A 976,775-nucleotide genomic window follows, 5' to 3' on the forward strand; every position below is an offset into this window, starting at 1 on the left:
TTTTTAGCTAGAACTATTGAGCCACATGTTGGGGAACACCTTTCCTGGAGTATAGATAAGTGTTAAAAACTAAACTATAACCTTGTTCCTGACTGCACTTTAGAGCATTTTCAAAAAAAAATACGGCCACAATTTTACATAATTAAATATACAAAAACATTTAGTGATTCTGAAATACTTACACCGGGTTCTATTAGCGAGTGAAGAGTTCCTGCAGGGGCCAAATCCTGGGTCAGGACGTAGAAGTTATCCGAGTCCACGTAGATGGGGTGGGTATAGATGATCCCTTCATGACCTGATAGATGGATGGATACACAGAGCTCATTGAGGAAATTTTCATGCTTTGTCCTCGTCTTCATTAATTTAAGGACCACGTTGTTTCCTTAATGAAGTAACAAAGATTTGATATCAAAGCAAAATCTTTGGAGAAAATGGGCCTTACTCTAAATATTGGTCTTTAACCCCTTAATGCCTGATGTGTATATCTGTCAAGATCTCTAGTCATTAATTGCTCCATTAAAAGTTAAATACAAAAGGATGTAGATCACCAAACAAATATAAGTTTAATAATGGAAATCATGAATATACTAAATATTGGTGGATCCACATCCTCAAAAAAAGACTGAATGGCAGACCATCCGGACTAGAAAAGGAGAAAACCACCAGATATGGAAGTAAGTGGAAGAGACAAAATAAAATCTAACATTGATGGCATAAAAATTGTGTGTGTATATGTAATATATATACTTTTTTAATGCCATCAATTTTATAAATAAATTCTGTTACCTTGTGCCACATTTTAATAAAGGCATTTTAATTTTAACTTCATTTCTATTTTTTTTATTTTTTAATTTTATACTATTTTGCTTGTCTCTTCCACTTTCTTCCATACCTGGTGGTTCTCTTTTTTTTTTTTTCCTTTTCATTTATTGCTCCATGACAGATGTCTCCGTCATGGTGAGAGCACCGGTACAGAAGCTGCACCATGCGACTTATGTGCAGTTTTGCTCCTGCTGTAACTGCTAGGATCAGTGAAAAATGATGATGATTGACCTCATGGAGATCAACATCTGACACTGCGGAGACACCATCACGTGTTTCTCAACGCAGTGATTCTAGAGCACTGCCCCCATCCCTTATGGGAAATATGTAAAACATGCAAAACAGAAGCCGCGGAGACACCATCACATGTTTCTCAACGCAAGCAATGACTAGCCAGGTCTTTCACCGGGAAGGAACAACCACGGGAAGGGCAGTCTCCAATGAAGGAAACCACCTATGCCAAAACATGGTATCCATCCACAGACCTGGCTAGTCATTGCATGAGAAACATGTGATGGTGTCTCCGCGGCTTCTGTTTTGCATGCTAGGATCAGTGAAAACACCAGTGCTAGCAGACTAACCCCTCATATACAGCTGCACCAGAGGCACATGGGCTCAAAAATTTTATTTTTTTTTTTCCTTGGTCTGGGAGCATTGCGGTATGACCACGGATAGCCACAATGATATAGAAGTTACATCATTTTTTTTTTTTCTTAAGACCATGCACTGTATGGGATAAAGTGAAGCAATAATAAATTTCTGGATTTTCTATGCCACCAAAAATGTCACCAGTAGAAACTGTCCTGAAAAATTGAATTCCCTTCTAAGGAAAAATATTCTGCAGGTTGATTGGGTATTCTATTAATATAGTATTTTGTCTTGCTACACTCACAAAAATGCAATATTTTTTTTTTTTGCCCTCTTCACTATTTAGTGACATATCAACAGGATTTAAAATGTGAAAATGGATTTTTTTTTTTTTTTAAGATAAAATATACAAAAGATTTAAGTAATGTTGCATTTACTAGAAAACAGCACAAATGAAAACTAAACCTTGTAGAGAAAAGAGAACAAAAATCCCCTCATACAGCTCCACTTTCAAAAATAGTCAATCTGAATGAGGGCTTTTTTTTTTTTTTTAAAAAAGTTGGTTAGTTGCATAAACTCCAAAATGCTGCAGAAGACAAAAACAACTCATCCATAAACATACCAGCTCTTATAGAAAATGTTAATACTAAGTATTCTGGAATGACTATGAAAGAGAAACAAAGACTTCATCATAAAGCCCCCAGCCTTAAGGGATTCAAAGCTTCTTAAGTGTTTATGGGATTTGAAATTTTTACAAGTTTCTAACTTTTATGAAAAATGTAAGTATTAAACATTCTGAAGGTAATAAACATATAATGCAAAGAAACTTTATGGTATAATCAATTTATGACTACACAGTAGTAATGGTTGGGCTTACCTGTCTTCTTCTCACGAGCCATGACCACTCTGCCGTAGGTTCCGCTGCCCAGAGTCTTCAACAATTCGTAATCCTTCTCTCTAGTGTGGGTGAGCTCAATTGTATGAATGGCTTCCATCCTCGCTTATGATGAAGCAAAGTTTCAGTTGGGTTTTCTCGCTTAGATTCTGATCCAACGTATCACAAGAGCTGCAATCTCACAATTCGTGAAGTCGCTTCTCTAGCAGTTGAGAGCAAAGATCTTGTTTTAAGGATCAAACTCAAATGACTGCAAGGACCAACAGTCTTTTATGGGCACCATAGCCATGAGATTGAGGATCCTCCCCTTTTCAAGGACAATGATGTAAGTGACCCTCTAGTCATATGGAAATGGGGAGCTCACTGACAAGTATATTCTGAGTGGGAAGTTCAGGAATAGCTCAGGTATAAAGGATCATAGAATCATAGAATCGTTGAGTTGGAAGGGACCTCCTGGGCCATCTGGTCCAACCCCCTGCTCAAAGCAGGATTTGCTAAATCATCCCAGTCAGATGTCTGTCCAGCCTCTGTTTGAAGACTTCCATTGAAGGAGAACTCACCACTTCTCGTGGCAGCCTGTTCCACTCATTGATCACTCTAACTGTCAAAAAGTTTTTTCTAATATCTAATCTGTGTCTCCTCCCATTCAGTTTCATCCCATTGCTTCTAGTCTTTCCTTGTGCAAATGAGAATAAAGTTGATCCTTCTACAATGTGACAGCCCTTTAGATATTTGTAGACAGCTTGTTTGATGTCTGGGTTGAGGCCATGCCTGATTATTCCAGTATCTATTTGTTGACTTAATCTAACTGGTTTACTTTAGTGTCATTTATCAAGCAAATACAGTGTGTGAAAACGGCCTAAATCCACTAATTCTGTCTGGATTAAACTAATCTACATGCTGTACATAACAAGACACTATATATTCTCTTATGTCAACTAATCATTGTTTTGAAAGGCAGGAGGCAAATTTTTGGAATGATCAAAAAGTTGTGTACCACAAAATAACACCAATGAAAAATGTAGCCATTCATCCTGCCAAAAACAATGTGGAGCCCACAGGACACATTACTTATGTATGGGAGCTTTAATTGTGGCACCCTTAGTATTATTTAGCAAGTAGCACTCAGACACAAGTACTTATAAAGTAATAATGAGGGGAACTTGGTGCAATTAGAGCCCTAAAATGGCATATGGGGGTGTTAGGAACGGCGGAACACATTGAATAAAAATAAGTGCGTTCGTGCTGCTAAGTGGTGGCAGGCAAGCAATATGGCGAAAATGCACACGTGGGTTAAACGTCACTCAGGTGCGCAGAGCAATCTGTTAAGTCACAGAGGTACCAACAAAGACAAATACAATAAGGCTGAGCCTGTTGGAGTCACAGTACTCAGAGTAAATGCACACACAGTATCTGGTCACAGGAGCAGAGCCAAAGACAGCGGAACTGCGTCCGTCTAGACCTACCGTGCGTGCGACGTCGCAACTGCGGATGCCAAGGAGGGCTGCAACTGCAGCGCAGCGTAGGACACTGCCGCTAGACGACAAATCTAGTATGCAAGCACAGTGTCTGATGCTAGCAACTGTGGATGATGTTGTAGTGGCGCGCTGACTCTAAGCTTAGTCCCTGTCCACATACTTAATATCAGAGGAAAGGGGTTTCAAATGAGTCATTCACCAGGATCATACATCCATCATCAATCACACAGTAGCAACTAGAGAGACTATACTAGTGCATGACGGAACGGCCATGTGCGCTTTTTATAGCAGCCGGGACCTTCCGGGAGCTTCCAGATCTCCGAGATGGACCAATGAGATCTGGAGCAGGACCTGAGCACATGACTCCCGATCTCCAATGGGAAATCGTCTCATGAGCATGCTCAGTAGGAGGACAGATTAACTTAGCCCCTGGGGAGATTTTCTGCAAGGCAATCTCCTCTGCGGTAAATAAACAGCAAGAGACCGCAGAATGTAAGGGTCTGAATTCCTGCAGAGCAGACGCAGAAATTTGACGCCTATCATGGGGCTTCCAAGATGTTTGCAAAGCATGTGTCTCTCCCTCAAAGCAAGAAATGGTTGGGGTACTCTGGTATAGATACTGTTCTAGGCAAAAAACAACCTGGACCCAAGACTGTAGTTATCTACATTTGTATCAGAGAGACCAATGCAGCTGCTGTATATAGTGTCTAGGATGTAGTCTAGTCCGGATATATTTTTATCTGCTTCTCAGTGGTCGCTTCCATGCTCACATGTTGTCATGATTGACATCAGGTCAACACCCGCTCCTGAACTGCTTTTTTTCTGAATCTGTGGTGGTGGGGACATTTTTTTATACACTTTGGTAAATTGCACCACTATAATTTATCTCAAAGTGATAGATGTGTACATGATGTCGGGAAGCCATCCTATTCACAAAATATTGGATAATAAAATGGATGGACACCTGTACCCCAAGTATTGAGCAGGAGCAATAGTCCTGTAGAACTACCCAACACTTGAATGGAAGGACCCTTGTACCTCAGTACTGCTTATGATTACTGATTGCTGTGCACAACATTTATTTGGAAAATGTTATATTGCAAAATCCTTGCTTTTCTTTTTCTGCAAAAGTATTTTTAGAATCAAATGTTTTTCATTTTTGCAGCTTTTTTAAAATTTGGATGTGATGTGGACAATGTTGTGCAAAACAACGGTTCAAGTGAGATTTAGTGATAGCGACTTTTTAAAAAGTTGTGTAGAAATTGCTCTAGACAGAAGGTTGACAAATTTAATGCATCCTTACATATTGCACATTGTGCAACTTTTTTTGAAATTTTCTGCAAATAATGACAACGCAACCAAGGAAAACTCAATTCTAAATTTCCTTCATAATTTCCCCCTAAAAAGTTCTACCTTATAACTGATGGGTGAGAAATGAATTCCACCCTGGGGCATAACTGCTTGAAACCACACATATCCTGAGTATAGGGGACACAGTTCTGTGTGAATGGAGCTGTAGTGAACGTGCGACCACCACTCCTATAGACAGTGGATACAGTAGTGTTAACGCAGATAAGTAGATATGACAACAGTGGTGTAACTACCGCAGTTGGGGAGGTTGTCACTGCGTACATCCAGCTAAAATGTATTAGAACGCAGCGACCCATCAGGGCCATGCATGCCATGCACACTGCCTGCCAATCAGAGGCCAACAGCTGACGTCGACATGCACGTGACTGGTGGTGCATGGTTGTGACTTCATGCACTTCCATCGCTTGCACGCTGAAGTCAGCTGCCGGTTTCAGAAAAGGACACCATGCAGAAGGTGGAGTAGATGGAAGGTGGGCATAATGGTTTATTTTTTCTATACAATAAAGAATAATGAAAAATATAAGCAACACAAACACAATGTAACTCCAAGTCAATCAAATAAGGGCAACAACCCAGGAGCAAGACCGTTACCTCCTCCTTTAAAGGAGCAGTGCCAGAGCTCTGCAAAATGACTTCCAGAAGGGCACTAAAATTGTGCCTGCACGAACTGTTATACAGACTCCATGAGGGTGGAATGATGGCCCTCAAGTGGGTGTTGTGCTTACTTCACAGCATTGTGGGGTGACTGTGGGTCATTAGGTGCAGGTGCACTTGGCCCTTGGTTCCCTTTGATGCATAACAATGTTATGCTTCATGTGGCTGAAGTGTCAGCAGTTCCTGCGTGATGAAAGCATTGATGCTATGGACACCTAGACATCATGTCTCGCTCCATTCACCACATGTCAAGTTTCAATGAACCACAGAGTCCAGCAGTTGACTGATGCTTTAATCTAGGTTGGAAGGGCAATCCCTCAGGAGAACATGCTCCTCCTCCTCAGGACCAAGCCTAGGCATTGTAGGAAGGTCCTACAAGCACGTAGAGGCCACACACCCAACTGAGCATTTTCTTATCTTGAGGCTTTTCCACTGAAGATGGATCAGCCTATAATTTGATTTTCTGCTTTGATTTTGAGTAACCTCTCCAACTCCTGACATCAATGTAAATCAAAATTATTTCCCATGGATCATTTTTGTTTTATTCTCAAAGCATTCTACTATGCAATGAATAAAGATTTGCAACTGGAATATTTCATTCAACGACAGCTAGGATGTTGTATATTAGTATTCCCTTTTTTAGCAGAGTATATGCACCACAATATAAAAGGATGAGGGACATATATTTTATTTGTTTAGCACATCACTGATTCCATGGTGCTGTACATGAGGTGTTGAGGGCAATGAGGAATGAGACAATAGGCTCGTGGTCTGCAGCAGCTCTGATTGTGGTGGGGTCATTGCAGACTGAAGAAAAACTTGAAAACCCATATCTTCAGAACTGCTTACAAAGTTCCAAATGTACGAGATAATTCTACAGGATGGAAGATACTCGAGTCTTGCAGGCGATTGGATGAGCAACATATGAATGTGGAAGAGAGGAGGTCTTGGGAGAACCGGAGATTAGTTTCATAGATATATGGGGGAGACTGATTATGGACTGCTTTGTAGATCAATGTTAGCAGTTTAAAGTGGATACATTGGGAAATTGGAGGCCAATGAGAGAATTTTCAGAGGGGAGAAGCAGAGGAAAAGAGAGGAAGGAGATACTTAATATTTATATCCCAGAATGGGGGGGGGCTGGTCCAAATCTTGCATCTCTGGCCCATCAGACTTAAGCTACGGTACTGTATGACAATATCGTGCTGATTTTACAAGTGAGTTCAATTTGTGAAACCTAATTAAGCTGTGAATCAAAAGTTATTTCTACTTTTTAGGTCTGAAGACTTAATATCAAAATAAAGACCAAATTAAAAAAAAAAACTTCAAAGCACATGGGTCGCCCTCGCACACTCAGGGCAGCGGGGGAACTCTGTACCGGGCCGGTGTCAAGGCGGGAATGTGTCACAGCAGAGGTGACCCAGTCCGTGGCCCTGGGTGCCCAATATCAATGGCGGTGATGTTAATGGTGTTAAAGTTTATATGAATAGTTTGTGACGCCACCCGTGGTATTTGGCAAGTAAGATGGTAAGCAAATGCTGCATACAGATCCACTGGGATCGATGGTTGTAAAATAATGCATATCCTGTAAAATACTCAGGACTAGTTACCAGATAAAAATATAGTGGTTTATTTGGATTCTTCCATCAAAGAAAGGTTATTACAGAAAAACAGGTGAATAAAAATAAGTGAAAGAGATATTGTCCATTAGATCATGCTCTGAGATCCCACATGGCAAATGGCGTCTGTCTCTCAGTTCGGCTTCTTCGTACTAAAGTAACATACCAGCTGTTGAGTTATGTCATCTTGCGTCTGTGTCTCATGATGGTGAGGGAAGAAGAGCGACCTCTACAGTTAGCCATGAATTATATACGTCTCCTAAAGCACGTGGTCTCTACATATATGGAGCTGTCTTTCTACCATGAGCCAAGCTTAAAAATAGCCTATGTCATGTAAGCTAAAGCATTCTACAGAACTGAGTCTTATAAGAAATTAACGGATTATTAATATTTAACAATGGTGTGGTGCAGCAGAGATGGTATAGCTCCCCACAGGTGGAGCTGTAGTCCCAGGGCAGTGTAAGTGCAATGTATGAGGAGTGCAGAATGGTATGGTGGCTGGTACCCAGGTGTAGTGGTGCGGGAATAACTGGAGGACACCAGAGTATGCGGTTTCAATGCTTTACTCACTGTTTGCAGTTCACACAACTGCCTGCCTCCGTACAGTGTTCTCCAGGTCAGGGCTCCAGCCAACCTCCAGGCAGGATAGGATTCTCCCCTCCACATTCCGCCAGCATGTACCTTACTGAACGACGACTCCAATGCGCCTTTAGGTGCGAAGCACTCCAGTACTTAGTTACCCTGGAAAGCCTCTCTCTAGGTGTTCCTAGTCTTTACATATGACAGACAGCTGTAGCCTGCTTCGGGGACTCCACTCTGCGTCCCGGCTCTCTATTCAGTTGCTGTTGTGTCCCAAGTCTATGATGGGAGCAAGGCGTTAGCGGCTCACTACTCCTCCGGTGTCTGTTGCTGGACATAAAGATCCAAGCAACCTTGGGGATCGGGCCCCGGCTTTTGCACTCTCTGGACTGGAAGTGTTCTCTATCTTTCTTCAACCTGCTTCCCACCATCCTTCTATTCTCCTTCATTCCGATCTGTTCTATCTCTCTTATGGAAGGTTAGGTTATCAATCTGATCAGTCTTTCTCTGGTCTTTCTCGTGCCAGCAGCACAGATTACTGGGACCTGCTGCAGCACGTCCCTCAGACACCCATCTTCTCTCCTCTAACCACTAACTCTCACTCTTCCCACACTTTTATATCTAACTCCACCCGCCTCCCCAGCACCTCTCGTGTTACGAAGCCAGGGACCACAAAAGGCACCCTATGACCTTTCCAGCATAAAGCATGGATGGGTCCCTGCTGAACTATCCTGTGTGTGGGGTGTTGGTGTTGGAATGCGGAAAGGAGTTCCCAGCCTACCTGGATGATGGGGCACTACACCTTAGGAGAAGGTGCAGTACCTCTGTGGCGACTGAAGCCTCAGGGGCGCCACACACACTTCACTATTTACTCATCACAACACCACTGCTGTCTCCGCTGTTATTGTTCCGATTTAATTCGCCTCTTTCTGCATTTCTGGCCTCTGCATTCTAGAACAGGACTTCATACCATGAACAGGTCTGGACATCCCTGTACTTTATGCGAATACAAATGTCATGATTTTGAGTCAGTTATTTCTGAGGCCCGATCATGGCTGTTCTACAATGAAGATGAAGAGTTGGAGATGTGGAGATCTATGGCAGGAAGAATTTCTAATGACATGTCAGTGGAGTCCGCAGAGGGACAGGTGTGAGTAGGTTTGTGTTTTAAGCCTTTTGCTAGCTTTCTGTGGTTCCGCACAATGTCGGCCACAACTGGCCTAAATTCTAATGAATTTGGGCAGAATGAATTCCAAAAATTCTGGAGACTACTGAAGGATTTTTCTAAAATTCTAGAATTCCATTTGAATAAGTTTTGCCCATCCGTGGACGCACATGCTTGTGTTCAGACCTCTAGCGTTCATACATTTATTATCCATACTGTGATGAATGATTTTTATGGAACAACCCACTTAGAGATGAGATTATCCCCAATATTCTCAATGTTGTATGCAACATGTACATTTATATGTGTAAAATCACAGTCGGTGTTCACACAGTCAGTATCTGGTCAGCATTTTTTGCATCTGATTTTTAGCTTATAAGTTCTTATCTAAAATGATGAGTGTGAACATGGCTTGAAAAGTACTGGTCATGGGAGCAATTGCTTTCAGAAAAATCCTGCTGGAGAACTCCACATTACACATCAATCCAAATTGTGAATAACTGCTGTATAGACTTAAAGGGAATCTGTCACCCCTTTTTTGAGATCATATAATATCATTCAATTGTGTGTCACATAACGATTCTCTTAGTACTTTTGCTTCCCCCTGACCCCGCACCTTTCATGCATAAATACCTTTTTTATATTGGTTCAGATGTATGTAAGCTGCCACGGTCCGGTCCGCTGGGCGGGGCTTATTCAACTGCTCCCCCCCCTCCCTGTCTTGCTTTATGCATTTCTTCTTGTGTAGAGCAAGACAGGGAGGGGGAGCAGTTGAATAAGCCCCGCCCAGCGGACCGGACCGTGGCAGTTTACATACATCTGAACCAATATAAAAAAGGTATTTATGCATGAAAGGTGCGGGGTCAGAGGGAAGCAAAAGTACTAAGAGAATCCTTATGTGACACACAATTGAATGATATCATTATATGATATCTCAAAAAAGGGGTGACCGATTCCCTTTAGTGAAGGGTACAGTGTTTGTGGATTGTTAGACTCGCAAGACCTTGGGCTCGAAAATCAAAAGAAAAACATTTTTAAATAAAGTGGTGGTGCGTCTTATATTTACTTTTTAACAGTAGCTAACTTGGGGTGTGGTTAGAGCAGAGTGGGGTCAGACGAGGCAGGGTTGTTGCTTCAAGATGGTGTGATGGCGTCAGGAGAGGGGCAATGGGATATCATAGGAAAAATGGACCCCCGCTAACTGGTGCCAACGCTGTCTGAGATGCCTCAGCATCGTCCATTCCTGTCACTGCTGGTTTCCTGAAGCAGTGACCAGGCCTCCTGTCACCCCTCCCCTCTGCCACAGGCTCCCAGTAGGTTTGCACTCCCACTTGTCTCCCAAATTTTGAGGGAAAAAAAGTTCATCTTATAAACCAAAAAATTGGATAATACAAGCCAAAGTGTTGATGGCACAAGTGACCGAGGGGACTGGAGTACCACACATGATAGAATGTGATTTTAATGACATCAATGCTCATAAATTAGTTGTGTGCCCCGTCTTGCCCCAGCTTGGCCAAGTCTGACAAATTTTAGAAAAGTCGGCCGTTAGTGGCAAAAAAATCAGTTCACAACATTTTTGCGCAGGCAATAAAATTAATTTTTCTACATGATGGATTCCCATTTAAGGTTGGAAATATTTTTATCCATGATGAAATCTAAATCGCCGGCGATGAAAGGTGCTGGGCACAACAGGCAGGTAAGTAGCAACTGCCTGCCTGTTAGTGACTAAGCACATTTATTTTTTTAAGTCCCAAATATAACCTTTAATTTATGGACATCTATGGTTTGCCTTTTCCTGTGTGGATTGGATGACTTGTTACCGACATCTGGTATGAAATTCATGTCAATAGCACCTTAGAGAATTGGTGACGTGTTTAATAATAATTTCAGTGTCCTTTTTTTTTTAACCTTTCAGGTCTGCAATTCTCCTGGTAAGTAGGGTTCTCATGGATCAAATATGCAGGGCTTCATTTAGGAATAGTTCAACATGTTCCATTGTTACATAAACCAATGAGAGTGAGCTGCTAATGAATAAGGGTACCGTTACACTAAGTGACGCACCAGTGATCCCGACAATGATATGACCTGGTAAGGATCGCTGGTGCGTCGCGAAGAGGTCACGAGTAAGCTGTCAAACAGTCAAATTTATCCAACGACGCAGCAACGATCTCGGCAGGATCGCTGGTGCATCGCTTAAGGGCCGATATCGCTAAAGCGTCACCGAGTTTGTGACGAAACAGCGATATCTCTAGCAAACTCGCTACATGTGACACTTGCCTCTGACCTGGCCCCTCTCTGGAGATCACTGATCGCGTGAGAACGTCCTGGGCTGTTTTTTTTTTCTCGCTGGCGCCGACGAGCGACGCATGGACGCAGGCGAAAGTCGTCATCGCTGCGTCTGACAGGTAAGTAACGACCGCCGAGCATCGCTGGTGAGATCTGCCTGTTTGATAGCTCACTAGCGACCATTTAGTGATGCACCAGCTATCCTGGGCCGGTCGCTGATGCATGTGCCACACACAGCGAGATCGCAAAATTGGTGACGCATCAGCGATCTCGTTAGCGATCTTGCTTAGGGTGAAGTACCCCTAAGCCATAGACCCTCAGTCACAGCCCTGGTGCCAACATTGTGTGCAAATCATTATGGAAACTAAGGGGGATTAGTTAGAGCTACTTGTGTAAGTGATGTTAGAAGAGAGTAACATAACAGCAATACATCCAAATGTTATGTAAATGGCCATTACATCCAGCCTTGATGGGGGAATGAGCTGTAATCGTCCCATGGACGCTCCATTGTATTCATGCCCTGATATTAATGAGATGTTCTCTGATGAGCACAAGGATCCTCCCCTGGGGGGTTTCACTCCTTCCTTTTTCAAAGAGTACAAGGACTGTACAAAGGCTTGATTTTTGCAGGATGAGTTTTACTTTGGAGCTACCTCATTCATTTTACCATACAATGTACTGAAAATGTCCAAAAACCAATCCGAGTGGGATGACATGGTAAAATAAATGAGATTCTGCCATTAGCTTTTTGGGATTGAAGTGTTCATGGTGGAATAGAAATGAGCTCAAATTCCCAGGTCAGTACTTATCCTATGTGAAGGCCATTGCAGTAGCTTAGTTATCCATGGGTATCCATATTATCAATGACCTCCCTTTTTGATTTTGTTTTTTTTTAATCCCAATACAAAGCAATGCAGCTAAGCATTTACTTTGCAAAAGTTATAGGCAGGTGTGGGAGAAATGCTGCAGGGTAAAAACATTCTCTTTTATCCTGTCTATTTGTACATTTGTTTTTTCTATAAAAAGAGCGTGATTAGGTATCACCATTGTGGGGATGTGACTCGCTCAGGTGCAGCGGGAGACAATCAGGAGACCGGTTCTTCCAAAGTTCATGAGGTTTATTTCTGTCATAAACCATAAAACAGCGTATCACCAAAAATAGCCTCTAGCTTAGGCAAACAAAACATAAACCTTCGTGGTTGCAGACTCAGACCGCGAGTCTCAGCACATGCTGGGAGGTGTAGTCCTCCCCACATACAGCTCCCTGGTTCAGGAGCAGGTCACATTATAAGGCTGTGGCCACACCCACGTTCCCAGCAGCTGACTGGTCACATGACTGTGACCTCACCACAGGTCCTTCAAACAAAAACAATAATATCTGGTACACTTTACTTCTGCCTTACATTATGGAGATAAGCCATTTATGAGACACATATCTCCCATCAATTACATGACCCTTAGCCCTGCCACATACCTCCCCCCTCTGCCTAAAGCCGTGGGGCTTGGCACTTTCACCTACCAGGCAAGGGATTCTGGAGAGGGCATCGGCATTCCCATGTAGCTTCCCGGCCCTATGCTCTACATGGAAACTGAAGTCTTGTAGGGCTAAGAACCAGCGGGTGACCCTAGCATTCTTGCCCTTGGTTTCCCTCATCCACCTGAGTGGGGCATGGTCGGATATTAACCTAAACTTCCGTCCCACCAGGTAGTACCGTAATGTGTCCACTGCCCATTTTATGGCCAAACACTCCTTCTCTACAACTGAGTAATTTCTCTCACAAGAAGTCAACTTCCTACTCAAGTAGAGAACAGGATGCTCCTCCCCACGTATCTCTTGGGAAAGGACAGCTCCTACCCCGACATCTGAGGCATCTGTCTGGAGGACAAATTCACGTTTAAAGTCTGGGGCCACCAAAACGGGCTGCTTACAAAGAGCTCCCTTTATTTCTTGGAAGGCTGACTCTGCTTCTTCGGACCAGCTGACCATCACTGACTTTGTCCCTTTAAGCAGATCAGTTAGAGGTGCAGCCATTGTGGCGAAGTTTGGGATAAACCTCCTGTAATATCCCACAATCCCCAGGAAGGCTTTAACTTGCTTCTTTGACAGAGGTCTCGGCCATGTTTGAATTGCCTCCACTTTATTGATTTGGGGTTTGATCTCGCCACGCCCCACTACATATCCGAGGTACTTGGCTTCTTCTCTCCCCAAGGCACACTTCTTCGGGTTTATTGTAAACCCTGCCTCTCTTAGAGCGTCAAACATTGCTTGGACCTTTTCCAGGTGAGTCTCCCAGTCAGGGGTAAAGATGACGATATCATCCAGGTATGCGGCAGCGTATAGCTTATGAGGTGCAAGGATTCTATCCATCGCCCTCTGGAAGGTTGCTGGAGCTCCGTGTAGGCCAAACGGCATCCGGACATACTGGAAGCACCCGTCTGGTGTGGAGAATGCCGTCTTCTCCTTGGCTTCCTGTGCCATGGGGATCTGCCAATATCCCTTGGTCAGATCCAAAGTGGTTATGTACCTGGCAGGTCCAAGTCTCTCGATGAGCTCATCAACGCGTGGCATGGGATAAGCGTCGAACTTGGAGACCTCATTCAGCTTCCGGTAATCGTTGCAGAACCTCCATTCACCATCAGGTTTTGGGACCAGGACAATCGGGCTCGACCAGCCGCTCTTGGATTCCTCAATGACCCCGAGCTTCAACATACGCTGCACCTCCTTGGAGATTACCTCTCGCCGGGCCTCAGGAATACGATATGGTTTCACGTTCACTCGCACATGTGGCTCGGTCAGAATTTCGTGCTCCACCACCTTCGTGCACCCCGGCAACTCTGAGAACAGGTCGCGGTTTTTCTGGAGTAACTCCCGGCACTGCTGCTTCTGGGCCTTCGATAGAGTCTCCGCTATGGTAACGGCTCCAACCTCCCCTTCTAGGTTGCCCAGCAAGCACGGAGTTACCGCTGGCTCTCTATCTTGCCACGGCTTGATAAGGTTAACATGGTAAACCTGGTATGGCTTCCGTCTTCCGGGTTGGTGGATCTTGTAGTTTACGTCTCCCAGTTTCTCCACCACCTCATATGGCCCTTGCCACTTGGCCAAGAACTTACTTTCCACCGTCGGGATTAGCACGAGAACTCGGTCTCCCGGATTGAACTGCCTCACTCTGGCTGACCGGTTGTAGACCCTGGCCTGAGCCTCTTGTGCCTGGCGGAGATGTTCTTTAACAATGGGCATCACCTTCGCAACCCTCTGCTGCATCAGTGCCACATGCTCAATGACGCTTCTGTGGGGCGTGACTTCGGCTTCCCAGGTTTCCTTGGCTATATCTAGGAGACCTCGCGGATGCCGGCCGTACAGAAGCTCGAAGGGGGAGAACCCCGTGGAGGCCTGGGGAACTTCACGGATAGAAAACAGTAAATACGGTAAGAGACAATCCCAGTCTCTACCATCTTCCTCTATGACTTTTCTCAGCATGCTCTTCAGGGTCTTGTTAAACCTCTCAACAAGGCCATCTGACTGTGGATGGTACACTGAAGTCCTCAGCTGGGAAATTTGCAAGACTCTGCACAATTCTCTCATCACCTTGCTCATAAAAAGGTGTCCCCTGGTCGGTCAGGATCTCCTTCGGCAAACCCGTCCGGGAAAACACATGGACCAGCTCACGGGCTATACTCTTCGCAGAGGAGTTTCTCAGGGGAATGGCCTCAGGATAGCGTGTGGCATAGTCCAGGATGACTAATATATACTGATGGCCCCGAGCTGATTTAACTAAGGGACCGACCAAGTCCATGGCAATTCTCTCAAATGGCACCTCAATAATGGGCAGTGGCACAAGAGGGTTCCGAAAATGAGATGTGGGGGCAGTTAACTGACATGTCGGGCAGGACCTGCAATAGTTTACTATTTCCCGGTGACACCCAGGCCAATAGAACCTCTGTACAATCCGTTCCTGGGTTTTTTCCACCCCCAGGTGTCCCCCCAAGATGTGTGAATGGGCCATGTCCAACACTTTTCGTCTATAGGGGCCTGGTACTATTAACTGCTCTGCCACCTCCTCCCTTATTTTCGTGACCCGGTACAACAATTCCCCACTCAACATAAAATGGGGAAACCTTGTGTCTGCTCCCGGCTCTTGTGCAACCCCATTAATGACGGTGACATTGTTAAAGGCTTCCCTTAGTGTGGGGTCCCTATGTTGGGCAGTCCCAAAATTCTCCCCGGCCACCCCTAACTCCGATGTCAGGTACAGGGGACCCTTCCTCTTCATCCCCAACAAGGACACATTAAGGGAACTCGTCTGCCTCTGGTGGTGGCGATACCTCAGTGGGGTGGATTGGTTCCCTGCTCTTGCTAGCACACTCAGAACCCATCCCCCACAGATCCCAAAACAGACAGAAATCCCGGCCAATAATTATGGGATGCAGCAAGTCTCGAACAACGCCAACTTCATGCGACTCGGTGCCATGCGCCGTTTCAATCTTCACCCTAGCCATAGGGTAGTCCTTTGCATCGCCATGTATGTTTAGAGGAAAACTGGCCCTCACAAGGGTCACCAAGCTCCCGGAGTCCAGAAGCGCCATTACTGCTCGACCGTTCACCTTCACGGGACACGCTTGTGGCCCCTTGTTAGCTAGCGAGTTCACACTGCAAGCTGGATATGCGTAGTATGAACTACGGCGTCCCATGCTGCAGTCCATCTGCTCGGTGGTCTGGGGACAACGGGCCGCTATATGTCCTGGCCCATGACACTTCCAGCAAATAACACCCGAGGGGACCTTGGGCACCGCCTCCCCTGCCCCTTTTGACCTTGGACGCACCACCCCTTTTTGTGACTCCGCCCCCTGCTGGGACCCCCAATATGGAATGGGCTGCTTCCCCAAGGAACCTTCCATCCCCTGGTATCTCTCGACCAGCCCAACCAGTTCATCAGCATTTTGGGGATCACCCTGGGCAACCCAAGTCTGTAGAGGTCTCGGCAGAGAATGCACAAACCGATCCATCACAACTCGCTCTACCATCTGTGCAGGGGAAGCCGACTCTGGCTGCAGCCATTTCTGGACCAGGTGCAACAGGTCAAACATTTGGGAGAGCGGGGGTTTGTCCCGGTGATAGGCCCAGCGATGAACTCGCTGTGCCCTGGTAGTCATTGTTAGGCCGGTTTCACACTAGCGCATTTTCTGCGCGCGCACGGCCGGGGGGTAGCTCCGCCCCCGAGCCGGCTCTCTTCCCGGCGTGCCCGCCCCTTCCTTGTAGCGCCGCCTCCTAGCGGACAGCGGCGCCTGCGATCGGCGCACCCTATCTTTAGCATAGGGTGCGCCGATCGTGCGCAGGCCGTGCGCTAGTTGCGCTTTGACCTGCGCTGCGCACTTTTGACGGTGCGCCGTGCGCGCCAAAATCAAACTTTTCGGATTTTGGCGCGCACGGCGCACCGTCATAAGTGCGCAGCGCAGGTCAAAGCGCAACTAGCGCACGACCTGCGCACGATCTGCGCACCCTATGCTAAAGATAGGGTGCGCCGATCGCAGGCGCCGCCGTCCGCTAGGAGGCGGTGCTACAGGCAAGGGGCGGGCACGCCGGGCAGAGAGCCGGATCGGGGGCGGAGCTACCCCCGGCCGTGCGCGCGCTGAAAATGCGCTAGTGTGAAACCGGCCTTACCCCAAAGCGTGCGAGAATTTCCGCTTTTAATTTGGGATACTCTCTGGCATCTTGTACCGTCAGGTCAAAGTACGCCTTCTGGGGCTCCCCCGTTAGGTAAGGGGCCAGTACCTCCGCCCACCGCTCTGGCTGAAGTTTTTCCCTCTCAGCCACCCACTCAAACACCGTCAGGAAGGCCTCCACATCATCCTCAGGGGTCATTTGTTTGTAATGCGCGTCTTACCGCCTTCTCGACGTCGGTGGCATCAGCCCGACCTGGGGTTGGGGCACTCGTCCTGCCCTTCTGGATGGCGGTTGCCAGAAGCTGCATCTGCTGCTGTTGTTCCTGCTGGCTCTGCTGGAACTGCTGCCGCTGCTCCTGCTGGCTTTGCTGGATCTGCTGTAACAACAGCTTGTTGGTTTCCTGCTGCAGTGCCTGGGACTGGACCAGGTGTTTCATGAGGTCCTCCATGATTCCAGGCAATGCTTGTTGCCCCGCTGCAAACTTCACCCAGGACATGCAGCAACTGTCTCAAGTCTCTGCTGGGACCGCTGCCCGCACGTGTACCACCAATTGTGGGGATGTGACTCGCTCAGGTGCAGCGGGAGACAATCAGGAGACCGGTTCTTCCAAAGTTCATGAGGTTTATTTCTGTCATAAACCATAAAACAGCGTATCACCAAAAATAGCCTCTAGCTTAGGCAAACAAAACATAAACCTTCGTGGTTGCAGACTCAGACCGCGAGTCTCAGCACATGCTGGGAGGTGTAGTCCTCCCCACATACAGCTCCCTGGTTCAGGAGCAGGTCACATTATAAGGCTGTAGCCACACCCACGTTCCCAGCAGCTGACTGGTCACATGACTGTGACCTCACCACAGGTCCTTCAAACAAAAACAATAATATCTGGTACGCTTTACTTCTGCCTTACATTATGGAGATAAGCCATTTATGAGACACATATCTCCCATCAATTACACGACCCTTAGCCCTGCCACACCATGTACGTAAAAGCCAAAACAAGAATGTGATTAAAGCTTCCAAAAAATTCCCTAATCCTGAAAACAAAAGCTTAAAATGTGACCCAAAAAATATTTTCCACCCCAAAATGGAACCAATGAAAATGTCTTCCCACGCAAAACGAACAAACCTCAAAGCAAGTGCATTATCACATACAGGATGTGTCACTAATGCCACACATTAGAGATGAGGGCCTTTGCCTTTTTTGGGGTCGAGTCGGGTTTCATGAAACCCGACTTTCGCAAAAGTCGGGTCGAACGAAATCGTCCGACTATATAGGAAAAAGTCGGAAGCCGACTGAAACACGAAACCCAATGCAAGTCAATGGGGAAGCAAAGTCGGCAGGGAGTGGAGGACAGTAAATACCTACAGTACCCATTTCAATGCCAACAACATCAATTCTTATTACTTAAGCTTGTCAACCTTTAATTTACTTTATAATAATAGTTAGGCATTGAAAACTGGTGGTTATTTGGCTAAAGTTGTGGGGGGGTAGGGCAGGCGCCAGGTTTTCGTGTGCCCTGGGCCAAAGAGTCAGTGCGCCCCTTTAACACATACCACAACTCATGATGCTCTGATACGCCACAGAAATATAGGTATACTACAATGACAAATACTTCACTGCTTACATGACATGGCTGATCTATTTTAAATTGTACAATAGCTCAAAAACAGGACAGTATATTACTCCATACAGTATTATGGCCACCACATGTGCGCCATACAGAATGAGCCCCATATATTTCTCCATACAGAATAATTGGCCCCATATAATGTTCCATACAGTATATGATGAGCTCCACATAATGCTACAGTATATGATGGTCCCTATGGACGATGCTCCAGTGTGTTATGGGCCCAAATAATGCCCCATTTCGAATGCTCCAGTGTATAATGGGCCCCTTAAATGCTGCTCCAGTGTCTGATCTGCCCCATTTACAATGCTCCAGTACATGATGGGTCGCATGGATGATCCAGTGTATGATGTGCCCTAATAATGCTCCATATATAATGGACCCCATTTCTAATACTGCAGTGTATAATGGGCCCCATAGATGCTGCTCCAGTGTCTGATCTACCCCATTTACAGTGCTCCAGTACATGATGGCCTCATGGATGATGCTCCAGTGTGTGATGGGCCCTAATAATGCTCCATATATATAATGGGCCCCATTTCTAATACTCCAGTGTATAATGGGCCCCATAGATGCTGCTCCAGTGTCTGATCTGTCCCATTTATAATGCTCCAGTATCTGATGGGCCCTATTTTTAATTAACCTAGGCATGGTATGTGAAAAGACCTCCATGGAGTAATCTGAAGTGTGTGCTGCCGCATCCTTCACTTTTGGTGTGGGTGAAGAACACAAGGAAAGGGGTTGTGTTACGATGAGTCACCGAAGGAGGAAAAAACAAAATATCAGCTAAGTCCAGAAAAACCAGAGAGGTTGGCAGCTATCGGATTGCAGACCCCTGGACCTATCCACAACAACTAGCAGTAGCCGTGGGGGGTTCCTACGGTGCCCTAGACCCCTCGATCACAGCCGGAGAACTACATAGCCTAAAGACAAAGGGGAAAAACTAAACTGCCCCAGAGCAGACCCCAAAGCAATAGGCAGCCCCCAACATATAATGACGGTGAAGCAAGATGAAAACACTAACACAGATAGAAAGATAGGTTGCGCAAATAATGGGGCCCAAGCTAACTACATAGGACAGGATAGGAAAGCTGCTGTCTGCCATACACAAAAAATCAGAAATCAGGGGTAACGGATACTGATATTTAACAGTAATTTTGTTGAGGGCACGATAGTCAATACAAGGCCTTAATGAACCATCCTTTTTAGCCACGAAAAAAAAGCCAGCACCTAAGGGTGAAGAGGATGGTCTAATATGACCCTTCTCAAATGCCTCCTTAATATAGGATCGCATAGCCTCGTGCTCGGGTACAGGTAAATTGAAAAGCCGACCCTTGGGGGAATTTACACCCCGGGTTCTGCTCAATTGCACAGTCATAACTCCTATGAGGTGGCAAAGACGCAGACTCATTCTCACTAAATACATCATAAAAGTCAGCCAAATAGTCAGGAATATCATGCGACTGGGGAAAGGTGGAGAAAACAGGAGCATCACAAAGGGCACACCGACAACCCCAACTCACCACAGACAAAGATTTCCAATCCAGGACTGGATTATGGATTTGCAACCAGGGAAACCCCAGAACAATGGTATCATGCAAATTATGCAACACCAAAAATCTGCAATTTTCTTGATGGTCTGGGGCGACCCGCATTACCACCTGGGTCCAAAACTGAGGTTTATTCTTCGCCAAAGGAGTAGCATCAATACCCCTCAAAGGGATAGGCGTCCGCAGAGGTGTCATAGGAAATCCACAACGTTTAGCAAAATCCAAGTCCATCAGGTTAAGAGCTGCTCCTGAATCCACAAAAGCCTTGGCGGAAATTGTGGACAGGGAGCAGATCAGAGTAATTGCCAGAAGAAACTTAGGTTGAACACCACCCACAAAAAACGTGTGTGCACAACGTTTCTCTCCTTTAGGGCAGACAGAAATAACATGCGAGGCATCTCCACAAAAAAAACACAGCTTATTACGCCTTCTGAACTCCTGACGTTGCACCCTAGACAAAACTCTATCACATTGCATAGGTTCAGACATTTGCTCAACAGGTGGCAACATCTCTCGTGTAGTTATGCGTTCACGTAAACGCCGATCCACCTGAATGGCTAATGACATAGAATCGGCAAGACCAGAGGGAACAGGAAATCCCACCATAGTATCTTTTACAGTTTCTGACAAACCCTTCCGAAAGAGGGCTGCCAAGGCACCATCATTCCAGTAGTAAGGACCGCCCACTTTCGGAATTTTTGACAGTACAACTCTGCCGAATCCCGACCCTGGCTTAATGCCAACAGGGTCTTTTCAGCCTGATCAATAGCATTAGGTTCATCATACAACAACCCCAAGGCTTGAAAAAATGCGTTCACATTAGTCAGAATAGGGTCATCTGGTTTCAAAGAAAACGCCCAATCCTGGGGATCGCCGCGCAGCAAAGAGATGACAATTTTAACCTGCTGCGCGGAGTTCCCCGACGAGTTAGGCTTCAAGGCAAAAAATTTACAATTCTTGAAATTCAAGAATTTAGACCGATCCCCAAAAAACACATCAGGAGTGGGAATCTTTGGTTCAGCAGCATGTGAATGAGCAAGATAGGCGGAAATTCCCTGCACTTCAGCAGCGAGCTGCTCCACATGATCAGACAATTGCTTCATCTCCATTGAGAGAAAAGTTCCCCCTATGGCCTCAGAGATATAGAGGAAAAAATATGCACACACAAAAAAAAAAATTCTGACTTTTTTATTTTTTATTTTTTTTTTTACAATTCTCTCCTGCTATTGAGTACCCTAGGATCTGCGGTATGGCTGGTGATTCTGTTATGATGAGTCACCGAAGGAGGAAAAAACAAAATACCAGCTAAGTCCAGAAAAGCCAGAGAGGTTGGCAGCTATCGGATTGCAGACCCCTGGACCTATCCACAACAACTAGCAGTAGCCGTGGGGGGTTCCTACGGTGCCCTAGACCCCTCGATCACAGCCAGAGAACTACATTGCCTATAGACAGAAAGGGGAAAAACTAAACTGCCCCAGAGCAGACCCCAAAGCAATAGGCAGCCCCCAACATATGACGGTGAAGAAAACACTAACACAGATAGAAAGATAGGTTGAGCAAATGATGGGGCCTAAGCTCACTACATAGGACAGGATAGGAAAGCTGCTGTCTGCCATCCGCAAAAACCCTATCAAAATGAGCCAACCGACTGATGGGAAAAACAGGCCCTGAAGTCGCTAGGCTTCAAAAGACTATATCAGCACTCAGGTATATTCTGAAGACAGAGCAAAAGATCAACAGATCAGAGACAAAAAATGGAATTCAGCTCACCCCCGGCCAGGGATGGCAGAACTCCCAAAAAACAAGGCAAAACAAAAATTAAACTGAAGAGTACAAAGCAGAGCAGAAAAACTTAGCTTTGAGATGCAGGAATCAGACTGGTCTCCAAGAATCCAGCAGGAAAGTCACCAGCCAGGAAGAAGGCTGTCGGCAGCCTTATATCCAGTCCTCAATTCCAGCCACCCAGTCATCTAGCTGCCCAGGTGTTTGATAATCAGTCTCACTACCTTCCTTCACCAGAGGAGGGAGTTCATCAGACCTCAATGGTGAAGGGAAAATGAACTCACAACAGGGTTGCTCCTGACCAGAAGCCTGCAGTTACGACTCAGTGCTTGCATTTTTTTTTAAAACTTCAGAAGAGGAGGCGATGGAGCTGGAGGCTGTTTCAGCAATGTAAGCCACAAACAGTTCCTGTTGCTCCAGCTTTAAAAGCAGTCTACCTACTCCCAGAAAATGGAGCCTTCCAGGCCTTCCAGAGCTACAGCATGACGCAGGCTCAACACCTCCTGCCTTAGCTGCTATTGTGTTTTGACACTACCAGCAGATGTACCACCACCACCATCAGTACCAGATGGCCGTCCACGTCCGTGTCCTCTTCCACCATACTTCCTCATGTTTTGGAAAATGGACCCAAAATACCAGCGGATATATGGTACTGTATCAGAAGCATACAGCTCTTTACAGTATGGATAACATAAATCTCCATATATATTTCATGAGTCATACACAGATGCTCACAGGCTCAGTATGGATTACCTAATAAAATAAAGTTGAAAAAGGGTACAGTATCACCAGATACAAGGTGCATATATATAGTATAATGTAAACATTCTGAATCTCCATATACATGTTAAGGAGGCAGACAAAAACACTCTCAGGCCCAGTATTAATTACACAAGAATATGAGAAGCTGTAAATGGGTCATGTAACACAAGCGTACAGCTGTATACAGTGTTGGGATAATCTTAAAGCTCCAAATATATTGCCGGAGTAACAGACATTCACAGGCTCATTATGGATGACACCAGAATCTAAATAGCTAAAAAGGTTACTGTATCAGAAGCATAAAGCTGTATACAGTGTTGGCCAAATTTTCAATCTCTGTATATATTTCCGGAGTCACCCTCAGACGCTCACTCAGTCTGGGTTTGACCATAATAAATGTTGTAAAAAGGTACTAGATAGCAAGTGTATATATATTATAGGGTACAATTGAAATCTCCATATGCATAGTCCCATAGTCACTCTCAGATGCTTACTCAGTATGGATTTGACCCTTATGCTAAATGTTGAACAAAGGTACTGTATAACAAGATACAAGCTGTATCGAGTATAGTGTAAAAATTGGTATCTCCAATTCACCGTATATGTAGAAGGTGTAACCCACACATGCTCACTCACTATGGATGATGTAGGGAAGGTGGACTGACAGACAAACCTGCCTGTAGTGAGAAGCAGAGGTGTAGCGCAGTGTAGGTGTGAAACCGCTAAGATAAGGAGAAGGGGTGCAGTGTTTTAGCTTGACCATTGGAGGGCAGTGGAGAGTGTAGGAGTGGGACTGAATAACAGCCATTGGTCAGAGAATGGTGGGTGGAGTTACCAGAACTAAAAGTATAAAAGGCTGAGGGAAGGTTCTGGAAGAGATTCTTAATAAATATAATTCTGGATTAATTATTCAACGGCTCATATACAAAAAAAAATCAATCCTTAAAAGATACTTTATTGACCAATCATTAAAGTTTTCAAAACTTCAAAAAACAGGCAAACAAATAGGCTTATTGCTGATCCAGCCACAAACACGAGAGTCATTCCAATGTCAGGTAGAGGGTCATAAACCTATTTGTCCCTATAGGGCCCTATATCTCTCTCCTACCTGACAGCGGAGGTTGGCACCCTCTTGATACGCAAATGGCGCCCCCGCTCCTCGGCGGCTCTCTCTAATAACCCTGTTGACTCCTATGTAAATAACATCAGCTTGGAGTACAACAGATGGCCGGGGACAAAAATATAATAGATAACCCCATGCCACAAACCACCAAGACAAAAATATAAGGAATAGTAACTGGAAAAAAACTAATTTTTGGCAGATTTGTAAACATTTGCTTTGGGAGGAAAAGGGGTCTAAATAACCCTATTTAGGTGTCTCCCTGCCTGACAGCGGAGCTTTTACACCCTACGTTACTCTGGTGCCCCCGCTCCATGTGGGCTGACCCTTACTGACCCCTACACTTCTCACCCAGAAAGAGGGTGTCAGAACATATGGCCAAGGGAGACAGGGGTAATAACTTAAAATTATCCCTGAAAAAATCTCCTCCCCCCCCCCCCCCCCCAAGACAAAAAATGTTTTAATAATAAAAAAAATGTATCTGCAAACCGATGTATACAGTGTACGGGATAATAGTGCATTAGCAAAGGCAGTTGCAAGTAAAGGGGGTAATATATCAATCAGAATAGATACACAATCATTTAAATGCTCTTAAGCAGCATTAATGTACATTTCTCACATCACAGAATGCTGCTATTACCTCTAATCCCCAACACATTTTTCATATTGCATCATGCCCAAAACTATGAGCCATTGATCGCTCAGGCTCAAAATTGCACTGTCCCAAGGTTCTGGAAGAGTCAGTCAGCGAAGGGAGTACAGTAAAGAGGAAGTTCTGCTGTGGAAATAGAGACAGTGGAAAGGCTTTAGAGAGGACTGACAGTTGAGGCGGTAACGGGGGGCTATCATACAGACGGTGTGCTCAGACTGGTGAAGCGCTGTGGTGAATGGGCCTAGGGCAGCCACAGTGGAAGAGCCACAGAGGACGCCACGATTATAGTAACAAAGGAAGTGAAGGTACCGGGGCCTGTGTACAGAGAAATGTGAAACTGCTGTGGTGAATTGCTGTGGTCGACAGAAGGCCAATAAAAACGGACCTGTTGAATACAAACTCTGTCTCAGTCTCGTGTTTGTCTGTGGCAAGAAGAGGGTCACCCCCCCAGTTGGTTATCCTACAGATGATACCGTAATAGAAATTTTTGAACCAAGGTACTGTATCAGCACATACCAGGTGTATCCAGTCTAGGGGTAACTGTAAATTTCCAACTATACTTCCAGAGACACACTCGCAAGCTCACTATGTATTACACCAGAATTAAAGTAGAAAAAGGGAAAGGTATTCGAAGCGTACACCAGTATACAGTGTTGTGTAACTTTTAAATCTTCATATATATTTCAATCTCAGTATGCCAGTCCACACTCTCCGCTACTGGAAACTACATGGATACAAGTACAGACAGAAAGTCGAGTGTTAGCAGAAATTTTGTAATTATTCATCGTGGCAAAACCTCCCAGTAGATGTTGCAGAGGCGATGCAGACCCTCAATTACTGTCTGTGGAGAAAGCGAAAAAGGTTCTTAGTGAAGAAAGGATTGCTTTATCGCAGTAGTGTGGATCACATCACCGTTACTCGTCTCCATCAATTTGTGATCACAGGGAGAGATGTAGACATGGTCCTCACGGCCTATCATGATGTGTCTGGTCATTTTGGAGTGCAAAAGACAGAAGCCACAGGCCGTAGGCGATTCTATTGGATTGGCATGAGAGGAGACATTGAAAAATGATGGCAGGAATGTCACACATCTGTGACTATCACAACTGTGAAAGGTGATCATAAACCACCACTGCATCCGCTTGTAAGTTGACGTCCATTTCAAATGGTAGCCATTGATCATCTGAAGGTAGAGGCCAGCAGGACAGGTCATGGCTACATCTTAACCATCATTGATCAATACACCAAATTTCTAGTGGCCATCCCTGTGAAGGATTTAATTGCCCAGACTACACAGCGGTGGAGCAGGGAGAGGTAAGTATTGCAACTTGCAAGTGCTGTGGCCATGACCAAGCAGGGGGGGGCACACTCGTGGTCGACAGTACTGGCACAGGGCCCCTCATAGTATGCTGGTGTCTGACGGCGAGTGGGCCCCCCCACCGTCAGACACAGTATTGTACTATGAGGGGCCCTGTGCCAGTGCTGTCGGCCATTAGTGGGCCCATCCACCTGTTCAGAGCAACGGCACTTGCCCAGGTGCGCCAGGTCTTGACCCCAGCCGTTGGGGGAGGGGTGGGCAGCCCAGTTAGGGAGTTTTAAAAAATGGCATATGTTGATGTGTTGGCTAGACATTCAGCTGCTGCAAAGGGCGTAATTGGGAAAGTCCGAGAAAGAGGAGGACAGAAGCGTGGCAGTTTTCTGGCAACCTATGTGTCATCAGGGGAAGGTGGGACAAAATCCTTTGACACCCATGTATGGTTCATTATAATAAAGGTTAGATCATCAACATTTTGGGTCAACAGACGGGTCCTTTTTTTTCTGTCAGGATTGATCCAGCAGCACTGAAGACTTTCAGATAACACACTAGCAGCAGGGCAAGCGAGCTCCTGTAAGGCATATTGTGTCAATCCAGGCCAGGCGTCCAGTATAGAGGCATAATAGTCAAAGGGGAATGACCTGTGAGGGAGAACATCGATATAGAAGTAGTTTGTAACCATAGTTGACAACTGCTGTCTCCTGTCACTTTTAATCGATGCAGTATTAGCAGTCATGTGAGCTGTACTTGAGAGATCATTCCACAACATGGTCATTAAACTCCTGTCTCCAACGCAACTTCGGCTGTGTGCACCACGAACACCTCTTCCATTGTGCCCACTATGGCTCGTGGGAGAACCAGCACCGCTGCTGTGTGCTGGGAAAACCTCAAACGGTTTACCAGAGATAGACAATATTATCTCTAGGTTCTCCTGTGGCATGATGTGTAATTTGCCTTTGTAGCGTGGATCGAGGATGCTGGCCAGCCAGTAGTCTTCGTCCCTCATCATTTTGGCAATGTGGGGGTCCCTTTTTAGGATCCGCAAGGTATAATAGCACATGTGGGCTAATGTTCCAGGTGTGAATGATGCACTGCCAGTGGTGGGTGGAGGAGCACTTTTTGGCAAATCCACATCCCTACAGTCATGCACAAACACTGTACCTGACCTTGGAACGCCAATATTTTATCTTGCCCCCTGAGAAGCCGCCTCCTGCCCAAAATCATCCCCCTCATCCTCCTCCTCCTCCTCCTCTTCCTCTTCTTCCTCCACCTTGTCCAGGACAGTTGGCTGACTGTCATCAAGGCTTCCCTCCTCCTCCGCTGCAGACGCCTGATCCTTAATGTGCGTCAAACTGTGCATGAGCAGACGCATAAGTGGGATGCTTATGATGGCGTCATCTACGCTTACCAGCCGTGTGCATTCCTCAAAACACTGAAGGACTTTACAGAAGTCTTTCAGCTTTGACCACTGCACACCCAACAATTCCATGTCTTCCCTCAATCCCTCAAACTGCCTGCCCATGTATCCTCCCACAAATGCATTACAGCCTGCCTCTGTTCGCACAGCCTCTCAACCATGTGCAGGGTGGAGTTCCACCTTGTTGTAACGTCTGATTAGGCGTGCTTGGGGAGGTGGAGCAATCGCTGCAGCTTCAGCATACGACTGGAGTCTACGAGCAGAGTCTTGCACCTTATGGAGCAGGGATGTTATCTCCAGATAATTAAGGAAGCACTGCACCAGGTTCAAAGAGTGAGCCAGGCAAGGTATGTGTGTGAGTTTTGCACGGGCTATGCCTGCCACAAAATTATGGCCGTTATCACTGACTACCTTGCCTGCCTCAAGATGTAGACTGCCCAGCCATGACTCAGTTTGTCGCTGCAAGTAGTCAGCCATTACCTCCGCGGTGTGTCTGTGGTCGCCCAAAGACATCATCTTTAACACAGCCTGCTGACGCTTACCACTAGCTGTTCGATAGTGGGACACCACGCATGCAACACTGCCAGCTGCGGATGGATTGCTCGTGCGACTGCACTCTGTGGACGAGCTTTTGATGACAGGAGGAGGAGGATCGAAAGCCTTGCAGCCAACTGTTTCATATACCGTGGGCTAGGCAGCACTGTTCCACCGCCGCTGTCCCCAGTGGAGCTTGCATCCATCACATTAACCCAGTGCGCAGTGATAGACACGTAACGGCCCTGGCCATGCCTGTTGTGTGCACACTGGTGTTCAAAATGCGTTTTTAAAAGCAATTCAATTTTTGTATTGTTTTGTCCTGGTGAGGTAGTGAGCATTCATTTTTTAACACACCGTACAGCGGTGTACGCTCCTCACACAGTACCGTGTAACGGCTGTTACCACGGCCAAATTGAAGCTATCTACGTGTGTGACTCTGTAAGGAAAAGTCGAGGAGTTTGTCCATTCTTACAGACCTACACCTTATAGTTTTGTCCGTTTTTCAAACAGTTTAGTATATTTGCTGTTTGATTGCATTCAAAACTAGAGAGACAGCATGTGTCAGTCCGTATACAAAAACACGGAGCTTGACAATTTTACATACACCGTACAGCAGTGTACGTGCATGCTCCTCTCTTAGTACTGTGTAACGGCTGTTATCACAGCAAAATTAAAGCTATGTGTCTGACTCTGTAAGGAAAAGCTGAGGAGTTGGTCTGTTCTTACAGACCTACACTCTAGGGAGATTCCAATTCTGCCCAATTCTATATATGGGTCGCCCTCCCAGGGCTGTGGGGTACTCGATACCAGGCCGGTGTCAGGGAGATGTGTCACAGCAGCGGTGACCCGGTCCGTGGCCCTGGGCGCCCAAGCAATGGTGAGATGTAGTTAATGGTAGGATAGTTCGTGACGACACCCGTGGTGTTTGGCAAATATGATGTTAGGCCAACGCTGCATACAGATCTGCTGGGACTGATGGTATGTGCAGCTTAGATGGTAAAGCTCCCCACAGGTAGAGCTGTAGTCCCAGGGCAGTGTAGATGTAGCTGGCACGGGGATGTAGCAGTGCCGAAAGCGTAGGGAACAGACAAGACACAGCGGTTGTAGTTTCTGTACCTTTACTGAGTATATGCAGTCCAGAGTCTGGATTACAGATGGTATTGGAGCAGGTTAGCCTGGAAGCAGATCAGGAAACTCTCATCAGAAGGGCTGTGCAGTCTCCTTCCTAGCGCTTTGTAGTGTGAAGCACTCCAGTACTTAGTTACTCTGAAATGCCTCTCTTCAGATGTTCCTAGAACTTTACTTGTATGACACAGCTGTAGCCTCTCTCGGGGACTCCTCTCCTGAGTCCTGGCTCACTAGTCAATTGCTGTTGTGTCCCAAGTCTTTGCTGGGAGCAGGGCATTTACAGCCTCCTACTCCTCTGGTGTCTGTGGTAGGACCGTCAGTATCCGTACCACCGTGGAGACCAGGCTCCAGTTCTGTGCGCTCTCAAGCTGAGGGAGCTCGCCTTCTGCAGCTCAACCACTCAGCTTCGCACCTCCCGTCTGCACACTTCACCCTCCGCAGACTATCTGATCCTACTTCCTCCTGGCCCTCAGGGGTCACTACTCCCCACAATCCTGGGTCAGAGCTCCCCCTGCTGGTCAGGAGTGTAACTGTGTTGTATGCATGGATTGACTGCTGGAGAGACCATCACTGCTTCCAAGCCTGGCATTACCCTCCCCTGGAGGAAGGCAAAGCCAGTGTGGCGACCATACCCCTGGGGGCGCCACGTTCCCCCTAGTGAAAGTCAGCACTCCTTGGCTGAACAAAAACATGAAAAACAACATATAAACATTTAAACAACAATAATTGTACAAGATTTGAAAGAGAAAAATGTACAAAAAACAGAGCTCAAAAATGGTCCTATGATAAGTCCAGCATCAATGTCCATGGTCCATCCCTGGGCAAATGGTAAAAGTTTTTGACCACACACAAGTCCTGTGGTTCAGTGTCCATAAAACAAACCAAAGAGAACTCTTACAGGTCACCTGTAGGTACAAAACTTGAAAAACAGTTACATATTAACACAATTTCAACAATTACATTACTTTATATACGATATCTAACTGGTAGTATGCCTTGTGTGGTGCGAGTGGATCTGCGTAACCCTACTGTAGTCAAACTAGGTAGCATTCTCCTATGGACTCTTAGACTCACCATGGGTGCAACAGGTTCACCACTGGCAGGGCGAGGGTTCTCTGGCTCCACTGCTGGTGTGGCCTCTGTTGCCTGATTTTCTCGATCTTCAAGGTCTTCTTGAGTCCTATTCTCCTGTGCTTCTACTTGGGGAAATAACACCGGCACCACGATTGCATCATTAACTCTAGTCCCATTCGCAGGGAACTCTCCCAGTACGGTACTGACGGTCTTTTCTTCCTCTGTAGGTGGGATGTTATCTGCTCCTCCCGCTTTTTCTTTCAACTGGTCAGGGCATAACTTCAAGTGATCCCTGGATACCGCTGCTGAGGTCTCTCCTCCATCTTTGCTAACAAGGCATACTTTGGTATTTTCGAAGTTGGAGGGCAGAATGGTGTAAGGTTCCTCTTCCCATTGATCATCCAGCTTATGCAGTCTTCTTTTTCTCTTGAGAACTTGTTCTCCTGGTGAAAAGAACACCAGGTGCATTTTGATTATAAAGTCTCTCCTGCTTCTGCCTTGCCTGAGCCAGACTCTTCTCCACACACTCCTGTACCCTTCTGTACTACTGCTGCTGCCTCCCCTTGTCCCAGTCAGCATCTGGTGACGTTACTTCAGGTGTCAGGACTCCCATGTCCAAGTCAATAGGCAGCTTACCAGGCCTTGCTCTCATCAGGTACACTGGAGTACAGTTGGTGGAGTTCACTGGGATATGGTTGTAGAGGTCCACCAGATCAGGCAACTTTTCTGGCCACAGATTTCTCTCCTCCAAGGGCCATGTCTTCAGTAAATCAATCACTACCTGGTTCATCTTCTTGCACATGCCGTTGGTCTGTGGGTGATAAGGTGTTGTTCGGATCTTCTTACACCCATATAAGTTGCAAAATTCATGGAACACTTCTGCCTCGAAAACTGGACCTTGGTCTGTCAGCACCCTCTCAGGATAACCATGTGGTCTACAGATGTGCTGTTGGAATGTTCTGGCCGCTGTCCTGACCGTTAGATCTTTGACGGGCACAACCACCAGGAATCTTGAATAGTGGTCCACTATGGTAAGGGCATAGAGGTAGCCTGAACAGCTTGGAACCAACTTCACATGGTCCAGGGCTACCAACTCCAGTGGCTGTTTGGTGATGATTGGCTGTAGGGGAGCTCTCTGGCTGTCTCGATCCTTTCTGCGCAGGTTACATTGTCCACACTCCCAGCACCACCTCTCAATGGCTTTTCTCATGCCCGTCCAGTAGAACCTCTCTCGGAGCAATGTTTCCAACTTCTTCTATCCAAAGTGTCCAGCTCCATTGTGGTATGCTCCTAGGACCATTGATTCATCTCTTTGGGACCACCACCTGCCAGACCAGCTCATGTGTGCGGGCATTGATACTCCTCTGACACGGCTTCCCTTCATAAATGAACAGCTGACCTCTTTCCTTCCACAACTGATGAGTTTCTTCAGGAGCATTCAACTCTGGGTGTGAGTCACCTTGTGTCAGCAGCTCTTTCACCAGGCGGACTGTAGGGTCATTATCTTGCGCTTCTGCCCAATCATGATGGGGCAACGGATTCAGAGTGACTTCCTTCAAGCCAGGCCGCCTGTTTCTCACTCCTTGAGCATGTTGGGCCGCCAGTGGCCAGTGGAAGGGAGGCAATTCTACCTCTTCCAGAGCCTCTGGGTCTTCTCCTGCATCTGGCAGATTAGGCATCCTGGATAGCGCATCAGCATTGGCATTCTTGTGCCCTGCCCGGTACTTGATTGTAACCTCATAATTGGATAACCGAGCCATCCATCGCTGCTCCAGTGCTCCTAGCTTGGCAGTGTCCAAGTGGGTCAACGGGTTGTTGTCCATGAAGATTTTTAAATTTGGCAGAAGCTAGGTAATGCCTGAACCTTTCGGTGACAGCCCAGACTATGGCAAGAAACTCCAGCTTAAAAGAACTGTAATTATCAGGGTTCCTCTCAGTGGGACACAGCTTCCTGCTGGCGTAGGAGATCACTCTTTTCCACTCTGTACCTGCGACAGTACTGCAAATCCCACGTTGCTGGCATCCGTGTACAGCACAAAGGGTTTGTCATAATCTGGGTAGGCCAGAACTTCGTCACCTGTGAGAGCCATCTTCAATCTGGTGAAAGACCTCTCCAACTCTTCAGTCCATTCAAATGTGGAATTCTTCTGCTTGCCTTTCTTGGACAGCCCCACCAGAAGGTTTTGCATCGGGGTGGCTATTTCAGTAAAACCTTTGATGAATCTCCGGTAGTAGCCTACCAGTCCAAGCAATTGGCGTACCTCATGGAGGTTGCTGGGCTTCGTCTAGTCCCGGATGACCGTGACCTTGTCAGGATCTGGTGCCACACCTTCTGCACTGACCACATGACTGAGGTACCGTACCTTAGGCTTCAGGAGGTGGCATTTTGAAGGCTTCACTTTCAGGTCAAAGCTTCAAACACTTCGGCCAGGTGTTCCAGATGCTCTTCATAGGTCTTGGAGAAAACAATGACATCATCCAGGTACAACAGGACTGTTTCAAAGTTCATGTGTCCCAGGCAACACTCCATCAGCCGTTGAAAGGTTCCTGGAGCAGTGCAGAGCCCAAATGGCATATAATTGCACTCACATAGACCCATTGGAGTGGTAAATGTGGTTTTCTGCTTGTCTGCCTCTGCCACGGGAACCTGCCAATACCCACTGGTGAGATCCAAGGTGGAAAAGTAGTTGGCAGTTTTAAGTGCAGCTAATGACTCTTCAAATCTAGGCAATGGGTAGGCATCTTTGTGTGATACTGTTAATTTTACTGTAATCAACACACATTCTCATAGTACCATCCTTTCTTTACAAACGCTATTGGAGCTGCCCATGGGCTACAACTGTCCCTAATGACCCCAGCTTCCTTCATCTTTCAACATACTCTTAGCACATTGGTACTGTGTTGGGGGTATAGGTCTGTACCCCTCCTTTATGGGTGGATGGTCTCCAGTGGGGATATGATGTTAGACCCCTTTTGCCTGCCCAAAATCTAGTGGGTGTTTGCAGAATACCCGCCCCGCTCATACTCTTGTCACTCTGTAAACCCCATTTCTCTGGTATGAAGGTGTAGAGTCAGTTCCCACCTGCAGTTGCTGGCACCACTCTTCTAGCTGCTTCACAGGGCCATTGTCCTCCACTGGATCGAATGAGACCAAAGGCTCTGCTGCCTGCAATGAGTTATTAACAGTGAGCAGCTTAGCAACTGTGGCGTACCGAGGTATTGTGGCTTCCTACTCCCCACAATTCAGAAGGCGTACAGGTACTCTCCCCTTTCGTACATCAACCACCCCTCTGGCTGTCAGGACAGTGGGCCTGCTATCTGAATATACTGGCTCTACCAATGCCTGGTAATCCTGCCCTTTGAGCCCTATGGCTGCCCGACACCAAACCAACATTTCACATCTAGGGGGTATTACAATGGGAAAAGCATCACTCACTCTGACGCTGCCAATCTATCCACCAGAGAGTTCTACCTGTTGCCTTTGCATCAGGGCTCAGATCTCCTTCTGCAGGACTTTGTTCTCCGGAACCAGCAGTCTCAGCCACCTGTTGCAACAAGACAATAACCTCGGACAGACAGTTTTCAATTACATTTGTACCAAGAGTCATCATGGGATTACATTCACGTCGATCAATATCAACAATTATCAGACCTTGTGAATTTATCTCTACCCGGCCCACTTTAACAGAGATACAATCTGTGGCAAGGTATGCCCATTACTAGCAACTACTGTTAGTTCAGCAGTTGGGCCACAGGTGAGTTCAGAATCAGCCCAGTACCTCTTGTACAAAATATACAGCATAGTGGTCACCTGGGAGCCAGTGTCCAGCGAAGCGTTCATGGGGATGCCGTCAATCACCACAGGAAGGATCGGTCTCCCTCCCACATACTTGGCTCTCCAGTTCTTTGGGCCTGCTGAACCTACTCCTGGGGGTTGGCCCTTTGCCCCAGGGGTTGCTCGTTTAAAGGACAGTACCTGGCCAGATGACCTGCCTTGCAGCAGCGCCAACAGATGGGACGTCCGTCCTGGTCGTAGCGATCGTTGTTCCTTCCTCGAAGTGGTGGGGTTCTCCTCCTCCGGAGCCACGGGACATCCTCTGGACTGGACGCAAGCTGGACCTTTTCTTTGGAGGAATCCTGCAGGGACTGCACAGTTCTGGTGAGTGCAGCCATTCCTTTGGTCAGCTCCTGGACCTGAAGACGCAGCTCCTCTGTTGGATCTTTGTCTGGGCCTCAGCCTCCACAGGGATGGAAGGAAAGGATGTAGCTTCCTGATGGTAGGTGATCGCTGGGTGCCTAGGGGGTGCTGGACGGCTGTCAGAGGATTCCTGTAGTACCCGGATAGCCCTGTCCTTGAAATTAGCAAAGTCCAGATCAGGGTCTTGCAGGGTTAAAATGCGTAACTGCCCTCTGTGGGTACTGGACAGGAGCCCTTCAATGAACTGCTCCTTTAACAGTTGATCTTCTTTCTTTACACTGTCAGGGTCAACTTGTTTAACTGCTCGCAGCGTCTCCAGCAGGTTGAGAGCATAGTCTCTGATACTGTCCTGTGCCCTCTGTTTACAGCCAAAGAACCTCATCTTGATTTCAGCTGCAGTGCGGGTGTCAAAAGTGCTCTTCAGCTTGGCCAGGACCTTTGCAACAGTCTCTTTATCAGTGTCCTGCCAGGCTTTCACCTCCCTCAGTGCTGCACCCGTTAGCTGTCCAATCAGGATAGTCACTTTCTGGCTTTCAGACAGGGTGTAAACTTTAAATAAGCTGCACAGTCTCTCTTTAAATTCACTCGGGGTATGTGACTCACCAGAGTACGGCGGTAGCCAGGCCGCTCCCGGTATGTAAGGCATGGATAGCGGCATTATGGGGACCACTGCAGCGGGTGATCCTCCTGGCGGCACCGCGGGGTTGGCAGCGGCGTCTGCCGCTGCATTGGCTTGTGGCGCAGGATATTCTCCCCCCCCCCTTAGTTAACGTTAGCAAGGGCTGGGGGTTGCGGGAGCTCGCCGGCGGCTGCTTCGTAGGCCTGATGCTCTGGGCTGTAGGCCTCAGCTCCTCCTCCTCTCGCGTGCTGTCCTCTCTTCCCGCGCGGCACTTCTCTTCGCGCTCTGCGGCAGGCTCCGCCCACAAAGGCCACCCCTCTTTCTTCCCGCGCGCGCCAAGCAGCGCGGCAAATGGCACCAAATTCACACAGTTCACAAACAGTCTATGGCACACAGGACCCGGGGATACCGGGCTCCGTAATCCTGTTCGTGATGCCAAATTGGGTCGCCCTCCCAGGGCTGTGGGGTACTGGGTACCGGGCCGGTGTCAGAGGGATGTGTCACATCAGCGGTGACCCGGTCCATGGCCTTGAGCACCCAAGCAATGGAGATATGTAGTTAATGGTAGGATAGTTCGTGACGACACCCGTGGTGTTTGGCAAATATGGTGTTAGGCTAACGCTGCATACAGATCCACTGGGACTGATGGTATGTGCAGCTTAGATGGTAAAGCTCCCCACAGGTAGAGCTGTAGTCCCAGGGCAGTGTAGATGTAGCTGGCACGGGGATGTAGCAGTGCCGAAAGCGTAGGGAACAGACAAGACACAGCGGTTGTAGTTTCTGTACCTTTACTGAGTATATGCAGTTCAGAGTCCTGATGACAGATGGTATTGGAGCAGGTTAGCCTGGAAGCAGATCAGGATTCTCTCTCAGCAGAAGGGCTGTGCAGTCTCCTTCCTAGTGCTTTGTGGTGTGAAGCACTCCAGTACTTAGTTACTCTGAAATGCCTCTCTTCAGATGTTCCTAGAACTTTACTTGTATGACAGACAGCTGTAGCCTCTCTCGGGGAATCCTCTCCTGAGTCCTGGCTCACTAGTCAATTGCTGTTGTGTCCCAAGTCTTTGGGAGCAGGGCATTTACAGCCTCCTACTCCTCTGGTGTCTGTGGTAGGACCGTCAGTATCTGTACCACCGTGGAGACCAGGCTCCAGTTCTGTGCGTTAAGCTAAGGGAGCTCTCCTTCTGCAGCTCAACCTCTCAGCTTTGCACCTCCCGTCTGCACACTTCACCCTCTGCAGACTATCTGATCCTACTTCCTCCTGACCCTCGGGTCATTCCTCCCCACAATCCTGGGTCAGAGCTCCCCCTGCTGGTCAGGAGTGTAACTGTGTTGTATGCATGGATTGACTGCTGGAGAGACCCATCTGTTGTGAGTTCATTTTCCCCTTCATTACTGAGGCCTGAGGAACTCCCTCTTCTGGTAAAGAAAGGTAGTGAGCCTGATTATCAAACACCTGAGGCTGATGATGATGACTGGCTGAGTGGAGTTACTGACTGGATATAAGGTTGCCGACGCCCTTCTGCCCTGCGTGTGATTTCTCTGTGGGATCCTTGGAGACCAGTCTGAATTCCTGCTCCTCTAAAGCTAAGTTTGCTGCTCGGCCTTTTGCTTTTGTGCTTTGACTTTGTTTTGCTTTGTTTTTCTGGATTTCTGCCATTCCCTGCTGGGGTGTGCTGAATTCATTTAGCTCTGTCTTCTGAAAATACCTGAGTGCTGATTTAGTTTTTGAAGCCTAGCTGCTTCAGGGCCTTTTTCATATCAGCTTGTTGGCTTATGTCTTTGATAGGGTTTTGGCAGATTGCAGACAGCAGCCTTCCTGTCCTTTCCTATCTAGGTAGTTTTGGGCCCCGTCTTTGCTCAGTCTATCTTTCTGTCTGTGTTAGTATTTTCATCTTGCTTCACCGTCATTATATGTTGGGGGCTGACTATTGCTTTGGGGTCTGCTCTGGGGCAGTTTAGATTTCCCCTTTCTTTAGGCCTATGTAATTCTCCGGCTGTGATCGAGGGGTCTAGGGCATCGTAGGAACCCCCCACGGCTACTGCTAGTTGTGTTGATAGGTTCAGGGGTCTGCAATCTGATCGTTGCCAACTTCTCTGGTTTTCTGGACTTAGCTTGTATTTCTGCTTTTGCCTCCTATGGTGACTCATTCATAACACCCATCACTGCTTCCAAGCCTGGCATTACCCTCCCCTGGAGGAAGGCAAATCAGCGTGGCGACCATACCCCTGGGGGTGCCACATTTACACCTTGTAGTTTGTCATACACTAGGCAATTTCTGCTGGTCACATTGCGGTGTTATAGACACAGGGCCTGACAGAATCCACCTGTGTCCTGAAGTCTACAGAGATTCCAATTCTCCCCACTACTATATACACCTTGTACCTTGTTTTACAGTACCATATAGTTGGTGGTTTTTTGGGTACATTTTCCCCAAAAATGAGGAAGTGTGGTGGAAGAGTCTGTGGAAGCGGGCGGGGGTTGGCAGCTGGTAACGATGGTGTTGGTGGTGGATCTGCTGGTAGTGTCAAAAGCAAAATAGCACCTAATGCAGGAGGTGTTGAGCCTGCGTCATCGTCTGGCTCCACAAGGCCTCGAAGGCTCCCTTTTCTGGGAGTAGGTAAACCGCTTTTAAAGCCGGAGCTTCAAGAACAAGTTTTGGCTTACATTTCTGACTCAGCCTCCAGCTCTATCGCCTCCTCTTCTGAAGTTTTAAAAAATAAAAGCACTGAGTCATCATTGGAGGCTCATGTTCATGAACCACACCTTTCCTTGTGTCGTTCACCCCAACCAATATTGAAGGATGCGGCAGGCCACACTACAGATTACTCCATGGAGCTGTTTTCACATACCATGCCTGGGTTATCAAGTCAAATCGTGAATTACCCAGGCAAAGATGAATCTGACATGGAATGTACTGATGCACAGCCACTGATAGATGATTCTGCTGGTACATTCACTCAGAGCACTACATTGTCCTCGCAGTGTACTGAGCCAGAATCTGACCCAGAGGAAACTCTGGTTCCCCTTCCCGCATACTATACCACCTTACACGGTGACAAAGAGGAAGGTGCAGATGAAAGTGCAGGTTCCTTGAGCTGGTGTGTGGATCATACTCATGGGCGACAGCACTGGCACAGGGCCCCTCATAGTATGCAAAAGTCTCTCTGCCAGGGGGAGGGGGAGGGCCCACCCGGAGGGGGAGGGGGCCCACCCCCCACCCCCACCCACCGTCAGACACACCACCCGCCGTCAGACACACCGCCTTACTATTAGAGGGGCCCTGTGCCACTGCCGTCGCCAACGATTGGGGCCCCCCTGCTTGCTCAGGATCACAGCACTTGCAAAGTTGAAATACTTACCTCTACCTGCTCCACCACCATGACGTCTCCTGCGTTTCCTGACAGTGTTAGTCTGATCAGAGAGAGCAATGACATCACGTCTGTATGCCCTCTGCCTAAACAGCCAAGTGCAGTCAGATGGACGACGAGGAGTCCAGACTAGTACAGGGATTCCATAGCGAGGAGACTTATTTAATTGTTTTCAATGTTGGGACAGCAATTTTTGGGGAGCACTATACTCTGGAGAATGATATATGGGGCCCTCCATACACTGGAGCATTCCAAAGGTGGACATCACACTGGAGCAGCATTCACAGGGCACATTGTACACGAGAGCATTAGAAATGGGGCCCATTATGTATGGAGCATTATTTGGGCCCATAAAACAGTGGAGCTTCATCCATGGGGACCAACATATACTGTAGCATTATGTGGAGCTCATCATATACTGTTTCTAACATTATATGGGACCAATGATTCTGTATGGAGAAATATATGGGCCTCATTACTCTGTATAGCGCACTATGCGGTGGCCATAATACTGTATGGAGTAATATACTGTCCGTTTTTGGAGCTATTAAAAATGGATATCAGTCATGAGATGTAAAAAGTGAAGTATTTTTCATTGTACTATACCGCTATTTCTCTGCGATATCGGAGAATCATGAGTTGTGGTATGTGTTAAAGGGGTGATCTTTGGTCCAGGGCACATGAAAACCTGGAGCCAGCCCTACCCCCCCCCACAAATTTAGCCAAATAACCCCCATTTTTCAGTGCGTAACTAGTATTATGACGTAAATTAAGGTTGAAAAGCTTCAGTAATCAGAATTGATGTTTTTGGCATTCAAAAGGGCACTGTGTTTCCTGTCTTCCACTCCCTGCCGACTTTGCTTCCCCATTGGGTTTCGTGTTTCAGTCGGCCTTCGACTTTTCACGATAATTGGCCGATTTCGTTTGACCCCACCCCCATGTGTATGTGTACTGTATTGTGTCTATGTATGTCCGCTTTGTGTGTGTTTCAGTGTTCCCGGGAGCAGCGCGCGTGTTTATGTATTAGCAGCAACTCACGCTGGTGGTGGTTCTATGCGCGTAGGTTCAATGAGCCTCAAACATGCTAGTCTGTGTTCCACTGGACGTAGGAGTGGGGGAGCTGATACTCTTGACCCTTACGGGCTCCTATAGTACATGCGCGCTGCAGTGAGACTGTCGGCTTGTATTTACTGTGTGCTTATACAGCGCATGTGCGGTTGTCATGGGCCCTGCTCACAAGACCGGGACGCCGGTTTATACACTTCCTGCTTTTGCTGACTCATAGAGGGATGTTCACAGTGTGGTAACTCCCCGACTGACTTCTGAAAGGTATTTAATGTCCCCTGGATCACTTTGTGCCACTTCCCCTGACGAAGCCGTACAGGTTACTGTGATACGCGTGGCATAATGGGCCTGGATAAGGCATCTGTGTATCTGTATTTCCATTGCGACTATTGATCGTCTTTTTTGGCATTTTTTGATATTGTTTTGCCTTACTATGGGTCTTGGCACCACTGACATGTGGAGGATCTAACTTCTTTCCTCCCTTTCTTTGCTATCTGGGCTTATTTGGGTCCTGGATTAAAACTATATATGGATTTTTGTTGGTGGTTGCTTTATTTCATCTATGGGCTGGGCTTTGTTTAGGGTTATATAGTCCTCATGAGCCTAGGAATAGGGAGGTATATTGCTATAGTGTCGCTGGATCATATGCTCACATTATACATGCTTATATGTATGATATTTCTGTGGTGATATGTATTATTGATACTATGGATGCCATAGTCTCGTGATTGTATCATGTTTTTATTGTGTATAACTCTTTTGTATCAATAAAAATTACTTATTTCAGTTGTTACTTTAATTGATGCAGTGTGCACTTTTTTGCAGTGGTGCTTTCTTTTTTCCGCTTTCTATTGTCATTATTCCACTGCTGCGGCACTCGGCCATATGATTTATGTTGCTATCATGCACAGCTGAGTGCGCCAATAATTGTACTTTGTAGAAAGCATTATTTGAAATGCGACTTTGGCGCTCTGATCAGCGACCTCATGGCCGACATCACGCTATGGTCAGGTTTCGATCGGCAAAACCCGACTTTGGCAAAAGTAGTCGATTTTTTTAATCTGAGCGACCTGTTTCGCTCAACTCTACCACACATCTATGATGGCTCCAAGAACACAGGCAAATATTGAGTTGCCGGTGTCCATCCATTATCCTATCCAAGTGTTGGGTGCGTCTACTGGAATATTGGCTCTATCCAGCACATTAATAGACCCAGTACCTCAATATTTCATGTGTTTTTGGCTTTAACCCAATTGATCAAAGGTTTTGTACCAGTTTTTAGCCTCATGTTGCGCATTATCTATAGCAGTGGTCTAGTCACCCGTGTGATGTGTAACGTGTATTCTCCCGCGTGTCTGAGAAAGGGACGAAATTGTTGAAAGCTGAAACGTTGCATCATGGGAGAGAATAATCCGCTGCTGGATTTTACCACCTTATCGAATGCTGCCATTGTCTAATAGATGACAAAGAACATCTCATAAATCTCATTGTGGATGTCATGTGTCTGTATTTCAATATTTAAACAAATCATACATAATTTTTGATTTCTATGATAAGAGAAAAATAGACATCACATAATGTGCGTTTATTATGGTCATCTCATGGTACAGCGCAGACTAGTATCAGATATTCCTTTAATATTTTATTTGGGCAGAACTAACAAATCCACTATAAGAACTGACGTTGAAGGATGATGACTTCCTCTGTCCTTTCCATTTTACTGGTTACATGGTTATTACTGACATGTACCAAGCAAGCTGGACTGGGCAGGGGGAAGTCTTCCTGTGCAGTCCAGGTTCCCAAACCTGCCCCCCACGTCTCACATCCGCGGGGATTTAGAAAACAAACCAGTGTCATCTGTCAATCTGCACTGAGTTACAAGAGCTGGAAATTGATATATTAAAATGAACCTGACAAATGATATATCCAGTGTCTGACACATGCTACCTGTGACTGTGTGATATCAGCCAAGTATGTTGGACTCTTAAAGTACTTTTGAAATGTCGCAGTATTTCAAAGCCACTGGGGACCGAGCTGCGCTATCGATCCATGGCAGGTAGCAGTAAGAGGACGCCGGGGATCCGGCTGTCATACTGGTTGTACTTTACAGTGCTGTTCTGTCCCTGGAGGCTTTTAGACTAAGGCTGGAGTCACACACAACCATTAAAAAATCGGTCCGATTTTAACGGTACGAAATCGCACAAAGAATTCTTGTCCAGGAATCCGTCTGTCTTCCCATTTTCCGGCGATGAACCGATTTTATTCGCATCTAAGCATCAAATTGACATCCAATGTCAATGCCTGATGCTCTTTCCTGTTGACCTGGAGAAGTCTTGCGATTTAATCGCAAGTCACATGTGTGGTGCGTTTTCAATGCGATTTTTAATCCATAGACTTCCATTGGCAAATCCGTGACAATCGCAGCATGTTGCGATTGTCTCGGTCCGAGGAAAAGTTCCGACAAAAAATCGGATGATGGGAGCTGCCCCATAGAATAACATTGGGATGAATGCAATGCGATTTTTATTTATTTTTTTTATCGCATTGCATTCGTCCGATTTTTTTTTTTTGGCTAGTGTGACTCCAGCCTAATTGACCAGGCGGGTTCCCAGCTGCTTCTTTCCATCACTTGTCCAAGTTTGGTCTCTTCCTATATGCATAGGCAGTCACCGGCAGTGGGCTGAAAGAAGCCGCTTGAAACTATTCAGTGCAGCTCGCAATGTTTGAGTCATACATACATGTCTGGGATCATACAGCCACTGCCTGATATGTGATGTCCCTGGACTGGGCACCATGTATCTGCTGTCAGGATCTCTGCACCAGTGAATTATCGCACATGTAATCTAGAACTTAACCGTAACGCACAACACTTCACCGACACTTCTGGAATTCCCACCTGAAAAACTAGAAGAAAACCTTTCACATTTTTTTTAATTTAGATGAATTTTCACTTTAAATTGACCAATTATGGAGCTGATCTAGAATACTGATCCCCCAAACAATGGCTCTATTGCACTCCTCCAAACCACTGAACCCAGCACACCATATGGGCATGCAAGGCTGGAGACCACTGTAGAGACAGATTGGAGACCAATAAACTAGGAGAATACAATATCTTTAAATAAATAACAAAAATTACTGACCAGACTTCTTCAGAACATTCTAAAAACCAAAAAAAGCAAATTTGATAGCTGACTGTTCAAAACACTAAATGATTGTGAAACATGGATTTTTGTGAGTACTCACCATAAAATCCTTTTCTCTGAGACGCTCATTGGGGGACACAGAGACTGTGGGTGTATGCTACTGCCATCTGGAGGCTGACACTAAGTATACAAAAACAAGTTAGCTCCTCCGCCGCCGCATACACCCTCGCCCTGATAGCGGGCGGAAACCAGTTTAGTGCAAAAGCAGTAGGAGAACATAAAAACAAATTAGCCTTAACTCAGAAAGTTATATGTCTGAAAAAAGGACCACCCTTTATTAAAAAAGGAATTATAATAATTAAACAAGAGCCAACTGGCCAATAGGGTGGGTGCTGTGTCCCCCAATGAGCGTCTCGGAGAAAAGGATTTTACGGTGAGTACTCACAAAAATCCATGTTTCTCCTTCGTCTCATTGGGGGGGCACAGACTGTGGGACGTCCTAAAGCAGTCCCTGGGTGGGAGCAACTCACCGATCCAAACCGCATGCCCTCCTGTCTAAAGGTGTGCCACTGCTGCTTGGAGAATTTTTCTACCCAGGCTCACATCTGACGAAGCCTGAGTATGCACATTGTAATGCTTAGAAAGCGTGTGCAGGCTTGACCAGGTTGCCACCTTGCATACCTGCTCTGCCGAAGCCTGGTGCCGAAGCGCCCAAGAGGCGCCCACTGCCCGAGTAGAGTGCGCCCCTATTCCTGTTGGAATCGGCGTGCCTCTAATACGGTAAGTCTCTTGAATAGTTAGACTAATCCATCTGGCTATGGTCGACCGTGAGGCTGCGAGCCCCTTCCTGCGCCCTTCGGGAATCACAAACGAGTCTGTCTGGCGAAAAGGTGCTGTCCTTGACACGTACCTCCTGAGAGCTCTTACCAGGTCCAACGAGTGGAGCGCCCTTTCCACTCTGTGTACTGGCGCTGGGCAAAACGAAGGCAGAACAATGTCCTCATTAATATGGAAAGAGGACACGACCTTTGGCAGAAACGGCGGCGGTGGTCTAAGGACAACCTTATCCTTAAAAAAAAAATAAAAAAAAGTCAGAAACGGAGCTCTACAAGATAGGGCTGCAAACTCTGAGACCCGCCTAATGGAAGTTATGGCTACCAAGAATACAACCTTAATGGAAAGGTATGACAATGAGATTTCTCGTAACGGCTCAAAAGGAGTTTCCTGCAGGACACTCAGAACCAGGTTAAGGTCCCAGGCATCTATGGGTGCTCTAAAGGGGGCACCAAATGAGAGACCCCTTGAATGAATGTCTTGACCTGCATATTGGTAGCGATCTTTTGACAGACAAGGCTGATATCTGTCTCCTCAGGGAACTCGGGGCCAAACCTGCGTCTAGGCCTGACTGCAGAAAAGCCAGGATGTTGGGAACCAAGAAGGACAATGGCGCAACCCCGTGCTCTCGACACCAGTGAAAGAAAGCCTTCCAAGTGTTATGATAAACCTTCGCTGAGGCTGGCTTCCGGGCGCTAACCATTGTAGCAGCCACCTCACGCCCAAACCCCACCTGGTTCAGAATCCAAGATTCAACGGCCATGCCGTCAAACATAGGGCCCCTAAGTTCGGGTGGCAGATAGGCCCCTGGGACAGTAAGTCTGGTCGTTCCGGCAGACGCCAAGGCACGTCTGTGAGGAGCTGCACTAGATCCGCGTACCATACTGACGGGGCCAGTCTGGGGCCAGCAGGATTGCCGGGACCCCCTCTGTCTTGATCTTTCTGATGACCATCAGGAGAAGAGGCAGTGGGGGAAACGGGTATGGGAGCCGAAACTGGCTCCATGGTAGGACCAACGCATCCAATGCGATTGCTCATGGGTCCTGAGACCGAGTGACAAGCGTGCCCACTTTGGCATTCTCCCTGGAGGCAATCAGATCCATGTCCGGAGTCCCCCACCATTGGCAAATCTGCTGGAAGACCTCGGGGTGCAGGGACCATTCCCCGGCCGCGACACCTTGCCGGCTTAGGAAATCTGCTGCCCAATTTTCCACGCCTGGTATGTGAACTGCTGAGATTAGAGTGGTGCCTCTCGGCCCAACGGAGTACATGCTCTATCTCGCGCATGGTTGCCCTGCTGCGCGTGCCTCCCTGGTGATTCACGTACTCCACTGCCGTGGCGTTGTCTGATTCAACCCGGACTGGGAGTCCTGCTAGCAAGTGCTGAAAATGCTGCAGTGCCAACCGCACCGCTCGAATCTCCAACAAGGTGATCGAGAGACGAGCCTCCTGAGGCGACCATTGCCCCTGGGCCGTGTGATGGCAAAAAACTGCTCCCCAACCGAGAAGACTCGCATCGGTTGTGATCACCAACCATTGATCTGGGGAAAAGGGTTTCCCCTGAAGGAGTCGGACTTGAGAGGACAACCTGCACTGATTATCGAGGGAGAACGGACTTCTGTCCCAAGATGCCAAGAGAGCGTGCTGCAGGGGACAAAGATGAAATTGAGCAAACGGAATCGCTTCTATTGCCGCCACCATCCTCCCTAGAACCCTCATCCCGAATCGAATAGTGTGAGGGCCTGGTTGCTGAAGACTCCGAACTCCCTGCCAGAGCGCCCGAGCCTTGTCTTGAGGGAGAATCACCAATCCTCGAAGTGTCGAAAATCATCCCTAGGAATGGAATCCTCTGAGCTGGGATAAGGGATGACTTTTTCCTGTTGACCAACCATCCTAGGCGAGATAGGGTATCCAGTGTGATGCTGACATTTTCCTCGCATGCCCGAAAGGACGGACCCTTTACTAAGAGGTCGTCTAAGTATGGCAAAACCACTATGCCCCGAGAATGTAGAATGGCCATGACTACCGCCATTACCTTCGTGAATATCCTGGGGACCGTGGCTATCCCGAAAGGCAGGGCCACAAACTGGAAATGCCGACCATCGATTGCAAACCGAAGGAACCTTTGATGCGGGGGAAAAATAGGAATGTGCAGGTAGGCATCCTGGACATCGATCGAGGCCAAATATTCTCCCTGCTCCATGGCCGATATCACTGACCGGAGGGATTCCATTCGAAAGTGCCTGACTCTGATGAACCTGTTCAGGAGCTTTAGGTCCAGAACCGGCCTTACTGTTTCATCCTTCTTGGGGACTGCGAACAGGTTGGAATAAAATCCCTGAGTTCTTTCGCACTCTGGTACCGGGACAATGACCCCGTTGCGCTGAAGAACCCTGATGGCCCCTAGCAATGCCTCTGCCTGGGATTCCGATTTGGGAAGCTGGGAAAGAAAAAATCGTCTTGGAGGATCTCCGACAAATTCTATTTTGTACCCGGATGACACTAATTCCGCCACCCATGCGTCGTGTGCCACCTCGACCCAGACGTGGCAGAACCTGAGCAGACATCCGCCTACTCTACTGTCTTCAGGTACCTGATGCCCCGAGTCATTTTGCTGAGGGCCTCTGGGTCCCTGGCCCCCCTTGACCTGGGCGGTCGGCCCCGCATCCTACCCAGCGGGTTGGCTCTATACGTGACCTGACGCTCTGTCTTGGTTGTAGCGAGCTGGGGTGGAAGAACTGGCCGCTGTTGCCCACCCGGGGGGTGCGAAATGCTCGAAAGCGCGCCTGAGGTTGACGAAACGGCAGTCTAATCTTCTGCTGTGGGAGAAAGCTGCTTTTTCCCCTGTAGCATCCGAAATGAGTTTGTCTAATTTCTCCCTAAATAGCCGGTTACCCTGATACGGCAGGGAAGTTAAAGATTTCTTAGAAATCGAATCAGCCCGCCATAGCTTTAGCCACAAGGCTCTCCTAATGGCGATTAGCATTTGCTGCCGCTAGTCCCGCGCAATTAGCCGCATCTAAGGACGCATTAGTCACCCGCCATCGCGATCTGACTTGATATCTCAGACACCTCCGTCGGCAAGTCTCTATCCTGTAGGACTTTATTCAAAGAATCTGACCGTGACATCATGGCTTTGGCTACCCATGTTCCCGCAAATGAAGGAGAGAGCGCTGATCCTGATGCCTCATACACCGAGCGGGCTAAACTTTCTATGAGCCGATCCGTGGGGTCCTTAATAGAAGAACCACTAGGTACTGACAACGTGGATCTTGAGGCCAGGCGTGACACTGGGTATCGTATCCACAACCGGAGATTCCGCCCATCTTACAGAGCTCTGATGCAAACGGATATCTCGTTTCTAGCGTTTTTTTGTCCCGAAAAATGCTTGTCTGTACGTTCTCTATGCCTCTGCACTATGCCTGCGAATTCTGGATGAGTGCTAAACACTCTGTGGTCGCCTGGCCTTCTTAAAGGATATCTTATGACCAGCGGTTAGGGAGACATCCTCCTCAATACCTAGAGTCTGATTGACAGCTTCAATGAGACTGTCTACCGTCTCCCGACACCCCGGGGTATCCAGGTCCAAGGATTCCTCCACGTCATCACCTGAACTCTACTCGCTCCCAGAAAATGGTGACTGTGAGCGTGACGCCGCACTCACGGATGCCGAAGCATCGGAGGTGCCCGGAGACGCAGTATGGGTTCTCTTCCTATGCGCCTGCTTAGAGAGTGCAGCCCCTGCAGGCCGGAGGCTCTTGTGAGGTGGATGAACCCTCCCAAACAGGCGAGCCGTCTCTACCCCTATCCGGGGCCTAAAGGGTCTCAATCGCCTTCGTAAGCGAAACCATGGACCGAGAAAGTGATAACGCCCATTCCGGGGGATTCAGACCCCCTGGGCTCCGTTGCAGGGGAGAGCTTCTGGGCGCATTCGGAATTACAGGCTTCACATAACTTAACAGTCTGCGCTCGTGGGAACATAACCCCACAGGAAACGCATGCGGTATAAAGGAAAGTGTGCGTTTTTCCCTTCCCAGACATACTGCTGAAATAGGCCAACTTTCCTCTTTTTTTTTTTTTTTTTTTTTTTTTTTTTTTTTTTAAGGTTCGAGGTGAAAGGAGGAGGAGGGTAACCCTTTAATGTCTTAGTGTGGCTCAGTGACGGGGTTGCACTTACCCGGCTCCTGCGTGTCTCTCCCCGCGCTCCTGAGTCTGCGTGCTCCTTCACCTCTGGGTAGGCTGCGAGTGCTCTCCTGATCGCGGCCTACCCTGCTCTGAAGCCAGGGCCTCAATTTTATCCAGCGCCCGCCCTGGTCATGGGAGGGGGGGGGGGCGCCGGATATGACGTCACGCTGGGGGGGCGGAACCTTCACCCGCGGCCTAGGCCGAAGCCGCGGGCTAAATTTGGACCCGGTCCGCCCGCCAGGTGTGCTGGCGGCCCCGCTAAACCAGCGATGCGATCCGGTCCCCAATGCCGCTCCACATCTACTGGCGGTGCGGGTCCGTGGCCCAGATGAGACTCCCAGACGTGGCCACGCAGGTACTTGAAGGGAGGAGGGGAAGCGAAAAGGCGAGGAAGGATAGAGGAGCGGAGGGATAGAGGGAGGAGGGGTAATGGCGATTGCTGATCGCAGGATCCACCCGGGCCCTAGGCATTCTAAATGGCCGCCTGACCACCTCTGCAGCCTCTGTACTTGCCACTCCAGCTCGATAGCCTCTGCAGCAGCCCAGCACCTGAGGTATCTCACTTTAGGACGGTGCAGGCACCCTAGCGCCGTCCGCCTTGTAGGGGCGAGGAGAGGGACCGTCTGCCGCCATGCAGCACCGCCATCGTGCGTTGGTGGAGCAGTGGGGGCCGCACAGACTAGTCTTGTGCCTCTGTGCAAGCCCATGGTTTCGATACCTAGGGGTGGACAGGGCTAAGTCTGGCATAGTGTCCCACGTCGCATGAAAGGATACGTGGAGGGACACTCGCACGTGGTCGCCCGTTGCTGGTTTGGGGAAATCTGATCCTTTCAATAGGATGCGTTGCCCCTGTCTTATCAAAATAAGAGAAAAATAGATGTCTGGGGAAAAGTCCCAGAGATGTCCCTCGGTGCAGGAAAGGATACGCGGAGGCGATACTCACACGTGCTCGCCCGTTGATGGTTTGGGGAGATCGGACCCTTTCAATAGGATCCGTCGCCCCTGTCTCCTCTTCATAGCAAGAAAAAAAAAATAGTCTGGAGAGATCCAGACTGCGTGTGCCTCCATAAGACACTAAGCAAAAAAACTGGTTTCCGCCCGCTATCGGGGCGAGGGTGTATGCTGCGGAGGAGGAGCTAACTTGTTTTTTGTATACTTAGTGTCAGCCTCCAGACGGCAGTAGCATACACCCACAGTCTCTGTGTCCCCCAATGAGACGAAGGATAAACACTTACTTTCTGACCCAGGTTGCGTCTCTTGCAGGATCTCTTAATTTTTCTCTGGTATTGGGGCACAGCGACCGACCTCTTCCCCCCCCCCCCCCCCCCCCCCTGCCGGGATCGCTGCAAGAAACCTCTGGACATTTCTTTCATCGCTGATCTCCTGCTGGCCAGCACGCATCGCTGCGTGACAGGCGGGAGACCAACGATCAGCTGGTAACTAACGTACACATCTCGCGTCCCTTGGATACCCGATGTGAATGTTAGTTACCAGCTCCCTGTATCAGCGCGCTGGTAGCGAACACAGCGACGCCGCACGCTCGGCATCGCTGTGCTGATTGCTGGTGAAGCTGTCTGTGTGGCAGCTCACCAGCGATCACATAGCGACTTATCAGCGATCATGACACGTTGATATCGTTGTCGGGATCGCTGGTAAGTCGCTGTGTGTGACTCAAGCTTAACGGTCATCACACTCCATAAGGGTGAGGATTGTGAAGATAATGACTCTGTATCTGGACTCACACTAGATGGACACTCGTGGATAATGGAGAACATGTTCCACATTTGGCATCCAGTTTTAGGGTGCCGTTTTTACGGATTTGTAAGAAAAATGCTAATTATTGCACATAGAAATGTGAGGTAGAAGATAATCCTTACCCTGAATGATGGTCTGCTAAGGGGGGATGCTGTGGTGGGCAAAAATTAATTAGATGTACCATATTAAATTCTTATAAAATAGATGATGGTCGGGTGTTGAAGGTAATTTTTATTTTTTGGGGGACCAAAAAATGAAGCAGAAATTCTTAAAATGGGTTTTCTGTTTGTTAATATAATCGTGTAAAGTGGAAATCTAATGCCCTAGTTGTGACTTACAGAATATATGGCTCTATAGAAAGCACAAACCCCATTCTACACCTTGAAAGTAAAAAAATACAAATATTATAGCTTGTCGACAAATAAGGGCTTGTTCTTTATTAGACATTTTAACCCCTTCACGACCCATGACGCCTTCGTAGGCATCATGAAAAGTCATGCCCAAATGACCTTTGACGCCTACGTAGGCGTCATGCTATAAATAGCCCCCCTGTGGGTCGGGTGACCGGGGTCACTGAAAGGTCACCCGACCCGCACACAAAGGACCCTTCAGAGTTAACACCTGGGGGTGTGGCTTAGCCCCCACGTGCCTACGATCGCTCTGATTGGCTGTTAAAAGTGAAACTGCCAATCAGAGCTATTGTAATATTTCACCAATGAAAATTGGTGAAATATTAAAATCCAGCCATGGCCGATGCTGAAATGGCATCGGACATGGCTGGACACCGAGACCCGACCCCCCCACAGCGGCTGATGGCACCGATCGGCTACCGCCACCGTCTGACGGCACCGATCGGCAGCCGCCGTCATAATCTGCCCCCCGCCTTCCCTCCGCCCCCCCAGCCCTCCGATCACCCCCTCTCACCCTCCTTTGTGCCTCCGACCTCCCGCTATCCGTCCCGGTGTCCCGCCGTCCAGTGTCATGGGCGCCGCCATCTTGGAAGATGGCGGGCGCATGTGCAGTGCGCCGAATCGAATCTGCAACACTGCATATTCATTCATTTATTTTGATCACTATGATAAACTTTCATAGTGATCAAAATAAAAAAAGTAAATCACCGCCCCCTTATCACCCCCATAGGTAGGGACAAATAATAAAATAAAAACATTTTTTTTTTTTTTTTTTCCATTAGGGGTAGGGGTAGGGCTAGGAATTAGGGGTAGGGCTAGGAATTAGGGGTTAGGGTTGGAATTAGGGGTTAGGGTTGGAATTAGGGGTTGGGATTACGGTTAGGCTTGTGGTTAGGGTTAGAGTTGGGATTAGTGTTGTGGTTAGGGTTATGATTAGGGTTAGGGGTGTGTTGGGGTTAGGGGTGTGTTGGGGTTAGGGTTGGAGATAGACTTGAGGGGTTTCCACTGTTTAGGCACATCACGGGGTCTCCAAACGCGACATGGAGCCACCATTTATTCCAGCCAATTTGGCGTTCAAAAAGTCAAACGGTGCTCCCTCCATTTCGAGCCCCGACGTGTGCCCAAACAGTGGTGTACCCCCACTTATGGGGTATCAGGGTACTCAGGAAAAATTGCACAACAGCATTGGGCGTCTAATTTCTCCTGTTACCCTTGGGAAAATAAAAAAATGGGGGCTAAAATAATTATTTTTGTGGAAAAAAAAGATTTTTTTATTTTCACGGTTCTCCGTTAAAAACTTCTGTGAAGCACTTGGAGGTTCAAAGTGCTCACCAGTCACCACACATCTAGATAAGTTCCTTGGGTGATCTAGTTTCCAAAATGGGGTCATTTGTGGGAGGGGTTTGCACTGTTTAGGTACATCAGGGGCTCTGCAAACGTAACATGACGCCCACAGACCATTCCATCAAGTCTTCATTTCAAAGCGTCACTACTTCCCTTCTGAGCCCCAACGTGTGCCAAAACAGTGGTCCACCCCCACTTATGGGGTACCAGCATACTCAGGATACACTGGACAACAACTTTTGGGGTCCAATTTATCCTGTTACCCTTGTGAAAATAAAAAATGGCAGGCTAAAAATTTGTGTTTTGAGGAAAAAAAAATATTTTTATTTTAACAGCTCTGCGTTATAAAGTTCTGTGTAGCACCTGGGGGTTCAAAGTGCTCACTATGCATCTAGATAAGTTCCTTAGGGGGTCTAGTTTCCAAAATGGGGTCATTTGTGGGGGAGCTCCAAAGTTTACGCACACAGGGGCTCTGCAAACACGACATGGTGTCCGCTAACGATTGGAGCTAATTTTCCATTCAAAGAGTCAAATGACACTCCTTCCCTTCTGAGCCATGCCGTGCGCTCAAACAGTGGTTTCCCCCCACATATGGGGTACCAGTGTACTCAGGACAAACTGGACAACAACTTTTGGGGTCCAATTTATCCTGTTACCCTTGAGAAAATAAAAATTAGCGGGCTAAAAAATCATTTTTGAGGAAAAAAAAATATTTTTTATTTTCATGGCTCTGCATTTATAAACTTCTGTGAAGCACTTGGGGGTTCAAAGTTCTCACCACACATCTAGATAAGTTCCTTCGGGGGTCTAGTTTCCAAAATGGGGTCACTTGTGGGGGAGCTCCAATGTTTAGGCACACAGGGGCTCTCTAAATGCGACATGGTGTCCGCTAACAATTGGAGCTAATTTTCCAATCAAAAAGTCACATGGCGATCCTTCCCTTCCGGGCCCTGCCGTGCGCCCAAGCAGTGGTTTATGACCATATATGAGATATTGATGTACTCAGGAGAAATTGCCCATCAAATTTTAGGATCCAATTTATCCTGTTGCCCATGTGAAAATGAAAAAACTGAGGCTAAATAAAATTTTTGTGAAGAAAAAAAGTATTTTTTTTTTTTTTTTTTTTTTTTTTTTTTTACAGATCAATTTGTGAAGCACCTGGGGGTTCAAAGTGTTTAGGCACACAGGTGCTCTCCAAATGCGACATGGCAACCGCTAAATATTCAAGCACATTTTCCATTCAAAAAGTAAAATGGCGCTCCTTGCCTTCTGAGCCCTGCCGTGCGCCCAAACAGTGGTTTATGACCACATATGAGGTATCAGTGTACTCAGGAGAAATTGCCCAACAAATTTTAGGATACATTTTATCCTGTTACCCATGTGGAAATGAAAAAAACTGATGCTAAAAGAAAATTTTGGTTGGGAAAAATTAAAATGTCTATTTTTTTCATTCCATGTTGCTTTAGTTCCTGTGAAGCACCTGAAGGGTTAATAATCTTCTTGAATGTAGTTTTGAGTAGCTTGAGGGGTGCAGTTTTTAGAATGGTGTCACTTTTGGGTATTTTCTGCCATATAGACCCCTCAAAGTGACTTCAAATGTGAGGTGGTCCCTAAAACAAAAATGGTTTTGTAAATTTTGTTGTAAAAATGAGAAATTGCTGGGCAACTTTTAACCCTTATAACTTCATAATGAAAAAAAAATGTTTCCAAAATTGTGCTGATGTAAAGTAGACATGTGGTAAATGTTATTTATTAACTATTTTGTGTCACATAACTCTCGGGTTTAACAGAATAAAAATTCAAAATTTGAAAATTGCAAAATTTTCGCCAAATTTCCTTTTTTTTTCACAAATGCAAAAATTAACGACCTAAATTTACCACTAACATGAAGCCCAATATGTCATGAAAAAACAATCTCGGAATCGCTAGGATGCATTGAAGCGTTCCTGAGTTATTACCTCATAAAGAGACAGTGGTCAGAATTGCAAAAAATGGCCAGGTCATTAAGGTCAAAATAGGCTGGGTCATGAAGGGGTTAAAGATATATTTTTGTTTACTTAAAACATTGAACAGTGAAATGAATGGTGTCAATCCAAACTACACATTATACAGTAAAAATGCGGGGAAAACATACAATGAATGCAGAAAAAAAACCTTAAGTTTTATGATCCAACTGATAAAGAAAAATACTGCTGTGATGAAATTGACATGATTCTGATAGTGAACTGTGAGGAGCTGTCTGAACATGAAGTGAGGCTGTAACTATTGCACCAGTCACCAAGGCAGCACTGAGGAGCTGGAGTCATTCTGCCGTGATAGACATGCTGCTCGGTGTGTGACATCGGTGAGAGCTTTGCCGAGCGGAACATAGACTAGGGCAGAACATACTTGCCAACAGCCATCACACCTGGACTCCGTTGTATAAGCGAACATAAGGCGTTATCAGCGCATTCACATGTACGGAGTCTTCAACGTACTCAAAAAAACATGTTTTAGTCCCCACGCCTGCATGTCTCGCGGTTGTTGGGCAGCCTAACAGTCAATACCTATAGACATGCAGCCATAGTGGCGCGAACATTTTTTTTTTCAAGCACTCCGAAGACACTTGGGACAACACGAGAATGCTTATCCAAGGACATTCTCTCATTACTACAGTCAGCACTCCAACACCACCCAGATGAATGAGGATATGGGAGTTCGAGAACTTTTCTCACTTCAGGTAGGATATTACTGGTTTAACCGTAAAAACTTTGATAGGTTTCTTTAAATTACAAAAACTGGACCACATGGCGATCTATGGCTTTTTTTTATATTTTAAAATAAATTTTTGCAGAGGTCTCCATCATTGGAGCTTTCTCTGACCGTGCTCACATACCACTTGATTTGTGCAACTAGAACTTGATCAGACATCCCTCTGCTCATCTTTTTGAAGACTGAGATAATATCTTCCATCTCCTGGGTTTGGAAAGCCGCCTGGAAACTGGTGATTCTGGTGCCAAGACAAAAGAGAAACTCCATATTACTTGATAAAAAAAAGTAGGATACTTCTATTTGGTTATAGAAGAATATGAATTTAAATATATAAAAAAAACTTAAACATTATTACAAGGCTAGTAAAAATGTTTGCAAAGTAAAATGTTACTAGAAATAAGATTGATTATTGTGTGGCCATATAGCAAGAGGACGGTAAAGCCATTCTAAGTAAAACCAATAAAACGTAACTCATTAGTGGTCTTATTGAGTTCACCAAAAACGCAACCCAGGTTAGTTGGGTTCTGATACAAGAGGTTAAATGCTGCTATATGGGTCAAGAACTTTTGGTTCAGGCTGTTAGATAATCTACACGGATTTTCATATAGCTGCAAATTAACACTAGAACTACTGATGGAGTCATTTTGACTCCTTTCGTTTTTTATTTCTCTTCTGTGACTACATTTTTCAGAATTCCGGCTTGAAACTCAGTGACTTTTCCTCAAATATGATGTGAAAAAAGATTTTGTGAGAATAAATAATTTTGGTGAAAAATTTGTGCGTTTTTTTCAAAATTTACCAAGAACTACTGAAGGGAGTCATTTTGACTCCCTACTATATTTTGAGGTCCTTTTGTCACTAAATGTTGCTATAAAGTTTTGTGCATAATTTTTTCACTCTGTCTTATTTACCCTGATGTTCATATAGATGTAGTTCAATTTACATGTCAACTTTTCACATTTTCCTTGTGTTTTACCTGCTTGTATTACTGTGTAATACTGAACAAAATAGCTTGTTTACTCTAGGCTCTTATCTTATCAGATTTGATGAGAAATCTACTCGATCGGAGAGACTGCAAATGGACAAGTTTGCTCTATTTTCTACTGTGTGGGACAGGTTTATTGAAAATTGTATTGCGTGTTACAAACCTGGCCCATACATAACGGTGGATGAGCAACTTTTCCCAAGCAAAACTAGGTGTCCATTCACGCAGTACATGCCTTCCAAACCAGATAAATATGGCCACAAATATTGGCTAGCTGTTGATGAGGAGAGCAAATATCTGGCAAATGGCTTCCCTTATCTAGGCAAAAGATGACACACGCCGTGCTGAGGACCGTTTAGCTGACCATGTGGTAATGAAGTTATTGGACCCGTTTTTGAAAAAAGGTCGCAATGTTACAACCGATAATTATTTTACTTCAGTAAAATTAGCTAAACAGCTAAAAAGCAAAGGAACAACCATCGTGGGAACACTGAACAAGATAAGGCGAGAAGTGCCTAAAGAAATAAAATCCATGAAAGAGGAATTGTACAACACTAAAGTGTTTAGAAATGAAGACAATTTTACACTTACAGTATATCAAGGAAAGCCCAACAAAAATGTTGTCATTTTGAGTTCCGTCCATCCAGATGTTGTTGTTGCGTCTGATTCCGCTAAAAAAAACTCCAGAAACGGTAAAGTTTTACAATGAAACAAAATATGGAGTAGATGTAGTGGATCAGATGGCACGAAAATATACCACACGAACATGCACAAGGAGATGGCCTGTTCATGCATTTGAAAATGCCTTAGACTTTGCGGGTATAAATGCATGGATAATATTCAAGGAGATTACCCACCAAAAAATGTCACGCAAGGCATTTTTGCAAACGCTTGAGAGAGAGTTGAGTGGTCCTTATGTCACAGATAGGGAAAAGGGTTCCACGTCCCAAGTTTCTACATGCTCAGAAGTGATGGTTCAAACAAAATTTTGCCAGATCAAAGAAAAGTGCAAGAAAAATAGATCTGTCGGCAATTGTAAGACTTGTGGTAAGTCTTTGTGTGGGCAATGTACTGCCATAAATCAAAGGCAATGCCTAAAATGCGAAACACCAAATGTTTAGAAGGTGAATTCTGCGCCATATTTTCATTTTTTTGCTCCTCCACCTACATTTTCTCTGCTTTTTGTTCTTCAGTTGTTGTTTATATGTGTGCACTTGAATAAAAAAAAATGTTTGAAAAACGTCTATTATAATTATTGTTGTTTTCTGTAGAAAAATAAGAAAAGCAGAAAAAAACAATCAAAAGCATTACTGTTGGATCTCACAATAATAATACATTACAAAAAATATAATTATTAATAAATAACCACAAATGAAACTCTAAAAATAAACGAAAACAAGCAAGGAGTCAAAATGACTCCTTTCAGTAGTTCTAGGCGGGGTCACGAGTCCAGTAGTCACAAAGTAAAAGCCATTCACAGTATTTGGTTCATGTTCGCTAAGGACTTCTCCTTGCAATTCAGTTTCGGTACATGGCAAGCAGATACCAAAACCTGCCCACATCTCTTTTCTCCCTGGACTTTAATAAAAAAAAAAAAAAAAAAAAGCAAAATGCATATTTACACCCTTGGTAAAACAGCATGGTGACATTTGCACTGAAGGCCAGCCATAATCTTATCATTCAGAAGCCAGCACAGATTAATAAAGTGTACATGCTGGATTTTGAGCTCCCCACATCTTACCCAAGATCTAAATGATTTCAACTTCCAAACCCAAATCAAGGTTGGCGTTGTCAGACATAATCAGCAGTGCATCACAGGACTGAGATATGGCTTCCGCAGGGGCATTGCCTATGATGATGCACTCTGTCCCCTCGGTTCTCCACTACAAGATACTCCTCTTCTCCTTCAATGATGATGAATTCAGTCGCTAAATGTTCCATGTCAACATTGTCTACAACAAACTCATGCGAATGTTCAGGCACGTGGTGTTCACTCCATGGGAATTCAAGATGGTTCATGACTATATTTACTGAACTCCTCATGGTGGGGTCTTCAGAGAGCAGGCAATGAAAAAATTCATGAGCATTGATGGAAAACTTGGTCCAGTGTCCTGGAGGTGCGTTGTGGCTTTCAAAATGCCGCCAGTAGATAAATTCTTGGAACAGAGGATCGTCTTCTACCGCTCTTTCCCATGAAAAACATCCAGTAAATGCGATGAAAAGTACACCAAAGGCCCATGTGTCAATGCTGGGCCTCAAAACTAGCGCTTCATGGCATCGCAATTGACAGAGCTCCGGGGACAAGAAAGGAATGATGAATGACATTGATGGCACTGGAGAACTGATTGCTTGTGTCAGGCCAAAATCACCCAGTTTAACTTAAGGGGGTTTTACACATAGCGATATCGCTAGCAATATTGCTAAAGCATCACCGATTTGGTGACGCAGCAGCGATATCGCTATCTGTGATACTCACCTCCGACCGGCTACCCCGCTGTCTGTCGCTGATCGCGCAGCTCCATTTCTCGTCGGGCGCTTCCTGCTGGCGCTGACTAGCGACATGTGGACGGGAGGACGTCGGGATCGCCGCGTCTGAAAGGTAAGTAACGACCGCTGTATCGCTGCTGCATCGCTGTGAGATCTGCCTGTGTGGCAGCTCACTAGCGACCATTTAGCGATGCACCAGCGATCCTGACCGGGTCGTATCTTTGTCGGGATCGCTGGTGCATCGCTAAATGTAAAGGGGCCTTTAGAAGCAATCTTTGTCCATTAGTAAAACATTGTTTGGCTTTTCATCTGTGTACTAGTCCTTGATCGTGCATGTATTCTAGCGCTCTGGCCAACTGTAGCGCACAACGCTTCACCTTCACTTCTGGAATTCCAACCTGGAAAAGTAGATAAATCCATTAGATACATGATTACTTTACTAGAAAATGTGTATGGTCTTAGGAAAATCAGAATGGTACTATATCTCCACGTTTTACTTTTTATTTCAGCATAAGATATTGATAACCATTGTCTTACTGGAGTGTTTTCTGTGAGTAGCGTAATACTTATGGTTGGCCGTATTGTACTGTTGCTGACACTGCTCTGGTCCCTTTTTCCTTTTAGACCAACATCACATAGATATTGGTAACGTAAGTATTGTACTACACACAGGGAACAAATGTTTTCCCATATTCTGTTTCTGGTACTGCACTGGCCCCTCTCCTCTTCAATTCCCTTTAGATCTTATTGGTAGAAGTCACTGATAACGATCACTAACTCTGGTCGCAAGTCTGGGAGCCTCATTTTCAATCTCCTAGACTTACATTGAGAAGTGACCTCCCATTCTTCCAGCAAACACTGGAGCGAACCAGGAAGTCACAACCTTGGTCACATGATGCACTAAAGGATCAGAACGGCATTGGGAATAGCAGATGCCGCCAACTCGTAAGTATCTTGCTATACAAAAACATGCCTTACTGATAACTATCTGGTGGTGAAATAAAGAAAAATCCTACTAGTACATTAATCTAGAACAGGAATTCCCAATCTGACTTTCTAGTCTATACAAAACCACTAATACTACTGTCAAGAAGGGGCAAGTAAGGTTTTTAGCTAGAACTATTGAGCCACATGTTGGAGAACACCATTTTTGGAGTATCGGTAAGCTTTAAAAACTAAACTATAACATTGCTCCTTACTGCACTTCTTTAGAGCATTTTCAAAAAAATATGGCCACAATTTTACATAATTAAATATACAAAAACATTTAGTGATTCTGAAATACTTACACCGGGTTCTATTAGTGAGTGAAGAGTTCCTGCAGGGGCCAAATCCTGGGTCAGGACGTAGAAGTTATACAAGTCCACGTAGATGGGGTGGGTATAGATGATCCCTTCATGACCTGATAGGTGGATGGACACACACAGCTCATTGAGGAAATTTTCATGCTTTGTCCGTGTCTTGTTTGTTAATTTAAGGGCCACGTTGTTTCCTTAAAGAAATGATAAAAATTTATCAAAGCAAAATCTTTATAGAAAATGGGCCTTACTCTAAATATTATTCTTCAACCCAGCAATGCCTTATGATATACAAGTATATGGTATATCTGTCAAGATCTCTGGTCATTTATTGCTCCCTGATAGATGTATCAGTCTTGCAGAGCGCACTGGTACAGAAGCTGCACCATGCGACTGATGCAGTTCTGCTCCTGCTGTAACTGCTAGGATCAGTGAAAACACCAGTACTATAAGATTAACCCCTCATATACAGCTGTACCAGAGGCACATGGGTTGACAAATTATTTGCTGCTCTTTTAAAATGAGACTGATCTGGAAACTGGTGTGCAAAAGACGTTCAAGTGAGATTTATTGATATCGACTTTTTAAAGAAATGAGGAGAAACCGCTGTTTTGTCAAGAGCTTAAAGGGATCGGATATGACTTTAAAGAAGGCGATTAATTTTATTGGTCAAAGAATAGGAAATTAGTGTGATATGGCGCACACTTATGCATAATATAAATCACAAAGGTAAATTAATTACGTTGCACACTAAATAAGAAACGTCACCAGGAAAAGCGCATTTGTCCGGGAAACATCAGCTGTGAGAAGCAAACAGCGAAGACAGAGACAGCGACCAGCGACCGGCCCCCCTGCCGGGATCGCTGCAATAAACCTCTGGACATTTCTTTCGTCGCTGATCTCCCACTGGTCAGCACGTATCACTGCGTGTGACAGGCGGGAGACCAGTGATCAGCTGGTAACTAACGTACACATCAGGTATCCAAGGGACGTACGTCCCTTGGATACCCGATGTGTATGTTAGTTACCAGCTCCCTGCATCAGCACGCTGGTAACTAATGAACACAGCGATGCCACGCGCTCGGCGTCACTGTGCTGATCGCTGGTGAAGCTGTCTGTGACAGCTCACCAGCGATCACATAGCGACTTATCAGCAATCCTGACACGTTGATATCATTGTTGGGATCGCCTGTAAGTCGCTATGTGAGACGCCAGCTTAACGGCAATCACACTCCATAAGGGTGAGGGTTGTGAAGATAATGACTCTGTATCTGGACTCACACTGGATGGACACTCGTGGATCATGGAGAACATGCTCCACATTTGGCATCCAGTTGTAGGGTAACATTTTTACGGATTTATAAGAAAAATGCTAATTATTGCACATAGAAATGTTAGGCAGAAGATAATCCTTACCCTGAATGATGGTCTGCTAAGGGGGGATGCTGTGGTGGGCAAAAATTAATTCAATGTACCATATTAAATTCTTATAAAATAGATGGTCGGGTGTTGAAGGTAATTTATTTTTTTTTTGCCAAAAAATGAAGCCGAAATTCTAAAAATGGGTTTTCTCTTTGTTAATATAATCGTGTAAAGGGGAAATCTAATGCCCTAGTTGTGACTTACAGAATATATGGCTCTATAGAAAGCACAAACCCCATTCTATACCTTGAAAATTAAAAAAACAAATATTATTGCTTGTCGACAAATAAGGGCTTGTTCTTTATTAGACATTTTAAAGATATATTTTGTTAAAACATTGAACAGTGAAATGAATGTTGTCAATCCAAACTACACATTATACAGTGAAAATGCGGGGAAAACATACAATGAATGCAGAAAACAACCTTAAGTTTTATGATCCAACTGATATAGAAAAATACTGCTGTGATGAAATTGACATGATTCTGATATTGACCTGTTTGAACATGAAGTGAGGCTGTAACTATTGCGCCAGTCACCAAGGCAGCACTGAGGAGCTGGAGTCATTCTGCCGTGATGGACATGCTGCTCGGTGTGTGACATCGGTGAGAGCTTTGCTGAGCGGAACATAGACTAGGGCAGAACGCACACGCCAACAGCCATCACACCTGGACTCTGTAGTAATAGCGAACATAAGGCTTTATCCGCGCATTCACATGTACGGAGTCTTAAACGTACTCAAAAAACAGGTTTGAGTCCCCATACCTGCATGTCTCGCAGTTGTTGGGCAGCCTAACAGCCAATACCTACAGACATGCAGCCATATGGACTCTAAAACTATTTTTCAAGTACCCCGAAGACACTTGGTGAGAACACGAGCATGCTTATCCAAGGACATACTCTCATTTCTACAGTCAGCACTCCACCACCACCCAGATGAATGAGCATATGGGAGTTCTAGAACTTTTCTCACTTCAGGTAGGATATTAAAGGGCTCTAGTTAGTGTTGCCAAGTGACAGCACGTTACTGGTTTAACAGTAAAAACTGATAGGTTTCTTTAAATTACAAAAACTGGACCACATGGCGATCTATGGCTTTTTTATATTAATTTTAAAATAAATTTTTGCAGATGTCTCCATCATTGGAGCTGTCTCTGACCGTGCTCACATACCACTTGATTTGTGCAACTAGAACTTGATCAGACATCCCTCTGCTCATCTTTTTGAAGACTGATATAATATCTTCCATCTCCTGGGTTTGGAAAGCCACCTGGAAACTGGTGATTCTGGTGCCAAGACAAAAGAGAAACTCCATATTACTTGATGATAAAAAATGTAGGATACTTCTACTTGGTTATAGAAGAAAATAAACATTATTACAAGGCTAGTAAAAATATTTGCAAAGTAAAATGTTACTAGAAGTAAGATTGATTGTGTGGCCATATAGCAAGAGGACGGTAAATCCATTCTAAGTAAAACCAATAAAATGTAAGTCATTAGTGGTCTTATTGAGTTCACCAAAAATGCAACCCAGGTTAGTTTGTTCTGATACAAGAGGTTAAATGCTGCTATATGGGTCAAGAACTTTTGGTTCAGGCTGTTAGATAATCTACACGGATTTTCATATAGCTGCAAATAAAACAAAGTAAAAGCCATTCACAGTATTTGGTTCATGTTCGCTAAGGACTTCTCCTTGCAATTCAGTTTCGGCACATGGCTAGCAGATACCAAAACCTGCCCACATTTCTCATCCCTGGACTTTAATAAAAAAAAAAAGCAAAATGCATATTTACACCCTTGGTAAAACAGCATGGTGACATTTGCACTGAAGGCCAGCCATAATCTTATCATTCAGAAGCCAGCACAGATTAATAAAGTGTACATGCTGGATTTTGAGCTCCCCACATCTTACCCAAGATCTAAATGATTTCAGCTTCCGAACCCAAATCAAGGTTGGCGTTGTCAGACATAATCAGCAGTTCATCACAGGACTGAGATATGGCTTCCGCAGGGGCATTGCCTATGATGATGCACTCTGTCCCCTCGGTTCTCCACTACAAGATACTCATCTTCTCCTTCAAATGTAGGGTCAGTGGGCCTGGCTGGGGGTGGTCCCTCAATATACCGCGCAGTGACTTACACACACAAGATGAGGCAGGTTTCGGGTACGACAGGTCCAAGTTTATTCTCTTGCCGTCCACCTGACGGCCTCTGAAGCACACCGCACTTCAATTTACTTCACTTCACTTATCGGCCCTCCGTTTCCAGGACTGCTTCCCACACACCGCAATTTACACCGGGCATGTACATATAGGCACTGTCCCCTCTTCACTCTTCGACGCTAATGTCAGATCCGTCACTGTGGCCGTCTTAGGCCCGTAAACCAACAGTACTTTTACTGATCAGTCGTCTCTCCCTCAATACGGTATGCTTTACCTCAGTGCCTGGTCTATTCTGTGGAACTCTAGTGTCAGGACCACCCCCCTGACTTTCTCTCTCCTCAGTCCCCCTGGTTTGGTTTTCCTCACAGTGCACAAACTGTCGTAGTCCTCCTTGTTTTGAGTTCATTTTCCCCTTCACCATTGAGGTCTGAACTCCCTCTTCTGGTGAAGGAAGGTAGTGAGGCTGATTACCAAGCACCTGAGCTGGATGATGATGACTGGGTGACGGGAATTGCTGACTGGATATAAGGCAGCCGAAGTCCTTCTGCCTTGCTGGTGATCTCTCTGAGGGATTCTAAGAGACCAGTCTGATTCCTGCTCCTCAAAAGCTAAGTTTTCTGCTCTGCTTTTTGCATTTGTGTTTTGGTTTTGTTTTGCCTTGTTTTTCTGGATTTCTGCCATTCCCTGCTCGGGTGAGCTCAATTCCTTTTTGCTGTGTCTTCAGAAAATACCTGAGTACTGATATAATCTTTTTGAAGCCTAGCGTCTTCAGGGCTTTTTTCCCTATCAGCTTGTTGGCTCTTGTTTTGATAGGGTTTTGGCGGATTGCAGACAGCAGCTTTTCTATCCTGTCCTATTTAGTTAGCTTGGGCCCCATCATTTGCTCAGCCTATTTTTCTATCTGTGTGAGTGCTTTTTCATCTTGCTTCACTGTCATTATATGTTGGGGGCTGCCTATTGCTTTGGGGTCTGCTCTGGGGCAGTTTAGATTTCCCTTTCTGTCTTTAGGCTATTTAGTTCTCCGGCTGTGATCGAGGGGTCTAGGGCACCGTAGGAACCCCCCACGGCTACTGCTAGTTGTTGTTAATAGGTTCAGGGGTCTGCAATCCGATAGCTGCCAACTTCTCTGGTTTTCTGGACTTAACTAGTATTTCTGTTTTTGCCTCCTACAGTGACTCATTCATGACAGAATCACCAGCCCTACCGCAGATCCTAGGGTACTCGATAGCAGGAAAGAATTGTAAAAAAAAAAAGTGTGTATATTTTTTTCCTCTATCTCTGAGGCCATAGGGGGAATCTTTTTTTTCTCTCAATGGAGATAAAGCAATTGTCTGATCGTGTTTGAATTTCAAAAATAATTGTAAATTATTTTTTGCCTTGAAGCCTAACTCATCAGGGAGCTCCGTGCAGCAGGTTAAAATTGTCATCTCTTTGCTGCGTGGCGATCCCCAGGATTGGGCGTTTTCTTTGAAACAAGATGATCCTATTCTGACTAATATGAATGCATTTTTTTTCAAGCCTTGGGGTTGTTGTATGATGAACCTAATGCTATTTATCAGGCTGAAAAGACCCTGTTGGCATTGAGCCAGGGTCGAGATTCTGCAGAATTGGACTGTCAAAAATTCCGAAAGTGGGCGGTCCTTACTACTTGGAATGATAATGCCTTGGCAGCTCTCTTTCGGAAGGGTTTGTCAGAAGCCGTAAAAGATACTATGGTGGGATTTTCCTGTTCCCTCTGGTCTTGACGATTCTATGTCATTAGCAATTCAGGTTGATCAGCGTTTACGTGAACGCAGGACTGCATGAGTGGTGTTGCCACCTGTTCAACAAGTGTCTGAACCTATGCAATGTGATAGTTTTGTCCAGGGAGCAACGTCAGGAGTTCAAAAGGCGTAATAAGCTGTGTTTTTTTTATTTTTGTGGAGATGCCTCGCATATTATTTGTCTGTCCTAAACGAGAGAAACGTTTTGCACATGTTTTCTGTGGGTGGTGCTCAACCTAAGTTTCTTCTGGCAATTACTCTGATCTGCTCCCTGTCCACATTTTCTGCCAAGGCTTTTGTGCATTCGGAAGCAGCCCTGAACCTAATGGACTTGGATTTTGCTAAACGTTGTGGATTTCCGATAACACCTCTGCGGACGCCTATCCCTTTGAGGAGGATTGATGCTACTCCTTTAGTTGAAAAATAAACGTCAGTTTTGGACCCAGGTGGTAATGCGGGTCGCCCCAGACCATCAAGAAAATTGCAGATTTTTGGTGTTGCATAATTTGCATGATACCATTGTTCTGGGGTTTCCCTGGTTGCAAATTCATAATCCAGTTTTGGATTAGAAATCTGTGTCTGTGGTGAGTTGGGGTTGTCGGTGTGCCCTTAGTGAGGCTCCGGTTTTTTCCACCTCTCCTCAGTCGCATGATGTTCCTGACTATTTGGCGGACTTTTATGATGTATTTAGTGAGAATTAGAGTTGAGCAAAACGGGTCGAAAAAATTCAAGTCGCCGACTTTTGGCAAAGTCGGGTTTCATGAAACGAAACCCGACCCTAGGATGAGGTCGGCCACGAGGTCGGCGACTTACGCGCCAAAGTCGCGTTTCAAAAGTTTGTTTTGCGCTCTTTTTCAGCCAATCAGGATCCACGGACACTGGGCAACGTGATGACCTAGGCACGGGTCACCACCATCTTTCAGAAGGGCATGCAAGTGATTGGCTTGCTTTGGTGGGCGTCACAGGGGGTATAAAAGGCCGTGCACGCCGACCGCCATCTTACTTCTGCCGATATTAGTATAGGGAGAGGTTGCTGCTGATTCTGTAGGGAGAGCGTTAGGCAGGGAAGAAGACAAAAAAACTGCTTCTGCTGCTAGCGATTTTGCCTGTGCAACACACCAGTCACTGTATGTGCAGTGCAAAGGGAGGCTATATTGTGGTGTATCAGTGGTGTTGGTTGTTGGGCTGCCTTTTAAGGCTTCCTGACACGCTGGCATTGCTGTTTACCCACTGCTCCGCAAACTGCTATTTTAAAAGCAATCCAATCTCCCTTATCCTCTAGTCACTTTTGTCACAGCTGTGCCATCGAGCCTGTCACATAGCGCTCAGATATCAGTGGGCCTCACACAATCCATAAGTGTCCAGTGTCCAAAAGTGTGCGCAGAGATTCAAAATCTCCATTATCCTCTCGTCACTTTGGTCACAGGCAGCTGTGCCATCGAGCGTGTCACATAGCGCTCAGATATCAGTGGGCCTCACACAATCCACAAGTGTCCAGTGTCCAAAAGTGTGCGCAGAGATTCAAAATCTCCATTATCCTCTCGTCACTTTGGTCACAGGCAGCTGTGCCATCGAGCGTGTCACATAGCGCTCAGATATCAGTGGGCCTCACACAATCCACAAGTGTCCAGTGTCCAAAAGTGTGCGCAGAGATTCAAAATCTCCATTATCCTCTCGTCACTTTTGTCACAGGCAGCTGTGCCATCGAGCCTGTCACATAGCGCTCAGATATCAGTGGGCCTCACACAATCCACAAGTGTCCAGTGTCCAAAAGTGTGCGCAGAGATTCAAAATCTCCATTATCCTCTCGTCACTTTGGTCACAGGCAGCTGTGCCATCGAGCGTGTCACATAGCGCTCAGATATCAGTGGGCCTCACACAATCCACAAGTGTCCAGTGTCCAAAAGTGTGCGCAGAAATTCTAAATCTCCCCTGTCCTATAGACACCTTGTACCTTGTTTTACATTACTATATAGTTTGTTGGATTTTGTCTACATTTCTACCAAAAATGAGGAAGGCTGGTGTAAGAGGCCGTGGAATTGGGCGGGGGTTGGCAGCTGGTAATGATGGTGTTGGTGGTGGATCTGATGGTAGTGGTAAGAGCAAAATAGGACCGAATGCAGGAGGTGCTGACCCTGCGTCATCGTCTGGCTACATAAGGCCTCGAACGCTTAGTTTTCTAGGAGTTGGCAAACCGCTTTTAAAGGCAGAGCATCAGGAAAAAGTTTTGTCTTACTTTGCTGACTCAGCCTCCAGCTCTATCGCCTCCTCTTCTTCAGTTGTAAAAAGTAAAAGCACTGAGTCGTCATTGGAGGCTCATGTTCATGAACCACACCTTTCCTTGTGTCCTTCACCCCAACCAAGATTGAAGGATGACGCAGGCCATACTACTGATTACTCCATGGAGCTGTTTTCACATACCATGCCTGGATTATCAAGTGAAATGGTGAATTACCCAGGCCAAGATGAATCTGACATGGAGTGCACTGATGCACAGCCGCTGATGGATGATTCTGCTGGTACATTCACTCAGAGCACTACATTGTCCTCGCAGTGTACAGAGCCAGATTTTGACCCTGATGAGACTCAGGTGCCCCTTCCCGCACACTATACCACCATACACGGTGACACAGAGAAAGGTGCACATGACATAGAAGAGGAGGTGATGGATGACCCAGTTGTTGACCCAGATTGGCATCCATTGGGGGAAGAGGGTGCTGCTTCCAATAGCTCAGATGAGGAGCATCCACAGCAGACATCGACATCGCAACAGCTGTTATTTGGTAGGCCCGGAGCACTCCAAAGACAGGTTCCAAACATCAAAAGAGTTGCTGGACAGCTTGTCCAGAGGGTCAAAAGATCACAGCGTGCTAGGCCGCAAAATGTCTGCCAAAGTAGGAAGAATGCAGTGTGGCAGTTTTTTGAACCAAATCCTCATGATCAGGCCAAGGTTATCTGTAAGAAGTGCGCAAAGACCTTTAGCCGAGGGAAAAATCTGAAAAATTTGAATACCAGTTGCATGCTTAGACATTTAACCAGCATGCACTTGCAAGCGTGGACACAACACCAAACCTCAAGTGCCACATGTGCAACTGATCACAACGAAGGTAGTCAGCAACGCTACATTGTTTCCCCCACTGTAAGCCCACCGGTTAGCACAGCAGCAAATGTTGAGGTGTCGTTGCAAGACCACAGCAGTCAGGGAATCCCACTGTTATATCAACGAAAGACTGATTCTAGGCCATCAGAAAGAACACCAACTCCATCACCATCATCAACCCTCTCTGTCCGCCCTGTCCACCGCTACTTCCACCATATGCAGCTCTCAAGTCCAGCTCACCCTCCCAGACACTGAGTAGGTCAAGAAAGTACTCAGTCTCTCATCCGCGTACACTGGGTTTGAACGCCCACATTGCCAAACTAATCTCGTTTGAGATGATGCCCTTTCGGTTGGTGGAAAGCACAGCTTTCCGCTAACTCATGGCCTATGCAGTACCACGCTATGACCTACCCAGTCGCCACTTCTTCTCTCGCAAAGCCATCCCAGCCCTCCACCATCATGTGAAAGACCGCATTGTCCATGCACTCAAGCAGTCAGTGAGCGGAAAGGTGCACCTCACAACTGATGCATGGTCAAGTCGGCATGGCCAGGGCCGTTGCATGTCCATCACTGCGCACTGGGTTAATGTGGTGGATGCAGGGTCCACAGGGGACAGCGGTGGTGGGACAGTGCTGCCTAGCCCACGGTATAGGAAACAGTTGGCTGTAGGCTTTCGACCCTCCTCCTCCTCCTCCTCCAGAAGCGAAAGCTCGTCCACAGAGCGCAGTCGTACGAGCACTCCATCTGCAGCTGCCACTGTTGCACACGATGTGTTCCCCTATCGAGCAGCTAGTGGAAAGCGTCAGCAGGCTGTGTTGCAGATGATGTGTTTGGGCGACAGACACACTGCCGAGGTGCTGGCCGAGTACTTGAAGCGACAAACTGAGTCATGGCTGGGCAGTGTACATCTTGAGGCAGGCAAGGTAGTTAGTGATAACGGCCGTAATTTTGTGGCAGCCATAGCCCTTTGAAAACTGAGCCACATACATTGCTTGGCTCACACCTTGAACCTGGTGGTGCAGTGCTTCCTCAAAAATTATCCGGAGTTAACAGCCCTGCTCCAGAAGGTGCGAAGACTGTGCGCGCACATCCGCCGGTCGCCTGTACACTCCGTTCGTATGCAGAAGCTGCAGCGATTGCTCCACCTTCCCAACCACCGCCTCATTATCGACATTGCAACAAGGTGGAACTCCACCCTGCACATGGTGGAGCGGCTGTGCGAGCAGAGGCAGGCCATAATGCATTTGTGGGAGGATACACGGCCAGGCACTTTGAGAGCAGACATGGAGTTGACAGGCGTGCAGTGGTCAAAGCTGAAAGACCTTTGTAAAGTCCTTCAGTGTTTTGAGGAATGCACACGGCTGGTAAGCGCAGACGACGCCATCCTAAGCATGAGCATCCCACTTATGCGTCTGCTCATGCAAACTTTGACGCACCTTAAGGAGCAGGCGTCTGCAGCCAATGTTGATGAGGAGGAAGAGGAGGAGGGAATCCTTGATGACATTCAGCCATTGTCTGCTCAGGGACCTCTCCTGGACGAGGTGGAGGAAGAAGAGGAGGAGGAGGAGGATGATGGGGATGATTACTTAGGGGAGGAGGATGCATCTCGTGGGGCAAGTGAAAATGTTGGCGTGGCAAGGTCTGGTACAGGGTTTGTGCGTGACTGGAGGGATGTGGATTTGCCAGAAAGTGCTCCTCCACCCAGCACTCGCAGTGCATCATTGACACCGGGAACATTGGCCCACATGTCAGATTATGCCTTGCGGATCCTAAAAAGGGACCCCCGCATTGCCAAAATGATGAACAATGACGACTACTGGTTGGCCAGCATCCTGGATCCACGCTATAAAGGCAAATTACAAAACATCATGCCACAGGAGAACCTTGACCTAATATTTGTCTAATAAACAAGCAACTCTGGTAAATCGGTTGCTTGAGGCATTCCCAGCACACAGCAGCGGTGATGGTTCTCACACGAGCCGTACGGGCCGGGGGCAGCTTGGCAGAGGTGTTCGTGGTGCACACAGCAGAAGTGGCGTTGGAGACAGGGGTTTCATGACAATGTTGTGGACTGATTTTTCAAATACCGCTCACACAACTGGTAATACTGCATCGATGGAAAGTGACAGGAGACAGCAGTTGTCAACTATGGTTACAAACTACTTTTCCTCCCATATCGATGTTCTCCCACACAGGTCATTCCCCTTTGACTATTGGGCCGCTAAACTGGACACCTGGCCTGAATTGGCCCAATATGCCTTACAGGAGCTCGCTTGCCCAGCTGCAGGTGTGCTATCGGAAAGAGTCTTCAGTGCAGCTGGATCAATCCTGACAGAAAAAAGGACCCGTCTGTCAACCCAAAATGTGGATGATCTAACCTTCATTAAAATGAACCACGCATGGGTTTCCAAGGATTTTGTCCCACCTTCCCCTGATGACACATAGGGTGACAGAAAAATGGCTTGCTTTGGTCCACCTCTTCCTGGTACTTCACCTATTTCGCCTTTTGCATCAGCTGAATGTCCAACATCAACATATGCCACTTTCTAAAACTCCCTAACTGTGCTGCCTCCCCCCCATGGCCGGGGTCACCACCTACCGCACGACACCGTGCGAGTGCCGTTGCCCTGGACAGGTGGGTAGGCCGACTCTTGGGCGCGGGCACTGGCACAGGGTCCCTCATAGTGCAATCAAGTGTCTCTGATGGTGGTGGTGCACACCCGCCGTCAGACACCGCTGTACTATGAGGGGCCCAGTGCCAGTACCGACGCCCACGAGTGGGCCCCCCTTGCTTGGGCAGGGCCCCAGCATTTGCAATCTTTACCTCTCCCTGCTCCTCCGCTGTGTAATCTGGGCCGTCAAATCCATACTGGGCCTAACACCTTCTGAGCCTGCCTCCTGAGACATATATTTTGAATGTGTACGCTATCCATACATGTTATCCGGGGATACGGTACCCTTTCTAACCTTTGTGCAATCCATACTGTGCCTGACACCGTCTGAGCCTGCCTCCTGAGACATAGATTTTGAATGTGTACGCTATCCATACATGTTATCCAGGGATACGGTACCCTTTCTAACCTTTGTGCAATCACGTGCAATCCATACTGGGTCTAACACCGTCTGAGCCTGCCTCCTGAGACATATATTTTGAATGTGTACGCTATCCATACATGTTATCCAGGGATACGGTACCCTTTCTAACCTTTGTGTAATCACGTGCAATCCATACTGGGCGTGAGAACGGCTGGCGAGCTGTTAAGCAAGCTACAGCACCTGTCCAGACAAGTACAGGGATTCCCTAGCGAGGAGACTTATTTGATTGTTTTCAATGTTGGGACAGCAATTTTTGGGGAGCACTATACTCTGGAAAATTATAGATGGGGCCCACCATACACTGGAACATTCCAAAGGTGGACATCAGACACTGGAGCAGCATTTACAGGGCCCATTATACACTAGAGCATTAGAAATGGGGCCCATTATGTTTGGAGCATTATTTGGGCCCATAAGACAGTGGAGCTTCATCCATGGGGACCAACATATACTGTAGCATTATGTGGAGCTCATCATATACTGTTTCAAACATTATATGGGACCAATAATTCTGTATGGAGAAATAGATGGGCCTCGTCATGAGATGTAAAAAGTGAGGTGTTTTTCATTGTACTATACCGCTATTTATCTGCCGTATCAGAGCATGATGAGTTGTGGTATGTGTTAAAGGGGCGCTCTTTCGCCCATGGCACATGAAAACCTGCAGCCAGCCCTCCTCCCCCCCCCCCCCACAACTTTAGCCAAATAACCCCCATTTTTCAGTGCGTAACTTGTATTATGAAGTTAATTAAGGTTGACAAGCTTAAGTAAGAAGAATTGATGCTTTTGGCATTCAAATGGGTACTGTAGGTGTGTTTCCTGTCCTCCTCTCACTGCCGACTTTTATTCCCCATTGACTTACATTGGGTTTCGTGTTTCGGGACGACCCCGACTTTTCCCTATAATCGGACGATCTTGCTCGACCCGACTTTTGGAAAAGTCGGGTTTCACGAAACGCGACCCTAAAAAACCAAAAGTCGCTCAACTCTAGTGAGAATGAGTCTGCGTCTTTGCCTCCTCATAGGAGTTATGACTGTGCAATTGAACGGAGCCCGGGGTGTAAATTTCCCTAGGGTCGGCTCTTCAATTTATCTGTACCCGAGCACGAGGCTATGCGATCCTATATTAAGGAGGCGTTGGAGAAGGGTCATATTAGACCATCCTCTTCACCCTTAGGTGCTGGGTTTTTTTTCGTGGCCAAAAAGGATGGTTCATTAAGGCCTTGTATTGATTGTCGTGCCCTCAACAAAATTACTATTAAATATCAGTATCCGTTACCCCTGATTTCGGATCTATTCTCCAGAGTTAAAGGTGCTTGCTGGTTTACCAAGCTTGACCTCAGGGGGGCGTATAATCTTATCCGCATTAAGCATGGGGATGAATGGAAGACGGTGTTTAATACTCCGGAGGGACATTTTGAGTACCTGGTGATGCCTTTTGGGCTCACTAATGCCCCTTCTGTTTTCCAGTGCTTCATGAACGACATTTTCCGAGACTTTGTGGATACATTTTTGTTTATCTATCTGGATGATATTTTGATCTTCTCTAAGGATTGGGATTCTCATGTGGAACATGTTCGGACTGTGTTCCGGATCTTGAGGGAGAATTCCCTGTATGTCAAAGGATCGAAATGCCTTTTTGGGGTACAGAGGATTTCAATTTTGGGATTTATTTTGTCTCCGTCAACTATTGAAATGGACCCGGCCAAGGTACAGGCCATTTATGATTTGGGTTCAGCCCACTTCTTTGAAGGCCCTCCAGAAGTTTTTGGGTTTTGCTAATTTTTATCGGGAATTTATAGCAAAATGTTCTAGTATTGCCAAGTCATTGACTGATCTGACTAAGAAGGGTGCTGATGTGTTGAATTGGTCTCCGGAGGCTGTTTCTTCCTTTCAGGAGCTGAAGCGAAGATTCACTTCTGCCCCGGTTTTGCGGCAACCTGATGTCTCACTCCCGTTCCAGGTAGAGGTGGACGCTTCTGAGATTGGTGCAGGAGCTGTTTTGTCCCAAAAGGATCCTGTAACATCTAAAATGAATCCCTGTGCTTTCTTTTCCCTAAAGTTCTCTCCATCTGAACGTAACTATGATGTGGGGAATCAGTAACTGTTAGCCATGAAATGGGTATTTGAGGAGTGGAGACATTGGTTAGAGGGAGCTAAACATCAAATCGTGGTCCTCACTGACCACAAGAATTTGATTTACCTGTAGTCGACCAAACGCTTGAACCCTAGACAGGCTAGGTGGGCCTTGTTTTTTACACGTTTTGATTTTGTGGTCTCTTTTCTTCCTGGCACTAAGAATGTCAAGGCTGACGCTCTTTCTAGGAGCTTCTTTGCTGATTCTCCTGTGGTGACCAAGCCTGCTACCATCTTAGGCGAAGTGGTAGTTCTTTCTGCCATCTCTCCCGATTTGAGACGTGCTCTGGAAGAGTTCCAGGAGGACAAACCTGAGCATTGTCCCAGTGGAAAGTTGTATGTTCCTGACCAGTGGAAGAAGAGTGATGTCTGAAGTTCATTGCTCTGCATTGGCTGGTCATCCAGGTATTTTTGGTACTAGAGATCTGGTGAGTCGCTCTTTTTGGTGGCCCGCCTTGTCTCGTGATGTCAGGAATTTTGTGCAGTCCTGTGGGACTTGCTCCAGGTCTAAACCTTGTTCTCGCTCTAGTGGGTTGTTGATGCCTTTGCCAGTCCCCAGAAGGCCATGGACCCATATTTCAATGGATTTCATCTCTGATATGCCTGTCTCTCAGAGAATGACTGTTATTTGGGTGATTTGTGATAGGTTCTCTAAGATGGTTCATCTTGTACCACTCCCTAAGCTGCCATCTTCCTCTGAGTTGGTGCCCCTGTTTTTGCAACAGGTGGTTTGCTTGCACGGGATTCCTGAGAACATTGTATATGACAGAGGAGTTCAGTTTGTGTCTAGATTTTGGAGGACTTTCTGTTCCAAGCTGGGAATTCAGTTGTCCTTCTCTGCTTTTCACCCTCAGACCAATGGGCAGACGGAGAGAACAAACCAGACCTTGGAGTCGTATTTGAGATGTCTTATTTCCGCTGATCAGGATGATTGGGTTTCATTTTTGCCCTTGGCCGAATTTGCTTTAAGTAATAGAGCTAGTTCTGCCACTTTGATGTCACTTTTTTTTGTAACTTTGGGTTTCATCCTTGATTTTCTTCAGGGCAGGTGGAGCCTTCTGCCTGCCCAGGTGTTGACACTGTGGTGGAGAGAGTGCACCAGATCTGGGACCAAGTAGTGGATAAGTTATCTCTCCCAGGAAAAGGCCCAGCGGTTTTCCAACCGAAATAGGACCATTGGTCCCCAGTTTAAGGTTGGTGATATGGTTTGGTTATCATCAAAAAATATCGCTATGAAGGTGGCTTCTCCTAAGTTTAAGCCTAGATTTATTGGACCTTACAAGATTTTGGAGATTATTAATCCGGTCTCTTTTCGTTTGGCTCTTCCTGTCACATTTAAAATCCATAATGTGTTTCATAAGTCCTTGTTGAAGAGGTTTGTTGAACCACTAGCTCCTGAGGTGGCACCTCCGGACACTGTATTGGTTGAAGGTAACATGGAATATGAGGTAGAGAAAGTACTGGATTCCCGTCTGGCTAGACGGAGACTCCAGTATTTGGTTAAGTGGAAGGGTTATGGTCAGGAGGATAATTCCTGGGTCTCTGCCTCTGATATTCATGCCGAAAGATTGGTGCATGCCTTTCATCGGGCTCACCCGGATCGTCCTGGTGGCATGGATGAGGGTTCGGTGACCCCTCCTCAAGGGGGAGGTACTGTTGAGAGTTCATTTTCCCTTTCACCATTGAGGTCTGATGAACTCCCTCTTCTGGTGAAGGAAGGTAGTGAGGCTGATTACCAAGCACCTGAGCTGGATGATGACTGGGTGATGGGAATTGCTGACTGGATATAAGGCAGCTGATGCCCTTCTGCCTTGCTGGTGATCTCTCTGAGGGATTCTAGGAGACCAGTCTGATTCCTGCTCCTCAAAAGCTAAGTTTTCTGCTCTGCTTTTTGCATTTGTGTTTTGGTTTTGTTTTGCCTTGTTCTGGATTTCTGCCATTCCCTGCTGGGGTGAGCTGATTTCCTTTTTGCTCTGTCTTCAGAAAATACCTGAGTACTGATAGTCTTTTTGAAGCCTAGTGTCTTCAGGGCTTTTTTCCCTATCAGCCTGTTGGCTCTTGTTTTGATAGGGTTTTGGTGTATTGCAGACAGCAGCTTTTCTATCCTGTCCTATTTAGTTAGCTTGGGCCCCATCATTTTCTCAGCCTATCTTTCTATCTGTTTGAGTGTTTTTTCATCTTGCTTCACCGTCATTATATGTTGGGGGCTGCCTATTGCTTTGGGGTCTGCTCTGGGGCAGTTTAGATTTCCCTTTCTGTCTTTAGGCTATTTAGTTCTCCGGCTCTGATCGACGGGGTCTAGGGCACCATAGGAACCCCCCGGCTACTGCTAGTTGTTGATAGGTTCAGGGTCTGCAATCCGATAGCTGCCAACATCTCTGGTTTTCTGGACTTAGCTAGTATTTCTGTTTTTGCCTCCTACGATGACTCATTCATAACACCTCCTGTTACTTGAGCTCCCCCTGGGGACTGGAACTTTCTGGAACCCTCCTGTCAAATTTATATCATTTCCGGTTCCCTGTAATTCCGCCCCCCATGACGAAAGGTTTCCTAAGCCCTAAGCTGATGTGAAGTCCTTTGCTCACACTCCTCCCTGCCCTCTAATGGTCAACCCAAGGTACTGCACGTCCACTACACTTTCTCAGCTGTTTCCCCACTGTAGTAACTGACACCTGTCTAAACTGTGCAAACCTTCCTTTCTCTATTCTGACAAGTCTGTCCATCCGGTCACCTTCCCTACACTCTCCCTTCCTTTGTCTATTGTCGTCCTCGACAATAGTCATCCCTGCCTTTGTCGTTCTGAAGCTTCACCTACACTCTGCTGTCGGACCAGTTGTTGGGCCAAGCCATACTGGGAACACCATGCTCTGAGCAGCCTACTGCTACTCATCAGCGCGCACGCCACATGACAATGTCTTTCAAATTGGGCTAGGTACACCCATATTCTCTCTATGGCATGTACCTTCCCCTACTCTCCCCTTCTGTCACCTTCCATTGTCCGGTACGCCATGATCAAGGCCTCACACCTACCAGATCATTGCCGGCATCCACCTTCCTCCTTCAGGGGTGTCCGAGGTGTTGGGGACCTGACCTAGGATGGCTGTCTTTTTCACGTCTTCCATCTTTTACTTTTCTTTAAGTTACATGTCATGGTCGGCGTCTCGGTCTCCCAGACCTTCTCACCACACAGACCCCTTTCGGATCTCACACTTCCCTTTGGTCCCTCAGACCTTCTCTTACCCGGACCTGTTGCATTTACTTGTGCATATTATACAATAAAACAACTTTACAATATCACAAGAACCCCATCTTTTATATCTTTTTTTTATCCTTTTCTATTGCTCCAAAAATCAACATACAACAATAAAAACATCACATGTTCTCCTCCCCCCTTCCTTGGACATGGGCACTCTATCTTTTTGACATCCCCGCTTTGCCAGGCTAAATACCAAAAAGAAAAACCCAAACTTCTATATTAAATGCTTTATTTATTTTTTTTTTAAACTCGGACGCAAACTGTCCTTTCGAAATTTCGAAAGTTCAAGCCACTTCCTAGTGGCTGGCAGCAAGGGGCCCCACAGCCATGGAGCTCCCGGGATGTAGGGAGTGTCCGCAACAGTCCTCTTTACGGGGGCTCGTGTTCTTCTTGTTCAGCAATCACAGCTACCGCGTAGTAGCCGCGGGGACAGTACTCTTTGTAGTACGACACCAAGTCCCCCTCTTGTAGAGCCCAGCTGTGGCTAATAGAGGCCACATTAATATAGACCTTCTGGCCGGAAGCTAGATCACGTATAAACCCATACCCTTTGGCAATGTTGGTATACACGAGCCACCCCAAAGATCTCGCCGCCGCCATACCAGCCTCTCTCTTTGCATGGAGCAGGTTCTATATCTCCTGCTCCCGGGTCTTCTTTTTCTTGATAACCTCCGCGACCCAAACAGATGGTACAGCGCAGGCTCTGGAGTCCGGTGGGCGGGGCTTCGCCAAAGAGCGGGGAAGAGTCGGTCGATGTCCATGGCCCAGCAGCTGCTGGAGCCGGGTGGCGGATGGGAGCGGCCGTGTTCTTAGAAGATTGGGCCACAGGGCCTGTCGCACAGGCTGCAGTCGATTCCAATGGCGGCATAGCAGACGCAGCTGCAGGGTAGGCCGCACCTGAAATTTCATCCAGAGCCGGGGCAGCGGCCGCCTTTGAAGATGCGGTCACTAGCGGCAGAGGGGATGCAACAGTGTCGCCTACGTTCAGACTCCGCACTGGCGCCACCGGGTGGAGTAGTTCAGGACCAGGAGCGGAGGCCCTGCTCAGTTCTGCGTATATGGTAGGGCCCTCCTTGACCAAGCTCTCGGGGACATAGGATGCCGCGTGCTGTGGCTGAATGGTGGGGGCAGTTTGTGGAGCCACTGTCGGGGCCGGGGGAACTCTCACCTTCCCCGGCGCCGTGGCCTCCGTCACGTCATCACGCGGCTCTTCCTGCAGTCTCTGCTCTTCACCCCGCCATCCGGCAGGGCTAGCCTCCAGGCTCGGGGGCTCTGCAGGGAGGCTCTCCGCTGGCAACTTAGGCGGCCGTTCCCGCTGGTTCCGCACAGGCTCCGCTTCTCCAATCAACAACCAGCTGCCTGCCTGTGGCTCTGAGGGGGACGCTTTCTACCAAAGCTCGATCTCCTGCCGCCATCGCCACTCCAGGCGCCTGATGCCTCGACACCCGCAGCGCCTCATACCGTCCGTTGGGCAGCAGTCGAATGGCGCCAAGCAGCCACAGCCAAGCTTTTCCTCTGTGCCACTCCCTCTGCTGGGTGGGGCGATGGCAGGCCTCTCCACCCATCTGCCAGGGTCCAGTATATGGGAGCGTCGGCCTCCGGGTACATACCGCTTCCCCCTGGGGTACGTTGGAGGGGGTCCCATTCCATTCAGAACTGCAAACACCTGGACCTCTGCTCTGTGCTGAAGCAACACAGCCATACTGCACAGCACTTGGTACCACCCCGGATCCTCTGCTGGCAACGCAGATCCGCCACAGCATTCCCAATTTGTACTCCACAGGTGGGTAATTTGTAATCCACAGGTATTTGTAACCCAAGCAGTGTAGTCAAAGTCTTTCTCTATTCCTTAGCGCAGGCCTGCCGCAGAAGATGACTTATTAGCAGCGGCGATCCTGCCGACTACGCCAAGTGTATGTTTTGCATATTTCCCATAAGGGATGGGGGCAGTGCTCTAGAATCACTGCGTTGAGAAACACGTGATGGTGTCTCCACAGTGTTGGATGTTGATCTCCATGAGTTAATTCATCCTCATTTTCACAGTCTTTTACTAGGCATTGCTCCTACCAGCCAGTTTCCTACTCCACACTGATGAGGGGCAATACCCCGAAACAGCTGTCTGTGGATGGATACCATGTTTTGGCATAGGTGGTTTCCTTCATTGGAGACTGCCCTTCCCGTGGTTGTTCCTTCCCGGGGACAGATCCGTCACTGTGCCCGCCTTAGGCCCGTAAACCAACAGTACTTTTACTGATCAGTCGTTTCTCCCTCAATACGGTATGCTTTATCTCAGTGCCTGGTCTATTCTGCGGTATTCTAGTGTCAGGACCACCCCCCCGACTTTCTCTCTCCTCAGTCCCCCTGGTTTGGTTTTCCTCACAGTGCACAAACTGTCGTAGTCCTCCTGTCACTTGAGCTCCCCCTGGGGACTGGAACTTTCTGGAACCCTCCTGTCAAATTTATATCATTTCCGGTTCCCTGTAACTCCGCCCCCCATGACCGACGGTTTCCTAAGCCCTAAGCTGATGTGAAGTCCTTTGCTCACACTCCTCCCTGCCCTCTAATGGTCAACCCAAGGTACTGCACGTCCACTACACTTTCTCAGCTGTTTCCCCACTGTAGTAACTGACACCTGTCTAAACTGTGCAAACCTTCCTTTCACTATTCTGACAAGTCTGTCCGTCCGTCCGGTCACCTTCCCTACACAATGATGAATTCAGTAGCCAAATGTTCCATGTCAACGTTGTCTACAACAAACTCATGCGAATGTTCAGGCACATGGTGTTCACTCCATGGAAATTCAAGATGGTTCATGACAATGCTCACTGAACTCCTTGTGGTGGTGTCTTCAGAGAGCAGGCAATGAAAAAATTAATGAGCATTGATGGGAAAACGTGGTCCAGTGTCCTGGTGGTGCATTGTGGTTTTCAAAATGCTGCCAGTAGATAAATTCTTGGAACAGGATAGTCATCTACCGCTCTTTCCCATGGAAAACATCCAGTAAATGCAATGAAAAGTACACCAAAGGGCCATGTGTCAATGCTGGGCCTCAAAACTAGCGCTTCATGGTGTCGCAATTGACAGAGCTCCGGGGACAAGAAAGGAATGATGAATGACATTGATGGCACCAGAGAACTGATTGCTTGTGTCAGACCAAAATCACCTAGTTTAACTTAGAAGCAATCTTGGTCCATTAGTAAAGCATTGTCTGTTTTTTCATCTCAGTGTACTAGTCCTTGATCGTGCATGTATTCTAGTGCTCTGTCCAACTGTAGCGCACAATGCTTCACCTTCACTTCTGGAATTCCAACCTGGAAAAGTAGATGAATCCATTAGATACATGATAACTTTACTAGAAAATCAGAATGGTACTAAATCTCCATGTTTTCATGTTAGTTCAGCATAAGATATTGATAACCATTGTCTTACCGGAGTGTTTTCTGTGAGTAGTGTAATACTTATTGTTGGCCGCATTGTACTGTTGCTGACACTGCTCTGGTCCCTTTCTTTTTCCTTTTAGTTCTACATCACATAGATATTGGTAACGTAAATATTGTACAACACACAGGGAACATGTTTTGCCATATTCTTCTGTTTCTGGTACTGCTCTGGCCCCTCTCCTCTTCAATTCCCTTTAGATCTTATTGGTAGAAGTCACTGCTAACGATCGCTAACTCTCTGGTAGCAAGTCTGGGAGCCTGATTTTCAATCTCCTAGACTTACATTGAGAAGTGACTTCCGATTCTTACAGCAAACACTGGAGCGAACCAGGAAGTCACAACCTTGGTCACATGATGCACTGAAGGATCAGAACTGCATTAAGAATAGCAGAAGATGCCAACTGGTAAGTATCTTACTATACAAAAACATGCCTTACTGATAGCTATCTGGTGGTGAAATAAAGAAAAATCCTACTAGTACATTAATCTAGAATAGGAATTTCCAATCTCTGACATTCTAGTCTATACAAAACCACTAATACTACTGTGTCTGTTACGCCCCCAGGCTTCGCTAACCCGGCAACGCGCACTTCCTTGAGTGCTCCTGCTCTCCAGCGCGTCTCCGTGCCCGGCCTCCGGCTCCCCTGGTGGCAGGAGTCTGCGCACTGCCTCCCTCCAGGCGCGCAGCCCCCTGGGTAACATGACGTGCTGGCCCCGCCTCCAACATGGCGGCGCCCAGCGCTACTTATGGCTGGCGTCTGGACAGGTAAGACGCCTGTTCTAACATGGTTTCGCTGTCTTTGCAGCACTCTGTGTTCCAGGCCCTATTAACCTGCCTCTGTTTGTGCTGTGCTCCTGCTCCTCGCACCCTTACTCTTGCCTCTACCTTCTCTGCCTCTCAGTCCTTCCTCTGCTCTCCTGCTGTACTGTGTTCCTCAGTTGCTCCTACTCGGCCCTGCTCCTCACATCCTTCCGCTTTTTGTGTCTTCTTTTGCAGCCTCCAGCCACCCGCACCCGCTACGCTCCAGTCCTGCGCTCTGCCTGATCCCTACGCTCTCTGTGCTCTCCTGTGCTCTGTATGGATACACCTGTGCCTCCACTCCTGCCTAGCCCTAGTTGACCCTTTGGTTCCGGCTGTCGCGGTTGCATCCCCTGGGGGTCTGCCCCTAACACTCCCTGTATAGGGGGTGGTACTCACCTGGGCGCTCGCCCTCGGGGGCTCTGGAGCCGTGACCCAGAGGGTCCACTTCTGGGATGCATCTCTGTACCTTCCCACTATAGCAACCGTAACAGTAAGAACAGGCCATGGACCCCCTGGAGCCACTTCTGCCCAAAAGGAGTTGGTTTTACTTCGGGAGAACCAGACGCGCATGATGTCCTTTATGAAAACCATGGACTCACGTCTTTCCGCTCTCCAATCCGCTGACCCTGGTAACGCTGCTCAGTTGGCTGGCTTACAACAAGAATTGGCGCAGCAGCGTGATACCCAGTCCCATATCCTCAGTTATAATGGCTTCGGTGGATGGTCGGTTGCTCGCTTTGCACTCGGCCGCCTCTGCCTCTCCTGCTCCGGGTTCCCATCCTCCTCCACGGCTGGCCAAACCACCCCAGTATAGCGGTGATGCCAAATTGTGTCAGGGTTTTTTAAACCAGTGCCGCCTCCATTTTGAATTAATGTCCCAGCAGTACCCCACTGACCGAGTCAAAGTGGCCTTCATCATCTCGCACCTTGAGGGAGATGCTCTGGCTTGGGTCAATCCCCTCTGGGAGCGTGATGACCCGGTGGTTACCCAGTTATCTGTTTTTATGGACACTTTTCGTCGGGTTTTTGACTAACCAGGTCGGTTAGCTTCCACCACCGAGGCTCTATTTAGCCTCTGCCAAGGTACATTAACCGTGGGCCAGTATGCCATACAGTTCAGGACCCTGTCCGCCGACTTAGGTTGGAATAACGTGGCGTTGGTGGGCGCCTTCTGGCGAGGTCTCTCGAGTCGTATTAAAGATGAGCTCGCTACAGCTCTGGAGGACTTGATTTCCCTGGCCACACGGATAGATCTCCGGTTTCAGGAACGGGCCAGGGAGAGGAGGGCCTCTCGTCCTTTATCTTCTCTTCGCAGACCACCCAGTCCCTGACCCAGGATTCTCTCTTCAGCCTCCGCCCCTGAACCCATGCAGGTGGACCGCCTGAAGCTCTGACCAGTGTCGCAGGGAGAGAACCCTGCAAGGCCTTTGTTTCTACTGCGGTAGCAGCTCCCATTTGCTCCGAACCTGTCCTGACCGTCCGGAAAACTTTTCCACCTAGGCCAGGTAAGAGAGGCCTTCCTGGGCGTTTTTGATACCTCTCAACCCCTCACTGTCTGTCCTTTTGCATGTTGAAGGGAAGCGGGCTTCTCTGGTGGCCTATGTGGACTCGGGTGCTGCCGGAAATTTTATTAGGCTTGAGGAGGTCAACAAATTTTCAGTTCCTGTGAAACCCTTAGTGAACCCCCTAAGCCTTGCTTCTGTAGATGGTCGACCCCTGCTAGAGACAGTTACTCATGTCACTCATGAGATAGAGTTGCAGGTAGGAGCCCTACACAGGGAGAAAATTATGTTTTTTGTCTTGGCAGGTATCTCCCATCCTATCCTACTCGGTCTTCCTTGGTTACGACTCCACGAGCCTACTTTAGACTGGCATAGCGGCAATGTTTTGCGCTGGGGGGAGTCTTGTCGGGCTCGGTGTCTGCTGCCGGTGCGTCCTGTGGGTACCCCTCTTCCCTCTCCTGTTCTCTCCGGATTGCCGTCTGCCTACAGTGCCTTTGTGGATGTTTTCGATAAAGAGGCCGAAACTCTACCGCCGCACCGACCCTACGACTGCCCCATTGAGCTCGCTCCTGGCACCATTCCGCCTCGGGGTAGGATTTAGCCCCTCTCCTCGGCGTTGACCCAAGCCATGTCTGAATACATCCAAGACAACCTGGCCAGGGGCTTCATTCGCAAGTCATCATCCCCTGCAGGAGCGGGCTTCTTTTTTGTAAAGAAGGATGGGTCGTTGCGTCCCTGCATTGATTACCGTGTCCTGAATCTCATCACCATGAAGAACAAATATCCACTGCCACTCATCTCTGAGCTCTTTGATCGGTTAAAAGGAGCACGTGTGTTTACAAAGCTTGACCTACGAGGGGCCTATAATCTGGTTCGCATACGTGCTGGAGATGAGTGGAAGATGGCGTTCAACACACGAGACAGGCACTACGAGTATTTGGTAATGCCCTTTGGGCTCTGCAACGCACCTGCAGTATTCCAGGAACTTGTTAATAATGTCTTTCGAGATCTCCTCTACTCCTGTGTCGTAGTCTACCTTGACGATATCTTAGTCTTCTCTCCGGATCTGGCCACACATTGCTGAGACGTTCGCCAAGTCCTCCAACGTCTTAGGGAGAATAATCTTTTTGCCAAGTTGAAGTGCCTCTTTGAGCAGACTTCGTTGCTATTCCTTGGTTACATCGTCTCGAACTCAGGGTTAGAGATGGACCCTGAGCGTCTCGGCAGTTATCAAGTGGCCGTGTCCCCTCTGTCTAAAGGCTATCCAGCGGTTTTTGGAGGTTTGCCAATTATTACTGGCAATTTATCCCCCACTTTTCTTCGTTGACTAAACCTACCTCTGCTCTTGTTTGCAAAGGGGCTGATCCCAATCATTGGCCCTCTGATGCTGAAGCTGCCTTTGAAACCTTGAAGAAGGAGTTTGCGAAGACTCCGGTACTTCATCGTCCAGATACCAGCCGACCATTCATTTTAGAGGTTGACTCCTCCTTGGTGGGAGCAGGAGCAGTCCTTCTGCAGAAGACCACCTCCGGGCGTACTCTCACCTGCGGATTCTTTTCAAAGGCTTTCTCTGCTCCTGAACGTAACTATGCCGTTGGAGACAGAGAACTTTTGGCCATAAAGATGGCTCTTGAAGAATGGCGCCATCTTCTCGAGGGTGCTATCCATCCGTTCATCATTTTTACGTATCACAAAAATTTGGCCTATCTTCAGTCTGCCCAAAGGCTCAATCCATGGCAGGCCAGATGGTCCTTGTTCTTTGAACGCTTTGACTTCGAACTCCACTTCCGACCCGGGGATAAGAATGTTAAGGCAGATGCCCTGTCACGGTCGTTCCAGCCAGTGGATAAGGAGGAGGGTCCAGCACATCTCATCGACCCCGCCAGGATCCTTACCGTGGCCCCTCTAAGCCTAGTCTCCCCACCATCTGGTAAAACCTTTGTTCGGAGTGGAGATAGACTCAAGGGTCTTCGTTGGAGCCACTCGTCAAAATTTTCAGGGCATTCTGGAGTAAAGAAGACTCTCTCGCTTGCCTCCCGCCATTATTGGTGGCCTTCGCGTCTCAGGGACATCCAGGATTTCATCGCCTCCTGTCCTTTGTGTGCCCGGAATAAGGTACCACGACATCGTCCTTCGGGACTCCTACATCAGTTACCTGTACCTACCAATCCATGGACTCATATTGCGATCGCTTTCATCACCGATTTGCTCTCCTCTTCCAAATGTACGGTTATTTTGGTAGTTGTGGACCGATTTTCCAAAATGGCTCACTGTATCGCTCTACCTGGTCTTCCTACCGCTTCTGAGTTGGCAAGGATCTTCCTGCTCCATGTCTTTCACCTCCATGGTTTCCCACAGCATATTGTCTTGGATCGAGGAGTCTAGTTTACCTCCCATTTTTGGCGAGCCCTCTGCGGGTTGCTGAAGATCACTTTGGATTTTTCCTCTGCCTACCACCCCCAGTCTAATGGTCAAGTCGAGCGAGTCAACCAGGCTCTAACATCCTATCTTCGGCATTTTTCCAATGCGCACCAAGATGATTGGGTTTCACTTCTTCCCTGGGCTGAGTTTGCATAGAATTACCACCCAAGTGAAGCCTCCTCCAAATCTCCCTTTTTTGTGGCTTTTGGTCAGCACCCCGGCATTCCCCTTCCTGTGTCACCTACCTCGGGTGTACCGGCAGCGGACTCTGTCTGCGGACTTCTCTCAGATTTGGAGGGAGACCAAAGTAGCCCTCGAGGGTGCCAGCCTCAGGATGAAGAGGTATGCTGATAAGAGTCGGCTAGACGCACCTCCGTATCGCCCAGGGGATAGTTTGGTTGTCTTCTCGGCATGTCAGGTTGAAGACTCCCTCCTATAAATTAGGTCCTCATTACATTGGCCCCTTTGAGATCTTAAGTCACATCAACGACATGTCCTACAAATTGAACTTGCCCGCTTCACTAAGAATTTCCAATACCTTTCATGTATCTCTCCTCAAACCTGCAGTATTTAACCAATACCACTCCGCGCCTTCCCAAATTTCCCAACCGTGTAGCTCGGATAATACCTTTTTGAGGTTCGGGATATATTGGCTATGAAGAAAGTTAAGGGAAAGACCATGTTTTTGGTGGATTGGAAGGGTTTTGGTCCTGAGGAGAAATCAAGGGAACCCCAGGAGAATATTGATGCTCCTCGCATTATGAGACGAGTTCTCTCCAGCGTGAGGAGAGGGGGACGTTAAGGGGGGTACTGTTACGCCCCCGGGCTTCACTTACCCGGCGACGCGCACTTCCCTGTGCGCTCCTGCACTCCGGCGCGTCCCCGCACCCGGCCTCCGGCTCCCCCGGTGGCAGGAGTCTGCGCACTGCCTCCCTCCCTCCAGGCACGCAGCCCCCTGGGTAACATGATGCGCTGGCCCCGCCTCCAACATGGCGGCGCCCAGCGCTACTTATGGCCGGCGTCTGGACAGGTAAGACGCCTGTTCTTCTAACACGGTTTCGCTGTCTTTGCAGCACTGTTCCAGGCCCTATTAACCTGCCTGTTTGCGCTGTGCTCCTGCTCCTCGGACCCTTGCTCTTGCCTCTACCTTCTCTGCCTCCGTCAGTCCTTCCTCTGCTCTCCTGCTGTACTGTGTTCCTCAGTTGCTCCTACTCGGCCCTGCTCCTCACATCCTTCAGCTTTTTGTGTCTTCTTTTGCAGCCTCCAGCCACCCGCACCCGCTACGCTCCGGTCCTGCGCTCTGCCTGATCCCTACGCTCTGTGCTCTCATGTGCTCTCTGTACGGATACGCCTGTGCCTCCACTCCTGCCTAGCCCTAGTCATCCCTTTGGTTCCGGCTGTCGCGGTTCCATCCCCTGGGGGTCTGCCCCTAACACTCCCTGTATAGGGGGTGGTCCTCACCTGGGCGCTCGCCCTCGGGGGCTCTGGAGCCGTGACCCAGAGGGTCCACTTCCAGGTTGCATCTCCGTACCTTCCCGCTACAGCAACCGTAACAGTGTCAAGAAGGGGCAAGTAAGGTTTTTAGCTAGAACTATTGAGCCGCATGTTGGAGAACACCATTCTTGGAGTATAGATGAGCGTTAAAAACTAAACTATAACATTGTTCCTGACTGCACTTCTTCTTTAGAGCATTTTCAAAAAAATATGGCCACAATTTTACATAAATATACAAAAACATTTAGTGATTCTGAAATGCTTACGCCGGGTTCTATTAGTGAGTGAAGATTTCCTGCAGGGGCCAAATCCTGGGTCAGGACGTAGAAGTTATCCGAGTCCACGTAGATGGGGTGGGTATAGATGATCCCTTCATGACCTGATAAGTGGATGGACACACAGAGCTCACTGAGGAAATTTTCATGCTTTGTCCGTGTCTTGTTCATTAATTTAAGAGCCACGTTGTTACCTTAAAGAAATGATAAAAATTTATCAAAGCAAAATCTTTATAGAAAATGGGCCTTACTCTAAATATTATTCTTTAACCCAGTAATGCCTTATGACGGGTATATCTGTCAAGATCTCTGGTCATTTATTGCTCCCTGATAGATGTATCAGTCTTGCAGAGCGCACTGGTACAGAAGCTGCACCATGCAACTGATGCAGTTCTGCTCCTGCTGTAACTGCTAGGATCGGTGAAAACACCAGTACTAGCAGATTAACCCCTCATATACAGCTGTATCAGAGGCACATGGGTTGACAAATGATCTTTGCTGCTCTTTTAAAATGAGACTGATCTGGAAACTGATGTGCAAAAGATATTCAAGTGAGATTTATTGATAACGACTTTTTAAAAAAAATGAGGAGAAACCGCTGTTTTGTCAAGAGCTTAAAGGGATCGGATATGGCTTTAAAGAAGGCGATTAATTTTATTACAATAATGAAATGGTCAAATAATAGGAAATTAGTGTGATATTGCACACACTTTTGCATAATATAAATCACAAAGGTAAACTAATTACGTTGCACACTAAATAAGAAACGTCACCAGGAAAAGCGCATTTGTCTGGGAAACATCAGCTGTGAGAAGCAAACAGCGAAGACAGAGAAATTCCTAGGATATTTACAGTGTGGCATCACGGGCATTCAATCAGGCCACAGGTTAACAGGGCTTCTGTGTTAGCTGTAATCTTCCCCAGCTTATATCTTTGGGGAAAAAAAGAATGCTTGGGTAGCCAAATGTTACACAAGCTCTGACAGGTTCTATTTGTCCGATACAGTATCCCTCGTACTGTGTGGCCAGTTCTGCTGATGTCAATCAATACCGGACAAATACATCACCGAATAAAGCATGCCCAAAAGCTATCCTGGCACCGAATGTGCTACCATATTATAAACATGAAATTTCTCACTAAACATTAACCTGAAAATATGCAGTAATTGGATGGTTCTGTAAACATACATTTCCCACTAAAGATATTGTAAACATATGCTTTCTCACTAAATATTGATAAAGGAACTGTGCGGTATTGGGTGATACTATAAACAAGCATGTTCTCACTAAAAACTGTGTTCCAGGTGTTGGGAAAATTACAGAAAATTCAAGGCTAATGGGCTAATATGAGCTGTTCTGTTATGGTCAAATATCTTAGTTTAATTAAAGACAGGCTATCAATATGGGTTCCCGATGGTCATTAACATCTTAGCACTACAATCCACCCTTGACCATCAGTAAACCATATATCATTTATATGCAATACCATATCCCAAGGGAATAGCTTCAGCAGTAGGAATATATTGTATACAGCAGCATAAGGCAATACAAGACAGGTTATAGCAAAACTTACTCATAAAATTATAGGGTAAATAACCACAATCGGGAAACCAGGAAAAGAACCAATCCCACCATTTACCATTACTTTGTGTGATGTGATCAACGTCATCATATGACTGGTCTATGTGAGACTGCTGCAAATCCTGGCTATGATCTGACAAGTTAAAAACAACACATACAGTGGGGAAAAAAAGTATTTAGTCAGTCAGCAATAGTGCAAGTTCCACCACTTAAAAAGATGAGAGGCGTCTGTAATTTACATCATAGGTAGACCTCAACTATGGTCAAATAATAGGAAATTAGTGTGATATTAGTGTGATATTGCACACACTTGCACACAATTGCACACAAACTGAGAAAAAAAAATCCAGAAAATCACATTGTTTTTTTTCATTTTATTTGCATATTATGGTGGAAAATAAGTATTTGGTCAGAAACAAGCAATCAAGATTTCTGGTTCTCACAGACCTGTAACTTCTTCTTTAAGAGTCTCCTCTTTCCTCCACTCATTACTTGTAGTAATGGCACCTGTTTAAACTTGTTATCAGTATAAAAAGACACCTGTGCACACCCTCAAACAGTCTGACTCCAAACTCCACTATGGTGAAGACCAAAGAGCTGTCAAAGGACACCAGAAACAAAATTGTAGCCCTGCACCAGGCTGGGAAGACTGAATCTGCAATAGCCAACCAGCTTGGAGTGAAGAAATCAACTGTGGGAGCAATAATTAGAAAATGGAAGACATACAAGACCACTGATAATCTCCCTCGATCTGGTGCTCCACGCAAAATCCCACCCCGTGGGGTCAGAATGATCACAAGAACGGTGAGCAAAAATCCCAGAACCACACGGGGGGACCTAGAGAATGAACTGCAGAGAGCTGGGACCAATGTAACAAGGCCTACCATAAGTAACACACTACGCCACCATGGACTCAGATCCTGCAGTGCCAGACGTGTCCCACTGCTTAAGCCTGTACATGTCCGGGCCCGTCTGAAGTTTGCTAGAGAGCATTTGGATGATCCAGAGGAGTTTTGGGATAATGTCCTATGGTCTGATGAAACCAAACTGGAACGGTTTGGTAGAAACACAACTTGTCGTGTTTGGAGGAAAAAGAATACTGAGTTGCATCCATCAAACACCATACCTACTGTAAAGCATGGTGGTGGAAACATCATGCTTTGGGGCTGTTTCTATGCAAAGGGGCCAGGACGACTGATCCGGGTACATGAAAGAATGAATGGGGCCATGTATCGTGAGATTTTGAGTGCAAACCTCCTTCCATCAGCAAGGGCATTGAAGATGAAACGTGGCTGGGTCTTTCAACATGACAATGATCCAAAGCACACCGCCAGGGCAACGAAGGAGTGGCTTCGTAAGAAGCATTTCAAGGTCCTGGAGTGGCCTAGCCAGTCTCCAGATCTCAACCCTATAGAAAACCTTTGGAGGGAGTTGAAAGTCCGTGTTGCCAAGCGAAAAGCCAAAAACATCACTGCTCTAGAGGAGATCTGCATGGAGGAATGGGCCAACATACCAACAACAGTGTGTGGCAACCTTGTGAAGACTTACAGAAAACGTTTGACCTCTGTCATTGCCAACAAAGGATATATCACAAAGTATTGAGATGAAATTTTGTTTCTGACCAAATACTTATTTTCCACCATAATATGCAAATAAAATGAAAAAAAAAAAACAATATGATTTTCTGGATTTTTTTTTCTCAGTTTGTCTCCCATAGTTGAGGTCTACCTATGATGTAAATTACAGACGCCTCTCATCTTTTTAAGTGGTGGAACTTGCACTATTGCTGACTGACTAAATACTTTTTTTCCCCACTGTAGCTTCAAACTCTTGACACCCATGATAGTGAATTAATAACAAATCTATAGTTGCTCTATTCTGTAAGATAACTTTTCAGTAACTTTGTATATCTAAAGCCCCCGTCACACACAGCAATCTCTCTAGCGAGATCGCTGCAGATTAACAAGTTTTGTGAAGCAACAACGATCTCGCCAGCAAGATCGCTGTGTGACACTTATCAGTGACCAGCCCCCCTGCTGTGTATAGCTGATCGTCCTGGAATGGCCAGGACATTTTTTTGATCTCTGGTCTCCCGCTGGACAGCACGCATCGCTGTGTGTGGCAGGCGGGAGACCATGGATAAGTGAGCTGGATGCTGGTATACATCGGGTTTCTAAGCGCCACGCGGCACTTAAAATCCCGATGTGTACCTTAGTTACCAGCACGCTGGTAACTAAGGTACACTGCGGGTAACTAAGCGACGTGTTGCTTGTTACCCGTGTGTCGCTGTCCTGATCGCTGGTGAAGCTGCATGTTTGGCAGCTCACCAGCGATCCTATCAAGTTCACATTGTTGTCAGGATCGCTGGTGAGTCACTATGTGTGACGGGGCCCTTACATGTCGTGTGGCTAGATCAATAAATACTATCAGTAGAGCCTCAGAAGACAAGATAATCTTCCTACAGCCTTAAGGCCCTGTCACACACAGCGATATCGCCAGAGATTGCTGATTTTATGACGTCACAGCGCTCTCTCCAGCGATATCAGTGTGTGACATGTATCAGCGACTGGCCCCCCTGCCGGGTATCGCTGATCGCGCTCCATCATCCTGGGTCATTTTTTGATCATTGGTCTCCCGCTGGCCAGCACGCATCACTGAATGTGGCAGCGAGAGATCAGCGACTCTGGTTTCCAAGGTAAACAGCGGGTAACTAAGAGCTGTGCGGCTCTTAGATACCCGCTGTTTACATTGGAATCCAGCATGCTTGCTGGTCCTGATCGCTGGAGGGGCTGTCTGTGACAGCTCACCAGCGATCAGCTATCGATGTCCCAGTGATCCCATCCACGTTGAATCGTTGGTGGGATCGCTGGGACATTGAAACGTGTAGCGGGGCCTTTAACAGCATATGCGGGTATGACAGGAGATCCTACAATCGTAAGGGATAACCCTGGAATTTCTGACTCCGTTAAAAGGTTTACATTATAATTACAAATTTTCAGCTAAACGGGAAAATCCCCTTTTTGGACGTTTGGCTTTTATGGGATGGGAACAAATGATGCATCATCAGGCCTAATCTAGAAATAACACATGGCCCACCTGGTATATTAGCTGGAATACATTTAAGTGGTATTAACACAAGAAAACATCCACCTCTTGGGCAATTTTACATGTTGTGTATGTGAGGGAGATATTACTGTTTTGTTACACTTCATGTTTTTCCCTCTCATATTCCCTTACAATGTTTATCTGAACGTGAACTTCACATATTGTCTTCATTGTCTTTTTTTTTACCTTCTATTCTATTTTGATTACAAGTCATTTGATGACATAACTCAGCAGATGCAATGCTTTGAATCTTTATAGCTTTTAATTCTTCAGTAAGAAAATCCTCTCCAGTACAGTTTATACAATAGTAAGGAAAGGTTCAAGCACCAGGCGTCTCTTCATTAAAATTTGCAATATTTCATTTTCATGTCAAGAATAAAACATAATGCGGGGATGCAGCCCCTAAACGCCTGATGGGTTTCGAACAAAGTTCTTAATCATAGGCATATGAACAATGCATAAAAACATCCTTACAAACCTATTCTACTAAGTGAAGCCATGGACACCTGTTACTTGACATGATTGGTTTACATTCATTACAAATTTAAATGTGAGACAGCCTACCAAAAATCATAACACCTACATAAATTGTCACCTCCTTGTCTACACAAAATAAGTTTATAAAATACATTTCTACTTAGTCAGCACAGCAACTTTATGTATTATAAAGGGGAAAAAAAACCTACAACAAAGTTCTTGGCTGTTATCCATATTGATTTATCCTATCCAAATGCTTGCAATTGCAATACAAAACTGTTAACTATTCGATACCACAGAAAAACACATATGCAGGTGTAAGAAGATGAGTCAGAACGGAGTCAGCGGTGGGTGGTGCGCTTTAAAGCCTGAACTATCGGGGCTGTCACAACTTTTGGCGGAGGAGAGATCCTCTGAAAGGGAGAGACCTTTCTGTCAGACAGCAGGGGCGTGGGGTACAAAAGGAGACCTGAGCGCGGGAACGGGTCTGACTTGGCGGGACACTGACAACTCCACTTTCCCCAGACTTCCGTGTGCTGACCTGGAAACTTCTTGTGACGCTATTAAGCTACCGTCTGTTTCCACACTGTTGGATACCCCTGTTTTACCTGAGACACAGGACCAACTACTTAAGAACTACTTTGAAAGACGCGGGTTGTTGCGACCTGTTACGGTTACGCAATATATTACACACCGCCATTATCAGAAAAGATGGGATAGGGTCGACGGGTGTCATGTTGCATGACTTGTTGGTGACTGGCCTGCAGGATGCCCTGACCAAGCAGACCCTGAGAGAGCGGCAACGGGTAGACTCTCGTATAACTTTTGCTGACATAGGGAGAGAGACCTGCTCACGTGAACAGGAGCAAGGGGTAACAGTCTGGGTAGGGAAGGTTCAGTGCAGTAAAGGCCTATAACGAGGGCCAAAGGGTCCGTCGGCTGAGGTCTATCACATGTTATAACTGTGGAGAAATGGGCATTTGGCCAGGGAGTGCCCAAGGCGGGCTGGGCCCCGTTCATGCTGCCTGTTAAACCAGAGGGCTACGAGCTTGGGGGACATCGCCTGGAGCCAGAATGGAAAGGAAGGAGTAGTGAAAGTCCCACAAATCTAGTGCCTACATGTCCGCTGGTATGGGCTGAATTCAACGATCGGGCCATGCGTTACCTGGTGGATACTGGGTCGCAAGTGACTACGATGCCAGAAGTGTATTTCCGAGGATACTTCCTGGAAACCTCAGGCCCAAGTGGGGCCCGGTAGTACAGTTGACCGCGGCGAATCACACCTGCCCATCCCAGTTGCAGGAGTGGTATGGATCGTATTGACCCAGTGAGAGGCTGGCCACGGTCACACTGTGACATTAGGGATGAATGTCCTGAGCGTTTGGGAAGCTGAGTAATGAGCCATCTCACTTTTCTTTAAATCAATGGAGTTTGCACACACCCCTAGTGGCAGGTGTTTCAACAGTTGATTTGTATAGCCCAGGTGCAGGAAGTGTTCAGTCAAGGGAAACCGCTAAGAAAAGTGATTGTCCTGTCATCCACTCAACTGGCCCAACCACAGACTGTACTAACCTTACCCGTCCGAGCACATGCCTCACTGGAGGGGGTGGAAGTCCAATTAGAACCCCCGGTAGTACAACAACTGCCTGCAGTACTCTTGGTGGCTCTGACATTGGTCGTGGTATGAGAGGGAACGGTGCTTATACGCTGCATGAACCTCACCTATCTGGAGATTGTTGTCCCACGAAGAGGTGAAATGGCTCATGTAGTGAGCATGCCTGAAGTCATACCACCCCAGGACATATGGCTAGCGGGGAATCTGGAAAACCCATGGTCAGTGAAAGTCACTCACTACCTCTCCGACGGCCGACACTCAATACATCCAATAGGGTCGGCGCATCTTAGTACAGATGCGTGCTGAACTGTCCGAACTCACGGCCACCCAAGCGCATGAAGTAGAAGCATTACTGGGGCGATATCAGTCCATTTTTTTCGAACCACGAAGATGACTTCTGCTTCACCACGGCAATTACTCACAAAATTTCCATGGGGGATACAGCACCCATTCAAGAGCACTACTGGCAGATTGCCCCTCAGTTATATCAGGAAGGGAGAGAAATGCTCGGTCAAATGCTGCAGGTGGGTGTCATTAAGGAAAGCCAGAGTCCGTGGGCGACCCCTATTGTGCTAGTGCAGAAGGACGGGACCCAGAAGTTCTGCTTGGACTACTGTAAACTTAATGCCTGTACTGTACATGATTCATACCCTCAGCCCCGGATTGAGGAGTCTGTCTGCGTTGGTGAAGGCCAAGTTCTTCTTGACGCTGTATCTCTCCAGTGGCTACTGGCAAGTGCCCATGTCAGAAAAGGATGGGGCAATGACGGCCTTTATACTCCCCATGGGCCTCTTTGAATTTAACAGCATGCCGTTTGGCCTGGCCAATGCCTCCGGTACGTTCCAGTGGCTGATGGAGAGGTGTCTAGGTGACTTAAACTTCGAAGCCACCCTCATCTACTTCGAAGACCATCTACGGAGACTAGAGCAAGGGCTGAGCCGTTTACAGAAGTATGGACTGAAAGTGAAACCCCAAAAATGCCACTTGCTACGGACTGAGTACCTGGGTCATATAATTTCTGCCGAGAAGGTGAAGCCATCACAGGAAAAGGTTGTGGTGATCAGAGACTGGCCAACCCCAGAGAACGTGAAGGATGTATGTGCTTTCCTGGGATTGACTGGATACTACTGACGCTTTGTGAAGAACTTTGCTCTGGTGGTACAACCGTTACTTGAATTCCTGAAAGGGGTACCCCCGAATGCCAAGGGTCAATCCATCTGTTGGGAGGAAAGGCAGGAGAAGGCTTTCTGTGAGCTAAAAAAACACTGATGTAAGCTCCATTACTGGCTTATGCGGACTTCTCTATACTGTTCATTCTTCACACTGATGGCAGCTTGCATGGACTTGGAGCTGTTGTCGCAGATGCAGGATGGAAGACAAAGGGTGATCGCCTATGCTAGTCGGTCTCTTCATGATTTCGAATGCAACCCGGACAATTTCAGCTCCTTCAAGCTGGAGTTGCTGGTGATGGTGTGGGCTATGACAAATTCGCAGAATACCTGTCCAGCTTGGAGGTGCTAGTACACACCAATAACCCGTTTGCACATCTGGAGAACGCCAAGCTAGGGGCCTTGGAACAATGCTGTGTTGCCCGTATGGCAAAGTTCCGGTGCCGAATTGCGTAAAGGAGTGGGGCAGAGAGCATGCACGCTGACCCCCTGTCTAGAGCAAGACATGCACCACCAAGAGTGGAGATTGTTAGAGGGAGAAGAGGTTCCCCAATTCTGTAGGACCGCTGGGATGGTGGCATCCATGCTGGACCGAATACAGACCTCCCAGCATGAAGGAGTATTGGGAAGATATCGGGATGAGAGGGTTCAATTGCAGAAGGAAGATCGTGAACTCGCTGTGTTCAGACACTGGGTAACATTGGAGAAGCTGCCTAGTCCAGAACAGTGGCATGCCCTGACTCCAGAAGCATTGGAGATCCTCCAGCAGTGGGAATGCCTCCAGATGAGAAATGGACTGTTATACTGGAACGGTCAACTTCGGGGACAACTGGGGTCTTCCTGGCAGGTGGTGATACCGGAGACAGTCCTGTCTACTTTGGCCACTAAAGCTCACGAAAAAGGGGCTCACTTCATCTTCATAAAATGTTCCAGTTGCGTCAACGGTTCGTTTATCACCCACGGCTTAGAGCAGCAGTTGAGGAGGCTTGTAGACCCTGTCGGGCCTGTGAGTTGGCCAAGTCCCAGGAACAAAGAGCTATTCAGATGATAGTAACCTCAGTTCCCCTTGAACTATTGACCGTCGACTATTTAACAATCAGGCCAGCTCATCAGGGATATGACCACTGCTTAGTGATGGTGGATCATTTCACAAAATTTGCGTTGGCGACGCCCACCCGGGATCAGACAGCTGAGACTGCTGCGTATGCGCTCTGCAAACACTTCATTCAGGTGTATGGATACCCACAGTGAATCCATTCGGATCAAGGAGCTTGTTCCTTAGGCAAAGTGGTGGATGAGTTACAGCGAATCTACCAATTCAACAGATCACATCACACCATATCCTCAGGGGAAATGGGACCTGTGAGCAATTTAACCACACCTTGATTCTGATACTAAGGACCCTTGAAGATGAATGAAAAGCTACGTGGCCAGAATACATCTCTGAACTCGTGTGGATCTATAATAAGAGTCCATCAAACCACAGGTCACATGACTTACTCCTTGTTTGGCCGAATGGGATCAGAAGTCGGAGCTGGATCCAGGAGAGGATTACCCACGGACGGGGGTGTTTACATGAGTCCAAGAACATCATCACAGTCTACAGACCTTACATCATCTGGTTCTTACATGGGTCTGGGGTCTGAGAAGCTTCCTCTCTGTGTGACAGATCTTTAGGTCAGTGATAGGGTGCTGGTGTGGGAGAAACGTCCCTGTGACAAGCTGGAAAATTGGTGGGAGAGTAGGCCATACAGAGTGAAGGGTCGGTGTGGAAGGACCTGTATACAAGGTTTTTCCGGAAGGAGAAGAGAATGCGCCCACCAGAGTGGTCCATAAAAATATCCTTTGGCCATGCCTCTCTGAAGGTCCCATGCAGAGGGAAGAAGTCCCTAAAGTTCCTGAGAAGGTGCCTCCTGTGGCTGTGGAGGATGAAGAGGAAAGTCTCAAACAACCATCTGGAGATATGTTTGCGATTCAGGGTCCCGAGACCCCAGAAGGAAACATTATGGCGGATGCAGATTTGGCTTTATCTCCACAAGAAGGCTCCACTATTCCTTCCAATCTACGTCGCTCCGAACGAACAATGGCTGGACAGCCCCCCATTCGGTACAATGGTGATTAGTCCATTTGGCTGAAAACAGCTAAACCTGTAAAGACTTTCTAGTTCGAGTGAAAAGAGGGGGGTGTAAGTATAAGTCGGAACAGTCAGTGGTGTGCGGTGCCCTTTAAGGCCGTAACTGTTGGCGCGGGAGGTTTCCTCTGAAAGGGAGAGATCGGGTCAGACTTGGCGGGAAGGCGACAAGACTGTTGACTCCCTCTCCTCTTCTTACACTGACAACTCCGTTTTCCCCAGACTTCATTGTGCTGACCTGGAAACTTCTTGTGACGCTAGTAAGTTACCGTCTGTTACCGCACTGTTGGATACCCCTGTTTTACCTGAGACACAGGACCAACTGCTTAAGGACTTCTTTGAAAGACTGTGAATTGTTGTGACCTGTACACGTGTTCACGACCCTTGCCCAGTGCCATTCCTGAGGAATCCACACAAAGGACTGTTTCCACGTTACGGCGCACCCAAGTCAAGCAGGTCTAAATCCATCAGCACAGTGCTACTTTTTTCTCTGTAGTAAAGCCAGAGACTTTGTTCATCAATTGGGATGCCGCCGGGAGATTTTCCAGGCTTCCCCCTGTCAGAACTGCAACCGATAATTTGACTAGTTTTCTTTGTATATTCTTTGCCTGATTGTCTCTACCTCCCTGTCTGGAATACTACTTGTTTCTTGTTCAGTAAATCCTTGTTAACCCCTTCTCTGTCTCCGGATACTCACTGCATCCCACAAACTGTTAATTCCTTATACAGTTTGCAAGGTGGAGTAAAGTTTGCTCAAACAATATGGCATTGTTTTTGTGCCATATTGGTGATGGATTAAAGTCTACTCCACCATGCAAACCGCATATGCGTTTTTCTGATGTTTTGACTTTTTCTCATTACGCCGTTTAGCTATCGGATTAATTTTTTAATTATATATTGATAAGCCGATTTTCTGAATGCAGCAATACAAAAGATGTATGTATGTATTTATATATACAAACACTCATTTCAAGCACATATATTCAGATATGTAATTAATAAAATATACACGTATACTGTGTATAATAATTTTCTGCCATTTAGTATGGACCCAAAACAATGGTCTGTTATATTTGATCCTGGGCTCTCTTAGTGATAGTTATTTAGGCTTTAGGCACTATGAACAGATATCAGTTTATCCAAAACCTATGGTTTTATACTAAACTAGCTGAAGAGCTCGGTGTTGCCCAGGCATAGTAACTAACTGTGGTTACCAATTATTATAATGATTATATCGCACATAAAAACATTTCACATCATATATTCAACACTACAGGTTTGCAACACAAACTAAATGATTACCCAAGTATTGATAGTATTTTTGATGGTATTTTGTTTGGTGCCATTACTCTCTCCAACCCTGGCTCCCTCCCACCTGTGGTGACCCCCTCCAACCCTAGCCACACACGTAGATGCACTCAGATATATAGATGTAAGTTAAAGGAGAAACCGTACAAAAAACTTCAAAAAATGAACTTTATTGCTTTTTAAGTTTTTTGTGCTGTTTCTCCTTTTTTAACTTATCCTAAGGAGCCATTTCATTGCTGGCTAGAGAAGCATGCACATCACTGAAGTATTTGATGGTGCTGTTCCAATTTTTTGTGATAGATATATATGTATAGAGAGAAATAATTAGATATAGGTATAGAGAGAGAGACACTCTCATGATCCAGCGTGGATCTGACAGTTTAAATGGATAAGTGAACTTTTTTTTCCTTTGGCTAAGTGCCAAAGTGATGTGATTGCCCCCGGTGGCCATTAGAATTATTACACGTGGTGTCGTTCATTCTAAGTTGCCCCGGTGGTGGTGAGTAGTAGTGCACTTTAGTTTCTTTGGTTTAGTGCATGTAATTATAAATCAGGTGTGAGGCCCTTTAAAAAAGTTCAGGTGGGTTTGAGGACAGTTGGTGATATTGTTAGTCTTTCACAAGGAAGCCTGGGTGATGAAGGAGCTGAACATGAGTCCTGCGCAGCCCAGCCAGAGGGGACGAGTGGCAGCTAGGTGGTCTGCAAGAAGGGCTGGCATGGCGTGGTGGAGTGACGACTATGGAGAGAGTTGCACTCAGCATGCGGGACTTGGTTGCTGAGAGTTGGACTCAAGCATGCTTGACTTTTTGGGCAGGAGCTGAACTCATCTTTTGGACTCTGTTACTGGACAGCTGCAACTGGTGGTGGACTCTGCTCCAAGGCTGCACTATGGTGATGGATCCAGTTATGGTGATGGATCCGGGTGGAGGACAATATGCACACAGGTGATGGGCTCTGTTGCTAGGAGCGTACGCAACAGAGCAAAGCTAAGTGGTGTTTCCCGTGTATTGTCATTTTCCCTCGTGTGTTTAGTGCAGTGGTGGGATTAGTTTCCGCATCGACCAATTCCCTAGTGAGGGTTTAGGTTAAGGGCGAGCTAGGGTTTTTGGGTTCCTGTGCATCGCCTGGTGCGGAACCGGCATAGGGAATGTTAGGAGTGCAGGGACACTGACTCAGGGGAGTACAGGAGGTCTCCACTTCCCTATTCCCTATTGCAGGGCCCACCATTGTTAATGTAACCCAGGTTCCCCCTTTATTATTTAAATTCGCCTTACTGGAGGCGGCGTTTCCAGACTACTGTATGTATAACGTGTAATACCTAAATTCGCCAGTTGGAGGCGGCGTATCCAGCTGCACGTTTTAATTAAATTCGCCCCACTAGAGGTGCTGTATCCATGGTCACGGGTGTCTTACGGGTTCGCCTTGCGGTACTCGCTGCGTCCAGACACACGTGACCGTGACACACTCCCTTCACAGCGATTATTTAAAGCATGCACGCACACACTTATTACAGCTTTCACACATATTATGGGGTCAGCCATTACCATGCTGAGCAAGGATGTTGAATCTGGTGCCCTCAGGGTTGTTCCTGCCTGTGGTCTTCCTCCTCCAACTCCGGGCTCCGGTCCTGGCAGCCCCACGGTGACTCCCCAGCCTGGTCACGACGCTCCGGTTTCCTCTGTGTGGTGGCGGTCCACTCGGTGCTTCACCTCCAACACTGCCTACTTGCTGGCCTCACGTTAGCAGCTTGGCCGCTGTGAGGGAGGGCCAGGGCCACTTACACGGCTTAGCAGGAACTGACTGAGCTGATGTGGGATCGTTTTCCAAAGCAGGCATCTGGTACTATGCAGGATTCTGGTACCAGTAAAGTAGTCAAACCTTGTGTTGGTAGAGGCCCACCTGCAGCTGTGGAGTTATTTGCTATTGAACTGCAAGAGGCAGCGAAGTGCCCTATTCTACGGTTCTGTAATAACGTGCAGGAGCTGAGTATGTCACCATGGAACAGATGGACCAACAGTTAAGGGGAGGTTTATTTACAGAGGATAACACTGATGTAACATTACAAATGGGTATTCGTGATTCATGTGAGCTTCCGTACCTAGTTATTTAAAACTTATTGGGCACTCAACCCCATCGATTCATACACCAACAAAATAAACACTCCAGAGGTACTTGGATAAATTGGCCACAGCAGCCCTTTATTAAACATATAACATTTTAAACACAACGTCCCAGAAGGGGTGGTCCTCGAAGCCCCAAACCATAAAACTCAGATTTGATATTCCCAACTTGGTCCCCAGGTCGAGTCTTGCCTCTAGCCGCTAAGCACCAGCTCAGACACATCAACCCACCTGGCCAGTTTCCATTACCATTAAGCACGGGTCCACTTTAATCCCTTCCGCAGGATAATTCAATTACCCGTCCACTTGAATCCACCCAGGGGGGAGTCCAGGACCTCTTGAGGTCCCCCCCAAACCGCTATTTACCACGCCACCAACATAAATGTTTTGATCCCTCAAACATTTGTCCCTCCACACTTCTGAGCCTCTTTTTAATGTCCTCTGGTTTCACTAATTGCCACGCATCCAAACCGACCCTGTTTAGGCGGATCTTGTTCCTCTTCCAAAATTCCCTGTTTACCAAATTCGTGTGGCGCACCACAACCTCCCCATTCCTTGCCATGAAAGACAGGACACTGCTTTATTCACCTTGATCCCAGATTTGTTCACTCACTGAACAGACCTCACTCCATGCCACACCTTTCCAAAAACTATATCATACCCTACCACCAAAACCTAGGAGACATAGCCATAGCTGCAACATATCAAACTTCATATCCTTAATCACATCCCTATAGGGCCTTTTCCAAAAACCAATCTTTCCCATATGTATTGCCAGTACATCTGAAGCTTGAGCCCAAGCAAACAAATCTTTGAAATTCGGAGCGTAACTGTTTCTAAACCATCCCCCCCCGCCTTCTGATCCACCGTGAGACTGCAAGATTCCTTGGCACCCAAGCTGCCAACTATCTAGGCAGACCGCTGCCCTTAATGCTTCCCAGAAGACAAATGAACGTCCCATAATCCACCAGCGCAGTTATCTATACTTAAACAAAATCAACGCTGGACCAACGTACTATTAGAACCTCACAGACTCCCAACGACCAATCCTCTTCGTCACTTCCTAGCCTAAGCCTCTCCTGACTGTCTCTATGGCTGCTGCCATCAGAAGTTAATGCCCATTGTAATCCTCAGAAAGGATAACTTCCTAGTCCAAACACCTCTTTTTATTGCCTCAAATTAAAAATGTGACAGAAAATAACCGTCCTTATGTATCAATAACAGGGCCCATTATCCACAAAGAACTCTTCATATAAATCCACTTAACATATAAGGAGAACTAACCACATCAAACAACCTTACCTTGCAACCTTTGTCTACGACATCGGTTTTATGAAAATGTGACAGAAGCGTACCGTTTATGTACCAATAACAGGGCACCCAACGTGCCAATTATACACAGAAATAACTCTTCCTATAAATCCACAGGACGTATAAGGAGAACCAACCACTTTAAACAACATTACTTTGCAACCTTTGCCTTCAACATCCGTTTGGTGGTACGAATATATGTCGTCCCCCTGTTCTCAAACCCATTCGCATCCCATTTCCGCAGCACTTCTTCCCGAAATCTAGAAGGACCGACTAACTCCCTCAATTGAAAAGAAAAAAAACAAAATAAGGTTGCTTGAAAAGCGCCCTGAAAAGGAGGTAACTCCCGTGAAGAGGAACAGACATCCACTACCTGATTGCAAAATCAGTAAATACATGATAAAACACCGTCCAACTTCCATCCCTTACCGTTAGACCAAAAGGATTTTTGCTAAATCCTAAATACCCCTGAACTTAAAAATTCAAAAGCTATATCCGACATTAATTTATTCAATTTAGGAACAGACCAACTCTTCTCCCGACTATACCCAACCAATAACACCGAATTGCTCTCCTCCTCCACCCTTTGCCCAATGCCGACCTCCAATCCTCCCAATTACCACATGCCTAGACATATGTCCACATACATTAAAGACCTAGACAATAAATCCCTTACTGCCATTATTGCCTGATGGAAAGTTCCAGAGCTCCACGGGACACATCCACCTTGTTAAACTCGCTCCTACTGTGGACCAGAAAAAGCTTCAATAATAGAATAGAGTAACTCACGCCACGCCCAACCTCAGCTGATAACCACAAATCAAATTAGGCCCAACCAAACCAAATGCTGTAACACCCTGTCCAATGGCCGCTCGGGAGGAGGTAAGGAATTTTAGGGGCCTATCCTCCCAAACCTTTGAAATCGAAACCAAACCGAATCTTCACCCTGAAAAGAACTCCATTAACCTACAATGATAGTTCCACAATGATTGGGAATCCTGACGCCAAACCCGATTATACGCCAGACCCGATTATACGCCAGACCATTATTACTCCCAACTTTTGGCCCTGACTCTACCAACCACCATTACTAAACCAAACCTTTTGCCCTGAATCTACCAACCACCCAAACTGAAATGTACAAATCGAAACCATGCTGACCCGTCAAGCCAACAAAAGGACCTAAATCCACCCACCAGTGCAATCCAGATGGACGTGCTATTATACAACTCTCTTTTGAGGCAAACAAATGCGTAGACACTGTCGCCATAGATAGCCGACAGCAGAACGCTTTGCCCAACGGCATAATCTTACAGGCAAAATTAGCTTGTCCAGTAGAGATTGAACCTCATGCAACGTCACCATCCACAAATCATTAACCTGACTCGCTTCTGTCTTCATGTCAACCATCATTTTAAACGGCGACCTGCTGTCCAGTGCAAATTGTATCAATTTGATACCCAAGAAAAACTCTATATTGTCACAGGGCCCACCGTATTTTGGGCCACTTAAGGGGCCGAAACTTCCTGGCCATGCTCTCCATTGTCCGTAATAGAATGAACAATCAGGATCCTGCGCCAAACTAGCGACCAAAAATTCATCCAATTAATGAATAGAGGAATTGAAAACAAACATCTCTGTAAGCGACCATTCCAAAAAACAAACCAAGCATCACAAGAATATGAACATGAAAGGGGACACCCCATAAGTAGACAATGATCAACAGAGACCACAATCCCCAAAAACCCACCCAATGCATACTATCCATTTTGGCCTAGTTCCCTTTCAACACAACCGTACCCAATCCATAGCAGCAACAAAAGTGTACAACACCAAACCCAACTGAGGGTCGATACCCTCAGTTACCGATGACCTTTTTGTAAAAGAATTGATTAATTTCTTTAAATGTACTAGGCCCCTCCATTTACCACCACACAAAACGTTAAAACCCTCAAATTATTGAAGGAGAGCCTATTTAAACAGTCCAGCCCTTTTACCCAAAGCCACATCTTTATCTAATTGTTTAGAAAGCAAAGACCACTTCATGTTTCGGTAGACAACCAAATTTTAACGTCAACAAGAGGAATCCTGAAAACCGTCCCTAAAACCCTCTCTTGCCTGTGGGCTGCCGGTCTTAAGACACCTATTTAGGAAGCCTCTCTTCCTGACACAATGACCTCGGCCCTTTTTTCAATTCCATCATTATCCCCTTTGCTTTCTTCCCATGAAACACTTTACCACCCCATGACCTACTTAAATAATAAACACGACCCTTTCGCCATTGCCACCGAGTCTCCTGACCGCTACAAAGTCCCAGTGCATACAGGAAACAATTGTTTCGTATGCCCCAGCCTACCCGGAGCCCTTATCATGCTTTTCACTGTCGAAACTGCTCAACATATTTAGCCTAAAAATCCTCATCAATCACATTCATGTAACCACAAATCCCAAGCAGTTCTCCGGGGACCTTTCGTAAATAACGATAGCTAGTATAACTATAGCGGATAACTGTACCCATTAGAGAAGTTTCTCCAAATTAAATGAACCCTCTTTTTATCCTCAGCTCACCTTGTCTAAATTAAAGCGTTCCACTTGAAGCAATGAAAATATCTAAACATATTGTCCTTTCCAAATCGTGTCCCCTACTCCATGTTTCAAGTGCACCCCCAAAGTCCCCTCAAACACAAACCTCACCCTTAGCATACTCATCTAATAGCAATGAATCCACTCTTTCCTCCTCGCCTCCTGCCTTCACTAATGGGTTGCACTTCATGCTGAACAGGTTGTATGTATCTCATCCACTTTTATCGCCTTATAAACACCTATCCTTAGCACTATCCAGCCTTGCTGCGGAAGGTGCTACCCTGCCTTGAGGAGTCCCGGATCCCCATAACCCGTAGTGATCCCAGATCCCCATACTGTATGGATCCCAGATCCCTATAACTGGACAAACTTCCGAAGCCCATACAAAAATAAACATTATGCCTCTGCTAGCCCCCCTTAAAAAAACAAAATTTCTAACACATACTCATAAAAGGCTAGCAAAGGGTTAAGAGTAAGGAAAAAATGATCAGTCTCATCTGGCTGCCTGGGTGCTGTGATCCCAGCAGCCGCAGATCATGAATCCGGTTGAATCGATTTGTGCTGGTTCCCGAAATGTTGCGGTGTCCAAATGCTTCACGCCATCCTGGTGATCGATATGCTGCCTGCATGTTCCATCAGGCTCCCCCTTGCTCTTTGCCCCCAGGCCAGCCTGACACTGCCTGCCATCTTGTTGAAGCGCCGCTTCTGCCGCTGAATGGGTGGTGCCGGCTGGCTGCTGCACGTGATGGTATCCTCGCTGAGGGGCCTGCGTACCAGGCCCCGGTCCCTCTCACCGTATCCTCCTGACCACGCCGAGTGGATCTGCCACCCGACAGGGCATCCGCCGCACCTGGACCGTAAGCCTTCTGTGACGATGTAGAGAGGGAGGCTGACTCGTCTGTTGCAGGCCCCACCGCCTAATCAGATTCCTCCCGGTTCTCATAACATGAGCTGACGGCTTACAGCTCACACCCTGAGCTGGAGGGTCCCAGTAGGGGCTCCTGATGCGGTGCTGAACCAGAAGGGGACCTGCGGACTAAGGTATGCTGGAGAATTGGCTCTCTGCGGCCGACATCCATCCTGCAGTGTCTGAGGTGACCCGGTCACAGCTCCCTGTAGCAAGCCTTGGAAGGCAGCTTGCATCTAGCTAGCACCAAGCGACTCCTCAGCAAACCTCAGTTGTTGGAGCATTGTTTCCACCTCCATAATTAAGGTTCTACAGAAGAGACCCCACAGCTTCTTGTCACTATGTGGTGGAGCCTAAAATGGTTGCCACACTAAGATGGTCACTTTCTTTAAAATGATAACTCATGCTCCAGCTCTGACCCCGCCTCCTCCTCATCCCAGCACTAGCCCCCACCTTATCCAAATACATTAACCCCGTAGTACCATCCTAATCCCTAACTACAGCTCACTATATTCCCACTCAACCCTGTCATGTCGGCCTCCCTTTTAAGGCCTGTGGCCCAGTATGGCCTCTCTACTGTGCAAATATGAATATTATGAGAATGAGTTATAGAAGCAGACAAAAGGGCATCAACAGTATTAGAAGTTTTCCTATAAAGGAACTTATCAGCCTGAAGGTGTCTTGATTGAAGGGTCACTCTTCTCCCACGCAGGCGCCGAATCACCAGCAGCACTTGTCATCTGTAGTACTCTGTATCCTGTGTCTTTAACAATGTCTAACCAAGATACGAAGGGTTACTGCAGGAGCCAGAGGGGTATGAGGCAAAAGAGATCCACCTTTTCTCGGAGTCTCTCTCCAACTCTGCAGTGATGCTCTCACCGGAAAAAGGGGCTCTGCACTTACACCAATGTTACTGGAACTTCGTACGTGGGACAGTCTGTCTAAACAGGTCACAGCCCAGTCGACGGGTGCAGTCTCTTTGCCTTTGCAGGGGACAGTCTTATCACAGGGATGAGAGCGCAACTTTTCTGACACTGCAATACTCGGCTTCACGTACTCACGGTCTGCAGTCTTTGTGCGTGGTCCCTTGGTCTCTGACTGGTAAACGGGAGATCTATCTCTCTCCCTGTCTGTGTCAACATCCTCCCCTGTCTGCTGCCCAGGCTGCTCTGAGGAAAGTGTGCGCACTTTTCCCGCTCTCTGCTCTCTTCCTGTTCCTGGCTCCTTTACTGTCCCCCGGGGAACCTGCTGTCCTGCTCAATGATTCCGGGCACGGAGCAGAGGAGGCAACCCTCCCCTGGCTCTTCCTGCACTTCACCCACTTACAGTTCAAAGTCAGCGTTGCTTTTCTCTTGCTGCGATTACGGTGGTAGTGGGGTAGATTACCTCTTCATCTGATGAGGTATCAATTGCTTCTATGGTGCCCCTGAGGCTTCAGTCGCCACAGAGGTACTGCACCTTCTCCTAAGGTGTGGTACAACACCATCCAGGTAGGGTGGGAACTCCCTTTCACATTCCAACACCTGCACCCCACACACAGGATAGTTCAGCAGGGACCCATCCATGCTTTATGCTGGAAAGGTCATAGGGTGCCTTTTGTGGTCCCTGGCTTCGTAACACGAGAGGTGCTGGGGAGGTGGGTGGAGTTAGATATGAAAGAGAGGGAAGGTGTAGGATTTCAGGTCAGTCAGTAGGTCAGTCTGACAGGAGGTCAGGGAGTGAGTGAGCCACTCGGTGAGGAGTGGGGATCCCTGGAAGAAGGGATGGAGGAAGGAGTGCTGCAGCTGCCTCAGTGACCTGAGCCAGCTGGCACGGGAAAGGAACAGAAGGAAGGAGACGTAGACTGGAGACTACAGATTGCATAAGAGAGAACAGATCGGAATGACGGTGAATAGAAGGACGGTGGGAAGCAGGCTGAGAAAGAGAGAGAACCCTTCATGTCCAGAGCGCAAAGGCCGTGGCACGGTCCCCGAGGTTGATTGGACCTTTATGTCCGGCAACAGACACCAGAGGAGTAGTGAGCCACTAACGCCTTACTCCCATCATAGACTTGGGACACAACAGCAACTGGATAGTGAGCTGGGACACAGAGAGGAGTCCCCAAAGCAGACTACAGCTGTCTGTCATACAAGTAGTTACCCTGGAATGCCTCTCTAGGTGTTCCTAGTCTCTAAGTACTGGAGTGCTTCGCACCTAAAGGCGCATTGGAGGAGTCGTTCAGTAAGGTACATATTGGCGGAGTGTGGAGGGGAGAATCCTATCCTGCCTGGAGGTTGGCTGGGGCCCTGACCTGAAGAACACAGTGTGAAGGCAGGCAGTTGTGTGAGCTGCAAACAGTGAGTAAAGCTTTGGAACCGCATACTCTGGTGTCCTCCAGTTATTCCAGCACCGCTACACCTGGATACCAGCATCTATACCATTCTGCGCCTCTCCTCATCCATTGCACCTACACTGCCCTGGGACTACAGCTCCACCTGTGGGGAGCTACATCATCTTTGCTGCACCACACCATCAATCCCAGCAGATCTGCATGCAGCGTTGGCTCAACATCTTACTTGCCAAACACCACGGGTGGTGTCACGAACTATCCAAATAAACTATTACACCATTAACATCACCGCCTATGATATTGGGCGCCCAGGGCCATGGACCGGGTCACCGCTGCTGTGACACACATTCCCCCGGACACTGGCCCGGTACAGAGTACCCCACTGCCCTGGGTGTGAGGGGCGACCCACTTCTGTTGTATTTTTCATCACTGGAGTAACGTCTCGAGCATCAGTTACAATCCTCTGTTGTAGGCAAAATGGCACCTGCCAGTCACTTCCTACTTATTTCCTGACCGACTGGCTCTGTCCTTCCCGAGGTTGCACTAATGACTTGACGACTACCTTCTCTCTCCCTCTCCCTCTCCCTCCAACTCTGTCATCTCTAATTCGGTGAGCCGCCTCTGACAGGATCACACCTCGTTCCTTGCTGCTACACCTTTTCTGGATTGTACCTTAGAACCTGCACACCTTCTCCTTGCAGTTATCACTCTGGTGCATTGGGCACTCCGTCTTCATCCCTTCAGACGCTGTCCACTCCCATGAAGGGCTGGACCTCCCTACTTGAAACCACCAGCCGTTGGCATCTTGAAGCTAGTGTTGCTGTCTGTCATATTCACCAATAAGGTAACAGGTTCTCAGTTTTCTTAGTTTGCAAGGGCCTGAGCCTGCCCACAGCGTCACTTGAAGGGGGGGCACAGGACCAGTGCTGTGGACCAGCTCTGACATTTCTTCACCCTGAAACCCCTATTCTAAACAGATACTGTTCCTTTAAGTGTTGTGCTTGTTCTGCACTTGTGGAGTTGATGAGATGAAAGCTAATAGACTAGGCACTGATGGATGCAAATGGGTCTGGAAGAAATAGGGGAAAAAGAGGCTAACAGATCGATAAATTGAAGTAACTGTCAAGCTCGGTGGATGAAGCCTGATGATATTGGGTTGTTTCACAAGCAAATGCATTGAATCCTTGACCAGGATCGATGGTGGTCTCAATACTGAGCTCTGTGAGTGACCAACAAGACAGGTTGCTTTGTACACTCGAGTACTATGGGTATGAAAAGAAAAATAATGTTTCACCAGGACAATGATCAAAAGCATACATTGAGCTTGGCAAAGAAATGGTTTAAAGACAATGAAGTAGAGTTGCTGTATTGGCCCACATAGTCCCCAGACCTCAACCCTATCAAACATGTGGGTAGACTTGAAGAAAAAGCTGTATACATACTCAAGTGAGTCGCCCAGTATGCACCAACTTTGGGAACTTGTAGAATAGTCCTGGGATCGGATATTAGTCAAGACATGCTTGAATCTGATCTAGAGCATTCCGAAAAGGACTTGGGCACTGTTGAAAGCCAAAAGTAGGTTTACAAAATAAGAAAAAATAAAATTTTGAGGAGTTAGAGCAAAATCGTAGCGATGCAGTGACATAATTTTCTAGACCAAGAGACCGCTATTGATGGATGATGCGGTTTCCACCACGAAAAAAAACAATGCAGGGACAAGACCAGAATCTGCATAACTAATCATATGCTAAATAGTTACAAGTAGTGATGGGCGAGCACTAAAATGCTCGGGTGCTCGTTGCTCGAGTCGCGCAAATTGAAATACTTGGGTACTTGGACAGAACGAGTCCAGCATTTTTGAAGCATTTTTCAACTTTAACATTGCTTTCAACCAATACAAATGTATTCACTGGGAAATGTCATTGTAACATTTACCAACCCTAGCTGGCCATGTGGTGTGTGACCCATAAGCAGACACATCTTGCTTCATTTATGAAGGAGGGACTCAGTCACAGAGCCCATTTTTACAGGGGCATCAGGCACCATTAATCTGCTTAAAGGGCCATTATTAAACAGTGGGTCTTCTAAACTGTTAGTCTATGCAGTGAGCGGATGGGCTGCCAAGAATACCCCAATACCCCATTCACGAGATGTCCAGGAGGGCTTCCATAAAAAATGTTGCATTCAGTGCAAGGCCTGCCCTGCTACCAAGTCATATGCACCCCAATATGCCTTTGAACCCAGGTACTGTATGGGCCCATGAAAAGCCACTTCACATTATTCATTTTGTACACCCATTTTGTTTTCTTATGCATTGACTGCAAGGCCTGCCCTGCTACCAAGTTATATGCACTCCAATCCCCCTTGGAAGAAACAGGGGGGAGGGCCTCTGTCAGAACAAGTATTTTACGCACCGTCTAACCACCAACCCTTAATTATTGGACACTGGCTGTAGCTCCACGGAACAAGTAAACCCTTTTGACAAAGTCTCTCATACAATCCTTATTGAAAAAATGACTAAGTATGGAATGGACAAGGCAACTGTTAGGTGGATTCATAACTGGCTTAGTGATCGGACCCAAAGAGTGGTCGTAAATGGCTGCACATCCAGTTGGAAGAATGTCTCAAGTGGGGTACCACAGGGCTCTGTCCTGGGCCCTGTATTGTTCAACATCTTTATCAACGATTTAGATGAAGGAATTGAGGGTAAACTGATTAAATTTGCTGATGACACAAAGCTAGGAGGGATAGCTAATACTAGAGAAGAGAGAGAGAGAGGATTCAAAAAGATTTAAATAAACTGGAGAAGTGGGCAGCAACTAACAGAATGGTTTTTAACAGGGAGAAATGCAAAGTACTACATCTGGGCAATAAAAATAGAAAAAGCATATATAGAATGGGAGGAATAGGGCTAAGTGACAGCACATGTGAAAAAGACTTGGGTATACTAATAGATCACAGACTGAATATGAGTCAACAGTGTGATGCAGCAGCAAAAAAGGCAAATGCAATTCTAGGATGTATTAACAGAAGCATACAGTCTAGATCACGTGAAGTCATTATTTCCCTCTACTCCTCTTTGGTCAGACCTCATCTGGAATATTGTGTCCAGTTTTGGGCACCACATTTTAAAAAAGACATCAACAAACTGAAGCAAGTTCAGAAAAGAGCGACCAGAATGGTGACCGGTCTGCAAACCCTGTCTTATGAGGAAAGGTTGCAGGATTTGGGAATGTTTAGTTTGCAAAAGAGAAGACTGAGAGGAGACTTAATAGCTGTCTACAAATATCTAAAGGGCTGTCACATTGTAGAAGGATCAACTTTATTCTCATTTGCACAAGGAAAGACTAGAAGCAATGGGATGAAACTGAATGGGAGGAGACACAGATTAGATATTAGAAAAAACTTTTTGACAGAGTGATCAATGAGTGGAACAGGCTGCCACGAGAAGTGGTGAGTTCTCCTTCAATGGAAGTCTTCAAACAGAGGCTGGACAGACATCTGACTGGGATGATTTAGCGAATCCTGCTTTGAGCAGGGGGTTGGACCAGATGGCCCAGGAGGTCCCTTCCAACTCTACGATTCTATGATCTAGTGGCGGTAGATGATCAGACATGGAGGAAGGCCTGATTAAAAAATAGGCACAATTTCTAGGAGCGGGCCTCATTGTTTCGGAATGCCCATAGACTTAGGGTACCGTTAGACTTAGCGATGCACCAGCGATCCCGATCACGATATGACCCGGTCAGGATCGCTGGTGCTTCGCTATGTGGTCGCTAGTGAGCTGCCAAACAGGCAGATCTCACCAGCGACATAGCAGTGGTCGTGGGTCGCTATTTACCTGTCGGACAATGCGATGAAGACGTCTTCCCGCCCGCATCCACGCATCGCTTGTCTCCACAGTATGAAGCCCAGCAGGAAGTGGCTGACTAGATACAGCCCAGGATGTTCTCGCGCGATCAGCGATAACCAGCGGGGGAGCCGGTCGGAGGAAAGTATCACACATAGCGATATCGCTAGCAATATCGCTGCTGCGTCACAAAACCAGTGACGTTATAGCTTAGTGTAACGGGCCCTTAAGTGTATGGGCTGGCAAACATTTCCCCTTGGGGGTGTACATAATCTTTTATATTTTGGTGATGGGCATCATAACACCCTTGCAAAAACATAGTGGCCAGAGCATGACTGAATACTTTCACCTTGATGTTCAAGTGATGGTGGACAGTGAGAAGGAGGAGGGCACCAAATAGCCAAAATCAGGAAGTGTGTACCCATGTTTGGTTGTGAAGAGGTGCATGGGAATACACCTCCCAAAAAACACTACATTGGAGTTTAAGCTTCGCTGTCATCATTTGGTGGTTTCGAAGTCAGACCCAATCCATCACTTGTCTGCATTTTCCGTAGAAAGGTGAATTTGCTAATCTGTGATGCCACCAGCAACACTAAAAACCCGCTCGGCAAAACTCTAGCGGCAGGGCAGGCCAGGACCTCCAAGGTGTAGAGAGCCAGCTCATGCCATGTGTCCAGCTTGGATACCCAATTAAAAGGCATGGAGGAATCACAGAGGACATTGGTCCGGTCAGCAAGGTACTCCTTCAGCATCTTAGAGAAGATTGCATTCCTTGTGAGATTACCCCGCGCCTCAGTGCATGGGCAATGAGAGGGTCTTAGAAACCTATCCCACAACTTTGCCAGTGTTCCCCTGCCTCTGCTGGAGTGGACATGTCTGTCACCTGTCCTACTTGGTTGGCCAACGAACTGTTATCTCTGCCACCAGCGTTCTGAGATGGGAATTTTTTAATTCTGCAACAATAGCCCAATGGTACTGCACCATTTTGGTACACCTGTCTGCCTCTGGAACAAGAAATTGAAAGATGTCCTTGTATCGTGGGTCGAAGTGTCACTAGCCAGTAATGACTGGTACCCAATATTTTGACAATACGAGGATCACAGGAAAGGCAGCACAACATAAAGTCTGCCATGCATGCCAGACTGGTAACAGGCAAGCCTTCCGTGTCATCACTAACAGGACGACTGACCAAGGTGTCCTCCTCTTCCCTGTCCTCAGACCATCCACGCTGATCAGATGGTATGACAGTTGTGGCTGTAGTTCCATCTTATAGCGCATGAAAGTAGCTCCCGTTCCTCCTCTTCCTCATTGTCAACCAATCCACGTTGGAATGACACGAGGCTGGGCTGTGTGTAATCACCCTGTATGGTTCCTTTTTCCATGTCCTCATGCTCCGCCTGCAATGCCTTCTCTTTCATTGTGAACAGAGTGCTTTTCAGAATGCAGATGAGTGGGATGGTGATGCTAATTATGGCTTCATCGCCAGTCACCATCTTGGAGGACTCCTCAAAGTTTTGGAGGATGCTACATATGTCTGACATCCATGTCCACTCATGAGGTCTTGTGTGGATTCAAACCTGAAAAACAACGGCCTTGTTGATGCTGGTATTCAAAAACTGCCCGTTTCTGCGCACAAATCCTTTCCAACCTATGCAGTGTAGAGTTCCAACGAGTGGGGACATCACACACCAGTGGGTGAGCTGGAATCTGCAATTGCTGCTAAAGCATGACAAGGGCAGCTGAAGCTGCAGCTGACTTCCTAAAATGGGCACACTGGCGGCGTAGTTTAACCAGCAGCTCCGGATAGCTTTTTAGAAAACGTTGAACGAGGTTCAAAACATGAGCGAGGCATGGCATATGTCAGTTCACCTTGCCTCAAAGCCGCCACCAGGTTCCTGTTCCAGCCATTGTCACACACAAACATGCCTGACTGGCGATTCAGTGATGTCAGCCAATACATCTGCCTGCTCTTTCAGAGCTGTCAACAACTCTTCAGCATTGTGTGGTTTGTCATCTAAGTAAATTAGCTTCAGCACAGCCTGTTGCCGCTTTGCTTTGGAAGTGCTGTAGTGCTTCCAGCTTGTGAATGATGTGCTCATTTCGGACATGGAGGCTGAAGAGGAGGAGGTGGTGGTGCAGGAGCTGTACACAGTGGAGGCAACCCTGATTGACATGGAGCCTGTAATCCTTGGCTTCGGGAAGACGTGTTCCATCCCAAAGTCTGACTGGGTCCCGGCTTCCACTATGTTAACTCAGTGTGCCGTCAGCAAAAATGTACCGTCCCTGGCCACAAGAACTTGTCCACGTGTCCGTGGTTAGGCGTACTTTCCCAGTAACTGCATTGTTGAGGGCACGGGTAATGTTGTGTGACAAGTGCTTGTGTAATGCTGGGATGGCACAGTGGGAGAAAGTGGCAGCTGGGACAGAGTACCATGGGACGGCCGCCGCCATCAGGTTGTGGAAAGCTTCCATCTCCACGAACCTAAAAGGCAACATTTCGACTGCAAGCAGACAAATATGAGAATTGAGTACTGTGGCCTGTGGGGCATTTAGCTGTGTATTTCCGCTTGCGTTCCAATGACTGGGGTATGGATAACTGAAGGCTGTTCTGGGACAAGGACATGGACGTGCTTGAAGATGGTGCTATTTGACTGTGGGCAATGGCAGGTGCAAGGCAGGAGGCATCTTTGCATGCACCATGGACAGGGGATTGGCTTGCACGCACAACAGTTGAAGAAGCTGTGGTGTCACCAGCAGACACTGTTCCTGCAGCATGGGTTTGGGCCCAAAAAAGTCAGGTGCTTTGCTGTGATGTGCCTGATCATGCTGGTGGTGGTAGGGCTTGTAGTTTGTTAGTTTTGCTACCCATGCCGATGCTGACATGACAGGTGTTGCTAATGGCCTGTTAGGTCTTCCAGAGTCTGGTTATTTTTTAAAGACTCTGCCGATAATCCCTAACGGTAGGACTGGCAACTTCCATCAGGTTGGTGTTACGGGGAACGGTTGCATGCCTTCTGTCTGCAGCCACCAAACTGCTTCTTCCTGCCTGAAGTGGTGCCATGCCTACCTCCCCCTGTGTGCTGCTGTCCTCACTCTGCATGTCCTCCTGCCAGGGTGGGTCTGTTACTACATCATCCACCACCTCCTCTTCCACTTCCCCACCCTGGTCCTCCTCCTGACTTTCTGGCAATGATCTCATCATAGTCCTCCTCTTGTGACTGTGGCTGCTCAAAGATTTGTGCATCGCTACATGGAATATCATCTTGACCCGCTTCAAGTGGACCGGGCGAGAGGCACGATTCTCCAAATGGAAAACTGAACAGCTCTTCGGAGTGTCAGAGTGTGGGATCATTTGTCTCAGGGCACTCAGCATGGTGGGAGGAAGGAGGATCAGGGTAAGAAATATGCGGCCCAGATTCACAGCTACTGTGACTTGACCGTGTGGAAGACAGGGTGCTGGTGGTGAATAAGTAACTGGAAGTGTTAACCACTATCCAACCAACAACCATTTCACCTCTCGGGCTTTAATAGTGCTGTTTTGCCGCGGTCCCCTAGGACTTCGGACACTAAAGTCCATCGAGAAGATGTGGGTGTTTTTGGTGGGCCAATTTCAGCATCCAAGGCCTCGGCCTCCACCATCACGTCCACTTCCCTGTCCCTTGCCATGTGCCTTGCCCATTGTAAATGGACTAAAATACACGTTCACTACTAAAGGGTGATTTGGGAGGCAACTTGTATGTGATACGTGTGCTGGAAAAACAAAATTTTACCTATCTGGACTTTGTTTTTGCAGTCTGTTATACTTATTAAATCTGAGAAGGCTAAACACATTTTTACCCAATGTGTAGGTCTAAAATGGCCAATTTTTTCGACAATCAGAAATGAGACCTGTTGGGGAGCTGCCACGACAAATGGGTGTGCTGTGGTTTTTTTTTTTTTTGTTTTTTTTTAGGCTAACTAGTGCTGTATAGAAGTACTGTGATACCCAGGACAAACAAAGGAAAACCAGTGTAAACTGGTCAAACTTTGAACACACACAGGTATGAGCTGGCACGGCGATACCACACCGAAAAATGTGTGGCCTGTATTTTATTTTTTTAACTACTGCTGTATATAAGTACAGTGACACCCAGGCCAAAAAAAGGAAAACAGGCCTAAAATGGCCAAACTTTGAGCATACACAGATATGAGCTGACACGGAGATACCACTACGAAAAATTTTTTTTTCTTTCTAAATAGTGCTGTATAGAGTTGAGCGAAACGGGTCGAAAAAATTCAAAAGTCGCCGACTTTTGGCAAAGCCGGGTTTCATGAAACGAAACCCGACCCTAGGATGAGGTCGGCCACGAGGTCGGCGACTTACGCGCCAAAGTCGCGTTTCAAAAGTTTGTTTTGCGCTCTTTTTCAGCCAATCAGGATCCACGGACACTGTGGGCAACGTGATGACCTAGGCACGGGTCACCACCATCTTTCAGAAGGGCATGCAAGTGATTGGCTTGCTTTGGTGGGCGTCACAGGGGGTATAAAAGGGCGTGCACGCCAACCGCCATCTTCTGCCGATCTTAGTATAGGGAGAGGTTGCTGCTGATTCTGTAGGGAGAGCGTTAGGCAGTGAAGAAGACAAAAAAACTGCTTCTGCTGCTAGCGATTTGGCCTGCACAACACACAAGTCACTGTGTGTGCAGTGCAAGGGGAGGCTATATAGTGGTGTATCAGTGGTGTTGGTTGTTGGGCTGCCTTTTAAGGCTTCCTGACACGCTGGCATTGCTGTTTACCCACTGCTCCGCAAACTGCTTTTTTGAAAGCAATCCAATCTCCCTTATCCTCTAGTCACTTTTGTCACAGCTGTGCCATCGAGCCTGTCACATAGCGCTCAGATATCAGTGGGCCTCACACAATCCACAAGTGTCCAGTGTCCAAAAGTGTGCGCAGAGATTCAAAATCTCCATTATCCTCTCGTCACTTTTGTCACAGGCAGCTGTGCCATCGAGCCTGTCACATAGCGCTCAGATATCAGTGGGCCTCTCACAATCCACAAGTGTCCAGTGTCCAAAAGTGTGCGCAGAGATTCAAAATCTCCATTATCCTCTCGTCACTTTTGTCACAGGCAGCTGTGCCATCGAGCCTGTCACATAGCGCTCAGATATCAGTGGGCCTCACACAATCCACAAGTGTCCAGTGTCCAAAAGTGTGCGCAGAGATTCAAAATCTCCATTATCCTCTCGTCACTTTTGTCACAGGCAGCTGTGCCATCGAGCCTGTCACATAGCGCTCAGATATCAGTGGGCCTCACACAATCCACAAGTGTCCAGTGTCCAAAAGTGTGCGCAGAGATTCAAAATCTCCATTATCCTCTCGTCACTTTTGTCACAGGCAGCTGTGCCATCGAGCCTGTCACATAGCGCTCAGATATCAGTGGGCCTCACACAATCCAAAAGTGTCCAGTGTCCAAAAGTGTGCGCAGAGATTCAAAATCTCCATTATCCTCTCGTCACTTTTGTCACAGGCAGCTGTGCCATCGAGCCTGTCACATAGCGCTCAGATATCAGTGGGCCTCACACAATCCACAAGTGTCCAGTGTCCAAAAGTGTGCGCAGAGATTCAAAATCTCCATTATCCTCTCGTCCCTTTTGTCACAGGCAGCTGTGCCATCGAGCCTGTCACATAGCGCTCAGATATCAGTGGGCCTCACACAATCCACAAGTGTCCAGTGTCCAAAAGTGTGCGCAGAGATTCAAAATCTCCCTTATCCTCTCGTCACTTTGGTCACAGCTGTGCCATCGAGCCTGTCACATAGCGCTCAGATATCAGTGGGCCTCACACAATCCAAAAGTGTCCACTGTCCACAAGTGTGTGCAGAAATTCTAAATCTCCCCTGTCCTATAGACACCTTGTACCTTGTTTTACATTACTATATAGTTTGTTGGATTTTGTCTACATTTCTACCAAAAATGAGGAAGGCTGGTGGAAGAGGCCGTGGAATTGGGCGGGGGTTGGCAGCTGGTAATGATGGTGTTGGTGGTGGATCTGATGGTAGTGGCAAGAGCAAAATAGGACCGAATGCAGGAGGTGCTGACCCTGCGTCATCGTCTGGCTACATAAGGCCTCGAACGCTTAGTTTTCTAGGAGTTGGCAAACCGCTTTTAAAGGCAGAGCATCAGCAAAAAGTTTTGTCTTACATTGCTGACTCAGCCTCCAGCTCTATCGCCTCCTCTTCTTCAGTTGTAAAAAGTAAAAGCACTGAGTCGTCATTGGAGGCTCATGTTCATGAACCACACCTTTCCTTGTGTCCTTCACCCCAACCAAGATTGAAGGATGACGCAGGCCATACTACTGATTACTCCATGGAGCTGTTTTCACATACCATGCCTGGATTATCAAGTGAAATGGTGAATTACCCAGGCCAAGATGAATCTGACATGGAGTGCACTGATGCACAGCCGCTGATGGATGATTCTGCTGGTACATTCACTCAGAGCACTACATTGTCCTCGCAGTGTACAGAGCCAGATTCTGACCCTGATGAGACTCAGGTGCCCCTTCCCGCACACTATACCACCATACACGGTGACACAGAGGAAGGTGCACATGACATAGAAGAGGAGGTGATGGATGACCCAGTTGTTGACCCAGATTGGCATCCATTGGGGGAAGAGGGTGCTGCTTCCAATAGCTCAGATGAGGAGCATCCACAGCAGACATCGACATCGCAACAGCTGTTATCTGGTAGGCCCGGAGCACTCCAAAGACAGGTTCCAAACATCAAAAGAGTTGCTGGACAGCTTGTCCAGAGGGTCAAAAGATCACAGCGTGCTAGGCCGCAAAATGTCTGCCAAAGTAGGAAGAGTGCAGTGTGGCACTTTTTTGAACAAAATCCTCATGATCAGGCCAAGGTTATCTGTAAGAAGTGTGCAAAGACCTTTAGCCGAGGGAAAAATCTGAAAAATTTGAATACCAGTTGCATGCTTAGACATTTAACCAGCATGCACTTGCAAGCGTGGACACAACACCAAACCTCAAGTGCCACATGTGCAACTGATCACAACGAAGGTAGTCAGCAACACTACATTGTTTCCCCCACTGTAAGCCCACCGTTTAGCACAGCAGCAAATGTTGAGGTGTCGTTGCAAGACCACAGCAGTCAGGGAATCCCACTGTTATATCAACGAAAGACTGATTCTAGGCCATCAGAAAGAACACCAACTCCATCACCATCATCAACCCTCTCTCAGTCCGCCCTGTCCACCGCTACTTCCACCATATGCAGCTCTCAAGTCCAGCTCACCCTCCCAGACACTATGAGTAGGTCAAGAAAGTACTCAGTCTCTCATCCGCGTACACTGGGTTTGAACGCCCACATTGCCAAACTAATCTCGTTTGAGATGATGCCCTTTCGGTTGGTGGAAAGCACAGCTTTCCGCGAACTCATGGCCTATGCAGTACCACGCTATGACCTACCCAGTTGCCACTTCTTCTCTCGCAAAGCCATCCCAGCCCTCCATCATCATGTGAAAGACCGCATTGTCCATGCACTCAAGCAGTCAGTGAGCGGAAAGGTGCACCTCACAACTGATGCATGGTCCAGTCGGCATGGCCAGGGCCATTACGTGTCCATCACTGTGCACTGGGTTAATGTGGTGGATGCAGGGTCCACAGGGGACAGCGGTGGTGGGACAGTGCTGCCTAGCCCACGGTATAGGAAACAGTTGGCTGTAGGCGTTCGAACCTCCTCCTCCTCCTCCAGAAGCGAAAGCTCATCCACAGAGCGCAGTCGTACGAGCACTCCATCTGCAGCTGCCACTGTTGCACACGATGTGTCCCCCTATCGAGCAGCTAGTGGAAAGCGTCAGCAGGCTGTGTTGCAGATGATGTGTTTGGGCGACAGACACACCGCCGAGGTGCTGGCCGAGTACTTGAAGCGACAAACTGAGTCATGGCTGGGCAGTGTACATCTTGAGTCAGGCAAGGTAGTTAGTGATAACGGCCGTAATTTTGTGGCAGCCATAGCCCTTTCAAAACTCAGCCACATACCTTGCTTGGCTCACACCTTGAACCTGGTGGTGCAGTGCTTCCTCAAAAATTATCCGGAGTTAACAGCCCTGCTCCAGAAGGTGCGAAGATTGTGCGCGCACATCCGCCGGTCGCCTGTACACTCCGTTCGTATGCAGAAGCTGCAGCGATTGCTCCACCTTCCCAACCACCGCCTCATTATCGACATTGCAACAAGGTGGAACTCCACCCTGCACATGGTGGAGCGGCTGTGCGAGCAGAGGCAGGCCATAATGCATTTGTGGGAGGATACACGGCCAGGCACTTTGAGAGCAGACATGGAGTTGACAGGTGTGCAGTGGTCGAAGCTGAAAGACCTTTGTAAAGTCCTTCAGTGTTTTGAGGAATGCACACGGCTGGTAAGCGCAGACGACGTCATCCTAAGCATGAGCATCCCACTTATGCGTCTGCTCATGCAAACTTTGACGCACCTTAAGGAGCAGGCGTCTGCAGCCAATGTTGATGAGGAGGAAGAGGAGGAGGGAATCCTTGATGACATTCAGCCATTGTCTGCTCAGGGTCCTCTCCTGGAGGAGGAGGAGGAGGAGGAGGAGGAGGAGGAGGAGGAGGAGGAGGAGGAGGATGATGGGGATGATTACTTAGGGGAGGAGGATGCATCTCGTGGGGCAAGTGAAAATGTTGGCGTGGCAAGGTCTGGTACAGGGTTTGTGCGTGACTGGAGGGATGTGGATTTGCCAGAAAGTGCTCCTCCACCCAGCACTCGCAGTGCATCATTGACACCGGGAACATTGGCCCACATGTCAGATTATGCCTTGCGGATCCTAAAAAGGGACCCCCGCATTGCCAAAATGATGAACGATGACGACTACTGGTTGGCCAGCATCCTGGATCCACGCTATAAAGGCAAATTACAAAACATCATGCCACAGGAGAACCTTGACCTAATATTGGCTAATAAACAAGCAACTCTGGTAAATCGGTTGCTTGAGGCATTCCCAGCACACAGCAGTGGTGATGGTTCTCACACGAGCCGTACGGGCCGGGGGCAGCTTGGCAGAGGTGTTCGTGGTGCACACAGCAGAAGTGGCGTTGGAGACAGGGGTTTCATGACAATGTTGTGGACTGATTTTTCAAATACCGCTCACACAACTGGTAATACTGCATCGATGGAAAGTGACAGGAGACAGCAGTTGTCAACTATGGTTACAAACTACTTTTCCTCCCATATGGATGTTCTCCCACACAGGTCATTCCCCTTTGACTATTGGGCCGCTAAACTGGACACCTGGCCTGAATTGGCCCAATATGCCTTACAGGAGCTCGCTTGCCCAGCTGCAGGTGTGCTATCGGAAAGAGTCTTCAGTGCAGCTGGATCAATCCTGACAGAAAAAAGGACCCGTCTGTCAACCCAAAATGTGGATGATCTAACCTTCATTAAAATGAACCACGCATGGGTTTCCAAGGATTTTGTCCCACCTTCCCCTGATGACACATAGGGTGACAGAAAAATGGCTTGCTTTGGTCCACCTCTTCCTGGTACTTCACTTATTTCGCCTTTTGCATCAGCTGAATGTCCAACATCAACATATGCCACTTTCTAAAACTCCCTAACTGTGCTGCCTCCCCCCCCATGGCCGGGGTCAAAACCTAGCGCACGACACCGTGCGAGTGCCGTTGCCCTGGACAGGTGGGTAGGCCGACTCTTGGGCGCGGGCACTGGCACAGGGTCCCTCATAGTGCAATCAAGTGTCTCTGACGGTGGTGGTGCACACCCGCCGTCAGACACACCGCTGTACTATGAGGGGCCCAGTGCCAGTACCGACGCCCACGAGTGGGCCCCCCTTGCTTGGGCAGGGCCCCAGCATTTGCAATCTTTACCTCTCCCTGCTCCTCCGCTGTGTAATCTGGGCCGTCAAATCCATACTGGGCCTAACACCGTCTGAGCCTGCCTCCTGAGACATATATTTTGAATGTGTACGCTATCCATACATGTTATCCAGTAATACGGTACCCTTTCTAACCTTTGTGCAATCACGTGCAATCCATACTGGGCCTAACACCATCTGAGCCTGCCTCATGCTGTATAGACATATATTTTGAATGTGTACGCTATCCATACATGTTATCCAGGGATACGGTACCCTTTCTAACCTTTGTGCAATCACGTGCAATCCATACTGGGCGTGAGAACGGCTGGCGAGCTGTTAAGCAAGCTACAGCACCTGTCCAGACAAGTACAGGGATTCCCTAGCGAGGAGACTTATTTGATTGTTTTCAATGTTGGGACAGCAATTTTTGGGGAGCACTATACTCTGGAGAATGATAGATGGGGCCCACCATACACTGGAACATTCCAAAGGTGGACATCAGACGCTGGAGCAGCATTTACAGGGCCCATTATACACTAGAGCATTAGAAATGGGGCCCATTATGTTTGGAGCATTATTTGGGCCCATAAGACAGTGGAGCTTCATCCATGGGGACCAACATATACTGTAGCATTATGTGGAGCTCATCATATACTGTTTCAAACATTATATGGGACCAATGATTCTGTATGGAGAAATAGATGGGCCTCGTCATGAGATGTAAAAAGTGAGGTATTTTTCATTGTACTATACCGCTATTTATCTGCCGTATCGGAGCATGATGAGTTGTGGTATGAGTTAAAGGGGCGCTCTTTCGCCCATGGCACATGAAAACCTGCAGCCAGCCCTCCTCCCCCCCCCACAACTTTAGCCAAATAACCCCCATTTTTCAGTGCGTAACTTGTATTATGAAGTTAATTAAGGTTGACAAGCTTAAGTAAGAAGAATTGATGCTTTTGGCATTCAAATGGGCACTGTAGGTGTGTTTCCTGTCCTCCTCTCACTGCCGACTTTTATTCTCCATTGACTTACATTGGGTTTCGTGTTTCGGGACGACCCCGACTTTTCCCTATAATCGGACGATCTTGCTCGACCCGACTTTTGGAAAAGTCGGGTTTCACGAAACGAAACGCGACCCTAAAAAACCAAAAGTCGCTCAACTCTAGTGCTGTATAGAAGTACAGTGACACCCAGGAGAAAAAAAAACACTGTAAACTAGCCAAACTTTCAGCATGTACAGATATTAGCTCGCACAGATACCACACCGACAAATGTGTGGCCTGTATTTTTGTATTATTTGGCTAAATAGTGCTGTATAGAAGTACAGTGCCAGACAGCAAAAAAATTGATTTAGGGCTAAAAAAGACCAAAGTTTTTAGCAGATGGATGGATGAGGCGTGTCACAGATATACCGCACTGTAAAATATGTGGCCTGTATGTTTTTTGGGGGGTTCCGCAAAATAGTGTCCAATTGTGTAAGACACTAAAAAAATGTACTCAACCGTACCACATAAAAATTAAATATTTCTCTGTGCAAGGGATGTTTGGGATCCTTTAAAATTGCTGGATTTTTACTCTGTGCTAGGAAAAGGATCTGGCTGTATTGTATTGTGTAGTGTCAAAAAACAAATGGAGGAAAAAAAAAAGGGCTCCGGATTGCTTTGCAATAAAAAAAGCTCTTAACCCTGGCCAAAAAATTTTCAAAGCCAATTACACCTGGGGCTAGGTATATACGACCAATATATCCTAAGGTAGCAGCAGCAGCACCAGAACACGGGAAGGGAATGCACCCTCTTGATGTAAGCAATATGTATATACACATACAGTGCCTGCAGGCCTTGCCCTGATGTGTATGGAGCGACGTACACTACCCTGCCTACCTAACACTGGAACCTATATACTCCGGAATTAATCTTTAGGACTGTTGGTTTAATTTAGCTGGATGTGAGTATTTAGGATGGTGGACCCCACGCTGACTAATCCCCAAATATGACCCTATCTCAGCAGCTGCTCCTCCCTACACTATCTAAATCCGGAGCTGAATGCGCCGAGCAGGGTGGCGTCTGGTCTTATACACCTGATTAAGCATGCAGCCAACCAATCACTGCATGACCACAACAAAGATGGCTGCGGCGTTTCACGGCCTGGCAACAATCCCTCTATCATGATTGGGTCTCTAAAGTCTGCCAAACAAGCTGGGTGGGGACCTGTGTTCCCGCCGAGTAATCCCGGCAATGCTCGGTGCTCGCCGAGTACATCGAATACCTTGATACTTGGGCAAGTGACGAGTAGTGGAGAGCACATTCGCTCATCACTAGTTGCAAGTCAAATTTATGGATGAGATAGCCAAGATAATCTATAAAATGATGGTAGTCTCACATTGGAAGCTGTAGTAGATGGTGAGATATGGAGCCTGAAAGTCAAAAGTCCAAAACATTGCTACCCTTTCGCATGTCGGGGTACTCTGATATACAGATGTGTACCTCTATGCCCTGTGTTCTAGAGGGAGAAATAAAAATAAGATTTTTTTTTCTTCATATAAGATTATTAAAAAGTAGTGACAATTCCAAAAATGCGATTTTTCTTTTCTTGTAATATGGTCTCCTCGGAAATCGAAACCACAACCCCCATCATTGCAGGCAGCAGATAAAGTTAAGATGTACAGCCTGCACTAATCAGAATGGGAGATTTTGTATACTTGAAGCTGCATGGAAAGCTCTGAACCCACAAGTAGATTACTTTTAGAATGCAGGGACATAGAGATAGATCTGTACATAGCAGTGTATCTCTATGTACTAGTGTAAAGTCCGATTTTTCCTCTTCGCCACGACAGCACCCACTGAGAGAGGGGATCCGCCCCTAGGAACAGGAAACCTACAGAGAGATAAATGGGGCGGTCCCCCTCGCTCCCTCAGTTTGGTTTCCTGTTCCTAAGAAGGAACCCGCAGAAGAGGATACCTGGTCTGGTAGCCGCCCGCGTGCATGATATGAGCAGCGGGGGCCCCAGGACTGGAAGCGGCGTTCGGGAGGAAGAGATGAGGTCCCCCCCAGCTGGTAATGCAGGTGAGGCCTCAGTGGGGAGTACCGAGGCTCACTTAATGGGGCAGGGGCAGAGCAACGCCCCCCCATCCCCATAGAGGGATATGCACGCATTACGGGGCACATTACAGCACCGGGGATGTTCGCCGACCCCGATACAGCAAGGGGGGCTAGAGGTGGCGCTAGGAAAAGCGCAGATTGAGAACGTGTATGGAGATACCTGGAGTCCGGGGGCAGCGGTCGGGAGGTAGCCAGCACTCCCAGACTGAGGCGACCCGGATGTGTAGTATCAGCTTCCGGGGTCAGGGGAGGCAGGAAAGTGCGGTATCGCGGCAACAGAGCTGCGCCTGCGCAGTGGAGAAGAGAAAAAAAAAATGGCTGAAAGGAGAGAAAAAAAAAAAAAAAGTGTAAGAGGGGCGGAACCGGTGAGCTGCATAAGAAGCACCGGTAATGTTACAGCGGTGCGCAGCTATGTCATCCATAGATGACCCGGTTTCGCTCCAACAGAGCCAGCAGAATGAGTCCCCACAGGGCAGCAGAAAGAGCGGCACTACAAGAAGGAGCAGCAGTACCAGGAGAAGTGGCAGCTCCAGAAGGGAGTCCAGCGGACATTCCAGACAGAATGAGCCCACAAAAAAAGCGGAAGGAGAAAGAACTGTCCCACGCTTCACCTCAGCCTGAATTGCGAACCCCGCAGCCGTTAAATTGCTGACGAGATTCACGGGTGAGTGTTTTTAGTCAGACTTATAGCTAATGGCGTTCCCTTGATCCATACTTTTAGGCCAAGAGAACGGAGAAGGCGAAAAATAGAGTGTGCCTTATGTTCTCAGCCCCTCCCAGATGGCTACCCTAAAAGATTATGTGAGTCTTGTATTGAAGAGACCCTACAGGAAGAATCCTCAGGGAGAAAGGATATCCGTGCTATAATTAGAGAGGAGCTACGGGCCTTGGGCGGCTACAGTAGTCTGGGGGGTCGTTCTAGAGGAATGGTTTCGCCAAGAGGAATGGCTTCACCGGCATCAGGATCGCCGTCAGAAACTGGAGAACTAGACTCAGATCCCAGGAATACTTTTCCTCGGAGGAGGAACAGACTTGTTTCCCTACGGACAGTGTTAATAACCTAGTTAAATCTGTCCGAAATACCATGGGGTTGCCAGAGAGTAAGGACCCCAAGACTCCGCAAGACATGATGTTCGCAGGCATTTCCCGGAAAAAGGTCCGGGCATTCCCAGTAGTCCCAGCCATAAAAGAGCTGGTAAAAAGGGAGTGGGAGAAACAGGGTCAGAGAACCTTCCTCCCCTTAACGTCAAAAAGCATATACCCGTTTGACGATGAGGAGTTGACATCTTGGTCGAGAGCCCCTCCCTGCCGGTGGAAGATTCAGGGACGTTGGCTGACTCGTTAGATCGTAAGACAGATACCTTTCTTAAACGATCCTGGGAGGCATGCACGGCAGCTTTTAAGCCCGCAATCGCAGCCATGTGCATAGCAAGGTCAATGTTGGTGTGGCTGAATGACCTAGAGGAGAAAATAAAGAGCGGAGTATCCCAAAACAAACTCCTTTCCTCTATTCCCCTCATTAAGGGAGCAGCAGCTTTCCTGTCTGACTCCTCAGCGGACTCTCTCCGATTATCTGCTAGAGCAGCAGGGCTAACCAATTCGGGCCGGCGGGCCTTATGGTTGAAGGGGTGGAGAGGAGATACGCAGACAAAGACTAAACTTTGCGCTATACCCTGCCAGGGTAAGTACCTATTTGGCACGCAATTGGATGAGATCTTAACAAAAGCGGGGGAGAGAAAGAGAGGTTTTCCTAACCCGTATATTCCCTTAACAGGAGGGCCTATAGGAAGCCTCCGTTCGGGAAAAAAAAGATTTCAAACCTCAGGACCGCTGGGGAAATGAGGATCCCAAACAGAGGGGCAGCCTTTTTGGGAAACGTCCCTTCAGAGGAGACAGGTTCCGCTAGTACCAGTACACCGGTAGGTGGCAGACTACTGAAATTCAGCCACCAATGGGTGAAGATTACATCCAACCCCTGGGCCATTGATATCATCTCATCGGGCCTAAAACTAGAATTTGTTCGGCATCCACCGAACTCCTTCCTATTGACTTCTATGAAGTCCCAAGCACAACAGGAAGCACTGGAGATGGAGATTGCAACGCTGTTAACTAAGCGTGTTCTGATAGAGGTCCCGGGGGATGAAAAGGGAGAGGGCTTTTATTCTCCCCTATTTTTAGTCCCTAAGCCAGATGGCTCTTTTAGGACTATAATAAATTTAAAAAAGCTTAACACATTCTTGAAGCTGAGGTCATTTAAAATGGAATCAATAAATTCAGCAATAAAACTCTTGTTCCCCAGGTGCTATATGGCAGTCTTGGACCTAAAGGATGCCTATTACCATCTCCCCATATACCAGCGGCACCAGAGGTTCCTGCGGGTAGCAGTCTGGTTCAAGGGTCGGATTCAACAATTCCAGTTTACGGCGATGCCGTTCGGACTATCTATGGCCCCTATTGTTCCTCTACTTGGACGACCTGCTCATAGTGGGAAATTCTGTTGTCCAATGTGAAAAAAGAATAGCTGATAATGTCTCATCCTTACAGACACTAGGCTGGCTAATCAACTGGGAGAAGTCCAGGCTAAAACCAGTAACCTGTCAGAAGTTCCTAGGCCTGCAAGTAGATTCCGTAAGTCAGAAATGCTTTCTACCAGATGCTAAGGCGCAGGCCATAGTTAATAAGATACAGATCATCACTGAAAAACCTGTAATATCATTGAGACAGGGTATGTCCTTGCTGGGGTCCCTAGTATCATGCATTCCAGCGGTGCAATGGGCCCAATTCCACTCCAGAAAATTGCAGTGGGCTATTTTACAGGAGACATACAGATTGCAGGGGAGGTTGGAAGGGAGGATATCCCTATCGCCCGAAGTTAACTCCCTAGATTGGTGGTTGGATCCTACCAATTTATCAAAGGGAGTTCAATGGTGGGTTACTTCCTCTTGGGTACTCACCACGGATGCTAGCCCCTCGGGGTGGGGAGCCCACCTGGAGGAAGTGATGGTACAGGGCCAGTGGCTGGAGGAAGAAGCAGAAAGCTCCTCTAATATGAAGGAACTAACAGCAGTTTACTATGCTATATCTCAATTTCTCCCGCAGTTAAGAGGCACCCACATGAGGATCCAGTCAGACAATACCACCGCAGTGGCATATATAAACCGGCAAGGAGGTACGCGATCAGGACCATTGATGTCTATCGCGGAAAAGATCTTTCCGATAGCCGAGGTGCATCTTCACTCCTTGTCTGCGCTCCACATAAGAGTAGACAATTCTCGAGCAGACTACCTCAGCCACCAGACCCCATATCAGGGCGAGTGGGTCCTCAGCCACCACATCTTCGAAATGATAGAGGCAAAATGGGGCAGACCAGAGCTAGACCTGTTCGCAACCAGAGCCAACAGACAGGTAAAAAAGTTCGCTTCTCTCTACAGAGCAGACAACCCAGACATACTAGATGCCCTCCAAGCACCCTGGATATTCCAGCAAGCCTATGCCTTTCCTCCAATGGTTCTGTTACCCACAGTGATCAGGAAAATAAGACGAGAGGGCGAGGGTCATCTTGATAGCACCGTTTTGGCCCAAGAGGCCATGGTTTTCATGGCTGAGAGCCATGTCAATAACCAACCCATGGATTCTGCCGCTACACCGGGACCTTCTCTCGCAAGGTCCCTGCTACCATCCACAGGTCAAAGCCCTGCGCCTAACGGCCTGGAATTTGAAAGGGAACTATTGAAGCAGAAAGGCTTCTCAAAAAAACCTGATTAATACCCTTCTGCAAAGTAGGAAAGTATCTACAACAAGAATATACTCTAAGGTGTGGAGGAAATTCCTGGCCTTTCACCCAGCAAAATTATCCGGTGAAGTGCCCATTATGGCCATTCTAGAATTCCTTCAGAAGGGTCGGGAATTGAGGCTCTCAGTAAATACTCTTAAGGTCCATGTATCGGCCCTAGGAGCCTTGTTTAACTACAACGTGGCAGGTAATAGGTGGGTGACCCGGTTTATTTCAGCTTGTCAGCGGTCAGAGCCAGTTCATATTCCTCAGCTACCAGCATGGAACCTTAGTCTTGTTTTAGATGCCTTCACTCAGCCCCCCTTTGAACCCATAAGTTCAATATCAATGAAATGCCTCTCATTAAAAACTGCTACGCTAGTGGCCTTAGTATCAGCTAGAAGAGTAAGTGATCTTCACGCCCTGTCAGTTGACCCCCCGTTCCTGTCAGTAACATGGGACAGACTGGTATTGAAAACAGACCCGTCCTACCTTCCCAAACGGGCAACTAAGTTTCATAGATCTCAGGAGATCTGCCTACCTTCTTTTTATGAGAACTCAACAACACAGGACGAGGTTAAATATCATACTTTAGACGTTAGAAGAGCTGTGCTAGCCTATTTGGATAGGACCAGTCCCTGGAGGCAGAGCAGGTCTCTTTTTGTCTCCTTCCAGGGTAACAAGAAGGGGGCTAGAGTTACAACGGGCACGTTGTCCAGGTGGATCAGAGATGCGATCACAATGGCATATTCAGCAAAAGGAGAGGACCCTCCACAGGGTATTAAGGCGCACTCTACCAGAGCCATGTCATCCTCCTGGGCCGAGAGGGCGAACGTCCCAATTGAGCAAATATGTAAGGCTGCAACCTGGTCTTCTCCATCTACCTTCTATAGTCACTATAGACTAGATTTGTCCTCTACCGAGGATCTGTCTTTTGGTCGATCTGTCCTTAACACGGTGTGCCCTCCCAAGTGATTATCTCTGGAAATCTCTCAGTGGGTGCTGTCGTGGCGAAGAGGAAAAACCGGATTACTTACCGGTAACACTCTTTTGTAGAGTCCACGACAGCACCCGCTCACTTCCCGCCCATAAGAATTCACAGGTGTTTCTCCTTGGTGGTGGAGATTAGAATTAGGACTTAAAATGTAGAAAGCTATAGCAAGCGTAGAATTGTTTATATATAAGGACAGATGAATTGTGTTAACAAACATGTATGGCGGTTCCTCCGTTGTTCTCTGTAATACAAACTGAGGGAGCGAGGGGGACCACCCCATTTATCTCTGTAGGTTTCCTGTTCCTAGGGACAGATCCCCTCTCTCAGTGGGTGCTGTCGTGGACTCTACAAAAGAGTATTACCGGTAAGTAATCCGGTTTTTTTTAATTAATTTTATAGGGGAAAAAAATGAAAAACAGAATATTTGTAATGCTTTTTAAACAGTAAATAAATATCAGATAATAAACATCAAAAATTATCAAATTGAAATATATTTGGTGCCCCTGCAGCAACTCGCACAACAGCGATCACAATAATTAAGTTAATCACACCATTTTTTGCCATTTATTGATCAAGTTTGTTTTCTCCATTAAACCCATAAAGATAATAAAAATGGAACATTGAGGCCGTGATCGCACAAATCGTAAATGCTGTTATTCTGCAGATTTCTGCACTACGCGATGCAATAACAATCTTCCCTGATTATTTAATCTTTTCTGCCTCTTTATGCATTTTCCCCTTTATTTGATGCATTTTTGGTGCAAAATCAGTCGAGAAAAGCCTTGATTCTGCACTTAAGAAAAAAAAAATTCCAATGCACTTTTAAGAAGTTTGTTTTTTTTTCAGGCTCAACATAGAAACCTAAAGAGAAGAAAAGCACCAAAACTGCAACAGGGTCAAGGGTGCAATTTTCAGAAAATCACATCCATTTTGCTTGGACATTGAGGCAGTGTTCACATGTTGCGTAAATGCTGAATTTTTCTGCTGCTTTTTTTTTTTAACCAAATTCTGCTGTTTAGTTCTCAAAGGAAAGTGGATGGCATATCATGTAAAGTGCGCAAATACTGCTGATCTGTGCAGTTTTGGTACCTTATTTTTCTATGTGGAGCCTAAAATAAAGTTACCACAATTTTTTTTTACATGAATTTTAAGTATCAAAATCAGTTTTTCTGTATTATAAAAGCCACGTTAACAAACACCGCTTCAAATCTACACCAAAAATGCATCAAATAATGGGGAAAAGGCTTAAGAAAATGCAGCAAAAATGCAATAATCACTGCGCCTCTGACATCTCCGCCTGCTAGGGTAAAGAATATCATAGACTTTACATGTTAAAGACAGATAATGTAGTAGCCTCAAATTTTGCCAAAATGTTGGATTTGGCTAAATCCATTCTTTTTACGATTTCTCCATATTGCTGGATTACAAAAGGCTGGGAAGGGTTTTAAAAAAAAAAAAAAAAAAAAAAAAAAAAATTCTATACATACCCTGCCCTCGTCTTCGCTGATCTTGTCTTTACTGGACCATTTTGGGGGTTTTCCGGTACCCTACATCTAAAGTACCTCCTACACTGATCTGTTATGGGAGCGTCATTATGTGTAATATGAGATCCAGAGAGACAATGGAGCATAATGCACATTTTAGAAAATCGAATTTCCACAACAAATCTGAGCAAATCTACAAACTCACTGATTTCTATAAATAAAGCAAAATCTACGTTGCAGTCCTTACCTTTACCCACTAGAGGGTAGCAGAACACAACTATATTTTTGTTTGCTGACCTTTTTGGAGTGTGGCTGCTCTGATTTAAGCAAAATAGCAAACTAGTTCGATTTTTATGACTTATTGCATTGTCTAATGACCTGCTCACTAACTCATTTTATGAGTCAAATGTTGACTGGTTATTCTGTTGTCCAGTTTGCAAAAGGCAGATCTAAGTATGTGGGTTACTAACCTCAGAAGTCATCACAGACATGGACTGGACAAGAATATCCAGGCTCAGAGCAGACCAAGGATTCACGAAATACACGCGCAGATTTCACTGGAGGACTCCAAATAGCCATGCCTTTGTAATCAATGGGCTTTTGATATAATGCAACTGTGTAATGAATGCATTTCCCTTTAGGTGGTGCTGTAGGGATTTCAATATTTGCTGCCTGATAATTCTTTCTGCAGATCCCAGCAGCTTACAGGGAGTCTCACTGCTGAATCTTCCCAGAAAAGTTTCTCCAGGTTCGTCAATCTAACTTTTCTTTTTTTTTTCTTTTAGACCTTTTTTTTCCTAAATGTCAAACCTCCAACATTTTTTACAGACATAGAAAAAGCGTAATGAATCCTAAAGGCTAAGATGGATATAAAAACGTTAAAGGGAATCTGTCACCAAGTTTTTGCTATTTAATCTGAAAGCAACTTAAAGTAGGGGCTGAGAGCCTGATTTCAGGGATGTCACTTATTAGGCTGTGTGCTGTAGTTTGAAGACTGAGTGTTTTATCAACAGGAGATTAATCACTGCAGGACTAGGTGTCACGCGCAAGCTAGTCCAGCTGTATAACTCCGCCCCCACCACTGATAGGCAGCAGTATACACAAGAACGTGGGAATCAGAATATGGGTGCGATTACACACAGCTCAGTATTCTGAGCACTGCTACCTCTACAACAGAGAAAACATGTATTCTATTAAAACTGCACCAAGCAGTCTAGAAAGTGACACATTGCTGGAATCAGGGTCTCTGTACCTACATCATGCTTTTCTCAAATTACATGGCAAAACCTGCTGATGGATTCCCTTTAATAGCATGTACTGGGGGAATGTGAAAATCACTACAAATACAATAGTCGACAAAAGTTCCTAAAAGCTTCTTGAAAAAAATCAACCTTTTTTTTTTTATTTCTTACAAAAAGTGGAAATACGTGAAAGTGGAAATACGTTCCATCTATTCATGATCGTTACAAAAATTTGCAAGTAGTTGGCAATTCTTTTTTTATTGGGGGAGCCTTCTAACAAAGAAAACCTGTCCTGAGCAGTAATAACAACCTTTAATTTTATATAGCGCTAACATATTCCGCAGTGCTTTAAGGACATTATCACTGTCCCCGATGGGGCTCACAATCTAAATTCCCTATCAATATGTCTTTGGAGTGTGGGAGGAAACCGGAGGAAACCCACGCAAACACTACAAACTATATAAAAGGTGTAGGCAGTAGACTGGTTCAGTCATATAACACTATTGTTAACGCAATCCATGTAACCCTGGGTTCAAGGAGTTAAATGATACCAGTGGCAAGAACTGCATGGATTTTCCATGTTTTCCTATGGGTCGCCCTGCCAGGGCTGTGGGGTACTCGGTACCAAGCCGGTGTCATGGGGGATGTGTCACAGCAGCGGTGACCCGGTCCGTGGCCCTGGGCGGCCAAGTAATGGGGGAATGTAGTTAATGGAATGGAATAGTTTGTGACGCCACCTGTGGTGTTCGGCAAGGGAGATGTTAAGCCACCTCTGCAGACAGCTCCGCTGGGACAGATGGTGTGGTGCAGCAGTGATGGTATAGCCCTCCACAGGCAGGGCTGTAGTCCCAGGGCAGTGTAGAGATGGTTGGCACGGTGATGTAGCAGTGCCGGAAAGGTAGGAAGCAGACAAGACACAGCGGGGTGCAATTTCTGTACCTTTACTTGATAACTGCAGTCCAGGGTCCTGATTACAGATGGTATTGGAGCAGGATAGCCTGGAAGCAACTAAGGGATTCTCTCTCAGACGGGCTGTGCAGTCTCCTTCCTAGCGCCTTGTGGTGTGAAGCACTCCAGTACTTAGTTACTCTAGAGTTCCTCCTGTCAGATGTTCTCAAGAACCTTACTTGCATGGCAGACAGCTGTAGCCTCTCTCGGGGACTCCTCTTTCTCTCTAGTCCTGGCTCTCTATCCAAGCTGCTGTTGTGCCTCAAGTCTTAGATGGGAGTAGGGCATTTACAGCCTCCTACTCCTCTGGTATCTGCTGTAGGACCGTTAGTATCCGTACAGCCGTGGAGACCAGGCTCCAGTTCGTGTGCTCTCAGCTGAGAGAGCTCTCCTTCCTAGCTCAACCTCCAGCTTCTTTCCACACGTCTGCACACTTCACCCTCCGCAGACTAACTAACCACTCCTTCCTCTTGGCCCTCAGAGGGCACCCCTCCCCTTAATCCTGGTTCAGAGTTCCCCCTGCTGGCCTGGAGTGGAACTGTGTTGCATGTACGGATTGACTGCGAGAGAGACCCTTCACTGCTTCCAAGCCTGGCATTACCCTCCCCTGGAGGAAGGCAAAGCCACTGTGGTGACCATACTCCTGGGGGCGTCACACCTAGACATTGCCTTTTGAGCCAGTCCTTTCTGGGGCAGTGTTATGTTACATAGTGAGTTGGATGTTTTAGGCCTCTTTCACACTTCAGTATTTTACAATCAGTCACAATCCGCCAGGTTTTGAAAAAAACGTATCCTCAATCTTTTTTTGAGATCCGTTTTTTTCCCCATTGACTTGCAATAATGGCGGATTGTGAAGGATTGCTGTCCGTTGCATCCGCTTTTTTTGAGGATCCGCCAAAAGTTGCTGTCCGTCACCATCCTCAAAGATCTCTCTCTCTCTCTCTCTCTCTCTCTCTCTCTCTCTCCCCTTCCCGGGCAACGTTTCCTTTAAATTTCCTCATTTTCAGGATCCGTCTCAAAACGGATCCTGTGCCATCCGTTCACATCAGTTAAGAACGGATCCGCTTGTCTGACTTTTTGGCGGATTTGAACTGATGCAAAAAACTCAAGTGTGAAAGAGGCCTAAGGAGGTGACATGTTAGAAGACTCGCACAGTTAATACCTAACAGAATGTCTGCAAGTGAACACCGCCATCTGCTGCTCAAATATGATAGGAACAGGGAAAGCAGGAACTAAAGAGTGAAGTGCATGTTGCCTCTGGGAAGAGATTGAAGGAGACACCAGATCAGGTGATAGCTGATATCTTCCGAGAAACAAAAGCCTGAATTTGACTGGTTGACATTAGCACCGTCAGCTGTAGCATGTAAGCCCGCAAGGGCAGGGTCCTCTCTCCACTCTGTATCAGTCTGTCATTGTTAGTTTGATTACTGTAAGTGATATCTGTAATTTGTATGTAACCTCTTCTCATGTACAGCACCATGGAATCAATGGTGCTGTATAAATAATAATTAATAATAGCTGTGGCATAGTTAGTAATTATAAAAGACCCAGTAAAGGAGAGGAATTCGCACCTTAACCTGTAGAAGGATGGATGTGTGGTACAGCGAGATTGGCTTTTGGCCGCCGTTACGAGTGATCAGATCCAAGTGGGGAAACGAGTGACCATCCTGGGACCCAAACCAAGAGAAGAAGCTAGTAAACAGCATTGGGGCTGAGCGAATAGAGTTGGATAGCCTGGACTGGAGACACGAGACCAGAGCTAAGAAATCTCAGCCAAAAGAGAGACGACCAGGCCATTGAAGGGCGTTCATGAAAGGTGTGACTTTCGGTGTAGAAGTGCGAGACACAGGAGAACAGGACAGTGCTTCAGAGGACAAAGACGGTCAGAGTAATGGGTGTACAAAGTGTCTTATTAATAAGAGAAGTGTTTCTCTACTTCTCTAAAGCATTTGACACTGTCCCACATATAAGATTGGTAAGTAAGATGAGAAAGCTTGGGCTAGGGGAAAATGTGCGTAGATGGGTAGGTAGCTGGCTTAGGCTAGTTTCACACTAGTGTTTATTACGACACAGCGCACGGCGTTACTAAGCTCCGCCCCCTGCCGGCTCCCTGCCCGCCCCATCCGGTCATCGCCGCCTACTATCGCACATGGACGCTTGCGATCTGCGCACCCTATCTTTAGCATAGGGTGTGCAAATCGTGCGCTGGCCGTGCGCTAGTAGGATTTTGGCGTGCGCTGCGCACTTTTGAAGGTGCGCCATGCACGCCGAAATGCAACATGCTGCGCACGGGCGCACCTTCAAAAGTGCGCAGCGCACGCCAAAATCCTACTAGCGCATGGCCAGCGCACGATCTGCGCACCCTATGCTAAAGATAGGGTGAGCAGATTGCAAGCATCCATGTGCGATAGTAGGCGGCGATGACCGGATAGGGTGGGCAGGGAGCCGGCAGGGGGTGGGGCTTAGCGGCACCGCGCGCTGCGTCGAATAAACGCTAGTGTGAAACTAGCCTTAGTGATAGAAAACAGAGAGTGGTTATTAGGCTGTGTGCACACGCTGCGGATTTTGCTGCGGTTCCGCAGCGGTTTTGGCCGCTGCGGACCCGCAGCAGTTTCTGCTGCGGTGTACAGTACAATGATTCCCTATGGGAATCAAAAACCGCAGTGCAGACGGTGCGGAATTTTCCGCGCGGATTATCTGCGGTTTTCAATCCGCAGAAAGAATTGACATGTCAATTCTTTCTGCGGATTCTCCTGCGGTTTGCCATCTCCTCCATTGAGGAGATGAAAAACCGCAGGGCAAAACCGCAGAGCAATCCGCAGGTAAAACCGCAGGTCTTTTGACCTGCGGTTTCACCTGCGGATTGTACAAAATCCGCACGGATGAATCCGCACCTTTTCCGCAGCGTGTGCACACAGCCTTAATGGTGCATACTCAGATTGGGCCACGGTTACTAGTGGGGTACCACAGGGTTCTGTATTGGGCCCCCTACTATTTAATATATTAATGATCTAGTGGATGGCTTACACAGTAAAATATCAGTATTTGCAGATGATACAAAACTATGTAAGGTAGTTAACACAAAGGAGGACAGTTTACAACTACAGACAGATTTGAGTAAATTGGAGAATTGGGCTAAAAAATGGCAAATGAGGTTTAACACAGATAAGTGTAAGGTTATGCACATGGGAAGGAGAAACAGGTGCTACAATTACTTACTAAATGGGAAACTGCTGGGGAAATCAGACATGGAAAAAGACTTAGGCATCTTAGTCAACAAAAAGCTAAATTGGAGTGCCCAGTGTCAGGCAGCTGCCACCAAAGCAAATAGGGTCATGGGATGCATTAGAAGAGGTCTGGGGACACGAGATGAAAACATAATTCTCCCTCTGTACAAATCACTCGTCAGACCACACTTGGAGTATTGTGTGCAATTTTGGACGCCGGTGCTCAAGAAAGACATTACTGAACTTGAAAGGGTTCAAAGGCGGGCTACTAAACTGATAAATGGAGTTGGTTCACTACAATACCCAGAAAGGTTATCAAAATTAGGTCTATTTACTCTAGAAAAGAGAAGACTAAGGCTAAGTGCACACGTAGCAGAAAACCTGACTCCCTTCCCAGAAAACCGCGCGTTTTTCTGCGCATTTTCCGTGCGTTTTTACTGCGATTTTTGCGCATTTTCCAAAAGCATGGAAATCGGAAGCGCAGAAAAATCTGCTAAATTAAGGAGCATGCTGCGTTTTTTACCACGATACGTTTTTTTCGCGGTAAAAAATGCATCAATGTGCACAAAAAGTGGAAAATGTATAGAAATGAATGGGAAGCTTATTTTTCCCGCTGATATTTTGGCAAATCCATGGGAAAAACCGCGAAAAAAAAGCGGTGTGTGAACACGGCCTTAGGGGAGACCTAATATATATGTACAAGTATATCACGAGGGCAATACAGAGATCTCTCCAATGAACTGTTTGTACCAAGGACTGTGACAAGAGCAAGGGGGCTTTCTCTTCGTTTGGAGGAAAGACAATTTCTGCACCAGCATAGAAGAGGGTTCTTCACGGTAAGAGCAGTGAGGCTCTGGAATTCTCTTCCTGAGGAAGTGGTGATGGGCAACTCACTGAATGAATGTAAGAAAGGAATGGATGCTTTTCTTGTGAGTAACAGTATAGAAGGTTACGAATAACAGAACATTATAGGTAGATGGTTGACCCAGCTTAGGGGAAGGAATTTTTTTTCCCTATAGAGAAAATTGTCTTCTACTCTGTGGGTTTTTTGCCTTCCCCAGGATCAACAATGCAGAACAGCTGCACTAAAAATGAGATTGCCTTGGCGCGGTGGGGTGGCTCAATTGAATTGATCAATTTTTTTGCCAAATATCTCATTTTGAATACAGTTAGATATTATGTGAATATGCACTTTATGCTATGCATTCTATCCTTAAGCGGCGCTGGCTCCTCACTTTTTTTTTTTTTTTTTTTGTATGTTGGTATGTGGCTGACCACCACTTTTGCCGTGCGCGCTTGGTTATGTTCGCCATTTTTTCTGTGTTCACTGTGATGGATCTAGGCTGCTGTGCACACACACAGCAGCCCCACCCTGCCCCAAGCTTTATTTAATTGTGCACCTGTGTTTGAACCTGCATCACCCTTCATCCATGTTTCCTGGTCAGGCAATGTGTGGAGGCTAAACCTGACATGTCTACATTCAGACCTGGTTGGCCTTCATCTGCACTTGCTTTATCTGGCTTCATGGGAGCGATCCAGAAATGCTCAGGTACGGATTGCACTTAATGTGGTCTTGCTTTTAATGTATTTAGGAGGCCGTAATGGCACAGTGTTTATTAAAAACATAGAGTAGGACGCCCACATGAGATTGCCTTGGCGAGGCGGGGTGGCTCAATTGAATTGACAAATTTTTTTGCCAAATATCACATTTTGAATACAGTTAGATATTATGTGCATATGCACTTCATGCTATGCGTTCTATCCTTAAGCGGCGCAGGCTCCTCCTTTTTTTTTTTTTTTTAGATGGTGGTAACAAGCCCAATAGTGACTGTTGCATCCACATACCTGTTTACAGATGAGAAACTGTGATGCAGCATGGACTGATGATGTTGGTGCAGGAGGGCGATCCAGCTGAAACTACAGAAGCTGTGATGGCAGAATGGCAACAGGAGGAGAAAACTGGAACCATGTAAGCAGATGAAGCCGGAGAGCTGAATCTATGGCAACAGGCGTAGCAGATTTATAATCCACAAGAGCAGAGACGGGCAGAGTTGTAAAAGGTTAATCTCCAGTCAAGTGTCGGCTGATGGGACTGCAACTCTCATCAGCGTACGTCTGCAATCGCTTTTAACAGTGAGAGCAGGTGGTGGCTGATGGAAGAATTCATGTCCCTGCGCTATAAATAAATAGAAAGCAAAATGATGTGTGTTCCCCTGTATTTGTGACAACCAGCAAAACTGATAGTCACGGGCTGCAACATTCAGCTGTCAGCTTTATCATGGCTGGTTATCAAGAATAAAGGGGTCCCAATGCCTTTTTTTAAATTATTGACATAAATAATAATAAAAAAAAAAGCTGTGGGGTCCCCCATTTTTGACAACTAGCCAAGCTAAAACAGGCAGCTAGGGGCTGGTGTTCTCAGGCTGTTAAGGGGCCATGGATATTGCCCCCCCAGCATAAAAATGGCAGCCCGCAGCTGTCACATAAAAGACGCATCTGTTAGATGTCCCCAGCTGTCTGCTTTAGCTTGAATGGTTTCCAGAAATGGGGGTGGGAACCCCATGTCATTTTTTAAAATTATTTAAAAAACTGTGTGGGGATCCCTCTATTCCTGATAACCAGCCATGCTAAAGATGACAGCTGAGTGTTGCAGCCGGCAGCTGTCAGTTTTGCCTGGCTGGTTATCAAAAATACAAGGGAACCCACACCATTTTTTTAATTTATCTAATTATAGGGAAGATGCTGGCTGATGAATATTAACATGAGGCAAGACTGCTTTTGCTGTTATTGGCGACTGCAGGCGTCAGCTGTTGGGAGTAGTACTGACATCAATCGACACCTCTGACTGGAGCTGCAGAGTGCTAACCAGTGGTAATAAACTATGCAAAAACAGTATCTGGCCCCTTGCCATCTATATACTCATTATAGTGCACACTTCAACCTGAATACCCAGACCTCATAGGTTGGCTCAGGTGGCCACCTAAGACAGTGACATCACAAGCGTGCCGCATCATTAGGATGATTCAGCATCTGGCAACAATATCAGCAGCAATATCAGTATTCTGGTGGGCTGCTGTAAGCTTCTTGACTGTTCAGGTCGCTGTCATCATGCTTCTTGATGTTCCCTGCTTGGCATCACTTCACCTCACAACCTGCATCGGCCCAGAGTTTGCAGTGGAAGAAGAGGTAGAGCATAGCACCATTCGTCATGGGAGCCGCAATAGGTGATTATTAGTTTCCTTTTTTAGCGTTTTGGTAGGCACATTGGATGCACAATAGGGAGTGATTTAAAATACTTATTTCTTTTGGGCCAACATATTCTGCAGCATTTTAAAATTCAGAGGGGACTTTTACAGGCAATATCAGAGATTACAAAGTAACACATACCAAGAGGAGTGAGGGTCCTGCTCGCAAGTTTACAATCTGAGGAAATAGGGGGAGGCAGGAAAGGTAAATGGTAAAATGTGCTTGTATTGTATGTACAAGTACAGGTCCAGAGGGCTATTAAATGCATGTGTGTAAACAGATGTTATGAGGTACCAGATTAGTAAGAAAATTTTGAACGGCAAAATGGGAATATTTAGATATGTAAGATGATAGGAAAGTCTTAAGAAATGCCATTTTAGGCAGTGCTTAAAACCGAGAGCATTGGGGAGTAATGGGATTGTCCTGGGTAGTGCATTCCAAAGAATTGGTGCAGCATGCAAGAAGTCTGGGAAACGGGAGTGGGAGGTTCAGATTATTGAGGATGTTAGACTAAAGGGGGCTTTACACAGTGATATCGCAAAAGCGTTACCGATTTTGTGACGCAGCAGCGATATTGCTAGCAATATCGCTACATGTGATACTCACCTCCGACCGGCTCCCCCGCTGGTTATCGGTGATCGCGCGAGATCGGCGTGTTCCATTTCTCGGCGGCGGCTTCCTGCTGGCGCCGACGAGCGAAGCGTTGACGTGGGCGGAGGACGTCATCATCGCCGCATCTGGCAGGTAAGTAACGACCGCTACTGCATCGCTGCTGAGATCTGCCTGTTTGGCAGCTCACTAGCGACCATTTAGCGATGCACCAGCGATCCTGACTGGGTCGTATCGTTGTCGAGATCGCTGGTGCATCGCTAAATGTGACGGGCCCCTTAGTTCATTAGCAGAACGGAGGCCTAGGGTAGGGTGATAGACAGATATGGAAGATGTAAAGTGGTGTAGGGAGCGTGACCGGACGGACGGACTTGTCAGAATAGAGAAAGGAAGGTTTGCACAGTTTAGACAGGTGTCAGTTACTACAGTGGGGAAACAGCTGAAAAAGTGTAGTGAAAATGCAGTACCTTGGGTTGACCATTAGAGGGCAGGGAGGAGTGTGAGCAAAGGACTTGACATCAGCTTAGGGCTTAGGAAACCGTTGGCCATGGGGGGCGGAGTTACAGGGAGCTGGGAATGATATAAATTTGACAGGAGGGTTCCAGAAAGTTCCAGTCCCCAGGGGGAGCTCCAGTGACAGGAGGACTACGACAGTTTGTGCACTGTGAGGAAAACCAAACTAGGGGGACTGAGGAGAGAGAACGTCAGGGGGGTGGTCCTGACAGGAAGAACCGCAGTATAGACTAGGCACGGGGTGAAGGACACCGTATTTGGAATGACTAAACTGACCAGTAAAGTGCTGATGGTGTACGGGCCTAAGGCGGCTAAAGTGACTGAGCTGACAGGATCGTCACAGAGTGAAAAAGGGGTGGTACGTATAAATACGTCCCTGGTGTAAAGTACGGTGTGTGAAGCGGCCCTGGACACGTAGGGCCGTGAGAAAGATATTGCGGTGTGCTGTCAGGGCCGTCAGTCGGACGGTGGAAAATAAACTTGGACCTGTTGCACCCAAAACTTGCCTCTATCTTGTGTCTGTACGTCACTGCATGGTATACAGAGGGACCACCCCCCAGCCTGGCCCACCGACCCTACACTTGGCGTAGTCGGTAGGATCGCCGCCGCTAATACGTCATCTTCTGTGGCAGGCCTGCCCTAAAGAATGGAGAAAGACTTGGACTACACAGCTTGGATTACAAATACCTGTGGAATGCAAATTACCCACCTGTGGATTACAAATTGGGAGCGCTGCGGCGTATCTGCGTTGCCAGCAGAAGATCCGGGGAGGTACCAGGACTGGTGCAAGATGGCGGTGCTGCTTCAGTGCAGAGGAGAGTTTCAAGTGTTTGCTGTTGATCCCAATGGACTGGGGCCCCCTCCTACGTACCCCTGGAGCCAGCGATGTGTACCAGGAGGCCAGCGCTCCCATGTACTGGACCCTGACAAGTGAGTGGAAAGGTCTGCCATCGGCCCACCCAGCAGAGGGAGTGGCACAGGGAAAAAGTTTGGCAGCGGCTGTCTGGCACCATTCGAGTGCTGCCCATCGGACGATATGAGACACTGTGGATGTCGGAGCATCGGGCGCCTAGAGTGGCGGTGGCGCCGGGAGGTCGAGTCACGCCAGGAAATGTTCCCCTCAGGGCCACGAACAGGCAGCTGCATGGTGAGTGAAGGAGTGGAGCCCGTGCGGAACCACCAGGAGCTGCCACCTAAGTTACCGGCGGAGAGCCTCCCTGTGGAGCCCCTGAGCCTGGAGGCCAGCCCCGCCGGAAGGCAGGATGAAGAGCGGAGACTGCGGAAAGAGCCGTGTGATGAGGAGACGGAGGCCATGGCCCCGAGGAAGGTGAGAGTTCCCCCGGCCCCGACAGTGGCTCCACAAGCGGCCCCCACCATTCGGCCACAGTGAGCGGCATCCTGTGTCCCCGAGAGCCCGGCCAAGGAGGGCCCCACTATACACGCAGAACTGAGCAGGGCCTCCGCTCCTGGTCCAGAAGCACTCCAACCGGCGGCGCCACGCCCGGTGTCGCCGGTGCGGAGCCTGACCGAAGAAGACACCGTTGCATCCCCTCTACCGCTAGCGACCGCATCTTCAAAGGCGGCCGCTGCCCCGGCTCCAGATGAATTTCAGGTGTGGCCTACCCTGCAGATGCGGCTGCTATGCCGGCACTGGAATCGACTGCGGCCTGTGTGACAGGCCCTTTGGCCCAATCTTCTAAGAGCATGGCCGCACCCATCTGCCACCCGGCCCCAGCGGCTGCTGGGCCACCAACATCATTAGCCGCCTCTGCCCCGCTCCCATCTTTGGCGGAGTCCCGCCCACCGGACTCCCGAGCTTGTAGTGTGCCCTCTGTTTGGGTCGCAGAGGTTATAAGGAAGGAGGAGGCCTGGGAGCGGGAGTTATGGAACCAGGTCCATGCAGGGGGAGAGGCTGGAATGGCGGCTAAGAGGTCTAAGGGACGGCTGGTGTATGTTAACATTGCCAAAGGGTATGGGTTTATATGCGATCTAGCTACCGGCCAGAAGGTCTATATTAATGTGGCCTCTATTCGTCACGGCCGGGCTCTACAAGAGGGGGACTTGGTGTCGTACTACAAAGAGTACTGTCCCCGCGGCTACTACGCGGTAGCTGTGATTGCTGAGCCAGAAGAACACGAGCCCCCATAAAGAGGACTGTTGCGGACACTCCCTACATCCCAGGAGCTCCACGGCTGTGGGGCCCCTTGCTGCCGGCCACTAGGAAGTGGTTTGAACTTTCGAAATTTCGTTGCACCGTTGTGCAAATCACAAGGACAGTTTGCGTCTGAGTTTAAAAAAAAAAAAAAAAAAAAAAAAAAAAAAAAGTTTAATATAAAAGTTTGGGTTTTTAGTTTTGGTATTAAGCCTGGCAAAGTGGGGATGTCAAGAAGAGTGTCCACGTCCAAGGAAGGGGGGAGGAGAACATGTGAAGTTTTTATTGTCATATGTTGGTTTTAAAAGCAAAGAAAAATGAAAAAAAAATATAAAAAATGGGGTACTTGTGATATTGTAAAGTTGTATAATGTGCACAAGTAAATACAACAGGTCCGGGTAAGAGAAGGTCTGAGAGACCAAAGGGTAGTGTGAGATCCGAAGGGGGTCTATGTGCCGAGAAGGTCTGGGAGACCGAGACGCCGACCATGACATGTAACTGAAAGAAAGGTAAGAGATGGGAGACGTGAGAAAGACAGCCATCCTAGGTCAGGTCCCCAACACCACGGACACCCCTGAAGGAGGAAGGTGGACGCCGGCAATGATCTGGTAGGTGTGAGGCCTCGATCATGGCGTACCGGACAGTGGAAGGTGACAGAAGGGGAGAGTAGGGGAAGGTACATGCCATAGAATATGGGTGTACCTAGCCCAATTTGAAAGACGTCATGTGGCGTGCACGCTGGTGAGTAGCAGTAGGCTGCTCAGAGCATGGTGCTCCCAGTATGGTTTGGCCCCCGCGGGTAGTGGGTTTGACCCAACAACTGGTCCGACAACAGAGTGTAGGTGAAGCTTCAGAACGACGAAGGCAGGGATTACGATTGTCGAGGACGACAATAGACAAAGGAAGGGGGAGTGTGTAGGGAAGGTGACTGGATGGATGGACTTGTCAGAATAGAGAAAGGAAGGTTTGCACAGTTTAGACAGGTGTCAGTTACTACAGTGGGGAAACAGCTGAGAAAGTGTAGTGGACGTGCAGTACCTTGGGTTGACCATTAGAGGGCAAGGAGGAGTGTGAGCAAAGGACTTGACATCACCTTAGGGCTTAGAAAACCGTTGGTCATGGGGGGCGGAGTTACAGGGAACCAGGAAAGATATAAATTTGAAGGAGGGTTCCAGAAAGTTCCAGTCCCCAGGGGTAGCTCCAGTGACAGGAGGACTATGACAGTTTGTGCATTGTGAGGAAAACCAAACTAGGGGTACTGAGGAGAGAGAACGTCAGAGGGTGGTCCTGACAGGAAGAACCGCAGTATAGACGAGTCACGGGGTGAAGGACACCGTATTTGGAACGACAAAACTGACCAGTAAAGTGTTGATGGTGTACGGGCCTAAGGCGGCCACAGTGACTGAGCTGACAGGATCGTCACAGAGTGAAAAAGGCGGCGGTATGTAGAAATACGTCCCTGGTGTAAAGTACGGTGTGTGAAGCGGCCCTGGACACGGAGGGCCGTGAGAAAGATATTGCGGTGTGCTGTGAGGGCCGTCAGTCGGACGGTGGAAAATAAACTTGGACCTGTTGCACCCGAAAATTGCCTCTATCTTGTGTCTGTACATCACTGCGCGGTATACAGAGGGACCACCCCCCTGCCCGGCCCACTGACCCTACAGTGGCGCTAAACTGTGGAGGTCTTTCTGTTTTGTTTGTTTTTTTTTAACAGTCATCTGCTGAGGTTCTCCTGTAGTCACTATGACTAGGGTGTGCGACCATAGCTGTAAACACTGTTACCTGGTTAGGGGACCTCTCTGATTCATTTTTCTGGACCCCTAGCTATGCCTCTACCTGAAAGTGCTAGGTATAAAAGAGCATGGTGGAGATGACACAAGAGCTTTAGGAGCTGCTCAGGATCTCACTCTTGGAGAGCTGTTTAGCTGTACATGTGACATGTGCTGTGGTTTTCATTCTTGGTAATGTTTCTCTTCTGTTCCCCACCAGTGATGTCTGACACAGACATAACAAACGGCAGCATTTTGCTGCCTTCAGAAGGAAATGATTTCTGTACATTTTAGGAATAAAAACACTTTTTGACCTATCCAGTAGGATATGAGTATATGGCAAAAGCAGATACCAAAGAAGAGAAAGCTACTAAATAGGCCAAATAAATACCAAAAGCATTATCAAGTAATAAAGTATGCATTTAAACAAGCATTTCAATGTGAAACGTGCGTCTGGTGAGATGGGTCCCTGGACATCATATTCTATAAGGCAATTATCATGTACATGAGCTTTACTTGTTGTATTGCATAGAAATGCATATGTTTGTGGATATGATATGGTGAAACAACGTTTTCTCTAAATATATATACTACTTTAGATATATCTGTGAGTGACTTACTTCTGCCTGATGGGGCAAAAGGACTTGAGGGCACTACAAACTATCTACGGGGAACTGCTGTCCACACACTTGAAGAATCAATGCAAAAGAAGAGAGAAAAGAAGTGTGTACCATGGACTCGATCAACCCCAAAATCAACAAAATATGACAAAATATCAAAAATAATTATTTTATTGTTAGCATTAGTGTTGAGCGATACCACCCGATACTGAAAAATATCGAATCGGATTGGATCGGCCGATATCAAAAAAAGTATCAGCTGATGCTACCGTTCTCTACGGGCTCCAGGAATCCAATGACGGGAGGTAGGTATCCTTCCGCACTGTATTCCTCCGCCACTGTCACTTGTCTCACTTTATGGCAAAAGCTGCGTGGGAAATTTCTCACACAGCAATGCCATAAAATGAGACTAGGGACTTTTTTTTACAGTGGCGGAGAAATACAGTGTGGAAGGATTACTACCTCCCGACATTGGTTTCCTGATGCTGCTGTTCTCCACACAAGATTGACGTGGGACACTCGTGGACTTCTGCGGATCAGGGGTAAGTATATTGGTGGTTTGTTGTTTTATCCACAGATGACAATGGCTTCAGGGATTAAAGTGACAAGTGATGGTGAGTATGTACTCTGTTATATGTACTGTATGTCTATATGTATGTATTGTATGAATGTATTGCATGTAGTATATATGTATGAATGTATTGTATGTAGTATATATGTATGTTGCATACATGTAGTGTATATAGTATGAATGTTGCATGCACGTGGTATATATGTAGTATGTATGTTGCATGCATGTAGTATATATGTATGTTGCATGCATGTAGTATGCATGTTGCATGCATGTGGTATATATGTGTGTGTGTGTAGTATGCGTGTGTGTATATATATATATATATATATATATATGTATGTGTGTGTGTGCATATATATGTGTGTGTGTATGTATGTATATGTGTATATATATATATATATATATATATATATATATATATATATATATATATATATATATATATATATATATACACACACACACACTCACTGGCCACTTTATTAGGTACACCTGTCCAACTGTGTGTTAAGACTTAATTTCTAATCAGCCAATCACATGGCAGCAACTCAGTGCATTTAGGCATGTAGACATGGTCAAGACAATCTCTTGCAGTTCAAACCGAGCATCAGTATGGGGAAGAAAGGTGATTTGAGTGCCTTTGAACGTGGCATGATTGTTGGTGCCAGAAGGGCTGGTCTGAGAATTTCAGAAACTGCTGATCTACTGGGATTTTCACGCACAACCATCTCTAGGGTTTACAGTGAATGGTCCGAAAAAGAAAAAAAATCCAGTGAGCGGCAGTTCTGTGGCCGGAAATGCCATGTTGATGCCAGAGGTCAGAGGAGAATGGGCAGACTGGTTCGAGCTGATAGAAAGGCAACAGTGACTCAAATTGCCACCCGTTACAACCAAGGTAGGCAGAAGAGCATCTCTGAACGCACAGTGCGTCGAACTTTGAGGCAGATGGGGTACAGCAGCAGAAGACCACACTGGGTACCACTCCTCTCAGCTAAGAACAGGAAACTGAGGCTACAATTTGCACAAGCTCATCGAAATTGGACAGTAGAAGATTGGAAAAACGTTGCCTGGTCTGATGAGTCTCGATTTCTGCTGCGACATTCGGATGGTAGGGTCAGAATTTGGCGTAAACAACATGAAAGCATGGATCCATCCTGCCTTGTATCAACGGTTCAGGCTGGTGGTGGTGGTGTCATGGTGTGGGGAATTTTTTCTGGGCACTCTTTGGGCCCCTTGGTACCAATTGAGCATCGTTGCAACGCCACAGCCTACCTGAGTATTGTTGCTGACCATGTCCATCCCTTTATGACCACAATGTACCCAACATCTGATGGCTACTTTCAGCAGGATAATGCGCCATGTCATAAAGCTCGAATCATCTCAGATTGGTTTCTTGAACATGACAATGAGTTTACTGTACTCAAATGGCCTCCTCAGTCACCAGATCTCAATCCAATAGAGCATCTTTGGGATGTGGTGGAACGGGAGATTCGCATCAGGGATGTGCAGCCGACAAATCTGCGCCAACTGTGTGATGCCATCATGTCAATATGGTCCAAAATCTCTGAGGAATGCTTCCAGCACCTTGTTGAATCTCTGCCACGAAGAATTGAGGCAGTTCTGAAGGCAAAAGGGGGTCCAACCCCTTACTAGCATGGTGTACCTAATAAAGTGGCCAGTGAGTGTATATACACAGTCATATGTAAAAGTTTGGGCACCCCTATTAATGTTAACCTTTTTTCTTTATAACAATTTTGGTTTTTGCAACAGCTATTTCAGTTTCATATAGCTAATAACTGATGGACTCAGTTATATTCCTGGATTCAAATGAGGTTTATTGTACTAACAGAAAATGTGCAATCTGCATTTTAACAAAATTTGACCGGTGCAAAAGTATGGGCACCTCAACATAAAAGTGACATTAATATTTCGTAGATCCTCCTTTTGCAAAAATAACAGCCTCTAGTCGCTTCCTGTAGCTATTAATGAGTTCCTGGATCCTGGATGAAGGTATTTGTGATCATTCCTGTTTACAAAACAATTCCAGTTCAGTTAAGTTTGATGGTCGCCGAGCATGGACAGCCTGCTTCAAATCATCCCACAGATGTTCAATGATATTCAGGTCTGGGGCCTGGGATGGCCATTCCAGAACATTGTAATTGTTCCTCTGCATGAATGCCTGAGTAGATTTGGAGCGGTGTTTTGGATCATTGTCTTGCTGAAATATCTATCCCCTGCGTAACTTCAACTTCGTCACTGATTCTTGCACATTATTGTCAAGAATCTGCTGATACTGAGTTGAATCCATGCGACCCTCAACTTTAACAAGATTCCCGGTGCCGGCATTGGCCACACAGCCCCAAAGCATGATGGAACCTCCACCAAATTTTTACTGTGGGTAGCAAGTGTTTTTCTTGGAATGCTGTGTTTTTCAGCCTCCATGCATAACGCCTTTTTGTATGACCAAACAACTCAATCTTTGTTTCATCAGTCCACAGGACTTTCTTCCAAAATGTAACTGGCTTGTCCAAATGTGCTTTTGCATACCTCAGGCGACTGTTTGTGGCGTGCTTGCAGAAACGGCTTCCTTCGCATCACTCTCCCATAAAGCTTCTCCTTGTGCAAAGTGCGCTGTATTGTTGACCGATGCACAGTGACACCATCTGCAGCAAGATGATGCTGCAGGTCTTTGGAGGTGGTCTGTGGATTGTCCTTGACTGTTCTCACCATTCTTCTTCTCTGCCTTTCTGATATTTTTCTTGGCCTGCCACTTCTGGGCTTAACAAGAACTGTACCTGTGTTCTTCCATTTCCTTACTATGTTCCTCACAGTGGAAACTGACAGGTTAAATCTCTGAGACAACTTTTTGTATCCTTCCCCTGAAAAGCTATGTTGAATAATCTTTGTTTTCAGATCATTTGAGAGTTGTTTTGAGGAGCCCATGATGCCACGCTTCATAGGAGAATCAAATAGGAGAACTACTTGCAAGTGGCCACCTTAAATACCTTTTCTCATGATTTGATACACCTGGCTATGAAGTTCAAAGCTCAATGAGGTTACAAAACCAATTTAGTGCTTCAGGAAGTCAGTAAGAAGTAGTTAGGCGTGTTCAAATCAAGAAAATGATAAGGGCGCCCATACTTTTGCACCGGTCAAATTTTGTTAAAATGCAGATTGCCCATTTTCTGTTAGTACAATAAACCTCATTTGAATCCAGAAATATAACCGAGTCCATCAGTTATTAGATATATGAAACTGAAATAGCTGTTGCAAAAACCAAAATTGTTATAAAGAAAAAAGGTTAACATTAATAGGGGTGCCCAAACTTTAACATATGACTGTGTGTGTGTGTGTGTATATGTATATATATATATGTGTGTGTGTGTGTGTGTGTATATATATATATATATATATGTGTGTGTGTGTGTGTATATATGTGTGTGTGTGTGTGTATATATATATATGTGTGTGTGTGTGTGTGTGTGTATATATATGCGTGTGTGTGTATATATATATGTGTGTGTGTGTATATATATGCGTGTGTATATATGCATATAGATGCGTGTGTATATATGCATGTATGTTGCATGCATGTAGGTAAGTAGGTATGTAGGTAGGTAGGTATGTATGTTGCATGTAGGTATGTATGTTGCATGCATGTAGCATATATGTTGTAGGTATGTATGTTGCATGCATGTAGCATATATGTTGTAGGTATGTATGTTGCATGCATGTAGCATATATGTTGTAGGTATGTATGTTGCATGCATGTAGCATATATGTTGTAGGTATGTATGTTGCATGCATGTAGCACATATGTTGTAGGTATGTATGTTGCATGCATGTAGCATATATGTTGTATGTATGTATGTTGCATGCATGTAGCATATATGTTGTATGTATGTATGTTGCATGCATGTAGCATGCATTTTTCTTTTTTTGTACATTCAACACATTAGCCGGATGATGGGACTGCTACTGTTCCATCATTGGCTAATGTGTCAATCACCGTCATGGTAGCCAGGCATCGCCCGATGGGACTTGTAGTCCCATCGGACGATCCTGCACAGACCCCCGCAGCCTGCACAGACCCCTGGACAGTCGGTACAGACCACTGGCAGGCCGGCAGAGCCCCCTGGCAGTCGGTACAGACCCCCGGACAGTCGGTACAGACCACTGGCAGGCCAGTACAGACCCCCGGGCAGTCGGCACAGACCCCCGGAAGGTCCGTACACACCCCCGAGAGGCTGTACAAGGACAGAAAAGGGTTTTTCTTATTCCGATACCGGAAGTCCCATAGACCTGAATGGGACTTCCGGTATCGGAATCGGCGATACTCGATACTTTTTTCACCATCTGACGGAAACCTTGCCTCCTGCTGACTGGAGCGGTCTGTGATGGTGTAGACATTTGTGGCGGACACACAAAACTTTGCCACATTTGGGCCATAGTGGTCTTGCCTTGTGCTGAGGCGCTGCCTCTGCTCCCTCTTTGTGCCGAGCTTCCTCCACTGCCTCGACGCACAGAGCTGCTTTGTAAAGCACTAGCAGCACTGCTGTCGGGTGGAATGGAGAACATGATGGACTGCACCAGTGTGTCTTGGTATTCCCGCAGTTTACGCTCCCGGTTCAACGGTGGTATGAGGCTTTGTAAGTTGTCCCGGTAGCGAGGATCTAGGAGGGTGTACACCCAATAATCAGTCGTGTTGAGAATGTGGGCGATGCGGCGGACGTTTCTCAGGCACTGCAGCATGAAATGTGTTGCAGACTCCCACATGCCAAAGAAACACTGTCCCCTGCTTGAGTCGTCATCTCTGCCTGCTCTGCATCACCCCACCCTCGCTGTACATACTGACTAGAGCATTGTGTACCTCCCTCCTCTGGAGAGATGTCTTCCTCCTCCATTGACTCCTCCTCATCCTCCTCACAGTGTCCCCTGCTTAGGCCTTTGTGAGGAACCACGTAGCACAGACTGTCCAGAAGCAGATGGCATTTGTGACTCCTCATCCTCCACCTCTTCCAAAACCTCCTCCCTTAATTCTTGCAGTGTTTTTTGAAGCAGGCAGATAAGGGGGACAGTCATGCTGACTAGTGCATCATCTGCACTCTCCATCCGCGTGGAATCATCGAAGGCATGCAAAACGAGGCAGATGTCCTTCATAGAGGCCCACTCAGTGGTGCTGAAGTGTGACCGGCGCACAGTGCGACTTGTTTGCGCCTGATGCAGCTGGTGCTCCATGACTGCTGCCTGCTGCTCACACAACCGCTCCAACATATGTAACGTTGAATTCCACCTGGTGGGTAGGTCACATATGATGCGATGTTCCGGAAGGCGTAATCAGCGCTGCAGATCAGCAAGGCGCGGTCTTGCCGTGCTGGAACGCAGCAAGTGAGTGCACTCTATGCGGACTTTGTGGAGTAGTGCATCAAGATCCAGATAGTCCCTCAGAAAGCTCTGCACGACCAAGTTCAGCACATGTGCCAGACATGGGATGTGAGTGAGGTTGCCTAGGCCCAGAGCTGCCACCAGATTTCAGCCATTGTCACACACTACCAAGCCCGGCTGGAGATTCGCTGTCACAAACCACACGTCGCTCTCCTGCTTGATGGCATTCCAAGCTCCTGCGCTGTGTGGCTTCGATTCCCCAAAGAAATTAATTTGAGTAAGGCCTGTTGACGTTTGGCCTTGGCTGTGCTCATATCGGTCGTAACAGGCTCCTGCAAGACCATTGTTTCTGAGGAACTTGAGTAGGAGGAGGCGTCAATGTGTACAGACTGGATTCCTGCAATTCGTGGAGTTGGCAGAACACGTACAGCGCCACTCTCCAGATCTGTACCCGGCTCCACAACATTGACCCAATGGGCAGTGAGGGAAAGGTATCGTCCCTGTCCATGGTCACTGGTCCACGCATCGGTGGTCAGGTGGACCTTGCTACTGACGGCGTTTAGTAGTGCATGTTTTATTTTTCCCTCCACATGCTTTTGCAGGGCAGGGACGGCTTGCCTGCTGAAATAAAAGCGGCTGGGCACGGTGTATTGTGGGACTGCCAATGCCATGAAGTTCCGGAAGGTGTCGGTCTCCACCACCTTGAATGAGAGCATTTCAAGGGCCAGTAGTTTGGCAATGCCAGCATTCAGAGCCTGTGCTCGGGGATGGTTTGCCGAGTATGTCCGCCTTTTATCCCATGCCTGTGCTACCGATGGCTGTAGAGTGGCCTGGGAGTGTGAGGATGACTGGGAAAGTGGTGCTGTGGGTGGAATGTCACTGGGTCTCCGGACAACAGTGCCAGAGGTTCTTCCTTGGCGATCCTGTGCAGAAGCCAAACCAGCTGTGTGTGAGCTGGAGGAAGAGGCCCCAACACGAGCTGAAGAGGTGGTGCTGTACTTTGGCCTACATCTTCAGTGTGTCCGTGTAACTCCACCTCGTGCTTGGTCCGCAAATGTTTCCACATATTTGTGGTATTGAGGTTGCTGACATTTTTCCCTCTTTTTTGACTTTCTGATGACACAGCTTGCATTTGACAAAGCAAATGTCATCTGCAACTGTGTCAAAAAAAGACCACGCACTGCAAGTCTTGGGAGCTCCCGTTTTGGCTTTTGAAAGAGGAATGCTCCTAACGGGTGCCGAAGTGGAGGCTACAGGCAACCAAGTCTGCCCCCTCCCTCTCCCTCCTGTTTTGGCCGTTCGGGGAATCTCTTCCTCAGAGCTGCTCCCACCACCTTCCTGTGGCTGACGCCATGATGGGTCAAGGACCTCATCATCTACACTCCCCTCTTCAAACACCTGCTTCTCCTGGGTTGTCTCGCCAGCACCGTACACAGCATAAAGTGGCACCTGAGTCTCGTCATCATCTGAGGTGTGCTGACCATAGGCACTGGACCACCCGCCTCTTCAGATTCAGAGGGACAAAGAAGTTGTGCATCACTGCATACTCCCTCTTCACATTCTTGAATGCTGCTTGGCTGGCCCCCTCTTTCCAAGCCAACAAATTCAGAGAACAGAAGTAGAGACTGTGATGGCTCCTGTCCAGGGCTCTCTGACTGCCTGGGCACTTTGGCAGGTGGTGAAGAGACAGATGGTTGCTCTTTGGTGCTCTGGTCCTGAGAGGCTGTGGAAGTAATTGAAGTCGATGCGTTAGCTGCCATCCATCCGACAACGGCTTCAATTTGCTCCTCTCGCAGCAGTGGGGTATGGCGAGGTCCTACAAAGCTGTGAATAAAGGACTGTTGCCTGCTAAAATTGGGGATGCTGACTAACTGGTGCCCGCAGCAAGCAGAGAATCCCCACGTCCTCTCCCTGCAGAATCCCCACATCCTCTCCCTGCTGAAACTGCACGCCCACGTGCCTCACTCCCTGCCTTCTTCATCTTGGTAGACTGATAAAGATAGGCAGAAAAGTACAAAGGGGGGCTTAGTGTGCTTATTCCTGAACAGCTGGTAACAGGTATAAGAAACACTAATTTTATGAAGTGTGTGGACTACACTTTAATAGGAGCTAATGTGGCCTACACAACTGTCAAATGGAGTGTTTGAACTTTATTTTGTTTTTTGGAAAAAAAAAAAAACTAAAAGGATGTGACCAAAGATTTGAAAGCGATAGTATCACAAACTTTTTGGAGCTATTGCAATGCAGGAAGGTAACCTACAATGCAAAAGATGAGGCTTCAAAAAATAGGGTAATACTAATCTGGCTGCAGCTGAAGGGCCCAAGCCAAAAAAAAGGCTCCTCTATCTACTCCTATATAGTGTTTGCAACCAACCAATGTAGATGGATACGGATGGATGCACACTAATAGGAGAATAAAAAATGAGCTGCAATAAAAGAAAAATGTGTGAGGCAGTGATGCACGCTGAGCGGCCTACAACCAGACGTAGCTGCAGGACACACTACTCAGCGTGAGCTGCACTCACACACAGTCAGACCTCTCAGACAGCCGTGAACAGTGCAGATAAGTGGGCACTAGCACTGAAAGGCTGCAGAGAGGGTCTGCTGTTCATAGTGTTTGCAACCACCATATATGGATACGAATGGATGCACACTAATAGGAGAATAAAAATTGAGCTACAAAAAAAGAAAAATGTGTGAGGCAGTGACGCACGCTGAGCGGCCTACAACCAGACGTAGCTGAAGGGCACACTACTCAGCGCAAGCTGCACTCAGACAGCCGTGAACAGTGCAGCAAACTGGGCACTAGCACTGAAAGGCTGCAGAGAGGCTCCGCTGTCTACTCCTATAGTGTTTGCATTCAACGTATATGCATACGGATGGATGCACAGTGCACACTAATAGGAGAATGAAAAATGAGCAGCAAAAAAAGAAAAATATGTATGAGGCAGTGACACACGCTAAGCGGCCTACAACCAGACGTGGCTGCAGGACACACTACTCAGCGTGAGCTGCACTCACACAGACCTTGCAGACAGCTGTGAACACTGCTGCAAGGCAAAAGAAAGCTACAGTGGTGGGTTATGTAGCCTGGGTAAAGCACACTATGATTTGGAAAATCGCTATCTCTAACTGTCCCTCACAGTCTTGAACAGCAGCCTGTCCCTAACTGAGTTCACAGCAGAGTAAACCCGAAATGGCGGCGGCTTTTATAGTGCATCATGACATCATTTCAGCAGCCAATCACAGCCATGCCATTAGTTAACATGCCTACATGCCTAACACGATGTGCCCACACTCCTGAGGATTGTCATTGGCTGAATCAAATCAAACTGGCTCATAGCATTATGGGAACTTCTGATTCCGGTATTCGATATGCTAAAAGTATCGGAACTCAGTATCGGAATTCCGATAGTGAATATCGGCCGATACTTGCGGTATCGGAATGCTCAACACTAGTTAGCATACAAAGACACACACAAGTGACAAAAAATGAATTTAAAAACAATTAAAAAGGCCAAGGCAAATTGGCCATAGAAAAAACTCCCAAAGAGCAGGCTCTAAAATGGGAACCTGATAGTGACCCCCTCCAATGTGCTGGGCAAAGACCTACTGAATAATGATGCATAGAGATGTAAATACATACATATAAAGAGACCTATTTGAACCATGTACTAGATGAAAAAGCTGTGTAGTGCAACAAAATATGGAGTGCACTAAGCACTATGTATAACATGGAAATGGAACAAATATATCTAATTGCAAGTGACCACAGATGACCATAGATACACAAGCCCCTATATATTAAAATGAGGGTTTGAACAAAAAATTGTTGAGCCTATGTATGGTTTGCAGTGCCCAAAATAGAATATCAGAATGTATAGCATGGCAAAACATGGAGTGCACTAAACACTATATATAACATAAAGATGGAACAAATGGACCTAATAGCACAAAAGTAAAGACCAAATATATGGTTCACATTACCAGAAGTAGGCTGTCTAAATGATCCATAAAGTGTGGTGCCTCCAGGGAGACAAGGAAGGCCTCCAAGTGCACATGAATACATGCAAAATAATAAATATATGCACAAGAAATAGCTGAAGCCTCAGACAAGGGCTAAAGTGTCTCTAAAATAAGAGACAAGCAAACATATATAATGTCTGTGGAATGCATAAAGATAAATCAAATAGAGGTCTTAAAGTAAGGCCATGTGCCCGCAAGATCTAATACCAGGAGAGGGGATGATACCCAACGCGTATCGCCACCTCTAGCGTGGCTTCCTCAGGGGTGATGGAGGCAAGTCCTAGTCACGGGTGACGTCTTTTTTATATGCCACAAAATTAAAGTAAAGCACTTACATATGGTAGACTAGTACGGCGTGCATTGAGCTGGTGTCCAGAAATGACAAATGCGCAGGCGCCAAGATGAAATCGAAACCAAACCCTGGAAGTCAGGAGGCGGCGCAGGCGCAGTTTGAATAAATATCAAGCAGGTATAACTGCACATGTGTCAAAAGAGGAGACTGCAGCTGATTCAGTAATGAAAAAGCTGACAGGGGAGGAGACGAGAGCGCAGGCGCCAGGGATATATCAGGACCGAGACCTGAGAATCAAATACGGCACAGTCGCAAGAACCAAACAGACTTGACCACACATATATAGAGCGGGCGGGCGCCCTCTGGTATCATCTGATAACATATGACAATAGTAAAAGATCAATACATGGTTCTAGCATGGTAGAGGCCTTATATTGACGGCTAATGCTACGCTGATGAAATAGAGCACACGCGCCTTGCAAAAAAAAAACAACAATAGTAGGACCTTGAAACATGCTCAAGCGTCTTTAAGGTAAATCCAATGCTAATAAATATCGCTATATAGGATAAAGAATAATAAATAATAGACGATAAATAATAAATAGTAGTTCTAAGGCAATAATATAAATTTGTGAATACATGATGCTTATGAAACATCTAAATGTTTTTACATCTATTGTTATCTGACAGACATCTAAGCATTGCTGGTGGACGTGCATGGGGCTCCCCTTTCGAGGGGTGCCTTTGTGTCTCTCCACTCGCTCTGCTTTACCATTGTTTGTCATATAGTTATTCGACCAGTTAGACGCTCCTAATCAACTCGTTACCTGCATTAAAGACAGCTGTCTAAGGCTAGTTTCATATTTGCACATGGAGGAGCTGAGGGCTGCGGACTTCTTCTGTGAAGCTCCAGTCAGCTCTGCCTATGTCCGCATACTTATGCATGCAGCCTGCGTACCCTATCTTTAACATTGGGTACGCAGGTCGTGTGGATGTATGCGGATGCCTCCGCATGCGTCGTTTTGACGATGCGGTGACCGCTTCAAATTCCAACATGCTGCGTTCAACGCGGGTCACCGCATCGTCAAAACAATGCATGTGGAGACATCTGCACGACCTGCGCACCCAATGTTAAAGATAGGGTACGCAGGACTCATGCAGAAGTAGGCTGAGCTGACCGGAGGAGGTGCAGCAGTGGGCTGAGCTTCACGGAGGAAGTACGCAGCTCCTCCATATGCAAATGTGAAACATAGTCGACTTTACAAAAGACTCCCATCCACAGACTCAATTAGTCAGATTCTATCCTCTAAAACATGGGCAAGACCAAAGAGCTTTCTAAGGATGTCAGGGACAAGATCATAGACCTCCACAAAGCTGGAATGAGCTACAAAACCATAAGTAAGATACTGGGTGAGAAGGAGACAACTGTTGATATAATATAATATAGTAAGAAAATGGAAGAAATAAAAAATGACTGTCGATAGACATCGATCTGCAAAATCTCACCTTATGGGGTATCCTTGATCATGAGGAAGGTGAAAGATCATCCTAAAGCTACACAAGGGAACTTTTTAATGATCTCAAGGCAGCTGGGACCACAGTCACCAAGAAAACCATTGATAATACATTATGCCGTAAAGGTTTAAAATCCTGCCGTGCTCGCAAGGTCCCCCTGCTCAACAGGGCACATGTGCAGGCCTGTCTGAAGTCTGGCAATGAACACCTTGATGATTCTGTGAGTGATTGGGAGAAGGTGCTGTTGTCAGATGAGACAAAAATTGAGGTTTTTGGCACTATCTCAACTCGCTGTGTTTGGAAGAAAAGAAATGCTCCCTATGAACTAAAGAACACCATCCCCACTGTCAAGTATGGAGGTGGAAACATTATGTTTTGGAGGTGTTTCTCTGCTAAGGGCACAGGAGTAGTTCACCACATTAATGGGAGAATGGATGGAGCCATGTACCATAAAATACTGAGTGACAACCTCCTTCCCTCCTCCAGGGCATTAAAAATGGGTGGTGGCTGGGTCTTCCAGCAAGAAAATCACAAAAATCATACAGCCAAGGCAACAAAGGAGTGGCTCAAAAAGAAGAACATTAAAGTCATGGAGTGGCCTAGCCAGTCTCCAGACCTTAATCCCATAGAAAACTTATAGAGGTAGTTGAAGCTCCGAGTTGCCAAGTGACAGCCTCAAAATGTTAATAGTTTAACCCCTTCACCCCCAAGGGTGGTTTGCACGATCATGACCGGGCCAATTTTTACAATTCTGACCACTGTCCCTTTATGAGGTCATAACTCTGGAACGCTTCTATGGATCCCGGTGATTCTGACATTGTTTTCTCGTGACATATTGTACTTCATGATAGTGGTAAAATTTCATTCAAATAACTTGCGTTTATTTGTGAAAAAAATGGAAATTTGGCGAAAATTTTGAAAATTTCGCAATTTTCCAACTTTGAATTTTTATGCCCTTAAATCAGAGATACGGCACACAAAAAACTTGATAACTAACATTTCCCACATGTTTACTTTACATCAGCACAATTTTGGAACCAAAATTTTTTTTGTTAGGAAGTTATAAGGGTTAAAAATTGACCAGCGATTTTCTCATTTTTACAACACCATTTTTATTTTTATGGACCACATCACATTTGAATCCACTTTGAGGGGTCTATATGATAGAAAATACCCAAAAGTGACACCATTCTAAAAACTGCACCCCTTAAGGTGCTCAAAACCACATTTAAGAAGTTTATTAACCCTTTAGGTGCGTCACAGGAATTTTTTGAATATTTAAAAAAAAATGTAACTTTTTTTCACAAAAAAAATACTTCAGGTTCAATTTTTTTTTTATTTTACCAAGGGTAACAGGACAAATTGGACTGCAAAAGTTATTGTGCAATTTGTCCTGAGTATGCTGATGCCTGATATGTTGGGGGGAACCATTGTTTCGGCGCATGGCAGAGCTCAGAAGGGAAGGAGCGCCGTCTTTCAATGCAAAATTGGCTGGAATTCAGATTGGACACCATGTCACGTTTGGAGAGCCCCTGATGTACCAAAACAGTGGATACCCCCCACAAGTGACCCCATTTTGGAAACTAGACCCCCCAAAGGAACTTATCTAGATATGTGGTGAGAAATTTGAACCCCCAAGGGCTTCATAGAAGTTTATAACATACAGCCGTACAATTAAAAAATCATTTTTTCAAAAAAAATGATCTTTTCACCCTCAATTCTTATTTTTCCAAGGGTAACAGGACCCTAAAAGGTATTGTGCAATTTGTCCTGAGTACGCTGATACCCCACATGTGGGGGTAAACCACTATTTGAGCGCATGGCAGAGCTCGGAAGGGAAGCAGCGCCATTTGACTTTTTTGGCTGGAATTGAGATCGGACACCATATCACGATTGGAAAACCCCTGATGTACCAAAACAGTGGAAACCCCCCACAAATGACACCATTTTGGAAACTAGACCCCCAAAAAACTTATATAGATGTGTGGTGAACACTTTGACCCCTCCAGTGCTTCACAGAAGTTTATAACGCCCGGGCGTGAAAATAAAAAATTCATATTTTTTCCACAAACATGATCTTTTAGTCACCAATTTTTTTATTTTCCCAAGGGTACCAGGAGAAATTGGACCCCAAAAGTTGTTGTCCAATTTGTCCTGAGTACGCTGACACCCCATTTGTGGGAGAAAACTACTGTATGGGCACACGTCGGGGCTCGGAAGGGAAGCAGTGACGTTTTGGAATGCAGACTTTGATGGAATGGTCTGCGGGTGTCATGTTGCCTTTGGAGAGCTCCTAATGTACCTAAACTATTGAAACTCCCCACAAGTGACCCCATTTTGGACAATAGACCCCCCACGGAACTTGGCTAGATGTGTGGTGAGCACTTTGAACCCCCAAGTGCTTCACAGAAGTTTATAACGCCCGGGCGTGAAAATAAAAAAAAATCATTTTTTTCCACAAAAATGATTTTTGCCCCCAATTTTTTATTTTCCTAACGGTAACAGGAGAAATTAAACCCCAAAAGTTGTTTTGCAATTTGTCCTGAGTAGGCTGATACCCTACATGTGGGGGTAAAACACTGTTTGGGCGCATGGCAGAGCTTGGAAGGGAAGGAGCACCATTTGACTTTTTCAACTCAGAATTGGCTGGAATTGAGATCAGACGCCATGTTGCATTTGGAGAGCACCTGATATGCCCAAACAGTGGAACCCCCCAATTCTAACTCCAACCCTAACGCCAACACACCCCTAACCCTAATCCTAACCCTAGCCCTAACCCTAATGGGAAAATGGAAATAAATACATTTTCTTTTAATTTTATTATTTTTTCCTTACTAAGGGGGTGATAACGGGGGGTTTGATTTACTATTTATGGCGGGTTCTTATGTTTGGCAGCTGTCGCACGCTAAAAGACGCTTTTTATTGTAAAAATAGTTTTTGCATCACCACATATTGAGAGCTATAATTTTTCCGTATTTTGACTCAGAGTCATGTGAGGTCTTATTTTTTGCGGGGCGAGTTGACGTTTTTATTGGTAACATTTTCGGGCACGTGACATTTTTTGATCGCTTTTTATTCCGATTTTTGGGACGCAGAATGAACAAAAACCAGCGCTTCATGAATATCTTTTGGGGGGATGCGTTTACACCGTCCCGCATGCGGTAAAATTGATAAAGCGGTTTTATTCTTCGGGTCAGTACGGTTACAGCGATACCTCATTTAGGTCTTTTTTTATGTTTTGTCGGTTTTATGCAATGAAAACTATTTTATATAAAAAAAAATAATTATTTTTGTATCACTTTATTCTGCAAGCTATAACTTTATTTTTTCGCTGATGATGCTGTATGGCAGCTTGTTTTTTGCGGGACAAGATGACGTTTTCAGCGGTACCATGGATATTTATATGCGTCTTTTTGATCGCGCGTTATTGCACTTTGTTTGGCGGTATGATAAATCATTTTTTGCTTCGTTTTTTAAGGGGTTCGCTAAAGGGGTTAACTAATGGGATACAAAAAAATTCCAGATTTTCAAAGCCAGCTTACCTGTACACCCCGGTGTGTGAGATCCAATATCAATCCAGGAGAAAGTGTGCACGGAGACCAGAGCAGGAGCCAGCCACGAAAAATTCAAATGAAAAAATGTAACTTTAAACTCCAGCGGACAAAATCCAGGATGCAAAATTTTAAAAAGTTTTTCCTTGCATTAGCAAAGATTTTTATTACTAAAGTCCATCATAAAATAAATCCACACTTCTGGACAGTAGATAAATAGATTAGGGGAAGGGGGGGGTTTAGCCTCTCAGATTACGCGTATCGGCGAATTAACGCCTTCTGACCATGTAGAAGGCGTTAATTCGCCGAAATGCGTAGTCTGAGAGGCTAAACCCCCCCCCCCTTCCCCTAATCTATTTATCTACTGTCCAGAAGTGTGGATTTATTTTATGATGGACTTTAATAATAAAAATCTTTGCTAATGCAAGGAAAAACTTTTTAAAATTTTGCATCCTGGATTTTGTCCGCTGGAGTTTAAAGTTACATTTTTTCAACTAATGGGACAGTTTTATAGGGCGGGTCGTTACGGACGCGGCGATACCTAATATGTGTACTTTTCTTTTTTCTTTTTTTTTTATTTCCAAAAAATTGATTTATTGGGGGAATATTTTTTTTTAAATTATTTTAAAACTTTTTTTTTTTTTTTTTTACCTTATTACATGGTCCCAGGTGGGACATCACTGTCCTGTGACAGATCGCTGATCTGTCACATCACAGATCACTGTGACAGATCAGCGATCTGTCACAGGCGGTTCTGCAGACTTCCTCATGCCTGTGCTTTGCAGGCACTGAGGAAGTCAGCTCCCTACAGGCATCCGAAGGCCCCCGTCGCCATCTTGGATTCGGGGGCCTGTAGGGATAGAGACCCCCGCAGCGCTGCACATTGCGCTACTGTGGGGGGCTCAGGGAAGCACTGAGGGAGCCCCCCCCCTGCCGATGCTTCCCTTTAACCCCCGGTACACCGCGATCATGTTTGATCGCGGTGTGCAAGGGGTTAACGTGTCGGGGGCGGTCCGTGACCGCCCCTGACACAGTGCCGGGTGTCAACTGTGATAATCAGCTGACACCCGGCCGCGATCAGCGGCGCTCACCACATGGGCACCGCTGATCGTGGTAGACGTACTATCCCGTCCATGGGCATAGGGGCCCGGGTCCCATGGATGGGATAGTATGTCTGATGTCAGGAAGGGGTTAAAGATGATCTGCAAAGAGGAGTGGACCAAAATTCCTCCTGACGTGCAAAGAAAAAAACACACCGGCGCTACAAAACACACAGTCAAATGAATAAGCTGCTGGCACACCAAGCAGAAAAAGTGTGCTGTCTGCCACTGAGAAAACAAAACAACTAAACTGGAAGTGGCCGCGCTTAGACGCTGTGTGGTGGGTTTATAAAACAAACTGAAAGTGAAACTAGACAGTACTCACTATTGTGAAGACAGGCTGAAGCTAATCGTGTTGTTCTTTGAATCAGGAATGATAAAAAACTATAGACTCAAGCAAAACCAAGGAGCGTCCTCCCGTTTGCAAAAAGACACAGCTCCCCGCAAAGGAGCGCGTCCCCTTGAGCGGCAGACAGCCACGGCCGATGGCGCCGCCGGACAGTAGCGTGGTGAGCAAGGGGCATGGCCGGCGAGGGGCGTGAATGGTGGGTGGTGACGTCACCAGTCCGTACAAGACGGACATGTGCAAGGGCCAATCCTGACGCGTTTCGGGGGAGCCGTCCCCCTTCCTCAAAGGTATGGATCTTGCACTACCGCCCACACTTTAAATACCCCTGCCTCCACCTAAAAAATGACGCAAACATATCCCTTTATGTGGCATAGCGCCCTCAAAATGAATATTAATAATAAAAAACAACAATAAATAAACTTTATTCAAATAGAATAATTTAAAACCCAAATACAAACTACTTAAAATCAGTTCAATAACGAATTATGCAAACCCCATACCCCCAAAAAATATATAGGTTTATAATTAAAATTCCAGCAATGATTAGTATCTAAATGGGTCACAACGCATATAATTCAATTTCATGATTAAGCCCATTTGGCACCAAACTGTCCAGTGTGAAAATCCACCTAGACTCAACCCTCGACATACTCTTAATATAATCCCCACCCCTCGGATTTTTTCGAACCTTTTGAATACCAAAAAAGGTGGACCCCAAAATTGTCTTGCCATGTTTCTCCACAAAATGGCGAGACAGCGGGTGTCCTAAAAATCCCTTAGAAATATTGTCCAGATGTTCTTTTATTCTCTCTTTGAGTTTTCTTTTTGTACGACCAACATAAAACTTATTGCAGGGACATTTTACTATATAAATAACCCCCGTAGAATGGCATGTTAAATTGTCCTTGATCTGGAACAACTCAGTTTTTTCCATATTCCAAAAGGACGTCTGCGTGACTCTCTTGTTCTTCACACGCACACAGCATGAACAATTGCCACACGGAGTAAAACCCCCAATAATGTTGGAATGTTTCCTATTTAATTTGCTATCATTTATCAAACCCTTTTTCTGGGTGGGTGCTAACAAATTGCCAATATTTTGAGCCCTTCTATAAACAAACCTGGGCTTTTCAGATAAAAATTCACCCACCAATTTATCTTTCTTTAAAATAGGCCAATATTTCTGGATGATCTTAGTGAAAACTCTGGGATTATTGTGAAAATGAGTAATAAAGGGTAATTTGCCAATTTCTTGTTTAATATCCAGAGTAGCCAAGACCTGTTTCTCTCCATTAATCAACCTACTCCTAGAAGCCGATTTTGCTGAAAGTCTTGCCTGATCTACACTGGATGCATTATACCCTTTTTCTACAAATTGAGCTTGTAAAAAACTAGCTTCAATATCAAAATCACTATCCTTAGTACAATTGCGTCTAATGCGCATGAATTGGCTCTTTGGAATATTTGAAAGCCACAAAGGGAGGTGGCAACTGTTCATATGAATATAACTATTACAGTCCACCTCCTTATGGTAACATTTAGTAAAGATCGAGTTATTTTCCACAAAAATATTAAGATCCAGAAAATTTACATTGGTGGAACTGATATTAGAGGTAAATTCTAAACCAAACGAATTATCATTAATCTCCTTCAAAAAAGAGTCTAAACTGGTCTGGGACCCCTGCCAAATAAAGAGCACATCATCAATGAAGCGCCGCCAATACAATAATCCCTCTCTTAAATGGCCATCATTAAAAATGTTAGACTCCTCCCACCTTCCAACAAATAAATTTGCATAACTTGGGGCAAACTTTGTGCCCATAGCCGTGCCCCAAGTTTGCAAATAAAACTGATTACAATAAATAAAATAATTATGTTTTAAAATGAATCTCATACTATCTACTATAAACGATATTTGAATAGGGTTAAAAATTTTAAATTTACTTCCTTCATAATCAACAGCATCACACCCTTTTTCTTGGTCAATGACAGTGTACAAGGACTTAATATCCAAAGTACCCAAAAAACAATTGTGAGCCCACTTCACCAATTCCAAACTTTTGATAGTATCTCTGGTGTCCTTTAAGTAAGCCGGGAGCCTAGACACACAAGGTTGTAAATGCGTATCGACATATTCTGACAAATTTGCAGTAAGACAATTAATCCCAGAGACTATCGGTCTCCCTGGTGGATGACTGGGATTTTTATGGATCTTAGGGATGTGGGAAAAAATCGCTAGACTTGGTGTCCGATTATTAATAAAACAGAATTCTTTTTTATTTAAAATACCCAAAACTTTACCTCTTTGGGCCAGAGCATCCAATTTTTTAACAAAGTAAAAAGTAGGATCACCAAATAATTTTCGATATGTGACATTATCACTGAGAAGTCTTAATGATTCCTCATGGTAACTTTTGCGATCTAAGACCACAATACCTCCCCCTTTATCGGCCCCTTGAATGACAATGTCATTATTATCTTGCAGGCTAACTAAGGCCCTCCTTTCTTCTCCAGAAAGATTCTGAGGAACAAATCTACGATTTCTGTTCTTCATTTTTCTAATGTCCATAGAAACCAGTGTCTCAAATGTATAAAAAGCATTGGAGTATTCACTGATGGGATTAAATGCTGAAGGATTTGCTAATGATGTATGAATATACTCACTGGGGGCCGTACCAGATGAATGGAAACCAGCCATTTGTCTTTTTAAAAAATATTTTTTAAAAGCCAAATTCCGAAGGAATTTTTTCATGCTCACATATACTGTAAGTTAAACGGAACAGGCTCTGTGGTAGGAGCAAACTTTAAGCCTTTTTGGAGGAGGGATTCTTCTTTAATAGACAAAGTGTATGAACTGAGATTAAAAATTTTTTGACTGTGACTATTTATGTTCTTTTTCTTTTTGGTGAGTTTCCTCCCTCCTCTCTTACCACGCTTGACTTTGTATTTCGGACCTGAAAAAAATTTGAATTAATTTTGGAAGTGCCACCCTTCTTAGAAAACATTGGTCCTTTATTCAGGTTCTTTAAAACTTGAGTTTCTGACCATGTAGAAGGCGTTAATTCGCCGAAACGCGTAGTCTGAGAGGCTAAACCCCCCCTTCCCCTAATCTATTTATCTACTGTCCAGAAGTGTGGATTTATTTTATGATGGACTTTAATAATAAAAATCTTTGCTAATGCAAGGAAAAACTTTTTAAAATTTTGCATCCTGGATTTTGTCCGCTGGAGTTTAAAGTTACATTTTTTCAACTAATGGGACAGTTTTATAGGGCGGGTCGTTACAGACGCGGCGATACCTAATATGTGTACTTTTCTTTTTTCTTTTTTTTTTATTTCCAAAAAATTGATTTATTGGGGGAATATTTTTTTTTAAATTATTTTAAAACTTTTTTTTTTTTTTTACCTTATTACATGGTCCCAGGTGGGACATCACTGTCCTGTGACAGATCGCTGATCTGTCACATCACAGATCACTGTGACAGATCAGCGATCTGTCACAGGCGGTTCTGCAGACTTCCTCATGCCTGTGCTTTGCAGGCACTGAGGAAGTCAGCTCCCTACAGGCATCCGAAGGCCCCCGTCGCCATCTTGGATTCGGGGGCCTGTAGGGATAGAGACCCCCGCAGCGCTGCACATTGCGCTGCTGTGGGGGGCTCAGGGAAGCACTGAGGGAGCCCCCTCCCTGCCGATGCTTCCCTTTAACCCCCGGTACACCGCGATCATGTTTGATCGCGGTGTGCAAGGGGTTAACGTGTCGGGGGCGGTCCGTGACCGCCCCTGACACAGTGCCGGGTGTCAACTGTGATAATCAGCTGACACCCGGCCGCGATCAGCGGCGCTCACCACATGGGCGCCGCTGATCGTGGTAGACGTACTATCCCGTCCATGGGCATAGGGGCCCGGGTCCCATGGATGGGATAGTACGTCTGATGTCAGGAAGGGGTTAAAGATGATCTGCAAAGAGGAGTGGACCAAAATTCCTCCTGACGTGCGCAAACCTCATCACCATCTACAAAAAACGTCTGACTGCTGTTTGCCAACAAGGGTTTTGCCAGCAAGTATTGTCTTGTTTGCCAGAGGGATCAAATACTTATTTCTCACTACAAAATGCACATAAATTTATATAGTTTATACAATTTGATTTTCTGGATTTTATATTTTATATTCTGTCTGTGTTACAATTACCTTACCCTTAAAATTATAGACTGTTCATGTGTTTGTCAGTACAAAATCATCAAGGGATCAAATACTTATTCCCCCCACTGTATACATTTATGTAAAATTCAGTCGAAAATGTTGGTGATGTAAAGCAGCACTCATGTTCACATTCATCATTTCCTTATTTTCTTGCCTGCTGATCTTCACCATTATTTATGATGTTTTCAAGTTCCATTTTTCAATAGATATTAGTAAATATTTCTGTCCTGTATATGTGTTTTGTAAGAAAAGAAAAAGGATCATCTTCGGGTGTTAAGACACGTCAACTTCTCAGGGTAGAAGCCTATAATGACAATATTCTATTCTGTCCTTTCCAGTTATTCATCCGTTTTACAGAAATAAGTGGAATCAAACACATGGAATTGTATCTGCATCTGAGCATTTCTCTCAATCCTGCGGCTCAGACTACACAAGGGTTAACACGGCTCCTCAGTCTGCAGGAAACATTACACTTCTTGGAAGGATATTAGACCTGTGTGTGATTTATCTGTGCTGAGACATATGGTGACTGACCCCAGAAGGAGGCATGAAAAGCTCCGTCAGCTCTGGCTTTTTACAAATCTTTAACCCTTATCCCATTATTTAAGTCCAACTCGCAGGAAACCACCTTGGTTTTTGTTTTTTTTCTTGTAGGTTTACACAATAGTTACTAGAAATGATGGAGCAATAAAGGGGAATGGGCTGGAAAACGAGACGGGAAAGTTCATTCCGAAAAGTGTTATTTGAGCTGATGTAGAGAATGGATATATACAGTTATTTATGTTACTCACTTATATAACGCCATTAATTCCAAAGCGCTTTACGGACATTGGATTGTGAGCCCCATCCGGGGACAACGATGATAAATTCCCTATCAGTATGTCTTTGGAGTGTGGGAGAATACCTGAGAACCTGGAGGAAACCGACGCAAACACGCGGAGAACATGCAAACTCCTTGCAGATGTTGTCCTTGGCGCGATTTGGACCCAAGGCCCTCTATATAGATTTTTTTTTTTCATTTTAAAAAGATGATTGCACATGAGGTGCACAAAGTTGATAGCGCATATTACAACCGTCAAGATGTAAGGGTCAACCAACTTATGTTTGCAAGCTTTTGAAGCACAGAGGCCCCCTCATTAGGCAAGTTTGCACCCAGGACAAATGCTCATTTTCCTAGGAAAAGCCTTGACCACCCAGGAATACCACCTGCATTGGCCTCTGCAGAGAAAATGTTATATCACATGGAGATAATTCAGTTCATCACCTCTCTGTTTTGGTTTTCAAAATGGGGGTCCCAAACAGCCGACCCCCTCATCAATGCCATGTTCTATGACTTGGGAATCATACAGCACTGTAATATCATTGCTGCTATACTGCTATGCAATCAGGTTTGCCTTGTAGAAGTTTGTCCCATCTCCATTCCTGTAGCCTAGCTCTGATGTTCGTAGCACCTCCCTCCTTCTCCAGTTAGTGTTTGTCAGCCATCTTTCCAGGTTCATCCTTGTACATCTCTAGTCCAGAATTGTCTTTTTACCTGCTGCAGTGGTTGCTGTTACTATTGTGCATAATAGAATAATTCAGCCTGAGAATAAAACTTCTGGAATCTTCATATGTGAATCTGCAATCAAATTGAAGCTATCTGATGAAGTTCTTGGTGTGAGTACTAGTACATACAGACAGTCATAGAAATAGTGTCTCAAGAGCCCCACACTCACAGCCTAGTTATGGAGTCAGAATGAGGGAATCTTTATCAGTCATCAGCCCATATTTCATTTGCTTTCCTTGTGGGGGCACTTGTCTTGCCAAACTATCTGCTATTAGCTACCGTATATACTCGAGTATAAGCAGACCCCCCTAATTTTGCCACAAAAAAAGGGAAAACTTATTGACTCGAGTATAAGCCTAGGGTGGGAAATGCTCCATAGATTATTCCCCCATATGCTGCCCCCATAAGAAGCTCCATAGATTATTTCACCATATGCTGATACCATAAGAAGCTCCTTAGATTATTCCCCCTTATGCTGCCCCCATAAGAAGCTCCTTAGATTATTCCCCCTTATGCTGCCCCCATAAGAAGCTCCATAGATTGTTCCCCCATATGCTGACCCCAGAAGAAGCTCCATAGATTATGCCCCCATGTGCTGCCGCTGCTGCATGTAAAAATAAAAAAAATGACATTCTCACCTCTCCGTCGCTGGGTGTCAGGTGCCGGTGTCACTGCTCACCTGTCCTGCGTCCATGGCTGCTCACCGCTATCTGCACGTCATCGGTCAGTGACGTTCAGACTGCAGGGGGCGCGGCGCGCACTAACCACGTCACCGTGCCCTCTGCTGTCTGAAGTCTCTGACCGATGACCGCAGCAAGCAACCATGGACGCAGGACAAGCGAGTATCGCTACACTTACCCGTCCTGACGCTGTCTCTTGAGCCCCCAGCCTCTCCGCGTTCTCTCTTCCTGCGCTCAGCGGTCACGTGATACCGCTCATTAAAACTCATGAAATGCGCATATTCATGAGTTTTAATGAGCGGCACCACGAGAACGCTGAAGGCAGTAAGAGAGAACGCAGAGAAGCTGGGGGCTCAACAGACAGCGTCAGGACGGGTAAGTATGACCTGACACCCCCGCCCCCCTCCCCTTCCGAACCCCTGGTGTATATGACTCGAATATAAGCCAAGAGGGGGACTTTCAGCCCAAAAAATTGGGCTGAAAATCTCGGCTTATATTCGAGTATATACGGTATACTTTGATTCTATTTAGCAAAGATCTACGGATATAGTCTCTCATCATGTAAACTGCTATGTGTTATAGGGAGTCTTACAGGCCAGGTAATGTTTCCTGGGAGATTTAAAAAAAAAAAAAAAATAGTATGCTAATTAGTTTTCCTCTAAAAGGAATAATAATCTTTATTTTTATATAGCGCTAACTTATTCCGCCGCGATTTACAGTTTGCACACATTATCATCACTGTCCCCAATGAGGCTCACAATCTAAATTCCCTATTAGTATGTCTTTGGTTTTCTCTCACATTCCAGAGTACCCGGAGGAAACCCACCCAAACACTGGAAGAACATACAATCTCCCTGCAGATATTGTCCTTAGTGGGATTTAAACCCAGGACTCCAACGCTGCTAGGCTGCAGTACTAACCACCAAGCCACCGTGCTGCCCTGAAAACTTTCTCGTGCCCTTTTATTAAAGATAAGAAGCATTGTACGAATCTCACAAAATTGGATTTGGGCAGATTCGATCAATTTGGAAGGGGAGGTTCAATTTGCATCTGCTGAATTTAGTGTGAATCAAATATGAGCGGAAAGGGTTAAAAAAAAAAAAAGCTGATAACTATAATACTTGCATCTCCTTGGCCCTACCTATACCTGTCCCACTGCTGCTGCTTCCAGGCCGGTACTTTGATCGCTCCACTTTGGCCTTCTCCTCTTTCTGGCTTTTCCACTGCTGCTGTTGACTAGGCCCCACTTGGTCATATGGGGCGCAATACTCGATGTTAACATCATTGATGTGTATCACTCTTATGCAAGCACGTGAGGCACAGTCAGCAACAGCACGGGAAGATCTGGAATGAAGAGAAGGTTGAAGAGCAACAATTGGAGGAGTGGCCAGGGAGCTTTGACGGCCGGACAGATATGGAAGAGAGGGCCAAGTAAAAGAGTATGATTTATTGTTTTATACCCTCCAAAAATTGGATTCATTATATTAACCCAATTTTTGTGGAAAATTCATAGCAAAATTTGTTTCCTCTATAAGGAATGAAGGAAAACTCTCCTATTATAGGTCTACCCTTTTAGGGTTGCTGTCTTATTGAGTAGAATTATTTGAATATCTACTTTCCTAGTAATTGGTAGAGAACTAGTTTAACGTGGCCTAAAAATAAGCAGTGTCGTATTAACTCATGACTAAGCAGAACCACCTTTTTCAAAGAACTTTATTGGAAAATTTTTAACACATTCAGAGGGAAGGAAAGTTGGGTGAGGAGTCGAGGTGCTTTCGGAAGCAGAACCACCTAATACAATCACTACCCCTATAAATCTAACCTGGAGGATTTTTTGTGCTATTAAATTAGGGTCTTTTGGCAGCTTAGGAACAAGCCCTGAGCTGACCGGAGGCCTTCTACTACACTTGGACACTTGAACCTCTGTTGTGACAGCTCGAGCTGATATATGACAAGGTAACTGTAAGCCATGGGGTCCCTATACTTAGCGGTGGGAAAGGTCATGGAGCATTTTATGCATGACAGAGGTTGTGTGTGAAAACAAATACAATCCATAAACTATATAGGGCATTTACACCCTGGAAAACATGGAGATCAGTCACGGGTCAGGTCACAGGTTATCACAGGCAAGCCATAGATGGCTTCAGGGGGTTCCCAATTCCGTACATTCCTTTGGCTTATAAACTATTCAGATCACTGGCACCAGCACCATAAAATTATGTCTGGATTCAAGAATTAAACAGGGTAAGTAGAAAAGGGCAAGTTACATGAGGAGGACTAAGACCCTCAAAGGTCATATTGTAATTGACAAATCAACCATGGACATAACCCATTCATTCTGTAATTTTTGTAAACCAAATATCAAGGGGTTTTGATGGAATACCACAACAGCCTATGGACTTGCCCATATTAGAGCCATCTTATTACTTTGTATGGTGGATGTTGGGTAGCCAACATGGTGGGTATTATCCCCTGGCAGTAACAACTAACCCCGATCGCTGCCTTTTAACTACTTAGACCACAAAGATCAAATTACCTTAGTGTCTGATTTGGGTAAGGGGCATCTTCACTCAATGTGCCAATGGGAGGCCATACAACCTACTGAAGACCTCCATTGCTACAATCTTGGTAATCATATGAAGACCATCCTGTGACTTCATAGAAGTATTACCAATAATTATATCAGCAATCCAGCAAACAAGTAAGTTCTTCATTGATGGGAAAATTAAAAAAATGTCTTTGTAAAAAAAAATAAAATGCCATATGTCACCTTTATCTTTGTAAACTTCTTTAAACAGTGATTCTCCAGGTGAGTACATTTATATATTTTAATAAATATTTGACTGCTTTTAAGATCATTTTTACTTCCCAATTAAAGCCATATAATCAAAACCCCAAAATAATGGCAGAATATCACTTTTTTCAACATTTGACAGCACTTGATTTGTTTTCCCTTTTTTTCATTACACTACATGGTAAAATTGAGTTATCCTTTTGAAAAGCATCATCTTGAAAAAAACAAAACCTTGTGCAGTTATAGCGACTAAAAAATGAAAATGTTATGGCCTTTGGAAGAAAGGGAGGAAAATAATGAAAGTACAGAAATGAAAACTGGTCCACTCGGGAAAGTGCTAAAACATATTCACATAATAGTATTTCTTGTCTGTGTGCACACAGTCCCATGTAATTTAATGGAACTATAACAAAATACTTTTTATTTTGTTTTTTTTTGGTGGGGGTGTTACCGTATATACTCGTGTATAAGCCGAGATTTTCAGCCCATTCAGTCATATACCGGGGGGGAGCAGGGGTGTCAGATCATACTCACCCTTCTCTGCAGCTCCCCTGCTTGTTGTTCTATGTTGTCGGCGCTGCTCTCTTCTTGCTTCAGCGGTCAAATGGTACCCGCTCATTAAATATGCGCATATTTAATGAGCGGGTACCACGCCAGGACCCGGTGAGTATGAAGGGGGGGTTGGGGGGCATAGTCACCTGTCCCTGCGCTCTGCTGTCTTGCGTACTCTGCAGTGACATTCAGGACAGAGAGCGCTATCGCTCTCTGCCTGCACAGTCACTGCAGAGCGCAATGCTGATGAGCAGGGGGCAGCAACTGAGGTGAGCATACAGGTTTTTGTTTTTTTTTGCAAGGGAGGCAGCGGCAGCAGCAACATGATGGGGCCACTCAAACATCATGAAGAGAACATCCAGAAATAACCAGGACCTCAAGTCATTGACTTCAGGAGATTCTATCTTCTTATTTAAAGAGTCAATCTGGTTTTATGTTAAAAACTTGAAAAAATACTCCTAGGTAACCTTTTTTTTTTTTTTTTATTTATGGGCTTAAAATCTAACAGGCAGGAAGTTGCTAACTACCGTACCTGCCTGTTTTACCTGGCACTGGCAGAGTCGTCATTGACTGCTCCTACCGGCGATTCAGCTGCTCCATGCCAGCAAAGGATATCTTCTTTTACCAGGCTTCTCCGTCAACGTGGTACGACTGCCGACGTCATGCTGATTGACAGCCAGCTCCCCACAGTCGGGCAGAGAGGAGACAGCTGTCAATCAGCATGACGTCGGCAGTCACACCCCGCCAACAGAGCAGAGCGGAAGAAAGCAAAGTCACAGAATCACCGGCTGAAGTGATCTGCACTGGCAGAGATTGGTGCAGGGCACAACAGGCTGGTAGTTAGCAACTATCTGCCTAATTTTTTTTTCTTAGTTTTTAAGATCCATAGTAAAAAAAAAAAAAAAGTCCTGGATATCCCCTTTAAAAGAATTTTCTAAATTACTTAAAATGCTAAGTTAATACATAAACACAACAATGGCAAGTGTTAATCTTACAGGGACTTTCTACTTTCCCCCACTTAATAGTCTTCTTACAGCCAAGCACTGGTGCATACAAAAATGTAGAGGGCAAGTAAGAATAAGCATGAAGCATATAGTACAAGTTCGTCTAATTTTTCACATTAAGAGCACAGATTAATTGTACTCTTATGAAATTCAAGTAGTTTTTCAAGAGTCTCTTCAAACTTATTCATCGACTGGCACTTCAAGAATGAGCAAGTAAAAGTAGACTGAGTGCACGTATCAATAGGTGAGCTTTGGGTCACGCATCTGTCTATTAAAATGAATGAATTCAGAAATCTACATGGAGGACGGCTAACACATGGTAAAGTTTTAATACTAGAGTATAAGACCATTCCGTTTGGGTGCATCTTGTCGCGGTGGGATGGATTTTACGCTTTTTGGTCAAAATAGTGTTAAGAAAATAGTAACAGTACAAGTAAATAATGCAGGGTACTTAGTTATTTACCACAGGGTATATGCTCATTTTGGTTTTTTTCTTGGATTATGTCTGTGAAATTGCACAGTGTGAACGTGATCTTACACATTGCACGTATACAAACTTATGCTCCGGCTCATTCTTTGATTTTGCTCTCGTCTCTTGTACTTTGTACAAACATAGGTATGCCCCCCTTCCTTTTGAGCTAAGTATTTTCTCTATATAGCTTCACATGGACAGGTGTCTGAACAGTCGGGCCTGAGTCCTTCTCTGCCCTCATCTACATTGAGATTGGCTGACACAAGGTGAGGTTTTCATGCTAGAGACTGGATAAGGACCGCCCCGATTGGGTACATCTTGTCACGTTGGCATGTAGTGTTAGCTAAGCACCTTGTTATTATTTACTTACTACAGGGTATTGGCTAATTTAGCTTTTTTTTCTTTGTTTTTTTATTAAAATGAATGGTCCAACATAGTGTCATGATCCATGTTAGATTGTGACAGATTTAGCACAGATAACCTTTTTTTTCCTTAAAGCCTTTGGCGTAAGGTTAGTTTTGCCCCTGGTGGCTGCTGGGGTTATTGCACTGTAGTTGCTTTAGTTCTGGTTTTGCCCCCGGTGGCTACTGGGGTTATTACATGTAAATTACCAAGCAGGTGTGATTACCCTGGCTCCTACCTATATAGGAGTATCAGGTGTTCTCAATCACGGTGGCTCAGTGGTTAGCACTGCAGCCTTGCAGCGCTGGCGTCCTGGGTTCGAATCCTACCAAGGACAACATCTGCAAGGAGTTTGTATGTTCTCCCCGTGTTTGCGTGGGTTTCCTCCGGGTACTCCGGTTTCCTCCCACACTCCAAAAAACATACTGATTGGGCTCACATTCTAAATTCCAAAAGTGCAAAACTGTAAAGCACTGCGGAATATGTTAGCGCTATATAAAAATAAAGATTAATCACTGTTGGAGAGAGGAGCTATTGAGAGGAGTTCCTTGCAGCTCAGCCACAGCTTTAGATTAGCAGCTATTCTGGTGGAAGCTGTATCTGGGTGCCGTACTCTGTTGCTTGGAGCAATTGCAACAGAGCAAAGCTAAGTTGTGTCTTTTCCCTGTTTTGTTGCATTTTCCTTGTGTGTATTATTACAGCGGTGGGACTAGTGTCTGCACCATTCAGTTCACTAGTAAGGGTTAGGTGCAGGGCGAGTTAGAGATTGAGGTATCCTGCTCGGCAACAGGTGAATAGTCTGTATAGGGAACGTTAGGAGTGTTCAGGGACACTGCCTCAGGGGAATGCAGGAGGTCTCCATGTCCCCGTTCCCTATTGCAGGGCCCACCACTGTAACTGTTTCCCCGGTGTTCTCCTTGTGTGTCCTGGTGTTAGTGCCATCCTGCGGGTTGCGGCACAGAGGACTGGTCACTCCGTGACATTATCACCAACCCTTACCAAATTTTTCTGGTGAGCCATGACCCACATACAGGTCTCTGCCCAACTGCTTCAGCCCCTCGCTGATGAGATTAGGGTGTTGCGTGGTGAGGTGGTGCATCAGCTGCAGCAGTTGGTGGGGTTTGGGGCCTTGGTTCAGGTGCAGGCTCAGCCAGAACCCAAGATATCCCTCCCTGACAGGTTTTCTGGAGGGAGAGATAAATTCTTGGTTTTTCAGCAAGCCTGCAAATTATACTTCAGGCTTCGCCCTCGTTCATCAGGGAGTGAGGAGCAATGGGTGGGAATCATTATGTCCCTTCTTAAGGGGGATCCCCAATCCTGGGCCTTCTCCCTCCGGTCGATTCACCATCCTTATGATCTGTGGACGAGTTCTTTGCAACATTGGCGCTAGTGTATGGGGATCCTGATGGTGTCTCCCTTGCGGAAACCCGACTCTGTAGGATTAAACAGGGAGTCTGGCTTGCTGAGGAGTACTGCTCAGAGTTCAGGAGGTGAGCTACTGACACACAGTGGAATGACCCTGCACTTAGGAGTCATTTTGTGCAGGGCCTGTCTCCAAAGTTGCAGGATACTATGGTGCAGTTAGCCGCCCCCAGGTCGCTGGAGGCCGCCATGTCCCTTGCCATCCGGGTGGACAGATGCCTCAGGGAGAGACATGCACCTAATATGCCCCCTATAGTCCTCTCTGAAGAGGAGGACACACCAGTGTGGACTGAGGAACCCAGGCAGCTCGGAGTTGTTGGTGCTAAAAAGGGGTTGCCTGCGGGTCACCATGGTGTGGGGGTATTTTTTTCCTGTGGGAAGCCTGGTCATTTCATAAGAGCCTGCCCCGTGCGTGCCAAACTTCCAGATAAACCCATGCAAGTAGGAGGAACTAGTTTTCATACAGTGTTGAGTACGGTTCGTGGAGTGGTGGGGGCATGTTTTCACTGTGGCCAAGCGGTCGGCAAAACGAGCGCCAAAGTTGGATTTCCCAGAATGCTTGCAGGTGCCTTTTTTTCAGCCAATGAGCAAGGACGTACACTGTGGGCAACGAGATGACAGGCAGTGTCCACCACCATCGTAGAGAAAGGCATTGCAGTGTTTGGCTTGCTTGGGGGGGCGTCATAGTGTCTATAAAAGCCCTGACCGCCGACCTCCATTTTACTTCTGCCAATCTTATCAGTAGGGAGAGGTTGCTGTTTATCAGTAGGGAGAGAGTTAGGGCTGTAAAGATATAAGACGGTCTTATGTGCTTGTGCTGATAGCAATTGTGCTGTACAGTTAGTGTGCAGTGACAGGGGAGGATTTTCTTGTGTGCAGCAGCACTGGTTATTAGGCTGCCTGATAGCTGTATTGCTGTGTGTACATTTGCTGTGCAGACTGCTTTTTATTCTTTTTTTTTTTCTGCACAGTTACCGACCGTTCATTTTTTCCCACACAGTATAGAGCTGTAGGCTCCTCACACACTACCGTGTGCCGACTGGTATCACAGACAAATACATGCTGACTATCTGTGTGTGACTCCGGAAATATATGCGGAGATTTAAATTTTTCCCTACACCGCATATAGCTGTAGGCTTCTGATACAGTACCATATATCTGCTGTTCTTATTACGGTGAAATCCATACTGAGAGAGCATCTGTGTGTGACTCCGGAAATAAATATGGAGATTTAAATTTTCCCCTATATATATCAGTATATCTGCTGGTATTTTTGGTACGTTTTCCCAAACATGAGGAAGTATGGTGGAAGAGGCCACGGATGTGGGCAGGGGGGCCAGCTGGTACTGATGGTGATGGTGGTGCATCTGCTGGTAGTGCCAAAAGCACAATAGCACCTAAGGCAGGAGGTGTTGAGCCTGCATCATCGCCTGGCTCTAGAAGGCCTGGAAGGCTCCCTTTTCTGGGAGTAGGTAAACCGCTTTTAAAGCCGGAGCATCAGGAGCAGGTTTTGGCTTACATTGCCGAAACAGCCTCCAGTTCTATCGCCTCCTCTTCTGAAGTTTCAAAAACTGCAAGCACTGAGTCATCAGTGCAGGCTCCTGGTCAGGAACAACACCTTACCTTGTGTCCTTCACCCCCACCAAAAGTGAAGGATGCGGCAACCCACACTTCAGATTACTCCCTTGAGCTCTTTTCACATACCATGCCTAAGTTATCAAGTGAAATACTGAATTCCCCTGTCCAAGAAGAATATAACATGGAGTGCACTGATGCACAGCCAGTGCTATATGATTCTGCTGGTGCATTCACCAAGAGCTCTGCATTGCCCTCACAATCTACTGAGCCAGATTCTGATCCTGATGAAACTCAGGTACCCCTTCCCGCATACTATACCATCTTACATGGTGACACAGAGGAAGGTACAGATGAAATTGAAGAGGAGGTGATGGATGACCCAGTTGTTGACCCGGATTGGCATCCATTGGGGGAAGAGGGTGACGCGGGCAATAGCTCAGAAGAGGAGGATCCACAGCAGGCATCGACATTGCAGCTGCGGTTGTCTGGCAGGCCCGTAGCAGTCCAAAAACGTGTTAAAAAGACAAGAGTTTCAGGACAGCTTGTCCAGACGGTCAAATTAGCACAGCGTGCAAGCCCTGAAATTTTTTCCCATAGTAGGAAGAGTGCAGTGTGGCACTTTTTTGACCAAACCTTTGCCTCATCAATAGGATTTATCTGTAAGAAGTGTGGACGGACCTTTAGCTGAGGGAAAAATCTCCAAAATTTAAATACCAGTTGCATGCTTAGACATGTAAACACCATGCACTTGCAAGCGTGGACGGACTACAAAACTTCAGGTAGCACATGTGCACCTGCTCCGACTGAAGGTAGCCAGCAACGCTACATCACTTCCCCCACTGTAAGCCCACTGGTTAGCACACCACCAGCTAGAAATGTTGAGGTGTCGTCACAAGGCCAAAGCAGTCAGGGAATCACAATGTTTTCCCAACGAAAGACTGCATCTAGGCCATCACCACCACCATCACCAACACCCTCTCAGTCCGCCATGTCCACCGATAGTTCCACCATATGCAGCTCTCAAGTCCAGCTCACCCTAGCAGAGACTCTGAGTAGGACAAGAAAATACTCATCCTCTCATATGCGTACACTGGCTTTGAACGCCTACATTGCCAAACTGATCTCATTAGAGATGATGCCCTTCCGTTTGGTTGAAAGTGCAGCGTACCGAGAGCTCATGGCCTACGCTGTCCCATGCTATGACCTACCCAGTCAGCACTTCTTTTCTAGAAAAGCCATTCCTGCCCTCCACCTGCATGTGAAAGACCACATTGTCCATGCACGCAAACAATCAGTGAGTGGAAAGGTGCACCTCACAACAGATGCATGGGCCAGTAGGCATGGCCAGGGCCGTTACATGTCCATCACTGCACACTGGGTGAATTTGGTGAATGCAGGATCCACAGGGGACAGCGGCGGTGGGACAGTGCTGCCAAGCCCACGGTATAGGCAACAGTTTGCTGTAGGTGTTTGACCCTCCTCCTCCTCCCGAAGCGAAAGCTCGTCGACAGAGCGCAGTCGCACAAGCACTCCATCTGCAGCTGCCAGTGTTGCACATGAGGTGTCCCACTATTGAACAGCTAGTGGTAAGCGTCAGCAGGCTGTTTTAAAGATGATGTCTTTGGGTGCCAACAGACACACCGCGGAGGTACTGGCTGACTACTTGCAGTGAGAAACTGAGTCATGGCTGGGCAGTCTACATCTTGAGCCAGGCAAGGTAGTCCGTGATAACGGACGTAATTTTGTGGCGGCCATAGCCCTGGCAAAACTCAGACACATACCTTGCCTGGCTCACACCTTGAACCTGGTGGTGCAGTGCTTCATAAATAATTATCCGTAGTTACCAGCCCTGCTCCATAAGGTGCGAAGACTGTGCTTGCACATCCGTCGCTCGCCCGTAGACTCCAGTCGCATGCTGAGGCTGCAGCGATCGCTCCACCTCCCCAAGCACCGCCTAATCATAGACATTGCAACAAGGTGGAACTCCACCATGCACATGGTTGAGAGGCTGTACAAACAGAGGCAGGCTGTAATGCATTTGTGGGAGGATACACGGGCAGGCAGTTTGAGGGTAGACATCGAGTTGTCGGGTGTGCAGTGGTCAAAGCTGAAAGACTTCTGTAAAGTCCTTCAGTGTATTGCGGAATGCACACGGCTGGTAAGCGCAGATGACGCCATCATAAGCATGAGCATCCCGCTTATGCGTCTGCTCATGCAAACTTTGATGCACATTAAGGATCAGGCGTCTGCAGCGGAGGAGGAGGAGGAGGAGGGAATCCTTGATGACAGTCAGGCATTGCCTGCTCAGGGAACTGTCCTGGACGAGGTCGAGGAAGATGAGGGGGATGACTATTTTGGGGAGGAGGATGCTTCTCAGGGGGCAAGAGAAAATTTTGGCTTGCCAAGGTCAGGTACAGAGTTTGTGCATGACTGGAGGGATGTGGATTTGGCAGAAAGTGCTCCTCCACCCACCACTGGCAGTGCATCATTGACACCTGGAACTTTGGTCCACATGTATGATTATCTCTTGCGGATCCTAAAAAGGGACCCCCGCAATGCCAAAATTATGAAGGTTGATGACTACTGATTGGCCAGCATCCTTGATCCACACTATAAAGGCAAATTACAGAACATCATGCCACAGGAGACCCTAGAGCTAATATGGGTGAACAAACAAGCAACTCTGGTAAACCGTTTGTTAGAGGCATTCCCAGCACACAGCAGTGGTGCAGGTTCTACCACGAGCCGTACTGGGGAACATGGAAGAGGTGTTCATGGTGCACACAGCCGAAGTGGTGTTGGAGACAGGGGTTTCATGACAATGTTGTGGATTGATTTCTCGAGTAACGCTCACACGACTGGTAATACTGAATCGATTGCAACAGACAGGAGACAGCAGTTGTCAACTATTGTTCAAAATTACCTCTCCTCCCCTATCGATGTTCTCCCTCACAGTTCATTTCCCTTTGACTACTGGGCCTGTAAACTGGACACCTGGCCTGAATTGGCACAATATGCCATACAGGAGCTCGCTTGCCCTGCTGGTAGAGTGCTATCAGACCCTGCTGGTAGTGTGCTATCAGAAAGTCTTCAGTGTTGCTGGATCAATCCTGACAGAAAGAAGGACCCGGCTGTTGACCCAAAATGTAGGTGATCTCACCTTCATTAAAATGAACCATGCCTGGGTTTCAAAGGATTTTGTACCACCTTCCCCTGATGACACATAGGTTGCCAGCAAAATGGCTCGCTTTGTCTTCCTCTTCCTCCGACTTCTCCAATTCCTTCATTTGCAGCTGCTGAATGTCTGGCCTACACCTCAAGATATGTCAGTTTTTCCACCTCCCTAACTGGGCTGTACCCCCCCACAACTTTAGCCAACTAACCCCCAGTTTTCAATGCGTTACTATTATTATAAAGTAAATTCATGCGTTACTATTATTATAAAGTAAATTAAGGTTGACAAGCTTAAGTAATAAGAATTGATTTCATTAGCAATTGAAATGTGCACTGTAGGTGTGTTTACTGTCCTCCACTCACTGCCGACTTTTATTCCCCATTGACTTGCATTGGGTTCGGGTTTCGGTCGGAACTCCGACTTTTGCCGATTTAGTTCGACTCGACTTTGGGAAAAGTCGGGTGGTCCGAAACCTGACTCCACCCTGCCAGAGGCATAGTTGCTCATCTCTAATCAGAATAGAAAGGGATCAATAACTGTCATGTGAATGAAAATGATACCAATGAAAATGTCAACTCATCCCGAAAAAAACAAGCCCTCACATGTTAACTGAAATATGGAAAAATTATAGCTCCTAAAATATGGGGATGCAGTAATAAAAAGCGTCTTTTAATGTGTGACAGCTGCTAAACATAAAAACCTGATATAAATCTGGTATCACTGTAATCACATCGACCTGAAGAGTAATGTCGCCTAATCACTTATTCTTTACGATGTTTCTCATGCAGTATAAGTTAAACCAATTCTTCATCTGCTGTCTATTTGTTCATTCTACCGCCCAAAAATCACAGTATGTTGTGAGTTCATTTTCCCCTTCACCATTGATGACTGATGAACTCCCTCTGCTGGTGAAGAGAGGTAGTGAAATTGATTGGGTTGAGAAGAACCTGTCATCTGAACAGGTGGAGCCTGATTGGACACCCGGAATCACTGAGTGGATATAAGGCAGCTGACGCCCTACAGGGGTGCTGGTGATCCTTTCTGCTCTGAGCTCTTGCAACCAGTTAGTCCTGTCTACTGAAAGCTAAGTTATTGCTCTTATTTTTCCATGAGATTTTCTGTTTGCTTCGTGTTTTGTGTTCAGCCTGCCTTTGTTGGGACGGGCTGAGCTCCATTTTTGTCTCTGATCAGTTTATCTCTTTGCTCTGTTTTCAGAATATACCTGAGTGCTGATATAGTGATTTTGAAGTCTAGCGAATTCAGGGCCTTTTCCCTTTCAGACGGTTGGGACATTTTTGGTAGGGTTTTTTGCGGATTGCAGCCAGCATCTTTTCTGCCCTTTCCTATTTAGTTAGTTGGGCCCCATCGTTTGCTCAACCTGTCTTTCTGTCTGTTTGTGTTTTCATCTGCTTTTCACCGACAATGCATGTTGGGGGCTGTCTATTGCTTTGGGGTCTGCTCTGGGGCAGTTTAGACTTCCCCTTTCTTTCTTTAGGCTTATTTAGTTCTCTGGCTGTGAACGAGGGGTCTAGGACACCGTAGGAACCCCCCACGGCTACTGTTAGTTGTGGTGAATAGGATCAGGGGTCTGCAATCCGATAGCTACCAACCTCTCCGGTTTTCTGGACTTAGCTTGTATTTTTGTTTTTTCCTCCTTCGGTGACTCCTTCATAACACAGTAATACTCAGCTCACAACTACCCTGCACTTTATGCTGAGTGGCTACACTGGGGTTTCTATGTAAATCTCTGAAATAAATGATTCACATGTAACCTCCAGAAGATTCCCTATAATAAGGAAAATGGAGGCACTGTGAACGCCGTCTGACCTATGATCCGGTGGTGTCCATCTTTTTAGGATTGCATAAAAGTGCAGTGAGCCCAATTTTTCTGCACTTCTGAAAAGGACAACGTAGAACAGATGCCAGACAGGGCCCAGAGTAACTGACGTGATTCAGATGAAATCCCGAGGGATCCCTTCACTATAATGAGGCAGTGATCAGATTTAGATGGAAACCCCAAAGTAAGTGCTCAGTGTAGAGCACAGGATATGTGATCCCAAACGTTATGTAAAATCTTCCCAATAAAAGCAAGCCCCCACTCAGGTTTGTCTTCTGCTAACAGAAATATAGGTGACTTCTACGTAACTGGTAGTACAGAGACACTGGAAAAGCGAAATGGCTCCTTACCCTCCAAAAGAATTCATCAAACTCTCCGCTCTCAAACCCAAATGCCCACTCCCTTCCGAGTCCCAATGTGCCTAAACCACAGAGTCCACATGTTTGGCACCTGTAAATTAGGTGGGCGCTAATCGCTCCAGAAATGCCAGAGTATAGTGGAATGTGTATGTTATCCACGCTGCTGAATAAAGCATTAATCCAGATTTGATTAAATAAAAGATGGTGGTTTATTCAATGTGTTTCAAAGTAGAAGTTACTTATTCATCAGGAAATTAACACATGTATACCTAAGTTACAGGTATGTGTCTTCAGAAGCATGGGTTGTATATAATGTTCTGGCCACTACAGCGAATTGGTCTCTACAACGGCAATTTGCAATTTTTGCCTGCAACATCCAATGCTGCCTGTTTCTGGAAAACACCGATGGAGTCAAAATCATCACTACATCTGTAGATAAAGTCCCAGAGAGTTATAATTTCCAAAATTGGGTCACTTGAGGGAGGATTCTAAACTTCTAGCACTTGGGGGCTTTGAATATAGAGTCCGAAAACTGTTCTACGAAAATTCTCACTGCAGGAGGCAAATAACGCTCCGCTCCTCCCGAGTCTCAGTGTGACTAAGTAGTACTGTACATCCACATATGGGGTATTGCCATGTTCAGTAGAAATTGCTAGACAAATTTTGGTGCCATTTTTATCCACTTCTTGAGTGAAAATTTAAAATCTGGGGCTAAATCAAAATTTTGGTGGTAAAAATGTAGTTATTTTTTATTCACTGCAAAATGGTATAAAATTCTGTGACAAACCTGTGGTGTCAATATAATCACTGCACCCCTTGATGAATTTGTTGAGAGGTATAGATTCGGTTCTCTCATGGAAGGAGTTTTGCTTTTCTGGGCTTTCCCAGTGCTTCATGGCTCCCGCAAACCATAACAGTAAAATCTGGGGCTCCTTGCCTTCTGAGCTTTGCACTGTGCCTGAAAAGCATTTCCTGATTACATGTAGGGTATTAGAAAAATTAAACACTTGGGTCTAAAACATGATTTTAATGGCAATAATGTAATTTATTATTTCTTCACCGCTCAATGCTACAAAATTCTGTGAGGCACATTTGGTATCAATATGATCACTGCACCCCTAGATGAATTCATTGGTGGGTGTAGTTTGTAAAATGAGTTCACGTATGGTTTTTTTTTTGTTGTTGTTCTGGCACCTCCAGTGGCTCTGCCAATGTGACATGGCACCCTCAAACCATTCCAGCAAAATCTGAACTCCAATAAGGCGCTTCTTCCCTTCAGAGCTTTGCACTGTGCCTCAAAAGTAGTTTTCCCCCTTATATGGGGTGTCAGCGTACTCCAGAGAAATTGCACAACATACTGTATGGTGCAATTTCTCCTGTTACCCTTATAAAAATGCAAAATTTGTGGCTAAAATAAATTTGTGGTGAAAATGTGATTTATTTATTTTTTTATTTTCATGGCTCAACTTTATAAACTTCTGTGAAGCACCTGGGGGTTCAAAGTGCTCACCACATAGCTAAATACATCCCTTGAGGGATCTAGTTTCTAAAATGGGGTCACTTTTGGGGGCTTTAAACTGTTTAGGCACATGCTGGGCTCTCCAAACACGGCATTGTGTTTACGAATTGTCCCAGCAAATTTTGCATTCAAAAAGTCAAGTGGCATTTTTTTTCCTTCCGAGGTTTACCGTGCGCCCAAATAGTGGATTTACCCCACATATGGAGTATCGGCATGCTCAGGAAAAAATGAACCCAATATTTGTTGAGCAATTTCTCCTGTTACCATTGTGAAAATAAAAAAATTGAGGTCAAAATTTTTTTGTGAAAAAAAGTTGAATGTTCATTGGTTTTTTTTCCAGATTCAAAAAATTTCTGTGAAGCACCTGAAGGGTTATTAAGCTTCTTGAATGTGGTTTTGAGCCTCTTGAGGGGTAACATTTTTAGAATGATGTATTTTTGGGGTATTTTCTGTCATATAAGCCCCTTAAAGTCACTTCAAATGTGAGGTGGTCCCTAAAAAAAACTGGTTTTGTAAATTCTGTTGTAAAAATGAGAAATCGCAGGCCAATTTTTAACCCTTTTAACATCTAGCAAAATATATTTTTTAAAAAAATGTTCCGATGTAAAGTAGACATGTGGGAAATGTTGTTTATAAACTATTTTGTGTGGTATGACTGATTTAAGGGCATAATTCAAAGTTTTAAAATTGCTAAATTTTCCAAATTTTTGCCAAATTTCAATTTTTTTCACAAATAAACGGTCGTCAAATTGAAGAAATTTTACCATTATTATGAAGTACAATATATCACAAATAAAAACAGTCTCGGGCTAGTTTCACACTAGCGTTTTTTTGAGCTGCGTTTGGAGCACACATGAAATGCGTGTGAAAAGCGCATACAAACGCTTGTAAATGCTGCATTTTTTGTAGCATTATTGTGCGCATAACGACAAAAAATCGCAGCGTTTTTATGCGTTTGTAAGCGTTTTTCATGCGTTTGCATTTTTTTATGCACAATAAACTAGAGAAAAAATTCTTGCAGCACACTCAAGCAATGGGACAGCAGTGGGCGTGTCTTATGGAAATTCTTTATATAGCCCCTTTTTACAGCTTAATTATTCACATTTGCTTGCATTTGACTTGAGAAACAAGGATCTGCCTGCGCTGGAAGAGCTTTTACTTTGACTTGGATCTGGACATGAGGATGGCTCAGGCTTATGCCATTGCTTGTCATGAACACAGGGAGAGAGAGTGGCAGCGAAGATGGCAGCAGCGGCGTATGTGGATACATCCCATTATTGAACTCCGAGAGAGCCGTGGAGCGTACCACACCCTCTACAGCAAGCTCCAGCCAAACCCGGAGAAATTTACGGATTATACCCAGATGACCAAAGCAACCTTTCACTATTTGCTTGGTCGGGTAAAAGAAGTCATCCGGAGACAGGACACGCAGCTCCGGCGTGCGATTACTCCTGAGGAACGGCTCCTGGTCACATTAAGGTACGTAGTTTTCATAAACCAATGGCTGCTGATTTTTCTTGGTCTGCCATGTCGTTAACTAATAAAAGCTGCGGTAATTTTTTCATGGCATGTATTGAACCAAAGGCTGCAGAATTTTTTTTTTTGTTTGTTTTTTTAATTAAACGTGTGTAAAAAAAAAAAAAAAAATTACGTATACACAAATATTAATTATTGTTTTCTTTGTGTTACAGATTCCTGGCTACTGGAGAGATCCTCTCGTCACTGCACTTCCAGTACCGGATTGGAATCTCCACGTTGTCTGGAATTGTAGCGGACATCTGCCGGGCACTCTGGAACGTTCTTTGTCCCGAATTCATGCCCATGCCCACTGCAGCAAAGTGGTTGGAAATCGCCGAAAAATTCTGGACTGTATGCAATCCGAATTATCAAGCCCAAAAGAACAGGCTCTGAGTTCTATAACTACAAAAAGTACTTTTCTACTGTACTGCTGGCCATTGCGGATGCAGACTGTAAGTTTATTGCAGTGGACATTGGGGCATTTGGCGGTGGGAATGACTCCCAGGCTTTAAAGACATCGGACATGGGCAGGAGGTTGTATGGCAACAACTTCGATTTCCCCATGCCACGTCCTCTTCCCAACACCGAAGGTCCGCCACAGCCATTTGTAATGGTTGGTGATGAAGCGTTCCACATGTGCCATAACCTCCTCAAACCCTACTCCAGCCGGGACTTGGACCTACAAAAAAAAATTTTTAATTACAGGCTGACCAGGGCCAGGAGAATAGTAGAGTGTGCCTTCGGTATACTTGTATTGAGATGGCGCATTCTTGGCACAGCTATTAATCTTAAACTGAAAACAGTGGATGAGGTGGTCAAGGTCTGTGTTCTACATAATTTTGTAATTTCTCGAGAGCACCTGAACTTTGATCTTGATGATGTTGCTCCTAATCCTTTGCCAGGATTTACACGGCACCCTCTCAGGTCATCCGTTGAAGTTGGCCAAATGAGGGACCAATTTGCGGCCTACTTCAACTCTGATGTAGCACGGGTGGAATGTCAAGAGCAAATGGTGTAAAAAAAAAAATGTATTGCATGTTGTTGGTATGTTAATAAAAAAAACTGTTTTGATACCTGTACTGAGTGCATTCTCTGTTTTTTACACTCCCAATACCATTAGCAAGTAGCCAGGTGTATCAGTGAATTTATGATGCTGTGTTTTGTGCATCATGAATTCACTAATACTCCTGAGTAGGTAACTCTCTACATTCGTGTAATATTGCACAGACTGGATACAGCAAGGTTCCCCAACTTCAGTCCTCAAGGTCCACCAACAGATCATGCTGTAATGAAATAAAAAGAGGATTCCATACAACATGATCTCTTGGTGGCCCATGAGGACTGGAGTTGGGGAACCGTGCAATATTGCAAGAATGTAGAGAATGCTGTGGAAAAGACAAGTCATGTCGATTTGTTGCGTTGACAGCACATATCTCCAAGACTGACACAAGAAACATGTCAGTAATGGAGATATCTGGTGGCAAAAACGCTAAGTGTACAGCGCAGTGTGTGTACGGCGCAGTGTGTGTAGTTGGCGATAGACACAGTAACCAATCCAGATTTTGCGAAAGCACAAGTGCACATTTATTTTGTAACAAAAAAAAAAAAAAATTTATTAGGAATGACGTTTGTGGGAAGTTTGGGATACTTTTGGTGTGTGGAGAGATGAGGAACGACTGGAGGTTGAGGAAGGGGCTGTAGGAGAAGGGGCGATGAAAGTACTGGGGTAAGGGAGCTCTGGAATGGACAAGGAGGCATGTTGAGAGACATTAGGAGGAGAGGGTGGATGGACGAACAAAGGTGTGGTTTTTTTTTTTTTTTTTTTTTTTAGTTTGTTTGTTTTATTTTTCTTTGGCGCAGGAATATCCTGCCCGGACCGACTGGCAGCCTGTGAACGCCTTACTTTTGTTGACCGCCTGGTGAGGGTGAACTGTGGCGTTGCCCTGTAAAAAAGGGAATGCGGATCCCCACTTTGCTGCTGGAAGTGGCAGTGGCGGTGCACCTAGAAGGGGAGAAAGATGGGTCGGTGCTCCGAGCAGAAGGCTGCCTGTCTGGGATTTCAGCCAAAGCTCTTTGGGGACTCCGAGGAGGAGAATTGGTGGCAGTTATCTTTTGATGAGGAGTGCTGGCGGTGCTCTGTTGCTGAGGAGTGCTGGCGGTGCTCTGTTGCTGAGGAGTGCTGGCGGTGCTCTGTTGCTGAGGAGTGCTGGCGGTGCTCTGTTGCTGAGGAGTGCTGGTGGTGCTCCTTTGGTGTTGACTGGTGGTGTCAGTGGCCCAAGCAGGTTCTGTGGTGGTTTGGCTCCAAGCTGGTGGTGCTTTGGCGGTGGTGGTGCTCCATACAGGAGCAGCGCTTGACATAGTGGTGGTGGCGGAGGAGTGTCCAGCAGCACTCAGACTTGGGGTGGTGTAGTGGTGTCCGGCTTCGCTGGGAATGCAGGTGGCCGTGCAGTGGTATGCAGAAGTCGGTAGTGTGGTAAAGCGAGTCAGCGGTGGAACTGTTGGAAATGACACCACTGACTGCTGAACATACCGATTCTGCTGCATAGTCTGCAAGTGAGCAGTGTTGCAGGCCTGTAACACACTCAGCTGTTGCTTAGGACTAAGGTGTTCCACCATGCCCTGTTCAATTTTACTGAAAAAATGGTGCGCCGGTCTGTTGAGGTCAGCCTCCAGACGGTCAAGGCGCTGGTCGACAGAGTGGAAGCGGTGTTCCATGTGGTTAAAACCACGTTCCATCAGGGAAAAACCGCTTTCCGTTCTGGCGGACAGCGCCTTGAGGCTGGCCTGAAAGGCCTCGCTCAAGTGCATGAACTCGGGCATGACAGGCCTGACGGAGGACCTCTGCCACTGGAGGGTAGTGCCCGCATAACCAGTGACAAAGACCTGGGACAGGGGAACACCTGATGGACCAGCTTCCTGGTCACCAGCTGTCTGTGTTGCTGACCTGCAAGATGCTTCCTGGATGTCGGATGGCTGGGACGGGTCCGAGGTCGATCGATGAAGAACCGCTCCCGGGACAGGTTGCAGGGTGCTGCTCAAAGTGCTGTGGAAAGAAAGGGAAAACATTAGTATCATGTATTTACAAGAAGCATCACCTGTTGAATTGAAAAGCACATAGTAAAAACAAAACAAAAAAATACTTACGCTCTGCTGGCAAGGACCGATCTCAGGAAATCCAACTCTCGATAGTAGCGGTACTTTCTTCTGCGCCTTGCCGCTGAACCACTCCGAACCTGTCCCTCAGCACGAACATCAGTGTTAAAGCGGTCCTTCATCGAGCGCCAACGTGTGCGTACTTTGTTTACTGTTGGGGAAAAAAAAAATTATAAAATGCACTTAAGGCAACTTAATTATCAGCACACACAACAGATTGAAATTTTCACTACAATATATCTTGCCAAAAAAGCACCAGCACCATGATGATCATAAATCAATGCAGCAGTTGAAGACCAAAATCAATCAGTGTGCCACATGGCATTGGTGTTTTTAATGCAAGAATATATCTTGCCAAAAAAACACCAGCAACATCAGGACCATAAATCAATGCAGTATCACAGAGCATCTTTATACTTACTGAACGCCCTTTTTGAAGCTACAGAGGCGCTGTCCTAGCCATCCATCATCGCTGCGGCCACCTCATTCCAGAGCTGCCGGGTCACCACTGTGTCTTTGTACTGCTGGTCACGGCTGTCCCACAACGGGATACGCTCCTCAACGAGGTGGATCAGGTGCTCGTTGTCGATGTAGACTTCTTCATCCCATTGTGGAACCTAGAAAAATAGAAATATATTAGAATGTTTGTAATTTTGGAGAATGAAAAAGATAGAAAAAGAAACAGAGAAGAAGCAAGATAAAAGATGAAAACAAAGACAGAAAAAAAAGGCACACTATATACTCACATTGCATCTCCTCGCCACGACTTGACTACGCTGCTCCCGCTCAGACTGCTCCCGCTCAGACTGCTCCCGCTCAGACTGCTCCCGCTCAGACCGCGCCCGCACTCCATCTTCACTGCCCGTGTCTGATGTCTGTAAAGAAATAAAAAAATTAAAACACATTTCTAGAGGCAGCTATACTTACCCAAAGGCAGCAAGATTCTCACCTCATGATCAGCTTGGGCCAGTTCTTGCCGAGATGGCGAACAGACCGATCCAGAAGAAGACATGCTGAAATGAAGACAAAATAAACATTAGTACATTATAAAATTGTACAGGACACAGACATTATGTTGAAGAATACCCACATTTTGGCTTCTGAAGCTTGAATCCACACTTGGAAGGCTCTTCTGGGTTTTTGTCTGCTCTCTGCAAGGCTGTCTGTAGAGTAATTGTCTGACCCTGAAGACACCTTCTTTTATCTACACTCCTCCAAAACAATGTTGCTTGTTTAGGGGGAGTTTTAGACAAGTGTCTAGACATTGTTTACTCAAAGCGCATGCGCGCACAAGGCGATGACGTGCGTGGTGCCAAGCACTCGTCAGCGATCACATAGACTGTAAGGCTATTTTTGGGTGCACACGTGCGCGCGCAATTTTTTTAAGTATGTAGGCGGAACAAAACATGTAGTGTTCAGCGCATCTAGGAGCACACCTGTAAAATGCGCAGCGCACGCTAAACGCTGATGAGCGTGTACATTCGCAAGATCCTGCGATCACCATGTTAAAGATAGGGGAACATTGCGCGTGCGACCGATAGCGCACAATGCGCTGCGCGATCAAATGCTAGTGTGAGACCAGCCTCAGAATCACTAGTATCCGTTGAAGTTTTTCTGAATTATTATCACATAAAGTGACACTGATCAAAATTGTAAAAACTGGCCAGGACATTAAAGTGCAAACCACTTTTTTGGGGTAAAGGGGTTAAGTAAACCAAAATGTATTTATTTTTTTTATTAAAAAAAAAAGAAATTTCAGTTTATTTTATGATGGAAGCAAGAACTGCCAAAAATAAGGGACTCAGATACACCCTAAAGGAGTCCTCATTCACATTCTGTTCATATTGGTCTCCTAGACTCATAAAGACTATGCACGTTAAGGGTTACATACCAAGGAAATGTCCTCCAGACCACGGAATAGTCTATGGGTAAGCAATAGTGTTGAGCATTCTGATACCGCAAGTATCGGGTATCGGCCGATACTTGCTGTATCGGAATTCCGATACCGACTTCCGATATTTTTTCAATATCGGAATTCGGCATCGGAATCGGAAGTTCAGTTGATTGACGGCCTGACGTCATCATGATGCGCGGTGTGTGCGCGCATCATGATGCGCCGTCATTTCGGGCCTTCCGGGGGTCTCTGCCGGCCTGCCGGGGGGGCTGTGCCGGCCTGCCGGGGGGCTGTGTGGACTGCCCGGGGTCTGTACCGGCCTGCCGGGGGGCTGTGTCGGCCTGCCGGTGGTCTGTGCACCCTGTGGGGGTCTGTACCGGCCTGCCGGGGGGCTGTGCCGGCCTGCCGGGGGGCTGTGCTGATGTCCGGGGGTCTGTGCAAGCATCGTCCGATGGGACTACAAGTCCCATCGGGCGATGCCTGCTACCATGACAGTGATTGACACATTAGCCAATGATGGGACAGTAGTAGTCCCATCATCCGGCTAATGTGTTAAATGTAAAAAAAAAAAAAAAAAAAAATTACATGCTACATACATACAACATGCATACTACATACATGCTACATTCATACTACATACATGCTACATTCATACTACATAAATACTACATGCAACATACATACTACATATATACTACATGCATGCTACATACATACTGCATGCTACATACATACCACATATATACTACATACATACTACATACATGCTACATACATAACACATATATACTACATGCATGCTACATACATACTACATACTACATGCATGCTACATACATACTGCATGCTACATGCATGCTACATACATACTACATACATACTACATATATACTACATGCATGCTACATACATACTACATGCTACATACATACTACATATATACTACATGCATGCTACATACATACTACATGCTACATACATACTACATATATACTACATGCATGCTACATACTACATGCTACATACATACTACATATATACTACATGCATGCTACATACATACTACATGCATGCTACATACATACTACATGCTACATACATACCACATATATACTACATACATACAATACATTCATACAATACATACATAGACATACAGTACATATAACATAGAGTAACATACTTACCAATACTTTTCACATTGTTCCCCGAAGCCATTGTCTTTTCCGGGATAAATATTAACATAACAAACCACAAAAATACTCACCCACGATCCGAAGCAGTCCACGAGTGTGTCCCACGACGATCTTGGGTAGAGAACTGCAGCATCAGATGATGCTGCCGTTCTCTACGGGCTGCAGGAATCCAATGACGGAAGGTAGGTATCCTTCCGCACTGTATTCCTCCGCCACTTAAAAAAAAAAGTCCCTAGTCTCACTTTATGCCATTGCTGTGTGGGAATTTCCCACACAGCAATGGCATAAAGTGAGACTAGGGACTTTTTTTTTTTTTAAGTGGCGGAGGAATACAGTGCGGAAGGATACCTACCTTCCGTCATTGGATTCCTGCAGCCCGTAGAGAACGGCAGCATCATCTGATGCTGCAGTTCTCTACCCAAGATCGTCGTGGGACACACTCGTGGACTGCTTCGGATCGTGGGTGAGTATTTTTGTGGTTTGTTATGTTAATATTTATCCCAGAAAAGACAATGGCTTCGGGGAACAATGTGAAAAGTATTGGTAAGTATGTTACTCTATGTTATATGTACTGTATGTCTATGTATGTATTGTATGAATGTATTGTATGTATGTAGTATATATGTGGTATGTATGTAGCATGTAGTATGTATGTAGCATGCATGTAGTATGTATGTAGCATGCATGTAGTATATATGTAGTATGTATGTAGCATGTAGTATGTAGCATGCATGTAGTATATATGTAGTATGTATGTAGCATGTAGTATGTATGTAGCATGTAGTATGTATGTAGCATGCATGTAGTATATATGTAGTATGCATGTAGTATATATGTAGTATGTATGTAGCATGTAGTATGTATGTAGCATGCATGTAGTATATATGTAGTATGTATGTAGTATGTATGTAGCATGCAGTATGTATGTAGCATGCATGTAGTATATATGTAGTATGTATGTAGCATGCATGTAGTATATATGTGTTATGTATGTAGCATGTAGTATGTATGTAGTATATATGTGGTATGTATGTAGCATGCAGTATGTATGTAGCATGCATGTAGTATGTATGTTGCATGTAGTATTTATGTAGTATGAATGTAGCATGTATGTAGTATGTAGTATGAATGTAGCATGTATGTAGTATGCATGTTGTATGTATGTAGCATGTAATTTTTTTTTTTTTTTTTTTTTTTACATTTAACACATTAGCCGGATGATGGGACTACTACTGTCCCATCATTGGCTAATGTGTCAATCACTATCATGGTAGCAGGCATCGCCCGATGGGACTTGTAGTCCCATCGGACGATGCCTGCACAGACCCCCGGAGCCTGCACAGACCACCGGCAGGCCGGCACAGCCCCCCGGCAGGCCGGCACAGCCCCCCGGCAGGCCGGCACAGCCCCCCGGCAGGCCGGCACAGCCCCCCGGCAGGCCGGCACAGCCCCCCGGAGCCTGCACAGACCACCGGCAGGCCGGCACAGACCACCGGAGCCTGCACAGACCCCCTGGCAGGCCGGCACAGCCCCCCGAAAGGCCCGTACAGACCCCAGAGAGGCTGTACAAGGGCAGGAAAGGGTTTTTCTTATTCCGATACCGGAAGTCCCATAGACTTGAATGGGACTTCCGGTATCGGAATCGGCGATACCGATACTTTTTTTAAAGATCGGCCGATACCATCCGATACGATACTTTGAAGTATCGGACGGTATCGCTCAACTCTAGTAAGCAATGTAATACCGATAAGGGTAAGTGCACAGGTTGAGTAAAATTTCTGCATCTCTTGACAGGAAAAGCGAACCTGCACAGACGTGCATTTTTTGGTGCGATATTGCCTGTGTTTTTGATTGTTTTGATTGAAGTCAATGGTGAAAAACGCACAGAGAATTGACATGCTGCAGATTATTTTCTTCACCAAATCTGCAAGTCAAAGATACTCAACATGTGTATGATATGTCAGGTTTCTTTATTTACTTTGCTGGTGTAGGGGGGGACAAAGAGACAGTGGGTACCTGCGTGCCAGGTCCATAATTTGAGAGGCTGCATCCACTGTTCCTGGGGGGGAAGTTTGAAGGAGGCGGACCTTCCCCTGTAGCCTGGGGAAGCCTGAGTGAGGTGGACCATCCTCCTGACCAAGGGGGGCGACAGAACTTGAAAATGGCATGCAGCGTTCGTTGCAGGGATATTAAGAGAAAGTGTGCAAAGAAAGGGAGTTTAGCACCAGGGCAGAGCAGCGCGCAGTCAGGTGAGCGGTGCGCTCCGTTCCCCAGCCCAATACAGAGTACCGGCACTGCAACAGGCAGTGCTGCCGATGACCAGACGAGCAGGGACTGCTATCCTGAGGGAAGCAGTGTGCCCAGCAGAAATCCAGAGAGTGGAGCAGAGCTGTGCGGAGCAGAGCCATAGAGAGCAGATCCGTGCGGAGCAGAGCCATGCGGAGCAGAACCAGAGAGCCGAGCCATGCAGAGCCGTGCACACAGAGCAGAGCCGAGCCAAGTGTTGCAGCAGCCACAGAGAGAAGTGCTCCATCCTGGGAGCACCAGTGCCATGCAGAGAGCGGGACATGTAGTGCGTGTCCAGTGACTGCCAGAGAACCGGGTGCTGTACACTACATGACCGTGAGTACTGCACACGCGCTGCCCAAGAGTGACCGTATACGAGACTGACACTTGCACCCTGACGTCAGCAGATAGATGCTCTGATGCTTGACATTGTCAGCAGACAGTTGCCCTGACATTTGTGATCTGACTTCTCCAGTGAAGATAGTTTAGGAGCCACGTTGGGCTCCTACAGGACTGTGGACTGTGCTTTTGCTAGCCACATCAGAATATGGACTAGGGGCAGTGGAAAGTGCCGGAGACTGACCACTGCCACCAGAAGACGGACCAATGACTACAGCATAATTTTGTAAAAGACACTGTGCCCACCGTTGCCATCGCTATAGAAACCACTGGAGCCATAGGCGGAGGAGGACATGACTTGGGGATGGGTGGACCCTTTACTCCTGCAGCTTTTTCGGTATAGTGGTGTAGATTTTAAGCAAGAGTGATGTTGCTTTCAGAGTAAGAAGCCCAGTATGTCTGTGCCTGGGGGGTCACTGTGAGGAGGGTGAGGCTTATATAGAACAGGAAATCTGTGTCTCTCCCTCTTTCTTACACAGGATGAACAGGAGGAAGCATGTCTGCAGTTTCAGGGAGTATAATACTGGGGTTATTACCTCACACGACAGATGATAGGAGCACATTCACCTCAGACATCATGTACTAGTGTAGTATCAGCTCCTACATTATGTATGGGATCAATATTACCTCAGCAATTCATGTAGCTGCCATGTCCCTCATGTGCATGCTACATTTTCCTCACAGACTGTGAGACAACTTCTGTGTGACCTCCCTGCAGACATGTTTGATAGACTACTCTGCATTCACCTCAGACATTGTGTAGTGTGTACCAGTGTAGTATCAGCTCCTACATCATCTCTGGGATCAAGATTACCTCAGAAATTCATGTAGCGGCCATGTTCCCTCACTTATTGCAGAGGCAGCTTTTGTGTGACCTCCCTGCAGACATTTCTGATATACCACATTACTGCTGTATTATACAGAGTCTTCATGAGTTCTGGGTTTATGTATGATAGGACAGAGCAGGGACACATAGTGTCTGCCATTACTATGGTGGAGCTGGACAGTCACTTGTATTAGAGACACTGGTGAGAGGAGCAGTCGGGGGATGGTATATGTATGATGATGAGAGGCTGCACTTCATGTCAGTGCACTGTATACTGACCCTGCTGTCTGCGGATTATCCCCCCTTCCCAGTTATGGAGTCTGATGATCTGGATGTGACCTCATCTCTGTTACATACTGTGAGGCTGGGTGTGCAGATCCCGTGTAACCAGGTTACTCACTGTATGTGGTAGATGTGTAAAGGCTCCATCCCTGTGCTGTGTACTTAACCTGTACCGCAGGTCTGTATACATGATATCACTCCTCACTCTGCTATATACGGATCATGCTGTGTATAAACATCCTGTGTCTCCAGGTCATTTTCCTGGCTGTACATATAATCTGGACATGACTTCCAGTTTAGTGCTTGATTTCTGTAGCTATTGCTGCCTTTAGTCCTCTTGTGTTACATGCTGTCCTGCCGGATATATCCATCCTGTTTCTGTATATTGTCTCCCTCGTATGTGGCATGATCAGAGTATACCCACCAAAGCTTATTTTATATTACCTAAGATGGTGGATAGCACAGGCCTGAATGGATTATGTTTTATCATGTGTAAAATAAATAATCGGGGAGTAACTCGGCACATTTGAGTGGGCACTAATAACACAGCACATGGCAGGCAGTGAGTGGGCACTCCCAGTGTGATGCTGCACATTGCTCTGGAAAACACATCATGGGCCCAGTTTTCAGCCCTGTCTCTCGTCTATTGTAATTGTATGTAGTAGAGTTACTGACTGGGATGCAGAACTTGCAGTTTTCTGCTCACACACCTATGGCTGCAGGCAGCTTATATTAGACCTACATATTTCTTACCATTTATGCGCAGCTGGTGATTAGAGTCTGTCTGTAACTGCTGTAGAGGAGCAGGCTTCTCATTTATTGTTACAGCATTGCCCATCTCCGTCTATTTCTGGACCTTACGATAGGATATTTTCCATTATTAACCTGTTGTATACCTTGGTTGTAAACCTGCATGGTTTTCACCCTCGCTTATCTCACATCTTGTGCGGTTGGAGGGGTCCTTGAAGTTGGTTAAATATGGTCTTGGGGATCCAATGGCATATGGTTTCCTCCTTTTGGAATTTAATATGGTTCTGGATCTGGTGAAAGATGGAGAGGAGTTTCGGCAAGGGTTTGTCTGATCCCCAGGAAATTCAAGTGAACATTGGAACCCTTGTGGTTATGGTGCTCCCGAACTAGTGGGGTAACGGCTGGGAGTAATTGTTGGTACATTTTATGTTCACTTTATGTTTGGTAACCCTCCATCAGGCGCAATATAGATTCTCCTCAGTTCATGCGCAATGTGCCTGACAAGCACAGGTCAGAAAACCACCTATAGTAGCTACATATTTCAATTTCAGGACTATAGAAGTAGTCAGTGACCTTCATAGGAATGTATTAAAAGAGATTACACCAAATCAGATGCAAAAAAAAACATTTATTAACCATAAACTTATTAAAACTAAAAGTACCACTTTTCGGTAGTACCGCCAAATAGGCTCCAGTTATCTTTACTTAACTATTGATTAAATATAAAATTATGGAAAAAAACTTAAAGGATATTGCACTTAGATGTTACTTAATTATTTTCTACTCATCTTCAGTGGTTTCAATTGCAGCAGAAGCAGCACAGGTACACTTAGAAAAGCAAGGCTGGCAGACGAAAGTTGCATGGGAAAGGCAGATTGATTCTTTACATATTTTGCAGTCATATTTAGAAAGCCTTCTGAAACCAGATACAAATGAGCAGGTAGTACAACTGCGTCTTTTAGAAGGTGATAGAGTCGGTGTTTGTTCTGGAACGTCCTTGGGACGATATCTCTTCAACCGGTGTTGCAGGGCAAGGGGCATTCCAACAGTCTTTGTACTTCTTAGGCTTAGCTCTCCACTCACCAGTTCATTAGCCAATTGTTTTAGGTACATTCTTCTGCGCATTTGTTTAAGTTCATTACCGAGGTAAATTACTTGTGAGTTGATGCCACCCACATTCAGCATTGTAAAGAAGATTACCATCGGCCAGAGTTTGGTATTTCGACTTACATTGAAATTGCCACACATTTGGTCAGCAGTGTCAACGCCGCTTTTGGTCAAATTATAAAAAGTTATGATTTCTGGTTTCCTTAGCTCCCCAGACTCTGGATCAATGGTGTAATCATTATGTAATGAAGAGACCAAAATCACATTTTTCCTCTCGCGTGGGATGTAAGAAACTAAAATCTTTCCATTACTGAACCCAAACATAGTGCTATACTGTTGTTTGCCTTTTGTATATAGAAATCTGGCGGCAACTGCCTTTTGTTTTTTCTAACAGTTCCCACATATGACAGCTTTTTCGTTTTTAAAAAATCAATCAGATCAAAGTCAGTAAACCAGTTGTCAGCAGTGATATTTCGACCAGATACAAACGTTGGCTCAGCAATTCTCTTTACCACATCACTAGGCTTGTTGCTCACATTGAAAGGACCTGGTGGCTGTCTTCCACAATAAACTTCCATGTTCATAGTGTACATCATCCTTGCATCAACCATGGCAAAAATTTTAATTCCATATTTGTTTGGCTTTGATGGTATATATTGCCGAAAACCACATCTTCCACGGAAACCTGGAAGCATCTCATCAATAGTGAGGTTTTGCCCCGGGCAATAGCTTTTTTGACAATTCATAATAAATTGTTGAAATATGTCCCGAATTGGTGCAAGCCGGTCATAACCTTTTCGTTCTGTCCGGGTACTTCGATCATCGAAACGGAGGCAACGGATCAGGACTTTGAATGGTTTCAGATTCATCACAAGGCTGAATTTTTCGATGCCATCACCGTCTGTCCCCCACAGCTCCTCCAAACTTTGCCTATTTGCTCTGAAAGCACCAGCTAGGTATAACAAGCCAATAAATGCCTTGAGTTCAATCACATCAGTGTTTTTGATGTCCCTCTCTCTGGAGAATTGCTCTTTGATTGTGTCAATATACTGGTTAGTGAACCGAACAATAGTTTCCAACATGCTATCTGTAATTAGATTACTCCAACATTCCACTGCAGTTTTAGCTTTTCTAGCACTTCCAATAACTCCAGGAAGGTGTGTAATAATATTGTGGGATTCTCTGCGCTGTTTGTTCTTGGGTGCCTTTTTGTTCCACTTTGTATTTTTATCTTTGCCCAAATAATAAGCTAGATCTGTGTCTGTTTCCTCTGTATCAGTGTCATCACCATCCTGCTCTGTTCCAGAATCAGTGTTACATTCTGCTACCTCATCTTCAGATGAAATGTCACTAGATTCCTCTAAATCCTCAGTTACTGCTGGTTCTTCCTCATCATCTTCTAACAAAAAAATCTTCATTTCTTCTAAATGAAGGGGTTTAGATGAATCATACTATTTTCTGGCCATTGCAGCAGAAAATCTGAAGCAAGAGAGAATGAGTATGTGTTAGGGCGCAATGTGCCTTAGAAGCCACCCTCCTTTTGTCTAAGAAGACAGTACTTATGTACACTAACTTAGCATTAATCCTTCATAAAACAAGCTAAATACACAACCGTGATGAATAAAAAAAAGAAAATACTAACCTTTCAATTTGTGTTGAAATCAGGCGCAATGTGCCTGAGAAGCCAAAGTGTTGATATCTGCTCACTAGAAGGTCTGCTGAGTCACTGTGATATCAGGTTTCACAGAGCCTGTAGAGTCAGGAGATAACTAGGAGGGGTGGGGTTTTCTGATAAGTGGGCAAGGAGAGAGAAGTGAAACTAATTACTGTGTGCCTGTCAGATCTATTGCGCCTGACGGAGGGGTAATCACCGGATTTTGGGAGCTTCAAGGACTCCTACCAGCGTGTTAATATTATTTATGCTTTGATGTTTTATTGTATGTTTGTTTTAATAAAGGCGTGAATAATAATTATAAGAAAAAAAGGGATCAGTGTATACCCACCAAGTGCTTATTTTATATTACTTAAGATGGCGGATAGCACAGGCCTGAGTGGATTACTTGGAGCCTGGTGGTTGGGGGGGTCCTTGAAGTTGGTTAGAAATTGGTCTGGGGGATCCATTGGGATATGGATTCCACTTTTTGGAAGTTAATATGGTTCTGGACCTGGTGAAAGGTGGAGGGGAGTTTCGGCAAGAGTTTGTCGGATCCCCAGGAAATTCAAGTGAACATTGGAACCCTTGTGGCTATGGTGCTCGTGAGCTAGTGGGGTAACGGCTGGGAGTAATTGTTGGTACATTTTATGTTTGGTAATCACCAGATTTGGGAGCTTCAAGGACTCCCCCCCCCCCCCCCCCCCCCCCCCAGTGTGTTAATGTTATTTATGCTTTGATATTTATTTTATGTTTATTTTAATAAGAACATGAATTAAAAATTAAAGAAAAAAGTTATTTGTTTTCCTTTTAGTGGGTCCTTGAAGCTATTTATAAATTGGTCAGTAGGGGTAACCATGTTAAGTATGGACCTCTGGGGTGGGGTTCTTGGAGTTGACGCTGAATCAGCGAAAAGGAATTAGAAGTTAAAATTCTGGACAGTTAAAAATTGTTTTGGTGGATCTGGCTTTTGGTTAAGGCTCTGGATGGGGTTTTACCCGGGAGCTTTTGGTGGTTGGACTTCCCGGAATGGGATGTTTGGTGCCCTCGAGCTGATGGTTTATGGCTGAGGGTAACGTGGAGTTTTAAGGTCTTGTGTTTTTGCCAAATATTTAGCCAGAATTTTTGGGGCTCCAAGATCCCCCCCCCCCTCATGTCGTATAAGATAATGTATTTAATACTTATTGTAAATGTTTGTTATTTGTTAATAAACTGGCCGCTGACCCCCTGGGTTTGGAAGGGTAACCATTTCAGGTATGGCACCCTGGTTTTGAGGGGCAATCATCTCAGGTATGGCCCCCTGGTGTGGAAGGTAACCATCTCGTGTATGGCCCCCTGGTGTGGAGGGGGTAACCATCTCGGGTATGGCCCCCTGGTATGGAGAGGTGACCATCACGGTATGGCCCCCTGGTCTCCAAAAGCATTTGTATTTTATAGGACCCTGTTAGGGTAAAGTCCCTGGGGTCATGACAATCATATTTTGCATGCCTACAGAATAAATTGGCTCCTCTGAGCCGGGAACAGCGGCTGGAGGGGAGAAGAGAACAAGGTTGTCATCTGGACAATGCAATTATCTAGTGCATGAAACTGAAGAGCAATGTACCTAATCTGTGTGCCCTTGAGTCAGTGGGAGTAACTAAGAGTAAAGTAATCAAGTGCATTAACATGAAGGGCAATATGACTATTCCCGTTGCCCTTGAGTTGGTGGGAGAGGCTAAGGGTATAATCTAGTGCATTTACACAAAGGGCAGTATGCTTATTCCTGATGCCCTTGAGCCAATGTGAGCGGCTAAGGGTATAATCAAGTGCATTAACATAAAGGGCAGTAAGCCTACTCCCGTTGCGCTTGAGCCAGTGGGGAGCGGCTAAGGGTAAAGTAATCAAGTGCATTAACACAAAGGGCAAAATGCCTATTCCCAATGCCTTTGACCCAGTTGGAGAGGTCAATAGTAAATGTTATCAAGTGCATGAAAAACAATTAACAATGGCGTGGCAGGATTACTAATAATGCCTTTGTAGACTTTTTCTGCTCTAGGTTTATTTAAATTACTACTTCCAGATATTCTGAACGTTATTTTATGGTCTGTTATAATGTTATATTGTGTATAGTTTTTAATTACTCCCTATTTATAATATCTTTCTATTGATATGTTCATCACTTTTCGGGCAGTGATAGTAAGTGGGTTTAAGAAATTTTACCGCACACCTACTGTAAATAACGGTGGTTTCTTGAACTAAAATCTGTGACTTGGTGAATTATTAGAGCTGGCTACAATACATGCGGTATAATAGTTTTTTGAGGCATGACAGATGTCATTATACAGGTATTCAGATTGTGGCTATGACCTTAATTATGGTTTACTTTCCACATTCCCCATTATGGGATCCTCATTGCAGGATGTTTAGCAACTGTTATTTTGCTGTAGTTACCGTATTATCATAACTTGGTATCATGGCATTGATAAAACTAATCTGTCAGAGCTCTGGAATTTTAATTTCTATCACTTGTGTACAGTCTTTCCATAGCATGTAGAAAAGGTTGATGGCTTTATTAGGCATGGTTGATGGGGGTCGAGTCCATTTAAGGTGTCAAATGGCCTCTCTGGTGGCGGTTTAGGAGTCAGGTGGAAGTTGCATGCATGTTAAGGTGGACTCATTTTAACTAATATAGGATGTAAAACCTCATGGTGGTGAACAGGCTCGGCTTTGGTGGCCAGCCTCAAGGACATAATGGTAACGTCAATCAGGGCGGGCACAGTGGTTAAGCACAGGAGTGAGGATAATAGGGTCATTGGTGCCCTGAAAGTTTACTGGCTCTGCTTGAATGGCAAGCTAGTGCGTGCCGCCCCTTTATGGCTGTCTGTCCTGGTTCTGTATGTCAGACAGCTGGGGATATCACAGTACTTGTGAATCCCAATGTACTAGCACTTCACCTGTCTCCTACTGTGATTATTTTAATCCTGTGATTTAAATAAAGCTGTGGCCATTTTGACAACCAAAATAATGTGTTGTGTATTTATTCTAGTGCCTAGGTTTACTGTAGTTATGGTGGTTTTAAGATGGAGTGGGGGTCCGTCCCATATCCATAAGTCATGAGTTTGCAGCAGTAACTGCAGTTTAAGGACTTCCTGACGCATGTGCTAACGAAGTACCATTGTCTGTAATGTTGTTTTTCCACTTCACAATACCCTTTGCCTTTAAACTGTGAATTTCTTGTTTAACTCTCTACCTCCCTGCGTGGAGTATTCCCCTGTAAGTAAACCTGTTAACCCTTGCTCTGCCTCCCATCCATCACTGCGTCCCCGCGTTCCTGCAATTTTTACACTTGGCGTAGTCGGCAGGATGCAGTCTCCGGACGCCAAGGTGGCAAACCAAGCGGTTGGGGGAGCTCCAAGGGCCAGTATACCGCTGGGGACAATTTTGAGTAATCTCCCCAGTTCATAGGGAGTAATGTTCTGTTATGGAGCTGATCTGAGCGGGTCAGGGGGATGATGTGGATGTACCCCATGACTCCTGCATTGGAGGTGGAGGTGGCCATGATGACTCTAGACGGAGAGGCAAGGAATTCAGTCATGCTACGACCCCCTAGCGAATGAGACACGTTTGACAAGGTGTTGCAAATATTAGAGGAGACACAGAGACCCCTTGGACGTAGGGGAGTTATGCATGCATTTATTCCGCCATGTTCAAAGGGAGGGGGAGACCGTGGTGGAGTACATGAACATGTTACAGGAGATACATGCTGCAATTCTTAGGAAGGAGGGCATCGGTGTAGGACCCCCTGACATAGTGCTGTGAGTCCAGTGAGTGATGGGTCTTAGAGATGCACTGCTTGGGTGGGCTTTGCGTGAGCGCCTGCAAGCTAACTCGGGCATGACTTTTGCAGACATTGGGGCAGAGGTGAGCAGGGAATTGCAGCCTCAATAGGGATGGTCCGGAGCTGCGAGGTATCCACCCTGAACGAGGAAGAACTGAAGTGGTCCCACGAATTATGGCAAGGAATGCTGAAAATATAGGAAGAAATCGGAAGCCTGAAGGAAGCTCTTACTGCTGTCTTGAAGTCTAAAGCCATACCCCTAGGTAACTCGCAGCAAAAGGAGAAGGAAGTCAGAGGAGAGGTGCGGAACATAAGAAGTACCCCAGCAGTTGCTCCCAAATTTTGTTTCCAGGTCGTGGAGTGAAGAGCGATCACAGATGGGATATGCTTCCCGCAGAGGCCGAAGGTCCAGACAGAAGAACCCACCTGACAGATGCAGAAGAGAGTGTTGGACGTGTGGAAGAATGGGACACCTATCCAGAAGTTGCCCTACCCAAGACAGATGACCGAGAAGATCAGCTCATCTCACCAAAGGTCCCGCTAAATGGAGAGAACGCCACCCCTGGGAGAAATGGTACAGCATGGAGAGGGAGACCGCACTTGGCGTCAGACGTCATGTCTGTCTGACTCTGAAGAGATGGAGAAGGTGTCTACTATCTACGGTGAGATGTCCGTGCTGTTCAAGCGCGTAGAGGCGAGTCTGGCGACACTCCAAACTGGATCCGGAGGTTCTATCCGTGAAGGCAAACCCGAAAGGGAAGTAGAGGTGTCTACTCCTATGGTCCACTGAAGCATTTTGCGCGCCTGCCTGTTACAAGATCCCAAAGGAAGGGAACTAGTGTCAAGTGTCCCTGAAACGCCCATCCCATGGTTCCCAATTGTGAAGAGGAAGACCCACCAGCTCGATTCTTTGAAGTGGAAAGTTTGCCGCCTACTAGCTCAAGGGATTCTGACCAAAAAGAAGAGAAACAAAATGCACCTGAGACATTTCTTCCAACAGCTGTTGACTCAGAAGAGGAATAGGTCCCAAAGATTGCTGCTCCATGGAACCTGGACGGACTCCCATTTTCGCCCACACTACCTGAAGTTACGAGTGCTTCGTGTTACCATGCTGAAGATTCATCTCTAAGGGATGCATGGGACAATTTCTTTTGGCAAAATATGGTCAAACTGTTGTCATCTGCCCCACTTCATGAGGACATAGAAGAGTACAAACACTTCTCATCCATGGAAAGGCGAGCTAAAGGAGAGGAGGAGTGTAGGGGGGATGAAGAGACAGTGGGTACCTGCGAGCCGTGTCCGGAACTTGAGAGGCTGCATCCACTGTTCCCGGGGGGAAGCTTGAAGGAGGCGGGCCTTCCCCTGCAGCCTGGGGGAAGCCTGAGTGAGCCAGACCTTCCTACTGACCAAGGGGGGCAGAGAGAACCTGTCTGCATTGTCTGTTGACAAGCGAAATCGCCTGTCTGTTATGACTTGGTGGCACTAAAATCCCACTCAGACAAGATGCTAGTGGGAAGGCAGCACAACACCTCCAAGACATAGAGGGACAGCTCATGCCAGGTGTCAAGCTTTGAGACCCAATAGTTGAAAGTTGCAGAGGAACTAGGAACTATGCTGATTTGGTTGTCCAGGTATTCCTTCGCCATCTTTAAAAACTTTTACCTCCGTGTCAAAAATGTCCAGTCATCAGGCCCTGCTTCTACTGTGTACCTCGCTGGTTTTGCAAGGTAGCTTGCTCCCTGACTCTAGCATTGTCTGATGGGATTTTTTGCAAAATGCTTTCAATGATTGCCTTCTGGTATAGCATCATTTTAGAAGACCTCTCCACCTCAGGAAGAAGAGATGCAAAGTTCTCCTTATAACATGGGTCTAGCAGAGTGAACAACCAGTACTCATTTTTTGGCTAATATGAATGTAACGTGAGGGTCATGCGAAAATAGGGCACCACCTCACAAAAGTCAGGGATCAGCCTGTCACATACAGAAAGGGTACATGAAAAATGTAAGAGAAAAAGACAGTATGTAATGACAGGGATTGCCAAATTCAAGTAAATATTTGATTCACAAAAACAAATCAAACAAGACATTTTAAAAACAATTCTAAGGCATAGATGGCTCTACAGGTACTCAGGACAACAATATAATGTAGTAAATCCAATCCTTATATTGGCTCGATGTCAAAAAGTCAGCAAACCAATTCATCCACCATATAAAGGAGCCCTTAAGTACATAACTCATGTTAGATAGGTACCCCAAAAGAAGCATGCAATATGTACAATGTTAGAGATACAAATTAGCCAAGGTTCCCAATCATATATAAAGTGCAACAAGTAGAGTTGAGCGAAACGGGTCGAAAAAATTCAAAAGTCCCCAACTTTTGGCAAAGTTGGATTTCATGAAACGAAACCCGACCCTAGGATGAGGTCGGCCACGAGGTCGGCGACTTACGCGCCAAAGTCGCGTTTCAAAAGTTTGTTTTGCGCTCTTTTTCAGCCAATCAGGATCCACGGACACTGTGGGCAACGTGATGACATAGGCACGGGTCACCACCATCTTTCAGAAGGGCATGCAAGTGATTGGCTTGCTTTGGTGGGCGTCACGGGGGGTATAAAAGGGCGTGCACGCCGACCGCTATCTTACTTCTGCCGATCTCAGTACAGGGAGAGGTTGCTGCTGATTCTGTAGGGAGAGTGTTAGGCAGGGAAGAAGACCAAAAAACTGCTTCTGCTGCTAGCAATTTGGCCTGCACAACACACCAGTCACTGTGTGTGCAGTGCAAGGGGAGGCTATATTGTGGTGTATCAGTGGTGTTGGTTGTTGGGCTGCCTTTTAAGGCTTCCTGACAGGCTGGCATTGCTGTTTACCCACTGCTCCGCAAACTGCTTTTTTAAAAGCAATCCAACCTCCCTTATCCTCTAGTCACTTAGGTCACAGCTGTGCCATCAAGCCTGTCACATAGCGCTCAGATATCAGTGGGCCTCACACAATCCAAAAGTGTCCAGTGTCCAAAAGTGTGTGCAGAGATTCAAAATCTCACTTATCCTCTAGTCACTTAGGTCACAGCTGTGCCATCGAGCCTGTCACATAGCGCTCAGATATCAGTGGGCCTCACACAATCCAAAAGTGTCCAGTGTCCAAAAGTGTGTGCAGAGATTCAAAATCTCACTTATCCTCTAGTCACTTAGGTCACAGCTGTGCCATCGAGCCTGTCACATAGCGCTCAGATATTCATTGGACCTCACAGAATCCAAAAGTGTCCAGTGTCCAAAAGTGTGTGCAGAGATTCAAAATCTCACTTATCCTCTAGTCACTTAGGTCACAGCTGTGCCATTGAGCCTGTCACATAGCGCTCAGATATTCATTGGGCCTCACACAATCCAAAAGTGTCCAGTGTCCAAAAGTGTGTGCAGAGATTCAAAATCTCACTTATCCTCTAGTCACTTAGGTCACAGCTATGCCATCGAGCCTGTCACATAGCGCTCAGATATCAGTGGGCCTCACACAATCCAAAAGTGTCCAGTGTCCAAAAGTATGTGCAGAAATTCAAAATCTCCCCTGTCCTATAGACACCTTGTACCTTGTTTTACATACTATATAGTTGTTTGGATTTTGTCTACATTTCTACCAAAAATGAGGAAGGCTGGTGGAAGAGGCCGTGGAATTGGGCGGGGGGTTGGCAGCTGGTAATGATGGTGTTGGTGGTGGATCTGATGGTAGTGGCAAGAGCAAAATAGGACCGAATGCAGGAGGTGTTGAGCCTGTGTCATCGTCTGGCTACATAAGGCCTCGAACGCTTAGTTTTCTAGGAGTTGGCAAACCGCTTTTAAAGCCAGAGCATCAGGAAAAAGTTTTGTCTTACATTGCTGACTCAGCCTCCAGCTCTATCGCCTCCTCTTCTTCAGTTGTAAAAGTAAAAGCACTGAGTCGTCATTGGAGGCTCATGTTCATGAACCACACCTTTCCTTGTGTCCTTCACCCCAACCAAGATTGAAGGATGACGCAGGCCATACTACTGATTACTCCATGGAGCTGGTTTCACATACCATGCCTGGATTATCAAGTCAAATGCTGAATTACCCAGGCCAAGACGAATCTGACATGGAGTGCACTGATGCACAGCCGCTGATGGATGATTCTGCTGGTACATTCACTCAGAGCACTACATTGTCCTCGCAGTGTACAGAGCCAGATTCTGACCCTGATGAGACTCAGGTGCCCCTTCCCGCACACTATACCACCATACACGGTGACACAGAGGAAGGTGCACATGACATAGAAGAGGAGGTGATGGATGACCCAGTTGTTGACCCAGATTGGCATCCATTGGGGGAACAGGGTGCTGCTTCCAATAGCTCAGATGAGGAGCATCCACAGCAGACATCGACATCGCAACAGCTGTTATCTGGCAGGCCCGGAGCACTCCAAAGACAGGTTCCAAACATCAAAAGAGTTGCTGGACAGCTTGTCCAGAGGGTCAAAAGATCACAGCGTGCTAGGCCGCAAAATGTCTGCCAAAGTAGGAAGAGTGCAGTGTGGCACTTTTTTGAACAAAATCCTCATGATCAGGCCAAGGTTATCTGTAAGAAGTGCGCAAAGACCTTTAGCCGAGGGAAAAATCTGAAAAATTTGATTACCAGTTGCATGCTTAGACATTTAACCAGCATGCACTTGCAAGCGTGGACACAACACCAAACCTCAAGTGCCACATGTGCAACTGATCACAACGAAGGTAGTCATCAACGCTACATTGTTTCCCCCACTGTAAGCCCACCGGTTAGCACAGCAGCAAATGTTGAGGTGTCGTTGCAAGGCCACAGCAGTCAGGGAATCCCACTGTTATATCAACGAAAGACTGATTCTAGGCCATCAGAAAGAACACCAACTCCATCACCATCATCAACCATCTCTCAGTCCGCCCTGTCCACCGCTACTTCCACCATATGCAGCTCTCAAGTCCAGCTCACCCTCCCAGACACTATGAGTAGGTCAAGAAAGTACTCAGTCTCTCATCCGCGTACACTGGGTTTGAACGCCCACATTGCCAAACTAATCTCGTTTGAGATGATGCCCTTTCGGTTGGTGGAAAGCATAGCTTTCCGCGAACTCATGGCCTATGCAGTACCACGCTATGACCTACCCAGTCGCCACTTCTTCTCTCGCAAAGCCATCCCAGCCCTCCACCATCATGTGAAAGACCGCCTTGTCCATGCACTCAAGCTGTCAGTGAGCGGAAAGGTGCACCTCACAACTGATGCATGGTCCAGTCGGCATGGCCAGGGCCGTTACGTGTCCATCACTGCGCACTGGGTTAATGTGGTGGATGCAGGGTCCACAGGGGACAGCGATGGTGGGACAGTGCTGCCTAGCCCACGGTATAGGAAACAGTTGGCTGTAGGCGTTCCACCCTCCTCCTCCTCCTCCAGAAGCGAAAGCTCGTCCACAGAGCGCAGTCGTACGAGCACTCCATCTGCAGCTGCCACTGTTGCACACGATGTGTCCCCCTATCGAGCAGCTAGTGTAAAGCGTCAGCAGGCTGTGTTGCAGATGATGTGTTTGGGCGACAGACATACCGCCGAGGTGCTGGCCGACTACTTGAAGCGACAAACTGAGTCATGGCTGGGCAGTGTACATCTTGAGGCAGGCAAGGTAGTTAGTGATAACGGCCGTAATTTTGTGGCAGCCATAGCCCTTTCAAAACTCAGCCACATACCTTGCTTGGCTCACACCTTGAACCTGGTGGTGCAGTGCTTCCTCAAAAATTATCCAGAGTTAACAGCCCTGCTCCAGAAGGTGCGAAGACTGTGCGCGCACATCCGCCGGTCGCCTGTACACTCCGTTCGTATGCAGAAGCTGCAGCGATTGCTCCACCTTCCCAACCACCGCCTCATTATCGACATTGCAACAAGGTGGAACTCCACCCTGCACATGGTGGAGCGGCTGTGCGAGCAGAGGCAGGCCATAATGCATTTGTGGGAGGATACACGGCCAGGCACTTTGAGAGCAGACATGGAGTTGACAGGTGTGCAGTGGTCGAAGCTGAAAGACCTCTGTAAAGTCCTTCAGTGTTTTGAGGAATGCACACGGCTGGTAAGCGCAGACGACGCCATCCTAAGCATGAGCATCCCACTTATGAGTCTGCTCATGCAAACTTTGACGCACCTTAAGGAGCAGGCGTCTGCAGCCAATGTTGATGAGGAGGAAGAGGAGGAGGGAATCCTTGATGACATTCAGCCATTGTCTGCTCAGGGACCTCTCCTGGACGAGGTGGAGGAAGAAGAGGAGGAGGAGGATGATGATGGGGATGATTACTTAGGGGAGGAGGATGCATCTCGTGGGGCAAGTGAAAATGTTGGCGTGGCAAGGTCTGGTACAGGGTTTGTGCGTGACTGGAGGGATGTGGATTTGCCAGAAAGTGCTCCAACCAGCACTCGCAGTGCATCATTGACACCGGGAACATTGGCCCACATGTCAGATTATTCTTGCGGATCCTAAAAAGGGACCCCCGCATTGCCAAAATGATGAACGATGACAACTACTGGTTGGCCAGCATCCTGTATCCACGCTATAAAGGCAAATTACAAAACATCATGCCACAGGAGAACCTTGACCTAATATTGGCTAATAAACAAGTAACTCTGGTAAATCGGTTGCTTGAGGCATTCCCAGCACACAGCAGCGGTGATGGTTCTCACACGAGCCGTACGGGCCGAGGGCAGCTTGGCAGAGGTGTTCGTGGTGCACACAGCAGAAGTGGTGTTGGAGACAGGGGTTTCATGACAATGTTGTGGACTGATTTTTCAAATACCGCTCACACAACTGGTAATACTGCATCGATGGAAAGTGACAGGAGACAGCAGTTGTCAACTATGGTTACAAACTACTTCTCCTCCCATATCGATGTTCTCCCACACAGGTCATTCCCCTTTGACTATTGGGCCGCTAAACTGGACACCTGGCCTGAATTGGCCCAATATGCCTTACAGGAGCTCGCTTGCCCAGCTGCAAGTGTGCTATCGGAAAGAGTCTTCAGTGCAGCTGGATCAATCCTGACAGAAAAAAGGACCCGTCTGTCAACCCAAAATGTGGATGATCTAACCTTCATTAAAATGAACCATGCATGGGTTTCCAAGGATTTTGTCCCACCTTCCCCTGATGACACATAGGGTGACAGAAAAATGGCTTGCTTTGGTCCACCTCTTCCTGGGACTTGACCTATTTCGCCTTTTACATCAGCTGAATGTCCAACATCAACATATGCCACTTTCTAAAACTCCCTAACTGTGCTGCCTCCCCCCCATGGCCGGGGTCACCACCTAGCGCACGACACCGTGCGAGTGCCGTTGCCCTGGACAGGTGGGTAGGCCGACTCTTGGGCGCGGGCACAGGCACAGGGTCCCTCATAGTGCAATCAAGTGTCTCTGACGGTGGTGGTGCACACCCGCCGTCAGACACACCGCTGTACTATGAGGGGCCCAGTGCCAGTACCGACGCCCACGAGTGGGCCCCCCTTGCTTGGGCAGGGCCCCAGCATTTGCAATCTTTACCTCTCCCTGCTCCTCCGCTGTGTAATCTGGGCCGTCAAATCCATACTGTGCCTGACACCGTCTGAGCCTGCCTCCTGAGACATATATTTTGAATGTGTACGCTATCCATACATGTTATCCGGGGATACGGTACCCTTTCTAACCTTTGTGCAATCACGTGCAATCCATACTGGGCCTAACACCGTCTGAGCCTGCCTCCTGAGACATATATTTTGAATGTGTACGCTATCCATACATGTTATCCGGGGATACGGTACCCTTTCTAACCTTTGTGCAATCCATACTGGGCCTAACACCGTCTGAGCCTGCCTCCTGAGACATATATTTTGAATGTGTACGCTATCCATACATGTTATCTGGGGATACGGTACCCTTTCTAACCTTTGTGCAATCACGTGTAATCCATACTGGGCGTGAGAACGGCTGGCGAGCTGTTAAGCAAGCTACAGCACCTGTGGTTTGCACACGTAAGTTTTTCATTTTTTCAGGAATGACGGTTAGGCCTAATTCCGGAACTGCAGTTGACCTGCACTTACTGGGAAATCATTGTTCGCGGGTAATAATTGTAATCAGTGATCCCCATCACTATCGTTGTTCAGCGGGTTATCTGCACCTGTAAGTGACAAACGCTGGCCTTTTCAGTGTAGCGCACATGCAGCCACGGACATGTAAGGGCATGACATCACACTCCCTAGGAAGAAGGTAATGCCACTGTGGTGACCGTACTCCTGGGGGCGACACAAGTGCACTGATGCCCAGCCACTGCTCGATGAAGCTGCTGGTACATTGACCCAGACCACTACATTCCCCTCGCACGCTACACGGCCTGAATCTGACCCTGATGAAACTCAGGTTACCCTTCCCATATACAGTTCCATCTTACACGGTGACAAAGAGGAAGCTGCAGATGAAAGTGCAGGTTCGGCCCACCCGCATTCAGACACACCACCGTACTATCAGAGGCCCTGTGCCAGTGCCGTCGCCAACGAGTGTGCCCCCCCTGCTTGCTCAGGATCACAGCACTTGCAAGGTTGAAATACTGTGCAGTGAGTTGGAAGATGGGGACGACGAGGAGTCCAGACTAGTACAGGGATTCCCTAGCGAGGAGACTTATTTGATTGTTTTCAATGTTGGGACAGCAATATTTGGGGAGCACTATACTCTGGAGAATGATAGATGGGGCCCACCATACACTGGAACATTCCAAAGGTGGACATCAGACACTGGAGCAGCATTTACAGGGCCCATTATACACTAGAGCATTAGAAATGGGGCCCATTATGTTTGGAGCATTATTTGGGCCCATAAGACAGTGGAGCTTCATCCATGGGGACCAACATATACTGTAGCATTATGTGGAGCTCATCATATACTGTTTCAAACATTATATGGGACCAATGATTCTGTATGGAGAAATAGATGGGCCTTGTCATGAGATGTAAAAAGTGAAGTATTTTTCATTGTACTATACCGCTATTTCTCTGCCGTATCGGAGCATGATGAGTTGTGGTATGTGTTAAAGGGGCGCTCTTTCGCCCAGGGCACATGAAAACCTGGAGCCAGCCCCCCCCCCACAACTTTAGCCAAATAACCCCCATTTTTCAGTGCGTAACTTGTATTATGAAGTTAATTAAGGTTGACAAGCTTAAGTAAGAAGAATTGATGCTTTTGGCATTCAAATGGGCACTGTAGGTGTGTTTCCTGTCCTCCTCTCACTGCCGACTTTTATTCCCCATTGACTTACATTGGGTTTCGTGTTTCGGGACGACCCCGACTTTTCCCTATAATCGGACGATCTTGCTCGACCCGTCTTTTGGAAAAGTCGGGTTTCACGAAACGAAACGCGACCCTAAAAAACCAAAAGTCGCTCAACTCTAGCAACAAGATAATCACATGCAATCAAAAATACCAATACAAAAATTACTCAAAGTATGTATAGGTAGTAAATACTGCTGACACAACTATAGGGAGATAAGAGATAAAATATCTGAAACGGATGTTGAAGACCTGTACCAAGGAGTGATAAGGAAGAGCGATCCTAACCCCACACGCATCGCCACTCAAAGTGGTGGCTTCATCAGGGAAGGCATTGTTGATGTAAAGATTGGATTTATTACATTATAATGGTCTCGGGAAAGGCAGCAGTACATAAAGTCGGACATATGTGCCAAGAGCCAAACAGCCAACACTTCCCTGTCTCCTCCATGATGAAGATTCTCCATCTACCCCTCCCTCTCTTCCTCCTTATTACTTTTCTCGACCCATACACATAGGAGAGACTGGACAAAGGTAATGTGGCTACTAGCCTCTGTTGCGCTAGCGACCAGCTCCTGTTGTGAGTTCATTTTCCCCTTCGTCACTGAGGTCTGGTGAATTCTCTATTCTGGTAAAGGAAGGTAATGAGCGTGATTATCAGGCACCTGACCCTAATGATGATGACTGGCTGAGTGGAGTCACGGACTGGATATAAGGCTGCCGACACCCTTCTGCCCTGCGGGTGATTTCTCTGTGGACTTCTAGGACACCAGTCTGATTCCTGCTCCTCTAAAGCTAAGTTTTCTGCTTTGCCTGTTAGCATTTGTGTTTTGTTTTTTGTTTGCCTTGCTTTTCTGGATTCTGCCATTCCCTGCTGGGGTGAGCTGAATCTCCTTTTGCCGGTTGCTCAGTCTTCAGAATATTCCTGAGTACTGACACAGCCTTTTTGAAGCCTAGCGTCTTCAGGGCCTTTTTCACTGTCAGTTTGTTGGCTCTTATTTTCATAGGGTTTTTCACGGATTGCAGACAGCAGCCTTCCTGTCCTTTCCTATCTAGTTAGCTTGGGCCCCGTCTTTGCTCAGTCTATCTTTCTGTCTGTGTTAGTGTTCTTTCTTCTTGCTTCACCGTCATATGTTGGGGGCTGCCTTTTGCTTTGGGGTCTGCTCTGGGGCAGTTTAGATTTCCCTTTGTCTTTAGGCTATATAGTCCTCCGGCTGTGATCGAGGGGTCTAGGGCATCGTAGGAACCCCCCACGGCTACTGCTAGTTGTGTTGATAGGTTCAGGGGTCGGCAATCCGATAGCTGCCAACTTCTCTGGTTTTCTGGACTTAGCTACCATTTCTGTTTTTGCCTCCTATGGTGACTCATTCATAACAGAATCACCCGCCATACCGCAGATCCTAGGGTACTCAATAGCAGGAAACAATTGTGTTTAAAAAAAGAAAAAAAAAAAGTGTGTATATTCTTTCCTCTATATCTCTGAGGCCGTAGGGGGAATTTTTTTTCTCTCAATGGAGATAAAGCAATTGTCTGATCATGTGGAGCAGCTCGCTGCGGAAGTGCGGGGAATTTCCGCCTACCTTGCTCGTTCGCATGCTGTTGAACCAAAGATCCCTACACCTGATGTATTTTTTGGGGATCGATCTAAATTTTTGAGTTTCAAAAATAATTGTAAATTATTTTTTGCCTTGAAGCCTAACTCGTCAGGGAGCTCCGCGCAGCAGGTTAAAATTGTCATCTCTTTGCTGCGTGGCGATCCCCAGGATTGGGCGTTTTCTTTGAAACCAGATGATCCTATTCTGACTAATGTGAACGCATTCTTTCAAGCCTTGGGGTTGTTGTATGACGAACCTAATGCTATTGATCAGGCTGAAAAGACCCTGTTGGCATTGAACCAGGGTCGAGATTCTGCAGAGTTGTACTGTCAAAAGTTCCGAAAGTGGGCGGTCCTTACTACCTGGATTGATAATGCCTTGGCTGCTCTCTTTCGGAAGGGTTTGTCAGAAGCCGTAAAAGATACTATGGTGGGATTTCCTGTTCCCTCTGGTCTGGACGATTCTATGTCATTAGCCATTCAGGTTGATCGGCGTTTATGTGAACGCAGGATTGCACAAGAGGTGTTGCCACCGGTTGAACAGACGTCTGAACCTATGCAATGTGATAGTTTTGTCTAGGGCGCAACATCAGGAGTTCAGAAGGCGTAATAAGCTGTGTTTTTTCTGTGGAGATGCCTCGCATATTATTTCTGTTTGTCCTAAACGAGAGAAACGCTTTGCACACACGTTTTCTGTTGGTGGTGTTCAACCTAAGTTTCTTCTGGCAATTACTCTGATCTGCTCCCTGTCCACATTTTCCACCAAGGCTTTTGTGGATTCAGGAGCAGCGCTAAACCTAATGGACTTGGATTTTGCTAAACGTTGTGCCTCCTACGGTGACTCATTCATTACAAGCTCCTGTTCATCCTCTTCTTCCTCCTCAGTGTCCACCTTCTCATTGACAGCCAATCAGTGCTGAGACGATGAGATGAGGCTGGGCAGGCTACAATATCTCTGTGTTATGTCTTCCTCCATCCCCACCTGGTCAACATGCAAATCTTCATCTTTAATTTTGAGCAGCAACTGTTCAACTATCCCGCTTCTGTGCCAAGTTAAGCTAACTATGGCATAATCGCAGCTCACCATCTTTGTGGAGTACTCAAAATCTTGGAGAACCGCACAAATGTCAGACATCCATGCTCACTCTTCTATTATGTGCAGAGGATGAGCAGAATGCAGACGGGTATGTTGTAGTTGGTACTCAACCACTGACCTCTTCAACTCACAGACTTGCCAGCATGTGCAGTGTGGAGCGGCAACTGTGTCTCATCATCAACTTCCTCCTCATCTCAAATTTGCAGTTCCCCTTCCCCACCATCATGCTCTTGTGTCCGTGGCTGCTCTAAGGTTTGTGCATCGCTAAACAGCATATCCTCCGGTCCCTCTTGGAGAATGCAGGTTGGGAGTCCACAATCAAGAAATTATGTTGTAAAGAGCTCCTCAGAGAGTCCTGGTATTGGATCACTAGTCTCCTTGGACTCAACATGGTGGGAGGAAGGAGGATCACGGTGACGATTAAGTGATCCAGACTTTAGGCTGGTGAGACTGGACCGTGTGGAAGACTGTGTGATGCTGCCAAGCCTGCTGGAAGCATTATGATATCTACTTGTTTGCATTGCTCTTGCTTCAGAAATGCTGTACCATTCCACCCTGCAAAGGGGAACAGGAACCTATGTCATGGATGAGCGTGTTTCCTGTGCTCCAGCAACAGGCACCTGCCCCACGTCTCGGGATCTGAGTGCACCATCATCAGCACTTCCACTTCCCCAATCCTTAACACACGCCTTATGTACTTTGTAACTACTATGTGTCTTGAAACCAAGTTTATTTTTAATAAAAGAAAAAAATTGGTCACCTGCAGCAACTAAAGCTGGTGCTGTTTACTCCACCGTAATGTAACAGAAAGAACACAAAAGTATATGGATGACAATCAAATTCAATCCGAATAATGTTTCAGTGCTTTTTATCAGTTTTAAAGATAACAGAAATGTTCACAGACTGCATTGTCTGAGAAATGGAAGGCTACAACATTTTTAAAAGTTTTTTCTCATTTTTAGAGATCACAGAAATGTGAAGAGTGTATGGCTAAGAAATGAACCCCAGGAAAATCTTTCAGCAATTTTTGGGTGTGTTATATAATACAAAAAGGACCTCAAAGCGTGTAATTTTTGATGGATCAAAATACATTAAATTTTTTCAGCCCCCACAAAAAAAAATCTGCAGCTGTATATTTGTGGACAGACCTAATCCCTGTCTACAGACTGAATTCTTTCACTCTCCCTGTTCCTGCGACTCTCTCTCCCTCGGCTAAATGCAGATTGTATGTGCTGCAAACAATTAGCCCTTTTAAGGGCTGTTAGTATGATGGCTCAGATTCGGCACCAGTAGCAGCACTACAGGTCTGATTCGTCATACTTTGCACACACAGTCCCAGACAAGCACTTTCTCCCTCCAATACGAAGTGGCACAGAGCTGTTCAATGGCGTCAGTGGGCCGAGCCACGAGTGGCGCCTGTCCTTAAATAACCTCTGATGTCACATGACCAGCCAATCACAGTAATGCCACAACCAAGATGGCTACAGTATTACAGTGACTCACAGGCAATCCTCGCATGCTTATTCGCTGTGTAATAGGTGCCAAAGATGCCGGCAGGGATTTGAGTTTTTCATCAAGCACCACCCATTGCTCGCCAAGTAACGAGCGCATCCGAGCACCATGATACCCGAGTAATAACCGAGTATCACTGAGTACATTTGCCCATTTCTATTAAGCAACTTTCCAAATATTTTTTATATTTTACTCCTTCAATATTTCTTTAAGTCATTAGACTTGTATCAGTTTTGCAAAAGTACTATCAGAACTCCTGCACCTGGTTATGATGGCTCTCTGCCTCCCTAACTCCCATTTGTCTCAGTTTTAGAGATCGCAGCAGAAGGAGTGAGAGGCAGTACAAAGATCTCACAATGTGGAGATTGCTCCTTCCAAGGCTTTAGATACTTTGTCCAGAGAAAACATAGAAAAAGGAAAAAATATGTAATGAGGAAATTAGTTCAGCATAGAAGCTGTGCTAATATATGCTAATGATGACAGCAGCACATTGGATACACACAGAATTCACATTCAGCGTAAAATACTGGGAGAGACATACAGAGCTCACATTTAGCCTATATTACTGAGAAAGACCCACCACCCAAACTATTAGTTTGTGTCTCTCCCATTAATATAGGCTAGATTTAGGCTTGGTGTAACCACTGTGCCGGAGCCCTAGAAAAACCTGGAGGGGCATGACTAGGAGCCTCCCCTAATCTGACTACGGATACACCTCAGCATATAATACTGAGATCCGATGAGAGACAAGGGAAGTTATCCAAGTGCTACTATAGGACTGACCTTGGGTAGGTGTTAGCTGATCCCCTAGGAACAGGTAGCTGAGGCAACCTGAGGGAATGACCAACAGACTCAACCAGACGGAGTAAGAGGACAGGAACCACAGACAAAGGGGCCCGGCTGACGGATAGATAAGCTCTAGCAAGTGCAACTGGACCAGGTGATTTAGAGATGGGCATGAGGCAGGTGCAAGAGAACCAGCTGATGTAGCGCTGAGCACTGGCAGGTGCAGCGGACCCGGCTGATGTTGAGATGAGGAACTGGCAGGTGCAGCGTGACTGGCTCATGTTGAGATGAGCACTGGCAGGTGCAGCGGGACCGGCTGATAATGAGATGAGAACTGGCAGGTGCAGCATACAGGGACCTGAGAACTCAAGAGTGTTAGGAAACAAACTTACAACATTGCACAGGCACCTCCATTTGGAGGAGGTGCCTAAAATAGTGTTCTGTTGTGAGCTCATTTTCTCGTTCACCTTTGTCCGATGAACTCCCTCTGCTGGTGAAAGGAGGTGGTGAAACTGATTTGGATGGGAGAAACCAGTCATCTGAACAGGTGGATTGCGATTGGACATCCGGAATCTGAGTGGATATAAGGCTGCCGACGCCCTGTAAGGTTGCTGGTGATTTCTCTGCTCTGAGCTCTGGCCTCCAGTTCAGTTCCTGTCTTCTGAAAGCTAAGTTTTGCTCTGTTATTGTTCCATGAGATTTTGTCTGATTTGCTTGGTTTTGTGGTCAGCCAGCCCCAGCTGGGGCTTTGCTGAGTTTCCATTTTGTTCCTGATTGGTTGAATCTCTTTTGCTCTGTCTTCAGAATGTATCGGAGTGCTGATGTGGGGATTTTGAAGTCTAGTGACTTCAGAGCCGTTTTTCTTGTTAGACGTGTTAGGACATTTTTGGTAGGGTTTTTGCGGATTGCAACTAGCACCTTTTCTGTCCTTTCCTATCTGGTTAGTTGGGCCCCATCATTTGCTCTGCCTGTCTTTCTGTCTGTGTTTGTGTTTTCATCTGTTTTCGCCGACGGTGCATGTTGGGGGCTGTCTATTGCTTTGGGGTCTGCTCTGGGGCAGTTTGGACTTCCTCTTTCTTTCTTTGGGCTTATTTAGCTCTCTGGCTGTGACGAGGTGTCTGGGATCACCGTAGGGGCACTCCACGGCTGCTGTTAGTTGTGGGGATAGGATCAAGGGTCTGCGATCCGTTGGCTGCCAGCCTCTCCGGTTTTCTGGACTTGGCTTGCATTTTTGTTTTTTCCTCCTCCGGTGACTCATAAGTGTCCTCCAGCTATTGGCTGGGGAAACTTTAGGGGAATGCGCACAGACCCTTAAAGAAAGAGGAAGTGTGCACACATGTGCATGCCCTAAACATAGCACCTTGGGACCTGTGAGCGGTGCATGCACCACAAGCATCCTCTGACAAGGAAGGAGGCGACAGAGCAGGACAGGGGCCGCAGCGGTGAGTATGCTGACATCTCTGCAGGTGGAGAGACCGCATGTAGAGACGCCGACACTGCATAAACCTTACTTCAAGCCTGTATTACTGGGAGATACACCCAGGTCTCACATCCAGCCTATATCACTGGAGGAGACTCCGAAACCTCACATCCAGCCTATATTACTGGTAGAGACACAAAGTTCATAAACAGTCTACTTTACAGCAAGAGACACAGAGCTCACATCCAGCCTATATTACTGAAACACTCCAACAAGAGAACAATTATGAAACCTTTTTTTCATGCTACAAACGATTAACATGTAAAAAAAAACAACCTTTTTTTCTTATCAAAGGTGTCTATTTGCCTTCAAGGTCTATCTTGTGCACATATGATAGGTAGAGATTTTTGTTTGTCCAATTGAGAAAAGTGACTGGTATGCTGGGCAGCACGGTGGCTCAGTGGTTAGAATCCCACCTAGGACAACATCTGCAAGGAGTTTGTATGTTCTCCCCGTGTTTGCGTGGGTTTCCTCCGGGCACTCCGGTTTCCTCCCACACTCCAAAGACATACTGATAGGGAATTTAGATTGTGAGCCCCATCGGGGACAGTGATGAAAATGTGTGCAAAACTGTAAAGCGCTGCGGAATATGTTAGCGCTATATAAAAATAAAGATTATTATTATTATTATTATTATTATTAAAGTATCATTATTGGTGCTATTGGAAAGTAATACCAATAAATGAAGGGACAGATTTAATCCAAATAAGGTATTTCAATATTTAACTAAAGTGGACAGAGTTTTCAAGTATGGCCATTTGTGCAACTGCACCTGGGTATATATTTTTTTTTTGTGGATCTATAAATGTTGATGTTTTTCGCTTTAACTAATCGAGGCTTATAAGTTTCTTCACTCGCCAAGTATACGGCATTCCTGACAGTCGAATGGAGTGTTAACGTGTTTACATTCTGCCATAGGCAGCTGCACCCTGGAGGATAAGTTCTGGACAAATGCTGTATTTCCTTCAAATTTCTATTCACACTTCAGTAATTTCCAGTATTTACTACAGACATTTCTCGAGCTCTAAAGCTGTAAGATTAGTGAGCAGCTGAACGTTGCAGTCATGATAAGTACTGTGTTATAGTCATATCAGGTCATGAATTATGGATGAAAGTTGAAAACTTAATTTTTATGTTTCCTTCCAACCACCATTCTGAGGAATAAGGACAATAACTCTAGGATCGTTGGTTTTCATAGCTTTGAAATGACAAATGAATGGGGACAAAGAAAATAATGATGACCATGTTCCACCGAAACAAGGCTCTTACTAATAAGTCACCCTTGACCTCAACTTCCCTGCCATATATTCAGGGGGGGTATCCAAATGTGAATTCCCCATTCTACATGTCTGGCCAAGGATTACTGCTTTTTGACCTCGGCATATCAAGAATGTCTCTCTCTGCATGTCTACAGCCTTATAGCCATGTCTATAGCTTTGCATAAAAATTATCTTTACCCCAAAATACATGTGATTGGGTTTTATTAAAAAGGTTTCACCATTGACTTCTACGTCCTATGTGTTGCACTATATTGCTGACTGAGTCAACTGAAAAACCGTCATTGTGCAACTATTTGACAGTAAAAAAGTTATGAGTTTCAGCCAAGTTTGTAAATTAAGAAAATTGGCGTGGTTTCTAAAGATATGTCAAAGTTGTAGCTAGGTTTTCCTTTACCCGAGACAGATTTAATTTGGCGGACCCATATCTGAAGACTTAGGTACAGTCTGTTTTGCCATACTCTGTTTGTGCCCCTTTTTCAGTTTTGAAAGTAAAAATGAGCCAATTTACCTGAGTCTAAGCTGCCTGTTAGATGTTACTTGCTGATTACATTAACCACTTTTCCCCCCGAGGGTGGTTTACATGTTATTGACCAAGCCAATTTTTGCAATTCTGACAACTGTCACTTTATGGAGGTTATAACTCTGGAACGCTTCAACGGATCCCGGTGACTGAGAATGTTTTTTCATGACATTGTACTTCACGATAGTGGTAAAATGTCTTCAGTATGACTTGTGTTTATTTGTGAAAAAAACCTGAAATTTGGCAAAAATTGGGAAAATTTTGTAATTTTAAAATTTTGAATTTTCTTGCCCTTAAATTAGAGAGATGTCACACAAAATAGTTAATAAATAACATTTTCCACATGTCTACTTTACATTAGCACAATTTTGGAACCCAATTTTTTTTTTTTGTTAGGAAGCTATAAAGGTTAAAAGTTGACCAGCGATTTCTCATTTTCACAACAAAATTTATAAAACCATTTTTTTTTTTTAGGGACAAAATCATATATGACATCATTTTGAGGGGTCTATATGAAAGAAGATACCCAAAAGTGACACCATTCTAAAAACTGCACTCCCCAAGGTGCTCAAAACCACATTAAAGAAGTTTATTAACCATTCATGTACTTCACTTTTTTCACAAAATATTGACTTCAGATCCAATTTTTTTTATTTTGACAAGAGTAAACAGGAAAATTGGTACCCCAAAATTTGTTGTATAATTTCTCCTGAGCATACCAATACCCCATATGAGGGAGGAAACCACTGTTTGGGAATACGGCAGAGCTCAGAAGGGAAGGAGCGCCATTTGACTTTTGACCTTTTGAATGAAAAAATTGCTGTAACAATTGGCGGATGCCATGTCGCATTTGAAGAGCCTCTGATGTGCCTAAGCAGTGAAAATATCCCACAAGTGACACCATTTTGGAAACTAGACCCCTTGGGGAACTTATCTAGATGTGTGGTGAGCACATTGAACCTTCAGGTGCTTCACAGAAGTTTATACTGTTGAGCCATAAAAATAAAAAAAATCACATTTTTCCCACAAATAAGTTTTCAGCACAAAATACTGCATTTTAATAAGAGTAACAGGAGAAATTTCACCATCCAATTTGTAGTGCAATTTCTCCTTAGTACGCCAATACCCCATATGAGGGAAAAAAAAAACTACTGTCTGGGTGCATGGCAGGGCTCGGAAAGGAATGAGCGTCAGAAATCCCACAATGTCTGTCTGCTCTCTCAGCCTTCTCTGCTCGCTTTCTCAAACTGAACATGGACAAAACAGAATTCATCATCTTTCCCCCATCTAACTCTACCCCTCCACCAGACCTATCCATCAATGTCAACGGCTGCTCATTTCCCCAATCCCGCACACTCTGTGTCTTGGGGTGATCCGCGACTCTGCGCTCTCTTTCAAACCACATATCCAAGCCCTCGCCTCCTCCTGCCGCCTCAAACTCAAAAATTTTTCCCGGATACGCTCATTCCTCAACCACAAAAACACTAGTGCATGCTCTTATCTCCCGCCTTGACTACTGCAACCTCCTACTCTCTGGCCTCCCCAAATTAAATGAAGATAATACCAAAGAATTTGTGTTTGCAATCATTTTCAGGAAGAAACTGAGTATTATCTGACAGAATTGCAGGGGTGTCAACACTTTTGGCCACAACTGTATCTACAAAAAAAAACCTTTTCCAATAACAACCCAGCAATTTAACACTATCCAGATGAACCGGCAACAACCAAAATGCAGATTCAATATCTGTCTTAGCCATGAGAGCCCCCTTGTCATACTTCCTAACCCAGCTTGTGGCATCATCAAAAGACACGTAAACCACAGAACAGAGTTCCGGGTCAATACAGTCATTCACTGACATCCCCCGAGGATAAGACAAATGATAATTTAGCCAAAACTTATTCAACTCCTTCATAGGCACAACCCTCAGTGGAGAAACTACCAAATCCTCAAAAGGAGGATCAGTAAAGGGACCTGCCATATGACCCAAAGCAACCTCCTTGACCAATTTCTTTGAAACCACATCCCTGTACAACACCTCTGACCAAAGATTCTTGGGATCCCGAGGGATAGCAAAAGCAGGAGCCGGAATAACAAAACTGTCCCGAAATCCTGAAAGCAGAAAGTCTGCTTTGCCCTTGTCCGGATATCTATTTAGAGAAGAGACCATCTTTTCCAGCTTCATCGGTTTCTCCCCCTTGCGTATTACCTCCCCCTTCTTTGGGCTTGCCCTTCCTGAAACATTTGGCAGCCCCATGAGAGGAGCAACTGCAGTGCGAGCACAGGTATTTAAATTCGCAGTTGGCCCCAAACTTACACAGGCCATCATTGAACTGCCAGCATAAGTCCAATTTTTGCCCTCCTGACTGACCTGCCCGACCCGATGTACCAGGCTGATTATTGACTTCGCCGGTGTTCCCATCCTCTCCGTGAAAGGGGTGGCCAAACTTATATTGTGCCATGACCCGCAACCGCAATCTTTCTGATCCCAGCTAATCACAGGCCGAATGGCCTTCCTCTGCCGGAACTGCTCATCGTACCTGAGTCACGCTTGCCCCCATAAACCCTGTGTGTCTCACCCATAGAATCCATGGAACTAAATAAAGCGCAGCAATTCTCCGGCGCCTTTTCCCCTATAACGCTTGCCAAAATGGCAAACGCCTGGAGCCAATTGACAAACCTCTGAGGGATCAGCCAGCACCTGCACTTCTCCTCCTTCTTACTGTCATCTTTTTTTCCCTTATCCGAATTAAATTTCTCTAAAGGAAGAAGGGAAAAAATCTTGGCGTACTCGTCCTTCCAGATCTTTTCTCTGACCTCCTTTTTAAGGTGTGCCCCAATGGTCCTTCAAAACACACGTACACCTCCCCATGAGCCCTGTCTTCCAAATTTATTCTGCACTCCTTTCCTTCTCTGTCTGCACAGACACTGAATCCGCATTCCTACCCGACACCTCCACCTCCCTGCTTGGGCAACCAAAGCCACTAACCCATGGACCTACCAATACCGCTAAATGCCCAGGTGTCACCAACCCACGTTCCAACCATGCAAGTAAATCCCACACATTAGCCAGGACGTCCCTAACCCCTACACTATCCAAATCCCCCTGAGACCTCCACCACCACATTTAGCACTAGCTTCCCCCACCTGACTGCCACTTCAAACCAGAGAAGACAAACTCTGCAGACAGGACCAGACATAGAGTCATACTCACCGGGCTACGATGGAGCTGTGAGCCCTCCAGATGGAAATTCTGGGTCCAGACCTCCATCTACCACACTGCCCTGGCCTACCAGGTCCTCAGGTGTCCAATGATGGAGACCCGGTGTCCTCGCAACTGACAGCGTCCCGGGAAACAAATCCTTTTAGGGGAAAGGGGATCCTGACAAAAGTCCATCTGTACTAAGATGAGCCTGCACTGATGACCCCGCAGAGCACAGGCCCCCTTCAGCCACAGCCTGTCCAGGAGAAGAAGCCACCATGACTGTTCCCCCAGGAGCAGGAGAGTACCCTGCAGAGGAGAATGAAAGGGCCGGTTCACTCTGCCTCGTGTGTGAACTGCCTGATGCTGTAGTGCTCACTCTGGTCCCGCTGATGCTCAGAGCTGTGGAAGCAGGCTTCCCATCAGGAGCCTCGCCGCAGTGACCCCCTGTATTGCTAGGCCTCACTTGCTGCCCGGTGCGCGCCGGCTCCACCCCCAAACCAGAACGAGGCGAAGGCCTAGTCACCGCCGCCATGTTGTGAACACTTGAGACCTGACTTCTGAATTTGGGCTCCCTCTGGTGGTTGCTGCGGGTAATGGAGCTGGTCGAGTTGACAGAAGTCAATCACCTTAGGAGGATGATTGGAGGTCAGGTGTTACAGACTGGGAAGATTTAAGTGAGCAGGCTTCCCTCAGTTGTTGCTGTTGATTTGGATTTCTTCCTGTGCATTTTGAAGTCCACTTGCCCTCTGCTTGGTCCTGCATCGTTCAGATAAGTTATTTGTTTGCTGGAATCTTTTTGCATTTGATCAAGTTTTTGCTTTTCTCTGCTTTCTGTTTGCTGTGTGGGTTCAGCATTGTTCCCCGCTGGGACCTGTGCTGGACCCCGTTCCATATGCCACAACTTACGTCAATCTGTTCAGTATGGCTTGTCCCCTGTTATATCAGTATCTTTTGTTTTTCTTCAAGTTCACACCAGAATTCTGATCTAGTGGGGGAGAGGTCGTGGGGCCTCAGAATTTTTGCATATTAGACATGTTGGATTTTTCTTAGGGTTTTTTGCATGATTGCAGACATTACTTTCCTGTCCTGTTCTATCTAGACAGATTGTGCCCCATCATTCTGCCTGTGTCTGTACTTCATCTGGTCTCACTGGCAATATATGTTTTGGGGCTATCTATTCCTTTGGGGTTCTACTCCGGGCAGTTTAACTTTCCCCTTTCTTGCTTTAGGCTTAGTTAGCTCTTTGGCTGTGCCGAGGCGTCTAGGGCATCATAGATACGTCCCACAGCTAATTGTAGTTGTGTTGTTAGTTGTAGGGGTCTGCAATCCACTTAGTTACCAACTTTTCTGGTTTTCTGGTTGCCCAGCATATTCCCCAGCTATCCTCCTCGGTGACCTAATCATAACACGCCGGACCCCGCCTGGCAGTTGGATTCCTCCCAGGCCGGAGACTTCTGGCCTACAATCTTAAGGGCTCCTGGCCTGGAGGGTCCCCGGAGGGGCTTCTACACCTTCGGGAGGTCCGGGAAGTAGAATCAGGAGAGAGCCGCTCTGAAGGCCGCACCCACTGGTGACACCACTCCTGGGGTGAAGATTCAACAGCCGGCCCCACGCTCCCACCAATGATCCCGGCCACCTGCGCCTCAAGCCAGCCCCGGAGCTACGATAATACTGCAGCCCTTAAGCTCTCCAGGGCTGGCTCCACGTCCGACATGGTAAGTGGTGCTGACCAATCTTGACCCCCGAGAGCAGGAACTAGCCAGCCTCACCCACATCCCATCCTTAAATACGGCCACATTAACATCCATCCCTTTAATTATACCCTACCCCCTCCAAACCATCATCGTGTCGGCCTCCGTCCATGCCGTGGAGGGGGGGGGACGGCTTTGCTCCGGCCTTTCTTGTTCGGTACATGTGATTAGACAATTTTTTTCTTTGGGTCGATGTGATTACAGCGATACCAGATTTATATCGGGGTTTTATGTTTGGCTGCTGTCACACACTAAAAGACTCGTTATTGCAAAAGAGAGTTTTTGCATCACCACATTTTGAGAACTATAATTTTTCCATATTTCGTCCGACAGCATAATGTTATGGCTTGTTTTAGGCAGGACAAGTTGACGTTTCTATTGGTACGATTTTCGGCCACATGGCATTTTTTTTTTATTCCTTTCCGTTCCAATTTTTGGGAGGTAGAATAAAAAAAAACAGCAATTCAGGATTTTTTTTTTTTGGGGGGGGAGGAGTTCATGCTGTTCTGTGTGTGGTAAAATTGATAAAGCAATTTTATTCTTCGGGTCAGTACTATTACAGCGATACCTCATTTATATTGTTTTCTTATGTTTTGGCACTTTTACACAAGAACTGTTTTTTATAGAAAAAAATTATTTTTGCATCCCATTGTGAGATATATAACTTTGATTTTTTTCACTGATGGAGCAGAATGGCAGCTTGTTTTTTGTGGGACAAGATGAAGTTTTCAGCTGTACCATGTTTATTTGTATCCATCTTTTTATCGCTTTTTATTCCACTTTTTGTTCTGCGGAATGATAAAGCATTGTTTTTTGCCTTGTTTTTTATTTATTTTTTAAGGTGTTCACTAGAGGGGTTTACTAGTGGGATGGTATTATAGGATGGGTCATTGTGGATATGGCGATACCAAATACGTGTACTTTTATTGTTTATATATTTTTCATTCAAATATTTATTTGTAGATACATTATCTTTTGGTTTTTTTATTTTTGGTTTTTTAAAAATATTTGTAGAATTATTTAAAAAAAATACTTTTTTTTTTTTTTACTTTGTCCCACTATGGGACAATCTTTTTTTGCAGGCTGATACTCTCTATTGCATGGGGAGGCTGCTGCATCTCCATGCTGTAGAAGCAGTCAGCTCTGCACTTACAGAGAGACTTGCTGATCATGCACTGCGCATGATCAGCATGTTTCCTAGTTCTGGTGACCCAGATGTGATGATGACAGTTGGTCACCATGGCAATGATCGGAACCTCGCGTCACGCCGCGGGGTCTCCAGTCCAAAGTCAGAGGGGCTGTCAGCCCTCTGCCGGGACATGGAATGCTGTGATTGTGTTTTATCGCAGCATTTTGGGGGTTAAAGTGTAGGGAGTGGTCTGTGATGGCTCTTGGCACTTAGTGCTGGGTGTTAGCTGTCAGAATCAGCTGACACCAGGAGGCGATCGACCGCACACCACCCATGTAGTCAAATAGGATCAGGTCACATGGACGGATGTCTGATGTCAAAAAGGGGTCAATTGGTGAGAGGTGGGTGCAGTTATAAAAGTATGGGCAGGAGCGCAGGATGCAGTGACAGAATGCAGGCAGAACAAGGGTTAACAGGTTTATTTACAGGGGAATAATCCACACAGGGAGGTTAAAGGGTTAAACAGAGGAGACAAACAGTACATAAAAGACAAAGGATAACTTGAGGTGAAGAACAATGGTTCAAATATCGGCAGTTCCTTAGACCAGGGCTAAGGAAGTTCCCAAACGGCAGTTCCTGCTGCAAATTCAATGGCGCCGGCAATGGCCAATGCAGTGTCCTTAATAATGGGGTCCAGCTCTTCAGTCTCATCCAACATATCTGCAACATCAGTCACTTTCACACCTTTCTTCTTCTTTTTCCTTTTCTTAGCTTCGTTGCCAGCAGATGGTTCGTCCATTTCCTTCTCCTCTTCGGAAACCTTAGAGACTTCTTGCTCAGACCCCTCAGTCTGAGGACTAAGTACTACCAATTGTTCTCCAAAGCACCCCCTCTCTTTGACAGGCACACTCCCATCAGGACTGAAATTGGATGGATTAAGACTATGAAGACCGGACCTTTTGTCATCCTCGCTGGAAACTGCGGGCGTCCTGTCCCATTGCTTTTCAACCACACACTCTGCCTCACCCGGCTGCTTTGCTTCTTCCAACCTGTGAAGATCTCCAAGGCTGTCGGGCGGCGAACTTTCCACTTCAGAGAGCGAAGCCAGTGGTTCTTCCTATTCACAAATGGGAATCGTGGAAGTGGGCATACTGGGAAACACCTGACACTTGTTCCCTTTCTACAGGTTCCCAAAACAGGCAGGGACACAACAGGCTTTGGTGGATCATTCGATTAGACACCTCTTCTTCCCTTTTGGGTTGGTCTTCACGGACGGCACCCTTGGATCCAGTTTGGAGTGTCACCAGACTCACCTCTTCATATTCTAGAGCTTCCAGAGGTAATGTCTTAGGACCTTCTTCCTCTTCATGGTTCACCGTTTCTGGAAAGAGTACCTCAGGGGCACCTTGCAGGTCTTCCATCGGATCAGGGTCCCCTGAGCAGACGGCCAGGAAACTGTCCACTTCAGAGGACAAGGTGATTCTTCCTTCTTGCAAACAGGAACCGTGGGAGTATCAGGGACATCTGGCTCTTTCTCTTCTTCAGGCTTAGTCTCACAGACTGAACCTTCAGACCCTATTTGTAGTTCCACCTGGCCCGCCTCCACACCCCTGATCAGCGCAGACACCTCACCGTAGATAGTCGATCACTTCTCCATCTCTTCCCAGCACCTGCCGTCATGGCTTTGTCTGGCTCTGGATGCGGCTGCTCTCTTCTCGCCGTACCCAGGGGCAGCGTTCTCTCCAACTCGCAGGACCTTCGGAGGGATGAGCAAACATTTCCCATCGTCTGTCTTGGGTAGGGCAACTTCTGGACAGGTGTCCTATTCTTCCACATGTCCAACACCCTCATCTGCATCTGTCTGGTGGGCGGTTTGGTCTTGATTGTCAACCTCGGCGGGAAGCATATCTCACTGGCATCTGCTCTTCACTCCATGAACTGGGAGGAATCCTTGGGACAACTGCTGGGGTACCTCTGATGCTCAGCACCTCTCCCCTGACTTCCTTTTGGTTTTGCTGCGAGTCACCTTCGGGTATGGCACGGGACTCCAAGACAGCCTAAGAGCTTCCTCCAGTTTTTCAACTTTTTCCCATACTTTCTGTATTCCCTGCTGTAATTCACGGGACCATGCCGGCTCTTCCTCGTTTGGCCTGGGTACTCTGCAACGCCGGACAATCTCTGTCAAGGCTGCAACCCCCTGCTCGCCTATGGGCACCTCTGCCCCTATTTCTGCAAAAGTCACGTGCAGGTTAGTTCGCAGGCGCTCACGCAACGCCCACCCAAGCAGCACATCTCTCAGGCCTGTCACCAACTGGTCTCGCAGCACTGTGTCGGGGAGTCCTATGCCTATGCTGTCTTTCTTAAAAATTGCAGTGTGTAATTCCTGTAGCACATTCATGTACTGAGTCACAGTCTTCCCCTCTCTTTGAATATGCCTAAATAAGCGCATGCGTAACTACTCTACATCTGTGGGGTCTCCATGTGTCTCCAAGTATTTGCGATACTTTGTCAAAGGTGTCTCGCTCATGGAGAGGTTGTAGCAGGACGGAATCCCTGGCCTCTCCGTCTAGAGCCAACAGGGCAACCTCCGCCGCTAACGCAGGAGTCATGGGGTACATCCTTATCATCCCCCTGACTCGCTCAGTCCAGCTCCTGTCATGGTCACGCGTGTGTCTGGACGCAGCGAGTACCGCAAGGCGAACCCATGTGACGCACGTGACCCTGGATACACCGCCTCCAGTGGGGCGAATTTAAATAATAAACATGTGCAGCTGGATACACCGCCTCCAACTGGCGAATTTAGACATTACACGTATATACAAGTCTGGAAACCCCGCCTCCAGTAAGGCAAATTTAAATAATAAGGGAAACATTAACAATGGTGGGCCCTGCGATAGGGAATAGGGAAGTCGAGACCTCCTGAGCTCCCCTGAGCCAGTGTCCCTGCACTCCTAACGTTCCCTATGCCGGTTCCGCACCGGGCGCGCAACAGGAACCTAAAAACCCTAGCTCGTCCTGACCTAAACCCTCACTAGGGAATTGGTCGGTGCGGAAACTAATCCCACCACTGCACTAAAACACACATGAGGAAAAATGACAATACAGGGGAAACACCACTTAGCTTTGCTCTGTTGCGTACGCTCCAAGCAACAGAGCCCACCACCTGTGTGCATCTTCTCCTCCACCCGGATCCATCACCATAGTGCAGCCTTGGAGCAGAGTCCACCACCAATTGCAGAAGTCCAGTAACAGAGTCCCAAAGATGAGTTCAGCTCCTGCCCAAAAAGTCAAGCATGCTTGAGTCCAGCTCTCAGCAACCAAGTCCCGCATGCTGAGTGCAACTCTCTCCATAGTCGTCACTCCACCAAGCCATGCAAGCACTTCCTGCCGACACCATAAACTGCGACTCCACTAAGCCATGCCAGCCCTTCCTACAGACCACATAGCTGCACTCATCCCCTCTGGCTGGGCTGCGCAGGACTCATGTTCAGCTCCTTCTTTCACCCAGACTTCCTTGTGAATGACTAACACACAATATCACCAACCGTGAATGATACACCTGACACTCATTTATAGAGCATTCACATCTGTTACCTAATCATGTGCACTTAACCAAAGAACTAAAGTGCGATACCACTCACCACCACCGGGGCAACTTAGAATGAACGACACCACGTGTAATAATTCTAATGGCCACCAGGGGCAATCAACCCACTTGGCACCAAGCCAAAGGAAAAAAAGTTCAATTTGTGCATTTAAACTGTCAGATCCAGCCAGGATCATGACAGCTCCATAACAGAACATTGCTTCCTGTGAACTTGGGGAGATTGCACAAAGTTTTCCCCAGCGGTATACCGGCCCTTGGAGCTCCCCCAACCGCTTGGTCTGCCACCCCTGTGCCCGTAGACTGCATCCTGCCGACTACGCCAAGTGTAAAGGTATGAGCAAGAACGCGGGATGCAGTGACGGGACACAGGCAGAACAAGGGTTAACAGGTTTATTTACAGGGGAATACTCCACCCAGAGAGGTAAAGGGTTAAACAGGGGAGGCAAACAGTACATAAAGACAAAGGATAACTTGAGGTGAAGAACAACGGTTCAAATATTGGCAGTTCGTTAGACCAAGAGTAAGGAAGTTCCCGAATGGCAGCTCCTACTACAAACTCAATGACGCTGGCAATGGCCAACGCGGGGTCCTTAATGAAGGGGTCCAGCACACAACAATACCCCGTCTTCTGGTGACAGTGGTCAGTCTCCGGTACCTTCCACTGCCCCTAGTCCATATACTGTGGTGGATATACAACGGTTAGGGCCACAGTCCTGTATGAGCCCAAAGTGGCCCTGCAAGTACACAATAGTCAAGTCGCAAGTGTCTAGGGGACGAGATTTAGTAGCACAGTCAGGGTGTAGATTACGGTCAGGCTACAGGTCCCCTTCAGGCGGCACACACACGGTACTCATGATCCTGAAGTGTCTGGCTCCTGGCTTTATGTCGGTCACCGGGCACACACTGCACGTCTCTCTCTCTTTGGTCCCCGTGGTTGGCAGCAGGCGAAAGCGGTCGCTGGTCTGTGTGGGGCTGGTGCTCCCTGGACGGAGCACTTCTCTCTCTCGCTGCTGCTGCAACACCCGGCTCAGCTCTGCTCTGTGTGCACGGTTATGCATGACTCTGCTTTGCTGACACGACTCTGCTCTGCTGGCACGACTCTGCTCTGCACAGCTTTCTCTTCTATATGGCCCGTTGCCACACCAATACTCTCCGGTGGGGGAAGCAGACCGCACTGCTCCTCACTGGCGCCAGACTGCTCTGCTTCACGCGCTTTCTCCTTTTATTCCTCTGCTTCGCGCCCTTTTCTGGCTCTCCCCACCTCTCTGGGTCTTCAGGAAGGTCCCTCCCACTCAGGCTTCCCTCAGGCTGCAGGGGAAGGTCTGCCTCACTCAGGCTTCCCCCTGGGAACAAAGGTTGCAGCCGTTCTAGTTCCGGACCCGGCATGCAGGTACCCGCGGTCCTGTCTATCTCCTTAAACAGTATATGGAGTTTCTGTAATATCGTTGGAGGCTAAGACCACCTAATAATACAATAAGGCAGGGAACAGTGAGCTTTAAATTAAGCCAGTCCATTAGCCATTTGTGGATGGCTACTCTAATGGGCATGGCGGCCAACCGAACTCAAATCTTCCTGCCAGGTGCCAGTACAGCGGAGACACACACTAGACTGGAAGACAAGGCATTGTACTATAGTTTTATAGTTTTCAGGATGAAAGAAGTCACAAGTCCTCCAAGTTCAACCTATAACCCAAAAGGTTTATCTAGAGGAAGTAAAAAAGACAAAAACAAAACCATAAGGCAGATAAGAATTTTCATCTGTGGAGTCGTGAAATATTTTTTTTCTCCTAATATGGGGCAATCAGACTAGTTCCCTGGATCCACATCCTATGAACAGAATCTAATGCCCATAACCTGAAATTTTCAAGAAAGGCATCAAGATCACCCTCATAGTTTGTAGTGAATCAACCACTGGAACTCTGCCACATGATATTGTAAAGTCCCACTCCTCTTACAGTAAAAAATTCTTAGTCTCACTGCTCTTACAGTAAAGAATCCTCCCTTGTTTCAGTATACCATCCTACCTGCGCCCTCCGTTCTGCTGATGACCTGAGGTTAGCATCCTCAATAATCAGAACCTCCCACTCCCGTCTCCAAGACTTTACACGTACTGCGCCAATTCTTCGGAATGCACTTCCCAGGTCAATACGATTAGTCCACACAATTTTAAGCGTGCCCTGAAAACGCATTTATTCAGACTGGCCTACCGCCTCAACTAGTGTTGAGCGATACCATCCGATATCGTGAAATATCGGATCAGATTGGATCGGACCGATACCCAAAAAGTATCGGATATCGCAGATTCCGATACCGGAAGCCAATTCAAGTCAATGGGACAGAAATATCGTAATTAAAATAAACCCTTTCTTTCCTTGTAGGTTAATTCTACATAAAGAAAAACAACTAATAATAATGTAGAATGTATTGGGGGAGGTGGAGGAGACATTAAAGGCATAGAGGTTTAGCCCAATCAAATGGAATAGCAGGAATAATTTTTTTTTTTTAAAGACGTTCGGAGTTAAAAAGATATTGACTATGTTAACCTTTTTTATATTTTGTCAGATATGTATGTTTCACTACTTCCATGCTCTTCACCTTCTTTTTTACTTCTCCCACACTTTCTCCTTCATGATCCTCAGCAGCTGCATCTTTTTCATCAACTTCTTCACCTTATTCATCTTCTTCTTCACCTTCTTCCTATTATTCTTTTTTTTACATTCTTCATATACTTCTTATTCAACTATTATTCTTCTTCATATTCTACTTCTTCATCTTCTTCCTATTCTTCTTCTTCATCATTTTCTTATTTGTGACAGGCATTCCTGTAGTTATCATCTATAAAAGTTTGAAGATTACACCTTCTGTTCTGCCTGTCAAAAGATTTACTACAGGATTTGTCCGCGTTCAGTTAGGTCTGCAGCAGCAGGCATTTTCCAGGGGCACCACGAGGAGGAACGGACTCACCCCGATACACTGCTTAGTCTTCTTCTCTGCTTATAATTTAGATAATATCTTTTGCTCTGATTTTTAGTCTTATGCTTAATGTTCTTGTGCTTTTTGTTCTTCTGCTTTTCATTCTTCTACTTTTTGGTCTTCTGCTTCTTGGTCTTCTGTCTCTTGTTGTTCTGAATCTTGGTGGTTGTCTTCATGTTCTTTGTCCTCTTGGTCGTCATCTTCAGGGTCATCTTTTTGGTCTTCTTCGGGGTGGTTTCCGGGTAGTCTTCAGGGTCATCGTTTTCGTGGTCGTCGTAGTCTTCGGGGTGGTCTTCAGGGTCGTCGTCTTCAGGGTCGTCGTCTTCAGGGTCGTCATCAGAGAGATCCAGAGTGATAACCAAAAACCATTTCCAAAAGCTTGAACTTGGAAATGTAGCAGAAGGTACAAGAAGGCAGAGGAATTGCCAAGAACCAGCTGATGGTACTGGAACCCGGATGGGTAGCAGAAGGAACAAGAGCCAATGGCACTACCTAGGACCAGCTGATTGTACTAGAACCCGGTTACTAAGCAGGAGGTACCTGTGCTAGAAAGCACTACCAAGGACCAGCAGACGTTGCTGGAACTCAGATAACGAGAAGGAGGCACCTAAGTCAAAGGTACTGCCGAGAACCAGCTGATGGTGCTGGAACCCGGATGGGTAGCAGAAGGAACAAGAGCCAATGGAACTACCGAGGACCAGCTGATGGTGCTGGAACCCGGAGGGGCAGCAGAAGGAACAAGAGCCAATAGCACTACCAAGGACCAGCTGACGGTGCTGGAACCCGGTTACTAAGCAGGAGGTACCAGTGCTAGAAAGCACTACCAAGGACCAGCAGACATTGCTGGAACTCGGATACCGAGAAGGAGGCACCTAAGCCAAAGGCACTGCCGAGAACCAGCTGACTGTGCTGGAACCTGGATGGGTAGCAGAAGCCACAAGAGCCAATGGAACTAGCGAGGACCAGCTGACAGTGCTGGAACCCGGATGGGTAGCAGAAGGTACCCATGAAAAACAAAGTTGCAAGGCCGCGAGCTGGCCGCAGTTACCGAAACCCACAGTCCTACAGGGGTGCTTGTCCTATTGGCACTACGGAACCAGCCTTTGTTGATAGATCCCGCAGACCACATAGGAAGCCCATAAACTGCAGGCACCATAGACTCGGCTAACCCGACCGCAACACGACAAGACAACTTATTGGTGGCAAAGTGACGTTGACACTAACCGGAAACAGCAGGCGTGATGGAACCAGGCTGGGCAGGAGGGAGTACCTGTGCCAAAGACACTGCCGAGAACCAGCTGACTGTGCTGGAACCCAGAGGGGCAGCAGAAGGAACAAGAGCCAATGGCACTACCGAGGACCAGCTGACGGTGCTGGAACATGGTTACTAAGCAGGAGGTACCTGTGCTAGAAAGCACTACCAAGGACCAGCAGACGTTGCTGGAACTCTGATAACGAGAAGGAGGCACCTAAGTCAAAGGTACTGCCGAGAACCAACTGACGGTGCTGGAACCCGGATGGGTAGCAGAAGCTGCAAGAGCCAATGGAACTACCGAGGACCAGCTGATGGTGCTGGAACCCGGAGCGGCAGCAGAAGGAACAAGAGCCAATGGCACTACCAAGGACCAGCTGACGGTGCTGGAACCCGGTTACTAAGCAGGAGGTACCAGTGCTAGAAAGCACTACCAAGGACCAGCAGACATTGCTGGAACTCTGATACCGAGAAGGAGGCACCTAAGCCAAAGGCACTGCCGAGAACCAGCTGACTGTGCTAGAACCTGGATGGGTAGCAGAAGCCACAAGAGCCAATGGAACTAGCGAGGACCAACTGACAGTGCTGGAACCCGGATGGGTAGCAGAAGGTACCCATGAAAAACAAAGTTGCAAGGCCGCGAGCTGGCCGCAGTTACCGAAACCCACAGTCCTACAGGGGGTGCTTGTCCTATTGGCACTACGGAACCAGCCTTTGTTGCCAGATCCCGCAGCCCACATAGGAAGCCCATAAACTGCAGGCACCATAGACTCGGCTAACCCGACCGCAACACGACAAGACAACTTATTGGTGGCAAAGTGACGTTGACACTACCCGGAAACAGCAGGCGTGATGGAACCAGGCTGGGCAGGAGGGAGTACCCGTGCCAAAGGCACTGCCGAGAACCAGCTGACTGTGCTGGAACCCGTATGGGTAGCAGAAGGTACCCATGAAAAGCAAAGTTGCAAGGCCGCGAGCTGGCCGCATTTACCGAAACCCACAGTCCTACAGGGGGTGCTTGTCCTATTGGCACTACGGAACCAGCCTTTGTTGCCAGATCCCACAGCCCACATAGGAAGCCCATAAACTGCAGGCACCATAGACTCGGCTAACCCGACCGCAACACGACAGGACAACGTATTGGTGGCAAAGTGACATTGACACTACCCGGAAACAGCAGGCGTGCTGGCACCAGGCTGGGCAGGAGGGAAAACCTGTTCCAAAGACAATGCCGGGAAACAGCTGGCGGTGCTGGAACCCAGGGAAAATACTATAAACAGAGACAGAGGCCTAATTGGAGCAAGTTTAAAATCTGTAGTTGTGTGAGTGTGGACAGAGCAGGAGAAATTGCCGGACACACAGCTGGGGATCAGATGATATTTCTGAACCCCAGTAACACTGGAGCATATGTTGACTGTGCAGACGGCACTTCTGAGCAGCAACTGTCGATTGTTGAGTTCATTTTCCCCTTCATTACTGAGGCCCGAGGAACTCCCTCTTCTGGTAAAGAAAGGTAGTGAGCCTGATTATCAAACACCTGAGGCTGATGATGATGACTGGCTGAGTGGAGTTGCGGACTGGATATAAGGCTGCTGACGCCCTACTGCCCTGCGGGTGATTTCTCTGTGGGATCCTTGGAGACCAGTCTGAATTCCTGCTCCTCTAAAGCTAAGTTTGCTGCTCGGCCTTTTGCTTTTGTGCTTTGACTTTGTTTTGCTTTGTTTTTCTGGATTTCTGCCATTCCCTGCTGGGGTGTGCTGAATTCATTTAGCTCTGTCTTCTGAAAATACCTGAGTGCTGATTTAGTTTTTGAAGCCTAGCTGCTTCAGGGCCTTTTTCATATCAGCTTGTTGGCTTATGTCTTTGATAGGGTTTTGGCAGATTGCAGACAGCAGCCTTCCTGTCCTTTCCTATCTAGGTAGTTTTGGGCCCCGTCTTTGCTCAGTCTATCTTTCTGTCTGTGTTAGTATTTTCATCTTGTTTCACCGTCATTATATGTTGGGGGCTGCCTATTGCTTTGGGGTCTGCTCTGGGGCAGTTTAGATTTCCCCTTTCTTTCTTTAGGCCTATGTAATTCTCCGGCTGTGATCGAGGGGTCTAGGGCTTCGTAGGAACCCCCCACGGCTACTGCTAGTTGTGTTGATAGGTTCAGGGGTCTGCAATCTGATAGTTGCCAACTTCTCTGGTTTTCTGGACTTAGCTTGTATTTCTGCTTTTGCCTCCTACGGTGACTCGCTCATAACAGTCGATGTTGGAGCCCAGGGTCAATCAGGGTGTAGGCTGAGGCCTAATTTCATCAAGGTTAATATCTGTTGTAGACTACTACTTATTTTAAACATGCTCCAATTAGGCCTCTGGCTCCACTCTGTCTCTAGTATTTACCCTGGCCTCTAACACCGCCAGTTGCTGCTCAGAAGTGCCGTCTGCACAATCAACACTTGTTCCTGTGTTACTGGGGTTCAGTAACGTCAGCTGATCCCCTGATGTGTGTCCGGCAATGTCTCCTGCTCTGTCCACATTCCCATTACTAGTAGTGGTAATTGTTTATTCTGGAAGAGGACTGGCAAATTCCAGCGAGATCCAGGCCTTGTTCATTTTGAGAAAAGTAAGCCGGTCAACGTTATCGGAGGATAGTCGCGTGCAACGGTCTGTTAGTACACCACCTGCGGCACTAAAGACGAGTTCTGATAATACACTGGCAGCATGGCAAGCCAGCACCTCCAATGCATACTGGCTAAGCTCTGGCCATGTATCCAGCTTAGAGACCCAAAACTTGAAGGAGGAAGAGCCATCTTGGAGTACACTGAGAGGGCAAGACTTGTAGTCTGTCACCATCTGACGGAAACGTTGCCTCCTGCTGACTGGAGCCGTCTGTGATGGTGTAGACATTTGTGGCGGGCACACAAAACTTTGCCACATTTGGGCCATACTGGTCTTGCTTTGTGCTGAGGTGCTGCCTCTGCTCCCTCTTTGTGCAGAGCTTCCTCCACTGCCTCGACGCACAGAGCTGCTTTGTAAAGCACTAGCAGCAGTGCTCTCGGATGGAATGGAAAACACGATGGAATGCACCAGTGTGTCTTGGTACTCCCGCACTTTACGCTCCCGGTTCAATGGTGTTTTGAGGCTTTGTAAGTTGTCCCGGTAACGAGGATCTAGGAGGGTGTATCACCCAATAATCAGCCGTGTTGAGAATGTGAGCGATGCGGCAATCGTTTCTTAGGCACTGCAGCATGAAATCAACCATGTGCTGCAGACTCCCAACTGCCCAAGAAATGCTGTCCTCTGCTTGAGGCGTCATCTCTGCTTGCTCTGCCTCACCCCACCCTCGCTGTGCATACTGACTACTAGAGTATTGTGTACTTGCCTCCTCTGGAGAGATGTCTTCCTCCTCCATTGACTCCTCCTCATCCTCCTCACAAAGTGTCCCCTGCCTAGGCCTTTGTGAGGAAGCACGTTGCGCAGACTGTCCAGAAGCAGATGGCATTTGTGACTCCTATTTCTCCACCTCTTCCAAAACCTCCTCCCTTAGTGCTTGCAGTGTTTTTTGAAGCAGGCAGATAAGGGGGACAGTCATGCTGACTAGTGCATCATCTGCACTCACCATCCGCGTGGAATCATCGGCACGCAAAACGTGGCAGATGTCCTTCATGGAGGCCCACTCAGTGGTGCACAGTGTGACTTGTTTGCGCCTGATGCAGCTGGTACTCCATTACTGCTGCCTGCTGCTCACACCACAGCTCCAACATATGTAACGTTGAATTCCACTTGGTGGGTAGGTCACATATGATGCGATGTTCCAGAAGGCGGAATCGGCGCTACAGAGCTGCAGTGCACGATCTTGCCATGCTGGAACGCTGCAAGTGAGCGCACTCTATGCGGACCTTGTGCAGCAAGATCTGGATAGTCCCTCAGAAATCTCTGCACGACCAAGTTCAGCACGTGTGCCAGACATGGGATGTGAGTGAGGTTGCCTAGGCCCAGAGCTGCCACCAGATTTCGGCCATGGTCACACACTACCAAGCCTGGCTGAAGATTCGCTGGCACAAACCACACGTCGCTCTCCTGCTTGATGGCATTCCAGAGCTCCTGCGCTGTGTGGCTTCGATTCCCCAAAGAAATAAATTTCAGTACGGCCTGTTGACATTTGGCCATGGCTGTGCTCATATCGGGTAAGCGTTCATGGGTCCATGTGGAGGTAGACCGTGATGGCTCCTGCAGCGCTGATTCTGAGGAACTGGAGTATGAGGAGGAGTCAATGTGTACAGACTGGATTCCTGCAATCCTTGGAGTTGGCAGAACATGTACAGCGCCACTCTCCAGATCTGTACCCGGCTCCATAACATTGACCCAATGGGCAGTGAGGGAAAGGTATCGTCCCTGTCCATGGTTACTGGTCCACGCATTGGTGGTCAGGTGGATCTTGCTACTGACGGCGTTTAGTAGCGCATGTTTAATTTTTCCCTTCACATGCTTTTGCAGGGCAGGGATGGCTTGCCTGCTGAAATAAAAGCGGCTGGGCACGGTGTTTTGTGGGACTGCCAATGCCATGAACTTATGGAAGGTGTCAGTCTCCACCAGCCTGAATGAGAGCATTTCAAGGGCCAGTAGTTTTGCAATGCCAGCATTCAGAGCCTATGCTCGGGGATGGTTTGCTGAGAGTGGCTGCCTTTTCTCCCATGCCTGTGCTACCGATGGCTGTAGAGTGGCCTGGGAATGTGAGGATGACAGGGAACATATTGCTGTGGGTGGAATGTCACTGGGTCTCTGGACAACAGTGCCAGAGGTTCTTCCATGGCGATTGTTAGGTGTCAGATTCCTGGCACTGCACAGCGGGAATCCAGAGCCAGACATCCTGCAGTCTCCCATTCTTCCTCGACCGCTCCAGGTGTTGCTCAGCAAACACGGCGAGCCAGGCTTGCTGCTCAGACTCGCTCTGACAGCCTGGATGTTGCTGCCACCTCTGGTGCAGCAATGGCAGCGCAACCTGCTTTGCAGGGAACCGCTCCTGAGGCTAAGTCTTCATGCCGTGCTACTTGACCTCTCACTGGAGAGCAGGGGTCACATGCTCAGGTCCTGCGTTGGATCTGATTGGTCCTTCCCAAGCTAATGGAAGGTTCCGGAAGCGCATCGCTATAAAAAGCCCGCAGGGCGGTTCGGCGATGCGCTAGTGTAGACTTATCTTGCTATGTGTGTGAATGGTGATGGATGCATGAACTGGTGGCTGACTCATTATGAAACCCCTTCCCTCGGATAATACGATTGGTGACAGAGTGTGTTCTTAGGTCAGCACCAGGTAGTCGCAAGCTACGCCACAGTGCTCCCTCGCCTACACTAGCGTCCGTCGGTGCCCGGTTCCCGGCGCCGACGCTTGCGGCTATAGTTGCCGCTGCGCTGCATTAACAGCAGCTATTGGTGTTCGCGGCTGCGACGCCACATGCTTACTCCTGTGATAACAGGGCCAGCGCCTTTGCATATATTTCTGGCAAGCGACTGTGTCTGAACAGAGCCGCTCCTAGCGTTCGGGTGACGTTAACCCGTGCGCACTACGTCTCCTTCTGGTGCATCTGCCATTACCCAGCAGCGGTCTTACCAACTACCGCAAGGTGGACCCCGGGCGGCGAACGCACCTCTTATTATTTTATATCTGGTGCGTTCCGCCGACCATAACAGCGATCCTGTGAGGAAGCCGAACCAGCTGTGTGTGAGCAGGAGTAAGAGGCTACAACACGAGCTGAAGAAGTGGTAGGTGGTGCTGTAGGTTGGCCTACGTCTTCAGTGTGTCTTTGTAACTCCACCACGTGCTTGGTCCGCACATGTTTCCACATATTTGTGGTATTGAGGTTGCTGACACTTTTCCCTCTTTTGACTTTCTGATGACACAGCTTGCATTTGACAAAGCAAATGTCATCTGCAACTGTGTCAAAAAAGGACCACGCACTGCAAGTCTTGGGAGCGCCCGTTTTGCCTTTTGAAAGAGGAATGCTCCTAACGGGTGCCGAAGTGGAGGCTACAGGCAACCAAGTCTGCCCCCTCCCTCTACCTCCTGTTTTGGCCATTCGAGGAATCTCTTCCTCAGAGCTGCTCCCACCACCTTCCTGTTCCTCACGCCATGATGGCTCAAGGACCTCATCATCTACACTCCCCTCTTCAAACACCTGCTTCTCCTGGGTAGTCTCGCCAGCACAGTACGCACCAGAAAGTGGCACCTGAGTCTCATCATCTGATGCGTACTGAGGTGTGCTGACCATAGGCACTGGCCCACCCGCCTCTTCAGATTCAGAGGGACAAAGCAGTTGCGCATCACTGCATACTCACTCTTCTTCACATTCTAGAATGCTCCTTGGCTGGCCCCTTGTTTCCAAGCCAAGAGATTCAGAGAACACAAGTAGAGATGGCTCCTGTCCAGGGCTCTGACTGCCTGGGCAATTTGGCAGGTGGTGAAGAGACAGATGGATGCTCTTCAGTGCTTTGCTCCGAGAGGATGTGGAAGTAATTGAAGTCGATGCACTAGCTGCCATCCATCCGACAACGGCTTCAATTTGTTCGTCCCGCAGCAGTGGGGTACGGAGAGATCCTACAAAGCTGCGCATAAAGGACTGTTGCCTGGTAAAACTGGGGGATGCTGAGTCACTGGTGCCTGCAGCAGGCACAGAATCCCCACGTCCTCTCCCAGCTGAAACTCCACACCCACAACCACGTGCCTTACTCCCTGCCTTCTTCATCTTGGTAGACTGATAAAGATAGGCAGAAAAGTACAAAGGGGGGGCTTAGTGTGCTTATTCCTCAACAGCTGCTAACAGGTATAAGAAACACTAATTTTATAAAGTGTGTGGACTACACTTTAACATGAGCTAATGTGGCCTACACAACTGTCTAGTAGAGTGTTTGGTGAACTTTATTTACCTGTTTTTTTTTCAAAAAAACAAAAAGGATGTGACCAAAGATATGAAAGCGATAGTATCACAAACTTTTTGGAGCTATTACAATGCAGGAAGGTAATCTACAATGCAATAGATGAGGCTCCAAAAAAATAGTCTATTATTAATCTGGCTGCGGCTGCAGGGCACAAGCCAGAAAAAAGGCTCCTCTATCTACTCCTATATAGTGTTTGCAACCAACCAATGTAGATGGATATGGATGGAAGCACACTAATAGTAGAAAAAAATCAGGAAAAATGAGCTGCAATAAAACAAAAAAGGGACTATGTATGAGGCAGTGACGCACGCTGAGCGGACTACAACCAGAGGTGGCTGCAGAACACACTACAACGTGAGCTGCACTCACACACAGAGACCTCACAGAGAGCCGTGAACAGTGCAGAGAACTGGGCACTAGCACTGAAATACTGCAGAAAGGCTCCGCTGTCTACTCCTATAGTGTTTGCAACCAATGTAGATAGATACGGATGGATGCACACTAATAGGAGAATTAATGAAAAATGAGCATCAATAAAACAAAAATAAATATGAGGCAGTGACGCACGCTGAGAGGCCTACAACCAGAGGTGGCTGCAGGACACACTACAGCATGAGCTGCACTCACACAGACCTTGCAGACAGCTGTGAACAGCGCTGCAAGGCAAAAGAAAGCTACAGTCATGGCCAAAAGTTTAGAGAATGACACAAATATTAATTTTTACTAAGTCTACTGCTTCATTTTTTCTAATGGAAATTTGCATATACTCCAGAATGTTATAAAGAGTGATCAGCTTAACAGCAATTACTTACAAAGTCAATATTTGCCTAGAAAATTAACTTTATCCCCCAAAACACATTTCAACATCATTGCAGCCCTGCCTTAAAAGGACCAGCTAACATCGTTTCAATGATTGCTCCATTAACACAGATGTGGGTGTTGATGAGGACAGGGCTGGAGATCAATCTGTCATGATTAAGTAAGAATGACACCACTGGACACTTTAAAAGGAGGCTGGTGCTTGGCATCATTGTTTCTCTTCTGTTAACCATGGTTATCTCTAAAGAAACACGTGCAGTCATCATTGCACTGCACAAAAATGGCCTAACAGGGAAGAGTATCGCAGCTAGAAAGATTGCACCTCAGTCAACAATCGCATCATCAAGAACTTCAAGGAGAGAGGTTCCCTTGTTGCCAAAAAGGCTCCAGGGCGCCCAAGAAAGACCAGCAAGCGCCAGGACCGTCTCTTAAAAGTGTTTCAGCTGCGGGATTGGGCTACCAGCAGTGCAAAGCTTGCTCAGGAATGGCAGCAGGCAGGTGTGAGTGCATCTGCACGCACTGTGAGGCGGAGACTCTTGGAGCAAGGCCTGGTCTCAAGGAGGGCAGCAAAGAAGCCACTTCTCTCCAGAAAAAACATCATGGACAGACTGATATTCTGCAAGAGGTACAGGGAGTGGACTGCGGAGGACTGGGGTAAAGTCATTTTCTCTGATGAATCCCCTTTTCGACTGTTTGGGACATCTGGAAAACGGCTTATTCGGAGAAGACCAGGTGAGCGCTACCACCAGTCTTGTCTCATGCCAACTGTCAAGCATCCTGAAACCATTCATGTGTGGGGTTGCTTCTCAGCCAAGGGAATGGGCTCTCTCTGTCTTGCCTAAAAACACAGCCATGAATAAAGAATGGTACCAGAATGTCCTCCGAGAGCAACTTCTCCCAACCGTCCAAGAGCAGTTTGGCGATCAACAATGCCTTTTTCAACATGATGGAGCACCTTGCCATAAAGCAAAGGTGATAGCTAAATGGCTCAGGGAACAAAACATAGAGATTTTGGGACCATGGCCTGGAAACTCCCCAGATCTTAATCCCATTGAGAACTTGTGGTCAATCATCAAGAGACGGGTGGACAAACAAAAACCTTCAAATTCAGACAAAATAAAAGCATTGATTTTGCAAGAATGGACTGCTATCAGTCAGGATTTGATCCAGAAGTTGATTGAGAGCATGCCAGGGAGAATTGCTGAGGTCCTGAAGAAGGGTCAACACTGCAAATATTGACTTGCTGCATTAACTCATTCTGTCAATATAACCTTTTGTTACTCATATGATTGCAATTATATTTCTGTATGTGATAAAAACATCTGACAAACACACATAAAAACCAGAGGCCAGCAGATCATGTGAAAATATAATATTTGTGTCATTCTCTAAACTTTTGGCCATGACTGTACAGTGATTGATAATGTAGCCTGGGTAAAGCACAATATTATATAGCAAATCGCTATCTCTAACTGTCCCTCAGAGTCTTGAACAGCAGCCTGTCCCTAACTGAATTCACAGCAGAGTGAACCCTAAATGGCGACGGCGGCAGCTTTTATAGTGCATCATGAAATCATTTCAGCAGCCAATCACAGCCATGCCATTAGTTAACATGCCTAGCAGGATGTGCCCACACTTCTGAGGATTCCTCATTGGCTGAATCAAATCAAACTGGCCGATACCCGATATTTGCGGTATCTGAATGCTCAACACTAGCCTCAACACATTAACCTAATCTATCCCTGAGTGGCACAGCCAAAGGTTTTACCATAACCTGGTTCCCCGCATCATGTTCCCACATGCTTTATGCATCCATTAGCCCTCTGTGTCTGTACTGTTACACACTTAACATTATGGCTGGTCCATACAATCAGGGCAATTGTTACCACCCACTTTTCGTGTCTCCCCTCTTCCCTCACACTGTAAGCTTGCAAGCAGGGCCCTCATTCCTCTTGGTATCTGTTATGATCTATGTGATTATTGTTATGCTGTAATGTCTATCGTCTGTACAAGTCCTCTCTGAAATGTAAAGTGCTGCGGAATATGTCGGCGCTATAGAAATAAAATGTATTATTATTTACATGTTGTTCTCGGTGAGAGTCTTCTCCCAAAACTTCCTACCGGAAGGCTTTTCAGTTTCCTTTCAATTTGATTTAATATTACTTTGAGCAGGGGGTTGGAGTAGATGGCCCAGGAGGTCCCTTCCAGCTCTACGATTCTATGATACTTTTGTAGAAATAAAAGAATAAATATATACAAAATAAAATATGAATAGAATTCTGCTTCTGTTTAAGCTGCAGATGTCCTAGAGCCTACGTGGTCCATGCAGATCTCATGCTACAAATACTCACAACCAATAATTGGGTTACTGGATAAAAAGTCAATGACTTTGTAGGCGACCTGCACTACCGCCCTCCGGCCATCAGCCTCTTATATTTTCTTCTATGAACAAAGACCAGATGTGCTCTGGAAACACTGCAAGTTCTTGGTTTTTTAGAAAGTCACCAGGGTCTCAGGAAGAAGGACATGCCTCATTTACTTCTGAGAATTCATGATGTTGTTCTAATGGCTGATTTGTTCCAGGCAGCAGCAGCATGCTGAGTAGATGCAGGTCATCATCCATCTCTGAAATTATATACTGGAGATTTTAAAATTTGGTACAAGAATTATCCCAGGAAGAGAGGTTTGTGTTCTAAGCAGCCTTAGAGTGGATGGAGCTCCTGGTATTTTTGTTCCCAGGCTAATTACCAAATTGCTTGAAGGAACATTGAATCCGATACTGTAAAACTATATATATTTTTGTGACATTTGATTTGCCAGAATTCAATTGGATTTCCCAGAATGAATCCAGCACAATGGCAGCTGCATGGCCACCATTTTACTGGATTTAAAGGGGCCTGGAAGGAGTTTAAAAAAATAAATAAGAAAATGTAACACTCACTATGCCCTTGCCTGGCTTTGGTACGTTCACTGGACCATCTTTGCGGTCTTCTGTGCTGACTAGGCCGTGAGGTCATGTTATTGCGCAATGCCATAATGTGCGTTGCATGATGTCATAACCTCATGGCCTGATCAGTACAAGAGATGCCAAAGTTACTGGACAGCAGAAGATTCTGAAGATTGCCCAGTGAAGACCCACCATATAGTTTACCTGACTGAAGAAGACAATCAGCCTTGTCCAGGGCTGCGCCATGGTCCAGAGGTCCTCAATTGGACCTAAAAGTTGCCATCACCATGGGCCATTACATTTTTCAAATTTTCTATTTTGGAAGTGCGGTCTTCATTTTTGTATGTATATTGGAGGATTGGTTTATGCTCAGGAGGCTCTGCACCCCTGTTCCGTGTTTTTCTTTTTTTGCTGGGGCTGCCTTGAATTTTTTAAATATATATATGACTAAATTACTTAATGCAGGGTATTAGTGCATTTCTTTTTTTATCCTAGGTTCTGTTTGTTAAATGGCCACAGTATGAACGTGCACCTACAAACTGAACTTATACCAACATGTGTTCTGGCTCATTTCTTTGAGGCAAGTTCAACTAAAGAAAAGACAAATTATTTTTGCTTCTAATATCCCCCTATACATTATAATTTATCCATGCGGCGCTTTACCATTTGATAGTTTCTTATTCTATTTAGCAGCTCGTACAACACGGCTTTTCCCGGATTGTACGGAGAAGAAATTTAAACAGCTAGCATTAACTGAACTGCTGCAGTACTGATCTTGTGCCAGGGCTCACCAGAGAATCAACTCCCCTTGTGGGCCAGTTCAACTCAGTAACATGCTGCTTCACGATGTTAATAAGGCAGGCTCAGTCACCATCTTGGTTCTCTTTCAGTTCCTCGAGTAGTCCACCCTTATGGTCCAGCACATGACTTGAGCTGTGCTATTAAGACAGATCGGGGCAGTGGATCTGGAGGGGGAAAGCAATCCCAACCCAGATTGTCAGTCATGGAACCAGTCAGTGTCTGGATGAATAATAGCAGCAGCATCGCAATCCAAATTTAACAACTTGCGGGAAAAGCGATGATCGAGCAGAACTCTGCCTCGTCCATGCACCCGATTCCTGTCTGAAGAGGGCTATAGCTGTTATGAATGAGTCACCGAGGAGGAAAAAACAAAAAGCAAGCTAAGCCCAGAAAACCAGAGAGGTTGGTAACTAGCGGATTGCAGACCCCTGATCCTATCCACAACAACTAACAGTAGCCGTGGAGCGTTCCTACGATGATCCTAGACGCCTCGTCACGGCCGGAGAACTAAATAAGCCTAAAGAAAGGGAAAATCTAAACTGCCCCAGAGCAGACCCCAAAGCAATAGACAGCCCCCAACATGTATTGTCGGTGAAACAAGATGAAAACACAGACACAGGTAGAAAGATAGGCTGAGCAAACGATGGGGCCCTTGCTAACTAGAAAGGACAGGAAAGAAAAGCTGCTGTCTGCAATCATGCAAAAAACCCTGCCAAAAAGAATGTCCAGCACGTCTGATAGAAAAAGGCCCTGAAGTCGCTAGACTTCAAATCACTATATCAGCACTCAGGTGTATTCTGAAGACAGAGCAAAAGAGATCAACTGATCAGAGACAAAATGGAGATTCAGCCCAGTCCCAGCCAGGGCTGGCTGAACACAAAAACTAAGTAAACCAGACAAAAACTCATATGAACAATAGCAGAGAAAACTTAGCTTTAGGAAGGCAGGAACCAAACTGGAAACCAGGAGCCACAGTCAGGAAAAATCACCAGCAAGAAACTAGGGAGTCGGCTGCCTTAAATCCAATCAGAAACTCCTGATGTCCAATCGCAGTCCTCTTCCTCAGGTGGCCGGTCTCTGCCATTTAGATCAGCTTCATTACCTCCCTTCACCAACAGAGGGAGTCCAGATAGAGAACTCACTACTCCTCTGTCAGCACAGCCAGCTCCATAACCCTCACCAGAAGCCAGATGCAAACCCGAAAATGAGCTCACAACATATAGCTGCAGCACCACATTCCCAGAGTGTATGGAGAAGGATGGTGAGCAGTTGGGATGAAGTGAACTGCTGCAGTACTGCAGCGCATGCCAGGGCCCACCTGAAGATTATCCAGTCTTCTGGTGGGCCAGTCAGACATAGTATGTCCATATTCATTTCATGTCATTACAGTAGGTGCGGAAGTATGGGAAGCCAAAGATTGCAGAAAATCCGTTTTATTTCTCACAGATTATGGAGATATATTTCCTTAGAAGTATTGCTTGTCGAGGATGCTAGCCCTCCTAGAGACACCATACTTATTAACACGGTGCCTGGACATATTAGGCCTGTGGAAAAAAAAAAAAAAACTCAAAGGAAGTCTTCGATTTCTAATTAATACAGAAAGGAAAACTAAACTAGACACAATAGCCAGAGGTGAAGAGGACGATACTCATCACCGGAGAAGCCAAAGTGATTGATATAGGATATTACCACAGGTGTCACTTAGAAGAAGGGGGATGTCAAGTATTAAACACCAGCTGTTCAGGGGGGGGGTAAAGTCATCCATTTGTGAATAATAGATGTTGGGAAGACTAACAGAGGTCAAAGAACGCAAATTGCTGACAAATTAGAGTTAAGATGAACGGGGATGGGTTTAGGGTAACATTTAGGAATGTTGCACCATTAAGAATCACAGTGTGAAATAATGTATATTTTGTATGTTCTCCCCGTGTTTGCATGGATTTCCTCTGGGTACCCCGGTTTCTTCCCACATTCCAAAGACTTTAGGGAATTTAGATTGTGAGCCCCATCGGGGACAGCAATGATATATGTTAGCGCTATATATATAAAAAAAAGATTGTGTCCTCCAGAGATATACAGTAGTTTTGATTGTCTTTCTCTATATTTACCCAGTTGTGACACCGTATAATCACATTACAGCAGATTGATGGACGTCTCACCATCCAGCCACAGAAGTGCTGTAAAAGGAGCCACCACATACTAAGTAGTTCAGAAGCAGTGTCAAAAGGCGCCTGGGGGGGGGGAAGGGTATATTTGAGGGGAATGTGTCATTTGAAAAGAAAATGTTTTAGATGAACCTGGATACCAAACTCACGGTCTTCAGAAAAAAAATGTATTTTTTTAATTTTCAGATCAGAAGACAAAAAAAATTTGAACTTTCTCGCGGCCCGCTAGGCTTAATACCAAGCTCATATCTGTGCCTCCACATGTAAGAGCATGCATAGAAAGCTCTCCTTCAGGAGATGTTATTGTGAATGGTGAATCCTGTGTCGTCACAGCTCACCTTCTCACTTACTTTATTTTTATATAGAGGCGTTATCAGTCACTGTACTGGAGGAGGAGAAGGTGAGCTTTGCTAGCACCTATTGTGAATGGTGGATCCTGTATTATCTACTGTATATAGGCGTTATCAGTCATTGTACAGGAGGAGGAGGTGAGCTGTGATAACCTATTGTGAGTGGTGGATCCTGTGTTATCTACTGTATATAGAGGTGTTATCAGTCATTGCACAGGAGGAGGAGGTGAGCTGTGACATCAGCTATTGTGAATGGTGGATCCTGTGTTATCTACTATATATAGAGGTGTTATCAGTCATTATACAGGAGGAGGCGGTAAGCTGTAACAACACAGAATCCACCATTTGCAATAGGTGATATCACAGCTCACCTCTTCCCCTTCTTGTAGAATGACTGATAATGCCTACTGTGAATGGTGGGATTCTATCTACTGCATATAGAGATTTTTATCTACTGTATATAGAAGTGTTATTAAAGGCAGGACTAAAAAAGGGTTTGACATTAAAGTGTCAATTTTTCATTTTCTATGAAAACGTAGAAATATTTTTTAATGTTTTATAATACAATTACTTTGAAGAGGACCTATTTTAAATTTAGATTTTTGTTAAAAAGTAATGAGTCATCAGAAAATATCCGGAGTTCGCCTAAGTACTTAACTACCGTTAAAGAGGTTGTCCACTCCTTTTTCATTGATGACCTATCCCTATCCTATCAGACCCCGACTGATCAAACATAGATAATCAAAAAAAAGTAGTGTCTGTATTATAGGAAGTAAAAATATCTACTGGAACACACACGGCTAAAAAAAAATTGTGTTTTTATGATGATCTTGTATGTATATCATTGGGGTTGTTTTGTACAATAGGGCACCATTATTAAAAGAAAATGCTTGCGTTAAAAGTACACAAAGGCAATGACAAGGGAAGAATTTCTTACATCTCTATATCCGTGACATTTCTAGAATGTGTGGTTCCGGCTTTGTACGTTACACAAAGCCTGTGAGCCCCCAGGCTATAAACACGGCGCCCCGGCACAATACCGACCGGGAGAACTGCCATCTTCACATCCTGAACACTTCTGTCTCAACTGGTCCAGCTTGTTCTTCATTCAATATCTTATTATTTTCCATACAGCGCTCACAGTCACCGCTCTTCATACATCAAGGAATAGAAGGTACTAAATACCTGCGATTATTCAGGAGTTTCTTCTCCATTTCCATTCAAAGCTAAATTCAGACTTCTGCTAATTATTTAGTACAAGGTCAAACAGTGTCAACGCCGGGCCCCTGTGCAAGCACAATGTGTTAGCCTTCATTCACCCAAAGTTATAGGTGTCAATATTTTAAATATTTTATATTTGAAGAGGATTTTTGCATATTTAATATTTCTTTCAGTTTTAAAGGCGTTGTCTAACCTTTGAATATTTTCTTGAAGAAGAAAGTAGTATTTCTGCAAAATATTTACCAGGTAATAAAATTGCTAGATGTTCCCAAAGTAGAGCTAGGCGTTGAGGAAAACAAGTAGGTCAGAACGTAAAATTAAATATTTGGCCATGCCATAGGTGCACAGAGTGCCTGTACTTGGTTTGAACAGTCATTCTGTGTGAACAAAGTCCCTTTAAACCTGCCTTTTGTTCACACCAATTTAATAAGTTTAGCAACTAACACTATTCTCATGCCCCAACTTGCCATCCATTCTTTTTGAGTGGACAAATTTTGGTCAGCCTTCTGCCACCACGATAAGTCCAAGAACCGCCTTCCTTTCCCAATATGTATTGCTCCTGTTACGGTCTAATAACTTGCCTGCCTGAAAATGAAAGTCTGCCTCAATGTTATATCTGTGTGCAGAATGACAGACAGGAGAACAGGGAGCAGAAGACAAAGATCTGCCCCCGCTTTCTGTAGTGCAAGAAAGCCAGACCCCCCACTTCCTGTAGCACAAGAAAGACAGACCCCCACTTCCTGTAAAGAAAGATAGGCTCTCCCCACTTCCTATAGCTTGATAGACCCGCCTCCACTTCCTGTAGTGCGAGACACCTGCCCCCACTTCCTGTAGCACAAGACAGCAAGACCCCCACTTCCTGTAAAAATATATACTCGCCCCGCTTCCTGTAGCGTGATAGACCCGCCCCCACTTCCTGTAGTGCGAGACACCAGCCCCCACTTCCTGTAGCACAAGACAGCAAGACCCCCACTTCCTGTAAAAATATATACTGGCCCCACTTCCTGCAGCGTGATAGACCCGCCCCCACTTCCTGTAGTACGAAAGAGACCCCCACTTCCTTTAAAGATAGGCTCTCCCCACTTCCTATAGCTTGATAGACCCGCCTCCACTTCCTGTAGTGCGAGACACCTGCCCCCACTTCCTGTAGCACAAGACAGCAAGACCCCCACTTCCTGTAAAAATATATACTCGCCCCACTTCCTGTAGCGTGATAGACCCGCCCCCACTTCCTGTAGTGCGAGACACCTGCCCCCACTTCCTGTAGTACGAAAGAGACCCCCACTTCCTGTAAAGATAGGCTCTCCCCACTTCCTGCAGCTTGATAGACCCGCCCCCACTTCCTGTAGTGCGAGACACCTTCCCCCACTTCCTGTAGCGCAAGAAAGCTAGACCCCCACTTCTTGTAAAAATAGACTCGCCCCACTTCCTGTAGCATGCTAGACCTGCCCCCACTTCCTGTAGCAAGAGAAAGACAGACCCCCACTTCCTGTAAAGAAAGATAGGCTCTACCCACTTCCTGCAGCTTGATAGACCTGCCCCCACTTCCTGTAGTGTGAGACACCTGCCCCCACTTCCTCTAGTGCAAGAAGGCAAGACACGCCCCACTTCCTGTACTGTGAGAAAGACAGACCTGCCCCCACTATTTGTAGAGAAAGAAAGACCTGCCCCCACTTCCTGTAGAAAGAAAGCCCCAACACCACTTGTAATATCAGATTGTCTCTGTAGTTAAGCATAATCCATCTCTAGGAGCAGGCAGAGGGCAGCAAGTTAGATGAAAGGGAAACACCTAGTGGCCGGTGCATTGGAGGGATATATGGGTAGTAAGAGCAATCAAAAAATAAAAAATTTAGAACATTTTAAAAGTAAGGTGATTAGCAATGTGATAAAGTAATCTAAAAGTAGAGCAACCATTTATGGTCACATCCCTTGCTGGTGGAAGGTAGTGAAGGAATAAATTATAATAGTTCTAATGGGCTGGGGTAGTAAGATAATGCCAACATCCCTGGTGCTCTAGAGTGCTGAAGGGGGTTTCAGTCCTACAGTTTGATGGAATCACTGGTTTCTGCTTGATTTCTGCCTTGAAGAGGCTCCATGATTGTCTGAAAAGATTTTGCACTCCCAACACACTGTATAAGAGGAATGTTGAAACCTTTACTACAGGGGCGGACCCATAATGGGTGCAGCATGTGAAGCCGAACAGGGGCTAAAAAGTAAGAGCGCCACATATCTCCAAAGCAGGAGGAATTGTGCATTATGATGAACTATTGGACTGCAAAGGGCCCAGGTACTGTTCTTGCACAGGGGCCCCTATCTGTCTGTCTCTGCTATAATATAGATGACCCATCAAGCATCTAACAAAGAAATAAGTTGTCCTGAGTAGAGAAGGAGACACAAGCGTCATTCAACTGCTCAAAGTTGACCATACACCATATCTGCCTAAGTACATAGCCATGTTAGGCGGAGAACCCCATGAGTATCTGCATTTTTAAAAAAAATATACCGTATATTTTGTATTACTTCTTAATTAAAAAAGTTGTTTTATTTGCTTATTTTGTTCATCACAGTTGGTCTCCCTTTGTTTTCCACATACAAATTTTGTCTTTTGTTCCTTTAATAAAATATATAAAAAATTATTGTGCATTGCCATTCATTAAGGAGACGGCCGGACAACAGATCGTCGATAAGGCACATGGATTGTGCAGCATTTCCCAAATACTTATATATTTATGTATATCGAAACAGTTCAACCTCTCCAAGGTTGTTACCTGACATCACTCCTAGGTCAGGGTCACCACAGCCACAGGGAGACTGTCTATATTAAATATAGGAATGAAGATAGAAACAGAGTTGGATTTATTATTTGGAACATCATTAAAACTTTACCCTTAAAAGTCCCCCTAAGTTTTTCTGTGTTTTTTGATAAATCAAAAGTACATGTGAACATAAGAAACTTTGTAATATATCTTATTTGAGAAATCTGCTTCTCTCTCCTCCAGGACTGATCGTTCGGGCTGAATTCAGGAGATGGCAGTTGGTGCTTTTAAAATTCTATGGAGAGGGGAAGAGGAGCTAAAGGCAGGCATTATGCTGCAAGTTCGCCTGAAACAGTTACTGTTCTTCCATAGATTTCCCAGAGGAGCACTGCATGGCAAATAAGCCTCCCTACCTTGTCATGCCAGAGCCAGTATGTCACTCTCCACAAGGAGAAACGTTATCCCTTAGACCCCATTCCAGAGCCTCTAAACACCGTGTCTGCAAAATGAGATTCTGATTTGGCTTTTATCCCAAGTCATATTGCAAGACTCGTTAAAGGGTCGATTGTGACTTGTAGGATCAGGAGTTCCAACAGATGATGCTATAGAGTTCAAATCCCCTCTCTCTCGCTCTGAATAGGTAATTTGCATATTCTTCCATAGACATTATGCTTCAAGTTCTCCTGAATTGGTGCTTAATGTCTATAGAAGAACATTATGCTGCAAGTTCTCCTGAAACAGTTAATGTTCTTCCATAGACATTATGCTGCAAGTTCTCCTGAAACAGTTAATGTCTATGGAAGAACATGAACTGTTTAAGGAAAACTTGCAGCTTAATATTTGTGCCTTTATCTCCTCTCCCCTCTCTATAGGGTTTTAATAGCATCAAATGTCACCGCCTAGCACAGTAATTGGAAAATCAGTCTTCACTGAATATAGACTTTGGGATTTACATTTCACCTCTGGATTTTACCTATGAATTGAGAATGAAAGCAGCATAAGATATATAACAAAATTCCAAAATTTTCATGTGTATTATTGACGGTTACTCTAGTTTCCTATATTATTTAAATTCTAGAGCAATCCATAAAACTGGCCAATCAATAAATTTGCACCATCTAGATTTCACAATTTTCGAATATATAGTAGTACATGAATGTGGTCAAGACTGAATTTATTTTTTCTTCAATTCTTTTTACTTTGCCAGTTTCAAATTTTGAAATGGTAAATAAAGAAATAAGGTAGCATACCCCTATCTCTCTCGAGAACAAATGCATTGGGAATGAATTTCAACACCCGATCCTTCTTTCACCCAATACCATTTGTCAGGATAGAGTAGAGCGTTCCCCCTCTTTACGAGATAGTTGGCAAGTCCAGCTAAACTTAGTGGGTTTGGCCAACTTTGTTCTATTGTGTGTGGACACCTTTAGAGAGGGGCCACTTTGACTATCACCTAAGGACTCTCACAAACCTGAGCCGGTCTAGAAGGTATTGTAGGGTCAATAGTGCTTGAATGAGGCTATACTGCAGCTGCTTGATTAACGGATGGCCTGGTAAGCTACTATTAGGCTAAAACCATTAAAAGGGACTTTTAAAATAAAAGTAATTATGGTAGCTATGAGCAATTTTGAAATCGGCAGTAGAGTGGGAACTGCAATGAGACTTTTGGCAGTGGCTTTTTTCAAGAGTAAAACAAAGGATTGGTCATGTTGGATTCCAAATTGCCCAGTCCTTGTTGCCTCTGACGTCTGCCATTTAGGAATTCCTAGGGTGTTGGCCTATTAAAATAAGCAAGCCTTCTACTTTGGCCTAGTGCAATGTGATCAGTAGTGATGAGAGAATACGCTCAGATAAACAGATAGGATATCGGATGATAACAGCCGTGAATCATTCAGCCACAGGGACTCTGACATATTACTCAAGCACGCCCGAGATACTCGGATATCACGTTATCCGAGCTTGCTCTGGCTTTATCCAGAACACGTTTGCTCATCACTAGTGAACAGCCATCTTTAGTTTGAACTTTTGATTTAACCAGAGTTGTTGCCGGCATTCAAAAATTGCCCGAAAGCTCCTAAATTGTAAATCCAGCTCTGAAAGGAATTCTGTTTGCTGACCATAAAAGCTTATGCAAATACAACAGTACTTCATCCCTGAGGTGTCAGTTTTAAATGCTGCCAAGAACAGAAAGGTTTCATACATCTATTAAATATTACAGACAAGAATATATTCTGTCTGCAAGAAACAATTTGTCTTTCTGGTTGTTCTACCGAAAAGAAAAATGCCCAAAAGTATCCTGCATTGTATAGTTCTATTGTCCATGCTGGTAACATATCCCAAATGGAGAACATTGAGAGTCATCAAGGACCAGCCTCGGACATCACTAGTGTCTCAATGAAGACTCTCACATCACCAGAGGTCTATAAATTGTTTTATCCAGCAACCGGATTACCGGTAGTGATCTTCTGTCAATTGTTCTCGTGGACAATAGGAATAATTGTCAGGTTTTTGTTGTGTTAAGGATCTGAACACTGAGGAACTGCTCAGCTTGAACTCATAAATAATTGCTTCCACTGCATTTCCTGTCTGTCAGAAAATACAAGTTTCCCATTGTTAATCCCAGTTTCTTCCAAGAAGAGAAGAAACCCTAGTAATAACGGTTGAGGCTCCTTGTCCCTGGGATGTCTGGTTGTCCGTTCATCCAAATCTCACGAATGATGCGTTCCCTTTCTTCAAGCCTTTGTGCTCTCTCAAGTTCTTCTGCAGACGTAAAAACGTTCATATTTAAAGTCCTCTCGAAGCGTCTGTGCCTCCTGGCGGAGAGATCGGAAGTGGTGTCAGAGTCGTCATCGCTGTCGCTGGTGTCACTGTCACTCTCCTGTTTCCTGGGATTCTTCTTCACAGATGACCTCCTACAGTCTGTCCTACAGGATATCCTCATCACTAAAGCAACTAGTGTCAGAATTAGGCCGATGCATACTCCAGATACGAAATACAAAGCGGCCCTCTCCGGATTTTCTACAAATAAATCAGAAAGACATGTCAGAAAGAGAAAATGAAAAAAAAAGCAAAAAAAAAACATCACATTTTAAACCACAGTATTTAATTTTTGAAGGGACTCTAGCCACATGAAGGGTGCACCAAGTGCCTGTGCTTTGGATTGGCACCACAAAATGACTGTTAAAACTTTCAGCGCACCTTCCCACCTACTTGTTTTTCATCTGTCATTCACATATGTAAAGTCAGAGCTGTCAATCAAGTAAACCAGAGAAGCAAAACGAAGTTACGCCATAAAATGTTCAGCCTTTATTACTGCATAATAGCGAAAAAAATAAAAACATTTAAAAGGAGATAGATATCCAATACATCCTTACAAGGTTGATAGACATGTACAACACCATTCTGCAGACTTCATGAATATAATAAATATGGCTAAGTGCTACAATAATGATATAAGCCTTGCATAATAGTGATACTCCTATGCATTGATGAGAAGAAATCCCTTTTATACTTAGTGCAATATATGATTATCAAAAGAATTCTTCAAAGGGCCAAAATATGACCGGCAGTCCAATTAACAATCCATGATAACTGCAGTTTGATATATACATGATGCACAGAGTACACTCCAAGATAGCACAAAATGGCACAGTGGAAAGTTAAAGTAACATCTAGCCAAACAATGCTTATGCTGTCATGGTAGGTACTGGTAAAAATAAATAGATACAGCACTGCCTAAGAGCTATCTCTAGCAACTGTGGATGAAATTAATGTAGAAATATATATAGCACAATGGCAAATAGACAATTTAAGGCAGCGTTAAACCAAATGATGCCTGTGCTACCATGACAGACGTAAGCCTAAATACACATAGTGCGCAGACTGTGCCATGGCAGTAATGACCGTTGACTATAAAAGAAAAAAGAGAAAGTGCAAAGTGCATAGGAATCATATAACCTTGAAGGACGGAGGTCCCCGACGCGCGTTTCGCTCTAGCTTCGTCTCAGGGGGGTGAGGAATATCAACCTTGTAAGGATGTATTGGATATGTATCTCCTTTTAAATGTTTTTTTTATTTTTTGCTATTATGCAGTAATAAAGGCTGAACATTTTATGGCGTAACTTCGTTTTGCTTGTTTGATGATTTAGTCTATTTGAAGTGCCATTTATTAGGCTCAATTATTTGGATATACAAGTAAACCAGAGGCAGATGGAGATGCATGGAAAACAGGTAGATGGGAAAGAGCACAGAGTTCTTTGGCCACACCAAGTGTGGACCGAGGGCCTCTGAACTGGTTTGTCGGCACAAAATGACTGTTCAAACCAAGCAATGTATGTGTACAGGTGTGTGTGTACACGTGTACGTGTGTGAATATATATATATATATATATATATATATACACACACACTAAACACAGACTTATTACTTGATCCAGAAAATCTTCAAAATCAGTAAAAATATTTGAGTTCCACAAAGATATAATGAGGTAAAGAATCCTACCGCACTTCTCAGTAGTTACGTATTAAAGGCAGCTGTGTCTGGTTGAAAAGTGTTCAGATCTCTCTATATCATGCTCAGACAGGGTGAGAAAACCAGTGAAGTGACCAGATCAAGTTACAATTGCATTCTAGGTTCTTTACCAGTCCCTCTGTATTGTCAGATCAAACTTCATGTGATTAACACAAATACCTTCCACTACGTGTAGGACAGTTTTAAGTTATTGTAAAAGAGAGATCTGAGATGCCATTTTTAAGGGCTCATAAAATAGAGTGTTATAATGTAGCCTAGAGTGGTATAATTTGACATAGGATATTTTACTCCGCCGGGTATAGTATATCCCCCAGGGTATTCTCTGGCTTGAGCCAAACTGTCCTAGGCCAGACTATAACTGGGTTTAATCTATACAGGAGTTAATTTAGCCTGTTACCCCAGAAAAAAAAAAGACATGTCTCCATGAGAATGGCACCAACATATGATAAATGAAAAACCATGGATCTACAACGGGTTTATGTTGTGGTATGCACTTAATCCATGAGGATTTTAAAGGGTGGACTCACACCAATTAGGGGAATGAAGGGATAATTGCAATGGACATCCACTGAATTTTATGGAAAATTAAGTGATGTCATATCCTAGTGGCATGCAAATCCTTTTTAAGATGGTACTAGAAATCCATTCTTGTGCAAACCAGTGATCAGTTGTATTCATGAAGAAGTCTAGTAAGTCTAAATTTCAGATTTGAAAGTAGATAAAGTGATTTGTCTTCATCCATGAAAAAAAAAATTGCCTGAGTGGCACAATATATTATACATACGGTATATTTATTTTACTCATTTTTAGCGCCATTAATTCCACAGCGCTTTACAGACATTACACATACATACATATTATATATATATATATATATACATACACACACACACGTTTTTCACTATATTAGATCAAAAAATTAATTTATTTCAGTTCTTCAAAACTAAAAGTGAAACTCCTTATATAGAAGTATTGCAGAGTGATCTATTTCACATGTTTATTTCTGTTAATGTTGATGATTATGGCTTACAGCCAACTAAAACCCAAAAGTCATTATCTCAGTAGATTAGAATACTTTAGAACACCAGCTGAAAAAATTATTTTAAAATCCAAAATGTTGGCCTACTGAAATGTATGTTTAGTAAATGCACTCAATACTTGGTCGGGGCTGCTTTTGTATTAATTACTGCATCAATGCTGCATGGCATGGAGGCAATCAACCTGTGGCACTGCTGAGGTGTTATGGAAGCCCAGGTTGCTTTGATAGCAGCCTTCAGCTCATCTGCATTGTTGAATCTGGTGTTTCATCATCTTCTTGACAATACCTCTATGGATATAAGGTCAGTCGACTTTGCTGGCCAATCAAGCACAGTGATACTGTTGTTTATAAACCAGGTAATGGTACTTTTGGCAGTGTGGACAGTGGACAAGTCCTGCTGGAGAATGAAATTTCCATTTCCAAAAAGCTTGTCAGCAGAGGGAAGCATGAAGTGCTCTAATATTTCCTGGTAGACGGCTGCGCTGACTTTGGTCTTGGTAAAACAAAGTGGATGTACACCAGCAGGTTATTTAGCTCCCCAAACCATCACTGGAGAGGCCACAATCCAAAATGCTTGAGGTCTAGTTTGAAGTTCCCACAATCACTCTTCTTCCAGACTCTGGGACCTTGATTTCCAAAATGAAGTGCAAAAATTGACTTAAATCTGAAGACACCACCTTGGACCACTGAGTATCAGTCCAGTTCTTTTTCTCGTTGGCCCAGGTAAGATGCTTCTGGCGTTGTCTAATGGCCATGAGTGGCTTGACACAAGGAATGTGACACTTCTAGCCCATGTCCTGGATACGTGTGTGTGTGGTGGCTCTTGAAGCAATGACTCCAGCAGCAGTCCACTCCTTGTGAATCTCCACCAAATTTTTGAATGGCCTTTTCTTAACAATCCTTTCCAGGCTGTTGTTATCCCAGTTGCTTGTGCGTCTTTTTCTACCACACTTTTTCCTTCCACTCAACTTTCTATTAATATGCTTGAATACAGTACTCTGAACAGCCAGCTTCTTTAACAATGACCTTTTGTGGCTTACCCTCCTTGTTGAGTGTGTCAATGACTGCCTTCTAGACATCTGTCAAGTCAGCAGTCTTCCCCATGATTGTGGAGCCTACTGAAACAGACTAAGGCTAGTTTCACACTTGCTTTTTTTTGCAGCGCGTTTTTCCCGCAAAAAAACGCATTGAAAAAACGCATACAAAAGCATACAACTGCTGCGTTTTTTTCAAGCATTTTTATGAGCATGCATGAAAAAAACGCAGCGTTTTTATGTGTTTGTAAGCGTTTTTAGTGCGTTTTTACCGCGTTTGCGTTTTTTCCAAACATTAGGTGGCCCCTCACACTAACCCAAACCATGACTTTACTAACCCTAACCCTAACCCTAACCCTTAACCAAACCATACCCTAACCCTAACCCTGACCCTAACCCTAACCCTAACCCTTAACCAAACCCCTAACCCTAACCCTTAACCAAACCATACCCTGATCCTAACCCTGACCCTGACCCTAACCCTAACCCTAACCCTTAACCAAACCATACCCTAACCCTAACCCTAACCCTGACCCTAACCCTTAACCAAACCATACCCTGATCCTAACCCTAACCCTGACCCTGACCCTAACCCTTAACCAAACCATACCCTAACCCTAACCCTGACCCTGACCCTAACCCTAACCCTGACCCTAACCCTAACCCTTAACCAAACCATACCCTGATCCTAACCCTAACCCTGACCCTAACCCTAACCCTTAACCAAACCATACCCTGATCCTAACCCTAACCCTGACCCTAACCCTAACCCTTAACCAAACCATACCCTGATCCTAACCCTAACCCTGACCCTGACCCTAACCCTAACCCTTAACCAAACCATACCCTGATCCTAACCCTAACCCTGACCCTGACCCTAACCCTAACCCTAAACCCCTTAACTAACCCTAACTCTAACCCAAACCCCTAAATTCCATTGTCTAAACTAATGTTAAAAAAAACGCATGTGCAAAAAAACGCATACATAAGCATGCCAATGCGCACGTATGCGCATCCATAGGCTATAATGGCCATTTTTAGCGCAAAACGTGCGCATACGTGCGCATGCGCTTTTTTGCAGGGCCAAAAAATGCAACATGCTGCGTCTGGAAAATACAAACGCACACCCCAAAAAAACGCAGCGCATGAAAATCGCATACGTGCGCATGCCAGAGCGCAGGTATGCGCACCCATGTTAAATATAGGGGAAAAAACGCATGTGCACGTATGCGTTTTTTCCAGCGCAAAAAACCGCAAATGTGAAACCAGCCTAAGGGATCTTTTTAAATGCTTGGGAAGCCTTTGCAGGAGTTTTTTGTCAATTATTCTAATTTACTGAAATAATGACTTTTAGGCTTTAAGCCATAATCAACATTAACAGAAATAAACACATGAACTAGATCACTCTGTGTGTAATGACTATATAATATGATGCCCGTGGCTGGAGAGAACAAATCCCTTTGCTCTGTTCTTTTATCCCTGTACACCCACCTCTGCCTGTGTCACTTCCTCCCTCTCCTAGCCCCATCTCCATTGGCTACCTTCAGTCAGTCTCCCCCATTTATTCTCCCCCTTCCCTATCCTATTTCCCTGCATCATCAATAGGTCACTTCCTCCCTCCAGTGTCATGCCCCCACCTCCCACTACATGTTGTGTCCGGAGGCTACTAGACCCTGGAAGGTCGATTTCCTGTGACTTCCCATTCCCCCTTCCTGATCAAATAATAAGCCACAACCACTGTTTTTGGATTATAACGGCCACAGCAGCCAATTTATTAATTAGTTAAAGACACTTGGTGAGGTCCTCAAAGTTAGCAAAAACTGGTGATTTACCATGGCCTTGCCCCTTCCCCCCCAGCCTTACTCCCAGCCGTGTTTTTTATTTGTCTCGGAAGCACCGTAAACCGAGGGAAGGGGTTACCTCGTCCGTTAACATGCGCCCAGCTTCCACCACCGGGTGCCCGAATTCTCACACCGTTAACGTGCACCCGGCTTCCATCGCCGAGTGCCCCCCCATCTCATCGCCAAGCGATACCGACTTCCATCGTCGAGTATCCCCAATATTTTTTCACCAGACCATCACCAAGACCAACCACACAAAAAGGGGGGTTTATGCAATGCAAGATTGTAGATTGTGAGCCCTCGCGGGCAGGGTCCTCGCTCATCCTGTACCAGTCGTGACTTGTATAGTTTAAGATTACTGTACTTGTATGTATTACGTATACCCCTCCTCACATGTACCATGGAATAAATGGCGCTATAATAATAAATAATAATTTCACTTTTTGTATTGAAGAACTGAAAGAAATTAACTTTTTTGATAATCTAATTTAGTGAGAAGCACCTATATGTAAATATATACATACATACACACACACATACACACACAAATAGTTTAGTTAGTATTGCAGTTCGATTCTCTTTGTTGCCACTCCTTCTAATTGATAAGGATCCCAAGTGAAAATATGAGAGTTTTATAAATGAAAGGAAACCCAGTCTTTTATAACTTTAAAGGGGTTATCCCAAGTTACAGTATATGCTAACTTTTTACTATAAATTCTGTCTAGAATTTAAAGAGGTTCCAATCCCACCAAAGACAGCATCTGTAAAGAAACCACCAGAGCACTAGGCGGAGGAGGACATGACTTTGGGAGGGGTGGACCTTTAACTCCTGCAGCTTTGTATGCGGTGTAGATTTAAGTAACAGTGTTGTTGCTTTAAGAGGAAGGAGCACAGTGAGAAGCCCACGCGAAATGTGCATTGGGCCTGCTGCTACCTACAGGGTGGGCCATTTATATGGATACATCTAAATTAAAATGGGAATGGTTGGTGATATCAACTTCCTGTTTGTGGCACATTAGTATATGGGAGGGGGGAAGCATCAGCATGTCAAGAGTGGGAAAAGAGGGTTGCACTGACAATCCTACACAATGGGCAGCACTTTGAACACATTTTATAAGTGGTCATAAACTTGTAAATAACTCATGAAAGAATAAAGTTACGTTAAAACCAAGCAAGAATAAAGTTACATTAAAACCAAGCACACCATTGTTTTTCATGTAAAATTCTCAATAAGTTTGTCATATGACCCTCCTCCCATTGGAAAAAATAAAGTTGGATCCAAAATGGATGACTTCAAAATGGCCACCATGATCACCACCCATCTTGAAAAGTTTCCCCCTCCCTTATACTAATGTGCCACAAACAGGAAGTTGATATCGCCAACCGTTCCCATTTTATTCAGGTGTATCCATATAAATGGCCCACCCTGTATATCTGTGCACAAAGAATATCTCACCTATAATAACCTACCGATCTACTATCATCTAAGATGATGTTGCATATTTATAATTGATGTTACTTGCTATTGTCCTCTTCTTGGGTATATTTTACCCTACAAGGACTATTCAACATATAGGTTGTCATGATCCAGGATGGGCTTTGTCTTTGGCCCGTCCTGGTCAGACAGGGGTTAATTGTTTCTGCCTCTGGCAGAGGGCGGCTATTTAATGCTCACTGGACCTAGGTCCACTGTCAGTTATACTCCTGCCCTCGGCTGAGTTAGCTGACCTTCTGCGTACGTGTGCCTTGTGCCTGATATCTTGCTTGCTTGTTTGGTTTTGACCCGGTTCTGTCCCTGTTACGAGTTCTGCCTGTCCCTCTTGTACTGCGCTACCTCTCCGTGTACGAACCCTCGCTTGTCTGACCTGCATTTTCCTCTCCTCTTCTACAATTTCCCTGCAGTAGGTACATTACATCATCTGCAGCAGTAGGACGCTAAGCCCCACCCCCTGCAGTCACATGATCTAGGTCCTGGGACTCCTTACTATTTTTTGTGCCGCAGGTCCTGTCTGCTTGAACCGTCACTACTGTATTGGACCCCGCGCTCTCCCATAGTGTGGGTAAGTTACCCTGCTCGGCGTGGCAGTTTGCCGATGCTGACAGAGTCCTGACAGAGTCCTGACATTGGTCACGTTTGTTACCAAGCATCATTATTGTATGTTATACTTTTACATAGGATACATCTCAGTTCCCAGCCGATTTTTGTGCACATTGACAGGTAGTTCTCTGACACCATGTGCCTTTGCCTCTGTATCTTATGCCACTTTTTATTGTGTCTGTTATTGTCAATAAAATTTTGTACTTTTTATTATCTGGTTGATACTCCTAGTCTCTTCTCTTTTCGGGTAGATATCATGTACCCGTGTAGTATCAGCTCTTGCGTCATATATGGGAGCAATATTACCTCAGAAATTCATGTAGCTGCCATGTTCCTTCATGTGTTTGCAACATTTTACCTCACACACTGCAGAGGCAGCGCCTGTGTGACCTCCTTGCAGACATGGCTGTTGTATCACATTACTGCTGTATTATACAGAGTCTTCATGAGTTCTGGGTATATGTATGATAGGACAGAGCATTGACAAGCAGTAATGGGGATGGTATATGAGGCTGCACTTCATGTTAGTGCAGTGTATACTGATCCTGCTGTGTGCTGATTATCCCCCCTTCCCAGTTATGGAGTCTGGTGACCTGTACCCAGTGCAACCAGGTTACTATCACTGTATATGTGGTATCTGTGTACAGGCTTCATCCAAATGTGCTGTATACTTATGTAAACAGACCTGTGGTACAGGTTATCACTCCTCACTCTGCTATATATGGATCATGCTGGGTATAGAGATCCTGTGTCTCCAGGTCATTTTCCTGGCTGTACATATAATCTGGACATGACTTCCAGCTTAGTGCTTTATGTCTGTAGCTATGGCAGCCTTTAGTCCTCTGATTTTACATGCTGTCCTGCCTGATATATCCATCCTGTTTCTGTATATTGTACCCCCCTCATATGATGCATGATCGGTGTATACCCACCGAGTGCTTATTTGATATTACCCAACATCGTGGCTAGCACAGGCCTGTGTGGATTACCTGGAGCCTTAATATATATGTTTTATCAGATGTCAAATAATTATTCGGAGAGTATCTCAGCACATGGTGGGGTGGCGAGTGGGCACTCCTAGTGTGATGCTGCACCTTACTCTAGAGCAGTAGTCCCCATCCTTTCTGACCTTGAGAGCCACATTCAGCTCCCATCTCCTTCAAAGTAGTGTCAACCAAAGCCCCACTACAGGTATGATGATAATTAACCAAAGCTTTTCCACATAAATCACTCCAAAGCAGAACACTGAGATCCAGGGGTTCCCACAATACTCCCATTCAGTATTATCCCATCACTGACTCCCAATACACTGTCACATCCAGCTTTGAGCACCTTCTCTACAGGTAGTACCATCCTCCAGCGTACCATACCTAAAACATCTCTAAACCCCCAAGACCAGTAAATGTGCATCCAGATCTGCACTTCTGTGCAGGGCTACTCCCAAAATTCACCATTTTGAGATGCACACTTCATACCTGTTTGCTAGACCTGGACTTAAGGCATCAAGCTGGCAGACAGTCGCGAGCCACAATTCATGGGACGACCGCGAGCCACATGTGGCTCCCAAGCTACAGGTTGGGGACCCCTGCTCTAGAGGATACATCATGGGCCCAGTTTTTAGCCCTGTCTCAACTATTGTATGTACGTAACTTGACTGACTGGGATACAGAACTTGCAGTCTTCTACACATACACCTATGGCTGCAGGCAGCTTATACTTGACCTACATATTATATCTCTTACTATTTATGTGTAGTTGGTGATTTGAAAGCCGTGTCTGTCTAACTACTGTAGAGGAGCAGGCGGCTTCTTCTCATTGATTTTTACAGTATATAACAGCATTGACCATCACTGACTATATCTGACCCTATGATGGGAGATTTTCCACTATCAACCAGTTGTATACCTTGGTTGTAAACTTACATGATATTTTCATCTTCACTTATCCCGCATCTTGTGCAGTTGGAGGGAGGGGGGGTCCTTAAAGATTGTTAAAAATTGGTCTGGGGGATCCATTGGGACATGAATTCCTCCTTTTGGAATTTAATATGGTTCTGGATCTGGTGAAATGTGGAAAGGTGTATTGGCAAGGGTTTGTCAGATCCCCAGGAAGTTCAAGTAACATTGGAACCCTTGCAGTTATGGTTTGGTAATAATCACCAGATTTTGGGAGCTTCAAGAACTCCTCCCAGCGTGTTATTATTTATGCTTTGAAGTTTCATTGTATATTTGTTTTAATAAAGTCTGTTGTGGCTAACTACCTATATAATACAAAAAAACAGTTGTTTGTTTTTCCTTTTTAGTGGGTCCTTGAAGTTTCTTATAATTTGGTCAGTAGGGGTAATCATCTCAGGTATGCACCCCTGGTTTGGAGGGGTGTTCATTACAGTATTACCCCCTGGTGTAGAGGAGTAATCTCTGGTATGGCCCCTTGTGTTGAGGGGTAACAATCTCTGGTATAGCCCCCTGGTTTGGATAGGTGTTAATCACTGTATGACCCCCTATTATGGAGGGGTAGCCATCTCAAGCATGGCACCCTGATATGGAGGGGTAACCATCTTGGGTATAGCCCTCTGGTGTGAAAAGGCAACCATCTCTGGTATGGCCCCCTGGTGTGGAGGGGTGACCATCATGGTGTGGCCCCTTGGTCTCCAGAGCCATTCTATATTTTATAAGACCCTGTTAGGGTAAAGCCCCTGGAGTCATGGCAATCATATTTTGCACGCCTACAGATTAAATTGGCTCCTCCAAGCCAGGAACAGCGGCTGGAGGGGAGAAGAAAAAAAGGATAGGTATGTTTTTCAACACAATCTGTAGCTTCAAGGACCCTCTCTCTTTTTTTTCATGTGACTTGAGAATGCTGAGCCATGGATTTTGACTGTTTATATTGTCCAACTCCTGTTTCTTTCAAGGTTGTCGTCTGGACAATGCAGTAAGCTAGGGCATTAAACTGGAGAGCAATGTACCTAATCTGCGTGTCCTTCAGACAGAGGGAGCGACTAAGGGTACCGTTACACATAGCGATGCACCAGCGATCCCGACAACGATATGGATCGCTGGTGCATCGCTAAGTGGTCGCTAGTGAGCTGCCACACAGGCAGATCTCACCAGCGACATAGCAGGGGACGGGGGTCGCTACTTACCTGTCAGACGCGGCAATCCTGATGTCCTCCTGCCCGCGTCCACGCCTCGCTCGTCGGCGCCACAGGAAGCCCAGCAGGAAGCGCCCGACGAGAAATGATCCAGGAGCTTCTCGCGCGATCAGCAATAACCAGCGGGGGAGCCGGTCGGAGGTAAGTATCACATGTAGTGATATCGCTAGCAATATCGCTGCAACGTCACAAAATCGGTGACTTTACAGCGATATTGCTAGCGATATCGCAGTGTTTAACGGGGGCTTAAGGGTAATGTAATCAAGGGCATTAACACCAAGGGTAATATGCCTATTCCTGGTGCGCTTGAGCTAGTGGGAGTGGCTAAGGGTAAAATCATGTGCTTTAACATAAAGGGCAATATGCCTATTCCCGGTGCTCTTGAGTCAGTGGGAGAGGCTAAGGGTGAAATCATGTGCATTAACACAAAAAGCAATATGCCTATTCCTGATGCCCTTGAGCCAGGGAGAGCGGCTAAGGGTAAAGTAAGTACATTAACACAAAGGGCAATAGGTCTGTGCTCGAAGCCTTTTTACCCAGTGGGAGCAGTTAAAGGTAAATGTTATCAAGTGCCTGAAAAGCAATGAACAATGACGTGGCAGGGTTATTAATAATGCCTATGGTCACTATTCTGCTATAGGCTTATTTCAATTACTATGTCCATATTATAAAAGTTATTTCTTGGTTGGTTATAATGTTGATGTTATATTGTGTATGGCTTTTAATTACTCCTTATTTATAGTATCTTTCTCTTTATACATACTCTTCACTTTTTGGGTACTACTAGTAGTAAGAGGGTTTAAGAAATTATTCCTGCACTGCACAGCTACTGTATACTGGTGGTTTCTAGAACCAAAACCTGTGAATTGGTGAATCATTAGAGCTGGCTACATTACATGCAGTATAATAGTTTTTTGAGGAATGAGAGATGTCATTATACAGGTATTCAGACTGTGGCTACCCCCTTTATTATGGCTTACTTTTCATATTCCCCATGATGGGATCCTGACTGCAGGATGTTTACAGACTGTTATTTTGCTTTAATTACCGTATTATCGATCATAATTTGGTAGAGGTGCATCGATAAAATTAATCTGTCGTAGCCCTGGAATTGTGTTACTTGTGTGCACAGTCTTTTCAAAGCATGTAGAACTGGTTGATGGCTTTATTAGGCATGGTTGATGGGGGTTGAGTCCATTTAAGGTGTCAAATGGCCTCGTTGGTGGCGGTTTAGGAGTCAGGTGGAAGTTGCAGACAAGTTAAGGTGGACTCATTGTAACTAATAGAGGATGTAAAACCTCATGGTGGTGAACAGGCTCGGCTTTGGTGGCCAGCCTCAAGAACATTGTAATGGTAACGTCAATCCGGGGCGGGCACAGTGGTTAAGCACAGGAGTGAGGATAATAGGGTCATTGGTGCCCTGAAAGTTTACTGGCTCTGCTTGAATGGCAAGCCAGGGCGTGCCGCCCCTTTATGGCTGTCTGTCCTGGTGCTATATGCAGACAGCTGGGGATATCACAGTACTTGTGAATCCCAATGTACTAGCACTTCACCTGACTCCTACTGTGATTGTTTAATTCTGTGATTTAAATGAAGCTGTGGCCATTTTGAAAACCAAAATAATGTGTTTTGTGTATTTATTCTAGTGCCTAGGTTTACTGTAGTTATGGTGGTTTTAAGATGGAGTGGGGGTCCGTCCCATATCCAAAAGTCAGGAGTTTGTATGTTCTCCCTGTGTTTGCGTGGGTTTCCTCCGGGTTCTTCGGTTTCCTTCCATACTCCAAAGACATATTGATAGGGAAATAGATAGTGAGCCCCAATGGGAACAGTGATAATGTCTGTAAAGTGCTGTGGAATTAAAGGTGCTATATAAGTGAGTGTTACACACTTAACATTATGGCTGGTCCATACAATCAGGGTAACTGTTACCACCCACCTTTCGTGTCTACCTCTTTCCTCATAGCCTGTAAGCTTGTGAGCAGGGCCCTCATTCCTCTTGGTATCTGTTATAATCTATGTGATTATTGTTATGCTGTAATGTCTATCGTCTGTACAAATCCCTCTGAAATGTAAAGTGCTGCGGAATATGTCGGCGCTATAGAAATAAAATGTATTATTATTATAGTGTAAGGCCTTATTGTCTGATATATCTGGTGGTATCATCTATATTTTATTCATTTCATATAATGTTAAGGGGCTTTCAACATACATTCATAGAGGACCCACTCTGGCCCTGTGCCCAGACCTCCGAAAAATGAAATTCCTGCGTGACCGATGTTTTCAGCCTCTTTTACACCCCCACAATTATATCTGCTCTTCCTGTACTGCGGCACCTTGGCAAATAGTCAAAAAACTAAACCCTATGGCAAATCATAGGAACATTGACCCATTGTATGGTGTCAATTTAAAGGGGTTGTCCAAGTTAAAGTCTGCAGTCACTATGCGATTGCAGACTTGTCCACCCTTACAGCTCACAGTCAGGATTCTCCATCACCGGAAGCAATGTGATTTGCGTATATGAAGTCACATGCCGACTAGACAACGCATTCACTTCAAAATCTGCAAAAAACATTTCAGATAACCTTTTTATTGATTTCAAAGGAAATACACATTTCACTGTTCATACAATAAAGCGTTTGAAAAATTTTTTTACAATGAGGTTTTCAATATCTCATCGCTAGGAAAAAGAAATTGGAAGAAAAAAAAGGTAACTTTTGGAATCTGATCAAAACTTAGAAAAAAAAAAAAAGATGCTCAAAAAACTAAAAGAAACAACTTCAAAAATCTTTTACACGTTTTTCTTGCAGCTTTGTAACTTGACAGTCAGATCTGGAAACCTTAACAAAAACCCATGGATTTCTCTTGAAAGTTGTATTTCTGTCATTATTTGGGACTAAAATCACATTTGCGGCAAGTTTGGAAAATTGAGGCAAAAAAAAATAAAAAAATTTGCTGTAATTTGGAAAAAAAAAAGTGGCGAAAAGTTAATTTATAAAGTATGATTGCACTGTATCATTTAATACCAGACCATAGTGAAAAAATCTCTCTGTTAAATAAATAGATTTTTTTTAACTTGCTTTTTTTCTTTTTAGTGTGGTTTTATGTGCGTTTTCTGATGCAGTTTTTCTGCCGCCAAGTCTCATTGACTTCAGTCTGGAAAAGCTTGAGTAAAAAAACGCTAAAACAATGTGTACCATGTGAACACAATGGGTAAGACAAATTTGAGTTTTTCCGCACACACTTTTTTTTAATCGTTTCCAAAAAAAAAATCCAACAAAGTTTCAAATTACTTTTCACACATTAAATCTTTTCCCTTGCGTGTTTGACGTTAGTTTTTTTTTTTTTTATTGTAACAGATTAGTGAGACAATTGTGAAAACCTGCAGTAAATACTGTACACAAAAAACCTAGGAGAAGCAAGAGCAAAGTTCTGAAAATTTTTTAAAAAGTCAAACATGTCCGTTGACTACAACAACCAAATCCAATCACGGCGCAGCTTTCATTTCAGACCGCACCTTTGAAACGTGTAAGCTGTGCTGTGATTGGTTGCTATTGGCAATATTTAGGCCCCAAAACAGATTTACGAAATAAGTTATGAAATAAGCCATTCTGAAATAATCAGTGTGGCTCATAGGAACCACTTTCCTAAATCTACTCCGGGGCCTCAATGTTGCCTATAGAAACCAGTCACAACACTTGAAAAATGAAAGATGTACCATTAACTTTAATTTCTAATTGGTTGCTATGGGCAACATTTTTTTTTCTTTTTTCAGCAGTTTTCATACCTCTGCCTCCATTTTTTCTAGGTGTAAGAGTATCCCAAGCATTTTCCATATGAATCTGTCATGATCCAGGACGGGATTTCGCTTTGACCCGTCCTGGTTAGACTATGGGTTAATTGTGCTGCCTCTCTCTGGCAGCAGGAGGCTATTTAGTGTTCACTGGACCTGGGTCCGGTGTCAGTTATACTCCTGCCCTCGGCTGAGTTAAGTGACCTCTTGTATACGTGTGCCTTGTGCCTGATATCTTGCTTGCTTGTTCGGTTGTGATCTGGTTCTGTCCCTGTTACGAGTTCTGCCTGACCCTCTTGTACTGCGCTACCTCTCGTGTATGACTCTCTGCTTGTGACCCGACTTCTCTCTGCTCGTCCCCTTGGTACCACGTCGCCCTCTTGTGTATGACCTTTGGCTCTGTCTGACTACCCGTCTGTTCGTCCCTCCTGTACCTCGTTTGCCCGTACTGCTGTGACCTCTGTTTTGCCTGACTCTGAGTTGTTGTATGGTGTCCTGTCCTATCTGAATACAGGACGCTAAGCCCCGCCCCCTTGCAGTCACATGTCCATAGGTCCCCTGCAGACTATTCAGTTTCAGTGTCCGCAGGTCCTATGCATCTTTACTTTCCAGCGCTGACTTGACCCTGACACTATTAGCCTGAAGCACGCATGGTCACCTCTGCTGCACACTCCACAGGTATCTTTTAGCACTGCTTCTGTTCTCAGGACACGCGCACTGGCTCTTTGAGCAAGTGCAGTGCGGTGTCTCTGACAGAATCATGCCTAGTAGATCATCACACGGTTACACTAGGACACTTGGGTCAGAATCCGCGGCATATGGCGCTGCTGTTCACAGTGCGAGTCTCACATTATCCTTTCATGTTCAGACTTTTACGCTACAGCTGCCGCTCTTGGACCTTTTAAGACTCCGCTTGTAACACTACGACACATAAATAAAGGCCTTCGACATCTTAGACCAGTAAATGGGGTTGTGCGGCTCGTGAAGGAATTTCCCGGTATTTATAGGAGCGGAACAGCTGTGCTGGACATGTAATGGCCAATAGTTTAGCAGGTGCAAACACTACGATTAGCCGGGCCAAATGTACACACAGCTATAATTTCATCAGTCATTCTGATCACTTGCAATGTCGCTGTCGAGAAGCTGGTAGACAAGTCGGTGGCCGCGAGTGCCATAGGCTACAGAGTCCGTATGAATCTTGCAAAAAAAAAAAAAGGGCAGATGGCCAATCATATTACGTTCTACTTGCTTTAAAAGAGTTGAGCAATATGGATTAGGAAGGAAAGTTCAGTTCTATCTTTTTTTGCGGGCTAAATCTGCAGACGTAAAAACGAAGAGTCTAAATATACACTACTGTTCACAAGTTTGGTGTCACCCAGACAATTTTGTGTTTTCCATGAAAACTCAATTTTATTAATCAAATGAGTTGCCAAATGAATTTAAAATCTTGTCCAGACATTGTCAAGGTTCGAATAAAAATATTTTTATTTGAAAAAATAATTTTCTCCTTCAAACTTTGCTGCAAAGGGAACATTCTTTGATAAAAGCAATTACAGCATTGCAGACCTTTGGCATTCTAGCAGTTAATTTGCTGAGGTAATATGGAGAAATTTCACCCCATGCTTCCAGAAGCCCCTCTCACAAGCTGGTATGGCTTGATAGGGCACTTTTTGCGTACCATATGGTCAAGCTGCTCCCACAACAGCTCAATGGAGTTGAGATCTGGTGACTATGCTGGCCACTCCATTACAGATAGAATACCAGCTGCCTGCTTCTTCCCTATATAGTTCTTGCATAATTTGGAGGTGTGCTTTGGGTCATTGTCCTGTTGTAGGATGAAATTGGCTCCAATCAAGCGCTGTCCACAGGGTATGGCATGGCGTTGCAAAATGGAGTGATAGCCTTCCTTATTCAAAATCCCTTTTACCTTGTACAAATCTCCCACTTTACCAGCACCAAAGCAACCCCAGACCATAACATTACCTTCACCAAGCTTGACAGATGGCGTCAGGCACTCTTCCAGCATCTTTTCAGTTGTTCTGCATCTCAAAAATGTTCTTCTGTGATCCAAAAATCTCAAACCTGGATTTGTCTGTCCATAACACTTTTTTCCAATCTTCCTTTGTCCAATGTCTGTGTTCTTTTGCCTATATTAATCTTTTCCTTTTATTTGCCAGTCTCAGATATGGCTTTTTCTTTGCCACTCTGCCCTGAAGGACCGCATCCCGGAGTCGCCTCTTCACTGTAGAAGTTAACACTGGCGTTTTGTGTGTACTATTTAATGAAGCTGCCAGTTGAGGACCTGTGAGGCATCGATTTCTCAAACTACAGACTTTAATGTACTTGTCTTGTTGCTCAGTTGTGCAGCGGGACCTCCCACTTCTCTTTCTACTCTGGTAAGAGCCTGTTTGTGCTTTCTTCTGAAGGGAGTAGTACACACCGTTGTGAGAAATTGCCAAGAAACTGAAGATTTCCTACGTGGAATAGCCTTCATTTCTAAGAACAAGAATAGACTGTCGAGTTTCACATGAAAGTTCTTTTTTTATGGCCATTTTGAGAGTTTAATGGAACCAACAAATGTAATGCTCCAGATTCTCAACTAGCTCAAAGGAAGGTCAGGTTTATAGCTTCTCTAATCAGCCAAACTGTTTTCAGCTGTGCTAACATACTTGCACAAGGGTTTTCAAAGGTATTTAACCATCCTTTAGCCTTCTTACACAGTTAGCAAACACAAAGTACCATAAGAACACTGGAGTGATGGTTGTTGGAAATGGACCTCTATACACCTATGAAGATATTGCATTACAAACCAGACGATTGCAGCTAGAATAGTCATTTACCACATTAAATGATTCAGAAATACACTATGCATTGTTAACATTAGCTTCATTGGAAAAAACTGTGCTTTTCTTTAAAAAATAAGGAAATTTCTGAGTGACCCTAAACTTTTTAATGGTAGTGTATATGGTTGAGAGAAAAGAAAAACATAGTGGCACTCACCAGCCCTCTTAAAATTCACCATTTTATTAAAGGCATCATGTAAAAACTGACCACAGGGGAGAGTGAAGCACATGGGATGGACAACGGCCATTTCACCCATGTCCGCGCTCCACCATGAGTGCACCCGTTGAAGCGCAGACAGGGGCGAAATGGCCCACGTGGTGAGCGCCGTTGATCGCGGCCGGGTGTCAGCTGATTATCACAGCTGACACCCGGCACAATGTGTCAGGGGCAGTCACGGACCGCCCCCCCGACACGTTAACCACTTGCACACCGCAATCAAACATGATCGTGGTGTACCGGGGGTTAAAGGGAAGCAACGGCAGGGAGGGGGCTCCCTCCGTGCTTCCCTGAGCCCCCACAGCAGCGGGGGGCTCCTTTCCTGCAGGCCCCCGAATCCAAGATGGCGACGGGGGCTTTCGTGGCCCTGCAGGGAGCGGACTTCCTCAGTGCCTGCAAAGCGCAGGCATGAGGAAGTCTGCAGTAGTGCCTGTGACAGATCGCTGATCTGTCACAGTGATCTGTGATGTGACAGATCAGCGATCTGTCACAGGACAGAGATGTCCCACCTGGGACTATGTAATAAAGTTAAAAAAAAAGTGTTAAGATAATTTAAAAAAAAAAAAAATCGCCAAATAAATTAGAAAAAAAAAAAATTCCCCCCAATAAATCCATTTTTTGGAAATAAAAAAAACCAAAAAAACAATAAAAGTACACATATTAGGCATCACCGCATCCGTAGCGACCTGCCCTATAATACTGTCCCATTAGTTAACCCCTTTAGCGAACCTCTTAAAAAATAAAAAACGAAGCAAAAAATGATTTATTATCATACCGCCAAACAAAAAGTGCAATAACGCGCGATCAAAAAGACGCATATAAATATGCATGATACCACTGAAAACGTCATCTTGTCCCGCAAAAAACAAGCTGCCAAACAGCATCATCAGCGAAAAAATAAAAAAGTTATAGCTCGCAGAATAAAGCGATGCAAAAATAATTTTTTATATAAAATAGTTTTCATTGCATAAAACCGACAAAACATAAAAAAATGACATAAATGAGGTATCGCTGTAACTGCACTGACCCGAAGAATAAAAAGGCTTTATCAATTTTACCGCACGCGGAACGGTGTGAACGCACCCCCCCAAAAGAAATTCATGAAACGCTGGTTTTTGTTCATTCTGCGTCCCAAAAATCGGAATAAAAAGCGATCAAAAAATGTCACGTGCCCGAAAAAGGTACCAATAAAAACGTCAACTCGTCCCGCAAAAAATACTACCTCACATGACTCGGTGGGTCAAAATACGGAAAAATTATAGCTCTCAATATGTGGTGATGCAAAAACTTTTTACAATAAAAAGCGTCTTTTAGCGTGCGACAGCCGCCAAACATAAAAACTCACTATAAATAGTAAATCAAACCCCCCGTTATCACCCTCTTAGTTAGGGAAAAATAATAAAATTAAAAGAAAATTGTATTTATTTCCATTTTCCCATTAGGGTGAGGGCTAGGGTTAGGGTTAGGGCTAGGGCTAGGGCTAGGGATAGGGCTGAGATTAGGGTTAGGAGTGTGTTGGGGTTCGGGTTGGAGTTAAAATTGGGGGTTTCCACTGTTTGGGCACATCAGGTGCTCTCCAAATGCAACATGGCGTCTGATCTCAATTCCAGCCAATTCTGAGTTGAAAAAGTCAAATGGTGCGCCTTCCCTTCCAAGCTCTGCCATGCGCCCAAACAGTGTTTTACCCCCACATGTAGGGTATCAGCCTACTCAGGACAAATTGCAAAACAACTTTTGGGGTCCAATTTCTCCTGTTACCCCTAGGAAAATAAGAAATTGGGGGCAAAAATATCATTTTTGTGGAAAAAATACAATTTTTTTATTTTCATGCCCGGGCATTATAAACTTCTGTGAAGCCCTTGGGGGTTCAAAGTGCTCACCACACATCTAGATAAGTTCCGTGGGGGGTCTAGTGTCCAAAATGGAGTCATTTGTGGGGGGTTTCCACTGTTTAGGTACATTAGGGGCTCTCCAAAGGCATCATGACACCCGCAGACCATTCCATCAAAGTCTGCATTCCAAAACGTCACTACTTCCCTTCCGAGCCCCGACGTGTGCCCATACAGTAGTTTTCTCCCACATATGGGGTGTCAGCGTACTCAGGACAAATTGGACAACAACTTTTGGGTCCAATTTCTCCTGTTACCCTTGGGAAAATAAAAAAATTGGGGACTAATTGATCATGTTTGTGGAAAAAATACGAATTTTTGATTTTCACGCCGTGGCGTTAAAAACTTCTGTGAAGCACTGGGGGGTTCAAAGTGCTCACCACACATCTAGATAAGTTCCTTGGGGGGTCTAGTTTCCAAAATGGCATCATTCGTGGGGGGTTTCCACTGTTTTGGTACATCAGGGGTTTTCCAATCGCGACATGGTGTCCGATCTCAATTCCAGCCAAAAACATCAAATGGTGCTGCTTCCCTTCCGAGCACTGCCATGCGCCCAAATAGTGGTTTACCCCCACATGTGGGGTATCAGCGTACTCAGGACAAATTGCACAATAACTTTTAGGGTCCTGTTACCCTTGGGAAAATAAAAATTGGAGGTGAAAAGATCATTTTTGTGGAAAAAATATTATTTTTTAATTGTACCGCTGTACGTTATAAACTTCTGTGAAGCCCTTGTGGGTTCAAAGTTCTCACCACATATCTAGATAATTTCTTTGGGGGGTCTAATTTCCAAAATGGGGTCACTTGTGAGAGGTTTTCACTGTTTAGGTACATCAGGGGCTCTCCAAACGTGACAAGGCGTCCGATCTGAATTCCAGCCAATTTTGCATTGAAAAAGTCAAACGGCGCTCCTTCCCTTCTGAGCTCTGCCATGCGCCGAAACAGTGGTTCCCCCCACATATCAGGCATCAGCGTACTCAGGACAAATTGCACAATAACATTTGCAGTCCAATTTTTCCTGTTACCCTTGGTAAAATAAAAAAAATTGAACCTGAATTATTTTTTTTGTGAAAAAAAGTTAGATGTTCATTTTTTTTTTAAATATTCAAAAAATTCCTGTGACGCACCTAAAGGATTAATAAACTTTTTGAATGTGGTTTTGAGCACCTTAAGGGGTGCAGTTTTTAGAACGGTGTCACTTTTGGGTATTTTCTATCATATAGACCCCTCAAAGTGGCTTCAAATGTGATGTGGTCCGTAAAAATAAAATGGTGTTGCAAAAATGAGAACTCGCTGGTCAATTTTTAACCCTTATAACTTCCTAACAAAAAAAAATTTTGGTTCCAAAATTGTGCTGATGTAAAGTAAACATGTGGGAAATGTTACTTATCAAGTTTTTTGTGTGCCGTATCTCTGTGATTTAAGGGCATAAAAATTCAAATTTGGAAAATTGCAAAATTTTCAAAATTTTCGCCAAATTTCCATTTTTTTCACAAATAAACACAAGTTATTTGAAAGAAATTTTACCACTAATATGAAGTACAATATGTCACGAGAAAACATTGTCAGAATCACCGGAATCCATGGAAGCGTTCCAGAGTTATGACCTCATAAAGGGACAGTGGTCAGAATTGTAAAAATTGGCCCGTTCATGAACGTGCAAACCACCCTTGGGGGTGAAGGGGTTAATAGGACCTCTGAGTGGCACTATGTGTCTTTTTCTTCCAAATTTCATGGACTTGGTTAGGCGAGTACCCGGTACTCTCTAGGCGTGATTGAGCTCTCTAATTACAATTCTATATGTTAGCGCACAGGTTTTTGGTGTCGGCTTAGATTTAGCATGATTTTTTTGCCCTATACAGTATATTTAGCACGAACAAAAAATCCGAGGACACAAACTCCTAAAAAGACACAAGGAAACCTTGATGCTCCAGAAGAAGTCACTTGTGTTTGCACTGATGCAGAGTAAGAGCTCATTAAGATTTCCCCGAATACTGTACAAGTTTTATTAGCGATTTTTATTGTTGCATTTTAGTACTGTATATTTTGGGGACAACACCTGCAGAAGAGAACATAGTAGGAAAAAAAAATGCAGAGTTTACACACATGGGAAGACGAATTTAGAGTGAATTCAGGCGCTACAGAGTTTTTTTGCAACTGAAAATCTGTTTCATTCATCTGAATGGGGTCGTTTCTGATGAATGGGATAGTTGTGGATCTTTCTATAAGAAAATCCACAAGTATACAATGTGCAAACATACCTCGAAGAGCATGTTCACATGATGTGATCATGCTGGGATTCACACAATATTCCAAAAGTGGAGTAAATATGCAACGATTTTACAGCAACTTTGGAGACAAAAAATAAAAAATGACGCACAACTAAATCGTGTAACGACCAGTTATGATATACAAGTTACAAGGAAATTGCACTGTTGTAGGCTAATGAATCAGTATAAGCATTACCTAATTTCAGGAACTGAATGTCCGCTTATAAAGCTAAATTTCTACAGTAAGCTTTTGGTGCGTTTTTGACACTGCAGAATTTCTGCACCTATTTTAACTCCCTCCAGATGTGCGCCGTACATATACTGTGGCTTGCGGGGACGTTTCTCCCGCGATGCCATATATGTACGGCGCTGCAATCGTGCGGGCTCACGCTGACTGCTGTGGTGATTGGGTGCAGATGTCAGCTCTATGTGAGAGCTGACAACCTGCAGCAATGTCCATCGATTACAGACCTTTAATCCCTCTGATGCCGCTGTCAATAGTGACAGTGACATCGAGGAGCATTGCAGAGGGAGGGAGCTCCCTGTCTGCTCCCATCAGCACAAGGCAATGTGATTGTGTTGTGCTGATGGTCCTCATGGTGATCCCGCCACAAGATGGCCACAAGGTCATTCAGGGCCATGCAGGGAAGGCGGCTTGTGAGTGCCTACTAAGAGGAGGAGCTGACCCACCTCTTCCCCTGCAAGTCAGGTGCTGCTCTGATGCCCTGCAGTGCAGAAGCAAAGCAGAGTATTAGACCAGCAGTCAGTCAGTATAAAGATTATGTTTCATAGTGGGACGTTATTAAAAAGTAAAAAATATTTTTAAAAATCCAAATAAAGAACAAAAAAAAAAAAAAAAAACTTATTTCAAATACTTTTATGCAATTTTTTTTTTTTTAGCACAAATTTAATAACATTGTGTAGGGAATGACCCACTCTATAAAACTGTCCTACTAGTTAACCCATTCAGTGAACACAGTGAAATAAATAAATAAAAGAGGCAGCTCTTTGGTGTTTACCATAGTGGAGTTTGGACTGTGACTGTTTGAGGTTGATAAGTTCAAACAGCTGCCATTACTACAGGTAATGAGTGGAGGACAGAGGAGCCTCTTAAAGAAAAAGTTACAGGTCTGTGAGAGCCAGAAATCTTGCATGTTTTTAGGTGACCAAATACTTGTTTTCCACCACAATTTGCAAAAAAAATCTTGCCAAATCAGACAAGGTGATTTTCTGGATTTGTTTTCTTGTTTTGACTCTCATAGCTGTGGTCTACCTATGATACGGATTACAGGCCTCTCAGCTTTTTAAGTGGGAGAACTTGCACAATTGGTGGCTGACTAAATACTTTTTTTCCCCACTGTATATATAATCAACAACTATATTCCAGCGCTGAGCGTCCATGTCCTCTCAGCAGACAGACTTTACCCCTTGAATAATACATCATCCATCCTACTGCAGACCTCAGGGCTAAATATTTCCAAATATGTAATAGCCTGTTTGCTTTACTTGCCGTTATATTTGGAAATAAAGTTCTTCAGAACTGAGCTCAAGCCAGAAGACATTACTCATCTACAAACAAAGCAACTAGAGACATCCGAATGAAAAAAAGGAAAGCTTTCATCTATGAGAAAACGAGGCGTCTAAAAACATGTGGATTACAGCTCATAATCACATCGAGGAGTGGCGGCGGAAATGTCTATTAGGACAAGTGGTCGTGTGCTGCCGTTCTGGATCCTTGGAGATGTGTGATCATCTCAGGACTACTCTATTACAATTTCTCAGCTCACTTAAAAAGAACCAGTCACATCCCCAAATGCTAGTAATGTGTGGATATGAGGTCAATCTGCAGGTCAATTACGTTCCTAAACTGTGCGTCCGCCGCCCTGAAAGCCTGGCTACTGGGAAAAAATTAACTTTATTTTTCCCAGCAGCCTTGGATTTTATAGTCGCAGAGACTTTGCTTTAGTCACCATTCAGTATGTAGTTGTATGGCGAATGTAACCATGCCCTGGCACTGATTAAAAGCCGGCTCTGTAATGAGCTGGCTGTCAGTCATTGCGGTAGGACGTGGTTATAGCTGTCGCTCACTGTGCACAAAACGGTGACTAAATCCACACCAGCAGCCTGTCTCTGACTGAAGGCTGGAGGCATTTTCTTCCAGACGCCGGGCTTTAAGTGTGGCCGATGGGCAGCTTCAAAACGCCAATAACCTACAAATTAACTCAATAACTGCAAACTAATAGTATCTATGGACATGACGGGTTCTATCTCATAATGGAGATGGAGAATAAAAAATAAAAAAACACACCATCTCCGGAGAATATTGAGGGATGAAGAGATCAAAGATTTGCATATCGATTTCAAGCGAATTACTTCAAATTTCACACACACACAAAAAATAAAAAGTTAGATGCTCAAGAGCCCAGTTTTATGCAAATGTATTCTCTTGAATCAAGTCTTCTGGCCTCAACACTTAATTCCTTAAACAAAAATTATAAAATCATGCTGGGTCATCAGCTTCCCCCTTCCAGTTCTAGCCTCCTCTTCGGTCTTCCCACTTCAGCACCTCCGATGAAGACCAAGACTTAAGAGAAATGAAGTCGTTGCCTGAAGCTCAGTGAACAACGGAGGCGCTAACGAGTAAAGGAGACTGAAGAGAAAAGTGGAAGTGAGCCAGTTGATGATGAAGAGGGAGATTCGGTGCCAGGATAAATCAGTGGCAAGACAAGTATAAAAATGTTTTATCCTTTAACACCCCCCTTCCCAGTCTGGAGAGACTTCAGAGCCTAAAGGACTTTTAATAGCAATTCAATTCGCACCAAATAAATTCTATACGAACTGAATATCCTGGACATATGAGTGGTTATTTCAACAGATTCAGACACACTCAGGTTCAGGAGAGAGCATAATGGACATCATAATTTTTTAACTTTTGTCCCCGATCTTTTTTTTTTTGTAATCTTTTCATTTTACAAAATGTCAACATAAATTTGGACAGTTTCTGGAATGAAAAGCAGACTAATGACCTTTGTTTGTTTTTGAAGCTGCACTATAAAGAATGAGAGAGAAACTGAAATCCATCGGTTGTCCTTTACGAGATGGCTGTTGCTCCGATTTCCACCAGCTCCCTCTTTAATCTATTAGGTCTTTCTACAATTTCTAAGCTGTGGCCCTTTACTGGACCTCCATATTCCCTTAAGTTCATCACTTTCTGAGGTTCAGAGCAAAGTAATTATTGAGATTCTCTACAACAGCCAACAGAGGAACTTCTTTTAGGGCAGAATAATTCGGTCATACAGTGCCATGTGGAGGCACAGTATGGCGACAGATGGAACGCCTACAGCTCCAAAATAACCATCAGAATTGTCAGTAAGTGCTGTACATTACAGGCAAGCATGTCTTCATACCACATACCTGTAATAAAGGAGTAAGCTGCCAAGATATTGCTGATCAATGCCATCTCTGAATTGCTTTGTTCCACAGGTGCCATGGTTTGATTGGAGATAGGGGGATCAATGGCTCCCATAGAGAGGTTATTATCGATTGGGTAGAAGGCAGCCGCCTGTCCTTCCTTGGCGCCTGTAAAATACACAAGGAGAACAGTCAAAGTTACTATGGTGGTTAATGTATACCACATATAGGTCACTCCTTTGTCTGGGACATGTAAGGTCTTTATCGGTCTTGTATGAGATCAATCTAGCAATGCAGGTTCTTATTGGTACCTGCAAGGTGGGTAATACGGACGACTCCGATCTCACACTGATAATCTCAATACAGGATAAATGTATAAAATAAGCTGTGTGACCAAATTAAAGGAGGTGTAACCGATGTGAGACATTTAGATCAAGAGAGCAGACTGTCAGTCATTACATGTCTCACACAGGATCGGACTGGCCCACAGGGGAACAGGAGAATCTTCCGGTAGGCCCCAGTAAAGGAATGCTAATGGCGTTATATGACATTTTATTCATTGGAAAAAAAGAAAAGGTATCAGCTAATCATTCAATAAACAACCAGGCCAAATTAATGTTAGATAGAAGTGTGATGGTGTGATATGTTATGTGGGTATCATTTTGTGTCTATTTATATTTTACGGATTTCCATAGTGTTCTCTTGTTGCCCTGTATCATTCCGTGTATTCCCATATTGTCTAGAGTCTCAATTACCTTCCAAAAGTATGATAATTGAATTATCTCACTGTCTGCAGCCTGACTGTATCTATGTCTCTTAATGAACCCCCTGTAGTGCCTTAATCCCCAAGGCACCTTTGTCAGGTCTGGGAGGCCTGAAAACCGCCCCAACCTGTCTGACTACCCCTGGACATAGGGAGGGGGGCTGGGGAGGACAGGAGCTATTGAAGTCAGACCCTGTATGGTGATGATTGTGTGAGGACAGCACATTAGAGAGAAGGGGAAGCATATGGACCCATTTTATCCTTTGTCTGCCGGATTATTGGACTCATCTCCTTGGACATTCATCCTGTTACTGAACTGCATTTGTGTTCTGGACTATTGTATCCTCAGTGTGATGGCTTGCTTATGGACATTTTAGTTTCACCTATAATAAAGGTCTTGGGATTGTTCACACTTCCCTCACTCTGTAGATTGTGTGGTATCGGAGGACCCTGTGACAAGAAGCAAAAGTAAATTTGTGCACTAGGGTCATGTTATATCGCATGCAGCTGAATCAATGTTATTGGTGGGCCTTTGCCAAACCAGTCCAACACTGGTAATGCCCCATTAAATTTAATATATTCTCTTAAGGCAGATTGTCAGGGAGATCTATGTCCGGCCCATAGATCTTAACTACTCATTTACATATTAAGAAAAAGGATGAATTTTTCAGGAATAAAACTTTGGATCGCAGAGAATAAGGTATCATTTTATTCAACTCTCTATGACCTTCATGAGCATATAGACGTTTAGCAGGTTCGATCCTACTGACACATTCCCTTTAAAGGCGCTGCCTCATGTAATATTCATTGTGGAGTTTCCCTTTCAGAGTATGAGAAGATCACCATCTGGGAGAAGCGAGGCTTGAGACGCCAATAGATTTTCTTGCCAAGTTTTACAGAACAGAACCAGAAATCTTCTCCAATATAAACCCTTCAGCTGATGAGCTAAACAAGAGATCATACTGGACATCGTCTCGCGGACTTTCTCCAGACCTGGATCCGCGACTTCTGCTTTATGTCTGGAGCCAATTAGACCTGAGACAGATGTATTAATCACTTCCTCTCACTGCGCATATTGTGCTGCCTAACAGTGGTGGTCGGTCTCCAAGCAACAAGTTGTAAATAAAGCTTTCATCCGTTCTTGAGATCTTAACATTTTTCTTTTCTGATCAGTAAATTGCAAAAATTGCTTGTTTTTACAAGTGCTATCTGGCAATACCCATTTTTGAACATGGCAAGAACCCTTCAGATTTCTCTGCAGCGCCGCCACAGGACATATTAAGAATTACACAGTACCTCGCTTACATCAATGGTCTGTCTTTTCTCTTGGAAGACTTTCTTACATGCGCACGGGGATCTAGAACAGTGGACCCCCCTGTATTAACTCTAAATTCTTTAATCGCGCAAGTAAAAATGGGTTTTCGGAAACTCTCTAAACTCATTTTTCACAATGAGTAAATCTGAATTTTTTTTTTCCTCATTTTTTCACACTTTGGAACTCACGTTTAACACTTGAGCTATAGATGAGGGAGAAGCAGGGGCAAAATTTAAGGTGTGGGGTTGAAAAACAAAAAAAAAATAAACTCCCAAAACCATTGAAATTCTTTTTGGGCATGTTGACAATTTCATTTTCAGCTAGGTTGGGCCCAGAATTTGAGTGAAAAAGCGCCCCATAAAAGAAATCAAAAGCACAGCACTTCCAAAACGTCAGTGCTGTGCACATGTCCCGTCTTCGGTCACTTTTTAACCATTTCAGGGCTTCAGAAGCAATTAAAAGTAGTGACATGATCAATCTTCGGGCAGTATAGAGTAACATACACTACCACAAGAATGACGGCAAAACCAGCCACAGGCGTTTTCCTGAAACAGCTTTCCCTGGGAGAATTTGGAGCTGTTTAAAATTAGGGCTATGTCCACACAGCGTATTTCTGCCAAAGCAAAAACATCAAGTTTTTCTGGAGGATTAGAACACTTAAAACTTTTGTTTTTAATTTAAATTTTTTTTTTAGTTTTTGGAGCAGAAACAATATGCAAATAGACCAAAACTGATAAAAAAAAAAAATTGGGGAATTTATGGAAGAGCTTCTTTTACAAAGTTTTATGCACATAGCAAGATCAATCAGTGTGGATCCACAACAAAATCTGCAAGTACAGTATACATTTTTCTTTTTTCCAACTTCTAACGAAATCCACAAAAATACTTGCAGAAGCAAATCTGGATTTTCTGGCAAATTTCTTCTGACCTACATGGACCCTAGAAGTATGGAGCATGTCCACTATGGAAAACTCTGCGATATCGCGGTGTGTGACATTGATCAGCGATCCCCCCCTGCCGGGTCTTGCTGATCGTGCAGGATCGTCCTTTTTTGATTGTTGGTCTCCCACTGGCCAGCACGCATCGCTGCGTGTGGCAGCGAGAGACCAGCGACGCTGGATGCTGGTTTCCAATGTAAACAGGGGGTATCTAAGAGCCGCGCGGCTCCTGGATACCCGATGTTTACATTGGAAACCAGCTTGCTCGCTGTTCCTGATCGCTGGAGGGGCTGTCTATGTGACAGCTCACCAGCGTTCAGCCTAACGATGTCCCAGCGATCCCATCCATGCCGGATCCTTGGTGGGATCGCTGGGACATCGTTATGTGTAACGGGGCCTTTAGTCAGCAAAAAAAAAAATTCTGAATTTTTGTGATTAGTGTATGGGATTTTACGAAAGGTCATCCTAAATGTTTGTACTAGAATAAACTGTGGATTTTCCATCCAGAGAGGGTGGGGGGGGTGTAGTACTGAAAATCTGTAGCGTATCCGACCCATGTAAATAAGTCCATACTCTCCATTTCAACCTTGTCAAAAGTTGTGGTTCTACTTTGGGGAAAGGGATTCGGTTTCTGAATTCATTTATATTACCTGGTAGAACTTGCTCCGTTATGAATGCAGGATCAGGAAGGAGGACCCCATCCCCAATCACATCGCGGTCGTACGCTCCCGGCAGTCGGGTGAAGTGTGTTTGCCGTACTCCTTGGTAATGTGTTGATTTTGGCTGGGATTCAAGCAGCAGTTTCTTTGGTACTAAGAGAAACAGAACGAAAAAGTTTAAAAAAAAAAAAAAACATTAAAAGCAGTAAAAGGAATTTACTCCATTATTCTTACAATTAATGCCCCCCGAAGATTAAAATATGTTTATCTTTGCAACATTGGATTAGATTTCTCAGACTGGTGAACACAGGGGGGAGGCTGATAAAGCTTCAGGCTTAAAGTAACCAAAAAAAAATAATAATAATTATATATTATGTAATGGAGAAGTACAGTAAATGGAGCAAATGCAGAATAACAACATCATGAGTTTAGTGTGTTCAGAGTATTCCGACCAAATATTTTAGGTATATCCTCAAGATATTGGACCAGCAACCCATTTTGAGAAGAGGGGTCCCGTTTCCCCATTTTGCAGCGGCTATGGACGGCTCAATCAATTAAATTCTATGGGGGTTGAAAAAAAAAAAAGGTGAGCAAGCTTTTCAGAACTCAATGGATTGAGCCGCACATATACAAGAACAGGAGGTCTACATCTCATGGCCACGGTTATCGGATAGGTGGTTGAGACAGGTCTTTGTGATGGAACCCGCATCTATCAGACCATCGATGTAGCATAAATGTCCAAGATGAGAATATGGCTTTAAACTTTTAGCCAGATTGAAGTTCCATTAAGACAAAGTTTCCTCTGGACACACGCATACCATGGAAAAAGTCTGCTCATTGATTTTATGGGGTACAGTAATGTTTTGTATCCCCTGTAGGCGCTGCAAGGAAACTGAACACTTGTTTCCAGTTTTTCACTGAGGACAACCAGTGGCTTGGGGTCTATCACACTGGGATCCACTAATTTGCAAGGGAATATTTGGACAAAAAGGGACTGTGCAAAGCAAACTAGTCAAAGGGTTTTTCTGCAAAAAAAAAAAACCCTCTTGACTCTAGTCAAATCAGCGTCGTCCACAGCGGTGGTCAGTAATATCACTGCTCCTGGCTTAGTAGAGACCACCAGATCAGTATAATTGTAGCAGGGGGTGGAATGCAAGTTTGAGTACGTCATATATTATGGTTTTAAACGCACAGCCAATTATCCAATTGACAACTTTACGGCAGATTTATTCCCTAAAATCAGATCAGAATGTACCGACATTGATTATATGTCACCACCAGACATAGCAGCTTAATATTGAAACTTTGCTCTTTCATCTCTAAGGTTTTCACTCCCTTCCTTGGAACCATCCACCGTTCCAGTTTACAGAAATGACAAACAATGGCCCGCTGTCTGAGCAGATTAAATAAACTTTCCTCCATGGTGATTATACAATCCTTCCCAAATTGTGCTAAACGTTATGAATGGATTGGAAAGGGTTATAAAACTTGAAGTTGACAATGATTGAACAGGGAGGCAGGCGAGATAAAGCTGTGATCATGAGGGGCAAAGTGTTCAAGATTGATCTCATTACATATCACTAGAGTCATCCAGAAAGTGCTGATAACAGAGTTTGTATTACACTGTAATGCGAATGGGAGCCCTTTGAAAAGGCATGTCTAAGAAAGATGAAGGCTGTCAGGATGGAAGCTAGCAGCGTCCAGAGAACAACGTTAATGAAGGCGATGGAGTCAGTTGGGTTACCATCAGAATAAACGTTTTCAGAGATTCCAACAAATTCCAAAGTAGTGCTGGATCGAGAGCACAGTTTTAATGTAAACCTACCCTAAACTCTTCATGTCAGTGATATGTTATTCGTTTTGATTGGTGCACATCTAGGTGCTATGCCTCCCCAATTGTCAAAACAAAAAGGGGTTGTTCCCATTTGTCTCTCCTTGAAAAGCAAATTAAGACATAAGACTTTGCTCCCCGAATAGAATTGATCAGAAATCTACAGAGAGTCAAATAGTCAAAGGGGTACAGAGCTCATTGGAAGGCTTCTACCCTAAGCTTAAGTAATTGGTGGAGATTCAGGAATGATCTTCCAGTGGTTAAAAATTATGACATGGTTATTACATAGCAGTAGGGAGAAAAGTCAATGCCAGATCCCTCTGGCGCCAATCATCTCAAGTTTAAATTATTTTATTCAACAACCCTGATCTTAACCCTTGGCCAAGATTTCTACAAACAGCATAAGAATCATCTAAACATGTAGCAAGGGTCGGACGTCAACTTACAAAGGTAGCTACTTTCTATCAGGGCTGTGGAGTCGGTAAGCCAAACCTGCGACTCCAACTCCTCAATTTCCCTTACACCGACTCCCACATTTATTACTTCTATTTAAGTGAAAAATTTATTGTAGTACAATGTGAACATCAAACATTTAATCATTTTTATGATACAATAATCAAGATATTTAGATAGAACATAATATATATTTATTGGAATACAACTTTAGAACACAAAATACTGTAGAATTGTAAATATGTAATACACTATGAAATATCGAGATATATATATATATATATATCTATATCTATGTAATAAACTATGTAAGTGGCAAAAAACAGTTTTCAACAAAAACAAATAACTAAATAACATTTGTGCAGTCTATGAATTTGTTCTAAGAAATAGAATTGCCTCCATCAGATCCTCCTTCATAGATGACCTCACATCTGACCTAATAATTTTAAGGCTAGAGAACAACCACTCTACACTAACTTAGGTTGGAGGCAAAGCCGTAACCACATGGGCAGCATCTCTAACAATTTCTAAGTATAAAGGAATTGCCTCATGCACAGTCAGTTTTGATGAACGGTTGAATTTTTCTATTTCTTTGAGAGCAAGTGAAACATTTTGCTGAAATATGGTCAGTCTGCTTGCTGTAGGAGACGGAGTGAAATCTTTTTCCTTGCAGCAACGCTTTGCCTGCTCATATCATCCAAATACTTGCCAAAGTCAAACGCCTCATCTGATGAGGATGAAATGATAATTTCCGGCCACAGAACTGCCGCTCACTGGATTTTTTTTCTTTTTCGGACCATTCTCTGTAAACCCTAGAGATGGTTGTGCGTGAAAATCCCAGTAGATCAGCAGTTTCTGAAATACTCAGACCAGCCCTTCTGGCACCAACAATCATGCCACGTTCAAAGGCACTCAAATCACCTTTCTTCCCCATACTGATGCTCGGTTTGAACTGCAGGAGATTGTCTTGACCATGTCTACATGCCTAAATGCACTGAGTTGCCGCCATGTGATTGGCTGATTAGAAATTAAGTCTTAACACACAGTTGGACAGGTGTACCTAATAAAGTGGCCAGTGAGTGTATGTACTGATTGTTTTTTTGGCAATCCCTGCATGTGTTATGGTCAACAGTCACAAGACACACAGCTGAGGGGACTCAAACATATTTAGAGCACACCAAAGACACTTTTTTGGCAGCCACTGCACTACAGTTAATTTATTTCAGTTCTTCAATACAAAGTGAAACTCATTATATAGAGTCATTACAAACAGTGATCTATTTCAAGTGTTTATTTCTGTTAATGTTGATGATTATGGCTTACAGCCAATGAAAACACAAAATTCATTATCTCAGTAAATTAGAAAAATTAGCAAACACACCTGCAAAGGCTTCCTAAGTGTTTAGAAATGCCCCTTTAGTCTGTTTCAGTAGCTCCACAATCATGGGGAAGACTGCTGACTGCCTTCTGGACAACTGTCAAGTCATTAACACACTCCACAAGGAGGGTAAGCCACAAAAGGTCATTGCTAAAGAAGCTGGCTGTTCACAGAGTGCTGTATCCAAGCATATTAATGAAAAGTTGAGTGGAAGGAAAAAGTGTGGTAGAAAAAAAGTGCACAAGGAACTGGGATAACCGCAGCCTTGAAAGGATTGTTAAGGAAAGGCCATTCAAAAATTTGGGGGAGATTCACAAGAAGTGGACTGCTGCTGGAGTCATTGCTTCAAGAGCCACCACGCACAGACGTATCAAGGACTTGGGCTACAAGTGTCGCATTCCTTGTGTCAAGTCACTCATGACCAATAGACAACGCCAGAAGTGTCTTACCTGGGCCAAGGAGAAAAAGAACTGGACTGTTGCTCAGTGGTTCAAGGTGTTTTCAGATTTAAGTACATTTTGCATTTCATTTGGAAAACAAGGTTCCAAAGTCTGGAGGAAGAGTGGAGAGGCCACAATCCAAGCTGCTTGAGGTCTGGTGTGAAGTTTCCACAATCAGTGATGGTTTGGGGGGCTAAATAACCTGCTGGTGTAGATCCACTGGGTTTTATCAAGACCAAAGTCAGTGGAGTCTTCTACCAGGAAACTTTAGAGCACTTCATGCTTCCCTCTGCCGACAAGCTTTTTGGAGATGGAAATTTCATTCTCCAGCAGCACTTGGAACCTGTCCACACTGCCAAAAGCACCAATACCTGGTTTACGCACAACAGTATCACTGTGCTTGATTGGCCAGCAAACTCATCTGACCTTAACCTCAGAGAATCTATGAGGTATTGTCAAGAGGGAGATGAGAGACACCAGACCCAACTGTCAGGTTTCTGCATCTGCTTTGCAGGAATCCAGAGCCTCACATTCTGCAGTCTCCTGCTGTCTATCTACCGCAGAGGATATTACTATGCAGCAGATCGATCCAGAGACTAAGTCCCTCTGTTCTCCTACTGGGCATGCTCACGAGATGATCTCCCATTGGAGATCGGGAGCCATGTGCCCAGGTTCTGCTCCAGATCCCATTGGTCCATCTCAGAGATCTGGAAGCTTCCGGAAGGTCCCAGCTATAAATAGCGCGCATGACCGTTCGGCCATGTGCTAGTATAGTCTATAGTTGCTACTGTGTGAATGATGATGGATGTATGAACCTGCGAATGACTCATTAAGATCCCCTCCCTCTGATATTACGAATGTGTACAGGGACTTAGTCAGCACCAGCGCGTGGCAAGCCTCAAGCCACTACAGCATCATCCACAGTGCTAGCATCCGACATTGTGCCTGCTTCCTTGCTTTGTCGACTAGCGGCAGTGTCCTACGCTGCGCTGCAGTTGCAGCCCTCTTTGCAATCCGCAGTAGCGCCACCGCACGCACGGTCGGTCTAGACGGACGCAGCTCCTCTGTCTTGGGTTCTGCTCCTGTGACCAGATACCGTGTGTGCATTTACCTGAGACCTGTGACACTAACAAGCTCAGCCTTTTGTGTTTACCTCTGCTGACATCTCTGTGAGCAAACAGATTGCTTAGCACACTTGGGTGATGTTCAACCCGCATGCGCATTTCCGCCTTATTGCTCGTCTGTCACTACTTAGTAGCAGTGTTTACACCTACTGCATGGTGGACCCTGAGCGGCGAACGCACTTTATTATTTATTTTTATTTAGTGCGTTCCGCCGTTCCTAACACCCAACAATGCAGACGAGCTGAAGGCTGCTATCAAAGCAACCTGGGCTTCCATAACACCTCAGCAGTATCACAGGCTGATCGCCTCCATGCCTTGCCACACTGATGCGGTAATGGATGCAAAAGTAGCCCCGACCAAGTATTTAGTGCATTTAAGGAACATGCATTTCAGTAGTCCAACATTTTGGATTTTAAAATCATTTTTTCAAGCTGGTGTTATAAAGTATTCTAATTTACTGAGATAATGACTTTTAGGTTTTCATTGGCTATGATAGGGAAGCAAAGGGTCTTTTACTTTGAAAAGGGGGATTTTTGATTTATACATAAATTTTACTCATACTTGTCTCAGCCATTATCATCAACATTAACAGAAATAAACATGTGAAAAAGATCACTCTGTGTGTAATGACTATATATGAAATTCACTTTTTGTATTGAAGAACTGAAATAAATTAACTTTTTGATGATATTCTAATTTTGTGAGAAGCACCTGGAAATAAGGAAGGTGCCTCTGACTGCATTGTCCCTCCTCTGTTTTCATCATGGTTATGCTCCTATGCATTACCACCCACTCCTATATGTTAGGGGGTGGTTATAAAATTGTAGGGCCAATGGAAATTTTAAGTGGCTAGTACAGCCCCTGAGCCGTAATAGTTGATTTTGATTATACAATTGTTACTGAATGTGCTATTTTTCTAGATTTACAAGTCACAGCGGCAGTAAATCAAAGAAAGGACACATTGCTACGTTACAGCTCGTTGGCTGACTTGCCTGTGAATATTCAACAGGGCATTTGGCGATGAGCGCAGATTAATAATGCCAAGTGCCTTTCTTATTGTTAAAACAAAAAATTAATATAGCTATGACCGACCTTTACCCATCAATTAGTGTACTTGTTTATTTGTTATGACACAGTAATTGTGGATGGGAAGGCGCGCCGGTGAGTTATGTTTGGGTCGCCGCAGTTTAGCGCACGAGCATGCTCAGATGAGACCTTATCAGAGCATGTTCTCTAAGCACTAGTAAGCATTAGAAAGATATGTAATGCATAGAATTCCAGCAACCAATAAAACATGGACATATAAACAAGAGTACATTAAGTATTTTATTAACGGGGGTCGATTGCACAAAAAAAAAAAAAAAAGCCCTCTAATCCCACAAAATATGATGGCATGATTGCAGCAGCTCTATACTCTGCACCGCAGACCACCAACAGTGCAGCCTTTAGAATATTGTATATAAAGCGGCCAAATATTTGGGAAAAGGACTAGCTGGAGTCTCATTAAGCTGCGGTGGCAGAAAATAACAGACAAGAATCTCCCCCATCCTAACGATGGGGGTGAAGAGGTTGGCACGGCCACAGCAGAATTGTATATTCCTCCTTGTAAACGCTACTTGGACATAAATGAAGTGGTGGGACATATGGTGAACATTACAGAGACAAGAAGGGGATGTTTACTATAATTACAGCCTGGAAAGCAGATTTTTAGGAAAGCTGATCTTATTCATTAGTATGCTAATGAGGAACCGCAGCGTTTCCTATGATTTACTCTAAAATTCATTTAGCAAGACAGAAGATGAAGGACTGAATTCCGGTAAAAATTAAATTTTCAGGGGGGGGGGGGGTTGGAGAGATTGAAGTGGTAAGAATTTTCCATGCTAACACTTTTGGCATCATTTGTGAACTAAATTGGCTTAAGAAAAACCACACATGCAGAGGCACAAAGTGGGCCTTTCCCACATACTGTTAGGTCACCAATTGCCTATAATTTGCAGTACTGATGTGTGATAATATGAAGTAGCTATGGGTGAAGTAAGGAGAGGAGTCTTCCATCACAATGGCCCCCTTAAGGGCCTGTATTAGAGGCAAGCCATCTACCTGTGACAAGATAAAATGGTTTGTCTCTACATAATGGTTACAGCATAAAATTATCCTTAAACTCTATATTTCAACTCTCCTGAGGAAAAAAGGGGAGACCTTAATGTTTCCTCTGCCATAACACCAAGCTCCTGCTTCCAAATGCACATTTATGTGACAGTAATGGAGTATGATCTGAAAAAGTATTCACTTCTTAAAAATAGGCGTGTTTATGCCAAAAAAAAAAAATCTTCTGGACTTCTAATTATGTTTTCAAGTATGCTCTGACTTGTGGTCACCAGGATTGTAAATCACGGGTTTCTGAGGTCTTAACACTAGAAGACCAGTCTTTGTAAATAGTTCACCAGAAAAATCAAGGGCCAATAAAAATGTTAGCTCATCTGGCAGCAACTAATTTGCCTTCAGAACAAAAGTTGGGCAATGAATATGTCCCATCCTCCTCTCCCTTTACATTATGTGAAGGTATGTATACATACACACTACCTATAAATAATCCTAATGTGACAATTTAAGCATGATCAAATCATCAAAGGAGCCCTGTACATAACGTAATGCTGGCCAAATCCAGAGATATGGGAAAGCTTGGCAGAGAGTCATTTATGGGGGCTTTCCAACTCTTCCGACAGATAAAGATCCAGCATCTTCCATGTTAGACTAGTAAGTAGTGTTGAGCATTCCGATACCGCAAGTATCGGGTATCGGCCGATACTTGCTGTATCGGAATTCCGATACCGACTTCCGATATTTTTTCAATATCGGAATTCGGCATCGGAATCGGAAGTTCAGTTGATTGACGGCCTGACGTCATCATGATGCGCGGTGTGTGCGCATCATGATGCGCCGTCATTTCGGGCCTTCCGGGGGTCTCTGCCGGCCTGCCGGGGGGCTGTGCCGGCCTGCCGGGGGGCTGTGTGGACTGCCCGGGGTCTGTACCGGCCTGCCGGGGGGCTGTGCCGGCCTGCCGGTGGTCTGTGCACCCTGTGGGGGTCTGTACCGGCCTGCCGGGGGGCTGTGCCGGCCTGCCGGGGGGCTGTGCTGATGTCCGGGGGTCTGTGCAAGCATCGTCCGATGGGACTACAAGTCCCATCGGGCGATGCCTGCTACCATGACAGTGATTGACACATTAGCCAATGATGGGACAGTAGTAGTCCCATCATCCGGCTAATGTGTTAAATGTTAAAAAAAAAAAAAAAAAAATACTACATACATACTACATGCATGCTACATACATACTACATGCATGCTACATACATACTACATATATACTACATACATACTACATACATGCTACATACATACTGCATACTACATACATACTACATACATACTACATATATACTACATATATACTACATACATACTACATACATGCTACATACATACTGCATGCTACATACATACTACATACATGCTACATACATACTACATACATACTACATACATACTACATATATACTACATACATACTGCATGCTACATACATACTACATACATACTACATACATACTACATATATACTACATACATACTACATACATGCTACATACATACTGCATGCTACATACATACTACATATATACTACATACATACTACATACATGCTACATACATACTGCATGCTACATACATACTACATACATACTACATGCATGCTACATACATACTACATGCATGCTACATACATACCACATACATACTACATGCTACATACATACCACATATATACTACATACATACAATACATTCATACAATACATACATAGACATACAGTACATATAACATAGAGTAACATACTTACCAATACTTGTCACATTGTTCCCCGAAGCCATTGTCTATTCCGGGATAAATATTAACATAACAAACCACAAAAATACTCACCCACGATCCGAAGCAGTCCACGAGTGTGTCCCACGACGATCTTGGGTAGAGAACTGCAGCATCAGATGATGCTGCCGTTCTCTACGGGCTGCAGGAATCCAATGACGGAAGGTAGGTATCCTTCCGCACTGTATTCCTCCGCCACTTAAAAAAAAAAAGTCCCTAGTCTCACTTTATGCCATTGCTGTGTGGGAAATTCCCACACAGCAATGGCATAAAGTGAGACTAGGGACTTTTTTTTTTTAAGTGGCGGAGGAATACAGTGCGGAAGGATACCTACCTTCCGTCATTGGATTCCTGCAGCCCGTAGAGAACGGCAGCATCATCTGATGCTGCAGTTCTCTACCCAAGATCGTCGTGGGACACACTCGTGGACTGCTTCGGATCGTGGGTGAGTATTTTTGTGGTTTGTTATGTTAATATTTATCCCGGAAAAGACAATGGCTTCGGGGAACAATGTGACAAGTATTGGTAAGTATGTTACTCTATGTTATATGTACTGTATGTCTATGTATGTATTGTATGAATGTATTGTATGTATGTAGTATATATGTGGTATGCATGTAGTATGTATGTAGTATGTATGTAGCATGCATGTAGTATGTATGTAGTATGTATGTAGTATGTATGTAGTATGTATGTAGTATATATGTAGTATGTAGTATGAATGTAGTATATATGTAGTATGTATGTAGCATGTAGTATGTAGCATGCATGTAGTATATATGTAGTATGTATGTAGCATGTAGTATGTATGTAGCATGCATGTAGCATGCATGTAGCATGCATGTAGTATGTATGTAGTATGTATGTAGTATATATGTAGTATGTAGTATGAATGTAGTATATATGTAGTATGTATGTAGCATGTAGTATGTAGCATGCATGTAGTATATATGTAGTATGTATGTAGCATGTAGTATGTATGTAGCATGCATGTAGTATATATGTAGTATGTATGTAGCATGTAGTATGTATGTAGCATGCATGTAGTATATATGTAGTATGTAGCATGTAGTATGTATGTAGCATGCATGTAGTATGTAGCATGTAGCATGCATGTAGTATATATGTAGTATGTATGTAGTATGTATGTAGCATGCATGTAGTATATATGTAGTATGTAGCATGTAGTATGTATGTAGCATGCATGTAGTATGTAGCATGTAGTATGTATGTAGCATGCATGTAGTATATATGTGTTATGTATGTAGCATGTAGCATGCATGTAGCATGCATGTAGTATGTATGTAGTATATATGTGGTATGTATGTAGCATGCAGTATGTATGTAGCATGCATGTAGTATATATGTAGTATGTATGTTGCATGTAGTATTTATGTAGTATGAATGTAGCATGTATGTAGTATGTAGTATGAATGTAGCATGTATGTAGTATGCATGTTGTATGTATGTAGCATGTAATTTTTTTTTTTTTTTTTTTTTTTTTTTTACATTTAACACATTAGCCGGATGATGGGACTACTACTGTCCCATCATTGGCTAATGTGTCAATCACTGTCATGGTAGCAGGCATCGCCCGATGGGACTTGTAGTCCCATCGGACGATGCCTGCACAGACCCCCGGAGCCTGCACAGACCACCGGCAGGCCGGCACAGCCCCCCGGCAGGCCGGCACAGCCCCCCGGCAGGCCGGCACAGCCCCCCGGAGCCTGCACAGCCCCCCGGCAGGCCGGCACAGCCCCCCGGCAGGCCGGCACAGCCCCCCGGAGCCTGCACAGACCACCAGCAGGCCGGCACAGACCACCGGAGCCTGCACAGACCCCCTGGCAGGCCGGCACAGCCCCCCGAAAGGCCCGTACAGACCCCAGAGAGGCTGTACAAGGGCAGGAAAGGGTTTTTCTTATTCCGATACCGGAAGTCCCATAGACTTGAATGGGACTTCCGGTATCGGAATCGGCGATACCGATACTTTTTTTAAAGATCGGCCGATACCATCCGATACGATACTTTGAAGTATCGGACGGTATCGCTCAACTCTACTAGTAAGCTTTTAGTTGTCAGAGAGATACGCTACGACCAGAGGAGTCTAGCAACCACTTTCCCAACTCCTGCTTATTTGAGTAGGCTGCCAGCTGAATGATCAGCTGGAACATTTTTTCAGTTGACAGCTATCATGGCCTGACAAGGTCCAGACTATGCCTGGCGAAACCCAGAGTCTAGCCTACGCCAGTCAAGACCAGGACCGGCGCCCTACCCCGGTCAAGTTCCAGGGACCAGACGACACTCGTCAAGAGAAGAGACCCAGTCCCTTCCTGCCCAAGGAAATATCAGCTGAATATCAAGCACCGAAGACCAATGAGGAGACATCAACCAGAAGAGCACACCCGTGGTTGCAGAGCGACAGCGCTAGTAAGCAGGGCAGTCACTTCCAGCTATAACATATGGTAATAATAATCTTTATTTTTATATAGCGCTAACATATTCCGCAGCGCTTTACAGTTTGCACACATTACTGACCCCGATGGGGCTCACAATCTAAATTCCCTAAATTGTCTTTGGAATGTGGGATGAAACCCACGCAAACATGGGGAGAACATACAAACTCCTTGCAGATGTTGTCCTTGGTGGGATTCGAACCCAGGACTCCAGTGCAGTGCTATCCACTGAGCCACCATGCTGGTACCAGAGACTGGCCTGGGCTAGGACATCAGATGGGGAGTGGGACAGTTGGTGTGTGGGAGGCTCAATGCGCTTTAATATACTTAGAAAGACTTGCCACCTAGCGGAAAAACCCGATGACCCCCTACTAGGGCCAGAATTGTAGGGAAAACTTTCAATGTAACTGTGAATGGGTGTAACCTCCTTGTAAAGAGAACAATTGTGTTATATAGTTTAAAGTTTTCATTGTTATTACAATTGCATAGATACGGCATAAGGTTTATTATTGATTTGCATCAATATCACCAGTTGTCTTATAACTACTATAAATTACATAGATCACGGACTGTTCTTGACTCGTGTCCTCTGAGCGCTGCATCTGGTCATCTGCATTACATGTACATGAAAACATGGACGTTTAAATGGAGTTTATGTAACATGCAGCAAAGAAAATAAGAAAAAGTCAGCCTTGGATTTGTGCCATGTGTTCTCCAGTAATACACACAAGAGATTTGACACAAGCTAATACTTGACGTATGAACTTGGGCAACATGTGATGGTTGCTCTGGTAGAAAGCAAAATTGGATAAAACCTTCTTATCCAAGTAGAAAAAAAAATACTATACAGTACCAGAGTAAAACAAACAAAAAAAAAAATGGGGCAGCATAAGTGTAATATGTAGATACACATATCCACGGTCACCATTAACAGAATATAACCTAGAATTTTAAAAACAAAAATTGGGTACACCTTGTTGTGGTGGAATGACTTACTCTTTTTTTTTTTAAGCAAACCAAAGTCAGCCAAATACCCCATGTTTGCATTTCTATTCATTTATTGCAGTGTTTGTACGCATTGTTTTTATTCTAGGTTATAAATCATCAGATTAGTACTACAGATTTCATGGCCTTTTGGGCTAGCTCGTTCTGGTTGCATTCTCCTATATAACACTTACCTATAGACTTACCCACATAGTCACTCTTTGCAATGTCAGTGATGCATTGATGGGTCACCTCAGGCAATTTTTACCATGCTCAACAGAAAATTGTAGGCTGCCCTGATTCCACCACACATTGTCTTTCACAAAGACCTTGTGTGACCTGGTTGAACTAAGACCGATGGCTTTTTTAATAATATGCTCAGTCACTAAGTTCTTCCCCATTGTGACATGAGTGCGACAAGGTTCCTTAGTCCATCTATCCTCACAACAGGAAATATTTTGACCTCCAGTCCTCTGAAGAAGCAGTAATGTTGACGCTGGCACAAAAAAAGATGTCTACACAATATACTACTGTCACTAAGATCAGTGAAGCAACCACCAAGATAAATTAAATCTTTTTAATCAAGGTTAACACGTTGAGCATGAAAAATAATAATAATGATATTATAAATCTTATATTATTAATCTAACGAAGGCATTAAGTTGCCAATATAGTGGCAGATTGGAGTCCACTATATAGAGAGGAACTGCTGAAGTATCATCTCCACTTAGGACCAGTCCTACATTATCACTATTTATGATGTACAATATGCCAGAAAAGTCTCTCAACAAAGACAATGTAGATTACTTCATCCTACATGTCCATTCCCTAATTTTTTTGGTACATGCAACTTGTGCTGTTAAGAGGCAAATGACCTTTTCTGAGGAAAGACATTGGTGACATTCCAAGGACAACATCTGCAAGGAGTTTGTATGTTCTTCTCGTGTTTGCGAGGGTTTCCTCCCACATTCCAAATACATACTGATAAGGAATTTAGATTGTGAGCCCCATTGGGGACAGTGATGATAATGTGTGCAAACTGTAAAGCGCTGTGGAATATGTTAGCGCTATATAAAAATAAAGATTATTATTGGTGATCAACCGCTCTCGAAACCACCATCGGTAGTTATTGCCAGTAGAAGTCAAATGGATGAGAGAAATATGGCCAAAAAAAGTCTACCGGTGTAGGGGCAGCTTTCTGCTCGAGCTTACAAAATGAAGGAGCTGCACATGATCACACAGCTTATGTACATATGTAATAATGTCTCATGAGGACATGTCTATGTCCCAACTCCTTCAAGGGTCTCTTTACACGGCCACATTTTCAGCTTGAAAATTGTGGTGATCAATGATATAGCAGGTTGGGCGGACTTCGTTCTAAAAGCATGGAGCATCGGTGTCCCTGTAAATCAATAAATGACTAAGGCCTCAGTCACAAGTCCAAATGAGGCATATGTATGCCATCCATATTTGGGTCAAATTATTTTTTGTGGACTGCAAAATAAAAGTTAAAAATTTGCAAATGTATGCCTGAGTTTGGTCCAATTTTATTCACACCACATAAATGTCCGAGTTTGTTCTGACAGTACAAGAATGCCATCTGTTTTTCTGTTAAAAGATTGGCATGAATTCAATCTAAGTGTCAGCATTAATTTTTATATAGATTTATATTTATTTTATATATATATTGACTAGCTGAAGAGCTCGGTGTTGCCCTGGCATAGTACCCAACTGTGGGTCCCGCTGTCTTCCTTAACATTCCCGCTCTCCACCCGCCATCCCGTTCTATCCCTCTGCAGCTGTGCTTTACATCCATGTCCTGGTGTCCCTCACAGCCCCGCTCTCTTCTTCCACAGCCCCGGTCTCTTCGTCCACAGGCCTGCTCTCCCGCTCTCTCCCTCCATAGCCCCATTCTCTTCCTTCACAGCCCTGCTCTCCCGCTCTCTCTGTCCACAGCCCCATTCTCCTCCTTCACAGCCCTGCTCTCCCTGTCCACAGCCCCATTCTCTTCCTTCACAGCCCTGCTCTCCCGCTCTCTCCGTCCACAGCCCCATTCTCTTCCTTCTCAGCCCTGCTCTCCAGCTCTCCCTCTACAGCAGGGGTCTCAAACTCAGCAGAGTAAATGGGCTGCACATAAAAAATTTGAGCAGGGGGGCCACATTCCTTTCAAACTTAATACACCACGTACACACAGGGCTCCGTACACCTCGTACACACAGGGCTCCGCTCCGCACACCTCGTACACAGGACTTCGCTCCGTACACCTCGAACACACAGGGCTCCGCTCCGTACACCTTGTACACACATGGCTCCGCTCCATACACCTTGTACACACAGGGCTCCGCTCCGTACACCTCGTACACACAGGGCTCCGCTCCATACACCTCGTACACACTTGGCTCCGCTCCATACACCTCGAACACACAGGGCACTGCTCCATCCACCCTGTAAACCCCTCCTGATACCACGCATAAACTTACCTTCATCCAGTACCATGACAACCAGCACACAGACAGCAGCGTCCATCCAGCACACACTGAGGCCCCTGGATCATGTGACCCCGGACTCCTCCCCCTCCTGTGACCTAATCACAGGTCCTGTGCAGTGTGCGCACACAGAGCAGCCAATGCCATCGCCGCTCCTGAATGCGTGCCTTCCCCCGCCTCAGGGAGTGAGACATGTGGTGCACCGCGGGCCGCAGATGCCTGCCTCAGGGGCTGCGTGTTTGAGACCCCTGCTCTACAGCCCTGCTGTCTTCCTTCCTCCACAGCGGTGACGCCGGGACCAGGAGAGAGAGGTGCGCAAATTCTTTTTTCGGCCGGAGTGGGCAGAGCCGGGCAGAACCAGAGCGGAGCTGCAGCGCATGTGATTGGGTGGCCTGTGGGGGGTGTGGCCTAGCGCAGGCGGCTGGAGTGGGCGGAGCTTGCCGGACTGGGCAGAGCTAGAGTGGAGCTGCAGCGCGTGTGATTGGGCAGCCTGCGGGGTGTGTGGCCTAGCGCTGTAGTAGGCCACAGCAGAAGTTGGGGACTAAATTTAGACCGGGAAGCTGCAGGGGAGAGGGGGGATAGCACAGTTGGCGATGGGGAGTGCCGACTGAGCCGGGACAGGGCTAGGAGGGTGCCGGCCCTATTCGGCCCCTGTTCTGAAGACTGTCTTCCTCACAGTCCTGCTCTCCATGCACTATCCTGCTGTATCCATCCTCAGCCCTGCTCTCCAACTGCATCCCACTCTGCTGCTTCGTGATTGATTGGTGTCCCAATCTGCTGCTTCGTGATTGGTTGGTGATATACACACACAGATTTATATAGAGAGATTACATTCAGAAGAAAACCCCCAATTCTGTGGGTCAATTTTCTGCCAAAGTGATTTTCAAAGTGTTATTCCAACAATTACATTTTTTATTATTGGTTAATTCACAGACCAAGCCCAGCAACAGTATTCTCTTGTACCTTTTGGTGTCTTTTTTTTTAATCTTTTTATCTACGTCAGTCCCTTGATGCATCCAGCTGAACAGAACTTAATAGGCTGTCTAATTCGGATCTGCTAAAACTACTTTGCCAGCAGCACCCTGCTTCTCAGTGCTGCAGGGCCCACCCTCCATCTCATGTGTGCTTCCTGATGGAGATCGATGGTAGATCTCAACACGGGCAATTTTTATTTATATGGATGAGCTGGCCATTGATAGTCTTCAATGTAGTGACTGTGACCAATTATTTGACCAATATACAATGAAGTGTGGAGTTAGCCATGTTGTAACACATTTCTGCTACGTATACTCCATAAACATATCTACTATTTATGGTTAGGAAAAGGAGGATAGGAGAGAATATTTTATTAGACATAGGTGTATCTTGTTTTCAGGAATTAGTCAATAGGTGCAAATACAGCTATCATCAGTGGGATCTTCAACAGAGCTGGGTTGCAGCACAGCTCAGCTATGCTGTCAGATGTTTTATTGTGCAGGATCTTTAGGTACATTGGACCAACATCATTGGTTCCGTCCAAAAGTAGTTATATTGCTAAGAGGGTAAGAGCCCAGGGGGTAGAATGTGCACTGATTTGCAGGTATCCCTACCCTTATGATCATATTTAAAGATAGGCTTTATTGGTACTAGATTCTGCATTTTCAGAAAGCAGAGACGACATTACGATTTTGATAATAAATCTTTAACATGTCCATATAAAAAATGTGATGAATCCAAAAACATTTAACCATGTCTGACAATCCGATGGCAAAAAGAGCACACAGTTCAATGTTTGAGACTTCCATCCGATCAGCACTGGTAACAGGGCCCTAAGCCATGAGATCAATGTATGCATCCTACCATACGGTCAATCATTTTTAAAAGACAGGATCAAATCTACATTACGTTATAAAAAATTGGGGGCATGAGTTATGGCCTGGACAAATAAACAAGGAAGAAACTAAAGACACTACTATGCCTCGGGAAGTTCTCTATAGAAAGTCAGTCTTCACCCGACCCCTATAAATCTCACATGTGTAGATATATTTATTTTTTTTTAACAGCCCTTTACTTAATCTCTAGCCAAGGAGACTTGATAGATGAATGATCTGCAGAAAGTGCGATCTTGTGCAAGCCTAGACAGGTCCACCAGGGTCTTCTCCGCTGTTCTCTTCATAGTTTCAAGCCATCGGGTTGCTATATATCAACATGTAAAGCTCCACTATAAAGTCGCATATAGGGAAATGATTACTCCGCCCGCCTTACCTTTGGAAATACTCAATGTTGTAAGATGCCCATTGTTCAAACGAAAAAATATCACTTTTTACATATTCGTTTAAGATAATTTGGTGGTGTACACATTGTACCTCATGCCTCACTATTGCTCCTCAATTATTAGTGAATTTAATTACTTCATTAAAATGTCATGGAGGTGTAAGGATGTGGACTGTCTTTCCCAGTCCCTACCCTGAAGACAGCCGCCCTATGCATGTGTGTAATATGAACTTTTGTTATGCATTTAATGTGTATGTGTATTATCCCTACCTAATGTGTTATGATAATGTGTGAAAGAGTGGGGAAAATGCCAAAACTGCATGATAGTGTATAAAGACAAGTGTTTTAGAAATAAAAGGAAGCAAGGATTATTAGTAATATACTGTAGAGATCGGAAATGGATAAGGAATACTTAGTTAGGTACAGGCCCACAGATGGGAGGGGAATAGTGTTAAAGGGGTTTTCTGGTCTAAACCGATAAGTCTGTTGTCACTCTGTGGAGAATTATGACTCCTCTCAGTGCATGCACTGCATGCTGCGGGAATTCGCCGGTTTCTGAGCTTGGACCAGAGGGTATGTATGACTTATATAAACCCCTGGTCAGTGGGCAAGGCCTCGCTCTACACATTTGTATAGAGCAAAGGTCGATCTGAAATTTCCCAGGCGCACTCCCTGTGCACTGCAGGGATTCGCCAGTTTCATACCTGGGAAGAGATGGCATGTATGACTTATACATACCACCGACCAATGGGCATAGCCTAGCTCTCTATACACTTGTATGGAGCAAGGTCGCACCCTCTAGTCAGACATGCCCACTGGCCAGCTGCATCACTGGTCGGGGCCTCACTCCATACAAGTGTATAGAGAGCGAGGCCATGTCCACTGGCCAGGGGTATGTATAACTTATACATACCCTATGTTCCCAGGTATGAAATCGGCAAATCCCTGCAGCTCACATTGAGCACACTGGGGGAATTAATTTTGGTTTTGACAGGACAACCCTTTTATCAAAAGGAGAGGTATTTCCTGGTTAAGTGGGGTCAGTAGAGTCCATAAAACTCCTCCATGCAGATCCATTCGCCGGGCCCAAGACCTCGAGATTGGCACCAGGATCATCGGACCCGTAGGGGAAGATGCACCTAGATCCTCAAAGGCGGAGAATTATATAACCCAGGTGCACTGCCATGGGTGGAGAGGGATCCCTAGAGATAGTGGAGACTGCAAGAATCATAGAATCGTAGAGTTGGAAGGGACCTCCTGGGCCATCTGGTCCAACCCCCTGCTCAAAGCAGGATTCGCTAAATCATCCCAGACAGATGTCTGTCCAGCCTCTGTTTGAAGACTTCTATTGAAGAACTCGCCACCTCTCGTGGTAGCCTGTTCCACTCATTGATCACTGTCAATACATCCTAGAATTGCATTTGCCTTTTTTGCTGCTGCATCACACTGTTGACTCATATTCCGTCTGTGAGCTATTAGTATACCCAAGTCTTTTTCACATGTGCTGTTGCTTAGCCCTATTCCTCCCATTCTGTATATGCTTTTTTCATTTTTATTGCCCAGATGTAGTACTTTGCATTTTTCCCTGTTAAAAACCATTCTGGTAGTTGCTGCCCACTGCTCCAGTTTATTTATTTATTTTTGAATCCTCTCTCTCTCTTCTCTAGTATTAGCTATCCCTCCTAGCTTTGTGTCATCAGCAAATTTAATCAGTTTACCCTCAATTCCTTCATCTAAATCGTTGATAAAGATGTTGAACAATACAGGGCCCAGGACAGAGCCCTGTGGTACCCCACTTGAGACATTCTTCCAACTGGATGTGCAAACATTTACGACCGCTCTTTGGGTCCGATCACTAAGCCAGTTCTGAATCCACCTAACAGTTGCCTTGTCCATTCCATACCTAGTCATTTTTTCAATAAGGATTTGTGTGAGATACTTTGTCAAATGCTTTGCTGAAGTCAAGATATACTATATCTACAGCATTTCCTTGATCCACCCAATCAGTGATTCCGTCATAGAAGGAAATTAAGTTAGTCTGACATGACTTATTAGTTACAAACCCATCCTGACTCTGTTTAATCACTTCATTCTTATCCAGGTACTGACATACATGTTGTTTAATAATTTGTTCAAAGATCTTTCCTGGTATAGAAGTCAGACTCACTGGCCTATAGTTGCCTGGGTCCACCTTCTTCCCTTTTTGAAGATAGCAACATTTGCTCTTCTCCAGTCTTCTGGGACTTCTCCTGCTCTCCAAGAATTTTCAAAGATTACGGAGAGGGGTTCAAAAATTTCTTCTGCTATCTCCTTCAGTACTCTGGGGTGTAATTCATCTGGACCTGGAGACTTGAATTCATTTAGCTTAGCTAAGTTTTTTTCATTATCTTTCTGTTTATAGATATCCTGGATTCTTCTATTCCCTTATTCAGACAGTGAAGAACAGTTGATATTACATTTCCATTCTGAGAGAAAACAGATGCAAAATAGGAATTTAAAAGTTCGGCCTTCTCAACATCCTGTCTTACCATTTCATCATTTTCATCCTGTAAAAATCCTATAGTATCTTTGACTTTTCTTTTACTTTTGACATATCCCCAAAATCCTTTATTATTGCTTTTGACGTCTCTTGCAAGCCTCAGTTTATTGTCAGCTTCAGATTATCGGATTTGTGCCCTGCAAGTTCTGCAGACAGCATTATATTCTTCTTTAGATATGCCTCCCTTTTTCCATATAATAAACAATTCTTTCTTCCTTTTTAGCATGTGATTATGTTCTGTGTTCATCCATCCTGGTTTCCTTAAATGCTTCCTATTCTTCCCTCTTTTCGGAATTGATAACAATTGTGCTTTGAGAATTTCACTTTTCAAGATTTCCCATCCTTCCTGGACGTTTTTGTCCTTAAGGATATCCAGCCATTGGATCCCTCTAATTCTCTTTCTGAATCCCTTAAAATCTGCCTTTCTGAAATCTAACCTTGACGTCTGAGTCTTCACAGGTCTTCCTCCTCTAGTTATCCAAAATTCTAAACTAGCATGGTCGCTACCTCCTAGGGTCCCAGCCACTTTTACCTCCTCAACCATTTCCTCCCCATTTACAAGGATTAGATCCAAGGTAGCAGATCCCCTCGTTTTCTCCCCTACCTTTTGGAAGATAAAGTTGTCAGTAAGAGAGGATAAGAATTTCCTTGACTTGTTAGTTTTGCCTGTGAGAGATTCCCAACAAATGTCAGGATAGTTGAAATCTCCCATGACAACTATGTCATATTTTTGGGAGAACTTGGCCATTGGATGCATAAAGAGTACATCCATATCTTCAGCTATCACAGGCGGTCTGTAGTAAATGCCTACAATGGTGTCCTTTCCATTGTTCTGCCCTTGTATTCTTACCCAAACAGTTTCCACAGAACTCCCAGTCTCTACAGAACTCCCAGTCTCTACAGAACTCCCAGTCTCTACAGAACTCCCAGTCTCTGAAGCTTCAATCTCTGTGCAGATATATGCGTTTCTAACATACAATGCGACACCTCCTCCTCGTTTATCAAGTCTGCTTCTAGCAAATAAGTTGTATCCTTCTAGCCTTTTATAGGGATAATCTATTGGGAACAAGTGTTAGGGCTGAAGTTACGTCTGGTACCTGAGGGAAAGACTAACCTGTTGTGCCCTATCCCGCGTGCTCCACTGTAAGAACTGTGAACTATTCAGTGACTGTTGAAAAGCACTTGGTGATCCCTGGATTGTGTGTGGCTGTTCCTGAAGAAGAAAGTCTGGAGTCAGCAGAGGCCTATGGCCCACAAGTGAGTGTGATGCACCCCACACCTAACAGCACACTGGGAATGAGACACAATTTTCCTGTAGGGTGCCAGAGCATGTAGAAACAGCAGCTTGTCCACAATTATCTCGTTTGGACACCTTAAAGAGGCATGAGCCACATCATACCCCATACCTCAAATGGTAGCAGTTTATGAATAGTAATCTTGCCCTTAAATCTGAAACCTCTTGATGTGATGCTGTAACTCGAAACGCCTAAATAACATAAGTGGAAAAAAAAGCTCTCTTTCTTCTTCGTTCCAAAACTGAGGACATTCCAAGAGAAACAGACACCTCAGTTCACTGAGGACTATTAAACATATTGCATTCTCATGAGTGGGAACTTGTGATCCATTTTCCTGCCTCCCGCTTGTTAATGCACATTACTGCTGACTCAATGGCTGGCTTTAAAGAGCCAACACAAGCTGCTGGCTTTGGAAGCCTGCCACTGTCAGTTCGATTTCCACATTGCATTGGCAAGGCCCCGGTTATTGTGAAGGGTTTGCAGGGCACAGGAGGATAAAATGGATTAGCACAATAAAACTGTCAGCTATTCTGAGTGCAAATACCAACAGAACCTAAATTATGTAAATCAGACTTAAAAGCAAAGCGATGAGGGAGAATAAAAAATATAATTAAATTGGGACACTAGCGATGCCAGAAACAATGCTGGAAGAGCATTAAATGGCTTTATCATAAGGAGAACAAAATTATGCTCTGAAGAGAGCCATTGGACCAAGAGTGGCCATTCCTTATGGAGCCATCCCTCGAATGACGCAGTGACTGAAACTGGAAACACTTGTTCCTTGTCTAAAGGAGTTGCGGAGGACCATCTGGCTGCTGGGAAAGCATGGTACTAGGCCCAGCACACAGCCTTGTGATGCTGATATATTGCACCATTACAATGTCATGTGAGGGCATAAGAGAACCCATTTAAGGAGGAGGTTTTGCAGTGAATAGAGTGAACTAAAGACCCATTTAGATGAGCCGATCAGCAGTTCTTTAATGGCCTGTTTAGCTAAGCCAACCAGAATACTATGTGCATCATTTATATGATTATTCTGTGCACATAGAATATCATTGTTCATTGGGCGATTGTCTACACAGGTCAATAATTGGAGCAAGTGTTCTTACCCATGATGGTTCCCTAATAAAAAAAAAAGTCTATCTAGTCATGCAAGGTCTAAATAATGTTTCATGTGTCCTTCTAAATGGTCTTGATTTAGCACGGCCAAATCCAGACCACAACACTGCACCCATAAATGGCTGTTTTGGAGGTGTTCCTCAAGGCTCCTGGGCACAGGATCTATATGTCTCATATTACGTATTCTAAAATGTGGATCAATATGGTAATTGAGTAGATGGTGAGCCAGCAGACTGCGGTCTGCCTGTTAAAGAGGTGGGCCTACAAGGCAAAATGTGAACACCCCATCATCTCAGAGTGCTTAACCCTGAAAAGTCTGCAGAAGTTGTAGAACAGAGTCAACACTGAGGAAATTTGTGGTGACACATGGTGGTGTGCTCAAACCTGGGAGAGGCTGGATTAGACAGGACTAGATGGAAATAGATGGTGAGAGGGATGGCAAAGTGAAATCCCTTGAGAATCAGGGTTAAGTTGCAGGATGTGACCTTACTGTGAGTTAATGTAGATTGGACAAAGTGTAGCTTATTTTTCCCATAGCCTACTAGACAGTATCTTTGGATGAAGCATCTGTAAGTAGAATAAACCCTCCTAAACTGTTTATATGGGCATGTAGGGCATAGAAAGTTGAAAAAAAAAAGGACACCTTGATATCTGCAATCCAATGTTGTATTCCATAGTATTTTACATTTTTCTTATATGCAAGTTAAGCCAGCCAGAGCCCTGACCTAAACCCAATTGAGCATCTCTGGAGAGACCTGAAAATGGCTGTGCATCAACGTTCACCATCCAACCTGACGAAACTGGAGAGGATCTGCAAGGAAGAATGGCAGAGGATCCCCAAATCCAGGTGTGAAAAACTTGTTGCATCATTCCCAAGACGACTCATGGCTGTACTAGCTCAAAAGGGTGCTTCTACTCAATACTGAGCAAAGGGTCTGAATACTTATGACCATGTGATATTTCAGTCTGTCTTTTTTAATAAATTTGCAAAAATTTCTACATTTCATTTTTTTCAGTCAAGATGGGGTGCAGAGTGTACATTGAGAAAAAAAAACTTTTTTGAATTTACCAAATGGCTGCAATGAAACCAAGAGTGACAAATTTAAAGGGGTCTGAATACTTTCCATACCCACTGTATGAGCCAGCCAAGTTCTGGAGGAACGTTCTCACGGAGATCTAATATAAATTAATGGGGGTGTTACCGGTGTGAGACATGTAACAACTGACAGTCTACTCTCCTGATCTACGTGTCCCATACTGGTAATGCCCTCTTATTTATAGTAATCTCTGGAGGCAGATTCTCAGGGAGATTTATGCCCCGCCCATAGATCTTAACAGTTCATTTACATATCCCAGATAAATCCATGCTTTTCTTAAGATATCAGATCACAAACATAATTTTCTGCAACTTTCTATAACCTGCATGTCTATGCAGCTGGCTTAGGAAGAATGATGCTACTGACAGATTCCCTTAAAAAATAAATAGAAATTAGTCAACACAAAACTATAGACAAATTTGGAAAAAGAAGGATGACAGATGTTTGTCTACTACTTTCAAGGTTTTTGACATCCAGGATCAGCCCACAGAATTGGTGGGAGATGTAACAGGCTGGAACTGAGGAATGAACCCCGTCAGCATTCTTCGTCCACACCCCACTGACAATTTGCTCCCACCATCTATTTATCCTTATTTAAATTACTTTCATGAAGTTAAAGACCTTACAAAATTTCAGCAAAGGCGGTTATATCCTATGACATTCCATGACACAATCCTGCACAATACAAAATAAGTGACGTACTGAGCTAAAAGAATAAATGCATTAATAGAAATAAGTGGTACATTACAAATTACGTCACCTGGCCTGCAACTGTTGATCCTGAATAGAAGTATTTAAGGAGTTTTCTGTATGGCACATCTATAGCATTGGTGATAAACGTCTGACAGATCCCCCCCATTTGTTTGGAGAATAGGGGTCACTTATATGCCTCATTGAAAAGCGATCAAGACCTATAGTACTTTAAATATTTAGGTGAGAAGCAATAAAAAAAAACGTTCTTCCCCTTGTCTTTTTTAAAATTCACAATATCGTTCCAGAGATATGGACCATTTTTATTTAGTCCAAGTTTTTATAGTTTTAACTAATGGGGTGTGGATCACAGGCTAATTATGCAGAGCAGCCTAAAAACACACCCCTGAGGAATGAGGTGAAGACCAATATATAAATTAGTAGTAAATGAAAAAGACCCAATCTCTCTGGATTTGGAGAAACAAAGGAAACAAAAACACAAAACTCAGCAGAGGCAGGAATAAAATAACTAGTCACTTCTGTTTACAGGTCCTCTTTAAAAATCGAGATAGGACCTGGCTCAGGTGACAGTCAGGTGGACGGGGAACTGGTGTTCTCCTTAAAGGTGTAGGTACCAGAAGTGGGATCACTGCTGACCATCGAAGAGTCTTTAGGTACGTGGAAATCCAAAGTAATCTGACAATTTTTCCCATTTGATCATGAAAAGGTATTGCCTCCTCACCAATAGAACATCATAGGGGACTTAAATGGGAGGGTTATCCACTATTAAAGTTTTTTGCAGTGAGATCCTTTCCCAGTGAACCCAGGCCTTTCATGTTTAAAATGGTCAACTAGTAGTCATATGAACGACGAGCATGTATTAAAGGGGGTTTCCCGGATGCAGGGAAAGTGTATGGCCGGATACAGTTAATCGCTAGGCCAGCTTCAATTTTAAACAGGGGGGGTCTTCATGAGAAGCATAAAAAATATGGCAACATCATACAATAGTGACATATAGTATGGTGGCATCTACTTACGCTCTTCCGTAGTTTTTAACGGCCATGAAAAGATTCTATTTTTTTTTTTTTTTTAAGATATTTTTGGTGCATTGATTCGTTCATGATGTGCAAGGAGAAGGAGGAGACTTTGGCCAGTGGAAAGCAAATCCCATCATGTGGAACTTTCATGGCTGACTTGTATATACTGAAGAAACTTTATAGTTTAAATATAAAACATTGTGGCGCTTCTAGGTTTTATTTGGATTATAAGGTTTCTTTTCTTTAGCAGCATAACTATAATTGTTAGTTTAGTCTGAATATTGCACAAGTCCAAAAACAAAACACATTCCAAGAAAATTACAAAATTTCTATAATGGGCCAGACATTAAAAAAAATGCTTTGAAGAACTTTATAAAATCTTTCCTGGGGGCCATTTTGAAAGCACACACATACCATTTATTGTACCGATAATACAGTAATGCAGGGTTCCCCAACTCCAGTCCTCAAGGCCCACCAACAGGTCATGTTTTCAGGATTTCCCTCGTATTGTACAGGTGATGCAATTATCACCTGGGCAATACTAAGGAAATCCTGAAAACATGACCTGTTGGTGGGACTGGAGTTGGGGAACCCTGCAGTAATGAACAGAAACAGAAACTAGAGACTATTAATTTATTGACCTGTTTTGCCTGATCCTCTGGCAGTGGGGGATCGGCAAAAAAAAATACATAAAAAAATACATACATACATATATCTAAAGAAATATGATATGGGAGTGTACCTATGGTGTACAGACCCCTCTGCATTAGACTAAGACACAAACTAGACAGCTTTATACAGAGCTTTTTCTGCATTGAATAGAGATCCTGGTCTTCCCCAACCTCTAACAATGAGATGACTCTGCGGATTCTATACCATTCTACACAGTAAAGCTAAAAGCATATTCTCTTTAAATTGAGATGTTCAGTTGAGGTTGCTCAGCAGTAAACCTTGTTGTTTGGAGTGGATCTTAAGCAATCATTTTCAAGGGGCAATGGGAACTGTGAGTGTTAAAACTTTCAGACTACGTTCACCCTGAGTTTTTGGTGAGTTTTTTTAAGCTGCATATTTTTTAAAAATTGCAAACAACCCATTTTATTTAATGGGCGTAGAAAATCTGCAAAACAAAAACTCAAAATCTCATTATGGGGATGTATGCTCCGCATTGCGCAATTGCCTGACCCCACCATCCCATTAGTCCATTAATAAGAACAATAGCTGCAAATGTAAAGTATGGACCTTTAAAAAAAAAAAGAAAAAAAAAAAAGTCAAAACCTGTAATACCAGGGCATCCATTAACTGGAGTCCTCTAATAATGTTTAATATTTGTCACTTAAGGGCATATTAGCATACTCTCCAAAATATTAAAAAAAAAAAAAAAAAGCAACCTCACAAACACGGAGAAGAGTTAGAAAATCCACCGAATCCTAAAAACAAGCACTTTTTCAATTTACCAATTATTAATTTTCAGTTGTTCATGAGATATTAATACTTTTGTTAATAGCTTAGGAGATCGACCACCACTGCTTTATAGTTTGTCAGCACTGAAATAACGTAGGCCAGGATTAGGAGGCAAAGTCGTGATTCTGGTTGGCTTTGAAACACTTAGGGTATGTTTCCACGGGCCGGAATACTTCAGTATTTGCTGCGAATTGGACGCTGCGTACAGCCGCAGCATCCATTCTGCAGCGTCCAGATGTTACAGCATAGTGGAGGGGATTTAGTGAAATCCTGTCTCCACTATGCGTGCAGGCCCTCATCCAGCGGCCCTGCGTAACCAGACATGCAGCGTGTCTTTCAAGACCACAGCATGTCTCTTTATCTTGTGGAGACGCTAAATAACCATGCCTATGAATACGATGTGGTGATTCCAGATGTGTTCAATGAACACATCCGGAATCACCAAGCGTACAACAGGGGGTGGCGCTTTGGGCGGAGCGGGGTATCCGCTGCGTCCAAAGAGAAGGGATTACACCCTTATAATCGTAAGCTCAGCAGGAAAGAGCTTGCGAGCACTCCACATAGGTGGTTTAGCAGCTGTGGTCAGTCTTCAAAGCAACCAGCTGTAAATAAAAGTGGTAATATCTCAAGAACGGCTGAAACTTTTACAAAACAGAAAAAGCAAAACGGCTTGGTTTTATAAGCTCCATCAGACAATATAAATCTATGACGATGGGGAGTATCTCTTTAAATGGTATTCTTAGCCAGGTTCAGCATATAAGAATGCCACGATTGTGCTTTTTTCCTTTGATTTTTCTATAATTGTATCAGCGGCGGCGTTTTGCTCACATAGCGCTCAAGACTAGACTTGAGCGAATATGTTCGAAATCGGTTGCCAAATCTAAATTTGCCATATTCGTGCCATATTGGTACCCTACTTGTGCCGAAGTTATGTTTGACGATCGATTCTGAACATATTTGGTCATTTCTACTCCAACTGACTCCAATGACGTTCAGCTTTGTTGGACGAATATTGCAAATTCAATATTCGCCAACGATCGTAATCTGAACAGCATTTTGAACAATTCCCTTAACTCTACTCAAGACAGAACTTCTGATAGACCACAACTGTAGCAAACCTTCAGCTAAGTTTCTACAAGGTCTTAAACATCTGGGTGTAATCCTATGTTTCGATTCACTGATGGCCACCAAAAAGGTTGAAAATTATTAACTACACAACACAATAGAATCTATAAACCTTGTGTATCATCTCAGAAAGCTTTGTTGGCATGTGAATCTGCAGATCTAATAAACCTTGGTGACCTACTGCCCTGGAGAAAAAGGCACAGAACTAAAAGAACAAGCATGTTCTCTACGGGAGAGAACAGGTACACATGGGGCCGGGTGACATAGCTGACAGACAGGAATCTAATCTGACAACACATCCATCTGGGACAAATGAGAAAATTAACAAAAGCTTCTGGAATGTTGGCACTGGCTCACTAGCCCTGCACCGTCATCCTGCTCACATCAACCACAGGTCCCAACATGTACTGATAAACTTTACATTACAAGATTGCACAAAAAGTTTTTGCTTTAATTTTATTCCTGCTACTCTGAGTACTTTTTTTTTAATCCGCTATACTGTTCCAGAGACACAGGCATTTTTACTCAATGCTAGTTCCTTTGGTCTTTTTGTGACCAACTGGATGTTTGGGGCATGTCTTGGTCATTCTGAATTTTTTAAACTTGGAAGTCATACCACCTTGAAAAGACAGTAAAAATGAACTAAAAAGGACCATAAATCTGGAACCGTTTGGCGTATTTTAAAAGCAGAGTCAACTGGAGTTTGCCAGAGCCCCTTTATAAACCCCAATGAATGGATTGAACATTGTGGGATAATTATTTTTTAATTTGGTTATCCTGTTTATTTTTCATTTTTGCCTCATGTGGCCAACTATATTCAAAAACCTCTCGCTGTATGGCCATACTGTATAGGAACACTGCTTCTATGGGGTAAGCGTTCACTCATTACTCAGTGTAGGTTTTGATGCAATTTATTTTTAGCTGTAGTAAGGAATAAATACAATAAAAATCATAAAGTAATCAGAGACTGGAATAAAATAGGTTAAATCTGCACTGCCTGTGAATGACTGAAAAGAAGTCTAAAATCCAGGAATGCTGTTAATTTGTCAAGGTGTTTTGAAGAGCCACACTTCATCTCTGCCTTGTCCTGATCAAGTGTAGCACTTCGAAACACCTTGACAAAAAATGCATTCCTGGATTTCTGACTCCTTTTCCATCTGCAATCACTGGCAACGCAGGATTAACCCTTTTTACTCCAGTTTCTGATGTTCTCCAAGCTGTTGGTCCATAGCAGCATTCAACCTTTTCAGTGGTTGTAAATCTCACAACCCTACAACATGAGCACCATTGTCCACTATCGCCCGGTTCTCCCCGGATTGGAGCCTATTACACTTATTCTCCTTCCAGCTTTCTACCCTTAAAAAAATTCAAACATTTATCTGCATAAACCAAAAACTATGGCTTTATTGACATGGCCTATTTGGGTCACTGTTAAAAGTGAGGTACCAGAGAGGTCAGTACTGGGCCCTCTTCTTTTTAACATTAATGACATTGTCAGGGGAATATGGAGTAGAATTTCAAGGGTAAGCTGGAGGCTTGGCTTGAGAAATCACAATTTTAGTTTAATGTAGATAAATGTAAGGTCATGTTCTTGGGCAAAGGAAATTAAATGTATGATTATGTATTAAAACGTAAAACACTGGGTCAAACTGTCACAGGAAGACTTGGGTGTATGGGTGGACGACAAACAAATCCAAAGACCTACTGATAGGGGATCTAGATTGGGAGCCACAATGGGGACATAACGTCTGTAAAAGTGCATTAGAATTAATGGTGCTATATGAGTGAGTACAATAAATAAACTTTAGTGATCAGTGCCAGGTAGCTGTTGCCAAGACTCACAAAATAATGGGATGCATTAAAAGTCATAGATGCTCATCTTGAGAATATAGTTTTGCCTCCATAGAAGCCACTAGTGTAGAAACATTTATAAAGATGAGAGCACCCAGAGTTGGGATGGAATTTTCCTGGGAAGGGTTGGAGGAAGAGAGACTTCCCAGTATTTCTGTTGGAGGAATAGGGATGGTTAAGTACGAATATGGAAGTAATTTTTCACTACGGTTTGGGATTGTTGATGGTATTTATGTCAATACTTTATGGTTTGGGATTCTTTAAGATTTCGTAAACAAGAATGTATTTTATATATCGTATGTGCCTTTAATTCTATGAACCGTTGCATTGTTTGGTTATGTAGGATGAAACGCACACCGGGTTAATTCTATCACCTAGCTGGTAGTTTGGGAAAAGTTAGGTGGGAAGAGTGAAAGTCATAAAGGTTCCAGCTACTGGTGTCATGATCCATGCTGGATCAGGACTGATATAAAGCACAGGTAACCTTTTTTTTTCCCTAAGCTGTGCTTAAGGTGTTTTTGCCCCTGGTGGCCATTAGGATTATTGCACTGTGTGTCGTTTGTTCTAAGTTTTCCCCCCGGTGGTGGTGAACATCATTGCACTCTAGTTTCTTTTGTTAAGTGCACATGATTATTATGCAGGTGTGATTGCTGGCTCTGCTATAAAAGAGTTGTGTTGCATGTGTTGCAATCAGTGTTGGTGATAGTGTCATTGCAACCATCCTTGGTGGAGGAAGGAGCTGGAGAGCAGCTCTGACAGAGCCTGGTGTGAAAGGAGTCATAGGGGATTTCCTTAGCTCTGACAGAGCTTGGTGGCAGTGATTCAGGAGGAGAGCTGCATGCTGGTGGTGGACTCTGTTGCCAGGAGCAAGTGCAACAGAGTAAAGCTAAGTTGTGTTTCCCCGTTTGTGTTTTCTCCTTAGTGTGTATTAGTACAGAGGTGGGGCCAGTGCCTGCGCCACCCAGCTCCCTAGCAAGGGATAGGTGTAGGGTGTGCTAGGGCGACAGGTTCGTGATCGGCACCCGGTGCGGAACCGGCATAGGGAACATTAGGAGCGTTAGGGACACTGACTCAGGGGAGTGCAGGAGGTCTCCACGTTCCCTTTCCCTATCGCAGGGGCCCACCGTTGTAACTGTTTCCCTACCCCTTGTCTTCTTGTTTTAGTTACCGGCCTGCGAGCCGTGTCACACAGGACGGGTCCACGTGACACTTGCTGTTGAGCAGGGAGTCCAGTCAGAAGAGCAGAATTGCAGCCAGCAACATGTAAAGAGATTTATTCTCCCTGTTCTAATAGGCCGGCATGGCACAGACTAAGAAGTTATGGCACAGCACATTAACGCTTCAAATAAAGGAAAGCCATAATACCATGGTTCCCAAGTGCACATCAGTGCAAGTGCAATATGCCATGGGCATAGGAGAAGTACTGAAAAGGACCAAAGTAAGTCACCCACAGACCAAATGAAAGTTAGCTACCCACACAATGACAGTCATCGGGAACTAGGACATGAAGGCCAGCTAGGGGTCATGAAGAAATTCTATCGTGTTCTGTCCATTCTGTGCAGCAAGATATCTTTAAGTGCTGTTCCAGCTATCGCCAGTAGGTGTCATAAGTTGCCTTCTCTTTCTTAGGATTTTTTCACACTAGCGTTTTATCACGCAGCGCATCGTGCGCACGCGCAATTTTCCCCTATCTCCAACATGGCGGGCGCAGTGTTTAGCGATTGCACGCGCTCATAAGCGTTTGCGTGTGCTGCGCATTTTCCAGGTGTGCGTCCATACGCTACATGTTGCATTTTTTGTTCCGCCCAACATCGTTAAAAAATTGCGCACGCACATGTGCGCACGGTATGCACAAAGAAATAGCATTACAGTCTATGGGGTCACAGGCGTGCGCTTGGATGTGCGCACATCAGCGCGCACGCAATTTGAGTAAACAATGTCTAGACACTTGTTTAAACCTCCCCCTAAACAAGCAACATTGGGAAGAGTGTAGATAAAAGAAGGTGTCTTCAGGGCCACACCAGTACAGCCTTGAAGATAAGAGCAGCTACAGCCTTGAAGATAAGAGCAGCTACAGACAGCCTTGAATAGAAGACCAGACAAGAGCCTTGGATTCAAGCTTCATCAGCCAAAATGTGAGTATTCAATGTCTGTGTGTCCTGTACAATTTATTATGTACTAATGTTTTTTTTTTGTATAAATTTCAGCATGTCTTCTTCTAAATCGGTCTGTTCGCCATCCCAGGAAGAACTGGCCCAAGCAGATCGTGAGGAGAGGATCTTGATACCTTTGGGTAAGTATAGCTGCTGCGTCTAGAAATGTGTAATTTTTTCTTTACAGACATCGGACACGGCAAGTGAAGGCGAAGAGCAGGAGCAGCCTGAGCGGGAGAAGCCTAGCCAAGTCGCGGCGAGGAGACGCAATGTAAGTATATAGTCTTTCAATGTTCCTTTGTTGATTTTTTTTTTTTCTGTCTTTCTTTTCACCTTCTATCTTGCTTCTTCTCTGGTTCTTTTTCTATCTTTTTCATTCTCCCAAATTTCCAAGATTATAATTTTTTTTGGTTTGTTCTAGGTTCCACAACGGGATGAAGAAGATGTGTACATAGACAATGAGCGCCTGATCCACCTTGTTGAGGAGCGTATCCCGTTGTGGGACAGCCATGACCAGCAGTACAAAGACATAGTGGTGACCCGGCAGCTCTGGAATGAGGTAGCCGCAGTGAAGATGGATGGCTGGGACAGCGCCTCTCCCACTTCAAAAAAGGTGAAGTATAAAGCTGCTCTGTGATGCTGCATTGACTCTTGGTCCTGATGGTACAGGTGTGTTTGTTGCAAGATATATTCTTGCATCAAACACACCAGTGCCCTCTGGATCAACAGTCATTGCTTTGTGTATTGGACTGCTGGATTGATTCTGTTTTTACTCTTGCTCCTGAAGGTATTGGTGTGTTTGGTGCAATATATATTCTTGCATCAAACACACCAGTGCCCTCTGGATCAACAGTCATTGCTTTGTGTATTGGACTGCTGGATTGAATGTGGTTTTATTCTTGCTCCTGATGGTACAGGTGTGTTTGGTGCAAGATATATTCTTGCAGGAAACACACCTGTACTATCAGGATCAACAGTAACTGCTTGGTGTCTAGAATTATTTTGTGATGCCGCATTGACTGTTTGGAAAGTTCTCTCAGGTTTGTGTGCTGATAATGATGTTGGCATCAGTGCACTGTATAACGTTTTTACTTTGTTTTTCCAACAGTGAACAAAGTCCGCACACGTTGGCGCTCGATGAAGGACCGCTTCAACACTGATGTTCGTGCTGAGGGACAGTTTCGCAGTGGTTCAGCAGCAAGGACCAGAAGAAAATATCATTATCGCGAGTTGGCGTTCCTGAGACCGGTCCTTGCCAGCAGAGCGTAAGTTTTTTTTTTAACCTGTCCTTTTCTGTTCCACAGCTGATGCTTCTTGTTAATGTATGATAGTAATGTATTTCCGTTCTTTCCACAGCACCTGGAGCAGCACCCTGCAACCTGTCCCTGGAGTGGTCCTTCATCGGACGACCTCGGACCAGTCCCAGCCATCCGACAGCCAGGAAGCATCTTTCAGGTCAGCAACACAGACAGCTGGTGACCAGGAAGCTGGTCAATCAGGTGTTCCCCTGTCCCAGGTCTCTGCCACTGGTTATGTGGGCACTACCCAGCAGTGGCAGAGGGCCTTGGACAGGCCTGTCATGCCAGAGTTCATGCACTTAAGCGAGGCCTTTCATGCCAGTCTCAAGGCGCTGTCAGCCAGAGTGGAAAGCGGTTTTTCCCTGATGGAATGCGGTTTTAACCACATGGAACACCGCTTCCACTCTGTCGACCAGCGCCTTAACCGTCTGGACGCCAACCTCAACAGACCAGCGCACCATTTTTTTAGTAAAATTGAACAGGGCATGGCGGAACAGCTGTGTGGTACAGGCCTGCAACACTGCTTACTTGCAGGCTATGCAGCAGAATCGGTATGTGCAGCAGTCAGTGGTGTCATTTCCAACAGTGCCACCACTGACTCGCGACACCTCACTACCCACTTCTGCTGCATACCACTGCACGGCCACCTGCATTCCAAGCCAAGCCGGACACCACTACACCACCCCAAGTCCGAGTGCTGCTGGACACTCCACTGCCACCACTGTTATGATGAGTCACCGAAGGAGGAAAAAACAAAATACCAGCTAAGTCCAGAAAAACCAGAGAGGTTGGCAGCTATCGGATTGCAGACCCCTGAACCTATCCACAACAACTAGCAGTAGCCGTGGGGGGTTCCTACGGTGCCCTAGATCCCTCGATCACAGCCGGAGAGCTACATAGCCTAAAGACGGAAAGGGGAAAAACTAAACTGCCCCAGAGCAGACCCCAAAGCAATAGGCAGCCCCCAACATATAATGACGGTGAAGCAAGATGAAAACACTAACACGGATAGAAAGATAGGTTGAGCAAATGATGGGGCCCAAGCTAACTACATAGGACAGGATAGGAAAGCTGCTGTCTGCCATCCGCAAAAACCCTATCAAAATGAGCCAACCGACTGATAGGAAAAACTGGCCCTGAAGTCGCTAGGCTTCAAAAGACTCAGGTATATTCTGAAGACATAGCAAAAGATCAACAGATCAGAGACAAAAATGGAATTCAGCTCACCCCCGGCCGGGGATGGCAGAACTCCCAAAAAACAAGGCAAAACAAAAACTAAACTGAAGAGTACAAAGCAGAGCAGAAAAACTTAGCTTTGAGAAGCAGGAATCAGACTGGTCTCCAAGAATCCAGCAGGAAAATCACCAGCCAGGAAGAAGGGCATTGGCAGCCTTATATCCAGTCCTCAATTCCAGCCACCCAGTTATCATCTAGCTGCCCAGGTGTTTGGTAATCAGTCTCACTACCTTCCTTCACCAGAGGAGGGAGTTCATCAGATCTCAATGATGAAGGGAAAAATGAACTCACAACACACCACCACTATGGCAAGCGCTGTTCTTGTCTGGAGCACCGCCACCGCATCACCTGCTTGGAGCACCGCTACCACAGAACCTGCTTGGGCCACCGACACCTATTCTTCTGTTCAGAGCACCACCACCTTTTCTACGTCTAGGAGCACCGACACCACCACTCAACAGCATTCAAGGAGCACCACCACTCCTCATCATAGGAGCACCGCCACCAATTCTCCTCCTAGGAGTCCCGCCAACACTTCTCCTGCTCTGAGCACCGACACTTATCCTTCTTCTAGGAGCACCGACACGACTGTCTGCTAGGATCACCACCACTTCTTTGAGCACCGACACGAGTTTGTCTCCTTCTCAGATCACCTCCACCACCGCCACTTCAAGGAGCACCGACACAACTTTGTCTCCTTCTAGGAGCACCGCCACTTCTAGGAGCACCGCCACTACAGAGCATCAGAGGGGTGACCCACATTCCATCTTTTACAGGTCAACGCCACGGTCCACCAGCTCCAGGCGGTCGAGCAATGTAAGGCGGTCACACGGTGGAAGTCTCTCCAGGCAAGATACTCCTGCGCCAAAGAGAAAAAAAAAGACTTTGTTTGTCCATCCACCCTTCTCCTCCTAATGTGTCTCAACCTGCCTCCATGTCCATCCCAGAGCTCCCTTCCTCCAGTACTTTCGTCGCCCCTTCTCCTAGAACACCTTCCTCAACTTCCAGCCGTTCCTCGACTCTCCACACCCCAAAAGTATCCCAATCTTCCCCCAAACATCATTCATAATAAAATTGTTTTTTTTTGTGGTAAAAATAAATGTGCAATTCTGCTTTCAAAAACTATTGTTTGATTAATGTGTCTTTCGCCGCCTACACACACTGTGCCGTACACTTAGCTGTTATGAATGAGTCACCGTAGGAGGCAAAAGCAGAAATACAAGCTAAGTCCAGAAAACAAGAGAAGTTGGCAACTATCAGATTGCAGACCCCTGAACCTATCAACACAACTAGCAGTAGCCGTGGGGGGTTCCTACGATGCCCTAGACCCCTCGATCACAGCCGGAGAATTACATAGGCCTAAAGAAAGAAAGGGGAAATCTAAACTGCCCCAGAGCAGACCCCAAAGCAATAGGCAGCCCCCAACATATAACGACGGTGAAGCAAGATGAAAATACTAACACAGACAGAAAGATAGACTGAGCAAAGACGGGGCCCAAAACTACCTAGATAGGAAAGGACAGGAAGGCTGCTGTCTGCAATCTGCCAAAACCCTATCAAAGACATAAGCCAACAAGCTGATATGAAAAAGGCCCTGAAGCAGCTAGGCTTCAAAAACTAAATCAGCACTCAGGTATTTTCAGAAGACAGAGCTAAATGAATTTAGTACACCCCAGCAGGGAATGGCAGAAATCCAGAAAAACAAAGCAAAACAAAGTCACAGCACAAAAGCAAAAGGCCGAGCAGCAAACTTAGCTTTAGAGGAGCAGGAATTCAGACTGGTCTCCAAGGATCCCACAGAGAAATCACCCGCAGGGCAGAAGGGCGTCGGCAGCCTTATATCCAGTCAGTAACTCCACTCAGCCAGTCATCATCATCAGCCTCAGGTGTTTGATAATCAGGCTCACTACCTTTCTTTACCAGAAGAGGGAGTTCCTCGGGCCTCAGTAATGAAGGGGAAAATGGACTCACAACTAGTGTTGAGCATTCCGATACCGCAAGTATCGGGTATCGGCCGATACTTGCTGTATCGGAATTCCGATACCGACTTCCGATATTTTTTCAATATCGGAATTCGGCATCGGAATCGGAAGTTCAGTTGATTGACGGCCTGACGTCATCATGATGCGCGGTGTGTGCGCATCATGATGCGCCGTCATTTCGGGCCTTCCGGGGGTCTCTGCCGGCCTGCCGGGGGGCTGTGCCGGCCTGCCGGGGGGCTGTGTGGACTGCCCGGGGTCTGTACCGGCCTGCCGGGGGGCTGTGCCGGCCTGCCGGTGGTCTGTGCACCCTGTGGGGGTCTGTACCGGCCTGCCGGGGGGCTGTGCCGGCCTGCCGGGGGGCTGTGCTGATGTCCGGGGGTCTGTGCAAGCATCGTCCGATGGGACTACAAGTCCCATCGGGCGATGCCTGCTACCATGACAGTGATTGACACATTAGCCAATGATGGGACAGTAGTAGTCCCATCATCCGGCTAATGTGTTAAATGTTAAAAAAAAAAAAAAAAAAAAAAAAAAAAAACTACATACATGCTACATGCATGCTACATGCATGCTACATACATGCTACATGCATGCTACATACATACTACATATATACTACATACATACATACTACATACATGCTACATACATACTGCATGCTACATACATACTACATACATACTACATGCATGCTACATACATACTACATATATACTACATACATACTACATGCATGCTACATACATACTACATACATACTACATGCATGCTACATACATACTACATATATACTACATACATACTACATACATGCTACATACATACTGCATGCTACATACATACTACATACATACTACATGCATGCTACATACATACTACATGCATGCTACATACATACTACATACATACTGCATGCTACATACATACTACATACATACTACATACATACTACATGCATGCTACATACATACTACATATATACTACATGCATGCTACATACATACTACATGCTACATACATACATACTACATACATGCTACATACATACTGCATGCTACATACATACTACATACATACTACATACATACTACATGCATGCTACATACATACTACATGCATGCTACATACATACTACATGCATGCTACATACATACTACATGCATGCTACATACATACTACATGCATGCTACATGCATGCTACATACATACTACATGCTACATACATACCACATATATACTACATACATACAATACATTCATACAATACATACATAGACATACAGTACATATAACATAGAGTAACATACTTACCAATACTTGTCACATTGTTCCCCGAAGCCATTGTCTTTTCCGGGATAAATATTAACATAACAAACCACAAAAATACTCACCCACGATCCGAAGCAGTCCACGAGTGTGTCCCACGACGATCTTGGGTAGAGAACTGCAGCATCAGATGATGCTGCCGTTCTCTACGGGCTGCAGGAATCCAATGACGGAAGGTAGGTATCCTTCCGCACTGTATTCCTCCGCCACTTAAAAAAAAAAAGTCCCTAGTCTCACTTTATGCCATTGCTGTGTGGGAATTTCCCACACAGCAATGGCATAAAGTGAGACTAGGGACTTTTTTTTTTAAGTGGCGGAGGAATACAGTGCGGAAGGATACCTACCTTCCGTCATTGGATTCCTGCAGCCCGTAGAGAACGGCAGCATCATCTGATGCTGCAGTTCTCTACCCAAGATCGTCGTGGGACACACTCGTGGACTGCTTCGGATCGTGGGTGAGTATTTTTGTGGTTTGTTATGTTAATATTTATCCCGGAAAAGACAATGGCTTCGGGGAACAATGTGACAAGTATTGGTAAGTATGTTACTCTATGTTATATGTACTGTATGTCTATGTATGTATTGTATGAATGTATTGTATGTATGTAGTATATATGTGGTATGTATGTAGCATGTAGTATGTATGTAGCATGCATGTAGTATATATGTAGTATGTATGTAGCATGTAGTATGTAGCATGCATGTAGTATATATGTAGTATGTATGTAGCATGTAGTATGTATGTAGCATGCATGTAGTATATATGTAGTATGTATGTAGCATGTAGTATGTATGTAGCATGCATGTAGTATATATGTAGTATGTATGTAGCATGTAGTATGTATGTAGCATGCATGTAGTATGTATGTAGCATGCATGTAGTATATATGTGGTATGTATGTAGCATGCATGTAGCATGCATGTAGTATGTATGTAGTATGTATGTAGCATGTAGTATTTATGTAGTATGAATGTAGCATGTATGTAGTATGTAGTATGAATGTAGCATGTATGTAGTATGCATGTTGTATGTATGTAGCATGTAAATTTTTTTTTTTTTTTTTTTTTTTTTACATTTAACACATTAGCCGGATGATGGGACTACTACTGTCCCATCATTGGCTAATGTGTCAATCACTGTCATGGTAGCAGGCATCGCCCGATGGGACTTGTAGTCCCATCGGACGATGCCTGCACAGACCCCCGGAGCCTGCACAGACCACCGGCAGGCCGGCACAGCCCCCCGGCAGGCCGGCACAGCCCCCCGGAGCCTGCACAGCCCCCCGGCAGGCCGGCACAGCCCCCCGGCAGGCCGGCACAGCCCCCCGGAGCCTGCACAGACCACCGGCAGGCCGGCACAGACCACCGGAGCCTGCACAGACCCCCTGGCAGGCCGGCACAGCCCCCCGAAAGGCCCGTACAGACCCCAGAGAGGCTGTACAAGGGCAGGAAAGGGTTTTTCTTATTCCGATACCGGAAGTCCCATAGACTTGAATGGGACTTCCGGTATCGGAATCGGCGATACCGATACTTTTTTTAAAGATCGGCCGATACCATCCGATACGATACTTTGAAGTATCGGACGGTATCGCTCAACTCTACTCACAACACTTAGCGTTTTTGACACCAGCTATCTCCATTACTGAGACATGTTTCTTGTGTCAGTCTTGTAGATATGTGGTGTCAAAAAAACAAATCTATATGACTTGTATTTTCCACACCAGTTTCTACATTCTTCTAATATTGCACAGACTGAATCGAGCAGAGTTCCCCAACTCCAGTCGTCAAGGCCCACCAACAGATCATGTTTTAAGGATTTACTTTTTTATTGCTCAGGTGAAGCAGTTATCACCGGAGCAATGGAATTCTTTAAAACATGTTGGTGGGCCATGAGGACTGGAGTTGGGGAACCCTGCTCGATTCAGTCTGTGCAATATTAGAAGAATGTAGAGACTGGTGTGGAAAATACAAGTCATATAGATTAGTGTTTTTGACACCAGATATCTCCATTTCTGAGACATGTTCCTTGTGTCAGTCTTGGAGATATGTGGTGTCAAAAAAACAAATCTATATGACTTGTATTTTCACCACCAGTCTCTTCAGTCTTCTAATATTGCACAGATTGAATCGAACCAGGTTCCCCAACTCCAGTCCTCAAGGCCCACCAACAGATCATGTTTTAAGGAATTCCATTGCTCCGGTGATAACTGCTTCACCAGAGCCAAAAAAAAAGTAAATCCTTAAAACATGATCTGTTGGTGGGCCTTGAGGACTAGAGTTTGGGAACCCTGGAATAGAGGATGGTGTTGAGTGCAAGGCATATCTATTGTTACCTTGCCTATTTTTTTTATTACCATCATCATTTAACTATTTTTGAGACAAGGCAAGGGGATTGTAGATATACCTTGTAATTAACCACATGCTCTATTAAGTGTGTGTTGAATAAACTGATGACATGATGGTGAAAATGAATGTTATATTTAATTCACCAGTACCATGGCCTTGTATCATAACTATCACACCTGGCCAGGTGACTACACATGAGTTTTAAACTGCAGCATTTCTTCAGTCTCCATATATTTGAAGCAGACTGTAGCGATGCTGCAGTTTAAGTCATATGTGTATTCTCCTGCCCATGTGTGATAACTTTGTGAAGTCAGGATGCATTAGTTTGTGCATCCTCACTTCAGCATGACACCAGGCCTGTGTATTGTAGAAGTTGTATAAACTTTATTATGTCTCCAGTGTGCGTTCAAACTCAAGCCACAGTGGTGATCCTACAAATATTTATAGTCACATGTTTAGGTGTCATAAAAAGTGAAGGATGCCAGTGCATCCACAAATCACTATTTGTAACCTCAGGTCATGTGACACAAATATTAGTTGTGTTAGGCTATGTGCACACGTTGCGGATTCCGCTGCGGGTTTTTCCGCGCGGAAACGCAGGTAAAACCGCAGGTAAAGTGACCTGAGGTTTTCCTGTGGTTTGGTCTGTGGTTTTGCCCTGCGGTTTCACACCTCTACTATGTTAAAGGTGTGAAACCGCTGCGGAAACCGCACAAACAATTGACATGCTGCGGTTTGTAAACCGCAGCAAAACCGTGCGGAAAAAACCGCAGCGTGAGCACAGCGTTTTGAAAACCCATAGGCTTTCATTGTACTGTACCATGTCAGCGGAACTACTGCGTTTCCACAGGGCCAAAACCGCTGCAGAAACGCAGCAGAATCCGCAACGTGTGCACATAGCCTTATCTCCACCGTCGCTGCTAATTGAACACACACTGTAGAGATGATAAAGGTCATACAACTTGTGTGTGTGCATATAGTCACCTGGTCAGGAGTACTAGTAAATTCATGATGCACAAAACACAGCATCATAAATTCACTGGTACACCTGGCCAGTTGATAATAGTATTGGGAGTGTAAAAAGACATAATGCACTCAGTACTGGTATCAAAACAGTTTTTTTTATTAACATACCAATAAGAAATTTTTTTTACACCATTTGCTCTTGCCATGCCACCCTTCCTACATCTGATTTGAAATAGGCCGCAAATTGGTCCCTCATTTGGCCAACTTCAACTGATGATCTGAGAGGGTGCTGAGTAAATTCAGGCAATGGGTTAAGAGCAACATCATCAAGATCTAAGTTCGGGTGCTCTAAGCCATGACAAAATTATGTAGAACCACACAGGATTTCACCACCTCATCCACTGTTTCCAGTTTCAGATTAATGGCTGTGCCGAGAATGCGCCATCTAGATACAAGTATACCAAAGGCACACTCAACAGTTCTTCTGGCCTTGGTCAGCCTGTAATTAAAAATTCTTTTGGTGTGGTCCAAGTCCCGGCTGGAGTAGGGCTTGAGCAGGTTTTGGCACATCTGGAATGCCTCATCCCCACAACCATTACAAAGGGCTGTGGGGGACCTTCGGTGTTGGGAAGAGGCCGTGGTATGGGGAAATTGAACTGGTTGCCATACAATCTCCGGCTCATGTCCGAGTTCTTAAAGGCCTGGGAGTCACTCCCACGGCCAAGTGCACCAATGTCCACTGCAATAAGCATACAGTCTACATCCGCAATGGCCATGAGTACTGTAGAAAAGTACTTTTTATAGTTGTAGTACTCAGATCCAGTACTTTTTTGCTTCATAATCCAGATGTGTTTCCCATCAACCGCTCCCAAACAGTTGGTGAAATTGCAGACTGTCCAGAATTTTTCGGCGATATCCAACCACTTTTCTGCGGTGGGCAGGGGCATGAATTCTAGACAGACAGAGAATGTTCCACAAAGCCTGGCAGGTATCCGCTACAATTCCAGACAACGTGGATATTCCAATACGGTACTGGAAGCGCAGTGAAGAGAGGGTCTCTCCAGTAGCCAGGAATCTGGGAAACCAAGAAAAAGCAAAAATTGATATTTATGTATATGGATTTTTAAAACACCAAAAATTAAATAAAAAAAATTCATAAAAATACATCTGCAGCCTTTTGTTCACTACATGGCAGAACAATAATTCTGCCATATTTGGAATAGTACATGTCACAACAAAGAAAATTATGCAGGCATTGGTTTTGCAATACTACGTACCGTAATGTAACCAGGAGCCGTTCCTCAGGAGTAAATTGCACGACGGAGTTGCGTGTCCTGTCTCCGGATGGCTTCTTGTACATGACCAAACAAATCATTAAAGGTTTGTTGGAACATCCGTGTATAGTCCGTAAATTTCTCCGGGTTTGCCTGTAGCTCACTGTAGAGGGTGTGGTACGCTCCCCGGCTCTCCCGGAGTTCAATAATGGGATGTATCCAAACACGCTGCCGCTGCCGTCTTCGCTGTCTCTCTCTCCCTTTGTTGATGGCAAGCAACTGCATAAGCCTGAGCCATCCTGATGTCCAGATCCAAGTCAAAGTAAAAACTCTTCCAGCGCAGATCCTTGTTTCACAAAGGAAAATGCAAGCAAATGTGAAGAATTCAGCTGTAAACAGGGTCTATATAAAGAATTCCCATAAGACACGCCCACTGCTGTCCCATTGGTGGAGTCTGTTGCAAGAATTTTTCAAGGATTTTTCTCCTGTGAAATGTGACACCTAGACTACCTTTGCGCATAAAAAACGCAAACGCATGTAAAAACGCTTACAAACGCATAAAAACGCTGCAATTTTTTGTCGTAATGCGCACAATAATGCTACAAAAAACGCAGCGTTTACAACCGTTTGCACGCGTTTTTGACATGCGTTTCATGTGTGCTCGATACGCTGCGCAAAGTGGTGCAAGTGTGAAACTAGCCTTATTCATGTGTTTGGAATCTTCTGTTTTCCTAAATGGTTAACTGTTCAGAACCGCCCTTCTTCCTTCCCTGGTCAACAACATGTAATGATTTTCAGCTGGTCTTCTGAGTAGCTCACATCTGCTCAGCTCTCTGCAAAACCATTGCTTATGACAAGTGGATTCCGGTAAGGTTAATGCAATTATGAGTTATGCATGTGTTAGCAATCATAATGCAAGCCCCCCATGATGTTTGCAATGCATGTTCAGCTCCTGTAATGTTATTACACTGCATGATAGTTACATGCATCTTCTGGCCAGTGAATGCATAGCTGGCAGCCATGAGTTGTTTTAGATATCTCTTTTTCCTTTACTGCTGTGTATGTTGTACTGCTCAGCTTCTATATAATACATGCTACCGATCTAACAGCATCCTGTATTAATGCTACTGTTGTGATAGTACGCTGTATTGCTGTGATGATCTGCCAGTATTTGTGTATTGTATATTATCTACCAGTACTGACATGCTGCATTATCTATTTCTTATAGTTTTTACCTGAATCATCCATAACTGTGTTCAACAATCTCTGATACCATCTACAACAACCCCTGAATCATCTGCTGTGTTCTACTATACCATCTGTTATCTCCCATTGTTGTCCATATCATCCCAATAAATATAGACTTAAGCACCCATACAGTCTTGTTTCTGAGAGTGGATGAAAGGTTAAGCCATATGCTGGATTCCACACGGCGTCATATGTGGAAGAAGGCAGAACATATAATGTCAGTACTAGACACCAGCTCAGACACCTGGATGGACTTGTGGCTAGAGTTGAGCGACTTTAGTCGGATCGGGTTTCAGGAAACAAAATTCGCTTCAGATGAAACTGGTCCGACTAGGACAAAAAAAAGTCGGAGTTTCGTCCCAAACCCGACCCCAATGCAAGTCAATGGGAAATAAAAGTCGGCATTGAGTGGATGAATGTCATCTGCTCAATGCTGACTTTTATTTCCCATTGACTTGCATTGGGGTCGGGTTTTGGACGAAACTCCGACATTTTTTTGCCCTAGTCGGACCAGTTTCATCTTAAACGAATTTTGTTTCATGAAACCCGATCTGACTAAAGTCGCTTAACTCTACTTGTGGCTATGCACTCCTCATTTGTACTTGGATTTAATCATCTGCTGCTATACCCCGGTCACTGGAAGATGCCATAAAGACAAATTGTACCATCATTGGCTGTTACACTTTACTGAAGCAGCAGCAGACATGGCTGTTTGCTGACTCGCTCTGTTTCTTCCACCATACCAGCAGTATAAGGAATGCCACTAATTACCTAGCTATGGGGAAACCCTAATTGCCTGCATTAATCCCCGCACATCCACAGCTATGTGCCTCTAACCATCAGTGCACCAGGTATTGCCGCCACCACCACCAGCCCAGGATCTGACCCTCTGCCAAACGTACTGGGTTCCCCTGCGCACTGTATGTACAGGTATTAATAAGTAATTTTAAAAAACTAGACATTTTGTGAAGACATAGCATTCAGACCTCCTTCGACCCAAACATCTAACGAGACCTCACAGGTGGTGAAAACAAAGGGGCAGAAGCGCACTCAGCAGTGGTGCATTCCAGAATGGGCTCAATATAAAGTCAAGTAGAAGAGAAGCACTTGCCTGAGCACTTCTGCTTTCTCATTTTACAGACCAATGGATGTCTTTTCACTTGGACCACTGCGGCTTAAAGTTTAAAAAAAATAAAATGTGTCTTTACAAGGTATACGAACACTATAATTGTACCGCACAGTGCTAATTATTACTGCTTGGGCACTATATGTTGGAATTCCCTTCTGTACTGAATGGCACCATTATCTAGACATTCCCATTATTTCTATATTGTACTACAGGTGCCTGGGTCCACTTTTCTCTTTTGCAGATTTTCACCATGTCATTGAAAAGAGTTCTCAAAAGTTAAAAAAACAAAAAAAAAACAAAAACAAAACCTTCTATGGCTACATCAGCATTAATAAAGCTACGTTCTCTGTATGCTCGTCTCATGCCTCTAAATTGGGAACGAATCCACATATGCCCGAAGATGAAGCAGAGTTGGCCATACTCATTTTCCGCCCGGTTATGCACACACATGATGTAATTACATCACTGTACGGTGCCAGGATGTGTCTGAGACTCTAGTAAATTCCACTTTACACTAGTAAAACACTGAATGCTCCTGGTGCCAGCATTGTAGTCATTACAACAGCTATCAGACTGCTCACCGGCATATAAGCAAACATTACTATATCAACAAAGCCATGCAGTACTGCAGTGCACAGGCACTGGGAAAGGTCAGAGAGGTCCAGCGCCTGCACACTTCAGGACTTTGCTCTGCCCTCAACAGGGCAGATAAGTACGCCTGCACAGGAGCGGGATGCCGAGCAGACCGAGTATGATGTAAGAATGCGTCATCCACACGAACCAAGAAGGAAGACTGCATCGCAAGAAGATGGGAGGCACTGGACCAAGAAGAGTGACACCCCTTGGACCGGCCCGTCCTGCAGTAGAGTGTGATGAAAGGTTTTTTCAGTTCTTCCCGGTTGGGTTGGGGGCAGATATACAAGATTATAGAATGCAGTATATCAGCCCTGAAAGACAGTGGCCGCATCTCATATCAGCCTAACCTGGTGACAAGTTCCCTTTAAACTGTTAGCCAAACCTGTTGATATAGTCAGGTTCTGATGACATTAGTCTTGAGTATAGGGTGGTGGGGGGGCTTTAGCTTCCTTCCCTTATGGAGAACACTCTCAGAGCTGACAATATATTTGGGGCGGCCAGGAGAGTTGTTGGCTGACTCCTAATAAAAAGTCTGTCCACCCAAAGTGAGTGATCAAACTAAGCACAGGTGCACACTTGGTATGGCCAAACAATTCGAGGAACCTTCCCACCTATTTGTTTTGCATCCATCTCTGGCATTTTTGGCTTTCAAAGACATGGAAAAAATAAAACTACTTAACTTTGGATGAAAACTAGAAAAGATGGAATGTAAAAAAAAATGAGGATGGGAGGCAACGATTTGGTATATGAAGAGAGGGTTATAATATCTTTGACGTGTGCAGAAAAGATGAATTAATTAAACCCTTCTAATGTGAAATGGTGTAGTGAGGATTCAAGAGGTGAAAGACTATCCATGCTCCAGATTCATTGTAGTGGCTCAATTGGTAATGTTCCATCGCTAAAAACTTTTCGCAGAAGGAGTTACCCTAAAATTGCAGCAGGACTAGTTTAACGACAAGGAAAAGTCCAAATCATGAGAAAATTTAGAAGATGAAATAATGAAAAAACCTCAATCAAGTTGAGTTTTTCATTAAAAGAGAAAAGCAGTGGCACGGTGCCAGGCCATTCTGCTCCAGGGCACAGCTGCTGAGCCAGATTTCATCCAGACCAGCATCGCAACAGAAAAAAGATTGTATAATAGACTTATCTTATTTACGGTAACTTGGAGCTCATTTTTAGTAGGACAGTAAACAGATTAGCGCTGACGTGCAGAATCAGTGATATAAATTGACTACCTCAGAAAGCAAGGAAATAGAATTAGTGTAGACTAATATTCGAGGAAAGTAATTTTACCAAGAAGCAGTGCCCTAAAGGAGGCACGAACATAATTTCTTAGGAACAGTGTACAATCACAGTGCTACCTGCACTTTAGGTATATGGAAGAGATGATAAATGAAGGAAAGTATCAGGAAACATATCGTTCATTGAATTCAGGTTTCCATTTAGTCCCATTATCAGGAGGTACCGTATTTTTCAGACTGTAAGACGCACTTTTCCCCAAAATTTGGGGTGAAAATGGGAGTGTGTTTTATAGTCTGAGTGTAGCTGACCGAGAGTGGAGGGCGGCAGCAGAAGGAATCTGATGATACTGCAGGGCTGGCAGGAGGGGGTGTTCGGCGGTGCATGGGCTCCGCCAACATTTTATGAAAGCCCAGAATTCCCCCCTGCACATCAATGGTTTCAATGCGGTGGACTCCGGGAAATCCGGGAAAAAGGTCACCGGAGGCAGCATACGAGCAGATTGAGATCTCGGGATCCAGGATCTTGAGATCCGTCTCCAGCAGCCATTTTCCCTGACTCCGCTACATTGAAACCATGAAAGTGCAGGAACTCCGGGCTTTCAAAAAATGGCGGAGCCCCTGTAGTGCCAAACACCCCGTTCTACCAACCAGAGATGGGACTTGCCGCATTATCCATCAGCGTCACACCTACAAACACCTTATGTGACCCCGCTCCACCACTGCCGCCGCCCCCACACTGGTAAGCTGAATTGGGACTGCAAGATGCACCCCAATTTGCTGCGTAATTTTTTTTCCCTATTTTCCATCTGAAAATTTGTGGTGCTTCTTACCGTCCTATGCATCTAAAATTCCGAAAAATACAATGTACAAAATCCAGCCTCTTGCCATGCCATATAGTCTGCCTTTACCAACGTGAGACAGAATGGCTCATTTTAAAGTGATTACTGAATTCCAACATGGTCCTTCAAGTCTTACATCACCAAGCACAATACTGAGTGCTGGATGGAGTGGCGTAAAGCCGCCACCAGTGGACCTTGGAGAATGTGTGTTCTACGCAGTGACTGATCACACTTTTACTAAAAAATGAAGACAGCGCCTCAAGAGTTGGTGAAAAATTCTGTTTCTTTATTCTGCCATCTGTGGCGACGTTTCGATCTTACATGATCTTTTTCAAGCTTGAATTTTTCACCAACTCTTGAGGCGCGGTCTTCATTTTTTTATTTGGATGTCTGGATATTTTCAGGGAAGGATTCTCTGGAATTGATGTGCGCCTCTATTGTGGGTAGAGTTGACCCCTTATTGCTATGAGGTGCTGTGGATTTTTTATTCTTTGATCACATTTTTACATCTGGCATCTGATGGATGAGTCTGGGCTTGGTGAATGCCAAGGAGACGTTACCTCCTGACTACATTGTGCCCGCTGTGCAGTTTGTTGGAGAAGAATAATGCTATGGGCTTGATTTTCATGGATTGGCCTCCATCTCTTTCCAGCGAGGGGAAGTCTTAATGCTTCAGCACAAGACATTGTTTCTACAAAGTTGGATGCTAAAATTGTCTAGTTTAGGGAAGGTCCTTTTCTGTTCTTCATGACTGCCCAGTGCACAAGATCCATACAGACATGGTAGGGGGAAGCTTGGTGTGGATGAACATGACCGGTCGCACAAAGCCCGGACCTTAGCCCCATCCAACATTTAAGATTAACTAGTACGAGTATTTGATGTTGAACAAGAGGACCTGCCTCACAGTGGGAATTTTTGTCCCTTCATCCAGACGAGCATTTTTGAGCTCAGACATCTGCAAATTATTATTTAATGTCATCCCAGAAAAGCAGAAGCTGTTATCTGCAAGGAGCCAAGTCAATATTAAATCCTATGGACTTAGAAAGTAAGGTTCGAAAACCTCTTGAATGTTTGTTGTGAGGTCTCTAGACGAGAGGTCCACAAATCTCTTACCTTCCAGCTTCGCCGATGCAGTATCGATTTGTTGGGGTTGGCGGAACGTGAGGCATAGATGACATTGCGCCAACTCCGCCTAAATCAAAAACCATTCTGGGGACAGCAAAATGTATATTTGTGGCCCTCTCATCTAGCTGTCAAGTACAACTGACCTGGACACTGGACTCAATCTGCTCATCTCCAATTCCGGTACTTTAGTCCACTACTATCCATACTAACTGGGCACCAGATTTTGTGATTGAATACATCATCATTTTTGGAGCAAAATACTGGTGTAAAGTAAACCAACTTGTGGTATAAGGAAAAGCAGCTACAATGCAAGATGGGCCAAACTCATTTTGGAGCTGTCTAAATTAAAGATATTATAAAATCTGCTCCATTGCTTCTGATCAACAGTTGAAGTCTAATAAAAAAAGACAAAAACAATGCACCATTTGTGCCATTTCTATTTCTAACTTGCTTTGAGTAGCACATCAAAGATGCCGCCATTTTTAAAACAGAAGTCTCCAAAACTTTTTAGACAAAAGATTCGCATTCAAAAGATCAAAGAAAAATACAACACAATTAAAGAGGTGATATTCACAGAGCGTGATATTACTTGGCTCTGTCATAACATGTTACCCACAGTAATAATTACAGACTTCTAAAAGGTTAAATGCGTTTGTCCTAATTACTCCAGAGAGCTGCTCATTGTGGGGTAGAATAATTGGTCATGGTCGACAATCAGAGCGTAATATTTGTACTTAAATATGGAGGTCAATCTTCATGCAGCACGTAAGAAGCCTCGGGCTCAGCAGAAAATGGTTCGTTGCCCAATTCCCGAACGTCTCTAGCAGCTCGGCCCTAGTGCCTCAGGATATCGCTGCTAAACAGCGAGCACAGCTATTACTTCCACAAAGACAATCTGCAAACTGGAATCAGAAGCGGTGTATAACAAAATAGAAGAGTTAACCAGGGAACATTACTTTTGGACAGCTTTGACCAATCTAGGGCGAGAGGTTTTCTAGTGTAGAACACCCGATTGGCCAGCCTAGTAGACGTGCCATTGTCCAACTATTGTCTCGCCATCGAGACATATCTATGAAAATAGAGCCAAAAGTATACATACGCACATTAGATAAATTGGCGAACCCACAGAATTTGGCAAAAATAGGATATTCACATAATGCTGCAAGAACCAGTCGCCAGCCAGTATGTGGACAGTACAGATGCAAAGTGCTATTAAGTGCATGGAGGATGTGTAAACAGATGCTGCGTGGAACCCGAATTGGATGAAAACTTTGTATAGGCAAAATGAGAACAGTTAAATAAGTGAAAATGAGGCGATTAGCCAGTCTAAGGAAGTGCGATTTTAGGCCACACTTAAAACGGTATTGGAAATTAATTGAATTGTCCTGGGTAGTGCATTCCAGAGAATTGGCGCAGCACATGAGAAGTCTTGGAGACATTAGTGGGAGGTTCGAAATATTGAGGATGTTAGTCTTTGGTAATTAGCGAAACGGAGAGCGTGACTAGGGTGATAGACGGATGAGTGAAGAGATGTAGGGTGGTGCTGAATCATGGAGTGCTTTGTGGGTGAGAGCGAAGTCTATATTGTACCAAGGAGTGGATGGGCAACCAGTACAATGACTGGCACAAGATAGAGGCATCAGTGTAGTGGCTGCTGCAATGAGGAAAGATTGGAGAGGGGAGAGTTTGGCACAAGGGACACTGATGAGGAGAGCGTTGCAATAGTCAATACGATAATTAATAAGAACAACAGTAACCGTTACACTTAGCGATGCACCAGCGATCCTGACAACGATATCGATTGCTGGTGCATCGCTAAGTGGTCACTAGTGAGCTGCCACACAGGCAGATCTCACCAGCGACATAGCAGGGGTCATTACTTACCTGTCAGACGTGGAGATCCCGACGTCCTCCCGCCCACGTCCACGTGTCGCTCGTCGGCGCCACAGGAAGCCCAGCAGGAAGCGCCCGACGAGAAATGGTCCAGGACAATCTCACGCGACCATCGATGAGCAGCGGGGGAGCCGGTCAGAGGTAAGTATCATACATAGCGATATCGCTAGCAATATCGCCGCTATGTCTCAAAATCGGTGACGTTACAGCGATATTGCTAGCGATATCGCTATGTGTAGCGGGGGCTTAAAAGTTTTGGCCGAGTCAAAGGTAATAAAAGGTAGATTTTGAAAGATGTTTTTGAGGTGTAGGTTACACAAGCGATCGGATATGTGGGGTGAATGATAGATGCGAATCAAACATGACAGATCATATTGGGAAGAATAATCTATCCTTGGAATTTCAGTTCCTGATTCTTTTGATCAACAACATAACTGCTGCCAGAGGCTCTCATACGGAATGTTGGAAATCTTAGCTTGGCCCAATGCTTTTCTCTATGGGAGTGTTTGGAGTTCTAGCTGTGGCTGACCGCTATCCAATGGGTATGGGAGCCTTAGGCTGTGTGCACACGCTGCGGATTAGGTGCGGATTCATCCGCGCGGATTTTGTAAAATCCGCAGGTGAAACCGCAGGTCAAAAGACCTGCGGTTTTACCTGCGGATTGCTCTGCGGTTTTGCCCTGCGGTTTTTCATCTCCTCAATGGAGGAGATGGCAAACCGCAGGAGAATCCGCAGAAAGAATTGACATGTCAATTCTTTCTGCGGATTGAAAACCGCAGATAATCCGCGTGGAAAATTCCGCACCGTCTGCACTGCGGTTTTTGATTCCCATAGGGAATCATGGTACTGTACACCGCAGCAGAAACTGCTGCGGGTCCGCAGCGGCCAAAACCGCTGCGGAACCGCAGCAAAATCCGCAGCGTGTGCACACAGCCTAAAAGAGGAAATCTTGCCCAAATTATCTGAAAGCCGAAATATACATGCAAGAGATTACCATTAGTGTAGTCTGGTCTTCAACTACTCTAAGGATGAAAGAATTAATTCAGGAAAGGGTTTGAACACTATTGATTTGAATATCCAAAACAGGACAGTCGTTTTAAGTGGAGTGGCATCCATCGATCGTGTTCATGGTCAATCGAGAGTTTAAATGATCAGGATCCGTTGTTAGCTGCTCTACAAAGTCGCTTTCAGAATATGGCTTCTTGTTACAAGCATAACATAGGTGGGATTTCAGTTGATGGCAAGTAGGCAACTGGACAATTTCAGGAGTAATTCACGCTGGGAAGTGAGGAAAAGGAAGTTCAAATTCCTATAGCGCTGGTAAAATGCTGATGAAAGAGTAATTGCCTATTTAGAGTGGATGATACATTACAAAGCCTGAGAATCAATATAGTTCCTGGACGTATTAGACAGTCATGTACACAAAAGCCGTGGTAACTTGTTGCAGAGGATGAGGGACAGCAAGAACAGACTTAAGATCTTGGTTGAATGGAAAGCTTAAATATTTTATCCATTTCATATGTATTCCAAATTGTAATAATTACATTTTTGATTATATGATCTATTCATCTGGTCACATGCGTTCTGCCATCATTGCATTAGTCAGACTAGAATCTCCAATGATATAATCTTAGGAAATGAGGTCTTCCTAATAGATGGTTTTAAATGTGCCCTTAAGACTTCCTGAGGTTTGTCGTCACCCATTATGAAACAACAAGTCAATGCAAGCCACGCTCTTAGAAATAGAAAGTGGAAGCAGACATAGTCCAATATAAAACCAAATGAGTGACTTGCAGGCAGTGTGTCAGCTATGCGCTGAGTGACGACCATTAGACTGCTTGCCCCTGCATGTGCCGTCACGCGTCACTGGCAAACCTGGAAATTAGAGGAAATTTATACGCTTTGTGTTTTTTCTAGAAATCAAGGGAGGGTTTCGTTTGAACAGCAGATCCTAGACTATAGAAATAGAAGGGAGCTCGAATGCTTTTTTTCAAATGGTTGTCTGGTGTCCAGACGCATAACAATCCATGCAAAATAGGAATAAAAATATGAACTGGGGATACCCATGCTACAACACAAAATCTTGGAGGACTGGACTTTCATCCTCAATTCTTTTGGTTAAGAAAGACTCAATACTCAAATTGCCTCCTTAAATGGGTTGTCTAAACCATTTTTTACATCTAATCAGACTCCCCCCAAAATAAAAAAATTAAAGCAAAACTATTTAATTATCAACTCCTCCGTAGTGCTGCCTAAGCAGCTTCTTCTCAAGGCGTGGACAAGCTCAAAGTGACCACTTGTTGGCTGCAACAGTCACATGGTCGTTGATGACGGAAGACAAAGACATGAGATTGGAGAAAGGATATAGAAAGCAAAAAATGAGGAACAGCAAGGGATCGAGAGGTGACTATTAGAGATGGAGAACTACTGACCAGGTCGATATATTGGAGTCCTGGAAATTAATAATAATAATAATCTTTATTTTTATATAGCGCTAACATATTCCGCAGCGCTTTACAGTTTGCACACATTTTTTCATCACTGTCCCCGATGGGGCTCACAATCTAAATTCCCTATCAGTATATGTCTTTGGAGTGTGGGAGGAAACCGGAGTGCCCGGAGGTAACCCACGCAAACACGGAGAGAACATACAAACTCCTTGCAGATGTTGTCCTAGGTGGGATTCGAACCCAGGACTCCAGCGCTGCAAGGCTGCAGCGCTAACCAATGAGCCACCGTGCTGCCCATAAAGTGAAATGGAAATTGACATTGGCCAAAAAAGGTATAAGTTGTCTCTCCTACAAACTAATGAAAAAGATTGGCAGCATGGAGTCCCAACTATACAGTTTATAGAAAGGTTTTGAGTGGGGCTGACCCAATATCCAATGACTAGATTTTGAGAGAAAGAAAAATGTACAAATTCAATTTAATTGCCTAATCCTTTTGTGCTCTGGAGTAATAAGTCAACAAAAGAGCGAGGACTCAGGAGATCTAACCATCTGCCAATAGCTATTGAAAGTATATGGGACCCTTAAAGAAGCTGTCCAGCTTTAGGCTACAAATCTTCCATCGCTGTAACTGCACACTTGAATCCTCACATCACGCACTGTAAGGATTCTCTGGTGCCAAGAGCGGACAGCACATGACCGCAAGTATATGATTTGCATACATGCAGTCACATGCTGACTAGACATGAGCAGCTTTGTTCAATGCAATTGAGTGAGGCCAGGAAATCTAGTCGGAATGTGGCCAAAAGTGTGCAAAATTGGATACTTGCGATCACATGGCTACCCGCTTCTGGTGCTCACAGAGAGCAGTTCACATTAAGTGACTGCAGATTTGTAACCTACAACTGAACGACCCATTGAAAACATTCCCACTCACCCCCTGACAGATGTCTGGAAATAGAGGACCCAGTCTTGAATTTCAATGACTGATCTTTTTGTTTTTCCTCGACATAAGCGACAAAAGGATCGCTTGGTTGAGAAGACAACTCCTGTGTATTAGGAATTCTGGGTAGATTGCTGTTGACCGATTGGTTTTTCATTTGACAACTTCACCATGTGTATCGGGGGCTCAATACATGATCCATCTACAATATCGGTGATATATCTAGTATCTGATCATTGAGTATTGCAACTCAGGGACCCTAACCAATCGGGAGAACAGGGTCTTGGGTATGGCATAGTCTTACTTTGCTCTTCCCACACATGTACACACTCCCAAACTATGCATGCATGTACATGATGGTGGGGGTTTGGGAGAAATACCTGAAAACTAAACAAGACTTTGTTGACAGTTATAGGTTTATGGTTTTGAACACATTTGTAGTTGTGGTCTTCTCATTTGGGCCAGACAGACTTTATGAGCCTGCTCAGATGGCGGGGCCCAGGCTCAACCTCACTATTGTTAAGCCCCTATTAGCCAAACTATACAAAGCTACAATCTATAAGATCAGGCAGAACCTTGTTCTACACAGGAAGTTTTCTTATCTTGGTAGACCCTGACAAGTATGACAGTACACGCTTTCAAAAGCTATGGCAGATACAGGAAGAAATGTCTGTTCATGGTAGGTTCACCTCTCTGCATCCCATACAGAGCGGGAATATCCCAACTATTCATAGATGAAATCCGATAGGGAGAGGTGTGCTGGGGCCGAGAGGGAGGAGGGAGAAGAGAGGAAACACATGGGCCTCATGACAGGCAGATTGTAGTAATCAAAACGCAGTCTAATTTACCGCAGTCTAATTTACCGCAGAAATCCCACAACTCTTCCAAGAGAGCCAGCTCACAAATCTAGGTTTACATTACATAAGATTACTACGAGAGCCAAATGTCAAAGGTTTGTAAATATTCAGGTTAAAGCACGCTCTCTAACATATGGATTCACGATAAACACATCAATACCCTGCAGGATCCCATTAGAAATAAATTATCCATCTGGTAGCAAAATATAAATATATTTGAGAAAAATTTTTGACACAGTTATTATAGGTCATAATGGCCCCTAAGCCCAAAATATAGGACTACAGGTAAACATCCATATCATGTCTGGGACCCTTATATGACAGTTGTAGGGAAGGTGACCTGACAGACGGACTTGTCAGTATAGAGAAGGAAAGGTTTGCACAGTTTAGATAGGTGTCGGTTACTACATTGGGGAAACAGCTAGAAAGTGTAGTGGACGTTCAGTACCCTGGGATGACCATTAGAGGGCAGGGAGGAGTGTGAGCAAAGGACTTGACATCAGCTTAGGGCGTAGGAAACCGTTGGTCATGGGGGAGGAGTTACAGGGAATCAGGAAAGATATAAATTTGAAGGAGGGTTCCAGAAAGTTCCAGTCCCCAGGGGGAGCTCCAGTGACAGAAGGACTATGACAGTTTGTGCACTGTGAGGAAAACCAAACTAGGGGGACTGAGGAGAGAGAACGTCAGGGGGGGTGGTCCTGACTGGAAGAACCACAGTATAGACGAGGCACGGGGTGAAGGACACCATATTTGGAACGACGAAACTGACCAGTAAAGTGCTGATGGTGTACGGGCCTAAGGTGGCCACAGTGACTGAGCTGACAGGATCGTCACAGAGTGAAAGAGAGGCGGTATGTATAAATAAGTTCCTGGTGTAAAGTACGGTGTGTGAAGCGGCCCTGGACACGGAGGGCCATGAGAAAGATATTGCGGTGTGCTGTGAGGGCCATCAGTCGGACGGTGGAAATAAACTTGGACCTGTTGCACCCGAAACTTGCCTCTATCTTGTGTCTGTACGTCACTGCGCGGTATACAGAGGGACCACCCCCCAGCTCGGCCCACCGACCCTACACAGTCAAAGAAATAACCTGGCATATGAGCCCAATCTAAAACCCTGACACATGTCAGTGTTATACGTCATCCATGGTCTTCTCTGAAAAATATATGGTGCAGTATAAAATTGGCCAAGCATTGTAAACTGCATTCCTAATAGATAACCAATGTAAACCCACCCAGTTGGACTAAGATCATCACTACTAGTGTTCATTACTATGCACTATTGGGTGTATCTACTCTACTAGTCAATTTTGTCCAAGACCATTGTAACATTAATTCCATCAGATATGGCATGAATATAGACCCCAAGATTTGGCATGACGTATAGTTTTGCTCCCATCAGTGATGGAAATCCAGAGGGGTCTCAGCACCTTCAATAACCAGTTGGACCCGCTTGGGATTGACATGATGCCTACTCAGATTTCCAACAAAGGCCTCCATGCACATTAAATGAAAATAGTCTGAACTCTTCAGATTTTGGCTGACTGATGTGTATGGGGTAGCTTCCAACTCTCGGGCACAGGTTAGACGGTTGGAATTTCTATGACCAATCCTTTAGTTTTTGTAGGGACATATGTTGATGTCGCGAGAGACTGTTCAGCCGCGTGGTCTTGTGTTTTTAATGGAGAAAAAGGAGAAACGATACTAGAATATGGGGAGTTTGAGGGAATCAGAAGAGATAGCGGGCTGCCGATTTAACATTTGACACTTGTCCGGTTTATGACCAGCATTAAAGTGGTCATACACGTTAGATAGAAGTTGGTTGATTGTTTAATAACTGTGGACAAGTATACTTCTCTGTAACAACTGTTACACAGACAATCATATTTTAGTCCATATAGGCCAATTTAGTCGCTAATACTGACTACACATGTTGAATGACACTGGGTGAGGGACGAACACTCTCTCTGCAAAGCCCCCAACATGTTTGATAGCTGTTGGACAAACCATTGTTCAGCCATCCCCCCCCCCCCCCCCCGACTTCCACATACACAGGAACGCTTCACTACTTTGACAGATTTTATTCTCATGTGGTGTTGGGTACCTTGACAATATTCCGTCAAAAGAAAGGTCATTTGCAGATGAATGATCTTTCATTCGATTCGGACATCATATTGAGACACCTCCAACTTTATTACAAAGATGGTGTGTCATCAATTGATTAACACACATTAGCATCTAGGTTCCTACTAAATTTTTGGTCTACCTTCCTTGTAATAAATTGTTCTAAAAAGTTTAAGAGTTGGTCTTATTTTAATAAATTGCTTGCAGTACCTTGGTTAGAATACAGAAATAAAAAAATAAGGTATATAAAAGTGTATGTGCGAGCATGTAAAGGAATGAGGGAGTGGATGCCACACTCTGTAAAGTCCCAAGTTCTCAGACAAGTTTTTCTAACAACTTCTGAAGGTTATTAACCATTGCAACACACGTGGTGTAGAACAAAAAGTAATTCATATTCCTGCCTGCCCCGAAAGCCAGCCTATTAACACAAACAAATGAAAGACATGAGACGCCATCACAGAACAGGGGCAGAGACTTGTGAAACAAGCAAAACTGCATGAAAACGCACGAGAAAACCAACACCATCAAACTCTGGCGCAAGCTATCAAACCAACCAGAACAACTTTTTTTTCATCCTAATTTTTGTAATTTGCAAGTTACTAATGCAATTTTTTTTTTTTTTTACAACTTTAAACCTTACATCCCAAGTATTATGGAGGGGTAAACGGAGAGGGCTCTGGATGCCCAGACTTGGATGAGTGATGCCAACTCCGAAGCAGATGCAAAGTGCAAAACCACTTCTGGTTGACACTGCATTTATTTATAGGAGAACCCCACCAGTGTCTAAAAGTGCCCCATACACATTAGACTAAAGTCAGCTGAAGTCCACGATCTCAACGGAAGGCAGCCAACTGTAGAATGAGTTGGGGGCACCATCTGATGGGGGAGATAGAGGATCGGCAGTTCAAAATAGGACATGCTTGATGCTTATTCTTTAAGAGGAACAGAGAAAATTTCCAGTGGTTCTTTCAAAGAACACAAACGCTTCCTCCTGTGGGGGAGTTGGGCGAGACAGATAGCGGTTGGCAGAACCATCAGCAGCTAAAAAGTGTTTGGGGGCTTTATCCAAATGGTCAAATCAGTGTTCTATTCATTTTATACTTCTAGTCTAAGGCCTTTTCTTTCACATACTAGTTATTTTTATGATGACTGTCACTCCACAGTAAAAAGCAAGACCTCAGTTTGAGTCACATGTGAAATTTCCATATGTCAATGAATGGGTCCGCGAAGGTCCAGCATATGAATTCCATCCATATTGCATCTGTGTGCTCTCGAAAAAAAAAAAAAAGCCCCGCAGATTAATCAATCCAGCCTTACTTGCTACTGGAGGATCCTGTAAGCATGAGAGTTTCTTTCATAAACTATTTTAAGCCAATCAACTAAGGGTCAAAAGCTTTCAATGGAGTGCAACGTAATCTTCTGCACCAACAACTTTAGATGAGGAAGGTCTACCACTTGGCTTGGCTCTCGGAATTGGACATGAAGCATTGCGGCTTCAAGAACTTTATTGCCAAGCCAATCTGTCAAGACGTGTCATCTTGTAAGCATCATGGATTAGAGAATCAATGCTCTTTAAGTCCATACACATTAGGTGGTCAGCAGGTCCTACTAAAATCTAATGTGTTAGAACCCATTTCCTGTCTGCTCTCCATACAGAACACATGCATGTGTTTGGGTGATGCAAAGGGTGAAGGTCAGGAGAGATGGCTGTCAGACAAACATGCCAAAAGCCATCTGATGTATATGGCAATCTTTCCTCCCACCCATATATACAAATAGTTCTAATTATGCTGAGCCCTCACTCAAGGCTACGAAACAGAAAAACATTTTCTTGCCATTGTGAAAACAATTACCGTAATACTCAAAAAAAAAAAAAAAAACAGATTTAAAAATTTGTAAAATTTTGAAATTAGAATTTTTGCTTAACATGCCACCAAATATGTGATTTCTTTTTAAGCTATGCGCAGGAACTGGCAATCAGATTACAACAACAAACCAAGGAACAGGGACTGGTAGGGATGTCTGGACATCCTCAATGAGATTACATAGCAGTGAACACAACAGCTGAAGCTGTGGAGGAGCGAAGGGAGCATAAATCGGACCATAAACTGCTTTAATCTAAGCAACGTTCTGATGTATTTCCAAACTAGAAAGCTCTCCTGCAGAGATTTATTAGAATTTAATTATGAAGGTTTTCCATACAATATGGCTCTTTCAATTTTGCAAATTCGTGGCAGAACGGTGGTGTTTACGCACAATTTTACAAAAACTGAGGTAACTGTTTTATAGGACTTGAGCAGAAGGTTTATTTCATGTAGTTTTTAACCATTTAAAATAATTTCCTGCATGGGAGGAAACAAATTGCTTTTCTCGAACATTCTTGACTAAAAGGGAATCAGTGGCTCAGAAAGGGAGGATAGGAAATAATGAGCATAATATAACTATGTATTTAAGCCATTTTTCCCCTTACCAAGGTTGGTTTCCAATAGGCACCCAAATTTCCTTCTACGTTGCAAAAACAATCTTCGAGTTAGTTTCCCCATGATATTAATATCCCTGGGATGACATGGATGCATTTATGTAGAGTTGTAGACTATATTGGCGCTGTTGGAAGGAAATGAATGAATGAACAAATGAATGCATGAAAGAAAAACAACTACAGAAGTAGGCGACACATTTACGCAAATGATCAGTCATATTAAAGCTGGAACGATCTTACCAGGCGCACATACTTGGCTTCAAAACCAAAAATATGCAAAACACTGATGGACCTAAAACTTAAAGATGATCATCGAGAACGTTCAATCAACAGAGTCAGTGGAACTACAAGGAAACACCTGCAACGTCATTACGAGTTCTAATTACATCTTTACAAGTTTCACAAAATTGCTTTTTGGGGTCATTTTTCCAGCCTTACAGAGAAGACTACCGTATCTACAAATTTGCCCAGAGAACACTATGCATGGGAAAGAAAAAGGAAAAAAAAAAAAAAGAACACCAATTCCCAAAAGCGCTGGTTATGCACTTTTCAAAAATAAGCGCTTTTGGCCAAAAAGAAAAAAAAAATCTGTGAAAAGCGCAACAAAAAGTCCTCTGCAAATCCAGTCTTACCCAGATAGTCGCAGACAGGCGACAGAAGTTCTGCTACCTTGATATCACCAGTAACTATATCCTACCTTTCAGGAAGTCTTTTCTATGTATCCAGTTTTCAAATTCTGCAAAGTTGGTGAAAAGTATGTGAACCCCCCCAGTCTGCCGTCACCATAGGTGAAGACTTATCCACGGATTGGCATGCTGATGCACAGGTAGCACAATCCACGGTCTGCTGTTTCCTTGGGGCGAGAATGGAGTTATCCAAGGGTTTGCAAAATGAATGGGAAGCAGCTTAAATTGAAGCAGACAAGCGATGCTTGAGGCAGGCAGGCACACTGCCTAAGAACGAGTGGTCCCAGACACAGTTACATTTGCTAGAAAGCCTGTAGTCTGATAGACTTGTCTCATTTCCTCCAACCTCTTCACAATACTTTTTCTTTTGATTCTCCTCCCTTCCCAGCCTTTCCCTGCCACCACCACCTCCTCCTCCTTCTCCTACCCCTCCTCCTCAGCACTCCATATGAGGGTGTAGACCAGACCAGGGATCAGGGACCAGTACAGGTCTGTCTGTAGTCACTCACTGGCAGCAGAGATTTGCTCTCAGATACTTAACACTGCTTCTCCGCCGACTCTGGCTTCACTCTCGAATTCCTAGTTTCCAAAATTGTGTAGCCTTAATAGCCACGACTGTGGGGCTACCACTCCATGCGAAAGTTGGTAAAGCACGCAAGATTGATACCTTCAATACGCTTTTCGTCCTTAAATTGTCATTCCTTAGAGGTGGATCACACATCCGTTCTTAGACGTCCGTCAAAATCCGCCATTTAACAAAAAAAAAACGGATCCGCCATTTTTTTTGGCGGATCCGTTTTTTTAACCAGAGACTTGCATTAGTAGCTAAAGCAGATCCCTCCAAAAAACGGATCCGGTAGCATCCATTTATGGCAAAACGGATCCGTTTTTCATACTTTGGCGGACGCCAAAAAATTGATGTGTGAAACAGGCCTTAGCCCTGTATTTAAACACCCTGCGTCATTCGAGCCCCCTGGAGCCAACATCCGCTGCCCTACCGGACCTCATTTGATAAGTTCCCCCATGAAAATTGCTCAGCCGACTACCATCTCCAATAGCTACTCCACGGACAGAATTCTTGGCTCGGCCATCCAAGGAATGGCAGTAGGTTTTTGCCCTGTAATCTGAGTATAGCAAGATGAAGGGACATAGACTGATTCCAGCAAAGCATCACTGGGATGTCTGCAGTAGTTTGAATACAATCAGTGTTTTATCAGCAAGAGATCATTACAGGACTAGTTGTCTCGTGCCTTTCAACACCGAAAAAAACAATTGTTATAATACCGTCATACAAGGCAACAGCAATACTAAATATCAGTATACCAAACCACAGAGAAAAGAGTACACAAGGCTGTAAACAAAATACTAGAAAAATATATTTTTATTATCATTACATAAAAATTATAAAAAATACTCATTAAAATTTTTAATGGACAATAGTTAATTCAATATTACAAAGGACATGAACAGAGATACAATAAGTGGTACATAGTATCACTTTAGAGGACCAGGTCAATCATTACCCCAATATATCAAATATAGACTCCTATAGTGTCCTAATATGTGCAACTACTCAAAATGAGCAGACTAAAAAACAGGGGAGTGGAAAAAATTAATATCTATAATCAGCTCACAAGAGTCTGACCCACTCCACAAAACCAAAAACAAAAAGTGCTAAAGTACAATGAAAGATGGGGAAATTCTTACCCAAATAAGTCCTAATACACCACAGATATAGCAGCCCCAACACGCGTTTCACGTGGGCTTCCTCAAGGGGCTGCTATATACGTGGAAGCCCACGCGAAACGTACGTTGGGGCTGCTATATAGATAGATACGTCTGTGGATGGGGGTTATGCAATATTTACATGGTACTGAATGGTAACCCCACAGAGCAACTACCGTATTAATGTTCTTGACGCCACAGTCCGACACTGTATATATTTCAAAGGGAAGAAGTGTAAAGGTCTTGTTCCCAAATTTATCATAGAAGCAAAGGATTGGGCATGTTAAAATCCAACATGGCTGATCCTTCTTTTACAAGTTTCTATATTGGTCAGCTCTGCCAACTTTTGCAATACAGAGAAGAAAAAGAAAAGAGCTAACTGTTCTAGGGTGGGTTGGTAGGAGCTTCTTCACGAAGATTTTGGTAAAAAATATTAGGGGTGACAACCTCCCATAAATTGCACCTCTTATTTGGTCAATGGCAAAATTTGTGTTGTTTAGGTTTTCATTTTAACAGTATTGGAGATACTGTCAGAAAAATCCGCATGACATGTGGGTCGTGCAGGCAAAAGTCACGGGGAGCATAAAAACGGGGATTATCCCTCGGTAAATGGGGCTAATCCAAGTGCAGAAAAGCGGCCGTTCTCAAATGGCAAATGTGAAGCAGAAAGCCTCAGACGTCACCAAAAGTCACGCCGTGGAGACTTTCACACAGAGGATTTTCCTGTGGAAACTACCTGGGGTTTTTTTTCTAAGGATAACATACAAATATCATGAAGATATGAACTCTGGACTCCATCGATGTTATGCAACAAAGCCAATCCCTAATCAAATATGAAAAAAAAAATCAAATAAAGAAATAAAAAACAAAACACAAATGAAAAAAAAAAATAAATTATATATATATAAATTAAAATAATTAATATATTATGAACATAAGATATTAATATAAAATAAATCCAATGTACGGTATTCATTAATATACAGTGCAACAGGGCCGCAATACGACCCCTTCCAAGCTATATGTAGATCCATAGCACTGAACACACAGAAGTCTATCAAGCAGTCAGTGCGGTTCCTCCATATGCCAATAATGTCATAGGAATAGATTTTTTTTTTATTTCCAAATTCATACAGAATCTTAAAAACGAAAAAAAAAAAAAAAGGCATGATTCTTCGGATGCTAGAATCTGAAAATGTTACTTTTTGGAATGATTACCTAGGTTATACAATGCGGCAATACAGGATTTCGGATTCACATGAAGCCACAGACTAAAGTCTCAACCCCAATTTCAGGTGTGACTGACTCGATAAAACTAAATTATAGGTTGCCGCAGCCCCTCCCGGCTTCATAGCCACAGAAGAAGTTATGGGATTGATTGCATTTCTTACTCTGCTCTAATGTCTGAAGACCGAGCTTCAGAGGGAACAAGTGTTTAATGGGCATTCCATTATATTCATGGCTCTGAATGATCAGAAAAGAAGGAAAATAGTATAAAAAGAAGCAGACAATTTGCCTTCCAAAAACTTAGAAAAGTTTGAAAGTCTTATATTTTATATGCAACTATATTTTCCATGCTGTTATTCAGAATTACACGTATGAATGATAACCTCTCCGCACAGACTCACTCAGCTGGGCTGCCAGACTGTGCGACCTTTAAGGAAACATTTCAGTCACAATTGACATTGATAGTGATGGAAGGATGAACATTCCCAAGTTACATGGTGAAGAGATTTTATAGAATTGTTTTTGGCTTTGGTACTGACACGAACACTGCCCCTATGTACAAGAATATAACTACTATAATACTGTCCCTATGTACAAGAATATAACTACTATAATACTGCCCCTATCTACAAGAATATAACTACTATAATACTGCTCCTATGTACAAGAATATAACTACTATAATACTGCCCCCTATGTACATGTACAAGAATATAACTACTATAATACTGCCCCTATCTACAAGAATATAACTACTATAATACTGCCCCCTATGTACAAGAATATAACTACTATAATACTGCCCCTATGTACAAGAATATAACTACTATAATACTGCCCCTATCTACAAGAATATAACTACTATAATACTGCCCCTATGTACAAGAATATAACTACTATAATACTGCCCCTATGTACAAGAATATAACTACTATAATACTGCCCCTATCTACAAGAATATAACTACTATAATACTGCCCCTATGTACAAGAATATAACTACTATAATACTGCCCCCTATGTACAAGAATATAACTACTATAATACTGCCCCCTGTTGTATAAGAATATAACTACTATAATACTGCTCCTATGTACAAGAATATAACTACTATAATACTGCCCCTATCTACAAGAATATAACTACTATAATACTGCTCCTATGTACAAGAATATAACTACTATAATACTGCCCCCTATGTACATGTACAAGAATATAACTACTATAATACTGCCCCTATCTACAAGAATATAACTACTATAATACTGCCTCCTATGTACAAGAATATAACTACTATAATACTGCCCCCTATGTACAAGAATATAACTACTTTAATACTGCCCCTATGTACAAGAATATAACTACTATAATACTGCCCCTATGTACAAGAATATAACTACTATAATACTGCCCCTATCTACAAGAATATAACTACTATAATACTGCTCCTATGTACAAGAATATAACTACTATAATACTGCCCCTATGTACAAGAATATAACTACTATAATATTGCCCCATGTACAAGAATATAACTACTATAATACTGCCCCAATGTACAAGAATATAACTATTATAATACTGCTCCTATGTACAAGAATATAACTACTATAATACTGCCCCTATGTACAAGAATATAGTCACTATAATACTGCCCCCTATGTACAAGAATATAACTACTATAATACTGCCCCTATGTACAAGAATATAACTACAATAATACTGCCCCTATGTGCAAGAATAGAACTACTATAATACTGCTCCTATGTACAAGAATAGAACTACTATAATACTGCTCCTATGTACAAGAATATAACTACTATAATATTGCCCCATGTACAAGAATATAACTACTTTAATACTGCCCCAATGTACAAGAATATAACTATTATAATACTGCTCCTATGTACAAGAATATAACTACTATAATACTGCCCCTATGTACAAGAATATAGTCACTATAATACTGCCCCCTATGTACAAGAATATAACTACTATAATACTGCCCCTATGTACAAGAATATAACTACAATAATACTGCCCCTATGTGCAAGAATAGAACTACTATAATACTGCTCCTATGTACAAGAATAGAACTACTATAATACTGTCCCTATGTACAAGAATATAACTGCTAGGGGCAGTATTATAGTAGTTCTATTCTTGTACATAGGAGCAGTATTATGGTAGTTATAATCTTGTACATAGGGGGCAGTATTATAGTAGTTATTTTCTTGTACATAGGAGCAGTATTATAGTAGTTATATTCTTGTACATAGGGGGCAGTATTATAGTAGTTATATTCTTGTACATGGGAGCAGTATTATAGTAGTTATATTCTTGTACATGGGAGCAGTATTATAGTAGTTATATTCTTGTACATAGGGGCAGTATTATAGTAGTTATATTCTTGTACATAGGAGCAGTATTATAGTAGTTCTATTCTTGTACATAGGAGCAGTATTATAGTAGTTATATTCTTGTACATAGGGGCAGTATTATAGTAGTTATATTCTTGTACATAGGGGCAGTATTATAGTAGTTATATTCTTGTACTTAGGGGCAGTATTATAGTAGTTCTAGTCTTGTACATAGGAGCAGTATAAGGCTGTGTTCACACACAGCGTTTTTTTAGCGGTTTTCACAGCGGTTTTCACTATAAAACTGCTATAAAACCGCTAAAAATAAGCTGCACAGTCATTTCTATGCATTTTGCACTTTGTGTGCACATTGATGCGTTTTTTACCGCGAAAAAACCGCATCGCGGTAAAAAACACAGCATGCACATTAATTTTGCGTTTTTTTCCGCGGTTTAGGCTTTTCCCATACTTTTAGAAACCGCTGCGGTAAAAAACGCATCAAAACCGCGCAAAAACCGCCGCGGGAAAAATAGGTGCGGTTTCTGGGAAGGGATTCAGGTTTTTGTGCAGAAATTTTCTGCAACGTGTGCACATACCCTTATAGTAGTTCTATTCTTGTACATAGGGGGCAGTATTATAGTAGTTCTATTCTTGTACATAGGGGGCAGTATTATAGTAGTTATATTCTTGTACATAGGGGCAGTATTATAGTAGTTATATTTTTGTACATAGGGAGCAGTATTATAGTAGTTATATTCTTGTACATAGGAGCAGTATTATAGTAGTTATATTCTTGTACATAGGAGCAGTATTATAGTAGTTATATTCTTGTACATAGGGGCAGTATTATATTAGTTATATTCTTGTACATAGGAGCAGTATTATAGTAGTTATATTCTTGTACATAGGGGGCAGTATTATAACTACTATAATCCTGTTGTACAATAAAAGAATATTGACAGTATTAATTAGAAAATAAGCATTGGCATAAAATTAAAATTTTACATGGACGTGAAATCTGAGGTTATGATTAGATTCCTTACCTTTTATTTCTCTAGCATAAGACATGAACTTACAAACGCAGTGTATAATAATGAATGTATAGCTTAGCAAGAGAACACAACATTATCCTAAACTCAATAGACTAGTTAAAAGCCGCCTATCTCCTAGTGCCGGAGGGAAAAGCAAAGAACAAAGTGAACTTAACCATGCTTTGTTACCCCCGCCACTAACAATCAGATCATACAGCCCCGTGTGAGAGGCCTTTACAAGGCGCAGTGCGGTCTCCGCCAATGTGAAGGCTGGGAGGAATCATGCCTCACCAGGTAGTGGCAGGACCATCTTATACTACTGGCTTGTTGGAAATAATTAAATCAATCTACCCGCCAGTCATCTCCAGATCACTAATCTGATTTTTTTTTCTTTTTAATTATTCTAAAGTTACTGCAATTTTTCAGCATGGTTATAGTTAAAGACATGAAAAATACAGTGCCTCCAGTGGGGAGTATTGGTACTGCACTAAATATACATTTTCACCTGTTTATGCAGATATAATCTTTAGGCTGTGTGCCCACGTAGCGATTTTTAAGCGTTTTTGCCGCGATTTTTGGTGCGAAAACGCTGCGAAAACGTTTAAAAATCGTGTACAGAACGCCCCCCATGCATTCCTATGGCATTCCGCACATGCTGTGCTAATGCTGCGCTTTTTTCCGCGGCAGAATCGCATCGCGGAAAAAATCGCAGCATGCTCATTCTTTTGTGCGCAATCGCAAAGAATTGCCGCGATTCCGCACCCATAGGAATGCATGAGAATCGCTTACTTCCCGCATGTGGCTATGTCCACCATGCGGGAAGCTAAGCGTCTCATGTGCGGTTGGTACCCATGGTGTGGAGGAGAGGAGACTGTCCTCCAGGCCCTGGGTACCATACCCCTGTAAAAAAAAAAAAATAAAAATAAAAAATCGGGGTAGATTTACCTTCCGACGTCCCACGCTGCATTCCCGGCCTAAGCGTTCCCAGTAATATCTTGCGGCACGGTCCTGTGATGACGTGGTCTTGCGAGATCGCTATAGCAACGCGAGACTACGTCATCACAGGTCTCGCAAGGCATTACTGGGAACGCTGAGGCCCGGGATGGCAGCGCGGGACGCCGGAAGGTAAATATACCCAGATTTTTTTATTTTTTTTAGCATTTTAGCATTCTATCTTTTACTATTGATGCCGCATAGGCGGCCTCAATAGTAAAAACCTGGTCACACTTGTCAAACACTATGTTTGACGAGTGTGACCAACCTGTCAATCACTTTCCAAGCGATGCTTCAAATCGCTTGGAAAGTGCTTGAATATCGCACACGAAAATCGCGGCAAAATCGCGATCATAATCGCGGTAAAATAGCGGTGAAATCGCACGGAAAAAAACGCACGATTTGTGGGAAGGAGTCCGGTTTTTGGTGTGCGTTTTAACACGCACCGTGGGCACATAGCCTTACATGCAGTTTGCATTGAGAGTGAGCTGGCCAGCCCGCCTAATCAAAAAGTAGAGGTGTGACCGATAGGCTGTGAACCAAACACTATGCGGTACCCTTGTGTGAACAACACCCTATGTGGGCCTTTATTGTGCAATTGCATACTGGGCAGTCACCCCCTCCAGGAATGGGTAGATGGAGAGTGGCCGTTGATCTGGTATTTTACCCCTGTGTTGCTGACATCTTACTTTATGGGCTGGCTGCACCCTGTAGTGCATTTGTTCCAAGATCTGAGCAGGTAAGTGTTGCTGCCTTTTTGTCTGCTGTTTAAATTGAATTTTCGGAGACTTTGAGTCTTGAGTCTTCTTTAGTGGCTTTGCAAATTAATTTAACATATGAAAGCCCACAGAGTTTGCTAAAAAGCACATGGAGGACTCCCAAACTGTGAGAAATAAGATTCTCTGGTCTGATGAGACCTTTTTGGTGATAATGCTAAGCGGTATGTGTGGAGAAAACCAGGTACTGCTCATCACCTGCTCAATACAATCCCAACAGTGAAACATGGTGGTGGCAGCATCATGCTATGGGGGTAATTTTCAGCTGCAGAGACAGGACGACTGGTTGCAATTGAAGGAAACATGAATGTGGCCAAGTACAGAGATATCCTAAATGAAAACCTCTTCCAGAGTCCTCTGGACCTCAGTCTTGGCTGATGGTTCACCTTAACCCTAACCACACAGCTAAAATAACAAAGGAGTGGCTTCAGAACAACTCTGTGACCATTCTTGACTGGCCCAGTCTGAGCCCTGACCTAAACCCAATTGAGCATCTCTGGAGAGACCTGAAAATGGCTGTCCACCAATGTTCACCATCCAACCTGACGGAACTGGAGAGGGTCTGCAAGTTAGAATGGCAGAGGATCCCCAAATCCAGGTGTGAAAAACTTGTGGCATCATTCCCAAGAAGACTCATGGCTGTACTAGCTCAAAAGGGTGCTTCTACTCAATAATGATCAAAGGGTCCGAATACTTATGACCATGCAATATTCTAGTTTTTCTTTAATAAATTTGCAAAAATCTCTACATTTGTTTTTTTTCCCAGTCAAGATGGGGTGCAAAGTGTACATTAATGAGCAAAAAATGAACCAAATGGCTGCAGTGAAACAGTGAAAAATAAGGGGGTCTGAATACTTTCCATATCCACTGCAGATCTCAAATTATTGCAAAAATTGGCTTTGTTCTGAACGGGTTAAATCGATTATGGCTGTGGGTAATCTGGCACATTTCCATGTAACCATCTATTATATTCTCTTCTACACAGCAGACACCAAAAGCCCCAGGGAGATAAGGTGAAAGGCTGACAGGTCATTTCTCCAGTTCCTGTAGGATGACATTTTACCTGTACAGAAAGACACATGAGTGATGTATTTATGAGATGAAAAGGAAGTTGGAAGGAAAAAAATAGTAATGACTTCCTCTACATAAAAATACATGATAGAATTTGAAGCTTATGTAATGGAATTAGTGTCTACCCTCCACCACTGCTGGACACAGACCAGTATATTGGACCTAGTCTAATAGCTCATCAGAATGCACAAGGTTACCTGCTTTGGGGGTTGTAGTGATCCCCATACCATTTGGACCTCTGTGCAGATGCACATGTTTCATTAACAATATGCACTCCACCGATTTGTTACCCAACGGAAGCCTACTGGATGATCCGGGAAAGTTGCCAAAACTGTCACTGTAGTAGATAAACTGCCCCAACAGGTTCTCAGTTCTCATCTTTTACATTATCTAGGACAGGGTTTCCCAACTCCAGTCCTCAAGGCACACCAACAGATCATGCTTTCAGGATTTCCTTAGTATTGCTCAGGTGATAATTGCTTCACCTGTGCAATACAAAGGAAATCCTGAAAATATGATCTGTTGGTGTGCCTTGAGGACTGGAGTTGGGAAACCCTGATCTAGGAGACTCTACTTTAGCACACAAAACAATATCTTAGAATTGTTTTTGTACTTTATAGTCACAAGTCTAAATATATCAAGTTTTGGAACAGTTTGTAATTTCTTTTAAGACATGAGCACAGGAACACTGAGCATTTTAGTTTGTTGGCGCATGCACATTAATGCTTTTCTGCCATGTTGATTGTGGCATGCATAGCCAACATCTTTCAGCCTCGTCTGTTGAGGCTTCCCATACTGAGCTCCTGATCGATATCATCTAGTGCAGAGGTGTGTAAGTGGCAGCACATGCTCATTAGATGGAACATCCTTCTAAAGAGCTTGTCTTACATGCAGTTTAGATATGACTAGGTGTATTTGAAATAATCAGGGGCATAAGGATCACGGTCATAGAGGGTGCACCTGTGAGCAGGTTGCGGGATGCAGTAACGGACAAGAGACAGAGCAAGAGTTAACATTATTTTGCTTGAACAGGGGTAAACTCCACGCAGAGGGGAGATAGGATAAACAGGGGTATAACCGTTGGTATACGGGATGAGGTAAAGCATATAATAGAGATAGAAACAGTTCTCAAGGGTTAACTTATCAGTTCACCAGCTTCCTGACTGGAGAGTCCACAGAGTGAATGGTGGCGCCAACACGGTCAGCGAGTGGTAGATCTGGTGTCGTCCTGAAGGTGCCGTTGAGCCGAATTCCGATGGTAGAGATTTGTCCTCGATGTCTTTAATGGGTTCCTTGGTCCAGAATTTGCTGTGTGAGGTGCGGTACAGTCCACAACACTATCAGAGCCTCACGTGGCTTGACAGATGTACACCGGGGAGTAAGAGCACAGTTCACGGTGAGTCACCCTGTCCTCCTTATGCGGTATGCGTGCTTTACTCACAGGCCCAGTGCGTCTGGCATCTCACATTTCAAGGGCCAGTGGGCATACGACACGATGCTGGTTACAGTCTCTGGGAGTCGTCGCAGGGAGGCACGAGCGCTGGACTGCGCTATTCTGGTGCTCAAGAGACGGAGCACTGACCTTTCCCTGCTTGTTCCCACCAAGTCTCACAGCTTTCGTGCATGCTGCTGTGGCTCCACTCTCTTAGCCACGCACCCTGCTATATAGCACAAAGGTCTGTCCGGGTCTCTGGGCTGTCGCCTCTGTTGTCCATGGGAAAGCTTAAACAGTTCGGGACCAGGCGCAAGAGAGGTACCCCTGGTCTGGTCCTTCCTCCTATACACCTGAAAACGGGCCCATGTGGAAGGAGTGCCCACCAATTCCAATTTTAGCTGGATGTGCAACTTCAGACGCACATTTAGGTGAAATGTGTTGTAGCATACAGACCCGCTGGCTCCCCGCACTGCAGTACATGCCACCAGAAAATCCGAGGAGGGCTGCAGATGTCCGCATGCCAATGATGCGCGGCATATGGCAGTGATGTCAAAGTCAGCTGCCGGCCACTGCGCCAACGACAGACTGAGGACTGAGCGGCGTGGGAGCAGAAGAAAGCAAGTAGAATTGTTTATTTTTTTTTAAATGTGCTGGAGAAGAATGGAAGAGGTCCAAAATGGGGCTGTTACACTTGGACGGGTGACATTTTACCATGAAGGGGACCAGGGTGGGAGGCGATTACTACAAGAAGAATCTAGGATGGGAGACATAGTTACATGGTGGGAAAACATGTCTTTTTAAGATCTAGAATGCTACAAAGGCTCATACTATCTCACCAACATGCAGGTGGAATCCCAGGTCCTAATTCTGCACTAAGGTCCATCGGACTCTAGATGAACCACTGGAAATAAGACATGGTGGGGTTCACAGATCTGATTTGTATTATATGACCAATTCAAGTGGGGTGGTTCCAATGTGCCATGCAAATGTTGACATTCATGTTACATCTGGTGTGTACTAGAGAACATCATGCTCGATAAAGACCCAAAATATGGGTCAAAACTATGCATAGTCTGTAGTAATGGAAGATAAAATACTGAATAAACCATTTTTTTGCTGGATCACTGTCACCTTTCATCATATATGGATTCACAATCCTTATATTTTCCATCTCAGGAAATGGACCATAGCTTTTTTTTTTTTTGGGGTGCTGCAAAGTATCTTATCCTTTTCCCCTATTAAAAATGTTCATCTGATGGGGATCCAACTCACCAGTGTGAACCAAGCAGGTGCACTGCATTCATCCACACCTAGATATCTCACGAATTATCTTCTGCATATAGTATAGCTACGACACACAGTAAATGCTCCACTCTTTACCATTCTCTGATGTTTTGAAACAGAAGTTATAGGAAGCGTGAAAAGCAACTAAAAACCAGTGACCCAAAGAACACAGAAATTGCATCATGCTCAGATGACCCCCTGCTGCTAGTAAGAAAGCATTTTGTCTTTCCATGCCATATGACTTGCATCTGAAACAAAGAAGATTTTTTTTTTAAAAACCTAAAACAAAAAAAGGTACATTTTTTTAAGGTGCCAGGAAATAATATTCTAAGGGTCATAGCAAGAGGAGATGCAGAGGAAGCAGTCGCATGAAAGAACTTTTGTCTGCGTAGCCAAAAGGTCCTGTGTCATAAGAGGAGACCAATGTATTACAGTATGTGGCAGGAGGGGGCCCTGCACATCGTGGCACAAGAGCTTCAAGTTATTCCTTCCCTATTCAAGTATTCACTATAAAACCCCTAGAAGCTGTAAGATTCACGTAGCATGTGGCGGAACCAGAAAATTGAACATATAGGGTAAATTCATAAGAGTTGAAAAACAGGGAAAAAGAAAATAGGTGCTCACCTCGGATGGATGTGAAGTAGTGGACACGATGTGGAGTGTTATTTGACAAAGGGTTCTTTGCCCCTGAAATGCGTTGTATACATGACTATAGCAATAATTAAGACATGCTTCATTAAGGCCCCATTTGGATGTCAGATGGATTTAGCCCCACTACCATTGCCCTTTTCTTTGTGGCATATAACTATAATCTTCTCCTCTTGATACAGTCTCCTAAGACTTACAATAAAAGCCAAAAATTTTGCTCAACCAACGCTGCTCGAATTCACCGAATTGGGATTTTGGTGGACCTGTTTAGTTCCATTGGAGAAAGGTAATTGAATACCGAAATGATGGTAGACCTCTGTAGGTGCATTTACGCTGAAAAGATCATTAACAAGCTGTAAAACTCTCGATTGCAGTGTAAACAGTCTGCCGATCATGGATTAACGATAAAAATGCCTGTTTGTTGGGTTAATGAGCTTTAAAAAACATCATCATTCTCGGCAGCGCATTTTCTTGTATAAACAGGACTTGCACTGCCAAGGTCAATACCAGACTATATACGTAATTATTTACAACAAATCATTCAGTGCGCATAGTTCTATTGGTCCGGTTTAAAGGACAATTACAAGCTATGCAGCATAGGGTGTGGACTTGGTGGTAACATAAGGCTAACATCCAGTTGCATGGAAAAGGATGGACACCATATGTAAGTTGTTTTTTCGTCTTTTATATACTCAGAGGACCAATTCCCCGCACTTGATATCCAAGACTTAAGGCCTCTCCATGCATGGTGTGACATACGTGAACCCTGTAACCATTTTTGTCCTGCTTTGTGACCTCGTACATGTAGTCCAGCATCTTGGAATTGACCACTATCTACATCTCATCCTTTCAGGTTGTGACAGTCAAAGTGGTAGGGATACAACAATCAAGACTCCTAACCCAAAATTTCCATCAGTTTCTTGTTGCCAACCAGTAACTAACCTTCTAATCCCAACCTGGAAAAACAAACCAGCAAGTACATACCTCATTGTGAGGATTAAACGGAACAGTCAGGAGATTCATGCTGCCTAATCCAGTGTCTTACAGATTAAAATAGTTTAAAGATGAATTGGACACTTAAAAAAAAAAAAATTATACCTGGGGATAAGTGTCCACTTAACAGCCCCTTCTGGCTTCTCCCAGACCAACTTGGCTTGATCTTGACAAATCTCTTTGGGATTTTCCGGTACACAAATATAATCAACCAAACCTAAACAGGCAGAGAGATGTTCTTAAGAGTACCTTACTAATTTTTCAAACTGTTGTCAGAAAAACCACAAGGTTTCCCAGTAAAACGTGGCTGTTTGGAACGAGGGAGCATATTTGCATTTCATGCTGCCATGGATCAGGAAGCATTTTTTTTTTTAATGAGTGATTTGTGTGTCAATCAGCACTTTGCCTATTCTGGTTACAGGATACAAGCTTTTTGTATTCCATTTCGCAGTAGACTGTGGTTCAGAGCGATTTGTGTCCAGACACTTGTATTATGAGTAAGAGAAGTCAGACCAATGACATTTCAGAGAAGAGGGGGGTTTTATATGGAAAATGAAGTGTAAAATATTTCATAACAGGAAATGGAATTTCTCTAGCAGGTCTGCCATATAACGAAAGCCATAAACTCCGGTCCTGTAATACATTGTAAGGGTGTTGAATCATAACTAGTTTCCATAACTTGCACATACTTTAGTGCAGTCCTTGCCAAAACGAGCCAAGGCTTCACATTTAATTACACACTTGTGATTAAAAGTGTTGTAACTCGCAAAAGCTTCAGGAGTAAGGTTCCCAGTTCTTTCGGCTAACGTGGTCCATAAAAATTAATCTGAATACAAAATCGTCCAGTTATTAGGACCCTCAGGGGTTAACTAATTTTTGACCAAACATGATAGAAATGTATTTGCTTGATAGTGACCTGCTGGAAGTATTAGGCATTGTGCACTTTAATGAGGTATGTGGTCACGCTGCGTCCTACCTAGTGAGAGATGCTCTTTGCAGCTACTTTTTACGCCAGGTAATCAAGGGTGTCCACCACTGTGAGCCCAATGTAACTGAACAGCTTCAGTTTTCAAACCATCATTTTATTACAAGGATGACCATTTGTCTGAACGGCCACTATATACTACTAAAGTCCTCCTGGATCAGTTAATTTCACCAGGGATAACAATTGTAAAAAAGGTCTCACATTTGGCCTCGATTTTGTCACCATTCTTGATGAGGTGGAGTGTAGGAGTCAGACAAACACCTCTTAATAAATCAATAGCATCTGATGAATGGCGAGCGCCGAGCACCATGCCAGAAATGTAACTTCAGTCTGATGTTGTGTAACACCACAGCTTGTGGCGTTACTGTTGGAGTTTATGCCAGTATAGAATGCTAGCAGGAATGCGGGATGCAGTGACATGCTGGAGGAAAAACAAAAGTTAGCAGGTGTTTTATGCAAGGAATAAAGTAGCAGTTTATGCACCTCACAGGAAGCGCGGGGGTCAACAATGGTAAAACGGTACACAGTACACAGACAATGCGCAGTAAACACTTTGCAGAGAGAAGAGTGAACAAATAAAATGTGTAAATTTATCAGTTCTTAGCTCCTACAAGGAGGTTGGAAGAGTCCTGATGGCGGCAAAGGTGTCTGCTATGAATGGGTCACCGAGGAGGATAGCAGGCCAGGCTAAGCCACAGAAAACCAGAGAGGTTGGTAACTAAGCGGATGCAGACCCCTGATCCTGTCCACACAACAAGCAGTAGCCGTGGAGCGTACCTACGATGATCCTAGACGCCTCGGCACATCCGGAGAGCTAACTAAGCCTAAAGCAAGAAAGGGGAAATCTAAACTGCCCCAGAGCAGACCCCAAAGGAACAGACAGCCCCCAAACATATATTGTCTGTGAGACAAGATGAAAACACAAACGCAGGCAGAAAAATAGACTGAGCAAACGATGGGGCCCACACTGACTAGACAGGACAGGAAAGACACTGTCTGCAATCACGCAAAAAACCCTGGAAAAAGTCCAACACGTCTGATGCACAAAAACACTGAAGTCGCACGACTTTGCCCACTACATCAGCACTCTGGTATATTCTGAAAGCAAAAGCAAAAAGACCAATATAAAAGAGGACAAAACAAACTGGCACATGCAGTAACATATGTGCGGTGATTCAGCACAGCCCCAGCCGGAGTTAGCTGACCCGCACAAAGCAAAGATAAACAAAACCAGATCAAATGCAAACAGAATAGCAAATGAACCACTTAGCTGACCATGCAGGGAAAGAGCAGGAGACATCAGACCTCAGAAGGCACAGGAAGAAAATCACCAGCAGGGATAGAGGGAGTCAGCTGTCTTAAATCCCAATCAGAAACCCCAGATCTCCAATCGTCTTCCTCATTATCAGGTGGCAAGCCTCTGCCAATCAGATCGGCTCCACTACCTCCAGTAACCACCAGAGGGAGCCCAGAAAGAAAACTCTCAATATGACCTGCTCCACTATCTTCAGTAATCACCAGAGGGAAGCCAGAGAGAGAATTCACAACAGTACCCCCCCTTGAAGAGGGGTCACCGAACCCTCATCCATGCCACCAGGCTGTTCAGGATGGGCCCGGTGAAAAGCACGAACCAATCTTTCGGCATGAATGTCAGAAGCAGAGACCCAAGAATTACCCTCCTGGCCATAACCCTTCCATTTGACCAGGTACTGGAGTCTCAGTCCAGCCAAATGAGAATCCAATATTTTCTCTACCTCATACTCCAAATTACCTTTAACGAATACAGGGTAAGGAGGCGCCGCCATGGGAACTACTGGCTTAACAAACCTCTTCAACAAGGATTTATGGAACACGTTCTGAATGATAAAAGTAACTGGAAGAGCCAAATGGAAAGAAACGGAATTAAGGATTTCCAAAATCTTATAAGGTCCAATGAATCTTGGCTTGCATTTTGGAGATGCAACCTTCATTGGAATTTTCTTGGAAGACAACCAAACCATATCACCCACTTTAAACCGGGGACCAATGGTCCTATGCCGGTTGGAAAACCGTTGGGTTTTTCCTGAGAGTGGGACAACTTATCCACCACTTGATCCCAAATCTGCTGCATTCTCTCTACCACAGAATCCACACTTGGGCAGGCCGAAGATTCCACCTGCCCCTTAGAAAATCGAGGATGAAACCCAAAGTTACAGAAAAAGGGCGACATGAAAGTGGCAGAACTAGCCTTATTCTTTAGCGCAAATTTGGCTAAGGGCAAAAATGAGACCAAGTCAACATGATCAGCGGATATGAAACATCTCAAATAGAATTCCAAAGTCTGGTTTGTTCTCTCAGTCTGACCATTGGTCTGAGGATGAAATGCAGAGGAGTAAGATAACTGAATTCCCAGTTTGGAACACAAAGCTCTCCAAAATCTGCAAACAAACTGGGCTCCTCTGTCCGACACAATGTTCTCAGGAATCCCGTCCAACTGAACCACCTGTTGAAAAACAAGGGCACGAACTCAGAAGAAGATGGCAACTTTGGGAGTGGTACAAGATGGACCATCTTAGAAAATCTATCACAGATCACCCAGATAACAGTGATTCTCTGAGAGACAGGAAGATCAGAAATAAAATCCATTGAGATATGAGTCCATGGCCTCCTGGGCACCGGCAGGGGCATCAACAATCCACTAGAACGAGAACATGGTTTAGACCGAGAACAAGTCCCACAGGACTGCACAAAATTCCTGACATCACGAGATAAGGCAGGCCACCAAAAAGACCGACTCACCAAATCTCTGGTACCAAAAATACCTGGATGACCATCCAACGCGGATCAATGAATTTCAGACATTACTCTTTTCCTCCACTGGTCAGGGACATAAATTTTCCCATAGGGCAACGTTCAGGTTTGTCCTCCTGAAATTCCTCCAGAGCACGGCCCAAATCAGGTGAGATGGTGGAAAGAACTACACCCTCATTTAGAATGGTAGTAGGCTCGGTCACATCAAGAGAATCCGCAAAGAAACTCCTAGAAAGGTCGTCCGCCTTAACATTCTTAGTGCCCGGAAGAAAAGAGACCACAAAATTATGACGCGTGAAAAACAAGGTCCACCTAGCCTGTCTAGGATTCAAGCGTTTCGCTGATTCAAGTTAAATCAAATTCTTGTGGTCAGTGAGGACCACAACTTGATGTCTGGCTCCATCCAACCAATGTCTCCACTCTTCAAATGCCCATTTAATGGCCAACAATTCCCGATTCCCCACATCATAGTTACGTTCAGATGCGGAGAATTGTCGAGAAAAGAAGGCACAGGGATTCATTTTAGAATTCACCGGATCTCTTTGGGACAAAACAGCTCCTGCACCAATCTCAGAAGCATCTACCTCCACCTGAAATGGGAGTGAGACATCAGGTTGCTGTAGAACCGGAGTAGAAGTGAATCTCTGCTTAAGCTCCTGAAATGCTAAAACTGCCTCTGGAGGTCAATTCACCACATCAGCGCCGTTTTTGGTCAAATCAGTCAGTGGTTTAACAATACCAGAAAATTTACTTATAAATTTATGGTAGAAATTAGTAAAACCCAAAAACATCTGGAGAGCATTCAAAGAAGTGGGCTGAACCCAATCATAAATGGCCTGTATCTTGGTCGGGTCCATTTCAATAGCCGACGGGGACAAAATAAATCCCAAAAATGAAATCCTCTGTACACCAAAGAGGTATTTCGATCCCTTAACATACAGAGCATTTTCCCTCAAAATCCGGAACACAGTCCGGACATGTTCCACATGAGAATCTCAATGACTGGAAAAGATCAAAATAACATCCAGATAACTGATCAAAAACTTATCCACAAAGTCCCGGAAAATATCGTTCAGAAAAGACTAGAAGACAGAAGGGGCATTAGTGAGCCCAAAAGGCATCACCAGGTACTCAAAATGTCCCTCCGGAGTATTAAACGCAGTCTTCCATTCATCCCCATGCTTGATGCGAATAAGATTATACGCCCCCCTGAGGTCAAGCTTGGTAAACCAACAGGCACTTTTAACTCTGGAAAATTAATCAGAAATCAGGGGTAACGGGTACAGATATTTAACAGTGATATTGTTAAGGGAACGATAGTCAATACATGGCCTTAATGAACATTCTTTCTTGGCCACAAAAAAAACCCCAGCACCTAAAGGTGAAGAGGATGGTCTAATATGACCCTTCTCCAACAACTCCTTGATATAAGATTGCATAGCATCATGTTCGGGGACCGATAAGTTGAAAAGCCAACCCTTGGGAAATTTACACCCGGGCATTAACTCAATTGCACAGTCATAACGCCTATGAGGAGGCAAAGACGCAGACTTACTCTCACTAAATACATCAGAAAAATCAGCCAAATAGTCAGGAATATCATGAGACTTCGGAGAGGTGGAGAAACCAGGACTGTCACTAAGAACACATTGACAACCCCAACTCACCACAGACACAGATTTCCAATCTGAAACAGGATTATGAGTTTGCAACCAAGGGAAACCCAGAACAAATACTATCATGCAAATTGTGCAACACCAAAAATTTTCAATTTTCTCGGTGGTCCGGGGCGACCCTCATTGTCACCTGGGTCCAAAACTGGTGTTTATTCTCCGCCAAGGGAGTAGCATCAATACCCCTTAAAGGGATAGGAGTCTGCAGGGGTATCATGGGAAAACCACAACGTTTAGCAAAGTCCAAATCCATCAGATTCAAAGCTGCTCCTGAATCAACAAAAGCCTTAGTGGAAAATGTAGACAAGGAGCAGATCAGGGTAATCACCAAAAGGAACTTGGGCTGTACACTGCCCACCGCAAATGTGTGAGCAAAACGCTTTTCTCGTTTAGGGCAGACAGCAATAGTATGAGAGGCGTCCCCGCAGAAAAAACACAACTTATTACGCCTTCTAAACTCCTGACATTGCGCCCTAGATAAAACCCTATCACATTGCATGGGTTCAGAAGTTCGTTTGAAAGGCGGCAACGCCTCATGTAGTTTTACGTTCACGTAAACGCCGAACAATTTGAATGGCCAATGAAAGAGTTGTCAAGACCAGAGGGAACAGGAAATCCCACTATAACATCTTTTACTGTTTCTGCCAAACCCTTGTGAAAGAGCTGCTAGGGCATCGTCAATCCATTTAGTAAGGACCGCCCACTTTCGGAATTTTTGATAATATAACTCTGCAGAATCCTGACCCTGGTTCAATGCTAATAAAGTTTTGTCAGCTTGATCAATAGCATTAGGTTCATCATGCAAAAACCCCAAGGCTTGAAAAAACGCATCCACATTAGCAAGAATAGGATTTCCGGGTGTCAAAGAAAAGGCCCAATCCTGGGGATCACCACGTAGCAGGGAGATGACAATTTTAACCTGCTGCACAGAGCTCCCCGATGAGTTAGGTTTCAAAGCAAAAAATAATTTACAATTATTCTAAAAATTCAAAAATTTAGACCGTTCCCCAGAAAACACATCAGGAGTAGGGATTTTTGGTTCAACAGCAGATGATTTCTGCCTATCTCGCTCAATTCCCTGCACTTCAGCAGCAAGCTGCTCAACATGATCAGACAATTTCTTAGTCTCCATTTAGACAAAAAATATCCTCCTACAGCCCCAGAAAAAAAAAAAAAAAGGAAAAGATTTATGAAAAAAATATTCTGACTTTTTTTCTAAATTCTTTCCTTCTTTAGAGTACCCTAGAGTCTACAGTTAGGCTGGTGATTCTGTTATGAATGGGTCACCGAGGAGGATAGCAGGCCAGGTTAAGCCACAGAAAACCAGAGAGGTTGGTAACTAAGCGGATGCAGACCCCTGATCCTGTCCACATAACTAGCAGTAGCCGTGGAGCGTACCTACGATGATCCTAGACGCCTCAGCACAGCCGCAGAGCTAACTAAGCCTAAAGCAAGAAAGGGGATATTTAAATTGCCCCAAAGGAATAGATAGCCCCCAAACATATATTGTCAGTGAGACAAGATGAAAACACAAACGCAGGCAGAAAAATAGACTGACTAGACAGGACAGGAAAGGAAAGACACTGTCTGCAATCATGCAAAAAACACTGCAAAAAAGTCCAACACGTCTGATGCACAAAAACACTGAATTCGCACGACTTCGCCCACTATATCAGCACTCTGGTATATTCAGAAAGCAAAAGCAAAAAGACCAATATAAAAGGGGACAAAACAAACTGGCACATGCAGTAACATATGGGTGATTATTCAGCACAGCCCTAGCCGGAGCTAGCTGACCCGCACAAAGCAGAGATAAACAAAACCAGATCAAATGCAAACAGAATAGCAAATGAACCACTTAGCTGAACATGCAGGGAAAGAGCAGGAGACATCAGACCTCAGGAGGCACAGGAAGAAAATCACCAGCAGGGATAGAGGGAGTCATGTTGTGAACTCATTTTCTGGTCTGCCTCTGGTTTCTGGTGAGGGAGCTGGTTGTGCTGATAGAGGAGTTGTGAGTTCTCTTTCCAGGTTCCTTCTGGTAGTGGCAGGAGGCAATGAAGCTGATCTAATTAACAGAGACCTGCCACCTGATAATGAGGATGAGGATTGGACATCTGGAGTCTCAGACAGGATTTAAGACAGCCGACTCCCTATTCCCATGCCGGTGATTTTTTCCTGCCTCCTGAGGTCTTAGTTTCCAGCTCAGTTCCTGCCTTCTCAAGCTAAGTTGTCTCTGCTAATGTTCACATTTGATTTGGTTTGGTATATTCAATTTTTTGTGTGGTCAGTCAGCCCCGGCTGGGGCTGTGCTGAATTTCCACTCTTATGTCACTGTATGTGCCAGTTTGCTTTTGTCCCTTATTAGACTGGCCACTTTTTGCTCTGTTCTCAGAATATGCCAGAGTGCTGATATAGTGGGTGAAGTCTAGTGACTTCAGGGCTTTTTTGCTATCAGAAGTGTTGGACTTTTTTGCAGGGTTTTTTGGCATGATTGCAGACAGTATCTTTCCTTTCCTGTCCTTTCTAGTTAGTGTGGGCCCCATCGTTTGCTCAGCCTATTTTCCTACCTGTGTTTGTGCTTTCATCTTGTTTCACCGTCAATACATGTGTGGGGCTGTCTATTCCTTTGGGGTCTGCTCTGGGGCAGTTTAGATTTCCCATTTTCTTGCTTTAGGCTTATTTAGTCCTCCGGCTGTGATGAGGCATCTAGAATTATCGTGGGTATGCTCCACGGCTGCTGTTAGTTTTGTGTTAGGATCAGGGGTCTGCAATCTGCGTAGTTACCAACCTCTCTGGTTTTCTGTTACTTAGCTTGGTTTTGTTTTCCTCCTCGGTGACCCAATCATACCAGAGTCAGCTGTCTTAAATCCCCATCAGAAACCCCAGATCTCCAATCGTCTTCCTCATCAGGTGGCAAGCTTCTGTCAATCAGATCAGCTCCACTACCTCCAGTAACCACCAGAGGGAGCCCAGAAAGCCAACTCTCAATCTGACCAGCTCCACTATCTTCAGTAATCACCAGAGGGAAGCCAGAGAGAATTCAGAACAGGTGTCGTGAGATAGCGTTGAAACTGTCCCGGATGAAGTTACTGCACAGTCTTTGTCTTGAAATGGTGCTCCTGGGTTTTTCTCGGCAAAGACTTAGTGTCAGAGTGTTTCCCTTTCGTGTACCAGGACTAAGTGCATAGTGAGGGATCCCAGAGCGCAGGACACAGATGCGTCCTCACATACAGGGTGGTGAAGAGGCTCAGCAATGGTGAGCATGTTGGACCTAGTCGGGGACACCGGTCTGCTAGGTCAGCTATGGACTTCAGTTTGATGTAATAGGCAGCCAGGTAACACACATTCAGCATGTGTGGAGGAGGGAAGCCAGTCGACCTGGCTATAAGCTGCGTCAGGCAGAGTGGAGATGGAGTCAACCTTCTCCCTTGGGGGTCAGCTCTCCTCCTGCCAAAAGCATGTGCTCACTCCCTTTTATAACTGACCCACCCCTTAAAGTCAGATGCTCAGGTCTGTCCAGGTCAGAAAGGTTTCCCCCCAGTAACTATGATGACATACCCGACAGTTCCAGCCCAGAGACGCGTGAAGTAGCCCTAGTCCAGTCCATAGTCCTACACCAGTTTCTCACAGCTCTACCAACTTTTTTCGCAACTCCACATTGCACAAAAATTTAGCAATTTTTCAAAGCAATTTCGGACAATCCAGGCAAAGTTTAATAAATTGTCAATATTTTTTTATTATTTTAATAAGTTTTAATAAAATGTTCAGATGTTCATAAAGCAACAACTAGGGGTGGCTGGACCATAAAAGCATTGGGGCACTGCCTAAAGGCCCAGAAACCCCACCACATTCTCTATGCGAGATGCACTAATCAAAGAAACACTGACCCAGCTCTTTGATTTAGGTCTTCTCTATGCTCATAAAATCTCATGCACATGACCATTTTACAGATCCATGTCATGGGGGCTCACAATTCTACGGGCCCATACTGTACCCTTATGTAATCTGAAGGGATCCTTGTTTGGATGCATCGTACCTTATGGAAGGACAATATATAGATAGTTTACATGTCCACGGTTAATATCCACATCCACTCATTTGCTTTGCACTTGTATTTTTGGAGCCTTGTCTGTCATTTTTACTTTTTAGCCGTTTATTACAGACCTGTGCTATATTTATTGCATTTTCCATAATTTTCCGCATTTTATTAGGTTTTAAAAGAGGCTAGTCCTCGAAATTTTCCCCTTTTCTTGTCTTATTTCTGACTTTTTAAAATATCGCACAAAAAGTCAAAGTCTCTCCAAAAAGTCATTTGTTCCCCCCTGCATCATGTGTGCATAAGCCTCGGGAGTCGGAAATAATTTAAGTCCGTTTAGTTTCGGACTCCATTATTGTTATTTGCACTATTTTTTTCAATTTGTTCGCATGATGTTTAATAAATTTGGTGCATCTTTAGACACAAGACTTTGGTCTAGAAGGGAGTTACCATGTTTTACGCCATCTCTAATCCAAAGATTTGAAACTCCCACAAATTTGGATTGTCACCAAGTTTGCTCTATCGTGCTCCAATTCATCATTGCCATTGTATTTTTTGTCTAGTTGTGTGTGTTTTGTGCCGTTTTTTGTTTGCACCCAAATTTATTTATTTCCTTTTAAAGGTTTTTGTGATATGTGCTCATCTGTTTGTTTTTAGTTTTCCACTTTGTGGCCAGAGTCCAGCAATTCTAGATTTTTTTTCTAGCCAATTTATCAATTGCAACTTTTTAAAATAGCAACAAAATTTGGTGCACCTTCACTGCAGTCCCCCCATCCCCTTGGTACATATTGGAGTAGGTTAGTTTCTGGTAAAATATTTGTGACCTATTGGTCCCAAAAGTCACTAATAGTTTAAGACAGGAAGAAAGCCTAAAGTAAAAATAAAAAAAGAAAGGAACTTTAAAAAAAAATGCAAATGATGAACCAGCACCTCAAAATTTTTAGATCTTTTTGTTGACCGTTTTCACAGCAAAACACAATTATAACAATTTTGTAAAAATACTAAACTTGACAAATTAATCAAGTTTATTAAAAGTTTTTTTTTATTTTTTTTTACACAGCGTTGATCCTCTTATTTTTATTTATTTATTTTTTTAAGGCTTCCTCTATTCCCTCTGGCAGCTGGATAGACACTTGGAGCACCATGTCCCCATACACAAGTGGAAACAAGCATCTCAACACAACATTGATATTTTGGGTCTATTTCCAGGAAACTCCCAAGGTCTGAATCCCTTTGCAAATTTCAAAAGCTGACCGTCACATCCAAGCATAAACATAGTGTGAACAAGTGCTTTTTACCTAGAGTCACCAACTCATACATTCAAACAAAAAAGGAAGCACACTCTAGCGCCTTAACATGCAAACATGAAATATGAAAAATGAATTGCATTACTGCATTAGAAGTATGAAAAATTGAGAAAGTTTAGCGCATAAAATGGCCAATTTATGTGTACCTGGAAGCCACGGTAAGGCATTTCTCGTTTTCCAGGACCCTAACCTAATGCCGTTCCTCACTGAAGTCTTCATCTGATTGGGAACCTATGTAAATCTTCTCCTTAGACTGAAATCTATATTTCTGTGGCTATGCTTTGATTAAAAACGCCTATGGCTAACAGGTTGAGTGCTCAGTCAGAAGGTTAATGAATACAAATTTCATTCAGATGAAGACTTCAGTCTAAGTGAGGATTGGCATTAGGTTAGGGTCACATCCAACACAAACTAAAAATCATCAAAACAATGCAGCAAAATGGGTGAAAGCCAAAACTTGGTCAGACTTAAAACTTTTGTCCACGACTGTATATACCATATACAGTCATGGTTGGTTTTGATTATAACCATTCGAGCCTCCATGAGCCATAACTCCAAAAAGCTTTCTGAAACTGTGTATCCACTTAGTTCTTTTCCTCTTTAATACTTTTTTCTTATTAATACCATATGTTTTACCTTACTATTAACCTAAAATATAAAAGGTCTGTGCACACTAAAAATAAGCAGCCATCTGTACAAAGCCTATAACAGGATCATTAGGACACAAAAGTCAGTGATCTCTTTAACAAGCTGGCGGTATGTTTCTAATAAATGAATGCAAACTTCTGATTATAATTATTATTCCAGAAAGCCAAATTAAGAGACAAGCAAACGACAGATGAGAGGCATCTGTCATCTGGAGAGGACATGGAGAGAACAAGACCTCAAATGTACACACATCCATAAACTAATTACAGAGACTAAAAATTAACCGGAGGTCGACCTTCCGCTCTAAATAAAGACATCGTTCTTCTAAGCACCCGTTTCTCTTGCGAATATTTTCTATTCTCATCATTCCTCAGGAAGGAATCCTAAAAGCCAATATCAACCCTTTAAAAAGAGCTTTGCACTGATCAGAGGCGAAAATATTTCCGTTTTGTTTATTTATCCGATGCCATGTGGCTAAAATGAGAACTGTTTGGCTGGGGGGAAAAGCTCGGAATTTGAATATGGAAATAGTCTCTTTGGAGGAGAAGAGGACAGGAACTACTGTGCCACGTAGAAGTCTCTGTACTGCTTCAGGAAGACACACAAGGCCAGATTCATCTTTTGTGGGGTTTTCTTGTCACTTTTCTTTTGTCTTGTGAATTTTGATAGCATTTTTTGTGCCAAATTCACCAAAATGATGCCGAGCTCGCTCATCACAAATCTTGATGCATTACTCCATCACCAATAGAAAACAAAATCCAAAGAGGGACGTTGGGCTGAGGCTGCTTCTTGCCATCACATCCAAATATTCAGGTATAGAAAAGAGTGGACTTTTTACTTCTTCATTGCCTTCCCATCACTTGTATGAAAAGATTGTTTCAGTTGCAAGTCTGAGCTGTAAGACGAAATTATTGCGAGGGCACATGGGACACAAGTCACATTACAATATTGGTAGCCTCCACCACTCAAAATTCTTTAATGGTCGTTGGGGAAGCTGGTGGGAATCCAGCTAACCAAAAGATTGAAGGTGACCATATAGAATGTGGTCTAAGAATTGATGGCCAGTATGTCAAACTAGAAAAAGTAAGGGATGTCACCATAATTCTGGAAACTTTCACTAAGTAGGGCAGTACACTTTCAGTTTCCTTTTCAACAGATTTGTGGTTGTAATAGAGTTGTCACGTGGACCCGTCCTGTGTAATGTGACCAGCAGGCCGGTAACTAAAACAACAAGACAAGGGGAAGGGAAACAGTTCCAACGGTGGGCCTTGCGATAGGACAGGGGACATGGAGACCTCCTGCACTCCCCTGAGTCAGTGTCCCTAACGCTCCTAACGTTCCCTATGCCGGTTCCGCATCGGGCGCCGATCAAGAACCTGTCGCCCTAGCACACCCTACACCTATCCCTTGCTAGGGGGCTGGGTGGCACAGGCACTGGCCCCACAGCTGTATTAAGACACACTAAGGAAAAACACAAATGGGGAAACACAACTTAGCTTTACTCTGTTGCACTTGCTCCTGGCAACAAAGTCCACCACCAGAATGCAGCTCTCCTCCTGAATCGCTGCCACCAAGCTCTGTCAGAGCTACAAGGAAATCCCCTATGACTCCTTCCACACCAGGGCTAAGACAGTGCTGCAAGGAACGCTCTCCAGCTCCTTCCTCCACCAAGGATGGTTGAAATGAACACTATCACCAACACTGATTGCAACACCTGTGACTCTTATAGCAGAGCCAGCAATCACACCTGCATAATATTCATGTGCACTTAACTAAAGAAACTAGAGTGCAATGACGCTCACCACCACCGGGGGAAACTTAGAACAAATGACACCACAGTGCAATAATCCTAAAGGCAACTGGGGGCAAAAACCAACCTTAAGCACAGCTTAGAAAAAAAAAAAAGGTTACCTGCGCTTTTTATCAGTCATGATCCAGCATGAATCATGACAAGAGTGTTAGTAGAGGTCCTTCAGCAAATAAATTATAGCGGGCCCACCTAACTTATATCCAGCTCCAATGGCCTTTTCCCATGTCAGGTTTGCCCTCAAGTTGGGAAGAAAATGGACAGATGATCTAAGGACTCATCTGTTTTAATTAGCAGTAAAACTGATGACTACTTTTACAAAAAGGCATGGACCAATGTTTTTCTTTTTTTGCCCCACCTTAGCTTTACAAAGATTATTAAAAGAGGTGTAAACATCAGGAAAACAGATGAATTCGGAATAGCTGGTTCAGTTTTCAACATAACTCAAAGATTTTGATAAGGAGGACAACAAGCTTGCTGAAGGACCTCTACTAACTTTAATCCAGTCCTGAATGTCTTTTGGTAGGTTCACCCTTGAGTGGGAACATGAAGTGACAACTGCTTTAAGCCCATTTCTGACTCACAATACTAGTGGTCTTTTTCAAGATTGAGATACTGACCTAACAAAAGCAGAATAAATTTTTCCTTGAACCACGCTGATTATACAAAGATATTAAAAATGAAGCATTAACATCTGGAAGTAGATGAATTAGGACGTTAAAGACGCTAACGTTATAAAACCGGCAGTTACACAACGGTAACTTTCACCAACCACACACAAATCTGTTCTTGAGTGGTAATGGGGTACGGGCTCACAGATCAGCATATTGGTGCCTTATTATGCTCTTGTGTTGTTCTTTCCAGCACTGGGTACAAAGCTGGGCGCTGCAGTCAGGGTCAGGTCTGATTGCAGTCATATGAGGCCTGCTAATGATATTTACCAATGTCTGGCCGCCAGATGGAACACGGAGTGTGGAGACCACATGCAGACAATATGGGGCTTTGTGACACAAATCAATGTGCTGTCAAATGTTTAAAAATATGGGGTTTAATTAGTCCAGAATAACACTGCATCACACTTTTACACACTAGAAAGTATTGTACATAGTTGGGAAGGTTTCCTACAAAAACTCTGATATAGTTCAAATAAAGCAAAAAAAGAAAAAAATTAAAATGAAAGAAAGTATAAGCAAAGTAAAAATGGCACCGTAATTGTCAGATATGATACGTTTATGTTGTAGACTATATTATTCTTCTGGAGAATAATTTAGGTAAGCATTTTGGCAAAATTCAATACAGATAATTTGTGCCACTAAATTGTGCTGGTTGCAGATTTTAGCTTTCAGCAGAAACATTTAACTTGGATATGGGTGGTCTATATGATCCAACCCCCTTATTCAAGGTGCTGCATATCTCTATATATAAAAATCAATATGTGTGTGTGTGTGTGTGCTTGTGTGTATCACAAACCAATCATGAAGCATCTTTCATTTCATCAGAGCTGTTCAAAAGAAGCTCGGCTGTGATTGGTTGCTATGAGCAACAGTTTTCCTTGCAACCAATCACTAAGCATCTCTCATTTCACCAGAGCTGGTTAAAAGTAGCTGAGCTGTGATTGGTTGCTATGTGCAAGTTTTCCCACTTGACAACACCTCAGCAGACACTGACATGGTGGGAGAAATCTAGCATCCCGAGGAACATAAGCTCCAGCCATTGTCTGTCTGCCAGAAAGGAGCAGTGAGTACATGACAGAAATGAATTCCCCCTCCCATGTGGTATCATTAAGTGACACACATGAATGTAGGAAAGTGCACATATTAAATGTCATGTGGATTTAATATTTTATCACTTATGCATTATTGATGTGTTACTGTGCTCTGATGCTGTCAGTTTTTTTAAAGTGCTACTTTCCCCACAATTCACCTGAATATACCCATTTAACATGTAATGCTTTTCCCATAACAACCCATTAAATATGATACTATACTGCATACAGATGCTGTACATCCATGAGCAACTGAGTCAGACAAAAGACAAGTTGACGGTGAATGAAAATGTGTGTGAGGGTTTCTCTACTGTACTAATGTATAAGGTTTGTGCCTGTCCATTGGTGAGAAGCATGACTGTGATATTTATGGTGGCAGGTAAGTGAGAATATCAGCCTGATCAGTAGAAAACCTGGGATCTTAGTGAACCATGTTTCTGTGCAATTTCACTATTCTACTTTTACTGGCTCTGACGGGATGATGTGGGATATTAGGGGTAGTAGTCCAGTGGCTCTGGCTGATGGGACGATGTGGGATATTAGGGGTAGTAGTCCAGTACCTCTGGCTGACGGGGTGATGTGGGATATTTGGGGTAGTAGTCCAGTGGCTCTGGCTGATGAGACGATGTGGGATATTAGGGGTAGTAGTCCGGTAGCTCTGGCTGATGGGACGATGCGGGATATTAGGGGTAGTAGTCCGGTAGCTCTGGCTGATGGGATGATGTGGGATATTATAGTAAATGTGGCTATGCGGAGTGGGTGGGGCTCTACACTCAGATAGATAGATATATTCATAATTTGATATAACTAACCGTAGTTAGTTACTATGCCTGGGCAGCGCCCGGCTCTTCAGCTAGTTACAGATAATCTGACAGTTAAGGTTTCCCCAAAAAATTTGACTGAATATGTGGTGCGATGTGGTAAAAGTAGCAAAGTTACCCCATGACAGAATAAAGAATACATATTCTAATAATTCTAATACACTAATAATTTCAGTTAGTGTTCCCATAATAGAGCAATGGGCACAGACTGAAAAGGGTCAATAATTGCAGTACAATAATTATGTCTACAGTATAAAAAGAGCCGATTGCCGCTTCGGGGTTGGCGGTTGACCTTTTTCCTCTTGTGCGCATGAAGCGATTGGCTGCAGCACTTTGACGCGATAACAGCGCTGCAAACAAACAAAGGCCGGATCAGCGGCAGTAACAGCACTGGATCTGGGAAGAATCAGTAATGCTCATTATATTTTATTTTAACTACTACAACTTGAAAGGGGGCAACCCCTTAAAGAAACAAAAAATATGGACCATACAAAACAAAAACAAACAATTAAGTCTGAGAAGTAATAAATTCATGTCCACACATACTATGCCTAAGCCCAAAAAAGGATCAGACATCAATGACTTTCTTATATGGGAAAATTGGGTCGTATTTCATTAGAGTTTTTATTTTTTTTATTTTTAATTAGCGTTTCTTCAGAGAGCTTGCCCAGTGTCCAGTTTTACCAAAGTTTGGTCGGCATTTAATCAGATTTTCTTGGATGAGAAACCAAAAATAAAGGACACTATTCGGATGGCATCCAATTTTATTACGGCTCCATAGACTTGCATTGACTGCTCTATTCACCATTATAGGTATTCTAGGTACTCTGAGTGCCCTTACACAAATTTAGTGATCCTTAGCCTTAGGTCCCCTTCACATGTCTGTACCGGTGTCAGTATTTTAGATCAGTGTGCCATCAGTGTTTTTCCTGTATGGCAAAATAAGAAAAAAACATTGCAAAGTGTAGGGGAAGCTTTGTAAAACATACAGCACACAAATGGCACATTGAGGTCATATCCATGTGCTGTACATATTTTCCATGGATTTATCTGTAGACTTGTATAGACCCTTATCCATACTGCTGGTAAAAAATGGACATGTCTCCTTGTGGCGGATGTGTGTAGCACCGGCCACCTGTTACCACCCAGAGAACTGGGACAATTTTCTGAGTAATGTATGGGCTCACCTGCGGTACAGCACAGCAGTTTACAATCTTACAGTTAACTACCTCTATCTCCAAACCAAATATACCCCTCACTTTCCAATGTGCCTTCAATGAAATCAGAGGAAAAGTTAGTCCTCAACTATAACAAGAACAGTTAAAGGGGTTGTCCGGGCTTTTCACATAACCTCAGTACATATCTGGGCGGCAGAATGGTGACAATAAGTAATTTACCTTCTGTCACCAGTTTGCAGGGTTTCCTAGATATCACTCTCTTGCTTCTGAGCAGAACGTCCAAGGGGGGGTGGTGTGTTCTGGCATTGAAATGAGAAATGGTTGTTTGCTCCTACTCTACTAAAAAACCTGCCTTCTATACCAACAACCCCACCCTCCATAGCAACAGGCCCTCCATGTCTACATGAACAAGCCCTCCTCACACAGTAACAAATCCTCCCCCTCTAGCAACCTCAGTGCAGAGAGCAGAACCACCCAGCTGCTCCTCCCCCAGACACACGCTGAACAGTGATCTATGGAAAGTGAAACTCTAGTGAGGAGGGAAAATCGTCCTGTATTCTGGGCCACTCCATGATTACAATACATAACTCACTCATTATCAGTGATTACTTCCCTCAGTGTCCGAGGCTGCAGGCAGTGATGTGGCTTGGGCAGGCAGTGATGGGGCTCGGCTGCTGGCAGCAGTGAGAACAGACTGTGTGATGGCCAGTGATGGGGGTCTGCAGCTTCTAATCTACACAAGGGATGGCAGTCACTGAAGTAATCTGTTCTGTGACAAAGCCTCTGCTGTGTGAACGAGACAGCTCTGTGTCACTGATGTCTTCACACAGCAGCAGATTTGGTGCAGTGTATGTGTGAGCATGTCTATTTGGTATACAGCCTGCAGCAGCCATCTATTGTATATACAGCCTGCAGAAGACATCTATTGTGTATACAGCCTGCAACAATCTATATTGTGCGTGTGTATGTGTAATATATATATATTATGCTGGAATGGAGGCAGAGCTGGAGTGGAGGATGGGCGGCATCTCCAGGGGACCCGAATATGTTGTCAGTAAGGGACCCTGAAATTTCGAGTGTCAGCCCTGCAGGGATGAGAGCATAGATGGAAGACATCAAGGTGGAGAGAGCACAGAGGGGAGAAGACAGCAGAGGGGAAGAGCACAAAGGGGGAGACAGCACAAAGGAGAGAGCACATGAGGGGAGAAGACAGCACAGGAAGAAGAGAGAGCGGACAGGGTGAAAGACAGCTCCACAGAGCTCACCCCATCGTGACATCACTGCCCTCCTGATGCAATAGCATCGGGCCCACATCTAGTATATATATTATACACATATATCTACTATAGACTTGAATTAGTTGCTATATATAGTTTTCATTACACAATACACAATTATCTACAAGGAGTATGGCATGGAACATGTAATGGCCCTATCTATTACCATTGTGGATGTGATGTAGATTGTGCTGCTTTCACAAATACAGGATCACTGCTGTGTTCTTTCCAATGCTGGAATGATGATAAAGATGAGTGCTGGTTCAGTTTACTGACAGCCAATGAGTGGGCAGTGGGTGGTGCTGGTCACTGGAGCTTGGTGGAGCTTCACACATACACTGCACCAAATCTGCTGCTGTGTGAAGACATCAGTGACACAGAGCTGTCTCGTTCACACAGCAGAGGCTTTGTCACAGAACAGATTACTTCAGTGACTGCCATCCCCTGTGCAGATTAGAAGCTGCAGACCCCCATCACTGGCTATCACACAGTCTGCTGCCTGCAGCCGAGCCCCATCACTGCCAGCCCGAGCCCCATCACTGCCAGCAGCCTGGGACAGTGAGGGAAGTAATCACTGATAATGAGCGAGTTATGTATTGTAATCATGGAGTGGCCCAGAATACTGGACGATTTTCCCTCCTCACTAGAGTTTCACTTTCCTTAGATCACTGTCCAGTGTGTGTCTGGGGGAGGAGCAGCTGGGTGGTTCTGCTCTCTGCACTGAGGCTGCTAGAGGGGGAGGATTTTTTACTGTGTGAGGAGGGCTTGTTCAAGTGGATGGGGAGGGCCTGTTGCTATGGAGGGTGGGGTTGTTGCTATAGAGGGCAGGTTTTTAGTAGAGTAGGAGGAAACGACCTGTTCTCATTTCAATGCCAGAACACCCCCCTCTTGGACGTTCTGATCAGAAGCAAGAGAGTGATATCTAGAAAACCCCGCAAACTGGTGACAGAAGGTAAATTACTTATTGTCACCATTCTGCAGCCCAGATATGCACTGAGATTATGTGAAAAGCCCGGACAACCCCTTTACTTAACGGCGACTGCAATTTAGCTATAAACAATGTCAATTAAAGTTGAACAATTATCCAGAACTATAATGTTGCTCTACTCAGAAATTCTCTCCTAATAGAAATAGAAGTTCAAGTTTGGTCTCAAGTCCTTGCGCGCCGTGTCAGCACCTAGGCACATATTAGGATTCTCAGTTACGGAAAAAAAACAAGAAACGTGGCAGAAAATCCGGAGGTTCTGGATGCTGGTTTTGGCAATAAACATGGCCTCAAACAATCAATATGCCTATCTAACTACAGGCCGTGTCTCAGTCTTTAGGCACCAGAATATAGTGAAGTGTGTGCATGGTTACCCAGAGGTGTATCCAGGGGGGGCCCCCGGCCTGGGAGTCGGCCGTTCCCTGTGTCGGCTGTTAAGCTGACAGCCGGCGCGGAGAAGCTGTCGTGCGCCGGCTCCCATTGAGCAATTGTACTGGTGTCAGTAAGCCTAGATACACCTCTGTGGTTACCCATTTGGGCAATACAATGGGCCTTCATTTCCTTCTTGCCAACCTGGGTCTGTTCCAGACAAACTATCAGTGTATAGGAACGGATGTGGGGTCCCTCCAGCAGGTGAACGGTATCGATGATGTCTGACTTGACTCCACAGCAGCATCCAACATCTCACGCTAGGTCACAGCCTTTTCCATCTCAGCAGTGTTCCCAACACTAATCTACATACATCTGGACATGTTCTGGTCACGGACTCAATCGGCTCCACTCTGGCACTGCTCTGTCTTGGTGGGATGCTTCCACGAGAGGATGTCATTTTATTCCCCTCAGACACTTCCTCTCACTATCTTCATAACTGCAAACTGCCCTTAAAATGGCTGCAGTTCCTCTTCCTATGTTTCACATCTCCTCAGATTGTAGCTCTACGCTTGACATTCTGAATGCATCTATTGTAATTTTTCAGTAATGTTTGGGCAACGGTGACACCTTATCAAATAACATTACTGCTGATGATCAAACCTATTTACAACAGGTACAGTATTATACTGATGTTGACAGGTATTCTCATTTTTACCACCCTGGTAAACCAACACCTCACAAGGTCAAAAAAGATCTACATATAAAGTATATATACACATTCTATGAGAGTCAACATAATGAAAAATAGTACTAAAGTGACCAAATGAAAATACCAAAAAGTAAATCACTCAGTTCAGGGAGTAAAACACCAACTAATTTTTTTTATAAAAATTAAAAAAAAAGTTTTATTAAACTGCATTTGATTTAATTGCTTTAGACAGATGGCTGAACTCCTCTCAAAGCAGCCAGTCACCACCTCCAAATGTATACTACGATTTAGAACACTAGTTTTTTTTCTTATGGCAGACTAGCCTTCCACCTCACTCCCACACCAGATCGTATGCCACTGCCACCTATGCACCCACCAAAAGTCATCACTGCTTCACATTACTCTAAATCGAAGCTTATTTATTGGTCTCCTGGGTGCTGAAAGTCAAATTTGGGGGTGTTAATGAGCAAAGCTATGACATTTTCAAAAGTTAAAGTTCCTATTCATCAAGTTTTCAAAAATTCTATCATAAAACACTTAAAGGTTACAAAATGTTTGCACAACTTGAAGTTGTGGAGAAATATTGCGAGTTTGGGTGGGACGGGGTGTGACCAAGAGATCTCAAGTTATTCACCTTAATTCACCCCACTTAATTGGAATACGTTATGCCAGAAATGTACACCAGTCTTTGGCCAATGCAACATTTCTGGAAGTAGTGCACAGAAGTTGAATAATGCTCAAAATTCACCAAGACTGAAGTGCAAAACACCAACCTTGATGAATTGAGCTCAAAGACCACATTTGCACAATGCACTGTTCCAAAAACAAAGCATTAGATAAAAAAAGAAACAGGATTTACAGAACAACGAAATGTAGGACAAAGTACACGACAGACGTTATTACGGGCCCATCCTTCATTACAGGGAGCCGTGTGATCCATCAACTAAAACAACAGTCTGGAGTTCCTACAGAGCCTGACCGGATACGACATCAAAGATGATGGCAATGGTTAAATTTTTTTCATGATGATTTCTGCTGACTTTTCTATATCCAATAACAAACCCAATAAAAACATGAGGAAAAAAAAAAACATTTAAACAAAAAAATAAAGTTGACTAGTGACAGAACTTGTACAGTCTCCCAGTACGGTTTTGCTCTTCACCTTCCATATGGGCACAGTCCAAGACAAACATTGTTTCTTTATCAGAGCTTACATACCTATCCTGACAGTTCTCCACCCGGCATGCAAAGAACTGAAAGATTAGTCTGGCCTCACTGACACAAATTGACATTCGAGCTGTGTTTGCCATAGTGACAAAGAAACAAAAATAAAAGCCATTATTCTGGTCTTTCAATGTATGTTTTTGGTTTGTTCTTTCTCTCCGCTCTGTGAAATATTTGATGTTTATCCAGCCAAGAAGATGAAAGAACCAAGTTGTGACAGTATATCTGGGAATGTTGCAAGGGTGCAGCATATTGTCCAACCATGCCAAAAGCGTTACAATGTCTACTCACAATGTCATTTGGTCAATTAAGCAAACTATAGAAAGTATGAGTTGAGAAAAAAAATATTGCAGGACTGCGCTCAGGTGTCCACGTTGGTATTTTGGGCAGCCAGAACAGGGCAGCGCAAACTTCCTCAACCCGTACTGGAATACCGGCACTGGAGGGACCTTGTGATTAGTCAACCCCCGTGATGTCACGACAATGTGCGAGAAAGTCATTAGGCTGCAAGTGACGTCATGACTCATGATGTTCATTGTGCGTGACATCATGAAGTCCCAAGGGCTGAGTAATCACAAAAAGGCACCTAGATGCAGTCATTCAAGCTCCAGTGGAGAAATCCTTTCTTCCACAGTGATAACACATGTAGCCTTAGCCGAGAGGAGCGTGCATGTGTATGAGGTGGGGGTTGGGAGGAATAATAAAGGTAAGCAAGAAGATTTGCTGTATCTTGGTCCGGTTCATGTAAAGTACATATGAGGCCTAGTTACTAGAGTTGAGCGAAACGGGTCGAAAAAATTCAAAAGTCACCGACTTTTGGCAAAGTCGGGTTTCATGAAACGAAACCCGACCCTAGGATGAGGTCGGCCACGAGGTCGGCGACTTACGCGCCAAAGTCGCGATTCAAAAGTTTGTTTTGCGCTCTTTTTCAGCCAATCAGGATCCACGGACACTGTGGGCAACGTGATGACCTAGGCACACATCACCACCATCTTTCAGAAGGGCATGCAAGTGATTGGCTTGCTTTGGTGGGCGTCACAGGGGGTATAAAAGGGCGTGCACGCCGACCGCCATCTTACTTCTGCCGATCTTAGTATAGGGAGAGGTTGCTGCTGATTCTGTAGGGAGAGCGTTAGGCAGGGAAGAAGACAAAAAAACTGCTTCTGCTGCTAGCGATTTGGCCTGCACAACACACAAGTCACTGTGTGTGCAGTGCAAGGGGAGGCTATATTGTGGTGTATCAGTGGTGTTGGTTGTTGGGCTGCCTTTTAAGGCTTCCTGACACGCTGGCATTGCTGTTTACCCACTGCTCCGCAAACTGCTTTTTTAAAAGCAATCCAATCTCCCTTATCCTCTAGTCACTTTTGTCACAGCTGTGCCATCGAGCCTGTCACATAGCGCTCAGATATCAGTGGGCCTCACACAATCCACAAGTGTCCAGTGTCCAAAAGTGTGCGCAGAGATTCAAAATCTCCATTATCCTCTCGTCACTTTGGTCACAGGCAGCTGTGCCATCGAGCGTGTCACATAGCGCTCAGATATCAGTGGGCCTCACACAATCCACAAGTGTCCAGTGTCCAAAAGTGTGCGCAGAGATTCAAAATCTCCATTATCCTCTCGTCACTTTGGTCACAGGCAGCTGTGCCATCGAGCGTGTCACATAGCGCTCAGATATCAGTGGGCCTCACACAATCCACAAGTGTCCAGTGTCCAAAAGTGTGCGCAGAGATTCAAAATCTCCATTATCCTCTCGTCACTTTTGTCACAGCTGTGCCATCGAGCCTGTCACATAGCGCTCAGATATCAGTGGGCCTCACACAATCCACAAGTGTCCAGTGTCCAAAAGTGTGCGCAGAGATTCAAAATCTCCATTATCCTCTCGTCACTTTTGTCACAGGCAGCTGTGCCATCGAGCCTGTCACATAGCGCTCAGATATCAGTGGGCCTCACACAATCCACAAGTGTCCAGTGTCCAAAAGTGTGCGCAGAGATTCAAAATCTCCATTATCCTCTCGTCACTTTGGTCACAGGCAGCTGTGCCATCGAGCGTGTCACATAGCGCTCAGATATCAGTGGGCCTCACACAATCCACAAGTGTCCAGTGTCCAAAAGTGTGCGCAGAGATTCAAAATCTCCATTATCCTCTCGTCACTTTGGTCACAGGCAGCTGTGCCATCGAGCGTGTCACATAGCGCTCAGATATCAGTGGGCCTCACACAATCCACAAGTGTCCAGTGTCCAAAAGTGTGCGCAGAGATTCAAAATCTCCATTATCCTCTCGTCACTTTGGTCACAGGCAGCTGTGCCATCGAGCGTGTCACATAGCGCTCAGATATCAGTGGGCCTCACACAATCCACAAGTGTCCAGTGTCCAAAAGTGTGCGCAGAGATTCAAAATCTCCATTATCCTCTCGTCACTTTGGTCACAGGCAGCTGTGTGTCATGTCGGACGCTGTTCACACCACAGCATCCGGCAGGCAGAGGTAGTTCCACCTCCAGCCACTATAGCCTCAGTGGCGCCGGTTTGATCTTCAGGCTCTCGGGGGTTAATCCTGCTGGAGACCAGGTTGGAAGGTTAGTCACGCCCACGGTCTTTAAATAGTCATACTGGCATATGGGCGTCGCCGATTATAGCTTGTGTTTCATACCAAGTGGTTCCGGTCTGGAGTGGAGGTGTTCAAGAGAGAGAGATTCATATCTGGTGTCGTATGATCCGTCGTTATCCTTTCTCCTTCCCATATTTGTGTTTAGTTGTGCCCTGTTCACATTACTGTTTATTCCTGTGTGTGTGCGGCACAGTGCAGTTTAAGTTCTCCCTGTCTGTCATTATTTGTGTGGGAGCTTTGGTGGTGTGACTCCTCACTGGGTGGAGGGTGGAGGGTTAAGTGCAGGGCTGAGCAGGAGATAAGGAAAGGTCGGAGGCTCAGGCATTTGCACCTTCAGCAAAAACCCTGGGTTGAGGGTCAGACAGGGTTTCCCCTAGTAAAAGGGACACCACAGGGGCCCCGGGTATTTCAGCCTTAGTTGAACTAAGCCCCGTGACATTATAATCGGCCCACATTTTTTCAGGAGTCCATGGATCCATTAGATTCCATAACCCGCCAGTTGGCGGCGCTGTCCATACAGGTCTCCGAGTTGAAAGGGGCAGTTCAGCAGCAGGGCCTGGTAGTAGCAAAGGTGCAAACGGCATCTGCAGGTATCGGTGCAGAGCCGAAGTTTCCGCTGCCAGAACGATTTTCAGGCGATCGCAGCAAATTTGTCGTATTTCGGGAGGCCTGCAAATTATACTTCCGCATGCGGCCAATATCCTCAGGTAATGAGGCCCAGCGAGTAGGGCTGGTGTTGTCATTACTGAGTGGTGACCCCCAAGCATGGGCATTTTCCTTACCAGCTGACTCTGCTACATTTCATTCGGTCGATAATGTTTTTTCTGCCCTCGGGCTCATTTACGATGATCCTGACCGACTGGCTCTAGCGGAATCTAAAATCCGCGCCCTCCGCCAGGGGGAGCGCTTGGCAGAAGACTATTGTTCAGAATTTCGCCGCTGGGCTGTAGACACACAGTGGAATGACCCAGCACTGCGGAGCCAGTTTATTCATGGGGTATCAGGGAGGGTGAAACAAGCCCTCCTGATGTATGAGACTCCGGCATCATTGGAGTCTGCCATGAGTTTGGTGATACGTATTGATCGCCGTTTTCGTCAGGGGGCACAGGAGACGCTACCTCTGGGGGAAAATAGAGGTGCAGGTGTGGTTGAAGTAGATGAGTCCCCTGAACCTATGCAGATTGCTGGCGTGGCACAGGTTCAGCCTCGCGCTCCGGGATTCCGGAAGCCCGGAGCATGTTTCTACTGTGGTAAAGGAGGTCATTATGTTAACGTTTGCCCGGTACTACCTAAGAGGGTCACACCGGCGGAAAACTGTTAAGCTCAGAGGGTATGGAGGAGACCCAACTGAGCGTATGCATATCCTCCATGATGGTATCTCAATGTATGCTCCCTGCCAAGGTTATTATCGCCGGCAGAGAGCTACCTATATCAGTGTTTGTGGATAGCGGTTCCGCCACCAATCTCATAGATGAGGAGTTTGCACACACCGCCGGGTTTAAGATCGAAAAACTTCCTCACCCCATACAGGTGGTGACCATTAATGCTGTTCCCCTCCCTCAAGGGGAGATTACTGAGTTTGTGGCAGAGGTGAAACTCCACATTGGGGTCCTACATTCTGAGTCGGTTACATGTAGGGTCCTCCGTAATCTCCCAGCTCAAATGGTCCTGGGTTTTCCATGGCTGTCCAGGCACAACCCGGTAATTGATTGGAAAACTCAGGACATAGTACAATGGAGTGGTTTCTGCCAAGACAATTGCTTGGCCACATGTGTGTCTGCCGTGACGCCCAGCCTGCCGGAGGCTTTGCAGGATTTCGCGGATGTTTTCTCTGAGAAGGGTTGCTCAGAACTGCCTCCACATAGAGCCTATGACTGTGCGATTAGGTTAAAACCCGGGGCCAAATTACCTAAGGCCAGGATGTTTAATATTTCTGGTCCTGAGAGACAAGCTCTGAAAGACTACATCGCGGAGAGTCTGAGCAAAGGTCACATCCGGCCTTCGCCCTCGCCTGTAGCCGCGGGGTTTTTCTTCATTAAGAAGAAAGATGGGGGGTTACGCCCGTGTCTGGATTTCCGAGAGTTAAACCAGATTACTATCCGTGATCCCTACCCAATGCCGTTGATCCCGGATTTGTTCAACCAGGTAGCGGGGGCGAAATGGTTTTCCAAGCTGGACCTCAGGGGGGCGTATAATCTCATAAGGGTCCGTCAGGGGGATGAGTGGAAGACGGCGTTTAACACTCCTGAGGGTCATTTTGAGAGTCTGGTTATGCCGTTTGGGTTGACCACCGCGCCTGCCGTTTTCCAACATTTTATTAATGATGTATTTGCTCATGTCCTGGGGAGATTTGTGATTGTATACCTGGATGATATCCTCATTTATTCTAGCGATCGGGACACTCATTTGGAGCATGTTAGGCAGGTGTTACAGTTGCTCCGGGAGAACCAGCTCTATGCTAAGCTGGAAAAATGTTTATTTTTTGTCCAGGAGTTGCCCTTTTTGGGATATATTGTGTCCGCAGCCGGTTTTAAAATGGACACCGCTAAGGTGCAAGCGGTGTTGCAATGGGAGAGGCCGGAGAGTCTGAAAGCACTCCAGCGGTTCCTTGGGTTTGCGAATTATTATAGGAAATTTATAAAACACTTTTCGACTGTCGCCAAACCGCTCACGGACATGACAAAGAAGGGTGCCGATCTGGCGAACTGGCCTGAGGTGGCTATACGTGCATTTGAGCGTCTGAAGAATAGTTTTGCTTCAGCCCCCATTCTGGTGCAACCAGACGTGTCTAAACCTTTTGTGGTAGAGGTTGATGCGTCGGAGGTGGGAGTGGGGGCAGTACTGTCTCAAGGCTCGTCCTTGAGCGAGATGCATCCATGCGCCTACTTCTCCAAGAAGCTGTCGCCGGCCGAACGGAATTATGATATCGGCAACAGGGAGTTGTTGGCCATCAAACTGGCTTTTGAGGAATGGCGACACTTCTTGGAGGGGGCGGCTCACCAGGTCACAGTTATCACCGACCATAAGAATCTGCTCTACCTGGAGTCGGCCAAGCGTCTGTCTCCTAGGCAGACTCGCTGGGCATTGTTTTTTACTCGTTTCAATTTTCTTGTGACGTACCGTCCCGAGGCTAAAAACACCAAGGCGGATGCTTTGTCTAGGTGTTTTCCGGGGGGAGAACCTCGGGAAGAGCCGGTACCCATCCTCCAGAAAGGGGTAGTGGTCTCGGCTCTCACGACTGAGGTAGAGGCGGAGATTGCCGAGGCCCAAGAGGAGGTACCACCAGGACTTCCCGCCAACAAATCATTTGTACCCCTGCATCTTCGGCCTAAGGTGTTGAAGGAACACCACGATTCGGTACTGGCTGGTCACCCAGGGGTGAAGGGCACCTTAGAGCTGGTATCGCGTCATTTCTGGTGGCCCAAAATCCGGCAGGACGTGGTCTCGTACGTGGCAGCTTGCATCACGTGCGCTAGGGCTAAGTCACCCCGAACCCATCCTGCTGGCACGCTACAGCCTCTGGGGGTACCCAATAGGCCATGGACAGAAATCTCCATGGATTTTATCACTGACTTGCCAGCCTCGGCAGGGAACACGGTCATCCTGGTGGTGGTTGACCGTTTTTCAAAGATGGCGCATTTTGTGGCGTTGTCCTCTTTGCCCAATGCTAAGACGTTGGCTCAGGTATTTGTGAAGGAGGTGGTCAGACTCCACGGAGTACCGTCTGACATAGTATCTGATAGGGGTACGCAATTTGTGGCGAGGTTTTGGAAAGCTTTTTGCTCTAGGTTGGGGATCAAGTTGTCACATTCATCGGCGTTTCATCCACAGTCTAATGGACAAACTGAGCGCATGAACCAAAATCTAGAACAGTATTTACGATGCTTTGTGTCCGACAACCAGGAGGAGTGGTCTACTTTCCTTCCTCTGGCCGAATTCGCATTAAATAATCACCGCCAAGAGTCATCAGGAGAGTCTCCATTCTTTTGTGTGTACGGTCAACATCCTCAGTTTTGTACCTTACGTCAGGGTGACTCCGGGGGTGTCCCAGAGGAGGATCAGCTAGGAGCCCAATTGTCATCAGTCTGGAGGCGGGTGAAACAGCGTTTGTTGAGCATGAGTGCCAGGTACAAACGGGTGGCTGACAGTAGACGCGTGCCAGGTCCGGACCTGTGTGTGGGTGAATGGGTGTGGTTAGCTACGAAGAACATAAAACTCAAAATCCCATCTTTAAAACTGGGTCCAAGGTTTATTGGGCCTTTTAGGATTTCTGCCATCATTAACCCAGTGGCTTATCGGTTGGAACTTCCTGCGGTGTACAGAATACATAACGTTTTTCACAGGGCTTTATTGAAAAAGGTGGTAGGCTTGGTGGACACGACGCCGATGCCACCTCCAGTCATGGTGGATGGCGAGTTAGAGTTCGAGGTCGCCAAGGTGGTGGACTCTCGAGTAGTACGCCGTACTCTTCAGTATTTGGTGCACTGGCGGGGGTATGGTCCAGAGGAGAGGTCTTGGGTTCCAGCCTCAGACATACAAGCGGATCGGCTGGTCAGTTCTCTTCACCGTCGTCATCCGGACAAGCCGGGTCCTATGAGTCTTGAGGGCCCTGGGGTCCCTCGTAGAAGACGGGGTACTGTCATGTCGGACGCTGTTCACACCACAGCATCCGGCAGGCAGAGGTAGTTCCACCTCCAGCCACTATAGCCTCAGTGGCGCCGGTTTGATCTTCAGGCTCTCGGGGGTTAATCCTGCTGGAGACCAGGTTGGAAGGTTAGTCACGCCCACGGTCTTTAAATAGTCATACTGGCATATGGGCGTCGCCGATTATAGCTTGTGTTTCATACCAAGTGGTTCCGGTCTGGAGTGGAGGTGTTCAAGAGAGAGAGATTCATATCTGGTGTCGTATGATCCGTCGTTATCCTTTCTCCTTCCCATATTTGTGTTTAGTTGTGCCCTGTTCACATTACTGTTTATTCCTGTGTGTGTGCGGCGCAGTGCAGTTTAAGTTCTCCCTGTCTGTCATTATTTGTGTGGGAGCTTTGGTGGTGTGACTCCTCACTGGGTGGAGGGTGGAGGGTTAAGTGCAGGGCTGAGCAGGAGATAAGGAAAGGTCGGAGGCTCAGGCATTTGCACCTTCAGCAAAAACCCTGGGTTGAGGGTCAGACAGGGTTTCCCCTAGTAAAAGGGACACCACAGGGGCCCCGGGTATTTCAGCCTTAGTTGAACTAAGCCCCGTGACACTGTGCCATCGAGCCTGTCACATAGCGCTCAGATATCAGTGGGCCTCACACAATCCAAAAGTGTCCACTGTCCACAAGTGTGTGCAGAAATTCTAAATCTCCCCTGTCCTATAGACACCTTGTACCTTGTTTTACATTACTATATAGTTTGTTGGATTTTGTCTACATTTCTACCAAAAATGAGGAAGGCTGGTGGAAGAGGCCGTGGAATTGGGCGGGGGTTGGCAGCTGGTAATGATGGTGTTGGTGGTGGATCTGATGGTAGTGGCAAGAGCAAAATAGGACCGAATGCAGGAGGTGCTGACCCTGCGTCATCGTCTGGCTACATAAGGCCTCGAACGCTTAGTTTTCTAGGAGTTGGCAAACCGCTTTTAAAGGCAGAGCATCAGGAAAAAGTTTTGTCTTACATTGCTTACTCAGCCTCCAGCTCTATCGCCTCCTCTTCTTCAGTTGTAAAAAGTAAAAGCACTGAGTCGTCATTGGAGGCTCATGTTCATGAACCACACCTTTCCTTGTGTCCTTCACCCCAACCAAGATTGAAGGATGACGCAGGCCATACTACTGATTACTCCATGGAGCTGTTTTCACATACCATGCCTGGATTATCAAGTGAAATGGTGAATTACCCAGGCCAAGATGAATCTGACATGGAGTGCACTGATGCACAGCCGCTGATGGATGATTCTGCTGGTACATTCACTCAGAGCACTACATTGTCCTCGCAGTGTACAGAGCCAGATTTTGACCCTGATGAGACTCAGGTGCCCCTTCCCGCACACTATACCACCATACACAGTGACACAGAGAAAGGTGCACATGACATAGAAGATGAGGTGATGGATGACCCAGTTGTTGACCCAGATTGGCATCCATTGGGGGAAGAGGGTGCTGCTTCCAATAGCTCAGATGAGGAGCATCCACAGCAGACATCGACATCCCAACAGCTGTTATCTGGCAGGCCCGGAGCACTCCAAAGACAGGTTCCAAACATCAAAAGAGTTGCTGGACAGCTTGTCCAGAGGGTCAAAAGATCACAGCGTGCTAGGCCGCAAAATGTCTGCCAAAGTAGGAAGAGTGCAGTGTGGCACTTTTTTGAACAAAATCCTCATGATCAGGCCAAGGTTATCTGTAGAGTTGAGCGATACCATCCGATACTTCAAAGTATCGGATCGGAATGGATCGGCCGATCTTTAAAAAAAGTATCGGTATCGCCGATTCCGATACCGGAAGTCCCATTCAAGTCTATGGGACTTCCGGTATCGGAATAAGAAAAACCCTGTTTTTGCCTTGTACAGCCTCTCTGGGGTCTGTACGGGCCTTTCGGGGGGCTGTGCCGGCCTGCCAGGGGGTCTGTGCAGGCTCCGGTGGTCTGTGCCGGCCTGCCGGGGGGCTGTGCCGGCCTGCCGGTGGTCTGTGCAGGCTCCGGTGGGCTGTGCCGGCCTGCCGGGGGGCTGTGCCGGCCTGCCGGGGGGCTGTGCAGGCTCCGGGGGGCTGTGCCGGCCTGCCGGTGGTCTGTGCAGGCTTCGGGGGTCTGTTCAGGCATCGTCCGATGGGACTACAAGTCCCATCGGGCGATGCCTGCTACCATGACAGTGATTGACACATTAGCCAATGATGGGACAGTAGTAGTCCCATCATCCGGCTAATGTGTTGAATGTAAAAAAAAAAAAAAAATTACATGCTACATACATGCTACATACATACAACATGCATACTACATACATGCTACATTCATACATTCATACTACATACTACATACATGCTACATTCATACTACATAAATACTACATGCAACATACATACTACATATATACTACATACATACTACATGCATGCTACATACATACTACATGCTACATACATACCACATATATACTACATGCATGCCACATACATACCACATACATACTACATACATACTACATGCATGCTACATGCATGCTACATACATACCACATACATACTACATACATACTACATGCTACATACATACCACATACATACTACATGCATGCTACATACATACTACATGCATGCTACATACATACTACATGCTACATACTACATATATACTACATGCATGCTACATACATACTACATGCTACATACATACTACATATATACTACATGCATGCTACATACATACTACATGCTACATACATACTACATATATACTACATGCATGCTACATACATACTACATGCTACATACATACTACATATATACTACATGCATGCTACATACATACTACATGCTACATACTACATATATACTACATGCATGCTACATACATACTACATAAAAAAACAAATCTGAACTGAGACAAGTAAGTTAATGTGTATGCACAATGTAAGTGCATTTTAACACATGACCATTAACCAGAGAAAACAGAAAGCAAAAAACACAAATATCCTGAACTAAAAGTAAAAAATATACTGCAAATAATGCATAAAGGTAATAATAATAATAATAATAATAATAATAAGGGTATTTAGTAAACATAATTTTGATCAAAATAATGTACAAGCCATCCCGCCACGTCACGGCAACCCTTGTGGGACAGTCCCTACTCTAGTATTTAAAACCTTATCACTTGCCAAGTGGCGTGAATGTGAATAAGGGTCGAGCGGCTGAACCACTTGTAACAGCTTAGGCCAGACTACATGCTACATACATACTACATATATACTACATGCATGCTACATACATACTACATGCTACATACATACTACATACACTCACTGGCCACTTTATTAGGTACACCTGTCCAACTGTGTGTTAAGACTTAATTTCTAATCAGCCAATCACATGGCGGCAACTCAGTGCATTTAGGCATGTAGACATGGTCAAGACAATCTCCTGCAGTTCAAACCGAGCATCAGTATGGGGAAGAAAGGTGATTTGAGTGCCTTTGAACGTGGCATGATTGTTGGTGCCAGAAGGGCTGGTCTGAGAATTTCAGAAACTGCTGATCTACTGGGATTTTCACGCACAACCATCTCTAGGGTTTACAGAGAATGGTCCGAAAAAGAAAAAAAATCCAGTGAGCGGCAGTTCTGTGGCCGGAAACGCCATGTTGATGCCAGAGGTCAGAGGAGAATGGGCAGACTGGTTCGAGCTGATAGAAAGGCAACAGTGACTCAAATTGCCACCCGTTACAACCAAGGTAGGCAGAAGAGCATCTCTGAACGCACAGTGCGTCGAACTTTGAGGCAGATGGGCTACAGCAGCAGAAGACCACACTGGGTACCACTCCTCTCAGCTAAGAACAGGAAACTGAGGCTACAATTTGCACAAGCTCATCGAAATTGGACAGTAGAAGATTGGAAAAACGTTGCCTGGTCTGATGAGTCTCGATTTCTGCTGCGACATTCGGATGGTAGGGTCAGAATTTGGCGTAAACAACATGAAAGCATGGATCCATCCTGCCTTGTATCAACGGTTCAGGCTGGTGGTGGTGGTGTCATGGTGTGGGGAATTTTTTCTGGGCACTCTTTGGGCCCCTTGGTACCAATTGAGCATCGTTGCAACGCCACAGCCTACCTGAGTATTGTTGCTGACCATGTCCATCCCTTTATGACCACAATGTACCCAACATCTGATGGCTACTTTCAGCAGGATAATGCGCCTTGTCATAAAGCTCGAATCATCTCAGATTGGTTTCTTGAACATGACAATGAGTTTACTGTACTCAAATGGCCTCCTCAGTCACCAGATCTCAATCCAATAGAGCATCTTTGGGATGTGGTGGAACGGGAGATTCGCATCAGGGATGTGCAGCCGACAAATCTGCGCCAACTGTGTGATGCCATCATGTCAATATGGTCCAAAATCTCTGAGGAATGCTTCCAGCACCTTGTTGAATCTCTGCCACGAAGAATTGAGGCAGTTCTGAAGGCAAAAGGGGGTCCAACCCCTTACTAGCATGGTGTACCTAATAAAGTGGCCAGTGAGTGTATATACTACATGCATGCTACATGCTACATATATACTACATGCATGCTACATACATACTACATACATACTACATGCATGCTACATACATACTACATACATACTACATGCATGCTACATACATACTACATGCTACATACATACCACATACATACTACATATATACTACATGCATGCTACATACATACTGCATGCTACATGCATGCTACATACATACTACATACATACTACATGCTACATACATACCACATATATACTACATACATACAATACATTCATACAATACATACATAGACATACAGTACATATAACATAGAGTAACATACTTACCAATACTTGTCACATTGTTCCCCGAAGCCATTGTCTTTTCCGGAATAAATATTAACATAACAAACCACAAAAATACTCACCCACGATCCGAAGCAGTCCACGAGTGTGTCCCACGACGATCTTGGGTAGAGAACTGCAGTATCAGCTGATGCTGCCGTTCTCTACGGGCTGTAGGAATCCAATGACGGAAGGTAGGTATCCTTCCGCACTGTATTCCTCCGCCACTTAAAAAAAAAAAAGTCCCTAGTCTCACTTTATGCCATTGCTGTGTGTGAATTTCCCACGCAGCAATGGCATAAAGTGAGACTTGGGACTTTTTTTTTTTTTTAAGTGGCGGAGGAATACAGTGCGGAAGGATACCTACCTTCCGTCATTGGATTCCTGCAGCCCGTAGAGAACGGCAGCATCATCTGATGCTGCAGTTCTCTACCCAAGATCGTCGTGGGACACACTCGTGGACTGCTTCGGATCGTGGGTGAGTATTTTTGTGGTTTGTTATGTTAATATTTATTCCGGAAAAGACAATGGCTTCGGGGAACAATGTGACAAGTATTGGTAAGTATGTTACTCTATGTTATATGTACTGTATGTCTATGTATGTATTGTATGAATGTATTGTATGTATGTAGTATATATGTAGTATGTATGTAGTATGTATGTAGCATGCATGTAGCATGCAGTATGTATGTAGCATGCATGTAGTATATATGTAGTATGTATGTAGCATGCATGTAGTATATATGTAGTATGTATGTAGCATGTATGTAGTATGTATGTAGTATGTATGTAGCATGTATGTAGTATATATGTGGTATGTATGTAGCATGTAGTATGTAGTATGCATGTAGCATGCAGTATGTATGTAGCATGCATGTAGTATATATGTAGTATGTATGTAGCATGCATGTAGTATATATGTAGTATGTATGTAGCATGTAGTATGTATGTAGTATGTATGAAGCATGCAGTATGTAGCATGTATGTAGTATGTATGTAGTATATATGTAGCATGTAGTATGTATGTAGCATGTAGTATGTATGTAGCATGCATGTAGCATGTATGTAGCATGCATGTAGCATGCATGTAGTATATATGTAGTATGTATGTAGCATGTAGTATGTATGTAGCATGCATGTAGTATGTATGTAGTATGTATGTAGTATTTTCTTTTTTTTTTTTTTTTTAACATTTAACACATTAGCCGGATGATGGGACTACTACTGTCCCATCATTGGCTAATGTGTCAATCACTGTCATGGTAGCAGGCATCGCCAGATGGGACTTGTAGTCCCATCGGACGATGCTTGCACAGCCCCCCGGCAGGCCGGCACAGCCCCCCGGCAGGCCGGCACAGCCCCCCGGCAGGCCGGCACAGCCCCCCGGCAGGCCGGCACAGCCCCCCGGCAGGCCGGTACAGACCCCCACAGGGTGCACAGACCACCGGCAGGCCGGTACAGACCCCCACAGGGTGCACAGACCACCGGCAGGCCGGCACAGCCCCCCGGCAGGCCGGTACAGACCCCCACAGGGTGCACAGACCACCGGCAGGCCAGCACAGCCCCCCGGCAGGCCGGTACAGACCCCGGGCAGTCCACACAGCCCCCGGCAGGCCGGCAGAGACCCCTGGAAGGCCCGAAATGACGGCGCATCATGATGCGCACACACCGCGCATCATGATGACGTCAGGCTGTCAATCAACTTTGAACTTCCGATTCCGATGCCGAATTCCGATATTGAAAAAATATCGGAAGTCGGTATCGGAATTCCGATACAGCAAGTATCGGCCGATACCCGATACTTGCGGTATCGGAATGCTCAACACTAGTTATCTGTAAGAAGTGCGCAAAGACCTTTAGCCGAGGGAAAAATCTGAAAAATTTGAATACCAGTTGCATGCTTAGACATTTAACCAGCATGCAGTTGCAAGCGTGGACACAACACCAAACCTCAAGTGCCACATGTGCAACTGATCACAACGAAGGTAGTCAGCAACGCTACATTGTTTCCCCCACTGTAAGCCCACCGGTTAGCACAGCAGCAAATGTTGAGGTGTCGTTGCAAGACCACAGCAGTCAGGAAATCCCACTGTTATATCAACGAAAGACTGATTCTAGGCCATCAGAAAGAACACCAACTCCATCACCATCATCAACCCTCTCTCAGTCCGCCCTGTCCACCGCTACTTCCACCATATGCAGCTCTCAAGTCCAGCTCACCCTCCCAGACACTATGAGTAGGTCAAGAAAGTACTCAGTCTCTCATCCGCGTACACTGGGTTTGAACGCCCACATTGCCAAACTAATCTCGTTTGAGATGATGCCCTTTCGGTTGGTGGAAAGCACAGCTTTCCGCGAACTCATGGCCTATGCAGTACCACGCTATGACCTACCCAGTCGCCACTTCTTCTCTCGCAAAGCCATCCCAGCCCTCCACCATCATGTGAAAGACCGCATTGTCCATGCACTCAAGCAGTCAGTGAGCGGAAAGGTGCACCTCACAACTGATGCATGGTCCAGTCGGCATGGCCAGGGCCGTTACGTGTCCATCACTGCGCACTGGGTTAATGTGGTGGATGCAGGGTCCACAGGGGACAGCGGTGGTGGGACAGTGCTGCCTAGCCCACGGTATAGGAAACAGTTGGCTGTAGGCGTTCGACCCTCCTCCTCCTCCTCCTCCTCCAGAAGCGAAAGCTCGTCCACAGAGCACAGTCGTACGAGCACTCCATCTGCAGCTGCCACTGTTGCACACGATGTGTCCCCCTATCGAGCAGCTAGTGGAAAGCGTCAGCAGGCTGTGTTGCAGATGATGTGTTTGGGCGACAGACACACCGCCGAGGTGCTGGCCGAGTACTTGAAGCGACAAACTGAGTCATGGCTGGGCAGTGTACATCTTGAGGCAGGCAAGGTAGTTAGTGATAACGGCCGTAATTTTGTGGCAGCCATAGTCCTTTCAAAACTCAGCCACATACCTTGCTTGGCTCACACCTTGAACGTGGTGGTGCAGTGCTTCCTCAAAAATTATCCGGAGTTAACAGCCCTGCTCCAGAAGGTGCGAAGACTGTGCACGCACATCCGCCGGTCGCCTGTACACTCCGTTCGTATGCAGAAGCTGCAGCGATTGCTCCACCTTCCCAACCACCGCCTCATTATCGACATTGCAACAAGGTGGAACTCCACCCTGCACATGGTGGAGCGGCTGTGCGAGCAGAGGCAGGCCATAATGCATTTGTGGGAGGATACACGGCCAGGCACTTTGAGAGCAGACATGGAGTTGACAGGCGTGCAGTGGTCGAAGCTGAAAGACCTTTGTAAAGTCCTTCAGTGTTTTGAGGAATGCACACGGCTGGTAAGCGCAGACGACGCCATCCTAAGCATGAGCATCCCACTTATGCGTCTGCTCATGCAAACTTTGATGCACCTTAAGGAGCAGGCGTCTGCAGCCAATGTTGATGAGGAGGAAGAGGAGGAGGGAATCCTTGATGACATTCAGCCATTGTCTGCTCAGGGACCTCTCCTGGACGACGTGGAGGAAGAAGAGGAGGAGGAGGAGGATGATGGGGATGATTACTTAGGGGAGGAGGATGCATCTCGTGGGGCAAGTGAAAATGTTGGCGTGGCAAGGTCTGGTACAGGGTTTGTGCGTGACTGGAGGGATGTGGATTTGCCAGAAAGTGCTCCTCCACCCAGCACTCGCAGTGCATCATTGACACCGGGAACATTGGCCCACATGTCAGATTATGCCTTGCGGATCCTAAAAAGGGACCCCCGCATTGCCAAAATGATGAACGATGACGACTACTGGTTGGCCAGCATCCTGGATCCACGCTATAAAGGCAAATTACAAAACATCATGCCACAGGAGAACCTTGACCTAATATTGGCTAATAAACAAGCAACTCTGGTAAATCGGTTGCTTGAGGCATTCCCAGCACACAGCAGCGGTGATGGTTCTCACACGAGCCGTACGGGCCGGGGGCAGCTTGGCAGAGGTGTTCGTGGTGCACACAGCAGAAGTGGCGTTGGAGACAGGGGTTTCATGACAATGTTGTGGACTGATTTTTCAAATACCGCTCACACAACTGGTAATACTGCATCGATGGAAAGTGACAGGAGACAGCAGTTGTCAACTATGGTTACAAACTACTTTTCCTCCCATATCGATGTTCTCCACACAGGTCATTCCCCTTTGACTATTGGGCCGCTAAACTGGACACCTGGCCTGAATTGGCCCAATATGCCTTACAGGAGCTCGCTTGCCCAGCTGCAAGTGTGCTATCGGAAAGAGTCTTCAGTGCAGCTGGATCAATCCTGACAGAAAAAAGGACCCGTCTGTCAACCCAAAATGTGGATGATCTAACCTTCATTAAAATGAACCACGCATGGGTTTCCAAGGATTTTGTCCCACCTTCCCCTGATGACACATAGGGTGACAGAAAAATGGCTTGCTTTGGTCCGCCTCTTCCTGGTACTTCACCTATTTCGCCTTTTGCATCAGCTGAATGTCCAACATCAACATATGCCACTTTCTAAAACTCCCTAACTGTGCTGCCTCCCCCCCCATGGCCGGGGTCACCACCTACCGCACGACACCGTGCGAGTGCCGTTGCCCTGGACAGGTGGGTAGGCCGACTCTTGGGCGCGGGCACTGGCACAGGGTCCCTCATAGTGCAATCAAGTGTCTCTGACGGTGGTGGTGCACACCCGCCGTCAGACACACCGCTGTACTATGAGGGGCCCAGTGCCAGTGCCGACGCCCACGAGTGGGCCCCCCTTGCTTGGGCAGGGCCCCAGCATTTGCAATCTTTACCTCTCCCTGCTCCTCCGCTGTGTAATCTGGGCCGTCAAATCCATACTGTGCCTGACACCGTCTGAGCCTGCCTCCTGAGACATATATTTTGAATGTGTACGCTATCCATACATGTTATCCAGGGATACGGTACCCTTTCTAACCTTTGTGCAATCACGTGCAATCCATACTGGGCCTAACACCGTCTGAGCCTGCCTCCTGAGACATATATTTTGAATGTGTACGCTATCCATACATGTTATCCGGGGATACGGTACCCTTTCTAACCTTTGTGCAATCACGTGCAATCCATACTGGGCCTAACACCGTCTGAGCCTGCCTCCTGAGACATATATTTTGAATGTGTACGCTATCCATACATGTTATCCGGGGATACGGTACCCTTTCTAACCTTTGTGCAATCACGTGCAATCCATACTGGGCCTGACACCGTCTGAGCCTGCCTCCTGAGACATATATTTTGAATGTGTACGCTATCCATACATGTTATCCAGGGATACGGTACCCTTTCTAACCTTTGTGCAATCACATGCAATCCATACTGGGCGTGAGAACGGCTGGCGAGCTGTTAAGCAAGCTACAGCACCTGTCCAGACAAGTACTGGGATTCCCTAGCGAGGAGACTTATTTGATTGTTTTCAATGTTGGGACAACAATTTTTGGGGAGCACTATACTCTGGAGAATGATAGATGGGGCCCAAAATACACTGGAACATTCCAAAGGTGGACATCAGACACTGGAGCAGCATTTACAGGGCCCATTATACACTAGAGCATTAGAAATGGGGCCCATTATGTTTGGAGCATTATTTGGGCCCATAAGACAGTGGAGCTTCATCCATGGGGACCAACATATACTGTAGCATTATGTGGAGCTCATCATATACTGTTTCAAACATTATATGGGACCAATGATTCTGCATGGAGAAATAGATGGGCCTCGTCATGAGATGTAAAAAGTGAGGTATTTTTCATTGTACTATACCGCTATTTATCTGCCGTATCGGAGCATGATGAGTTGTGGTATGTGTTAAAGGGGCGCTCTTTCACCCAGGGCACATGAAAACCTGCAGCCAGCCCTCCCCCCCCTCAACTTTAGCCAAATAACCCCCATTTTTCAGTGCGTAACTTGTATTATGAAGTTAATTAAGGTTGACAAGCTTAAGTAAGAAGAATTGATGCTTTTGGCATTCAAATGGGCACTGTAGGTGTGTTTCCTGTCCTCCTCTCACTGCCGACTTTTATTCCCCATTGACTTACATTGGGTTTCGTGTTTCGGGACGACCCCGACTTTTCCCTATAATCGGACGATCTTGCTCGACCCGACTTTTGGAAAAGTCGGGTTTCACGAAACGAAACGCGACCCTAAAAAACCAAAAGTCGCTCAACTCTACTAGTTACTAGTTTCTGCTCCTCAGTAAGGATCAACTATTAGCTGAAAGTTCTGCAGGGTATATGGGGACAACTTCTACATCCACAGTATAGGTGACAATGTAATCAGGACTCCAGTTAGACGCTTGAATGAAGCAAATTGGCATGCGCACTACCGCTTCAGTCATTGTTTATTTTACTAATGTATAACAAATATAGCATATGCCCGACTGACTAATTTAATATGGGACACTTATCTTGTGAATAAGTGTTAAGTTGTGATAGTGAGAAAACCCCTCTATGTGACCTCAGATACAAGCTTGTTAAACAGTTCGCCACATCCTGCTGATCAAGACTATCCAATTTTTCCCTTAAAATGATTATCCACTACTAGGACAAGCCCTACTTGAACAAATTGTTTGGCCCCCTTAAAATAAAGTCTTTACTCACTTTCTGTGGCGGCACCGTTCCCGCGGTCTCAGCACTCATGGTTCCAGGGGATATCATGCGGTTGTTTGATATGTGACGCCAGTGCCCAATCAGCACTGGCATCACTGTCCTCACCTTCAGACAAATGGAGCAGGATGAAGAAATCCAGGCTGCAGCAGTAGCCCCGAATTCCTCTTCCTGATCAATTCGACAGGAGGCGGAGACAGTGACGCCAACACCGATTGGGCGCCGGTGTCATGTCACAACAGCACGGAATCCCCTGGGAGAACGAGTGCCAACGCCGTGGGAACAACGCCAGCATGGGAGGGGAGTATAGACTTTATTATTTTATGGGAGCCAAGTGAGGGGTATAAGAAGAAGTTGTCCAAGTAGTGGACTACTTCTTTAAGAACAGATTACTAAACAGGTCATATCTTCAAGTAAAGTCAAAACCAAGAACACTTTAATCCTTATTCATTAATTTAAGCTGCCCCCACACACTAGATATTATCTAATGTAGAACACACAAAAACCTATTTCATGCTAAACTCAAGCAGAAAAAAATGAGGTCAAGATCAAGAGTTATTTTATATGATCATTTTATTAAATAAACAAAATGTATATATTAAGTAGAGTAACGCTAACCAAGCAGGTAAAGGGGGAAGTTCAACCACAATATAATGCAAAAAGCTCCTGAACATATAAAAATACCTTAATGGACCATAAGAAATATAACCCAAATCTATAATGAACAATTCAGCCAGTAATGCATTAATCCTGAGTAAAGTGCAGATGCAATAAAACTATAGTGTCAATAACTCAAAATAGCATAAATACACTGCTACTAAAAAAAAATACATATAATTATAAAGTGACAGTGCACAGAAGTATTGCTGTAGCAATATAAGAATTTAGAAAAAGTGTCCTTAGTGCTTACTGATTGGGCCAAACAATACCCTATTCAATCAAATAGTCCATAAAATAAAGTGGCAGTGCATGGAGATCATATTAAATTCAGGTAGCATGAAAGCACAGAATGGTGCCAATAGAACTGACCGTCATGCCTCCTGACGAAGAACGGCGAAACGCGCGTTGAGGCGGCAGGCGGGGGTTAGAACTTCATCCACATGCAAGTTATTTATTTTTTCAGCTTGTGCACTTTATTCGGCAATTGCCCAATTAATTGTATTTACAATGGCAAAATATAGAAAAATATTAGAAAGCCTTAGTTACTCTAACATGTTGTACAGTCATATGTTAAAGTTTGGGCACCCCCTATTAATGTTAACCTTTTTTCTTTATAGCAATATTGGTTTTTGCAACAGCTATTTCAGTTTCATATATCTAATAACTGATGGACTCAGTTATATTTCTGGATTCAAATGAGGTTTATTGTACTAACAGAAAATGTGCAATCTGCATTTAAACAAAATTTGACCGGTGCAAAAGTATGGGCACCCTTATCATTTTCTTGATTTGAACACTCCTAACTACTTTTTACTGACTTCCTGAAGCACTAAATTGGTTTTGTAACCTCATTGAGCTTTGAACTTCATAGCGAGGTGTATCAAATCATGAGAAAAGGTATTTAAGGTGGCCACTTGCCAGTAGTTCTCCTATGTGATTTTCCTATGAAGAGTGGCATCATGGGCTCCTCAAAACAACTCTCAAATGATCTGAAAACAATGATTATTCAACATAGCTTTTCAGGGGAAGGATACAAAAATTTGTCTCAGAGATTTAACCTGTCAGTTTCCACTGTGAGGAACATAGTAAGGAAATGGAAGAACACAGGTACAGTTCTTGTTAAGCCCAGAAGTGGCAGGCCAAGGAAAATATCAGAGAGGCAGAGAAGAAGAATGGTGAGAACAGTCAAGGACAATCCACAGACTACCTCCAAAGACCTGCAGCATCATCTTGCTGCAGATGGTGTCACTGTGCATCGGTCAACAATACAGCGCACTTTGCACAAGGAGAAGCTGTATGGGAGAGTGATGCGAAAGAAGCCGTTTCTGCAAGCACGCCACAAACAGAGTCGCCTGAGGTATGCAAAAGCACATTTGGACAAGCCAGTCACATTTTGGAAGAAGGTCCTGTGGACTGATGAAACAAAGATTGAGTTGTTTGGTCATACAAAAGGGCATTATGCATGGAGGGTAAGAAACACAGCATTCCAAGAAAAACACTTGCTACCCACAGTAAAATTTGGTGGAGGTTCCATCATGCTTTGGGGCTGTGTGGCCAATGCCGGCACCCGGAATCTTGTTAAAGTTGAGGGTCGCATGGATTCAACTCAGTATCAGCAGATTCTTGACAATGTGCAAGAATCAGTGACGAAGTTGAAGTTACACAGGGGATGGATATTTCAGCAAGACAATGATCCAAAACACCGCTCCAAATCTACTCAGGCATTCATGCAGAGGAACAATTACAATGTTCTGGAATGACCATCCTAGTCCCCAGACCTGAATATCATTGAACATCTGTGGGATGATTTGAAGCGGGCTGTCCATGCTAGGCGACCATCAAACTTAACTGAACTGCAATTGTTTTGTAAACAGGAATGGTCACAAATACCTTCATCCAGGATCCAGGAACTCATTGATGGCTACAGGAAGTGACTAGAGGCTGTGATTTTTGCAAAAGGAGGATCTACGAAATATTAATGTTGAGGTGCCCATACTTTTGCACCGGTCAAATTTTGTTTAAATGCAGATTGCACATTTTCTGTTAGTACAATAAACCTCATTTGAATCCAGAAATATAACTGAGTCCATCAGTTATTAGATATATGAAACAGAAATACCTGTTGCAAAAACCAAAATTGTTATAAAGAAAAAAGGTTAAAATTAATAGGGGTGCCCAAACTTTAACATATGACTGTACCTACTAGGATAGAGCCAGTGGCGTAATTTGATGGGCTCAAATGAAAAATTTCCAACAGCATCTCCACCTATAACGGGTTGTTAATAGTAATAGTCTTGTGATGGTGTGATATGTTATGTGGATGTCATTTTTTGTATATTCCTATTTTTAACAATTCCAGTTATTTTCATAGTGTTTTTCTTATTACATTGTAAGTCTACAGCCTCACTTTGTCTGTCTCTTGATGACCCCCTGTAGTGCATTAATCCCTAAGGCCTTTTGTTCTCCTCTGGGAGGCAACTTGTTGGACTACCCCTGGACAAGGAAGGGGGTGGGGGGAAGAACGGCAGCTGGACAGGTCAATTCCGGTATAGACATGATGGTGAAAAGGCTGCATTTCAGAGAGAAGGATCCATTTTTATCCTCTGAATGCTAGAGTTGTGGAATCTCGTTTCCCTGGACATTTTATCCTGATACTGGACTGCATTCTTACTCTGGACTATCTTATCCTTTGTGTGGTGGACTGAATATGGACTTTTTCGTATTTTTGCCTGAATAAAGGTCTTGGAATTGTTCACTCTTCACTTGCTCTGTTGATTGTGTGATACCAGAGAAGGACCCCATGACAACTGGTGGCAGCAGTGGGATCAACAGAGCGTAACCCAATGGAGAACCACCCACAGAGTGAGTACAGAAATTGGACTGTATGCAGTTTACAGGAGAGAGCCAGAGACCTGGGCCTGAACTACCAGGGACTGACTAAAGAGGCCTTAATCGATCTACTGGTGGGCGCTAGCCCGGCCACCTCCTCCCAGATGTCTGAAGGACAAGCACTGAAGACCGGGATCCCCATCCAGAAAAGCCAGTGGTTGGTGTGGTATGAAGAAGAGATGGCGGTTCTGGGCCCCGGCGTCTCCCAGGAGTACAAGGAGGAGGCTGCCCGCCGGGCACAGCGGAGACAGGAAGCAATGGAGCTTGAAAAAGGGAGTAACGCAATGTGGAGTGTAACCCCAACAATCCGGGAGCCTGTACGGATCACCCGGACAGAGTTTAAGCCATTTGATGAGGCTTCTGGAGATGTGGAGGGGTTTTTCAAAGACTTTGAGCAGCAGTGTGCTGTGATGGAGCACGCTAGCTGGATGCGTTTGTTAGTGGGGCTCCTGAACGGAAGCTTGGCGGAGGCTTACCGAACCATTGATGCACTGCGGAATCGGGATTATAACATTGTAAAGCGGACTATCCTGGATTACCATGCTATCACCCCAGACTCATATAGGGCCAAGTTCCGAGACCTCCCATGCACCACGGGGGGATCGTTTAGGATGTATGCACATAAGATGTCCGAGGCATGTCGGAGATGGCTGGAAGCAGAAAACGCCTTTACTGTGGAAGATGTTATATAGGCGTTCCTTATAGAACAATTTCTTGCCAAGTGCCCTGCAGAGGTACGGGAATGGGTCCGGGAGCGCACGCTGTGTACCGTGGATAGAGCTGCAGCCCTGGCCGATGAAGCCCTTACTATCCGGCCGCAATGGAGGAGGCTTCTGGACAATGAACCACGGCCTGCTCCCGCGCCCCGTCCACCTCCAATTATATCTGCCCTTCCACCTAGTCGCAAGCTGATGACAATCACGGCTCACAATCCTAGGCCCCAACAGTTCCGACCACGACCTGGGGGTATCACAGAGAGGAGGTGTTATGGGTGTGGGCAACCTGGACATTTGCAGTCTGGCTGCCCCTCCAAGATTCGGAGGGAGCCCCACGCAGCCCCACCTCGTCCAGTGCATCTTGTACATTCCACCACACCTGAGGAAGAGCTACCACCACCCCCACCAGAGTGGACCACCGACCACAGCACCATAGATACCCCTCCTGGAGTGTACGGACTCCGGCCTCTGTCCTTTAGCTACTCAGAGCAACGGCAACGCCACCTGCAGGATGTCTTTATTGATGGATACAAAGTGTCAGGATTTAGAGACACGGGGGCATTCTTGACTATCCCTGACCCCCGTGTGGTTCGACCCTAGGCAATTTACCAGGGTACGGGAATTCCCATTGTCCTGGCGGGCGGTGCCCGCAAATATATACAGCGAGCTTCTGTGCGTTTGGATTATGGTTGTGGAGAAAAACTGTGTTGGATTGGAGTTATGGGAGGACTTCCTGCAGATATCCTCCTTGGGAACGACATTGGGGAGTTACAGTGCCAATTTGTGGGAGCAGTCACCCGACTACAGGCCCTTCAAGCACTACGTCATCCGGACCCCACCGGGGAGCAGCCACCACGAACTGCATCAGAGTCGGTAAGCAATACTTTCGCTGCTACTACATTGGGAGAGTCTTGGGACAGAGAGGAGTTTAGGAGAGAAAGAGGGTGACACTACCTTAGCAGCCCTTAGGCGAAAGGCAGAAACTGGGCACATGGGAGATAATGGGGATGGCTTCACTCGAGAAAACGGACTTATTATCGTGTAACAAAGGGCAGTGACCAGGGCAACCCTGACGCAACAACCAGGCAACTCATTGTCCCTCAGAAGTACAGGGCACAGCTACTTCAACTGGCCCATGACATCCCCTTGGCTGGGAATCAAGGGAGAAAAAGGACTGAAAAGAGACTCACCCAAAGTTTTTACTGGCCGGGCGTCTCGCAGTCTGTAGCCCATTATTGCTGCACCTGTGATGTGTGCCAGCGAATGCGGCCACAGGAGCTCGACATAAGGTACCCCTGCAATCCCTGCCCATAATTGAGGAACCATTTCAACGTGTAGCCGTCGACATCATAGGTCCTCTGGCCCACCCCAGCAGGTCGGGGAAAAAATATATCCTGACCGTGGTGGACTATGCCACTAGGTATCCTGAAGCTGTGGCCCTGTCCAGTATTACAGCAGTAAAGGTAGCCAAGGCCCTTGTTACCATCTTTACCCGGGTAGGGTTTCCTAGTGAAATATTGTCAGATCAAGGCACTCAGTTCATGTCAGATCTGGTCCAGTCCCTATGGCATACCTGTGGTGTTCGAGCCATTCGCACCACCCCATACCACCCGCAGGCCAGTGGACTATGTGAACGCTTTAATGGAACCCTAAAAAATATGCTGAGGGCTTTTGTTGACGTTGAAAAAGACTGGGAAAAGTACCTGCCACATCTCCTCTTCGCCTATCGGGAGGTTCCCCAAGAGTCCACAGGGTTCTCTCCCGTCGAACTACTGTTTAGCCGGAAGGTCCGTGGGCCTCTCACTCTTCTGAAAGAACATTTGGAGGGAGACATCTCAGATACCGGAATGCCCATCGTTCCCTATGTTCCAGAGCTCAGAGACAGTCTCGCCCAGCTAGCTACCTCCGCTAAAGAACATCAGCGAATGGCCCAGTCCAGACAAAAAACCTGGTATGACCGTAATGCCAGGAACCGGGAATTTATGGAAGGACAGCAAGTGCTCATGATTACTGCTTCCCCTGCCAACAAGCTTCAAGCAGCGTGGGAAGGCCCTTACCAGGTTGTCAAGAAAATTAATGACACTAACTATGTTATTGCCCTGGACTCTAGTGGTCGACGACAGAAAACCGTCCACATTAACATGCTGAAAGACTACCACGACCGATCTCTGCCTGTTCTAGCTGTCTGCCACCCCCCTAGTGATACCGCCGACGACGAGTATCTCCCAGATCTCCTCCAGGTTGCCCAAGCGGGAGGATCACTGGAACAAGTGCCCCTGGGCTCCAATTTATTGGATATACAAAAGGACGATATTGTCGCCGTACTAAGGCCGAGTGCTGCTGCTTTCTCCTCAAAGCCGGGGAAGACTACTCTCACCAGTCACCATGTGGAAACCCCCGGACAACGCCCCATCCAGCAGGCTGCCTACCAGGTTCCAGAGGCTGTTCAAGGCATGATAAAGAATGAACTGGAGGAGATGAAACAACTGGGAGTTATTCAGCCATCTCACAGTTCTTGGGCCTCTCCTGTCGTCCTGGTCCCCAAGAAGGATGGTACAACACGATTCTGTGTTGATTACAGACGACTAAATGATGCCACCAAGAGTGATGCTTATCCCATACCCAGGATTGATGATCTATTGGATCGTCTGGCCAGTGCCCAATTTGTGACCACGTTAGACTTGAGCAAGGGGTACTGGCAGATACCCCTAACGGAGGACGCTCGGGAGCGCTCAGCCTTCATTACTCCATTTGGGCTTTATGAGTTCCTGGGAATGCCCTTTGGGATGAAAACTGCCCCCGCTACTTTCCAGAGACTGGTGGATCGACTGTTACAACAATGTCAGGACTTTGCCTGTGCTTACTTAGATGACATCGCCATTTTTAGCACAACCTGGGAGGAACATCTTAAACACTTGGGTATAGTGCTGGACTGTATCCTTACTGCAGGACTGACCATTCGCCCTGATAAGTGCCAAATAGGGATGGCTGAGGTGCAGTACCTCGGGCATAGAGTAGGGGGTGGGACACTAAGGCCTGAGCCTGCCAAGGTGGAAGCCATTAGCAACTGGTGTAGACCCCAGACTAAAAAGCAGGTACTTGCGTTTTTAGGAACTGCTGGTTACTATCACAAATTTGTTTCTAACTTCAGCACCTTGGCCAAGCCCCTAACCGACCTGACCCGCAAGAACATGCCTAGGAATGTGACGTGGACGACGGCATGCGAGGATGCCTTTTCAGTGTTAAAGACTGCCCTCGTCACTGCTCCTGTCTTGGCTGCCCCGGATTATAAACGCAGGTTCCTCGTGCAGACAGATGCATCCACCTTTGGGATTGGGGCAGTACTTAGCCAAGTGAACACCGCCGGAGAAGAACATCCTGTTGCTTTTGCCAGTCGGAAACTACTGGATCGGGAAGTTGCCTATGCCACTACTGAAAAGGAGTGCCTTGCCATCGTATGGGCGCTAAAAAAATTGCAGCCCTACTTGTATGGCAGAGACTTCACAATTGTTACAGACCACAACCCCCTCACATGGCTGAACTGCGTATCAGGGGACAATGGAAGATTGCTGCGGTGGAGCTTATCCTTACAACCCTACAGCTTCTCCATCCAATACAAGCGGGGAAACCAACACCAGAACGCTGATGGACTGTCTCGACAAGAAGAACCATAGGCTCCCCATGCCGACCTACCCCTGCCACTGTACAAGGAACTATAAATAACTGAGCAATATGGACTAAAGTGAGCAGGCCAGAGGTCTGTGTAGACCTCATGGCGTGCTCACTTATTATGGGGGGGAGAGGTTGTGATGGTGTGATATGTTATGTGGATGTCATTTTTTGTATATTCCTATTTTTAACAATTCCAGTTATTTTCATAGTGTTTTTCTTATTACATTGTAAGTCTACAGCCTCACTGTTAGCACGGGTGGTCTGGAGCGGGAAACTCCGAGAGTGGACCCTCTGGACCGTGGCACCGAGGGACCCTGGGCGAGCTGCCAGGTGGAACCGACCCCTATACAGGGACCATTAGGAGCAGGCCCAGGGGTTCGAGTACCACGGTAGCCGGTACCGAGAGGGGCGGCTCAGGATGGACCGGAGTAAGACTGAGACTGGAGTAGGACGGCAGGAGCACTGAAGGCAGGACTGGAGTAGGGCGGCAGGAACACTGAAGGCAGGACTGGAGTAGGACAGCAGGAACACAAGGCAGGACTGGAGTAGGACGGCAGGAACACTGAAGGCAGGACTGGAGTAGGTAACCAGGAACACGGGTAGCAGGACTGAGAAGCTGCTGTGAGGAACAGCCGAGACAGGACTTGCAGGAGCAGAGTGTGCACGATGGAGCGAGGCCAGAGTGTCAGGAAACACAACGATCAGGCGCCTCCCTCAGGGGGAAGTGGCCTGATATGGCCCCATCTGGTCAGCCATTGGTCCAAAGGTGCTTCCGGGTCAGGGCACAGCCGGAGCATAAGAAGCAGGAAGGAGGCGCGGCCGCGGCCTATGGTGCATGCGCATAGCATGCAGGGAAGGCATTGGTCGCGGGCCTGTCTCAGGTGACCGCCGTGGCCGTCGGGTGGAGAGAGGCTGCGGCGTGGGAGCGGAGGGTGACTGCGGCGTGGGAGCGGAGGCCGGGTGAGTATGGTGGAGCGGTGTAACAGTACCCCCTCCCCTAAGCCGCCCCCCCCGGAGGTTAACAAGAAACCTCTTGAGGATACGGGGAGCATTAATATTCTCCCGAGGCTCCCAGGATCTCTCCTCAGGACCAAAGCCCTTCCAATCAACAAGAAAGAAAGTCCTACCTCTAACCCTTTTCACAGCAAGGATGTCCTGCACTTCAAAAACGTCGTCGGCACCCACCGGCTGAGGACCAAGATCAAGCGAGGAATGAAAACGATTCAGCACCACAGGCTTCAGGAGAGAGACGTGAAAGGTGTTCGGGATCCGGAGCGAAGCAGGCAACCTCAATTTGTAGGCGATTTCGTTAATATGTAACAGAATTTCAAACGGACCGATGTAGCGTGGACCCAACTTGTAGGAGGGCAGTTTTAATCAGACGAATTTGGAGGAGAGCCAGACCTCTTTTTGTCTGCATAGTTCTTCATCTGATCAGCGGATCTCTTGAGTGATGTGTTGGTCTCAGCCCAGATCTTAGAAAACTCCGAGGACAAGGCATTGGCTGTGGGTACCTCAGAGGCAGGGGTTATCGGAAGAGGAATACCAGGATGTCTGCCAAAAACAATGAAAAACGGAGACTTGGCCGAAGACTCACCAGCATGGTTGTTATAAGCGAACTCTGCCCAGGGGAGTAAGTTGACCCAATCGTTCTGGTGGGCGTTAGAGAAGTGACGTAAGTATCCCGTAAGCGTCTGGTTGGTACGCTCTACTTGTCCATTGGACTGTGGATGGTAGGCCGAGGAGAAGTCGAGGGAAACGTTCATGAGCTTACAAAGCGAATGCCAGAACTTGGAGGTACCCCTCGGTCAGACACAATGCGTCGAGGTAGTCCATGAAGCCTGAAGACTTGATGAATGAAGATTTCGGCCAGCTCTGGCGCTGAGGGAAGACCGGGCAGAGGGATGAAGTGAGCCATCTTGGAAAAACGGTCCACCACCACCAGAATGACTGAGCAGCCCGCAGAGCAGGGTAGGTCGGTGATGAAATCCATGGCGATGTTCTCCCAAGGAACCGTGGGGACAGGCAACAGAAGCAACAAGCCGGACGGAGATCTCCGTGGCACCTTGTTTTTTGCACAGGATGGACAAGAAGCCACAAAGTCGAGTACATCTTGGCGAAGTGAGGGCCACCAGTAATGACGTTTGATAAGGTCAAGGGTCTTCTTAGTTCCGGCATGGCCGGCCAGTTTGGAGGAGTGCCCCCATAGAAGAACATTTTGCTTGAGATTCTCTGGCACAAGCGTCTTGCCAGGTGGAGGAGTAAGCCAGTTCACTGGAGCCACGGTGATGATTCTAGTGGGATCAATGATATGCGACGGTTCCTCCGTGGATTCGTGTGGTTGGAAGACCCTGGACAGGGCGTCGGCTTTGGAATTCTTGTTGCCAGGACGGAATCGGAGCTCGAAATCAAATCGGGCAAAAAATAAAGACCATCTGGCCTGGCGAGGGTTTAGTCTCTGGGCAGACTGGAGATAGGCCAGATTCTTATGGTCCGAGAAGATGACAAAAGGATGGACGGCTCCTTCCAGGAGGTGACGCCATTCCTCCAAGGCCAACTTGATGGCCAAAAGTTCCCGGTCACCGATCGAGTAGTTACACTCGGAAGGAGAAAAGGCCTTCGACAAGAAGCCACAAGGGTGCAGGCGACCGGAGGCGGTTCTCTGGGACAGCACCGCCCCGGCACCAGTCGAGGAAGCGTCCACCTCGAGTACAAAAGGTCGATCGCTCTCAGGGCGATGCAGGACCGGAGCCGTGGAGAAAGCCCGTTTTAGGTTCAGAAAGGCCTCCTCTGCCTCAGGAGACCAATCCTTGGAAGTAGATCCTTTACGGGTGAGCACAGAAATGGGTCTTGTGATCGCGGAGAAGTGGGAGACAAATTGCCGGTAATAGTTGGCGAACCCGAGGAATCGTTGTATCGCTTTCAATCCGACGGGGTGAGGCCATTTGAGGATGGCAGACAACTTCTCGGGATCCATCCTTAGACCAGCGTCGGAGATAACGTAACCCAGGAATGGCAGAGAGGTCTGTTCGAAGAGACATTTCTCGATCTTCGCATACAGACGGTTCTCCCGAAGGCGCTGAAGCACCAGGCGGACACACTTTCTGTGGGACGAGAGGTCCGGCGAGAAGACGAGGATGTCGTCTAAGTACACTACCACACAGGAGTACAAGAGATCCCGGAAGATCTCATTGACGAACTCTTGAAAGACTGCAGGAGCATTGCAAAGACCGAAGGGCATGACCAGGTACTCGTAATGGCCATCTCGAGTGTTGAAAGCAGTCTTCCACTCGTCACCAGCACGGATACGGACCAGATTGTAGGCTCCTCTGAGGTCCAGCTTGGTAAAGACCCGAGCCCCTCTGAGATGGTCAAACAGTTCCGGAATGAGTGGAAGAGGGTACCTGTTCTTGATGGTAATCTCATTCAAGCCCCTATAGTCAATGCATGGCCGTAGAGTTCCGTCCTCCTTTTTGACGAAGAAGAACCCGGCTCCCGCGGGCGAAGAGGATTTCCGTATAAAGCCTTTGGCGAGGTTTTCTCGGACGTACTCGGACATGGCGGTGGTCTCTGCGGGAGACAGAGGGTAGATTCTGCCCCTTGGGGGGGTTGAACCGGGAACAAGTTCAATAGGGCAGTCAAACAGCCGGTGTGGAGGGAGGACCTCCGCTTCCTTCTTATCAAAAACATCGGCGTAGGAGCTGTAAGCTGGAGGAAGACCCGGGAGGTCTGGAGGTGACCGTGGAGAAGCCGCCAGGCGGACAGGAGTCAGACAGCGAGCTTGGCACGGGTGCCCCCAGAGGAGTATCTCCCCAGAAGACCAGTCGAGAACAGGCTGATGAGTCCTTAACCATGGAAGACAGAGTAGAATGGCGTGAGAGAGCTTAGGTAAAATGAAAAAGGCTATCTTCTCTCGATGTAAGGCTCCGATTTGCAACTCCACCTCTTCAGTGACCAAGGTGACGGTCACCTGTAGTGGTTTGCCATCCACGGTGGCAATCTGAATTGGGTTAGATAGAGTGACTACAGGAATTCGGTATTTGTCTACCTCTTCTGGCCGAATGAAGTTACCCGCTGAGCCCGAATCCACGTAGGCCACTTCGGAACCACGCCTCCCTCCTGAAACCAAAAGCACAGAAATCGTAAGGGGTTGAGAGGAATCATCACCTAGGAAGGCCTCTCTTACCTGACCTAGGTGGAGTCGTTTCCCTGTCTCTTAGGACAGGTGCGGATATAATGTGATGAATGACCGCAATAGAGGCACAGACCTTGTGCCCGTCTCTCTCTCTGACGTAACTCGGCCCACCTGAGATGATCTATCTGCATGGGCTCACCCGAAGAGAGGGAAGAAGAGCCGACTGAACGGGTGCTGGCCGACTGAGTGAAAGGAGAAACTGACCTGGAGGAGCGCCTGTCTCCCGCTGACTCCCGAGCGCGCTCCAGGAAGCGCAGGTCAATGCGGGTAGCCAGCGAGATAAGGTCCTCCAAGGTGGACGGGGTATCTCGACCTGCGAGTTCATCCTTTATTTTACTAGAAAGACCGCGCCAGAATGCCCCCACCAAAGCTGCGTTATTCCAGCCGAGCTCGGAAGAAATAGTGCGAAAGCGAATAGCGTACTGTCCGACCGTGAGAGAGCCCTGGTGTAAGTTAAAGAGTGACTTAGTGAGAGAGGCTAACCGACCCGGCTCATCTAAAACCTTACGAAATGTATCCAGGAAAACCGGGAGACTCGAAACGACCGGGTCGTCACGTTCCCAGAGCGGGTTTACCCAAGACAGGGCCTCTCCCTCCAGATGGGACATGATGAAGGCCACTTTGGCCCGGTCCGAGGGATATTGCTGCGGCAGCCATTCAAAGTGGAGACTACACTGATTTAAGAACCCCCTACAGAGCTTGGGATCCCTGGTGAAACGAGGCGGCTTGGCGAGGGGGGGCGACGGAGGAGCAGTAGACGCAGGGGGAGGAGTCGGCACTGCAGTGGCAGCCTGGAGGGCCGACAAGCGACTATCTAAGGAGGCCATGTAGGACAAAATGTGGGTTTGAGTATCTTGCTGCTGACCCAGCTCCTGTTGGAGACTGGCCAGCTGAGTGGCATTTCCAGGATCGGCCACCTGTAAGGCCGACAAACGGGTGTCCATCGACTTCATGACTGACATAATGCGCCCCTGGTTCTCCCGTAGGAATAGCAACTCTTTCTGGGTAGCAGCCGTAGTACCGGCGGAGTCCATGGCCTGATCGTACTGTTAGCATGGGTGGTCTGGAGCGGGAAACTCCGAGAGTGGACCCTCTGGACCGTGGCACCGAGGGACCCCGGGCGAGCTGCCAGGTGGAACCGACCCCTATACAGGGACCGTTAGGAGCAGGCCCAGGGGTTCGAGTACCACGGTAGCCGGTACCGAGAGGGGCGGCTCAGGATGGACCGGAGTAAGACTGAGACTGGAGTAGGACGGCAGGAGCACTGAAGGCAGGACTAGAGTAGGGCGGCAGGAACACTGAAGGCAGGACTGGAGTAGGACAGCAGGAACACAAGGCAGGACTGGAGTAGGACGGCAGGAACACTGAAGGCAGGACTGGAGTAGGTAACCAGGAACACGGGTAGCAGGACTGAGAAGCTGCTGTGAGGAGCAGCCGAGACAGGACTTGCAGGAGCAGAGTGTGCACGATGGAGCGAGGCCAGAGTGTCAGGAAACACAACGATCAGGCGCCTCCCTCAGGTGGAAGCGGCCTGATATGGCCCCGTCTGGTCAGCCATTGGTCCAAAGGTGCTTCCGGGTCAGGGCACAGCCGGAGCATAAGAAGCAGGAAGGAGGCGCGGCCGCGGCCTATGGCGCATGCGCATAGCATGCAGGGAAGGCATTGGTCGCGGGCCTATCTCAGGTGACCGCCGCGGCCGTCGGGTGGAGAGAGGCTGCGGCGTGGGAGCGGAGGCCGGGTGAGTATGGTGGAGCGGTGTAACACTCACTGTATCTGTCTCTTGATGACCCCCTGTAGTGCATTAATCCCTAAGGCCTTTTGTTCTCCTCTGGTAGGCAACTTGATGGACTACCCCTGGACAAGGAAGGGGGTGGGGGGAAGAACGGCAGCTGGACAGGTCAGTTGCGGTATAGACATGATGCTGAAAAGGCTGCATTTCAGAGAGAAGGATCCATTTTTATCCTCTGAATGCTAGAGTTGTGGAATCTCGTTTCCCTGGACATTTTATCCTGATACTGGACTGCATTCTTATTCCGGACTATCTTATCCTTTGTGTGGTGGACTGAATATGGACCTTTTCGTATTTTTGCCTGAATAAAGGTCTTGGAATTGTTCACTCTTCGCTTGCTCTGTTGATTGTGTGATACCAGAGAAGGACCCCGTGACACACTGCTACTAAAAAAATACATATAATTATAAAGTGACAGTGCACAGAAGTATTGCTGTAGCAATATAAGAATTTAGAAAAAGTGTCCTTAGTGCATACTGATTGGGCCAATCAATACCCTATTCAATCAAATAGTCCACAAAATAAAGTGGCAGTGCATGGAAATCATATTAAATTCAGGTAGCATGAAAGCACAGAATGGTGCCAATAGAACTGACCATCACGCCTCCTGACGAAGAACGGCGAAACGCGCGTTGAGGCGGCAGGTGGGGGTTAGAACTTCATCCACATGCAAGTTATTTATTTTTTCAGCTTGTGCACTTTATTCGGCAATTGCCCGATTAATTGTAATTACAATGGCAAAATATAGAAAAATATTAGAAAGCCTTAGTTACTCTAACATGTTGTACCTACTAGGATAGAGCCAGTGGCGTAATTTGATGGGCTTAAATGAAAAATTTCCAACAGGATCTCCACCTATAATGGGTTGTTAATAGTAATAGTCTTTTAATAGAGGCCAAATTAGACGTTTTGGGCCACCATAGGAGCCAGGGACCAGGTGTGACTACAACCCCTGCACCTACTATATTATACACCTGGACTGAGCTCAGTTGAGTTGAACATGAGCATTTCTAGGGGTTTTTTTAGGGCAGTTCTCCATCAGAAACACAGATTAATTTTCTCCTGGAAGAAAAGAAAACCTTCTTGCTAGTGCCATCTTGGCCAATATCCTTGGTCATGTTGCAAAGCTTACTAGAGGGATGGAAATTAACTTACAGGTCAGCTACTTTTGGTAGGAGGCACTTGAGTGTTTTTCTTACACCCAGTAAAGAGATCCTTAAAATGGAATTGCCCTTAAAGACACCGTTTACAGCGCTAAGTCATTCTAGGATATCAATAATGGGTCTTGACTAGAAGGTGGTTCTGGCTTTAGATAAAACCCTGATGAGTTGGCCATTCACCTATAGATATTACTGGAGACTTCATCTCAAGTTGAGGACAACCCCCCTTCCCCCTTGTCCTAACATATACCAGAACACTGTGCGACGTGGCATTATTATTCCAGCATGGCATAACATATTATAACATATGAGCAAAGCTAGAAAGAAAACACTAAATAATGCAGCACACCACTAAAGCCCAGATAGCACTCCCGGCACAGAAAGCTTTCTAAGCACATTTTTAGATTCTCCCTTTGTGAGCCGCTTCCACATTTGGAAATAATTTTCTTTTTCCGCTTTTTTTCATTACTTAGCAATTGCTCTTCATTTCTTGTACTTTTCTGTACTATGGAAAACTCAGATTTCCTTGTTATTTCTTTGATTATGGCAGTTGCTGTTATTCGCCAGTGTACACGCGTCTTACTGCAGAGAAAAATGCAAAGACCATAAATAGGCAAAAATTGAGCATTTAGGGTTCTGTCACAATAAAGTTCCAAAAGGCATTTGTCTCTTTCTAGGTGTTTAGGTTTTTTTTTATTTTTGTCCGAGCCATTATTGTGCCAAAATCTGAAAAAGGTTAACTGCCATTGCATGGCATTCAAGAATGGATGCCACGCAGGAAAGTTGACACATACCTAGCATATGGTGAGAAGCATGCACGAGTACCATCACCTCCCTAGCTAAAGCAGTGAAAAAGCCCTTTATGGTAAGTCAACAGTGCCAAAGTCCATTCTGAACTTCGTTTTCTTCTGGGCTTGGTATTCATCCCAGTATTGGCACCATGATCCAATGGAGGGTCTCTGGTGGGCTAATCCTACCCTACATTGCACAAGCATCTTATATCTTTACATGGTAAAAAAAAGTTTAGGATTACTAAATTAGTTTAGGACACTGGGATACTGAAAACACCAAAAGTAAAATAAACTGAGATACGTTAGCAAGAAGAACACAATAAAGAGGAAGTTCCGCAACTTTTTCCACTCTCCATTCATAAAACTTATGACCCTACATATCCTACATCAATGAACAATAGCATAGTAGTAAAGACACTGGTGAGCACAATAATGCCATTACTCAGAGGTCGTGATGACGGACTACTTCCACTGATGGTGGAAAATATGAAGATGACATCAAGAGGAATTAAAGACCGATCACCTAATTTAATTGGATAACAATTTCCAACTATTTTACCATGGTAAAACATGAAAGGGATTCAGCTCGTGGTGAGCCCTAACAAATACTGAAACTCATACAAGAAACATGCCTAGAATCTGCACCCGATATTGCAGTCTTCTGGGGGACTCTCAAACCAGGATTCAAGAAACCTTAGTGTTCCAGGTAGCCCTGGATGGGAAATACAGTCCTAATTAAGAAGAAAAAATAGATTTAATCAACCAACTTATATTTAGCTATCTATCACTCGATCCCCCACATGGCTAATACATAATATATGGAAACTATCAGTAACTTGCTCTTGATAGAGTAGTGGACAGCATCTCTAATACTAGCTCTGACAATCACCTTCTCTTGCTACATTCCCCCTTATAAAACAGCCACCTACACTCCCACTACGGTGCCATTCCCACGATGTCATCACCTGGTTTATCGGAGATCGTGAGACATTGTTATGCCATTTGACCGCTGCGTCGCTCTCACTTCCTTCAGCCATAACTGACATTTGATGGAAAATCAGAGAGGTAGCAGCTCCTACTTCTTCCAAATGTCGGTTTAGACCAAAGAAAGCGAGAATGAAGCAGGCGCTGATTGGCTGCAGGGTTTCATATGGCATAAGTGCACAGATGGCTGACACAGTTAAATTCTGCAGCAGAGCAGAGAGAAGTGGTATGCCTGCACTGCCACTCTTCGTTCTGTTTGCCGTAGGTCGCTTAAGGCCAGCGGCCTACAGAACGGCAGGTACAGGACAGAGCGACGCAATGACATCACTGCATGCACATGACGCCACCACGTTGGGCTGGTGTTGGACTCACCTGGGTTAAGAGAGTATATGAGGTTTATTTTAATTTTTTTTTTTTTTTTTTTTTTTTTTTAATACTGTGAGGTCATTACGTGTGGGGGCTACTAAGGGGACCCCCAAACATAGTGAGGACTAAGGGGGGGCATCTTACTAAGTGAGGGCTGTAGTGACCAGAAAAACCATTACTAATGCATGTTATATGCCATATGGTAAGTGTGTTCTCTATCCCTTACATGATTGCATTTGTAACACAACGATTTCCCGTCTTGCCTTGGGAGGAGGTAAATTATTTATTATGCTGCCCTCTCCTGCCTTGTTTTGGTATTACAACTTGTAGTTCTATGCTGCCTTCTTCTGCCTTAGTTTGGTATTGCAACTTGTTTATCTGATTTGAAAATAAGTGGCAGTTGGAGGTGTGAGGGAGACTGAAAAGGTTGTGTGTCGTGCGGTTTTGGTGGTGAGAGGAGTTAGGAAATTGAGGCTCCTCGTCTAGGACAAGCGGGTAGTACAAATAGCACCTTTTTTGGAGTGCCCAGAGTTTACAGCAACAGAGTGCTGAGACAAGCGAAGGAGCTGCACAACTGCGCAGCAGATTTTCCGGATACTCCGATGCGATTAAGGTCAGCTAATCCTCCCGCTTCACGCAGCACAGTTAGTCAAATGAAGTTACTGCCATCTTCCCAAGGCCGGGACCGAGAAAAGGCTTTGACTGACACAATGTGTGAGGAAAATTGTATCTGCTATCCATGACTGTTATATGGAAAGACATAAGAATTGTTACAAGTATTCAGTAAAATTCATCTTTCAAGTTAGCACGTGACCCCTGGTGTATGCTTCTTTCGTCCGCAGCCTCATACCCTGCAGGCATCAACATAACTCTTAGACTCATATATCCGTCAACTCCCCCCTTAATTAATTGCCACCTAACCTAGGGATTGTTAGAGCCATCGGAGTCACCGTGACTGAACCACCCTCTGAGGTACTAGGCCCTGCATTCCACAAGGCGGTGCAACAAGGGCTACCATGAAACAGCGTGGGGTCTCCCATGTGCTACGTAATAGCACTGTGCAGTGGTCATACTATCCCGCTTACTTGGATAAACACAGCAGAGATTATGTTTTGTGATCGTTACATCTCCTGTGCATACAATGATATGAATAACCAGGAGCTGAGTAATTTGCTTGTAATATGAGTAAATGGGTGTGAATTGGTATTTTATATTTACATATAGTTATAAAAAGATCAAAAATGTTAGCGGAACCTGCCAAAGAAAAAGCAAGAGCCAAATGCGATGACGACGACTTGTCCCATGAATGGAAGGCAGAACTGTGTCAATACTGGAGCGGATTTAGTGAAACATGTTCTTTATTGTCATAGTGGAACGATTATCTACAAAGAGCCCTTTAGTGCCTCTGTGTTCATCATTAACCTTCTGGATGGCGGCACGTCACCGTACCAGAATTTCCTGTAAGTTCCTCTTATCAATAGGAAGAAACTATCTCAATGAAATATAACTCTTCCCCTAGAAACCAGAGTATAACAGGGAAGCAAACAATCAGAGCCTCATCTGTGTGCCCCAGTAGTATAATAAACCAATTTCACCTGATTATGATTATGATATGATTATGATTTAATAATAATAATAATAATCTTTATTTTTATATAGCGCTAACATATTCCGCAGCGCTTTACAGTTTGCACACATTTTCATCACTGTCCCCGATGGGGCTCAAAATCTAAATTCCCTATCAGTATGTCTTTGGAGTGTTGGAGGAAACCGGAGTGCCCGGAGGAAACCCACGCAAACACGGCGAGAACATACAAACTCCTTGCAGATGTTGTCCTAGGTGGAATTCGAACCCAGGACTCCAGCGCTGCAAGGCTGCGATTCACCTATCCTCTAGTGATATTGAGAGCACTCTGTTCACCGTGTCCCAGTCTGTACATCAAAGCTGAAGTTAGCTGCAGAAAATAAGAAGTGTCACCAATAGAGATGAGCGATTTTGCCTCTGGGAGGGTTGAGTTGGGTTTCGGACCACCCGACTTTTCCAAAAGTCGAGTCGAATGAAATCAGCAGATTATCGGCAAAAGTTGGAGTTCCGACCGAAACCCGACCCCAATGCAAGTCAATGGGGAATAAAAGTCGGCAGTGAGTGGAGGACAGTAAACACACCTACAGTGCACATTTCAATGGCAATGACATCAATTCTTATTACTCAAGCTTGTCAGCCTTAATTTACTTTATAATAGTAACGCATTGAAAACTGTAGGTTATTTGGCTAAAGTTGTGGGGGGGGCGGTACAGCCCAGTTAGGGAGGTGGAAAAACTGGCATATGTTGACTTGAGGTGTAGGCTGGAAGTTCAGCAGCTGCAAATGGAGGAATTGGAAAAGTCGGAGGAAGAGGCGGACAAAGCGAGCCATTTTGCTGGCAACCTATGTGTCATCAGGGGAAGGTGGTAAAAAATCCTTTGAAACCCAGGCATGGTTTATTTTAATGAAATTGAGATCACCTACATTTTGGGTTGACAGCCGGGTCCTTCTTTCTATCAGGATTGATCCAGCAGCACTGAAGACTCTTTCTGATAGCACACTACCAGCACGGCAAGCGAGCTCCTGTAAGGCATATTGTGCCAATTCAGGCCAGGTGTGCAGTTTACAGGCCCAGTAGTCAAAGGGAAGTGAACTGTGAGGGAGAACATCAATAGTGGAGGAGAGTTAATTTTGAACCATAGTTGACAACTGCTGTCTCCTGTTTGTATTACCAGTCGTGTGGGCGTTACTCGAGAAATCAGTCCACAACATGGTCATGAAACTCCTGTCTCCAACGCCACTTCGGCTGTGTGCACCACGAACACCTCTTCCATGTTGCCCAGTACGGTTCGTGGTAGATCCTGCACTGCTGCTGTGTGCTGGGAATGCCTCTAACAAATGGTTTACCAGAGGTACTTGTTTGTTCACCAATATTAGCTCTAGGTTCTCCTGTGGCATGATGTTCTGTAATTTGCCTTTATAGCGTGGATCGAGGATGCTAGCCAACCAGTAGTCGTCATCCTTCATAATTTTGGTAATGCAGTGGTCCCTTTTTAGGATCCGCAAGAGATGATCACACATGTGGGCCAATGTTCCAGGTGTCAATGATGCACTGCCAGTGGTGGGTGGAGGAGCACTTTCTGCCAAATCCACATCCCTCCAGTCACGCACAAACCCTCTACCTGACCTTGGCAAGCCAACATTTTCTCTTACCCCCTGAGAAGCATCCTCCTCCCCAAAATAATCATCCCCCTCTTCCTCTTCTTCCTCCACCTCGTCCAGGACAGTTCCCTGAGCAGACAATGCCTGACTGTCAGCAAGGCTTCTCCTCCTCCGCTGCAGACGCCTGATCCTTAATGTGCGCCAAAGTTTGCATGAGCAGACGCATAAGTGGGATGCTCATGCTTATGATGGTGTCGTCTGCGCTTACCAGCTGTGTGCATTCCTCAAAACACTGAAGGACTTTACAGAGGTCTTTCAGCTTTGACCACTGCACACCCAACAACTCGATGTCTGCCCTCAAACTGCCTGCCCGTGTATCCTCCCAAAAATGCATTACAGCCTGCCTCTGTTCGCACAGCCTCTCAACCATGTGCATGGTGGAGTTCCACCTTGTTGCAACGTCTATAATTAGGCGGTGCTTAGGGAGGTGGAACAATCGCTGCAGCCTCTGCATATGACTGGAGTCTACGGGTGAGCGACGGATGTGCGAGCACAGTCTTCGCACATTATAGAGCAGGGCTGGTAACTCCAGATAATTATTTATGAAGCACTGCACCACCAGGTTCAAGGTGTGAGCCAGGAAAGGTATGTGTGAGTTTTGCCAGGGCTATGGCCGCTACAAAATTACGTCCGTTATTACTGACTACCTTGCCTGGCTCAAGATGTAGACTGCCCAGCCATGACTCAGTTTCTCGCTGCAAGTAGTCTGCCAGTACTTCCGCGGTGTGTCTGTTGTCGCCCAAAGACATTCTTTAAAACAGCCTGCTGACGCTTACCACTAGCTGTTTGACAGTGGGACACTGGCAGCTGCGGATGGAGTGCTCGTGCGACTGCGCTCTGTCAACGAGCTTTCGCTTCTGGAGGAGGCGGAGGGTCGAACGCCTACAGCCAACTGTTGCCTATACCATGGGCTAGGCGGCACTGTCCCACCGCCGCTGTCCCCATGTGGACCCTGCATCCACCACATTCATCCAGTGCGCAGTGATGGACACGCAATGGCCCTGGCCATGCCTACTGGCCCATGCATCTGTTGTGAGGTGCACCTTTCCACTCATTGATTGAGTGCATGGACAATGCGGTCTTTCACATGCCGGTGGAGGGCAGGGATGGCTTTTCTAGAAAAGAAGTACCGTCTGGGTAGGTCATAGAATGCGACAGTATAGGCCATGAGCTCTCGGAACGCTGCGCTTTCAACCAAACGGAAGGGCATCATTTCTAATGAGATCAGTTTGGCAATGTAGGCGTTCAAAGCCAGTGTACGCGGATGAGAGGATGGGCACTTTCTTGTCCTACTCAGAGTCTCTGCTAGGGTGAGCTGGACTTGAGAGCTGCTTGTGGTGGAACTAGCGGTGGACATGGCGGACAGAGGGGGTTGGGGATGGTGATGGTGGTGGTGGTGGTGGTGGTGGTGATGGCCTAGATGCAGTCTTTCGTTGGGAAAACATTGCGATTCTGTGACTGCTTTGGCCTTGCGACGACACCTCAACATTTCTTGCTGGTGGTGTGCTAATCGGTGGGCTTACAGTGGGCGAAACGATGTAGCGTTGCTGGCTACCTTCAGTCGAAGCAGGTGAACGCGTGTGCTACCTGAGGTTTTGTAGTCCATCCACGCTTGCAAGTGCATGTTGTTTACATATCTAAGCATGCAACTGGTATTCAAATTTCGGAGATTTCTCCCTCGGCTAAAGGTCCTTCCACACTTCTTACAGATAACCTTTGCCTCATCAATAGGATTTTGGTCAAAAAAGTGCCACACTGCACTCTTCCTACTGTGGGAAAAATTTTCAGGCCTGGCACGCTGTGCTAATTTGACCGTCTGGCCAAGCTGTCCTGCAACTCTGTTTTTTTAACACGGTTTTGGACTGCTATGGGCCGGCCAGATAACCGCAGCTGCGATGTCGATGCCTGCTGTGGATCCTCCTCCTCTTCTGAGCTATTGCCAGCCGCACCCTTTTCACACAACAACTGGGTCATCAATCACCTCCTCTTCAATTTCATCTCCACCTTCCTCTGTGTCAGCGTTTAAGGTGGTATAGTATGCGGGAAGGGGCACCTGAGTTTCATCAGAGTCAGAATCTGGATCAGTAGACTGCGAGGGCAATGCAGTGCTCTGGGTGAATGTACCAGCAGAATCATATAGCACTGGCTGCGCATCAGTGCACTCCATGTCATATTCATCTTGGACTAGGGAATTCAGGCTTTCACTTAATAACTTAGGCATGGTATGTGAAAAGAGCTCCAGGGAGTAATCTGAAGTGTGGCTTGCCGCATCCTTCACTTTTGGTGGGGGTGAAGGACACAAAGAAAGGTGTTGTTCCTGACCAGGAGCCTGCACTGATGACTCAGTGCTTGCAGTTTATGAAACTTCAGAAGAGAAGGCGATAGAGCTGGAGGCTGTTTCGGCAATGTAAGCCAAAACCTGTTCCTGATGCTCCGGCTTTAAAAGAGGTTTACCTACTCCCAGAAAAGGGAGCCTTACAGACCTTCTGGAGCAAGATGATTATGCAGGCTCAACACCTCCTGTTTTAGGTGCTATTGTGCTTTTGGCACTACCAGCAGATGCACCACCACCAGTACCAGCTGCCCACCCCCACCCACGTCCACAGCCTCTTCCACCATACTTCCTCATGTTTGGGAAAATGTACCAAAAATACCAGCAGATATACAGTACTGTATGAAGATCGCACAGCTGTATACAGTGTAGGGGAAAATTTAAATCTCCGTAAATATTTACGGAGTCACACACAGATGCTCATTCAGTCTGTATTTGATAGTAATACAAACAGCAGATATACGGTACTGTATGAGGAGCGTACAACTGTATACGGTGTAGGGGAAAATACGGGTATTACATACCCGGTAATGTGTTTTTTCATGAGACATGACGGCACCACGAGAGAGGGGATCCACCCAACAAGGACAGGAAACCTTCAAGATAAAAAGGCGGCTCCTCTCTCCGCATCAGTTGTTTGACAGAGCGCGAGAGGAACTCTGCAGGTTAGTGTACATATAAATAATACATCCTTTACACTACTAACTTTCCAACACCCAAGAAAGTGTATAATGCTAATAATGCATCCCACTAATGATTTGATCAATAGGGAGGGAATATAAGGGTGCCATCATGTCTCATGAAAAAACACATTACCAGGTATGTAATACCCGTGTTTTTCCATTCTACATGACGGCACTATGAGAGAGTTACAGAGATTTGTATTCTCTTAGGGAGGGATCACTGCTTCTAACACTCTTCTCCCGAATGTGAGATCAGAGATGGCAAATAGGTTTAACCTATAATGTCGGAGCGGACCAAGAGGCCGCCTTACAGGTTTGGTCCATGGGAGCGTCTGCTCTCTCCGTCCAGGGCGTCATCATGGCTCTCGTGGAGTGGGCTTTTATACCTTCTGGAATAGCCCTGCCTACACTGCTATATGTATATTTTTTTTGCAAAAGGAATATTCCTTATTCATAGCTATTGATATACCCCTTTTTTAGGGACCTCCAATGCTCTACCCCACCAATGTATGTAAAAAGAGGGGAGAGACAGAGAGAGAGAGAGAGAGAGAGAAAAAGACAGAGACATTATCGTACTGGACTTTCTCGAAGCTCACTCACCACTCGGACGCTTCACAGGACGGGTACTGGATCTGGAGGCTGACTGTTCTGTACACGACTCCCATCGGGACTGTGGACCCCTCCTTTTTAACACCATGACGATTCTCCCATATGCTGTCCAAGCGGTTTCCACTGTAGTTATGGCGTGTCTGGCTCCTCTCATCTGAGCGAGACTGCCACTCCTGCACCTCCAGGTGCTGCTGTAAGTGCTCTGGCGTAAAAGGCTCTCAATCTGAACAAGTTAGCTGCTGCCACTTTTCAGATGAGAACGGTCACATTCAACCTAGAATGGTTGGTGACCCCTGCCAGCACTTCTGACAGCATTACCCCATATAAATGATCATCTGGTTACTGCTGGCCGCCGGATTACTGCTGGCCGCTTGCGCTTCCTGGAACCCCATACATGTGCACCGCAGTTGGCCTATGCATGCACCCGGCCACCACATCCGATGCACGCTGTATTATGCCCAGAATAATACCCGGGTGTATTGGACCTGAGGATAATGTGTATGCTCGCCCCTGGCACTTGCTACCGCATACTGTCCTGAGGCTGCTGCATCACAGCTCCTTCCGGGTGCCCGCCAGCACCTCTGTTCCCCCAGTGCGCGCTCTCTGCTCAGGGAGTCTCCACGGCCAGTTCCTGGTGCGCTTCTCTGTCCCGCGGCTTCCGGTATATGCAAGTACCACTATTGGGCATGTCAGTTCCGGTGCGCGCCCGGCTCCTGGCCTCACCTGGCGTTTCTCTGACACCAGGCCACCATGACACCCGGGAACCGCCGCCCCCTCCATACCTGGACATGCCCGGAGGGGGCGATAACGCTGCACCACCCCTGGCTACCAAGACGCCCGGTCACCGCCACCTCCTCCATACCTGTGCTGAATTTTCCTGGAGGGAGCGATCATGCCGCTGGCCATCATTCCTTCAGGTACTGCTTCTCTTTCATGGCCCAAACGGTGACCTGGGCTCAACAGGGAGGGATTTTGAGAGGGTCCTCTGCGGAGTCTTACCTCTGCTGGGCACTGATGTGCCTCACGGGCTGCATGGCCACTGGCTGTCAACAGGGAGGGAGCACGAAAGTGGCCTCCGTGGACTTCTATGTGGTATGTCGGCATCTGGGAGGGTACACCGCATGTGGTCTCCGAGGCATCAAACTTCACCCGGGCATTTGCCTCACGGGCTGTGACCATGCACTCGCTCAGGGGGGCATAGGAATATATGGCCCCCGAGGAGACTGCCGGTACCTGGTGACGGGTGTAGCAGACCGGTGCCTGCCAGTAATCACCCGACCCAGGCATCCTCTTCTTTCTTTCAGAATCTTCAAGAGGTTTTCATCTTGAGGTTTCCCCATTGAGGACAGGAAACCAACTGATGCGGCGAGAGGAGCCGCCCCTTTTATCTTGAAGGTTTCCTGTCCTTGTTGGGCAGATCCCCTCTCTCGTGGTACCGTCATGTGGAATGGAAAAATTTAAATCTCCGTATATATTTCCGGAGTCACACACAGACGCTCACTCAGTCTGTATTTGACCGTAATACAAACAGATATACGGTACTTTTTGAGGAGAGTACAGCTGTATACGGTGTAGGGGAAAATTTAAATCTCCGTATATATTTATGGAGTCACACACAGATCGTCAGCATGCATTTGTCCGTGATACCAGCCAGTACACGGTAGTGTGAGAGGAGCGTACAGCTCTATACGGTGTGGAAAAAAATGAACGGTCGGTAACAGTGCAGAAAAAAAGAATAAAAGTATTAGTGCTGTGTAAAAAGCAGTCTGCACAGCAGTGTACACACAGCAATACAGCTATCAGCAGCCTAATAACCAGCGCTCCTGCACACAAGAAAATCCTCCCCTGTCACTGCACACTAACTGTACAGCACAATTGCTATCAGCACAAGCACATAACAACTACTTATAAATATCTTTACAGCCCTAACTCTCTCCCTACTGATAAACAGCAATCTCTCCCTACTGTTAAGATTGACAGAAGTAAAATGGAGGTTGGCGGTCAGGGCTTTTATAGACACTATGACGCCCCCCAAAGCAAGCCAATCACTGTAATGCCCTTCTCTACGATGGTGGTGGACGCTTCACATGTCATCTCGTTGCCCACAGTGTATGTCCTTGCTCATTGGCTGAAAAAAAGGCATCTGGCATTCTGGGAAATCCGACTTTGGCGCTCGTTTTGCCGACCGCATGCCCAACTTCACGCTATGGTCGGTTTCGGTCGGCGAAACCCAACTTAGGCATAAGTCAGCGATTTATGAATCCGGCCACCTGTTTCGCTCAACTCTAGTCACCAATGCTTAGATTGAAAGTTGAAATATTTCAAGATTATTTATTTTATACATGCTTTTAACTCTAAAAGGCTAGAGAAGAGCCATTTTTTATTGGAATTTGCCAGCTTTGACAAATTTTTCCTAAAAATTCAATTCTCAACAAAATCACAAATATTCCAATTGCGCTTAAAAGACGTGTTAAGCCCCCCCATCATTCATGATAGGCCAATTCTCCCAATATTGACTAGTTCAGTCAACAGTCTAATGTGTTTAGGGTCAAGGACAGATTGATGGAGGAAGTTAAGGATCCTAGATGATTTATTTAAGACTGCCTATCCTTTTGTACTTGAAATAAGCCACCATCAGAGTGGTTTAGCAGCAGCTCTCAGAATATGGGAGCGCTCGGCGCTACTGAATGGGAGAGATGACCGACAGTTAGGCAAGCAGCCACATAAAGTTCAGAAGCTGAACACTGAGGTCTCCTAGGACTATTGATCACTATTGTGATGTAAAAATGTCAACCTCACCTCCTCCATTGAGTTTCCGAATGCACAGATGCATGATTGAGTGGAGAGCTGATGGTTCCATGTTCCACCGCCATTATTAAACGGTCTCTGCATCATAAAAAGACTGAGATAAAGTTAAAAGCTGAACATCTCACTAACCTCCCAGGACAGCTCCCCAAATCTGGGACAGTTCTGCTGGATCCGAGACCGCCGTGAAGAATAAGTATGGCCCTCCATAACTGTTGCTCAATATTCGAGAAAAAATGCTAACGCTGATGGTTTAGAGGAATCTCAATGTGCTCATAAAGAAATATTGTCACTCCACAATAACCCACCAATGAAGTGAAAAGGCCTTCAATAAGCAGATACTTTTATATCTGAACCTACTTTATGTATCCAGAACTGCAAGACCAGGTCAAACACTGTTATACTTCAGCCATTGTTCCTTCTAAAAGACTACATTAAAGGTCTTTCGTCTTTACTCTTTGCTGTGAGATTTACGTCTTGTGCAGCACAGCCAGCCTTTTCCTATTAGCAGCAATGAACCATTTGGAATTCCTTCCCTCGTGTTGACAGTATCATGCGGTATGCAGTAGGTGATCGTCTATTATTTCCCTGGTTAACGATTAATCATTTAATGTTCAGATAGATGTGTCTGGCTCTTCTCACGCTGAGCGCTCAGTTATGAGATCTCTAAGCTGCCTGGAGGTTTTATGCTTTTCTACTAAAAGAAATGATGCTTTTTTTAAAAAAAAAGTAAATAAAACATTTTGCACTTTCTATGCAAGTTTATTCTGCTTGCAGGATAATGATGCACTGAAAAGCACCAGATTATAATGATCTTATGAGTGTAAAGTGCTCAGGCCTACATCACTGCCCAGTGCACTACTAAAGAAACAGATCTACTCACTATAAGTGCTGCAGCATTTATACCCACGAGAAAGTGGTTGTAAAGAAAAGGTGCACCAATGTCATCCAACAGCCACATGCAGATCACTGCTGCTCTGTTCAGCCCCTCATGCTAAAGTGTTGTGGGGGTGTAGGGAAGTGGACTGACCTATGGACCTGTCTGAAGAGAAACAGTGAATGTAAAGTGTGCAGTAAACATACTTGAAGTGAATTTGTATGTACATGTGGGGAGACAGCTAGAAATAGTGAAAGATGGTGAAGTACTGGGTTTTGGCCACTAGGTGGAGACCAAGAATAGCAGCAGGAGACGGTGCAGTACTCAGGTTTGGCCACTAGAGGGAGACAAAAGGCAAGGAAAGGACTTAACAGCAGCTAATGCTTAAGAAACTGCATAGTCATGGTGGGCGGAGTTACGGGGGCTAAAGAGGGGAATTCCCAGGCAGGGGAATATAAACGGAGAGAGAGAGCCCCAGGGAAGCCAGTCCAGGAGGAGTTCAGCGCAGCTCAGCTCAGGAGAAGACGGAAGAAGGACGAGCTACGGAATGGACTGGAAGGAGAGACAGTCAGGGGGGTGGCCCTGACAGTATAGCCGCAGGACAGAGGACGCCCGAGGGTACCAGACAGACGGGCTCGGCCAGGGGAAGCCCTGTAGTGGTGGGCCTAAGGCAGCCACAGTGAAAGAACCATGAGGGACGTCGCTTTCAGGGAACGAAGGAGGTGAAAGGTACCCGGGCCTGTGCATAGAAGCGGTCGTGTTGCTGTGGTCATCGAGAGGACGGCCAATAAAGAGGACCTGTTTGAACGCACGTTGATTTCTGTCTCCAGCCTGTTTGTGGCTGAAAGGGACCACCCCCCTGTCGGCACACGTACCTACATGGGGAAACACAGTTGCTGGTGTTATTTTAGGAAGCAGATGCTGACATTTTATTCGCAACCTGTGGGGCTCCATAGGGGCCCAATTTGTCAAATTTTCAGAGTGGCTCTTCAAGGCCATGCCACCCCACACACCACTAACATTCCAACAGAATAGGTGTGTTCTGGCCTCACTGAATGAAGCAGACTTTATTGCAGCTAGTCAGCTAAACCACTATACCGGGGTCCAATAAGGAGATTGTGTTTTAATATATGCTTTTACTGAACTTGATATATTGGCGCGGTAAAACTACAATACAAACAATACACAGTCAGTACAGGGTACAACAGGAATACATATTATACATAGTACACTGTGAATGATCATTTTTACACTAGTAGCTGACCAGGGGCAGGACTGATTAAACCAGGCTAATATAGGACAGGAATTAGCTACAGAAAGCATGAGAACATACCTGCGATGCAATCGCAAGGGGAGAGGAAAAGATGAGATGCTTCCTGGATGCAGGCTGAAGGAAAATGGAGGAAAGCTACCATAATGATTTGCAAAAGCTACGATAGCTTCGCAATGCACTAACATAATGCATTGCAAAAGGAGAGAACATATTCAAACATGAAAGTGAAAGAAAAACAAGATGAGACTGCGGTTATGACACTGGTCACTAGAGCGAGCCAAAACACTGCAAAACAAATAGAGTCTATGAATTACTGCAAACATTAACAAACAAATAATCAGAGATTGCAAGTTAGATGTCAGAGACAGAACAAGGTGTGTGCTGCAAAAGCCTCTCAAAACCAGCTTTGGCAACTCTGGAGATTTCCCAACTCTTAGAGAAGTCCAGAACGTCTTCCATTTTTCTGGCCTCCTAGATGTTCTAGGAGAGTGAGAAGGTCATCTGTGGCGCCCCTGAGGCTCAGTCGCCACAGAGGTACTGCACCTTCTCCTAAGGTGTGGTGCCCCACCACCTAGGTAAGTTGGGAGCTCCTTTCCACACTCCAACGCTCGCACCCCACACGACAGGGTAGTTCTGCACAACCACATTGCGGCTCAGTGCTTAAAGAGTAGCAGAGCACCTCTGGTGGTTCCCTGCATGGAACACTGGATGTGCTGGGAGGTGGGTGGAGTTGAGACCCATATAAAAGGTTGAGAAGGTTTAGAATTACAGATCAGTCTGGAGGTCAGGCGAGAGAAGGACAGTCAGTCAGGAGAGTCTGAGGACGGGTCCGAGGAGAAGGAGTGCTGCAGCTGCCTCAGTGATCTGAGCCAGCTGGCACGGGAAAGGAACAGAAGGAGGAAGACGTAGAACTGCAACCTAAGCTTCCATAGGAAAGAGAGACAAGCACGGATTGAAGGAGTAGAGAGAACAGAGAGGAGTTGTGGGTTGGAAGAGGAACCCTGCCTATAGGTTCTCAGCGCAAGGCCGGGGCCCGGTCCCCGAGGTTGTATGGACACTTATGGTTCTGCAGCAGACACCGGTGGAGTAGTTGGCTGTAAATGCACTACTCCCATCTAAGACTTGGGGCACAACAGCAACTGAATAGAGAGCCAGGACTCCGGAGAAGGGAGTCCCCGAGAGAGGCTACAGCTGTCTGCCATACGAGTAGAGTTGTTAGGAACATCTGACAGGAGGAACTTCAGAGTACCACGGTACTGGAGCTCTTCACACCTTAAGGCGCAATAGAGGAGTCATTCAGGAAAGGTACATGTTGGCGGAGTGTTGGAGAGGAGAATCATGACTTGCCTGGGGGGTTGATGGAGTCTCTGCCCCGGAGGACACGGCACGGAGCCAGGCACCAGTGTGTACCACGGACTGTGAGTAAAGCTTTGGAACTGCAAGCCCTGGTGTCTTCCATTCATTTGTGCGCCAATACCGTCAGCACCGCTACATCTGGGTACCAGCATTCCTCAGACCGCCTGCGCCTATCCTCATCTATTGCAATTACACTGCCCTGGCGTTACAGCTTCACCTGTGGGGAGCTATACCATCTTTGCTGCAACACACCATCAGCCCCAGAGGATCTGCATGCAGCATTGGCTTAACATCTTGCTTGCCAAACACCAAAGGTGGCGTCACGAACTGTTCACATAAACTATATCACAAACCACCATTGATTTGGGCGCCCAGGGCCACGGACCGGGTCACCGCAGCTGTGACACATTTTGCCACCAACACCGGCCCGGTACCAAGTACCCCACAGCCCTGGAAGGGCGACCCACATCCACCACCCTTAAAATTTATAAAAGCCACAGTTTTTCTATGAGATTTCGATTGGCCCATAGGCAACTGTAGGCTCCATTATGCAAAACTGTCAGCTCCTGATGAGGAATACTGGGTAGGGGGTGCACCTCAAAATTATGCCAAGTGCAGATCATGGCTGTGTAGAACACAGTATATCAATTTAGATGTCATGCCCTCAGCCGCAGGCACGGTCTCTGCTGCGCAGGGAGACCGGCGCCTATCTCACAGCTCCACTGCTACTACTCACCCTGTCCGTGGCTCCAGACAATCAGCAGCTCCTTTCTCTGCTAAGAACTTGCATCCTCTTGGCAGGTCTCCTGGTTATGCTCTTAGGAGGCGCGCCCCGCTTCCTGCACATTATTAAAACAGCAGGGCACCTGTTGTCTATTAGGGCTGTCTGTGCTGTGATGCTCGGTGCATAAAAGGCATCCTCCCTCAAGAGGGATCCCATTCTGTGGGATCACTGCCTCCCACTCAGGCCACACTCTGCTTTGCGTTCTAAAGGCTATTGCAATATTCTAATATCTCTGTCTCCTCAGAATCCTCTGCTGGCAGTTCCCGCTCCTGGATCCCTCTGGACACTCCGGTTCCTACCCCAGACTGACCAAGGCTCTCCTCTTGGAATCATCCAGTTACCATCGCAGGCTAGATCTGCCTTTCTGTGTTTACTCAGACCTTCCAGGTCTCTCACCACCTCCTCTATACGGTCTGTATGGGTCGTCCCTCTGGTCCGGGCATTGCGACATTAAGGTCATCTGGTGTTGCGACGGGGAGCCCCTGTATAGGGGTACACATTGCACGATGCTCCACTACGTGGTTCTGTGTCGTGGTCCAGAGGGTTCTTCCCTCAGGCACCTTGTCCATTTGTTTGCTTTATTTAATAAACATCCTTAGTTTATTTGAAGATCTTCTTGTGTATCGGGTATACAGCTACCACTGCACCATCAGTGGTCTAGTGGGTCCACTATACATCTTCACGCCCTGTGGGCGTAACAATAGACCATCAATCTGGGTAAAAATTTTGGGACTCCCTCTTATCAACTGTCGATATGCTGGAAATTTCAGACTGAATCTGTTCCAAGTTTTATTATGAGCCTCAAAACGGTGTGCACCCCTGCTCTAGGTGATGCACATAGATGCCAACACTATGAATTTTTAAAGATTGGTCCTGGGCAACACAAATCTGCTATTGTTTAATGGAAAGAAGGAAAAATAGACTAAACGGGTGTAGGTTTATATAGACTCATCACAAAGGGGTGGTACAGGGTAGAACTTGGGTAGTCTTTGAAGGGACCGGGACGATATTAAAGCATCCCTGAATTGCCAATATTACTGTAATGTTGATATTTATGGGTGCAGAAATAGTAGTTGCACATCAGACCTAGTACCAAATAAGGTCCAAAGACCCCTCTGCCACAAACAGTAGCATAAATGACATAAAAGGTAGGAGCAGGATGCAGCTACAGATTTTGCACTGGTGCCACTAACTCCGTTTTAGGCTGTGTGCCCACGTTGCGTTTTTGTAAGCGTTTCCGCAGCGTTTGTGCCGGCTCAGACGCGGCAGAAATGCTTGCAAGATCCTTCTAATTCATTTGCATGCGTTTTTGGCTTTTTGTGCCAATGCATGAGTTTTTAACCGCTCAGGAATCGCTTAGCGGCTAAAAACGCAGCATGCACATTATTTTCCGCATAGCTGAGCGTTTTTAGCCATCCCCAATGTTCCCAGAAAACGCGAGTCAAAAAACGCGTCAAAACGCGCAAGAATTGCGCGGAAAAAAGACGCGCGTTTTCTGGGAAGGGGATCCTTTTCCTGAGTGTTTAAAAATGCTAGCGTGGGCACATAGCCTTAGACACTTCCATAGTTGTGGAAAATTGCCTTCCTTAGTGGTCAGTAGACATTCGCTGCTTTATGAGCAACAATCCATTGATAGATTAAAGATGTGCAAATGTGTGAAAAAGGAACACTACAGGAAACCCTGTCAATGTCCTTTTAAATAGTTGACAAATGAGGCCCTCTGTTATGGCCCGATCACTCTGACCCTGAGCCGATTTAAGCTGGGCCCACAGTCAGGTAGTCAATCATCAACACCTCTAGGGGAGCAGAAGTCACAATTTTACATAGGTGCCCTCTGTTTTGGGGGCTTTGCCAACTCAAGTTTCTGCATTGCCGAAATGCTTTATCCACTGCTGCTTTCAGTCGAGGATGGTAAACTAACTTCTGCAGCCACTGGAACGTCTTTTCTGGGCCAAAGTGGGCTCCTCTCTCATGAGCCTCTGTGGCCATCTCCAGAGCAACTTTTCCGGGAGCACCACTAGTCAGGTGATCCCCAACTCTTGCACCAACTGAACCTTCCTATGCAGCAGGCCATCTTCCAAATGGAGCCTCTCCCATTGCCAATGGATCTGTAGAACTCCCGGAGATAGGGCGTCTGACTGGGAAGTTGCTTCAAGGCCACCCATTGCCTCATCTGAGCAGGTTCCCTATCTTCCTGTTGAAGCCATACCCAATCACGGGGTCGCCCCAGCATGTGTCCTCTAGACGTCTCCCCGATCTGTCCCTGCGTCGCCACGATCATCCTGGCAGATCTCAGGGATCTCTTCAACCTCAAGATCCGTCCCGGTAAGGTCCAGGTCACTCATGAGTTATCCTGGATAAAGCATCAGCATGTGTGTTCTCTGCTCCTCTCCGGCAGGCAATCTTATCTGTACTTGGCCATGCGATCCACCCATCTCTGCTCCACAACAGCTGGCTCTATCTGGACTTCGACTCCTTCAAGAGGGGTACAGGCTCAGATAGGCAACGAGAGCACAGACTGACCTGGAGGTAAGATGAGATTGGTGGAGCCCGGAACGATCACCTTGCCTAATGCTTTTCCTGACGTCTCTTGAGCCACTCGTATCAACTGTTTGAATACTTTTCTCTGGGGGTGCGAGGGCTTCTTCGAATCAGAAACATCAGCTGACTCATTGACAAGGAAGTTCCCCAGTTTCTTCAGTACATTCATTCCTAAAGTCACAGTGGGGCTGGTACCAGAGTCCCCAGCTGTCAATACGACTCCTTTTTGGCCCACATCCTTGCCACACAGTGATTTGCATCCAGACAACCCCTTCGACCAGGATTGGTAACTGATTGGCTGCTGTCAATCGGATCACAGAACCCCATTCAGGCCACATCGTCTCGGGAAAATGATGTCTGAAGTAGATCTCAGGCATAGTAGAAATTTGAGAGCCAATATTTGCTAGGCAGCAGACGGCCCGATCATCCATTTTGGACCAAATAAGAGGACTTGAAGAAACTGAATTTGTGGGACTTCTCATTCTTGGCTGCTCAGACTACGGGCGGTGTCCCCCAGCCACGGAGCCCACTAGTTTAACAGACGGTGGTGGAGAGGCCTTCCTCGATGCGCACATCCTCGAGCAAAATGTCCAGCGTCTTCACAGTTGAAACAGGTCGGCAGCCCCTCTATGCGAAGCGGCTTCAGCCCCCGGCGAGGCTCAGGACCAGTTCTGACCCAGGAGAAGTCCAGGGGTGCTGGAAGTTTCTTTTTCAGGTCAGGCCATTTCTCACATGTCATAGATTTCCCTCCAAAATTGTCTCACCCAGCCTGATTCAGTCGCCAACAGACATCTCTCCACTCTGGACTTTCTCTCTGCCGGGACTGTCACCCTCTGCTCTTGCTCAAACGTGCTCTTCGGCTCCAACTTCCAAAAAGGATTAACCCGCAAGTGCTCCCACAAAGCTTGTTTAAGCAGCGTGTCTCTAAAGCCTGCTACTAGCTGATCTCTCAGAACTTTGTCAGGGGGTCCTACATCATATCGCTTAGTAATCGCGGTGTGGATTTCCTGCAGCACATTCATGTACTGGGTCACAGATTCCCCCTCCCTTTGGACAGGGCTAAACAAGCGCATGCACAATTCTCAAACATCCATGGGGTCTCCATGCATTTCTTCTCGTATTTGTAGTACTTTGGCAAAGATATCCCTGTTCATGTGGGGGCCGGAACATGACGGAGCTCCCTGCTTCTCTGTCCAGGGCCATCATAGCAATCTCTGCCTCCATCGTGGGGGTCATTGAATGCATCCTCAACATGCTTCTGACCCGCTCAGTCCAGTCCCATAGCAACGTGTTGCTCCCTGTAAACTTCAGGAGGTTGGTCAGCACTGCCCCCAGCAGTATACTAGGCCTTGAGGCACCCATGACTGCTTAGTCTGTCCCCTCTGTGCCTGTAGACTGCATTCTGCCGACTACACCAAGTGTGAGCAGGTTGCGGAATGCAGTGACAAAAGGCAGAGCAAGAGTTAATAACTTTACTTGAACAGGGAATACTCGACATAGGGAGGTAAGTGGTTAACAGGGGCGTAAGCAGTTCTAAGTATAAAAAGTATGCAGGGTTAAAGAACAGCAGAAAGGGTATCACAGTTCTTGTTGGGTCATTTCTCCTGTCAGACGTTCCCTAGGATGGGACGAAGCAGGAGATGATGTCCACAACGGCCTGTGTGACACTTGTCCGGTGGGGGTCCAGAAGATAACGTGGATCCGTCTTCTGGTAACAGAGGTTGGTCTCTGGTACCTCCCACTGTCCCTAGTCCATATACTGATGTAGTCGGGAGGGTGTAGGCCACCACACTGTCTGCACCACTTTGGTCCAACGGATATACACTGAGGAATCAGAGCGCAAATGACGGTCCCGCACCCAGTCACTCTTAGGCGGCACGCTCATGTCACTCAAAGGCCCAGATAGTTTGGCACCTCATTTTGTGGCGACAAACGGACACACTGCACATCTCTACTCACAATCTCTGCCGATGGCATTGCTCGAGCTTGGGCCTGCACTGTACGGATGCTCCAAGGCCGGAGAACTCAGTGATTCCTGCTGCGCGCTGTCTGTTCCTGCCAAATCTGCCCATTTCGGTGGGCACGCTGAAGCTGTACCCCCTTAACTACGCCCCCTGCTTCCGCATGCGAGGATTGGTCTGGTCCCTTAAGCTTTCCCCCGGGCAACAGAGGAGACCGCCCCGACTGTTACAGAACCGGCACAGAACAGGTACTTGTGGCACGGAACTTCTTACATACATAACTGATCCTGTACTGATCCCAAGTTACATCCAGTATTATTCTCCAGAGCTGCACTCACTATTCTGCTGGTGCAGTCACTGTGTACATACATTACTTATCCTGTGCTGATCCTCAGTTACATCCTGTATTATACCCCAGAGCTGCACTCCCTATTTTGCCAATATAGTCACTGTGTACATACATTACTGATACTGTACTGATCCCAAGTTACATCCAGTATTATACTCCAGAGCCACACTCCCATAATTATATAGACATACTCCAGAGCTTCTGGTTTAATTCTGCTGGTTGCACCTCAACTATAGTATAGTCAAACTGTAACTTGCCAGAATTTTAGGCCTCAAAATGTCAGGGATCACAGTCAGTTTGGTTTTAGACAGCTTAACAAATGGCTATAGAGTCTTGGATATAATCCCCCAAAGGTCTTCATATATGGTTGGAAGGTTGTCAAGTTTAGGTCAGGAGACCTGCAGCCTGTCTGGACACTGCATGTGTAAAATTGGGTCAAGTAAAATTTTTCTCCCTAGGCTTTGAAGTGACAGTTATGACCCCTGGAATCCAGAAAGGCCTCTTCAAGGGTCCATGGCTGGAAATATTCAGCTGTCCTTTCTGTTAACGAGAGGCTACTTCCAATTAGCCGGCGAAATACAAATATTGTCCATCTGGAGGTTCAAATTGACTAAAAATAGAAGCAGCTAATTGTCTCGTTTCTCAAACAGGTTCACAGGATCATTACACGGCCTTGGGGCACGCGGCAAAAATAGGACTGGTGGCTTTTGAAAGGAATTACTCCTTGACCTTTATTAAAGCCTTTGGGGTATGGGATGGTCCACAAAAGGGACATCATCAAAAAGGACACCTGATACTAAAGGCTACATAAGGATGTGGCATTTCTCTTGTCCTAGGAGGAATCGCTTGTTCTTCAGTTCTATGGCCTAAGAATGGGAACAGTTGCTAGAAATACAGGAAGTTAGATTTATTATTTCCACATCAAGGTAATATGGTTAGTTGTTGTGATTTCTACTACATCTTGAGAAAATAAGTAAAAGCAGGAGACCGAATGCAATGCACAAGGCAGAAATAGTCCTGGAACATCCTCTACCTGAGAATTCACAGCGGTTAGGAAATAGTTAACAGTGTAAACAGCAGTAAACCTTACTACAATAAACATACAATGAATTTACAAACACAATTAGAACGGAAGCATCTCAAGAATTGTTTGTGCACTTTCTATCAAAGGTGGCACATCGTTCCTGAGAGCCATCGCGTTAGCTGTTCCTGCAACAATGGCCCTAGTGTGTTTTTGGGGGGGGGTGTCACAGGGTTTTCCTGCTAGGCCACATGTCCTGACAAAAGCCCATCAAGGAACGTTGAGCTTTTTGTGTTTCAACTGGCCCCTCACCCCACGTGTTGTCTTAACTAAGGCCGACCTCTGTACCATACGTTATGGCGGGAAGCAGCCGCCTGGTTCACTTGTGTCATCCTTCTGTAATACCAGCAGTCCTCCTCTCATCAAAGTCTATAGGTCCCGGCTCTCAACGAGCATAGTCGGAGTTCTAGATATTGACTGGTGTGGGGCAAATTTTGTGACCTTGACAGGCATAGTCAAGTCTTTGGATCTCGTCAGGCATTGTCCCAGCCTTGTCTGGCAGAGGCCATCACCTTGCTGGTGCATTCTCTGAAGCCTGTTACAGTGACTTCAGCGGAGTGTCTGGCCCAAGCCTGCACCACTCCTCTCTTCAGCACCAAATCCCACCACTGTTTGGATTGCAGGACTTTTATATCCAGGAACTCAGTCATACGAGGCACCTGACTGTGTCCCACACATGAACTTGTTTCCCCTGCAACTCTTCTGGTGCCAGTTTGATCCACATTGTTTTATCCACCCAGCAGATGGTAGTCTGATAAGTAATGCCACATAACGCAGGGGCTCTTCAGGAGTACAATCGCTTCCTCTTAGAAAAGCATAAAGTTGACTGCAACCTGTAAAAACTCAGGGTTGTGATTTTTGGCATTTGTGGGAGAATATGGTGAAAATATTTTATTCCAGAACCATGTTCACTTTTTTTACAGGTTCTGCTCCTTCCACACTCCCATTGCTCACTATTTAAATATATAGCTGTTCATATGAGCCCTGTCTGATGACAAGGGATCCCAGTGCCACACCTAGAACACCTTTTCAGAGTTGATTTCCTGTAAGTTCTAGGAGACTTCTGTGGGATCCATGATATTCTCAGACACTGTGGAAAAATAATAAACACTTCCACAGGGAGCACCATAACTAACCTGAAGTACTAAACCTACAAATATGTCCATCCAATACCCAAAAGAAAAGGACAGAAACTCCTTTGACAGAGTGGCAGTTTAGGTGCAAATCTCCAATCCGCACAAAAATGTTGCGATATTTCAAGAAATTGCCCCAAAATTTTACAACATTTATAGTTATTGGCCAGGTCAGCTGATGTGAGCAGAGGGGTGTAGGGACAGTATGGCAAAGACTGTCCAAAGTGGTGTAAATTATGGCAAAAAATGTAGGCAAGCCCAAGCTTGGAGTAGCCTTTCTGTTTAACGTGCCCAACAGTTGTTAGATATGTCAAATTAATTAAGAGGGGCAGTACTCTTAACGATGGGAATGTGAGTTAGGTTGGTTTCACATTTGCAGCTGTTTGTGCAGCGTTCCATCAGCAGCAATCCGTATGCTTCATGTTTCCCCATCTTTAACATGGTGTACGCAGGGATATGCATTTGCATCAGTTCGCATGCATCAGCGTATGCATGCATTCTTGGGTGTGCGGCCGGATCTAGCGAACGCATCATGTTGGATTTTTGGAAGCGGCAGTGAAATACATGCAGTCATGCGCATGCAGGTGAGTGCATCAAATAAATGCATGACTGTCTATGGGATCGCATGTGTATGCAAAGACATGCGTATGCCTGCGCTTGAAACGCATGCGTTTTTCACATAATCATGTCCGGGAATTGAGACACGCCCATCTGGTGTGGCTTGTGTCACGGAAATTCTCCGAACGCATGCGCTGAAAAAACACAAAGGCATGCAAAACACAGCGTTTTTCCATCATGCGTAAGCTTATGCGGATAAAAAGTGTGGCGCCAACATGCGTTTGTATGCATTTTGACATGCGTTTGCGCATGCAGACGAAACACTGCGCACACAAGAGCTGATGTGAAACTAGCCTAAGATGCATCAAAATTCATTAAGATTTAATTATAAAATTATCCATCTTCAGATGACAAGGCAGTAGTGTTTATACCCCATAACATGAGATTCACATTTAATTAGCCATTAATCCTCATGATGACTATCTCCAGTTGATTAGCTCATTCTTCAATGGTGAGGAAGCAAAATAAAAAAAGAAATCAGCAATGTATTGGCCTGGGATTACTTCACACAAGAGGTTTAGGAGCATTTTCTTCTCTGAAAAGCTGAGGCTGCAGATTATAAAAAAAAAGTGCTGATTAATGAGTGCAGCCATTATACTTACTAGATAAAACTGACCTATTGTCTGCCTGCTTCCAGCCTCTGGGCCTGTGTGATGTGTTGAGATATTAGCAACAGTCATGACATTTTTCTAAGCAACTGGTGGACAAGTAACGAGTTCAAGGGAAATGGCACCAAATCCATGTAACAACATATTTTTTTTTTTTTGCAGAGTCCATTAGGATATGAAATGTTACCTTATTCTGTAGACTAGGCCTTATGGACTGTAAGTTAGCAATATGACTGCCGATTGCAACATCACATTGCAAATATTGAACCAGGGTGCTACATTTGGGAGCAACGTTTACAGTTGGGCACAGTACAATACTTTTGACAAAAGCCAAATGGCCTGTGATCTTGCACCCCTGATAACCCAAATCATTGGCTGCTATTCCATTCACGTTTGGCATCCAACCATTATTGTGTTCCTGAAGCGTGTAGCTCTGTGTAACATGTACATGTGAAGTTATCGCAGGCACACGGGATGCAGTGACGAGACGGGAGCCGGAGTAAGCTTAAAATGTAACTTTTATATAGATATATATGTCCCTTTAGGGCGATCTCGAGTAACCAGCAAGCTAACAACCGTTATCTTCGCAGGCATCAGAACAACAATACACAGGTAATGCAATAATAACTACTCAGTTGGTACCGGTAACTATGAGGCCGCGGTATGGCGAACTACGGGTCCAGGAACTACGATTATTCAACTACAACGTGTCACTTATCCTCCTCTGACATCCGGCAGAGTGGTGGTTGGTGTATGTTCAGCGTCTCAGCCGCTGGGCCCAGCCAACGAGGAGTTGACGCAGGCTTCTGGCATTCCTATGCCCAGGTGGGGCGAGGGCACGACAGGTCCCTGTGGAGTTCCTCTGTGTGGTGCCTCCCGGCGGAGGCGGGACAGCGGTGGTTGGGGCCTGGGTTGTGTAGGCCCCAGCCTCGGGTGGCAGCGGACAGGCCGCAACCGCGGGCTGGAGTTGGGCACTGGCGGCCACAGGCATGCCGCAGCCGCGGGCCACAGTTGGGCACTGGTGGCTGCGGGTGGCTGCGAGTAGGTGGCAACTGCGGGCTAGAGTCGAGCAGTGGCGGCCGCGGGTGGTAGCGGGCAGGCTGCTACCGCGGGCTGAAGTCGGACTGCGGCGGCCGCGGGCAGGCCACAGCCGCGGGCTAGAGTTGGGCAGTGGCGGCCGCGGGTGTTTGGTCGGCGTCCCTCTGCTGGCTCTGGCTCTCTGGCACTGCCTAGGCCTCCTGCTCCTTCTCTCCTGCTCTGTCGAGTGCCCCCTGCTGGCATTCTCAGCTCCTTTTATATCCGCTCCTCCCCCACTCCTTCAAGAACTGTCTCTGGTCCGTCCTCTAATTATGTCCCCCGGAAAGAGTCTCCCTAGGAACCTTGGTGACAGTCTCCTTGGTTCTGGTCCAGTTACACAGCGGGGACTCTCCCTCCTACACATGTTCCACGTTCTGGCGTTTTAAGAAGGTCCAGTGCCTGCTAATCGCACCTGAGGCATCCTGGGCATCGGCAGGACCTTTTTTTTCACTCCAAGTCTGAGCAATAAGCTCCTGCAAGTTCCAAATTCTGGAAAGGTGTGTTTCTCAAGGAATACAAGCCAGTTTGATGCCACACTGAACAGGAACAAATTTTCATGCCTGCTGCCCATCCTGAACTCTGCCCGCTACCTTGAAACCTTGACTTAGTGTCTTCTGCCTGTCAGTCATTTCCACCAAAGAGTTTAGCACCGTGGTAATAATCAGACCACCTAGAGATGTGGCAGAACTTTTAATTACGTAAAGCGAACCCGTCAACAGGATTGTGCTCAGTAAACTACAGATAGTGTCAGGTCAGCGCCATTATACTGATGAAAATGATATCTTGGTTGATGAAATCAGTCTTGTAGTAGTTTAGTCTGCATTTGCAGTTTTCAGTTAAGATTCTGGTGCCTGGAGCACTTCAGTGACCTACCCCCCATTTTACATACTGCATATAATTTTGTGGGGCTACAAAAAATTACATCAAATTGGCTGTGGCATCTGTGCTGTAGCATGATACATACCTAATATGCATATATTCCTATACTATATTTCATGGGGATACTTTTCTTGCATCAAAATGGCACCGGCTGTGGTGCCTGCACAGTAGTATCTATTGCGATCCAATAGAAGCTAATGTGCAAGCACCACCAACGCCATTTTGATGATTTGTTTTTTCCCCACGGTTGTTTAGGAATAATGCATAAACACATATAAGGCAAGTATTTGTGGCGCCCCTGAGGGTTCAGTCGCCACAGAAGTACTGCACCTCCTCCTGAGGTGTGGTACCCCACCATTCAAGTAAGGTGGAGACACCTGACCACACTCAACACTTGCATCCCACACAACATAGTAGTGTAGCAAAGCACCCTTTGGCGGCTCCCTGCTTGGAACACGAAGTGTGCTGGGAGGCGGGTGGAGTTTAGTTTGCACTAAAAAGAGCGGGAAGAGGATAGGAGTTAGGTAGTTAGTCACAGGAGTCTGACGAGGTCAGTCCGTGAAAGGAGATCCCCTGAGTGGAATGGATGATGGAAGTGCTGCCGCCGACCTCAGTGATCTGGGTCTGCTGGCACAGGAAAGGAACTTGAATAGAAAGCCTGGCTCTCCATAAGAAGGAAAGAATTAGTATGGAACGTGAGAAGAGGAGAACCAAGGATCAGGGTTAGAAGAGAACCCTTCCCAAGTTTTAAGCACAAGGCCGGGGTCCGGTCCCCGAGGTTGTATGGATACTAATGGTCCTGCAGCGGACACTGGAGGAGTAGAAGTTGTCACCGCTTTATTCCCACACCAGACTTCGTGTGAGACTTTGGTAGTACTCCGGGAGTCGACCCGCTGGACAGTGGCAACGAACCTCCCACGGGCGAGCTGACCAGGTGGACCACCCCCTATACAGGGAGTGTTTGGGGCAGGCCCGCAGGTAACTATCACCACGGCAGCTGGTACCCAGGGAAAGAACCCAGGAAACCCGGCAGGACACAGGAGAGACTGGCAGATAATCTCCCTAGGAGAGGGACAAGGCTGGCGGACAGATCAGGAACACGGATGGGACAGCAGGAAGCAGACATGGACTGGAGAACACAGCTGAGAGACCAGGACAGGGAGGAACAGGACCTCGGGATTCCGGATCCTAAGAGAGAGAACAGCGGGGAGGAAATATTAGCTGAGGACAGGCTGGGAGCAGGGGTGTGCACAGAGACAAGGGGGCCAGGATCACTAGCAGGGCTCAAGCGATCATCAGGCACCATCAGGAGGAAGAGGCGGCCTGATATAGGGAATCTAGTCAGGGACTTCCGGGTCATGACCCCTGCTGGCGCAGGCTGAGGAGAGCGCGTGCCCTCAAGGGGAATGGAGGGTGCGCGCGCTCCTGACTTCAGTGTGGGCGCACACCCGTCGAGGAGCAGGAAGACGGGCGGAGGCACGTGCCTGTTGGAGCACAGGAGATCGGGGAGGAGCGAGTGCAAGGTAAGAGTGACGGGAACGGGGGAGCCGCGGTGAGGGCCAAGGCAGGCGAGACCGTGGCGTGGAAGCCACCAGAGGCCGGGACGGTAGCAGCAGGGGTGCAGGAACCAGCGGGGGCCGCGGCGGGGACTGCAGCCGCAACGTGACACTTGGGGGCACAACAGCAATGATAGTGAGCCGGGACTAGGTAGTAAGGAGTCCCCAAAGTAGGCTACAGCTGTCTGCCATACAAGTAGAGTTCATAGAAACATCTGACAGGAGGAACTCCAGTATAACTCAGTACTGTGAGTACTTCACTAAAGGCGCTAAGAGGGAGACGTTCAGAAACGGCACATATGTTGGCGGAGTGTTGGAAGGGAGTACTTCATCTTGCCTGGAAGTTGGCTGAGCTCCTGACCCAGAGGACACGGCACGGATGGGGGCTCTGGTGCCACAGACTGTGAGTAAAGCTTTGGAACTACATGCCCGATGTCATCCACTTATTCCTGCGTCAACCTGCCCAGCACTGCTACATCCCCTGCGCCCGACACTACATTATCTAAGTGTCACTTCACCTACTCTGCCCTGGGACTAAAGCCCTGTCTGTGGAGGGCTATAACATCACTGCTGCACCACACCATCTGTCCCAGAGGATCTGTCTGCAGCGTCGGCTTAACACCTTCATTGCCGAACACCACAGGTGGCGTCACAACTCATTCATTCTAATCATCAAAAGCACACCGAACATTCCCCCTTTTACAATGGGCGCCTAGGGCCACGGGCCGGGTCCCAGCTGCCGTGACATCTCCTACTGAAACTCATCGGGCCCGGTACCGAGTACCCCACGGCCCTGGGAGGGCGACCCATATTCTTGCTATAGATTAATCAAAATAGCACTGGTGGTGGTGCCTAATGTAATTTTTTTTTTGTAATCCCACAATAGTATATTCAGTCTGTAAAATAGCAGACAGGTCACTGAAGGATCAGTGACCTGTCATAAGCAAATACAGATGGCTAAGTAAGCAGTGCACCACAAAGCTTTGCCCACAACCCCGCCCACCGGAGCACGAAAATCTAATTAACTGAAAACTACAGATTAAAGAACAACCACGGATTTCCTCAACCAAGGTATCAGTATAACAGTGTCAACCTGACAATGTCTGCAGGCTACTGAGCACAATACTGCCCTTTGGGCTCTGAGCTAAACAAGGAAGGCAAACTTAGTTTACTAGCAATCAAGTGGGTCCACATCTTCAAAAGGACAAGTTACACTTACATTTTGTCTAGCTTTATAACATGCTTCACAGGTTCACTTGTCTACATAGAACAGATGGGGGTCTAACTTGATGATTTGGTATGAAATCACATTACCGAGATAGATTCTGGTCTTAAATGGCAAAACCTGTTTTTGTACCTTTCCTTTTTCATGACCCTTTGACCACTTCCCTCTTCAGAAAAGATAGCAAACAAGGCGATGGGAAGATATATGCAGGCCCTCTTCACCCATTACGAACCAGACCTTGCTCTTGAAACTCAAAGTAGCCACGTGGCCTTCCTCCATGGTAGAGAAAGACTGAATTATTGTTCTATAGAATATACGACTGCCTGATATTTTCTCCATCTAGTAAAGCTGTTCTTTTCATCTACACAACAAACCACATTTTCCCTGGCTAGAATATATAGCCATGTCAATACGTGGAGCTATTTTTACAGTGAGTAGACCCTTTCTCAAAGTCTTGGACTATTTCCCAGTAATCTTTCAAATCCTTGTGTATCTGATTCCATGTGTTTTAACTACATAAGTCAAAACCCATGTTATAGCCCAGCATCAGAGAAATGTGGCTGAAATCTCAGACGAAAAAGCAGACACCTCACCGAGCCAAAAAATCATCTCTGGATGTTAACAGATGGGTTTTTCATTGATAAAATATGGACTTTGAAGATGACCTTCAATAATTATGTCTATACGCACCTATGTAATATTACCACTCCCATTTTCATATCTTTTACACGTGTGCACGTTACAGCTCAGTTATGAAGTTGCACATTGGTATGGCCAATCAAGTACCAACCCTAAAGGCCCCATCTCACATAGTGAGATCGCTAGCGAGATTGCTGAAGTGTCACTGATTTTGTGATGCACCAGCGATCTCGCTACATGTGACACATAGCGGCGACCGGCTCCCCCGCTGGATATTGCTGATTTTGCTCGAATGTCCTGGGCCATTTTTCATCGTCGGCGTCCCGCTGGCAAGCGCACATCGCTGTGTTTAACGCCGACGAGCGACCTCGTTGGTGGCGCAGAGCTCAGGGACGCAGGCGTGAGTCATCAGAAAAGCTGCTGTGTGACAAGGTTCCAACGACCGCCGAGGTCGTTATACAGATGGCCATCAGATTGCTGCGTCGTTGAAGAGATCTGCCTGTTTGGCAGCTTACTAACGACCATGTAGCGACGCACCAGCGATGCTTACCAGGTCGCATCGTTGTCAGGATCGCTGGTGCGTCACTATGTGAAACGGTACCCTAAGACTAGTTTAGGCGTATCTTGAAACACTCATCTCCCCTCACAGCTGTGAGCATTCTTAGACCACTTATAGGACCACAAGAGGACACAATTCAAAGCTTGTTGGGAAAGATTTCATCGACCCTGCACCACTGGCATCATGCTGTAATAATAATAATAATAATTTTTATTTATATAGCGCCAACATATTCCGCAGCACTTTACAATTAAGCGGGGACATGTACAGACAATAAATTCAATACAAGTTAAGACAATTCAAACAGTGACATTAGGAGTGAGGTCCCTGCTCGCAAGCTTACAATCTACAAGGAAATGGGGGGACACAGTAGGTGAGAAATGCTTGTTAATTCAGGTCTGGCAATTATAATAGGGATTTTCATATAAAGCTGCATGATCCGGTCATCAGCCCGTGTGTTTAAGTGCAATAGACAAGTATCAAGTGCAGTTATCATGTGCATGAAGGGTGTGGAGACAGATGAATAGTAGGGTGCAGATTCAGAATAATATTTGGAAGGAGGGAATCAGTATCAGTAAAAGATGTTTATATAACGTTAAACAATTATATGCTAATGTGGTACCCCGCAAACTCACATGTACCAAGGGCTATCAAGGGACACGTTTTGGTTACAAAGTCGATTACTAGGCTACAATTTTGTACATCATAGACTCTTAAAAGGCAATCCTACCTTTTGTCTCACAAGACAAGTAGGGATACACAGACTTGGCTTTGATTCCAAGGTGGTTTAATTGAGATTTTGCCCAATATATTAACAAAAAGATTTACTGTATATACGCAGATAACTGATGTTACCAAATCTTCCCACACCCGGAAAAGGTTAGTTTTTTAGATTTTATACAACACTATGGGCCCAATTCATTAAGACTGGCAATGTGAAAGACATCTTACAACTGACGTGCACCAGCAATTTTACTCCAGTCAGTGAATTGAGTACATCTCTCGACATTTTTACACCATAAACATGGAATGGGCATAGCTAAGCCGACCAGTCTAATTTATGAACATTTTATTCCGTGTTCTGGCCATTTTGGCGGAACTGGCCAGGACATGAACATTTTAAACACAACTGAAAGTTGAGCAAAAGTGTTGAGATATTTTAAAGTGTTTTACGCCAGAAAGCACCTTTATGCATTGGCACCTACGTGCTTCTAATAAACATTTAAACAATTATTTTTGGGTCTACTTTTTATGATATTTATACTGCAGTAAAAATAACTCCGCAACACTATTCTCCAGGTCAGAACAATTACTGCAATACCAAATTTTGTTATTTTTTTCACATTGTAGATGTTAAACTTATTTTTCCACATTCTAAAATTTGTTTTATGAGTTTCTGTACAAAAAAAAAAAAATCGTGACCCCCAGACCCATTCAATTTTTTTCTATCGTAGTAGAGCTTGTTTCTGGCCTGGTGAGCTGTAGTGTTTAGTGGGATTATCTTGAGATAAATCTTATGTATCGATCACTTTCTATACAAATTTTGAGGGTGATATGAGAGGACCTAAAAAGAAATTCAGGAATTTTGAGGTTGATTTCACATTTATTGCATATGTTAATTTTATAATTTCATAGATTACACATTTCCAGATATCAAATACATATATTTGATATTGTAAAATTACTTCTCTATTACCCTTTAGGATTTGGACCTGTCGATTAATCGCTTATACTATATACTGCAAAACGTCAGTATTGCTGAGATTCAGTAGGCTCTAGGCTGAATCATCAGGGCGGGCAGAGTGATGCAGGCCACTTGCAACTGTTTAGATGTCGCCATCATATATTGATGGTTTAACAGCAGCGACTGGAGCTAGCTCTGGTTGCTGCCATTAGAGGTAGGTGCCAGCTGTATAACACAGCTGAAGAAGGATGCACCATCATGTCCAATTTACAGGAGACAATATTTTCATAAGATGGGAAAGGCACTAGTAGAACATCCCTTCTTGCATTTTTCTTAGGTTCTTTCCAACCTATGGTCAGATACATTTCTAAACAAGATATACTTTACAAAAAAGAAAAATTTTATTCCTGTACCTGTCATTGATGTTTCCAGAGAATAAGACTAAATAATCGAAAAATATGCATTTATTGGATTATATTACAAAACCCATGTTTTGCTTGGAAGATAGCAGAGAAGCTACAATTATAGACAGTGATTGGTTTGCCAGTGTATATTACAGTCTAGCTCCCAATTTCCTGGTGGTATCACTTTTTACATCTCACAATAATGAAGCTACACTCAACTCTCTCAAGCAAAAAATTGCTTTGTTTGATCTCCTGACGTCTCATTTTACCAGCTACATCTAGAATAGTAATGATCATTATACATAACGTCAACCATGGAAATTAATGTCATTCAATATTATCCGGTATGACCATGGCCGATATGGAAAATACATAGGCTAATGGTGGATGACCTCTGACAGGAACATACTACATAGTGAAAAAAAAATATGGAAATTACATAGGCTGATGGTGGATGACCTCTGACAGGAACATAGTACATAGTGAAAAAAAAATATGGAAATTACATAGGCTGATGGTGGATGACCTCTGACAGGAACATAGTACATGGTGAAAAAAAATATGGAAATTACATAGGCTGATGGTGGATGACTTCTGACAGGAACATAGTACATGGTGAAAAAAAAAAATCAACGGTTTCGCGTCTGAGAACTGTCAGGCTGCTACGACACATTAAACTTGTCAATGTTTGGCCCAATGAACATTTATGGGACCATCCATGATCATGGTTCCATGTGACATGCCCAATGATCAGCTCGTTTGCTGGCAGTTATTTATTTTTATGAGCACATAAAAGATGTGATAAGTTGATATAGTTTTCCCCTTACCCCTGGAAATTCAAGATTCACTGAAATCAATATTGGAACCCATATGAGGATGAACATTCACAGCAACTTTCGTTGATCCACATTTTGTCCAATGCAGATAAAACACCAAGGTTACTTACCGGTAGCCGTTTTTTCCGGAGCCCATGACAGCACACCTGATATATGGGTGCTGTCATGGGTGAAGTGAAAACACCAAGGTTACTTACCGGTAGCCGGTTTTCCTAGAGCCCATGACAGCACCCGTACATCAGATGTGCTGTCATGGGTGAAAGGAAAAAAAGAGTTTGCGACTGGAAGTGAAAGTTGCAAGTTATCGCCAGTCTGAGAATGATGTTCTGGAACCCTGAGAACCAAATCCCAAAGTGCCCACTCTTGAATTTAGCAAAGGTGCACATGTTCAGCCTCTGCTCACAGTTAGACTGCAAGAAATGTGTGCTGCAACATTGCCTTCTCCAGCAGTACCACAGTTCTCAAGGGCACCGAACACCATTTACTGAATTGCGGGAGGTCCCAGTAGTCAGACCCCAAGAGAACCTCACATTGTTACCCATCATCTTACCGTGGGTTAGGGGATTACTTGCAATTTTGAGAAAACTCCTTTAAAAAGGTCCTCATACACCTTAGATTATTGACACACAACACATAATTGACACATGATTGACCACCATCTCTCTTCCAGCTCCCATACAGAAGAACTCTCGGCTTAAAATAGTTCAGTGATGAGCCTTGTCACTGATGCAGTGAAGACAGAAGGAGTACACAACTGATCCTCTCACATATCCAGAATTGTAGCAAGCGGTGGCCACTGACAGGAGGCATTAATGAAAGGGAATCTGTGTGTGGCGCCCCTGAGGGTTCAGTCGCCACAGAGGTAATGCACCTCATCCAGAGGTGTAATATACCACTACCCAGGTAAGGTGGAAGCACCTGACAGCACTCTTACACCTACATCCAACACACACTTACTACAGCAGGGCACCCTGGATGGACCCAAAGGGAGAATGATCTCATCCCTGCTGGGTAGGAAAGAGTATTGGGAGGTGGGTGGAGCTTGAGGGTTCAGAGCGGGAGAATAGACAGGAAGTCAGGACAGTTCTTCCTTAGATGGAGAAGTGGAAGGATGCATGTGGAGCAGCTCCTGGTTGGGAGGAACTGCTGGAAGGAGTAGATACTCAAGGAAGCTCCCTATAGAGGGAAGGGATCCCAGAGGCACAGGCTGGGCCAAGGCCACCAGTGGGGCTCATTCCATGCTGACTGCCATCATGTGGAGGGATCAGGTCGCAGAAGGGTCTTGGCCCCTAGCCTAGTGAAGTGGACAACAGGACTCAGCTAGCAAGCAGACAGCTGTGGCAACTTTAGGGGCCACAGTCACCAACCACAGTTATTTTTGCCAGAAAGGCAGCCAAAAAGTGAGCAAGGAAACAAACTGATCAAGGTCCGTGGCTGCTGGCCAGAAACCACAGGTGGCGTCACAAACACTTAATTACAAAAACTCTTTATTTCCATCCCTTGTAAATATACCCCTTTTATTGGACACCCAGGGCCACGGACCGGGTCACCGCCGCTATTACGCTGCCCCTTTAAGAAGCGGCCCGGTACCGAGAACCCTTCTGCCCTGGCAGGCCCTGTACTGTAAATGCTATGAACTCCTTCATGCCATGGTGTCAGCACGGTCAGTCAGAATCTGAGGAACTGCTTTTAATGCAAATGAGAGGCCACAACTTTACAAGGAGTCCATGGCCAAGCCCATAGTGCACAGAAACTTCCTCATTTGCATAAAAACCCCCATTTTTTTGGTTTCTTGTAAAGGCTCCAGGTACCCTTAGATAATGGTTTAGTTTAATTATTTTGTTGGTGATCCATTCTATGAAACACTGATCATGGGCACACTGGAACACTGGAAGATTCAGCCAGGCCATGGAGTCTTCGAGATCAATTATTTCATACACCTACAGCTCTGGCAAAAATTAAGAGACCACTGCAAGATTTTCAGTGTGTCTGATTTTTCTCTTTATAAGTATATTTTCGAGTAAAATGTAAATTGTTCTTTTAGTCTATAAACTTCTGACATGTCTCCGAGTTTCCAAGCAATAAATATTGTATTTTTTTCTAAAATGAGAAATGGTCAAAATTTAATAAAAGAACCAGTGCTTTCAGATCTCAAATAATGCGAACAAAACAAGTTCATAATCATTTAGAAAAAACAGTACTAATGTTTTAACTCAGGAAGAGTTCAGAAATCAATATTTTGTGGAATAACCATAATTTTTAATCACAATTTTCATGCGTCGTGGCATGCTTTCCACCAGTCTTTCACACTGCTCCTGGCGCAAAAATTTAAACAGTTCTTTGTTTCTTTGTTTGATGACTTGTGACTATCAATCATCCCCTTGATTACATTCCAGAGGTTTTGAACGGGGTTCAAGTCTGGAGATTGGGCTGCCCATGACAGGGTTTTGATGTGGTGGTCTCTTAATTTTTGCCAGAGCTGTATATAAAAGCAGCTAACTCAAGTTAGGAGACCTGTGCATGTCCATAATTCACCGATTAGTAAAATAAAGAGTAAGTTTTAATTTTTAATCAAGCGCATGCGATATAGCACACATTCTTATTTTAATATGAGAACTTTGCCTTAATTCTCCTCCTCCTGGACTAATCTTTTAATCTTTATGGGGAGTAAAAGCTTTTTTTTCCTTCAAATTTTTTATTTTATAGATTCTTCCATTACTGAAATGAGATGACAGTTGCTGCCCATAAGATTTTATGGAGAGAAAAGAGGGGGATGATTATGACAGAGCTGGACACAGACTTGCTGACGCAAGTTCTCCTCCTGAATCAATTTAATAAAAAAATGTAACGGTCATCTCAGATGAACTTGCAGCAGAATCTGTTTTGCTCCTCCCTCTTCCTCCATAGAACCTTATGGGCAGCAACTGCAATCTCTTCTGTGAAAGTCTTCACTAAATACAGATTTTACCCATAAATTGAGTGACAGATCAATTGAGGAATAGAAAACTAACATTTTATAAATCAATACTAAACACATGTGTTTACTAATGATTTCATAAATTGTATTACAATGGCTAGAGAAAATCAATTTTGGGCTTGACTGAGTTTAACCCCTTCACACCCGAGCCTGTTTTTGCCTTCGTGACCGGGCCAATTTTTTCAATTCTGACCAGTGTCACTTTATGAGGTCATAACTCTAGAACGCTTCAACGGATCCTACTGATTCTGACATTGTTTTCTCATGACATATTGTACTTCATGATAGTGGTACAATTTTTTAGATATGAGCTGCGCTTATTTGTTAAAAAAATCAAAATTTGGCGAAAATTTAGAAAATTTTGCAATTTTCAAACTTTTAATTTTTATGCCCTTAAATCAGAGAGTGATATCGCACAAAATAGTTAATAAATAACATTTCCCACATGTCTACTTTACATCTGCACAATTTTGGAAACATAATTTTTTTTTTTTAGGAAGTTATAAGGGTTAAAAGTTGACCAGTGATTTCTCATTTTTACAACAAAATTTGCAACACCATTTTTTTTAGGGACCACCTCACATTTGAAGTGAGTTTGGGGGGGTCAATATAACAAAAAATACCCAAAAGTGACACCATTCTCAAAACTGCACCTCTCAATGTACTCAAAACCACATTCAAGAAGTTTATTAACCCTTCAGGTGCTTCACATGAATGAATGGAATATGGAAGGAAAAAATAAACATTTAACTTTTTTTCACAAACATTTTACTTCAAAACCATTTTTTTTATTTTCACAAGTGTAAAAAGAGAAAATGAACCACAAAATTTTTTGTGCAATTTCTCCCGAATATGCAGATACCCCGTATGTGGGGCTAAACCACTGTTTGAGCACACGGCAGAGCTCAGAACGGAAGGAGCGCCGTTTGACTTTTTCAATGCAGAATTGGCAGGAATTGAGATCGGATGCCATGTCGCATTTGGAGAGCCCCTGATGTACCTAAACAGTGGAAACCCCCCACAAGTGACCCCATTTTGGAAACTAGACCCCTTAAAGAACTTATCTAGATGTGTTGTGAACACTTTGAACCCCCAAGTGCTTCACAGAAGTTTATAACGTAGAGCCATGAAAATAAAAAATCATTTTTTTTTTTTCCACAAAATGACCTTTTAGCCCCCAATTTTTATTTTCACAAGGGTAACAGGAGAAATTGGACCCCAAAAGTTGTGGTCCAATTTGTCCTGAGTACGCTGATACCCCATATGTGGAAGAAATCTACTGTTTGGGCACACGGTGGGGCTCGGAAGGGAAGTAGTGACGTTCTGAAATGCAGACTTTGATGGAATGGTCTGCGGGTGTCATGTACGTTTGCAGAGCCCCTGATGTAACTAAACAGTGGAAACACCCCACAAGTGACCCCATTTTGGAAACTAGACCCCCCCAAGGAACTTATCTAGATGTGTGGTGAGCACTTTGAACCCCCAAGTGTTTCAGTAAAGTTTATAATGTAGAGGCGTGAAAATAAAAAAATCATTTTTTTTCCACAAAAATGATCTTTTAGCCCCCAATTTTTATTTTCACAAGGGTAACAGGAGAAATTGGACCCTAAGAGTTGTTGTCCAATTTGTCCTGAGTACGCTGGTACCCCATATGTGGGAGAAAACTACTGTTTGGGCTCACGGTGGGGCTCGGAAGGGAAGTAGTGACGTTCTGAAATGCAGACTTTGATGGAATAGAATCATAGAATCATAGAATCGTAGAGTTGGAAGGGACCTCCTGGGCCATCTGGTCCAACCCCCTGCTCAAAGCAGGATTCGCTAAATCATCCCAGTTAGATGTCTGTCCAGCCTCTGTTTGAAGACTTCCATTGAAGGAGAACTCACCACTTCTCGTGGCAGCCTGTTCCACTCATTGATCACTCTAACTGTCAAAAAGTTTTTTCTAATATCTAATCTGTGTCTCCTCCCATTCAGCTTCATCCCATTGCTTCTAGTCTTTCCTTTTGCAAATGAGAATAAAGTTGATCCTTCTACAATGTGACAGCCCTTTAGATATTTGTAGACAGCTATTAAGTCTCCTCTCAGTCTTCTCTTTTGCAAACTAAACATTCCCAAATCCTGCAACCTTTCCTCATAAGACAGGAATGGTCTGCGGGCGTCATATTGCATTTACAGAGCCCCTGATGTACCTAAACAGTGGAAACCCCCAATTCTAATTCCAACCCTAACCCAACACACCCCTAACCCTAATCTCAGCCCTAACCATAACCCTAACCCAGCCCTAGCCCTAACCCTAGCCCTAACCCTAGCCCTACCTTAGCCCTAACCCTAACCCTAGCCCTAGCCCTAACCTGTGTACCTGCTTTTTTCTTTATTTTTCTTTACTTTTTTTGTTTTTGTGACAAGATCGCTGCGCTGCGATCTGACTCATAGTAACGCCACTTCTCCTCTGATCTCACACTGACAGATGATCAGAGGAGAAGCAGCATTACTATGTGACTAGATCACTGCCTGGCACACTGTAACGTGACTTCTCCTCTGATCTCACAATGACAGATGATCAGAGGAGAAGCAGCGTTACTGTGTGACAAGATCGCTGTGCCAGGCAGCGATCAGCTGTGCCAGGCAGCGATCAGCTGTGCCAGGCAGCGATCTAGTCACACAGTAACGCTGCTTCACATCTGATCATCTGTCAGTGAGATCAGAGGGAGAAGCCGCGTTACAATGAGGGAGATCGCCGGGAAACAAGCAGCTTTCCCAGCGAGCTCTCTCATTGGCTGCTGTGACGCGACGTCATCAGGACCTGAACCAATCAGGTCTCGATGATGTCGGGGGTCCCAGCATGCATTGAGCACCGGGATCCCCGCGTTGTAAGGTATGTGGGGGTCCCGGGGGGCACAAAACCGCCGACAGTAGATAAACGTCGGCGCTGCACAAAGCCCAGCAAGCGCCAACGTTTATCTACTGTGGGCGGTCGGGAAGCGGTTAAACAAACTAGACCATCCCTATCCATGTCGGGTATAACACCTGGAAAGCTAGAGCACATAGTAATCTGAAATCCTCAATGACTAATTTAGTGTTGAGTGGTCAGCAGGGGTGAAGGGTTACAATTTGATACAGAAATTTAATAGCTGTGGTTTGTAAACCTGCTTTGAATGACTGCAGTTAAGTGGATAATGAGCTTTGAAATGCTTGTAAATCACATTTATTTCACCAACACAAGTGAACAGTTGACGGATAATCCATTGTCTTCTGTAGGAGAACCATCATTCTTCTGTCTAAAGTTCAGAAAAATGAAAATGAGTAGATTACAAGGAAACAATTAAACTTTTAAATGGTCATGGTTCAGCCCTTGTCAATCGATCTACAAGCTTTAACATGACATATCAATGCTATATTGAATTAACGCAATATTAGGATAATAGGTCTTAAGTCTTGATGGCACCAAAGTAGTATACTTTTTGATCAATTTCCAATTAGCCAAAAACCTTTCAGATCGGAGAACTGGCCACCTGGTCAAAAAAACGCTGATTTCGTAGACTGAAGCGATGACTGGCCAGGTCAGATGATTGAACATCCATGTAAAATATTGTTGGATGAAAACCATCTAAGCTTATCACCATTCTGTTTTAGATTGGAGTTCCAGGCTCGAGATGTCCATATGACATAATGGGGCACACGGAAAAGGGCAATGTTATAATTCATTAAAGACTTGAAAACCAATGGTCAAAGAAGTAGAAAAGGTCTTTGAAGCATCAGATTGATGGTGCAGGAATAAATGTTTTAGGTAAATGTGAAGATCTGAGGTTGTGAGTTGTAATAATCACCTAAGCAGGTTAACAATGCAACTATTTTGTATTTCTTACATCCATGGTTTTACAACAAATCCAGGTAGATAGCCAAAATACAGCGTCCTCAATCCACAAGTTCCGAACCTGGGATTGGTAGTTTCAGTGCCACCATATTAGGCGATACCCAGTTTCCCAACTTTTGGATGACCCACAACTTCTGGTAACTCCAGCCTGTATAGTGTGCAGTCACAGCCCATGTTCCTCCAGATGATGAATATCACGACCATAGCGCATCGACACCCCCCCAGCGAATAACCAATCTCCAAACAATAGGCCATCCATGCATGTCCTCCAGGACACCATCCTTGAGCCTTTTCCTTTCAAGTCACTCTCCCCTCCCTGGGATCAGCCCCCTGGATGGGCAGAAGTGTTCACACCCTTCCCCCTTAAATGTTTGCTTTTAGCTCAAAGAATGAAGAATACTACAGTACCCCATCACATGGGCTTGCGTGTGAGGCCCCCTGGGTCTACTATCCCCATTCACAAAATGGGCCTAGTTGCTGGAAGCACAATGGCTTGAGACTTAAGGCCCCATCTCACTAAGCAATCTCGGTAGCGAGATCGCTGCGGAGTCACAACTTTTGTGACGTAACAGCGATCTCACCTGCCGGTATCGCTGATCACTGGAAGAAATCTCTGGACATTTCTTTGGTCGCTGGTCTCCCGCTGGCCAGCACGCATCGCTGTGTGTGACAGGCGGGAGACCAGCGATCAGGTGTAAAAAAATTAAAAAAAAAAAATAGTTATTCTCACCTTCCGATGTCCCGTTCAGCCATCCTGCCTCTCTCCACGCTCCGGTCCCAGTGATCCTTTGCATGAATGACCGCGAGACTTTCTTATCCCGCGAGACCGTGACATCTCGCGGTCATTCATGCAAAGGATCACTGGGACCGGAGCGTGGAGAGAGGCAGGATGGCTAAACGGGACGTCGGAAGGTGAGAATAACTATATTTTTTATTTTGATACTATTTTCTACAGCGATAGCCAGCGATGCCGGGCGCTCGGCATCGCTGTGCTGATCGCTGGTGAAGCTGTCTGTGTGACAGCTCACCAGCGATCACATAGCGACTTACCAGCGATCCTGACACCTTCATATCGGTGTCGGGATCGCTGGTGAGTCGCTTAGTGTGACGGGGCCTTTAGAGTTACACATGAGATCATGAGATAAATAGAATGATTGCTTTACATTTACCTTTAGCAATCTCCTCTCTGGCCTTAGGTATACATAAGATCCAGCCTACACGCCTTCCTCGGCTTGCCGTCACTGAATAGAAACATGGATTCCTGAGGATAAACTGATGAGCAAGGAAATCACTAATAAAACAGCAAGAAAATAATAAATAAAAACAACAAATCAACACAACCGGTGCTCTGAGCTGTAAAAATCTGCATCCCGTAGAGCCTTGGACTCCACTCTATGGGCATTGGTGGAAAAATCTTTAGTCCGTGGCCAGTTCCTCACAGTAAATAAAAGCCTTTAAAGCAAACTTTGGACAAGTAAAACAAAATTAATGGATCTTAGAAATTAAGGTAAAACAACATCAGATTAGGTGCAATCTAGTTTAATTTAACCTTGGACAAAAGGGAACACTCAACTCTACAAAAAAGCTAATGTTGGAAGAGTTGGAGAGATAAGAGGAAGATGATGACCAGTGTGTCACAAAAATCATAATTCTTGAATACTAATGAATGAGAACTAAATAGGTAACATACTAGGGAAGTGTGATTCATACAGCGATGAGAAATGGAACCAGCTTGAAAGATCTTCATAGTGAGTGTAAACATTGCCATACACATTAGCTGGAAGTCTGCTAACCTTGTTTGGCTGTGTTATGTGTGGTGTTGTCCTTAATGACCTTTTACATTTAGCGATGCACCAGTGATCCCGACCACATTACGACCCGGTCAGGATCGCTGGTGCATCACTAAATGATCGCTAGTGAGCTGCCACACAGGCAGATCTCACAGCGATGCAGCAGCGATACAGCGGACGATACTTACCTTTCAGACGCGGCGATCCTGACGTCCTCCCGCCCACCTCCACACGTCGCTCGTCGGCGCCACAGGAAGCCCAGCAGGAAGCTGACGATGAGAAATGGAGCTGCGCGATCAACGACAGACAGCGGGGGAGCCAGTCGGAGGTAAGTTTCACACAAAGCGATATCGCTGCTACGTCACCAAATCGGTCATGCTTTAGCTTAACTCTACCTCCCTGGTAAATGTAAGCAAAACTGATCAACTAGGCATGCTGAATTTCAACACGCTCACTCTTATCTTCTCTTTGGTAAAGGCCCCGTTACACATAACGATGTCCGAGCGATCCGACATGGATGGGATCGCTGGGACATCGTTAGACAGCCCCTCCAGCGATCAGGACCAGCGGGCAAGCTGGTTTCCAAGGTAAACAGTGGGTAACTAAGAGCCGCGCGGCTCTTAGATACCCGGTGTTTACATTGGAAACCAACGTCGCTCATCGCTGGTCTCTCGCTGCCACACGCAGCGATGCATGCTGGCCAGCGGGAGACCAACGATCGAAAAACGGTTCAGTACGATGGAGCATGATCAGCGATACCCAGCAGGGCGGCTGGTCGCTGATCCTCATCACATACAGCGATCTCGCTGGCGAGATTGCTGTGGCATCACAACAGTACTCCTGTTCAGCTGTGGTATTGCATGGTATTTATTCAGATGAATGGATGACCATGTAAAATAAGTCAGAGTTTTCCCTTAGTAATGACTTTCATTTAGAACAAATGGTCCTTATCCATGATGGCCTTATACACCAATAAGGACTTGTAATGGGCAATAGAGAGAAAAAAGGGAAAGTTGGATTCAAAGTGTTACCATATGGGCCCAAGAAGCTGAATTAGAGAAGCTGTTTGATAAGGTCATTACACAATCTTTTTTGCTGTCCCTATACTGCCTCCAAAATGTATAATTTGTGATTACTCTTTGAACCTGCAGAATATTTCAAAAAAGTATTGGTTATAAATGTAAAAACAAGCAACTTTGCAGTTACTTGCTATTAATACTCTATTCTTAAGAACGGAAGCAATATTAATAAAATACAAAAAAAAGTGTTAATTCTGCTCACTTAAGTATCAGACATAAGTATCCTAAGAGACTTCCATAGTAGACCTTCTGTGGTCTGGGTGTGGTGCACGGAGTATGCACTGGTTTGGTCTCCAGGTCGTATGAGCCCTCAATGGTCCAAAAGGGAATGTTCTCCAGCAAAGGAAAAGTAGATAAAAACTTAACCTTTACTCCGAGTCCTAAGATAAAACAAATTGAGAGAATATACACAAAAAAAACCTTAGAGGTTTTTCTAATCCAAAATGCTTAAGCATTATGGGTTTTCTTTTTTAATATGTGCACAGTCTTATTTTTTTCCTCTGATTAAAATCTAAAGATTTAATTACTTTCCTTTGTTCCTTGAGAAGATATTTTTTGGACTATTGAGAATTTCTACGGTAATTCATGGCTCATTCCTAGCCACCACTGCAGTCTATCACCAACGGTGGCCTCCTAGTCAACGAGCGTGGTGCTTACTAGCAACTTTCCAAAATAACTTGTAAGCTCTGCTCTAAAGCTGCCCAGCTCGCTGATTTTGGTCAACTTCTGCATCTCTGTGCTTCTCCAATACTGTAGAGACCGCACTCGCTGATGCCAATAGACAAAGCATTGGAGAGCACACAGCTTGGGCAAGCATTGTAACCATCCCACTGGTCTGAACTGACAATGACCCATTTAAGTTGGTCATACAGTACATTTAACAGCTTAGCTTACAGTGATCTTTTACAGATACCCTACAAATGATGCCAAATGTACACGTTTGCTCCATTCTCCCTATAGATAAGCTGTTACTAGTTATCCAGCAGTCAATTTGTTATCTTCTGGAGGGAAAACGGTAATTAGACCTACCGGTAATTGTGTTCCCAGGAATCCATCCTGACAGCACACTGGAGGACGTCCTTCTCATCCGCAGTGGGACAGGAAACCACGAGAGTTTAAAAGGATCCTCCCCCTGCCACCCTTCAGTGATTTCACAAAGTAACACATCTGGATGGATTCAAAAATAAATTTTTATTTAAACCAACATTTTTCATACACATGTTACATCACAGTTGTATGGACGTGTTTGTCGGGAGGGAACTAATAGTGCTGTCAGGATGGATTCCTAGAAACACAATTACCATTAGGTCTAATTACCATTTTCCAGGTCACCACCTGACAGCACACTGGAGTAGTACCAAAGAATATTGGTCCTAGGGTGGGACTACAGCGTGGAGTACCTTTCTCCCAAATGCCAATTGTGCGGAGGCCACGTCTAATTTATAGTGTTCAGAGAACGTACAGAGACTGGCCCAAGATGCTGCTTTGCAGATCTGTTCTGCTGAGGCTCCCCCCCTCTCTGTCCATGATGTGGCCATGGCTCTAGTTGAGTGGGCTCTAAGGCTCCCCGAGGGGGGGGCTCTGACCCTGTTCTCTGTACGTTGTGCTAATAATGGATTTAATCCACCTTGCTATTGTGGATTTTGATGCCTTTTCCCCTTATTCGGGCCTCTGAACTGGACAAAGATTATTATCCTGCCTCCAAGGCCTGGTTGCGTCCAGGTACCTGAGCACTGTTTCCCTGACATCCAGGTTATGGTAAGCTTTTTCCTTGCTATTTTTAGGAGACTGGCAAAATGAGGGGAGCACTACCTCCTGATTCATGTTCGAGTCTGAGATAACCTTGGGGAGAAAAGTCGGGTCGAGTTTTAGGACTAACCGGTCATCGAATATTTGTAAGTAGGGATCTTGGACCGATAGGGACTGAAGTTCCCCTAGTATTTTGGCTAACGTAACTGCCACTAGGAACGCCATCTTCAGAGAGAGGTTCCCGATACTTATTTCTACCCCTAGCTGGTATGGCTATCTACATAGCGCATTTAGAACTAGGTTGAGGTCCCAAGGAGGGACGGTCTTTCTTATCAAGGGTTTAAGCCTCTGCACCGCCCTCAAAAACCGGGCTATCCAAGGGTGAGCTGATAGGGTTGTGTCGTAGAACACGCTTAAGGCCGCAATCTGCACTCTCAGAGTGCTGGGTCTAAGGCCCTTTTTGAACCCTGCCTGCAAGAAGTCAAGGATCTTCGGGATGTGGGGTTGGTCAGTCTCGACTGTCGCCTCTCCACAAAAGCTGCAAAATTTTTTCCAGATGTTGTTATATATTGCTGCGGTCACAGGCTTCCTACTCGCTTGTAGAGTGGATATGACTTTGTCCGATAGACCTCTTGCTCTTTGGACCTGCCACTCAGGATCCAGGCTAATAACTTGAGCGCTTCTGGCCTTTGGTGAAACACCGGTCCCTGGTGAAGTAGGTCTTCTCTTTTTGGCTGAAGAATGGGATCTTCCCGTGATATCTTCCTGAGTAAAGGAAACCAACTTCTTCATGGCCAATAGGGGACCACCAATATGACCCTGGCTCTGTCCTCATAGACCTTCCTGAGAACCCGTGGAATGAGAGCTAGAGGCAGGAAGGCGTACAACAGGCCCCTGCTCCAGGACTGTGATAGAGCATCTATCCCTGTCGGGTTTCCTGCAGGGTTCAGGGAGTAGAAGGCTCTGAACTTTGTGTTCCCCTTGTCTGCAAACAGGTCTATTTCCGGTTGTCCCTAGCGGTCGCACAGGCTGCTGAACACCTCGTCGTTGAGTTCCCAGTCTGTTGCGGCTATTCTTCTTCTGCTGAGGAAGTCCGCAACTTGGTTCCTGGTGCCTTCCAGATGTACTGCTGAGATTGAGGACCTCTCTTTCCGCCCATCTGAAGATCTGTTCGGCTAGGCTCTGTAGTGCCGAGTGTCTTGGTCCGCCCTGGTGGCGGAGAAAGGCTACTGTCGTGGTATTCTCCGACAGTATTTTGACGTGCTTGTTCTTCACCCGAGACCAGGCGACAAGTAGTACCTTCCAGACCGCATGTAGCTCTCTGAAGTTGGAAGACCTGTTGCTGTCCTCCCGACTCCATCGTCCCTGGTAGTACTTTCCACTGATGTGTCCACCCCAGCCACACAGACTTGCGTCTGTGGTTACTACGATTTCTGGAGACTGAATCCATGAGACACCGGTTTCTAGGTTTCTCGGGACGGTCCACCACAACAGCGACCTTCTGACCTGGGGGATTAACTTTGGACTTTCTTGTCCAGTGAGCCCTGCCTTCTGTCCCAGGATGCTAGGACTGCCCGTTGTAGTTCGCGGGAGTGGAATTGTCTCCATCTGACACAGGAAATGCACGAAGTCATCAGCCCCAGGATCCTCATTGCGTGTCTGATCGATACCTAGTTCTTTGAGAACTGACGAATCTTCCTTGGCATGCTGGTCTGCTTTTCCTCTGGAAGATAGGACATTCTTCTTTCCGAGTCCAGCATGACCCCAAAAAATTTTATTCTGGGCTTGGGTGTAAGATCTGATTTTGACCAATTTATGATCCAACCCAACCTCTGCAGCGTGGAGATCGAGGACTGACAGTCGACCCTGAGCTGGGCTGCTGAATCTGCTACGATTAAGAAGTCGTCTAAGTACGGGACCACCGTGATGTTTCGGGCTCTTGGGTAGGCCACTACTTCTTCCATTACCTTTGTGAAGACTCTTGGGGCTGATGCTAGGCCAAAGGGGAGGCAGCGAAACTGGTAGTGGTGTATCCTGCCCTCCTTTTCGACCGCAAACCTGAGATATTTTTGGTGGTCTGGGTGGATGGGGACGTGGTAATACACGCTTTTTAAATCGAGCGTGCACATTACAACCGCTTCTCCCAGCAACGGAATCGTGGATCTTATTGATTCCATCTTGAAGCGTTTGTATGCTACCCACTTGTTTAGGGGCTTGAGATTTATTATGTTCCTGGTCTCCCCGATGGCTTTTTTATTGCTAAGAGGCTTGAGTAGTGTCCCCCCCTTTCCTCTTGCGCAGGTACTGGCATGATTGCCTCCATTTCTAGGAGGTCCTGGATATCCAACCACATGGGGGAGGTCGGACAGAGTCGTGAGCTGTCACTAAGAACCTGTTCGGGGGTAGGGAGTTGAACTTTATCTTGTACCCTTGAGAAATTACCCGTAGTACCCAGGGGCTGATGGTATCCTCCATTCTCCCCTGAATTAGAGCAGTCGCCCCCCCTACTCTAGTGGCGTCATTTTTTCCGGGAGCTAGACCCTGGGCCGCAGAAGATGGTATCTCTGCTCCTATTTCTACCCCCGCCCTCTTTGGGGTAGCTCCATCGACCTGACTTTCCCTTTCCTCTGTAGTCCGTTCTCTGGTTGTAACGGGGTCTACGAAAGGGCTGATGCTTTCTACGTTTCTCTTCAGGGAACCCCTTTTCTCATCTGATGCATTCTCTAAGATATCATCAAGCCCGGACCCGAAGACTCTACCCCCCGAGAAGGGAATTGAGCACAGTTTCTTCTTTGACTGCATGTCACCTGACCAACTTTTAAGCCATATAGCTCTTCTGGCTGTGTTGGACAAAGATTGGCTTCTGGCCGTGAATCTAACGGACTCTGCTGAGGTGTCCGCCAAAAACCCCGTAGCTAATTTTAGCAAGGGAAGGGATTTTAGAATAGTTTCCCTCGGAGTTCTATCTGACAAGTGTTCCTCCAAATCATCAATCCATAGATGCATGGAGCGATATGCCACTGATATCGCGGCTATATTTGTTTTTATGACTGCCGCTGATCTCTCCCAGGCCTTCTTTAAGAGCCCGTCTGCCTTCCAATCTAGGGGTTCCTTTAAACTTGAGGAGTCCTCAAACAGAATGGCTGTCTTTTTTGATACTCTCGCCACTGGGATATCGATTTTAGGGACCTCCTCTGGGTCAAACGGCAGGCAAAGCCTGAAGTCTCGGGGAATAGTTAATCTCTTCTTTGCTTCCTCCCACTCATCTATCATCATAGCCCGTATATGGGTATTTACTGGGAAGACCATCGAAGTCTGGGAGCGCAACCCCCCGAACATCTCATCCTGTATTGAGAGAGTAGTCGGGGGTTCCTCAATCTGCATAGTCTGCCGCACTGCCCCAACAGCTCATCCGTATCGCCGGATGCAAAGAGATTTCCTTCCCCTTTCTGGGTGCTCTCTGATCTCCTCCTCCCCTGCGTCTGATTCGGACAGGATGTCTTCAGAAGACGTGTCCGACTCCCTCTGCCTCTTTCTGGATGCCTGGGGGTTCTCCTGTGGGGGCTTGGGACATGGCTAGGCCGGACACTGAAGCCTGTACTTCCTCTCTAATTATCGCTCTCATGTTAGACATGAGCGTAGCCTGTTCCTCCCCCATTATGCGCTTTGTACATGCATCACAGAGGGTTTTTTGCCATGTGTCCTTTAGCTTTTTAGAGCAGACTGGACACTTCTTATCCTTCCTCCTGGTCTCCTTCCTTTCTGAGGTGGAGGTTCCCCTCAGGAACACAAAGTACGTGTTCTGTGGGGTCTGTCTTACTGGGGCCCTGCCATGACCTCATTTGAGGCTACTCACGTGACCCTGGCTCTGTTCCAGTCTCCGTCTTCGCCTGGTCCTCCATTCTGGATATAGAGGCTCACTGTGGCTGTCTGCCTGTGGAGACACTGGAACTTGTATGTGGCCGGGGGGGTAGCGTCTGGCTCTTACTACCGCAGGGCCTGCATACCGCTGTCTTCTTCCCTCCTGCCGTGCTGCTGATCCACTCCACCACCCGAACTTTGCCCCCTCCCTCAGATGGTGCCGGTCAGTTGCCTGAAACGCCAGGCGGTCGCCTTTGATGACGCGACCGGAAGTGACGCCGTGGCCTGGATGAAGTGTGAGCCCGGCCTGGACGATGTGGGTGGAGGTAGCACGCTCTGGTCCCGGGCACGGCGCTCTGGCCTGCCGCATCTCACAGCGGGGGGGGGAAGAGGTGCGGTGGTCCTCTGCCGGGGTCCGCTTGTGGGGCCAGTGGACTCCCCAGAGGCGACCCCGGGACCTGTATATCGGTGGTGGCGGTGGCGTCCGGGGTCGAGAGGAAGCGACCCCTTGTCCAGGAGCAGCGCTACACTGGATGGGCTGAGGGACCCTGTGCCGGGTATCAGCTGCAGAATTTCTCAGGTAGGAAGGGAAAGGCTGGGCCCCCCGATCCTGACCATCTGCGTGGAATGGACTGGATCTTCCTCTCGTCGTTCCTATCCGCAGTAGGACAGGAAAAACACTGAAGTGTGGTAGGGGGAGGATCCTTTTAAACTCTCGTGGTTTCCTGTCTCACTGCGGATGAGAAGGACGTCCTCCAGTGTGCTGTCAGGTGGTGACCTGGAAAAGTAAATAAAATAGGACATTTGAGTTCAAATTCATGTTAGGTGGTTGGATAACCTTGGAGATATCGGTAAGGTAGGCCAACTTTAACCTAATGTGTATAGGGTCTTGTAGATACTACAGTGACTACAGTATTTTTTTCACATCATGGACAGGTACAAAAACACAAGGGACAAACATCGGTTTGCAGAGTTTGGCAGTAGAGTATTCAAGTTAGGAGCAGTTTCTTGAGCGTCGTTCCCTTAATCATTATTCCCTCACAATGATCATTTTATGACTTAATTTATCATATAAAAAAACACAACAAACCATGGTAAATGATTCTACCTACTAATCATTAACCAGGATCAGAGCCTCCGCAGACCTTATGAGCCGCTGTTAACAGTATTGCAGTAAAAAAGGTCTGACACTATTCATTCAGTTATAGATTACGTGGCCGTCCTGTTGGTTGGTGGTCGGGTCAAAACCAACACCACCTTAGCATTGTAGTATAAATAGCGCAGTTTCTTCTTTGATTGACAGATGTTGACGAGGCATAGAACATGTAATCGGGAACTGAATCATGGTGAAACTTCAACTGTGTGAGACTGGAAATACAACAAACTTAGCACATGGGAGGGAAGTTCTCGACAAACAAAACACAGTAGGTGATAAAGGTGGAATCACATTGGAGCTTCCCTGACTTCTCCACTGGGCATTTTTAATAATGATGGGGTATATGTGGATGATTCTTTTTAATATGCTGTGGTTAACCGTGCTTGAGAAAAGGTTTATCTAGGACTATATTTGACTATGGGCCCAAGAACTTACAGACAGGTATTTGTTAATTACTTTCCAGTTGTGCCTAGCACAGATCTCTGCCAGGACAGAAGAGCTGCTTCTCCGTTGCTTTATTGACTGTGCATGACTGCCAAAGTCATGGTGATTGACCGCAGCTACCCAACTGCAGGGAGCCAGCTGTAAATCAGCATGTCGTTGGCAGTTATGCCATTGACAGAGCAGTCTAGAAGAAGTGCTCTGTTCGTGTGGTGCAGTTGACTCATTGGCAGAAGGGGTCAGTGACTATTCTGTGCCGGCACGGAGTAAAACAGGCAGGTATGTTATGAATGGGTCACCGAGGAGGAGCGCAGGCCCAGGCTAAGCCACAGAAAACCAGAGAGGTTGGTAACTAAGCAGATTGCAGACCCCTAATCCTATCCACACTAGAGTTGAGCGAAACTGGTCGGTCAAATTCAAAAGTCGCTGACTTTAACTAAAGTTGGGTTTTGCCGATCGAAACCCGACCATAGCGTGAGGTCGGCCATGAGGTCGCCGACCCGCGCGCCAAAGTCGCGTTTCAAATAATGCTTCCAGCGCCTTTTCTCTGCCAAGGATGGAGGATGCACACTGTGGGCAACGCGATGACATGTGCAGCGGCCACCACCATCTTAGAGAAGGGCATTGAAGTGATTGTCTGGCTTTGTGTGGTGTCACAGTGGCTATAAAAGGCTGTGACCGCCATCTTACTTCTGCCGATCTAAGGCTGTGTGCACACGCTGCGGATTTTGCTGCGGTTCCGCAGCGGTTTTGGCCGCTGCGGACCCGCAGCAGTTTTTGCTGCGGTGTACAGTACAATGATTCCCTATGGGAATCAAAAACCGCAGTGCAGACGGTGCGGAATTTTCCGCGCGGATTATCTGCGGTTTTCAATCCGCAGAAAGAATTGACATGTCAATTCTTTCTGCGGATTCTCCTGCGGTTTGCCATCTCCTCCATTGAGGAGATGAAAAACCGCAGGGCAAAACCGCAGAGCAATCCGCAGGTAAAACCGCAGGTCTTTTGACCTGCGGTTTCACCTGCGGATTGTACAAAATCCGCGCGGATGAATCCGCACCTTTTCCGCAGCGTGTGCACACAGCCTTAGACTAGGGAGTGGTGCTGCTGCTGATTCTGAATAGGGAGAGCGTTAGGCAGGGAAGAAGAAAAAAAATAGCTTCTGCTGATAGCCCTTTTCACTGTACAGTTAGTGTGCAGTGAAAGGGGAGGATTTTTGTTGTGTGCAGCAGCGCTGGTGGTGAATAGGCTGCCTTTTAAGGCTACCTGATAGCTGCATTGCTGTGCGCACACTGCTGTTCAAACTGATTTTTTCAAAGCACTCCAAATTTTATTATTTTGTTCTGGTCGGTTACCGAGCGTTCATTTTTTCACACACCGTATAGCGGTGTATGCTCCTCACACACTACCGTGTACCGGCTGGTATCACGGACAAATACAAGCTGTATGTGACTGGAAAAACAAACAGGGGAGATTTTCCATTTTTCCAGACCTACACCATATAGAGCTGTCCCCTTTTCAAACAGTTTCGTATATCTGCTGTTTGATTACGGTCAAAACTATACAGAGACAGCATGTGTCACTCCGTATAAAAATAGACGGAGATTTACAATTTTCCATACAGACACCATATAGAGCTGTCCGATTCTCAAACAGTATTGTATATTTGTCGTTTGCATTACGGTCACATCTATACAGATTCAGCGTGTGTGCGACACTCCGTAAATACATATACGGAGATTGTTAGTTACACAAAAAACGTATACAGCTGTACACTTTTTTTATATATCAATTTTTATTAAGATTTTATATAAAACAGATTATACACCGCAACAAACATGCGGACAGTTGAAAAATTTGTCCTATAACAGCAGGACAATAAAATTCAAAGTAAAAACAGATAACAGCTGAAAATTCTGCATAGTAGGGTTAGGGGATACAATTTGCAACATAGGAAGTAAGGGTAGGGATGATAGGTAATAAGATCACAGGTCCACCAATCAGGACTGGAAGGACGAGAATTTGGACACCACCCAGGGGAACCAGCGATTCCTTATTTTATTTTTGAAAAAAACATATCTGAGGTCAGAAGGAGCTCGTATTGGTAATGTTTATTGATTTTTTGGATAATTTCCAATATAGAGGGGATAGTTATTTCTCTCCAGTGGTCTGCCAGACACATGTGCTGCTATTAGAATGTGTGATACAATTGGTCTCAAATCACCAGGGAATATATGTAAACCGATCCCCAAAACCGCTAGCGGACCTCTCAAACTTCCAGCCAGGCCTGTAACTGAGGTAATAATGTTAGACACTTCTTCCCAAAAAGGCCGGATGAGCGGGCAATCCCACCACACGTGCCCTAGGGAACCAACACCCGAGCAGCCCTTCCAGCTGGATCGGTGATAGGAACCACGGAATTTGGAAATCTTCAGCGGGGTGTAATACCAAAGTGAACTTTCTTAAGCTGCTCAAGATGATTGAAACAGGAGGAATATTTCTGCAAGTCGCCAGAAGCGGACAACCATTGGTCCGGGGTTGAGGAGAAAGCAAGAGCCCCTTCCCAGCGCCTCATATACGCTTGTTTAGGACCATTACCGGGGGAATTAAACACTTTATATACTACCGAGAGGCCGTGTTTTTGAGAGGAGGAAGAACTAAAAAACCACTGTATTGGCGAGCAAACAGCATTATGGCAGGATAAGGGAAATACACATGAATTTAAAAAATGCCAAATTTGCAGGTACTGGTAAAAGTTATTTCTGTGAAGGCCAAATTCATCCATTAGGACAGAGAAAGGTTTCAACTCCTGAATTAAGAGGATATCTTTCATGACCACAATACCATTCCTCACCCAATTGCCTAACGTGAGGCCATCCACATGAAGCTCCGAGGCTCTAATAGAGATAGACTCAAATTTAATCACCTGACAAGAAGAGACCAGATCAGACCAGTAAGAAAATGCCACTTTCATTGTCTGCAATTGAAGAGAGGGGGCAAAAGAACTAAGCACTCAGGCCTCCAGTAGAAATCTCAAAGTCCCACACGGGGCCAAGTATTTCTCCACAAGCACCCATTTGTGAGTACTAGAATCATCATACCACTCCCTTAACGCCTCTAGAACTGCTGCTTTATGGTACAAATAAAAATTCGGGACCCCCAGACCACCAGGTGAATAACTATAAAATAAGGTAGACATACCAACCCTAGGTTTCTTTCCTGCCCAAATAAATCTGCTCACAACTGCCTGCAGAAGAGAGAGAAACCTCTTGGGGAACCTCAAGGGAAGACAACGGAATAAATAAATAATTTTTGGTAGGAACATCATCTTAACTATCTGAATGCGCGCCATCCAGTAAAGGGGAAATGTATTTGATTGTCTATGTCCTTTTGAATGGAATCAAGCAGAGTATTAAAATTCTGTTTGACAATATTGGAAAGTTTACAAATCCTTAGTCCTAGGTACGAGAAGCCGTCCTGGGCCCAAGTATATGGGACAAGTGAGGAGATTCTATTTCTAACAGATGGTGGAACATTAACCGAGAAGAGAACCGATTTTCCTTCGTTTAGCTTGTAATATAAAATCTTAGAAAATTCAAGGAGAGCATTTTTGATCCCTATCAGTGATCTTTCACTATCAGTGCAAGAGAGAAATACATTGTCTGCATATAGACAGATCTTATGCTCTACAGGGCCTATTTTAACTCCAGAGATTTCCGGGTTGAACCTAATGGACTCCGCCAGGGGCTCCATGACTAAAGCAAAAATTATAGGGGAAAGGGGACAACCCTGGCGGGTCCCATTAGTCAGGTCAAATCTATCAGAATAGAAGCCAGCTGCACAGACCGAAGCATTTGGTTTTTTGTATAATGCCATAATAGCACCCTTTATATTACCAGAGAAACCAAATGTGTCCAAAACGGCGTCCACATAGCCCCAGTGTACCCTGTCAAACGCTTTTTCCGCATCTAGAGACAGGAATACACCGGGGGTACCATTGGACTCAAGAAAATCCATCAAAGCAATCACTCTTCTAGTGCCATCTCTAGCCTGCCTCCCTGGGACAAATCACACTTGGTCAGGGGAGACCAGGGCCGGCAAAACTGAGAGGAGTCTATTAGCCCAGACTTTTACATATATCTTCACATCACAATTCAAAAGAGAGATAGGTCTGAAGTTACCAGGAGAGGTTGGAGGCTTCCCTGGTTTAAGAATAGTAGTGATTGTCGCAGCCAAGCTTTCAGATTGGATATCAGATGAGTCCCTCCAAAGTGAGAACGTTCTAACCAAAAATGGAGCCAAGATGTGCGCAAACTGGCGGTAGTAAGAATTAGAAAAACCATCTGGCCCGGGGGCAGAAAGTCTCTTACAGGAATTAATAACCCGAACTACTTCCTCCTCAGTAAGGGGGGCATTAAGAGCAGCCAGAGCTGTGGGGGAAAGTTTTGGCAAATTTAGTTTAGCAAGGAAAGAAGAAATTTCACCCTTCGTGGGCTGGTGTGTTTTAGGATCTGACTTGAGATTATACAGTATAGTTGGGAATAGTATTCTTTAAACTCACTGGCTATATGAGTAGGGCTTAAAACTTTGGACCCGTCGTGCTTAATTAAAAAGGGAATGGCCATCCGAGCCTCCCTTTTTTTTCATTCGACTTGCTAGGACCCTACCGGCTCTATCACCCAAGCTATAGAATTTGCATTTAAGCTTTTTTAGATTTTTTTCATAGGAATACAGCATAATTGATCTCAGCTGATCTCTCAGACCTCTAATAGAGTCAAGGAAAATGTCAGAGGGGTGGGCCTTGTTTGCCCTTTCCAGGAGCTGGAGTTTAGACAAAATATCATTAAATGTTTTTAACCTTTCCCTTTTCTCCATTGCTGCAATTTTGATGAGGACACCTCTAGCAAAGGCCTTATGGGCCGCCCAAAGAGTTTCATCCGAGACCATTTGATCATTAATGGCAAAAAATTATTTTAATTGCTGAGTGATTTCATCGCTGGTATCTTGGTTAGTGAGGATATAATCATTCAGTTTCCATTTGGAAGGAGACCGGGTAGGACCCCTGTCTGAAATTGTTAGCATAACGGGCGCGTGGTCCGACCACGTAATGGGGCCAATGTTAATCTGGTCACAACCCAACAGTAACGAATAATCTACTAAGATATAATCTATTCTAGAGTAGGTATTAAACCTTAGGGAGTGAAAAGAGTAGTCTCTCTCTCCTTCATGAGCATATCGCCATATATCATGAAAACGAAACTCACGGATCAGGTGGCCCATCTCTTTTCTGGCCGGGGCTTGGTGGGAACAATCTAGGAATTTACACATAGGGACATTAAAGTCTCTGCATATCACCGAGGAACCCTTTGCTATTCCCCTAAAAGTCTCCATAAATTTACATATGAATCTCAACTGGCCCACATTGGGAGCATACACTGAAGCAATAGTAAATTGCACATTGGTTAGTAGACCAATTAAAATAACATATCTCCCCTCAATGTCCCCCACCACCCTTTCAAGCTGGATGGCTACAGAGCTTTTAATGAGGATTCCCACACCCGCCCTTTTGTGGACATTATTGGCAAAAAAACTGATGAGGATAATTAACATTTTTCATTCTACCATTATCCTGGGCTAATAAATGTGATTCTTGAACGCACAAAACATCACTACTCGCCTTCCCTGCCTCCTTCCAGACCCATGACCTTTTATGCGGAGAATTTAATCCCTTTACATTTAGAGACAATACCTTTAAACCCATGGTATGTAAGGCCAGAAGTGGCTGTGATAGCCGAGAATCTGCTTCCTTTGAAGTATTAACCCTGCAGAAAGAAACTGTACAAACAGGCAAGACCGATCAACAAATAACATGACATAACTAAAGAAAAACTGAGAAACAAGTTGCTCCTCACATAACATGATGGAGCTACACAAGGACTGACAAGCAGTCAAAGCAGTAAGAGCGAAAAAAAGACGCTCGTGGGGCAGGAACTGCAGGTGGGCTGGATGCTGCCACAAAATTTAGTAGCCAGCACCCTCTGCAGAAACAAAAAAAAAATCCAGAAAAATGGAGACCACAACCTCAAAAGGCGAAAGTTATGGGAACTTCAAGCTTTAAACCTTTCAGGGTTAATTCTCCTGTTTTGGGGTGAACCTTTATCCAAGGAAGATGGCGGAGAGGGTGGAATATCCCAGTCTTCAAACACTTTCCCAAGTTGCGCAGTAGAGAAGCAAACCCAAGTGTTACCATTTTTAATGACAATGAGCTTGATAGGGAAACCCCAACGATATATAATGCCTTTATCCCGTAGAATCTTTGTAAAAGGGGTGAATTCTCTCCTCCTCGTAAGCGTGCCTGCTGAGAGGTCTGGGAATACCGAAAGGCGAGCAAATCTGTCTGGCAGGAAAGGTTTCTTCTTTAAACCTAGCAGGAAGGCCTCCTTTGTTTCATAGAAGTGAATGCGGGCAATAGTATCTCTGGGAATCGAAGGGTTAAGTCCTCGAGGCTTAGGCTATGTGCACACGTACTGGAACTCTCGCGGAAATTACCGCGAGAATTCCGGAATTCCAATCCGCGGGAAAAATCGCATTTTAAATTCCCGCGGAAAAACTAGCATTTTGCAAGCGTATTTAGCTTGCAAAATGCTAGCGTTTTCCAAGCGATCTGTAGCATCGATTGGAGAACTGATTGACAGGTTGGTCACACTCGTCAAACATAGTGTTTGACAAGTGTGACCAACTTTTTACTACTGAGGCCTCCTATGCAGCATCAGTAGTAAAAGATAGAATGTAAAAAAAAAAAAAAAAAATGGTTTTATTCTTACCTTCCGATGTCCTGCGCATCCGTTCCCAGTAATCCTTTGCGAAAATGCCCGCGATGACGTCCGTTCTCGCGGGATCGCAATGTCTTGCGGTAATTCGCGATGACGTCGCGCGAATGACCGCGAGACTTCGCGATCCCGCGAGAACGGACGCCATCGCGGGCATTTTCGCAAAGGCTTACTGGGACCGGGAGCGTGGAGAGAGGCGGGAAGGCTGCGCGGGACGCCGGAAGGTGAGAATAACAATATTTTTTATTTTAAATTCTATTTTTTACAGGGATATGGTACCCAAAGCCCGGAGGACAGTCTCCTCTCCTCCGGACCGTGGGTACCATCCGCAATTGTTCTGCTTACTTTCCGCATGGTGTGCATTCCTATGGGTGCGGGATCGCCACGATACCGCAAATTAATGAGCATGCTGCGTTTTTTACAGAGAAGCGATTCCGCCGCGGTAAAAACCGCAGCATTAGCACAGCATTGCAGAATCCCATAGGAATGCATGGGATGCTTATTTTTCGCGTTTTCGCGGCAAAATCACGCGGTTAAAACCGCCACGGAAACGCGAAAAAAAGCCACGTGTGAACTCAGCCTTAGGGATTCTGTGAATCCGGTCCACTAAGATATCTCTCCCTTCTGCTTCAGGCACAACAGCTTGAATAAAGTCCTGTAACAGGGGGAGCAAATCTTTATCATGTACTTCTTCTGGTATTCCTCTTATTCTAACATTGTTTCTCCTGACTCTGTCCTCCAGGTCCAGCATTTTAGATGTTAACTTGCAGACTTCAGCTTTAAGCTCCTCATGCTCATCTATCAGTGCATAGTGGGACCCTGTTAACTCCTCCATTTTGTTCTCTAAATGATCTGTGCGGTTCCCTATAGCTCCCACTTCCCCCTTCAGCTCTGCCAACATGCTCTTTATATCATTTTGCATAGATTTCCTGAAAGCTGCCAAGAGGGATTTCATCTCCTCCTCTGTGACAGGCTGGTTGTCAGGGCTTGCCATTTCCACAGTGGCCGCAGTCTCCATGGAGCCTTCTCTGCTTGAGGCAGAGGAAGTAGCAGAACATGCTGATCCTGCAGACTTTTCAGCATGAGGGGAGGCAGCAGCCATCTTAGAACTCCTCTCCAGCCTGGAGCCTCTGGCAAAGAAGTCAGATACCTTTCTGGGGGAGCTCCGGAGCCCGGTTTTGGACCGCCTCATCTGATCCCAGGGTGATACTAAGTGCCTGGATAAAGATTCACCGCTGAAGGAACTGCCGGTAAGATGTGTGAGCCGCTTCACCGCCTGAAGTCGTCAGAGCTCCTGGATTATGTGACCAGCATCATGCTCTGCTAGGCCACGCCCCCCCACTTCTGATATTGTACCGTATATCTGCTTGTTGGATTATGGTCAAATACATACTGGGAGAGCGTCTGTGACTAACAAAATATATACGTCGATTTAATTTTTTTAATACACCTTACACAGCTGGACGCTCCTAATACAGTACCATCTCTCTGCTGGTATTTTTGGTACATTTTCCCAAACATGAGGAAGTATGGTGGAAGAGGCCGCAGACGTGGGCAGGGAGGCGCAGCTGGTACTGATGGTGGTGGTGTATCGGCTGATTCAGGCAAAAGCACAATAGCAGCTAAGGCAGGAGGTGTTGAGCCTGTGTCATTGTCTGGCCCAAGAAGGCCTGTAAGGTTACCTTTTCTTGGAGTAGGAAAACCGCTTTTAAAGCCGGAGCATCAGGAACAGGTTTTGGCTTACATTGCCGAAACAGCCACCAGCTCTATTGCCTCCTCTTCTGAACGTTCGAAACCTGCAAGCACAGAGTCATCAGTGCAGGGTTCTGGTCAGGAAAAAACACCTTTCCTTGTGTCCTTCACCCCCACCAAAAGTTAAGGATGCGGCAGCCAACACTTCAGATTACTCTATGGAGCTCTTTTCACATACTATGCCTGGGTTATCAAGTCAAATCAAATCCTGAATTCCCCAGTGAATCTGACATAGAGTGCACTGATGCACAGCCACTGCTAGATGATTCTATTGGTACATTGACCCAGAGCACTACATTGCCCTCGCAGTCTACTGAGCCAGAATCTGACCCTGATGAAACTCAGGTGCCCCTTCCCGCATACTATACCACTTTACACAGTGACACAGAGGAAGGTAAAGAGGAAGGTGCAGATGACTGAAGAGGAGTTGATGGATGACCCAGTTCTTGACCCGGATTGGCATCCATTGGGCGAGGAGGGTGGCGCTAGCAATAGTTCAGATAAGGAGAAGGATCCGCAGCAGGCATTGACATCGAAGCAGCGAGTTGCAGGATAGCTTGGCCAGATGGTCAACTTAGCACAGTGTGCAAGGCCAGAAAATGTATACCATAGTAGGAAGAGTGCAGTGTGGCACTTCTTTGTCCAAAATCCTACTGATGAGGCAAAGGTTACTTGTAAGAAGTGTGGAAGGACCTTTAGCTGAGGTAAACCACTCAGAAATTTGAATACCAGACATTTAATCAACATGCACTTGCAGGCGTGGACGGACTACAAAACCTCAGGTAGCACATGTGCACCTGCTCCGACTGAAGGTAGACAACGCTCCATCGCTTCTCCCACTGTAAGACCACCGCCACCGTTAAGCACACCACCAGCACTAAATGTTGAGGTGTCGTCGCAAGGCCAAAGCACTCAGGGAAAATCACAATGGTTTTGCAACACAGCACTGAATCTTGGCCATCACCACCAATACCATCACCAACCCCTCTCACTCCGTCTGGTCCACTGCTACTTCCCCCATATGCAGCTCTACAGTCCAGCTCACCCTACCAGACACTCTGAGTAGGACAAGAAAGTACTCATCCTCTCATCCGCGTACACTGTGTTTGAACGCCTACATTGCCAAACTAATCTCATTAAAGATGATGCCCTACTGTTTGGTTGAAAGAGCTTTCCGCGAGCTCATGGCCTACACAGTCCCACGCTATGACCTACCCAGTCGGCACTTTTCTCGAAAGGCCTTCTCAGCCCTCCACCTGCATGTGAAAGACCACATTGTCCATGCACTCAAGCAATCAATGAGTGGAAAGATGCACCTCACAACAGATGCATGGTCCAGTAGGCATGACCAGGGCCATTACGTGTCCATCACTGTGCACTGGGTTAATGTGGTAGATGCAGGCTCCACAGCGGACAGCGGCAGTGGTACAGTGCTGCCTAGCCCATGGTATAGGAAACAGTTGGCTGTAGGCTTTCGATCCTCCTCTACCTCCATAAGCGAAAGCTTGTCCACAGAGCGCAGTCGCACGAGCACTCCATCCGCAGCTGACAGTGTTGCACACGAGGTGTCCCACTATCGAACAGCTAGTGGTAAGTGTCAGCAGTCTGTGTTAAAGATGATGTCTTTGGGCGACAACAGACACCGCAGAGGTACTGGCCGACTACTTGCAGCGACAATCTGAGTCATGGCTGGGCACTCTATATCTTGAGCCAGGCAAGGTAGTCAGTGATAACGGCCGTAATTTTGTGCAGCCATAGCCCTTGCAAAACACACACACAGCTTGACTGACTCAAACTTTGAACCTGGTGGTGCAGTGCTTCCTTAATAATTATCCGGAGTTAACATCCTTTCTCCTTAAGGTGCAAAGACTGTGCTCGCACATCCGTCACTCACCCGTACACTCCAGTCGTATGCAGAAGCTGCAGTGATTGCTCCACGGGCAGGCAGTTTGAGGGAAGACATGGAATTGTCAGGTGTGCAGTGGTCAAAGCTGAAAGACCTCTGTAAAGTCCTTCAGTGTTTTGAGAAATGCACACGGCTGGTAAGCGCAGATGACATCATCATAAGCATGAGCATCCCACTTATGCGTCTGCTCATGCAAAGTTTGACACACATTAAGGATCTGGCGTCTGCAGCAGAGGAGGAACAGGAGGAGGAGGGAAGCCTTGCTGACAGTCAGCCATTGCCTGGTCAGGTGGAGGAAGAAGAGGAAGAGGAGGAGGAGCAGGAGGAGGGGGATGATTATTTTGGGCAGGAGGGTGCTTCTCAGGGGGCAAGAGAATATGTTGGCATTCCAAGGTAAGGTACAGGGTTTGTGCATGACTGTAGGGATGTGGATTTGCCAGAAAGTGCTCCTCCACCCAGCAGTGGCAGTGCATTATTGACACCTGGAACATTAGCGATTATGCCTTGTGGATCCTAAAAAGGGACCCCCGCATTGCCAAGATGATGAAGGATGACGACTACTGGCTGGCCAGCATCCTCGATCCATGCTACAAAGGCAAATTACACAACATCATGCCACAGGAGAACCTAGAGATAATATTGGCTAACAAACAAGCAACTCTGGTAAACCGCTTGTTTGAGGCTTTCCCAGCACACAGCAGTGGTGCTGGTTCTCCCACGAGCCGTAGTGGGCACAATGGAAGAAGTGTTCATGGTGCACACAGCCGAAGTGGCGTTGGAGACAGGGGTTTCATGACCATGTCGTGGACTGATTTCTCAAGTACCGCTCACACGACTGCTAATACTGCATTGATTACAAGTGACAGGAGACAGCAGTTGTCAACTATGGTTACAAACTACTTCTCCCATATCGATGTTCTCCCTCACAGGTCATTCCCTTTTGACTATTGGGCCTCTAAACTGGACACCTGGCCTGAATTGGCACAATATGCCTTACTAGAGCTCGCTTGCCCTGCTGCTAGTGTGTTATCTGAAAAAGTCTTCAGTGCTGCTGGATCAATCCTGACAGAACCCAAAATGTCGACCCAAAATGTTGATGATCGTTAAGGTTACTTCATTAAAATGAACCATGCATGGGTTTCAAAGGATTTTGTCCCACCTTCCCCTGATGACACATAGGTTGCCAGAAAACTGCCTCACTTTTGTCCTCCTCTTCATTGGACTTGCCCAATTCCGCCATTCGCAGCTGCTGGATGTCCAGCCTACACATCAATATATGCCATTTTTTAAACCTCCCTAACTTGGCTGCCCCCCCCAAGGGCTGGGGTCAACACCTGGTGCACCCGGGCAAGTGCCGTTGCTCTGAACAGGTGGACGGGCCCACTGATGGCCGACGGCACTGGCACAGGGCCCCTCCTAGTAAAATACAGTGTCTGACGGTGGGGGGGCCCACTCGCCATCAGACACACCAGCGTACTATGAGGGGCACTGTGCCAGTACAGTCACCCACGAGTGTGTCCCCCTGTTTGGTCATGGCCACAGCACTTGAAAGTTGCAATACTTACCTCTCCCTGCTCCACTGCTGCCACCATTTTTCAATATCTCCTCTCATGCCAATCCAATAGAATCACCTACGGCCTGTGGCTTCTGTCTTTTGCACTCCAAAATGACCAGACACATCATGATAGGCAGTGAGGACCATGTCTATATCTCTCCCTGTGATCACAATTTGATAGAGACGAGTAACGGTGATGTGATCCACGCTACTGCGATAAAGCAATCCTTTCTTCACAAAGAACTGTTTTCGCTGTCTCCACAGACAGTAATTGAGGGTCTGCATCGCCTCTGCAACATCTACCGGGAGATTTTCCCGCGATGAGCAATTCCCAAATTTCTGCTAACACTCGACTTTCCGTCTGTGTTTGTATCCATTTAGTTTCCAGTAGCAGAGAGTCTGGACTGGCTTACTGAGATTGAAATCTATACAAAGATTTAAAAGTACCACAACATTGTACACTGGTGTACGCTTCGAATACGTTTTGTCACGTGCCCTGTCCTGTGTGACACGGCCAGCAGGCCGGTAACTAATACAACAAGACACAGGGGAAAGGGAAACATTTAAAACGGTAGCCCCTGCGATAGGGAACAGGGGATGTGGAGACCTCCTGCACTCCCCTGAGTCAGTGTCCCTAACACTCCTAACATTCTCTATACAGGCTCCCTGTCACCCTAGCACACCCTACACCTATTCCTTACTAGGGAGCTGGGTGGTGCAAGCACTGGCCCCTCCACTGTACTAACACCAACATGAGGAAAAGTGACAAACGGAAACACTTAGCTTTGCTCTGATGCACTTGCTCCCGGCAACAGAGTCCAACACCTGAGCGCATCTTCCTCCCACCGTGTCCAACACCTGGGTGCAGCTTTACAGCAACAGCATCCAGCACCCGAGTGCCGCCTTGGAGCAACAGAGTCCAGCACCTGAGTGCAGCTGTCCAGCAACAGTGTCCAGCACCTGAGTGCAACTGTCCAGCAACGGAGTCCAGCACCTGAGTGCAGCGCCCAGCAACAGAGTCCTGCAACAGAGTCCAGCAACTGAGTGCAGCTCTACACCATAGGTGCCACTCCACCATGCTTTACACAAACTCCTCGCTGACACCATAGCTGTCACTCCAGGACTCTGACTGAGCTGTCCTGGACTCTCCTCAGCTCCTTCCTTCACCCAGGATGGTTGGAAAAGCCCAACAATATCACCCACCTGAGTGAGCACAACTGACACACCTTTATTGAGTAAACACACCTGTTAGTAATTCCCGTGCAATTACACTAACCACCACCGGGGGCAAAACTATCTCTAAAAACACCAGTGCAATAACCATACTGGCCACCGGGGGCAAAACTATCTCTAAGCACAAAGCTAGAGAGGGGAGAAAAAAAAAAAAAAAAAAGGTTACCAGTGCTCTTATCTGACATGATCCAGCATGGATCATGACACCTTTCCCTTTTTCTACTTTTTTAAATTCTGGTGTAATACATACTGAGCCTGTGAGTGTCTGTAAGACTCCGGAAGTATAGACGGAAATTTACAATTACCCCTAGACTGGATACACCTGGTATGTGCTGATACAGTACCTTTGTTCAAAATTTGTTAATACGGTATCATCCATAGTGAGTGTGTGGTTTACGGTATATATATATATATATATATATATATATATATATATATATATATATATATATATCTCCAACAATGTAGACCAGCTCACTCCTGTGAACCACCTGGAACCTCAGCTGACCTGGTTAACTCCGTTGTGCCCGGATCTGGATGTAGGAGTCCATCCATACAAATGTGAACAACGACAAAGCAGCAATAACGTGAGCAATCCAGGATGCTGTTAAAAAAAGAATTCAACATATTGGAGAAAAGTACATTAGGAATGTCCGATAACCTGACCATAAGATTTAAGGCCCTGTGCACACAGTGCAGACTCCGTGCAGTTCCGCAGCAGATTTGGCCCTGCAGAACCTCAGCAGAAAAGCAGCAAAACTGCACGTGATGCACAGTACCATTTAAGGCTATGTAAACAAACGGTAAACGGGTCTGCAGGGCCAAATCTGCTGCAGAACTGCACGGAGTCTGCACTGTGTGCACAGGGCCTTAAATCTTATGGTCAGGTTATCGGACATTCCTAATGTACTTTTCTCCAATATGTTGAATTCTTTCCTTATAATCTTTATGCATGTTGTATACTGATCAATATGTGGATAGTTTATATGTTTGATCTGCTTTTATAGCACATGTTTTTAAGTCTCTCACAAATGTTTATAATTACCCTGATGGGAGTGGGATGTATATAAGGTTCCATGTTTGGAAAGCAGATTAGATTCTGGACCGTGAAGAAGGCGGGTTCTACCGCTGAAACGCGTAGTCCTATCTGCACGACTCTCCTGCGTTATTGCTGTTTTGAACTGCTTGGACCATTGCATTTTAATGGATTTATGAATAAAAAGAAAAAATGTTTTAACAGCAACCTGGATTGCTCACGTTATTGCTGGACTTTGCTTTGTCGTTGTACATATATATATATATATATATAGTGAATCGGAGATACCAATTTTTACCCTATACAGCTTGTATCTTGTCATACAGTACCTTTGTTTGACATTTAGTATTACAGTCAAATCCATACTGAGTAAGCATCTGAGAGTGACTACTGGACTATGTATACAGAAATTTCATTTGTACCCTATAATATATATATACTTGCTATCTTGTTATCCAGTACCTTTTTTTACAACATTTTTTATTATGGTCAAACCCAGACTGAGTGAGCGTCTGAGGGGGACTCCGGAAATATATACCGAGATTTCAAATTTGGCGAACACTGTATACAGCTGTACGCTTCTGATACAGTAACCTTTTTTGCTATTTAGATTCTGGTGTAATCCATAATGAGCCTGTGAACGTTTGTTACTCTGGAAATATATTTGGAGATTTAAGATTACCCCAACACTGTATACAGCTGTACGCTTGTGTTACATTGCCCATTTACAGCTTTTCATATTCTTGTGTAATCCATACTGGGCCTGAGAGCGCCTGTGTCTGCCTCCTGAAATATATACAGAGATTTAGAATGTTTACACTATACTATATATACCTTGTATCTGGTGATACTGTACCCTTTTTCAACTTATTTTATTGGGTAATCCATACTGAGCCTGTGAGCGTCTGTGTATGACTCATGAAATATATACGGAGATTTACTGTTATCCCTAGACTGTAAAGAGCTGTACGCTTCTGATACAGTACCATATATCTGCTGGTATTTTGGGTCCATTTTCCAAAACATGAGGAAGTATGGTGGAAGCGGACGTGGGCATGGGGGGCCATCTTGTCAGAGACACCGCACTGAACTTGCTCACTGAGCCAGTGCGCATGCCCCAAGTAAGCGAAAGCGTGCTCAAAGCTACCTGTGGAGCGGGCAGCAACCGAATAGATGCGTACTTCAGAGCTGCAGGGCCTGAAGCAGGTGACTGCTAGAGGCGTGGCCTAAACGCCACAGAGCTAGGAGCTGCAAGATAACTCCTAGCAGAGTAACTGTGAGACAAAGTTACCAAGGGGCATAGACAGAGAGAATAGTCAGGACGTAGCCAATGAGTCATACACAGATAGCTGCAAGGTACAAGAGGGGCGAGCAGAGAGTAATCAGGTCACAGGCAATGGGTCATACACAGTTAATAACGCAGTACAAAATCAACAGGCAAACTCACGACGGGAAACAGAATTGGGTCAGAACCATATAAACAAGCTATAGCAATAAACAGGCACATGGGGGTCAGCACACTAGACCAAAGGCAAAAGTATAACTGGCAGGGATTGAAGCTACCCAGAGGTTTATGAAGCTCTCCCAGAACCAGAAAGAGGCCACAATCATTAACCCCAAGTGTGCAGGTCAAAGCCTGCACAGAGCTCCAGACATTAACCCCCGGTGTGCAGCTCAAAAACCTGCATTGGGATCATGACAGTACCCCCCTCTCAACGGGGGGGCCTCTGGACCCCCAGGCTTCCCCGGGTACTTGGCATGGAACACCCGAACCAGGCGATCCGCATGTACCGAATGAGCAGGGACCCATGAGCGCTCTTCTGGTCCATATCCCTTCCAGTGGACCAGGTACTGCAAAGAGCGGCGCACCCGCCGAGAGTCCACAATATGTCCGACCTCATACTCCAATTGACCCTCCACCAGCACTGGAGGAACAACAATCTCAGAGTTCTCTTTGACAGATCCTGCTGGTTTCAACAGAGACTTATGGAACACATTAGATATTTTTAAGGAGGCGGGGAGACGCAACCTATATGTCACAGGGTTGACTATCTCCATAATCTCATACGGACCAATGAACTTTGGTCCCAACTTAACTGATGGTACCTTCAAGTTGATGTTACACGTGGAGAGCCAAACCTTCTCTCCCACCTGAAATATGTCTCCCGAGGCTCTCTTTTTGTCCGCAAAATATTTGTATCTCCCCTGGGCCCGAGAGATATTACGCCGGACTTCAGCCCAGAGGTTTTTTAACCGTTGAACAGACCCCTCTGCTCCTGGACAACCGGAATCCACCCGAGAAAACTTCCCAAATGCGGATTAAAGCCATAGTTAATCAGGAATGGGTACATGTTGGTGGACTGACTCACCCGGTTGTTAAAAGCAAATTCAGCCAACGGTAACGCATCACACCAATCCTCCTGTCTGGCGGAGGTCAGACACCTGAGAATTTGTTCCAGGGATTGATTGGTGCGTTCCGTCTGACCATTGCTCTCCGGGTGATATGCCGACGAGAAGGAGAGTGAGATGCCCAATTTCATACAGAACGCCCTCCAAAATTTGGCCACAAACTGCACACCTCTGTCAGACACAACATTCAGGGGTACCCCATGCAATCGGACCACATGCTGCACAAACAACCTTGACAATGGTTTCTGCTGAAGGTAATGCTGCCAAGGGAATGAAATGGGCCTGTTTAGAAAACCTGTCCACCACCACCCAGATCACGGTATTGCCCCTGGAAGGTGGAAGACCGGTAATAAAATCCATGGAAAGATGAGTCCATGGCCTATCAGGAACCGGTAAAGGTATGAGTTCCCCAGCCGGTCGGTTATGCGAGCTTTTGGAACGGGCATACATGCCACAAGCAGAAACAAATTCCTTGACATCGGCCCTTAATGAAGGCCACCAAAAACCCCTGGTTACTACCTCTCTAGTGGCCGTGATACCTGGATGAGCACTCAGCCTAGAATCATGAAACTCCTGCAGAAGTCTAGGCCGCAATGAATCTGGAACAAACAGTTTATCGCTTGGCCTGGTTGCTGGAGCTAGGGCCTGAGCCCTTAGGATTTCTTGTTCCAACTCAGTTGAGACCCCCGCCACTGCCACCCCTGGGGGAAGAATGGAGGACGGCGGCTCAGGGGGAGACACTGGATCAAAACTTCTGGACAGGGCATCCGCTTTAACATTTTTGGATCCTGGTCGAAAAGTAATTGAGAACTGAAGTCGTGAAAAAAAAAGTGACTAACGGGCCTGTCTAGGAGTAAGCCTCTTAGCAGATTCAAGGTATGCCAAATTTTTGTGATCCATGACAACCGTGATAGGGTGAGCCGCCCCTTCCAAAAAGTGCCTCCATTCCTCAAATGCCAGCTTGACCGCAAGAAGTTCTCTATTGCCTACATCATAGTTTTTCTCAGCTGAAGAGAACTTCTTGGAGAAGAAGGCACAGGGTTTGAGATTGGTAAGGGTGGCCGGACCCTGGGACAGCACAGCCCCCACCCCCACTTCAGAAGCATCCACCTCCACAATGAATAGTTTGGACGGGTCAGGTTGCACCAACACCGGGGCAGACATAAAACATTTCTTAATTGCTGAGAAGGATTCCTTAGCGAGTACAGACCAATTTTTTACATCAGCTCCCTTCTGGGTAAGATCCGTGAGTGGTTTAACCACTTGTGAGAAACCTTTAATGAATCTCCGGTAATAGTTCGCAAATCCTAAGAAGCGCTGGAGCCCCTTGAGATCTCGAGGCTGAACCCAGTCAGCGATCGCCAGCACCTTCTTAGGATCCATACGAAACCCCTCACAGGACACAATCAACCCCAAAAAAGACAACTCCTGTACAAAAAACGAACATTTTTCCAGTTTGGCGAACAATTGGTTCTCCCTGAGTCTCTGGAGAACAGTCTTTAGATGTTGCAAGTGAGATTGACTATCCGGGGAATACACCAAAATATCATCCAAATAAATAATAACAAAATGGCCTATCAGATCAGAAAACACAACACTGATGAAATTTTGGAAAATAGCGGGTGCATTAGTTAACCCAAATGGCATTACCAGGTTCTCGAAGAGTCCCTCTGATGTGAGGAATGCCGTTTTCCACTCGTCCCTTTCCCGAACCCTTATCAGATTGTAGGCCCCCCACAGATCCAACTTGGAGAACCATTGGGCCCCAGCTAACTGGTTACATAAGTCTGGGATGAGGGGAAGTGGGTAAGAGTTCCTAACCGTTATCTTGTTCAGTTCCCGAAAGTCGAGGCACGGCCGCAAACCACCATCTTTTTTCTTCACAAAGAAGAACCCTGCTGCCACAGGTGACACAGAAGGCCTGATATGCCCTTTGCGGAGACTCTCAGCTATGTACTCCTTCATGGCTTGGAGCTCAGGCCCAGACAAATTGAACAATCGAGCCTTAGGTAACTTGGCTCCGGGTACTAAATCAATTGCACAATCATAGGGTCTATGTGGTGGCAGCGCCTCAGCCTCACTTTCGGAAAAAACGTCTTTGAAATCTTTCAGGTACTCCGGAATACCTTCCAGATCGACAGACGACACAGACACTGATTTAACAGCGTTAACAAGATGTCCCCGGTTACCACATTTACTATTGCATCCCCATTGAGTGATTTCCCCTGTAACCCAATCAATGGTAGGATTATGGCGTTGAAGCCAAGGCATCCCCAGTACCAGTCCTGCAGGCAAGTTATCTACCACCAGACAACTTAGTTTCTCCACATGAGTGGAACCCACTTTTAGAGAAAAAAGTTCAGACCTGCAACAGATACCGTCTTGGGTAAGAGGAGATGAGTCAATTGCCACAAGTTTAACAGGATCGTGAAGCCTGACTGTCCCTATCTTATAAAGAGTCATAACCTTGGTATCAATCAGGTTCACAGCCGAACCGCAGTCAATAAAAGCAGTAGTCTGAACAGGACCATAACCAAGTTCCAGTTCCACCTGCAGCACCATTTTTGCACATGAGGAAAATTGTACCTGAAGGTCTGGGTAGCCTCCTCGATTACTACCCAGACCTAGTCGTTTCCCGCCATGTTGGAGGATGACGGACAGGAGGGGCAGTCCTTCTTCCAATGTCCAGATTTCTCACAATAGAAGCACAACTGCTTTTCCCGGCGGCGTCTTCTTTCCTTTCCCTCACAGGTGACAGCGTTCACCTCCATAGCCATAGGAAGAGTCTGGGTCTCATCTCCACTGAAGAATAAGGGCGTTTCCCGTTGCATAATGGCTCTAGCCCGCAGCCTGCGATCCATGCGAACCGCTTGGACCATGGCATCCTCCAGGGAGTCAGGCGGAGGATGAAGTGCCAAAGCATCCTTCAGACGTTCACACAGGCCTCTGTGGAACAGCCCCCGCAGGGCGGCGTCACTCCAGGAAATTTCCGCTGCCCAACGTCTGAATTCAGTACAGAACCATTCGGCCGAGTGCTCCCCCTGACAGACACTCATCACTTTGTCCTTAGCCAACCGCACTCTATCAGGCTCATCATAAATAAGCCCTAAGGCTTCAAAAAATGCATCCACAGACATTCTCTCAGGGGCAGAAGAGGAAAGCGAGAATGCCCAGGCTTGTGGGGACCCCCTAAGCAGAGACATCACCACCCCCACCCTCTGTTTCTCATCCCCAGAGGAGCGGGGTCTCAAAGAAAAAAAAAAGCTTACAGCCCTCCTTAAATGCCCTGAAATCATCCTTGTTACCAGAAAATATATCTGGCAATTTAACCGGGGATTCAGGTGGGACTAAAATGACATCTCTATTCCCCACCTGCTGGAAGCCTGCGGAAAGCACCCCCTGAACTGAGTCCTCAACCCGCCGTTGGGACTGGGCCAGAGCTTGGTGTTCCAAACTAAGCTTCTGCAGTGACTGAGTCAAGCTTATCACCTGCTCAGATAAAGCACACATTGGGTCCATGCTGCAGAAGTGAGGAGAGAAAAAAAAATTGCAGGCCAGTTATAATGTCAGAGACACCGCACTGAACTTGCTCACTGAGCCAGTGCGCGTGCCCCGAGTAAGCGAAAGCGTGCTCAAAGCTACCTGTGGAGCGGGCAGCAACCGAATAGATGCGTACTTCAGAGCTGCAGGGCCTGAAGCACGTGACTGCTAGAGGCGTGGCTTAAACTCCACAGATCTAGGAGCTGCAAGATAACTCCTAGCAGAGTAACTGCGAGACAAAGTTACCAAGGGGCATAGACAGTGAGAATAGTCAGGATGTAGCCAATGAGTCACACACAGAGATAGCTGCAAGGTACCAGAGGGGCGAGCAGAGAGTAGTCAGGTCACAGGCAATGAGTCATACACAGATAATAACGCAGTACAAAATCAACAGGCAAACTCACAACGGGAAACAGAATTGGGTCAGAACCATATAAACAAGCTATAGCAATAAACAGGCACACGGGGGTCAGCACACTAGACCAAAGGCAAAAGTATAACTGGCAGGGATTGAAGCTACCCAGAGGTTTATGAAGCTCTCCCAGAACCAGAAAGAGGCCACAATCATTAACCCCAAGTGTGCAGGTCAAAGCCTGCACAGAGCTCCAGACATTAACCCCCGGTGTGCAGCTCAAAAACCTGCATTGGGATCATGACACATCTGTTACTGATGGTGGTGCATCTGCTGGTAGTGCCAAAAACACAATAGCAGCTAAGGCAGGAGGTGTTGAGCCTGCATCATGGTGTAGATCCGGAAGGCCTGTAAGGCTCCCTTTTCTGGGCGTAGGTAGACTGCTTTTAAAGCCGGAGCATCAGGAACTGTTTTTGGCTTACATTGCTGAAATAGCCTCCAGCTCTATTGCCTCCTCTTCTGAAGTTTAAAAAAATGCAAGCACTGAGTTGTCAGTGCAGGCTTCTGGTCAGGAGCAACCCCTTTCCTTGTGTCATTCACCCACACCAAAAGTGAAGGATGCGGCAGCACACGCTTCAGATTACTCCATGGAGCTCTTTTCACATACCATGCCTGAGTTCATTAAAAGTGGGGCCCATCATATACTGGAGCATTCCAAATGGGGGACATCAGACACTGGAGCAGCATTTACGGGGCCCATTATACACTGGAGCATTATAAATGGAGCCCATTATATATGGAGCATTATTAGGGCCCATCATACACTGGAGCATCATCCATGAGGCCCATAATATATTGGAGCATTCCAAATGGGGGACATCAGACACTGGAGCAGCATTTACGGGGCCCATTATACACTGGAGCATCAGAAATGGAGCCCATTATATATGGAGCATTATTAGGGCCCATCATCCATGAGGCCCATCATATACTGGAGCATTCCAAATGGGGGACATCAGACACTGGAGCAGCATTTATGGGGCCCATTATACACTGGAGCATTAGAAATGGAGCCCATTATATATGGAGCATTATTAGGGCCCATCATACACTGGAGCATCATCCATGAGGCCCATTATATACTGGAGCATTCCAAATAGGGGACATCAGACACTGGAGCAGCATCTACGGGGCCCATTATACACTGGACCATTAGAAATGGAGCCCATTATATATGGAGCATTATTTGGGCCCATAACACACTGGAGCATCGTCCATGGGGACCATCATATACTGTAGCATTATGTGTAGCTCATCATATACTGTATGGAACATTATATGTGACCAATTAATCTGTATGGAGAAATATATGGGGCTCATTCTGTATGGCGCACAACGTGTATTCTGTAATGCTGTAGATAAGCCCCCAATGTAACCTGAAAGAGAAGATAAACAAGTTATATTATACTCACCCAGGGGCGGTCCGGGTCCAGTCTTTGTCCGGTGGGTGTTGCGGTCCGGTCCAGCGCCTCCCATCTTTTAGTGGTGACTGCCTCTTCTTTGCTTCCCATCACAGCTCTGGCGCAGGCACACCGCTCTGCCCTGTTGAGGGCAGAGCAGAGTACTGCAGTGTTCAGGTGCCAGGAAAGGTCAGAGTGGTCCGGCGCCTGCACACTGCAGGACTCTGCGCTGCCCTCAACAGGGCAGAGCAGTGCCCCTGTGCAAGAGCAGTGATGGGAAGCAAAGAAGAGGACATCATTAGAAGATGGGAGGCATCGTACCACGACACCCATCGGACCAAGACCGGACCCGGACCGCCCCTGGGTGAGTATAATTAAACTTGTTTTTCTTCTCTTTCAGGTTACATTGGGGGCTTATATACAGCATTACAGAATGCTGTAGATAAGCCCCTGATGGCGGTGTCGGCAGCTGATAGTCGAAAAAATACGTGACAGATTCCCTTTAAGTATCAGTGCTGGCTTAGGCCTGTTTCACACTTGCTTTTTTTTGCAGCGCATTTTTCCCGCAAAAAAACGCATTGAAAAACGCATACAAAAGCATACAACTGCTGCGTTTTTTTCAAGCATTTTTATGAGCATGCATGAAAAAAACGCAGCGTTTTTATGCGTTTGTATGCGTTTTTAGTGCGTTTTTACCGCGTTTGCGTTTTTTCCAACATTAGGTGGCCCCTCACACTAACCCAAACCATGACTTTACTAACCCTAACCCTGACCCTAACCCTAACCCTAACCCTGACCCTAACCCTAACCCTAACCCTTAACCAAACCATACTAAACCCTAACCCTGACCCTAACCCTTAACCAAACCATACTTAACCCTAACCCAAACCCTAACTAACCTTAACCCTAACCCTAACCCTGACCCTAACCCTAACCCTGACCCTAACCCTGACCCTAACCCTAACCCTAACCCTTACCCTAACCCTAACCCTAACCCTGACCCTAACCCTTAACCAAACCATACTTAACCCTAACCCTGACCCTAACCCTGACCCTAACCCTAACCCTAACCCTTAACCAAACCATACTTAACCCTAACCCTGACCCTAACCCTTAACCAAACCATACTTAACCCTAACCCAAACCCTAACTAACCTTAACCCTAACCCTAACCCTGACCCTAACCCTAACCCTAACCCTAACCCTTAACCAAACCATACTTAACCCTAACCCTGACCCTAACCCTGACCCTAACCCTAACCCTAACCCTGACCCTAACCCTTAACCAAACCATACTTAACACTAACCCTAACCCTGACCCTAACCCTAACCCTGACCCTAACCCAACCATACTTAACCCTAACCCTGACCCTAACCCTGACCCTAACCCTAACCCTAAACCCCCTTAACTAACCCTAACTCTAACCCAAACCCCTAAATTCCATGGTTAACAAAAAAAAACGCATGTGCAAAAAAAGCATACATAAGCATGCCAATGCGCACATATGCGCACCCATAGACTTATATTGGGTGTCTTGCTGTAAAATAACGCATTGCGCGCGCATGCGTTTTTTTGAGGCAAATCGGACGCACAAAAAATGCAACAAGTTGCATTTTGTGCGCCCGAGCGCATACCGCAAAAAAACGCATGCGCGGTAAAACGCGTACAAACGCATGTGTATGCGCACATAAGCGCATCCCATGCAAAGTATAGGAAAAAAAAACGCATGCGCTATTTAGCGCTAAATTACCGCGAAAAAAAACGCAAATGTGAAACCAGCCTTAGCCATTAAAATGAGCTAGTCACTCAACGGTCCTGTTTTCAGTATTAATCACTACCCTCCCCAGCTGGTCCTATCTTTTCTCCCATGTGATTAACTCCTCAATGATTAACAACACAGGCAGCAAGATCCTACCTGAGTGTTCAGTGGTGTCCCTGTGGCTACATCAGTACTCGTGTAGTTCTCCCCTTTTTTACTGGCCTGCTTCATTATGTTTCCACTACTAGAAATTTACTGTTCCAGATCTGTACATCCAATTTCAGCAACAACTTTGCTGCCACAGAAGTGCTCAGGTACATCAGTTCTTCTTTGCTTCTGCAGGTCACTATACCTTTGGTAACGCAGCATACAACTCTTGTGCCATGCCGAACTAGCGCAACCTGTGATACACAAGATCTCTTCTCGACCAAAGGCCTTAAAGGTGTTGTACCACTAACAAAGTTAATTTTATATCAATAGATCTTGGAATAGTAATGGGTTCCACAATTGGAAGGCTTTTTTTCTTTTTTTTTTTTTTTCAATAAAAAAGGTCCTGTGCGAAGATTATCTTCTAAATGTGCCCCTTCTGTGTACTGTGTAATGTCTGTCTGACCATGCAGGAACATGGTCTGATTATAACACAACTCCTGTGCAGGGGAGAAGGCAAACCGAGTATACAGACAATACAGCACAGGATCACAAATAATTCTCTTGGAGGTAAAAAAAATAAAAAAAAGCCAGGGAAATGCTTTTCCTCCCAAAAAGAATCAGTTGTGATCCTGTGCTGTCCTGTCTGCATACTCTATTTTGGATCCTCCCCTGCCCAGGAGATGTGGTATGATCAGACCATGTTCCTGTATGGTCAGACACAGCCAGTACACAGTACACAGTAGGGGCACATTTAGAAGATGATCTCAGCACAGGAATACATTTTTTAAATGCATTTAATTGTGGGAATTTATTATTTTAAGATCTATTGATTAAAATCAACTTTAACTTTGTTCATTGGAAAACTATTTTGTCTGACCTGGTGAGGTGAATTCTTAAACATCAAGTGTGTCCTTATCTTTAGAGAGTAGTCAGCAATATCTAATGTATTTGTTGTGTAAAAAAAGTTCCTGCTCTATAGAGAAGCATTTTAAATTCCTTACACCCTTACAATAATGAGGCATGGAGCCACAAGGTTACTAAAAAAATAATTGTACACCACTCAAGAGACGAGGGAAATATAGGCCTCTTCATAGAGATTATCATATATCGGAAGTCAGTTTTTTTTCATTGACAATGGTAAGATCAAAAAAATAAGGTTGTGCTCATTTCCTATCATGGGACATTAGATATGCAAATTGTCTCTTCAGAGAGGAAGAAGACTAGATCTCTAGTGCCACCTATTGGAAGTAGCAATCCTAAAAGTCAATATATATTCTTTAACAAGCATTGCCACAAGACTTGGGATAAAAGCCAAACCATAATCTTAATTTGCAAATACTGTTTTGGGATACTGCCCCTCATCAGTGCAAAAATGGTAGTACCCCAAAACACGGTGTCTGCAAATTAATATTATGATATAGCTTTTATCCCAAGTCATGTGGGCAAGGCTAGTTAAATAGATATTGGCTTTTAGGATGAGAAAAGTTACCCTTAAATCCCTATCATAAAACAAAGTCTTAAACCGTGACAAGGAACAAAAGGCAATAAAAATGTCAGATCGGTCAGCCATTCTTAACACCAGAGGTACCATAATGGGGTCCATTCACACCCAAATGATATAATAGCTGCCTGTAGCCACCACTAGAGGGCGATCACTGCATACATATTTACTAATCTAAATAAGAACAGCATACAGTAAATCTGTATACACCAATTTAACTACAGAAAATTCAATGCCAGTCTTCTACACTCAGTGGGTGCACTAGATCATAGTGACATGTACCCAATGTCTGTAAAATTCACCAATAAGATTTTGGACAATATAGGTAATTTAAAAGAGTGATGGAACACGTTAAGAGTGGAATATCTTGAATTTTACATTGTACTTGATTCATCTGAAACAAGAGAATGACTTAAAAGTAGTTTCTTCTTATCCCTTACAAGCCTTGGATTAGTGTTGAGCTCTGACTCTATAGCCTGCCAGCTTCATGTTTACAGAAAGGCTTCCCTGGGCCAAGTGGACGCGTTACAAGACAAACACCCCGATAACGGGATTCTGATGATAGAAAGGACTTCTTGGATTGACATGAAGGTTTTTGGGGTAAATATGATGTGTAAGCTATTTATACCGCACACATCTGTTCCTGCCTTATGAATTGGAGAGTGTAGCAAGACTTTATTCACCCTCTAATAAAAATAAGGAAAAGCAACTCGTCCTCCTAATAATCCAGCCAGTTTGTCCTCCTTCCCAGATGTGCTCAGGAATTACCTTGCACATAACTCTGAGCAGAGGCATTATCTTAGCGTCACGCTAATCTGCTTTTCTTAGGTTGATAATGTGGAAAAGTTTATTTTTAGGTGTTTTCGTTACCTATTTTTATCTTTGGATTCAAGAAGGATACAGTGTTTGACCCATGTGCAATAAAAGTAGCACCAGAGCTGCCAGGGATTGGTCTGGACGACTGACCATGGCTCCGGTTTGCCACCCCCTGAGAACAGGAGCCCCAAAGCTCGTCACACATTAGGCCTCTTTCACACATCAGTTTTTTGCCATCAGTCACAATCCATGGTTTATTTAAAAAAACAGATCCAGCGCTGGATCCGTTTTTTTCTTAAAGACTTGTGTTAGCGACGGATTCTGACGGATGGCCACACGATACATCCTTCATCCGACGGATCAGTCGGAAAATCTTTGTCGGGCGGTGATGACGGACAAGAACGTTTTTTGTGAACGTCAAAAAGTCGGACAGCGACGGATCCAGCACCATCCGTCGTTGGCTGTAATGGAAGTCTATGGGTGCAGGGTCTATCGCTGTCCGTCAAAAGATGGACTCCAGCAACGGATTCAGTTTTTTTAAACTGAGCATGCCCGGAAGAATTTTTTATTTTTTTTTTTTGTCTTTTTCTCTCTATTTTATTCCTTTAATTTCTACTTCAGGCTGCTGCGACGGATCCATCAAAAAAACAGATCCGGTGCATCAGTTTTTAGCAATCTGCACAGGATCCGTTTTTTGCACAATGACGGATTGTGACTCATGGCAAAAACTGATGTGTGAAAGAGGCCTTAGATGGCAGTCAGCTGAAAAATGCAATGGCCGATTATTAGGCCTACAACCATCTCAGCCGACTCTCCCATACATAGGAACACTATACTGGCCGCAATATTCCAGTGTTCTCTTCTAGAAAGCCACTAAACGACACATTGCATGGTTCTCTGATAGATAACCAACTGGCCAATCAGCTGTCTGAAATTGTACGTGTCAGATTGTGAAGTCCCATGATCAGCTGGCCGGCACCCACGTACACCATAGACTGTCGACTAAACAGGTCAATATTGGCGGGTCCAGCTGACAGTCTAATGTTTATGGTGGCCTAAAAGGGAGTGGGGTTGGTAAGCTATTCTAATGTACTCTGCAGGGAATATATAACGTGTGCCCAATATGTCTGTATAATTTACACACTGTAAATGGTGGGAACAAAATTTCACCCAATTCCATCTAATATATAAAGCTCAATGTGTATGTGTGTGTATGTGTGTGTGTGTGTGTGTGTCCGGGATTGGCATCCGCACCGTCGCAGCTACAGCCACAAAATTTGGCACAGTCACACGTCTGGACCCCAAGAGCGTCATAGGCTATGTGGTGAGGCAAAATTTTAACCCCGCGCGTTCCAATTCACCAAACAATTTTGCCCCTACCTATATAATGGGGAAAAAGTGAAAGGAAAAGTGTTGGAGGCAAATTGACAGCTGCCAGATGTGAACAAGGGGGACTGAAAGAATGAGAGCGATGGCGCTAAAGAGTATATACTGTACAGTTGCTAAGGTGGGGCCCTGACATGGGATACTCACCACACACGGGGATATGAACACACACACAAAATGCGCCACACACTACCATGTGCTTCACCACATATACCACCCTCAGCACACATTTCACCGCACATACACCAACCTCGCCACATAAAAGTCCAAACACAAAAGTCGTCACGCTGTCCCAGAGCTGTTTAAAAGATGAAAAATGAGCTGTGATTGGTCGCTATCAGCAACAGTTTTCTTTGTAGACAGTTGTGGGAACTGAGGCCTATTATTCTTATCATTTCTATGGCGTATTCGTCCTTCTGTAAAGCTGGAAATAACTTAATACCGTGCCAACACAGACCACCCTCTAACACAGACTGCAGGGGGAGCCCAGTATCACACAGGAGAGGATTAGATACACGGCTCAGCAGTCAGTATCACACGGGATAGGATTAGATACACGGCTCAGAAGACAGTATCACTCAGAATAGGATTAGATACACGGCTCAGCAGACAGTATCACACAGGATAGGATTAGATACACAGCTCAGCAGTCAGTATCACACAGGATAGGATTAGATACACGGCTCAGAAGACAGTATCACTCAGAATAGGATTAGATACACGGCTCAGCAGACAGTATCACACAGGATAGGATTAGATACACAGCTCAGCAGTCAGTATCACACAGGATAGGAAAAGATACACGGCTCAGAAGACAGTATCACTCAGAATAGGATTAGATACACGGCTCAGCAGACAGTATCACACAGAATAGGATTAGATACACAGCTCAGCAGTCAGTATGACACAGGATAGGATTAGATACACGGCTCAGAAGACAGTATCACTCAGAATAGGATTAGATACATGGCTCAGCAGACAGTATCACACAGAATAGGATTAGATACACAGCTCAGCAGACAGTATCACACAGAATAGGATTAGATACACAGCTCAGCAGTCAGTATCACACAGGATAGGATTAGATACACGGCTCAGCAGACAGTATCACACAGAATAGGATTAGATACACGGCTCAGCAGTCAGTATCACACAGGAGAGGATTAGATACACAGCTCAGCAGTCAGTATCACTCAGGATAGGATTAGATACACGGCTCAGCAGTCAGTATCACACAGGATAGGATTAGATACGCAGCTCAGCACACAGTATCACACAGAATAGGATTAGATACGCAGTTTTTATGTGCAATATAATTATAATTTGCTATAACTAACCACAGTTGGTTACTATGCCCGGGCAATGCCGGGCTCTTCAGCTAGTTGTATCTATTATGGTTGTTACCCATATTGTCAAAAAGAGCAGAATTGAAATGGGCAATGACAGTTCCCAATTTTCTTTATAAACTAATCATTAATATTAAAAATTACTTTTAGCACCTAAAAATGTAATATTACTTAGCAGCTGCAATCGACAACTATTACATTCCAAAAGTTCTCCGGTATAGAAGACTAAAGTGATTTGTTCTTAGCATTCAGTATTCTGGCATGCCTTAATAGCAGCCGACAAGATGGAGATTTCAGATAGGATGCAAGCAGACAATGGGCAAACAATTGTCAGTCCCAGGCAGTCATGCTTCCATCACACCTCTCATAAATCTGGCAAGAAATCCTGCTGAGAGAAAATGAAGGAAAAGCTACAAGAGTATATTAGGTTTGAAACTCAGTCCAGTGACTGGGACACAGGTTGTTAAAAGTTCAGAAACCCCTTCAGCGCTCTTGCCCTTTCACATGTGGCTATCGGAACAAAACAGTGGCACCAAGATTCTTGACAAAATATTTGCTCATCTCTAAACACTAGTTTAATAACACACAGGTGATATGGAATAAAGTACAGTGAAAGCTTTGTGCCAAAGTATGAATTTGGGTGGTTGTCTCAGATTCCTAGTCTCCTGGAAATATGAGGCAGGAGACTGCAGAAGTGAAGTCCTCCAACATTTTCCTTTCTGTGACCCAGACTCCAAAAATCCACACATATATTCAGATGGCAGAAATGAGGCATAGATGGGGAGGTGCTTGTTGGAAAAAGTGTGTGGTTATGCAAATTATCTCTCCCATATCTTAGAAGCTTGTTTTGAAAATGTATCAACCATGCCCAAAATTGCAGTGATAAGAGTGATCTCCTGGGCAATGTTCTCTCTCAAAAAAAGGTTGAGGCGTAAAATTGGGTCTATACGAGAGTCTTTGCAAAAGAGTTCAGCTTATCGAATTTCTCTCATGGTCCAAAGTACATTTTGGAAGTGTCTAGGAACACACCACAAGCTCTTACAAAAACAGGACGTCGTAGCCATTAAACATTACGCACAAAAAAGCAATAGAGCTCTCAACCTCAACTGGAATCAGCAGTCCAAGAAACCAAGCTGAAGTTTCCGTTACTGAAAATGGCAAGTCTAAGAGAGGAGAAAAGCATGCTGCCATTGGGCATGAAACATGTCACATTTGGAAGAGGAATGATCGTCTGGGGCAATTTTTCATGGTTTGGACTGGGCTCCTTCGTTCCTTACAAGTGAAATCATTACCTCAGACAATATTTTAGAGAATTGCAGGCTTAAAACTTTGTGGTCACGGTTTTATGAATGTCATTTTCCTGTTTCCGTGTGACTATGCTCTTATGTACACTGTGAAGATCATGAAAAACAGATTTATAGAGTTTGATTTGGAAGATTGCAACCTCAGGAGTATGAATTGGAATGAGGACTGAGCCGAATTTACATATCCATCATTATTCACAATAACATCAAAAGGTTGAACTGCTAAGACCCTAACCCACTTCAATGCATGAACAGAATATTGTGAACTGGATGGAGAGAGTGATTATCAAGCCTATGTTTTGCCTTCCCACTCAAACCTAGCCATTGGGATGAGGTGGCATGCTATTACCTCATCCAAACATCTTTGCACTATGCAGACTCTGCACCCAACAATTAGCTGATCAAAGTATGCTACTGTAAGGGGGTGATAGGCTGCCTTGTGCCTCACCCTCAAACAGTGTTCACATTAGATATGTGCTGTTCCACAGAAGTTTTATGAATGCAAATGTATTTGTTTACTGTTATTTTAATGTGTATGTACGTTACATGTATTTTGATCAAGGTTAGGGAAAGACATAAGATAGAAGGGTAGAAGTAGAATAGGACAATATTGGGTATAGATTAGTGGGGCACCATAGAGATAGGAAATGAGAGTGCCAGTATGAAGCTTAGTTAGATGAAGAGGTATTCCAGATTGGGAGGAGTTAGAGATGGGTGTAGTGCAGAGCAGTGAGATGTAGTGGTGAAACTTCCTGTTTAGGGAGGACAAATGATGTAGCAGTGAGAGAGGGCAGATGGATAGCCTTGGGGGTGAAGATTGCTGAGGCAATGAGGGACCCCAGGTTAAGCAGAGTGGGAGTGGTTACCATCTATTGAATTAACCATTCCAAAGAGGATTCTGGGGCCTACAGCCAGGACTAAGCAGAGCCGAGCACACCTTTTACCTTTTCCAATTAAAACCAGACAGGGGGAATGGGAGGAAGATGGAAGTTGTCAGAGAAGGCAGGGAGAGCTCAAGGAAAACAAGTGAATGTGAACCGTGCTACGTCTGTTTCAAAATGCCTGTTTTCAAGTAAAGTTGAGCTGTTGAGTATGAACACAGAGTCTGGAAGTGTTTGTGTGAACCATGGATCTGGGACAGATTGTGGAATCGGGAGGAACACTGGAGTCAAATGTGAGTGTTCGACTTAACACACAACAGGTGGGACACTGTTTCCTTTGTGGGATGCCAGGGTGTCAGAACGGAACAGCTCCTCACCACAACTACCACCCTGGCCAACTCACACTACCATGATCAAATGTGATCCAGTGCTACCTCAGAAGAAATGAATTACTGCACAGTGCCCGGAGCAAGTCAATGGGACATCCATGTAGTCCATAAAAATGGCAGGTTCTGCTGACCAGGAGTCTTTTTAACGGTTCTCTTGCTTGGCTCATGAAAATCAGTTCAGTGCAATTTCTAAAGAACCCATTTGAGTTTATGGGACACATTCTTAAATCTGTGCCCGGCTATGTCTCGTACAAAATGTCAGCCTACATTCGCAATAGATTATATTTACCAGAACCAGCTAAATAATAAAGATGGCAAAAGGACATAAGAAGTGAAGAGCTGAGGCCGGCGATTCCATCAGATTGTATTATGGTTATCTGTATGGTTTCAGGGGACATGTCGAGAGCAAAACAAGTGAAACATAACGTGATAAGCGTCAATGTCACTCACAACTTAAACGATTCTACTTTATATGTTACAATGAATATAATTACTAGTCACGACTGAAAAATGGTCTTGCCATAGAAATTCTGCTCCAGTCCTAATATTCCATACTCAGACCTGGAGTCAACCCTGTACATTAGTATGGCTTAATGTCACTACTGTAACAGATAGGTCAGTGTGCGCGTGTGTGTATGTGTGTATAAAGGGGTACACCATCAATTATCCCAAAAGGGTGGTACAAATTGTGTTGAGCAGCCCCCCACCCTTCATGTTCAGCCCCATCCCCTGCTTGTGTGTACGAGGGGTTCTGTGCAATCGTCATCCAAACTTATTACCCATTCAGATATCTGTCCAGCCTCTGTTTGAAGACTTCTATTGAAGGAGAACTCACCACCTCTCGTGGCAGCCTGTTCCACTCATTGATCTCTCTGTCAAAAAGTTTTTTCTAATATCTAATCTGTGTCTCCTCCCATTCAGTTTCATCCCATTGCTTCTAGTCTTTCCTTGTGCAAATGAGAATAAAGATGATCCTTCTGCAATGTGACAGCCCTTGAGGTATTTGTAGACAGTAGGGTGACCGGATCTCATATGGGGGGGAAAAAATGTCAGAATCTTGTTCGTCTGGACCGCACAAAACGATTCCCCTTTCCAGATATTGAGAGAGCCAAAATTTGAGCTCGATCAAACGACGTTAACCCGTGCCGCTCGTCGCTCAAAGTTTGAAAAAATCCAAATTGAGGTATTTTAAGATTTAGGTATTTTGCATAGTCTGTTAGACTATAAAGAATGTGACAGCAACATTGCAGAAATAGCCCTGACCAAATTTTCGAACCATTTGTGGTATTTGAATGCAGAGTTGGTGGGATTATCGTTTTTTGATCCCACCATTACAGACAATGAAAAGTTGTTAATGGCTAATAAATTGCTCAGTAGCAGATGAACCATCAGAGCACGCTAACCTACATGAGTTGATAATTTCACATAGTTATCTAATCTATTCTAGAGCTTTTGTTAAAGTAGTTTTTGAAACGTCAGAATATAATGCTCGGCATTTGCTTACAACTTGCAGGACATATTGCTTTTGTTCTTCATCTTTTGTCAGAAGGTCGTTAAAGTCGGTTACTTCCTACCTCTTTTAATTTTTCTTTACTAACTTTTGGATTTACAACCCTAGCGTGCTCTGATGGTTCATCTGTGCTACTGAGCAATTTATTAGCCATTAACAACTTTTCATTGTCTGTAATGGTGGGATCAAAAAACGATAATCCCACCAACTCTGCATTCAAATACCACAAATGGTTCAAAAATTTGGTCAGGGCTATTTCTGCAATGTTGTTGTCACATTCTTTATAGTCTAACAGACTATGCAAAATACCTAAATCTTAAAATACCTCAATTTGGATTTTTTCAAACTTTGAGCGACGGGCGGCACGGGTTAACGTCGTTTGATCGAGCTCAAATTTTGGCTATCTCAATATCTGGAAAGGGGAATCGTTTTGTGGGGTCCAGACGGACAAAATTCCGACATCGATTTTTTGCGGTCACCCTAGTAGACAGTTATTAAGTCTCCTCTCAGTCTTCTCTTCTGCAAGCTAAACATTCCCAAATCCTGCAACCGTTCTTCATAAGACAGGGTTTGCAGACCGGTCACCATTCTGGTCGCTCTTTTCTGAACTTGCTCCAGTTTGTTGCTGTCTTTTTTAAAATGTGACGCCCAAAACTGGACACAGAATTCTAGGTGAGGTCTGACCAAAGAGGAGTAGAGGGCAATAATGACTTCACGTGATCTAGACTGTATGCTTCTGTTAATACATCCTAGAATTGCATTTGCCTTTTTTGCTGCTGCATCAAACTGTTGACTCATATTCAGTCCGTGATCTATTCATACACCCAAGTCTTTTTCACATGTGCTGTCACTTAGCCCTATTCCTCCCATTCTGTATATGCTTTTTTCATTTTTATTGCCCAGATGTAGTACTTTGAATTTTTCCCTGTTAAAAACCATTCTGTTAGTTGCTGCCCACTGCTCCAGTTTATTTAGGGGCTTCACGTGATCTAGACTGTATGTTTCTGTTAATACATCCTAGAATTGCATTTGCCTTTTTTGCTGCTGCATCACACTGTTGACTCATATTCATTCTGTGATCTATTAGTATACCCAAGTCTTTTTCACATGTGCTGTTGCTTAGCCCTAGTCCTCCCATTCTGTATATGCTTTTTTCATTTTTATTGCCCAGATGTAGTAATTTGCATTTTTCCCTGTTAAAAACCATTCTGTTAGTTGCTGCCCACTTCTCCAGTTTATTTATATCTTTTTGAATCCTCTCTCTCTCTTCTCTAGTATTAGCTATCCCTCCTAGCTTTGTGTCATCAGCAAATTTAATCAGTTTACCCTCAATTCCTTCATCTAAATCATTGATAAAGATGTTGAACAATACAGGGCCCAGGACAGAGCCCTGTGGTACCCCACTTGAGACATTCTTCCAACTGGATGTGCAGCCATTTACGACCACTCTTTGGGTCCGATCACTAAGACAGTTATGAATCCACCTAACAGTTGCCTTGTCCATTCCATACTTAGTCATTTTTTCAATAGGGATTGTATGAGATACTTTGTCAAATGCTTTGCTGAAGTCAAGATATACTATATCTACAGCATTTCCTTGATCCACCCAATCAGTGATTCCGTCATAGAAGGAAATTAAGTTAGTCTGACATGACTTATTAGTTACAAACCCATGCTGACTCTGTTTAATCACTTCATTCTTATCCAGGTACTGACATACATGTTGTTTAATAATTTGCTCAAAGATCTTTCCTGGTATAGAAGTCACGCTCACCGGCCTATAGTTGACTGGGTCCACCTTCTTCCCCTTTTTGAAGATAGGAACAACATTTTCTCTTCTCCAGTCTTCTGGGACTTCTCCTGTTCTCCAAGAATTTTCAAAGATTATGGAGAGGGGTTCAAAAATTTCTTCTGCCATCTCCTTCAGTACTCTGGGGAGTAATTCATCTGGACCTGGAGCCTTGAATTCATTTAGGTTAGCTAAGTGTTTCCTCACTATATTTGTTTATAGATATCCTGAATTCTTCTATTCCCTTAATAGGACAGTGAAGAACAGTTTATGTTACATTTCCTTTCTGAGAGAAAACAGATGCAAAATAGGAATTTAAAAGTTCGGCCTTCTCAACATCCTGTCTTACCATTTCATCATTTTCATCCTGTAAAAATCCTATAGCATCTTTGAGTTTTCTTTTACTTTTGACATATCCCCAAAATCCTTTATTATTGCTTTTGACATCTCTTGCAAGCCTCAATTCATTGTCAGCTGTAGCTAATCTGATTTGTGCCCTGCTGGTTCTGCAGACAGCATTATATTCTTCTTTCGATATGCCTCCCTCTTTCCATTTTATAAACATTTTTTTCTTCCTTTTTAGCATGTGCTTAAGTTCTGTGTTCATCCATTCTGGCTTCCTTTAATGCTTTCTATTCCTCACTCTTTTTGGAATTGTTAACAACTGTGCTTTGAGAATTTCATTTTTCAAGATTTCCCATCCTTCCTGGACATTTTTGTCTTTAAGGATATCCAGCCATTGGATCCCTCCAATTCTCTTTCTGAATCCCTTAAAATCTGCCTTTCTGAAATCTAACCTTGACGTCTGAGTCTTCGCAGGTCTTCCTCCTCTAGTTATCCAAAATTCTAAAATAGCATGGTCGCTACCTCCTAGGGTCCCAGCCACTTTTACCTCCTCAACCATTTCCTCCCTGTTTATAAGGATTAGATCCAAGGTAGCAGTTCCACTTGTTTTCTCCCCTATCTTTTGGAAGACAAAGTTGTCAGCAAGAGAGGATAGAATTTCCTTGACCTGTTAGTTTTGCCTGAGAGAGATTCCCAACAAATGTCTGGATAGTTGAAATCTCCCATGACAACTATGTCATATCTTTTGGAGAACTTGGCCATTTGATGCATAAAGAGTTCATCCATATCTTCAGCTTGCACAGGCGGCCTGTAGTAAATGCCTACAATGGTGTCCTTTCCATTGTTCTGTCCTTGTATTCTTACCCAAACAGTTTCCACAGAACTCCCAGTCTCTGAAGCTTCAATCTCTGTGCAGATATACGCGTTTCTAACATACAATGCGACACCTCCTCCTCGTATTTCAAGTCTGTTTCTTGCAAATAAGTTGTATCCTTCTAGTCTTGTATTCCAATCATGTGTATTGTCCCACCAAGTTTCAGTGATTCCAATGACATCATATTTCTTTTCCTGTGTTAGTAGTTCCAATTCTCCTTGTTTGTTGCCCATGCTTTGTGCATTAGTATAGAAACATTTTAGTTTGTGATTGGTTTCTCTTTCTCCAATATTTGTATTAATTAGATTCTTTTGTCTTTGTTCTTCCTTTCCACTTCTAATAGAAGAGTTCTCAATAGCATTTGTCAGGCTTTTTCTGGTCTTTTGCTTCCCTTCCCATGTTGTTCTAGTTTAAAGCTCTCCTTACAAGTGTAGCAAGGCGACTTCCAAATACATGTTTTCCAGTCTTTGTAAGGTGCACCCCATCTCTAGCAAGTAGTCCGTCGTAAAGGTAATTCACTCCGTGATCCATAAATCCAAATCGTTGCTGACGGCACCATCGACGTAGCCAGTTGTTCACCTGCAGAATCTTATTCCACCTCCTTGTTCCATGGCCATCCACTGGGAGGATGGAAGAGAAGACCACCTGCGCTCCCAGTTCTTTCACTTTCTTGCCTAAGTCTTCAAAGTCTCTGCAGATGGTTTCCAGGTCATTTCTTGCGGTGTCATTTGTCCCCACGTGTAGTAGCAGGAATGGGTAGTCATCTGTAGGTCTGAAGAGTCCTGATATCCTGTCAGACACATCTTTCATTTTTGCACCTGGAAGACAGCACATTTCTCTTGAAGTTATATCCGGTCTGCAGATAGCGGCCTCTGTTCCTCTCAACAGGGAATCCCCCATGACCACCACTCTCCGTTTCTTCTTCACAACGTTTTTCTTTCTCCATCCAGGAGGACTCTGAGGGCGTACAAGGTTGCTGCTTGTGGGCAAAGTCTTATCCTGATGTATTTCTTCATTGTTTTCCTGCGTGATAGCCTGGTACTGGTTCCTGAGAAGTATGGGTGCTGACTGCCTCCTGATCCTCCTGCTTCTCTGGGTCACATGTCTCCATTCCTCTGTTTCTTCAGGTGCACTTTGAATTTCTTCTCTTTCTTTAACATGAAGAGATAATTCTGCTCTGTCTAAGAACTCTTGACCTTCCTTAATGATCTTCAACGTAGCTAACCTCTCTTCGAGATTTTGCAACTTTTCCTCCAACAGGGACACAAGCTTGCATTTGTGGCATGTGAAGTTTGGATTTTCCACTGGTAAGTCTGTGAACATGTAGCAAGAAATGCAGCTCACCAAATGGCTCCTGACCTCTTCCATATTGAGATTTCTTAAAAACGATGAAAGATGAGCCAAAATTCGCGCGCCAATAGGCGCGCGGTTTTCCAATTTCCTCTTTTCACCTGCAACGGCCAAAACCCAGTGATCATTGAGCTCGCGGAGACTCTTCACTTATCCCAGAAGGCACTGGGAATATGCAAATGATCTCCTCAAGACTCTTCCCCTGGCTGCCTTATAGCTGCACTGCTGTGTGCACACTGCTGTGCAGACTGCTTTTTTCAAAGCAAAAATACTTTTATTCCTTTTTTCTGCACAGTTAGCGAGCGTTCAATTTTTCACAAACCGTATAGCGGTGTACGCTCCTCACACACTACCGTGTACCAGCTGGTATCACGGACAAATACATGTTATATGTGTGTGACTCCGTAAAAAAATAGACGTAGATTTCCATTTTTCCATCTTTACACCGTATAGAGCTGTCCGCTTCTCAAACAGTATCGTATATCTGCTGTTCGGATTACAGTCACATCTATACAGAGACCACGTGTGTGTGAGACTCCGGAAATACATATATGGACATTTCCATTTTTCCATACATACACCGTATAGAGCTGTCCGCTTCTCATACAGTACAGTATATCTGCTGTTTAGATTACGGTAAAATCCATACTGAGACAGCGTCTATGTGTGACTACGGAAAAAAAATAGACGTAGATTTTCATTTTTCCATACATTCTCCGTATAGAGCTGTACGCTCCTCACACACACTACCATGTACTGGCTGGTATCATGGACAAATACATGCTCTGTGTGTGACTCCATAAAAAATAGAGGGAGATTTTCATTTTTCCATACATGCCGTATAGAGCTGTCCGCTTCTGATACAGTACCGTATATCTGCTGGTTGTATTACGGTCAAATACATACTGGCAGAGCGTCTATGTGTGACTCCGGAAACAAATATATGGAGATTGACATTTTCCCCAAAAAGGTATACAGCTGTACACTTCTGATACAGTACCGTATATCTGCTGTTTGGATTACGGTGACATACATACTGGGAGAGCGTCTGTGACTAAGGAAACGTATACGGAGATTTAAATTTTTCCATATACCTTATACAGCTGTATGCTCCTCATACAGTACCATATCTCTGCTGGTATTTTTGGTACATTTTCCCAAACATGAGGAAGTATGGTGGAAGAGGCCACGTACTTGGGTGGGGTGGCGCAGCTGGTACTGATGGTGATGGTGGTGCATCTGCTGGTTATGCCAAAAGCACAATAGCATCTAAGGCAGGAGGTGTTGAGCCTGCGTCATTGTCTGGCACAAGAAGGCCTTTAAGGTTCCCTTTTCTGGGAGTAGGTAAACCGCTTTTAAAGCTGGAGCATCAGGAACAGGTTTTGGCTTACATTGCCGAAACAGCCTCCAACTCTATTGCCTCCTCTTCAGAAGTTTCAAAATCGGCAAGCACTGAGTCGTCAGTGCAGGCTTCTGGTCAGGAACAACACCTTTCCTTGTGTCCTTTACCCCCACCAAAAGGATGCGGCAGCCCACACTTCAGATTACTCCATGGAGCGGTTTTCACATACCATGCCTGGGTTATCAAGTAAAATCCTGAATTCCCCAGTCCAATATGAATCAAAGATGGAGTGCACTGATGTACAGCCACTGCTAGATGATTCTGCTGGTACATTCACCCACAGCACTACATTCCCCTCGCACTCTACAGAGCCATAATCTGACCCTGATGAAACTCAGGTGCCCCTTCCTGCATACTATACCACCTTACACAGTGACACATAGGAAGGTGCTGATGAAAGTGCTGGTTCCCTGAGCAGGTGGTTGGGCATACTCATGGGCGACGGCACTGGCATAGAGCCCCTCATAGTACGCAAAAGTGTCGCTGCCGGTGGGAGGGCCCACTCGCTGTCACACACACCGGCGTACTATGAGGGGCCCTGTGCCAGTGCCATCGCCCACGAGTGGGCCCCCCTGCTTGCTCAGGGCCACAGCATTTGCAATACTTACCTCTCCCTGCCACCGCCATGACATCCTCCGCGTTTCCTGACAGTGACATTCAGGTCAGAGAGCGCGATGACATCATGTCTGTATGCACTCTGCCTAAACAGTCCAAGTGCAGAGAGCTGGAAGATGGTGACGCTGAGGAGTAGTGCCCATTGAGGAGAGGTATTTAATTTTTTTAAAGGTTGGTAGCAATTTTTGGGGAGCACTACACACTGGAGAATGATATATGGGGCCCATCATACACTGGAGCATCATCCATGAGGAGCATGCCCCATACTGGAGCATTCCAAATGGGGCAGATCAGACACTGGAGCAGCATTTACGGGGCCCATTATACACTGGAGCATTAGAAATGGGGCCCATTATATATGGAGCATTATTTGGGCCCATAAGACACTGGAGCATCATCCATGAGGCCCATCATATACTGGAGCATTCTAAATGGGGTCAGATCAGACACTGGAGCAGCATGTATGGGGCCCATTATGCACTGGAGCATTAGAAATTGAGCCCATTATATATGGAGCTTTATTTGGGCCCATCATACACTGGAGCAATAGAAATGGGGCCCATTATATATGGAGCCTTATTTGGGGCCCATAAGACACTGGAGCATCATCCATGGGGCCCATCATACACTGGAGCATTCTGAATGGGGCAGATTATATATGGAGCATTATTTGGGCCCATAAGACACTGGAGCATCATCCATGAGGCCCATCATATACTGGAGCATTCCAAATGGGGGACATCAGACACTGGAGCAGCATTTATGGGGCCCATTATACACTGGATCATTAGAAATGGGGCCCATTATATATGGAGCATTATTTGGGCCCATAAGACACTGGAGCATCATCCATGAGGCCCATCATATACTGGAGCATTCCAAATGGGGGACATCAGACACTGGAGCAGCATTTACGGGGCCCATTATACACTGGATCATTAGAAATGGGGCCCATTATATATGGAGCATTATTTGGGCCCATAAGACACTGGAGCATCATCCATGGGGACCAACATATACTGTAGCATTATGTGGAGCTCATCATATACTGTATGGAACATTATATGGGACCAATTATTCTGTAAGGAGAAATATATGGGGCTCATTAATCTGTATGGCGCACTATGTGGTGCCCATAATACTGTATGGAGTAATATACTGTCTGTTTTTTGAGCTACTGTAGAATTTAAAATAGATCAGTCATGTCATGTAAGCAGTGAAGTATTTGTCATTGTACTATACCTATATTTCTGTGGCGTATCGGAGCATCATGAGTTGAGATATGTGTTAAAGGGGCGCACTGACACTTTGGACCGGGGCACACGAAAACCTGGAGCCAGCCCTACCCCCCCACAACTTTAGCCAAATAACCCCCAGTTTTCAATGCGTAACTATTATTATAAAGTAAATTAAGGTTGACAAGCTTAACTAATAAGAATTGATGTTGTTGGCATTGAAATGGGCACTGTAGGTGTGTTTACTGTCTTCCACTCCCTGTCGACTTTGCTTTCCCATTGATTTGCATTGGGTTTCGTGTTTCAGTCGGACCTCCGACTTTTCCCGATAGTCGGCCGATTTCATTTGACTCGACTTTTGAGAAGGTCAGGTTTCATGAAACTCCACCCTAAAAAAGGCAAAGTCGCTCATCTCTATATACAATATATGTGACCTTGTTATTTTTAGGGCTGCAATGATTATAGTGAGAAGACGAGTCGTGGCTGGGAGACGTCGACATGAAGGTCTGACCAGATGGAGAAGAAACAGGAGAAAATGGCTCTAATCAGACGAGACAAGAGCGGTAAGAACCTGGATGTAAATATTCTGTATCTGTTCTGTATGACTTGGTAATATACATAATATAAAGGAGACTATGTAAGATATATATAGCCCCACACAAATATATATAAAACTTTGTCGCCATAAAAGGAGGGGGGCAAAGACATTTCTTGCACAGGGGCTCAAAGCTGTCTGTCAGCCCCCTACTCCAATCACAGACCCGTTCTCTTCCCAAGACCATTCACATATGAAAGAAGCATTTTCGATACTTTATACTAGACTATTGGCAGAGATCTGTGGGTTCAGCAGGCATAAGTCTTGTGTATAGGGGTCTTCACATTCAAGATAATGTCAAGAAGGATCCATTAAGTTTGATTTTGGATGACTGATCCTCTGGTTTTACAGGAGATTAGTTGCAATCAAAGCTCCGGCAGCAAAATTCAAACACTCACATTGCCCCTCATCTGGCCTGGTGCTGCACCTCCCCACCCCGGTCTCCACTGGCTTACTTTGCTAACTTTCTCCCACTTGTTCTTCCATCTCCACTTGAGGCCTAACAGACAACGGGGTCAGATTGAAATCATGATGGCACGAGGCAACGCACACAACACTATGTGAGGTCTACCGAGTACTGGAGTCACAAAACGAGACCGTAAAACATAATAAAACCATTCGATTTGTGCCAAATTAGATGCAAATCAAAACTTCTTAGCCGAATTTCAACAAATCTGCCATGATTTGAGGAGCAAATCTGACGAAATTTAGAGTAGCGAGTGCCACAGACAGGGTGCTGCATGGGAGAAGTCCTGCAGACAAAAGTGAAAGGAAAAATTATGTTGCGACTTGCTACACAGAAGAGGCGACTGCAATGCGGTTATAATTTCGTCTCTTCTGTCTGCTATTTGCAATTGGTCTCTTTGGTGCCACGAAACTCTGACCTGCATGGGGTCAGCATAAAATTACACAAGATTTAGCAGAGTCTTCTCCAGACACATTACTAAGGAAAAACAGGACAGAAGCAAAGCCAGGCAGAGTCCATGGTCTGTCACAATTCATGTTTATTATCCATGGGGCTGGAGGTGGTGGGGAGAGCAAGGGGTGCAGTCATTCTTCTCAACTGCTGGTCAATTGGTATGGCTTACCTATTGACAAGATCACCGAAAATGATCTATAATTTTTTTATGTTTTCAGGCGAATTCTCAGGAATCTGATAACTGCTAATGGAGGTCAGACCCCGACTAAAGGACTCTTAAGAGTGGGCAGAGGCCAGATATGCTCCAAATTGGGAGACGTTCAGTCCTCTACCTACTTGAAGATTTACACCTTACGTCAGCCATAGAGCTAACATTTGTCGATCACTGATCAGTACAGGCCAGATGTGGACAGCCCATTTCCAGTTAGAGGGCCATGTTATGTCACAGGGTAAGCTGTGGACTTGTAAGGGCTCTTGTTGTGAATTCACTTTCTGGCCTACCTTTGGTTACTACTGAAGATAGTGGAGCTGGTCAAATTGACAGAAGGGTTGCGAGTTCTCTTTCTAGGCTCCCTCTGGTGGTTACTGGAGGTAATGGAGCTGATCAGATTAACAGAGGCTTGCCATCTGATAATGAGGATGACGATTGGAGATCTGGGGTTTCAGACTGGGATTTAAGACAGTCGACTCCCTCTATCCCTGCTGGTGATTTTCTTCCTGCCTCCTGAGGTATTAGTTTCCAGCTCAGTCCCTGCATGCTCAGCTAAGTGTTCATTTGCTATTCTGTTTACATTTGACCTGGTTTTGTCTATTTCAGTTTTGTGTGGTCAGCCAGCTCCGGCTTGGGCTGTGCTGAATCACCATCCATATGTTACTGCTTGTGCCAGTTTGTTTTTGTCCCTTATTAGATTGGTATATTCTGAAAGCAGAGCAAAAAAAGGCCAGAGTGCTGATATAGTGGGCGAAGTCGTGCGACTTCAGTATTTTTTGCATCAGACGTGTTGGACTTTTTTGCAGGGTTTTTTGCGTGATTGCAGACAGTGTCTTTCCTTTCCTGTCCTGTCTAGACCAATTCCCAATTCACCGAAGGACTCAGACAGGAAAGACCAAGCAGGATATAGTTAATCAAATATGGGACGCGGTGACCCATATAAAAGGTATATTAACTATTTCCCTGCATTCCTTCCTGGCACGGCACTTTATGGAAAAGTCATTATGACTTTTTTTTTGCACAGCAATGATTATGGTTGTCTTTTTGCACAAGCACACTGCACTTGATTATGCAGTATAGGTTGGCTTAATATTTTTTGCACATGCACATTGCACTTTAATACTGTAGCTAAACAATTGATTTAATATTTGAAAAAAAAAATTCTGGATTATTTTACCTCACATATATATTTTTACATACTTGTTAATTTTGTAGATATTTTTTTATTTCATTGCTTGCACAAAAATTTCTATTTTTTTTTAAAAGGTATGCATATGTGAATATAGGATATATAATTGGGTCCATATTATTACTTTAAAACTGTGGTAAAGTTGTCCCTATTCGTGCACATTGTTTTTAAATTGGTTTTATTGTTACACCACCGATATAATAAAAATTATTTGATTAATTATATCCTGCTTGGTCTTTCCTGTCTATGGGTCCTTCGGTGAATTGGGAATTGGTCTTTCTAACTAATGGGTAAACCATACACTTAGATAGGAAGGAAGGATCATCCCCGCGCTGCCGCAAGAAGAATTCAAAAAATTGTAGAGGTTTCAGCGTGGTTTATTCTACGCGTTTCAGGGTTCAGGTGACCCCTTCATCAGGACATACCACAAATAATTGACAATACAATTTTTGGAATTCTTCTTGCGGCAGCACGGGGATGATCCTTCCTTCCTACCTAAGTGTATGCTTCAACCAGGTCCTGCACCGACCTGTGGATCTGCACCAGGTGAGTAGTTCTCTTGGTGGGCAACTCTGTGTAACGTTTGATAAGACCCTATTTGCGCTTTTGTGTCTCCCTCTTTTCTCTAATGGGTAAACCACTAATTTCAATGAACACTGGTGGCAGTATATATAGACAAATTTATAATTTATCACTATTGTTGATATATTTTTGGATATATAGAGAGATATTTCATATAATACTATATCTGGTGTTCGTGTATCTTTTATTCTGTTCTGTCTAGTCAGTGTGGGCCCCATTGTTTGCCCAGTCTATTTTCCTACCTGCGTTTGTGTTTTCATCTTGTCTCACCGACAATATATGTTTGGGGGCTATCTATTCCTTTGGGGTCTGCTCTGAGGCAGTTTAGATTTCCCCTTTCTTGCTTTAGGCTTAGTTAGCTCTCCGGCTGTGCCGAGGTGTCTAGGATCATCGTAGGTATGCTCCACGGCTACTGCTAGTTGTGTGGAGAGGATCAGGGGTCTGCAATCCGCTTAGTTACCAACCTCTCTGGTTTTTTGTGGCTTAGCCTGGACCTGCTCTCCTCCTCGGTGACCCAATCATAACAGGTTCTATTAGTCATGGCAGATAGGAGCCAGTACATCACAAAGTCAGCCCAATTCCAATGGAGGTTGTTGAATTATTCTAATCACTTACATGACCCATCTGCATCATTTTGCAGGACCCCACAATCAGCCAATTGTTGTAGGGCCCTTGGAAAAAACCGGGGTTATCCACTACAATTTGCCATGTTTTTTTCTAGGACAGGAAAGAGATAAGCATAAGTCAATTAAATCTGACTCATTTAAAAAAAAAAAAAAAAAAATTGGATGGGTTAAAATCCAAATGTCTGATTTTTGCTTAGTTGTAACTAAGTATCAGGCAGGGTTATGGTATGATGGTACTGGGTTCGACAGTCAGCTGAAGCAGTAGCATAGCTACTGGGGCGAGGAGACTGTCGTCCCAGGCCCCACACTTTAAGGGGCCCACCCTCAGCTATGCTACTGTAACTGTATCGACGTGCGCAGCATGCCCATACAACTACTGCGCGGCAGAGCAGAGAGACTTGATCTCCCTGTACTGCTACCCAGCCACTATGTGGTCCTTGATCAGGAAGGCGGGAGCACGGTGCCAGCACCAGGCAGTCACCGCAAGTTCAACTGCATCGGCTGGATGCAGATACAGTTGAAAGCAGTGATTAAACAGCTCCCTCTCCCATAATTCCCTCTCTGCTTCTGGTGTCAATAAAGCAGACACTGACGTCAGTACATGGTGCCTGCTATGCTGAGACGAGCAGGAGCTCGGAGCAGTGGGGGAATGAGGATGAGAGGTGACTGGCGAGTATATATATTTGTGTATTATACTACGCAGAGGCCCTTGGGGACTGCATTATACTATATGGAGGCCTATGGGGAGTGCATTATACTGTTGAGAGGTCTATACAGAGTGCAGTATACTATATGCAGGCCTATAAGCAGAGCAGTATACTATATACAGGCCTATATGGAGTGCAGTATACTATATGGAGGACTATGTGGTGCATTATACTATATGGAGGCCTTTGGGGAGTGCATTATACTGTAGTGAGGCCTATACGGAGTGCAGTATACTATATGGAGGACTATACGGAGCACATTATACTGTAGGGAGGCCTATACAGAGTGCAGTATACTATATGGAGGATATTTAGGGGGCCATCATACAGAGTGTGGGAGTTAATGAGGGGTCCATAATACAATGTTGGAGCCATCAGCTTGGGAGCTACTAAGGGGTCAGTATACTGTGTGGGGGAATCATACCGTGTAGAGTGGAATTGTGCGGGGTGAAATCAGAGCACTATTAAATGTTAAGTGGGCTCTAAGTGTTATAGGGGCACTGTGTACCCCTTTGACAGTCACAATAACAAGGAGACATTACTACTTTCTGGGGGGCAACATATTGGCACTGTTTTCTAGGGAACTTACACAGGGCATTAATATATTCTAGAGGTTTGTTTTACCATCTAGAGGACAAAGAACCACACAGCAGGTGCAGTAAAAGGGACACCTACTGCAGTAGTGGCCCAGTATTGGGATATCAGCAGGATGAGGAGCTTGTGCAGGTTGGGGATAGATGGGAACAGTGCAGGACATTTGAGAGGTCAAATATGTCTGTTGTCATCTCTGCAGCAGAGTCCTGCAGTCATTGTTGATATTTTTAGTTTTCTTGGCCACAGGAACATTTGAGAATTAATATATATATATATATATATATATATATATATATATATATATATATACACACATATATATATATATATATATATACACACTCACTGGCCACTTTATTAGGTACACCATGCTAGTAACGGGTTGGACCCCCTTTTGCCTTCAGAACTGCCTCAATTCTTCGTGGCAGAGATTCAACAAGGTGCTGGAAGCATTCCTCAGAGATTTTGGACCATATTGACATGATGGCATCACACAGTTGGCGCAGATTTGTCGGCTGCACATCCCTGATGCGAATCTCCCGTTCCACCACATCCCAAAGATGCTCTATTGGATTGAGATCTGGTGACTGAGGAGGCCATTTGAGTACAGTGAACTCATTGTCATGTTCAAGAAACCAATCTGAGATGATTCGAGCTTTATGACATGGCGCATTATCCTGCTGAAAGTAGCCATCAGATGCCTGTTCTTAGCTGAGAGGAGTGGTACCCAGTGTGGTCTTCTGCTGCTGTAGCCCATCTGCCTCAAAGTTCGACGCACTGTGCGTTCAGAGATGCTCTTCTGCCTACCTTGGTTGTAACGGGTGGCAATTTGAGTCACTGTTGCCTTTCTATCAGCTCGAACCAGTATGCCCATTCTCCTCTGACCTCTGGCATCAACAAGGCATTTCCGGCCACAGAACTGCCGCTCACTGGATTTTTTTTCTTTTTCGGACCATTCTCTGTAAACCCTAGAGATGGTTGTGCGTGAAAATCCCAGTAGATCAGCAGTTTCTGAAATACTCAGACCAGCCCTTCTGGCACCAACAATCATGCCACGTTCAAAGGCACTCAAATCACCTTTCTTCCCCATACTGATGCTCGGTTTGAACTGCAGGAGATTGTCTTGACCATGTCTACATGCCTAAATGCACTGAGTTGCCGCCATGTGATTGGCTGATTAGAAATTAAGTCTTAACACACAGTTGGACAGGTGTACCTAATAAAGTGGCCAGTGAGTGTATATATACACACATACACACAATATAATTTTATGTTAGATATATATCTATCCATCTATCTACACATGTGGTCAAATTTGTTGGTACACCTCATTTAAATGACAGAAAAACCCACAATGGTGACAGAAATAACTTGAATCTGACAAAGGTAAAGAATAAATAAAAAAAAATCTATGATAATGAACAAATGAAAGTCAGACATTGCTTTTCAACCATGCTTCCACAGAATTTAAAAAAATAAATAAATCATGAAATAAGGCCTGGACAGAAATGATGGTACCCTTAATATTTTGTTGCACAACCTTTTTAGTTTTTTTGCAATCAAATGATTCCTGCAACTGTCAATTAGACTTCTGCACCTCTCATCAGGTATTTTGGCCCACTCCTCAAGAGCAAACTGCTCGAGTTCTCATGTTTGAAGGTTGCCTTTTCCAGACGGCATGTTTCAGCTCTTTCCAAAGATGCTCAATAGGATTTAGGTCAGGTCTCATAGAAGGCCACTTCAGAATAGTCCAATGTTTTCCTCTTAGCCATTCTTTGGTGTTTTTAGCTGTATGTATTGGGTCATTATCCTGTTGCAAGACCTATAACATGAGACGGAGACCAAGCTTTCTGACACTGGGCAGCACATTTCTCTCTAGAATCCCTTGATAGTCTTCATATTTCATTGTACCCTGCACAGATTCTAGACACCATGTGCCAGGTGCATCATAGCAGCCCCAGAACATAACAGAGCCTCCACCATGTTTCACAGTAGGGACAGGGTTCTTTTCTTGATACGCTTCATTTTTCCGTCTGTGAACATAGAGCGGATGTCCTTGCCAAAAAGTTCCATTCTTGCCTCATCTATCCATAGACACTCTCCCAGAAGTTTTGTGGCTTGTCAACATGTAGTTTGGTAAATTCCAGAATGGCTTTTTTATGATTTTTTACCTCAAAAGGTGTCCTCCTTGGTAGTCTCCCATGAAGTCCATTTTGGCTCATACAACGACAGATGGTGCGATCTGACACTGATGTTCCTTGAGCTTGAAGTTCACCTTTAATCTGTTTAGAAGCTTTTCTGGGTTCTTTTATTACCATTTGTATTAGCCATCTCTTTGATTTGTCATCAATTTTCCTCATGCGACCACATCCAGGGAGGTTTGCTACAGTCCCATAGAGCTTAAATTTCTGAATAATATGTTCATCTCCAAGCAGCTTGATGTTCCTGTGACTACAGGTGGTCTTATAACTTTTACCTTTAACATGTTTGTCTAATTTTCATTCTAATCTCCTGAGAACTCTTTCCTTCGCTTCCTCTGGTCTATGTTGAGTGTGATGCACACCATGTCACCAAACAACACAGTGAGTATCTGTAGCCTCTATACTGCCACTCACTGATTCCAAGATTGTAGACACCTGTAATGCGGATAAGTGGACACACCTTGATTTAACATGTTCCTTTTTTCACGTTTTCAGGGTACCATCATTTCTGTCCAGGCCTATAAGAGGGAAGAATAGGAAGCATTTAAGGAAACCAGGATGGATGAACACAGAACTTAAGCACATGCTAAAAAGGAAGAAAAAAATGTTTATAAAATGGAAAGAGGGAGGCATATCTAAAGAAGAATATAATGCTGTCTGCAGAACCTGCAGGGGACAAATCAGATTACTAAAGCTGACAATGAATTGAGGCTTGCAAGAGATATTAAAAGCAATAATAAAGGATTTTGGGGATATGTCAAAAGTAAAAGAAAAGTCAAAGATGCTATAGGATTTTTACAGGATGAAAATGATGACATGGTAAGACAAGATGTTGAGAAGGCCGAACTTTTAAATTCCTATTTTGCATCTGTTTTCTCTCATAAAGGAAATGTAACATCAACTTTTCTTCACTGTCCTATTAAGGGAATAGAAGAATCCAGGATATCTATAAACAGAAAGATAGTGAGGAAACACTTAGCTAACCTAAATGAATTCAAGTCTCCAGGTCCAGATGAATTACACCCCAGAGTACTGAAGAAATTTTTGAACCCCTCTCCATAATCTTTGAAAATTCTTGGAGAACAGGAGAAGTCCCAGAAGACTGGAGAAGAGTAAATGTTGTTCCTATATTCAAAAAGGGGAAGAAGGTGGAACCAGGCAACTATAGGCCGGTGAGTCTGACTTCTATACCAGGAAAATTATTAAACAACATGTATGTCAGTACCTGGATAAGAATGAAGTGATTAAACAGAGTCAGCATGGGTTTGTAACTAATAAGTCATGTCAGACTAACTTAATTTCCTTCTACGACGGAATCACTGTTTGGGTGGAACAAGGAAATGCTGTAGATATAGTATATTTTGACTTCAGCAAAGCATTAGACAAAGTATCTCATACAATCCTTATTGAAAAAATGGCTAAGTTTGGAATGGACAAGGCAACTGTTAGGTGGATTCATAACTGGCTTAGTGATCGGATCCAAAGAGTGGTCATAAATGGCTGCACATCCAGTTGGAAGAATGTCTCAAGTGAGGTACCACAGGGCTCTGTCCTGGACCCTGTATTGTTCAACATCTTTATCAACGATTTAGATGAAGGAATTGAGGGTAAACTGATTAAATTTGCTGATGACACAAAGCTAGGAGGGATAGCTAATACTAGAGAAGAGAGAGAGAGGATTCAAAAAGATATAAATAAACTGGAGCAGTGGGCAGCAACTAACAGAATGGTTTTTAACAGGGAAAAATGCAAAGTACTACATCTGGGCAATAAAAATGAAAAAAGCATCTACAGAATGGGAGGATAGGGCTAAGCAACAGCACATGTGAAAAAGACTTGGGTATACTAAGATCACAGACTGAATATGAGTCAACAGTGTAATGCAGCAGCAAAAAAGGTAAATGCAATTCTAGGATGTATTAACAGAAGCATACTGTTACACCACTCCGCCATACTCACCCGGCCTCCGCTCCCACGCCGCAGTCGCCCTCCGCTCCCACGCCGCAGCGTCTCTCCACCCGACGGCCGCGGCGGTCACCTGAGACAGACCCGCGACCGATGCCTTCCCTGCATGCTATGCGCATGCGCCATAGGCCGCGGCCGCGCCTCCTTCCTGCTTCTTATGCTCCGGCTGTGCCCTGACCCGGAAGCACATTTGGACCAATGGCTGACCAGACGGGGCCATATCAGGCCGCTTCCCCCTGAGGGAGGCGCCTGATCGTTGTGTTTCCTGACACTCTGGCCTCGCTCCATCGTGCACACTCTGCTCCTGCAGTTCCTGTCTCGGCTGCTCCTCACAGCAGCTTCTCAGTCCTGCTACCCGTGTTCCTGTCGTCCTACTCCAGTCCTGCCTTGTGTTCCTGCCGTCCTACTCCAGTCCTGCCTTCACTGTTCCTGCCGTCCTACTCCAGTCCTGCCTTGTGTTCCTGCCGTCCTACTCCAGTCCTGCCTTCACTGTTCCTGCCGTCCTACTCCAGTCCTGCCTTGTGTTCCTGCCGTCCTACTCCAGTCCTGTCTTCAGTGCTCCTGCCGTCCTACTCCAGTCTCAGTCTTACTCCGCTCCATCCTGAGCCGCCCCTCTCGGTACCGGCTACCGTGGTACTCGAACCCCTGGGCCTGCTCCTAACGGTCCCTGTATAGGGGTCGGTTCCACCTGGCAGCTCGCCCGGGGTCCCTCGGTGCCACGGTCCAGAGGGTCCACTCTCGGAGCTCCCGCTCCTGACCACCCACGCTAACAGTACGATCAGGCCATGGACTCCGCCGGTACTACGGCTGCTACCCAGAAAGAGTTGCTATTCCTACGGGAGAATCAGGGGCGCATTATGTCAATCATGAAGTCGATGGACACCCGTTTGTCGGCCTTACAGGTGGCCGATCCTGGAAATGCCACTCAGCTGGCCAGTCTCCAACAGGAGCTGGGCCAGCAGCAAGATACTCAAACCCACATTTTGTCCTACATGGCCTCCTTTGATAGTCGCTTGTCGGCCCTCCAGGCTGCCGCTGCAGTGCCGACTCCTCCCCCTGCGTCTGCTGCTCATCCGACGCCCCGCCTCGCCAAGCCGCCTCGTTTCACCGGGGATCCCAAGCTCTGTAGGGGGTTCTTAAATCAGTGTAGTCTCCACTTTGAATGGCTGCCGCAGCAATATCCCTCGGACCGGGCCAAAGTGGCCTTCATCATGTCCCATCTGGAGGGAGAGGCCCTTTCTTGGGTAAACCCGCTCTGGGAACGTGACGACCCGGTCGTTTCGAGTCTCCCGGTTTTCCTGGATACGTTTCGTAAGGTTTTCGATGAGCCGGGCCAGTTAGCCTCTCTCACTGAGTCACTCTTTAACTTACACCAGGGCTCTCTCACGGTCGGACAGTACGCTATTCGCTTTCGCACTATTTCCTCTGAGCTCGGCTGGAATAACGCAGCTTTGGTGGGGGCATTCTGGCGCGGTCTTTCTAGTAAAATAAAGGATGAACTCGCTGGTCGAGATACCCCGTCCACCTTAGAGGACCTTATCTCGCTGGCTACCCGCATTGACCTGCGCTTCCTGGAGCGCGCTCGGGAGTCAGTGAGAGACAGGCGCTCCTCCAGGTCAGTTCCTCCTTTCACTCAGTCGGCCAGCTCACGTTCAGTCGGATCTTCTTCCCTCTCTTCGGGTGAGCCCATGCAGATAGATCATCTCAGGTTGGCCGAGTTACGTCAGAGAGAGAGACGGGCACAAGGTCTGTGCCTCTATTGCGGTCATTCGTCACACTATATCCGCACCTGTCCTAAGAGACAGGGAAACGACTCCACCTAGGTCAGGTAAGAGAGGCCTTCCTAGGTGATGATGATGATTCCTCTCAACCCCTTACGATTTCTGTGCTTTTGGTTTCAGGAGGGAGGCGTGGTTCCGAGGTGGCCTACGTGGATTCGGGCTCAGCGGGTAACTTCATTCGGCCGGAAGAGGTAGACAAATACCAAATTCCTGTAGTCACTCTATCTAACCCAATTCAGATTGCCACCGTGGATGGCAAACCGCTACAGGTGACCGTCACCTTGGTCACTGAAGAGGTGGAATTGCAAATCGGAGCCTTACATCGAGAGAAGATAGCCTTTTACGTTTTACCTAAGCTCTCTCACGCCATTCTACTCGGTCTTCCATGGTTAAGGACTCATCAGCCTGTTCTCGACTGGTCTTCTGGGGAGATACTCCGCTGGGGGCACCCGTGCCAAGCTCGCTGTCTGACTCCTGTCCGCCTGGCGGCCGCTCCACGGTCACCTCCAGACCTCCCGGGTCTTCCTCCAGCTTACAGCTCCTACGCCGATGTTTTTGATAAGAAGGAAGCGGAGGTCCTCCCTCCACACCGGCCGTTTGACTGCCCAATTGAACTTGTTTCTGGTTCAACCCCCCCAAGGGGCAGAATCTACCCTCTGTCTCCCGTGGAGACCACCGCCATGTCCGAGTACGTCCGAGAGAACCTCGCCAAAGGCTTTATACGGAAATCCTCTTCGCCCGCGGGAGCCGGGTTCTTCTTCGTCAAAAAGAAGGACGGGACTCTACGGCCATGCATTGACTATAGGGGCTTGAATGAGATTACCATCAAGAACAGGTACCCTCTTCCACTCATTCCGGAACTGTTTGACCGTCTCAGAGGGGCTCGGGTCTTTACCAAGCTGGACCTCAGAGGAGCCTACAATCTGGTCCGTATCCGTGCAGGTGACGAGTGGAAGACCGCTTTCAACACTCGAGATGGCCATTACGAGTACCTGGTCATGCCCTTCGGTCTTTGCAATGCTCCTGCAGTCTTTCAAGAGTTCGTCAACGAGATCTTCCGGGATCTCTTGTACTCCTGTGTGGTCGTGTACTTAGACGACATCCTCGTCTTCTCACCGGACCTCTCGTCCCACAGAAAGAGTGTCCGCCTGGTGCTTCAGCGTCTTCGGGAGAACCGTCTGTATGCAAAGATCGAGAAATGTCTCTTCGAACAGACCTCTCTGCCATTTCTGGGATACATTATCTCCGACGCTGGTCTAAGGATGGATCCCGAGAAGTTGTCTGCCATCCTCAAATGGCCTCGCCCCGTCGGATTAAAGGCGATACAACGATTCCTCGGGTTCGCCAACTATTACCGGCAATTTGTCTCCCACTTCTCCGCGATCACAAGACCCATTTCTGTGCTCACCCGTAAAGGGTCTACTTCCAAGGATTGGTCTCCTGAGGCAGAGGAGGCCTTTCTGTCCCTAAAACGGGCTTTCTCCACGGCTCCGGTCCTGCATCGCCCTGAGAGCGATCGACCTTTTGTACTCGAGGTGGACGCTTCCTCGACTGGTGCCGGGGCGGTGCTGTCCCAGAGAACCGCCTCCGGTCGCCTGCACCCTTGTGGCTTCTTCTCGAAGGCCTTTTCTCCATCCGAGTGTAACTACTCGATCGGTGACCGGGAACTTTTGGCCATCAAGTTGGCCTTGGAGGAATGGCGCCACCTCCTGGAAGGAGCTGTCCATCCTTTTGTCATCTTCTCGGACCACAAGAATCTGGCCTATCTCCAGTCTGCCCAGAGACTAAACCCTCGCCAGGCCAGATGGTCTTTATTTTTTGCCCGATTTGATTTCGAACTCCGATTCCGTCCCGGCAGCAAGAATTCCAAAGCCGACGCCCTGTCCAGGGTCTTCCAACCACACGAATCCACGGAGGAACCGTCACATATCATTGATCCCACTAGGATCATCACCGTGGCTCCAGTGAACTGGCTTACTCCTCCGCCTGGCAAGACGCTTGTGCCAGAGAATCTCAAGCAAAAGGTTCTTCTTTGGGGGCACTCCTCCAAACTGGCCGGCCATGCCGGAACTAAGAAGACCCTTGATCTTATCAAACGTCACTACTGGTGGCCCTCACTTCGCCAAGATGTACTCGATTTTGTGGCTTCTTGTCCATCCTGTGCAAAGAACAAGGTACCACGGAGATCTCCGTCTGGCTTGTTGCTTCCGTTGCCTGTCCCTACGGTTCCTTGGGAGAACATCGCCATGGATTTCATCACCGACCTACCCTGCTCTGCGGGCTGCTCAGTCATTCTGGTGGTGGTGGATCGTTTTTCCAAGATGGCTCACTTCATCCCTCTGCCCGGTCTTCCCTCAGCGCCGGAGCTGGCCGAGGTCTTCATTCATCAAGTCTTCAGGCTTCATGGACTACCTCGACGCATTGTGTCTGACCGAGGGGTTCAGTTTACCTCCAAGTTCTGGCGTTCGCTTTGTAAGCTTATGAACGTTTCCCTCGACTTCTCCTCGGCCTACCATCCACAGTCCAACGGACAAGTAGAGCGTACCAACCAGACGCTTACGGGATACTTACGCCACTTCTCTAACGCCCACCAGAACGATTGGGTCAGCTTACTCCCCTGGGCAGAGTTCGCTTATAACAACCATGCTGGTGAGTCTTCGGCCAAGTCTCCGTTTTTCATTGTTTTTGGCAGACATCCTGGTGTCCCTCTTCCGATAACCCCTGCCTCTGAGGTACCCGCGGCCAATGCCTTGTCCTCGGAATTTTCTAAGATTTGGGCTGAGACCAACACATCACTCAAGAGATCCGCTGATCAGATGAAGAACTATGCAGACAAAAAGAGGTTGGATTCTCCTCCGTATCGTGTTGGCGACAAGGTCTGGCTCTCCTCCAAATTCGTCCGACTAAAACTGCCCTCCTACAAGTTGGGTCCACGCTACATCGGTCCGTTTGAAATTCTGGGACGTATTAACGAAGTTGCCTACAAATTGAGGTTGCCTGCTTCGCTCCGGATCCCGAACACCTTTCACGTCTCTCTCCTGAAGCCTGTGGTGCTGAATCGTTTCCATTCCTCGCTTGATCTTGGTCCTCAGCCGGTGGGTGCCGACAACGTTTTTGAAGTGCAGGACATCCTCGCTGTGAAAAGGGTTAGAGGTAGGACTTTCTTTCTCGTTGATTGGAAGGGCTTTGGTCCTGAGGAGAGATCCTGGGAGCCTCGGGAGAATATTAATGCTCCCCGTATCCTCAAGAGGTTTCTTGTTAATCTCCGGGGGGGGCGGCTTAGGGGAGGGGGTACTGTTACACCACTCCGCCATACTCACCCGGCCTCCGCTCCCACGCCGCAGCCTCTCTCCACCCGACGGCCGCGGCGGTCACCTGAGACAGACCCGCGACCGATGCCTTCCCTGCATGCTATGCGCATGCGCCATAGGCCGCGGCCGCGCCTCCTTCCTGCTTCTTATGCTCCGGCTGTGCCCTGACCCGGAAGCACATTTGGACCAATGGCTGACCAGACGGGGCCATATCAGGCCGCTTCCCCCTGAGGGAGGCGCCTGATCGTTGTGTTTCCTGACACTCTGGCCTCGCTCCATCGTGCACACTCTGCTCCTGCAGTTCCTGTCTCGGCTGCTCCTCACAGCAGCTTCTCAGTCCTGCTACCCATGTTCCTGTCGTCCTACTCCAGTCCTGCCTTGTGTTCCTGCCGTCCTACTCCAGTCCTGCCTTCACTGTTCCTGCCGTCCTACTCCAGTCCTGCCTTGTGTTCCTGCCGTCCTACTCCAGTCCTGCCTTCACTGTTCCTGCCGTCCTACTCCAGTCCTGCCTTGTGTTCCTGCCGTCCTACTCCAGTCCTGTCTTCAGTGCTCCTGCCGTCCTACTCCAGTCTCAGTCTTACTCCGCTCCATCCTGAGCCGCCCCTCTCGGTACCGGCTACCGTGGTACTCGAACCCCTGGGCCTGCTCCTAACGGTCCCTGTATAGGGGTCGGTTCCACCTGGCAGCTCGCCCGGGGTCCCTCGGTGCCACGGTCCAGAGGGTCCACTCTCGGAGCTCCCGCTCCTGACCACCCACGCTAACACATACAGTCTAGGTCACGTGAAGTCATTATTTCTCTCTACTCCTCTTTGGTCAGACCTCATCTGGAACATTGTGTCCAGTTTTGGGCACCATATTTTAAAAAAACACATCAACAAACTGAAACAAGTTCAGAAAAGAGCGACCAGAATGGTGACCGGTCTGCAAACCCTGTCTTATGAGGAAAGGTTGCAGGATTTGGGAATGTTTAGTTTGCAAAAGAGAAGACTGAGAGGAGACTTAATAGCTGTCTACAAATATCTAAAGGGCTGTCACATTGTAGACGGATCTTTTTTATTCTCATTTGCACAAGGAAAGACTAGAAGCAATGGGATGAAACTGAATGGGAGGAGACACAGATTAGGTATTAGAAAAAACTTTTTGACAGAGTGATCAATGAGTGGAACAGGCTGCCACAAGAAGTGGCGAGTTCTCCTTCGATGGAAGTCTTCAAACAGAGGCTGGACAGACATCTGACTGGGATGATTTAGCGAATCCTGCTTTGAGCAGGGGGTTGGACCAGATGGCCCAGGAGGTCCCTTCCAACTTTACGATTCTATGATTTCACGAGTTTAATTTTTTTTTTTTTTAAATTCTGTGGAAGCATGGTTGAAAAGAAAATGTCTGACTTTCATTTGTTCATTTTCAGAGATTTTTTAGTTATTACCTTTGTCAGATTCAAGTTATTTCTGTGACCATTGTGGGTTTTTCTGTCATTAAATGAGGGGTACCGAAAATTTTGACCACGTGTGTATCTCTCTTTCTATTTTTCATTCTCAAATGTTCCCGGTGGCATGAAAACAAAAAAATACCAGAAATGACTAAGATATCAAGCAGCAGCCTGCAGTGAAATTTACACCAGAGATGTGTCATAATCCGCTCATTACTTACTGTAATCCCGTATGTGCATGACCCATGCGAGAAGTTCAGTATGAGGCGCCCCTGTACCTCCTGCACATATGTTTTCCATAACAATAGCTTGCACAAGAGGATCAGCTTCATGGTTTATGGGAAGTGAACGCGGCGTCACTGGCGAGGGCACAGGTGCCTTTGATGTGTATGACGCAGGCAGAGTAATGTAAATTCTCAGTTGTGTGACTCGGAAGGATAGAGTATGTGTGGGTGTCTAGAGGCCTGGAGGATGGCACCCCCCCGCTCATAATAGGATTTAATATATACTGTAAACTATAACAGACGTTATAGTACAGTCCTAGTCCACATCAAAACTGGGAACAAAAGCACAAAAAGGACTTTACTCCAATGTACACTGCTGTCAGGGAAATGCCTGGAGCACATCCGACCCCTCCACAGCGCGGGCAGAGGCCGGCATGACAATGGCTTGGAGGGGACATTAGTGGGGTGGTACTGTTTATGGGTCATTTATATGGCCAGGTCATGGGAGAGCCTCCCTCAGATCCCACTCACAGGGTTAAGATCTTCCCTGCCTGCCCATCCTGTGTGGTTATTTGGTATGTTTTGGATTTTAAGGGAATTATCGGGTCATGGTGGCTCTTTGACCGTTTTGGTTATAAATTGGTCTGAGGGATCCATTGGGATATGAAATCTTCTATTTGGAATTAGAATACGGGTCTGGATCTGGTGAATTTTGGGGGGTGGATTTGCGACAAGGGATTGTCAGATCCCCAGGTAGTTCAAGTGAACAATGAAACCCTTGTAGTTTTGGTGCTCCCGAGCCAGTGTTGTAACGACTGGAGGCAATTTATTGTATGTTTTATTTTTACATTTTAGGCTTGGTATTCACCAGATTTTGGGTGCTTTAATGTCAGCAGGCCTTTGCTATGTAATCTGAGGACATTATGTAATTTAACGATTGGTAACTAATCACACTGTGTGCGGTTTACTTAAAATGACTGTTTTATCACTAGGTCATCAGTGCTGACATGGCCAGCTAGTCATAATAGTCGGAGGCAAGTACCACACATAGCGATAACACTAGCAATATCGCTGCTGCGTCACAAAATCTGTGACACTTTAGCAATATCGCTATGTGTAAAGCCCCCTTAAGTCACTCCAAAGTCGTAATTTAGTTTTTGTTAAGCCAATAAGAGCTGGACTTGCTGATGTGTTTTGGATCATTGTCCTTCTGCATAACCCAAGTGTGCTTTAACTTCAGGTCACGAACATATGGTCAGACATTCTTCAGGATTTTTTGGTAGACAGCAGAATTCATGGTTCCATTTACCACAGCAAGCCTTTCAGGTAATAAAGTGGCAAAACAGCCCCAGACCATCACACTACCACCACCATATTTTAACTGTTGGTATGATGTTTCCTTTCTGAAATGCTGTGTTTCTTCTGCACCAGATGTAATGGGACATACACCTTCCAAAAAGTTCAACCTGTCTCGTCAGTTGGCAGAGTATTCTCCAAAAAGTCTTGGTGATCTTCAAGATGCTTTCTGGCAAAACTGAGCTGAGCCTTTATGGTCTTATTGCTCAGCAGTGGTTATTGTCTTTGGGCAAAAATCACCTGAACGGCTAAGTTCAGTCTCTTACAGTGGAGTCATGAACACTGACCTTATCCGAGGCCTGCAGTTCTTTGCATCCTTTTGTGGGGTCTTTAGTGACCTATTGGAGGAGCAGTCGCTGCACTCTTGGGGCAATTTTGGTTGGTAGGCCACTCCTGGGAAGGCTCACCATTGTGCCATGTTTCCACCATTTATGGATAATGGCTTTCACTGAGGTTCACTGAAGTCCCAAAGCTTGAGAAATGGCTTTATAACCTTTTCCAGACTAATAGATCTCTATTACTTTTTTTCCCTCATTTGTTCCAGAATTTTTTTGGATTGCGGCAAGTCTAGCTTGAGAGAATCTTTTGGCCTACTTCACTTTGTCAAGCAGGTCCTATTTAAGTGATTTCTTGATTTAGAACCGGTGTGGCAGTAATCAGGCCTACGTATGGCTAGGAAATTCAAACTCTGCTTCCCAAAGATATGATAAACCACAGTTATTTTATGTTTTAAGGTGGAGTGGGGGGGCAACCACTTTTTCACATTGTGCCCTATAAGTTTGTTTTTATTTATCCCTTAATAAAGGCCTACATTTAAAAACTGCATTTTGCTTTTACTTGTTAACTTTGTTTAATATTTAAAATTTGTTTGATGATCTGAAACATTTACATGTGACAAACAGAAAAAGAATAGGAAATCAGGAAGGGGTCAAACACTTTCACACAACTACAGATGTGCAGCAGAGAAAACATTCCAAAAGAGCTCAAATGCTGAGCTGTGTATAACTACGCCCACATCATTGATTGTTTATTGACAGAAAATTCTTTATGTACTCAAAGCAGCCAATCATTGCTGGGGGTCGTGGTTTGACTAGAAGGCACAAGACCTAGTCCTGTACTGATAATCTCCTGCTGATAAAACATGGGACTTTTTGAAACAAAACAGCCCAGTACGTGACATCTCCGGAATCATTGTCTCAGCTCCTACATGTTGCTGCTTTCAGATTGCACAGCAAAACCTGCTTTCAGATTTCCTTAAAAAGGTCATTAGTGGGGTATAAATGAAAAGCCTATCCCAGTTAAAAAAAAAAAAAAAAAATAGTATAATCATAGTTGAGAAGTTATTAAATAGGGATGAGCGAAGAGCTTAAGATAACTCCTTATCCAAATAGCTGCATCGGGAACCCAGATACCTGGAGCGCGCCCGATAATCAGCTGCATGTGTCGCAGCTGTGTGACAGTCACATCACACGCATGGGGAGCCTGATCTCCTATAGAATCTTCTATACAGCTCCTATGCAGACAAACGTGTCATCATGGTTACAGACTAGAAACAAGCCCTGTGTAGTCCGACAACAGTCACACTTCCATATTTCTTGCTTACATAGCATGAGGTTGGCGTTCTCTTACCATAATCTGAACATTTGTATGTAGCCTGTCAAAATGGAAACACCTGCCTGCATCAGAGCTGCGTACACAAAACGGCAGTGTAAAGTTGCTTCCTTTTTAGTTAATATTGCATTGAGTATAAAAAAAATTGGTGGTCGTTAGAGTTGAGCGACTTTTGTTTTTTTAGGGTCGCGTTTCGTGAAACCCGACTTTTCCAAAAGTCGGGTCGAGCAAGATCGTCCGATTATAGGGAAAAGTCGGGGTCGTCCCGAAACACGAAACCCAATGTAAGTCAATGGGGAATAAAAGTCGGCAGTGAGAGGAGGACAGGAAACACACCTACAGTGCCAATTTGAATGCCAAAAGCATCAATTCTTCTTACTTAAGCTTGTCAACCTTAATTAACTTCATAATACAAGTTACGCACTGAAAAATGGGGGTTATTTGGCTAAAGTTGTGGGGGGGTAGGGCTGGCTCCAGGTTTTCATGTGCCCTGGGCGAAAGAGCGCCCCTTTAACACATACCACAACTCATCATGCTCCGATACGGCAGAGAAATAGCGGTATAGTACAATGAAAAATACCTCACTTTTTACATCTCATGACGAGGCCCATCTATTTCTCCATACAGAATCATTGGTCCCATATAATGTTTGAAACAGTATATGATGAGCTCCACATAATGCTACAGTATATGTTGGTCCCCATGGATGAAGCTCCACTGTCTTATGGGCCCAAATAATGCTCCAAACATAATGGGCCCCATTTCTAATGCTCTAGTGTATAATGGGCCCTGTAAATGCTGCTCCAGTGTCTGATGTCCACCTTTGGAATGTTCCAGTGTATGGTGAGCCCCATCTATCATTCTCCAGAGTATAGTGCTCCTCAAAAATTGCTGTCCCAACATTGAAAACAATCAAATAAGTCTCCTCGCTAGGGAATCCCTGTACTTGTCTGGACAGGTGCTGTAGCTTGCTTAACAGCTCGCCAGCCGTTCTCACGCCCAGTATGGATTACACGTGATTGCACAAAGGTGAGAAAGGGTACCGTATCCCCAGATAACATGTATGGATAGCGTACACATTCAAAATATATGTCTATACAGCATGAGGCAGGCTCAGATGGTGTTAGGCCCAGTATGGATTGCACGTGATTGCACAAAGGTTAGAAAGGGTACCGTATCCCTGGATAACATGTATGGATAGCGTACACATTCAAAATATATGTCTATACAGCATGAGGCAGGCTCAGACGGTGTTAGGCCCAGTATGGATTGCACGTGATTGCACAAAGGTTAGAAAGGGTACCGTATCCCTGGATAACATGTATGGATAGAGTACACATTCAAAATATATGTCTCAGGAGGCAGGCTCAGACGGTGTTAGGCCCAGTATGGATTGCACGTGATTGCACAAAGGTTAGAAAGGGTACCGTATCCCCGGATAACATGTATGGATAGTGTACACATTCAAAATATATGTCTATACAGCATGAGGCAGGCTCAGACGGTGTTAGGCCCAGTATGGATTGCACGTGATTGCACAAAGATTAGAAAGGGTACCGTATCCCTGGATAACATGTATGGATAGCGTACACATTCAAAATATATGTCTCAGGAGGCAGGCTCAGATGGTGTTAGGCCCAGTATGGATTGCACGTGATTGCACAAAGGTTAGAAAGGGTACCGTATCCCCGGATAACATGTATGGATAGCGTACACATTCAAAATATATGTCTCAGGAGGCAGGCTCAGACGGTGTTAGGCCCAGTATGGATTGCACGTGATTGCACAAAGGTTAGAAAGGGTACCGTATCCCTGGATAACATGTATGGATAGCGTACACATTCAAAATATATGTCTCAGGAGGCAGGCTCAGACGGTGTTAGGCCCAGTATGGATTGCACGTGATTGCACAAAGGTTAGAAAGGGTACCGTATCCCCGGATAACATGTATGGATAGCGTACACATTCAAAATATATGTCTCAGGAGGCAGGCTCAGACGGTGTCAGGCACAGTATGGATTTGACGGCCCAGATTACACAGCGGAGGAGCAGGGAGAGGTAAAGATTGCAAATGCTGGGGCCCTGCCCAAGCAAGGGGGGCCCACTCGTGGGCGTCGGTACTGGCACTGGGCCCCTCATAGTACAGCGGTGTGTCTGACGGCGGGTGTGCACCACCACCGTCAGAGACACTTGATTGCACAATGAGGGACCCTGTGCCAGTGCCCGCGCCCAAGAGTCGGCCTACCCACCTGCCCAGGGCAACGGCACTCGCACGGTGTGGTGCGCTAGGTGGTGACCCCGGCCATGGGGGGGGAGGCAGCACAGTTAGGGAGTTTTAGAAAGTGGCATATGTTGATGTTGGACATTCAGCTGATGCAAAAGGCGAAATAGGTGAAGTACCAGGAAGAGGTGGACCAAAGCAAGCCATTTTTCTGTCACCCTATGTGTCATCAGGGGAAGGTGGGACAAAATCCTTGTAAACCCATGCGTGGTTCATTTTAATGAAGGTTAGATCATCCACATTTTGGGTTGACAGACGGGTCCTTTTTTCTGTCAGGATTGATCCAGCTGCACTGAAGACTCTTTCCCATAGCACACTTGCAGCTGGGCAAGCGAGCTCCTGTAAGGCATATTGTGCCAATTCAGGCCAGGTGTCCAGTTTAGCGGCCCAATAGTCAAAGGGGAATGACCTGTGTGGGAGAACATCGATATGGGAGGAAAAGTAGTTTGTTACCATAGTTGACAACTGCTGTCTCCTGTCACTTTCCATCGATGCAGTATTACCAGTTGTGTGAGCGGTATTTGAAAAATCAGTCCACAACATTGTCATGAAACCCCTGTCTCCAACGCCACTTCTGCTGTGTGCACCACGAACACCTCTGCCAAGCTGCCCCCGGCCCGTATGGCTCGTGTGAGAACCATCACCGCTGCTGTGTGCTGGGAATGCCTCAAGCAACCGATTTACCAGAGTTGCTTGTTTATTAGCCAATATTAGGTCAAGGTTCTCCTGTGGCATGATGTTTTGTAATTTGCCTTTATAGCGTGGATCCAGGATGCTGGCCAACCAGTAGTCGTCATCGTTCATCATTTTGGCAATGCGGGGGTCCCTTTTTAGGATCCGCAAGGCATAATCTGACATGTGGGCCAATGTTCCCGGTGTCAATGATGCACTGCGAGTGCTGGGTGGAGGAGCACTTTCTGGCAAATCCACATCCCTCCAGTCACGCCAAACCCTGTACCAGACCTTGCCACGCCAACATTTTCACTTGCCCCACGAGATGCATCCTCCTCCCCTAAGTAATCATCCCCATCCTCCTCCTCCTCCTCCTCTTCTTCCTCCACCTCGTCCAGGAGAGGTCCCTGAGCAGACAATGGCTGAATGTCATCAAGGATTCCCTCCTCCTCTTCCTCCTCATCAACATTGGCTGCAGACGCCTGCTCCTTAAGGTGCGTCAAAGTTTGCATGAGCAGACGCATAAGTGGGATGCTCATGCTTAGGATGGCGTCGTCTGCGCTTACCAGCCATGTGCATTCCTCAAAACACTGAAGGACTTTACAAAGGTCTTTCAGCTTCGACCACTGCACACCTGTCAACTCCATGTCTGCTCTCAAAGTGCCTGGCCGTGTATCCTCCCACAAATGCATTATGGCCTGCCTCTGCTCGCACAGCCGCTCCACCATGTGCAGGGTGGAGTTCCACCTTGTTGCAATGTCGATAATGAGGCGGTGGTTGGGAAGTTGGAGCAATCGCTGCAGCTTCTGCATACGAACGGAGTGTACAGGCGACCGGCGGATGTGCGCGCACAGTCTTCGCACCTTCTGGAGCAGGGCTGTTAACTCCGGATAATTTTTGAGGAAGCACTGCACCACCAGGTTCAAGGTGTGAGCCAAGCAAGGTATGTGGCTGAGTTTTGAAAGGGCTATGGCTGCCACAAAATTACGGCCGTTATCACTAACTACCTTGGCTGCCTCAAGATGTACACTGCCCAGCCATGACTCAGTTTGTCGCTTCAAGTACTCGGCCAGCACCTCGGCGGTGTGTCTGTCGCCCAAACACATCATCTGCAACACAGCCTGCTGACGCTTTCCACTAGCTGCTCGATAGGGGGACACATCGTGTGCAACAGTGGCAGCTGCAGATGGAGTGCTCGTACGACTGCGCTCTGTGGACGAGCTTTCGCTTCTGGAGGAGGTGGAGGAGGAGGATGGTCGAACGCCTACAGCCAACTGTTTCCTATACCGTGGGCTAGGCAGCACTGTCCCACCACCGCTGTCCCCTGTGGACCCTGCATCCACCACATTAACCCAGTGCGCAGTGATGGACACGTAACGGCCCTGGCCATGCCGACTGGACCATGCATCAGTTGTGAGGTGCACCTTTCCGCTCACTGACTGCTTGAGTGCATGGACAATGCGGTCTTTCACATGATGGTGGAGGACTGGGATGGCTTTGCGAGAGAAGAAGTGGCGACTGGGTAGGTCATAGCGTGGTACTGCATAGGCCATGAGTTTGCGGAAAGCTGTGCTTTCCACCAACCGAAAGGGCATCATCTCAAACGAGATTAGTTTGGCAATGTGGGCGTTCAAACCCAGTGTACGCGGATGAGAGACTGAGTACTTTCTTGACCTACTCATAGTGTCTGGGAGGGTGAGCTGGACTTGAGAGCTGCATATGGTGGAAGTAGCGGTGGACAGGGCGGACTGAGAGAGGGTTGATGATGGTGATGGAGTTGGTGTTCTTTCTGATGGCCTAGAATCAGTATTTCGTTGATATAACAGTGGGATTCCCTGACTGCTGTGGTCTTGCAACGACACCTCAACATTTGCTGCTGTGCTAACCGGTGGGCTTACAGTGGGGGAAACAATGTAGCGTTGCTGACTACCTTCGTTGTGATCAGTTGCACATGTGGCACTTGAGGTTTGGTGTTGTGTCCACGCTTGCAAGTGCATGCTGGTTAAATGTCTAAGCATGCAACTGGTATTCAAATTTTTCAGATTTTTCCCTCGGCTAAAGGTCTTTGCGCACTTCTTACAGATAACCTTGGCCTGATCATGAGGATTTTGTTCAAAAAAGTGCCACACTGCACTCTTCCTACTTTGGCAGACATTTTGCGGCCTAGCACGCTGTGATCTTTTGACCCTCTGGACAAGCTGTCCAGCAACTCTTTTGATGTTTGGAACCTGTCTTTGGAGTGCTCCGGACCTGCCAGATAACAGCTGTTGCGATGTCGATGTCTGCTGTGGATGCTCCTCATCTGAGCTATTGGAAGCAGCACCCTCTTCCCCCAATGGATGCCAATCTGGGTCAACAACTGGGTCATCCATCACCTCCTCTTCTATGTCATGTGCACCTTTCTCTGTGTCACCGTGTATGGTGGTATAGTGTGCGGGAAGGGGCACCTGAGTCTCATCAGGGTCAAAATCTGGCTCTGTACACTGCGAGGACAATGTAGTGCTCTGAGTGAATGTACCAGCAGAATCATCCATCAGCGGCTGTGCATCAGTGCACTCCATGTCAGATTCATCTTGGCCTGGGTAATTCACCATTTGACTTGATAATCCAGGCATGGTATGTGAAAACAGCTCCATGGAGTAATCAGTAGTATGGCCTGCGTCATCCTTCAATCTTGGTTGGGGTGAAGGACAGAAGGAAAGGTGTGGTTCATGAACATGAGCCTCCAATGACGACTCAGTGCTTTTACTTTTTACAACTGAAGAAGAGGAGGTGATAGAGCTGGAGGCTGAGTCAGCAATGTAAGACAAAACTTTTTCCTGATGCTCTGCCTTTAAAAGCGGTTTGCCAACTCCTAGAAAACTAAGCGTTCGAGTCCTTATGTAGCCAGACGATGACGCAGGGTCAGCACCTCCTGCATTCGGTCCTATTTTGCTCTTGCCACTACCATCAGATCCACCACCAACACCATCATTACCAGCTGCCAACCCCCGCCCAATTCCACGGCCTCTTCCACCAGCCTTCCTCATTTTTGGTAGAAATGTAGACAAAATCCAACAAACTATATAGTAATGTAAAACAAGGTACAAGGTGTCTATAGGACAGGGGAGTTTTAGAATTTCTGCACACACTTGTGGACAGTGGACACTTGTGGATTGTGTGCGGCCCACTGATATCTGAGCGCTATGTGACACGCTCGATGGCACAGCTGCCTGTGACCAAAGTGACGAGAGGATAATGGAGATTTTGAATCTCTGCGTACACTTGTGGACAGTGGACACTTGTGGATTGTGTGCGGCCCACTGATATCTGAGCGCTATGTGACACGCTCGATGGCACAGCTGCCTGTGACCAAAGTGACGAGAGGATAATGGAGATTTTGAATCTCTGCGTACACTTGTGGACAGTGGACACTTGTGGATTGTGTGCGGCCCACTGATATCTGAGCGCTATGTGACACGCTCGATGGCACAGCTGCCTGTGACCAAAGTGACGAGAGGATAATGGAGATTTTGAATCTCTGTGTACACTTTTGGACAGTGGACACTTGTGGATTGTGTGCGGCCCACTGATATCTGAGCGCTATGTGACAGGCTCGATGGCACTGCTGTGACAAAAGTGACTAGAGGATAAGGGAGATTTTGAATATCTGCACACACTTTTGGACACTGGACACTTTTGGATTGTGTGAGGCCCACTGATATCTGAGCGCTATGTGACAGGCTCGATGGCACAGCTGTGACAAAAGTGACTAGAGGATAAGGGAGATTTTGAATTTCTGCACACACTTGTGGACAGTGGACACTTTTGGATTGTGTGAGGCCCACTGATATCTGAGCGCTATGTGACAGGCTCGATGGCACTGCTGTGACAAAAGTGACTAGAGGATAAGGGAGATTTTGAATATCTGCACACACTTTTGGACACTGGACACTTTTGGATTGTGTGAGGCCCACTGATATCTGAGCGCTATGTGACAGGCTCGATGGCACTGCTGTGACAAAAGTGACTAGAGGATAAGGGAGATTTTGAATATCTGCACACACTTTTGGACACTGGACACTTTTGGATTGTGTGAGGCCCACTGATATCTGAGCGCTATGTGACAGGCTCGATGGCACTGCTGTGACAAAAGTGACTAGAGGATAAGGGAGATTTTGAATTTCTGCACACACTTGTGGACAGTGGACACTTTTGGATTGTGTGAGGCCCACTGATATCTGAGCGCTATGTGACAGGCTCGATGGCACAGCTGTGACAAAAGTGACTAGAGGATAAGGGAGATTTTGAATTTCTGCACACACTTGTGGACAGTGGACACTTTTGGATTGTGTGAGGCCCACTGATATCTGAGCGCTATGTGACAGGCTCGATGGCACAGCTGTGACAAAAGTGACTAGGGGATAAGGGAGATTTTGAATTTCTGCACACACTTGTGGACAGTGGACACTTTTGGATTGTGTGAGGCCCACTGATATCTGAGCGCTATGTGACAGGCTCGATGGCACTGCTGTGACAAAAGTGACTAGAGGATAAGGGAGATTTTGAATTTCTGCACACACTTGTGGACAGTGGACACTTTTGGATTGTGTGAGGCCCACTGATATCTGAGCGCTATGTGACAGGCTCGATGGCACAGCTGTGACAAAAGTGACTAGAGGATAAGGGAGATTTTGAATTTCTGCACACACTTGTGGACACTGGACACTTTTGGATTGTGTGAGGCCCACTGATATCTGAGCGCTATGTGACAGGCTCGATGGCAAAGCTGTGACCAAAGTGACTAGAGGATAAGGGAGATTTTGAATCTCTGCACACACTTTTGGACACTGGACACTTTTGGATTGTGTGAGGCCCAATGAATATCTGAGCGCTATGTGACAGGCTCGATGGCACAGCTGTGACAAAAGTGACTAGAGGATAAGGGAGATTGGATTGCTTTTAAAAAAGCAGTTTGCGGAGCAGTGGGTAAACAGCAATGCCAGCCTGTCAGGAAGCCTTAGAAGGCAGCCCAACAACCAACACCACTGATACACCACTATATAGCCTCCCCTTGCACTGCACACACAGTGACTGGTGTGTTGTGCAGGCCAAATTGCTAGCAGCAGAAGCAGTTTTTTTTTCTTCTCAGCAGGACAAAAAAAAAAAATTGGGATTGCTTTTTAAAAAGCAGTTTGCGGAGCAGTGGGTAAACAGCAATGCCAGCCTGTCAGGAAGCCTTAAAAGGCAGCCCAACAACCAACACCAGTGATACACCACTATATAGCCTCCCTTTGCACTGCACACACAGTGACTGGTGTGTTGTGCAGGCCAAATCGCTAGCAGCAGAAGCAGTTTTTTTGTCTTCTTCCCTGCCTAACGCTCTCCCTACAGAATCAGCAGCAACCTCTCCCTATACTAAGATCGGCAGAAGTAAGATGGCGGTCGGCGTGCACGCCCTTTTATACCCCCTGTGACGCCCACCAAAGCAAGCCAATCACTTGCATGCCCTTCTGAAAGATGGTGGTGACCCGTACCTATGTCATCACGTTGCCCACAGTGTCCGTGGATCCTGATTGGCTGAAAAAGAGCGCAAAACAAACTTTTGAAACGCGACTTTGACGCGTAAGTCGCCGACCTCGTGGCCGACCTCATCCTAGGGTCGGGTTTCATTTCATGAAACCCGACTTTGCCAAAAGTCGGCGACTTTTGAATTTTTTCGACCCGTTTCGCTCAACTCTAGTGGTCGTAGTTTATGTATAGCAACAATTATAACAGGTATCATTTGTCTCATTGTCTTCATGGTAACAATACACAGCACAGGGGGGAGTTTCCAACTATTTGCCTATGGACACCAATTTTAGAGGCCAATGCATATTGCATATTATATATATATATATATGTAAAAATTAAAAAAGCAGCTTAAGGCTGCGTTCACACGTCGAGGTTTTTTCGCTGCGGTTTTAAACGCGCGATTTTGCCACGAAAAATAAGCATCCCATGCATTGCTATGGGATTCAACAATGCTGTGCTGATGCTGCGTTTTTTTTTCCCACGGCGGAATCGCTTCGTGGTAAAAAACGCAGCATGCTCATTAATTTAGCGGAATCGCGGCGATCCCGCACCCATAGGAATGCATTGTTCTGCTTACTTTCCGCATGTGGCTGTGCCCACCATGCGAAAAGTAAGCAGAACATTTGCAGATGGTACCCACGACCCGGAGGAGAGGAGACTGTCCTCCGGGCTTTGGGTACCATATCCCTGTAAAAAGTAGAATTTAAAATAAAAAATATTGTTTGTTTTTCTCACCTTCTGGCATCCCGCGCAGCCTTCCCGCCTCTCTCCATGCTCCCGGCATCTTCCGGTCCCAGTAATCCTTTGCAAGAATGACCGCGATGACATCGCAGTCTCGTGGTCATTCGCGATGACGTCATGGGAGCGAGAAGTCTCGCGGTCATTCGCACAAAGGATTACTGGGACCGGAAGATGCCGGGAGCGTGGAGAGAGGCGGGAAGGCTGCGCCGGACGGTGAGAATAACAATATTTTTTTATTATTTTTTACATCCTATCTTTTACTACTGATGCTGCATAGGCAGCATCAGTAGTAAAAAGTTGGTGACACTTGTCAAACACTATGTTTGACGAGTGTGACCAACCTGTCAATCATTTCTCCAAGCGATGCTACAGATCGCTTGAAAAACGCTAGCATTCTGCAAGCTAATTATGCTTGCAAATCGCTAGTTTTTCTGTGGGAAAATCGCGGGAATTTAAAATGCTATTTTCCCGTGGAATGGAATTCTGAAATTCTCACGGTAACTTCCGCTGGAATTTCACTACGTGTGAACTTAGCTTTATACTGCCGTTTTGTGTATACAGCTCCAATACAGACATGTGAGACCTCATGGTTAGAGTTGAGCGAAACGGGTCGAAAAAATTCAAAAGTCGCCGACTTTTGGCAAAGTCGGGTTTCATGAAACGAAACTCGACCCTAGGATAAGGTCGGCCACGAGGTCGGCGACTTACGAGCCAAAGTCGCGTTTCAAAAGTTTGTTTTGCGCTCTTTTTCAGCCAATCAGGATCCACGGACACTGTGGGCAACGTGATGACATAGGCACGGGTCACCACCATCTTTCAGAAGGGCATGAAAGTGATTGACTTGCTTTGGTGGGCGTCACAGGGGGTATAAAAGGGCGTGCACGCCGACCGCCATCTTACTTCTGCCGATCTTAGTATAGGGAGAGGTTGCTGCTGATTCTGTAGGGAGAGCGTTAGGCAGGGAAGAAGACAAAAAAACTGCTTCTGCTGCTAGCGATTTGGCCTGCACAACACACAAGTCACTGTGTGTGCAGTGCAAGGGTAGGCTATATTGTGGTGTATCAGTGGTGTTGGTTGTTGGACTGCCTTTTAAGGCTTCCTGACACGCTGACATTGCTGTTTACCCACTGCTCCGCAAACTGCTTTTTTAAAAGCAATCCAATCTCCCTTATCCTCTCGTCACTTTGGTCACAGGCAGCTGTGCCATCGAGCGTGTCACATAGCGCTCAGATATCAGTGGGCCGCACACAATCCACAAGTGTCCAGTGTCCAAAAGTGTACGCAGAGATTCAAAATCTCCATTATCCTCTCGTCACTTTGGTCACAGGCAGCTGTGCCATCGAGCGTGTCACATAGCGCTCAGATATCAGTGGGCCGCACACAATCCACAAGTGTCCACTGTCCACAAGTGTACGCAGAGATTCAAAATCTCCATTATCCTCTCGTCACTTTGGTCACAGGCAGCTGTGCCATCGAGCGTGTCACATAGCGCTCAGATATCAGTGGGCCGCACACAATCCACAAGTGTCCAGTGTCCAAAAGTGTACGCAGAGATTCAAAATCTCCATTATCCTCTCGTCACTTTGGTCACAGGCAGCTGTGCCATCGAGCGTGTCACATAGCGCTCAGATATCAGTGGGCCGCACACAATCCACAAGTGTCCAGTGTCCACAAGTGTACGCAGAGATCCAAAATCTCCATTATCCTCTCGTCACTTTGGTCACAGGCAGCTGTGCCATCGAGCGTGTCACATAGCGCTCAGATATCAGTGGGCCGCACACAATCCACAAGTGTCCACTGTCCAAAAGTGTACGCAGAGATTCAAAATCTCCATTATCCTCTCGTCACTTTGGTCACAGGCAGCTGTGCCATCGAGCGTGTCACATAGCGCTCAGATATCAGTGGGCCGCACACAATCCACAAGTGTCCACTGTCCACAAGTGTACGCAGAGATTCAAAATCTCCATTATCCTCTCGTCACTTTGGTCACAGGCAGCTGTGCCATTGAGCGTGTCACATAGCGCTCAGATATCAGTGGGCCGCACACAATCCACAAGTGTCCAGTGTCCAAAAGTGTACGCAGAGATTCAAAATCTCCATTATCCTCTCGTCACTTTGGTCACAGGCAGCTGTGCCATCGAGCGTGTCACATAGTGCTCAGATATCAGTGGGCCGCACACAATCCACAAGTGTCCACTGTCCACAAGTGTACGCAGAGATTCAAAATCTCCATTATCCTCTCGTCACTTTGGTCACAGGCAGCTGTGCCATCGAGCGTGTCACATAGCGCTCAGATATCAGTGGGCCGCACACAATCCACAAGTGTCCACTGTCCACAAGTGTGTGCAGAAATTCTAAAACTCCCCTGTCCTATAGACACCTTGTACCTTGTTTTACATTACTATATAGTTTGTTGGATTTTGTCTACATTTCTACCAAAAATGAGGAAGGCTGGTGGAAGAGGCCGTGGAATTGGGCGGGGGTTGGCAGCTGGTAATGATGGTGTTGGTGGTGGATCTGATGGTAGTGGCAAGAGCAAAATAGGACCGAATGCAGGAGGTGCTGACCCTGCGTCATCGTCTGGCTACATAAGGACTCGAACGCTTAGTTTTCTAGGAGTTGGCAAACCGCTTTTAAAGGCAGAGCATCAGGAAAAAGTTTTGTCTTACATTGCTGACTCAGCCTCCAGCTCTATCGCCTCCTCTTCTTCAGTTGTAAAAAGTAAAAGCACTGAGTCGTCATTGGAGGCTCATGTTCATGAACCACACCTTTCCTTGTGTCCTTCACCCCAACCAAGATTGAAGGATGACGCAGGCCATACTACTGATTACTCCATGGAGCTGTTTTCACATACCATGCCTGGATTATCAAGTCAAATGGTGAATTACCCAGGCCAAGATGAATCTGACATGGAGTGCACTGATGCACAGCCGCTGATGGATGATTCTGCTGGTACATTCACTCAGAGCACTACATTGTCCTCGCAGTGTACAGAGCCAGATTTTGACCCTGATGAGACTCAGGTGCCCCTTCCAGCACACTATACCACCATACACGGTGACACAGAGAAAGGTGCACATGACATAGAAGAGGAGGTGATGGATGACCCAGTTGTTGACCCAGATTGGCATCCATTGGGGGAAGAGGGTGCTGCTTCCAATAGCTCAGATGAGGAGCATCCACAGCAGACATCGACATCGCAACAGCTGTTATCTGGCAGGCCCGGAGCACTCCAAAGACAGGTTCCAAACATCAAAAGAGTTGCTGGACAGCTTGTCCAGAGGGTCAAAAGATCACAGCGTGCTAGGCCGCAAAATGTCTGCCAAAGTAGGAAGAGTGCAGTGTGGCACTTTTTTGAACAAAATCCTCATGATCAGGCCAAGGTTATCTGTAAGAAGTGCGCAAAGACCTTTAGCCGAGGGAAAAATCTGAAAAATTTGAATACCAGTTGCATGCTTAGACATTTAACCAGCATGCACTTGCAAGCGTGGACACAACACCAAACCTCAAGTGCCACATGTGCAACTGATCACAACGAAGGTAGTCAGCAACGCTACATTGTTTCCCCCACTGTAAGCCCACCGGTTAGCACAGCAGCAAATGTTGAGGTGTCGGTGCAAGGCCACAGCAGTCAGGGAATCCCACTGTTATATCAATGAAAGACTGATTCTAGGCCATCAGAAAGAACACCAACTCCATCACCATCATCAACCCTCTCTCAGTCCGCCCTGTCCACCGCTACTTCCACCATATGCAGCTCTCAAGTCCAGCTCACCCTCCCAGACACTATGAGTAGGTCAAGAAAGTACTCAGTCTCTCATCCGCGTACACTGGGTTTGAACGCCCACATTGCCAAACTAATCTCGTTTGACATGATGCCCTTTCGGTTGGTGGAAAGCACAGCTTTCCGCCAACTCATGGCCTATGCAGTACCACGCTATAACCTACCCAGTCGCCACTTCTTCTCTCGCAAAGCCATCCCAGCCCTCCACCATCATGTGAAAGACCGCATTGTCCATGCACTCAAGCAGTCAGTGAGCGGAAAGGTGCACCTCACAACTGATGCATGGTCCAGTCGGCATGGCCAGGGCCGTTACGTGTCCATCACTGCGCACTGGGTTAATGTGGTGGATGCAGGGTCCACAGGGGACAGCGGTGGTGGGACAGTGCTGCCTAGCCCACGGTATAGGAAACAGTTGGCTGTAGGCATTCGACCCTCCTCCTCCTCCTCCTCCTCCAGAAGCGACAGCTCGTCCACAGAGCGCAGTCGTACGAGCACTCCATCTGCAGCTGCCACTGTTGCACACGATGTGTCCCCCTATCGAGCAGCTAGTGGAAAGCGTCAGCAGGCTGTGTTGCAGATGATGTGTTTGGGCGACAGACACACCGCCGAGGTGCTGGCCGAGTACTTGAAGCGACAAACTGAGTCATGGCTGGGCAGTGTACATCTTGAGGCAGGCAAGGTAGTTAGTGATAACGGCCGTAATTTTGTGGCAGCCATAGCCCTTTCAAAACTCAGCCACATACCTTGCTTGGCTCACACCTTGAACCTGGTGGTGCAGTGCTTCCTCAAAAATTATCCGGAGTTAACAGCCCTGCTCCAGAAGGTGCGAAGACTGTGCGCGCACATCCGCCGGTCGCCTGTACACTCCATTCGTATGCAGAAGCTGCAGCGATTGCTCCACCTTCCCAACCACCGCCTCATTATCGACATTGCAACAAGGTGGAACTCCACCCTGCACATGGTGGAGCGGCTGTGCGAGCAGAGGCAGGCCATAATGCATTTGTGGGAGGATACACGGCCAGGCACTTTGAGAGCAGACATGGAGTTGACAGGCGTGCAGTGGTCGAAGCTGAAAGACCTTTGTAAAGTCCTTCAGTGTTTTGAGGAATGCACACGGCTGGTAAGCGCAGACGACGCCATCCTAAGCATGAGCATCCCACTTATGCGTCTGCTCATGCAAACTTTGACGCACCTTAAGGAGCAGGCGTCTGCAGCCAATGTTGATGAGGAGGAAGAGGAGGAGGGAATCCTTGGTGACATTCAGCCATTGTCTGCTCAGGGACCTCTCCTGGACGAGGTGGAGGAAGAAGAGGAGGAGGAGGAGGAGGATGATGGGGATGATTACTTAGGGGAGGAGGATGCATCTCGTGGGGCAAGTGAAAATGTTGGCGTGGCAAGGTCTGGTACAGGGTTTGTGCGTGACTGGAGGGATGTGGATTTGCCAGAAAGTGCTCCTCCACCCAGCACTCGCAGTGCATCATTGACACCGGGAACATTGGCCCACATGTCAGATTATGCCTTGCGGATCCTAAAAAGGGACCCCCACATTGCCAAAATGATGAACGATGACGACTACTGGTTGGCCAGCATCCTGGATCCACGCTATAAAGGCAAATTACAAAACATCATGCCACAGGAGAACCTTGACCTAATATTGGCTAATAAACAAGCAACTCTGGTAAATCGGTTGCTTGAGGCATTCCCAGCACACAGCAGCGGCGATGGTTCTCACACGAGCCGTACGGGCCGGGGGCAGCTTGGCAGAGGTGTTCGTGGTGCACACAGCAGAAGTGGCGTTGGAGACAGGGGTTTCATGACAATGTTGTGGACTGATTTTTCAAATACCGCTCACACAACTGGTAATACTGCATCGATGGAAAGTGACAGGAGACAGCAGTTGTCAACTATGGTTACAAACTACTTTTCCTCCCATATCGATGTTCTCCCACACAGGTCATTCCCCTTTGACTATTGGGCCGCTAAACTGGACACCTGGCCTGAATTGGCCCAATATGCCTTACAGGAGCTCGCTTGCCCAGCTGCAAGTGTGCTATCGGAAAGAGTCTTCAGTGCAGCTGGATCAATCCTGACAGAAAAAAGGACCCGTCTGTCAACCCAAAATGTGGATGATCTAACCTTCATTAAAATGAACCACGCATGGGTTTCCAAGGATTTTTGTCCCACCTTCCCCTGATGACACATAGGGTGACAGAAAAATGGCTTGCTTTGGTCCACCTCTTCCTGGTACTTCACCTATTTCGCCTTTTGCATCAGTTGAATGTCCAACATCAACATATGCCACTTTCTAAAACTCCCTAACTGTGCTGCCTCCCCCCCCATGGCCGGGGTCACCACCTAGCGCACGACACCGTGCGAGTGCCGTTGCCCTGGACAGGTGGGTAGGCCGACTCTTGGGCGCGGGCACTGGCACAGGGTCCCTCATAGTGCAATCAAGTGTCTCTGACGGTGGTGGTGCACACCCGCCGTCAGACACACCGCTGTACTATGAGGGGCCCAGTGCCAGTACCGACGCCCACGAGTGGGCCCCCCTTGCTTGGCCAGGGCCCCAGCATTTGCAATCTTTACCTCTCCCTGCTCCTCCGCTGTGTAATCTGGGCCGTCAAATCCATACTGTGCCTGACACCGTCTGAGCCTGCCTCCTGAGACATATATTTTGAATGTGTACGCTATCCATACATGTTATCCGGGGATACGGTACCCTTTCTAACCTTTGTGCAATGACGAGCAATCCATACTGGGCCTAACACCGTCTGAGCCTGCTTCATGCTGTATAGACATATATTTTGAATGTGTACGCTATCCATACATGTTATCCGGGGATACGGTACCCCTTCTAGAATCATAGAATCATAGAATCGTAGAGTTGGAAGGGACCTCCTGGGCCATCTGGTCCAACCCCCTGCTCAAAGCAGGATTCGCTAAATCATCCCAGTCAGATGTCTGTCCAGCCTCTGTTTGAAGACTTCCATTGAAGGAGAACTCACCACTTCTCGTGGCAGCCTGTTCCACTCATTGATCACTATAACTGTCAAAAAGTTTTTTCTAATATCTAATCTGTGTCTCTTCCCATTCAGTTTCATCCCATTGCTTCTAGTCTTTCCTTGTGCAAATGAGAATAAAGTTGATCCTTCTACAATGTGACAGCCCTTTAGATATTTGTAGACAGCTATTAAGTCTCCTCTCAGTCTTCTCTTTTGCAAACTAAACATTCCCAAATCCTGCAACCTTTCCTCATAAGACAGGGTTTGCAGACCGGTCACCATTCTGGTCGCTCTTTTCTGAACTTGCTCCAGTTTGTTGATGTCTTTTTTAAAATGTGGTGCCCAAAACTGGACACAATATTCCAGATGAGGTCTGACCAAAGAGGAGTAGAGGGAAATAATGACTTCACGTGATCTAGACTGTATGCTTCTGTTAATACATCCTAGAATTGCATTTGCCTTTTTTGCTGCTGCATCACACTGTTGACTCATATTCAGTCTGTGATCTATTAGTATACCCAAGTCTTTTTCACATGTGCTGTCACTTAGCCCTATTCCTCCCATTCTATATATGCTTTTTTCATTTTTATTGCCCAGATGTAGTACTTTGCATTTCTCCCTGTTAAAAACCATTCTGTTAGTTGCTGCCCACTTCTCCAGTTTATTTAAATCTTTTTGAATCCTCTCTCTCTTCTCTAGTATTACCTATCCCTCCTAGCTTTGTGTCATCAGCAAATTTAATCAGTTTACCCTCAATTCCTTCATCTAAATCGTTGATAAAGATGTTGAACAATACAGGGCCCAGGACAGAGCCCTGTGGTACCCCACTTGAGACATTCTTCCAACTGGATGTGCAGCCATTTACGACCACTCTTTGGGTCCGATCACTAAGCCAGTTATGAATCCACCTAACAGTTGCCTTGTCCATTCCATACTTAGTCATTTTTTCAATAAGGATTGTATGAGAGACTTTGTCAAATGCTTTGCTGAAGTCAAGATATACTATATCTACAGCATTTCCTTGATCCACCCAATCAGTGATACCGTCATAGAAGGAAATTAAGTTAGTCTGACATGACTTATTAGTTAGAAACCCATGCTGACTCTGTTTAATCACTTCATTCTTATCCAGGTATTGACATACATGTTGTTTAATAATTTGTTCAAAGATCTTTCCTGGTATAGAAGTCAGACTCACCGGCCTATAGTTGCCTGGGTCCACCTTCTTTCCCTTTTTGAAGATAGGAACAACATTTGCTCTTCTCCAGTCTTCTGGCACTTCTCCTGTTCTCCAAGAATTTTCAAAGATTATGGAGAGGGGTTCAAAAATTTCTTCTGCTATCTCCTTCAGTACTCTGGGGTGTAATTCATCTGGACCTGGAGACTTGAATTCATTTAGGTTAGCTAAGTGTTTCCTCACTATCTTTCTGTTTATAGATGTCCTGGATTCTTCTATTCCCTTAATAGGACAGTGAATAACAGTTGATGTTGCATTTCCTTTCTGAGAGAAAACAGATGCAAAATAGGAATTTAAAAGTTCAGCCTTCTCAACATCCTGTCTTACCATTTCATCATTTTCATCCTGTAAAAATCCTATAGCATCTTTGACTTTTCTTTTACTTTTGACATATCCCCAAAATCCTTTATTATTGCTTTTGACATCTCTTGCAAGCCTCAGTTCATTTTCAGCTTTAGATAATCTGATTTGTGCCCTGCAGGTTCTGCAGACAGCATTATATTCTTCTTTAGATATGCCTCCCTCTTTCCATTTTATAAACATTTTTTTCTTCCTTTTTAGCATGTGCTTAAGTTCTGTGTTCATCCATCCTGGTTTCCTTAAATGCTTCCTATTCTTCCCTCTTTTCGGAATTGTTAACAACTGTGCTTTGAGAATTTCATTTTTCAAGATTTCCCATCCTTCCTGGACATTTTTGTCTTTAAGGATATCCAGCCATTGGATCCCTCCAATTCTCTTTCTGAATCCCTTAAAATCTGCCTTTCTGAAATCTAACCTTGACGTCTGAGTCTTCACAGGTCTTCCACCTCTAGTAATCCAAAATTCTAAAATAGCATGGTTGCTACCTCCTAGGGTCCCAGCCACTTTTACCTCCTCAACCATTTCCTCCCTGTTTATAAGGATTAGATCCAAGGTAGCAGTTCCCCTTGTTTTCTCCCTTACCTTTTGGAAGATAAAGTTGTCAGCAAGAGAGGATAAGAATTTCCTTGACCTGTTAGTTTTGCCTGAGAGAGATTCCCAACAAATGTCTGGATAGTTGAAATCTCCCATGACAACTATGTCATATTTTTTGGAGAACTTGGCCATCTGATGCATAAAGAGTTCATCTATATCTTCGGCTTGCACAGGCGGCCTGTAGTAAATGCCTACAATGGTGTCCTTTCCATTGTTCTGTCCTTGTATTCTTACCCAAACAGTTTCCACAGAACTCCCAGTCTCTGAAGCTTCAATCTCTGTGCAGATATACGCGTTTCGAACATACAATGCGACACCCCCTCCTCGTTTATCAAGTCTGTTTCTTGCAAATAAGTTGTATCCTTCTAGTCTTGTATTCCAATCATGTGTATTGTCCCACCAAGTTTCAGTGATTCCAATTACATCATATTTCTGTTCCTGTGTTAGTAGTTCCAATTCTCCTTGTTTGTTGCCCATGCTTTGTGCATTAGTATAGAAACATTTTAGTTTGTGATTGGTTTCTCTTTCTCCAATATTTTTATTAATTAGATTCTTTCGTCTTTGTTCTTCCTTTCCACTTCTAATAGCAGAGTTCTCAATAGCATTTGTCAGGTGTATGGCTTTTTCTGGTCTTTTGCTTCCCTTCCCATGTTGTTCTAGTTTAAAGCTCTCCTTACAAGTGTAGCAAGGCGACTTCCAAATACATGCTTTCCAGTCTTCGTAAGGTGCACCCCATCTCTAGCAAGTAGTCCATCGTATAAGTAGTTCACTCCGTGATCCAGAAATTCAAATCGTTGCTGACGGCACCATCGACGTAGCCAGTTGTTCACCTGCAGAATCTTATTCCACCTCCTTGTTCCATGGCCATCCACTGGGAGGATGGAAGAGAAGACCACCTGCGCTCCCAGTTCTTTCACTTTCTTGCCTAAGTCTTCAAAGTCTCTGCAGATGGTTTCCAGGTCGTTTCTTGCGGTGTCATTTGTCCCCACATGTAGTAGCAGGAATGGGTAGTCATCTGTAGGTCTGAAGAGTCCTGATATCCTGTCAGACACATCTTTAATTTTTGCACCTGGAAGACAGCACATTTCTCTTGTAGTTATATCCGGTCTGCAGATAGCGGCCTCTGTTCCTCTCAGCAGGGAATCCCCCATGACCACCACTCTCCGTTTCTTCTTCACAACATTTTTCTTTCTCCATCCAGGAGGACTCTGAGGGCGTACAAGGTTGCTGTTTGTTGGCAAAGTCTTATCCTGATGTCTAACCTTTGTGCAATGACGTGCAATCCATACTGGGCCTAACACCGTCTGAGCCTGCCTCATGCTGTATAGACATATATTTTGAATGTGTACGCTATCCATACATGTTATCCGGGGATACGGTACCCCTTCTAACCTTTGTGCAATGACGTGCAATCCATACTGGGCCTAACACCGTCTGAGCCTGCCTCATGCTGTATAGACATATATTTTGAATGTGTACGCTATCCATACATGTTATCCGGGGATACGGTACCCCTTCTAACCTTTGTGCAATGACGTGCAATCCATACTGGGCCTAACACCGTCTGAGCCTGCCTCATGCTGTATAGACATATATTTTGAATGTGTACGCTATCCATACATGTTATCCGGGGATACGGTACCCCTTCTAACCTTTGTGCAATGACGTGCAATCCATACTGGGCCTAACACCGTCTGAACCTGCCTCATGCTGTATAGACATATATTTTGAATGTGTACGCTATCCATACATGTTATCCGGGGATACGGTACCCCTTCTAACCTGTGTGCAATGACGTGCAATCCATACTGGGCCTAACACCGTCTGAGCCTGCCTCATGCTGTATAGACATATATTTTGAATGTGTACGCTATCCATACATGTTATCCGGGGATACGGTACCCCTTCTAACCTTTGTGCAATGACGTGCAATCCATACTGGGCCTAACACCGTCTGAGCCTGCCTCATGCTGTATAGACATATATTTTGAATGTGTACGCTATCCATACATGTTATCCGGGGATACGGTACCCTTTCTAACCTTTGTGCAATCACGTGCAATCCATACTGGGCCTAACACCGTCTGAGCCTGCCTCATGCTGTATAGACATATATTTTGAATGTGTACGCTATCCATACATGTTATCCAGGGATACGGTACCCTTTCTAACCTTTGTGCAATCACGTGCAATCCATACTGGGCCTAACACCGTCTGAGCCTGCCTCATGCTGTATAGACATATATTTTGAATGTGTACGCTATCCATACATGTTATCCGGGGATACGGTACCCCTTCTAACCTTTGTGCAATGACGTGCAATCCATACTGGGCCTAACACCGTCTGAGCCTGCCTCATGCTGTATAGACATATATTTTGAATGTGTACGCTATCCATACATGTTATCCTGGGATACGGTACCCCTTCTAACCTTTGTGCAATGACGTGCAATCCATACTGGGCCTAACACCGTCTGAGCCTGCCTCATGCTGTATAGACATATATTTTGAATGTGTACGCTATCCATACATGTTATCCGGGGATACGGTACCCCTTCTAACCTTTGTGCAATGACGTGCAATCCATACTGGGCCTAACACCGTCTGAGCCTGCCTCATGCTGTATAGACATATATTTTGAATGTGTACGCTATCCATACATGTTATCCGGGGATACGGTACCCCTTCTAACCTTTGTGCAATGACGTGCAATCCATACTGTTCCTAACACCGTCTGTGCCTGCCTCATGCTGTATAGACATATATTTTGAATGTGTACGCTATCCATACATGTTATCCAGGGATACGGTACCCTTTCTAACCTTTGTGCAATCACGTGCAATCCATACTGGGCGTGAGAACGGCTGGCGAGCTGTTAAGCAAGCTACAGCACCTGTCCAGACAAGTACAGGGATTCCCTAGCGAGGAGACTTATTTGATTGTTTTCTATGTTGGGACAGCAATTTTTGGGGAGCACTATACTCTGGAGAATGATAGATGGGGCCCACCATACACTGGAACATTCCAAAGGTGGACATCAGACACTGGAGCAGCATTTACAGGGCCCATTATACACTAGAGCAGCAGAAATGGGGCCCATTATGTTTGGAGCATTATTTGGGCCCATAAGACAGTGGAGCTTCATCCATGGGGACCAACATATACTGTAGCATTATGTGGAGCTCATCATATACTGTTTCAAACATTATATGGAACCAATGATTTTGTATGGAGAAATAGATGGGCCTCGTCATGAGATGTAAAAAGTGAGGTATTTTTCATTGTACTATACCGCTATTTCTCTGCCGTATCGGAGCATGATGAGTTGTGGTATGTGTTAAAGGGGCGCTCTTTCGCCCAGGGCACATGAAAACCTGCAGCCAGCCCTCCCCCCCCACAAATTTAGCCAAATAACCCCCATTTTTCAGTGCGTAACTTGTATTATGAAGTTAATTAAGGTTGACAAGCTTAAGTAAGAAGAATTGATGCTTTTGGCATTCAAATGGGCACTGTAGGTGTGTTTCCTGTCCTCCTCTCACTGCCGACTTTTATTCCCAATTGACTTACATTGGATTTCGTGTTTCGGGACGACCCCGACTTTTCCCTATAATCGGACGATCTTGCTCGACCCGACTTTTGGAAAAGTCGGGTTTCACGAAACGAAACGCGACCCTAAAAAAAGCAAAAGTCGCTCAACTCTACTCATGGTTAAAGTCTGATAGTCCGATCTCACTGGCGCTCGCATGTTTAACAATGGAGTAAGCAAAAGGCTAGAATCGGGATCCGGAAGGTGTAAATCTGTACGGCATAGCCGGGATAAGGCGTGCAGCACGTGGAGAGCCCCACGCTGCTAACTAAAGTGTGTTTATGTGAACACGATCCGATTACCCAAACAGAGCTCTGATAATTGACGGAGAGACTATTCATTTAGTGCAGAATTATCCACCAGACGTACAAGCAGCTAACGCTTTCATTTCATGCTGGGGAAAGTGCTGCAGAAAGCGCCGGGGCGGAGGTGCCATTAAGTAGGTGGCAGCTGCGTAACAAGGTTTACTTGTCAAAGTAAATACAGTCAGTTATTCTAACTAACCATATCTGATAGGGACCGTGACGCGACAGCCTAAAGCCCCCATATAGAATACGCCAACTTCGGCAGAATCCACTGACATCATAGAGATCTGTACAGGGCCCCCTTGGACCATCAGCTGACATCGGGGCAGGTCCAATTTAAGACTGCTGATCCTTTTGTAGATCCATATCTCTGGCGGCGGCCTCTCAGAATACCTGTAGACTCAACATTGAGTGTGTATGGGAGAGTGAGCTTAACTGATAGATCACGGCATACATCTTGGCTACGGTTGTCTGACAGCCATCTAAAAAAAGGCGTAAGAGGGGGCTCAACGGTCCTTGATAGTGGCCCCAGCTAGTGCAGTGTGCTAGAAAAACGCTCTCACTTTGGAAGACCAGGCATGGTAGTCGGCCTATAGATTTAAATTGTGCATATGTAATACTTCTCTTCCCCTGCGGGGGCAGTGTAGGAAAATTTAGCTGCTGAATTTCCCACAGTTTAAATTGTTCATTGTGTTTTTCAATCAGTTGTACAGCGATTTGTGTTTTGTTAGGATTCCCCAGCAATAAAAGTTAAACAGACCATTTAATCTGGTCTTAGTTGGCCACAGCACAGCCTATTTTTGGGTGGAACCTGCTTATTCTTTCAGTCTGGATTGCACAGGTCCATGTACTCAAGGCATTGTCTCCTGAAGCTGAGGCTGCTTTAGTTTAAAGATATGGTGACCCACAGCAAGGGCTTAATCAATTGGCCTAACAGCTGCTCAATGCAGCCATCACGCTCGGGTCAGGAGAGCTGCTGACCAGTCCATGAAACCATCACGCATCTTAAAGCGCCGTCATACAGTTGTCTAAGTGTGCATTCACAGCGTTTTAATTTTTTTTGCTGAATTTGAGTAAAAAATTCTCAAAATGAAAAGTTATGATTAGGAGTTTTTGCTCCAAAAATCTAAAAAAATATTTGTATACCCTTCTGGTGAATTATTCTAATAAAAAAAATCACCAGGAATCAGATCATAGCAGTCACTGACGGCTACACCAGGTTGCAGATTTTTTTTTTTTATTTTTTTTTTTTTAACCTTGAGAAAGGCACCAGTCCATTCCCAAAATGCACTGGAACAATAAAGAACCATTTTGAAAACAATAGACTTTCTCATGTATCGCCCTGTGGTCAGTTCAATGTGATCTCTCAGCTCTACTTTCAATCATCTGGAAGAAGTTTCTCCTCTAGCCTCGGGGGGCTCAGCAGTTACACCTGTCTACAGTTTTTGTGCCTTAACACCACACCAACAGATGAGCACAAGCTCCCATTTTGACTCTCCTAACCAGGTGATACTGCTTTACGTGAGCTTTGAGCGCCCTCATTATAAAGCGGAGTGTTGGCATTTTCATTAATGAGACCTTGACGGATCGGGAGACTTCAGTGTCTTATAAGAGTTTGCCAACTTCCAACATGGTGGCACCTTGGATTTAGTGTAGCATCCTGCCTTCCTGCTTCAACAAAAACTGCCATGCCAGAACCCAAAGCCACTAGGGAGATGTGAACAGGGCCTAATATAGAACTCCAATTCTTATTACCAAGCCAAGAATCTCCAACTCAAATGACAGAAACCCTCCAAGGCTACATGCCTGAGGGCCCCCTACTCACCTGCACCAGTGTGGGCATCTACGGCAGGATCCTCCTGATATCTGGGGATTCTTAAAATAAATAAATCTTTATTTTTATATAGCGCTAACATATTCCGCAGCGCTTTACAGTTTGCACACATTATCATCACTGTCCCCGATGAGGCTCACAATCTAAATTCCCTATCAGTATGTCTTTGGAGTGTGGGAAGAAACCGGAGTACCCAGAGGAAACCCACGCAAACACGGGGAGAACATACAAACTCCTTGCAGATGTTGTCCTTGGTGGGATTCAAACCCAGGACCCCAGCGCAGCGCTAACCACTGAGCCACCGTGCCGCCCATTCTTCATGGGATGTATACACAGATCTGCCATCTTTCTGAAGACTATAGATTAATCTCTCATTGACAGATCCGATTACAGTCGCAGCTCTTTACGTACAAAGCCCAGATCGGACAGGGGTAAATGTGGTGTGAACATGATCCGCTGACAGCTGCACGTCATCTTTACACCACTCGGAGGTGATGGCTTCTGCATGGTCACCAAACATCTCCACAACCAAAGAGAAGAGGTCACCAGAGGATAATCTTACACATTCCCATTCATCAGCACGCAGTAATCCACTCATTACAGGCGGCAGCCCAGGTCTGTAAGTGATTAGTGTAATGTCAGTCATTAGGAGAATGTTCAACATCTCCGCCTTCTGTCATCTATACAGGTCTATTGTCACAACCGCGACTATGAAAATCTAATTAAGAGGCCATAACAGTCCTAATGTTATTATTCCTAGACTTTACGCTCCACAATAGCAGATTGTACACAAGAATTACCAGAAAATCATCTTAGAGTTAGAAGAGAGAGCCGGCGGCAACCCCCCCAAAAGAGCCGGCGGCAACCCCCCCCAAAAGGAGCCGACGGCAACCCCCCCCAAAAGGAGCCGGCGGCAACCCCCCCCAAAAGGAGCCGGCGGCAACCCCCCCCAAAAGGAGCCGATGGCAACCCCCCCAAAAGGAGCCGGCGGCAACCCCCCCCAAAAGGAGCCGGCGGCCACCCCCCCAAAAGAGCTGGTGGCAACCCCCCCAAAAGGAGCCGACGGCAACCCCCCCAAAAGGAGCCGACGGCAACCCCCCCAAAAGGAGATGGCGGCAATCCCCCAAAAGGAGCCGGCGGCAACCCCCCCCAAAAGGAGCCGGCGGCAACCCCCCCAAAAGAATGTATATTTGTACACAAGCACATTGAATTGCATGCAAGGAAATAAAACTTTTGGCGATTGATAACTATTAACCATCACATCAATTGCAACACAACAGCGCCCCCTAGTGAGACAGACAAATTTCACAATTAAAAGAAAAATCATTTCACGGCTCACCCCTTATGATCTCCAAAAATCAGCAAGAATTTAGACAGCCGGGGACTTACCACAAGTGTAGACCACATTGAGGTTTTTGCGGATTCCTGGATAACACGGGTCTCCAAACTCATAAGTGCTGGCATAAACGCTACAAGTCCGCCTGCCCTGGCAGCGCTTGGTCATGAGCGACAGCGCGGAGGATGACTGGCACTCTGAGGAGTAGAGGAATAATTCTGATTACATTGGATCACATGGCCCTTATTATTAGGAAGTTATTAGCCTCCACCTGCACAAGAGGCAAGGACTAGGAAAGATGAAGATGAGCGGCAACAGACTATCCTGGCAGTCATTTACCTCTCGGTAGTAGGGCATCCATGGAAGAGGTTTCCAGCCCCAATTAAAGGATATTAAGGTTTCAATCCCCCAGTATGAAGAGAGGGCTACAAAAAGCCACTTTATGTAAAGAGCAAGCTCCTTAACCTGGTTGGAATTTTAACCCATTCGATCACGCAGATAAGCGGCGCCATGTTTCCCATTAGCCGCTTATCCCCCATTAAAGTAACAGCCATAACTTTTAGTCGGGATTCCAACCCTACAAAACCACTATTAGCCAGCAGCTTCGGTTTTAGCATCCACAACAAGTGTGGACCCCATGTAAATTCAGCTCATCGGCAGAGAGATACGTCAATGTGTCACCAGATATTTCAACGTACAAAATTGCTTGCAGACATAAGTAAGGTTTACTTTTAAGCATAAATCGACCAATTGTGCCGCACAGGACAGAATAATTGCTTCCATAATCAGAAGTAACGACCCACCAAAAAAAAAAAAAAAAGGTCAAATCTGCCACCGCAGGACATGCCACCGCGAGTTACAATCTGCACCCTGCAGATAAGTTCTTTTAACAAAATTAGGAGCAATATAACAATCTATGTGGATGGATCCTATTCTACCGTATAATGAACAGAATTCTAGAACAGCAGTGAAGACTGACACATTGGCATAACTTTCTTTTAGGAGGGTGTGGATTCTAGAGTCTTACCCACTGAAGCCATGTCCTGGTTCTGGAACGGACACTCGAGGCCCCCACCATGAAATCTTCCAAATGTAGCCGAGTAGATGGCAATGACGGTGTTCCTTTTACAGGTCAGCCTCAGGCGGTCATCTTCACAGGCGACCTTACTCTTGTATTCATCTAAAGTGAAGATGGCATAAAAAAAAAAGTTATTGCCATTATTTGTGTTATTTACTTTTTCCTTATGTCCATGGTGTCCAACCTTTAAATACACTTAAAATAAATATATGATTTTTACATATACATGCACTGCAATTTTATTAAAAGTAACCAATCTTCCTTCATTTTCAGACTCTTGTGATGGAGATTCCAGCATGATTAAAGTTTCAGATTTTTCTTGTGGCAATGACCCTCCGGGCAGTGTAGGCTGGATGTGAGGGGTGAGAGTGTAATAAATGAGCGGACTTCACATCCAGCCTGTAATATAGATTGATGTGAGGTTAGTGCGTCTCTCCCTGTAGTAAAGGCTGGATGTGAGGCCTGTCTCTCTCCCAGTCTCAAAAGACTGACTGTCACATCCAAACAGAAATTAGGTCTGAACAAGTGCTTACTAAGAGTAGCCATCTCCCTATACAACCAAAACAGATAAGGCAGCACACTGCAGCGCTATAGCATGCAAACATGAATTATGAAAATTGAATTGCATTACTGCACTAGAAAAATGAAAAATTCAGAATACTTGGCACATAAATTGGTCAATTCATGTGTATCTGGCAGCCATGATAAGGCGACTCTCGCTGCCAGGACCTGCCTAATGTGAACCCTCTCTTAGACAAAAGTGTACATCTCTATGGGAAGGTAAGATCCTGCTGTAATTAAAAACGCCTGAGGCTCAGGGGTGGAGAGCTCAGTCAGAAACCTAATGCATACAAATATCAAAAGACTGAGCATTCCGCCCCTCAGCCTCAGGCACCTTTAATCACAGCAGGATCCTACCTTTCCATAGAGATGTACACTTTAGTCTAAGAGGGTTCACATTAGGCAGGTCCTGGTAGCGAGAATCACCTTATCGTGGCTGCCAGGTACACATGCATTGGCTAATTTATGCGCCAAGTATTCTCAATTTTTCATATTTCTAGTGCAGTAATGCAATTCAATTTTCATAATTCATGTTTGCATGCTATAGCGCTGCAGTGTGCTGCCTTATCTGTTTTGGTTGTATAGGGAGATGGCTACTCTTAGTTAAGCACCTGTTCAGACAATTTCTGTTTGGATGTGACAGTCAGTCTTTTGATATTTGTATGCATTAGCTTTCTGACTGTCACATCCAAACAGAAATTAGATATGAACAGGTGCAATTCAACAATAATGCAATTCAATTTTCATATTTCATGTTTGCATGAGATAGCAGGTACGGGGGATGCAATGACGGACAGGAGGCAGAGCAAGGGTTAACAAGTTTAACAGGGGAATACTCCATACAGGGTTAAGCAGCATAAAGGGAAAAGGATGTTGGGAAGTAAAGGGTTAAACAGGAGATTCAGTAGTTTAGATGGCAAAGGATATTGTAAGTAGAAGAAACATGGTTCAGATAATGGCAGTTCTTGTGGAGCACTTGTGTCAGGAGTTCCGCCAACTAACTTCTGCTGAGAACTCAACGGCTGGCATGGTGTCTTTTAATGTCCCGTCTTCCAGTGTCAGTGGTCGGTCTCCGGGACCTTCCGCTGAGCTTAGTCCATATGTTGAAGTAGCTGGCAAGGGTGAGGGCCACAGTCCTCTATGAACCCAACGTGGCTCTGCAAATAGACACTAATGAAGTCAGGACACAGGTGTCTGGGCAAACATTCTCTGGCAACGTCAGGGCGCAAGTGTCAGTCCCGTATGTGGTCACTCTTATGTGGCACGTGTACTGTACTCACAACATGGAGCAGACGGCACCTTGTTCTCTGGTCGCTACTGAGTGCGCTGCACTTTCCTCTAAATGCTGCCTGTTCGTGCCAAGACTCAAGCGCCGACAACCACTGGCGCGCAGCTTCTCTCTGGTGGTCACAAGCACACTGCACCTTCTCTTTGTAGTCACCGGGCACACAATGCCCGTTCCTCTCCCTCTCTGGTTTCCGCTACTGGTGGTGGGAGATGGCAGATGCTGGCCTGCATGATGCTGGCACTCCTCGGACGGAGCACTCTTCTCCCTGGCTGCTGCTGGACACAGCTCCCCTCAGCGCAGCGGTCCCTGTCCTTCTCGGCTGCTCGGTGGGCACGGCTCTGCGTGCACAACTCTGCTCTGATCTATGTGCATGGCCCTGCTCTGTTCTATGTGGCCTGTCGCAGTGCCAATACTCTGGGGTGAGGGAAGGGGAATCAGAGCGCACCTCTCACCGCTCTGCACGCTGCACTCCATTTGCGCCAAACCGCCCCGCTGAGGCTGGTTTCACACTTGCGTTTTTTTTCGTGGGATTTAGGCTGGTTTCACATTTGCGTTTTTTAGCGCTGGAAAAAAACGCATACGTGCGCATGCGATTTTTCCCCTATATTTAACATGGGTGCGCATACCTGCGCACTTGTAAGCGCATGTATGCGATTTTCATGCGCTGCGTTTTTTTGGGGTGTGCGTTGGTATTTTCCAGACGCTGCATGTTGCATTTTTTGGCCCTTGAAAAAAATCGCATGCGCACGTATGCGCACGTTTTGCGCTAAAAATGGCCATTATAGCCTATGGATGCGCATACGTGCGCACTGGCATGCGCAGGTATGCGCTTTTTTAGCGCAGCGTTTTTTGGGTGGTGTCCACTTTTTATCCTAGTTAGAATCTTCTAAAGTCCAAAAAAAAAAGTCTATATAAAGGAGGTGCCTGCCAAAACTCTGCCACTACTACACTAGACAGATTGAAGAGCAGACATTCAACCAAGAACCCATTATATCAGCGAACAATGTGAGTATATTACATTATATGCCTGTCCTTTTAAATTATGTATGTACTAATGATTTTTATTATTTTTACATGCAGTATGTCTTCAGAATCGGAGTATTCCCCATCGCGGCAGGAATTGGCGCAAGCAGACCGTGAGGTGATTATTTTCGTGCATCTGGTAAGTATATCTGCTGCTTCTCCAAATCTCTTACGTTTTTTTCAACTTTCAGACATCGTCATCATCATCTGCGGACGGGAATAGTGAGGGCGAACAGCAGGAGCAGCGAAGCCAATTCCCGGTGGTTATACGTAATGTAAGTATCAAATGATTTGTAATGTTTTTTTTTTTTTTTTTATCTTCTATTTTTACTCTTTTTTTTGTTTCTTTTTTTGTAACTTTTTAGTCAATTTAAATTTGATTATTCTAATGAATGTGTTTTGTCTAGGTTCCACAACGGGATGAAGACGTCTACCTGGATAATGAGCAGCTCATCAGCCTGGTCCAGGAGCGTTCGCCGTTGTGGGACAGCCGTGACCGGCTGTACAAGGACAATGTGGTGACACGGCGGCTATGGAATGAGGTGGCCGCAGCGTTGATGGATGGCTGGGACAGCGCAACAGCATCCGCCAAAAAGGTGTTTAGTGAGTATTTCCCTGCTCTGTATTGTGCCGCAGTGACTGTTGTCCTTGACGGCACTGTTGGGTTTCGTGCTAGGCGTATTCTAGCAGGAAACCCAACAGTGTCATCGTGGTCTACAGTGACTGCTTTGAGTATTGTATTGCTACATTGTGCCGCAGTGACTGTTGTCCTTGACGGCACTGTTGGGTTTCGTGCTAGGCGTATTCTAGCAGGAAACCCAACAGTGTCATCGGGGTCTACAGTGACTGCTTTGAGTATTGTATTGCTACATTGTGCCGCAGTGACTGTTGTCCTTGACGGCACTGTTGGGTTTCGTGCTAGGCGTATTCTAGCAGGAAACCCAACAGTGTCATCGTGGTCTACAGTGACTGCTTTGAGTATTGTATTGCTACATTGTGCCGCAGTGACTGTTGTCCTTGACGGCACTGTTGGGTTTCGTGCTAGGCGTATTTTAGCAGGAAACCCAACAGTGTCATCGGTGTCTACAGTGACTGCTTTGAGTATTGTATTGCTACATTGTGCCGCAGTGACTGTTGTCCTTGACGGCACTGTTGGGTTTCGTGCTAGGCGTATTCTAGCAGGAAACCCAACAGTGTCATCGTGGTCTACAGTGACTGCTTTGAGTATTGTATTGCTACATTGTGCCGCAGTGACTGTTGTCCTTGACGGCACTGTTGGGTTTCGTGCTAGGCGTATTCTAGCAGGAAACCCAACAGTGTCATCGTGGTCTACAGTGACTGCTTTGAGTATTGTATTGCTACATTGTGCCGCAGTGACTGTTGTCCTTGACGGCACTGTTGGGTTTCGTGCTAGGCGTATTTTAGCAGGAAACCCAACAGTGTCATCGGTGTCTACAGTGACTGCTTTGAGTATTGTATTGCTACATTGTGCCGCAGTGACTGTTGTCCTTGACGGCACTGTTGGGTTTCGTGCTAGGCGTATTCTAGCAGGAAACCCAACAGTGTCATCGTGGTCTACAGTGACTGCTTTGAGTATTGTATTGCTACATTGTGCCGCAGTGACTGTTGTCCTTGACGGCACTGTTGGGTTTCGTGCTAGGCGTATTCTAGCAGGAAACCCAACAGTGTCATCGGGGTCTACAGTGACTGCTTTGAGTATTGTATTGCTACATTGTGCCGCAGTGACTGTTGTCCTTGACGGCACTGTTGGGTTTCGTGCTAGGCGTATTCTAGCAGGAAACCCAACAGTGTCATCGTGGTCTACAGTGACTGCTTTGAGTATTGTATTGCTACATTGTGCCGCAGTGACTGTTGTCCTTGACGGCACTGTTGGGTTTCGTGCTAGGTGTATTTTAGCAGGAAACCCAACAGTGTCATCGGTGTCTACAGTGACTGCTTTGAGTATTGTATTGCTACATTGTGCCGCAGTGACTGTTGTCCTTGACGGCACTGTTGGGTTTCGTGCTAGGCGTATTCTAGCAGGAAACCCAACAGTGTCATCGGTGTCTACAGTGACTGCTTTGAGTATTGTATTGCTACATTGTGCCGCATTGACTGTTGTCCTTGACGGCACTGTTGGGTTTCGTGCTAGGTGTATTCTAGCAGGAAACCCAACAGTGTCATCGGGGTGTACAGTGACTGCTTTGAGTATTGTATTGCTAAATTGTGAAGCAGTGACTGTTGTCCTTGACGGCACTGTTTTTTTTTATCAACAGTGGACAAAGTCCGAACACGTTGGCGTTCGATCAAGGACCGCTTCAACAGTGATGTTCGTGCTGAGGGCCAGGTTCGCAGTGGATCTGCGTCAAGGACCAGAACTAGATACCGTCACTATCACGCGTTGCAGTTCCTAAGACCGGTCCTTGCCACAAGATCGTAAGTATTATACATTTTGGGTTTTTATTTTTATTAATCTGTGTTTTTCTAATCCACAGCTGATGCTTCTTGTAAAGGCATGGTAGTAATGATTTTCCTTTCTTCCACAGCACCTGGAGCAGCACCCTGCAACCTGGCCCTGGAGCGGTCCTTCCTCGGACGTCCTCTGACCCGTCCCAGCCATCCGACAGCCAGGAAGCACCTTGCAGGTCCCACACACACACAGCTGGTGACCAGGAAGCTGGGCCATCAGGTGTTCCCCTGTCCCAGGTCTCTGCCACTGGTTATGCGGGCACTACCCGCCAGCGGCAGAGGGCCTTGGACAGGAATGTCTTGCCCGAGTTTATGCATTTGAGCGAGACATTTAATTCCAGCCTCAAGTCACTGTCCGACAGAGTTGAAAGCGGTTTTGCACTGATGGAACGTGGTTTTAACCACTTTGAACACCGCTTCAATTCTGTAGAACAGCGCCTTGACCGTCTGGAGGCCGACCTCAACAGACCAGCACACCATTTTTTTAGTAAGATTGAAAAGGGCATGGCGGAACACCTTAGTCCTGATCAACAGCTGAATGTGCTGCAGGCCTGCAACAATGCTTTCTTGCAGGCTATGCAGCATAATCGGTACGGTCAGCAGTCAGTGGTGTCCTTTCCACCTGTGCCACCATTGACTCGCTTCACCTCACTACCGACTTGTGCTGCATACCACTGCACGGACACCTCTCTTCAAAGGCTGGACACCCACCGTTACACCACCAAAAGTCTGAGTGCAGCTGGTCACTTCACCGACACCACCATGGCAAGCGCTGCTCCTGTCTGGAGCACCACCGCCAATCCCATGCATGCGTGGAGCTCAGCCACCACTAGGCAAACATGGAACAGCCCTGCCGCTACAACAACATGTAGTAGCCCTGCCACCACCACTCTGCAAACCTGGGCCATCACTGCCGCCACCAGTCCTCCTGCAAGGACGAGCACTGACCAAGAAGAGCAGCATCAGCCACCTCAGCAGCAGCAGCCAACTCAGCAGCCGCCACCTCAGCAGCAGCAGCCACCTCAGCAGCAGCCGCCACCTCAGCAGCAGCAGCAACCATCTCAGCAGCAGCCGCCACCTCAGCAGCAGCAGCAACCACCTCAGCAGCAGCAACCACCTCAGCAGCAGCTGCCACCTCAGCAGCAGCCGCCACCTCAGCAGCAGCCGCAACCTCTGCAGCAGCAGCCGCCACCTCAGCAGCAGCAGCCATACCAGCAGACGGGGGACCTACATTCCATATTTGCCCCTACTTCAAGGCGAAATCAATCAAGGCGGGCATTGGGCCAAAGTCGGTCCAGGCACACAAGCCTACGGCGACATGCCATTACAACTAATGTAACTGAACAGATTTCCTCTCCTACAAGTGTTCCAAGTTTAATTCCCTTAACTGGACTACCTTCCCCCACAAGTTTTGTTGCCCCTTCCCCTCAAACACCGTCTTCAACTGCAAGTGTTGCATATTCCCTGCACACCCCCAAATTGAAACCATCTGCCCCCAAACGCCGTAAAAAATAATTTTTAATTTTTTTTTTTGTGATAAAAAATAAATTTACATTTGTGGTTCACCATTAATAAGTTTCATTAATGTTGTTTGCGCCGCTCACACACACTGATGGGTAAATACATGTTAAAACCAACCCAAGGGCTAGTATAGTCATATGTGAAATAACATGGACTAGTATAGTCATTCCAAGGCCTAGTGTAATAACTCTAGTTTTACCAAATAGAATCTGGTTTCATGAAAAACAAATTGTTGAAACTTGTCTAAAAAATAAAGTTTCTTTCTATTTTCACCACTTTGTTTTTGGTGAAACAAGATGCTAGTTGTTTAAAATGCTAGTTGTTAAAAATCGAGTTATTACAGTAGGCCTTGGTATGACTATACTAGGCCGTGGTATTTCACATATACTACTAGCCCCAAGGCCTAGTATACTCATATTTGAAATACCACGGCCTAGTATAGTCATTCCAAGGCCTAGTGTAATAACTCTAGTTTTACCAAATAGAATCTGGTTTCATGAAAAACAAACTGTTGAAACTTGTCTAAAAAATAAGTTTCTTTCTAGTTTCACCAGTTTGTTTTTGGTGAAACAAGATGCTAGTTGTTAAAAATCGAGTTATTACAGTAGGCCTTGGTATGACTATACTAGGCCGTGGTATTTCACATATACTACTAGCCCCAAGGCCTAGTATACTCATATTTGAAATACCACGGCCTAGTATAGTCATTCCAAGGCCTAGTGTAATAACTCTAGTTTTACCAAATAGAATCTGGTTTCATGAAAAACAAACTGTTGAAACTTGTCTAAAAAATAAGTTTCTTTCTAGTTTCACCAGTTTGTTTTTGGTGAAACAAGATGCTAGTTGTTAAAAATCGAGTTATTACAGTAGGCCTTGGTATGACTATACTAGGCCGTGGTATTTCACATATACTACTAGCCCCAAGGCCTAGTATACTCATATTTGAAATACCACGGCCTAGTATAGTCATTCCAAGGCCTAGTGTAATAACTCTAGTTTTACCAAATAGAATCTGGTTTCATGAAAAACAAACTGTTGAAACTTGTCTAAAAAATAAGTTTCTTTCTAGTTTCACCAGTTTGTTTTTGGTGAAACAAGATGCTAGTTGTTAAAAATCGAGTTATTACAGTAGGCCTTGGTATGACTATACTAGGCCGTGGTATTTCACATACTACTAGCCCCAAGGCCTAGTATACTCATATTTGAAATACCACGGCCTAGTATAGTCATTCAAAGGCCTAGTGTAATAACTTTTAATGGAGCAGATTACATTCATCCACTCAATGCTGACTTGTATTCCCCATGGACTTTCATTGGGGTTGGGTTTTGAGTGTTGTGTTTTGAGAAAATCACATACTTTGTTTTAAACTATTTGCACAATTTTATCTTGAAAAAAAATGGTTTCCTGATTCATGGCCTGCAGCTTTGCTCATTCCAATATATTTCACGCAGACTAGCAATGCTGCATTTTAACTCGTATGTGTATTTACCTGCCCAGGTGTGTGAACATAACAAAATTCAGTTATACATGGGAAGTTTTTTAATTAATCGGAGTTTAAAAAATATAGTGCACTCAGTAATGGTATCAAATAAGGATTTTTATTACCATAAACAACAACATTACACCATTTCATCTTGCCAGTGCACCCGTCCTACATCAGAAATAAAGTAGGCCGCAAATTTGTCCCTCATTTGGCCAACTTCAACGGATGACCTGAGAGTGTGCTGAGTGAATTCAGGCAATGGGTTAGGAGCATCATCGTCCAGTTCAAAGGTCGGGTGCTCTTTAGCCATCACAAAGTTATGTAGAACCACACAGGCCTTCACCACCTCATCGACTGTTTCAAGTTTAAGATTAATGGCCGTGCCCAGAATTCGCCATCTGGAAACAAGAATCCCAAAAGCACACTCGACAGTTCTTCTGGCCCTGGTCAGCCTGTAATTAAAAATTTTTTTGGTGTGGTCCAAGTCCCGGCTGGAGTAGGGTTTCAGTAAGTTTCCGCACATTTGAAAAGCCTCATCGCCAACCATTACAAAGGGCAGTGGCGGAGCTTCGGTGTGAGGAAGAGGCCGTGGCATAGGGAAATTAAATTGGTTGCCATACAACCTCCGGCCCATGTCTGAGTTTATAAAAGCCTGCGAGTCATTACCACGGCCAAATGCTCCAATGTCCACTGCTACAAACATACATCCGGCATCCGCAATTGCAATGAGTACTATTGAAAAGTACTTTTTGTAATTATAGTACTCAGATCCCGTTCTTTGGGGTTTGATGATCCGTATGTGTTTCCCATCAACAGCTCCCAAACAGTTGGGAAAATTGCATACTGTCCAGAATTTGTCAGCAATTTCCATCCACTTTTCAGCGGTGGGCAGGGGCATAAATTCTGGGCAAAGAACATTCCAGAGAGCCCGGCAGGTGTCAGCAACAATTCCAGACAAGGTAGAGATTCCAATACGGTACTGGAAGTGTAGTGAGGATAGGGTTTCTCCAGTCGCCAGGAATCTGTGAACAGACAAAGAAGTAAAATTAATATTTATGTATATTATTTTTAAAAACTATAAAAAAAATATTAGTACATTCACGAAAACTAATTACCCAAGGTTTTGAATACTAAATTTACAAAAAAAAACATCAGACCACACCCCTTTGTTTTTAAAACATACCGTAATGTCACCAGTAGCCGTTCCTCAGGAGGAATCGCACGACGGAGCTGTGTGTCCTGTCTCCGGATGGATTGTTGGACACGAGCAAGCAAATCCATGAAACTTTCGTGGGACATCCGGATATAATCAGTAAATTTCTCCGGGTTTGCACGTAGCTCGCTGTAGAGGGTGTGGTATGCCCCACGGCTCTCCCGGAGTTCAACAATCGGATGTATCCACATACGCCGCCGTCTTCGCTGCCTCTCTCTCTTCCTTTGTTCATGGCAAGCAACTGCATACGCCTGAGCCATCGCGATGTCCAAATCCAAGTTGAAGTGAAAACTCTTCCAGCGCAGATCCATGGTCACGAGAAGAATCAAGCAAATGTGAAGAATACTGTAGACAGGGTGTATATATATTAACATACCACACCCACAATGAAGTCCCATTGGTCTTGTGTGTTGTTGAATGGTTGTTTTTTCTTTTTTGTGGGGTTTTTCCAAAATCTGTAAAAAAACGCAAACGCACAAAAAACGCATACAAACGCGCAAAAACGCTGCGTTTTTTTCCTGCATGCGCATTAAAATGCTGGAAAAAAACGCAGCGTTTGTATGCATTTGTATGCGTTTTTTTAATGCGTTTTTTTGCGGGAAAAACGCGCTGCAAAAAAAAGCAAGTGTGAAACTAGCCTTAGCGCTAAAAAACGCATGCGTTTTTTTTTCCTATACTTTGCATGGGATGCGCTTATGTGCGCATACACATGCGTTTGTATGCGTTTTTCCGCGCATGCGTTTTTTTGCGGTATGCGCTCGGGCGCACAAAATGCATCCTGTTGCATTTTATGGGCGTCCGACTTGCCTCAAAAAAACGCATGCGCACGAAATGCGTTTTTTTACAGCAAGACACCCATTATAAGTCTATGGGTGCGCATATGTGCGCATTGGCATGCTTATGTATGCGTTTTTTTGCGCATGCGTTTTTTTTTTTACCATTAGTTGGACAATGGAATTTAGGGGTTTGGGTTAGAGTTAGGGTTAGTTAAGGGGGTTTAGGGCTAGGGTTAGGGTTAGCTAGGGTTAGGGTTAGGGTTAGTATGGTTTGGTTAAGGGTTAGGGTAAGGGTTAGGGTTAGGGTCAGGGTTAGGGTCAGGGTTAGGGTCAGGGTTAGGGTCAGGGTCAGGGTTAGGGTTAGGGTTACTAAAGTCATGGTTTGGGTTAGTGTGAGGGGCCACCTAATGTTGGAAAAAACCGCAAACGCGGTAAAAACGCACTAAAAACGCATACAAACGCATTAAAACGCTGCGTTTTTTTCATGCATGCTCATAAAAATGCTTGAAAAAAACGCAGCATTTGTATGCGTTTGTATGCGTTTTTTCAATGCGTTTTTTTGCGGGAAAAACGCGCTGCAAAAAAAAGCAAGTGTGAAATTAGCCTGAGAGTGCTTTTTCCTCTTTCTTCGCCCCCTCCTCGGTCAGCAGGAAGGTCCGCCTTCCCAGGGCTTACCCCAGGCAACAGGGGAAGGTCCGCCTCACTAAAGCTTCCCACCGGGAACAGGGGATGGAGCCTCTAGTTCCAGACCCGGCACACGGGTCTCGTCGTCCCCCTTACATCTCTTCCAATCACACATGCTGCCTGTGAGCTCCATATCTCTCCGAATAATACAGGTTGGAAGTCAACTCTAGGCAACTCTTCCGGTAATAGTGTGAGTGTGTGCGAGTATCCCAGTAATATAGGCTGTATGTGAGGTGTTTGTGTGTCTCTCCCAGTCACATAGGCTGGATGGGTGATGCGTGTGTCTCTCCCAGGAATATAGCCTGGATGAGAGGTCTGTGCATCTCTCCTCGTAAAAAGGGCTGGATGAGAGGTCTGTGTGTCTCTCCCCATAATATAGGCTTGATGTGAGCTCTGTGTGTGTCTTTCCCAGTAATATAGGCTTGATGTGAGCTCTGTGTGTCACTCTCCCAGTAATATAGGCTGGATATGAGCTCTGTGTGTGACTCTCCCGGTAATATAGGCTGGATGTGAGCTGTGTCACTCTCCCAGTAATATAGGCTGGATATGAGCTCTGTGTGTGACTCTCCCGGTAATGTAGGCTGGATGTGAGCTCTGTGTGTGACTCTCCCGGTAATATAGGCTGGATGTGAGGTCTGTGTGTGCCTCCCAGTAATATAGACTGGATGTGAGCTCTGTGTGCGTCTCTCCCAGTAATATAGGCTGGATATGAGCTCTGTGTGTCTCCTAGTAATATAGGCTGGATGTGAGATTTGTGTCTCTCTCCCAGTAATACAGTATGAATGTAAGATCTGAGTGTCTCTCCCAGTAATATATGATGGATGTGAGTTCTGTGTATTTTCCAGTAATGTAGGCTGGATGTGAAGTCTGTTTGTCTTTCCCTGTCATATAGGCTGGATGAAAGGTGTGTGTGTCTCTCCCAGTCATATAGGCTGGATGAAAGGTCTGTTTATCCAGGGTTTTGGGCTATCTGGTAGCTAATATACCATCACAGCTTCTTTCCTGCAGTTTCCATTTAATGCACTTTCATCCTTTATTTTTTTTTTTCTACTTTTTCTCTCCTGGAGATACCATCCCCATGTTCCAGGCTGTAGAAATCTGTGCATTCAACTTCCTTTCCCAGCTGCTGTCTATGTAACAGATTAGAGGGATGAGGAGCAGAGAGCCATCAGAAGAGGAGGCTCTAATGGAGTGTATGAAACACAAAAGGATTTACAATCCAAGATAAATATGGTGAATTTTTTTTTGTTTTTAAGACGACTATTTAGAAATGTGCTCAACTTTGCACAGAATTGTTTTTTGGTTTTCTTTGCTTCCTAAATGCAAAGCTTTTTGATCCTCTAAATCGTATGAAGTGCTCTTGATTTCTTCTAGTGCATCAAAAATTAAGTAGCCACCCAGCTTTCTCAAAATTGATATTTTCAAATTGATAAAACTGCCAGTCATGTCCCACTGGTAGTCATCCAGCTTTCCCAGGACACGCACATTTGTCTAGTTCTACATTCCCGGTTCCCATAGAATTACTTGTCTAGGCATTTGGGTAAGTAACTGGCTTAGTGATAGAAAGCAGAGGGTGGTTATAAATTGTATATTCTCTAACTGGGATGCTGTGACCAGTGGGGGACCACAGGGGTCGGTGTTGGGACCTATTCTCTTCAACATATTTATTAATGATCTGGTAGAAGATTTTCACAGTAAAATATCGATATTTGCAGATGATACAAAACTCTGTAAAGCAGTCACTACAAGACGAGATAGTATTCTGCTACAGATGGATCTGGATAAGTTGGGAACTTGGGCCGAAAGATGGCAGATGTGGTTTAACAATGATAAATTTAAGGTTATACACATGGGAGGAAGGAATCAATATCACCATTACACACTGAACGGGAAACCACTGGGTAAATCTGACATGGAGAAGGACTTGGGGATCCTAATTAATGATAAACTTACCTGGAGCAGCCAGTGCCAGGCAGCGGCTGCCAAGGCAAACAGGATCATGGGGTGCATTAAAAGAGGTCTGGATACACAGGATGAGAGCATTATACTGCCTCTGTACAAATCTCAGGTTAGACCGCACATGGAGTAGTTTTGGGCACCGGTGCTCATGAAGGATATAATGGAACTAGAGTGAGTACAAAGGAGGGCAACAAAATTAATAAAGGGGATGGGGAACTACAATACCCAGAGAGATTAGCAAATTTAGGATAATTTAGTCTAGAAAAAAAAGACAATACAAATATCTCTCTGAGGATCTGTTTATACCAAGGAAGGTGACGGTCACAAGGGGGCATTCTCTGCATCTGGAGAAAAGGTTTTTCCACCAACATAGAAGAGGATTCTTTACTGTTAGGGCAGTGAGAATCTGGAATTCCTTGCCTGAGGAGGTTGTGATGGCGAACTCAGTCGAAGGGTTCAAGAGAGGCCTGGATGTCTTCCTGGAACGTAACAATATTGTATCTTACAGTTATTTAGGTTCTTTAGAAGGACGTAGATCTGGGGATTTATTCTGACAGAATTTTATAGGCTGAACTGGATGGACTAATGTCTTTTTTCGGCCTTACTAACTATGTTACTATGTTAGGCAGATTTGCTTTTTAAAGATCTGAGAAAGCTGGGTTGCAACCAATGATTCTCAATCAACACTTTTCAGGTTTTAATATTTGATTATTCTTACTGTATATTAGGATTTTTAACAGGAGACAACCTGTTTGTGTCTAAATATTATTGAAAATCTGGGTGACCAATATAAATCAGAAGTACGTATTTTACAGATGTCATGTAGATTAATTATTCAGAAAAAAAAAGTTTCTCGTTTTCAAATCATACACCCCTCAGTCCAATACGGCTGTATACTCTGCTGAATTTGCTGTCCTGAAGCCCAGGAAAGCTGGGTGAGATCCCATGTCAAAGCCATAATGTTGATTGTCCTCTTGTTTCATTTGCTAAATATCGATTTAGTCACATCCAAGTCTAATCAGGGGCCTATACAAAAGGAGTGCAATGGCCCTAGTGTCCCAGGGGGCCCAAAAGTCCCTCTACCACACAAGACCCCAATATGGCACAAGCGAGGCTTCCTCCGGGGTCTCAGAGCTTTCATGCTGCACCACTCACGCTATCCAGCAGTTTTTTTGCAGGACATTTCTGGAAAAGCAATATAAATAGTTGCATCTCCCACCTCGGAGTAGAGAGAGAGACATAAGCCACTTCTGTCACAGGGAAATATGGCCGACAGGTCCTCCGCTCTGGTTGATCTGCAGTCTGGGAAAGCTGGATGAGAACATACAGACATGACGGCAATACTTGCCAAAATGGGGAAGCACCGGGACGCTGTCCAGTCTCTGGCAGTCAGTAGAGTTGAGCGACTTTGGTCGGATCGGGTTTCGTGAAACCCGAATTAAACAAAATAAGTTTCAGATGAAACTCATCCGACTAGAGCAAAAAAAGTCGGAGTTTCGTCCGACTTTTATTTCCCATTGACTTGCATTGGGGTCGGGTTTCGGACGAAACTCCAACTTTGTTTTGCTCTAGTCGGACCAGTTTCATCTGAAACTTATTTTGTTTCATTCGGGTTTCACGAAACCCGATCCGACCAAAGTCGCTCAACTCTAGCAGTCAGGATTCTCGGGATTAAGTCTTCGTGAAAATTTTGAGTCCAGGTCTAAGAAAAATATTGTGGGGCGTAGGTCTTATTAAGAGTATGTGCACACAATAAGTGCTTGCAGCAGAAATTTCTGCATCAAATTCGAATCTCTTGACAGGACAAATATATGAGTGACACAAGCGGTTTTCCCCCAGTCGTGAGAACGGTATAAAAAAGTGGCATAGTATAGGAGATTTTAAAGAAATCTGGTTTAATGTCCAAAAAATTTGCTGTGTTCAAGCAAAAATTTTACCTGTATTTCATACCTAAAACTTTATAGGTATTTACTATGTAGCCCCCAAAAATGATATACCAAAAAGTTTTCAGTACAGGTGGGTGGAGTATGAAAAAAAAACAATAAAAACCCCACCAATGAGAGAGTAGTGTCCCGCCCCTCAGGATCTGCACCAGTAGAATAGAACACGTCTTTGGTTTTTGTGCAGCATTTTTTTTCCTCTTTTAAGACCCATTTATCCAAAGCTCTGTTCATGCCCAGATTGCCAGCACTGGACTTCATTAGATGGCCCAGGGGTCATGCAGGGTTCCCAAGCCAATGAAGGAAACGGATACAATGAGAAATGAAACCTCCACCAGACTCAGAGATTCCTTTACTTACTTGGTCTGCATTTGTACCACACAACCAAATACTTGCTGGTCCCCGGACACAGATCCAACCCGAACAGGCGGCTACTGACAAGCAGCTGGCAGCTCCTCCGGTCCTGGCACTCGTCCAGCACTTTCTGCACAGGAGAACAGAAAAAAAAAAAAATGACCTCTGCTTTACATGGACATCATATGGCCATAACAGATGTGGAGGCGACACTACACATAATAGGAATCATTACTGCATTGTTAGCAGTTATGGAATATTGAACATCAGTAAAAATATTTTGGAGATTGTAATATTTTGTAATTATTTTTTTTTTGGTTTGTAAATCCCGCAGCTCACGGGAAATCTTCACCTTTAAAAAGAGGAACTTAAGTTTAGGAGTTGGAACCACCACTATAGAGATACAGTGGGGAAAAAAAGTATTTAGTCAGTCAGCAATAGTGCAAGTTCCACCACTTAAAAAGATGAGAGGCGTCTGTAATTTACATCATAGGTAGACCTCAACTATGGGAGACAAACTGAGAAAAGAAAATCCAGAAAATCACATTGTCTGTTTTTTTTTCATTTTATTTGCATATTATGGTGGAAAATAAGTATTTGGTCAGAAACAAAATTTCATCTCAATACTTTGTGATATATCCTTTGTTGGCAATGATAGAGGTCAAACGTTTTCTGTAAGTCTTCACAAGGTTGCCACACACTGTTGTTGGTATGTTGGCCCATTCCTCCATGCAGATCTCCTCTAGAGCAGTGATGTTTTTGGCTTTTCGCTTGGCAACACGGACTTTCAACTCCCTCCAAAGGTTTTCTATAGGGTTGAGATCTGGAGACTGGCTAGGCCACTCCAGGACCTTGAAATGCTTCTTACGAAGCCACTCCTTTGTTGCCCTGGCGGTGTGCTTTGGATCATTGTCATGTTGAAAGACCCAGCCACGTTTCATCTTCAATGCCCTTGCTGATGGAAGGAGGTTTGCACTCAAAATCTCACGATACATGGCCCCATTCATTCTTTCATGTACCCGGATCAGTCGTCCTGGCCCCTTTGCAGAGAAACAGCCCCAAAGCATGATGTTTCCACCACCATGCTTTACAGTAGGTATGGTGTTTGATGGATGCAACTCAGTATTCTTTTTCCTCCAAACACGACAAGTTGTGTTTCTACCAAACAGTTCCAGTTTGGTTTCATCAGACCATAGGACATTCTCCCAAAACTCCTCTGGATCATCCAAATGCTCTCTAGCAAACTTCAGACGGGCCTGGACATGTACAGGCTTAAGCAGTGGGACACGTCTGGCACTGCAGGATCTGAGTCCATGGTGGCGTAGTGTGTTACTTATGGTAGGCCTTGTTACATTGGTCCCAGCTCTCTGCAGTTCATTCACTAGGACCCCCCCGTGGTTCTGGGATTTTTGCTCACCGTTCTAGTGATCATTTTGACCCCACGGGGTGGGATTTTGCGTGGAGCACCAGATCGAGGGAGATATCAGTGGTCTTGTATGTCTTCCATTTTCTAATTATTGCTCCCACAGTTGATTTCTTCACTCCAAGCTGGTTGGCTATTGCAGATTCAGTCTTCCCAGCCTGGTGCAGGGCTACAATTTTGTTTCTGGTGTCCTTTGACAGCTCTTTGGTCTTCACCATAGTGGAGTTTGGAGTCAGACTGTTTGAGGGTGTGCACAGGTGTCTTTTTATACTGATAACAAGTTTAAACAGGTGCCATTACTACAGGTAATGAGTGGAGGAAAGAGGAGACTCTTAAAGAAGAAGTTACAGGTCTGTGAGAGCCAGAAATCTTGACTGCTTGTTTCTGACCAAATACTTATTTTCCACCATAATATGCAAATAAAATGAAAAAAAACAGACAATGATTTTCTGGATTTTTTTTTCTCAGTTTGTCTCCTATAATTGAAGTCTACCTATGATGTAAATTACAGACGCCTCTCATCTTTTAAGTGGTGGAACTTGCACTATTGCTGACTGACTAAATACTTTTTTGCCCCACTGTATATGTGACGGCAGCATTAGGAAATTTGGAAGATCCGATCTTATTTTCGTACATTTTATAAAAATATTATTCTACATCTCAAATTTAAGTCAGGCAGGACTAGTCCAGCGAGATGTTGGAATAGTCTTATAGTCTAGCAACCATTAAAGGACCCAAAAGTATCCCTTTAAGAGCCAATGTGCACAGCAAATCACTGGCATTAATCTGTCTGGTGATAGCTCCATGGGCCACAATTATGCACCCATAAACCCCTTATGCTCTCCAAAATCAGATACATTGGTAGAATATTGTCCCAAAGTGGGAAATGGATCCCATATTACTAAACCCAAATATTGTCATGTACGTGTAATAAACTGCAGGTGCTAAGGTTGTCGCCACGGATCCAAGACAGACAAAGAGTTAAAGGTTTATTAACAAGGACTTAACTCTCCATGCAGGGAGGAGCAGTGGGGGGTTTAAATGTGACAGAGTAAACAGTAAAACAGACTAAAGAAAGCTATTAAACAGTTATGCAGTGTTGAAACGGTTAAACTGGGATTATTATAATTTATCAGTCCGGGGAAAGCTTGATTGTAGGGTCTCCTTCTATCACATTGGCTCCGACAACAGCGGCGCTTGCAGTCTCTGTAGTCTCTCCTCTGGATAAAGTTGGAGCCTCAGGGGTTAAAGCAGGGAGACGCTGGGGAACTGAGTCTCCCCTGCTCTGAGTCTCAATAAGAAACTGACTGTCTTTCCACAGGAATGATATTGCGCACACTGGGAAATCTCTCTGCCACACTCAGGGGCTCCTTGTCACTGCGGTCAATGGGATTGTGCGCTCGGGTCACTGTCTCTGCACTGTCAGGGGGGGATGTGTCCTCTGGTCATGAAGGCTACCAAGTCCACCTACTCACATACAGTGCTCTCACTGTCTTGTCCTACAGTCCCGGTCCTCTGACAAGGAGTTTTCTCTGGGAGCGCGGTGCTGCAACATGCTCTCCATCTGGCGAGCTCTGCTTTCGTGCCCTCTGCCTGCAGAGCTTCCGGTCCACCGTCCCTTCCCTTTCGTCACTGCTCCCCACAGTCACATGGTGCAGTCAATCCAGGCCAGAAAGTTTTCCCCCCGGCAACCCTGCTGCCCAGCTAGATGGTTCCGGACACGGAGCAGGGGAGGTAACCCCTTTTGGGCTCTTCTTCCTCTTCACCCTCTTACATATGGAAGCCTCTTTCCACAGGGCTCTACAACCCAGCTACCCCAAAATTTGTGTTTTCCCACTATAAAGCCTATACTATATACAGTGGGGCAAAAAAGTATTTAGTCAGTCAGCAATAGTGCAAGTTCCACCACTTAAAAAGATGAGAGGCGTCTGTAATTTACATCATAGGTAGACCTCAACTATGGGAGACAAACTGAGAAAAAAAAATCCAGAAAATCACATTGTCTGTTTTTTTTTCATTTTATTTGCATATTATGGTGGAAAATAAGTATTTGGTCAGAAACAAGCAATCAAGATTTCTGGCTCTCACAGACCTGTAACTTCTTCTTTAAGAGTCTCCTCTTTCCTCCACTCATTACCTGTAGTAATGGCACCTGTTTAAACTTGTTATCAGTATAAAAAGACACCTGTGCACACCCTCAAACAGTCTGACTCCAAACTCCACTATGGTGAAGACCAAAGAGCTGTCAAAGGACACCAGAAAAAATTGTAGCCCTGCACCAGGCTGGGAAGACTGAATCTGCAATAGCCAACCAGCTTGGAGTGAAGAAATCAACTGTGGGAGCAATAATTAGAAAATGGAAGACATACAAGACCACTGATAATCTCCCTCGATCTGGTGCTCCACGCAAAATCCCACCCCGTGGGGTCAGAATGATCACAAGAACGGTGAGCAAAAATCCCAGAACCATGCGGGGGGACCTAGTGAATGAACTGCAGAGAGCTGGGACCAATGTAACAAGGCCTACCATAAGTAACACACTACGCCACCATGGACTCAGATCCTGCAGTGCCAGACGTGTCCTACTGCTTAAGCCTGTACATGTCCGGGCCCGTCTGAAGTTTGCTAGAGAGCATTTGGATGATCCAGAGGAGTTTTGGGAGAATGTCCTATGGTCTGATGAAACCAAACTGGAACTGTTTGGTAGAAACACAACTTGTCGTGTTTGGAGGAAAAAGAATACTGAGTTGCATCCATCAAACACCATACCTACTGTAAAGCATGGTGGTGGAAACATCATGCTTTGGGGCTGTTTCTCTGCAAAGGGGCCAGGACGACTGATCCGGGTACATGAAAGAATGAATGGGGCCATGTATCGTGAGATTTTGAGTGCAAACCTCCTTCCATCAGCAAGGGCATTGAAGATGAAACGTGGCTGGGTCTTTCAACATGACAATGATCCAAAGCACACCGCCAGGGCAACGAAGGAGTGGCTTCGTAAGAAGCATTTCAAGGTCCTGGAGTGGCCTAGCCAGTCTCCAGATCTCAACCCTATAGAAAACCTTTGGAGGGAGTTGAAAGTCCGTGTTGCCAAGCGAAAAGCCAAAAACATCACTGCTCTAGAGGATATCTGCATGGAGGAATGGGCCAACATACCAACAACAGTGTGTGGCAACCTTGTGAAGACTTACAGAAAACGTTTGACCTCTGTCATTGCCAACAAAGGATATATCACAAAGTATTGAGATGAAATTTTGTTTCTGACCAAATACTTATTTTCCACCATAATATGCAAATAAAATGAAAAAAAAACAGACAATGTGATTTTCTGGATTTTTTTTTCTCAGTTTGTCTCCCATAGTTGGGAGACAAAGTCTACCTATGATGTAAATTACAGACGCCTCTCATCTTTTTAAGTGGTGGAACTTGCACTATTGCTGACTGACTAAATACTTTTTTGCCCCACTGTATCTGTAGAGCAGCGCTTGGGATTCTACACACAATGTGCTTGATGGGGTCTCCCAACTTGAGTCAACTGTCCCCTAGGCCTACATCAGACAGTTGGCTTGGAATTCTTGACCTGGTTGCAGGGCATGATGACCTGATTTGAGTGCAGTTTATTTCTCAGATGTGGAAAACTTTACTTATGAAAATGCTAAAATTCATCTGTATTTTTTTTTTTTTTAATTTGAGATCCCCTACTCATGATCTTGAGCATCATCTAACTGTAAACCACTAATGAATGAGGCTTCAGGAACCAAGGCCCCGATTCAAAGCTTTCATGCCTGAATTTTTTCTAAAAAGCTGCAAAATTTAACCGCAACTCCGTGTTGAGGCAAAATTGTGAGTTTTGGCATTTTACCAGTTTCTCCCAAGTATGCCAAAATGAGGAGTGGGTGCGGGAAGGCGTCATAACAATACAGATAGTCAAATTCAAGGGGAGCTGTGGCGGTCCCCCTAATCTGAAATCTCACCTAATTCCCTGACTGGAGAACGATTTCTGGCTTGGCGCATGGCGGCACAAAGCACTCAGACGCTACTGTTCATCCCGATGAGTTTACCCCTATAATGTCAAGGGGTTCATCAGGAGATAATTTGTGATTAAGGGTAGAACAGAGCTACAATTAGCCTCCTGCCCTCATGCAAGATGGATAGCTGCGCATGGTCCACAGAAGGTACACCCTTTCTATTGCCGCAGGAGAAGACACTCCAATTGCGTAGGAGTGCATGCCGCGCTCTACAGATTCAGGTGCTCAGATCAGTTAGAGTCACCGGAAGCGACTTCAGATCAGGCAAATGCATTCCACCTAGGAAACTTAGCAGAAGTGGCCAGTGCTGGGGCACAGAGCTCTCCGGCGTTACCATAGTGACTCACATAATCAGGCAAAAACGTGCCACTAAAGAGTACCTACCCAATGACCACACAAAAAAACCTAAATGGGTTCAATACCTACCATGCAAAATTTGGGGCAATGTGAATTGTTATTACCTAGTAGCACTCCCTTTTGAAAGTATCACAGCCTGTAAACCGATTTTGTAGCCAGAGTTGGCAATAACATTTAATGAAATGACTCAAAGCTTGTGAAGCCAAGTTGCTCACCAAGACCACCTGGACTCAGATTCCAATAGAAAAATCCACCTAGTCTCCAAGGGTACCATTACACATAACGATGTCCCAGCGATCCCACCAACAATCCGACGTGGATGGGATCGCTGGGACATTGTTAGCTGATCGCTGGTGAGCTGTCAAATAGACAGCCCCTCCAGCGATCAGGACCAGCGAGCACGCTGGTTACCAACGTAACCATCGGGTTTTAAGGGCTTCGGGGCCCTTAGAAACCCGATGTTTACCCTAGATACCAGCGTGCACTGCAGGCAGGGCGGGAGGTGGAGGCAGAGCGGCGCAGACAGACCGGCGTAGCTCTGCTTCTCCGGTCTGACAGACTGGAGAAGCAGATAGCAGAGCTACGCCGGTCTGTGCGCCGCTCTGCCTCCACCTCCCGCCCTACCTGTAGTGCACGCTGGTATCTTGGGTAAACATCGGGTTTCTAAGGGCCGCACCGCCGTTAGAAACCCGATGTTTACGTTGGTAACCAGCGTGCAGCGTCGCTCAACGCTGGCTCCCGCTGCCACACGCAGTGATGCACGCTGGCCAGCGGGAGACCAGTGATGAAAAAACGGGCCAGGACGATCCAGCACGATCAGCGATATCCCGCGGGGGGGCCGATCGCTGCTGGATGTCACACACAGCGATCTCGCTGGAGAGATCGCTGATGTGTCACAAAATCAGCGAGATCGCTGTGTGTAACGGGCCTTTAAGTCACTCACCCAATCGGAATGGAAGTTATACCTCAATTACACTGAATGAAATTACTTTACTGTCACCTTGATGCTTTTTTGGGATCATGTGTTGCGTTAATGTGCTCTTATGATTTTGATCCCAAATATGTTCTATCCTGACGCATAGCGGTTTTGTTTTCCCTACATAAATTTATAGGGCAGGTAACAGCACGTCTTCAGGAATATCACCCGCGTCCTTACCAATGCACTTACCGGGATTGTCCACTTAATGACCAACACATGGACAAGTGCTTGTTGCCAGGGAAACTACATTTCAATGATGGCACATTGGGTGAACTTTGTGGATGCCAGAGCAGAGTTCCACACTGGCACGTCACATGTGCTCACAAAGCAGAGTATTGCCGACCCTACTTCTATCAGGGATTCCTCTACCTCCTACAGCAGTTCCTGCACCCCCTTCCGACTCATCCTCCATTTCGGAGCACATTGTCCACAAATGAAGGAAGCTTAGCAACACTGCCTCACCGAAGAAGCAACAGGATCTGCTGAAGGCAATTTGTCTAGGAGACAAACCACACACCGCGGCAGAGTTACTTAAAGGGATAACAGAAGAGAGATCTGTTTTTTGCCGCTAAACCTCTAACAAGGCATGGTAGTGTGTGAAAATAGGTGTAACCTGGTGGCAGCTGCGTAGTTTGGCAAGCTCAAACATGTATAGGGAAATTAGGGATCAGTCATCGGTGAGCGGTGGCATCACTTCGAATTTATTAGGGTGCCAACTTCCATGTTTAGGTAGGGGACAAATTTAAGAAGATCAATTAGGATATTTCTCCCCCATATTCAATTGACCAGTATCCGCAATTTTTTTTTTTTTTATAAAATCCACAAATTTCTCTTTCAAGTGTGTAGGGGAAAGGTTTTTAAATAATAATGTTGAAAGTTTTAAAGGGTACAATTCTTTAGTGAAATGAGGCATTACATTGACTATTAGTTTCTACCATATGTAGTCATTTCTGTCCATGTCACAGATGTGAGGGTCCTCCAGAGAAGGAGAAAAACTAGCAGCTCCTCATTCTGGTCACAAAGGAGGATCCTGCTTGGAGACCACCTCTCCCTTGTAGAAAACTATGAATAATTAAATAGTTTGAGTTAAATCCTTTAATAGTTTGCTTCCCCCTTTCACAGTGAGTGATGAGGATTAGTAACCGTGCGAGGAACTGACTGTCCCAAGCATATGACACCATGGTTTCACTTTCAGCCTCTGTTACATCAGCATCATGAATGTGTGGAGCAGCAGAGATCACAGCCCATGAGAGTCAGGCAACAGATGGCTCTGTGGCGCAATGGATAGCGCATTGGACTTCTAGTGAGAAGAGGACATTCAAAGGTTGTGGGTTCGAGTCCCACCAGAGTCGTGGTTTTGCAAAACATACATATTTTCTTTTTTTCTTCCAAAAGACTTAAAAAAAAATATCCAAGTGCAATTAAATGCAATTCTCTCAGGTTTACTGTCTTCATAAAGTATTGGCTGCACTTATGAATATTTTGTAGCTGATTTTTTTTTTTATTCATGAGACTAGTCATTCTGCTTGGAATAAGCACTCATTGAGAAATTTATTAACTATGCTAATTCTGGTATATTTTAATAGATACACATGTAATCTACATAGATGAATGGACCTAGCACACATTCATACATTAATTTACAGACATTACATTAGGCACATACATACCGTAAATGATAAATTGTGAGGCTTACAAAATTGTATCCATTTTTCCAGGATTCAGTATGAACGCCACATACAGAAATCCTCACACTTACAACCTTAGCTTTTATCAGTGAGGTTACTAATGGTCATCTGAGGAATGTTCTGCCGCACTGAATGCACTGGGAAAAATCATCAAGATCTGCTGCTGGCGTCTCCCTCTACAATTGCCGACCATCGATGCCCCAGATGTCTATGATGGGAGACCAGTCCAGAGACGCTGCAGGCAGCTCATTGTACAATTACAGACCAACATCTTCCATTGACTACATCTGTGATGTCAAATCATTTTAGGCAAAAATTATGTATAGTTTATTTATATACACTTGAAATTAAGTGCATGTGTGCTAGATCTGATTTTTAAACAGCTTATGGTCCACGTGTTTATTGGTAACAATCTAGCATTCATTTATCTTCCATGTGTAAAACAGGAAAGTCCCAAGCTTCTACCCATAAGACCATAAAAAGCAGGCAGCATAATGAGGCTCGTGTGCCATCCATCCATTTTATCTACAGACCCATTGATTTGAAGGGCAGGTCTGATTTATGACTGGGGTGAAAAATAGACTGTTTTTGCTACTTAGGCCCCATCTCATCCCGACCAATGTGAACAATGCCAGTCTCTATGAGGGGGCATGTTAGTGTCTTAAGAGGCGCACGTCTCTTAAGGATTCCACCACGTATAACACATGGCGTGCGCCTTGCCTCCAAATAATGATTCTCACAAGTGCCACATACAATAGTAATAGCCACTCCATAAGGGAAGGATGGGCTTAACATGGAGCAGTAGTCTATAGATGCGGTTATAGTAGCACATAAACATGGATTGTAAGACTTAGATCCATTGTAGGTGGGGGGAGGGGAGAAGAAGCATGGTGGTGGGGTCAAGCAAAAGCTGAAAAGGAACTTCATGTTTAGCTTTCTTGCCCCCTAATTTCTATGTACACCATAAGCTGTACTAGAATTGTATGTGGGCTTTCCTCGCTTAAGGTTGCACTTTGAAAAATGAAGTAGAGAAACCCTTTTTGATGTATGGTCCACCACCTGCCTCCCAGGGAGGAGCTTTGGGCTCACTGGCAGAGAACAACTCCATATCAGGCCAGGAATACAAACGAGCGTCCATGGGGCGTTTACATCTCATCGCCCCCTGAGCACTGGATGTTATGGCCGCTTACACAACAGTTCGGACATGTTGCTGTCATGTTATTCTTTCCTTACATCTTTTGTACAATCACTGGGTGCGCATACCATTATGGAAAGTAAGGGCAGATCAACAGTTTAGGCCTCGGGCAGTTTCCCAAGGTCTTTGGCTTGTGGAGCCCACCTCTCCTTAGATGATTCATTGTAGTGAGGGAGTCACCTCAGCTTGAAGAAAACAAGCCCCAATTCAGCTTTATCAATTGAAAAACAGGTCACAGAAACAAACCAGTTTATTGTCTTACAAGTAAAAAAAAAAAAAAAAAATTGTTTGGCACTTGTCTGAGTTGTATGCTTGTGTATCTCTGGCCTTTGTACACATTTATTTCACTTTATCGGATAGCAGAGCAATATTATTCAGTGGGACAATGACTATTAATTATTTTGTCACAGACAATCGGAGGAGAACATAAAGTTTCAGCATGCTGCGAATGGCTCCGTAAATCAGATGCCACTCACCCATTCAAGTCTAAGTGGATGTTTGCTCATCTGAGGTAATTCAGTTGTCATAGTGTCACTCGATCACACTCTGATGGACGTGTCCTTAGCATAATCTACCCGATTCTCTTGGATGAGACATTCTATGGATGTGTGACCCAGTCTAACCTGGAGAATCATCTTACTCATTTTTATTTCACTATGAAGGCGTCAAGCACAAATCATGAAAACATTTTTTTATTCCCCCAGTTTTCAGTACTTTATATGGTCATTTGAATGGGGTAATTTAAGTCTAGGGCTCAGACAACAAATCAAAGCCAATGTACGGTTAGGTCAATGGAAAAGCGAGAGAACATTTTCTTGGAAGAAAAGAGGGAAGAAGTGAACTTGGGAAAAAAACACAAAATTGAAAGGTTAGAAGAAAGGAGTTCTAGAGTGTGTTCTCACTCCACACCAACTGCTTCTGGGTAGCCATCACACCCAGGGCAGCGGGGTACCCGGTACCGGGCCGGTGTCAGGGGGGGAATGTATGACAGCAGCAGTGACCCGGTCCATGGCCCTGGGCGCCCAATATCAATGGCGGTGATGTTAATGGTGTTAAAGTTTATTTGAATAATTCGTGACACCACCCGTGGTGTTTGGCAAGGGAGATGGTAAGCCAACGCTGCACGCAGATCCGCTGGGACTGATGGTGTGGTGCAGAAAAGATGGTATAGCTCCCCACAGGTGGAGTTGTAGTCCCAGGGCAGTGTTGGTGCAATGGATGAGGAGAGGCGCAGAATGGTATAGATGCTGATACCCAGATGTAGCGGTGCTGAAGGTGTTAACAGCGAATGAATGGAGGACACCAGGGCTTGCAGTTTCAAAGCTTTACTCACAGTTCGTGGTACCCACTGGTGCCTGCCTCCGTGCCGTATCCTCTGGGGTAGAGACTCAATCAACCTCTCGGGCAAGTCAGGGATCTCCTCTCCAACACTCCCCCAACATGTGCCTTTCCTGAACGAGTCCTCTATTGCGCCTTTTAGTGTGAAGAACTCCAGTACCGTAGTTCTCTGGAATCCCTCCTGTCAGATGTTCCTAGAAGCTTACTTGTATGACAGACAGCTGTAGCCTCTATCGGGGACTTCCTTCTCAGAAGTCCTAGCTCTCCATCCAGTTGCTGTTGTGTCCCAAGTCTTTGATGGGAGTAGTGCATTTACAGCCAACTACTCCACCGGTGTCTGCTGCAGAACCATAAGTGTCCATACAACCTCGGGGACCGGGCCCCGGCCTTGCGCTGAGAACGTATAGGCAGGGTTCCTCTTCCAACCCACAACTCCTCTGTTGTGAGTTCATTTTCTGGTCTACCAGTTGTGAGTTCTCCTTCCAGGCTCCCTCTGGTGGTAACAGGAGGTAGTGAGGCTGATTTAATCAGTAGAGATCTGCCACCTGATAATGAGGATGACGATTGACCTCAGGAATCTCAGATTGGATTTAAGACAGCCGACGCCCTACTCTGGTGCTGGTGATTCCTTCTGCTTGTCAGGTCTTGGTTCTCAGCTCTGTTCCAGTCAGCTCAAGCTAAGTTTCTCTGCTAATGTTCACACTTGATTTTGCTGTTCTATTCAGTGTTTTGTGTGGTCAGCCAGCCCCGGCTGGGGCTGTGCTGAATTTCCACTCTTATTTATCTGTATTTGCCAATTTGCTTTTTGTCCCTTATTAGATTGGACTCTTTTTGCTCTGTCTCAGAATATTTCAGAGTGCTGATATAGTGGGAGAAGTCTAGTGACTTCAGGGTTAATTTTGTTATCAGAAGTGTTGGACATTATTTTGTAGGGTTTTGGGCAGATTGCAGACAGTGTCTTTCCTTTCCTCTCCTTTCTAGTTAGTGTGGGCCCCATCGTTTGCTCAGCCTATTTTCCTGCCTGTGTTTGTGTTTTCATCTTGTTTCACCGTCAATACTAGAGTTGAGCGACTTTGGTCGGATCGGGTTTCGTGAAACCCGAATGAAACAAAATAAGTTTCAGATGAAACTCGTCCGACTAGAGCAAAAAAAGTCGGAGTTTCGTCCGACTTTTATTTCCCATTGACTTGCATTGGGGTCGGGTTTCGGACGAAACTCCGACTTTGTTTTGCTCTAGTCGGACGAGTTTCATCTGAAACTTATTTTGTTTCATTCGGGTTTCACAAAACCCGATCCGACCAAAGTCGCTCAACTCTAGTCAATACATGTGTGGGGGCTGTCTATTCCTTTGAGGTCTGCTCTGGGGCAGTTAGTTTCCCCTTTTCTTGCTTAGGCTTATTTAATCATCCGGCCGTGACGAGGCGTCTAGTTTCATCGTAGGTACGCTCCACGGCTGCTGCTAGTTGTGTGGTTAGGATCAGGGATCTGCAATCTGCATAGTTACCAACCTCTCTGGTTTTTCTGGGCTTAGCATGTTTAGGTTTTTCCTCCTCGGTGACCCATTCATAGCACTCCTCTCTGTTCTCCTACTCCTTCGTTCCACGCTGTTCCTTCTCTCTTATGGAAGCTTAGGTTGCAGGTCTACGTCTTTCTCCTTCTCTTCTCCTTCCTGTGCCAGCTGGCTCAGATCATTGAGGCAGCTGCAGCACTCCTTCTGCTATTCCTCTCCACAGGAGATCTTCCCACTAAGACCAGTCCTCTGCCTCTCCTGACTGACTGTCTTCCATCGCCTGACCTCCCGTCAGGCTGCTCTCCTTCGCTGGGACTCACCCCAGACTGACCTTCTGTCAAACTGCCCTACAATTCTCCACTTTCCCCCTCTTTTATACTAACTCCACCTACCTCCCAGCACATCTCGTGTTACGAAGCAGGGTTCCACGAAGGGTGCTCTGCTACCCCCAGCCTGAAGCTGCTAGGCAGACCTACTGAACTATCCTGTGTGTGGTATGCAGGTGTTGGAGTGTGGAAAGGAGTTCCCAACTTACCTAGTTGGTGGGGCACTACACTTTAGGAGAAGGTGCAGTACCTCTGTGGCGACTGAGCCTCAGGGGCGCCACACTTCAGTGTTCATATCAGGGCCGAAGTAGGAGCACAAAAGGCAAGGTACTGTACCCCCCCATACACATCTGCTCCTCCCAGATGTCAGGACTTCATACTGGTACATGCCACACTGGGGGGGGGGGCAGGCCTTATGGCTTATGTTTTGTAAATTTTAAATATGAATTGTGCTACCAGTTGCTAAGTGCAAATCTTTAAAATTGTGTTTTACAGTTTTAGAGACATTTTGCACCCAGCTATAGTTTAAAAAAAACAATAAAAAATCTGCACTGGACCTGGGGAGGATGAGTGAAGGGTCTCCACTGTTGCAAACAATGTCACATTGATACCTTTCTGCCAGTGAGGTCAGCGGCTCCTGCCATCTGCATGGGCAGAAGAACAAGAGCTGGATGCACAACCATTCTCTCTCTATAGGGTGCGCCATAATGTATCAAGCCTAACAGAAAAACAGTGAAAAATGAGGATGAATGAACTCATGGAGATCAACATCCAACACTGCGGAGACACCATCACATGTTTCTCAACGCAAGCAATGACTGGCCAGGTCTTTCCCCGGGAAGGAACAACCACGGGAAGGGCAGTCTCCAATGAAGGAAACCACCTATGCCAAATCATGGTATCCATCCACAGACACTGATGAGGGGCAATACCCCAAAACAGCTGTCTGTGGATGGATACCATGTTTTGGCAACCTTCCCATGGTTGTACCTGTCCTCGATTCCTTCATCAACCCCACACATTGTAAAATATTTTTCTCTAAAAGGCATATATTAACCGCAAGACTAATAGTCTGAATTATGCCATTGTATGTGCTTGCAACAAGCTCTATGTCGGCTAGACATCACAGGAGGTATTAAAAAAAAAAAAAAGCATATTTTCACCATTAATCTGGCACGGGCGGATATGTTTAAGGGAAAAACCTTGACCTCAGTTGCTGCAATTTTCTTCAATATCGTCAAGGTAAACCCAGCAACATGAGGGTTACTGGGCTTCAAAAATTGATCACCAGCATTAGGGGTGGCGATTGCCATAGCAGACTCCTACAGATAGTCGAGATGGAATTTTTAATCTTGAGTCTCCTTCACCCTCTGGCTTTAAATGAGGAATTGTATATCGGCATTTTGGACTGAGGGAGGACAAGGTCGGCTTAGCAAGTGCACTAGATAGACCTGGATACCAGATACTGATGGGCAGCTCCAATCACTATGGTCTTTCTTTTCGGTTTTCAGCCTTATTAGCTTCTACTACTTATTCATTCTGTTTAAGTCCCTCTGGAATTCTATGGATCAGTATACTCTGGACCGCTATGATCATTGGATTCTTGAGATTGGTTTGAGGAATCTTCATGAATCATTGATGGGACAATTATTGTACCTTAGTAAACCTCCCCTTTGGAAGAATGGACTACTTTATTATGATGTGTGGCATATGCATGCTATTGATCCACCTAGATATTAAGTCAAAAGCGCAGATAGGTAGACCTATGTATATTGAATCCACGTGTAAGGAACAAGACAGTCAGCACTGCCAAAACTACTGCCAATATAAATCTGTCATATCCATACTGCCAATAGTGGCTGAACCCCGTGATCTCGGGTGCTGGTACAGAAAACACAATTTATGAGTCCACATGGAAGGAAAGACGACCATAGCACTCACCGATCCAGGTGAAAAAGTCCGCTTTTTTTAGCAATCCACATTAAAACTTCATGGCCGTTTCGTGCCTACTAGCACTACCCGTTAATGTGCTAGTAGGCATGTAACGGCTGTCATCAGACTTTGCTCACTCCTCCCTCCAGCCTCCCGGCCATGAAGTTTTAACCCCTTTACTCCCAAGGGTGGTTTGCATGTTAATGCCCGGGCCAATTTTTACAATTCTGACCACTGTCCCTTTATGAGGTAACTCTGGAACGCTTCCATGGATCCCGGTGATTCTGAAAACGTTTTCTCATGACATATTGTACTTCATGTTGGTGGTAAAATTTCATTCATATAACTTGCGTTTATTTGTGAAAAAAAAAATCAGAAATTTGGCTTAAATATTGAACATTTTCACAATTTTCTGACTTTAAATTTTTATGCTCTTAAATCACAGATATATGGCACTCAAACTTAAGTTACATTTCCCACATGTTTACTTTACATCAGCACAATTTGGGAAGCAAAATTTTTTTTTGTTAGGAAGTTATAAGGGTTAAAAGTTGACCAGCGATTTCTCATTTTTACAACACCATTTTATTTTTAGGGACCACATCACATTTGAAGTCACTTTGAGGGGTCTATATGATAGAAAATACCCCAAAGTGACACCATTCTAAAAACTGCACCCCTCAAGGTGCTCAAAACCACATTCAAGAAGTTTATTAACCCTTTCAGGTGCTTCACAGGAATTTTTTGAATGTTTAAAAAAAAAAAAAAAAAATGAACATTTTATTTTTTTTTCACAAAAAAAAATTACTTTAGGTTCTATTTTTTTTATTTTACAAAGGGTATCAGGAGAAATTGGACTGGAAAAGTTATTGTGCAATTTGTCCTGAGAACACCGATACCCGATATGCGGGGGGAGCCATTGTTTGGGCACATGGCAGAGCTCGGAAGGGAAGGAGCGCCATTTGACTTTTTCACTGCAAAATTGGCTGGAATTCAGATCGGACGCCATGTCACGTTTGGAGAGCTCCTGATGTGCCTAAACAGTGGAAACCCCTCACAAGTGATCACATTTTGGAAACTAGACCCCCCATGGAACTTATCTAGATATGTGGAGAGCACTTTGAACTCCCCAGGGCTTCACAGACGTTTAGAACATACAGCCGTACAATTAAAAAAAATCATCATTTTTGTGGAAAAAGTATCTTTTCACACCAAATTTTTATTTTACCAAGGGTAACAGGACCCCAAACGTTATTGTGCAATTTGTCCTGAGTACGCTGATACCTGATATGTGGGGGAAAACCACTATTTGGGCGCATGACAGAGCTCAGAAGGGAAGCAACGTCATTTGACTTTTTTGGCTGGAATTGAGATTGGACATCATGTCGCGTTTCTAGAGCCCCTGATGTGCCAAAACAGTGGAAATCCCCCAATTCTAACTCCAACCCTAACCCCAACACACCCCTAGCCCTAATGGGAAAATGGAAATAAACACTTTTTTTATTTTATTATTTTTTCCCCTAACTAAGGGGGTGATAACGGGGGGTTTGATTTACTATTTATGGCGGTTTTTATGTTTGGCAGCTGTCGCACGCTAAAAGACGCTTTTTATTGTAAAAATAGTTTTTGCATCACCACATATTGAGAGCTATAATTTTTCCGTATTTTGACCCACCGAGTCATGTGAGGTCTTATTTTTTGCGGGACGAGTCGACGTTTTTATTGGTACCATTTTCGGGCATGTGACATTTTTCGATAGCTTTTTATTCCGATTTTTGGGACGTCGAATGAACAAAAACCAGTGTTTCATGAATTTCATTTGGGGGGTGCGTTTACACCATTCCGCGTGCGGTAAAATTGATAAGGCAGTTTTATTCTTCGGGTCAGTATGGTTACAGCGATACCTCATTTATGTCTTTGTTTTGCTGCTTTTATGCCATGAAAACAATGTTAGATAAAAAATAATTATTTTTGCATCGCTGTATTCTGCGAGCTATAACTTTATTTTTTCGCTGATGATGCTGTGTGGTGGCTCGATTTTTTGCGGGACAAGATGACGTTTTCAGCGGTACCATGGTTATTTATATCAGTCTTTTTGATCGCGCGTTATTGCACTTTTTGTTCGGTGGTATGATAATAAAGCATTATTTTTTGCTTTGTTTTTTATTTTTATTTTTTAAGGGGTTCGCGAAAAAGGGTTAACTAGTGGGACAGTTTTATTTTCAAAAAATTAATTAGGGAATTTTTTTAAATTTATTTAGCGATTTGTTATAAAATTATTTTTACACTTTTTTTTTTTTAACTTTATTACATTGTCCCAGGGGGACATAACTGTCATGTGACAGATCAGGGATCTGTCGCAGGCGCTACACAGGCTTCCTCATGCCTGCGCTCAGCAGGCAGTGAGGAAGCCGGCTCCCTGCAGGCCCCCGCCGCCATATTGGATCCGGGGACCAGCAGGGAAGGAGTCCCCCGGAGGAGCACAGCACATCACACTGTTCCAGGGTTCTCAGGGAAGCACGGAGGGAGCCCCCTCCAGCGCGCTTCTCTCCTATGCCGCTGATACACTGCGATGTTTGATCACAGTGTGCCGGGGTTTAATGTGTCGGGGCGGTCCATGACGGCCCCTGACACACAGCTGATTATCACAGCTGATACCCAGCACTGACACCCGGCCGCGATCAGCGGCACTCCCCCCCGTGAGCGCCGCTGATCGGGTTAGACGTACTATTCCGTCCTTGGGACTTAGGCCCCAGGTCACATGGACGGAATAGTACGTCTAATATAGGAAAGGGGTTAATGTGGATTGCTAAATAAAGCTGACATTTTCACCTTGATCGGTGAGTGCTATGGTCTTCTTTCCTTCCATGTGGAGATATGTATATGGGTTACTCAGGTTACACATGGACTTTTTTTATATTTAATCTTGGAGATACCTTGATAATACGGGCTTATCCCTTCATATGTATTATGGGCTGCATGCATTGTGCGAATCCTTTGAGTGACAGTTGTCAGACATCGCTGCCATATTCATGTTCTTTGGGTATATCACAGCTCTAAGTGACATATGTACATAATTCAAACAATATAAAATTGTTAAGATCATTAATTATGTATTAATTTTGCATTTTTCAGGATAAGTGAATTTCAGAAGCTTAAATCATGACCATACTCTTGATTTGTCATTACAGACATAGTGATAACAATTTGCTCTTTTTATAGAAAAAAAAAATACAAATTGGGGGAAGTAGAAGATTTTTTTTTAATAAATAAGTATTTGCAAACATTTTAGGCAGAGGTGTAATTACTGCAGTGTAAAGTTAGAATGCATATGTGTGTTTTGCAATTAAACAGTAGAAAAAAAATTATAAAATCAGTTCTAGGTAATGTGCGGTCACACCAGATTTCGATTTACATTTATTTTCTGTTTATTCACTTTGATGTTTTGAAGACTCAGGAACAAAGTGAGGTCATACCAAATATTGATCAAGGGCCAAGAGCCAAAGTCAGTGACTGGTATAGTCTGTGAGCCAGCCTGTGAACTGCGCTAACTTTTCTCAAGTCACCCCTCCCAGACAATTAGGATCAGTCTGCAGCTGCCTGTTTAACCTTTGCTGGTTTTTAAAAAATAAGGGTGACCCCCACTTAATTTTTTGGTAGACCCCCATTTTAATAACTAGTAAAAGCTATGCAGACAGATGTGAGCTGATATTACGCTGGGAACCATTATGGATATATACTGCTTCTCAGAATAACACCAGATGCCAGCTGTCTGCTTTCCCTCAGCTGATTTATACTAAATTTGGATCCCATGCTATTTTATTAATTCAATAAATACAAGTACAGAAAAATAAGCATGCCAAGCACTGATTGTTTATCACACTGACATTTCTATCTTTACATCTACCTACAATGTTCCTCAACACTAATTCCATCTTTGAACATGTTTAAATACATGACACTCGATTATTTATGCTGGATTTCATTTCATATGTGGCACATGTTGGTTTTTCCCCAAGACCGTAATCACCAGGACGTGTGAAAAAATCCTCAGATTGAAAAAGCAGTTAGCACACGGATGACTCCTATGGCATCTGCGGGTTGTCCTTTAAATTCACAGATCCATTGATTTGAAGTGGGAGTGTGCACCATGACCCTGTTCAAAAATGGAATGTCTTTCTTTTTGAGTACTTAGGCCTTAATGTATGTAGCCTTGATGAATGGACGTGCTTGAATCAAATGCTCCTGAATAAATAGGAGGCGCCAGCAATGTCAGCCAAGTGATGAGCACCTCTAGAGAGCAAGTGAGGTTTAGGGCGAGGTGCAGAGTTGGGGTCTAGAGTAACATTTCTGGCATAAGGAAACTCACAGCTTGTCATGAATTGGAGGAGCTGTGGTGTCACGCTCAGCCTGCCCCAGCTCCAGCCATATTGGCAGAGCTGGAAAAAACTGGTGTGAAAATCCTAAAAAGTTGCAAACACTTACATAACTCAACATTGCACAAAAATTGTAGAAAATTTCAACTTTTTTTTACCTTACTTCTGGAGGAAAATCTGAGCTTTTTACTAGTGGGTACGCGATAAAAAAAAAAAATATTCCCATCTCCAAGATCTTATCCCAGTATGTAGCAAGTCTTATATTGCATACCTCGAATTAGAATTTTAATACAGTTCTTCTGATTTGCCAATATTACTTCACCTACTACATATTGAGATATGATCTTGGAGATGGGAATACCCCTTTAAGGCTTATCTACCATGAATATTGTTTTAACAGTGTAGACAGCCCCATGAGCAAGGCAAGTAATGCACACCCTAAACCAGTTATATTGCCCCCAAATGCCCTCTGAGAAAGTATTAACTTCACTTTTGTGCCAACACCCCAAAAAATATAAAGTTAGTACATCTATAATGTGAGCGGTGCAATGCTGTGACATCTTTAATCCACCTGCACTGGGCTGTGGACATCTTGTGGGCAGCTCAAAGTTTAAGAAGGAAAGTAGTGAACCCCTTTTTCATGAGGAAGGTATAATCCACCTCCTTCCCAGGATGGAGCCTTGTGCTCATAAGCTGATAACATCTCAGTATCAGAGCACAAATAAACAGCGTCCATGGGACGACTACAACTCATCACCTGGATGCTATGGCCGCTTGCATAACATTTGCAATTTGTTGCTGTCATATTATTCTTTTCTTACCCATATTTTATACAAAACACTGTGCGCATACCATTATGGAAAGCGAGGCTAACATAGGCCTAGGGCAAATTCCTTGGGTCTATGGCTGGTGAAGTCCACAGCTTCTTAGATTATTCATTGTTGTGAAGGAGTCAGCTCAGCATGCAGAAAACAAGCCCCAATTCACCTTCAACAATGGAAAAATGGGTCTCAGTCTGGTGACACTTTCTTAGAAGATTTTTAGTTGGTAACCCCCCCCCCCCTGCCAAAAAAAAAAAAGCTTACCCACACCACTATACAAGTCTGTTATCGCCGTAATTACACTAATCTGCAGCATCATCTTAGGTTATTTTTGTTTAATGAAGGCATCGAGCTCAATCCCCAAACCACTTTTTCTTCACCACCTCACTTAGATTTGAATGACACCTTTCACCTGACCATATATTGTACTGAAAACAGAGAAAAAAAATTTAAGGCTAAACCCATAAAAATCAAAGCCTGTGTAAGACCAGTAGAACGGAAAGTGTATTCTATTTCCACCTTTTCTTCCATGAGAAATATGAATATGCAAAAAAACAGAAAATTTTAAGGGAAGAACAGGGTTCTAACGCCATGGCAACCGCTCCTGCCGATACTCCATCCACATTATACAGCTAGCTGCCGCAAGCAGTGAAGATCACGCACAATACGAGAATGCTAAGGGCTTGGAAAACCATCATGCGGTTCCAGGATCCATCAAGTAGAGATGAGCAAACTTGTTCGGAAAACGATCGCCAATCTCTCATTACACACGAACATAACACATTCAGAATAGTGTTCGCTTTCAGAAGCATTTTTACTCAAAGTCAGCAAAATTCGGTCACAGTTCGGTAAATCATTGCGTTTCCAGTAATGTTTTTGTTATTACTTCGACAAAGATAGCGGTGCGGTATGATGAGTGGGGGTGTCAGGGGGACATTTGATGAGGGGATGTGAAGAGGTCAGAGGAGCTACGGAGTGTAATTTTTTTTCTTCTTTAGTATCTTGATGTGTGTACATTCTGGCAGCCAATTAAGGGGCAGAAACCACCCACAACGTCATGACACAAGGTCTTCTGTGATTGGCTGTCGTTCTGCATAGAAAATCATAATGAACAACAGTCGCACTCTAAAAATCATATCTTAGTGAAGAAAAAAAAGGTATTATTTCAATCTCAAAAAAGTGCAATAAATTCACTGCAGTCAGGTCAAATGAAGAAGCTGTCTACCCTAACGGGTTTCGCAAGCCCCTAATGGGATTTTGGTACCATTTGTGCACAATTTCTCTTCATGACCTTCCATATGAGCAAGGTTTGAATAAGACCCAAGATAGGGTCGAAATGTTACCTTTATCTTCTTGATTTGACCTGACTGCGGTCAATTTATTCCACTTTTGTGATTGAAATAAATCTTTTCTTCTTCACTAAGATATGATTTTTTGAGTGCGACTTTTTCATTATGATGTCGTTTGTGGATTAAACCCACGTCCAGTCAGCACCTCCATTATAGCAAGAGTGGGTGTCTTTCTCTCCCTACTCCATAGGTGTCCGCTTTTTCCCCCCTGTGTGTCAGTGCAGAGAAGGCGCTCCTCCTAGTGCTGTTGATGAAAGTCAATGTCAGTTAACTAAATAGGATCCGGTCCTGTGTGAAATCAATCTTTCAGCATCTAACTAGATTGCGCCAAGACTGTTGCAGTCTCAGTAGGCCGCATTTGCTAAATAGTTTGGGTAAAAACTGTTGCAGTGAGAAATCAGAAAGCCACATTTCCTTTTCAAATTAGTTAGGCCTTATATTGGGGCTAAACCAGGAGGCTGCATTTGCTCATTGAAAATCATTTGGGGAAAAACACTTGCAGTGCGGAATAGAGAATTAAACCTTTCAAGGTTCGGCTCACCAAACATTTGACGTTCGCTGAACCCCATCAGTTTCAATGGGAGGCCAGACCGAACGTATGCACACCTTAAGGGGTGACAAAAGGCTTCTCAATATCAGGTAAAATTAGGGCTAGACACCATGAAAAGTGGCTTCAATTGACCCACAGTAGAAATGTGCAAGTTGGACAGCAGCAGTCAGCCATGGGCTGTGCATGAGGTATCAGGGTCTGGCCCAGCATTTACAGCTTGGAATTGAAGTTTCAATGAGGACCTGGTGGATAAAGGATCGGTGTAAGCCCTTTTAGCTGGGAGACATCATACCTGATGCAACAGCTCCATTTTTGTTTTGTTTTTTTATTATTCCAGCCAAACTCCAATGGCACAATTATCAGTTTCATAGACTACTATTGATAGAAAAATTAAAAATAGTTACCAGTAGTTGACTGAAAGTGCAGGCTTGCCTGTCTGTGAGCCCTACTTGGGCAACCCACCAGATGGAGACCCAACTTGGAGTCTCCACATGTCAAATAACATTGTGCCTGTGCCCTGGGTCTATTTGACCTGGGACATATTACACCAATTCAATCGTGGCTGGGTGTCAGCTGATTCTGACAGCTGTCACAAGGCACTAAGTGACAGGAGAGGTCACACATCACTCCCAGCACTTTAACCCCTTGAATGCTGCAATCAAACACAATCTCAGCATTCCAGGAGCCAGCAAATGGATGAAAGCCCCTCTGCCTTTGAATCAGAGACCCTGCTTCATGACGCAGGGTCCCGATCATGGCTGTTGCATCCCCATACTATACAAGCGATCAGCCTGCAAAAATGATAGTCCTATAGAGGGATAACGTAAAAGAAAAACAAATAGAAAATAAAAGCAAAAGATATTGTATCTATAAATAAATTCTATGAGAAATAAATTAAATAAAAAGTACTGTACACTTAATTGATAACGCTACGTCTGCAAGACCCGAACTATGAGACTATCCCACTAATTAACCCCTTTAGTGAACACAGTTTTTTTTATCATACTGCTGAACAAAAATTGGAATAAACTGCGATCCAAATGACGAGTATAAATAAACATGGTACCGCTGAAAGTCATTTTGTCCGGCAAAAAACAAGCCCCTATACAGCTCCATCAGCAAAAAAATAAAAAAGTTAAATTTATCAGATCAAGGCAAAAGCAATTATTTTTTCTATAAAAAAAATGCAGGTTTTTGTTCATTCTGCCTCCCAAAAAACAATAGAAATCAATAAAAAAAATGACATGTCTGAAAATGGTACCAATAAAAACGTCAACTCGTCCCACAAAAAACAAGCCATAACATGACTGTAGGCCAAAATGTGGAAAAATTAGAGCTCTCAATAAATGGCTGTGTAAAAACAAATTAAGAGTCTTTTAGTGTGTGACAGCAGCCAAACAAAAACCCGATATACATCAGGTATCACTAATCAAACCGACTGAAGAATAAAGTCGCCTAAAAAAAGAAGAAACATGGATTTTTGTGATAACTCACCGTAAAATCCTTTTCTCCGAGACAATCATTGGGGGACACAGGTACTGTGGGTGTATGCTACTGCCATCTGAAGGCTGACACTAAGTAAAACACAAGGTTAGCTTCTCCCCCGCCCCGATTGCAGTCAGAAACCAGTTTAGTGCAAAAGCAGTAGGAGAATAACAAAATCAGCCTTAATGCAGATAACAATATGTCTGGAAAAGGATCACCCTGACAACAACAAATGCACATAAATTAAATAAACAAAGAGCCAACTGGCTATCAGGGCGGGTGCTGTGTCCCCCAATGAGCGTCTCGGAGAAAAGGATTTTACGGTGAGTCATCACAAAAATCCATGTTTCTCCTTCATCTCATTGGGGGACACCAGTACTGTGGGACATCCTAAAGCAGTCCCTGGGTGGAAAGTTGACTCACCGATCCAAGCTACATGCACCTCTTGTTAAAGGTGCGTCACCGCTGCTTGGAGAATCCTACCTAGGCTCACATCTGACGACGCCTGAGTATGGACACTAATGTTTAGTGAACGTGTGCAGGCTGGACCAGGTTGCTGCCTTGCACACCTGTTCCGTCGAGGCCTGGTGCTGAAGCACCCAAGAGGTGCCTACTGCCCGAGTAGAGTGCGCTTTGATCCCTGATGGAACCGGCGCACCCCTGATGCGATAGGCCTCCTGAATAGTTAGACAGATCCTTCTGGCTATGGTCGATTTTTATGCTGCGAGTCCCTTCCTGCGCCCCTCAGGAAGCATGAACAGTGTGTCCGTCTGACGAAAGGGTACCGTCCGTGACACTTAGCTCCTGAGTGCTCTCACCAGGTCTAATGTGAGAAGAGCTTTTTCCACGCGATGCACTGGTGCTGGACAAAACGAAGGCAAGACAATATCTGCATTAATGTGGAATGAGGACACGACCTTCGGCAGAAAGGGAGGAGCTGGAAAAGCCAAGACATTAGGAATAGAGAATGTCAGAGTAGAAAGACAACGGTCCCGACACCAAGCAAAGAAGACCTTCCTGGTGTGATAGATTCTCGCTGAGGTAGGCTTCTGGGCGTTAACCATTGTGGCAACAACCTTGCGCTCAAACCCCGCCTGGGTCAGAATCCAAGATTCAACGGCCACGCCGTGAAACACAGGGACCCTGAGTTCGGGTGGAAGATCGGTCCCTGGGACTGTAGATCTGAACACTCTGGTAGTCGCCATGGGACGTCGGTGAACAGCTGCATTAGATCTGCGTACCAAGCCTGACAGGGCCAGTCTGGGGCCAGCAAAAATCGCTGGAACCCCTTCTGTCTTGATCTTTTTGACAACCCTCGGAAGTAGTGGCAGCGGGGGAAACAAGTATGGAAGGCGAAACTGGCTCCATGGTAGAACCAACGCATCCACGGCGAACGCTCGCGGGTCCCAAGACTGAGCGACGAACACAGGCACCTTGGCGTTCACCCTGGATGCCATCAGATCCACATCCAGTGTTCCCCACCATGCGCAAATCTGCTGGAATACCTCGGGATGCAGAGACCATTCCCCCGAGGCGACCCCCTGCCGCAAATTTTCCATGCCCGGGATGTCGATCGCTGATATTACCGAATGGTTCTTCTCGGCCCAGTGAAGCATGTTGCCCTGCTGCGCGTGCCCCCTTGATGATTTACATAAGCCACCGCCGTGGCGCGGTCTGATTGTATCCAAACAGGGCGTCCTGCTAGAAGGTGCTGAAAATGCTGCAGCGCCAGTCGGACCACACGTATTTCCAACAAATTGATAGGGAAGCGTGCCTCCTGTTGCGACCATTGCCCCCGAGTCATGTGGTGGCGAAACACTGCTTCCCAGTCGAGGATGCTGGCGTCGGTTGTGACCACTAGCCACTGATCCGGGGGAAATGGTTTCCCTTGAAGGGAGAACCTGATCGTCCACCACTCTAGTGACTGCCTGACCTGCGAGGATAGGCGGCACTGATGATCGAGCGTGAACGGGTTCTTGTCCCAAGACGACAAGAGGGCGTGCTGTAGGGGGCGAAGATGAAATTGGGCAAACAGAATTGCTTCCATTGCAGCCACCATCTTCCCTAGTACCCTCATCCCGAACCGAATGGTGTGAGTGACCGGCTGTAGAAGCTTCTGGACACCTTTCCAGAGCACTAGGACTTTGTCTTAAGGGAGAATTACCAACCCTTGGGAGGTGTCGAAGATCATCCCTAAAAAGGAAATCCTCTGGGCTGGGACAATGGATGATTTTTTCCTGTTGATCAACCACCCCAAGCGGGAGAGTGAATCCAGCGTGATGCGGACGTTCTCTTCGCATGCCCGAAATGTGGGGCCCTTCACCAAGAGGTCGTCTAAGTATGGCAAGACGACTATGCCCCGAGAGTGTAAGACAGACATCATGACTGCCATTACCTTCGTGAATACTCTGGGGTGGTGGCTAGCCCGAAGGGCAGTGCTGCAAACTGGAAATGTTGGCCATTGATGGCAAACCGTAGAAACCTTTGATGCGGAGGAAAAATGGGAACGTGCAGGTAGGCATCCTGGATGTCGACAGAGGTCAAGTATTCTCCCTGCCCCATGGCCGATATAACTGAACGGAGAGATTCCATTCTGAAATGTTTGATCCAGATGAACTTGTTCAGGAGTTTTAGATCCAAAACCAGCCTGACTGTCCCATCCTTTTTGGGGACTGCGAACAGATTGGAATAAAAACCCTGAGCTTTCTCGTGCTCAGGTATGGGAACGATGACTCCATTGTGCTGAAGTGAATTGATGGCCCCTAGCAATGCTTTGGCCCGGGGCTCCACTCTGGGAAGTTGGGACAGAAAAAAAAGGGTTTTGGGGGATACTTGATAAACTATCTTGTACCCCGAGGACACCAGTTCCGCCACCCATGAGTCGTGTGCTACTTTGACCAAGACATGGCGAAACCAGAGCAGGCGGCCACCTACCCTGCTGATGTTGCCTAAACGGTGCTCTGAGTCATTTAGCTGAGGACCTCTGGGCCCTAGTTCTCCTTGGCCTGGGCTGGCGGGCCCGCATTCTCCCCAATGGGTAGGCTCTATATGAGACCTGTCACTCCCTATCCTGATTGGCGCGACTTGGAGTGGCAGAGCTAGCTCCTGCCGACCATCCGGGGTTGCGAAAGGCCCGAAACCGTGCCGGAACCTGATGAAACGGCTGTTTAAACTTTTGCTGCGGGAGGAAGCTGCTTTTTCCCCCTGTAGCATCGGAGATGAGTTGTTCCAACTTTTCCCCAAACAGGCGGTCTCCCTGATAAGGCAGAGAAATCAAGGACTTCCTGGAAATAGTCGGCCCGCCATGTTCTTAACCATAGGGCTCGCCTTATGGCTACTGCGATTGTGGCCGCAAGTGCTGCACAATTGGCCGCATCCAAGGAAGCATTGATTAAGTAGTCCCCCGCCATAGCGATCTGACTCGTGATCTCTGATACCTCTGCAGGCAGGTCTCTATCCTGCAAGATTTTGTTCAATGACTCTGAACATGACATCGTGGCCTTGGCTACCCATGTTGCCCCGAACGAGGGAGAGAGAGCCGACCCTGACTCCTCAAAAATGGAGCGAACTAAACTGTCTTTGAGCCGATCAGTGGGGGTCCTTAATGGACGAGCCACTAGGTACCGATAACAAGGTTTTCGAGGCCAAGTGTGACACTGGTGGATCCACCACTGGGGATTCCGCCCATTTCTTACGGAGCTCCGGGGCAAACGGATATCTCGCCTCTATTGTCCTCTGGCCCGAGAAACGCCTATCCAGCCGTTCTCTGTGATGCTGTACTATGTCCTCAAATTCTGGGTGAGTGCCAAACACTCTGTGCGGTCGCTTAGCCCACTTAAAGGATACCTTATGGCTTGAGGCCAGGGTGGTGTCATCCTCAACCCCCAGGGTCTGATTAACAGCTTCAATGAGGCTGTCAACTGTTTCTCGACACCACGGGGTATCTAGGTCCAGTGGCTCGTTTGAGTTACAATCTGAACTCTGCCCGCTCCCGACAACTGGTGAAGGAGAGCATGATGCCGAACTCACAGATGCCGAAGCATCGGATGGGCCGGGAGATACTGTGTGGGTTTGTTTCCTGTGCGCCTGCCTGGAATGTGCAGGCCGGAGGCTCTTGTGAGGTGGAGGACCCTTCCCTGATAAGCAAGCCACCATCCTTGCCCCTATCTGGGGCACGAAGAGACTCGATCGCCTTTGTAAGCAATGCCATAGACTGCGATAGTGAAAGGGCCCATTCCGGAGGATTTGGATCACTGGACTCGGTCACAGGGGAGGGCTTCAGGGCGCGTTTGGAGTCTCAGGCTTCGCACAATTTGTTGCTCTGCGCCCGCGGAAACGAAGCCCTACAGGAAATGCATGCAGTGTAAAGGAACGTGTGCGTCTTCCCTTTCCCAGCCATATTGTATCCGCCAGATGACAATACTGCCCTGCCAGGGACTTGAGGGGGGGCACCCATCAAGCTGTAGTGCGCCTCGCAGACGGGGCCGCACTTACCCGATCCTGTGTCCCCGCACACGCTGCCTCTCCTTTCCTATCCTGGGGCCTGTGCGCTGATATGCTATGGGCAGGCCGACCGTCCTTTCCTGGTCGTGGCCTACCCCAACACAAAGCCGGGGGCTCAATTTATCTGGCATCTGCCCAGACTCCGGAGGGCAGGCCGGCGGAAGTGATATCACGCCGGGAGGGTGGGACTTCTGCTGCGGCCTACCCCCGGCCGAAGCCGCGGGCTGGATTTTTAGTATCCGCCCACAGGGGGGGCGGCGGGCAGACAGGCCGCCACAAACCGAGGACGGCGCCGGTCCGTACCTGGCTCTTTGCATGACCTCGGACAAGCGGGGGCTGGAACAGCGTCCGACCGCCGCCTGGGGGGCAAAACGGGAGGGGGGACGCGCTGGATCCCTGCTGACCGCATGAAGCGCTCCACCTGGCCACCACCTGCCTCGGATGCCGCAGACCCCTCCCAGCTGCATGTACCTCCATCCATGCCCTGGACACTGATGCCTTGATCCGAACAGGTAGAGGGAAGGGGGGTGATATCCAGGACGGTGCAGGCACCCTAGCTCCGAGGAAGGGGGGTTACATATTATTAACCTCTCATCATATGCATTATCTGATTTTTGAGACCAAACTTCTTACGAAGGGATTGTCTTTCTCACCAATGAATTGTCTCAATAAATTTGAGCTGACAAGAGACTTGTATTTATTTTGTAGACAACTAACATTCAAAATGTTATACCACCAACCGTCACTAATTGACGAACTCCCAGACCAAAATAGACAAGTCTTTTGGGACCTTTTGGATTTGTTCACAAAAAATAACCGTGAGCAAACTGGGAAAAGATTTAGTGGTAGGCTACCTTCACAAGCCACTACAAACTTCTCCACGTTCCCAGTGATCCAGATATTTTTTGACAAAACATGTAGGGACATTCGGGCACTCAAAGTGGACAAACACCGACAAAATAATTTGCGCGAAGGCGAAAGGTTGGCCCTCAACAGCCTGCGAAATAATGATCCTTTTGAAATAAAAGAAGCAGACAAGGGCGGGAACATTGTCCTATGGCCCAAAACTATGTACGGCTTGGAGGCCAGGAGACAACTTAGCAATGCCCAATATTATCAACTATTACCCTCCGATCCCACCACAATCTTTAAAGGACAGTTGGACAGATTACTTTTGAGGGCCCATTCTTGTGGCAACATAAAAGAATTAGATTTTTTGACCACCAACCACCCAATAATACCTACTTTATATATGCTACCTAAAGTACATAAGTCTGTTACAAAACCACCAGGTAGGCCAATTATCTCTGGACTGGGAGATCTATATGAAAAACCTTGCTCTTATTTGGATTTTTTCTTACAGCCCTTGGTTTTGGCCTTGGAATCTTATGTCCGCGATTCCTCTCATCTTTTGCTTTTGGAAACATTGGAGATACCTGATCATGCCATCTTAGTGACTCTCGATGTGGAGGCGCTATATACCAATATTGAACATAAACTAGGTATGGCAGCAGTGTCATTTTTTGGAACGTCCGACCACGGGAGACAGAGGCCATGATGCCTTTATCTTGGAACTACTCAATTTGTTCTAGAGAAAAATTACTTTGTATTTGACAGAGCATATTTTAAGCAGGTATCTGGGACCGCTATGGGTGCCAAATGTGCATCCTCCTACGCATACCTTTTTTTGGGTTGGTGGGAGGAGACACATGTATACAAGCAAGACGAGTTTTCTAAATTTGTGATTAAGTGGCACCGATACATTGATGATATTGCAATTGTTTGGTCTGAGACTCCAGAGCAACTAAATGCTTTCATTGATGGACTTAACTGTTGGAACATTAGGTTGACCTCTTTTTTTCTTCCAACTCAGTTGACTTTCTGGATTTAAAATTACAGATCCGTCAGAATCGTATAATTACGACACTGTTTCGGAAAGAAATGGCAACGAATAATGTGCTACATTTTGATAGCTTTCATCCAGCACATCTACGGAGAGGAATACCAAAGGGACAATTCATCAGATTGAGGAGGAATTGTAGCCGTACTGAAGATTTTCTTGAGGAATCCCGTCGGCTTACTAATAGGTTTCGAGAAAGGGGAAACCCAAGGAAAAACAATAATCGAGAGCTTTTGAATTTTCCATGAATAAATCCAAAGAAGAAATCTTGAAGTCACGGTTAAGAACAGCACCCAACCGGATTTGTCTGATTACCAGGTTTAACAACCAGTGGAACGATATATATCGGATCCTTGGAAACAATTGGGATATACTTTTAAGTGAACCCAAATTAAGACACTTTGTAGATAGCCGACCGAGAGTGGTGGCCAGGAGGGCGAAAAACCTGAAGGACTATTTATCCAACAGTCATTTCAGGCGCCCTGTTACCAAAATTAGGACAGGCCATGATAACAGGGGATCCTTCCCTTGTGGTAACTGCTCTATTTGCCCATGATTATTTCTAACCGTGCTGTTTCTTTGCTTTGTCTGCCCACACAGCTACAGTCAAGGGCGTACTTCAATTGCCGTTCTCGTAACCTGGTTTATGCCTTAATCTGTGGATGCAAGAAAATCTACGTTGGGCAGACAACGCAAGAACTGCGACGCAGAATGCAGCAACATCTTTCAAGCATATCAACTGCCAGTTCTGATAAGGGCAAAGGTAAACCCATTACTTCGGAGGCTGCCCATTTTTTGGACCATCATGGGGGCTCCTCAGCTTCTCTGAGTGATGGGCTTGGAAGGGGATACACATCAGCATTAGAGGGGGTAATGCAACAGATGAACTCCTTTGGCGGGAAGCCAGATGGATTTATGATTTGAGCTGCCTGTCACCGGCTGGCCTCAATGAGGAATTGCTGTACACTGGCTTCTATAGGAAGCTATAGGCATCACTATTCCGTCCTGTGGGACCAGTGTGCAGTGGTACATTTGTTGGGTGGACACATTTTTATCCCCCTTTTTTTCTTTATGGATCTTTTTCTCTTTTGACGCCCAGGTTTTCATCCAGATCAAGCTGGAAAAGACATGATAATGGACATAGCCCATTTTGGATGAAGCTTCTTGAATAGAGTTCCGGATGAAGATTTTTGGACCCAAATTTGTTCAATCTGCACCTTTATGATGCTACTTTCTGAGTCTTATGGACTTTCAATCAATCTACTTACTGTGTATTGTTCATATGATATCATTGTTAATACATGACCTTAAACAACCGGGTCTCTCAGTATTCCATCATGGGTTAAAATATTAACCCTTAGTTTGGAAATTGTGTGTATTTTCTGTTAAAGATATACTTTCTATTCACTTTTTGCCTAATTAGGTTATTATGGATTTTTTTCTGTAAAAGTTTGCGATCTGAACAGACATACAGTATATTAGCATACTGAAATGTCCCCTTATACGATATGATAAAGCATTCGTTACTGCCTGTATGCCATTGCGCTCATATTGAGGTTTATCATCCTTTACATTCCACAATAGGGGTGCTCTGGAGATTTTTTTTTTATATAAATGGAACAGAAAGAGTAGTTGGAGATTCTTTGAGCTACACCATATTGATATCGACATGGCTTGGTAATCAGTGTTTGACTGGAGCCTATTTTTCATTAGTCATATGTTGGAATAACACTTTACAATGCATAGTATATAATATATTTATTTATTATGTAGGAGACTTACTAAATAGGTTTTACTTATAATTCTTTAATAAATCACGTTTGGGGTTCTTCGCTGTGTCGGCTTGCACTCGAACGAACGACAGGCACTTCTATGTGCTGATGTAATCTTGGGCACTTTGTACTAGTTTGATCTGTATCTCCATAAGGGCATCCTTTTGTACAAGTATTTTTCTTGTGCAAGTATGCATGTGTATTTTGGTCTGTTTATAATAAAAATTTCCTTTGGATCTATACCAGCCCATGATGAGCGTAAGTTCACTTTATGGGGTACCAACTATGTTTTTTTTCTATTAAACAGGCTTTATCCATGAATCTTCAATGAATGCTTGTTGCACTCGAATGGACAACAAGTGCAGCACTTGTTTGTACTAATGAAACTCTTGGCATTTTTGTATTAGCTGGATTTGTATTTCGACAATGGTATATTTTTCTGCTGCAGGTATACCTTGTGTGCAAGTGTGCATATGCACACCTAACGAAAAAATTTTTGACCCATACCAGCCAATGATGAGCTTAAGTGTTCATTTTATGGGGTACCAACTATGGTTTTGATCTATTATTATCAATGAACTTTCAATGGATGTTTGTTGTACTCGTATGGACAACAAGTGCAGCACTTGCTTGTATTAATGAAATCCTTGGTACCTTGTACTAGTTGGATCTGCATTTCCATACTGATATTTTTTTTTTGTGCAAGTATACCTCGTGTGTAAGTGTCCATATGCATCTTTGTTTCCGGCTTGGTGTTACATTGCATGTCATGTCATTGCAGAATCCAGCATTGTATGCTGAGGGTATGTGGATATATTATCCACTGCGATACTTACCTGGAGATACTATTCGGCCCTACTGTGTAGGCATCTAAACACATATATGTGACCCTTATTTACCTAAATAATTCTTTAATCTATATATGGGCTTGGGGCTATATCGTATACCATTGCTATATCTAGCGTTGTATGTTATCTTTTTTGTGAAATATTGCATGACACTGCCAAACTTAGTGTTGTATGTCATTTATTCACCTGGATATGTCCATGGAGTATATTGTATGTCAATGCCCATCCTATAGCATGGGTGCGCAGGCGCAGTTTAATCGGCGTCATTGTATATGCATTGAATATTCATACATGATTTTGTGACCATCTGTGCATTCGGAATTTCAATTATGACCTTTATTTGGACATGTCCGCTACCTGCGCTATGCGAAACCTTTAGTCCAATTGGACTCATTGTGTGTCATTGAGAATGTTATATGCTGTGGGCATGTACTGTAGGTGTAATGGTTAATGCGTTATTCACCTCATGTCTGGCCAATACATTGTAGAGCACTATGTGCCTGATATATAGGTATGCAAGCATAGCTCAATCGGTCTTATTGTACAAGTATTGCATATACATATGACCGTAAGGTTACTTGCGCAAGCGCAGTATCAATTATGACCTTTGATCCGGATATTTCCTGTTTTCATATTACATGTCATTGTAAACGCTTAGTGCGTTCACGTTGTGGGCGCGCAGGCGCAGTGCATGCATGGACCCCTGCTTACGAATACTTCCGGGTGAGCAAATATGGGTGACCGCAATGCCGCCCGCTGATTTCCTGCCGCCGGCTGCTAGCCGATGAATATGTTCGGGTGATTGAACATGCGCGATTATAATGCCGCCCCCTGACCTTCTGACGCCGTTAGCCAGCTGGTAATTAATTTTGGCTAATGATTCCTGTTTAAATAGTCGACCTTGACAGAACCAGATACAGCTCACCTTGAAAAAGACACTTTAGGTGTCGGAACGCGTGGGTTATTCTCACACCACTTTGGCTACCTGACTGCTTCCTATATGACGGGGTGACTTTGCCCTAATTTTGATTGACTGACCTGCGGTGATGTCTTAGGCTTCTTTCACACTAGCGTCGTGTGACGTACGTCGCAATGCGCCATTTTGGAGAAAAACCGCATCCTGCAAAGTTGCCCGCAGGATGCGTTTTTTCTCCATAGACTTGCATTAGCGACTCATTGCGACGTATGGCCACATGTCACATCCATCGTGCGACGGATGCGTCGTGTTTTGGCGGCCGCGATGCACAAAAAACGTTACATGTAACTTTTTTCTGCGTCGTGTCCGCCATTTTCGACCGTGCATGCGCGGCCGAACCTCCACCCCCTCCTCCCTGGACATTACAATGGGGCAGCGGATGCGTTGAAAAACTGCATCCGCTGCCCCCGTTGTGCAAATCTTTCACAACGTGCGTCGGTACGTCGGCCTGATGCATTGCGATGGGCTCGTACCGACACAAGTGTGAAAGTAGCCTTAGTCTACCTTATTCTATCCAGACCAGGGAGTTCTTTTTGCAAAAAAATATTTTTTATATATGAGGGATAGAGGAGTTTGGGACCCATTACGATTAATTCCTTTGTGGGTATATAATAATTAATGCTTCCATCTCTCCTTATCAAGGTGTACACAATATTTGGCATCCTGTGAGGCTACATTAGCAGCATGTTTACAGAGTATATGGCTGTCACATCATACATATATTTGTGGCCAGTGGTTGTTTAATGTCTTTTATTGACTGGATTAAGTTTGTCCTGATTCAATGCATGTTTTAAGTGCTTTTAATTGTGTGTGGTCTTTCTGGTTTTTGTACATAATAAAATTGGATATTTCTCTTGCTATTTGCTGTGGTGATCCTAGTTATGTGCATGTCTTTTTCTTATTGTTTTGGCACCCTAGCTCCGTCACCTTCCAGGGCTGAGAAGAGGGACCGTCCGCCGCCTTGCAGCATCGCAGTCTAGCGTTGGTGGAGCAGTGTGGGGGCCACACGGACTAGTCTTGTGCCTCTGTACAAGCCCATGGTTTCAATACCTAGGGGTGGCCAGGGCTTAGTCCGGCAACGTGTCCCACGTCGTGGGAGAGGATACATGAAGAGACCCTTGCCTGTGCTCGCCCATTGATGGTTTGGGGAAATCGGACCCTTTCCATAGGGTCCGTTGCCCCTGTCTAATCTTCACAGGGAAAAAAAATTCTGGGGAAAAATGCCCAGATATGTCCCACTGTGCAGGAAAGGATAGGTGGAGAGGATACTCAACACGTGCTCGCCCGTTGTTGGTTTGGGGAGATCGGACCCTTTCAATAGGGTCCGTCGCCCCTGTCTTATCTTCATAGGGAAAAACCAAAAAAAAAAAAAAAAAAAGAGAAGTCTGGAGAAAACCAGACGTGTGTGCCTCCAAAGGACACGAAGTAAAAAAACTGGTTTCCGCCCGCAATCGGGGTGAGGGTGTATACGGCGGGGAGGAGCTAACCTTGTGTTGTTTACTTCGTGTCAGCCTCCAGATGGTGGTAGCATACACCCACAGTACCTGTGTCCCCCAATGAGACGAAGGAGAAAAAAAATTTTCAACTGCTGTTTTTTTTCCCATTCTGCCTTCCAAAGATCGCAGTAATGCGCCGAGCACATCTATCCTGCACTCTGCGTTGAGCGCTTGCACCGGGGTTTCCATGTAAATCTCCGAAATTCCAGATTCAAGCAGAAGCTCTGGCAGAAGATTCACTATAATGAGGCAAATGGAGGCACTGTGGATGCTGTCAGACCTGTGATCTGACTGTGTCCTCTTTGAGGCTGACAGCACTTTTCTGCAATCCCAAAGTTTTGTGCACTTCTGAAAACAACGCTGATCAGAGGCCAAATGGAGTTCAGATTAATTGTTCTCACAGTCAATAAACCCCTCTTAGGGGTTTCATCTAAATCACATCACTCAGACTTAGAAGGAAATACCAAAGTTAGTTCTTAGCTTAGAACGCCGATAACGGATCCCAAACATTATGTAAAATGTTCCCAATAAAAGCTTCAACTCAATCCACAAAGAAAGCCCTCACTCAGGTCCATCATTGTTAATGAAAATATAGGGGGCTTCCACACTACTGGTAGTACAAAGGTTCTGGAAATGCAAAATGGCTCCATAACCCTAAAAAAGAAATTCAGCAAATTTTGCGCTCCCAAATCCAAATGCCCACCTCCCTTCTGAGCCCCAGTGTGTCTAAAACACATTTAGTGTCCACATGTTTGGCATTTCTGAAGCGACGAGAGCCCACCTAACTTATGTCCAGCCCATGATTCTGGAGACATGCACCCATAATATACTAGTAACTGCAACAAACTGGTCGCTACAATGGCAGTTTGCAATTTTCACTCTTCAACATTCATTGCTGTTTCTGGAAAACATACAGTCAAAATCGGCACTACATCTGTAGATATACCCCTTGGGGAATTTAATCTCCAAAATGGGGTCACTTAAGGGGGATTCTGCTCTTCTAGCAATTAGGGGCTCTGTATATGGAGTCAAACTGTTCTAGGAAAATCTGTGCTCCAGGGGGCAAATAGCCTTACGGAGAGAATCGGGAGGGACGGAGCGCTAAGTAGTACTATACAGCCACATATGGGGTATTGCCACGTTCAGTAGAAATTGTGGGATAAATTGTGGTGCAATTTTTACCCACTTGTATGAAAATGTAACATCTGGGGATAAAACAAAATTTATGGTAAAGATGTATTTTTTTTCTTCACTGCCTAATGGTATAAAATTCTGTGACACACCCATAGTGTCTATATGATCACTGCACCCCTAGATGAATTCATTGAGAGGTATAGTTTGTAAATTGGTGTTACTTATGGGGGGGTTCTGCTGTTCTGGCACCTCATGGGCTCTGCCATTGGGTCACGAGACACCTCCAAACCATTACCGTAAAATCTGGCGCTCCTTCACTTCAGAGCTTTGCACTGTGCCTGAAAAATATTTACCGATTACATGTATGGTATTGGTGCATTCAGGAAAAAATGGACCAGTTTGTTTTTAAAAAAATCCTATTCGCTCTTAGAATGATTAAAAACTTGGAGCTAGGAATTATATTTTTATGACCAAAATGTTGGTTTCTTTCTTCACCGCTCATTGGTATAAAATTCTGTGAGGCACATGTGTCAATATGATCACTGCACCCCAAGATGAACACATTGGGGAGTGTATTTTGTAAAACGAGTTCACATATAGGGGGTTTCTGTTCTGGCACCTCAGGAGCTCTTCCCTTCTGAACTTTGCACTGTGCTTCAAAAGTAGTATTCCCCCACATATGGGGTATTGTCGTACTCAGAAGAAATTGCACAACAAATTGCAAGGAGAAATTTCTTCTGTTACCTTTACGAAAATGCAAAATTTGCAGCTAAAAAAGATTTGGGAAAAATGAGATGGTTTTATTTCCACGGCTCTACATTATAAACTTCTGTGAAGCACCGGTGGGTTCAAGGTGCTCAATACACATCTAGATAAGTTCCCTAAGGGATCTAGTTGTTAAAATGAGGTAAATTGTGGGGGATTCCACTGTTTTGGCACATCCAGGGCTCTCCAAATGGGACATAGCTGCTGATTATTCCAAGAAATTTTACATTCAAAAAGTCAAATGATGCCTCTTCCCTTCCGAGCCCTGCCGTGCACCCAGTTGTTTTCCTCCACATATTGGATAAAGATGTACTCAGGAGAAATTGCACAACAAATGTTGGGGTCCATTATTTCCCTGTTACTCTTGTCAAAATAAAAAATATTTATGTGTGCGAAGTAAATTTGTGAAAAAAAAAAAAAGTTAAAATGTATTTTTTAGAATGTGGAAAAAAAAAAACGAACATGTGAAGCCCCTGAAGGGTTAAACTCCTTGAATGTGGTTTTTAGCACCTTGAGGTATTTTCTGCCATAGACCACTCAAAGTTACTTCAAACGTAATGTGATCACTTAAATAATGGTTTTGTAAATGTTGTTGGAAAAAAAATTAAAAATCGCTCAAGTTTTAACCCTTATAACTTCCTAAATGAAAAAATAAAGGTTTTTAAAATTTTGCTGATGTAAAGAAGGGAAACGTTACTTAAGTATACCAGCTCTACCCTCATCCAACGCTTGTAGACTATGAGCCCTCGCATGCAGAATTCTCTCCTTCTGTAACAGTCGTGACTTATTACTGTAGTCGTTTTTATTATGTATACCCCTACTCACATATAAAGTGCCATGGAATAAAATAAATGTGTGTGACATCTGTCATTTAAGGGCATGAAAACTCAATTTCAAAATGGCAAAATAATCAATTTGCCAATTTTTTTGGGCACAAAAACTCAAGTCATACTGAAGAAATTTTTACCACTATCATGAAGTACAACATGTCATGAAAAAAATCTCACAATCACCAAGCTCAGTTTCAGCCATCCAGAATTATTACCACAAAGTGACAGTGGTCAGAACTGTTAAAATTGGCCCGGTCATTAACGTGCAAACCACCCTCGGCGGCAAAGGAGTTAAGAGCCTATGGATGAAAGAGGTGGGCAGTAGAGTTGAGAGACTTTGGTCGGATCGGGTTTCATGAAACAATTTGTTTCAGATGAAACTGGTCTGACTAGAGCAAAAAAAAAGTTGGAGTTTCGTCCGAAACCCGACCCCAATGCAAGTCAATGGGGAATAAAAAGTCGGCATTGAGTGGATGAATGTCATCCGCTCAATGCCGACTTTTATTTCCCCATTGACTTGCATTGGGGTCGGGTTTCGGACGAAACTGACTTTTTGTCCTAGTAGGACCAGTTTCATCTGAAACAAATTTTGTTTCATGAAACCCGCTCCGACCAAAGTTGCTCAACTCTAGTGGGCAGGTTTGGATATCGGCTGGGCCTGTACAAAACTGAATTGGGCAGGGAAGTCTTTGGATGAACATGAACCAAGTAAGGTGAATGGCCTTCACCCTTAAATTATCCTCATAAAGCTGCTAATCTATTATCTCTATATGAAAACCTGAGTAGATGATCGCTCAAGGAGAACCAAAAGATCAACCCATAAAGCGGCATTTAATTTCTTGGATCAGAACTCAACTAACCTGAGTGAGGAGTCTTCTCAAGTTCACTAAAAAGTCTAAACTACATATCCATTGGTTTTATTACAATAGGTTCAGGATCTTCTAGCATTATGGCCATACAATGATTATGCCCCTTTCTAGTAAAAGGTATTCTGGGCAGAATTTTTTTTTTTTTTTTAATTAGTCTTGACATTTTTTAAATATGTTTACTTTCATATTCTTGTATAACAAATTACATGTATCCTACATTTTCCTATGAGAAATATTAGAGTCTCGCACTGGTCTTAATAGAATCACCAGTTTCCAGGCGGCAAAGGAGGTGGCTTTCCAAGCCCAGGATAAAGAGGAAATCAGCCCAGTCATGAAAAAGATGGGCGACGGGACGTCTGAAAACTTGCACAAATTACATGAAGAGTTATGTGAACCCGGTCAGAGAAAGCTCCAATGACAGAGCCCTGTATATAAATATATATTCATTTTATATTTATTATAAGAAAGGTCTTGGATGATCAAGTGGTTAAATTTTTTTGATACTTTGAAAACTATGAACAAGTCTCCTTATAAACCACTGACGTGCCGCCAACTCACTTGATAACACCATTATTGCCCTGTTAGATCCCACCAAAAGTCAAAAAAAGTTTGAAAACTCCTCAAGAGTCATCTGGGTGGTGCTGGAGCGCTGAAGAGTCTAAGTGTGAGGGCTCTGACCAAGGCAGAAAGGACGTGCTCAATGTCCCGCTCTGCATGGCTCACAAAGATGTCACCAAGCAGCATGTCGATTAAGGCTAAATGACACTTGAGTACTGCCGTGGTGCCTGATACAATGGGTTAGAGCCTCAATTCTCCACCCTTCACGTTGAAAGTTGACATTCTCTTATCGAATTGTGAAGGACCCGTTTAATCAATCTTCCCAGTTGGATCATGCAATGAACATTGTAAAAGAAAAATAAAACCAAAACAGTATTGGAGTTTCTTTCCCCCACATTTTCATATTACTTTGTAGTTTGAATGACACCTTTCATTTTACCGTACAACATATACAGTATATATTAAGTTTCATAACTATATTGTGTCTAGTGTTAACTATGGGGCTTGGGTTTTATTCGATTTTCCTCAGTTTTCAAGGTACACAATGGATTTGTGCTCTCTGTAGAGCCATGTATTCTACAAATCACTGACTGACATTCGAGTGTCACCAGATGACTTAGTAGTTTGCTCTTTGGTGATCGGCGTCTGAAACAAGCACTTCTATTTCCAGTAAACGTATCCCAATTATTTCATAATGGATTTTGTGATAATGTTGATGGTAGCAGTGGAAGCAATCATGGTCATGTGAGAAGCTGTATTACAGTTAATATGACCATATCTTAGATAGTTATGTACATATGTACAATACACGCAGTCACATGGGACATGCTGCACATTACTGGCATACATTGCATCATGGGGGGCCTAATGGATGGAAATCAAGCAGGAAAGATTGAAAATTGTATCTGAGGATCAATAGTGGCAAAACAGATACTGCAAAACCCCGGCGTAGGATAATTACAGGAAAATATATATTTGTTTTACTCATTCCTGGACCCGTAATCAATGTGTTCACGTGGGTTATTTGGTGAGGATTCAATATCTGTACTCAAGCTAAAACAAGGCATGAGAGAAGTGTCTAAGAGCATTTGTGCTCGAAACGCGTACAGAGACCTGGAGAATATCCCCATGCGATGAACTTTGTTGCCGTTACTTGATCACAAGCAGCCATGAATGTATTTTAAACATTATAAAATAAAAATCCTGGATTTTAAATTTCTGGAGCTGGACCTTTCTTCCTCTTATTGGAGTCATTATACGTCCTGGCAGAGACGTGTCCGCGCTCAGAGCTTTTCAATAGTTCTTACGAACTTACAAGAGGTGAGCTGAAATTTATCTTTTTCATGAGAGAAGTGCACCACTACTGCATTTTTCAATTATATTGGTTGTTCAACTCCTGGTTTTGGCTTACAAAAAGTTATTTACAAAAACTCATTATATACAGTCATGGCCAAAAGTTTTGAGAATGACACAAATATTATATTTTCACATGATCTGCTGCCCTCTGGTTTTTATGTGTGTTTGTCAGATGTTTTTATCACACACACAAATATAATTGCAATCATATTATGAGTAACAAAAGGTTATATTGACAGTTAGAATGAGTTAATGCAGCAAGTCAATATTTGCAGTGTTGACCCGTCTTCTTCAGGACCTCTGCAATTGTCCCTGGCATGCTCTCAATCAACTTCTGGATCAAATCCTGACTGATAGCAGTCCATTCTTGCAAAATCAATGCTTTTATTTTGTCTGAATTTGAAGGTTTTTGTTTGTCCACCCGTCTCTTGATGATTGACCACAAGTTGTCAATGGGATTAAGATCTGGGGAGTTTCCAGGCCATGGTCCCAAAATCTCTATGTTTTGTTCCCTTAGCCTTTTAGTTATCACCTTTGCTTTATGGCAAGGTGCTCCATCATGTTGAAAAAGGCATTGTTGATCGCCAAACTGCTCTTGGACGGTTGGGAGAAGTTGCTCTCGGAGGACATTCTGGCACCATTCTTTATTCATGGCTGTGTTTTTAGGCAAAACAGAGAGAGCCCATTCCCTTGGCTGAGAAGCAACCCCATACATGAATGGTTTCAGGATGCTTGACAGTTGGCATGAGACAAGACTGGTGGTAGTGCTCACCTCGTCTTCTCTGAATAAGCCGTTTTCCAGATGTCCCAAACAATCGAAAAGGGGATTCATCAGAGAAAATGACTTTACCCCAGTCCTCAGCAGTCCACTCCCTGTACCTCTTGCAGAATATCAGTCTGTCCATGATGTTTTTTCTGGAGAGAAGTGGCTTCTTTGCTGCCCTCCTTGAGACCAGGCCTTGCTCCAAGAGTCTCCGCCTCACAGTGCGTGCAGATGCACTCACACCTGCCTGCTGCCATTCCTGGGCAAGCTCTGCACTGCTGGTAGCCCGATCCCGCAGCTGAAACACTTTTAAGAGACGGTCCTGGCGCTTGCTGGTCTTTCTTGGGCGCCCTGGAGACTTTTTGGCAACAAGGGAACCTCTCTCCTTGAAGTTCTTGATGATGCGATAGATTGCTGACTGAGGTGCAATCTTTCTAGCTGCGATACTCTTCCCTGTTTGGCCATTTTTGTGCAGTGCAATGATGATTGCATGTGTTTCTTTAGAGATAACCATGGTTAACAGAAGAGAAACAATGATGCCAAGCACCAGCCTCCTTTTAAAGTGTCCAGTGGTGTCATTCTTACTTAATCATGACAGATTGATCTCCAGCCCTGTCCTCATCAACACCCACACCTGTGTTAATGGAGCAATCACTGAAACGATGTTAGCTGGTCCTTTTAAGGCAGGGCTGCAATGATGTTGAAATGTGTTTTGGGGATAAAGTTCATTTTCTAGGCAAATATTGACTTTGAAAGTAATTGCTGTTAAGCTGATCACTCTTTATAACATTCTGGAGTATATGCAAATTGCCATTAGAAAAAATGAAGCAGTAGACTTTGTAAAAATTAATATTTGTGTCATTCTCAAAACTTTTGGCCTTGACTGTACTAAATGTGTGCCCATAGTCCTAAAGAACATTGGTGGCTGGCTGACCCAAGCAATTCTGGGGAATCTAAATCTTTTGTACAATTGGAGGTGACCAAGATTTGCCTTTTATTCGGTCGTCCATGACAGCACCACCTGGGAGAGGGGATCCGCCCTCCAGGAACAGGAAATCCTACAGATACATAAGGGCGGCACCTCTCCCACGCATCAGTTGGTTTCCTGTTCCTGGAGGACAGGATTCCCTACAGATCATGCCATCATGGATGAGGAATCCCCAGACCGGCTGTCCGACTCAGGTAGCGGGGGGGGGGGGGTCTTCTACCTCGGGCAGTGCGGAGTCCCCTGGAGGCACCACGGTGGCCCGCGCAGGGTTCCACGTCAGTGTGCGGGGCAGGTGGGAGCGGGGTCCGGCGGATGCCAGTCTCCTGGGTCGGCGCCGGCAGGAAAGTATGGCCACTCCTCCCCTGATCCCGGTCCTTGTTCTGGCCAGTGTGATCCCCCTCTGCCTGAATCACGGTCAGGGGCATGCGGCTGCGCCTTGGTGGCGCTGTGTGTCGGACGCCGCCTCACACGCCCGTACCGGAAGGGATGCGGCGGGGGCAGGGCCAGTAGTGCTGGTGGTCTGCACGTCCTCACGCGCGCCCGTACCGGAGGTGACGCGGCGGGGCAGTGACGCTGGTGGCCTGTGCGTCCACACGCACCCAGACCGGAAGTGACGCGGCGGGGCCAACAGCGCGGACTGGAAGTCGGGTGCCGGCGGTTGTCTCTCTCCCCATGCGTCGCCGGGTGTGGCGGCGCCCGCGCCGGCAGAGCGGTGGGGGGCGCGGCACACAGAGGGATAGACGTCGGGGAAAAAGGGGGAGGGGAGCAAAAATCAGCCCCTGGCCACGTCACCAGTGAAGCCAGATTACCGGGGGGGAAGAAAAAGGGCCCAGAGGCACTGACGAGCAGCTTCAGCTCAGATGGAGGATGGACGAGCAGGAAGCACCCGTGCCCCAGCTGAACAAAGAGCAGGAACGTACATCAGAGAGGTCCCAAACCAGCTCCCAGCAAAAGAAACAAACTGGACAATCCGGCCATAGAAGTTCCTCCAGTCCGAAGGATCCAGCTTGCCCCCCCCGTGATACGGTACCTACGCCTTCTGCTCAGGGAAAGAGATATTTGTGAATGTACCCTGACGCAGTGTTCCCCTTATGTTTTCCTCCAATAGGGAAAGAAATGCACTGACAAGGCAAAAAACAGGGAATGTGCACTTTGCAAATGCCCCTTGCCGGACACCTACCCAAAGAGGCTGTGCCAGTCATGCATATGGTAAAAAAAAAAAAAAGGGGGGGGGGCGTAGTCCCAAAAAAAAGTTACAGGCATACTTCCTTACTCTGTCCCCCTCCTGTAGGGGGCGGAAGAAACCCCTGACTTCGCTACAAGTCTAAGAGAAATAATCAGGACGGAGGATAAAGCCCTAAAATCCGTACCCCAAGGGGAGTCGTCTAGGAAAAGAAAGAGGGCAAGTTTCTCAAGGTCAGGCTCTTCAGCTGACCCTAGAGGGAATGAAGACTTCTCAGAGCCCTCCACCTCTGCGTCCTCTTCAGAGGAAGACGCCAGCCGTTTCTGCCTAGGTCTGGAACAAGTGGACAAACTAGTCAAGGCAGTCAGGGCTACCATGGGGGTAACAGACACCAAACCTGAACGGCCTGCACAGGACCTAATGTTCGGGGGTTTAGAACCCAGGAAACTTAAGTCGTTCGCGTTAAACTACAAAGTCCAAAATTTGATTAACAGGGAATGGAGGAAACCTGAAAGAAAAGGCTCCCTACTACCAGCCTTTAAACAGCAATATCCCTTTGAGGACCCTGTGGTGAATAAATGGGATAAAGCCCCAAAATTGGATGCAGCAGTGGCTAAGGCATCTAAAAAATCCATAATCCCCTTTGATGTCATGGTCTCTTTAAAGGATCCGCTGGATAAAAAAAGCAGACTCCTACTTGAAAGGCACATGGGAGATGTCAGCTGGCTCCCTGAGACCGGCAGTCGCAGCTACCTGCACAACCAGATCTATGATGGTCTGGCTGGACCAGCTAGAAATGCAGGTAGAGGACAGAGCCTCGAGGGAGTCTATCTTGAAAACCCTACCTACCATCCAGGATGCGGCAGCCTTTTTAGCCGACGCTTCGGCAGATTCCGCGAGAATGGCGGCCAAGGCCGCATGGCTATCAAATGCAGCCCAATGGGCTATATGGCTAAAATGCTGGCCCGGGGATATCCAAGCCAGATCCCGGCTGTGCTCCATCCCGTGTGAGGGGGAATATCTATTCGGACCAGTCCTAGATCAACTCCTGGAGAAGGCTGGCGACAATAAAAAGAAATTCCCTTCCCTGCCCACCCCTTCCTATAGACGTCCCTTTGCTAGGAAGAGATTTTTTCGGAGGAGGTCATCCAGGGACCGGGGCAGATGGGAAGATAAGAGGAAAGGTACCGGTTCTATGTTTGGAGGGGGATGCCAAGAAGCATCCCGTGAGACCAAGTAACCTCCCCAATGACTAGAGGCCCCGGTGGGAATAGACTATCGGCCTTCTTCCAAGCCTGGTCGCAGATCTCGAACAGTAACTGGATCCTGGGGTTGGTAGGCTCAGGCCTAAAGCTTGAATTTTCCTGTGTCCCCCAGAACAGTTTTAGGGTCACCCCACTCAGGTCTTCCTTGGCGGAACAGACTGCCCTAGAAACCGAAGTTGTTGACCTATGTCAGAAGGGAGTATTGATAAAGGTACCAGAGGCATAGAAGGGTGAAGGCTTCCACTCCCCCCTATTTTTGGTCCGTAAACCAGATAATTCCTACAGGACCATAATTAATCTGAAAGCATTCAACAGATACCTGGTCATTCGGCCTTTCAAAATGGAAATGATCAGTTCCACAATAAAATTGCTGTTCGAAAATTGCTTTCTGGTGGTGTTGGATTTAAAGACGCTAATTACCATATACCCATCTATGCATCTCATCAGCGTTTCCTTAGAGTGGCAGTTCATTTGGAGGGGTCATTACAGCATTTTCAATATGTCGCCCTTCCCTTTGGTATAGCAGTCGCCCCACGGATGTTCACTAAGGTTATAGCGGAAGTTATGGCCCATCTACAGGAGGCAGACATCCTAGTAATTCCCTACCTGGATGACTTCCTTATTGTAGGCAAAACAGCAGTCCATTGTCTGGATCAATTGCAAAAAGCTAATCGGCTTTGGAACGGTTAGGGTGGCTATTAAACATTAAGAAGTCCTGTCTACAGCCCATGAAGGTCGAGCAGTTCTTGGACTTAATCCTAGATTCGCAGAATCAGGAATGTCGTCTTCCACCTGAAAAATTAGTTCGCCTACGTCAGCAGGTCTTGAACGCCTCCAATAACCCTACCATGTCTCTCAGGAAGGCAATGTCCCTCCTGGGCTCTCGCTCATCCTGCATCCCCGCGGTCCGGTGGGCCCAATTCCACACAAGGGGCTACAGGGCAAGGTTTTACGCCATCAAAAGATCCTGGGTGGTTATCTAGAAGGCCAGTTGACTCTATCCCAACACACTTTGAGATCACTTGAGTGGTGGCTAGACGAGAACAATCTAGCCAGAGGGGTACTCTGGGAATATAACATAACCCGAGTAGTCACCACAGATGCAAGCCCTACGGGTTGGGGAGCCCACATGGGGGAAATCTTGATCCAGGACCTGTGGGAGGGCCATCAGTTGGGAATGTCCTCCAACTTGAAAGAGCTAACAGCCATAGAGCAGGCAGTCAAAAACCGACTTGTGTATCTACAGGGTCGCCATGTTCGAATATTCTCCGACAATCAGCTCACCGAGGTTTACATCAACCACCAAGGCGGCACTCTGTCCAGGCCCCTGATGGAGGTAGCAGAACGGCTGTTCCAGTGGGCAGAGCAACATCTCCTACCTTTAACAGCTCTGCACATAAAAAGGAAGGAAAAACACCACAGCAGACTTCTTAAGCCGCAACCTTCTAAAGCAAGGGGAATGGTCCTTAAAAGCGTCCATCTTCAACCAGATAGTACAAAAATTGGGGCAGCCAGAAGTGGACCTCTTCGCCACCAGAGAGAACAGGAAGGTGCCTCAGATCTGCTCTCTGAATCCCAGGGAGAACCCTCTGGCAGTAGATGCTCTTCTAATCAAATGGGACTTCGGCCTAGCATACGCCTTCCCTCCCCTGGCTCTACTACCCCTGGTGATGAGGAATGTCAGGAAGGACAAAGCGAGGATTATAGTGATCACCCCCTTTTGGCCCAGGAGGGCATGGTTCTCATGTCTAAAGGACCATGTCGGTATCCCAGACCTCCTGTCCCAAGGCCCAGTTTTCCATCCTCCGTTAACTGGCCTACATCTGACGCCGTGGATTTTGAACGGGCACTGCTAAAAGAGAGAGGTTTTTCCCCAACCCTTTTTATCACCCTGCTTAAAAGAAGAAAGCCGGTTACAACCAAAATCTACTTGAGGATCTGGAAAAGATTCCTTCAGAGCTCAGGGGTAGTAGCTGGACAGTCCACTCCTATAGCACAGATCTAAGAGTTCTTGCAAAAAGGTCTGGACATGGGACTCTCCACCAGCACCCTTATGGTACAGGTGTCGGCTCTAGGGGCACTGTTCAACTGCAACATCGCCAGTAACCATTGGATCAATAGGTTCATTAAAGCAACAGGCAGGTCCAGACCGATAGTGAGGAATAAATTTATGCCATGGGATCTAAACCTAGTTCTTACGGCCATGACAGAGGCCCCGTTTGAGCCTCTCTCATAAGCTTCCACGAAAAACTTGTCCCTTAAAGTGGCTCTCCTGGTAGCATTGACATCAGCCTGTAGAGTGAGTGACATCCAGGCACTATCTAGACTTCCTCCTTACATACAATTCAGGGATGACAGGGTAATTCTTACACCAGATCCAGCATACCTGCCTAAAGTAGCCTCCAGTTTCCATAGAACTCAGGAGATCGTTCTTCCATCCTTCCTCCCTAATCCCACGAACAATAAGGAAAGGAAATTACACACGCTAGATGTTAGATGTCTCCTAGAGTACCTGACGGTTACAGACACCTGGAAAAAAAAGATAATGCCTTATTTATTTCCTATCAGGGCACTAGAAAGGGCCTTAGGGCTTCAAAAAGTTCGCTAGCGAGATGGATTAGGGAGGCCATTTCTTTAGCATACACCTCAAAATGCAAACCGGCCCCTGGCAAGCTGAGGGCGCATTCCACCAGGGCCATGGCAACCTCTTGGGCAGAGAGAGCGGAGGTCTCGATTGACCAGATATGTAAGGCAGCTACTTGGTCCTCTCCGAGCACCTTCTACAACCATTATAGACTAGACTTGGGTGCTTCCTCAGACCTCTACTTTAGGGAGGGACTACAGCCTGCAGCTCCCTGACACCAAAGGAATTATTACTCTAATTCTCTCAGGTGGTGCGGTCATGGACGACCGAATAAAGTCGTAGTTACTAACCGGTTAACGGTAGTTTTCGGAGTCCATGACAGCATCCGTATATTCCCTCCCTTTAGTTTAATTTGGGTGTGCACTTCTTCCTCTTATATGCACACGGGTAATTAATAGTCGTGTAGAGTGTTGTATATAAATTATGCTATTAATAATTGTGGTCCTCTTGTGCTCTGTAAACCAACTGATGCGTGGGAGTGGTGCCGCCCTTATGTATCTGTAGGATTTCCTGTTCCTGGAGGGCGGATCCCCTCTCTCAGGTGGTGCTGTCATTGACTCAGAAAAATACAGTTAACCGGTGAGTAACTACAACTTTCCCTACTATATACATATCATCATGGGGACAATTTTTCATTACAAATGCTGACTTTCCTCTAAAGCTGAAGGAGAGCGATCCTTGGCTTAAAGAACTCCTTGATTGCAATATGCCTACTTGACTTTCCACATTTAGAATCATACAATCGTAGAGTTGGAAGGGACCTCCAGGGCCATCTGGTCCAACCCCATTCTCAAAGCAGGATTCGCTAAATCATCCCAGACAGATGTCTGTCCAGCCTCTGTTTGAAGACTTCTATTGAAGGAGAACTCACCACCTCTCATGGCAGCCTGTTCCACTCATTGATCACTCTGTCAAAAAAGTTTTTTCTAATATCTAATCTGTGTCTCCTCCCATTCAGTTTCATCCCATTGCTTCTAGTCTTTCCTTGTGCAAATGAGAATAAAGATGATCCTATTACAATGTGACAGCCCTTGAGATATTTGTAGACAGTTATTAAGTCTCCTCTCAGTCTTCTCTTTTGCAAGCTTAATATTCCCAAATCCAGCAACCTTTCCTCATAAGACAGGGTTTGCAGACCGGTCACCATTTTGGTTGCTCTTTTCTGAACTTGCTCCAGTTTGTTGATTTTTTTTTTAAAATGTGGCACCCAAAACTGGACACAGTATTCCAGATGAGGTCTGACCAAAGAGGAATAGAGGGCAATAATGACTTACGTGATCTAGACTGTATGCTTCTGTTAATACATCCTAGAATTGCATTTGCCTTTTTTGCTGCTGCATCACACTGTTGACTCATATTCAGTCTGTGATCTATTAGTAAACCAAGTCTTTTTTGCATGTGCTGTTGCTTAGCCCTATTCCTCCCATTCTTTATATGCTTTTTTCATTTTTTTGCCCAGATGTAGTACTTTGCATTTTTCCCCTGTTAAAAACCATTGTGTTAGTTGCTGCCCACTGCTCCAGTTTATTTATATTTTTTGAATCCTCTCTTCTCTAGTATTGGCTATCCCTCCTAGCTTTGTGTCATCAGCAAATTTAATCAGTTTACCCTCAATTCCTTCTTCTAAATCGTGGATATAGATGTTGATCAGTTGCCTTGTCCATGCCATACTTAGCCATTTTTTCAATAAGGATTGTGTGAGATACTTGGTCAAATGCTTTGCTGAAGTCAAGATATACTATATCTACAGCATTTCCCTGATCCACCCAATCAGTGTTTCTGTCATAGAAGGAAATTTAGTTAGTCTGACTTGACTTATTATTTACACACCCATAGGGACTCTGTTTAATCACTTCATTCTTATCCAGGTAGTAACATACATGTTGTTTGTACATCTCTGGTGGACAATAAGTAATTGTGTCAACCTGAATAGTAAAATATTCCCTGAAGAATATTGCTTCACACCAGGTGGTCATTATATTTGGGGCCTTTTTCACAGGCAAACTAGGGATCTCACTAATTGTTTTATGTGGTCATTAAGATGGGACCAATTTGAGTACCTCTAAATATTTGAAAACACAGGAGATGAATCCAATTCTGCCACCATAGATTTGTTGGGAAAGCAACAAAAAGACAAAGGCTGGCCACACATTAGCTGATTCTTGGCCAGTAGCCATCTCATCTGACTCGTAAACACAGGAAGACTCGCTTGGTCAGTGTGCTCTATGAAAAAGCAGTGTATTCAGGGGGAATAGTGATCAGCACCCTCATACACAGGCAGCTGAACCTAGCGAAATAGTCTGGTTCAGTCATACACGAAATCATTTTATTGATCTCCGACAGCAGTGTTAAAGGGTATATGCAGATGATCTGGAACTGGCACGCTTTGGACGAAATGCTTATAAAACAGGGATTCTTAAAGAAAAAGTAATTGAATATTCCTCGCTTTCAGGTTCCTTTCTCTAGAAAATGCTTAAGGACCCTAAAAATCCCCCCCAGTTGTCCCATAATTTCAGGGGTGGGATCTATCACTTGTAATTTGTCCCATTATATTAATCTTTTTCTTCAAAAATATGTTTTAAAGTTGGCTTCTTATTTGAGGGATTCCTCCCAATTAGACATCTAAGGCATCTTCCCCCATTATCTAATTGTTTGATTCTCACCACGGATGTTCATGCGCTTTATAGCAACATTCCCCATAATCTTGGGTTAGGTGCTATTGACCATTTTTTATCCTTAGATGACTCAATGCCCTCTATACAGAAAGACTTTGTGAAGGCTGCTGTTATATTCATCCTGAATAACAATGTTTTTACATTTGAAAATTCTATATATTGTCAGAGTAAGGGCTGCGCAATGGGGACGAGCTTCGCCCCTAGTTATGCACATTTATGGGGGGGTTTTGAGTCCGTCTTCATTGCACAGTCCCCTCTGGCCTTAGGATGAAAAGCCCTGTATCATCATTTCATGGATTTATTTTTTATTTGGGCTGGCACAGAAAAAGAGGCCATTGCGTTTGTTAAGTCTCAACAAATTCTTGGGGGCTTTCCTTCACAGCCTTTTTCCGATACTGCCCTCTAGTTTTTGGATTTGATATGTGTGGATGAGACTGGTAGGTTTTCCACTCCAACATTTTTTAAACATGTTAACAGCTAACTCAGTTATGATGGTAATCCATTTAGGAAGATGTCAACTATCATACCATATGGCGAATACTGGAGGATATGTAAAAATTGCATCAATTCTGATTTTGAGGATGAATCCAAGGTTCTCAAGCGTTTCCAGCGGAAGGGTTAGTATAAAATATTACTTTGTGATGTTTTCTCTAAAATGAAATGATTTTCGCAAAAGGATTGTATTAATAAAATAGAGCTAAATGGAAAATCTACCTCTAACCAACCAATCCGGAAAAAAGCAGATGAACAAAAATTTTTTACAGGTGGTCCCAAAAAAACATACAGAAGGGGCTGCCAGGAAGGGGGAGGGGGAACTCTCCAAAAAGAAGAATAAAGTGAACCCTAAAAAACAAATCAATTTTTTATTTGAGCTCGCAATCTCAGCACAGGTGAAATTTCTTTGTTACATAAGGGCCTTAACTATGCTCCGGCGTGCAAGTTTAACAAATTGTAAGCGTTTATAGGGGTGAAACTCTTTATGCGTAAATTAGCAATCATAAAGCATTTTTTTAAAATCCTGTGAGAGATTAATGAACCCGCAACCAACTTTGTACACACTAATCTCCATAATAAATCTAACCTTCACGCCCTAAATGAGTACTCAGAGTCTATGGATATATTCCAAAAGAATGTCATAGCTGACATTCGCAAGATTAGCAACAAAAGATGCACCAGATTTAAATATAACCTCACATTACCTGAGCAAGATGCCATTAGGACTTTACAAAATAATAACATTATCATACGCCCAGCCGATAAAGTGGGCGGTATTGTTGTGCTTGACGAAGCCAACTATCATTAAGAAGCTTTACGAATCCTGCAGGATACCCAGACCTTTAAGAGACTCGTTACAGATCCCACAGACAAATTTTAGGCCAAGATGAAATCACTTACTAAAAAAGGTTATGATACCGGGTTTCTAAGTAAAAATGAATTTGACTTCATTAACATACGCTGAGAATAGCTATGTTCTACTATCTACCAAAAATTCACAAAAGTATGATTGAACCACCTGGTCAACCCATGGTCTCCGGCATCAATAGCCTTACTGTCAATTTATCTAAATATATTGACTGCCATCTCCAAACATTGGTTCCCCTCTTACTGGCTTATCTTAAAGATAGCACACATGTATTAGAAATATTAGGCAAGATCAAATGGCAGGAACATTATATTATGGGTACTGTAAGGTACACCTGGGGTGGACCCGCTAGACCGTGGCAACGAACCTCCCGGGGGCGAGCTGACCAGGTGGACCACCCCCTATACAGGGAGCGTTTGGGGCAAGCCCGCGGGTAACTATTACCACGGCAGCTGGTACCCTGGAGAGTAACGACAGACAGACAACTAGAGCCGGGTTGGGGGTACAGGACTGACGGTACCGGCTTGGAGACACAGGACAGGCGGGCACGGCTGGGAGACACGACAGGCGGGCACGGCTGGGAGACACAGGACAGGCGGGCACGGCTGGGAGACACAGGACAGGCGGGCACGGCTGGGAGACACAGGACAGGCGGGCACGGCTTGGAGACACAGGACAGGCGGGCACGGCTTGGAGACACAGGACCTAGGAGAGAGGAAAAATGGAGAGGTGAACGAGCCACGGATGGACAGGACGCGATAGCGTGCATAGAGGGTGGCCAGAATCACTAGGGAAAAGCAGTGATACTCAGGCACCGCAGGCAGGAAGAGGCGGCCAGATATAGGGGCTAGTAGGAGGACTTCCGGGTCGTGTCCTAAGGTGGAGGAGGAGCAGGCGCGCGTCCTCAGGAGGAGGAGGAGGAGCGCGCGTGCCCAGGCACAGTATGTGCGCGCGCCCGCCGAGCAGGAGGGGCGGGAGCGTGCACCCGGCGCGGTCCGGAAGACCGGATGAAGGGGACCGCCGGACAGAGAAGAGGAGCCAGGGAGGACCGAGGACGGCGGCGCAGAGGGAAGCAGGATGCCGGAGGAAGGGTAAGCTGCGGCCGGGAGGAGGCAGAGAGGGGAGCGCGCGGCAGCCGCCGCGTGACAGTACCCCCCTCCTTACGCGCCCCCCTCCGCAGTCCGGAAAAGAATTTGGCCAAGATTTGAGGGGCCTGGATGTTCTCTTGGGGCTCCCAGGACCTCTCCTCGGGACCAAAGCCCTTCCAATCAACCAAGAAAAAGGTTCTCCCCTTTTGCTTCCTCATGGCCAAAATATCTTTAACCTCAAATACATCGTCTGCGGAGACAGGCGGAGGTGAGTGAGGAGCTTTAGAAAGGAAACGATTGAAGACGACTGGTTTTAGTAAAGACACATGAAAGGCATTAGGGATACGGAGAGAGGCAGGAAGCCGTAGTTTATAGGAGACATCGTTAATACGGGACAAGATCTCAAAAGGTCCAATATAACGGGGACCCAGTTTATGGGAAGGGACCTTGAGGCGAATAAACTTGGAGGCCAGCCAAACTTTATCACCAGGGTGATATGGCGGAGCATCCAGGCGTCTTTTGTCGGCGTGTCTCTTAACTCTGTTACGTACCAACTCGAGAGCGGCCTTGGTCTCCTGCCAGATCCTGGAGAATTCCCCGGTCAGAAGGTCGGCCGCCGGTACACCCGAGGCAGGAGGAACCGGTAGAGGTACACCAGGATGTTGCCCATAGACGATAAAGAAAGGGGACTTGCCTGAAGACTCGCTGGCGTGGTTATTATAGGCGAACTCAGCCCACGGGAGAAGTTCAGCCCAGTCGTTCTGGTGGACATTGGAAAAATGCCGAAGGTAGTTCACCAAGCACTGATTTGTCCGTTCAGCCTGACCGTTGGACTGGGGGTGGTAAGATGAGGAGAAGTCGAGAGTGACATCCATTGATCTGCATAGGGCTCTCCAGAAGCGAGAGGTAAATTGGACTCCTCTGTCAGAAACAATATGTTGGGGCAGTCCATGAAGACGGAAGATGTGCTGAACAAAGATCTTCGCCAAGGCTGGAGCTGATGGTAAGCCGGAAAGGGGAACGAAGTGTGCCATCTTAGAAAACCTATCAACCACCACTAGGACGACTGTACAGTTGGCAGAGTGGGGTAGGTCCGTAATAAAGTCCATGGCAATGTGTTGCCAGGGGGACGAGGGTATAGGAAGCGGGTGTAGAAGCCCAGAAGGTAACTGCCTAGGCACCTTGATCTTGGCACAAGAGAGACAGGAGGCGACGAAATCCCGGACATCCTGGGGAAGAGTCGGCCACCAGTAGTAGCGGGATACCTGGTGAAGTGTCTTCTTAATCCCGAGATGGCCAGCCAGCTTGGAAGCATGTCCCCAGTGAAGGATTCGTCCTCGGTCCTTCTCCGGCACAAAAGTCTTGCCAGGTGGAGGTGAGAGAAGAGAAAGTGGTGCCACCGTGATGATTCGGGATGGATCCAAGATATGCGTGGGTTCTTCTTCGACATCTGAGGGAAGGAAGGATCTGGACAAGGCGTCAGCTTTGAGGTTCTTGTTGCCTGGGCGAAAATGTAGATCAAAATCGAATCGAGCGAAGAACAGAGACCACCTGGCCTGGCGTGGGTTGAGTCTCTGCGCAGACCGAAGATAAGCTAGATTCTTATGATCTGTGAAGATTGTCAAGGGATGTGCGGCGCCCTCCAATAAGTATCTCCACTCTTCTAGAGCTAACTTGATGGCCAGCAGTTCTCGGTCCCCTATGGAATAATTCCGCTCTGGGGTGGAAAAGGACTTGGAAAAGAAGCCGCATGTGACGAGTTTACCGGAAGAAGATTTTTGAGACAAAACCGCTCCGGCTCCAGTTGCTGATGCATCCACTTCGAGGACGAACGGTTTGTTGGCCTCAGGACGATGGAGTACGGAAGCCGTGGTAAAAGCTCGTTTTAGAGATAGGAAGGCCTCCTCTGCTTCAGGGGTCCAGACGTGCGGGTTGGCTCCTTTACGAATCAAAGATGAGATAGAGCCGGCCAATGAGGAAAAATGAGGGATGAACTGCCGATAATAATTTGCAAAGCCGAGAAATCGCTGAACGGCTTTCACCCCTTGGGGACGTGGCCAGTTGAGCATGGCAGACACCTTCGCCGGATCCATACGCAGGCCGAAGTCGGAGATGATATATCCCAAAAATGGAAGGGAGGACTGTTCAAAAACGCACTTCTCCAATTTGGCGTACAGGCGATTCTCCCTCAATCGGAACAGCACTCGGCGGACATCTCTTCTGTGGGTGGACAGATCGGGAGAGAAGATCAGGATATCGTCAAGGTATACAACCACACTGGAGTACAGAAGGTCTCGGAAGATGTCGTTCACGAATTCTTGAAAAACTGCGGGAGCGTTGCACAACCCGAAGGGCATGACGAGGTACTCGTAGTGTCCATCCCTGGTGTTGAAGGCGGTCTTCCATTCATCTCCGGAGCGAATACGGATGAGATTATAGGCTCCACGGAGATCCAATTTAGAGAAGATTCGCGCACCTCGCAGCCGGTCGAACAGCTCGGGGATGAGAGGCAGAGGATATCTGTTCTTGATGGTAATCTGGTTAAGACCTCGATAGTCAATACAGGGGCGGAGAGACCCGTCCTTTTTCTTAACAAAAAAGAAGCCAGCCCCAGCGGGAGAAGAAGACTTTCGGATGAAGCCTTTGGCCAAATTCTCTTGTACATATTCAGACATGGCCTGGGACTCGAGTGGACTCAAGGGATAGATTCGCCCCCGGGGCGGAGTCGAGCCGGGAACAAGCTCGATGGGGCAATCATATTGCCGGTGCGGTGGAAGAGCCTCTGCCTCTTTCTTATCAAAGACATCTGAAAAAGCCCAATAGACCGAGGGCAAATCCGCAGGACCCGAGACAGGAGACGAGCATTTGAGGGGTTGTACTGGACGAAGACATCTAGTCTGGCAAACGCAGCCCCAGCGAAGGATGTCTCCGGTCCGCCAATCTAGGACAGGTTCATGCATCCTCAACCACGGAAGGCCCAGGAGCAAGGTGTGGGAAAGAGATGGCAGCACGAAGAAGGTTATTCTCTCACGGTGCAGGACCCCGATCTGTAATTCCAGCTCTTCAGTGACCAACGTTACGGTCTCGCGCAAGGGAATCCCGTCGACTGAGGCTAACTGCCGGGGAACCTCCAAGGACCTAACAGGTATCCCCAATCTCTTCACCGCCTCGAGTTGGATGAAATTACCAGCAGCCCCTGAGTCAATATAGGCTAGCTCCGAGAAACGTTTGGATCCCTGGATAAACAAAACAGGAAGGGTCAAAGGTAGAGAGGTGTCGAAGGCACCTAGGGAGGCCTCTCTTACCTGTCCTAGGCGGAGGAGTTTCCCGGCCTCACAGGGCAGGAACGTAGAAGGTGGGAGGCACTGCCACAATAGAGACACAGACCATGAGTGAGTCTCTCCTGGCGGCGTAGCTCTGCGGGCCTGAGTCGGTCAACCTGCATGGGTTCAGGGGCTGACGCCGAGGTGGAAGGCCGGGCGCGGGGAGGACTGCGCCTCGGAGGAGAGAACCGAGTGGGTCTTCTCTCCCTGACGGCCTCGCGGGAACGCTCGCGGAAACGCAGGTCAATTCGCGTTGCCAGCGAGATGAGATCCTCCAAAGAAGTAGGTGTATCCCTGCCTGCCAACTCATCTTTGATTCGGGGCGACAAGCCACGCCAAAAAGCCCCTACTAAAGCCTCATTGTTCCATCCTAGTTCAGAAGACAACGTACGGAACTGGATGGCGTACTGTCCCACAGAGAGAGCACCCTGGCGAAGGCAGAATAAGGACTCGGTAGCGGAGACCAGACGCCCGGGCTCATCAAAGACCTTGCGGAATGTCTCCAAGAAGGTTGCGAGCTGGGAGACTATCGGGTCATCTCGCTCCCACAAAGGATTCACCCAAGCCAATGCCTCACCCTCTAAGTGGGAAATCATAAAGGCCACCTTGGCCCGGTCGGAGGGATACTGCAGGGGTGCCAGCTCGAAGTGCAACTGACACTGGTTAATGAACCGCCGACAGAGCTTGGGATCCCCACTATAGCGTGGGGGTTTAGCCAAGCGGGGCGAAGATTGGGAAGCCGCAGGCACAGGGACGGCGGCCGCCGTCTGTAGAGCTAGAAGGCGGTTATCTACAGAAGCTATGTAGTTTAAAATATGGGCCTGGGTGTCGCGCTGCTGAGCAAGCTCCTGCTGTAAGCCGGAGATTTGGGAGGCAATCCCCGGATCGGAGGTTTGCAGAGATGAAAGTCTGGACTCCATAGACTTGAGGAACGACATGATCCTCGCCTGATTCTCACGAAGGAACAAAAGTTCCTTTTGGGTCGGGGTCGGGGTACCAGCGGAATCCATGGCCTGAGTATTCTGTAAGGTACACCTGGGTTGGACCCGCTAGACCGTGGCAACGAACCTCCCGGGGGCGAGCTGACCAGGTGGACCACCCCCTATACAGGGAGCGTTTGGGGCAAGCCCGCGGGTAACTATTACCACGGCAGCTGGTACCCTGGAGAGTAACGACAGACAGACAACTAGAGCCGGGTTGGGGGTACAGGACTGACGGTACCGGCTTGGAGACACAGGACAGGCGGGCACGGCTGGGAGACACAGGACAGGCGGGCACGGCTGGGAGACACAGGACAGGCGGGCACGGCTGGGAGACACAGGACAGGCGGGCACGGCTGGGAGACACAGGACCTAGGAGAGAGGAAAAATGGAGAGGTGAACGAGCCACGGATGGACAGGACGCGATAGCGTGCATAGAGGGCGGCCAGAATCACTAGGGAAAAGCAGTGATACTCAGGCACCGCAGGCAGGAAGAGGCGGCCAGATATAGGGGCTAGTAGGAGGACTTCCGGGTCGTGTCCTAAGGTGGAGGAGGAGCAGGCGCGCGTCCTCAGGAGGAGGAGGAGGAGCGCGCGTGCCCAGGCACAGTATGTGCGCGTGCCCGCCGAGCAGGAGGGGCGGGAGCGTGCACCCGGCGCGGTCCGGAAGACCGGACGAAGGGGACCGCCGGACAGAGAAGAGGAGCCAGGGAGGACCGAGGACGGCGGCGCAGAGGGAAGCAGGATGCCGGAGGAAGGGTAAGCTGCGGCCGGGAGGAGGCAGAGAGGGGAGCGCTCGGCAGCCGCCGCGTGACAGGTACCTTTGACATAACGTAATACACAGTGATTCAACACGAGAAAGGTTGTAATTCAGCAGCATACTTTTTAAATAAACATAAAACACTCCCAGGAGGGCAGATTGAGTTTTTAAAGGAAGGTATATTTTTCATTTTAAATCAATTATTTTAATTATCAGGCAGACTACTACTGCCAGCAATGGGGTACCGCAATGGGTACCAGGTTCACACCTAGTTGCACTAACCTGTATGTCTGTAGATGGGAGGATGATATTGTTTATATTTGGTCCGGTTATCAAGATTCTTTAAATCAGTTTTTAGTTGATATTAATATAAATGGAATATTTTTTAAACTTCAGTCCAAATATTAGTACTAACTAAACTTTTTAGACCTCTATTTTTCTTAAAGAAAATATGATCCAGACTCGGCCCTTTAGAAAACCCACTGATTCTAACAGTTTTATCCGAACCAACAGCTGCCATTTGCCCAGTTGGTTACTTAATGTACCAAAAAGTCAATTTATGAGAATCAGACGGAACTGTTAAAAAATTTATGACCGACTTAGAATCCACCTTTCTTACTAAACAATTTTTGGCGAAAGGTTACAATAAGACCCTTTTTGAAGAAGCTAAAATTGCTGCTAAGACTAAACCTCTGCATATTCTAAAGGGAAACAACCACAGGGACTTGAATATTACCAATGTGTTTAAACAGGAGGTCCAAGAAGAATTTATTCCTATCATCATGGAATATAATTCTAATGCCCATAAGCTAACTAAGATAGAAAAAGGCATTGGGATATTCTAAGAGGACCAAATTGTAGGATCACTTATTCCTCCATGTCCAAGATGACTATAAAAATTGTAGTTACTTACCAATAACGGTATTTCTCTGATCCCATGATGGCACCACGGAGAGAGAGGGATCCGCCCTCAGGGACAGGAAACCTACAGATGAAAAAGGCGGTACCTCTCACCCACATCAGTTGGTTTACAGAGCATTACACAGAACTCTCAGCTGCAACTCAAACTGTTATAAAAAATCCAACATTAATCAAATTAAGCTTAACAAAGGCACCGCGTGGCTAAGTATTAACACTAACTAACCCACTCTTGTGTGCACACCTGTGTGTGTGAAAGGGAGGGGATGTACGGGTGCCGTCATGGGATCAGAGAAATACCGTTATTGGTAAGTAACTACGATTTTCTCTTTCCCCCATGACGGCACCATGGAGAGAATTACAAAGATTGTACATCTAGGGAGGGACCACCGCCTCAAGAACCCTTTTCCCAAAGGTGAGATCTGAAGAGGAGGTTAGGTCTAGACGGTAATGTTTGAAAAATGTAGAGGGGGAAGACCAAGTGGCAGCTCTACATATTTGATCTATTGAAGCGCCCGCTTTCTCTGCCCAGGATGATGCCACTGCCCTGGTTGAATGGGCCCTTATGTCCTCTGGGATGGCCGCCCCACAGGAGGAGTAGGATAAGGTGATGGCTTCTCTTATCCACCTCGCCAGTGTGGACTTCGATGCCTTCTGCCCCTTCCGAGGACCCTGAAAACAGACAAACAGAGCCCTATCCTTCCTAAATTCCCTCGTGGTTGTCAAATATTGGACCAGGCATCTTTTTACATCTAAAGTGTGTAACCTCTCTTCTGTTTTGTTTTTGGGATCGGGACAAAAAGAGGGTAGGGAGATTCCTGAGTCCTATGAAAGTGTGACGACACTTTGGGGAGATACGCTGGATCAGTTCTAAGAATTACCCTATCATCCAGGATTTGCGTGAAGGGTGAGTGGGCCGACAAAGCTTGTATGTCACTAATGCGGCGGGCAGAAGTTAAGGCCACTAGGATGGAGGTCTTAAGTGACAATATTTTTAAGGGAATTTCCATTAGGGGTTCGAAGGGAGGTTTGGTTAGAGCATTTAGCACTAGGTTTAGATCCCAGGATGGGGTGGTATGTAGAGAGATCGGTCTAGATCTACTTGAGGCTCTAATGAATCTCTTAACCCATCTATTTTTGGCTAGATCGTGGTTATACAAAGCTCCCAAGGCCGCCACCTGTACTTTTAAGGTGCTGGTAGCTAACCCCTTCTCCAACCCCCTTTGTAGGAATTCCTGAATTTTATCAACAGGGATTTCGCCCATTGGGTCGGAACCTGACACTGATATGAATTTCTTCCACACCTTGCCATATGCTTTGGTGGTTACTGGCTTTCTACTCTGTAGTAGCGTGGTTACCAAGTTTGATGAAAAGCCCCTGATGCTTAGGAGCTCCCTCTCAAAAGCCAAGCTGTCAAGTGTAGGTTTTTTATGTGCGGGTGATAAACTGGACCCTGGCATAACAGGTCTGGATTTTCTGGTAGAACCCATGGGTCTGTCACGGACATCCTTCTCAGCCAGGAGAACCAAGTTCTCCGTGGCCAGAAGGGCGCTATTACCACTACTGTCGCCTTGTCCTCCCGTATTTTCCTCAGTACTAAGGGAATGAGAGATATTGGGGGCAAGGCATAGGCCAGACGATAATTCCAGGGTATCGTGAAGGCATCTAGGGCTACTGGGCCCCCCCCGGGGAACGATTGAGCAGAAGGTCTCCAGCTTCCGATTCTGACTGTTCGCAAATAAGTCTCTCTGGTTGACCCCAGCGTTTCATGATCTGGTTGAAGACTAACCAGCTTAGTTCCCACTCCCCCTGTTTTAGACGTGTCCTGCTTAAAAAGTCTGCCGTTCGATTTTCTGAACCTTTTATGTGCAGGGCTGTCAGGGATTCTAGATTGTGTTCTGCCAGGTGGAAGATGGACTTTGTTAACTCCATTAGTGGTTGAGACCTGGTGCCCCCCTGGTGGTTTAGGTATGCTACCACTACCTGGTTGTCCGAGAAGACTCTCACGTGATGGGAACGTAGTGAATCTAGAAAATAAAACGAGGGCTAGTTTCACTGCCAGCAGCTCTTTCATATTGGAGGAAGCGTACTCTCTTCCCTGATCCCAGGACCCCTGTGCCACCTGGTTGCCTAGATGTGCGCCCCACCCCCAAGGACTTGCGTCCGTGGTTAGGATCTTTGTTGCAGGCAATGCCCAAGGAACCCCCTTGGCTAGGTTGGCTGGAGCTGTCCACCATGTTAAGGAATGCCTTGTTTCTGGTGAGATGTTTAACTGCGTGTCTAAATTTCCGTGTAGGGAAAAGTCTGCATCTAATATTTCCCACTGCAAGCCCCGAGTATGGCTCTGGGCCCATTGGATGGCTGGTATGCAGGCTGTCATGGACCCCAACAGTGACATGGCTTTCCTCAGGGTGGTGTTCGGGGAAGCTATCATTTGGGATGTCATTTGCGTCATTTTTTGAACCTTTGCCTTCGGAAGGTAACATTTCTGCTCGATTGAGTCCAGTGTGATTCCCAAATACTCTTGCACCTGACTTGGTACGAGTCTGGACTTGGGCAAGTTCAGCATCCACCCTAGGCTCTGTAGTGACTTCATGACCAGGTTCAACTGCTGCTTGCAATGGTGAAAGGTGACCCTATTATAAATAGATCGTCCAGGTACGGGACTATCAGAACATTTCGCTCTCTTATGTGGGCCATTACCTCTGACATTACCTTCGTAAATACCCTTGGAGCAATCGCTAGGCCGAAGGGGAGGGCTCTGAAAATGTTTTAACCCCCCCCCGAATCATCACCGCTACTCTGAGATATTTCCTGTGATCCCTGTGAATAGGCACATGATAATATGCGTCCCTCAAGTCTAATACAGCCATAAAGCAAGCTGGGGGAAGCATTTTTATACAGGATTTTATCGTCTCCATTTTGAAGTGCTGCACTTCTAGATATTTGTTCAGCTTTTTGAGATTTATAATCACCCTGTACGAACCATCTGGTTTCTTGCGAAGAAAAAGAGGGGAGTAGAAGCCTTTGCCCCTGTCTTGGTAGGGGACTTCTTGCAATACGTTTTTCTCTCTCAGGATTGCCATTTCCTGTTGTAGGCCCAGCTGCTCTTGTGGTGTCCTTTGAGGGGTTATTACGAAGGAGTCGTTTGGTTGGGAAATGAATGTTAGCCTCAGGCCTTCCTTTACTATGTCCAGTATCTAAGAACTTGCGGATATCTTTTCCCAGGCCTGGAGAAAGCAGGAAAGTCTTCCCCCGACCTGGGGAGTACTTTCATTGTGGCTTTTTGTTGTCGGGGGGGGTTTATTAAACATAAAGCCCTTATTTTTATTTCTCCTATCCTCCCATCCTTTTTTGTTCCCTCTTGGGGACTTTCGTCGCATGAACCTTCTGTTCCAAAAAGGCCGTTTGTATGCCTGACTGGGGAACCCGGGGAAAGATTTTTTCTTGTCCCCCTGCCTTTTCCAGGATGTCATCTAGTGTTGGCCCAAATAAAAATTCCCCCTCGCACGGGACTGCGCACAATTTGGTCTTTGTCTGTAAGTCTCCCGGCCAGCATTTCAGCCATAAGGTGCGTCTTGCGGCATTTGAGAAGGCGGCTGTTCTGGCTGCCAGCCTGGTTGAGTCCACTGATGCATCCGCCAGGAAGGCTGCTGCCTCCTTCATCACCGAAACTGACCTCTGCATTGTATTTCTTGGGACTTTCCCCTTTATTTGTGACTAAGTGATCTAGCCAGACCATCAGGGCGCGCGCCGTGCACGTGGCTGCTATGGCTGGCTTTAGCCCCCCTGCTGCCGACTCCCACGTATTTTTCAGAAAGGCTTCTGCTTTTTTGTCCATTGGGTCCCTCAGGGTTCCCATGTCCTCGAAGGGCAGGGCAAATATTTTAGAAGCTTTTGCAATTGCCACGTCTAATTTAGGAGCTTTACTCCATGAGGAGCAGGCCGGGTCGTCAAAGGGGTATTTCCTCTTGGGTGTCAAGAGGACTTTGTCAGGTTTTTTCCATTCCCGTTTAATTAGGGAATGGATTTTCTCATTGACAGGAAAAGCTCTCCGTTTTTTTTGTTCCAGCCCACCAAACATCAGATCCTGGGCTGTTTTCTTAGGCCGTTCATCTACTAACCCCATCGTTGTCCTCACCGCTTTTACTAGGGTGTCTGTTTCCTCGATGGGGAAGCAGCTACGTCCCCCTTCTGAGGATGATGATGATGATTGGGAGGATGATGAGTTACTTGAGTCCGACAGTTCGCTTTCTGACTCGCTAACACTGGACTCTGGCGACCTACGCCTGGACCTACGTTTCTTTTTTGAGGATCTAGCGCCCTTAAGGGCGTCTTCGACCTGGGTCCTTATCAGGGTTTTGAGATCTGAAGCAAATCTCGGGGATTCTTCCTGAATTGTTTGCTCTATGCATGCCGCACAAAGCTTTTTCTCCCATATAGGGGGTAGCTCCTCAGTGCATATGGCACATATCATGTGCTTAGATTTAGCCGTGCATTTACGCCCCTGAAAACAGAAATTAACAACCGCATATTAGCGAGCGGGCATTCACGGAGATCACTCACCCTCCTTATGGAACGAGAGGTACCGTCTCAGGCGTAGGGATTATTTCCACTGCTGAGTCCACGTCTGGCTGTGCCGCCATTGGTGTAGCTTTGGCTGCACCGCGATCCTGCGTGACCGTCGCTGCTGCGCTGCTGGGAAGAGTGGCGCTGGCGCTGTGAATGTTGGCGCTGTTCCTGCGTTTGCCGCGGCCCCTGCTTCGGGGAACGCCGAGTCTCCTTTTGCTTTCCGCTCATGGCGACGCTCCTTACCCCTTAATGGGTTTTTTTTTTAAAATGTGAGCGGTACTTTTTTTTTTTCCCCCGGCGCCGCCTCTCCCAGCGTTCCCTGCGCCCCCGGAAGTGGCTGCCCGCGCATGCGCGCTGCGGCCTCCCAGTGGTGCACTGCGGCCCCATCTATTTTGGCGCTTGTAACGGCGTGTGCACGCGCGCGTCTGCGCCCGGCCGTACCTTGCGCCTCATGGTAGCCGCCGCTATCTCCGGGTCGCCCAGGCCTGTCCCCCATCGTCTGTGCCGCTCCAGCGCTGTAAGTAAACCTGGTGGCCGCTGCCACCCCTGCCCGCTTTCTGGAGGTCACCACCACCTCCTTTGTAAGGCTGGCCCTGACCTGTGCTCCCGGTGACCGCCGCCACCTGCACGTGCCACCTTGCGGCTCAGCGGGCCTTCCCCGTAGTGACCGCCGTCACTATACTGCAGCAGGCCCTCTTTTTTTTTTTTTTTTTCCTTTTTCTGGGATCGGCAGACTTCCACGCTTCTTCACTGCCTCTCCCCACTCACAATAAAGGCCCGCCGACCCCAGTGGTGGTGCTTCGGGGGGGGGGGGGGGGCCTGTTCGAGGCCTCGACCCAGCCGAGGCAGGGAGCCCCGCTGCCTATCACCGGTCTGGATCGGTCCCTGGAATCCTACGACGACTTGTCAGGTATGCTGTAGGTTCCCCGTCAGAGACAGGAAACCAACTGATGTGGGAGAGAGGTACCACCTTTTTCATCTGTAGGATTCCTGTCCCTGAGGGCGGATCCCTCTCTCTCCGTGGTGCCATCATGGGGGAAAGAGAAAAGGCTTGCAACCTCAGGAAATTAATTGCCCCAACTGTACACTCTAAACGCATAAATAAGCCCCTTTTCCTTTTTATAACAACCTTGTGGATTTTTTCCCCTGCAAAAGTGCCCTGTTTATCACTCCCCATAAATGTCAGCTGTTTAGAGGTGTTGGTTTGCTGGCAAAGAGTAAAAATCCACAACTATATTACGTGCACCACTGAGATGCCCATGTAATAAACTTTACATGGGACGCACTAAACGTCCACTTAAGGTGAGGATAACTTAACATATCCGCAATATAAAAGAAAAAAAAATTATGGGGCACCCTCTGTCCAAGCATTTTATAACTCACCATGAAGGATCTGTGAAAAACATGCCTATTACGGGGATACAACATGTGCAACCACAAATGCGCAGAGGCAATCATATTAAGCTTATGTCTCGTGCAGAATCCAGTTGGATTTTCTCTTTGGACACCTTGATTCCAAAGGGAGTGAACAGTGAAATGGAGTTATTTGGATTTTATTAATTGATCCATCATCTCAAACCAACCTAATCTATTTGCCCAAATACGATCTATATATGCTGTGTTGACGAGCACAAGCGTGTACGAGCAGCACGTCCGTCTCACCGCTGAAGATTTCTTTTTGGATCTATCCAGGAGTTCAGCAGTAGCCACCGTAACCAGCCAGTACAGTGTTGATACATACTTTATTAAATTGATGGTGGGCAACTCTTACTGAAGATCTCACTTCCATTTGGTGTGGAAGTCTTCCCGTGGTAGAGAAATTCCTGCCTCCACTAACAGGTACCCTTTTATAGAGACTACTCATGCTTGTTATGCCCATGAATTGTCCACATTAACATTTGATTGCATTTGATCCCTATTGCCTACCACCTTAGGACTTTTTTTCTAGAATTAAATTCCACTGAGTGACATTATTGATCTGTGAGATATTCTGTACCCTAGGTTGTTTTTTGGTGTTCTAGCTTCTTGATTTTTCATTGAAGATCAGGACCCAAGGTCTCTTCTACAATTATTTTTATATGTTTTTTATTTGTTTTTTGGAATTTCCCCAATTATCTTTCAGGGTTTTCTAAGGCCTCCCTTATATACTGGGATTTTTGGAGTGCAAAATTTTGCCTTTTATTTAAATAAAATAGAGTTAAATGTGACTAATGCAAAGGTCACCTCTGAGCTTGCTAAATGGAGTTTTGTGATTACATATAACCAGTCTCACATGTCTATCCAGAGTCTACTTAAATATTGGTTTATATTAAAAGGAGACCCTGTTCTCTCCAAGCATCTCCCCAATAAACCTAAGGTTATTTACAGAAGGAATGGTAATTTGCATAATTTGGTAGCACCAAGTAAAGGGGGTTTTTACACATAGCGATATCGCTAGCAATATCGCTAAAACGTCACTGATTTTGTGACGTGCTAGCGATATCGCTATGTGTGATACTTACCTCCGACCGGCTCCCCCGCTGCCCATCGCTGATCGCGCGAGATCGGACGGCTCCATTTCTCGTCGTCGGCTTCCTGCTGTGACGATGAGCGACGTGTGGAAGCGGGCGTGAGTACGTCAGGATCGCTGTGTGTGAATGGTAAGTATCGTGCGCTGCGTCGCTGCTGCATCGCTGTTAGGTCTTTCTGTGTGGAAACTCACTAGCGATCATTTAGCGATGCACCAGCGATCCTGACCGGGTCGTATCGCTGGTCGGATCACTGGTGCATCGCTAAATGTAAAAGGGCCTTAACACTACACTGAAACCTTACTAGTTGGGGGTGAATGTTGTTTTTAATCATGGTTTTTCTTGCAAAACCCCTAAATGTTTATGTTTTACCATTTTAAATGGGGTAAAAACTTTTGCATCTTACACAATGGGCACAACTTATGTTAATTGCCATGTTAATTGTCAGTCGACGTTTGTTATATATCTATAACAATGCACTTGTGGCCTGCAGCATGTAGGCCGGAACATTCAAACTATACGTGCCCGGCTTAATAAGCATAGTCATAATATACGTAATCGGTATCAGTTGCATAGTGTCTCTAGGCAATTCAAGGTTGCACATCAGAAAGAGCCTACATTTTTGAGTATCATTATCATTGACCAGGTCGTTGACATTATTAATGAGATCTGCGATCTGGAACAAAGAAAGTTAGTAAATTTTCAAATTGGGTATTTTGGCCTCCAGAAGGACTTGATTTAACAATTGATAATGTTGTCAGTCAGTAATATAACTTTATAATTTGTCATTTGTTAATATATATATATATATATACACACACACACACACACACAGTATGTATATGTGTACAATATTATATATGTATACACACATATACATAAATGTACATAGTATACATATGATTTTATCCAGACTAGACAATATTATTGGGCACTATAAACATCAATTGTACTCACATTAAAGCAAACAACCAAAGAATCAGTCTGGGGTCCAGGATGTTTAATATAGAGAAAAATATCTAGACCAGTGGACCCCGACCATTTCTTGCTTTGAGAGCCACATTCAGCCTTGATGGATGATTGCGAGACATGCTGTGCAAAGAGATCTTGGAAGCCCCATGTGACCTTTTAAGGTTCTAATTGCACCAAGCGCCCCTCTATTACTTTATGTTCTTGTGTCCAAGTGCCACTTTCTATACATTACTTTTGATAGGCCACTAATACTAAGGGTGCCACCAATAAAGTAATGTGTCCTGTTGACGCCACAGCTCTTTCTCTTCAGAATTCATCAATATATTTCTAATGGTGCCATTTTGGGGTAAACAAAATTTTTTGATTGTTTCTAAATGCAGGATGCACATTTTTGGAATGATTAGGTGACAATAAAGCACTCTACATGCTGTACAAAAGTTCTTTTATCTATAGAAAGTATTGGAGGATTTAGGCCATTTTCACATATTTACTTCAGTGTCACTTGACATATGAAAGCAACCTATTAGATTATGTCAACAATTGGCAGGTACTGGATAAACCAAGCATGGCCTCCACCAGATGTCCCTTGTACCTGAGCTGATCATCTTGTTTCCACTCACAATAGACTTGTGTTTAAGGAAAGATCGTAATTTCCATAAGACTAGACGGTCACTTACACCATTGTCTATGGAAGGAGGAGGAACCTCAATCTCATGGCCATGGTGTCCATATAAGACTGAGGGATCAGTGCAGTCATTTGTGATGTGGATCTTTAACACAAGGTCTGCTTAACACTCAACTCCTAGAGAAGCGACTTCACTCATTGTGAGATTGCAGCTCATCACACGTCGGATCAGAATTTACTTGAGGAAAACCAACTGAATCTTCATTTCGTCATAAGCTACGATGGACGCCGTACATACATTTGAGCTCACCCATACTAAAGCGGAGGATTACCAGTTTTTGAAGACACTGGGCAGCGGATCCTACGGCAGAGTGGTCATGGCTACAGAGAAGAAGACAGGTAAGGCCAAACATTACAAGGGTGATTTAGTCATATGGGCTTTTTAACTTCTGAGACATTATATAGCATGAAAACCATAAATCCTCCCAGAGCTACATAGTCTAATGATCGGTTATCAGTCGTGATTAGTGATCCTAGATGTGTCAGACATTCACTAATTGATGTCATCACATCACCAGACCATTTTCATTAGATTTACCCCAAGTAAAAAAGGCTTTTCTATGTATAGAAAAAAAATATTCTGTATAGATTCTTTAATTTTTAATCATGGTTTTGGTAACACTAACACTTGCGAATCTTCCAACCACTTAAGGATGGGGACTTTAGGACAAAGCAGTTTTGTTTTCTACTTTCATGGCAGTTTTAGGAGCCATATTGCTAATTTTTGGGCAATATACCTGTATGAGAGCTGGGTTATTTCTGGATGAGTTGTATCTGTCCATGGCAGCATTTTGGGGTTCATGTACGGTAACTCAATTTATCTAATACATATTAGATATTATATATTATATCAGGTAGGACAGTACTATTTTCTGCTATTCATGTATTGCACAAATATTGCTGTACTGCTATGGGGTAGATTTAGGATTCCGTTGCACCATTTTTTTTTTTTTTTATATATATATATAACCGGTTTCTATTGTACATTTCATCTTCAACTTTTTTTTTTTTTTTTATTTTGGGCATGTAGCAAGAGAAACTAGATTAACAGTACAATTCTGAATCAACCTGTAGAATCTTTCCTTGGGTGGTTTGTGGGGGAATCATTTTAGGGGACAAAAGCTTAGTTATTACTTTTACCATTTAAAATCCAATTGTTTTGCTTTATCCCATACAGTGCATGATTTTAAGAAAAAAAAAAATGGATCTTTCGTATCACTGGTTACAGTGACCCATACTATAAGACTATTTTAAATTACATTAATTCTCACATTTTACCACTTTAGCATTTTGAAAAAAAAAGTCGCTTAACCCGTTCATGCGCCCTTTTTTGTTCTTGCGTTTGTTTCTCGCTCCTCTTCTTCCCAGAACCATAATGTTTTAATTTGAGTGCTTGTTTTTTGTGGCATGAGTTGTACTTTTGAACAGCATTATTGTTTTTTATTGCAAAAAAAAGTATAAATTCCACAACTGTTTTTTTTTTCCCTCAAGTTCATCAAACTCTAAAACTGACCTGCCATTATGATTCTCCAGGTCATTACAAGTTCATCGATACCAAAGATATATAGGTTGTTTTTTATTTAAATGGTGACAAAAATCCAAAATTTGAAAATTGCACAGAGACCCGTAGCGGGTTTATTTTTCATGATATGGGGCTGGGTGAGGGATTATTTTTCGCGTGCCGAGATGATGTTTTTTGTTCACCACAACATTGCATTAATATGATCACACCAAAATAGTATCGTTACAAACAAGTTGGTATATTGAATTTAGCCGGCTATGCCATTTAATGATCAGATTATTTTTTTAAATATATATTGATAGACCGGGTGTCATGTCGGACGCTGTTCACACCACAGCGTCCGGCAGGCAGAGGTAGTTCCACCTCCGTCCACTATAGCCTCAGTGGCGCTGGCTTGATCTTCAGGCTCTCGGGGGTTATTGTTGCTGGAGATCAGGTTGGATGTTTGGTCACGCCCACGGTCTTTAAATAGTCATGCTGGCCTATGGGCGTTGCCGATTATAGCTTGTGTTTCATTCCAAGTGATTCCGGTCTGGAGTGGAGGTGTTCAAGAGAGAGAGATTCGTATCTGGTGGCGTATGATCCGTTATCCTTTCTCCTTCCCATATTTGTGTTTAGTTGTGCCCTGTTCACATTACTGTATATTCCTGTGTGCGTGCGGCGCAGTGCAGTTTAAGTTCTCCCTGTCTGTCATAATTTGTGTGGGGGCTTTGGTGGTTTGTCTCCTCACTGGGTGGAGGGTGGAGGGTTCAGCTTAGGGCTGAGCAGGAGATAAGGAAAGGTTGGAGGCTCAGGCATTTGCACCATCAGCAAAAACCCTGGGTTGAGGGTCAGACAGGGTTTCCCCTAGTTAAAGGGACATCACAGGGGCCCCGGGTATTTCAGCCTTAGTTGAACTAAGCCCCGCGTGACACCAGGCGATTCTCAAAATGTGTATTTTCTCTTTCTTTTAACTGTTTTATTTTGAATGGAGCGAAAGGGGGGGGGGGGGGTGAGATTTGAAATATATATACACATATATATTAATTTATTTTTTTAATACCTTCTTTACTTTTCACTTGCTTAAGCCCCGAGGTATTTTCGTTTTTGAGCTTTCCTTTTTTGGTCCCCTTGTTCCCAAAGCCATAAGTTTTATTTTTCTGTCAATATAGCCATCTGAAGGCTTACATTTTGCAGGAAGAGTTGTCCTTTTGAACGCCACCATTGGTTTTAAACATGTCATGTACTGAAAAACGGGGAAAAAAAAAAAAAAAGCTTCAGGTGTGGTTAAATTGCAAAAAAAAAAAAAAAGCAATTAGTTTGTTTTTTTTCTACCATTGTCACAAAAGGTTAAAAACTGACCTGCAATTCTAATTCTCCAGGTCATTACGAGTTCATAGACACAAAACATACGTGTTTTTTTTTTTAGTAGTGAAAAAAAAAAAAACTTTGTTAAAATAATTCTGGCAATCATGAATGCGGTGATACCAAATGTATATGTTTGATTTTATTGGTTTATTTTGAATGGGGCAAATTGATGATTTGAATTACAAAAGTTTTAATATATTTTTACTTTTTGCATGCTTTAATAGTCTCCATGGGAGACTAAAAGCTGCCATATTCCAATCACCTCTGCTACATACAGGTGGTGATCAGGTCACCTGTATGTAGCAGAATTGCTCACTTGCCATGAGCACTGTACACCGGGCGGTGCTCAAAGCAATCCAGCAGTGACAACTGTACAGTTCTACTGGAGACCACTGGTTGTCATGCCAACCCATCAGTGACCTGCAGTTATGTGACTGGGTCACTGATGGGCAGGATTTCCAGCGTTCCAGCAAGTTAAACGCAGCTCTTAGAGTTAACAGCCGCAGGTGGATCGTAGCTCTGCCTCTTGGCTGTTAGAGGCTCAAGTCAGCTGTTCAAAACAGCTGACATGTGCGGGAAAAGATGTGGGCTCAGTGTACTATCACGCTCAATGTCGGAAAGGGATTAATAGTCTGTGGGAGACTAGAAGCTACAATAAATTTAATAGCCTCCACTGCACTCAGGTGATCAGATCATCTGTGAGTAGCAGAAATGCTCACTTGCTATGTGCGCCGACTGCTGGGCGGTGCTCATAGCTATCCGAAAATGACAACCACAGAGGTCTGCTGCTGACCCCGCATTGCCATGCCAACCCATCGGCAACATGCAGCCATGTGACATGGGCGGGATTAGTGTACCGCTTCCAGTGCGATAAGATTAAGTGCCTGTCAGACTGACAACAGCATTTAACAGGTTAACAGCCACGAGTGGAATCAGATTCCACTCTCGGCTGTTAGGAGCACATGTCAGCTGTTCAAAACAGCTGACATGAGTAGGGAAAGTTGTGGGCTCAGCCCAAATCAAAGGGAGAGACATGAAATGTGTAGTACATGTACGGTGAGCGCCGTGAAGGGGTTAAAAGGGGTTGTCCAGTCTAGAATGGCAAGTCTACAATCACGGTCTACAGACATGTGAAACCTTCCAGTACATGCACAATATGCTGCGAGGATTCGCAGGTGTCTCCACTGTCAAATATGCATGTTTCTGGCCGGAACCAGTCTAGTAGATGCAGAGTCGCTCAAGGCTGTGCCCACTACATTGATTCTGCCATAGGGTATGAATGCCATATACTTGGCAGTCTTTCCTGAGGAGGAAACAGTTCTCGCAGCAATTGTAGATGTAATGATCTAGAATAGCAACCCATCAATATCTGATCACTCTATAGGCATGCCAATGAGCCAAAAGAGAAAGAAATTAGTCAACCCATGTGCCTCTGGTATGCCTGTATGAGAGGTTAATCTACTAGTATTGGCATTATCGCTAATCCTAGCAGTTACAGCAGGGGCCAGGCTGTGTATCAGTTGCACTCTTGCAAATGCCACACTCTCCAGCTTCTGTACCAGCGTGGTAAGCAAGACAGATACATCCATCATGGATTTTACCAGATCTCTTGATGGATATACATGTCATAAGGCATTAAGAGGTTTAACACCAATATTTAGATTAAGTCCCATTTTCCACAAAGTATTTCTTTTGATACATTAATTTTGCTCTTTTTAATTAAGGAAACAATTTGGCCCTAAAGCTGATGAAGAAGACATGGACAAAGCATGAAGATTTTCTCCATGAGCTGTGTGTGTCCATCCTCCTGTCAAGTCACGAAGGGTTCATTTTCACCCACCCTATCTACGTGGAATTGGATGACTACTACGTCTTGACCCAGGATTTGGCCCCTGCAGGAACACTCCACTCTCTAATAGAACCCGGTGTAAGTATTTCAGAATCACTAAAAGTTTTGAATATTTAACTACCGTATTTTTCAGACCAAGACGCACCTAGGTTTTAAATCATATACCATATTAGAAAAGCAGGATGAAGGCACAGCTGTATGACCTCAGGTTAATTAAGCTGCACACATCAGGGAATACAGATGCCACTTCCAAAGAAAAATAAAATCTGTGTCCATAGAGAGAGAAGAAAGCAGATAGGCACATACAGTCACATGCAACAAAATCCTTTATTGTGGCATCATGTTACCAACAGCAGGCAGATAAAACAATGGAGCAAATACATACGACGATCGTTTCGCGCTTACAGTGCGCTTCAACAGGTCAACAACATCCTGTTGAAGCGCAATGTAAGCGCAAAACGATCATTGTCTGTATTTGCTCCATCATTTTATCTGCCTGCTGTTGGTAACATGATGCTACAATAAAGGTTTTTGTTGTATGGTACGGTATGTGCCTATCCGCCTTCTCTATGGACACCTCGGTATTAGGCGAGGAAATTAAAACAATAAATTGAAGCAAAAAATGGTCAATTCTGTGCTAATATCCTCTATCCTGGTATATACATCTCCCCAATTCAGTTATACATGGTCCCCTTAAGCCCATCCTGGTTTGCATTGCCCCAATTCCCATCCTGGTATGCATGGTGCCCATCCCCATCCTCGTATGCAAGGCCTGCTCATTCCCATCCTGGTATCCATGGCCCCCTCATCCCTAAAATGGCATCCATGGCCTGCATAAGAAAAAAACAAAAAAATATTTTGAGTATCTTCCCTGCGCTTCCTCGCAGTGTCCTGTTCGATACCAGCAGCTTATGGCAGTGATGACATGTGCTGCCTACAAGCAGAGGATAGCTGCTGGAATATTCACTGCTTCCAATGCCAGAACTATAGGCGTGTGGAGCAGTGAATATTAATCTTTAATTGCAGGGACACCGCAGCTCCCGGGCGATTACGTGCGCCCGCTACTAAAGAGAATTAATATTCACTGATCTCCACTCTCATGGGCATGGAAAGCAGTGAATATTTATTTCACTTTAGCTGTAGGAACAAAAGTTAGTGCAGCAGCCAGCTCCTGCCTCCTGTGACCCACCACTCCCTCTTCTCACCATCTACAGACAGAGGAAGCATAGCTGGACTGCAAGACACCCACCCCCATTTCCCTCCACATTTTGAGGAAAAAAGTGCCTTAAGTCCAAAAAATACAGTAGATATAACTTTGGATGTATTTTTTTTACCACCCTTATTTTTAAATCTGTTGTGTACTAGTAAAGTGTTCTCCGTCCTGTGGCTCTCTAGTCCCTGCAAAAACTCCTCTCTCGCCTCTTTTGGCGCATTTGTATTAGTGGCTTTGTGTAGACTAGAAAGTCAAATTGTAAATTTGTATCCTACATTTAAGTGCTGGTAGGGTTATTCTTTATATCACCACCACATAGCGCTCAGTAACACATTTTTTGTGTATTAAGATACTTACCAGTCGCCATCTTCTGCTTTTCCAAGTGCCATTCTGATCCTCTAATGCACCATGTCCCCAAGGTTGTCACATTACAGATCTCTTCAGTGCTTAGAGAAGCAGAAGTCACATCTCAATGCAAGTCTAGGAGATTCAGAACGAGGTTTTCGGATGTACATTAGAAGTCAGGGCTAATGGTTAGACAACACACAAGGTCTCCATGCATGTATTGTGACAGTGACACATCCGCTACACATTCCACTGCAGCATGGATCAGCCAGCACACCATGTATCCAGGTTCCCTCTGCAACTTGTTCGGTAAGCAGTATAGCTTGCCGAATAAGTAGGGACCCGAACATATTCACTCAACTGTAATAATAATCGCCAACTCTGTTCGATAGATCAGTAGTCACAAGATGGAAAAGGTGGGGGGCCAGTGGTGCCAGAAACCGTAGAACATGAACAATTAGATAAGAAAATGAAGGAAGGAAAGGTTTTTGGCACACTGACCAGGTTAAAAAACAAAATCAAGGTTTATTTGAACATTGCTAAAATAAAACTACGAAAACAAACGCGTTAAGTGCATAAGGGCGCACGGCCGCCCCAGAGAAGAGCCAGCCAGAAAAGTTTCCTTCATTTGCTGTGTGCACTAGCAGGATCAACACCCACCAGCTATACGCCAGCAAACGCTACTGGATTCCAGATTACCTGTCCCTCCCTCTTCACTGCCCCAATAAGCATTCTACTGCACACAGGGAACATATCTATCTGGTGGTAAAATTAAAGGAAAACATGGGAGATAGCAAGTGGTACTTTAAGATCATACCTATATTTATTATTTTTTTTTAGTGTGCAGATATTCAATGGTTTCCCTTACTTTTCCAGGTTGGAATTCCAGAGGTGATGTTGAAGCGGTGTGCGCTACAGTTAACCAAAGCGCTAGAATATATGCACGATCAAGCACTGGTGCATAGAGACATCAAACCAGACAATGTACTACTCATGGACAAAGACTGCTTCCATGTTAAACTGAGTGATTTCGGTTTAACACAAGCCATCGGTACCCTTGTACCATCCATGTCACCCTTGATTCCCTTCATGTCCCCAGAGCTTTGTCAATTGCGAGGTAATGAAGCTCTAGTCCTAAGCCCCACCATCGACACCTGGGCCTTTGGCGTACTACTGTTCGTCGCGTTTACTGGATATTTTCCATGGAAACGAGCAGTAGAAGACGATCCTCTCTACCAAGACTTTATCCACTGGCAACAACTTCAAAGCTTCATTTCCCCACCAGGGCACTGGGCCAAATTTTCTGCCAGTGTGCAAGAGTTATTTCACGCCCTGTTCACTGAAGACTCCACCACCAGGAGTCCAGTAAACATAGTCCTCAACTACCTTGACTTTCCATGGGGAGAAGACCACGTACCTGAACATTCCCTTGAGATTGTGGTGGACAACGATGAAATGGAAAATTTTCAGACTGAATATATAGTCATTGAAGGAGAAGAGGACTACATTGTGGTGGAGAACCGAGGGGACATCGAGTGCATCATCATAGGCGATGCCTCAGAGGAAGCAATTTTTATGTCCAGTGACACACTGCTGGCTTTGTCAGAAGACGCCAACCTCAATTTGGGTTCTGAAGGGGAGACTGTTTAGCTCTTGTAAGGTAAAGATGTGGCGAGTAGTGACTGTGCTTGGATAAGGAGTTATCAGAGTGCGCTTGTGTGCTAATAGAGTATCCTCTGTGTGCTCAAATACTATCCCTGCACGTGTTGTGGCTGTCGAATAGACGCAGACCTGCAGCCACGGTGACTCAAACATTAGTATTAGCGCACACCGAGTGTCCAGCTCACAATCTTGCATGATGCTTACTATGAATTTGTCTTCTGACTTGAAAGATTACAGTTTGTCCCAAGGGTAAATATCATGGTATTTTACCAGGGGTGTATATATATGCACTTTGCCTTTTGTTTTAGAAGCCCATGGATGAGATGTGAGCAGGTTTTAGAATCTTATAACCCAGCTAAGAAACCAAATTGCAGGGAGATGTCTTTAGATGAGCATGAGCCAAGTAATGTGAATAGCCTTCACACTTGGTTACATTAGCAGTTTTATGAGGACAAATGTGTATCTATGAAAATTGGTGTAGATGCTCTCAAACTGAACCAAAAGTTTGACTGATAAACAAGCGCCATTTAGGTTCTAGAATCAGAATCCAACAAGTCAGGGGTTTTTTTTTTATTAAATTAGTAAGACTATGCCTCAATTACATTTCCATTGGTTTTATTTATAATGGGTTTAGGGTCTTCTTGCCATACAATAATCTACTATATTAGGAAGATTTTTAGTTTTGCCTTTTTTTTTTATACACACTTTTACTTTCAATATTAATCCAGAGGAAAAAACTTAGGCTGGACCCTAATAGTTTTTAAAAGAATATGAATTTCTCTTTGATCCAAGACTCGCCAGTTACCAGGTGGCAAAGGAGGTGGCTTTCCAAGCCCAGGAGATCGAGGACATTATCTAAGCCATAAGAAGATAGGCCAAGGGACAACTGATCAAGCTCTCCTTGATCACATCAAGAGGTAGGTGAGCCCAGTCAGATAAAGCTTTAACCACAGGCATTTACATAAATTATATATTAATTTTATGTAGGATAAGAAAGACAGATATAGTCTTTGCTACAAGATTCCTTTTGCCATCTCACTTCATAACACCATTACATCCTACTAGCAGTGATTGTATTCACTGAAGACAGACTTTTCCTTTATGTAGATATTTTATTGATAGCAACCCAAGCTGTGGAGTCGGACTCTGTTTTGGTGGAGTCTGTATAAAAAAGGTCAGAATCCTAAAACATTGATTAGGTACAGTTCTTCAATGCAGAATGTGCATGTGGATTTGGGAAAGTTACGAAGTGTCCTATAAATGGTCTGTTCTATTCCTGATTAAGCATCTCCGCTTTTAGTTGAGCTGAATTTGCACGGCAATCTAAAGGAGGAGCCTTACTACTGAGCAACTACATAGGGAGGAGAAAGGCACTGATGAGGAATGCCTGCAGCGCTGCACTCATCTCAAGAACGGGTTAAAATAATTAGATCAGATTTCAGGTCATTCATGCAGGCGGATCTGATGGAGGTGATACTAAATATTGTAAGGCTAGAGAAGTTTTTGCCTTAATCCTGTTCTCACTGGCAGTTCTTGAGATGGGTGCAGGGTTGCAGGCATTTCTTATCAGTGTCTATTTCCTTTATGTAGGATCAGGCTCATTTTCTGACTAGCGTTTCCATTTGCATTAATTAGTATTTTTCATTTGAATCCGGTGAAAACTTCACCCTAAAACTGATGAACAACAAATCTTGATTATTTCCTCTTTGATCCATGAGTGTCCATCTTTCTGTAAAGCCACAGAGCCATTATTATTATACTCCTCACCTTAATTGAGACTGATGACCATTAATCTCCCACCTAGGATGTGCCTCTTGCATGATCATTTTAATTCCTCAAAACCTGGTGTAAGCATTTCAGAATATTTACTAATTATATAGCAAAATATTCAACATTTATTTTTTGTTTTAAGAGAAATCTGGTCCGGATCAGGGTTATTTGCAGATATTTCCTTCTCCTAGTATAGTGGTTGCCATCCTCCTCCTTGCATGACTTTTTCGTGTGCCAGGATTAGTGGTTTGGGAAGGACAATATAGCTGTAGTTTGTGGACCGGATTTAGAACACTGATCCCCCAATTACCAAGTTTAGAGTGGATATCCATCTTGGTTATAAAATCTAATATTTTCTTATACTTTTCCAGGTGGCAATTCCAGAAGTGACGGTGAAGTGTTGGTCCAGATTTATGGATCACTTGTACGGTAAAGTATTGGTACAGTGAAAGCCAAATTTAATGTTATCCTGATGGCTGATACAGCCAATGCCTGACACGTTGCCCATGGATGTATGATCCCAGCCATGTGTACTTTATTCAGAGTTTTAAAGCTGCTGTGGACAGAGCTGCATTTGTACCTTGGAGAGGCAGGTCCCTGGTGGCTTCTTCCTACTGGCTGCTAGTGACTGTCTATGTATGCGTAATAGGGAAGACCTGTCAATCCAGGTGATGAAGCCACCAGGGACCTTCTCCTCCGACTACTCTAAAAGCCTCAGTAACAAGCTGGGCTGTTAAGTAGGACTAGAGTGAACGGTGGGTTCCCAGCATCTTCCTGCCAACACCTTTGTATACAGTTCTGCCTGGTCAAAAGTGGATTTTAAAGCATGTTAGTCTTTTTACAACGCTGCAACATTTTAGTCAAACACCTGAGATCACACATTTATGGGCAGCACGTATCAGACACTGGCTGTATTAGCTTTAAGGTTCCTTTTACTAAAATTTCCAACTCTGGTAACGCATCTGTGCAGATTTCCAGATGACACAAACCTTAAGTTTGGAGAGTGAGGAACATTTTGTTATCACCTAGTCATCGGTTAGTTTTAGAGCTAACAGAAATGATTGTAAGAGTTTACATTGACCTAAAATTTGAAAAAAAATACCATGAGCTGAGTATGTAAATTTGTTCTTCATTTTATTTTTAAATCCCCACGAATGTGAGACGTGGGGGGCAGGTTTGGGAACCTTCGGACTGCACAGGAAGACTTCCCCCTGCCCAGTCCAGCTTGCTTTGGTACATGTCCGTAATAACCATGTAACCAGTAAAATGGAAAGGACAGAGGAAGTCATCATCCTTCAATGTCAGTTCTTATAGTGGATTTGATAGTTCTGCCCAAGAAAAATTAAGGCCGAGAAGATCCCATGTCTGCCGTGTACCATGAAGTCACCATAATAAAATGCTCCTTGTATACAGTAACATTTGTCATGTTCTTCATTTGGAAGAAGTGAAAAGTTTAAATTCTACATTTGCATATTCAAATACATACACAACATGGAAATAGGTGATAGAGGACCCATCAATATATCCATTAATGTCTGTACTCATGAGGTAAAACACAGGAGAGGTTTAGTCACAAGTGATGCAGTGCTTCAGCTTCCAAATATTTTTGATGTCTCAGTCATGTGGTAGAAGGCACGTTGCACATCTAGACTAGACCACTGCTGTAGACCACGTGCAACAGGACGCTAAAAAAACATATCAATTGGATAAAATCCCAAAGCATGCTAAACATTGGAGGTACAGGGATCTATTAATGTGCTGGAGAGAACAAATATTCCAGTGGAAGCACCCAAGACATTTTCCTGTTTTAGTGAATAGCAAATTATATAGGTAAGAGGTCTCGAACCTTTTTACCTTGTGTCTCCTGTGCATCTTATGGCCATCCCTCAGGGCTGAATACAAGTCTCTGGGGGAAATGGTGACTCCCTGCTGTAGTCAGATCCCATATATAGAAGTATTGGAGCACGTGTGCCTCTACAGTAATAATTCTGCAGGTTCCTCTTTGTAACAATTGGGGCATTAAGCATTTATAATAAGTAATAATGCCTCCTGATAGATTAGAAAGGATCACTCATATTACTACTTTATCATTTCCCCCCTGAGTGCCCCCATAACATAAGCTAATTATTCTAACAGGTATAGTAAAGTCATCGCCAGCTTCTGTTTTTTGTGGGATGACATTTTCATTGGTTTCATATCGGGGTGGAACAATGGTGATATCAATTCGCTCTTTATATTGAAAAAAAAATACAAATTCAGGAAATAGAAGCTAATCATAAAATGCAAGAAGCACGACAATGTTAGAACGCTTAGGTGCATTGCTTTGTAATTACCTAGAAAAACACTTCTATTGTTTCTTAATGTTCCATTACACCAGATTTGGATTTACATTTCTCGCTTTATTCTTTGTTCCTGTGCCTTCAAAACATCAAAAGGGAGGTTACACCTAATATTGATCAAGGGCCAAAAGCCAGAGTCAGTGACTTGCATCCTCTGTGTGAGAAGGCATGTGAACTCCGGTAACTTTATTTACGTCACCACTGAATGTAAAAAAGTTCTCACTGCGAGCGGTGACATCAGTAAGGTTATCGCAGATCACAGGCAGCTCACAGAAATTACCAAGAGCACTGCTGCCTGTGATCAGCGGTAACCTTTTATTTTGCCACAGTTCAACCTTAATGTATCAAGACCGGCTTAAAACCATGCTGGTCGTGATTAGGGAGAGAGTCAAATACTCCTGATTCAATAAGCAGCACAAACAATTTCTGACAAGAGATGAGCGCCACTAGCATAAGTGAGATTTGGGGAGAGATGCACAGTAATTTCTGGAATAAGGAACCTCAACTGGTCATGAATTAGAAGCACTATGATGTCACACCCATCCAGCCCCCATATTGGCAGAGCTGGGAATGACTGGTGAGAAGACAAATTGCAATCTTCTTGCACAACTCAACATTGTACAAAAATTGAAAAAAAAATAAATTAAAAAGCTTTTTACATTAATCCTGGAGTAATAACTTGGCCTTTTACTAGTGATGAGCGAGTATGCTGGTTACTTGAGAAATCCGAGCATGCACGGGTGTTTTCCGAGATTCAATTTGTGTTGCTGCAGCTGCATGATTTTGCGGCTGCTGGACAGCCTTAATACATGTGGGGATTTCCTAACAAATGGGCAATCTCTGCATGTATTCAGACTGTCTAACAGATGCAAAGTCATGCAGCTGCAGCAACACAAACTAGATGGTCGAGCATGTCAAAAATACTCGGAGATCACCCTAGCATGCTCGGAAATCTTGAGTAACCAGCATACTCACTCATTACTACCTTTTACTAAACTGTACACAAAAAGTCAAACCGCATACATGTGTGGTTAACAGTATTGTTAATCTTAACTTCCCACGAGATGTATTCGCTATACAGCTCAGAAGATTTTCCTTAAAATTCACTTCTCCAAAATCAAATCCCAATATGTATGCTCTTCTCCAGTCTTCTGGGACTTCTCCTGTTCTCCAAGAATTTTCAAAGATTATGGAGAGGGGTTCAAAAATTTCTTCTGCCATCTCCTTCAGTACTCTTGGAGATGGAAATACCTCTTTAAGGCTTATCTACCATGAATATTATTTTAACAGTGTAGCCAATCCCACGAGCAAGGCATGTATTACACACGCTAAAACAGTTATGTTGCCCTCTTAGAAAGTATTCACTCCACTTCTGTGCAGACACCCCTGAAAAAATATTAAGCCAGTGCCCCATAATGTGAGTGGTGCAATGCTGTGAAATCATTGATCCACCTGTGCTGGACGCTGACATCTTCCTCAAGAAAAAGTTTCAAAACTTTTCCTTCTTAACCTTGAGCTGCTTACAAGATTTAGTCCACCCCCTTCCTCCACAGCACGGAGCCTTGTGCTCATCAGCAGAGAACATCTCGTCGTTCCTATAAGAATAGCAATACAAACGAGAGTCCATGGGGCATTTACAGCTTATTACATGGGCGTTATGGCCGCTAACAGAACATTCGCGATATGCTGCTGTCAGATAATTCTTTCCTTATCTAATCATCACTTTATATAAAACCTTGCCATTATGGAAAGCGAGAGTGGGCTGACAGTATAGGCCTCAGGCAGTTTCCAAGGGTCTATGACTGATGGAGCCCACCACTTGTTAGACGACCCATTGTAGTGAGGGAGTTAGCTCAGCTTGCAGAAATCAAGCCCTAATTTAGCTAAATGAAAAGTCTCTAACCCCATGGGGACACTTAGGCTGGGTCCACACGTAGCAGAACTCTGATGGAAAGTACCGCGAGAATTCCGGAATTCCATTCCGTGGGAAAATCTCGTTTTAAATTCCCACGATTTTCCTGCTGATAAACTAGCATTTTGCAAGCGTAATTAGCTTGCAGAATTGCCAGCATTTTCCAAGCGATCTGTAGCATCACTTGGAGAACTGATTGACAGGTTGGCCACACTAGTCAAACAGTGTTTGACGAGTGTGACCAACTTTTTACTATTGAGGCCGCCTATGATGTTTTATGTCATCTATATGCCAATGTGTAAAGTGATAATCTCTGTATTGAATTCAAGTGCTGTGTTTGTATTGCCATAATATGTTCTCTTACTGTATAACCTGTGCTGTACTGTTAGGGTAGGGACAGAACGTTAATAAAAAGGGCCAGTCCAGCCAGTGGTGAAGGAGCAGGAAGTTCCTGCTTCTAGGCAGAGCATGTGTCCCAGTCCGGGACAGAAAGGACCCTGTAATGAATAGGTCACCGAGGAGGAAGGCAGGAATAGACTAGGCCACCAGGAAACCAGAAAGGTTGGTAACTTAGTGGATTGCAGACCTCTAAATCCTAACACAACTGGCAGTAGCTGTGGAGCGTACCTACGATGCCCTTGATGCCTCGGCACAGATGGAGAACTAACTAAGCTTAAAGCAAGAAAGGTGAAATCTAAAGTGCCCTGGAGTAGTACCCCAAAGAAATAGATAGCCCCCAAACATATATTCTAGGTGAGACAAGATGAGGCACAAACTCAGGCAGAAAATAGAATGATGAGGCCCAAACTATCTAGATAGGAAAGACACTGTCAGCAATCATGCAAAAACCCTAAAAAATCCAAGACGTTTGATGTACAAAAGACACTGAGGTCTCACGACCTCTCCCCACTATATCAGCATTCTGATGTGAACTGGCAGCAAAGCAAAAGAGACTAATAACAGGGGACTAAACAAACTGACAAGCTGTAATATATGGAGCAGGGTCCAGCACAGCACCAGCAGGGAGCACGCGGAACCCTCACAGCAAAGCAGAAAGGCAAAACCAGATCAGATGCAAAGGATTAGCAAATGAACAACTTAACTGAAAAATGCAGGATCAGGCAGGAGACAGCAGACCTCAAAATGCACAGGAAGAAACAAATCACCAGCAGCAACTGAGGGAAGCCTGCTCACTTATAATCCTCCCAGTCAGTAACCCCTGATTTCCAATCATCAGGTGGCAAACTTGTGTAGACCTGGCCAGCTCCACTACCTGCAGTAACCACCAGAGGGAGCCCTGACTCAGAAGTCAGAAAAAGTTCACAACAGGACCACTGACTGGAGAATAATGGCCGCCGTGGACGGCAGACACAGTCTGCCAGACAGTGTAGACAGGTACTGGGACAGTCATCAAAAAGTCTCATTGACTGGCCTCAAGCAGATACAGGGACAGAACAGGAAGCCATATTTTTTGTTCAGTAATGTTTTCCCTGTTGGATCAGAACTGTGCCTGATGTGTTTTGTTCCTGGAACCTCACCCTCAGTGGCTGCAGTGAGTGTGGAAGAAAAGGTAACTGACTGCTGTGGGACTGGAACCGCACCTGTCTTTTTCCTGTACAAGGGGCTGGGGTGCTTCTGGAATGTTGCTTTAAGAGATTCGGTCATGAATACCACCCCATGACACCTTGTTACACTTGCAAAGAAAAAATTGAATGAGAAGAAAGCGGTTCTAGCATGTTTTCATGCCATGCCAACCGTTGCTGCCAATACTCCATCCATATTATAAAATTAAGCTGCCGCAAGCAGTGAAGATGACGCTCAAAATGAAACAGCGCTCAGGGCTTTGAAAGTCATCATGTGGTTCCAGGGATCCTGCAAGTCACCAAATTCACACGTTTCCTTAGATATGCCTCTGTAAGAATGACAGTCTATTTACACTTCTTCCTTCCCTACTAAGATTACCATTTTTAAAGTAATTAAAACTTACAGTTTTAGGACTATTATATGAAGGTCAATTGGTTTGTAGGTTTATAACACTGTACTGTGTTGAAAGGGACAGTGTAGGATTCAAAATAATAGTCGACATAGATAGGAATGGGATCCTATAAAAAAATGTGCATTAAAAGACAATAAGAGTGCTGCTATAGAATGTGTTCAATGCTAAAAAAGTGTTTCAGTGCTTGCATTCTTCCGGGAGGCGCCGAAACGCGTGTAGGGACCTGGTGGCACGTTTTCTATTCTAGTAATTTATGCCCTCATGAGCTACTTTTATTGCAGCACTTAACACTTTGCATTAAGCACTTTCTATAGTGCTTTGTATTGTTGCCCTGTAGCACTTTTTACACCGAAGCACTTTTTTTTGCACTGAGCACTTTCTATAGTGTTCTGGATTATTGCACTGAGCACTTTCTATAGTGTTCTGATATAGTAGTGTATTTGCACTGGTGCATTTTTTCAGTGCTCTTTAGATATATATGACTGCACCGCAGCACTTTTTATTGTGTCTTGTTTATGGTGGTCTCTTGCACTTTTTCATAGTGTTGGTTAACTCTTTGCACCCCAGCACACATACACACACACACACACACACACACACACACACACTGTATATAGCAAAACACAGACCAGCTAACCTCCGAGCTCTGGATGGCAAAAACCTGTTTCCTCTGTGTTGCACGGACCAAGACTGGGAATAAGTCCAACAATGTAGAAATCAAGGCAGAAAAGTCCAGCAAGCGGAAACTTCAGGTGGTATAATAAAATCTAAGAATTTTTATTGCAGAAAATTTTAAAAAATCCAGAGTTCAGTAACAAGATGCAGACATAATGTTGAACAGACAACGCATTTCGGCGGTAACAACTGCCGCCTTCTTCACGGTCTCAAACTGCTTCTGGAACAATCCAGTCCAGAAGCAGTTTGAGACCGTGAAGGCGGCGGCAGTTGTTACCGCCGAAATGCGTTGTCTGTTCACCATTATGTCTGCATCTCGTTACTGAACTCTGGATTTTTTAAATTTTCTGCAATAAAAATTCTTGGATTTTATTATACCACCTGAAGTTTCCGCTTGCTGGACATACATACATATATTATATATATACACACACACACACACACACACACACACACACACACACACACACACACACACACACATTCATTTAGCACGTTAATATGTGTCTACAAATTTATTAATTATATTTTTAGGATTTTATTTTTGTTGCATGTATTTGTTTATTAACTTCCATTGTGATTACTATGCTATTGGAGTGCTGTGCAGTAAATTATATAAAATTACTTTGGGCAATTTTACTTGATTACTTGAATATAAAGTATTTTACTTGATTTGAATATATATTTGTATGAATTTTATGTAATACTATCTAAAACGTGCTCCACTTCATTCAGCTATTTTTATTGTTTTATTATATCTTGTATACCTAATAAAATATTGATATATTTTTATTGTCTTTAACCCCTTTCTGACATCAGAAGTACTATCCCGTCCATGGGACCCGGGCCCCTATGCCCATGGACGGGATAGTACGTCTATCGCGATCAGCGGCGCCCACGTGGTGAGCGCCGCTGATCGCGGCCGGGTGTCAGCTGATTATCACAGCTGATACCCGGCACAATGTGTCAGGGGCAGTCACGGACCACCCCCGACACGTTAACCCCTTGCACACCGCGATCAAACATGATCGCGGTGTACCGGGGGTTAAAGGGAAGCATCGGCAGGGAGGGGGCTCCCTCCGTGCTTCCCCAAGCCCCCCACGGCAGCGCTGCTGCGGGGGGCTCCTTTCCTGCAGGCCCCCGAATCCAAGATGGCGACGGGGGCCTTCGGGGGCCTGCAGGAAGCTGGCTTCCTCAGTGCCTGGAAAGCGCAGGCAAGAGGAAGTCTTCTTCAATGCCTGTGACAGATTGGTGATCTGTGATGTGACAGATCAGCGATCTGTCACAGGACAGTGATGTCCCACCTGGGACTATTTAATAATGTTAAAAAAAAAAAAAAAAAGTGTTAAAATTAAAAAAAAAAAAAAAAAAAAAAATCAATTTTTTGGAAATAAAAAAACAAACAAAACAATAAAAGTACACATTAGGTATCACCGCGTCCGTAACGACCCGCCCTATAAAACTGTCCCATTAGTTAACCCCTTTAGCGAACCCCTTAAAAAAATAAAAAACGAAGCAAAAAATGATTAATCATACCGCCAAACAAAAAAAGTGTAATAACGCGCGATCAAAAAGACGCATATAAATATCCATGGTACCGCTGAAAACGACATCTTGTCCCGCAAAAAACGAGCCACCACACAGCATAATCAGCGAAAAAATAATAAAGTTATAGCTCGCAGAATAAAGCGATGCAAAAATTATTTTTATATAAAATAGTTTTCATTGCATAAAACCGACAAAACAAAAAAACGACCTAAATGAGGTATCACTGTAACCGTACTGACCCGAAGAATAAAACCGCTTTATCAATTTTACCGCACGCGGAACGGTGTAAACGCACTCCCCCAAAAGAAATTCATGAAACGCTGGTTTTTGTTCATTCTGCGTCCCAAAAATCAGATTAAAAAGCGATCAAAAAATGTCACGTGCCCGAAAATGGTACCAATAAAAACGTCAACTCGTCCCGCAAAAAATAAGACCTCACATGACTCGGTGGGTCAAAATACGGAAAAATTATAGCTCTCAATATGTGGTGATGCAAAAACTATTTTTACAATAAAAAGCGTCTTTTAGCGTGCGACAGCTGCCAAACAAAAACCGCCATAAATAGTAAATCAAACCCCCGTTATCACCCTCTAAGTTAGGGAAAAATAATAAAATAAAAAAAATGTATTTATTTCCATTAGGGTTAGGGTTGTGTTGGCGTTCGGGTTGGAGTTAGAATTGGGGGTTTCCACTGTTTGGGCACATCAGGGGCTCTCCAAATGCAACATTGCGTCTGATCTCAATTCCAGCCAATTCTGAGTTGAAAAGGTCAAATGGTGCTCCTTCCCTTCCAAGCTCTGCCATGCGCCCAAACAGTGTTTTACCCCCACATGTAGGGTATCAGCCTACTCAGGACAAATTGCAAAACAATTTTTGGGGTCCAATTTCTCCTGTTACCCTTAGGAAAATAAAAAATTGGGGGCAAAAATATCATTTTTGTGGAAAAAAATGATTTTTTTATTTTCACGTCCGAGTGTTATAAACTTCTGTGAAGCACTGGGGGGTTCAAAGTGCTCACCACACATCTAGATAAGTTCCGTGGGGGGTCTAATGTCCAAAATGGGGTCACTTGTGGGGAGTTTCAATAGTTTAGGTACATCAGGGGCTCTCCAAACGCACATGACACCCGCAGACCATTCCATCAAAGTCTGCATTCCAAAACGTCACTGCTTCCCTTCCGAGCCCCGACGTGTGTCCATACAGTAGTTTTCTCCCACATATGGGGTATCAGCATAATCAGGACAAATTGAACAACAACTTTTGGGGTTCAATTTCTCCTGTTACCCTTGTGAAAATAAAAAAAAATGGTGACTTAAAGATCATGTTTTTGGAAAAAATATGAATTTTTTATTTTCACGCCCGGGCGTTATAAACTTCTGTGAAGCACTGGGGGGTTCAAAGTGCTCACCACACATCTAGATAAGTTCCTTGGGGGGTCTAGTTTACAAAATGATGTCATTTGTGGGGGGTTTCCACTGTTTAGGTACATGTTGTGAGTTCATTTTCCCCTTCTTCACTGAGGTCTGGGGAACTCCCTATTCTGGTAAAGGAAGGTAATGAGCCTGATTATCAGGCACCCGAGTCTAATGAGGATGACTGGCTGAGTGGAGTCACTGACTGGATATAAGGCTGCCGACGCCCTGCTGGTGATTTCTCTGTGGACTTCTAGGACACCAGTCTGATTCCTGCTTCCCTAAAGCTAAGTTTCTGCTTTGCCTGTTTGCAGTAGTGTTTTGTTTTTATTTTCCTTGCTTTTCTGGATTCTGCCATTCCCTGCTAGATGAGCTGAATCTCCTTTTGCCGGTTGCTCTGTCTTCAGAATATTCCTGAGCACTGACATAGCTTTTTGAAGCCTAGCGTCTTCAGGGCCTTTTTCACTGTCAGTCTGTTGGCTCTTATTTTCATAGGGTTTTTCACGGATTGCAGACAGCAGCCTTCCTGTCCTTTCCTATCTAGGTAGTTTTGGGCCCTGTCTTTGCTCAGTCTATCTTTCTGCCTGTGTTAGTGTTTTCATCTTGCTTCACCGTCATTATATGTTGGGGGCTGCCTATTGCTTTGGGGTCTGCTCTGGGGCAGTTTAGATCTCCCCTTTCTTTCTTTAGGCCTATTTAATTCTCCGGCTGTGATCGAGGGGTCTAGGGCATCGTAGGAACCCCCCACGGCTACTGTTAGTTGTTGTGATAGGATCAGGGGTCTGCAATCCGATAGCTGCCAACCTCTCTGGTTTTCTGGACTTAGCTAGAATTTTTGTTTTTGCCTCCTACGGTGACTCAATCATAACAGAATCACCCGCCATACCGCAGATCCTAGGGTACTCATAGCAGGAAAGAATTGTGTTTTAAAAAAAAAAAGTGTGTATATTCTTTCCTCTATATCTCTGAGGCCGTAGGGGGAATTTTTTTTTCTCTCAATGGAGATAAAGCAATTGTCTGATCGTTGCGGAAGTGCTGGGAATTTCCGCCTACCTTGCTCGTTCGCATGCTGTTGAACCAAAGATCCCTACACCTGATGTATTTTTTGGGGATCGATCTAAATTTTTGAGTTTCAAAAATAATTGTAAATTATTTTTTGCCTTGAAGCCTAACTCGTCAGGGAGTTCCGCGCAGCAGGTTAAAATGGTCATCTCTTTGCTTCGTGGCGATCCCCAGGATTGGGCGTTTTCTTTGAAACCAGATGATCCTATTCTGACTAATGTGAACGCATTCTTTCAAGCTTTGGGGTTGTTGTATGATGAACCTAATGCTATTGATCAGGCTGAAAAGACCCTGTTGGCATTAAACCAGGGTCAAGATTCTGCAGAGTTGTACTGTCAAATGTTCCGAAAGTGGGCGGTCCTTACTACCTGGAATGATAATGCCTTGGCTGCTCTCTTTCGGAAGGGTTTGTCAGAAGCCGTAAAAGATACTATGGTGGGATTTCCTGTTCCCTCTGGTCTGGACGATTCTATGTCATTAGCCATTCAGGTTGATCGGCGTTTACGTGAACGCAGGATTGCACGAGAGGTGTTGCCACCGGTAGAACAGACGTCGGAACCTATGCAATGTGATAGAGTTGTCTAAGGCGCAACATCAGGAGTTCAGAAGGCGTAATAAGCTGTGTTTTTTCTGTGGAGATGCCTCGCATATTACTTCTGTTTGTCCTAAACGAGAGAAACGCTTTGCACACACGTTTTCTGTTGGTGGTGTTCAACCTAAGTTTCTTCTGGCAATTACTCTGATCTGCTCCCTGTCCACATTTTCCGCCAAGGCTTTTGTGGATTCGGGAGCAGCGCTAAACCTAATGGACTTGGATTTTACTAAACCTTGTGGATTTCCGATGACACCTCTGCAGACGCCTATCCCTTTGAGGGGGATTGATGCTACTCCTTTGGCTAAAAATAAACCTCAGTTTTGGACCCAGGTGGTCATGCGGGTCGCCCCAGACCATCAAGAAAATTGCAGATTTTTGGTGTTGCATGGTCTGCATGATGCCGTTGTTCTGGGGTTTCCCTGGTTGCAAATTCATAATCCAGTTTTGGATTGGAAGTCTGTGTCTGTGGAGAGTTGGGGTTGTTGGTGTGCCTTTAGTGAGGCTCCGGTTTTTTCCACCTCTCCTCAGTCGCATGATGTTCCTGACTATTTGGCGGACTACTATGATGTATTTAGTGAGAATGAGTCTGCGTCCATGCCTCCTCATAGGAGTTATGACTGTGCAATTGAACTAAGCCCGGGGTGTAAATTTCCCAAGGGTCGGCTCTTCAATTTATCTGTACCCGAGCACGAGGCTATGCGGTCCTATATTAAGGAGGCGTTGGAGAAGGGTCATATTAGACCATCCTCTTCACCCTTAGGTGCCGTTTTTTTTTTTTTTTTTGTGGCCAAAAAGGATGGTTCTTTAAGGCCTTGTATTGATTATCGTGCCCTCAATAAAATTACTATTAAATATCAGTATCCGTTACCTCTGATTTCAGATCTATTCTCTAGAGTCAGAGGTGCTTGCTGGTTTACCAAGCTTGACCTCAGGGGGGCGTATAATCTTATCCGCATTAAACAGGGGGATGAATGGAAGACGGCGTTTAATACTCCGGAGGGACATTTTGAGTACCTGGTGATGCCTTTTGGGCTCACTAATGCCCCTCCTGTCTTCCAGTGCTTCATGAACGATATTTTCTGAGACTTTGTCGATAAATTTTTGATTATCTATCTGGATGATATTTTGATCTTCTCCAAGGATTGGGATTCTCATGTGGAACATATTCGGACTGTGTTCCGGATCTTGAGGGAGATTTCCCTGTATGTCAAAGGATCGAAATGCCTTTTTGGAGTACAGAGGATTTCATTTTTGGGATTTATTTTGTCTCCGTCAACTATTGAAATGGACCCGGCCAAGGTACAGGCCATTTATGATTGGGCTCAGCCTACTTCTTTGAAGGCCCTCCAGAAGTTTTTGGGGTTTGCTAATTTTTATCGGAAATTTATAGCAAAATTTTTTAGTATTGCCAAGCCATTGACTGATCTGACTAAGAAGGGTGCTGATGTGTTGAATTGGTCTCCGGAGGCTGTTGCTTCCTTTCAGGAGCTGAAGCGAAGATTTACCTCCGCCTCGGTTTTGCGGCAACCGGATGTCTCACTCCCGTTCCAGGTAGAGGTGGATGCTTCTGAGATTGGTGCAGGAGCTGTTTTGTCCCAAAAGGATCCTGTAACATCTAGAATGAATCCCTGTGCTTTCTTTTCCCTAAAGTTCTCTCCATCTGAACGTAACTATGATGTGGGGAATCGGTAGCTGTTGGCCATGAAATGGGCATTTGAGGAGTGGAGACATTGGTTGGAGGGAGCTAAACATCAAGTTGTGGTCCTCACTGACCACAAGAATTTGATTTACCTAGAGTCGGCTAAACGCTTGAACCCTAGACAGGCTAGGTGGGCCTTGTTTTTTTTACACGTTTTGATTTTGTGGTTTCTTTTCTTCCTGGAACCAAGAATGTCAAGGCAGACGCCCTCTCTAGGAGTTTTTGCTGATTCTCCTGTGGTGACCTAGCCTGCTACCATCTTAGGCGAAGGGGTAGTTCTTTCTGCCATCTCGCCCGATTTGAGACTTGCTCTGCAAGAGTTCCAGGAGGACAAACCTGAGCGTTGTCCCAGTGGAAAGTTGTATGTTCCTGACCAGTGGAAGAAGAGAGTGATGTCTGAAGTTCATTGCTCTGCATTGGCTGGTCATCCAGGTATTTTTGGTACTAGAGATCTGGTGAGTCGCTCTTTTTGGTGGCCCACCTTGTCTCATGATGTCAGGAATTTTGTGCAGTCCTGTGGGACTTGCTCCCGGTCTAAATCTTGTACTCGCTCTAGTGGGTTGTTGATGCCTTTGCAGGTCCCCAGGAGGCCATGGACCCATATTTCAATGGATTTCATCTCTGATATGCCGGTCAAAGGATGACTGTTATTTGGGTGATTTGTGATAGGGAGTGGTACAAGATGAACCATCTTAGAGAACCTAAGTTGCCATCTTCCTCTGAGTTGGTGCCCCTGTTTTTGCAACAGGTGGTTCGCTTGCACGGGATTCCTGAGAACATTGTATCTGACAGAGGAGTTCAGTTTGTGTCTAGATTTTGGAGGACTTTCTGTTCCAAGCTGGGAATTCAGTTGTCCTTCTCTGCTTTTCAGCCTCAGACCAATGGGCAGACAGAGAGAACAAACCAGACCTTGGAGTCGTATTTGAGATGTTTTATTTCCGCTGATCAGGATGATTGGGTTTCATTTTTGCCCTTGGCCGAATTTTCTTTAAATAGAGCTAGTTCTGCCACTTTGATGTCACCTTTTTTTTGTAACTTTGGGTTTCATCCTCGATTTTCTTCAGGGCAGGTGGAGCCTTCTGCCTGCCCAGGTGTTGACACTGTGGTGGAGAGAATGCACCAGATCTGGGACCAAGTGGTGGATAAGTTCTCTCTCTCCCAGGAAAAGGCCCAGCGGTTTTCCAATCGACATAGGACCATTGGTCCCCAGTTTAAGATTGGTGATATGGTGTGGTTATCTTCAAAAAATATTGCTATGAAGGTGGCTTCTCCTAAGTTTAAGCCTAGATTTATTGGACCTTACAAGATTTTGGAGATTATTAATCTGGTCTCTTTTCGTTTGGCTCTTCCTGTCACATTTAAAATCCATAATGTGTTCCATAAGTCCTTGTTGAAGAGGTTTGTTGAACCAGTTGTTCCTGGGGTGGCACCTTCAGACCATGTATTGGTTGAAGGTAACATGGAACATGAGGTAGAGAAAATACTGGATTCCCGTCTGGCTGGACGGAGACTCCAGTATTTGGTTAAGTGGAAGGGTTATGGTCAGGAGGATAATTCCTGGGTCTCTGCCTCTGATATTCATGCCAAAAGATTGGTGCGTGCCTTTCATCGGGCTCACCCTGATCGCCCTGGTGGCGTGGTTGAGGGTTCGGTGACCCTTCCTCAAGGGGGAGGTACTGTTGTGAGTTCATTTTCCCCTTCTTCACTGAGGTCTGGGGAACTCCCTATTCTGGTAAAGGAAGGTAATGAGCCTGATTATCAGGCACCTGAGTCTAATGAGGATGACTGGCTGAGTAGAGTCACTGACTGGATATAAGGCTGCCGACGCCCTCCTGCCCTGCTGGTGATTTCTCTGTGGACTTCTAGGACACCAGTCTGATTCCTGCTTCCCTAAAGCCAAGTTTCTGCTTTGCCTGTTTGCATTAGTGTTTTGTGTTTGTTTTCCTTGCTTTTCTGGATTCTGCCATTCCCTGCTGGATGAGCTGAATCTCCTTTTGCCGGTTGCTCTGTCTTCAGAATATTCCTGAGTACTGACATAGCTTTTTTGAAGCCTAGCGTCTTCAGGGCCTTTTTCACTGTCAGTCTGTTGGCTCTTATTTTCATAGGGTTTTTCACGGATTGCAGACAGCAGCCTTCCTGTCCTTTCCTATCTAGGTAGTTTTGGGCCCCGTCTTTGCTCAGTCTCTTTCTGCCTGTGTTAGTGTTTTCATCTTGCTTCACCATCACTATATGTTGGGGGCTGCCTATTGCTTTGGGGTCTGCTCTGGGGCAGTTGAGATTTCCCCTTTCTTTCTTTAGGCCTATTTAATTCTCCGGCTGTGATCGAGGGGTCTAGGGCATCGTAGGAACCCCCACGGCTACTGTTAGTTGTTGTGATAGGATCAGGGGTCTGCAATCCGATAGCTGCCAACTTCTGGTTTTCTGGACTTAGCTAGAATTTTTGTTTTTGCCTCCTATGGTGACTCAATCATAACAGGTACATCAGGGGTTTTCCAATCGCGACATGGTGTCCGATCTCAATTCCATCCAAAAAGTCAAATGGCGCTGCTTCCCTTCCGAGCTCTGCCATGCGCCCAAATATAGTGGTTTACCCCCACATGTGGGGTATCAGCGTACTCAGGACAAATTGCACAATAACTTTTAGGGTGCTGTTACCCTTGGAAAAATAAGAATTGATGGTGAAAAGATCATTTTTGTGGAAAAAATATGATTTTTTTAATTGTACCGCTGTACATTATAAACTTCTGTAAAGCCGTTGTGGGTTCAAAGTTCTCACCACATATCTAGATAAGTTCCTTGGGGGGTCTAGTTTCCAAAATGGGGTCACTAGTAGGGGGTTTCCATTGTTTAGGTACATCAGGGGCTCTCCAAACGTGACATGGCGTCCGATCTGAATTCCAGCAAATTTTGCATTGAAAAAGTCAAACGGCGCTCCTTCCATTCTGAGCTCTGCCATGCGCCGAAACAGTCTCCCCCCCCCCCCCGCCCCGCAAATCAGGTATCAGCGTACTCAGGACAAATTGCACAATAACTTTTGCAGTCCAATTTCTCCTGTTACCCTTGGTAAAATTAAAAAAATTGAACCTGAAGTATTTTTTTTGTGAAAAAAAGTTAGATGTTCATTTTTTTTTTTTAAATATTCAAAAAAATTCCTGTGACGCACCTAATGGGTTAATAAAGTTCTTGAATGTGGTTTTGAGCACCTTAAGGGGTGCAGTTTTTAGAATGGTGTTACTTTCGGGTATTTTCTATCATATAGACCCCTCAAAGTGGCTTCAAATGTGATGTGGTCCTAAAAATAAAATGGTGTTGTAAACATGAGAAATCGCTGGTCAACTTTTAACCCTTATAACTTCCTAACAAAAAATAATTTTGGTTCCAAAATTGTGCTGATGTAAAGTAAACATGTGGGAAATGTTAGTTATCAAGTTTTTTGTGTGCCGTATCTGTGATTTTAGGGCATAAAAATTCAAAGTTGGAAAATTGCGAAATTTTCAAAATTTTTGCCAAACTTCTGTTTTTTTCACAAATAAACGCAAGTTATTTGTATTTTACCACTAACATGAAGTACAATATGTCACGAGAAAACAATGTCAGAATCACCGGGATCCATGGAAGCGTTCCAGAGTTATGACCTCATAAAGGTACAGTGGTCAGAATTGTAAAAATTGGCCCGGTCATGAACGTGCAAACCACCCTTGGGGGTGAAGGGGTTAATGCACTTTTATAGGAACCCATCTCAATTAGTGCTTGACAAAGTATTTTCTATACAATTTGTTCTATTTCTAATAGAGAGGAATGGGAAGCACAGTAGGGGCTGCATTATAGTGCAATAGAATTAGAATCAGTTATGCCCTCATCACAGGGGACTTTCCAAGTTGGGAGGGGTTAGAGCTGGTGTAGTGTAAAGTAATTTTAGTGTAGAGACTTCCTGATTATGATCAGAGAGAGATAGCATGAGGAGACGAGTACAGAAAAGCCAATGGGCTAGAGCAGGGTTCCCCAACTCCAGTCCTCAAGGCCCACCAACAGATCATGTTTTCAGGATTTCCTTAGTATTGCTCAGGTGATAATTGCATCACCTGTGCTATACAAGGGAAATCCTGAAAACATGATCTGTTGGTGGGCCTTGAGGACTAGAGTTGGGGAACCCTGGGCTAGAGAGCACAAGAGGAGTGCGGGAAGCAGCATGCAAATGGTCGCTACCAAATAAAGTGGTCTTCAGGAAAAATCAGGGGCCTACAGCCTGAATTAGGCAGAACTGAGTGCCTTTCTTCCTTCCACCCTCCAAGGAAAGGCGGATGGGAGAATAACTTTAATTAGCATGTCTAAGTGGAAGGAGAGTCTCCGGGACCAGACTTGTCAGAATGCAGGGAGAGCTCAAGAAATTTAAATGGATGCATACTGTCCTGCATCTGTACCAAAACCTTTATCAAGTAAAGTTGAAGAGTTGAAAATGAACAGAGTCTGGAGTGGTTTGTGTGAAGCAGGAATCTAGAACCAGGAATACAAGACCAGAAGAAACCCCGGACCCTAATGCGAGTTCTGCTTTGCACATGTCACAAACACCAGACGGAACATTGTAGTTTCTTTGCAGGGTGCCAGGTTGTGCCCAACAGCAGCCTCTCGCCATGACTACCACCATGGCCACCTCGCCTCCTTGACATGTCCATGTTTAAACATGCACATGATAAACCGGTACTGGTGTCAGTGTTTTACATGATAGTCATCAGTGTTTTTCATGGATGATTTAGGCCTCTTTCACACATCAGGTTTTCGCCGTCAGGCGCGATCCGGCGCTTTTGACAAAAACCGGATCCGGCGAAATGCAATGCCTGATCCGGTTTCCCCCCCATTGACTTACATTAAAGCTGGATCAAGCCGGATGGCCATGCGTTTCATCCGATTTTCGCCGGATCCGGCAATGTGACGCGATCTGGCGTCTGGAAAAAACGGCTACTGTAACGTTTTGTCTCCTGCGAAAAAGCTGGACACGCCGGATCCGGCGTGTCCGGCTTTTTCATACAATGAAAGCCTATGAGCGCCGCAATGCGCCTGATCCGGCGACAGCCGGATCCGTTTTTTTTGGTCTGAGCATGCTCAGTAGCTCTGCCCACAAGACATATATAAAAGCAAGACAGTGTGACCCTCAGCCACACCCAACATGCCACCCAAGCCAAGAACCAGGAGCAGGAGAAGGCAGCAGACATCTGCAGCAGCACCATCAGCAACACCCCAAATGGAGCAGCATGCTGAACAACGGGAGGGGAGTCCAGCAGCAGATGAGAGACGGTAATTATCAAATCCCCCATTCCTCCAAACTAGGGCTATGGAGTATCAAGATATTCATTGGCCCTTTGTTTCTCTTTATTCAACAGCCACCCAATAGATGCAACAGCAGCAGCAATGGCAGCAGCAGGAACACCACCCACAGCCATGGAGTCTGGCCATGAGGAAGACAGCACATCTTCTGGGAGCCCTCCCTCGCATCGTCAGCGTTTGACGGTAAGTTTTTATTTCCAAAATCCATCATCTCTGTAATATATGTCTATTCATTGCCTTTTATTTCAAAACAGGAATCACAAGATGAAGAGGAGCTCCCAGAAGAAGAAGGAAGGGGTGGACAGACACCTGGAGTGGGCTCACAATTGGTAATTTTTTTTGCATCAAACGCAGAAACGCAACATCACACTACACACAACACATAGAAAACAATGTTCTGCAGACCACACACAGCAAACAAATGCCTACATCCAAAGACATAAAATTTTTTGTTTTCTTCTCTAGTCTTCCCAATCTGGTGCTCGGCCAAGAGGTCCTCGCAGTGCCTCCCGGGGTCGTCGGCGACAGCAACGCGGCGGTCACCAGTGTGTAAGTATAAATATTTCTGCTTTGTTTTTTTTGCACTTTTTATTTCATTTCTTTTGTGGAGGCTAATTATGTTATTTTTGTCTTTTTCTTTAACAGCCTTCACAGCGTGCTCCCGACTCTGACGGTGAGGATGGAGGGATTGATGTGGACCGCCTCATCGATCTCGTCAGAGAAAGGGAGCCGCTCTGGAATATGGCTGACTGCCGCCACGCTGACCTTATCGTTACCAGACGACTCTGGGAGGAAATCTGTTCGCTCCTTGTGGACCGCTGGGAGGACCTCGAAGCTCTGGCCCAGATTAAAGAGCGTAAGTATATACAGTACCGGTTGCTTGATTTAAACCAGTGTTTCCCGAACTCCAGTCCTCGTGGTCCCTACGGATCATGTGTTCAAAATTTCTATTTACTTTGGAAATCCTGAAAACATGACCCCTGGGGACCATGAGGACTAGAGTTTGGGAAACACTGATGTTGTATACTAACCACTTTGTCCTTTCTCGTTTCAGGGGAGAGAATTGTGAAGCGGTGGCGGTCTGTGAGGGATCGTTTCAAGAAGGAGTTCAATAAAGAGATGCGGGCCCCGAGTGGATCTGGAGGACGCAGGAGCAAGTACAAGTACGCACGAGCCCTGTCGTTCCTCCGGGAGACAATGCTCACCAGAAGGTAAATATTACACACCACATGTGACAAAAAAATGTTTAGATGTAACTTTTTTTTTTTCAGCCAGGGCCATGCCATGTCACTATTTTAATTGTTTTTTTTTCTCTTTATTCCACAGCACGGTGAGCAGCACTCGGGAGCCTGCACGATTGGACCCTTCTGAGGCGATCCCTGAGGAGACCGGCACCGAGGGACACTTCGACCGCCCCGGTACATCTGCACCTTCCCAGCCTTCCCACACATTCGACCCATCTGTCCCATCCACCAGCACAGGAGCATCGTGGCCGCCTACATTACATGAAGCTGCTGGTGAGGAGATCGCTTTCCCTTTACCCCACCCTTCTGCCCCTGCCACCTCTAGTACACCTGCGGGTACTGGGCGGCAGCGGCAGAGGGGTCAGGAAAAGTTATGCGCCAGAGTTCCTGCATCTGAATGCATCTTTCCAGAACTGTCTAAAAGTCTTGTCAGAGCAAATCTCCGCAGGCTTTCAGCAGATCAACTCCAGCATTCTGGAGGTGAAGACACTTCTGCAAGCCATGCATTCAGAAGCAAGATCTTCGCCAAACCACACCTTTTTCAGGTCTGTTGTGGAGCGCATGGCAACACTATCTCCTACCCAGCAGATGCATGTAATGCATTCATGCCACGGTGCTCTACAGCAGGTTACCTCCCAACCTCCACCTCCCACCACTGTAGTTCCTCCACCTGCACCCCCTCCAGCCACTTTCCATCCTCCCCCTCCTATTACATACCAGCAACCTCCCCAGTACCAGACATCTCCCCACTTCCAGCAACCTTCCCCGTACCAAACTCCTTCCCCGTACCAAACTCCTTCCCCATACAACTTTCCATCAACATCATCTGCTCCTACAGTCCCTGCCCAACCCTCCACTCCACCGCCCACCACCTCTTCTGCCTCCCACATGTCCACCCATTCTGTAGCTTTTTCCACACCATCACCTCTTACTGTTCCTTCCCCACCACGATCCCAGTCCTCTCTCCACAATCCCATTGTCGAAGTGTCCCGCAGCCCCTCCAGCAGTATTTCCTCCCCACACTACACAGATTTGTAATGTGTGTTTTGTAATAAAAATGCCCAGTTTTTTTTCAAACCTTTATTAAAGTTTTTTTAACTTTAAAAACAGTTTACAAAAAAAAAATATTTTAAATAAAAGTTAAATTATTGTTTACACTGGTTGTCTGTCATTTCTTTCTGCGGTGAAATATGTTTAAAAAAAAGGTTAAATACAGGGTATTTAAAAGGTAAAAAGGTTTTCAAAACCAGGTATATAACTGTGGGTAAATTTTAGCTTTTTGCCACAGTTGTGTTCCTGGTTGTGTTTGAAGCAAAGTATTTCACCTAAAAAGTTGTGTTTATTGTTGGTGATTTCCTAACAATGTACACAACTTTTGTTAAAAGGTGAAATACTTTGCATAAAACACAACCAGGTACACACCTGTGGCCTAAAGGTAAAAATAGAGACCATGACAAGATAGCCAACTTTGGTTGGCAAAGGTATATACTGTTGGTACAGAAGGTACACAAGTTTGGTTGGGCACAAATCTTTCACACTCTGTCATCCTGCCAGTGTACTCTGCCTTGAGGTGACAAAGTATAGTGCAAAATTGTCCCTCATTACTTAAACCGTCACAGAACTTCTAGTGGTAATATCATGGTAATCTTGCAAGGTGGTTTCTTCAGAGGTGTCCTCAATGGAAATGGGTTCCTTGCAGATAACAAAATTGTGGAGTACCACGCAAGCTTTGATCACCTCGTCAACAGTTTCTGTCTTGAGGTTGATCGCAGTCAATAGGACCCGCCATTTGGCTGTCAGAATACCAAAGGTACATTCAACCATTCTTCTTGCTCTTGTGAGGCGGTAATTAAAAATGCGTTTTGGTCTTGTCAATCCTCTGCTAAAGTACGGTTTCAAAAGGTGTTCTGACAGCTGGAAGGCTTCATCCCCTACACAGACAAATGGCATAGGTGGACCAGATGTTTGCGGCAGCGGTCTAGGTGGTGGGAACTGGAAGGTGTTTCCATACAGTTTACGACCCATGGCAGACAGTTTGAAAACTTGAGAGTCATTGGAGCGGCCATAGGCCCCAATATCAACAGCAATAAATTTGTATTCCGCGTCAGCGATGGCCATGAGGACAATTGAAAAATATTTCTTGTAATTGAAATATTCCGATCCCGATCCGGCTGGCTTTACAATGCGGATATGTTTCCCGTCCACAGCGCCCAAGCAGTTGGGAAACTGACATATCTGTTGAAACTTGTCAGCAATTTCAATCCACCTCTCTGTTGTGGGCTCTGGTAAAAACTCTTCAGCTAAGGAGTCCCACAGTGCACGGCATGTGTACTTCACAATTCCAGATATGATGGAAATCCCGAGTCTGTACTGGAAATGCAGTGACGAAAGGGATTCTCCAGTTGCAAGAAATCTGTGGGGAATTAACAATAAATTAGTTTTAAATCACAGCATTACATACCAAAACTCAGCTATAACACTTGGAGATACAAACTACCACCAACAAGATTGCAGTGAAAGTGTGCTCTGATGCGATCACATCCAATAAATGTGGCTTACCTTAAAGTCACCATCAGACGCTCTGCGGGTGAAACAGAGAAGCGGCAATAGGTGTCCGCTTTTCTTATGAGGTGTACAATGCGCTCCACCAAGTAATCAAAATTCTCCATTTTCATCCTAACATATCCAAAAAATGTATCCGGGTTTCGTCGAAGGTCCATGCAGAGTGTAGAATAGACCCCACGCGTCATTCTCTTGGCTGTGATGGGGTGGATCCACAAACGTCGTCTACGATGCCTGATGCGCTGCTGTCTCGCTCTCTCCTTCTCCAGAACAATCACCCTCAAACGATTTGCCTCCGCTATAAAATCCGCCAAATTCTTCAAAATATTTCCAATCACAACATCCATCTTCGCCAGTAACTTGCTCTTCTCTCCAACCTGTCAAAGAAGGGCTGTAGGAACACGCTATATATAGTTTTCCAGTAGCCAATCCCGTTCGGAAGGCCACAAGGGTCAATTTTAAAAACCGGATCCGGCGTAATCCGTCGAAAAACGGATAGAAAAACGGATGAACCGGATGAGATGGATCCGGTTTTTTCTGTCAAGAACAAGACGGATTCGGCAGAAAAACAGATCCGGCACATCAGGTTTTACAAAACATTTGCCGGATCCGGCGTTCCGGCACGACGCCGGATCGCGCCTGACGCCGAAAACCTGATGTGTGAAAGTAGCCTAAGGAAATTAATGACAAAAGCTTCTCACAGACTCTGACTTGTATTATTCCTTCTCATTTGTGCTGCTGGAAAAACATGGACCTGTGCATAGTAGCGTAGGTTATAATGGGAAATATAAATAAATATGCATAACACTGGACATACGGATGAATGAAGGAGGCTTCAGTGTCAGGGCTTAAGTAGAATAGTCTACTTCATCAACATACACATCTGCTCTTCCAACACATCAGGGCTTATGCTTTATGTCATTACAATCTTCCATATGATTTGTGCACTTCCAAGGTCTTGGTTTTATTTGTTACCAGTCACTGGTTTCACACTAGCGTTTGGGTACGCAGCGTATGGCTGCATACTTTCCTTAAGATCTGCATGTGCCTTGCGTTCCTATATTTAACATTGAAGAAAGAAAATGTAATCCAGCTCTTGGCTCCTTGAAACAATGTATTCTCTCTATTGTGCAAAAATATAGTTAAGATCCAACTTCACATAGATAGCATACTGTCACCATCATAAGGGACACAGACTCGTTTCAAGCTCAACAGCTCTTAATCATTGCTCTACATAGAAATTGTGTCATCAGCCTTATATACCAAAAAGCCGCATAATCAGGTATAAGTAATTAGTATATCAGTAAGGTCACACCTGTTCACTAGTTGAAACTCAGTACTATATCCCGGCCAACAAAAAGACTGAGTTCTTTCAAACAAAAAGACAAAAAAACAAAAAACAACAAAACCACAGAATATTAATACGGTATACACGCGAGTATAAGCCGACCCAAGGCACCTAATTTTGCCACGGAAAACTGGGTAAGCTTATGGACTCAAGTATAAGCCGGGTATGCATTGTCCCCTCATCCCTGTCCTGGTATTCACGGCTCCCCCATCGCGGTCATTATATGCATGGCTCCCCCATCCTGTACTGGTATATATGGATACTTATCCCCTATCCTACTCACCCTCCAGCATACCTTCGCAGCATCTCAGTGGTGCTGGCGCCTTTGCAGCATCTCAATGGTTTCGGTTTCGAGCAGCACTTCTGGCGCTATCACGTGGCACCCCTTATTAAGGTAATGAATATGCGCACCACGCCTATGTGAGTAAAGACACGTGCAAGAGCTGCTGGAAGCCAGAACCATCAAAATGCTGCGAAGACCACCGAGATGCTGTGAGGGCACACTGTTGGGCGAGTAGGATGTCTTCTGGAAGTCACTGTGTGCTGCTATAAGAGAAATGAATATTCATTTCTCTTATGCAGTGGGCACAGTTACAGCTGCAGCCGCCAACTTGTGCCTCCTGTGACTTGCTGCTCTGCCGCTCCCCCTCCCCCGCCGGCTTTCTGGACAATTGACTCGTGTATAAGCTGAGGGGGGCATTTTCAGCACAAAAAAAGTGTTCTGAAAAATTCGGCTTATACACGAGTATATCCGGTAACAAAAATTATACAAAAAAGTATAATAACTTTAGCTAACAAATGCAACAAAAAATGCAAGAACAAATTCACAATTAGATATAATGGTACATTAAGTCTTGTGTAATATTCATACCACTAGGAAATCTTGTTTTCAAGGTATATATCCACCAGGACTCTATTCATTAATTTTCTACAATAATCACCCCCTCTTAAAGGTTTGCTCACTTTTTCTATTCCCATAATTTGGCACATAGAAATGTTTAGACGCCGCTGAACACTTAGTACTTTTCCTATTGGTTGCGTCTGATAAATGCAGCCTAACTCACTTTGAGTGTATTAGAAATACACCCCACATACTGTATTTAATAACAGGTTTGATCTGTAAAATAAACTACATCTGTAGAGTTGCAATTAATAAAAGAATTTTATAATTGTTACCAGTAACACTACAGGGTGGGCCATTTATATTGATACACCTAAATAAAATGGGAATGGTTGGCGATATCAACTTCCTGTTTGTCACACATTAGTATATGGGAGGGGGGAACTTTTCTAGGTAAGTGGTGTCCATGGCGGACATTTTGAAGTTAGCCATTTTGGATCCAACTTTATTTTTTCCAATGGGAAGAGGGTCATGTGACACAAACTTATTAAGAATTTCAATAGAAAAACAATGGTGTGCTTGGTTTTAACATAACTTTATTCTTTCAGGAGTTATTTACAAGTTTATGACCACTTATAAAGTGTTCCAAGTGCTGCTTATTGTGTTGGATTGTCAATGCAACCCTCTTCTCCCACTCTTGACACACCAATAGCAGCACTGCAGAAGAAATGCTAGTTTAAGGGGGTCAGATTCCTTGTAGGAATGCTCGGACCTGACACCCATAATGTGGTGGTACACCATATTGATGGAACGTGCCATCTTCAGTGCATAAAGAGGGCAACACATCATCATGTAACAATTTCAGCTATCCAGTGGCATTGAGGTTTCCATTGATGAAGAATGGCCCCACTATATTTTTTTACCCCAAATATAACACTATACCATCAATTATGGGTGTCAGGTCTGAGCATTCCTACATGAAGTTTCCTGGAAAGTGGGTTGGTCGTCGTGGATCAGTTGAATGGCCCCCAAGGTCTCCCGATCTGACCCCCTTAGACTTATCTTTGGGGTCATCTGAAGACAATTGTCTATGCTGTGAAGATACGAGATGTGCAGCATCTGAAACAATGGATGCTGGAGGCCTGTGCTAGCATTTCTTCTGCGGTGTTGCTATCGGTGTGTCAAGAGTGGGAGAAGAGGGTTGCATTGACAATCCAACACAATGGGCAGCACTTTGAACACATTTTATAAGTGGTCATAAACTTGTAAATAACTCATGAAAGAATAAAGTTACGTTAAAACCAAGCACATCATTGTTTATCTTGTGAAATTCTCAATAAGTTTGATGTGTCGCATGAGCCTCTTCCCAGTGAAAAAAAATAAAGCTGGATCCACAATGGACGACTTCAAAATGGCCACCATAGTCATCACCCATCTTGAAAAGTTCCCCCCTCCCATATACTAATGTGCCACAAACAGGAAGTTGATATCACCAACCATTCCAATTTTATTTAGGTGTATCCATATAAATGGCCCACCCTGTAGATTGGAAAGTTTTTGAAGTCTGCATATAATTACAGCATATACATATGTTATGTCCACACCTATAATTACCTTTAACCTGCAAATTTGTATTTGTTTGTGAATAAGTTGGAAAAATCGAATGGGGGGGGGGGGGGAAATAACAAATCTCCAAGGGTTGGTGCTTTTCTAGCTGTAAATCTCAAGTTTCCTTGTAGAATCTCTCTCAATTTATCGTCTTGATATAATATAGGGATATATTTAATAAGATCTTTTGTTTCTCCAAACTGGGGACTGAATTGAGTAAGAAAGGTTATGGGAACAGAAAATGTATTAGTCATTGCAATTTTTTCTCTCAACATGTTTTTCCTATCTTTGTGTTCAACTATAGAAATAGCCCTCTTAATCATCCACTGGGAGTAATCTCTCGCTAATATGCGATGACTAGCTTTTAAAACCTCCTCTTGGTAGATCAAATTATTGGAGGTATTCCTTTTAATGCAGGGGAATTCACCTATGGGGATATTTTGTATAGTTTTTTTGGATGACAGGAAGTCGCATATACAGTTGGGTCCATATATATTTGGACAGAGAACATTTTTCTAATTTTTGTTCTAGACATTACCACAATGAATTTTAAGCAAAACAATTCAGATGCAGTTGAAGTTCAGACTTTCAGCTTTCATTTGAGGGTATCCACATTAAAATTGGATGAAGGGTTTAGGAGTTTCAGCTCCTTAACATGCGCCACCCTGTTTTTAAAGGGACCAAAAGTAATTGGACAGATTAAATAATTGTCAATAAAATGTTCATTTCTAGTACTTGGTTGAAAACCCTTTGTTGGCAAAGACTCCCTAAAGTCTTGATCTCATGGACATCACCAGACGCTGTGTTTCCTCCTTTTTGATGCTCTGCCAGGCCTTCACTGCGGTGGTTTTCAGTTGCTGTTTGTTTGTGGGCCTTTCTGTTTGAAGTTTAGTCTTTAACACGTGAAATGCATGCTCAATTGGGTTGAGATCAGGTGACTGACTTGGCCATTATATTATAAAACCCCACAGCAGTTCAGACAGTTCATTTTTCTGCCACTTTTTCACATGCTGCCAACAAAAACACTGGTGAGAGGAGGAAACCCACACGTTCAAAGGAGTTCTATAGTCAGTAAAATTCACTAATTTAGGGAACAGTTTCAGCGGAGAACATTTTTGGATGCACAAAATTCAACAATACCTTTTTTTCCCTCTTAAGACCATGTATAGTAGTGATAAAACAAATGAAATGAATCATAAGTGTTGTTACTGCAGTTATTGACCGACATTTAAAAACAAAAACACATTTTTCTCTTGTGCGAAAGTAGTAAAGTCACATAAGGAAGGTATTTGTTTGCGTCAGGTTCCAAGAGCCATAACCATCAAGAGTTGTATGAGAGCTTGGATTTTCTGAAACCTGTATTTACTGGTGCCATTTTTTTTAAAACAAATTGAAATCACTTCTACTTGGCAAGCAAACTAGTTTAGCGTAAATAAAGATGGCAATTTTGGAATTTAAAATTTTTTAGGGTGTTCTTGGGTGGGATACATACAGCTTTAGTTTTCTAGTTTGTGGATGCCATGAGAAATAGATTAGTTTGTTATTTTTTTGTACAGATTTTGGGGATGGTGGTTTCCTTTTTTCTAACCCCTGTAAAAAGTAAACTTCTAGGATCGGAGAGAGAACGCCAGTACTAGCAGTTACAGCAGGAGCTGAGCCGTGTATATCAGTTGCAGAATATGGCCCTTTACAGCTTCTGTATTAGTGCAAACAGCAGGACAGATCCATCCGTCATGGAGCAATAAATAGCCTGATGTCTTGATGGATATACAGGTCATAAGGCATTAAGATCAAAATTTAGAGTAATCCCCATGTGCCACAGTATTTACTTTAAAATTAAATATTTTTTCTTTTAATTAAGGAAACAATGTGGCCCGTAAATTGATGAATAAGACACGGACAAAGCATGACAATTTCCACCATGAGCTGTGTATCCATCCACCTATCAGGTATCGAAAGGACCATATTCATCCACCCCATCTACATGGACTCGAATGACATAGAAGTCACTTTTCAATGCAAGTCTAGGAGGTTCAGAACAAGATTCTTAGACATACAAGAAGGAATATGAGGAGCCAGCGCTGCCAGAAGCCATAGAACATGGCCAACAATCAGTATTTTACTACACAGAACTTATTAACATGTACGTGGTAGTGAACTAAAAGAAAACATTGAGATTAAGATCATACATGGTTTTTGTTAAGTGAGCATATATCCAATGATGTCAGACTTTGAGGTTGGAATTTCAGAAGCAATGGTGAAGCGTTGTGCAGTATAGCTGACGAAAGAGCTGGAATATATGCACGATCAGACACTGGTGCATAGAGACATAAAACCAGACAATGTGTTACTATGGACAAAGACAGATTCCATGTTAAACTGAGTGATTCTGGTTTAACACAAGTCATCGGTACCCTCGCACCATTGATGTCACCCATCATTCCCTTCATGTCCCCATGTCAACTGCAACACCATGAAGCTCTAGACTTAAAATCCACCATTGACACCTGGGCCTTTGGTGTACTACTTTTCACTGCATTTACTGGACATTTTTCATGGGAAAGCAGTAGAAGACGATCGTCACTTCCAAGACCATCTACTGGCAATTTTTTTTAAAGCTACATTTCACCTCCAGGACACTGGACCACATTTTCCACTAACTCAAGAACCATTTCATGCATTGCTCCTTGAAGACCCCAACACCTGGAGTCCTGTGAATAGTCATAAACTAGCTTCACTTTCCACAGAGAAGAGATACTGTATCTGTTTAACATTAGGTTAATCTAGTGTCAAATTTTTAAAGAACATTTGGAGAGTTCTTCTATGACTACGAAATCTGAATATGTGGTGAATGAAGGGGACAGAGTGCGCCATCATTATAGGCGATGCCTTCAAGTAAGCCATTTAAAGCTCCACTGCTGATTTTCTTAAAGACCACCAGCCTTGATCTAAGATCAAAGTGGAGACTGTTTAGGTCTTCCTAGGTAAAGATATGGAGAGCTCACTTACATGACATGATCTGCCTGATCTTCTGAATTGAAAGATTAAGACTGCTCCTAAATGCAAATGTCATAATATTTTACTAAGGGCATAAATCTGCATTTTCCATTTTGGTTTTTAAAGCCCATGGATGAGAGCTGTGAGCAGGTTTTGTTATCTGCTGTGCCTGCACAGAAATTGAAACGGGCAGGGAGAATTCTTTAGATGAAAATGAAATGCAAGTTTACTCCAATTCCTTGAGGGACCTATAATTTTTTTTTTTTTTTTTTTATGATCAACCTGACTTCTGCAAGAACTGCAAACATATCATTAACAAGTGGAGCGCCCTCACTCACCAAGGCCGTGGGGTACTCCGTACCGGGCCGGTTGATCTTCTCAACGGAGGTTGTCATGGCAGCAGTGACCCGGTTCGTGGCCCTGGGGCTCCATTACAAAAGGGGTGGTTTCAGTGTGCTTATGGTGGTGAAAGTTTATAAGTGATTCGTGACGCCACCTGTGGTGTTCGGCAATAGAGATGTAAGCAGACGCTGCAGACAGATCCTCTGGGACAGACGGTGTGGTGCAGTAGTGATGTTATAGCCCTCCACAGGCAGGGCTGTAGTCCCAGGGCAGTGTAGGTGAAGTGACACGTAGATGGTGTAGTGTCAGGTGCAAGGGATGTAGCAGTGCTGGGCAGGTTGGCACAGGAATAAGTGGAAGACACCAGGGCATGTAGTTCCAAAGCTTTACTCACAGTCTGTTGCAGGTACAGGTGCCCACATCCGTGCCGTGTCCTCCGGGTCAGGAGCTCAGCCAACTTCCAGGCAAGATGAAGTACTCCTTTCCAACACTCCGCCAACATATGTGCCTTTTCTGAACGTCTCCTCTTATAGCACCTTTGAATGAAGTACTCCTAGAACTGAGTTACACTGGAGTTCCTCCTGTCAGATGTTCCTATGAACTCTACTTGTATGGCAGACAGCTGTAGCATGCTTCGGGGACTCCTTGCTACCGAGTCCCGACTCACTAATATGTTGCTGTTGTGCCCTCAAGTCTTGTGTGGGAATAAAGTGGTCACTACTTCTATTCCTCCGGTGTCTGCTGCAGGACCATTAGTATCTGTACAACCTCGGGGACCAGACCCCAGCCTTGCGCTTAGAACTTGGAAAGGGTTCTCCTCTAACCCTGGTCCTTGTTCTCTTATTCTCCTCACGTTTTGTGCTAATCCTTCTTCCCAATGGAGAACCAAGCTTCCTTTCTCCGTCTCTTCCCTGTGCCAGCAGACCCAGATGACTGTGGCCTGCTGCAGCACTTCCTTCTTCCATCCCTCTCCTGGGGATCTTTCTCACACTCTGTCCTTCTACATCCTCACTCATTGACTGAATGAAAGACTGACTGACTCAACTCTTCCCGCTCTTTTGTGCGAACTAAACTCCACCCACCTCCCAGCACGTTTCGTGTTCCAAGCAGGGAGCCACCAAGGGGTGCTATGCTACACTCCAAGCAGGGAGCCGCCGAAGGTGCTATGCTACACTACTTTGTGGTGTGGGGTGTCTCCACCTTACCTGGATGGTGGGGCACCACGCCTCAGGAGGAGATGCAGTACCTCTGTGGCGACTGAATCCTTAGGGGCACCACATAAGCACTTGAGCCCTTTGGTGAAGCTGACTGGAGCATCTCCAGATGATAGCCATCACCACTAATAAGGAACGTATAATCATTTAATCCCAGTTGGATGTCTCCTTCACACAGCAAGACCTCATCTAAATTCAAGATACAAACCAACATTGACCAGCACCATAGAAATGCCAAAGACAGGAGTGAATGCTAAAGATACCATTAATTCTCTCCTTGACATAGGAGTAGATTCTCGCCATTTACTCCTATCAACGGGACACACATCGACAACTGCTCTTCTAGCGACTGCCCAGGTCCCAGTTTGGGATACATATGGTTTTAGTGTTCTAGTTCATGGATGCAAAAAGAAAGGTCAGTTTTTTTTTGCTTTTTTGACCAGATTTAGGGGATGGTGGTTCCCTTTTTCCTCTCACTGCTAATATCAAAGAACGCCAGTAGTAGCAGTTACAGCAGGAACTGAGCCACATATGTCAGTCGCGCTCCTGAAGCTCATTGCCCATTACAGCTTCTGTACCAGTGCAATCAGCAGGACAGATATATCCATTATGGAGAAATAAGTGAGTGATCTTTTGGGGATATGCACGTCAGGTGTAAAAAATAATATTTAGTGTAATTCCCATGGTCCACAAAGTATTAGATTTTTTTAATTAAGGAAACAAATGGCAAAGCAATGTGGCCCTGAAACTGATGAATAAGACACGAACAAAGCATGACAATTTCTTCCTTGAGCTGTGTGTCCATCCACCCATCGTCATGAAAGGATCATATTCATTCACCCCATCTACTGTATATGGACTTGAATGACCACTATGCCTTGACCCAGGATTTGGCTCCTGCAGGAACTAGTCACTCGCTAATAGAACCTGAACTAAGCTCATCTTCTAGTGACAGTGTGTTTGAGAACAGTCTCAACTCTCAAGCCAGACAGCGGGAGCTAGTAACTCACTAATAGAACCTGAAGTAAGCTTTTCAGAATCACCAAATGTTATTGAATATTTATCTATATACAATTTCAGGAGTATTTTCTTAAGATACTGTCATAGTGCAGTCAGGAACAGTTTTAATCCTGATCTGTGCTAGAAAAGTATTCTCCAACTTGCAGCTCACTAATATTTGTTCTATAAAAGGGGCATGTAAGGTGTGCTGCATTAGTACCAGTGTTTAATTATAAACTAATCCAGTAAAAGAATTAACCATATTACCTTCTAAAGTACCAGTAGGGTTTTAATTTCACCACTGAATAGTTAGCAGAAATGCATATTCTTTTTGTGTAGTAGGGAACTTGCCAGTCACCATCTCCAACCCTTTCTCCTCCCCCCCACTGCTTTCCGATACTCTTCTGCACCATGCATCCAAGGTTGTGACTTTCCAGATACCTCCAGTGTGTTTGAAGAAACAGAAGTTTCTCTTAGGGCTCATACCAATATGCAAGAAAAAAAAAATCATTCCAATATCAGGGGCAAAAATAAGGGCCATCGTCGGGCAAGTCATGCGTACGCAATGAGTTTTTCTACGGAGATAGAAGACAATTAAACTTCCCTTGTGTGCTAGCCCTACATAAAGCCATTTACTAACATGGGTGATGGCACATTCATATATACATCAAGATTGATTTAATCAGATTTTTTTGTTCTGGCTATTGGCATTAACACCAAGCAAGTATGGCTGCTCGAAATCTGAGTTTGGATCCTACCAAGGAGCTCTTCAACTGGGTGTTATCCAGGGAGTATGGGGTTGGATATTCCCCTGTTGCTCCAAGGAGGTGGATTAGATTTTGGGTGCATCCACTCCCCACCCAGCATCCTAAAAGAGGGCATTTTGACAAGCTGTATGGATATCTACGCATGCATTGTGACAAATATTTTGCCTACGCGAGGATTGTCACTTGACACATTTGACATTCTACTGGCTAAGCTTCATCCAGCCATAACATTTCAAATGTCCCATTTTCGCACATGCAAATCAGCGGAAGAACGGCTTCCGCTAACCTTGAAGTAATTTTATGTTATAATTTGACATATGTGAATCATTAATGTATGTTATGAACATAGCGAATTACCATATTGTTTCATGTAATCTTTGAATGTTGTTGGGATAATTCTTAACCCAACTTAAACTGCCATTCCTCTACTTCCATGTAAACCTTCCCTTAATTTGTAACCATTTCCATTTTAGGTTTCTTGCAATGGGAGAGTCTTATGCTGCCCTCCACTTAGAATTTCTCCTTGGACAAACATCCATCTCCAATATTGTGAAGCACAACTGTTCACAAATATAGGATCATCTTAAAGGGAATCTGACACCCCTTTTTTGAGATACAATTGAATGATATCATTATATGCTGTCACATAAGGACTCTTAGTACTTTTGCTTCCCCCTGATCCCCCACCTTTCATGCATAAATACCTTTTTTACATCAGTTCAGATGTAGGTTAACTGCCACGGTTCGGTACGCTGGGCGGGGCTTAGGTTAGTTTCACATTAGTGTTTACAGCCGCAGCGTCGGGCTGCGCAATGCCGACGCTAAGCCACGCCCCCTGTCGCGCCTCCGCCGGTAGCTCCGCCTACGGACGCATGACGCTGCATGCGTCCCCTATCTTTAGCACTGGGGACGCAGGCCGTGCGCAGTATGCGTTTGGCGGCGCATGCGTCCTTTTGACGCTGCGCCGACCAGCACCAAACGCAACAAGTTGCAATTTGGTGGACTCAGCGCAGCGTCAAAAGGACGCATGTGCCGCCAAATGCATACTGCGCACTGCCTGCATCCCCAGTGCTAAAGATAGGGGACGCAGGACGCATACAGAGTCATGCGTCCGTAGGCGGAGCTACCGGCGGAGGAGCTGCAGGGCTTAGCGGCGGACGTGCGCAGCCCGATGCTGCGGCCGTAAATGCTAATGTGAAACTAGCCTTAGTCAACTGCTCCCCCCTCCCTGTCTTGCTCTACACAAGAAGAAAAGCGAAGAGCAAGACAAGGAGGGGGGAGCAGTTGAATAAGCCCCGCCCAGCGGACCAGACAGCAGCAGTTTACATACATCTGAACCAATATAAAAAAGGTATTTATGCATGAAAGGTGCGGTGTCAGGGGGAAGCAAAAGTACTAAGAGAATCCTTATGTGACACAATTGAATGATATCATTATATGCTCTCTCAAGAAAGGGGTGACAGATTCCCGTTAAGGAGAAAGTTATGCCACAGCCATCCCCTGAACGCATCTCAAATGGGATGTACCAGAGTTACTGGTTTCAAAATTGTCTGGGTGCTTTAGATGGGAAGCACATCCGGGTCAAGAAGCCGCCAAACTCAGGGTCCAAACACTGGAATTATAAGGGGGTTTTTTCGGTAGTGTTTTTTCCGGTAGTGTTGTTGGCATTGACAGCAAATACAATTTTATAATTGTAGATATTAGGGCCTAGGGAAGAACTGGAGATTCTTGAATCTACATTTCCTCCTTTATGGGTCGGCAGCTGAAGATCAAATGGGTTTACCACCCCCAAGGATTCTTCCTGCTTCAGATGGTCAACTAATTCCTTTTATCAATACAAAAAATGGTGGGGGGAACAAGAGGCGCAATAGTGCCCTATCACTAGTGACACTTGAAGTATGAGCGGTATAATACAGTTCCACTCACCTATTCCAGTTGTGTAACCAACAACTGGCTTGAGAGCATATCACAGAATCAGCTGCTGCAGGACCTTCACCAACCACTCACACGTGGAAAAACCTTCAGAAAGTTGTGGGAAGCAGGGTGTGTTGCAGTCCGCGCTGCCGAGATTCACAAATCACCTGGGATACAAGATGTTGTAGCAGTGTACTCCTTTATTTCCTCCTACGCGTTTGGGCACCCTTCCTGGCACCTTCCTCAGGGATATTATATCCCTGCGGAAGGGATATTATATCCCTGAGGAAGGTGCCAGGAAGGGCGCCGAAACGCGTAGGATACATCTTGTATCCCAGGTGATTTGTGAATCTCGGCAGCGCGGACTGCAACACACCCTGCTTCCCACAACTTTCTGAAACTAATTCCTTTTGTCATAATGGCTGATGAGGCTTTTCAACTCACGTTATGTCATGAGACCTTATCCTCTGAGTCTTGATAGATCACTTTGAAATCTCTAACAACAACAATATGGAAGAGGCCAGGAGCCATTTGGTGAGCTGCATTTCTTGCTACATGTTCACAGACTTACCAGTGGAAAAGCCAAACTTCACATGCCTGAAATGCAAGCTTGTGTCGGGAAACGTTGCAAAATGTCGGAGAGGTTAGCTACATTGAAGATCATTAAGAAAGGCGATGAGTTCTTAGAGCAGAATTATCTTTTCATGTTAGGCACATATGCAGAAAAAAAAACAAAACAAACAGACTCCTTCCCATGAAAAATGCATGTTATGCGCTTTTGCGCAATTTTTACAGGAGCATCCTTTTGCTCATAGAATATAGTTAGAAATGCAGATTTTTCAGCAAAATTAATGAACATGCTATGCTTTTTCCGCAATGCGTTTTGGGGAAAAAAAAAAAAAAACATGTGCACAAAAATTGTGAAATTCATTAAAAAGATTGGGATGCTTTTAGTATGCGTTTTTGTAGCTTTTTTACTGGGAAAATGCTTAAAAAATATGAAAACGCTTACGTGGGTACACAGCCTTACAGAAAGAAGAAATTTGCAGTGCACCTGAAGAAACAGAAATGGAAACATGTGACCCAGAGAAGCAGGAGGATAGAGAGGCAGTCAGCGCCCATACTGCTAAGAAACCAGTACCGGGCTCTTACGCAGGAGAACGATGAAGAAATACATCAGAATAAGACTTTGCCCACAAACAGCAACCTTGTACGCCTTCAGAGTCCTCCTGGATGGAGAAAGAAAAATGTGAAGAAACGGAGAGTAGTGGTCATGGGGGAGGGGGGGGGGAATTCTCTGTTGAGGGGAAGAGAGGCCACTATCTGCAGACCAAATATAACCTCAAGAGAAATGTGCTGTCTTCCAGGTGCAAAATTAAAGATGTGTCTGAAAGGATATCAGGACTCTTCAGGCCTACAGATGACTACCCATTCCTGCTAATACATGTGGGGACAAATGACATCAAGAAATGACCTGGAAACCATCTGCAGTGACTTTGAAAACTTAGGAAATAAGTGAAAGAACTGGGAGCGCAGGTGGTCTTCTCTTCCATCCTCCTAGTGGATGAACATGGAACAAGAAGCGTCAAAGTCAACCATTGCACGATGGCTACATATGGGTATTGCACTGGCTTACTCTTCTTCAGGTCAGACTCCCCCACTGGGTGTAACAGCTCACTCTACAAGGGCCATAGCCACATCCTGGGGCCGAAAGGGGTAATGCATCTGTAGAACAGATTTGTAAAGCAGCAGTATGGTCATCACCATCCTCTTTCTTCTGGCACTATAGGCTAGACCTAGGGCTCGCAAATCTTACCTTTGGGAGGAAAGTGTTATCTGCTGTTGTCCCACCCTAGGAGTCTCTATCTCTTCCTCTCATGTGTGGTGCTGTCATGGGGAAGGGAAAAAAAAAAAAAATGATTACTTACCGGTAATTTGATTTTCCAGAGCCATGACAGCACTGCACAAGAGATGGTATCTGCCCCCAGGAAACCTGTAGCAAAGATAAAAGGGGCGGCACCTCTCTCCAGTTTGTTTCAGAGTATGCAAGGTAACCACCTTATTGGTTCACATATGTTATATGACAAAGTTACTCATACCCACCTTCCTTTTTTTACACAGGAAAAAAAAAAAATTAGCTATAGATATATATCTACATCTATCACACACACAGGGTGGCCCATAAGTAGGTGGACGGTATGTGTAATAGGGTTATGAAGGGGGAGATTTAAAAACCTGTACAGAAAACAAACAACTTGTTGCTGAAACATTTGTTCAGAGTCCAAAAAAGTCCACCAGAAGAGTCTTTGGAATTGGGAATTTCACGAGCTTCCATCATGCGAATCCTGAAATCTATTGGGTGGAAAGCTTATTGACCACGTCTAATTCATGGTTTATTGGAGGATGATCCAGAGAGGTGGCTGCAATTTAGTGAGATTATGCTTAACGAAATTGAAGAAAATCCAGTAATTTTAGATCACTCCACATAATGTTATGAAGTTTCTTTCAAATTATCTGGCCATATTAACAGACATAATTGTATTTACTGGTATAATGAGAACATGCATTTAACATTAGAACAACTAAATGAGCCTGGTGTCATTGTATGGGGTGGTATTTCAAGTTTTGGTGTTTTTGGACCATTTTGTTTTGATGGAACAGTCACAGGAGACAACTCTCAAAATTCTAAAGAACCAAGTTGTTCCCCAGTTACAGCAACAGCCCAATTCAAATGACCTTTATTTCCAACAAGATGGGGCCCCTCCACATTATTCAAGAGTAGTCCACGAATATCTTGATGAAACATTTCCTAAAAAATAGATTTGCCGAAGAGGCCCACTTGATTGGCCGGCACGTTCACCAGACTTGACCCCAATGGATTTTTTCTTTTGGGGAGTACTCAAAGTTTAGTGGAAAACCAAAAAGTGTCAGTGATTTGAAAAATTACATAAGAGATGCATTTCAAGAAATTCCCAAAGAGATTTGTGCAAAAATGTTTGACGAAGCGTAAGAGGCAGACTTCAAAGCTGTGCAAATTGTGATGGAAAACAGAGTACCTGCGATGATAACTGATAAAATTTAAGGTCTTTTGTATTATTGTTCAGAATAAAATTTAATTGTCAATGTTACGCTTGTGCTAGTAAATATAATTTTATATATAAATCAAAATATATGTTCTTTTCTGTCCACCTACGTGTGTGTGTGTGTGTGTGTGTGTGTGTGTGTATATTCTGTGTAAAAAAAAAAAAAAAAAAAAAAAAGGGTGGATATTAGTAACTGTCATATAACATATGTGAACTAATAAGGCGGTTACCTTGCATACACTGAAACAAACTGGAGAGAGGTGCCGCCCCCTTCTTTTATGTCTGCTACAAGTTTCCTGTTTCCTGGGGGGCAGATACCACCTCTCATGTGCGGTGCTGTCATGGCACTGGAAAATCAAATTACCGGTAAGTAATTTTTCTGGCTAATAGGATGGGTGGGCTTTAAAAATTTTTTCATTAAACAGGCTGTTAAAGGCTGGATAAGACTTCAACCGAGCCAGGAGTGTAGTCGTCCTCTTACTGAGCCTACTGTGCGGTATTATAGCAATCTCCTCATAGTGCAAGTCGCAATTCGAAGCTGCCCTGCTATCAGCAGCTTTCGCCATCGCTTTTTTTTGGGGCAATTGGCATTAGTGAGCTAGTGCCCCAGTCAAAATCAGCGTCGGGAGGCAGGTTAATCAGTGTTGATTTAGTGATATGCAGCAATGCTCTGCGCATTCACATACGGAAATCCAAATGCAACCCATCGGGCAGAGGTTCATGGGTCCTAGCAAAGTCATCAAATGGCCCCGCATGCCCAATAAAAGTAGTCAAGCACTGCGCGAGTTTAAGACAGGGAAGCAGATTCTTCCTCGCACACATGGACGGGTCCCCCCTTACCAAGTACCAGTTTAGCGCAGTTTTTAAACAGTGCCTTCAAAAAGAAGGCGCTAACCCAGCAGAATACAGTACACATTCCTTTTAGATAGGAGCCACCAACAAAGCAACTGTTGCGTCCCCAGGAATATGGTCGCCACAGTGGCATTACCTTCCTCCTAGGGAGTGTGATGTCATGCTTGGAAGCAATAAAGGGTCCGTCAGGTAAATTCAACACACAGCAAGGTTCCCACTCCAGCCAAGCAGAGGGAGCTCTGAACCAAAGCTGGGGGAGGAGCTGCTCTCTGGGGGCCGGGAAGGGGAAGTTAGTTAGTTCGTGTGAGGAGGGCGAAGTGTGTGGACGGGAGAAGAAGAGCTGGAGGATTGAGCAGAGTTCAGGCTAACTTCAAGCGTAGCGCATGGTCCGGAGTCCGGTCTCCGAGGTTGTATGACTACTGATGTTCCTGCAGCAGAAACCAGAGGAATAGAAAGCCGTAAATTCTCTGCCCACATAAGACTCGGAGGCACAACAGCAACATGTGAGCCAGAAGGAGGCTACAGCTGTCTGCCATATGAGGGGGTTCTAAAAGAGCAAGCAAGGGGAACTTCAGTGTAACTCAGTACTGCATTTACCTCAGATAAGTGCTAGAAAGGAGACTACACAACCCATCTGCATAGAGAGATTCCCAAGTTGCTTCCAGGCTGGCCAACTCCTGTTCCATCTGTAATTTGGATCCTGGACTGCACTTGCAAAGCAAAGGTATCAAACTGCACCCTGTTGTGTCATTGCCTTCTTCCTGCAACCCCTTCAACACTGCTACATCTCTGTGCACTGCACCCTCTTCCTCAACACCTATTACTACTGCCCTGGGACTACAGCTCTACCTGTGGGGAGCTATTACATCTTGCTGCCTTATACCATCTGTCCCAGAGGATCTGCCTGCAGTGTTGGCTTAACCCCTTCATTGCCGAGCACCACATGTGGCGTCACGTATCATCCACTTTTAAGCTTTAAATCAGCCACATTTCACCCCTTTCACATGGACGCCCAGGGCCACGGACCGGGTCACCGCTACTGTGACACTTCCGTCTGAGATACCGGCCCGGTCCAGAGAACCCCACTGCCCTGGCGGGCGATCCACAACCAGAGCAGGAGTACCGGAAGCAGAAGTGCAGAGGATGGGTCGCTGGAAATCCTCATGCTTTGCCAGGTATACAAGACCCGATTTGCTCTATTAACACATCTTATCGTTAATCGGAGTTTGTAAGCCCACGGTGTGGATAATAGGACACTAACGCCTTCTGGGCGAGGAAAAGGGCCTAGCTGCGGTCAGGTGGTTTAAGCCTGAGCTAAAGGTTAATTGGGGAGAAGTCAGAGGTCTAAAATGGCAGCAAATTTTCCAGAGGCGCCAAGCATTGCTATAAAGGCAAAAGGGCCGGTGATATTGGTATTGCATGCTGGTGGTAATGACCTGTGCACAAGAAAAAGTGCCGAGCTTTGCACGGTAATGGCCATGGACATAGAGCTATTCACATATCTTCTCCCACACATAGCGTTGGTATGGTCGGAGATAGTTCCACAAGCGGTAAAGGAGCGAAGAAACCCAAGGCCGTTGAAAGATCGAGGAGAAAGGTCCAATGCGAAGATGGCCAAGAACGTGAAAGGAGGTTTCGGCGTTGTGGTACGACATTACCAATTGGAAGGAGGCTGCTCAGCACTCGCGGCCGGATGGAGTCCATCTTACAGACATTGGGCTTGATAAATTTTTGTCTGGCTTGCATCATGGGGTTGAACAGGCCCTAAGGCTGATGGGTGGGGGTCAGAGTCCTGTGTAGGTCATACCAACACGGAGCATCCTGTGTAATGCCGGGAGGGGCAAAGGTTCGTAACCTTCATTGGCCGGCGCGCATGTCTATGACAGACGGGGCCTGCGGTTACTGAGTCAGTTGCGGAACGTAGTTTCCCCCCCGGGTGGTTTAATTTAATTAACTGTTCAACCCTTCCCTGGCGTGTTTTTGTTTTTATTGGAGGGGGAGAATGCACCACCTATGCCAAACAGGCCTATGCAGTCAAGGAGGCGGTATAGATTTTGGGTGCATCCACTCCCCACCCAGCATCCTAAAACAGGGCATTTTGACCCGCTGTACGGATAGCTATGCATGCATTGACAAATTTTTTACCAACATGAGGATTGTCACTTGAGACATTTGACATTCTACTGGCTAAGCTTCATTCAGCCATGACATTTCAAACTCCCCGTTTTCGCACATGTGGGTCGCCCTCCCAGGGCAGTGGGGTACTCGGTACTGGACCGGTCTCTCAAAGGGGAATGTCATAGCAGCGGTGACCTGGTCCGTGGCCCTGGGCGCCCATGTATGTGATGGAATAAAGTTTATGAGTAATTGATTCGTGACGCCACCTGTGGTGTTCGGCAATGAAGATGTTAAGCCGACGCTGCAGACAGATCCCCTGGGACATATGTTGTGCTGCAGCTATGATGTTGTGGCTCTCCACAGGTAAGGAAGGAATCCCAGGGCAGTGAGGATAAAGAGGATAGGTGTTGAGGAAGAGGGTGTAGTGTCCGGCACAGATGTAGCAGTGCTGGAGAGTTTGCAGGAAGAAGGCAAGGAAACAATAGGGTGCAGTTTCCTTTACCTTTACTTTGCTTGGTAAATGCAGTCCAGAATTCCAGATTACAGATGGAGCAGAGGCTGGCTGGCCTGGAAGCAACTTAGGAATCTCTTTATCAGATGGGTTGTGTAGTCTCCTTTCTAGTGCTTATCTGAGGTACTTGCAGTACTGTGTTACACTGAAGTTCCACTTGCTTGTTCTCATTTAGAACTCCCTCGTGTGGCAGACAGCTGTAGCCTTCCTCTTCTGGCTCACACGTTGCTGTAATTGCTCCTTCCTGGCCCCCAGAGAGTAACTCTTCCCCAATTTTGGTTCAGAGCTCCCTCTGCTGGCCTGGAGTGGGAACTGTGCTGGGTGTTGTGATTTAAATGATAGAGAGACCCTTTATTGCTTCCAAGCATGAGATCACACTCCCTAGGAGGAAGGTAATGCCACTGTGGCGACCATACTCCTGGGGGCGCCACACATGCATTTCAGCAGAAGAACAGCTTCTGCTAACCTTGAGGCAATTTTAAGTTATAATTTGACATATGTAAAACATTAATGTATGTTAGGAACATAGCGAACTACCATATTGTTTTATGTAATCTTTGAATATTGTTTGGGATAATTCCTGATCAAAACTATGGGATCACCTTATGGAGAAAGTTATGCCGGAGCCAACCCCCAAACGCATCTCAAATGGGATGTACTCGAGTTGTCAGTTTCAAAACTGTCTGTGTGCTTTAGATGGGAAGCACATCCGGGTCAATTCAACACAGAACTCAGGGTCCCAATACTACAATAAGGTTTTTTTTCCAGTAGTGTTGGCATTGACTGCAAATACAATTTTATAATTTTAGATATTAGGGCCTATGGAAGAACTGGAGATTCTCGAATCTTCAATTCTTCCTTTATGGGTCGGCGGCTGAAGAACATTCAAATGTGTTTGCCACCCCCAAGGATTTTCATCTCATGTCATGAGGCCTTATGCTCGGAGTCTTGACAGATGTCGTAGGATATTTAAGCACAGGCTAATGCGGGCACGACGTCTGGTGGAATGCGCCTTTGGCATTTTTTTTTTTTTAATATTCAAATGTTTATTCAGATAGACAACTTAAACTGAAGGGGTAGGGAGCACCACCAAGGGGCAAAAAAACTATATAAATTAGAATGTAAGCAAGGGGTGCAGCACAATGCATAGGCAGAGACAAATGATCAAAAGGAGGAGAAAAAAAAAAAAAAAAAAAAAAAACCACAACAAGCTCAACCGGAAGCAACTTACCCAGCATCATTCCACCCAGCAGTCAGAGCATTGTGGGTGGGGGAGGGATCTGCAGTCAGCAGGGTCAGTGCACCGATTGGAAACATTACAATAGGACACACCATTAATAAGTACATTGGGTTTCCTCAGGAACTCCAGTGCTTTTGCTGATATTAGAGGTTCTCTTTTGTTGAATAGTTTGTGTGAGACAAAGCACCACTTGTGATGTAGTTACCAATGCATCTGAATCTATTACACTATTTATGGGGGGCGTGAAATCTTCATACATGCCCTTTATTTCACCAGGGACTGTAATAGATCTCTTTGAAGTTCAGGTAATGAAAGAAATGGAAGCTTTTATTTATAAAAAAAAGCCCCTGCTAATTTGACTATTGAGGAAAAACAATAGTTGTCTGATATTGCGAGTTGGTCACATGTCGTGGTGAGAGCCGCAGACAAGGACGGCAATACGGTATTGCTGCCAAAATCATATTTAAATGAGGCCAATAGACAACGTTCTGATGTCCGGAGATATATGAAACCTAATAGTGATGCTACAAACAAGTTTAAGATCGATCTTTGCTCCTTTTTAAAAGGAAAAATGTTGAGCTAGGTATAATTTCTAAAAAGATGGTGGAGAGACTGCTGACAGAGTTCCCCAGAAAACTGCATTGGTATTGCATTCCCAAGGTGTACAAATCCATGTCTTGTCCTCCTGGCTGGTCCATTGCATCTGGGGTGGGGTCTCTTGCAGAGCCCCAATACATGGATTGGCTCTTACTCCCTCTTCTCAGATGTCCCCTCGTACATAAGATACCAATAATTTTTGGGATGTTAATGATTTGTGGCAGCCGGGTTTCTCCTTCATTTCCATACATGTGGAAAATTTGTACACAAAACTCCCTCAAGATTTGGGGGGTAAATGCCGTAAGGGAAATTTTGGATATGACAGAGAAAGAAGCCACTTTTGTTTACTTTGTGCGAGGGGACACATTTTATCCTGAGACATAATGCGTTCAGATTCCAGGACACGTGGTATTTGCAGCAGGTTGGGACTGATATGGGGACTCCAGTGGCATATACTTTTGCCAATCTTTTCCTAGCATTATTTGAGAATAGATATGTCTATTCTCACACCAATGTATATTTGAAACATATCAAATTATTAGATATGCATGTAACAATATTGTGAAGTATCACGTATGATTTCTCCAAAACATTCCAGAACCTTCCATTTTCTACACTTTCTAGAAGGATGCATAGCTGCCCAGAGATAACTGACCCGCCCTGTTCTTGTCCCTGTGTGCCTGTCACATTGCAGCTTTGTATTCTCCCGCTGCCTGACTAACATGAGACTCCAGTGTGTGATCCACTCTTTCCTGTCCCCCCCTCCTTCCTTGGGCATGTCTTAATTAGCAGAAAGAATATATTTTGTCTTTTCCACCATGTGAAGCTACTCAAACAATGAGAATCTAATCACTTGGTCATAGAACGCTGCCAGATAATAGAACTATGAAAATGACACATTGGGACGTGCGTCGATCGGGCTTCACTACGGTGGTTCTTGCTAAATTCTAGCACCAACAGAACCAGAGAAATTGAGTTCTCCTGAAAAGAGCGGAATAGACAGCTAGTGTTTGATGTCATTACAAAGCTAATTTCATTAGAAGATGAATGATGGTTCTGCTGATATTCTGCTAGGTTCTCAAGCCCCGATATGATGGTTATAAGTTTTCAGAACCCAAATCTGTACTTTGAGAAAGGGGAGGACTGTCACTAGCCAGCCCCTTTAGTGATGTCACTAGCCCAAAAGGTACAAGGTATTTTCCCCTACCCCTCCCTCATTCTAGCCTGGGATGCCATGGCAATAAGATCTCAAATGAATGGTGACATTTGGCTCCTCCTCCCCATATGGTTCTGCCTGAAATGACCTAAGCAACTAAGCAATATGAAAGTTTAATCCCTTTTATTTGTAGTTGCATTGTACATAATGTTATTGTCTCAAATCGTAAAATCTTTTTACCTTCTGTAAACACTGCCCATCTTTTGGGAATATACTATAAAAATTAGGTCTGCCTCCTTACTCTGGGACCAATTCACGTGCCTATAAGCAAATTACGCTACTGATTTAGGTTGGCTCCTAACCCCTCTATTAATTTTAAATTTTGATGAGAAATCGTAAGCTGGTGGCAGCGAAGTGTGCTCTGGGCAGGCGGGCTAGCTGGCAGTGACAGAAAGGGGTTTTATAAGCCAATTTGTCTCGCTATGGCCAGGACTAGTTATAATTCGCTCACTGCAGCTGCCTAATAGCCAGTGCACAACAAGTAGCCCATACGGCGACAAATTATCCTAGGTGTAGTTCCCTGACTGACCTGAGGGTAAGGGGGCGCCAGAGAGCTGCAAGTTCTAAAGGAGCTGAAAAGTGGGATATAAAAAATCCCAGCAGCTTGTAACCTATTGAGGCAGCGGTAGGATGAGCAAAATAAGCCCCCCTCAAGGCAAGAATAGCTTGCTGTTTTTATCACATGGTGCCAGCAATGGTATAACTAAGATAAGACCCCAGTGCCTGTGACAGCCATGTGCACCAAAAGGTCACACCCCCTGATCGTGACAATGCAGATTATATATTTATGGTGTGGGATGGTCCTCAAGAATCTTTAGATAATTTTTTTTTGTACCTCAATAGTTCAAATGATATGAATTTGTCTTTTACAGCTAAACTTAGGGGTGCATCAATACAATTTTTGGGGAAATTAAGGATGGGTCTTTGTGTATCACTGTTTTTCGGAAACATCTTCCACAAATGCTATATTACACTACGACAGTTATTCCCCCTATATGAAACACTTGCTTCCATATAGTCAGTTTCTCAGGTTGAAACGGATTACTACTACTACTGGTTATGATAAACAATCTTTGGATTTATGCAGGAGATTCAGAGAAAGGGGTTATCCCAATATGTGACTTGAAGAAACAAGCTAGGATCAAAATTCCACTACTATTAAGAGGAATAGGGGAAAAAAAATGATTTGTCTTTACCTTTAATTATGGGCCCATGGATAATGTTAGATCTACAAGCCATAAAAATTGGCATATCCTGGGACATGACAATGATTTGATAGAGGTGGCAAAGAGGGGACCCTTATTTGCGTGCAGAAGTACTAGCTTGAAAGACACATTGACCATAAATCGTACTGATAAAGAACAGAATAACTGGCTTTGTTCTACTGTTCCCAAGGGCAATTACAGATGTGGACAGTTCTTTTTGTACATGCCATATCATTGACCACTGTATGCACATTGGTGCGGTAATGCATCGCGTTTCTGATTTCATTTCTTGCAAGTCTACGCCATTTTCTGTCCCTGCAGGTGTTTCTACATAGGGAAGACAATACGTCCTCTGATTTAGGGAGCATTACAATTCCGTTGCTCCAGGGAAAGGTGTTCCTAAATTAACCATATCAGGGAGACATGGGGGGGTGGGGAAACCCCAAAGATTTGTATTTTGCTGGCACAAAGATGTGTTGCCAACCCAGGGAGGTGATCTGCATAATAACTTTTTAATGAGAGAAGCAAGGTGGATCATGCACACTCGTGCACTTGAATCCACCGTTTTAAATGAAAGGATCCATATGTCCAATTTTCTCTAAATCAGGTATCCTGCTCAAAGTAATTTGCAGTATTCAATTGTATATGGTTTTTAATATTGTTATTTGTACATCTTTGCTTGTTGGACGTGTATCTTGTGGGAGAATCTGTTGGGAGGAGTTTCCCTGCTAGCAGGTATTTCTCTGTCACTTCCGTCTTACCATGTGACATGTGGAAGCGCACCTCGTGCAAAACGATACTTGTCGCTCTTGTTTTTTAGCTCCCATTGAAGATTTCCTAATAAAGCTTTGCATATTTTACCCGGTGAGTGCAATTCAATTTCTTGTGATTCGTATCACACCATTACTAAGACGACAATACAGGGCGCCAGGCATCAGCACTTTAGTGGCTTTTCTCTTCTTGCAGATGGCTGAGCTGTTCCTCTGCATTGCCATGCACAGCGACTACACATTCTCACTGAGTGCCACATAGAGCTTGGTGACTTCTGGAAGGAGATATTCTAATAGTGACAAGAAAGATACCATGTCATAATCCAGCTGCAGAGTCATCTCAAACACTTTAGACCATCTCTGCACCATGTGCCTAAGCACCTCCACCATGTTCTTCTCCAAATCCTTGATATAGCTCATCGTTGCTTTGAAACTGTTCATGTGGGATGAAAGTTCCTCATCTTCTGACAGTTTGTTCAAGCACTTTGATTCCTGTAGTCTGGACTGAGAGTCGACTGTTCGCAGTTTCCATCTGCTGATTATCAGCATTGTCTGTGCTGAAGGATTTTGCGTGATTACAGACAGTATACTTTCCTGTCCTGTTCTATCTAGACAGTTTAGGCCCCATCATTTGCCTACTATATTTTCTGCCTGTGTTTTGTGCCTCATCTTGTCTCACCGGCAATATATGTTCGGGGGCTATGTACTCCTTTGGGGTTCTACGCCAGGGCAGTTTAGCTTTCCCCTTTCTCTTTAGGCTTAGTTAATTCTTTGGGTATGCCGAGGCGTCTAGGGCATCGTAGGTACGTCCCACGGCTAATTCTAGTTGTGTTGTCAGTTTAGGGGTCTGCAATCTGCTAAGCTACCAACCTCTCTGGTTATTTGGTTACCTAGCCTATTCACCTGCCATCCTCCTCGGTTACCCATTATTTATTTATATAGCGCCATTGGTTCCATGGTGCTGTACATGAGAAGGGGTTACAAACAGATTACAGATATCACTTACAATAAACAAACTAACAATGACAGACTGATACAGAGAGGAGAGAGGACCCTGCCCTTTTGGGCTTACGTGCTACAGGATAGTGGGGAAGGAGACAGTAGGTTGGTGGGTTGCAATCGTAACATAATCATAACAGTAATCATGGAGTTGCATCTATATGTCTGTTTAAAAGTCAAATAAAGAAGCCCAAGTTTCACAATTCCTTTCCAGGGAAAAAGGAACCGCCCCTCTCCCGTCTGATTGAAGTCCTCACCTGTTTCATGAGTCCCTATTCTCATTATATATAAAGTAGATATGACAGGCTCAAACCCCAACTTAGGTGCTCGGTGAAAAAACAAGACTAAAGTATAGGAGTAACCCCGGCACACTAATAACATGAAAGTAAAGTCTTCTCAACGACAGTCTTTAATTGTTGTGATTTTATTGATTGTGAAAAAAAAGGGTGGTGTTACAATCCAAAAAAGGGTGTGGAGGAGGCCTCCTCCACACCTGACTAGATTTAGGACACAAGGACGGGAGTCACGTGCTGACCCTACACATCGTGGTTACTATAGGTACCGTTCCAGCAGCTGGATTACAAAGGCAAACCTATACCACTTATTCACACACCTCAAAACCAAGGATCTAGTCATATCCCTGATGAAAGCTCGAGATGTAGAGCTGAAACGTTGGATTGTAACACCACCCTTTTTTGGATTGTAACATCACCCTTTTTTTCACAATCAATAAAATCACAACAATTAAAGACTGTCGTTGAGAAGACTTTACTTTCATGTTATTAGTGTGCCGGGGTTACTCCTATACCCTATTCTCATTAGTCTAGGCAATCTGCTTATTATTTCACCACAGTCTGTTATAAATGGATATTCATATTTGGTATAGCTGCGTCCGTAATGGAGACGACCTAGAAGACTGTCCCACTAGTTAACCCCTTGAGTGACAACCATAAAAAGCACTTCACATGAAACTGGGCCAAGATATGGAAAAATAGCTCAAAATGTGGTGATTTAAAAACTATTTTTTGCAATAAAGTTTTAGTGGAGCGCTCCCGACGCGGCCGCAGTTTTCAACCTTCGTTCCGCATCCCTCGGACACACGGTGCAGTCCGCCGCCCTCCGCCCAGGAAGTGTTTGCTGCTGCGGGGACTCCACGTGTGCACACCATGTAGCTGGGGATCGGAGAGGAGTGCGGTCTGTTTTTGCTGCCTTGCCTCGGGGGACTGGCCGTGCCGCATGTCATCATGCTAGGGCTGGTGGGCTTACAGCACAGGGGACAAAAAAGTGCTGGCGTTGTGACGAGCGATGGAGCCGTGGTACCAACATAAAGAGTACACAAGGGAATGGGTCTGGGTCAACCATGTGTTCAGTGAGGAGAGTCTGAAGAAGCTGAACATGAGTAATTTGGGGATTGGCCACACAAGATATTCTAAATCTGTAAATTCTGCGCTAGAAAAAAACTGCCAGCCATTTGTGGTTGAGACGCTTCGTGGAAGGATCACGGTAGCTCATAACAGGTAGCTAGTAAATGCCCGCCGGCTCAAGAGAAAGCTGATGTGGCACGGCATTGGTCTGTCCACCAGCTCCAACAGTGAAATGATCACACAGCTCTTAGCCTTCACGCCACATATGGAAGACCACTCCACGGATTGGGTGGCTCGAATAAGAAACTTGATGAATGAGACTCCAACCTCTTACTCACTGCTCATAATGCACAATGGGGATATCTTTGCTGTACGTGATCCATACGGCAATCGTTCTCTCTGCATTGGGCAGCTCATCCCTGTGACCAGTGAAGAAATAAGAACTGATCAGAGACGGAGGGATGGGTGGTGTCTTTTGAATCCTGCAGCTTTCTCTCCATTGGTGTGGAATATTACCGTGAAGTCCTACCTGGGGGAAATAGTGAAAATCTCTTATGCCGGAGTACAGACTTTGGATATAGTACCCAGATACAGAAGGCAGATGGGCCTCTCTCGATATCTTTGAGTATGTTTACTTTGCACGGCCTGACTCCATATTTGAAGGACAAATTGTGTATTCGGTCAGAAGGCGATGTGGCCAACAGTTGGCTACTGAGGCCCTGGTAGAGGCGGATCTGGTCAGCACCGTGCCAGAATCTGCAACCCCTGCAGCTCTGGGCTATGCAGAGAAGTGCAGTATTCAGTACATGGAGGTGCTCTGCCAAAATCGTTACGTCAGTCGAACCTTTATTCAGCCCAATATGAGGCTACGGCAGCTTGGAGTGGCCAAAGAGTTTGGAGTCCTAACTGACAAACTTTGTTGGCAAAAGAATAGTGCTGATTGAGGACTCCATTGTGCGAGGAAACACCATTTCTCCAATTATTAAACTGAAGGATTCTGGTGCTAAGGAAATCCACATCAGTGTCATCTCCACCAATAAGACATCCCTGTTATATCGGAATACATATTCCTACATAAGAAGAACTGATTGCCAACCGAGCTGAGTTCAGTGACCTGGCAGGGTATATTGGTGTGAACAGTGTTTACCCGTCGGTGGACGGCCTCACATCGGTAGTGTGTGAAGGCATTAAACATTTCAGAGACCAGCAGAACTGATTAAATGGCACCAACACCTTTCCTAGTTCTCACAGCCACTGTACGGCATGCCTTACTGGGGACTACCCAGTGGAACTGGAGTGGTGACTGCTCGTCTGCACACCTCCTAGCTGGACATAAAGTTCACATTGATTAAAAAAAAAAAAAAAAAAAAAAAAAAAAAAAGTGGGATTGTTACCCATCGGGACTACTGACATGTTTGCTTTGTAATAAAGATCACCATTGACTCTTCTCACTGTACTGGTTACTGCGGCCACAATCTTGTCTTGTGTGGGCCCCACTGCTTAATTTATTTCTAGCAGAACTTCTGCTACCAGAAGAATCTGTGCCGCTCAGTGCTGGAGGGTGGACCGAATATTCAGTGACCCTTTCAAATCATGTATATTTTGCCTTTTTGTTGGACTTTTGTTCTTAGTGTACGGTATGTGGTCCCTGAACGTATCTGATGTTTGTTTCTTTTTGTATTAAGTGCGTTGTGGTCAGGCTCTTATTCTGCTGAAGGACTGGAAATAAAGCCTTTTTTTGCAATGTAAAAAAAAGAATTAGTGTGACAGTAGTCAAACAGAAAAACCTACTGTAACACCTCTCAAACATCCTGATATTTCCAGTACCAGAGATGTCTGTGTGTTTAACACTTACTGCACGTGTGGCATGGTGTGACTCCTCAGTACCACAAGTACGGTTGCCAGGGAATAAGTGTTACAGCAAGCGATGTTCCCTGGCGCTGAACACTGCTCTCATCATTCTCCCCTGCTGGCGATCGCCGTTAGAGCAGGGGAGAATGATGAGAGCTGTGTTCAGCACTTGGTGCCAGGGAACAGCGCTTACTGTAACAATTACTCCCCAGCGACAATGCATGCACTTATGTGCGCCATTTTGGCACCTCGTGTGCTCTCCCTGTGGGTCATGGCACCTGCAAACTATAACAGGAAAATTTGGCACTCCTTCCCTTCTGAGCTCTGCCATGCGCCCAAACAGTGGTTTACCCCCAACATATGGGGCATCAGCATCAGGGTTGTAGAGTCGGAGCTCATTTTGGTGGAGTCTGTATAAAATGGACCGACTCGGACTCCAAAAATATGTTTGACAAAAAGGAGAGAAAGAAATAGGCCATGAACAGGGGATCACCCTGGATAGGACATAGCGTAAGTAATGCAAATTTTATTTAACACAGCAAACAGCAAAAAGATTCTAAAAACATTAAAAATGGTCACAAATGTGACACATACACAAACAATCCAATGCTCATAATAGAGCAGCCCACCTGCTACCAACTAACACCCTCACCGAGAATAATGCCTATATCCCCAGGTCCATGTAAACAGGATTCTCAATAGGAGAATTGATAAGCCCACACATAGGTAATATAGAGCATATGAGTCAGAAACACCAATAATATACAAATACAATGAAAAAATGATGCAATTCCAACCCAATAACTGCAACAACAGTACAAAGAATATTATAAACCCAAGAAGATGCTGATCACTATGAGGTGTGCAAAAGATAGAAATGCATACTAAATAGACCTCGTATGTACGTAGATGTGGCGCCCCTGAGGCTTCTGTCGCCACAGAGGTACTGCACCTTCTCCTAAGGTGTGGTATCCCACCATCCAGGTAGGGTGGGAACTCCCTTCCACATTCCAACTCCTGCACCCTACACACAGGCTAGTTCAGCAGGGACCCATCCATGCTTTATGCTGGAAAGGTCATAGGGTGCCTTTTGTGGTCCCTGGCTTCGTAACACGAGAGGTGCTGGGGAGGCGGGTGGAGTTAGATATAAAAGAGAGGGAAGGTGTAGGATTTCAAGTCAGTCTGGAGAAGAGGGCAGGCGGAGTAGGAGAGGACAGCCACTTGGTGAGGAGTGGGGATCCCTGGAAGAAGGGATAGAGGAAGGAGTGCTGCAGCTGCCCCAGTGAACTGGGCCAGCTGGCACGGGAAGGAAGAGAAGGAGAAAGACAGACTGGAGACTACAGATTCCATAAGAGAGATAGAACAGATCGGAACGAAGGAGAATAGAAGGATGGTGGGAAGCAGGTTGAGAAAGAGAACCCTTCCAGTCCAGAGCGCAAAGGCCGGGGCCCGGTCCCCGAGGTTGTTTGGATCTTTATGTCTGGCAACAGACACTGGAGGAGTAGTGAGCCACTAACTCCTTACTCCCATCATAGACTTGGGACACAACAGCAACTGTGTTATGCCGTGCTAACCAGGAGGCGGGGCTTTGGCCCCGACGTCACTCCCTCCGGTACGGCGGTCCCTCAGGGGTCCCCGTCGGGTGCGCACGCGCAGCTCTCATCCCTGGGTCTCCTCCTCCATGTCACGTTTGCGCTTGCGCGCTCCTGTCAGTGCTGTATAGGGCTCGGTCCTCTCTATGGTATTGGAGGACCTGACCCGGAACCACTAGTGGTCATGTGCTTTCTGGCTAGGTCCTGACCCGGAACCAGTAGTAGTCATGCGCTATATCAGACGACCTCCCCCTAGGGGAGATGCCCGATTATTGTTGTGCTTCCTGGCTGGGTCAGCTGTGTCCCAGCCTGGCTGTGCGCTGTTCTCAGGTCCTCTGCTCTGTCTGCTATTCTGTGGTGCTCCTAGCACTTGCTCTGAACCCTTGTTGCTTCATGCTCAGTTGTGCCTCCTGGCACATCCTCTTGTATCCTGTCCCTTGTTTCTTGCTCAGCCGTGCCTCCTGGCATTCACTCTATTCCTGTGTTCTGTTACTTGCTACACGCCTTATGTGCCCACGTGTACCCGTCTAGCACTACCCTGTATTCAGCGCACTCCCGTGTACTCTTCTGTGTTCCCTAGTATCCTGCTCCCTCCAGTCACACAGTCTCGTATCTCCTGTGAGCCGGCCACCTGGTGCCAGCAGTCGTGGTATCGTATCCCCTGGGGCTTGCTCCTGACACTCCCTGTATAGGGGGTGGTCCTCACTAGGCTAGCTCGCCCTGTGAGGGTTGGTGCCGCGACCCAGAGGGTCCACTCCAGGAGTCGCTAACACTCTAACATTCTAACAAACTGGATAGTGAGCCAGGATGCAGAGATGAGTCCCCGAAGCAGGCTACAGCTGTCTGTCATACAAGTAGAGACTAGGAACACCTATAGAGAAGCATTCCAGGGTAACCAAGTACTGGAGTTCTTCGCACCTAAAGGCGCATTGGAGGAGTCGTTCAGTAACGTACATATTGGTGGAGTGTGGAGGGGAGAATCCTATCCTGCCTGGAGGTTGGCTGGGGCCCTGACCTGAAGAACAGTGCGGAGGCAGGCAGTTGTGTGAACTGCAAACAGTGAGTAAAGCTTTGGAACCACATACTCGTGTCCTCCAGTTATTCCAGCACTGCTACATCTGGGTACCTGCACCTACACCAACTGCGCCTCCCCACCATTACTTCTTCTACACTGCCCTGGGACTAAAGCTCCGCCTGTGGGGAGCTTTACCATCTAAGCTGCGCATACCATCAGTCCCAGAGGATCTGCCCGCAGCGTCGGCCTAACATCAAACTTGCCGAGCACCAGAGGAGGCGTCACAAACTATTCCAATAAAAATTAACACCATTAAAATCGCCGCCATTGATATTGGGCGCCTAGGGCCATGGACCAGGTCACCGCTGCCGTGACACATTCCCCCTGACACCGGCCTGGTACAGAGTATCCCGCTGCCCTGGGTGTGAGGGCGACCCATAGAGGTACCCCAGCCCTAGATCAGGCATAGGGAGCATCAAGGACCAGATCAGCCAGACCATTAGGGGCTATAGAGGGTCTAAGTTGACAGAGAAAATCTCCATAACCACTCTAAATGATAACTACAGATGAAAATCAGTACAATACAAAACCCATGAGAAGTGAAGTGGGGCAGGTAGAGCCAGAGACCCGACGTGCTGATTTGCATGTGTAGTTATCATTTGGGGTCCCTTAGACACCCGATGTGTACGTTAGTTACCAGTTCCCTGCATCAGCACGCTGTAACTAATGTACACATCGGGTTTCTAAGGGACGCACGTCCCTTGGATACCCGATGTGTACGTTAGTTATCAGCTGATCGCTGGTCTCCCGCCTGTCACACGCAGTGATGCGTGCGGGCCAGCGGGAGACCAGCGACCAAACAAAAGTCCAGTGTTTTCTTACAGCGATCCCGGCAGGGGGGCCAGTAGCTGATCGCTATCACACACAGCGATCTCGCTGGTGAGATCACTGTTGTGTCACAAAACTTGTGACTCAGCAGCAATCTCGCTAGCGTGATTGCTATGTGTGACGGGGCCCTTAGTGGAAAAAGTTCAGCAAGATTATGAACGCAAAAAAGAAGAGGTTGTTGCTATGCTAATGGACAATGCTTCAAACATAAGTACAATTAAACTGATGAATGAGAGTAATGAACAACAGCTAGAAGAACATTTAGGATTCAGTATTTGAGATTGACGGACACAGTGCTGTTCATGTAACTGAGGAACAAACAGATATTACAACAGAACAGCAAAATTATACTTTAGAATTAGATGATCTTGTTGAAGCGGTTTCAAAACACTTTCATATTCATCACATGCGTTGTGTTGTGCACACTCTGCAGCTGGCAATAAGATGGTCTGCAAGAGGGACATGCTGGAAATTTGATTGGAAAAGTGAGGAAATTGGTTATTGCTGCCAGAACCCCTAAAATGGATTCCATCTTGAAAAGACGTGCTGGGAAAGGGGCAATTGTCGATCAAGCCATTCGGTGGGGCAGCACTTATTTAATGATTACGAAACGGTTGTAGTTTAAGCAATCGCTCAAAGATATGACGAACCCTCAGGTAACCCTCAATGAAGGTCAATGGACACAAGTGGCTGAATTGAAGGAATTGCTTAATCACCCATTTACAGTTTCTATAAAATTGGAAGCCGAGGGATTTAACTCCTGGCATTTTCATAAGGGAGTGAAAGAACTTGCTATTTTGCCTGTCCCCAAAGAGGAGGTGTAATCGCAGATGGCATTTCTGCTTCAATGAAACAGACACAGCTATTGGAAAATAAAAGTTTTCTGGCAGCTGTTTATGTGGACCCAAGTCATCGTATACTGCTTGATGATCAACAGCTTATTAAAAGGAAAAAGCTCTGACTGAGGTAGCAGTTAGGATGAGTGGCCTACAGGAGGACTGGCAGGCGCAAGAGGACTTGGGTCCTGACAGTGCTACAGCTGCCATATCTTCGTCCTCATCAGATGAGGCGTCTGACCTTGACAAGTATTTGCATGACATGGAGCAGGCAAAGCGTTGCCACAAGGAAAAAGATTTCACTCCGTCTCCTATAGCAAGTGGATTGAGAGCAAGTGAAACATTTTGCTGAAATATGGTCAAAGAAATAGTTTTGATGAACAGTTGAATTTTTCTGACTGTATGAGGCAATTCCTTATACCTGGAAACTGTTAGAGATGCTGCCCATGTGGTTACGGCTTTGCCTCCAACCCAAGTTACTGTAGAGAGGTTGTTCTCTAGCCTTAAAATTATTAGGTCAGATTTGAGGTCATCTATGAAGGAGGATCTGATGGAGGCAATTCTATTTCTTATAACAAATTCATAGACTGCACAAATGTTTAGTTTGAGAATATATAGGAGACCCTGTGCTCCCGCTCATTAGGCACATGTAGTCACTGCACCCACTGTCCATCACCTCAGTGCTGAAACAGCGCAGAGTGGGTAGACAGGGGAGCGGAGCATATTACATGTGCCTGCACTCTCCCCCCATCACTATAGACACTTACTGATCATCGCTCCTGCTCTCAGCTCCCCCATGGCTTTCCTGTGTCGAGTCTGCTGTCATCCTCCTTCTGCAGGGTGAGAGGCAGCTCATCGCTTCAGGACTTTGCATGATGTGACCATAGGACCTGCGGTCACATGACTCCCAGTGTGCACTGCGAGTCACATTACCGCAGCTGAGCAGCTCCTATTGGTCACATCATGGAAGGTCCTGTAGCTACAGAGAGCTGCCTGAATTAGCTGCTGCTGCGTGCACCCCGCAGGAGGAGGAGGATGACAGCAGACTCAACACAGACAGGTAAGTCACAGGGGAACTGGGAGCAGGAGCGATCAGTAGGTGAGTAAACTGTTTATTTTAGCATGTGCTTGCCAGCAGTGGGGAATATAGGGATGGGAAGGGGCAATGTGTGCCAGAAGGGGGGCATATATGGAGCGGGGGACAATGTGAGCCAGCAGGGGGGAACATATGGAGGGGGGGGGGGGGGGACTGTGTACCAGCAGCGAGGAACATATGGAGACGGGGGACAGTGTGTGCCAGCAGGGGGAATATAGGGACAGGGGCCATGTGCGTACCAGCAGCGAGGCATATAGAGAGAGGGAGGCCATGTGAGTGCCAGCAGGGGGGCATATACAGTAGTGACTGGGGGGGCCATATCCAGGATAGGATGGGGGTTATATAGATACCAGGATGAGGGACATATACGATTTGTAAGACGGACACTAGCATTATGAGACACTTCCATTTAACATTAAACATTTTTCTCTTTCACCAAATTTGGGGGTGCGTCTTATAAAGCGAATAATATGAGATATTTTTTTTTTATTTCCGAAAAAATTAAATAAAAGTACACATTTAGTACTGCCGCATCCGTAACAACCCGCCCTATAAAACTGTCCCATTAGTTAACCCCTTTAGTGAACCCCTTAAAATGAAAACAAAAAACAATGCTTCATCATACCGCTGGACAAAAACTGCAATAACGCGCGATCAAAAAGGATGGATATAGATAGCCATGGTACTGCTGAAAACGTCATTATCTTGCAAAAAACGAGCTGCCATACAGCATCATCAGCAAAAAAACAAGTTTCAGCTTGCAGAATAAAGCGATGCAAAATTTATTTTTTTTTTTTATATAAAATGGTTTTCATTGCATAAAAAGCACCAAAACAAAAAAAAAAAAAAAAAACACAAATGAGGCATCGCTGTAATCGTACTGACCCGAAGAATAAATCCGCCTTATCAATTTTACCACACGCGGAAGGTTGTAAACGCACCTCCCCAAAGGAAATTCATAAAATGCTGTTTTTTGTTCATTCTGCATCCCAAAAATCAGAATAAAAAGATCAAAAAAGTCACGCGCTCGAAAATGATGCCAAGAAAAACCATCAACTCGTCCCACAAAAAGACCTCACATGACTGTGGGTCAAAATACAGAAAAATTATAGCTCTCAAAGTGTGGTGATGCAAAGACTATTTTCCAGGTCACCACCTGACAGCACATTGGAGGACGTCCTTCTCATCCGCAGTGGGACAGGAAACCGAGAGTTCAAAAGGATCCTCCCCCTACCATCCCTCTGTTTTTCCTGTCCCACTGCGGATAGGAACGATGAGAGGAATGTCTGTTCCATGCAGATGGTCAGGATCGGGGGGCCCAGCCTTTTCCCTTCCTACCTGGAGAGATCTGCAGCTGAAACCCGATAAAGGGTCCCTCAGCTATCCTGGTGTAGCGCTGCTCCTGGATGCAGAGTCGCTTCCTCCTGACGGGGGCTCTCGACTCTGGACGCCACTACCGCCAGACCGCCTCTGGGAGCCGACTGAGCCCACAAGCGGCTCACCGACAGCGACCGCACCTGCCTGCCTGGAGAACCCGTCGCCTTACCAGGAATCAGAGGAGGAAGACGAGGACCGCCGCAGCAGTCGGCCCCATCCACGGGGTGCGCTGCACAGAACGAGCGTGTTATTTTCGGCAGGAGCAGGGCACGCGCCGCAGGCCGGGGGGCGCGTCATCAGCGGGACGCGTCACTTCCGGTCGAGTCATCAGCCGGGGACACGTCACTTACAGTCGCGTCGCTTACAGTCGCGTCGCCAAAAGCCTGCTGTCAGCCACCGCCCGGTCCCACAAATCACAGCGGTATAGGCCCACCAGGGAAGTGGGCAGGCGTCCGTAGGAATGGACCAATGGTGCCACCAGCCATTCTAGGCACAGCGGGACTGCTTTGTCGCAGACGGCACAGACAAGGTGGACGCAGGCTCTGCTCCGGGGGGCCAGGGGGAGACCCATCGCCACTTACAGGTCTGTGTCTCCACAGTGGCTGACAGACAGCGATCCACCATTACCAATGGAGGACCAGAAGACGGAGACGGGAGCAGAGAGCCAGGGTCACGTGAGTAACCTCTGAAGAGGTCACTGCAGAGCCCATAATGATAGACCCGACAGAACCCGTATTTTATATGTTCTAGGGGGGAGCCTCCACCTCAGAGAAAAGGACCCTAAGCGAAGGATAAGTAGTGTCCGGTTTGCTCTAAGAAGCTAAAGGACACGTGGCAAAAGACCCTCTGTGGCGCTTGTGCAAAGCGTATAGTGGGGGAGGAGCAGGATACTTTCATGTCTAACATGAGAGCGATAATCAGAGAGGAAGTACAGGCCTCGGTATCCGGTATAGCCACTTCACGACCCCGCAGGCGAATCCCCACTTATCCAGAAAGACAGAGGGATTCGGATACGTCGTCTGAAGACAGTCTGTCCGAATAGGAGGAGGAGGAGGAGGAGGAGATCAGAGAGCACCCGGAAAGGGGAAGGAAATCTGTTTTCGTCTGGGGATACAGACGAACTATTAGGGGCGGTACGGCAAACTATGCAGATCGAGGAACCCCCTCCTTCCCGCTCAATTCAGGACGAAATGTTTGTAGGGTTGTGCTCCCAGACTTCAATGGTCTTCCCAGTAAATACCCACATACGGGCAATACTGGAGGAATGGGAGGAGGCAGAGAAAAGATTAACTATCCCCAGAGACTTTAGGCTTCGTCTGCCGTTTGACCCTGAGGAGGTCAAAGTCTGGGAGGAGGTCCCTAAGATAGACATCCCAGTGGCAAAGGTATCAAAAAAGACAGCAATTCCGTTCGAGGATTCTTCAAGCCTGAAGGAACCCCTAGATCGGAAAGCAGATGGGCTCTTAAAAAGGGCCTGGGAAAGCTCAGCAGCAGTCATAAAAACGAATATAGCTGCAACGTCAGTAGCGCGCTCCATGCATCTATGGATAGATGACCTGGAGGAGCATCTATCAGATAGAACCCCGAGGGAAACCATTCTGAAGTCCCTCCCTTTACTGAAGTTAGCTACTGGGTTTTTGGCCGACGCCTCGGCAGAATCAGTTAGGTTCACGGCCAGGAGCCAGGCCTTGTCCAACACAGCCAGAAGGGCTATCTGGCTTAAAAGTTGGGGAGGCGACATGCAATCAAAAAATAAGCTGTGCTCAATTCCCTTCTTGGGGGGCAGGGTCTTCGGGCCCGTGCTCGATGATATCCTGGAAAAAGCCTCAGATGAAAAGAAGGGGTTCCCTGAAGAGAAGCGCAAGATATCAGCCCTTTCGTAGACCCCGTTACAACCAGAGAACGGACTACAGGGGGAAGGGCAAGTCGGGTCGATGGAGCTACCCCAAGGGGGGCGAGGGTAGAAATAGGAACAGAGATATCTTTTCCGGCCCCGGGTCCAGCTCCCGAAAAAAAATGACGCCACCAGAGTAGGGGGGCGATTGCTCAAGTTTGCAGGAGAGTGGCAGAAAATTACCTCCAGCCCCTGGGTACTACAGGTCATTTCTCAGGAGTACAAAATAGAATTCAACTCCCTGCCCCCGAACAGGTTTCTAGTCACCAATTCACATCTCAGTTCCGCTTCCCCATGTGGTTGGACATTCAAGATCTCCTACTCATGGGAGCGATTGCTCCGGTTCCCACCCAGGAAGAAAGCAGAGGACACTACTCAAGCCTCTTCGCAATAAGAAAACCCTCGGGGGAGAACAGAACCATAATAAGCCTCAAACCCCTAAACAAATGGGTAACATACAGACGCTTCAAAATGGAATCAATAAGATCTACGATTCCACTCCTGGGGAAGGGAGCAGTAATGTGCACGCTAGATCTAAAAACCGCGTACTATGTCCCTATCCACCCGGATTACCAAAAGTACCTCAGATTCGCGGTCGAAAAAGACGGCACGATTTACCATTATCAGTTTTGCTGCCTACCCTTCGGCCTTGCGTCAGCCCCGAGAATTTTCACAAAAATAATGATAGAGGTAGTGGCCTACGTAAGAGACCAGAACATCTTGGTGGTCCCGTATCTAGACGACTTCCTAATTATAGCCGATTCGGCAGCCCAGCTCAGGGCCGACTGTCAGTCTGTGATCTCCATGCTGCAGAGTTTAGGATGGATCGTAAATTGGTTGAAGTCAGATCTTGTACCCAAGCCCAAAATAAAATTCTTGGGGGTCATGCTAGACTCGGAGAGAAGAATGTCTTATCTTCCAACCGAAAAGCAGACCATAATGCCGAAGAAGATCCGGCAATTCTCAAAGAATCGAGTATCGATCAGGGACGCAATGAGAGTCATGGGGCTGATGACTTCATGCATTTCCTGTGTCAGATGGAGTCAGTTCCACTCCCGCGACCTGCAACGCGCAGTCCTAGCATCCTGGGACAGAAGGCAGAGCTTACTGGACAGCAAGATACTGTTGACCCCCCGAGCCAGAAGATCGCTATCGTGGTGGACCATTCAGAGAAACCCAAAGAGGGGTGTCTCATGGGTTCAGTCACCGGAGGTTGTAGTAACAACAGATGCGAGTCTATTCGGCTGGGGCGGACATGTCGCAGGGAAGTACTAACAGGGGCGATGGAGTCCGGAGGACAGCAACAGGTCCTCCAACGTCAGAGAATTGCATGCAATCTGGAAAGTACTGCTCGTCGCCGGGTCTCACGTGAAGAACAGACACGTAAAAATGATGTCTGACAATACCACAACAGTGGCCTTTCTCCGTCACTAGGGCGGACCAAGACACCCAGCACTTCAAGGCTTAGCGGATCAGATTTTCAGATGGGCAGAAAAGGAGGTCCTCTCAATCTCGGCCGTGCATTTGGAGGGCTCCCGGAACCAGATCGCAGACTTCCTCAGCAGGAAAAGGATAACTGCGACAGGCTGGGAGCTCAACGACGAAGGGTTCAGCAGCCTGTGCGATCGTTGGGGACAACCGACAATAGACCTGTTCGCCGACAAATGGAATACAAAGCTCAGGACCTTCTACTCCCTGAACCCCCTGGGAGATCTGGCGGGAATAGATGCTATCTCACAATCCTGGAGCAGGGGTCTGTTGCACGCCTTCCCGCCCCTAGCCCTCGTGTCACGGGTCCTCAGATCTCCGAGGACAAAGCCAGGATCATACTGGTGGTTCCCTACTGGCCAAGAAGAAGTTGGTTTCCCCTACTCAGGAAACTAGCGGACGAGGAACCCATTCTCCTGCCAAGAAGAGAAGACCTCCTCCATCAGGGCCCGGTCCTACAAAGACCAGAGGCTTTCCAGTTGTCAGCCTGTATCCTGAACGGCAGGTCCTAAGAGCAAGAGGTCTATCGGACGAAGTTATTTCCACCTTACAAGCCAGCAGGAAACCCGTGACCGCGGCGATATATAACAAAATCTGGAAAAAGTTCTGCAGCTATTGTGGAGAGGAGACAGTCAGAACTGAACAGGCCAACATCCCGAAGATACTTGATTTCTTGCAGGAAGGGTTCAGAAAAGGCCTTAGGCCTCTTTCACACATCAGGTTTTCGGCTTCAGGCGCGATCCGGCGCTTTGGACTAAAACCGGATCCGTCGAAATGCAATGCCGGATCCGGTTTCCCCCCCCATTGACTTGCATTAGAGCCGGATGGCCATGCGTTTCATCCGATTTTCGCCGGATACGGCAATGTGACGCGATCCGGCGTCTGGAAAAAACGGAGACTGTAACGTTTTTTGTATCCGTCGAAAAAGCCGGACACGCCGGATCCGGCAGACGGATCCGGTTTCTTTGGTCTGAGCATGCTCAGTAGCTCTGCCCACAGGACATATATAAAAGCAAGACAATGGGACCCTCAGCCACACCCAACATGCCACCCAAGCCAAGAACCAGGAGCAGGAGAAGGCAGCAGACATCTGCAGCAGCAGCACCACCATCAGCACCACCCCAAATGGAGCAGCATGCTGAACAACGGGAGGGGAGTCCAGCAGCAGATGAGAGACGGTAATTATCAAATCCCCCATTCCTCCAAACTAGGGCTATGGAATATCAAGATATTCATTGGCCCTTTGTTTCTCTTCATTCAACAGCCGCCCAATAGATGCAGCAGCAGCAGCAGCAATGGCAGCAGCAGAAACACCACCCACAGCCATGGAGTCTGGCCATGAGGAAGACAGCACATCTTCTGGGAGCCCTCCCTCGCATCGTCAGCGTTTGACGGTAAGTTTTTATTTCCAAAATCCATCATCTCTGTAATATATGTGTATTCATTGCCTTTTATTTCAAAACAGGAATCACAAGATGAGGAGGAGCTCCAGAAGAAGAAGGAAGGGGTGGGCAGACACCTGGAGTGGGCTCACAATTGGTAAGTTTTTTGCATCAAACGCAGAAACACAACATCACACTACACACAACACATAGAAAACAATGTTCTGCAGACCACACACAGCAAACAAATCCCTACATCCAAAGACATAACATTTTTTGTTTTCTTCTCTAGTCTTCCCAATCTGGTGCTCGGCCAAGAGGTCCTCGCAGTGCCTCCCAGGGTCGTCGGCGACAGCAACGCGGCGGTCACCAGCGTGTAAGTATAAATATTTTTGCTTTGTTTTTTTTGCACTTTTTATTTCATTTCTTTTGTGGAGGCTAATTATGTTATTTTTGTCTTTTTCTTTAACAGCCTTCACAGCGTGCTCCCGACTCTGACGGTGAGGATGGAGGGATTGATGTGGACCGCCTCATCGATCTCGTCAGAGAAAGGGAGCCGCTCTGGAATATGGCTGACCGCCGCCACGCTGACCTGATCGTTACCCGACGACTCTGGGAGGAAATCTGTTCGCTCCTTGTGGACCGCTGGGAGGACCTCGAAGCTCGGGCCCAGATTAAAGAGCGCAAGTATATACAGTACCGGTTGCTTGATTTAAACCAGTGTTTCCCGAACTCCAGTCCTCGTGGTCCCCACGGATCATGTGTTCAGGATTTCTATTTACTTTGGAAATCCTGAAAACATGACCCCTGGGGACCATGAGGACTGGAGTTTGGGAAACACTGATGTTGTATACTAACCACTTTGTCCCTTCTCGTTTCAGGGGAGAGAATTGTGAAGCAGTGGCGGTCTGTGAGGGATCGTTTCAAGAAGGAGTTCAATAAAGAGATGCGGGCCCCGAATGGATCTGGAGGATGCAGGAGCAAGTACAAGTACGCACGAGCCCTGTCGTTCCTCCGGGAGACAATGCTCACCAGAAGGTAAATATTACACACCACATGTGACAAAAAAATGTTTAGATGTAACTTTTTTTTTTTCAGCCAGGGCCATACCATGTCACTATTTTAATTGTTTTTTTTTCTCTTTATTCCACAGCACGGTGAGCAGCACTCGGGAGCCTGCACGATTGGACCCTTCTGAGGCGATCCCTGAGGAGACCGGCACCGAGGGACACTTCGACCGCCCCGGTACATCTGCACCTTCCCTGCCTTCCCACACATTCGACCCATCTGTCCCATCCACCAGCACAGGAGCATCGTGGCTGCCTACATTACATGAAGCTGCTGGTGAGGAGATCGCTTTCCCTTTACCCCACCATTCTGCCCCTGCCTCCTCTAGTACACCTGCGGGTACTGGGCGGCAGCGGCAGAGGGGTCAGGAAAAGACTTATGCGCCAGAGTTCTTGCATCTGAATGCATCTTTCCAGAACTGTCTAAAAGTCTTGTCAGAGCAAATCTCCGCAGGCTATCAGCAGATCAACTCCAGCATTCTGGAGGTGAAGACACTTCTGCAAACCATGCATTCAGAAGCAAGATCTTCGCCAAACCACACCTTTTTCAGGTCTGTTGTGGAGCGCATGGAAACTCTCTCTCCTACCCCGCAGATGCATGTAATGCATTCATGCCACGCTGCTCTCCAGCAAGTTACCTCCCAACCTCCTCCTCCCACCACAGTAGTTCCTCCACCTGCACCCCCTCCAGCCACTTTCCATCCTCCCCCTCCTATTACATACCAGCAACCTCCCCACTTCCAGCAACCTGCCCCGTACCAGACATCTCCCCACTTCCAGCAACCTGCCCCGTACCAGACATCTCCCCACTTCCAGCAACCTGCCCCGTACCAGACATCTCCCCACTTCCAGCAACCTGCCCCGTACCAGACATCTCCCCACTTCCAGCAACCTGCCCCGTACCAGACATCTCCCCACTTCCAGCAACCTGCCCCGTACCAGACATCTCCCCACTTCCAGCAACCTGCCCCGTACCAGACATCTCCCCACTTCCAGCAACCTGCCCCGTACCAGACATCTCCCCACTTCCAGCAACCTGCCCCGTACCAGACATCTCCCCACTTCCAGCAACCTGCCCCGTACCAGACTCCTTCCCCATACAACTTGCCATCAACATCATCTGCTCCTACAGTCCCTGCCCAACCCTCCACTCCACCACCTCTTCTGCTTCCCACATGTCCACCCATTCTTTAGTTTTTTCCACGCCTTCACCTCTAACTGTTCCTTCCCCACCACGATCCCAGTCCTCTCTCCACACTCCCAGTGTCGAAGTGTCCCGCAGCCCCTCCAGCAGTATTTCCACCACACACTACACAGATTTATAATGTGTGTATTTAAATAAAAATGACCAGTTTTATGGTTTCAAAGCTTTATTAAACAAGTTTATTAAAATTTTAAAAAAGTTTACTAAAAAAAACATTTTTCAATAAAAGTTAAATTATTTTACCCTGGTTGTCTGTCATTTCTTTCTGCCGCGAAAAAGGTTAAATACAGGGTATTTAAAAGGTGAAATGGTATTCAAAACTAGGTATATAACTGTGGGTAAATTTTAGCTTTTTGCCACAGTTGTGTTCCTGGTTGTGTTTGAAGCAAAGTATTTCACCTAAAAAGTTGTGTTTATTGTTGGTGATTTCCTAACAATGTACACAACTTTTGTTAAAAGGTGAAATACTTTGCATAAAACACAACCAGGTACACACCTGTGGCCTAAAGCTAAAAATAGAGACCATGACAAGATAGCCAACTTTGGTTGGCAAAGGTATATACTGTTGGTACAGAAGGTACACAAGTTTGGTTGGGCACAAATCTTTCACAATCTGTGATCCTGCCAGTGTACTCTGCCTTGAGGTGACAAAGTATAGTGCAAAATTGTCCCTCATTACTGAAACCGTCACAGAACTTCTAGTGGTAATGTCATGGTAATCTTGCAAGGTGGTTTCTTCAGAGGTGTCCTCAATGGAAATGGGTTCCTTGCAGATAACAAAATTGTGGAGTACCACGCACACTTTGATCACCTCGTCCACAGTTTGTCTTGAGGTTGATCGCAGTCAATAGGACCCGCCATTTGGCTGTCAGAATACCAAAGGTACATTCAACCATTCTTCTTGCTCTTGTGAGGCGGTAATTAAAAATGCGTTTTGGTCTTGTCAATTCTCTGCTAGAGTACGGTTTCAAAAGGTGTTCTGACAGCTGGAAGGCTTCATCCCCTACACAGACAAATGGCATAAGTGGACCAGATGTTTGCGGCAGCGGTCTAGGTGGTGGGAACTGGAAGGTGTTTCCATACAGTATACGCCCCATGGCAGACAGTTTGAAAACTTGAGAGTCATTGGAGCGGCCATAGGCCCCAATATCAACCGCAATAAATTTGTATTCCGCGTCAGCGATGGCCATGAGGACAATTGAAAAATATTTCTTGTAATTGAAATATTCCGATCCCGATCCAGCTGGCTTTACAATGCGGATATGTTTCCCGTCCACAGCGCACAAGCAGTTGGGAAACTGACATATCTGTTGAAACTTGTCAGCAATTTCAATCCACCTCTCTGTTGTGGGCTCTGGTAAAAACTCTTCAGCTAAGGAGTCCCACAGTGCACGGCATGTGTACTTCACTATTCCAGATATGGTGGAAATCCCGAGTCTGTACTGGAAATGCAGTGACGAAAGGGATTCTCCAGTTGCAAGAAATCTGTGGGGAATTAAAAAACAATAAATTAGTTTTAAATCACAGCATTACTTACCAAAACTGAGCTATAACACTTGGAGATACTTTCACTGCAATCTTGTTGGTGGTAGTTTGTGTGCTCTGATGCGATCACATCCAATAAATGTGGCTTACCTTAAAGTCACCATCAGACGCTCTGCGGGTGAAACAGAGAAGCGGCAATAGGTGTCCGCTTTTCTTATGAGGTGTGCAATGCGCTCCACCAAGTAATCAAAATTCTCCATTTTCATCCTAACATCCAAAAAATGTATCCGGGTTTCGTCGAAGGTCCATGCAGAGTGTAGAATAGACCCCACGCGTCATTCTCTTGGCTGTGATGGGGTGGATCCACAATCGTCGTCTACGATGCCTGATGCGCTGCTGTCTCGCTTCTCCTTCTCCAGAACAATCACCCTCAAACGATTCGCCTCCGCTATAAAATCCGCCAAATTCTTCAAAATATTTCCAATGACAACATCCATCTTCGCCAGTAACTTGCTCTTCTCTCCAACCTGCACTTTCTCCTCTACAACCTGTCAAAGAAGGGCTGTAGGAACATGCTATATATAGTTTTCCAGTAGCCAATCCCGTTCGGAAGGCCACAAGGGTCTATTTTAAAAACCGGATCCGGCGTAATCCGTCGAAAAACGGATAGAAAAACGGATGAACCGGATGAGACGGATCCGGTTTTGTCTGTCAAGAAAAAGACGGATCCGGCAGAAAACCGGATCCGTCACATCCGGTTTTACTAAACATTTGCTGGATCCGGCGTTCCGGCACGACGCCGGATCGCGCCTGACGCCGAAAACCTGAAGTGTGAAAGTAGCCTTAGGCCCAGCACGCTGAGAGTGCAGATAGCAGCCTTGAGCGTGTTCTACGACACAGCTCTATCATCACACCCATGGGTAGCATGGTTCTCGAGGGCAGTGAAAAGGCTAAAACCCCTAAATAGAAAGAGCATACCACCCTGGGACCTTAACCTAGTCATCAATACGCTATGCAAACAGCCATATCAGCTAGGGGCAGAGATAAATATCGGTAATCTCTCTCTCAAAACAGCCTTTCTAGTGGCAGTCACCTCGGCCAAAAGGTTAGGAGAACTGCAGGCCTTATCAACCCAAGACCCCTATTTAGAGGTGTTTAGTGACCGTTTAGTCCTAAGACTCGACCCAGCTTTCCTGCCCAAAGTTATCTCGAGCTCTAACATGAACCAGGAAGTAGTACTCCCTTCCTTTTTCCAGTCTCACAAGATTAGCATGGAAAGAACCTACCATAATTTGGACGTAAGGGAAACTGTACTCCGGTATCTGGACGCAACCAGACCCTGGAGGCAGGATAGCAACCTCTTCGTGCAATACAGAGGCCCCAACAAGGGGAAGAAAGCGTCAAAATCAACAATAGCAAGGTGGATTAGATCCACTATTAGCATAGCATACAGATCACAGGGTCAGATTCCCCCGGGGAACCTTAGAGCCCACTCAACCAGGGCCATGGCCGCTTCATGGGCAGAAAGGGGGGGGAGCCTCGGCAGAACAAATCTGCAGGGCAGCATCTTGGACCAGTCTTAGTACTTTCTCCAAGCACTATAAACTAGACATAGCATCCACACAGCTTACTTTTGGGAGTAACATACTCCATGCAGTAGTCCCACCCTAGGACCAATATACTTTGGTACTACTCCAATGTGCTGTCAGGTGGTGACCTGGAAAACGGTAATTAGACCTACCGGTGATTGTGTTTCCAGGAATCCATCCTGACAGCACTGTTAGATCCCTCCCGATAATACTTTCCATACAACTGTGATGTAACATGTGTATGAAGAATGTTGGTGTAAATAAAGACTATGTTTGCATCCATCCAGATGTGTTACTTTGAGATCACTGAGGGATGGTAGGGGGAGGATCCTTTTGAACTCTCGTGGTTTCCTGTCCCACTGCGGATGAGAAGGACGTCCTCCAATGTGCTGTCAGGATGGATTCCTGGAAACACAATTACCGTTAGGTCTAATTACCGTTTTTACAATACAAAGCTTTTTAGCGTATGGCAGCTGCCAAACAAAAACCTGCCATAAATAGTAAATCAAACCCCCCTTTAAATCACCCCCTTAGTTAGGGAAAATAATAAAATTATAAAAAATGTATTTATTTCCATTTTAGATTAGGGTTAGGGATGTGTTCGGATTGGAGTTAGAATTGGGGGGTTTCCACTGTTTGGGCACATCAGGTGCTCTCTAAACGCAACATGGCGTCTGATCTCAGTTCCACCCAACTCTGTTGAAAAAGTAAAACGGTGCTCCTTCCCTTCCAAGCTCTGCTATGTGCCCAGTGTTTTACCCCCACATATGGGGTATCAGCCTACTCAGGACAAATTGCACAACAACTTTTGGGGTCCAATTTCTCCTGTTACCCTTGGGAAAATAAAAAGTTAGGGGTAAAAATATTTTTGTGGGAAAAAAAATATTTTTATGGCTCTAAGTTATAAACTTCTATGAAGCACTTGGGGGTTCTAGTTTCCAAAATGTGTCACTTGTGGTGGGTTTCCACTGTTTAGACACATCAGGGGCTCTCCAAACGTGACATGGCATCAGATCTGAATTCCAGCCGATTAAGCAATGAAAAAGTCAAAACTGAGCTCCTCCCCTTCTGAGCTCTGCCATGCGCCGAAATAGTGGTTCCCCCCACAAATCAGGTATTGGCATATTAAAGACAAATTGCACAATAACTTTTGCAGTTTTTTTTCACCTGTTACCCTTGATAAAATAAAAAAAAATTTGGACCTGAAGTAACTTTGTGAAGAAAGTATATTAATTTTTTTTTTTAAACATACAAAAATTCCTGTGAAGCACCTGAAGGGTTAATCATCTTGAGTGTGGTTTGAGCACCTTGAGGGGTGCAATTTTTAGAATGGTGTCACTTTTGGGTATTTTCTATCATATAGACCCCTCAAAGTGGCTTCAAATGTGATGTGGTCCCTAAAAATACAATACTGTTGTAAAAATGAGAAATCGCTGGTCAACTTTTAACCCTTATAACTTCTTAAAAAAAAAAAAATTAAATAATAATAGATATTGGTTTCAAAATTGTGCTGATTTAAAGTAAACATGTGGGAATTGTTATTTATTAAGTTTGTGTGCCATATCTGATTTAAAGACATAAAAAGTTGGAAAATTGCGAAATTTTCAAAACTTGCCAAATATCTGTTTGACAAATAAATGCAAATTATATCACTGAAATTTTACCACTCACATGAAGTACAATATGTCACGAGACAATGTCAAAATTACCGGGATCCATGGAAACATTCCAGAGTTATTACCTCAAAGGGACAGTGGTCAGAAATGTAAAAATTGGCCCGGTCATTAACATGCAAATCACCCTTGAGGGTAAAGGGGTTAAGCATTAACAATGTGGTTTAAAAAACAGGACTTATGGTCTTAGGTCCATGACGAGGGCTAAAAAGTTTAAGCGCCTCATACAGGTAGGGCATTTTCTCTGCTGACCCTGGAACTGAGAAGATGGTGCTCCCTCCAGCATTGACCCCGGCATCTCCAGGTTACATCATTCACTGGCCATATGAACATTTCCACTTACACATGTAAATATAGTACTGTGAAGACCACAATACAAAATGAGAAATAACTTGGCTAATATAAACGTTACAAAAAAAAAAAAGCTCCAATGTTTTAGGGAATAAAAAAAACAGACCGTTGTAGATATTTTACTTACTCATCCCCATTTGGACATCTGGGGTGGAGTCAGCATAATTTGGAAATAACTGCCGACAAGTATAGGTCCAGGAGTAGTGTTGAGCATTCTGATACCGTAAGTATCGGGTATCGGCCGATATTCAATGCATCGGAATTCCGATCCTTTTAGCATAGCGAATACCGGAATCGGAAGTTCCCATAAAGCTATGAGCCAGTTTGATTTGATTCAGCCAATGACAATCCTCAAGTGTGGGCACATCCTGTTAGGCATGTAGGCATGTTCACTAATGGCATGGCTGTGACTGGCTGCTGAAATGGGTTCACTCTGCTGTGAATTCAGTTAGGGACAGGCTGCTGTTCAAGACTCTGAGGGACAGTTAGAGAGCGATTTTCACAATCATAGTGTGCTTTACTCAGGCTACATAATCCACCACTGTAGCTTTCTTTTGCCTTGCAGCTGTGTTCACAGCTGTCTGCAAGGTCTGTGTGAGTGCAACTCACGCTGAGTAGTGTGTCCTGCAGCCATGTCTGGTTGTAGGCCGCTCAGCGTGTCACTGCCTCATACATTTTTTATTTTTGCTGCTCATTTTTCATTCTCCTATTAGTGTGCACTGTGCATCCATCCATATCCATATACGTTGGTTGCAAACACTATTGGAGTAGACAGCGGAGCCTCTCTGCAGCCTTTCAGTGCTAGTGCCCAGTTTGCTGTACTGTTCACGGCTGTCTAAGAGGTCTCTGACTATGTGAGTGCAGCTCACGCTGAGTAGTGTGTCCTGCAGCTACATCTGGTTGTAGGCCGCTCAGTGTGCATCACTGCCTCACACATTTTTCTTTTATTGCAGCTCATTTTTCATTCTCCTATTAGTGTGCATCCATCCATATCCATCTACATTGGTTGGTTGCAAACACTATATAGGAGTAGATAGAGGAGCCTTTTTTCTGGCTTGTGCCCTTCAGCTGCAGCCAGATTAGTATTACCCTATTTTTTGGAGCCTCACCTTTTGCATTGTAGGTTAACTTCCTGCATTGTAATAGCTCCAAAAAGTTTGTGATACTATCGCTTTCAAATCTTTGGTCACATCCTTTTAGTTTTTTGTTTTTTTTTTCTTCTTTCTTCAAAAAAACCAAATAAAGTTCACCAAACACTACATTTGACAGTTGTGCAGGCCACATTAGCTCCTATTAAAGTGTAGTCCACACATACACTTCATAAAATTAGTGTTTCTTCTACCTGTTACCAGCTGTTCAGGAATAAGCAGACTAAGCCCCCCCTTTGTACTTTTCTGCCTATCAGTCTACCAAGATGAAGGCAGGGAGTAAGGCACGTGGGTGTGGAGTTTCAGCAGGGAGAGGACGTGGGGATTCTGTGCCTGCTGCGGGCACGAGTGAGTCAGCATCCCCCAGTTATAGCAGGCAACAGTCCTTTATGCGCAGCTTTGTAGGACCTCGCCGTACCCCACTGCCGCAGGAGGAACAAATTGAAGCCGTTGTCGGATGGATGGCAGCTAATGCATCGACTTCAATGACTTCCACGTCCTTTCAGGGCCAGAGCACTGAAGAGCAACCATCTGTCTCTTCACCTCCTGCCAAAGTGCCTAGGCAGTCAGAGAGCCCTGGACAGGAGCCATCACAGTCTCTACTTCTGTTGGCTTGGAAAGAGGGGGCAAGCCAGGCAGCATTCAAGAATGTGAAGCGGGAGTATGATGCGCAACTTTTGTCCCTCTGAATCTGAAGAGGCGGGTGGGCCAGTGCCTATGGTCAGCACACCTCAGTACGCATCAGATGATGAGACTCAGGTGCCACTTTCTGGTGCGTACGGTGCTGGCGAGACAACCCAGGAGAAGCAGGTGTTTGAAGAGGGGAGTGTAGATGAGGTCCTTGACCCATCATGGCATGAGGAACAGGAAAGTGGTGGGAGCAGCTCTGAGGAAGAGATTCCCCGAATGGCCAAAACAGGAGGGAGAGGGAGGGTGCAGACTTGGTTGCCTGCAGCCTCCACTTCGGCACCCGTTCGGAGCATTCCTCTTTCAAAAGCCAAAACGGCGCTCCCAAGACTTGCAGTGTGTGGTCCTTTTTTGACACAGTTGCAGATGACATTTGCTTTGTCAAATGCAAGCTGTGTCATCAGAAAGTCAAGAGGTAAAAATGTCAGCAACCTCAATACCACAAATATGTGGAAACAAGTGTGGACCAAGCACGAGGTGGAGTTCCACAGACACACTGAAGATGTAGGCCAATGTACAGCACCACCTACCACCTCTTCAGCTCGTGTTGGGGCCTCTTCCTCCAGCTCACAGCTGGTTCAGCTTCCTCACAGGATCACCAAGGAAGAACCTCTGGCACTGTTGTCCGGAGACCCAGTGACATTCCACCCACAGCACCACGTTCCCAATCATCCTCACACTCCCAGGCCACTCGACAGCCATCGGTAGCACAGGCATGGGATAAAAGGCGGCCATACTCGGCAAACCATCCCCGAGCACAGGCTCTGAATGCTGGAATTGCCAAACTACTGGCCCTTGAAATGCTCTCATTCAGGCTGGTGGAGACTGACACCTTCTGGAACTTCATGGCATTGGCAGTCCCACAATACACCGTGCCCAGCCACTTTTATTTCAGCAGGCAAGCCCTCCCAGCCCTGCAAAAGCATGTGTAGGGAAAAATAAAAATGAGCTACTAAACGCTGTCAGTAGCAAGGTCCACCTGACCACCGATGCGTGGACCAGTAACCATGTACTGGGGCGATACCTTACCCTCACTGCCCATTGGGTCAATGTTGTGGAGCCGGGTACAGATCTGGAGTGGCGCTGTACGTGTTCTGCCAACTCCACGGATTTCAGGAATCCAGTCTGTACACATAGACTCCTCCTCCTACTCAAGTTCCTCAGAAACAGCGCTGCAGGAGCCTGTTACGACCAATATGAGCACAGGCATGGCCAAACGTCAACAGGCTGTACTCAAATTAATTTCCTTGGGAATCGAAGCCACAGTGCAGGAGCTCTGGAATGCCATCAAGCAGGAGAGAGACGTGTGGTTTGTGCCAGCGAATCTCCAGCCAGGCTTGGTAGTGTGTGACAATGGCCGAAGTCTGGTGGCAGCTCTGGCCCTAGGCAACCTCACTCATCCCATGTCTGGCATATGTGCTGAACTTGGTCGTGCAGAGCTTTGAGGGACTATCCGGATCTTGATGCACTGCTGCACAAGGTCCGCATAGAGTGCGCTCACTTGCGGCATTCCAGCACGGCAAGATCGCACCTTGCTGCTCTGCAGAGCAGATTACGCCTTCCGGAACATCGCATCATATGTGACCTACCCACCAGGTGGAATTCAACGTTACATATGTTGGAGCGGTTGTGTGAGCAGCAGGCAGCAGTCATGGAGTACCAGCTGCATCAGGCGCAAACAAGTCGCATTGTGCGCCGGTCACACTTCAGCATCACTGAGTGGGCCTCTATGAAGGACATCTGCCTCATTTTGCACGCCTTCGATGATTCCACGCGGATGGCGAGTGCAGATGATGCACTAGTCAGCATGACTGTCCCCCTTATCTGCCTGCTTCAAAAAACACTGCAAGCACTAAGGGAGGAGGTTTTGGAAGAGGTGGAGGATGAGGAGTCCCAAATGCCATCTGCTTCTGGACAGTCTGCGCTACGTGGTTCCTCACAAAGGCCTAGGCAGGGGACACTGTGAGGAGGAATCAATGGAGGAGGAAGACATCTCTCCAGAGGAGGCAGGTACACAATGCTCTATTCAGTATGTACAGCGAGGGTGGTGTGATGCAAAGCAGGCAGAGAAGATGACTCAAACAGGGGACAGCGTTTCTTTGGCATGTGGGAGTCTGCAGCACATGGTTGATTTCATGCTGCAGTGCCTGAGAAATGACTGCCGCATAGCCCACATTCTCAACACGGCTGATTGGGTGTACACCCTTCTAGATCCTTGCTACCGGGACAACTTACAAAGCCTCATACCACTGTTTAACTGGGAGCGTAAAATGCGGGAGTACCAAGACACACTGGTGCAGTCCATCAAGTTCTCCATTCCACCCGACAGCAGTGCTGCTAGTGTTTACAAAGCAGCTCTGTGCGTCGAGGCAGTGGAGGAAGCTCTGCACAACGAGGGAGCAGAGGCAGCGCCTCAGCACAAGGCATGACAACTATGGCCCAAATGTGGCAAAGTTTTTTGTGTCCGCCACAAATGTCTACACCATCACAGACGGCTCCAGTCAGCAGGAGGCAACGTTTCCGTCAGATGGTGACAGACTACATGTCTTGCTCTCTCAGTGTACTCCAAGACGGCTCTTCCCCCTTCAAGTTTAGGGTCTCTAAGCTGGATACATGGCCAGAGCTTAGCCAGTATGCATTGGAGGTGCTGGCTTGCCCTGCTGCCAGTGTATTATCGAAACACGTCGTTAGTGCCGCAGGTGGTGTACTAACAGACCGTCGCACGCGACTATCCTCCGATAACGTTGACCGGCTTACTTTTCTGAAAATGAACAAGGCCTGGATCTCACCAGAATTTGCCAGTCCTCTTCCAGAATAAATAATTGGTTGGCAACAGTATCCAGGTCTCCTGTTGTGTTGATGTTTCTACCACCTGAACTATAATCCCTGGGCTTCAACACAGCCAGGTGTCACTCAGAAGTGCCATCTGCACAGAGAAAAACACTAGCTCCTGTGTTAGTGGGGTTCAGTAATGCCAGCTGCTCCCCTGCTGTGTGGACAGCAAAGTCTCCTGCTCCCTCCACAATCGAACTACTACTGATTTTTAACTGTGCTCCACTTAGTCCTCTGGCTCCACTGTCTCTAGTATTTCCCCTAGTGTGTCCGGCAATGTCTCCTGCTCTGTCCACATTCCCACTAATAGTAGTGGGAATGTGGACAGAGCAGGAGACATTGCCAGACACACATCAGGGGATCAACTGACGTGAATGGGCCCCAGTAACACAGGAACAAGTGTGGATTGTGCAGACGCCACTTCTGAGCAGCAACTGGTGGGGTTGGAGGCCAGGGGAAATACTAGAGACAGTGGAGCCAGAGGCCTAAGTGGAGCACGGTTACAATCAGTAGTAGTGTACAACCGATATAAAACTTGCTTCAAGTAGGCCTCAGAATGCTCCATGATTGATCCTGGGCTTCATCACAGCCAGTTGTTGCTCGGAAGTGCCGTCAGCACAGAGAAAAAACACATGCTCCAGTGTTAGTGGGGTTCAGTAACGCCAGCTGCTCCCCTGCTGTGTGGATGACAAAGTCTCCTGCTGCCTCCAAAATCACACTACATCTTATTTACTACTTGCTCCTAGTAGGCCTCAGCCTGCTGCATGATTGACCCTGGGCTCCAACATTGCCAGTTGCTGCTCAGAAGTGTCTTTGGCACAGGTACTCACTCCTGCCCAGCCTGGTTCCAGCACGCCTGCTGTTTCTGGGTAGTGTCAATGTCACTTTGCCACCAATACATTGTCCTGTTGTGTTGCGGTGGGGTTAGCCGAGTCTATGGTGCCTGCTATTTAGGTGCTTCCTATGTGGGCTGCGTGTTCTGGTAATAAAGGCTGGTTCCATAGTGCCAATAGGACTAGCACCCCCTGTTCGACTGTGGGTTTCGGTAACTGCGGCCTGCTCGCGGCCTTGCAACTTAGTTTATTATGGGTACCTTCTGCTACCCATCCGGGTTCCAGCATCGTCAGCTGGTTCTCGGCAGTGCCTTTGGCCTAGGTGCCTCCTTCTCGGTATCCCAGTTCCAGCAACGTCTGCTGGTTCTTGGTAGTGCTTTTTAGCACAGGTACCTCCTGCTTAGAAACAGTGTTCCAGCACCATCAGCTGTTCCTTCTGCTGCCACTCTGGGTTCCAGCACCGTCAGCTGGTTCTCGGTAGTTCCATTGACTCTTGTAGCTTCTGCTACCCATCCGGGTTCCAGCACCGTCAGCTGGTTGTCGGCAGTGCCTTTGGCCTAGGTGCCTCCTTCTCGGTATCCGAGTTCTAGCAACGTCTGCTGGTCCTTGGTAGTGCTTTGTAGCACAGGTACCTCCTGCTTAGTAACCGTGTTCCAGCACCAACAGCTGGTCCACAGTTTTTCCATTGGCTCGTTACTTCTGCTAACCATCTGGGTTCCCAGTACCGTCAGCTGGTACTCAGCCTTCTTGTACCTTCTGCTACTTTTCCAAGTTCGAGCTTGTGGAAATGGTTTTTGGTTCTCACTCTGGATCTCCCTGACGATGACCCTGAAGACCACACCGAGGAAGACCAAAAAGATGACCCTGAAGAAGATGACCAAGAGGCCAAAGAACATGAAGACAACCACCAAGATGCAGAACAAGAGACAGAAGACCAAGAAGCTGAAAAACCAAAAGCAGAAGAACATTAAGCATAAGACTAAAAATCAGAGCAAATATTATCTAATTTATACGCACAAGACTAAGCAGTGTATGGGGTGAGTCAGTTCCTCCTCGTGGTGCCCCTGGAAAATGCCTGCTGCAGGCCAAACTGAACGCGGACAAATCCTGTTGTATATCTTTTGTGACAGGCAGAACGGAAGGTGTAATCTTCAAACTTTTATAGATAACTACAGGAATGCCTGTCACAAATAAGAATATGATGAAGATAAAGTAGAATATGAAGAATAGGTGAATAAGAATATGATGGAAAAAAAAAAAAAAAAAAAAAAAAAAAAAAAAAAGATAGGAAAAAGGTGAAGAAGATGAATAAGGTGAAGAAGAAGTTGATGAAAAAGATGCTGCTGAGGATGATGGAGAAAATGTGGGAGAAGTAAAAAAAGAAGGTGAAGAGCATGGAAGTAGTGAAACATACATATCTGACAAAATATAAAAGTTAACATATTCAATATCTTTGTAACTCCGAACGTCTTAAAATAAAATTTAATTCCTGCTATTCCATTTGATTGGGCTAAACCTCTATGGCTTTAATGTCTCCTCCACCTCCCACAGTACATTCTACATTATTATTAGTTGTTTTTCTTCTTCATGTAGAATTAACCTACAAGGAAAAAGGTTTTTTTTTTTTTTAATTCCGATATTTCTGTTCCATTGATTTGAATGGGACTTCCGGGATCGGAATTGGCGATACCCGATACTTTTTTTGATATCGGCCGATCCAATCCGATATTTTTCAACTTCGGGTGGTATCGCTCAACACTATCCAGGAGGCATTTCTTCCTAGAAGATTTTGATAATTTGAGTCATGTGTAGAGTTGAGCGACTTTGGTCGGATCGGGTTTCGTGAAAACCGACTGAAACAAAATTTGTTTCAGATGAAACTAGTCCGACTAGGGTAAAAAAAGTCAGAGTTTCGTCCGAAACCCGACCCCAATGCAAGTCAATGGGGAATAAAAGTCGGCATTGAGTGGATGAATGTCATCCGCTCAATGCCGACTTTTATTTCCCATTGCAGAAGAGATGTAACCCAATGAATAACATTGGTCAGAGGGCAATTTAATTTTTTCCTTGGATTGCACTAGTCAGTTTTTCTCGCAAATGAGTACAAGCTTTTAAGATGGGAAAGGGGAGGGGCTCGAAGTTCTAGAAACCATAAAACATGGCCAACAAGTATTTTACTACACACAACACATCTACGTGGTGGTGAAATAAGAGGAAACACTGAGATTAAGATCACACATATGCCTTTATAGTTGCGTGAGCAGATCTCCAATGATTACCTCTACGTTTCCAGGTTGGAATTCCAGAAAATGTTTAAACAATGGTGAAGTGTGCGCTACAGGTGACCACAGCACTGGAATATATGTGTGGCGCCCCTGAGGGTTCAGTCGCCACAGAGGAACTACACCTCCTCCTGTGGTGTGGTACCCCACCATTCAGGTAAGGTGGAGACACCTGACCACACAACATAGTAGTGTAGCAAAGCAAAGAGTGCTGGGAGGTGGGTGGAGCTAAATCTGCACAAGAGAGCAGGATCTTATTAGGACTAGGTCAGTCTGAGAGAAGATCCCCTGAGTGGGATGGATTGAAGGAAGTGCTGCAGCAGACCTCAGTGACCTGGATCTGCTGGCATACAAAAGATATTCAGAAAGCCCAATTCTCCATAAGAAAGATTGATTTGTACGGATCGTAAAGGAGAAGAGAACTAAGGATTAGGGTTAGAGCAGAGCCCTTCCTCAAATTCTAAGCGCATGGCCGGGGTTCGGTCCCCGAGGTTGTATGGATACTAATGGTCCTGCGACAGACACCGGAGGAATAGAAGTTGTCATCACTTTATTCCCACACAAGACTTGGGGGCACAACAGCAACGAGAGTGAGCCGGGACTTAGTAGCAAGGAGTCCCCGAAGCAGGCTACAGCCGTCTGCCGTACAAGTAGAGTTCTAAGAACATCTGAAAGGAGGAACTCGAGTGTAACTCAGTTCTGTGAGTACTTCAAATAGGCGCTAGAAAGGAGACATTCAGAAAAGGCACATACAGTGGGGCAAAAAAAGTATTTAGTCAGTCAGCAATAGTGCAAGTTCCACCACTTAAAAAGATGAGGGGCGTCTGTAATTTACATCATAGGTAGACCTCAACTATGGGAGACAAACTGAGAAAAAAAATCCAGAAAATCACATTGTCTGTTTTTTTCATTTTATTTGCATATTATGGTGGAAAATAAGTATTTGGTCAGAAACAAGCAATCAAGATTTCTGGCTCTCACAGACCTGTAACTTCTTCTTTAAGAGTCTCCTCTTTCCTCCACTCATTACCTGTAGTAATGGCACCTGTTTAAACTTGTTATCAGTTTAAAAAGACACTTGTGCACACAATCAGTCTGACTCCAAACTCCACTATGGTGAAGACCAAAGAGCTGTCATAGGACACCAGAAACAAAATTGTAGCCCTGCACCAGGCTGGGAAGACTGAATCTGCAATAGCCAACCAGCTTGGAGTGAAGAAATCAACTGTGGGAGCAATAATTAGAAAATGGAAGACATACAAGACCACTGATAATCTCCCTCGATCTGGTGCTCCATGCTAAATCCCACCCCGTGGGGTCAGAATGATCACAAGAACGGTGAGCAAAAATCCCAGAACCACGCGGCGGGACCTAGTGAATGAACTGCAGAGAGCTGGGACCAATGTAACAAGGCCTACCATAACTAACACACTACACCACCATGGACTCAGATCCTGCAGTGCCAGACGTGTCCCACTGCTTAAGCCTGTACATGTCCGGGCCCGTCTGAAGTTTGCTAGAGAGCATTTGGATGATCCAGAGGAGTTTTGGGAGAATGTCCTATGGTCTGATGAAACCAAACTGGAACTGTTTGGTAGAAACACAACTTGTCGTGTTTGGAGGAAAAAGAATACCGAGTTGCATCCATCAAACACCATACCTACTGTAAAGCATGGTGGTGGAAACATCATGCTTTGGGGCTGTTTCTCTGCAAAGGGGCCAGGACGACTGATCTGGGTACATGAAAGAATGAATGGGGCCATGTATCGTGAGATTTTGAGTGCAAACCTCCTTCCATCAGCAAGGGCATTGAATATGAAACGTGGCTGGGTCTTTCAACATGACAATGATCCAAAGCACACCGCCAGGGCAACGAAGGAGTGGCTTCGTAAGAAGTATTTCAAGGTCCTGGAGTGGCCTAGCCAGTCTCCAGATCTCAACCCTATAGAAAACCTTTGGAGGGAGTTGAAAGTCCGTGTTGCCAAGCGAAAAGCCAAAAACATCACTGCTCTAGAGGAGATCTGCATGGAGGAATGGGCCAACATACTAACAACAGTGTGTGGCAACCTTGTGAAGACTTACAGAAAACGTTTGACCTCTGTCATTGCCAACAAAGGATATATCACAAAGTATTGAGATGAAATTTTGTTTCTGACCAAATACTTATTTTCCACCATAATATGCAAATAAAATGAAAAAAAAAAAAAAAAACAGACTGTGATTTTCTGGATTTTTTTTTCTCAGTTTGTCTCCCATAGTTGAGGTCTACCTATGATGTAAATTACAGACGCCTCTCATCTTTTTAAGTGGTGGAACTTGCACTATTGCTGACTGACTAAATACTTTTTTGCCCCACTGTATGTTGGCAGAGTGTTGGAACAGAGTACTTCATCTTGCCTGGAGGTTGGCTGAGCCCCTGACCTGGAGGACGCAGCACCGAGGCGGGCACCTGTATGCACAACAGACTGAGTAAAGCTTTGGAACTACATTGCCTGGTGTCCTCCGCTTATTCCTGCGCCAACCCACTCAGCACTGCTACATCTCTGTGCTTAACACTACACCGTTCTCCTCTCCTCACTACCTCTCCATCTACACTGCCCTGGGACTACAGCCCTACCAGTGGAGGGCCACAACATTGCTGCACCACACCATCTGTCCCAGAGGATCTGTCGGCAGCATCGGCTTAACATAGTCATTGCCGAACACCACAGGTGGTGTCACGAATTATCCACTTATAAACTTTAATCATCATCATACCCCTTTTACAATGGACGTTTAGGGCCACGGACCGGGTCACAGCTACCGTGATATCTCCCATTGAACTTCACGGGCCCGGTACAGAGTACACCGCTGCCCTGGGTGAGGGCGATCCATATGCACGATCAAGCACTGGTGCAGAGACATCAGAACCAGACAATGTGCTACTCATGGGCAAAAACTGCTTCCATGTTAAACTGAGTGATTTTGGTTTAACAAAAGTTATCTGTACACTCGTACCATTGATAACATCTATCATTTTTGCTTCATATCCTCTGCTTTGTCAATTGCAATATCTAGCTCTAGTTTTAAGACCCACCACTGATACGTGGGTCTTTATAGTGTACTACTTTGTTGCATTTATGGGATGTTTTCCAAGGATAAGAGCAGTAGTAGAAGATCCTCTCTTCCAAGACTACCTTGTTAACATTTACAAACCTACATTTAACATTTAGGACAACCAAATCAACCACCAATGTTCAAAAATTATTTCATGCCCTGTTCACTGGAGACTCCACCACCAGGAGTCCAGTAAACAGTCCTCAACTACCTTGACTTTCCATGGAGAAAGGATTACGTGCCTGAACATTCCCATGAGATAGTTCTAGATAATGTGGATAATTGAGAGTAAATTCCCAGTCATTATAGAAAATGAATATCGTGGTGGAGAACCGACGTGTCAGTGCATTATAGAGGAGAAGTGTTAAGGGAAATGCCTCAAGATGTACATGTGTATAGGCAGCCGATTAACAGGTTCCAGCACGGGGTTTTTCACATAAATCAGTCCATGTGGTTTATTATGCAGCATAAACTATAAACAGCATGTAGAAAGGTCAACAGTCTTACATCAGACCACACAAAATGTTCAATGTAGCGCTCCGCTCTTAACCCCCTTGTCACACAGGCTGTGGTTTGTCCAGCAAACAGGCTCTATAGCTTCACAGTAATTCCCCTGTCCAGGGTTACCTCTTAGTTGCTTCTCAAACAGGATGTCCATTCCCTCCTGTGGACTGTCCCACACACAGGCCTCACCAGGTCCGCAGCCTCAGCATGTGCTCTTCAGGGAAGCAACTTCCAGCACCTTCCACATGGCTCAATCAGATCCATGCACACTCATGTGACCTACCCTGGTCACCTTATATGGTCTGTAGCCACACCCACAGGTGAGGTATGGATCACATGGCTATGACCTCATTGCAGGTCCTTTCACACACAAACACACATATATACAGGTTTTACTATAGGCGTTCAGACACACGCCACTGGGCGGGTTTGTAGGTGACTGGTCCCACCCATCTCACCAAGCCACCTGAAAGCATCCCTATTGTAAAAAAAAACCATCAGCAGAATATCTGCTGATTAATACCGGTTCCAACTTCCATCCCAGGGCCACCCCCCGGGATGCATATCAGTCATTTACCATCCTGCCGTTAATCCTTTCTCCATTACAATAATGGACATGCCTATATGCATGTCCTGGGATGCCCACACAATGCCCCCTAGCTGTCACTGATATATATCCCCCCACATATGTTGCCAGAGGCCCCCCTCCTGCAGCTTGCTGTATCAACTGCCTTAAGGTAGTAAAACATGTACACCATGGAGTGTCGTGTTATACTGTGTGCCTAGACCTTGACGTTTGGATGGATAACATGGTTTTGTTTAAGGCCTCTTTCACACATCAGGTTTTCTGCTTCAGGCGTGATCCGGCGCTTTTGACTAAAACCGGATCCGTCGAAATGCAATGCCGGATCCGGTTTCCCCCCCATTGACTTGCATTAGAGCCGGATGGCCATGCGTTTCATCCGATTTTCGCCGTATCCGGCAATGTGACGCGATCCGGCGTCTGGAAAAAACGGTGACTAACGTTTTTGTATCCGTCGAAAAAGCCGGACACGCCGGATCCGGCGTGTCCGGCTTTTTCATACAATGAAAGCCTATGAGCGCCGCAATGCGCCGGATCTGGTTTTTTTGGTCTGAGCATGCTCAGTAGCTCTGCCCACAGGACATATATAAAAGCAAGACAATGGGACCCTCAGCCACACCCAACATGCCACCCAAGCCAAGAACCAGGAGCAGGAGAAGGCAGCAGACATCTGCAGCAGCAGCACCATCAGCACCACCCCAAATGGAGCAGCATGCTGAACAATGGGAGGGGAGTCCAGCAGCAGATGAGAGACGGTAATTATCAAATCCCCCATTCCTCCAAACTAGGGCTATGGAATATCAAGATATTCATTGGCCCTTTGTTTCTCTTTATTCAACAGCCGCCCAATAGATGCAGCAGCAGCAGCAGCAATGGCAGCAGCAGAAACACCACCCACAGCCATGGAGTCTGGCCATGAGGAAGACAGCACATCTTCTGGGAGCCCTCCCTCGCATCGCCAGCGTTTGACGGTAAGTTTTTATTTCCAAAATCCATCATCTCTGTAATATATGTGTATTCATTGCCTTTTATTTCAAAACAGGAATCACAAGATGAAGAGGAGCTCCCAGAAGAAGAAGGAAGGGGTGGACAGACACTTGGAGTGGGCTCATAATTGGTAAGTTTTCTGCATCAAACGCAGAAACACAACATCATACTACACACAACACATAGAAAACAATGTTCTGCAGACCACACACAGCAAACAAATGCCTACATCCAAAGACATAACATTTTTTGTTTTCTTCTCTAGTCTTCCCAATCTGGTGCTCGGCCAAGAGGTCCTCGCAGTGCCTCCCAGGGTTGTCGGCGACAGCAACGCGGCGGTCACCAGCGTGTAAGTATACAGTAAATATTTTTGCTTTGTTTTTTTTGCACTTTTTATTTCATTTCTTTTGTGGAGGCTAATTATGTTATTTTTGTCTTTTTCTTTAACAGCCTTCACAGCGTGCTCCCGACTCTGACGGTGAGGATGGAGGGATTGATGTGGACCGCCTCATCGATCTCGTCAGAGAAAGGGAGCCGCTCTGGAATATGGCTGACCGACGCCACGCTGACCTGATCGTTACCCGACGACTCTGGGAGGAAATCTGTTCGCTCCTTGTGGACCGCTGGGAGGACCTCGAAGCTCGGGCCCAGATTAAAGAGCGTAAGTATATACAGTACCGGTTGCTTGATTTAAACCAGTGTTTCCCGAACTCCAGTCCTCGTGGTCCCCACGGATCATGTGTTCAGGATTTCTATTTACTTTGGAAATCCTGAAAACATGACCCCTGGGGACCATGAGGACTGGAGTTTGGGAAACACTGATGTTGTATACTAACCACTTTGTCCTTTCTCGTTTCAGGGGAGAGAATTGTGAAGCGGTGGCGGTCTGTGAGGGATCGTTTCAAGAAGGAGTTCAATAAAGAGATGCGGGCCCCGAGTGGATCTGGAGGACGCAGGAGCAAGTACAAGTACGCACGAGCCCTGTCATTCCTCCGGGAGACAATGCTCACCAGAAGGTAAATATTACACACCACATGTGACAAAAAAATGTTTAGATGTAACTTTTTTTTTTCAGCCAGGGCCATGCCATGTCAGTATTTTAATTGTTTTTTTTTTTCTCTTTATTCCACAGCACGGTGAGCAGCACTCGGGAGCCTGCACGATTGGACCCTTCTGAGGCGATCCCTGAGGAGACCGGCACCGAGGGAGACTTCGACCTCCCCGGTACATCTGCACCTTCCCAGCCTTCCCACACATTCGACCCATCAGTCCCATCCACCAGCACAGGAGCATCGTGGCCGCCTACATTACATGAAGCTGCTGGTGAGGAGATCGCTTTCCCTTTACCCCACCCTTCTGCCCCTGCCACCTCTAGTACACCTGCGGGTACTGGGCGGCAGCGGCAGAGGGGTCAGGAAAAGACTTATGCGCCAGAGTTTTTGCATCTGAATGCATCTTTCCAGAACTGTCTCAAAGTCTTGTCAGAGCAAATCTCCGCAGGCTATCAGCAGATCAACTCCAGCATTCTGGAGGTGAAGACACTTCTGCAAACCATGCATTCAGAAGCAAGATCTTCGCCAAACCACACCTTTTTCAGGTCTGTTGTGGAGCGCATGGAAACGCTCTCTCCTGCCCAGCAGATGCATGTAATGCATTCATGCCACGCTGCTCTCCAGCAAGTTACCTCCCAACCTCCTCCTCCCACCACAGTAGTTCCTCCACCTGCACCCCCTCCAGCCACTTTCCATCCTCCCCCTCCTATTACATCTACCCCCCCTCCAGCCACTTTCCATCCTCCCCCTCCTATTACATACCAGCAACCTCCCCAGCACCAGCAACCTCCCCACTTCCAGCAACCTGCCCCGTACCAAACTCCTTCCCCATACAACTTGCCATCAACATCTGCTCCTACAGTCCCTGCCCAACCCTCCACTCCACCACCCACCACCTCTTCTGCTTCCCACATGTCCACCCATTCTGTAGTTTTTTCCACACCTTCACCTCTAACTGTTCCTTCCCCACCACGATCCCAGTCCTCTCTCCACACTCCCAGTGTCGAAGTGTCCCGCAGCCCCTCCAGCAGTATTTCCACCACACACTACACAGATTTATAATGTGTGTATTTAAATAAAAATGACCAGTTTTATGGTTTCAAAGCTTTATTAAACAAGTTTATTAAAATTTTAAAAAAGTTTACTAAAAAAAACATTTTTCAATAAAAGTTAAATTATTTTACCCTGGTTGTCTGTCATTTCTTTCTGCGGCGAAAAAGGTTAAATACAGGGTATTTAAAAGGTGAAATGGTATTCAAAACTAGGTATATAACTGTGGGTAAATTTTAGCTTTTTGCCACAGTTGTGTTCCTGGTTGTGTTTGAAGCAAAGTATTTCACCTAAAAAGTTGTGTTTATTGTTGGTGATTTCCTAACAATGTACACAACTTTTGTTAAAAGGTGAAATACTTTGCATAAAACACAACCAGGTACACACCTGTGGCCTAAAGCTAAAAATAGAGACCATGACAAGATAGCCAACTTTGGTTGGCAAAGGTATATACTGTTGGTACAGAAGGTACACAAGTTTGGTTGGGCACAAATCTTTCACAATCTGTCATCCTGCCAGTGTACTCTGCCTTGAGGTGACAAAGTATAGTGCAAAATTGTCCCTCATTACTGAAACCGTCACAGAACTTCTAGTGGTAATGTCATGGTAATCTTGCAAGGTGGTTTCTTCAGAGGTGTCCTCAATGGAAATGGGTTCCTTGCAGATAAAATTGTGGAGTACCACGCACGCTTTGATCACCTCGTCCACAGTTTCTGTCTTGAGGTTGATCGCAGTCAATAGGACCCGCCATTTGGCTGTCAGAATACCAAAGGTACATTCAACCATTCTTCTTGCTCTTGTGAGGCGGTAATTAAAAATGCGTTTTGGTCTTGTCAATCCTCTGCTAGAGTACGGTTTCAAAAGGTGTTCTGACAGCTGGAAGGCTTCATCCCCTACACAGACAAATGGCATAGGTGGACCAGATGTTTGCGGCAGCGGTCTAGGTGGTGGGAACTGGAAGGTGTTTCCATACAGTTTACGCCCCATGGCAGACAGTTTGAAAACTTGAGAGTCATTGGAGCGGCCATAGGCCCCAATATCAACCGCAATAAATTTGTATTCCGCGTCAGCGATGGCCATGAGGACAATTGAAAAATATTTTTTGTAATTGAAATATTCCCATCCCAATCCAGCTGGCTTTACAATGCGGATATGTTTCCCGTCCACAGCGCCCAAGCAGTTGGGAAACTGACATATCTGTTGAAACTTGTCAGCAATTTCAATCCACCTCTCTGTTGTGGGCTCTGGTAAAAACTCTTCAGCTAAGGAGTCCCACAGTGCACGGCATGTGTACTTCACTATTCCAGATATGGTGGAAATCCTGAGTCTGTACTGGAAATGCAGTGACGAAAGGGATTCTCCAGTTGCAAGAAATCTGTGGGGAATTAAAAAACAATAAATTAGTTTTAAATCACAGCATTACATTCCAAAACTGAGCTATAACACTTGGAGATACAAACTACCACCAACAAGATTGCAGTGAAAGTGTGCTCTGATGCGATCACATCCAATAAATGTGGCTTACCTTAAAGTCACCATCAGACGCTCTGTGGGTGAAACAGAGAAGCGGCAATAGGTGTCCGCTTTTCTTATGAGGTGTGCAATGCGCTCCACCAAGTAATCAAAATTCTCCATTTTCATCCTAACATATCCAAAAAATGTATCCGGGTTTCGTCGAAGGTCCATGCAGAGTGTAGAATAGACCCCACGCGTCATTCTCTTGGCTGTGATGGGGTGGATCCACAAACGTCGTCTACGATGCCTGATGCGCTGCTGTCTCGCTCTCTCCTTCTCCAGAACAATCACCCTCAAACGATTCGCCTCCGCTATAAAATCCGCCAAATTCTTCAAAATATTTCCAATGACAACATCCATCTTCGCCAGTAACTTGCTCTTCTCTCCAACCTGCACTTTCTCCTCTACAACCTGTCAAAGAAGGGCTGTAGGAACATGCTATATATAGTTTTCCAGTAGCCAATCCCGTTCGGAAGGCCACAAGGGTCAATTTTAAAAACCGGATCCGGCGTAATCCGTCGAAAAACGGATAGAAAAACGGATGAACCGGATGAGACGGATCCGGTTTTGTCTGTCAAGAAAAAGACGGATCCGGCAGAAAAACGGATCCGTCACATCCGGTTTTACTAAACATTTGCCGGATCCGGCGTTCCGGCACGATGCCGGATCGCGCCTGACGCCGAAAACCTGAAGTGTGAAAGTAGCCTAAGGGTGTCAAGTAGCTATGAGGGTTGTATGTAACTCTTGAATTGTGGAAAACTGGAAGGGGTGTCTGTATAAGAAACAATTGACTAGGAGCATACTAAAGGAAAATTGCAGTCATTTTGTGGGGTTCAGGAGTCGAGGCATTAGCCAACTTATTGGGCAGCTCAAGAAAAGTTATTAAGGGGAGGGGGGGTTACACAGAAGGAAAGAATTAGTGAGTTTGATGTGACTTTACCACAGTCAACTTGGGTATTGTGACATCACTCCCTACTCAAATTCTGACCTGCCCAGCAAAGTGTGTGTGTGTGGCCGCTGGTGTGTGAGATGGAGAGAAGGGATCACGATGGGGCATATTCCTACTTGAAGGGAATCACGATGGAGCATATTTCTTCATGAAGGGGGTCATGATGGGGCATTTGGCACTTAGTCATAAATAATTGGGTTTTAGGTTGCAGTTTGGGCACTCCGTCTCAGAAAGGTTCGCCATCCCTGATTTATTCCTTTTACTGAACACATTTCCGTAAGCCAACAGGTCGGGTTTTTAAATCAATTTTTCAAACTGGTGTTATTAAGTATTCTAATGTACTGAGAATGACTTGGGCTTTTATTGGCTGTAAGCCATAATCAGCATTAACAGAAACAAAAACACTTGAAATAGATCACTGTGTAATGACTAATATATGAGTTTCACTTTTTGTATTGAAGAACTGAAATAAATTAACTTTGATAATCTAATTTTACGAGATGCACCTGTATATGATCATACTTGTGAAAAGTTAAGATACAGTTCAAAATAGAACCAGTAGTTCAACCAGCTAGGTTTGTAACGTAAAAATTATATGAAATAAGCAATTCACTACACAACATACTGCTCAAAAAAATAAATGGACCACCACCTGTGAAATTAATCCGAAGCAGCCCCAATTGTAAATAGATTTCTCCTGCTGTTGTGCAAATGGAACAGACAACCTCTATAAATGGGCATGTAATGAATAAAGATTAAAATCTGGAATATTTCATTCAGTGATATCTAGGATATGTTATTTTAGTGTTCCCTGTATTTTTTGAGCAGTATGTTAACATCTAATTGGTGGAGAAATAAAAACACATTGAGAATAAGATCATACATGTTGATATAGTTAAGTGAGCAGATGTATAATGGTTCTCTACTTTTCCACGTTGAAATTCAAGAAAACACTTTTGAAGCGTTGTGCTCTACAGTTGACCAAAGAGTTGGAATATATTCACGATCAAGCACTGGTGCATAGTGACAAAACCAGACAATGTTACTCATTGACAAAGACTGCTTCCATGTTAAACTGAGTGATTTTGGTTTAACACAAGCCATCGGTACCCTTGTACCATTGATGTCACCCATCACTCCCTTCATGTCCCCATGTAAATTGCAACACCATGAAGCTCTAGTTTTAAAACCTACCATTGACACTTCGGCCTTTGGGAAATCAGTAGAAGATAATCCCTCACTTCCAAGACCATCTAATGGCAACTTTTTTAAAGCTACATTTCACCTCCAGGACTGTTATGAATGGGTCACCGAGGAGGATGGCAGGAACAGGCTAAGCCATCAGAAGACCAGAGAAGTTGTTAACTAAGCAGATTGCAGACCCTTGATCTTACCCACACAACTAGCAGTAGCCATGGAGTGTTCCTATGAAGCCCTAGACGCTTCATCACAGCTGGAGGATTAACTAAGCCTAAAGACATAAAGATGAAATCTAAACTGCCCCAGAGCAGATCCACAAAGGAATAGACAGCCCCCAGACATTGTCGGTGAGACAAGATGAGACAAACACAGGCAGAGAGCAGACTGAGCAAACCGTGGGGCCCAAGCTGTCTAGACAGGACAAAAAAAAAAAAAAAAAAAGATACTGTCTGCAATCATGCACAAAACCCTGAAAAAGTCCAACTCTTCTGATATACAAAAAAACCTGAGATCACATGATCTCACCCCCACTAGATGAGCACTCTGGTATAAACTGGCAGCAAGCAAAAAGATACTAACATAGCAGGGGACTGAACAAACTGCAACATTTGAAGCAGGGCCCAGCGCTGCCCCCAGCAGGGAGCATGCTGAACGCCAACAGCAAAAAAAACAAAAAACACAACCAGATTATATGCAAAGGATTAGCAAAAGAATCACTTAGGCCAGTTTCACATTAGCGCTTTTTAAGCGCACGCACGGCCGGGGGTAGCTCCGCCCCCGAGCCGGCTCTCTGCCCGGCGTGCCCGCCCCTTGCTTGTAGCGCCGCCTACTAGCGGACAGTGGCGCCTGCGATCGGCGCACCCTATCTTTAGCATAGGGTGCGCAGATCGTGCGCAGGCCGTGCGCTAGTTGCGCTTTGACCTGCGCTGCGCACTTGACGGTGCGCCGTGCGCGCCAAAATCCGAAAAGTTTGATTTTGGCGCGCACGGCGCACCGTCAAAAGTGCGCAGCGCAGGTCAAAGCGCAACTAGCGCACGGCCTGCGCACGATCTGCGCACCCTATGCTAAAGATAGGGTGCGCCGATCGCAGGCGCCGCTGTCCGCTAGTAGGCGGCGCTACAAGCAAGGGGCGGGCACGCCGGGCAGAGAGCCGGCTCGGGGGCGGAGCTACCCCCGGCCGTGCGTGCGCTTAAAAAGCGCTAATGTGAAACCGGCCTTAGCTGAACAAGCAGATCAGGCAGGGGACAAAAGAGCTCCAAATGCACAAAGTATAAAAAAAATAAATCACCAGCAACCTTCAAGAACAGCCAGCTCCATTATATGCTCCAGCCAGCAATGCCAGATTCCCAATTGTCAGGTGGAGAACCTCCATCCACCTGATCAGCTCCACTACTCAGTAACCACCAGAGGGAGCTACGGCTCAAATCCGAGCAAGGGAGTTCACGACACTGGACCACATTTTCCACTAATTCAAGAACTATTTCATGCATTGCTCATTGAAGACCCCACCACCTGGAGTCCTGTGAACAGTCACAAACTAGCCTCACTTTCCACAGAGAAGAGATACTGTATCTAGTGTGACTTTTTGAAGAACATTTGGAGAGTGCTTCTATGACTACGAAATCTGAATATGTGGTGGAGAATAAAGGGGACAGAGTGCGCCATCATTATAGGCGATGCCTTCAAGTAAGCCATTTAAAGCTCCACTGCTGATTTTCTTATAGACCACCAGCCTTGATTTAAGATCAAAGTGGAGACTGTTTAGGTCTTCCTAGGTTTAAGCTGGAGTCACACATAGCGACTTAACAGCGATACTGACACCGATATCAAGGTGTCAGGATCGCTGGTAAGTCGCTATGTGATCGCTGGTGAGCTGTCAAACAGACAGCTTCACCAGCGATCAGCACAGAGATGCCGAGCGCCCGGCGTCGCTGGCCATCCCTGTAAAAAAAAAATAGAATTAAAATAAAAAAATATTGTTATTCTCACCTTCCGACGTCCCGCGCAGCCATCCTGCCTTTCTCCACGCTCCGGTCCCAGTAATCCTTTGCGAGAATAACCACGAGACGTCACGGTCTCGTGGTAGCGCGAAGTCTCGCGGTCATTCGTGCAAAGGATCACTGGGACCGGAGCGTGGAGAGAGGCAGGATGGCTGCGCGGGACGTCAGAAGGTGAGAATAACAATATTTATTTTAATTCTATTTTTTACAGCTGATCGCTGGTCTCCTGCCTGTCACACGCAACGATGCGTGCTGGCCAGCGGGAGACCAGGGACCAAAAAAATGTCCAGAGGTTTCTTACAGCGATCAGCCATACCGGCAGGGGGGCCGCTCACTGATCGCTGTCACACACAGCGATCTCGCTGGTGAGATCGCTGTTACGTCACAAAAGTTGTGACTCCGCAGCGATATTGCTAGCGAGATTGCCATGTGTGACTTCCGCTTAAGGTATGAAGAGCTCAATCTTACATGACATGTGATCTGCATGATCTTCTGAATTGAAATATTATGGCTGCTCCTAAATGCAAAAGGTCATAATATTTTACTAAGGGTATAAATATGCCTTTTCCATTTTGGTTTTTAAAGCCCATGGATGAGAGCCGTGAACAGGTTTTGTTATCTGCTGTGCCTGCTCAGAAATTCAAAAGAGCACGGAAAAGTCTTTAGATGAAAATCAAATGCAAATTTATTTCAATTCCTTGGGGGGGACCTATAATTTATGATCAACCTGAATTCTGCAAGAACTGCAAACATATCATTAACAAGCATTTGGTCACTTTGGTGAAGCTGACTGGAGCATCTCCAGATGATAGCCATCACCACCAACAAGGAACGCATAATCGTTGAATCCCAGTTGGATGTCTCCTTCACACAGCAAGACCTCATCCAAATTCAAGATACAAACCAACATTGACCAGCACCATAGAGATGCCAAAGACAGAAGTGAATGCTAAAGATGCCAATAATTCTCTCCTCGACATAGGAGTAAATGGCAAGACATCAACTCCTATCAACAAGACACGCATCGACAACTGCTCTTCCAGTGACTGCCCAGGTCCCAGTTTGGGATACATATGGCTTTAGTGTTCTAGCTCGTGGATGCAAAAAGAAAATAGGTCAGTTTAGCTATTTTTTTGACAATCCTTAGGGGATGATGTCTCCCTTTTGCCTCTCACCTCTAAAGAGTAAACGGCTAAGATCAGAGAGATCCCCAGTACTAGCCGTTACAGCAGGAGCTGCGCCGCGTATGTCAGTCACACTCATGAAGCTCATCGCCCATTACAGCTTCTGTACCAGTGCAATCAGCAGGACAGATATATCCATTGTGGAGAAATGAGTGAGTGATATTTTGATGATATGCATGTCAAGGTGTATAAAATATTTAGATTAATTCCCATGCTCCACAAAAGTATTAGTTTTTCTTTTAATTAAGGAAACAAATAGCAAAGCAATGTGGCCCTTAAAAGGGAATGTCACTCCATTTTCAGCTTATAAGCTGCCGCCACACCCATCAAGGGCTTATCTACAGCATTCTTGCTGTAGGCAAGCCCCCAATGTAACCTGAAAAGAAAAAGGAGTTATATTATACTCACCCGGGTCAATGGGTGGCGGCCTGGTGCGGGGCCTCCCATCTTCTAGAAGTGACATCCTCCTCCTTTCTTCATGCTGTGCAGGCGTACTTCCCCTGCCCTATTGAGGGCAGAGTGAATTAATGCAGTGACCTTTCCTGGCACCTGCGCACTGCAGTACTTTACTCTACCCTCAAAAGGAGCACAGCATGAAGCAAGGTGTTGGCATATGCAACAGAAATGGACTTCTTGTTTATGTAAAGGAGGACTTCACACTATCGCCATCTGCTGTCAGGCTAGTGTAAAGTTAAATGTTTGCTGTATTGTGGGGAGGGAGCTCTCTTGTTGATGTTAGGGTTTTTCCGCTTTTGACTGTATACCAGCAGCATGGCTGTGTGCTTCTGAATTCTCCTCATGTTTACCCATAAGTAGTAAATACTGTTTACTCAAGATAACTTGCTCAGTGAAGTTCTCTCCTGTGTACCGGTGGATTCTCAAAAGGCACACTGCTACACAAGGAAGAGGGTATCTCTAGAAGATGGGAGGTGCTGGACCAGACAGCACCCGAGCCCACCCCCACGGTAAGTATAATCTAACTTGTTTTTCTTATCTTTCAGGATACATCAAGGGCTTATCTACAACATTAAAGAATGCTGTAGATAAGCCCCTGATGGCGGTGGATGCAGCTTATAGGCCGAAATTGGGGTGACAGATTCCCTTTAAACTGATGAATAAGACACGAACAAAGCATGACAATTTCTTCCTTGAGCTGTGTGTCCATCCACCCATCGTCATGAAAGGATCATATTCATTCACCCCATCTACTGTATATGGACTTGAATGACCACTATGCCTTGACCCAGGATTTGGCTCCTGCAGGAACTAGTCACTCGCTAATAGAACCTGAAGTAAGCATTTCAGAATCACCACATGTTAATGAATATTTTACTATATACAACTTCAGGTGTTTTCTTTATGATACTGTACAAGTGCAGTCAGGAACATTCTTAAACCTGATCTGTACTAAAGAAGTACTCTCCAACTTGCGGCTCACAAATACTTGTGCCATAAAGGGGCAAGTAAGGTGTGTTACATTAGTACTAGTGTTTAATTACTAGACTAATCTAGTAAATGAATTAACCATCTCACCTTTGAAAGTACCAGTAGGGTTTTCATTTCACCACTGAATAGTTAGAAATGCATGTTCTTTTGTGTAGTAGTGAACTTACCAGTCACCATCTCCCCCCCTCCCCCAGTGCTTTTGGATCCTCTTCCGCACCATGCTTCCAAGGTGGTGACTTTCCAGATACCTCCAGTGTGTTTGAAAAAACAGAAGCTTCTCTTAGGGCTCATACCAATATGCAAGAAAAAAAAAAATCATTCCGATATCAGGACCAAAAATACAGGCTATGGTCGGGTGACTCATGTGATTTTTTTTAAACTGTAGATAAGCATGTCATGTGTATGCAATCCGTACACAATGTGTTTTTCTATGGAGATAGAAGGCACAATTAAACTCCCTTCTGTGCTAACCCTGTAGGTAATAGCAGGTACGCAGGATGCAGTGACGAGACGAGAGACTGAGTTGTACTTTGAGAAGTAACTTTTATAATTTGAAGCCGCTAGGGCTATACTAAGCAACCAAAACAAAAGTAACAATTGTCCTCGCAGGGACTCAGTACAGCCAAACACTATTAAAGAGAACACGAATAACCTGGCAAAGGCCGGTTACTATAGGGCCGCGGTATGGCCGACTTTGGGTCCTTATTTCCTATAGTGTCACTTATCCGTCCTGACGTCCCTCGGTGTCTGATGAAGCCGCTTTGGCGTTGCAGCCGCTGGGCCCAGCTGCTGAAGATCTGGCACATTCTTCGGGCACCCTAGCGCCCAGGAGGAGTTGGGGCACAACAGGCCCTGGGTGAGTCCTTTGATGAGGTAACCCCCTGTAAAGACAATGGGGTTCCGCTTATTAGCGGGTTCAGGGAGACTCCAGTCCCCAAGCAGGGGTGTGTCGCAGTTACCAGGAGTGGCGGTTGGTAGGCCATGTGCGCGCCCTGCTGCAGCAGGGTGATGGCAGCTGCGGGCGGTGATGGACAGGCCGCAGCCACAGGCTGAAGCGGGGCGGCAGCGTCCGCGGGCAGACCGCAACCGCGGACTGGATTGAAGCGGCAGCAGCCGCGAGAGGCAGCCGACAGGCCGCAACGGGCTGGAGCACAGCGGCAACAGCCACGGACGACCGTGGGCAGGTAGTGACCCTGGATTGGAGTGAAGTGGCAGTTTGTCGGTAAAGGCGATGCCTCCTCCCCAAGGCCACTGTAAATCTCCCCTCTGGTCACTGTCGCTCTGGCTCTCACGCCCCACAGTCTCTTGCGTCATGTCTGCCGTTGTGCTAACTGACTCCCTTGCGTGCTCCTTACCCCTTTAATACTCACCCCTCCCCTTGCTGTCCTGTCACTCTCAGCCGTCCACCTTACTCCTCCGTTCCCCGGGTACAGTTCCCTTAGGAACCTAGATGGCGGTCCCCTTGGTTCCGTCCCGGACACTCTGCGGGGGCCCTCCTCCCTACAGCCCTATATAAAGCCATTTACTAACATGGGTGACTAAGCACATCCGTATATTCATCAAGATTGAAATATCAGATTTTTTTTTATTTTGGCTGTTGGCATTAACACCAAGCAAGTATGGCTGCTAGATGTCAGAGTTTGGACCCTACTACCAAGGAGCTCCTCTTCAACTGGGTGTTATCCTGGGAGTATGGGGTTGGATATTGCCCTGTTTCTCCAAAGAGGCGGCATAGATTTTGGGTGCATCCACTCCCCACCCAGCATCCTAAAAGGGGGCATTTTGACCTGCTGTATGGACATCTACGCATGCATTTTGACAAATTATTTGCCTACATGAGGATTGTCACTTGAGAAATTTGACATTCTACTGGCTAAACTTCGTGCAGGCATAACATTTCCAACGTCCCGTTATCGCACATGCATTTCAGCAGAAGAATGGCTTCTGCTAACCTTTGTAATTTTATGTTATAATTTGACACATGTTCCTAACATACATTAATATTTCACATAACGAATTGCCATATTGTTTTATGTAATCTTTTAATATTGTTTGGGATAATTCTTAACACAACTTCAATTGCCATTCATCTATGTCCATACAAACCTTCCCTTAATTTGTAACCATTTCCATTTTAGGATTCTTGCAATGGGAGAGTCTTCTGCTGCCCTCCATTTAGAATTACTCCTTGGACAAACCACCATCTCCAATATTGTGAACACCTAGTCACAAATATGGGATCACCTTAAGGAGAAATTTATGCCGAAGCCAACCCCTGAACGCATCTCAAATGGGATGTACCCAAGTTTTCACTTTCAACACCGTCTGGGTCCTTTAGATGGGAGGCACATCCAGGTCAATTGAACACCGAAATCAGGGTCCCAATACTACAATTATAAGGTTGTTTTTTTTCCCAGTAGTGATAGCATTGACAGCATACACAATTTTATAATTGTGGATACTAGGGCCTATGGAAGAACTGGAGATTCTTGAATCTTCAATTTGTCCTTTATGGGTCAGCAGGTGAGGAACAATCAAATGTGTTTGCCACCCCCAAGGATTCTTCCTGCTTCAGGTGGTCAACCGATTCCTTTTGTCATAGTGGCTGATGAGGCTTGACAGACGTCATAGGATATTTAATTACAGGCTAATGCGGGCACGACGTCTGGTGGAATGTGAACTCTGATTCCTGCAGTCTGAATTCAGAGTCGACTTCTCAGTTTCCATCTGCCGATTATCGGCATTGTCTGTGCTGAAGGAACCAAGCTCATTCACTGAACACTACGATACGAAGAGTCCAGGAGAAAGCGTCGCCATCATGCAGGTCAGAGTTATCTCCAATGAAGGAATCTTGCAGGATCTGGGTGAGTTTACGCTCTCAGAACAGGATGTGCGCTATATTCTTTTCCAGAGCTCGGATGCATTCCTTCAATGCCAGTAAGCTGCGGTTAATCTCCACTGGATGCATTGGTTCCTCGCTCGTTCCCAGCCAGATCCACCAGCGAGAACTTGCCATGAAGCAGACCCCCTCTGCAGGATGATCTGAAGGCAGGCATGGGAGCTGCTCTTTGCAGAGGTATGACCTGAATCTCTGCAGGTGATGCCAGTTTATCATTCTCAAGACAGCTGCACAGGTGACCCCCTTCTCCACCAGTCCAACCACCTGCACGTCGAGCTTTGCTTTTTTATTAAGATGATCAAAAACTTTCCCATTGTAGATCTCAAAGAAGGTCACAAACATCTTCAGATAAAGATCCTTGTAACCCAGCTGAGAGAGGAGGAAGAAGACATCTCAAGATGCAAACGCATAAAACGCCTTTGGTGACAGACTTTGCCTCCCATCAGGGGCGGACCTACCGCCTGTGCATCCGGTTCATTGAACAGGGGCCCCAGGGGAGAGGGACCCCCCCCTCCAGCACCGCATGGCTAATTATTCAATTTTCAAATTAGCCATGTGGAGTGCAGGAGGAGGAGAGCTAAAGATAGGGTGCACAGAGCGCAAGCATCCGTGTGCGATAGTAGGGGGCGATGACCGGATGGGGCAGGGCTTAGCGGCACCATGTGCTGTGTCGAATAAATGCTAGTGTGAAACTAGCCTAAGGAGTTTTTTTTTTTCTTTCCTTATTTAATTATGTTTCCCCGCAGGGCAGATTGGAGATGGGGGGGAGGCAAAATGGAGGCGGGGCAGGATGGGGAGATCATGTGGCTGAAGCCAAGAATGAGACACAGGGGCCAGGGTGTGGGATATTATTACCATAGGGTCTAATTAAAGGATATTACTGCAGTGATGTATTTTATTTTTGAGCATACTGTTTTAAATGGGGGGGCAGTCCTTTTACTGTGTAGAGTGATACTATGTTGCCTTTCTTCATGTGATGTAATGTGGAAGTTGGGAAAAAATAAGTAATGTGTTCTGCAAGTGGAGCTCTAGATAACTGTTATTTCCTGCAGAGACGAGCCCTGGCTGGAAGAAGTGATGGCGATCTGTGCTGGGTGAAAGATGAAAAGCAAAGATGAAGGACTTCACCTAGATACATCACTGGTGAGTTAGAGTGTTACCTATACACTGACACTATATACTGTATACTATATACAGAGGTCCTGTGTATAATGTCACCAGTGATCACTGCATTACCTGTACGTTATATACAGAGCTCGTGTATAATGTCATTAATCACTGTATTACCAGTACACAGACACTGGATAGTAAGTACAGATCCCATGTATAATGGCACTTATGGCGATAGTATTGTTTTTTTATTACTTATTAGTATTGTAGTATTCAGTCCCTATGTAGTGGTAATGAGTGGTCTGGACATGGTGTTGCGGTATTTGTCCCTTGTATGTGCTATTTGGTCACTTTGTGGCAGTAATATGTGGTCTGGTCATGGTGCGGTGGTATTTGTTCCTTGTATGTGATATTATTCTGTCACTGTGGTAGTAATATATAGTCTGGTCCTGGTGTGGCGTTATTGGCGAAAAAAGAAATCTGCCGGCTATGTGTGATCTGGCGATGGGAACTGTTAAATGTGTGATTAGTGAGAAGTAGAGTTGAGCGATACCGTCCGATACTTCAAAATATCGGATCGGAATGGATCGGCCGATCTTTTAAAAAAAAGTATCGGTATCGCTGATGCCGATACCGGAAGTCCCATTCAAGTCTATGAGACTTCCGGTATCGGAATTGGAAAAACCCTTTCCTGCCCTTGTACAGCCTCTCGGGTGTCTGTACGGGCCTTCCGGGGGTCTCTGCCGGCCTGCCGGGGGTCTGTGCGGACTGCCCGGGGTCTGTGCACCCTGTGGGGGTCTGTACCGGCCTGCCGGGGGGCTGTGCCGGCCTGCCGGGGGGCTGTGCCGGCCTGCCGGGGGGCTGTGCTGATGTCCGGGGGTCTGTGCAGGCATCGTCCGATGGGACTACAAGTCCCATCGGGCGATGCCTGCTACCATGACAGTGATTGACACATTAGCCAATGATGGGACAGTAGTAGTCCCATCATCCGGCTAATGTGTTAAATGTAAAAAAAACAAAAACAAAAAAAAACACAAAAAAAAAAAAAAAACTACATACATACATACTGCATGCATGCTACATACTACATACTGCATGCATGCTACATACTGCATGCATGCTACATACTGCATGCATGCTACATACTGCATGCATGCTACATACTGCATGCATGCTACATACTGCATGCATGCTACATACTGCATGCATGCTACATACTGCATGCATGCTACATACATGCTACAGGCTACATACATGCTACAGGCTACATACATGCTACAGGCTACATACATGCTACAGGCTACATACATGCTACAGGCTACATACATGCTACAGGCTACATACATGCTACAGGCTACATACATGCTACAGGCTACATAGACATACAGTACATATAACAGAGTAACATACTTACCAATACTTGTCACATTGTTCCCCGAAGCCATTGTCGTCTACGGAATAAATATTAACATAACAAACCACAAAAATACTCACCCATGATCCGAAGCAGTCCACGAGTGTGTCCCACGACGATCTTGGGTAGAGAACTGCAGCATCAGCTGATGCTGCCGCTCTCTACGGGCTGCAGGAATCCAATGACGGAAGGTAGGTATCCTTCCGCACTGTATTCCTCCGCCACTTAAAAAAAAAAAAGTCCCTAGTCTCACTTTATGGTAAAAGCTGTGTGGGAATTTCCCACACAGCTTTTACCATAAAGTGAGACTAGGGACTTTTTTTGGAATTTCCCACACAGCTTTTACCATAAAGTGAGACTAGGGACTTTTTTTTTTTTTTTTTTAAGTGGCGGAGGAATACAGTGCGGAAGGATACCTACCTTCTGTCATTGGATTCCTGCAGCCCGTAGAGAGCGGCAGCATCAGCTGATGCTACAGTTCTCTACCCAAGATCGTCGTGGGACACTCGTGGACTGCTTCGGATCATGGGTGAGTATTTTTGTGGTTTGTTATGTTAATATTTATTCCGTAGACGACAATGGCTTCGGGGAACAATGTGACAAGTATTGGTAAGTATGTTACTCTATGCTATATGTACTGTATGTCTATGTATGTATTGTATGAATGTATTGTATGTAGCATGCATGTAGCATGCATGTATGTAGTATATATGTGGTATGTATGTAGCATGTAGTATGTATATAGTATGTATGTAGCATGTATGTAGCATGCATGTAGTATATATGTGGTATGTATGTAGCATGCATGTAGTATATATGTAGTATGTAGCATGTAGTATGTATGTAGCATGCATGTAGTATGTATGTAGTATATATGTGGTATGTATGTAGTATGTAGCATGCATGTAGTATGTATGTAGTATATATGTTGTATGTATGTAGCATGCATGTAGTATATATGTGGTATGTATGTAGCATGCATGTATGTAGTATTTTTTTTTTTTTTTTTAAACATTTAACACATTAGCCGGATGATGGGACTACTACTGTCCCATCATTGGCTAATGTGTCAATCACTGTTATGGTAGCAGGCATCGCCAGATGGGACTTGTAGTCCCATCGGACGATGCTTGCACAGACCCCCGGACATCAGCACAGCCCCCCGGCAGGCCGGTACAGACCCCCACAGGGTGCACAGACCACCGGCAGGCCGGTACAGACCCCGGGCAGTCCACACAGCCCCCCGGCAGGCCGGCACAGCCCCCCGGCAGGCCGGCAGAGACCCCCGGCAGGCCCGAAATGACGGCGCATCATGATGCGCACACCCCGCGCATCATGATGACGTCATTTCGGCTGTCAATCAACTTTGAACTTCCGATTCCGATGCCCGATATTGAAAAAATATCGGATGTCGGTATCGGAATTCCGATACTTGCGGTATCGGAATGCTCAACACTAGTGAGAAGTGGAGTTTTCCAAGAGAGGGCGGTGGGACTGTGGACAGTTTGAAGGGTGGAGGTGGGGCTGGGGTGGAGCCTGGGCAGAGTTTCACAGTGTCCCTGAAAATTTTCCCAGTATGGGGCCCCGAAATTCCTTGTGGCAGCCCTGATCCTGCAGCAGTTCAGGAATTGCAGAGTGCGGACACTGGACAGTGTGGAATGGATGGATCCTCTTGGTCTGGCCTGCCCCAGGTAAGAGTACTACCAGAGCTGAGCAGAACTGAAGGACTGGGACTGAGGCATGATTTTGGGGGGCTCCTGGGATGGGGGGGGGGGCTGAACATTGCAGGCTGCTAATGAATGGGACGGCTCAAGGGGGGGGGGGGGGGTTGAGAAACATGAATCGGGCGGCTCACATAGGAGGAGAGGCAGCATAAACTGGGGGGCCACATAGGGCAAGAAGCACTATGCCAAAAGCAAACCGCATATGGGGGAGAGCATTATGAAGCAAAGGGAAATGGGGGGTGTGTATATATATACATACATACACACACACACACACACACACACACACCTTATCTATATGTTTACATAACTTAGTTGCCCTATGAAGGACGGGGGGCCCCGAAAAATTTCCTGCACAGGGGCCCACTACAGTCTGTCAGCCCCTGCCTCCCATCGCATGCATTTTACCGCTCCCAGTTTGGCCGCAAGCAAAACAAGTGGCTTTCCTGCCTTTGAATATGGACCGGACCAGAGGTTGAGCTGTCAACCAGTACACCATCTCATTAGATTGGCTACACATTCGACTAGAGTTAAAGTGGAAGGTCTGGTTGTCCAGGTACTTGGTCAGATCCACTTTAACCTTGAGCTCATGCACCAGGATTATGCTTTTACTGGGGACAGAAATGTTGATCTCCTTACCCAGTTCTTATTTGTTTAGTGGCCGCTTCATGATGCAAACACAGATACGATGTTTATCTGCCAGGTCCTCCATGCCGAGTCTGACAATTTAGAGTTGCTTCGAATTCCTTAATCATTTTCCCCAAATTCCTAGTTTGGGTAACTGGTGTCAATCCTGTGTGCGCACGCTTGTGTGGTGTCCCCGAGTGTTCAGTCACCACAGACATACTGCACCTCATCCAGAGGTGTAGCATCCCACTTCCCAGGTAAGGTGGGGACACCCAACACACCTGCTATAGCAGCAGGGCATCCTGGATGGACCCCAAGGGAGGAGGATCTCAACCCTGCTGGGTAGTAAAGGGTTTTGGTAGGTGGGTGGAGCTTAAGGGTTTGAGCGGGAGAATAGAGCAGAAGTTAGGTCTGTCATCCCATGGGGGTAAGAAGTAAACAGACGTGTGTGGAGCAGCTTCACGTCTGGAGGAGCTGCTGGAAGGGACAGAGACAGAAAGGAGCTCCCTGAAAAGGGAAAGGATCCTAGAGGCACAGCGCAGTGACTACACTGCCTGTGGGGCTCATTCCATGCTGAAGGAAGTCAGGTGGAGGGATCAGGTCGCAGAAGGTTATCGACTCCTAGCTGTTGTGAATACTCTTTCTGGCCTCCCTCTGGTTATTACTGAACGTAGTGGAGCTGGTCAGATTGACAGAGGCTGACCACCTGATAATGAGGATGACGATTGGAGATCTGGGGTTTGAGATTGGGATTTAAGACAGCCGACTCCCTCTATCCCTGCTGGTGATTTCCTTCCTGCGCCTCCTGAGGTCTGATGTCTCCTGCATGTTCAGCCAAGTGGTTCATTTGCTATTCTATTTGCATTTAATCTGGTTTTGTCTATCTGCTTTGTGCAGGTCAGCCAGCTCCAGCTGGGGCTGTTCTGAATCACCACCCATATGTTACTGCTTGTGCCAGTTTGTTTTGTCCCCTGCTATATTGGTCTCTTTTTGCTTTGCTTTCAGAATATACCAGAGTGCTGATATAGTGGGGGCAAAGTAGTGCAACTTCAGTGTTTTTTGTGCATCAGACATGTTGGACTTTTTGCAGGGTTTTTTGCGTGATTGCAGACCGTGTCTTTCCGGTCAGTGTGGGCCCCATCATTTACTCAGTCTATTTTCCTGCCTGTGTTTGTGTTTTCATCTTGTCTCACCGACGATATATGTTTGGGGGCTATGCCTTTGGGGTCTGCTCCGGGGCAGTTTAGATTTCCCCTTTCTTGCTTTAGGCTTAGTTAGCTCTCCGGCTGTGCCGAGGCGTCTAGGGTCATCGTAGATACACTCCACAGCTACTGCCAGTTGTGTGGGTAGGATCAGCGGTCTGCAATCTGCTTTGATACCTACCTCTCTGGGTCACAGAGGAGGACAGCAGGCCCAGGCTAAGCCACACAAAACCATTCATAACACCTAGCCTAGTGGAGTGAACAATGGACTCAGCTGACAAGGCCAAGGTTGAGGCACCTTTAGGGACCTTAGTTACAAGCCACAGTTACCTTCTCCGGAAAGGCAGCCATAAGGGAGCAAGGAAACTGTCATGGTTATTCAGGATCTTGGACAAATGGTGCAGGGGTTAATAGGGAGAGCCTCTCTTTGATGCCTGGGAGGGTTTTTATAGCTTCAGGTGAGCACCCCTCCCTGTCGTTTATACTCCTTGCTTGAGTGTAGCTGGCACTGCTTAGTTTGTGCTCTCTCCTGTCCCTGTGTGCTTGATTGGTATATGACTGTTTTGACTAAGGTAACATCTCTTGGATTGTGATTCTGTTCCTGCGTGACCTCCTGTGTATGACCCCTGGCTTTGTCTTGACCTCCCTGTGATCGCCCTTCTGTACTATTACTGACGCCCTGTGTATGACCTTATGCTCTGTCTGACCCTGCACCGATATCTGTGTTTCTACTTGCGTCTCCTGTGCATGACCCCTGGCTTGTCTGACAATGGTTTATTCTCCTCTCCCTGCGGTGTCTGTAAACACTGTCATCAGTGCTGTTGGAGGCTGGCTGTAAGCCCCGCACACCTTCTGATGCGGTCACATGACCGTAAGGTCCTGCGGGCATCAGAGTGCTTAGCTGTCGCTCCTCCCCTCCCGCAGGTCCTAGAGCAAGGTTTCCATCGCTATAGCCACGCTCCTGCCCGAGCAGACAGTGAGTACCATTTCTCTGTTACTGTCCATACCTGGTCCCTCTACAAACCTGTCACTCACACTTGCTGTACTATAAAAGTGTGACATTATAAACAACCCGACCATTTTCTGTCTCCTCTCCTCTTGCTTCTCTCTGACCAGACGGGTGTGTGTGTGGGGGGGGCTTCTGCTACTGTCAGATCCGATGCAGGCATTGCCCAAGCAAGTTAAACAGCTTTCACAGATGTTCCAAAAGATGATTGTGGAACAACGCAGTCTGGCCCACACCCAGCAACAGCTGGTCACCACTGTGCAAGGGGCTATGGTTCCTGAGAATAGGGATGTAGCTCTCACGTCTGAGTCTCCAGTCAAATTGCCAGATTTCTTTTCCGGAGACAAAAAAGGAGTTCAGGGCTTTTCGGGAGGGATGAAAATTTTTCTCCCTGAGGCCCCGTTTATCCGGGGGAGAATTTCAAAGGGTGGGGGTAGTTCTCCTTGCTGCGGGGTGCCCCTCAAGCTTGGGCATTTTCACTGGCACATACAGCACCTGAACGTATGACTGTAGATGTGTTTTGAGGCCTTGGGCCGCATTTACGATGAGCCTGACAGTACGCCTGGCAGAGGACATGGTGATTAGTGCACATCAGGGTCGGCACTCTGCGGAGTGGTTTTGCTCGGAGTTTTGGCGGTGGTCAGCCGAGGTCACCTGGGATGATGCTGCACTCCGGGGACTGTTTTGTAGAGGTCTGTCAGAACGCCTTCAGGATGCCCTGGCCCTGCACCCGCCTCCCGACACTCTGGATGAGGCCATGACCCAGGCGGTATGGATGGATTGCTGGCTGAGAGCCAGAGGAGTGATGCTCTCCGAAACATCTGTTCTCTGGAAGCGAGGTGGAGGCCAGTTCTATGCCCATGGAGATTGGCACCAACTCGATCAGAGAAAAAGGAGAGGAGACGTCAGCATGATAAACTGTTTCTACTGAGGGGAGTCAGGACACTGGAGGAGAGACTGCCCGTCTTGTCAGACATCTGCCAAGCTGTCGGGAAACTACTATGTCTGGGTGGTGATCGAGGAGGCTGCCCAGACCCTCAGGTACTTTTTTCCCCTCATGACCTTAATTTTTGCTTACTATCGAACTGGTGGTAGACAATAGTTTTATTTCTACAGCCTTGGTGGACTGCGGTTCATCCCTGAACTTGATCAGTTCTAGCACCGTCTCCAGGGTCAAGATAGGGACAGTCAGGTTGGAGACCCCCCTGAAAATCGTAGCCATTGACTCATCCCCGCTCACCCATTCGGGTATCTGTTATGTTTCCAATAATTTCGTTTTACAGGTTGGTTCCTCCCATGTTGAGGACATGAGATGTTTTGTGATGGACAACCTGCCCAAAGGGCTGGTGTTGGGCATGCCGTGGCTTCAACGGCACAACCCGGTAACCGATTAGGAGAAAAGAATAACTGTTAAATGGGGCCTGAATTGTATTGACTGTTCCTATAAATCTGTGTTGTGGTTCTTCTGCAAAACCTGTCTGAGTCTTCTGTTTGTCTTTAGGGTATTCCAGAACATCTGAAGGAGTTTGAGGACGTGTTCTCCGAAAGCGAGGCCAAGGCATTACCCCCACACAGGCCGTATGACTGCACCATTGACCTGATCCCTGGGGCCAAATTACCCAAAGCCCGTCTATTTAATTTGTCAGGACCCGAGCGTCTGGCAATGAAAGATTATATAGCGGAAAGTCTCCGTAAAGGTCATATTAGACCTTCAGTTTCCCCGATAGCAGCGGGGTTCTTTGGAAAAAAAAAAAAAAAAAAGAAAAGATGGTGGCCTGTGCCCTTGCCTCGACTTTCGGGAACTCAACAAAATCACCATCAAGAATGCGTATCCCTTACCTCTGATTCCAGATCTGTGCAACCAACTCTCGGGGGCCAAGTGGTTCTCCAAGTTAGATCTTGGGGGGGGGGGGGGGGGGCTATAATTTGATAAGAATAAAAGTGGGAGATAAATGGAAAACTGCTTTTCTCACCACTGACGGGTTATTTGAAAACCTTGTGATGCCATTTGGCCTCGCTAATTCTCCAGCAGTTTTTCAAAACTTCATCAATGTAATATTTGTGGACCTAATTGGCCACTTTGTCATCATTTATTGAGACAATATTTTGATTTATTCAACTGACGAACACTCATTTGTCACATGTGAAAGTCGTTCAGAGACTCAGGGAGAACCAATTGTTTGTCAAATTGGAAAAATGTACATTCTTTGTTCAGGAGCTAACCTTTTTAGGGCTTATTTCTCCACAGGGGTTTCGGATGGATCCAAAAAAAAAGTGCAGGCCATTGCAGAGTGGGTTCAGCCCCAGGACTTTAAGGGTCTGCAGCGCTTTTTGGGATTCACAAATTATCAGAGATTAGGCGTTTTTCGCAAATAGTGAAACCCCTCACCGACCTCACATGTAACGGGGCTGATATGAAAAATTGGTCTCTCCCGGCTAAACAATCTTTTTAATTCTGAAAAATTGTCTTATGTCTGCTCCGATACTGGTACAACCTGACCCATCCCTGCCTTTTGTTGTGGAGGTCGATGCTTCCGAGGTGGGGATGGGGGCTGTTTTGTCTCTGGTCAGAGTAGCTGGTCCCCATCTCAGACCCTGTGCATTTTTTCCAAAAAATTCTCTCCGGCGGAGAGAAATGTGGGAAATAGGGAGCTCCTGGCGATAAAGCTGGCGTTTGAAGAATGGAGACATTTTTTGGAGGGAGCAGAACATCCAATTACGGTCATCACCGACCACAAAAATCTGGAATACATTAAAACAGCGAAAAGATTGACTGCCAGACAGGCCCAGTGGTCACTTTTTCTCGGTTTCAATTCTTTATTACTTTCCAGCCTGGATCCAAGAACGTGAAGGCGGATGCTTTGTCAGGAAGTTTTGAACCATTGTCTGCCCCCGAGCCACAGTCATCCATTCAACCAAGTGCCAAGCCTCCTCAGATTGTTTGTACCACAGCATCTACGTTCCAAGTTGTTACGGGAGTTTCATGACTCTAAGTTGGGTGCTCACCCAGGTATTGCAGCCACATGTGAGGCAGTGAAAAGTGTGTTTTGGTGGCCATCTATGTCTACAGAAATTAAGGATCATGTCATGGCATGTGGGGTTTGATCCCGTTCTAAGAGCTCTCATTTCCGGCCGGCCGGGGAATTGGTACCTTTACCAGTTCCGAGAAGGCCATGGATGCATCTGTCCATGGACCTCACCAATCTCCCTCCTTCCTGGGGTAACACTGTGGTCTGGGTAGTCGTGGATAGATTCTCAAAGATGGCACATTTCGTACCCATGGCCAAACTACCCTCAGCCGAGGTTATTTCAAAGTATTTCCTTTCACAAATCATCCGTCTCCTTGGGGTACCTACCAATATTGTATCCGATAGGGGGACACAATTTATAGCAAAATTTTGGCAAGCCTTTTGTAGGAAGTTGGGGGATTTCTCTGTCTTTCTCCTCAGCATACCATCCGGAGAGCAATGGACAAACGGAGCGCACCAATCAGTCATTGGAACAAATCCTCCGGTGTTTGACCTCAACATTGCAAGATGACTGGGGCGACGCACTGCCCTTGGCAAAGTTGGCTTTTAATAACCGGATCAATCAATCCACAGGTAGGTCACCTTTTTTCATTAATCTAGGATTAAACCCGCATTTTGGTGAGTTTTCACGTTTGGATTCAAACTATCCGGGGGCCGAAGATTCAGTCAGGCAGATTGGTGATCTGTGGGCTAAGGTTCGAGCAAGTATTGGGAAGGGGAAGGAGCAGGAAAAGTACAGACACTTTGCGGATATTAAGAGGGATCCAGGTAAGACCCTATATTGTGGGGACAAAGTATGGCTCTCGACACAAAACATAACCTTAAAATTCCCGTCCGCACAGTTGGGCCCTAAATTCATTGGTCCATATGTGATAACGGAGGTGATTAACCCGGTGGCTTATCGCTTGCTCCTTCCATCTTTAAAATTGCATAACGTTTTTCATAAATCCTTACTCAAACTTGTTGGTTCAGTGAGGGAGGAAACCACACCATTACTGCCTCCGGTATCGGTGGATGGCCATCTGGAATTCGAGGTACAAAACATTATGCATACTCGTTGGGTACGCGGTTCTCTGCAGTATCTCGTCCATTGGAAGGGGTATGGTCCGGAAGATCGATCATGGGTACCGGCTAGTCTGGTCAGAGCGCACCATGTGCGATATCCGGGGAGGTCTGGGGGTCCGGAGGCCCCCTGTTGGAGGGGTACTGTCATGGTTATTCAGGATCTTGGACAAATGGTGCAGGGGTTAATAGGGAGAGCCTCTCTTTAACGCCAGGGAGGGTTTTTATAGCTTCAGGTGAGCACCCCTCCCTGTCGTTTATACTCCTTGCTTGAGTGTTGCCGACCCTGCTTAGTTTGTGCTCTCTCCTGTCCCTGTGTGCTTGAGTGGTATATGACTCGGTTTTGACTACGGTAATGTCTCTTGGATTGTGATTGTTCCTGCGTGACCTCCTGTGTATGACCCCTGGCTTTGTCTTGACCTCCCTGTGATCGCCCTTCTGTACTATTACTGACGTCCTGTGTATGACCTTATGCTCTGTCTGACCCTGCACTGATATCTGTCTCGGTTTCTACTTGCGTCTCCTGTGCATGACCCCTGGCTTGTCTGACAACGGTTTATTCTCCTCTCCCTGCGGTGTCTCTAAACACTGTCAGTGCTGTTGGAGGCTGGCTGTAAGCCCCACCCACATTCTGACACGCAGTCACATGACCATAAGGTTCTGCAGGCATCAGAGTGCTTTGCTGTCGCTCCTCCCCTCCCGCAGGTCCTAGAGCAAGGATTCTATCACTATAGCCACTCTCCTGCCCGAGCAGTGAGTACCATTTCTCTGTTACCGTCCATACCTGGTCCCTCTACAAACCTGTCACTCACACTTGCTGTACTATAAGTGTGACAGAAACGCAGAGAGTACGTTATCCGACAAGATCCATGGCTGCTGGCCTGGGACACTGACTGAGGTGTTGGGAAGGAAGAGGAGTAGAAAAAAGCCAGCACAGTGAAATGGCCAGAAAAGGCACATACTGAAGGGAGTGCTGGAAAGGTGTTCTTCATCTGCCTGGGAGTTGACTGGGCCCCTCACCTGAAGGACGCAGCACTAAGTTTGCATTTGTGCACACCAGAACTGAGTAAAGCTTTGGAACTGCACCCAGCTGTGTCCTCTGACAACTTTCTGCAACACTCACCACTGCTACATCTCTGGCTGAATACTACATCTACTATTATCAGTAAATACCACATCTTTTGCATCACAACTGCACCGGGACAACAGCTCTGCCTGTGGAGAGCTATTCCAACTCTGCTGCATCACATCATCAGTCCCAGAGGATCTCCACTGCAGCGCTGGTCACCTCTGACCAGAAATCACAGTTGGCATCACGAACACTTTACAAAAACTATATTTCTCCCCTATAAATACCCCTTTTATTGGAAGCCCAGGGCCATGGACCGGGTCACTGCTACCTTGATACTTCCCCTTTAAGAAGTGGCCCGGTACCAAGTAACACCACTGCTCTGGTGGGCGCTCCACAGCTCATTGTTCTGCACTCACTGCTCCACGTTTACTAGTCATTAATTACATTTTTCACCATAATGGATTTTCTTCTACCTGGAGTGTTCTTGGGTGGGGGGGGGAAATTGGCGGCCTTCGTGAGTGACTCTCGGTAGAAGCAGTCTCTTGTGGATGCTGCTCACCCTGGTGGACGGCATTTTTATATCAGCATAGAGTTCAGGCTGCTTGGTGGGCGTCACCTCCACCTCCCTCTTCTTGGAATGTTTTCACAGACCTCCCAGAAATAAAAAAAAAAAAAAAAGCCAATTCCCAGATTCCTACAAGAGGCCTCGTTCCTCTGCAGGGACATGCTCTTATTCACATTGGGCTGCTCGTCCATCCCGTCCAGTAACTCCGGGTTCATGGTCTCCACATCCACAAATGAGATCATTCCTATTACTCGCACTGCCTTCCTCCCACTCCAGAGAGCAATCATATCAGTTAACCTGGACCGGCTGCCTGCACGTGAATGGCCCCATTACTCCCCATAAACTTTATAACCAAGCCCTCTACCAGTCTACATAACTGCTCCATGACAGCACACAGTTAACAAGCAATGAGAGAGGGGAAAATGCAAGGAGTGCTCCATGTGACAGTGTGCACCGTGTCTGCTGGCTTGTCCGGTAACAGCTTCCACCACTCTGCAGCACCGTGACTTCCCCGCCATCCTGTTGCCACTTTTACACTTAATGCGCCTTTGGCATTTTGACCTCAAAATGGAGGGTATTGCTTAGTGCCCTCCAATTAAGTGAGCAAAATGTGAAGGTTGGCAATTTTACCTGTATCCATGATTTGCCTGTGTATGGATGCTGACGGAGGATTGGCTATCAATCCTGGTCAAATTGCACAGGCTTTGTCCAGAGGCAGAGAGCTTTCAGGCCTCAGTTCGTGAAATCCTTGCGGATATTACAACTGAGGGATCTATACCCTGGCAAGAAAATGTTGACCCATGATGTTTTGCTTAAATATTTGTATTGATTTTGATGAACACATGGTATGATTATTTAAATCAATATTTTTGCTTTACACAATGCATACAGGAATTTTTTGGGAACCAAATACATAATTAGCAGAGAAAAGTTTTATTTTGAACAAAATACGAAGAAAATAGCCTTCATTTTGGCATAACTAAGAAACAGCCAACGTTGGCAATGATTGTGCTATTTGAACAATACCAAACAAAGTCACATCGTTCTTTTTGGATTTGTAAAGTTGGTGAAAGGGGATTGGTTGGGTTTTCGAGAAGGGTGCTTTGCTGATGTGTTTGGTATTGATTTATGGCTGCTGGGGGGGCTAGTGCTGTGTTGGGATTGGTTGTTGGCAAGAGGGCATATGATCCACTGGACCGTGATAATACGAACCAGGTTTATGTGCATGTTGGCGGTAAGATCTTTGGTTGGTTTGGCCATTATTAGAAGTTTGCTGTGGAGAGCCAGGATGCCAGGGTTCACCCTGGTGAACCAAGTTGGATTGCCTGTACTGTGAACCATATTGGCCTTTCTGCCCATGCATTTGGGATGTGGTACATGCTGGCTGAGTATGTGTGTGGGGATTGATGGCTGTGGGATTGCAAGTCCAAACTAAAGGAGATCTTGGTGGCAGGCCTATTGTGGCATGCCCCTGTACGTATTGACCTTCCACACTCATATGAAGTTACCATGATTGAAGAGAACGTACAGTGGAAGATTAACGATTTGAGTCAGTAGGTGGCAGAGTTGAAGGTGGTTGGTGCGACTCCATAGTTGCAGGCCCATGAGCATCCCCTGAGCTGGATGCATGGTGGCACTGAGCCGTTGCTGGTGTCTATATGTAGCAAAAAGATACCAGAGATTTGGGGGATGGAAGTAGGAGGTGTAGTATTGATGTTTTGGGGTCCAGCCTAAGTTCTGTTTCTATTTGGCAAAGATATTGGGCCAAGCTGTGACAAAATGCCTCCTCTCCATCATCCAACATTGTTCGATCAATTTAAGCCATTACATGGCTATCAATTTGCCTCTTTGACACTAAATTTTGTGCATCACTCCTGTGCATTCGCTGTGGTTGTGATGCGTGGCTTGAGGTATCTAGGGGCAATGTAGAACTGCTGCTCCTGACATGTTCTTCCTGCTGTGCAGCTTCCTCTTGTAGGTCCATGACCTTCCTCCTCTGATTGTCCAGGGATATCTTCCTCAGATGGGCGTTAATCAACAGGTTGGGAGGGCCCTGCCTCTGCGGCTGTGTCTTTCCTATATGTTGGATTTTGTTCTATATGTAAAAAATTTTTTTAATTTGTTAACATTTTGGATGTTAATACAAATGTGTTTTTAAAAGCTTTGACATCAGACGTACTATTACGTCCATGTTCCCTGGGCCAATTTGGCCATGGACGGAATAGCAAGTCTCAGCGATTGGCCGTGCACACGGGTGGTGTGTGGCTGATCATGGCCGGGTGTCAGCCGATTCTCAGACCGCTCCCGGCACTTAAACACCTGGAATAATGCGATTGACAGCCCCTCTGCCTTTGGATGGCAGATCCTGTGACGCGGGGTCCCGATCACTGCCATGGTAACTGATGACGACATCCAGATTACCAGAAAGTATTAAGTTACGTACCGGTAACGGTATTTTTCGGAAGCCCATGACAGCACCACGAGAGAGGGGATCCGCCCCCAAAGGAACAGGAAACCTACAGATACAAAAAGGGCAGCACCTCTCCCACGCATCAGTTGGATTACAGAGCTTGAGAGGCTACCATGGTTAGTACACAACATATAATATATACAACATATCTACCCTATTTACCAGAATTATTTTATACCATCTCCCCCATAAGGCGACTTTATGAACAATCTTCTAAAGGAGTGCACCCCTATATGTGAACAAGGGAGGGAACTAAGGGTGGTGTCATGGGCTTCCGAAAAATACCGTTACCGGTACGTAACTTAATACTTTATTCGGACTCCCATGACAGCACCACGAGAGAATTACAGAGATTTAAACTAACTTAGGGAGGGACTACAGCCTGCAGCACCCTTAGCCCGAAGGTGAGGTCTGAGGAGGCCCCCCCATGTCTAACCGATAGTGGTTAAAGAAGGTGGAAGGAGATGACCAGGTGGCCGCCTTACATATTTGATCAATTGATACTCCAGATCTTTCTGCCCAGGATGATGCCATGGCCCGAGTGGAATGCGCCCTCAGATTCTGTGGAGCTGGCCCGCCACCTGCTGTGTAGGCAAGAGAGATAGCCTCCCTAATCCACCTTGCTAACGTGCGTTTTGATACTCTGTATCCTTTCCTGGGACCTTGGAAGGATAGGAATAATGCGTTTTCCTTCTTCCAAGGATCCGTGGCTGCTAAATATGTAAGTAAGCACCTCCTAATATCTAATGCCTGAAGTTTCTGCTCTTTAGGGTTGGTTGGATTAGGGAGGAAGGAAGGCAGAACTATCTCCTGTGTCCTGTGGAATTGTGTTGCTACCTTGGGAAGGTATGCTGGATCTGGCCTTAGGATTACCCTATCTTGTAGGAACTCTGTAAGGGGGCAATCTGGAAAGTGCCTGTATGTCGCTCACCCTACGTGCGGATGTTATCGCTACCAGAAATGCTGTCTTAAGAGATATAATCTTTAGTGAGGCAGAATCTAAAGGTTCAAACGGACTTTCCGTCATGGCTGTAAGGACTAAGTTTAAGTCCCACGGCACACATCTGTCTTTGTGTATAGGTCTCGATCTGGCCGCTGCTCTGATGAACCTTGCTACCCAATAATTTTTTGCAATATCACCTGCAAACATGGCCCCTAAGGCTGAAACCTGCACTTTTAATGTACTTGTGGAGAGACCCAATTCGAAACCTTTCTGGAGAAATTCCAGAATATGTTTCGTGGGAAGTCCGTCTCTGACGTCAAAGTGAAAGGTGGACAGGAAACATTTCCAGGTCCTAGCATAGATGTTAGTGGTAGTTAATTTTCTGCTCTTTAGGAGGGTGTCAATTAAGTTCTTGGAGAACCCTCTATCTTTTAATAGTGACCTTTCAAACACCACGCCGTCAAATGAAGTCCCGCTACTTGTGGGTGGCTGACTGGCCCCTGGTAGAGGAGATCCGGAAGGTTCGGCAGTACCCAGGGATCGCCTACCGACATGGTCCTCAACCATGCGAACCAGGTCCTCCTGGGCCAAAAGGGGGCAATTAGTATGACTTTTGCCCGATCCTCTCTGATCTTCCTGACTACCAGAGGAAGAAGATTCAATGGCGGGAAGGCGTATGCCAGAGAAAAGTCCCATCTTATCAGGAGGGCATCCACCGCCAGGGGATTTTCCCTGGGGTTCAGAGAGCAGAACGATCTTTCTTTTCTGTTTTCTCTGGTGGCAAAGAGGTCTACCTCTGGCTGACCCCATCTGCGGACAATCTGATGGTAAATATCTTTGTTCAAAGACCATTCTCCTTGTCTTAGAGCCTTGCGGCTTAAAAACTCTGCTCTTACGTTGTCCTTTCCGCTGATGTGGAGCGCGGTTAAAGACAGAAAATTTCTCTCTGCTATCTGGAGGAGCCGTTCTGTTATCTGCATTAGCGCGCTGGAGCGGGTTCCACCTTGGTGGTTGACATATGCTACCGCTACTTGGTTGTCCGAGTGTATCCTCACATGATGGCCCTGTAGATACATAATGAGTTTGACTGCCCGTTCTATCGCCAATAGCTCTCTGGTTGGATGAGATTTCAGAATCAGAATCCCACTGTCCCTGTAACACTATGTCCCCCATATGGGCTCCCCAACCAAAGGAACTTGCGTCTGTGGTTATAATACGGGTTATCTGTGTTATCCAGGGCACCCCTGATGCTAGGTTCTCGCTATCGAGCCACCATCTCAGTGATGTAACAGCTGAGGGGCTTAGCAACATTCGACCTTGTAAGGAGCCTTCCAGGGCCCTGCTATTAACCAAGACGTCGTTTTGAAGGGCTCTGGTGTGGAATTGTGCCCACCTAACTGCTGGGATGCATGAAGTTAGAGAGCCTAACAGGGACATGGCCTGTCTGAGGGTCATAGATGGATTATCAATTGCCCGAAGAACCTGCTCCTGTATCTTTTGTAATTTATCTAGTGGCAGCAGGCACTGCCGAGTCTCTGAATTTAGTAATAAGCCTAGAAACTTCTGTATTTTCAAGGGCTGGAGTCGGGATTTTTCGTAGTTTAAAATCCATCCGAGGTTTTGTAACCTGGATCTAGCTTTTTCTATCTGGGATCTACAATGACCCACTGATTTTCCCACAATCAAGAAATCGTCTAAATATGGAATGATTAAGACGTCAACCTCCCGTAAATGAGCCATAACTTCGGCCACTATCTTTGTAAATACCCTGGGTGCTGCCGAGAGACCAAAGGGAAGGGCTCTATACTGATAATGACGCACTGTGCCATCTACTGAAACTGCCACCCTCAGGAACTGTTGGAAGTCTGTATGGATAGGTACATGATAGTACGCATCTTTCAAATCTATGACTGCCATAAAACAACCTTTAAACAATATTTTTATTGTTGTATTAATGGACTCCATTTTAAATGTACGATTAATCAAAAACTCGTTAAGGGAACGAAGGTTTATAATCATTCTGAATGTCTTATCAGGTTTCTGGATTAGAAACAGGGGAGAGTAAAACCCTCTTCCTCTTTCAGCTTCTGGAACCTCTACCAGGACATTTTTTTGGCATAGGCTCAAGACTTCCGCTTCCAAGGCCGCTTGTTCGAGATGAGAAGATCTTAAGGGGGTTAGTTTAAAGGTATCCCGCGGGATCTGGGTAAATTCCAATCTAAGCCCGGTGGATATTACCTTGCGCACCCAGTCACTATTTGTAATCTGTGACCATGCCGGGAAGAAGGATGACAGTCTACCCCCCACGGGAATTGCTAGTCATTGATTTGGTCTATTTTGATCTCTCGACGAGCGTGTGAACATATAGCCCGTACCTCTTCTCCTTCTGTCTTCCCATCTGGGGCGATCTCTAAAAGGCGAAGAGTTGCGCCTTCTCCCCTGGGCGAATCTCCTACCAAATGGACGACGGTAGGACGCAGAGGAAAGGTTTGGGAATTTTTTCTTGTCGTCTCCCGCCTTCTCGAGCAGCTCGTCTAGGACAGCGCCGAACAAATGTTCGCCCTCACATGGAATCGCACAGAGCTTTGCTCTGGACTGAATGTCTCCCTGCCAGCACTTTAGCCACAGGGCTCTGCGAGCTGCATTAGAGAGACCTGCTGCTCTGGTGGCCATTCTCACTGCATCCGCTGAGGCATCTGCTAGGAAGGCTGCTCCCTCTTGGATGGTCGGTAGGGCCCCAAGAATTGTCTGTCTTGATGTACCCTGTTTTAGTTGTGACTCCAACTGGTCCAACCAGACCATCATGGACCTGGCCGTGCACGTTGAAGCCACTGCTGGTCTTAAGGACCCGGCCGCCATTTCCCAGGTGTTTTTAAGGAAAGTATCAGCCTTTCTGTCTAAGGGATCTTTAAGGGATCCCATGTCCTCAAAGGGCAGCGAGGATTTTTTCGATGCCTTTGCGATGGCTGCGTCTAATTTGGGGGCTCTGTCCCACGTATTCACTGCCAGATCGTCGAAGGGGTATCTGCGTTTGAGGGCTGGTGGTAGTGACCCTCTTTTATCCGGCTTTTTCCACTCTCTGTGGATCAGATCCTGGATTTTTTGATTTAACGGGAAGACTCTCCGCTTCCTCTGTTCCAGCCCACAGAACATGACATCCTGCATGGACAATTGGGGCTTAGGCTCCTCTACCTCCATTGTCCCTCTAACTGCTTTGACCAGCTTGTCTACCCGGTCAAGAGGCAGACAAAATCGCCCCGAGTCCTCTTCTCCTGAGGAGGACGAGGGAGATGAAGCCTGGGAGTCTCTGCTTTTTCTCCACTCTACCGAGGAATCCGACTCGCCCCTTAGACTTTCCGGCTGGGATAAGGACTTTAGGGTTTCCCTCATTACTGCCCTGACAATGTCCCTTAAACTCGCCGCTACCGCGGGCGACTCTTCTGCCACTGTCTGCTGAATACAGGGGGGGGCACAATTTTTTGAGGCACGCGTCCGGTAACAGGCATGCACAGAGTGCGCATTCCCTATGTTTAGTCTTACTTATAGCTTTTTTCCCCCTAGAAAAAAAAACACAGAAGTGGGGTCCCGTCACTGAGTGAACTTTCACAAAGATCACTTACCAGTGCCACAATCAAGTACCGGAGAATGAGGGGGATTTCTTTCAGCCGATGCTCCTGTCTGCCTGGAGGAGCTCTTACGAGTGGACTGGTCACTTCGTCCCGGCCGCTCATTACTGTCACGGGACACTTTCTTTTTCTGTTTGACCTGCCGAAGGTCATCCAGGGGCGGCAGTGATGTTTGCCGCTGCGGTCGCCCTTGCTTCTGCCGCTGCTCTCGATTACTCTCCATTACCACTGCTGCTGCTGTACGCTGCTGCTTGTAATAATGTGGCCAAGGCAAGGTACCCTGCCGGGGTCCTGCCTAAATACCCCTCCTCCGGTCAGCAGTATCTATGCCGCGCCCCTCCCCCCCTTAACAGGGCTCCCTACCCCAGCTGGCGCCGGACCCGGTCCGAAAGCCGACGCCATCGGTGTTTCCGATGGGCGCCGCCATCTTGGATCCTTCGCGCATGCGCAGTGGCGCGCTGACCCGGAAGCGCATCCTCCGCCCGCCCCCTGACGTCACCGCTACCCCGGGAAAGACCGGAAGCCACGCGGGACACCCGGGAGCCCCGGAAGCAGCGCCACCCGGTCACAGCCCCCTGCAGCCGCGCTGCAGTCGTACCTGCGCCGCCGGAGCCGGGAACCCCCGGGGGGAAAATACTTACCGGCGGCGGCCTATTCCCGGAGACGGACATCCTCCGGACGCCGATCCCTGCTGCACACGCCACCGCCGTGACACCCATCCTGGGCCACCGTGGCGTCCTCCAGGAGATCCGCACCAGGCCGAGGTAGGAGACCCCCTCGCTACCGGTATCGGCTGGCCGGCCTGGGATCCGGTTTCTTCTGTAGGATCCCGTCCCCTCAGGAACAGGAAACCAAAACTGATGCGTGGGAGAGGTGCCGCCCTTTTTGTATCTGTAGGTTTCCTGTTCCTATAGGGCGGATCCCCTCTCTCGTGGTGCTGTCATGGGAGTCCGAATAAATAAGAAGCTTCCTGGTCATGCGCAGCGCATGATCATGAAGTGTTAGTGCAGCACTGACCGCTTCTATAGCATGCAAAAAACACTTTGTCCCACTATGGGACAATCCTAAGTTAGAATAAAGGGAAAAAGTTCACTCAGAATATTTTTTTTTTTTTTTTTTTTTTTTTTTTAAATATTTTTACTTAAATATTTGAATGAAAAAAAAAAAAAATCTGAATAATAAGTACACATTTGGTATCTTTTTGGACAAATGATCCCAGGAATTCTAAGATTTATTTAAAACATCCGTTTTTCCTTCATGTTAAAAACCGGTAAGAAGGTCAGGCAGTTTAGGTACACCTATTACTGTAAAAAAAGGCATAGAAACCAACATGTTTTGACCTGAACAGGTCGTAATCATGGCATTGCATCTGTATGTCTGTTTAAAAGTCTTATAAAAGAAGTCCAAGTATCACAATTCCTTTCCAGGGTAAAAGCAACCGCCCCTCTCCCATCCAATTGGAGTCCTCCTCATCTGTATCCCGAGTCCCTATTCTGATTAGTCTAGGTAATCCTTATTTCACAACAGTTTCATGTTATAAATGGATATTCATATTTGGTATTGCCGTGTCCGTAATAAGACAACCTTTAAGACTGTCCCACTAGTTAACCCCTTTAGTGAATACCATGAAAAACACAGAAGGCAAAAATCAATGCTTTATCATACTGCCCAACAAAAAGTGGAACGCGCCATCAAAAGAGATAAACATGGTACCGAAAAATGGTAACAATAAGACAGTCTACTCGTCCTGTAAAAAAAAAAAAAAAAACCCCCCCCCCCCAAGACCTCACATGAGCCGGGGCCAAAATATGGAAAGATAGCTCTCAAAATGTGGTGATGCAAAAACTATTTTTTGCAATTAAAAAGGTCTTTTAGTGTGCGACAGCAGCCAAACAGAAAAACCCACTATAATGCCTCTTTCACATGTCCTGATCTTTCCAGTAACGGAGATGTCAATGTGTAATACTTGCGGTCCACGTGTGGCATGCATATGATTCAGTACCACAAGGACAGTTGCCAGGGAATAAGTGTTACAGTAAGCGCTGTTTCTCGGCAGCGGGTGCTGAACACTGCTCATCATTCTCCCCTGCCAGCGATTGCCAGCAGAGCAGGGGAGAATGATGAGAGCTGTGTTTAGCACCCGGCACCAAGAAAAAGCGCTTACTGTAACACTTACTCCATGGCGCGGATGCATGTCATATGGATAACATCTGTGTTATGTGTATGCATGTGTGCTGAATGTTGTGGTCCATGTGGACAAAAAAAAAAACCACACACAACCCAGACATGTCAGCGTGTTTTGCCCATGACGTGATCCATGGAGACACACTGACATGTGCACAGACCCATTCACTTTGACAAATAGCGCTCCGTTCTTCCCGAGTCACCACCAATACGCCTTTTAGTGGTGGTAGTTTTGAAAGAAAAAAAAAAAAAAAAAAAAAGTGTATAGCGCCCCCATTGTCGGATTTTCTCTGGGGTCTCGTCTCCATGGTCACCCGACCTGCAGGAATGCAATTTTTGCCATAACGCCTACATAGGTGTCATAGGTCAGGAAGGGGTTAGAGCAAGCCAATTAAAGCTCCATCCCCACTGCAGATTTTCTCAAAGACCACCAGCCTTGATTTAAGATGTAAGTGAAGACTGTTTAGGTCTTACTAGGTAGAGATGTGGAGAGCTCATAATCATACACATGACACGTAACCTGCATGATCTTCTGATTTGAAAGATTGCAGCTGCTCCTAAAAGCAAAATGTCATTTAACCAAGGGCATAAATCTGCATTTTCTAAGTTGGTTTTTAAAGCCCATGGATGAGAGCGGTGAGCAGGTTTTATCATCAGCTGGGCCTGCACAGAAATTGGAATGGATAGGGAGAAGTCTTTAGATTAAAACGAAATGCAAATTTACTCTAATTCCTCGGGGGACCTATAATTTTCTATGATCAACCTGACTTCTGCAACAACCGCAAACATGTCCTTAACAAGCATTTTCTCACTTTGGTGAAGTTGACTGGAGCATCTCCAGATGATAGCCATCACCAACAAGGAACGCATAATCATTGAATTCCAGTTGATGTCTCCTTCATACAAATGCAAAGAAACTGTACAGTGCTAGACAAGATCTACATCCATGTATGGCACAGACATCTTGGGCGCAGAGATCCAGAAACAGTAAGGAAGCTAGCTCAGCTTGCAAATGGCATTGAAAGCAACCAGTGTAGTCAAATGATGAAGTGCACTAACTGTCAAAGGTAAAACACCCAGAATATACTTTCCTAAAACAAACACCAATAGATCTGCACAGCCACTGGATCTGATACATACAGATGTATGTGGTCCAGTGAGTGTACAATCTCCAAGAAGAGATTCTCACATTTATTGATGACTACTCCAGATATACAGTCAACTACCTGCTTCACAGCAAGGATGAAGTTCCACAAACGTGAAGAATATCTTGCTGTAGTGTTTAACAAATGTGGAAGAGTGCCAAAAGCCCTGCGTGCAAATAATGAAACCTAATAAAGTGGTAAGGTGCAAACCATTTTGAAAAAGGTTGGAATAGTGTTCCAGACTACATTCCATGCAACCCAGAACAAAATGGCATTGCAAAGAGAAAGAACCGTACTCTGAAAGTGGAAGTAGTAGGTTTGATGCAAATCTACCTACAACATACTGTGGAGAAGCCATGGTGACCGCTTGCTAATGTGAAAACAGAGTGCCAGGTAACGCCACAAATATAACTCCATATGAGCTATGGAACTGAGAGAAGCCTAACCTGAAGCACCTCAGGATATTTGGAAACAGAACATTTGTCTATGTTCCGAAAGAAAAACGTTACAAGTGGGAATCACAAGCAAGGCAAGGAGTCCTGGTGGGCTATAGCAAAACTCAAAGGGATGGGGAAGTCAGACCTCATCTAGAATACTGTGTCCAGTTTTAGGTGTTACATTTTAAAGACATCAACAAACTGGAGCAAGTTCAGAAAAGGTTGCAGGATTTGGGAGTGTTTAGCTTGCAAAAGAGAAGACTGAGAGGAGACTTAATGGTCTACAAATATCTCAAGGGCTGTCACATTGTAGAAGGATCATCTTTATTCTCATTTGCACAAGGAAACACTAGAAGCAATGGGATGAAACTGAATGGGAGGAGACAGATTAGATAGTAGAAAAAACTTTGACAGTTAGAGTGATCAATGAGTGGAACAGGCTGCCACGAGGTGGCGAGTTCTCCTTCAATAGAAGTCTTCAAACAGAGGCTGGACAGATATCTGTCTGGGATGATTTAGTGAATCCTGCTTTGAGCAGGGGGTTGGACCAGATGGCCCAAGAGGTCCATTCCAACTCTACGATTCTATGATTCTATGGATACAGTATCCTGCACCAAGACACCAACACAGTTAGGCTAGGTTCATATTGCATTAGGGCATCCGTTTAACGGATCCATTAATGGATGCGCCAACGCTGTAGTCATTTTTTTACATCTTTTAGCACCTAGCGCTAATGGTATGCGGTAATGCATGGTAGCGTGCCGGTACCAAGCGCTACCATGCTTCAAGCCCATTCTGTCCCATGCACAGCGAATGAGCCCATTCGATGTGCGTTATTGCCAATGCACCCAAAATAGCTGCAAGCAGCATTTGAGGGTGCGGCATGAAATAACACTTGCTAACGCATGCTGATTTTGGCATGCGTTATTAACATTGCGGGCAATGGGTGCGCTAACGGATCCGTTAGAGCTGCTATCTATCTAACAGATCCCGCTAGCAAATTGCCCCTAATGCAGTGTGAACCCTGCCAAACAATCAGCAGAGATGTAGTGATTGATGAAAACTATTGCTCAAATTCCATGAAACAAAAGGCTTGGGCACACAAATGAAAGTTTGTTTAAATGTAGAACGAGGCAAATACCACCATACAAAGAAGGCAATAACAAAAACTCAATAGATAGCTTATCTTCCGCAACGTTACAGCACAAGCATGCCTTTTTCAAGCAGAATCTGTATGGAAATACAGATGATTAAAAAGTGCAAATGTGGCGCCCCCAGGAGTATGGCTGCCACAGTGGCTTTGCCTTCCTCCAGGGAGGGTAATGCCAGGCTTGGAAGCAGTGAAGGGTCTCTCTCGCAGTTAACCTTGACATGCAACAGTTCCACTCCAGGCCAGCAGGAGGGGGGGTCTCTGAACCGGAATAGAAGGGCGGAGTGCTCTGAGGGCCAAGAGGAAGGGGTGGGCAGTTCGTGTGAGGAGGTCCACATGTGCAGACATGTGGAGAGAAGCTGGAGGTTGAGCAGAGGAAGGAGAGCTCCCTCACAGTGAGCGCATGAACTGGAGCCTGGTCTCCACTCTCCACGGTTGTACGGATACTAAAGGTCCTGCAACAGACACCAGAGGGAGTAGGAAGCTGTAAATGACCTACCCCCCCCCCCCATCTAAGACTCGGAGGCACAACAGCACGCAGTGAGCCAGGAGAGGGATAGCGGCAACAGCTGTCTGCCATACGAGGAGTGAGTAGAAGAGAATTAGGAGGAACTTCAGTGTAACTCAGTACTAGGAGTACTTCACTCAAATAAGCACTAGGGAAGGAGACTCCACAGCCCATCTGCTGAGAGAGAATCCCTGAGCTGCTTCCAGGCTAGCCTGCTCCTGTACCATCTGTAACCAGGACTCTGGACTGCATTTATCAAGTAAAGGTACAGAAATTGCACCCCGCTGTGCCTTTGTCCGCTTCCTACCTTTCCGGCACTGCTACATCCCTGTGCCAACCACATCTACACTGCCCTGGGACTACAGCTTCACCTGTGGGGAGCTTTTACATCTTTGCTGCACCATACCATCAGTCCCAGTGGATCTGCATGCAGCGTCGGCTTAACATCTCACTTGCCGAACACCACAGGTGGCGTCAAGCTTTTCCATTAACTACATTCCACCATTCAATCTCCCCTAATACTTGGGTGCCCAGGGCCACGTACCAGGTCAACGCTGCTGTGACATATCCTGCTGACACCGGCCCGGTACCGAGTACCCCACAGCCCTAGACAAATATCAACTTAAAAAGTTAGGTATCCTGTGAGACCAGTTACACACCAAAAATGAAATCAATGTGCTGATATACCCAGTTTGTGATTTGCATGATATGGAAATCTGGAATGGTACTCATTAACATTGTCTGCTTCTCTACTGTGCAGCATTACCCCCTTGGCCATTGGTAACCCACATTTATGACCATTGGCGATATACATGTTTGTTTTAATTTTTGGTGTATAACCGGTCTCACAGGATACCTACCTCTGTTAAGTTGATGTGTCTAAAACTGTTTGTATGCACTAGGGTGACCGGATCTCATATGGGGGGGGAAAAAAAAAAAAAGTTGGAATCTTGTTCGTCTGGACCCCACAAAACTATTCCCCTTTCCAGATATTGAGATAGCCAAAATTTGAGCTCGATCAAACGACGTTAACTCGTGCCGCTCGTTGCTCAAAGTTTGAAAAAAATCCACATTTTTGGCCAAAAAGCTGACATATGGAGCCATAACTCCAGAATGGTAAATAATAAAAACACGCTTAATATCTCAAAAGAAAGCTAATGTTGTTCTTCAAAATTTATATGTTACACACAGGGTGCATGTAATTTCTATTTTAGGGATGGCGATTTTACTTCAGCGTACAACCGACCTTTTATTTATTCAGTTTAGTTTCTAAAGTGCCTTTGAGCTGGTTAGATCGAACAATTATCCAGTGAAGATATTTTAACTTTTTTTAAATTTTCCAAGTGTGTGTGTTATTGTTTTTATAGCTATTATTTATTGTTATAGCGCCATTTATTCCATGGCGCTTTACATGTAAGGAGGGGTATACATAATAAAAGTACAATAATCTTAAACAATACAAGTCATAACTGGTACAGGAGGAGAGAGGACCCTGCCCGAGAGGGCTCACAATCTATAAGGGATGGGTGATAATACAGTAGGCGAGGGTAGAGCTGGTCGTGCAGCGGTTTGGTCGATCGGTGGTTACTGCAGGTTATAGGCTTGTCGGAAGAGGTGGGTCTTCAGGCTTTTTGAAGGTTTCGATGGTAGGTGAGAGTCTGATATGTTGTGGTAGAGAGTTCCAGAGTAGGGGTGATGCGCGATATTATAGTATTTTAAAAGATATTTGAAAATATTTTATCGAAATTAAAGTTTGTAATATATTTTGTTTCGTTTTTCTAGTTAACTGTTATTTACCTATTGGACTCTGAAATGGCATTCACATCAGGTGTACAAAGCCGGAACAAGGATAAATTTCTTGTGGGCTATCCCATTCACCAGATCACCGGTTGTAAACTACCCTCAAATCGTCAAGTCTTATGTGCTTTATTTTATAATTTACGTACTGTGAAATTAACTGTAAGAGAATCAGCAAAACTGACCATACGAGAAGGGTTCATTTTTTGGGGGAAAGCTCGAATCCCGACTAAACATGAGCAAGATGCAATTACCAAGCTGGAAAAACTTCACGCCGAGTGGAGAAGTCTTCAAAAAGACCGGAAGAAAACATTGGAAACGGCCAAGAACAAATTTAAACAGTTTGTTGAAAAGTTGAATGATCTCTTTGATATTGCTCAACAAGATGCCTTGGCTCTGATGAAATTGGAAGAAGATGAGGCATTTCTCGTGAAACGGAGGCAGAAGGGCCGCCCAGGTTCCATGGCTGGAGTGGATCTCAAGTTGTCTCGAGCTGAAGAAATCAAGGCGCAAAAGGAACTTGCAAAAATGAACCGACAAATCCAAGAAGAAACTTTTGATATTGGTGAGTTTATTTTATTATAAAAAGTAGATAAACAAATAAGTAAATAGTTTCATTATAATTGAAAGAAAATTGTACATGAGAGCATCATTTGGCATCTTTATGATTGAGTTTATATTCTTAAAATAATACCTATTGATAATTAGAAGTAGGTAATTTAGTACCTATGTATTATTACTATTCTGCTAAAACAACAAGTTTTTATAGTCTTTTTTTTCCTCTTTCTTTTGTTGCTTCTTAGAGACAGATGATGAAGACAAGCTCGAAGGAAAAGAAGAAGATACTGAAGAGGACAGCATCTACCAGGAACTTGAGAGCTTGGAGGAAATGGACATCCGTGAAGAAGCTGCAGAAGATCCAGGACCATCTGAGAGCAAGAGGATGAAAGTTTAATTTGCAAGGGGCGTTAAAGAGATTTTAAACATGAATTTATCCATTGTGTTAGATTGATGTAAGGTATCCGACAGAAATGCCACGAGAATTTTAATAGCTACTCTAGAAGCACTAAACCTTGACCCTCTTGAGTACAAAGTCTCGAAAACTTTATTACATTCTAGAAGGCAAATGTTCAGAGAACAATATACTAAAAAAATTTTAGATAAAAGTAAACATTCCTGAAAAAGAGCCCGTGGTTGTGTATTGGGATGGTAAACTTTTACCGGGTGTTTTAAAACATGAGCAATGTGAGCGAATAGCTATTGCCATTTCATATGGCGAAAAGGAACAGCTGCTGGGAGTTCCTGTAACAGCAAGCAGCTCTGGAGAAGAGCAAGCCATAGCCGTATATGAATGCCTACAGGAATGGGTGTTATGATTGAGTCACCGTAGGAGGCAAAAACAGAAATGCTAGCTAAGTCCTGAAAACCAGAGAAGTTGGCAACTATCAGATTGCAGACCCCTGAACCTATCAACACAACTAGCAGTAGCCGTGGGGGGGTTCCTACGATGACCTAGACCCCTCGATCACAGCCGGAGAGATACATAGGCCTAAAGAAGGAAAGGGGAAATCTAACTGCCCCAGAGCAGACCCCAAAGCAATAGGCAGCCCCCCACATATAATGACAGTGAAGCAAGATGAAAACACTTAGACAGAAAGACAGGCTGAGCAAAGACGGGGCCGAAAAACTACCTAGATAGGAAGGCTGCTGTCTGCAATCTGCCAAAACCCTATCAGAGACAAAAGCCAACAAGCTGATATAAAAATGGCCCTGAAGCAACTAAGCTTCAAAAACTAAATCAGCACTCAGGTACTTTCAGAAGACAGAGCTCACAGAACACTGCACACTCCAGCAGGGAGTGGCAGAATCCAAAAAGCAAGAAAAACAAAAACAAATCTTAGATACAAAAAGGCAAAACAGAAAACTTAGCTTTAGGAGAGCAGGAATCAGACTGGTGTCCAAGAGTCCACAGAGAAATCACCCGCAGGGCAGAAAGGGCGTAGGCTGCCTTAAATCCAGTCAGTGACTCCACTCAGCCAATAGTCTTCATTAGTCCCAGGTGCCTGGGAGTTCACCAGGCCTCAGTGACGGAGGGGAAAATGAACTCACAACAAATGGGGTCTTCCCAACACAGTCAAGGCGATGTGCTTCGACATTGCAGCATCGAACGCGGGAAGACTCAAAGGAGCATGCGTCCTATTGGAGCAAATGTTAGGAAGAGAATTGCTACACCTAGCTTGCCGTCACCATATCTTGGAAATTGTGTTAAGAGGCGTATTCGACACAAAAATGGGATTAACCACTGGACCTCATCGAGACATTTTCAAAAGATTCCTCACTGCGTGGCCCAAGATAGACAAAGGAAAATACGACACAGGTATCAGTGACAATCTAATACAAAACCAGCTAACTCCAGAAGTAATTGCAAATGTTACTGCTGAATTCGAGACCAAATTAACTGAGAGCCACCCCAGAGATGACTACAAAGAACTGTTGCAGTTGGTTCTCGTATTTGTTGGATCACTAGACGGCAATGTTGTGGGTTTTAGAACTCCAGGAGCCATTCATCACGCTAGGTGGATGGCAAAGGCTATTTACTGCTTAAAAATGTTCATTTTTCGTCGTCAATTTAAGATGTCAAATGAAGAAGAAAGTTCTGTGCGTGCCATTTCTGTTTTCCTAGTTAAAATTTATTGTAAAGCTTGGTTCAATGCTCCAAAAGCTCATCTTGCGCCAAAGCAAGATTTAGGTATTTTGCATAGTCTGTTAGACTATAAAGAATGTGACAATGACATTGCAGAAATAGCCCTGACCAAATTTTCGAACCATTTGTGGTATTTGAATGCAGAGTTGGTGGGATTATCGTTTTTTGATCCCACCATTACAGATGATGAAAAGTTGTTAATGGCTAATAAATTGCTCAGTAGCACAGATGAACCATCAGAGCATGCTAGGGTTGTAAATCCAAAAGTTAGGAAAGAAAAATTAAAAGAGAGGTAGTTGATGGAGGATTGGTAAATTTACTTACCAAAGAAACATTTACATTCTTTGACCGATTTAATATAAAAACAGATTTCCTAAGACAAAATCCAAACACCTGGCCTCAAAATAATGACTTCCAAGAAGGATTGAAAAATTGTCAAAACATTAAAAGTAGTTAATGATATGGCTGAGCGTGGTGTTAAATTAATAACCGACTTTAACGACCTTCTGACAAAAGATGAAGAACAAAAGCAATATGTCCTGCAAGTTGTAAGAAAATGCCGAACATTATATTCTGACGTTTCAAAAACTACTTTAACAAAAGTTCTAGAATAGATTAGATAACTATGTAAAATTATCTGGCTGTCATCTACCGCCCCCCAGGGCCAGCCACCACCTTCTTTGACCACTTCACCACCTGGTTACTTCATTTCCTTTCCGCAGACATCCCTACTATCATCATGGGCGACTTCAACATCCCCATTGACACTTCCCTCTCAGCTGCCACTAAACTTCTATCTCTCACTTCCTCCTTCGGCCTCACTCAATGGTCTTCTACAGCCACCCACAAAGATGGCCACACACTGGACCTCATCTTCACCCGCCTCTGCTCCCTATCTAACCTCTCTAACTCACCTCTTCCTCTCTCTGACCACAACCTGCTCACATTCTCTTCCCTCTTCACTCCATGTCTACAATCCCCACCCCACAAACTTTCACACCCTCGCAGGAATCTTAAACACCTTGACCTACACTCATTCTCCGAATCCCTCCTCCCTCTTACAGATATAAGTTCCTTACACAATGCGGATGACGCTGCCGCTCTATATAACACCACAATAGCTGTAGCTTTGGAATCCGCTGCCCCACTTACACATACCAAAACTCGCAAAATCAACAGACAGCCCTGGCACACCAGCCTGACCAAAGAGCTGAGGCGAGCTTCCAGGGCTGCTGAGCGCAGATGGAAAAGATCCCACTCCAACGAGCATTTCATCGCATTCAAACAGTCCCTCACTACTTTCAAGACCACACTCGCCACAGCTAAACAAACCTACTTCTCATCTCTCATATCCTCCCTGTCTCACAACCCTAAACAGTTATTCAACACCTTCAATTCTCTCCTCCGCCCCCAGCACCTCCTCCCTCCCCACTCATCTCAGCTGAAGACTTTGCCTCATTTTTCAAGCAGAAAATTGATATCAGGGACAGTTTTGGTCAACAACCCCCAGAGCCCTTCCTCCCGACTTCCCAGCCCTCCACCTTCAAAACCAACTTCTCCACCATTACAGAAGATCGACTCTCCACTCTACTCTCAAGATCACATCTCACCACCTGTGCACTCGACCCGATCCCATCCCACTTCATCCCAAACCTCACCACAGTCTTCATCCCAACCCTAACCCATCTCTTCAACCTATCACTAACAACTGGTGTTTTCCCCTCAAGCTTTAAACATGCCTCCATCACACCTATCCTCAAAAAGCCCTCTCTTGACCCATCCTCTGTATCTAGCTATCGCCCTATATCACTTCTCCCATACGCCTCCAAGCTACTGGAACAACACGTCTACCTTGAACTGTCCTCCCATCTCTCTTCTTGCTCCCTCTTCGACCGCTTACAATCTGGCTTCCGGTCACACCACTCCACTGAAACTGCCCTTACTAAGGTCACCAATGACCTCTTAACTGTCAAGAGCAAGCGACACTACTCTGTCCTCCTCCTCCTGGACCTGTCGGCTGCCTTTGACACAGTGGACCATTCCCTATTATTACAGACCCTCTCATCCCTCGGCATCACAGACTTGGCCCTCTCCTGGATCTCATCATACCTAACAGACCGGACATTCAGCGTCTCCCACTCACACACCACCTCCTCACCTCGCCCCCTATCTGTCGGAGTCCCACAAGGTTCAGTCCTAGGGCCCCTGCTGTTCTCTATTTACACCTTTGGCCTGGGACAGCTCATAGAATCTCACGGCTTTCAGTATCATCTTTATGCTGATGACACACAGATCTACATCTCTGGACCAGATATCACCTCCCTACTAACCAGAATCCCTCAATGTCTGTCCACTATTTCATCCTTCTTCTCCACTAGATATCTGAAACTCAACATGGACAAAACAGAATTCATCATCTTTCCCCCATCTCACGTGACCCCCCCTACGAACCTATCAATTACAGTAAATGACTGCCCACTCTCCCCAGTCCCACAAGCTCGCTGCCTCGGAGTAATCCTTGATGCTGATCTCTCCTTCAAACCACATATCCAAACCCTTTCCACTTCCTGCCGACTTCAACTCAAAAATATTTCACGCATCCGTTCATTCCTCACCCAAGAATCTGCAAAAACCCTAGTCCATGCCCTCATCATCTCTCGCCTTGACTACTGCAACCTCATGCTCTGCGGCCTCCCCTCAAACACTCTCGCACCCCTCCAATCTATTCTAAACTCTGCTGCCCGACTAATCCACCTGTCCCCCCGCTATTCCCCAGCTTCTCCCCTCTGTCAATCCCTTCACTGGCTCCCAATTGCCCAGAGACTCCATTACAAAACCCTAACCATGACATACAAAGCCATCCACAACTTGTCTCCTCCATACATCTGTGACCTCGTCTCCCGGTACTTTCCTGCACGCAACCTCCGATCCTCACAAGATCTCCTTCTCTACTCCCCTCTTATCTCCTCTTCCCACAATCGCATACAAGATTTCTCTCGCGCATCACCCCTACTCTGGAACTCTCTACCACAACATATCAGACTCTCACCTACCATCGAAACCTTCAAAAAGAGCCTGAAGACCCACCTCTTCCGACAAGCCTATAACCTGCAGTAACCACCGATCGACCAAACCGCTGCACGACCAGCTCTACCCTCGCCTACTGTATTATCACCCATCCCTTGAAGATTGTGAGCCCTCGCGGGCAGGGTCCTCTCTCCTCCTGTACCAGTTATGACTTGTATTGTTTAAGATTATTGTACTTGTTTTTATGTATACCCCCCTCACATGTAAAGCGCCATGGAATAAATGGCGCTATAACAATAAATAATAATAATAACTCATGTAGGTACTACGTCTATCTTTTCTGTGTCTGTTTTGTATGTATTCTATACCTCATTTTTTTTATTTTAAAATAAAAAATGTCATTAGACTTATCAGTATTACTTGTTTTTTGTTATATTTCTACTTTAAACTCAAAAATATACCAAAAAAAAATTTATCACATAACAAAATATACGAAGTATGCTCCATTGCTCCTAGTGGTACCAGGTCACGTTCTTGGGGCTAAAAGCTGTTGTAACTCAGTTTGACTTAAAATAACAATTATGTATAAAATATAAATTTTGAAGAACAACATTAGCTTTGAGATATTAAGCGTGTTTTTATTATTTACCGTTCTGGAGTTATGGCTCCATATGTCAGCTTTTTGGCCAAAAATTCGGATTTTTTCAAACTTTGAGCGACACGGGTTAACGTCGCTTGATCGAGCTCAAATTTTGGCTATCTGGAAAGGGGAATCGTTTTGTGGGGTCCAGACGGACAAAATTCCGACATCGATTTTTGTGGTCACCCTAGTATGGATGTTTTTTGTATATTTTTCCATACAGATTGCTTGAAAAAGGCATGCTTGTGCTGAAACGTTGCGGAAGATGGTCTATTGAGTTTTCCTTATTATTGCTTTTTTGTATGGGTGGTGGCATTTGCCTCGTTCTACACTGGACAATAAATTTTCAATTTGAGTGCCCAAGCTTTTTGTTATTTGATTGCTACTTACATACCTTGGAGCACCACCTCTAGTTCAGTGGGCACACTAATAATCTCAAAAAACAAAAAAAAAAACAAACAAAAAAAAAAAAAAAACACAACACACACCAAAATTCCATGAAGTTACAGCAGTTTAACATAAGAATCAAGAACAAGAATCTCAATCACCAAACCCAGGTCCCAAAAAGGAAAAACATTAATGTGTTGATAAGCTCTGAAGCCACCAAGGAAGACTGAAGAACCAAGTCAATCTCCAGTCAGGAGATTAAGGCCAAACAAGATATCCCAGCTAGACGCCTTTCTTATATGGTCAGAACACTACTTGAACCAGAGCCACAGTCATGGAAATAGATGCATAAACTGACTGTCCACAAGAAGCAGAAGAGGATAAGTGCCACTAATGAGGAGATGGATTCCCTTCACCAACTCCAGACACGGGAGCTTACTGAGCTACTGCAAGGAGAAAAAAAAAAAAAAAAAAAACTATAGGATGTAAGTGGGTCTTCAAAAACAGGTATGACTCAGAAGGTAAAGTTGACCAGTTTAATGTAAGATTGGTTGCAAAAGGGTACTTTTAGAAGTATGGTGAAGATTATGCTGCTACATTTTCTCCAGTTGCAAAGCAAACCACATTCAGAACTTTAATGCCCATAGCTGCAGTTCAACAGATGACAGCGAGACATTTTGGCATCAAAACAGCCTTCCTATATGGTGACATGCAGAAGTAGTGTTAATCCCTCTAGTTGCTGGATGCTTTTGAAGCAACAGCAGTTAACAGCCACAGGAGATGGAGTGGTTAGCAGAGTCCCAGGGGGATTATGGGAAACTTGTTTACTGTTCTGACAGCAGCCAAAAGGGATGAGTGGTGTCAGTGATCTGTCTCAAAAACGTTTGGGCAAGTGAACCATAGGGACACAGGTTTCCATTACAGAGTGGAGCTGGGCTACCCCTATACTGCTAGTTAAGGAAGTCGAGCAGGAAGATAAGGACTGGATGAAGTTGTGTTACTGGGATATTCTCCCTCAGCAAACACTCCACCCTCCTCCATTACACTTTGCTAGAAGGAATGCTGTGTACTACTGTGCTTTTGTTAAGAGTCTTGATCTATGCTGAACTGTGCTATCAATAAAAGAGACTGTCAATGGGCCTCTAAGAAGCAGCTGTACTGTTTATAAAGCCTGTGTTTGAGAGACTTGAACTGTACTGAATGTGCTGTGACATTAAACTACACTAATCATGTTCACGAGGACATCATCAATTGTAACTGTGAACAAGAGGATCCATCTTATGCCTGAGGAAGCTGCAGTACATGGGCACCCTGAGTAACAGTTCCCCCAGAGTTCCAGAGAAGTCATGAGACCCCGCCCCATCTGAACCCAGTAGTGCGCTGGTAACATTGGTGGCCAGTATGGGGAATTCTGAGCTTGAATAATTGTGTAATGGGAAGAGGCAAAGTGGCTGGAAAATACTGTAGCACAGCACCTCAACGACACCAGCCCTAAAGACTCACTAGCAACAATGGATGTGGGAAACACAAATTAACAGGATCAGTGAACTGCTTCTTTAGTTAACATGTGAAGATTTGAGAGCAGTGGCAGAACCTAGAGATATCAGTAGAACAGATCTGTAAAGCACAATCCCACAAACTTCTTGTAGCCGCCATTAATACACAGATGGATGAGCTGAGGGAGAAAGCTTCTGGAGGAACATCCTCATGACATCTTCAGCTTCTAACACAGTTTCTAACTGGGTTGACGTTAGAAGATGGTAATTGGTGCCGCCCCTCTAAGAGCAGGAATCTCCTTCCACAGACATAAAATACATTTTATTTCTATAGCGCCAACATATTCCGCAGCACTTTATATTTCAGAGGGGATAACAGAAATTGAACGAACAATTCAAAGCCTTAACAACCCTGCAGTAATCCACCCATCCCTCTGAACGTGTGGCAGACCGACAACCTTTAACCTGCTTGGGTTTGATAAATCAGGAAAACCGTACCCTCCGACACCACAAATCACCAGGAGGATAAGGAAAGAGTTAAAGATCCTAGAACAGATTGGAGAGTGAGCAGAAAGAGAATTGGTCTTTTATGAACTTGGTACACCAGATCGATGTAGGATTATTGAAAGGCTACCAGCCAGATGAGATCATTGAGGGGGTGGTGAAAGCCATCAGCCCAGGACTGGACCTCCACAGTATGCTACAGATGAAGTCAATTGACCCTACCACAGTTGAAGATTATTTTAAAAATGGCACTATAAAAAGGAGTCCTTTAGAATTTTTCCACAGACTCATTAACATCTCACATAATGAGTCAACCCAAAGTTTCTTGTTCAGAGCAATTAACTGAAGGATAGACAGTTCGCATGCAGAGATGTAGGGGCAGAGAGGAAGTTTGGTGCTGGACTAGAGCAAAAGTTCAGAAGATCATTGGGAATGGGATTAATCAGCAAAGATTCTGGAAAAAGTCCTAATTGAAGAAAAAAAAAAAAAAAAAAAAATATGAATGAGGCAGCTAGTTTGGTGTCAGAGAGCCAACAAGTTAAAGGGTTCTGCTCCTAAAGCCACCAAAATGAGTCATCTGAAGTTGGAGACCCCTGGTTGCCAGTCCAAAGATTATGAAGACCCTCCAGTACCACTGCCAACAGTGAACCTTAAGCCACCAAAAGGCAAGACAGCCAGAGCTGACTGCAAAGTATTAATAGGAGAACTGCAAGCCAAGCTGATGGGAGGTGAAGGTTTCATTCCTGGCCAGGTTCTGTGTCTCAGACCCAGCAGTGGGTTCCAAAATAGAGGATACCCAGCTTGAGATTTATCAGATCAGAGTGTTGTATGTGTCCACTGTTTAAAATGTGGTGAGGAAGGAAATTATGCCAAAGAATGCCAATCGTCATGGTAATTTGGGTTAAAAGACATAAGGTTGCCAGTGCGGGGCGACTGGTAACTGCGACAGGAGGAGAGGGATTCGCAATGCAGTTATGAGAACGCAAGGAAACTTCATTAAAAGGTGGCAGCAGAATAAGCCACAGACAACTAGCAAAAAGATGAAAAAATAATAATGGACAACCAAGACCAACAGAAAACCTCACTTTGGCATAGTCCCTGACTAGTTGCAAAGAGAAAACTCAATTATGTCTATGACAAATTGTATCCGGATATAAAATATCTAAGGAGGGACGCGGCTTATATTAGAAGGAGAGGGAAACGCAATCCCCTTATTGCAGAAAACAATGAAGAGTCTAAAGAGGTGAAAATGATGCACCAGACCAAGAAGATGAGGAACTGAGTCCAACAGATCAAAATATATTGCCTGGAAAAAGTCAATAATTGTAACAGTAACAAATGTAAAAGGACTTCCTCTCCAACTAAAGATAAAAAGTCTGGGAATAATTCCCTAGAGGTAATCAATTTGTCATCTCACACGATTACTCCAGCACAACATGAAGTCTTGAGTTTAGGTCTTTTCACCCACTACCAATTTTGATTTTTTTTTTATATAGATTTCTCGAAAGCTGATCCTAAAAAACTCCACCATTAACCCAGTACTGATGATTAGTGTTGAGCATTCCGATACCGCAAGTATCGGGTATCGGCCGATACTTGCTGTATCGGAATTCCAATACCGACTTCCGATATTTTTTCAATATCGGAATTCGGCATCGGAATCGGAAGTTCAAAGTTGATTGACAGACTGACGTCATCATGATGCGCGGTGTGTGCGCATCATGATGCGCCGTCATTTCGGGCCTTCCGGGGGTCTCTGCCGGCCTGCCGGGGGGCTGTGCCGGCCTGCCGGGGGGCTGTGTGGACTGCCCGGGGTCTGTACCGGCCTGCCGGGGGGCTGTGCCGGCCTGCCGGGGGGCTGTGCCGGCCTGCCGGGGGGCTGTGCACCCTGTGGGGGTCTGTGCACCCTGTGGGGGTCTGTACCGGCCTGCCGGGGGGCTGTGCCGGCCTGCCGGTGGGCTGTGCCGGCCTGCCGGTGGGCTGTGCAAGCATCGTCCGATGGGACTACAAGTCCCATCGGGCGATGCCTGCTACCATGACAGTGATTGACACATTAGCCAATGATGGGACAGTAGTAGTCCCATCATCCGGCTAATGTGTTAAAAATTAAAAAAAAAAAAAAAAAAAAAAAAAAAAAAACACTACATACATACTACATGCTACATACATACTACATGCATACTACATACATGCTACATACTACATACATACTACATACATACTACATGCTACATACCACATACATACTACATGCATGCTACATACATACTACATGCTACATACATACCACATACATACTACATACATGCTACATATATACTACATGCATGCTACATACATGCTACATATATACTACATGCATGCTACATACATACTGCATGCTACATACATGCTACATATATACTACATGCATGCTACATACATACTGCATGCTACATGCATGCTACATACATACTGCATGCTACATGCATGCTACATACATACCACATATATACTACATACATACAATACATTCATACAATACATACATAGACATACAGTACATATAACATAGAGTAACATACTTACCAATACTTGTCACATTGTTCCCCGAAGCCATTGTCTTTTCCGGAATAAATATTAACATAACAAACCACAAAAATACTCACCCACGATCCGAAGCAGTCCACGAGTGTGTCCCACGACGATCTTGGGTAGAGAACTGCAGCATCAGATGATGCTGCCGTTCTCTACGGGCTGCAGGAATCCAATGACGGAAGGTAGGTATCCTTCTGCACTGTATTCCTCCGCCACTTAAAAAAAAAAAAAGTCCCTAGTCTCACTTTATGCCATTGCTGCGTGGGAAATTCACACACAGCAATGGCATAAAGTGAGACTAGGGACTTTTTTTTTTTTTTTTTAAGTGGCGGAGGAATACAGTGCGGAAGGATACCTACCTTCCGTCATTGGATTCCTGCAGCCCGTAGAGAACGGCAGCAACAGCTGATGCTGCAGTTCTCTACCCAAGATCGTCGTGGGACACACTCGTGGACTGCTTCGGATCGTGGGTGAGTATTTTTGTGGTTTGTTATGTTAATATTTATTCCGGAAAAGACAATGGCTTCGGGGAACAATGTGACAAGTATTGGTAAGTATGTTACATGTACTGTATGTCTATGTATGTATTGTATGTATGTAGTATATATGTGGTATGTATGTAGCATGTAGTATGTATGTAGTATGTATGTAGCATGCATGTAGCATGCAGTATGTATGTAGCATGCATGTAGTATGTATGTAGCATGTAGTATGTATGTAGCATGCATGTAGTATGTATATGGTATGTATGTAGCATGTAGTATGTAGCATGCATGTAGTATATATGTGTTATGTATGTGGTATGTATGTAGCATGCATGTAGCATGCATGTAGCATGTAGTATGTATGTAGCATGCATGTAGTATATGTAGTATGTATGTAGCATGTAGTATGTATGTAGCATGCATGTAGTATATATGTAGTATGTAGCATGTAGTATGTATGTAGCATGCATGTAGTATATATGTGTTATGTATGTAGCATGTAGCATGCATGTAGCATGCATGTAGCATGCATGTAGCATATATGTGGTATGTATGTAGCATGCAGTATGTATGTAGCATGCATGTAGTATACATGTAGTATGTATGTTGCATGTAGTATTTATGTAGTATGAATGTAGCATGTAGTATGAATGTAGCATGTATGTATGTATGTATGTAGCATGTATTTTTTTTTTTTTTTTTACATTTAACACATTAGCCGGATGATGGGACTACTACTGTCCCATCATTGGCTAATGTGTCAATCACTGTCATGGTAGCAGGCATCGCCCGATGGGACTTGTAGTCCCATCGGACGATGCCTGCACAGACCCCCGGAGCCTGCACAGCCCCCCGGCAGGCCGGCACAGACCACCGGCAGGCCGGCACAGACCACCGGAGCCTGCACAGACCCCCTGGCAGGCCGGCACAGCCCCCCGAAAGGCCCGTACAGACCCCAGAGAGGCTGTACAAGGGCAGGAAAGGGTTTTTCTTATTCCGATACCGGAAGTCCCATAGACTTGAATGGGACTTCCGGTATCGGAATCGGCGATACCGATACTTTTTTTAAAGATCGGCCGATACCATCCGATACGATACTTTGAAGTATCGGACGGTATCGCTCAACTCTACTGATGATTCATCATGGAGCCCGGCCAAACTAGAGGCCATTCGGACTTTTGAAGAATTATCTAGTGAGTCGGAAACCGCTTCAACGGTATCTCTCCCCTGTCTAGCTGCACATTATACCACTCCCCCCCCCCCCCCCCCTTGTGTCCTCAGGTGAAGATATTTACTAAACTAGTATCTGAAGATTTTTGTAATATTAGTAATAAAAGGATAAAAGGATAATCTGACATTCCACCAGAGAGGAGCATTGGAGGAAATTAGATCTTTGGAGGGTATAGTGATTAAGCTGCAGATAAGGGGGTGGGGGGGGAGAATGTGCTTATCTGGATGGTGGAGAATTACGAGAAGGAGGACTTTATACTTGTTAACCCATGGCACAGCCAAAAGTTTTACCATAACCAGGTTCCCCGCATCATGTTCCCACGTGCTTTATGCATCCATTAGCCCTCTGTGTCTGTACTGTTACAGTTAACATTATGGCTGATCCATGCAATCAGGGCAACTGTTACCACCCACCTTTCGTGTCTCCCTTTTTTTCCCTCATAGACTAAGCTTGCGAGCAGGGCCCTCATTCCTCTTGGTATTTATTATAATCTATGTGATTATTGTTATGCTGTAATGTCTATTGTCTGTACAAATCCCCTCTGAAATGTAAAGTGCTGCGGAATAGGTCGGCACTATAGAAATAAAAATGTATTACCCCATAATCCCATAACTATTCTCAGATGATCTGCAATGTATACTGGAGAAAGGCCTAGCTGATGGTATTAATCAGCAAAAATAATTTTTGTGGCCTGTGTTAAAAAGTTGTAATCAGAGAATTGATCTTCTCTCCAAGATCAATAAGGATGCTCTAAATCCACCAGGGCGTCCTATTTTCCCTGGCATGGTAGAGCTCTGTGTTCCCATCAGCAAATCTATTGACCTTGGTTTGAAACCACGGACATCCTGAGGCACCTTGATGGTCTGCACCTCAAACATGATGTGTGTCTTGTAACCATGGACGTAGAATCTTTATATACATCCATCGATCATGAGGCTGGCCTTGAGTCCACTCACTTACAGTCTAGCAACATTCAGACAAGGTCTGTAACCTGGTGTTGGACTTGTTGCAGTTCGTGTTGACTCAGTTTTTTTCTTAGTGTCGCGGTACCGCCTTGGGAGCGGCATGTGCGCCTTCATATGCTAATCTATTTATGGGATTCTGGGAATGTCTTATAGAGGGGTACATTCTGCTCCCCAAAATTTTTGGTTGGTACAGCTATGATGACTTTATCTGGCAGGGCTCTGTCCAGGACTTACACGTTTTTATGTCTTCACTGAACTGCAATGAGTCCAACATCAGACATCCTTACAAATTCCATCAGCGAGAAATAAATAGTTTCTGGACATTAAACTTAAGGTCCAGGATGATTGGAGAAGTATCTTTACAAAAGGTCTATGTATATATCAAACCCTTTACTACATGCCTCTTCAGCACACTCAATTTCTACTATCTGAGCAATACCAGTGGGGCAGTTCCTCCGTGCCAGGAGGGTTTGTTACTCTGATCAGATGTTTGAGGTGCAGGCCAAGGACCTTGGGGAGAGATTCATTGATAGGGGGTATTAGCAGGAGGTCCATTAAAATGGTTACCAGTGAGCAAGGGCCAGTAGACATACTAATCTGTTGACTGGTTATAAGAACATTAAAAATGAAGACCCTGGGATGCGTTTTATATCCACCTATAACCATCATGGGAAACCATGCGAAAATTATTGATTAGGACATTGGCCTATTATGGTGACAAAACTACAGGAAGAGTAGGAACCTGTGTGAGCTCCTCGTCTAGAGTCATTATGTCAGCAAACCGAGGCACCATTTTGGTGCGGGCAAACAAAGATTGTGTCTACCTACTTTTTTTCGTCTGATCGGAGTAGGGAATACAAGATCACACTACATCTCATGTAGTACTGAATATGTTGTGCACTATGAAACATGTACTTGTGATCTTGTATAAGTCGGTCTCATGTCGTGAATTGCATGTGTTTGTAAACATGTGAGACAGCTGCACGAGATGCTGTTGATGTCAGTTGAAAAAAACTCCACACCATTTTAGGCTACATCACCAATGTAACCCTGCAGTTTAAGGTTATGGGGATAGACTGGATACGTGGGGGGGGGGGGGCGATTTGGAACAAGTTAGCTCAGCTGAAATGCCATTGGATTGCCACAGTGGACACTATGGCACCAGCTGGACTAAACAACTGAGCTTCACATCATTTGTAAAAGTTGACCTTGTGCGCCTGTTAAGTTTCGTCTTCTTCCCCATTTTTCGTGAGCTCCATTGATTCTGGACCTTTTGTTTTTTTTTTTTTTCAATTTTAACTGTCTTGTCTTTTTATTTTACTTTTAAGTTATTCTTCCAACACTTAGTATATTCGTTCATTGGAGTCTTAGTCATGTGATATTTGAAAATAGAATTAGGGTGTGTGCACACACACTGCGGATTGGGGTGTGGATTTGGCAAAATCCGCAGGTAAATATGCAGGTCAAAAGACCTGCGGTTTTACCTGCGGATTGCTCTGCGGTTTTTCATCTCCTCAATGGAGATGGCAAACCGCAGCGGAATCCGCAGAAAGATTTGACATGTCAATTCTGCGGTTTCAAAACCGCACGGAAAAATCTGCACCGTCTGCACTGCAGTTTTGTATTCTCATAGGGAATAATGGTAGTGTACACCACAGCAAAAACTGCTGCGGACCCGCAGTGGCCAAAACCGCTGCGGAACCGCACCAGAATCTGCAGCATGTGCACACACCTTTAGACTTACCGGTCATTAGGTTTCTAGGAACCTTCCATGACAGTCACCTTGGAGGCTGTCTCCCCGCCCTAATGGGGGACAGGAAACAAAGGTTAAATAACCCTCCCCTTCCTGCTACCTCCAGTGTTTTTTCTGGACATACTAGCATGAATAGTCACCGCCAGTAGAGCAGGAATCGTCCGGTAAAGATATTAGATAGGGAGGGAAATTAGTGCTGTCGTGGAAGGTTCCTAGAAACCGAATTACCGGTAAGTCTAATTCTATTTTCACCAGTTACCTTGGAGTTATAACACTAATTTTTTAGGGAGGGACCACGGCTTGCAGAAAGCGTCTGCTGAATGTTAGATCCCTATTAAAATTCTGTCTGTAGTGTCTGGTAAAGGTGTGTACAGAGGACCAGGTGGCAGCTCTGCATATCTGCTCCTAAGACACGTTCCCTCTTGCTGCCCATGATGTAGTGACTGAGAGTGGAGTGGGCCTTTAGCATCTCGGGAGTAAAGAGATCTCTTGATGAATATGCCAGGGAGATGGACTGCTTGATCCAACGTGCCATCGTGTTTGCCGCCTTCTTTCCCTTATTCCGTCCTGAATATTGAATAAAACAGGTTCTGGTCAATTCTCCAATCCCTGGTTAGTTAAAGGTAATGGAGGACCACCCCACGAACATCCAGGGTGTGGAACCTTTCTTCCTTCGTATTAGAAGGATTTGGGCAAAATGAGGGCAACAAAATATCCTGACCTCGATGGAAGTCTGACACCACTTTGGGCATAAAGGAGGGGGTCTAGGCGCAGTACTATACTGTCAGTTGAGCAGGAGGTATGGTTCTTGTACCGATAGGGCCTGTAGTTCCCCCACCCACCTAGTAGTGGTGATTGCTACAAGAGTGACCGTTTTGAGTGTGAGGTTCCTCAATGAAAATTCTGACAGGGGCTCAAAGAGGGCCTGTGTTAGGCTATTCAGCAATATATTAAGATCCTAGGGGGGAACCCGGCTAGGGAGTGTAGACCGTATTCTGCTTGCAGCGGTCATGAATCGTTTAACCCAATGGTGTCTGGCTAGATCTTGGTCAAAAAAAGACCTTAGGGCAGATACTTGAACCCTTAGTGTGCTTGGAGTAAGTCCTAGCTCTAACCCTTTTTGCAGGAAATCTAGGACCTGGGCAATATTGGGATGGAAGGGGTCAGGGACCCTAGGAAGACACCAGGAAGAAAATTTCCATATTTTGCTGTATATGGCATTTGTTACCGGCTTTCTACTTTTTTGAAGGGTTTGGATTACTTCATCTGATAGCCCTTTGGCTCTCAGAATGTTGGCCTCAATAATCAAGCTGCTAGACTCAATTTGCTGGGGTTTGGGTGCAGTAAGGGACCCTGGAAAAGGTGGTCGGTCTTTTGGGGTAGAAGCAAGGGAGCTTCCAGGACCATGTCCAACAGGGCGCTGTACCAGCTCTGTCCTGGCCACATTGGAGCCACCAGGATTGTCACGACCCTGTCTGATCTTATTGTCTGCAGCGTCCTTGCCAACATAGGGATTGGTGGAAAGGCGTAGGCCAGTCTGAAGACCCATGGATGAGCAAACGCATGCATCCCCCCAAGCTCCGTACGTGGGACCAAGGGAGAAATAGGTTGTTCTTGCATTTTGAGCATTTGCAAATGGGGAGACCCAAAAGTCGACCTATCTTGAGGTCAGAGACTGGAAGACCTTCTGATTCGGACACCACTCTCCCGGATGGAAGTCTTTCCTGCTTAGGAAGTCCACCTGGATGTTTTCCCACCCCATCAGGTGTACTGCAGAGATGGATAATAGGTGCTTTTCTGCCCATAGGAAGATTCTTGTTGCCACCGTCTTCAGACTGGCGTACTTTGTGCCCCCCTGGTGTCTGAGATATGCTACCGTGGTTACGTTGTCGGAGTATATCTGAACATGATGGTTCTGGATAAGGGATCAAGTGGCTTTTAGTGCTTCTGCTGCTTTCAATTCCCATAGATTTGAGGCTCTGGTTCTTATGTTCTGGGACCATTGTCCCTGGAAGTAAAACTCCTCCACCACAGCTCCAACCTCTCAGACTGGCATCAGTACAAAGTATTTTCAGAGGAAGCTGGTCCCAGTTTATTCCTAGTCTCAAGTTCCGGTAACGCCGCCACCACAAGAGGGCCAATTTTACGTGTCCTGGAAGTGGAATCCTTTGACAGATTGTTCTGATACTCCCTTGCGTTTACAAGGACGTATGACTGGAGGATTCGTGCATGTGCCAGAATACACGATGTCAGGGAACCAAGGATACACATGGCGTCCCTCAGAGTCTGTGCCCTTTGTTCTCTGAACTGGATTATTCTCCGAAGGTCTGAATGACGATCCTCGGGAAGAAAGGACTTCCTCTTTTCCGAATCTAAGAGGATCCCCAGGAATTTTTTCCTTGGGGAAAGGATGAAGGTCTGACTTCTGGAGATTCGGGATCCATCCTAGGGATTAGAGCATCTGCAGGGTCTTTGATACGTCCTGGTTCATCCGGGATACTGATGGAGAGATAATGAGCAGATATGCATCATTCCATATTTAGACTATTCCCTGAAGACAGATGACTGCTTCCCTCATAATTTTCGTAAATACCCTTGGCGCCGGGGATACGCCAAATGGGAGGGCGTTGAACTGCAGCTGGCTGATCCCCTGGTCGTGGGAGACCACGATCCTCAGGAACTTTCGGTGATCCGGATGAATTGGGACATGGTAATAAGCGCCCCTTAGGTCTATCGTAGCCATCAGCCAGTCCTGCCCAATAAGAGGGATTGCCGATTTTACTGACTCCATCTTGAACCTCCGGTATCTGGTGAAGTGATTCAGGGGTTTTAGGTTTATGATAAGCCTGTGCTTTCCGGAGAGCTTTTCACCAGGAATAGGCGGGAGTAATGTCCTCTGCCTATTTTTTGTTTAGGTTCGTACGAGATTACTCCTTCCCATAATAGATCTATCTGAAGTAGAACTTTTGGAGACTTTGGGACTGTGCAGGGGTGACTTAAATAGTGGTGTGGAGGGGGGGGGGGCGCGGTTCAAACTCCAGTTTCAGCCCAAATTGTATAGTATGCAGGATCCACTGGTTCGAGGTCATGGCCTGCCATTGGGCGAAAAACCTGAGTGAATCGACCCCCACCGGGGAGTCACTGTCTGGGGGTTGTTGTTGCTGAGGGACAAGGATGTTCTTCCCTCTACCCCCCTTGGTGCCCCTGGAAGGGGATTGGACAGAGTTTTGTCTTAGAGGTGATGTCACCTCCCCATGACTTCAGCCAAAGGGCTCTTCTAGCCGAATTTGTAAGGACTAGGGACCTTGTTGCTACCCGCACTGTTTCTCCCGAAGCATTGGCTAAAAAGCCTGTTGCTTTTTTGGAGGAGGGAAAGGGAATCCAAGATTTACTCTCTGGGAGTAACCCCCCCCCCCCCCCCCCCGTCATGAGGATGACGATTGGACCTCAGGAATTTCAGACTGGATTTAAGACAGCCGACGCCTTATTCTGGTGCTGGTGATTCCTTCTGGTTTGTCAGGTCTTGGTTCTCAGCTCTGTTCCAGTCAGCTCAAGCTAAGTGTTTCTGCTAATGTTCACACTTGATTTTGTTGGTCTATTCAGTTTTTTGTGTGGTCAGCCAGCCCCGGCTGCTGAATTTCCACTCTTATCTATCTGTATTTGCCAATTTGCTTTTTTGTCCCTTATTAGATTGAAATATTCTGAGACAGAGCAAAAAGAGGCTAGAGTGCTGATATAGTGGGAGAAGTCTAGTGACTTCAGGGTTAAATTTTGTTATCAGAAGTGTTGGACATTATTTTTGTAGGGTTTTTGGCAGATTGCAGACAGTGTCTTTCCTTTCCTAGCCTTTCTAGTTAGTTTAGGCCCCATTGTTTGCTCAGCCTATTTTCCTGTCTGTGTTTGTGTTTTCATCTTGTTTCACCGTCAATACATGTGTGGGGGCTGTCTTTCCTTTGGGGTCTGCTCTGGGGCAGCTGGTTTTCCCCCTTTCTTGCTTTAGGTTTATTTAGTCCTCTGGCTGTGACGAAGCGTCTAGGTTCATCGTAGGAACGCTCCAAGGCTGCTGCTAGTTGTGTGGTTAGGATCAGGGATCTGCAATCTGCATAGTTACCAACCTCTCTGGTTTTCTGTGACTTAGCTTTTGTTTTTCCTCCTTGGTGACCCATTCATAACAGGAAACGCTGGGCTCCGCAGATGCAGCAGTTGAGGGCTTGTCACCGTCCATGTCAGCACTCACACTGCGCTTACCTGGAGTCTGTGGCACCCTTATTGGGCATTGCAGCATTGGTAGTTTGTGCCCCTCCTTCCTCCTGGTCTGTGGGGAGGAACTGTCGCCCTGCTGCCACTGGGTTCCCCGACCCTGGCGCGCATCCCCATCCCGTGAGACACTGGAGGACGCGAACTGGAAGTGCGTGCCGACGTTACTTCTGATGTGAAGCTCCGCCCCTCCGACGCATGGCCCTGTACAGCAGCGTGGGAGGAAGGAGGAAGCCGGGGAGCTAATCGGAGGACCCCGGCCAGCACTATACCACCCCCGCTTTGCCCTGGGGGGAGCGGGAGGGGCGGACAAGTCCCAAGTCACACCGGGAGGTGGAGACGGGAGCAGCGACATGGAGGAGAGGCGAACCCCCCCGCCCTTGGCCGCCCAGCTGTGAGTATGTAGGAGCTCCGCTGGCTGGCCACGGCAACCCCTCTGTAACCTCTTCATGCCCCACTAGGGGACAGGAAAAACACTGGAGGTAGCAGGAAGGGGAGGGTTATTTAACCTGTGTGTTTCCTGGGACTCTGTTCACAAATCTACAGAAATTAGTAAGTCATTGACACTATAAAACAGAAAAGTAGAGTTAATGGCGCACAAGTTTATTAAGGATCTTAAGCGGTAACAGAAAAACATTGAAAACTTTAAAAATAAATCTTTGGATATTTTGCAGGTTATATCTAGCAGGGGAGTGTCCCATCTGTTCCAATTCTTGGTCCATTACCTTGGTATAGTTAGACATTTTTGCCACTATTTTGTTTGGATGACATGGATCGCATTTGTATATGAAAAATGTAGCTTAGGAGTGGATGCATGTTCTATATGTAGATGTAATCATGTCTCCTCAAGATGAAGAAATTGCAAAGCTAGGTGACATTCTCAACCAGCACTTTGAGACTAAGGACCTTAGACGTGTGACATATTTGGGAATCCAAATCCAGAGAGAGTTAGATGGGAGTTTCCTCGGCTAAAGTTCTAAAATTTCCACAATCCTAAATCCAGTAATACTAGTTCCGTCTTCACATTTTCCAGTTCACATGAACACTTGTGACTGCATAGGATATCATGATCGGCAAACGCTTTGCTATATTTGGGAGTTGTCTGATGAATAATTTTTGGTTTTTGCTTTAACATGCATTTTCTGTTCACGCAGGAGCCGGATGAAGCTATACCAACTTCTGTCACTCATGACATTGACAGTATGCCAATAATCAGAGGATACTCAAGAACCAGCACCTTCATCGATACCTCTGCGACTAAACTCTTCTGGTCGCAAAAGAAAGGCCCCCACCTCGGCTATACCCAAGTTCATCCAACTGGCCAAAAAAGTGCTAACCCAGTAGAACCAGCCTGAAATTAGCGGATTTGCACACCATGTTGATTAGAAACCACGGACAAGCAGTGGGGGCACTTCTGTACACTGCAACCACGGCTCGTCCGGATATCACAGCCATAGTTGGAATTCTCTGCCAACGTGTAAGCAAGCCATGCCAAAGAGACTGGAATGCAAAAGAGAATGCTTCAATATCTTAAAGAAACTCAAGGCTAAACCTTAATATATCTACATTAGGAGCTCTCTGAGGTTGTGGGTGCAGACTGGGTTGCAGATTCAAGTGATTGGAAATCAACAAGTGGTTACTTGTTCAAGTGAGAAATTGCAGTTTCTTGATCCAGCAGAAAACAAGTGTCAGTCACATTATCTTCTACAGAAGCAGGATATATGTCTGCTGCTTATGCAAGTCAAGAAGTAATTTGGTTCAAACGACTATTGGAAGATTTCAGCAAGCAACTACATTAGCTCAACCAACCGTTATCTATGAGGACAACCAAGGATGCATTAAACTTGCCAGTAGTAATATTAGTGCAAGGACTAAGCACCTTGATGTAAATCACCACTTATATGACTTAGTGGTGTACGCGAGTTTGTGTATTGCTTGTCTGACAAGATGATAGCCGATGGTATGACAAAGCCATCATCAAGAGCCAAGTTTGTGGACTTCAGAACCGCAATGGGACTAACAGGATACATAGTTGTTGAGTATAAAGTTAGAATACCGAGAGTATCCTGAATAATCTGCAGCCATCAGAACCTGCTCAGAGAAAGATTTTATCATAGACACCTGTGCATAAATATATTTCCAGGTCACCACCTGACAGCACACCTGGAGGACGTCCTCATCCGCAGTGGGACAGGAAACCACGAGAGTTTAAAGGGACCCTCCCCCTACCATCCCACAGTGTTTTTCCTGTCCCACTGTGGATAGGAACGGAGGAAGATCCAGCCGTTCCGTGCAGAGGGTCAGGATCGGGGGGCCCAGCCTTTCCCTTCCTACCTGGAAAACTCTGCAAGCTGAAACCCGGCACAGGGTCCCTCAGCCCCTCCAGTGTAGCGCTGCTCCTGGAGAAGGGGGGGGGGGGGGGGGGTCGCTTCCTCCCGACCCCGGACACCACCGATGTACGTACCGGGGCCGCCTCTACGGACTCCATGTGCCCCGCAAGCGGACCCCAGCAGAGGATCGCCGCACCTCTCCCCCTTCCCGCTGTAAGATGCGGTAGCCCGAGGAGAGCGCGCTACTTCCGCCCATACCAGCAGGGCACACGCGTCATCCAGGATGGGCAGGACTTCCAACCCGGACGCACTTCCGGTCGCGTCACCGGGCCGGACGTCACTTCCGGCCGCGTCATTTAAGGCGACAGCCCGGCATCAGGAAGTTCTGGCACCATCTCTGAGAGGAGGCAGACTCAGGGCGGTGGAGCAGATCGGCAGCGCGGCTGGAGAGAGCAGACAGCGGTATGCATGGCCCTGCAGTGTAAGAACCGGATACCACCTCCTGGCCACTTACACATTTCGGTGTCTCCGCAGGCAGACAGCCACAAGGAACCTTGTCTACAAAGATGGAGGACCAGGCGAAGACAGAGACAGGAACGGAGAGCCTGGGTCACGTGAGTAGCCTCATATGAGGTCATGGCAGGGACCCCCACCCCAGTAAGACAGACCCCACAAAACATGTACTTTGTGTTCCAGGGGGGGAACCTCCACCTCAGAATAGGAAGGATAAGATGTGTCCAGTCTGCTCTATGAAGCTAAAGGACACATGGCAAAAAACCCTCTGCGACACATGTACAAAGCGCATAATGGGGGGGAAAGAACAGGCTATGCTCATGTTGAACATGAGGGCAATAATTAATTAGAGAGGACGTACAGGCCTCGGCATCTGGAGCCATGTCCCAAGCCCCGCAGATGAACCCTCAGGCATCCAGAAAGGGGAGGAGGTGGAGGAGGAGATCAGAGAGCACCCGGAGAAGGCAAGAAAAGTACCTCTTTGCATCCAGCGATACAGATGAGCTATTAGGGGCAGTCCGCCAGACTAGGCAAATAGAGGAACCCCCGACTACCCTCTCGATACTAGATGAGATGTTGGGGGGGGGGGGGGGGGGGGGCTGCGCTCCCAGACCTCAATGGTCTTCCCAGTAAATACCCATATACGGGCCATGATATTTGATGAATGGGAGGAAGCAGAGAGGAAATTGACTATCCCCTGAGACTTCAGGCTTTGCCTGCAGTTTGACCCAGAAGAGGTAAAGGACTGGGAAGAGGTCCCTAAAATTGATATCCCAGTAGCGAGGGTATCAAAAAGACAGCCATTCCGTTCGAGGACTCCACAAGTTTAAAAGGAGCCCCTAGAGCGGAAGGCAGACGGGCTCTTGAAGAGAGCCTGGGAAAGTTCAGCGGCAGTCATTAAGACAAATATAGCCGAGACATCAGTTGCACGCTCCATGCGTCTATGGATTGATGAGTTAGAGGAGCATTTATCAGATAGAACTCCGAGGGAAACTATTCTAAAATCCCTCCCCTAGCTAAAATTAGCCACAGGTTTTTGGCTGACGCCTCAGCAGAGTCAGTTAGATTTACGGCCAGAACCCAATCATTGTCCAACACAGCCAGAAGAGCTATCTGGCTTAAAAGTTGGTCGGGTGACATGCAGTCAAAGAATAAACTGTGCTCAATTCCCTTCTCGGGAGGTAGAGTCTTCGGACCTGTGCTTGACGATACCTTAGAGAAGGCGTCAGATGAGAAAAGGGGTTCCCTGAGGAGAAACGTAAAAAGGTATCAGCCCTTTCGTAGACCCCGTTACAGCCAGAGAACGGACTACAGAGGGAAGGGGAAGTCAGGTCGATGGAGCTACCCCAAAGGGGGTGAGGGTAGGAATAGGAGCAGAGATACCATCTTCTCCGGCCCAGGGTCTAGCTCCCGGAAGAAATGATGCTACCAGTGTAGGGGGCGACTGCTCACGTTTAGGGAAGACTGGCGAGAGGTTACCACCAGCCCCTGGGTACTGCAAGTCATTTCTCAAGGATACAAGATAGAATTCGATTCCCTACCCTCAAACAGGTTCCTAGTGACCAGCTCTCGACTCAGTCCGACCTCCCCCATGTGGTTAGATATCCAGGACCTCCTAGAAATGGAGGCAATCATACCAGTTCCCACGCAAGAAGAGGGAAGAGGACACTACTCGAGCCTCTTCGCGATAAAAAACCGTCGGGGGAGACCAGGACCATAATAAATCTCAAACCCTTAAACAAGTGGGTATCATACAAACGATTCAAGATAGAATCAATAAGATCCACGATTCCGCTCCTGGGAGAAGCGGTGGTAATGTGCACATATTACCATGTCCCCATCCACCCAGACCACCAAAAATACCTCAGGTTTGCGGTCGAAGAGGAGGGCAGGGTTCACCACTACCAGTTTCGCTGTCTCCTCTTCAGCCTAGCATCAGCCCCAAGAGTTTTCACGAAGGTAATGGTAGAGGTCGTGGCCTACCTAAGAGCCCAAAACATCACGGTGGTCCCGTACTTAGACGATTTCCTGATAGTAGCAGACTCAGCAGCCCAGCTCAGTCGACTGTCAGTCCTCGATTGCCACGCTGCAAAGGTTGGGTTGGATAATAAATTAGTCAAAATCAGATCTTGTACCCAAGCCCAGAATAAAATTTTTAGGGGTCATGCTAGATTCGGGAAGAATGTCCTATCTTCCAGAAGAAAAGCAGACCAGCTTATCAAAAAAGATCTGCCCGTTCTCAAAGAACCGGGTATCGATCAGAGACGCAATGAGGATTCTGGGGCTGATGACTTCGTGTATCTCCTGTGTCAGGTGGAGTCAGTTCCACTCCCGCAGACTACAATGGGCAGGGCTCACTAGACAGGAAGATGCAATTAATTCCCCAGGTCAGAAGGTCGCTGCTGTGGTGGACCGTCCCGAGAAACAAAAAAGAAAAAAAAAAAAAAAAAAAAAAAATTTATCGGTGTCTCATGGATTCAGTCCCAAGAGATCGTAGTAACCACAGACGCCAGTCTGTATGGCTGGGGAGGACATATCAGAGGAGAGTACTATCAGGGGCGATGGAGTCGGGAGGACAGCAACAGGTCCTCCAACTTCAGAGAGCTACTCGCGGTCTGGAAGGTACTACTCGTTGCCTGACCTCGGGTGAAGAACAAGCACGTCAAAGATATTTTCGGACAATATCACGACAGTAGCCTTTCTCCACCATCAGGCTGGACCGAAACACCTGGCACTACAGGGCTTAGCAGAGCAGATCTTCAGATGGGTGGAAAGAGGTCCTCTCAATATCAGCAGTACATCTGGAGGGCACCAGCAACCAGGTGGCAGACTTTCTCAGCTGAAGAACTGCAACGGATTGGGAACTCAACGAAGAGGTGTTTAGCAGCCTGTGCGATCGCTGGGGACAACCAGAAATAGACCTGTTTGCGGACAAGGGGAATACGAAGGTCAAAGCCTTCTACTCCCTAAACCCGGCAGGAAACCCCACAGGGATAGATGCTCTATCGCAGTCCTGGAACAGTGGCCTACTGTACGCCTTCCCGCCTCTAGCTCTTTTCCAAGGGTTCTCAGGAAGATCTACGAGGACAAAGCCAGGGTCATACTGGTGGTTCCCTATTGGCCAAGAAGAAGCTGGTTTCCTCTGCTCAGGAAGATATCACGGGAAAATCCCATTCTTCTGCCAAAAAGAGAAGACCTTCACCAGGGTCCGGTCTTCCACAAAAGGCCAGAAGCCCTCAAGCTATCAGCCTGGATCCTGAGCAGCAGGTCCTAAGAACAAAGGGTCTATCGGATGAAGTTATATCCACTCTACAAGCAAGTAGGAAGCCCGTAACAGCAGCAATATATAACAATTTGGAAAAAATTTTGCAGCTTTTGTGGAGAGGCGACAGTCGAAACTGACCAACCCCAGATCCCGAAGACCCTTGACTTCTTACAGGCATGGTTCAAGAAGGGCCTCAGACCAAGCACCCTGAGTGCAGATTTCAGCCTTAAGCATGTTCTATGACACAACCCTTTCATCTCACCCCTAGATAGCCCAGTTTTCAAGGGCTGTGCAGAGACTTAAGCCCTTGATAAGAAAGTCCGTCCCTCCTTGGGACCTTAACCTAGTCCTTAACGTGCCATTTAGACAGCCATACCAGCTAGGGGTAGAAATAACTATCGGTAACCCTTCTCTGAAGACAGCGTTCTTAGTGGCTGTTACGTCAGCCAGAAGATTGGGGGAACTTCAGGCCCTTTCGGTTCAGGATCCCTACTTACAAATACTCGACGACCGGTTAGTTCTAAAACTCGACCCGGCTTCTCCCCAAGGTGATCTCAGACTCAAACATGAATCAAGAGGTAGTGCTCCCCTCATTTTGTCAGTTTCCCAAGAATAGCAAGGAGAAAGCTTACCATAACCTGGATGTCAGGGAAACAATGCTCAGGTACCTGGACGCAGCCAGGCCTTGGAGGCAGGATATTAGTCTCTTTGTCCAGTTCAGAGGCCCGAATAAGGGGAAAAAGGCATCAAGATCCACAATAGCAAGGTGGATTAAATCTGTTATTAGCACAACGTATAGAGCACAGGGTCAGAGCCCCCCAGGGAGCCTTCGAGCCCACTCAACTAGGGCCATGGCCACATCATGGGCAGAGAGGGGTGGAGCCTCGGCAGAACATATCTGCAGAGCCGCACCTTGGGCCAGTCTCAGTACGTTCTCTAAACACTATAAATTAGATGTGGCCTCCGCACAATTGGCATTTGGGAGAAAGGTACTCCATGCAGTAGTCCCACCCTAAGACCAATATTCTTTGGTACTACTCCAGGTGTGCGGTCAGGTGGTGACCTGGAAAACGGTAGTTAGACCTACCAGTAATTGTGTTTCCAGGAATCCATCCTGACAGCACTATTAGTTCCCTCTTGACAAACGCATCCATGCAATTGTGATGTAACATGTGTATGGAAAGTGTTGCTTAAATAAAAAAAATTTTTTAATCCATCCGAAGGGGTTACTTTGTGAAATCACTGTGGGAGGGTCCTTTTAAACTCTCGTGGCTTCCTGTCCCACTGCGGATGAGAAGGATGTCCTCCAGGTGTGCTGTCAGGATGGATTCCTGGAAACACAATTTCTGGTAGGTCTAATTACCGTTTCTCAATATAAGAAAGCCATAGATCATTCTCTTGTAATAAGTGACATTTTTCCTGACATTCTGCTATTAAATTCAAGTTTTTGTAATTGATCTTGAGGACACTACAGATTATCTGGTTAGACCTTACCAGTGTAGAAAGAAGAAAAAAAAAAAGCTTCCCAAAAGAGTCATCTGAGCAGTGCTGGAAAACAATGGAGTCCAAGTGTGAAGTCAACTCCACCTTAGTTGAAGTCTCACGTGGCACAGTTCACCAGTTATACAATGAGCAGCATGCCATAAAGCTATAAAGCTAGAAGGACTAACGCCAGTACTGCCTTTGTGGCCGGCAATGGTTTAGAGCGTCGCTCACCTCTACATAAAATAGGTCATCAAACCTCTCATTTAATATATGAAAATGGATATGACATGCTGTTTTTTTTAGTCAAAGCAGGAACAGACATGGGGGGGGGGGAGGTTTGAAGAGAATCCATGTACTGGATTGAACTCCACAATTACTACATTTAGAGCAAGTTAACACCTTTTATTAAAGACTGAGAATATTTTCCTCTATCAACTGGTAATTCCAGATGTGATGGTTAAGGCTGGTTTCACCAGGGCCGCCATCAGGGCATGCCAGCCCTTACATGTGTATGGGGCCCGGTGATTAGGGGGGCCTGACCACGCTGGCAGCCTGGTCGCACTAGGGCCCCCCTACATTTTATTCAGGCGTCTGCAGTTTTTTTTTTTTTTAATACCCAACGCCTGCCGGGCCACCCCGCACCATGGTCCAGCCAGCGGCGCAATCCCCCCCCTGCACAATGGTCCAGCCACAGCACCGCCCTCACCTGACGTCACACACTGCTCTGCTTCCTCACTCGGTCAGTGTGTGCCACGTGGGACGGAGCCTTGCCGCTGGAGCACGGCCGCTGGCCAGGTAATCTAAAGTTTTTTTTTTTTGTTTTTTTTTTGGGGGGGGGGGTTTGAGAATGGCGATCCGGGGGGCCCGGGGCAGACTGAGATGTGTTGTGAGCTCATCTGTACATTCACCTTTTGTGTCTGAGGATCTCCCTCTGCTGGTGAAGGAAGGTAGTGAGGCTGATTTGGATGGAAGAAATCAAACACCTGATTAGGTGGATTGTGACTGGATATAAGGCAGCCGACGCCCTTCTGAGTGGCTGGTGATTTCTCTGCTGGATTCTTGGAGACCAGTCTGATTCCTGCTTCCCAAAGAGAAGTTCAATAGCAGAGCGAAAACTTAGTTTTAGTTTTGTTTACCTTGTTTTTTTTAGTTCAGCCATCCCCGGCCGGGAGTGTGCTGGATTCTTATTCCTTGATCAGTGTTCTCTTTTGCTCTGCTTTCAGAATATTCTGAGTGCTGATATAGGGTTTGAAGTCTAGTGACTTCAGGGTCCTTTTTGCTTATCAGTTGTGTTGGTAATAATTTTTAGCAGGGTTTTCTTGGATTGCAGACAGCAGCTTTTCTGTCCTGTCCTTTTTAGTTAGCTTGGGCCCATCGTTTGCTCAACCCATCTTTCTGTTAGTGTTTTCATCTTGCTTCACCGTCATATCTTGGGGGCTGCCTATTGCTTTGGGGCAGTCAGTTTTTCCCCCTTTTCTCTTTAGGCTTATTTAGATCTCCGGCTGTGACGAGGTGTCTAGGATCTCCGTAGGAACACTCCACAGCTACTGCTAGTTGTGTGATAGGATTAGAGTTCTGCAATCCGCTAGTTTCCAACCTCTGATTTTCTGGGCGGAGCTTGTGTTTTGTTTTTTCCTCCTCGGTGACTCAATCATAACAGAGACAGGGGCAGAAGCAGAATGCTGGACACAATAGGGGCAGAATGTGACAGACACAAGAGGGGGCTGAATGAGACACAGGAAGGGGCAGAATGAGATACGGGGCATGATTCGAGACACAGGGGGCAGGATCAAAGACATGGGGGCATGACTGGAGACACAGGGGGCAGGATTGGAGACTGATCGTGCAGGATGGATACGGTGGAGACAGATGGGGCAGGATGAGGAGATCATATGGGGCAGAATGGATACTTATGAGGGCGGGATGGGAGAACGTATGGCTTAAGCCAGGAATGAGACGCATGGGGGCTAGGATGGGGGATATTATTACCACAGGGTCTAATTAAGGGATATTACTGCAGTGATTTATTTATTTTATTTTTGGAGTATACTGTTTTAAATAGGGGGGCGGTCCTGTTACTGTGTAGAGTGACACTGTCACCTTTTTTTCTTCATGTAATGTAGAAGTTGGGAAAAATAAGTAATGTGTTCTGGAAGCAGAGCTCTAAGTAACTTATTTCCTGCAGAGACGAGCCCTGGCTGGAAGATGTGATGGCAATCTGTGCTGGATGAAAGATGAAAAACAAAGATGAAGGACTCAATCTAGAGACGTCACTGGTGAGTTAGTGTGTTATCTATACACCGACAATATACACTGTATAGAGGCCCTGTGTATAATGTCATTGATCAATGTATTACCTGTACACAGACACTGCATACTATGTACATACATATCTCCTGTGTATAATGGCACTTATGGTGATCGTATTGTGTTTTGTTTTTTTTTTTTTTTACTGATCAGTATTGTAGTCTTCAGTCACTGTGGTGGTAATATGTGGTCTGGTCATGATCTGGCGGTATTTGTTCCGTGTGTGGTATTATAGGTCAGTATGTGGTCTGGACATGGTGCGGTGGTATTTTTCCCTTGTGATGATATTATTGGTCATTTTAAAAATTGAAAAATAAAAAACTTAAATTGTATCACATATTTTAACAAATTTTTAATAGGCAACAGTAGATTAGGGCACAGCCAGAAGTCTACCGTGTTATGGTGGCGGCGTAAAAAAAAATCTTTTGGCCAAAACAAAAGCTGCCGGCTATGTATGATCTGGTGATGGGAACTGTTAATGTGTGATTGGTGAGAAGTGTTATTCCAAGAGAGAGTGGTGGGACTTTGGACAGTTTGAGGGGTGGAGGCGGGGCTGGGATGGAGCCTCAAGGGGGCCCCCAAAATTTTACCAGTATGGGGCCCCGAAATTCCTAGTGGCAGCCCTGGGTTTCACACTTGCGTTTTAACGCACAGCGCATTGTGCGCTATTGGTCGCATGCGCAATTTTCCCCTATCTTTAAAATGGCAGGCGCAGTGTCCAGCGATTGCATGTGGGCCTCAGCATTTGTGTGCGCTATGCATTTTCCAGGTGTGTGACCAGACATATTGCGTTTTTTGTTCCGCCAGTGTAAAAAAAAAAAAAAAAAAAAAAATTTTGCATGCGCGTGTCAGCGCACGCAATGCACAAAAAAGTATTATAGTCTATGGCGTCACTGACGTGCGCATGTCAGCGTGTGCAATTTCAGAGTAAACAATGTCTAGACACTTGTTTAATACACCCCTCTAAACAAGCAACATTGTTTTGGAGGAGGGTAGATAAAAGTAGGGGTCTGTAGTGCCAGATCATTACTCTCCAGACAGACTGCAAGACAAAAAAGACAAGACAAGACAACACACTACTTTGGAGAACACAGCAGCTATAATGTGAGTATTCTAAAATCAATTTATGTGAGCCAGTCTTAAAATGTATTATGTACTAGTTTTTTTTTCCCCCCCAGCATGTCTTCTGAATCCCAATACAGTGCTTCCAGGGAAAAATTGGCAGAAGCAGAGCATGAGGTGAGGATTTTGTTGCCTTTATGTAACTATACCTGCCTCTACAAATTGGTTATTATTTCTGCTCTTTCACAGACCTCAGCATCAGACCAGCCAAGTGAGCTGGAACAGCGTACACAAGTCCCGGCAGGGAGGAGATGCAATGCAAGTACCCATTATTTAAAGTTACCTTTTCTTTTAAATTCTGATTCAGGGTTTTTTTCTCTATACCATTCTCCACAATTTTCATGATTCTAATGTATTTCTTTTCTATGTTCCACAACAGGATGAAGACATGTACATTGACAACGAGCACCTTATCAACCTTGTCCAGGAGCGTGTCCTGTTGTGGGACAGTGACCAGCAGTACAAGGACATTGTGGTGACCCGGCAGCTCTGGAATTAAGTTTTTTTGGTTTTCATTGAACATAATCGGTGATTATCTTCCACAGACGATCCTTCTTGTAAATGCATGATAGTAATGTTTTACTTTTCTTTCCACAGCACCTGGAGCAGCACCCTGCAATCTGTCCCTGGAGCGGTTCTTCGATAGACCTTGGACCCGTCCCAGCTATCCGACAGCCAGGAAGCAAGTTGCAGGTCAGCAGCACAGACATCTGGTGACCAGGAAGCTGGTCAATCAGGCGTTCCCCTGTCCCAGGTCTCTGCCACTGGTTATGCGGGCACTACCTGCCAGTGGCAGAGGGCCTTGGACAAGCCTGTCTTGCCCGAGTTCATGCACTTGAGCGAAGCCTTTCATGCCAGTCTCAAGACGCTGTCCGAAAGAGTGGAAAGTGTTTTTTCACTAATGGAACGTGGTTTTAACCACATGGAACACCTCATCCACTCTTCCGACCAGCACCTTGAACGGCTGGAGGCAGACCTCAATTGACCAGCACACCATTTCTTTAGTTAAATTGAATGGGGCATGGCGGATCACCTTAGTCCTGAGCAACAGCTGAATGTGTTACACGCCTGCAACACCACTTTCTTGCAGGCTATGCAGCAGAATCAGTACGTGCAGCAGTCAGTGGTGTCATTCACACCTGTGCCTCCACCGTACCGACTTATGCTGCATACCACTGCCCGGCCACCTGCATTCCTAGCCAAGCCGGACACCACACCAATGCCGAGTGCTGCTGGACACTCCACCCCCTCTACCACCATGTCAAGCGCTGCTCCTGTCTGGAGCACCAGTACTAACACCGTTGTCATCTTGGCGCACCTTCAGTGCAAAGTCTGCTTGGGCCACCACCTATTCTCCTGTGCGGACCACAGACACCATCTCCGGATCGGAGCACCGCCACTTCACAGGATCAGCATGGGAGCACATCCACAACTCCTCATCATTCCAGGAGCACCACCACCTCCTCTTCTCATTGTAGCACAGCCACCACTCTTCAGAGGAGCACCGCCACACCTACTCATAGCACCACCACCGATCACAGGAACACTGCCACCGCTTCGCGTGAGGAGCACCACCTATTTTCTCCCACCAGAAGCACCGCGCACACTTCTCCTTCAATGAGCACCGACACATGTTCTCCTGCAAGGAGCACTACCAGCGCCTCCACCGAGCAGCCTAGGGTAGACCCATATTTTACTCTTTACAGACACGGTCCAACATCTCAAGGCGGTCAACAACTGTAGGGCGGTCACAAGGTGGTAGTCGGTACAGGCAGATGACTCCTGCCCCAAAGGAGAACAAACAAAAGATGTTAGTCACCCCTCTCCTTCCAATGTTTCTCAACCTGCCTCCAGTTCCATGCCTGAGCTCCCTTCCCCCACTACTTTAGTAGCCCCTTCACCTAGAACCCCTTCCTCAATTTCCAGATGTTCCTCATCTCTCCACACCCCCAAACGTCCTTCAAAATAAACTTTAAAAAAATAAATGTGCAATTTTTGTTCAGAACAAGTTTTGTTTAATGCATCTTTCGCCGCCAACCCACACTGCGCTGTAAACTTTTTTTTGTCAACACATAGCTCCATTAATGACACCTGTTACACGTGTTAATCTTCGAGATGTGTAGTCAAAACCAGAAATCTATATGACTTGTATGTTCCACATCAGTCTCTTCAGTCAGGTAATAAGACAGACGGACTAGAGGATGGTGTTGAGTGCAAGGCCCATATATTGTTACCTTGGCTTGGATCAAAAACAGTAACTTCACTATGGTGTGTTTTATCATTTATCTTTTTTGATACAATCCAAGGTGATTCGAGATAGACCTTGTAATTAACCTCATCCTCTGTTCAGTGTGTGGATAAACTGACTAGATGTTTAAAATACCCACCATATGTACAATACCCAGGCCTTGTATCATAACAATGACACCTGGGCAGGTGAATACACATGAGTTGTAACCAGTAGCATTGCTTCAGAGATATCTATATCTATATCTATCTATCTATATATCTCTCTGACTGTAGCGCTGCTGCAGTTAACCTCGTGTATTCTCCTTACAATGTGTGATATGCATCTGGAGTGTGGATGCGTTAGTTTTGCCGTCCTCACTTCACCATGACACCAGGCCAGGGTATTGTAGAAGTTGTATCAACTTTATTATGTATTACAGTCTTGAGTTCAAAACTGGCCACAGTGATGCTAATAAAACTGACTATCCATATTGGATGTAACTCAAATAGTTAGGGATGCTCCTGCATTCCAAAATGAATAATTGTAACATCATGACAGGTGACACAAATTAGTTGTATTCTCTCCGTCGCATCACACTGAACTCAAAGTGTTAAGATAATAAAGATCATACAAGTTGTATGTATAGTCACCTGGTCTTGAGTACTATTAAATGAAGGATGCACAAAACACATCATGAATTCAATTGTACACCTGGCCAGTTGATTATTATATTGAAGTGTAAAAAGACAGTGCACTCGGTACAGGTATCACAGGATTTTTATTAACATACACAAAAGTAAACTTTGTTACACCATTTGGTCTTGCCAGGCCACCCATCCTAGATCTGACTTGAAGTAGGCCGCAAATGGGCCCCTCATTTGGCCAACTTCAACTGATGACCTGAGAAGGTGCTGATTAAATTCTGGCAAGGGGTTAGGAGCGGCATCAAGTTCAAAGTTCGGGTGCTCTCTAGCCATGACAAAATTATGTAGAACCACAGAGGCCTTCACCACCTCATCCACTTTTTCCAGTTTCAGATTAATGGCTGTGCTGAGAATGCGCCATCTAGAGACAAGTATACCAAAGGCACACTGAGCAGTTCTTCTGGCCCTGGTCAGCCTGTAATTAAAAATTCTTTTGGTGTGGTCCAAGTCCCAGCTTGAGTAGGGTTAGAAGTTTTGGGACATCTGGAATGCCTCATCCCCAATTACAAAGGGCTGTGGTGGACCTTCGGTGTTGGGAAGAGGACGTGGCATGGGGAAATTGAACTGGTTGCCATACAACCTCTGGCCCATGTCGGAGTTCTTAAAAGTCTGGGAGTCATTCCCACAGGCCAAAAGCCCCCATGTCCACTGCAACAAACTTACAGTCTGCATCAGAAATGGCCATGAGTACTGTAGAGTACTTTTTATAGTTGTAGTACTCTGATCCAGTTCTTTTTGGTTTTATAAATCAGGATGTGTTTCCCATCCACCGCACCCAAACAGTAGGGGAAATTGCAGACTGTCCAAAATCTTTCTGCATTTTCAATCCACTTTTCCATGGTGGGGAGGGGCAGAAATTCTGGACAGAACATCCCACAATGCCCGGCAGATGTCCACAACTATTACCGCCAAGGTGGAGATTCCAAGCTGGTACTGGAAGTGCAATGAAGAGAAGGTCTCTCCAGTTACCAGGAATCTGGGAAACCGAAACAAAAAAAAAAATTAATATTTATGTATCTGGATTATTACAAACACCAAAAAATAAAATATGTAGCCTTTACTACATGGCATAAAAGTAATGCTGCCGCCTTTGGTTAAGTACATGGCAGAATAATAATTCTGCCAGCTAGGAATAGTACATCTGAGAGCACAAATAAAATTAGTTTTTGAAATACTACGTGCCGTAATGTGACCAGGAGCTGTTCCTTGGTAGGAATCGCACGACGGAGCTGTGTTCTGTCTCCGGATGGCATCTTGGACACAACCAAGCAAATACATGAAGCTTTGTTGGGAAATCCATGTGTAATGAGTAAACTTATCTGGGTTTGCCTGGAGCTCGCTGTAGAGGGTGTGGTATGCTCCATGGCTCTCCCGGAGTTCAACAATTGGATGTATCCACAAACGCCGCCGCTGCCTTCACTGTCTCTCTCTCTCCCCCTTTGTTGATGGCAAGCAACTGCATAAGCCTAAGCCATTGCGATGTCCAAATGCAAGTTAAAGTGAAAACTCTTCCTTGGATTTTCTCTTAACATGGATCTGCGCTGGAAGTGTGAAGAATTCAGCTGTAAATTGGGTCTATATAAAGAACTCCCATAACACAAGCCCACTGCTGTCCCATTGGTGGTGTCTGTTGCAAGGTTTCTAGAATTTTCCTCCTGTGATTGACACCATGCGCATACGCATGTAAAACGCATACAAACCCTGTGTTTTTTCCCTTAATGCGCACGATAATGCGACAAAAAAAAAAAGCAGCATTTACAAGTGTTTGATGTGTGCACCAAACAGCGCAGAAAAACGCTAGTGTGAAACTAGCATAAGTGTTGTGCATTATGGTTGAGCAGAGTTTTAGATTACATGTGTGGTCAAGCACAGGAGCAGAGAGATCAAGCCAAATCTGATCCAGCCAGTGCCTGATGCGATTGATGCATGATCCTATCCACTCGTTAGCTTCAATCACTACAACATTTTGGAGAAAAACCTGATTTGCAAAGCCACCAGACAGCTGAGCTATAGACTAGTCCAACAGGCATGTCTCCATCATTGATAGCTGATACGAGCATTAAATTGGCAAGTTAAAGCAGAAAATAGTTTACAATAAGTCTCAGATGTTTGATACCTCAGACTTAAGGTCAGTGTGAACAGAAATAAATGTCTAGTAAAAAGCACAATACAACATTGCTAGTTAGAATCCAATAGGAAAATATGTACCTTACTTTAAAACCACATGGATGAGCGTAGTGAATGGCAGGTTTGGGAATCAGACTGCTCAGATAGACTCCATTAGTCCCCTTTTGGGTCATTATCATTTGTGATGTAGTGGAGTGCACATGTGAGATTGCAGCTCTTGATATGTGGGATGAGAATATTCTTGAGGAAACCCAACTGCATCTTTATTTCATCATAAGCCACAATGGAAGCAGTTCATACTTATGAGGTAACTCACACAAGAGAGAAGAATTACCACATTTTTTCAGACTCTGGGCAGTGGAACTTCTAGCAGAGTGGTCATGGCTGAGAAGACAGGTAAACCCACCATTACACATGTGTAGTAGAATTTTTATGGCTTAATCCATTTAAAATTATCCAAGCTTAACATTTTTAGCTTGTTATGCTGCAAGTTGAAGAATTAAGTGTTGCCTTTATTTTTGTGAGCAGTGTATTTTTTTTTTTTTTTTTTTTTTTTTTTAAATAAATAGAGTATAGCTCCAAGTAAAACAAACTGTCCACTTAGGAAGCAACATCGATTGAAAATTTTACATGCTGTTGTGCCAAAGGAATAGACAGATGGAAATTGGCAATCAAGACATCCTCAATAAAGGAGTGGTTCTGCAGATGGGGACCACAGACCATATCTCAGTACCAATGCTTTCTGGCTGAGGTTTTGGTAACTTGAATGTTGGTTGTGCTTTCACACTCGTGGTAGCATGAGACGAACTCTAAAGCCCACACAATTGGCTCAGGTTAGTGCAGCTCATCCAGGATGGCACATCAATGCGAGCTGTGGCAAGAAGGTTTGCTGTATCTGTTAGCATAGTGTCCAGAGGCACTACCAGGAGACTGGCCAGTACACCAGGAGATGTGGAGGGGGCCCCAACAACCCAGCAGCAGGACTGCTACCTCTGCCTTTGTGCAAGGAGGAACAGGAGGAGCACTGCCAGAGCCCTGCAAAGTGACCTCCAGCAGACCACAAATGTGCATGTGTCTGCACAGACTGTTAGAACCCGACATCCATAGATGGAGGTTGTGCTCACAGCCTAACACTGTGCAGGATGCTTGGCATTTGCCACAGAACACCAGGATTGGCAAATTCACCACTGGCATCCTGTGATCTTCACAGATGAAAGCAGGTTCACACTCAGCACATGTGACAGTCTGGAGATGACATGCAGAACAATCTGCTGACTGCAACATTCTTCAGCATGACCGGTTTAGCAGTGGGTCAGTAATAGTGTGGGGTGACATTTCTTTGGAGAGCCGCACAGCCCTCCAGACGTAGCCCGATTGCCATTAGGTACCGAGATGAGATCCTCAGACCCCTTGTAAGACCATATGCTGGTGCTGTTGGCCCTATGTTCCTCCTAATGCAGGACAATGCCAGAACTCATGTGGCTGGTGTGTGAGCATTTCCTGCAAGATGAAGGCATTGAAGCAATGGACTGGCCCGCCAGTTCCCCACACCTGAATCCAATTGAGCACATCTGGGACAATGTCTCTCTCCATCCACCAACATCACGTTGCACCAGACTGTAGAGGAGTTGGCAGATGCTTTAGTCCAGGTGTGGGAGGAGACCACGCGCAACCTCAACAGGAGCATGCCCAGGCATTGTAGGGAGGTCATACAGGCATGTGGAGGCCACACACAGCTTCATTTTTCATTTGTTTTGAGGACATTACATTCCAGATGGGGTCCACACACTCAACATTCCACTTCAATTTTGAGTGGGACTCCAAATCCAGGCCTCCATTGGATAATAAATTTGATTTCAATTGATGATTTGTGTCATTTTGATGTCAGCACATTCATCTTTGTACAGAATAAAGTATTCAATGAGAATGTTTCAGTCAGCTAGGATGTGTTATTTGAGTGTTCCCTATATTTTTTTTTGAGCAGTGTAGGTAGAAAATGCTTGCTAAAGCATTTAAACCATATATCTCACCTAGAATCAGTCTGAAGATCAGTTGTGGTTAGATATCAGACTTTAGTAATAGGATGTTTGGACATCAGACTATTTTGATTAGATCTACCCTGACTTAAAAGGGTTCCCCGGTTTAAAAAAAGGTTTATTCTTAAGGGCATGTCACACTAAGATATCGTTATAACTTGTGACGTTATAGCGATACTGCTAGCGATATCGCTGTGTCTGATACTTACCTACGACCGGCTCCCCTGCTGGTTATCGCTGATCGCGCGAGAACGTCCTGGGCTGTTTCTCGTCATCAGCTTCCTGCGGCGCTTCCTGCTGTGACGATGAGCAACGTGTGGAGCCGGGCGGGAGGACGTCAGGATCGCCTGGTGTGACAGGTAAGTAGCGACCCTCGTCCCCAGCGATGTCGCTAGTGAGATCTGCCTGTGTGGCAGCTCTAGCGACCACTTAGCGATGTACCAGCGATCCTGACCGTGTCATATCCCTGGTCGGGATCGCTGGTACATCTCTAAGTGTGACAGTACCCTTAGAATGGTCTATAAAGATCTTCATGATTTAGTAGTAATTGTAATTCAGCAACTTTTAATTCACAGATTGAATTATAAAAATGTATGCAGCCAAAGAGTTACATGACATTTGAAAACCTCTCTAACTTTTAAGATCTACATTGTGTGAATAAACATTGGATCATGAACAAAAAGAAAAAAAAAAAAAAAAAAAAAAAAGCAGTCTGTTTTTTCAAAAACACAGCCGTCAAAGGATTGTTAAATGTAAAACTGTCCAAACTGCTGTAGTGTTTTTTTTTTTAATATATCCTGACTAGAGTTGAGTGACTTTTGGTTTTTTAGGGTCGCGTTTCGTTTCGTGAAACCCGACTTTTCCAAAAGTCGGGTCGAGCAAGATCGTCCGATTATAGGGAAATGTCGGGGTAGTCCCGAAACACGAAACCCAATGTAAGTCCATGGGGAATAAAAGTCGGCAGTGAGAGGAGGACAGGAAACACACCTACAGTGCCCATTTGAATGCCAAAAGCATCAATTCTTCTTACTTAAGCTTGTCAACCTTAATTAACTTCATAATACAAGTTACGCACTGAAAAATGGGGGTTATTTGGCTAAAGTTGTGGGGGGGTAGGGCTGGCTCCAGGTTTTCATGTGCCCTGGGCGAAAGAGCGCCCCTTTAACACATACCACAACTCATCATGCTCCGATACGGCAGAGAAATAGCGGTATAGTACAATGAAAAATACCTCACTTTTTACATCTCATGACGAGGCCCATCTATTTCTCCATACAGAATCATTGGTCCCATATAATGTTTGAAACAGTATATGATGAGCTCCACATAATGCTACAGTATATGCTGGTCCCCATGGATGAAGCTCCACTGTCTTATGGGCCCAAATAATGCTCCAAACATAATGGGCCCCATTTCTAATGCTCTAGTGTATAATGGGCCCTGTAAATGCTGCTCCAGTGTCTGATGTCCACCTTTGGAATGTTCCAGTGTATGGTGGGCACCATCTATCATTCTCCAGAGTATAGTGCTCCCCAAAAATTGCTGTCCCAACATTGAAAACAATCAAATAAGTCTCCTCGCTAGGGAATCCCTGTACTTGTCTGGACTCCTCGTCGTCCCCATCTTCCATCTCACTGCACAGTATTTCAACTTTGCAAGTGCTGTGATCCTGCGCAAGCAGGGGGGGCCCACTCGTTGGCGACGGCACTGGTACAGGGCCCCTGATAGCATGGTGGTGTGTCTGATGGCGGGTGGGCAGAACCTGCACTTTCATCTGCAGCTTCCTCTTTGTCACCGTGTAAGATGGAACTGTATATGGGAAGGGTAACCTGAGTTTCATCAGGGTCAGATTCAGGCCGTGTAGCGTGCGAGGGGAATGTAGTGGTCTGGGTCAATGTACCAGCAGATTCATCGAGCAGTGGCTGGGCATCAGTGCACTTGTGTCGCCCCAGGAGTACGGTCGCCACAGTGGCATTACCTTCTTCCTAGGGAGTGTGATGTCATGCTTGGGAGCAACGAACGATCTCTCTAGCAGGTTAACTGATTGGGCGGCGTTATTCCCACGAGTCATGACCCTCCAAACAGCGTTCATGAAGGCAAAGTGTTTGTTTTACGTGGGCAGTATGGTTGCAAAGCTGAACCTTAAAGGAATGTCCAGAAGGGCACCACCAGGAGTGGAGCCTACGGTTAAATTCGACTCCACCTGGGAAACCTCAGCCATGCCAGCTACAGAACAGATGCACACATTGCAAGCTTAATTCCGTTAACGAACGAGACTCCGTCATGCCCCGCGGTCCGAGTCCGGCTTACTAGAGGGACACGTGAGGCTCTGGCACATGAGATTGGCCAATAACTGGTGTGTCATGCCATTACATGTCCGTGGCTGCATGTGCGCTACACTGAAAAGGCCAGCGTTTGTCGCTTACAGGTGCAGATAACCCGCTGAACAACGTTAGTGATGGGGATCACTGATTACAATTATTACCCGCGAACAATGATTTCCCAGTAAGTGCAGGTCAACCGCAGTTCCGGGATTAGGCCTAACCGTCATTCCTGAAAAAATGAAAAACTTACGTGTGCAAACCACAGGTGCTGTAGCTTGCTTAACAGCTCGCCAGCCGTTCTCACGCCCAGTATGGATTGCACAAAGGTTAGAAAGGGTACCGTATCCCCGGATAACATGTATGGATAGCGTACACATTCAAAATATATGTCTATACATCAGGAGGCAGGCTCAGACGGTGTCAGGCACAGTATGGATTTGACGGCCCAGACTACACAGCGGAGGAGCAGGGAGAGGTAAAGATTGCAAATGCTGGGGCCCTGCCCAAGCAAGGGGGGCCCACTCGTGGGAGTCGGTACTGGCACTGGGCCCCTCATAGTACAGCAGTGTGTCTGACGGCGGGTGTGCACCACCACCGGAGAGACACTTGATTGCACTATGAGGGACCCTGTGCCAGTGCCCGCGCCCAAGAGTCGGCCTACCCACCTGTCCAGGGCAACAGCACTCGCATGGTGTCGTGCGCTAGGTGGTGACCCCGGCCATGGGGGGGGGGGGGAGGCAGCACAGTTAGGGAGTTTTAGAAAGTGGCATATGTTGATGTTGGACATTCAGCTGATGCAAAAGGCGAAATAGGTGAAGTCCCAGGAAGAGGTGGACCAAAGCAAGCCATTTTTCTGTCACCCTATGTGTCATCAGGGGAAGGTGGGACAAAATCCTTGGAAACCCATGCATGGTTCATTTTAATGAAGGTTAGATCATCCACATTTTGGGTTGACAGACGGGTCCTTTTTTCTGTCAGGATTGAGCCAGCTGCACTGAAGACTCTTTCCGATAGCACACTTGCAGCTGGGCAAGCGAGCTCCTGTAAGGCATATTGGGCCAATTCAGGCCAGGTGTCCAATTTAGCGGCCCAATAGTCAAAGGGGAATGACCTGTGTGGGAGAACATCGATATGGGAGGAAAAGTAGTTTGTAACCATAGTTGACAACTGCTGTCTCCTGTCACTTTCCATCGATGCAGTATTACCAGTTGTGTGAGCGGTATTTGAAAAATCAGTCCACAACATTGTCATGAAGCCCCTGTCTCCAATGCCACTTCTGCTGTGTGCACCACGAACACCTCTGCCAAGCTGCCCCCGGCCCGTACGGCTCGTGTGAGAACCATCACCGCTGGTGTGTGCTGGGAATGCCTCAAGCAACCGATTTACCAGAGTTGCTTGTTTATTAGCCAATATTAGGTCAAGGTTCTCCGGTGGCATGATGTTTTGTAATTTGCCTTTATAGCGTGGATCCAGGATGCTGGCCAACCAGTAGTCGTCATCGTTCATCATTTTGGCAATGCGTGGGTCCCTTTTTAGGATCTGCAAGGCATAATCTGACATGTGGGCCAATGTTCCCGGTGTCAATGATGCACTGCGAGTGCTGGGTGGAGGAGCACTTTCTGGCAAATTCACATCCCTCCAGTCACGCACAAACCCTGTACCAGACCTTGCCACGCCAACATTTTCACTTGCCCCACGAGATGCATCCTCCCCTAAGTAATCATCCCCATCATCATCCTCCTCTTCCTCCACCTCGTCCAGGAGAGGTCCCTGAGCAGACAATGGCTGAATGTCATCAAGGATTCCCTCCTCCTCTTCAACATTGGCTGCAGATGCCTGCTCCTTAAGGTGCGTCAAAGTTTGCATGAGCAGACGCATAAGTGGGATGCTCATGCTTAGGATGGCGTCGTCTGCGCTTACCAGCCGTGTGCATTCCTCAAAACACTGAAGGACTTTACAGAGGTCTTTCAGCTTCGACCACTGCACACCTGTCAACTCCATGTCTGCTCTCAAAGTGCCTGGCCGTGTATCCTCCCACAAATGCATTATGGCCTGCCTCTGCTCGCACAGCCGCTCCACCATGTGCAGGGTGGAGTTCCACCTTGTTGCAATGTCGATAATGAGGTGGTGGTTGGGAAGGTGGAGCAACAGCTGCAGCTTCTGCATACAAACAGAGTGTACAGGCGACCGGCAGATGTGCGCGCACAGTCTTCGCGCCTTCTGGAGCAGGGCTGTTAACTCCGGATAATTTTTGAGGAAGCACCACCAGGTTCAAGGTGTGAGCCAAGCTAGGTATATGGCTGAGTTTTGAAAGGGCTATGGATGCCACAAAATTACGGCCGTTATCACTAACTACCTTGCCTGCCTCAAGATGTACACTGCCCAGCCATGACTCAGTTTGTCGCTTCAAGTACTCGGCCAGCACCTCGGCGGTGTGTCTGTTGCCCAAACACATCATCTGCAACACAGCCTGCTGACGCTTTCCACTAGCTGCTCGATAGGGGGACACATGGAGTGCTCGTACGACTGCGCTCTGTGGACTAGCTTTCGCTTCTGGAGGAGGAGGGTCGAACGCCAACAGCCAACTGTTTCCTATACCGTGGGCTAGGCAGCACTGTCCCACCACCGCTGTCCCCTGTCGACCCTGCATCCACCACATTAACCCAGTGCGCAGTGATGGACACGCAACGGCCCTGGCCATGCATCAGTTGTGAGGTGCACCTTTCCGCTCACTGACTGCTTGAGTGCATGACAATGCGGTCTTTCACATGATGGTGGAGGGCTGGGATGGCTTTGCGAGAGAAGAAGTGGCGACTGGGTAGGTCATAGCGTGGTACTGCATAGGCCATGAGTTCACGGAAAGCTGTGCTTTCCACCAACCGAAAGGGCATCATCTCAAACGAGATTAGTTTGGCAATGTGGGCGTTCAAACCCAGTGTACGCGGATGAGAGACTGAGTACTTTCTTGACCTACTCATAGTGTCTGGGAGGGTGAGCTGGACTTGAGAGCTGCATATGGTGGAAGTAGCGGTGGACAGGGCGGACTGAGAGAGGGTTGATGATGGTGATGGAGTTGTTGTTCTTTCTGATGGCCTAGAATCAGTATTTCGTTGATATAACAGTGGGATTCCCTGACTGCTGTGGCCTTGCAACGACACCTCAACATTTGCTGCTGTGCTAACCGGTTGTGCTTACAGTGGGGGAAACAATGTAGCGTTGCTGACTACCTTCGTTGTGATCACTTGCACATGTGGCACTTGAGGTTTGGTGTTGTGTCCACGCTTGCAAGTGCATGCTGGTTAAATGTCTAAGCATGCAACTGGTATTCAAATTTTTCAGATTTTTCCCTCGGCTAAAGGTCTTTGCGCACTTCTTACAGATAACCTTGGCCTGATCATGAGGATTTTGTTCAAAAAAGTGCCACACTGCACTCTTCCTACTTTGGCAGACATTTTGCGGCCTAGCACGCTGTGATCTTTTGACCCTCTGGACAAGCTGTCCAGCAACTCTTTTGATGTTTGGAACCTGTCTTTGGAGTGCTCCGGGCCTGCCAGATAACAGCTGCTGCAATGTCGATGTCTGCTGTGGATGCTCCTCAGAGCTATTGGAAGCAGCACCCTCTTCCCCCAATGGATGACAATCTGGGTCAACAACTGGGTCATCCATCACCTCCTCTTCTATGTCATGTGCACCTTCCTCTGTGTCACCGTGTATGGTGGTATAGTGTGCGGGAAGGGGCACCCGAGTCTCATCAGGGTCAGAATCTGGCTCTGTACACTGCGAGGACAATGTAGTGCTCTGAGTGAATGTACCAGCAGAATCATCCATCAGCGGCTGTGCATCAGTGCACTCCATGTCAGATTCATCTTGGCCTGGGTAATTCACCATTTGACTTGATAATCCAGGCATGGTATGTGAAAACAGCTCCATGGAGTAATCAGTAGTATGGCCTGCGTCATCCTTCAATCTTGGTTGGGGTGAAGGCCACAAGGAAAGGTGTGGTTCATGAACATGAGCCTCCAATGACGACTCAGTGCTTTTACTTTTTACAACTGAAAAAGAGGAGGCGATAGAGCTAGAGGCTGAGTCAGCAATGTAAGACAAAACTTTTTCCTGATGCTCTGGCTTTAAAAGCGGTTTGCCAACTCCGAGAAAACTAAGCGTTCGAGGCCTTATGTAGCCAGACGATGACGCAGGCTCAACACCTCCTGCATTCAGTCCTATTTTGCTCTTGCCACTACTATCAGATCCACCACCAACATCATTACCAGCTGCCAACCCCCGCCCAATTCCACGGCCTCTTCCACCAGCCTTCCTCATTTTTGGTAGAAATGTAGACAAAATCCAACAAGCTATATAGTAATGTAAAACAAGGTACAAGGTGTCTATAGGACAGGGGAGATTTTGAATTTCTGCAGACACTGGACACTTTTGGATTGTGTGAGGGCCACTGATATTATAGCGCTATGTGACAGGCTCGATGGCACAGCTGTGACCAAAGTGACTAGAGGATAAGGGAGATTGGATTGCTTTTAAAAAAGCAGTTTGTGGAGCAGTGGGTAAACAGCAATGCAGGAATGTCAGGAAGCCTTAGAAGGCAGCCCAACAACCAACACCACTGATACACCACTATATAGCCTCCCCTTGCACTGCACACACAGTGACTGGTGTGTTGTGCAGGCCAAATCGCTAGCAGCAGAAGCAGTTTTTTTGTCTTCTTCCCTGCCCAACGCTCTCCCTACATAATCAGCAGCAACCTCTCCCTATACTGAGATCGGCAGAAGTAAGATGGCGGTCGGCGTGCACACCCTTTTATACCCCCTGTGACGCCCACCAGAGCAAGCCAATCACTTGCATGCCCTTCTGAAAGATGGTGGTTACCCCTGCCTATGTCATCACGTTGCCAACAGTGTCCGTGGATCCTGATTGGCTGAAAAAGAGCGCAAAACAAACTTTTGAAACGCGACTTTGGCGCGTAAGTCACCGACCTCGTGGCCGACCTCATCCTAGGGTCGGGTTTCGTTTCATGAAACCCGACTTTGCCAAAAGTCGGCGACTTTTGAAATTTTTCGACCCGTTTCGCTCAACTCTAATCCTGACACTGTTTTAGCAGCATGTGAAAAAGAAACTGTGGACCTTGTAGGTTTCCTCATCTCTCCCCAAATAGTTCATAGTAGTTAGGCAATAAGTGACATGTACCCAAAAACCATGCAACTGAAATAACTCCTTTGAAACAGCCAACTTTTCAATGCAGTTGTATGAGGCTTAGTTTTTGCACCATTATCTGATACATACGACTTGATATTTTCTTCTGTAAATTTTAGTTCTAAAAAAGGAGATTTGATGTATTTTTAACACTTCATATATTTAACTTTGTTAACTGTTAGAAACATTTGTTAGCCTAGTAAGACATTCTGTAGCTTTACATGGTGTTATGCCATTTATATGGTTTGCATATTTTTTACTGAGTGGGGGGGTTGGGGGGATTCATCTATTTAGGGAACAGTTTCAGCTGAGTCCATTTTCAGGTGCATACAAAATCCAGCACACTTTAGGACCACATATTGTACTGATAACAAATGAAATGAATCAGATAACTGATATTACTGTAGTTGTATTGACCCACACTACAAATATACACACACGACTTTTCTTGTGCAAAAGTAGTAAAGGAAGATATTTATTTGCGTCAGGTTCTGATATCCATAGCCATCTGTAGAGCTGTATAAGCTTGCTTTTCCTATAAACCTGTATTTACTGGTACCATAATCGAAAACAAATTGACATCACTTCTACTTTGCAAACAAACTAGTTTAGGCTAAAGATGGCAATTTTGAAGTTTAAAGCCATATGAATCCCTCACTAAACACCACAGAAATTTTAGTGTTCCATTTCTCATTGTACCGATGAACTAGGTCAGTTTAAGTTATTTTTTTGTCCATAATTTGGGTGGGATAGTTCCCTTTTTCACACCCATGTAAAAAAGCTAGGATCAGAGAGAACACCAGTACTAACAGTTACAGCAGGATCTAAGCCAGTGGTTCACAAGCTCCAGTCCTCACGGACCCTAACAGGTCATGATTTTCATAGTGTTACACATGTGAGAATTCCTGATGCCTTGATACTTTCATCACCTGTGAAATACTAAGGAAATCCTGAAAACATAACCTGTTGGGGTCCGTGAGGACTGGAGTTTGGGAACCACTGACCTAAGCTGTGTATATCAGTCGCGCTCCTGCATCTTATTGACCATTACTGATTCTGTGCCAGTGCCATCAGCAGGTAAGATGTCTTGATGGATACACAGGTCATAGGGCATTAAAGGGTTAATTACCAATATTTACATTAATACCAATGTTCCACAAAGTATTTGCATTGATATTAATTCCTCATTTAAGATAACAATACGGCCCTTAAACTGATGAAGGCCTGAACAAAGCATGAAAATTTCCTCCATGAGCTGTGTCCATCCAACCATCAGGTCATGAAGGGATCATCTTCAACCACCTTATTTAAATGGACTTCTATGTCTACTATGTCAGTCATTTGGCCCCTGTATGAACTCTTCACTCAATAGAACCTGGCATAAGCATTTCAGAATCACTTAATGTTTAGTATTTAACTATATACAACTTAGGATGGATTTAAGGTACTGTAAAAGTGCAGTCAGGAACAATTTTAAAGCTGATCTGTACTAGAAGCCTGTTTACCAACCTGTGGCTCATCAATTCGGGCAACCTTACTAGCCCTTTTGGCACATTAGTATTAGTGGTTTTGTATAGGCTAGGTCAGATAGGAAATTGCAGGTTAAAGTAACAGTAGGGTTTTTCTTCATTTCACCACCAGATATAAGCAGTAATACATGTTATTTTTGTGTAGTAAGATGCTTACCAGTCTCCATCTTCTGCTTTCCCAAGTGCCTTTTGGATTTTCAAATGCACCATGCTTCCAAGGTTATGACCATCCAGATCCCTTCAATGTTTGTTAGGAACAATAGATGTCACTTCTCAAAATATGTCTAGGATGTTCAGAACAACGTTCAGATGTACATCGAGAGCTACGACCACTGGCACAGAGTTACTATTGGGAGCTGTAGTCTCAAGATGGAACATTTGAGGGTCTAGCTGTGCCAGAAAACAGAACATAACCAGCAATCAGTATTTTACTACACAAAATATAACGTTTATGTGGTGGAGAAATAAAGGAAACCTTGAAATTAAGACCATACATGTGGTTTTATTATGCGAGCAGCTACCCAATGGTTCTCTAATTTTCCAGGTTGGAATTTCAGAAGTGATGGTGAAGCGTGGTGCTCTACAGTGCGCCAGAGCGCTGGAATATATGCACGATCAAGCACTGGTGCATAGAGACATAAAACCAGACAGTGTGTTACTCATGGACACAGACTGCTTTCATGTTAAACTGAGCGATTTTGGATTAACACAAGCCAACGATACCAACATACCATTGGCGTCACTTATCATTCCTTTCATGTCCCCGGAGCAGTAAATTGCAACATCTAGCTCTAGTTGTAAAACCCACCATTGACACATCTGCCTTTGGTGTACTACTTTTTGTTGCATTTACTGGATGATAATTACCATGGGAAGAGAGCAATAGAACACTACCCTCTTCCAAGACCACCTTATGCCAACGGTTTTAAAGCTACACTGCACCTCCAGTATACTTAACAAATTTCCCACCTGTGCTCAAGTTATTTCATGCCCTGTTTACTGAAGACATCTCCATCAGGATCCCAGTAAACCATTCATGAACTATCTTGGCTTTCCATGGGGAGAAGACTATGTGCATGAACAGTCCCATGAGATAGTTGTAGATGCGATTTTCTGGATAATTTTGAGCATTAATTCATAGTCATTAAAATGGATAAGGTTAATATATTGTGGTGGAGAACCAAGGCATCATCAAAAGCAATGAATCAGAAGAAGCCATTTCTAGGTTCCAGTGACATGGTTTCTGACAAAACCCATGAACCAACCTTGATTTGGGTTCTGAAGTAAAGAGTTTAGATCCTACAAGGTAAAGATGCAGCAAGTGGTGATGAGAGAGCATGCTCGGATAAGGTATTATCAGAGCACGCTTACGTGCCAATAGTACTCAATCATGGCGAAGATGTTTTTATACCATATAAGAGCATGCTCACGCACCACTATTTATGATCTAACAATCTTACATGATGCCTACTATTAAGCTGTATTATCTTCTGATTTGAAAGAAAGCTTACAGGTGGTCCCAAGTGTAAATGTCATTATGGTAATTTACCAAGGATATACATGCACTTTGTCTTTATGTTTTTCAAGCCAATGGATGAGACATGTGAACAGGTTTTGGCATCTTTTCTCCCTGCAATTCTTTCAGTGCAGGGCTCTAAGTCTTTAGATGAACACGAATAAAGTAATGTGAATGGATTTTACAATTTAATGCATGTCTGACAGCAGAACCCTGGGTTCTTCACCTGCTCCAGTCTGGTTGAGTGAGCCTGTCAGCTGTAACAGAAGCGGCCATGCCAGCTGTTTTTACCAACCTCAGAACAAGCACACCACAACTTCTTAATCCACTGTAATAACTCCACCTGCACCTCACAGTCCAGCAGTTTGTCCAGTTGACAGTCCTCTGCCCTCTCAGCACTGCAGCCAGTCCATGGTCCTGCAGTTGTGGTCACTAGTGATAAGTGAGCATGCTGGCCACTACTCTACTCGCCTGAGCATCTCACTGCTCAAGATGCTAAGAGCTCGCCGAGTATTTCCAGGGATACTTGGCGGGAGCTCGGGTCCCCTCCCTGCATGTTTGGCGCTCTTTAGACAGCCAATGAACATGCAGGGATAGTCTGCCACACTTACTGATAGACCTGATGCTGTGCAGCCAGCATCAGACCTGGCACCATCATGCTTGTCAGTCTACTCCGGAATCAGGCAATGTAGGTAGAGCTGCTGCTGAGCTAGGGAGAGATTTGCTTGTTTACTACTGTAAATATACCACAATATATTATAGACATATCCATCACATCTACCAGTCCTTCTGAGGACTAATCCAGCTGCATAGATATCAGTTCTAGGAAGGCAGTGTATGGGGCAGACTGCATATAGCAAGAGGGTCCATTCCAGTTCTGCCTCCTGCTGCTTTTACTGATATTTCTAGACATAACCCCAGGTAACAGGGGCCAATAATTTTTTTTTGGCTCTTAATCCTGATTTTTTTGGCTTATAAAGCAATCTAGAGAATAGCATCTGCTCCACTTGCTTGTTGTCACTGCAGAACAAAGCCAGCTCCTTTCCATATTACAGCGTTAGAAATCCAGCCATTTAAATCCAGTTTGTCACATGGATCATAAATGCGCTCAAAATTCTGCCATTTCTAGCCTCTATTTAAATTTAGTTGCAGTGCATTAGCAAAGTTGACACCAGTTTGCCGTTTTAAATATCTGGCCTGAAGGTAACAATTTTTAACCGATATTCCATCACACTGATCACATTTAAGTTCAATCCAAATTCAGCCATTTGTAATGAAATTAGAAAATATTGTCTTCCATTTAAAGAGGGCAAGATGTGTGGCAAGCAACAGTGATCTAGATGTGATTGGCACAATTTCAACTTGCCCACGGCATGCAAACACCCACATTTTCTCATCTGACCTTCTGGTCCCAATTAATAGGGAACTGCAGCACACCACTAGTGAACCCAGAGCAGCATCAAAATGTTGGTTGGACTGTGGATAATGCTTCCAGTCAATTTGCCACCACCCTGTCTTCCACACAGTCAAGTCTGAGTAGCTGCGAGTCTGGACTGCATATTCCTCAACCTGATCCTCCTTCCCACACTTAGAAACTCCAGGGAGCTGTTCACATTTCCATTTTAGATTTGGGCCTCTCACCTCATTTGAGCAGCTAAGGTCACATGAAGGCGACAGTGGGAAAGTATCACAAGAGGTGGACGATGAGACAATAGCCCGAAAGTCAGGAAGAAGGAAGGAAAAAAAAACAAAAAAAAAAAAAAACCCTACCTACTTGGCAGGAGGACAAGCAGAGTGATTAAAGCAGCACAAAGGGGAAGGATGCATAGCACACCAACAGGCAGGAAGCAGTGCGGTGGCTGCAAGACAAGGCAGGCAACCTTTCCCATTGCTAGTCTAAGTGTTAGGTCTTCCCGAGTCTGGTTGCTTTGTAAAGACTCTGCCGATAACCCCCAAACCAGCCATTTGCACCACCTGGCAGGGCAACATCAGCAGGGGTAGCTGAACTACCAGCCTGTACACCACCAGCATTATCAGTTGGATGGCAGCAAAGCACCCAACTTTGTGGGCTAAACCCCAGGGTCCAGGAATACTGAGGGCGACACCACTGCTTCTTCCACTGTTGTGCTTACAAGCCAAACTTCTGTCCATGGTGCATGCAAAGATGCCTCCCCTGCCCTTCACCCATCATTACACACTGAGCTAGTACCATCAAGCACGTCCATGTCCTTGTCCCAGCGCAGCCTTCAGTTGTCCATACCCCACTCATTGGAATGCAAGCTCAAAATAAGCAGCCTATGCCCCACTACTAAGTGTACACATTTTGCAGTGGATTGCATGCAAAATGTTGCCTTTTAGGCTCGGAGACTGAAGCTTTCTGCAGACTGAGTACCGAGGGACTGCCGTCACACTCAGTCCCCAGCTGCCACTTTCTCCTGGTGTGCTTGTTTAATGTGGGCAATGCACATGTCCCACAACACTAGACTATGCACTTACTGGGAAAGTCCACCTAACCAGACACGTGCTTGAGGGCAGGGACGGCAAACCTCACTGATGGCACACTGGGTTAGCATAGTGGAAGCCAGGACCCAGTCTGACCTTGGGATGTAACATGTCCTCTTGATGCCAATAGTAAACCCTAGGTCAATAAGGGTTGCCTTACAGTCTACAGCTCTTGCACCACCACCTCTTCAGCCTCCATCTCCAAAATGATCACATCAGTCACAAGCCAGAAGCACTGTCTCAGCCAAGTGGTAGGCTGTGCTGAAGTCACTATGCTTAGGTGACAAAAAAAAAAAAACAATGCAGAAGAGTTGTGGACAGCTCTGTGTCTGACACTACTGAACTTACAGTCAGGCATGGTTGTGTGTGACAGTGGTCAGAACCTGGTGGCGGCTGATGCGAGGCAAGCTCACACGTACTATACCTGGCCCTATGTGCTTAACCTCGTGGTTCGGCAGTTTCTCAAAACCTAACCAGATCTGCTTGTCAAAGTATGCCCCCTGTGTGCCCATTTTGTGGAGTCAGCCACAGCTTCCACCGCCCTTGCAATGCTTCCAGCGACTGGTGTGTCATATCCCCAAGCATTGGAACCCTACACTGCAGATGTTTGGAAGGATGTGGTCTACTGCTAAATTGCCAATGGTGTGTTTCATTCCCTAGATCATTATTTATCCTGGTTTGTATAACTTTTATTTAATACTGAAATCATGATTTTAAACCCGTGGAAAGCAAAAGAAAAGGAATGTAGCTTTGCGACTGGACAATATAATCAGTAGGTATATATCCTGAGGCTAAGAAGGAACGTTAACTAATCACATCAATACAATAATGTTAATTGGGGATACATACATACCTGAGCAGACTCTTCATTCAGATTATCAGAACACAGACTGAAGAGGTGGAAAGATGATGAATACAGTCAATGTGAGTAATTATCTTTTAGCATATGATGGGTTGTATAACGTTTATTTAATACTGAATGGCCAATTGTCACTATTACAGTTTGTATTTAATTGTTTTAAGTTTGAGGTTATTTTGTTGATATACTGTATGACGTTATGCGCTTGTTACAGATGAACCCTAGTTTTAACGATCACGTCGTTGGCGAAGAGCAACTCATGGACAGCCAGCTAAAGTTAGAGGGAATGTGTGAAAATAGGATGGGGGATAAAAGTATGTTGGGTATTTCATTTTAAAACCTAGGTTCTAGACGCCGATATGAAAGAGGAATACCACGCAGTGGTACAATGTCTGAAGTGTGATATGCATTGTGAAACAGTCTCTTGGGGCCTTTGTGTTAATGCAGAGTTAGTGGATGCTCCGCAATACCCTGTCTCACAGGAACTATTGACCAAACCCCAGTGATTGGATGCTGAATGATGGCCGAGTGGTACCAGAACAATTCTGCGCTAACTGAAGATCCTCCGGAAGTCCTCTCGGGTCTCACCCCTTGTGCATTTGATATACACAACCCCTTTATGTATGGCAAGTCCAGTACTCAACATTACTTCGTGCAGTTTTGTTGTAATTCGACATCTATTTTAGAGTTTCACAGACTGTACAGGCTCTGATGACCGGCCGCCACCAGCGACAGTGAAGCTTGTACAGTACAAACGCTATATTTGTTCACAGATTGGGATACTTGGAGCCCTATGTACCTGACAACATCTACATAAGGTAATGTCAGTGACTAATGTCACTGTGCTCTGCAATAGAGCGTGCAGATGTGTGGTAAACCGGTTATTTCAGAGGCAGTCATCGATTTGACCAGATCAGACGACGAAAACGAAGACAAAGAAAATGCTTCACCAGGTGACAACGTTACAAGAACCGACGAAAATTATACAATCCCGTCAACACCTTATTAATCACCCAATCGCACTGGAGACATACTGACCTGACATGCTAGTTTTAAACCGTACTAATCTGCGACAAGGTTTACACTCATTTTCCTATTTTGCTAGGATATGTAAGATCAATTACGAGCTCTCCATTTTCTTACGCAGACACACTGAGAAAGAACCATGGTTACTTACCGGTAGCCGGTTTTTCCGGAACCCATGACAGCACCACCTGAGAGAGGGATCCGCCCCGCCAGGAACCTACTGAGACATAAGGGGCGGCACCTCTCCCCCGCTTCAGTTGGGTTACAGAGCACTTCCCGGTTAGTTACATGTTTAATCCAAACACCACAACACTCAAAAAACACCCTACTAATTGTGCACACCCATATGGTGAAAAGGGGGGGGGGGGGGGGGGGAATATACGGGTGCTGTCATGGGTTCCAGAAAAACCGGCTACCGGTATGTAACCATGGTGGTTTTCCCTTCACCCATGACAGCACCACCTGAGAGATTTTTGGAGATTTGAAACACCTTAGGGAGGGACAACCGCTTGCAGCACCCTTCTACCAAAGGTTAAGTCAGCAGAGGAGGATAGATTCAACCTATAGTGCTTAAAGAAGGTTGAAGGTGAGGCCCAGGTAGCTGCCTTACAAATCTGTTCGATCGATACCTCTGCTTTTTCGGCCCAGGAGGTCGCCATGGCTCTGGTGGAATGAGCCTTGATGCCGTCAGGAATCGGGATACCACTAGCTGTGTAGGCTACACTAATGGCCTCCCTAATCCATCTAGCAATAGTCCCTTTTGAAACCCCATAGCCTTTCCTGGCACCCTGAAAAGCTACGAATAGGGACTGGGACCTCCTCCACTGGCTAGTCACAGAAATGTATTCTACAAGAGCTCTCTTAACATCTAGATTATGGAACTTTTCCTCCCCCAGATTTTTTGGGTTCTCGCAGAAAGATAGAAGGACAGTTTCCTGGCCCCAATGGAAATGTGATGCTACCTTGGGCAAATGAGCAGGGTCTGTTCTTAACACTACCCTATCCTGAAAGACTTGCGTATAAGGTGGATTTACTGAGAGAGCCTGTAAATCGCTTATCCTGCGGGCTGACGTGAGGGCCACTAACAGGATTGTTTTTAAGGTCAGAAACTTTAGGGGTAGCTGATGTAATGGCTTATACGGATCTTTTGTAAGGGCCTCTAGCACTAGGTTTAAATCCCAGGGGGCTATCCGGGGTATTGGGATAGGCCTAGCTCTATGGCAGGATTTAATAAATCTGGCTACCCATCTATTTGATGCCAATTTGCAGTTGTAGAGTGCCCCTAGTGCAGACACATGAACTTTAAGTGGGTTCACTGATAACCCCATCTGCAACCCCGATTGTAAGAACTCCAGGATGGCATTAATCGGGGGATCTTTCCCCAACGGCCTACCTAAGAACTGTAGGAACTTATTCCATGTTCTGCCGTAGATGTTAGTCGTCACTGGTTTTCTACTCTTTAGTAGGGTGGCCACCAACCCAGGGGAGAACCCTCTATCCGTTAGAAGCGCCCTTTCAAATTCCACGCCATCAGATGGAATCCTTTGACCTGAGCGTGGAATATTGGACCTTGAGCTAGTAGGTCCGGGATTTCTGGTAGAACCCATGGATCGGAGAGGGACATCCTTCGTAGCAGAGCAAACCAGGGCCTTTTTGGCCAAAATGGAGCTATTAGAATCACCCTGGCCTGATCTTTTCTGATTTTCCTGACAACTGTTGGGATCAGAGCCACTGGGGGGGGGACGCATAAGCTAGCCTGAAGTTCCACTGGATGTGCAACGAGTCCACAGCCCATGGATTTTCTCTCGGGTTTAGAGAGCAGAACCTTTCTGTTTGCCTGTTGTGTTTGTTGGCAAAGAGGTCTATCACCGGTTTCCCCCAAAGCCGAGTTATTTTCTGAAAAATGGACCGGTTTAGCGCCCATTCCCCCTGCTTCAGGGTATTGCGACTCAAGAAGTCTGCCTATATGTTTTCTGCCCCTTTTATATGTAAGGCTGTCAAGGAGTGTAGGTGTTCTTCTGCTCTGCTCAGAATGTCTGTCGCCGCTTCCATTAAGGAGTGTGATCTTGTCCCTCCTTGGTGGTTGATGTACGCCACTACTACCTTGTTGTCTGACATGATGCGTACGTTTCAACCCTGGGAGTAGCGGACTGAAGTGACTTAGGGCCTTGCTCACTGCCCACAGTTCTCTCAGGTTGGAGGATGCCTCCCTTTGACACGTCCAGGAACCCTGACCTATGATGCCCCTTAGGTGTGCCCCCCACCCCGAGGAGCTCGCATCTGTTAAGATTATATCTGATGTCTGTCTGTCCCATGGTATTCCCAAGGTCAGATTTTTCTTGTCCAGCCACCAATTGAGAGAGTCTCTGGTTTTTAAGGAAAGCTCCAGCTTTCCTTCTAAACGCCCTCTTAGCAATCTTTGTGCTGTTAGCATCTCCCACTGGAGTTGCCGGGTGTGAAACTGAGCCCACTTGACCGCCGGAATACAGGATGTTATGGTACCTAGCAGGGACATTGCTCTTAAAGTCATACGTGGTTGGTTTTGGCCCGTGAAGGCCAGATTCTGCACTTTCTATTTTGGACTCTGGAAGCAGACACTCCTGCTTTTCTGAGTCTAGTATAAATCCTAGGAAGGTCTGTTTTAGGGGTTGCAATTTTGATTTTTTGAAATTGACTATCCACCCTAATTCCTGCAAGGTGTTGATCACCCAGGTCAACTGCTCTGTACAGTGGTCCTCTGAGCTGCCTACTATGAGAAAATCGTCCAGGTATGGTATTATGACAGTGTCGTGAATCCGGAGAAAGGCAATCACTTCCGCTATGACTTTGGCATATCTATAGCCCCGAGAGTTTTCACCAAACGGAAGAGCCCTGAACTGAAAGTGCCTTAAATATAAAGTGCTACCCTCAAGTATTTCTGGAAATCTGGGTGGATAGGCATGTGATAATATGCATCCTTTAAATCGACCACGGCCATGAAGCAATCTTGGTGTAGCACCTTCACCGCCGTAGTTATTGATTCCATCTTGAAGGTCGAGTTCCTTATCCATAGGTTGAGCCGTTTGAGATTTATGATTGTCCTGAAAGTTTGATCGGGTTTTTTTTTAACAGAAAAAGGGGTGAATAAAACCCCTTCCCTTCCTGTAGGTGTGGTACCTCGGAGAGTACCCGCTTGTCTATCAGTAATCTCTGTTTCCAAGGCCACCTGCTCTTCGGTCACTTTCCTGATGGGTGTGATGACGACTACAGATTTTGTCTGACGGATGAAGGGAATTTTCAGGCCTTCTGTTAGGATGGTTAGGATCCAGGCGTTGGAGGAGATCTTCTTCCATGTTTGGAAAAAGAGTGCCAATCTCCCCCCCCACTGGAACACCGGCGTCACTGTGGTGAAGGTGCCTCCACCAAACATAAATCCCGATTTTTTTTTCTTTTATCCTCCCATCTTCTCCTGTCAGCGGGAGGGCGCCCCCTATTGAATCTTCCCCTCCGAAAGGGCTGTCTCCTCTGATCCATAGGGAATCTGGGGAAGCCTTTTTTCTTATCGCCTGCTTTCTCCAGTATATCGTCCAAGTTCTTGCCGAACAAGAATCGACTGTCGCAGGGGAGAGAACATAATTTGGCCTTGGACTGAAAGTCACCTGGACAGCCCTTAAGCCACAACGCGTGCCTAGCAGCATTTGATAGTGACGCTGCCCTGGCTGTCATCCGCATAGAGTCCGCCGAGGTATCGGTCAAAAAAGCTGCTGCCCCGTGTAAGAAATACATCTCTGATAAGATTTTCTCTTGGGACCCTTGAAGCCAGCTTTTCTTCTAACTGCTGCAGCCAGATCATGAGGGAGCGTGCCGTACAAGTACCCGCTATTGCCGGCTTTAGTCCTCCTGCTGTTGCTTCCCATGCGTGCCTCAAATATGAGTCCGCCTTTTTGTCTAGTGGGTCTCTAAGAACCCCTGTGTCTTCCAGGGGTAGGGCCGACCTTTTGGAGGATCTGGATACCGCTGCATCTATTTTGGGGATTTTGTCCCATATCTCTGCATCCTTATGCTCGAATGGATATCGTCTCTTGGAAGTGGATGGGAGGGCCCCCGATTTTTCGGGCTTTTTCCACTCTCTCAATAAGTGCCTGGATCTTCTCGTTTACCGGAAAGGTTCGTTTTTTCCTCTCCTGAAGCCCCCCAAACATAACATCCTCTAGGGTTTTAGCCACCTTTTCTTCCTGTAGGCCCATTGTAGCTCTGATGGCCTTTAGGAGGGCATCTGTGTCTTCTACAGGAAAACATGGTTTCCCCCCCCATGTCGCTGTCTGAGGAGGATGATTTTTCCGCCTGAGATGACATTGACGCGGAATCCGAGGGGGAACTGGGGGGATCCTTCCTGGTTTTTTTCCCTTTTTTCAATAGGGACTTAATTGAGCCTTCCATTTCTGACCTTAGGGCAGATATCAGATTGGCGGAGGAAGCGCCTAGTTTCGCAGCCATAGTCCGCTGAATGCACGCAGCACAGAGATCTTTTTGCCAATCTCTTGCTAGGGGAGATTTACATATAGCGCAATCCCTATTGTTCTTCTTGCTTCCCGCTTTCCTAGGCCTTTCCTACAGGGTGAAGCATACAACAGAAGCCCTATTAACATAATGCTAACATTCACGAAGATCACTCACCACCCGAAATCAAGGGTACTGGACTCGGAGGCTGCGTCGGGGCACGTGACCTGCGTTCTTTGGATCTCGCTGAATCCCCCGACCTGCGGCTGGGGCGACTGCTGCTGGAATGGCTTCCATGCTTTCTGCCAGAGGGCTGAGAGGGAGGCAGGGATGCTGAACGTTCCTGCTCTGACTCCATGTTGCACCGCCGTCTGCTGTCGCCTTCCTTCTTTAAATACCGCGCCTCCGCCAGGTGAGCGTCCCCCTCCCCTCTGCGACCGCCGGCCTCCGCCATTACACCGTCGCCCTTCTCTGATGTCAGCCTGCGCACCCAGCATGCAATGCGCCGCTGACGTCAGCGGCCGGAAGAAGCCAGCGTCTCTCCCCTGCTATGGGGATCGAGATGCAGCGTGAGCGAGGGGAGGGTGGCGTGGTGGGGGCTTCCCGCAGACCCCGGGGATCCCACCGATGCCCGCACGAACCCGGAACCCCGGAGGGCCGGGGACTGCGCATCCAGCACCCGACGCTGCAGGCGAGACACCTGCTCTTCCTGCGCCGGGACGGGGTCCATTTTCTTCACCCATGACAGGCACCGCCGACCGTGGGGTTCCTTCCAGGACAGGAACCCAACTGAAGCGGGGGAGAGGTGCCGCCCCTTATGTCTCAGTAGGTTCTTGTCCTGGCGGGGCGGATCCCTCTCAGGTGGTGCTGTCATGGGTGAAGGGAAAAGACAGCATACAAACCTTCAGAACTATTTTTTGAGAAAAAAAGAATTTGAATGCTGGCCGCCGACGGGATGTCTGCAGAATCAATCCATTCACCATAGAGTAAACCCTCTGGCACTCAGAGCAAAAAGCCACAAGTAACTCATTTCATTCAAGACCTAAAAGCAGATCTGTCAAAAAAAGCGGAAATCTAAACACAGGAACCTTGACATCCCCGATTCTGAACATACACTACAGGAACCTCATGTAGGCCAGTGAGTAATGAACCAAATGTATTATGGGTTTGTGACACTATAGCTACAACACAAACCAAAAGTTCACAAATGTCCGCGTAATTACACAAGCTGATAAAGTAGAAAATGCGAAAAAAAATTTCAGTGCACAAACCATGGCTACTAGATGTAAAAAGTATTTAACAACCTAGACAGTCATACCATGACACTTAACATGGACAATCATTTAGCTTACCTGCTGAAACCACTGTACAGAACTGTCCACACAGTGCCTGGACACAGAACTGCCATTTCAGAAATAAATGGCTGTACACTGAGACTGTTGAAGCTGTTAAAAACCTGCCGAGGGCTCACACATTAGGACTGGGCATGATGGGTCACGGTATGAAGCAGACCTGTGCATAAAGGCCTTTTCAATAAACCATGTGTCAAACCATATTTAAAAAATAAAAAAATAAAGTACATTAAAGCGGCAAAAAACAAAAAAACAAAGAATAGGGTAAGACGCTCTGCTATTCACATGTTATGCACGCGCGCACCCCACAGAACACAACTCATGTTTCACCAATCGACATCAGTGAGATGACAGATCGCGAATCCTTGATAGATTTGCAGTTCCTAGTTGCACCGCAGAAGTGTGTCAGATACACCTACAATCTCTGGCGTTGAAGTTGCGAGCGAAGACCGACAGGGAGCGGTGTCACTGTATTCAACTCATACACCGGACATAGGCAAGCATTTGCCATTTCTGGAACAGTTATTTAATGTTTGTAGGGAGATGAGCAACCTCAACGCCTATCAGTATATTAACCATTTTAGATTTTTGAGTTTAGACCGTATACAATCCTTTGAATGTTTGAAGACCATACACGGTCTATTCAAATGTTACTGGATAGGATTGTGTAGGATATCAACCCATGCAACTTTAAACATTTAAATTTAGAAGGGGATGGTAGACTAAACCCAGTCTATGGTTTTAAACAAGGTAGAGAACATTTTGACGTGACTGCTTTCCTAAATGCTGTGGGCAATTCATTGCAAAGAAACACCGAGTGCATCGCCGGTGACTGAAATTGATAGTAAGCGTTGTTAGGAATAGATGGGGAAGTATAAAAACGCAGACGGCTGAGATCTATAGTTTACACACAAATTGTCAGAAACGTCAAGTGTTTTATTTTAACAATTACGGTTCTAATCAGTGATTGGCAGCATCTCTCTATGGCTTACTGGCTGAAGACGACATGCCTGACGCTGACTTAATGAAACGTGTGGCCGAGTTGCACAGAGATTTGAAACTACCCGACGATCAGCTAGTGAGCTTTAGCACTTGAGACGTAGTTGAACGTTACCATTAAAGTTCTACACTTTAGTCAGGGACACTGGTGCTATTTTCACACGGATGGAGAACCCACAGACAAATTATATATTCTGCATCATGATAATTATTACGGAATAAAAAAAAATAAAGATTTCATAGGAGTGAAATTCTTTTGTGAAAGTATAGTTCTGCAAGAGAAAAAACTCGTCAATACTTCTGTGCCGCATGTCAAAGGTCGGATTGCGCTGATGCAGTTGCAAAGCAGCTGCAATGTCCCCGCTGTCAGGCATTTTGTCATTCAGCAAGTTGCTTAGAACTCCACAGAAGTCTCGGAGACTGACTGGTCATTTTGTAAGCTTAAATTTTTCTGCGATCGATGCTATCGTTTTGTTCCCAAAACTGTAGATGCCGAACACCGCACCATTCTGGTGAACAGATTCGATAATCATCTATGTTACATGCAGCGCAATATACCAAAGAAATCTATGGAACGATACATCTTTTACGATTTTGAATGTATGCAAGAGACGAGAACGCACCAGCCCTATTACGTTTTTGCCACAGATCTGCCTGGGCTATCTAGCTGGGAGTTTGAGGGCAACACATGCACTACCGACTTTTTTTCTACAAAGGGAGGGTATGTAGGTTAGGCTGGTTTCACATTAGCACATTTTCAGCACGCGCACAGCCGGGGGTAGCTCCGCCCCCGAGCCGGCTCTCTGCCCGGCGTGCCCGCCCCTTGCTTGTAGCGCCGCCTACTATCGGACAGCGGCGCCTGCGATCGGCGCACCCTATCTTTAGCATAGGGTGCGCAGATCGTGCGCTAGTTGCGCTTTGACCTGCGCTGCGCACTTTTGACGGTGCGCCGTGCGCGCCAAAATCCGAAAAGTTTGATTTTGGCGCGCACGGCGCACCGTCAAAAGTGCGCAGCACAGGTCAAAGCGCAACTAGCGCACGGCCTGCGCGCCCTATGCTAAAGATAGGGTTCGCCGATCGCAGGCGCCGCTGTCCGCTAGTAGGCGGCGATACAAGCAAGGGGCGGGCACGCCGGGCAGAGAGCCGGCTCGGGGGCGGAGCTACCCCCGGCCATGCGCGCGCTGAAAATGCGCTAATGTGAAACCAGCCTTACACTTTTATAGCTCACAATGCGGCTTGATATGATTCCTACTTTATCGTTAAAGAGCTGATCTGAGATGCTACGCGTCAACATGATAGCACAAGGCGGTCATCTTTTGTGCATATTATTACCAGATTTAGACATGAGACTTATTGACTCTTTAAATTTTCTTACCATGAAGCTCAGTAAGTTACCACAAGCTATGGGATATTCAGGCGCTAAGGGGCACTTTCCAGATTTAACACTGATGAAAATCAGACCTTTGTAGGCCCTATGCCAGCTGCTAGCTATTTTGGTGTAGAGTGCATGACGCATAGTGAGAAAAAGGAATTCACAACATGGTACGAATCTGTGAACAATGTTTGATTTGCAAGAGCTCCAACTCAACAGGACGTAGAGGTCTTGAGACGCGCCTGCATTGTCCATCATGAGCACGTCATAGAAATGACTGCCAAAAAACAAATACAATTCTGTAAGCGCAAAGATAAATTTACTGAAAAACTCATCAGTATAGATCCATTTCAGCTCACGACACTTGCATCTGCTTGATTGGCCATGTACTGCTTTAAACCTCCCTGGAGACAAAATAGCCATTTTTCTGGGGGATAATATCACAAAAAGCACAAATGTTACTTGTCCCCTGCTATTAAATGGTTAGTGGATGTAGTGCATACAGAGAACAGAGATCTGCAACATGCTTGGAAAGGCGGTGAGAAAACAGTAGGAAACTTTTCTAGATGGCTATGTGATGGTCTGCAGACGCCCCACAGCTTTTGAATTTCAGGGTTGTCTTTACCATGGTTGCCCCGTTTGCTATAACGAGAATGACAAACTCAGACCACTTATGGGCAACTGTATCGCATGTTTGAGGTGAAGAAACATTTTTTACTTCAGGGGTTAGACAATCTCGCATTGTGGGAGCATGAATGGCAAAAGATGGTAAAAAAAAAAAAAATTATATATCTGCCCCACAAGTGTTTCTGCGCTGCATGCAGTTCCCAGACCCGTTAGAGTTTGGCGTTAGAGCCTCTTGGTCGTACCATCACAAACAAGAACCCGGTGAAGCTATATAGAGTACTATGTTTTCACCAGTTTATACCCATAAGTCAATAAAATAAAAGTGTAGCCTGAAGGACATCCTAAGATATTCCATGACCACTTTGGCATATCAAGCAGTACTTTGGTATTGCCAAAGTGAAAGTCTACTCTCCCAGGGATTTGTTTCTTTGTGCTCCCTGTTAAAGAGCAAAAAAAAAAAAATATTTGATCTCCCCCCCTCTGTCACATGCGCTTTGCATTCAGAAGCTGCTACCTGTGCTCAGAGGAAGAGAGGGCACTGACGGGTACGTGGTGCACGACGGAGTTAGAAGTGGCTGTGGAGAAGGGTTACAGGCTCGCACACATTTATGAGGCGTGGCATTTTGAGGAGACGATGTCAGGTCTATTTGCACAATAAATTGATTTACATCTTCAACGAAAAAACAGGAAGACACGGGTTATCCCGCATGGTGCACAGACGATACCATGAAAAAAGACTATGTAGCCGCCCATCTTTAAAAAGGTATAACGTTAGACCCCGATCATATAGAGCCAGATTCAGCAAAAAGACAAATCGCTAAACTATTAAGCTCTTTATGGGAAGCTTGCGCAGGGCTCTAATTTACCTACCACCTGTGTCGTGAACAATGCTGATGGACTGACTATGCCTTTCTCCTGTACTATGAGGCTTCAGAGTTAATCAGTGATGATATGGAGACTGTCAATTGGAAATACACAAGAGAACACCGCACTGTCAAAAGCGCCAACATTTTCATTGCATGCTTCAGCTTGTGCACGCTTAGAATTGTACACACTTCTAGACAAATTGCAGAAGCGATGACTACCACGACATGTACTCAGTCTTTTATTTAAGTCATGACGGCGAGTGGCAGCCTCCCTTAGGAGGCTACCTGGGTGAACTCAGTGAGATACCCCAGGGGAGTCACACAGAATTTGTATCTGCCAGTCCGAAAACTTAGGGCTACAAATTAAACACGGGTGGCACGGTCTTGAAAGTTAAAGGCATTACGCTTAATATTGCCAACACTGGCATTATCAATTTCAAGAGTCCAAGAGATTTAAGTGTTAGCTTACAAGTCCTCTACAGGTCCTGAAAATGGAAAGACGCTCGTTGTACAGCAGATTGGCATTGTGTGGATCTAAAATTACTGGGACATTGTAACTTCACCCCTATGCAATACTCTGCGCTGCATTTATACCAAGAGGCAGTTGTTTGATGACTACTTCTTTATCCTACAGGTATTTGCACTGAATTCCCTTTTCTTCAAACTGACGTACCTTTATCTCCACTACAGGGGCAGAATACGATACAGACTACTGCACCATCATTGCTGTATTACGTCATTATGAACACAGCTGCTGTCAACCCTTGGGATCCTGGGGCTGCCTTCTCACAAAACAGGTCTTTACACACTTTAACCTACAGCCTTGGGGGTGGGGTTTGATCACTTTCTAGCAGTTTGGCTTCCACAACGCTATTGGACGTGACACCACCACCACCTATCAACGACTGACACATGAACCCACAAAATGGGCAAAGAATGGGATGTCATAGAGGCTGAACAAGCTGCTTCTGGGGCGGGGACGGAACTGACGTAACAGATATTGACAGAGGGGTGCAGAATGGGGATGGGAGGGGTTTAGACCAGAACTCGGGAGGGCTTAGTGGCAGAACGTGTCAAAAAAGGCATGGCACCTGTCAAAAACCCGAAGTGGGTGTTTTCACTGAAGGTGGGTGCTCTTACTAATGGGGCACCATCAGAAGACCCTTGCGGTGGAATTAAAATAATTTCCATCTGAAGACGCTGGCAGCAGAGGTCACAGTTCTTTGGACAACTAAGGAGTACAGACAAGAGAACTCCAATCTAGCATAGGCAGGGAAACATTGGCAAACTTCTGGGTTAGCTGTATCCTTAAAGATGTGCAGTAGAGGGGTTACATGGACAACTTCAAAGTCTCCCTTTAACCTTAACTGTTCCTGTGTGTTCCTATGATATGATGCCCAAGGGTACGTGCAATCTGTATTTACTACACGCTTACTTCTCTGAATCTTATGTGCGTTATACATTACAAGCAGTCAGACTGTTACCTGTTAAATAGTAACTAGAATGAAAATTGTTTGTCCAGCAGTTATATATAGTTTATCAGAACCCTACTGGTTAACTATTTTGTGGGATTGCCCTTTTCTTCTGTGCCACCACGTACTTTTTTTTACCAAATAAATGCCATTTTAACTGCATGATCCAATCTTTAAAACTAGTTAAATTCACGTCTACTTAAACTAGTTTAGGATAAACAAAGATGGCAGTTTTTGAATATTAAGTCTTTGTGGTGTTCAGTGAGGGATACATACGGCTTTAGTGTTCCATTTATCATTGCATCCACAAACTAGGTCAGTTCAGTTCTTTTTGGTCAGAGTTTAGTTAACTGTTCTCCTCTTACCTCTGTAAAGCGTAAACTGCTAGGATCAGAGATTGCTAGTACTAGCAGTTATACAAGGCTCAGCTCCTGCTGTATCAGTCGCGCTCCTGCAGTATCAGTCGCGCTCCTGCAGTATCAGTCGCGCTCCTGCAGTATCAGTCGCGCTCCTGCAGTATCAGTCGCGCTCCTGCAGCATATATTGCCCATTACAGCTTCTGTACCAGTGCGATCAGCAGGACAGATTCATCAGTTATGGAGAAAGGTGATCGACGGATATGATGTCATAAGTAGAGTTGAGCGAGAGAGGTCGGCCAGATTCATAAGTCCGACTTATGCCAAAGTCGGGTTTTGCCAACCAAACCCCAACCATAGCGTGAAGTCAGCCGTGCGGTCGGCAAAACGAGAGCCAAAGCAGGATTTCCCAGAATGCTTGCAGGTGCCTTTTTTTCAGTCAATGAGATGACATGTGCAGTGTCCACCATCGTAGAGAAGAGCATTGCAGTGATTGGCGTCAGTGTCTATAAAAGCCCTGACTGCCGACCTCCATTTTACTTCTGCTGATCTTAACAGTAGGGAGAGAGTTAGGGCTGTAAAGATAAGTAGTTCTTATGTGCTTGTGCTGATAGCAATTGTGCTGTACAGTTAGTGTGCAGTGACAGGGGAGGATTTTGTGTGCAGCAGCGCTAGTTATTAGGCTGCCTGATAGCTGTATGTACATTGATTTTTTACACAGTAACTGACCATTCTATTTTTTCCCCCACACCGTATAGAGCTGGTATCACGGACAAATACATGCAGACTGTATGACTCCGGAAATGGAGATTTAAATTTTCCCCTATACTGTATACAGCTGTATGCTCCTCATACAGTACCATATATCTACTGGTATTTTTGGTATATTTTCCCCAAACATGAGGAAGTATGGTGGAAGAGGCCTCGGATGTGGGCGGGGCCAGCTGGTACATCTGCTGGAAGTGCCAAATGCACAATAGCACCTAAGGCAGGAGGTATTGTGACTGCGTCATTGTCTGGCTCCAGAAGGCCTGGAAGGCTCTTTTCTGGGAGTAGGTAACCCTCTTAAAACCAGAGCATCAGGAACAGGTTTCGGCTTACATAGCCGAAACAGCCTCCAGCTCTATTGCCTCCTCTTCTGAAGTTTCAAAAACTGCAAGCACTGAGTCGTCAGTGCAGGCTCCTGGTCAAGAACACCACCTTCCCTTGTGTTCTTTACCCCCACCAAAAGTGAAGGATGTGGCAGGCCACACTTCAGATTACTCCCTGGAGCTCTTTTCACATACCATGCCTAAGTTATCAAGTGAAAGCCTGAATTACCTAGTCCAAGATGAATATGCATGGAGTGCACTGATGCACAGCCAGTGCTATATGATTCTGATGGTAAATTCACCCAGAGCACTGCATTGCCCACAGTCTGAGCTAGATTCTGACCCTGATGAAACTCAGGTGCCCCTTCCCACATACTCTGCCACCTTACACGCTGACAAAGAGGAAGGTGCACATGAAATTGAAGAGGTGATGGATGACACGGATTGACATTTATTGGGGGGGGGGAAAGAGGGTGCCGCGGGCAATAGCTCAGAAGAGAAGGAGGATCTGCAGCAGGCATGGACATGGCAGCTGCGGTTATCTGGCAGGCCAGTAGCAGTCCAAAAATCAAAAGAGTTGCAGGACAGCTTGCCCAGATGGTCAAATTATCACAGCGTGCAAGCCCTGAAAACTTCTCATAGTAGGAAGAGTGCAGTGTGGCACTTTTTGACCAAAATCCTATTGATGAGGCAAAGGTTATCTGTAAGAAGTGCGGAAGGACCTTCAGCCGAGGGAGAAATCTCCGAAATTTTAATACCAGTTGCATGCTTAGACATGCAAGTGCATGGTGTTTACAAGCGTGGACGGACTACAAAACCTCAGGTAGCACATGTGCACCTGCTCTGACTGAAGGTAGCCAGCAACACTACATCGCCACTTGCCCCACCGGTTAGCACACCACCAGCAAGAAATGTTGAGGTGTTGTTGCAAGGCCAGAGTAGTCAAGGAATCACAATGTTTTTCCAATGAGAGACTGCATCTAGGCCACCACCACCTTCACCAACCCCCTCTCAGTCTGCCATGTCCACTGCTAGTTCCACCATATGCAGCTCTCAAGTCCAGCTCACCCTAGCAGAGACTGAGTAGGACAAGAAAGTACTCATCCTCTTATCCACGTACACTGGCTTTGAATGCCTACATTGCCAAACTGATCTCATTAGAGATGATGCCCTTCTGTTTGGTTGAAAGAGCAGCATTCTGAGAGCTCATGGCCTACGCTGTCCCACGCTATGACCTACCCAGTCGGCACTTTTCTCGAAAAAGTAGTCCCTGCCCTCCACCTGCATGTGAAAGAATGCATTGTCCATGCACTCAGTGAGTGGAAAGGTGTACCTCACAACAGATGCAAGGGCCAGTAAGCATGGCCATTACCTGTCCATCATTGCACACTGGGTGAAAGTGGTGGATGCAGGGTCCACAGGGGACAGCGCTGCCTAGCCTATGGTATAGGCAACAGTTGGCTGTAGGCGTTTGATCCTCCGCCTCCTCCAGAAGCGAAAGCTCGTTGACAGAGTGCAGTTGCAAGAGCACTCCATCCGCAGCTGCCAGTGTTGTACATGAGGTGTCCCACAATCGAGCAGCTAGTGGTAAGCGTCAGCAGGCTGGTTTAAAGATGATGGCTTTAGGCGACAGACACACCGGAGGTACTGGCCGATTACTTGCAGCGAGAAACTGAGTCGTGGCTGGGCAGTCTACATCTTGAGCCAGGCAAGATAGTCAGTGATAACTGTTGTAATTTTGGCAGCCATAGCCCTTTCAAAACTCAGACACCTACCTTGCCTGGCTCACACCTTGAACCTGGTGGTGCAGTGCTTCTTAAGTTATCTGGAGTTACCAGCCCTGCTCCATAAGGTGCGGAGACTGTGCTTGCACATCCGTTGCTCGCCCGTTGACTCCAGTTGTATGCAGAGGCTGCAGCGATTGCTCCACCTCCCCAAGCACTGCCTAATCTGACATTGCAACAATGTGGAACTCCACCCTGCACATGGTTGAGAGGCTGTGCAAACAGAGGCAGGCTTTAATACATTTGTGGGAGGATACATGTGCAGGCAGTTTGAGGGCAGACATGGAGTTGTTGGGTGTGCAGTGGTCAAAGCTGAAAGACCTCTGTAAAGTCAGTGTTTTGAGGAATGCACATGGCAGGTAAGCACAGATGATGCCATCATAAGCATCCCACTTGCGTGTCTGCTCATGCAAAGTTTGACGCACGTTAAGGATCAGACTCTGCAGTGGAGGAGGGAAGCCTTGATGATAGTTGGGCATAGTCTGCTCAGAGAACTGTCCTGGATGAGGGCGAGAAATATTAATTATCCGTTAATTTCTTATTACACAGTTCTGTACTGGACATTGCCTTCCACTGACACGTGCTATTTTAGCAAGTGGTAAAGTGAACTCCTCTACATATGCAAGATTAGCTCATGGTAAAAGGTCAACTCCATATATACAGAGATCATGTGCTTTAAGAGACGTATATACCGTAATTCATGGCTTGCTCTAGAGGTGGCGCTCGCCTTCCTTCACTACCATGAGAGACAGACTTGAGGCGTCATCCTTGCTCGGACAGGACATTGAATGGACAGCTGGTATGTAACTTGATATGTGTAACTTCAATAGAAGCTAACAGACAGAAGCCATTTGCCATGCGGGATCCAGAGAAAGGTTACAAGCTTTGCTATGAACAAATGGACACTCTTTATAATCATGCACCTATTTTTATGTTTTTCTGCAATAATTTTTTTTTCTTTGATGGAAGAATCCAAATAAACCACTACATTTTTACCTGGTTACTAGTCCTGAGTATTTTACAAGAATTACGTTTTTTTTTTTTTTACAGAGAGGAGGATGTTTCTCAGGGGGCAAGAGAAAGTGTTGGCTTGCCAAGGTCAGGTACAGGGTGTGTGACTGAAGGGATGTGGATTTGGTAGAAAGTGCTCCTCCACCCACCATCGGCAGTGCATCATTGACACCTGGAACATTGGCCCACATGTGCGATTAGCTCTTGCAGATCCTAAAAAGGGACCTGTTATGAATGGGTCCCCGAGGAGAAAAAAAAAAAAAAAAAAAAAAAAACACCACACACAAGCCAAGTCTCAGAAAACCAGAGAAGTTGGTAACTATGCAGATCCCTGAACTTAACCGCACAACTAGCAGCTGTCGTGGAGCGTTCCTACATTGGTCCTAGACGCCTTGTCACAACCGGAGAACTACATAAGCCTAAAGCAGGAAAAGAGGAAAACTGCCCCAGAGCAGACCCCAAAGGAAAGACAGCCCCCCACATGTATTGACGGTGAAATAAGATGAAAACACAAACACAGGCAGGAAAATAGGCTGAGCAAATGATGGGCCTGGCTAACTAAAAAGGACAGGAAAGGAAAGACACTGTCTGCAATCTGCCAAAAACAACCTACAAAAATATTGTCCAACACTTCTGATAGCAAAATTAACCCTGAAGTCACTAGACTTCTAAACCTATGTCAGCACTCTGAAATATTCTGAGGCAGAGCAAAAAAGAGGCCAATCTAATAAGGGACAAAAAGCAGACTTGCAAATACTGATTAATAGGAGTGGAAATTCAGCATAGCCCCAGCAGGGGCAAGCTGATTACACAACAAACTGAGTTGACCCACAAGCGCAAGTGTGAACATTGTTTTTTGGCAAACTTAACTTGAGAACACTGGAAGAGAGCTGAAGTCCAGGACCTGAGAAGCAGACTGAATCACCAGCACCCGGCGTTGGCTGTCTTATATCCAGTCTGATACTCCAGAGATCCAATCGTTATCTTCCTCATCAGGTGGCAGATCACTACCACCTCAACAGCACTACCTCCTGTCACCAGAGGGAGAACGGAAGGGGAAACTCTCGACTGGTGGAGCAGAAAATGAGTTCATGACAGGGACCCCTGCATTGCCAAAATTATGAAGGATGTCGACTACTGGTTGGCCAGCATCCTCGATCCACATTATAAAGGCAAATTACAGATCATGCCACAGGAGAACCTAGAGCCAATATTGGCAAACTAGCAACTCTGCTAAACCATTTGTTAGAGGCATTCCCAGCACACAGCAGCAGTGCAGGTTCTACCACGAGCCGTACTGGGCAACATGGAAGAGGTGTTTGTGGTGCACACAGCCGAAGCAGCGTTCGAGACAGGGGTTTCATGACCATGTTGTGGATTGATTTCTTGAGTAACGCTCACGACTGGTAATACTGGATCGATAGCAACAAACAGGAGATGGCAGTCATCAACTATGGTTCAAAATTACCTCTCCTCCCCCATCCATGTTCTCCCTCACAGTTAATTTCCCTTTGACTACTGGGCCTGTAAACTGGACAGCTGACCTGAATTGGCACAATGTGCCTTACAGGAGCTTGATTGCCCTGCTGGTATTGTGCCATCAGAAAGTCTTCAGTGCTGCTGGATCAATCCTGACAGAAAGAAGGACCTGGCTGTCAACCCAAAATGTAGGCGCTCTCACCTTCATTAAAATGAACCATGCCTGGGTTTTAAAGGATTTTGTACCACCTTCCCCTGATGACAGGTTGCCTGCAAACTGGCTCGCTTTGTCCTCCTCCAATTCCTCCTTTTGCAGCTCCTGAACGTCCAGCCTACACTTCAACATAGGCCAGTTTTTCCACCTTACTAACTGGTCTGTAACACACACCTTTAGCCAAATAACCCCCAGTTTTCAAAGCGTTACCATTATAAAGTAAATTAAGGTTGAAAAGCTTAAGTAATAAGAATTGATGTCGTTACAATTGAAATGTACACTGTAGGTGTGTTTACTGTCCTCCACTCACTGCAGACTTTTATTCTCCATTGACTTGCATTGGGGTCGGGTTTCAGTTGGATCTCTGACTTTTGCCGATAGTCAACCAATTTTGTTCAACTCGGGTGGTCTGAAACCCAACTCGAGCCTCCTGGAGGCAAAGTAGCTCATCTATAGTCATAAGGCACACTGTAAGTGTGCTGTCAGGAACAGTTTTAAGCTGATCTGTACTAGAAGTGTTCGCCAACCTGTGGCTCATTAATTCTTGCAAAACACCTTACCCCTTTGTGGCACATTAGTATTAGTTTAATCTAGGATAAGAATATTTAATGACTACCTAGACTATACAAAAGTACCAGTAAGTTCTCTATTTCACCACTGGATAGTTAGCAGTAATGCAGGTTTGTGTACTAGTGATATATTTACCAGTTGCCATCTTCTGGTCTTTCAAGTGCCTTTAGGAGCCTCATCGGCACCATGCATCCAAGGTTATGACTTTCCAGATCCCTCCAGGGTGTGGAGAAACAGAAGTCACTTCTCAATGCAAGTGTAGGAGGTTCAGAACCAGGTTCTCACACATACATCAAGAGGTATGATAGTTAGCACTGAGTTTTACTAGTGAGCTGTAGTCACAAGATGGAGAAAGCCAGTGGTGCCAAAAACTGTAGAACATGAACAGCAAGTAGTTTTCTACACAACACTTGTGAACTAAAAGGAAACATTGAGATTAAGATCATACATATGTTTTTACAGCTAAGTTATTGGATATCCAATGATTTGCTACTTTTCCAGGTTGGAATTCCAGAAGTGACGGAGAAGCGTTGTGCTCTACAGTTGACGAGAGCCCTGGAATATATGCACGACTTTGTACTGGTGCATAGAGACATCAAACCAAACAATGTGTTGCTTGTGGACAGTGACGACTGCTTCCATGTTTGAGTGACTTTGGTTTAATACAAGCCATAGGTACCCTCATACCAATGTCACCCATTATTCCCTTCACATCCCTAAAGCTGTCAACTGCAATGCCATCAAGCGCTAGTCAAGACTAGACAAATGGGCCTTTGGTGTACTATTCATTGTATTTACTGGATATTTTCCATTGGTAAGAGTAGAAGATGACCCAATCGCAAGAAAATCTACTGGCATAGTTAAAAAAATAACTATTTCACCTCTATGACACTGGATCAAATTTTCAACCAATGCTCAAGAATTATTTCATGACCTGTTTACTGGACTCCTGGTGTTTTCAGTGAACAGTCATGAGCCATCTTGGCTTTCCATGGGGGAGAAGACTACATGCCTGAACATTCCCCATGAGATTGTTGTAGATAACGATGACATGGATAATTTTGAGAGAATTCCTAGTCATTGAAGTAGAAAATATATTGTGATGGGGAATCGAGGGGACAGCGTGCATCATCATAGGCGATGCCTCAGAGGAAGCCATTTCTAGGTCTAGCGTCACTGCTGACATTCAGAAACTGCCAACCTTGATTTGGGATCTCAGAGAGTTTAGGATTTACATGGTGAAGATGACAGGTAGTGATGAGTGAACATGTTATGATAAGGTGTTACCAAAGCACACTTTTGTAAAAGAGTGTCTGATGTGCTTGAATGCTACCCCTGCATGTGTTGCAGCTATCAAAAAGCCACAAGACCAGCAGCCACTGCGACAAACTGTCGAGCAAGCTGAAGATGACAATTTACCAGTTAAGCATGCTCAGATAACACTACATTCAAGTGCTCGCTTATCACTAATGGAGAGTTTAAAATCTATCATGCATGTTAACTTGTCTTGCTTTTTGTATTGAAAGGTTACAGCAGATCACAAGTGCAAATGTCACCATGGTATTTTACCAAGGGTGTATATGCACTTAGCCTTTATGTTTTTATAGTGCATTTTGTTTACATCTACTCTCCCTCAAACCTCCAAGTGAAAATCATACCAGCCTTTAACCATTTCACATTGTGTAGTGTAATTACTCATTTACCATCTTCTGCAGCATGTGACCAGAGTGGTGACTAGCTGGATTACTGTAGTGTTTGCTGGGAGGACTGAAGTAACTTCTAAGTCTATAAAACTCAGAACAAGTCTCAGCAAATGGAGAGATTGTGATAATTCTGATTGGTGGGTGTCACTGCCATGGTCACAATATGGAGACCGACCAGAGCAGTACTGGAAACTGCAGACGGCCACATCCAAGTATTTAACTAAACAAGGAACATGCCTTAACGCCTACTCAGTGATCAAAAACCAGAGTGGTTCTTTAGTGAGCAGGTATCTAATGGTTTCTGCTACTTTCAGGTTGGAATTCCAGAGGTGATGTTGAAGCGGTGTGCGCTACAGTTAACCAAAGTGCTGGAATATATGCACAATCAAGCACTGGTGCATAGAGACATTAAACCAGACAATATGCTACTCATGGACAAAGACTGCTTCCATGTTAAACTGAGCAATTTCGGCCTGACAAGCCGTCAGTACTCTCGATGTCACATTATCGTCATGTTCCCAGAGTTCTGTTAATTACCACTTTATGAAGTTCTAGTCTTAAGGCCTAGCATTGACACCTGAACCTTTGGAGGCTCTACTTTTCATTGCCATTTACTGGATATTTTCTAAGGGAAACCAGTAGAAGATTAGCCTCTTGCCAGAAGTTACTGGCATCAATTTGAAGTCTGTACCACACCTCCAGGAAACTGGCTTAAATATGTCAAAGGGCAAAATATGTGACGTTCTGCTCTGCCAAGACTCCACAATATGGAGTTCAGTCCTTTGTCATGAACTCTTCACTTCCCATGGAGAGAAGCTGACATGCCTGAAAATTCCCATGGGGTATTAGAAAATAGAGATTGAAAACTTCTGACAGTGAATTCATAGTTATCGAAGGAAAAGATCAAGTACATTGGAGGAAAACAGTGTCATAGCCCATGATATATAGATTAATGCTTCAAGCTATAGTAGCCGCTTATTTTGGCTGACAATAGGATTACTTTGGAAACTAATGTTTTCTGTTCTACCGGAAATAAAAGCTGGTTTTACCTCCATTCTGATTAAGCACACAGTTTTGTACATTATGCATTTTGTTTTACACCTTTTAATTATGAGTATTTAGCCATAAAACTAACTAGTTCATACAGATATATCAGGCTCTAGAAGCATCTGTCAGGTAACAGATGACTACAAATCTGAGAAAGCCATTTTGCCCAATGACCCGGCATGGAAAAGGTAACACCTCTTTGAAAAACAGCTGTAGATCATGTGTATTCAGACATGAAACTAGATATGATTTACACGAGTCATTAGTCCATGCAGATATGACGGGAAATAGTCCAATTTCTAAAGCATCTAAAAACGAAAAGAAAAAAAAAAAAAAAAAAAAAGTGACAGCCATTGAGCAAGAGGAAAAGGTGCCAGTGTATGAAAATCCAGTTGTAGCTACCAGGAGAAAACTTCAACCCCCTCGACTAACGGCCATTTTTATTCATAGATTGTAAACTGAAGCCAAGGAAAGTTGTATTTTCACAAGAAAACACCCTTGTATTAGAAGACATCAGATGCAACCGACCCAAATACAGGCATGACGTATATTGGGCGACTTCCTAAGAATTTTGATATCTCTGCATGGTCTTCAAATATTAATACAAGTCTAATCTTTTCAGCTCAACGTCATGTCAAGAGAACGTTTGCGGCTCCACAGCCACTATGGGTGCATGAGAAGAGGCATCACAAGAACAGCTGCAGGCTGCCAATGGTTCTGTTGGATCATTGCCACCATCATGGATGTGTGGTGTAGAATGGCACAAGGGCTGAGTCAGCAACAGTGTGAAATGTCCTAGTCAAGCGGTGCGCTGCCATCGATCAACCATGTGATTGACACAACTGTGCCAAGAAGTGATTGCACCACCCTGAAAACCTAAGCAAAAAAACAAAGCACACTAGAGAGCCAACAACCACTGAACATCAGAGTCATGAAGGTCTTGATAGAGATATTGATCAGCTTGCTAATTGTAAGCACCCCAACATAGATCTGATTATCATATGGGTGTCTCCATACTGTGCAGCTGTAGGAAAGGTAACCTGACAGACGTGTCAGAATAGAGAAAGGAAGGTTTGCACAGTTTAGACAGGTGTTAGTTACTACAGTGGGGAAACAGCTGAGAAAGTGTAGTGGATGTGCAGTCCCTTGGGTTGACCATTAGAGGGCAGGGAGGAGTGTGAGCAAAGGACTTCACATCAGCTTGGGGCTTAGGAAACCGTTGGTCATGGAGGTGGAGTTACAGGGAAATTATATAAATTTGACAGGTGGGTTCCAGAAAGTTCCAGTCCCCAGGGGAAGCTCCAGTGAAAGGAGGACTACGACAGTTTGTGCACTGTGAGGAAACCCAAACCAGGGGGACAGAGGAGAGAGAAAGTCAGGGGGGTGGTCCTGACATAAAAGTACCGCAGTATAGACGATGCACCAAGGTATAGCACACTGCATTAAGGAAGACGACTGATCAGTAAAAGTACTGTTGGTTTACAGGCCTAAGGCGGCCACAGTGATGGATCTGGCAGGAGCGTCGGAGAGTGAAGAGGGGACGGTGCGTATATGTACGTCCCCAGTGTCAAGTACGGTGTGAGTGAAGCTGCCCTAGAAACGGAGGGCCGAGAAGCGAAGTGAATTGAAGTGCGGTGTACTTCGGAGGCCGTCAGGCGGACGGCAAGAGAATAAACTTGGACCTGTTGTACCCAACAATTGCCTCCATAGTGTCTGTTACGTCTCTGCGCGGTAAGAGGGACCACCCCCCCAGCCTGGCCCACCAACCCTACACTGCCTGCAAACAAGTCTCTTGCTGGGACATCTAATTTGGGCAACATACCCTCCAGAGTCATCTAAATTCTGTTATTTATATCTGTTAAAGAGGCCATTACCATCAGTGGTTAATGAAAGTAGAAAGCAGAGAGTTCATGCTAGGGAGTCGTGGTGGGCATGTTAACATCTCTGCTGTATTTGAACAGGCAAGTTCTGCCTCCCCATTTCAGATTTGTGTTGTTCTAATGTGAAATGACCATTTCTTGTAAGTTTTTGCACAGGGATATACATTTGTCCTCAGAGCTGTTTATGTACCCATGTAGAAAGACCCAAACCAAGCTCTTCACTCCCAAGAAAGAAGTTATTCAGAAAAACCCCAAATTACTTGGTATGGGTCAACTTTACGAAACTAGATCTCAATTTAAGATCTATTGGTTAGAGTCGAGAGGGGTATAGCATCTCCCTGCTATAAAATGATCATACCCTCAATTTAAATAAACCTAAGCCCAGCATAGTGTCATTTGTGATACCTTAGAATTTCAGGGTGTGTGCACACGCTGTGGACTTTTCCACGTGGATCTTGCAAAATCTGCAGGTCAAAAGACCTGTGGATTAGCCTGCGGTTTGACACCTGGACAATGGAGTAGGTGTAAGACTGCTGCAGATTCTGCACAAGTAGTGACATGCTGTGGTTTTGAAACTGCAGCAAATCCTGCACCGTGTGCACTGTGGGTTTTGTTTTCCATTGATTATAATGGTACTGTACACCGCAGCAGAAACTGCTGCGGATCCACAGCGTGTGCACACACCCTCATTTGCAATACAAAATTAAGTATCCCTAGTATTCCAAAGAGTAATGGAGTGTCTCCCATTTGAGCACCAAAACTAGAAGTTTTAGAGAGGCAATGGAGGCAGTCTTCCAGGCATCGAAGATGGACCCAGCTTGATAGTCATATACCCTTAGACTACTGCAGCATTAAGTAATAAAGTAGGGGAGGCAATTAATCTGAAGTCACAACAGGAGGAAGAGGGTATTCTAATGTGGTTTGATGCCACATGATGGTCACAGTAGCTGTTGTATCCACTGCAGCATCACTGACCCAAAAATATTCAAAGTTTAGTATTTTTGCTTTAGATCAGGCAGTACACGAGTACAGTCTAATGCTAGTCTCATTTATGTTGGATGGAATTCCTGTGGATGCAGTCTAGAGGAGCACATAGTTATCTGGGGCTCTCAACTAGATGCATGTTAGAGGGTGGGTGTATAGGCTTCGAGTCATAGGAATGAGTTGCTCATGGAGAAAGACCTACCAAATTAAGTGAGTAACTTTGATCCAACATGTTGCAACCTATGTGTTGTTAATGTCACATATCCCATACATGTCTCCAGAGTTGTGCAACTTGAAAGATTTACTCTTGCGCCCCATTGTAGATAACTTGGCTTTTGAGTTTATTTTGATTGGCCATTTCCCCAGGTTTGAGCCAGTGATAATGGACACACGGTACCAAGTCCGGAGCATACTCCACCTGCTTTTTTGGCGATGTTGCCAAGAGAAGCCATAAACATGTTTGGCAATATCTTATATCAGTGTTCCTCTGGGAAGTCAGTTCTGTCAACAGTTACATCCACCGCCGAAAACAAAACATCTTGGAATATGGCACTAACTTGGCAGTGGAAGTGGTGAAGGGGAAACCACAGTTTTAGTTTATGGTAATACAGAACCTTAATGCAACAAAAACACAAATTGATATGGAGCCATGCATAAGGCAGCACACTGATACTTGGATCTGAAATGAGAATGTAAGGTTTCAGGGAGGGAAAGGATGGGTGGGGGGGCACACATGAGTACTACCAGATTCTGGTGGTTTAAACTTGAATCATTAACAAAAATAGAAAGCAAAGAATCTTCTGGAAGTGAATATTTTATGCAATACTTAATGTAAAATTCATGTTTCATTTACTGTCTCAATGACCACATCGTTCAGTATTGTATCCAATGTACAAAATAAGTTGCTATTAGATTTGTGGCTAGAATTTCCAGGAAATACATTTCCAGGTGACCAGGTAATGTCTCCTGATGCTGCTGCCAGGGAAGTATAAGGAGACCATTTTATGAACAGGAGACTGGAAACATTCTTTGCTTTTGGCCAAGTGATGAGCAACCGTGTAATGGCTGATTCTCAGAACCAAGCCCAACATCGTCTGTCAAGTGAACACCAGCCATTGATGCTTAAGATTTAACAGTTCTGTAGAAATCAAAACCACAACAAAGGACATGCTGCAGGATGACCCTACATCTCACTGTCAGCTTTGTCTCCAGTTTAGGCATTTACTGGCAAATTTGGCCTAAACACCCAGAACTGAGTTGGGCCTTGTTTTGAGCAGTTTCAAAAATAATTCAACCTAGCTCAATGCTGTCATCACACCCAGCAGAATGTGTGTACTAGGAGTCCTGACAGCCTCAGTTTCCAAGGAACCACTGTAGCACCAATCTGCCCCCCACCTGCTCAGTCAGTCAAACTTTTAATTCACCTTTTTGGTGTTTCTGTAATGAAAGTAGTATGTACAGAAGTGTCATTTTTACCATACAATTTATGTTGCAGATATAAAAACCACAAAAAGGAATTTTGTTCTACACCTTTTCATCCCAATTGTGTGAATTCACAACACTACTTTACCAGTGCTCTATCAAATGGGGGGGGGGGAAAAAAAAACAAAAAAAAAAAAAAAAACCTTGTCCTGTATACAATAAGCTCTTATAGGGCAAAAGTGTCCAGGAGTATAGACTTAATGTTGTTGAAATGTGCTGTTTGGTGGGTTTGAACTTTCCATAGAGCAATTATATTAATTTCATGTAACATTTGTGGTGAACGATTTGGGGCTTCACCAATTTGTCCTCTCATGTATGCCAGTGTAAATTCAGACTTTATTTTCCTTAGTGTGGATACTCCATTTTCACACTTTTGAAGTCTGAGGTCAAGATGACCTTTAACATTTCCTACTAAGCAGCTAGAAGAAGAAAAGCCTCAATAGTAACCCTGAGTGATTTGGAAGGAAATATGAATGAGCTTTGTGTCGCAATCTACCTGCACACTCGCTTTACCTACTCAACCCTTATGGCGTCTGATCACCATTACATCATGATTCAGGCTTTGGTGTCTGCAGGATCCCATCACTGTGCTTGGTTTAACCATTTAAAGTTATTAAGTGTTTGCACATTTAGTATATTTTTGTAGACATTTTGAAGTGTGGCCAGGAAGGGTGGGCCTGCCATTTTAGAGATATTTTATACTACTAGAACTTCAACCTGTTCCTCACCAAAGGGCTCCAAGAGTTGTTACATGCCTTTTGGCAATGAACATTGAGCCCATTTGGAGATGTACTCCACATTACCTATAGTCATGCACACTCTCCATATCAGTGCATGCTTAGTAGATTCTACAGGTTGGAATCCCGGAATGGATGAAGCATTACATGCTACAGATGACCGTGTGGTGACCTTAAATTCTAAGACAAGTAATTTTGCATTGGCTTATAAATTGAAAGATTACAGCCAAGTCTAGTGAAATGCACTTTTACTATGTAAATAAGCACAGTCCTTTAGATTTAAAGACAAAGCAAAATTTGGATGTGAGCTGCAGTGGGCATCTGTTTAAATGCACAGATGTAGACTTCCTGCCCAGTTTACTTGGTTTATGTTTTAATTATTGCTCCATTTATTCCATGGTTCTTTCCATGTGAACAGAGGTATATACATAACAAGTACAATAATCTTAGACGACACAAGTCACTTCTGGTCCAGGAGGAGCGCGGCCCCTGCCCATGAGGGCTCACAGTCTACAAGGGATGGGTGAGGATGCAGTAGGCGAGGGTAGAGCTGGTTGTGCCGAGTGTAACCGTTGCACCCTTGGTTCTAATATAGCACAAAAGGGATTACATTAAGTTATTTTTTTTTTATATATCTTTCCTAATACAATGTGCTTTGATACAAAAGTAAAGTAGCCCATGTATAGCGAATGTGGCGCCCCCAGGAGTATGGCCGCCACAGTGGCATTGCCTTCCTCCAGGGAGGGTGAAGTCATGCTTGGAAGCAAGGAAGGGTCTCTAGCAGTTAATCATTTACATGCAACACGTTCCCACTCTGGGTCATCAGAGGGGGCTCTGAACCAGGATTGGGGGGGGGGGGGGGGGGGGAGCTCGCTCTGAGGGCCAGGAAGGGAAATAGTCAGTTAGTGTGAGGAGGGCAATGTGTGCAGACATGTGGAGAGAAGCTGAAGGTTGAGCTGAGGACAGAGAGCTCCCTCCCAGTGAGCACGCATGATCTGGAGCCTGGTCTCCACGGTTGTATGGATACTAATGGTCCTGCAACAGAAACCAGAGGAATAGGAATCTGTAAATGCTCTGTTCCCAGCTAAGACTGAGGCAAAACAGTGACAGGTGAGCCAAGAGAGATAGAGGGCTACAGCTGTCTGCCATACGAGGTATTTCTAAGAGAAGATAAGGAGGAACTTCAGTGTAACAGTACTGGATGTACCTCAAGCCAGCACTAGGAAGGAGACTACACCACCCATCTGAGAGAGATCCCGAGTTGCTTCCAGGCTATCCTGCTCCTGTGCCATCTGTAACCAGGACCCTGGACTGCGTTTGCCAAGTAAAGGTAAAGAAACTGCACCCTATTGTGTCCTTGCCTCCTTCCTGCAACATCCTCAGCACTGCTACATCTCTGTGCCAAACACTGCAGCTTTTTCCTAAACATTCCGCTACTCTGCCCTGGGACCAACAGTCCTGCCTGTGGAGGGCTACAACATCATTGCTGCACCCACCATTTGTCCCAGAGGATCTGTCTGCAGCGTCGGCTTAACACCACAGGTGGCGTTACAAATCATTCATAAGCTTTATTCCCAACTCAACCCCTTTTACATGGGTGCCCAGGGCCACAGACAGGGTCACCGCTGCTGTGACATTCCCCTCTGAGAGCCTGGCCCAGTACCAAGTACCCCACAGCCCTGGGAGGGTGACCCACTTGCTTAACAGTAAATTTGGTGTGCCCTTTAAATTCTAACCCACTGGTAACAGAAGTGGCACCAGGATATGGCCAAAGTCAAAGCCTGGCCCACAAGTACGAGTATGTCTCCTGTACAAGTGGCAAGCACAATGTTGTCTGTTCTGTCCCCATCCACCAGTCATCTGCCTCCATGGTGTCCAACAAGTATAAAAAAAAAAAAAAAAAAATTTATATAACAACTGCATTTGTTCTTATTAAAATAGAAATAAATTAAACCCAGTCATTTAATACTGAAGAGCTTCCAAGGGTTGGATTTATTCTGTTATACCAATGTGAGGTAGGCAAAAGGAATAGACATCTATTGGCCTTAGACAACATCTTTCAGAATTTGTTAATTAATGGGAATGTTTATACAATCTTATAGACACCCAGTCATCCATCAAGTTTGAAAAATTAAACAATAGTTTCCGGCCTGCCTCTACCTGTTCATATTCTGGAGAGGAGGTTCCGGGGCATATTAGAAATAAGTCAGCAGGATGGTTGAGGCATTTGGATTAGTAGAATAAATAAGCCCAAGTTTTTCAGTTAGGTGTCAATGAGCATCAAAAAAAAAAAAAAAAAAAAAAAAAAAAAATTGGGGGGACCCTCTTAGTTTCCCCAGTAATCACTATGTCTTCGGCTAGGTTCACATTAGTGTTGGGGGGGTGTTGCGGAGGGCTGCATACCCAGTGTTAAAGATAGGTACACAGGATGCACGCTGAAGTATGCGGTAGTAGGTGGAGCTTGATGGAGGACGTACGCAGCCCTCCGCAAAGACTACGAACGCTAGTGTGAACCTAGCCTTAGACAGACATCTTCACAGAAAAAGAGAAGCCTCAACTACTGATTAGGTGGAGGTCTATTCAGCTTTGGTAGACTGCTTTATTAGGTTTTGGCCTGCACTTCTGGATTTAAACTCTGCACTTATCCCTTGTGAAATTAGGAATTAGATACCAGGATGATAGGACCATCATTTAGTGTGTAGGTTGGGATTTAGACAAAAACCATAGAACCAAGTCAGGGGGTACTGCTGTGGCCCAAATATTAATTACACAGCAAACTCCAGTGTATGATATCGCCATGGAGTCAGTTGGAATATGATTAATGCAACCAAGTCACGTCCAATATCACAGCCCCCAACAGATAAATGGTAAGTTAATGACAGACACCGCCTTAGTGACACTACTTTTGAGGCGTCACCTTTCACTCAGAATGTGGTGAAGCAGAACACAATTTAGAGCTGTGAACACTCACTGAGCAAGAAAATTCATGGCATAATTACAATCAAGGGCCTTATGTCACAGACTAAGGCAAGCAAAGCCGTGAGCAATAATTCCGCATAGGACATGCTTGTGCTTAGGAGTGTATTCACAGACCCACATGGGCACTTGTATAGCAACAGTCACATGATTCAATAGTAGAAGACAACCAATTCTAGTCACTTGGCCCTTTTGAGTGGCTCAGTCCGTGTAGAGTAGGCCAGTCAGACTGGAACACTACTGTACCTGCACTTCACTCAGCATTTTAGCAGCCACGTCTCCAGCTGGACAATGCCAATTCCAGGATGTGCAGAAAACTGCACTAAATAGTATATTACTCAACAGAAAGTCCATGGTGGAGAGAGTGGAATGTCCTGGTCCTTCGAGTCCATATCCCAGCACAAGACTGCCAACAATTCTGTTTCTAGAGAGCTGTAAGGGGTTATGGTCACCATTAAACTGATTAGGAAAGTTGAATTTTGGCTTTAAAAATCAGGGAAGCTGCTGCCTTAGTTTTGACATGGAATGAGTTTCTACAGATTTGTGACCCAGTAGAGAGTCCTTGCATTTGAGCCATATGGACTAGTTTTACATTTCATTATGTCAGAAGCCATCAGCTCAAAACCACTTCCTTGGACAGGCTTTGCACTAGCCACTCCGTCTAGCAGGTCCCAGAGGAAATCCAGCCTTCACCCTTTAACCCCTATACAGGGATCTGGACTTACTACGGGGTACCCTGGGTTACGTCCACGGAGTAGCTGCTGGCCGAAGGAGCGAGCCTGAGGCAAGGATAATGAATGAAGTCCAGGTCAGTATCAGGAGAGACACCCAAGAACAGAATCAGAGAATGCAAGTCAAGGAAGTTACAGGGCTCAGATATTAGGAAATCAGAGAGAGTAAAGACAAGCTGGAATACAGGAGCAACATGTCCGTACACATCCATGGTCAGAATCAGGAATATTACTAGTGGACCAATAGATGACAAACATAACTGGCGACGCCTGCACATAACTAGACCTGGAGAACACTGGGGATAGATGCAGAGAAAGGCTTCTACTGTGCAAGTACGATTTCTCTGCATCTGACGGACCTTAACAGTTACAGAAGCGTTAGCCTGGAAACCATCATATGAAACTCACCCACATGTCAATTTCTCACGTATGAGAGACTGAGTTACTAGTGTCAGTTTCAAGTATGTTTAAAAGTAAAAAACTTGAGCAAACTTCTACTTATAATATAAGTATTGGACTGAACTCTGATGGCATCCAAATGCTGCCAAGTTTCTCCTGGGCCCATAAAGATGCATTGTTCATTTTGATCTGACACTCAGGTCAATATCAGACATGTCCACAATTCATGGACCCCTCAACTGGAGGGAAGACATCTAGAATAAACCATGTGAACAGCAGACACTAATATAGGTACAAGTGCTATACTGTACACAAAACAGCATTTGTAGAAAAAACTGGTATGTGGATGAACCCCAAGGCTTAGATTGAGCCACAAGAGACAGCTATAGGCCATGGAGAGCCCCTGTGCTGAGGTAGGACCCCACATGAGCAGCACTAAGGGCACCAGGCAGGGTCACATCCATCATTACACTATCCATTCATTTTATAAACACAGGCAGCTCTGTAACTTCAGCCTATCATAGCGCGACACTCCAGTATCAGTACTGCAACATCCAAGTCACTGGGCATCTTCTGCCCACAGTTATTTTTATTGATCCCAGTGCACACAGAAAAAAAAAAAAAAAAAAAAAAAGCCACACAGGGACATCAAGCCAAGAGACAAGTGCATTTCTTACTTAGTGTGACTAAGGCCACGCATGGCTGAAGCATTGCCATTTTTCCTGTGCACACTGGTGGAAAAAATTAAGTTGAGGATTTTTAGAAAATAAAAAAAAAAAAATAATAAATATATATATAAGCTGCATCAAGTCTGCAAGGGGCACGGCACAGAGCATCTTGTATTAATATTTATTTCCTCCAGAATCTGTTACTGATGGTCCCAGCTCAGTGATGGCAGTGTTAAAGGAATCTGCCAGCAGGATTTTGCCATGCAGTTTGAGGACAACATGAGGCAGGGAAGAGACCCTGATTCTAGGGATATGTCACTCGTTAGTCTGCACCTTCTCACTACAATAAGGCAGATTTATTATCTGTCTGAGAGTCTTTGTTGCTTTTGGTAACCAATCACAGTGCAGCCGTCTTCTTACCAGAGCGGTTTAAAAATTGAAAGCTGAGCTGTGATTGGTTGCTATGGGCAACACAGATTTCCTTTTGGGGGTCTCCTTTATCACATACAACTAGCTGACCATGTGCCTCCTGGCAATATATGGTGTACAGAGAAATCTGTGGTGTGGGCAGAGGGCGCTCTGCTGCATCTACAGCAGATTAGGCCATCACAGCTTCTACACTCCGCTGGAATCAGGGTCTCTTCCCGTACATTATACTGCTCAGATGAGTCAGCATAAGCCCAATGACATTCACATTATAGCCAATACAGTCCAGATTATGAGGCCACCTGAGGAAACGGTTAGTGGGCCCCAGCCACTGGTTACACAGACCAGAGAAGGTGATGGCTGAGAATATTGATTATTTGGGGTACGCGCTCTGTAACGCACCTGAAGAGTTAGATTCTTCAAGACACGCACAGCAATGCAAAAACTACATTTGTGTTTTGCAGTTTTTAGCAAACCAGATGAAGTAACCTGACCACTGAGCCACCAGGGGTCAAAAACAAACAAAGCCACACTTATGGCCTGATACTTTAGATCCAAAAGACAATATTTCTCCCTTGAGGCATTTGGTACCAGCGGAATAAAAGTCATGTGTTCACACTAAGAAGGAGTTGAAGCCCTGGGTGCAGCTCCAGACAAGACCCCACCGCCAGGCTCCAGGGCACCATATTGTTTAGCAGCACTTAAATAATCAGGTTGTTAAAACACCCAGTGACCAAGACCACAACCACCGACCAAAAAACAAGAGATAAATAATTGTGAAGCTGATTGAAGTGAGAATCCTGAGGAGCAAGAAGATCTCAGTGACCAAGTGTGAGGAGCAGCATCACAGAGCCATGGGAGCCAGCAGATTCCACCGCTAGTGTCAGTAACATGTACCAGGAGGCCATAAGCAGCAGACTTATGACAATAGGAAAAAGAAAGGTTTGGCAGTTCTAGAAATACCTGGGCACCTAGAGTGGGCATCCCCAGACCCACCTTGGTGCTGGAGTTTTCTGGCAGGGAACATCTTGGGCAACTATGCATCTGATGGCCAGACTCCACAGGAGCAAGACAGGCAACTCCATACTGGATCACCCCAGTGGGCACAGGCTCCTTGATAAATGGAGGAGATCCACTAGTCTTAGACAGGCTCAGTTCTATGCTCCACTCTCAACCACCATCACAGTTTCCTGAGGATATGACTGATTCCAGGAAAACCGCACTACTGTGTGTCCATGATCAGTTATCAGGCGATCACCAACAGGAAAGTCAGGATCAGCGAGAATGCAAGACATATGGTGTCTGGCTCCAGCTGACCCTCCGAACACCAGTAATAATCCAAGATGAACCCAAGCAATAACTGGTCAATGTGCAGGGAGGTTAAGTAGGGTGTGGTGCTGCTCCATTGGCCCCAATGATTACTCCAGCTGGAGAAACTGCTATATTAGGTGGAACCCCAGGTCCCAGCCATAGTATCAGCTCCTTCATTAGTATCATGCAGTAACAAAAGCAGATGGTGGTGCCGGGCCAGGTAGAGCTGTGATTTTTCTGATTTGTTTCATTGTTGTGGCTAGTGGTGGGAAGAATGACTGACTCAGAGTATTTGGTCTGTTCTATAATTATATGATGGCTCCAAGAAAACATGGAGTTAAATCATGGTGGGATAACTTTAAAAGTCTACCATTGGGTGGAGATAGGTGCCATTTTATTGTCGTCCAGAGCTGTGCCACCAGATCATGTTCATCTTGATGTAGCTTCACTATGTGACATCTGTGTTTGTTTTCTGCAGATGTTGGTATCAAACTACACAATAACAATCTTCCTCCTCTTATTTGATGTTTCTGGTGCAGATGTGAAGTTGTTGTGTTAATGTGCTTTTTATAGTACAGAAACCTATGATTCTGCACTTGATAAAGTTACTCCATATATATATATATATATATATATATATATATATATATATATATATATATTATATTTTATGCATTAAAAGTCTCTTTTGTTCACTACCAATTGTTTTTCATTTTTATTTTTTTTTTTTAGCTATTTTATAGGATGAGAAATCTGTAGAGCACAAATACATCCACTGTACACAGCAGTGTATTTCTATTAGCATTACCTGCCTGTACAGTAGTCCACGCCTGCAGTGCTGAACAAGTGCACAAGTCTCCCCATGACCTAATCAGGACTTGTGTTTCAATTAAGCGTCTGTAATGTTTTTAGCCTGTGGGATCAAGGCTCTGGAATGCTTAGAAAATTTTTTTTTTTTTTTTTTTTAGTACTTTGTTTTTTTTTGTTTTTTTTTTATTTTCTACTTATAGGCCCAAAAAATCTCGTTCACCTCGGTATACAGGCACCATAAAAATGCATGGCTATATACAGTGTATTTCTAAGGACTTGTATAAGCTGCTCCTGGATTTATTGCCTGCAGCATAGAGGGTAAGATTCCCAAAATCTCTACTCAGTGTGGGTTGCATCTCAGTGGTAGATTAACAGCCTGCAAACAGTGATGCGAGTTCAAGTTTGGGTTCTGGGGAGACCTGATTAGAGGAGAGGGGAGTTTTTACTTTATGCAATGAAGACTCATCAGAGGTGAGTGGCATAAGGCTATGTGCACATGTTGAGTATTTTTTTTTTTTTTTTTTGTGCAGAAATTTTTGCTTCTCTTGGTGGCAGAAAAATGCAGTTTCCAAAAAATGTTGCCTTTTTTTGCATTCAATGGGTAAAAAATGCAGGGCAAAAACTGCACAGAGAAGAGACTATTGAAACATGCCAAAAATACAAAAAAAAAAATTTACAATCTAAAAAAACTAAGCTAAAATCGCCCCCTTTTGCCACATTCAAAATAAAACAATAAAAAAAGCACATTTGGTATCGCCTCATTCAGAATCGCCCACTCTACCAACAAAAAAAAATTAACTGTCACTAAACGATGTAGCCAGAAAAATCCACTTCAGAATTACTTTTTTTTTTTTTTTTTTGTTCACCACAACATTACAATCAAAAGATCATATCTGCACCAAAATGGTATTAAAAATGTCAGCTCAGCACGCAAAAAACAAGCCCCCGCCCAACCCAAGATCATGAAAAATGGAGGCACTATGGGTATTGGAAAATGGGGTTTTTTTTTTTTTTTTTAGCAAAGTTTAGAATTTTTTTCATCACTTGGATAAAAAAGAACTTGGACATGTATGATGTCTATAAACTCATAACGACCTGGAGAATCCTAATGGCAGGTCAGTTTTAGCATTTGGTGAACCTAGTAAAAAAACAAAACAAAAAGTGTGGAATTGCACTTTTTTGTCATTTCACCACACTTGGAATTTTTTTTTTTTTTTCTGTTTTCTAGTACACGACTTGGTAAAAATAATGGTGTCGTTCAAAATTAGAACTTGTCCTGTGAAAAACAAGCTCTCACATGGTCATATTGATGGAAAAATAAAGTTATGGCTCTGGGAAGGAGGGGAGCAAAAAATGAAAATGGAAAACCGAAAAAGCTCCAGGGATTAAAATGGTAATGTAAGTAAATCCGGCTATAACTTAACAATCTACATCAAATTGGGGCCATGCAGATGAAATCCTTCAAAAACTGGCACTTTGTCTGTATGATGGGTTTCCAAATTATAACCTTTTTATTAGGACTAAGGCTATGTGCACATGGCGGATTCTGCTGCAGAGCCGCAGCGTTTCTGGCTCTGCAGAGCTGCAGCAGATTTAGTTGCGTTGTACAGTACCATTGTTTTCAATGGTAAACTGAAAAATGCTGTGCACATGCTGCGGATTTTTCTGTGTGGATTTGCTGCGGGTTCAAAACCGCAGCATGTCAATTCTCTGTGCGGAATCTGCAGCGGTTTCACACCTTCTCCATTGTAGAGATGTGAAACCGCAGGGCTAATCCACAGGTAAACCGCGGGTCTTTTGACCTGAGAATTTACCTGCTGATTTTTCCAAATCCGCACAGAAAAATCCACAGCTCCTAAAACTACGTGTGCACATACCCTTAAATTCCCATAGAAAACAGGAATTTTTTAGTACTCCCATCCTTGTATTGGTGAGTAATGAGTTTGTTGCTCAAACTGCAGATAATCTCTAATTTATACACTACAATGAAGGCCTTCTTCCAAACCTGAGGAACATGAGATATCTGTGTTGTAGAGTCATCAAGAAGTTGGGCCTGGGGTTATTTGGAAAATTTCGACTGGCACAGAACAAATCAACATTTATGTCAACAAGGCCAAAATAAAGAGTTTTTGGAGATCTTTGGCAGACCCAGCTTAGTTTTGTAACATGTTGTAAATATTCTCATACACATAGGAGCAAAGTCTTCCAAACCTACCAAATTAACTGGGTCTGGATCACTATCTTTGGTAGGGGATTGGTCAGCTTGCCATGCAAACTTGCCCACATCCCTTCCCAGTAGATGGAAAAATAAATATTATGGGTCTCAGAAAATCACGACACAAAGTTATTTCACTTTTTTTCACGAATGATAAACATTTTTTTACAAGAATTGGTAAATTCCAATTTCCCTCTTGACATCTGGGTAGTCCAAGAGACCCCAGTTGCATCAGATGGCCCTGCCAAAATTGGGGGGTTTAGCAAGCTGACATCTGACTTTAATTAAATGTGTATAGAATTTGGAGTAAATAACTGATTAAGTGGCTGCCAATAACCATGGATTAAACTGGTATAAATCTAAGACGCATGTGAGGGGTCACATGCATCCAGCAAAAAACAGGTACTCCATGACAAGGAATTAACCACCTTCTCTCTTCACACAGGTAACCATGTCATCCAACTTCTGATCTGAACCAGCCTACATGTATCTCCATTCAGTGTTAGCAAGCAGTGTGAATGGTAACCATGTCATTCGACTTCTTTGCTATAATTCATCTGTTACATTGTTCTCAGTACTTACTGTTGTAAATCCATGGGGAGGAACTCTGTAGATGTTATCTCAGGAGAGGTGTTTTAGCATAGCGATGGAATCAAGACTGCATCTTTGATCACCTTTTGCACACCACGATCTGTGGAGCAGCTGTTGCTAATTCATAACTAAGTAGCTCCCACAATCCCTCTCTCGTGGCCCTGTATTGGGGTGTATAAATTTAGAATCATTTTAAGGGGAACACACATGTGAGGGCTCGCACGGATCTAGCAAAGCATCACATTAGTTAAGCATCCAGCACAAGTTAGTCAGTAAGGCCGGTTTCACATTTGCGTTAAAGGCTGCAGTGTTGGCCTGTGTATGGCCGCCGCTAAGCCCCACCCCCTGCCATGCCTCCGCCGGTAGCTCCACCTCCGGACGCATGACACTGCATGCGTCCCCTATCTTTATCACTGAGGACGCAGGCCGTGCACAGTATGCGTTTTGGCGGCGCCTGCGTCCTTTTGACGGTGCGCCAAACGCAACCTGTTGCAATTTGGTTGCGCTCGGCGCACAGTCAAAAGGAAGTAGGCACCGCCAAACGCATACTGCACACGGCCTGCATCCTCGGTGATAAAGATAGGGGGACGCATACAGCGTCATGCTACCGGCGGAGGCGCGGCAGGGGGTGGGGCTTAGCAGCGGCCGACGCTGCGGCCTTTAACGCAAATGTGAAACCAGCCTTAGTCAGGACAGGAGTCGAGTAAATCACACTTTGCTCTCCCTTTTAACCATGTGCCTTGTTTCTCTCCTCCTGTGTTCCCTTGCCATCTACATTCACCACCCCATCCCCCTCATCACCATTCATACACATCTGCCCCTCTATACTTCCCTCTCTCATGCACTTCTCATCTTCCTGAAAAACCTCAGTCCTTCTTGCCCAAACAAATTGCACAAAAAAACTTCTAACATTTCAAAGAACTATTTGCTCTATGTTCCTACTCCTATTGATTTCAGGGGATATCTCCCCCAACCCTGGCACACCGTCCCTCAACCTCTACCCCACCCCATATAAAAATCCCTAATAATCTTACTTGCACTCCTTCATCTCCTTCTTTCAATTGTGCCCTCTGGAATCCAGTCTGTATGTAACAAGCTTCCTTTCCTGCACAACTTTTCTGGACAACTCTCAATCTGTTGGCCCTCACTGAAGCCTGGATTCAGGATTCTGGCACTGTCTCCCCTGCTGCCACTTCCCATGATGGCTTACAATTCACCCATTCCCCAAGACCCACAAACAGACTTGGTGGTGGAGTCGGCATACTCCTGTCCCCACAATGCACTTTCCAGGTCATCCCCCCCCCCCCCCCCCCAAGCTCCATCACTCTCATTTCCTATTTTGAGGTCCACACCATCAGTCTTGTCCATCCCCCTCCTCCTCCTAAGAGTAGCCGTCATATACCGGCCCCCAGGCTCACCCACCCACTTCCTTGACCACTTCTCAACCTGGCTGCTGCATTTCATGTCCTCGAACTACCAACCCTTATCCTGTGAGACTTCAATATCCCCAATAACAGCCCCACTTCCACATCTGCATTCCAGTTTCTATCACTAACAACTTCTCTTGGCCTCTCACAGCTCTCAACCTCAGACACACAAACACGGTAACACCCTTGACCTGGACTTGAGCGGAGCTGGACAATCTCCTACCTAAATAACTCACCACTTCCACTCTGACCACAACATTCTCTCCTTCATGATCACAAATCCTTGCCCACTCCTACCTACCACACGTTCAGAAATCTACAAGCCATTAACCCTCCCCAGGGGAAAACCGCAAGAAAAAAGAAATCTGCAGGAAAAATACAGGTCATTTGACCTGTGGATTTCTTCAATTCTGCGTGGAAAAATCCACAGGGCAAAAAAGTGTGTGCACGTAGCCTAAATCTGACATTTCCCTCTCCGTGGGTGGCACCACAATAACACCCTGGAAGCAGGCGTGCTGTCTGGGTGTTATGTTTGATACCAATCTTTCCTTCACATCCCATATACAATCTCTTGCTGCTTACACCTAAAGAACCTCTCCAGAATCCGCCGTTTTCACACCATGGAAACAACAAAAACCCTCACTGTAGCATTGATCCACTCCCACCTGGAATACTGCAATGCTCTATTAACTGGCCTCCCCATTACTCAACTTTCCCCTCTCCAGTCCATACTTAATGCAGCAGCCAGGGTCATCCATCTGGCTAACCGGTACTCAGATGCGTCTGCTCTGCGCCAATTGTTACACTGGCTGCCCATTCATTATAGGATCCAATTTACAGTACTTGTTCTCACCCATAAAGCTCTCCACAGTGCGGCCCCCCCTACATCTCATCCTTCATTTCTGTCTATCTGCCTAACCGACCTCTGCGCTCTGCAAACGACTTTCAACTAACCTCTGCAGTAATCTGCACCTCCCACTCCTGATTCTATGACTTCTCCCGTGCTGTGCCAATCCTCTGGAATGCTCTACCCCAAGAAATTAGGACTATCCACAATTTGCACGCATTTGTTCAGAGTGGCCTATCACGTTCACTAATCAGTCATTTTATATGTAAGTGTGTGTGGGTAGCCCATTCACTAGTTCCATCTATCCCTCACTCCCTCAAGATGGCTGACCATCATTGTAAATACACACCTGGACTCTGTAACTCCCCCACCTCATTGTAGATTGTAAGCTTTCATGAGCAGGGTCGTCTTATCTTAGGCCTCTTTCACACATCTGTTTTTTCTTGTCAGTTAAAATCCAGCAAAGTGGCGGAAAGCGGATCCGTTTGTAACTGATGACGGATCCGTTGAATGCAGAATTTTTGAGAGGGAGAGGGATTTTTTTCCACCGCCAGAAAGGATTTCAGGGTTAAATTCCCCTGACTTCCTTTCTCTGGGCATGCACACTGTAAAATGCGGATCCTACAGCAAAAAAAGTTGCAGGGTCTGTCCAGGCATGCCAGCGGATGCAAACATTTTGGCCGATCCGCAAAAAACGGATCCAACAGATGGCCGTCCGTCAAGATCCACCGGTAATGCAACTCAATGGGGAAAAAAATGGATCTGCCAAAAAAATGGCGGATCAGTTTTTTTCAAAAACTGGCGGATTTTGACTGGTCAAAAACGGAAGTGTGAAACGGGCCTTAGTTTGCTTTAATTATTGTATTGTTAATGTTGTTACTTATGACTTGTGTTTTGAAACTGTAAAGCGCTGCGGAATATGTTGGCGCTATATAAAGATTATTACTATTTAGATGCCCCAGATCTATTAGTCTGGGTGCTTCACAGATGTGACTGAGGATTAAGGATTGATGTACTTCAGCATGCCTTTCATGTCTATGGCCAGGGGTGATGAAAATGTCCTTGAATATGAAGTTTATATGTGATATCTGAGATGTTGTTAAAAGTTTGAATTTTTAGTAGAATCTGTGGATGTGAAGTTACTGAGCAAGGACAGAACCCAGCTGGAAACCTTTCTATTGAAGTTGTCTGTCAATTTCTCTTTGGATATGGATTAATGTCAGGATGGTCCCATCTTTATTGGGATGATGGACCACTATAGAATGACTGACTCAGGAGTTATCAACAGTGTACCTGGTCCTGTCTTATCCAAACTGAGGTAAGATAGGCCATCTCGATGCAACACAACCCTTTGTAAAAAATTACAGGATCATCTAGGAACAGGGGCCTGACTACACGCAGGGTCTAGTACTCTTCACCTGATCCCCTGCCTGTGGTGTTTGAAAAAGCAGTGACCGGTCATACAGTCACTTGCCTTCTGTTGAGCTTTGCATCATTGCTGGAGGTGCAGATTGAGATCTCAACTTAGCTATGTCTTTTACAGATGTCATTGAGCCAAGGTCTCAGTCTGCGCATGTGCAACCTTGGTGACCTTTTATTTAAGACTAGCTAGGAAATTAATCTGCGCAGCCAGAAAAAGCAGTGACCAGTTTGTCAACATACGAAGGCCAATGAACAGTCCCACCCCTGTATGCCAAAATCTCATGAGAGCTACAAATGATTAAAGGACCACAAAGTGCATTTCTTCACCAAATATATCATCTTAATCTGTATATCAGCCCCATTATGAATGTCTTAGTTTTAACTTGCAAAATCAAGTTGATGGCTGGGGAGAGCGCTCCAATAGTCAGGAGCAGAAGCAAGAAGCCCACATAAATTAGATGAATTTAATGTGTGTATAGTGGTCTTTAGGAATATATATATAGAACTTCCTTCCACAATTATAAGGCTTAGTAACAATTCAATGATTGTCATGTGGAACCAATCACAGCAGCAACTTTACCAATAGAAGCATCTGTCCCGATGAAATAAAAATTTTCCCTTATGTCCCTCCGGACAGCACCATGGAGGTAATCCTTCCTTGACCTATAGAGGGACAGGATCAGAGGTTAAAAGGCTCCTCCCATCTCCAGCCTCCAGTGTTTTTCCTGTCCCAGCAGGGGACGGTTGTATGAGAGGTTGCTCCTAGAGTGGAGAGCCTGTGTATGTTTTAAGGCTTTCCATTCCCCCTGGCAGGCGGTCTGTTGCTGATTCCTCTCTGGATAGAGGTCCCTCAGCCATCAATCTCTGTACCAGATGGTGTTGGGGATTGGGGGTCTCAGCGCCCCCCCCCCCCAATCAAGTGGACCGTGGCTGACACCACTTGGAGAAGCTCCTCAGCCAGCAGCCACCCTGTCAAGGGGCCCAGGGCCTGGTGGGGAGTCCCTCTGCCCCAAAGACCAGTCGAGTGGATGTGCTCCTGGGTTGAGCCACTCCTCCCAGTGGGAGGCTCTCGGCTCAGACGCTGGCCGGCAAAACACCGCTACATCTGGAAAACATGCGGTGGAGAAGGCCGTCGCGCCTCCAGTTTCGTCAGCATAAGGTCGGCGTGTGTTACACGGCGGAGCGCCAAAGTGCAGAACGAGAGGCTGCAGACTAGTTTCCTGGATCTCGTGGGGCACAGGAGAAGAAATCACTGGCAGTAATACAACATTCCTAACCGGATGTTGCTTCCCTCCATGGTAGGCTCTTGGTGTTACCAGCTCCCCCTGTCTTTCTAGCAGGTGTGGAGCCAGCACAGGTGAGTGCACATTGGAATGTTGTGTTGATGGCCTAGGCCTCTGGGCTCAAACTAGTCTCATGTCTTTGTGCCAAATCCAGGCCTAGAGCCTCATGTGTGGAGATGTTTTCACATAAAGCAGCTAGGCCTTGGACCTCTAGGCTATAGTAAGGCCATATGTCCAAGCTACATCTCATAATGTGACCTGTTAGTTGCAGGCCATGTCCGCACAGAGCCTTATGGCTGGACATATGGTGGAATGCAGCACATGGTCTCCAGGAAGACCACCCTCCTGCTGCGGTTCATTGAATAGTACATCTCAATTTTAAGACCGGCTCCACCTGAATGAGCTAATTAGAGCGGAGGTTTATCCGAATCTGATTGCTCTTGGATGTAATTGTGGGCCTGGTCTCTCGTTTGGCACGTTCAAGCATGGCGTAGTCTGTGCATCATATCATATCATGGTGCCTCTGGGCAGCTTATTGCATCTTAGTGCCTCTATGCATCATATTTCATCTTGGTGCCTCTGCATCAAATTGCCGCTGGGCATCATATTGTATCAATGTGCTTCCGATTGCATCATTAAATATGTTGACACTTACGTCTGGGCTAATGACTTGTATAAAGGCAGTTTGAAATGGCTTGTGTCAAAGGGTTCTTGCCAACAACCCCCCCCCCCTACACACACACCACTTACTCTCCTCAATTCCGGAGTCCAGACTCCGTGTCTAGCATCTGTTAAACAGGAGGGGAAATCCACATTTCCCTTTCAATGCTTCTAATGAGAAACCCAAGGCTGGTAGAAGCAGGAGATGTTACCTGCCAGATGGAGTATTTCCTTAATTTCAAATATCCAACCCTTTCTTGGGGTTTAGACATCTAAAGGATTCAGAATAGACATGATATCCTGGATGAGTAGGGTACATATGCGGTATTTGCAGTTACGCAGGATGCAGTGACGAGTCGCGAGACAATTTGGTGCTTTCTAAAACAATGTTTATATGACTAGAGGGAACTTTCCTCAGTCACGGCCTGATCACCAACAGGGGTAACACAGGTTGCCCTCGCAGGGGCTATAGACAAGCAAATCACAAATAGGTAGAACATAACTACTTCCGGCAATAGCCGGTCACTATAGGGCCACGGTATGGCTGACTACGGGTCCTTAATTGTAAAGTCAACTTGGCTGTCGGGGCGAAAGTGGAGTAGCTGCAGGTGGTGGGGAAACAGGCCGCAGGCTGAGGGGAGGCGGCTGCAGGTGACCATGGGTAGACTACAGCCACGGGTTGGAGCAGGGCAGCAAGTCTCGGCCAGTCTCCTTGGCACTGTCCCTCTGGAGTCCTCGGTGAGCGTCCTCTCTGGCACTGGTGGGTCACTCTAGCTTCAAGTCGCTCCCACGCTCTCCTGCAGTCTCTGTCCCGGTCTGCTGGCTCATCGTCCGGGGAATTCCCCGCCTCCTTTATACTTGACCCTCCCCCAGCACATCTGTCTGCCAGAACAGTCCGTCCCAGAATTCTGTCCCCCGGGGGCGGTTTCCCCCAGAACCCAGATGATGGCTCCTTTGGTTTTGGCCCAGACACTCGACGGGGGCCCTTCCTCCCACACATACTTCCCAATGCTCCACCATTATCCATGTACTAACTGTTATTGCTTTGATCTTCCTGCAGTCCAGGCTCTCTGTCCTGCAGGTTTCCTTGTAGTATGGTAAGCTGGTCTCTAAGAAAGGTTTAATCTGAGCCCAGGAGGTCCGATTAAGGAACAGTCCTGTATTATAAGCACATGCAGCGGGTTACTGGTCTGCACAGTCCTCATTGTATTGTGGCTGTGGCTATCACCATACTTTTGCTGGGCAATAAGGTTTGAAACCTATTCTGTAGCTGCAGTGTTTTAGTATCTATCACAATAACTAATTCTCTGTGGTTCATTAGTGGTATTGGGGTACATCAGGTTTGTTTCCACTGCAAATCTTGTTTACCACATTCATACTGAAATTGGCCATTATAGACATATCAGACACTCGCTACAGGGATTACCTTTGTAGATTCCTTTCGTTATCTATATTTCCCTTACGTCCCTCCGGACAGCACCATGGAGGACGTCCTTCCTTGCCCTATAGTGGGACAGGATCAAAGAGAGGTTAAAAGGCCCTTCCCACCTCCACCCTCCAGTGTTTTTCCTGTCCCGGCAGGGGACGGTTGTATGAGAGGTTGCTCTTAGAGCGAAGATAGCCTGTGGACATTTATTGCTTTCCATTCCCCTGGCAGGTGGTCTGTGGCTGATTCCTCTCTGGGAGAGGTCCCTCAGCCGTCATTCGTTGTACCAGACGGGATTGGGGGTCTCAGCCCTCTCTTCCCCGCTGTCAAGTGGACCGTGGCTGACACCTCTTGGAGATGTTCCTCAGCCAGCCTGCATGATGGGCTCAGAGGGATCGTGCGGCGCGTCCAATCCTTCCCCCTGTCAAGGGGCCCAGGGCCGACACTCCCCGGTGGAGAGTCCCTCTGCCCCAGAGACCAGTCGAGCGGACGTGCTCCTGGGTTGAGCCGCTCCTCCCGGTGGGAGGCTCTCGGCTCGGACGCCGGCCGGCAAAACATGGCTAATTCCGGAAAACATGCGGTGGAGAAGGCCGCCGCTCCTCCGGCAACGTCAGCATAAGGTCGGCGTGCGTTCCACGGCAGAACGCGGAAGTGCAGAATGAGACAGGCAACAGCCTAGTTTCTTGGATCTCGTGGGGCACAGGAAAGGAAATCACTGGCAGTAATACAACATTCCTGGCCGAACGCCACTTCCCTCCATGATAGGCTCTTGGCGTTACCAGCTCCCCCTGTCTTTCTAGCAGGTGTGGAGCCAGCACAGGTGAGTGCACGCTGGAATGTTGTGTTCAGGGCCTGGCCTCTGGGTTAATACTAGCCTCATGCCTTGGTGCCAAAGCTGGGCCTAGAGCCTCATGTGCTGAGATATGCTCCACATATAAGCAGCTAGGCCTTGGACCTCTAGGCTATAGTAAGGCCATTTGTCCAAGCTACATCTCATAATGGGACCTCAGTTAGTTGCAGACCAGGTCTGCGCAGAGCCTTATGGCTGGACATATGGTGGAATGCAACACAGGGCAGGGAGTCTGCTCTCCACCTGAGTCTCATTAATTAGCTCCTTCAGGTGGAGCTGGTCTGACAATTGAGATATACTATTCAGAGCGAAGGTTTATCCGGATCTCTGATTGCTCTCTTGGAGGTAGCTGGGGACCTGGCCTCTTGTTTGGCACCTTCAAGCAGGGCTGTAATCTGTGCAACATATTACATCATAGGGGCATCGTTTTGCCCCTATGATGTAATCGCCGCTGAACATCGTGCCGCTGCGCACGATACACGGCCGCTGCGCACGATATACTGCTGCCGTGCGCCATATGGCTGCCGTGCATCATTGTGCTTCATATTGCATCATTGTGCTTCATATGGCATCATTGTGCATCATATTGCACCAGTGTGCTTCATAGTACCTCTGTGCATCATATGACGTCATAGTACTTTGGTACATCATACGTCATCATATGGCTTCATAGTGCCTTTGTACATCATGTGGCTTCATAGTTCCCTTGTGCATCAGACTGCATCAGGGGGCTGCATAGTGCCTCTGTTCACCATGCGGCATCATGGGACCTCTGTGCAGCGTATTCCACTATGTGGCTTCATAGTGCCTTTGTGCTGCAACATAGAGCTCTATAGTGTCTGTGCGTCATACTGCATCATATAGCTTCATAGTCCCTTGGTGCATCATATTGCTTCATAGCGCCCCATAAGGCTTTGGTACCCCTGCGCCTCAGGGGGTCATTTATGGGTCCTAATACCTCTGTGCTTCATAATACCTCGGGTGCTGTGGCTTTGGGCCTCTGGCTTAGACCTTCTGGCTTGGGCATTTTTGTGGGCCACACCTGGTATGGTTGGCCTACCACTTCACATTTGGTCTCAGGCCCCAACTCTGGTCTTTGTTTCGGGCCTAGACCCAGTTTCTGTTGCTTCATTCTCGGCAGCTGGACTTAGCCAAACAAACAGTTATGCTTGAATTGGCCTAGTAACTTAGCATTTCTTCTATTTGGAACAGAACTCTAAAGTGAGTTACTGTCTTGAGGGCTAAAGGCAGGCCCCTCTCATAGTTAACTTTTAAAGGGAGACATACGTCTTTGGGGTTCATCCTTTAAGTGGACATAGTCTGGGTGCAGAAAGTCCCATAAGGTGGGAGGAAACAATTCTTCCCGACTCCACATAGAGCAGTCGGACTGGTTTCCTTGATAGAGACCCATTAGGCAGATTTTTGTCCTATAAATCAGTTGTATTATGTTTACCAGGGGTGGCATCACTACTTTTTGTACCTGGTGGCAGTTCAGCAGCCCTGCGTCAGGTGGCAGAGGATCCCATACTCGCTGCTCTTACGGGAGTCAGGGCACCTAAGGTAAAGAAGCGGTATCCATGACTCTTGCAGTCGAGAACCCATAGCCCATCTGCCTCGCAGTAGTCAATCCCCTCTGCGATGGGAGGAAACCTACTTCCCTCTAGTTAAAGAGTGTGGTTCCTTGCACCATAGCAGTCAGGGGTATAAATATCTCTAAGAAGATTGCCTTTTAGGATATAACATATGAATAAGTTGACACATTTACAGTGTCTGGGCTAATGACTTGTATAGAAGCACACACTTACTCTCCTCAGTTCCAAAGTCCAGACTCCCGTGTCTAACATCAGTAAAACAGGCGTGAGGATCCACATTTCCCTTTCAATGCTTCTAATGAAAAGCCAATGTTGGTAGTGGCAGGAGTAGTTACCTGTAGAGTTGAGCGATACCGTCCGATACTTCAAAGTATCGTATCGGATGGTATCGGCCGATCTTTAAAAAAAGTATCGGTATCGCCGATTCCGATACCGGAAGTCCCATTCAAGTCTATGGGACTTCCGGTATCGGAATAAGAAAAACCCTTTCCTGCCCTTGTACAGCCTCTCTGGGGTCTGTACGGGCCTTTCGGGGGGCTGTGCCGGCCTGCCAGGGGGTCTGTGCAGGCTCCGGTGGTCTGTGCCGGCCTGCCGGGGGGCTGTGCCGGCCTGCCGGGGGGCTGTGCCGGCCTGCCGGTGGGCTGTGCAGGCTCCGGGGGTCTGTGCAGGCATCGTCCGATGGGACTACAAGTCCCATCGGGCGATGCCTGCTACCATGACAGTGATTGACACATTAGCCAATGATGGGACAGTAGTAGTCCCATCATCCGGCTAATGTGTTAAATGTAAAAAAAAAAAAAAATTACATGCTACATACATACAACATGCATACTACATACATGCTACATTCATACTACATACTACATACATGCTACATTCATACTACATAAATACTACATGCAACATATATACTACATGCATGCTACATACATACTGCATGCTACATACATACCACATATATACTACATACATACTACATGCATGCTACATACTTAACACATATATACTACATGCATGCTACATACATACTACATGCTACATACTACATGCATGCTACATACATACTACATGCTACATACTACATATATACTACATGCATGCTACATACATACTACATACTACATACATACTACATGCATGCTACATACATACTACATGCATGCTACATACATACTACATGCTACATACTACATATATACTACATGCATGCTACATACATACTACATGCTACATACATGCTACATACATACTACATACATGCTACATACATACTACATACATGCTACATACATACTACATACATGCTACATACATACTACATGCTACATACATACTACATGCTACATACATACTACATGCTACATACATACTACATATATACTACATGCATGCTACATACATACTACATATATACTACATTCATACTACATATATGCTACATGCATGCTACATACATACTACATGCATGCTACATACATGCTACATGCATGCTACATACATACTACATGCATGCTACATGCATGCTACATACATACTACATGCATACCACATATATACTACATACATACAATACATTCATACAATACATACATAGACATACAGTACATATAACATAGAGTAACATACTTACCAATACTTGTCACATTGTTCCCCGAAGCCATTGTCTTTTCCGGGATAAATATTAACATAACAAACCACAAAAATACTCACCCACGATCCGAAGCAGTCCACGAGTGTGTCCCACGACGATCTTGGGTAGAGAACTGCAGCATCAGATGATGCTGCCGTTCTCTACGGGCTGCAGGAATCCAATGACGGAAGGTAGGTATCCTTCCGCACTGTATTCCTCCACCACTTAAAAAAAAAAAAGTCCCTAGTCTCACTTTATGCCATTGCTGTGTGGGAAATTCCCACACAGCAATGGCATAAAGTGAGACTAGGGACTTTTTTTTTTAAGTGGCGGAGGAATACAGTGCGGAAGGATACCTACCTTCCGTCATTGGATTCCTGCAGCCCGTAGAGAACGGCAGCATCATGTGATGCTGCAGTTCTCTACCCAAGATCGTCGTGGGACACACTCGTGGACTGCTTCGGATCGTGGGTGAGTATTTTTGTGGTTTGTTATGTTAATATTTATCCCGGAAAAGACAATGGCTTCGGGGAACAATGTGACAAGTATTGGTAAGTATGTTACTCTATGTTATATGTACTGTATGTCTATGTATGTATTGTATGTGGTATGTATGTATGTAGTATGTAGTATGTATGTAGCATGCAGTATATATGTAGCATGCATGTAGTATGTATGTAGTGTGTGTGTTTTTTTTTTTTTTTTTTTTTTTAACATTTAACACATTAGCCGGATGATGGGACTACTACTGTCCCATCATTGGCTAATGTGTCAATCACTGTCATGGTAGCAGGCATCGCCCGATGGGACTTGTAGTCCCATCGGACGATGCTTGCACAGACCCCCGGACATCAGCACAGCCCCCCGGCAGGCCGGTACAGACCCCCACAGGGTGCACAGACCACCGGCAGGCCGGCAAAGCCCCCCGGCAGGCCGGTACAGACCCCGGGCAGGCCGGCACAGCCCCCCGGCAGGCCGGCAGAGACCCCCGGAAGGCCCGAAATGATGGCGCATCATGATGCGCACACACCGCGCATCATGATGACGTCAGGCCGTCAATCAACTGAACTTCCGATTCCGATGCCGAATTCCGATATTGAAAAAATATCGGAAGTCGGTATCGGAATTCCGATACAGCAAGTATCGGCCGATACCCGATACTTGCGGTATCGGAATGCTCAACACTAGTTACCTGCCAGATGGAGTATTTCCTTAGTCTTAAATAATAGCCAACCCTTTCTTGAGGTTTAGACATGTAAAGGATTCAGAATACACAGGACCTCCTGGATGAGTAGGGTACATACGTCTCAATACTCCGCTATTTTCCATGTACTGTTATTGCTCTGATTTGCCAGCGGAGCAGGGTCTCTGGCCTGCAGGTTTCCTTGTAGTATGGTAAGGTGGTCTCTAGCCAAGGTTTAAGCCGAGCCCAGGAGGACCGACGAAGGAACTATCCGGTGTTATAAGCACATACAGCGAATTAACGGTCTGTACAGTCCTCTTTGTATTATGGCTGTGGTTTGCTGGGCAATAAGGTTTTAATCCTATTTCTGTGACTGCGGTGTTCATAAGTATCTATCACAATAACTGTAATTCACTGCGGTTCATTAGTGGTATTGGGGTGCAACAGGTTGTTCCACTGCAAATCTTGTTTGCCACATTCATACTGAAATTGGCCATTATAGACATATATCAGACACTCACTGCGATGATTACCTTTGTAGATCCCTTTCGATATCTATATTTCTTCTCATCTTATAGATAATGTCTAGATCTAGCCTGGTTCTTACCTAGAACTTTGATCTGGGGGCTTCTGTACCCACCCTGAGACCTTTGCTTTGGTATTCTCCATGGTGCTGTCCGGAGGGACGTAAGGGAAAAAGGGAATTCGACCTACCGGTAATTCTGTTTCCTGTAGTCCCTCAGGACAGCACCCTTAGTTCCCTCCCTTATGTTTGTCTTTAGGCTTGCATGGAATCGATCAGCAGATTGTTCATCCATCAGGTCATCGTGGCTCGAGATGGGGATGGAGCCGCTAAAGGGTCTTACAGACGCGTTTGTAAGGGCGTGTTTAGACCATTTCCATCCATCCTCGGTGGTACTTTGAAAAAACACTGGAGGGTGGAGGTGGGAGGGGCCTTTTAACCTCTCTCTGATCCTGTCCCACTATAGGGCAAGGAAGGACGTCCTCCATGGTGCTGTCCTGAGGGACTACAGGAAACAGAATTACCGGTAGGTCTAATTCCCTCTTTTTATCTTTCAGATAATTTCGACGTCTAGCCTGGTTCTTACCTAGGACTTTGAGCCTTGGGCTTCTTTACCCACCCTGGGACCTTTTGCTTTGGTATCCTCCATGGTGCTGTCCAGAGGGACATAATGGGTGGGGGGGGGGGGGGGGAGGAGGAAAGGGAATCCGACCTACCGGTAATTGTTTCCAGAAGTCCCTCAGGACAGCACCCTTAGTTCCCTCCCTTATGTTTGTCTTTAGGCTTGCATGGGATCGATCGTCCGGCAGATTGTTCATCGTGGCTCGAGATTGGGATGGAGCCGTTAAATGGTCTTATATAAGTATTTGTAAGGGCATGTTTAGACCATTTCCATCCATCCTCGGTGGTACTTTGGAAAAAACACTGGAGGGTGGAGGTGGGAGGGGCCTTTTAACCTCTCTGTGATCCTGTCCCTCCATAGGTTAAGGAAGGACTACCTCCATGGTGCTGTCCGGAGACTTTTCGAAATAGAATTACCGGTAGGTCTAATTCCCTTTTTTCCTCCAAACTGTAGTAATTGTGCTTTAGATATGTCAAGTAAATCTCATGATCTGATTTCTGCAGGTTGGAATTCATGAGGATGCCGCCAAGAGGTGAACAATGCAGATATCTGGGGCTCTTGACTATATGCATCATAGACTGTCTCTCCAGCAGTTTTTGCTTTTTCCACCATCGATGCGACAACAAACGTTCGAGAAGAAGCGTGGAGGTGAAGAATCGTGCATCTTATCCTCCCCACATTTCAGAATTGTACAGACTTCATAAGGGAAACCAGTGATAAAATAAAACTGGTGCTGAGGGGCTGAAGAAAATGCCACCAGGGAATGTAGTTTTATTCCAAAACTGTTAATTTAATGAACACTAAGAAAATATAAAAAAAAGTGATATGTATTTTGTGGAGCAAGATTTGTTGTGGAAAAGGAGTGGAAGTGACAAAGGTAAAAAAAAGTTGAATATGATTTTGAGATTTGACTCAAATAAAAGATCTTTGAGTCATAGCAAGTGTCTGTTATACCACCGACATAACAGAAGGTGGTGATGTGGAAGATAATCATGGTAGAGGACTGGTGCATAGGGACCTCAAGCCAGATGTGTTGCACATGGACAAGGACAGATCAAATCAAGCTGAGTGACATGAGTTTCACTTAAACCACAAGAACCCTGGTTTCTTCTGTCGCATATTATCCCATATGCGTCTCCAGCATTGTGTGACTTGAAAGAAGAATATTTATTTTTGGATCCAACAATAGATGTCTGGGCTCTTGGACTTCTTCCCCATTATTTTGAATAATTCCCTTGGATGGAAGCAACAGAAACTGATCAAATGCACTAAGCCTACATCTACTGGAAGAACAGTCCAGACTCCACATGTACCACCAAGGATAGTATTGTGTTTTTGTGTCTTTTGTATTTTTCACACTATTTCCGTGTACAGCATATCTTATGCTTTTCTACCTTTTTTTTTTTTTTTATTGCCATGTACATGGAATAATTATAATCCTAACTGTTTTCATTTAATGTGTTCATTTACTAACACTTTTATTTCAAGGCGTTATATTTTACTCTACATGGACCATTAATTCCTTTTGTTGTCCTATTGCTGTTCACAGATCACGTTCCAATTTCTCCTCATCTTCTACATTCTTTCATTCTGATCACACTTCCCGCTTTTGGGCCTTGCTGATGATGCAGCAACCATAGGGTAATTACTGTCACTGGTTTCACCAATCACTGCTCTTGTATTCAATCATAGAATCGTAGAGTTGGAAGGGACCTCCTGGGCCATCTGGTCCAACCCCCCCTGCTCAAAGCAGGATTCGCTAAATCATCCCAGTCAGATGTCTGTCCAGCCTCTGTTTGAAGACTTCCATTGAAGGAGAACTCACCACTTCTCGTGGCAGCCTGTTCCACTCATTGATCACTCTAACTGTAAAAAAGTTTTTTCTAATATCTAATCTGTGTCTCCTCCCATTCAGTGTCATCCCATTGCTTCTAGTCTTTCCTTGTGCAAATGAGAATAAAGTTGATCCCTCTACAATGTGACAGCCCTTTAGATATTTGTAGACAGCTATTAAGTCTCCTCTCAGTCTTCTCTTTTGCAAACTAAACATTCCAAAATCCTGCAACCTTTCCTCATAAGACAGGGTTTGCAGACCGGTCACCATTCTGGTCACTCTTTTCTGAACTTGCTCCAGTTTGTTGATGTCGTGGTTTTTTTTTTTTTAAATGTGGTGCCCAAAACTGGACACAATATTCCAGATGAGGTCTGACCAAAGAGGAGTAGAGGGAAATAATGACTTCACGTGATCTAGACTGTATGCTTCTGTTAATACATCCTAGAATTGCATTTGCCTTTTTTGCTGCTGCATCACACTGTTGACTCATATTCAGTCTGTGATCTATTAGTATACCCAAGTCTTTTTCACATGTGCTGTCACTTAGCCCTATTCCTCCCATTCTATATATGCTTTTTTCATTTTTATTGCCCAGATGTAGTACTTTGCATTTCTCCCCGTTAAAAACCATTCTGTTAGTTGCTGCCCACTTCTCCAGTTTATTTATATCTTTTTGAATCTTCTCTAGTATTAGCTATCCCTCCTAGCTTTGTGTCATCAGCAAATTTAATCAGTTTACCCTCAATTCCTTCATCTAAATCGTTGATAAAGATGTTGAACAATACAGGGCCCAGGACCGAGCCCTGTGGTACCCCACTTGAGACATTCTTCCAACTGGATGTGCAGCCATTTACAACCACTCTTTGGGTCTGATCACTAAGCCAGTTATGAATCCACCTAACAGTTGCCTTGTCCATTCCATACTTAGTCATGTTTTCAATAAGGATTGTATGAGAGACTTTGTCAAATGCTTTGCTGAAGTCAAGATATACTATATCTACAGCATTTCCTTGATCCACCCAATCAGTGATACCGTCATAGAAGGAAATTAAGTTAGTCTGACATGACTTATTAGTTACAAACCCATGCTGACTCTGTTTAATCACTTCATTCTTATCCAGGTATTGACATACATGTTTAATAATTTGTTCAAAGATCTTTCCTGGTATAGAAGTCAGACTCACTGGCCTATAGTTGCCTGGGTCCACCTTCTTCCCCTTTTTGAAGATAGGAACAACATTTGCTCTTCTCCAGTCTTTTGGCACTTCTCCTGTTCTCCAAGAATTTTCAAAGATTATGGAGAGGGGTTCAAAAATTTCTTCTGCTATCTCCTTCAGTAGTCTGGGGTGTAATTCATCTGGACCTGGAGACTTGAATTCATTTAGGGTAGCTAAGTGTTTCCTCACTATCTTTCTGTTTAGATATCCTGGATTCTTCTATTCCCTTAAAAGGACAGTGAATAACAGTTGATGTTACATTTCCTTTCTGAGAGAAAACAGATGCAAAATAGGAATTTAAAAGTTCAGCCTTCTCAACATCCTGTCTTACCATTTCATCATTCTAGAAGACCCCCTCTTAACCTTGGAGGAAGCAGGGTCGAAACGTCTGTCTGGGTCAGAGATGGAGGCTATTGCAATGACCCTTTTCTTACATGAGTAGTCAGTATGGTTTACTATGACATCTAAATGCTCATACTCAACCACTTCAATAATTCAGTTGAATTGGTTGTGCATTACATGACGCCACATTTAAGGGATTTCTCGCAATGTAAATTAGTTGAGATCCCATTAATCATTGAGCCTTCTACCATCTAGTGGCCACTTAAAGTAATGCACTACATGTAGTAATCCTGTAACATCTCCTTGAGAAAGCAATGTCAGGTACACACGAAACGTACGTTGGGGTCCTGCCATCCAGCTAGGGGTCACCTCTTCACTTCTGGTAGGCTCTGCCCCTGGTAATACTTGCTTATACAAATGGGTTAACTTGTACCCCAGCTTTCCCATCTGCTCATACTTGGGCTCTCGCCTTACCAGTATATAGTACCTGCTATACACACTTTCACTTTCTGTGCATTGTTTAGCACAGATAATGTTCTATTTCTCTTCTATATATGAGGAGTGTCTGGTATTTGTTTCTCTGTATTGCATCACTTTTATCTTGTTACCCATTCTTATTAATGCTTTTCTAATAAACTTATGCTTTTATTGTATTCTCCTTCTAATCTCTAATCCTGTCATCCTCCTTCCCCCTCGTTTGAGATTTTATTCATATTTGCTATTCATGTTGTGTCTTGAATAAACTAATTATGAAACAAACATTTTGTCTTATTTTCCTAATTGATGTAATCTTGAATGGTTAGAATATACTGTTCACCTTCTACATCTTCACCAGAAAGGAAACTCCCCAAGAGTCAACTGGGCGGTGCTAGAGTGCTGAGGAGTCAGTGGCTGGCGCTCATAGCAAGTGAGTAATTATTCTACGTACAGGCGATCTGATCATCGCCTGTATGTAGCAGAGAGACTCGTGTTGTGGCAGCTTCTAGTCTCCCATGGAGACTATTGAAGCGTGCCAAGAGTAAAAATTTTAAACTTATTTATTATACTTTTAAAATCTCCCCCCTTTAATCCCCATTCAAAATAAAATCAAACATGCACATTCGGTATCGCTGCGTTCAGAAATGCCCGATCTATCAAAGGATTAACCTGATTACTAAACAGTATAGTGAGAAACTCAAAACGCCAGACTTGTCTTTTAGTTCCCACGACATTGCATTAAAATGCAATAACGGGTGCTCAAAAGATCGTATCTTAACCAAAATGGTTTAAACGCCAGCTCGGCACACAAAAAATAAGCCCTCGCCCAACCTGAGAGCATGAAAAATGGAGACGCTACGGGTATCTGGAAATGGCTCAAATTTTTTTTTTAGTGAAGCTTGGAACTTTCTTCACCACTAAAACTCAGATATGTTTTGGTATCTATGAACTTGTAAAGACCTGGAGAATCATAATGGCAGGTCAGTTGTAGCATTTAGTGCAATCCCACAATTTTGCTTGTTCACCATTTGTTGTTTTTGTTTGTTTTGCAGTTTCACAACAATTAGAATTTTTTTTTTTTTTTTTTTTTTTTAATTTCCCTCCCATTTTCCAGTACACAATATGTTAACCAATGGTGTCATTCAAAAGTACAACTCATCCTGCACAAAACAAGCCCTCACATGGCCATATTGACCTTAAAAATAGTTATGGCTCTGGGAAGAAGGGGAGCAAAAAAACAAGGATACCTCCAGTCATGAAAAGGTTAATGCATGCCCCTAACTTTTTACACAGATTTTTATGTGCAGAGGAAAGAAGTAGCAGACATATTGTCTTATCCTGTTGGTGCCTGCACACATCCCAGTGGTGTTCAGTTGCATGCTGATTCTGCACTTAGTGGCTCTTCCTCTTAGTGCTTCAGACAAGAGGAAGGAGCATAGCACAACTCCCTCTTGCCTTTAGGGCTTTTTTTTCATACATTAATGTCTCCAGTACACAGGGTGACACATGCATATGTAGACTCCTTCAGGTCACGTCTGTGTGTTTTCAGACAATGTGTCCATAGGCAAAATACAATGACCTTGTTCTGTCATCACATGAGGCGAATGGAGGTGTAATTGATTGGGGCTGGGAGAGATTCCTACCTTCCGTTTCCTCAATGCAGAGCAGACAGGACCATTGTTGCTGTTCAGCGGCCGGAGAGATGATACACACCAGGGATTGTAGTTCAGACTTGTTTATTTGGAAATCTGGACATACAGCATATGGTTGGTATTGCAGTAGGTTCTCCAGACGTGCAGATGTAACAACCAAGGTGATACAGCGAATTGTGAAGCATATGTGGTTGAAAAACTGATGCCTTTCACAGCTTGGTACAAGATGTCTCTCCCAGGTGAAAGTGAAACAAAGAAAAGCTGCTAGCAGGAAGCTGCAGGCTGTCATAAGAAAAAAGACAAGCAGGTGGCAGCAGGGCAAATGCAGGACAATTATACAAGCCATAACTTTAGACAGAACAGCACACTCCACAGGTGGCAGCAGAGCAAATGCGGGACAATTATACAGACCATACAAGCATAACTTTAGACAGAACAGCACAGACATGTCAGTTCTTTAGCAGCAGTATGGACAGCAAAACATCCCGCCTACTGACACATGACATCCGGGTGAGGTGTACCGGCACCTGGGAATTGGTGGTACTGTTCTCCGGTGTCGGGTGCTGAAGATGGCGCACATCCTTGTCCCCTGCTCTTGTTTATAGCAGTACTAGCTGAAGAGCCCGGTGCTGCCCAGGCATAGTAACTAACTGTGGTTAATTATAGCAAATTATAATTATCCTCCATCCCATAGTCCCATGCCCATATACCCATCATACATATCCACGATCCCACAGGCCCGTGCCCATATACCCATCATACATATCATCCATCCCACAGTCGCGTGCCCATATACCCATCACTAGAGTAGAGCGAAACGGGTCGAAAAATTTCAAAAGTCTCCGACTTTTGGCAAAGTCGGGTTTCATGAAACGAGACCCGACCCTAGGATGAGGACGGCCACTTACGCGCCAAATTCGCGTTTCAAAAGTTTGTTTTGCGCTCTTTTTCAGCCAATCAGGATCCACGGACACTGTGGGCAACGTGATGACATAGGCAGGGGTCACCACCATCTTTCAGAAGGGCATGCAAGTGATTGGCTTGCTTTGGAGGGCGTCACAGGGGTTATAAAAGGGCGTGCACGCCGACCGCCATCTTACTTCTGCTGATCTTAGCATAGGGAGAGGTTGCTGATTCTGTAGGGAGAGCGTTAGGCAGGGAAGAAGAAAAAAACACTGCTTCTGCTGCTAGCGATTTTGCCTGTGCAACACACCAGTCACTGTGTGTGCAGTGCAAGGGGAGGCTATATTGTGGTGGATCAGCGGTGTTGGTTGTTAGGCTGCCTTCTAAGGCTTACTGACAGCTGCATTGCTGTTTACCCATTGCTCTGCAAACTGCTTTTTTAAAAGCAATCACAATTTTTTTTTTTTGTCCTGCTGAGCTACTGAGCGTGCATTTTTTCACACCATACAGCGGTGTACGCTCCTCACACAGTACCGTGTAACGGCTGTTATCACAGCCACAGTGAAGCTATCTGTGTGTCACTGTGGAATGATAAGTGGAGGACTTGTTCCGTTCTTACAGACCTACACTCTAGGGAGATTCCTATTCTGCCCAATTCTACAATTCACTTTTTTCACACCTGTGCCATCGTGCCTGTGACATAGCGCTCTGATATTCAGTGGGTCTCACACAATCCAAAAGTGTCCAGTGTCCACAAGTGTCTGCAGAAATTCAAAATCTCCCTTATCCTGTAGTCACTTTTTTCACACCTGTGCCATCGAGCCTGTGACATAGCGCTCTGATATTCAGTGGGCCTCACACAATCCAAAAGTGTCCAGTGTCCACAAGTGTCTGCAGAAATTCAAAATCTCCCTTATCCTGTAGTCACTTTTTTCACACCTGTGCCATCGAGCCTGTGACATAGCGCTCTGATATTCAGTGGGCCTCACACAATCCAAGTGTCCAGTGTCCACAAGTGTCTGCAGAAAATCTAAATCTCCCCTGTCCTATAGACACCTTGTACCTTCTTTTACATTACTATATAGTTTGTAGGATTTTGTCTACATTTCTACCAAAAATGAGGAAGGCTGGTGGAAGAGGCTGTGGAATTGGGCGGGGGTTGGCAGCTGGTAATGATGGTGTTGGTGGTGGATCTGATGGTAGTGGCAAAAGCAAAATAGGACCGAATGCAGGAGGTGTTGAGCCTGCGTCATCGTCTGGCTCCATAAGGCTTCGAAGGCTTAGTTTTCTAGGAGTTGGCAAACCGCTTTTAACGCCAGAGCATCAGGAAAAAGTTTTGTCTTACATTGCTGACTTAGCCTCCAGCTCTATCGCCTCCTCTTCTGAAGTTGTAAAAAGTAAAAGCACTGAGTCGTCATTGGAGGCTCATGTTCATGAACCACACCTTTCCTTGTGTCCTTCACCCCAACCAAGATTGAAGGATGATGTAGGCCATACTACTGATAACTCCATGGAGCTGTTTTCACATACCATGCCTGGATTATCAAGTGAAATGGTGAATTACCCAGGCCAAGATGAATCTGACATGGAGTGCACTGATGCACAGCCGCTGATAGATGATTCTGCTGGTACATTCACTCAGAGCACTACATTGTCCTCGCAGTGTACAGAGACAGATTCTGACCCTGATGAGACTCAGGTGCCCCTTCCCGCACACTATACCACCATACACGGTGACACAGAGGAAGGTGCACATGACATTGAAGAGGAGGTGATGGATGACCCAGTTGTTGACCCAGATTGGCATCCATTGGGGGAAGAGGGTGCTGCTTCCAATAGCTCAGATGAGGAGCATCCACAGCAGACATCGACATCGCAACAGCTGTTATCTGGCAGGCCCGGAGCACTCCAAAGACAGGTTCCAAACATCAAAAGAGTTGCTGGACAGCTTGTCCAGAGGGTCAAAACATCACAGCGTGCTAGGCCGCAAAATGTCTGCCAAAGTAGGAAGAGTGCAGTGTGGCACTTTTTTGAACAAAATCCTCATGATCAGGCCAAGGTTATCTGTAAGAAGTGCGCAAAGACCTTTAGCCGAAGGAAAAATCTGAAAAATTTGAATACCAGTTGCATGCTTAGACATTTAACCAGCATGCACTTGCAAGCGTGGACACAACACCAAACCTCAAGTGCCACATGTGCAACTGATCACAAAGAAGGTAGTCAGCAACGCTACATTGTTTCCCCCACTGTAAGCCCACCGGTTAACACAGCAGCAAATGTTGAGGTGTCGTTGCAAGGCCACAGCAGTCAGGGAATCCCACTGTTATATCAACGAAATACTGAATCTAGGCCATCAGAAAGAACACCAACTCCATCACCATCATCAACCCTCTCTCAGTCCGCCCTGTCCACCGCTACTTCCACCATATGCAGCTCTCAAGTCCAGCTCACCCTCCCAGACACTATGAGTAGGTCAAGAAAGTACTCAGTCTCTCATCCGCGTACACTGGGTTTGAACGCCCACATTGCCAAACTATTCTCGTTTGAGATGATGCCCTATCGGTTGGTGGAAAGCGCAGGTTTCCGCAAACTCATGGCCTATGCAGTACCACGCTATGACCTACCCAGTCGCCACTTCTTCTCTCGCAAAGCCATCCCAGCCCTCCACCATCATGTGAAAGACCACATTGTCCATGCACTCAAGCAGTCAGTGAGTGGAATGGTGCACCTCACAACTGATGCATGGTCCAGTCGGCATGGCCAGGGCCGTTACGTGTCATCACTGCGCACTGGGTTAATGTGGTGGATGCAGGGTCCACAGGAGACAGCGGTGGTGGGACAGTTCTGCCTAGCCCACGGTATAGGAAACATTTGGCTGTAGGCGTTCCACCCTCCTCCTCCTCCTCCTCCTCCAGAAGCGAAAGCTCGTCCACAGAGCGCAGTCGTACGAGCACTCCATCTGCAGCTGCCACTGTTGCACACGAGGTGTCCCCCTATCGAGCAGCTAGTGGAAAGCGTCAGCAGGCTGAGTCGCAGATGATGTGTTTGGGCGACAGACACACCGCCGAGGTGCTGGCCGAGTACTTGAAGCGACAAACTGAGTCATGGCTGGGCAGTGTACATCTTGAGGCAGGCAAGGTAGTTAGTGATAACGGCCGTAATTTTGTGGCAGCCATAGCCCTTTCAAAACTCAGCCACATACCTTGCTTGGCTCACACCTTGAACCTGGTGGTGCAGTGCTTTCTCAAAAATTATCCGGAGTTAACAGCCCTGCTCCATAAGGTGCGAAGACTGTGCGCGCACATCCGCCGGTCGCCTGTACACTCCGTTCGTATGCAGAAGCTGCAGCGATTGCTCCACCTTCCCAACCACCGCCTCATTATCGACATTGCAACAAGGTGGAACTCCACCCTGCACATGGTGGAGCGGCTGTGTGAGCAGAGGCAGGCCATAATGCATTTGTGGGAGGATACACGGCCAGGCACTTTGAGAGCAGACATGGAGTTGACAGGTGTGCAGTGGTCGAAGCTGAAAGACCTCTGTAAAATCCTTCAGTGTTTTGAGGAATGCACACGGCTGGTAAGCGCAGACGACGCCATCCTAAGCATGAGCATCCCACTTATGTGTCTGCTCATGCAAACTTTGACGCACCTTAAGGAGCAGGCGTCTGCAGCCAATGTTGACGAGGAGGAAGAGGTGGAGGGAATCCTTGATGACATTCAGCCATTGTCTGCTCAGGGACCTCTCCTGGACGAGTTGGATGAAGAAGAGGAGGAGGAGGATGATGATGGGGATGATTACTTAGGGGAGGAGGATGCATCTCGTGGGGCAAGTGAAAATGTTGGCGTGGCAAGGTCTGGTACAGGGTTTGTGCGTGACTGGAGGGATGTGGATTTGCCAGAAAGTGCTCCTCCAACCAGCACTTGCAGTGCATCATTGACACCGGGAACATTGGCCCACATGTCAGATTATGCCTTGCGGATCCTAAAAAGGGACCCCCGCATTGCCAAAATGATGAGCGATGACGACTAGATTTGAGCGACTTTTGGTTTTTTAGGGTCGCATTTCGTTTCGTGAAACCCGACTTTTCCAAAAGTCGGGTCGAGCAAGATCGTCCGATTATAGGGAAAAGTCGGGGTCGTCCCGAAACACGAAACCCAATGTAAGTCAATGGGGAATAAAAGTCGGCAGTGAGAGGAGGACAGGAAACACACCAACAGTGCCCATTTGAATGCCAAAAGCATCAATTCTTCTTACTTAAGCTTGTCAACCTTAATTAACTTCATAATACAAGTTACGCACTGAAAAATGGGGGTTATTTGGCTACAGACTGTGGGGGGGGACGGCTGGCTCCAGGTTTTCGTGTGCCCTGGGCGAAAGAGCGCCCCTTTAACACATACCACAACTCATCATGCTCCGATACGGCAGAGAAATAGCGGTATAGTACAATGAAAAATAACTCACTTTTTACATCTCATGACGAGGCCCATCTATTTCTTCATACAGAATCATTGGTCCCATATAATGTTTGAAACAGTATATGATGAGCTCCACATAATGCTACAGTATATGTTGGTCCCCATGGATGAAGCTCTACTGTCTTATGGGCCCAAATAATGCTCCAAACATAATGGGCCCCATTTCTAATGCTCTAGTGTATAATGGGCCCTGTAAATGCTGCTCCAGTGTCTGATGTCCACCTTTGGAATGTTCCAGTGTATGGTGGGCCCCATCTATCATTCTCAGACGGTGTCAGGCACAGTATGGATTGCACGTGATTGCACAAAGGTTAGAAAGGGTACCGTATCCCCGGATAACATGTATGGATAGCGTACACATTCAAAATATATGTCTCAGGAGGCAGGCTCAAACGGTGTTAGGCCCAGTATGGATTGCACGTGATTGCACAAAGGTTAGAAAGGGTACCGTTTCCCCGGATAACATGTATGAATAGCGTACACATTCAAAATATATGTCTCAGGAGGCAGGCTCAGACGGTGTTAGGCCCAGTATGGATTGCACGTGATTGCACAAAGGTTAGAAAGGGTACCGTATCCCCGGATAACATGTATGGATAGCGTACACATTCAAAATATATGTCTATACATCAGGAGGCAGTCTCAGACGGTGTCAGGCACAGTATGGATTTGACGGCCCAGATTACACAGCGGAGGAGCAGGGAGAGGTAAAGATTGCAAATGCTGGGGCCCTGCCCAAGCAAGGGGGGCCCACTCGTGGGCGTCGGTACTGGCACTGGGCCCCTCATAGTACAGCGGTGTGTCTGACGGCGGGTGTGCACCACCACCGTCAGAGACACTTGATTGCACTATGAGGGACCCTGTGCCAGTGCCCGCGCCCAAGAGTCGGCCTACCCACCTGTCCAGGGCAACGGCACTCGCACGGTGTCGTGCGCTAGGTGGTGACCCCGGCCATGGGGGGGGAGGCAGCACAGTTAGGGAGTTTTAGAAAGTGGCATATGTTGATGTTGGACATTCAGCTAATGCAAAAGGCGAAATAGGTGAAGTACCAGGAAGAGATGGACCAAAGCAAGCCATTTTTCTGTCACCCTATTTGTCATCAGGGGAAGGTGGGACAAAATCCTTGGAAACCCATGCGTGGTTCATTTTAATGAAGGTTAGATCATCCACATTTTGGGTTGACAGACGGGTCCTTTTTTCTGTCAGGATTGATCCAGCTGCACTGAAGACTCTTTCCGATAGCACACTTGCAGCTGGGCAAGCGAGCTCCTGTAAGGCATATTGTGCCAATTCAGGCCAGGTGTCCAGTTTAGCGGCCCAATAGTCAAAGGGGAATGACCTGTGTGGGAGAACATCGATATGGGAGGAAAAGTAGTTTGTAACCATAGTTGACAACTGCTGTCTCCTGTCACTTTCCATCGATGCAGTATTACCAGTTGTGTGAGCGGTATTTGAAAAATCAGTCCACAACATTGTCATGAAACCCCTGTCTCCAATACCACTTCTGCTGTGTGCACCACGAACACCTCTGCCAAGCTGCCCCCGGCCCGTACGGCTCATGTGAGAACCATCACCGCTGCTGTGTGCTGGGAATGCCTCAAGCAACCGATTTACCAGAGTTGCTTGTTTATTAGCCAATATTAGGTCAAGGTTCTCCTGTGGCATGATGTTTTGTAATTTGCCTTTATAGCGTGGATCCAGGATGCTGGCCAACCAGTAGTCATCATCGTTCATCATTTTGGCAATGCGGGGGTCCCTTTTTAGGATCCGCAAGGCATAATCTGACATGTGGGCCTGTTCCCGGTGTCAATGATGCACTGCGAGTGCTGGGTGGAGGAGCACTTTCTGGCAAATACACATCCCTCCAGTCACGCACAAACCCTGTACCAGACCTTGCCACGCCAACATTTTCACTTGCCCCACAAGATGCATCCTCCTCCCCTAAGTAATCATCCCCATCATCATCCTCCTCCTCCTCTTCTTCCTCCACCTCATCCAGGAGAGGTCCCTGAGCAGACAATGGCTGAATGTCATCAAGGATTCCCTCCTCCTCTTCCTCCTCATCAACATTGGCTGCAGACGCCTGCTCCTTAAGGTGCGTCAAAGTTTGCATGAGCAGACGCATAAGTGGGATGCTCATGCTTAGGATGGCGTCGTCTGCGCTTACCAGCCGTGTGCATTCCTCAAAACACTGAAGGACTTTACAAAGGTCTTTCAGCTTCGACCACTGCACACCTGTCAACTCCATGTCTGCTCTCAAAGTGCCTGGCCGTGTATCCTCCCACAAATGCATTATGGCCTGCCTCTGCTCGCACAGCCGCTCCACCATGTGCAGGGTGGAGTTCCACCTTGTTGCAATGTCGATAATGAGGCGGTGGTTGGGAAGGTGGAGCAATCGCTGCAGCTTCTGCATACGAACGGAGTGTACAGGCGACCGGCGGATTTGCGCGCTCAGTCTTCGCACCTTCTGGAGCAGGGCTGTTAACTCCGGATAATTTTTGAGGAAGCACTGCACCACCAGGTTCAAGGTGTGAGCCAAGCAAGGTATGTGGCTGAGTTTTGAAAGGGCTATGGCTGCCACAAAATTACGGCCGTTATCACTAACTACCTTGCCTGCCTCAAGATGTACACTGCCCAGCCATGACTCAGTTTGTCGCTTCAAGTACTCGGCCAGCACCTCGGCGGTGTGTCTGTCGCCCAAACACATCATCTGCAACACAGCCTGCTGACGCTTTCCACTAGCTGCTCGATAGGGGGACACATCGTGTGCAACAGTGGCAGCTGCAGATGGAGTGCTCGTACGACTGCGCTCTGTGGACGAGCTTTCGCTTCTGGAGGAGGAGGAGGAGGAGGAGGGTTGAACGCCTACAGCCAACTGTTTCCTATACCGTGGGCTAGGCAGCACTGTCCCACCACCGCTGTCCCCTGTGGACCCTGCATCCACCACATTAACCCAGTGCGCAGTGATGGACACGTAACGGCCCTGGCCATGCCGATTGGACCATGCATCAGTTGTGAGGTGCACCTTTCCGCTCACTGACTGCTTGAGTGCATGGAAAATGCGGTCTTTCACATGATGGTGGAGGGCTGGGATGGCTTTGAGAGAGAAGAAGTGGCGACTGGGTAGGTCATAGCGTGGTACTGCATAGGCCATGAGTTCGCGGAAAGCTGTGCTTTCCACCAAACGGAAGGGCATCATCTCAAACGAGATTAGTTTGGCAATGTGGGCGTTCAAACCCAGTGTACGCGGATGAGAGACTGAGTACTTTCTTGACCTACTCATAGTGTCTGGGAGGGTGAGCTGGACTTGAGAGCTGCATATGGTGGAAGTAGCGGTGGACAGGGCGGACTGAGAGAGGGTTGATGATGGTGATGGAGTTGGTGTTCTTTCTGATGGCCTAGAATCAGTCTTTCGTTGATATAACAGTGGGATTCCCTGACTGCTGTGGTCTTGCAACGACACCTCAACATTTGCTGCTGTGCTAACCGGTGGGCTTACAGTGGGGGAAACAATGTAGCGTTGCTGACTACCTTCGTTGTGATCAGTTGCACATGTGGCACTTGAGGTTTGGTGTTGTGTCCACGCTTGCAAGTGCATGCTGGTTAAATGTCTAAGCATGCAACTGTTATTCAAATTTTTCAGATTTTTCCCTCGGCTAAAGGTCTTTGCGCACTTCTTACAGATAACCTTGGCCTGATCATGAGGATTTTGCTCAAAAAAGTGCCACACTGCACTCTTCCTACTTTGGCAGACATTTTGCGGCCTAGCACGCTGTGATCTTTTGACCCTCTGGACAAGCTGTCCAGGAACTCTTTTGATGTTTGGAACCTGTCTTTGGAGTGCTCCGGGCCTGCCAGATAACAGCTGTTGCGATGTCGATGTCTGCTGTGGATGCTCCTCATCTGAGCTATTGGAAGCAGCACCCTCTTCCCCCAATGGATGCCAATCTGGGTCAACAACTGGGTCATCCATCACCTCCTCTTCTATGTCATGTGCACCTTCCTCTGTGTCACCGTGTATGGTGGTATAGTGTGCGGGAAGGGGCACCTGAGTCTCATCAGGGTCAGAATCTGGCTCTGTACACTGCGAGGACAATGTAGTGCTCTGAGTGAATGTACCAGCAGAATCATCCATCAGCGGCTGTGCATCAGTGCACTCCGTGTCAGATTCATCTTGGCCTGGGTAATTCACCATTTCACTTGATAATCCAGGCATGGTATGTGAAAACAGCTCCATGGAGTAATCAGTAGTATGGCCTGCGTCATCCTTCAATCTTGGTTGGGGTGAAGGACACAAGGAAAGGTGTGGTTCATGAACATGAGCCTCCAATGACGACTCAGTGCTTTTACTTTTTACAACTGAAGAAGAGGAGGCGATAGAGCTAGAGGCTGAGTCAGCAATGTAAGACAAAACTTTTTCCTGATGCTCTGGCTTTAAAAGCGGTTTGCCAACTCCTAGAAAACTAAGCGTTCGAGGCCTTATGTAGCCAGACGATGACGCAGGGTCAGCACCTCCTGCATTCGGTCCTATTTTGCTCTTGCCACTACCATCAGATCCACCACCAACACCATCATTACCAGCTGCCAACCCCCGCCCAATTCCACGGCCTCTTCCACCAGCCTTCCTCATTTTTGGTAGAAATGTAGACAAAATCCAACAAACTATATAGTAATGTAAAACAAGGTACAAGGTGTCTATAGGACAGGGGAGATTTTGAATTTCTGCAGACACTTGTGGACACTGGACACTTTTGGATTGTGTGAGGCCCACTGATATCTGAGCGCTATGTGACAGGCTCGATGGCACAGCTGTGACAAAAGTGACTAGAGGATAAGGGAGATTTTGAATCTCTGCACACACTTTTGGACACTGGACACTTTTGGATTGTGTGAGGCCCAATGAATATCTGAGCGCTATGTGACAGGCTCGATGGCACAGCTGTGACAAAAGTGACTAGAGGATAAAGGAGATTTTGAATCTCTGCACACACTTTTGGACACTGGACACTTTTGGATTGTGTGAGGCCCAATGAATATCTGAGCGCTATGTGACAGGCTCGATGGCACAGCTGTGACAAAAGTGACTAGAGGATAAGGGAGATTTTCAATCTCTGCACACACTTTTGGACACTGGACACTTTTGGATTGTGTGAGGCCCAATGAATATCTGAGCGCTATGTGACAGGCTCGATGGCACAGCTGTGACAAAAGTGACTAGAGGATAAGGGAGATTTTGAATCTCTGCACACACTTTTGGACACTGGACACTTTTGGATTGTGTGAGGCCCACTGATATCTGAGCGCTATGTGACAGGCTCGATGGCACAGCTGTGATCAAAGTGACTAGAGGATAAGGGAGATTTTGAATCTCTGCACACACTTTTGGACACTGGACACGTTTGGATTGTGTGAGGCCCAATGAATATCTGAGCGCTATGTGACAGGCTCGATGGCACAGCTGTGACAAAAGTGACTAGAGGATAAGGGAGATTGGATTGCTTTTAAAAAAGCAGTTTGCGGAGCAGTGGGTAAACAGCAATGCAGGAATGTCAGGAAGCCTTAGAAGGCAGCCCAACAACCAACACCACTGATACACCACTATATAGCCTCCCCTTGCACTGCACACACAGTGACTGGTGTGTTGTGCAGGCCAAATTGCTAGCAGCAGAAGCAGTTTTTTTGTCTTCTCAGCAGGACAAAAAAAAAAATTGGGATTGCTTTTAAAAAAGCAGTTTGCGGAGCAGTGGGTAAACAGCAATGCAGGAATGTCAGGAAGCCTTAGAAGGCAGCCCAACAACCAACACCACTGATACACCACTATATAGCCTCCCCTTGCACTGCACACACAGTGACTGGTGTGTTGTGCAGGCCAAATCGCTAGCAGCAGAAGCAGTTTTTTTGTCTTCTTCCCTGCCTAACGCTCTCCCTACAGAATCAGCAGCAACCTCTCCCTATACTAAGATCGGCAGAAGTAAGATGGCGGTCGGCGTGCACGCCCTTTTATACCCCCTGTGACGCCCACCAAAGCAAGCCAATCACTTGCATGCCCTTCTGAAAGATGGTGGTGACCCGTGCCTATGTCATCACGTTGCCCACAGTGTCCGTGGATCCTGATTGGCTGAAAAAGAGCGCAAAACAAACTTTTGAAACGCGACTTTGGCGCGTAAGTCGCCGACCTCGTGGCCGACCTCATCCTAGGGTCGGGTTTCGTTTCATGAAACCCGACTTTGCCAAAAGTCGGCGACTTTTGAATTTTTTCGACTCGTTTCGCTCAACTCTAATGACGACTACTGGGTGGCCAGCATCCTGGATCCACGCTATAAAGGCAAATTACAAAACATCATCCCACAGGAGAACCTTGACCTAATATTGGTTAATAAACAAGCAACTCTAGTAAATCGGTTGCTTGAGGCATTCCCAGCACACAGCAGCGGTGATGGTTCTCACACGAGCCGTACGGGCCGGGGGCAGCTTGGCAGAGGTGTTCATGGTGCACACAGCAGAAGTGGCGTTGGAGACAGGGGTTTCATGACAATGTTGTGGACTGATTTTTCAAGTACCGCTCACACAACTGGTAATACAGCATCGATGGAAAGTGACAGGAGACAGCAGTTGTCAACTATGGTTACAAACTACTTTTCCTCCCATATCGATGTTCTCCCACACAGGTCATTCCCCTTTGACTATTGGGCCGCTAAACTGGACACCTGGCCTGAATTGGCACAATATGCCTTACAGGAGCTCGCTTGCCCAGCTGCAAGTGTGCTATCGGAAAGAGTCTTCAGTGCAGCTGGATCAATCCTGACAGAAAAAAGGACCCGTCTGTCAACCCAAAATGTGGATGATCTAACCTTCATTAAAATGAACCATGCATGGGTTTCCAAGGATTTTGTCCCACCTTCCCCTGATGACACATAGGGTGACAGAAAAATGACTTGCTTTGGTCGGCCTCTTCCTGGGACTTGACCTATTTCGCCTTTTGCATCAGCTGAATGTCCAACATCAACATATGCCACTTTCTAAAACTCCCTAACTGTGCTGCCTCCCCCCCCATGGCCGGGGTCACCACCTAGCGCACGACACCGTGCGAGTGCCGTTGCCCTGGACAGGTGGGTAGGCCGACTCTTGGGCGCGGGCACTGGCACAGGGTTCCTCATAGTGCAATCAAGTGTCTCTGACGGTGGTGGTGCACACCCGCCATCAGACACACCGCCGTACTATGAGGGGCCCAGTGCCAGTACCGACGCCCACGAGTGGGCCCCCCTTGCTTGGGCAGGGCCCCAGCATTTGCAATCTTTACCTCTCCCTGCTCCTCCGCTGTGTAGTCTGGGCCATCAAATCCATATTGTGCCTGACACCGTCTGAGCCTGCCTCCTGATGTATAGACATATATTTTGAATGTGTACGCTATCCATACATGTTATCCGGGGATATGGTACCCTTTCTCACCTTTGTGCAATCACTTGCAAGCCATACTGGGCCTAACACCGTCTGAGCCTGCCTCCTGATGTATAGACATATCTTTTGAATGTGTACGCTATCCATACATGTTATCCGGGGATACGGTACCCTTTCTCACCTTTGTGCAATCACTTGCAAGCCATACTGGGCCTAACACCGTCTGAGCCTGCCTCCTGATGTATAGACATATCTTTTGAATGTGTACGCTATCCATACATGTTATCCGGGGATACGGTACCCTTTCTGGGGACGGAAGCAGCTGAAAGGTATTTACACTGTCCACAATTGTTTGTGTATTTTTATTACATGTTATAAGCTTTGATTTATTTTACTATTGCGGCACATTGCACTTTAATTGTGGCAGCTCATTTATTATAAATTATTTCAGCACCTTGTTTGTGCTCTCACATATATTTAAAACAACTTTTTCTTTTGCACACGTTTTTGTTTACATTTGTGGCACATTGCACTTTATTATGCGGAAATATATACTTAGCTAATTATTTTAGCATTTTTATATATATAATTCTTTTTTCATAGTTTCTTCCTGTTCACACGTATTATATGTTTACACATAAATTTATTACACTAGCACCAGCATTTTTATATGTGTTTTTATATACAGTGGGGAAAAAAAGTATTTAGTCAGTCAGCAATAGTGCAAGTTCCACCACTTAAAAAGATGAGAGGCGTCTGTAATTTACATTATAGGTAGACCTCAACTATGGGAGACAAACTGAGAAAAAAAAATCCAGAAAATCACATTGTCTGTTTTTTTTTCATTTTATTTGCATATTATGGTGGAAAATAAGTATTTGTTCAGAAACAAAATTTCATCTCAATACTTTGTGATATGTCCTTTGTTGGCATTGACAGAGGTCAAACGTTTTCTGTAAGTCTTCACAAGGTTGTCACACACTGTTGTTGGTATGTTGGCCCATTCCTCCATGCAGATCTCCTCTAGAGCAGTGATGTTTTTGGCTTTTCGCTTGGCAACACGGACTTTCAACTCCCTCCAAAGGTTTTCTATAGGGTTGAGATCTGGAGACTGGCTAGGCCACTCCAGGACCTTGAAATGCTTCTTATGAAGCCATTCCTTCGTTGCCCTGGCGGTGTGCTTTGGATCATTGTCATGTTTAAAGACCCAGCCACGTTTCATCTTCAATGCCCTTGCTGATGGAAGGAGGTTTGCACTCAAAATCTCACGATACATGGCCCCATTCATTCTTTCATGTACCCGGATCAGTCATCCTGGCCCCTTTGCAGAGAAACAGCCCCAAAGCATGATGTTTCCACCACCATGCTTTACAGTAGGTATGGTGTTTGATGGATGCAACTCAGTATTCTTTTTCCTCCAAACACGACAAGTTGTGTTTCTACCAAACAGTTCCAGTTTGGTTTCATCAGACCATAGGACATTCTCCCAAAACTCCTCTGGATCATCCAAATGCTCTCTAGCAAACTTCAGACGGGCCCGGACATGTACAGGCTTAAGCAGTGGGACACGTCTGGCACTGCAGGATCTGAGTCCATGGTGGCGTAGTGTGTTACTTATGGTAGGCCTTGTTACATTGGTCCCAGCTCTCTGCAGTTCATTCACTAGGTCCCCCCGCGTGGTTCTGGGATTTTTGCTCACCGTTCTTGTGATCATTCTGACCCCACGGGGTGGGATTTTGCGTGGAGCACCAGATCGAGGGAGATTATCAGTGGTCTTGTATGTCTTCCATCTTCTAATTATTGCTCCCACAGTTGATTTCTTCACTCCAAGCTGGTTGGCTATTGCAGATTCAGTCTTCCCAGCCTGGTGCAGGGCTACAATTTTGTTTCTGGTGTCCTTTGACAGCTCTTTGGTCTTCACCATAGTGGAGTTTGGAGTCAGACTGTTTGAGGGTGTGCACAGGTGTCTTTTTATACTGATAACAAGTTTAAACAGGTGCCATTACTACAGGTAATGAGTGGAGGAAAGAGGAGACTCTTGAAGAAGTTACAGGTCTGTGAGAGCCAGAAATCTTGATTGCTTGTTTCTGACCAAATACTTATTTTCCACCATAATATGCAAATAAAATGAAAAAAAACCAGACAATGTGATTTTCTGGATTTTTTTTTCTCAGTTTGTCTCCCATAGTTGAGGTCTACCTACGATGTAAATTACAGACGCCTCTCATCTTTTTAAGTGGTGGAACTTGCACTATTGCTGACTGACTAAATACTTTTTTTCCCCACTGTATGTATATATTATATCCATATATATATATTTTTTTTTCGCTTTCACTTTATATTGTGTGATATTATTGTGGGTGCTTTTAATTGAAGTGATTAATGCTGTCCCCAGGTTGTGCCTTCATTTTGGCATTGGCCTCCCCTTACCATTAATTTTAAATACATATATACATATATACAATATTGTTGGATATCTAATAAAATAAAAACTTTACTATTAGACATTGTTCTTGGTTTCTTCGTTTGTTTTATCCTCCCACAAATGCATTATGGCCTGCCTCTGCTCGCACAGCCGCTCCACCATGTGCAGGGTGGAGTTCCACCTTGTTGCAATGTCGATAATGAGGCGGTGGTTGGGAAGGTGGAGCAATCGCTGCAGCTTCTGCATACGAACGGAGTGTACAGGCGACCGGCGGATGTGCGCGCACAGTCTTCGCACCTTCTGGAGCAGGGCTATTAACTCCGGATAATTTTTGAGGAAGCACTGCACCACCAGGTTCAAGGTGTGAGCCAAGCAAGGTATGTGGCTGAGTTTTGAAAGGGCTATGGCTGCCACAAAATTACGGCCGTTATCACTAACTACCTTGCCTGCCTCAAGATGTACACTGCCCAGCCATGACTCAGTTTGTCGCTTCAAGTACTCGGCCAGCACCTCGGCGGTGTGTCTGTCGCCCAAACACATCATCTGCAACACAGCCTGCTGACGCTTTCCACTAGCTGCTCGATAGGGGGACACATCGTGTGCAACAGTGGCAGCTGCAGATGGAGTGCTCGTACGACTGTGCTCTGTGGACGAGCTTTCGCTTCTGGAGGAGGAGGAGGAGGAGGAGGGTCGAACGCCTACAGCCAACTGTTTCCTATACCGTGGGCTAGGCAGCACTGTCCCACCACCGCTGTCCCCTGTGGACCCTGCATCCACCACATTAACCCAGTGCGCAGTGATGGACACGTAACGGCCCTGGCCATGCCGATTGGACCATGCATCAGTTGTGAGGTGCACCTTTCCGCTCACTGACTGCTTGAGTGCATGGAAAATGCGGTCTTTCACATGATGGTGGAGGGCTGGGATGGCTTTGCGAGAGAAGAAGTGGCGACTGGGTAGGTCATAGCGTGGTACTGCATAGGCCATGAGTTTGCGGAAAGCTGTGCTTTCCACCAACCGAAAGGGCATCATCTCAAACGAGATTAGTTTGGCAATGTGGGCGTTCAAACCCAGTGTACGCGGATGAGAGACTGAGTACTTTCTTGACCTACTCATAGTGTCTGGGAGGGTGAGCTGGACTTGAGAGCTGCATATGGTGGAAGTAGCGGTGGACAGGGCGGACTGAGAGAGGGTTGATGATGGTGATGGAGTTGGTGTTCTTTCTGATGGCCTAGAATCAGTCTTTCGTTGATATAACAGTGGGATTCCCTGACTGCTGTGGTCTTGCAACGACACCTCATCATTTGCTGCTGTGCTAACCGGTGGGCTTACAGTGGGGGAAACAATGTAGCGTTGCTGACTACCTTCGTTGTGATCAGTTGCACATGTGGCACTTGAGGTTTGGTGTTGTGTCCACGCTTGCAAGTGCATGCTGGTTAAATGTCTAAGCATGCAACTGGTATTCAAATTTTTCAGATTTTTCCCTCGGCTAAAGGTCTTTGCGCACTTCTTACAGATAACCTTGGCCTGATCATGAGGATTTTGCTCAAAAAAGTGCCACACTGCACTCTTCCTACTTTGGCAGACATTTTGCGGCCTAGCACGCTGTGATCTTTTGACCCTCTGGACAAGCTGTCCAGGAACTCTTTTGATGTTTGGAACCTGTCTTTGGAGTGCTCCGGGCCTGCCAGATAACAGCTGTTGCGATGTCGATGTCTGCTGTGGATGCTCCTCATCTGAGCTATTGGAAGCAGCACCCTCTTCCCCCAATGGATGCCAATCTGGGTCAACAACTGGGTCATCCATCACCTCCTCTTCTATGTCATGTGCACCTTCCTCTGTGTCACCGTGTATGGTGGTATAGTGTGCGGGAAGGGGCACCTGAGTCTCATCAGGGTCAGAATCTGGCTCTGTACACTGCGAGGACAATGTAGTGCTCTGAGTGAATGTACCAGCAGAATCATCCATCAGCGGCTGTGCATCAGTGCACTCCGTGTCAGATTCATCTTGGCCTGGGTAATTCACCATTTCACTTGATAATCCAGGCATGGTATGTGAAAACAGCTCCATGGAGTAATCAGTAGTATGGCCTGCGTCATCCTTCAATCTTGGTTGGGGTGAAGGACACAAGGAAAGGTGTGGTTCATGAACATGAGCCTCCAATGACGACTCAGTGCTTTTACTTTTTACAACTGAAGAAGAGGAGGCGATAGAGCTAGAGGCTGAGTCAGCAATGTAAGACAAAACTTTTTCCTGATGCTCTGGCTTTAAAAGCGGTTTGCCAACTCCTAGAAAACTAAGCGTTCGAGGCCTTATGTAGCCAGACGATGACGCAGGGTCAGCACCTCCTGCATTCGGTCCTATTTTGCTCTTGCCACTACCATCAGATCCACCACCAACACCATCATTACCAGCTGCCAACCTCCGCCCAATTCCACGGCCTCTTCCACCAGCCTTCCTCATTTTTGGTAGAAATGTAGACAAAATCCAACAAACTATATAGTAATGTAAAACAAGGTACAAGGTGTCTATAGGACAGGGGAGATTTTGAATTTCTGCAGACACTTGTGGACACTGGACACTTTTGGATTGTGTGAGGCCCACTGATATCTGAGCGCTATGTGACAGGCTCGATGGCACAGCTGTGACAAAAGTGACTAGAGGATAAGGGAGATTTTGAATCTCTGCACACACTTTTGGACACTGGACACTTTTGGATTGTGTGAGGCCCAATGAATATCTGAGCGCTATGTGACAGGCTCGATGGCACAGCTGTGACAAAAGTGACTAGAGGATAAGGGAGATTTTGAATCTCTGCACACACTTTTGGACACTGGACACTTTTGGATTGTGTGAGGCCCAATGAATATCTGAGCGCTATGTGACAGGCTCGATGGCACAGCTGTGACAAAAGTGACTAGAGGATAAAGGAGATTTTGAATCTCTGCACACACTTTTGGACACTGGACACTTTTGGATTGTGTGAGGCCCAATGAATATCTGAGCGCTATGTGACAGGCTCGATGGCACAGCTGTGACAAAAGTGACTAGAGGATAAGGGAGATTTTCAATCTCTGCACACACTTTTGGACACTGGACACTTTTGGATTGTGTGAGGCCCAATGAATATCTGAGCGCTATGTGACAGGCTCGATGGCACAGCTGTGACAAAAGTGACTAGAGGATAAGGGAGATTTTGAATCTCTGCACACACTTTTGGACACTGGACACTTTTGGATTGTGTGAGGCCCACTGATATCTGAGCGCTATGTGACAGGCTCGATGGCACAGCTGTGATCAAAGTGACTAGAGGATAAGGGAGATTTTGAATCTCTGCACACACTTTTGGACACTGGACACGTTTGGATTGTGTGAGGCCCAATGAATATCTGAGCGCTATGTGACAGGCTCGATGGCACAGCTGTGACAAAAGTGACTAGAGGATAAGGGAGATTGGATTGCTTTTAAAAAAGCAGTTTGCGGAGCAGTGGGTAAACAGCAATGCAGGAATGTCAGGAAGCCTTAGAAGGCAGCCCAACAACCAACACCACTGATACACCACTATATAGCCTCCCCTTGCACTGCACACACAGTGACTGGTGTGTTGTGCAGGCCAAATTGCTAGCAGCAGAAGCAGTTTTTTTGTCTTGTCAGCAGGACAAAAAAAAAAATTGGGATTGCTTTTAAAAAAGCAGTTTGCGGAGCAGTGGGTAAACAGCAATGCAGGAATGTCAGGAAGCCTTAGAAGGCAGCCCAACAACCAACACCACTGATACACCACTATATAGCCTCCCCTTGCACTGCACACACAGTGACTGGTGTGTTGTGCAGGCCAAATCGCTAGCAGCAGAAGCAGTTTTTTTGTCTTCTTCCCTGCCTAACGCTCTCCCTACAGAATCAGCAGCAACCTCTCCCTATACTAAGATCGGCAGAAGTAAGATGGCGGTCGGCGTGCACGCCCTTTTATACCCCCTGTGACGCCCACCAAAGCAAGCCAATCACTTGCATGCCCTTCTGAAAGATGGTGGTGACCCGTGCCTATGTCATCACGTTGCCCACAGTGTCCGTGGATCCTGATTGGCTGAAAAAGAGCGCAAAACAAACTTTTGAAACGCGACTTTGGCGCGTAAGTCGCCGACCTCGTGGCCGACCTCATCCTAGGGTCGGGTTTCGTTTCATGAAACCCGACTTTGCCAAAAGTCGGCGACTTTTGAATTTTTTCGACTCGTTTCGCTCAACTCTAATGACGACTACTGGGTGGCCAGCATCCTGGATCCACGCTATAAAGGCAAATTACAAAACATCATCCCACAGGAGAACCTTGACCTAATATTGGTTAATAAACAAGCAACTCTAGTAAATCGGTTGCTTGAGGCATTCCCAGCACACAGCAGCGGTGATGGTTCTCACACGAGCCGTACGGGCCGGGGGCAGCTTGGCAGAGGTGTTCATGGTGCACACAGCAGAAGTGGCGTTGGAGACAGGGGTTTCATGACAATGTTGTGGACTGATTTTTCAAGTACCGCTCACACAACTGGTAATACAGCATCGATGGAAAGTGACAGGAGACAGCAGTTGTCAACTATGGTTACAAACTACTTTTCCTCCCATATCGATGTTCTCCCACACAGGTCATTCCCCTTTGACTATTGGGCCGCTAAACTGGACACCTGGCCTGAATTGGCACAATATGCCTTACAGGAGCTCGCTTGCCCAGCTGCAAGTGTGCTATCGGAAAGAGTCTTCAGTGCAGCTGGATCAATCCTGACAGAAAAAAGGACCCGTCTGTCAACCCAAAATGTGGATGATCTAACCTTCATTAAAATGAACCATGCATGGGTTTCCAAGGATTTTGTCCCACCTTCCCCTGATGACACATAGGGTGACAGAAAAATGACTTGCTTTGGTCGGCCTCTTCCTGGGACTTGACCTATTTCGCCTTTTGCATCAGCTGAATGTCCAACATCAACATATGCCACTTTCTAAAACTCCCTAACTGTGCTGCCTCCCCCCCCATGGCCGGGGTCACCACCTAGCGCACGACACCGTGCGAGTGCCGTTGCCCTGGACAGGTGGGTAGGCCGACTCTTGGGCGCGGGCACTGGCACAGGGTTCCTCATAGTGCAATCAAGTGTCTCTGACGGTGGTGGTGCACACCCGCCATCAGACACACCGCCGTACTATGAGGGGCCCAGTGCCAGTACCGACGCCCACGAGTGGGCCCCCCTTGCTTGGGCAGGGCCCCAGCATTTGCAATCTTTACCTCTCCCTGCTCCTCCGCTGTGTAGTCTGGGCCATCAAATCCATACTGTGCCTGACACCGTCTGAGCCTGCCTCCTGATGTATAGACATATATTTTGAATGTGTACGCTATCCATACATGTTATCCGGGGATACGGTACCCTTTCTCACCTTTGTGCAATCACTTGCAAGCCATACTGGGCCTAACACCGTCTGAGCCTGCCTCCTGATGTATAGACATATCTTTTGAATGTGTACGCTATCCATACATGTTATCCGGGGATACGGTACCCTTTCTCACCTTTGTGCAATCACTTGCAAGCCATACTGGGCCTAACACCGTCTGAGCCTGCCTCCTGATGTATAGACATATCTTTTGAATGTGTACGCTATCCATACATGTTATCCGGGGATACGGTACCCTTTCTGGGGACGGAAGCAGCTGAAAGGTATTTACACTGTCCACAATTGTTTGTGTATTTTTATTACATGTTATAAGCTTTGATTTATTTTACTATTGCGGCACATTGCACTTTAATTGTGGCAGCTCATTTATTATAAATTATTTCAGCACCTTGTTTGTGCTCTCACATATATTTAAAACAACTTTTTCTTTTGCACACGTTTTTGTTTACATTTGTGGCACATTGCACTTTATTATGCGGAAATATATACTTAGCTAATTATTTTAGCATTTTTATATATATAATTCTTTTTTCATAGTTTCTTCCTGTTCACACGTATTATATGTTTACACATAAATTTATTACACTAGCACCAGCATTTTTATATGTGTTTTTATATACAGTGGGGAAAAAAAGTATTTAGTCAGTCAGCAATAGTGCAAGTTCCACCACTTAAAAAGATGAGAGGCGTCTGTAATTTACATTATAGGTAGACCTCAACTATGGGAGACAAACTGAGAAAAAAAAATCCAGAAAATCACATTGTCTGTTTTTTTTTCATTTTATTTGCATATTATGGTGGAAAATAAGTATTTGTTCAGAAACAAAATTTCATCTCAATACTTTGTGATATGTCCTTTGTTGGCATTGACAGAGGTCAAACGTTTTCTGTAAGTCTTCACAAGGTTGTCACACACTGTTGTTGGTATGTTGGCCCATTCCTCCATGCAGATCTCCTCTAGAGCAGTGATGTTTTTGGCTTTTCGCTTGGCAACACGGACTTTCAACTCCCTCCAAAGGTTTTCTATAGGGTTGAGATCTGGAGACTGGCTAGGCCACTCCAGGACCTTGAAATGCTTCTTATGAAGCCACTCCTTCGTTGCCCTGGCGGTGTGCTTTGGATCATTGTCATGTTTAAAGACCCAGCCACGTTTCATCTTCAATGCCCTTGCTGATGGAAGGAGGTTTGCACTCAAAATCTCACGATACATGGCCCCATTCATTCTTTCATGTACCCGGATCAGTCGTCCTGGCCCCTTTGCAGAGAAACAGCCCCAAAGCATGATGTTTCCACCACCATGCTTTACAGTAGGTATGGTGTTTGATGGATGCAACTCAGTATTCTTTTTCCTCCAAACACGACAAGTTGTGTTTCTACCAAACAGTTCCAGTTTGGTTTCATCAGACCATAGGACATTCTCCCAAAACTCCTCTGGATCATCCAAATGCTCTCTAGCAAACTTCAGACGGGCCCGGACATGTACAGGCTTAAGCAGTGGGACACGTCTGGCACTGCAGGATCTGAGTCCATGGTGGCGTAGTGTGTTACTTATGGTAGGCCTTGTTACATTGGTCCCAGCTCTCTGCAGTTCATTCACTAGGTCCCCCCGCGTGGTTCTGGGATTTTTGCTCACCGTTCTTGTGATCATTCTGACCCCACGGGGTGGGATTTTGCGTGGAGCACCAGATCGAGGGAGATTATCAGTGGTCTTGTATGTCTTCCATTTTCTAATTATTGCTCCCACAGTTGATTTCTTCACTCCAAGCTGGTTGGCTATTGCAGATTCAGTCTTCCCAGCCTGGTGCAGGGCTACAATTTTGTTTCTGGTGTCCTTTGACAGCTCTTTGGTCTTCACCATAGTGGAGTTTGGAGTCAGACTGTTTGAGGGTGTGCACAGGTGTCTTTTTATACTGATAACAAGTTTAAACAGGTGCCATTACTACAGGTAATGAGTGGAGGAAAGAGGAGACTCTTGAAGAAGTTACAGGTCTGTGAGAGCCAGAAATCTTGATTGCTTGTTTCTGACCAAATACTTATTTTCCACCATAATATGCAAATAAAATGAAAAAAAACCAGACAATGTGATTTTCTGGATTTTTTTTTCTCAGTTTGTCTCCCATAGTTGAGGTCTACCTACGATGTAAATTACAGACGCCTCTCATCTTTTTAAGTGGTGGAACTTGCACTATTGCTGACTGACTAAATACTTTTTTTCCCCACTGTATGTATATATTATATCCATATATATATTTTTTTTTTTTCGCTTTCACTTTATATTGTGTGATATTATTGTGGCTGCTTTTAATTGAAGTGATTAATGCTGTCCCCAGGTTGTGCCTTCATTTTGGCATTGGCCTCCCCTTACCATTAATTTTAAATACATATATACATATATACAATATTGTTGGATATCTAATAAAATAAAAACTTTACTATTAGACATTGTTCTTGGTTTCTTCATTTGTTTTATCCTCCCACAAATGCATTATGGCCTGCCTCTGCTCGCACAGCCGCTCCACCATGTGCAGGGTGGAGTTCCACCTTGTTGCAATGTCGATAATGAGGCGGTGGTTGGGAAGGTGGAGCAATCGCTGCAGCTTCTGCATACGAACGGAGTGTACAGGCGACCGGCGGATGTGCGCGCACAGTCTTCGCACCTTCTGGAGCAGGGCTGTTAACTCCGGATAATTTTTGAGGAAGCACTGCACCACCAGGTTCAAGGTGTGAGCCAAGCAAGGTATGTGGCTGAGTTTTGAAAGGGCTATGGCTGCCACAAAATTACGGCCGTTATCACTAACTACCTTGCCTGCCTCAAGATGTACACTGCCCAGCCATGACTCAGTTTGTCGCTTCAAGTACTCGGCCAGCACCTCGGCGGTGTGTCTGTCGCCCAAACACGTCAACTGCAACACAGCCTGCTGACGCTTTCCACTAGCTGCTCGATAGGGGGACACATCGTGTGCAACAGTGGCAGCTGTAGATGGAGTGCTCGTACGACTGCGCTCTGTGGACGAGCTTTCGCTTCTGGAGGAGGAGGAGGAGGAGGGTCGAACGCCTACAGCCAACTGTTTCCTATACCGTGGGCTAGGCAGCACTGTCCCACCACCGCTGTCCCCTGTGGACCCTGCATCCACCACATTAACCCAGTGCGCAGTGATGGACACGTAACGGCCCTGGCCATGCCGACTGGACCATGCATCAGTTGTGAGGTGCACCTTTCCGCTCACTGACTGCTTGAGTGCATGGACAATGCGGTCTTTCACATGATGGTGGAGGGCTGGGATGGCTTTGCGAGAGAAGAAGTGGCGACTGGGTAGGTCATAGCGTGGTACTGCATAGGCCATGAGTTCGCGGAAAGCTGTGCTTTCCACCAACCGAAAGGGCATCATCTCAAACGAGATTAGTTTGGCAATGTGGGCGTTCAAACCCAGTGTACGCGGATGAGAGACTGAGTACTTTCTTGACCTACTCATAGTGTCTGGGAGGGTGAGCTGGACTTGAGAGCTGCATATGGTGGAAGTAGCGGTGGACAGGGCGGACTGAGAGAGGGTTGATGATGGTGATGGAGTTGGTGTTCTTTCTGATGGCCTAGAATCAGTCTTTCGTTGATATAACAGTGGGATCCCTGACTGCTGTGGCCTTGAAACGACACCTCAACATTTGCTGCTGTGCTAACCGGTGGGCTTACAGTGGGGGAAACAATGTAGCGTTGCTGACTACCTTCGTTGTGATCAGTTGCACATGTGGCACTTGAGGTTTGGTGTTGTGTCCACGCTTGCAAGTGCATGCTGGTTAAATGTCTAAGCATGCAACTGGTATTCAAATTTTTCAGATTTTTCCCTCGGCTAAAGGTCTTTGCGCACTTCTTACAGATAACCTTGGCCTGATCATGAGGATTTTGTTCAAAAAAGTGCCACACTGCACTCTTCCTACTTTGGCAGACATTTTGCGGCCTAGCACGCTGTGATCTTTTGACCCTCTGGACAAGCTGTCCAGCAACTCTTTTGATGTTTGGAACCTGTCTTTGGAGTGCTCCGGGCCTGCCAGATAACAGCTGTTGCGATGTCGATGTCTGCTGTGGATGCTCCTCATCTGAGCTATTGGAAGCAGCACCCTCTTCCCCCAATGGATGCCAATCTGGGTCAACAACTGGGTCATCCATCACCTCCTCTTCTATGTCATGTGCACCTTCCTCTGTGTCACCGTGTATGGTGGTATAGTGTGCGGGAAGGGGCACCTGAGTCTCATCAGGGTCAGAATCTGGCTCTGTACACTGCGAGGACAATGTAGTGCTCTGAGTGAATGTACCAGCAGAATCATCCATCAGCGGCTGTGCATCAGTGCACTCCATGTCAGATTCATCTTGGCCTGGGTAATTCACCATTTCACTTGATAATCCAGGCATGGTATGTGAAAACAGCTCCATGAAGTAATCAGTAGTATGGCCTGCGTCATCCTTCAATCTTGGTTGGGGTGAAGGACACAAGGAAAGGTGTGGTTCATGAACATGAGCCTCCAATGACGACTCAGTGCTTTTACTTTTTACAACTGAAGAAGAGGAGGCGATAGAGCTGGAGGCTGAGTCAGCAATGTAAGACAAAACTTTTTCCTGATGCTCTGGCTTTAAAAGCGGTTTGCCAACTCCTAGAAAACTAAGCGTTCGAGGCCTTATGTAGCCAGACGATGACGCAGGGTCAGCACCTCCTGCATTCGGTCCTATTTTGCTCTTGCCACTACCATCAGATCCACCACCAACACCATCATTACCAGCTGCCAACCCCCGCCCAATTCCACGGCCTCTTCCACCAGCCTTCCTCATTTTTGGTAGAAATGTAGACAAAATCCAACAAACTATATAGTAATGTAAAACAAGGTACAAGGTGTCTATAGGACAGGGGAGATTTTGAATTTCTGCACACACTTTTGGACACTGGACACTTTTGGATTGTGTGAGGCCCACTGATATCTGAGCGCTATGTGACAGGCTCGATGGCACAGCTGTGACAAAAGTGACTACAGGATAATGGAGATTTTGAATCTCTGTACACACTTTTGGACACTGGACACTTTTGGATTGTGTGAGGCCCACTGATATCTGAGCGCTATGTGACAGGCTCGATGGCACAGCTGTGACAAAAGTGACTAGAGGATAAGGGAGATTTTGAATCTCTGCACACACTTTTGGACACTGGACACTTTTGGATTGTGTGAGGCCCACTGATATCTGAGCGCTATGTGACAGGCTCGATGGCACAGCTGTGACAAAAGTGACTAGAGGATAAGGGAGATTTTGAATCTCTGCACACACTTTTGGACACTGGACACTTTTGGATTGTGTGAGGCCCACTGATATCTGAGCGCTATGTGACAGGCTCGATGGCACAGCTGTGACAAAAGTGACTAGAGGATAAGGGAGATTTTGAATCTCTGCACACACTTGTGGACAGTGGACACTTTTGGATTGTGTGAGGCCCACTGATATCTGAGCGCTATGTGACAGGCTCGATGGCACAGCTGTGACAAAAGTGACTAGAGGATAAGGGAGATTTTGAATTTCTGCACACACTTGTGGACAGTGGACACTTTTGGATTGTGTGAGGCCCACTGATATCTGAGCGCTATGTGACAGGCTCGATGGCACTGCTGTGACAAAAGTGACTAGAGGATAAGGGAGATTTTGAATTTCTGCACACACTTGTGGACAGTGGACACTTTTGGATTGTGTGAGGCCCACTGATATCTGAGCGCTATGTGACAGGCTCGATGGCACAGCTGTGACAAAAGTGACTAGAGGATAAGGGAGATTTTGAATTTCTGCACACACTTGTGGACAGTGGACACTTTTGGATTGTGTGAGGCCCACTGATATCTGAGCGCTATGTGACAGGCTCGATGGCACAGCTGTGACAAAAGTGACTAGAGGATAAGGGAGATTTTGAATTTCTGCACACACTTGTGGACAGTGGACACTTTTGGATTGTGTGAGGCCCACTGATATCTGAGCGCTATGTGACAGGCTCGATGGCACAGCTGTGACAAAAGTGACTAGAGGATAAGGGAGATTTTGAATTTCTGCACACACTTGTGGACAGTGGACACTTTTGGATTGTGTGAGGCCCACTGATATCTGAGCGCTATGTGACAGGCTCGATGGCACAGCTGTGACAAAAGTGACTAGAGGATAAGGGAGATTTTGAATATCTGCACACACTTTTGGACACTGGACACTTTTGGATTGTGTGAGGCCCAATGAATATCTGAGCGCTATGTGACAGGCTCGATGGCACAGCTGTGACAAAAGTGAGATTGGATTGCTTTTAAAAAAGCAGTTTGCAGAGCAGTGGGTAAACAGCAATGCCAGCCTGTCAGGAAGCCTTAAAAGGCAGCCCAACAACCAACACCACTGATACACCACTATATAGCCTCCCCTTGCACTGCACACACAGTGACTGGTGTGTTGTGCAGGCCAAATTGCTAGCAGCAGAAGCAGTTTTTTTTTCTTCTCAGCAGGACAAAAAAAAAAATTGGGATTGCTTTTAAAAAAGCAGTTTGCGGAGCAGTGGGTAAACAGCAATGCCAGCCTGTCAGGAAGCCTTAAAAGGCAGCCCAACAACCAACACCACTGATACACCACTATATAGCCTCCCCTTGCACTGCACACACAGTGACTGGTGTGTTGTGCAGGCCAAATCGCTAGCAGCAGAAGCAGTTTTTTTGTCTTCTTCCCTGCCTAACGCTCTCCCTACAGAATCAGCAGCAACCTCTCCCTATACTAAGATCGGCAGAAGTAAGATGGCGGTCGGCGTGCACGCCCTTTTATACCCCCTGTGACGCCCACCAAAGCAAGCCAATCACTTGCATGCCCTTCTGAAAGATGGTGGTGACCCGTGCCTATGTCATCACGTTGCCCACAGTGTCCGTGGATCCTGATTGGCTGAAAAAGAGCGCAAAACAAACTTTTGAAACGCGACTTTGGCGCGTAAGTCGCCGACCTCGTGGCCGACCTCATCCTAGGGTCGGGTTTCGTTTCATGAAACCCGACTTTGCCAAAAGTCGGCGACTTTTGAATTTTTTCGACCCGTTTCGCTCAACTCTAGTAATCAGTGATCCCCATCACTAACGTTGTTCAGCGAGTTATCTGCACCTGTAAGCGACAAACGCTGGCCTTTTCAGTGTAGCGCACATGCAGCCACGGATATGTAAGGGCATGACACACCATTTATTGGCCAATCTCATGTGCCAGAGCCTCACGTGTCCCTCTACTAAGCCGGACTCGGACCGCGGGGCATGACGGAGTCTCGTTCGTTAACGGAATTAAGCTTGCAATGTGTGCATCTGTTCTGTAGCTGGCATGGTTGAGGTTGCCCGTGTTGAGTCAAATTACGCCGTAGGCTCCACTCCTGGTGGTACCCTTCTGGACATTCCTTTAAGGTTCAGCTTTGCAACCATACTGCCCACGTAAAACAAACACTTTGCCTTCATGAACGCTGTTTGGAGGGTCATGACTCATGGGAATAACACCGCCCAATCAGTTAACCTGCTAGAGAGATCCTTCGTTGCTCCCAAGCATGACATCACACTCCCTAGGAGGAAGGTAATGCCACTGTGGCGACCGTACTCCTGGGGGCGACACAAGTGCACTGATGCCCAGCCACTGCTCAATGAATCTGCTGGTACATTGACCCAGACCACTACATTCCCCTCGCACGCTACACGACCTGAATCTGACCCTGATGAAACTCAGGTTACCCTTCCCATATACAGTTCCATCTTACACGGTGACAAAGAGGAAGCTGCAGATGAAAGTGCAGGTTCGGCCCACCCGCCATCATACACACCACCGTACTATCAGGGGCCCTGTGCCAGTGCCGTCGCCAACGAGTGGGCCCCCCCTGCTTGCTCAGGATCACAGCACTTGCAAGGTTGAAATACTGTGCAGTGAGATGGAAGATGGGGACGACGAGGAGTCCAGACTAGTACAGGGATTCCCTAGCGAGGAGACTTATTTGATTGTTTTCAATGTTGGGACAGCAATTTTTGGGGAGCACTATACTCTGGAGAATGATAGATGGGGCCCACCATACACTGGAACATTCCAAAGGTGGACATCAGACACTGGAGCAGCATTTACAGGGCCCATTATACACTAGAGCATTAGAAATGGGGCCCATTATGTTTGGAGCATTATTTGGGCCCATAAGACAGTGGAGCTTCATCCATGGGGACCAACATATACTGTAGCATTATGTGGAGCGCATCATATACTGTTTCAAACATTATATGGGACCAATGATTCTGTATGGAGAAATAGATGGGCCTCGTCATGAGATGTAAAAAGTGAAGTATTTTTCATTGTACTATACCGCTATTTCTCTGCCGTATCGGAGCATGATGAGTTGTGGTATGTGTTAAAGGGGTGCTCTTTTGCCCAGGGCACATGAAAACCTGGAGCCAGCCCTTCCCCCCCCACAACTTTAGCCAAATAACCCCCATTTTTCAGTGCGTAACTTGTATTATGAAGTTAATTAAGGTTGACCAGCTTAAGTAAGAAGAATTGATGCTTTTGGCATTCAAATGGGCACTGTAGATGTGTTTCCTGTCCTCCTCTCACTGCCGACTTTTATTCCCCATTGACTTACATTGGGTTTCGTGTTTCGGGACGACCCCGACTTTTCCCTATAATCGGCCGATCTTGCTCGACCCGACTTTTGGAAAAGTCGGGTTTCACAAAACGAAACTCGACCATAAAAAACCAAAAGTCGCTCAACTCTACTCATCACACATCCTCCATCCCATAGTACCGTGCCCACACACCCGTTATGACACCATCATCACCATGGCAACCGTTATGACATAACCATCACCATGGCAACCATTATGACATAACCATCACCATTGCAACCTATGATGAATCAGCGTCGCCATGGCAACCATTGTGACATCATAATGAAGGGCGAGGTTTGATGCCCACACACTTTTTCCCCATTATGTAGATAGGGGCAAAATTGTTTGGTGAATTGGAGCGCGCGGGGTTAAAATTTTGCCTCACAACATAGCCTATGATGCTCTTGGGGTCCAGATGTGTGACTGTGCCAAATTTTGTGGCTTTAGCTGCGACGGTGCAGATGCCTATCCCGGACACACACACACATACACACACACACACATTGAGCTTTATACATTAGATTAACAGGGGACAATGGTGAGTAGGTTTCATGTATAAAAGTGTTTTTATTTTTTTAACACCTACTCTGCTGCTGAAGCCATTGTTCCCTAGAATCGAAAAAAAAACACATCCCTCACCTGTCTGCCATAATCAATGTCAGATAAACAGTCTTCAACCTGGATGATGGCAAGATGTAACTGTAAAGGTTGAAAACCATTGTTGAATGAGCTGCTGCGAGCTCAGCTGCAGAGACCAGCCGTTAACACAGGTCACTGCTGTGTTCCCAGTCCTGCTGCAGTACTGCAGTGGCCACAGTGAAATCATAGCAAGCATTGTGAGAAATGAATGTCATCCGCTCAATGCTGACTTTTATTTCCCATTGAATTACATTGGGGTCGGGTTTCGGACAAAACTCCGACTTTTTTTTGCCCTAGTCGGACCAGTTTCATCCGAATCAAATTTTGTTTCATTCGGGTTTCACGAAACCCGATCCGACCAAAGTTGCTCAACTCTAGCTAGGACGGATTTCAAAGAATGTAGCAATCCCACTGCTGGAAGGAAAACGTCCTGTAGAAATGATCACAGGAGACAGGGATCCTTTTTGGTTCTGGCTAATAACACAAAAACCCTAATGACCTGGGAAACGAGGCTCTGTTGCTTTTTTTTTTTTTAACCCCAGCAGCATGGAAAAAGACAAGGGGCAAATTCCCCCTGAGAATGAGATATCGACACAGATTGCCACCACCAATTTATATAAGGGATGCAGCCATCATTGGTCGGGTCCCTGCTCTCCAAGGGCCCAAAAGTGGCCATCTGTTCTGGCTGTATGGCATGTGTGTTCTCCATATTGGCTCTTTGGTAAATATATATTATGTGTCCTCCATTAGATAGAAACAGCCGTGCACATCATCAAGTGGCTGTTATTTACTGATCAGCACAAATCTCTATTCTGGGTTCAGTTTTCATGAAGAGAAAGAAAAATAATACGAAGACCCTTCCCAGTCTGTCTTTAGGAAAACACAATAGTTTGCTGCCTGCCATCCTCATATTTGCGGACTGTCAACGCGGTGGTTCTCGCTTCTGTTTAGATTGCAATTGGCATACAAAGGCAGCAATAAAATCTGCTGAAAAGCGGAGCGCTGTCCGTACACATAGCCCGAGGCTGTGCTCTTACACAGGCTATTGACTCCCAGCCACAGCAAATGGATTAGATCAACATTAGCAGAGTAAACGTCCGTCTTTGTGTCCATTCAGACACAATCTCATAAAAAATATTGTAAATGAGCCAAAAAAATACGTGTAGCAGTAGTACCGGGACCCTATAGGCTCATGGTCACATACCAAGACATCAGTATTATTATATCAGCACTAGAGATACATGACATATAGATGCAATCCTGGGATGGTTGGACTTGTGGGCAGAAGACCCCATTGCTATAAGGGCTTGTCCAATCCAGACAAACTCTTTATTCCGGTTTAGATAAATTATCGCCTATCCACTAGACAAGTGATAATTAGAGATGAGCAAATCGATTTGCACTTCACTGGTCCAGTGGTCAGGTCAGTATTTACTGGCATCTTCAGCTCCTTTTTTTTTTTTTATAAATCAGTAAGACATGATATCAGTGATAAACACACAATGTGACACCAGGCCAGCTTCTCAAAGGAGGAGCCAGGGATGCTGGTAGGTTGGAGGTCTTTATTAGGACTTCCGACTAGCTATATTAAACAGACCTGACTATTGGACCAGGGTCCTGCGCATGTAATCCCTCATCTCTCATGATAATTCTTAGGTCTGCTTGGGTTTGAATGTTAGGACCAGTGGCGTATCGTGGTTGACAACTCCAAGGGTACGAGGCGTATTGTGACCCCTCACACAGTAATCATGCTCCCTGAGTTTCTTCTTAAACCAAATAAAGACCTTGGAATTTCACCTTTAAATATATTAATGCCACCTCCTTAATTTTGGTGCCCATTCCAAAATGGAAAAATGCCAACTGTGTGTCACCCTCAATAAAACCCTCTTAGCAACGTCATTGCACCACCTGCAATGAGATGATTCCGTAAAGTAGCCTGATGCCTACCGGAAACACAGTTGTTGCTTTGTGACATGATCCAGTTGTATCGGTGTCATGGTGAGACCTTTACATTTCACACTAGGGCTCACACAGATCTTGTGGCATTCGGTCAGAAGTCGATCTTCAGCACTTCTGCTATTTTTGGTTTCTTTAGAAATTGTGTGCACTTCAGAACTTTGTGCCCAGGTTATTTGCCCTTGTGCCTTCCTCCACACACTATGCCACTGCCTGGGACCCCAATCGATTGCCCAGTTAGGAAACCCCTATCCCCCGTTCCTCTTCGTCCACACGACTGCAAGCAAGCAGAGCTAACTAGAGTTGCTGATTGTGTGCGCACCCTAAAGTTCCATTTAGAGTCTATGGCATTGACAGAAATAGCCCAGAGCTGTACAGTCATGTCTTTTACAGAATTGGAAAAAACATATTTTATAATCGTAGTGATCGTACCTGAAGCGAAGTGTCGATAGAACAGGATACATCTTCTTTCACAAACGTACGGTATGGCTGCTTGTGACGTGTTGGGCACATCTGATGACTAGGCACGCTCCGTCCATAGAAGGTAGACTGGATGCTGATGGTAGTTTTGTGAGGACATCGAAGTGAAACATATTCTCCATCACAGGCCCGTAATGTATAATCCCTCAATATTTTAGAAATATATCCTGGCAAAAAATGAACAATTATATTATAATATATGAAATATAAATATTATGCAAAAGTCACAATTTCATCTATTTTTCTATTTGCAATATTTCCTATTTCAACGCTGCCTTGTTTAAGAAAATTGAGTCAGAAATGATTTGTCCAGTGGATTATAAATTTTTATTTATTTTTTTTTTAAAGGCCTCGGATGAGTGTAAAAAGAAAATTACTTCCCCTCACAGGTTCTGCAGCTGCTGTGTCGACGCTCACCTAGCTATCCCTGCTCCCCGGATTATTTCTGATGGTGAAGACACTGGGGCCATGTACTTTGCTAAACTCCTGAATCTGCCCTATATGTGTTCCCCTACCCTACCCAGGGAAGTGGAGAGTAATATTGTGTGTATATATATATTAAAACCAAATAGGAGAGGATTAAGATCTGCACACCAAGCAACAATCACAGATCAACACGCCAAACACCTCTACCAACAACCAACTCCTTGACTGCACACCTGGCAGTACAAGACTATCACTGGCAATCCAGATTTACAGAGGCGAGTATATATAGAAGACAGGAGTGGCCAATATTGAACAGCTAAGTTCATCCAAGCAGGAAAGCTTCAGAACCTCTAAGCGGAACAATTTAACCCCAGCAGTGCTAACAGAAACCTGCACCCTTTAATATGAAGGAGAAGTGCTTCTAATCCATGACGGTGTACGTGAAATCAGATGCTGCAATCTTCTGGCCCCTCTCTGTTGCGGTAAATCCGTGACAATTAACATGAATGAGCATTCTAAAGAACATCTCCCAATCACACACAGCGCGAAAAGATCATCGTTCTCGGCTGTGTATTGTCCTGTGTAAACTGGACTTGCCTTGCTAAGTACAATGGCAGCCCAGGTTTACTGAGTGACTCATAGCAGATTGTGTATCCTTTACTTCAGTCTGCCTGTGTGAACATGTCCATGTAAAAGGGACCCAAAGAATCAGGGTTGTCAGGGACAGTCTGGAAAGTCACATACTAATGGCCAACCTAGACGAGAGAGTAATCAGCGAACAAGTGTTCATAGTAACATTCCTTCCCAACAACTGACTGTCTAAACTGACTGCTAGTCACATGAGCAAAATGCTCATTTGAGTGCAATGATTTTTATGACATCATAAGAATCATAGTTATCGGCTGTTCATCATCCTCTGCTATTGATAACATAATATTTTATAAGCACAGAACAAATGTATTCGCTGTTCTCTGCATAAATTCTAATTGACCTGTCTAAACAGGTGGTCAGTATATGACAATTGGGATTGGGGGGACCCAAGGCTTAAAGCCCCCGTTACACATAGCGATATCGCTAGCAATATCGCTATAACATCACCGATTTTGTGACGTAGCAGCGATATTGCTAGCATTATCGCTATGTCTGATACTTACCTCCGACCGGCTCCCCCGCTGCTCATCGATGGTCGGAGGTAACAGAGAACAGATTGCTTCCAGCACCCTTAGGAATTTACTTATAAAGAAAACAAAACATAAGAATGCAGACAATAGCAGCTGTAATATAAGGCAAAAGACGGCCTGACTGACAGCTACATGCAGTAAACACAAAGATTTTCCAGTTATCAATCAATTCTACAAATACTGCATATACCAGACATAAAAATCCTATCTGAGTGCTCCCCTTACATGCACTGTGTATCTGTTACCATGTCTGTTGTCAAGGTTAGGACTAACACAGACACTGGTTATGTGCCAGCATGTGGCAACTCCCCAAAAATCTGCACTAGTGAATAGCAATATTAAAATGGTTAGCCTGCTGTATAGCTATTTCCTTACCTCTTTTTTCCCTTTCTTGTGATTCACCTTTGCCCCCCTCTTAAGCTCTCCTCTCTCTCCCACTTCCTCCCCCTCCTCAACTCTCATCCTCCCTTTTTGTTCCCTTCTTTCCCCCTCTCGCTCTCTCCCGCCTCCCTCTCTCTCCCCTGCTCTCTCTCCCACTCTCCTCACTCTATTTGTCTCCCTCTTTCCTTCTCTCACTCTCTCCCCTCTTCTCTTACCCCCACTCTCTCCTCCTACATCTTGTTTCTTCCACTTTCCCCTTCTTACTCTCTCCCACCTCCTTCTATCCCCCTCTTGCTCTCTCCCACCTCCCTCTTCCCCCTCTTGCTCTCTCCCACCTCCTTCTATCCCCCTCTTGCTCTCTCCCACCTCCCTCTTCCCCCTCTTGCTCTCTCCCATCTCCTTCTTTCCCCTCTTGCTCTCTCCCATCTACCCTATCTTTAGCATTAGGTACGCAGGCCGTGCCGATGTATGCGGATCCCTGCACATGTGTCGCTTCAAATGCAACATGCTGCGTTTGGCGCAGGTCGCCGCACCATCAAAATGACGCATGTGGAGGCATCCACATACATTGGCACGGCTTGCGTACCTAATGCTAAAGAAAGGGTATGCAGGCCGCATGCCGACAAAGGCGGAGCTGACCGGAGGAGGTGCGGCCAGGGGCGGAGCCTTATTTAGCAAATAAGACGAACATAGAAAGAAAAATAAAAATGCCACAATTGCTATTTTTCAATTTCTGCATTAACACCCCCCAGAAAATGCAATAAAAAGCTGTCAGAACAAAGTTTATATCCCTAAATAACAATTAAAAATACAACACTGCCCTTCACCTCTCAAAACAAACTTATTTCAACACCCTCATCTCTTCACTGTCCAATAACCCTAAACGTCTTTTTGACACTTTTCATTCTCTACTCAAGCCAAGAGTACAGGCCCCAACCACAGAGCTCCGAGCTGACGATCTGGCCAATTACTTCAAAGAAAAAATTGACCAGATCCGACAGGAAATTATCTCCCAATCACCTCATACCATGCACTGTCCTCCCTCCCCCACTGCATCTAGCTCACTCTCTGATTTTGAACCAGTCACAGAAGAAGAAGTAAGCAGGCTCCTTGCATCTTCTCGCCCAACCACTTGCACCAGTGACCCATTTCTGTCACATCTACTGCAGTCCCTTTCCCCTGCTGTCACCACTCACCTAACTAAAATATTTAACCTCTCTCTCTCTTCTGGTATCTTTCCCTCCTCATTTAAGTATGCCATTATACATCCACTACTTAAAAAACCATCCCTCGACCAAAACTGTGCCGCTAACTATAGACCTGTCTCTAATCTTCCCTTCATCTTTAAACTCCAGGAACGCCTGGTCCACTCCCGTCTTATCCGCTATCTCTTTGATAACTCTCTTCTCGAGCCTCTCCAATCCGGTTTCCCCTCTTTACACTCTACTGAAACTGCCCTCACTAAACTCTCTAATGATCTACTAACAGCTAAATCTAATGGTCATTACTCCAAGCTAATTCTCTTGGATCTCTCTGCAGATTCAACTCTGTGGATCGTCAGCTCCTCCTCACTATGCTTCATTCCATTGGCCTCAAGGACACCGTTCTTTCCTGGTTCTCCTCCTATCTCTCTGACAGCTCCTTTACTGTCTCTTTTGCCGGTTCCTCCTCCTCTCATCTTCCCCTTACTGTTGGGGTTCCTCAAGGATCAGTCCTAGGCCCCCTCCTCTTCTCTTTGTACACTGCCCCAATAGGTCAAACAATCAGTAGATTTGGTTTCCAGTACCATCTCTATGCTGATGACACCCAGTTATATGCTTCTTCTCCTGACATCATGCCAGCCTTTTTAGGAAACACCAGCAATTGTCTAAATGCTGTGTCTAACATCATGTCCTCACTATATCTGAAACTGAACCTGTCAAAGACTGAACTCCTTGTGTTTCCTCCCGCTACTAATGTACCTATACCCGACATTGCCATTTCCGTGTGTGGTTCCACTAGTACTCCCCAGCAACATTGAGGTAATACTTGACTCCGAGCTTTCCTTTGCCCCCCACATCTTGTTATCTGCACCTCAAAAACATTTCTAGAATTCGACCTCTTCTTACTTTTGACTCCGCAAAAACTCTTACTGTTTCTCTTATTCATTCTCGTCTCGACTATTGTAACTCTCTTCTAATCGGTCTCCCTCTTACCAAACTTTCCCCCCTCCAATCTGTCTTGAATGCTGCAGCCAGGATCATATTCCTCGCCAATCGTTACACCGATGCCTCTACCTTGTGCCAGTCCTTACACTGGCTACCCAGTACAAACTTATTGCCCTCACCCACAAAGCCCTCCATGGCTCAGCACCAGCCTACATCTCCTCCCTTGTTTCAGTCTACTACCCTACCCGTGCCCTCCATTCTGCTGATGACCTAAGGATAGCATCCTCGATAATCAGAACCTCCCACTCTCGTCTCCAAGACTATACACGTGCTGCGCCAATTCTTTGGAATGCACTTCCCAGGTCAATACGAGTAGTCCCCAATCCCTACAATTTTAAGCGTGCCCTGAAAACTCATTCAGACTGGCCTACCGCCTCAACACATTAACCTAACTGTCCTTGTGTGGCACAGTCAAAAGTTTTACCATAACCAGGTTCCCCGTATCATGTTCCCACATGCTTTATGCATCTATTAGCCCTCTGTGTCTGTACTGTTACACACTTAACATTATGACTGGTCCAAATAATCAGGGCAATTGTTACCACCCACCTTTCGTGTCTCCTTTTTCTCTCATAGATTGTAAGCTTGCGAGCAGGGCCCTCATTCCTCTTGGTATCTGTTATTATCTATGTGATTATTGTTATGCTGTAATGTCTATCGTCTGTACAAGTCCCCTCTGAAATGTAAAGTGCAGCGGAATATGTAGGCGCTATAGAAATAAAATTTATTATTATTATTATTATAATTAAAACTACCGCTTACAATGCAGGCCCTCCAAAAAAGTTATGGATGTCAGTAAAAAAGAAATTCGATTTCTGTCTTCATTTTTTTTTAAGCCACTAAAATGCTAATAAAATTATACAAGGTTTTTTTTTACCTGGTGACTGATGTTGCCAGGTTTAAACACTTTAAACTAAAAACATTTTGAATTCTGGGTTTTTATTTCAACATTTCACCTATATGGATTTTTCACCTTTTTTTTTTTACTACATTTTATGGTAAAATAAATAAATTTTTCAGCCAAAGACTATACTCTTATGACTATGTGGAAGGAAAAAAGTTATGACTTGTGCAACGAAGAAATGAAAAAATAAAAGAACAAAGATTGTCTGCGTCATTAAGGGGTTAAACGAAATAAAATGGTGTACAAGAGCGGAAAATAAAAAAAAGGAGTGAGACTTAGGAGGAGAAGAACAAGTGGCTCACTGTAACGTTATATAGGAAAAAGGCCATTTTCCCTGGATAAAAGAAACTATTCTAGCGTGTGACTGTACAGAGGATTCCAGCAGATAAGAGCTGGCAGGATTCCCCGGCTTTCATTCATAAGATTACCACCAGCTCAGTTACTGTTGGTCGAATATAAACTTTATTCTTCAGATTAAGACGCCAATAACTAATTACTTGGCTCTCGGCGCTTTCATCCATTTACTACTAAACCTGAAACAAGTGCAACACAAAAGCGAAGTGAGCAGCTTTAGCGTTTCCCCCCCGACCAGTCTGTAAATATAAACGCTAAACCAACCATCTTACTGGACTATTAGGCTTATTAGGCTAATATCCACACCGAGATATTTGAGGCGAAGAAAAGGTTTCCAAGCAGAAATCACTTCTGTAAACATTTCTTTATTCCTCCTATACTTTTTGGAGGAGCTTTTGGAAGATATTGTGTTTTTTTTCCAGTCTTATGACTTGACCGCGACTAGTCTGGAGCGATCATCATCAATAAAGCAACATAGACTTTTCTTTCCAACAGCTGTTTTCCAGAAACCTCTTCGGGAAGAAAAAAACGCTCAAAAAACTGCAAAATGGATTCCCCATAGAAATGAATCAGAATTTTCCATGCGTGTCTGAAGAGGATTCTGGACTGGATCCATGCAAAAAAAAACACTCCTGACCTTATTCTGATTCTCTGGTTAATTAACAGTTTATTATTCTCTTCTTGAACAACTTAGACTCCCAAAAATTCCATGGATCTTAAAGGGGTATTCCTATTTCCAAGATCCTATCCCAAGATGTAGGTGTAGGGTATTTGCTAATATTATTGAGATTACACCTAAAGCATATTGGGATAGGATCTTGGAGATGAGATGCTCCTTAAAGGATAACGAGCAAACAGGTTGAGATAATATTAGTGGTCTCCAATCTGTAGCTCTACAACTACTACAGCCCACATCACGTTTTTAGCTGCTAGATGCAAGGGGAGGAGATTTAGTTCCAGCTCAGGAGGCAAGAGGGGAGTGACCCCAAGTGGTTAAGTATTCATGTAAAGAGTGGCCTATTGCTTTTTCTCTGGGGAGGTTGCGACTACATATTGTGTGAGTCAAAGTTAAAGAACAGAGGGGACCACAATCCTCCCATTTGGCAGACTCTCCCCCACAAACCAGGCCTTTCATCTGACTGGTAGTTCTTATATTAAGCTAACTTTGTCCTACCACTATTGTATTTGCATATCTGACCATTATATATGTATAATCATTGTGTATAAAGTGTTTTGCCTAGTGTGCCCTTAAGGCTATTAAATATATAATTGAACCTTGGGCTGCTCTTTTATCTCGATCCACGAATCTACACGTCCGTGTTTTTGACTGCACTTTCCATGCTACCGGGGCTGGCTTCTGACCCAATATAATCTAGTTAATGGACCGGGCTTATATCTAACGAGGAACTGGTGGCAGTCCTATTGGGCTGGCAGCACTCTGTTTCACTGGTGCTAGTGAAAGAGACATCTCAGCCTGTCAAAGTTGTGAGTGAATATGGTGCCACATCACTAGCTCTGTGGACAGGGGGTGTCTGGGTAAAACTGTGCCAAGCTGACTTTCCGTGTCCCAAGTGTATGTGGAACATCACGTTTGTGCAAGTGAGGAATTCAATCGTGTAGATAATGGGGTGCTCACTGCTTAAAAAATTAGGTGCTCTGAGGTAAAATGCAGACTATAAGAAAAATAACCTCGGCACTCAAACACAAGTGAATTAGAAGAAAATTCCTTTTTTATTATTTCATATTACTCAATTTTCCACAGTTGGAAAAAAAATTCATTGCAGACAAAAAATATCAACGTTTTGGCCCACTGGCCTTTATCAAGACTTATCTGAAATAACAGAAAATAGCAATAAAAAGGAAATAAAAATCCAACTCTTTCCACACAGAAAAATAAATAACATAAAAGTCCACACAGTCTATTATTACATAGTTTCACATAATAATCTAAATCCCAGTAGAAGAGTATAACACAATCCCCGCATAATAGTAGAATATATATTGTATTGATAGAAATATATTTATATATGGTGTATGTGAGGCAATATGGCTCCTCTCAAGGATCACAGACGACAACTTCATTATTCCATTATCTGTTGTAATAGCAAATGAACAAATAAAAATGCCCAAGAAATACATATAAATTGATGAATTCAAATACCTGCAAGAGGTCAGGTCCAAAGTTATAAGGTTCAAAAGAGGCTTATTTGCAAGCGCCACCTTATGGCAAAAAGAAAAAATGCAATCAACGGACTCAAAAATATATGCATGGGAACCACGCCGTCAACCGATTGCTACTGCTCGATTCTAAATAAAGATTCAACGGAATAAACATACCAAAAATAAGTGTCCACGGTGCGTGCTGATAGGAGCCGGTGCAGAAAGGATTGCGTTCCGTGACCGCCGAAAACACACGGTGCCCTTTATGTTTCCGTGTCCCAAGTTTGTGTGGAACATCACGTTTGTGCAAGTGAGGAAGCCATACTGCATGATCCTTCTGATGGAAAAGTGACATCAGGTGGGGTGGCGAGGTGCGGATTCCTCACATATGGTGGCAGCAGTGGGATTCTGCATGATCCCTCTGGTGCCATTCTTCACATAGGTCACTCGCATTTTTTTGAAATTACGCAGTGCAATAAACTCACCAAATACTCATCGTGGGAACGTAGCCTCACCGTGATGACAAATGGTAGTGCTACCCAGAGTAATGATATAAAAAAGAAGAAGCGGGCGGCACCGCTGTTACCGTGCTAGGATCCGTGGCTTGCAGCAGGCGGTGAGCTCACATGGAGGATTCCCGGGTGCTTGACCTCATAACAAATCACTTGTGGTTTCCAAAGAAAGAAGGTCGCACTCTGCGAGATAATAGTGAAGATTTATTGACACATAATTACATGTCACGTCGGGGATGTGATAACAAGAGTGTCAAGTGGCTGACAACAGCCGTTTCGCGCTACTCGAGCGCTTCCACGGACCCGTGGAAGCGCTCGAGTAGCGCGAAACGGCTGTTGTCAGCCACTTGACACTCTTGTTATCACATCCCCGACGTGACATGTAATTATGTGTCAATAAATCTTCACTATTATCTCGCAGAGTGCGACCTTCTTTCTTTGGAAACCAAGAGTAATGATATACCGTATACTAAAAACTGCTCAATGCCTATATGACTGAGCTTGCTAAACAGACTTAAGGTTTTGTCCACCTTCAGGGACAATTTTTTGCATTTTTTACTTAAACACATGTATTTCAGGCCAAAAAAAATCACTTTCATTGGTGTAAGAGGGCGAGCAGTGCTCAAGAAGATGCCGGATCAAGAAAGAGTTAAATGTTATAGAAGTATTTTATTGTTAAATGTTCTATACTTAAATTTGCATTTTATCCTTTTGACTGGTTTGTGCCTCTGTTTCTTGGAGGTTTACCTCAAGGCCATCCCTAGGGCATGGGGGAGGGCTGTCCATAGGGGAACCAGTGGAAAGCTATAGGAATACAGCTAAGCAGCATTCGTAATATATAGTTAAAAGCTTGGGAATAGCCCACATGTTGGTAGGGATTACATCAGATAAAAAGGGGAATACCTTCCTAGTGAGAGGGTCTCAGAGAGGATTACCAGTGGAAGGTTCAAGGTCAGTGGAAGCCCAAACTGTGAAGGGTCCTATCAGTATTAAGTCTCCAAACAGTAAAAGGACACATATGAAGTGTTGTGCAGATTCCAGGGAAGTCCCAGGCTAGGACCCTGAAGAGGCATTGGATTCCATGGCTTATTCTCCCCTGAGTGGAAGAGGCTGGTCGGGTCACAATGAGAGGAAAAGGTGGTAGGCCTCAGAGAAGTTGTAATGCTGGATAGAGAGTGCCTGGTACCAACAGAAGCTGTTGATGCAGGGGCAGTTTGGGCAGATCAGAGGCAAGAACTGATAGTGTACTAGACAACGGGAACACCAACCGGAGGGGACTCTGTCACATACTGTATACCGCAGCTGAATGTATCACTGTTCGGTAAATCTGAACATGTTGAACTACACCAAATGTCTCTCCCGTTGTGTGTTTAGCTGCTTCTGGACCCGAGGATGGGCGGTAACAAGGGTTTTGAAAGACAAGTGAGAACAGAATGAATCCCACAGCACAACAGACATATGTCAGGTCCCTGTTTAAAAGAGCAGTTTCGGGATGAAAAGAAGTCAGTACCTGCCAAGACCACCAGCCCTGGACCCCCTTCATTGGTTTTCATTAACAATGTGTAATATTTGTCTTCTATTGTCTGATGTAGACTTTGCAACTCTTTTGTCATATTTTGAGCTCCTCTCGTTTGATTTATGACAAACCATATCACAGTTGAATGTTCACAGAAACAGAGCTTGTAAAAGCCAAATGGTGCAAAATTTTAAATGAAACCCAAAGGCAAAATATTTTTTTATAAATCCATTTGAAGCAAAACCGCTTTTAATCTTATTGCTGCCACAGTCACGTGGCCTAGAAATCCAGGACTGTCTCCTTTGTGCCACTTATAAGTGGTTATTATTATTATAATTTATTATTATAGCGCCATTTATTCCATAGCGCTTTACATGTGAGGAGGGGTATACATAATAAATACAAGAACAGTAATCTTAAACAATACAAGTCACGACTGGTACAGGATGACAGAGGACCCTGCCCGCGAGGACTCACAATCTACAACGGGATGGGTGAGGATACAGTAGGCGAGGGTAGAGCTGGTCGTGCAGCTGTTTGGTGGATCGGTGGATACTGCAGGTTGTAGGCTTGTCGGAAGAGGTAGGTCTTCAGATTCTTTTTAAAGGTTTCCATGGTAGGCCAGAGTCTGATATGTTGTGGTAGAGAGTTCCAGAGTAGGGGTGATGTGCGGGAGAAATCTTGTATGCGATTGTGGGAAGAGGAGATAAGAGGGGAGTAGAGAACGAGATCTTGTGAGGATCGGAGGTTGCGTGCAGGTAAGTACGAGGAGACAAGGTCACACATGTATGGAGGACTCAGGCTGTGGATGGCTTTGTATGCCATGGTTAGGGTTTTGAACTGGAGTCTTTGGGTAATGGGGAGCCAGTGCAGGAATTGACAGAGGGGAGAGGCCGGGGAATAGTGGGGGGACAGGTGGAATAGTCAGGCAGCAGTTTAGAATAGATTGGAGGGATTGGTTGAACTATAAAACAATGTCTAACACTTGAGGCTATGTGCACACAGTTTTTGAGCAGAAAGTGAGCGGAAAGACTAGCAGGGTACAGCACTAGGCTATCTACGGTGGTCTCATTATGAATGGAGGGGCAGTGGTCATGATCAACCACCATTCAATTTTGAATAGCCCCGGTTCTTGAGGTCAGTAGGGTTCCTAGTGCTCAGACTCGTGATCAGGAAGTTATCTCTTAGGCTACTTTCACACATCAGGTTTTCGGCGTCAAGCGCGATCCGGCGTCGTGCCGGAACGCCGGATCCGGCAAATGTTTAGTAAAACCGGATGTGACGGATCCGGTTTTCTGCCGGATCCGTCTTTTTCTTGACAGACAAAACCGGATCCGTCTCATCCGGTTCATCCGTTTTTCTATCCGTTTTTCGACGGATTACGCCGGATCCGGTTTTTAAAATTGACCCTTGTGGCCTTCCGAACGGGATTGGCTACTGGAAAACTATATATAGCATGTTCCTACAGCCCTTCTTTGACAGGTTGTAGAGGAGAAAGTGCAGGTTGGAGAGAAGAGCAAGTTACTGGCGAAGATGGATGTTGTCATTGGAAATATTTTGAAGAATTTGGCGGATTTTACAGCGGAGGCAAATCGTTTGAGGGTGATTGTTCTGGAGAAGGAGAGAGCGAGACAGCAGTGCATCAGGCATCGTAGACGACGTTTGTGGATCCACCCCATCACAGCCAAGAGAATGACGCGTGGGGTCTATTCTACACTATGCATGGACCTTCGACAAAACCCGGATAAATTTTTTGGATATGTTAGGATGAAAATGGAGAATTTTGATTACTTGGTGGAGCGCATTGCACACCTCATAAGAAAAGCGGACACCTATTGCCGCTTCTCTGTTTCACCCGCAGAGCGTCTGATGGTGACTTTAAGGTAAGCCACATTTATTGGATATGATCGCATCAGAGCACACTTTCACTGCAATCTTGTTGGTGGTAATTTGTATCTCCAAGTGTTAGGTCAGTTTTGGTATGTAATGCTGTGATTTAAAACTAATTTATTGTTTTTTAATTCCCCACAGATTTCTTGCAACTGGAGAATCCCTTTCGTCACTGCATTTCCAGTACAGACTCGGGATTTCCACCATATCTGGAATTGTGAAGTACACATGCCGTGCACTGTGGGACTCCTTAGCTGAAGAGTTTTTACCAGAGCCCACAACAGAGAGGTGGATTGAAATTGCTGACAAGTTTCAACAGATATGTCAGTTTCCAAACTGCTTGGGCGCTGTGGACGGGAAACATATCCGCATTGTAAAGCCAGCTGGATCGGGATCGGAATATTTCAATTACAAGAAATATTTTTCAATTGTCCTCATGGCCATCGCTGACGCGGAATACAAATTTATTGCGGTTGATATTGGGGCCTATGGCCGCTCCAATGACTCTCAAGTTTTCAAACTGTCTGCCATGGGGCGTAAACTGTATGGAAACACCTTCCAGTTCCCACCACCTAGACCGCTGCCGCAAACATCTGGTCCACCTATGCCATTTGTCTGTGTAGGGGATGAAGCCTTCCAGCTGTCAGAACACCTTTTGAAACCGTACTCTAGCAGAGGATTGACAAGACCAAAACGCATTTTTAATTACCGCCTCACAAGAGCAAGAAGAATGGTTGAATGTACCTTTGGTATTCTGACAGCCAAATGGCGGGTCCTATTGACTGCGATCAACCTCAAGACAGAAACTGTGGACGAGGTGATCAAAGCGTGCGTGGTACTCCACAATTTTGTTATCTGCAAGGAACCCATTTCCATTGAGGACACCTCTGAAGAAACCACCTTGCAAGATTACCATGACATTACCACTAGAAGTTCTGTGACGGCTTCAGTAATGAGGGACAATTTTGCACTATACTTTATGTCACCTCAAGGCAGAGTACACTGGCAGGATGACAGAGTATGAAAGATTTGTGCCCTAACCAAACTTGTGTACCTTCTGTACCAACAGTATATACCTTTGCCAACCAAAGTTGGCTATCTTGTCATGGTCTCTATTTTTAGCTTTAGGCCACAGGTGTGTACCTGGTTGTGTTTTATGCAAAGTATTTCACCTTTTAACAAAAGTTGTGTACATTGTTAGGAAATCACCAACAATAAACACAACTTTTTAGGTGAAATACTTTGCTTCAAACACAACCAGGAACACAACAGTGGCAAAAAGCTAAAATTTACCCACAGTTATATACCTAGTTTTGAATACCATTTCACCTTTTAAATACCCTGTATTTAACCTTTTTCGCCGCAGAAAGAAATGACAGACAACCAGTGTAAAATAATTTAACTTTTATTGAAAAATGTTTTTTTTAGTAAACTTTTTTAAAATTTTAATAAACTTGTTTAATAAAACTTTGAAACTATAAAACTGAAACCATAAAACTGGTCATTTTTATTTAAATACACACATTATAATTCTGTGTAGTGTGTGGTGGAAATACTGCTGTAGGGGCTGCGGGACACTTCGACACTGGGAGTGTGGAGAGAGGACTGGGATCCTGGTGGGGAAGGAACAGTTAGAGGTGAAGGTGTGGAAAAAACTACAGAATGGGTGGACATGTGGGAAGCAGAAGAGGTGGTGGGTGGTGGAGTGGAGGGTTGGGCAGGGACTGTAGGAGCAGATGATGTTGATGGCAAGTTGTATGGGGAAGGAGTTTGGTACGGGGCAGGTTGCTGGAAGTGGGGAGATGTCTGGTACGGGGCAGGTTGCTGGAAGTGGGGAGATGTCTGGTACGGGGCAGGTTGCTGGAAGTGGGGAGATGTCTGGTACGGGGCAGGTTGCTGGAAGTGGGGAGATGTCTGGTACTGGGGAGGTTGCTGGTACTGGGGAGTTTGCAGGTACTGTGGAGGTTGCTGGTACTGGTGAGGTTGCTGGTGCTGGGGAGGTTGCTGGTGCTGGGGAGGTGGATGGTGCTGGGGAGGTGGATGGTGCTGGGGAGGTGGATGGTGCTGGGGAGGTGGATGGTATGTAATAGGAGGGGGAGGATGGAAAGTGGCTGGAGGTGGATTGTATGTAATAGGAGGGGGAGGATGGAAAGTGGCTGGAGGGGGTGTAGATGTAATAGGAGGGGGAGGATGGAAAGTGGCTGGAGGGGGTGTAGATGTAATAGGAGGGGGAGGATGGAAAGTGGCTGGAGGGGGTGCAGGTGGAGGAACTACTGTGGTGGGAGGAGGAGGAGGTTGGGAGGTAACTTGCTGGAGAGCAGCATGGCATGAATGCATTACATGCATCTGCTGGGCAGGAGAGAGCGTTTCCATGCGCTCCACAACAGACCTGAAAAAGGTGTGGTTTGGCGAAGATCTTGCTTCTGAATGCATGGTTTGCAGAAGTGTCTTCACCTCCAGAATGCTGGAGTTGATCTGCTGATAGCCTGCGGAGATTTGCTCTGACAAGACTTTTAGACAGTTCTGGAAAGATGCATTCAGATGCAAGAACTCTGGCGCATAAGTCTTTTCCTGACCCCTCTGCCGCTGCCGCCCAGTACCCGCAGGTGTACTAGAGGTGGCAGGGGCAGAAGGGTGGGGTAAAGGGAAAGCGATCTCCTCACCAGCAGCTTCATGTAATGTAGGCGGCCACGATGCTCCTGTGCTGGTGGATGGGACAGATGGGTCGAATGTGTTGGAAGGCTGGGAAGGTGCAGATGTACCGGGGCGGTCGAAGTGTCCCTCGGTGCCGGTCTCCTCAGGGATCGCCTCAGAAGGGTCCAATCGTGCCGGCTCCCGAGTGCTGCTCACCGTGCTGTGGAATAAAGAGAAAAAAAAACAATTAAAATACTGACATGGTATGGCCCTGGCTGAAAAAAAAATTTACATCTAACATTTTTTTTCACATGTGGTGTGTAATATTTACCTTCTGGTGACCATTGTTTCCCGGAGGAACGACAGGGCTTCTGCGTACTTGTACTTGCTCCTGCGTCCTCCAGATCCACTCGGGGCCCGCATCTCTTTATTGAACTCCTTCTTGAAACGATCTCTCACAGACCGCCACCGATTCACAATTCTGTTCCCTGAAACGAGAAAGGAGTGGTTAGTATACAACATCAGTGTTTCCCAAACTCCAGTCCTCATGGTCCCCAGGGGTCATGTTTTCAGGATTTCCATAGTAAATAGAAATCCTGAACACATGATCCGTGGGGACCACGAGGACTGGAGTTCGGGAAACACTGGTTTAAATCAAGCAACCAGTACTGTATATACTTACGCTCTGTAATCTGGGCCCGAACATCGAGGTCCTCCCAGCGGCCCACAAGGAGCGAACAGATTTCCTCTCAGAGTCGTCGGGTAACGATCAGGTCAGCGTGGCGGCGGTCAGCCATATTCCAGAGCGGCTCCCTTTCTCTGACGAGATCGATGAGGCGGTCCACATCAATCCCTCCATCCTCAACGTCAGAGTCGGGAGCACGCTGTGAAGGCTGTTAAAGAAAAAGACAAAAATAACATAATTAGCCTCCACAAAAGAAATGAAATAAAAAGTGCAAAAAAACAAAGCAAAAATATTTATACTTACACGCTGGTGACCGCCGCGTTGCTGTCGCCGACGACCCTGGGAGGCACTGCGAGGACCTCTTGGCCGAGCACCAGATTGGGAAGACTAGAGAAGAAAACAAAAAAAGTTATGTCTTTGGATGTAGGCATTTGTTTGCTGTGTGTGGTCTGCAGAACATTGTTTTCTATGTGTTGTGTGTAGTGTGATGTTGTGTTTCTGCGTTTGATGCAAAAAACTTACCAATTGTGAGCCCACTCCAGGTGTCTGTCCACCCCTTCCTTCTTCTTCTGGGAGCTCCTCTTCATCTTGTGATTCCTGTTTTGAAATAAAAGGCCATGAATAGACATATATTACAGAGAAGATGGATTTTGGAAATAAAAACTTACCGTCAAACGCTGACGATGCGAGGGAGGGCTCCCAGAAGATGATGTGCTGTCTTCCTGGTGGCCACACTCCATGCCTGTGGGTGGTGTTCCAGCTGCTGCCATTGCTGCTGCTGCATCTATTGGGCAGCTGTTGAATAAAGAGAAACAAAGGGCCAATGAATATCTTGATATTCAATAGCCCGTTTGGAGGAATGGGTGATTTGATAATTACCGTCTCTCATCTGCTGCTGGACTCCCCTCCCGTTGTTCAGCATGCTGCTCCAATTGGGGTGGTGCTGATGGTGCTGCTGCAGATGTCTCCTGCCTTCTCCTGCGCCTGGTTGCTGTCTTGGGTGGCATGTTGGGTGTGGCTGTGGGTCCCACTGTCTTGCTTTTATATATGTCTTGTGGGCAGAGCTACTGAGCATGCTCAGACCAAAAAACCGGATCCGGCCGCCGGATCCGGCGCATTGCGGCGCTCATAGGCTTTCATTGTGTGAAAAAGCCGGACGCGCCGGATCCGGCGTGTCCGGCTTTTTCGCCAGAGACAAAAAACGTTACAGTAGACTTTTTTTCCAGACGCCGGATCGCGACACATTGCGACACATTGCCGGATCCGGCGAAAACCGGATGAAACGCATGGCCATCCGGCGCGATCCGGCGCAAATGCAAGTCAATGGGGGGAAACCGGATCCGGCATTGCATTTCGCCGGATCCGGTTTCTGTCAAAAGCGCTGGATCGCGCCTGACGGCGAAAACCTGATGTGTGAAAGAGGCCTTAACCCAAGGATTGGAGATAACTTCCAAATTTGATAATGCCCTCATTACATAAGAATAACTTTATTGTGTCTATACCATAATCCTCAGGTTCTCAACTATACTTTTTGCCTATTTTATATTGAACAGGATGGACCATCTTAGGAGTATGCGGATTATCATTCCAATCAGCTGGGAGATGAGATGTCTGCTCTTCTCTCTATATCCAATTTGTTGAAGAGTTTCCAGCTGATGTAGGAAGATGTAAATCCTATTCTTAGCAGCACAAAGAGCCTTGAAAGGACCACAGACACAGCCTCTCAGCCATCAATATATGCATGTACAAAAATGTAAGCTTCGCCCCGATCGTCTTTCCAACACCTGTCACTCTCCCTCTGGTGAATGGTCTCTATTGTATCAGTGCCATTTCCTGCAGATTTACCTTGAGAAATACAAAACCATTGCACCTTTGGTGATGCTACCAGCACAAGAGCTTACTGTTCATGAATTTGCGGGGAGAGCCGTGAAAGTCCACCACATCAAGATACCATCAAGACTGTACGGCCAAAAAGAGAGCAGGATACACAGAGATGACATATCGATAAGCTGGATGTGGAAACCATGAATTTGAGACCATCCCAGCACAACTCATGCTCTTCTTCAACGGACGCAAAGCAAACTTATCTCTATTTCAGACATAAGTTTTTTGGATTTTTCACAGTTCTAAATCCAGAAGGAGTTGTTGAAAGTCAGTCTTCTCAAAAGGTTTTTTATTTTTAGGATGTGGATGTCTTTTATTGTCATGTGAAACATATGCAATTACCACTATTTATATTAAGTTTTTCTTTTATTTTATTGTTTTATCCCTTACAGAATGGCGTGTTATAATAATAATAATAATCGTTATTTATATAGCGCCAACATATTCCGCAGCACTTTACAGTTTAACAGTTTCAAAACACAAGTCACAACGTTAACAATACAATATTTAAAGCAAAATAAGACGACCCTGCTCATGAGAGCTTACAATCTACAATGAGGTGGGGGAGATACAGAGTACAGGTGTGTATTTACAATGGTGTGCTTACAATGATGGTCCAGCCATCTTGAGGGAGTGAGGGATGGATGGACATAGTGAATGGGCTACACACGCACACTTAAGCCCCCGTTACACATAGCGATATCGCTAACAATATCGCTGTAACGTCACCGATTTTGTGACTTAGCAGCGATATTGCTAGTGATATCGCTATTTCTGAAACTTACCTCCGACCGGCTCCCTCGCTGCTCATCGTTGGTCGCGCGAGAACGTCCTGGACCATTTCTCGTCGGGCGCTTCCTGCTGGGCTTTCTGTGGCGCCGACGAGCGACGCGTGGACGCGGGCGGGAGGATGTCAGGATCGCCGCGTCTGACAGGTAAGTAGGGACCCTCGACCTCTGCTATGTCGCTGGTGATATCTGCCTGTGTGGTACCTCACTAGCGACCACTTAGCGATGCACCAGCGATCCATATCATTGTCGGGATCGCTGGTGCATCGCTAAGTGTAACGGTACCCTTACACATAAAATGACTGATTAGTGAACGTGATAGGCCGCTCTGAACAAATGTGTTTTGAGGGAGCGCCTGAAACTATGCAAATTGTGGATAGTCCTGATTTCTTGGGGTAGAGCATTCCAGAGGATTGCCGCAGCGCGGGAGAAGTCTTGGAGTCGGGAGTGGGAGGTACGGATTAGTGCAGAAGTTAGTCGAAAGTCTTTTGCAGAGCGCAGCGGTCGGTTAGGCCGATAGACAGAAATGAGGGAGGAGATGTAGGGGGTGCTGCACTGTGGAGAGCTTTGTGGGTGAGAACAAGTACTTTGAGTTGGATCCTATGATGAATGGGCAGCCAATGTAAGGACTGGCGAAGAGCGGACGTGTCTGTGTTATGGATTTTAAGGACTAATCACTTTATTTTATTTCATTGCCACATTCCAAGAGTGATAATTTTTAGATTTTTACTGCATGACAGCTTGTTTTTTTCTGGGATGATGGTTTTTTTTATGCCATTATTTTTGGAATATATATAGTTAAAAATTAACAAAAATTGAACAAAAATTGCACTGAAAAGAATCAATGTTTTTTTTTTTTATTAAACTCATTGACTCCCTGATATTGCACCACAGGATGAAGCTAATGAATGATGGCATCCTTACCTTGGTCGTGGCAATTAAATGCCCACTGTCAGCAATTAACAGCAGCATCCAAGTGGCAAAATATTGGTAATCGGAGCTGGCTCTGGTCACTGTTATTAAATGCAGATGATGGCTGTATAGCACAGCTGGCACCTGATTTGTGCCATACACCTACTGATACAGCATGGTGCATGCAGGCATGAACTATTATTTAACAAATTGTCTTAAAAGGAAAAAAAAGACTTTTTAAGACCACAATGGGCCCGATTTCTAAAATAATAAGTGGTGACCCGAGTGGCCCGTTGCTGCCCGTTGACCCTGTGACGCGTATTAGCACCTGAGACACCGTGAATGGTTTGATTTTCAGAGTTTTGTAATCCCACTGATTGCTACAAGGAGCGTTGACGTGTCTTCTGAAAAATGCCAAAAATGTCATATTAAAAGAATGGGGGGGATCACTTGTGCTCTCAGCAAATACTTGGTATTTTTCCAATGATGAAATCCTAAAAAATTCCGGTCACCTAGCAGAGGAGGAGGGCAGGTCCAGACTCGAAGGCCATGTCTGGCAGACGATTACTTACGCCTCCTCTTTCACCTTCACTTTGGCTCACTGTCTTGGGAGCGTTAGTTCAACACCTTTTCCAAAGTCTTCTGTGTATTATACGATGAAGCAATCTGACACTTCATTCGCTGCACCCACACGCCTGTGACAATCAGGTAAAGCGGTCGGATGGTGAAGTGATGCCTGCAGTCACATCACACTGGTCCAACTTCTCCTCCTCCTCTTCCACATTGATTCGGCCATTTATGTGCCATATTGCCAATATTGGTCCCATGCGCAGGCGCCAGATACCCATCAAAAGGCAAAGAGCAGCGCACAAGGTTTTTTTTCTAATCTAGAGCTTTATACAGGTTTATGAAAATTTGGCCTACAGTCTGATGTAAAACCTTTCCTGCCGCACCCAATATTTGTTTTTGTGCTTTTAGTTTTTTTTTCTCCCCTTTTTCCAAGAGCCATAATTTTTATATGAAGGCTTGTTTTTTTTCACTTGACAAGTTGTACTTTTGAATGACAGCATTCATTATACCATTAATATACTAATAAACAAGGGAGGGAAAAAAAAACTAAATGTGATGGGGAAAAAATAACAATTCTGCCATTTTTGCTCAGATTTGTTTTTTTTATAGCATTCAATGTGCGGTAACTGCAGATCCACACAAATACGTCGATGCTAAATTTATATAATTTAAAAAAAAAAAAAAATTATTGCTTTTAAAAATTTAGTTTTTTGCCTTTTTCTTATACCCATAATATTTTTTCCTCTGTGGAGCGGTGTGAGGGCTTATTTAGCTTTAGTTTTTCTGTTTTATTGGTTCAATTTTTTCATATTTCACTCTCATTTTATAATTTGCGGGTGGACAGAGGGGAGTTAAATGAAATCACGCAATTCTGGAGTGCATTTTTTATGGCATTTACCGCATGGTCTAAATAATTTTACATTTTAATAGATTAGATCTTTACAAAAATATATTTACTCGGTATTTTATTTTTTATGTTTGTTTTACATTATTTTATAATAATCATATTTTACATTATGTTGATCCCACTAGGATGCAGTATTTTATCTCCTATGAAACCACAGGCAAGACTTCCTAGGAATACAAACATGGCAGACACAGGGGCCACCGTAGGTCCATGGCTGCCATGAGAACACCATTAATACCATTTAGCCTATGGTTAAAAGAAGAAACCCCAATCATCTCTCAAAGCTTAAATGGCACTGTTGCAAATTGAACAAAGGCTTATAGGTGGTTAGACACCTTCAATCGCTGCAATTAGCGGCAAGTGATACAGCTGGCACTCGTCGCATATGGAGCGAGCTCAGCTTTTGAACCATCTCAATACACCCACTAGTGTACATTACATGTCAGGAAGAATTTAAAAGGTCAACTCCAATAGTCCTAGTGGTGTAGGGTATTGAAGACATTTCGGGTACCATCCCTGTGGTCTATGTAATAAAAGGGTTAAGATCTACATTTTTTAATGTTTAAGGCCAAAAAGGGGTTAATGTCAGCCTCAACAGTAACCTAACAAAGTGAATTGGTTAATATTAGCATCCTTGTTGGTCTAGAGTTTTTATTCTAATCTCACACATCCCCTATACTAAAAGCTAAAGCAGGAAATCCAGCAGTTATCTGTAAGAATTTTTTTCAAGGCGGTGTCTCATGAAGGCCTGGAATCAAAATTCACCCACAATCAGCAGCCTCAAGGAGGTCCGACGTCAGAACCCACCACCTATCAGCAGCCTCAATGAAGTCCGACATTAGAAACCACCACCACCAATCGGCTGTTTCATGAAAGTCCAGCATCAGAAATCCACCACCTATCAGGTGTGTCATGATGAAGGTTTGGCATCAGAACCAACCACTAGTCAGCTGTCTCCTGAATGTCTGGCATCAGAAATTTCCACCAATCAGCTGTCTCATCAAGGTCCAGCATCAGAAACCATCACCACCAATTAGCTGTCCCCTGAAGGTCTGGCATCAGAACCCATCACGGGTAAACTGTCCCCTGAAGGTCTGGTGTCAGAACCCACCACCAGTAAGCTGTCCCCTGAAGGTCTGGCATCTGAACCCACCACCAGTCAGCTGTTCCCTGAAGGTCTGGCATCAGAACCCACCACCAGTAAGCTGTACCCTGAAGATCTGGCATCAGAACCCACCACCAGTCACCTGCCCCCTAAAGGTCTGGCACCAGAATGCACCACCAGTCATCTGTTTTCTGAAGGTCTGGCATTAGAACCCACCACCAGTCAGCTGTCCCCTGAAGGTCTGAAATCAGAACCCACCACCAGTCTGCTGTCCCCTGAAGGTCTGGTATTAGAACCCACCACCAGTCAGCTGACCCCAGAATTTCTGTCATGAGAAAATAGTACCAATCAGCCGTCCCCCTGAATGTCCAGAATCAAAAACCACCACCAATCAGCTGTCGGTTAAATGTCCAGCATCAGAAACCGCAACCAATCACCTGTCAGCTGAAAGTCCAACATCAGAAACCACCACCAATCAGTTGTCCACTGAATGTCTGGCATTAGAACCCATCAACAATCAGTCCAACATCAGAAATTCACCACCTATCAGGTTTGTCATGATGAAGGTCTGGCATCAGAATCCACCACCAGTCAACTGTTCCCTGAAGGTCTGGCATCAGAACCCACCACCAGTAAGCTGTACCCTGAAGATCTGGCATCAAAACCCACCACCAGTCAGCTGTCCCTTGAACATCTGGCATCAGAACCCACAACCAGTCACCTGCCCCCTAAAGGTCTGGCACCAGAACGCACCACCAGTCAGCTGTTCTCTGAAGGTCTGGCATTAGAACACACAACCAGTCAGCTGTCCCCCGAAGGTCTGGAATCAGAACCCATCACCAGTCTGCTGTCCCCTGAAGGTCTGGTATTACAACCCACCACAAGTCAGCTGACCCCAGAATTTCTGTCATGAGAAACTAGTACCAATCAGCCGTCCCCTGAATGTCCAGAATCAAAAACCACCACCAATCAGCTGTCGGTTAAATGTCCAGCATCAGAAACCGCAACCAATCACCTGTCAGCTGAACGTCCAACATCAGAAACCACCACCTATCAGTTTTCCACTGAATGTCTGGCATTAGAACCCATCAACAATCAGCTGTCCCCTGAATGTACAACATCTGAATACCACCACCAATTAGCTGTCCCCTGAATGTCCGGAATCAGTAACTGCCACCAATCACATGTCTACTCAGTGTTCAACATCAGAAACCACCCCCTCTCAGCTGTCCCCTGAATGTTTGGTATCAGAAGCTACCAATCAATTGTTATAATGGGAGGAAGTTGCAGCTATCCACACAGTGACCACTACTGGGGAGATGTAGTACTAGTATTACATGCAGGTCATTTGAATTAACATGTCAGCACTGCCAGAGCAAGAGTGGTTCTTTGTTAGCGGCTCTCTGTTCTGCCTCATAAAATGGTATCTTCAGTGGGTAACATCCCTTTTATGACAACCTTCTTATACATAGTGCTTACAAAATCTGTTTTATAATCAAAGATGATGTGCAGTATCAGAAAAATATATTGTGGCTTTCATTCAGAAACAGTGACACGATTGCGGGTTACTACAGCTCAACTGCATGAAAGAGAACTGAACTGTAAAACATTACACGACCTGTGAGACTGGGGTGGCGCTGTTTTTGGAATAAAGCTGTCATGTTCTAACTCTGATTTTCTGCCTTTCGCCGTATGTGGAAGTACAAGAAAGATCCCACAGAGATAAGACAACAAAGCTTCTTCGTGAATGGGAAATATGTTTAGAGAAGAATAGTGCAGAGATGGAGAGGAAATAATGGCGCTTACAAGGCTTCAGTCACACATGTTTGATTAGCGGAGAGCAAACATTTCCCATTCATGTCTCAACCAGGTAGAAAGCATAATACATTGTGCCGGGCTTTTTATCTAGACAGCACTATACACCTAGATGTCAGCGATGACACTGATCTTCCTGAATACAAGAATGTTCCTCTCTCTGGAGGCATCAAAACCTCACATCATCTGTAGAATATACACCCAAAGGACAGTAAGAATGAGGCCCTACTGACTGGCCACCGCTATAGGTGCAACATGGACCACAGTGCTACGTGCAGGACCTTCTAGGTCCATCTTTGAAGAACGTGCTGTAGGACATTAGATGATGGTCTCATTATCAATAGTCTCCTAATAAACTTTCCAGCCCGATTTCCTTAAAGAGGACCAGGTGTAAATACCACTGTTCTCCTGAATCCGGCTATGGTTTCCTTTTGTACCTACTCCCCTCCATTCCTGAGATATGGCCCCAACTTCTTTACATATAAATCTCGTCTCGTTATCCAAGTGGGCGTTGTCAACATACCTTCAGAATGACCATTCCTAGATGGCTAAAAGAATTAATTTATATAGAGAGCAATATCTCACGAACAGAGGCGAGCAAGAACAAAAGAAAGACAAAGCCGGATTCAGGAGAACAGTGGCATGTATGTATGTATGTAAAAAAAAATTACCTATAAATGGCAAGTGAGGGGTCCTCTTTCATATTAATACCGCATTTGCACATGAAAACACAAGAAGCAATGGAATGAAACTAAAAGGGAGAAGATACAGAATAGATATTAGAAAAAAAATCTTTGACAGTGAGGGTGATCAATGTGTGGAACAGGCTGCCACGAGAGGTGGTGAGTTCTACTTCAATGGAAGTCTTCAACAGACATTTGTCTGAGATGGTTTAGTGAATCCTGCTTTGAGCAGGGGGATGGACTCGACCCTGGAGGTTGATTCTAACTCTAAAATTCTATGATTCTATGAAATGAATTTTCAGATAAGAGAAAGAGACCTTCAGTTGAGACCAAGCTCCAGGAGCACTCTTGATCTGTGAGAAAATCCATGCATTTCTTATAACCTCACAGTTGTTTTAATGTGCATTATGTAAGGCTTCATTTCACCTGTGGAGACGCTGTAGAAAAGCGAGTTAATAGAGTGGGATCTTAATTAGTGATGAGCGAACATGCTCGAATAAGGTGTTATCCATGCTTGGGTGCTAACCGAGTGTCCTCGGCGTGCTCGAAAAATATGTTTGAGTCCCCGCGGCTGTTCGACAGCTGCAAGACATGCAGGGATTGCCTAACATACAGGACATACAGCTGTAATGTTTTGTTTCTCCTGCGGGGGCACTGCAGGCCTGGTGAATTTCATCTCACAGATTAGAGCAGATCACTTAGGTGCCCAACCAGAGGACATTCTGAATTTGACTTTTTTAATCTTTTTAGAAAAAATGAGACTTTCCAAATAGGACAACCCAATTAATAACTGTTGAAAGGCGTTTCAAATCCTGGCTTTACAGTGTCCACTGCAACAACTATGTTTCTTGATAATAACTGGCATGACATACTTTTTCTCGTCTTTGGCCACTTGTGGCTCTTACCGTTGTGTCTCATGCAGGATTTTCATGAAATTGTCCAACTTAGTCCTAGAAATGTCTACAAAAGGCTGCCACTTCATGGCTTCACAGGGCATATGGGATGGATAGATAGATAGATAGATAGATAGATAGATAGATAGATAGATAGATAGATAGATAGATAGATAGATAGATAGAACATGAGCTGTTGATTATATGGATCACTCCAGCTGTGTATGAGGGACTACTTTTTCCGTAGATTAGGGGAGGGACTTAGAAGATCCTGAATATAATGTCCTCCTAGTAGATTCTGCCACAAGAAGTGAAGAGACCAGAACTGCACAGGAGAGAGTGCGTGAAGAGGCTGAAATAGGTGAAAGTTACATTGATGAATGGTGTTTTTGGCATTGATAAAGTTAAAATAATCTTCTAGATTTTTTTCAATACATGGAATAACCTCTTTAAATGAGCGTCAATCAACTTGTTATATCATCGATCGTTGCTCATTAAGGCCAGGAATCTGCTCAGCGTTTTTAGTCTTTTGTGGATAACACCTTTTCTCACTGGTGCTGACCTTCTCTTCATAGGGATGATGGGGCCTTGAGGCTTAGCACCCAATGTAAACAAGCCTACAGGTAATGCGGTGTTAATGCTGACCCTGAATTTCATCAGATGCTCTTTCTTGAGAAGTCAAATGGATTACTGTGAGATGCTTTTCGATTCTTTGAAGTCACTGTAAGCATTTAGCCAGGGTTGTGCTTCCAGCAGATGTGACTATTCATGAGGCTTTAAATGAGATTACATCTATCAGCAGGTGGTCTCCTAGACCTCAATGCTCTGCTTCTACAAGGGGAAAGCTTCACAAAACCCAAACTTATCTCCTGAGAGTGATACAGCTAATAGGCTTCATCCAGGTGACTGACAGCCTTACACCACAAAAGGGACGCTGACAGCCCCATAATTCTCCTTTATTCCCCCATATAGTCCACCTACAATGTCAGACAATTTCTGGAATGCTCAGATTCTTCCATATTTAAGAAATTCAGTCAATGAGGAGGATTAGTACTTGGATGCAATACCCTCAGGAATTGGAATTATTAGTGGGGGGAACTAGAGATGGTTAAGGTTTGGTCCTGAAGACCCCAAACCTTGTGGATCAGCAGCATATATGGAGGGCTTAACTTCGGCAGGGTCATGTAGCACTCACATTGTGGTTTCCACTGGGTGGAGATCTTACATGGAGATACTGGGCAAATTCTATAACAGGATCCTCCACCTACCATGTGTCACCTACAACACTTAGAATCATAGAATGGTAGAGTTGGAAGGGACCTCCTGGGCCATCTGGTCCAACCCTCTGCTCAAATCAGGATTTGCTAAATCATCCCAGACAGATGTCTGTCCAGCCTCTGTTTGAAGACTTCTATTGAAGGAGAACTCACCACTTCTCGTGGCAGCCTGTTCCATTCATTGATCACTCTAAGGCCTCTTTCACACATCAGGTTTTCGCCTTCAGGCGCGATCCGGCGCTTTTGACAGAAACCGGATCCGGCGAAATGCAATGCCGGATCCGGTTTCCCCCCCATTGACTTGCATTTGCGCCGGATCGCGCCGGATGGCCATGCGTTTCATCCGGTTTTCGCCGGATCCGGCAATGTGTCGCAATGTGTCGCGATCCGGCGTCTGGAAAAAACGGCTACTGTAACGTTTTTTGTCTCCGGCGAAAAAGCCGTACCCGCCGGATCCGGCGCGTCCGGCTTTTCCACACAATGAAAGCCTATGAGCGCCGCAATGCGCCGGATCCGGTTTTTTTGGTCTGAGCATGCTCAGTAGCTCTGCCCACAAGACATATATAAAAGCAAGACAGTGGGACCCACAGCCACACCCAACATGCCACCCAAGACAGCAACCAGGCGCAGGAGAAGGCAGCAGACATCTGCAGCAGCAGCACCATCAGCACCACCCCAAATGGAGCAGCATGCTGAACGGGAGGGGAGTCCAGAAGCAGATGAGAGACGGTAATTATCAAATCCCCCATTCCTCCAAACTAGGGCCATGGAATATCAAGATATTCATTGGCCCTTTGTTTCTCTTTATTCAACAGCCGCCAAACAGATGCAGCAGCAGCAGCAGCAGCAGAAATGGCATCACTGGCAGCAGCAATACCCACAGCCATGGAGTCTGGCCATCAACAGGACAGCACATCTTCTTCTGGGAGCCCTCCCTCGCATCGTCAGCGTTTGACGGTAAGTTTTTATTTCCAAAATCCATCATCTCTGTAATATATGTCTATTCATTGCCTTTTATTTCAAAACAGGAATCACAAGATGAAGAGGAGCTCCCAGAAGAAGAAGGAAGGGGTGGACAGACACCTGGAGTGGGCTCACAATTGGTAAGTTTTTTGCATCAAACGCAGAAACACAACATCACACTACACACAACACATAGAAAACAATGTTCTGCAGACCACACACAGCAAACAAATGCCTACATCCAAAGACATAACATTTTTTGTTTTCTTCTCTAGTCTTCCCAATCTGGTGCTCGGCCAAGAGGTCCTCGCAGTGCCTCCCAGGGTCGTCGGCGACAGCAACGCGGCGGTCACCAGCGTGTAAGTATAAATATTTTTGCTTTGTTTTTTTGCACTTTTTATTTCATTTCTTTTGTGGAGGCTAATTATGTTATTTTTGTCTTTTTCTTTAACAGCCTTCACAGCGTGCTCCCGACTCTGACGGTGAGGATGGAGGGATTGATGTGGACCGCCTCATCGATCTCGTCAGAGAAAGGGAGCCGCTCTGGAATATGGCTGACCGCCGCCCCGCTGACCTGATCATTACCCGACGACTCTGGGAGGAAATCTGTTCTCTCCTTGTGGGCCGCTGGGAGGACCTCGAAGCTCGGGCCCAGATTAAAGAGCGTAAGTATATACAGTAACGGTTGCTTGATGTAACCAGTGTTTCCCGAACTACAGTCCTCGTGGTCCCCACGGATCATGTGTTCAGGATTTCTATTTACTATGGAAATCCTGAAAACATGACCCCTGGGGACCATGAGGACTGGAGTTTGTGAAACACTGATGTTGTATACTAACCACTCCTTTCTCGTTTCAGGGAACAGAATTGTGAATCGGTGGCGGTCTGTGAGGGATCGTTTCAAGAAGGAGTTCAATAAAGAGATGCGGGCCCCGAGTGGATCTGGAGGACGCAGGAGCAAGTACAAGTACGCACAAGCCCTGTCGTTCCTCCGGGAAACAATGGTCACCAGAAGGTAAATATTACACACCACATGTGAAAAAAATGTTAGATGTAACTTTTTTTTTTTCAGCCAGGGCCATACCATGTCAGTATTTTAATTGTTTTTTTTTCTCTTTATTACACAGCACGGTGAGCAGCACTCGGGAGCCTGCACGATTGGACCCTTCTGAGGTGATCCCTGAGGAGACCGGCACCGAGGGACACTTCGACCGCCCCGGTACATCTGCACCTTCCCAGCCTTCCCACACATTCGACCCATCTGTCCCATCCACCAGCACAGGAGCATCGTGGCCGTCTACATTACATGAAGCTGCTGGTGAGGAGATCGCTTTCCCTTTACCCCACCCTTCTGCCCCTGCCGCCTCTAGTACACCTTCGGGTACTGGGCGGCAGCGGGAGAGGGGTCAGGAAAAGAGTTATGCGCAAGAGTTATTGCATCTGAATGCATCTTTCCAGAACTGTCTCAAAGTCTTGTCAGAGCAAATCTCCGCAGGCTTTCAGCAGATCAACTCCAGCATTCTGGAGGTGAAGACACTTCTGCAAACCATGCATTCAGAAGCAAGATCTTCGCCAAACCACACCTTTTTCAGGTCTGTTGTGGAGCGCATGGCAACACTATCCCCTACCCAGCAGATGCATGTAATGCATTCGTGCCACGGTGCTCTACAGCAGGTTACCTCCCAACCTCCACCTCCCACCACTGTAGTTCCTCCACCTGCACCCCCTCCAGCCACTTTCCATCCTCCCCCTCCTATTACATCTGCACCCCCTCCAGCCACTTTCCATCCTCCCCCTCCTATTACATCTGCACCCCCTCCAGCCACTTTCCATCCTCCCCCTCCTATTACATACCAGCAACCTCACCAGTACCAGCAACCTCCCCAGTACCAGTCATCTCCCCTCTTCCAGCAACCTGCCCCGTATCAAACTCCTTCCCCGTACCAAACTCCTTCCCCACACAACTTTCCATCAACATCATCTGCTCCTACAGTCCCTGCCCAACCCTCCACTCCACCGCCCACCACCTCTTCTGCCTCCCACATGTCCACCCATTCTGTAGCTTTTTCCACACCTTCACCTCTAACTGTTCCTTCCCCACCATGATCCCAGTCCTCTCTTCACACACCCAGTGTCGAAGTGTCCCGCAGCCCCTCCAGCAGTATTTCCACCCCACAGTACACAGATTTGTAATCTTTTTTTGTTGTTATAAAAATGCCCATTGGGTTTAAAACCTTTATTAAAAAAGTTTTTTGCACTTTAAAAACATAAAAAAAATTTAAATAAAAGTTAAATTATCGTTTCACAATGGTTGTCTGTCATTTCTTTCTGCGGCGAACTATGTTTTAAAAAAAGGTTAAATACAGGGTATTTCAAAGGTAAAAAGGTATTCAAAACCAGGTATATAACTGTGGGTAAATTTTAGCTTTTTGCCACAGTTGTGTTCCTGGTTGTGTTTGAAGCAAAGTATTTCACCTAAAAAGTTGTGTTTATTGTTGGTGATTTCCTAACAATGTACACAACTTTTGTTAAAAGGTGAAATACTTTGCATAAAACACAACCAGGTACACACCTGTGGCCTAAAGCTAAAAATAGTAAGACCATGACAAGATAGCCAACTTTGGTTGGCAAAGGTATATACTGTTGGTCCAGAAGGTACACAAGTTTAGGGCACAAATCTTTCACACTCTGTCATCCCAGTGTACTCTGCCTTGAGGTGACATAAAGTATAGTGGAAAATTGTCCCTGAAACCATCACAGAACTTCTAGTGGTAATATTTCCAATGACAACATCCATCTTCGCAAGTAACTTGCTCTTCTCTCCAACCTGCACTTTCTTCTCTACAACCTGTCAAAGAAGGGCTGTAGGAACACGCTATATTTAGTTTTCCAGTAACCAATCCCGTTCGGAAGGCCACAAGGGTCAATTTTAAAAACCGGATCCGGCGTAATCCGTCGAAAAACGGATAGAAAAACGGATAGAAAAACGGATGAACCGGATGAGACGGATCCGGTTTTGTCTGTCAAGAACAAGACGGATCCGGCAGAAAACCGGATCCGGCACTTCAGGTTTTACAAAACATTTGCCGGATCCGGCATTCCGGCACGACGCCGGATCGCGCCTGACGCCGAAAACCTGATGTGTGAAAGTAGCCTAACTGTCAAAAAGTTTTTTCCAATATCTAATCTGTGTCTCCTCCCTTGTGACATCTTAAAGAAAATGAATTATCAGAAAATGAACAATTGTTTATATCAGGTTATTATGATATATGTGTTTTAAAGAATTTTTTTTCATATATCGATCTAGAGTTTAAAAAAAGTAGTAAACTTGCAATTTTCACATTGGCCACTAGGACTTTTTTAGACTTATAGTTCATATCCTTTCAGGAAGCATTTTCAACATACTCATTATCATCACAGGCAGGATTAAAATGACAGGTAATGCCTCTATAGATGACCATACTCCTCCATCCTTTGTACACTCTCATTAGATGCTTCAATACAACAGATGGGGGCGGACTCTGTTCAATGTGACCAATGTATGTGTGGATTTCCTGAAACAACAGGCAGTAAGGAGAGTGAAAATGTAAAGAATTCTGTTGTTATGGAAAAAAATTGTAATTTTTGAAAAAAAAAGCATTAACCACAAAATCTGATTTTTGAAACATGTTTTTCTGACACATTTCCTTTAAGTCCCCCATACATATTTGATAGCTTAGTGTCAAACAACTGTTCCTGTGTAAATAGCACACATACTATAAAAAATTACGGCAGTCTATGCGCACAGAACATTCTATTACCAATGGTTCTGTGCTTATGGGAAGTGCGTCAGGTTTGTCTAAACTGATTAGTAAACATTTGCCTATAGGCTCACATGTACCCGATTGGCTATTGTTTTAATGGCCGCCATCGGCAAGTGTAAACACACCTTTAGCAGCTACTATACACCTCTGGTTACTTATCTTCCGAGATAGAAGGTTGAGAAGACTTTTTCCTATTGTATATGAGTCTATGAGTCTCTAGTTCCTCGGGGGAGGGATCATGAACTCTTTTCATAATATTTACTACATGGTTCATACTAATGTTGTTTACAGACATATTTGAGGGGGTTTTCTGTACAAAGTATAGATATCCACATGATACGACCTAAAATGTCTTATCGGTGAGATTTACTCACCTCCTAAAAGTTCTTATTTATGTACGAGACTTTTAATAAGCTATAAAATCATGCTTCCTAAAGAATATTTACCATTTTGATTAAAAGGTATCAACTACTGAGGACTCTCAATCCTGAATATTTTTCTAAAGAATATTTAGTGAGATCCCCTAACTCCATTCCATCCTAATTAAATTACATTTAGGGTTAGGACCTTGAGCAAATTTAAGAAAAAAATAAATAAACCACAAATTCAACCATCTTCTCCAAAATGAAGATGCAAAACATTTTCCCCCACATGACCTTCCCGTCATGACCCATAGATCTGTATAATTCCTTAAAAAGAAAGTGGAAGATTCTACAAAAGTCTGATCTTACATGTGTGACCTCTGCAGACGTTGGGTCAAGGTAGAGTTATTCTATGGGGCTTTTAAAAAAGTTCATAAAATCTATTGTGTCTCTTCCTTTACAGGGCAAACCAACCAACAAAATCTCTGCTAAACAAACCATTTGACCAAGGCTATAAAAAGGGAGCAGGTCACACATTCTCCTGCACACAGCAATGGGTTAATACATTACTTCGGATTGTTTAAAAGACCTATTGAGCCCGGGGTCCTGACCTTTCTTCTGCAGCTGAACAGCAGGTCTTAAGTCAGCTGTGTGGTAGGTGTTTGGTTCCTTCCTCAATTAGTGCCTTCTCCTGAACCCTGAAGGCTCCTTGGCCAACCGTGCCAAGTCATCAATCATTGACATGACATGTTTGGAGGAATGGGTATGTGTAGTCATAACTCTGCAACTTTCTCCATGCAATTAGTATAGCATTCATCTTCACAAGCCTTAGCGGAATAGATTCAGATACCACCCAAGGTCCTTATCCTGATGTGGTCTTCAATCTACTTGTGAAACATCATCAACTTTAACATTATATGCACATGATGCTTCCTCTAGACTGGCGAAAGTAATGACGTTTTCAAATCGAAACCACTTCAGGAAGCGCTGACGTTTTTCCCTGAAGGGTCATTGTGTGTATTCTGTTGGTGAATTTTCAGATTTGTTAGGGGGCATTTTTTGAGCACTTTTTGAGCATTTTTTTTTTTAATTTTTGGGGCAATTTGAGGACACATTTTTAAATTTCCATGAAGCAATGAGTATAACACCAGCATTTGCTTGTAAGCAAAATTGCGCACAAAACGCGTAAAAAAAAATGCCACGGGGTCTTTCGGGCAATTTTTTTTGCCTTTCCTCTGACCTCTTCTGCAAAGTATGGGGCGATTTTAGCAGAAAATGTCTGAAAAATGGTCTGATCACTTCTTTTAATCACTTGGCCTTTTTGGAAACCTGAAGCAGTTAAATAACACTCAAAATACTAAACATATGAGCAGCAAGCCTTTTTTCCGTTGAAACGATTAGGAAAATTCTCTTGAGTGTTTGCTAAGCTCTTTTTCAAGAGTCTTTTGGAGTAGAACTGCTCCAAACCCATCTGAAAAAAATGTAATGTGAACACAGAATCATAGAATCCTAGAATGTTAGAATTGGAAAGGACCTCCAGGGTCATAGTGTCCAATGCAGGATTCATTAAACGATCTCAGATAGATGTCTGTCCAATCTCTGAAGACTCCAATTGAAAGAGGACTCACCACTTCTCGTGGCAGCCTGTTCTTCTCATTGATCACCCTCATTGTCAAATTGTTTTTAACTAATATCTAATCTGCATCTTCTCCCTTTCAGTTTCATTCCATTGCTTCTTGTGTTTCCATGTGCAAATGAGAACAAGGTTGATCCTTCTACACTGTGACAGCCCGTCATACCCTTGTAAGACATATGAACAATGTTTGGCAAAGTGTTATTCCAATCTTAATAAGTTATCATCAATCCACAGGACATATCTAACTACTTTGGCCCTCAAAAATGGATATAAAGGGGGTTTTACACTAAGCGATATCGCTAGCAATATCGCTAAAACGTCACTGGTTTTGTGACGTTATAGCGATATTGCTAGCGATATCGCTATGTGTGATACTTACCAACGACCGGCTCCCCCGCTGTCCATCGCTGATCGCGCGAGATTGTCCGGCTCCATTTCTCGTCGGGCGCTTCCTGCTGAGACTTCCTGCTGTGAAGTCCAGCGACGCGTGGAGGCGGGCGGGAGGACGCCAGGATCGCTGTGTGTGAAAGGTGAGTATCGTGCGCTGCGTCGCCGCTGCATCGCTGTGAGATCTTTCTGTATGAAAGCTCACTAGCGATCATTTAGCGATGCACCAGCGATCCTGACCGCGTCATATCGCTGGTCGGATCGCTGGTGCATCGTTAAATGTAAAAGGGCCTTAACTCCAAAAATCTAGAAGACAATGAAAGAAGTGGTTGGGCTCAGGTACAGCTACTATTTCATTTCAGAGTCTTGTTCTCAGGATTGTAGGTGCCCCAATCAGTAAGTTATCACCTATCCCGTTTTAGGTTCAAACTTACTAAGATAAGAATAACCATTTCAGATGAATTAATGATTTGATTTTTGCTCTTAAGGGCGATGTACAGATGTCTCAATATTTACCTTATTGTGAACTTTGAGGGTATGTGCAGACAATCAGTAAACGGTGTTAGTTTGACGTTGCGTACTTGTGCAACGTCAAACCCGCAGCGGCCAGATGTTACAGCATAGTGGATGAAATTTCAAGAAATGTCATGTCCACTATTATGGCTCCACAGACACCCACGGCTCACCCGTGAAGACTGACATGCGGTACGTTCCTCCAGACCGCAGCGTCTCAATTTAGTCTCCACAAGAGAAATTTCACCAATAGAATGTATTGAACGCGGTGAATCCATATGGTTCACTTGCGCTGCGTCCAAAACGCTGCTACTTCTGGATCATGTGCACCTGACCTGATGACTTTAAAACTTATAGAACTTCAATTTCTCAAAGAAAAAAATGATTACATTATCACGAGATGCTAGATAAACTCTTGACTGACTGCAGTTCACTTCACAACCACTGCCTAGCCAAATCTAAACACATTTTAGCAGGGTATCTCAAAATCAATTTTTGTTTCATGACACTTATCTCAGTACGTGTCTGTCAAATAAAGAACAGGTAAGAAAGGACACATGGTCACCATAGAGGAAAACCAGAAATCTTGACAACCATGTTGAATATTTGATTGTTTTGGAGCAGAGTAAATTTGCATCACTGGTTTGAAGATGTTTTGGGCCTACCAAAACATTGCTCTCCTTTGTCTCCCATCATTACACCAGCAGTGTTTAAAGGTGTCTACTTTTTACGAGAAAATACCTTAAAACTAAGATGATCGCAAATCCCATTGCTGTAAGCTCATCTGTAATCTTTTAGGAAACCTAGACCACTAGCAACAAGTGGTCAATTCTTACACCACAAAAGCAATGAAGTATTACATGGTGCTCATTAAAATTAATTCGGTGTCCATGTAATGCATAGATATGTTTAGACCTCCAGAGCAAGAGATGCATTGTAGAATATATACTCCAGTTAATACCGCATTCACACATCTGTGTGTCACGGCCAGTGATAAATGGACCCGCTGTGGGTCTCACGAACGAGCTCCATAGTCTTACAGGCATATAAGAGACTGTCAAGTTTGAGTCAGGAGAACCATGGACTGCCCCTATTGGTCAAACAATCAGTAGATTTGATTTCCAGTACCATCTCTATGCTGATGACACCCAATTATACGCTTCTTCTCCTGACATCACGCCAGCCTTTCTAGAAAACACCGGCGATTGTCTAAACGCTGTGTCTAATATCATGTCCTCACTATATCTGAAACTGAACCTGTCAAAGACTGAACTCCTGGTGTTTCCTCCCTCTACTAATGTACCTATACCCGACATTGCCATTTCTGTGTGTGGTTCCACTATTACTCCCCAGCAACATGCCCGCTGTCTTGGGGTCATACTTGATTCCGAGCTTTCCTTTGCCCCCCACATTCGATCACTGGCTCGCTCTTGTCATCTGCACCTCAAAAACATTTCTAGAATTCGATCTTTTCTTACCTTTGACTCTGCAAAAACTCTTACTGTTTCTCTTATTCATTCTCGTCTCGACTATTGTAACTCTCTTCTAATCGGTCTCCCTCTTACCAAACTCTCCCCCCTCCAATCTATCTTGAATGCTGCAGCCAGGATCATATTCCTCACCAATCGTTACACCGATGCCTCTACCTTGTGCCAGTCATTACACTGGCTACCCATCCACTCCAGAATTCAGTATAAACTTATTACCCTCACTCACAAAGCCCTCCATGGCTCAGCACCACCCTACATCTCCTCCCTTGTTTCAGTATACCACCCTACCCGTGCCCTCCGTTCTGCTGATGACCTGAGATTAGCATCCTCAATAGTCAGAACCTCCCACTCCTGTCTCCAAGACTTTACACGTGCCGCGCCAATTCTTTGGAATGCACTTCCCAGGTCAATACGATTAGTCCCCAATCCCCACAATTTTAAGCGTGTCCTGAAAACGCATTTATTCAGACTGGCCTACCACCCCAACACATTAACCTAATCTATCCCTGTGTGGCAGAGCCAAAAGTTTTACCATAACCAGGTTCCCCGCATCATGTTCCCACATGCTTTATGCATCCATTAGCCCTCTGTGTCTGTACTGTCACACACTTAACATTATGGCTGGTCCATACAATCAGGGCAACTGTTACCACCCACCTTTCGTGTCTACCTCTTTCCTCATAGACTGTAAGCTTGCGAGCAGGGCCCTCTTTCCTCTTGGTATTTGTTATAATCTACTGTATGTGATTATTGTTATGCTGTAATGTCTATTGTCTGTACAAATCCCCTCTGAAATGTAAAGTGCTGCGGAATATGTCGGCACTATAAAAATAAAATTTATTATTATTTATTATGGACAAACCATGCATCTCTGTCTGTACTTGGACTGCACCACATGGATATGTGACTCCAGCCTAATTGATAGTTATTCCAAAAGGTTTGTCCACTACTAGGACAACGCCTTCTTGAACTAAATGAACAAAATGTTTGGCTCCTATAAAATAAAAAACCTATACTTACTTCCTGTGCTGGCGCTACTCCAGTTGTCTCAGCACTCTCAGTCCTGAAGCTCTGGTGCAGTGGAATGACACATGGTCCCCGGAGCCCTATAACTGTTCTTGCCTTCATACGGAATGAACATGGAGAGGAAGTCAGAGATGAGGAGCAGCCCTGGCTTCCTCTTCATGATCAATCCGTGCGAAGGCGGTGACAGTGATGCCAGCGCTGATTGGGCGAAGGGAACCACGTTTCATTCCACCGCTAAAGAGTCTGCAAGTACTGACACCTCTGGAAAGGCGCCAACATGGTAAGTGAGTATAGGTTTTTTATTTTATCAGGGCCAAACATTTATATCAAGAAGGGGTTGTCCCTTTAAATGAAGTTGCTTGGGGTAAAAGTTCAATGTACTGCTACCCTCACTTTATCCCTAAATATCTTGGCCCAGGTAAATGGGCTTGCTGCCTGGGTCTCACTCCTCCATCCTGACACCCTGCACCGAGGACAAATTCTCTGGTTGCTCCCTAAGTACCTGCAATACCAGACTCATTTAATTCAAAATTTCCTAAAAGGTTGCTTTATTTTTATTTTTTTACAAAACGTGACCAAGAATTTCCCTAATTTTGGATCTATACAATTGTTACAACTCTTGCAAAAATGTTCTTTTTTTTTCCTTCTTATTTTCCATAGGAGAAATTTCATGATGAAAATATAAGGGTTAATCTCTTTAAAATTTAAGTTATGGGCAATGAAATGTCAGCACATGACAAGATCAACATATCAGTACAAGTGTCAAGGACCCATAAATTACAAGCACACTGTAGCTTTGCATTTGTTGAAAGAGAACTGGAAGAAGTTTTTTCCTACAGCTGTGGTTCAATCACTGGGAGGTCTCAGGAATGTATAAAAGCCTCATTAGCAGTGACAGTCCTGATTTATAACACTTATTGAGGGTGACCATCAAAGGCGGGACAACAGAAACAACTAGGAAGGCAATAAAATGCCATAAATAAGTCTAAAATATCCCTGTTTACTTTCAGTGATTGCTCTGGATCTGGAAATGGAGGTTAGATGTCATCCAGAATACCATCTTTATAATATTGGAGTGTGTGCTTGGTTCTTTCATCTAGGAGACAGATAACCTCCTCTACAAATGTTTGTCTTATCAGGTTATCATTATAGGTTATCCTTCTAGAGAGACCATTAAGGGCTGAGCACTGGCATTTGTAGAGGAGGATCAATTTGCTTCAACCCATCATCCTGCTCTCCTGAACAAACTTGCAAACCTACAGGCTCCTTACACATTACACTAACGTCCAGCCGAACCCGCTGAAATTGATGGGTTTGGCTGACAGTCTAAATGTCCAGTGTATGGTGGCTTCTTGTTGGGGAGTTAGAGATACGGCATGTCCAATTTCGTACTGCCAATCCATTTGGTCGGTAGAGACAAGCTTCCACCAGACATGACTGGCAGCAGGTCTCACGTAGAGGACACAGGAGCTCTTGGCAGAGAAAGCAGTCCTGAGCATGGGACTGTTGGGTTAGATAGCTGCCGGAAGAACAACCATCGTTTAGCCAGCAGCTATCTAATGTTTGTACAAGTAATACCAGCAATGAATTTCCTTATACGCATGTAAATTGGTGACTTTTCGTAATATGCTAAACAAGGAGAACACTGAGTGCATAATATGCTAAAAATACAAAAGTTTATTATTATACATAAATTAATAACAATCCAAAAAATTGCAGTAAAATATACATGTGTTTTATCTGGGTAGATTATGATTAAATCTGTGGGTGTAAAATGAGGCCGAAGTGTCGGTCAGGATGAAATTTTAAAATGCAAGCAAAAAGAGGGGTTTTAACCCAATATAGAGACTCATGAAAAACATGATGAATGCCTATATATAGTTAAAATTATTATTATTATTATTATTATTATTATTATTATTATTAAAATCTCATATACATTGATGGTAAACAAGTGATCAGTTATGGAGGCAGTACTTAAACATTCAGTATAACATGTCTCTGGGTCATTTTGTTATGTACTGTGCATGATCAAATGATATTAATGCAAGGAGTTACCCATTTCAGTAGTCCATCCTGTCTAGACCGCAGCCACGTTCTCCAACGCGCGTTTCGCGTTAAATGTCACTTCCTCAGTGGGGAGCTATCTAATGTTTGTGTCAGGGCTTTAGATGTTCATTTTTGTGTCATACATGGAAAAGTAATTTGGTAGATGATACATGGTATACTTCTTATGAAAGGTGAATCCATAGCTAAATTAAAATAGGGTGACCCTTCTAGTTAGGGAGCTCCATTTTTATTTATTTTACTCACTTGTATAGCACCATTAATTCCACAGCACTTTACTGATATTATCATCACTGTCCTCAATGGGGCTCACAATCTATATATCTAGATTCTCTATCAGTATGACATTAGAGTATTCAAGGAAACCGGAGGACCATGAGGAAACCATACAAACAAGGGGAGAACATAAAACTCCTTGCAGGTGTTAGTCTCTCATCCATTTGTGAACCCTCACGGTAATGCCTTGTCTACTTACGGAGCCCTAGCTGTAGGGAACTCTGCCATTGGTCCCTTCACTAGTTGAGAACGCCTCTCTTACCCCCTTCTTTGTTGGAGAACCTTTCCACTTGTCCCTTTTCTAGTTAGGGAGCTCCACAAGTATCGAGCCCTTCCACTAACCAATCCAAAACGAGGCTTCACTTTCTTTCCATTGACCCTTCCTCTGGTTGACAGCTCTTCTTTTGTCCCCCTACTCCAGTGTGGAGCCTTTTCACTAACCAGTTCTCTAGGATGAAGCTCCTCCATTATCCCCTCAACTTATGGGGAGCCCTACTCTAGCACAAGTCCCTAATCATACCCTATATCGGCCACCCAACAACCTCCACCCACGAATCACCAGTTGTAAAGAAAATGCTGCAGTTTCATGTGACATGCAAAGAAGAAGAAGAAACCTCAGGTTGCTAATACTTCTTTAAGCACTAATACCAACTATGAAAGGTTAATCTGTCTGGTCTGATCTAAAGTAGCACAATTTTCTGAAAACATTACTGCATCTTACTTCAGTGTGCACAGACACAAACCAGAGTGTCCATCCTGACCAGTCCAACAAAAGCACCTACAATTGGTATGTGAGCATCATAATTGGACCATGGAGCAATTGAAGAAGGCTGCCTAATTTGATGAAACACATTTTCTTTCATATAGACAGCTGGAGCATCTATGTCACTTACATGGTAAAGAAATGGCAACAGGATACAAAATTGTAAGAAGACAGGTTGGCAAAGGCAGTGTGATGGGGAGATATTCTGCTGGGAAACCTTGTGATCTGGCATCATGTGGATGTGACATGTACCATCTACCTAACATTGTACAGATGAAGGACTCCCCATAATGGCGATTTTCCCTAATGGAAGTACAATTTTCAGCAGGTTAATGCCCTGGACAAAACTGCAGAAATTGTCCACAAATGGTTTAAGGATCAAGGAGATTACTTTTCTCCAAATTCCCCAGATCTTAATCTGGTCTATCATCTGTGGAATGTGCTTGGCAAACAAGTCCGATCCATGCAAAGGTCCTCTCATAACTTAGAGGATTGGCCACTAAAGTCTTAGTGCCAGATACCACAGGAAGCTTTCAGAGGTCTGGAGACCACAAATCTTCTCAGATCTTCACAGGTCAAAGATGTTTTGGCTGGGGGAGGTGGCCTGAGCTGGGTTCGATAACCCACTGAAGGATTGTTTTCTCGTTACTCAGAGGTACATTATGATACCCCTTGTCTGAGCTTTGGACATTAAAAAAGACATTTTTGAAATCTGAAGCCTTTTCCCGCCATTTTACTGCAAGGTGACACCATTTTGAACCGTGAGTGAAAAAATCCTTTCCCTGCTCCCTCCATTACCCACCGGCTGTCCTTGTCCTCAGAAAAAGTATCTCCACGCTTGTCTACCACATTTTAAAGATTTTTATTGTCTTTTGGAGATTTATGTTTACAAAAATCCTGTCATATACCAGCTGATTGGCGGAAGGATGCAAAATAGTCCCCACCCTGTGCCTAATCTGATAGGATTTCTCTTGTTGCATAATTAAGACATTGACTTTTTTTTTGGAATCTCCTCTTGTCTGTTTTAGACCCTTTGGAAGTCCCAGTGTGTCCTAATTTAGCTATATTCCCCTGCTTTGTGCGAGGCTGCGGGAGCTATAACGGCTGCGGAGGGATTTCTTTCATCTCAACGTCCTATCTCAAGTGCGCCATTTTCCAGTCATAACAGATTTGTGAGGCGGAAGGACACAAAATAGTCCGTGATTTGTGCCTATTTCTATGTTACCTCCGCTCCCCACCGCTCCTGTGCGGCTCCACTGGGGTGATCTGCCTTTCTTCAGCGGTGCCGTGTATCAGCTGCTGGCTCCCCTGTTGCATATTTTATGAGCGGGGACTGATGTCACTGAGCCCTGTGTGAAGACTAGCTGCCTGTCACGGCTGCATTTAAAGTCACAGGGAGCGCGTCTATATCGGTGCTCAGTTAATAAAGGATTTTACTGTATGCACCATACAATATTAAAAGTGCCATCTGATTCTGTGGTGTATCTCATTCCTCACGGTCCCTTCTATAAAAAGGCATCGGAAGACAAAAATAATTTTCTATATTTTTAACGTTTATTCAGTATAAACATCACCAATAATATCAATTCTCTCTAATATAATCCCTGCAAGGCAGGATTCAAAAAGGGCAGAAGATGATTCACAAGGCTACTCCAGTGTCCAAATCAACAAAAGTGTCTAATACGACTCCTCAAAAAGCAAAAAAATTTCAGGATTCTTACAATCCTCACTTTAAAGATCAAGTGGATATCGTTAACCCATTTAAGGCCAGATCTCCTCATAAAGAGGTCATGGATACATCTCTCTCATCAAAAAGGAAAAATCCTGGTAAAACTTCTGAAAAATTCACATCGCCAGCCGACGCTTCAAGTCCTGAGTCTGGAGATAATTCACCAAACTTTTCGCCGGAAAGGTGAAAATTTAAGATGGATAACACCAATCCTTCTTCTTCCCAAAATCTGGATGTTATATCCATACACTCTTACATGGATGCTCTCGCCCAGAAAATCACGTCCAGTATGTCTCAATCATTTGAAAACCAAAATAAAATTTTATAGTCCATTTTGGATAAATTTAGCAGCAGGTTAGACAACCACGAAAAACGGCTAACTGTAGTGGAAGAACACACTGATGATTTATCAAAAGACACCCATGACCTCAAATCTGAATTTCACAGACTTAAAATTAAATTTGCGGACATAGAAGACAGGAACAGACGAAACAACTTTAAAATAAGAGGAATACAAGAATCTATCTCACCAGATAAACTAGAAGACTTCGTCAAGACAATTTTCAAAAAATTACTACCGACACTTACAGACCAAGATCTCATCATAGATAGGATCCACAGACTTCCCAAACCATGGAATATCGATAAAGATCTATCTAGAGATACCATCTTAAGGGTACACTTCTTCAAGATTAAGGAAAAAATTCAACAATCGGTTAAAGATCTAGGAGGTTTTCCAGAACCCTATGCTCACCTTCAGCTATTTACGGATCTTTCAAAGGAAACGATTGAAGGAAGAAAGTCTTTTAAGCCAGTCACTTCCACCTTGAGGGAAAATAATACCCCCTATAAATGGGGCTTCCCACTTAAACTTTTGATAATCTACAAAGGAAAGACGACAGTCCTATTCTCACCTAAAGAAGGAAGAGATTTCCTGTCCTACTACAGGATACCTGACCACCATAGAATTTCCAACTCTCAAGACCCTGGGCCCTCGTCAGAGAAGGGATGATCCAACGGAGAGACCTGGCCAATATATTTACTCACCTTGTTATAAGGCCTCTCTACACTTCTTAATTATTTGGTCAATGTATTGTACTGTACTGCTTATTATTCTTCTTTCCACAGGTTTTCTCACTTCTCTACTACTTTATGGACTCATATATCACATGAGATTATTTTCCTTCTTGGAATAGTGTTGTTATGCCAAGGGATGCCTCCAATGGGATCCATACACAAACTTTCCCCACTGAGGAATTAGAGCCTTCCGGATTGGCTCTGTGACAACCGGGAAGGTAACGTCCGAGAGTGGACCCTCTGGATCATGGCACTGGAGCTCCCGGGGGTGAGCGCGCCAGGTGGTGCTGATCCCTATACAGGGACCATTAGGGGCAGACCCTCAGAAGACAGATACCGCGACTGCTAGAAACAAGAGGGGCGGCTCAAGGGACAAGAGAGGAGCTGGCAGAGTTTTGGACTGAATGCAGGGTAGCGGACAGAGAATGGAGTCCCGGACCGAGGCACGGAGTACAGGACAGAGGTACAGAATACAGGACGGAGGTACTGAGTACAGGACTAAGGTACAGAATACAGGACTGAGGTACGGAGTACAGGACTGAGGTACGGAGTACAGGACTGAGGTACGGAGTACTGAGGCACGGAGTACAGGACAGAGGTACGGAGTACAGGACTGAGGTACAGAGTACAGGACAGAGGTACGGAGTACAGGACAGAGGTAGAGTTGCAGGGAGAGCCCCTACAACTTGGCCAGAATACCGCAGGAAAGGCACACGATAATCAGGCGTCTCCTCCATCTTGGAGACGCCTGATATAGCACTTGCAGCGGTCTGATTGGTGGCCAGAGCTCTGGACGGGCGCTGGAGGGTTAAGGAACCCGCAGAGCGCGCGTCCGCGCCCTAGAGCGAGCGCACGTGGCCTGCAGGCGCCGGGGGGATGGGAGCGAGGAGGAGGCAGCCATAGTGCGGCGAGGCAAGGACGGGTGAGTATCGGCAGCGGCGGACCCCGCCGCTGCTGGAACGGCGGCGGCTACCGCCGCAGCCGTGACAGGCTCTTCCTGAAGGACAATTTTGTTCTTATTGTTTTTGTGTCGCTTTTGTTTTTGGTTTCAAATAGGTATATAGTTTGAGGTTTTTGGACAACTAAGTTCTACAAAGGTAGGTGCACTCTGATTTCTGCATTTCCTCTACCCCACTTCATACGAACCCAGCCATTCTTGTAACATGAAAATAAAATTCGTATCATACAATGTCAGGGGGCTAAATAGCCCTTGGAAGAGATTTTCCATTGGTAGGGAGATTAACGGGATGCATCCAGAGGTTGTATGCCTTCAAGAAACCAGTTCAAAAAAGACAACCACCCTTCTATAAATCTCAAAAATTTCCCATTTGTATTTCAATCTTGCGGCCCACGAAAGAAAGCTGGGGTTTTAACCCTGATTAGTAACTCAATTTCCTTTGAATTGCTTTATGAAGTAAAAGACGAAAAAGGACATTATCATATTCTCCTGTGCAAATTGAATGGCCAAACCTTCACAATAGTTAATACTTATGTTCCCACCATCAGACAAATTAGCTTCCTGAATAAGCTAATGAAAAAATTAGACACCTTATGATCAGGAACCCTACTTTTGTTAGGGGACTTTAATATGGTGCCAGATGGTGTACTAGACTCCACCTCTCCCAGCAGACAAAAAACGCAATCCTTGAACAGCTGGATTTATAATCACGAGCGATTCAACTCATTCCGCTGTTTGAACACCACATCTAGAAAATTTACTCATTTTTCTGATGGCCATCAGTCGGCATCTAGAATAGATCTGATACTCACAGATGTCTTCTCCTTGCCAAGGTTCTCCTCCAGCTCCATACTTAATAAATCTATTTCAGATCATCCCCCGGTAACTGCAGAACTGATAATAGGGCCCCCAATTCATCCCCAATTCATGTGGAAATTCAACTCCTCTCTGCTTCATAACCCCACCATCAAATCTGAAATCAGCTCAGCCTTACAAAATTATTTTAGTGGAAACGAATCAAACCTCAATCTGTTTACCTATTGGAATGCTCACAAGGCGGTGTTGAGGGGAGTCTTAATTCAAATTTCCTCCAGACAAAAAAAAATTAATAGGGATAAAATCCTTACCCTACAACAGTCTAATAAATCTAAAGAAGAGGAACGATGTCGATCCTCTGTTTCCTCTAACAAACAAGCTGTATTACCAGAACTTACTGATCTCAGGTAGCAGTTAAGGAAAATCATATTCAATTTTTACAACTCGGCTATTAGGTCAGCAAAATGCAAACATTACTTATCTATAAATCGCCCTTCAAAATACATGTCAAACAGAATTAAGAATATACGGAAACAGAATAGAATTGACAGTATAACTTCCTCTAATGGTACATCCCTGGTCCACCCTAAAGATATTGTAGGAGCTTTTGCCGATTATTACAAAAATCTGTACAATATCAACCAAGACAACCACAATATGCAGCCATCTACCTCAGAGATTGGATCATTTCTTTCCAGCATGAACCTTCCAAAGCTTAACCCTGAAGACTTATCATTTTTGTCTTCTCCCGTCAATGAACAAGAAGTCGTAGATACCATAAACAAACTTAAAACATTCAAATCACCCGGCCCAGACGGGTTTAGTAATGATTATTTCAAGTCTTTTAGTAATATATTAACCCCCCACCTTGTCAAAGTATTTAACTCAGCTTTCCAAACAGGTCAATTTCCTAAAGAGATGCTGGAAGCGACAATTATCGTAATCCCAAAACCAAATTCTGACACTAGCCAAATTTTTAATTATAGACCTATATCCCTCATCAATACAGACGTAAAAATTTATGCAAAGATCCTGGCCAATAGACTAAATCAATTCCTCCCGAGTTTAATTTCCAATGATCAGATAGGCTTCATCAAAGGAAGACAATCCATAGATGGTACGAGAAGACTCATTAACATAATTAAGCTTATTTCCTCGAACAAACTCAGGGCCATTGTTATCTCTCTTGATGCTGAGAAAGCGTTCGACCGCCTTAATTGGTCATATCTCAAAGCAACTCTCAAAAAATTTGGAATGGCTTCTCGGATCACGAGAGGTATTATGGCTTTGTACTCCGGCCCTGGTGCGAGGGTTTATTCCAACAATCATTTTTCCTCTACGTTTAATATAGCTAATGGGACCAGACAGGGTTGCCCATTGTCACCATTGCTTTTTGCATTAGCTATTGAACCTCTGGCCCAACTAATCAGGAACAGCACAAAGATCTCGGGAATCAAAACTTTGCACAGAGATTTTAAAATAGCGTTGTATGCAGACGATATTATTCTTACCCTCACAGATCCAAGCTACTCTATCTCTGCCTTACAAACCTTAATCCAGACTTTTGCAAAAAATCTCTTATTTTAAAATAAACGACTCAAAATCCAAAATACTTGGCTTTAACCTAGGATCAGACCTAGAGGAAATTGAGGGCCTCTCACCTTGGGGGTGGGCCACTGATGGGCTGACATATCTGGGCCTAAAATTCGTCAAAAACGTAAACTCTCTAATAAAAATAAACTTAGAGCTGCTTCCTAAAGAGCTTTTTAATGAATTCCGTACATCTAGAGATGATGGGCTTTCTTGGTAGGGAAGAATCATGATGGTCAAGTCGTATATTTTCCCAAAAATCCTATACCTACTTCGCTCACTGCCTTTAAAAATACCAACTTCCTCTCTCACAAACCTTCAAGCCTCATTAAACTCCTTTATATGGAATAACAAAAGACCCAGAATAGAAAAAAATATTCTATACAACCACAAATCTTATGGTGGAGCTGGTTCCCCAAATATTACGGCCTATTACATTGCAAATTTAGTCAAACAAAGCTCATACTGGTGGCCTCATGATACGACACCAGCATGGCATGAACTAGAACTGTTCTTTAATAATTATAAACCTCTTCACCTACTAATTCTGAACCAACTCCTTCATAAAAAATTAATTACAAATTCTCATCCGATTTTTCAAGCTATTTCTGAAGCTTGGAAAAAATGTTCTGCTCCAAAAAGAGGCTTTAACAAAGAAGTCACAATAAAAAATCGGGCTCTATCAGTTATCTTTCAAGCATCTAATCAGACCATTGACCCCATTTGGTCTGAACTTGGACTTAAAAAAATTAAAGATTTATACGATGGCGTTACTTGTACACCTTACAATAAACTCAAGGAAAGATTTCAATCTACTACCCCTGCTTTCTTGCAATATGTTATCCTCAAAGACATAATCCATGAGTTCCTTACTATCTACCCAAGAATCTCTGAACCAGCAGTTAACCTTATTTGTAATATAGATCATAATATTTTTTTGAGTTTCGAATACACGTACAAATGGTGTAACAATAGCTTTGAAGCGGTAAAGACTCAAAATATTGTCAAATGGGAAACCGAATTGCACACGACAATTGACCCTTCTGACTTAGAACAGGCATGTACCCTCTTGTATGCCTCTTCCATTTCCTTATCACTACAAGAGACCCACTTCAAACTTTTAACGAGATGGTATTATACCCCCGTTAGACTTCATAGAATCAACCCTGACAATTCTCCGCTCTGTTGGAGGGGTTGTGGAAGGCCAGGAAATATCTTGCATATATTTTGGCAATATCCCAAAATTGTTCCCATTTGGAGAAAGATTTCTAACCTTATCGATTTTATCCTAGGAACACGACTTATTTTGTCTCCTCGTCTGGCCCTTCTTTCTCTGGACGCAGACAAAATTGATACTTCTAACAGGCTATTGAATATGCACATTTTACTAGTCTCCAAACATAGTATTGCCTTTCTTTGGAAAAACCCTAAAACCCCCACAAATTAATGAAATTATAGACAAACAGCCTTCATCATTCTTTTGAATTGAAATTTGCAAATGTGCATGATCAATTTGCTAAATATTCTAGGAAATGGTCTAGATGGCTGGAGTTGTTCTCTTAAGTCTTCACCCAGAGTGCACCTGCTTAAGGCCCCTTGTGTTTGGGTCTTTGGAGCATATATATTAATATATTATATGCTTAAATACCTACCTTTGTAATAATTCACTGCATAATATGCTTCTGCATCAACTTGTTTCATTTTATGTCTTCTTTAAATTTGAACTTTATTGTCCTTCCTTTTTCCTTCTTTCCCTTTACATTTTTCCCTCCCATCCTTTTATTCCCCATCTTTCCTCCCCCATCCTCCCCATTTATTGAAACTCAAATAAAACATTTGGAAAACAAAGATGTTTTGGCTGCCTGAGAGGAATCTATATAATTATAGGCAGGTGGTTTTAATACCACAAGTGAACAGTCTACAATTCAGAATTTCTGTACACAAGTATCTGTAGACATTAAACTCTGTGTGGTGATATTTGGTGTTTCCATAAGGCACCAAATCTACTCCAAGAAGCAATGTATTCTCCAGCCACCATGGGTCCTCCATTGTACATCTCATTGCAAGAGGGAGTCTGACCTTGTACCCATGTACAGAGATTTAGCTTCACAGATACACACTATAGCAATGCTCCTCTGGCTCCATATGGGTCCAGACATTGACTCCGATGCAGCTTCTGTGCCTGGATGAGCAGAGTTCCTTCAAATAAATAAGTCGCCTGTGCAGGTAATGATCCCGGAGATCTGCGGTGAGACTTAAGGGCCTGCCACACTAAGCGATATCGCTAGCAATATCGCTATAACGTCACTGGTTTTTGTGACAATATAGCGATATTGCTAGCGATATCGCTATGTCTGATACTTACGTCCGACCGCTCCCCCGCTGGTTACCGCTGATCGCACGAGAACGTCCTGGACCATTTCTCATCGTCAGCTTCCTGCTGGGGCTTCCTGCTGTGGAGACGAGCGACGCGTGGATGCTGGCGGGAGGACGTCAGGATTGCCTCGTCTGACAGGTAAGTAGCGACCCCCGACCCCTGCGACGTCGCTGGTGAGATCTGCCTGTGTGGCAGCTCACTAGCCACCAATTAGCGATGCACCAGCGATCCTGACCGCGTCATATCGCTGGTCGGGATCGCTGGTGCATCGCTAAGTGCGACAGTATCTTAGTAGATCTGGTACACAGGATCTAAATGATAAGATTAAAGCTTTGTCAAAACTAAGTTACAGGAAAAAATGCCTGCAGATATTGTTACGTAGGGTTCCTCCTCCGACGGTAGGCAATGTTATCCTGGAAACCACAAACAGAGGAAGAAACTCTGATAAGTGAAGCAGAAAAACACTTAATTAACAGAGTGAGACACAATCATCTTTCTCATGGATTAGTGAGGTAAACCACATGCCAATCATGTGTCAGAGGACTGCTGGTGACTGACAACGGAGCTGAAAAACAACCCAAGGTTCCTCAGTCTAAGGCTATGTGCACACAGGAGGAATCGGGAGGGAATCCGCCTAAAAACGCTGCAAAACCAGGGCAAAAAATGGACAAAATGCACAAAACGACATTGCTGTGCACATGCTCTGGCTTCTTTTAACCACTGCAGGATTCAGAAACTCAGGGGCAGTTAAAAGAAATAAAATGTTCAATCTTCAGGTGACTTCGTTTGTGCTCTATGATAGAAGATAAAGGAAAAAGACGAGGGAGAATGACGGCAAAAATGGCACTGGCTTTTTCCTGAAACGTATTTGTGAAAGAAAACTTTGGCAGTTCCACTTTTGGATTAAAGATGAGGTAATATTTTGAGGAGCGTCAGTGCAGGGAGGATATTTTGCAAGAGGGGCAGAGTGAGGGGGATTTTTTTCCAGAGGAGCAGGATGGGAGGGATATTTTGCAGAGGGTCAATTATTTATTCAAGACACAGCATGGGAGATATTTCCATTTATGGGGCAGTAGACTGATACTTTTATTTTTAAGGGTACCATGTTGGGAAGTGTTGCTGATGACCGAGAAGAGGGAAGTCTACAGAGATGAGCTCTGGGTGTGAAAACTCGTCATGACCTCTGTACTACATGGAGACAAAAAGGGATTGGAAAGACTTCTAAAATCTAAGGCACCTGATTGTAATTGTTTATTTGTGATCCTTCCGGGATCTCATCAGTGCAGTTTGGTTCTCAGTCTGATGGTGACTGTTAACAACTCCCAGTATCTCCTTACCATTGTTAAACACATACTGGGAGTTGTAAGTTCATGTGATGCAATTGCACATGGGATTGACCAGACACAGCAATTGATGGCTGTACTAAGCTTGGTAATTTACTCATGCAGGCGGTGGTTTTGGCGCTGCATGCATGTACTGACAGTGGTTCTGGTGCTGCATTAATTTGCTGACCATGGTTCTGATATTGTACACATGTAGAAATCCAAAACGTGCTCCATGGCTATGCTGAAACGTAAAAATCCTCAGAATTTACAGTTTTGAGTTTACGAGGAGAATTTGGAGAGATTTGGCTCAGTTTCTGCTCCAAAAACTCAGTGTAAAGCCCCTGTCACACACAGCGAGATCGATAGCGCGATCGCTGCTGAGTCACAAGTTTTGTGGTGCAACAGCGATCTCACCAGCGATATCGCTGTGTGTGACACCTATCAGCGACCGGCCCCCCTGCTGGGTATCGCTGATCGTGCTCGAAAGCCCTGGACATTTTTTTGATCTTTTGTCTCCTGCTGGCCAGCACGCATCGCTGCGAGTGGCAGGCGGGAGACCAGCAAACAGCGAGCTGGAGCCTGGTATCCAAGGTAAACCGTGGGTTACTAAGCGTGCGTGTCACTTAGTTACCCGCTGTATACCTTAGATACCAGCGCTCTGGTGCAGGGAGCCGGTAACCAAGGTAAACAGCGGGTTTCTAAGCTCCTCGCGGCACTTAGAAACCCGATGTTTACCTTAGTTACCAGCTCCCTGCAACAGCATGCTAGTATCTAAGGTACACAGCGGGTAACTAAGCGACGCCCTTGCTTGTTACCCGAGTCGTTGCTGGTCCTCATCGCTGATGAGATCTGCCTGTTTAGCAGCTCACCAGCGATTGTGTAGCGACACACCAGTGATCCTGACGCTGGAGCGTCGCTATGTGTGACGAGGCCTAAGTCTACTTTCCCACTATCAGTATCTGGTCACTATTTTACAGCAGTATTGTACAATCCGATTAAAAGTAAGATAGAAACACATTCACCACTTCTGCATTTTTCACCCACTCCTCATTTTGGCCTACAAATACTGATATGAAGTACTGACAAAATACTGATAGTGTGAACATAGCCTATGTTAGCATATGTTCAAACCTAATTTTTGAGGCAGAATCTCTCCAAAACCTCAAAACTTTATTCTGGTGATGTATTAATGTACTGATGGTGGTTCTGGTGAAGTATTCATGTAAGTAAGGCTAGTTTCACACTAGTGTATTTTACATGCAGCGCATGGCGCGGCTAAGCCCCGCCCCCTGCCCGCTCCATGCCCGCCCCGTCCGGTCATCCCCTCCTACTATCGCACACGGCCGCATGCGATCTGCGCACCCTATCTTTAGCATAGGGTGCGCAGACCGTGCGCTGGCCGTGCGCTAGTAGGATTTTTGCATGCGCTGCGCACTTTTGAAGGTGCGCGCCGAACGCACCATGTTGCATTTTGGCGCGCTCGGCGCACCGTCAAAAGTGCGCAGTGTATGCAAAAATCCTACTAGCGCACGGCCAGCACAAGGTCTGCGCACCCTATGCTAAAGATAGGGTGCGCAGATCGCATGCGGCTGTGTGCGATAGTAGGAGGAGATGACCGGACGGGGTGGGCATGGAGCGGGCAGGGGGTGGGGCTTAGCCGCACCGTGCGCTGCATGTAAAATACGCTAGTGTGAAACTAACCTAAGTACCCCTTTACATTTTTTTTGCAGCCCTTGGGATTTTTTCCGTATGGCATTGCAGTGCTTGGAGAAAAAATGTTGTACAACCCTGACTTAAAGGTTTGGACATGCCAAGGGTGCACTGAGCACCTGTAATTGGTTTGACCAGTCATTCTCTGTTGACAGATTCCCTTTAAAGTGAATCGGTCAGCAGAATTTTGCTAAGTAATCTTCAGACACTGTAGGTTGGCAGTGTTACACGGATTAAAATGATACCTTGAGCGAAGAAAACTGTTTTGTGGTTCTTGTGTAATTAGTGTTCGAGGTTTTCAGGTAATGATATGCCCGTGCTCCGGGGCAGCACTGTAGGCAGAGACTTATCTTCCTGCTCTAAGCCAGGGAAACTTAGGGCCCCGTCACACATAGCGACTCACCAGCGATCCCAACAGCGATACGACCTTGTCAGGATCTCTGATGTGTCGCTACATGATCGCTGGTGAGCTGCCAAACAGGCAGCTTCACCAGAGCTCAGCACCAGCGACGACGAGCACGCGGCGTCGCTGTGTACCTTAGTTACCAGCGCGCTGGTGCAGGGAGCTGGTAACCAAGGTAAACAGCAGGTTTCTAAGCGCCGTGTCCAGGTCATTCGAGCACGATCAGCAATAGCCAGCAGGGGGGCCGGTCGCTGATAGGTGTCACGCACAGCGATCTCGCTGATGAGATCGCTGTTGCATCACAAAACTTGTGACTCAGCAGCGACCGCGCTAGCGAGATCGCTGTGTGAGACGGGAGCTTAAGAAAAGGTCTGGCCATATGTCAGATAGACTGTTTGTGCTTCAGGACAGCCTGTGGGCAGGCCTTTCCTTGGTTTCTCTGGCTTAGTAAAGGTACTGTCACACTTAGCGATGCACCAGCGATCCTGACCAGCGATATGACCCGGTCAGGATCGCTGGTGCATCGCTAAGTGGTCGGTAGTGAGCTGCCACACAGGCAGATCTCACCAGCGACTTAGCAGTGGTCGGGGGTCGCTACTTACCTGTCAGATGAGGCGATCTTGACATCCTCCCGCCGCGTCCATGCGTCGCCACAGGAGGCCCAGCAGGAAGCTGGTGACGAGAAACGGTCCAGGACGTTCTCGCGCGATCAGCGATAATCAGCGGGGGAGCCGGTCGGAGGTAAGTATCACACATAGCGATATTGCTAGCGATATCGCTTAGTGTGACAGGCCATTTAGAGCAGGAAGATAAGACTCTGCCTACAGCCACTAACTAGCTGCAAATTTCTAACACTAATTACACAAGAACCACATGATGGATTTCTTCACCCCAGGTATAATTTTCATCAATAAAACAGTGCCAACCTGACAATGTCTGTAGTTTACTTACAAAAGACTGCTGATAGGTTTGCTTTAAGTAAAAAAATTTCCACAAAAGAGGACACCCCTTTTAGATTTGGTGTGATCACAAGTCGTAGTGCCCCCATCAGTCAGGGTGGCTTACGCGCAATGTGATTGCAAAGATGCGATCATTGGGGGTTTCTATGTTACTACCTATGGGGATCTGCAGAAATAATACGCACGCTTGCCAAATCACATCTTCGGGCAGACCAAATCATCCTGCAACAACACAGATATCCATTGTGCACGGCTGCCTTAAGAGGCTTAGAGGATGTCATTCTGCAGCAGTTGTTGTGTCTCAGTGACGGTGCACAGATCCAGATTACTTACATACTGACACATGCAAGGATCATACAAGAGTAATGCGTGACATGAGCAAACATGTTTGGAAGGTTTGCCGGTGGTTAACTAATAAACCAACAACCCCATTCAATCACTGCTGTCAGACAGGATAGGAACGGCCCAAAATCCACATCAATATACACAATAAACAAACTGGGTACAATGAGAATTTGATTTTCTCCGCTGCCAGTTTCAAGTAATGTTTTGTAAGTTGCACAGCACCGTACTACTCTGAGGATGTACTGAGCTATAATGTGGCACCAATAGGCTTACTGCATGTGTCCTGACAGTCACCAAACCTAGAAACATGAAACATGCTAAAATCCAACATGCCTGTTTTTTGTTTTCAAGAGATAAAGCTTGAATGGCCAACAGCTATTTTTCCCAACCTCTCCTCATCATACCCAGAACTTACAACTTTTCAACGAAAAAATGCGAATAAGCTCCAACAGGAACAATGGATTGGGCATGCTAAAATCCACCGTGGCCAATCCTTCTTTCTTCCAGTATCTGGTATCAGGGGAAGAGTCAGCATATCCCCTTATACATAGTCAGCCAATCTGGCCAAAATCAGAGGGCTCAGTCAACTTACAACCTTTAGTTTGTCCTCAGATTCCACCAAACGTGGTCTGATCAGACACAAACATTTCAATAATGTATTTATATGCAAATAAAGCTGGTCAGGAGAAATAACTATTGTTAAACATATTACATTCACGGGCAGCTTGGTGGCTCAGTGGTTAGCACTGTTTCTTTGCCACCAAAAACAACATCTGCACATGTTTTCCCCATGTTTGTGCGGGCTTCCTCAGAAGACATACTGATTTAAAGTGTGAGCCACAATGGGAACACTGATGATGTCTGTAAGTGTTGAACAATATGATGGTGCTACGTAAGCAAGTGGCCTACCATAAATGTTCCTCATCCAAATAATAAACAGCAATCCTTCATTAATGGGTGGAAGTAAAAATGAGAAAGCTCAGAAACAGGTATGCAAATTGGCTCCCATCCAGAAAGAAGAAAACTGGACTTATGCTTTCACTTTTGAAGGTCAATGCCCCTCCTTTAGGGCCTTCAAACAGCACTCTCTATGTCAGAGCCCCTTTCAAAGTTCTCTGGCAGTGGCTTATCTTCCAGATTTACCGCTGACTTTAATCTTGTGTGTATGAGGAGTCATTAGTCACACCAGAGTTTTCTTCAAAAGGAAAAGTAGATAAAACTTAGGTTTTGCTAATTATTATAAGTCATATTGAAAGACTCATTAAAAATTCAGCAATTGGCTTATGGCTAGTAGAGATGAGCTTATTTGGGAGATGAGAGATGAACTTATTTGGGAAACGTTCACCGAATGTGACATTGTCACGACTGTGGCCGCGGTCCAGCAGGCACCTCCACGCCGACGGCAAGGGGCGGGCGTCCCCCGGGGACGCAATATGGACCCTCTATACTACAGAGGGGGACCCGAGCCTGCCCAAACTAGGGAAGGGCAACGACCGGGATTCTGTGGCAGCTGAGCATGTGGGCAAAGAAGACACATAGGACTTGATGACCCGTACAACTTCAGGTACGAAGAACGTAGAGTTTACTAAAGTAAAGTCACAGCACATAGACAAAACAGAGCTATGCCAGGCTCCCAATTCCACACCTCCCAGAAGGGTACCACCCAGTGGACCCCAAGGCACCAATGGATCACCGAGGCACACACAGGCTGGACATCAGGACATCAGGACACAGGCTGGACATCAGGACACAGGTTGGACATCAGAACATCAGGACACAGGCTGGACAGCAGAACACAGGCAGGACATCAGGGTCACCCACAGGATATTAGAGTCACTGCCAGACATCAGACAGGAGTCATTCTGTTCCAGACATCTGACACAACCTACAGGCACCAATGCAGTCATCAAGCTCCAGGCAGCGGTCATCAGGTTCCAGATTGCGGTCGTCAGGCTCTGAGCATCGGACCTAGGAAGGAACTCAAGCATGATGGTGCTAGAACCGCAATATTGCCGGGTCTGTGTAGGTAACGGCAGGTACGCAGGATGCAGTGACAAGACGCGAGACTGAGTTGAACTTTGGCTAGAGAACTTTTATGAATTTAAGCCGCAAGGGCTATGCTAAGCAACCAAAAACAATAACAGCTATTGTCCTCGCAGGGACTCTGCACAAACAAACACGTTAAAAGCTAACACGACTAATCCAGCAAAGGCCGGTTACTGTAGGGCCGCGATATGGCCGACTACAGGTCCTTATTTCTTATAGTGTCACTTATCCGTCCTGACATCCCTCGGCGTCTCTGGTGAGGCTGCGTTGGCATCGCAGCCACTGGGCCCAGCTGCTGAGGATTTGTCGTAGTCTTCGGGCGCCCAGCGCCCAGGAGGAGTTGGGGCACAACAGGCCCTGAGGAAGTCCTTTGATGAGGTAACTCCCTGTAGAAACAGCGGGGTTCTGGTCATAAGCGAGTTCAATGAGACTCCAGTCTCCAAGCAGGGTTGTGTCGCAGTTACCAGGAGTGTCGGTTGGTAGGCCACTTGCACGGCCTGGGCCTAGGCGAAGAGTTTCTCTGTAGGCGAGGAGTAGGCCCCAACTGCCGACTGCAGCGGGGTGACGTCCACTGTGGCCGATGATGAAGAAGCCGCAGCCGCGGGCTGAAGTGGGGCGGCAGCGGGCAGGCCGCAGCCATGGGCTGGAGTGAAGCGGCAGTGGCTGTGAGGGGCGGTGGACCAGCCGCAACAAGCTGGAGCACAGCGGTAACAGCTGTGGACGACCGTGGGCAGGAAGTGACCCCGGATCGGAGTGAAGCGACAGTCTCTTGTTGGTGGGTTCAGCGCTTACTCTCCGCAGGCCACTGTAAGTCTCCCCTCTGCCAATGATCTCCTCTCTGGTCACCGTCTGTCACTCTGGCTCTCTCAAACTCCCACAGTCTCTTGCTTCGTGTCTGCCGTTCCGCCAGCTGACTCCCCTGCGCGCTCCCTGTCCCTTTTATACTCGCCCCTCCCCTTGCTGTCCTGTCACTCTCAGCAGTCCACTCTCCTCCTTCGTTCCCCGGGTACTATTTCCTTAGGAACCTAGATAGCGGTCCCCTTCGTTCCTGCCTGGACACTTGGTGAGGGTCCTCCTCCCTACACCTGCATGGAGCTAGCACCGCATGGTAGTCAGAGCAAAGGGTAGTAGAGGCTTAGCAGGAACACCGGTCACAAGAGACTCAGTCACTGGGTGCCAGACCCCAAACACAGAAGAATTTCAGAAGCATAACAGCAGACACAGTTCAGACAGGGTCAGGTACAGGACAGGCACAGGATCAAGGATTCATGCCTGGGTATACCGCCTCCAGGGCAGGGCACAGTAACAGGACAGAGCAGGAATCAAGGCAGGGACTTTGGTACCAAAACAGAGACAGGAGAGGTCCAGGGACACAGACACAAAACACACATGGCAAAGTTCAGGATCTTTGTGAGTAGCTCTGGAAACGTCCTGCAGGGAAGGTGAAGTTTATATAGTAGCTGCCCCCTCAGCAATTGGCTGGGGACAGCATTTCAAGTACACACACTAATCTTGATAAAAGCAGGGGAGATGTGCCGCTCATACCCTAAGCACACACAGAAACCATTACAGCACAATCAGTGCAGGAACTGAGGCTTAGAGCACCTGGCAGCATCTGCAAGCATAGACACACGTGGAAAGCAATGCACCAGCTGCAAATGACCTCGCAACCCGGGAACAGCTTCCACAGCGGCAACCAGGGACCGCACATGCGGATGGTCATGCAGCAGATCAAAGACCTAACAACACAGGTCATGCAGCAGAGCAGGGAACTGAGCAGGCTCCATACAGGTAACACCCAGCAGTATCCCAGCTCATTTGGGAGGAAAGGAGCAAAGGGTTAAAGCAAAGACATGCATTGTCACGCCGACAACCAGGTACAGACAGAACGACGTGACAGACATATTTTCTGCCTAATTTAGGTTTGGCGATTGTTTTCCGAAAACATTCGCACATACAAGCATAGATTAGTGGATATGTTTGGTAACCATCTCCAGACATAAATTTGGCATGAATATGGCACATTTGGATTCGGTGAACGCTTCTCTAACAAGTTCGTTTATCTCTTAGTGACTACTGCAAAAAGATGACAACAAAGAGCTATCATTCTTCCTTCTAGAGAAGAGCAAAATTGCATACCCAACAAGACTACGAGTAGCTGCATTAGTTGAAGAGAAGAGGCTATACCCTGATGACCTTAGAAAACCGAGGCAAAGCATCTTTCTCCAAAAATAGAATACTGACTTTAGTATCAAATGCAAATTGCCTTTTATTCATAGTGTTCTTCACCCTGAGACCATTGACTAGATATCTTCATGGGAATGGGGACAAGTGTTTAAAATCTGACTTGTTGGATCTCATCTCAGGAGACCGGCATTGCTCAGGACCTTTTGAAATGTCCAAACAAATTGACTTGGAGGGATGAATGTTGGTATTTATCTTTGCTTCAATGGAGGTGGGATGCAGGTTCTCTTTGATGAAGAGAAAACAAAGGCTTTTAGTCAAGTGCACCATTTTAGATGTGGACATACATACCAACTAGCCATGAATTATGATAAATTGTCCGTAGATGTTGAGCAGTATTATCTGAAAAGAACTTTACTGCAGAGAAAGCAGTTGACTTGTGCCATTTGAGAGAGTCGGGATTAGGGATCGGTGGAGAACAAGGAGGACTGAATTTATGGATCCAACTTTATACTTGCATTTGGATCAGATGTATGGATATCGCTGGAATATGAGGAACTTCAGTGACATAATGGAGTCCATTGTGGATTATTTACGACAGAAAGCATTAGGCTGTATACATATCTCTGTTATATTTAGCAGAGGAGATGTAAGAAGCGATGGAAGCAATGAATTATATTACACTTATGTGTTACGTGTCCACCTGCCCTACACTGAGATCTCTAAATAGGTGTAATGTATGGCAGTGGAAGAAAATAGGGAATAAGATTAGATCCTTATGAGAACCATAGCAATTGGTGGTGAAGGTACCATGAAGGCACAAATGAATGATTACCTAACCAGCAGTGATTAAGCTGATTTTTTATGGACCATGAGTGGTCAGACTTATTCTGAAACCAGTGGACACCAACGGGACTTAACTCATCAACACTGTCAAACCAATCTGGTACCAAGTATAAAAGGTGCTCATTCACATAGCAGTAAAGTTTGCCAACTGTCTTGTCTGCTTAGAGGTCTTTTATCTCTCTTTTGACAGATGAGGTATGATAAATGTTACAAGTAGCATCACAGGTCTTAACTGGGCTTCCATGAACAACTTTAATGGCTAGGAGAGCTTAATGGGCTTAATGGCCAGATGAGCAGGCTGCAACAGAATTGTTTGATTGCAGCCTCTATACTAGTAGGTCTGGCATAAACGTTTAGAGCACATATGTCAAACTCTGGCCCGCAGGCCAAATCTGGCCCGCAGGGTGAGTATATTTGGTCCACGACACCAGGTGGGTTCACCGAGTATATATGTCCTGCAACATCGTACTTTCAACTATATCGGCATCCTGGATGTTGATACAGTTGAAATCAATGATGGAGGAGAGAGCATCAACTGACGCTCCCTCTCCAATCATTTGCTCTCTGCCTCTGATGTCTAAGCACAGCGGGTGCAATGATGTCATTACAATGTGCCTTCTGTACTTAGATGTGCAGAGGGTCTGAAGACACAATGAAGAGATCAGAGCAGCGGGGAACAGGCAGAACTGAATATTTATTTTTTATGTGAGGTCTTTAATACTGTATGGAACATTATGTGGAGCCCTATATACTGTATGGAGCACTATGTGGACCCATTATACAGTATGGAGCTCTATGTGGTGCCCATTATACTGTATGTAGCACTATGTGGGGCCATTATACTGTATAGAGAACTATGTGGAGCCCTTTATACTGTATGGAACACTATGTGGGGCCCATTATACTGTATGGAGCACTATGTGGGGCCCTTTATACTATATGGAGCACTATGTGAGGCCCATTATACTGTATGGAACACTATGTGGTGCCCATTATACTGTATGGAGCACTATGTGGGGACCATTATACTGTATGGAGCACTATTTGGAGCCCATTATAATGTATGGTGCACTATACGGGGATATTATACTGTATGGAGTACTATGAGAGGCCATCATACTGTATGAAGCACTATGTGGTGCCCATTATACTGTATGGAGCACTATTTGGGGCCATTATACTGTATAGAGCACTATGTGGAGCCCTTTATACTGTATGGAACACTATGTGGGGCCCGTTATACTGTATGGCACACTATGTTAGGCCCATTATACTGTATAGAGCACTATGTGGAGCCCTTTATACTATATGGAGGTGGAGCCCTTTATACTATATGGAGCACTATGTGAGGCCCATTATACTGTACGGAACACTATGTGGACCAATTATACTGTATGGAACACTATGTGGTGCCCATTATACTGTATGGAGCACTATGTGGGGCCCATTATACTGTATGGAGCACTATTTGGAGCCCGTTATAATGTATGGTGCACTATATGGGGACATTATACTGTATGGAGCACTATGAGAGGCCATTATACTGTATGGAGCACTATGTGGGGCCCTTTATATTGTATGGCACACTATGTGGGGCCCATTATACTGTATGGAGCACTATGTGGGGCCCTTTATACTATATGGAGCACATTGTGGGGCCCATTATACTGTATGAAACACTATGTGGACCCATCATACTGTATGGAACACTATGTGGTGCCCATTAAACTGTATGGAGCACTATGTGGGGCCCTTTATACTGTATAGAGCACTATGTGGGGCCCATTATACAGTATGGAGCACTATTTGGAGCCCATTATAATGTATGGTGCACTATATGGGGACATGATACTGTATGGAGCACTATGAAAGGCCATTATACTGTATGGAGCACTATGTGGGGCCCTTTATACTGTATGGCACACTATGCGGGGTCCATTATACTGCATGGCGCACTATGTGGGGCCCATTATACTGTATGGAGCACTATTTGGAGCCCATTATAATGTATGGCGCACTATATGGGGACATTACACTGAATGGAGCACTATGTGGGGCCCTTTATACTGTATGGCACACTATATGAGGCCCATTATACTGTATGGTGGACTATGTAGGGCCCTTTATACGATATGGAGCACTTTGTGGGGCCCATTATACTGTATTGAGCACTATGTGGAGCCCATTATACTGTTTGGAGCACCATGTGGGGTCCTTTGTACTGTATGGAACACTATGTGGGGCCCTTTATACCGTATAGAGTACTAAATGGTGCCCATTATACTGTATGAAGCACTTTCTGTTGTCATTATTCTGTCTGGAGGGCTATGTGGGTATTACAGTTGGAGAATCATACTGTGATGGGGGTCACTATACTTTGCCGGTGGGAGGGAGGGGGTTACAGTAGGGCCATCATACCATGCTTGTGGAGGATATTGTGGAGGAATTCACTGTGGGAGTATCATACTGTGTTTAGGGGCACTTTTGTTTGCTCCATACTTTATTATATGTATTGTTCAAGGTTTTTTCAATATGAAAAAGTTCTTCGTTATATTTGATAAGGAAAAACTTCATCAATTGTAGACTTTTTTTTAATAAATAAGATTGGCCCACAACTTTATCCAAATTTTTAATTATGGCTCTCTGTGTATTTGAGTTTCACATACCTGGTCTAGAGAAAGGATTGTCAGAATACGAGGTCGATAACAGGAAAAGCACTAGAGAAAAACATAAGCTGAAATCAAGGGTGTGAACCAGGTCATGCTGAACTTATAATTGGCAGTGGGGAACAGGAATACAGGAGCTTAAAAATAAAGAAGCTCTGCCTAGGGCTAACAAGAGGGGTGCAACATAAACCAGAAGTTGACCCCAAGCCCTGAGCCTAGACAGCACCACATGTCTCAGAGACTTACATAAAACTACCACATTGCCGCCGCACATCACCCGCAACAAAAGACAAAGCACCGTTAGGTGACAGAACCAGAAACAGAGGGGGCAAGTACTGACATGGTTGTTATGATGATAAACCACCACCAGAGAATGGAACAGTAGTTTATTTCTCTTTCCATATTAAAGGGGTAACGTTTCTCCTTGCGGAGAGTGACATGTCAAGCCTGACATGCCAAGGTGAAGAAACTTAAGCCTTGCAATGCTTCTCTGGGAAATATGCAAATTGTCTTTTGAGAGAGGAAGAGGACTAGAGCTCTAGTGCCACCTATAGGAAAAATCAATCTTAAAAGTCAATATCGACTCTCTAAGGAGCCTGGTCACATGACTTAGGATAAACGCCAAAATTCCAATTTGCAGACTCTGTGTTTCAGGGTACTGCCCTACATCAGTGCAAAGTGTAGGATGTGGTTGGCTGGGTGAGATGCAGCAGCTGAAAGGTATGAACGCCTCTTAATGAATTTGCCACATCTTATTCCAGGGCAGTGTTCTTTATCACTCGAATTGAAAACGCCACCCTTGATGAATTGGGCCTATGTGCTAAGTTCACTGGTAGAAAAAAATTCACACTAGCTAATTCTTTCTTTTTTTGAGCAGCCAATACAATGTCTATACCTTGAACTCTGTTATAATAGACCTCCTTTCTCTCATTACCAAGCCCATTACCATGTCCCACCTCGACATTAAAGTCTATTTGCGCTTCATTCAGGATGTGTTAGCATATAGATGTCCTTGATAAGCCCTTGAATGGACTTGTCAAACTAATTGCCTTTATTAAAGTCTGAAAAGAGTTTACCTAAAAGGGAAAGGTCCCCCACTCCCAAACTAGCACATATCAGCACAGATAAACAGAGAAAACCAATTAGCGCCCCAGGGGACAATGAAAGCCACCTATTAGGACACATAAAATGTTCACACCATGAAGCTAGGAAATAACTGGGTTGGAAGCCCTTTGAAGTTCTGTGGCCATTTCAGTAGTCTCACTAAAGGCTTTGCTCAGTCCCAGGGATATTTTTAATGTTTTTGGTGGACATCTCATGGAATAGTTCACATTATGATTTGATAATGTTGTATCTCACAAACCAGAGAGTTTTGAAAACAGTCGTCTACAGTTGGGTCAATTTTCCTTTTGGAGGAGACTCTGGTTCTGTTGATATGAAAAAGACTGCTTAATGCTGGTGGAGATCTCATTTGCATATTTTCCCCAAGACGCATTGCCAGTAGCTACATCTTCAAACATCTCTTCAATGAGATCCAATAGTTCACTTGTTAGCAGCAGATTTAGATGTTGACTATCAAAGGAAACAGAATGTGTTGTCGTATGACAGCAAGAGTGACATCAGTTGGCAAATCTTGTGGTCACCAACGAAGGCTCATGAAACCTCCCTGTAAGCAACACTCTTGGAAGGTTTCCTGTGAGTGGTGCCAGGATGATTCCTCATCAGACTAAGCTCTGAGTTACAGGGACACATTCAGGAAGCAGTGGCAAGGGTAAAGTTTTTAAAAAGGGGCATATTTAGGAAAAAAAAATCGCCACGAAGACCATACTTTTGGGCTTCCCGCAAGACTGGGGATTGTCACTCCTGGGTATTATTTTTCTACTTATATGAAAGTTCCATTTTTTTCACTGATCTCTGGCTTTTGGAGTAGGGTTATATTGAAGACCAAAGCACCACCATCTTAAATGTCCATATATAGTCTATACGTATTATGTTTTAAGACCAATGTGTAACGCCAATGCCGAAGTCCCTGCATGGTTCCTCTCTCTCCTACGGCCTCTCTGCAGTGTGTTCTTCCTCTGCCATGGCTTCCTGCTCCCCTGGGCTTTCACACATTATGCAGCTCTCCCGGCGACACACTTAGTGCACTCCCTGCTTCTTAAAGTGGCAGTGCGCAGACTCCGGCGGTATCTGAACCTGAAACTGCCCTGCTTTAGTAGAACCGGAAACCGCTACAGTGGTAACTGATCATGTGACCACTCCAGTGGTACCTGAATCTGCAACCGTTCTGGAGGAACCTGAACCAACAAGTGTCCGCCCTGTCTTAATTTCAAGAATATGCACTATTTGAACCAGAACCAGTGTCTATCCTGTCTTGGACTCAGAGTCCATGACCATGACTGTGACCCTGACCATTGGGGTCAGCTGTCACTGTATCAGGGACTGCCCTTGGAGTGATACCGAGCGGCTACCTGCAGATTAAGCCTGACTCCACCATCAGGAAATCTAGCGAAAACCAGGTAGCGGATTAGCCATGTCTTTTTCGGGTAAGTGTGGCCCATGACGCAGTGGGTCCACAATCCGAGTGCTTGACACAATGTCTAGTCCCAGTTTAGCTATAACTAGTACACATCCTTATGCAAAGTAGCCCTTCCCCAATGTCTATTTAGTTGTAATGCCGAGATGCCATGTCATAAGACTCAGCACCAGAATCCAGGCGCACATTGAGTTGGTGGTAATAAAGTATGGCCTATTGAAAAAGGGCTGTGCTTATGAAAGCAAATTTATTTAGGAAAAGGCTTGAGAAAAGGTGGAAAATTTTCTACATCAGAAGAACTTAAATCCATCCATGATAACACATATGTCAAATTTGTCTAAGTGAAAATGTTTTTCCTGCCTTTAGCAAACATGTTCTTATTTTTCTTGTACAGATGTCATACATGATAAGGGCCCGTAGGGTTAAAGTTAATAATTCTCCAGCACCTACTTACTTCAGAGCATCTTTACTCATATATAATAATGTACAAGCATTGATTTGGAACAAGGATGGTGTCAAGTATCTGGGAGTTTTGCTACAAATTCCAAGAATGAAGCAAAGTCAAAAGACATCCTATATGAATTTCTTCTCACTCCACTGATCTCTTCCTCTCCAAAAATAGTCAAGCAGTCAAGCAGATCCATCATGCCATTGCCCGCCAGTGGAACTCAAGTTCACAGATTATTCCTTTTAATATTTAATCAAATACAACAGATTGTTGTAACCTGTGAAAGCTTGCAATCTAATTTGGAATCTTCATATAGGCAAATGAGCTTTTCCTCAGTTTCAAATGTAATCTAAAAAATCATAAATTGACATTTATGTATTTTTTAATTTTATATTTATTTTAGTTATTATTTTTATCACAGGGATATTCAGGGTGATTCATTCGCTACTTAACCTATAAAAATTGCTTTAACATGATATATTGTACTGAAATTTGGACTGTACATGTTTTGGTCCGTGAGAAACTAATGTTTTAAAATGTCCACCTTTTGCATCCATGCACGCCTACATGTGTCGTTCCATATTCTTGAAAGTATTCCATTGGATGTCTAGAGTCATAACCTGAATTTGTTGTTGTATATTCTCTCGGAGTTCCTGTAATGTTCGTGGCTTGTTACTGTACACCTGAACCATCAAATGGACCCATAGGAAAAAAAATCCGTCAATGATAAAATCTTTTCTCTTGATCTAGCCCTTTCAATATCTGAACGATAGTGACTGTACGGGCAAATACGACCTTTCTTGGCAGCTCATTGACTTGTGACTATGACATGCCGGTTTCCTAGGAAAGCCTCTGCAACGATTTACGTGGATGTGTCAGAAATTGTTGTTTCACATCTTGAACTCTTTCCTCAGACATTTTCGGATGTTCTCCATCATGCCTATCGAGTAATGTTCCTGTACGTCCCAGATCATTCACCAATGACAGAATACACGGTTTGGACGGCGGATTTTGACCTCCAAACTTCTTAAGAAATTCCCTTTTGGCTTCTCTTTAAAGACTCAATGTTCCAATAAGTTTTCTCAATGAAAACTCGCTCCTCCAAACTGTGTCTGTACATTGTTAATAAATGAAGAAGGAATTCAACAGGATTGAAATGCAAGCACAACACATCAACTATCTAGCTTTTAGAAGTTTCAGCCATTTTTCTGGGTAAAGTAGTGAGTGAATCACCCTGTAAAGATTTTTTGGCTATAATTTACTAGCATCGTATTTGTATGGCAGTAGATTAGTTGTCGGGACTAGTGATGGGTGAGAGAACGAGAGAGAGAGTGAGTGAGATCCTCCAGAAAAATGCTCCAGCTTCCCATTCAATTTCATTATGCTCACAACTCGAGTTAAGCACATCTGAGCATCCGACATGCTCGTTCAGAGTACCGACTCCGAGCACTCAAGCATTTCAGTACTCGATAATCACTAGTCAAGATTCTGGTGGGATTTATGGTAGCCTGGACTTTCTGCCAGTACTCAGTATTAGGACCTTATCACATCACAGGGAATCTCTATAAAGGCCCTCATGCACAATTAGACTAAAGTCATCTGAACCCACAGATATTTGCGAGATAGGCCAACAGTCTAATGTGCATGGGGTCCTCCTGACTCACTCCCGACAGATGATATTGTAATAGAGAAGGAAACAGTCTGTGAAACTTCAGCACCTGATCAATGATTGTCTCACAGAGCACACAGGAGTACTCGGCCAAGCCGACCACTCCTATGTATGGGGGTGTCAGAGTTGGGAGAGATAGTTGCCAAGTTACTGAATAATCATTCCTACAATAGTTTTTTTTAATGTGTATAAAATCTTGACGCTCTCAAGGAGAAACTTTACCCCTTTCACCATCTGTTTAAGGCCTCTCACCCAGTCAAGTTGTTGCTTACTTTGCACTGATGAGGGTCAAGAACCCTGAAACAGCTGTCTGCAAATTGAGTTCTTTGCCTAATGGAGAAAATTATTTCAAGGCTTTTAAAAAAGGGTCAATATTGAATTTTAGTATTGCTACTTCTAATAGGTGGCACTAGAGATCCTTATAATTAACTCTTTTCTATTTGAAAGATGATTTCTCAATTTCTCTTGCTGCTGTCAAAAGTGGGGTCACTCACCAGTCTCTCCCTATGAAAGTGATGATCAGCATTGATTACACAAAGGGATAAATAACAGAGATCAGATGTTTCTGTGATCTCCACCGTTAGACCAAGGCCCTGGCCATGTATTACACCGGCTGTGCAGATGCTATAAGAAGGATGCGTAGGCTCTTCATGATGCGACGACTGCCTGCTGCTGAGTATGAGCATTTTCATCCTGGATCATCTAGCACAAATTTTTTAGCCTAAAAATGAATGCTAAGGGTTCATGTACTTGGCTTCTTTTTCAGGCGGATTCCACCTGAAACCCAACTGGAAAAGCTGTAAAAAAACGCTAAAAAGAATGAACAGCAATGTCGACATTGACAGGTCTTAAAAATAAATGACTAATCCATTCTCCAGGCGGAATGTGACTATCTTATGTATAGAATAAAAAAAAGATATTAGTGGTAAAGTGGCATCAACCGACAAAAAGGGCATCTAAGAAGATACTTCAAGAAAAACACCAATGGCGTTTTCTTGAAGCATGTTCAGCTTCAAAAATATGTAAATACTGTGGCATCTAAAAGACCACATGTGCACATACACATACAAAAGGTGAAACTATCATGTCCTGAAATATTAGACGCGACCAACCCATGGACCTGGTGTGTCACTATTACTGGAAAAAAGCTGACTTTTTCATAAACTTGTACAACATTCACCTTTTACCTTCAGATTCAAAAACAAGTAACAGCCCCAATCTAAATCTTCGGCATAGTACAAACATTGTACGAGTTTAGCAAAACATTCCCAAATTAAGAAAGTTTAGAAGACTTTTTACAATTGGCCCTATTCAGTAAAGCCAAACCATTACTCAACACGAAGGTACGTGGTGACTACAACACCATATCTTTGATGGTTTCCGGTTTAGTGAGATTGGGGATAGGGTTGGTGGTACAAACGTGAGCCTATACCGCTTCTAAATTTTTTATTAAGGGAATAAATAGGAATATCATTAAAAACTCCCCACCATAGTCTAACATAGTGTGGCCCACTCAGTGATCATGAGAAAGTAATGTTGGCCAAGCAGGAAGTGTTTCCATATAGCTTGATTTATGGAGTCATCTGTAGAGAGGGTGAGGGTTACCCCACCATTGTGGCAGAGGATTTATTTGCAGGTTCCTTGGCAAGAGCACATTCCCTGGCTTCTTTCATCAGTCTCATCACTGTGTGGATATGTTCTCCTGTCTCGGGAGAGATCAAAGGCAACTATTGACAGCACAGCCCACAGTTCACTGGTCATCTGCATGGCATCTAGGACAATGCAGGTCATCCTGCCTCGTGATGCATTGTTACTATCCCGAGTCCTAAACATTCCCTATCACGGGATCAGAACTCCAGAGGAACCTTTCATAAACTTTTTTTTGGACACTTTTTAATAATCCTCAAAATCCATTCATTAAATAGGGGTCTCCACTCTGGCTTAATAAAGAGGGAGGGTGGTCCTGAGCACAAAAACCCCTGTGCTAAATCCAGATAACCTAAGGTTACATTCTCTCAGAGTCTTTTTTTTAGGCTCGAATAGGAACTACGTAATGAAACACTCTTTTCTTGGAGTTTTGGAAGAGTTATTCCTTTCCTCAAGAAGTTTTGGAAAAGTTTTTTTTCCTGAAGTGATCTTTGCTGTCTTTTGATTGGACAGTGTCTAGTTTGTTTGGAGAGCCTTCCTCCAGGATCCGCTTCAAAGAAGTGACATTCACTTTCTTTCTTTTTTTTCTTTCCACCAGTTTTCAATACATCTTTAGCCAAAAACAAAAATGTATAAAAAGTTGAAAAAACTTCTCACATTAATAAGATTCCCCTTAAAAATTAATAGGAGGAGTTTTCAAAAGTTTTTGAAGAGCATTTTGGAGAAAGCTGAGCAAAGAAATTGGCTTTTACCAATGGTCCCATAAAAAATGTATGTAGCAGTGATGCACATGCCCAGCGCCCACATCATACCAACCATTCTTGGGGTCAGTGTGGATCATGGTAGTCCATTACCTGATCAATCCCTCATCTGTGCTTGATTTGTGTCTTTATAGTAGACTTTATGGATTTACATTTTAAGTGTACAGGGGACACAGATAAAGAGAGAATTTGTGATGCCCCCATCTATTAAACTTGGCCCGTAAAATCTCAACTTGAGAAAGTAAAGTTAATGTGTCTAACAAAACTAGAGGACTTTATAATGACAATAGGAAAACCTCTTTAAATATTCCAAAATCAGCTCAACAGGGGTTGTACCAAGACCAGGGGTTGTACCAGAGGAAAGCTTTAAATAGCGAGAAGGTGGTCATCATACTTGTCTTTGAATGGAGCAGAAGTTATACATGGACATTGCCACAATAGATAGTATTAGATAGACTACTTCCTGCCCTCCTAAGTCCTCCTGCTATCATTATAGACAGTTCACTTACATAGGACTGCTGGCCAGGCAGGAGTCCTAGTATACAGGACACATTACCGCTGTGGACCCTACCACAATGACCTTCACAACGAATGGACTTTGCTGAGAAGCCCCCAGGATCTAAGGCATGGCCCACTCTTTACTGATGGACTACAATCACCAATTCTTTACAAATGCAGAATTCTAAACTCTGTGGATCGTCCTCCGTGCCAGGGCCGTGGGGTACTCGGTACCGGGCCGGTCTCTCAGAAGGGAATGTCACAGCAGCGTTGACCCGGTCCGTGGCCCTGGGCATCCATTGTAAAGGGGGGGTTAAGTGATGTTGGAATAAAGTTTATGAGTGAATGATTCGTGACACCACCTGTGGTGTTCGGCAATGAAGATGTTAAGCCGACACTGCAGACAGATCCTCTGGGACAGATGGTGTGGTGCAACAATGATGGTGTAGCCCTCCACAGGAAGGGCTGTAGTCCCAGGGCAGAGTAGATGAAAAAGATAGGTGTTAAGGAAAAGAGTGCAGTGTCCGGCACCGAGATGTAGCAGTGCTGAGTAGGTTGGCGCAGTAATAAGCGGAGGACACCAGGGCATGTAGTTCCAAAGCTTTACTCACAGTCTGTTGAGCATACAGGTGCCCGCCTCGGTGCCGTGTCCTCAAGGTCAGGGGCTCAGCCAACTTCCAGGCAAGATGAAGTACTCCCTTCCAACACTCCGCCAACATATGTGCCTTTTCTGAACGTCTCCCTTTTGCGTCTATAGTGAAGTACTCTCAGTACTGAGTTACACTGGAGTTCCTCCTGTCAGATGTTCCTATGAACTCTACTTGTACGGCAGATAGCTGTAGCCTGCTTCGGGGACTCCTTGCTACCTAGTCCTGGCTCACCATCGCTGCTGTTGTGCCCCCAAGTCTTGTGTGGAAATAAAGTGGTGACAACTTCTATTCCTCCAGTCCCTGCTGCAGGACCATTAGTATCCATACATCCTCGGGGACCGGACCCCGGCCTTGTGCTGTGAACTTGGAAAGGGTTCTGCTCTAACCCTAATCCTTAGACCTCATCTCCTTATGTTCCGTACTAATCCTTCCTTCTTATGGAGAGAGTCAGGCTTTCCATCAATGTCTCTTTCCTGTGCCAGCGGACCCAGGTCACTGAGGTCGGCTGCAGCACTTCCTTCCTCCATTCCACTCAGGGGATCTTCACTCTTCCATTGACTGTGTCAGACTGCCCAAATCCTAAACTCTTCCCGCTCTTTTGGTGCCAACTAACTCCACCCGCCTCCCAGCACGCTTCGTGTTCCAAGCAGGGAGCCACCAAAGGGTGCTTTGCTACACTACTATGTTGTGTGGGATGCAGGTGTTGGAGTGTGGTCAGGTGTCTCCACCTTACCTGAATGGTGGGGTACCACACCTCAGGAGGAGGTGCAATACCTCTGTGGCGACTGAACCCTCAGGGGCGCCACATCTGCATCTTTAGAAAATCCTTATGGGTGCCGAGGGATCTCCCATAATCCTGAAGATGCTGCCTCTTCCCATAGCCCAGTAATGTGGGTCATTGTGCGGCCCAGCTTGTTGTGATCCTTGGGAACAATTCCCTTACAAATAACTTTCTTTATGAGGGGATAATAAGCCTTGTCACTGTAACTGCAGTCTCTTACGAGGGTCTCGCTGCTGGGAAAGGAGGTCTTAGCTGCTACATGACAGCAAAGCAGACTTCTACCGTGTCCAAGGGCATCAAGAAATATACAGCTGATGGTAACGGTGGAAATCAAGTTGTGTACATAGAAGCCTTACACTGTATATAGGGATAGAGCCCTGACCTCACCTACAGTGGGCACACACTGATAACAATGGAAATGTGTGTGGTAGTGGCATCTTGGTGAGGCCCATAACATTTAGAGTAAAACCTTGTGATTAGACAGAGGCCCAAGTTCACAGTAATTTCTTAAAGGATTTCATAACTTTAGGGGAATTCGCAATCAAAACTGATCCACTGTATCATGCCTAGTGCAGGGCCTAACATGGAGTGCAGGGCCTAAGAGGGAGCACAGGGCCTAAGAGGGAGCACAGGGCCTAAGAGGGAGCTCAGGGCTTAAGAGGGAGCGCAGGGCCTAAGATGGGGTGCAGGGACTAAGAGGGCATACAAGGACTAAGAGGGAGTGCAGAGCCTAAGAGGGAATGTAAGGCCTAAGAGGGAGTGCAGAGACTAATAGGGAGCACAGGGCCTAAGAGGGAGCGCAGTGCCTAAGAGGGAGTGCAGAGCCTAAGAGGGATGGCAGGGCCTAAGAGAGAGAGCAGGGCCTAAGAGGGAGTGCAAGGACTAAGAGGGAGCGCAGGGAATAAGAGGGAGTGTAAGGCCTAAGAGGGAGCGCAGGGCCTAAGAGAGAGAGCAGGGACTAAGAGGAAGTGCAGGGAATAAGAGGGAGCGCAGGGACTAAAAGGCTGAAACATGACACATGAATTCACTCACAGTATAAAATACGAAGCCCACATTGTACCCACACACAGTATGATGTTTATGATGACCCTTCAGTGGCTCTACAATACGATGTTCCACAATTCCCCACATAATATGATGTCTCTACAGTGCACCCACACAGTATGGTGTTCTTACACAGTATAATGTGTCCCATAGACCCCACAGTGTGACGTCTCTACAGTGCCCCCACACGGTATGATGTCTCTACAGTGCTCCCATACAGTGCATACATACACATACATTATGCTGCCCCGCAAACCTCCACACAATACAATGCCCCATCAGTGCCACCATACAGTATAATGCCCCTTCAGAGCTCCCACACAGTACAATTCCCCTACATTACCGCCACACAGTATGATGCCCCTTCAGGTCCTCTACACGGTATGATGACCATACCGTGCCACTAGACAGTTCAATGCTCCTACCGTGCCAACACACAGTATAATTTAACACAACACAATGCCTCTACAGTAACTATACATGATATAATGCCCTTTCAGTGCCCTCACATAGTACAATGCCCCTACAGTACCTCCACATTTTATGATGCCACCAAACAGTATGATGATCTTTCCATACCTCTACACAGTATGCTGCTCCTACTGTATCCTCACACAGTACAACAGTGTGATGTCCCGAAGTGCACTCACACATTATGATGCCCTTCAAAGATCCCAATCAGCATGATGCTTCTCAGTACCCCCCCACACAATATGGTGCCCCATACAATGCTCCCACACAATGTGATGATCCTTCAGTTCCCCCACACAGTATGAAGACCCTTCAGCACCTCCACACAGTTTCCTCACATGGATTAGTTATGCCTCTGGAGGTTTGCCCCTTTTAGGCACCATAGCCTACATGTGACTGCTACCTCTGCCCCCCATAGCTCTGCTGGATGGAGATGTATCACAATATAACTAGGCCGGCCTGTCGCTTAGGGATTCAGTGACAACCCCATCTGGAGCTGTATTGGTGGCCATTTAGGTCCTCATCTCTTCCAGGAACAGATAAGGTGAATATTCACAAAGACTTTATTTTAAGGATAGGATAGAGGAACAGTAAATTCACGTTGCGAGCTGTCGGAGTCCTGGGATTTGTCTGGCCCCACTACGCATTACACACCACACAAGCCCATCATTTAGGCATACATACATTGTCATTCAGATTTCTGAGAAATAAGTGGAGTTTGCATTAAAACCGTCTTCTGACATCACTTTTATTAACCCTGAGAAATCCAGGGACTAGTATACGCGCTCGTTCTGATGCTGACAAACATGGACTTCAGAATAGTAAAAAATCTGCAGTTATTGATTGGAGCATCTTCATTATCGGCACAGACATTTCTAAAAAGTTCTATACATGGAGAAACTGCGATGGTTCTGGCCTGGGACTGGTGACCACCATGTTGTCTGACTCAGGTCATGACCGGGGGAGCATCAAAAGCTCCACCACTCTGACAGCTCAGGCAGGTGGTCTCCATATATGAGGGCTTCTGAGCCCCCCAAGCTGAAAAAAGTTGAAAACCTTTTTTTTTCACATGGATTTAGCCAAAACACATATTACAAAACCTTCAGTGTGTCACTATAAGAACTGATCACAAAGCTTTTATTCACTGACGGCAATCAGAGAAACTTCTCTTTTCGGCATTATTTACCCTTTAAATCAATAGGGAGAAAAAAAAAGAAGAAAACAATCCAGGTAACCTCTGCTTGCTGTCAGTGAATGGGATCAGAGCGCAGCTTTCCTGTATCTGATCCAGACCCTTCTTCATCGTCAGTACCTCTGCTACCAGCTAAGGTTCCCAAAGTATCATGCGACTAGTCCAAAAGTCTATTAAGCCCTTCTGTATGGGGCGCGGAGGGGAGGTCACTGGTACTTGCACCAGAAATGGCTTAAATGGCAATTCCATAATATATACTGATGACAGCACAGAAGAAGGGACTTTAGTTTCTCAGTAAACTGTATTATGGGACGAGAGGAGGACTGGACAATCGGGAGTTTATTGCACCTACTATGAGCTTGTCCGTGCTGCGCGGTAGTACGTACATGTTAGGGAATTGCTTTCTAAGCAGTCTTCTCACATAGGATCGCTCTCTATAGGCGATGAGCTGCACAGAGAGAGCGGGGGGGGGGGGGAGAGGATCCCATCATCCCAGCACATTCCCATGTGTTTCTCCTACCTGAAAACTCGGATGAAGTCGCCGCCAGGTTGCCCAAAGCCGCAATGTAAACTATTCCCACTGCGCCAATGTGAACAGCGCCGCAGAATCCCATCCTGAGAAGCCCGACCACATCCGACAGGTCCCTAGAGCAATCCTCTCCTGCGGGAAGACTGGGAAGCCTCACACTGTGCTTGTCCCATGGCTCAGGGCAGAGGAACATTCAATATCCTCCCTTCCCAGGCAATGAATGGATCCAGACTGCAGCAGTCTCTACCTGTGCACCCAGATGTCACGCTGGGTCCTAGCGCCCACCTCCTGAACTTTCTCACAGATGTTACTCACATGGGAGGCTTTTTTTACATGGAATTTTATTTGGCAGCAAAACTCTTTTCTGTGTGTCTTTTTGTGTTCAGGGTTTTTTTTTTTGTTCTACTTTAATTCATTCAGTAAAGATTTTTTTACTTGTTTTTTTGGACAGGATCCCGTGCCAAAAGCTACAAAAAATATTTAAAAGACTTTCTTTTGAATGAGAAAATGCGCCTATAATGGACAGCATGCGTTTATTCTATAGTGGTAGCCGCCAGGGCTGTCCTCTATCACCACTACTTATCGCAATGTGTATAGCGCCCCCGCTGCTGCAATACGCCTCAATCCCAACATCCGCGGGATGATGGTAAGCGACAAGGAATTTAAGCTGATGTTTTCCTGACATCGACCCAATTACATAACACCCCCCTCAGCCCCAAATTACATGTCCTCTTAGCTATCTCTCAGGCTATAAGGTCAATAATGGTAAGACGGAAGCCCCCCCCCCCTAATATATCCAACACTTCACTACATTTCCTAATGGAAAACTACACCTACAGATGGGAATATGATTCTGACATCTCTGGTTTCAGTGAACCCAGATTACACCTCGTCGTGCAACGTAACTTCCCTCAGTTATTAGTGGACACAAACAACTACTTAATAAATGGAACCGTCTTCTATTATCTGTGTGGAAAAATCTCAGCAGTCAAAATGACCAAACTCTCCAAACTTCTAGACTTGTTGGAAACTTTACCTCTTGCTGTTCCATACGGGGAGTTAAGAAACTTGTAGTCATCCATTCTCCAATACATCTGGGCTCATGAACGGCATAGAATTAAGAACTAAATCTTACAAGTGAACAGAGAGGGGGCTAGGTGGGCCTTCTAAGCTGTCTGTATTTTGATTGACAGCTCAGTCAACCAATCTAGTGCAGGGGATTGCTGAGCTGTCAGTAGTTTGAGAGCTCAATTGTCCAGTCTAGGGCAGGGGCATGCTGAGCTTTCGGTAGTTTGATTGACAGCTCAGTCCCCCAATCTGGGACAGGGAGGTGCTGAGCTTCCTTCAGGTGTTCCCTATTCCAATTGATTACCCAGCTAGCTAGCTAAACCGTCTGTCCCAGATCTCTGCCAATTGCAGCTTTCAGCTCTGTGTGGTTTGTCCTCTGTGCTTTGCACTCTGAACGCAGATATTCTGATCTTCTTTTGCCAGACCCTGAATTTGCCTATTGACTACCCGTTTGCATTTCCTCTTTTGCCTTGATGTACTCTGACCTTGGAATTGTGACTCCGGACTGTGACCTGACTATGCCTTTGTCTCTTCCCTCTGTATATGATGTATCCTCCTGGTTATTAATAATAATAATAATAAATTTTATTTTTATAGCGCCGACATATTCCGCAGCACTTTACATTTCAGAGGGGATTTGTACAGACAATAGACATTACAGCATAACAATAATCACATACAGTAGATTATAACACATACCAAGAGGAAAGAGGGCCCTGCTCGCAAGCTTACAGTCTATGAGGTTATTGACCTTGGACCCTTATATACCCTGACTCATGGCTTTTCCATGAGAAGTGACTTAGCGTCTCATCTGGGCAACCCAAATGTGTCACATTCCTGCTTGATCTGCACTTGGAGCATTCTCTAGATGGGTGGACATTGGGAAACAATGGATGGCCCTGATTCATCCCATTTCTTACCTCTGGGCGACCACCCTAAATAAACTAGACCCTTCCATGCTGGTATCAATATACAAATGAGTAAAATAAATAATTTAAATAAATAACTTTTGCTAAAATGATTTGGGATACATGTTCGAAAAAAATTCCTATTGATGTTGAAACACTCGCCGATGTCTTAATTCTTATTCAACCCTGCAGTACCTGACAGTGTGAATGGCAGCTTTGTAAGGCTGTGGTTTAACTTAACAGGCTTTTTTTGTTTTGTAGGTATATTGGACATTCACTCTAGAGTTTTACTATCTTTTGAGACTTTAAATCTCGATTCAACATACCATTAAACGTCTGCTATCGGTATGTACAAATCAGGCATTATATACACTCTCTTTTCTCCCCCTTTTCAGTCTCACAACCTACCTACTTCAAAAAGTTATGTAGAGCGAGTAAGTCATTTCTGATATCTATTAAATATTGCTTATCCGATATATATGCAAATTGTCTCTTCAGAGAGGAAGAGGACTATAACTATAGCGCCACCTATTGGAAGCAGCGATCCTAAAAGTCAATATCGCCTGGTTAACACTAGAACTACTGTACTCGTGACACCTACTAGAACTACTGAATGTAGTCATTTTGACTACTGACTTCTTTTCGTTTATTATTAGAGTTTCATTTGTGGTTATTTATTAATAATTATATTTTTTTAATGTATTATTATTGTGAGATCCAACAGTAATGCTTTGGAATGTTTTTTTTCTGATTTTTTTTCATATTTTTCTACAGGAAATAACAAAAGTAAACT

At 45.5% G+C, this 976,775-nt stretch overlaps 2 protein-coding genes, 1 non-coding gene and 3 pseudogenes across 5 annotated transcripts; 3 read left to right on the forward strand and 3 right to left on the reverse strand.

Moving 5' to 3' along the window:
- Window positions 1-2,405, reverse strand: part of LOC141098652 (serine/threonine-protein kinase SBK1-like) — a 3,764-nt pseudogene extending 1,359 nt beyond the window's left edge.
- Window positions 2,406-249,646: 247,241 nt separating this feature from the next.
- On the reverse strand, window positions 249,647-974,222 carry EVA1A (eva-1 homolog A, regulator of programmed cell death). Of its 3 annotated transcripts, XM_073586595.1 has the most exons (8): window positions 973,998-974,222; window positions 901,732-901,946; window positions 562,477-562,600; window positions 547,148-547,300; window positions 546,174-546,317; window positions 281,883-282,044; window positions 278,220-278,384; window positions 249,647-253,120 (listed from the first exon to the last, which is right to left on the reverse strand). In XM_073586595.1, exons 1-8 carry the CDS (start codon window positions 974,197-974,199, stop codon window positions 252,750-252,752), a joined length of 1,536 nt encoding a protein of 511 aa, XP_073442696.1. In that variant the 5' UTR covers window positions 974,200-974,222; the 3' UTR covers window positions 249,647-252,749. The 3 variants fall into 3 exon arrangements, with proteins under 3 accessions (XP_073442696.1, XP_073442697.1, XP_073442698.1); XM_073586596.1 differs by lacking the exons at window positions 901,732-901,946; window positions 973,998-974,222 and adding an exon at window positions 846,459-847,424 and having other exon boundaries at window positions 249,650-253,120; XM_073586597.1 differs by lacking the exons at window positions 901,732-901,946; window positions 973,998-974,222 and adding an exon at window positions 846,492-847,424 and having other exon boundaries at window positions 249,651-253,120.
- TRNAR-UCU (transfer RNA arginine (anticodon UCU)) lies at window positions 570,524-570,609 on the forward strand. The gene is given in 2 exon segments: window positions 570,524-570,560; window positions 570,574-570,609. It is a non-coding gene; the product is annotated as a tRNA-Arg (tRNA).
- LOC141098629 (serine/threonine-protein kinase SBK1-like) lies at window positions 628,905-637,445 on the forward strand. Its single transcript, XM_073586605.1, has 3 exons — window positions 628,905-629,858; window positions 634,113-634,315; window positions 636,672-637,445. The coding sequence occupies exons 1-3, from the start codon at window positions 629,741-629,743 to the stop codon at window positions 637,443-637,445; spliced, it is 1,095 nt and encodes a 364-aa protein (XP_073442706.1). The 5' UTR covers window positions 628,905-629,740.
- LOC141098630 (kinesin-like protein KIF2C) lies at window positions 685,280-749,958 on the reverse strand (annotated as a pseudogene).
- On the forward strand, window positions 687,401-688,881 carry LOC141098623 (amidophosphoribosyltransferase pseudogene; annotated as a pseudogene).
- Window positions 974,223-976,775: the final 2,553 nt, after the last annotated feature.

Source organism: Dendrobates tinctorius, unplaced genomic scaffold (genome assembly GCF_039654945.1).
Source record: "Dendrobates tinctorius isolate UK_male_01 unplaced genomic scaffold, ASM3965494v1 ptg000093l, whole genome shotgun sequence".
In the NCBI taxonomy this organism is placed as follows: Eukaryota; Metazoa; Chordata; class Amphibia; order Anura; family Dendrobatidae; genus Dendrobates; species Dendrobates tinctorius.

Excerpts from the sequence above, each read along its gene's own strand:
- LOC141098629 (XM_073586605.1), top strand. The coding sequence starts at position 629,741 with ATGGACGCCGTACATACATTTGAGCTCACCCATACTAAAGCGGAGGAT. Across the intron at positions 629,859-634,112 it reads GGCTACAGAGAAGAAGACAG|GAAACAATTTGGCCCTAAAG; the intron begins GTAAGGCCAAAC and ends TTTTTAATTAAG. Across the intron at positions 634,316-636,671 it reads ACTCTCTAATAGAACCCGGT|GTTGGAATTCCAGAGGTGAT; the intron begins GTAAGTATTTCA and ends TTACTTTTCCAG.
- EVA1A (XM_073586595.1), bottom strand. The coding sequence starts at position 974,199 with ATGTTCCTCTGCCCTGAGCCATGGGACAAGCACAGTGTGAGGCTTCCC. Across the intron at positions 278,385-281,882 it reads AACGGAGCAAGTTCTACCAG|GCGCCAAGGAAGGACAGGCG; the intron begins GTAATATAAATG and ends TGTATTTTACAG. Across the intron at positions 253,121-278,219 it reads AGCTTACTCCTTTATTACAG|AAAATCCGGAGAGGGCCGCT; the intron begins GTATGTGGTATG and ends ATTTATTTGTAG.